Source organism: Bos taurus, chromosome 22, assembly GCF_002263795.3.
Source record: "Bos taurus isolate L1 Dominette 01449 registration number 42190680 breed Hereford chromosome 22, ARS-UCD2.0, whole genome shotgun sequence".
NCBI classification, from domain to species: Eukaryota; Metazoa; Chordata; class Mammalia; order Artiodactyla; family Bovidae; genus Bos; species Bos taurus.
This window is the reverse complement of record NC_037349.1, coordinates 36421525-37420404: the sequence shown is the minus strand read 5'-3', so window position 1 is coordinate 37420404 and position 998880 is coordinate 36421525. Positions and strand designations below refer to the sequence as shown.

Below are 998880 nucleotides of genomic sequence, written 5' to 3'. Positions count from 1 at the left end.
TTGAAAATATAATAATAACAACAACAGTAACCACCACAACAAAAAACGACTGCAGTTGTCTAGGCCCTACTCTTCCCCTTTTACCTTTCTTCTTATACCCATTTCTTAAAAAATATAGAAGTAGAGTTGCTGTACAATATTATATAAGCTTTAAAGGTTATACTCCATTTACAGTGGGCTTCCCGGGTGGCTCAACGATAAAGAATCCACCTGCAATGCAGGAGATGTGGGTTTGATCCCTGGGTTGGAAAGATCCCCTGAAGGAGGAAATGGCAACCCACTCCAGTATTCTTGCCTGGGAAATCCCACTGACAGAGGAGCCTGGCGGCTGCAGTCCATTAGATGGCAAGAGAGTCAAACGTGACTTAGCAATTAAACAACAACTCCATTTGTAGTTATTATTTTTAAAAAATAGGCTGTATTCCCCATGTTGTACAACAGATCCTTGTAGCTTATTTTATATCTAGTGGTCTGTCCCTCTCACTCCCCTCTCCTGAAACGCCCTTCAATTCTCTTCCCCACTGGTAACCACTAGTTTGTTCTCTTTATATCTGTGAAGACTTTCACTTTTATGAGGAACTCATTTTAATTCTCTTAACACTAGGAAGTAGTACTGTTACCCCATCTTGTAGATAAGAAAAACAAAGCACAAATAAGTTAGGGAACATGATCAACCAAGAGTCTAAAATCCATGTTCCTTCCATGCTTCTCAGAAAGTAGCTCCCAGATTCCAGTCTTAACACCATAGCACCATATGTTTATTCATAATTTAAATCGTTGCATGACTATATTTTCAGCCTCTTTTTGTTCATATTGCTACAGTCTTCAGTACTGGTAAAGGTTACGTGAAATTCCACCCAGTGGATTTCCGTAATTTACTTTTACTCTTCCTTCCATTAGAAATGCCTTTAGGTTGTCTAAGGTTGTTATCTTCCTATTATAAAAACCAAGGTGAACACCTTGGAATGCACAGGGTATTTTGTATTTTACATTTTTTTCCCCTTAGCATAAATTCCCATTCAGGTTTGATCGGCACAAAGAAGACATGCTTTGTGATTTTCAGATATTGAATATTAAATGCTTTTCAGAGAGAGTTAAACCGTTTACACAGCCACTGAACCATTTGGAACCGTCACATTCTCACCAGCAGAAGGCATTACCATAAGTTTTTAATATCGTGTCTGTTTTTGGTAAAAAAATAAATATTTTGAAGACAACTCAAATGACAAGGAAAATGCTGAGAGCACAGAAAAAATCGCCAACACTCCTCCATGCTAACCTTCTGGAGCTCCCCAGGTGGTGCAGTGGTAAAGAATCCGCCTGCCAGCAAAGGAGATGCAAAAGACAGGGGTTCGATCCCTGAGTTGAGAAAATCCCCTGGAGTAGGAGATAGCAACCCACTCCAGTATTCTTGCCTGGGAAATCTCAAGAACAGAGGAGCCTGGCAGGCTACAGTCCATCGGACTGCAGAGAGTCAGACAGGACTGAGTGACTAAGCACCCTAAGCACCAAGAACCTTGTAAACCTCTTTCATTCATTCATTCCACAAACATTGCACAGTTGCAAAGTACCAGGACGGACATAGCCTCTGGGAACACAGCAGTGAAGAAAATGTGGGCCCTGTCTGCATAGAGCTTACATTCTAAAGACACTTAGTTCCACTGAAACCCATCTAGGTTACATATTAATAGGCTCATTTTGAACGTGTACCTTATGAACTGCTTTGTTCACTCACCATGTAGGGTAGATGTCTTTTCATGCCAGTAAATATGGATTAACATCATCACCTCTAATGACTACACAGGAGTCCATTACTTGTATGTGCCAGCTTTTCCTCTTTCAATCCGTAACTCCTATCATCTGAATATTTTTCATTTTCTCACTCTCATTTTCAGATACCATCAAGTTGATCATCTATGTGCATATGTTTCCACATTTGGTTTGTTATTCCTTACCTCAAATCCCTAGAAGTAAAACTGTTAATTAACAGGGTCTGTACATTTTATATTTTGACATAGTAGATAAGGATTATATAAATTATTTTTCTAAAAATTAGATACCATCTCACATTCCCACCAACATTAAACAGAGAGCCTGTTTCCCTCTCTGCCAAGACCTTTTCTTCACCCATTTTAATCTTCAGCAACAAAACATGTTTTGCTTTCCATTACGTTTCTCTTATTATGAGGTTGAATTTCTTTTCACATTTGTGCTGACCTGTATTTTCCCATTTGCTAAACTCCTACCTTGCTTCATCAATTCCTCTACATAATCTTCCTGATTGATCTCTGAGCACTGTTCATATCTTCAGGATATAACTGCTTGTCAAGAAATGCAAAATTTCCTATAGTCATTTTCTACTTTTTAATGAATTTTTAAAACATAGATGTTTATAATGTTTATATAGTTAAATTTATGATTCTTTTCCTTTATGCTCCCTGATAGCATTATCAAGTCCTATTAAGACCTTTCCAACACCATGGTTTAAAAAATATTCACCCGTGTTTTCCTCTGGCATATTGATGCTTTTCTCTTTTGTTCTTTGTCGCTTTCTGCACTTAAATCTTTGATCCATCTAGAATGTTCATATAAAGAGAAATGTATATCATATTTAAAATATTTTTACAACTTACTTGGTCAAAAAAAAAAAATTCTAGCCCAGGATCTATTACTTGAACCAAAGATTTGACAGCAAAGAATATCTCCAACTATCTCTATCTGAATGAAATAAGCCTGTCCCCAAATGCCTCTCAGGAGTACCCCTCTGTCACGGGACCCAAAGCTGATCCGATGAAGTGAAGCTGAAGGAAACTGACACATTGGCTGGTTGGAAGTTCATGACTCATTTGGTTTGTCTCAACTCGAGCTGGTTAGGCAAATTGTTTTCTCCTGGAGAATCCGAAGTAGGAAACTCCCTGAGGGTGTTCAGACAGTAGCAGTCAGGACAGCCACCACCTGAACAAGAGTCTGAGAAAGAGAATAGTAGAAGCTAAGAGATATTCTAGAGCTGAAGCACAGGGCATCTCTAGGTGGGAAGAATCCACTGAGCAGTCAGCAACACAGATTTTTTTTTAAAGATACCTCTCTCTGGAAACTTAGAACACTGAGTACAAAGAGAGAATTCCAAAGGTTTTCAAAGAAAAGAAAAGGGAATTCCCTGGGGGTTCAGGGGTTAAGACTTGGCACTTTGACTACCGTGGCCCGGAGTGCAATCCTCGGTCAGGGAACTACGATCCCACAGGCTGCAGTGCAGCCAAGAATAGGAGAGAATAGAATGGCCATCACTTGAAAAAAAATAGTGAAATAAAAGGTCACTTAGAAAGGAGTAAGAATCAGAATGACTTGTATTTTCTGCAATGTGACATTGTGGACCAGAAGACCATGGGACAAGGCCTTCAAAGATCAAGACAAAGAGATTTCCACTCTAGAATCCCATTCTCAGCCTTTATTACAGAATGAATATGAGCATTGGAAGACCCACAAAACTCTCAAATGTACATCCCATGCACCCGTTCTCAGGAAGAAAGTCACAGAGGAGAAACTCTACCCAGAAAACCGGGAATCCAACCAAGAGGAGAGGAACCCCTGGGATGGAACAGAGAGCGCTCAGGATGACAGCCTCACCTAGCAAACTACAGGAAGACTGGAGCAGGAAGTGGATTCTCCCTGGTATCTCTTTTTCTCTCTCCTCTCCTCTCCTCTCAGTTCACTAGGAAATCTGACTGTAACACTTCAGAATCTATCCAGAGTCTGACCACTTTCCATTTCTCCTGTGAACACCCTGGTCCATCCCATCACCCGGATCACTGTGGTCTCCTAGCTGTTCTCTCAGCATCTTTCCTTGTGCTCTTTTTGACAGAACAGCTAGCATGGTGTGATCCTTTTCAAGTTCAAGTTCCCTGAATCGGAGTCATTTGTTGTGACGTTGATGGACCCAGAGTCTGTCACACAGAGTGAAGTAAGTCAGAAAGAGAAAAACAAGCATTGTATATTCACACATATACATGGAATCCAGAAAAATGGTACAGAGGAACCTATTTGCAGGGCGGGAACAGAGACTCAGATATAGAGAACCCACATGTGGATGTGGTGCGGGGAAGTGCAGGGTGGGATGCATTGGGAGAGGAATACACTGCTCTGTGTAAAAAAGTGGCCACCTGCGATAAAGCACAAGAAGCTCCGCTCAGGGGCTCTGTGATGCCCTAGAGGCGTGGGAGGGTCGGGGTGGGGAGGTCCAAGAGGGTGGATCTGTGTGTGCGGATGGCTGATTCATTTCACAATGCAGCAGAAACTATCACAATATTGTAAAGCAACTATACTCCAATAAAAATAAACAAATAAATAAAGTTCAAGGTCCCCACTGCCCCACAAGGCCCTGCGAGATGCTGCTTCCCAGTATCTCTGTGCTGTCACCTTCGCCAGTTCTCCCCTCGCTCACTCTGCTGCAGCTGTCGGCTCCTAGCTGTTGCCCTCACACACCAGGCATATTGTCTATCACAGCCGTTGCCTAACCCTTCCCTCTGCCTGGAACATGCTTCGCTAGGACCCACTCACGCCTTCAAAGATGCTCAGATGTCACCTCTCTCAACCCCTGTGTTTATAATTTCATTATGCTCCTCTTCCTGCACTCACAATCCATCTCACCAAGCTTGATTTCTTCCCCCCATACAATGTACCATTGTTTAAAATAATATTTTTTTTATTATTTGTTGTCATTGAGTCGATAAGTTACATTCAACTATTTTCTGACCCCATGTATTGCAGTCTGCCAGGCTCCTCTGTCCATGGGATTTCCCAGGCAAGAATACTGGAGTGGGTGGCCATTTCCTTCTCCAGGGGATCTTCCCAACCCAAGGATTGAACCTGAATCTCCTGTATTGGCAGGTGGATTCTTTACCACTGACCCACCAGGGAAGTCCATTTTTTATTATACTTATTGCTTATTTCTGTCTCCTCTAACTCCAATGTAAACTCCAGGAAAATAAGAAATCTATCTTTTGTGCACATCCAGTACCTAGAAGATGGCCTGGTACCTAGCAGGCATCCACAAAAATGTTATGAATGAGTGAATTAGTGAATAAATAGAGCAGAGGTCTCTAGAAGGGAATCTCCAAAAAGAACAAACAGATCAAATACATGATGAGGTTGAAAATATGGAGAATAGATTTATACTCTTGCCCAAGAGTCCAGGTCTGAGATAGGAATTTAGAAAACTATGCCTTAAACCCACAGGACAGTTATTAATCCCAACTGCACCAAAGTTGTACAGGAAAAAAAAAGTTTCTGAAATAATCCATGGCTCAATTGTAAATACTCTTTATGCCATCATAACACTATAAACCCACTCCAACGTTCATGCCTGGAAAATTCCAAAGACAGAAGGGCCTGCTGTACTGCCCTAATTGCAGAAAGCAAAGAGGAACTAAAGAGCCTCTCGATGAGGGAAAACGGGAGAGTGAAAGAGCTGGCTTAAAACAAAATGTTACAAAAAAAAAAAATGTAAGATCATGGCTCCCTAACCATGGGGTACCCCATGGAGTAGTGGGGTTACCACTACTTCATGGCAAATAGAAGGGGGAAAGGTGGAAGTAGCGACAGATTTCTTCTTCTCGGGCTCTAAAATCACTGAGGATGGTGACTGCAGCCATGAAATCAGAAGACAACTGCTTCTCGGCAGGAAAGCTATGACAAACCTAGACAGCGTGCTGAAAAGCAGAGACGTTACTCTGCCGACAAAGGTCCGTATAGGCCGGGCTATGGTCTTTCCAGTGGTCACGTACGGTTGTGAGAGCTGGACCATAAAGAAGGCAGAGCACCAAACAATGGATACCTTAGCACTGTGGCACCGAAGAAGACTCCTGAGAGACCCTGGACAGAAAGGAGATTCAACCAGTCAATCATAAGGGAAATCAACCCTGAATACTCCCTGGAAGGACTGATGCTGAGGCTGAAATTCTAGTCTTTTGGTCACCTGATGCGAACAGCTGACTCATTGGAAAAGTCCCTGATGCTGGGAAAGACTGAGGGCAGGAGGAGAAGAGGGCGTCAGAGGATGAGATGGCTGGTTGGCATCACCGAAGCAATAGACACGAACTTGGCAGAGATTTTCCATTTGAGGAATTACTTTAACCCCACAGAGAAGAGGGTGAGCTCTGATGGTCATGAACACTCTGGAATGAAAATAGTAGACTGGTTACAAGGAACACAAGAGAAATGCTGACTTTTATACTTGGGATGCTTTTAGCTGTCATTTATTTATCTCACCTCACTTTTCACATTTTTTACGTGAAGATAAATTTCTCAGGAAATTATGTGAAAATCTTCACTTCTGTCACCTGATTTATGATTTCAGGTGAAGCCTAGCTCTAAACAAATCCAATATAAGTATTAGCCAGTGTTTTGAAACTTGGAGGTAAGATATGAAGTATTTCAATTCAAAGAAGGGGCAGTGGGGCGGGGGGAGACAAATTCAAATCAGCAAGGAACCAAAGAATGCCCTCAACCTCCCAAAAATGATCATCAGAGACTGAGATCTGTGATAAGAATTGAATATATGATCAAAATCTCATTATAGATTTAAGAGAAAACCTGTATGCTGCTGCTACTGCTGCTAAGTCACTTCAGTCATGTCCGACTCTGTGCAACCCCATAGACGGCAGCCCACCAGGCTCCCCCGTCCCTGGGATTCTCCAGGCAAGAACACTGGAATGGGTTGCCACTTCCTTCTCCAATGCATGAAAGTGAAAAGTGAAAGTGAAGTCGCTCAGTCGTGTCCGACTCTAGCGACCCCATGGACTACAGCCCACCAGGCTCCTCCATCTACGGGATTTTCCAGGCAAAACCTGTATTCATAGTCATTAATGTAGAGAAGGCAGCTGCAATTATACGTGTGCATGCCTGCTGTGGTGCTTCAGTCATGTCCAACTTTTCGTGACTCTGGATTGCAGCCCACCTGGCTCCTCTGTCCATGGGATACTCCAGGCAAGAACACTGGAGTGGGCTGCCATGCCCTCCTCCAGGAAATCTTCCCAACCCAGGGATCGAACCCAGGTCCTTTATGTCTCCTGCACTGGTAGGCAGGTTCTTTACCACTAGCGCCACCTGGAAAGCCCTTTCAGTTATACGTGCCTGGCATTTTCCGCCTTCCAATTCTACTATGGATTCATAACTCAACTTGGACTACAATTGTCCAGAGACCTAAATCATCGGGGATCCTGCGACTTGTCACCAGCCAGATGCCAATGCTCCTGGATGCCCTGGCCCAGGTCCTGTTGCCTGGCTCTCAGAGGAGACATATTTCCAGTAAGCTCTGTATTTTCCTTTACTTTTTAACACTGTCCCCACTGATTGCAGAGAAATCAATGGAACCCTGAACTGTTGCTAAGATTGATTTGATCAAAGTAGCTCTTTGCTCCGTATTGACAGCTCATTATTGAACAGGAAATTGCCCATTCCATCAACCTCTCTGTAGCTATTAACTCAATTTGACTGGATTAACTAGTTCTACACAGAAGCTTCTAGAGAAGCGTCAAGTCTGGGGTCTTTGTTGTCTCATGGAGGGAAAACTAAACACGTCTCCTCTTTTAGGCTTCTGCCCTGTAGAAATTAAAATGTTGACTTGACACTGGCCTATGGAGGGGTCTGGGCATGTGTGTCGTCCTCTTTTAAGTTCTACTTCTAGGGTTTATTTTAAAATCACACGTTCTTCATTTATGACGACGGTCACAATGAGCTCTTTTCCGAGAGCCTGGTTTCAGTTAGACATCCGACCGAGCGGGCCCTCCTCCTCCTCCGCATTTGTGCTTTCCCTTTATGTGAGAGCATTTGGCTCTGAGAAGGGTGTCCTGTTTCAGGGGACTGGAGTCTTTCTTTCTGAGCAGAACGCGGTCAGCTCCCTGTACACCGGGCCCCGAGGGCTGTTGATGGGATGACTACGGCCATGCCCGCCGCATTAAAGAAGGGTCCTCTTAGTGTATAATTAGCTTTATCTACTTGGCTGTGGCGATGCTCACTTTTAATTACATGCACTCTGAGCTTTTTCACTGAATTTTCAAAGACATGATGTGAGATGAGGCTTGATTACGGGTTCCCTGGGTAAGACTGAGATGGGTTTATACAGGCGCAGTTCCCTCGGCTGCTGCTAGGGTCCCTGCTGGTGGGCAGCTCAGAGGATGCTGAGTTTACTAAGGGCATCAGCTCAGAACACACTACATACCAGTGTTACTGCAGCATAAAGGTCAAACCATGTAGCATGCGCGTTTTTCCCTCACTAAATGGCACCTCTGCACAAGAGCATTTTGGAGGAAGAAGAGAGCTTACAAAATGCTCTGATTCCTGGAGCTGGTTTTGAGGTTTTGAGTAACCGATGTAACCAATATCCGTTTAATTTTTGATGACTAGAAGCCACTTGCACACAGCAGGAAGTGTCAAATGCATCACACCGCATGACACTTTCACACAGCCTCCCCATTAGTATATTGATTTCTTGAACAAAAATTTATAAGCTCCTACTATGTGCTGAGCAGTGATTTGGGTGCCATGCGAGCAGGGCAGACCAGTACATGCTGTTTATGGAGCTTCTGTTCTGGTGGGGACGGAACGGGAGGGGCAAATCAACAACAAACCACTAAGTAAATTATTCAGACAGTGGTCAGAATAGTGCGATAAACACATTCATGGGATAGATGGCCAAGTGAAAGTGTTAGCCACCCAGTCATGCCTGGCTGCTTGCAACCCCATGGACCGTAGCCCGCCAGGTTCCTCTGTCCACAGAATTCTCCAGGCAAGAAAACCAGAGTCAGTTGCCATTCCCTTCTCCAGGGGATCTTTCTGACCCAGGGATCGAACTTGGGTTTCCCACACTGCAGGCAGGTTCTTCACCATCTGAGCCAACAGGGGAGAGATGGTAAAGAAAGGCTTTTTTTGAACTGACGTTTAGGGTAAGATCAACATGAGGGGCTTGGTTTAGGACCATCCTTTAAGGAAGTTACCTTGTACCAACTTTCTTACTTTCATTAGTAATCACCTTCCTTTATATACAACATAAGGAGTGACGGACCATGTGATAACTTTTTAATTTCCTCTTCCCAGCTTAAAAATAAGAATGTTGATAGGAAAAAGCAGAGATTTACAACTGGCCTGTGTAGTTGTTGAGAACATAATAGGTAAAGTCTTCAGAGCAGCCACACTCCCATTTCTGGTGAATTGCTCAATTATATCAATATCAATCCTGTTTCCTGTCATATTTCTCTTTCCACCCATAGCCCCTCTGGAGAGACTGCCCTAGGGGGACACATGACATCCCGTGTGAACTGTAGATGGCTAGGAGATGCCCTGGTGTGACCAGTTCTGTCCCGAAGGGAAGATACAGGGCACCCAGAAACCACAGCATGAAATAGGCATGCAGGCAGAGTGGCCACAATCAGTCAGAAAGTTAAGTGTGAGCTGAAACCATGGCCAGAAGGAGCAGGACGAAGGGTTGTATGTCCTACAGAGCCAAGGACTCAGATGGCGGTGTAAGAAGAGCAGAGAGACAGGCAAGAGTGGTGTCACAAGCGAGGGCAGGCGCACGGGAGTGAACAGTCATCAACCAGGCTGTTAAAGGGCCAAGGTCAGCCCTAGATCCAGTGCTGAGTCGCTTCAGTCGTGTCCAGCTCTCTGTGATCTTTTGGCCTGTAGCCCGCCAGGCTCCTCTGACCATAGAATTCTCCAGGCAAGAATACTGGAGTGGGTAGCCACGCCCTCCTCCACGGGATCTTCCTGACCCAGGAATCCTGCATTGCAGGCAGATTCTTTTCCATCTGAGCCACCAGGGAGGACTGCCGCTTAGGTCCAGAACCAGTAGCAACCCTGTCTCTACAAGCTGAGTTGTGCTACCATTTCTAATCATCTCAAGAGGTCCATCCAGTATATGCCTCCACCTTGCCAACCAGACTATTTTCCCAAGTCCTCATGAGATAGAGCCACATGGTTAAAATGCCCGTTTGTCCATTCTTACTGACCTACCTACCTACCTTCCTCCTTCCCTCCCCCGCCCCCAGGTATCCTTACAATAAATCCTAGTCACTAACAGTCTCAGAGGGAGCCTCTGCCCAGGGGGGAGGACAGTCTGGTGAAACTGAACAAAACCACACTCACCCTCTGACCCAGGAATGCCACTTATGAAAAGCTACCCTGAAGATACACCTCCACTCATACACAAACACACAAGCTTATTCATGGCAGCACAATTGTACAATACTGCAAGCGGTTTAAATGCCCTAATACAGGAAAGTGGTCAAAATAACAACAGCACGTTATACATGTTGAAGCAGCAGGCTGCGCTAAACAAGAATAAAAAAATCCTTATGAGTCGATGTGGAGTGATCTCCAGAAATCAAATGTTATCATTTAACAACAAAAACGGTCAACGGGACTAAGAGGAAAGCTGTTAGAAAGAGGTATGAATTTACAGGTAACCACTAGGACGTGAAACATGAAAAGAGAAGAAAAGGGTGAGTCACCAGCAGAGGGCAGCAGTGCCCGCCGGGTCTCGCAAAGTCCAGGAAGCGCAGGAGCTCGGTTCCCGGGGGCCCCAAACCCACCTGGCGATTAGGAATTCTTGGCTGGGTGGGGAAGGTGGCATGCAGCTGGGCAAAGGAGATGTGGAGGTACTTGAAGTTAAACACAGCAAATCTGGGAGTCTTCTGAATTTTCCAGGAACGAAAATCATAGGAAAACCCACTATTTAGAAGCTGAATGTGCTGTGCTGTGCTGTGCTGTGCTGTGCTGTGCTGTGCTTAGTTAGACTCCTTGCTACCTGATGGGCTATAGCCCGCCAGGCTGCTCTGTCCATGGAATTCTCCAGGCAGGAATACTGGAGCCGGTTGCCATTTCCTTCTCCGGAGGATCTTCCACACGCCGGGACAGAACCCGCATCCCTTATGTCTCCTGCCCTGGCAGGTCGGTTCTTTACCACAAGCCCCTGAAAGCTAAATATGACCTTCAAAACACAGTCCCTGATTTCAGTTACAAGTGAAGCAAAAGATCTATTTAAATTCGCATTCCCAATTACAGATGTGGATGACTGGAAAGCATAAAGGTAATTTATTATTTCCTTCATTTAGTCAACCACATGACGGTTCAACCCTTACTATGCGCTCAACTCAATATCACATGTCAGGAGGGGAAAAGAAAAGGGAGACCCAGCCACGGAGACAATCTAAATATCTTATTACTAAAAGTCCAAGTCAACAAATCTTCAAAAGTGAGTTACAATGATGCTGATTATGTGCTGAAAAAATAACTTTTAACCCAAAAATGGATAATTAGCATTGACATGGAAGTCAGTATTCTTGGTTAACTCAAACCACAGAAAACAGATATTTGAGCCATATGGCTGCTTCTGAAACTCTGTAATTTCTTCATTTCTGATTTTCTTGGTAAACTATATTGTTCAAGCTTACAGGGAAACATTTATCTTGGTTTATATCTTAAATTAGCCTAATAACAATAATAGTAATGGCAGCAAATTCTTACAAAGCATTTACATGAGCTCGGTACTTCTAAAAGCACCCAAGAAATGCTAAGTCATTTCATCTATACAACAACCCAATGAAATAGATACTCTTATGACTCCCTATGTCAGAGGCTCATAGAGGTTAAGTAGCTTGACCAAGGCCACACAGCCAGGATGTGACAGAGTGGGATTTGAACTCGAGACTCCAGGCCCCTAGCTATGATCTCACCTTACTATTGTCCAGCACTGACCACAGCATACTCCTCCAGGAGGACTGATCTTCTGTACAGAATTAATTCCCTCTCATGCCCTGGGCTGTCACCTTCCATCACTCTAGAGTGACTGATCACCCATCCTTACCTCTTCCCCTTCCCATGAAGGGCCGCATTATATGAACCGTGAAGTTTAAGAGAAGATAGAATTCTTTGTTCTTTAGTTTGGCTTTATCCTAAAAGAACATCACACCTCATACTGACCTTTTTCTTATATTCTGCGTTGATAATTTACATAACTGTTTTTGTGACTTTTTCACAGAAGCTGAATTTAAGTATAGCTTACAAAGCAATCACACAAGTTACTTAGACTCAAAACATCTGTTCCCCTCCATCCCCCCTTTCTCCCCAAGGTAATTTTGCCAGGTCATGTAGCGGCTTCCTCCCAAATATTCCCCAAAACGTCTCCTAAATCTTCTTTTCCATTTCAGTAGCAGCTCCTAATGCTCCTTACCCCAGCTTTATAACAGCCTCTCAACTGGTCTCCAGACCCCGATTCATCCTACAAACTTCTGCCAGATGAAGCTCCGGAAGCTACATATAGATCAGATCGTATTTCTTGCTCCGAAACATTGTATGGCTTCACTTGTCTACAAAATTAAGTCCTTTCACCTAAGACTAGTTTCTACTGCTTTCTGGTTCATAAAGGTACTTCGCCCCATAGGTAGATTCAGGAAGACAGAAAGTAGAATAGAGGTCACCAGAGACAGGGGGAGTGGGGAGTCAGTGTTTAACGGTTACAAACTTTCTCTTTGGGGAGAATGAAAACAATTTGGAAATAGAAGTAAAGGTTATCCCACACTGTGAATGTAATTCATACTACTGAACAATACAGGTAGAAATGATTATAATGTCAAATTGTATGCTATACATATTTTAGCACAATAAAACATTAAAAACATCCATTCTAGCACAACTAGACCAATGTGCTTCCTTCCAATTAATCTTTAGCTTTACATAAGGCAGAAAAAAATGGATTCTCCGCATTGTCAACAATTTCTCGAACCTTGCAAAGCTTCCTGTGTCCTCCTCCTGATCAGGGAAGTATTAGAATAAACATTTCAGACCATCTGTAGTGGCTTTTATGGCTTTTTTTGTCACAAGTTTATAGGAACAGTCTTTTTTTTTTTTTTTCTTCTCAGTGAGCACCGGCCTTCTAGTACAAGCCCACAGAAAGAGCAACACAGGTTTATGTCACGGATGCTGCTTTCTAATCAGATAGATGGTCTCTCAAAAAATATTTTCTCCAAGGAGGTCATGAGTGCTCGAGACCATCACTCCATGTACTGTTGTCTTATCTTTTCCCTTTTCAGAGGCATGGACAGGGGAGCCTGGCGAGTTACAGTCCATGGGGTTCAAAAGAGTCAGACACAACTGAGCAACTTAACACGCAGCATGCACACAATCTGTTTAAAGGGCTACAGTTGCTGAGCTGCAGCTTTCTTGTCACCGCAGGCATGTCTAAACTTGAAGAGTTCACACGTCTAGAGGCCGGCTCTTAAGCAAGCTTGACTCCAAGCATTCTGTACTCAAAACAGGAAGGTCCTACTGTGGAGCAAGGGAACTATATTCAAAACCTTGTAATAACCTAATATCAAAAAGAGTCTGCAAAAAGAATAGATACATATGTGATTGAATTACTTTGCGGTACACCTAAAACTAACACAACAGTGAAAATCAACTATACTTTCATGTTTAAAAATCAATAAAAAATAAACAAAACTCTACCCTCAGAGAGGATGCGAAGGATTCTTGGAACGAGGCACCAAGAAATCAGTGCTCTGTCTCCACGCTCACCTCCTCTCACCTGCAGCTCATGGGGTCCTCCTGCAGAAGCCCAAGGACGGGTGAGGCCATCAGCTGTGTGCGGTGGATGAAATTACTAGAAGCACTTTCCCCCATGGGCTGGGCAAGCACCTGGAGCCCAGACTTAGGAAGACTAAGGATGATGACAAGATACTGGCAGATGCTGGAAAGAGTCTGACAGTCATCTGTGACTCCTGTGATGAAGGGTGACAGGGAGGCAACTCCTGGCACTGGGCAAGGTGACAGCCCTGACTGATACTGTCCCCCCACACCCTCAAGCTGCAGCCCTCCCCCAGCAACATGCACACAGAGACACTCGGAAGAATGGTCTGAAACTGCACCTGCCGCTCTGCCACAGCGCAGTAGCATCCAGGAGAGAAGAACCACAAACAAAAAGTCCAGGCAAGATCTACTAAGCGTCAGAAAGATATTTGAAAGGAACCAAATTGCCAGGAACTATCAGACCCAAATACCCCTCCCAAGGAGACAATTAAAATTCAAAACCAATCACAGATGACTGGAGAGAGCTCTCATGATGGGAGAAGGTGAACAGGAGAGGGTCAAATCACTCAACAGGGTATAAGGGGCTGTTTTGTAAACACAGAGCTGATAGTTGTTAAAGCAGTATGACAGAGAGAGCACTTATGCACCAAATCATAAAAGCTAAAAACACAAAGCAAAAATGATGACAAATTCATGAACTATTTGACAAGATCACCATTACAATCAGAGGCTTCTTAATGTTTCCTTTAGATAGCACACCCAGCAAGGAAAAGAAAAAAATAAAAGCAAAAACATAGAGGAATTAAATATACAATCAATAAGTTTGATATAACTGGTGCTTAGAGTCTTACATCCACTGAATAAAGAATGTACCTTATTTTCAAAGGTACGAGAATACCTATTAAAACTTATAAATAAATGGTATATAACCACAATTAAAATCTTAAACATTCAAAAGCATACGGATTTCACAGCTGTTCTATTCTCACTAAATAAAACTGGTTATAACTAACTCATAGACACAGAAAACAAACTTCTGATCAAAGGAGAAAGGTGTGGCAGAGAGAGGGATCGATTATGAGGTTGGGATTAACATTCCACGGTAATATAGACGTAATGATAAGCAGCAAGGACCTACTGTATACCACAGGGAACTCTACTCAGCAGTCTGTAATCATGTATACGGGAAGAGTCTGAAGAAAAACAGACATATGGAAATGTATAACTGAAACAGGTGGCTGTATACCCAAACAAACACAACTCTGTAAATCAACTATATTCCAGTATACAACAAAAATTAATTTTAAAAAGAAAGGAAAAGAAAAGAAATGGCAATGGAATTGCCCCCTCATGCCTGGGTGACCTGTGGTGCTGTTATATCCCTGGGGCCTGAGCATTCTTGGTGCTCACGGCTGGACTGGGATGGAGCTGAGGGAGCTGGGGAGGATGTGCCAGCAAAGGAGCCCCCATGAACTTAGAACTCCTGGCCCCCGGTGCACGGGACCCCAGATCCAGGTGGGCCCCCCTTAGAGCTCAACCAAGCCTAGTGCACCCCCACAACGGTGGACCCTCTGGGCTGAAAGAGCTCTGACAAGGCACCTGGTCTCTAAACTTCCCGGTGGGGGTTCCCACCAGCAGCCAGCTTCCTGGGAGTCGCCCCACCTGAGCACCACAGCACTCAGGAGTGCAGTTTGGGGAGGGCTTGGGATTTCTCTGGGGGTGCGGGATAAGGGGGAAGAAGTCATGAGACTCGAGCCATGGCTCAGTCCATTCTAATCTACAACCCAGGAACAGGACTTTCGCCAGAGCACCCGCTGCCCCAGGAACCTGAGTGAAACATGAAGAAGTGCTGCCGCCTTGTGGACATTTATTATAACAACAGCTTGAAAACCGGTGCGTAGGAGCCCTTGAAATTCACAAGGCCTGCCAAACTGTAAAAGACGCTTACCCTCAAGCAGTGACCTGGGGTGGGTAAGCAGGAAAAAAAAGGAAAACAATTCAAAACAGGGTGGACCTTCAAGAAATCAACCTCAAGACGTCACCACAAGTAACAAACACTGTTTTCTTCTTTTTTCTTGAAAGCACATGAAAAGATGCTCCACATCGCTAATTATTAGAAAACTGCAAATCAAAACTACAACGAAGAATCACCTTGCACCAATCTGAATGGCCATCCTCAAAAAGACTACAAACAATAACGGGGGAGAGGGCGTGGGCACAAGGGAACCCTCCTATGCTGTTACTGAAAATGTAAGTTGGAGAAGGCAATGGCAACCCACTCCAATGCTCTTGCCTGGAAAATCCCATGGACCGAGGAGCCTGGTAGGCTGCAGTCCATGGGGTCGCTAAGAGTCAGACACGACTGAACGACTTCCCTTTCACTTTTCACTTTCATGCCTTGGAGAAGGAAATGGCAACCCACTCCAGTGTTCTTGCCTGGAGAATCCCAGGGATGGGGGAGCCTGGTGGGCTGCCGTCTGTGGGGTCGCACAGAGTCGGACACGATTGAAGCGACTTAGTAGTAGTAGCAGTCACAATGCAGAACAGCATGGAGGTTTTTAAAAAACCAGAAGCTAACACAGGATCGGCATTCTCACTCCAGAGCTTCCACCCGGAGAGAAATCATCATTCGAAATGACACACGCTCCTCAGTGCTCCCTGTAGCACTGTTTACATTGACTGAGACACTGAAGCAAGCACAATGCCCATTATCAGCTGTATGGAAAAAGAAGATGTGGCACATATATATATATTATATATACACACACACATACATACACACACACACACACACACATAGATACATACAATAAAGGGCTTTCCCGGTGGCTCAGCAGTAAAGAATCTGCCTGCAGCGCAGGAGACACAGGAGACACGGGTTCAATCCCTGGGTTAGGAAGATCCCCTGGAGAAAGGCATGGCAACCCACTCCAGTATTCTCGCCTGGAGAATTCTATGGACAGAGGAGCCTGGCAGACTACAGTCCATGGGGTCGCAGAGTCAGACACGACTAAAACGACTGAACACGCACACAGGTACGGTGGACTGTACCTCAGCCATAAAAACAAATGAAAGAATGCTTTTTCCTGCAGCTGCATGTGCCAGGAGGTGATCATACTAAGTGAAGGAAGTCAGAGAAGGACAGAGAGCTCATGATATCCCTTATGCTTAAGATCTAAAAATAAATACAAACTGATTTACAAAATGGAAACAGACTAACAGATGTAGAAAACAAACTTCTAGTTATCAAAGGGGAAAACTGGCTGGGCTAAAGGGATAAATTAGGATGAGATTAACATATACACAGGCATTTGTGTGTGTGTGTGTGTATATATATGTATATATATATGCCCCTCTAGAAAAGACTCTGATGCTGGGAAAGATTGAAGGCAGGAAGATAAGGGGACGACAGAAGATGAGATGGTTGGATGGCATCACTTACTCGATGGACATGAGTTTGAGTAAGCTCCAGGAGTTGGTGATGGACAAGGAAGCCTGGTGTGCTGCAGTCCACAGGGTTGCAAAGTCGGACTTGACTGAACTGAACTGAACTGATGCCCCAGGAACCTGAGTGAAACATGAAGAAGAGCTGCCACCTTGTGGACACTTCTTATAACAACAACTTGAAAACTGGTGCTTCAGTACAGCTCAGTTCAGTAGCTCAGTCGGGTCCGACTCTTTGCGACCCCATGAATCGAAGCACGCCAGGCTTCCCTGTCCATCACCAACTCCCGGAGTTCACTCAGACTCACGTCCATCGAGTCAGTGATGCCATTCGGCCATCTCATCCTCTGTTGTCACCGGTATTTAGGGACCTTTAAATTCACAAGGCCTGCAGAACTGTAAAGGACACTTGCCCTCAAGCAGTGTCCTGGAGTGGGTAAGCAGAAAAAAAAAAAAAAGAAAAACAATTCAAAACAGGGTGGACCTTCAAGAAGTCAATCTCAAGATGTCACCTCAAGTAACAAACACTGTTTTCTTCTCTCTCTTTTTTCTTGAAAGCACATGAAAAGATGCCCCATATGGCTAATTATTAGAGAATTTGTGTGTGTGTGTGTGTGTGTGTGTATATATATATATATCGCACACATACCACAAATAACCAACAAGGACCTACTGTATAGCACAGGGAAGTCTACTCAATGTCTTGTAATAACAACACATTGAGTATATGGTAGAGTTCAAAGAAAAAAAAAGATATATATATATATTTATATATGTGTGTAACTGAGTCACTTTACATCTGAAACTAACAAAACATTCTGAACCAAGTATATTTCAATAAAAAATTTGAAAAAAGATGTTATATAAAACAACCAGAAAGCTCATCCATGTAGAAACTAAAAAGCAGCTGGTGATAATCTGTGGATTAAAACTGAAATCCAGAAGAGAAACTAGCAGCTATGCAGAAAGCAACAGAGAGCAGTGTATTGCAAACAACATCTGTAAGATAGAGGGAGACTCATACTCAGAGTTCTTGATCTTGAATACACTTTTGGTTAAAGAAGAAGACCAACACGGTCTAAGATTTCACTGTTATAATTTCCTAAAAAGAACAACAAACAAAATCCAAAGAAACTAGCAAGAAGGATAAAATAAAGATAAACTCCAAAGTAAAAAGGTAACATAAGAAGATACCAGAGGATAAATAAATCCAAATGTTACTTCTGGGTGATGAATAGATTCAAGGGGTTAGATCTGATAGACAGAGTGCCTGAAGAAATATCGACAGAGATCTGTAACACTATAGAGGTGGCGGGGACCAGAACCATCCCCAGAAAAAGAAATGTAAGAAGGCAAAGTGCTCATCTTAGGAGGCTTTACAAAGAGCCAAGGAAAAGAGGTGATAGGCAAGGGAGAAAGGGAAAGATATATTCAATTGAATACAGAGTTCCAGAGAATAGTGAGAAGAGATAAGAAGGCCTTCTTCAATGAACAATGCAAAGAAATAGACAGATACAATAGAATGGGAAAGACTAGAGATCTCTTCAAGAAAACTGGAGATATTAAGGAAACATTTCATGCAAGGATGGGCATGATAAAGGACAGAACACATAAGGACCCAACAGAAGCAGAAGAGATTAAGAAGGGGGGCAAGAATACACAAAAAAACTATACAAAAAGGCCCTATGACTTGGATAACCGTGATGGTGTGATCACTCACCTAGAGCCAGACATCCTGGAGTGTGAAGTCAAGTGGGCCTTAGGAAGCATTACTACAAACAAAGCTATTCTAAACAAAGCTTAGAAATTCCAGCTAAGCTATTTCACATCCTAAAAGATGATGCTGTTAAAATATTGCACTCATTATGTCAGCAAATTTGGAAAACTCAGCAGTGGTCACAGGACTGGAAAAGGTCGGTTTTCATCCCAATCCCAAAGAAGGGCAATGCCAAAGAATGTTCCAGCTACCTTACAACTGTGCTCATTTCACATGCTTTCAAGGTAATGCTCAAAATCCTTCAAGCTAGACTGCCGCAGTATGTGAACTGAGAACTTTTAAATGTACAAGCTGAGTTTAGAAAAGGCAGAGGAACCAGATATCAAACTGCCAATGTCCACTGGATCATGAGGAAAGCAAGGGGATTCCAGAAAAAACATCTACTTCTGCTTCATTGACTATGCTAAAGCCTTTGACTGTGGATAGTAACAAACAATATGCCAGCAAATTTGGAAAACTCAGCAGTGGCCAAAGGACTGGAAAAGGTCAGTTTTCATTCCAATCCCAAAGAAAGGCAATGCCAAAGAATACTCAAACTACCACACAATTGCACTCCTCTCACATGCTAGCAAAGTGATGCTCAAAATTCCCAAGCGAAGCTTCAACAGTACATGAACTGTGAACTTCCAGATGTTCAAGCTGGATTTAGAAAAGGCATAGGAACCAGAGATCAAATTGCCAACATCCGCTGGATCATAGAAAAAGCAAGAGAATTCCAGAAAAACATCTACTTCTGCATCATTGACTATGCCAATGCCTTTGACTGTGTGGATCACAACAAACTGTGGAAAATTCTTAAAGAGATGGGAATACAATATCACATCTGACCTGTCTCCTGAGAAATGTGTATGCAGATCAAGAAGCAATAGTTAGAACTGGACATGGAACAACAGACTGGTTCCAAACTGGGAAAGGAGTATACCAAAGCTGTATATTGTCACCCTGCTTATTTAACTTCTATGCAGAGTACATCATGAGAAATGGTGGGCTGGACGAAGCACAAGCTGGAATCAAGATTGCCAGGAGGAATATCAATAACTTCAGATATGTAGATGACACCACCTTTATGGCAGAAAGTGACAGAGAACTAAAGAGCTTCTTGATGAAAGTGAAAGAGGAGAGTGAAAAAGTTGGCTTAAAGCTCAACATTCAGAAAACGAAGATCATGGCATCCGGTCCCATCACTTCATGGCAAATAGATGGGGAAACAGTGACAGACTTTATTTTGGGGGGCTCCAAAATCACTGCAGATGGTGACTGCAGCCATGAAATTAAAAGACGCTTACTCCTTGGAAGAAAAGTTATGACCAACCTAGACAGCATATTAAAAGGCAGAGACATTACTTTGCCAACAAAGGTCCATCTAGTCAAAGCTATGGTTTTTCCAGTAGTCACGTATGGATATGAGAGTTGGATTATAAAGAAATCTGAGTGCTGAAGAATTGATGCTTTTGAACTGTGGTGTTGGAGAAGACTCTTGAGAGTCCCTTGCATAGCAAGGAGATCCAACTAGTCCATCCTGAAGGAAATCAGTCCTGAATCAGCATCAGGACTGATGCTGAAGCTGAAACTCCAATACTTTGGTCACCAATACTCATGCTGCGAAGAACTGACTTGTTTGAAAAGACCCTGATGCTGGGAAAAATTGAAGGCAGGAGGAGAAGCGGACAACAGAGGATGAGATGGTTGGATGGTATCACCAACGCAGTGGACATGAGTTTGTGTAAACTCTGGGAGTAGGTGATGGATAGGAAGGCCTGCCGTGCTGCAGTCCCTGGGGTCGCAAAGAGTCGAACATGACTAAGCGACTGAACTGAACAACAAACAAATTCTTAAAGAGATAGGAATACCAGATCACCTTACCTGTCTCCTGTGAAACCTGTATGGGGGTCAAGAAGCAACAGTTAGCACTGGACATGGAATGACAGATTGGTTCAAAATTGGGAAAGGAGTATGTCAAGGCTGTATATTGTCACCCTGCTGATTTAACTTCTATTCAGAGTACATCATGCAAAATGCCAGGCTGGATGAATCACAAGCTGGCATCAAGACTCCCAGGAAAAATATCAACAACCTCAGATATGCAGATGACACCCCTCTAATGGCAGAAAGTGAAGAGGAACTAAAAGAGGCTCTTGATGTGGGAGAAAGAGAATAGTGAAAAACTTGGTTTGAAACAACATTCAAAAAACTAAGATCATGGCATCTGGTTCCATCACTTCATGGCAAATAGAAGGGGAAAAAGTGGAAGCAGTGACAGATTTTATCTCTTGGGCTCCAAAATCACTGTGGATGGTGACTGCCACCATGAAATTAAAATACGCTTGCTCCTTGGAAGGAATGCTATGACAAATCTAGATAGCATATTTAAAAGCAAAGACATTATTTTCCCAACCAAGTTTCATTTAGTCAAAGCTATGGTTTTTCCAGTAGCCATTTACGAAAGTTGGATCATAAAGAAGGCTGAACACCAAAGAACTGATGCTTTTGAACTACGGTGTTGGGGCATACTCTTGGGAGTCCCTTGGATGCAAGGAGATCACACCAGTCAATCCTAAAGGAAATCAACCTTGAATACCCACTGGAAGGACTGATTCTGAAGTTGAAGCTCCAATATTCTGGCCACCTAATGAACAGAGCAGACTCATTGGAAAAGACCTTGATGCTGGGAGGACAGAGGAGCCTGTAGAGTTACAGTTCATGGGCTCACAATGAGTCAGACATGACTTACCCACTGAAAAACAACAACAATGAAATAGATAAACCCCTTAAGATCCTGATAATGTAAGAGACTGAAAGAGAGATTAAAAGAGTGTGAGCAATATAGGCAAGATGAGAAAGGAGAAATAACCACAGAGACAGAAGTGATTAAAGTAATTTAGGAGAAGAGAATAATCAATTTTAGCACAATAGTTTTCCAAATTTGAAAGGATGAATTCCTAGCAATATGATAAAATGTGAAAATAGATCCAGGAAAAAAAGTTGATAATTCTGAATTATCCAAGAAAAGCTGCAGATATTGAGAAAAGATTTTCATTAATGCCTTTAAACACTATAAATGTTTGGGAGACATTAGAGATATTTGAAGATATTTGAACTATTAAATTATAGTTGTGGATTAGCACTAATTTTCATTGTTGTTGCAAGTTAGGTATGACAAAGCCCTTAGTATTAAAATTTGTATACTGAAACATTTAGGAATGAAATGTCATACTGTCACACACACATAAACAAATATAGCAATAGCACTGTACACAACAGTAATGAGAACAGTATCATATTGGTATAAAGAGAGACAAAAGTTGGTCAGTGGAACAGCCTAGATAACCCACGAATAAACTCACATCCGTACAGACAACGGGTGTGCTGCTGAATTTTGACAGCAGCACAAAGGCAATGCAACCAACGGTGACTTTTCAACAAACGGTGCTGGAAAAGGGGGATATCCATATACAAAAAGGTGAAATCGAATCCCTCTCTCTCAACACGTTAAAACCAACACTGTAAAACTTCCAGAAGAGGGACTTTCCTGGTGATCCAGTGGTTAAGACTCTGCTTCCACTGCAGGGGGCGAGGGCTTTAGCTCTGGTGGGGGAACTAAGATCCTGTGTGCAGCGAAGTGTTGTCAAAACACATAAACAAACAAACTGATAAAATATGAAAACTACACACACACACCAAAGAAAACCTCTAAAAGAAAACATCACAGGAAATCTTGTTGACCTTAGGTCTGTTGCTGTTTAGCTGCTCAGTTGTATCCAGCTCCTTGCAACTCCATGGACTGTAGCCTGCAAGGCTCCTCTGTCCATGGGATTTCCCAGGCAAGAATACTGCAGTGGGTTGCTATTGCCTACTCCAGGGTTCTTCTATCTGTGATTGTATCCTAAATTTCTTTTCTTATAAGGAAAACAGTGATTGTTTTAGGATCTAGCACTAACCTCATTTTAGTTTATGTCTTTTTTTTTTAAGATTTTTTTTATATGGACCATTTTAAAGTCTTTACTGAATTTGTTACAATATTGCTTCTGTTTTATGTTTTGATTTTTTGGCCCCAAGGCATGTGGAGATCTTAGTTCCCGGACCAGGGATTGAACCTGCAAACCCTGCATTGGAAGGTGAAGTCTTAACCATTAGACCACCAGGGAAGTCCCTACTTTACATCTTTAAAGGCCTATCACCAAATACAGTCACATTCTGAAGTACTGGGGGGTTAGGAACTCAACATTTCAATTTGCAGGGACATCGTTCAACCCGTAAGACAATGGAAGCACACAGGGAGAACACCCTTGGACCAGGGAAGAAAGAAACACAGCGACAACACCACAAGCCAGCGAGCCTCAGTGGGTTAGCCAGGTGCGTTCTATGACTGGACAGCAGCCACCTAGCCTCCTAACTTGTGAACTCTGCTCCATCCTTGCTTTGCTTTTCTGCACTGTAGCCAAGTCAGGGAATGGCGAACACGTCTGATGTGGCCGATGCTTGTGTGTTGTGAATCAGAGGGAGGTAAGGACAGGGGAGGTAAGCCTGGGTTGCATTACTAACCATCTTCAGTCTTTATGCCCGAAGGAGTCACAGAGACCATTTGCCAGTTGGTTCTAAGCCCCACTCACTTACATGACCAGGTAACTATAGCACATTTGGGTTAGCACTTTGTGGAATCCTGCTTGCCTCTGAATCCTGGTTCTGCTGCGCAGGGACTGTGTCCTTAGGAAGTTACTTCCCAGAGCTTCTGATTTCCTGTCTATAAAGTGGGTAATAATAATAATACTGCTCAGTATTACTACTAATAATACTTCCCAGTATTACTAATAATACTACACAGTAACAATATTGCCCAGCCGGGATGAGAGGGGAGTTTGGGGGAGAACGGATACATGTATGCGTGTGGCTGATTCCCTTTGCTGTCCACCTGAAACTATGATGGCACTGTTAATCGGCTCTATTCTGAAACAAAATAAAAGCTTTAAAATATAATAATAACACTGACCAATCCATAGTGATATCACAGGAAATGTGCTCAGAACAGGGTCTAATCCATACCAAGTGCCCAAGAAATGCCAGCTATTAGTTATTATCTGGCAGCCAAGAAATTTTAAAGCCCTACCTTAAAAATTTATAATCACCTGATGACTCAAAGGAGCTCTTTTATTCTCAAAGTTGCTATTAAAAATAGAAATAAATATGTCCATAGCTCTCTGAATGCCAGATCTGTGAAGACCTAATCCATTTAAAACGAGAGCAGTCCTGGCAGCAGCTGAGAGAGAAGTCACAGAGCTGGGGACTTTATGATACACACTGGCCCATGGACCATCACTTTGCCCCTATAGACTCCTGCTTTCCAAACATTTCTAGCCACTCTGCCTCCTGGGTTTTCCAGAAACAGCAAATTAGAAAATAAAGGAGGAAAAAGCTTAAAAGCGGGCACCCTGACAGTAGCGAGACGTGACAGCTGACAGTGTGTCAGCTAAGAAAGAAGCAAGAAAATTAAAAAGCCGGCCACACGGTCCCACAGAGCTCAATAACCTCCCGAGGGCTTTCCCACCCGGCACAATGATGGATGTTTTTAGGGATGACCCCGAGCCCTGCGTTCCTCGCCGTGGAAATGGCCTCTCCATCCACTCAGCTGCTTGAGCCTGAAAAATCAGCTCTCCTCTGGCTCTTTCCTCCTCCATCTATCTAGTCGGTCACTGAGTCCTATCAATTCCCTCTTAAATGGATCTTGAGGCTCCGGTGCCTGACAAAACGGATGGACGTCCTAAAATATTAACCCACAGTCCCCTACTTTATTATCGTCTGCTGGACAAGTGCACGGCAGACTCCCACCGGGCTCCTGGCCTCCCTGCCTCCAGCCTCATGTCTGAGGTCAGTATAATCACGGTGGGGTCGGGGACATGCTCCAAGCCCGCAAGTGCCTGTCATGTGTCAGGGGGCATATGCTCATCATTTTTGTTCCAATAAAAAAAAAATGATACCTCTTAATATAGGCACAAAGTTGCTATTTTATTTATTTTTTTTTTCTCCAATTTTATTTTATTTTTAAACTTTACATAATTGTATTAGTTTTGCCAAATATCAAAGTGAATCTGCCACAGGTATACATGTGTTCCCCATCCCAAACCCTCCTCCCTCCTCCCTCCCCATACCATCCCCCTGGGCCGTCCCAGTGCACCAGTCCCAAGCATCCAGCATCATGCATCGAACCTGGACTGGCAACTCGTTTCCCACATGATACTTTACATGTTTCATTGCCATTCTCCCAAATCTTCCCACCCTCTCCCTCTCCCACAGAGTCCATAAGACCGTTCTATACATCAGTGTCTCTTTTGCTGTCTCGTACACCAGGTTATTGTTACCATCTTTCTAAATTCCATATATATGCGTTAGTATACTGTATTTATGTTTTTCCTTCTGGCTTACTTCACTCTGTATAATAGGCTCCAGTTTCATCCACCTCATTAGAACTGATTCAAATGTATTCTTTTTAATGGCTGAGTAATACTCCATTGTGTATATGTACCACAAAGTTGCTATTTTAAATTATTTTAGAAAATCAGACTAAGTCGATGTATTTAGAGACTGAATTAGAGACGGTGAGGTCAGCAGCTTGATAATTCAGACCCCAACTACCAGTTTCCCTTCAACTGCAGATAATTGAAGGGAGGCTGAGAGAGGGGAGTGGGTAGCTTGGAGCAGCCCCTAATCCTTCACTGTGAACAGACCAAGGTTTGGTGGTCCTTCTGTGTCTGTATCTCACTTTATTCTTTTCTTCTCGAGTCAGCCATGTACTTGAGGAAACGTTAACCTGGTCGGTTTTCCTTCCACCGATGTAATCTCTCTCTGTCAGTTTCCTTCTGATCTGTTTCAAGGTCTCTGTCATGGTTCTAATGCAGGGAAGGGTGTTGGGCATAGGATCTGCTTTTGTGGGAGAGAGCCAGCTTGGACAGGACTGACTTATGCTGCAGGAATCAGAGTTCGCTGTGCTAGAGGATGCAGGGTCCACGCTCACATCTGGGTGATTCTCCGCTCACCTTTCTGAGCCACCTGGTGGCTCAGATAGTAAAGAACTGCCTGCAATGCAGGAGACCCGGGTTCAATGCCTGGGTCAGGAAGGTTCCCTGGAGAAGGGAATGGACAGCCACTCCAGTATTCTTGACTGGAGAATCTCATGGACAGAGGAGCATGGTGGGCTACAGTCCACGGGGTTGCAGAGAGTCACATATGACTTAGAGACTAAACTTCCTTTCACTTTCACCTTATCCAAGGCTGAACTCCAGAAGAACCGTTAGCACCAACACTGCAAAGAACTGAAGATACGTATCTTCAGAGGGTCCTTACTATTTCCACCTTCACTCTGAACTGAAGGCAAATGTGCTTAGCGTCTTTAATGCAGGCATTTCTAGTCATCAGCATCCCCCTGATCATTAGGTGGATAAAGTGTCTTCTAATTATGAGTCTTAAATGGAGAATTTTTGCCTGCAGTGAAGCAATTTGCCTTTTAGCTTGAAAACCTTTGAATAAGGATGTTAGCTGACTGCATTTAGGTATGTACCAGTTCTGGTTGTTCCAGGGAGCGCCCTTTATTAACAACTGCCAGTCATTAACAAAACACAGGTCTTCACACACGGTCATCACCTCCGTTGCTTGTACACAGCTGGCTCTCCTGGATTTTCCTTTCACGTGTGGGTTCCAAAGGCTTAATAATCTCACGTATCTCCACCATGCTATCTCCTCGGATCAACACTGCTCAGCGGTTGGTTCTGCACAATCTCTCGGCCCCCAAGTAGTGCCTGAGATAGCCATGTCACACTGCCCGGAGACAGACCGCCCTTACACCGTGACATTCTCTGTGCCACACTTCCAAGCTCTGAGGCGCGTGTCACTGAATGTCACAAAGCCACATGAGAGCGCTGCTTCCCCTGCCTCCCAAAGCCTAGCAGAGGGTGGGCACCGTTCCACAGACGCTCCAGCAGCCGAGGAGATTTTATTCTTAATATCTATTCACCTACCACCCACTCTCAGCCTTCCCTTGATTTCCCAGATAATGCCTTTTGAAACTCCAATCGCCTTCGGTTTTATTTTAATCTGTGATGTGCTCACATTTTGAGCAAGAGACAGAAAGAGCACAAGAACGCTTCTGATTTTTTTAACATTTTAGGCCAATTTTATATTTATATGAGGCAGAAACTGATGCAGATAAAATACTTATGCTTAGGAGTATCAGTGCTTTTTTTAAGTTGGCAGTAACTGCTTTACAATATGCTGGTTTCTGCTATACAACAATGAGAAAGAGTCATAATTATAATACACACACACACACCCCCACACCCCCTCTCCCCCCTCCCCTCCCCACCTCTCTAGGTCATCACAGGGCACCAAGCTGAGCTCCCTGTGTTATACGGCGGCTTCCCACGAGTTATCTGTTTCACACATGATAGCGTACATACATCAATGCTACTTTCTCAACTCATCCTACCCTGTCCTTCCCTCACTGCATCCACAAGTCTCTTCTCTTCATCTGCATCTCCATTTCTTCCTTGATAAATAGATTCATCAGTACCATTTATCTAGATTCCGTGTATATGTGTTCAGTGTTTTGTTTTGTTTTTTCCAGTGTGGTTTTTTTACCTAAGTTGGTCAAATAATTGCATAGATTTAGCTTAAATCACTTTTAAGCTTTTCAGACATTTCTAAGTCAACCAGTTTTTGCATGTCTCCATGAACAATTCCTTTTTATCCTGTCTCTTCCCTCTTTTTGCTGAGTTTTGTCTTCTGAACCTTTTATAAACAATCGAGAACACATGTAAGTGATGCCAGAGAAATTTCCACTCCCCGTCCTCTGAAAGACTGGGAGCGCCAAGAGAAGGTTCTGTCTATATTTTAAATGATACTTTAAAAATAACATTCTATTTTCTTTCTTGTTAGATTTCTTACTATTACCCAAAGAGAAGAAAATTAAAGATCACCTTTCGGAGACCTTCACTGTTAACATGTTACTGTTTTGGCCACCTTGTCTCTTAAAAACACAGAGAATGTGGTAAAAGCTTTCCACAAATGTTTGAAGTCATTTAATGGTAAAAATAAAGTCAAGATTTGGTAGCAAACTGAAATAGCTCCAATAGTCAAGTAAAACTTACTTTAAAATGAACTTATTCCTAAAAACTGGGGCCAATTCTGACGGAGCTGTCTGGGAAGATTAGCTAAAATACACAATTCCAAGCTTCTCATCACAGTATTAATGCCAAGTGTTCTTTAATGAAAGTGGAAACGCTTAATCCCCAAAGGGTACAAAGCTTAGGAATCTGCAAAAAGACTGGATTTGTGTGAGAGGGGCCAAAATCGATGTACTGTATAAGAAATAGTCCAACGGGGAATTATCTTTAAGGATTCTACTTCCATGTGTTACCATAATGCAAGTTCTTTTATATTTTTGGTCACCATTTTTTCTTAAAATTATGATCTCTTATTAGGTAGGGTACATACACTATCTTTCCATTGAAAACCTAAAGAACGTCAACTTTCCTTTCTTTGTACAGTTGAAAAAAAAGCAAGTTGAAAATATGAACACTTGGCTAAAACTAGACAGGAATAGCTCATCCTTTTATATTTGGGGGAGTCAGAATACTGGACATATTCCCTATTGTCAGGGGGCTTTTCCAAAGATGGACAGAGGTTTATAAGAGCTTTGCAGACCAAAGACGTCACCCAAATATCTTTTGGTGGCAACCAGTAGCCCAGCCTGGAAAAGAATGCTGGCGTTTTGTGTAAATTTTCTATTTCAGATAACATTGTGACCATTAATTTATAGGAACAAACAAAGGCAAGGATATATTATTGCTCTGGTCCTATCTCGCAAAATAATTTGCTCTTTGGGCCAGTCTCCAGGTACAGACTGTAATTAATGATTGGTTCCAAATGGGAAACCTGTATTAATACAAAGAAAAATTGAAGAGGCCTATGGGCTATTGTGACTGCACACATGCTTCATTATTTCACACATTTATAGACACTGACGTTGCTGCTTCTGAGTAGCAGCTGTTCTCTTACCTGGGGCTGCCGTGTGCTACAGGGAAGCGCCACTCACTGCTCCACAGGACAAGAGCAGCCATGGATGTGGGTGTTGACCCAAAGGACCGGCTAAAGCAGGTCAGTGGGAATACAAGTGGGATCGCACAGGGTTGGGGCTGTGGGCCATGCCCTATTCAAAAAAAAGAGCAGAAAATACACATCTGGAGCCACCAAAACCTTTACTCAGGTCTCAAAAGAAAACACTAATAGAGAACACTTTTAGTGCAGAGCACATTTCCCTTAAAAAAGCCTCTCCACAGGATGCTCCATTTTTAAACTCTTTTACACTCTAGCCAATGACTTCTATTAATATCAAAACACTGTCTTCTCTCTCTGCTCTTCCAAAGGACTTCTGCCTACATGCAGACCCAAAGGGCTCATCCACCTCTGCTGTCCCTGTCTTCACTGCCTGCCTTTATTTCTTCACCATCTGGATCCACTTACCCTTTCTTGCTTCTTTGTCTTTTGTTTTTCAATTCTCCTCAAATAGGAATTTGCAGAGCAAAGCAGAGTCTGAAAGCTGAACAAGCAACGCAAAATCAAAACTCCAAGAAAACTTCCCTTTCTGATGCAACTAATCGGGACAAAATTGTCAGCTGATGTAATCAAAGGCAAGCCTGTTCGCTAAAAATATTTGAAAAGAGCATCTTACCACCTGTCTCCTTGCTCCAAAGACTTTGTTCTCCAAGAGAACTGTTCTGTGCCTTTTAAGAAGGTTGTCACTTTGCATCCATCCAACTTTTTCTCTGTCCCATCTAATTTATTCAATAGCATTTTTGTGCTGGGTGCCAGGGTTACCAAGATGAACAAGGCATATGATGAACTGGCAACACATTCAAATGGCTGTGAGAATCTGCACTGTGTTATCTTTCTACTCAGACGCAGAGAACATGGGTAAAATATTGTGTAAGTTACTCTGGTGTGGGAAGGCATCCTGAAAAATGAGGAATCTGAGTCAGAACATGACCAGGAAAAGTGTTCTGGACAGAAGGAACAGCATTTGCATAATCCCTCCTCTACAACACAAGGAAGAAAAGCAACGCGGGACACGATGCACAGCTTCAGATGTCTGGAGGGTACCAGTGTGGAAAGCAGAGAAGCACTGGTCTGAGTTATTTCAGGGACTGAGAAATAGGCAGGAATAAAAGAAGCCAGATGTACAGTATTCAATCTGAAAAAGAACTTTCTTATACATGGAACAGCCTGATGATAACAATAGAAAATACTTATGCTCGTCATTATAGACCAAGCACTGATCTTAGTGACATATAGACTTTATGAATAAATTAAAAATATCAAATGTATAAAATTAATCCTCAAAATAACCCTCTACTATCACCATCCCTAAGTTATCAGTATAGAAACAGAGGCACAGAGCTGCTAGGTAACATACCGAAGGGGCCACAGCAGGAACTGGTGGCCCCTGGATTTGAACCCAGGCAGTCTGGCTCAAGCACTTGTGTTCTCAACTAGTCTGCTACACTTGCCAACACAAGAGTATGTCTCCTATTCCCGAAGGTTTCTAAGTAAAGGCCGGGTGGCCATTCTGCAGGAATGTCCTAGAAGAGTTCCCTTGCGAATGGGAGGCTGAGTTCTGAACCCAAGGCCCCTTTCATCTCTCAACCTGAGGCTGGTAGCTCCTCTCGAATCTTCCTGATAGTCTCACAACTCATCACCACACTCCTCACGGTCTCCTTTCTTTAATGTACAATTCCAGCCCCGCAGACTCCCCAAATCATGAAACTGCCTCAGTCTCAGCGGCATGATTTTCCCTTCACCCAGGCTTGTCCCTCTCTCCCAAATTGTGGTTCTACAGATCGACTCAGCCTTTCTGAAAAAATAAAGAAAAAAACTCTTCCCACCTTCCCCTCTTGCCTGGTGGTTTCCTTTGTTCATATTCTTTCCCTGTCCCCTCCCCATGACTACATCCTCAGGGTCCAGATGTCAGTCTGGCAAAGACATGGTTTACCCCTGAGATGCCGAGAGGGAGGAAATGGGAGGGACAGGGCCGGCTGTGCACGGACTCACAGGAGCCCTCTGTGGACATATGACTATCGTGACTAAGAGCTCCTTAGGTTTTGAGGGCAGAGCGAGAGGACAGAGGAAGAGGCAAACGCGAGCTCTGTGTGTGTGCCACTCAGGCCTGGAGAGCTTTCCACTGAAGGGTCTCTCAGCCTTGGCTCGTGAACAGGGAGCCCCCTCCCCTGTCTCCACAGAATCACAGAGACTTCAGACGTCTCTGTGCATCTCAGGAACAGCTGGTGGCTCCGAGATGAATCTAATTAAGCATCTTCCTGGGCTGCAAGCAGTTCTAATTTTAAGATTAAGAGTGTTGCCCAAAATGTATCTCACAGACGACCGGCTTCAGACATTCTATCCCAGACACACCATTCTGTGGCACAAGCTAAATCGCATTACAGAAATTACTCCACCCTGAAGCTTGGCCAAGTCAATAATATTGATGGATGAACCGGGGCTGTCAACCATCGGAATACAGTGCTTCAGACCAGGCTCATTGTCCTTTCCCCTTGTCATATTTGTGGCTAATGTCCTTTCCCCTGAGAGCCCCTCCTCGGGATAATAAATGTCAGGGAAGATGAAAAGGGATTGCATTTGCTTCAGTCAAATGAAGCAACGTGCAGCTGCGTTTTGGTCTCCAATCGAGGCTGGAACTCGGGTGGGTTTGTTCGGTCCCACCCTGCTCTCCGTAACAAGCACTGCTAGGACCCTTTGTTCTGTTACCCTTGCTGAGGTCACAGCAGGACACGGGAAGCAACGGAGACCTGTAAATAGCAGGCTGCCTGATTTTGGGGGACACAAAAGCCAGAATCAAAGAAAGACAATTACTGGGAGGGAAATTCCAGGGTTCCTGTTGAGTCTTTGTGCTCGTAAATAGATACCAACATCAAGAGTTCCCTCTAGAACTCTGGGTGACTCCCCATCTTTCTGCTGCCATCACTCATTAAAGGGGGTCCTCATGTGAGAACCTCTCCTCCACCCCCTAAAACAGAGCAGACATGAAAACCAGAGAGCTTGCCACTTACCAGTAAGTTTCCCTACCTCAAAAAAAAAAAAAAAAGCAAAAACTAAAATAGTAATCAAAGGTCATATAGTAAAATCTAATTTTTTCTCCCTACAGAAAAAGAGAAAAGAAGTTCAACCAAGTCAAAGTGGATGGCGGCATATGAGGGGTCTCCTGTTCATTTAAACAGAGGACGGTGCGGGGAGGGGTGAAATGGGACTTGCAGGGAGAAAAAAAAGCAGAATAAAGGCACAGAGCCAGACTACAAGAAAAGGGGAAATAATAAGAAAGCCTGAAATTCTTCTTTGAGAAGTCTTTCTTTTCAGCTGAGTGGAATCAGGATTTCCTGTAATTATCCAGCCATGGACTGGTGTGGGTATTAAGTGGGACTTCTCTGCAGAAAAGGCAGACGGGGACAACTGTGTTGGGCTGTGGTTGGGTTCTGTCCCCAAAACAAGATCAATGTCACCAGATCTCGCTTGGAAGTTCACTGAAGCCACAGGACAGGCTGGCCCAGAGACAAAGCTTAGGCATCCTCAATAATTTCCAAAAGCCTTTTGGGTGGACAAAACCCATTTTCCAGCACCCCGCTAGTCCATAAGGCAGAGAGATGAGTGTGCAATGCTGAAAAGTCAGCTCTGCCTTGGGTTGACATGGCAACGCAGCCTTGGCTTCCTTCTGTTTTCCAAGTTTCTAGTCTTGACTGTGAAAAGGAACAGCCCTCATAGATAGAAGGAAGTAGAAAACTGAGAAAACCTTTCATTGGGTATAATAGAAACAGGGTCAAACAGTAGGAGAAAGATAAACAAAAATGGGCCAAAGAATGGGAGATCTAAATAAAACCCAGGGCCCAGCAGAAAGTTCAAAAAGAGGAAGAGACACAGTGGTAGAAAGGAAGGTGACACTGAAAAGTAAAGGAAAGAGCAATTATGGAGAGAAGTCAGCGTGGGCTGCTGTAATCATCATTGTTGATATTCTGTAATTGACAAGTTAGTGTCTTGAAATCATGGGCCAAACTAACAGGCAAAGTTGTTTATGTCCATACTATCCCTGGGTTTCACAAGCACACAGAACTAACGTTACAGATCCTTCAACTACAAACACCAACATCTGTGTTTTGTTCCCTGACAAGGGACACCTCTACATAACCACCCCCCAACCCTCACTTTAATAACAAAGGCTCTGCCATGCTGCCCCTCATTCCTACTGCCTCCTGACCACCCGGGTGCTCCTCCATGTGGCTCTGCGTGGTGTGGGGTGCCCCTTCCTCTTGGGAACACTGAGTAACAAACTCTGCTTCCAAAGGCAGTCATCTCTGTGCTTCCCACTGCAGCACACCTGATTAAAACAAGCTATGGGTACATTTTAAAGCAGCTACAACACATCATCCTTGATCCTCAGCAGCATGTGCACGTCTAAATTCTGTTGTCCCAATTACGATAAAAACTCTCCAGAAAGTGGACAGAGGGAATACATACCTCAACACAAGAAAGGCCACATATGACAAATCTACATCTAACATCATACCTGAAAAAGCAGAAAAGCTGAAAGCAGTCACTCTAAATCAGGAACAAGACAAGGATGTCCACTCTCGCCACTTTTTTTTTTCCCAGCATAGTTTTGGAAGTCCTAGCTACAGCAATCAGAGAAAAAGAAATAAAAAGCAGTCCATTGGAAAAAAAGTAAAACTGTCACTCTTTGCACATGATATGACACTATACATAGAAAATCCTAAAGACACTACCAGAAAACTATTAGAACTCATCAGTGAAATTGGTAAAATTGCAGGATACAAAATTGATACACAGAAATGTTGCATTTCTACACACTGACACCAGAAGATCAGAAAGAGAAACTAAAGAAACAATCCTATTTAGCACTGCATCAAAAACAATAAAATGGTACCTCATTGTGGTTTTGATTTGCATTTCTTTGATAATAAGATCTTGAGCATCTTTTCATGTGTCTATTAGCTATTTGTATGTCTTCTTTGGAGAAATGTCTGTTCAGTTCTTTGGCCCATTTTTCGATTGGGTTGCTTTTTTTTTTCTGGAATTGAGCTGCAGGAGCTGCTTGCATATTTTTGAGATTAATTCTTTGTCAGTTGCTTCATTTGCTATTATTTCCTCCCATTCTGAAGGCTGTCTTTTCACTTTGCTTATAGTTTCCTTCGTTGTGCAAAAGCTTTTAAGTTGAATTAGGTCCTGTTTATTTTTGCGTTTATTTCCATTACTCTGGGAGGTGGGTCATAAAAGATCCTGCTGTGATTTATGTCAGAGAGTGTTTTGCCTATGTTTTCCTCTAGGAGTTTTATGGTTTCTGGTCTTACATTTAGATCTTTTAATCCATTTTGAGTTTATTTTTGTGTATGGTGTTAGAAAGTGTTCTAGTTTCATTCTTTTACAAGTGGTCGACCAGTTTTCCCAGCACCACTTGTTAAAGAGATTGTCTTTTTTCCATTGTATATTCTTGCCTCTTTTGTCAAAGATAAGGTGTCCATAGGTGTGTGGATTTATCTCTGTGCTTTCTGTTTTGTTCCATTGATCTATATTTCTTTGTGCCAGTACCATACTGTCTTGATGACTGTAGCTTTGTAGTAGAGCCTGAAGTCAGGAAGGTTGATTCCTCCAGTTCCATTCTTCTTTCTCAAGATAGCTTTGGCTATTCGAGGTTTTTGTAATTCCATATGAATTGTGAAATTATTTGTTCTAATTCTCTGAAAAATACTGTTGGTAGCTTGATAGGGATTGCACCATCTCATGCTGGTCAGAATGGCTGCTATCAAAAAGTCTACAAACAATAAATGCTGAAGAGGGTGCGGAGAAAAAGGAACCCTGTTACACTGTTGGTGGGAATGCAAACTAGTACAGCCACTATGGAGAACAGTGTGGAGATTCCTTAAGAAGTTGGGAATAGAACTGCCATACAACCCAGCAATCCCACTGCTGGGCTTACACACCGAGGAAACCAGAATTGAAAGAGACACGTGTACCCCAGTGTTCATCACAGCACTGTTTACCATAGCCAGGACACGGAAGCAACCTAGATGTCCATCAGCAGACAAATGGATAAGAAAGCTGGGGTACATATACACAATGGAATATTACTCAGCTATTAAAAAGAATGCATTTGAATCAGTTCTAATGAGGTGGATGAAACTGGAACCTATTATACAGAGTGAAGTCAGAAAGAAAAACACCAATAAAGTGTATTAACACATATATATGGAATTTAGAAAGATGGTAACAATGAACCTATATGCGAGACAGCAAAAGAGACACAGATATAAAGAACAGACTATTGGACTCTGTGGGAGAAGGTGAGGGTGGGATGATTTGAGAGAATAGCATTGAAACATGTATATTATCATATGTGAAACAGATTGCCAGTCCAGGTTTGGTGCATGAGGCAGGGTGCTCAGGGCTGGTGCACTGGGATGACCCTGAGAGATGGGATGGGGAAGGAGGTGGGAGGGAGGGTCAGGATGGGGAACACATGTACACCCATGGTTGATTCATGTGAATGTATGGGAAAAACACCACAATATTGTCAAGTAATTAGCCTCCAATTAAAATAAAAATAATAAAATGCTTAGGAATAAACCTACCTAAAGAGACAAAAGATGTGTACTCCAAAAGTACTACACATTGATGGAAAAAATTGAAGATGACACAAACAGATGTATTAGCAATTAAATTATTTCCAAAACAAAGAACTAGGCTTCTGAGATAAAAAAAAAAGTTAAAATTAAAAAAAACAACAACAATTGTGTTGGCATAACAGTGGACGATGAGACAGACTGTGTGCTCACAGCCTGTGTAATTTTGAAGGAGGAGTTAGGTCACATGTCAGCTAATGATGACAAGAGTTAACCTTGTTTGACAACTTGCAATCAGTGAGAGCTTCACATGATTCATTTCATCCTCACCCCAGCTTTGTGAGGCAGGTCCCATCATCATGCCCATTTCACACATGAAGAAACAGACTCAGAAATGGTAAGGAACTTGTGATGACTCAGGAGGTGAGCAACAGAGCTCGGAGGCAGTCTTGCTCTCATTGCTGGGCTTTGAATGCTATATTATGCTTATTCGTACCTCAAACACACATTAGCTTTCTCTCTCATTGAGACTGTCATAGAGGCATAAGCATCAGTAAACATTTAGTGAGGGCCAACGGCATGCATTGCTCTCCTAGGCACCAGGAGGACCTGACTAGGAGAAAGTAAGCTCTGCTCTTACGGGATTCAGTGAAACTATACCAGTCTCTTAAGTTCTTCTGCTGAGAACAGCTTGTAGACAAGAGGTGCTCTTGAAGATAAAACAGGAGAAGAATCACAGGATTTGGGATAGCTGGGAAAAGTGTGTGTGTGTGCTTGTGTAAGAGGCGGAGCACCAGTGGGGGCGGGGCAATTAATCTAGACCTTTAAGGAAAGAGAGGGGTCAGAGGATGGAGAGCTGAGGTGAGGTGTGGAGGTGAGGTCAGGAAGGCAGTAGCCGACTGCACAGGCTGAGCCTGGCGCTCAGCTGCAGTGATCCGTTTTTGACTCGAGTGAGGGATTAGACTGAAACTGAAGAGGCTGGTGCAAGATGAGGAAGGGTCTTAGGTGGCGATGCTAAGGAACCTAGCACACGGAGGAAGACCTGTGAGCAGCAAGAGGAGAGGAGGCCACCAAGAGAGGAGACTGCTCGAGTGGGAGGTGGGGAGTGGTCCTGAAGAGAGGACCATGCGTTCACTGAATGGAGGCTCCTGGGGCAACAGAGAAGATGGGCAAAGACTGGAGCGACACGGCCCTCTGTTTTCTCTTTGTTTTCTGATTTCCAGGATCAGAGGCCCAGAATGGAGAAAGGATGTTCTACAGTTATTCACAGAATTACTGGTGTGAGAGGAAATGGCATAAAAACATAATGAAGCTCTTGCCTTCTTCTCTATTCCAAGTTCTATTAGAGGCATTTTAAAAGCTAGCATGTAACGGGGTTTTCATGACTCAGAACACTAACACTAGGGCTAGTGTTGCATTTGTCAGTAAAGCTTTTGCTTCAAGCAATTTTCTTTTAATTTTTAATGTTTTATTAGATAAATGAAAAGCTATTGAAGAAAATAGAAAGTATAGGTATTACAAAGGAAAATTCTAAATGACATATAGTCTTACCAGCTAGAGATAATGACAGTAATTTTTTCCTATATTAGCTAATCTTTCAGGTATTGTATATGCTTAAACACACATGTGTATATACTTATATTTCAAGTATATTTATATATGTGCATACTTACATTATGTATACTCATATTGTGTATAGTTCATTCATCAGCATACTATTATTATAGTTCTATGCCAATAATTTTATATATTCAAATATACAGAATGTGTCTGACTTAATGGTTATATGAATGTACCATGAGTTGTTTGTATATTCTACTTGCTTTCTGTCCTTAAGTATTATAAGCAATACAGCAATAAATATGTTTGCACATTTTTGTCTATTTAGGTAATTTTAAAAAATACATGAAAAATGCTACTTCTCAGATTGCTTTCCCTTTGTTGCTTTTAATACTTCATCTCTACACATCTGTCAACCATAATTTTCTCTCTGGCCAATTTTCTTCTGCATAGTCTCACTTGAGAAATGACTCTACAAATCTCCCATGAAGAAGAATTCCAAATGATCTCTGTAGCTACTCTGCTTGCAAGAAGGGGAAGAGAACTCCCCACCTCTTAGAGGTAGACTGTACACAGTGGCTTGCCTCCACTATGGAATGGTATGGAGAGTGGGGAGCAGAGAAATTTTACAGTGTGCAAACCTGCCCAGCCACCCCAGCCTGGGGCTCACGATCAACACCAGAGGTCACAAGCATGTTAACATCATGTCCCCTTCCTAAGCGGTGATGAAATGACACTTTCCCTCTGTGGTGTTCCTCCCAATAACCTACCACCCCAGTCTCAGGATGAGAAGAGCAGTAGAAAAATTCCAGCTGTCAGCCATCCTAAAAAATGCCTGATTAGACTCTTCTGAACTGTCCAGGTCATAAGAAACATGACTAAGAAATTCTCACAGCCAAGAGAAGCCTATGGAGACATGGCCACTAATGTAATGCAGTGATCTGGGGGCATGAGGTTAAAAACGTAGGCCATCTGAATGAAGCATAGAAACAAGGTTTATCAAAAAAGGGGGCATCTAGTAAAAACTAAGGCACTTTGAATAAAGTATGGACTTTGACACACTTTTAGTAATAGCGTCTCAACATTGGTTCATTAATCATCGCAAGCATACCATACTAATGTAAGATGTGAAGAGTCTGCCAACTTGCCATCTAGTACAGAAGGTTCCAATATTCTATCTACTCAATGTATCTGTAAATATAAAGCTGCTCTGTAACATACGGTCTATGGAAACAAGCATAAGAGCATGCTTCATGTGATTAGGGACCAATGTTACCTCCTCAGAGATGTCTGAAGATGCAGATGCACAGGTGTGGATGAAACACCAAGCTACTGTATGTGAGGCATTATCCGGGTCTCCCCTGAGTGGTGGGGTGGGTAAGGAACAGTGAACAGTGTGCTGAGTGTGGCACCTGCCTCAGAGGGAGACCTCAGTGAAGAGGAGCCACTGTTACCAAACCTTTCTTACATCACTCCAGCCATTACCCTTTCTAGAGCCCAGACTTCCTTAAGGTTAATGGTATATGTTTAACTTCTGAGGTACTAATAAAAACCTATAGAAACACTCCCACCGTGACCATGACCATGATCACGGACATCTTCAACTATCATTCACCTTGATTTCAAAACAAGGGTATCTACAAGCCAACTATCCTCCTCCTCCTTTTGGAAATTCCAACCCTGCTTGAACATATGTATCCAGGCTAGAAATTTCATACACTATTTCCTCACATTTATACCAACAAGGGAAAGGAGATTTTCAAAGTGGAGAACAACTCCCTCACCAGGATCACCACCAGTAAGGACAAAAAATGACCACAAATGAAACAGCTTTCTCTGCGAGGATTTAATTTGCTCTCTGACAAGCTGAAGGCTTTAGCAGAGAGATATCTACCTGAATGGCTAATTCTCCAGGCGAAAACCCTGGGCAGGGAGAAGGTGGTACCAATGAGTCACACTCTCCAATAAGAGCAGACTATAGGAATAATACTAGTACCATTACCAAGTGACACATTGTAAAACACACTGATAACTGAAAAGTTTCCTGTTTGCTGGTGACTCACCGTCTTAGAATATGGGTTATTTGGACTGCTAATAATAACAGCTAACATGTGCAGAACACTTATGAGGCTCTAGGCTGTCTTCAGCTCTATAAATTTCTTGACTTATTTAATCATCAGCCTGCTCTGTGACACGATAACTGTTATTATTGCAATTGTACAGACACGAAAACTGAGATGCAGAGAGGTTAAGTAACTTACAGTCACATGGAGGGAGAAGACACATCATGAAATTTTGATGCCACAATCAAACTGTCTCCATGCCATAAAATACACATGTGTCCTTACATACAAATATGTGTGTGTGAGTGCTCAGTTGCTCAGTCATGTACAACTCTTTCTGATCCCATGCACTATAGCCCACCAGGCTCCTCTGTCCACGCGATTTGCCGGGCAGGAATACTGGAGTGGGTTGCCATGTACATGCATTGGAGAAGGAAATGGCAACCCACTCCAGTGTTCTTGCCTGGAGAATCCCAGGGACGGGGGAGCCTGGTGGGCTGCCGTCTATGGGGTCACACAGAAGACACGACTGAAGTGACTTAGCAGCAGCAGCAGCCATGTACATACAAATATATATAAGTATATCTGTGTGCATGTTTGTGTGAATATACATAAACTCATATCTTTACTATAAAATATTCTAAAATTAATACTGGTAAATTTTTCATGATAAGGTCTGTTTCAGCTGAAGCTCAAAAGAGAAAATCACTGACTTATTAAAGGCCCATAACAACATTTGTAGATGATATCATATACAGATTACACAGCAAAAGTAAGGGTTTGGTACTTTAGGATGAATTCTTAAGTAAATCCCATTTTTGAACCACTTTTAGCAGATAGAAGCCTTTGAAGATTATTTGAATGTTATCCAGAAGGAAGCAGCTCTCCCTCAGGACAGCCATTACCAGAGACACAATATTTAAGTACAATTGGAAAATTTGAAGTCCCTTTGGAGTTGGAGGGAAGTAGATTTCTCTAATGAATACTATTTCCAATTCTCCTATGAAAAATACTAAAGGCCAGATTGATTTTCTTTTGGAGTGAATGAGTAGGGCATTTCTGAAACCTCCCCCAAATGTAACTGACCTCTGACTTGGTATTTTGAGTCTGTAGGTCACAGACATGTCATTTTCATGAGCACGTACATAAATAACCTAAGAAATGAATTTTCCTGGCATTCTGAAGCCTATTTTCTCTAAAACTATTTTTAGTGGTATATAATTTCAAATATCTTTAAAGAATGAAAAGTGAAAGTGAAAGCCACTTAGTCATATGCAACTCTTTGTGACCTCATTGATTGTAGCCTGCCAGGCTCCTCTGTCCATGGAATTCTCCAGGAAGAATACTGGAGTGGGTTGCCATTTCCTTCTCCAGGGCGAGTCTTCCTGACCCAGGAATCATACCTGGGTCTCCTACATTTCAGGCAGATTCTTTATCACTAGCACTGCCTGGGAAGCCCATCTTTAAGGTATAGAAGAACTGTAAGTTATTTCTGCACCAATATCACCTAAGTGGGGAAAGGCTAAATTCATAGCAGCCCAGAGACCTTTATAAAGAAGTCTTGTTCAGCATCAAGGACAAGGAGGAGAGCTGGAGTGCTATGGTCCTGGGAAAAGGCTGACTGAAACAGCAGATATGAGCAAGATTAGAAGCAGCCAAACATAAACAGAATCCAGGAGGTTATTTGAGCATCACATGCTATAATGGTCCACATGGTAGCTGAAATCTCTCCACAGGTGCCTATCACAAACTGCAGGTTTTCCCTAAGTGACTAGGAGTACTGCTTCTGCTCATGTTACCGTGGCAACACCAAGACCTATTAAAAGGGTGTTCTCTAAACTACTGTGTCCTATGTCTGTGTATGTAAACGAGAGGTGATACACAGACTCACCAACATTCACGTGTGCACACAGGCACACACAAGCCAAATGCACTGACTGATTCTTACGTTAGCGAGGAATTTGATTTCAGTTGTGACTTCTTTTGAATCTTATTTCTTACAAGTGGGTCATCAGTTGAAGGTAGGAAGATTTACTGTTACACAGGAATTTTCATTGTAACTATGGGCCTCCCTGGGGCAAAGTTCTCCCTTCTCAAGCCAGAGGTGAAATATAGGGTGGGGAGAGGTGCCAGGTGAAACGCAAACATGAGGACTTTTTAAAGCCTTTTTCTTTTCCTTTCTCTCTCTCTCTTTTGGTGGGGTTGGGGGATGTTCATTGGAACTTTCTCGGGCAGGTCAGGGGCAGGCTTCCTTGTGTGTAGAACTCTTAAAAATTCCTAAAAGGAGATAAAATAAACTTATCCCTTATTTATTATTTTGGTTAAAGGAATCACCTGATTGCCCAAGCTGAAATCCTCAGTTATCCCAGCCCTTGCCTTGTCTTCTGCCCCCAGTATCACTGGTCACCCACACGCTCAAATATTCCTCTGTGGTCCTTGCCTTCTTTCCTTACCTTGCCCACAACATTCACTCCGTCTCCAAATACAGTGCAGTTCCTTCTCCCAGGCTCTTAAATCAAACTTCTTCTCTCCATCCCCATAGCCTCAGCATTTATTCAAGCCCTCATCATCTTTACTAGGACTATTGCAGTAGCCTCTTAGGCAACTCCCTGAGTCCTCTTGCCCCTTAAGCCATTACCCACATAGCCAAAGATCTTTTTAAAACAGATACAGGACTGTCATTGCTTTACTCAACAACATCATTAGCAGAGCATTCAAGAACCTTCACCATCACATTCCTATGCATTTTTCCAGTTAAAATCAAGAGGCGAGCATGCCCCTTGAGACTTAACCAAAATTGTCTTGAGACCCTATCTTAAGTTCTGAGGAAGGTTTAATATTCTCCCCAAGATTTTGCCTAATTTCTATGGTTTATATTCTCTTGGTCTAGAAGCACTAAAGTTGATCTGTGAGACTAATGTATTGCATTGAGGGCTTACTATATAACAGGCACTATGGTGAATGTTGTACGCACATTATTTCATTTAAAGCCCCCCAGATCACAAACACACATACACTCCCCACATGAAGGCAGGAAAGAGTCCTGTTTTAGAAATATATCTTGTAGATAAACGGGTGAAAAAAAATAGTCTAGGTAACATCACAATCTAGAGGGATAGAACTCTGAACACGCACATGAAGGAAAACCCATGTTTACGAGCAAAACTTCATACTGGAGATTTACAACTTGGAAGGCCGAAAAGAGCTATGCATGTAACATGGATGTTAGCCAGGTTGTCAAGCTGGAACCAGATCTGCCCTTCATAGATTCGGAGAAGGCTAATGCCATCCCCAAGACTTCTCTAAATTCCTTGAGGGGCTTAGGTATTTGTGAATCACCACAGCCCTGATTGAGCTCCTGGTTCTGCTGAAGTAATCCTCCTTGTCTCAGTTCTCACACCTTGTTAGTTATTTCTTCTTCATTTCCATTAAATGAATCTCTCACACAACTAGAACATTTTATTGAAAGCCTAGAGAATATTTACGCAGGACTTCTACTGCAGAAATTCAAACAGCTAAAAATCAATGCTACACAATCTTGTTTCTAAGACACCCAAGGCCATTTCCATGGTTGAGTTGCAGCCTCTCTCTCGGTTACCTGTCTCTAACTTTCCACCACCACCTCCATGATTATAAGGGATTCTTTCTAATACATGGTCATTTAACCAAGTGCCATCATAACTCTTGCAAAATCTAAGCTCTTAGGGCCTTATCTTTTTCCTTGAAAACTCATCACAGTATTTTTCCAGAGACAGTTATCTTCCTAAGAGGATCTCTAGCCTCTGATGCTAATTCATGTTTTAAATGTTATTGCATCTTAATTATGAAAGTCATCCATCCTGATCAGATCACTGACATCACCACTAAATGTGTTCACTTAGGTACAAATAGGCCACTTTCGACATATCTATAGAATGAGATGGGCAAAACAATCAACATTACTGCTACTGTCTACCAAACTATGGGCTTCCCAGGTGGCTCAGAGGGTAAAGAATCCACTTGCAATGCAGGAGACGAAAGAGATGGGGGTTTGATTCCTGTATCAGGAAGATCCCCTGTAAGAGGGCACAGCAACCTACTCCAGTTCTTGCTTGGAGAATCCTATGGACAGAGGAGCCTGATGGGCTACAGAGCCTGGCAGGCTACGGTCCGTAGGGTTACAAAGAGTCAGACATGACTGAATCGACTGGACACACATGCAGGCACTGAACTATATGTGACAACTGAATGACTGACAGATATAAAAATACTTAAGCCTGTCCAAAAGCAGTAGGGAACACAGCTCTGCCTCAAGGATACGATACGTGTACATAAATCCGAAGAGTAAATCATGACCTAATGGGGTCGCACAGAGTCAGACACGACTGAAGTGACTTAGCAGCAAGCCTATGATTTACAGTTGTTACCAATGTGCCCAAGAGGAATGTATTATAATCTGCTGCTGCGTTGCTTCAGTCGTGTCTGACTCTGTGCGACCCCATAGATGGCAGCCCACCAGGCTCCCCCGTCCCTGGGATTCTCCAGGCAAGAACACTGGAGTGGGTTGCCATTTCCTTCTCCAATACATGAAAGTGAAAAGTGAAAGTGAAGTCACTCAGTTGTGTCTGACTCTTAGCGACCCCATGGACTGCAGCCCACCAGGCTCCTCTGTCCATGGGATTTTCCAGGCAAGAGTACTGGAGTGGGGTGCCATTGCCTTCTCCTGTATTATAATCTAGCCATCAAGAAAAAAGGTGAAGAACTGCTAAGTTATCAACAAAGTTACCTTAGCCATGAGGTCAACAACCATTTATGATGTTACACCCTGTCTTAGGAAAACTGAGCTGAGCTGGGTACCTCTGGCTCACAGTCTCTCCTGCCGATGCAGCAAGCTGCTGGTTGGGACTATGGTCATCTGAAGACAGGGCTGGCTCTATTGGTAATAGGTCTCAAGTTCCTTGTAGGATCTTAGGAGAAGCTCCTTACCATGCAAGCATCTCCACAGGTTGGGTGAGCATCCTTACAACATGGCTGTTGCCTTCCTTGAGACTGAGTGATGAGAGACAGACAGAACTATGACTTTTATGAACTTGGTTTCAGAAGTCTCAGGCTGAACCTTCTGCCGTATTTTATCAGTTAGAAGCGAGTCATTAAGTCTAACCAACACTCAAGGGAATGGAAATTAGGCTCCATTTTTAAAAGAAAATGTCAGAGAATGTTAGCATATTTCAAACCACTTTGAGAGTACCTTTCATCTCATAAGACCACTTGTAGGTGAACTTTGGTGAAAACTAAATCAAATATTGCAAAATGTAGGGAGGGTTCACTTTCTTCTGTCCTCTGTCACAAATCCTTGGGGAATCCTATCCCCATTCTCTAGGGAAAATCTGACAGAGATGGATAAGACATAGAATGGAGGGGAAGAACATGAATGTGAGGCATGTCAATTTTTAATACTCTATGCCATCCAGAATTATGTCAGAAACAGAGTAAGATTAATTGGGGAATTAAATTTCCTCTTTTTCTTATTCCACTCCTTCCTCTCCCAAACTCTTATCCTTAGCCACGGAGATTATCAAATGACACGCAGGGTTTTTTCCTCCATTATTCTTAGCTCTAAGGACCCATTAAGCAGCATCAATGCCTCCAGGGATCAAACAATCAATCACTTCTTTCTCTGAAATGGGGCCAGACTGATCACACATTTTGCTCTGCTTGTTGAAGGCTATGGCTTCGGAGCCAGCACACACATGATAAAAATACCTTCCAACTGATATGCAGCTATTATTAGAGCTGGTATTTACTTAAATGGCCTGTGTCACCATATTGCATTTACTTACTGTGTCAAAGAAGGAATGTTGCGCTCCATAAACAGATTTCTTTCTTTTTTCTTTTTTTGATGCTGGTAAGCTGCTCTGATTTGCAGCTGCAGTTTACAGTCACTATTTCCTCCTTCTAGAAAAAGCATCCCTCCCTTTTAAAAAAATAAATAAACTTTTCATTTAAAGCAAAGAATTCTGGTTTTAAATTAAGTCCTAATTCGGAACTCTTTATATGTTTTTTTTTAAAAAATCGTCTGGCATAATATTAATTCTTAGGTTTGCCAAAGACCTTTACTGTAAGTACTTAATGAAACAAAGTCTCAAATTAGATGCAGCTGGTCAAAGGAATTTTTTTTTTTTTAAAGCAAGGATGGTGATATAAGTTTGACTCAAGAGTTCCAACGATGAACAAAGAGATAAATGTCTCAGAATTAGGAAGGTAAGGCTGCCCTTCCTATGTGAATCCCTTTATCACGTTTCTTCTCTCCCTGAGAACACTGGCATTTGATACCTTTTGAAAATGGAGCTAGAGGGTGGCTGGCTGAATCCAAGGATCACCATGCTGTCCCAGATGTGAAATCTCATTTATAATAATCGGGACTGACCCCATAAAAACAGCTCCAGCTGTGAAGCATATTGGGAAAAAAGAAAGAAAGAAAAATATGGATCCTTTTGATGAAACGTGGCCCGAGACAGCATCTGGAGGGGAAGTGTGGGTGACTGGGGTCCCAGGTCTTCCAAGGAAAGGAGATGATCTAAAGATGAGAACTTGTCCAAACAGCATCATTATCAGATGACATGTTAAAGAACGGAGGCTTATTATTATTTTGTGAGTGAAAGAACTTAAATCAGTTTGGGAGGAATGAATGCATTTTTTGACTTAGAGCTTGAAAGACAGATACATTATTCCTCAAGCATAAATTAGGTATCTTGGAGAAATCTCAACTATTCTAGGAACGAGGGGATATGTCATTGTTATAAAAGCAATAATAGCATTTTGGAGCTTAATAGAATTACCCCTCCATCAAATTTCCAGTCTTTAAAAACATTTATTATTTAAGATTAAACATTCTATACAACTCTCTAGAGAGAATATGAAAAATACATGAACATATAAAGAAAAAAAAAACCCAACCATAATGCCTTCACTTAGAAACAGATATTATAAACATTTTTTTTTTTTTGCTATTTCTCCCTAAAAATTTTTAAAGGACATTGTTACATATCAAGAATAATAATGCAAGTAAAGCTTTTTAACCTGCTTTTTGGAATTTAAAAAATAACATTTAGTCTGACTAAAATGTGAGTAAAGAATCTGCCTGCAAAGCAGGAAACTCGGGTTCAATCCCTGGATCAGGAAGATCCCCTGGAGACAGAAATGACAACCCACTTCAGTATTCTTGCCTGAAGAATCCCATGGACAGAAGAGTCTGGCAAACTACAGTTTTCGGGGTTGCAAAGAGTCGAACATGACTGAACGACTAACACTAAAATGCGAGTACATGTTTTCTTGTGGAAAATCTGAGATAAACCAGAAAAGTATACAGAAGAAATGAAAAATTGCTAGAAATCTTGTTGCTTCATGTAAGCATTGTTAATAATTTGGTGACCTCATCTTCTGGTGTTATTTTCTACTTCCCCCTGTTCTTAACAAAACTAAATTTACTTGAGAGAGCTGGGGTCATTCCTTAAATGTACAATTATCATTTAGCCAAGATTTGAGATAAACACGCTTGGAAAAATCAAGTCATTTAATACAAATCAAGTGGATTTCTTTTTCCAGTTGACATTTTGTGTGTGGGTGTGATATTCAGTGTAGACGGACAGTAGAGTATTACCTGGTAACAAAAATGTTTCTAGAGTTGTAACCTATCTGCTTCCACCAGGAGGGAGCCTGCACGTTCCTACTTTGAGAGAAGAGCTAGACCAATGAAAAGACTGAGAGAGAACAGACAATGATGAATGAGGGTGTATTTCGGGGCTGAGAGAAAGCTTGAAATGCTGTGAGGGCTGCAGTCACCAACTCTCACTCAAAATGCCTCTGCTACCAAGATTTCTATTCGGCTCATAAAATGAATATTGAACAACAAAAATTACATTAACCGATGGCCCCTGTTTTCCCCCCAGGGGACTCCCCTCATTTTTCTAAACTAGGATCACAAAGACTATTGCCAAGAAAAATTAAACTGAAAAGGTCTTTCACAAAAACAGAAATAGAAACCAATGATAATTCTTCTGGATCTTAAGTTTCACCTAAATACAACTGTATTAAGCTAGTTTCCAGGAGGCAGTGTGGTATAGAAAAGCCACAAAGGCAGCTCTGCTACATATTATGTGTGATCATGGGCAAGTCACTTTTTCTAAGTTCTGGATTTATCATCTGTAAAATGAGGGCTAATTATTCCTTGTCTGTATAGAGAGAGGCTCAAATCAGCTGACATGGGGAAAGTGCCTTGCACAAACAATGGAGTCAATGTTTGCTCTTTCCTAGTTTTAAATTCATGGACTGCCTCCCACAAGGGTCCGGACGGTGTATGGTGGGCCAGTGGTCATAGGGTCAATGTCACTGTGGATTACTTCTACCCTGGAGGGTAACTATATCCTTTTTGCTTGTGCAGGTCTGCAGAATTGGAGACAGAGAGGAAAAAAGAGATTTAACGTAGGGAAGATGCTTTAGTTATCTTTAGTAAAAGAAAATTCGATTACAAATGCAATGTATCTTTATCATTAAATAGTCCAAGAATACCTAAGTATATCAAACTAAGAGAGAAGGCGTCCCTGCTATCTCACATACCTCCACAGAGGTGACCGCTGTTATCAGTTGTATGAACATGCTTCCAGAACACTTTCTATTCATCACACATAAATAAAGACACATCCTCGGGGACTTCCCTGGTGGTCCAGTGGTTAAGAAACTGCCTTTGAATGCAGAGGACACAGCTTCAATCTCTGGTCAGGGAATGAAGAGCCATAGGGCAACTAAGCCTATGTTCTGCAACTACAGAAGCCTACATACCGCGACAAAGATCCAGTACAGCCAAAAAAAAAAAAATATATATATATATATATATATATATATAATAAAGAAAATAGCAGCTTACAAAAAACAGTAAATACACATATTTGCACAGCATCTGCTCAATATTGTGGCAAATTCCCCGTGTTAGTGCACCACGGTGGCACCTCACTTTTGTGAACAGTTGCACTATCTTTCCATAAATTGAATGAACAATAATGTAATTGACCAATCTGAGGAGAAAGAGTTGCAAATACTAATTCTTTACACTGTATCAGAGAAGCTTCCAGCAAACAGTAACTCCATCAACGTCTGTCAAGGCTCAACATCTTTATCTGTAACATGGGTGAAACAATACCATCACTCCACAGCCTTATCGTGAAGATTCACTGAGTGTTTCAGAAACTGTAAAGCACAACATTACACTGCCTATTCCTAGTGCTGTATGAGGTCAACAGACAAAGACTAGAGCTGAAGCCGGGCTGGCGCATTTTAACTGTTTACATGCCTCATACTAATGTTTAATTCCAAGGCTCCAGGCAATACATCAATGGAAAAATCATGACACACCAGTCAGAATGGCCATCATTATCAAAAAAAAGTCTACTAACAGTAAGTGTTGGAGAGGGAATGGAGACAAGGAAACCCTCTTGTACTACTGGTGGGAATGTAAATTGGTACAACCATGATGGAGAACAGTATAAAGGTGCCTTAAAAAACTAATACAGAACTACCATATGATCTGCCCTGGTGGCTCAGTTGGTAAAGAGTCTGCCTGCAATATAGGAGATCCAGGTTCAATTCCTGGGTCAGGAAGATCCCCTGGAGAAGGAAATGGCAACCCACTCCAGTATTCTTGCCTAGAGAATCCCATAGAGAGAGGAGCCTGGCAGGTTACAGTCCATAAGGTCACAAGAGTCGAACATGACTTAGCGACTAAACCACTACCACCACCATCAGTTCAGTTCAGTCGCTCAGTCAGGTCCAACTCTTTGTGACCCCATGAATTGCAGCACGCCAGGCCTCCCTGTCCATCACCAACTCCCAGAGTTCACTCAGACTCATGTCCATAGAGTCGATGATGCCATCCAACCATCTCATCCTCTGTCATCCCCTTCTCCTGCCCCCAATCCCTCCCAGCATCAGAGTCTTTTCCAATGAGTCAACCCTTCGCATGAGGTGGCCAAAGTACTGGAGTTTCAGCTTTAGCATCATTCCTTCCAAAGAATACCCAGGACTGATCTCCTTCAGAATGGACTGGTTGCATCTCCTTGCAGTCCAAGGGACTCTCAAGAGTCACAGTTCAAAAGCATCAATTCTTCGGCGCTCAGCTTTCTTCACAGTCCAACTCTCACATCCATACATGACCACAGGAAAAACCATAGCCTTGACTAGACAGACCTTTGTTGGCAAAGTAATGTCTCTGCTTTTCAATATGCTATCTACGTTGGTCATAACTTTCCTTCCAAGGAGTAAGTGTCTTTTAATTTCATGACTGCAATCACCATCTGCAGTGATTTTGGAGCCCAGAAAAATAAAGTCTGACACTGTTTCCCCATTTATTTCCCATGAAGTGATGGGACCAGATGCCATGATCTTCATTTTCTGAATGTTGAGCTTTAAACCAACTTTTTCACTCTCCTCTTTCACTTTCATCAAGAGGCTTTTTACTTCACTTTCTGCCATAAGGGTGGTGTCACCTACATATCTGAGGTTATTGGTATTTCTCCCAGCAATCTTGATTCCAGCTTATGCTTCTTCCAGCCCAGCGTTTCTCACGATGTACTCTGCATATAAGTTAAATAAGCAGGGTGACAATATACAGCCTTGATGTACTCCTTTTCCTATTTGGAACCAGTCTGTTGTTCCATGTCCAGTTCTAACTCTTGCTTCCTGATCTGCATATAGGTTTCTCAAGAGGCAGGTCAGGTGGTCTGGTGTTCCCATCTCTTGAAGAATTTTCTACAGTTTATTGTGATCCATACAGTCAAAAGCTTTGGCATAGTCAATAAAGCAGAAATAGATCCAGCAATCCCACTTCTGGGCATATATCCCAAGAAAATCATAATTCTAAAAGATACATGTACCCAAATGTTAACTACAGCACTATTCACAATAACCAAGACATGGAAGCAACCTAAATGTCCACCAACAGAGGAACGGATAAAGAAGATATGATACATATATACAATGGACTATTCCATCATAAAAAAGACAAAATCATGACATTTGCAGCAACATGGATGGACCTAGAGATTGTCATACTGATGAAGTAAGTCAGACACAGGAAGACAAATATCATATGATATTGTTTTTATGCGGAATCTAAAAAAAGGTACAGAAGAACTTAGTACTACTTCTACCAGAAGTAGAGTCACAGATGTAGAAAGCAAACTTGTGCTTACCAGGGGATGATGGGAAGGGAAAAATTAGGAGACTGGGATTGACATATATATACTAGTAGATCTAAATGAGATAACTAATGAGAACCTACTATATAGCACAGGGAGCTCTACTCAACACTCTATAATGGCCTATATGGAAAATAATCTAAAAAAGGAATTGGTTTATGTATCTGTATGGGCTTCCCAGGTGGTGCCAGTAGTAAAGAACCTGTCTGCTAATGCAGGAGACAAAAGAGACATGGGTTCAATTCCTGGGTCAGGAAGATTCCCCAGAGGAGGGCATGGCAACCCACTCCAGTATTCTTGCCTAGAGAATCCCATGGGCAGAGGAGATTGCTACAGTCCATAGGATCACAACAAATTGGACACGACTGACGTGACTTAGCATGCACTCATGAAGCAACTTAACACACACACGTTTCAGTATAACTGATTCACTTTGCTGTATACTAAAACTAATACAACATCGTAAATCAATTATACTTCAATAAAAGTTTAAAAAAGGATACATGCACCCCAATGTTCACTGCAGCAGTATTTACAGAGGCCAAGACATGGATGCAACCTAAATGTCCACGCACAGAGGAATAAAGAAAGAAGGTGTGGTACGTGTTATATACAGCGGACTGTCACTCAGCCACAAGAAAGAACGAAACAACACCATTTGCAGCATTATGGATGGACCTAGAGATTATCATACAAGGTAAAGTGAGTCAGAGAAAGACAAGTATCATATGATACCATTTACATGGAATCTAATACAAATGATACAAATGAACTTTTGTATAAAACAGAAACAGACTCACAAATCTCAAAATCAAACTTGGTTACAAAGGGGAAATGTGGGGCGAAGTGATAGATTAGGTGAGGATTAACATACCCATACTTCTATATATAAAATAGATAACAAGGACCTACTGTATAGCACAGGGAACTCTACTCAATATTCTGTAATAACTTACATGGGGAAAGAATTTGAAAAAAAAAAAAAAAAGGATATACATATATATATAAATGATATTGTTTGCTGTACATCTGCAACTAATACAATGCTGTAAATCAGTTATACTCTAATAAAAATGTAAAACCATATCATAAGTAATTCAATAATTTAAAAAATCTTGACAACATGTTTTATACCAAAGCTGACTGCTTTAATATTTCGATTTTAGTCATCTCTGTATTTACACAACTCCGAACAGCCTTGTTCTCTTTTATAGGGTGGTCCATTGTTCACAAAGGGAGAAACCAATGCAGCTTCTTGACTAATTAAGAGAAAAAGCAAAAAGCTATTTTTCTGTCTGCCCCAGAAGAGCAAACAGAAAGGAAGCTGGGGTCTTTTTCAGTGCTGTTCAAAAAGGTGGGCTGGCAGTGCATCTGGATGACTTAATAAATGGTTAAAGCCTGAGAGATATGGAAGTTAAGAGCCTGAAGGGATAGTCACTCAGGTCAGATTAATGAGGGTCCTTCCTTACCCCGCCCCACAGTGTGATATGGTGGCATCTCATTTCCTATAAAGTCAAGGCTATTCCATCTTCTTGACAATGACAGAGGTTTGACTTGGCCTTCAGAATGGCCTGCATCTCTGTCTCCAGGTCACTGGCTCATCTGCACATGACACCAGCCAGTGTTTCCTTCAACTTTATTCTTCAATTTGGCATAAAAAGACCAAGACGCTAAATCAAGGCCTTTGGGTTTTAGGAGGGAGGCAAGGGCATAGTGCAACTCTAGCCTTCCACGTTACTAAGGAAATGTGTCCCATATCTCAGACTGGTAAGTTCCAGTGTCACAAAAAGGAACTCTTACTGTAGCTGAGCTGGACGTGCTATGAGACCAGAGAATCACAGGATCCACAATCACCTTCCAGGGCTTCAAATGCAGACCAAACTCAGGTGAGGTTCAAGTGCACCTTGAGTTGAGCAGAGGAAACTGGTCATCAGACAGATTTCTGATCAATGAGATCAGTTGTCCATGCAATACATTAGTAATTATTTCAACTTCCGAGACTACCCTGGTGGTTCAGTGGCTGGAATTCCACATTCCCAATGCACCGGCCAGGTTTGACCCCTAGTCAGGTAACTAGCTCCCACATGCTGGAACTAAAGAAGAGTTGCCTGCTGCAACTAAAAAGATTCCACATACCTCATTTAAGACTGAGCAAAGCCTAAATAAATAAATATATATATTTTTTAAAGTAATTCTTTCAACTTCTTTGGTTCTACCAGGGGTTAGCCATCTTATATAATTCACTGGCTTTTAATCAAAATACTATGGATCACCAAAATGGCCAAAATGTATAGCCTAACTCAAAGTCCCTTTTTCCCCTCTTCTCTTGATGGCTAATGAGTATTTCCACTTCTTACCAATTGCTGAGACTTGGGAAATACTTTGAAATTATAGTATTGGGGCTTTCCATTGGCAAAATGTTTCTATGAGCAAAAACACAGACCTTCCTCTTTTGTCAGGAAGAAAAAAAACCCAGGCCCTAGAGTATTCTGCTGGCAGTCTTGTTATTATCCTGCTGCCTGTGGGCCTGGCTCTATTCCACACTGTATTTTTTTTTTTTTTAAGATGGGGAAAGTTTTCCTTAACTGGGGAAGTTCACTCCTATCACAAACTGCAAGACACTCTTCTGCTTTCACTCTCAGGTCTGCTATTGTTTGATCTGTTGGCTCAGAAGCAACTTTCAATTCCATTGTTCACGTGTCCCCAGAATGAAGAAGACAAACCACCCAATCAACAGAACAATAATTTCCACTGAGGGGAAAAAATATATATCTTGCCAATTTCAAGTTCATATTGTCCCCAACACATCTTTAAAACTGTCTGCCCTGAATAATCTGTGATGCAGACAGTATAAAGTAAAAACCCCTCATATGGGATGACTAACAAAGACAGATGCCAAACAGCTTACAGTGAAAGCAAACACACAAATAAAACAGTGTGCATCAAAGGCCTTGTCAATTACAAGAGAATGCTTTTCACATCTTATCATCAAAGATTAAAGGCTGGATATTTAAGGAATAGCAAAGAGGGTGTCCTTTAACAAATAATCTAAGTAAGGTGAAAAGGCAGTGTAGTGGGTATGGGGAAGAAGTTTGCAGTCAAACCTTGGTTCAAATGTCATTTCTTCTACTACGAATTAGTTGAGTCTGAGAAGGTCACCTGGAGGAGGAAATGGCAACTCACTCCAGCATTCTTGCCCAGAAACTTACATGAATGGAGGAGCTGGGTGGGCTACAGTCCATGGGGTCACAAATAGTCAGACATGACTGAGGGACTGAGCACGAGGAGGTCACCTAACTAGTTTCTCAGCCTCGGTTCCATAATCTGTCAGTGGAGATGAAATCAACAACAGCCCTACATCCATCGTGTGGGAGTGAGAATCAGATGGGATAATGGACTTGAAGTCATTACACAGGGCTATGTGAGCGTTTGCATCTCTAAAGAGAAAGACGCATTCAGCAGAGGCGACCATGACCATGAGAGCTGGAGGTGGCCAGCCCATTCAGTCTTACATCCCACATCCCCTCCTCTCTGCTCTGGGAGGTCCCAGATCTTCAGACCTTGCTGGTGGGGTGCAGGAGAGATTTGGAGCCTGGCCCTCAGCTGTGGAGCCCTGGGATTTCCTTCCTGTTGACCTGAGAGGCCTCCTTCACTGCTTTGTTTTTTGAGGGGGGAACCATATGCATCCAAATTTAAAACAACAATGAAATGAGTTAGCAGTAGACTTGGCGATGGGCAGCTGGAGTTCTGATGAGGCCCAAGGTAATGGCTTTGAGGTTCCCCAGGACTTTACTTAGAGCCTGGAGTGGGGGACAAATAACCTGGAGTGGTTTTATTCCACCTCTGACTGTGTACCCTCTTCGAGTAACTCCTGGGCTTCAGTGACAGGTAGAGAAGAAGGAAAAAGCATAGAGGGAAGAGAAGAGTAAAAGAAGGGGAGATACCCCAGGAACAGCCAGTGCTCATTCTGACTGAGCAAACCCAGGTGGGAAAAACACTGGGTTCATGGGAGTCAGTGCTTCTAAAATAAAGGGGGACTTCCACGGTGGCTCAGTGGCTAAGAATCCACCTGCCAATGCAGGAGACACGGGTTCCATCCCTGAGCTGGGAAGATGCCACATGCCTCAGAGTAGCTAAGCCCAAGCACAACCACCGAGCCTGCACTCCAGGGCCCTGGAGCCACGACTACTGAAGCCCATGTGCCCTAGAACCTGTGCTCCACAACAAGAGAAGGCACTGCAACAAGAAGTCCACACACTGGAACAAGGAAGAAGCCCCCACTCGCCACAACTACAGAAAAGCCTGCATAGCAATGAAGACCCAGCACAGCCAGAAATAAACAAATAAAACAAAGGCCCCAGCGTGATGGTTGGTGCGTGGCTGGATTTGAGTACTACTGGTGCGGCTTGAGAAAACACTCCCACGAAAGCCCATTATAAGAAAATGAGAGAATGACACCATCATACACCACACACACAAACTCCAAATGGCTTAAAGTCTTAACTGCAAGACATGCCATCACAATACCTGTAGAAGAGAACATCGGCAAAACGTTCTCTGACATAAACTGTACCACTGTTTTCTTAGGTCAGTCTCCCAAGACAATAGAAATAAAAGCAAAAATAAACAAATGGGGCCTAATCAAACTTACAAGCTTTTATACAGCAAGTGAAGCTCGCTCAGTCATGTCCGGCTTTTTGCGACCCCATGGACGGTAGCCCACCAGGCTCCTCCGTCCGTGGGATTCTCCAGGCAAGAATACTGGAGTGGGTTGCCATTTCCTTCTCCAGGAGATCTTCCCAACCCAGGGATCGAACCTGGGTCTCCTGCATTGCAGGCAGACGCTTTACCATCTGAGCCACCAGGGAAGCTCTTATACAGCAAAGGAAACCACAAACAAAATGAAAAGACAACCTAGGGACTGGGAGAAAATATTTGCAAATGAAGTCACCAACACGGGCCTAGTTTCCAAAATATACAAATATCTCATACAAATCAATAACAAAAGAACACATGACACAATCAAAAAATGAGAAGACCTAAATAGACATTTCTCCAAAAAAGACACACAGAGGGCCAATAGGCATGTGAAAAGATGATCATCATTACTAATATTAGAGAACTGCAAATCAAAACTACAATGAGGTATCACCTCACACAGATCAGAATGGCCATCATTAAAAAGCCTACAAATAACTAATCCTGAAGAGGGTGTGAAAAAACTGTTGGTAGGAATGTAAATTGGTGCAGCCACTATGGAAAAACAGAAGTTTCCCAGGTGGTTCCCTGGTAGACAATCCGCCTGCAAGTGCAGGAGACATAGGTTCGATCCCTGGGTCAGGAAGATCCCCTAGAGAAGGAAATGGCAACCCACTCTAGTATTCTTAGCTAGAAAATCCCATGGACAGAAGGAAGAGCCTGGTGGGCTACAGTCCTCGGGGTCACAAAAGAGCTGGACAGGACTGTGCGACTAAACAAGAACAATGAACAACAGTATGAAGGGTCCTCAGAAAACTGAAAACAGAGTTCCCATTTGACCAGTAATCCTACCCTGGGCATATGCCTGGACAAAACTGTAATTCAAAAAGACACATGTACCTGTATATTCAGAGCAGCACTATTACAGTAGCCAAGACATGGAAATAACCTAAATGTCCATCGAGAGATGAATGGATCAAAATGTCACACACACACACACACACACACACACACACACACACACACGGAATAGTACTCAGCCATGAAAAAGAAAGAAACAATGTCATTTGCAGCAACAATGATGGAACTAGAGATTATTATTCTGAGTGAAGTAAGTAAAAAAGAGACAAATAGCATATGTTATCACTTACACATGAAATCTAAAATATGACATAAATAAACTTATCTATGAAACAAACAGACTCACAGGGACTGCCCTGGTGGTCCAGTGGCGGGGATTCCACGCTCCCAATGCAGGGGGCCTGGGTTCCATCCCTGGTCGGGGAACTAGATCCCATGTGCTGCAACTAAGACCCGGCACAGCCAGATAAATAAATGCGTAATAATAAAAAGAAGTAGACTCAGAGAGAACAGACTAGTGGTTACGAAGGGGGAGATGGGGTGGGGGAGGGATGGATTGGGAGTTTGGGGTTAGCAGATGCAAATGACTATAGAATGGATAAACGAGGTCCTACTGTATACCACCATAGAGGGAACTATATTCTATATATATACACACACACATATATACACACACACACACATATGTGTAACTGAATCACTTTGCTGTAGAGCAGAAATTAACATTATAAATCAACTGTACTGCAATAAAATATATTTTTAAAAAAAGGAATGAGAGAACAAGATTGAGGCTGATTTTAGGGAACTGGTTCATGACATGGTAGAGGCCTGGTTAAGTGCAAAGTCTGCTGAGGAGGCTGGTGATCAGAGACACAGGAAGAGTTATAGTCTGATTCCAGAGGTATCTACTGACAGAACTTCTTGCTAAGGGTAGTCAGTCTTTGTTCTATTAAGGCCTTCAACTGATTGGATGAAGCCCATCCACATTACAGAGCGTAATCTGCTTCACTCAAAGTCCAGCTATTTAAATGTTAACCTCATCCAAAACACATGTTTACAGAAACATCCAGAAGAGTCTCTGACCAAGTATCTTGGCACCGTGACCCAACCAAGTAGACATATTAAACTAACCACCACATGAAGTATGGATGCACCTCAATTCGTTCATTTCACTTTCAGGCTTTTTTTCCTATATTCTTTTCACCTCTATAAACAGTGCTCAAAATTCTTTTATTCCCAGAGGAAAGAATCCCAGAAGAAATATTATTAGGTCTAATGGTATGCTTATTTGTAATTTTAACAGATGCTGTGGGATTATTTCCAAAGGGTTTTTAATTGTTTATAACAAACTCTTGGTGGGTATTTCTGGCACCGCTGGGTCATCTCTAACCAGTGAATGCAAAAATTTAATATTTTCTTCCTATGCCAAGGTGGAAATGTTTTCCAAGAAACCTTCTCCAAGGCTGAGACCTTAAAACACTTCTCATTCAGTGGGTGATAAGTGAGGTCAGCATATCTGAAACCTGATATTAAGTCTGTGTTACCCACAGGCATGAAAGGTGATGCTGTGGGCAGAAGACAAGAAGGCTTTGGTACCCCTGCTAGATCCAGGTCAAGAATGATGCACACTCCTTAGTTTGACCTCCCCATGATATTTGTCACTGCTGGATAATATTCTGAGATATTAACTCATGTGTTTTTTTACTCTCCTCCATCCTATCCTTTTGCTTCCCTTTATTTAAGCTTAAGGGAGGCGTATGCCTAAGAAGGGGCTTCCCAGGTGGCACCAATGGTAAAGAATCCACCTGCCAGTGCAGGAGACATAAGAGATACAGGTTCAATCCCTGGGTCAGGAAGATTCCCTGGAGGAGGGCATGGCAACCCACATTCTTGCCTGGAGAATCCCATGGACAGAGAAGCCTGATGGGCTACAGTCCATAGGGTTACACAGAGTTGGACACTACTGAAGTGACTTAGCACTCATGCACTCGCATGCCTAAGAAGAAAGCAGAAGAGGCCTGGGAGATTTCCTGTCCCCTACAGAATGTAGGAGATTTCTGCAGTGCTAAGAGGAACAAAGGAGTTTGCAAGAAGACAGAGTAATAGAAAAATCAGGGGGGCAGAGACTAGATCATAAAACGCGAAGAGGAGAATGGGCCGCAGCTCCTCAAGCCATGGAGATAACACTGAACCTCCTGGCAGAGAAGGAAAGACTTCAAGGAACAGGGGCTGAAAGTCAGGCTTCAGTCAATGTGACCTTTGACTGTGTCCCCAAGGATTCCCTGCTCTAAGCATAGTGCCCACTGTGTGCTCAGTCACTCAGTCATGTTGAGTCTTTCTTGGCCCCAGAGACTGTAGCCTGTCAGGTTACTCTGTCCATGGGATTTCCCATGCAAGGATACTGGAGTGGGTTGCCATTTCCTTCTCCAGGGGCTCTTCCCAACCCAGGGACTGAACCCATGTCTCCTTCATCTCCTGCATTGTCAGGCAGATACTTTGCCACTGTGCCACCTAGGAAGCCCACCCTACCCTCACCCAATCTTTTCTCAGCTTAAAACCTTGGAAGTACAGTTCAGCCCCAGGTCAAAACCCCAATAATAACTGACATTTATCAAAGAACTGATCTTTAAACACATAAAGAAGTTAATTCTCTTATTATTAGAGTGGAAAGCTTACATTAGAAGTTATGTCGATTGAAGAGTTTTGCCACCTTGGCACTACAGGCATTGTGACTGGGTGACTTTTTGCTGCGGGGGTCTATTCTGTGTACTGTACGATGTTGGCAGCATTCCTGGCCTCTGCTCATTAGATACAGGTAGCGTCCCCTCTCTGCTCCCAGCTTTGACAATCACAAATGTCTCTAGACATTGCCAAATGTCCCCTAGGAACCTACATAACACCTGATTGAGAATCATGGATTTCAGGGCAGGTAAAGAAAGACTGTACTTCTTGAGTCTGTGGGCAGAGATTCTTGTGAGGTACACATACTGACATCAATTCTATTCATTGTGCTGCTTGGAGGCCAACAAGACACTGAGCTTCTTCCAGCTCTGCCTCCCCGACAATGTTTTGCTTGGACTAATTATTAAACATTAGCTTTCATTCTCTGAACGACTTGTCAACAGGCGGATGACATCCAGAAATGGAAGGACATGCATCTTAATTATACCTACAGTGGTTAATGGGTCAGGGAGGCGTTCGGAATGCTCTGAGCCCTCACTGACCTTTCCCAACTGGGACCTGTCAGCTCTGTGGCTGCGCCAGACTTCAACGGATGCCTGTTCTGGAAACCCTGGCTGCCCTTCAGGCCCTTTTAGCTTCATACTAATAAGCCTGATTTAGGTTTTGCATTACAGAGCAGCAACCAAATGTTATTGCCAGCAAGGGCAAATTGCTGATGTCCACGGTCTTTTCCAGGCAAGCACATGAATGCGGTATTTTCTCCGCCTCCTCTCTTCTCACTGAGAAGATGATTCTTGGAGATAATCCACTTGGTTATCTATGGATGTGAACATAATTTGGAGGCAGCCGTCATGCCAGATGGCCAGCTGAAGCTGGGAGCCCTGAGTGGATTTCTGAGCCAAATTCCCTCCCTGGAGGAGCAGAGGAGAGGGTGTGTATGGATGGGGAAGGCTAAGCACTGCATTTCTCAAAAGGAAGGGCACACGGGGAGCGGCCGGCATGAATGGCCACTGTCCTTGCCAAATATGCACGGCATGCCTTAGGTGAGTGTTGGTGTGGCCAGCTCCTGGAAACAGGACACCCAGGGCAGCTGTAGGATGCCTTTCCCTGGAGGTTGAGGCTGCCTGGGTAGTTCTCATCCTCCTGCTTGACTCAGCCAATCCTGAAGTTTGGGGCGATTTCTCACAGTGTGTCCTAACCTAATGACCCTTAGATGTGTGTGGGCTCTGGGAGGCAAGAAGTGGTGGGCGAGACAAGGGACCAGTAATACCCAGCTATGGTGGGCTGGCAGCTTCAGTGAGCACATACCTCAGTGAGAGCTCTGGTGAAACTCAGCTATTTGAATGTGTGTCGGGGCTTACTGGGAGAACAGCCCTGGACTGAGAAGGAAGGAGAAACTGAGAGGGAGTGAGAGGAAAAGGGAACCAAGATGAACGGGAGGATATTTAGAAAGAAATCAAACAAAAGACAAATGAAAGACCATCAAGACTTGATCAGTGACATTTAGATTTAACAAAATGAAGAAGAAGAAAAGGAGGCTTCAGGATGATGAATATAACTATTTCATCATATCTATTTTTAAAATATGTATTTATTCTTGATTGCTAATTCATTACTTAAATTCATCAGGTTGTCATCTTTTGTCTTGCAAACTTGATCTTGGGGGAAAAAAAAATCTCCTTGACTTTTGGTTTTAGAAGTTATGGTTCTGTCACTTACTATGTGACTTTGGGTAAGTCTTATTTCCTCTCTGAATATCACTTTTCTGGTTATTTAAAATAAATACATATGATAGCTGACTTATGAAGTGTTATGAAAGTCAAATAAAAAAATGTGTGTACAAACTCATAAACTGTATACAAACTGATAATTATACTCGCTTACAACAAAAATACAGTCTTCTCCAATTCATTCTTCACCCAGATTTCAAAGCAAAAATCTGAACACATACCTGATAAAGGGGTTCTATGGCTTCCCCAGTGGCTCAGCCATAAAGAACCCACCTGCCAATGCAGGAAACGTAGTCAGGAAGATCCCTTGGAGGAGGAAATGGCAACCCATTCCAGTATTCTTGCCTGGGAAATCCCATGAACAGAGGAGCCTGGAGAGCTACAACTGCATGGGGTTGTAAGGAGTAGGACACAACTGAGTGCACGCACACACACACGTCTACAGCACTCCTTGGCTCCCGATGGTTTTCCAGAAAATGTTCACACAACCTCCCCAGTCTGGCTTCTGTGTACCCTTCTTCCCTCTCACTAGTCCAAGCTTAAACTCAACAAGGTAGCAATTCTAATTTATCTGCACTGAACTCTCCTAATGCAATGAACATTTGATTTCTACCACTTGTCCTGAGACAGTCTCAGTTATAGGCAGCTTCCCATGGGACTTGATGGCAGAGAGCCCTGCTCCAGGTCTGCAGACTGAAGTACCCACTGGGCCAGGCAGGGAATATCAGAAATGAGTGAGTCAAGAGATGCAGGCAGTTACTACTTGGACTCAGCTAACTATCTTGTTTTGCAGAAACAGGGTACTGATCTTGTTAGATCTTAAAGAGAATCTCCTCCAACTCAGATTTTTATACAAAATCTCTTAAATTTTAAAGCTTGACAAGGAATTAAAAATTTTTGAAACCAAGTGTTGTTCTAATAGAATATGTCACAGGGCTGCATATGACTATGAACTACCATTTTCAACCCCTGGCCTTATCCTTCATGTTTATGAAAATGAAAATAAAACTAACCATATAAAAACACCATAAAATGTTAGTTGCTGCCCTAATGCTTGTTTTCTTGATCAAATCATTCTGGTCCTTCAAAATGCTATATAAGCGTCACCTCTTATGGGAAGCCTTCACTCCTTTATCACTCCATCCCCTCTGGCACCTCCTTTGTCCAAGTCTGATTAATGCATAATCCAATATGGCTGCTGAAGCTCCAGCCATTACATCTGTACTCCAAACAAGAGGCTGGGGGGAAGACGATGAAGTGCCAAAGGGTCTTCTCCCAGATGAGTCAATCCCTCTTGAAAGGTTTTCAGAAGTCTTACCCTGAAATCTGACTTTCATCTCATTGTACAATCCTAGCTGTGAGATGTTAGGGAGATGTAGTGATACCACCAACTAGAATAGACCAGGATTTTTTTTCAAAAACAGGAAAATTATTATTAACTGAGCAATTAGCACTCTCAGCCATACATCCTGACTTGTTTCTCTGCTTCTACTATTATCGGTACAATTTATTCTTCAAATAACCATTGATTCTAAGTTTGATTATACCATTCTCCCCAACTTATGCAATTTTAGGAGCTTCCATTGTTCTTACAACAAGAACATAAGCATCATTAAGGCCCAAAATGCCTGTGGGACTTGGCATTGCCCACTTCTTCCCTCAGCCCAAGTCTCATTCTCTACCCTCTGGCTCTCATTCTCTGCTCCACCTCTACTGGAGCTATTTCAGTTCCATGAATGTGCCAGGCTCTTTCCATCCTTTGCACAAGCTGCTGTCCCTGCCTTGAACTCTCTGCCTCCAACTGACAGATGCCTCCAAGCATCTGAAGTGATGCATCCTCAGGAAGCCACCCTCACCACCTCAACAGAGCACCTCTCCGTCCTCACTCTTCTTGGGTCTACATATTCATTCACGACCTTCCCTCAGCTCAGCACACTAAGCTGATGTGTGTGAACATCTCTGATGGACAGTCTTCCTCACGACACTCTGTGTATAGTCAGGACAAGGGCACGTGTTGGACCTGCTCCCTTTTGCATGCCTTCCAGCGCCTGATAGATGAAAAGCATGCAGTAAATATTTATTTGGCTTCAATCGCTAACATAAAGCAGTCTGTTTGGCCCTACTGGACTTACATAGGTAAAGGGTTTGTGAGACTCAGCCAAATGTTTACAAGTCACTTTGTCTCTCCAAACCCATCGCAAAAAGTTATGAATTTAGGATGATCTCTGATCCTGCCCAATTAGCCACTTATCAGTGCTCAAAGCACCGACCCCCGCCCCGCTCCGCTTTTCTTCCTTCTTCTACAGAATAGCGTTTTGAAGTCTTCTCAGCTAAGCTGTTCTATGCTGGGTGATGAATGTCAAGTGGCTATTCCCACATCCCCAGTTCAGTGAAATATATTCAACAAACATCAATAATTAAACATGTGAGGGAGAGGATACCCATTTGTTTACATTTCGGGAAACCAGCTTGAACTGCTTCAACCTAAAACGAAAACTAACTTCCACAATAAACAAACACAGCTTCATGAAACTGTTTTCCTTTAAAGCTGTGCCTCATAAAAGAATAAAACAAAACAAAAACTAGGAAGAGATTTCTCAAGAAATGTATCATGCAACTTTATCTGAGAGTGCAAACTGAAGGTGAGTGGAGACGATGTCAACCAAAGAGCTGGCAGTGTCTGCAGCTGGGGTAGGGAAAGCCTATTAATTATTGATACTTTTCCTTCTGAAGACATGTGTCATGCATTCCAAGCTGGTTCTAACGTATACAGAGGAAAAGAGGAGAGACGACTGGCTCCAAGTGCTAACATTTGTTTTCTGCTCCAAGTACAGCGGGACTGTGAGAGTTTAGGGTGATGCTCTCTGTCCAAATGAGCTCCGGCAATGTCCTGGAGGACGGGAAGCCCAGCAGAGGTCAACACAAGGATGGTCCAAATGAATCCAAGTTTATGCCTTTCCTTCTCCATGGGTGACCCAGAGAGAGAGTATCTCGCAGCCTCACACCAGATGCTAATCAGATTATATCCAGATGCTCCATAAACATGTGTCAGCAGCTGAAAAGACCTCTTCTAATTGGGACAAAAATCACATTTTCCAACGCTGTAGGTAAAATACACAAGTAAAAATATAACTCTGGGGTTGTTTAAATATACCCTAAGGTGCTTTATTTTTCTTCAGCACAAATAAAGTCCAGGTTGAGCAAACAGTGTATGTCTTGCGGTAAGTTTGTGTGGAGGGAGAGAGAGAGGAGAGAGAGGAATTATGCAGTCTGTCTAGTTCCCTTTGCTTACAGATGATACTTCTGTAAGTGCCCTGATTTGAAGACTAACTGGATTTTAGTAAATCCTCTTTTTTGCTGATTGGGGGGCTCTTAATGTTAACAAGTTTAACTGAGTTTCATGCTGAAGAATAACCCAAAGTGCTTTCTTGTGCATTTAGTGCAGAATGTATCTTCTTCAATGGATGCTTCAATCTCTGTCGAGTGCTTACCTATGCACGGGGCAGTGAGGAGACATTGGGGTACAGTGGTTTAGACAGCTGGGAGCTTTTAAGTAATTCACAGTGTGGTAGCAGAGACAGACAAGTCAAGAGGAAATTACAACACATGTGGAAACACAATGACAGAGGGAGACTGAGGTGCTAGGGTTCTCCATCTTCAGCCTGGGGATGGGGATGGTCTGAGAAGGTTTCCAGAGTGAAGCTATAGGGTGAAGGAACCCGGGGAAGTAGAGGTGAGAGAACGGTGTCTTCAGGCAGAGGAGAAATGCCATGTATTATGTCTCCTGCTGCAGACAGATTCTTTACCATCTGAGCCACCAGGGAAGCCCATGTTAGTGACACAAATTTTGATTGAGAGATGCATCATTTTTACTGCATAAAACTGGGCTCAGCTTCCCCAGAAAGCAGCAAGCTGAATATCATTAGACATATGCAAAGACTAGATTAACATTCCAGGGAATTATAAAAGGTGGAAGCTCCAATACTTTGGCCACCTCATGTGAAGAGCTGACTCATTGGAAAAGATCCTGATGCTGGGAAAGATTAGGGCAGGAAGAGAAGAGGGCAACAGAGGATGAGACGATTGGATGGCATTGTCGACTCAATGGACATGAGTTTGAGCAAGCTCCAGGGGATAGTGAAGGACAGGGAAGCCTGGCATGCTGCAGTCCATGGGATGGCAAAGAGCTGGACACAGCTTAGCGACTGAACAACAACAAGGAGACTAGACAGGAGTCTGACTGGGTCTATGGCCCCAACCACAGAGCCAATACAAACACCCAAAGGTAGACTTCAGAAATGTGGACTTGTTTGAAAGCTTACTAGTTTGTCATTAGGCAAATCAGAACAACAATAAGATACAATTTTACACCCATTAGGGAGATGGAACCATAAGGATGGTTCTTATTTTTTTAAATGTAAAACAACAAACATTGGCCAGGATGTGGAGGTAATGGAATCTTTTGTACTGTGGGTAAGAAAAATGATAAAGCTGCTGTGGAGACTTCCTATATGATCCAGCAATTCTACATCCGAGTATATACCAAAGGCATATATATATATTTAAAGCAGGGCCTTAGACATTTGTATACCCTGTTCCTGGAAGCATTATTCACAATAGCAAAAAGGTGGAAACAACTCAAAACTCTGTCAACACATGAATGGATTAACAAAATGTGGTATATATACACAGTGGAATAGTATTTGGCCATAACAAGGAATACAGTTCTGACACAAGTCACAACATGAACGAACCTTGAAGACATTATCCTCAGTGAGATGAGCCAGAGACAAAAGGACAAATATTGTATGATTCCACCTGGGTGAAATATTTAGACTCAACAACATAAAGCACACTAGAAGTTACTAGGGAGTTGTGGCTTAATTACAGAATTTCTATTGGGGATACACAAAAATGTTTGGAAATAGATACTGATGGTTGTACAACAGTGTCAGTGTACTTATGGCCACCAAACTGTGTAGTTAAAATGGTTAAAATACACATTTTATGTCAATTACATGTTACCACAACGGGCAAATTAAAAGCTCCCTAGAGCAGTTTTGGAGAAGCACTGGACTAACGTATGTAAGTCTAGGAGATTCAGAGAAACCAAAGCTGGGACTTGCCTGGTGGTCCAACAGTAAAGACGCCAAGCTCCCAATGCAGAGGACCTGGGTTAGACCCCTGGTCAGGGAACTAGATCCTGCAGGCTGCAACTAAGCCCCGGCGCAACCACATAAATAAATACAATATTAAACATAAATGAAAAGTTAAAGCATATTTATGGCATTAAATAAGAACAAACTGTAGGGTCTTCCTTCAGGAACATCGCTAACTTGTAGGCACAGGTGAACTCCAAGCCTTTTGGGGATCTGCCCAAGCCAATAAAGGACCTCTCTCTGATGACAAGACTCAATGAAATCCAAGGTCTTTCTCCTAGGACAATGGGTGATGGGAGATAATTCAACTCTTCTACCTACTTCCATGCATCATCCATGGGTAAGGTCCATTTCTTTGTGTCAAAGCTACACAATAAAAGCCAACACATGTCCACCTTCCCTTTAGCAGACACCCCAAATTTCATATGCACATGTGCCCTTTGAGTCTTTGGACTTGCATCCATCTCCAAAAGGTGGGAAAGGAAGAAGGAGGGTACATTTAAGTGTTTTCATTTTTATTCCCTAAAAAGCAGAGCCCAAGCCAAAGGCTTAAGTGCAGACAGGTTTCTTTGGGAAATGGTCTCAGGGAGCAGGAGTGAAGGATGGAGTGGCAAATAAGGAAGACATGAAAAGTCTATACTAGGAATTGTTATTTAGTTGGACAGGTACCTAGGTGGGCTAGAAATAATCTCTTTTCTCAAAGGACACTCTGAGAAGTCATTTAAGAGAGAAGCCAGGACTGTCCACCCAGGAATTGAAAAAGAGAAATACTTATCCATTGGCTCAGCTCCTTAGCATCAATAATGACTTCATGAGCATTAACTTCTTGCACTAGGCACATTAGGTTGAGTCTGAAAGGCGTGAGGCAAGATCCAGGGGAGGAAGCAAGAAGCAAGTGGCCCAGAACAAGGATCTAAGGAGACGCAGTGGCGGCACTGTTTCCATGAAGCTGTTGACACCTGGTTGACCTCACTGGCAGAGTGGCACGTGCAGCAGGAGGCTAGGCTGGGAGGAGTGACTGTGTACAAGACGGGTCCAGAGTAATACAAAATCACCCTGCAGTTCCAACCACATTTACAACTACTGCATGGATTCACCACCTCCCCAAGGACTTCAAATGAGCCACCTACTAAGCACCAGATCAGTCCATACACTTGTCTAAACTCGGAGGAAAATGGCAGGGATCGATTGGGAAAAGAGGCAAAACTGCTCATAATAGAATACCTTTTGTGTCTTTGTTATACCTTTATACCTTTATAACTCTGACCCACTGTAAATCACAGGAAATAAAAAAGCAAATTTTATTCTTTCCATCATTCTTCCCAAGTGGGATGCCTTCCCCCAAATTTCCACTAGTTTCTAAAATTAGAAGCACTCCCCTTTAGGGGTGTGGCAGTGGGGTTGGTGTGGAGCCTGTAACTTTTAACTCTGTGGTTTTCAAAGTGTGGTTCCAAACTAGCAGCAGCAGCAGAATCTGGAAACTTGTCAACAGTTCAGATTCTTAGGTCCCTTCCCAGACTTCCTGGATCAGAACCTTGGGGGTGGCGGGGGCGGGGCTGGGGTGGTAATGTCTTAATGGGCCTCTGGATTCTTATGTTCATTTGAGTTTAAGAACTGCAGCCTCAGAACAGCATTAAATCAATCAGCCACATGCTTTGACTAGGTTTCAAGAATCTCCCATTAGAGAAAGGGGCATGGAATCATGACTCAGTTTTCACTTAATACCAGCAAACACTGAATATGCTTGTGTTAGTTTCCTGAGGCTGCTGTGACAAATTATCACAAGCCAAGCAGTTTAAAACATCAGAACTTTTTTCTCTTACAGTTCTGGAGGCCAGATGTCCAAAATCAAGGGGTTGGCAGGGCTATGCTCCCTCCACAAGCTTGAAAGGAGGATCCTTCCGTACATCTTCCAGCTTCCGGCAGCTCCTGGAGTTCCTTGGCTTGTGGCCACCTTATTCCAATCTCTGTCTCATCTTCACAGGGTCTTCTCCATCTGTATGTCTCTCTGTGTGTGTCTCTCTCTCCTTTCTCTTTTTTTATTTATTTTTTAATTTTATTTTTAAACTTTACAATATTGTATTAGTTTTGCCAAATATCGAAATGAATCTACCACAGGTATACATGTATTCCCCATCCTGAACCCTCCTCCCTCCCCATACCATCCCTCTGGGTCGTCCCAGTGCACCAGCCCCAAGCATCCAGTATCGTGCATCGAACCTGGACTGGCGACTCGTTTCATACATGATATTATACATGTTTCAATGCCATTCTCCCAAATCTTCCCACCCTCTCCCTCTCCAACAAAGTCCATAAGACTGTTCTATACATGAGTGTCTCTTTTGCTGTCTCACATACAGGGTTATTGTTACCATCTTTCTAAATTCTATATATATGCGTTAGTATACTGTATTGGTGTTTTTCTTTCTGGCTTACTTCACTCTGTATAATAGGCTCCAGTTTCATCCACCTCATTAGAACTGATTCCAATGTATTCTTTTTAATGGCTGAGTAATACTCCATTGTGTATATGTACCACAGCTTTCTTATCCATTCATCTGCTGATGGACATCTAGGTTGCTTCCATGTCCTGGCTATTATAAACAGTGCTGCGATGAACATTGGGGTACATGTGTCTCTTTCAATTCTGGTTTCCTCAGTGTGTATGCCCAGCAGTGGGATTGCTGGATCATAAGGCAGTTCTATTTCCAGTTTTTTAAGGAATCTCCACACTGTTCTCCATAGTGGCTGTACTAGTTTGCATTCCCACCAACAGTGTAAGAGGGTTCCCTTTTCTCCACACCCTCTCCAGCATTTATTATTTGTAGACTTTTGGGTCGCAGCCATTCTGACTGGTGTGAAATGATATCTCATAATGGTTTTGATTTGCATTTCTCTGATAATGAGTGATGTTGAGCATCTTTTCATGTGTTTGTTAGCCATCTGTATGTCTTCTTTGGAGAAATGTCTATTTAGTTATTTGGCCCATTTTTTGATTGGGCCATTTATTTTTCTGGAGTTGAGCTGGAGGAGTTGCTTGTATATTTTTGAGATGAGTTGTTTGTCCGTTGCTTCATTTGCTATTATTTTCTCCCATTCTGAAGGCTGCCTTTTCACCTTGCTAATAGTTTCCTTTGATGTGCAGAAGCTTTTAAGTTGAATTAGGTCCCATTTGTTTATTTTTGCTTTTATTTCCAATATTCTGGGAGGTGGGTCATAGAGGATCCTGCTGTGATGTATGTCAGAGAGTGTTTTGCCTATGTTCTCCTCTAGGAGTTTTAAAGTTTCTGGTCTTACATTTAGATCTTTAATCCATTTTGAGTTTATTTTTGTGTATGGTGTTAGAAAGTGTTCTAGTTTCATTCTTTTACAAGTGGTTGACCAGATTTCCCAGCACCACTTGTTAAAGAGATTGTCTTTAATCCATTGTATATTCTTGCCTCCTTTGTCAAAGATAAGGTGTCCATATGTGTGTGGATTTATCTCTGGGCTTTCTATTTTGTTCCATTGATCTATACTTCTGTCTTTGTGCCAGTACCATACTGTGTTGATAACTGTGGCTTTGTAGTAGAGCCTGAAGTCAGGTAGGTTGATTCCTCCAGTTCCATTCTTCTTTCTCAAGACAGCTTTGGCTATTTGAGGTTTTTTGTATTTCCACACAAATTGTGAAATTATTTGTTCTAGCTCTGTGAAGAATACCGTTGGTAGCTTGATAGGGATTGCATTGAATCTATAAATTGCTTTGGGTAGTATACTCATTTTCACTATATTGATTCTTCCAATCCATGAACATGGTATATTTCTCCATCTATTAGTGTCCTCTTTGATTTCTTTCACCAGTGTTTTATAGTTTTCTATATATAGGTCTTTAGTTTCTTTAGGTAAATATATTCCTAAGTATTTTATTCTTTCCGTTGCAATGGTAAATGGAATTGTTTCCTTAATTTCTCTTTCTGTTTTCTCATTATTAGTGTATAGGAATGCAAGGGATTTCTGTGTGTTGATTTTATATACTGCAACTTTACTATAGTCATTGATTAGCTCTAGTAATTTTCTGGTGGAGTCTTTAGGGTTTTCTATGTAGAGGATCATGTCATCTGCAAATAGTGAGAGTTTTACTTCTTCTTTTCCAATTTGGATTCCTTTTATTTCTTTTTCTGCTCTGATTGCTGTGGCCAAAACTTCCAAAACTATGTTGAATAGTAATGGTGAAAGTGGGCACCCTTGTCTTGTTCCTGACTTTAGAGGAAATGCTTTCAATTTTTCACCATTGAGGATAATGTTTGCTGTGGGTTTGTCATATATAGCTTTTATTATGTTGAGGTATGTTCCTTCTATTCCTGCTTTCTGGAGAGTTTTTATCATAAATGGATGTTGAATTTTGTCAAAGGCTTTCTCTGCATCTATTGAGATAATCATATGGTTTTTATTTTTCAATTTGTTAATGTGGTGTATTACATTGATTGATTTGTGGATATTGAAGAATCCTTGCATCCCTGGGATAAAGCCCACTTGGTCATGGTATATGATCTTTTTAATGTGTTGTTGGATTCTGATTGCTAGAATTTTGTTAAGGATTTTTGCATCTATGTTCATCAGTGATATTGGCCTGTAGTTTTCTTTTTCTGTGGCATCTTTGTCAGGTTTTGGTATTAGGGTGATCGTGGCCTTATAGAATGAGTTTGTAAGTTTATCTTCCTCTGCAATTTTCTGGAAGAGTTTGAGCAGGATAGGTGTTAGCTCTTCTCTAAATTTTTGGTAGAATTCAGATGTGAAGCCGTCTGGACCTGGGCTTTTGTTTGCTGGAAGATTTTTGATTACAGTTTCAATTTCCGTGCTTGTGATGGGTCTATTAAGATTTTCTATTTCTTTCTGGTCCAGTTTTGGAAAGTTGTACTTTTCTAAGAATTTGTCCATTTCTTCCACGTTGTCCATTTTATAGGCATATAATTGTTGATCGTAGTCTCTTATGATCCTTTGTATTTCTGTGTTGTCTGTTGTGATCTCTCCATTTTCGTTTCTAATTTTATTGATTTGATTTTTCTCCCTTTGTTTCTTGATGAGTCTGGCTAATGGTTTGTCAATTTTATTTGTCCTTTCAAAGAACCAGCTTTTGGCTTTGTTGACTTTTGCTATGGTCTCTTTTGTTTCTTTTGCATTTATTTCTGCTCTAATTTTTAAGATTTCTTTCCTTCTACTAACCCTGGGGTTCTTCATTTCTTCCTTTTCTAGTTGCTTTAGGTGTAGAGTTAGGTTATTTATTTGACTTTTTTCTTGTTTCTTGAGGTGTGCCTGTATTGCTATGAACTTTCCCCTTAGGACTGCTTTTACAGTGTCCCACAGGTTTTGGGTTGTTGTGTTTTCATTTTCATTTGTTTCTATGCAAATTTTGATTTCTTTTTTGATTTCTTCTGTGATTTGTTGGTTATTCAGCAGGGTGTTGTTCATCCTCCATATGTTGGAATTTTTAATAGTTTTTCTCCTGTAATTGAGATCTAATCTTACTGCATTGTGGTCAGAAAAGACGCTTGGAATGATTTCTATTTTTTTGAATTTACCAAGGCTAGATTTATGGCCCAGGATGTGATCTATCCTGGAGAAGGTTCCATGTGCACTTGAGAAAAAGGTGAAAATCATTGTTTTGGGATGAAATGTCCTATAGATATCAATTAGGTCTAACTGGTCTATTGTATCATTTAAAGTTTGTGTTTGCTTGTTAATTTTCTGTTTAGTTGATCTATCCATAGGTGTGAGTGGGGTATTAAAGTCTCCCACTATTATTGTGTTATTGTTAATTTCTCCTTTCATACTTGTTAGCATTTGTCTTACATACTGTGGTGCTCCCATGTTGGGTGCATATATATTTATAATTGTTATATCTTCTTCTTGGATTGATCCTTTGATCATTATGTAGTGACCATCTTTGTCTCTTTTCACAGCCTTTGTTTTAAAGTCTATTTTATCTGATATGAGTAATGCTACTCCTGCTTTCTTTTGGTCCCTATTTACATGGAAAATCTTTTTCCAGCCCTTCACTTTCAGTCTGTATGTGTCCCCTGTTTTGAGGTGGGTCTCTTGTAGACAACATATGTAGGGGTCTTGTTTTTGTATCCATTCAGCCAGTCTTTGTCTTTCGGTTGGGGCATTCAACCCATTTACATTTAAGGTAATTACTGATAAGTATGATCCCGTTGCCATTTACTTTATTGTTTTGGGTTTGAATTTATACACTGTTTTTGTGTTTCCTGTCTAGAGAATATCCTTTAGTATTTGTTGGAGAGCTGGTTTGGTGGTGCAGAATTCTCTCAGCTTTTGCTTATCTGAGAAGCTTTTGATTTCTCCTTCATATTTGAATGAGATCCTTGCTGGGTACAATAGTCTGGGCTGTAGGTTATTGTCTTTCATCATTTTAAGTATGTCTTGCCATTCCCTCCTGGCTTGAAGAGTTTCTATTGAAAGATCAGCTGTTATCCTTATGGAAATCCCCTTGTGTGTTATTTGTTGTTTTTCCCTTGCTGCTTTTAATATTTGTTCTTTGTGTTTGATCTTTGTTAATTTGATTAATATGTGTCTTGGGGTGTTTCGCCTTGGGTTTATCCTGTTTGGGACTCTCCGGGTTTCTTGAACTTGGGTGATTATTTCCTTCCCCATTTTAGGGACGTTTTCAACTATTATCTCCTCAAGTATTTTCTCATGGTCTTTCTTTTTATCTCCTTCTTCTGGGACCCCTATGATTCGAATGTTGTAGCGTTTAATATTGTCCTGGAGGTCTCTGAGATTGTCCTCATTTCTTTTAATTCATTTTTCTTTTATCCTCTCTGATTCATTTATTTCTACCATTCTAATTCACTAATCCTATTTCTGCCTCTGTTATTCTACTATTTGTTGCCTCCAGAGTGTTTTTAATTTCACTTATTGCATTATTCATTATATATTGACTCTTTTTTATCTCTTCTAGGTCCTTGTTAAACCTTTCTTGCATCTTCTCAATCCTTGTCTCCAGGCTATTTATCTGTGATTCCATTTTGATTTCAAGACTTTGGATCAATTTCACTATCATTATTTGGAATTCTTTATCAGGTAGATTCCCTATCTCTTCCTCTTTGGTTTGGTTTGGTGGGCATTTATCCTGTTCCTTTATCTGCTGGGTACTCCTCTGTCTCTTCATCTTGTTTAAATTGCTGATTTTGGGGTATCCTTTCTGTATTCTGGCAGTTTGTGGAGTTCTCTTTATTGTGGCATTTCCTCGCTGTGTGTGGGTTTGTACAGGTGGCTTGTCAAGGTTTCCTGGTTAGGGAAGCTTGTGTCGGTGTTCTGGTGGGTGGAGCTGTATTTCTTCTCTCTGGAGTGCAATGAAGTGTCCATTAATGAGTTATGAGATGTCTATGGTTTTGGGGTGACTTTGGGCAGCCTGTATCTTGGAGCTCAGGGCTGTGTTCCTGTGTTGCTGGAGAATTTGCTTGGTATGTCTTGCCCTGGAACTTGTTGGCCCTTGTGTGGTGCTTGGTTTCAGTGTAGGTATGGAGGCGTTTGATGAGCTCCTGTCAATTAATGTTCCTTGGATTCAGGAGTTCACTGGAGTCAGGGTTTGGACTTAAGCCTCCTGCTTCCAGTTATTGGTCTTATTTTTACAGTAGTTTCAAAACTTCTCCTTCTATACAGCACCATTGATAAAACATCTATGTTAAAGATGAAAAGTTTCTCAACTGTGAGGGTCACCCAGAGAGGTTCACGGCGTTACATGGAGAAGAGAAGAGGGAGGAGGGAGTTAGAGGTGACCCAAATGAGATGAGGTGAAATCAATAGAGGAGAGAGTGGGCTAGCCAGTAATCATTTCCTTATGTGCACTCCACAACTGGACTGCTCAGAGATGTTCACAGAGTTATACAGAGAAGAGAAGAAGGAGGAAGGAGACAGAGGTGGCCAGGAGGATAAAAGGGGGGAATGAAAAGGAGGGAGACAGATCCAGCCAGTAATCAGTTCCGTAAGTATTCTCCACCGTCTGGAACACAAAGAAATTCACAGAGTTGGGTAGAGTAGAGAGGGGTTAGGGAGGAGACACAGGCAACCTGGTGGAGAAAAAGGAGAGTCCAAAGGGAGAGAGAGCAGTCAAGCCAGTAATCTCGCTCCCTAGTGAAAAATGGGTACTGAAGATTGGGTTCTTAAAGGTACAAAATTGGTAACAAATACATAAAAGCAAAAATTAAAAATCTAGAGTAGAGTTTGGAATTTCAAAAATACGATGTTAAAGAAAAGAAGAAGGAAAAGAAAGAGAGAAAAAATGAACAAACAAAAACAAACAAGGTTGCAAAAATTATAAAGAAAATACAGGTACAAAATTGATAACTAATACCAAAAAGCAAAAATAAAAAATCTAGAGTAGAGTTTGGAATTTCAAAAATACAATGTTAAAAAAAAGGAAGAAGAAAAAGAAAGAGAGAAAAACAAAACAAAACAAAAACAAAGTCGCAAAAATTATAAAGAAAATACAGGTACAAAATTGATATCAAATACCAAAAAGCATAAATTAAAAATCTAGAGTAGAGTTTGGAATTTCAGACATACAATGTTATATAAAAGAAGAAGAGAAAGAAACAGAAAAAAAAAAAGTCACAGAAATTATAAAAAAAACTATAGGTACAAAATTGATAACAAATACCAAAAAGCTAAAATTAAAAATCTAGAGTAGAGTTTGGAATTTCAAAAATACAATGTTAAAGAAAAGAAGGGAAAAAAACACAACAAGGTCAAAAAATTATAAAAAAAATATATATATATGAAGTTTGCTGTAAAAAAAAAAATAGGGTCTTTTTTTTTTTTGCAAAGTAATAGGTTATAAAAGTGAAAATTAAAGGAACAATAGAGGACTTAAATTTTTTTTTTTTAATTAAAAAAAGAAAGAAAAAATGATCGTAAAAATAGTAAAAATATATCTAGGACTTTCTCTGGTTTTGTTGTGAGTATTGTGGGTTCAGTTCATTTTTGGCTAGTTCCTTGGTCCGACTTGTATGTCTCAAGATCTACAGGCCCCTTCCTATGTAGTCGGTAGTAACCACAGGGTTTTAATCTATTGCCTGTAGCTTCCAAGGTGGTTCCCTCTGTTATAGCTTCTTCTGTTTGCTGGTCTCTTCAGTGTCTGGTTTCTGCCCTGAAGAAAGGGGACGGTGGAGGACACTTTTTTTTTTTTTTTTTTAGGCTCACTTGTTCAGTCACACTGGGGAGGGAGGGATGCTGCAAACAAATAACACTGGCGTGTGCTCGCAGTGCCTCAGCCACACTGGGTCTGCCCCCGCTCACAGCACATGTAGCCTCCCTGCCCACACTGCTCAGGCTCTAGGTTGCTCCGCTGGGAACCACCCGTGGCCGGCCCTGGGCTGCCTGCACTTCCCAGGTCCAAGACGCTCAGGGTCAGGCACTCGGGTAGTCCTCAGAGGTGCAAACTCGGTTGGGCCTGCGTTTTGTGCCCTTCCCAGGTCCGAGCAGCTCAGGTGATGAGGTGCTTGGCCAGCGCGACTGCTGCGACTTATCGCCTCCCCGCCGCTTGGTTATCTAGGTGTACAACCAGCGCACCTTCTCAGGCAGATGTTGACTGTCCAGACCCCCAAGAAGTTTTAGTTAGCAAAGAAGCCTGCTTACAGTTTTATAGATAATGTCTCTCTGGGGCTGCGATTGTCCCCTTCCAGCTTTGGCTGCCTGTCACCGGAGGGGGATGGTCTGCAGCTGGCTATCTCTGTTCAGTCCTTTGTTCCGTGCGCGGGCCTGGCGGTGTCTTAGGTTAGGCTGGCTTTTCGCATGGTAGATATCCCACAGTCTGGTTTGTTAGCCCAAATTATTTCGCTCAGATAGCACTCAGGGTATTCAGGCCAGGTCCTTACTCTAGGCGATGCAGCCCGCGCCACACCTCGCTGCCCAGCCCCCGCTTGCTAATGGCGTGTGCAGGCGTCTCCGCTGCTTCTCCGCTGGGGGAGTTACTGTAGGGCTCGCAATCTGCGGGTTTTAATTGTTCATTTATTTTTCCTCCCTGTCATGTTGCCCTCCGTGCTTCCAAAGCTCGGCACAGATTCGGCAGTGAGAAGGTTTCCTGGTGTTTGGAAACTTCTCTCTTTTTAAGACTCCCTTCCCGGGACGGAACTCCGTCCCTCCCTCTTTTGTCTTTTATATTTTTTCCTACCTCCTTTCGAAGACTCGGGTTGCTTTTCTGGGTGCCTGATGTCCTCTGCCGGCATTCAGAAGTTGTTTTGTGGAATTTACTCGGCGTTTAAATGTTCTTTTGATGAATTTATGGGAGAGAAAGTGTTCTCCCCGTCCTACTCCTCCACCATTTTGGCTCCTCCTCCTCTCCTTTCTCTTGTAAGAACACTGGTCACTGGATTTAGGGCTTGCTCTAAATCTCAGATGATGTCATCTGGAGATCTTTAATTCTATCTGCAAAGACCTCTACTGAGAAGGTCACATTCATAGGTATTGGACGTAAGACTTGGACAGATCTTTTTGGGCATCAAAATTCAAACCACTGCAATTTACAACAAACTAGAATTTGACACCTTCATAAAAATCACAACTTACTTTCTTTTTTTTTTACACAGGTAAGCATATCTAAAATTCATAACCATTTGATCATTCTTCTCCACAGGAAACAAACCAACAGAATCACATGTAGCTGGGATGTCCAGTCCCCAGCCAGGGGTACAGCGCTATCACCCCACACAGATGCTCCAAAATACAATGACTCCTTGTCCCTGCCTGCCCACCTGAGCCCATCTCCCTTATTCACCCTAGAAGTCCAAGATCAGATCAGATTAGTCGCTCAGTCATGTTCGACTCTTTGCGACCCCATGAATTGCAGCACGCCAGGCCTCCCTGTCCATCACCAACTCCTGGAGTTCACCCAGACTCAACATCCATCGAGTTAGTGATGCCATCCAGCCATCTCATCCTCTGTCATCCCCTTCTCCTCCTGCCCCCAATCCCTCCCAGCATCAGAGTCTTTTCCAATGAGTCAACTCATGAGGTGGCCAAAGTACTGGAGTTTCAGCTTTAGCATCATTCCTTCCAAAGAAATCCCAGGGCTGATCTCCTTCAGAATGGACTGGTTGGATCTCCTTGCAGTCCAAGGGACTCTCAAGAGTCTTCTCCAACACCACAGTTCAAAAGCATCAATTCTTTGGCGCTCAGCCTTCTTCACAGTCCAACTCTCACATCCATACATGACCACAGGAAAAACCATAGCCTTGACTAGATGAACCTTTGTTGGCAAAGTAATGTCTCTGCTTTTCAATATGCTATCTACGTTGGTCATAACTTTCCTTCCAAGGAGTAAGCATCTTTTAATTTCATGGCTGCAGTCACCATCTATAGTGATTTTGGAGCCCAGAAAAATAAAGTCTGGCACTGTTTCCACTGTTTCCCCATCTATTTCCCATGAAGTGATGGGACCGGATGCCACTTCGTTTTCTGAATGTTGAGCTTTAAGCCAACTTTTTTTCTGCCGTAAGGGTGGTGTCATCTGCATATCTGAGGTCATTGATATTTCTCCTGGCAACCTTGATTCCAGTTTGTGTTTCTTCCAGTCCAGCTTTTCTCATGATGTACTCTGCATATAAGTTAAATAAACAGGGTGGCAATATACAGCCTTGACGAACTCCTTTTCCTATTTGGAACCAGTCTGTTGGTCCATGTCCAGTTCTAACTGTTGCTTCCTGACCTGCATACAAATTTCTCAAGAGGCAGATCAGGTGGTCTGGTATTCCCATCTCTTGAAGAATTTCCCACAGTTTATTGTGATCCACACAGTCAAAGGCTTTGGCATAGTCAATAAAGCAGAAATAGATGCTTTTCTGGAACTCTCTTGCTTTTTCCATGATCCAGCGGATGTTGGCAACTTGATCTCTGGTTCCTCTGCCTTTTCTAAAACCAGCTTGAACATCAGGAAGTTCACAGTTCACATATTGCTGAAGCCTGGCTTGGAGAATTTTGAGCATTACTTTACTAGCGTGTGAGATGAGTTCAATTGTGCGGTAGTTTGAGCATTCTTTGGCATTGCCTTTCTTTGGGAATGGAATGAAAACTGACCTTTTCCAGTCCTGTGGCCACTGCTGAGATGTCCAAGAAGCGTATTAATTAATCACAGTCAGATGTCTGGTTGCTCATAGGTAATATCTGCCTTATGAAACCAAAAGACATAATTTCTGCCTCACTCATTCACTTCCCAGGACACCTGCCACCTCTTCTACAAATAAGAGCTGGCTTCATGTTCACCGTGTATCCCAGGGGCCACTCCTGCTGTTAGTCTTACTGCCTGCTCTCTGTCTTCACCCAGTCTGACTACAGCAATGGGAGAAAGATGGTTTCTTCTCTACCACGTCAGCCCAAGCATGACTATGGCCAGGCCCCTCAACTTAGGCATAAACCCAAGTCCATCCCAGGTCTCCCACTGAGCCAGTTTTTGTCTTGTTTGGCATGGGGCCATCTTATTGCACAATTCTACGGGGCACCATTCACGTTCTATTTCCTTGAGACTGGTGTCCTCATGGGCCATGCGTGATCACTGCCCTGACATAGCCAGACAGCACAGCCATCCCTGGAATTTCTCCATGCCTCAGAATCTTGGCCCTAGTCCCCTCAAGCCTCACTGTGAAGAAGGTTCTCTCTTCCCCTCACAGTCAACTGGCAATGAAGCCCTTCATTCCATTCAGGGGAAGCACCACCCCAGCCTCACCCTCAGTGCTGTGGTCTGACCCCCACGGCCCAGGAAGACACTTATCCAAAGCTCTGACATTCTACCAGGTCCACAACTAAAGACTACTTCAGTTGTATAAGTGTAATCATTAAAAGGAGGTGCTTCCTGGGTGGCTCAGTGGTAAAGAATCTGCCTGCCAATGCAGGAGACACAGGTTCGATCCCTGTATCGGGAAGATTCCCTGGAGAAGTGAATGTCGACCCACTTCAGTATTCTTGCCTGGAAAGAGCCATGGATAGAAGAGCCTGGCAGGCTACCATCCATAGGGTCACAAAGAGTTGAACACAACTTAGCAACTAGACAACAATAATTATTAAAAGACGTTAAAGGTATTAGACATAGTGTCGGAAACATAAATAGTTTTTAAAAAAGGAAAGTCAACTTTTTTTTTGGCTGCACTGTGAGGCGTGTGGGATCTCAGTCCCCTGACCAGATATTGAACCTGTGCTCCCTGCAGAGGAAGTGCCGAGTCTTAACTCCTGGACCACCGGGGCTGTCCCCAAGTAAACTTTCTTTTGTACTTGCCAAAGACCAGTCAGAAGGGGCCATCAGGAAATGGTGTAAATATGGACTGGCCCCAGAACTGCCAACTTTGAATCTCTCTGGGGCTCACAGGTAGGATGTCATGTGGATCAGATCCAAAGGCTTGATTACTTACTTGGTCCTTGCCCTTTCCTAGATCGTCTCTGTTGGAAGAGAGCAAGAGGAAGCAATGTGGTGTTCCACTGGGAGAGTAAATGGAACCGTGTCCTGCCTGGAGTTCAAACAGCATGTCAGAGGGACCTCCTGTTCTCACTTGACATCTCATCACTTCCCCCAGCAGACCTGGTTTCTAAGCTTGGAAGCTTGGTGATGAATTTCACCTAAAAAAGAAGGATCTTGATGGGAGTCAGGCTGGAAGGAAAAGTAACCAGAGTCAACCAAGTTGACCCATCTCTTTCTTTGGCTCAGCCTGCTTGGGTTTCATTTATTCATTTACACTTGGGTTTCATTTCCCTTCTTAGCAAAGAGAACTGCTCTTGGCCTCTCACATGTTCCATCTTTTTTTTCTATCTGGGGCACAGAGACAGACAAACATGCCCAAGGATGCACAGCTGCCAAAAGGCAGAGCCAAGATATAAAATGTGAGCAGTCTAAATCTGTGCATTGTTTGCTTTTAAAAGACCCTAGGTCCCCAGAAGCATCGGAATTGTTGTTGCTTAGTTGCTAAGTCATGTCTGACTTTTTTGCGGCCTCATGGACTGAAGCCATGGCTACAGGCTCCTCTGTCCATGGGATTTCCCAGGCGAGAATAATGGAGAGGGTTGCTATTTCCTTATTCAGGGGCTCTTCTTGACCCAAATTTTGAGTCTGTGTCTCTTGCATTGGCAGGCAGATTCTTTGCCATAGAGCCACCAGGGAAGCCCATTGAAGCATCTGAATAGTACCAAATACTTCATCTGTTGGTTGGTTCCAAATTGATTTTCCTACTGTTTTTCTCTGTCTGACTTATTTCACTAAGCATAACGCCCTCCGGTCCATCCATGTTGTTGCAACTGACAAAACTCTGTTCTTTTTAATGTCTGAGTATTATTCCATTGGTGTGTGCACGTGTATATATGTGTACGTACATACCACCACATCTCTCTCTCTATTCAAATGTTGATGGATACTTAGGTTGCTCCTATATTTTAGCTATTTAAGTTATTGTAAATGATACATATATAATATCTTGGCTATTGCTATGAACATTAGGATTTGCCTCAGTTTTTTTTTTTTTTTTTTTAAAGAAAATCATTCAAAAGATGGTGCATATGGCATTAATTTGCAAAACAAAGAAATGGAAGGAGGAGGAGGGCCGCCCTGATGATGTGAGAAACTTGTTTCAGGGGAACATGTGTAACCTCATGTGTAAGGTTGGGTCTACTCAAAATACTGGCCTAGCAATTGAGACTCTAGAAGGGACAAAGGCAGGACTGGATGCTGGAGAATTTCCTCCCATCCCAGCCCCTTGAGGATAGCCAGCTCTGTATTCACAGCTGTGTGGTGACCAGGTCGGGGTGGGGGGTCAGGAGGTAGAGAGCGCTGACAGAAGGGGTAATGGGTGCTGTGCACTTGGGCTGCCCTTCTGAGCACATAGCACTGCTCTGACACTACTCTGCATGGCCCCAGATGACACTCTGAGGACCAGATGGAAGAAGCAGACTTTTTCTCTTGAGTTACTGGTCCGTTGCCATGCAGGCTTTAGTTAGGACACTTGGGGGCATCTCTTTGCAGAGTCAGTGACCCTTTCAAAAGCACTCACAGTACTGACTCAGACTGGAGATGTTTAACACAGGACAGGCTAGCAAGCCATGCCCAAAACCACTGATTAAAAAGGAAACTATGGGATGCTGACCCAGGAGGAGAGCAAGAGAAACTCACAGGAGGAAACAGCTTTTCTGAAGGGATGAGTTCCTCAGCAAGGGAGGAAGGTAGGGGTCATCTCCTCAGTTCAAGTAAGAAACGGGGTCAGGGGGAATTTCCAGGGGGAGCCCCAGAAATGATGGTGAAGCAAGGAGACTGGTGAGTAGCTACAGGCTCTGGGCAAGGGAGGGTTGAGGAGTTAACATACTGAGGGGGGACTTGAACCTTCTGCCATGCCTTATTTTTCTTACTAGATAATTCAGATAACTAGATGATTAGAACGTTTTCTTTCCAAAGGCCAAATTTTGGCTTGAAAATTCGACAGGAGAAAAGCAGAGCTTCAAGAGAGCAGGAAGGTTATCTGACTTATTCATTGCTTCATCCCCAATCCTAGAATAACAACACACAGGAGGTCGAGTCCTGCTCAGTGATTTTCTCCCACAGGTTCTGTCTTTGTATGAAGGGGGAGGTCTTTTCCAATTTTTCAAGGGCAGTATTTTGGGTGATGGGGGCTTCATGCAGTCTGGATAACCTCTGCATGAGTCATTAAATTCTCACATTTATTCTTTTAATCCAATAAATCATTGGGAGGCACCTACTTGTACACACACTGAGCTTAGCATGTGTGAATACACTGGTGAGAAAAATACATAGGTGTGCACTGGCTTGGAGCTTATGGTCTCCAAGACTGCAGTCTCCAAGGCCACTGCTGTGGACTGAGGCGGTAACTAGTCAAACAATGTAATGAAACCAAAGCCAGCAAGTCCAAAAAGAAACCACCAAAGCACTGGGCCTATGGCCTTCAGAACCCCTCGTAGTCATGAAATAACTCACATGAATAGATGGTCTAGGCAAGGAGGACTCTTGAGAGGATTAAATTGGTTCCCATGTATTAGTCGCAGTAGGCCAAGTTTTGCTATAGAAACCAATACTGAAACCTCCACAGTTTAATACAACAAAGGTGTTCAGCTGACCCTTGAACAACTCGGGTTTGGACTATGCGGATACACTTACACACGGTTTGTTTTCAGTAGTAAATACTACAGCACTACGGCATCGAAGGTTGAATCTATGGATGCAGAATCTCAGGTCCAGAAGAAGCATAGATATGGAGAAACCACACACTCGAGTCCACTATAAATTATATTCAGATTTTCACCTGGGTGACACGTTGGAGCCTCTAGTTGTTCAAGGGCCAGCTGTATTCCTTATCGAAACAAGGCTGCTTAAGCATGTCTTCTGTGCAGTGACTCAGGGATCTGGTCTGCTCCCATCCAATGATTCAGCGTCTCACCCTGGGCATCCTGGTCACCGTGGTGAGATTGCAGGCAAACGCCCAGGGGTGACACCTCACTTTCCCTCAATTCTTTGACCAGTGCTAGTCACATGACCCCACCCACTGCTCAGGGGCAGGGATGTAGGAGGCAACACAGGGCTATTCAGTGAGCATCACGCATCTCAGCCACACCCATTCTTTACACAAAATGCCCCCTGAACCATCATTCTGCAGAACTGGAAAACAACTTTGAAACAGTTGATAGATGAGATTACAGGATGCTGCTGCTGCTGCTAAGTCGCTTCAGTTGTGTCCGACCCTGTGTGACCCCAGAGACAGCAGCCCACCAGGCTCCCCGGTCCCTGGGATTCTCCAGGCAAGAACACTGGAGTGGGTTGCCATTTCCTTCTCCAATGCAGGAAAGTGAAAAGTGAAAGAGAAGTCACTCAGTCATGTCCAACTCTTAGCAACCCCCATAGACTGCAGCCCACCAGGCTCCTCCATCCATGGGATTTTCCAGGCAAGAGTACTGGAGTGGGTTGCCATTGCCTTCTCCGGAGATTACAGGGTAGATTTTGCAAATAAATGAGACAATTTTCTTCCTGGGCTATCCAGGAATAATTAGGAAATGAAAGGAATACTGTTAGTTCTCCCTGTTTCTAGGACAGAGAAATTTAATGTTGACTTCAGAGCCCTTTGGGTTTCCCTGATAGCTCAGTTGGTAAAGAATCCACCTACAATGCAGGAGACCCCGGTTCAGTTCCTGGGTCTGGAAGATCTGCTGGAGAAGGGATAGGCTACCCACTCCAGTATTCTTGGGCTTCCCTTGTGGCTTAGCTGGTAAAGAATTCACCTGCAATGTGGGAGACCTGGGTTTGATCCCTGGGTTGGGAAGATCCCTGGGAAAAGGGAAAGGCTACCCACTACAATATTCTGGCCTGGAGAATTCCACGGACTGTATAGTCCATGGGGGTCAAAAACAGTCAGACATGACAGTGATTTTCACTTTCACTTTTCAGAGCCCTTTGATCTCTCTTACAGGTCAGGAAAACTTCTTCACCTGTACTTTTTTAGCGGGTAAGGTTTGTTTTTCCACCTCAGTAAAGAGAGATGAGAGAAAACTCTAGATTGTAGAAGAATTAAATTGGTTTCAATGCCTCTAAAAGTCTTATGGCAGTAACATCACCTACCTTTTGAATGTATGCCTTTGCAAACCTCTGTCCACTGGGATCCTGTTTACAATAAGCACACTTGATTGTACCTGAAAAATTAGGATAACATTTGCTTTTGCTAGATTCACTTTTTGTTACTGAATAGAAAGCATCAACTTCCTTCTCTGTGTTTCTTCTGCCACTGGGGCTTTTATTAAGGACTGTACCATCTCATTTACTTCTAATTCACTTGCAGATTTCTATTATCTACTAAGTGTGACCAGGTTCTGTTCAGGCTTGTTCAGACATATTTTCTAATCAACAACAGTCATGTAATTAGCACTCGACCCATGAAAGAAGAATACTGAAATATGATAATTTATCCCATTTGCTAATAAAAGTTTATTCCCGGGGAGCATTTTCCTGATCAATATAGATTTGCCTGTTCTTAAACCTTCACTTCCTAGTGATTATTGTTTCATTAAATCATAAACTGATTATAATTCCATGGCATGAACTCTTAACTTGGGTTTTTGCATTTTGAGCTGACAGTACTTGAAATGTTGATAGCTTCCTTGTGGAGTCCAAGGACACATTATTACTCTTTGAAACTGGAAAACACTATGCTTGGAGGTTTTTGTTTTTTCTTTAAGAAAAAAAAAAAAAAAAAAACCACCACAATTTAGGGGGAAATTCAGTAATGCAAACCTGATCTCAGCCACACGCACTAACAGGGAGCTTTGTGTGAAATTTTGCCCCACAGCAACTCAGCATTTGGAAGATAGGAGCGTTCATCTTCGAAGGACGTGAAGCCACGGAGGCAATGCACACATCCAAGTGTAGAAGGCTGAGCTCTGCTTTCCCTTCTCTCTTTTAATGTACTCAATCAGGAATTTTTAGGAATCTCCTTTTTAATATTCCTTCAAAATATTTTTTGAGGCTCTACTATATGTTAGGCCCCAAAGGAACAGGCTGCAAAAATAACTAGGATGCCTGGGCTCTTGTGGGATACAGGCTAAAATGGAGAAGAAGCATAAACTCACAAGTCCCAGGGAGCCCAAGGCAGAGATACATATTTCCAAGTGGCCAGGACCATCCTGGAGGATGAGGTGTAAGCTGAGCCCTGAAGAATGAGGAGTAGTCAGGCAGGTCAAGAACAGATAGAACAGGGAAGGTAGGCAGGGATGTATGAATTTTTAAGTGGATGGAATGGCAGGTCTGAAGAGCTGGATGCAAGGCAGAGTGTGCAGGGGGTGATGTGGAATGATCACTTGGCTGGACTTTAATACTGTTTTTTCATCATATGCACACTATGCTCATAGCTTATGTTCATGTCTGGACATCTCTCTGAGACAAAAAGAGCTGCAGCCAGAGAAGTGTCAGATATGAGTCCTGGCCTGACCACAAAGGTTTCCTGGGTTATGGGCCCTGACCATAAGAATAGATACAGTGACTTTCAGGGTCATCCTCTTACCTGGTCTGAGACCACCAGTTGGATGGAATTCATACAGTTGATGAAGTCAGATGAAAAGACTACTGTGGTCCTGCAATTTTAGAGAAAAAATTCATCTAGTATCAGAGACTGCATAGTATGCGGGGAGTTTGGATATTTAGTAAAGCAAAGGGAAAAACAAAGCAGGGCAGAGTAGCTGATGGATTTGTATAATAAAGAGCAGGAGAGGGAACAGGGACTTCTGGACAGAAAAAGTCTGTGTACAGGGTATGTTTCAGGGTGGAAGAGACAGAACTGGTGGGAAAAGCTGGCATCCATGTACAGAATAATGAGGGGGAAGCCATGGAGAGAAAGAATTTTAAGATGCTTGCTATGCATTAAAAAATTCATCTCCTCCTTTGCCATTTTGTTGCAGGAAGGGGGAACCCCTTCCAGGGCCTGAAACAGGGCTCTTGTCTAACACTCAGAAATGAATTGTCCAAGGAGACACATGTACTGACAAAGCAAGAGATTTTATTAGGAAAGGGCACCTGGGTGGAGAGCAGCAGGGTAAGGAATCCAGGAGAACAGCTCTGCCATGTGGCTCGCAGTCTTGGGTTTTATGGTGATGGGATTAGTTTCCAGGTTGTCCTTAGCCAATCATTCTGACTCTGAGTCCGGTGCATGCCTTGTTTAGCCAAGATGAATGCCAGAGTAAAGGATTCTGGGAGGCGGTCGGACATGTGGTGTTTCCTTTTGACCTTTCCTGAACTCTTCTGGTTGGTGGTGGCTTATTAGTTCCGTGTTCCTTACCAGGACCTCCTGTCGTAAAACAACTCATGCAAATGGTTACTATGGTGCCTGGCCAGGGTGGGTGGTTTCAGCCACTGTGCTTCCCCTAAGCATTTCCTTCAGAGATAGTACAGGTTTGAAATACTGATTGGTATTTTTTGGTTCCTGAATTGTGCTTCTTTGAATGCAATACCTGGCTAAGACTGGGCCAATTGGAGGCCTAGGTCTGGAGAATGGTAGAAACTTTCACTTGAGATGGTTGCTCCAATTCAGTAAGTATGGTGTACCCGGCTGTTTAAAAATACAATTAATAGATAACAATCCTGGTTCCTCCCCGTGGGATCTAAGAGAGTTGTTACAGGAAGTACATTTTGGGGTGTCTGTCCAGCCCATGACTTTCTCTATCTGAAAACTCTTTCCTTACCCACAAGAACTAGTACTTGACCAGCACGCTGGCACCAAGCAGTCACCCAATCTCCTCCAACAGTTGATTCAACCAGGAATGAGCATGTGACCCAAGTTGGGCCAATCAAGGCAACTGAAGGGAAAAAGATTTAAAAATCGGGATAAAATTCTTTTTCTGACGTCTTTGTGGCTTTCTTCTTCCTGGTTCCAAGTTCTCAGGAAGGGGCTGCCCTCAATTCTTTCAAGACACACAGTCCCCTTCAAATAAATTCTCTGTCTCTTTCCATTATGCTCAAGTTACTTTGAAGTAAGCTTCAACCACCTAAAATCCAAAGTATGTGGCCTGAGACAATTGCCTTTTATGGTCCAAATTCCTCTAGCTATTGGGATCACTTTCTGGTACTTACAGTCTCCTGTGTCTGCTAACTTCTGTGTTAATGGTACAAAGCCGCCCATCAACCCTGATGATCTGTGTTATCTCCAGAATCAGCCAGCCTAGCAGGAAAACAAGTATCTGCTAGTATTATGTTGAGAAATCTGTTCTGCTGAGAACGATTGTGTCATTTAATGGCTTAACCATTTCCGGCTAAACTTCAGCCTGCGTTTGTCTTTGATTATTTTTCTATTGCATATTCTCCTAAGGTTTCTTTCTTGGTGTCTTGCCTGGACATCTCTCTCAGACAAAACCAGCTGTGGTTAGAAGTGACCCTGACACTGGTTTTCCAAAGAGGCTGATGTTTTTCGGTCTGGGCCATTAGGAAACCTGTGTACTTTACACATATGGTGAATGAACATGTGAGAAGCAGACCCTTCCAGACTGAAGCTCTGTCACACAAGCTGCATGCATTTAGCACAGAAGGGCTCCCTCATAGGAGGTGAAGGACTCCCCGTGATGAGAGAGGCTCTGAGCAGTTTTTCCTAACGGGTCTTCCCAGATCCCTAGATGTCTACGAAAAATTCAGTTTCCCAGGCTTTGCTGAATCAGACTTTCTAGGGATGGGGCCAGGGACTCTGGATATTTAATAACCTACCTAGGTAATTTTGATCTGTGAAAGCCACTGGCTACATGAGCCAAGAGTAGCAATTCTCTAATCCTAACTTAATTGTTAGACGGCATTTTACAATTAGCTTGAAACAGAGCAGGACCCTAAAGTCCTTCTCCACTCCCATCCCTATGCCCTCTGCCTGTCTTGTGTCTGTTAAAAAGAAAGACAAAAACAAAAAACCTTGGTCAAAGAATAAAATTAACCAGAGAAGTGAGAAAAAGCAGACACAAAGGAAAATAGTCAAACAAGACAAAATAATAGTTTACTTGTTAAACAAAATAAGAACTTTAGATCCTCCTCAATGGCTATAGATACTATTCTGGGCCATATCCTTTGAGCTGTTTTGTAGATAATGAAACTCCCATTAGGTGGAAGAGGCTAACTCCCTGATGACCAGACTGTAGCCATGACATAAGCTGCCACAATTCTGAGAAACAGCCTCAAACAAATGGAAATAAACTGACCCTGGAACCGAAGATTAACTATACTTCAATCAAGATGACGCTGGTCAAACAACCGATGAGCAGTTTCATCAGTGCTGTCTCTGCCTGTAGCCTGTCCCTCTGCCTGTACACCCTTGAAACTCCCCTCTAAAACTCTTGTCCACTGACTGTCGGTGGGGGGATTGGGGGTGGGATTCTGCCTTTGGACATGTCTGCCCTTTCCCTTTGCTATTACCAGACTCCTAGATAAAGCAAACTTTCCTTCCCACCAACCTAGCGTCTCAAGCATAGGCTTTTAGGTAACGAGCAGCCAGACCACACTTTGCATAACAAGCAAATGCTGTGCATCACTCCACGTGTCAAATCTTTGATATACAGTGATATATATCTCTCAGAAAAAGTAAAGTCAGTTAAACTAAATTTCTTTGTTTGAAGACTGTCATTCCTAGGCAAGAGTGAATATACCCGAGAGCCTTCAAAACTGGATTCTCAACTCCAGGCTCAGATCTCTCCATCCTGACCAAAGGCCTTGTGACTCAGCTTCTTTAGGAGTGGGTGAGCTTGGGAGACCTGTTCCTAGCTACATCAGACTGAAATGGAGGGTCATGCCGAAGGAGCAGATTCTGGGATTTCCCTGCTGGGTCAGTGGTTAAGAACCCATCTGCCAATGCAGGGAACTCGGGTTCAATTCCTGGTCCAGGAGATTCTACATGTCACGGAGCCACCAAACCCTTGTATCACAACTACTGGGGCAGCAGAGAACAGATGGTTAGATAGCATCATTGATTCAATGGATATGATTTTGAATAAACTCTGGGAGATAGTGGAGAACAAAGGAGCCTGGTGTGCTGCATACATGGGGTCACAGAGAGTTGGATACGACTTAGTGACTGACTAACACAACTACTGAGCCCATGCGCTTAGAGCTCATGCTCCACAATGAGACGTCTGCTCACCACAACTAGAGAAAGCCTGCACACAGCAATGAAGACCCAGTGCAGCTTTTAAAAGCAGATTCTGGGGTTCGAGCCCAGATCCACTGAATCGGAACCTCTGTGGGAGACTTGCATTATTAACTCTGCAGGCATTTCTTAACTATTGTCAAGATTCAGGCCTTTTTGGGGTGTCGCAAAATCCTACTAAATGCTTACATTAGAAGACAATGAACACTCTCAGACAAGATACTAATGATATCCAGTTTCTGCCATCCTTTCTCTTTGGGTGGGATATAGTAGTAAAAACAGCGGCAGCAGCAACCACCACCACCACCACCACATATTTCAAGCTCTTACAATGGCAGACACAGTGCCAAGAGCTTCACGTGCATTATTCCAATAAACCCAAACGACAATCCCACTATGCTCACGTTAGATAAAACCCAAGACAACAGAGAGGATGCGGGCATTTCCCAAGAGGACCCAACTAGCAAGTGGTTGAGATGGGACTGAAAACAAACGCGGAGTGGGGCAAAACAAAAGATGTTGCAGCTGGCATTCAGAAGTCATCCTTCATGGCTGAATTAGGGTTGCGAGGAACACTTCAGTGCAAAGAGCAGCCTGCGCAGATATGTAATGTGACAGTACGTAAACACAGGGAGTGTGTGAAGGACCAAAGTCCTGCAATAATCCTAGAGCAGCACCTCCAAGGAAGGAACTGGCATCTGTGTGGAGGTGAGGGAGTCGTGGGGACCAGGTCCTCGGGGTCATTTCACATCTCTGTGCTCGTGTCCATCTTTGCTCTTGGACCTGTTCTCAGCTGGACCTTCTGCTTTCCTTATCTTCTTCTGCTTTCCTTGTCTTCTCCTTCCTCATCCTTCACACCCTTCATTTTATCGTGATGTGCACTGACCTGACTCCACCAGCCCACTCTCCCGACACATTCTCTTAGCTTCACCTCCATTGCCTCTTGGAATTTTTGTTTTCATTTTATTGTGGTATAGCTGATTTACAATGTTGTGTTCATTTCTATACAGAAAGTGATTCAGTAACACATACATACATGTATATATATATATACACATACACACATTATTTTTCATATTTTTTCATTATGGTTTATTATAGGATACTAAATATACTTTCCTGTGCTATACAATAGGACCTTGTTGTTCATCCATTCGTATATGATAGCTTTTATCTGCCTATCCCAAACTCCCAATCCATCCTCCCTCTGTCTTGGCAACCACAAGTCTGCTCTCCACGTCGATGAGTCTTTTCATAGGTAAGTTCGCTGGTGTCATAGTTTAGATTCCACATGTGATATTAGATGGTATTTGTCTTTGTCTAAATTACTTCACTTAGTATGATAATCTCTGGGTCCATTCATGTTGCTGCAAATGACATTATTTCACTCTTTCTTATGGCTGAGTAATATTTTATTCTATATAGATACCACACCTTTAAAAATTGCATTAATTTTCACTAGTAGCAAAATTTGATTATGATTTGTGTATTGTCACCACAGTTTCTTTTTTTAACTGTTTGTTTTGTAGTGGAGCATAGCCTATTAATAATGTTGTGATAGCTCCACATGAACAGCAAAGGGACTCGTCATACATATACACTTATCCATTGTCCCCCAAACTCTCCTCCCATCCAGGCTGCCACATAACCTTGAGCAGAGTTCCATGTGCTATACAGTAGGTCCATGTGCCACACAGTTGGTTATCCATTTTATAGCAGTGTATACCATACCTTCTTTATCCATTCCTCTGCCCATGGACATTTAGGTTGGTTTCAAGTCTTGGCTATTGTAAACAGTGCTGCAATGAACACTGCAGTGCATCTGTCTTTTCAAATTACAATATTGTCCAGATATATGCCCAGGAATGGGATTGTAGGATCATATGGCAACTATATTTTTAGTTTTTTTGAGGAACCTCCATACTGTATTCCATAGGGGCTGTGCCAATTTACATGGAATTTCTTAATTTACCTTGAGAGAGAGAAGCTGATTGGTCCACTTTATGACGTCATGCTAGGTCACTTACAGATTATGGGTTGGCTGCCATTCTTGATTCCTATCGTTTTGTTGAGGCACAGAAAGAGGGGGCTCATATAGTGAAACCATGGTTGACTGATGGGCATGCTCTCCAGGAGGGTGTGTGAGCAGAACACACACAGTCACTGCCATCTCTAAAGCCTTCATCCAAAGGCTCTCAGAAGGGCTTATAATAACTCCCATCTGCAGCTCCCAAGTCCTGTGCTTAGGGTGGGTGGGACTACTTACTGTTCCAGATTTCTCATTTAGTAGAAAGTCAAGTTCACAAACTTCTTTAGGATAGGGATCTTTGCTTTGTATATACTGCTGTTTTCTAAGTGCCCAGCACAGAGCAGGTTCTCAATAACATTTGCTGAGTGAATGAATAAACAATATTGTAGTATCCAGCAGCTCCAAAATGTTGTGAATCAGACATGCGGAAATCTAATTTACATGCTGCTTTGGTCTTGGCTCCCAGACAGTATTAATAGCATCCTAACCAGAAAACAGCCATGCATAGAACTCTTCACACCATCCACTTATTATTTGCTTAGAAGTGAATACAAATATTTTCAGCCATCTGCTGGTTTCAATTCCTGCTAATAAGTGAAAATTAACTGTGTGGCCCAGGGTTGAAGTCAGTTTTAAGAATCCTCAAGGAATGAAGATACTAAGAAGGTACAAAGCATTTTAACTGGTGGTTCTCAACCAGCAGTGCTTTCTGTCCTCAGGGGACACTCAGCTAAGGGTGGAGATTTTTTTTGTTTAAATCATGGTAAAATAAAGATAACATAAAATGTGCCACTGTTGAATGTACAGTTCAGTAGTAAGTACACTTACATTGCTGTACAACAAATCTCCAGAATTCTCATCTTGGAAAGAGAAAATGTATACTCGAAGATCTTCCCAGGAGCTCTTATCAGTCCCAGGCGACCACTTTGTGCCTGTGAATTTAACCACTTTAGGTAGCTTGTAAAGGCAGAATTACACACATCTTTTTGTGACCGACTTATTTCACCCAGCTTAGGGTCCTCAAGTTTATCCATGTTGCAGCATATATCATAATTTCCTCCCTTTCAAAGGATGAAGAACAATTCATTGTACGTTTGGATCACATTTAGCTTATCCACTCATCATCAGTGGACATTTGGGTTGCCTCTTTTAGCTATTGTGAATGATGCTATCAACACGGGTGTACTAATTATCTCTTTGAAGCCCAGTTTTCAATTATTTTGGGTATATACCCAGGAGCAGAATTGCTGGATCATATGGTAGTTCTTTTTTTAATTTTTTTGAGGAACTACCATACTGTTTCCACAGAAGATGCACTGCTTTATATTTTTACCAGTAGTGCAAAAGTGTTCCAGCTTCTCCCCATCCATGCCCATACTTGTTACTTTCTTTTTCCTTCTTCGTTTTTAAAAAAATACCCTAATGGGTGTGGTGGGAGCAAACATTTTTAGTTGTCACAACTTGGGGCATCTAATAAGCAGAGGTCAGCAATATTGTTAAACATCCTACTATATGCAGGATGGTTCTATGCCGCAAAGAATGGACTGGACCAAAATGCAGATAGTGCCCAGGTTGAGAAATCCTGATCTGAACAATCAGGTTCATCTTTCATAGCAAATCTCACCTCTCCTGACATGTGCACCTTCTATATTCCTTTGCTGAGATGCTCAAAGGCAAAGACTTCCAAAAACCTAGAAAGTAATGGAAGACTGAGAAGAACGGCAACATTTCGTTTATTCAAATTTTATTGGAAGTTTACAAATGTATTACAGACATCAGTAAAACATCATATCCATTTCACAGGGCACGGATCTCAAGCAAAGTGTTCACAACAGTCTCTGGCAGAGCCCACACCAAAGGTCCACTGCAGACCTTCTAAACAAATAGCTTGACACCCGACACACAACACAGACTCTGGTGTGCCTTACCTTCTCAGGCCCTTTGAGGTTTTGTTTACGCGCTTGGAATTAAAGCAGAAGATGGACAAAATGATCCTGTATAGGAAAGAATGTGTTTCGGAGCAGGAGAACTGCCGAGGTCCTCATCTGCTAGGGAAAAAGGAGGACCCACAGGCCTTAGAATGCGAAGTCAGGGTCCAGGATAGAACCAAATACTTTATGGAGAAACATGGAAATTAACTAGAAAGGCTTGAGTAATTCTCTCTGAAACATTTAAAAAGGCCTGGTCAGCGACCTATGGAACATCAATGGCCAAATACTTGGTAGGGTGAGGGACATCTCAGAACTCTCAGGATAGAATAAGACACTCCCCCTACCCTCTCATGGATTCTGTATCTAAACCACAGAAGTAATTTCTAACACGATGTTAGATTCCTGTTGGGACAAGCCAGTTTGGGGAAAGTTATAAGCAGGAAGTAAGCTTATAAACTAGTACAGCCCCCAACAGTAAGTCATGCTTTCTGGGAGTCTTGTATTGAAGGAACTTCTATTTTGAGAAAATGGAAAAAGACTGCAATCTTTTTTCAACTCTAACCTTGATGACTGCTTCCCAGTAGTCAGACAAGCAGGCTCTGGTGTCTGCTGAGGCCCCAAAGGGACTGACCACTGGAGGCAAGACAAAAACTCTCTTCATTTCCACGTCTCTCACGCTTTAAGAAACATACCTCAAAAGGCAGCAATCTGGAACTGCCTTCAAGATTGGCAGAGGAGGCTTGGCTGAGTTCTGTACCTGGAATGCTGTCCGCAGAGTCCTTGTCAAAGCCCTGAAGGTGCTAAACAGTTGCTGATAGCAACCCTTCTGGCATGAAATCCTCAGATGACTGATTTCAACGTCCACTTTCCTTTGTCAAAGATAGATCCTCCTTCTTATGCATTAGCATCTGGTTTCTGTTAGAGAGAAATATGCAAAGAGCACTTCTCCTTGGAATTTAAGTATTTGTGTTGTTCTTTATTAGAAGGTGGGACTAGAAAAGAATGGGATGGACTCTTATCTTACCTCTGCGAAATGGCAAACACAGATTGCTTATAACTGGCCAAGAATCCGAAAATGGAAAAGGAGGCCAAAGAGATTTTTGTTTAGTCTAAAGAAGTCAGCCTCCTTTAGCATCTGCAATACAGGGGCATAGGGATTGGCATCGCACAATGATTTATGGATGATGCTTCCTGAATAGATGGTGAACTGTTTTGGGAAAACGGCAAAAGAGCCCAGGGTAGAAACACAAGGAAGAATCAGTTCACGAGTAAGATTTGTTATCAGACAAAGCAAATCCATTCGGATCAACTGGTCCTGGCTGGCTAGAGTGTTGCAAAGATTTCTGAGGCTGCATCCACGCTCTCTGAAGGGGTACCCTGGTTCTATCTGCCCACATTATAGGTATGGCAGAGACATCCCCACCTGAACTCAACAATGGCTAGTGGTACCCAAGAAGCAGAAAGCTATTGCAGAAGAGGAAAATATAATCTTGTTGTATTGAAGAAACATCCTATAGAATGGGACAAGGGGAAGAAAAAGAGCTACCCTCAGTTGCCATATGAGAAATGACAAACTGCTTGTTTGTGGGGCTGGCGGAGGGTGGACAGAAGGTGAATATAGGTGGACAGGGCCAAACAACCAACTCTAAAAACCACCCCCATCCTTGAACATTGGCAAAAATGGAGAAGTATGTTTTTGGTTTCCCTGACCTCACTTACCTTCACACTTGGTAGAAATCCCAGAATGCTATGACAGATGGGAGGCTACCTGAATGCCACCAGCCTGCTAAGAAATTTGCTCATAGTATCAAGGTTGATATGCACTGGCAGGGCCATTCAGAAAACTGTCACTGACTTCTAACTTGGGAAAGGGCCAGTTCTGTTACCAATGAACTGAGCAGCAACAGGAAATGAAATGAACGCTAAAGTGTGGTTTTATCCAAAAGATAAGAAGATCAATATGAGGAGAGGTAGGAAGAAAAACCAAACCAAAGCATGAGAGAAGAAAATCAACAGGGAAAAGATTTACTTTTCTAAACACAGTCTATTAAAGATCAAATGATGATCTAAGAAGAGATGACTGCAAGCCCCAGCCGTGGAGGAAAGCTTGACTAAGTAAGAGCTTCTGGTGATGATCACGTAAGGACCAGATCCGGCCTCAGAAAGGAATGTGCTGAATTTTGGGAAATGGGATTCTGGGATGTTGGGTGTAAGTTATCACTAAGAGGCAGAATTCCCAACACAGTGATGACCTGCCCTCTCTCGGGCATTCCCTTGGAGGTTCCATCCTTGCAATGAGGATTTACCTGGCCTCTGCCAGCAATCTCCACAGGGTGCCTGGCTGCATCTAGGGTGGGGAGGAGGCATCTGCAGTGGTGGACAAGATGGAGGTGATCTTGCTTTTTCGACTGCAAGCCCTAAGGCTTCTATCTCACCACACCTCCAGCTCTGGCCAGTTCAGCTGATGGACGTTCCCTGGGCAGCTAGATCTGAAACTGCTTATTCCTCTCATCCCTTTGCATATTGCTCAGTTGCCAGTGTCTAGGGCACTTTCTTCTTTCTGCTGATGGTGGTCAAAGCCTCATTGGGGAAATGTTAAGAGGTACTCTTAAAAGGACAGATTAAGAAAACAACATTTACTAGGAGAATTTCTTTCCTTGGATTCCAGGCCACGGAAGACAGACATTATTTTCAGTTATTTGCTAAGTTAAATGATCTACTTTTTGTCTCTCTTTTCTTTTTCCAAAATGCCTTTCTATTCTCATCAATCCAGAAACTTAGAACTCCAAATTGGACTCGCCCGGTTTCTACCAGAAACCTGCCACGTTGGTAGCGTGGTGGTATACATTATGTCTTTATCAGTTTGCCAAGCAGTTTACAAACTCACTATACAAACTTAATAGAGTTAATTCTCCAGAGGCTTGGATAATTAATGAAGCATTTAGATATGAAGAAAGCATGCGGAAAACAGCCACAACCAACATTTGCATCGCTTTTTCAAAAACATCAGTGACAATGACAAATGTCATATAAATACCTGAAAAGCAAATTATTTTAATACATCCTGAATGGAGTGCCACTTCCACATCCTTTACAGCCTTCCTTCCCCAGACCCATGTGGGATGGTGTCTAAAAAGCCACTTTCCACATCCTCTGCATAAGAAAACACGAGAAAATATTAACTACTATACTGAAAAGAGACCAGGCTCACCTCACCATGGCAGATGGCCACTGAGATACACTGCACACTACACTGACAGTACATCTCACTACAGGTGGGCCCCTCAATGGGTCACTTCACCCACAATCCGTGAAGGGAAGGAGGAGAATGGAAGCAAAAGCAAGCGCTTCACTCTTAACCGAAGCTAGGTAGGAGGTTTTAGTTTACTATAAACAACACAACCGTTAAATGTCTTCTTTAAGCACACTCACTTGTGAGCTCATTTTCTATCTGACCGACGGTCCCCAAAGTTCAAAACGGAAACCTCTCTTTCAGCAACATCTGTTTTCCAGAACCATAACACAAAATCTCCTGAGCGGCTCAATCTTTCTGGGCAACCCAGATACTCTGGTTATAGAATGAGTTAAACTGGGTTTTGTTTTTTTTTCCCACCAGCACCAGGGGTTGTTCAAAGGTGGTTCTCACCTCTCCTATACTTCATTTCTGGAAGTTCTTCTTTGCTCTGACTTTCCTTCATATTCCCCTTCAGCCTCTACCCTTGATCTGTGGGTTGGATTCTTGTACCCTTCGGCCTCGGCAGCTTGCTGCCTGCCATCCCCTCGAAGTCAAAGCTTTGATGCATCCTTCCACGCCTGCAGGTCTGTGTACCTGACGTGAGTGCTGAGCGGGTGGAAGCGGCCCTCCATCTCCACATATGACCTACGACCTAGAAAGCACCGTCACTCCCAGAGCCCCTCGGAACCTTTCTGGCCTGAATTTCCCAAAGCTGAAGTTCATTTGCGCTGAGGACAACCGGTTGTCAGGCTAAGGCAGCTGTTCTGTCTGCCTTGGTAAAGGAAAGCGGATAATACAATCCAGGAAACGAGCACCAGGAAATAATGCCACACTCAAAACAATGTCATGCTGACATCACACAACGGCACCACGCACAGTCACTTTTGTTTTCCCCACAGGACAGATCAATGGTGAGCAACGTCAGTGTTTCCAGCGGGGATGGCATTTTTCACGGAACTTGACTGACACTGGTTGGTTTTTCTAATTGGCAGAAGTTACGTTGGCAATTATAAAAAAAAAAAAAAAATTACTACCACTTTGTAGAGAAGAGATTCTACTGAGGGTGGGAGCAGACTTAAGGATGGCTCCTTAAGATGGATGGAGCATCAAATGTTTTGGGTGTAACAGGTAATTTGTGAGGTTTTTTTTAGCCACAAAAAGCCAAATTGAATAAAATCCTTTGAAAAAGGTCTCACTGACATGTAACAAATTTGTATAGAAAAAAGAAAAGAAAAAAAAAAAAAAAAAAGTGGTCCTGGACCACCCTGTAATACTACTCAAAAGACAATGCTAGACGTGCATGCAAGGCTCCACTGAGTCCTACGATATAGAAATTCCTTTGATATTACAAAATACAAAAATATTTTATCAGAACTCTCATTTACATTGCATTTACAATGGACATGTAAATAACTTAGTGTGGGGTCCTGGCTAATAAACAAATTACTTACTGGAAAAAGGATCCTAAAAGGAAGAAAACCAGAGAGGCTATATATATATATATATGTGTGTGTGTGTGTGTGTGTATGTATATATATATAAGCGAGCAGGAAACAATTTTGCCATCTTGCCAGTGGCAACTCAACACAGACGGTCGGAGAAAGAGGTGACCAACCCTGGCCTCCGTTGAGCCTACAGCGTTTCCAAAGTGAAATGTGCAAATAATGTTCAACATGCCAAGAACTGTGACTACCTATGGAGTCAATAGGTAACCTTGCCTCCATCAAGGGAGAGCTCCTCTCATCTCTCCCTGGAACCCCCCACCCCCAAAGCGCTTTAAAATTTCCAACAGTGCAAGTTTCTGAATCTACATTCTTAGCTCCCATCTTCCCCCACTCCCTGACTCCCCACTGGATTAAGAAATGATACAGTTTTTGCTCTTCTGTCTTTTCCTGCTGTGCAACTGTCCCCTGCCACCTAGTGTGGAAGACTTGGGGAGGCCATAGGAGCTGTATTTGTGCAGTAACTCATCACTGGTGACATATCGCAGGTGGGCGGGCTGGGGGATGGGTTCTCCTAGGAAATAGCCCTCGTTGTCAGATTCGGAGGAGGAGGAGCAGGTGGAACACCAATCGTACTCAGCGAAGTAGGGGCCCCAGCGCTCCCCAAAGGCATTCTGCAGAGCCAGGTCCGACACGGTCCGGGGGCACCGGCCATACAGGTCCCGCCGGGACCCCTGGCCCAGGCTCTCCTGGAAGCTCCGCTGGCGCACGAACTGATCATAGTCCTCCCTGGCTCTCAGGGGGGGTCTCTCCTTTAACTGAGAGAGGGCCTCGCGCTCGCCGGCCAGGTGGAGGGCGTTGTCTGAGCGAGAGCGTCGGGATCGCCGAGACCGGTGGGGCCGAAAGCGGCGGTTGTCTTCGCGTGAACTGGCTCTCCTCCGCGTGCGCTCGCTCATGGGCTGGATCCTCACGCCCTCTGCCCCTGGCAGCTTGCTGCCCGCCATCCCCCCATCGAAATCAAAGCTCTGATGCATCCTTCCGTGCGCCTGCAGGTCTCTGTACCTGATCGGGGTGCTGAGCGGGTGGAGGTTGCCCTCCATCTCCTGGTACTGCTGAGCGGACAGCAGGCTGCGAACCGACTCAGCGCTGCGGAACTGCATGGACGAGTTCAGCGTGCCCATGTTGCTCAGCTTCTCGGACACATTCATCCCAGAGTCTTTGCTGAGATCTGGCATGGAAAACCGAGAGAGGTGCTCCTGGCGCTTGGCGCCACCATCCGCGGAGAGGCCTGAGGGAGACAGAGGAGAGGTTCACGGAAGTTAATACAAATGTGCAGTGATGAGGATTCCATCGCCACGGGTCACCGAAACGGTCATCTAACCAGGGTCGCTGCAAACCGTCACACAGTTGTACTCTGCACAAAAGCTTGCTCAGCAAGTATGCAGGAGGGCTCTCCCCACTCCTCAGTGGGCCAGCGTCCACCTAGAGGGGGCACCTGGTTAAAAAGCTTTTTTTTTTGACTAGTCATGCCTCCAAAGTTTCATCAAAATTACTTAGGAGCCTTTCGGTGTATCTTATATACAATGTTTCCTCTGTTCCGAATTTCACTTTCCAAAGTGCTTCAATCACCTCTTTGGTTCTAATGATGATTTATCTATAAGTTCTCTGGACAAAGAACCTTTAAGCTTCAGAGGCAGAGCCATGCCCAAATACTTCCTAGCAACACTGAGCCTAGAGCCGAGTCCTATAGTACTGGACCACCTCACTTCCACCTCTGCTGCTGCTGCTAAGTCGCTTCAGTCGTGTCCGACTCTGTGCGAACCCAGAGACGGCAGCCCACCAGGCTCCCCCATCCCTGGGATTCTCCAGGCAAGAACACTGGACTGGGTTGCCATTTCCTTCTCCAATGCGTGAAAGTGAAGTCGCTCAGTCGTGTCCGACTCCTAGCGACCCCATGGACAAGAGTACTGGAGTGGGTTGCCATTGCCTTCTCCGCACTTCCACCTTTAGCCTCCAGTAATTTCCTGGTCTGCCTGCTGTCCCTTGGCCTCTATCCCAGATATCTTGAAAACCAACTGACTCCCTGGAAGTAGACAGAGGGATATTTATCCTCTCAGGCTGTTTAGTAGATGACTGTTCCAAGATTCCAAACGGACACCTAGCAGTCAGAGATGTCAGTAGGACTCTGGGGTGGGGATGGGGCAAGCAGTGCTCCTAATGCTCTCGAACAGCAGGAGCCCTGCAATCCTGACGTGCTGTCACTGCCATCATTGAGACTAAAAGCAATTTGAAGGTAGGAGGAGATTCTTGACTAGAGTAATTTACATTTTGTCCATTTAAAAACAGCACTCTTTCTAAAAAAAAGCAGTTTAAGAATGGACCAGGTGGCAAAATCTCAGCATTTCTTGATCATTATCAATGAAAAAGAACAGCAATTCTGTCATTTCTGGTCACAGGCGACATGTCTTTGAATTGCACTGGCCCATTATAACCCCTCCCACTGATTACTCCTCCCCACCTACTGGGGCCAACGACTTTCTCTCCCCGCACAAAACTAATGTTATGAGCACTGTGAAACACTACTTAGCAGTGTGTGTGTGTGTGTGTGTGTGTGCGCGCGCACACGCGCGCTCAGTCACGTCCGACTTTTTGCAACCCCAAGGACTGTAGCCCGCCAGGCTCCTCTGTCCCTGGGATTCCCAGGCAAGAATACTGGAGTGGGTTGCCATTTCCTTCTCCAGGAGATCTTCCCGACCCAGGGATCGAACCCACATCTCTTCAGTCTGCTGCACTAGCAGTTAGGTTCTTTACCATGAATGCCACTGGGAAGCAATACCTACTAAAGCTAAATATGTTGTTGTTATTTTAGTTGCAAAGTCATGTCCGACTCTTTTGTGACACTATTGACTGCAGCCCGCCAGGCTCCTCTGTCCATGGTATTTCCCAGGCAAGAATACTAGCGTGGGTTGCCATTTCCTTCTCCAGGGGATCCTGCCAACCCAGGGATCAAACCTGCGTCTCTTGCATTGGCAGGCAAATTCTTTACCACTGAGCCACCTGGGAAGCCCAAAACTAAATATACATACATATATGTATGTGTGTGTATGTATATATATGAATTATGAATCAGTTGCTTTAAATACTTGTGTTACTTTTTTTGGTGATCTTAGTGTACTCATTTCTGTTGGGTATATAACCAGAGTGGAGATTCTATGCTTTTTATTTATTTATTTATTAAACTGTAGCATAATTGATTTACAATGATTCAGGTGTTTAGCAAAGTGATTCTGTTAAATATTGTTTCATATATATATAAATTATTTCTAGACTCTTCACATATATACAGATATACATAAATTATATATTCTAATATATAATTCTTTTCCAATGCAGGTTACTGTAAGATACTGAATACAGTTCCCTGTCCTTGTTGTTCTGTAACTTTCCATTGCCACTCCTGATTACGTGCCCAATGGAAATCAGTTTATGGGTCCAAAAAATGCACAAGGGTATTAAGTGAAGCTTTCCTTATATTAGTCCAGAACCAGAAACAATTTAAATGTCAGTTAACAGGAGAAAGGATAAATAAATTGTGGTATTTTCTACATTCCCCATTATAAGGATTTAGACAGGACTTTTTTGGAGAAATGGATAATTCCAGGATTGGAGAAAGGAAGGACAAAGATGAGCGTGGAACATCTTGTTATGTACTGAAAGGTAAGGAAGTGTTTAAGACTGAAAAATGAAGGGGGGAGGTTTTCAGAAGAACACAGGTCCCAACTTCAAAGGGATCCCACCAGCTAAAACTGAGCAATTTGAGCATTAAAACTGTAATGATTTATAAACCACTGGAAAAATTAGAATTCCTGAATCCATACTGATAACAAATAAAAACACCAATAAATAAATGGGGGAAAGAGTGGGTTTTGTGTACAACAGAATGGGGTGCACATACAGAAAGAGTACTGGATTTGGAAGATCATCATTTTCTAACTATTATAGGTAAAGACTGGCTCATGCAAGATGTGAAATCTGCTCAACTTGGGTAAATTTTGCTTGGAGAGCAGGATACTTGCACGGTGTCAATGTTTCCCCACATATTGCTTATCCTCTGTAAGGCAAAATTAAGTAACTCTGCGGAGGAGAAATCAGGCAACACTGTTGACTACCTCCATTACCAATGAGTTTCCATCACCATCGTGCCCCTCCCGATGGGGTGGTTGAAGGAGGACACACTACTGCTGCAGTGTTCCATCAAGAACGCACACACCCTGAATGGATGCAGGAGGAAAGACCAGATAAGCCCCACGTGAGGACTATTCTATGAAGAAGAAAAAGCACTGTTTGTTTTTTTTTTCTTTTTTAAAGAAAATCCAGTATCATAAAAGACAAAGACTGAGTCAACGTTCTAGACTAAAGGATCTTAAGGAATCACAGCAACTATACACAATCCCTAATCCTGGACTGGAATCTGCACTGAAGCAAAAATAAACACTGTAATGGATTATTTCTCCTAAATGGCAAAAATTGGGACATAGGGCCAACTGATCAATGCATTATGTTAAATTTTCTGTGGTTAATTGATAATTGGGATCATGTTTGAGAAGAAACTTATTCTTGGGAAATACACATGGAAGTATATGGTAGTAAATGGCCAAGATAGGTGCAACTTGCTATCAAGTGGTTCAGAAATACATTGTGTGTGTGTGTATGTGTGTGTGTGTGTGTGTATGTGTGTGTGCTGCTGCTGCTGCTGCTAAGTCACTTCAGTCGTGTCCGACTCTGTGCGACCCCATAGACAGCAGCCCGCCAGGCTCCTCTGTCCCTGGGATTCTCCAGGCAAGAATACTGGAGTGGGTTGACTTTCCTTCTCCAATGCATGAAAGTGAAAAGTGAAAGTGAAGTCGCTCAGTCGTGCCCGACTCTCAGCGACCCCATGGACTGCAGCCTACCAGGCTCCTCCGTCCATGGGATTTTCTAGGCAAGAGTACTGGAGTGGGGTGCCATTGCCTTCTCCGATGTGTGTGTGCAAGACAGTGCAAATAATAAACCAAATGGGTAAACTGTTAAAAATCTAGGTAAATACATTACGGGTATTGTTTGTTCTATTTTTGCAGCTGTTCAGCAAGTTTGAAGTTATTTCCATATTAAAAGTTTCCTAAAATTCTAGTACAGTGATATGATGCAATGGTTTTCAATTCTAGGGGAAATTACTAGGGATAGGGGACACTACTGGGGCTTCCCAGGTGCACTAGTAGTAAAGAACCTCCTGCCAACGCAGGAGACGTAAGAGACTCAGGTTCGATCCCTGGGTCAGGAAGATCCCCTGGAGGAGGGCATGGCAACCAACTCCAGTATTCTTGCCTGGAGAATACCATGGACAGAGGAGACTGTTGGGCTACAGTCCGTGGGGTTGCTGAGTCGAACATGATTGAAGTGACTTAGCAGCAGCAGCAGCAGAGAGATGCTGCTGAACACCCTATAACGCACAGGACAGTCCCCACAGCCAGGAATTATCCAGCCCCCAATGTCAATACTACCCCGGTTGAAAAACCATGCTATAATAGAATATTACACAATGAGAGTGAATATGTACACTGGACAACATGGATGAACGTCACAGAAAATGCCCACAGGCTCAAGGGTCCACACAGTACAAGTCCATTTATGTGAAGTTCAAGAAGAGGCTGAGGCTGTCTGCGGTGGAGAGGTCAGAAGAATGGGTGGGGGCGCAAGGGAGATATTCAAGGCACAGGAATGTTCTCCACCTAGATCTGGGTGATGATTATAAAAGAATGCACATGGAAAAATTTCTTGAAGTGCAGTTTAAATGTTAGTTTGCTTTACCTTATATGTGTTGTAACTCAATAAAATGGTGTAAATATAATGCAGTGTTCTCATTAAAGAGCCCAATTTAAACACTGGATATGCCTACTGAGCAACTATTCTGCCAAGCATCGTACTTTTCAGTCACTTTTTAAAAAAATTTAAATTTCATTACTGGGATAATTGTCAGGGCAAGAGGAGTAGAGTTCTCTGACTCCTGCTTTCTGCACTGCTTATCGGTGACGTGCACATCATAAAAGCTGATTTACAACAGCCTAATCACTTCCAGAACCTCCCCAATCCGAAGGCGGAGAGGAGAGGAGAGCAATGCAAGATGATGAATGACTAGCCTGAGCAGATAAATGTAAGGAAGGAAAAAAAAAATTCTTCAAAAATCACACTGAGAAACAAAAGCTATGGAGGAGGGTGTGATGTTTTTTGCTGGGCTTTCTACTCAAGCCCTGGAATGAAATTAGGGTCAGGAGAAATAATCTAGCAAATACTGTATGCTGTTTTCCTGAACCTGCCTCTTATAAGCCCCAAAGTCATGCATTTCTGAGACTGTACTGTGTGTGAATAGATTCATATTTCAATGAAGAGGCAACTCGAGAACCAATTCTGAGCAGAACTGGAGAGGGGACTTGGGTCAACTTTGAGACCTCTTGAGATGCATCTGTAAAATGGGCATAACACAGTACCTGAGTTCACAAGCTGTGGTGATGATTAGCTGAGAAAAATGTCATTTTTAAGCCTTGTCACAACTGCCATAAATTTGTGTAGTTTTGATTCTCTGTCCATCTCTATATGACCAGCCTATAAGCATCAAGAGGGCCAGAGCTGGTTCCTGCTTTCTAGCCCCGATCTCAGCACCTGGTGTTCGATGCATGGGAAGAAAGTAAACAAGGCCTAAAAGTTCCCCATGAAAGAGCGCACACTCTCCATGTAGCATGAGACTCAGTGTCAGAACAATGCACATCAGGACTTCCCTGGTGGTCCAATGGTTAAGAGTCCACTTGCCAATGCAGAGGACACGGGTTCTGCTCTGGGAGATCCCACATGCCACGGGGCAACTGAGCCCACGTGCCATACAGCCTGTGTTCTACCACAGGAGAAGCCACTCAGTGAGAAGCCCGTGCGTCACAACAAAGACCCAGTGCAGTCAAAAATAATGTTTAAAAATAGCTTTAAAAAGAAGGGAAATGTGTGTGTATTTTTTTTTTAAAGCACATCAGTACAATCTACTTGAATGGGGCTCTTGATGCCCCTCAGTTCTCCTGCAATAAATGTACTTTTTTTTGCTGCCCAAGCCATGACTCTGTGTGTGCGCGTGCGTGCGTGCGTGCGTGTGTGTGAATGAGCACAGCTATGCGTATGTGTACAGGAGGCAGAAATTGCACTCAGAGCTCCCCAGAGCTCCAGCGGAAATCCACGGTCTGACCCCACACTTAACACTGGCATTGTTAGGGTCCCAGCAAGTCCTGGAGACCCTGGCAGAAGATCCCACCACACAGCCGGAGACACAGATGCCAAGTCGCTTTCCCCTCCGGCGGCACCCTGTCTTATTAACAGACAGAGAGAGTTTTTTCCTCTCCAAATAAAGCAACCTTTGTGAGAAGCTCTAGATGGTGACTGGGGAGTTAAACGCTGCGATTTATCTTTATCCCTGGGGTGAGCATGGCCAGGAGCAAAAGAAACGTCCACACACCGCAGGGGCTGTGGGTTTCCCTCAGGTCCCACAGGACGTGCCCCAACAAAGAGAGGTCAGTATTGAATTTAGCCTGCGGTTCCCTACGGTTAAACTGTCAACTGGAAAATGCAGCCAGGCGCTTTAAGCCACACTCAAGCGTTTCTGTCCAAGCAATGCCCCCTCACTGCAAACAGGAGGTTTTAACAGAAGCCAGTGACGATGCAAAAAATCAATACCTTCAAAGAAAGCTTTGGGCCTGATGGAAGAGAAAGGCAATCTTTGTGGTGCCCCCTCCCTCCACTGATCCTAAGGGTAGAAAGTATTCGCTGAAGCACAGAAAAAAGAAAATGCAGACTTAAACGCACTGGCAGTTCTTTTGGTACCTCTTGCTGTTCCTTATTTATTGCCCTTTCTAATCCCTCTCAACCCCAGCAAAAACAAAATGAAAACAAAACCACAAAGAAAAAACAACTGGCATAGGGAGAAAATTATGGTTCTGCCCACTTGAAGGATGCATTCACATTTTGATGCAGTAAAAGAAAGAATATCTACTCATTTTTGCCCTCTATTTACAACCCATACTGGTGATTTAGGTTTTCCAGATTTTTTTTCTTCTTTCTTTCTTTTTTCTCTGAAGCAGAAACGTGAAGAAAAAGGAACTGTTTAGAATAGGGACTTGCAAACTATGGCTCAGGGGCTAAATCCAGCTCACTATGTACTTATTTCTGTAAATAAAGATTTATTGGAAACCAACTACACTTAGTCATTTGCATGCTGTCTATGGCTGCTTCCTTGTTACAGTGGCAGGAATGAGTCGCTGTGACCGAGACTACATGCCCTGCAAAGCTTATAATACTTTTTATCTGGCCCTTTCTAGAAATAGTTTCAACCTCTGGTTTAAAACGGGAAAGTCTGAGAAACTGTATCATGTGTGAGCATCCCCGAAGTCAAGGGCTCTGTCTAGGCTAAGTGTCTGAGACCATGCAAAAAATGCCTTTGGGGTACCATCTTGCTTAAGTGTGTGTGTTGGGGAGTAGTCTGCTCAGGTCCCTTGGGTTCTTTTTTAACCAGCTAAGTCGACTGATTTCATCAACACCCTGAACCTCAAACTGGCAACAGCTAGAGAGACTCTGTCATCTGGGCAGTGCGGTTTAACCACCACATGTTCCCAGGTGACAGGGTTTGAACAGAGTACGACAGGGAAGGCTGGGGGAACAGGGATGGAGAGACAGGGAGAGTGAGAAGGGAAGGAGGGGGAGATTATGAATGCACTCAAAACCGCTTGCTCTTCCAAATGTGATCTGCGGACCAGGGACAACAGCAGCCAATCCAGACTTGTAGAATCGGAATCTGCATTCACACAAGATCCTCTGGTGCCGATTCTCATGCCCTTGAGGGTTAGAGAAGCACTGCCTGGCTTGTGACAGCACTTCAAGGGCAATCCTTCCTTGCAACTACAGGAGCTTCTACTCCAGAAAAGCCCATACCTTCAGAGACACTGATCCAGGGTTTCTCAACCTTGGCAGTATTTGCATCTGGGGCAGAATGATTCTCTGTGCTGGGGCGGGGGTAGGGGGGGTGGGGCGCTGCCTTATGCATTGTGGGAGGTTAAGCAGCATCTGCCCTAGGTGCCTAAAGCACCCTCCCCACTCCACTTTCGACAACTCGAACTGTGTCCAGACAATGCCAAATCTACCCTGGGGGACAAACAGCCCGATGGAGAAAAGTGTGCAAAGTGTTAGTCGCTCGGCTGCGTCTGATTCGTTGCAACCCCATGGACTGTAGCCCACCAGGCTCTTCTGTCCATGGAATTCTCCAGGCAAGAATACAGGAATGGGTAGCCATTCCGTTCTCCAGGGGCTCTCCCAGGTCTTCAATCTCCCAGATTGAACCCAGGTCTCCTGCATTGTGGACAGATTCTTTACCATCCCAGTCTCGAGGACGAACTCAGCTCCACGGAGAAACGCTGCTCAAACACTTTTAATTCTGGAGCTGCAGCTGATGGCAGACTGAGGGGGACTAGTCCTTGACACTTTGGGAGCAGCGGGGTTAAGCCTGACCACCAGGCAGGGCAGACACACCCACTTTCTGAAGAGGGAAGAATGTGTTCCCCCAGGCGGGGTGTCTCCCAAATCAGGGAACTGCCAAGCTGTTTTCTCTCTAAACTCCTCTCAATAAACCTACTCCTGACAGCCTGTCCTTCCCTGGGTGGGTTTCAGGAGTTCCCTGAGCTCCAGGCCTTGGCTGTCTTACCTCCCTCCCCCATTTGAAGCTTTGAAATCTCGAGCCCTGGGCACACCTTCCTTTCTTCCCTTGGTGGTCTGCCCATCGAGCAGGTCCCAAGTGACCAGCAGGTTGTAAGTGTACACAGGCCACGCGTCTGCCATCTGTTTCCATGGTACCAGGGAGACTTGAAACAATTTCCTTTATCAGCTGCTATGGGGGAGGGGAGGGGAGAGCGGGTCACTTCCTCATTCCTGATGCACAGGGAAACTGGTCCCGAAATCGAAGACCAGCTGGTCCCAGAGAAGGCCATGACTAATTCTGGCTTTCCCAGTGGACAGCACTATGGGAGGAACAAGCCTTTAAACCAGTGTGGTCCGGAAGTGACCAGCATCACAATAGGACTTGAGTCAAGTCTCAGATCTGACAGACCCAGTATAGTCAACCAGGACGAGCCTGATCAAGATCAAAACATGGGCTCGGACTGGAAGTCGCTAGCCTTCTACCTGCTCACTTGTGCATTAACTTTCTGATACACTCACCCCCATAACAGACAGACGCATAAAAGGTAGCGAAGGGGAAAATCAGGAGACAGCACTCTTTGAAACATGTGGGGTCAATTTTCACTCCTCCTCAGCTCCGTGGGGGATTGTGGTGGCTGTGTGGCCACAAAGCCGATGGCTAACTGAAAAGATGAGCAGAAAATTTGAACCAGTTGATGATGACTAGCTGGCGTTTGCTCTGAGCTCACACTGGCCCCTTACTGCTTTCCAGAAGCCATCAGCCCCAGTCACCAAGCAGACCACACTGGAGTATTTGTTCAGGAAACACTTGACTCCACGGGAGGCAGAAGCAAAACGGCTCCCTTGTGGTAGAGAGCGGGCAGCCAGGGACCAGAAACTCACATGGTTTCTTCAAAAGGGTTTTTGCTGAAGCCCTGCTGCTGCTGGGCACTGTGAGTGCTACTGTGAACAAGGCCCTTTCAGACAGCACCTCACAGGAATATTCCACCGTACAGGAAAAGCAGATTGACTGAATCACACACCGTTACAGCTATTACAAGTCATTAGGAGGCAAGGAAGAAATGCGAGGCTTAGATGCAGAATTAAAGACTGGTCCTCCCTAGACAGAGTGCTGGCGGAGAGCCCTGTGTTGGTGATAATGAGGATCCGACATAGAGGAAGCGAAGGAGCCAGTCAAACCAAGAGTTTGGTGGGGGAAGTATTCTAGGCAGAGGAATGAGAATATTTTGTACCAGAGAAAGTTCCACGTGCTCTGAGAAGTGACAGAAGGGCTAGAGCACAGTGAGCAAGAGGAGAGCAGCGGGCACCAGGCCAGGGGGTGACCAGGAACCAGAGGGGGCTTCTTCTAGGTCATTGGGGGTTTGAGAGCATCCTGCCCATGCTTGCGGGCAGCACTGAGGAAACGCCCAGAAGGAGCAGAGGGCGGTGGAGAAAAGCACTGGCTTCACAGACTGCATCCAGCTCTGTCCCTTACAGCTATGGCTCCACCATGAGACCCTGGGCAGCTCCATGCTGTAAAGTTCTCCCAGCTGTAAAGTGGGAATAGTAGTAGAATCTACCTCATTAGCAGGAAGGTGAGTGTTAAGTGTGTTAACACACAAAGTCCTGAGAACAGTGCTATGAAGTGGGAATAATAGTAGAATCTACCTCATTAGCAGGAAGGTGAGTGTTAAGTGTGTTAACACACAAAGTCCTGAGAACAGTGCCGGCCCAGAGAAATAAGATGGCATACTCTCATTGTCTTCATCCCATATTTGTCACTATTAAAAGCATTATTCTGCGTATTGTCATAGAGAAAGTTCCTAGGAATTGTTATGGATGTGAGAGTTGGACCATACAAAAGGCTGAGTGCCGAAGAATTGATGCTTTTGAACTGTGGTGCTAGGGAAGACTCTTGAGAGTCCCTTGGACTGTAAGGAGATCAAACTAGTTAATTCTAAAGGAAATCAATCCTGAATATTCTTTGTAAGGACTGATGCTAAAGCTCCAATACTTTGGTCACCTGATGTGAAGAGTCAACTCACTGGAAAAGACCCTGATGCTGGGAAAGATTGAAGGCCAAAAGAGAAGGGGGCAGCAGAGAACGAGATTAAGTAGCATCACTGACTCAATGGACATGAATCTGAGCAAACTGCAGGAGACAGTGAAGGACAAGGAAGCCTGGGGTCGCAAAGAGTTGGACAGGAGTAAGCAACTGAACAACAGGAGTTGTTGCATAATTTTTTGAGTGGATAACAGAAAGTTGGAATAATATGCCCAATGTCACACAGGAGCTATTTTAGAACTGGTCTTTGATCTCCTGCCTTTTATTTTTATGAGTAGCAGGAATATGGCAGGAGTCCCTCCACTCTCCTGGAGGGACAGGAGGCAAAGAGAAGTAAAAATCCATCAATATGAAAGAGCTTGGAACCAGAAGCAGCACTTGTAAAATTCTTTCATTTATGGGTATTTTTCTCCAGTATAAACAGGAATTGCTGCTATATGCAACAGCACGCATGAATCTCATAAAGTAAAAGATGCCAGACACAAAAGAATATGCATATGATGCCATTTATCGGAAATTAAAAACTAGCCCAAACTCATACAAGCTGTTGGAAGTCAGGACACAGTGTACTTTGGAGAGGAGGGAGGGGCTAAGGGACTTTCTAGGCCATTGCTTGATCTGGAAAGAGGTGCCCTGAGTGTGATGATTCGTTGAGCTGCAACTGCACATCAGACCTCTGGCTCAGGAGCCAGAGAACCCACAGAAGAGGGAGAGGGGACTTCCCTGGTGGCTCAGTGGTAAAGAATCTGCCTGCCAATGCAGGAGACACAGCTTTGACTCCTGTTCTGGGAAGACTGCACACACTGCAGGGCAGGTAAGCCTGTGCTCCCCAACTACTGAGGCCACGTGCCCTAGACCCTCACCCACAGGACAAGCCACTCTCCCCCCACCTTAGCCCAATCTTTAATTTTCCTTTGCGAAATTCCATGGATTATATGCTGATTATGGACTTTGCTTACTATGAACTTTTCACTGGTCTGGAAAGCAAAGGAACTGGAGTCCAGTGCCAACTTTATTGCAAAGACCAAAAGGATCTTGAATAAATCCCTTCTCTCTGAACCTTACCTCTTCCTCTGAACCTCCACCAGAGATTCTCCAAACTCCTCCCAGCTGAGAGTCTGCAAGTTTTTTTTAGGTACTACAAAAGATTTTTTTTTTTCCAGTTAAGATATAATTGACAGATCATATTAGTTTCAGGTGTACAACAAAATGGCTCAATACTTGTGTACACTGCAAAATGATCCCTACAGTAATTCTAGTTAACATTCATCACCATACATAGTGACTTGTTTTTCTTGTGATGAGAACTCTTAAGATCTACTCTCTCAGTTCAGTCACTCAGTTGTGTCTGACTTTGTGACCCCATGGACTGCAGGACGCCAGGCCTCCCTGTCCATCACCAACTCCCAGAGCCTCCTCAAACTCATGTCCATTGTGTTGGTGATGCCATCCAACCATCTCATCCTCTGTCATCCCCTTCTCCTCCCGCCTTCAACCTTTCCCAGCATCAGGGTCTTTTCAAATGAATCAGTTCTTCACATCAGGTGGCCAAAGTATTGGAGTTTCAGCTTCAGCATCAGTCCTTCCAATGAATACTCCGGATGAATTTCCTTTAGGATGGACTGGTTGGATCTCCTTCCAGTCCAAGGGACTCTAAAGAGTCTTCTCCAACACCATAGTTCAAAAGCATCAATCCTTGGGTGCTCGGCTTTCTTTATAGTCCAATTCTCACATCCATACATGACTACTGGAAAAACCATAGGTTTGACTAGACAGAGCTTTGTTGGTAAAGTAATGTCTCTGCTTTTTAATATGCTGTCTAGGTTGGTCATAGCTTTTCTTCCAAGGAGTAAGCATCTTTTAATTTCATGGCTGCAGTCACCATCTGCAGTGATTTTGGAGCCCAAAAAAATAGTCTGTCACTGTTTTCATTGTTTCCCCATCTATTTCCCATGAAGTGATGGGACCGGATGCCATGATCTTGGTTTTCTGACTGTTGAGCTTTAAGCCAACTTTTTCCACTCTCCTCTTTCACTTTCATCAAGACACTCTATAGTTCTTCTTCGCTTTCTTCCATAAAGGTGGTGTCATCTGTGTATCTGAGGTTATTGATATTTCTCCCAGCAATCTTGATTCCAGCTTGTGCTTCATCGAGCCTGGCATGTTGCATGATGTACTCCGCATAAGTTAAATAAGCAGGGTGACAATATACAGCCCTGACGTACTCCTTTCCCAATTTGGAATCAATCTGTTGTTACACATCCAGTTCTAACTGTTGCTTCTTGACCTGCTTACAGATTTCTCAGCAACTTCCAAGTAGACAATACAGTATTATTAACTAGAGTCACAGTGCTGTACATTGTATCTCCATGACTTATTTTCTTTATAAGTCTGTATCTTTTGATCCCCTTCACCCACTTCTGTGAGAATCTGTGATTTTGATTCCATGATCTGAGAGAGACACTGCTCATGATCATATCAGTATGGATTAGTGGATAGGGACCAAGGCAGCACCTGATTCCCGAGGGAATGGTGTGTAGGAGAAAGGTAAGTTCTAATCAAGGGGGTAAAAGGGAAGCAAGAGGAGTTGATGGGATGCTGCCAGAGGGGTTATCAATGAAAATAATTAGATGATTCCTAAGTAGTCAGGAAATATTTAGGGGTATAGTTTGTTGGCAGAAACAAAAGAAAAGTGAAAGTGAAAGTTGCTCAGTCATGTCTGACTTTTTGTGACCATATAGGAATCCTCAAGGCCAGAACGCTAGAGTGGGCAGCCGTCCCTTTCTCCAAGGGATCTTCCCAACCCAGGGATCAAACTGAGGTCTCTTGCCTTGCAGGCGGATTTCTTTACTGTCTGAGCCACCAGGGAAGCCAAAGAATACTGTAGTGAGTAGTCTATCCCTTCTCTAGGAGATCTTTCCGACCCAGGAATCAAACCAGGGTCTCCTGCACTGCAGACGGATTCTTTACCAGCTGAGCTACCAGGGAAGTGAGAGAGAGACTAAACCCAAGATGTGTGAACTTGGTCATCTTTCACTGTTCTAAATCTATCACCAGCTCGTAAATGAATCACGTGGTACCTGGAGCCTGACTCTGCCCCTACAAAGTCCTAACTGAACAGACAAGGCTCATGTTAAAATACAGTATGGTCCTGGCACCACCTGGGTCATATTTACCTGGGGGGCTCATCCCAGATCTACTGCATCAGAATTTCTAGGAGGGAGGCTCAAGAATGTGCATTTCTAACAAGCTCTTCAATTAATTTTGATGCCTTTAAAATTACAAAACACCAAAAAAACCCCAAAAACCCCACTGCTTTGAAGTCATATGACTGTGAACATGTAAACAGATCCCGGCACCAGCTCCACTAACTTGCCAGCAACCTTGGACTTCAGAGTCTGAAAAGCTGCCTGTTATGTAATTTGGTTGTGCCAGCGCCAAGGAAGGTGCGAGGATTCTGTGACCTGCCAAGAGCCGGGTCACTGTCAGATACACCATTTCCAGGACAGTTTGTGTTACCTTTCCCGCCAGATCTTGGCTGCTGAAGACTGATGACTTAATTCCCCAACCCAGACAGGGTAGATGGCAACCCAGCTCCCCTGGAAACTGTTCAGATGGCTGGTACCCGAGAAACCCATCAGGATGCTGGAGGCTGGTAGAGAGGGAGGGATTTTACTTGGTCTGTCTCCAACTCTTGGGCCATCAGAGCAGGTCCCTCCCTGCTCTCTGAGCATGAAAAACACCTGAATATCAGAGCAAGTAGGTGACCGCTCTGAGCCTGATGTACAGCGCCTGTCCTCAAGCAGGATTTGGTCCTACCAAGGGACCATCTCAGGGCCCCTAGTCTTCTAAGGGCAAAGTTACACAACCCAAGAGGGCAATGTGGTAGCATCTACATAACTTTCTTGATCCTGAAATCCCCAAGGAATTCATGCTACTGGAAAACGTGAATAAGCACACAGACGTAAGTAAAAAGGTTTTTACTGGAAAACAAATTGTGCCAGTATAAACTTGCAAAAAAACCAAGTGTCCAGCAATACAGGATATAGTAAAAGGATGATACTGTAATCATACCATGAGATACCGTATAGGTTCAGATGAGTTAGAGCTACAAAGACCAATAAGGAAAGATGAACAAGGTATACTGTTAAGTATAAAAAATAAAAGAAAAAAACTACAATATGGACTTCCCTGCTGGTCCAGTGGCTAGCACTCCATGCCCTGAATGTAGGTTCTATCCCTGGTCAGGGAACCAGATCCCACATGCCACAACTAAGTCTTTGCATGCCACAATGAAAGATCCTACACGCTGTACAAATAAAAAGATCCTAAGGCTGCAACTAACACCCGGGGCAGCCAAAATAAATACATAAATAAATTAAATATTTAAATCAACAATAAACTGCGAAACAGCACAATGACTTTTTTGTTTGTATCTGTCAGTGTGTGCCCAGAGACAAATACCAAAGGACTATTCACCCAGTGGTTGTGGTGGGAGGGGAACTGATGGAACAACTTCAACTTACATAATACACATTTCTGTAATTGTGCAACTTAAAAAAAAAAAAAAGAATTGTTTGTAATTAGAGAAGCTTATAAAATTCCATGGAAAAAGTTGGCAGCCTACCCCCTTTACCTCAGCCTATCTCCCAGGAGATCCAGAAGCCAGGTGCGCTTTCTCTGGGGCTGAAACAAAGCTGGGGACAGGGGTATTAAATACAAATCTGTAATTTCTGGAACACAGTGAGAAGGGACAAGAAAATAAGTTTCTCCCCAAATCCTGTGCTAAGTTATTCAGAGCTGTTTGCAACTGAAAATACCTGGAGTTCACGTGAGAAGGACAGGTGGTTTCAGATTTCAAACTATCCATCTCCACCCACACCTCGACCTGGAAGTTCTGAACCCAAGCAAAGCACCTGCTGCCTCTGTACCTGGTTTTAAGTATGGGCCCCATAGACATTTATCTGTGGTCATCACCACCGGCCAAACACTGCTTTATGAGGCAGTCTGCTCACAAAGGCTCAGGACTCCAGCTGCCTCTCATGAGCCATTTGATCTTGGGCAAATCTCTTAATCTCTCTAAGCCTCTGTTTTCTCATCTGTAAAATGGAGACTCATTCTTTCAGCATCATATTTCAGGAATGCCTACCACGTGTCAGATTTACCAAATGCCTACTGTGCTTCAGCTGCCAGGCACTTTCAGCTGCTGGGGCAACAGCAGCAAAAAACCAAACCATATGAAGTCTCTGCCTGCATGCAGCTTCCATTCCACTAGTGGAGAACGACAAAAAACTAAGCATTAAAATATTTACTACACCAAATAGTGTTAAGTGCTGCAGACAAAAACAAGCCAAGGAAGAGTGAAGAGGAGAACTGTTGTGGGGGCTACAATAGGGAATAAGAACAGACCCGTACACAGTGAGTTAATGCATAGGCATAGCCCTCATCCCATAGCAGCTATTCAGTAATGAATGCCATCATTACCATGACTACTATCCCTAAGACCACTGTCCATGTGCCCTCCCCGCCCCACCTCTGTGGCTTGTCCTCTGTCAGTCTGTCTCCACTGAGGATTTCACAAGAGGTGCCTTTTTGGATATCTATTATGGGCAAGGCATGGTACTCAACAATTTCACATGTTTAACCTCATTCAAATCTCATCAACCCTGGACAGTGGGTATAGTCCTTCTCATTTTTCAGCAAAGAAATCTAGGGTTGGCAAGAATCAGTCCTCCAGATCACACAGCAAGCAGCATTCAAATCCGCATTAGCCTGACTGAAGGCTTAAGCTCTCAACCGAGCGTGTCTTCCCAAGGCCAGGTAGAAAGCCACCTCCTACCTGCCCAGCTCACCATAGGCTATGCCCTCCCTCCTGAGGCTGTGGCAGCAGTGCCCACAGGCCCTGGGGGTCCTGCCTGAGCCACACCAGGCCAGGATGCTGAAGATAGCCAGAGATGGCAAACCTAGAATCCTGACCTACTCTCTCTCTCTTGGTCCTGTTCTGTGATTTGGGGTTTTCCCCTCAGACTTAGAATGAGGGCCGCAGATACCGATTAAAGTGGAACCCTCAACAGAGAAGAGAGGTGTTGGTGGTGGTGGAAGGGGAGGAGCAGACAGAGGAGAAGGGGAAGCAGAAGGCCTGGGTGGTCTGAGAGAACCCACCTGCTTTCTCCACATCTGGAGCCACTGCGTTCCTGAAGCTGGTCTAGCATATCCATGAACTTCTGCAAAGGTGGAAGGAAACTTAGGAAGACAGATTCAACCTCTGCTGCCAAAGTGATACAGTGAATTCTTGACAAAGTCAAACCCAGGGATTATCAAAGCGGGGAGTGAAGAGGCTGTGCTCTGCCCAACCCGGGGAGAGACAGAGGGTGAGGAGGGGCAGGAGTACTTTACAAAGCACAGTCAGCATTCTAACACCGTATTAACCATCATTTTCATAGTATGAACTAAGAAAATGTAGCTCAGTTTAGGGCTATGGCAGAGATTCTCAACCTTGGCGCTTTCTGACCTTGGGGGTCAGATCATGCTCTGTTGTGGGGGTAGGACTGTGCCCTGTGAGATATTTGGCAGCATCCTTGATCTCTATCCACTACATGCCAGGAGCATCCTACCCTCTCTTGTGACAACTCAAGAGGTCTCCAGACATTGACAAATGTCCCCCACTCCCCACTCCGGGGGGGAAGATCTTGGTAGAGAACCATGGGATTATGACTAAACACACAGGACTCAAGTGTTGAGACCTTGGTTCAAGCTGCTGGCTGTACTGTGGCTCTGAACATGTTGTAAGTCTCGGATTCCTTATCTGTGAAACAGAAAGGACACGAGACGTCTGCTTCACAGCACCATTACAAAGATTAACCAAGAAACGTCTACCTGAGTGGTTAACACAGTGTCCCACTTAAAGGACCTCAGCTCTATCGATGACAGTAGATCCTGGGGATGTAAAGAGGACAGCATCTGGACGAGAGAGGAGAGGCACAAAGAATCGGAAGCGGGGGTGGGGTGGGGTGTAAAAGTCTCCTGTCATTTTGTTAAAAAGCGGGCTCGCTGTGAGATACACTGGCTCAGTAGCAGAACCACTACTGAAAGCAAGATGCAGAGGATCGTGGTTCTACCAGAGCACAGAACAGCAGTGAGCAAGAGGAAGGGGGGGACCCACCGGGCACAGCCGGTCGCCCCAAGCTTGCCATGGCAGCTGCCGAGGTTGTCTGGGCTGAGCCCAGGCAGGCGCCCTGGCTCCTGTGTGGTGGCATATGGGCTAGACAGCTGTGAGGAAGGGAAGCCAACAATGAAAGGGTGAGGAAGAGGATTTTTCCAGGTGCCTGTGGCAGTCGGCCGACCCTGCCCACTCTGGCTTCACTGGCTGATACCTCTCTGGAGAACCCTTCCCATCGGAGAAAAACCTGAGCTTTGTGTCAACTTCCTTTTCTCAACCAGATTAAGGGCTGATATCACCAGGAGGCCCCTCTTCTTTCAAGAGCTTTATGGACAGCAATATGAAATGGTGGTGGAAAGTGGAGCCTGGCAAACCTGCTCTCATCCCCAAGGGCCCAGTCATGAGCCACGTGACCTTGAACTCTCTGATCTTTGGGTTCCCCACCTCCAAGATGGGAATAAAAGCAATAAGCATTGCTGTTGTTCTTTACTGTCATTCATTTGATTTTCCTGGGTTAGTCCTTAGCTATGACAAAATCAGAATGCATCTATCCTGAGAGTTTTGTGCATCTCTGCTGATGAAAACTGCAAATGTTTTTGAGTGTTTACTATGATTCAGAAATTGTATTTGGAGAAGGAAATGGTAACCCCCTCCAGTATACTTGCCTGGGAAATCCCATGGATGGAGAAGCCTGGCGGGCTACAGTCTATGGGGTCACAAAGAGTCAGACACAACTGAGCGACTGAGCTCAGGAATTGTATTCAGTGCTTTCTCATTTAACTCTCTGAAAGGGTTGTTGTAAATGAGGAAATTCAGACTCAAAGAGTTTAGGTAATTTGTCCAAGGTCACAGAACTGCTAACAGTCCAAGCCAAGAACTCTAAATAGGGGCTTATTCGACCCTTGAGACCATCACCTTAATGGCAATTTCTAGATGCTTTTGGGCAGGATGTGGCAGAGCAAAGATATTACCAGAGAGCATCCTGTATGCTCAGAAATGAGTGCTCTCTCCCTTAGGATGTGTGCTACTTCACAGACAGAAAGAAAACAGACCAAACTAGGGCACCAGAAGCAGAACCACTCATAAATCATCCCAGAAGCCAGAAATAAATGCACCTGCTGAAGAATTTGGATTTGCCTTAATACACTGCTTCTCAAGCTCGTCTGCCTGGTAGAATTACGGGAAGTCTTAAAACATCCCTTGGCCTAGGACAAACCTCAGACTAGTTAAACTGAACTCTTAGGGGTGGGGTCCAGGCATCTGTATTCTTTTATATTCCCCAGATGATTTCATATGTGGTAAAGATTGAGAACCACTGTGTAAAGATTATAGTGTCTACTGTGAAATAAAATTCATATTTTGTGGCCAGATAAGAAAAATTTGAACATAAAAATTTTTCTTCAGACTTCCTTGGTGGTCCAAGTGGTCTGGAAGGACACTCTGGAAGGACTCAGCACTTCCAATGCAGGGGACATGGGTTCGATCCCTGGCTGGGGAACTAAGATCCCACATGCCATGCAGCATGCGCCCCACCCAAAAAAAAAGCACTTAAGTTTTTTCTTCTTCTGCCCTCTGAACCTCTCTCCTCCACTGTACATTAGGCATCAATCACACCTCCCTCACCGGCAGAAATACCTCCTCAACCGTGAAGAGCAGCATTCTCCCATCACCACCAAGACAGCTCCTTGAAGGATAACATTCTTTTATGGAGTGAGTGGGATTTAGTCACCACTGTCCACAAGAAATAAAATATATATCCAGAAACAAAAAAAGATATTCCTTCTTGATCTTGTGAAGGGTCACAGTGGCCTACCGCTTCATACTTACAGATCTAGGTTGTACAAACTGTCAGTAACATGTCATTTCATGTACAGCCCCCTCTGTCTCAAAAACTTCTAGAACTATATGTAGCCCTCTAATGGGTGGGAGAGTTCTTGGAGCCTTCTAAGAGGCTGTTCCCAGGTTAAAACCTTCAACTTGACTGAAATAAAAACTTGTTTCTTTCTTAGATCGCTTATTACTATTTCACTGGCACTATCTTCCATCTTTCCAGTAGGTGCCCAATGAAACTCTCTCTTAAAAGAGATGGAGAAGGCCTGGTGACCATTCTCTTTAAAACTGTGTTAAGTATTCACTTGGTATCTCTGAGCTTGAGATAGGAATTCCCATGAGGTACTGGCTCCCTTTCCTTGTTAATGAGAACTAAGTCCATGACCACCAAGGGCCCTAAACAAACGTGTGATGGTTCCTGAGATTTTTAAGGATGAGCCTTGGGCACTAGTCACTGAACTGTCCTAAACTGTGAACCTACTTGGTCTCATCTCCTATCATGGTGCTGAGATTCTAGGAGGACAAAGTCACATGATTTCCTCCCTACAATGGAAAATCTTGTTGAACTCCTGGCGCTTCACTGTAGGAAGAAATTTTGAGGAAACGAGGAAGGATTCAGATCTCTGGAGGCTGGAAGAAAGCCTTCTGTAACTATTGTAACATCCACCCAGGAAATATCCACCTTTCTTCCTAAGGACCAATGCATCTGTCCTAAGAGCCCTAGAGTCTGTTCCCTATGGCCCAAACTGGCTAATTCGTGCAACAAAAGAAGGAGACTTGTGAATCATATGTTTAGCTACATGTTTTCAGGGCTTACTGTTTACTTCAGGAAAGGCTTTGCTTTAATCAGATTTATATATTACTTGCTTGGCTAAGACAGGATACCAGGGGTGAAATTCAAATACACTATGTATATGAAATCCAGCAGATGACCAAGCCAGAAATCAGCACCAAAAGGCAAAAATAAGCTACAGCAACCCAAAGATCAACAGAAACAGTTCACAGACTTTTCCTCCCCCCAAAACATTTTTGTCTTCAAATGACAAGTTCTCCCCTCACACTCCCCAACACGCACGACATTTTTGACCTTACTCTTGCCTTTGCTTCCCCAACCGACTCTGCAAGTCATCTGACTTCTTCCTACTTACACACTCCACTGAAAAGGGACCAGGACAGTGTTCTCAGAGGGATTCCCAGAGGCTCAATTTGAGCCAGCAATAAAAGGTGAGTGCTTCATAGCTCTAAGTATAGCTCTCCCCTCGACAACTACACTCTTAGCACACTGGCCTGCTTTCCAGTTACCAGAACTGTAAAGCTCTCTCTTGCCTCAGGGCCTTTGCACATGCTATTTTTTAAGCCTTTCATCTTCTTCCTCTCCTCCTCCCTTCCTATGTAAGGTCAGTTCTTATCCAATTCTTAAACACCACTTCAGACAGCTTCCATGACAATCTTTCTAATGTTGTTAATCCTCAATACTCTCTCAGATCTCTACCCTGCTCATGTCCTTCATACCACATACCATAATCTGCCTTAGTGTGTGCTTATACATTCCCTGCTACAATTATAACCATCTCCACCCTGCTCTCCCACAAAGCTGCATCAATGGCTGGCTCTCTTACTCTTGGGCTTCTGGTTGGGGTTGATTCCCAGTAGGAAATCAGAGGGTAGCATGGTGCTTATCACCCTGGCTCCCTCTGCCAGGCTGAACATTGGCTGAGGTTCTCTGCCTAAGGCCTCAGTTACTACCCAGTGGCCTCCTTCATTAGGCTTCCTTTAATTACCCTTTCCTGTGCCATCTGTTTCCCGCTGGGGCCCTGACCCACACAGGGACTGAGTCTGATTTATTCACCAGCGTACACTTGGCAATGAACAGAGTGCCTGGCACGCGGGAGCACCCAATAAGTATTTGTTGAATAAATGACCATAAAACAAGTCAGAGCCAACATGTTTAAAATGTCTTTCTTTTCCTCATTCTTTTTGTTTCAAAAAGAAAAAAAAAATCTCATATCAAACTCTGGTATAGAAGATGGATAAAAAACAGGATTGTTGGGACTGTGAGTGGATGAGGGAGACACACGAGCATGGCTCCCTTTGAAATGACAACTCTGTAAATAAATAGAAATGGCAACTCGAGAAAAGCAGTGCATTAGAGACGTGTTTTGCAGGGGGTTACCATAAAGGATGACAGGGCATCTTATACAGTTTGTCCCACTAACATACGCAGTATTAGGGTCTGGGATGAGAGTGAATGATTTTTACAGCTCCCAGGAGGGCTTTGGGTTCAGCTACCGGATGACAACGGGTGGAGGCGGAACTTCTGAACACCCACTAAGGATATTTACAATGTTCCTTCTGCAGCAGTCCTGGGGCTCAGAGAAAAGCTGGAATACAAATGTCCTCCAAGCTGCTGTGTTCCATACAATACTGACAGATAAAGATGCATCACCCACATGAGCTGACTAAAGTCCCCACAATAAATAGCTTCAGAGGGCAGAAGAAGACAGGGGAAGCCATCTGTTTCCTGGGCTGCCCTCATCCTGAGCAGAAAGGGCCACAAGGTAAAATGCTCAGGGACAGAAAGCCTGGCCATCCACGGTTCACTTAAGAATGGTGAGACCTGGGAACTCTATCTAATATCTTGTGACAACTCACAATGGAAGAGAATATGAAAAAGAACACATATACGTGTAACTGAGTTACTCTGCTGGACAGCAGCAATTTTGACAACATTGGAAATCAACTGCAATTGCAATTTTTAAAAAATGGTGACGTCTGGGGTGCTTCAGGGAGACCTTTATGAGAACCTCCGGGCAGGCTGGAATTTGTCTCCCTGCCGAGGGGCTTGAACTCAAAACAGATCTGCAGCTAAGAGCCAGACTTCACTAGTCAGTGAGTCTCCAAGGCCGATAATGATCTCAATGGAAAATTTCTATTGTTGGGACTCCCCACCCCCCGACTGTCTTCCTAAACTCAGGGCCCAGAGATTGCTCATCCACAGACTCAAACAACAAATTAACTCTTCTAAATTGCAGCAAATGAGAATTGTCTGAAAAGTTAATTGATACTGGGGAGAGGGGGCGATTAGCAAGGGAGAGGCTCAAGCCTAGGAGCTGACAGTCGAGCGTCCTTACACAGGGAGGCCAGGCTCCATTACCACTAAGAGGTGTTATATGGGCATACTTAGGCCTCAGATTCCCGTAGCTTTTTTCAGCTCAGACAAGGTGGGACATCAAGACTCGGAGCAAGGGGCTCATCTTTCCAGCTGCAAACATTCCTGAAAATCCAAGCCACAGAGCTCCCCAACTGTGGGCACCAGCGTGGTCTGGATCTCTGACACCTATAGAACCGCCAGACCTCAGGCTCATCCATGGATCCAGGCCCTCTCCCTCCATCCCTGTCTGTGATCATGAGGTCTGAGTTTCTGCAATCTTCCTTCTCCCTGGTAAGTGAGCAACAGGCTGAGACAGAGTTAAAAGGAAAGAGACAGGAGGTTGGCACTCTGGGGCACCTAATAAGAAGAGTAATAATAACTCTCAAATATTGAGACGGCCAAGTGCCAGGCATGCAGTTAAGTGCTTTCTGAATATTACCTCCCATTCCACCACAGCCCCACATGGCAGAAATTTACATTTGTTCTCTAGGAAGCTGAGAGATTGAAGCCATTTGTCTGAGGCCATGCAGCTAGAGCGGTGATGGGAGTTTCAACCAAGTTGGACTGATCCTGAAACAGTAACCCACTCTCTGTGGTGTGGCTGGGATCAGACCAACAAGCAGAAAGGGTTCTTTCAGCTGCAGAGGGGGCTTCTGAAATGCCAGGCCAGGCAGACCCAATACCTGCCATGTGACATCATGACCTCCTCAGATGTGGCTCTGAGAGGCTTTGATGGAGGCTGATGCTTTCTGAATGAATTCCCAATGTCTAAACCAGGCTTTCTCAACTCTGGCACTACTGACTCATGGGGCCAGAAAATTCTTTGCTGGGTTGGTGCTCTTTGATGACCTAGAGGGGTTGGATTGGTGGTGGTGGGGGGTGCCGTGCGAGGGAGGCTTGAGAAGTTGTGGGGGGTTATACGTATACATACAGCTGATTCACATGGTTGTACAGCATACACCAGCACAACGCTGGAAAGCCATCATCCTCCAAGCAACAATTAAAAAAGTTTCTGGGAGGGGAGGTGCTCTCATGTGCACTGGACATGTTTAGCAGTACGACCCTGGCCCTCTATCCACTAGCAGCCATGAACACCCTGCACCCCAAGATGTGACAAATAAAACTGTTTCCAAATATTGCCAAATGTCCCCTGGGTGACAAAATCCCCACCCTCCCCACCTCCACCTGCCCCCGTTGAGAGCCACTCATCTAGACCATCACGCTCACCCTGAGGCAGTGTTTGTCCACGAATGTGCAGCTCAGGCAATGGGAATTCCCCACCACTCTCCCCCTGATCTTTTCCCCAGGACCCAGAATCCAAACACAAAGAAAGAAAGAAAAAGGATGAGTTGTTCTAGGCTGTTCTCTCATTTCCCTTCCAGCTCTGAGCTTAATCTGCTCTCCAGGAAAAGACACAAGTAAAGCCTGAAATGGACTTTTCTGCCCTTCTAAAATCAGCGCCTCCGTTTTGAAAGGCAGCAGTCAAAACTCTGCTCCAGCCAGGGGAGCAGTCCAGGGCAGTTACAGAATCCTTTCTATGGATGCTAGCACCAAAGGCACAATATTAGAATAAAAAATAAGTCCTCACAGGTGTCTTTGGATGGATAACACACTCAGGAAGGCAGATCTGACTGGGTAAGATGCTTAACTTCAAGAAATGAGAATCCCTCAGACGTAGCACAGCTGAGAGTGAAGGATTTGTTCCCAGGAAAGGTCCAGAGAACAGGAATGCACAGAAGGACGGTTTCTACTCCTTTGTGCAAGGAGTATAATGAGCCTGTTTTTCCCTCCACTTCTTGTACATGGGGAAACTAACAGAGAAAAGGGAAGATAGGGGCTGGACAGTCTGCAAACTGGAACACCAAAACCTTGGGTGGGTGAGAGCTGAGAAAGATGATTTTCCAGAACAGAGCGGAAAAAAAAAAAAAAAAAAAAAAAGGAAGAAATATGTCCTATATCTTTACTTAGTGGATGGGGAGTTCAGCATGACATTTTTAAGCTGTTAAAAGTTTTTGTACCAAAGAAAACATGAGGTTTTTTCTTAGTAATTTTGTGTTGGAACACAGAGACTTTATCTTCTAGACGGTGCCCCGCCTGTTTGCTCAGCCTGATTTGTGACAGCTGCCTCCCAAAAACATGTCATGGTCTGGTTTTGATTTGGGAAGGGCAGGCTGGAGGAGCTGGCTGGAAGAACAGAGCTCAGAAAACACATACACACGTACCCATCCATCCACCCACAGACAGCTAACTAGACGCTCTCAAGGTGATGCTGGTAAAACATTGAGGAGGGCTACTGAAAATAATTTGATGCTGAACAAACAACGAATCAACCTGTCTCAAATTCTTATGAAACTTTGGTTTCATGGCCTTTTGATTTTCACATTGATTTAGAACTGAAACAGGCCCTGTTTGAAGACTAGAGTGTTTTACTGTCCACTTTTTCTGCTGTATCCAGTGAGAATGCCAAAACCACTTGGCAAGCATCACCCTCTTTCATATTTAATCCATACTATGTAATTAAGGAATACCCCATCCATATGGTTCAGATCATGTGTTCTTAACTAATTAGAATGATATTTACTATTATCAAGAGCAAGTTGATCTTGGGGACATCTTCAGAGCTTCTCAGAAGAAGCATAATTCATTTTGCTTTTGTCTAAATAGGAGGCTGAACTCAGGGCTAAGAGGAGATGCAGAAGGGCACTGCAGGATAGATGAGCATTCCAGCCACAGATAAGATGGTAAGTATGATAGTAACTATCTGATCACCAAGATGAGAAGTCTGGGTTCCTCTAGCTCAACAGTCCTTTCTCAAACTTAGCAGGCCTGAGAGTTCTCCGGGGGCACTTGTTAGAAAAGCTGAGCCCTGAGAGATTCTATTTGTGAGTCTGGGATGGGGTCCAAGAATCTACATTATTGACAAGCATCCCAGATGAATATAATGTAGGTGGGCCCTGGATGAGTCTAACTGATGGAGGGGATGACTGTTTATATGGAGAAATGCACTCCCCCAAAGTTGGCTCCGCATGGCTCATACTAGGAAGTGGGGTTTCGATCACATTGATTTTCCAGTGCTCTGGGAGATGCTTCATGTATGGGTTGAAGAGGGGTGGCTTAGACAGGTGAGGGTCAGCAAAGTATAACTGATAGGCATCACCCTGTGGTCAGAACATCTTGTGCAGGAGATACTAAAATGCTTTTCCAAGGGGCCAAGCTGAGGAGGTCAAGGATCTGGTGAGCCTCTGAGCCAAATATTTAGAAGGTTTATGTTGATAAGAAAAGGGAGGGTCAAGAAAGTATGTTCTGTTGATGGAAACCAAAGAAATCAAGATTTAAATAAAATCAGATTGGAAACTGCCTAAATGTCCAATTCCAGAGATGCGATAACATTCATTCAGTGGAATACTAATGCAGTCATCAAAAACAATGGGTACAAAAGCTCTGAAAATAAGCTAACAATAGAATGCAAATTAAGAAATTCAGGACACAAAATATTCAATATGCCTCCAACTCCAAGAAAAATGATATACCAGTATATAGGGAAAAACTGGAAAAGTCACTGAAATAGTAGCAGTAGTCAAGTGGTGGGTGTTACGATATTTTCCCCCACTTCTGTCATTTTTCTCAATTTTCCTCTTTTACATTTTACTGTCGATATTTTAAAGGCATAAATCCTAAAAATCTGAGTTTCAAAACCATTTTCAAGTGGATAAGAACTATTTGATTTCCCATGTGACACTCCCAAATTCAAAGGTTCTGAGACAAATGCACACTCATTCTTTAAAAATTCACTTTGAAAAATCTCATGACTCTAAAAAGCCCATCATCCTCTGGTCTCCACTCTAGACCCATTTTCTTTTTTCCAGTGTTGCCTTTTCAGTAATAAAATGAATAAAATCAGCGATCTTTTCTCTCCTGTCAGCAACCACGGTTACTTACTCTCAGCATAGCTGACTGCTCATGCCCAAGGAGGTTATAAATAAGCCTCCTGAGTGGTTATTAAAAACCAGGACACTGGAAAAGTTTCTCTGGACCCAGAAAATATCAGCGAGACCATGACAGGTAGCTACTGTGGACTGGGCTCTGTCTGTCTGTCCACTGTTCCCCATCTGTCTCCCCTGGCTCTGACAATGTCCTCTGCTTTCCCACACACCAAAGCTTTGACTCAGCAAAAAAACAAGGAACAAACAGATTCTCCTACGACATTCGCTCTGCTGGTTTTCATCTGGTGCCTGGTCTGTGAGCCTGGTTCAGAGCTGAGAAATGCCAAGAGGGCACGCTTTCCTGTGTGTAGGGGGGCACCAAGGAAGTCAGCCCACGAAACCAGTCAGAAAGCACTCCTGAATCACATCCTCAACACAGAGCCAGAAGGTTGGGTACCATCTAACCTGCCCCTCCAAACCATCTAGAACCTTCACATTACAATCAGCACAGGGACATGTCCCAAAGACCAGAGCTTTGTCTCCATTAAAACAAAACAAAACAAAACAAAACATGGCTAACAACCATAATGGACATTTGATGTCAAGTTTAAATGGTGGGGCTTTTGGAGGAAGGAACCAGATCAAGGTGTGTGTATGGGGGGTGGTCTGCCCCAGATGGGTGCCATGCCTGTGGTTTGTACTCCTGCAGCACCATCCCTCCTCTTTTGTAAAGACTATCTGATTTCCCTTTGAGAAGCTCCTCTTCTCCATTTTCCATTCCTACAGTTTTGATGACCTTGACCCTACTTGCCCAGTTCCCAGGATGGGCATGTGACCCAGGCTTGGCCAATCAGTTCAATGATTCCCTCCAGCTCCCTCTCAACCTGGGAGTTAGTTTAACAAATGTTAGGTGACCAAAGTCACGCAAATGCAACTCAATTCTGGGACTGTCACAGACACTATTAAAGAAGATCAGCCCATTCGCCTTGACCTGATGTTAACAGATGTTAGCCTGGGGTTGCTAAGCACCCTCTCCTACTCCGGGGAGGAGTCACTTGAGAATGATGCCACCATGCAGAAAACAAGACCTGAGACAGGAAAGAGGCTGAGTCCTGATGCCATCGTTTGTGTGCCTGGAACCAGCTGTACCAGGAATTCCCAGTCTGGGAACTCTGTACTTCATGATGAAAAACAAAATCTTGTTTGTTTACACCCATTGGAATTGGGATTCTGAGGCTTGCAAACAAAAGAGTTTCAGAATTCCAGTGAACAAAGACGATCCCTATGCATTTCCCCAAGTAGACCTGGGGTTGGCTCTGGGACCAGACAACAGAACTCAAGGTGAGTTCCAGGTTTTCGAACCTGTAATTCCAGACTGGGCATCTTCCACGTCTTCCCCATGGAGGAAAGGATCAGAAAGTCCTGGGCCATATGATTTATGAGAACCTTTGAGGGCTAACTCCTCGAGTCATGGGTGCCAGCTGCTTAGGAAGTTTTATCCAACAATTTAAATACAGAAATTGGGTTAGAGGATGGATATCTAAGCTATGCAGAAGAATGGGAGAAATGTTCCTGCCTCAAATTAAATATACAAATGTTTCACATTAAAAGGATTAAGAAACATCTCAGACATTCTTGGTAAAGTGGGCTGTTCCATTTGTTACTTCAGATTCTCACACTGAAGTTTCTTTTCCTTCTTTTTAAGTTTGCCATAAACGCTAAAAAAAAAAAAAAAATTACCCCATTACCCACTAGCAATCAATACCTCCAGTTATTCTGCAACTGAGCTTTCCTTGTCAAGGTGTGTAGGTGATGTGTGTTAAAGGCGTGAACGTGCTATGCATATATGCTTATAATAAATAAACAAGAGGGTAGATAACACAGCACAGGAAAATACAGCCATTATTTTGTAATAACTTTAAAAGGAGTATCATCTATAGAAATATTGAATTACTATGTTGTATACCTGAAACTAATATGATATTATAAATCAACTATAGCTCAATAAAAAGATAATAAAGGTGTGGATATGCCACGCCAATACAACACTAATCAAAGATGGGAGGTTTCTACCTCTGTTGTTTGTCTGAGTATCCAAGTGAATCATGCATGGACTTTCTACTGATGCTGGCCTGGGTCGAAAAATCACAGAGTAGGCAAACTGATCCAACTTTTATGTTTTGACATCCATGCAATTCTGCTTCCCGGGATTGTTCCCCCAGCTCTGCCAATTTCCTCTCCTAGGTCACCATCACGTGCACGCTCTTCAGTCACTGCTGTGTTTACACCGTGGGGGCTGCTGCCTTCATCTCTTCTCCTGGCTGCACATCCTGGACTGCCTCCTAATGGGTCTCTCTGTACCAGCACTTACCCTCTTAAAGTCAATTCCCACACAGCAGCTGAAGCTGTCTTTCCAGAATGCAAACCTGATCACGTCACTTCCCTTCCTGTTGGCCTATAACTTCAAGTGCTTTCCACTGTCCTTAGTGGAAAGGCCCAAACCCTTAAACTATCTGATGTGGTTCTGCACTATTCCCCCTGTGCCTTCCAGCCTTATTATCCTCTGTGCATCACCCAGCCATGGCGCCTTCTTTCAGGTCTTTATATTTGCCATACATCCTACCACAGGACCTTTGGACATGCTGCTCTTGCTACCTGGAATGCGCCTTCCACTTTACCCCCTTAAGCATTTTTTTTCTGTCCTCTCTGATCTTCCTAACTTAGCTAGAGCCCTCTCTGTATACCCTCCTAGCCCCACATTTACCACTGATGTAATTTTAAATAGTACAATTAGATGGTTCAGTTCAGTTCAGTCGCTTAGTTGTGTCTGACTCTTTGCAACCCCATGAATCACAGCACGCCAGGCCTCCCTGTCCATCACCAACTCCCGGAGTTCACCCAAGCTCATGCCCATCGAGTCGGTAATGCCATCTAGCCATTTGATCCTCTGTCATCCCCTTCTCCTCCTGTCCCCAATCCCTCCCAGCATCAGAGTCTTTTCCAGTGAGTCAACTCTTCGCATGAGGTGGCCAAAGTATTGGAGTTTCAGCTTTAGCATCATTCCTTCCAAAGAACATCCAGGACTGATCTCCTTTAGAATGGACTGGTTGCATCTCCTTGCAGTCCAAGGGACTCTCAGGAGTCTCCTCTTGAGAAGAAAGGTCTTTTGAACACCACAGTCCAAAAGCATCAATTCTTCGGCGCTCAGCTTTCTTCACAGTCCAACTCTCACATCTATACATGACCACTGGAAAAACCATAGCCTTGACTAGACGGACCTTTGTTGGCAAAGTAATGTCTCTGCTTTTGAATATGCTATCTAGGTTTGTCATAACTTTCCTTCCAAGGAGTAAGCGTCTTTTAATTTCATGGCTGCAGTCACCATCTACAGTGATTTTGGAGCCCAGAAAAATAAAGTCTGCCACTGTTTCCACTGTTTCCCCATCTATTTCCCATGAAGTCGTGGGACCAGATGCCATGATCTTCATTTTCTGAATGTTGAGCTTTAAGCCAACTTTTTCACTCTCCTCTTTCACTTTCATCAAGAGGCTTTTTAGTTCGTCTTCACTGTCTGCCATAAGGGTGGTGTCATCTGCATATCTGAGGTTAGATTGTTATTATGTATTAAATTCTACTACACTATGAGGAGCAGGAGGGCAAGGCCATGTCTTTGCTCACTGCAACCTTAGCACCTTGCAGAGGCATGGCACCTACTAAGTGTAATCTCTAATAGTAACTCAGAGGGTGTCAGGCATTGTGCTAAATTCTTTATGGGAATTTACTTATTTAATTCCCACAACAAGTCTACAAGGCAATGTTATCATTTCATTTGGAAGATGAAGACAGTAAAAGAGTTCCCTGGTGGTCCAGTGGTTAGGATTCAGTGCTTTCACTGTCATGGTCTGGGTTCAATCCCTGGTCTGGGAACTGAAATACTACAAGCCATGTACTGTGGGCCCCCCCAACATCCCCCCCCCCCAAAAAAAAGATGAGGACAATGTGATACTGTGAGACAGTGAGACAGAATAGATAAGCCAGGTTTGCCCGAGGTCACATAGGTATTAAACCACAAACTCCGGTTTCCAGCTAGCAGACTGGCCTACAGCCCATACTCTCCTTCCTTCTGCTGTAGCTCAGGGCAGGAGCTCCAGTCACAGCTGCTCACTGACTGAATGAATGAACAGAGAAACCGCCTTTCCCCTCTCTCACTCCGATACACATCTGCATTTTGATTCTCCAGGTCCTAGCTCTCTCTGACCCTTCACTCCTTATAGAATCTGGCTGATCCTTAAGGAACAGCCCTAGCGTCAGTCTCACCACTGTCCCCCTTCCTGGGGACCAGCTGACAGTCTCCGGCTGTTGTGTGGCATCTACCTGAAGTCACCGCTCCCAATTCCAGCTCTATTCTATGTCTGCTCCAGTGTGACTTGAACCCAGACTCCACCTGGCACTATGGCCGCGGTCTCCTCCCCATGAGTGCCTTCTGCCCGGGTGCTCACCCTGGGATGGTTTGTACTCGTCTCCTTTGTCTTTCCTGCCTCTCACCTGGGCACATCACCTCGGACCACCTCCACTGCTTCTGCCATTCAGTTCTCCATTGGTGTTTGGGCTCTCAGGCTTCCCTCTAGTCTCGCCTGAGCCTAACAGACCGATCAACAAACTGGCTGCACAGGAAAAGGAATCCTTGTCTCTTCAGAGAGTCACTGTGCAAATCTCTAGACTGTGAACACCACCCACCATCTTCCTGTGAAGATGCAGATCGAGGTTCAGAGTAAGGGCTTTGAAGACTACCACACCTAGGGCTCAGGTCCTGGCCATTAGTGGGGCCATGCGGAGGTCACAATGTCTCTGCACTTTAGTGTGCCCATGTACACTTTACACTTTAGTGTAAAATCGGTATAATAATCAGACTTCTCTCACAGGGCTGTTATGAAGACTGGAAGAGATGTTATATATGAAGTTGTTACCAGGTCATGTCCCAGTCAGTATCTGTTACGATTATCTTCACTTATATCATCACCATCAAGCATTCCTGCCATGGCACAGGGTCCAGGGCACAGGCTCTGGAGCTAGGAATCCCGGTCCTCTACTTCCGAGCCATGTGGCCTCGGGCTACTTAGCCTCTCTGGGTCTCACTTAAGTTACCTATAAAATGGAAATAACTCTATCTACCTCACAGGGTGTTGTGAGTTACTTCCTGTAAAGTACTTAAAACCATCCTTGGTACATGATAAACATCCGGTAATGGTAGCTGTTGTTGATTTTGTTACTCCTATTTATAATACTACCATCACCCAGGCTGCAAGCTGCTTTAGAGGCGTGGTTAGACAATGGCAGGGTCAAAGAGCTTCTGCAATGTTCTTCCGTGGTGGTCCAGTGGTTAAGAATCCACGCTTTTACTGCAGGGTTTGCGGGTCCGATTCCTGGTCAGGGAACTATCTCCCACATGCTGCACAGTGCAGCTAATTTTTTTTTTTTTAAAAGAGCTTCTGCAAGACTCCATTTAGTGGGGGGTGCAAATGGTGACCAAGCCTGCCTGATTCACTCTGAGTGAGCAGAAGGGATGGACCACGTTTGCCGATGATAAGAGAGAGTCCACTCCCACTTCTAAACCAAAACTGCAGGTGTTCAACTGAGATTTGAGGCTGGCAAGCCACTGGGGCTCCCTGGCTTTTCAGACTTGCTGTAAGGAAAAAATGCTGCCCACAAAAAGCTCATGCTTTGTGCCAGATTAAACACTGCAGACATAGTTAACAACAAGTTACTGGCCATGGAAGAGAAAAAAAAAAAAATCCATTATCTTGAAACCTAGTTTTCACTGAAAGATCAAGGTATTTTTGACTGAGCCTTTTGTGATTTGTACTTTCACTCCCAGGGATTCCTTGGTGGCTGAGTGGTAAAGAATCCTCCTGACAATCAGGAGATGCAGGCTTGATCCTTGGATCAGGAAGATCCTCTGGAAAAGGGAATAGCTATCCAGCCCAGTATTCTTGCCTGGAAAATCCCATGGACAGAGGAACAGGTCATGAAAGGGTCAGACACAACTCAGTGACTAAACAACCTTCACTCACAGCCTGGGATTCTAGGGTTTAAAGATACACACAGTTCACAATGCTGCATTCTCAAAAAACTACTGAATTTTCCAGCAAAATTCACATGCAACAGTAAGGGTCAGCAGCAAAAAGACTAGTTAACACCATGTCCTTGGTATATGTGAAAGGCGTTCAGGGTGAGGTCTCATGGTGAAGGATGCTATGAACGGTGCTGCAAATATTAGCTATAATCTCCCTTCCAACACTGCCGTGTCTGACAGATCCATGGAAACACAGGGGCTCAAAATGGATTTCTTTAGGCCTGTTTTCCATGCTCTTCTCAGGTTGATTAGGGAAAAGAGGAGCCCACAAAAACAGTTTCAAACCTAAAAATGAAGACCTGCATGGTAGCTGGATGCTGGGAGATACCAGAAGCCAAAACATCCCGAGAGGCCAAAACCATGCACCAGTATGTTTAGGATGAGAGAGAAAAATAAAAAATAAAAACTCAGGTAACCATTGGAGACAGTCATGTGTGTCAAAGACTATATTAGTGTGTTTAAGTGTATGATCATTTCCTTCTACAGAAACCCTACAAAGGAAGTCCTATTACTCATCAAATGCCATAGATGAGGCCATTGAACCTTAAGGAATTTAAGTGACTGCTTTAAGGCTACACAGCTCCTATAGGAAGGCTGGATTTGAACCTAGGGAGTGTAACTCCAGAAATGGTACTCCAAACCAAGAATTAAGTTAGAATTTGAAAAACCAGGGCTCAGAACAGAATTCCCAAAGATATTAATGATAATGAAAGTCACTCAGTCGTGTCAAACTCTTTGCGACCCCATGGACTATACAGTCCATGGAATTCTCCGACCAGAATACCAGAGCGGGTAGCTGTTTCCTTCTCCAGGGCATCTTCCCAACCAAGGGAGTGAACCCAGGTCTTCCACATTGCAGGTGGATTCTTTACCAGCTGAGTCACCAGGGAAGCCCAAAAAGGTTAATGATGGGGTTAAAATTCTGCCCACCCTAACAGCTCCCTCCCTTCATCTGTGCCATCCATAGGGTAGCCTCTGGTTTAGCTACACGTGGTGACTGAAAATGAAACTGATTAAAATGAAATGAAATTTAAAATTCAGCTCATGGCTGGTGAGCACTTGAAAGGTGGCTTGTATAGCTAATGGCCTGAAATTTTCATTTCATCTTGATTACTCAAATTTCAATAGTCACATGTGGCTTGTGGCTACTGTATCAGACAGTGCTGGTCTGGGCAATTTTTCTCAGCTCTGTCAGACGTGGTTCAGGGCTGCTTTCCAAAAAGTTCTCAGAGACAGAGGGGCACTCACTGCTTTGTCCAAGGATCTACAGAAAATCTTGAGGATAAATTACCTGCCTTTTCCTTAGGGTCGGAGACTATATATTCTTCAAATGTGCTTAGTTGGTCTTTCCAACATTCTCCAACCTCTAACCTCCAATCTTCCAGATGTTTAAGCTGGTTTTAGAAAAGGCAGAGGAACAAGAGATCAAACGGCCAATATCTGCTGGATCATTGAAAAAGGAAGAGAATTCCAGAGAAACATCTATTTCTGCTTTATTGACTAAGCCAAAGCCTTTGACTGTGTGCTGCTGCTGCTGCTGCTAAGTCGCTTCAGTCATGTCCAACTCTGTGTGACCCCACAGATGGCAGCCCACCAGGCTCTGCCATGCCTGGGATTCTCCAGGCAAGAACACTGGAGTGGGTTGCCATTTCCTTCTCCAATGCATGAAAGTGAAAAGTGAAAGTGAAGTCGATCAGTCATGTCCGACTCTTAGCGACCCCATGAACTGCGGCCTACCAGACTCCTCCATTCATGGGATTTTCCAGGCAAGAGTACTGGAGTGGGGTGCCATTGCCTTTGACTCTGTGGATCACAATAAACTGTGGAAAATTCTGAAAGAGATGGGAATACTAGACCACCTGACCTGCCTCTTGAGAAACCTATATGCAGGTCAGGAAGCAACAGTTAGAACTAGACATGGAACAACAAACTGGTTCCAAATAGGAAAAGGAGTACGTCAAGGCTGTATATTGTCACCTTGCTTATTTAACTTCTATGCAGAGTACATCATGAGAAACGCTGGGCTGGAAGAAGCACAAGCTGGAATCAAGATTGCCGGGAGAAATATAAATAACCTCAGATATGCAGATGACACCACCCTTATGGCAGACAGTGAAGACGAACTAAAAAGCCTCTTGATGAAAGTGAAAGAGGAGAGTGAAAAAGTTGGCTTAAAGCTCAACATTCAGAAAATGAAGATCATGGCATCTGGTCCCGTCACTTCATGGGAAATAGATGGGGAAACAGTGGAAACAGTGGCAGACTTTATTTTTCTGGGCTCCAAAATCACTGTAGATGGTGACTGCAGCCATGAAATTAAAAGACGCTTACTCCTTGGAAGGAAAGTTATGACCAACCTAGACAGCATATTCAAAAGCAGAGACATTACTTTGCCAACAAAGGTCCGTCTAGTCAAGGCTATGGTTTTTCCAGTGGTCATGTACAGATGTGAGAGTTGGACTGTGAAGAAAGCTGAGCGCCGAAGAATTGATGCTTTTGGACTGTGGTGTTCAAAAGACCTTTCTTCTCAAGAGGAGACTCCTGAGAGTCCCTTGGACTGCAAGGAGATCCAACCAGTCCATTCTAAAGGAGATCAGTCCTGGATGTCTTTGGAAGGAATGATGCTAAAGCTGAAACTCCAATACTTTGGCCACCTCATGCGAAGAGTTGACTCACTGGAAAAGACTCTGATGCTGGGAGGGATTGGGGGCAGGAGGAGAAGGGGACGACAGAGGATCAAATGGCTGGATGGCATCACTGACTCGATGGACATGAGTTTGGGTAAACTCTGGGAGTTGGTGATGGACAGGGAGGCCTGGTGTGCTGCAATTCATGGGGTCACAAAGAGTTGGACATGACTGAACGACTGAACTGAACTGAACCTCCAATCAGGATCTCCTGATTTCCTCCTAAGTTACACTGTGAGAACAATCAAGTCAGAACAGACAAACCCAAGAACAACTGCTCTAGACAGTGGTTGTATGAGCACCAGCAGAGAGCTGTTCAAAATGCAGGTTCCTGGGCCCCACCTCTACTGGGTCTGATATCCTGGGCCTGGATAGGAGGCCCTGGAATTCATGGTTCAATCAAGCAGCCAATGATTCTGATACAGGTGGTCTAGCTTTGAGAAACTCCACTTCAAAGTCTGAATTACATACATATCTTCTGGCCTCTTAAATAATTATAGCATATAAATCTTTTGAGAACAGTACAAACTGGGCTGGAAGCCAGGCAGTCATCACTCTGTGCTAATTGCACCTTTGTATGACATTAGGCAACATGCTTAATCACCAAGGCCTCATTTTTTTCATCTGAAACATGGGGGTAAACATATCTGCTCTTTGTCCTCCAAGACAAAGGAGCACACAGCTGTGAAAGCATCGGAGAGGATGATGAGGTTAATAACACAACCTACATATATCCTACAACTCAGAGACACATTTTGCGTCCAGCAGAGAGTTCCAATCGGCTTTACATTAAAAAAAAAAAATCCAAAATTTTAACTTATTTGGGAACCTGGAAGATCTGACAGCATGGAGCTCAGATGAGGTTGGCAGCCTGATGTGCGGAAGAGCGCTGCTCTGGGGTCACATGCAGAAGTTCCAATCTCTGCTTTGAAAGTTGGATGACTTTAGGCAAGTGCTTCAACCTCTCTGTGCTTCAGTTTCTTCTACTCTGAACTGAGAATGTTAAAAGTCTCTCTCTTTCAAAGACTTGTGATGATTTAACTGAGTGACTATCAAGTGCTTGGAACAATGTCTGGCACATGGTGAGTGCTATATCACTCTTAGTTGAATAAATAAATAAACATTCCTGCAGGCAGCAACAACCAGCTGGAGCCAGCGGCGGCTGTCCCTCCAGAGGGGGCTGATGTGCATAAGGCTGTCACAGTTTTCACTGGGACAGACACATTTGACTCTGGGATCCCTACTGGAATGGACAGACATGTGTCTCCTTCCTGGTGTCCCATCCACAAAAGGCAGAGACACTCAATGCTCCTTCAAGCAGCATTTCTCCATCTATCTGAAGTGAAGGACCAGTTTTCATATTTCAGCCCAGTATGGCCTGATATGTGACCCACCTGAACAGGACTGACACCCAGCACATGCCACAGACAACTCACCCACCGGTCTCTAACACCTTGTCCAGTCCACACCTGAACCAGCAGAGACAAGCCCACTGAACATGCGCTTGGATGTTGCAATAATGTCAAATTGCTCCCAGAGAGCGTAAACACTGTTAATATCAGTACTTATCTCCAGGTGCACTGTGGATAGACCTGCTCCTCAGATGATACTTTGCACAGTGTCATCTCGGAGAATGCCGACATTGTCTACACGTGTACACAAAACAGCTGGACAATGTAGTTGGCAAGAGCAGGCAATGGATTGTCTGTCTGTCTTATGTCTCTCTCAACACTTTTGTCCTTCTCAGCCTGCCTGCTTGCTCCTTATCTGTCCTCATTTCTTTCATCTTTATCCACACACTAAAACCAGCTCCCTAATAAGATACTGGAGCTCACAACCGCCCACCCCTTCTCTTTAATGTCGCTTTTGGCCGAGAGGTGCTCTCCTGCCCCTGTGCCCACATCCACAACCTCATCCCCAAGTAGCTCTCCAGTTGCCCAGGACCAATGACTGACTGACATGACTGAGCAAAGCATCCGTCCCTTTGTCCCAGAAAGGAAGCCACCCCACTGTATGGTCCCACTCATCCTTCAGAGCCCCCTGTGGGCTCAGACTGAAGCGTGACCCCAGCCCAGACAGCATTTTCCACTTGGCTCCTCCCCGTCCTTCCCTGTCTCTCTCGCTCCTCTTCCTTGGCATCATGTTCTCAACATGCGAGCACCATGTTCATCACAGGCACCTTAACCCCTGTGTCAGGCTCCACTTAGAAGGAATCCAATCAAAGGAGCCACTGGCATGGGGTTCACCTTCCTCGACAACCTGGTGGAGGAGGGCATGTGGCAGGCATGATGCAAAAATCCTGAGGACCAGCAATCAGAGGACCCCGAGAACATTCTCAGGGTACCAGGAGACCAGAACCTACCTGTTGCATTAGACAGCGCCAGCGACTCCATGGAGCCCCGCGGGGTCTGCTCAGTGGGCGTCATGTCCTCAGTGTACTTCAGCGAGCTGATGGGGTGCCGGGTCCGACACTGCTGAGCGGACAAGCCCCCTTCCTCCTCCTCCTCTTCCTCATACTTGGGGACTGGGATGCCGCCCCGGGTTTCACTGAAGCTCTGGCTGGACATGTCACTGTAGCTCTCCTGGGACCGCAGCCTGCCCGGGTAGTAGTCCTCCCGGCACTCCTTGATGAAGCTGCCACCGTGGCCCTTCATGGCCAGCGACGAGCTCCTCTTCGGGTTGCCGAAGTGCTTGGCCCACACGTCGGTCTGGGCTCCAGCGCCCTGCCCGCCGGGGCTGTAAGAAGTTCTTATGTTGCACTGGCTGAGGAGCTGCAAGGGGCTCTGCGGCTGGCTCTGCTCCAGCTTGTTCCCGTAGTGGTATGGCTCGTCCCGGCTCCTCCAGATGGGGTCCCGGTTGAGGCTGGGCGTCTGGCTGGACAGGCTGAGCAGGTCCATCTGCAGTGACAGAGGGTCCACGTCGGCCGACAGCCGGTTGGAGCTCACCTGCAGCTGGCTGTGCTGGTTGAGCAGCGGCTCCTCCGTCTTGCCCTTGTTCTTGCCGATCTTGGCGCTGCGCCGGGACTCCTTGGCCCGGGCGTTTTGGAAGGCGGAATCGGAGGAGTCTGAGCCATTGGGGTCCTCGCCGGCGCTGCAGGCCCGCGAGCAGAAGATCTGGCCTTGTTTGGGGAGGAAGGGCCGCCCCAGGAGCGACTTCTTGCAGTGAGCGCAGCAGAAACAAGTCTCAGTGGCGTGCCAGTGTTGGCCGTCATAGGTCATTTGACCTTGGTCAATTCCTGGGAAAAGAAGGGACACGAATAGGGTGACGAGCTGCTCAGAGTGCTGTGACACAACATGAAATGTACAGCACCCTGGTCTGACTCAGGGTTCTAGATGCTGCAGAATAAAATGTCTACAGGTAGACTATCAGGCTCCCGCGTAAACAGTATTCGTGTCTTACGACAGTCGCCGTGTTTTACCAGTCAGGTCCTCCTTAACTCATGTGCCCTGAGGGCAGAGAAACCAGATCAAAGTGGCCTGTCCAGGAATCCTTCTGACCAGGGCACATTCCTCCAGATAAACAGCAATAATGATACTCAGGTGTGAGAATCACCGCTTTAAATGCTTTGCATATATGTGAACTCACTTAACCTCTCAACTGCAAGAGGAAGATCTCTAATACTATGTCCACTTTTCAGATGAGAACACAGAGGCATAGGTGATTAAATAACTTGCTCAGTGTACAAGAGCTAGCAATCACAGATGAGATCTATGCCCAGCACGTCTGGCTCCTAACCGTGACCTTGATAATTGTCTCTTTCACTCTGCTTTGTGGCCCTGTCCCCCCTTCACAGCTACCCGTGACTGTTGTCCATCCTCACCTGCTGTATTTTCTTCACAGCACGAATACTGCTTGACAACGAGCCACTACATACGTGCATCTATTAATTACTAAAAGTGAAGCTGGATGATGAAGTTTCCGGGGTATCTCCATGAACATGGCCTGGGGCTCATGCCCCAGGGGCTCTTCACATGTGGAATGGGCAAGTGAACTGAATCCCTTCACTAGCGTATGACACTCTAAGGGGACATCAGTTTAGCAGCTCAGTGGAAAGGAAAAAAGTGGATTTCAGCTCATGTAAGGAAAAACTTGGACCTGGTTTGTCAAAGACATCTCCTTACCATAAGCATGCATATTCCTTGTGTAACTTCCTCCCTGTGCCAAAGCTGTGCCTGGTTTATATAATCTTGTCACACCTGCTTCCAGGAACTTCCCATAGCCCTGGCTGTTCTGCCCTCTTCCAGTTACAAGACTTAACCCCGTGGTGAGACACCATCTTCCTGCCACCCTTGGCCATGAGCTTTGGGCGGGGCTAAAGCCACAGCTGGACTGGCACTGTTCAATAAAAATACCATATCTCCTCCAAACCCAACAACTAGTTTAAGGTTGTGCACGTGACCTGCGCCAGGTCAGTGAGAGAGGCACCTGCATCTGTTACTAAGGTAACCACACAGGGAGACCTTTTGACAGCAGTTACTAAACAGGCAGAATGGGAGTCGGAAGTGGTGGGGGCCCCTTCCCCCAACCCCATAGGAGTGCAGACCCAGCAGTGACTGTGGGATAGGATGGGACCTTGGCAAGACTCCTCATAGCTCATGATAAATGTCTTCCCTGAAAGGCAGTATGGATGGGAACTGTCACCTGTGGTGGCTGACAGTCCCGAGTCTGAACTTTCCAGGAATAACCTTTAGAGACTTGTCTAGAGAGGGTGTGAATGAGAAACGGGGAAAAGGAGAAGGGCAAGAGCCAAAGGCCACGAGTGCAGCAGCCTCTCCGGGCCCTCTCTGTGTTCGCCTCACTGTCTTTATGTCCCTGGTCCAGAGAGAGAAGAGTAAGGTATGATCTTCTCCTAGGAGCTCCTCCCCAAACTAAGGGGGTCTCTGTTTATTTAGGCGTCAGGCTATAGGGACCGAAAGGGGATATTTAGAGGGACAGGAGAAGCCACAAGGGCACCCCAAGGTGAGTGAGACACTCAATCAAGTCCCTGTCACAGCACTACTTCCCCAGGAGGAGTGAGAACTGGCGGGGATGGGGCTAGAAACAGCAGGCCCAGAGCTGGAGCTCCATACACACAATGGAATATTACTCAGCGATAAAAAGGAGCAAAATTGGGTCATTTGTAGAGACATGGATGGACCTAGAGGCTCTCATTCAGAGTGAAATAAGTCACAAAAAGAAAAACATATCATATATAAACACATATATGTAGAATCTGAAAAAAATTGATATAGACGATCTTATTTGCAAAGCAGAAAGTGAGACACAGATGTACAGAGCAAATGTATGGTCACCAAGTGGGAAAGGGGGTGGGATAAACTGGGAGACTGGGATTGACAAATATACACTATTGATACTAAGTATAAAACAGATGGTAAGAACCTACTGTGTAGCACAGGGAACTCTACTCAATGCTCTGTGGTGACCTAAATGGGAAGGAAATCCTCCCAAAGAGGACATACATACATACATACATATATATATACACATGTATATATATAGTATGTCTATATATATATATATATAGATGTACGGCTGATTAACTTTCTGTTTAGTATAAACTAACACAACATTGTAAAGCGACTAATACTTCAATAAAAATTTAAAACAAAGCAAAACCCCCACAAAAACACTTCCCTCACCAGGCTATTGGAGGGAGCAGAGGCAGGCAGAACCCTCTAGTACTCAAGAGTGAGGCCTCAGGACTCAGACAAATACAGGTTCAAACCACAGCTCCACACCATGCCAGCAGGTTATAAAGACTCTGAAACCTATCAGCTTAGTACAGCCGCTGAAGGACTGTGTGACCCTAGGCAAGTGGCTTCTCGTCTCTGGGCCTGCGTCTCCTCCACACTAAAACAGGGATAATAACAGTACTTACTTCTTGGGGCTGCTGTGAGAATTGAGTTAAGATAGAGTCAGTGCTTAGACTCTGCTAACTCTTGGTCTTCTTGTGTGTTCGTGAGGTCTCAACACCTGTCTCTCTTTGCCCTGAGGGCTGCTATCTGGATGCTGTTCAAGAAAGAGCTGAGGCTGGCTAGGTCCTCCCCATCCCCGTCCTCCTCGTCCCGAGAACTGGAGCTGATACCCGGCTGCCCTGGGTCCTCGCAGTGAGCTCCAACTCAGCGTGGCCTCCCCAGCAGCTGCAGCCTCACCCGCTGCCTGTCAGAGGTGTGGGAAGTCCAGTTCCTATGGCCTGTGCTCCACCAGCTGCCTCTCCATGCTCCTGCAAGGGAACACGCCCAGATGCAGCAGTGTGGGCCTAGTTCTGGGAGTGGAGGCCCCGCACAAGGCTGGCTCGCGGTGGGGAGAGCGGAGGATGAGGCGTGTTCCAAAGTGGCCCAGCCAGCATAGGAACGTGGCCCCTGATAAACATCAATGATGTCAGATGGTGCTCTGAACTGCTCCTGAACTCTAAACATCTGGAAAAGGGCTTGGCCGTTCCACATCTAAGCGTTCCTTTTTTATTCCCTCTCTAAGCCCTTTAAGTACTTCTCTGAGGGTGTATATGTCTACCGCTGCTACAGCCTTGGTCTGTTTATAGGACTGTTTACTCTGCTGTGTGCAGGCAAAAGTACCGTTGCCCTGGCAACAGCTGCCTGATGCAGGGTCTGCGCTGCACGGCTGTATAAATAGGGAATATTTGGATAATATGGTCAGAGCAGAGCACCCAGACACTGTGGTATGCATGATACACAGAGCACACCCTTTCTCTGCTGCAGGAAAAGTATGTTTTACAGAAAAGTGGATTTAAGGGAAAAAAATAAATCAGGGACAACATTTTAACTACAGCAGTGATAATACTGCAGGCCACAGTGGTCCCCCTTTCTGATAAAGCATGGATGTCTTTTTATGGATTTCAGAGGGAAGGAGAAGGGAATGGCAATCAAAGCTAAAGAAGACAGAAAGAGGAGAAAACAGAGGTGTGCATGCCATGGTGACAGATGTATTTTCTCTCTTCCAAGCTGCTGGGCAAAAATTTTAAGTGGCAGTTTCTGGAGAGGCTTTTCAGTCTCACTGAAAAGGGACAGAAGAAACAGAAATACTAACAAGCAGGGGGATGGCTGCTGTATGCAAGGTGTCTGCGCGTTCTGCCCCTCTCATCCAGGCAGGCACCTTCCTGTAGACCCAGAGCCACGGTGAGCGTGCTGGGTCAGCACCTCACACCACCTCTCCTGATCGAGTCCCACCCCCAGCCCCTTGTCCAGATCAAGACCCGCCTTTCCTCGTTGTTCAGTCGCTCAGTCATGTCTGATTCTCTGCAATCTCGTGGACTGCAGCACACCAGGCTTGCCTGTCTTTCACCATCTCTCAGAGTTTGCTCAAACTCAAGTCCATTGAGTTGATGATGCCATCCAACCATCTCATCCTCTAATGCCCTCTTCTATTCCTGCCCTTAGTCCTTCTCAGAATCAGGTCTTTTCCTTTCCTAGCTCTCAGAATAAAGGGAAGTATGTCTGTTTAACCGCTTTGACTTGTGAGAAACAGAAGCTGGTGGGAACCCGGTTGAGGCATCAGGCTGTAAGAGGTGAAGATTTCAGGGGCTGGGGAAAGGGGGTTTTTCGTGACAGCCCAGCTCCCAGATGGGAATGCTGCTGGACCCAGGTCGGTGTAGCACTGTTCATCCTGGGGCCTGGTAGGGACTTCAGCTCAGAAGGGCTCCATGGAAGCAGGTCTGAGCCCACGGGATGGACCCTCCAGTGACAAAGGACCCCTGAGGATATAGTAGGTGTCTGAAAGCTGTGATTTTAATCAGCACCCAAGCCCTTCAAGTTATGAACTAACTTTTCATCTGACTGCATCACTTCTGATGAACCAGGGAGACAAGGCCACCTCTTTTTGTTCCGGATAAAATCTTTTACGTGAGGTAAAATGGGCTCCCAGACTGATGATCTCCACACCTCCCCGCTATAGGTAAGGAGTTGGCAGCCTCCAGGCAGATTTCTTGGAACTGCACAAGCCACAGGAAGATCAGGCTGCTGGTCTCAGAGACATTCATCCACTGCCAACTTCTCTTCTCTTTTTAAAGGGCAGCTCATTCTCAAGGTGCCAGAACAGGCGAGCTGAGTGAAGACGCTCCAGATGCTGCATGATCAGGAATAGTGTTGAAGGGCTGAACGAATCCGTTACTTGAAAAGGGAAAATGATTTTCACCATCTCAAATCTGCCACTTATTTGAGGCGTTTATAGCTTCGGAGCTATTTGAGGTTCTCTCGCTTTGTTTTTTGGCTGGGTCGGATTTTGCTGATTTCTTTCAGGACATGCATGCCAGTTGCCACTTGGTTTCCTTGACTATCTTTTCCTACCAAGAGGACCGTTCTGTTTCCTCCTTCTGCTGATCCCTGAGGTTTTCTGAGGAGGCTGTGGAAGGCAACTGTTTATATTTTCCCCTCCTCTGAGACCTCTCCTCCTCTGCTTGGTAGTTAAGACTGTCCATCATGTAGCCCCGCCTTGGGGGTGGGTCTATGACTCAGTCAGACCAACAGGAACCCCCTATTCATTTCTTTCTAGGGTGGAACAGATGACCTAATGGCCGGCTATAGCATTTCTATTTGGAGGACCTGACTTGGATACTGGAAAAGTCACGATTCCATCCTTTTTAGAGAACAGTGCTTAAGCTGGTATGTATAAGTGTGGGGGTCATTGTTACACCTTGTGAAGGCACCCTGTTGCCAAATGATGCCAACAGAAGGCAAGCTGAGACACAGAGGAAAAAAAAACAAAAAAAAACAGATTCTCTTCAATCCCTTGATCCATCCTTACCTGAAACCAACATCCTCCCTGGCTTCTCCGGTACTATGAACCAAGACATTCCCTTTTGCACTTAAGGGAGTATCAGTTGGATTGCTATTGCTTGCAACCAAAGGGATTCTAACTATACCAGACACAAAGGAGATGCAGTCAGAGTAGGACCAGGATGAGCACCAAGTGCTGCCTCACCTATGTGCTGGGCACAGGTGTCGCAATATTCTGCATACAAGGACTCAAAGCAGTGGCAGCAGTAGGGCCTTCCCTCCTTCATGATGTAGCGCTGGCCACCCAGCACCGTCTCACACTCGAAGCAGCAGAAGTGTTTCATGTGCCAGTGTCGCCCCTCGGCTTCTGTGCATTCATCTGCAAAGATGATCTGCAGAGGGAGAGGCCAAAAGGTCAGTGGGTAAGAAACAACCATGAGAATACACTGTGAAGGAGGAGAGCTATGAGGGCCCCAGACTAAAACGGTAGGAAAACTGGTCCCACCCACAAGTTATTAAACAGAAGTAGATACGTATATATTTACTCTATACCTATATCAGTTTCCACATGTGGATTTTCCTAAAGCACATTTAAACAGTTTCTGACCTGGCCAGTGATTAATTTAACCACAGTGTATTCAGACAAAGAATAGTCTAACAAAAAGAATATAGAGCAGGACTAACAGCTGACAGCTCATGGACATTTTGGCCATTATCTGTTTAATTTGGATTATATATGGTATCTTTTTAAAATGAGAAACGTCATATAAACACCTGGGATCCTGAGTGTTTTTTGAAAATACAGTATTTGGCAATGTGTGCTACACATTCCTGCATGGCGACAATAAAAGGGGTTGTTGCTTTCAGATGAGTGATGAGTTCTGCAGTTTGTCATATTTTTCACCACTTGCTGTAACCTTAAAATGAGTCACCTTTATTTACGGTAACCGCCTAACCCTCAGAGGTATTTCTGTTTTGAACCATGAGACAGACTTGTTTTCAATTTCAAAGCACAGATTTAAGAACGTACTACAAACTGCAGTAATCAAGGCAGAAATAATCTCAGACATTTATGGCCAAATGACGATTGACAAGGGTGACGAGGACATTCAATGGAGGAAAGAACAGTCTTTTCAATAAACCTGCCTGGTACGACTGAATAACTGCATGCAAAAGAATAAACTGAACCCCTACCTCACACCATATATAAAAGTTAACTCAAAAGGGATCAAAGACCTAAATGTAAAAGCAAAAATATTATAAAATGTCTAGGAGAAAAGTAAAGATGTGAATTTTCAAAAACTCTGTTTCCAGTTAGGCAATGGTTTCTTAGCTACGACACTAAAAGCATAAGCAACAAGCGAGACATCGGAAGCTGGATTTCATTGAAATCAAAACTTTCATGCTTCAAAGGACATCATTAAGAAAGTGAAAATATAACTACAGGATGGGAGAAAATACGTGCAAATCACAGATCTAAGTGACTAGACTCCAAAATATATAAACAAGTTTCACAAGGACACAATAAAGAAAATCACCCAACTGAAAAAATATGCAAAAGACTTAACGAGACATTACTCTCCAAAAGAAGATATGCAAATAGCCAACAAACACATGGAAGAAAAGATAAACATATAAGCCATTAAGAAAAATCCAATCAAAATCACCATGTGATGTTATTTCATACCCACTAAGGTGACTATATGGCTTCCCTGGTGGCTCAGAGAGTAAAGAATCTGCTTCAATGTGGGAAACCGGGTTCAATTCCTGGGTTGGGAAGATCCTCTGGAGGAGGGCATGGCAACCCACTCCAGCATTCTTGTCTGGAGACTCCCATGGACAGAGGAGCCTGGTGAGCTACAGTCCATGGAGTCCCAAAGAGTTGGACACGACTGAACGACTAAGCACAGCATAGCACAGGTGACTATAATTTAACAGACAGACAGTAATAACTACTGAGGAGAATGTGAGAAATTGGAATTCTCATTCGTTGATAGCTGCAAATGTAAAATGGTGTAGCTGCTCTGGAAGACAGTTTAGATCCCCTCAAAAAGTTAAACATAGAACTACCATATGGCCCAGCAATTTCACTCCTGGATATAGACTCAAGAGGACAGAAAATATATGCCTGCAAAAAAATCTGTATATGAATGTCCACAGCAGCTTTGTTTAAAACAGTCAAAAAGTGGAAACAACTTAAATGCCCACCAATTAATAAATGGCTAAACAAAATGTGATATATACAGTTGCTTATTATTCAGTCATAAAAAGGAAGGTACTGATACACGCTGTAACTCGGGTTAACCACAAAAACATCATGCTAAGTGAATGAAGCCATGCATGGAAGGTCATATGTTGCATTAATCCACTTATACAAAATGTCCAGAATATGCAAATTCATGGAGAGACTAGATGCATAGTTGCCAGGGCTGGGGGCAGGGGGAGAAAGGGGAGTGACTGCTGATGCATCTGGGGTTTCTTTTTGGATGATAAAAATGACCTGGAATTAGGCAGTAGTAATGGTTGTCCAACTTTGTGAATACACTAAAAACCACTGAATTGCACACCTTCAAAGGGTAAATCTTATGCTGTATGAATTAGACCTCAATAAGCAAAAATTTCAAAGTGCTTTAACATCCTACTTCATTTCCTATTAGATAAAGTATTACGAGCACTCGCTTCCAGATGGGGCAACTGAGGCAGGCAGGGAAAGGTGCTGCCTAGAATCACAAACTTGGACCGACTACCTGCTCAGAGCGTCTCTTACGAACATCAGTAGTAGCATGAGAATCCGTATTAGTTAAGACCGATAGATTTCCTCCTAGAAGAGTGAGTCTCTGATGGGCAGTTTTTAAGGAAGAAATGCCACGTACCGGTGGCCTCTGGGTGACAAAGTGCAGGGTCGTTTATAGGGTCCCACATAGCCTTACAGGGTCAAGAAAGAACCAAAAGTATATTTTGTACAGGAAGAACCCCCTGCCTAAGACCTTTTCCCCAAATTATTCCTGTAAAATCGGTCAAGCTTAGAACATTTTCCTTTCTGCTCCCAACTTTTATACTAACCCAGGTTTTCTACCTTTCAGCTCTCAGACCACACTTGGGTGTACTTTGGCTGGGAGGAAAGACGAAGTATGAACCTTGGGTCCAGTCTGCTCTCTGACCTGGGTGAGTGTATGGGGCAGAAGGATCCTAATGGAGTAGCCATCTGCCCTGGAATCCTCATCAGGACTTTCATAGATTATGGGAGAATCACATCATGCTACTCATTTTCTTCTCTTCTCATCCTAATCTGTCGCATTGAATCTCAGGAAACCCAAGATTTTAAGATAATTCAGAAATGACACATTATTACTAATGATGACTGCTCCCTTGGATTTGGGCTGAAACTGAAAGCTCCACAACAATCCCTCCCCCTCCCCCCTTTTTAAGAGTTCTGAAATGACCTAGTGCCCTAGAAACTGTTTTCCTATGAGACTGTCAAATTCAGCAAAGCAGGTCACAGTCCTGGACATTCTAGCAAACAGGGATGGGGCCAGACCCGCTCTCAAAAGCGTTAATAGGAGAGGCTGGAGAGGCCTGCGGTTTTCCTCCATGCAGGAACCACAGGGCAACGTGCTGGCTGAGGTGAAGCCCGGGGTGACAGTGGGGCTGCGCGCCCCAGGGAGCGGAGCCAGCTCTGACCTCGTCGCAGGCTGCGCAGCGCGGCTTCAGGCACTCTGCGTGGTGCCTGCCACAGTAGATCTTCCCATCCTGGTAAAAGTAGATCAAATCCACCAGGAGCTCATTGCAGACGGTGCAGATAAAGCAGGGTGGGTGCCAGCTGACACCGTGGCCGGCACGTGATGCAAACACAGCGATGTCCCCGCCATTGATCTGGCCTCCACACTGCGAGGTGAACAGAAACAGGTCAGTACGAGGAACAGCAGCCCCCAGCTCTCAGCGCCATGAGGAAAAGATACACAACTGCCAGCATCCTTAGCTCGTTACTGAGCACTCACTTTCAAACGAGTTATTGTGCTACCTGCTATAAACACGTGGCAGGCTGGTTTCTCTTGCCCCTCTACCCCCACCATCCCTTCCTAGGGCCTACAATTAAGATGAAGATCATTGTCACTGAGAAAATAAAGAATCACAGAGGTGGGAGAGAAAGGCAAAGTCTGTCAGTGCAGTGACACAGAAGAGCTCTGCTGACAGGAAGCAAACTGAGCGGAGGTCTCATTATCTCTGAGACATTGCAAACTCCCTGCCGGAGGCCCAGCCACGTCAAACGCCTGCAGCAAGAGTGTGGCGTGGGGGAGCGAGAAGGAAGCCTGCAGGGACTCGGGGAGCTGGCAGGGCCTACACTTAGGGTGGCAGGGGAGTGGGTTCATAAAAACATGCCCACCTTTTACCATCTAGGTTTCTCTAGAAGCCTCTCAGGCATGCTTCTGGCCTGCTTCCTCTGATATCTTTGTACACAGTCCCAAATGAAAAGGTACTACTCCTAAGGCCAGACTACGGCAAGGACTTCTTTTTTCTCCCTTTCCTATCTTCTCACTCATTTCCATAGTTCCTTCCCCTGCCCAGAAAGGAGCAAGGTAAAATCCATGATAACCCATGCTTACAGTTGGGCTTAAGATAAAATGAATAGAGTCCGAGGGTCTTGGAGGGAACAATAAAGTGTGAGGCAACAGGTCTGGGGGAGGCTTTCTGCTGATCATGGTATTGGGCTGAGAGTCCAGCCCGACCTGAGAGGCTGACTCTGGGGGCAACGTCTGAAGAGCAGAAAGGCCACCCCTAGACCTTTCCCACACACTGCCATCAAAAGCACTGAGATGCTTCATAGAAAATGAAGTCCAGGTCTCATGGAGTAGTCTCTGGGAGCTGATTCATCCAAGTGACCAGACATAAGAAAGACATTACATTACAGAAAGTGATACCCCTGCCTTGTGGGGCAACGTTAGTAGAGCTGAGGTATGCGTATTGTTAGAAGATAAACCAGGGGGCACATTAAAGCTTTCCAGTTTATTTGCTCCAACACTGATTTGAATTGGGTAGCAAGCATCAAACTGAAGGTGGCTGGGACAGAAACCCAGGGAGATAGTTTTATAGAGAAGTCATGGAAGTAAAAGCAAGGAAAGTATTTCAGTGACTATAGAGATTAAGTGGTCCCCTTATTTGGGAAAGCCCAGCTGGCTGCTTGCAATTGGTTGTTCTTCAGTGTCATTTTCTCAGATTCTGGTACCCTGACTGGTTCAGGTTTTGGTCTGCTGATACAGGCTACCAAGGCAATAGAGCCACCCCAGTCTAATGGCGTCCTTGTTTGATTACTGTAACAATACAGAATCCCATTTCACCCTCACCATGATTCTACGACCTAGGTATTCAATACCCCCATTTTGGAGATGACAAAACTGTTAGGAAAAGTAATAGGGTCAAGGTCGCCTGGCAGACTCATGTGTCAAACGTACATCTTTCTGTCTCCATGCTGTCATCACTATTCTGTGTCACTCTCGATATCTGCCTGTGAAATGCCCAACTTCCCTTTTACTTCAGGTGAGCCCTTCTGGGCTGGTCAAGAAGAACCCACTCAAGCGTGGTAGAGGCTCTGAATGGAGCACACAGAACCTCACATCTTAAACTCTGACCACCTGCATCTCAGGGGTGGGTGTCAAGGATGAGGACCCCTGTTGTCAATTCCGGTGCTTTGGCTCCCCTGTTAAGTAGCATCTCCATTTCATCCACTGAGCCTTCCAAACTTCTCTCTCTGAAATCCCTCCCCAAAAGGGCCCCCCAATAAATGGCATCCCCTCTGTTCACATAGTATGTTGCCTTTTCTTCACCAGTCAAGGTCATGTATCCTCTTGCAATCTGTGCCTGAATGGGTCCCTGAAGTGCTTAAGGAGTTAGATGGGGCCACTCTTTGAGCAGCAGGGCTAAGAAAAGTGCTCAGTACATGACCATCTGCCCCAGAAGGCTTTTGGAGGTCAAGAGGTCGGGGAGGGTGAACCCAGGCAGGCCTGATTCCCACCCTGTTTTCTTAGAAACCCTTCTCCACCATGCCCGGAGCACTCTACAGGAGACTAGAAGGAAAAACAAACCCAAACTCTCAACTAAGTGAGGTCCGAGAAAGAATGTGGGAGGTCCATGCACTTTGCTAAAGAATCTTCAGACCCAAGGAGATGACCATTTACCACCTCTTTAAAGGGCACTGGTCCTAGGATGATCCTGGGAAAGACAGTGGCCATGGTCCAGGCAAACTCCACTTTCTAAAGCACTCATTTTAAAATAATATTCCATCATGTCCTTTCTCTGCTCAAATCCCTCCAGTGGCCCTCTCTCTCCTTCCAGTGTTTGACACAGCTCTCCATTAAACTGGACTTGACCGGTGCATTCTCTTCCTTTGCCCCTCCTGCCCTGCCACAATGGCCAACCTGCTATTCCTGGCCCATAAGAGAAACGCTCCTGCCGCAGCGTCTTTGAACGTGCTGTTCTCTCACACCCTGCTACCCCTGCCATCACATGACTCACTCCCTCAGTTCCTGACTGTCTCTGTGGAGCCTTCCCAGCCACTTGCCTGAAAATTACAGCCACCTCACACTCCCAGCATTAACTCTCTTCCCTACTGCATTTTTTTCCTCTTATTTATTGACATTATTGTCTGACTTCTCTCCTAGGACAGAACTCCTTCCAAGGGCAAGACCAAGCTTTCAAACCTTTTGCTCACAGCTGTATCTCCCAGGCCTATCAAATAGGCTCTCAAGAAAATAAATGCTGAGTGAATGAATCAGGGAAAGGATGCCTGAGTGACCTCCCGGGCACGCCCCAGACCATGCGCTCACCTGTTCACAGATGGCTCCCGTCATGGTGACCGGGAAGGGCCTCACGTTGCCACGGCCCAGGTTTTCACGCTTCCTCTGGTTGCTGAAGAGCTTCAGCTCCCTCTTCTCTTCCTCATCCAGGGAGTTGCAGTAGCGAACCTGGACAGACACACAGGAAGGTTGGGGGTGGTGGGGTGGTCATCTCTTGCTCCTGAGGATTCCTGAAGCCCTGGCCTCAGACTTTTTTTCTTATTAAACACATGTGCACTCTCAGGTGTCCTGGTGGGCACCTGAATACCACCAGGCTTGGGGCTATTTAGGTGACTGTCTACCCGAGATTGTTGACCATCAAAAGAGCTTCCTAGAGGCTTAAAACTCTGGAGCACAAGTCTCAGGCAGGCCAGTGGCTGGTACCTGTTTCTCATGCTCACTGCCCCTCTCTGCTCACCACACTGAGAGCCACGTCATTGGGAGAGCTTTGCTGCTAGTCAACATCTGGGACTTCCTTCTTCTACAAACTGATGTAGATCTTCAAACTGATCATCATACTCTCACTCTCAGATGGTAAAGCATCTACCTGCAATGCAGGAGACCTGGGTTCGATCCCTGGGTTGGGAAGATCCCCTGGAGAAGGAAATGGCAACCCACTCCAGTACTCCTGCCTGGAAAACCCCATGGATGGAGGAACCTTGTAGGCTACAGTCCATGGGGTCGCAAAGAGTCTGCCAGGACTGAGCAACTTCACTTTCACTTTCACTCTCACCTCCATGGGCCCAAGGAAATGATCCCTGACACCAAAGGATGGCTCCAGGCCAACGAGCCAGAACTGTGGTCAACACGCTCATGGCGTCTGTTTCCCAAAATGAGATGGGAACCAAGGCGTGAGACTGAGAATTTGGTTCAGAGCTCTCTGTGTTCTCTCAGGAAGTACTTGCGTGTTTCTCTGTGTGTAGGAGGGAGAGGGCTGCTCACCGGGCTTTGGTTAACAACTTGCATAAGAGAGTTTCCTTCTCGTTCAACACAGAAACTCACAAAAATTAAGGGACAGACATTAAAGATATTCAAATCTGTTATTTCCCATTCTCTCTTTTATTTATGCACACCTTGGGAATTTTGCTGTAATCTTGAACTACTATTTACTTAATACTGTTTTAAAAACTAACTCATTTCTTTTTTTACTTGAATACATTTACTTGAAAAGAAAGTATATTATGACTATAAATAGAAAAGCAATATCACTTGTGAAAAAATAGGGCAGTCATAAAACTAAATACAAGAGTGAAAACAAAACCATACTGTTGGCTTCTAGCTGGTTACTTTTGCTTGTAGGAGATTCTAAAATGGAGGTTCTCAATGCTGTTACTTAAAAATGGAGATCAGTAGGAGTTGGAGAGGTGTGAGACACCGGCCCACCCAAACTGAAATTTCCCCCATGATCACTCAGCCACAAGGAATGAAATACAGTTAAAAAAGGGAGAGCGTCTCTCATTATGTGGTTAAGTATTATTTACTGCCATGTCCTTGTACCACCCAAAGTCATGGATCTAGACATCTTTGGACACATGGATCTAATCCCACCCTCTGTCTTACTTCAGAATAATCTGGACATCTGGAACATTAACTGAATTGCCTGGATGATTTGTCCTACAGATGGTCAAAGGGCAACCTTTGAACTAGGACTAGTTGGAAACCACTGCAGCTGTATACATCAAAACTGTCTAACCTATATGAAAAAGGGCATGATCAACTATTACTTTAGAATCACCCTTTGTCCTTTAAGAGGCCATGTCGAATGGACAAATCTGTCCATTGGGTCATGTGTAAGCAATTTTCACCAGTAGGAAGAAAAAATTTGAAGGGTCTATTTTCATGAAATCACAGTCAACCATAAACAGAAATAACAATGAAAAAACAGAAAGGAGCAGGTAAGAGCAGACCACGTTCCTCTATCAAGTAAAAAAAAAACAAAAAAGGGTCTTCATGTGGAGAATGTACTGCCATGATCTGAATAACCCAGAGAATACGATTACACCACTGACAATTTATGGACATGCTTTGAAACACAGGCACACCCCTCCTGCTTGTAAAAACTGGCATTTTCACTTTCAAATTAGTTACCTGGGCATCAGGTTACAATGCTTGCTTTCCTCTTTAAAGGAGAAAGCATTATTTAAATGTTTCATGAAGTCTGAAATAAACAACAGGAAGGGGAATTGTGACTCCCTTTCTAGAGAGTTGCTTCAGTTTTTAAGCTTTTGCTCTGCTTATTCAAATTAATTTTTGAGGCTCCTGGTTTATTCCTTTTATTCAAATGTGGGAAGATAAAGACTAAAAAACCACACACTTATTTCCTCAGGGACTGAGCTCGTGGGTGGGGGCAGCTGGTAAAAAGCTGGGTCCAGCTCTCTAAAGGAGTTTTAAATTTCTCCTTTTACCTTGAAATTATGGCTTTCTTTAAAACACAATTAGAGTTAAGTAGACAACTGGATTCTATAGGATCACTACTTTTAAAAACCAGATACTTGAACATTAATTTCTAGTTTGCAAACCTAAACCTCCCAAGCATGATGACTTTTTAAAAACACATACACAAATTTCCTTTTAGGATCAAATTTGACTTCAAAGATGATAAATGCCTGCTTAGAGTGCCCTTGTCTGGGTTCAGAAAAAAAGACAATCTGCAAGTCATACTTTCAGGAGTAAAAAGGATAACCTTGGCAAGCTGGATTGGAAATAACAAAAACACAGATGTTCACAGCTGCAAATCTGGACACGTAACTTCTACAGCAGTGTAACATGGAAAACCTCCACACTCATTTACTAAGAAAAGATGCTGAAAATCAAAGAGAGTCACAAAGTTTGTGCTGGGCTTGAACTGCCCAGGGAATCTCATTCATCTAACATGCTCAGGAAACTGGCATCGCCTACTCTTCAACTAAGAAAACCTGGACTTGAACTTTTAAAGTTCAGTGCTCTCTGCCCCCAGTAGTTAGTATAGTACCAGGCACAGAGGCAAATCAACCCCACAGTAAGATTCTGCTTTTCAGTAACCCTCTCCAGAAGATGTCTGACAGCTTCTTTTACCTCTAATTAAGGAAACTAAAATCTAAAATTAATTGCCCGAGTTTTTCCTCGGGGATCTCACTGACCACAGCATTCTGATGACGAAAAAGTTAATAATTCGCTGAAAGTTCTAAGCAAAGGCTTCTGAAGGCCCCTCTAGCCCCTTACCTCATTGTCATGCGGTGGCAGCTGGTGTAATAGTTGCTTGATTCGAAGTTTCTCTCCAGGACTGTTGACATAGGGGACTTTCTCTTCTGGCAGACAGCTGTAGTACTGGTGAACCTGAAGGGTGGGAAAGCACATGGGTAACTCACCCATTCCTCAAACCATCTGCCCATTCCCACATCCTGGGGAGATGGTTCCCACAGCAAGACTCAATCTGCTTCCCACTGTCTCCACCCTTCGTGAAACTCCACAGCCTAGGAGTTTCTCGTTGCAAGCAGAGACATTTATTCTTGAAGAAAGAGTCCCGCGGATCTCCCATGTCTTGGGGCTTTTCCTCTCTTTGTAAGGGAGAAACAAACCCGTCAAACTTTCCTAGAAAAAGAGATTTAGGCAAACATGCTGATGACCCCAGGGGCCAGGGCTTTCTCAGTAGGCTCCCCTGAGAGCTGACTTTACCATTTTCTCTGTGTGTCTCCAGCATGTAACCTGCCCTCCCAGCCAAAAGGATGTGTCAGTGCCTGTCTCGGCGCTGGAGTCTTTGGCACTTGGAGGACTCTTCGGTCCCTCAGCCTCCACCTACACTAAAAACCCTCTAGGTTTTCAGCTTTTCCTGAGGACAGGCCAGAAGATCAGGTCTGTTAAAAAGTCACTGAATTTGGGATACAGAACATGTAATTAAAGATCATCATCAACTTTTTTTTTTTTTTTTTACTACATGTTAGAATGCTCCTGTTTACAGCTGTTAGGATATATTCTTTCAGTCTCTGAGGCTCATTCAACCCTAACAATGACTTGGGAAAGCACTAAACATCTAATTTTGCCTGAAAAAGAAAACAGACATTCTACCATCCAGTTGCATGCAAGCTAGGAGAAAAAACTGGCCAAACAGAAGGTATGCTTTATATACGAGAGATTAAAAAAAAAATTACCACAAGCTCAGATGATATCATGGAAAATACTTTTCAACTATCTCTAAGCATTATGACCAGCTCTTGTGAAACAAGGCATTCATTCAACAAAACAGAGAAGACAGAAGACATGAGGCCCTAAATTCACTGTATTTGTTACACTCCTCAACCATGGTCACATTCCCTGGAGTTTAGGGAGCCTTGGATATGACTATATGTTTTAGGAATGCTGGGGTGAAGAGTTATGAAAGCTCTGTCTACTTTGATCTCCAGAAATGAAATCGTAAGTGTTAGAAGAGAGAGGAAGAAGGCTTTATGATGACAAAGCCTTAAACAAAATGTGAAAGTCATTCTTATTTTTGTAACAAATGATCGTAACCATTCACCATCATGTGCATAGCAGCCTCTTAATCAAATCCCAAAGGCAAACATAAGCAGATTTCTTGTCCTAGACTAGCTGACTTTTGGAACCCAGGGCCTCCAACCCCTCCCTATAGACACTGGTAGGGAGCCAGGGCCTGGAATTCAGGTTTTGAAGGCAGCCCACAGATTACTGGCACTCTCTGAGAAGACATGTGAGCCCAGATCATGAGTTAGCTTGGGATTAGAAGCTGGTGATGAGCCCATCACAGACTGGCACAGCATTGTGTGCGCAGAAGAACTGCAGCCCACATGCTCACCTGCAAGGGCCACAGATAAATAAGCAGTTATACTGGGGAATGGGTTTTGCCTCCCAGGTCAAAAAATGACGGGTGGAAAGGCCTTGTGGCATCATCACTTTGTCATTCTCACAACTCCCATGATAGTTACAGAACATTAGGGGTAAATACTAATATAACATGAATCACTGTATGGATAAGCAATGAAGTCCTACTGGATAGCACAGGGAAATACATCCTGTGATAAACTGTCATCAAAAAGACTACAGAAAGAATGTATACATATATAGAACTGAAGGAAGACCAGTTTTACACAACACCATATATCAACCATACTTCAATAAAAAAATTTTTTTTAATGCATCATACTGTGGATGCATAATCATGAAGAGTCTAATGTGAGCTCCACTGACCTTCCTGGCAATCATCCCTTATCACTCACACAGCCCTGTCTCCACTGCCCAGAGCTGTCATCTTCTGAACTGGTGCCTTGAATAAGCCCTGTCCGCTACTGTCCAAGGCTGACCCAGGCTGGAGTCTTCCCCGTATCTTCTGCAGCCATGGCCAAGTAGATCTGAACCCTGCAGTCCTGGCTCTGTCCTTACCCATTCCCGTGTTTCTGAGAAGGTTAAAACCTCTCAGAATCCTTATCACATGATTGTGGCAATTAAATGAGAGTGGAGGCAAAGTATTTAGCCAGCAATAACAATAAATAATAAGAATACACAGCAGTAAGTATATCATCCAGCCTGGTATGCTTCAAATGGGACAATCCAGATTTTCGTGGCCTCCCTTCCATTTTAAGAGGTAGGCTACACCGCTGGCTTGTAGAGTGAGACCAAATCTGTGAAGCTCCCACTTGCAATGGGTCTAAGAAAGAAGGTTGCGAGGAATAAAATGCTATTTAAGCTAGTTTGGTTTCAGGGGGAAGAAAGCTAACTTATTAAAAAGATGTAGTGTTTTCTCAAAAACCCTGAGGAAATGGAAACTTCCAATGGAAAATGACTGGAAAGGGATTTCCCATCTCTCTAAGGCTGGTGTTTTTTGCTCTATTCTTTCCTCTCAGCAGATCCCCTACACGACTGGGAGTTGACACAACCTCAGCTCAGGAGTCCACCTTAGACTGATGAGTCTTGCTCAATTCCAGTTCCTTATGGAAGGCTCTTGGGTGAGAACCACACCTGCAGGCTGGATTGGAGAAGTTTCAGGCTGTTTTAAGTGCTGCATACATGCTAAGTCGCCTCACTTGTGTCCGACTCTTTGTGACTCCATGGACTGTAGCCCACCAGGCTCCTCTGTCCATGGAATTCTCCAGGCAAGAATACTGGAGTGGGTTGCCATGCCCTCCTCCAGGGGATCTTCCTGACCCAAGGACTGAGCCTGGGTCTCTTAAGTTTTCTGCAATTTGCAGGAGGGTTCTTTACCTACCAGAGCGCCACCTACTGGAGGATAAAAAAGTCCCAACACATGACTGGGCTAAGGGGGAGGAAGTGATGGAGAGCTCTAGAGATATTTAGCTGGTAAATAAATACTTTAGTCCTCGGAGGTCCACCCTAAAGACTGAATTCTTAGGTCTGCAGAGGCAGTGACTCTTTTGGAACATCTTTCCTGGCTGGATATCTTGTGTTTCCTTTTATAATTTAAGTCTACTGATCACCACCACTGAAATGTATCTTTTCTATCAGTATTCCAGTAATTCCTTGAATACAAAGTGTTTTAAAATAATTTCTCTCAAGGCTAGCAATAATTTGGTGGATGACTTCAAATAATAGTTGGAGGAAGACTTAAAAGCTTCAACTCTTTGCCACCCCCTCTACCCTACGGACTGTAACCCACCAGGCTCCTCTGTCCATGGGATTCTCCAGACAAAAATAAAAGAGCTTATTTAGTAAGACGCTCCATTATTAAACCAAAGCAGCTAACAACGTACCAAATCACTCCCATATTACACGGTGGGTAATCTGGCTTGCTCTGAGGGAGGAGAGTGAGTCAGTGCTTCACCACTTTCAAGGCTCTTCAAAGCCTGTTCAAGTCCAGGAGGAAAAATAATCACTTTGTGCTGCCTTCTGTGTCTCTTCCTGGTGTTTAGGAGCTGGACTCTGCAAGCTCTTCACTGAGTAAAGGGAATTAGCAGACAGATGGGAAGGAGGGAGGAATGGCTTCCTTTCCCCATCTGTCTCTGGCTGAACATGGAAATGCTGCATGCATGGAAATGCTCTGGCATCTTCCATAATAAAACTACTGTATAGCTCAAAACAAACACCAATCATACCAATGGGAAGGGGAAAATATTTAATATACTTTCTGGCACTACAAAAATTAAATTTGGCACCACCCCTGAAAACCCTGCAGATTGCTCATTTTAGCCCAAACATGTTTCTCTTGTTAATTTTTACGAGTAAATAATCAAATCCAATAGAATTTTGTCAATGATGATCACTACCAAACCATTATCCGACAGGTTGATGATGTGATTTTTCCTCCTGTGCATACTCAGTGTATTTCTCCAAAAGCAGCTCTGTGGCATGTGCTTGGGACTTCACTCCGGTTACAGATCCTTAGGTAGAGGTGCCCTATGACTGACCTGGGTGTAGCCATACGAGGTACATTTCCTCCAAACAAAAGCATGCTGAACACAATACACTGGTTTAGGAAAACGAAATAGCTGAAGGCCTTTATTTAAACATGTTACTCTCAACAGTGAGATTTGGCAATAACTGCAGTCTGTGTCAAGACGGATTGTCAGAGCTTTATTCCGTGTGTGCAAATAAAGTCGATGAAGCAAGACCTTGTCCAGTTGGGAAGACTGGGTTTTTCAGAAGGAACTGCACATTTGATAGCATTTCTGCTGGAGCAGAGATGGAAGCCAAAAAGTCAGTGACTACTCGTTGGAGAGAAAAGTGCTTTACGCAGGAACAGTGGTTCTCAAATTGTAGCTTCCACCACAACCACATGGAAGGCTTGTTAAAATACCCATCTCTAATCCAGAGGACCTGGGGGTTGGGGGTGATCATTTGCATTTCTAACCACCTCTGGGGATGCCCCTGCTATTGGTTCAGGGAGCCTATTTTAAGAATTTTAGAGTTACTCATGTGCTTTCCTTCAACAGCCAACCCGTGAGATTACCAGATATCCCAGGAGACGCAGAGGAGGCAAATGAAGTTATATGCTCTCACTCAATTTTGTAAGTGTCTCCCTCTCTGTAGCACTTAAAAACGAGTTCATCAGCTCTGGCGAGAATGAGGAATTCTAAAGGCAAAGTGCTCAAAATTTGAGGGGTACATTTCCATATCAAAAGCATCCCTTTTTCTTAGACTGAGATCCCAACAAGAAGTCAGAATTTGGGGGTTGATTTGAAAATCAATTGTCCTTCACTGTCTCAATAAAGGAACGGATCAAACAATGTATTTTTTAATTTAGTGGCTCTTATGCCCCTAAGTATTTTTATATGTGAACCTTCTCCACATCCATTTTCTATTCTTCCTTAATTAGAATACCATTATTTTACTTACAGCATCAATATACTCAGCTCAGAAAAACAATTCTATACCTCTGAAGGAACAACATGTGGCCATGTGAATAAATTCTGGCCCATGACACGTAAAAATGTGACTTATGGGAGAGCTCTTTTAAAGGAGGTAAAGTAGTTGACGAAAGCCCCTTTTGCCCATTTCCCCTTCTTCCGGTTTTCTGGCTGGAACGTACAAATGATGGCTGGGGGCTCAGCAGCCATCTTGCACCATGAAGCAACTTTAAGAGTGAAAGTTTCTGAATAAACCACAGAGCCATCATACACCATCACTGGGTTGCCTGTTACTGAACTTCTCCAACCAGTGAGAGAAATAAACTAGATCTTTATTTAGATTTCAGTTTGGAAGTGAGTGTAATTCCCAAATGATATAGCAACAATTCTCAAGCATACACATACTACAGAATCATTTGAGGTCCTTATTGAACATTATTCCCATTTTTATCCTTCTGGATCTCACAAAGAACCCAGAAATCTGCATTCTTTTTAAGTTAATTTATTTTTTATTGAAGGATAATTACTTTACAGAATTTTGCTGTTTTCTGTCAAACCTCAACATAGATCAGCTGTAGGTATACATATATCCCTCCCTTTTGAAACTTAATAAAAATCTCATACCGAACATGGAGAAACACTGCTTTAAGGGGAAAGCAAATGTGACTTTACAAGGCAAAGGTAAAAACTCACAGAGTGTAATCACCAATGTGCGTTGACACATTTGGAAGGTTTTATAAAAGCCCGTCTTAACCCAGAGACTGCCCAGAATATTGGGCCTTTATTTCACATTCTCTCTGTCTCACAGTTTGAGAAGCTTAGAACCCTGGTTCATCTACCTCAATCCGGGAAGGCAATATCAACCATATGCTTGAGGTCTCAGAGGCAGGTGCTACAGAGAAGGGAGAGATGCATGTGAACACGGTGGGTTTTATGAAAAGTGCACACGAGTTCCCAAACGGGGACCTGGAGGATAATCAGATAGCATTACAGCTATGAGCATGGGGTGATGGGCTGCTTCTGAGGGCCTGTTTGTTCATTTGGCATCTCCCTTGCCAGAATTTCATTACCCAAGCAATAGGAGAGAAGTGTTGTTAAGTGGCGTCGAAGAGGTAAAATCGTACCAAGTTCGGCTCCTTGCCTTTTCTCCTGGAGATGCACATTATAATTGTAATTGGTTTACTCAGGAAGCAATCCAGGAAATAACAGTCTAAAACCTAATGCCTAAACAATGTATGCATCAGGCTTAAGCTCCCATAGGATTAGGATCAAAAAAATCAAGGCAAAAAAAGCTCATCTGGGATGTTCGCAAAGAAAAAGATTTCAAAGACCTCTGCTTTTGTTTTGTTCACACCTGATGCCTGATTCAATAGCAAATCATATCAGATTTACGTTCAAAACATCCCCCAAATCCAGTCACTGTCCCCCACCCCTTCACAACCAGTCCTGCCTCGACTGAGTGCTCACAAGAATCACTGCCACGGCTGCTTGTGCACCTGGCTTTCACCTTTGTGTCCTTGTAGGTGACTACTCGGTAAGAACAATCTCATCTGAATGTACCCCAGGTCCCATTGCTGTTCTCAAAACCCTTCGTGACTTCCTATCCCGCTCTGATTCAAAGCCACAGTCCTCACGACAGGCTCACGATCTTGCCTCCTGAAGAGGTGGCTGATCCCATCCCTTAATACATTCTTCCTGTTCAGTCCTGCTCACGATGGCCTCCATGTTACCCTTCTCACCTCACGGCCCCTGCACTAGCCATTCTCTGCTGGGAACATTCTTCCTCCAGATATTTACAAGATGCTTGTCCTCGCTTCTTGTGTCTTTGCTCAAAAGTCACCTTATAAGAGAGGTCTTCCCTGACCCAATGAACCAGGGCCCTGACCTCTTACTCTTTAGACCAGTGCTTCTCAACTGGGCCTTACACTGACCCTCAAGGGATATCTGGCAATGTCTGAACGTTGTCACAACTGGTGTGTGTGAGTGTGCATGTGTATATTTGTGTGTGTGCGTGTGTGCTATTTACATATGAGTCAAGGCCAGGGAAGCCATTAAACCTCCTACAGTGCATAGTGTGGTTTCCAAAGTAAAGAATGATCTGGATCAAAATGTCACTAGTGTTGAAAATGATAAACCTTTACTCTGCTTTCCCCCAGAGAAATTTACCAGCTGCTGATACATAATCTACCTGTTCACTATCTCTCTCTTCCCTCTAGAATATGAATGCCTGGGGTTTTGTTCACTCTCAGAAGAAGGTGTTGCACACAGTAGGTGCTCAACAAACGTTTGGAGAATCAATGCATGCTGTGTTCAGATCTCATCTCTGCCTTTCTGGTTTATCAGTGGATGTGGATGGGGCATGCAGCAACAGGATATACAGGTGAGGCTTCAGGATGAATCAGAGCACTTACTTTTTCACCAAATGTAACTGATGGCAAGAGGCTAAGAGAAGGCTAACTAAAATGACTTGTCGATGTACTACTTCTTTAAGAGGAGGGGACAAAAGCAACACCCTTTTTGATTTGAAGCCAGAGAATTTCTTTTAAGTTGAGTCAACTCTGTTCAAAGAAACTGAAGACAATAATCACGTTACAATCGAGGCAGGTACTGTGATTCAGAACCAGGTGAGCTGCTCTGAGGCTAATGCCTGTCTGCTCTCACATGCTCGCTCTCTATCCAACCCTTTCAGTTAACAAAAATTTTATTTAGAATATTAAACTTCAGTGTTTAGTTAGAAAATACTTTCCATTTAGTTTGGAGTGCTATCTGACAGTTATTTATTTTACCCTGTCTTAAAGAAGAGGTGTCAGAAATGGAAGAACTTGGAGTCTTAATACTCCCCCTTGAAGCCGCAATTTCAAGACCCCCTTATCCCCAGCACACATGCACTTTGCAGAATGTCCACACATTTGCATACACGCCCTAGGCAAAATTTACAAACAGCTGCTTACTTTTTTTGGATAACAGTCTTAATACTGCCTTGAGACACGCTCTACACATACGTATGTATAAAACAGCAGAGGAGGTGTTTCCTAGAGTGGCTGGGTGTCTGGACTCTGGAGTCACACTCTTTGGGTCTGAAAAATGTTTTGAACACTTTTCATCGGTGTATTATTAGGCAATTTTAAAAAAAATCTCTTATAGACTCAATGTCTCTCTCTGTGAAATGGGAACAATCATATTTACTCTGAAACTGCTGTGAGGCTCAAATGATGCACAGGCACGCAGCACTTCAGTGAGTTTGCTGTACTATGCTCTGCAGATACTGTTTTACAGACTGAAGGCTGTGGCAATCCTGTGACAAGCAAGTGCAGTGGTGCCATTTGTGCAATAGGCTTCTCTCACTCTGTGTCAATATTCTGGTAATTCTCCCAATATTTCAAACTTTTTCACTGTCATTATGCTAGTTATAACAATCTTTGATCAGTGATTTTTTTTCCCCAAGAAAGCAAACTGAAGATTTACTAAGTGAGAGTATGCTCTTGGGGGAGATGTGATTGGTTACTATTGTAATTGTTTGGGGACACCATGAAATGTGCCCATTTGTCAAACTTAATAAATGCTGCATGTGTTCTGACTGTTTTACTAAACAACAATTCCCCCTTCTCTCTCTTCCTGCTTGGGGTCCCTATTTCCTGAAAGACAACAATAACAATACCCACATTAGCCCAGTTAATAACCCAACAATGGCCTCTAAGTGTTCAAGTGAAAGAAAGAGTTGCACATCGCTCACCTTAAATCAAAAGCTAGAAATAACTAAGCTTTGTGCAAAAGGTATGTCGAAAGCTGAGACAGCCTGACAGCTAAGCCTCTTGCTCCAAATAGGGAAATTGTGAATGTGAAGAGAAAGTTCTTGAAGGAAATTAAAAGTGCTGCTCCAGTGAACACACAAGTGATAAGAAAGCAAAACAGAATTATGGCTGATATGTTGGAAGTGTCAGTGGTCTGGACAGAAGGTCAAACCAGCCACAAGATTCCCTTAAGCTGAAACCTAATCTAGATTGAGGCCCTAACTCTCTTCTAGTCTATGAAGGCTGAGAGGTGAGAAAGCTGCAGAAGAAAAATTTGAAGCTTTGGTTCATGAGGTTTCAGGAAAGAAGTCTTTTCCATAAATAAAAGTACAAGGTGCTACAGCAAGTTATACAGAAGATCTGGCTAGGATAATGCATGAATATGGCTGCACTAAACACCAGATTTTCAGTGTAGACACAACAGCCATATATTGGAAGAAGATGCCATCAAGGACTTTCATAGCTGGAGAGGAGAAGTCAATACCTGGATTCAAAGCTTCAAAGGACAGGCTGACTCTCTTGTTAAGGGCTAAAGTAGCTGGTGACCTACACTGAAGCCAATGTTCATTTACCATTCTAAAACCCCAGGGCCCTTAAGGATTACACTGAATCTACTCTGTGCTCTGTAAAGGGAACAATAAAGCCTAGATGACAGCACATCTGTTTACAACACGATTTACTGAATATTTTAAGCCACCGTTGAGACCTACTGCTCAGAAAAAAAGATTCTTTTTGAAGTATTCCTGATCACTGATAGTGCAGCTGGTCATCCCAGAGCTCTGATGGAGTTGTTCATCTTGTTTTCATGCCTGCTAGCACAGCACGCATTCTGAAGCCCATAGATCAAGGATTCATTTTGACTTTCAGCTCTTACTATTTAAGGAAAATATTTCTTAAGGGTATAGCTGCCATCAAAAGTGATTCCTCTGATGGATCTGGGCAAAGTCCACTGAAAACCTCTGGAAAGGATTCATCATTTTATATGCCAGTAAGAACATTCATGATTCATGAGGACACAAAATATCAACATCCACAGGAGTTTGGAAGAAGGACCAACCTAGACAGCATATTCAAAAGCAGAGACATTACTTTGCCAACAAAGGTCCGTCTAGTCAAGGCTGTGGTTTTTCCAGTAGTCATGTATGATTGTGAGAGTTGTACTATAAAGAAAGCTGAGTGCCAAAGAATTGATGCTTTTGAACTGTGCTGTTGGAGAAGACTCTTGAGAGTCCCTTGGACTGCAAGGAGATCCAAAGGCAATCAGTCCTGAATACTCTTTAGAAGGACTGATGCTGAAGCTAAAGCTCCAATACTTTGGCCACCTGATGCAAAGAACTGACTCACTGAAAAAGACCCTGATGCTGGGAAAGATTGAAGGCACGAGGAGAAGGGGATGACAGAGAAGAACATGGTTGGATAGCATCACCCACTGAATGGACATGACTTTGGGCAAGCTTTGGGAGTTGGTGATGAACAGGGAATCCTGGCATGCTGCAGTTCATGGGGTTTCAAAGAGTCAGACATGACTGTGCAACTGAACTGAATTCCAACCCTCATGGATGACTTCAAGGGGTTCAGGACTTCAGTGGGGGAAGTAACTGCAGATGTGGTAGGTACAGCAAGAGAACTACACTCAGAAGTGGAGTCTGAAGATGTGACTGAGTTGCTGCAATCTCAGAATAAAACTTTAACAGATAAACCCCTTGCTTCTTACAGATGAGCAAAGAAAGTAGCTTTTTGAGATACAATCTACCCCTCTGAAAATGCTAAAGACTGTTGAAATGACAGCAAGGGGGTTAGAATATTACATCAACTTAGTTGATAAAACCCTGGTGGGTTTTGAGAAGAATGACTCCAGTTTTGAAAGGAGTTCTACTGTGGGGAAAATGCCATCAAATAGCATTGTCTGTTATAGAGAAATCATTTGTGAAAGGAAGAGTCAACCCATGCTTCATAGCTGTTTCATTTTAAGAAATTGCCCCAGCCACCTCAACTTCAACAGCCACCAACCCAATCAGTCAGCAGCCATAAAATCAAGGCAAGACCCTCCACCAGCAAAAAGACAGCTTGCTGAAAGCTCAGATGATGGTTAGCATTTTTAAGCACTAAAGTGTTTTGTAAGTAAGGTATGAACATTTTTAGATATAATGCTGTTCCACAATTAATAGTATAAATACAATTTTTACATGTGCTGAGAAACCACAAAATTAGTGACTTTATTGCAACACTTACTTTCCTGTGGTGGTTTGGAACTGAAACCGGAAATCTCTGAGGTAGGCCAGTAATGCAAGTAGCCAAAAGCCAGGCACACAATGAAGGATCTATACTTCTTAGCTTTGAAGCAATCTAATCCATAAGTCATAATGTCTGTATTACAGACTAAACTGTGCCTTCCCCCTCTCTGTTCACATGCTGAAACCATAAGCCCCAATGTAACTGTATCTGAAGAAAGAGCCTTTCAGGAGGTATTTAGGTTAAAAGAGGTGACAAGATTGGGGCTGTAATCAGAAAAGACTGATATCCATGAAAACTGAGGAAGAGACTCGGAGCACCCATGCACAGAGAAAAGGCCTGTGAAGACAGAGCAAGAAGGTGGCCAAATGCAAACCCAGAAAAGTCTCACCAGAAACCAACCCTGCTAACACCTTGATCTTGGACATCCAGCACCCCAAACTGTGAAGAAATAAATTTTTGTTGTTTAAGGCACCCAGTTTGTGGTACTCGGTTAAGGCAGCCTGAGCAGACTAATAGTCTATTACATGCAAGGAACTTTGAGGGGTTTGTATGGAAAGGACACATATACAAATAAGAAACTACTCCTGGTTGAAGGAGGTTATATTTTGTTGAAGTGTGTAAGACAAATGCGTCCCAGGCGGCACTAGTGGTCAAGAATATGCTTGCCAATGCAGGAAATGCAAGGGAGATGGGTTCAATCCCTGACTTGGAAAGATCCCCTGTAGCACAAAATGAAAACTCATTCCAGCATTTTTTTTCCTGAAAAGTTCCATGGACAGAGCAGCCTTTCAGGGTACAGTTCATGAGGTCACAAAGAATTGGACGTGGCTGAACACATGTGCGCACACACGTAAGACAAATAGGCAAATGACTTTAAGGCAAAGTTAAAGTAATGCAAAAGCTATTAGAGGCAGAGAAAAATACTGCAGAGTTAAAAACAACAACAATAAATCCATCCCTAAATCTGTAGCATTTGCTCATTTTCATGATCTAAATAATTTCACTAGGAGTGGTTCCAGGCTACCAATGTGATGTCACTGGATGAGGGACTGGGAAGAGGTGCACAGCAGCATAAAACTGCACAGTATTCCCACCACACAGATGTAATACAGGAAATAACCTCACGAGCACAGATAACAGTAAAGTATGGGAAACCTCACCATGAAGTGATGCAGTTTGAGTATTTAGTATCTTTGTTTTTAATATGGTGCAATTATAAGTTTACACAATTAAGTTTGAAAAAGGGCTGAATGGCTTACAAAATTTCTGAAAACTGATCAGTTGCAACTTGTGACACTGCCAAGAGCCCAGTTCCAGTACATCACTGCTGGAAACTTGTAAGTCTGCTTCTTTGGCAAATTCTCTTAAAAAAAAAAAAAAAAAAAGGAAAAGGAAAAGAACAGTAGAGAGTTGTGAACATAATTAGTCCATTCCCTCCCCCATTCTTAATAAGTACAGATTCACAATGTCATGGAGAACCATTTTGAAAAAAGTTTAGAAAATAGCAACAGAAGATATCTTAAGATTAAACTCAACTTTTAAATTGTAGAAAGCAACGCATAATGACACATGCTGTAATTTCAAGAGAATTCGTTCTCATGTAGACTTCCTTTCACAGGACACTGTTGCACACCCATTTTAAAATACAGGTGATCTCTGTTTGGAATCAGTTCACTGAAGGCAGTTTTATTTCTTCACATTAAAATAATAAGGGTGTGAACCCACAGAGAAGTATGAAAACTAAGGAGCTCATTTATACATTATGAAGTAGGTATTTCTGACTGCCAAGGCTACTGTTAGCCTGAGTTACACCACTTGCCTCATTAAGTTTCAAATGTATCATGGATATGACTGCAAGGATTTAGTCTTCCCTGTTCTGAGAAACCGAAAGATCACCGAATGTAGCATACTAGCCTGCAGGTTCAAGGTTACGTATGTCCATAAAACTCTAAATGTCCTATATTACCCCACTTGAGAGGAACAGGCAGGCAGGAAGGCTTGGTTAGCATGAGCTGGATTATGCCACAGTAATAAACACCACCAAAATATCATTGGCTTTGCACCAATGCTTTGTATCAAGTTCATTTTTAATTAAGAAATTAAATTTTTTTCTTATTGTGGTAAGACATATAAGTTTTGCTATTTTAAGCATTTTAAAATTTACAATTCAGTGGCATTAATTACATTCACTATGTTGTATGTCATCTATTTCCAAAACTATGTATATATAGGACTATGTGCCATGTTGTACCATGATCTACTTCCAAAACTTATCATCACAGCAAACTGAAACTCTCCACCTACTAAGCAATAACTCTCCGTTTCTCCCTCCTTTCAGCCCCGGGTAACCTTTGATTGTCTTCCTATCTCTATAAATTCACCTAGTCTGGATATTTCATCCAAGTGGAATCATACAATATTTTTGCGTCTGGTTTATTTCATTTAGGTTCATTCATGTGGTAGCATCTATCAGAACTTCACGACATTCTATGACTAAATAATACTCAAAACTGTTTGCTCCTCTGAAGGCAACGATATATCAACAAAATGGAAAGACAATCTACTGGATGGGAGAAAGTATTTGCAAATGATGTGACTGGCAAGGCGTTAATCTCCAAAACAAACTGCCTATGCAACTCTAAAAAGTAACCCAAACCAAAAAGGGGCAGCAGACCTAAACAGACATTTTTCCAAAGACGACATACAGATGGCCAACAGGTACACGAAAAGATGGTCAACATCATCAATTATTACAGAAATGCAAATCATAACTACAATTAGGTATCAACTCACATTGGTCAGAATGGTATCATCAAAGTCTACAACAATAAATGCTGGAGAGGATTTGGAGATAAGGGGATCTTCCTACACTATTGGTGAGAATGTAACTGGTGTGGCTGCTATGGACAACAGTATAGAGGTTCCTTTAACAAACTAAAAGTAGAGCTACCATGTGATCCACATTAAATATTGTCACTTGCAGCGAAGTGGACAGACCTAAAGAATATTATACTTAGCCAAGTCAGAGAAAGACAGATACTACATGACATCACATATGTGGAGTCCAAAAAATAACACAAATGAATTTATAAACAAAACAGACTCACAAACGAATTTATAAACAAAACAGACTCACACACATAGAAGACAAACAAACTATGGTTACCAACAGGGAGAGAGAAAGGAAGAGGGACAGGAGTATAAAATAAAAATATAAGTTTAGCAGATACAAACGATCATACATAAAATAGATAAGCAACGAGGGTTTACTGTGTCACATAGGGAGTTATACTGTCTTTTAATAACCTACAATGGAATATAATCTGAAAAAATATAAAACTGAATCACTTTGTTGTATACTAGGAACTGACACTATATTATAAATTAACTATACTTCAATTAAAAAATTTTTTTGTCCATTTGCACCTGTTTGGGAATGACTGTGAAGCATCGTGAGTACTGATTTGGGGGTCACAAACAAATTTGGAGAGCGAGGCAAATCTGTAAAAACTGACTTCATGAATAATGAGGACTGATGAGATTATGAGACTATGACCTCTCTGACCTGCTCATGACAAAGGGGATGAACAGGATTTAAATTTGGGTCTGGTTTCAAAGCTCATTTTCTTTCCACTTCACTCCAATGTCTCCCTAAACCACTCACAGGATTGTAGTCTGCCCTGAGCATTTGCTGACTCCATACCCAGTGCGGTCACAGTTCATTCTTCAAGCCTGTGGTTCCTGTTAAAACCTGGAATAATAAACAGACTAGAGAGGCTCCTTCATCACGAAAGCCACAAGAACCAGGTGGAATTCCAAAGACGATAGAAATCATCAGTGTTATTTGGTAATGTGTCTGCTTTGAATAGTGTGTGCATAATGTTATATAGTAAAGGTCATGTGAAATGACTCAGGCTTGACAAACTTTTTTTCTTTGAGATCTACGCAAGAGAAGTTAATATGTCCACATCTATCCCCAACAAAGGCCTGGTGTTCTTGGAGGTGAATGCTCTGATTCCTCAAAGTAAATTTTAAAATTTATTTTATTTTTTAATTTCATGTATTTATTCATTTCATGGTAAAATACACATAACACAAAATTTACCACATTAACCATTTTTAAGTAGCATTAAGTACGTTTTTGGGCAACCATCACCACCATCTGTTTCTCGAATCTTTTCACCTTCCCAAACTAAACCTCTGTACCCATTAAGCACTAACTCCCCATCCCCCTTTCCCCAGCTGCTGGTAACCATCATTCTCCTTTCTGTTTCCATGAATTTGACTAGAGTTGAGAGTTACTTTTATTACATGTTCGTCTGCAGTAATACTCTGATACTATGGAGAGAATCAGTGGGGAAAAAATGAGTCAGACAATGTATTTACACTTACATTTAAGTCCTTTTGTAAGCAATTTTCCTTCTGTTTTTAATAAAACAATTAAAGGGTGCAGGGGTACCTTTGACTTCAGTCATTAGAATCCATAACAAATGAGAATATCGTAACTGTGTGTCCACTGGGAAGGCCCATGAAATAAATCACTACTGATATCCAGGGGAGTAATTTCTCCTGAATTTTAGCATTAGGGCATTAACTCCATATTTTATAGATCACAGAATTCCCATCACATAGCACTTCTTCCTAGCACATGACAGTCTTCTGAATGCTCTTGGAGTGGCATGAGAACATTGGAGCAATCAAAGTTAGTTAATAATTGCAAGAGAAGAGACCTCAGTATCAACTAGGCTGAGACTCAAATAAGCAGTTCCAACAGGCACTCCTCAGCATTCTGACATCCCCAATATCTAGCCTAAAACACGTTCATCCACATGCTTAGTCTCTTCCCCCCAAATCAGATATTGAGTAGCCTATGACAGTGCCCAGGTGTAAAAGCCACCTTTAGTCTTGAACTTCTGTTATGATCATCTCCTTTCCCTCTGCTACCTACAGCATTTATTTAAAAAAAATTTTATTGGAGTATAGTTGATTCATAAAATTGTGTTAGAAATGAAAATAAACAACCCACGGACTGGGAGAAAATATTTGCAAATGATCTGACCGACAAGGGATTAGTCTCCAAAAATTACAAACAGCTCATGAGGCTTAACATCATCAAAACAAACAATCTAATCAAAAAATGAGCAGAACACCTAAATAGACATTTCTCCAAAGAAGACATACAGATGGCCAAGAGGCACATGAAAAGATGTTCAACATCACGAATTATTAAAGTAATGCAAATCAAAACTACAATGAGGTATCACCTCATACCAGTCAAACTGCTGCTGCTGCTGCTAAGTCGCTTCAGTTGTGTCCAACTCTGTGTCACCCCATAGACCGCAACTCACCAGGCTCCCCCGTCCCTGGGATTCTCCAGGCAAGAACACTGGAGTGGGTTGCCATTTCCTTCTCCAATGCATGAAAGTGAAAAATGAAAATGAAGTTGCCCAGTCATGTCCGACTCTTAGCAACCCCATGGACTGCAGCCCACCAGGCTCCTCCGTCCATGGGATTTTCCAGGCAGGAGTACTGGAGTGGGGTGCCACTGGAAGGTGGAGAGGGTGTGGAGAAAAGGGAAACTTCCTATACTGTTGGTGGGAATGTAAATACAGCCACATTGGAGAATAGTATGGAGGCTCCTTAAAAAACTAAAAATAGAGCTACCAAGAGACCCTGCAATCCCACTCCTGGGCATGTATCTGGAGAAAAACATGGTCCGAAAGGATACATGCACCCCAATGTTCATTGCAGTACTGCTCACAATAGCCGAGGATGCTCAGTATTATGTGGCAGCCTAGAAGGGAGGTGAATGGATACATGTGTATATTTATGGCTGGGTCACTTTGCCTGTCTACCTGAAATTATCACAACATTGTTTACCAGCTATACTCTGAGAAGATAAAAAGTTAAAAAATATTACTGCTACAAAATTTAAATTTTTGAATTATGTAATAAAAACTTTGATGTGGATGAAAAAACAGAGTTGTATTAGTTTCTGCTATATAGCAAAGTGAATCAGTGATTTTGTTGTTGTTTAGTCACTAAATTGTATCTGACTGTTACTCCATTATACATATACTCACATTTTTTAAGATTCTTTTCCTATATAGGTCATTAAAGAGTATTGAGTAGAGTTATCTGTGCTATATATATACAGTAGGTTCTCATTAGGTATCTATTTTATATAAAGTAGTGTGTCCATCAGAGAAGGCAATGGCACCCCACTCCAGTACTCTTGCCTGAAAAATCCCATGGACGGAGGAGCCTGGTGGGCTGCAGTCCATGAGGTCACGAAGAGTCGGACACAACTGAGAGACTGCACTTTCACTTTTCACTTTCATGCGTTGGAGAAGGAAATGGCAACCCACTCCAGTGCTCTTGCCTGGAGAATCCCAGGGACAGGGGAGCCTGGTGGGCTGCCGTCTATGGGGTCGCACAGAGTCGGACATGACTGAAGTGACTTAGCATAGCATAGTGTGTGCATGTCTAGCCCAGGTGGTGCTAGTGGTAAAGAACATGCCTGACAATGCAGGAGACAAAAGAGATCCAACTCAGGGTTTGATCCCTGAGTTGGAAAGATTCCCTGGAGGAGGGCATGGCAACCCACTCCAGTATTCTTGCCTGGAGAATTCCATGGACAGAGGAGCCTGGCGGGCTAGAGTCCGTAGGGTCTCATAGAGGCAGATATGACTGAAGCGAGTTAGCACGCACAGTATGTACATGTCAGTCCCAATTTCCCAATTTATCCCTCCTCTCCCCTCCCTGCTCCCCGCCCCCAGCAACCATCAGTTTGTTTTCTACATCTGTAACTCTATTTCTGTTTTTAAAATAACTTCATTTGTAATATTTTTTAAAGATTTCACACGTAAGCAATATCATATATTTGTCTTTCTCTGTCTGACTTCACTCAGCACGAGAATCTCTGGATCCATCCATGTTGCACCTACGGTATTCTGTACTGTTGTTTTAACTATTCTACTAATAGATCCTCTAAGCCATTTTGTAAAACAGGAAATGAATGAAAAGAAAAAGGTGTTAATTTTAAACATCCATTTTTTAAGGAAGTAGACTTCGGAAAACAGGGAGTTTGGGGATCAGTTCTTATCTTCATTAATGAAAGAAGCAAAGCTGTAAACAACATAAAATGATCTTAAAATTACTAGTGTAAAATTACTAGTATTCAGCATCTATGCATGATAAAAATTCTCCAGAAAATGGGCACAGAGGGAACATATCTCAACACAATAATGGCCATCTATGACAAACCAATAGCTAATATCACAGTCAATGGGGAAAAGCTAGACATTCCATCTAAAATCAGGAATAAGACAAAGATATACACTCTTGCCACTTATATTCTACATAGATATGGAAGTCCTAGCCAAGGCCATCAGAGAAGAAAAAGAAATAAAAGGAATGCAAATTAGGAAGAAATAAAAACTGTCACTGTTTGAAGATGACATGACACTATTCATAAGAAATCCTAAAGATGCCACCAGGAAACTGTTAGAGTCCATCAGTGAATTTGGTAAACATGCAGGAGACAAAACTAATACACAGACATCTGTTGCCTTTCTATACATTAACAATCAAGTATCAGAAGGAGAAATTAAGGAAACAATTCCATTTACCATTGCAGCAAAAAGAACAAAGTACCCAGGGATAAAGTACTTCAAAAACCGAAAGACACTGATGTAAGAAGCTGAAGACAACACAAACAGATGGACAGATACACTGTATGTACTGTGTTCTTGGGTTGGAGTAATCAATATTGTCAAAATGACTATATTTATCCAAGGCAATCTACAATTTAAATACAATCTCTATCAAAATACCAACAGCAGTTTTCACAGAACTAGAAAAAACAGTTTCAAAATTTGTATGGAAACACAAAGACCAAAATAGCCAAAACAATCTTGAGACAGAAAACAGAGCTGCAGGAATCATGTTTCACGACTTCAGACTCTACTATAAAACTACAATAATCAAAACAGTATGGACTAGCACAAATACAGACACATACATCAGCAGAACAGGAGAAGAATGTCTAGAAATAAATCCACACACTTATGGCCAATTACTCTACAATAAGGAAGGCAAAAATACACAATGAAGCAAAGACAGTCTTTTCAATAAAAGAAGATATTTGCAAATGGCAAGACCAATAAAAGATTAATATCCAACATGTATAAACATCTCAACATCAAAAAGACAAACGCCTGGATTTAAAAAATGGGCAGAAGAACTAGACAGACATTTTTCCAAAGGGGAAATGCATATGGCCGACAAGCACATGAAGAGATACTCAACATCACTAGTCGTCAGGGAAATACACATCAAACCACAATGAAGTATCACCTCACATCTGCCAGAATGGCTGTCATCAAGAAAGAACACAAATAGCAAATATTGGCAAAGATGCGGAGAAAAGGGAAGCCTTGTACACTGCTGATGGGAACATAAATTGCTGTAGCTGATGTGGAGAACAGTACGGAGGTCTGTCAAGAAGCGAAAAATAGAACTACTCCCCTGGTGGCTCAGACAGTAAAGAACTACCATGTGGATGCGTGCTTAGTCGCTCAGTCGTGTCTGACTCTGTGTGACCCCATGGACTGCAGCCCGCCAGGTTCCTCTGGCCATGGGATTCTCTAGGCAAGAATACTGGAGTGGGTTGCCATGCCCTCCTCCAGGGGATCTTCTCAACCCAGGGATTGAACCTAGGTCTCCCGCATTGCAGGTGGATTCTTCACCATCTGAGCCACCAGGGAAGCCCAAAGAACTACCATATGACCCAGCAATTTTACTGCTGGGCATATAACCAAAAAAAAAAAAAAAATCCCAAATACTAATTAAAAAAGACACATGCATCATAATGTTCATAGCAGCATTATGTATAATTGCCAAGATATGGAAGCAATCTAACTGTCCATCTACAGAGGAATGAATAAAGAAGATGTGGTGTATATGCACAATGGGATACTACTCAGCCATAAAAAGGATGACATTTTGCCATCTGTGGCAACATGGATGGACCTGGGGGCATTATGCTTAAGTGAAATAAACAAAATATAGAAAGACAAATACTGCATGATATCACTTCTATCACAGAACCTGAAAAATACAACAAAGTAGTGAATATAACAAAAAATAAGCAGACTGACAGATACAGAGAACAAGCTAGTGGTTAAAGTGGGGAAGGGGGTGGAAGGTAGAAACTATTGGGCGTAAGACAGGCTCAGAGATGCGCTGCGTAATACAGGGAATAATGCCCGTGTTTTGTAATAACCATAAGTGGAAAGTAACATTTAAAAACTATAAAAATTGTAAAAATTAAAAAGATTACTGAAAGAAAAAATTTTTAGCATTGATATGATTTTGGTTTAAAGAGAAACTATCTAAAAATTTACTTAAGTGTGAGCAAATATGAATTCAAGGTTATGTAAGGTGGCTTCGAAATACACTGAGGCTCAGGGTGCCTCATAAGGAAGGGAAAGTCTTATAAGCCACGTAACAAATGGTACTAAAGTACATCATGTGAGATCCCCGTTAGACTTAAAAGGGACACATAAAGCCTGATACTTGTTAAAAATGAATTACATAGGAAAGCAGTGCATTAAGTACAGGAAGTGAGAAGGCCTTGAGGCTGGAGGAAGCTTGGGATACTTGAAGATTGGCAAGAGAGCCAGTGGGGCTGGATGTTAAGGGATGGCAAAGTGGCCAGGAGAAAAACAGCAACGTATTGTATTGTTTTCCAACAAGAAAAAGTAGAGAAACTGGGAAAACTTGATTAAAATATGGAAGTCAAGAAAACACAAACAAAGCAGAGGAAAATAACATAGCAAATAGAAAATAACAAAATATGTGGGAATAATAATTATCTAAGTTATCATAATAAATGTAAATATATCCATCAATTAAAAGATTATCGATATGGATTAAAAACAAAAACTCAATATCCATGATATGCTGCTTACTTAAAACAAATCCCTAAGAAAACATTGAAATAAAAGAATGGAAAAGTACAGTCTTGCAATTATTCCCCTCAAAAAAGCTAGCATACAATATTAACACTGAAGAAACTATATTTATGTAAACATAATTAGGATGGATTAAGAGATGCTACAACTAATTAACAGCTCCATGATCATTTCAAAATTAATAGTGACACAATTTGTTGATTGAGCCATCAGTTTCCTACTTATTTTCCTGGAAAATTTTATTAATGCACCTGTTTATAAACTTTTAAAGGACCATAAAATGATTTTCATGTTAAAATAAATGCATACAAGACTTAAGATGTTAAAATAAATGCATACAAGATAATAAAAGGAAGACAAATTGATAAAAGTTGGAATGTATTCATAAACTTGTAAGTATCCAAAAATACAGCCTGAAAATATAAGGAAAACAGAAATACAAGAAGAAACAAATGTATAAACATTGTGAGAGATTTTAAAGCATGTGTCTTGGGACTTCGCTGGTGGTCTGGTGGTTGACTATGCTCCCAAGGCAGGGGGCCCAGGCCTGATGCCTGGTCAGGGAGTTCAGTCCTGCACACCACAAGTAAGGGTCCTGCAACTAAGGCTCCCAAGTGACACAACCGAAAGATCCTGTGACTATGGCTCAGTGCAGCAAAATCAATCAATGAATAGCAAAAAAAATAAACTGTCTCAGCATCAATAGACCAAAACAACAAAAAATTATGAAGGCTACGGAGTATAACCGGGCTTCCCTTGTAGCTCAGTTAAAGAATCTGCCTGCAATGCAGGAGACCAGGTTTCGATTCCTGGGTCGGGAAGATCCCCTTCAGAAGGGAATGGCAACCCACTCTAGTATCCTTGCCTGGGAAATCCCACGGACAGAGGAGCCTGGCAGGCTACAGCCCATGAGGTTGCAAGAGTCAGACACGACTTAGCGACTAAAACGCCATAGAGGATGACAATAGTAACAGCTGTTCACTAACTCTATCACCTTTCTTCTAGCAATTTAGAAATAATATTTTGTTTATTCTTACTTAAGAGTGGGAAGAAAAGATTTCACCACCTTATTTTCCAAGTGGGGAACAGAAGCTAGAAGGTGCTAAGAAACCTGGGGAAGGCCACTTAGATAACCATGGTCCGAACTTTTCTGATTCGTAAGTCTTTCTAGACTTTCATGCTCCCTATGCTATACATGTGCCTTTTCGACTGCCCCTAGGTAAATCTCCCTGTAGTAAGGGGAAGAATGCTGAGATAAATTAACTCCGCTCTCTAAATTCTGACTATGTGACAATGTGCAAGTCATACACTTTCTATGAGACTGTTTCTTAAATGTCATTTACAAGACTTAGGTTTAATAATTCCTTAAGTCTTATTTCTATGAGTCTTATATCGCTTCCACCCCTAAACCCCCAAACTCTGGACAAGACCTTCAGATTTCATTCCCAGTTCTTTTTTTTTCCCCCTGAGATGGGCTTTTTCAGGAAAAATGTTTTCACTTTTGGCCTTTCCAGTCAGTAATTATATCTAACGTTTCTTAAAATATCAGGTACTGGGATAGTTGCTGTACAAGCCAGGAACCATCACTATCTTCATTCTACGCGTGCTAAGTCACTCCAGTCATGTCTGACTCTTTGCAACCACATGAACTGTAGCCCACCAGGCTCCTCTGTCCATGGGATTCTTCCGGAAAGAACACTGGAGTGGGCTGCCATTCCCTTCTCCAATCTTCATTCTATAGATGAGGAAAAATGACTGCATCAAGGTAAAATAACTTGTTCCAATCATAAATATAGCCAGAGAGCAGCCGGAGAGCTGGATCAGGTACCATATGCATCTGATAGCACAGCCACGGATTTTAATCACTCTGCTTGGGAAGGACCACCCACTGACCATATTTCAGCAGAGCTATTTCTCATGTCATATTCACCATCCGGATGAATTACTGATTTCCACACAGCAGTGGGGTCCAGGCAAGGATGGATGCTTCAAAACCACGCAAGTCCAACTTCAAAATGGACTTACACAGTTTCAGTCGACTGTCTGCCTCAAATGACATGAACAGAGTTGCCAAGTGGTTGACAAAATTAGTCAGTTGACATTTCAGCTCTTCTCTCTGCTTGCCTCTCCATCCAAGGCTATGATACTTGCAATGATTTACAAAATGATGGAAAAGGAGGCAGGGAACAAAAAAGAGGCTGAAGTGTTCAACATCTTAACCATCAAAACTTGAGAAATCATAACTTACTTCCTTTCCTCTACCAAATACTCAATGCCAATGAGGATGAAGACACCATTTCTTATTCCTGACACCCTTTGGCAAGAATCAGAAAGGAGGTTTCCTAGAAACCCAGGATTTCATGGAAGAAATGAAAAGTCATCATTGAGCTTGGCTAGTTAATATTTACAGTCCATCTTAGGTTGCTGCTAGACTTTTTGGTAGCTTTATGGAAATTAGAAAAAGACACCCTCCTGTCAACCCCAACTACAAGTTAGAAAAAGCAAGCTCCCAATCTCAGAAGGGGAGTGTTGTATCACAACCAGGTAAACTGCAAGGTGCTCTAGGTTAAATAAAATTTCCTACTCTGGTTAGTGGGCTTCTCAGGTGGCTCTAGTGGTAAAGAACCTGCCTGCTGATGCAGATCCGGGTTCGATCCCTGAGTGGGGAAGATCCCCTGGAGTGGGGCATGGCAACCCATTCCAGTATTCTTGTTTGGAGGATCCCATGCACAGAGAAGCCTGGCAGGCTACAGCCCACAGGGTTGAAAAAGAGTCGGACACGAGAGAAGTGACTTAGCACACATGCACACATACCCTCTGGTCTGTAGTCATAGAGCCCAGCTGAATTAGCCTTCACCACCGCCTTGGCCAGGCACCTTTGTGTGGCACACAAACTAGACAACTGCACGTGGCAGCCCTCATCCTCTACCAAGCGGAAAGGTTACAGATTTATCTTTTTGGCGCAGGAAATATAGGTTCAGACATCACCTGAATAATTAGCTTCCCTTAGCAAGATAGGATCACTGAGTTTTAATCAGTCTTTCTAATTGTCAGAGCAATAACCACCACACTATTTATCGAGGGCCAACTGTATGTCAGGCACTGTCTCAGAGCATTTAGAGACGAAGCAAAGAGCCAGTCTGTGGAACTGATTTTTTAGTGCCATCCATCTGGATGTTGATGAGTTTCTGTCCCAAATCTCTGTTTTTATTGTGCATAATTAATATTGAGCAATTCTTTCTGACAGTACTTGGCCAAAGGGCTCAGTTACTTGCTAAGGCAACCAAGCAACATTAGGAAGACTCCAACACTGGCATTCAAGGATGCTTGCCTTCCTGCTTGCTAAAGAGCAACTTCATTCATTCACTTTATTAAAGTATTTGATATAGAATAACTTCACATATTTAAAGTATACAACTTGATAGGTTTTGACATAGACACAGATCCACAAAACCATCAGCATGATCAAGATCCTGAAATATCTATTACCTTCAAAAGTTTCCTCTGCTCATTTGTTTCTTCCTCCCACTCTCTCCATTCACCTCTTCAGCCCCAAGTAACCACTGGTCTGCTTTCTGTCACTACAGACTAGTTTAAAATTTTGAGAGTTTTATATAAATAGAATCATACAGTAGGTACTTTTATGGTCTGGTTTCTTTCACTGAGAATAATGATTTTGCGGTTCGTGAATGTCATTGCATATATGAAGAGTTCATTCCTTTTTATTGTAGAGTAGCATTCTACTCTATGATATGACACGATTTGTTTATCCGTTCAGGTGCTGATGGACATCTGGGTTGTTTCCAACTTGGAGTTATTAAAAAAAGAAAGCTAAAAGCTGCCATTTTTAAAGCCACGTGCTTAAGGCATTGCCTCATTTAATCCGCACATCTATGCTACAGTTTGGATAATGATATTCTTATTTTTCAGAGGACACGAAAGCTCATGGAAGTGGATGAACTTGGCCAATGTTAGAGCAACACAGCTATGATGTGAACACAGAGCTAGTTAGTGTCAAAGCTTATACTCTGGAACACTATGCGCTCAGGGGCATAGGTACTTAAAAGGTGGATGCCATGGGGCACCAGCACAGAGCCTGTAGTCCGTGTGGGTCTTCCTCAGAGAGGGACTGTCCACACCTGTCTGTGAGCAATTCTACACTACACAGAGCACACCATCCACACAGGGCCTGGGAAGCGCCAGTTCTAAACTGGACTTGGAAAACAGCCACAGTGAAATCACACCCAGACTAAGGGTATGCACTTAATGGGCACTTAATAAGTACATAACTGCTGAATGGACACATAGCTGAATGCACTAGTGAATGAATGAATGGATGGACAAATAGATGGACATATGGAGGAAGGCAGTTACTAGCTGCCCTGATGGTAGGTTCATCCAACCAATCCATGAAGCCACTCAAATGTCTCATGAGTTGGAAGGTGGCAGGGATCATCTTGATCGGAAATCAACTGTCACACCAGCCCACAGCGTAGGCTACTCAGTCGGCAGAAAGGGTACGTAGCTGTGAACTCCTACAGGATGTCAAAGTCCTGAGGCTCACTCCCCATATCCAGGATTCTGGTACACACTTACTATAAAAGTAGGAGCCATCTGTCTTGAGAGTGGGACCTCCAGGGGCAGGTCTCCCTTCCTGCATTTGCAGATGGGCCTTGGCTTTTCCAGGCCTCACACTCTGCACATGAGCCTTTAGAGGGCCCTGCTGGGGGCATCTGGCCACACTGCTGCTTACTTCATCTGGCAGAGGCCCTTCAGTCTGAACCCAAGTTCTAATCCCACCTCTGACAGCTCCTTTGAAAACAAGTTCATTAACAGGCAGTTTTACTGAAGGCTGCACAGACAGGCATATTTCCCATCACCATTGGATGACGTCAGCGCATGTCTGGAGCCAAGATCAACAGAGTGTCGCTCATGTGACTGGCTTCCTGAGAATGGCAGGAGGTTGCATTCTGGCCTCCTCCTATCTTCCTTCTTCCCTTCCCTTCCCACTCATTCCTCACCCAGCACCGAGATCTCTGGAGTGAGTGACAGTGAAAGCTAACACAAGAGAAGCAGCTTGGAAGAAATGTAATCCAATCCAGGTGGGGAGGCGTGCGTCTCACCGCAGCCATGAAATCCCATTTTGAGCTCAGCATGTGCTGATGGAGTAATGAAATGAAGACGACACTGCGAGTGGCTGGTGACTCTAATGATTGTGTTTGTGGGTTTTTTTTGAGGGGTTATTAGATTCACTCTCTATGAACCAGAACCACCCAGCAGGCCTAGAGAGATGAACTACTTCGTCATTGTTCTCCCCATGCCTGCACACCTGCCAGCCTCTGTCCCTCTTGGTATAAATAGCTTCTTATATAAAAAGAACAAACTGTCAATAGCCTGCAAGTGAATGGAAAAGCTGGGTGCCTAGCACTGTGGCCCGGGCCCAATGGTGAGTCACAGATATAGAGTTCATGGTTCCCAAACAGCAGGGACCAGAGCATCTTCTGGGTTAACAGGCTAAGGAGGGGGCAGAGGAAGCAGGACCAGGCAAAGAATTGAAAAAAAATTATCTTGATCCTATATGCAAGACAGCAAAAGAGACACAGATGTAAAGAACAGACTTTTGGACTATGTGGGAGAAGGCGAGGGTGGGATGATTTGAGAGAATAGCATTGAAACATGTATATTACCATATGTGAAATAGATGATCAGTGCAAGTTTGATGCATAAAGCAGGGCACTCAAAGTGGTGCCCTGGTGTTCTGGGACAACCTAGAGGGATGGGGTGGGGAGTGAGGTGGGAGGGGGGTTCAGTATGGTAGGACACATGTACACCCGTGGCTGATTCATGTCAATGTACGGCAAAAGCCACCATAATACTGTAAAGCAATTAGCCTCCAATTAAAATAAATACATTAATTAAAAAAAAAACTTCAATTGTCCTTTAACAAACAGCCTTGTAATCAGGCCACATTCTGCAGATATCAGCCAGGGGCAACAAGCTGGAGATGAAAGACATCTTGCCCACAGGGAAGATGCTGGGGCTGATCCTCTGTTGCTGTCCACGGGCAAATCTGCATCAGTGTCCGGAAGACCCAAATAACGAGGGTGGTGATGACAGCAGCTACCATTTCATGAGGAGCTCCTATGAGTCAGCATCTCCTAGGCTCTTGAGAGAGTAATTCATTTAGTCTTCACAGCTATGTTAGACTTGGGCACAAGCCTCTTCATTTGACAGACAACAAGGTTAAAGCATCCAAGGTTACAAAGCTAATAAGTGGTAGAGCCAAGATTTGGCTCCATGAACTTTTGACACTCTCGTTTTTCGGGAACCCAAGAGCAGAGGTTCTCAAGCTTTGGCCTGCATAAGAAACCCCTTAAGGCTCTGTTGAAAGAGAATGCTGGGCCCACCTCCAGGGCTCTGGTTCAGCAGGTCTGGGACACAGCCTGAGAATCTGTATGTTTTACTAAGTTCCCAAGTGATAATAATGTTGCTGGTATGGGAACCAGACTTTGAAAACCACTGGAATGGCTGAATCCAGGTAACCTAACCATCATTTCAAGTAACAACTCAGCTTAGATGTCATCTCTTCAGAGAGGCTTTCTTTGGTCACCTCATTTGAAGAAGTAGATTCGCCAAATCAGGGACCAGCAAACTACACAGCCTGTGGGTCAAATCAGGCCCACTGTCTGGTTTTGTTAATAAAGTTTTATTGTCACATGGCCATGCCCATTCATTTATGTGTTGTCTGATTGCTTTCAAAGGACAACGTTGGAGTTGGGTATTTGAGACAGAGACTATGTCCCACAAAGCCTAAAGTATGTACTGTCTGGCTCTTCACAGAAAAATTTTGCCAACCCTGGCTCTAAATCACATTATCCCCCTTTTTAAAAATTGCTTTCCCAGCACACTGAAAGTGTATTGTTCATTCAATAGTTCACCTGCCTGATTCTTCCACTAGAGTGTCAGCTCTGAAAGAGCAAGGATACTTGTTTGTTTGTTCATGGCTGTTCCTGCAGTACCTGGAACATACTTATCACTTGATAAATACCTGCTCAATGAATATCACTGTTGAGTGACCAGGTATGAAGACACCATACCAGGAACATGAGGGCCAGTGGAAGCAGATGACAAAACGTGTCTGTCACCAAGTGGGTTCACAGCCAGGATGAGAGACTGAGAAGAGCCAGAGATAGAGAGATTGCTGATAGGGAAACAAGTCTTTGAGGAAGGTAGGGCTCTGCTACTTCCTGCAGTGGTGGGGAAACTGGAGGTGGGGAGAGAGGAATTCCTTAGTCACCAGGGTGACCTGGAGATGAAAAGCAATCTGTCTCCCCTAGGAATGAAAGAGCCCAGTGTGACACATAGTGCTCCCGCCTCCAATACATGCCAAGTCAGCTTCCTCGGATCTGATATCTTGGGTGGATCACCATGGAGGTGAGGGTGGTGTAGGAAGAGGAGCCCAAATAGGTCCTGGGTCAAGTAGAAGGCTGGAGTGAATCCTGGCTCTGCCCTTTATGAGCTGGGGCACCCTGGTCAAGCCTCTGACCCTCGAGCTGCAAGGTATTCGGTGGGAAAAAAGGGGATTTTCTATGGGGATGAAATGTGACTTATTTAATGTAACATCTGTTTACTGAACAATCTCTCAGACATTATTTTAAGCACTGAGGATGTGGTGGTGAACAGGACCATGTCTGTCTCTCTCCAACAGGCTGACATTTTAGAAGGCAGGCCGTATGACAAAAGGGGGAGACACAAACGTACATAAAGCATACATTACGCACTTGGCTTGGTGAAGGCCTCTTGCTCCCTCTCTAGTCGCCTCTGAATGGGGAATCCGTGTTGCCTTATCTCTGCTCACAGGCAGACAGGTCAAGGTGATGGGTGACGGGAGCGCCTTTGATTTCCCAGGGCGAGGAACAGCAGTGGAACTGCCCAGCCCTCAGGTTGGTGGGTGGCTGCCTTGCCAAGAGCTCAGCATGGCATAGGCCCTACTCATTTCTCCATAGACCATCCCACAATGCCCTCTCCAAATTCTGAGCACAGATACAAAGTGAGTACGGATTTCATTTCACTTCTGAACTTCTGCAACCAGCCAGATCTTTGCAGGGTAGGCTTCCTCCTATCACTCAGTAGCAGCTCAAAGACCATGTCCCCCGAGAGGCAGGTCCTGACCAATCAATTTAAATCAGTCAATCCCCACTGCCCCAACACTCTGACCCACAGTCCTGATCACAGAAGCCACTGTATTTCCTTCATTTGTTGTTGTTGTTGTTGTTGAGTTGCTCAGTTGTGTCCAACTCTGTGTGACCCCATGGGCTTCCCTGTCCTTCAGTATCTCCCGGAGCTTGCTAAAACTCATGTCCATTGAGTTGGTGATGCTACCTAATCTTCATGGTTAATTAAATGCAAAGCACCTAAGAGAGTGCCTGGTGCATGCAAGAGTTCACTAAGTGTTTACAGCTCTACTGTTTACATCATTTTAAAATTTGCAATGTTCAATTATCTCGGTCATTTGTTTCCTAACGGACAGGTCTCCAACAGCCCCACTAGAAACCTCACAGACCTTGGTTACTGTTTCATCTGCAGGCCCAGCAGGGTGCCTGCACAGAGCGGGTGCACAGGGGACCGGTGAAGGAATGAAAACAGTCCGGTCGCTGTTCCTTCGTCACAGAGTTCTCCAGCACAGTGGAAAGCTGGCACGAAGCCCACCCGCTAGACATGGCTGCTGAAGAGGCTGCGAGCGGCAGAGTAAGGACCATGCCTTTAGATGACCTGAGCGTCCTCAGAATGGCGGCCATTCTGCTTTGTGGAAAGGTTCTCTTTGCACTCTGAATGGTCTACAGAAAATGCCCCTGGAACTTACTCCTCACCGATCTGGGCACTGAGAGGCTACATACAGGTAACCTCAGGCACCGAAGAAGGCGGGTTGGCAGAGCGCAGACATCCCCAAAGCCCACTTGGGATGCTGAAGTTTTCAGAATCAGGTGGCTTCGCCTGGGCCCCTGTCCAAACTGATCTGGTTCAGTGCGCCCAGAAGTTCACGAGAAACAAGATGCACCTTTACAGCAAGCCCACAGAAGAGAACCTGGGGAGCAGCACAGCTCCTGCAGCAGCAGAATGGAAATGATTTTTAAAGCTTTTGAAAAGGCTGAGGAGGAACCCTGGATTTTGGCCGACTCTATGCTGACCCTCTCCCACCCGACGTAACCATCCTCCATGTGGACAGCCTGATGCTCCTTCCCCACTTTTTGCTGCCTGCTCAGGGCAGTAGCTTCCAAGAAGGGTGATAAGGAGACAGTCATTCTACTGAGCATCTACTGTGTGCAGACACCGCCCTGGGAACTTTCTACATGCTCCCTCACTCGGGGCCAGACCAGCCCTGTGCTAGACCTATAGGCCTAAAGAGTAGCAGCTCTGGGTTCTGGGTGTCTGAGACTGAATTCCTCTCTGCTACTTCTCAGCTGTGTGATCCTGGGCAAGTTACTTCACTTCTCCGAGCCCTGCTTCAGTCACTTCTAAAACAGGAATAATAACGACCAAATCACGTTGTTTTAAGAATTAAGCACGGTAATGCATGTAAAGTTGAAAATGGTGTTGGGCACGAAACAAGGGTTCAGAGCAAGTTTAATAATTGTCTCCATGTTATTATCATCACCCTCAGAAGGAAAACTGAGGCTCCTGGAAACTGAACAACTTTCCCGAGGTCAGAAAGGGAGCAGAAGCCAGACTTACTAGACTCTGGGAGTGAAGCTTTTTCCACTGCACTGTGATACTTCCCCTTGTGTCTCCAAATGTATTCTCCAAGTGATTCTGTGACACAACTGGTCCTCTGGTTTGGAAATAAGGAGGGCTTCTGCCAGACCCTTGGCTCCTGGCACCCTGAGTGTTAGAGCTGGTGGTGCTGCCGCAAGTCTGTGCCGGAACACAGTCCTTCCCCGCATGTCATCCATCTCCTGCCTTTCCAACCTAAGACGTCTCTGAAGCCGCTGGGATTATTCGGGGAATCTGCTTGAGTATGTTTTTAAGAAAAACACAGGGAGCAGGAATAATGGATACAGAATAATCCTGTTTTTATGTAGAAAAACATTGAAAAGACCTTTATCCTTTCAGTGTGATGCAACCCTGAACATCACTGGTTCTGCAAAGGCTCCTGGTCACCTGCCTGTCTCTTAACAAATATTGGTAGGGTGCTTGGCACTGTGCTAGGCACTAGGAAATTCCTAAAGAACAAAGCAGATAAGACCCCTGACCTCCTGAATCTTAAAGCAAAGTCAGAAAGCCAAATATTAAAGAAATAATTATACTGTTAAGTAATTACAAGTTTGAAAGGTGCTATATCCATGGGGTCATCAAAGAGTCAGACACGACTTAGTGACTAAGCAAGAAAAATAATGAAAAGGAAATGGTAGGGACTCTTGGAAGCAGGGAATTGGGGATCTAATCTTATATTGGAAGAGTGGGGTGGTTAGAGAAATTCCTTCAGGAAATACATTTAATCTGACATCTGATGGATGAGTAACAATCATTAAATTAAAAGCCAAATAAAGAATTTTACATATTCCCAAGAGGTATTTTAAACCAACTAATTCACTCCCATCTTTTAGGTAATATTGGATGGTTTATTTTTGCCACATATGGAAAAATGCTTTGAAAGCCCCAAATTGGGCAATTACTTCTAGTATCCACTATTCATCCTTCCTGCAGCAGTCTGAAGCGAAAGTTGAGAGTTCTGGAGAAATAACCTAATTACCATTGTTTATGTGCAAAAATAGGGTTATGGTCAAGGTAAAATCACTAATATTGGGAGACCAAAGATGTGAAGACATTCCTATCAGAGAACTCTCCATGGAGTATCCAAAACATCGATAAAAGGACATTCACTCAGGAGAAGCAATCTGATGGTCTGTTCACATTTTCAAGGATCACAAGCAGAAGCACCAGGAGAAAAACCACATCTTCACAGACCCAATGAAAGCTATCCACCCAGAGGACGCACTACTCATAGCATTTCTGGACGTCAGTTTAGCACAATGAATCAAAAGTCTTACTGGCACAATGAATCAAAAGCCTTAAAGGGGTTTACCCATGACCTCTCCACCTCTAGGGATTGTGCTGAAGGAGAGAAGCAGGTAAGTGTACAGGGATGCTGGCTGCTACTGCTTTAATACAGAGAAAAGCTACCAAGGATGCATATGTTCAAAAATAACTTTTCAGTTTAGGGCTGTTTGATGGTTGTGCTCCTGGCATTTGGGCGGGATCAATTCTCCTTTGCACAGGATCGCTTGGTACTTCTCAGAACGTTTAGCATCCCAAGCCCCTACCCATCAAAATTGGAGTGAAACCCCCTAACCATTTTGACAATAACTGCCCCCATCTAAACCTACACTTCCAAATGCCCCCTAGTGGCAAGTGGTGCCACTACAGGTTGGTAACTACTAACAGAGAACTATGCACCTATTCCAAAAGATAATCTGGGTCTAAATACAGAAATTTGGGCTTCCCTGGTAGTTCAGGTGGTAAAGAATCCACCTGCAGTGCAAGAGACCTGGGTTCGATCCCTGGGTTGGAAAGATCGCTTGGAGAAGAAAATGGCTACCCACTCCAATATTATGGCCTGAAGAATTCCATGGACTGTATAGTTCATGGGGTCGCAAAGAATCGGACACGACTGAGCGACTTTCAAATACAGGAAAAAAAAAAAAAAAACAGAAAAAAATGTTAACAATACACGAATTGAAAAAAATTTCAAGATAAATGGATAGCATCATCACATTTTGGTCCAAAACAAAACAGAAATGTAAGCCTATACACATAGATTCTTGTTACATGTATTCCAAATGAAAATGAGTGTTAATTGCTCATCATTTTTGACTCTTTGTGACCCCATGGACTGTAGCCTGCTGGGCTCCTCTGTCCATGGGATTCTCCAGGCCAAAATACTGGAGTGGGTTGCCATGCCCTCCTCCGGGGATCTTTCCAACCCAGGGATTGAATCCTCATCTTCTGTGTTTCCAGTACTGCAGGCAGATTCTTCACTGTTTGAGCCACCAGGGAAGCCCACACACATTCCAAAAACGTTGGAAAACAGTTTTCTGCGGTTGGCAGAATTATGAGTGATTTTTATCTGCTTTCTTTCTTCTTTTCTTTCCCTTTTTTCAATAGGCAAAGTCTTCCCCTTATGGAAAGAGAATGCTATCTTGTTTTGGAGAACAAATGGTGATCCACCCAACAACCTGCTCCTCACACCATTTCAATCCTTGTTTTGACTTATCGGGAGGATGAGTACTGGCCTCTGCTCAAGCAGCGTGGGATCACCTTTCTCACTCTGCCAAATACTCAGCCTCGTTTCAAGGCAGCAGCTGTAACACCAGAGGTAGGACCTGGGAGGTACTCAAATAAATGTTTACTCAACTGAGTCATCCTTTTCTTGTCCGGATTGGGCCACGCTTGTGTTGACAGGTCCTCCAGGTTTTAACATTACTTTTACCCAGTGGTTCTCAACCAGGGTGCCCAGCTCATCCCCCAGGGGCAATGAATGGTATTCCGATACGTGTCTGGGTCTGGTCATCCCAATGGAGGGCGTGGTGAGTGCTACTGGCATCAAGTAGGTGGTAGGGGCCAGGGATGCTGCTAACCATCCTATAATGCCCAGGACTGCACCAACAGCAACAATCATTCAGCCTAAAATGTCAACTGCACTGAGGTTTAGAAACCCTGCTCACCGTTTTCCTTCCTTACAGCTTGTTAAATAATTTCCAAATTCTTCCCAAAGTATTATCTACTATAAATGTCTCCCCAGAGCAGTTCTAGGAGACAGAGCGCATACAATGACCTGCTGGAGTCTGAAGAGAAATTGGAGCCTTACAGATGACCTCAGATGGGCCATCAGGGAAGACTCTAGTTTTCCGTCCTGCCTCTGCAGGGCTCTCTGCATAATATTAAATGCCTCACCTGGAGCAAGTGGAGACAAAGGATCTTGGCAACCTCTCTGATCAGTTTTCAGTCTGGTCATTAAAAAAACACACCTTAGAAGCCTTTCTTTTCCAGCATCAACTGTTATCTTTATGGTTTTTTATACTATTTTAAGAAGGCTGGCTTTTTGCACTTAGTAGATTTTAATAAAATTAACTGCCCATATTCAAGAATACCTCCTTTTCAAAGCGGGGTAGCTTTAATTTCCATTTTCTTTAACTGAAGGCATTTCTCAGAAGAAACAGAATAATAAAGAGTGTCACCCGAAGGTATATTACCAACCTCACAACCAGGGAATGAAATGAAAGGTTTTTAACAAAAATGAAAACACATTACTTGGAACCCTAACTAGTCTTGAGTATTTTGCCCCCAGCACAAAGCATTTTAATATCCACTGTAATTTCTCCTGATAAAAAAATGTTTTTTCTCAAGTCAGGGACAACTAACATCATATTAAATACCAGAATTTTTATTAGTAAGAGGTATCTGGCTCTTAAGTTTTTCTAAAACCTACCAGGCAACCTTTGAAAAAAAATCTTTAAACCTATAATCAGTTCCATAAGTAATAGACTTTCAAAGATCTTGTAATTTAAAAATCTGAAGACTATTTTTTTCATGCAAGATGATCCCCTGAAACACCTTTAATACAGATTCATATTTTATTAGGCAAATATAGAGCCCTTCAAATAGCTTGAAAAGATAGTCTCTCTCTGGAGAACAATTTCCTCTCTAATCATCTGTGTCATATAGGTCTGAGTAAGTGTTGTGAATAGAGAAAACCGTTTGAAGAAAAATACAATTACAAGAGATGGGAATACTCCGTCATGTGACATAATTCAAACCACTGATTTAATAGCATTAATCATTTTCTTTCAAAACAAATAAAAGAAAGATGTTTTATGTTCCCCAAAGATATTCACTTTTGATGAAGCAAGTGGCCTTCAAAAATACGTAAGCAATCATTTTTGGAATTGATGGATGTCACCAAGCCCTTTAACTTTTGCAACTGTCTGTTCTCTTAGGTCAGAAGAAAATGTTCTCTGAATCTGGACATCACAGAATGATACTTAATGGCCTTAGAAAAGAATCTACCTAAGCAGGGAACTGAAAATAGCTTAACTTTGGAATTTCAGAGCCCAGTTCAGCAGGAAGCAACAGGAACAAAAGAAGGGTGGGTCTCTTGGAAGCTGCTGGAAATGAGGTTAGCAAGAAAAACGAAACAGGCTCACAGATGTATCAAGGTGTGAAAACTCACTGCTCAAGTACTGGCAGTAGAAGGTGATGTCAAATACAGATATTTAGTCACCCACCACCTCATCTGAGTTTCCAGACAAACTCAATCAAATACTCTCATTCTTCTTCAACTTATTAATAATACAGTCTTTACTGAAATGGAAGAAAATAAAGATTTAACCTTAATATACAAACTGGGAAAAAACTTCTATGCGTGCTAAGTCTCTCCAATCGCGTCCAACTCTTTGTGACCCTACGGACTGTAGCCCTCCAGGCCCCTTCCGGCATCTCTGTCCATGGGACTTCCCAGACAAGAATACTGGAGTGGGTTGTTGCCATTTCCTCCTCCAGGGGATCTTCTCAACCCAGGGATCGAACCCATGACTCATGTCTCCCTGTATTGGCATGTGGTTTCTTTAACATAAGTGCCACCTGGGAAGCCCCTGGGAGAAAACATTCTTATTTATTTCTGCTGATAACCCAACACAGAATTCCTTTCAATTCTCACAGAGATTATTTTCTGTGAAAGTTTCTATTCTAAGACATTTTCATCCTAGTAAGAATTAGAATAGAATTCACAAAACTCAAATGCCTATAGGGTATAGGAAGATGAACACAAAAGGATGAAATGGGCTTAGTCATGACCACGCTGACCTGGAGATTCACTCTTTTGAAACTCTGGAAAGAATGTCTCGCACTCAAATCAATGGCCTGCACACCAATCCTTGAGAAAGTAAGATTTCAGATTCTACTGAAAGTAAGATTCCAGATTCTCAAAATTTCAAGATCTAAATATCAACTTTAAAATTAAAATTTTTTAAGTACGAGCAGTTTCTAAGTATTAGTGACTAATTAAAATTTTAAACAATCCTTTGCTGGTTAAACAAATCCTGGCTGTGTGCGTGCGATTCCATCTGTCAAATGACAACCTCATTATTGGAAGAAGAAAAATGAGAAATGGCTAACCAAGATGTTATCAGGGTCCTATCCTCAAGTTCTTGGTGAATTTTTGGGTCTTCTCTCATCATAAAGAACTTTTTCTAAGAGCATCACATCTAAAGTTCCAGAGTTAAAACCTTTTAGGGCTTTTTAAGCTTTACAGCATTGCCAGACACAGGGAAAGAACCTTTCTACGTGAGAGGAAGGGAATAGTGGTCAAACACTGAAGGCTGTGATAAACCTGTCTCTCAAAAATGCACAAGGAGGGTCATGAAAGTATCCAGCTTATGGTGGCGGGGTCGGGGGGGGGGGGGCTTCTAAACCAACAGGAGGCTGGAACAGGAGAAAATTCCAAAGACCAAGAAATGCAAAGCGAAGGTTGTATATGACTGAGAGAAATGCAGTGACACAGAAAGAAACCAAGTTCATCTAACTAAGCCAGCAGTATTTATCGCCTGTGGGCAGTGCCAAAATGTTTCAGGAAGTGCCAGTGTCTTTCTCTGTCAAGCTGGGCCAAACTTTTCAGCGCAGCATCAGATCACTATGTAAATCCTCATTTCCTTACTCTCCTTTACAAAGAATCTTAACAGTAAGATTGATGGCCAATGCAGGACACCCCTTCCCTCTCCAAAAATGCAGTTTCATTACCTAATGTTTCTAGACCTTTCTAGAAAATCTTTTGGTAACAGCTTCAATGGAAATGGAGAATGAATTAGCGCAGTTTCATTTCTCTTCCTGGTTTCTCACTGGGGACCCAGATGTCTTCATCCGTACAGCAACATCTTCTCAGACTCAGCAAAGTCAGCTCTTTCTTCTGAACCGGAATGAGCAACGACGGCCGAGATCAAGGGAAAAGCCAACCCCATGACTGCCCTTCCGTCAAGAGTGGTATCTCTGGGACTTCCTTGGTAGGCCTGAGGCTAAGACTCTGCACTCCCGGTGCTGGCAGCCAGGGGTCAATTCTTGCTCAGAGAACTAGGTTCCACGTGCTGCAACTAAGAGTTCATGCCACAACTGAGACCCAGTGCAGCCAAATACATAAATATTTAAAAGAAGAAGAAGAAGAGAAAGAATGGTACCTGTTCAGGCTTCAGTCCTGGGGGAACCCAGGCGTACTCCTCCAGGGCACAGCCTGAGTCATCGTCTGAGGTCGAGTTCCTCTGGAAGTCAAACATGAGTTTGCTGACGGTCTTCTCCATCGCCAGGGGCATCGCCGTCACCATGTGCTCCTCCTGAGGGCACTTGCAGTGCAGGCAGATCTTCCTGCAAGCAGCGAAGGCAGGAGGTGAGAAGAAAGGCAAAAGAAACCATTTTTCCACTTGGCCTGCCACACTCCAGCCCTTGGATCCCAAACCATAAACACATTCCTTGGCAACTGGCTTTTGGCAAAAGCATCTAAAGGAGTGTTCCACACCCCGCCTGTCTTTGTAGAAGGCGTGGCCCTGAGTACCTGCAAAGCCCCTGAACAGTCAGAGGCCACCAGGTAAGCATGCTAAGGACATTTAAACATGGATGCCGACCTCTTCTAAATCAGTATCCCAAGAGGCAAGTCAAAATACCTTTTATTTTACTAGGTAGAACACTGGATATGCACCATGACCACAATTTCCTTGACTGGAATAGTAATTAAATATATACCATACATAGTCAGACCAGAAATATTACCAGGAGATTTAACAAATACTGACAACATTCCATTTTTATAAAAAGTTTCCAGACCTTAGGAAAAGAAAGTGATTTTAAAAATAACTGCAGGTGAGATTTTCTTTAAGAAGAGTAAAAATAGTTTTTTTTCCCCACAAAACAAATCTGACCCTAAGATCGCCTGGGAAAGACATTTTCATCTCCACTGAAGATCCTTGTGGGTTTGAAATTCTAATCAGAAACCCCAAATTACCCCACATTGGTAGCTGTTTTTTTAATGTACAAGAGCAATATGCATGTGAATTATTTCAAAAGATAGCAGCCAAAGACACAATTCTCTCCCCTAAATTGAACATTTCTCTTTTAAGATTACCATCTGTTCCCTTTTCCATGGCTACAAAAATGATGAAGCAATAAAAACGTTGATGTCAGCAACACAAAAGCACTTTTAGCTTCCACCAGTGAAATAAAAAGTAAAAAGAGAGGAAAAAAGTAAAGGAGGAAAAAGATTTAAAGAAAATAAGCTGTTCTACCTGCACTCTGACCTTTAGAATTAGTTTCAGGAGCACCTTATAAAAGTGATGAGACGGCCCAGAATTCTAATCCCCATGTGCCTGAATTTTTCGACAAAAGCTTTGTGAAGATGTAATTCACATACCATAAAATTCGGCATTTTAGAGTGTACAATTCACTGGTTTTTAATATATTTATAGAGATGTGAAAGCACCACCATTATCTAATTTTAAACCATTTTCTTCACCCTCCAAAGAAACTCCAAGTGCATTATTAGCAGTAACTTCTCAGCCTCCCCTCCCCCTGGGCCCTGACAACCACTAATCTATTTCCTGTCTTTAAGGTTTTAGTTGTTCTGGAAATTTCTGGAAATTTCACATAAATGGAATCTTACTACAAATAGTCTTACCATATACATAAATGGAATTTTACTAGATACAGGCTTCTTACACATAGCAGGATGTTTTTAAGATAAACTCATGCAGAAGCACATGTCAATCTTTCATTTCCTGCATTATAATACTCCATTATACAGGTATACTGCACTTTGTTTATCCATTCATCAGTCAGTAGACATTCGGACTGTTACCACTTTTCGCTGCTTCTGAATAATGCTACTCTATTTATGTGCAAGTTCTCTATATGTTTTCAATTCTCTTGGGTACTTACCTAGGACTGGAATTGCTGAATCATACAGTAACTTTATGTTTAACATTTTGAGGAACTGCCGAATTATTTTTCAAAATAGCTACATCTTTTTACTTTCCCACCATGAATGAATGAGTGCCATCTTTTTACTTTCCCACCATGAATGAATGAGTGCCATCTTTTTACATTCCCACCATTAATGAATGAGTGCCATCTTTTTACTTTCCCACCATTAATGAATGAGTGCCATCTTTTTACATTCCCACCATGAATGAATGAGTGCCATCTTTTTACATTCCCACCATTAATGAATGAGTGCCATCTTTTTACTTTCCCACCATGAATGAATGAGCGCCATCTTTTTACATTCCCACCATTAATGAATGAGCGCCATCTTTTTACTTTCCCACCATGAATGAATGAGTGCCATCTTTTTACATTCCCACCATGAATGAATGAGTGCCATCTTTTTACATTCCCACCATGAATGAATGAGTGCCATCTTTTTACATTCCCACCATGAATGAATGAGTGCCATCTTTTTACATTCCCACCATGAATGAATGAGTGCCATCTTTTTACATTCCCACCATGAATGAATGAGTGCCATCTTTTTACATTCCCACCATGAATGAATGAGTGCCATCTTTTTACTTTCCCACCATGAATGAATGAGTGCCATCTTTTTACTTTCCCACCATGAATGAATGAGGGCCATCTTTTTACTTTCCCACCATGAATGAATGAGTGCTCCATTTTCTCCACATTTTTGTCACACTTGTCGTTGTCTTTCTCTGTGATTGTTGCCTAGTGGGTGCGAAGTGGTATCGTCCCAAAAAGGCTTTGGTTTGTACTTCCTTAATGACTCACGAGGTTACACTTCCTTTTATGTGACTGTATATCTTATTGGAGAAATGTCTATCACATCTTTAGTTCATTTAAAATTGTCTTTTTATTGTTGAAATGGAAGAATTCTTTATATACTTTTTGGATACAAGTCCTTATCAGATAACATGCTTTGTAAAAATTTTCTCTCATTTGTGGACTGTCTTCCCTTTATGATGAAGTCCTTTGAAACACCTAAGTTTTTGATTTTGAGGAAGTCCATTTTTTCCCCCCTGTTGTTCTTTCTGCTTTTGGTATCATATTTAAGGAATCTAAGGTCATAAGATTTACTCTTGTATTTTCACCCAAGAATTATATGGTTTTAGTTCTTATTTATGGGTCTATGACCCATTTTGAGGTGCTTTTCATATATGGTATGAAATAGGAATCCAACTTCATCCTTGTGTGGCTATCTAAGTGTCCCAGCACCATTCAATTCACTTGCATTGACCCTTGTCAAAAATCAGTTGACCGTAAGTATAATGATTTATTCTGGACTCTCAACTCAATTTCATTTCATATTTTGGTCTATATGTCTCTTCTTATACGAGTACCATACTGTCTTAATTACTGCTCTTTTATAGTAAGTTTTGAAATTGTGTAGTGTGAGTCCTCCAATTTTATTCTTTTAAACATTTTTTTTTTTACCTTTTGTGGGCCCCTGACATTTGCACTATTAACTATAAATTTTAGGGTTATCTTGCCAATTTTTGAAAAAATTTAAGTTCGGATTTTGACAGGCACTGTGATGAATCTTTAATTTGGAGGGTACTGCTATCTTAACAATATTAAGTCTCCCAATCCATGAACAAAGAATGTCTTTCTATTTATTTCCATTTTTTTGAATGTGTGTATTCCTTAGGACTTTCTATATACAAGATCACGTCATCTGTGAATAGAGATCGTTGTACTCCTTCCTTTTCAATCTAATGCCTATTTTTTTCTTTATCCTGTCTTATGCCTTACCTAGGTCCTCCAGCGATCCTAAGTTGCAAATGTCTAAGTTGCTCTTTGTCTTGTTCCTGACCATAAGAAAAAGCAACCAACCCTTCACCATCAAGTATTACATAATTGTGGGGTTTTAGGGTAACTTTTCTTCAGTAAGTTGAAGAAGTTTTCATCTATGATAGTCATTGAGAATTTTTAATCAACAAAGGGTGTTCCATTTTGTCAAATGCTTTTTTTTGCATCTACGGAGATGATCAGTCAGGGGGTTTTTTGGGTCCCTATTCTTTTAATGGCCTGAATTTTGATACCAAAATGTACTTGAAGAAACGAAATCAGTTTTGTCCAGCCAAGGGAGGCTTGTCAGATTCTTCTACTTCCTGCTTTTCATCTGACTGAACACATACATTAAAAGAAGGCACACTGGGATCTGGTTTGCATCTCCAAACTCAGAGAAGTTTTATCCAAATCCTGGCTGTTGCGTTTAAAAATAGTTTGAGCTCATTTTAACAGTAACTCGTTAATTAATCACCTACTGTAAAGAAGTCAGGGGTCTCGGGAAGCAGTCAAGGTTGTCTCCCGCCCCCCGCCAGAACTTTTTATGTCAGTGTATGACTTAAGGGGAAAAAAGTCTCCCTATGTTTAACTAAGTCTAGGAAGCTCTTCGGTGACTAATGGTTTACTAGCAAGTCACACTTTTAGAACAAAATGTAGAGATTTTTTTTTCTAAATTCAGTCTCTAGAATATTCATCAATGAAACTCATTTATTCAGCAAGGCCGGGAAGAGCATACTTTTTAATGCTGGACAGACATAGTCTAATGAACAGAAGCTCCAGAAGAAGGAACAAAGACAAAAGCCAAACAGAATTAAAGAACCAGATCCGTAATGAGTCTCACTGAATAGAAGCCTGAACAGAGGAGAAAGAGGAGAGGGCTAAGGGTCCTCTTTAGTCATTTCACAAGTAACCGCCAAGTACCTACCATCTGCCAGGCACTGCTCTAGACACTAGCGACATCCAAGCAAAAGAAACAAAGATCCCTCCCCTCACAGAATCTATATACTCAGAGGGGGAGAAACATACAATAAACAAAAAAACCCAACATATCATTCAATCAAGTAGTACATTAAAGCTGCTCAGTGCAATGCAAAGCTAGAATGGTGAGGCAAAATGAGGGCAAGCAGGGCTTGGCTGAGGGCACACAGCATATCACTTGCTTCCACCTGACACCTGTGAGCTCAGATTTGCACACCAGTCCTCCAAGAGAGGAACTATCACCTCCACCTTCCAGAGAAGAAAACAAAGCAGAACAGAGATGCAAAGTAGGATCCATCTGACCCCCAAACCCTATAATACCCTATGAAAGGCATACCTCATTCCCACCAGAGAGCAGCCTTTCACTCAACAACAAACACATTCAGAAAAATCAAAACCAAACAGGAAAAACAGGAGGAGGAAAAGAAACACCACCAAAGAAAGGTAAATCAAAACCATCAGGACCTTATGTATTTTCCCCGTTAGCTGTCTGCCTTCCATTCCTCATTTATAATTAACAGGCACTGCTGTGGCAAGGCATTTTTATTTGCAAAGAATTTTTAACCTTTGAGCGCTTCCATGACAGCCTTTGGAGAGACTAATTTAATAACTCCTGTTTACAAATGAGCAACGGCAAGGCCTAGATGCTGAGAAAGGCGCGGAGGGTCAGAGGTAAAGCCAAGAGGATTTCTCTGGATTCTCACGTCTTTCTCTCCCTCTTGGCAAAATGCACGCAACACCTAAGAGCTCTCGCTTTCAACACACTGATTAAAGCTTTTCAGGAGTGCGTGGGGAAATATATGATTTGGTTTTGGTTTTTTCTTTTTTAAATAGACATTTATGAAGATAGAATCTGCTAGTAAAGCAGAATTTCATTTAAAAAAAAATCATACAAAGCGTGCATTGGTTTCATTCTGTCAGAGTTGACATTCTACCTGTACATAATTGGGTTTGTGAATGACAGGTTTCCAAGGAATAAGGCATGATTCAGAGAGCAGAGCTCCTGCATCCTCCGTTCTCCCTCCGTCTACCCAGCAACAACCCTCGCCACCACCCTCACCCCCCCACCTAAAGTTGCAGCTATGAATTCATTCGCTTTCGTATTCAGAAGCTACAATTGGCTCTTCCATGACATACCCAAGACCAGCAGATGAAGGCTCTCCTTTCAACTGTCTCAAAGAACTCTGGTCATCTGCATCAGTGACCAAATCATTTGCAAAATGCCTAATGATTTATACCAATGAACCCACCGACCATGATGCAAAAGAATTTGTTATAAATGGATCGGGGGTGTTTGTCTGTTGGGGGGCTGTGTCTCATCTTTGAGACATTGACAGGTTATTTACAACACTGAACCCTGAACCACAATGTCTCCTTTTGTGTGAGAAGTGATAGGATGAAGGCAAAAAAGGAGTCTTCATTGTCACATGATGCTGACAAGTTCAAGTTGTAGACTGCAGGATTCTAGGTTTGGATAGGATTGGAAATATCATTAAGTCTTTCCCCTGTCCCCCTTCCCCTTTCCCTTCTCTTTTTCATCCTTCCTTTTTTTTTTTTAAGGAGAGGAAAATATTTTTTTGCAAGAGAACTCCTATGTGGAAACTCATTATATAAAACAGAGCTGCCCAAGTCCATGAGACAGCAGGAGGTCCTGGGCTCAACTTCTCTTAAGCTCCACCTTCTCCTAAACTTCAGGACCATTTTCATGGTCCTAACATCTCAAGGGTTCCAAAGACACAGATCTGGAAACCAGCATACTTCCAAGGACAGCTCAAGGTCATTTCTAGTATTATCAGAATATGAAGTAGGTGCCCAATAATTTGAGAGATGGCAGAAAGACAAAAAAAAAAAAAAAAAAAACAGAGGCTGTTGGATGACTTTTAAGAGACAGATAATTCTTTATCATCAAACTCTGCAGATAATGATGATTCTCGTCATGGGAAATTGTATGCCCTGTTTCTAAGACATTACATGGAGATGCCTAGGGTGTAGAGATGTACCCCCATGACTGATTTGACAAGTCTGACACAGGGCCCTGGAAGTGCATTTTCACCAGCATTCCATGTCATTCCAATCTGACATGCACTTGGAGGACACGCTTCTGGAACAATCCTCCCAGTTAAAAGGGGGCACCTGAGTCAGAGGTTGGTCTGGAAACTGGCGTGTTCTACCAACATTTCCAATGGTCTCAGGGCATCTATGCCAACTGTCCTGACTATGATGTATTAAACTTGTGTATCACTAAGTCCACTCAGTCACTCAGTCACTAAGTGACTGTATCACTAAGTCACTCAGCTGGGCACCACTGGGGCATGTGTGTGAAAACACGCTGGTGAGAGGCAGGACCGTATCAGTCATCAAACAGTGCCTCTCACTGCCAGCCTGCCATCTATCCTGCCTTCTTCCTTCCCTGTGGTATGGGCTTCCCTGTGCCAAGTTCATGGTCAGACAGGTTCAGGTCACTTTTATGCACAGGGTCAGACTGGCAGGGTCAGCAGATGGGGCAGACTGCTTAAAGTGTGGCTCAGTCCCAACAATCAAGTGGGGGATAAGGAACGCACAGTTCTGGGCTCAATACAGCAATGCCTCAGGCAGCTGAGATCAGGTGTGGGAAAAGATACTTTTGTTAAAGACAGAGGGCTATGGAAAGCAACTAGACTCCAATAAAAATTAATAATAAAAAAAAATACAGAGGGCTAAAATACCCCAAAGGCCTCCAAAGCTTTTTGCTAATTAACAGATGTGTCCTTGGTATTTAAATTCTTCCATGACTTCAGCTCACTAAAGGCATAAGAATCACTCCTTTTACTTTTAACCAGAGGAAAAGAGTAAGCCTTTTTCTCCTTATCGTAATTTAATGTTACTGCCCCCTTATCATAAAAAGAAAAGCAACATATAATGTATGTAGAAAAGAATCAGGAATTACAGATAAGCAAGAAGAAGAAAAAAATAATTCAAACATTCACAATCCCAGAGATAATCACTGCTGAACAGAAACAGATGTGGGCCCTCTTTTCCTCTCATGTGAAGGGACTGGAGACCAGATTTCATTTATGTGTGCGCGCTATCAGGGAGTACCGAGAGACAAGACTCTGGCCTGAAATAAAAAGACATGAGCCAGAGCCACCCACACATGGACACACAACACTCTCAGCAAAAAGATGTGCATTCTTCAATCCAGATAAGTGGGTTTGCTCTGATCTGGTGCCCTGTAGCAGGATCAGAGACTTTACGTACATAGTCTAGAGAACACCAGGCAACGCGGGAACTGCGTACATACTTAAGGGCATCCCAGAGTTAAGCTGGGTCCCTCAGATAGATAGAAAAGAAAAATCTGAAAACTGGATTTCAACAGCTATCAACTTTCAATTTGCTGTGCAACTAGGGAGAGATGGGTCATGGATAATCTAAAACCACTAAGCCTTGGCTCTGAATTGTGTCTTTGTGTATCGGTCACAGACTCTCAATGGTGCGGTAACTGACATCACTGCAAGCCACCTAAAGGGTCTGTCTTGGGCAGGCCGGACTTCTGGGGGGCTGGGTAGGAGCCTGGCTTCCTCAGTCCACTCTGCTGCTCCATTCCCTCAAGTTCCCTATAAAAACATCCAGCTTTTCACATGCATGCAAAACACTGACCTAAGAGGAGCCAAAACTTATTCTGAGTTTCCTACCTTTGGGAACAGCTTTCCCACCTTATCTGTTTGACCAAGAAAACAGGTAAATACATGTTTTGAGTGAAGAGAGATTTTATTAGGCTGCAGGCTGCCTCGATGTAAGGAATGAAAAGAAGTGGGCACACGTAGCAGAAAAGCCATTACCGTGCTGTGTAAGCGAGCCGGTAAGAACCGCAAGTGGAGTCTGCTTGCTTTCACTTAGTGCTCAGAGGACTTCCCTGGTGGTGCAGTGGTTAAGAGTACACCTGCCAATGCAGGAGACACAGGTTCGGTGTCTGGTCCGGGGAGATTCCACATGCTACAGGGCAACGAAGGCTGTGCACCGCCAACTGCTGAAGCCAGTGTGCTAAAAGCCACCGCAGTCAGAAGTCCACAAACTGCAGACAGAGACTAGCCCCTGTTCACTACAACTAGAGAAAAGTCCAAATGCAGGCACAAAGACCCAGCAAGGCCAAAGAAAATAACTACATAAAAAACAAGAACAACAACACAAAAACAACAAAAAAGAGTTTTTTAGAAAAATGGGTATCACTGAGATACTCCCATGATGAGTAAATCAGAATTGTCAAAACTGAGTTATCACCAAGCACTTTAGCTGTTCCCCTCCAAAACTGCCTGAGTCACGTGATCACAGGGCCCATATGACAAGGCTTTAGCTCCCTCCTTCCAAGCGCTGCACAAAAACACAAGTCGAGGGTCAGAAAGACAGGAAGGCAGGCAGGTCAGAAATAGGCTTGTGAAGGCTGGTTTGAAACGAAATGAGATGAGGATGTTCCAAGAGGGGGAAACATGTCCCGAAAGGATTGAGGACTCCATGGGACAAGTCTGACCTCCAGGGCCTTGACTCCAGTATGTGCTTGGGAACTGGGGGATGGCAGGGAAAGGTTTTCTAATATATTTCTAATGTTTATGCAATTTCTTACATTTACAAAAGGTTTATAACAGTCATTTTGTTCCATAGTTTATCATCACCTTTATTCCTTCTCAGCTGCCCTATAAAGTTGGCATTTGTATCTGTTTCACACACATGATCCTACAAACTCATAAGCAACTTAACTGAAGTCACACAGATTAGAACCTACGTTTTCCAACTCCAAGACCAAAGCTCTTTCTATCACTTTTTAGGAGAGTGGTCAAATCTTCCTTCTGTTCTGTGTGCATCTTCCCATCCTTCTCATTATCTGTCCAACCATTCAAGCAAACAGTGATGGAGCATCTACTGGTGCTAGGCCTTGTACAGAGATGCTGGGATTCAGACAGTATCTCTAACCTCAAGGGGCTTCAAGTCAAGTGAGGAAGAGAGACAACAGTCAGGTCAACACATAGATAAACGTGCCACTTACAGAGTGCAGTGACTGTCATGATGGAAGCAAACAAGGAGATGAGAGAGGGGCCAAGGATGGATCAGGACAGGCCTCCCCACTAAAATGACACATGAGTTGTGATCACAAGATGGAGGAGGAGCCAGCTCTGGGGAAGACCAGGGAGCGTTCTCCAGGCAGAGGAAAGGCAAGCAGAGGCTGTGGCATGGCGAAGGGTATGGAGTGAATGTCTCAGGAGGCCATGTGTGACCTCTCCTCCTCCACCACTGTCGGCATGGATGGTGGTGACCAAGGCGGCTGAGCCCCTGCCTGTACCGAAGCACTGTGATTTGGGGGAAGAGGCCATCTTAGTGCGTTGAAGGAAAGCTCTTCCTTTCTCCTGAATTCTCTTCGCCTTGGAATTCCTATCTCCCTGTCTTGATACCCAGACGTCAGCATATCCTGTTATTTGCAGCCTCACTGGCTCCTTCACCCCCCCATCTCCCCAGCCACAATACTGTGTTTTTCCTCTTTCTTGAAACACTCAGTCTGACTGAGGGACCCAGGCATGAACCTTGACACTTGCCATGTCTGGAAGCAAGATTTCTATCTCTGTGAGAAAGGAAGAACGGTTTCCTAATCAACACAGAAGCTCAAGGGCGGAGACCGTGACAGGGCCAGCTGGGTACGAGGCTGGTGCGAGTGTAGAGCCAAAACCCGCTGTCTGGCCCATCATACTCCCTGCCCTCTGTCTGGGCTCCAGCGGCTCTGGCCATCTGCACCAAGAAGAGATTATCCCTGCCAGGCGCTGCCCAACTTGGTACAGGATCATTTTTAGTGGCAGTTGTTTCCTCTAATACGTCAATTCATATTTCCATGAAGAAACATACATGGTGCCCTACTTTGGACTAATTTATCTTGGAATTTTTAGGCAGTGGAAACATTTTTTTTTTCTTTTAAATTAAGCCTCCTGGATGCCTTTTTGTATTATGAGTATCTCTGACCATAAAGAATATAACGTAACATAACCATAAAGAACATAAAGAAGGTTGGGAGGTGATCCCCAAGCTCCTGAGAAGGAACTGCAGAAGGGATGCAGGGCAGAGAACGATGCCAACACATGGAGGGGTGATGGGCAGCTGCAGCTCTGGGCAACTGTGACTCATTTAGTGGAGAAGCTATGGAAAATGGTCTAGAACATTCCTCACAGATGTCTTCCTATTAGAGAATCAAAGAGGCAGGGGTACTCACCCCCCACCCAATTCCCAACAGTCATTGGGTGAGAATTACACTTGGGCCCCTGTGGTGCACCCCACATGCAAAACAGGCAAGCTAGAGAGTGATAGTTCCTTTGGATGGAGGAACCACGGGTCAGAGGACTCTGAGAAGGTGAATGCCCAGGGGGAAGAGGGGACTGTCCCAAGTCTCTGCTGCAGGCGGCTTCATTTATTAAACAACTAATCACTGTACATCTACTATATACTATGCATTCTGGTGGGTATTGTGAGGGATTAAAACAAAATAGTAAGAAGCCCCTGTGTGACTAGGACACAAAAATATAGTCACAGAGAGCTAGATTATAAATTTCAAAGTTCTTGTGAGGTTACTTAAGAGAAGGTGCTTATCTAGGAGACAGATGTTGAAAAACACACAGGTCAAGGATTATGCTTGTCATTTAATTTCAAAGGGTTGAGCAAAAATAAGAATATATGTGCATGCATTGTGTGCCTGTGCATGCAAAAAAGAGAAAGAGGGAGGGCGGGGGGAACAAGCAGCACAAAAGTGCCAAATGTTAGCAACAGACCTTTCTAGAAGGCTATCTGGAAGTTCATCATGCTATTCTTGTTAACTGTATACAACACTGCAGTTTTTCAAAATAAGTTTTGAAACACAGAAATAAAAAATTGAACGGTTTTGTGACTTTGTTGTTAGGTCAGTTATTAATAGAACACCTAGCACATGCTGGGCACTGGATACCATCTTGCTGAGTAGGAGGTTGCTAGGCAGAAAGAGAAAGAAGGAGTACTCCTGACAGGTGGATAAAGGCATGCAGGTAAGAGAGATCAAGGTGCTATCAAGACACTGAGAGGAGTCTAAGATGGTGACAAGTCAGCAGGTGCAAGAGTACACATGCAACCCAAGTGAAGGAGTTTTCACTTTACTGTAAACATGTTCACAGGCCAGTGAGAAATCTGCCGGCCAAACACACAGCTAGCTAATTCAGCATCATGATGAGTACTAAGAGCGAACCCTCAAGGGAAAGAGCTTGGCCACTGATGGTGTCTCCATGGCAACACTGCTACCTGCATCACTGCATCCGTTAGGAAAGGCTGTGAGTGCCTAGAGAAGCTCTGATTTCCTGAGCTGCGTTCAGACCCACCGCCTTCCTAAGAAGCAACCAGAGAGATGGAATGGTTATGCCTGGACCAGTTCCTCCATTTCACTTGGTCCATATGTTCTGTGATTTTATGGCATGTACGTTTTTCCTTCATTGGGTGCTGAGCAGATCCAGTTCCAAGAGCTCCTCCTTTCCAGATGAGTCCCTCAGGGGAACAGTTTCTGAGGAAATGACTACACATTGTAACACTACAATTGTAACACTCTTCACCTCCTGACTTCAAAATGAGAATTGTAAGACTCCACAAAACACCTCTCCGTTTGCTTTTCTTTTCCATGCCACCTGCCAAAGGGCTTGTTCAGTCACTACCTCCTGTGTAGAAGAAGTTGGCTAACCCCATGGAGACCAAATCTGAAGCATTAAATGTCCCCTAAGTACTCAAAAATAGCATACTGTGACCGTGCAGTGAATTAAGATCTTGGAGGCACAGTGTCTTGGGTTCAAACCCTATCTCTGCCACTTCACTGAGTGGCTGTTAGGATTAAATAATACCTACAAGTGAAAGTGAAGTCGCTCAGTTGTGTCTGACTCTTAGCGACCCCATGGACTGCAGCCCACCTGGCTCCTCTGTCCATGGGATTTTCCAGGCAAGAGTACTGGAGTGGGGTGCCATTGTATTAAATAATACAGCTGGTATTTAATAATACCTTCACTATGCTGGCTATAGTGAAATCTGACTGGGCCAGTTTGCTAGGCCCTGTGCTATGTGTAGGGACAAAAAGTAAAACAAGTCAATAAAAATAGTCATGGTTCTTGTTTGCTAGAAGTTGATCTAGTCCCTACTAATATATTTTAGTTGGGATGGAAACAGATCAATGGAAAACAGATGGGTGGCAAACAAATCACTTCTGTAAGTCTTTATTAAACACCTAATATATACTTGAAGGTGTGCTGGACTGACGAAGGGAATTTGATTACCGTCTTTACCTAAGGCTTACTTATTTTACCATGCTTTTAACACTTCAAGGTCACAAAGATGACCTTAGTTTCTTACCAAGATACAGTAAGGTAAACAGGCTTGGATAATGACCCTGGGACTAATCAAACACTTCTGAGCTTCCCATGCACTTTCAATTCGGGGAACTCTGTGAACTGCCAAAAATATCTACCAAGGTTCATCAGAGGAAGGGTTATTATTGCCATTTCACAGAAGGAGAAGGTGGTGCTTGGAGAAGCCAAGCACTGTGGCCGTTATTATTAAGCGTGCTGTGTCTAGAATCCCAAATCTTCTACTTTTCACCCTGAAGCAGGGCACATTGAGTCAGTTTGGTTCCAATTCTGGGGTGTGCTGTTTCTAACTTTCCTTTTGAAAAGGACATTTTTGGAGGGTACGCCAGGCTCTGTGCAAAACACTTTCCACGCGTTCTTGACTTAATCCTCACAGCACAGTAAGAGATGGAAATCAGTAATATCTTCCTCATTTTACAGATGGGGAAAACCAAGGCCCAAAGTGTTTCTGAAACTCACTTATGCTCCCACAGCCGAGAGACTACGAAACTGGAAACGCAAACCTGCACCGGCTAGGTTCCAGAACCCTTCACTGAACACCTGAGCGAGCGCCTGTTCGAGGCCCCAGCAGACGGGCTGTGCTGGTTTCCTAATCCATGTAAAACAAGCTGTGCTTTTCTCCCTGTTCACACAGAGGCCCCCAAATCACTGGCAAGTCATAGGAAATTCTTAAGTGGCTGCTTATTAATAACATTTTCAGTTTATATTAGCCTGCCTTTCATCCAGGGGAACTCAGCCAGCTCCATATACAGAGAACCTCTGCAATCCAGCCGTTTCTGGTGTGGACGGGGGCCAGCTGGCGAGAGCACCCCTCAGGGGCCTGGCTTGTGGGGATTCTGGCAATGGTCACACCCCTCAAAACTTGACAGGGGCCCTTTAATATCCGTGCTGAAGGGCTGGAGGCAGAGACTTCCCAGAAACCCACGTTCCTCCGTGAATGAGGCCAACGGCTCGAGATGACCCCAGTGGACTTGGGAAACAAGAGTGTCAAGAAATTGGGTGTTTACCAAGTACTGAGGCTGGAAGTGAAGCCCTGCCATTGAGATTGAGTTAGACACAACAGGGAAAGACGTTATTTTCAGGAGAGACCTGGCTTCAGTCAAGTCCAGGGGAAAAAACAAAACACATTTCTCAGGGTTTCCCACAACGGGGACAGACAAAAAATAGGAAAAAAAAAAAAAGAGGCAAGATGCTGATTTCCCTTCTTCAAACCCGATCCGTGGAAAGGTTTATGTGGTTTTGTTATGGGCTACGACCAGTCCCCTCATTCTGCAGCAGCAAGGGGATGGAGGGAAGTACACAGAAAGAAAATAACACCTCCTGGTTTCATGTTTTACTGGAGAGAAGCCCTGGATGAATTGAATTCACATGGTCTACAGGAGTGAGACACTGAAAATATTTAAGAATCTGTTATATTCAGATTTGACAAGGTGATGGTGGAAGGATGTATGTCTCCTAGATGTGCCTCCCTCCCCCAAACTCAGGGGGTGCAGCAACGCCCTCGTGCTTCTGGCTGAGTTGATACAATGAACAGCAGCTCAGACTGTGGGCTTTCTTGGTGCACGAGATGAGGCTTGGTCACTTATCCATGAGCTCTACTCACTATTTCCACCTTTCCCTATCTGTCAGCATCACCTCCTGCTTGGGGTACAACAGCCTACTTATTCTTCCCTGTATCCACTCTTGCCTCTGTAGAATCTATTTTCTGTTTTGTTTTTAAAAACAATGGCGGTATCACTCAACTGCCCTGCTTAAAAAGCTCCACTGGCTTCCCATTACAATTAAAGCACATACTCCCTAACGTTGGCCTATGAGATCCAATATAAACTGGCCCCTTCCCGTCTCTCCAACTTCATTTTGTCCCACTGCCCCCCATCTTCTCTACTATGTTTCAGCCCCAATGACCTTTTAATTGTCCTCTGTGCCTGCATGTGTGCCAAGGCCATCCCTCTCTTAGGACCTCTGCAGTGGCTGTTTTACTGCCTGGAGCATTCTTCCCTGAGCTCCTTCTGAGCTGACCTATTTTTCATTATCCATGTAATTACTCAAAGGCACCTCCACCAAGAACCCTATGAAAAATAGCCCACTTTCCCTTCTCATTCACTCTTCATTCTATTATTCTTTAATTTTTTTCTTAACATTTGTCACTATCAGAAACTGCTTTACCTGTTGGTGGATCTATCAAATGTTTCTCCTACTATAACCTCCATAAGATCAAGGAGCTTATCTTGTAACCGTAACTCTAACCTAAAACAGTAAGTATTCAATCCAGCCTGGAATCTAGCTTGGTAGTTCTCAACTAGAGGCTGAACACTTTATGGGCATACAAAAAAGACAGAATCAGTGTGAAAAAAATTTTTTATATTCATTTTTTGGGATTACTGAAAATCTACATTATTACAATGATGCCAAAAATGGAAAGTGTGAGTCAACTATAAGATCAGTAGTACATCATCAAAACCACATCAAAGAAAGACTGTCTTCTTCTGGGATTAAAGAAGACACAGGAAAGCTAGGGCAGAGAATATATCCTGAGAATGACCAAGAATCATACTGTAACTGCCATGTAATGTAACTTGGCTAAGTGTACTGCAAAATGTCCAAAATCGGAAAGAATGCCTTGAATACAGAAAGACTGAAAAGCTGTAGTTTAACCTAAAGTAAATGTTCCAAAAACTTGCTGGAATTGTTCAGTTAATAATAAAAAGTATCTGAAACACAGAAGAAAGAAGTACTCCTGTGGCTTTGGCATCTGATATTCCAGACCTCAATTTACCCATCTATAAAATGGGAGAGAACCAGGTAATTCACTCCTTCCAGTTCCAGAGAGCTTTGTAGAACTGTAAAATATTTGTATAGGGCATGAGGGATTTTTTCCAGTCCCCAGTTAACCTCAGGAGAGTTTCCTGGGTGAGTTTACAACCATCTACCATCCAATTCAGCACTTCTTATTAACTTTCAAGTGACTTAACATCTTTAAGAGTCTGATGAAAGCTGGGATCCTTTTCCTTAAAATGGTGAACATACATACATTCATAGTAAATGCTGCATTTAATTTCATAAAGTTTGTCAGTCTTTACTGTTCCTTTGGTGCTCATGGATTTCAAGTTAAAAACACCTGGTTTAGAGAACTGGCTAAGTGTAAAAGGTCTTCTCTGCTATTCCCCGCAGGCCCACAGACACTGCCTTATGTTTTGCAGATGTTCTGTTTCTCACTCTCTGCGACGTTTGCTTTTAAAAATTCAAAATAGCACATGATATCATCCTGACCACGTAGGATGCTGAATCTCAGGCATTCAACGATACAGGCTGGAAGGCCGTTTTTAAGGATGGCAAGGGCTAACCACACTGGTGTTAGGCAGTCCAACTGCCAAAATGAGCAGAAGGCAGGTTCAAGCTAGTCTGATCAAAACCTAGCCCGGTGATTAGGGCTGCTTTTCAACCTTTCAGAAGCCATTCAAGCAAGAACTCAAGCTCCTGCTGCTGAGACAGGAACAAGGGAATTCTCTGCTCTACACTCTACGTTTTCCCCCTGCTTCCTAATGAGCCAGGTGTTTCAGTGTGGTGGCCCAACCTGCACAGGAAGCAGGGGGAGGGGCTTAGGCTGGGGGGGGATCCACTGTCACAATTGGTGGCAAGCTTCTAGTCCCGACAGGCTCTCCAGCTGACTTCTGCGATGTGACCTCAAATGCAAGTAGGAGACTTGGGCAGTAATTTACATGAACTCCTGAATCCTGAGAGCTAAGCTGTCAGGAGAGGACATCAGCTGGCAGCAGCACAGTGAGCCAACAGCAGCCTCTGCATGTGTGCTGGCCACCTGGCCCCTGGCTGAGATGCCAAGAGGCTGCCTACAGGAAACAGTCCCTTGGATAGCAGGTACTCTTCTGGGACCATCAGAGCAGGAAAGCTGGATAAAGAGCCTACATCACTTGTAATGAAAAGTGACAGGAGCCGTAAGAATGGCCACCATGTTAATCAGAACAACAGGATGTAAGTCGCAGAGAAATAAAAACACTCTATTAAAACTTTAAAAATTCAACTAACTGAAACTTTCAATAAGCTTGTAGGTCCATCCACTTTAGGGGAGGAAGAATAAAACAACACAGAGTAAGTAGAAAATAAAATGTCTTTTTAGCATGCCTAAGAATTAATAGGTGAAAGAAAGTGAAAGTGAAGTCACTCAGTAATGTCCAACTCTTTGCTACATCATGGACTGTAGCCTACCAGGCTCCTCCATCCATGGGATTTTCCAGACAAGAGTACTAGAGTGGGTTGCCATTTCCTTCTCCAGGGGATCTTCCTGACCCAGGGATCGAACCTGGGTCTCCTGCATTGCAGGCAGACGCGTTATTAATAGGTGGTTGGTATTTATTCACCAAACTGAAAGAATCAACTTCCAGGCAGTGTCCAAGAGGAGACATAGCATGTACGTTCAATCTCTCGGGGGCAACTACAACTGATCCATATAGGCTACCTGAGTCCTGGGGTGAGGAGTAGTCTGAGGCTGTGCTGGAGCTCGACAAAGAGTGCGGAGTGTCATCAGGGAGATCCACAATGGACAAAAGGTGTGCAGGCGCCAGGCATGTGCCAACTCCTAGTGTGCTGGGACATTGAGAATGCAGGTCAAACACGGGTACATATGCAAACGCCAGGCATGTGCCAACTCCTAGTGTGCTGGGACATTGAGAATGCAGGTCAAACACGGGTACATATGCAAGGAAGAATACATTTCCCCACTCAGGGTTTCCTCTGTCATTCAAACAGAAGCTTCTAGAATAATAATAAGGAGGCACCCCTTAAAGGAAGAAAGCAGACATCTGTTTATCCTGCCAGATCACAGCCTGGGGTTCAGCAAGGGGGGAGACAGCAAACTCAGATGATGTTCACAATCAACCCACAATCAATCCACTTGCAGGAAATTCGTGTTCAGGATAATAACTTATATGGCTGCCATATCCTCAATCACAAGACACAGTTGGGTAACTGTGCTCTTCCTATTAAGGCAGAAGAGTAATTGGATATATTGTCCAAATTTGCAAAAACAAGATTGAAAATGAACTGGGATCTAATTCTAAACAGCCAGAAATTTAGCTAACCAGAACCTCCCACTCCTCTTAGCTGACACTTTCATTTCCTAGTTGAACAACCCAAGACAACAGCAATAAATACCTGTGCTTTTCAAAATTTCACAAATCATTTGATTTGAATTAATATAAAATGAAACAGGACTTTTTTCCCCTTAAAAACAATACCGTCTCAATTGGGAACCACCAACTTCTTACCATTTCAGGTGTCCTAAACACTTATAAATATAGAGATCACCAAAGTGTCCTAAATGTTTATAAACATACAGATCATAGAAATAAATGTATTTATTCATATGGTATGTTTGTAAAACACATGTGAGTTCCAAGATGCTTCACACCTATCATTTCTACAAGTTGTGGAAGCTTCAGAATCAAGTGATTTAATTCAAATTTCAGCTTGGCCATTTACTAGCTGTGTGACATTAGGCAAGTTACTTAACATCTCTGTGCTTAGCATCTATAGAATGTATAACAGACCCCATCTCACAAGGTTATCATAAGATATAACACATAAAATTGTGAACATGAGCCATAAAAAGGAACAAAATTGTGCCTCTGCAGAGATGCGGATGGACTTAGAGACTGTCACACAGAATGAAGTCAGAAAGAGAAAAACAAATACCATATATTAACACATATATGTGGAATCTAGAAAAATGGTAGAGATGTACTTATCTGCAAAGCAGAAATAGAGACACAGATATAGAGAACTAATGTATGGATACCAAGGAGGGAAGAGGGGAGGTGGGATGGACTGGGAAAGTGGGATTGACATGTATACACTACTATGTGTAAAACAGATAACTGTACCGCAGTGTATAGCACTGGGAACTCCACTCAGAGCTCTGCGGTGACCTAAATGAAAGAAAATCCCCCAAACAGGGGATGTGTGTGTATCTGATTTATGTAAAGCTGATTTACTTTGCTGTTCAGCAGAAACACAACATTGCAGAGCAACCCATGCTTTAATAAAAAAAAAATTTTTTTAAAGACTTAAAAAATAGTGAGCATGGTGCTGGGCACATAGTAAGCAATTAACTGTTAGTCATTAATTATTTATTACTCCACAGAAGGAGAAACTGAGTCACAGAGCAGCTAAGTGATCTCTTTCAGGTTCAATAAACAATGACACAACAGGGACTCGAACCTGGGCCTTCTGAACGCAGTCCAATCTCCTCTCCTGTGGAGTCCTCTGTGCTTGTGACACAGGTGGCCGAGAAGCAGCAGCACCGGCATCACCAGAGAGCTGGCTACAAGTGCAGAATCAGCAACACCCCCAGGTGCATGTACGACGCACTGGAGAGTCCTGGGCTCAGGCACTGAGGAGGATGCGTGTACAGAACACAGCCCGAAGGGCTTCCGAGAGTGACCGAGCGGCACCGAGGGATGCAGACACCCCCCCACCTGCTCCCCACCGAACTAAACATCTGAAACATCCAAAGGTCAGAGGCTTTTGCAGGAAGCTCCAAGTGGCTCTCTGGAGGGCTACTGCTTTTCATATTCCAGCGCATATTCACAACACACAGAGGTCAGGGCCAGATATAAAACCTGACCTTTTAGTTCTCCGCCCAAGAGCAGCCACTGGAGCAAATCGCACACCTCCATCGACAAGGCTGAATTCCCTCTGAAAGTTCACACTCATCAAGGTCAGTGCCAGAAGACAATTTACAGATCACCTAATCCAGGGCCTTTATTTTAGGGAGAGAAGAACTGAGGCTCAGAGAGGGGAAACACACATTGTAGTTAGGACCTGAAGAGCTCACGATGAGGGGATCCAAAGCCCACAAGCCTGGCCTCTCTCTTTGGACTCAACTAGGCTCGCAGCAGATCTGCCCACACTCTGTTTAGTACAACAGAAGGGCTGCTTCCATTTGCCCAGAGCTTTCACTCCTCATCAGAGTGTGTCTTACCAACTTCCCAACAAACCTCACACTTCCATTCTAAAAGCCACATTCAGAGCTGGCGATGAAGAAGCCACTCTGTTCTGTCTTGTGCCTGACACAGTCTCTTGGATATTGCCGATTTTATCAAAAGATCAAGCAAAAGGATTTCTGAAATCTAGAAAAATGGTACAGATGGGTCTATTTCCAGGGTAGACGCAGACATAGCGTCTCTATTCCCACCCTGGAAACAGATGCAGGCATAGAGCATGGACGTGGACACAGTGGGGAAGGGGGAGGGGGACACACTGGTAGAGTAGACTGACATATATCCACCACATGTGTCAAATAGCTACCAGTGGAAGCTGCTGCACAGCACAGGAAGCTCAGCTCTGTGCTCCGTGATGACGGAGAGGGGTGGGATGGGAGAAAGGTCTAGGAGGGAGGGGACGCATGTGTACATTTAGCTGAGTCACTTCAATGTACAGCAGAAAATAATACAATGTTGGAAAATAATGATATTCCAATTAAAAAAAATCAATCAATGGCTACATAATGAGGTATTTCTCACGTTAGGGTTCCACAGATACAAGATTTAAAAGGCAAAGAAAAAACATTCATAATACTTTATAGTAAAAAGTGTAAGGAGACCCAGAATGGTGGGCCTCATTCAGGCTTTGACGATGACCATCCTGGGTTTGAATTCCAGCTTTATTCTTTCTTCTTTGCATAAAGTAGGGCAAGTTATTTAACTTTTTGGAGCCTTGGTTTCTCTCTTACTAAATGGAATTAATAATATCTAGCTGTGTAACTGCTGCAAGGATTAACAAGGTATGGAAAGCATCCTTCACATCAACTAGAATATGGTAAGTGTTCAACCTATGATACCTACCATCTTTGCCATACATTCACACAAGCACAAAACTATTTCAGACACGTAGACACCCATAACATACATTGACATATATACTAACAGCTACCCTGAAAAATATCTGACCTGGTGACCACAGAAAATACAGCTGTTTCTCAGTTGAGTCCTGGAACTTTCACGAACAAGAATCTCTGAGGACTCAAAACTGATGAATGGATGCCAAGAAAAGAGCTGGAAAAATGGCATCCTGCCCAGTTGAAATGAAATGCTAAGAATTCTTGTCCCAGTTAATTTTAACCCTGGATGGGGCTGGATCCTATTTGTAAGGTTTGATATTTAAAAACCAAGAAGGGGTGGGGGAGCTGAAGTCAATGGTGCTCCCAGTGCAAGACAAATGGAGACAACTCAAATCCCCATCTACCGTGAGACAGGCACAGAGCTGACTGTAAAAGGTGCCCCACCTTGGTTCCATCTCTGCCTCCCATCCCAGGTTCCCTCCAGTGCCCCAAGATGGTTTATACACGAATGCCAGAACCAGGAAGAACAAGGGTTCTCAGAAATCACCACTATCCCTTCTTCCTAGAGGTCATCCCACTGTCCTGAGTGACCGACTCTGGTTACGCTTTCTCCAACAAGGCCAGCAGTCCTGACTCCCCTGAGGTCTCCACTTCCAACCAGTGATGCTTCTGGATTCTGTGCTCCAGGCAGTGTTTTGCATTCTCTTCCATGTCAGCTCTCATGAAACTTGAGTCTTCAGTTCAACTGACTTGATCCTGATGGACTTTACAACCAAATATGTGCTGAAGTACAGGCCACACACCCACCAAGGAGGCAGGCTGGCTCGTACTGTACTAAAAACTGTGCTCTCTTGAATAAATGCACTTTTAAAAATAGGCCATGGTGCTCTGGTGGAAAACACTTGCTGTGCTGAGCCCCGTATAGGGTTTTAGAATCTAACATGGCAAATGGTTGCATTACGGATTCTGTGGGTTTCCCCCATGGCTCAGTGGTAAAGAATCCAGCTGCAAGGCAGGAAATGCAGCAGATTCGGCTTCAAGCCCTGGGTGGGGAAGATCCCCTGGAGGAGGACATGGCAACCCTCTTCAGTTTTCTTGCCTAAAAAATCCCATGGACAGAGGAGCCTGATGAAGTACAGTCCAAAGCGTCGGACACGACAGAGAGACCGAGCATGGATCCTGTAGGACAGATGGGGACAGGCATTTCTAGCTGAAGTGGAACACAGGCGCTTGTCTTCTGGGCTGTGACGTCACCCAAAGGGAACTTCGGCTTAGCACGTTCATGGTGGTTTGGAGACTGCTCTGATATTCTCCCAGCTGCTTCCTGCTCTCCCTTCCTCCTGACTCCTTCATCCAATCTCTCTAATCTCTGTCTTCACAAACAACAGCACCCCCCTACCCCGCAACCCGCCTTTTTTCTTTCCTTCCACCTTCTTTCTCCCTCTGCCTTGTCCCCAGGGAAATAATGGAAGAAGATTGCTTCTGGATTTCAGACTCTGAACAAAGAACTGCTCAAACAGCGTGCCAAAGAAACAAGAAAGCCAAGTCTCCAAAATCAACTAGCCAGGTCCCCAGTGGAGACGCTCGGAGACTCATGATGCTGGAATCTCAATGTCATCTTATCCAGTATTTTCTCCCCTGCTTCATTCAAATACACCCAAACCACCCCCACCCCCACCCCCACGACCCCCACACACATCCTACACACACACATGGACAATGTATAAGAATGAGAACATTTCATGAACAATCTTTTCAGATGAGGAAAAGAGCAAAGTGGCAAATGTCAGCCAAGAGCATAAATGAGGGAAACAGATTTTGCCAATGCCTAGACCTCCAGCTTCTTAACTGGCAACAGTTCATGGTCACCAGCAATGACCTGTTATAAGCATGACAATCAAGGAGGGTATGAAAAGAGAAAGGTTTTAGTAGGTCTTCAAGCACAAAAGAAAAGCCCTTACCCAAATGTCACCTAGCATTACGGTCTGACGGACAGAGCATTTTCACTCTTGGGTGTTGGAAAACAACAGAGAAGAGAGAAGATCATGTTTCCGGCTTCTAAAGAGAGAGGTTCCTGCTAATTCAAGACCAGCAGTACGTAAGGGAGGAAAAAAGCCCTGCTCAGACTCAGCGCCTTTGCAATCCATGTGTAGCAGAAGCAACACTAGACTGGGTACCAGGGCTTGTCACTAGCTGTGTCACTGAGGGTAAGTGATGTTCCCTCTCTGGCCTTCCATCTCCTCTGTCGAATGAGTATGAAAACTACTGCTCCCTGGGGTTCACAGGTTCGGATTCAATGGGAAATGTCAAAGTCATCAGCCCCAGAAGGAAAGCAAGTTGAGTACCTCATAGGAGCCAGGAACTGAGCAAAGGCAGTGCTGCCCCCATTCCCCAGCAAGCCCATGAGTCCCACTGAGTCAGGGAAATTTATGCCTAAGTTTTATATGAGGAAATCAAAGTTCAGAAAGCTCAAGCTACTCTCCTAAGATCACACATACAATCAGGAGGCAATGGAGGGAGGCTATCATTAAGGGAGAACTATGATTTTCTATGCAAGACACAACTGGAGTGATCAATTCCCAAGTCTGAGTTTCTGCAGAAAGAACTTCAAGCCAGACTCCTCTGACTGTAAAGGAGTCACTTGTAAGTTGTCCTTCAGACCTCTGCGTTGGAGTTCCAGTTCATCTACGTTTAAAAGAAAGATGCTGAAAGAATAGGGAGAAACAGTTATCAAGCTGCATGACTGAAGTATGCTCACCAGCAGGACAGAGGAAGGGCAAAAATCTAGGAAAGATTGATGGTGTATATCGACACAAGTCAAGGGCAGATGCCTAGGTCACAGGAAGGTAGGGTAGGCAGTACCATTCTTTTCCCTTAACAGCCGATGCATAAGCTAACGTCACCAATATGATGGCGTAAATGAAGCCATGGAACTTCCAAGGAGCCATTCATCAAGTGAAGAATGTATTCAAAGGCCTCCCTTTGATGCTTTGTTTCTGCACTGCACAGAAAGAAGAAAGAAAAGGCAGGCCTCATACACATGCAATGTTGGATCAGAAGACACATATGCACAGAAACCCAGAAGTGCATAGATTCTAATTTGGATACTGTAATGGTCTACATGAGACTTGTCGGCAGTCAAACAAGAGAACTTCTTTAAAGGTGCCTGAGCCCCAGCAGATGAGATGATTTTCATCATAGCATCAGGTCACTTCTAGCTCTGCAAAATACAGCAGACAGACAATACACTTTATTATGTCAACTCAGTCAGTAGGGTGGGAAGTGGCTTTGAGTGGGAATGGTTTGGGACATTATAGTGATTGAAGATGGCACCTTTGCTGCTGGCTGAACCTCTCGGCATGCAAATGGATGTGAGCATACTGTCTTTTCAGTGGGTTGTCTTTTTTTTTTAGCAACTACACTTATTAAAATGATGATAAAAAGCTAACGATGACAACAGTAACAACAGTAATAGCTAACTTTCACTGGACATTTACTATGTAGCTAGCTAGCACTGTGCTAGGTGCTTTCCTATGTCATCTCATCCTTACACCTGCCTGTTGGTTCTATTGCTCTTCTCATTACATGAGCAGGAAACAATATTCAGAAAGGTAGCTCAAGTATTTTGACCTCTTTCTGAATCCAGAGTCTGAGTCCTTGATGATAAACATCATACCCTACTGCCTAACTGCGAAATTCCCTGTTCATTCCTCAAGCTTCCGTGAATGCACCTTCCTTCCAATATTTCTCTCCCCACCCCCCCACGTTGCATGGTGAACCTTTACAAACCTGCCATTTCAAACAATGCTATTTTACCATTTCTGGCGGCCCCACGATTGTTTACAGGCTGTAATGTCTGATGGAGCCAACATGTTTTAATTTTCACATTTAAAAAAAAGAGAGAAAGAATTTCCAAGGGGAAAGAACATTTGACGGAAAGTCAAAACCTTTACAAGCGCTCAAGGAGGCATTAAAATCCAAATTTCCAAAATACAGTAATTCTGTTAAAAGTTGTGACTTGCTCTGGGGCCCAAGGGGACACTCATCCTGACGCATCTGTGAAAGCCATCAGCAGCCAGGAAGCCTTCTGGAAAACGGGATTAGAGTAGCCAATTCAGCCTCCAGCAAGGAGGCCAGGCTGCTTCATTTAGTTTAAGTCTCCCTGAGATGGTTTAAAACACTCTCTGGGAAGAGATATTCAAGCAAAGCAAATTGCAGCCTTGCAAGCTGCAGCTCTGGTACAAGACAGGCCTTGTCTACAGAGTCATAGCACACTGGAGCCCTCCCCCGACTGGCCATGGATGCGCTGACTAGAAGCAGAACTCTCCGGGGAAATCGCATACATGGGGAAGTTATACAAGAGCCACGCCTGGACCAGCGGATGGCATCACAGCTGGTACAGACCACTTATCCCCCTGTGATCTGGCCCAGCCCGGATTATTTATGGCTCATAAAAGCCCCATCAGACCTCAGCACATTCTAAGATGACATAACAACAACAACAACAAAAAATAGGATTAAAAATCTGTCTTTCATCACCAAGACCTTCATGGCAGATGAAGGATGCTGTGATTGGCTTTGGGGAAACCGAGAGCTGAGGAGAGCTCACTGTGAACACTCCACTCTGAAACCCAATGTAGAGAACACACTGAGTCATGTGTTTCAGCCGGGCTGTGCGGTCATATTCTGGAGCTCTGTCACCATTTCTAATCTGAAAGCACTAGCTAAAATTAAACCTAAATAATTCCAGCGCCATTTCTTCGCCTGGAAGTCTCACTTAAGTCTTCATTTCCCAGAGCCTCTAATGGTTTCTGACATCCTGAGCCAAAATGCAAGCACGCAGCCAGGTGTGTGCTTGGTTTTTAAACCCTCTCCCCTTTTAGGATTATTATTTTTTTTAAGGACAGCTGCACTTCTTTTACAGAAAAGCTGCCTCTAAAGCACTAAGACTTAAGTGATTCTTCAGGATTCCCTAGAACTGTGAAATGTCACTGTGCAACTGAGTTTTCCAATAAGCATGATAAGGGCAGAGGTGCCAGAGGACCACAGAAAACAGCCTCGCCACCAAGATAACAGAGCCCTGATATCCTGCCCACCCCCCATGCAAAGCCTCTAGATCTAGCCTTCTCATCCTTTCTAGAAAATACACTGTTGTTCAATTCGTGAATTCCAACAAATTTCTTACCTACCTCAAGGGAGAGTTAAATTCCCAGTCTGGATAGAAGCTTCCGCCAGACCCTCTGAGCTTGTCAATTGCCCCAATTCACTTTTCCCCTGAGTCTGGCTCCTAAGAAGGCAAGCAGGACGGCAGGCAGCCAAAGCATCTTTTTCTGGAAACCCCTTTCCAAATCAGGACCCTTCCTGAGGCCAGCAGCAGCAGGAGCGGAGCCCGCGCTGCTCTTCCTTCGCTCACAGAAACAGCACTGCTGGATTCAGACCCTCCTGGGATCCACCAGGCAGGGGAAAAAGTGTGACTTCTTCTCTCCCTTCGGATCCGTTCGCCTTCGCGAGAACCCCGGTTTCATATGAACTCCCCTTCTTCACGACAATCTGCAGGAAGTCACAGACCCCAGCTTCAGCGTCACCAGCTGATCCTGAGCCAGACCTGGGGGCAACCAGTCAGCTGGTCGCGGAGCTCAAGACACAGAACCAGGAACTGTGCAGCTCCGCCGAGAAATACTAATAACTGTCGGCGGAGCTGCTGGTGGTGCCGAAGTCGCTGTTGCAGTGCTCGCATCCTCCGCATGCTAATGAAGCCGTGACGTCAGCAAGTCAGTCACGGCATCTGGATGTCCCGTCCCCTCTGCCCAGCGCTGAGATTTATTTACATGTAAATTAGCCTCGCCTTCCAAATCAATAATCCCCAAGCCAGGAAGGACGAAGAAAGCCTTTGCTGGATGCAAACGCCCCAGCAACACAACCTCCAAAGGGGTACAAAAATATCACATAGGAGAAGAGAGGCTTTAAAGATGCACACCTTTTTTTGTTGTTGTTGTTTAAAGACTGTGCTCTTATGTGCCAGGGACCAGATCTGGGCACAGTTATGAACCTGAGCGCCTGTTTCAGATTATGTGCTGCATCAACGCAGGGTGCAATCAGAGCTCTCCCCCAACCCCAATTGTCTCTACTTTCTTTTTCTTTCTTTTCTCTCTCCAACTTTCATTTCAGAGAATTTTCTGGCTTGGGGCTATGTCATCCTTGAATGTTTGTGCACCTTGAGATAAAACACAAATAACTGCTTTCCTCAAGTGCCTGGCTGTTGGACTGGCCACTCTGTCAAGCCTGACCCCAGCGCCAAGTAAGTATGAGAGATGACAAACCAGAAAGCTTCCCAGACGCTTCTGAGGGCCGCTGGAACCTCAGAAAGCACAACTTTCATCTCTCCACTTTTCACACTAGGAAAGTGAGGTTCTGGATGGAGAAGCAGCTTTTCCAGGGCCACAGAGGGATTCCAGCAAGGATGGGCCAGAATACACATTTCCTGGACTTTAGTCTACAGCTCTGTTAAAGACCTTTGGGTCTTCAATCTCCATCTTTTTGTACCAACAAAGAGGCCTATCTAAACAGTCAGGAAGAAAGAATTTTATAGTATTGGATAGCCCTGGGTTTAAATCCTGACTTTGCTTCCTGCTAGACTTTGCTTCCACACTTAGGGTCTACAGTTTCTTCATCTGTACCATCCTTTTATTCAATAAATATTTTCTGAGTACCTACGCTGTGCCATGAATATGTTTTTTAAAACTTTATAGTATGTATGTGAATAGTGTATGTATGGGTATAGGTACATGTTTGCTCTAATTCAATAAAGTAAAAATACTGAGTGGAAATGTGGCAAGGACTAACACAATTACCAGCAACGGTAAATATGGAGAAGTAAAGTGAAAGTCTCTCAGTTGTGTCCGACTCTTTGTGACCCCATGGACTGTAGCCTGCCAGGCTCCTTTGTGCATGGAATTCTCCAGGCAAGACTACATGAGTGGGTAGCTGTTCCCTTCTCCAGGGGATTTCCCAACCCAGGAATCTAACCAGGGTCTCCTGCATTGCAGGTGGATTCTTTAACAGCTGAGTGACCAGGGAAGTCTAAATATGGAGAAGGAAATGGCAACTCACTTCAGTATTCTTGCCTGAAAAACCCCATGGACAGAGAAGCCTGGCAGGTTCTAGTTCATGGGGTTGCAAGGAGATGGACATGACTGAGTGACCAAGCACAACAGTAAGTAACAGTTATTTCTGATATTTTGGGTAAAGTAAAAAAAAAACAAAAAAAAACAAGCACTAAGCTTTTCCTTCCACTGGGCTGGCCATTGTATCTCTTCTCTGAGTATCCCTAGTCCTCTTTTATTGTTTAAAATCAATTGTTCTTTCAGTGCTGTCTAGGCAGTAAGCTGGACTCTGTGCCTGCAATGGGATGCACTGTGGGGTCCTCAGGTGGAGGAGAGGGAGGAGCTAGGGAGAGGTGTATTCCATCATGCAGAAGCGTCCCTGTGGACAAAGCAGCCAGCACAGCTCCTTGCCCACACTCTCCACGCCCCTGCCTGGAGAACCCACCCCCATGAGCTCTGCCCTTCCAGCTGGAGTTCCTGAAGCTTCAAATGAATCTCTTTGTCGGATATGAGGAAGTTAAATTGTGTCTTTTGTTATACATAATTGTATTAATAATGCTTAATAACTTATTTCAAATTGCTTCTCTCTGCTTCACAGAAAACCTTTCATGGTGAAAATTGTGGGACCTGGAAAAACTTTTTACTAATAGAAACTGAATACAAGCCAATGAGTCAGACTCTGCTTCAGGTCTCCATCACACAGAACTCAGAGGACGTGGGGAAGCATTTGCTTCTCAATATCCTTTGAGATGATCAAACAGACCAGCTTGGGGCCACCAATGGCCAAGTGGAAGCAGTGACACCCTACTCCAGTGTGATCATGGGCAAGTAGCTTCAGCTTTCTGTGCCCCAGTTTCTTCATCTGAAGATGAGCCTCTTTGATGTACTTATTATTGTCAAGATCATAGGAGAATCACGAGAAGCAATTCACAAGTGATGGACAGGGAAGCAATGAAGAGGAATGCAGAGCAGAAAGTGTGAAAAGTGATTGATCTTCACCTGGAATAAATCTGGCATGTGACCATCCATTTCATAAGAGGTAAGGATGTGACAAGGGGTCTGGAATGGAGTGCCTGTGGTCAGACCTTGGCTCTAACATTCGCTCTCTGATTGGGGACCTTATATTCTTATCTAAAACAAGAGGAGCTTATGCTTGCAGAACTGTTTTGAGGAGCAAATAATCCTCAGTGTGAAGTCCTTAGCACTGGACCTAGCACCCAGCAAACATTCAATAAATGTTAGCTGTTGGTCGTGGAAGTGATGGCCCTTCAGTTACTATTCATTTTGGCACTACTTGTTAATGACCAAACTTCAAAAGGCAGGAGAAAGTGGGTAAACAGAAAACAGCCAAATCTTCCCCATTCCTAGGGCACCACTCAAAAGTTTCACCTAAGTGAGCTGCTGACACAGTCTTCCTCCATGAAGCAACACAGATACTTTTCAACTGCTATGAAACTGGAAAGAAAGCAGGGAGAATAACCAAGAAGCCCCAGGGGTCTCCTTCCTCTGAGTCTACACAACAGAGACAGACAACTGTGTTTCTGGCAAGCATTGGGTTCTTCATCCATTCATTCATGGAACCATCCACTTATTAAATGAGCTCCTGTTTGTCAGTCCGTGTGCTAGGCCTTAGGGACATCATGGTGACCAAGAAAGACATGGGCTCTGCCTTTAAAAAGCTAAGAAGTCAGAGGGGAAGACAATTAAGCAAGCAATTAGAGTGTGATGCATGTTATGATAGGCGACTGCAGAGTTCCTGAAGGTCTAATTGCAGTCAGGAGAGGGTGGTGGTGCAAAATTACGTGGCTAATGTCCCTTTGACAGGGTGTGCTCTGTGAGTGCAGCTCAGAGGTGGGGAGCTGGAGGGCTGTGCATTATCCTTGCATAAGATGGCTGAAATCACAAAACAGGGATCAATAATTCCTTGTGACAATTATTTTCATCCTGGACAATATTATCCTATTCTGGATTTTTGGAAAATATGCCATTAGGAATTGGACAAGGTGAGGCAACAACTATTTTGGAAATTTAGAGGCCTGGTAAATAGGGATGAAGCTCATCCTGTTTTGACACAACAGAGTGAAATCGCAGGTTCATGACAGCGAACTTCTTGGGGGTGGGGGAGGGGAGAACTGGCAACACATATGAGACCTTCAACACCTTCTACTGAGATAGCACAGTATTATTTTTACACAAATGACCATAATTGCATAGAGTATACAAGAAGAGAGACAAAGAAGCCAAGGTTGATTGAGGCTGAAGTCATCAGGAATCAAGAAGAATGTGATCTGAATCATGAAGGTCAAAAAAAAAAAAATTGAGGTGGCGGGCGGGGGGCAGGGTGAAAGACCAAGGTTATAGGGGAAAGGTCTTACTAATAAGCATGACACAAAATCCAGAAGTCCTAAATGAACAGAGTGCTAAAAGTGTCATGGTCAAATTTTAGCTGGTAGAGAGGGTGTTGCAGATGGGGCAAGGGTACAGACCTAAGGGAAAAGTGCTCGCACAGAGCAGAAGAAAACTCCCCTGCAGAAGCACCAACAGGACACTGGCAGGTTATGACAAAGAGACCGCTTCACACATGCGAGAAAAATCAAATCATCTTTCCATTCCACCAGCATTAGTCAAAATCTTGTTAGAGGATTATGGGGAAAGGGTAATCGAATCATGGCTGGTTATCTCGCAGAAGAGAAGGGTAAGTGATGACAAGGGCTGTGGCCTCTGAGATGAAGGGCTTTAATGAGGACAGTCATAATGAACAATTTTTTATCTCCATCTCCATAGATGTAAAATAAGGAGGAATGGATTTTCAATGAACTAAAGAGGGATTTCACTTGGATCTAAGGAAGATGCTTGAATCTGAAGATGATATGAACTGGCCTGGGTTACTCAGAACAACAGCAGTGTTTTTGCTCTTAGGAGCACTTTACAGAGATCAAGACAGCCCCGGACCTGGTTAGTTTACACTAATACCTCTGGCTGTGAAATTGTGAAATCTTAACTACTATAAGGGATATTACCAAGTTTCAAAACACTTATCTAATAATGGTCTTAAATTCATTTAAGTTTAATTTTATTAAAAATGGTATGTATGCATAGTTAATATATATACACATACCATAAATATATATTTTAAAAGAATGTATTATTTAAAACTTACTATAACTTGTAATTTATATAACTTCATATATAAAGCTTATTTGTAGTATAAACTTTAAGTATATAATATATATTTTATTATTCTTTAAAACTTACAAGTTATATAATTTTGTATATACAACTTATTTATATTATAAATTTTAAGTATATAATACATATTTTATTATATATTTTTAAAGACTTTTTTAAAACTTTATATATGTATGTGTATAGTGTATATATACACTATATATAAAGAGAGAGAGATTGTTTTACATAGCTTTAAATAATCTACTCAAGATTGGTTCTCTGACATTTAGATTTCAAAATCCAGTAAATTTTTCAAAATGAAGAAGAGGAGGTTGACCAAAAATTGTTACATTAGTTGGGATAGGCTAGGCTATTATGCAGTAACAATCATAGATCTCAGTTATTTAACACAAAGAAAATTGATTTTTCACTCAAAGTTGGTTGGAGGCCCAGAGCCTCTCCAGGCACCTCCATTCCAAGCAGCGACTTGGGGATCCAGTCTGCTTCTTTCCTGTGTATCTGTGATCTCAACACATAATTTCTAGGTTGCAGCAAAAGAAGAAGAGACAATTGGAGATGCTCTTAGGTGCCTCAGCTTGGAGGTGAATTACATCAGTTCTATTGGTCAAACAAGTTCCATGACCTCACCCAACTGCAAAGGGACTGGGACTTGTATACCCGGAAAAAAGAGGAAAAGAACAGATTATGAGGAGTCCTACCAATGCCTACACAGCTGTCAAATTTTATTTTTGCCATGTAAATTCATTAAAAAAAAATAACACAATCTCCTAAACCCACGATGTCTTATTAAAAGTATGTTTAACAGCAAAGAACTGTTAATGGTCCTAAATGAATACGAGAGATCAAAACTGTATCTGTTTTGCCCCAACAGGGAGAAAACAAAATATTTTAGATTTTTATTAACTTCCAAGCAACAACATATAACCCATGTAAGCATACAGAAAATAAAAAAGCAACTTGAGTTTCTCTACTGCAGGTAAATGCAAACAAGACACCCAAAGGTGGAACTGCCTTCATAAAATAGAAATACCTGAAACAGATTCTCCTCAAGAGATTCTAAGTACTTTTCCAATTCAGACTTATAGTAAGCTGCCTCCTCCAACAGGCGGCAGGCATTGTCCTTGAAAGAGCCCAACAAAAAGACCTGAATCTAAATCCAACTCGATTACCTCCTAGCTGCATGACCTTGGTAATTAACAACCAATCACCTTTTCTAAGTTTCAGTTTCTCCATCTATAGAATGGAGACAGATGAGTTACTTTGTATGAAGGGCTTTGTAAAGCACTTCACATCTAACAATATAACAGGATATACTATTATTTCCCACTGGGTTTTCACAGAAGGGAGCAAGAATAAGAAATGCAGCCGTAAATGATAAAATTGTTCATGATAAAGGTAAGAATTACTCCCCTCGATAGCACCCCTTTTTTCTCACCCATTTATACCAGGTTCCATCATCATAAATGCGTCTCAGACCATAGACACATTCTGCATCTTGTGAAAAATAACCTGACACACTTTAAATCCAAAAAAGAAAGAGGCCTTCCTTTTTTTTTTTTCCACCACACAGGAACCAGCCACATTTCATACATTTTAATTATTCTTGATCCCAATAATCTAATGCACAAAATTTCAACATAGCCTTTTATCCTCTTTTAATTACATTAATTAAAAGGAGAAATATGGACAAGCAAGTGTGGGCAAATCAAAATGAAAGACTGCTCCCTTCCCCCAAAAGATTAAAAACTGCGTCAATGATTTAAACATGCTTACCATCACACATTTCCATGAAAATACTGTTAAAGTGACAGTGTGTGCTAGCAAACATTACTTTTGTTTTAGATAAAGAAAGCTGCACTTATTACAGCAGCTTTTTGTAACTACTAATTTTCACTTAACAGCAGAATAAGAAATTGAATTTTCTCTATGTAAAGGGCCAGGAGAACAGCCAAGAATTGCACAAGGGTGCTTCACTTTTCCAGCACTTTCTAAATGCAGGCACTCAAGCTCCTGTATCCTTCTTTTGGGAGAGAATGCTGGGAAAATGGAGGATGCCCTGGAAAAGACTGAAAAATGACTCTGCCTCATAAAATACCAAACTGGCAACAGAGATCTGTCGAGAAAATTATCCTGGACACAGAGGGTCACAGATGTGTAAACTGACATACTGATTTTTGCAAGCACTGGGAAGGATTTATAACTCAGGCGTTTTGCACAGTCTCTCATTTGATCCCAGATCAGAGCTCTGATTATCCTCTGTTGTACAGATGAGGACACTGAGGTTCAAAAGGGATAAAAGGATGACACAAGGACCCACAACTAAGACTTGGTCCTGGGTCTGATGATCAAGTTCGTATTTCTTCCTCTAATTCAAAGGTTCTCAGCCAACTTTTCAAAAAGCAGCTGTGTCCCAATAAGGGTGCAATACGTTGGGATTAACTTACTATTAAAAACAGACAAAAAATGTAGACGGTTCCCTGGTCATCCAGATTAGATGAATTCCTCTGTACAAAACTCACAGTACTGCTGTCTTAGATGTGTGTCCTTTCCGTTAGAACCCGTGTCCTGTTACATAGATTCTACAACTGTGGATGTAGTTCTGGTCCATCCACGTTCAATGTTAATGATAACTTCATTAGTGTCTCTCTCTAACTAGACTGTACATCGCTGAGAGCAGGGACCTGCCTTTTCTGGCCCACCATTTTATTCTGAGCACCCAGTAGAGTGGCCAGTGGCCTGATAGCTAATGCATATTTGCCGAATGAATATAAAGTTTGACAATGATTTTTCTCCTCTAGAAATTAGAGGGATTTTGGATTATTCCTGTAAGAACATCTCTCTGCTCATGTGCATTCCAACACGATTTTGTGAGTGGGAAAGGAAAAGATGGAGTGAATCTCTCTGACTTGCTTAGTTTAGCCTCTAGGATGTCACAGTCTCTGGGTTTTACTCCTACCCTCTGGCTGTTCTTCTTCACCTCCCTGACAGCTGAACACTGGATTACCTCAGGGCTCAGTCCTGAGACCTCTTCTCTTTTCTATCTACATTCACTTCTTTCAACTGCTCCAGGATCTTAAACACCACCTCCATGGCCAACTCCAGGCCATGCTTATTCCACGAATACAAGGATTATGGATCCACCTGCCAAGGTCACATCTACACTTGGATGTCTAAAAGGCTTCTCACATTTAACAAGTCCAGATATCGGCTCTTAATACCACCCTCCTCCCCCACCAGCAAATCTGCCCATCTGCAGTATTCACTATCTCAGTGAATGGCAACTGCATCTTTCCTGGTTAAAAAGAAAACACCTTCGAGTCACCCTTCACTCTGTTCTTCCTCTTGCCCTTGACACCTCATCCAGGAGTTGGCAAACCACATCCCACTAGCCAAGTGGATGTTTCATGTTTTTGCAAACAGCATTCGATTGGAACATAATGTTACCCATTTATTTATTTATCATCTACAGCTACATTCATGCTTCCACAGAACTTAGTAGTTGCAACAGAGACTGTTTGGCCAGCAAAGCCTGACATATTTACTATCTGACCCCTGAAACTCAATATATTATAACCTTTGACTAGTCCTGATGGCTCGACCTTCAAAACATAGGCAGAATGTAACATCACTCCACCACTTCCACTCTTCTCACCCTGCCCAAGCCACTACCACCTTTCTCCTGGATGGAGATGCGAGCCACCATCAAGTCTCCCTTCTACTTTTGCCCCTTCAGTCTATGCACAAAACCGTGACCACAGTGTTTCTCTGAAAACAAACATGAGAGCATGTTACACTTCCACTCAAAACCCATCAACGCTGCTCTTCTCAGAATGAGGCCCCTGAGATCTCTGCCCCGTAATTTCTCTGACACCTCCTCTGGCTACTCTCCGCCCTGCTGTCATTCAAACACCAGTGCCCAAACATACCAGGCATATGCCTGCCTAGCGGTCTTTGCACTTGCTCTTCCCTCTGCCTGAAATATTCTTCTTGCAGATGGTACCCTGGCCCATCTCTTGTCTTTTCAAGTCTTAAAAATGTCACCTCAGTGAGGGCTCCCTATTCTACCGGTGACTGTCCCCCCTCCCACCTTCCTAATACTACCAAACCTTTTCCTTGCTTTATGTTTCTCCATAGCACTTAGCAATCTTACAAGCAATTTTTAAATTGAGATAATTTATAAACCACAGAGTTCACTCATTTAAAGTACACAGTTCAGTAAGTTTTAGTATATTCACAGAGCTGTGCAACCCTTATCAGAATACAATTCTAGATTTTCCCAACCATGAAAGAAACCTCTTGGCAAGTAGCATCACTCCCCATGTGCCCCCACGGTCCTAGGCCAAGGCAAACACTAATCTACCTCTGTCTCTAGAAATTTAACTATTCCGAACATTTCATATAAATGGAATCATATAATATGTGACCTTTTGTAACTGGCTTCTTTCATTTAGTGTGATATTTTCAAGGTTCATCCATGTTGCAGCTTAGACCAGAGCCTCCTTCCTTTTCTATGAATGAATAATATTCCATTGTATGAACATACATTTTATTCATCCATTCATCAACTGATGGACACTGGGATGTTTCTATGATACTGATGAGTATCAATAATGCGATCATGAACATTTGTGTCCAAGTTTTTGTGATTATGTTTTCATTTTTCTTGGGTATGTATTTAGGAACAGAGTTGCGGGGTCATGTGGTAGGTAATTCTGTTTAACCTTTTCAGGAACTATTACTAGTGTCTTTGTCAAGATTGCAAAATAAGCTGTTAATCATACTGGGGTTCCCCTGAATGTGACTGGCTGTTTTTTTCCTATTGCTTTCAAGATTTTCTTTTCACTTTTCAATATTTTTACTAAGATGGTATCAGTGAGGCTGTCTTTTGATTTATTTACTTGGAGTGCATTAGCTTCCTGGATGTATGGACTAATATTTTTGCATCAGATTTGGGAAGTTTTCCACTATTATTTCTTGAAATAATTGTTTCTCCGTTCCCTCCTTTACTGGTTCCATTATGCATATGTCAGTATACTTAAAGGGTATGTCGCATTTCTCAAAGATTCTGCTTTTTCCCCCTCATTCTTTTCTTCTTTTCTCCCTACTCTACAGACAGAATAATCTTTTTACTGATTCATCTTCAAGTTTGCAGATTCTCTCTCCACATTAAATCTGCTAGTGAATTTTTCATTTCTGTTATTATACTCTTTAAAATTTCAATTTTAAAATAATTCTTTTAAAACTCCTCTTTACTGATATTCTCTATTTGATGAGACACTGTAACCATGCTTGCCTTTAATTCTTTAGATATAGTTTCTTATAGTTCTTTGAACATATTTTAATAGCTGCTTTGAAGTCTTTGGTAAATCTGGCATTTATATCCCCTCACAGTTTCTTTTGCCTTCTTTTTCTCCTGTCTATGGATCACACTTTATGTTTCTATGGATGACTCATGATATGTTTTTGAGAGCTGAACATTTTAGATAATACACTGGAGCAACTCTGAACACTGACTCCCTCTCCCTTTTTCCAGGACCTTGTTGCTATTTGCTTATTTGTCTAGTGACTGGCTAGTCAAGTTGAGTGAAGTATGTTTCCCTGCAGTGTACAGCCTCTGATGTTGCTCCTTAGAGGGCATGAGCACAGTCTCCCTGAGCACCTGCCTCTGGTCTGTATTTATTGGTATCACACCCAGCTATTAGTCTCCGCTAACTGCTCTCTGATTGTTCTATTGTCTTCAGCAATACCCTGAGGCATAAAGTGCTCCACAATCTGATCTGACTAAAGCAGGGCTCCTGTGCAGGAGCATGGTGCTGCCAGTTTTTGAGGTTTTCCCTCTCACTGGAATTTAGGGGAGATGGAGTCCCACCTTCCTGGCTGCATTATTTTCAGAGCAGAGTTTCCATCACACTGATCTGTGTCGGGGAGAACAGGGGAGATGAAAGGGTCAAGGCTCACATGTCACACACTCTCTGTTCTTATCAAGATTTAATAGATTTTTTTGAATAGTTGTTTCTCCATTTGCTGCATACACTTGGAACAATTTTTCAAAACCATAAATGCTTGTTTTTCTGTGTTTTTTAAAAAACAAATAATTTACGGCAAACAACCATTTCTTTGATCAATTTAAAGGGTCTGCCATACTCCTCACACTGCCATTCTGAAGTTAATTTCCAGCACTTAACACTTGAAATCACTACACATTTTACTTGTGTATATTGCTATATGGTCTGATTCCCTACCAAGCCCTAGAATGTAAGCTCCATGCTGCAGGGGTGGGGCGGGGTGGGGTGTGGGGTGGAGACAGAGTTTTGTCATTTTTGCTCAGTGCCCTAACAGCAGAGTCTGGAACAGTGCCTGACACATAGTAGGCCCTCAGTAAATACAGGTTGAATGAATGGAATACCTATGACCAGCAGCCTGTCTTATGCATGTCATGCTGTTGTTCAGTCATTCAGCCATGTCCAACTCTTTACAATCCCATGGGCTATAGCCTGCCAGGCTGCTATGTCATGGGATTTCCCAAGTAAGAACACTGGAGTGGATTGCCATGTCCTCCTCCAGGGAATTTTCCCCAACCAGGGGTCAAACCCACATCTCCTGCATTGGCAGGTGGATTCTTTACCACTGAGCCATGACATGGCCGACTGTAAATTGCCACAGCTGATGATTCATTCATGGTTGTGACAATTATGGATAACCACAGTCTTATATTTCCATATAACATTTTTTTTTTTTTTTTTTTGTAGTTTCCTCAGAAGCTGATCACAGCCCTGGGAGACTGTCACACCTGTGACTGTTGTCAGGCAGATGATTGATGGAGATGAAAGGCTGAGAACTGTAGATGTGGCATGCATATCTCTCAACCCTCTGTGCTGGATTCCACCCTTGCTCCTTTTCATCTTAAATATTCTTTAACATCTATAAATAGCTCGCTATAAAGGGCATCTAATTTATCTTGGTTTGAAAGAAAGTCCAACTATAATGGGACTAGTCCTGGAAATGGAATCAGGAAGTCTGTGTTTGATTCTGGGCTCTGGCTCTTGTGGTCTATACGCCACTGGGAAATTACTTAAACTCTCGGTTCTTTAGAAGCCTTCTTGGAAAAATGTGAATAAATGGTGAGAACTGATTGTAATCTCTTTTCTTGTTATAGGAGTTCAAACAATCTTTGCAAGGCATTCTGCACTGCTTCAGACACACCAGGAACACTCGGTAAGTGTTAGGTACTAATATTATCAACTGTAAAACAGAAATCGGAGACCTGCCCAGCTATCACACTGAGGTGAACTGTGCATTTAATGAGAGTGGCTAGGAAGGTAGATTTTTCGTGTGATGTATTATGCAAAATTACCTTCTTAGAGTTGCAGAACCAAGTCTTCCTGACATGCTGAGCTGAGAAAAAGCCTCACCAGCATCTGGTTCTGTTCCAATTCATCATTCTACTCCTCCAGGCCTGTGCTCCCATTCCTCCACTATTCTCCAGGCTCAATGAGGCCCTGGAGGAGAACCTGGGAACCTTGCCTGAAGACCCTCACATTCTCTCAGAGAGGAAGTTCATAGGACAAGGCCCTCAACCGTGAACACCATCTCCTAGCCAGCAGAGGACCAAGCCAACACTAAGTTCAAACTACAAAAACAACCACACAAAATACACCTGAACTCGAATTTCCAGCCAAAACGAGCAATGGTAGAGGTTTACTTATCCACCATAACCTGAGTCACTTCAGAGAAATGGGTAATGTTTGGCCTAACATGTGGGAGTCTGAACTCCAGGAGAATCACTGTCTGGAGGAGAGAGAAATGTCCCTGATGGCCAGGAACCTCTGAGTGATAGGTGGGGTATGTCCAAGGTCAAACCCTGACTCTGCACCTTATTACTAGCTTTTTCTCATAAGCTTCATCTGATAGTTGCTGCCTCAAGGAACTTTCTGGATTACACAAGATAATACAGGCAAAATTACCAAGCACAGAGCAGGTTCTTAAAAAACATTAACGGAGTCTGAGTGCAAACGTACTAGAGTCAGGACAGTGAGGCACCATCCCAAGCCCTCTGACTGGAGTGGCCGTCAGCACCCTCAGATCAGCACTCCCCCAACCCTGCCTGCCTTCTTCCCTGACTCTGAGGCCCGCAGAGCCACTGACGGCCAGGGCAGTTTGCCTGCTGCTTTGTTTATTCTGCCTGCTCTCCGGGACACCAGTGTAAGCAGGAACCCTGCTGGTGCGTCTCCAGGGTCACAAGGGGACAGGCCCAGATGGATGTCAGAGCAGGCTGCTGTGGTGAATTATTTAGCACCCCTGCTCTGCGGTAGCAGCCCCTGACTCATCTGGCAGGAGCCACATTCCTCTTCCCTTAAATGGCATGCGTGGAGCCCTGCTGGGGCCGAGGCTGGCAGAGTCTTTGGTGCTTAGCTCTTCACAGCTGGGGCAGTTGTGGAAGGAAGGGCTGCTAGGAGCCCATGCAGAAAGAAGCAGAGAAGAGGGGTTAAGCTAGTGGCAAGGAGGAGAGCTTTATTACTGGCAATCAGAAACATGAAGAATGAAAGAAGGTCATGGTCAGTGATTAGACGGAGACAGCTGCCCCGAGAAAACGGGGATCCCTCTTGGAGGGATGCTCTGACAAAGCCGAATCAAAGGTACCAGGTGGTACCCACAGACACTCCAAAGGTCAGAAGTCCTTTGGGATATCCAAGGTGATGGCTCTCAGCATTAGTGGAGGGACTATAAGCCAGATTTATAGGTAACACTTACTACACACACACACATCATCTCACTGAACCCTCCTGACAACCATTCAAAGTTATATCAAGATTCCTTTACCACAGATAAAGAAACTGAAGCTTATTGAAATCAAAATCACTAGTAACTGCCAGCCTTCATCTAACTCTTCTCATTCTATGCATCCTAGGTTTGGGGTGATCTAAATATAATGGGCCCTGGGTGTGGCCAGGTATGGGAGCATGCAATTATACCACTAAGAAAGTGATAGGTCAAGGGGAGCGGCTGGAGAAACAAGGTACTCCAGGACTAATGGACAAGTTCCTGTGCTTCTCACAAATGTCATGAACACTGGATTAGTGAGCTACAGCCTCTCTTCATGACACTGCTGCAGGCTCCATTCCAGACTACTGCAATAGAGTGGATATCCTAACAAAGCAAGTCAAATGAGTTTTTTGGTCTCTCAATGCACAGTTATGTTCACACTACACTGTAGTCTACTAAGTATGCAATGGTATGTCTAAAAAAATGCATATACCTTCAAAATATTTATTGCAAAAAATGCTACCCATTATCCGGGTCTTTAGTGAATCCTAACCTTTACAGTAACATCAAAGATCACTGATCACAGATCACCATAACAGATGTAATAACAATGAAAAAGCCTGAAATATTGCGAGAACTGCCAAAATGTGACACACAGAGACCTGAAATGAGCAAATGCTGTTGGAAAAATGACAGACTTGCGCAAGGCAGGGTACCCACAAACCTTCACTTTGTAAGAAACACAGTATCTGCTAAGCCCAACAAAGTGCAATCAAACCAGGTCTCCCTGTACTGAACACTTTTCATACAATTAGAGCCTCTTTTCAGGCTAAGGGAGCTGAGTCCGGAGGAATTCCAAGGGATGCTCTTCTAATTGAGGAAACAGAGCAACTCCAAAACTCTGAGACTCCAGAGAACTCATTCCACCCCTTTCTGGGCCATGCAGATGCTCAGGGGTTCTAGAGACTTTATTCATCTTTCTTGGTCAACTCCATCTCCTGATTGAAGACCAGGAGTACTGGGCCTTCTCAAAGTGTGACACACTTCTCAAAGTGTGACCTCAGGCTAGCAGTACCAGCTTCCCCAGGGAACTCATGGACCAGGAAGAGTGTCAGTCCCTACCCAGACCTGCTGAATCTGGACATGGAGCCTGTTCATCCCAGTGTTTCAGACTCCTCCAAAGGAGTCTGAAAGTGGGCTGTAAGTATGAGATCCAGGGGTCTAAGTGATCGCTAGGAACTGCTCAGTTCAGTTCAGTTGCTCAGTCCTATCCAACTCTTTGCGACCCCATGGACTGCAGCACGCCAGGCTTCCCTGTCCATCACCAACTCCCAGAATTTACTCAAACTCATGTCCATTAAGTCAGTAATGCCATCCAACCATCTCATCCTCTGTTGTCCCCTTCTCCTCCTGCCTTCAATCTTTCTCAGCATCAGGGTCTTTTCAGATGAGTCAGTTCTTCGCATCAGGTGGCCAAAGTATTGGAGTTTCAGCTTCAGTATTAGTTCTTCCAATGAATATTTAGGACTGATTTCCTTTAGGATGGACTGGTTGGATCTCCTTGCAGTCTAAGGGACTCTCAAGAGTCTTCTCCAACACCACAGTTCAAAGGCATCAATTCTTCAGCGCTCAGCTTTCTTTATAACCCAACTCTCACAAAAAGGAGGAGGAGTGAGCAAGGGTAAGAGAGGCCTCTGAGGGTCCAAGATGGCAGGCTAGATGTATGGACATGGCAATTGGCCCACATGAGGGTTTAATTAAGTCTACACCAGAGGTCAGAAAACTCTGTCTATAAGGGGCCAAGTAGAAGGTATGGGAGGTTCTGACAACCCTATCGTCCCTGACTCTACAGTTATTCAACTCTGCTGCTGCAGCTGTTAAGCTAATACCCTGCAAGCAGAAGGGTTTGGCTATCTCCCAATAAAACTTTATGGAAACAGGTGCTGGGCTGAATTTCATCTGCAGGTTGTGGTTTGCCAACCCAAAATCTGAACAATAGCTTCTCTTAAAAAAAAAAAAAAAGTAAAACCAAAAAAGGACTCTGAAGATCTGGCCACCTTGAGCTCAAGTCCCCAAGAAGCAGAGATCAGCTAGAGTTGAACAGGCAGCCCTCCTCCCTGGGACAGTCTCTAATTTTCCACAGTCCCCACGGATTCTCTCCTAAACACCAGGGCAGAGACAGTTCACATTTATTATCCTGGTTATTTTCTCCTTTATTTACTTCCTGTGTGCATGCTCAGTCCTGTCCAACTGTTGAGACCCCATGGACTGTAGCCTGTCAGACTCCTCTGTCCATGGGATTCTCCAAGCAAGAATTCTGGAGTGAGTTGCCATTTCCGTCTCCATGGGATCTTCCCGACCCAGGGATGGAACCCAGGTCTCCTGCATCTCCTGCGCTGCAGGTGGATTCTTTACTTGCTGAGCCATTGGGGAGTCCTTTATTTACTTAGATTGACAATAAATGTGCATTCATATACATACATGCATATGTACATACATATGTGGGTGTGTGTATATTTTAACCCCCACAGGCTTTCAGTGCTTTATCTTACAGAGATGCCCTAACATCTCAGTTATTTCTAAGGCTTTAGTACCACAATGGTAAGAAGCCTAGTTTAGGATTCTGGGATGGGGCTCCTGTCCTAGATTTGACTTTGTAATTATAACTTGAGCCAGACTAAGAAATTGCAACCCACTCCAGTATTCTTGCCTGGAGAATCCCAGGGACAGAGGAGCCTAGTGGGGCTCCTAGTGGCCGTCTATGGGGTCGCACAGAGTCAGACACAACTGAAGCGACTTAGCAGCAGCAGCAGCAGGACCTGCTCAGAGAATCCACTTGTGTTCAACTATAGAAACCATTCCTCCATTCCCTGCCTCCCAGGATGGCTGTGCCAACAAAGCCAGCAGTATTGCCTGGGAAAGTAGTATAAAACAGCCTACAAGTCAGCAGTCTCAATCATGCCTTCGGGACTAGCTGAGCAGGGAAAAGATACTGTTTTGTTTTGCTTGGACATCTCCCTAAATCAAAATGGCTAATTCTCCATGGCATTAGCCTCTCACTACCCACCTCATACCCACCAACACCACAGTTCAAAAGCATAAATGTTTCGGCACTCAGCTTTCTTCACAGTCCAACTCTCATATCCATACACGACCACTGGAAAAACCATAGCCTTGACTAGACAGACCTTAGTTGGCAAAGTAATGTCTCTGCTTTTGAATATGCTATCTAGGTTGGTCATAAGTTTCCTTCCAAGGAGTAAGCGTCTTTTAATTTCATGGCTGCAATCACCATCTGCAGTGATGTTGGAGCCTTTCACTATGAGTGAAAGACAATGGAAAAAAAGCCCTGCACATACATTATTTTGCTCAGATCAGCTAACTGGTTCTTTGGGAAGCTCAGCATGCCAGATATGACTTCCAATCCTCTTTTTTCTTTTCTGTCTGTAGCCTAATGGATCAGAGGTCTTATTTGGAGCCTCCTAGGAGTGCGTCAAGGCTGTATATTTTCACCTTGCTTATTTAACTTATATGCAGAGTACATCATGAGAAACGCTGGGCTGGAAGAAGCACAAGCTGGAATCAAGATTGCTGGGAGAAATATCAACAACCTCAGATATGCAGATGACACCACCCTTATGGCAGAAAGTGAAGAGAAACTAAAAAGCCTCTTGATGAAAGTGAAAAAGGGGAGTGAAAAAGTTGGCTTAAAGCTCAACATTCAGAAAACGAAGATCATGGCATCTGGTCCCATCACTTCATGAGAAATAGATGGGAAACAGTGGAAACAGCAGCTGACTTTATTTTTGGGGGCTCCAAAATCACTGCAGATGGTGACTGCAGCCATGAAATTAAAAGACGCTTACTCCTTGGAAGGAAACTTATGACCAACCTAGATAGCATATTCAAAAGCAGAGACATTACTGTGCCAACTAAGGTCCGTCTAGTCAAGGCTATGGTTTTTCCTGTGGTCATGTATGGATGTGAGAGTTGGACTGTGAAGAAAGCTGAGTGCCAAAAAATTTATGCTTTTGAACTGTGGTGTTGGAGAAGACTCTTGAGAGTCCCTTGGACTGCAAGGAGATCCAACCAGTCCATCCTAAAGGAGATTAGTCCTGGATGTTCATTGGAAGGACTGATGCTAAAGCTGAAACTCCAATACTTTGGCCACCTCACGCGAAGAGTTGACTCATTAGAAAAGACCTTGATGTTGGGAGGGATTGGGGGCAGGAGGAGAAGGGGATGACAGAGTATGAGGTGGCTGGATGGCATCACCGACTTGATGGATATGAGTTTGAGTGAACTCCGGGAGTTGGTGATGGACAGGGAGGCCTGGCGTGTTGCGATTCATGGGGTCGCGAAGAATCGGACACGACTGAGTGACTGAACTGAATTGAACCCTCATTTTCCTTCCTCCTCCTTCCATCCTCACACTGACCTAAATAAATAAATAATGTGCACAGGACGATAATGATCTTTTCTTTAAGAAGGAAAAGGGCATATTTAATGTCACCTTCTCAACAGTCTACCTGAAACCTTACATTTTACCTTAAAGTTACATGAACCCAGCACTACATCTGTCAAATACACATTTTCATCTGTGGCCTTTCCATCAGGGAAATTCCTCTACCTCACCACCCGTCCCTCTTCAGCATGCACTCTTTTTCCCCACCCTGTCTAGTGCAGAAAAAGGTCTTTTGAAAGAAAATACATAAATCTTCAACTTATCTGAGTGGAATGTTTGCACAAAGAATCAGGGATTTCTTTGATTGGTTACATAAGTTAATTTTCCATTTACATTATAGAGCAACAATTTATTCTACAATAAAACTAGCCAACCCTGCTAGTCCAGAGCAGTCGACACCTTGGCTGGGGGCCAAGATTCCTGGACTCTCTTCCTCCCACCACCCCGCCTCCTGCAACCACACGCGGCCACCGTGACTTTACAGCTGCTTCTCTTTGGGTGCATTTCGCCTACTCCGTCTCCTGTGTGTTGAAGACACTGAGCACCAGTCCATGAATGACAGTCTGTGGGTCCTGCCAGCATTACTGGCAGAGCTAGGAGCATACCTGGCCATCTGTACACGCGCTGGATGCCTGAGGTATTCATAAAAGGAAAGAGGACGATGAGAGATGGCTGGGATGATTAACTAGGCACTCACTGTGTCCCAGTCATTCCAAGATAGGGAAGGAGTATCTCCACTTGAGGGATGAGAAACATGAGGTTTAACAGTATAAATGATGGCCCTAAAGAAAACCAGGGATAGAACAGGGATTGGAACCTAAGTCTGTCTTGTACCAAAGTCAGAGGCTCTTAAATACAGAGATGTTCTGCGATGCACTTGTATACTCAACTCTAAAAACAAAGGTGACATCCGTTAAGGATAGGCACTTATCATTTATCTTCTGTGACAGTTGGTGAAGAGGACGTTCCTAGGCTGGGCCTAGAGCAGGGTTTCTTGACCTTGGCCATATGGACAATTTGTGCTGGATAAACCTTTGTTGCGAGGGTCTGTGCTTCCCACTGTACAGTGTTGATTCGCATCCCTGACTTTTATCCACCAGATGCCAGTAGCATTCCTCTTCCTACTGGTGATAACTATCCATGTCTCCAGACATTACCAGAGGTCCCCTGGGGGGCCCTTAGGGACCTGCTGGTCAACGAGTAGTTTAGAAACCCTACCTTGCAACAAATTATTACTACCTCTTTGGAGGCCAGAGACAGTAAAGGTTAAGAGCACAAATTCTGGTATTAAACATGCTTGAGTCAGCATCTCAGCTTTGCCACTAAGTAGTTTTATAGACTAAGAATTATTTCACCTCTTTGAGCCTTTCTGTGTAAAATGGAGGCAGATGATAATATTCTGAGGATTAACAGAAAATGCAGAAGAAGCCCTCAGGACAGTGCCTGACACAGGGACAGTGCAACAATGTCAGCTACGAGTATTATAATTAAGAAAAAACCACGTGGCACACCAGTCAGAATGGCCATCATTAAAAAACCTACGAACAATAAATGCTGGAGAGGCTATGGAGAAAAGGGAAGCCTCCTACATTGTTGGTGAGAATGTAAATTGCTACAATCACTATGGAGAACAGCATGGAGATTCCTTAACAAACTAGAAATAGAACTACTATACGATCCAGCAATCCCACTCCTGGGCAAATACCCAGAGACAACCATAATTAGAAAAGGTGCACGCACCCCAGTGTTCACTGCAGCACCATCTACAATAGCCAGGACATGGAAGCAACATAACTGTCCACTGACAGAATAATGGATAAAGAAGACGGTGTACATATATCCAGTGGAATACTACATAGCCAGAACAAGGAAGGAAATAATGCTACCGGCAGCAATATGGATGGGCCTGGGCATTATCATACTAAGTGAAGGAAGTCAGACAGGGAAAGACAAATATAGGATAGCATATATTTGTGGAATGTGGAATCTAATTTCTTTTAAATGATACCAATGAACTCGTTTACAAAGTAGATGTACAGATATCAAAAACAAACTTATGGATACCAAAGGGGGAACATGGAGGTAGGGATAAATCAGGAGTCTGGGATGAACATATACACCCTACTACATAAGAAACAGGTCAACAAAGACCTACCGGATGGCACAAGGAACTCTATATGCAATATTCTGTGATAAGCTACGAGAGAGGAGAATCTGGGAAAGAATGAATATATTTACATGTCCATGTGACTCACTTTGCTGTACACCTGAAACTAATACAACATTGTAAATCAACTGTACTCCAATAAAATTAAAACACAAAATAAAAGAAAAACATGTGGGAAGGGGTCAAACTGAATCAGCTCATCTCATAGATGAGTAAACTGAGACTCCAGAATAAGAGGTATTGCGATTAGGACCTAGTTTACTTCTTTAAAAATTACACAGTTTTGGCCATTGCACCAGTTGGGCTGCACCCCACATTTCTGCAAGCCCTGTGCTTACACACCTTCATGACTGAAGAAGAGCCTGGAGTAAGTGACAGAGACTTCAGTGGCTTAGTAGATAGGGAGGATCTTACACGTCTTAAGCACGGTCCTAGAACAATACCCATTATGTGCTGAAAACAACCGGCAAGACATAGCAAGAGGTTACCAGTTATAGTAGGAACTGACAAGTATATAAATTAGGCTCTGCAATTAAGAGGGAAGGTCACTCAGGTGGGCAGAGGACAGGTGAGGCAGGGACTGGCAGAGCAGGAGATACACAGAGGGCAAGAGAACAGCCATCTTGGATGGCTGATCACACAGCACCCTGTGCCTTTCAACATTTCTGCCTCATAAAATTGCATCTTTGAGTCTCCTAGTATGTTCTTTCTGGACTATCCATGTTCTTTCATCTTTTAATTGTTAGTATTCCCATTTGTAGCAGCCAAATAGTGGAAAGAGCAAATTAAGTTTTTTAGGAAAGTACCTACCAGCCATTTATTTGATGGATCAATCAAAGATAGAAGAAAAACAAACAGGAGAAAAAAAAAGTGCTCATGTGCCTGAAATCCCAGCAGTGGCTCACAGAGACCCTTGCAACATTTGGGAAGTTACAATATTTTGGCCTTGATATCTTGCTGAAATCAGCTCTGGTCATGGAATGCCTCATGCTGTTTGATTTTGCTCAGTGAAAGTATTTATTCTACCACTTGGTAACCACAGCTAGAAACCGGGATCTCAGTTCAAGTGGAAAAACGCCATCTCTATATGCTCCAATTTGTATACTTATTTGTACCTTATCATCTTAAGGAAAGTTATGAGATGAGTTAGCTGGCAGAGGGAGTCATGGCGTAAGTAAGGCAATAATTAGACTCTCACTTGAAAAAGTCGGGGATAATTATCTAGTCATATTTAGAAGGGAGCTCTCGCTGGCTGGGGCTGCCATTTAAGTACCTTGGATTTAGTGGATATATGCTGGACATTTTGATATGGGCACTAGATGATGACAATGAAAGAAAAAACCATTTTACATCTAGCGGGGCAGGGCTTCCCTGATAGCTCAATTGGTAAAGAATACGCCTGCAATGCAGGAGACCCTAGTTCAATTCCTGGATCAGCAAGATCCGCTGGGTAGGCTACCCACTCTAGTATTCTTAGGCTTCCCTTGGAGTACAGCTGGTAAATTTTGGCCTGGAGAATTCAATCAACTGTATAGTCCATGGAGTCGCAAGGAGTCGGACATGGCTAAGCGACTTTCACTTTCTTTCACTTTCGGTCTAGAGGAAAAAAAAGTGAATGGGTGGGGGGTGTGTGTGTGTGTGTGTGTGAGAGAGAGAGAGAGAGAGAGAAAATATTCTCATGTACGCCTTCAACAAATCACAATTTAGCATAATCTACGCCTCATTTGGTCACCAGGTTAACAGGAAGAATAAGGCATAGTCCTTCAGTCAAACAGACTACGCCTTGTTAGAGACAGAAAATAGAAAGATATAATTGCATAAATAATATACATATATGACTACACTGAGGTTGCCTGTAGACAAATGGTTCTCAACTAGTATGTTATAGAATACAATAGTATATTTTGAATCCTTCCAAACTGCACTGCCAAATTTTGATCAGTGAGTATAAATTATTTTTGTAATCAATAATGTATGCTACAACATTGATATTCAGCCTAAAATTTGTGGAATTAACTTATTTATCCATTTAGTATCAATGGGTGAATTATTACTAATAAGGGTGAAGAAGCATAGGACAATTTCAAGCCAAGTTTTCTGAAAAAAAATTATGTGTTCACTGAGCAGATGACATAGGAAATTTTTCTTTCAATTTTCCAAAGCTCGCTTTAAAAAGAAAATAAAAAAAGGTTGAATTCTACTCCCTTAAAATGTCCTGCCAAAAATTCTAGTATTTTAAAGTGTTTCATAACAAAAAGGATTAAATGGGTAGATGAAGAAGAACAGGAAAGCAGCCTCTGGGGGTATACTGGATTTCTCAGTCCAGGAAAATCTGGGAAATAATGGATCAGAAACCTTTCGAGTCAAGGCTACATAAATGTTACTGGCTTTCATCTCTACCCACCATCTTTCCACTTTTCCAAAAAATTTATTTCACAGAAGTGCAGTTGATTTACAATGTGCTAATTTCTACTGCACAGCAAAGTGACTCAGTTATACATATATACTTTTCATATTATTTTCCAGTATGGCCTATTGCAGCATATTAAAAACAGTTCCTTATGTTACATAGTAGGACTCTGTGTTTATCCATTCTCTGCATAATAGTTTATATCCATCTTTCCACTGTTAGTGCACTCAAAACACTCAGAAGCTCTGGTTTTACATGTTGATTGCTGCTTCTGTTTGGAATGAGAGTCCACATTCATAACAACAGTAGATCTTAAAGAAAAGTCAGGACCCTGAGGGGTGATGTGTGTCCAAGGAGATTTAAGGAGGATCCAGTGAGTATTTCCAGGGTTTTCAGTGAGGTGATAGAACTGATCCTGCAACTAGGACAGTGATTTAAATCCACAGAGCCATAGGGGAGATTACTCTTTGGGTTCCAACGGACGATTTCTGAAAAGATTCAAATTCACTGTAACTGACAGCTCAGCATTTTCCAACTAAAGATTCTATGGTTTGAAATTCATAGCTCTCAAGCATAGAAGAAAGCAGGGGTGAAAGGATCAGGTATCTGAAAAGCCATGTGCTCTTGCTTTGCCAATAAACCCTGTATTTCTGCAAGGATGAGTTTTTCTCTTTTAAGTTCATTGTGACTTTATATTGTTAGGTTTCTCCTGACTATCAATTAAGAACTAAATTTTACCTCTCATACTGGGCAGCCACTATGGAAAAGAGTACAGAGGTTTCTTAAACTAATAATAGAACTACAATGTGATCTGGTAGTCCAATTCCTCTGCCTATATCTGGAAGAGACCAAAATTTTAATTCGAAAAGATACATGCATCCCCAATGTTCACAGCAGCAGGACAGACAATATCCAAGATATACAAGTAACCTAAACGTCCACTGACAGAGAAATGGATAAAGACGTGAAACAAACAGAGAGACTAGAATATTACTCAGTCATAAAAAAGGATAAATATTATGTGCAGCAACATGGACGGACCTAGAGATTCTCATACTAAGTGAAATCAGACAGAGAAAGGCAAATATCTGATACACATGTGGAATCTAAAAAAAATGATACAAATGAACTCATTTAGAAAATAGAAATAGATTCATAGACACAGAGAACAAAATTATGGTTACCAAAGGGGAAAGGGAAATTAATTCTTAATTAAATTAGGAATTTGGAACTAACAGATACTACAGTATATAAAAAAGATAAACAATAAAGACCTCCTGTATAGCACTGGGAACTAATTGAGTATCTCTTAATAATCTACAATGGAAAGGCATCTGAATAAGAAGATGCATATACGGCTGAATCACGCTGCTACGCACCTGGAACGCTGTAAATCAACTATACTTCGATTAAACAAAAAGTTCCCTCCTGTGTGCACGCCTTTTCCTTGGAAAACCTCATTGCCATAGCCATCATTTTAAAACTTGATCTGAGGGATCTTAGCGATGCTATTAAAATCAGAGCTCTGGTGTTGGATAGGACTTTAGTTATCATCTCAGGTAACCCTGGCCCACCCTACAGCCCCTACATCCCCACCATTTAACATTAGAATAACATTCTCTTTTCCCTCTTATTGATCTTCTTGTTTCTCCATTTGATAACGCCTGTGGTCTGGGTTCAACTTAGATCACTGGTTCTAAAATTTTCTTGTGCAACAGAATCACCTGGAAGGCTTGTTAAGCAGAGACTGCTAGGTCCCCACACCCAGAGTTTCTGCTTGGCAATGGGTCTCGGGTGGGCACAGCCTGAGAATTTGCACTGCTAACCAGTTCTCAGGTGCTGATAATGCTGATGCTCTTGATCGGAGGATCGCATTTTGAGAACCACTAAATCAGATGCATAAACATGAGAAGCAAAGGCTTCCTTAAAGAGTTAAGCCCAGTTCACAGTTAGTGGTCTGGTTCTCCCATTTGATACCTCTGCCTTCATTTCAACATTCATTTCAGTCAAGTTCCAGATAGACAGTGTGTTCACAAACTTCCCAGGTTTCCCTGCCCCTTGCATGCAGTAAGGAGTTCCAGGGAAGAAGGGGGCAAGATTCATCCACATGGTTCATTCCAGAGCTTACCAATATTTAATCAGAGAGAGGTCTTCAAGGCTCAAAAAGAAGTTCATTTAAAAAAAAATCACATATTTGAACATCTCATTTTGTAGATGAAAATCCTAAAAGCAAAACAGATGAAATGACTAGTCTAAAGCCAGAGTGCTAGTTAGTAGGAACTGGAAGAGCTGCATCAAAAATCTAGAATTCTTGAATGGTCAGTTTCCAGTTCAGAATCCTTCTCAGGCAGGCCAGGCTCTCTGATTAGATGATACATTTTAATCATCTATATCATATTTTCTTCCTCATTTAAACAGAAAGCTTCTAAAATATAGTTTAATAGTTACAGCTATTACTATGCATGCATTTTAATATGTATAAGACACAAGTGAGGTTTTTTTGTTTTTTTTTTTTTGAAGCCATATCATCCTATTTATATTACCTTGCCATGTGATTTATAGGCTACAGAGTATCTTTAAACATTCTGGTTTAAAAAGAGCAGCACTTTAAAATGACTATTATCTTCAGGGAATAAAGACTTTTTATTTTACAATCTTTTTTGTCTTGCATCATATATAACCTTCTGTAACTTACTGAATCAGGCTTTAATTGTAGGTGGATCCTTCTGATTCCATTGTTTAGCTGTGCAAAATTCTGCAGCAATTAGAAGCAAGCCACAAAGCTCTTTCTCCTTACTTAATAAGACACTATTTCAAAAGAAAGAGTGCACAGATTGAAGTACTGTAGGTCACAAGCTAAGTAACCTGGGCCATAACCATGACACAGGATAAAATGAACTATTGCCCCACTAAAGTTCCTTTAGCAGTGTGTTGAGATACAAAGACTTCACATGAGATAGGCCTTCTGGTGTGGGATACCACTGAGCTGACAACTCAAACTGATTCTTAATTAAGATAATTAATTTAATTAGGAGTTACAGCATGGAATTTCATTTTTTAATGGGCCTCAAACACAAGTGGCTGTGTAAAATCATTTTGAGATCAAAGTGACTTTGGGTAACTGGGCTGGTTTTCACCAGCCTGTCAGCAATGAGAAGTCAGCTACTCATTCCTCAGTTGGGTCAGGAAAACTGACAGCCTTCCTAAGGTCTGCACACGTTAATCTGTAAAACTTGAAAGCCCCAACCATCCTCTATAAAACTTATGTAACTGAAACTTTACTTCCTGAAAAATTTAGAAACAGAAAGCTATGCACATAATACTTCCATTTTTAAAAAAGGTGGCCCACCCTCTCACCAGATGAAAATAAAAATTCACATTAGAAATAATTCACTTAACATCAGTTAATTTTCATGAGTCATTCCTACTAACTTCTTGCTAATGATCTGTCTTGGCAGAACACTGCTTCACCCAACTCCTCTTCCATTTCCCTTATTCATTTCAATGAAAGCATTTAATAATGGCCAAATGGCAAATAATTAGGCAAAAAAAGAAAAAAAAAAAAACAAACAACAAACCTTACCAGTCAACTCCAAAGGAAAATTGCCCCTCTTCTCCAGTAAGTTTCCAGTCACAAAGGACTGGGAAGATGTTAATTAATGTGCAAGCGGCATGAGGGTGTGGGGACACCCACACGCTCAGGCTAATAATTAAAGTCCGTTGTCACACAAACAGCAAAAGGTCAGCCTCTCTAGCTGTCAGACAGGTGGTGACTTGAACCACAGATCAATCACCATTCACATCAAAGGAGTGAGAGGTGAAGCCAATGAGACAAATCCAGCTGGAAAACCTCAGCCCTTCACTTGGATAATGCATCTCCCTTTAAAAAAAAACTTTACTCACTCCCACTGTTCCATATGGCAAAATGTAGCAAATCTTTTACCCCTCTTAGAAAACCGAATCAAACAATTAACAGCAAACTTCATAGACACCATAACAACACACTACCTTGGCTAGTAACTCAACATAAGTGAAGCTGAGTTGAGAATTTAACTCTTCAGGAAAGTTATTTTTTGATTCCTCATCCAAAGCAGTAATTTCAGACTGATTAAAAAGGAAACTCTTCTGATATACAAACATGAGATTTTTTCCTCACTATGATTCACTACCTTTAAAACACTGATAATCTTTACCCTTTCTCTAAGATAATATAAATACAGTAACAATCTGAGAAAAAATTAGCCAAACAGCAGCTAGTACTAACTGGAGTACTAGTCATGGGCTTGTCAAACGGAGGCTCAGTGTGAAGATTATTCACAAGAAACCGTACAACTTAACCATTCTTAACCTCAAGGCCCAACCCCCAACTGCAGCAAAGTTATACAGTAAATGCCTTCATGACTACATAGCCCTTTCCCCCTTTTTCTTGAACCCCACAGCTCGTCCACTTCATTCCATTCCTAGACCATTCCGTTGTCCAGGTCTGAATCGCACTCCCATCTTCTAGGTAATATTTTTCTACTTGCAGTCTTGTACTATTTATGTGACTATCACCCACATTCTAATGGATGCTCCTTGAGGGCAGAAGAGCTTCCCTGATTGCCCAGTTGGTAAAGAATCCACCTGCAATGCAGAAGACCCTGGTTCGATCTTCGGTCAGGAAGAGCCGCAGAAGAAGGGACAGGCTATCCACTCCAGTATTCTTGGGCTTCCCTTGTGGCTCAACTGGTAAAGAATCAGCTTGCAATGGGTTTGATCCCTGGGTTGGGAAGATCCCCTGGAGAAAGGAAAGGCTACCCACTCCAGTATTCTGGCCTAGAAAATTCCACGGACTCTATAGTCCATGGGGTTGCAAACAGTCAGACACGACTGAGTGACTTTCACTTGAGGGCAGAAACTGTTTTGTGGAACACTAATTGTAGCAAAGCACCCTGCCCACAGAGGTTCTCCACTAGAATGAGTAAATCAATGACATGGGGCTCTGATTTCAATGCTTCCAGCCCCTGGGTGAGATGGGAATTTTCCCATCCACCATACCCGTGATCCAGCCCCAGAGTTCTCCTCCTCCTTGGAGTTCCCTGACATAGCAGACACGCCGTGTGTGTTTCAATTCTGTGCCTTGGACGCTCCGCCAGTATCAGTGTGCCTCATTTCCTCCAAGTCTGTAATCAGCTCTCCTTTTCTAGCAGGAGAAAAGCGGCCCTAAGTTCCCCTTAACATTTCTGTCCAGAGGCGGAGTCCATCTTGCACACAGGGCAGAGAAGTATGAGGAGCCATCAGAGACTGGGACTTGCTCACATCTGGGTGTCTGTTACCCACTGCCGCTCCTCCTGACCGGCAAGCCTGAAGCTTTCCATCTCCAGGTCTGTGTCTGGACCCCCTCGCCCAGGTTGGGTTTTCTTTTGCTGCGTAGCAACCCCGTTACATTTGGGTATTTTAACTCATAACATTTCCCATCCAGTTTGTCCACACTCCACAAATATTTACCAAGCTCCTAATACACACCAGGCTCTGTTTGAGGGTTTGGGGACACATAGATGAACATGACAGACATACTCCTCTGCCCTGTACGAAGGATGGGGGTCTCGCCACTTTGCACACAGACATGATTTATTGCCTGTCTGGTCTGACCTTCCTATGGGTGAACTCACATTTTAATGAAACACACTGGAGACATTATAGCAAAGAGTTTAAGAATGCATTTGAGTCAACCCAAGATGATCTCAGTATTAACAACAACAATAGGCATAGCCTGCACTCAAGCCAACATTCTTCCCTCACTTCCAGTATGCGCCTTCCTTTCTTTGGAATCTGACAGGCTTCATTCAGGCTTGGCTCCACCACTGACCTTGTGACCTTGAACAAATTATTAATCGCTGTGAGCTTCCATTCCTCCCCTGTAAATGTATGGTATCAATAGTTTCCTACCTTGTAAGGCTGCTGGGAGGAATAAATGAAGTGCTTCATGCAGGAAATAACAAAAGGAAAAATACAAGGCAATCAAAAGATGGGGACAGACTCTGAATCAAAAAAGCCTATGAAAACAACCTCCCCCACCAGCTTTCTCTCCCAGGAAGGTTCATACTTGGTCATCATCAACTATGCCCACCCACCGCAACCACATACTGGAGGAACAGTGGAAGTGTGTCCCCTCCCCACCCACGGGTTGCCAGGCTGGGGAAAATTGAGCATGAGACTAGAACACCTTCAGCTGATATGGTAACGGAGGGGTGGGTGCCATCCTGCACCACCTCAGTGCTGATCTTGTACCTCTAGGAGAACATTTCCTCTGTGACACAATTGGTCTACTTGCTGGCCATTTGCTGGTCTATTTGAAACAGTTTTCAAGCGGCAGGAGCTTTTCTCTATACCTTGTATAATCCCCTTCCTTGCCAAGCCAGAAGGCAGCCTGCATAATGGGGGGAGCGTTGGCACAGGAGTCAGGGAATTCACATTAGAGACTTGGCTGCTTATCTCCACAGGTCTTTGCCTTCCTCTGAAGACTCTTGAGAGTGCCTTGGACTGCAAGGAGATGAAACCAGTCAATCCTAAAGGAAATCAGTCCTTATTCTTCATTGGAAGGACTGATGCTGAAGCTGAAGCTCCAATACTTTGGCCACCTGATGCAAAGAGCTGACTCATTGGAAAAGACCCCAATGCTGGCAAAGATTGAAGGCAGGAGGAGAAGGGGATGACAGAGGATGAGATGGTTGAATGGCATTGCTGACTCAATGGACATGAGTTTGAGCAAGCTCTGGGAGTTGGTGACGGACAGGGAAGCCTGGTGTGCTGCAATCCATGGGGTTGCAAAGAGTAGGACACAACTGAGCGACTGAACTGACTGACTGGGACTCGGTTCCTTCGGGGGTAAAACCTCAGTGGATTACACCAGGGGTCAACCAACTTTTAAAATAATGGCTCAGTGAGAAAATATTTTAGGCTTTGAGGGCCATGTAGTTCATAGAGTCTCTGTCACAACTACTTAACTGTCCCTGCAGTATGACAAAAGCCACAGATAATACATACATAAAAGGGCACGGATGTGTTCCAAGAAAACTTTATTAAAAAAAAAAGAAAAGCTGCAGGCTAGACATAGCCAGAGGGCCAGAATATGCAACCCCCTAGATTAAATGACCTCTTTTTCACACCTTCCAGTTTGGATTTCCATATTTTAATTATTCAAGATGCATCTCCCATCTGGCCTTACAGAAAGTTCAAAGGCTAGACAGTTCTAGGTTGAAATGAAAAGTTCAAGAAATAATAATAAAGGTATCAATTATGAAATAATTGCTAAGTACCAAGTATTCCGCAAATGGCTTTATGTGCATTATCTCATTTTGTCCTCCAAGCCATTTGCTGAGGTAGACACTATAATTAGTCCACATTATAGGTAAAGAAACTGAAACTTCAGTGGTGCAAGGAACCCAGTGAATGTCATAAAAACAAGAAGATGCAGAGCTGGGATCTGAAGTGTTATTTGACCCCAAAGTCCTTGCTTCAAACTCCTGAATTTTTGGATTATCACAAAGTTATTCAGAGTCCTACCCACACTTGTCTTTTCACCCTCACCCTGGTTATTCTTCCATCAACCCTCCAGAAGTTCATGGGAGAGACCCCGTCCTTGCACGCCACATAAATCAAAAGACCAGGCCTAAAAATAACACAAGAGTTCACAATGCTAGATGACAAATTGCTTTTTAATGCATAATAATTGACTCCTTGACCAGCTCAAGACCTCTCGGGGGCCGGAGTACCTACAGCATGCCTTATTTGGAAGGTGAACAAATGCTAGACCTGCTGATGAGAGACCTGCAGTCTATCACCCAGGAGGACGCAGCTCCGTTTAAAGAATCCTTTCAACTGAGAAGGAGGAAAAAAAGCAGCAAGGATCTACATCTTACTGTGGTTTTCAGTTTAACTACACTCAATATCTTGTAATAACCTAACCTATAAGGGAAAGCAATCTGAAAAAGAATATATATATACATATATATGTATACCTATGTATAACTGAATCACTGTGCTGTATACCTGAAACTAACATGATATTGTAAATCAACTGTACTCCAACAAAACAAAGTAAGAAATAGCATAAACAAAATTCTCGAGAAACAATGACCTTGAGGAAAAAAACTGAAGGGCAACTGGAAATGTGCATCAGTGAGGTTGGCTGATCTCACAGGAGGCGTTTCAAGGTGGGGCACCTGATGCTCCTTCAGTGCCTGGGCATCTCACTCTCTGCACCTTCCACAGAGTCTCCCTGAGCAACTTGAGATGATTAGTAGCATCTCTCTGGGGCCCTGAGATGGACAGAGGCTCCTGATCATAGGGGTGTAGACTGTGGTGCAACCAATGTTCCCATCTCTGGCTTGGCGATAGACAACTGCATTGTCCAGAGAGTTCCAGAGTCCACAGTAGGCACAGCGAAAATGTTAATGAAACAATCCAGTAACTATTTAACGGTCTCTCCTTAGCCTGCTGATGTGATTATGCAGGAGCCTCATTACTAAAACCTACTTCCACCTCCTCTCTAATTGACGAGATAGATCCCTTTATGCTAACACACAGAAGGTTTAGATACACCTGAGTCATGAATACAGAACTGCGAGGAACAAACCATTTGCTGCCAGACCATCACCACTCAGTGCAAGTCATCTACTGGGAGAGAGGCTTTGCCCCTGTCCCCTAGTGTGACAGACAACCCTGAAACACACGAAGACAAGACGCCACCTTAGAAATATGGATCAGCTATTTCTAGGGTGATGGTAACAGTCAAAGGAAGGTGCACAGAGGACAGGGCACTAAACCCATTTCTCACCTCTTAACCAACCCGGGCTAGTTTTACTATTAGAGTATATTATATAATAGCTTTGTTGTTGTTGTTTAGTCACTATGTCAAACTCTCTTGCAACCCCATGGACTATAGCTCACCACGTTCCTCTGTCTATGGGATTTTCCAGGCAAGAATACTGGAGTGGGTTGCTGTTTCCTTCTCCAGGGAATCTTCCCAACCCAGGGGTTGAACCTGCGTCTTCTGCATTGGCAGGCAGATTCTTTACCACTGAGCCACCAGGGAAGCCCGGTATAATATCTTTGGCCAACAATCATTTGTCTCAGCAGATTTCATCCTTCCCACCCACATGGTCCTAATCATTTTTTGAGTCCAGATCAAATGTCACCACCTCTGGGAAGCTTTCCCTATACCTCCCAAGTCAAAATGAATCATTCCGCCCCTTGTAATTCCATGAGCTCTGCTGAAAACGCTATTACAGCTTTTATCTCACAGGGTGCCTTCAGTATTATAATCAGGAACAAGAGAATTGAAAGTGAAATCTCACGTCTAAATGCCTAGGTTACTAGCTGTGTGGTCTTAGATAAGATTATTTAAGCTCTCAATACTGTATTTTCTCATCTTTAAAATGGAGATGATGATGGTACCCCAAAGGACTACTGTGACATTAAGTGAGAGAAATGATTTGGCATTTGGCAAGCATTCAAATATACTAGGCCCTGTTGGCTCAGATGGTAAACTATCTGTCTGCAATACAGGGGACCCAGGTTCAATCCCTAGCTCATGAAGATCCCTTGGAGGAGGAAACGGCAACCTACTCAAGCATTCTTGCCTGGGAAATCCCATGTACAGGGGAGCCTGGTAGGCTACAGTCCATGGGGTCACAAAGAGTCGGACACGACTGAGTGATTAACACACTTAGGCACTCAAATGCTCTCTCAGCTGGATACCCATATCTTTATCTATATCCATATCTACATACTGCATATAAATATGCATATACACGTATTTATATATGTATACATACATAAATATGTAGACACAAAAATATGAAGTTTCAGATTCCTTCTACATATGTAGTATAAAGAAGTATGTAGTATGAAGTTTATGTTGTATGTGGAAAGTGTCTGAAACTTCGTACATAGCTTCCCACTCAGCATAAGAAGTTGGGAACCTGCTGGCTAAATTCTCAGCCAGAGCAGTGAGAAGGGTCACTTTAAGGGGCCACAGATCCAGGCACTGTTTCCTCACTGCCACGTCCTTGCTCTTATGCAGGGTGGTAGGTCGGTGGGCTTACAGCAAGGTCCGCCAGCGTCCTCTCTGGGTGCATGCCTCAGCGGGTTGGTCGCTGCTCTGTGATGGACAGATGGTTTGGCAGGATCTCCAGATATACACTCATGTTTAGGGGGAGGTAGGAGGCCGGGTTTAGGCTTCAACTACAGCCATGTGACCTGGTCCAGCCTTCACAGGGCTCTCCACTGAAGAATGATGGTCATCATTTTTCCTTATAGGTACCCTGGGAATGTCTTTGGAAGCAGCAAGGGTAAAAATCACCCGTCACCTGATTCCTAAACTTGTGCATGTGTTCCTCCTGGCAAAGCTTAAGGCCAGTCGCAGGAGGGGGAGAAGTGAACAGGAGGCTGGGCTGACCCCGTTCAAATCCAGTCTGCTCCCACAAGACCTTGGGGAAGATACTCATCTCTCCAACGATACTCATCTCTTCCTGCCTGTTACATACACTCGTCCCAGCCTCTCTCTTGTCCCCTCAGGAACAGGATTGCAATAGTTGTCTACGCACATTAACAGCTGGAGGAGATACTATATTGCCCTACCTCTTCTGCAGAGCTGTGTGGTCACATGACCACGTTCTGGCCAAGAAGGTAACAGTGGGCTTGGGTGGGACTTGGAGAATCTCCTTAAAATACAGTAGATGCAGGAGGGAGGGGGGATAAATTAGGAGTTCTGGATTAACATTTATACACTACTATATCACTTTCATGCATTGGAGAAGGAAATGGCAACCCACTCCAGTGTTCTTGCCTGGAGAATCCCAGGGATGGGGGAGCCTGGTGGGCTGCTGTCTATGGGGTCACACAGAGTCGGACACAACTGAAGTGACTTAGCAGCAGCATATATAATACAGATAGCCAACAAGGACTGACTGCATAGGACAGGGAGCCATGCTCAGTATTTTATAATAACCTCTAATGGAAAACAATCTGAAGAAGAATGTATGTTTGTATGTGTGTGTATAACTGAATCACTTTGCTGTACAACTGAAACTAACATAATGTTCTACATTAACTATACTTCAAAGAAAAGCCCCAAGAGATTAAAAAAAGAAAGAGGAGATACTCTCTTTTTCTCCCTTTGTGTTTTGCTGTCTGGAATACAGATGTGGTGCAGCAGCTGGGACAGTGGAATGACCCTGAGGAACAGAAACATATCCTGAGGTTAGCAGGGCTGGAAAAGAGACGCCTAGGTCTCTTTGACATAGCGAAACTGCCAGACCAGCCCTGGACATCCATCTCTAAACTCCTTTCACAGGGAGAGAAATACATGCCAACTCATCTATGCCACTGGTAAGGTTTTCTCGGTCCTGTGCAGCTCAACTTCATCATTACTGATAAATAAAGCTCAGCAGTAATGTAAATAGAATTATACCCTGCAGGCCAAATCCAGTCAACCACCTGTTTTTGTGTGGCTCAGGAGTTAAGACTGATTTTTAGAGATGAACATTTGCAATCAATCTGAGAGGAAATGATAACTCTAATCCCCACCGGCTCAAAAAAGAATTCTATCCTTTTCATTAGTACACCTGTATTATGAAAAAGTTATACTCATCTGTTATCATATTTTGAATTTTTCAATAAAAAAAAATGTGGTGGAAATCTGCTTTTTCATTACTTAAATACCTACAAACTGTCCTTGCCTTTGCCTTGTCCTGCAAAATGTAAAATACTTACTATTCGGCTCTTTACCGAAAACATCTGTTGACCCATGATATAGACAAGTTCTAAATACACTGCTAATCTTATAGAAAATGCTCAATAAACGACAGCTATTATTATAATTAAATCTCCTAAAAAGCTTGGCAATGAAGTTACTCTATTACTTGTTCCTTTTCGCAAGATCTTATAACCCTACGGAAAAGTATGGCTTAATTCTTTGTTGACTTAGTAAAAAAAAATCTTCCAGTTAACCTCACCCTTCCCAAGCATCTCCACTTTCTTTGATACTTCTTGGTCACCAGGCAATAAAAAATAAACATAACAAGCACAACAAAGACACAATACATTGTTTCCCATTCACCAGTCATAGACCTGTATCTTTAAGGCCACCTAACCAAAAAAGGGACACAGTGAGTGACTCAAAGGGATAAGACAAGCCTAATTTCATTTACATCTCTCTAGAACGTTTTGGTAACTGGGCATGCTATCCTTCCGACATTTCCCCACCTAACTCCAGATGTGACTGGTGTAAATTGCCCATCTGGTACAAATAAATGGAACCTTGGGCAAAGTCACATGTATGATTCCACCATTCGCCACATGGTAGTAATGCTTCAATCGTGGTCAGACTCAATCTGGGCATCTAGGAAGAGCCTCTCGTGGAACAGTTCAGGAGCAGTTCAAACGTGAGTTCCAACCTTCTCCAACAAAAGGAAAATTACATGGCTGAGTTAAACTGGCATCTCCCAACCTTTTTGGGCAATGGTGCCAAGTTTCTGGCTCATGCACACGTTTCTCAGCCAGTCTGTGTCTGCTCCTTTCCCCACCCTTCTACCCCCAACCTTCAGTTGGACATGCTCTAATCTGTGGCTTGGGAGTATGAAATGAAGGTGCAGAACAAGTGCAGCAGCAGCTCCAGATGGGGAAAGAAAGGGACTCAGGCGGCCCTCACTGGGAAGAAAGGGCTTGGCGCTGGCATAGGGGTGTAACTGAATGCGGTGGCACTGAGTGGGACGCTGGGAGACAGAGCCTTGTCTCTGGCTGGGTGTTGACTCTTTCGAATTACCACATCCAGGCTCAGCCCCCTGGAAGGCAGGCCAAGGGAAAGCACTCTGGAAAGTGTGGAGGTTCAAAAGATTTCAACACATCAAGGAAAGAGAGGCTTCGCCAACGGCTTAGGAGGTGCCGGGTAAGCCTGGGAAAGGGATCAGCTCCTTTAGATCATCTGTGACCCCTGGTTATGAGTTATTCACATTGCAAAGAATCTGAAGCAGGCAGTTGGAATGGGAGGTGGGGGAGAGAGTTTCTGATTAACAGTTATCATGTATTTTGTCTCAGCACTAAATGTTCCCCAGGAGGATATGGGGAATGTCTCTTGCAGCATTCTCTGTAATAGCCTCTAACTAAAAACTAACCAAATGCCCATGGGGCCGGGGGTCGGGGGTGGGGATGGGATGGATACATTGTGATTTACTTAAAAACAGAATTGTATACAATTATAATGAATGATCTACAACCACATACAACAAAATGACCGAATCTCACTAACAGAATATTGAATGGAAAAAACCCAGGTACAAAAAGAGGATGATTCCATTAGAGTCAAGTACAAAAACAGGCAAAATCTATCACACTAGAAGAAAGGCAGGGGCAGGAGGGGCCACTCTGACACTGGTGACGTTTTATTCTTAATCTGTGTGCTGGTGACAGGGCTGTGTTCCCTTTATAAGCACAGGATATGTTCATTTGAAAAGATTCAAAACATACAGTGTGACCTCTAACAGATAGGGAATCATAGTTTGCTAGTTTTGAAAGAAGCCCTGGATATTTCAGGGATGAGACACCCACATAAATTCATTTGACCATAAGGTTCAAAGAGAAGGGATACAATCATAATGTTAGTAGCTGTAACAATAGCAAATATATATAATTATAGTAATAAGCTCATGTTTACTCAATGTTCACCTGTGCCAAACACTGTACAAGTATTATTTAACCTCTATAATAAAACTATAAAGTATATGCAATGACATCCCATTTTACAGTGGAGGAAATTGAGGTTCTGAGGGGTAAAGACATGCACCCTGACCTGATATAAGCATATGGATGGGATGCAAGTCAGGGAAAGTTCTTGGCAAAAAGAGATCTGGATTCAGGTCTCCTAACTTTTGAGTCAACATGCCCCTGGAGGGTTGAAAACTGTCCCCCTAAAAATATGTGCATGTCTTAAGTCCTAGAACCTGTGAATGCTACCTTATTAGGAAAAAGGGTCCTTGCAGATATAATTAAATGAGGATTTTGAAGGGAGAAAGTTATCCCAGCTCATCTGGTTGGGTCCTAAATGTCATTGTGTACGTGTCCTCATTAGAGTAAGGCAGAGGGGGACATAACGCATGCACAGAGGACAGGACAGTGTGAAGATGGAAGCAGATATGCAGTGATGTGGCCACAAACCAAGGAACACCGGCTGCTGGCAACGTCAGGACCTGGAAGAGGCAAAGAATGAATTCTCTCCCAGAGCCTCTGGAGGGAGTATGGCCCTGCCAACACATTGGTTTTCGAACATCTGACCTCCAGAACAATGAGAGGATAAACTACTGCTGATTTACGGAAATTTGGTAAAGCGGCCATAGGAAATGAACATGCTCCACCTTAACTAAACATTCATGCACCATCGTGTAAACAATATTTTATAAGATAGCCACAGGAGTCCCTGAGAAGCATCCTGGGGTCACACAGGTTTGGGAATTAATCTCAGACAGGGTTCTTTACACTTAGACTTCTCAAGACGTTTAGTATGTTTATTGTGCTTTACGTTTCTTGGAGAAGGAGCTATAGTGATGCAGAATTTCCCAAACTTCACAGGAAGAGCCCAGCGAGCAGTCCTAGGAAGATGTGCAGTATGCCATGCTGACAACAAGGATGATACCCACGAGGGGACAAAGGCCTAAAAAATTAAGAGTTATTACTTTGCCAAGTTCATGATTACTTTTTTAAAGCCTCCTAAGCACAGAGGATGAGATGGTTGGATGGCATCTCATGGATGCCATGAGACTGACTCAATGGACAGGAGTTTGAGCAAACTCCAAGGAGACAATGAAGCTCAGGAAAGCCTGGTGAGGTGCAGTCCATGGGGTCACAAAGAGATGGACACAGCTTAGTGACTGAACAGCAACAACCACCACAGCATCGTAGTTATCAGATCAAGAGCTGGACTGGATGAGCTCCACAGGGCCTTCAAAATCTAACAATTCTTTATGTGTAAAACCAGACATGGTTCTTGCCCATGGCAGATATTGCTAATCAATCACAACACAATCCCCCAAGCTCTGATAGGGTCCCCTAGTCCTTAACCAGAGCTCCAGGCAAATAAGATCTATGTACTATTCCCGTCCTAGTAACTCAACACACACACAGAACACAGAAGTCGTTCAGTCGTGTCCGACTCTTTACGATCCCATGGATTGTAGCCCACCAGGCTCCTCGGTCCATGGGATTTTCCAGGCATGAATACTGGAGTGGGTTGCTGTTTCTTTCTCCAGGGAGTAACTCAACAGACAATACAAATAAACAAACCACGGCTTGTGGGTTTTCAGAAACATCTGTATTATTTTCTTCTTGCCCCAAAAGAATGTTCTCATGCCCACCAATATTTATTGACTTTCCCCCCACCTCCATTTCTAGAATGCATAACCTTTGCTCTGATTTTTAAACCAGAACTCCAGCAATGATGGTGAGTACTTTTGGGAGCAGAGAGGGGAGGGTTTAGGGTACTCTACATGCAGTCTAATCTTTGTTCTCTGGGCATAATTTTCTCCAACAAATTAAAATATACATGCATTTACTGCCCTCTGAGTTCCAAACCCATTCATGGAAACTGCAGTTGATTTTTTAAATCTTTGCATCCTGAGTGAAATCCCAGAGCAGCAGCTGCATCTGATCAAACTTCCCCAGCAGGAAAGTTCAGAAGCTCGGGGTCTTCAAAGAAAACCATTAGCTGGGGATGCAATTTTAGAAGGTGATGAAACACGGATGCCTCACTCCTACTGTAAGAACACCTTTCTCAGTGGGGTATACAGACTTCCACAAGGGGTAACTACCACTGATCTTGTTTTATAATTTTTAAAAAAATCTGAAAATTAGAAACATTAAGTACATGGAATCAATGAGGCTATGAAGGTTATCAGTCATACCTCCATCCCCTAAAAGGAAGAAGGAGTTGAGAACAGTAATAAAAATATTCTTAATTTAACAATGTATATTAAGTAATTTAACCATCTATTTTAGGTAACAATTTTCTTGCAGTTTCTGTGTCAGACCCCGAGCAAGGTCATGGTTAGGCAGCTCTGTGAGCCCCTACAAGGTGCCACGAATTGCACACTGAGGATGGACATTGAGTAACACAGTTTCCGCCCATCAGGGATTTAGGGAGAGGCAGACAGTGATCACCAAGAAAAACAAATATTTTATACCTTGAGAAATGCTCTGGACAGAAAGAAAGAACATGATGTGGCAAAGAGAAACACAGTGAGTTGCAGGGTGTGAGTAGCAAAGCAAAGCCAGGTAGGAAGTCATCTTGGCAGAATGACATTTAAGCTGAGGATGTTGATGATGAGAAGCTGCTAGCCAGGCCAAGTTCTAGAGGAAGGGCATTCCAAGCAGGAAGAAGAGCAAATACAAAGGCCCAGAGGCAGGCAGGACCTTGGATGTGAAGGGCCAGAGGGGCTGGAGCATGGGGATGACTGTTTGGGGAAGAAGGTGTCCTTGCAGAGGCAGACTAGGGTCAGGCTTTGTTAAGATTGTGGGGAACAGGGAGGCATCTCAAAGTCTGTGGTAAATTGGATTTTGTTCTTATTGGATGGGAAGCTGATGGAAGCTGTTACACAGAGGAAGGGTGAGAACTGATTTAAGCTTTAAAAACAGTAGGTATTTGGGAAGGTTACTGAGTAATCAAAGTGAGAAACAATGGTCACCTATATAAAGCTGTGCCTGTGGAGAGGTGAGCGGTGTTCCCTTGGGGATAAACATCTTTTCTGTCATTGCTTACTGAGGTGTAATTTACCTACAGCCAAACTTGTATCTTCTACGCAGAGTCTGATCCATTTTGACAGATGCTTATACACATGAAACCCATACTCTACCAAGAACGTAAAGCAGTTTTTGTACCCAAGAAAGTGACTTCTAGTTCCCTTTCCATCAGTCTTCCCTCTCCCATGTCCAATGTGGGATCTGTTTTTGAGGGAGAGGTGAAAAGACTCATTTTCACTACACTGGACATGGGAGTGTGTGCAAAGAGAAAGATCAAAGATGCCAAAAGCTTGTAGCTCAAACAACTGGATGGCTGGAGGTCACCATTGGCTGTCCTGCCAATGGTAAAGGCTTGGGGAGGAGAATATATCTCCAGTTGTGCTTTCACACATCAGGTTCAAGAAGCTCACTGAACGCCTAATGAAGATGCTCAGAAAAGAGTTGTACGAGTAAGCCTGGAGCTCAGGCGAGAGGTCCAGGCTGAAGACGTAAATCTTCACAGGAACTCATGGATGTAAGTCATCACAGGAAGCCATGGACTGGATGATGTCAGCAAGGGAGCAAATAAAGACAAAAAGGAGAAGAACGAGAAGAGGATAGGAGCAGTTCAGGAGAAAGAGCAGCAAAGGAAATTGAGGCAAGAGGAAGATGCGGCAAGTAGGATACAGAGAAGTCAGCTGAAGGAAGGGGAAAACCACAGGAAGGAGGGAATGATGCACTCATGCAAATGTTCCTGGCCAGTGGAGGGTGATCCTTGAATCTTTTATTTCCCTACAGAGTACCCAAAACTCTGTAGCGCAGGTCTCACTATTACAGAAAGTCCTGTACATACGAACCTTCAGGTTACGATCTTTCAAACATGTGAACATGTATTCCATCAACATCACACATGAGCGAAACTGCAGCTGGCCCTCTGTCTCCTACTGTTAACAATCCTTCAACTCTACCATCTCCCAGCTTGTCTCCCTGTTCCCATCAGTAACTCTCCATGCCAGCCCCTGTACACCAGTTGTTGTACTATACTACTGTGCTTTTCAAGGTACTGTACTGCATGATTAAAAATGTTTCACTGCTTCTGTATGTTTGCTTTTTTTATGTATTATTTGTATTATTGCAAACCTACTACTGCTGCTGCTAAGTCACTTCAGTCATGTCCGACTCTGTGCGACCCCATAGACAGCAGCCCACCAGGCTCCGCCGTCCCTGGGATTCTCCAGGCAAGAACACTGGAGTGGGTTGCCATTTCCTTCTCCAATGCAGGAAAGTGAAAAGTGAGAGTGAAGTCCCTCAGTCATTTCCGACTCTTCGCGACCCCATGGACTGCAGCCTACCAGGCTCCCCCATCCATGGGATTTTCCAGGCAAGAGTACTGGAGTAGGGTGCCAAACATACTACAGTACAGTACTATATAGACAACTGTGTTAGTTGGGTACCTAGGCTAACTTTGTTGGACTTATGAACAAATTGGACTTAGAAATACAGTATTGGAAGGGAACTCATCTGTATCTAGGGGACTTTCTGTATTCTCATTTCAAAGAGAAGGAAAGTGAGATTCAGAGAGGGAGTGACTTGTCTCAGTTCAGTTCAGTCCCTCAGTCAAATCCAACTCTTTGCGACCCCATAGTCTGCAAGACACCAGGCTTCCCTATCCATCACCAACTCCAGGAGCTTACTCAAATACATGTCCACTGAGTCAGTGATGCCATCCAACAATCTCATCCTTTGTTGTCCCCTTCTCCTCCCACCTTCAATCATTCCCAGCATCAAGGTCTTTTCAAATGAGTCAGTTCTTCGCATCAGGTGGCCAAAGTATTGGAGTTTCAGCTTCAGCATCAGTCCTTCCAATGAATATTCAGGACTGATTTCCTTTAGGACTGGCTGGATCTCCTTGCAGTCCAAGGGACTCTCAAGAGTCTTCTCCAATACCACAGTTGAAAAGCATCAATTCTTTGGCACTCAGCTTTCTTTGTAGTCCAACTCTCACATCCATACATGACCACTGGAAAAACCAAAGCTTTGACTAGATGGACCTTTGTTGGAAAAGTAATGTCTCTGCTTTTTAATATGCTGCCTAGGTTGGTCATAACTTTTCTTCCAAGGAGTAAGCCTCTTCTAATTTCATGGCTGCAGTCATGACCTGGGGTGATTTTGGAGCCCTCCCAAAAAAAGTTTTTCACTGTTTCAATTGTTTCCCCATCTATTTGCCATGAAGTTATGGGACCCGATGCCATCATCTTACTTTTCTGAATGTTGAGCTTTAAGCCAACCTTTTCACACTCCTCTTTCACTTTCATTAAGAGGCTCTTTAGTTCTTCACTTTCTGCCATAAGGGTGGTGTCATCTGCATATCTGAAGTTACTGATATTTCCCCGGGCAATCTTGATTCCAGCTTGCGCTTCATCCAGTCCGGCATTTCTCATGATATGTACTCTGTACATAAATTAAAAATGCAGGGTGACAATATACAAACTTGACGTACTCCTTTCCCTATTTGGAACCAGTCTCTTGTTCATGTCCAGTTCAAACTGTTGCTTCTTGACCTGCATACAGATTTCTCAGGAGGCAGTTCAGGTGGTCTGGTATTCCCATCTCTTGAAGAATTTTTCAGTTTGTTGTGATCCACACAGTTAAAGGCTTTGGAATAGTCAATAAAGCAGATGTTTTTCTGGAACTCTTGGTTTTTTGATGATCCAAGGGATGTTGGCAATTTGATCTTTGGTTCTTCTGCCTTTTCTGAATCCAGCTTGAACATCTGGAAGTTCACAGTTCACATATTGTTGAAGCCTGGATTGGAGAATTTTGAGCATTACCTTGCTAGCGTGTGAGATGAGTACAATTGTGCAATAGTTTGAGCATTCTTTGGCATTGCCTTTCTTTGGGATTGGAATGAAAACTGACCTTTTCCAGTCCTGTGGCCACTGCTGAGTTTTCCAAATTTGCTGGCATATTGAGTGCAGCACTTTCACAGCATCATCCTTTAGGATTTGAAAGAGCTCAACTGGGATTCCATCACCTCCACTAGCTTTGTTCATAGCGATGTTTCCTAAGGCCCACTTGACTTCACATTCCAGGATGTCTGTCTCCAGGTAAGTGACCACACCACCGTGATTATCTGGGTCATGAAGATCTTTTTTGTATAGTTCTTCTGTGTATGCTTGCCACCTCTTCTTAGTATCTTCTGCTTCTGTTAGGTCCATACCATTTCTGTCCTTTATTGAGCCCATCTTTGCATGAAACGTTCCCTTGGTATCTCTAATTTTCTTGAAGAGATTTCTAGTCTTTCCCATTCTATTGTTTTCCTCTATTTCTTTGCACTGATCACTGAGGAAGGCTTTCTTAGCTCTCCTTGGTATTCTTTGGAACTCTGCATTCAAATGGGTACATCTTTCCTGACTTGTCTAAAGGCTACTTACAAGAAGAGCTCACATCCTGATGTGTAACAGATTTGCCCCAAGTGCATTTGCAGCATGTTAGTGAGTCAGGCTACAAAAGGGGTTCTGGGGTCACATTAGCAGGGAAGGTACAAAGTGAAGTGAAGTCAAAGTCGCTCAGTCATGTCCGACTCTTTGTGATCCCATAGACTGCCTAGTCCATGGCATTCTCCAGGCCGGAATACCGGAGTGGGTAGCCTTTCCCTTCTCCAGGGGATCTTCCCAACCCAGGGATCAAACCCAGGTCTCCTGCATTGCAGGCGGATTCTTTATCAACTGAGCTATAAATGAAGGTGCGAAGTCATAGTTAAAACAGGTTTCCCTACTCCAGGGCTTAGAGCCTTGAATATGCTAGTATGAATTGTGATGCCTCAGAAAAGAGTTATAGGGTATTGCTTCTTCCAAATACACATGGAACCACATTTTTGCTTTCTCGTTTAGAAGAACCATTTGCCATACAGGTGTTTCCTACGACACTGTAGGGGAACCACTGCTAGAAGGCAACGGGATCATGGCTTCAAAATGTGTCAGAACAAAGTCTAAAGTGTTCTTACAGACGTTATGTCACTAGTAGCCAAAGGAGAAAGGGTTGACATGAACACTCCATTTTACAGATAATGGAGGCAAAGTGCATGAGGTTAAGTGGTTTGCCCTGTATCACAGTCCTGCAGCAATTAAGCAACTGGAAATCAGCCCCGGTCCATGAGCCCAGGGGCAAGAGAAATCAGGTCAGGTCAGGCCAAGGGGGAATCAAGCTGGAGACAGAAAATGAGGCTCCTCCTCGCCTCTGCTCCTTTCTTTACAACCTTCCCTTGGTGTTTGCTTTCTTCAGCAATCTATCTGGGGGGAGGCGGTTATGCAAAAGATGGAGGAAAAAGAGGGGCTCCGTGTGGGCTCAGCTGACGTTGGGCAACAGGGAAAGGCTTCAGTCCTGTTGGATGTGTGAACTGTGAACAGTCTTGCGGGAAGAGCATGAAGGAAGTGTCTGGAGAAAAAGAAAGAAGAGACACTGGGGACTATGGAAGGAGCCCTTAGAGGACACAGAGATGCCTTATGGATTCCAAAAGCTGCAGGGCTGAAAAGCACCTCCCCTCCGAAGTACTCAATCTGACCTTTTGTCGTCTTGGCCCAACAGAGAACCGAAGGCGAATGAGCCAGACGCTCCTCCACGATGAACATGAATCACTACACCCCACGCAACCTCCCTACATTTGGCCACAAGAGGCCCTCATGGACTGCAGCCACCCGCCGCATATTTATGATGTCCCAGCAGGGAAGGGTGTGGCACAGAGAGTTGGGGGAGGGGTCACTAGATCCAAACTGTTAAGAGAAGATTAGCGTGAGCGCCAAGGACACTGAGTTTGGACAGTCACAGGTTTTAAGTCCCACTTGGTAGCTTTGTGACCCAGAGGAGCTACTGAACCTTTCTGAGCCTATGCTTCCTCATCTGTGAAACAGAGATGATAACTGCATCTACTGTGCCGGGCTTACTGTCAAGATTTTAAAGGATAATAAATGAAAAGGCAAGTGTGTCCCTAGGGAGAGTCCAAGGACCCACCAGAGATGCTTCTTAAAACACAGATTTCTAGGTCATACCCGAGACCCTGAGAAACAGACTCTCTGAAGGGTATTCTCATGCATCAGACTGTCTAAGAAAGCTTGGTAAGACATGGCATTCTGTGCTTGGCAAAGACTCAGGAAGTTAATAGCTAATGGTTGCCATCATCAATTATAACATGTTAATATGAGACATTTTCTCTAGGCTAGACAAACTGAGGTTCAAAATCAGACTTTATCTGAAAGCTAACTCAACAGATAATCATTCATCCTCAAAAACCTAAATAAAGCCTCAATCCCTGGAAACATTATAGCATAGGTGAATACAAAGGGATCTTTTGTAAATGGGACTAAGAAATCAAGCGGTCACTTTTTTTTTTTTTCTTTTTTAAAGAAAAAGCAGCACAAGGCAAACTTTCAGAGATGTGATAAGCAATGTCACCTACACACTCCCTGATGTCTGGTATCTTGCCTGGAAAGGTGTTCCGTGAAGAGGGAGACCCTTGTGATGGGTATGATTGCTGTATGCAAGCTGACTACTAAAAGTCAATTGTGAGGCAATTCTCAAAGGCCTTTGGGCTACACTTGCAGGGAAATCATACGTGAGTTTTCCCTGACACTGAATTCCACAGTACCTGCATCTGTCTGTCCCCTCCACTGACCCTCCATCTTTTGTATCTTCTGGAAGACATCCAGATAGAAATCTTTGCAAAAAACGAGTCTTCCTCTGCTTGTCACACAGAGCAGCAGGGTATAAAAAGACAACATCACCCTCTGCAGTGTCCTCCCCCACCCCCCCCAAAAAAAAATCAAAACTGCATGGCAATCAAATGCTAAGTATACTGGGAAAGAATCCTTTGTCATTTAGACCTTGAGAAAAAAAAACAACACAACTTTTTGGGAAATTCTCCATGCAATTTCCATAAAGTTTCATTACATTCAACTAGAATTACCATTGTTTTAGTAGCTGGGGGAAAAAAAAAAAGATTCCCTTTGCTTCCTCTCACTGACCTCAGAGTATCATACTGAGTTTCTATTCACCCAGAGCGCTCCTATTTGATTACATAGCTAAGAGGTGCTTCACGTGACCAGGTGCCTTTCAGAAAAGATTCAGAAAACTAGCTTGGGGAGCAGAGCATCTCTAAGATTATCAGAAGCTGCAGATTTCTGTAAACACTACACAAAGCAGGGCCTTGGACCCCGTGGTTGTCCCTGGCCAGCATTTAATTGCCCATTCTTCATTTTACTGATGTGCTTCAGGGGTAAACCCAACACAGAACCACCCTGCCTTCTCAGCAAACAGTTCTACAAAGACTATAAATGTCACCACCACCAAACTGGTGAGTATTAGTTCAGACCTCTGCCTCTCTCATTCCTTGAGACATCTGTGTCCCTGAGGAAAACAAGCCGGGCTTAAAGGAAATCTTGGGGAAAAGAGCCAAGAGCTTTTCCTGTGAAGGCTAGTGGGAGGAGGCCAACAGGGAAGTAGGCTTGATAAAACGGTCTTAAAAAGCTCATTGAGGGACTGAGCAAGTTATTTCAGTTTCTTAAATGGAGGCACCCCCCCCCCCACCAAAAAAAAAAAGAAAAGGCTTGTTGAGCAAGAAGCTTGACAGGTTGGGAGAGGTGGAGGGTATCACTGCAGAAAGATCGCCTGGTAACAGAGCTTTCTTGTATTACACCCAAAGCTGTGTACCATCTGAGCCTGATCCGGGAAAATACTCAAATCTCCTGGTAATTTCCTGCAGACAAGACATTTAATCATCTCCAAGCCTCTACCACAAGAGAAAAAAAAAAAAAAAAGAAAAGCAAAAAACCTAAACCAAATGATTCACACTCTTAAAAATGAATCTGCCTTCGGAACACGAACTGTTTTCTGCTCTTGAAAAGCAGCCACGATTTGTTATTCTAACAAAGTGTTCCCTTCCTCCAAACAGAAATAAAAGTCGCTCAAGGAGGGCTTGTGCTGATTTCTGTTCTGCATTTCTTGAAACTTCCACCCAGTCAACAGTTTCTCCTGGCAGGTTCTCAGAAATCCAGGGAGAGCTGGGGAGTCGGTGACTGAGAACACAGGATCATTTTTATAAGCCTTCCCCACCCCCCTAGTTTTTGGCCCCATGGGAAGATGTTTTATTGCAGGACGAGCAGACTTAGCTGCACATATAAATTCTTCACTGCTCAGCTCACTTGACACCTTTATCTGAGTTGCCCAACGGCTGGGAGGGTTTGGCAATTGATGATTTGAAAAAGGAAAGGTCCAAATCCTCCCCAAGTGGTATGTGTTCTGTCTGTACATACAGGGCTGTGTCCATCTCTCTAATTACTCAACTAGTTGCACAGCTAAAAACATCTGTTTGCAGAAGGCAAGGAACCCAAAGTATACAAATGATTCACAACACCTAAACAACTGCGAATGAAGGCCAGTCCAGTCCAGCAAAATGAAGGCTGCTCTAAGCCAAAATAATTTAATATGGGCGGAAATGGAGTTTGGCAATTCATGCATCAGACTTTGCTTCATTTGGGGAAGGCATTTCTTCTAGGAGCCTCGTCTTCAATTAAACACATACACACACACCCCATCCTCCACCACCGCCGCCCCCACCCCCCGGCCCTCTGCATTAGGCTTTAAGTTTGCTCATGTGTACCTCAGGAAAAACAGACTGGGGAGAGGGACGAAGCTCAAAATGCATCTTTTAAATAAACCTTACCCCTCCCCCACTCCAGTCCCGTTGGACTATTTTGGTTTGGAAATTTCCCAGGATACAGCTGCCTAGGCACCCCAGATCTGCAGACTCTCAGGCTTCACTAAGTCCAAAGTCTCCCAGCAGCCAAGAGGGTACATCTGCAAATCTGGACAAGCAGGGGTTCTAACATATTCCCCCCAGGAGCTTTCCCCATCCCACAGACTGTTTTATTCCAGCTAGGAAGGCCAGGAGAGGGAGGTCTCTCCCCCACCTCCACCCCCAATTCAGGGAGAATAAATGAACACATTTCTGAGCTGCTTCATTATAGATAATCCACCAAGAAGAACAGCAATAGGCATTTTTAAAGTTCTAGGAAAACGAGCCATAGGAATGTGGGGAGAAATACATCATCTTTTAAACCAGACCTTCCTGGAGACATCACACATTTTTTGAGAGTCTAAGAGAAATAAATAAGTAGGTCAGGAGCAATCCATTCATTTCCAACATTTGAGGGAAATGAACTGTTAAGAGATTAAAGGCTTTTGAAAAAAAGCAAGTTCAGGGAAGTTTAAATGTTTCCACCAAAAAAGTCCTAATACAGTAACAGGGTCCGTGACTCCTGACACTGTTACTATTATTGGTTAACCTAGTGCTCAAAGGCTGGGAGACGCTCATATCAAAAAGATCCCAAGGTCCCCTTCCCGGAGCTCCTGACCTCCCCAGTGTCTGTGCTGCAGGGCGCATCTCTTCCAGAGGTTACTGTCCCACTTTAAGGCCCCTCTTCCTGGTCTCTACCAGGAGCACACGCACCCCCTCGGGGCACCCCTGCCCTGGGGCGCCACTTACCCGGCTCAGCCTTGCATCTCTGCTGCTGCGGGGCCTCCACCACCGGGAACTAAGCGGGTTGGGGGGTGGAAAGGGGCCGCAGTCCCGGGCCAGGGGATGCGGCTGCGGCTAAGAAGCCCAATGGGGCGTCCGCCGCCAACCACCCGGAGCCAAAGGGGGCCCTGCAGGGGCTCCGCGCGAGGGAGGTGACATTCCCGGGGCTCAGCGATGGCAGCTGCTCCGTGCACAGCTCCGGATGCAGGAAAACCTCTCAGGTCCCGGGGAGAGACGCTTCAAGCTCTCCAGGCTGCCTCCCCGCTGCTTAAAGGGACGCCTCCCCACCTACCGTGGCGCTTATTGGTGAGAATTTCGAGCCACAGGCCAATCCTAGGCCTGTTCCCAAAATGAGATTTCAATCAAGGGAGCTACTGCTTTAAAATTAGAAAAGGCTGATGGGGGTGGGGAAGGGAGTACGGGCCACTTTCAGTAGCAGAAGGACACAGGCGCTCTGGCCCTTGCTAGTGGAGGTCCCTAGCGCTGGCAGGGGAAGCAAAAGCCAAATTCCGCTGTACAGCAGAGCACAGGAGTAAGGCAGGGAACAGGCTGCTCCTTGGCGTTCACCCCTCCCATCTTGCTCATCCTTCAAGGCTCATCCCACTCATCACAGCTTTGAGGACTCTCTTAATTACTGGGAAGAACTCCCAGCTAGGTGCTTCCAAATTCTCCCCACTACTACCCCCTGCACCACAACCTTGGGGGCACTCATCACACTTTCACTGTTTTTTGCTTAATCTGTCTCTCCCTTTATACTGTAAATTCCACACCACTGCAGGGCTGTTTCCATCTCTCACCACACTGTATTACCTACCTCCTGCCTGGAACACTGTGAGCTCTCAGTAAATATTTGTTGATGGAATAAATGAACGAATAAATGAAGGCATGAACACTGACACATCTTGTGTCGGCTGTGACAAGACAAATGTTAATTAAAAGGTGATATTCAAGAGGCCAGCTGTTTCCGTTGTAGTCTCAACCTCTTACAAGTTATGGAAACTGTGCCTCAGTTTCCTTGTTTGTAAAGCATGATCATGAAATCTCATGCGGTTGCTGTAACGATGGTGTTAGCGCAAATCTGGACTAGGAGGTATGCCCAATCAACAGCTATAGCCCACTGGATAGTCAAGAGCTGGTGTTTCTGAAATCAGAATACATTTCCTGGGGGTTGGGATGATCTGACTGCTGGTTTGGCTTCTTGGTGAGTACGTGGTCATTCATGAAACAGATGTGAATTCTGTACCTGCTCAGTGCCAGACTTCATACAAGATGCTGAGGTGACCACTCCTAAGGGGAGTGGAGGTGTGTACTAAGATTTTCCAGAGCTATAGAACCAGTAAGGTGTATAGATAGATATGCAGAGATTTATTATAGGAATTGGCACCCTATATGGAGTTACAGAGGTGGAATAGTCCCATGGTCTGTAGTCTGTGAGTTGTTGGAGAATCTGTTGGAGAAAGCTGGTGTTATAATGCTGGACAAATACAAAAGCTTGAGAACTGCGTGCCAGGGGTGCAAGTCCTGGTCCCAGTCCAAAAGTCAAGAACCAGGACTGCCAATGTCTGAAGGCAGGAAAATGTGGAAGCAAAGAGAGCAAATTGATCTTTCCTCCACCTTTTTGCTCTGTTCAGACCCTCAACAGATTGGAAGATGCCCACCTGCACTGGTGAAGTAGAAATCTTCTTTTGAAGTTCACTGATTCAAACACTAATCTCTTCCCGAGACTCCCTCACAGACACGCTTAAAACTAATGTTACCATCTATCTGGGCATCCCTTGGCCCAGGCCAGTTGACACAGGAAATTAATCCCTATCACAGCACAGGAGAGAGACAGAGCAAAATACACAAAGAGAATTATGTTAGATGTATAGTCAGCAAAGACATATGATCAGGAATGTTTATTGGAGCACGGTTTATAACATCACAATAACTGAAAACTGCCACCCAATAAAAATAGGTGAAATGGAAAAATAAATTACAGAACACCTATTTCTGGAATACTACAGTCATGAAACAAAAGAAGCAGAGTTAAGTGCACTAATAAACAATCAACTTCAAGATATATTGCTAAGTACAGTGCAGAAGGTAAAATATATCCCTGCTTGATTAAATAAATCTTCATGTATTATATGGGCTTCCACAATTGCTCAGCATGTAAAGAATCTGCCTGCAGTGCAGCAGACAGAGGTGATGCAGGTTTGATTCCTGGGTTGGGAAGATCCTCTGGAGAAGGAAATGTATCCCACTCCAGTATTCTTGCCTGGGAAATCCCATGGACAGAGGTGCCTGGCGGGATACAGTCCATGGGGTCACAAAACAGCTGGACATGACTGAGTGACTAAGCATGGACGCATGTGTTATATATACATATGTATGCTGTATGTGCATAAAATGTTTCTAGAACTATGCCTAAGAAAATGGTAAAGGTTATTATTCTTGGCAAGTTGGTATGAGAACTAAGCAGGTCTACAGTGGGAAGGAGGCTCCTATTTCACCATATATTTTTGTATATTACTTACTTTACCATGAGCTTGTAATAAGTTCCTGGATCTGGCAAGATGGTAAATGATGACAGCCTGAAAATTCCAACTCTTCAAAGACCCTAGATACACTAGATAAAATATAACCAAAATTATTTTAAGGGCTTAGCTGACTCACAATTAAGAAAGGAGAGTACCCAGGTAGAAAAAAGAAGTAACTAAAAACAAGAATGATGAACATGCAAATTCATGCTGGGGATATGAGGCAGAAGGGAAGATGGTTGGCAACAGGAGAACAGTCTGTCTTGGTTCCCTAGGGGCTAGGGTTTGAATACCCAAGTAGGACAGAAGATGAGGCTTTGGAACAAGCAGAAGTAGGAAGTTGTTAGGAAACTCCTCCAGAAAACCAGGAACAATCCCTGAGGGCTGCACCCTTGGTAAACAAATAGATTAGAAAAACTGTCAACCATCCCAAGGAAACTTGTCTCCCTGTGGTCTGAGCAGGAGGGAAACATTTAAGAATTAGAAATGTTAGAATTAGAAGAATTAGAAGCCCTCAGCCTATGCCTTTCTTCAGAGTGGAATATGAAAAATTAAAGTGAGCATCAGCAAACTCCAACTGAACAATTAATATAAAGCTTGGTCCCATTCACGATATGCCAAGAATTCCCCACAGAAGCAAATGAAAAATTTTCCTGCAGAGTCAGTTCTGTAACCTGGGCTACATCTGACCCTTCAAAACATGAGCTTGTGGTAGTAAATTACAAAACACAGCCGTAAGTCAGCAAGTATGAGGATCAGGGCTCAAGAGTTAGAGGTAATAAAACAACATTTTGAAAAAGAACATTAATAAAGTTTAAAATGACTAAACACAATAAAGCTAGAAATGAAACAACAAAAAAAGGGCAACTCTTCTCTTTCCTCTATAGATTCATTAAAATTAAAAACTCAATGGAGAGATGAAACAGAAGATGAAATACTCCTGAAGAGAGAAATATACATCTCAGGACATTACACAAGATGAAACGCAAAGGGATGCAAAATTGAAAACTATAAAGATGTTTAAGTGATACGGAGGACAGAGTTTGAAGGGCCAACATATGTCCAACTGGAGTCCCGCTGGCACAGAATAGACATTAAGGAGAGGCATATGGCTAAGAGTTTTCTAGAATTTATAAAACTCACGAATCTTCAGATTCAAGAAGCATAAGACATCTCAGGCAGGATAAATAAATGTAAGAACATCTGTCTGTATTAATTACTCATAAAAGTACAGTTAATAAAAGACTGAACTGAGGAAAAGTATAACAGTTTAATAATGCAATGACAGAATTAAATAGATGGCACTTTAAAGAGAGGCAACTCTGCCATTCCACATTTAGAGTTGGATTATATTTCCCTCAGTCTTTCATCCCCCAAGTTAACAAATTCTGAACTATAGAAGGTCCTTACAGGTCTAACTGTACATTAATATGGCTCTTAAGCACCAAGATGAAATAGCAGAGACATCCTTGGAAAGACGTGTTCATTCAGCCATTAACAAACGTGGCAGGAAAAAAAGCATACACACAAAAACCAAATGAGCAGAAACTCAACGCCCCTGTTCCCAGGAATCTTATTCTGGTGGTAGAGGAAGCAGATAAACAGATGGAGAGTGTCATCATTTGTCGTTGTTGTTCAGTCACTAAGTTTGTGTCTGACTCTTTTGTGACCAATGGACTGTAGCCCGCCAGGCTCCTCTGTCCATGTTATTTCCCAGGCAAGAATACTGGAGTGCATTGTCATGTCCTTCTCCAGGGCATCTTCCTGACCCATTGAACCCGCATCACCTGAAGGAGGATTCTTTACTACTGAGCCAGCCATAACGGGGCATAAACTATACTACTATAAAAAGACAGAGGAAGAACATCTCAAGCAGTCTTGTGGGAAGGCGGTACTTGATAAGGGCTTCCTGGAGTAGGTAAAATCTACACTGAGGGAGCTGGTATCCTTAGGGGGAAACACTTTAGAATTAGGCTTGCCTTTGAATTCCAGTACTGCTACTTATCATCTAGTCTGACTTTGGGGAAGTTATGTAACTTTTCCAAGCGTCACTCATCTCATCTGTAGGATGGAATTCATATCACTTAAGTCCTGGCGTTGTTTTGAGGTTTAGAGATAATACATGTAAAGCACTTAGCAGAATGCCTGACCTATAAATAATTTTTTATTTTTTATTTTTTTACTAAATGGGTAGCTGTTCTTGCTATTAGATGAAATCCAATGATTAGGTGGGGAAAAAAATGCCTCTTGTTTTAAAAGGTGATTTTCTTCAGAAAGCTGACAGAGACAGAGGCTTCAGCCTATTTTTCAAGAAACTATCTTGAAGAACATTGAATATTTACTGAATCTAGCCTGCAAAAATAACATTATTATACTACCAAATTTAAAGAGTTATTTGATCTGGCCCTTTCAATAAAGGAACTTAAAATACAGTTCTTCCAAAATAACTAATGAAGGCTGCATAAGTTAAGTGTCAAGTATGTGATTCTTTTCAGTGATAAATTCCAAAACTGTAACAGACTTCTCTTTATCATGAAACTTTCAGATTCCTAACCACAAAGTAAAGTGAAAGAATTCAGAGTCCAGCAGGGGGAGGAATAGATGGACCCTTCTCAGTATTACTCAACAAGTTTATGAACGACCTGGATGATGCATGGAAAAGAAACTCGTAAAGTCCAACCTATGATGCCAAGTTACTGGGCCCTGCCAATGCTCGGTGGATAAGAACACAGCTATCTAGCCAAATCTGGACGAGTCGCCTGAATTTTAGAGAAATTCAATAATGGTAAAGGTTGTGTCTGCCTTTTGGAAGAAGCACTGAACTGTGCCATCTTAGAGACAAAAGCATTAGCCAAGGCCAAGCTTTCCATTCATTCCTTCATGCATCATTTAACAAACATGTATCTAATGTCTACTAAGAAGGTTTGACTTATAGGCTGTGTAAACTCGGAAACACATGAATAAAACACAACACTTGGCTTCAAGGAGCATAAAACGTAGTGATATGAAATCTTCACTTGAAACCACCCATGCCTTCCAACATTCTTCCTGCTACCATGCAGTGGTGATCTGACTTTTATAAAACAACTTAAATCTGCACTAGAGATTAAATCCCATCATGTTTCAGAACAGAAAAATAGATTTTCTCTCTTCAGCTAACAATGACTGATTAGTAGTGGATTCCTGGAGTGCTGACTTGATAAGAAGTCTGAGGCTGCATATGGCAGGAAAGCATGCTGTGATTGATTAGTGATGTCTGTCATGTGGATGGAGAAGGAGTGACAGCAATGCTGCTATATATCTGACATCTCCCATCTAGTCCAACCCCCTCATTCCACAGATGAGAAAACAGAACAGATCTTTCTTTCTTCCTGTGGCATTTTAAATTCAGCAACACGAGCAGGGGCAACCGAGGAGAACCTCCATATCTGAAATGTTGCTGAGAGAGAAAAAAAAATCTGGAGCTCAGAATATTTCTGATGAGCTTTTAAGATATGCACTCAAATCCTTTAGCAGCCTTTGTATTCTGCAGCAAACAGGCTAAATGGAGAAAGCTGCAGACTCTGATCTCCTGGTTAGCTACAAAGAGCCACCCCCCACCCCACCAGACACATGTTAAGACTATATAAAATACATATAATTTGAGTACTTGAGGATTTAAAATGCACTGGGGGACAAAAATGTCTAAAAAGTGAATATATTTCAGAAATACAAAGTGAATACATAGAACAGTAATTAACATGTTATTTAAGAACGAACGAAGATTTTTATCATTTTATTCTATTTAATGGTACCGATATCATCAGCCAAAGGAAGGAAAAGAAAGGCTCTTATTTATTTTCAGAAGACACTTTATATCCTGGGGACTCTGTAACACTAACTAAAAAGATAGGGTCTGGCCCTGTTAAGCGTTTCCACACCCAATCTATCAACACTCACAACCATCACCCAGCCCAGTCACAAAGAATCCAGGCTCATTCCCTGTGAAGGACAGAATGGTATAAACGACAACAGATAAGCAGGAAGCCCAACCCCAGCCTGATTCAGATACAAAGAACAAATTGTAGCATTTGATTAATATGCCAGCTCTTCTGTCATGCCAACTGCAAAGTGAATTTTATGGAAAACCAACTCCTTGAGAAATAGGTCTAATTAATTCAGTTACATAAACTCCAATGAAATATTAGGGGGAGGAGACGGGGAAGTGAAGGAAGAAAGGGAGGAAGAATATCAGAGTGAGAATGAGGAGAAAGACAAGGAGGGCAAGAGAGAGGGAGGAAAGGGAGGGGGGAGGAGTAAGGAGGGAGGAAACGAACAAATGGAAATACATGACTGAGGGAATATGAAGAGGATGTTCTGGAGGGCCCAGAAGTTGTGCTCTGACTTAGCATGACAGGAAACCTATTTATATTTCAATCAAACACACTGTTGAGGTTTGGGTAAGCGATTAAAAGATGAACAACCATCAACAACCCTTTAATGCATAAATTGGTCAGATTAGTTTTTTCTCCCAAGACTCACTCATTTGTATACCACCTGCAGGATTTCTGCTAAATCTGCCTTTACTAAATATCATACTAATGACATGCTGAATGAGCCTTATATTATTATTTATATGAATAAACAAGTTGTGGGACATCCACACAATAGAATATGACCCAGCGAGTAAAAGGAACAAACATAAGCAATATGGTGGATGAATCACAAATCTGTAGTGCTAAGAGAAAGAGTCAGACTGCAAAGGCAATATATTGTATGAATGCATTATGTGACATTCCAGAGGAGGCAAACTCACAGGCACAGAAAACAAGGGTTGGAGATGGGAGCTGGGATTGAGAAAAACTTAGGAGGAGATATGTATCTTGATTGCGACACTGGTTGCATGACCAGATGCATTTGTAAACACCCACAGAACTGTAAACCTAAATAGTAAGTTTTAATGTATGCGAATCTGAACAGTGAAAAACAGAACCAGGCAAAACCCCCAAGTTAAAACCATCCCTTGCATCACTTTGGCTTTAATCTAAATTAACTATTTTCCTACTGTTTTGTTTTTGTAAGGATGTTTAACAAATTACTCAAAAAACAGTAACTGAGGAACTGTGGCATGCCAAGAGCTACTGCCATGACATTGCTCTTTCTTGACTAAAAATGGAGATGATCAAGTTTTAAAGAAGAGGCAACTCTAGCACCCAATCCAGATCTCCTTATTGATGTACTTACAAAGTTTAGAAGGCTGAAAAGAATTGTTTTTCATTCTGTGTACCTCAGTGTTAATTAACTAATTCTGGACCACCCCAAACCATCTCCCATTCTGGGACACAGTGCTACAGACTGGAAGCTGCATGAGGGAAGGGGTTGCATCTCTCTTATTTTGCACAGCAATCCTCAGCACCTAACACAGCAGATACTTGATTCAGTTCAGTTCAGTCACTCAGTCGTGTCCAACTCTTTGCAACCCCATGAACCACAGCACATCAGGCCTCCCTGTCCATCACCAACTCCCAGAGTTTACCCAAACTCATGTCCATTGAGTTGGTGATGCCACCCAACCCTCTCATCCTCTGTCGTCCCCTTCTCCTCCTGCCCCCAATCTTTCCCAGCATTAGGGTCCTTTCAAGTGAGTCAGCCCATCACATCAGGTGGCCAAACTATTGGAGTTTCAGCTTCAACATCAGTCCTTCAAGTGAACACCCAGGACTGATTTCCTTTAGGATGGACTGGTTGGATCTCCTTGCAGTCCAAGGGACTCTCAAGAGTCTTCTCCAACACCACAGTTCAAAAGCATCAATTCTTGGGTGTTCAGCTTTCTTTATAGTCCAAGTCTCACATCCATACATAACTACTGGAAAAACCATAGCCTTAACTAAACAGACCTTTGTTGACAAAGTAATGTTTCTGCTTTTCAATATGCTGTCTAGGTTGGTCATAACTTTCCTTCCAAGGAGTATGCGTCTTTTAATTTCATGGCTGCAGTCACCATCTGCAGTGATTTTGGAGCCCCCAAAAATACAGTTTCTTGCTATTTCCATTGTTTCCCCATCTATTTGCAATGAAGTGATGGGACCAGATGCCACGATCTTAGTTTTCTGAATGTTGAGCTTTAAGTCAACTTTTTCACTCTCCTCTTTTACTTTCATCAAGAGGCTCTTTAGTTCTTTTTCACTTTCTGCCATAAGGGTGGTGTCATCTGCATATCTGAGGTTATTGATATTTCTCCCGGCAATCTTGATTCCAGCTTGTGCTTCTTCCAGCCGAGGGTTTCTCATGATGTACTCTGCATATAAGTTAAATAAGCAGGGTGACAATACACAGCCTTGATGTACTCCTTTTCCTATTTGGAACCAGTCAGTTGTTCCATGTTCAGTTCTAACTGTTGCCTCCTGACCTGCATACAGGTTTCTCAAGAGGTAGGTCAGGTGGTCTGGTATTCCCATCTCTTTCAGAATTTTCCAAAGTTTATTGTGATCCACACAGTCAAAGGCTTTGGCATAGTCAATAAAGCAGAAATAGATGTTTTTCTGGAACTCCCTTGTTTTTTTGATGTTCCAGCAGATGTTGGCAATTTACTATTCATAAAATGAATGAAATAAACTATTCCACTGGGTCTCACTCTGCACGCCTGCAGGAGAGGCAGCTCAGTTCACCAGCAGACAGCTGGCTCCTGGATTAAGTTCCTGCTCCCAGTGAGCTGTGGCTGATATTCCACTAACATGGACCACAGAGAGCCAAGCCAGCAAACTCTTCCACTCAGGGTCTTTCAAAAACCCGAGTCTTTATTTTCTATCAACCCACTTCTATGCACGGTTCCTCAGGGGACTGGCTTCATACCCTTTTACATCCAAGCCACTAAAAAATATGACACTCCAATTAAATGAGAACGAGGCATTATTGTCAGTGCTGCTAGGTCCTGTAAGAAAATATCTGTACTTTTTAGAAAACATGTTTAGGTATGTAAGGTTAAAATCACATGATGTCTGAGCTTTGCTTTCAAATACTTAGGAGGGAGAAGAGTAAAGGAGAAGGAGAAAGAGGGAGGAACCACGAGTAAAAGGAAACAGATGAAAGAGATGTAGCAAAATTTGAAGACTGTCAGGAGGAGAAGGGGACAACAGAGGATGAGATGGTTGGATGGCACCACCAACTTGACGGACATGGGTTTGGGTGGACTCTCGGAGTTGGTGATGGACAGGGAGGCCTGGCGTGCTGCGGTTCATGGGGTTGCAAAGAGTTGACACAACTGAGCAACTGAACTGAACTGAAACCTATTACATAGCGATTCATTATACTATTCTTTCTACTTCTGATTATGTTTTAAAAAGGTCTTAATAATGAAAAGAGGTGGACATGACTTAGCAACTGAGCAACAAGTAATGAAAAATCTTTCAAGCTCAATTTGACCAGGACATGTGGGTTTATGTCCTCCTTGTTCCTGACAAGGTGATTCTAAAGTGAAAGGGAAAGTCGCTAAGTCATGTCCAACTCTTTGAGATCCCACGGACTATAGAGTCCATGGAATTCTTCAGGCCAGAATACTGGAGTGGGTAGCCTCTCCCTTCTCCGGGGGATCTTCCCAATCCAGGGATCAAACCCAGGTCTGCCGCATTGCAGGTGGATTCTTTACCAGCTGAGACACAACAGGAGCCCAAGAAAAGTGCAGTGGGTAGCCTATCCCATTTCCAGGGGATCTTCCCAACCCAGGAATTGAACCGGGGTCTCTTGCATTGCAGGTGGATTCTTTACCAAATGAGCTATCAGAGAATATTCCTAAATAAAAAGGCAAACTTTCCAGTTTACAGGGAAAACTGACGCCTCAAACTTTAAAGAGCGTTTCTAACAGAGGTAATCTGTATGAATATGAGATCTCAGTTCAGTCTCTCAGTCATGTCCAACTCTTTGCGACCCCATGGAGCTTACTGACTCCTGAAGCTTACTCAAACTCATGTCCATCGAGTTGGTGATGCCATCCAACCATCTTATCCTCTGTTATCCCCTTCTCCTCCTGCCTTCAATCTTTCCCAGCATCAGGGTGTTCTCCAGTGAGTCAGTTCTTTGCATCAGGTTGTCAAAGTACTAGAGTTTCAGCTTCAGCATCAGTCCTTCCAATGAATATTCAGGGCTGATTTCCTTTAGGATGGACTGGATGGATCTCCTTGCAGTCCAAGGGACTCTCAATAGTCTTTTCCAATACCATAGTTCAAAAGCATCAATCATGATATTATACATGTTTCAATGCTATTCTCCCAAATCTCCCCACCCTCTCCCTCTCCCACAGAGTCCATAAGACTGATCTATACATCGGTGTCTCTTTTGCTGTCTCGTACACAGGGTTATTGTTACCATCTTTCTAAATTCCATATATATGCGTTAGTATACTGTATTGGTGTTTTTCTTTCTGGCTTACTTCACTCTGTATAATAGGTTCCAGTTTCATCCATCTCATTAGAACTGATCCAAATGTATTCTTTTTAATGGCTGAGTAATACTCTATTGTGTATATGTACCATAGCTTTCTTATCCATTCATCTGCTGATGGACATCTAGGTTGCTTCCATGTCCTGGCTATTATAAACAGTGCTGCGATGAACATTGGGGTACACATGTCTCTTTCCCTTCTGGTTTCCTCAGTGTGTATGCCCAGCAGTGGGATTGGTTCGATGCACGGTACTGGATGCTTGGGGCTGGTGCACTGGGACGACCCAGAGGAACGGTAGGGGAGGGAGGAGGGAGGAGGGTTCAGGATGGGGAACGTGGGTATACCTGTGGTGGATTCATTTCGATATTTGGCAAAACTAATACAATATTGTAAAGTTTAAAAATAAAATAAAATTTAAAAAAAAAGCATCAATCAAGAGATCTAGGTATCAACATTTGCCTTTTCTGGATGTAAATCTTGACATCTCTTTTTTTGGTGCTTAATGGGAACATTCTGGCCCTGAATTTTCAAATATATGACTTTGGAAGTGTCTGCCACATTGAGCCATGCTGACCTGCATCCATTGTTTTTTGAGGGTGTTGGGGAGAAGTTCATTTACTTTGAATTTGGAAAACAAGGAAGCATTATGCAAATGAATACCCCTCCCATTTCCTCCCACTCTTGACTATAACAGAACTCTCTCTGAATCCTTCCCACAGCCCACTGAAGTAGCAACTATGAAGATTCCCATTTTCAGAGAAGAAAACTGAGATACAGAAAGGTTAAGTAACCTGCCTCTCATAACACAGTTTGTAAGTGGCAGGGATGGGAGCCCAAACAGGGCCATCCTGCTCCCAGACCCCCCAGATGCACCATCTTCACATGTGCAGACCACTGTTTATGTCAACTGCTGAATCTCGGTTGCAAGATGCACTTGGAAGAAAGACTGAGTGGAAACTGAGAACTGATGGTAGTTTGTGTCTATGAACTTTGCAGGTGCTCATACATTAATCCATTCACCTGTCCACCTGACACCTACTGAGCATCTACTATACACAAGACATTATAGTAACGAGCTCTGAGAACATAGATATTTAAAAAAACACATAATTCACAGTCCAAAACACGCACAATTCACACTCAAGAGGAACCCACAGTCTTGAGGGAGAGACAGATTTGATATACACATACACACACACACACACACACACACACACACATTGATAAAGCACTGAGTGATGTACCCCGGGTGTGAAAAAGTACTGTGGAGAGAGTGACCTGGACCAGCACAAGAAAGTGATGGTAGAATCAACTTTCAAAGAATGACGAGGAATCCTTGAGATGGAAAAGGGGAGAAGCACGTTCAGGCAGATGCAATGGTATGAGAAAAACTATGGAGGCTTAAAAGAGACCCAGGATTGGCAGCAAAGAGACATTTTGTTGAGCTAATCAACCCTGGCAGCATCGACACAGGGACTGGATGATTCTTGGTTGGAGGGGCTGTCCGGTGTGTGCAGGATATTGAATAGCATCCCTGGCCTCTACCCATTGGATGCCTCCAGTATCCCCGATAGTTATGATGACCCCAAATATCTCCAGACATAAGCAAATGCCCCTAGGCAGCAGAATCACCCCATGGAGAATGTGGACTCTTGGGAAAACCTGCCTGTGTGTGTGAAAGAAAAGAAGGGAGAGAAAGGAGAGTTTGCCAGGCAATGAAAGAAGGGAGAGGGAGGTAGTTCTGGGCTGAGATCATGAAACAAGCCAGCCAATGAGTCCCCTCCAATTCTATATCACTATCTGGATACTCTGAAGTTCATTTCCTTTAAAAGGGTCTCCTCCCAATTCCAAGCTGTGCATGCAATACACATTAGAAGATATAACTTTGATAATTAATTTAGTTTCCATCTCGGACATTTAAAGCTTACTATCTAACCATGGGGGAGGCAGAATTCTGATATGGCCCCCAAGATGTCTGCCTTGGGGCATACACATGCCTTCTCCCAATTTTTCAAACATGGATCCAGGTGCTGCTGTGAAGGAATTCTGCAACTGTAATCTGAGATCCCAAATCAACTGACCTTAAATTGAGATTATCTTCAGTCAGCCTGACCTAATCCTATCACCCCTTGGAAGACACTAGTATCTTCCTGGACACAGAGACTGAAAGAGTGAGGGGGCATCTGATGTAAGAGAGATTCTCAGCCATTAACTTTGAAGATGAAGGGGGCCACATGGCAAGGACCTAAAAATTGCTGACAGCTTTTAATTTTTAACTGTCACCCAAAAGCTCTTGGGTGACAGTCAGCTGGGAAACAGGGATTTCATCCTACCACCATAACGAACTGAATCCTGCCAACAGTTTGACGAGCTTGGAAGATGGGCAGATGAGAACAGAAGCAGATGAAAACACATGGATTTCAGCTTTTAGAGAATCTGGGCAAAGAAGATAGCCCCACAGCATCATGAGATAAAACACAGGTGTTGTCTGAGGCCACAAAATTAGTGGTCATCCGATGTGTGGCCACAGGAAGCACAGCCTTGACCCTGCAAGCCTCCGAGGTCCTGCTTCAATCCTTCCTTCTCCAGGAGGCCTTTCCCTACCCTGCTCAGAGGGTGAGCCAGGCTACTGCAAGTTTCCCTGACTCACTGCACTGCTGATCCTGCTGCCTGAAAAACTTTGTGTGGTATCTCACGTGGATAAACTGCTGCTCTATCACTGAGTATGTCCTGAAGGTTCATGTTTTGTTTGTCTGCTCGCCTGTCTCCTTCTCTTCCTCTCCCACAAAAATCAGCATTGGGAAGACAGTGGTCACCTCTTGAAGGATCTTCTTAATTTCTCACGTATGCTTTAACAGCCCATTGTAGACACTTAGTAAATCATTACTGATTGATGGACAGGGGTCCCCACCCCTCACCCCCACCTAAGGGGATAAGAGGAATTGCAAACCATTGCCAAATCCACGTTATGAAGTGACTTGGAGTAATACGCTAGCATTCAAAAGAACCACTTGCATTTCAATAATGCCTTATATGAAAGTCAAAGAAAGAAGTATTGTATGGCATCCCTTGTATGTGGAATCAAAAAGGAAATTATACAAATGAACTTATTCGTCAAAAAAAAGAAAGAAAGAAAAGAACTCATTCACAAAACAGAAACAGACTCACAGACTTAGAGAACAAACTTACGGGTTGCCAGGAGTGGGAGGGATGAGGAGAAGGGATAGTTAGGGAGTTTGGGATGGACATGTGCACAGTGCTATATTTAAAATGGATAAGCAACAAAGTCCTACTGTATAGCACAGGAAACTCTGCTCAATGTTATGTGGCAGCCTGGATGGGAGGGGGAATTTGGGCAAGAATGGATACATATGGAAGTATGGCTGACCCCTTTGCTGTCCACCTGAAACTATTACAATATTGTTTATTGGCTATACCCAACACAAAATACAAAGTTAAAAAAAAAATGACTTACATGAGATCACTCTCATTGATGATCGGAACACTCAAGTCCTCTCATGGGTCACTAACTCTCAGGGTCAAGCAATTAATCAGTTATTATCAGCTGCCAGTACTCATGTACGGATGTGAGAGTTGGATCATAAAGAAGGCTGAGTGTCAAATTGATGCTTTCAAACTGTGGTGCTGGAGAAGACTTTTGAGAGTCCCTTGGACAGCAAGGAGATCCAATCAGTCCATCCCAAAGGAAATCAACCCTGAATATTCATTGGAAGGACTGATGCTGAAGCTCCAATACTTTGGCCACCAGATGGGAAGAGGTGACTTACTCGAAAAGAACCTGATGCTGGGAAAGACTGAGGACAAGAGGAGAAGTGGGCAACAGAGGATGAGATGGTTGGAAGGCATTACTGACTCACTGGACATGAATTTGAGCAAACTCTGGGAGATAGAGAAGAAGCTCTATCTATCTGAGAGAGAGAGCACTGGCATGCTGCAGTCTATGGGGTCACAAAGAGTTGGACATGACTTAGTGACTGAACAACATGAGCTGCCAGACAAAAAGTCTCAAGGCTCCTTGTATTTTACACTCCCTTATTGCTCCTCCTGTGGGTTCAATCCCTGGATCAGGAAGATCTGCAGAAGGAAATGGCAACTTACTGCAGTATTCTTGACTTCCCTGGTGGCTCAGACGGTTGAGCGTCTGTCTACAATGTGGGAGACCCAGGTTTGATCCCTGGGTCGGGAAGTTCCCTGGAGAAGGAAATGGCAATCCACTCCAGTACTACTGCCTGGAAAATCCCATGGACAGAGGAGCCTGGTAGGCTACAGTCTATGGGGTCGCAAAGAGTCAGACACGACTAAGCGATCTTCACCATAATGGACAAAGGAGCCTGGCGGTTTACAGTCCATAGGATCACAACAAGTCAGACATGACTGAAGAGGTTTCACACGCACTACTCCTCCCCTCTAGATGTAAATAAAACTCAACATTTCTGGTCACTGGACTTGATGTTTAGTCTCCTGGTTAGAAGACTCAAACTAGGAGTTTTCCAAGGAAATCTTCCATTACCACTGTCCACTGAATGAATATTCTACCCTCCTCTGGAAGGCCAATAAGAGAATTTTAAGAATCACCTTTCTCAAGGAAAATGATGAACACAGTCGAGTATGTAGGCATCATTAACTAAAACAAGTTAAATCCAAGAAATCACTTAACTGACTCAGTTGTTCTCCACCATGATTAAAAATTTTAAATAACTGAACGCTTAAAATCTACTTGTTGTATGAAGCTTTCACCTTCAGACTTATTTCCAGGATAATTTCAGGAAATAGAGCTCATGGGACCTAAATTTATCAGCTAACCTATGTGTACATTCTTTTCCTTTCTGTAATTATCAGAGGGTCAATTAATGTGACTGAAAATTGGAATACTTGGGGCTAATTATGTCTCAAAATCATCCATGTTAAAGAACAAATAATTATGGACAAAACTGGGAGCTCAAACTTATAAGCTTCCCTGGGTAGCATAGAAATGATCAGGCTGTAAAAAGTCAACCTTCACTCTGGCCACATTCAACTCCCTAGTGAGTTATGCTCATGAAACCAAACTGAGGCCCTCAAGTTACCAAGCAGAGTGCCAGGAACAAGGAGGGCAGGCTTCATACTGGGTAAATGCATACTGCACGAGATGAAATGCAAGTGCTTCCGGAAAGTTATCACTCTTGGTAACGGATTCTTTAGAGAAGGGTAGAGAATGTCTGTCAGCTATGCTATTACCCAAGGACAGCTTCCACAGTAAAGGCCTCTAACTGATCACAACACTCCTTGCAACTGGGCCTGAAACCAGCCCTAGGCTCTTTCTCAACACAACTCTACTGGGAAGAAAAAGCTCCTCCCAAATGATCCCAAATGGTCTGAGAGAGAAAAAGTCAACTTGCCTCTTGCTGAATTAAATGTACTGATGATTCCCCCTCTTAACCTAGACCTATGCTTTAATCTGGCTGAAATTGTTTTTAAAGATTTGTTTACGGCTGTGCTGGACTTTCACCGCTGCGCACCGGCCCTCTCTAGTTGCAGAGAGCGGGAGCTTCTCTCCAGTCGTGGTGTGAGGACTTCGCATTGTGAGGTTTCTCTTGTTGCGGAGCACAGTCTCTAGACACAGGGGCTTCATGGGGGATCTTCCTGGACCGGGGACTGAACCCGTGTCCCCTGCATTGGCAGGTGGATTCTTTACCACTGAGCCACCAGGGAAGCCCTGATTTTTCTTCTTTAAATGCAGGAAAGGAAAAAAGCACACACACACACACAAAGAACAAAGAAACTGAAGCATGTCAACCTACTCAGCTCTACTCTGCCCATTGTTCCCAAAAATCATCAGGTGCTCAAGAGCCACTCATTTAAAGTACTTAAGTTTTAAACATTTTGACACTAGAGCTTCAGAGGAAAGTGAGGAGGCATCTTCTCCAGTTTCCGTGAAGGCTCTCCTTCCTCTGTGCTTCCTTTTAGGGGAGTCCTCAAAGTCCCACAGGCACAAAATTCACCATGCCCACTACGGATCATTACCGCCTTCCAAATTTTCTCCCTCAGTGGAATCATCTACCCAGACTCCTAGGTCAGACATTGGATGGCATGCTTAACTCCTCCCATTTCCCCCACTTCCAAGCAGCTTCTAAATGCCCCTTGGCCACCATGCCCTAGTTCCGGCACTGCTCGCTCTTTCCGGGGCTGCTGCATCAACCTGACTCACCGCCAGAGGTCTTGCCTCTCCTCCCATCCCATCCAATCCAAATCCCATTTTATACACTGGGTCTGGAGTGAACTTGCTCAGCGATCCATCTGATCATGGCATTCCTCCTCAATACTCTGCTAGTTCCCTACTGCCCTCAGATAAAGGGCCTTGACTAACAGAAACCTTCAGGATCTGACCCTTACGTACCACGCCAACTGTCTTTACCAGAATTGTTCTCCAACTTTGCTAAACTGCCCTGTTTGTAGGTCCTCTGGTTTCTCACTGTTACTAATCCAGGTACCTGAAACCCAGCATCATCCTTCCCCCTGAAGTACCTCCCACTCATCTTCCATGCATCTTTGACATCTGGGAAGCTTTCCTATGCCTAGAAGACCCTTCTTAGGTGCTTGTCTATTGACCCACAAAGCAATCAGTATACTGTGGAACACACAACAGGCACACAATCAATGATCTTTGAATAAATGATTAAGTCAATGTACAAATGTACAGACCAATTTGCATAATTGTAACCAATTTCTTATGGGTCTCAGGTATTCTGATTATTGAGTCCTTATAGATCCAAGCATCTGAGGGCAGGAATTTCCAGGGTTGAGGCAAGTCATTTATTCTTAGCCTCAGTTTCCTCACTGATAGAGAGAGAATAATAATTCCTATTGGGGGGAAGTATCATGATGACAAAGCAAAACAGTGTCTTAAAAAACCTAGCATGGGACTGGTACAGTGTGGCTCTGCAAATGCTAACTTGTACTATTTAAAAAAAAATTATTTCTGTCTGCAAGTTGGGCAGAGAACAGAAATGCTTTCTGAGATGGTGTTATTTCCCAGAGGTCATCAGACCAAGGGGAAAATGAAAAGAATGAGGAAAAACGCGTCCTCTTTATAAAATGCTCTCTTCTCCTTTTGAAGATCTTTCCAGCACTTTGGATGTGCTATTCTGTTTTTATTCTGAGTTCATTTAGCTTTAAGCTCACAGTCTTTATTTTAATACACACTGCATTTTAACAAGTAGGTCAAAGCCATTTTATACTTGCAATATGATTACCATAGTAATCGTTGTATTTTATAACCTGCAAAATGCTCCCAGGGAGACCAGTAGGGACAGCTACAGTTTGTAACCAAAACAATAATTTCAACCCTGCAGAATAAGCTCCTCTTAAAAACTCTCTTGTTGCAAGTATTAATTTTCGAGGCTCCCACAATATTTGGAAACGGCAAGTGCTAATGACTAACTGAAGATACATCAAGAGCTTTACCTGAATATGTCTTTACTTTTAGGAGCTTTATGTTGGAGAGTTAATATTAATAAAAATAATAATAGTAATAGTAGCAGCTAATGCTTATAGGGTGCTTGAAGCATACTGTCTGCAAACATGGTCTGAGTGATTTCCCATCCAGTACTCTTGAGGTATCTCCTCCCAGAATGGCTATGGGCTTGCTTAGAGAATGTGCTTGGGCATGATTATAGGATGTGCTCGGGCCAATGAAATATTAGTGTGCATGCGTGCTCAGTTGCATTCCACTCTTTGCAACCCTAGGGACCATTGCCCGCTAGGCTCCTCTGTCCATGGGATTTCCCAGGCAAGAATACTGGAGAGGGAAACCATGCTCTCCTCCAGAGGAAATATGAGCAACTATAACTAAAGTAGAGGCTTTAAAAGCAACTGTGCATTTGGGCTTTGCCCTCTTGCTGCTGTTCAGAAACCTATGACAACCATGTAAACAAGTCCAGCTCCTGCTGTCACAATTGTGATCACCCTAAACATCTAAGTGAAGCAGCCAACAGCCCAACCCAGCCCCAGACGAGGAGACCAGAAGGCATGCTCTGCCTGCCTGAATTAAGAGAAATCAGAAAGAAATATTGATCGAATCTACTAAATTTGGGGGCACTTTGTTATGCAGCACAAGCTAACAGATACAGTGTTTTACGTAAATAAAGTGCTTCACATAATAAGTGCTTCAAAGTGCTTGATGTAAATAAACTCGTTTACATCCTACAACAACCCTTTGGGGCAGTACTAGTGTGTATTTCACAGATAAGTAAGGTAAAGCACAGACGGAGATCTGGTAACTGGCCCAAGGTCACAGAACTAGAATATAATGCAGCCAGAGTTTAAGCCCAGTCCCACTGGCTCCTAAACCACACAGTACTGATGATCAACTTTCCTAACTTTTCTCTCACAGAAATATTTATTTTATACATTATGGAAAGCATTGTTTATTGTGAACTATTACATCAGTGATCAAGATCACTAAATACTATTGTGCTATAAGGAAATATCACAGGAAGAATTCTGGATGGTGAAAGGAGGAGGTCAACCTCTGCCCTCTGCCACACACACACCGGGGAGGGAAAGGGAGGGAAGGACGTAGGGCGAACTGAGAGATTAGCAATGACACACACACACACACACACGCACACATATATATATGTGCTACTATGCATAAAACAGCTAGCTAATGGAAGCTGCTGTATAGCACAGGGAGCTCAGCTTGGTGCTCTGTGATGGTCTAGAGGGCTGGGATGGGGGTGGGACGGAGGTGGTATATGTATACATGTAGCTGATACACATTGTTGTACAGCAGAAACCAATTTAACATTGTAAAGCAATTATACTCCAATAAAAACAAAAAATAAAACACACAAAAGTACCCCTAGTCATTCATGAACCAAATTTCATTAAAAAAAAAAAACTTGACAAAATACAGCTTTTAGAGAGAATTTTGAAAATATAAAGCAAATAATAAGCTTCAGGCATACTTTATTATGTTAAAATTTTTAGGTTATGTGCTTCCTCAATTCTTTATACATTTTAGTTTAGTCAGTTAATCCCAAAGCAATATAAGCTTTTTAAATATAAAGTGTATAAAGTGAAAGTCCCATCCTCCCTCTTTCTCACTCTCCAAATTCACCTTCTAATTCAACAGCTATTATTAATTTAATGTGCATCTTTTATACTTTAATTGTGCAAACATAGTTATTAAAGCTTACCAAGTTACTCTTCTTAAAACAAAAAAATCTGCTGACTATAAGAAACTGCTTTCAATGCATTAGATGCAGGAGACCTGGGTTTGATCCCTCGGTTGGGAAGATACTCTGGAGAAGGAAATGGCAACCCACTCCAGTATTCTTGCCTGGAGAATCCCATGGACAGAGAAGCCTAGTAGGCTACAGTCCATGGGGTCGCAAAAGAGTCGGACATGACTAAGCGACTGAACATAAACTAAAGAGCCTGTCTGACAGCCTCATCATTCAAAGAAATCTTGTAAAAGCCTAGTAAAAACTCATTATAATCAAGTATCTACAACATTGATTGTACTTTAATTCTCAAAATGACAATTACTCCTTCATTTTACACAATCAACAGAAAGGCTAGCTTCTATAACACATACACAGGAAGAAAGTTTTCTGGTCTTTTGGTCTAAAATAGAATTTTTATCTGAAACGCCCTTCTATGCCTTTCAGAACTGAAGTCAAACTCTCATAATGGCCATGCTAGATGGCAGGTCAGGATATCTAAAATAAGTCATTAAAATTGCACACATAGACCAAAAACAAAACAAAAATAAAAACAAAGACAGAAGCCTAGCAATGCAAAACTTAGAGGCCAGTTCAGTCTAGAACAAGAGTAAAACTGAATAGAATAAATTCTCTTGGAAAGTAAGAATGTCAATATATTACTGCATGTTGATAAGAACCATTGGAAGTCAATTTCCATCAAGTGACAGAATCCTTGCAAAGCAATTCTCTCTTCCATTAAAACCCAAAAATGTCTGTGATTTTTTAAAAATTCCAATTTAAAATATTTTATATGTATCAAAAGCTTCTGTCCCAATGACAGACAACCTTTGTATAGAATACATAAAAAGTGAACGCTAACATAGAAAACATTATATTTGCATCTGCTTTGCTGTGTTCTCTGTCTTCACAATATGCTATTCTAGATAAGATGTGGGTAAAGAATGGGATCAGATTAGACGGTTAAAATTCACTTCAAATTTCGTAAGGGCAGCCTACTGCAACTCAAGAAAGGGAGGTAGCCCTGACACTTCTGCTTGGTAAGATAAACATGAAGGACTATCCCATTATTTTCATAAAGTAATATAGTCTATGTATTTGAGGGCACTAAAGCCCCATTTAATACAGAACAGTGCTGGTGAGCACTGTGTGTGTATGTATATATACACACATACTACTTATATTATACATATTTAAAGGTTTTTCTTTAAGTTACAATTAAGCCATGAGTCTGTAATTTGGATGGATAATTAAAGGGTACTGAGCTCTTTGCTTTTACTCATTCATCCATTCAAGACAACTTTATTGAGCATCTACTATATGCTAGGTCATGGAACAGGTCCCAGAAATGTAAAAGAGAACAATATCAACAGTAAGATGAGGGATATACCTCATAGGAGTGGACAAGAAGACTCTAAGTATAAAAAAGATTCTACTGTTGGTGAGTTTTCCTCCTACTGACAAGTCTAATTAAACATCTCAAACAGTAAATAAGTTATTGTGCAATGTACAATAACTGAGATAAGATTGGGAGATTTCACTAATTCATTCATGTGTTGAACATCCCTAAATTCTGGGTACCCTGACAAGGGCTAGAAATACAAAGGGAACAAGACCTGGCTTCTGCCTTTATGGGGTCCTGACATTAACACCAGTAAGAACAAGGTGGGGTGGAGTCAGGAACAAGGACCCTAACCTGGTTTTAGGGAGGAGGTCTCCCCATAAAAACTGTATCCAAGTTAATACCTCAAGGATGAGGTTCTCTTTGTGCTTTTAAAACAGAATACCATTTAACCATTTAAGATATTTAAGTTCTAGCCAATAATTCAAAAGCTTCTTGTTTTCCTGCATGAGAACCTGAATGAGGACCCCAACATAATAAACCTCCAACTCTAACATGCATCCAAATCACCTGGGATCTTGTTTACACGCTGTTTCGTCTAACAGGACGGGGAGGAGCTGCAATTCTGTATTTCCATCCAGCTCCCAGGAAAGGCTGCTGGTCCAGGGACCACACCTGGAGTAGCCAGGGCCCGGCATAAAAGGGTCCCTGCCCACATGTGTTATGTTTGGCTGGTGTAGTACTCCCACAAGTCTCCATTAGCGGTAATGTGTAAAAATCAGGAGATTTTATTTAAAAGCAGGATTTCCAGCTTCTTTTTAAAAAATTTACATCAGACAAAGTTGGTCCTAAATTTCCAGAGGCGGATAGAAGCCTGTGGACTTGGGTTCTCCATAGTGGCCTTGATGCCACAAGAGCTCTTCCCACCAACACTGACTTTCCATGACCTCTGCCCTCTGAGGTATCGAGCAGCTTGAAAGTGTTAACAACCCCCCCGAACCCTGAACCTACCCACCACTATTCTAGGGGCAGCCTGCACCTGGCAGAAGTGGCACCATCAGTTGATATGAAGAAAGGACCAACAGCCTTTTATGGAAGCAGCACAGGTTTCTGTCGCCCATTCACCTAGCATGGCAAGTGCCTGATGGGCTCCAAGATGGCATTTAAGTATGCCCTATCCCATGGGTAACAGGGTATTCATGGGGGACATGCGTGGACCAGACAACTGCACGGCTGCGAGGCTGAAATGCCAGTCCAAGGTGCAGCCCAGGAAATGCACAGTTGGCTGAGGATCCTAAGAGCCCACCCTCATCCTTTAAGATGTCAGCACCTGACTGCATCTGGAAACACTTCTCAGACCCAAGTGTTGGCCAGAAGTGGGGGAGGGGCTCCACCTGGAGAGAATGTGTGTGTTGGCAACCATGTGAATGGGGGCAAGCCGACAGACCACATGTCTTCTCACTGTGGAATATTAATCTGCACACTGGCGCTTGACTATTTTTACATCTGAATGATGCCTCTCCATTTGGATGAGATAGAAATGTTCCGCTTTGAAGCTCAGGCTCCTAAGATGGCCAAAAACCCTCCCAAGACATCCCTGCCAGCCATGTATTAACAGACAGAGTGAACAGAAATGATAAAAATGTTTAGTACCAATTGATGAAAAGTATACCGGGAATCACTTACTCTCCAGTGCTTCCAACGTCTGATGCACCTGTCATTTCCTATGATGGGAAAGATCTATTAATTTCATGGTAGGACCTGAATTAGGGCTTGTGAAAAATAAAAGTGAATAAATCATTTCTGTTTGCGACTGCCATCATGCATCTTGTTCCTCGTTACTTATCTTTTTTTTTTTTTTTTTCGTTACTTATCTTTACTGGGGTCATATTTATGATTCAGACCTATCTTTACCTGTTGCTATTGAATTATTAGACCAAAACTTTGCATATTCATAGAATCAGTGCTAGTAGATGGAGTAGAAACTTAAAATCGTTGACAAGGAATAAATGCTTAAGTCAACCCATAGAAAAAATGGATTTTGGAGCTCATGAATATTAATACACACATGATCATGTGTGTCATATTAATGCCATGATGATAATAAGAAGGATATGGGTGAATCCATATCCTTTGACACACACATATTGGGGAATATTAGGATGACCTAGTTTTTCTGTTTGTTTGCTTACAGTGTTTAAATCCTAATTTTCAAAGCTTTCCAGATAAAGGACTTTGGCATAAATAACAAACACATATGAAGCTGCTCTAAAGACACACTGTCCAACACTACAGGGCAATCTAATAAGTTGAAATAAGTGAATCCAGAAGTTCCTCTCCAATTACTACCAACTATTCTTCATCCTATGGCCGAGTGAATGACACGATTAAACACTACACACAGCTGTATGCACTCACCACAACTGTGACTACGTGAGCGTCAGATCGCCTGCTCCACGGCGGTCTTCCATTCAAGAACATAAACGCACAAGACATCAAGGCCCCCTTTATCCATGAATATAATCCTGGACTCTCACCGTTCTAGGTACACAGTCGGCTCTTATATTTACTGATTCACTGAATGAACAGAGCTTAAATGAGTGAATAAAACTGGCCTGTAGCTAATCAGGAAGTGTTCCTCATCTGGGACAGAAGAACTAGTGTCAGATCCTAATTATCACCACTCTGCTTTTCAAGTACCAAAGACAAAACTTGAATTGTGAACTCAAGTCAAAATGGAGGCTGACATTTTTCAAGATTCACTAAATCATCTCTCTTGTTTTTCCAAGTCCACTTCCAACAGTTTTTCAAAGCTCCCAGAAACTACAGAGCATTCAAATATTCTGAGCAGCAGTGACTACTGCTGCTGGAACTTTAATGAAAATCTCAAAGGTTGACTTGATTATCAAGTGCTTCAACAACAACAACAGCTCCAGGAGGCAGTGTTCAATTCAAAAGCAATTTAAATGCAAGGTGGATGGGGCCTGAGAAAAGAAGAAAGTCAGACGTCTTGGTGTGCTGTGAAAATTTACAACATGTGCAAAAAATGGGATGCCTATCAACTCTGCATATATCATGTCAAAGAATCTTTCATCGCTCAAAATTGTCAAATGGGGGCAAAGGTATTTCAAGAAGAGATAAAGAGATTGGTTCAACCACAGCAATTTTAATTTGAATCACTAGCAGAAAGGTAATGGTTTAATTTCTTAATTCCCTTCAAGGGAGAAGGATCATATTTAATACCTATAACACCACTGATGGGTTTAACTTCTGGGGCCCGCAAGCATAAATAGGACCAAATGTTATTCTACCCTTAACTTCAGAATAAAGCCAATAAAGAAGGTCAGAGATGCCTGGGTGTGAATTCCACACAAAATTCTCCTTGCCTTTAGGTTGATGAGAATGGCCCTTTTTAAGTGAAAAGACTGGTAAGAGATTTCAGAATACTCTCTTCTTGGAAATCTTTATTTAGCTCATAAAATTTTACACCTATGAAGGAAACCTTTTTCACAACAAAAAATAAACTTTTACCTAAAGTTCAAACCAATCCCAGAAAAGCCTGTTCTGGTGGAAACAACTAAATAAAGTACCCAAAGCAGTCATGTATCAAATGGCCAAAGCTGGATACAAGTATTTTTTAAATGAATGCCTTCCAAATGAATATAATCCAAGACCAACTCACATTTTCAAATAACAAAATGAAGGCAAAAATTTATCATCTAGAGCCATTTGTCTCCTAGTAATTATGATAAGCTTCAACGAAAAGTTTGGTTATGAAAAGGGGGGGACAGTGTGTATGTGGAAAGCATTGGTCTCCTAAGCAAGACCCAACAATCTAGTTTATCCATCACACAGCTAGGCACAACTCAGGCTTTCTCTGAATCTGAACTTGAATTTCCCCTTGAACATCTGTCCTTTCTCCTTAAAGGAAAAACAGTTGGACTACACAATCTAGGCAGTCTAACCACTGTTAACTGTAATATTTCCCCCTATAATTATACTATCCAAAGACACCACATGGAGGATATTTAACTGTCCTGATTGCTTTTATCATCAAAGGAGTTTAATGACTCGGGCCAACCCCACTAGCAGAATGGCCTTAGAAGCTGTGACCATATGTCAGTCAAGATATGCAAAATAAAACAGGTTTCCATTTTAATATTTAGTAAAGTTACACAAGATAGTAAGTTCTTAAAGCAATGCCATTTTCTAGCAAGTTCAAGAGTCCTCCGAGCTGGCTGGCAAGAGACAAAGAAATGCAATAGTCAAGTTACAGGCTTGGAGCAGCTGGGAAGAGTGTTCCACACTTCTGTAACCTTTAACTTGCAGCAATCCCATGGATGGAGGAGCCTGGTGGGCTGCAGTACATGGTGTCGCTAAGAGTGGGACACGACTGAGCAACTTCACTTTCACTTTTCACTTTCATGCATTGGAGAAGGAAACGGCAACCCACTCCAGCGTTCTTGCCTGGAGAATCCCAGGGACGGGGGAGCCTAGTGAGCTGCCGTCTATGGGGTCGCACAGAGTCGGACACGACTGACGTGACTTGGCAGCAGCAGCAAGGGCTAGAGACTATTCAACTACCTAGTTACTGATTTATGATGTCGATGACACAGGAATTATAAAAAAGACTCAGGGTCTCCCAGCAGCATTATAGTTAAGAATGGAACCCACATCCTAACTGTAACTTCTGATCATCATGCAGTCTCAAGGTAACTGACAAGGTATCCCCCCATCCCAAACTGTTCAGGATGAGAAATGCTTCCTGAATTAAAATTTTAAAAATAGAAATAATAATTTTAAAAAGAGATGTTTTCTTAGTAGGTAAGCTTTAACCCTGGTAGGATTTATAACGACATTCAGAAACATTTAAAAGAACCAAACCTATAATCTTTATATAGTTTGTGTTACAGAATCTGCACATATTTGGTATTTTAATCTTTTTAAAATTTGAAATAATTTCCCCTACTGAAATAAACAGGTTGCTCTTGTAGTTCCAATTTAAAATGTCAGAGTAATTGATATAGATTTATGACTTCAAATTAAAATCTTAATGAAATTTAAATAAAAAGTTTTAGGATACTGAAGTCAACTTTATGTGTATCATAAGTTCAATCTGTAAGAATTTTAAGAATTATGAACAGAGAAGGGAAAGGGTCTCTTCCTTAGGGAAGGTGAAAGTCAAGTCAGATGACTTAAAAAGAAGCTAAATACTTTATAATTATGAATGCATTTTAATATATAAAGAATTTAATGATCTAATCTTGTAAACTGCAGAAGGAAATGGCAACCCACTCCAGTATTCTTGCCTGGAGAATCCTACGGACAGAGGCGCCTGGCGAGCTACAGTCCCTGTGGTCTCAAAGAGTCGGACACGACTGAGTGACTAACAAGCTTGTAAACAGGGGCCTACAATTTACAAATATGATAGAATAGTAAGATCTGGATGCTAAGCTTGAAGAATTAGATTTATCAATTAATTGAACCAAAGCAATCTTTAAATAATCATCTCTTTAAAACAATCAGAGCAACAACAAAACTGCCAATCAGTTTCTCCAAAAAACACATGTAAGACCCTGCCACTAAGGTGACACCAAGGTTGAACTGAAGGCCACAGTAGGCACTGTGTCTGGCTCTGAGGTAACATGCCCCACAGTACACCCATGTATCAGTAGCTAATAAGAACTGAACCCATACTATAGGCCAGGCCCTGTCCTAAGCACTTCACAGATACTACCTCTGTTTTACAGAGCAGCAATCCAAAGCTTAAGCTTAGGTATCTTACCAAGATGACAAGGTAATAAATGCTAAGAATAGAGACTTAAACCCTATGCTCTGAACCACCAACAACCTGCCTCCTGTAAGAACAATACCCATGAAGCCAATGAATTTCTAGAACCTTGCTGCTCAAAGTATAGTCCATGGACCATCAGGACTGTCATCACTTGGGATTTTGTTAAAAATGCAAATTCTCAGACCTACTGAATCAGAATCTTCAAGTGCAGTTCTAAAGTGCATTGGGGTTTTAGAAGCACTCTTCTAGAGCAGGGAGAGGTTGACAAATTTTCTTCTGTAAAAGGTCAGACTGGAAGCAATTTGGGCTTTGCAGGCCATATGATCTCTGTTGCAATCACTCAACTTTGCCATGTTAAGCAGCCATAGATCATACACATGTGACTAAGCATGGCTGTGCTCCCAAAATCTTTATCTGTAAAGAAAAGGCCATGGGCCACAGCTTATCAAGCCCCCAGAGTAGAGCAGTTACACCATTAAGATGGATGCATTCTCTGATTTGCTGGAAGACAACTGAACTCATTCTCCATCCTGGGAAGGAAACTCCGCACCCAGCGATAGCAAGCTGCAGATTCATAGTAATACCATTCTCTAACCTCATCAAATACTCCCTTTTTCTTGACTTCAGATGGTTATATGTCAATCCAAACATCATTTTACAGTGGGTCGGGTGTTTAAGGGGCCAGTAGGGAACTTCCCAAAGCCAAATTAAGTGTTTAAATGAGTTCTTTGGAGAGTTGAAAGAAAAAAAAAAAGACCTTACTTTCCAGTCAATACAATTGCATGAATACACTGGGCTTTTGCACATGAACAGAAGTGGATGCCTCAAATCCTAAAGAGCTTCTGAGCCAATTACCACATGATGATTAAATATGCTGGACCACAGTTCTACAAGTGGACAATTATGGGTTGGAGACGAGCTCAGTCTTGCCTTAGGGAGCCCTGTATTTATTACTCAACAGTGAGTAAAGGGTGAGCATTCCATTGAAATCTCAACTTTTCCATTAGATGTTCCCACAGAAGTCTGAACACCACAGTGAAAACCAATGGTGATAGCAATCTTTTCTTCACCTTCATTTTTCCTGTCACAAGCAAGAAACAAGCTACTTGCCCAACTCAGTAAAGTGGGGCTGGGAAGGTGCTGGAACCAAGCAGATTTTTGTCCCCTGCTCATTCAAGAAAAAAAAAAAAAAAAAGCACATCAACTGGGCAACTGAAGGAAAGAGTGTCCACAATGGGCTTTTACTGAGTGATTAATGTGTGCAAGACGTGCTCAAGTCTTCACCAGGACTATCTCCCTTCATCTCACCACAGGGCTGTGAAGGGAGAACCAAATAAGAAGATGAGGAAACTGAAGCACAGTAAGATCAAATGTCACATAGCCAGTGCAGTGTGGATTAGAAACCCCTGCACACCAGAGTCCACAGTCTTCTTCCATTTAAATTAATTTCAATTAAACAGAACTCAAGGACTAAAAGAAACCTCCACTGCCTCTTCCTCCCACAAACAAGGCTGAGTTTCACTCCCTGTACTGCGATAACACCCTGTACTTGACCTCATCACACTGCTGTATATACTGCATGGCTTGCTCCTCTTTCTTCTCATCTAAAGAATAAACTAATAAGGTTCTCAACTTTCACAATTTGGGGCCAAAGAGTTCTTTATTGCAGGGGCCGTCCTATAAGCTGTATAGGATGTTTAGCAGCTTCTCTGGCTGCCAATAGCAAACTCCACTCACTATCTATCCAACCCCCTAGGGTGGAGGTGGTGTGTGGGTGTGAGATTGCTCCTGATTGAGAACCTCTGTGATTAAACCCTTGAGGACAAGAGTTCTGTCCACGATACTGTTTACTTATTGCCTAATAAGTAAATAGGGCTTGGCACACACTAGGTGCTCAACAAATATTTGAGTCACCAGAGGATGTCCTCCTTCAGCTATATAGCTGAGAACATTGCTGTCATTGGTTAGATGGCTCCAGGGCCCCCAGAACGAAATCCGAGTCTGAACCTTCTACGTGCCACTTCATTCAGATGTTTGGTTTCCACGACAGCTGGAGTCATCTTTACTCCTCCATGATAAATTGTGGATTTTATCCCCTAAATATTCCTCAGCTCTGTCTGTCTCTTCATTCCACTGCCAACATCCAAGCCCAACGTGGCTGCCTCTGGTTTTTCGTTTGGTCTGGACTGGAGGATGGGCTTTCTGCCTGATATGCTTTCTGGTGACAATCCCCTCTGTTCTGCCTGAGACATCAGAGAGATCTTTCCAAAATCCAAATCTTATTCATTGCAGCACTATTTACAATAGCCAGGACACGGAAGCAACCTAAATATCCATGAACAGAGAAATGGGTAAAGAGGATGTGGAACGTGTACAGTGGAATAGTTCTCAGTCACAGAAAGGAATGGAACTGAGTCATCTGCAGAGATGGGGATGGACCTGGAGTCTGTCATACAGTAAGTCAGAAAAAAAATATCATATATTAATGCACATATGTGCAATCTAGAAAAAAGTGTAGATGATCTTGTTTCTAAAACAGAAACAGACACATAGATAGAGAACAAATATATGGACATCAAGGGAGAAAAGATGGGATGGGGTGAATTGGAGATTTGGATAGATGTATATATACTGATACCATGCATAAAATAGGTAACTCATGAAAAACTACTGTATAGCTCAGGGCACCCTTTTCAGTGCTCTATGGTGACATAAATGGGAAAGAAATTTTAAAAAAGAGAGTATACATGTATCCATACAGCCGACTCACTTTGCTGTACAGCAGAAACTAATACAACGTTGTAAAGCAATTATACTGCAGTAAAAAATTTTTAAAAACCCAAATGTTTTCATTCTCCTGTAGAAGGCTCTCTGATGCCTTTCCACTGCTTGTAAAACTCCTAAACATTTCCTATGGGTCCCTCCATGGTCTGCCCTGGCCAACTCTGCAGGCACCTCCTCTCACGAGGAGGGTGGCAGTTCCTGAAGAAGACGATGATCCCACTGCCCCTGGCCTTTGCATATGCTGTTCCACATGTGTTCCCCTTGCCCGTCCTCCCTATGGTGTTCAGCCCCCAGTGGTACGTGTTACTTTTTTCTTGCTTTGGAGGAGGCATCTTCATGAAAGGTCACTAAAGAGCCAAATTATGTTCTTTCCCAGTGTTCATCTGCATAACCATTGATCACAAAAGAGGGCAGGCACCTTGACTTCTTTCATTCACCATTCTAACCCCAGGGACTCAGCCATGGTGAGTGCTGGATGAATGTTTGCTGAATACACCTGTATCATCAATCACTTAGTAGAGACCTACTATTTCAACACCCAGAGATTTTGCAGATGAGGTGCACTGAAAGTAAGTGGTAAGTGTATGAATTACGGAGCTAAACTGCCTAGGTTCAAAGTCCAGCTCTGCCTCTTAATAGCTGTGGGACCCTGGATTAAATACTCAACCTCTCTGCACCTCAGTTTTCTCATTTGCAAAGTGGGGGAGAAGAGTTTGTACCTTCATGGTATCATTGTCTATAAAGTACATGGGTATTTAAAGTCTTCAAACAGTGCCTGGGACATAGAAAGTGCTATATAAGAACTTACGACTATCATCATTATTAATAGTACACATAATAGCAGTGGTATTTTTATTTCTATACAGTGATTGAGGTAACAGGGTGGTTGTTTTTTTTGATCTTGGCAGAGGTGACATGAGCAGCCAGAACTGAATTCTTTAAAATCTTGGGTGAAGAAATCCAGTTTGTCATTCTACAGACCCCCATGTCACTCCCAAGGTCTTCTTCAGACGGACTGAAAGCAGCTTTGCAAATGGTACCTGGTCAGGCTCCACAGAACGGGCCTCCCTCATCAGCTCTGCACCTACAGAGTTGGCTGGAGGATGCTGAGGGGTTACTGACCTCAGCCAGCAGATTAATAAAAGACTGGACTTGTTGCAGTGCAACTAAAATCCAGCATCCTTGGAAAGCCTCTGTGGACCTCTTCCCCTAGGAGACTAAGGAAACAAGTCAAAGTTGTTTCCAGTCTATTCTTTATTCAAAAGCCATTTCCTGAAAGCAATTTAAGGCCAGGGACCTCAATGGGGGCAGAGATTGGCAGCTGCCACATGTTATTGGAGCTTGAGTTGTGGATCACGTCCTGATGAGCAGCTTTTACTAATCTCCTGTATACTTAGGAGAATTCATCATGTTATTACAGGGTTGCTGTGGTTCGCTGATAGAACATTTCAGGGAGAGGCAAATGAAGCCATTTATTCTTTGCACCCATGTGTAGAATCACCATTCCCAAAGAATAATTCTGATTCCAAACATAACCGCAGGTCCAATTCCATTATGAAAAACTCCTAGTGCATATTTAGGGCTAGGGTTTTGTTGCCTGCAGTGGGCAGGCCATTGTCTGAGATTAGGAAATCCTGTTGCCATATGAAGAGTCTTCTGTGTTGGGATTTACTGTAATGGGATTTGTCCTATAATTTAACTGAGAATTAGTAAAGGGCCACTTTTACTTCCTGACCCTTAGTGCCAGAGGGTACTGGCAAAAGAACCAACTTTTTCCTAATAAGACAATTAACGTCTCCCCATGGTTTGCCTAAAACACATTTTACTGCTTTGCTCATCAGAAGGTAGGATGAGTAATAAAATATCAAAAGACAGCCAGGTAAACATTAAAGGAATGAAAGAGTGTCAACAAGAGATCATTTTCATTCTCCCTTTATGTAATGAAAGACGGTAGATCACAACTCAAGACACTTAAAAGGAAAAAAAAAAAAAGGTGCTATAAACATCCAGGTTCTTCTTGTACTGCATTGCTTTCAATCATGTTCTAATCTAACCCAGCTAGAAGAGCACATATATTATTATAATTTAAGATGCTGAGTTGTTTGGGTACAAATCCAGAAAGGTGAGTCATGAGTCATCCTGCTACAACTCACTTGAAAGAGAAAAATATTCAACAGGAGCAACTGAAAAACTATGATTTCAAATATCAAGAAAGTTTTTAGCCCTTTGGGTTGGTGCCAAGTATACATAAGATAAAATGAAGATAAAATAACATATCTATTTGACAATCTATAGGGTGTCAAAAAAGTTGGGGAAAAAGTTCACTATCCACTTGCCAATCTATAGGGTGTCACAAAATTTCACTACCCAGTTTTCAGATTCACAGCTGGCCTCAGTGCTCTAAATTTAGAGCTATTTCATCTGAAAATATGTCAGGAGGGTACAGAGAAACATATTTGAAAATATAGTCAACATATAATTTAAAATCATTTATCTTGTTTCCCAACATTTCGGACATCCTGTACATATTTAGACCTCTTCAAAAAACAGGACAAAAAAAAGAACCATAAAGGAAAAAATGTTCCTAATACTAGCGTGAGATATAAAATATAAACTCTAAAGATCTAAAAATGCATGTTACCCTAGCTATCAAGATTTTACACACATACACTTTTTGAGCTAGTAGTCCACTTCAGTGGATTTATCTGGACAAATGATTTATATACACATAGATATGTGCCTGATAACATGCCCTATACCATTATTTGTCATATGAAAGCTTGCGAAAAAATCTAAATGTTCATCAGTAAAAATCAGGGCACATCCATATAAAAGTAACATTATCCAGTCATGGAAATTTAATTCACCAAAAATGTTCCTTAAATCAGCTGTAGCACATGCTGGATATAAATGTCCTCTTGATGGACTTGAAGTAGCAGGAAAAAATTTAAATCACTTCTTGATTTTTTTTCCTTGCACAAATGACTCACAGTCCTATAGAATTCCACTTTCATTCATAAGTAGGTCTTCAGAGTACTTATTAAGGATTTATAAATTCGTGTTCATAAATGAAACTGGATTGCCTAAAGAAGTTCCAGAATGATAGAGTAAGGACTTCCAAAAATCTATTTCTCCATAAAAGCAGTTAAGAACACTGGCAAAAAATTGTCAAAATTAACTTCTTCAAGACTTCGGAAATTAACCAAAGGTTTGCAACAACCAGAGGAGACTTTAAATGAAAAAAAGAAGCAAACAAAGAAAAGCCTCCCAGCAGAATATTGGTAAGAACAACAAGCTTCGTAGCATTTTGACTAATATCCTTCCCATGCTCCACCTGTCTTCCCATCCTCCTATCTTCATTTCTGCTGTAGCCCTAAAAACCAGCACACTTGTTCTCAGTTGCTCAGTCCTGTGACTCTTTGCAACCCCATGGACTGTAGCCCATCAGACTCCTCTATTGATGGAATCTTCCAGACAAGAATATTGGAGTGGGATGCCATTTCCTACTCCAAGGGATCTTCCCAACTCAGGGATCAAACCTGCATCTCTTGTGTCTCCGGCATTGGCAGGCAGACTCTTTACCACTCTATAGCGCCAGTCTTACAACAACAGTAACTTAAAAAACAGTAACCTGGCAGCCACTGTAGGGCTGGCAAAATGGGCTTGGAGCCCTCAAAGTGTCCTATCCCAAGAAACCTGTCACTGTTTGACGAATGTAGAAAGTTCCCTGAAAGTCCCCAAACAGGCCTCACTGTCAGTTGACCTGAATCAAAGCTGGCTCAGTGGTAAAAGCCCTATTCCTGGGTATTGGCTGAAAATATTTAGCAGCAATTGTTTAATACTGCAGGTACCTGAATCAATAATACCACCTGGGGGGAAAAAGAGGCTGGCTAAAAATCTTTGGAGAAATATCTAGGGGGCTTGATAAAGCTCCCTATTCCTGGAGCTCTAGAAAGTCAAAGGCATATGAAAGACTTTGCATATGTCCATGAAAAACCTAAGAGGACTCTCACCTCTAGCTGACCTCGATGTTCTCAATAAGTGGAAGTGAAAGCTAATGCAGAATTATCAGCTGTTCATGTTGATGATGTTCACCAACACGCACACAGTCTGTTGGCAAAGGGGAGACTGACCAGTATTTAAGGATATCTTTGTCCAATTATTGGAGAAGGAAATGGCAACCCACTCCAGTGTTCTTGCCTGGAGAATCCCAGGGACGGGGGAGCCTGGTGCGCTATCGTCTATGGGGTCGCACAGAGTGGGCTTAAGGTAACCAAACAGAGACCTCAGTGGACACATATGACAACGAATACAGATGCGACAGAATTCACCCAAGAAAGTTACTAAACATACAACAACACTACAACAACAAACTTGGTGGGAGGAAAATAGATATGGTTTCCAGAGATGCAATATCATATCATTTCAACTGTCCAGATTTCATTTCAAATGATGAGACATGAAAAGAAACAGGAAAGTATCGTCCATACACAGGAGAAAGAACATTCAGTATAAACTATATGTTAAGAAGCCCAAACATTGGATTTACTGGCCAACACTTTAAATTATTCAAAATGCGCCCAAAGCACTAAAGGAAAACATATCTAAAGTACTAAAGAAAAATATGTGAACCATGTCAACTAAATAGAATATCATAAAAAACAAACATTTCAAAAATAGAAACAAAAAACTCAAAACAATAACAATAAATATCCAAATTAAAATACTTAAGGTGAAAAGCATAATAACTACAGTTAAAATATTACTAGAGATGTTGAAGAACAAATCTGAACTGGCAAAAGAAACAATCAGTGGATTTGAAGATAGACCAATGGAGATGATCTAGTCTGAGGAAAGGAGCACATCAAGGCTGTATATTGTCACCCTGCTTATTTAACTTATATGCAGAGTACACAGTGTGAAAAGCCAGGCTGGATGAATCACAAGTTGGAAGCAAGATTGCTGGGAGAAATATCAATAACCTCAGATATGCAGATGACACCACACTTATGGCAGAAAGCGAAGAGGAACAGAAAAGCCTCTTGATGAAAATGAAAGAGGAGAGTGAAAAAGCTGGCTTAAAACTCAACATTCAAAAAAGGAAGATCATGGCATCCAGTCCCATCACTTCATGGCAAATAGATGGTGACCACAGCTATGAAATTAAAAGATGCTTGTTCCTTGGAAGAAAAGCTCTCACAAACCTAGACAGCATATTAAAAAGCAGAGAGATGTTACTTTGCCTAAAAAGGTTTGTATAGCCAAAGTATTGGTTTTTCTGGTAGTTGTGTACGGATGTGAGAGCTGGACAATAAAAAAGGCTGAGCGCTGCAGAACCAATGACTTTGAACTGTGGTGCTGGGAGAAGGCTCTTGAGAGTCCCTTGGACTGCAAGATTAAACAAGTCAAACCTAAAGGAAATCAGTCCTGAATCTTCACTGGAAGGACTGATGCTGAAGCTCCAATACTTTGACCACCTGAGGCAAAGAACTGACTCATTGGAAAAGACCCTGATTCTGGGAAAGATTGAAAGCAGGAGGAGAGGGGATGACAGAGGATGAGATGGTTGGATGGCATCACCAACTCAATGGACATGAGTTTGAGGAGGCTCTGGGAGTTGGTGATGGACAGGGAAGTCTAGTGTGCTTCAGTACATGGGGTTGCAAAGTGTCGGACATGACTGAGCGACTGAACCAACAAGTCTGATGAATATGAAGAAAACAAAGAATGTAGAAAAATGTACAGCCTCAGAGACCTGTAAGACACCATCAACTGTAGCAACATATACATAATAGGAATCCTAGAAGGAGAGATGGAAAAGAAAGTAGAAAGAATATGTGAAGAAAATAATGACTAAAATACTCCCTAAATTTGATGAACATTTATCTATGCATTCAAGAAGCCTAAAAAATGTCAAGTAGGATAAACCTAAAAGTATCTAATCCTAGGCACAACAAAAAAGTCAAAGGCAAGAAAACTTAAAAGCTGGAAGAGAAAATGAGTCCTTATATACAAAAGATCCTCAATAACATGGACAGCTGATTTTTTTCACCAGAAATCATTAAGATCAGAAAGCACTAGAAAAGCATATTCAAAGTGCTGAAAGAAAAATTCTGTCAACCGAGGATCCATCAGAACTATCCTTCAAAAAAAAAAGAAGAAGAAAGTGGTATATTCCCAGATAGATGAATATTGAGAGAATTTCTCACTGGCAGACCTGACCTGTAAGAAATACTAAAAAATGATCTGGGATCATTTTCTTATATTATATATAAAAATTAACTCAAAATGAATAAGAGAACTGAATGTGAGAGCTAAAACGATAAAACTCTTAGAAGAAAAAGAAATCCTCACGACCTTGTGATTAGACAGTGGTTTCTTAGATTAAAACCAACAACACAAGCCAACAAAAGAAAAAACAGACCAACTGGCAGGCAGGTTCTTTACCACTAGCGCCACCTGGGAAGCCCAGATAATCTGAACACCATAAAAATTAAGAACTTCTATTCTTCAAAGCATTCTATCAGAAAAGCAAAAAGATAACTCAGAATGAGAGAAAACAGTTGTCAGTTATATATCCAATAAGAGATATATATCCAGGATATATACTAGCATGAAAAGTGAAGTGAAAGTGAGTTTCTCAGTTATGTCTGATTCTTCGGACCCCATGGACTGTAGCTCACCAGGCTCCTCTGTCCATGGAATTCTCCAGGCAAGAATACTGAAGTGTACTGCCATTCCCTTCTCCAGGAGATCATCCTAATCCAGGGATCAAACCAAGGTCTCCTGCATTGCAGGAAGATTCTTTACAGTCTGAGCCACCAGGGATACAAGCATACTCAGAGACGTTTTGTAGGTTCGGCTCCAAATTACGGCAATAAGGCAAATAGAACAATAAAGAGATTCACATGGATTTTTTGGTTTCCCAATGCATATACAAGTTTTTGTACACTGTACTATAGTCTAAGTTTGCAACAGCATTACATCTAAAAAGCTATGCACATACTTAATTAAAAAATACTTTAAGCTAAAAACTGCTACCATCATCTAAGCCTTCAGTGAGTTATAATACTATCAAAGATCAACAGTCACTATCATCATAAATATAACAATAATAAAATTTTGAAATATTATGAGAAATAACCAAAATGTGACAGAGGAGTATGAACTGAGTAAATGTTGTTGGAAAAATGGCACTGACAGATTTGCTCAATGCAGAGTTGCCACAGACCTTCAATTTGTAAAAAATGCAGTCTCTGTGAAGCACAACATAATGAAGTATGCATGTAAAGAACTCTTACAACTCAACAATAAAAAGACAAATAATCCAATTTAAAAATGGCCAAGGATTTCAATAGATATTTTCTCCAAGATGATATAAGAGGTGAAAAAAATGCTCAATCTTGGTCAAGAGAAAAATATACAACTAGATATCACTTCACATATACTAGGATGTCTATGATAAAAAAACAAAAAAAAAGACAAGTATTATTAAGGATGTAGAAACAATGGAATATGCATACATTCTTAATGAGATTATGAAGTGGTACAGTTGCTTTGGTTAACAGCTTGGTAGTTCCTCAGAATGTTAAAACAGAGTTACACGACATAGGAATTCCACTCCTGAGCATACATCTAAAGGAAATGAAAATGTATATACACACAAAAACTTATACACGAATATTCATGGCAGCTACATTCCTAACAGTCAAAAAGTGGAAGCAACTCAAACATCTATTAACTGACAGATGGAAGGACAAAATGTGGTTGGTAAGTTCATACCATGGAATATTATTCAGCATAAAAAGAAGGGAAATGCTGATCTATGCTGTGACATGGCTGAATCTTGAAAACATTATGCCAAGTGCAAGAAGCCAGTCATTAAAAAAAAAAAAAAAAAAGCAGATTGCATGACTCCATTTATATGAAATGTCCAGAACAGGCAAATTGAGAGCCAGGAAGTAGGTTAGTGATTAGCAGGGGCTGGGGTTAGTAGGCAATGAGGAATGACTGCTAACTAGTACCAGGGTTTGTGGGCATTTTGGAGTTAGATATTGGTGTTGGTTGCGAAATTCTGTGATTATGCTAGAACTCACTGAATTGTTCATTTTAAAAAGGAGAAGCCTGGATAGACAACACGGTCCTACTATATAGCATAGGATCTATAGTGAACATTCTGTGATAAGCCAAAATGGAAAAGAATATGAAAAGGAATGTGTGTGTGTGTGTGTGTATGTATATATGTATACCTGAGTCACTCTGCTGTACAGCAGAAATTAACACAACACTGTAAATCAACTCTACTTCAATAAATTTAACTTTAAAAAGTTAAAAAGGAAAATTTTATGTCATGCTCAATAAAGCTGGCTTTGTTTTAAACTGATAGGAATAAAGAATAAAATATAGATTGCCAGGATTCTGTAGACAGACTATTAGGTTAAATCTCAGATCTGACACTTACTGTGTGACCTTTGCAAATTATTTAATCTCTCTGTGCCTCAGTATTCATATCTATAAACAGGCATAATGATAGCTCAGTTCAGTCGGTCAGTTGTGTCCGACTCTTTGCAACCCCATGAATTGCAGCACGCCAGGCCTCCCTGTCCATCACCAACTCCCGGAGTTCACTCAGACTCACGTCCATCAAGTCAGTGTTGCCATCCAGCCACCTCATCCTCTGTCGTCCCCTTCTCCTCCTGCCCCCAATCCATCCCAGCATCAGAGTCTTTTCCAATGAGTCAACTCTTTGCGTGAGGTGGCCAAAGTACTGGAGTTTCAGCTTTAGCATCATTCCTTCCAAAGAAAGCCCAGGGTTGATCTCCTTCAGAATGGACTGGTTGGATCTCCTACTACCTACTTAAAGGGGTTGTTGTGGGGAATGAATTAGCTACTGTTACTATTTAGGGCAGAGGAGACTGTTTCAGGTTTTCCTTGACCTTCTAAGGAAGAAAAGAAGGAAAGAGATATGATGGAGCAGGTATGTCTAGAACTGGAGAATGAAGCTGAAGATAGAATCCAAGACTGGCTTTATTTTTTTGTGCTGAAGAAAGTTGGGGGTGGATGGGAAAGAAGGATCCCTTTGAAGTTACCATGGCAAAGCTAACAAGGAGAAGAGAGACCAGCTGAAGTAGGAATCCACATACGTTCAGGGATGTCACCTGCATGGCTATGAGAGTCTTCACTTGCAAAAACATGGCACCCCAGAATCAACAACAGAAAACTGAATTGGAAAACTTTTCCAGGGTTGTTGATTGCTTGGGGCTGTGAGCAAAGAAAAATGAAGTGAGACGAAAGGAGTTGGCTCACAAATGTCACTGAGGAAGTGACAATGGAGATTCATTCAAGAATATAGGAAGCATGTGCTCCTAAAAGCCAAAAACAAAACGATGCCCTGAAATCTGTCAGAAGAGATGGTCAGGCAGAAACAAAGCTTACCACACTGTCGCAACAAAGGAAAGGATTCTTTAACCTAAAAAGAAGAAACATCCATGATGACAATAATTGTTTCATTCAACATTTTCTCCTAAACTCTTTTTCTCACGTACTTTACCACTGTGAGATTCTTTTGGGGGAAAATGATTTTATTACTCAGGCTCATAAGGTAACGTAACTTTTAGTGGAAATGACTTGTTTAAACTAGCCCATTGAAGATATGGGCGAAGACTGTGTGTGTGTGTGCGCACATGTGTATATATATGTATATCTGAATCACTTTGCTATACAGCAGAAATTAACACAACATTGTAGATCAATTCTACTTCAATAAATTATATTTTAAAAAATATAAAGGAAAATTTTATGATACGTGAATCACAGCTCCATAAAGCTGGTTTTATAATTTTTTAAAAAATATGAATGTAGCTAGCACTTTTCTCCAAACCCTGATATATTTTAACAGAATTTACCCCATAAATTCCCTAGGACACCTTTTGCTGCACTGGTATTCCTTGAAAAAAAAAAGCAGTCTCTAGTCAAACATAATTTAAAAAAATTATTACGAACTTCCCTGTTTTTCAATAGTTGCTACGCATATTAGCATATTAAGGGCTCTTTAAAAGTCCTTAATACACACTATTCTATGTGTAAACCTAAAGTTTCCCAAATTCACTTGGTCATAGAATGCTCTCTTTCCGGGGAATCTTTTACATTATGATTCAGTGGGATCCGGTGAGGCACACTTTGAGACACATTACTCTTTGAAAAGGCAGCATTCTCCACAACAAACTGATGGGCAACTAGAATCCCAAAGAGGGGAAGCAACTTCTTTCTTGAATAAGGAAAAGACTCCCTTGAGACATCTGTTCTGTTCCCTTTTGTCCTGCTAATTAAATGCATTTCCCCAGGCACTGCTCATGGGAAATGTACTCCTGACTGCTAACCACCAGACAAGGGATCTACGAAGGCATTTCCCTCGAGGACATCAAAGCAGGCATATGTAACAGATTACTGAGGCGTCTGGGCATGATGAGCTATAAACATGAGAGGGCATCACTTTACCCGTCTCCGAGTTCTGCAGCCTTTTCCTGTTGCGTGGAAGGCTCTCTCAACAAACATCTCAATCCAACTCTATAATTTTTCAGTAACATTCAGTTATTCGAAGCCTCTCGTTCTGGTTTCCGAGGGCTTAGCCTTTTGTTCTTTGTAAAACTTCTCTTCTGTCCTTAGATCAGCCTTCTTTCCCTCATCAAAGGAGTCACCGCAGTTTGTGGTGGACAAGAGTATGGACTTGACCTGCAGACAGACACCCCCTTTGCTGAGTGTTCTGTTCTGGTCCTTGGGATAAGGAAAATGACAGTAAAGATGAGGTGTGCCTATTTCTTGGTCCCTGTGGCAGATGAGATGATGGTTCAAAAACATTCATCCTCTCGAATATACTGCCTCAGATAGTGTCTTCCTCGGCCTCAAGGATGCTAGGCCTGGTCATGTGACTCACCTGAGCCACTAGGATGTTAGCAGGCATGACATACAGTGGTTTATTCTCCTGTATTTTATTCAAAGCCATGAGGAAAACTTTCCCCAGAGAGCTGCTGCCCCTTCAGCATGGGGACCAGATTAAACGCACGGGAGTAGATCTGAAGTCAACCACAGGCTCACAAACAGTGCAGTTCACGCCTTGAAGCATGAAACCAGCCCACCTTACAGAAACTGACATGATCAAGGAGAAACGACTGTTGTCACAGGTCACTGTAGATAGGGGTGGCCGGCTATGTAGTGTCACTGTAGGAAAAGCTTACTGACATGGTTGGATTATATAGATAACAGGTATCTCTGATAGGATTCCTTCATGGGTATTCCGTGTGATCCAGGGGCACCAAGCTGCCCTAGTCACTGGAGGTCTTCTTGAAAGAATGGAGCCACTCCTCCTGGCTGCCTCCGTTAGTGGTCTCGGACAGCGTTCCTCCAGTGTACATGCCATCTGCCCTTGGCAGCCTTGCCCCATGAGTCTAAAGCCTCTATCTCCTCTACTCTGACCTCCAATTCCAGCACCTGGAGACACAATGGGGGGAAAACATCTTTATCACTGAAGAACTAGAAGATACCCTGACCCCAGTTGGGCCTAGCTAACCCACTGGTCACATTTTTCCTGTCTCTTTGCTAAGGGAACAACAGTTAACAAGCTACTACAGCAGTTCCGCCACCTGCAGACCAGAGATCACCAGGTCCTGACTTGACTGGAGGGTAGAAAAGGAAAGACTGACAGCTGGGACATGTCTAGACTTTATCAGCAACACTCTTGGAACATCATTCCTTTGGCCCTGGGGACAGTCAGTGCTATGTGACTGTAATTTACTTTAAATTACCTGCACAATCAAGGTGATATCACGTATGTGCCAGGTAGGTTACCCTTAATTTTAAGGGTTGTCTGCTAACACGCTACCAAGAATACACAGACTTGGGAAGACCAGTTACACCACACTGGAAAGGTTCATAAGCTAAGTGAGCTGCCATAAGCACATTTCCCTTAGCTGAGCTTAAGCAAAAACCAGCACTTGTTAATTAGTACCAGGGAAGCCAAAACAGATTCTTATGGGTGAAATGACCTGTTCATTAGCATGACAGATGATAGAAACAGGGTATCAGTTATGAAATCCAAGGTGTTTAGGATGCTTGAAGGGGCTAACACAGTCTGAATACACTTTCCAGCTCTGATGAACTAGGGAAAAAAATCCACTCGGGCCTGTATCCTGAACCCCTTATAATAAGACCCTGACATAATCTTCAACTCAAGATGTAACCACTGACAGGATTCTTTCTAACTGGAGAGTCCTAACTAGAGAAGACAGAATCCTGCCTCTGCGATGTTGCTGGGTTGGTCTCTAATAATTTCATACTGGGTATGGTGGGAACATCCAAAACATTGGTTTTCAACCTTGGCCTTGCATGGAAAGCTTCAGAATTCCAACAGCCAGACCTCACCATTTAGATCAACAGTGTAGGAATCTCTGGAGGGGGGACCGGTATCACGGCCTTTGTAAAGCTGCCCTGATGATTCCATTCCCTGACCATGGGAGAGCATCGCTGTTCTACTCGGCAGCGAGCTGGAACAGCCCTGGGCTTGCAGAAAGGGTTTATGAGCTGTTTTGAGCCAGCTCTGCTAATGAATATTCATTTAGTAAATGTCTGCATGTGTGGGAGAATCTGGTCTGAGGCCTGCTTTCATTAAAACTGGAGCAAGGTTATAGAAGAATGGCTAATGCTAACCAACTCTAATCTCTTCAGCCGCTTCCAAAGAATCTAGAGGGATCACGTTAGCTTTGGTCAGCTCACAACAAGGGGATAATCCCCCCGACTTCTCTTACAGGAATGCAAGGAAGGTACGGCTTTGGGTAAATATTCTTCTACCTAAAAAGACAATATCTTGTTTCTATTTTGCCTCTTCTATCAACTTGGGTTGGGAGGTAAAGCAGGCAAGGCCTGACCTCCTGCAATGGAGGCTGATGGCAAGCCCTGGATGGCTCCAACTTCTCAGCTTGTAATGTGGGGTACCTGTGCCCTCTGGCCTGATTCTAGGTCTTGGCCATAATTCTGCAATAACAGGGAACAACATCTACCAGGTTTCAAACATCATTCTATTATAAATACATAACAAGTGGGCACACACAATTACAGCATCAGGGGCCAAAGCCAATTATCTTAGAAAATGCCTGGACACGTTGAAACTCCATGGTAAAACGATGGAACAAGGCTGAAAGTGCTACCCTGGGTCTTTGCTCTCCAGTCTTCTGACAAGGACTAGATTGCTGAACACAGGGCTCATCTCCACACTAAGCAAACCTCCTCGCCCAGGGAAATCGTCTCTGTTACTACTACTTCAGAGCCCCATCCATTTTAATAACAGGCATCCATCAGAAGACGGCCCGGAAATAAATAGGCAGTTACCAATAGGACAGGCTATATTCATAGGAAGAGAGAATAAGAAGAAATTAAACTCTCTGTGCTTTTCATCTTGCACATCACTCTCACCAGCTGAAACAGTTTACTGTGTCCTTTTTCCACCCACAGCGTGCTTGCCGAATTCTAGCAGAGATCGTGGTCGACAAGAACACCATGTGATTTGGAAACACAGAAAAGACTTTTACCTCATTCCTCGTGAAAGGAAAACAAAAAAGATTGTTATGGACTGAATGCATTCCCTCATCACCTCTAAATTCATATATGGAAGCCCTATCCCCTCTGTATTTGGACTTAGGGCCTACAAACAAGGACAGAGGTTAAGTGAGGTTACAAGGGTGGGCCTTAATTCTTCATGACTGATACCACTACAGCCTTCCCAGGTGGTTCAGTGGTAAAGAATCCTCTTGCCAATGCAGGAGATGCAAGAGATGCAGGTTCAATCCTTGGGTTGGGAAGATTCCCTGGAGTACAAAATGGCAACCTGCTCCAGTATTTTTGCCTGGAAAATTCCATGGACAGAGGAACCTGGCGGGTTACCATCCATGGGGTCACGAAGAGTCAGACACAACAGCACACGCACACATATGCCCTTATAACAGGAAGAGACACCAGAGATCTCTTCCTACATGTACGGAGGAAAGGCCAGGTAAATTCACAGCAAGAAGGTGGCTGACAACAATCCAAGAAGAAAGGCCTCACCAGAAATGAACCTTGCTGGCTTCTTGATCTCGACCTTTCAGCCTGTAGAACTGTGAGACAGTAAATCTGTATTAAGTCACCCAGTCTATAGTATTTTGTTCTGGCAGCCAAGGCTGCCAAGGTAATGATACTGAAAATGCTTCTAAGTAATGAAAAGAAATGGGTTTCCAGTTTATCAGGTGGAGTTCTACTACCTATAGTGGAGAGACTTTATCAAAATGGAGGAAAGAGTGGAAACTGCAAAGAAAAACAAATGTCCCACTATGTGCCATCGAAAAGCAAGTTGAGAATGAAAAGGGCAAGCTCATTAGCTCTTTTTGATGACCACTCAGGACTCAGAGTGAAAGTGGAATTCAGGCCAACGCACGTAGTACAGTTTTAAGCATCAAATCCCAAAACCTGGAGATAAAAGTTTCCAACTGGTTGTAGAAATGCCAATTTCTTCCATTTCTTTCTTTTTTTATGCACTGGATCAAGTTAGCTTTACAATGCCTGAGCAAGAAAGTTCGATCTGTTCATGTTTAGGTTGGAAACAAGAGCTTTGGAGAAAACAATCCCTGAAAATTTCAAAGCAAAATCAAGTGAAGATTAATGCAGAGCGGCTGTTTTTGACTCTTGAAATAAATGTAACAATATTTGAATTCCTGAAGCTAGGTTAACAGCTAAACAGGCTTCACTAAATACAAGCTACATTTTTCCTTCTCTGTTTAAACAAATGCCTCACAGCAGTTAATAACAATGCTCAGTCACAGTGTATGAAATGCTGGAAGTTATTTTTTTTAATACCCTTTAAAACAGAAATCTTAAGCTGCTAAATAATATCTTGGTTAAATAAGAGGTTTCTTTTAATATTTCATTTCTTGTAATTTACCTTGATCTGATCACAAAGTTGAAGCCCTGGTAGTTTATCAGCACCTGTATTATTGAGCTCTCTGGTTTCAACACTCAGCCACTCCCTCTTCTGAACTACACCTCGTTCCAGTGAAAATAACCATCACCCCCCAAATTACTTCATTTTGTCCCTCATCAGGGTGCAGGACTGAATAGTTACCTAGATACCAGTTGTTGAAAAATGTACACACTTCACATGTGAGGGCAGTAGAATGTTAAAAAAAGGAATGGTGTGCTTCTTAGATTTTACTTGCACATGAAAAATCTGGCCAGAAAGCAAATACCAGGACTAGCGATGAGGAAAAGAAGGCGGCATCTAGCTTTTGTTCAGTTTCTGACTTTCAACTTGTAATCTTTCAACTTCGACAGACTGTTTCCCAGGAAGAGACAAAAAGACTTAGCATGCTTTTTCAGAAGAAAGCACAGTGTGTCTGTTGCCATGCAATATATACCATAAAGTGCTGCTCCGTCCCACACTTGTGTCTGCTGTCATCCTCTATATAATCCCTTGGCGCAGACATTTAACCTGTAATAGGATTTCATCTCCATATGCTAATTTGTTGCTTAGTAACTGTTTTTAGAGCATTTTGTGTGTAAGTCTGATTCATCTCCAGAACAACATTGTAAATTCCTTAAGAGCAGGGCCCAAAGAACATTATGACATGATCACAGCATCCCATAAAAATACCCTGTAGAATGAGAAAGGGAAGGGGGAGGCAGAAATCAAGGAATGTTCTTTGTGTGGAAGCTAAGGTAGTATACATGAGAAAAACAGGATCTGCTGTAGACATCTTTCAAGTTTTACCTGCTCAGAATCCCTTGACTCATTTTTCTGGTATGAGCATCCCAGTTCTCATTTGTGAATCGCCTCTCCCCTAGTCTCAGAGGAAATAATTGAGGCTGACATAGGAGTAGGTTGGTTTGACCCTATTACTCCCTTAGGCTCCAGGGACTGGCACACGGTCCCAATCTGCAGTCCTCTACCTTTATGGCCCAGGGATTAGTTTTAGGACAAACTCTTTCCCAAGTGGACCAATAAGAGTCAGCCTCAAGACCACTTGCAGAAACTCGGGGGAAAGATTCACTTTCTTTCTGCATGGGTTGTCAAGTTGGTTAGATAAAGCCAAGGTTTGCTAGGATCAAATCCTGCCTGAGAATGATGCTAACTGACAGGGAAGCCAAATGCAAGAGATGAAAAATGAAAATCCTAAGTCTGATTTTGTTAGCTGAATACCTAAACCCTGTTATGCTTGAAGTCCACTTACCACTTGCTTTCACTGCCAATATATTTCCTTTTCTTAGTTGAAACAAGTTTGAATTGGACTTCTGTCACTATAACCCAGAGTCCTGATTAATAAAAGGCCCTCAATAATAGTGGTTTAAAGTAACATAAAGTGTATCAATTACTTCCTAGGAAAAGGGAAGAATGAGTAGGCACTAGTGAATCAGATGAAGGGTTCAAACCCTAACTCTGCTGGATGTCTCTGAGCAAGACTCAGTATTTTTGTCTCATTGTTCATAACTATAAAATATATATTAAAGATATTTATTCCTCAGGCAAATCACAAGAATTAAATTAGAAACAGTAGGTGAAATTAGGCTGCCAACTGTGCCAGCCATCCCTGTGTTTTATTTGGTGGTTCAGAAATAGCTCCTAATACCTCTTCTCTTCCCTTCCCTGTTCTAACCTGATTATAAACTTTTTTACCTGAAAAGCAGGAAACAGTAGATATAGCTCTCAAAGTGTGGTCGTGAAGCTCCCAGGGACTCCCAAAATCTTTCCAGGGGGACTGGGAGGTAAAAATATTTTCATAATAACACTAAGATGTTACTTGTCATTTTCACTCCCATTCACTAATGAATATTAAATGGAGTTTTCAAGAGGCACAATAATTTGGAATATCAAAGCAAATTGAATACAGAAGCAGATATGATTATCCAGCTGTCTTCTATTAAGCCAGACATTAAGATTTTTTAAAAAAATGTCATTGTGCAGACTAATTTTTGGGGGGTTTGGATAATACAGCATTTATGGTAACATATAATAAGTTTCTTATTTTTGTATTTTAAATAAATTTAGTAAGTGAATTTCTCAAGTTCCCAGTTTGAATTCTGATTATGGTAAATATTTATAGATATAACCCACATAAAATAATGCTCTTTTAAGTACTAAAAGGGTCTTGAGAACAAAAACTATGAAAACTCATGAAGTTAAATGTTTGGACACTGGAGCCAGACTACAGGAATTCAAATTTTGGCTATGCTACTTACTGACTTAAAGAGGGACTTAAAATTCCTTTATTGGCCTTAGTTTCCTCATTTCTAAATGGGCATAATTATATGTTCCCAGTGTATGTTCCCAGTGTACTATGTTCCCAGTGTAAAGTTTAAATGAATCAATACATGTAAAACGCTTAGCTCAATTTCTAGTACACAGTAATGCTCAAGAAACCTCAGGTGCTCTAATTATTACTATTAAAGCTGAAAACATAGGGAAAAAGCAAATTATATAAAGCTCTGCAATATATACACTTTTTGCTGTAACGGTTCTTTTTAGCAGATTAGTTTTGAATACTTATCTAAACTCTGTGCATTCAGAGATGAAAATAAGTAGACTGATAAGATCAGAACTCAGAATTTACACATAGGAAGAATAATTACTTAGCTTATACTTTGTACTAGGCACTTTTCCTTGACTGTCCAATTAGTCTGCTGAGATAGGTACTTTTGGTTTCAGCATTTTACACTTGCAGTAACTCATGCTGACATAGACGGAGAACTTTCCCCAAATCACACAGATAATGAATGGGTCTGTATCAACTCAAACCTACATGTGCCAGACAACAAAGCCCTTGTTTTGCTCTTCTTAGGACACTGCAGAATCCATATTTGGGTGGCTGAATTTTGAAAAGTTCTGAATCAAAGTTTACCTCCAAAGGAAAATGGAAGAACATTCTTACTCCAAAAAAAGCCTAGAGAAATCCCAACACACCCACTTTTACCTCCTCCCAATACTGAAGGCTTTATAGATACGAACAAGGTAATGATTCTTGTTATAGCTTGGGCTATCAGACAGTATTATAAATATAAGGAGTAAATACAGAAAGGAGCCAAACTATATATCTTTGCAGAAGGAGATGCCTGTTTATGAGGGATATTACCTGCTTTCAAACAATGCCCATGAACAAAAAGCTCTTCTCAGACAATAATAGAGATAAAAACCACCAAATAGGACCCAGAAATGTCACACACAATTTGTAGACTAAATTATAAGTTGTTCTCCCTTACTATACAGTCTTTCAGAGAAAATAAAATGTGCCCCAGGGGAATAAATAATAGCTAACAGCAGCCAAAAATATGGCCTTTAGGAAGAGAAACAATAAAGCGACCATTATTTTTAGCAATTTCTCATTGCTAGTCTTGGGAGGGTACTTTTTTCTTTTTCCCCCCTTCGTTTTCTCAAAAGATTCATTTTCAGATTAGTCACAGAGGGCTGGAAAACGCTGGGACGTTGAGGGCACTTCTGAATTGTCTTCTGGGGCAATGCTCCAAAGCTTTTCAGGGAAAATGATGCCACCCTAGCCCAGAAATCTATGTGAGCTAGAGTTTAAGAAAGGCAGAAAGCAGAGACCTGGGTGTCACTATCCCTTGCCATTTAGTTGAGCTTGGAATAGACTTTCTCTATAATAGAGGAAGGAAAACCTGACATAAATCAAGTCCCATAGGACCCATACATAGATGTGGGAAAATAAAGGAAGAAAATCTTTATATAAAGGGAAACTGTGTCAGAATATGTTTCAGTTGCAGCAGGGGGAAAAAAAAAAGATTCCTTATAAAAGTTACAAATGAGATTACATTACTGTGTTATTAGCTGTGGCTTTTGTTCAGTCACCAAGTTGTGCCCAACTCTTTGTGATCCCACAGACTGCAGAATTCCAGGCTTCCTTGTCCTGTATTATTAATATTATGGGTTGTGTTATTGTGTTATTAATATTATGGATTAATAGGTGCTCCCTCTCTGTAGAATGGTGCAATTACTATGTAAAACAGGATGGAAGTTCCTCAAAAAATTAAACATGAATTACCATGTAATTCAGACCCTCCACTTCTGGGTAAACACCAAAAAGAACTGAAAGCAGACACATCTGTACACCCGTGTTCACAGCAGCATTATTCACCGTAGCCAAAATGCGGAAGCAACCCAGGTGTCCACTGGAGAATGAATGGACAAACACAATGCTGCATGTATCTAGGAAAGAGTATAACAAGCCTTAGAAAGGAAGAAAAATCTGACACATGCTACAATACGGATGAACAACAGGGATGTTATCCTAAGAAAATGACGTCAGTCACAAAAAGACAAATACTGTCCATACAAATGATGTCTCTAAACAGATTATGCCCAAGGTAGTACTAATACAGACAGAACGTAGAATGGTGGTTATTAGGGGTTGGGGGCGGGGAGGAAGAGGAGGAGGAGGAACAGGGAATTATTGTTCAATGAAGACCAAATTTCTGTTTAGGGAAATTCAAAAATAAAGAGGGGGTCTGGAAAAGGATGGTGGTGATGCACAACAATGTGAATATCTTCATGCCAATAACTGTTAAACATGGGTAAAATGGTAAATTTTATGTTACCTTTGTTTTGCCACAATTAAAAAAAAAAAAGAAAAAAGGAAACTGGAAAAAAAAAAAAAAACCCGAAAATGTGAAGTGTAAGAGCTGCCACCTTCCCATCTGTTTTTGTCAAGGTGCTGCTCTTCCCACCATGAGGCAGAGTCCCCAGCCCCAGCCTGAGGATCTGGGCTGGCTCTCACCACACAACGTGGTGGAAGAGACATTCTGGGAGCTGTGGCCCTGAGAGGCCTCGGAGCTTCCACTGTCACTCTGGGGACCCAGCCACCATGTACAGAAGTCCAGACTATCAGGCTGGAGAGGGAGGCCCCATAGAGAGAAAGGCCTTGCAAGACGGCAGGCTGGAGGTGGGAGAGAGCCCACATGAGGAAAATGGGGCAGCCTGGCCAACTGCCAGGACCCAGTTATGTGAATGAGGCCATCCTGAAATCCCTAGAATCATTTGAGTTGTCTCAGCCATCACCACGTGGAACATAGACAGACATGCAAGCTGAACTGAATGAATCTGAATTCATTTTGCTCAGTCGTGTCTGACTCTTCGTGATCCCATGGACTGTAGCCTGCCAGGCTCCTCTGTCCATGGAAGTCTCCAGGCAAGAATACAGGAGTGGGTTGCCAGTCCCTTCTCCAGGGGGTCTTCCCAACCCAGGGACTGAACCCTGGTCTCTCCCATTACAGGCAGATTCTTTACCGTCTGAGTCTCCAGGGAAGCCCAAGCTGAGCCCTGTCCAAATTCCTGACCCATAGAATGGTAGCCAACTGATGGGTTGTCCTAAGCCACTGCATCGTGAGGTGGCTTGTTTCCCATCAATAGATGACTGAAACCATCCTGCAAACATATGTCATACTTTTAGAGAATGTCCTCTTATCTAATTCTACTTCTACTACTACTTATTATATTCATCCACTCATCCGACCAGTATTTGAATATCTGCTCTGCAGCTACTCTTCCCCAGCATTTGGGATCTATCACAGAATGAAACAAAGGCTTATGAGCTTATGTTTTAAAAGGAGGCAATGATAATCAAGATTTCAATTAATAATCAATTAGCATGTTAGAAGGTAAAGTGTGAAACAAAAGGAAAAGGCAGAGCAGAGTATTGGGGGTTGGCGTCAAGAGCAGGTAGGGATAGAGGTATTTCTTCTTAGTTTGAAGTGAAAGTGAAAGTTGCTCAGTAGTGTCTAACTCTTTGCGACCCCATTCTTTACCAGCTGAACCACAAGGGAAGCCCCTTCTTCTTACTGGGCCTGCACAAATCTTTTCTGCGAAAAGATAACTCATCTTTTCTAGCCTGTGTTTGTTGTTATCTGACCTTTTCTGATGATGCTTGGTTTTGATTATATGTAATCACTGTGCTAATGGAAATAAATACAGGCAACTCAGTTCATCATCTTGATTACAGAAAAAATTACATGTTCTCTCATACTGCCATTACTATTAAAAAAAAAAAAAAAGCCAAAACTTCATCTTCAGGCAAAATCTTAAGGAAAGACATGGAGATTCAAATATTTCCAAATTCTCACAACAAATCTGAAAGGGCACCTGTGGATTTTCTATAGTCTTTCTGCCGAATTTGCACACTATAGTGACAATTCATAACACTGAATGGCACAGCTTGCTCTGTAAAAGGGTCTTTACTGCTCACATTCTATCAGCTTCACACAAATTTGTGGTTAAGACCATATGCTTTGGTGTCAGGCACACCTTGGTTCATAGCCAAATTCCACTACTTATAACCTGGTTGACCTGCTCCCTAAGCCTCAGTCTCCTGGTCTATAAAATAGAAGCAATTATACTGCACCTCACAAAAGGAAGGATTTTTATGAGACCACATACAACTTAAAGCATTTACTCAATGGCTATAATGTGATCAGCATTAAATAACATTATCTATTATCATGTGATTATTTCTAGAAAGCATTCTCAGGTATAAAACACACAGGAAAAGAATGACAGTCAACATTTGACTGTATGACCATGGAATCAGTCAGCACTGGATCGTTCACAAGTTCTACACATTTTCTCAGAAGCATGAAGGCCAAAGAGTATTGGAATTCATGCTTACAGATGCCTCCCTGCTCTAACCACGTTCTGAGGCTGGATATAAGTGACCTTTAACTATGCATGACCCTGGTACAAATAACTAGAAGGGGTCAATTGAAAGCCAGTGTCAAAAGGACAAAAAGACACTCTCCTCTATATCTGAATATACCTGAAGGACCCAGGAAGCACCCCTTCTACCTGGAATCAACCTAAGACTGAACCCCAGGGCTTCCCCTGCCTTCTTGAAACAGTATTTCCGACTTTGGATCAGGACCAAAAAATGAATAGAAGGGATTTGGTCTTCGTGGGGCAGGAGGTATAAGGGGACTGTCTGGCATCTAAACTCCTTCCTACGATTGGAGGATCCCTGCCTTATAAGTGGAACAGACAACCTATCTCTCCGCAGAGAAGATGACAAGTCCAAACCTCACTCCTGGCTCTCCAGGCAGCTGGAGGAAGCCCTGAGCAGTTGTGTGGCCTTGTGTAGAGCCTCGAGTCTGGATCTGATGACACAAAGGAACAGGGATTGGGGGTGATGCCCACCTGTCAACCAGTGGCAACATGGATGGAGAAGCTGCTGCAGTAAGGTATGAGCTGCAGCACAGTGGCGGCTGCAGCTCATAACTTACTGCAGCCGCCACTGTGCGCTGCAGTGGCAGCCATGTCCAGGTGGACCCCTCTTGGACATGACTCTTGGCTGACTCAACAGAATGCTTCCCTTTGATCTGTCTGTGCTCAGAGCCTGGCTCTCCAGCCTCTGGATGATTTAGTGAACTTCCTGATAATCTTTGAATAACAGTCTCCCTGCTCCAATCAGCCCAAGCTCATGGCCATAACTTACAGCTAAGAAGCCTGAAGGATATAGTGATTTTAAAACAGCTACCACTGGACAAATCTGACCAGGTGCCAGGCACGGGGCTCTGGATAATAAGCATGTTATCTCATTTATTCTCACTGCTATACTGGCAAGAAATCACTCTTATCTCCTTGTTTGCGATAAGGAAATTGTTAAGTGGTGGAAATGGAATTTGACATCAGGTCCCTATAATATGAAAACATATTCAGTTAACCTTCAGAATATACTTATCTCCTATTCCTTGTTATATAGATCTTTAGTTGAAAAATTTTATTAAGCACCTACTCTAGCCCTACCACTGTTTCAGATACTGAGGATAGATAAGTGATTAAACCAAGCAAAAATCTGTACCATAATAGAATTTACATTTCAAATTTTTGCTACAGACTGAATATTTGTACATTCCCCAAATTCATATTTTAAAACACTAATTCCGAGTGTGATGGTGTTAGGAGGTGAGGACTTCATGAGGTGATTTGGCCATGAGGCTGGAGCCCTCAGGAATGAGATTGGCACCCTTATAAAAGATTTGAGAGAACAGCACTGAAACACGTACATTACCATATGTAAAACAGATGACCAGTGCAAGTGTGATGCATGAGGCAGGGCACCCAAGGCCGGTGCTCTGGGACAACCCAGAGGGATGGGATAGGGAAGGAGGTGGGAGGGGGGTTCAGGGAGGGGGGACACATGTATACCTGTGGCCATTTCAGGTTTATGCACGGCAAAACCATCACAATATTGTAAAGCAATTATTTAAGTAAAATAAATGTTAAGTTAAAAAAATGACTCTAGAATGCCTGCTTGACCCTTCCATCATGAAGACACAGCCAGAAGACAACTGTCTATGAACCTGGAAGCTGGTTTTCATCACTGAATCTTCCACTACCTTGATCTTGGCTTTCCCAGCCTCTAGAACTGTAAGTAATCAATGTTTGCTATTTATAAGCCATGTTGTCTGTATTTTTGTTACAGCAATCTGAACCAACTAAGACAGTGTTACATTCTTGATTCTTATTCTGCTGGCTTGTTTTCTTTAGTGACCCATGTTCTCTGTTCTGACTCTAGCCTAACAACTTAACTCCATCTAACCACACCATTCTATTTAGTTCAGCAGGAAGAGCCCAGACCAGGGATGGCACATGTGGCAAACTTTAAGCCACAGCTAATCCATCACAGAGCCTGCCAGCAGTCTCAGACCTTTCCCAACAGAGCTCCACGGATGGGTGCTGATCCACAGGCCCCTCTGCCTGAAGAGAGGAATTCTATTTATCCACCATCTGTATGAGGTCTCCATTGCTACTCTAACAAATCACCGCAGACCTAGAAGCTTAAAACACCAGTCTTTCCAGATCTCACAGTTCTGGAGGTCAGAAGTCCAGGGGGCTTTACGAGGTTCTCTGTTTCATGTGTCACAAACCTGCAAACAGATCATGGTCTTAGCCTCTCATCTAGAGGCTCTAGGGGAAGAATTCACTTCAAGCCGCATCAGGTGAGTGCTGGAATTTACTTCTTTTTAGTTGTAACGCAGATACACCCTTTTTGCCTTTTGCCATATAAACAACGCAATCATGGGAGTAACATCAGGCCAGAGGTTGTGGAAACAATCTGTCAGTGCCTGCCTATCACACTGCCCTTAACCTGGGCCTTTTCTATACTTATAATTTCAAAGAGTCTGGGCAGAGTCAGCCTCACGGGGAAGGTGACGTGACAGCCGTCAGCAAACGAGCTCCACGGATGTCTTGGGAACAGCATTCCAGGCTCTCCAAGTAGTGAAGAAGGAACTCAACTAAGACCACTGTGGAGACCAGATGGTGGGGTGGCGCGGGAAAAGGGGAGAGCAGGAGAAGATGAGTTCCTGAATGTTACAATGGGATTCTGAACGCGATTTTGGTGACGTGAGTAATTCAACAGGTTGGAAGCATTACTCTGGGTACTGTTGAGAAGAGCCTGGAGAGGCCTGGGCAGCTGAGGGGCTACTGCAATAATCTGGGCAAGATATTTTAGAACAACAAAGATGGGCAAGTAACGATACCTACCTCAGAGTGGATATGAAGATAAAATGATGTGTATAAAGCATTAAAATCTGCCTACCACATAGTAAGTGCTCAATAAATGTTTACTACCAAATAAAATTTTAAACAGAAAATAAAAAGTGAACTTATTGAATGTTAATTATGTATACCTCAATAAAGCCAACTTAAAAAGTATCATCATCATTATCATCTGGATGGAGGCTCAAGTTGGGGTGGGGTGGGGGTAACAGAGGGGCTGTTTCCTCTAAGTCAGATTCAGATTCTAAATACATTTTTTTGACTATAGATTAATGATTTCCTTATCAAGTTTAGTTCCATTTTCACAATTTCTACTGAGATTTTTCTAAAATTCAGACAGTGGTTCATATGTCAGTACTCTAGTAAGCATTTTATTCTAGATTAGAAAATTATGTTTTCTTTTTCTCCTCCAAAATACGTTTTGAAGGTGGAGTCCATAGAGTGAGAGAAAGAGAAGACAAAAATGAAAAATGCTGGCTTTAGCATTTGCAAGCTGTGTATCTCTGGGCAAACCCTAGAAACTATCCATGCGTAGTTTATTGGGTAGAAAAATAAAATGGGACAGTTCTCGAATACCTTGCAGGGGTTTCTGTGAGAATTAAATATGGTAATGTGTCCTGAAATCTAGCAGGTGCTCAGGAACTGTCAGCTCTGCTTTCTTAATTGCTCACTAGCAAATGCCAGGTTCCTCCTCTTCCTTCTGAGCCCGGCTCTTAATATGCTAAGCCAAACTCAGGTTCCAGTTCAAAATAGAGACGGAAGGGCCAAATTCTGTCTCATTTTACCATTTCGACCAAGGAGCTAAACACGAATTTAGGAGGCCTAAAGCAACCTTTAAATAGGAGAAATGGCTGAGGTTTCTGGTTATGGGTATAAATGGGAATTAAGAAGTTGGTTTTCCTAGTGGGGCTCCTCTTCAACCTCAAAGGGTGCTAGTCCAGCAATAGGGAAACAAATCAACAAATAGTTAAGTGAAAATATGTGTAAATTAACCGTGTACTCCAATAAAAAGTTGAAAAATAGAAAATATGAATAAACACTTGAAACTTGGGGCTTTTGTATGGGTCCTCCGATGGGCTGAAGGACCCTAACTAATACTGCAAGAGGCAGGAATAAGTCAGGCAGCTACTATCTACATGGCAGAAGTGCTAAGGTTTTTATTCTTACTCTTTTCTGACCACATTCTAGCTGTGGTTCCGAAGTCCCAATTTTCCCAACTGAATTTCCTCCTTTAGTTACTGAGTAGATTAATTATAGATATAACATGTCCAGGAACAATGCCTTGTACCCTGTAAGTAATCAATAAATGGTTAACTGTTATTATTATCAACACTCTTATTAAAAATAGCTCTGGGTGTGAGAACAGGAGCTTCACAGTCTCACTCTGATTGCATAGCTCTATTTTTTTCCCCTCCTTTCTCTCTCTCTCTGACACAGGAAGAGTCAAATTTAGTACACAGATCCAAGAAAGAACTCGAGACACTATTGCAGAAGGCCCCTGGATGACACTGCTGGCCTCAGGTTTGACTTCTTTCTTCCTGGTGCTAACTATGCTAATTCCTTTCTGTCCCTTCCCACTGCCACCCAACAAGCTGGCTCTCCATTGACCCATCTGAGTGACTCACAGTTTGCTCTGATGCATCTGGAGTTTCTCACAATCCTGCTTTCTTCCAAACCTACGCAGATTTGTGTCATCAGCAAATTTCACCAACTTGCCAGTGAGAGAGTTGACATTTACATACCCACAGCTCCAGGCAGCAGTGACCAAGCCAGGGAATTTCTAATGAGAACAGTGCTGGTCCCCGGAAACAAATATTTGACAGCTGGAAATTTCCAGAAGGGAGTCAGTCATATTAACCCATTCGCAGCCATTTTCCTTCTTTCTCTATTTCTCTCTTCCCTTCTGTGCGTTCCCCACCCCCCACCGCCACCACCACCCCCCACAGAGATGTAATTAACTACCAGGATTTCTAGAGGACCAGGTAAGGAGAAGGAAGATAAAGTTAGGGGACAGGTAATCCTTTGCATGTCTGGATCATCAGATAAAGTCTGTTATAAGATTCATGGCAATTTTGGGAGGGAAAATGACTGAATACTTTGCTCTTCAAAGTATCAGGCATCACAGAAATGATTCACAAAGATGCATTCCCTGGTGGCCTGGACGGTTAATGAATCCTCCTGCAGTGCAGGAGACCTGAGTTCCACCCCTGGGTTGGGAAGATGCCCTGGAGAAGGGAATGGCTACCCACTCCAGTGTTCTTGCCTGGAGAATCCCATGGACAGAGGAGCCTGGCGGGCTACAGTCCCGGGGGTCGCAAAGAGTTGGACACGACTGAGTAACTAACATTTTCCCATTTTCATAGGGTGCTGCTTGATTGAGGGCAGTGATATTTATGTCTGTCCAATCTCCTTTGCTCTTCTATGGGGAAGAGAGCCCAGGTTTCCCTTGGTAACATGCCTCTTCTCCAGTTTTGGTGAGAATGTCAATCACATTCCAACGCTCGACATCCACCCTTTACCAGGCACGTGATCCCAGTCAGGTCCATTTAGTTTTTCTCTACCGTGACTGAAGGATTTTTAGCAGGGGGCACAAGACGGAAGAAACAGGACCAACGGACATGGGTTCCTGCTCCCATGACGCTTAGGTCCTATTCTTCTGAGGTCTGCTATTTCTGCTTTGCCTTAGAATCTGAGAGGCACTCTATAGCCTCCCTTTTTATTGAAATTAGCAAAATCAGTTTCTGTTGCTTGCCACCAAGTTAATTAATACAAGCGCTAAATCTAGCCTTCCTAAGGAAAAAGCACAGATAAAAAAAAAACCAATAAACTGGCATGCTTTTATTCACTAGGTGTGCACCGTTATTTACTGCAGACAAGGATCTAATTTCAGGACAGCAGTAAAATAGGCACTTTTGGATATCTCAGGGTTCATAATTCCCATTTCTTCTGTCAGCTACTGGGGAAGGGTAGGGGGTGAGGGGGAGCCAGACATGCACAAACGTAACTGCGACCAGCACTTCAGAAGGAGTCATTAACCAAGGCTAGTGGGTTTCACCAGCATAATAAAAAGGAAAAAGGTTTTAAAGGAAAAGAGATGTATGTCAAAACTATATAGAGATGAGTTTGCAAGAGCAGGATAATAGACACTCAGCCAGAGGTTAGGATCTGAAGTCATCAAATGAGGCAAAAATAATACAGCAACAGTTAACTCATCTCTTGAATTACTGATGAGGTATAATATAACTGATAACCTCATACAGGAGAATTACCATGGAATCGGACATGACTGGGCGACTTCACGTTTACTTTTCACTTTCCTGCATTGGAGAAGGAAATGGCAACCCACTCCAGTGTTCTTGCCTGGAGAATTCCAGGGACGGAGGAGCCTGGTGGGCTGCCGTCTATGGGGTCACACAGAGTTGGACACGACTGAAGTGACTTAGCAGTAGCAGCAGCAGACTATAAGCTATGGTGCATAACAAGAGTATAAATGCAATGTGTAATATTATATTGTTAGTTTTACGTAAGAGAGAATCTAAACACATGAAATGACTGTGCGTGAGAAGCCCACACTCAAGAAACAAGAGAGTTCTGGAAAAGCAGAGGCCCATCTCCTGTCTCACACACGAGCTAAGCACAGACCTTGTGAACAGAATGGCAGGCAGAACTGCCTGTAGGATTTTAAGTGCTATTTTTATTTTAGAAGGGGGGTGGTGGCCAAGGACTTAGCCAATGCAAGCTGGAAGCCTATCTAATACTATGCCTGTGACTTGCAGAGCCATTTACTTTATCAGGAATTAGGTAAGCTGGAGGGAATTAGGTAAGCTGCTACACAGCTTGGGCAGCTTCAGAAACTTCATCACGCCTACAGAGATGGCTTTCCCTTAGGCCTTGAACACTGAGAGATCCAGATTATTCTACAATGCCTCACTTGTTTTGGCTTCCTTTAATAAAAAACAAACAAGTCTACAAAGACAGTCTCACAAAACACTAAGATAAAATGAATGAATAAATGGAATTAAACACACAATTCAGAGGTAGAGAAAAATATAAAAATGCACATACAAGGATGCACCTTAGAATCTCATAGAATCACAAAACATTTTAGGCCTGAAAGAAGACTTAAAGATAATCTAAGGATTTTAAGCTATAATGCTTAGTGCATAGTAGGAACTCAAAAATGCCTATTGAGAGGGTAAACAATTTAAATGTTGTTTTAATTAGAAAATGACAGTGATTAAAATGACCCTCAAGTCATGGTGATTATTTAAAAAAAAAAAAAAAAAATGAACCAGAGGAGGGCAGAGAGAAAGGAAATTCTTAAAAGTATGAGAAAATAAAAGGTAAAGCTTTGCTTGACAGAAGAATTCTAGCAGAAAAATTGTGACTGGATAATAGAATTAGAAACTCAACATTCTGTAACTCCCAACGTAATAACTGACTCAAGCAAGGATCATCAATGGATGCCACAGCTGGGTGCAAGGTTCTGGGGAACAAGAGGTTTACACAGGTTAATTATTAACTATACTGGGAAAAGTTACCTTTATAATAGAGAGACCTGGCAGACACCCCCTTGATCAAATGATCAAACCAAGCACCAACAGTTACAGGACAAACTGACATCAGGTACCAGCCAATATGACACAAGGGAAGGACATAACGTCACCCATGCAATATGCCTGCCAACAAAGGTCTATTCTAATTCTAATCTTATGGGAACAGTTAGAAAAGTCCATAATATGGGTCATTCTATAAGATAACTAGCCTGAACTCTTCCAAAAAATTCAATATCACAAAAAAACAAGCAAGGAGGAAATTTTTCTAGTATTTAGGAGACATGACACCCAAGGTGAACCTTGTATGGATTTTCCTGAACTTTTTTTTTTTTTAAGGCAGGAAAGAGCATTTGGGGGAATACTGGGGAAATATGAATATGGATTACATATTTGGGACTACTGAAACAATCTGACACTTCTTAGATATGATAAAGGCATGGTGGTTATGGAGGAGCATAACCTGGTTCACAGCCTGCCAGCTAAAGACCTTTGAGGTAATGGGTCCTTATGTTTGCAAATTACTTTCCAAGAATTCAGCCTGGAAAAATTATACCTGCCACCATCCTCTCCCCCATCCCCACCAAACACACACACACACACACACACACACACACACACAGAAAAAGCAAGCAAATGTGGCCAAAGATAAATGACTAACGGATCTAGAGGAACGTATAGGGATATTTCTTGTGCTGTTCTTTCAGTAATTTTGACATCCTTCAAAAAAAAAAAAAAAGTGGGAGAGAAATGAGGAGTCAGGTTCAGAGACATCTTAAAATGACACCTGAAAATTATTAGCAATATTATCCATGACAACTTAGTGTATCCTTTGATTTTCCACAGGGTTGAATAGAAGATATTCTCATTGACCCAGAAGGTTCATATGAATTCAAGAGCCTAAATCAAAAATATTAGCAGCCGGAATATATAGAGAACATTTACAACTTGTTAATAGAAAGACATCCCAATAAAATAAAAATAGGTAAAATGTATTTCCTCAGAGAAGGTATACAAATAGCCAGTGAGCACATGAAACGATGCCCGTATCACTAGCCACCAGGGAAATGCCAAACAAAACCATAAGACACAACCTCCCACCCACTAGAATGGCCATAATCAAAAACACAGACAACAGCAAGCTTTGGCAAGGTTATGCAATGCCAGTAACAATGCAAAATTGTGCAGCTGCTTTGCAAACTTCCTCCTAGTTAGGCACAGAGTTTCCCTATGACCCAGCAATTACAATCCTTCCTAGGTATATACCCCACCAGGAATGAAAATACACATACACACAAAAACTTACACAAATGTTCACAGTAGCATTATTCATAAAAGTCCCAAAGTGGAAGTAACCCATATGTCCATCAGCTGCGGTACATCCATACAATGGATGATTAGGTGGCAATAAAAAGGAAATGACACATGGACATAGGCAACAACATGTATGAAGCTTGAAAACATTATGCTAAGTGCAAGAAGCCAATCAGAAAAGGCTACAGATTGCATGATTCCATTTATATTAAATGTTCAGAATACTCAAATCTGTGGGGTCAGAAAGTATGGTTGCCAGAGGCCCAGGGGAAGAGGAACATGGACAGTCACTGCTAATAGGTATGAAGTTTCTTTCAGGGATGATAAAAATATTCTTAATTAGATTTCAGTGATAGTTTCACAACCCTGAAAATACGCTTTTTAAAAAAAATTCTTCACTTTAAATGAGTGAACTGTATGATATGTGAATTAAATCTCAATAAAGCTGTCTTAAAATATACACCCACACCCACACAATTAGGACCAAAAATAAAAAAGGGTTTGCAAGTAGCTTTGCCCCTAATGTTAATCCTTCTAGTGTGAGATGTCTTCTAGTCAGCTACAACTCACAGGTAAGCTCCCAGTTTCCCTTCCAAAGTCCCTCCTGCAGATCTCTGGCTATTGGACAAACAGAACAGGCATAACTTGCCTTCTTCCCAGCACCAGTTAGTACTAAGTCACTCTGAGCCATCCACCCACGCCAGGAACATACGCACTGCACTGACTGATAGGCTCGTACCAGACTGTCCCTGGGCAATGATCACACGTACAGAATCAGGCGCAAAACTGCTCTCTGAGGCAGCCTGCTTCTGAGGCATCTGCTTTCTTAGACGAATTGGGAGTTGCAAAATTAGCAAAGCAAGAACCAGGTTTTTAAAGGGATAGAAAATGGTTGAGGCACAGATGAGGATAAGGAAGGCAAAGACTGAAAGGAGGGCAATGGGACAGGCAAGGAGAGGAGAGCTTTAAATGTGAGGCTGGAGTAGTCATGTGATGTTCCAGCCCTTCCGTCAACCTGTCATCCTCCTCCTGAAAACAACTGATTCCCACGGGGAATTGTTCTTTCTCTGCACTACAGCCCACTTGGCTTGGGTGAAGATCAGCTCCAGTGTAGGCTCCCTGACCCAGTCTAAGCCAATCAGTGCATTCACTGCCTTTGCTGCAGTGATTTGTTGAGGGGCAGGCATGTGACTCAACTGAGCCAATGAGATGCAGGTGCAGGATTTCCCATGGAAGTCCTGAGAAGAAAAACATTCTGTGAAGATTTTAAGCCAAGAGCACGTGCATGAAAATGGAGACAAAACAGGGAGGGCGCCTCATATCAGGGGAACTTGATCTAGAAGCTAGAATCCCTGGCGGTTTGAGCCACTGAGTCACTCACACCCACCCCCTCCTTTTTTTCCTTAAACTAGTTTGTATTATAGTTCTGCCTGTTGAGATATAAAGAACTGTACTTCACATAGAAGGAAATCAATAATACAGTTCCACTAGTGATTTCCCCAAAGGCCACCAGAACACAGGAACGAGATCTGTGATGGTTCATTTTATGTGTCAAGTAAGCTAGGTCACAGTATCCAGATATCTGGTCAAACATGATCCCATGTGTTTCTGCAAAGGTATTTTAAAGATCAGATGACCATTTAAATCAGTAAATCGTGAGTGAAGTAGATTGCCCTCCATAACATATGTTGAGTCTCATGACATCAGTTCAAAGGCTTTAACAGAGAAGCTGACTTCCCTGGAAGAGGAGGAAATTCTGCCAGCAGAAGACCTCTGGATTCTTACTGTAACTCTTCTCTGGGTCTCCAGGCTACCCATCTATCCTGCAGACTTGGACTTGCAGCCTCCACAACTATGTGAATCAATTCCCTAAAATAAATCTCTCTCCTCATTCTCCACCTGCTTCTCTCCCTCTCTCTCCCTCTCTTCATTCTTCACCCTTTCCTCCCTCTCTTTCTCCTTCCCCCTTTCTCTCTCTCTCCACACACAGTTTAACCTTCAACAACATGGAGATTAGGGTCACTTACCCCCGTGCAGTCAAAAATCCACCTATAACTTTACAGTTGGCCCTCATATCCATGCTTCTACATCTGCACATTCAACCAACTGCAGATTGTATAGTAGTGTTAGTACACATTTATTGAAAAAGACCTATAAGTGGACACACACAGTTCAAACTCATGTTCTTCACGCGCCAACTATGTGTCTTTTGGGTTCTTTTTCTCTGGAGAACCCTGACTTGTACATGATCAGGTGATCCCAGGCCTACATGTTAGCTTTCAGAGTTTTAGTTGGGAAGCATATAGTATTAGCATCCCCTCACCCAGCTCGACACCCAACTTCAACAACAACCATCCCTCTGGCATACCAGGTTCCGTGCAGCATCCTTGGTTTCCGTCAACTTACTTAACATGCCATGCCTATTTTTCAGATAACAAGAGCTTAAAAGACTTGCCCCAGGTCAAAATGCTGGTAACAGATATCCAGGAATCCGATTCAGGTCTTTCTCAATCCATCCCAAAGAGCTCAACCACTGGGCAGGCTGCCCTATTTCTGGGAGGAAATTCCCAAGGATGCTCTTTTCTTTCTCAAAGAGTCAGGGTAGCAGATTCAAATCACACGAAGGAGCAAGACCACACCCACACCCACACACCCACGCCCACCCAGCCTTCCCCCAGCACTGCTTCTTGGTCAGGATCCTTTTCCCAGTTTACGAACCTGCTTGTGGGTGGTGCTGGTCTAGAGTGAGTCACAGAGCCATGGCCTCTGCCCCTGGAGGGTAGGATCCAAGCTACTTCCCAAAACACTGATGTGTCCCACTCTCCAGAGTTAACAGACCTACACCCTATCTCCCTGTCCTCGGTTAGGCTTGATTTTCTACCAGGTCTCTGCTGGCAAGAAGCTTGAGGGTAATGTGGACAGCAAGCTGCTAGAGAGGAGAAAGAAGAAAACGGAGCTTGGTGTCCTCTAAGAGCCTTGATGAGTCCAAGTAGAGGCCTTAAGGATAAGTCTGGGCATAATGGCAGGCACGGGTGTCCTTCTTCGACATGGGTGTCCATCAGCACATGATGACAGGAGCAGTTGTTTCCACACATTTGTCATTTATATTCTACTTCCATGAACTATCCTAAGTCTACAGACTACATGTACTACTGATTTAGCACAGTTTTAAACATGTTTTATACAATTTTTAAAGGTTATACTCCGTTTACAGTTATTACAAAATATTGGCTATATTTCCTGTGTTGTACAATACATCCACCTACCTTACACCTAATAGTTTATACCTCCTGCTCCCCCACCCCTATATCGCATAGTTTTAATCAGCTCCTCGTCTCACCAAAATAAGTATTTGAAAATGGAACTTTATACAATTATTATGTGTAAAAATTCTTTTCACTTGCCATAACAAGAATTAAACTTGCAAAAATAATCATTAAAAGTATAATCAATTTCGGTCTTCCCTGGTGGCTCAACTGGCAAAGAACCCACCAGTCAATGCAGGAGACACAGATGCATGTTCAATCCCTGGAGATCGGGAAGATCCCCTGGAGAAGGAAATGGCAACCCACTCCAATATTCTAGCCTGAAAAATCCCATGGATAGAGGAGCCGGTCAGGCTACAGTCCATGGGGTCGCAAAGAGCTGGACACAACTGAGCACGTGGGCGCTCACCCATACTCAATTCCACTAGACACACTTGCTCATAAAGGCTCTCAGCCTCTGGAGAAAGGGGTGTTACAAGTAACAGATCACTATCAGCTAGTGACCTTGAATCACTAAGTGAAAGTGAAGTCGCTCAGTCGTGTCTGACTCTTTGTGACCCCATGGACTGCAGCCTATCAGGCTCCTCCGTCCATGGGATTTTCCAGGCAAGAGTGCTGGAGTGGATTGCCATTTCCTTCTCCAGGGGAATCTTCCCGACCCAGGAATCAAACCCGGGTCTCCCACATTGCAGGCAGACGCTTTACCATCTGAGCCACCAGGGAAGCCCTGAATCACTAAGATCAGATTAAATAATATGTCCCTTGAAAAGGTGGTGGGGAATGTATGAAGCAAACCTTCAATGAACAACCCCTCTTGGTCAGAACCTGTACGGACTATCCTTGACAAATCATTTCAGTAAGCGTCGCCTCAGAAATGGCTGAGTAAAAAGATGTAGCATTTATTTCAATTATGTTTCAATATAAAAGTGAAGTGAAAGTGAAGTCGCTCAGTTGTGTCCAACTCTTTGTGAGTCTATATAGAGTACAGATGTCACTAAAACATATAATCTTAAGGACTATTAAACTGGAATTTCATTTAATTCCAGCCAAAGCACTGATGCTTTTAAACTGTGGTGTTGGAGAAGACTCTTGAGAGTCCCTTGGACTGCAAGGAAATCCAACCAGTCCATCCTAAAGGACATCAGTCCTGAATATTCATTGGAAGGACTGATGCTGAAGCTGAAACTCCAATACTTTGGCCACCTGATTCGAAGAACTGACTCATCTGAAAAAACCCTGATGCTGGGAAAGATTGAAGGTGGGAGGAGAAGGGGACAACAGAGGATGAGATGGTTGGATGGTATCACTGACTCAATGGACATGAGTGTGAGTAAACTCTGGGAGTTGGTGATGGACAGGGAAGCCTGGCGTGCTGCAGTCCATGGGGTCACAAAGAATCGGACATGACTGAGCAACTGAACTGAACTGAAATTTCATATAATAGTTAACAGACCTACTAATACCAGTTCAGACTTTCCCCTTAGGTTTGTGGAAGAATTAGATACGTATTAATTTTTTCACTATGCACTTGATTATTTTCTTCAACACAGAATTTGCAACCAACTAAAACCATCCTCCTCACCACCTAAAAACACTTCAATGCCTTTTAAATCATGTGTAAGCTACAATGGCATGGGCCCCTTTTTTTTTTTTTTTTAAGAGAAAACAAAGCAGACTTTGAAGTTCAACACCTGGATTAGATTCCTGCTCCACGCTGTGTGGCCCGGAGGCAAATTACTTAACCTCTCTGAATTGCTAATTCTTCATCTATAAAGTAAGTTTAATAATATTAACTTTATAGGGCTGTTGGGAAATAGAAGAAGATAAAACATCCCAGGAGCCTAGCTCAGTGCTTGGAATCCAGTAGGCACACAGTAGGTACCTAACACTACTCTTTGATGGGAGGGTGTGGGAGTCACTGGTGACAATGAGGAAGTTCCTTTATGTCAGGGATGACAGCCTGAATGCCCACAGGGGCGGAGCATGGTACGTGAAGAAGGAGGCAGGCTGGGTGGGGTCCTAATAAAGTAGACATCCAACTACAAAAAAGTTGCCTGTTCAACGTCAGCTTATTATAGCCAAGATAACAGCCAGGAACATTTGTTAAGCTATGATGCTAAGGGTCTAAGGGCTTTGTATATACTAACTCATTTAATCCTCCTAACCACAAAAGGAAGGACCTATTATCGTCCACATACATGAGCACAGTGAGGTTGCTGCTGCTGCTAAGTCGCTTCAGTCATGTCCGACTCTGTGCGACTCCAAACACGGCAGCCCATTAGGCTCCCCCGTCCCTGGGATTCTCCAGGCAAGAACACTGGAGTGGGTTGCCATTTCCTTCTCCAATGCATGAAAGTGAAAAGTGGAAGTGAAGTCGCTCAGTCATGTCCGACTCTTAGCGACCCCATGGACTGCAGCCTACCAGGCTCTGAGGTTAGGTAACTCTAACCCCACCCAGCAAAGCCAGACTTCAACCTAGGCATTCTGTTCTCAAAGCCAGTCACTCAGTAACCTCTAGGGACAGTGAGTAGGTCTCAGGCTTTAAGGTGCAACAAATCACCTAGAGAGCTTGTTAAAATAAAAACTGCCCAATGCTTTAGTAGGTCAGGATGGACAGTGTATTTCTAACAAGCTCCTCAGTAATGCTGATGCTGCTGAACTGAGGACCACACTTTAAGAATCGCTGTTTTAGGCCTCGCCTCTTCTCCTAAGGCTGGTCCAGTGTGCCACATCTTTTGACAGACTATCCAGAAAAGCCAGAAATGTGTCTTCTGTATGACAGCTTATCGTATTTACATGCTCACTATGAATTCAGTATTTTAAACAATATTGTGCAAACCAACAGGCCAAATTTAGCTTCTGGGCTGCTTAGTTTCTGCTTTCTGTGTCCAAAGCATTTTTTTTTTTTTTTTTTTTTACCGTGTTTCTTTATTTTTGATCATATCATGCAGCATGAGGGATCCTAATTCCCTGACCAGGGATTGAACCCATGCCTCCTTTAGTGGAAGTATGGACTGCCAGGGAAGTCCCTGTCCAAGGCATTTTTACCACACTGATGCAACCAATGTTTACTGAGCATTTGCTACTCGCTCCTGTCATGGGGACTGTGCATAGAAAGAGGAGCAAGATGGATAAGAAGGTCTCACTTTGTGGAGGTTACAGATACGGTGAGGGAGCAGTGGATGGTGGAAAAGACAGAAAAATAACTAAAGGAATCAAAAAGATCTTTCCAGTTATGATAAAAGTACTCTGGGAAAACAAACAAACAAACCCAGCAGGGTGACAGGCTGGGTGATTTCCTTATCTGCAACTCTACGAGGAAGAAGGGAAGGTGTAATATGAGTATCACAGTGGAGAAGTGGACAAACAATGGTTGAATTCTGCACTGCATCCAACGTCCCCCCAGGCCGTAGAGGTCAGCCGAGAAGCACACCATCGCCGGATTTCCCTGCCAATACCAATTCCATGACATCACTCCATCTCCCACGGATTATTTACCTCATCCCCAAGTGTGGAAGGTCAAATCACCGGCATTCTGCAGCCTGCCTCTGCAGGTGAAATTTAGCTTTAATTGTCTAATTGCTACTCTGGCAACGGCTGCCACAGATTCATTTTAGAAATCGGCACAGGTGCACTCGGTGGCTGATGTTCTATTTTCAAGGACGAAAGGAAGGGATTAGGGAACCTGATGTCTTCTGCTTTAAGAGTTAAGATGAAGTTATTTTTTTTCCCCAATCAACTCCTGTTATCTCATTTCAATTTTCCAGAGTGTCTTCTCATCAGAAATTAAATTGGGTTGCCAAATCCCAGAGCAACAGAAATGGAAAGGTAGTTGGGAGGGAGAGGAGAAAAAGTTTTGGAGCTTATTAAAGCAAAATGTTTCTGTGTCCTTGAAGTACAGGCATTATGTAAAGGGGCTGTATGTGATGATAATCATGACAATGGTGAGGAGAATGAAGATAGTGATGGTCATGTGAAAATAAAATAATAATGATGATGCTGATGCTGACCCTGTCTGGCCCTTAAGAAACAGTCATTAATTAAAGCCACTGGATTCTACTCTGAGGTAGGTAAGAAGCCATAGGCCTACTTTACATATTGAAAAACAGATTAAAAAAAAAAGTTCAAGAGAATTACTTAAAATAGTTACTGTGTTCTTGATTCCAACAGTTAATTCAATTTCAACAAGACACCCATTTTTTTTTTAAAACATTCGGAAGACAGATATGCTGACTTTACATGTGCCTTAATTATTTTCAAGTCAGCACAAAGGAGATGAGCTGTAGCCGGGGGTATGTGCTTTTACAAACTCGACGTGTCATAGAATGAAAAATGCCAAGACAGAGCACGTTGATAAAGAGTAGGCCAGTAAGTGAATTCCAGGGCCCCCGAGTACATCAGAGCCCATTCAGAAACCAGCATGGGTCTCACCTTATTCCTGCAAACAAAGCATGCAAAGGAACGGGTATAAGAGAAGCAATCCATTAAAACCCCCAGGTACACATCTGGCCGTTAGTGATCAAGCTTTGCTTTCTGATTGTTTCATGGGCATGGGGAGGCAGTATGAGCAGAATTCAGAGTCTGAATACTAGTTACAACAATCAAGTCAAAAGCCTGCAGAGTCTCAATTTCCTAGCCTGTGGAATGGAGGTGATGACGATCCTTGCGGCCCTATCAACCATCGGGTTGCCATGAGGATAAAACGTAACACTATATCGGGAACTGTCAAGAGACAGTCAAACAAAAGCAAGGCTCTTAGTATCTCTATCTTCTCCCCAACTGGCCTTGGGAGCTGCTTGTGTATAAAGAAGACATCACTTTATATTTCTTTGTACCTCTTAAATATACTCTTTGTACCTGTACCCACATTATTACCACATAATAACGCGAAACGCAGAGCAGAAGCTTTGGAGGAGTTTCAGAAATCTTTGTCTACAAAAGAGTTCACCTAAGGTTTTCTTCAGTCAACGCAGTTAATGCATTTGAAATATGACCTGATTGCCCCCCAAATAGAAAAAACAGTATGTCAGTTCTAGAATAGAAATCATATCCCTTTTATTAAGTTCTTTGCATTTTCTCATATACTCTTCCCAAGAGCTCTTCAAAACTGATATAACTATACTTCATTTGGGATGAGGAAACTGAGACTCAGAGTTCAAATAAATTGTCCAATTTCACCTAACTAAGAAGCAACAGAAGCAAAAATTGACCTTGCTGCTACTGCTCTAAGTCACTTCAGTCGAGTCTGACTGTGCGACCCCACAGACTGCAGCCCACCAGGCTCCTCCGTCCCTGGGATTCTCCAGGCAAGAACACTGGAGTGGGTTACCGTTTCCTTGTCCAATTCCAAAGCTCCTGCATTTTCAAGTTGTGCTAAGCTTGGCTGGCAGATGGACATTGCTGTGGCTCTAAATGCCCACTAAACATCAAGTAACTTCTCAACAAACTTGGATATATTATGAAAAACTCAGTACTGTCTACAAATATTTCTTAGGAAATGACTCCTCTCACCAACGAGAGATAATCATTCTTTTGGACCAGTGTTCAATATATACACATCAATCTTATACGAACACTAGAAACCTGTCCCATTTACTATCTGAATTCTAGAACTTCGTGTACAAGGCACACAGGGTGGAAGACTGCATAATGGCAGGTTAAGCCAGGACCAAGATTCTCCAAATTGAGCATGCCTGAATGAGCACCTGGTCTTCCTTGACAGATCAGTTGATAAAGAATCCACCTGCAATGCTGGAGACCCCGGTTTGATTCCTGGGTTGGGAAGATCCCCTGGAGAAGGGATCGGCTACCCACTCCAGTACTCCTTGTGGTTCAGCTGGTAAAGAATCGGCTGCACTGGGAGACCTGGGTTGGGAAGATCCCTTGGAGAAGGGAAAGGCTACCCACTCCAGTATTCTGGTCTGGTAAATTTCATGGACTATATAGTCCATGGGGTCACAAAGAGTTGGACACGACTGAGCAACTTTCACTAATGAGCACTTACCCAGGTAACCTGTTTAAAATGCAGACTTCCAGCCTCCATGTCACCCCATTATAATTCCAACCACTTAGGGTAGAGCCCAGGAAACAGAGTTTTAATAAACTCTGCAGAGCAGGTGGGTCTCACACTATACTCTACGTAAATAGGCCAAGGAAAAGGGCCAGGAAATTAAGGGACCAAGACTAGCTCTGAGGCACACTTCTTGAGAGGCCTTCAACAGCTCAACCAGCCTCTTTGGGAATTAACTCTGGAAATTAACTCTGTCTTGGGTATCCCTGACCCTCATCCTTTGTGGGCTGACTGGATCTTGTTTGCTTTAGAACTTCTTGAAGGGCAACACTATTCTTTGGTGTTTGGTCACCATATTATCTGCTACCCACTGGGATGTCCAGTAAATGCTTTCATTTTTAACTGTAGAACAGGCTTCAGAGGGGAGGCTACAAATGAACACTGTAAAGAAACCTAGGCCTATTCCAGCATTTGTAGGACTCTATTACAACCATGGAGTCATCTCCGGAGGCCAGAGCTACCAGCAATGACTTCATGCTCAGGTAAGTTTCTTCTACTGGTACTTAAGTGACTACAAGAGGTACCTTCCTTGTCAAATACGGTCACTAAGAAGACAGTACAAAGGCTGCTTGCCAGAGGGGGTGCCTCAACAGCTATACAAGAATGAATGAATGAATAAGTAAATAAATAAAACTAGGGTCCCAGGTGAATCTGTTGTGCAAAAAGTTTTGAGGACACTGTCTTTAAGAACTTTCAAGTGTCATTCACCACACTGGCAGTACAGAAAAACCGACCTCTTCCCTGTTCCAACAAAGGACGCTTCCCTTAGCTAGAGCACAACTCGAGCATAACCAGAATGTGTAGGCTAGTGGTCTCCATAGTGAATTAAGTGAAAATATTAGAGTTTATCTTTAAATTGATTTTTACTTAAAATTTAGGGCATTAAACTTATGGGTATTTTATACACGGTTTGACTCAGGGGCCCTCACTTGAGTTTTGTCAGACGGTCCTGTGGCGTGCCTATGTGGCACTGACAGCACCCTGAGGAAAAGGCAGGAGAGCTACAATCTGGGAGAGCTGACAGTGAGGTTACTGATTTCCAGGTTAAATGAGTTTATGGGATATGGGCACCTGGTATATTTGAACCAACATTTCCAATTGATCTCAACAGATTACTACAAAAAATCCACTATATAACTGTCTAATGAAAACACATAAAATGAGACAAATGGCTGAGTTATTGCGCCTCCTACTTCTGATACGGGCTCCTTTGACGAGAGACTATAAATTAAGAACAACTAGGAGAACTAACCATAATTTGGTAAAAAATGATCAAGATGGCTCTTTGAAGTACACATTTTTGCATACTATGATTAACTGTGAATCTTATTTTACGTATATATCATACTTTGGAATACAGTCTTTGCGTTGCATAGTTGCTTATGCACAAATTTCAGTTATTCCAGTTTTCTCAACTCTGGCCGCTCATCATGATTCAGATTTCACTTTCTATAGTTTATTCACTGTGAGTGATTTGCATAAAGTATAAACATCACTGCTTCAGTCCACAAATCATTATTATCAATAAATACCAGGTGCACATTATGATCAGTGACCAGCCGTTTCTTTCAGTCTGCCAGTGACTGGTCACCGAGCATCTCAGTTCATGCACAGACAGTAAAGCATGTAGTTGTGTTGTCTTCTTGCCTCCCAATGATACCTATGCAACATGGAGCCAGGGTAATTTAATGAAGATGAACACTTAATGACATAAAGGCAAATGGTAGTGACAAAAAAGGGTGAAGATGTACGCTCCAGAAGGGGCTTCCCAGGTGGTTCGGTGGTAAAGAAAACACCTGCCAATGCAGGAGACGTGGGAGACATGGGTTTGACCCCTGGGTGGGGGAGATCCCCTGAAGGACTAAATGGCAACCCACTCCAGTACTCTTGCCTGGGATTAAGGACAGAGGAGCCTGGTGGACTACAGTTCATAGGGTCACAAAGAGATGTGACTGAGCATGCACATATGTTCCAGAGTCAGTGACACATGACAAAAAAGTAAGGAGCTCTCAGTAACATTTCATGAAACTACAAAGCATAAAATGGAAACTGATCCCAACTTAGAAAGGAGTATGACAATCTGCCATGGTCCAGACAAGATGCTTCATCTGTATCATAAGATAAGAGGAAGACAAGCACTGTTCAAACTGCTCTTAAGGTTTGTCCAAAGAAGTAAAACATTGTAATCCTCAATGTTTCCAATTCTTGAAGTTGCAGTGTACTAAATATTAATTTTAGTAGTTTTCTTATTTCCCTATGCATTTATAACCATCAGTAAGAATTTTTACTGTTTTGAAAAAAAATTTAAAGGTCACAATACAATTGTAAATTTTCACATTGCTTATTAAGATCACTCTGCAGTTTCAGCTTGCATGGTTATTTTTACAGTCCCATACTGTCATGCAAAGCAAGTACGGCCTGTTTCAGCCAATCACAGGAGTATGTGCATATACTTTATTGATAAGTAAATACACACTATTTGGCAGTCTGTGATCAAACATTTTCTAAAAGAGTTTTGGATACCTCTGGCTCAGACAACACTTACTGAATACTGTGGGACAGCAAAAGGGGAAAGACCACAGTAACGAGGAACAGCAGACAATCCAAGTCTCTTAGTATAGCTTTCTCAATTTCCACTGATGCAAGTCTTTCCTTCTAATGTCCAGTCTGTCCCCAAGTGTCAGCGACAGTCTTGAACACCTCTTACCTGGGTGTGCCCTTTAGGACTTCCACCACGCTGTTCCTCAAAAGCACCACCCAAAGGCTTGTTAGAAAGGCAGGATCTGAGACTCCATCCAAGACTCACTGAATCAGAATCTGTATTTTAATAGGATCCCCGAGTGATTCTTACACTCTAACATTTGAGAAGCGCTACTCTAGACTTCAGGCTTCCCTGGTGACTCAGATGGTAAAGAATCTGCCTGCAATGAGGGAGACCTGGGTGTGATCCCTGGGTTGGGAAGATCCCCTAGAGAAGGGAAAGGCTACCCACTCCAGTATTCTGGCCTGGAGAATTCCATGGACTACAGTCGATGGGGTCCCAAAGAGTTGGACATGACTGAGCGACTTTCACTTTCACTCTAGACTTCACATCTGATTTCCTATGTCATTAATCCAAGGAGTTAAGTGTACATATTACTGAGATCTACCTTTTAAGGACTTATTACTTCTCTAGGTGACTGATATCACTGAGGAAAGCAACAACAACAATGGTAAACATTTAACCAAGCACTCACTCTACACCAGATAGTGTGATAAACCAACTACCAATCATCTCCCACGAGACTCAAGTGATGTGTACAATGGGAATAATGATATTACTTCCAAAACACATACAGTAGCAGAATTGCCAAGGGCCTAGATGATGGTGGAGGTAGATGAGAATTTCAAGTTAACCTGTATACGTGGGCCTAAGGGTGTGTGTGTGTGAGTGTAAGTGTGTGTTTTAACTGCAGCAGGAAAAGTCAGTGGGGTGACCGTCTTCTCACTCCATTTTTCAGTCTCACTCTAGACTACCTCCGAGTTACTGACTCCAACCAGTAAATTGAGGACCTACTCAAATATGGGATGTAATATAAAATCCCAACTAGCTATTTTTCACAATTGACACGTTTCATATGGAAATTCAAGGGACCCCGAATAGCCAAGACAATCCTAAAAGAGAAGAGTTGGAAGACTATAATTCCCCATTTCAAAATTGACTATCAGTTCAGTTCACTTGCTCAGTCGTGTCCAACTCTTTGTGACCCCATGAATCACAGCACGCCAGGCTTCCCTGTCCATCACCAACTCCCAGAGTTTACCCAAACTCATGTCCATTGAGTCGGTGATGCCATCCAGCCATCTCATCCTCTGTTGTCCCCTTCTCCTCTTGTCCCCAATCCCTCGCAGCATCAGGGTCTTTTCCAATGAGTCAACTCTTCGCATCAGGGGGCCAAAGTACTGGAGTTTCAGCTTCAGCATCAGTCCTTCCAATGAACACCCAGGACTGATCTCCTTTGGGATGGACTGGTTGGATTTCCTTGCAGTCCAAGGGACTCTCAAGAGTCTTCTCCAACACCACAGTTCAAAAGCATCAATTCTTTGGTGCTCAGCTCTCTTCACAGTCCAACTCTCACATCCATACATGACCACTGGAAAAACCATAGCCTTGACTAGACGGACCTTTGTTAGCAAAGTCATGTCTCTGCTTTTGAATATGCTATCTAGGTTGGTCATAACTTTTCTTCCAAGGAGTAAGCATCTTTTAATTTCATGGCTGCAATCACCATCTGCAGTGATTTTGGAGCCCCCAAAAATAGAGTCTGACACTGTTTCCACTGTTTCCCCATCTATTTCCCATGAAGTGATGGGACTATAAAGTTGCAATAATTAAAAGATAGTCTGGTACTGGCATAAAGATAGACATTTAGATTAATGAAACAGAATAGAGAGCCCAGAAATACACTCAAGCATCTATTGTCAACTGATTTTTTTTTAAAAGAGTGTCAAAACAATTCAATGGGGGAAATAAATCTTTTTAACCAGTGGTTCTGGGACAACTGGGGATCCACATGTAAAATAAAGAATTTGAACTGCTTCCTCACATCACACACAAAAATTAACACAAAATGGATCACAGACTTAACTGTAAGAGCTATGACTATAAAATTCCTGCATGAAAAAACAAGAGTTTTTCATAATCTTGGAATAGACAATAGTTTCTTAGCTCTGACCCCAATCACAAATGACAAAAGAAAAATATGGATATCTTGGGCTTTGTTATAATTAAAAACATTTGGTGCTTCAAAGGATACCACCAAGAAAGTGGAGACAATCCACAGAATGGGAAAGAAATATCTGTAAAGCATATATCTGATTTGGGACTACTATCTAGAATATAGAAAGAAACTTAACACTCAACAAGAAAAAGATAAGTCAAAAGTGGGCAATATCTGAGTAGACATTTCTCTGCAGAAAGTATACAATGATCAATAGACATGCAAAAAAAAATACTCAACATTCTGAACCAACATAGAAAAAGAAATCAAAACCACAATGAAAACCATATCTACTAGGATGATTATAATCAAAAGACAGAAATAATAAGTATTGGTGATGATGTGGAGAGATGGCTCCTCTTATGTATTACTGATGGGAATGTAAGACTATGTATCCACTATGGGACAGTTTGACCATTTCTCAAAATGTCAGAGATAGATTTACTCTCTGATTCAGAAATTCTATTCATAGGTATAACACCCGAGAGAAAAGAAAGCATATGTCCACACGAAACCCTGTACATGGATGTATACAGTAATATTATTCACAGTAGCTAAAAAGTGGAAACAACACAAATTTGTCCAACAACATTTGAAAAAGACAAAATGTGGTATACCCATACAATGGAATTATTGTATTATCCAGCAAGAAAAATAAGTGAGGTACTGATAATTGCTATAACATAGATGAAACTGGCGGAGAAGGCAATAGCACCCCACTCCAGTACTCTTGCCTGGAAAATCCCATGGATGGAGGAGCCTGGAAGGCTGCAGTCCATGGGGTTACTAAGAGTTGGACACGACTGAGCAACTTCACTTTCACTTTTCACTTTCACGTATTGGAGAAGGAAATGGCAACCCACTCCAGTGTTCTTGCCTGGAGAATCTCAGGGATGTGGGAGCCTGACGGGTTGCTGTCTGTGGGGTCGCACAGAGTCAGACACGACTGAAGTGACTTAGCAGAAGTAGCAGATGAAACTGGAAAACAGTTTGATTTAAGCTAAATCAAACAGGCCAGTCACAAAAGGTCATATATTATATGACTGATTTATAAGAAAGGCCCAGAATAAGTAAATCCATTGACATAATCTAGATTAGGGGTTACTAGGGCTGGGAGAGAAGAAGTGATGATGTTAATGGATATGGTTTATTTTTTTCCTTCAGACTAGGAAAATGTTCTGGAATTAGACAATGTTGATAGCTGCACAACTCTGTGAAGACACTAATGATCATGGAACTGTACACTTTATATGGACAAGTCATATGGTATATAAATTATTTCTCAATAAAGCTATTAAAAATTATTTAAATTAGGTCACTTCTGTAATTTCCCCACCCTTAAGGACAGCTTTGACGATTCAGGTCAGTGGCTAAAGCTCAGCTGCTCCCTTAAACCTGGTTCATCTTACATGTGGAATCTAAAAAAGTGATAAAAATGAACTTATTTACAAAACAGAAATAGAGTCACAGATGTAGAAAGCAAATGTACAATTACCAGAGGGAAAAGGATGAGGGAGGGATAAACTGGGAGACTGGGGTTGCCATATACACAGCACTATATATAAAACAGATAACTTATTAATAAGGACCTACTGTATGGCACAAGGCACTCAACTCAATAGTCTGTAACAACCTATATGGGAAAAGAATCTAAAAAACAGTGGATATATGTATATGTACAACTGATTCACTTTGTTGTACATCTGAAACTAACACAACATTGTGAATCAACTAGACTCCAATAAAAATGTTAAAAAAAAAAAAAAAAAGACCTGGGTTAGTCCTACTTCTGTATGTGTCTGCTGTTAAAAAGAGAAATATTTTTATTCTTGAGGAACAATGAACATGGTGATGGGTAGCCAGACAATGCGGTCCCTCCAGGCCCAAAGTCATAATGAATACAGTTGGCAATTCACAAGCCAGGCCTCCTTGGCAATTGTCAGTACTCTCCACGGATGCTCTTAGGTTGGGACCCCTCTCAGAGGAGGCAGTGAAGCCCACAGGGGAACTGAGTTCAAGTCTTGGTCTCTAAGTAATATTAACAGAGCCAAGGGAAGATGCTTGGGGTGGGGAGTGTGATCGTTAATGCTGTACGAGTGTGATACTACATTTCTCTCCTTTTCTTCAACTAATTAGAGCTTCATTTTAATTAGGCTGACTTCATCTGCCATTCCTTCTCAAATCCATATACTAGGTGAACAGGAGATTACATCCCAATCCAAACTTTGTACCCAGCCACATCTGAGCAGCAAAGAATTTAGAGAAGTTAGAATTAGAAAAGGGACTCTTTTTTTTTTGTTTTTGTATAATTAATACCTCAATTAGCAGAGATATTATGGGCAATCTACATTTCAGTGATGACATGGCCCCCTGCCTGAGTTAACCCAGGAGAGGACCACATAATAAAAAACGTTTCCACATACCCCTGAGATTCCAGGGACATCAACTCACCAGGAAAGCCAGACAGACATCAAAATGCATGACTCAAAGTGCTCAATTCCCTCTGGTAGTTACTCATGTTGCTTCGGAGGAAAGAAGACTCTCAAATATCGACTTTAACATAAATATGTCTTTCGCTGCTTACTTTCCAAACTTTAAATCCTGCAAGTTCTTTCCAAACGTTCAGTTAAAAGGAAGGAAAAAAGGTTAATTGCTCTGACCCCCTAAAAAGACCCATGCAGACTAGCAAATGTGTTCACATGCAAACAGGCACACACAGAGAGCACCTTGCTCTAATTTTTTTTGAGTGGTTCGGATTTCTCATCAAGAATCTGGCAAGCTCGCCTGCTGGGTCCTGTATTCGTTTCCAAGCTCGTAGCCTACCCCCTCTCATACTTTCAGTCGGTATGTAATTTAGACCTACGCGGATTTCAAGTGCAGTGGCCAATTCGTAACTAGCCAGGGTTGGGGAGAGGGGTCACTGGTATGAACCCTGAGGATGTCGCTCATAAACTCTGAAATAAGGGACTATCACTTGTTACACAAGAAGCTTTTCTTTTTTCTTCTTAATGGGGTAGCTCTAACTTCCACGGCTCTTAAAGAGTTAAATGAAGATGTAGTAAAGATCTTAAAATGAGGCCTAAGAGAAAAAGAGGAATACTCTTTCCCTCCTCCAACTCCACTTGGGAGTTGGGAACCAACTTCCTGATCCTCTGTTTCTGGGCCAACCACCCCCACCCTTCTCTATTCTCTTCCCAAGAACCAACTGCAGCTCAGCCTGTTCCCTCTCGGCTCTGCCAGAAGGGAGCCCTCCTGCCTGCCTAGGACCACCCACAGACTCTGGGCTCTGTTTGGACAGGAGGACCCAACTGCAAAGAGGGAACATCTTGCCTGTTTCCAAAAGGAGGGTGAGTCACCTTGGTGGAAGCAGTCAGATCTCAGTAACAATTACGCCCCCGTCCTGACCACCTGACATGGCCAGAGCCTGGGTGGCACTGACAGCAGCGGTGTCCAAGCAGCAGTTGATGGGCCAACGCTTGGCTGGTTGAAACATGACTACATAGAGAGGGTTATAAAATATACAGACTCTCAAGGCCCATCCTCAGAAGTGCTGATCTAGTAGGTCCTGGAGTAGTTACCGAGAATCCGCACCCTTTTTATGCCTCCTAGGATGTATAGATGGACAGCCAGGTTTGAGAACCTCTGCTCTCGAGCCAGGACTCTAAAGATAAGGTCTCTCAAAGAGCTGAGATGAGGAGGAAATACAGTGGAGAGGAGGATGTGTTTCTTGAGACCAACACCACAGGATTCTATCTGGGTAGCTTTTGAAAGAGGAACCACCCGCATCCTGGTGTCCCTGGAGTTGGCTAGAAGAAGAAGGCATAAAAACAAAGCGAAAACTTTGGAAGTTAACAGGCTTGGACTCCAGTGCCACCTCCTGAGACTGACAGACAAGGTCCCGTGCCCATGATTTCCAGGACTTCTAAATCTTAGACAACAAGCCAGAGCCTCAGTTTCCTCAGACAATTGATGGGGATGGTGAGGCTGAGGAAGGTAACTTTTTGTTGTTTAGCTGCCCGGGAAATCCCATGGACAGAGGAAGATAACTAGTCACTAACAGTCATATTGTGCGCACTTTGCACTGGCCAACATTCTAACATTACAGATGCTAACTCCTGAGCGAGATGTGAGTAGGATGTAAGCCATTTCATAGAAAATACTTAGCCTACTGCCTTACATGTTCCTTTATGGTTTTCTGGCTTTCCTGGTCAGAAAGATGACTGCCCTATTGTCTCTTTAAAAAGGACATAAAAAAGTTCCACTTAGTTCAGTTCAGTTGCTCAGTCGTGTCCGACTCTTTGTGACCCCATGGACTGCAGCATGACAGGCTTCCCTGTCCATCCCCAACTCCCGGAGCTTACTAAAACTCATGTCCGTTGAGTCAGTGATGCCATCCAACCATCTCATCCTCTGTTGTCCCCTTCTCCTCCTGCCTTCTATCTTTTCCAGCATCAGGTCTTTTCCAAGGAGTCAGTTCTTTGCATCAGGCGTCAAAGTACTGGAGTTTCAGCTTCAGCATCAGTCCTTGCAATGAATATTCAGGACAGACTTCCTTTAGGATGGACTGGTTGGATCTCCTTGCAGTCCAAGGGACTCTCAAGAGTCTCCTCCAACACCACAGTTCAAAAGCATCAATTCTTCTGTGCTCAGCTTTATTTATAGTCCAACTCTACTTGCCTCCAGCCAACACCTTCCTGGCCACTCCTCCCCAACCCCATCTTTCATTCTGTTTCTAATGTTGCCCCCTTGACATGACCATTAGATTCTGGCATGGAAGGAAGGCTCTGATTAAAACAAAACTATTCTCATGGAGGAAAACACATTCCTGTTAGACACTCATACTCCACATATAATTTACCTTTCACACCAGTTACTTAGCAGGATCCTAGAGGGCTTAGGACAGAGATAGAAGTCATGGAAAAGGAGAAGACAAGCTTATAAATGGGGTAAAATTTGCCTATCAAGCTAATGACCTTTATTTTAGGATCATAGACACCTTGCCAAAACTATTATAACCTATGCACTCTTTCTCCAGAAATTCCTATTTGGGACACACACGCGTGCACACGTGAAATGTTCTGCATGTTATTTCAGGGGATTCATTCAACGGAAGGCCATGAATGCATACCCTTGGAAAACTGGGGCCTCTAAGTTGAAAATCCATCAAAGGCTGGCAAACTCTTTCTGTAAAGGACCCACAAGTTGGTATTTTCACCTTTGCAGGTGTGTGCTCTCTCTCCTAGCTACTTACCTCTGCCACTGCAGAGGGAAAGCAGCCACCGAGGATAAACCTCATAACTATGTCTCAATACAACTTTATTTACAAAAGCATGCAATGAGCCAGCCTTGAGTTGTAAATTGCTGACCCCTGCTTTAGAGTTTTACTATGCCACTGTGGGTCAAATGTCACTTGGGGAACGTGTTAGTCTGAAGCCTGTTGTGGACTGTGGTCTCATGGTTGGGCATATCTTCCACCCTGCAAGTCACCGCAGTCCTGGCTGAGCATCTTCTGAATGTACTAACTCGTCTGGGCTTTTAGGACCACAGCAGTTCCACGGAGGTGCTGCCTACCTCTCACCCAGCTCTGGACCTCAGACTCTCAAGCCCCATGTGCCCTGAGCTACTGGTATTTAAAAACCCCTTCTATATTAATGAACCTAACTACCTAAACGGTCGTAATTTTCACCCCTGGAACACGCAGGTCCACATACATTGGCAGGACTTGCATGAAAGTGACGAACACAGTGACGTGGTTCTTTCCAAGTAGGTCTTGAAGGAGAGAGACCAGTAAGAATAGCACACTCTAGAAACGCAGAGCACACCGGGGGCTGTCCCGAGTAACGACATTAGCTACTTAAGCGGGGCTGCCACAGGATAGAAAACTGCCTTATTAGTTTTGACAAATTCCACCAGCAAACACCACATCTTTATGTGCACCGTGATTAAAACATCATCCACAGAGAGCAGGAAGAGAAAGCCATTTGATTTTCCCCTGTAGTCAGGGTTTTTTTTTTTTTTTTTTTTTTAAGCACCTTTTAAATAATATACATGGCTGTAATCAGATGCTAGCCGAAGAGAGATACGACACTGTGAACTGTGGAGATGTGCCTGTTTCTCATCCCGCCTCTGCTGGGACTGTCTTATCCGACACGCAGGACAGACATCTGGGCTGATCATTAAACAACGTGCAGGAGAGCTTGTCCACTGACTGTGTGGCCGGAGACTGTCTTTTGTATCCTCAACTTGGACTAACTCTAGGATAAGTGTTGTAAGGGGAGCTGTGGGTGAAGTCGCTCTGGCAACCAGGCAGCAAGGCAAAAATCACTCGACTCAAGAACCATTTGGAAGTTTGCAGCCCAGCTCCCAATTCCCTTTCTTCATTTCCCAAGAAATATTTTCTTAATGTACAATATCTTCCTGCTGATGAGGGTAGGAGTTGGTGGGAGAGGTGGGGCGGGTAGAGGGAAGACTAGTTTTCAGTCAGAGAAAACTGAGCTTAAGAACAACGCCTTGAAGTAAAGGAGTCTGGACCCCCAAACCACGCCCCGCGCCCTGAGTATATTTGGTGTCCGTTTAGTCTGAGAGCCTCGCGGCTACATCATAAAAGTTTAAAACCCTGCCCTGATCTAACAATTGTAAATTCTTGAATTCACTCAGTTTAAAAAACATTCTAAGGAACATTACCACAGAAAGAGCTTCAGCATAAACCAGGAGGATTTTCCACGGTCCTCCCCATCCCCAGGCATGCAGGCGATCAGAGCAACGGGTCCTTTGCGGGGCAGTCTCAATTCAAACCATCGTCTACCCAACCAGCTGAGCACACATATTTGTCTATCCTCCTAGTGCTGACATTCGCTTGCTGACGTTGCCAAAAAGAATGTGAGATGAAGCAAGTCTCTTACTAGATAAACATTTGGTTTTGATAAGGGAAGTTCTTTTCTTCTAATGGAAACAAACCAAAAATGCCACTTACACACTCGATCACAGGAAGCAAGTCTCAGAGACTGACCCGGGTGCTGCGGGCTCGAGGTCTTAAGGCAGGGGAAGGAGGCCCGGCCCTGCCCTGCCCTGGGAAGCCATGTTTGGTTTTGTTCTTAGAGAGCTGTCTGAGTTTCCTAATTAGGAAGACGCCTGGAGAACATCAAGAGGTCAAATATTTACTCGTGGAGAAGAAGCCAGACTTGTCTAATGTGCTCCCCTGATGTGGAGGTGAGTCACTTTCAAAGGCAGCCAGGATTGCAAGCGGCTGAGTTCGCACGGGGCTGCCAACTTTAGCTCCTTCCCTGAGCTGCACCATCCCAGCTCACCAAGCCACCCGGGGGCTCTGCCTGGCACCACAGCACGACTCCCAGTCCTTGGGAAGTCAGCTCCGGTCCCTGCTGTTTCAGAAAGCCTCTATGAATGTCTCTCTTTCCAAGAACTTGAGGCATGAGACTAGCTGGCCTGGAAAGGTTATCACCTTGAAGAATACGGGAGTTGAGTAGATAACTGGGCCCCATGATGCTAAACTCTGTCTCCTGGGGCCCTGAACTAGATTCCATCATCCACAGTCTGCTCCTGTCCTGCTCTCTGCCTCTCTACTCCTCTTCCTTCCCACCCCACCCGTATACATTCACACCAACCCTCTAGGTTCCTCTGAAGAAAGCAACATCATTTTTTTCCTTCTCGGTCTTTAATTTGTCACTAATTGGGATCAGTACTTTCCAGTTACATAAAGAGTTCCTGTGTGGCTTTATAGCATATGCTGACAAATCATTTGGCAAACGCTTTCTTTTGTTGCAACAAACTGCACTGTGGAGAAGCGTAGCACTGGCAACCAAATATGTACACTCTTAATGAAGCCACGGAGATAAGAAATCCATCTCCATGCTGACTGCAGGCTCTGGGGAGCCAGAGTCATATGCACAAGGAAAATAGTGATCTATTATACAGGATGGATGTTTACTGGAATGGTTTCCAGATGGATCCAGGAGGCTCCCGAAGAGAGGGTTACAGAGGAATTGAGCAAGGTTCACGTGGAGGGTGCCGGTATGTCATAATTTATTCTGGAAGAATCTGCCCCAGCCTTATCAATGTAATTAACACTTTCTTGATGGGCTCCTAAACTAGGACAGTGTACCAGATCAAATGACCGTAAGGGATGAGGAGCACACCGACTGGAGAAGAGACAGGGCTTTATTCACTAATTCAACAATGATGAAGAAGAATCAGCAATGTGTCAGGCACCGTCCTAGAGCCCTGGGATTAGAGAATAAGACAAATATCCTCAGCCTTACATTTACTGCAGGGCAGGAGAGGGATCAGTTCAGTTCAGTCACTCAGTCATGTCTGACTCTTTGTGACCCCATGGACTGCAGCACACCAGGCTTCCCTGTCCTTCACCAACTCCCAGAGCTTGCTCAAACTCATGTCCATTGAGTCAGTAATGCCATCCAACCATCTCATCCTCTGTCGTTCCCTTCTCCTCTTGCCTTCAATCTTTCCCAGCATCAGGGTCTTTGCAAATGAGTCAGTTCTTTGCATCAGGTGGCCAAAGTATTGGAGCTTCAGCATCAGTCCTTCCAACGAATATTCAGGACTGATTTCCTTTAGGATAGACTGGTTTGATCTCCTTGCACACCAAGGGACTCTCAAGAGTCCTCTCCAAGACCACAGTTCAAAAGTATCAATTGTTTGGCACTCAGCTTTCTTTAGGGTCCAACTCTCACATTCATACATGACTACTGGAAAAACCATAGCTTTGACTAGACGGACCTTTGTCAGTATGAAAAGGGAGAAGGATAGACAGATCAAAAAAAAAAAAAAAAAACTAAAGCATTGGGACTTCCCTGGTGATCCAGTGGCTAAGATTCTGCACTCCCAATGCAGGAGGCTCAAGTATGATCCCTCATTAGGGAACTAGATCCCACATGCCACAAGTAAGAGTTCACATGCTGCTACTAAATATTCCTAAATGAAGACTAAAGATCCCTCATGTTGCAACTAAGACCCAGTGCAGTCAAAAAAAAAAAAAAAACCATTGTGTTATAAAGTGGTTAAGTGGGGCTTTCCTGGTGGCTCAGTGGTGAAGATCTGCCTGCCAATGCAGAGACATGGGTTCGATTCCTGGCCTGGGACGATCCCACAGGCTGAAGAACAACTAAGCCCATGTGCCACAACTACGGAGGCTGTGCTCAGGAGCCTGGGAGCTGCAACTACTGACCCCAGGTGCTACAACTATGGAAGACCATGTGCCCTACAGCCCACGTCCCAAATAAGAGAAGCCCTTGCAGTGAGAAACCCATGCACCACAACTAAAGAGTAGTCCGCACTTGCCACATCTAGAAAAAAGCCTGCGTGGCAACAAACACTCAGCACAGGTAAAAATAAATAAATAAATAACATTTCAAAAAAGAAAAACAGTTAAGTGTTTTGCATAGAAGAAAAACAGTGTGCTAGAGAGATGGGGAATCCCAGAGAGGAATGTAGGCATCTGAAACAGATTGCCCAAGGAGACCAAAGACTTTAGGCAGGTAAAGGCATGCCAGGCAAAAGGGACATGTGATGCAAAGGTCCTGAGGCAGGAGCAGGCAAGGCTTCTTCAAGGAACAGAAACAGCCCAATGTGGCTGAAGCTGTGAGCCTGAGAGAGTGTAGGGGTTTATGAGACTCATAAGGACCGAGAGGAATTAATGGTAGGGACAAGGGTCTGTTGATCACGTGGTGACATGAGTCCACTGAAGACCTTTGGGTTTTAGACTGAGCATGATGAAATAATGGGTGTGGGGAGCCCATCTGGAAGGTTTTCCAAAGACTGCTGGAGGCTGGGATGGAAATGATGCTATTACTGGGATTCAGGTAACAGATGAGAGTGACCAGAATTAGGGAATCATGGTGTAGTGGTGGGAAAAGATCAAAGTCTGCCTACTGTGGGGGCTTCCTGATGGCTCCAATGGTAAAGAATCTGCCTGCAATGCAGGAGACCCAGGCTCTATCTCTGGGCTGGGAAGATCCCCTGGAGAACGGAACGGCAACCCACTCCAGTATTCCTGCCGGGAGAATTCTATGGACAGAGGAGCCCGGTGGGCTACAGTCCATGGGGTTGCAAACAGTTGGACACAACTGGGTGACTCACATACGCTGCTACTGTGAAGGCAGGACCCCAGTGCTTCCTGCTGGACTGAGTGAGAGATGCCAGAGTAAGAGAAGAGTCCAAGGTGACCTCAAAGCTTTTGGCCTGAAAAGTCAGATGAATGGAACTATCATCCACGGAGGTGGCAAAAGATGAAGCTGGAATCGGGGGGTGGGGGTAGGGAGAGACCAGGAATCCAATTTTGGACACATCAAGCTTCTGACATCTACCAATCATCCAAGAAGAGAGAGAGACACAGAGAGGAGCTCTGAATACACAAGTTGGGGTCCTGGGAGAGGTCTGGACCAGAGATTCAGGCTCCATGTATGGAGTAGGCCAGGAAGGTGGAACCACAGGAAGGGTGAACTCACCCCATTGTACATAAAAGTCCCCCAGAACCCCAAAGATGTCTGATTCTCTTCACTGTCCAGATCTGCAGGAGGACGCCCTGTAAACAAACACTATAGTGAACAAAAAAGGAGAAGCAGCAAGCTCCTGTGCTCCCAAATCACACAGATCAGCTGAGAATCGATAAGACAGTTATGAGAAAACGTGTCTGAACCTTCAGAGGGAGAGGAGAGTGGGTGCCTCCTCCTGATTATTTTGAAAATTATATGGTACTTCTAAAGAAGCAAGATAATGAGAAAAAACAGTATGAGGTCCAGAGCTCCAGTGTGCAGCCAGAACAGGCAAAATAACCAGTTACCTGAATTAAATCCTCCCTTTACTAATCTCCACTGCAGTCACATTTCCTGTGCCTACGGCATGTTCAGTCTCTCCTGGAGAAGGCGCTCACCTCCCGCTCCCCACTCCCTGGAGCTTACAGATGTCCCCTGGGAAATATCCGCCTCTCTAACGCCAGAAGCACTTTATTTATCCCTCTCATAAAGCGCTTCTCGTCAAATTTGTATAGATTGATGGATGTCTACTTTGTCTTGTTACAGGGAGAAGTTAAGGCAGCTTATGAGGATACATCAAATACAAGACAGCATAAATTAAAAATAGGAACAAAAGGAAAAGAAAAATGAGGACAGGGATGTGAAGTGGATCCAAGAATGAGGCGAAACTGCATACCAAGAAGACGTATGGGCCACAAATTTGGCTCCAAATCTGCAGCAGCTGATGTGGAAAAGGAAAAATCATATAATTACACAACTTGCTATGCTCAAAAAGTAAAATCAGTCCAAGGGCTCTGGAAAAATCAAAACATTCCCATGGGTTGTAGATTACACCCCTCTATCTCTTCTTTTTTTCAGATATCCAGCTCGTCCTGTCTCCAGGAGCTACTCAACACACGTCTGTGGATATATGAATGAATAAACAAGCAAAGTCATTCACTTTGAATTCATTCATTCTTTCATCTCACTAATATTTTCTGAGCATCCTCTGTGGGATGAGCACTGAATGAGGTTCCAGAGACTGGCTGGTGACTTTAAAAAAAACATAGGTTGTTCCCCTATGGTTCTCACATTACAGTGAAAGGGTATGAGAAAATACAACAAATAAACAAAATAATGACAGAGTGCCTCATGCTAAGAGAACAGACGGTAGCCTGAGGTTGAAATAATGGGGAGTAAGAGAGAGATGTTGAATGGGTGTGGTCAGATAAAACCTAGCTAAAGAGACAATGACGGCTGAGAGCTTAAGTGAGAAGGAGGCAGCTATGTGGACAGTCATCAGGAGCTTCAGGAGGAGCCTGTGGAAAGCTCCTGAGGTAGAAAAGAACTTGGCACAAGTCCAGCTGAATGTAGTCAGAGATCATAGTGCTTCACACATGGCAGACAAGGAAGAAAGTGGCATGAGGCGATGCCTGGTGATCAGAGCAGGCAGGCTGCGTAAACTGAGGGCAAAATTTGTTTTTATTCTAAATGCAATGGAGGGTGAGAAGCCAGGGAAGGATATCCCACTTGAAAGATCACTCTGGCTGCACCTTAAAGAACAAACAGGAAGGCAGGAAGATCAGTGAAGAGGCTGCCTGCAGTCCTGGCAAGGCATGAAGCAGAGGAGAAAAGTAGAAAAAAGGGGGTAGGGAAAGGCTACAAACAGCCTCAAGAGGACCTGGACTTGTCAGGATTTGGCAAGTGGTTTTGATAATTAGGAAGGAAATACACAAAGAGAGGAATCGAGAGCAGCCCAAGATTTCCAGGGCAGGAGAGGTGATGACGACGATCCGAGCGGCACCACCACCAGCTAACGCAAACGGACGCCTCATCTCTGCTGGGCTCCGCTAAGCACTTGGTTTAAATCGTCTTCGCCATCCTCTCAACAAGCCCATGTGGTTGGAAGCTATCATTATTCCCACTTTACAAATGAGAAGAAACACAGATATGAAATGTCCAAGATCCAAAGCTCATGCTTTCAACAATTAAATAATTATGAGGAGCATGGTGTGTATGTGTATTCTATACATTCGTCTGGCACCTCTCAACCCTCCTGACTTACAGCCCAGAGATAGGGTCCAAGTATCCATCTTTTGAAGAAGCTGTACAGATGACTCAGTGCAGGGGTACCTCAGGCGTGCTCTGGCTGCTTAAGAACCATAGAACCACGGCATTCTGTTCGCCTAAGCCTCCAAAAATAAAAAATTACATTCAAAGTACAATTAATTGCTGACAAACTGGGACTAATTATTCCCTGTTTTTGTTTTTGCCTTCATCAAGGTCTTAAGTGCTAAAGTTCAGCCAACTGTTTCTTGAGTCTGTCTGTTGGCTGCGTGGTGAGAGAGGGTTGGGAAGGAAGGGGCCTGAACCATGGGGAAGAAAGATGAAACACTCGGTGAATTGTTCCAGAATCTCTCTCGGGAGCTCAGAACAGAAGCAGAGCCTGCAGCATAGTCAAGGGCAAACCTGCAAGGCGAAGACTGTTTCCCACATTTACAAGGCAGCTTCAGAGCGTTCCGGATCAGCGACTTTCTAGGTTTCGCTCGTCTCAAGAAAGGCAATTCTAGCCCCTGCTCTGGTGATGAACTTTCACTGTCCGAGATCTTGGTCTGAAAGTTCCCTGTCTTAGCTAATAGAAATCCCTAGAGCTGTTAATTCAACTCATCTCCTTTTCAACTATTAGTGGATATTCAAAAGAGATGGCCTTGATCTTCTCTGAACAATTCTTCACATGGAATAAAAATTAAAAAAAATTTTTTTGTGTTAGAATATATAAATTCGGCAAAACAAGGGGGGAAAAGGAAAAAGAAAAGAAATTGTTCTCAACTTTCATTCCCAAGAGTTGTCTTCCAGAGAAATATAAATTGATTTATCACATACATATGTTAGCATCTGGAGGGAAACTAAAAACTATATTTATGATTAGAATCGTTGAATTTTAGAGCTTGGAAGGAAAAGAAGAGTCCAAAAAAAAGCATACATATTAATCATTCATTATAATTTAATTAGGTTTTCTCATTTTATACTCCCAGTCATCGTATAGGAGGGGATCTACATGCCCTTCTGCATAGATGAGAGAATCAAAGATGGGAAGGCTTTTAAGACACGGTCACACATTAACCTACTGAGAGAGCACATGACAGAACTCGAATTCCAAGACAGATCTAGTGGGAATTTGGAGCCACAGTTCTCCGCCAGGGGGGCAATTCTGCTCCCCAGGGACATTAGGAATGGGATGTCTAGAGACATTTTTGGTTGTGCCACTGGAGACAGGGGGGCTCTACTGGCATCTAGAGGGTCCTCTAGGGGACTTGCCTAGTGGTCCAGTGGTTAAGACTCTGGGCTTCCAATGTAAGGGCTGTGGTTCGATTCCTGGTTGGGGAACTGAGATCCCATATGCTACGTGGTGCAGTCAAAAAATGAAATAAATTTAGAGGGTGATATAGAAGCCAGGGATGCTGCTAAACATCCCGCAATGCACAGGGCAGGCTACACAATACAGAATTTTGTGACCCAAAATGTCAATAGTGCTATGGTTGACAAACTCGGCCTTGCAGAATTCTCCAGTAGAATCCTCCACTCCTGACAGATTGACAAATGAAAGCAAAAAAGATTTAGGTGCAGAAAAATGTTTATACTTTTCAACTTAATAACTCGTTTGATCATCAATCTGAGCTACCTAGAGTTTACCTTCATACAAAAGGAAAAATCTGATTCAGTTTGTTTGACATGTCATAGATCTAGTGAAAGTTCTTTTCAAAACTGTTCGAAGAGTAAGTATGATTCATTTCCTTCCAAGGCCAGAATGAAACCTTGCTTTGAATGTGCTCAACTATTCACTGTCTAGTTCTTCTTAAAGGAACAGGCTAGATTCAAGTATGAAAATAACGAGCATTGCTATGTGGAAAATTCTTCCTAAGGTGCCATGAAGAGCCAGTGGTCCACAACCAGATGGCCTGCAACTGAATCCCAGCTCCACCATTTATTACTTGCATAACCTTGGGTGACTTACTTAAAAAACTCTTTGTGCCTCATTTTCCTGACCTGAAAAATGGGGATGATAATAGCTTGAACTTCATACGGTTTATTATAAGGATGAACGGAGCAAAATACTTACACAATGACGGGTTTGAGCATTTGTTGTTGCCATTATTGTGACGATTACTGGTATTATTCTCTTGGTGGAAGACGAGAATGGCAGGAAGTTTTGAACTTGAAAAAGATTTTAAGAATAAACAGAAATTTTAAAAGATGCAAATTGTTCCCAAATTCGACTTTGGCTACTACGTTTCTTAAGCTTAGCGAAAAAATCCTCACATGGATCACAGATACAACAGGTCCTTTGCACCTGCTCCAAGGGCTAAATGTGTCAAGAAAGTCTAAAAAGATAAACAACTGAACTCCCTGAGTACTTACTGTGCACCACACATCACACTATGCCTCACATGACACCCCAGTTATTGCTTTTAATGCCAGGAAGTAGGTGCTTTTTCTGCATCTTCTTTCTAGCAATGGGGAAAGCAAAATTTACCAAGGTTAAGGCACAGGTCCAAGGGCACTTGGGCAGCTTACATCAGCACCTGGACCTGAATGCAGGTGCACTTGACCCTCATCAAACTGTTTAACCATTGAGTTATATCGCCTCTGCCTGTCTTTTATCCTGGGAACAAAAGTACAGTATAATCTAAGGATGCACAGTGGTGAATCAGTTTCCCTCTAATGGACTTGAACAACATACTCTGTTCCCACATTCTTTTTTTTGGAGGAGGGAGGGCTGCCGCCTTTTTGATCTAGCCTGTCCAGTAAGTGCTATAGGATGAGGAAGCCTAAATAAAGCACACACATCCCAAGACACCTGCTGAGATGCCTTCTGGAGAGCATTTGGTCTGCCCAGGCCCTGGAGAACAAAGAAGGAATTGTGTAAGCACACTCGTCGAAGGAGGCTCCAGAGTCACATCACTTATACCAAGGGTGGTTCCTGGACACTGAGGAGGCTGCCTGCCTGGGAGTGAGGAGTCCACGGCCGAGACAGATGGCTCAGATGACCAGCACCCCTTCTCCCAGTTCAGGTGTGTCCACCAGTGAGGAAGTCTGCTCTGCCAAAAGAGCCCACACCACCACCCCTCTTCAGCTGCGCCAGTGACACCTCTACAGATGAACATCTGACGCTCAAGCCTGAGGTTACAAGGACTTGGCAGTCCTGGCCCTGAGTCACAGAAGGGCACTCTTAAAATGCAGAACTGTCCTTGGAGCACTTGCACAAGTTGGAACTGGTGTCTTCCAGTCACAGCTGAGTACATAGGTCCTAGAGCATCTGGGAGTTCCATGGGGTTCTAGGAAACTCTCAAATTCAAAGTACAATTTCCAAAGCACATAGGTGATGCCAGGTTCAGATGCCAAGACTGAAAAAGTATGGAAAGAACAGGATGTTTCTGTTTCCAGATGGCCCATAAAACAATGGAATGGGGTTGATGGGGTTGGAAGGAGACACTCTCTGGCACAGAACCTTTTCTGTCTTTTCAGCACAACCCAGGATGAGGGCCTGAGAGGCCCCAAACATTGTGAAATGAGTTATTGCTCCCTTTAACTTACAGTATACTTTTATTTTATTCTTTTGAAATAACTTCTCAAATTACATACTCAATGCCTTAAACAGAAAGAAAATGTCAAAAGGCACAGATTCTTGTAACACAAAAATTAGGCAAAAGCCCACTGCCTGGCCACTCCTCTTAAGATTTTAGTCTATATGTATTTCTAATAATTTTTTCAGGAACACCTTAAAACAAAAAAAGAGGTTTAAATGACACCCTCTGTAATACAGGTTTTCCTCATTTAAGAGTACATCACTGACTTTTGTTCTTTTCAATATGTTGCTATACATATAGGTTCTTTAGATATTTAAAGTAATCCTATGATATGCAGAGATTAGGACACCGGGACCAATTATTAAGGCAACCTGGGCAAGCAGCCACAGATAATACTTACATGAAAGGGTACGGCTCTGTTAGAACAAGTTTATGGGTACTGAAATTTCAATTTCACATAATTTTCAGCTGTCAGAAAACATTTTCTTTGTTTTTGTTTTCTCTAGCTATTAACAAATATAAAAACCATTCTTAGCTAACAGTTGTTACAAAACTAGGCACTGGACCAGATTTGGTCCTTAAGTCACTGGTCTTGACCCCTGATCAAAAATACTGTTATATCGGCTTCTCTCCTAAATACATCTTCCCTCGTAATCCCTTTGCTGTTCTACTCTTGAACTATAGGAACAAACCGGCCAAAGTCAGTGACATTTTCATGTCTTAATGGACAGCAAAAGATCGAAGAGATTTTTTAAAAGTAGCCAAATATTGGGGCCAACAAATGAAAAAATATGAAATGTGGAGACACATAACTACACAAGCTAATGCTGGTTGAACATTACACACGTGACAGGCACCAACTTGAGAGCTGAAAATTTAATTCACATATTAGTACAGTTAGGAGAAGTCATGCCACAGTAGCGAGCGATCTGAGAAGCCCCATGCTTATGATCACACACAGGGAGTACCCCTCATGCAGCATGGTCATTGGCTGTAGCTCTGCCCCATTGTTTCCCACTCCTGAATCGGGGCTGATAGAGCAGCTTCTACCAAGAGCACTATCAGTCTTAAGGGAGAGGGAAAGGAGAACATGGCAAACCAGGCCAGGAAGCAACATGTGTCCTTCCACTCAAAATTCACTGGCCAAAACATATTACATGGTCATGCTTGAAATCAACAGAACAAACAGATAAATTCTTCTGGGGGTCCAGGAGAGGCAATACTTGTGCAAATAATAAAGTCCACAACAAAAACTTATTCTATCTTTATAACAATCCCTTAAGACAGAAATTGTTTTTCCCGTTTTACTGATGTAGAAACTGAGATCCAGAGAGCTGAGCTTGCCGAGGTCATGTGGCAAATATACAGAGCTGGCATGTGGCCCCCAATGGTCTAATTTCAGAATTTATACTCAAATCTCTAGAGATGTGCCTGCTTTCTGCAAACACTAGACAGATGTAATAACTGGACAGTCAACTACCAAAAGCTATTCATCCATATAGGTAACTACTCAGTTGACCAAAATGATGGGACCATGACCCCAATATGTCAGATATCATGATGAAGGTTATCTAAGCTGTGCCTACCAAACACTGAGGACTGTGCTGGAGAGACAGGCTCCTTGCTAGAGGTGAAGATATTTGACTCAAACAGTTAAGACTTGGAGTACCATCATTTCATAAACAAAATCAATGATAATATAATTCATATGCATTTGGAGTAATTTTGTTTTAAAACAGGAAAGCCCTAACTTATACAATGAAAGAGCATTGGCATATCCAAAGAAACATATAACAAATGTTTTACAAATTAAAACATTTTACAAACATTTAAACAAATATTTAAATGTTATTATTTATTGTGATGGCATTTTGGGGAACTCCTTCCATCTCTCCCTCCACCCTCCCTTCCTCTTTCCCATCTTTTCTTCCTTATTTTAAAAATAAATATCCTGTTCCCAAAATAGAAAAGTCATTCTTTATAGCTCCTGCATTTTTAATATCCATTGTTTGTGGATTTCCCTTGGTAAGTTCATGGCACCTCTAGCACTTTCCTATTATCCTTTTCCAAGTATCATGAATCCACAGTGTTCATGAGACCATGAAATAAGGACAGAAGGAGGAGGAGGAGGACCTCTCCATGTTTCTCCTCCTGACCAGCAGGCTCATACAGTGGGAAGCACAGGAGGGCTCATTAGTCCTCATCTGTAAAAACTCACACTCCACTGACAGCCCTGAGAAAGCAGCTCTCAATACTGTCATCAACTGATGCACATGTAAAAATAAAAACGCTCCTAAGACAAATACTGCTTTAAAAAGTCAGTGCTGATATATAATTGGCACTTAATATTCACTGGTTAAATGAATGCTGAACAGAGCAGAATTAAATAAGTGAAGTATATACAGAATTTTTTTAAATAAGGTAAAGAAAATTATACCACCCAGACATGATAATCATTAACATTTTGATGTAAATCCCTTGTCTTTTTTCTTACATGTATGTATTATTTGAAAAAAAGAAAAAACCACTAGACAACTTTTACTTATCAATATATCATATGCATTTTCCATATCATAAAAACTTTAGTTAACAGTTTTAATGGATATACTGTTTCAACACATTCCATAATATTCAATAACATTCAATAATACTCCAGCTATTGCTAGAATGTTCTATAACCTTACTGCTAGATATTTATTTCTAATTTGCAATTACGAAAAAAAAAAACGTTTTTATGAATACCCAAGTGATACACTTCCTTTTAAAAAAAATTATTATTTGCTTAGTAAAAATTCCTGGAAATTTCATCACTGAGTTACAGTGCATGAATATTTTTCAGGCTTATAATATCTTGCCAGAGATTTTGAACCAATGTGTATTCCCAACAGCAGTATATGCCTATCACCCAGCATCCTTCAACATTTATTATCACTGACAATTCAAAAAAAATGGAGCTTTGTTATTTAATAGGTAAAATGCTGTCTCATTTTTGTTTTACTTTCTACTGCTTATTGCTGCTGAGCTGAACTTCTAACATCCCCATCTGCCACATGCATTCAGCTTCTCTACACTTTCTGTTCATATCCTTTGGCCCATCTGGAAGGCACTTTGAAAGCAAACAGTCATCATCTGTATAAAAGAGAACAGGTCTGTCCCCACCCTTTAATCCTTTTCCCCCACTTTACCTATCTTCTTACTGCTGACCTAAGACTAATAAGTGAACATTAATGCCAAAGAATCCATTCCCACCTAGAGAAGAAAGACCGGTCTCTTCCTCCACAGTGAGAACACAATTACTGCTGGACCGCTCGCCCTCTGCTGTCCTTCCCCTCACTCCTTAGCACCCAGAGTCCACAGATGCTGGTGGGATGAGGAAGCTACAAGAGCTCCGAGAGGGATGGAAATGGAATTTGTGCAAGAAGCACCCCTAGGAACCCCCCTCCAATAACAGCTTTCAGTTAGAAAGAAGATTAGAGATCTGTCAAAACCAATTTCAGCATCCATCACTTCCCCTAATCTGTTTCTCAGGAGGCATGGAAAATGCTGCTGCAAGACGCTGGCACACACATGCTGAAATGCCCACTGAGCGCGAAGCTTCTCATGAAACATGACAACTGGGCATGGAGGAGGTTGCTGGCATGAGGAGGAAAGGACCACCTTGCGACAGAGCTGGGCATTAATCCTTTGGAAACATTTCTGTTTCAGGGAAATTAGCTAGGCACAGAATGAATACTTGGACTCTGAAAAGTCACAAAAATGTGGGGGTTTCCAAGCCAACAGAATAAAGAACCCAAAGCTCAACATTCAAGATTCAATTAGAGACTAGCATTTAAGGCTAGCATAAATGGGCTAACATTTACAAAATCTGTCTAGCAACACCAGCACCCCTCAAAGTAAGCATCTTCACTGTGAATGATAAGCAAGAAGGAACTGTTTTTCCCTGCATGGCTGGGATGAACTGCACAAGCTTTAGGACAACTGATTCTAAGCTGATTTGCCTTGAAGGGTCCACTCTTGTCTGGCATGAAAATCAACAGGCACTTTTCTTCCCTTTGGTGTGAACATTATTAACAAAAGCCTATTTATTCTATTTGATATTTTTAATTCATAAACCTAATGTCACAAAACACTGACTAAGCATACCCTACCTTACAGGCACTGCATCATAAAAAGACAGGCAAGCACAGGATCAGGGGCCAGCAATCACCAAGCTGCTACAGTCCCTCTGTTCCTAGATGTCACCTGCCAGTATGGTAGACGCTTGGCTGAGACTGAAATGAAACAAACAAAAAAATCTCCCTTGTATCCTCTGCACCTGGATACTTAGGGAGCTGACCAAGCATCAGCCTTTAGGGAAAGCAATCAAATCTAGCAATCAAGTTAACCGCCACTGGCAGTCAGGCAGACTGGAAGGGGTTTAATTCTCAGCTCTGTGCTGATGGGTTGTATGACAATGAGCAAGTTACTTATCCTCTCCTGGAGCAAATAAGTTATTAGCAAATGCATTCAAACAAGACTGTTTGAATAGCATCTGGGATATGAAAAGGATTGAGTAAATTATTATTATTACATTTCCTCAACTTTAAAATAAATACTAACTGCCCATCAGGAGATGGATGGATAAAGGTGATGTGGTATACATACACAATGGAATACTACTCAGCCATGAGAAGGAGGAAATAATACCATTTGCAGCAGCCTAGAGAGACCTAGAGATTATTATACTAAGTGAAGTAAGTCAGGGAAAGATAAATATTGTACAATATCACTTACACATGGACTCTAAACAATAGTACAAATGAAATTATTTACTAAAGAGAAAGAGAATTACAGACATAGAAAACACACTGTTACCCAATACTACATATAAAGTAAATTAAACAAGGATTTACTATATGGCACAGGAAACTATATTCAATATCTATAATGGATAAAAATTGGAAAATAAAGAATGTATATATATATATACACATATTTGTATACATATAGCAATGTAGAAGCAATGACCAAATCACTCTACTGTATACCTGAAACTAACACAATATTACATATCAACTTTATATCAATAAAGGAATAAACATTCAAACTCAAGCTATCCCTTGCAGGTTCAATTGTGAAGATCAAATACAACTTGTAAAACGTTCATCATGATACCTGGTCAAGAGTAAGTGCTCAGTACCTGTAGCTATTATTTTTAATTAATGAAAAGCTTCAGAATTTAAAAAGAATTATATTTAGGCTGATTCTAGTCCTGAATTTACTATCATCCACTCTGTTACTTAACTTTATTTCAACTTTCATTTCAGAATCTGGCATTTGTGAGCAAATGCTTAGGATGTCACACAGGTCACTTAAAACTATGGTATCAGTTGTTAAAGTCAAGAACTGGTATGGAAACCTACCATATGCTGAGATGGCAACAGTAAAAGTGGCCAGGTCCCAATGAGAAGAGGAGGTTAACACCCCTCCATGCATTGTATCAAATCCAGCCATCATCACGATGGTGCCATGACTTTAATACTCAGCCCTAGACAAACAATATCATGGTGGTTTCTCAACCCAATATTGTGAAGATACTCATAAGCCTGAAAGTTTTTTTCAGAGGGCAGGGGATACACATTCTAACAGATATCGCCAAACTGTGCTCTAAAATGCCTGCACTCAAGAGTTTTGCATAAGGAATATGAATTTTGACTCTTGACTCATCCGCAAGATGCAAGGAGAGAGACACTAATATATCACCATTTTATAGACAAAAAAAAAAGCACAGTGAAGTCATAAAACTTACTTTGTTCATATAAGCAAGAAGTAGTAATACTATAAAGCAGTATTAGGTTGCCTACATGTGTGAATGCATCTGAGTGTGAGTATTTGTGTGCTTTAGGTCAAATGGAGAGAAAACAGAACAAGTTTTTGTGGTCAACAAGAAGTAGTGAATGCATGGATTCTTTATGTACAAGAAAATGTATGTCACATGAGCCACAGAAGCTTCTAGACCAGTGGTTCTCAACCTCGGCTACACATTAGGATCTGTGGAGATCTCTGAAAGATCCCCATGTCCAAGAAAAAGCCTTATCTGATATATCAGACTCTGAAGGGAGGTGGGACCCAGACATCAGTATTTCTTCAACTCCCTGGCTGATTCCAGCATGCACCCAAGTTTCAGAAACACTTGAGCATGAAGGTATTTATTAATGTACCAGTATTAAATTTGGAACAACCTAAACATTCAATATCCCCCATAATATGTGGAATATTATGCTATGCTATGCTATGCTAAGTCACTTCAGTCGTGTCCAACTCTGTGCGACCCCATAGACGGCAGCCTACCAGGCTCCTCTGTCCATGCGATTTTCCAGGCAAGAGTACTGGAGTGGGGTGCCATTGCCTTCTCTGTGGAATATTATGCAGGTATGTAAAATGGTAACTGGTAATACTGGAAGCATATAGAAATCTTGGTGATATAACATCAGGTGAAATGGTCAGGTTGACTTTGCCTCCAGTGGGCAATCAAAAGTAGAATATTGTCTTTTTCATGGGTCCTGCATGACCTCAGACTTCCAAGCTAAATTCTCTAGCCTTCTGCCAATTCTACAAGTCAGTGATAATGCTTCCAAAAAGTTCTTCTGGTGTTATGGTTATAAAATGAGATATTTATCAAATTTCCCATGAACTATTAGTCTAAGAGGGTAAAAATACTCATGTGAATAAACACAGAGGAAGAAAATGGGAAAATAAATACTACTATGGCATGTCACTATAAAATATGACATCTGAATAAGAGCACTGAAGAGAACTTACTTAATAAATTTTAATCAAGTGCATTAGGCAAATGCTTCGGTATTAACTGTTGCAGGCAAACATCATCAACAGAAGCTACAACTGGTAAGCAAAAGTACACTGACAAACCGAACACATGCATTGTATCAAAGTGTCTCCCCACAAGAGAAGCAATACTTACAAAGGGAAAAATAGTAACTTTACAGCAGAGAAACCTGGCAGACACTACCTTAAAAAAAGTGCCCAAAACTAGCATCACTGATACCAAGACATGCTGATATCAGGCACTCCCTGACAAGATGTACTGAAAAGAACAGCAGGACTTCAATGGTCTTCCAGTCAAAAAAAGTATACCCCAATCAAATCATGCAAAAATATCAGACAAATCCAAATTGAGGAACACTCAAATAAATGATCAGTTCTGTTCAACTATGTCAAAATCATGAAATAAAAAGGAACTGTCACAGATTAGAGTTATAGACAAGAAGACATGAAAACCAATGCAACGTGAGATCCTGGAAAAGATCCAGGAGCAGGAAACGAAGACATTAATGGGAAAGCTGGTGAATTATGAATAAGGTATGTGGTTGAGTTAATGACATTGTGTCAATGTTAATTTCCTGGTTATGATGATCGTATAATAATTTTTTTTTAAGATATTAGCCTTAGGGAAAACTGGCAGAAGGGTACCTGGGGACTCTCCATACTAATTCTGTAACTTTCTATAATTTTAGATAATTTCAAAAGAAAGTTTTCAAGTATTAGTGAAGCTAAATTATTTAAAAATAAATATTAATATGAGTGTTGATATATTCTTCCCTCCCCCATTCAACCGTCATGTGTGTACTTTGGGGATTAAAGAATGGAGTCAAGAAGACTTAGGAAGATTACTAAGACCCTGTGGGTAGAGGAGGTGAATTTAGCCTTGAACCTAGGCAGTTTAATTCTTAATCCCTCCCTGGTGGGCATATAGAGAAATATAAGGACACAGGCAGGGTGTCTGCCTACAGTGGGAGTTCCAGTGGGTGGAACTCACTCCTGGATGTTTCTACCACCAGCTTTTGTGACTCCAGGGAGAGCCACTGCTACATTCTGCCTCCCCGAAATACCCTCCAAGATCAGCAGAAATAACTAACCAGAGACATGGCCTGATATATTCCAACTGCAAGAGAGACATGATCGAAGTTTGGCACCAATGGTCATGATAACCATTTCTGAAAACAGAACACTACACTCTGCCCAGAATGTATCCCCTTCCTCTTTCCCCTATATTATCTCTGAGCAAAGTCTGAGGAGGCAGGAGTTGGTTCTTTGGGGCATGAGTCCACCTTCTCCCCAGGACTGGCAGCTTCCTCAGTAAAGCTATCTTTCCTTCTACTCCCTCCACTACCCCCAAAAGAGAAATGTAAGCATTTAACAACTGAGAGTGACTTATGGGCAAGTAATTATGGAGTAGTCAAAATATCCCTGGGTTTTGAGTCAAAGGTATGGACACAAATGCCCAAGCATTGAGCCCAATACAGTATAACTTTATGATCTTGAATCAATGATCTGTAAAATGGAGACACACTTTTTAATTGCACAAAATTTGGGGGAGGATAAAGTGAACAGGTGTGCCTGAAAGCATGCAGTAAATAGTAAAGCCCTGTTATAAAATGGTAAATTACCAAGAGTAAAAACAGTATCTACCTAACCAAGGTAATTCTGCCATTTCCACTCCCAAACTACAACCACAGCATCCTAGCATTTAATGGTATTCATCCCATATGGAAGTAAATCTGTCTTGCCTTCTGCCTGAACTTGGAGCCTGGGGCCACCAGTCTTCATGTGTGGTCAGTATTAAGCACCATCTGTCCTGAGTTAATGTAACTCCTCCTCAGTTTTAGCCATGAACACAGGCGGCACTGGTGAAAGCACAAATAGATACAATATGAAGACAGACTTTTCCCTTCTGTTTATTACTTCAGAGGGTGGCATTCACCTCCTAGCTGTTTACTCATCTAAATTGTGTGATAAAATGTCTTTTGAACACTTTTTACAGGCAATTAGATGCAATCAGTTCTCTTCTTGCTTAATTCTCCTCAGCAAACAAGACACTAAAAAACCAATAAGATGCTGGGCTTCATTTCAAATCTTTTTTTTTTTCCTGCTGCACATATATTCCCTGAAGTCACTCTACTCCTTCCTCCATAAAAAGCCCTAACAATTGCTATACTCATCTCTGATGGAGGTCATTTTTCTCATTGCTCATCAGTGTGAGAATATGAGATGGACAGGAAACTATTTGTGGTGGGCATTTGGGTTTTAGTCTCCTCCAGATCCTTCTGGTATCAGCATCTAGATTTTCTTCTGGGAAACCCCCTCCTTCCCCTACTCTCAGTTTATGAGGCTTGAATAGGTTGGGCAGCTCCCATCCCATTACAAAGAAGCCAGGACTGGCCAATCGGCACAGCCCGTCATCTTGACCAGAGTTCACAGATGGGCATATGCACCCACCTAAGTGCAAGAAAAGACAATCACACGACTTTTGTGGGAAGGAGTAGAAAAAGAGAGCTCCCTTTCCCTCAGGGTACTGTGTACAACAAAATGTAAGGCTTTTTTGTATCTCTCACTTTAAGTTAGGTTTCTGTTCATTGTAGCCCAGAGTGATGTGATTTCCAGAAAGTAGCTAAATAAACACTGAACACTTCCCTTTGTGAACTAAGATGCTGCCAGCATGGGTCGACAGTTTTTCAGGGGACAGGGATGGTTGCCCAGGATCAGCCATAACAATCTTAGCCACCTTCCCTTGCAGTCATGGGAGGGATCATTTACAAATCAACCTGCAGGTGTCAAGAGCCATCTGCAACAAGGGAATGGAGATTTTCTGTGTAGAGCGAGCACATAGTACACACGGCTCCCAAACAACCAGTTCAGTCTCATTTTCTACCTTCTGCTTCCCCGTCTCTGACATTTCAGGCACAAAGACCATCTTTCCCTTCCTTAGTTCACAGCACATGGCTTCAGGCTGCCACACTAATGCACTTGGGCCTGTCCTCTTCTAACAGAGAAGACCAAATCTGACTCCATATTACATCTGTTTCTTGAATGTTAACCTTTGTATGTTATTGCTTTTGCTTCAAGTTAAGAACGTTGCCAAAAGCCTGAAATACAGGGTAGCCCATTCTCAAGGCTCTCACTTTAAAGTTAAGAGTATAACATTTCTCCATTCATGTAGAAATAAAAAGTGACAGAACTGAGAATAACATTTGTCTTATTGGAGGTTTACAGGAATATGGCGACCATACCTACTTGTATAGCTGCAGGAACAAGGGATTGCTACACCAAGAAATTTGCAACTACCCTTGCCTTTAAAAACGCTTTGCTGAAACCCTTCAGGGGGTTCAGGGTTTGGGGGGTACCAGTCACCTGTCTCCTTGCATGGTCCTGCAATAAACCTTTCTCTGTTCCAAACTCTGACATTTTGGTTTGTCTGTCCTCACTGTGTGTCAAGCACATGAACTTCTGTTCAGTAACACTCTAAGACCCAGTGCAGAGACCCCCTCTTTGAGATTTCCCATGACCTTCCCAGGCAGCATCTGTGGCCCTAATCATGGATTCCCACAGTTGGGACATGTTGCAGCAGTAGGTACAGGAGACCATGTGATTTCCATTGATGCACATGTTTTCAGCCTTTCTCCGTCCATGTACGCAGGTTTTGGCTTTGTTAACCTGACTTCCCATGTCTACCTTAAACCCTCCCTGTTCCCCATCTGAGGTCTCTGGTTTGAAGACACGGGACAGTTTGCATTATTGATTCAGGAGACTAATTTAAGCCTTTATGAAGTTGAACTGAGAGAAAGTGAGGGTGGGTAGGAAAGGAGAAACCAAAGAGATGTGTGGAGGAGGGGGCCAGGGAGAAGAGTGTTTTCCAAGGAATTCCTAGGGAAGTTTGGAAGAGAAAGATGAAGGGCAACTAACTGCATGAGGGAAGTGGATGGGTGGGGAAATAGTTTTTTTTTTTAAAGACTGTTTTCAAGTATCTTTCCACGATGTTTGAGAAAAGCAAGGAAAGAATGGATGGTTTTTTGAAATTATCTTTAGTTGTCAAAAGGTATTTCTTTGAGACAATACCTCTCCTAAACACATGGGTCTCATCTGCAGGCTCACGCACACACCCTCACACATACACATTCACAGACAATTGTACACACTCCATTTCAGATCCACTTCTCTCCTTATATTGTAATTTCACAAAAATCAGGGAGCACTTCTTAGACTGTTACAACATAGCTCTTAGTGCTCAGCACAGAGCATCTCCATACACACTCTTTTTATGGTAGTATTTCATTTGCCCCTTGCCACAGTACTCTGAGTGGAAGGATTTTATGCATGAAGGAACAAGGACTGTTCCCTTAAAGAGAATAAGGACCTGGAAAAAAGAGCCAATAAACAGTGAAAACTAACAAGGAAGGACAAACGTGATTCTGCACTGAATCTTTTCTCTTCGCTTTAACTTTTGTGCTCCATTGCAAATATTTAGTCATGCTTTTGTAGAATGTTGTCTATAGCCTGAAATACACAGGGTAGCCCGTTCTTAAGGTTCTGATCTTTGAAATATAACACATCCATTTATATAGAGATTAAAAGTTACAGAACAGAGTATAACATTTGTCTTGCTGGAGGTTTACAGGAATATGGTGACCAGACCTACTTGGACACCTGCAAGAAACAAAGGATTTTGGCACCAAGAAGTTTATAACAACCAACCGTACCCCTTCTCTTTTTTGTATAAAAGAAACCTGAATTCAAACTTGGTTAAAATGGTGTTTTGGGATACCAGTCCACCATTTTCTTGGTCTGCTAGCTTTTCTAATGAAGTCACTATCTCCTGCCCCCAACAACTCGATTTATTGGCCTGTGGTTCAGCATGCAGGAAGACTTTGGACCAGGTAATATGCCTACAGTTCAACATCAACTTTCTACTAAATCATATGGTGATCTCCTACAAATATTCTAGAACCTAGGCAGAACTAAATACCAACACATGAACCACAACTGAGTCTCCAGACAAGACTTTCTCAGGCACCACATTTGGGCAATCTTTCACAGGTTAACCATGGACATGGCTAACAGTTCTTTTCTTTCTTTCTCTGTTTCAGAATAGAACTTTGTACCAATTTTCAAGTTAGGGTAGGTTCTCTTTCTTTGTTTCTTCCTTCAGGCAGCAAGACTGCAAGAACATTATGTGTTCCGACTAATAGTAGTCCCAAAGCCTCACACAATTCCTGGCACATAGCATGTGTTCAACAGACTAGATCATTTCAATGTGAACTTAAGTTCCAGTGTGTTCTGTGCAAGAAGTCTCCACTCTTCTAACATTCCCCAGAAATGTTTCCCTAGATGACTTTTCTCCCAATTCCCACAAGCCATGGCAAAAAGTGAAACAGGAGAAACAGCCACTAGCTTCCTCAGTGCAAAGATGCAAGATGACAAACTGAGTTGTGACACTATGTGAAGAGAACCAGAGCTCATCTGGGGACCAGCTGTCATTTCCATATGGATTCCTGCCAACCCTTAATAAAAGTCAGAGCTGCAGCTGACCATCACTACTGGTGTGTCTTCTTTCAAAACACATGCTCAGACTGAAGACCAAGGAAGCGTGGCTGGGTTTCAGAGAGCCTCAGTCAAACAGGGACAGTCGTTCCCCATGTTTCAGTTGGGTCCTTCACTGCACAAGAAGTGGCCAGTGGGCTGGCCTGCCTCCCACCTCCCTTTTTCAGACCACCCTCCAAGGCCAGACTACACGGCCTACCTACCCACCCATAGTGTCCTGGAGCTGACACCCTAACTGTGCATGGAGCAGATCCAGAACTCTCAGGGTTTCTGCCTAATTCCCTTCCACCATAACACATGCCATACCAACCAGACCCAACAGGGCAGCCCAACACACAAATAAGAGTAGCACAACTGTGAATAACAGGACAGAACATGATTTCTATAGTGACACCAACTTAAAAAATGAAAGCAACTGAAATACTTCAATTTACCTTATGCATCATTCAGGGGTCTCCAGAGAAACAGAATCAGTAAAGTATCTTCCATGTCTGTATCTATCTATAGAGAGAGATGTATTTTAAGGAACTGGCTCATACAATTGTGGGGGCTGGCAAGTCTGAAATACTTAAGGCAGGCTGACAATTCGGGTAAGAGTCATTGCTGTCTTGAGTCTGAAATCTGTAGGGCAAGCCAGCAGCCTGGGTGCTTGGGTGGGGTTTCTATGTGGCACCCTGGAGGCAGAAATTTTTCTTTCTCATGGGAACTCAATTCTTTCTCTTAAGGCCTTCAAATAACTGGATAAGGCCCAGGCACACGATATAGGCCACTGGTTCAGATGGTCAAGAATCCACCTGCAATACAGGAGACCCAGGTCCAATCCTTGCGTCAGGAAGATGCCCTGGAGAAGGGGATGGTAACCCACTCCAGTATTACTGCCTGGAGAATACCCTGGATAGATAAGCCAAGCAGGCTATAGTCCATGGGGTTGCAAAGAGTTGGACATGACTGAGTGACTAACACACACATACACACACAATATACAGAGTAATCTGCTTTACTTAAAGTCAGTGATTGTAAACCTAAATCACATCTAAAAAATATCTTCAGGGCACCATCTAAACTAACTAGTCTTTGACTAAACAACTAGGCACCATAACCTAGCAGAACTGAAACAAGGAAGTTAATCCTTACATCTTAATTCAACATGTATAATTTATTGGTTTTTCACTCTTTACTTTGGGACTATGGGGACCCTTCCACTTTTTAAGTGTTTGGAGTATATCTCAAAATTCATACATTTAGAATATATAAATCAGTGATTTTTAGTAAGTTTATCAAGTCGTGTGACTATTACCATAATCCAGCTTTAGAAGATGGTCATCATTCCATTAAGATCACTCATCTACGGGGGTCCTTTTGAAAATCTGCTAATTCTAGCCAGAACAAATAGGTTCTACAGGTTGTTTATGCCCAACATCCAAGAACTTACCGCTCACTGGAAATATTTTTAATAACGACCAGCATACATGCACATTTTGGGGTAGAATTCCAGGGGTCAAATATCCCTGTTAGCTTAGCTTTAGGTGGAGGCCTCTCATGTAAATATCTCCAGTCTGCTCCTCTCATTCCTATTCTTTGACCATGCAGTGTCTAAAAACCCATGACCTGGAAAAATAGATGCTTCTTACTTTTAAAACTGCATCCTCCTTCCAACACATCTCTCTGGCCCTAAACATGTCTGTTGTGCAACCATTCTCCATCTCTAAGCCAGAAGAAAACTTCTAAACTGCAAATTAGCCAGCCTTAGAGCCCAAGCTCCAGGAGATAGTGAAGGACAGGGAAGCCTGGTGTGCTGTAGCTCATGGCGTCACAAATGGTCAGACATGACTCAGCAACAACAAAAGAGCCCTTCCAAGGTTTGCCTCATCATATCTGGTATCAAATCCAGAGGTTGGTCCTAAGATTCTCAATAATTCATATCCAGCTATCTCTGCTATGGCAGTTGGCTAATTTTCTGGCTCTGTCTCTGGCTGTCCTGCCTGGTACATCTCACTTTATAAGCCCAAACTGCTCACCCTCCCTGCTCTTCATATGGCTAACGCTATAGAAGCATGTGACACTTGGGTGGGGTTAGGTAGGTGCAGCTTCCCTCTGTCCTAGATATTTAGCATGTTTCTCTTATTAAATGTACCATGTCATAATATAACACCAAGCTTCCATCTCTCTCTACCCGACTGCATTGCTCCTTGGAAGCTGCAGGCAGTCAGCCAGCCAACCAGCAGTTACTAATCCAGGAAACAGAGAGTCAGGCTAAAAGCTTAATCACAGCAACTATATTCTTTGCAGGTCTGAATGTCTGCAGCCATGGAATTTTCCTGAAATATCCTTTTTAGTAAGGAGCAGATACCATTCTAGGAATTATCCTAAAGAAACAACTAGATGAGTTTAAAAAGACCTGTGTACAAACACATCCAGACTTATACTTTGGAACCATGAAAGAAAGCACTGCAGCAACCTTATTCTTTCATCTGAGGGAGAAGGCCAGCAGGTGTCCAGTTACAGGGATTTGGTGAAATAAATTAGGATACACATGATACATAGAAAAGTATGCTGTTATTAAAATGACTGTAGATACATACTGATATAGTAAGTTAGTTTTGCTGTTTGTTGAAAAAGTGGCAAAATATAACATAATTAATATAGAGGTACATATCATGTGATATAGAAAAAGTGGTCAATAATAATAACACATATAGAGGCACACCCTGTGGCAGAAACCTTGGAGATTTCTGTGAGGTGCTTCTTCTGGACGCTGGCACACAGTCAGCCCTCAAGTAAATCTGCACTTTCTAAACAGAAGTAGATTTAAAGAAATAGACAGCCCTGCTGAGTTGGTGAATGGGTGGGAGAATGGGTGGCAGTTGCCAAAACACCCACTTTTCTGTGCAATTCCAAATAGCACTAAGGTTCTGTTCTGGAGGTTTCTGGAGCACTGCAGGTGTCCAACAAGCACATTTACGCAGAAGCTATCATTGTCCTTACTCCCCTTCCCTGCAAGAGATTTTGTTTTTCATTAAAGTGCCCCAGAAGCAGGATGTCCAGCAGGTCCAAGGCCCCTGTGAGGCTATGTACCACAAGATGCTCATTCCTACCGGCTGGGGATGGAGATAGGGAAAGGGAGGGATGCTGGAGCAAGGAGAGTCTGAAAAAGAGATAAATCAACTGGGTCCTTCAAGAGTCAGTGCTGTCCTCTGTCCTGTGCTAGCAGTGGAGGGGCCAGGAATCTGGTGTAAGGGCTATCAGAGTCTATTTTTTTTTCATGCCAAAATAATGAAACTATATTCATCTTCTCTAAGGTATTCCTTCACTTACTTTGATTATCCAAATTATAGTAGGTTGCCTGCAATGATTATTTCTCTTATCAAAACCATATCTTTGCCTTATTTTTCCCTCATGGTATTTATTGTAATAAGCTGCTGCTACTGCTGCTAAGTCGCTTCAGTCGTGTCCAACTCTGCGCGACCCCATAGATGGCAGGCCAACAGGCTCCTCCGTCCCTGGGATTCTCCAGGCAAGAACACTGGAGTGGGTTGCCATTTCCTTCTCCAATGCATGAAAGTGAAAAGTGAAAGTGAAGTCGCTCAGTCGTGTCCAGCTCTGTGCGACCCCATGGACTGCAGCCTACCAGGCTCTTCCGTCCATGGGATTTTCCAGGCAAGAGTACTGGAGTGGGGTGCCACTGCCTTCAGTAATAAGTATATATGAGTTTACTTCTTCATTCCTGCCTCCAATTACCCAAAGGAACTAGAGACAGAACAGCATGTATCCACTGAGATGCCTGTCCTCGGAAGGATGCTCTTTTTCCCTAAATGTGGCATTCAAGACACAAAATTTTTCATTATAATCCTTCCAATCGTTCCCTTGACACATCCACTAAGTGGTCAAGAAGAGGTAACACAGTCCATCCATTTGTCTGCATTCTGCCAAAGGAAAAACATGGTTTCTTATATCCTGTTGTGAAAACTAAATCCTCTGATGGCCTTTAAACCAAATTCAGTTTCTAGCAACATTAGTTGTCATTCTTTCTGCCTTCTTCCTGATGACAACAAATTGGATCCAGGGGCTGCTGGGGAAGAGGTAACACCGAAAATCAGAATGCAAGATTTTTAAAATCTTACAGTAACCTTTCTAGCATTAGGCTCATTCTAGAACTTCATGTCCCACTACCTAAAAAAACCCTGTATTTGAACTCCAAGTTGTACACTGCAATTCCACAGATATTTAAGGAGTACCTACTGTGTACCAGGCAACGATCTCAGAGAAGGCAGATAAGGATCCTTCCTTTATGGAGCTCCCCTTCTAGTCGGGGTAATAGACAAGAGACAAGGAGACAAATGAAGAAGACAATTTCAGGGGGAGGCAAGTACAGAAAAGGAAACACGGTGAAGTAACAGAGAATTGGAAGCGGGGGAGGAGACATTAAAGAGAGACCTGAAGGTTAACAAGGAGTGACCACGTGAAGTGCTGGGAGAAGGGCAGGCTGGACAGGGGACCAGCAAGCACAAAGGCTCTGAGGTGGGATCAAAGCTGGTGTCTTCAAGAAACAAAGAGGCCAGTGTGGCAAGTAAATGCAACTAGACCAGATATCAGAGAACATTTCAGATGTACCCAGAGAGCCGAATTCTCCACTGCCTCTGAAAATGAGTGGAAAACAACAAAAATAACACCAATAATGGCAGGTGAGTTCACTGTATGCCAAGCATTATGCAAAGAACTTGGCATGTGCTATTTCATTTGACCGACAAAAGTCCTGTAAGGTAGGTGTCATCATGCCCACTTTTCAGATAAAGCAACCTAAACCTGGAAGGGGTAGAACTCATAATTTTCACACAGCTATTAAGTGGTGGTAGAGTTGGGATTAGGAGCCAACAGTCTGAGTTCTGGCTCCTCCTCTCCCCTACTGAGCTTCACCCTAAATAATAACTTCTCCCTGGACGCAGACAGAGGCTAGCTTAGGTCCTGCAATAATGGTGGCTTCGCTTCACCCCATCCATAATCTGGACAAAAATCAAAACGGTTTAGATCCACAAGGCAAAAAGACAAAAGCCATTAGTTCTGATTCTCTAGCAGCTCTGCACAAGATTCTGCTCACCACCCACGGACTCTTTCATTAACAGCTAAAATAAGTCTCAGATGAAAACTGTTGCCATAGGTGAAGCTTACTTTAACATATGGCTGCTCCAACCAGAGAATAACATGTGAAAAAAGCATTTTTAAAATCTCAATTTACTTGTGCAATGGTTTTGTAAAAAAACCAAACCAAACCAAACAACAACACCACGGATCATGTTTCTGGTCTGCTGATGCATTCCACATGCTGGGGTATGGAAACATGTCCAGGGGTCATTTGCTAAACTGATAACAAACGCACTCGGCCCCCATGGAATTGGGCTTTTGATGTTTGGTTTGATGCAATTTGCAAAAACATAAAGAGGTAACCTGTGGTTTTGTCAACTTGGTTAAGGGCGATGCGTTTCTAACTTGAAAGCTAGCTGTGATGTTTCAGAGGGTGGAGGCAGCTACTCAGATACCCTCAAATGGCAGGCTTTACCCCTTGCTCTTGGTCAGTGGATACTCTTTAAGTAAAGCTCTCTGCTGGGGCAGGTGAAGCAGCAGGGGCAGAGACAAAGCAACAAAGAAGTGATCAAACTGCAGCAGGGTGGAGGGTGGGGAGGACTCAGAGCTTCCTCTCGGCTATGCCTGAACTTGGCCAGCAACGATCGCCTGCCTGATAAGCACTCGGTTTGCATCAGGCAGTGTCAAGTGTTGGGTATTTCTGGTGACACGCGTGTGCGGGCACTGAACGTCCAAAGATGACTAGACCAGTTGAGCTAGAATTGTAGACTAGACCAGCTGAGCTGGAATCGTAGACCAGCCACAATTCCCAAATTGCCCTGGTGTGTTCCCCTGTGAGGATGCCTGCCTACCTCCAGGCCTCCACCAGCCACCAGAGCAATTTGTACCTTTATACACATACCACTTATTCTAGTCAACATTGTTTAAGCTTATTAATTTATTTTGGTAAGTTTATTCTAACAGGAAACTTTATATTTCCATAGGAAAACCAATACATATTGCTGGAATGTAAGCTAATCATTTTAAAAAAATAAAATAAAACCTGAAATGTCCAGAACGGACAAACCTGTAGAGCTAAGAAATAGGTAAGTGGTTGTCAGGGATGGAAGTGAAGGGAAATTTGGGGGATCAGGGCAAAGGGGTAGGAGATTTCCTTTTGAAGTAATAAAAACATCTAAAAACTGATAGTGATAATGGATGCCCAACTCCTGTGAATATACTAAAAGCCATTGCATTACACACTTAAAATGGGTTAAATGTGTGGGATATAAACTATCTGAATAAAGATGCTTTTTAAACACCAATATAATATCCTCACTTTCTTCTACTTGACCCTGCAATCTCCTGGCTGAAGGGAGAAGGTTGGTGACTGGAGCAGAGTAAGCCTCAGGGAGTAAAACCAGTGAGACGGGCGTTTGGGGCCTAAATGGTCGTAAGGTCCTGGATTTTACCGTCCACGTGAAGGGAAGCAGGAGGTGGGGTTCAGAAGGCCACCTTCCTGCAGTGAGAATGCACTGTAAGAGATAGGGATGAAATCTGGGGGCCCCGGGAGTAGCGCCCTGGAGGCAAGACAGTGAAAGGTGGCAGCAAAGGGGACAGCCAGAGAGGCGCAAGAGAGAGGCTCTCAAGACAGTGCTGAGCAAACTTGCCAACGGTTTGATGGCAGGCGTGAGAGAAAGAACAATGATTTCTAGGTTTCTGCCCTACACATGGAAAACTAGACATATAACTGTTCAGAACAAGGTCTGGCGCTGAGAAAGTACTCAAAAAATATTGACCACCCAGCACTGCATCAATATGGTGATCACCAGCATTTCCAACTTCCACCATCCTTGCTGCCGTGACCATTACAACTACAATCATCAGCACCCGCAACAGGGGTCGCGTGTCACGAACAGCAGAGACCACCACACAAGGAGCAAGTACAGGTCAAAGAAACGCCATCCAAATCGAGATAGCTTTTTTGGACAAAGGAAACACTTACCTGTCCTGGGATGTTACCCAAGTTGTAAGGCCATTTCCCCCATGCTCTCCCCATGCCACCCCCACACATATTTACATAACCTTCTTCTCATGTTTATAGCTTCTGCTGGGACTCCTGCCTTTACTCTCAGGCTTTCTCCTGACCCCCTACCCCCATGCCAAATGGCCTGATGTATCTTCCAAAACTCCTGACATGTGCTTATGGGACATTCCCTTCTCAAATTAGTATTACGGTGCCTACAAAATGCAAGCAATGTGCTCAACACCAGCACTGACCTACAGCTGGCAGATTCTATAAATGGAATCTCAAAAAAAAAAGAGGCATTAACTGCATTTGTAAATCTCTAATCCCTAAGTAACCTTATGCCCAAAATATATTCAAGACTCTTGGTCTTCAGTGCCACTTAGCTTTCTATCAGCTGATCTCTGAGAGAATACCTCTCTAGGGTCAAAGAAAAGTCTCTCCACTCAGATACACAGATGCATGAAGGTCAGTAAACAGATGGGACAAGTTCAAGGAGAGAGAAGCAGGCACAAGAAGCCTCCCCATGCTCTGGGTGAGCCCTGATGGTACCCGAATTTGTAAAGGGAAAACAACTAACTTTCCATCCTAGCAAAATCCACACGCATGTGAAACAGACTGTCAGCTCTTAGAAACTCATGGTTTAGCATTTCCTCTCCAAACACTGCAATGTTATATAATATGATTGATCTCCGAATCTTAACACAAAAGCCTAGAACAGGAGAATTCCAGAGCTGGGGTCCACCCTTCTATTTGCAAACAAGAAAGAGCATGTCTACTTCATGGTAGGAGGGGTTAGGAGCATCTGTCTTTGAAGTTTACTTTTAAAAACACCAATGTGTTCCTGCTAAATGCTCATGACTGTTTCTGAAGGAGAATGTGAGCTGTGGATGGTATCTGATAAAGTCTCAGGCCAGCCTGATTGCTTGCTTTCCTGTGTGAGCTGGTCAGTGCACTAAAACCCTTTAGCTAAAGAGGGCAGATCTTTTCATCCAGGACCAAATCCACAGCAATATTTTGGGGACCTGTATGAGCGTGGGGAGGAGAGAAATGATGACTTTTATCTAGTGAACAAAACTCCTTATAATTAGGTTGGTGGTTTCTATGGTAACGAGGAGCTGACTCTTTTATTTGAAAGAAAAAATAGCAACACTCCAGCTGTCCTTGCCGTCCGGACGCTCCAAAGCAAATGAGAGATTTGATTTCACAATTTGTGACGACTGCGGAGGACATTAAACCACATATTTTACTTGTTGTTAAGATTTGGCAAGACACTAGGTCCCATTCCCCTGAGAAAACAGGTGTGAAAAACAAAAGCAAAAAGCAACCAAAACAAAATTATGTTCCCCCTTTGCAAATGACATGTTCTTGTTTCCTTCTTCCCAACTGTCATACAAAACCATCAAACCACTTCCTTGATGAAAACTGTTACTGATGGTTCATTTTGAAAAACCATTGGAGGTCTCCAAAATATATTTACACATTTATAACAACAGCACCCACTACTACTGGGGACTTCATTAGACACTAAGTACCGTGCAAAGGGTTTTACTTACATCATCTCTTAAATGCTCATAGTAACCCTAGGAAACAAGACTTGTCATCATGTCTTTTTTTTTTTTTTTTGGTGATAAGGAGGTTTAAGAGGTTAAGCACCTTGCTCATTGTCAGTAAGAGCTAAAAGTTCATCCTCATGGGAGAAGTCTAGCCATCCCTATGCTATCCTGCCTTTACTGCCACTTTATAACTTGTATCAGAAAACATCTTTCACAAGGAAGAGACCCTGTTCAAAATGCCCCCACAGAGGACTGTCAACCTTAGAGGACTTGCTGGTTTATCTCTGGGAAGGTCCTTTTCCTTCTCTCCCACCATCCCATATGGTGCCGGGCTGCCTGAGAATACAGAAAATCATGACTTCTTGTTTTTTAAAAAAAATTATTAAGAAGAAATATCGGAGTATAGTTGATTTACAACATTGTGTTAGTTTCAGGTGTACAGCAAAGTGAAATCAGTTCTGCTGCTGCTGCTAAGTCGCTTCAGTCGTGTCCGACTCTGTGCGACCCCAGAGACGGCAGCCCACCAGGCCCCCCGTCCCTGGGATTCTCCAGGCAAGAACACTGGAGTGGGTTGCCATTTCCTCTCCAATGCATGAAAGTGAAAAGTGAAAGGGAAGTCGCTCAGTCGTGTCTGACTCTTAGCGACCCCATGGACTGCAGCCTCCCAGGCTCCTCCATCCATGGGATTCTCCAGGCAAAAGTACTGGAGTGGGGTGCCATTGTCTTCTCCGGAAATCAGTTATACATATGCGTCTATCCACTCTTTTTCAGACTGCCTTCCCATATACGTCATTTCAGAGTATTCAGTGGACTTCCCTGTGCTATACAACACAGTTATCTACTTTATATATAGTAGTGTGCATATGTCAATCCCATTCTCCCCATGTATCCCTCCCCGCTTTCCTCCCTGGTTATTAGGAGGACCAGCCTATAGTCTACACATGACAGTTAGGGAGGCTGAGGGATGCTGACAGTCACATTATCAGAGGGTCCAGAGTGTAAGGGGGACATGCACTAGGTTCTAAGGGAACCAGGAAGGCAAGAGAGATGAAAAACAAGAAGAGAGGTACCCAACTGAGGCCAACAAGCTGGGAAGACCTATCACAGAAGGTGATGCTTGAATTAAGTCTTGAAGGGAAAGTGGATAGAGAGAGCCTTTGAGGCAGAGAAAGTAACTGCATGGAGAATTCAAGGTCAGAAAGGACATGGCCCCTGAACTCCAGGAGTCTTGGCAGTAGGGCGTGACAGGGGTGGGGCAGGAAAGGCCATCGAGGTCCACGACATGCAGGCACTGCCTGTCTCAGCAGGCTGAGGGCAATCAGCAGAGGAGGAAAAAAGGGGAATGACACATTTTGGCAGGTGTGTGCTCCCCCTTTACGCTATTCTAGAAACCTGGGTGAGTTTGAAATTCCTTTCGTTGTACACCACTCTGGGGAAGCAACCACATGGACCATGCAGTCATAAGCATTACCTGCGCTATCTTGTTTACATGACTGCCCCTTCCAATAAACCACACATTCCCCTAGCATGGGACTTTTCTCTGCTTCATTTCATCTTTATCTGGTCTAGTAAAGGATCTAGGATATAGCAAAAACCTACCAGATGCTGACTGAGAAAATACAAATGGTCAGCACTTGTTCTTTGAAATATAAAGATACTAATCCTCAAAGATGATGCTGTGAAAGTGCTACACTCAATATGCCAGCAAATTTGGAAAACTCAGCAGTGGCCACAGGACTGGAAAAGGGCGGTTTTCATTCCGATCCCAAAGAAAGGCAATGCCAAAGAATGCTCAAACTACCGCACAATTGCACTCATCTCACACGCGACTAAAGTAATGCTCAAAATTCTCCAAGCCAGGCTTCAGCAATACGTGAACCGTGAACTTCCAGATGTTCAAGCTGGTTTTCGAAAAGGCAGAGGAACCAGAGACCAAATTGCCAACATCTGCTGGATCATGGAAAAAGCAAGAGAGTTCCAGAAAAACATCTATTTCTGCTTTATTGACTATGCCAAAGCCTTTGACTGTGTGGATCCCAATAAACTGTGGAAAATTCTGAAAGAGATGGGAATACCAGACCACCTGACCTGCCTCTTGAGAAATCTGTATGCAGGTCAGGAAGCAACAGTTAGAACTGGACATGGAACAACAGACTGGTTCCTAATAGGAAAAGGAGTACGTCAAGGCTGTATATTGTCACCCTGCTTATTTAACTTATATGCAGAGTACATCATGAGAAACGCGGGGCTCAAAAAAGCACAAGCTGGAATCAAGATTGCCGGGAGAAATATCAATGACCTCAGATATGCAGATGACACCACCCTTATGGCAGAAAGTGAAGAGGAACTAAAAAGCCTCTTGATGAAAGTGAAAGAGGAGAGGAAAAAGTTGGCTTAAAGCTCAGCATTCAGAAAACTAAGATCATGGCATCTGGTCCCATCACTTCATGGGAAATAGATGGGGAAACAGTGGAAACAGTGTCAGACTTTATTTTTCTGGGCTCCAAAATCACTGCAGATGGTGACTGCAGCCGTGAAATTAAAAGACGCTTACTCCTTGGAAGAAAAGTTATGACCAACCTAGACAGCATATTGAAAAGCAGAGACATTACTTTGCCAACAAAGGTCCATCTAGTCAAGGCTATGGTTTTTCCAGTGGTCATGTATGGATGTGAGAGTTGGACTGTGAAGAAAGCTGAGTGATGAAGAATTGATGCTTTTGAAGCGTGGTGTTGGAGAAGACTGTTGAGAGTCCCTTGGACTGCAAGGAGATCTAACCAGTCCATTCTGAAGGAGATCAGCCCTGGGATTTCTTTGGAAGGAATGATGCTAAAGCTGAAACTCCAGTACTTTGGCCACTTCATGCGAAGAGTTGACTCATTGGAAAAGACCCTGATGCTGGGAGGGATTGGGGGCAGGAGGAGAAGGGGATGACAGAGGATGAGATGGCTGGATGGCATCACTGACTCGATGGACGTGAATCTCAGTGAACTCCGGGAGTTGGTGATGGACAGGGAGGCCTGGTGTGCTGAAATTCATGGGGTCGCAAAGAGTCGGACACAACTGAGCGACTGAACTGAACTGATTGTTAATTACTGTGCATCAGCTCTCACTACAGGCCAGCTACTGCATAAAGCACTTTACATGCATAATCTCATTTAATCACCACACTGGCTGTATGTGGAGGGACTATGCCAGTCTCATTTTATAAACACACAAAGTGAGGCCTACAGGGGCAGGTGACTTGTTTAGTCAATGGCAGCATCAGATTTAGAGCCACGTTTGCATCATCTCAAAGTTCTCCTTCAGCAGGCTGTGGGATAACAGCCAGTTTGATTACTGCAACAAGAGATATTCATTAATGTAAGAGTACTGGGCACACAGTAGGTATACCACACGATTCTGTCTATTGAAGTAAAGTGAAGTGAGAGTCACTCAGTTGTGTCCGACTCTTTGCAACCCCATGGACTATACAGGCCATGGAATTCTCCAGCCCCGAATACTGGAGTGGGTAGCCTTTCCCTTCTCCAGGGGATATTCCCAACCCAGGGATCAAACCCAGGGACCTTCTCACATTGCAAGTGGATTCTTTACCAGCTGAGCCTCAAGGGAAGCCCTCTGTCTATTGGAACACTGATTAAAAACCTGCTGTTTGCAGTGTACCAGGGTAAGTCCAAAGATCATTATAGAGCATTCTCTGCCCCGAGGAGTTCCCAGTCTGCTGATGACTTGGGAATGCCTGCAACCATGACTTCGGAAAGAGGGGAAGGGTTATAGTTTCTGTAGCGATAGTCAATCTCATTTAGAAAGAGAAAAACCAATTCCTTTGTAGGTTTTTAAAGTGGTTCTTTGATTTATTTTGCCAGCTGTACCTTTTCCTCTTTTCAATGGTCACCTGACCTTGCACTGACTTTGGGGTGCCATACTATTCTCTCTCTACTCCAGCAGTTTGGGTGAGGCTGGCTTTATACCCTGATCCAGGGGAGGTTATGTGACCCAGATTTGCAAAGTCGAGCATTTCATTTGCATGGCCACGTTCCAGGTAAGATACACATTTCAACCAGAGCCAATTCCCAGAAATTTTCCTGGAGCTATATGGGGAGCCAAGGTCTTTGGTGGAGTGAGGACATTTAAGAGGGGGTTTAACCATGGACAACCATCTGGTTGTCTGGTCCATGAGGGTGGAGACAGTCTGACAATAAAACCAAGCAACAGAAAGACTCATGTCCTAATGATATTCCTTGAGCCTCTGCATGAAGTCTTGCCTCAGTATTGCAATAAGCTCAACTTATAAATTCTTGCTTTTGTGCATAAACCCCTTTATAAAACTGGTCTCTGTCACTTGCAAGCCAGAGTTCAGACAAATATAGTTCCACTCTAAGGAAGAGATGGAGATTGGGGAATGGTTACATGCATTGGACCAAAAAGAGCTGAAGAAAATTATGGAGGGGGAAATTACATTCAACTACTCATGAGGGTCCTTCTTATTTGCTCCATTAAGGTACATTCTACAGTATGGCATTAAAGCCCTCATTTGATTCCTCCATGTAGGTGTTTACTTAGTTTCTGCCTCTGGCACTAAAGATAAACACCCTAGGTGATCAGCAGGATTCATGCAACTTGCAAAGAATATGAACAGGACAGAAATTCATTCATTTAATAAATATTTATGAAGCATTGTCTTTGTGCAGAGCACTGAAGTTAACATTTGCTGAAAAATTATCTAATTTACTTCAAAGAGGACTTCAGCTATCTTTCAAGTTCAATTTCACCGATCCATAAGGCAGTTAAGACAATTAAGACATAAAGGCACTTTCACTAAAAGGATTTTTTTTTTTGGATAGCTAAGACTGGCTGATATCTACTTGGAAGTAAATTAGATTCTATAGTGTGTGAGAAGGAAGGAGAAAGGGACTGGATGATTGAGGAACACTTTCTGGAAAAAGCAAAGATATCCTTAAGACAAAGTGGGAGACAGACCATGTTAATACCCAAGTTACAATGGAGAGGTGAGCCTGAGGGGTTTGTTAGAAATAATACAGCTGATGTGCTTGGTCCAGAGGAGCTAAACCAGATGCCCCAGGGATCAGCCCCCAGGGATGTGCAGCCACTCTGGGTCACCAGGTGGTTCTTCTACAAACTCAAGTCTGAGGACCATGACATCAGGCCCTAGGGCCCAGAGAACCATTCTGCATGAAGACTTTGAGGAAGATGCACCAGAGCCCTGCACATGGCAAACACAGGCAGGCCTATCAGTATTCAACGCCAAAATGAACACCTAAGCTGTATTTAGAGTCTGATGAAATCATTTACAGGCAGCTGTTCTGAAAAACAGGCCCAGTTTTTTGCTGTTTACAAACCTCTCAGAATACAAATTAATGCTACAGCCTAAAGAATTCACATGTCTGCTGAGACGGCAGAGACAAAAGGTGAAAATTCTTTAACAAAGAAACTATAACTGGGCTAAAAGTCTTAAGCGCCTACGATTTTCCCTTTCTTTCTCTTTTGGCAAATTTTACTTGCTCCTGCGACAGTTAACAAACAAATCAAAACAAACACACCAACCTCTTGCCTCAAAATGGAACAGCTGACAGGCAATATTTTATAGCGGTACTGTGCAACAGAAATAAATTTGAGTCACATATGTGATGTAAAGTTTTCTACTAGCCACATTAAAAAATGCTAACAAGTGAAATTAATTTTAACAGTATATTTATTTAAATGAGTAGATCCAGAAAATCACTGTGGTATGTAATCAATATAAAAATTAATGAGATAATTTAGATTCTGTTAATCACACTAAGTCTTCAAACAACTCTGTGCTGAGAGCACATCTCAATTAATATGAAGTGCATTTCAAGTGGTCAATAATCATATGTGCTAAGCACTTACCACACTGGTCAACACATGTCTATGGATCAAGGGTGGTAAAATTTTAAGTCAAAACCTAAATTTCCGAACAAGAATTCTGAGATGAATGTATCTGAAGAAAAAGAAAGTGAAAGCAATGAAACTATGCTGTAACATCACTGAAGAACCAACTAGTATTCACACAGATATTTTCTATATTACAATTTTTAAAAAGCTATAAAAATCATGTCTAGTACAAGTGGGAAGCAACTAGACTAACACCCATCTCCCTCTTTTACCTGGATTAACTGAATCAAGGTCTTCCACATACTTTCCTCGGATCTTATATTTCAGGTTCCACTTGAATTTGATGCATTATCTCCTGGGCAGGAGTCAAGTCCTCTTGGAAATGGAAATGGAAAACTTCAAGTAGTTGAACAGAAATCAAGTCTCATGGAACAGAGAGAAAAATGTTCTGTCCCTCAAGAACAAGAGATCAGAAGAGGCTCAGAGCTAGACACATGGGGACTAGTATCCTGCTTCTGCCTTCGTGGCTAAGTGATGACTTCAGACAAGTAACTTAATTTCTTGGTGCCTCAGTTTCTTGATTTCTAGAATCAGGATAATCACTGTACCTATTTCAGGGTGATTTCATGAGTTACTATTTGTTAACGTTTCCAGGGATGCACGTTCCACATGCTAGACATCTATGTGCCATAAGGCAGAGTTCAGTCGCTCAGTCGTGTCTGACTCTTTGCGACCCCATGAATCGCAGCATGCCAGGCCTCCCTGTCCATCACCAACTCCCAGAGTTCACTCAAACTCGTGTCCATAGAGTCGGTGATGCCATCCAGCCATCTCATCCTCTGTCGTCCCCTTCTCCTCCTGCCCCCAATCCCTCCCAGCATCAGGGTCTTTTCCAATGAGTCAACTCTTCGCATGAGGTGGCCAAAGTATTAGAGTTTCAGCTTCAGCATCAGTCCTTCCAATGAACACCCAGGACTGATGTCCTTTAGGATGGACTGGTTGGATCTCCTTGCAGTCCAAGGGACGCTCAAGAGTCTTCTCCAACACCACAGTTCAAAAGCATCAATTCTTCAGTGCTCAGCTTTCTTCACAGTCCAACAGAGTAAGTACTTAATATAGGGTAAATGGCCTTATCAACAAGGACAAGGAATATATACCAACATTTTATCATAGTACTGATCTTTTTTCCCCTTTTGCCTCAGGCTCCAGCATGGCTCTGGAGGGCACTGTGAATGTGCAGTCTTTCTTGAAAATTAACTGAATTTATCCCAAATTTTGATATTTGGTTCATGTGCCAGGACTCCAGGTCCTTGAACTCAGGGGGAGAGCCCTTGGACACCCAGTGCCTCACGTCTCCCCGTGGGGCAGGACAAAGGAGAGCAGAGTTGCAGGACAAGAGTCTATGGAACAGAATCTAGGGCCCAGCTGCATGGAAACAGTAAGTGTTGTGTATCTCACATGATAAGGACCTTCCTGAAAGCACATCCATCCATCAAGTTCCAGAAAGAGTGATAGGCACCAGACAAGGGCTTGAGTAAGCAGCCAAGCCTTCCTTGTCACGAGGAATTTTATTTTCTCCCCGTCTTCCTTGGAGGCCTCTCAAACAACAGGCCCCTCTGAAGGGACCTGCCTTCCCTTCCTTTTCCTTAGTTAACAACAGCAGAGATCAGATGCGGCAGAACTGAAATCTCCAGACAAAGATGATTTAAATGGCAAATAAATACAGTCTGTGGGAGTAATCAAAATCAGTGAAATGCAAGCCCCGCTTCGAGCTCGGATTATTTTAAAGCATGAGCAGAATTGTCAATGAACTATACAAGAAAGAAGGGTGGAAAAAGCAAAAACTACCACCAGCCTGGAGCTATGAGGATGGAAAGACAATTTACATTCTTTCTAACTGGGATGGAATCTTTGACGGACAGTGAGGTGGCGGCCTTGCCTCCATAGCCCTCAGTCATTAAGACTTGGTCTTAAGTTTCAGTAACAAAACTTTGTTACACTCACGCTTCAGAGGCCGAGTGTCATCAGAAAGCTGCTAAATACATAACTTCACTGAGCAGAAAATGTATTCTTTCCACAGGTCTGTGCCTTTTACAGTTCATTTCAGAAGCCTCAACTGCATTTTTCCTTTTCAGTGTTGGGAAAATGTCTTTTTTCCTTCTGGCTCTACATGTGATCCTTCAAAGGAAAAGAAAGACAAATCCACACAACATCCAGTGACTCTTTCCACAATATGGTTGCCACACTCTGTCTAATTTGGTCCAGGCTCTTTTGGCCCATGGGATTCTGGGAGCTCTTTTGGCCCATGGGATTCTGGGAGGGGTGATTTTTCTTCTTTGACTATACAAACTGTCCTTGGTCTAGTGACTGCTCTCTAGTTCTGTCCCATGTGGGCTTAAGTGTCACCATGAACCCTACATCAAAAGAACAAAACCAAGGTTTTTATGGACTCCAGCTCAGAATCCAGCTCTTAATCCAAGTAGGATTATCAGCTTCCATCTGAGGCTTTCAATGGAGTTAATACAACCTCAGCAGGATCTGATCATCTCAGTCATCTTGAACATGCTCTTTCCAACTTCCCAGGCATGAAGAAAACCACTGATTTCAATAGTTTAGATTATTTAACCCTTAGGCACTGAAAGAAAACTCAAATTCCCTCTTCTCTGGGACCACTATTAAAGAATGACAACATATTCTCAACGTATTATGAGAATGAAATGCTCTTCACATCAATTTAGTGTCCGGAATGAAATGTTTTAATTTTAACTATTCACAATAACACATCTCTGTAACACAGTACAAGAAACACACAAATTCCAAGCTATACAGGGAAAACTTTGGCTGAGAGAAATGAAATTTTTCCCCAAATTATGAAGAGTCAGGAGTACAACCTAGGAGGGTACTTAGATCATTTTCCTTCTAGTCATCCATTCTACACTTTCATCCATGCTTCTCTAAAGGGACTTCATGTATATTTTTTGAGAAGTTAATAGATAGTGAAGGAAGGGAGGGAGAGAAGGATAGAAGGGAGGGAGGGAAAGAGTGGTTTTATGGCCAAATTTAGAAACATGTGCTAGAACCCCTTCTAGAATAACTGCGACACGTTACTATACTAAAAGTTCTACGTCTTGCAATAAAAATGAAAACAGATCAATACATTCTGGCCTCTTTGACTTAATGTACTTTGAGACTTCCCAAACAGTGGAAGGCTACTTCAAAGTATTTTTCACTTTCACACTTATGCCATCTCTGTCACATCTCAATCGGAATATCCCCATGGAGATGGGTCTCAAAGAGACTCCTACAGATTGCATCATGTGAAAAGAAAATCATTTACGGCAAGCCCCCTTCTCCAACGGAATGATTATTTCTTTTAACTTCAGAGTTTCTAACTCTCAGTCTCAGTTTCCTCTATGGAAAATGAGGATAATAAATTTCATTCTCCTAAGGATGCTCTAAGGATTAGAGGGAATAATCCAATCAAAACACTGGCATGTTAAATGGCCGACAGTGGGCCTCAGTGAAAACCAGCTGCTGGTCACAGGGAACTCTACTCAATATTCTGTAATGGGTTGCATGAGAAAATAATCTAAAGAAGAAAAGGTATATGTATACCCGATTCACTTCACTATACACACCCGAAACTAACAAAACTTGTAAAAAATCAGCTGCTGGTGCTTCTACTATTACTACCAAGATATTCTGAACCCCCACCCAGGTTCACCGTAACAACAACGGCATGTGCCTGGCTGTACCATTGTGCCCTGGGCTGTCCCCAGAGGCTCAGCCAGGCGTAGGACTGGCCCCTGTCTGTCTGTCTTTCTACCGCTCTAACCTATCAATCTGCCCTCCCTCCTCTATCCTGAGTCACATCTCCCTTCCCCTTCAACACCACTTCCTGTGTACAGATCCCTGCAGTGACTCTATTTCTCTCTGGTCCTTCAAAGCCTTCCACAAGGACTCTGCAAAGAGAGCTCAAGACGTGGCTCAGAACCACAGGAGAAAATGAAGAAAGGACTCAGAATGAGCCTCTCCCAGTTTCAGAAAAGGAACAAATTGAGGGATATTAAATTTCAAAGGGAGCACTCCCCATTCCACTCACCAACACTTTCCTTTTTACAGAGGCTCTGATTCATGACTAAATAATTATCTGTTTAAAAAATGTTCCTGGGCAGAGTTTCAGCACTACATGTCAATAAAGATCTGATTTGACTAAAATTACCAAGTCTTAGAGGCACAAATTTCTCTTCCTCCATAAGGCAGTTGACAAATTAGGTCTTTTCACCTAAAGCCTTGAACAAAGATGACTTAATGACTTACAACTCTACAAATGTTTGCTAAACAGTCCATTTTGCTGTTCTATCTTCTCAGGCACATTTTTCTTTCAAATGCTAATACATCTTTAGGGGTTATGATTGGGATAAATACCCCTTTTCATGTTCTTATTTGGGTTGTTGATGATTATCAAATGGATTCAAAGGCCTGCATTTCCACCATGTTGTACTGAAAAGCCATGTTAAAACAAACCAGTAAACAGAAATCAAACACATTTATACACGTATAGTATCCTCTGTGCAAACACAGAGCACTGTGCATAAACGTTCTTCCCAAGTTGGAGGTAAAAAGAACAGATAAAGGCAATTATAATATTAAACACACAAAAGCCAGCAGAAATCTGACACTGCCAAATTCTCCAGACCGAAATATAATGTTGCCAAAGAAAACCAAAGGAAAATCTCAAAAGGTAGCAATTTGTAAAAGGAGGATGCCAATCAACTTCAATAAGCTTTCTGCACGTATGTCCCTGACCACAAAATGCTACGTCGGACAAATGATAGAGGTTTGTCTTGAAACCACAGAAACAAAAACACCTCGCGTCAGGGCTGGGAGGAGATTGCCGGGGAGCCAGCCCTGTGTAGGTGATCTGGTTCAAAGGACGGCGGAACCTCCTTTAAAAAGATACCACGTGAGCTTGTATTTGTATAAAAAGAGAAAAAGCATAACTGGTACTTGACGGAGGGGAAGTTAAAAAAACAAAAAACCTTTATGTTTAGCTTAAAAACTAAGCTGGGAAAGATTGAAGGCAGAAGGGGACGACAGAGGATGAGATGGTTGGATGGCATCACCGATTTGATGGACATGAGTTTAAGGAAGCTCCGGGAGTTGGTGATGGACAGGGAAGCCTGGGGTGCTGCAGTCCACGGGATGGCAAGGAGTCAGACATGACTGAGCAACTTAACTGAACTAAAAATTTCTTACATCTTTATTAAATGTGTTTATAAGGTCTGCCCTGGGATAAACAGATATACTTTTTCTAAAAGCTCTTCGGTCCAGTCTGTGTGTCACTAACAGTGCTTAATGAGGACGCACAGTTGATAGGGTGAAAATGAAAAGGTATGTGGGGGTTGGGGAGGCTTGGCACGGGCCTCAGAATCTGGTGACCTGGGCCGTGTTCTCCAGTCTGGAAAAGGAGGATCCCAAGGACTGACACATAAGGCTGCCTCTGGGTAGTAAGCGAGAACCCCCATACCTATCGTTAAAATATTGAAATCCTTGGCAAAATAACTACTTCCCCAGCGACTTCCCTGAGGCAGCCCAACCAACAACAAAGGGTTAATTCATAATACCAGAGGGTGGCCCCAAAGGCCCATTTCCAATGCTGTGGCCAGTGCTGTTTATCAAGTCTGACCATCTGTGTCCCAGTGTTTACTGAATACTGTGAAAAGCATTTTTGTTCACATAACATTTCTCCACTTCATTCTAAGTGTGAAAAGAAGATGAACCCATCAACTGGAGTCCGTAGGGTAATACAGCTTTACAAGATCCCAGGTAAATGAGATAAAGGTCTATTCCTTTCTAGAGTGAGATGGTAAAGGAAATACAAGTTCCCTGCCCAGGCTTCTGCTACGCGATGCTTTGAAGCCAGCGGTGTTTCACCCTGGCAGGTCTACAAATGTTAGCTTCTGAAGGGCAAGAACTGCATCTTATTTCCCACACAGACTAATCCCTGGCCAAGTGTAGTTGGTGGGTATAAGCTAAAGGAAATAGTTCAGGGCTGCTATCTGTCAGGCTTGAAGAATGGCTAGGGTTACACTGAGTATCAAGGTAAATGTTCATTGATTTTATTTATTAAGTAGGCTTTTCTATTTTAAATTTTACTCTGCAATGTGCTTATAAAACATTGTTACTGCTTCTGTTTGGCCAGTCACACAGAGGTTTTCCACCAAACACGAGCAGAGAACCATGTCCACCATCATCCTCCCACCAGGAACATCCAGAAATGCTTGAGGGCATTTTTTGGTGCTTTGTGTATTTAGTGTATAAAGGACAAGGATGCTGTACCTGTGACTCAGTCCTGTGTCAGGAAGAATTGACCAAAACCGAGATGCCTATAGTTCCCAAGAAGAGAAACACTTACGAACCTTATTCGTCTAGAAAGTGGCCTGAATGGACAGTCTCTGATTCCCTCACACTCTCGTGTTTGTATATGTGGGCCACCTGATCACAGTCCAGGTGTTGCCAGTCCCTGAATTATAGTCCTCATGGATAAGCACTGATAATTCACCTCCTAATCACTTGTCCTGCAAATCCATGACTGTAAAGGTGGCAACCGGGTATGATCATCAAAACACTGAGTCACCAGCACCAGCCAATTGAGCTGGAGGTTGGCATGAATTAAGGGGCTAGACCCATCTCTTGAGTGCTGGTTATCAGCTCTGGGGGGGTGGCCACCAGTTGATGAAAAGTAAGAAGTAAAATGCGAGCCCAGATGATAGTAGCAGGCAAGGCCTCAGGGATAAAACATGCTCAAAGGAGATTTCTATATGAAAACATGGCACATGACGGTAAACAACCGACTATCCCTTGGGAAGACGCCTGGCTTATCATCAGGGCCTGAGGAAGGGTGAAAAGAGTCCTTTGTACTTGAATGGCAGAAGGAATAAAACCTGAGTAATGGAGGCCACCATCATTTATTAAGAAACCTCAGCACATATTACGTCAAGTGACCTTCTCACGAAACTTGAAGTAGGAACTGCTTTCCCATTTTTACAGATGAGAAAATCAAGACCCATAGAAACAGAAAGACAAACACCATATATTATGTACATGTGAAATCTAAACTATGGCACACATGAACTCATCTGTGAAACAGACTCACAGACGTAGAGAACAGACACATGGTTGCTAAGGGATAAGGAGGGATGCATTGGGAGTGTGGGCTTAGCGGATCCAAATTGGCATATATAGATAAATAAATAACAAGATTCTATTGTACAGCTCAGGGAAACATATTCAATATCCCGTGATAAACTGTCATGTTAAAGAACATGAAAAAGAAAAGAATGTATTTGTGCATAAACCCTGAATCACTTTGGTGTACGGAAGAAATGAACCCAGCATTGTAAATCAACTATTTCAATAAAATAAATTTTAAAAAATTCAAGAAACAGCAACACACCTTTCCTAAAACCACACGGGAAGTAAAGCAGCAGCATCTGAGGTTGGAAGCCAGATGTGTTCTACAGTTTGGGCCTTTTGTGAATAGCGAAAAAACATGGAAGCAACGAAGGCAGAAACAGGAAGAGAGAGCAGGAGGAGGAGCTGAGGATGTCCTCTGGAATACAATTTTTCTATCCTGAATATAGGAATAAAATTCTAACGAGCCCATTAAGTAAAGTAAGGCTGTCTCTTCTATATTCACTCCCAAGAAAACTCCGACCTCTGTTTGTGCAAGCAGCACTTTCCTCACCAACCTCTTCCAGAATCGCACACCCTGAGGGAACTGTACCTTCTCAGAATTCCTTAAAGACCCAAAGTCTGGATCACATGAACGACCACTGTCAACAACTCACCCATCCTTCAAACTCCACCTTCTCCTTAGAGTCGCACCCACAGCTTCTCTGCTCTGCCCTCAACCTCTCCCAGGGGCAGCAGCACTCTGGTTACGTAGCTGTGCCCCTGCCTAGATTTCCATGAGGACTGTGGGTTTCTCATAACTCTCCACTCAAGTACTTGCATATGGATTCTCTTTGGGGGACTTCTGTCTGTGCTCATAGTTTATTCTATTAAAGTATAAATCTCAGCATCAGCCTTACCACCATCACTCACATACTATTAGCCGTGGACAGTATGCCAGGAGCAATGCTAAATCCTTTACGTTTATTTGACTAATTCTCATGTTGAAGCAAAATCATTTTCATCTTTATTGCCCTCTACACATGTAAAACCTAGAGCTTCCCTCAAAACATTATATAATTGGTCCAGTATCATACATGTCTTTTTTTTCTTCTTTTTTTGCAGTCTCTGAAGTACATATGTCCATCAAGGATAAAATTCAACACCTTGAATATACTTAATGGTACATCATTCATTCATTAATTCATTCACTCACTCACTCTCAGGGTCCACTGCATGCCAGACAGTTCATAAACAAGAAGAACAGGGCCAACTTGCTGCCCTCAGAAGACTCACAGGCTAGTGGGAGAAGCCTCCTTCCCTCGCAAACAGACCCCCAGCATATAATGAGTGCAATCATGGCGGAATGCTTGGGATCCTAAACAGCTGAGGGCACAGGCATCAGAAGCAGGAGGATCTGGGCGGTCTTGGGTGTCTGCCCCTGCCAGAGTCCCTCACCTGAGCAGCCTCACTGCTCCCAGCAGCTGTGACCTCTGAGGCCTTGCAAGGTGCTGATGTAAGGACTGGGCCTTCACTCGTCTGTGTACTTACCAGCAAAATGTGGCAAGGAAACAAACTCCCCTTCCCGCCCCCTTCCCCATTTGTACAGATGATTGTTGGTGGCACTTACAAGCAGCTTCAAATGAGTACACAGGTTTTATTTCCCAACAGACGTTAAATAACGACATCCTGCCACAAGCTGAAAATCTGGCTGGCACTCCTGAGGACGAGTCAGCTTGCAGCGACATTTTCTTTCTAACATCAAGCCTATTTGCAACATAAAAATTTAAAAAGACAAAAATCCAAACATTTTTCTCGTGGATACATCAACCACAGGAAGAGAGCGTTTCCTTCCTGCCTGGCTGTATCAGTTCTCTATTGGCACCTCTTCCCCCGGTGTCTGTGGGAGCCGGGCTGCCTGCTGCATCTGAGGGGTGGGCTGGCTGATTTCAGATGAGTTTGGCTGCTCTGCTCTGCCCTTGTTTAATACCTCTCATTCCTTTCCTGGACCAGGAGGCTAATAGCAGGTGCATCTTTCTCTGGAAGATGACAGAGGGAAGAGTGAGAACAGAAACATGCCTGCACTTTAAGTGGCTGTCCTAGGTTTGCCGATATCCCAGTGGCCAAATCAATTCCTTGGCTGAGCACAGGGTGTGAGGAGGAGAGGACCATAAACTACACAAACAGAAGATGGAGGGAAGACTTAGGGCCACTGATGTGATCAATGACCACACAGGCCCTGGTGGTCACTCAGAGGGACAGGAGTAATATCTTCTGAGCCCAAAGTCAGAAACATATCCTGGGAAGAGTGGTCCAAATGCAAAAGCTGGACATCCTGGAGACATTTTGAGGGTGTTATTCAAGGTTATTTCATCAATCACTTGGAAGAATATTTACAAGCTGTTATGAAAACCAGGATGGACAGTCACCAACAAATAGAGACCAAATCACTCTGAACAAAGGTTGAACGCCTCTGGCAGACCTAGAACAGAGGTTATGATTTATTGCCTAGAACTACTAAGCGACACTTAGTGGTAAAGAACCCACCTGCCAATGCAGAAGTAAGAAACATGGGTTCAGATAGCTGGGTCAGGAAGATCCCCCAGAGAAAGAAATGGCAACCTACTCCAGTATTCTTGCCTGGAGAATCTCATGGACAGAGGAGCCTGGTGGGCTACAGTCCATGGGGTTGCAAGCAACTTAACATACACTAAGCCACAGTAATTGCAATAATGGCGAATAATCATTCAGCAACTGCTACGTCATGGGCTCTGTGTTAAGCACTTTCTATGAATTATTACTCTTAATTTTTAAAATAAACCTCGCAATAGATGTTGAGAGGATGCCACTTTTACAGATGTGGACACTGAGGCCAGCAGTTTCATAACTGGGCTAAGAGTCCACACATAGTAAAAAGAAAAGCCAGGACTTGAACCCAGGTCTGTGTGGTCCCGCAGATCGCATTTTTTGCCACTACCGTGTACTGTCCCTCTCCTGACTCGGATGCACCTCAAGAGCCTTGTCATATGACCGATTTATAAATAACCCTCCGAGCTTCTGAATCTTTTGTTCCTGACAGAAAGACTATTCTGTCTAAAAACGCCCACATTTTACTCAGTGCCTGGCTAGTCTAATTTAGTGTTTCTTCCATTTGTATATTCACTAAGACAGTTTCCAGGGAGAACACAGGATAAGATTCAAGATGAGAGGTCTGACTGGCTACTGCCAATCTCTGAATATAGATCATGCAGGGAGGAAATCAATAAAGTTCCAAGAAGCAGAGGAGAAAGGGAAAAAGCCCAGCACTTGGCTTGGTTCCTTTTGTGTCGAGTGAGACTATTCCGTGATTATATTCAAAACACTAAACTTATTCGAAATTGATATAAAAATGCACACTGAAATTCCAAACTGCAATTTCTTTTATTCTATCACATATGTGTGCATAAAAGTGAACGGCTGGTCAGAAATTGCTAAGTGATATATAGGCTGAAGCACGTATTGTGTCTCAAATAGGTCTAAACTTTTCCTAATTGTTGATTCAGCTTTGTTGGCACACTCCTTTGCTTGATGCGCTCGTCAGTAGTAAATGATGGCTCTGTCTGATCCATCTTTGACACAGGGAGCCACGGTAAGGTCTTTGAAAGACATTCTCGTGACAGTAAAGAGTCACGAGGGCCCCGCTCGGCTCCCAGCACCTTGCTGTAGTGAGGGGGAGGCCAGATGCTGGTTTATCTTGGCTGGTGAATGGGTGCCAGCTCTTCCCACATACCCTAGGCACCTAGAGCTTGGCCTGTGCTGACCATGTCACCCCTGCCCACCCCTGCCTCCTTCTCTGAAGCCTGGTCCGTGCTGGGGTAGGCACTGCCCAGGTCCCACCTTGGTCCATTCATCTGCTCCTGGAAGTTGGCACCACTCCTGTCCTCCTTCACCACCATACTGGTTCGGTGCTACCATCAACCACAGTGTAATCACAGCCCAGCTATTCTGGTGCTGAGGTATGAGAAGATGGCTTCTAAAACATTGTGTAAACATTGCTTATAAATGCTTTGGGGTATCTTTTCATCCACTGAATATACACTTGCTAAAGTAAAGGAAGTCCATATATTAGTCCTTCGTTCTTCTCTTGCTCTCTGTTCACTAACTTGCTGTTCTCTACAATCTGTAAAGTGTGCAAAGAAGGCTGTTTGTCAGCAGACTACTGTGCTGGGAAGAGCTCAGTCAATAGAATGGGGTAAAAACAGCCCTTTCAGGCCAACAGGCATCCTACAACCACCTAACAACGGCAGCACTCCCAGCACTGGGGTCTGTATAATAAACTTTCACTCAGTGTCGCCAGTGGGCTCCCCAGGTGCTGCAGTGGTAAAGAATCCATCTGCCAAGGCAGGAGATGCAGGAGACACCAGTTCAATCCCTGGGTCAGAAAGATCCCTGGAGGAGGAAATAACAATCCACTTCAGTATTCTTGCCTGGAAAATTCCCACAGACAGAGGAGCCAGGTGGGCTACAGTCCACAGGATTGCAAGAGTCAATCACAACTGAGTATGCACATATGCAATGCAGACAGTGCTAAAACCTCCACCATCGTCCATGCCATCCCAGAACAAATGGAGATCTCCGCAGTACAAAAGTCAGGTTGTATCTGGCTAGGCCTTTGAAGTTCATGCTCACAGAGAGATACAGAATAGTGGTAACTCTATCAGAAACAGACCAATAGGGATATATAGAGAGAGGTGGGGAAGCGGGGGGAAAAAAGGAGGGAGCAGGTCGGAGAGAGACAGAGACTGAGAGAGAGATATTAGCTGATTACACACGCGCCTCGGGGACACTGTAGGTTCAGTTCTAGACTACTGCCATAAAGCGAATATCACAACAAAGCGGGTCGCACAAATTTTTTGGTTTCCCAGTGCATACAAAAGTTATGTAGGTATGTTTATACGATCCTATAGGCTACTAAGTATGCAATAGCATTATGTCTAAAAAAACAATGTTCATACTGTCAAGAATATTTAATAGCTAAAATGCTAACCATCATTTGAGCCTTCAGCCAGTCATAATCTTTTGTCCTGGTGGAGGGTTTGAAATATTCTGATAATTACTAAAATATGACACAGAGACATGAAGTGAGCAAATGCTGTTGGGAAAACGACCCCAGTGGGGTTGCTCAACACAGGGTTACCACAAACATTCAATTTGTGAAAAATGTAATATCTTCGAGATCAGATCAGATCAGTCACTCAGTCGTGTCCGACTCTTTGCGACCCTATGAATCGCAGCATGCCAGGCCTCCCTGTCCATCACCAACTCCTGGAGTTCACCCAGACTCACGTCCATCGAGTCAGTGATGCCATCCAGCCATCTCATCCCATGTCGTCCCCTTCTCCTCTTGCCCCCAATCCTTCCCAGCATCAGAGTCTTTTCCAATGAGTCAACTCTTCGCATGAAGTGACTAAAGTGCTAGACTTTCAGCTTTAGCATCATTCCTTCCAAAGAAATCCCAGGCTGATCTCCTTCAGAATGGACTGGTTGGATCTCCTTGCAGTCCAAGGGACTCTCAAGAGTCAATGACATTGAAACATGTAAAATATCATGTAAGAAACGAGTTGCCAGTCCAGGTTCGATGCACGATACTGGATGCTTGGGGCTAGTGCACTGGGACGACCCAGAGGGATGGTATGGGGAGGGAGGAGGGAGGAGGGTTCAGGATGGGGAACACATGTATACCTGTGGCGGATTCATTTTGATATTTGGCAAAACTAATACAATTATGTAAAGTTTAAAAATAAAATAAAATTAAAAAATAAATAAATCAAGAAGAAAAAAAAAAATCTTGATTCCAAAAAAAAAAAAAAGCATCAATTCTTCAGCGCTCAGCCTTCTTCACAGTCCAACTCTCACATCCACACATAACCATAGGAAAAACCATAGCCTTGACTAGACGAACCTTTGTTGTCAAAGTAATGTCTCTGCTTTTGAATATGCTATCTAGGTTGGTCATAACTTTCCTTCCAAGGAGTAAGCGTCTTTTAATTTCATGGCTGCAGTCACCATCTGTAGTGATTTTGGAGCCCAGAAAAATAAAGTCTGACACTGTTTCCCCAACTATTTCCCATGAAGTGATGGGATTGCGAAGCACAGTCAAATAAGGTATGCCTATGTAAGGAATTGTCTCACATAATAATGGAAGATGAGAAGTTGGAAATGTGCATGGAGGGCCCAATTCCAGTCTGCAGGTTATCAGGCAGAAAGAGTTAAAGCGATACTGCAGATGAAGTCCGAAGGCAGTTACCTGACCATTCTCTTACTCAGTGAAGGGCTAGTCGTTTTGTTCTCTGCAGGCCTTCGGTGGACTAGACAAGGCTAACTCCATACTAGGGAGGGCACTCTGTTTTACTCCAGTCCACTGATATAAATGTTATTCTCATCCCTAAACATTCTTACAGAAGCACCCAGAATAAAGCTTAACCAACTTTCTGGGCTCCACACAGCTCTACCCAGCTGACACCTAAAATCAACCATCATAAGTATGTATACAGAGGAGTGAACCAAATTTCAGGCAGAGTTTAACAGCCACTGATTCTGATTGGCCTAGAAGTTCTCAGGTTCCATGAGTTAAGAAAAGTCCAGAAGGCTTGAGAATCTTGGATATTTTCCAGAGATAGATTTTGCAGCCCATGGAAAACTCCACTAAAAGAGGGTGGGGGGTTGTGAGAATAAAGAAAAACCACGGGGGGAAACCATTAACAGATAATGAATCATCATCTCAGCTTAGCAGCTCCTGCTGCTTCCTCTGACAAAACAGCATCTCTGCCAGGCAAGGTTATTTGGGAGGGGAGAATTCACTTGTGAAAAGCTGGAACCAGGACTTTTAACAGTGCTCTGTGCATATGTGTGCATTTGTGCTAAACTCTGCTAATAGAATATTTATCTAAGGACACATTTTCCCCTTCTCTGATTCCTTATCTGATTCCTCTTCCCCTCTAAATCCTCTGAACAGTGCAAAGCCTCAAGCTTTGGACAGGCTCTCTGTCTGACATCAATCCTCTCCCTAACTGCTCTTCACCACAAATTTAAATACCATCGATGTTCCTGATATATTTTTTCCTGAATATATTTTTAGCTGATAGTTCCTGAATATATTTTTTCCCAGCCAGCCCAGATCTTCCCTGCCAGTTTCTTACAGCAAAACTTAATATATTCACCTTAATATATCCAATAAGTGTCTCACCTGTACCTGAAAGTTTTTTCTCTTTTTAAAATGATTCCTTGTCATCACATGGTCTATAAAACCCTCAAAACATTAAAGAATCACCCCTGCCTTTTATAATGCGCATGGCCCAGTTCAGATGCAACCAAGGTATGCCCCCTGTTCCTTAAGAACCACTTACCATGACTTTTTCTCTCTTATCTCCACCGCATCTCTGCTAAGTAGCACCCAGCATGCAGAGCCTAGTGAGAGGTTGGGTATGAAACTAACTCAGTGAGAGGTATGAAAGAATATAAAACCACTAGAACAGATTCACAGTAAGACCTCTGACAGTGGCTGATGTTTCAGAGGATAAAACTTGCATCTAAGAAGATCGGCCACTAAAAGCTTTATTTGTTTCCTTCTTGAAAATTTATTTTAGGAGCCGGGGCAAGTCAGGAATTTTGCTAAATTTTTATCAGGAAAAATTAAAGGAGACGCATCTCTTTTGCATAATTCAATATGCTAACACTTTGCTTCTGCATTTCATGGATGAGCTGAAGCAGATGCTAAGTGGCCAAGCTTTCAGAACCTCTCATGCAGTTCCCATTTTACCCAGAAACTGAGGCAGGTTATTGCTAAAATTGGTCCAGGCTCAGCATTTCAACATTTATGGATGTTAAACTAAACTGATGCTGGGTTCCTCAACACACCATAGGCTCAGCTCAGGCAATTTTCAACAAAAAGCACAGCCCTAGTTCCTTGTCAATTACGATAACTTCCCCACCCCCGCATAATAAAGATTTCCCATTTTCATAATAAGTTTTGCTTCAGTGCTTTTGATTTGATTTTGTCTGGAACCTAGAGGAAACAGGGATTTTGGAGCCTATTTAATGTGTCTTTGTTTCAGAGAAGAGCAAGGTGGAGCCCAGAGAAATCCAGGGACTTGTTCAAGGTCACACAGCAATTCCCTTTATCTCAGGGTCTCCATTTCCCTTCCCATAAAATGGCAATAACAAACCTATCTATCTTATGGGGTTTTGCAACTATTAAATGAAATATTGCATAAGACAGACTCAGCAGAGTGAGTGCCTGGCACATGAAAGAAAAACAGATGTTTGGCATTAATGATCCTCTCTGGGCTAATCCTCTGTGCAGGGGGCTGTGAAGATAGTCTAATAAGTCAGCAAGGCTGGCTGCATTGTGTTCGAATGTCCCACCACTCTGTACATTTGATTTAAAAAAACAAAAACAAATGAACAAAAGCCAGAATAGCTACTCTACAGCAAAGCCCCTTCTATCTTTGAACTTCACAAATTAGACCCAATAGTGTCAGGAGGTGGGGTAGGCGGAAGAGGGAAATTTCCCCTTCAAGAAAATCACCCTTCCTACACATAAAAGATGGCCTCTAGGAGAAGGGATTTCTCTCTCCTTTATGAAGCTGGCCTAATTAAAGAAACTTTTCCATGGGTTTTTCAATCTAATAGACATCACCGCAAAGGCAGCCTTGATATGCATGAGAGATCGCCCTCTGCTGTAGGTTTTCATTACTGCACTAATTGCTCGTAGTGTGGAGATCCTGGCTCTGGGAGAGGAGTGAAGTCCAGCAAGCCTGAAGGTCCTCTGAGAGTGGAGGACACTGACTTCTTCAGGTTCTGATCCCCCCAGATGGAATGAACAACCTACAGGGCCCTCAGCCAAATGAGGAATTCTAGGGGAGAGGCTGCCCTGGGGTATGGAGAGAGGCTGAGGCTACAGAACCATACTCTCGCTTCACTGATTACTCAACCCTGGGTAATCACTGGGTTACTTCACTGATTACTCAATCCAGACAGGGCTCTAAATTACAATAAAGGCCAGTTAACTTCTGAAGCATCCCTATGATTCAGATGGACAGCAAATTATTACAAAATTCCAACTTAGTGAGTTCAAAGAACGCACACTAGGCAGATGGAAGGTAAGCGTGTTCCTCTTTGTATTCTTGCAGTGCTAAAGATCACTGCTGACTGAATGTCTCCTATCACGACTGGGAAGAGGATTTTTCACTGGCATAAGGAAGGATGATCCAATGGTCGTCATTGGCCAGTGATGGCAACTGTCTATCTCTGGAGGTAATCCAACAGAATCTGAAAGCGTCCTTATGGACGTGGAGAAATCTCCAGATTCCAGCTTCAGAGGGACAGTTGGTCTACATCAGTGGTTCTCAGAGTCTGAGATTTCTCAGGCCACACACAAAAAAAGCAAAATAACTTGGGGGAGCAACACAGAGTTTAAAGACACTTACAAAAACTACTACAGGTTTGCCCAGCTATCTGAAAGTAGAACATTCCTATGAAACCTTTCATAAGCTGAAACAGTGTAAAGTGAAGGAGCAATTCTCTTTTTCACAAATGCAAAAGACTTCTCTTTAGATTTCTTTCGGTTAGTGAAAACAGACACTAAGGAAGGTCTTTGGTAAAAGCAAAGCAGCATAAAGAGGACTTTCAGAAAACGGGATATCTGTGTTTAATATCACTGTGGTTTCTTAAAACAGGAATCACTTTTTTTTAAAAAAGTAAAAATTCTACCAAAGAATTCTACCAAATGTTTAGAGAAGAGCTAACACCTATCCTTCTGAAACTATTCCAAAAATCTGTGGAGAAAGGAATACTTCCTGTCTCATTCTATGAGTCCACCACCACCCAGATACCAAAACCAGACAAAGATACCACATAAAAAGAAAATTACAGGCCAGTATCATTGATGACCCACTCCAGTATTCTTGTCTAGAGAATCCTGTGGACAGAGGAGCCTGGTGGGCTGCTGTCCATAGGGTTGCACAGAGTCGGACATGACTGAAGCAACTTAGCATGCATGCATGCATTGGAGAAGAAAATGGCAACCCACTCCAGTATTCTTTCCTGGAGAATCCCAGGGACAGAAGAGCCTGGTGGGAGGCAGAGTCGAACAGAGTTGCACAGAGTCGAACACGACTAAAGTGACTTAGCAGCAGCAACAACAGCAGCATGATTGATGAACACAGATGCAAAAATCCTCAAAAAATACTAGCAAAATGAATCCAACAATACATTAAAAGGATCACACATCATGATCAAGTGGGATTTATCCCAAGGATGCAAGGATTTGCAGGTATGTTCCCAATAGATGGTAAAGAGTCCGCCTGCAATGTGGGAAACCCGGGTCCGACTCCTGGGTTGAGAAGATCCTGTGGAGGAGGGCATGGCAACCCACTCCAGTATTCTTGCCTGGGGAATCCCCATGGACAGAGGCGCCTGGTGGGCTACAGTTCACGGGTCACAAAGAGTCGGGTATGACTGAGCGATTAAGCGCAGGGCAAGACAATCGGTATGATACACAGTAACAAACTGAAGAATAAAAACCACGTGATCATCTCAACAGATGCAGAAAAAAATCTTTTGATAAATCAGCATCCATTTATTATAAGAACTCTCCAGAAAGTAGCCCAAGGAGGGAACATACCTAAATATAATAAAGGCCATATGTAACTAATCCACAGCTAACATCATACTCAATGGTGAAAAGCTTAAAGTCAGAGAAAGACAAATCATATTAATATACTGTCATTTATATGTAGAATATAAAAAGAATGATATCAGTACAACTTATTTAAAAAACAGAAATAGACTCACAGACATAGAAAACAAACTTACCGCTACCTAAGGAGAAAGGGGGACAGATAAATTAGGAGCATGGGATTAACAGATACACAACTGTACATAAAACGGATTACCAACAAGGACCTGCTGTATAGCACAAGGCACTATACTCAACATTTTGGCATAGCTGGTAAGGGAAAAGAATCTGAATATATATATATATTTCAGGGTTGGTCACTGCTCCCAGGAAGAGGATGAAAGGAGGGGCAGAGCCACTCCAGCAAACCCAGAAAATACACAAATAGAGAAAAAATGCTTAGTGTTGCATGCCACTGAGATTCAGGGGTTATTTGTTACACACCACTATTGTAATAGCTAACTCAGAGAAGGCAATGGCACCCCACTCCAGCACTTTTGCCTGGAAAATCCCATGGACAGAGGAGCCTGGTGAGCTGCAGTCCATGGGGTCGCTAAGAGTCAGACACGACTGAGCGACTTCATTTTCACTTTTCACTTTCACACATTGGAGAAGGAAATGGCAACCCACTCCAGTGTTATTGCCCAGAGAATCCCAGGAATGGGGGAGCCTGGTGGGCTGCCGTCTATGGGGTCGCACAGAGTCGGAGACGACTGAAGTGACGTAGCAGCAGAGGATCTAAACTCCGTCCTCTTCCTACAGTGGAAGAGAATAACCTAATGCCATCAGGGCTGAGTGGAAGAGGTGACATGAAGCACAGCACAGCACAGCACAGCTCACCTCACAGCACAGCTCACCTCACAGCACAGCACAGCTCACCTCCACCAAGCTTTTATCTTTGAACCCTTTTCCTATTCCCTGGTTCTAAGAGAAAGTGCAATCTTCTGCTCAAGCAAAGAAAAAACAAAACAAGTTACCTGGGACCAAGATGGGCCACCGCATTCTGCTACTTTGGCCACTGAATGTCAATGGATGTGCCTATTTTTCAAATATTTGCAGATTATCTTTGTAGAAGCTCCAACTTTAACAAATTCACTTGCAATTGTTCTAAATGTTTCACTGACTTGCCTTCCTTAGCAGGCACTGTGTGCAGCCCACAGTTTTTAACTGTTCTATAGAAAGTCAGCCTGGACCACAGGTCACAGAAATAAATCTAAAATTTACAAATTAATAACTTTGGACTTTGTGCCAGACACTGGACCTCTCTAAGGCTATTTTCTCATCTGTAAAACCTCCTACTTACTTCAGAGGATTGTAGAGAAGTTTAAGTCATGTATACAGAACAAGGCTATGGAAGGTGCTCGAAAAATGCTTGATTCTCCCATGTTGGTGCCTTGGTCAATATAAACTTCAACAAGGCTACAGGGAGGCCACTTGGGGCAGAAGCAAGGACTCTGGTGTCAGAGGAAGAAATGGACTCTCATCATGGCTCCGTCACCCACCAGCTATGTGGAACAAACCACTTCAACCCTCTGAGCCATCACCTGAAAATGGTGATCATAAAAAAACAAAAGCAAGGAAATAATCCCATGAAATAATCTATTCAAAAGGGTTTTGACAAACTGTTAAGAGCCATTCAAATATAAATTCTTATTTGTGGACAGAAATACAGTGACATTTTCACCTGTACTGGTTTTAATGGCACTTCACTTAATAATAAATACTTAATAATTAAATACTATTGAAGACTAGTTATAAAAAACCATAGGAATTTATATAAAATCCATTTATTGAGAACTAGCCAATCAAAAATAAAAATGTGATTTAAGGGGTTTTCAGAGAAGGGTAGAAAACCACAGAGTTCTGTTAGCTCCAGTATTATGATTAATGGCCCTTTGGTCACAGGAGATGATGCTCATGAAAGCATATCCCAGAACTCAGAAGGGTGAATGCAGGATTCAAATCTCCCTCATTTTGTGGGTCACAGAATGAGAGAACAGCGCCATACAGGGAAGCTAGCTTACTAAATTCACATTCTGAGAAAAGAGTGAAGAAAAAAGACAGAGACAAACCACCTACGTGAAGCTTTTATGTGGCCTGTAATAGAACCTGACTTTGGTCCACATACTGTGATATATTAAACATATGGGTCATCTTTCCGAAAGAATGTTCAACTTTATTATTTTTGCATAGTTCCAAGCTGATATTACAGCCCCTCCAACTGGGCAATGACAGAGGTGGGATTCCAAAACATCTTTACAACATGGGCTCTGGGGTCCTCATGCAGGACTTGGGCCCTGGGATGAATGTCACAATTAGTTCCATGTGTGAGAAAGGGCAAGCTCTTTTGCATCTCAGCCCTGTTCCTGCAAGAGTTCTTGTTCTTTTCATCGTCACAAAGTTTTAAATAGAACCTTTGTGTCCCTGCTGTGGGACTCAGATTCTCAAGGATAAGTGAAAGGGCTGGAAACAAAATATGTTCATATGCTTAGTTTATTAGGATGCTGGTAAATAAATAGCCTAAAATCAGAAGATTCAACTGAATGTGGTCACAGGAGTCTTCAGAAGTAAAAAAAAAAAAAGGAATACCCAACTAACACACATCTTTTCCTACTGGTAAGAGTAGTCTGATTCACTCAGGTGAAGAGATTAGCAAAAAGGAAAATAAGTTAAGTCAGATATTTTCAATAATGTGTTCATATTACAGGGAAGTTGAAGGACCTTCTCTGTTAGCATGGACTCAAGTTCAAGAGTAGAAAGCTGCCGCTGATCTTAATGCTAATAATAATATTTAGCTATTGCCAGACACTGTGGTCAAGGCTTTCCATATATAATATATATCATTTAATATTCACAATAATCTCATGAAAGAAACATTATGCACTTCATCATGCTGAGGGGGAAATGGGAACCTGACAAGTTGTAGGATTTGCTCACAAATTTAGGTGTTAGAAGTGTCAGGAAGCGCATCCTGTTCTGTCTAAATTCAAAACCGTCCCCCCACCCCGCCCAAATAACATCCACAGAGAGATTTAAAACACCAATCTTCTGATTCCTAGAATCAGATGTCTTTAGCATAAAATCATTTCTTGTTAAAGACAGACTTTAAAAGGAGGAAGGTCTCACACAGCCTCCTCATCCTCACACCCTTCCTACCCCCATCTGCCAATCTCCAGAGAGCAGGGCTTAGTTTGAGAGCAAGAACAAGTTAAGCAACACCCTTAAGCAACTGACATGATTATCAGTTACAAACTGTCCACTGCAAAGTAGAAGTTTTATATCTGTAACTTGTAATTTTTAAATAAATACTAAAAGATCATTTTTTAATGTTCACAATATTTATAGACCTTACTTTGGAAACCACATTAGATTCAGATTCTGATCTTTTATCTGCCAGCAAAAACATTTGCTTATAATACTGAACTTCCTCGCCCTGCCAATCAGTGTTCTCAACCAGATATTCCAGGTAGTCTCCAAGAGGCTTCCTAGGTCTAAGGTTCTAAAGGACAAAGAAAGGAAAGGTGATTTACTCTGGGATTTATGTAAGATTTGCTTATCAAGAATTGAGCAGGAGCTTCACTGGTGGCTCAGTGGTAAAGAATCCACCTGGCAATGCAGAAGAGGGCCCCCCCAGTGGGGGCCAGGAAGATTCCCTCTATAAAGAAATGGCAACCCACTCCATTTGCCTTGGAAAATTCCATGGACAGAGGAGCCTAGTGGGCCGCAGTCTATGGGGTCACAGTCAGACATGACCGAGCAACAGAACACACACTTCCCTGGTGGTCTAGTGATTAAGAATCTGCCTGACAGTGAAGGGGGACATGGATGTGATTCCTGGTCCCGCAGGATCCCACCTGCTTGGAGCAACTAGGTCTGTGCACCACAACTACTGAGCCTGTGCTCTGGAGCCCAAGCGCCGCACCTACTGAAGCCCACGTGCCTAGAGCCCATGCTCTGCAACAAGAGAAGCCACCACAATGAGAGGCCCACGACCACAACTAGAGAGCAACCCCCATTCGCCACAACTAGAGAAAGTCTGCACAGCAACGAAGACAGCACAGCCAAAAATAAACAAATAAACGAATCTTAGAATTGAGCAATAGGGTCTTTGAAGAAAAGTCTTGCATCTAGGAATTTCTCAAAGTACTCTTGAAAGATGGATGCATACTGAAAAAATTTTCAGTGAGCCAAAACATAGGCTAAAGGACACAGAGGCACTTCCTATTTAATGATTAATGACTTCTCAACTGGAAAAACATGTTAATAGGCAGCTTTGGGTAGTAAGTTTTATAAGCATGGGCACTCGCATCTTTGGTGATGACCAACCAACCCCGCTGGCCTGAAAGAGACCACCAACTGCTAGCAGGGCAAGCTGTCAAGCTCTTCGCTCTGGAGACCACTTTGAGAAGATTGCTTTCAGGCTAGCCAGTCTTGACCTCAAGCAAGAGACTCAAGGCATGGTTACCGTTCCAGGCCTCTGATGGGATGATACACCACTCGCTTTGGCCGTTGACGTTATCTCAACATGCCCAGCCCCAGTGTGATTCGGTCAAACATATCCAATTGTATTCTCTTAAGACTGCCCTTATAAAAGTTTAATAAGAGACAAGAACTGACATTTATGGAGCATATGCCAGGCAAGCTGCATAGATCGTTGTATTTAATTTTTACAACTGAACTCTAATCAAGCCCATGAATGTCAACGGGAAAACTTCAGAAGGCCAGGCCAAGCTCTTGAACCAGGGTAAACCTCTTAAATTCCTGTGTCATGATTCTAACTAACTGATTGCCAGAGCCTGAGTACCTTGTTTGAAAACAAAAACCTCAAAGTTCAATAAGAGATGCTAAGTCCAGCCCAACAAGAGTCATGAGTTCTTTTCATGCAGTGAGTTCTGGAGGTAAAAGGATGCCACCCTGTTACAGTAAGAGTGCTGCATAAAGGAAACCTCCCCAGCCTTCCCTCATACATGCTGAGAACCTGGAGAACTTGCCCTGTTATCTGTGGTGACCCTGGAGTGCTATGAACATAAAAGCTGCCAGCAGCTGGTTTAACTTATGCATTTCTCAACATGGTTTTCAAACATTTTGGAAATGAGAGTGCATATAACGAACTTGCCTGAACTTCATATTTCCTCTCTCAGCTCTCCTCCTGAGCCTCTCCCAGTGGCCTGGCCAAAGTCCAAAAGCAAACACTAAACTTGGATGTTTCAGTCTCCTTATTAACCTTTACAGCAATAACTTCTGATTCACTGTCATGTCTTCATTTCCCTAAAATCAGCTCATCAAGAGAAATGACCTGCCCATGTCTACCCTGTGCCCACCCCTTAAAAAAAGAGGTACCATACCAGAGATTCAGCCCAAAACAAGCCCTGACTTTTATGACAGAAACTCTCCAAAGGGGAATCAAGTGTTTCTGGAAGAATTTCGAGCATCTCTCTGGAGTGACAAAGAGATGGCTTGTTACCAAAAGCCCGTGAGGATATAATGGAAAGGAAACTGATGAAACCACTTTCAAATGTCTCAAAAAGAAAAGAAAAAAAAAAAAAGAGGTTTGCTCCTGATAGCTCTCAGGGAAGATGTACTTGGTGCTATCGTACTTCCTGGGAGGAAACAAGCTAGAGGAAGAGAAACCGGAGACCTCATTATCTAAATCAACATTCCCCTTGAGTGTTTTTAACTTATGAACAAATGAAGGCGTCCTAATGGCCTCATATTTTCTTCCTCACCCTCAATAGGCCATCTTTCGATTCTCAAGCTATCATAAGGTGCATGTGGAAGTGAAAAGAAGACTCTCATCTTCATGGATTTTGACAAAAAGAACACCACCAAAATGCGAGTCCTCATTTTCGGCCAACCAATAAATAGAGCGGAGCGGAATATAGGAACGGGAGCTATTTTGAAGGTTTCCCATGGTTACAGCTGCTATGGAAATGATTTTCTTCTCTGGGGTTTTCAGATATGTGAGCCTAGCTTCAATCACGGTTTAAAGAAGGACAACAAAGGGAGAACACGAACAGAAATGGCTTCTTTTATTTAAAATTTTAAAAGCTTCCATACTGGGGTGGTTGGAGGATGGGTGCTGGCACCAATGGTCATGGTAACCTCAAAAGGCTCCATCAGAGTTGCCCAGCAGGGAAAGAGATCAATCCCTTATAGTCTGGAGAGAAACCTGTGATTCTTGGACCTACACAGAGACAGGCTGATCTTTTAAAGCACAAATTGAATCTTAACTGCTCTGTGTAAAATCATTCAACGGCTTCCCATTAATCTTAAGATAAACTCCTCAATTTCCAAGACGATCTGGTGCAGACATTCTTCTCTGCCTTTCATTCATCTCTTCCATTCTCTGCCTTATTTTCTGTACATCTGCTATCCTGGTGTTCAGTCCAAATATGTGACATTCCTTCCTGCCTCAGGACCTTTGCACATGTAGTTACCTCTGCCCAGGATACTGTTCCCCCTTCACTTGCCTATCACTTGGTTATCTTCCAGATTAAATGGCTAAATATCGTTTTCTTCAGTCCTTGATGCTTGAGCAGCTCAACTCCTTCCCTGTAGAGTACTTGCTACAATTAAATAAAATCTGTAATCGGATGCTTCATGCTCCGTGAGTGAAGCTTTATGAGGCAGGAACTACATGTATGCTTTGCCGTGCTGTACATGGCCTTAGTGCACTGCCTTGTATGTTGCAGGCACTCAATATTTAATGGAGAGATGATTTAATGGCATGTTACAATTAGGCAGATTCTAATTGTCTCTACCCAATGTAGAGGCATGGTAGTTTTCTAAGCCCCGAATATCCCATCCCTGTCAGTTTTACAGGATTCCATAAATATGGACTGGAAATGGTCTGTATCAATTATATCTCAATAAAGCTAGAAAAATATGGACTGGAGTTACATCTCAGGCAGGGTTTAGGTTTTGAGTTAGTATACAAGGTCAGATCAAGAAAAATAGTGGTTCTCAACCAGGGTGATTTGCCTCTAGGGCACATGTGGTGATGTCCAAAGACACTTTGGGTTGTCACAGCATCTGACTGGTAGAGATCAGGGATGCTGCTAAATACACAATGCAGAAGACAGCTCCCCACCAAAAAAAAAAAAAAAAAATTATTCAGTCCAAAATGTCAATAGTGCCAAGGCTGAGAAGCACTCATGTAGACTGTCAACCACAAATTGGCACTTGCCATTGGCAGATGTCATCTACCTCTACAAGGATTATATCATGTTGCTTCTGCGGTTGCTGATTCTGAACACCGTCCTGAAAGGAGTTCAGAGTGAGAACAGAAACGAGGCACTCTGTGCTCTGGGAAAAACTGGCAAAACAGGTCTTCAGATAATTAGATATTTTCAGGAGCTGATCTTATGAGCCCAATTCTTGTATCTCCTCATATTTAAAAAAGCACTAAGATCGTTCATGGTGATATCTGCTCCTCATGGTTAGAGGTAACCTTCATGAGACTAGCAGAAACTTTCTGCAAAAAATGTGTGCTGGACTACACGTACTCCCACTTCACCAAAATCACATATATACTGACATTCCTCCTATCTCTCAGGAGCAATTTCTCAGACCTATGTGAAATGCTGCCTCCTTTCCCTGCCCCAGTGATAGTCCTCATTTTGCCCCAAATAAAACCTGACTCACAACACTCACGTTGTACATTTTATTTAAGTTGACAAGAGTAAGATAACTCTTCACAACATACTTGAAAGAGGTGCCATCTTGGTAAGTGATAACCATTTCTCCTGATATATCCATCCCACCAGCTTTCCTCTAGTATTTACAAAAGGCACTGCTGCTTCATATGAGTGCCAGATTCACGAGCTTGCACCAAAGACCCACAGTGAATTAAAAATATGTATCTTTAAAATACTAACATCCCCCTCGATGTGGCAAAAAGCCCACACCACCAGAGGCACCGGGAAGCTGAATCAACAAGAACCAAAAGATTCATGTACTTCCTGCTCTGATCACACTGTGCTAGGCACCACCATGAGTAGAATGACAGGCAAAATGTCCACACTTATTTATTTCCTTCTCTTTCACTCTATCTTCCCCAAACAGATTAGGTGTTGAAACATGAACACACCTGTCCCAATCTTGCCAACAGGGTCAGCTTTCCATCACTGAAATGCCTCTAACAACATCCCCTCAAATACTTCCCACTTCCATGCAGGTGAAAACTCTAGAGGATGCATTCTTCTGGATTTGTCACTTTCCCATACAAAATGAGTCTATTAAAATGCAAGTTCTTATAAGAAACGTAAACTCTAGGTAATTTTTTTAGAGGTAAGCAAGTACTTTACCTTTCAGTAGGGAGGAATTTAACTTATGAAATGAACAGATATAAGAGAACTGGGCACCAAAAGTTAAGGGATTTGGCAGAAGGTAGGATCTGGGTTGCGTAAACGGGGGCAAAATAGTAGCAGAGAGCACTGAAAATAGGGTCAGTAGCTGTGGGACACCAGGCAAATAACATAACCTTTCTGTGCCTCAGTTTCTTTACCTGTAGAATGGATATAACAGTGCCAGTCTCAGAGGGTTTTAGGTGAAGACCAAATGCAATAATGGAAGTTAAGCAACAGACTGGTCCTGGACCATACAATTTTTCCCAGGGTGGGACCTGATCCAATTGGAAGATTGTAAAGAGAAGAAAGCCACTTGAAGAATTCCTACATATTTCATACAGTCAGCATTCAATAAATATTGCTCAATGTTTAATTCATTAATTTAAACTTTCCTGCGGCCCTTGTGCCCTGCTGACAGAACACCAATATTACAGTCAGGATGCCAATGAATCTAGTTCAACAACTACATTTCCTAACTTCCCTTGCAGGTAGGGATGGTCATGTGACCACGTTCGGGCCAATGAGATGGCATGGGTGGATCATCCATAAAAGGAAGATAATTCAACTGAAACAACGCTTTTCCTCCTTTCCTCTCCTTTCTTCCTGCCTGAAATATACTGAATGTATAGGGTGGGGATATGGAACAGGGTGGGGGGAGAGGGGCAAGAAAAGCCACAGTGTTCTCTTGAGGACAAGAGAACGTGCTAAAGATTGGATGAGCTGGAACAGAAGGGTCTCAGGTGACAGCACTGAGCTGGCAACCCATCCTCGATTGCACTTACTCGGTGTTCCTCATTATGTATTAAAAATAAAACTCCTACTGCATTTAAGCTAACTTTTGTTTTTTTAGGGGGGTCTGTGTTACCTGCAGGCACATACAATTCTTCACCAATAACACACTTTTCTTACCTTACAGAACAGTGTCTATACCTTTCCTGGGCTTCCCTGGTGGCTCAGATGATAAAAAATCTGCCTACAATTCGGAGACCCAGGTTCAATGCCTGGGTCAGGAAGATCCCCTGGAGAAGAAAATGACAACCTGCTCTAGTATTCTTGCCTGGAGAATTCTATGGACAGAGGAATCTGGCAGGCTACAGCCCATGGGGTTGCAAAGAGTTGGACACGACTGAATGACTAACAGACACACATACCTTTTCCTGGTCATATTGCTTCCATGGTTTTAACTACCTACCCTCAACTTCCTAAACACAAATGACTCACAATATCTATTTAAAATTTTTTTAATGTATTTATTTTTGGCTGCACTGGGTTTTCGCTGCTATTCACAGGCTTTCTCTAGTTGAAGTGAGCAGCGTCTACTCTCTCCAGTTGCAGTGCATGGGTTTCTAATTGTGGTGGTTTCTCCTGTTGCAGAGCATGGGCTCTAAGGTAAGAGGGCTTAAGTAGTTGTGGCATGTGGGCTTAGTTGCCCTGTGGCACATGAAATCTTCCCAGCCCAGGGATCAAACCTGTGTCCTCCGCATTGGCAGGAGAATGCTTAAACATGGAACCACCAGGGAAGTCCGACTAACAATGTCTTTATCTGAAGCCCCAACCATATTCTTGAGCCCGAATCCAGGATAAGCCTCCAGAATGTGTCTATCAGAATGTCCTCTGGGCCATTCAACCCTGTCTTACCTGAATCCCTCCTCCTTTCCTTCCCTCTCTTCTCTTCCTCCTCCTGGCTTTCGGTATTCAGCATCACCCAGTCTCCCAATGCAGAAACCTTTCCTTCCTTTCAATTGCTCAATTTCAAGTCAGCCACTGAGTCTGAAGGATTGGCTCACAGATGCAAGTCCATACTGTACCCATGCAGACTAGAAGAGGGGGTAAGGGATCAGGGAAAAAGGGCAGATGCTCCCAAAGGCCTTTTTCATGCTTTATCTTCCACCTGGAGCTCCAATCTCCTCACTTTCTGGAGCTGACACAGTGCCACCCGCAGGACTTTCAATGAGGAGCAATGTAACCACCATATTTCATAACAGTCTGCCTCTGTCGTTAAAGCAAAAGAGGTACTTGGGACAATTATCCAGTTCATTGAGCCTGGTATATTTTTCTATTCTGAATTCCTTGCAAGTGATGGTAGCACTGAGGAGTGTGCATGTATTAGGGGTTGTACTTTGGAAGCACTTATTATCCCCCAACAAGCATCCATATAACTGGCAAATTACCTCTGTAGTTTGGAGATACAGGTTTCTGTTTACTACCTCATACTCCAAACCACCAGGATGAAATAAAAATCCAATAGGCTTATTGAAGGTCCGATAGGCCTAGCCAACAAGAGAACCAATAATGGTGTAGTTTATTAGGCCATGAGGAGGGGCAGGCAAGATTGCTTCCACCGCCATCTTACTGAAGCACCAGCCAGCTCCTGGCACGGGACTTGCATTTGGGAATAACATCAATTCATCTTAGCTGATTCCCTCTGTGATAACTTCATGACTATTTATGGGAAGCTTCAAAGGCTAAGAAATGCTAAACAAACAAGGAGATAAGTTGCCGAAATGTTAAACATTTGCCCTGGCTGACCTCACAAGGTTTTGCTGGGGGAATTCTTCTAAGTCCACCTAGATTATCACTGGAAACCAAATGCAGTGATAACATCTCTCCCCTCCAAAAAAAATCATTCTAGGCCAGATAGAGGAAGCCTATGAGCCAAAACAAGATTATTTTTAGAATGTCAGCTATTGAGAAGTAAAAAAAGAATGTGATTATAAAGTGAGAAAAATTAAAACTTAGATCTTTCTTCAGAAACTGTCTTGACCTTTTCTTAGCCTGAAAATGTGGGGAGTTAAAAGAAACCTAATTAAAAAGCACTGCTGATATTTCCGTTAAAGTGAAGGTAATATGCCTTTAAATTTTTTAGATGAACACATTACATTTCTCAGACATAATATTTCATAATAGTCTAAACTAGATGTCTTACAGTGAATTTTTCCCTTTTCACATGGAGGATATTAAAATGATTTTCTAAAATCCCATTTTTTTTTTTCCTTTAAATTCTAAGTAGCTAGGTGTGAATACCACCAAGCCAAGAAAAAATATTCGGTCTTTAAGAAACAAAACAGGCAGGCCTCTTTTCACAGACTACCAACTGTGGCAGAAAACAAAAATTGAAAGCGAACTAATTGTGCAGTGGAAGAGTCAATAGATTAAAAAGAGGTTCCCCTTTTATTAGGCATCATGAGTAAAAAGTCTTCCCAGTGCAATTAGATGTTTAGCTCCAAGGAGTAGCCATTACCAGATAACATTAAAGACATGCGCTCAATAATGAGAATGAACAAAGAGTACTGAGCCTAGAGGCTTAATGACAACAACCAAAGTTAACATTTATTAAATACCTTTATTAGTCAGGTGTGGTAATTAGCATTTATATGGAAGAATTTAATTTAATATGTGGCAGCCACTTTTCTAAGCTTATTAATGTTATGATCTCATTTAATCCTCACAAAACTCCATAAACCTCACAGAGTCCCTCTTGGTTAAATCCTGTAACTATTTTTTGAGACAAGTATCACTGTCCAGGTGAAGCAGTAGCCATCAGTAAGAGTAAGGAACTTGTCCTAGTTTTTCAGACCAGACAGATCTGGATTTGAAGAACGGTTCTCACGAACTTTAGTATTAACTTTTTAAATTTTTCTAACAACCTTGCAAGGTACAAACTATCTCAATTCTCACTTTATAGATAAGGACACTGACACCAAGATTTAGAGAGACACACAGCTGCCAAGTGGCAGAACTGGGGCAGGAACCCAGGCAAGGTCCTGAAAGCAGGCTTACGACCCAGAATTGCCTCTCAGCAGCAGGGCAGGTCCCTAGATGTGGCAAAAGTCACAGAGGGAACACATGAACAGGTGGCTTTGGGAAGCTCTGTTCTAAGCCATGCTGCCTGGGAGAAAAAGGAACTTCTATGCCCGGGCCCTTTCCAAGCGAACAGATGAAGACACATGGCAGTTTCCTAATATGTTCTCGCTGGCGCCTGGCAATGGCCTGGTTTTGCTTTCCTCCTCTCTTCAAACTTGCATCGGGAGGAGGGCTGGGGAGAAGGCATTCGTCATGCAGTGAAGGGAAGAGGGAGGGAAGCCGAAAGCATGCTTGTGTATGTGTGTGAAGTGAATGCCGGTGAAGAGGAGGGACCTCAGAAACACAGGAAGCTCCAATTCACCTCTGGGGACTCTCCTTTCCACCCTGTCCTCAGGGAATCAGAGAAGATGACACTTCACAAAATGCTGAGGGTAGGGGGACAAGTCTCTGAACAGCAAAATGCTTCTCTTGGTGAAAAGGAAAGTTTGAAAAATAAATACTCAACAGTGTGGTTAAGAAAAGCCAAAGCCACCTCCAAACCACCAACTCTACTAAATTCACAGACTTCTAAAGACAGACAACAACTAAAATATCCAGGGCAGATCCTCCTCTTCCTCCCTCTCCTCTATCCTCCCTTCAGAACAAGCATCAGTCTTCATCTGTTCTGTGCCTCACCCTCCCTACGGGCATTAAGGAAATGGCAACCCACTCCAGTGTTCTTGCTTGGAGAATCCCAGGGATGGGGGAGCTTGGTGGGCTGCCGTCTCTGGGGTCTCACAGAGTTGGACACGACTGAAGCGATTTAGCAGCAGCAGCAGCATGAACCCCTTCTCATAATACAATGAGTAAAACAAAATATGAATTCTCCAGGTCAGAATACTGGAGTGGGTGGCCTTTCCCTTCTCTAGGGGATCTTCCCAACCCAGGGATAGAACCCAGGTCTCCCACACTGCAAGCAAATTCTTTACCAGCTGAGCCACAAGGGAAGCAAAACAAAATATATCAGATTATAAAGGAAGCCAGTTATGTTAAAATAGTTATTAAAATATTTTAAAAATCTGATGTAGCAATTTGTCTTTACATATAAGTACACGCTACACATATAGTTTATATAATTAATAATACACAGCATATAAGCTATAGTTTTTAGCATACAATTATAAATATTATGTTATATATAAGCTATAATTTATATAGCTTGGTTTATATGGTAATATCAACTGAAATATGATATACAAAGATCCAGAAGTAAATCTACTAAGTGCCATGATTTCTAAACAATGATGAGCATTAATGATCTTTCAAGATGACTTCCATGACCATTAACATGATATGAAAACATCTGGGATTTTTACTGGTGCTAAAGGCACAGGTATTGTTAATGCAATCACTGTGGTCCGTTACCTTCACTCATAATTCAGGGAAATGCTAAAGTTCAAGTAGGGGTTAGTAGAAACAAAAGATGTCAGTTTTTTTCCATCCTTGTTCAGGAGTGCTCTATCTATGGGAGGCCACGTTAAGAAACACTGTTCTGGAAAGATGTCAGGAAAAGGGTCAGAGTTGCAACAACGGTGGGGAGGTCCATCAGCCAGTGGGCAACAAGGAGGCTTGGAGGAGCTTTTTCTGCCTCACTGGGCCACTAATTATCCCAAGTCAGCCTGCCCATCCTTTTCACACTAAGCTGACTTCTCTCAAAGAGGCATTTCCTCTTGGCCACAGACTTAGAGAGGTCCTCACATGTCAGCACACAAGCAAGGGGCACAGAGAGCCCCTTAGAGCTCTTTCTTCCAGGGACCTGCAGTCTGGAGGCTGATGCTCTGACAGTTTTACTTACCCTCTTCTACTTCCTGCTTCCTTTTTAGCAGTCCTCAAAGGCATTTGTATCTACAGGCTGCTGCCAATTGTTCAGTCTTAATCCTCCTCTTTTTAAATCATAAATGACTAAGAATGTATTGAAGCAAAACAGACTTGCAAAACCTTAAAAAAAAAAAAAAAAGAGTAGCTCTTTCATAGAAAGAGCTTAATTAAGAGAGGCTTAAGATATCTGAGCTGTTCTGAGAGAGAAGTGTGTCCCAAAAATACTGGCCAGAAAGTGCCTAGATCTGCATTCTGGGCCCAGTTTCAACTACATACTCCAGCATGTCAATCTCCATTGGGTATCTCTTGCTCCATCATATATAAATTAAAGATAACTCTTTAGAGGAAAAAGAAATTGAAACACTTCCCATGTGCCAGATACTGTGCCAAGTGTTTTATCATTATCATATCACTTCCCTCACTGGAAACTTAGAGGAGTATTGATGTTCCCATTTTACAGATGAGGAAATCGAGGTTCAGAGAGCCTAAGTGACATATCCAAATTGACAGAGCTGGTCAATGAGTAATGGAGATTCCAGCTGGAGCTTATGATCACCTCCCTGCATGGCATCCCTGTTGCTGGGATTTCGCAGGAATCTTGAACACAAGTCAATTCCCTCCCATTTCTAGGCAATCAGATTATGTATGAGAAAGTGCTTTGCAGGCTGTAAATGACTCCATGTGATGGATTTCATTATTTATGGATACTAAAACATTATTTAGGGATGTTTCTGTGTTAATCTTCAAGAGTGACCTGCCACCCCGACCCAGTCTGCCCAGTACTGAGGCTGCACCGCCCAGCTTTCACCAGGCTGAGCTCAAAGAAAATGGGCCACCCCTAAGGACTGAAAGAAACCAACTCCCATGAGCACAGGAAAAACCCCACAAACATCCACAGGCAAATTCGAATGTCCACACTGGGAATTTGAGCTCTGGACTAAAACCTCCCCAGGTCTCCCATCTGGGATCACTTACTTTTCAGTCCCACTCAGGGCTGCTAGAATATCGGTTAATTCTGCACCTCAAGAGCACCTTCACCTACTTTCTTACTTGGGAGACAAGCATGTCTATAACTCCTGTTTATGCATGCCCTATTTATGTATGCTCTGCTTGTTCATTTATTTACGCTCCATTTATTCATTTATTGCACACAGACATTTTTCATGTCTGCTGGTGGAAATGTTCCACCAGAGTAGCTAAGCATCCACACCCCTTCAGAGGAGGTCTTCTGAAACCATCTTCATCACAAAGCTGCCTTGAAGCCAGAGCCAAACAGAGTGGGTTCTCTTGAGCTTTCTCAAATCTTTACATCATTTGACACAGAAGACTTCAGACCAGAAAGGACTTGATTCATACCATTGCTTACTCTCATTTCAACTATTTATTGAGCACCTTCCAGAAAATCAATGTGCTTTTTAAAAACACAATGATGAACCAAGAAGACACAGGTTCCTGCCCTTATAGTCTGGGGGCAAGAGGGGCTTATGTGCAGAGAAATGTTCTGAGAAGGTGACATTTAAACTGAGAGTGGAAAGATGCAAGCAGCAGCAAGTTCTGGAATAGATGGGGAAAGGACATTCTAGGGAGAGGAAGCCACCATGTACAAAGGACTAAGGAGGGATCAGATAAAACCAAGTATGGCCAAGGATGAGAACAAGCAGAACCTTCACTGCTGACGGAGTATTAACTTTGGAAAGCAGTGCATCCTTGTTTAGCGAAGTCCCAGGTACGTGCCAGATGACCTGGCAAGGCCAATCCTGGGCACATGCTTCAGAAACCTCTTGAATATTGTGTCCCAAAAGAACACTACAGAAGCAAAGATGCCTAGTAAGACATAAATTATGGCAAAACTATGAAACAAGCTAAGGATGTGATAAATTCATAATTCAAGACACTAGTTACCGCTGAGAGGAAAACGGATGGAATCACAAGAGATAGTAAGGTTCTTTTTCCTAAAGCCAGGTGGCAGGTTCGTGGGTGTCCATCACAACACTGTTGTTTTTGTCTTATACATATTTTATTAATATTTTTATCTGCTCAATATTTCATAAGAACTACCTCTTTGTATCTGAGGGCTGGGTGGAAAATGGATTAGAGGGGTGGAAAATGGATTAGAGGGGTGAAAAGGCAGAAGTGGGGAAATCTGTTAGGTAGACCAGGGTACCTGTTGAAGCAAGAAGTAATAGTGGTTTCCAGCAGAGCACGATACAGAGGAAATGGAGAGAAAGAAATGCTGCCAGGCACACAGTTAAACCATACCTTTCAAACTGGGTTTAAGGTTTAAGCAACATTTCTAGAGTGTGATGGGAACAGTGAGGGAGAGAGGGTTTCTTCCCCAATTTACAAAACTCCTTGATTTTTACAGATCTGTAAATCAAGACTCAGATGAGATTAAAAAAAAAAAAATTAGGGGCAGAATGGACCAGTACCAAAATCATTAACACCGGCCTTCTGCCTCTTTCTACCCAGTCATGTGACAGAACACAAACTCACACTCTGATACACCAGAATTCAGTACCGCGGGCACCATCGGTACTGCATGCTGACAGTATATTGGTCTTTGTCTATAATAATGATGATCTATCTTATTCCCAAAGAGTCTCCATCAGCGTTAAGTTACCTAAAAACTCCTACCTCAGGGCAAGTAGGTTAAATCCAATTTAATGGTTTTGCAAAAACTTGAGGGTGGTGTATCAACATAATAAATCAAGATGGCATCCCAGCTATGACTATCTTGTACATGCGTGCTAAGGTACTTCAGTCATGTCCGACTCTTTGTGACCTTATGGACTGTAGCCCACCAGGCTCCTCTGTCCATGGGGAATCTCCAGGCAAGAATGCTGGAGTGGGTTACCATGTCCTCCTCCAGGGAATCTTCCTGACCCAGGGATCAAACCTGCATCCCTTATGTCTCCTACACTGGCAGGGAGATTCTTTACCACCAGCATCACCTGGGTAGCCATGACTATCTTACCACAATACAAAATAAATGCTTTAAACGGCATTCGAAAAAGTTTTTTGAAGTTAAATGTCCAGTCATGTAAACTTAATCTTTCACCCTCATATACACTGATAGATCTAAACATCTTTGGAAACCATTATTTTTTCTATTTAGTAATACTCAACTAATTAATTTGCACATACATTTTGATTTGATGATTCTGTGTTTAGGAATTTACCCTGCAAATACTGTCAAATGAAAAGGCAGGGACAAGCTACAAATAATGTCTGCTAAAGCACCACTGCATTATCCAGAAATTTTAAACATCTTAAATGATCATCAGCAGACAACTGGTTAAAAAAAAATTATGACATAGCTATATAATGGGCTATTGCCTGGTCTGTTTTTTTTTCTATAACAATATTTATATATAATAATATACTAATGTTAAAAATCCTCCAAGATCTACTGTTAAGTGATAAAAAGTAAGTATCTATGCCACCATTTGTGTTAAAAAACAAAACATATGTACATGTATATATACACACATATACATACACTCGTACTGATCTATGTATACTGCATGTGCATACCTGTATGTATGCATATGTATCAAAGAGGGACATCCAACGAATTGAAAATATACACATTTATGACATCAGTTTTACTGTATTTTATGGCAAGTGGATAAAGAATTCACCTACAGTCCAGGAGACGTGGGTTCGATCCCTGGGTTCGGAAGATCCCCTGGAGGAGGACATGGCAACCCCCTCCAGTATTCCTGCCTGGAGAATCCCACAGACTGAGGAGCCTGGAGGGCTGCAGTCCATGAGGTCACAAAGAGTCAAACACAACTGAGTGACTCAGCATACATGCATAAAGCCACAGCACATACATGAAAAACTTTCTTGAATGAATGAATTCCCTTTAAGCTTTTCATAAATCCATTTCCCAGTGTGTTCCTCTTCCTTTTGAAAACTTGACCCCAAAATGTCATCTAATTTTTTCTCAGACACTTTTTATTACCAATTTAACACTGTGCTCAGATAATTTGAGAAAGCTGGTCAGGAATAACCATCATAAAGGTAATTCCTGCTTAAAGACTTTCACACAAAACTATTCTGGGATACAACCAACGGGGCAGACGTTCCAGAGAGAAACGTTTTTGGACGGTGATTATTTAATTACGAGGTTAAAAAGGCACATGTCGTTCTGTGCTCACACAAAGGCGATAGGGTTTCACCCTTGTCCACACTCCCAAACAGTAGCACCATGGCATGCCTCTCCACGGATGTAATGTGAACCCAACTCCTCTGCTCGGTCTGCTGGTAAAACGATAGGGACCATCAAATGGATTAAATGTATTCCTTCACTCTATTACCCTTTAATCCTAAAATAAACAGTACTAAACACATTCCAAAACAGGACATGCACTTTCTCAGAGGATGAAATCAGTGCTACATGATGACATTCCTGAGTTGGCCCAGGTTATTCCTCGATATATAACAGTGCATATTCAGAGAGCAGTTGACCAACAGGAAAAAATTACTCTCTTTAATACCTATTACCACCATGAGTCTTGAACTCTAAGAACTTACAAAACGCCAAGATTTCAGATGAAGGCATCCCTGCCTCAGAACAGTGTATTCTAGAACAGCACACCTGCCCTTACCAAGAACTCCTAAAATTAAAAGGACAGCTTGGATTATCAACCACTGAAAATACAACATACATCCCATTGTTATAGTCCTGTTGGCTTGATATGTGGCTGTAGATGACTGAAAATTCAAAATAATAATGGCTTAAACAAGATGAAAATTATCTCTCATGGAAATACAGTCTGGAGTTACACAGTCCAAGGCTGTGCTATTGTCTCTGCGGTCATCAGGGACCCAGGCATTGCATGTCATATTCTGCCTTTTACAACAGAGGGCTTCTACCTCATGGTCCAATGTAGTTGCTTGAGCTCCAGCTCTCACATCCACATTCCGGTGGACAAGAAGTCAGCAAAAACGGTACATGCTCTCCTTTCAAAAGTACTTTCCAGAAGCTGTACTTACTATTTTTATTTATATGCCTTTGGCTAGAGCTTAGTCAATGGCAATCCCTAGAAGCAAGGAGGGCTAGGAAATACTGTCTTAATATATTTGCTGGACAGTATTTTGAAGGTAATGGTTCTAAGGAGTAGACAATGTACATGAGGAAAGTAGCAGTGTCTATAACATTGAGGAATCACAAAAGAATCATACATATCTTCTATTTTCTTGAAATACATAACCATACATTCCTTTCTAGTGGGCAAGGGAATTTAGCTTATGGGCTTACAGATCCAGTACCATAAAACACACCTATAATGGATCTTCTTCAATTCCCAGTGCAGGTTTTCTCTTATCCAGTTGGTTTGTCTTTTTTTTTTTTTTTTTTGGTGGTGTTATTTGTTGCTTGTTTTTTGAGGTGTTTTTTTTAAAGTAGTGTCAGAACTTAAAGGTGCTGTCAAAAAAAATCTAAGTCGTTTTACAATTTCTGCCTCTCTCCCAATATTTTTAAATTGTTTCAGGTCATTTCCAAGCACTCAGCTTAATTTTCATATAAATAACTCTTCTTTCTTCTCACATTCATATGTCATGGGTTTATGTAGGTAACTTAACTACAGTAGCAGGTGTAACTGGCAATAAGTAGTGTAAGAAACAAACAAATTCACACTTGGCAGATATACGATTCTACATCACCACAACCAAAGCGAGCAGAAGAGTGCGAGCATCCTGAAAAGGGGACGCTTATCAGGCAAGCGGATTGAGTGAAAAATTTCTGTTCTCTCTCCTTAATTTCTTCTTGTCCAAATCTCTTCAGTTGATTATCTGAGCAGGAAAACCCTTGCAATACTATCACCATGTATTAACGATGGGGGGAGAGAGAAGGGCTTCCTATTCTATAATCTCCCTCAATATATAGATGAGGGAAACTGAGGTCCAGAGAAGTTTCCAAACATCGGATATGTACTAAGCACTTCCCAAAGGCACCTGCTGCCTCCAAAACTTTTCACTGCTTCTCACTGGGGAAGAATGGCATTGGCATTGGAGGCAGGACTACCTGCATTGTGATGGTACAATCTCACAGACCACAAAAGAATTTACATCTCAGTCCCCAGGCCTCTAAAGGCCACAGGCAACACTCCTAAATCGTCATGACAGGAAAAGAGAAAGATACCCATTAGCGGTGAAATGCCCACATCCCTAGACACAGAGGTGATTTCTGACGTTGTGGATTTGGTAGTCTTTTACTCGGTCTTTCTTGTCATCTCTTGGATCACACTAGCACAGCTATGGGTCTTGTTCATACCCATAGACAACTCCAAATCCTAAGGAATCTTAAAAGGCCTTTTAATCTTCTTGATAGAAGCCAACAAAGCTTAGCTCAAAACATGAGTATGCATACTGTTTTAATACTTCTTAGGAAAAGAGATGCTATAGTTAATTGAATATAGACATCACAAACATTTTCTAAGAGCTACTTATACTAGACGCACAAATAAATGGAAACATAAGAACATTACTATGAAAACAAATTATACCTTCTCAAACACCTGCCTAATGAGATCAGTTGCCCAATTTTCTAATGAATCATTTCATATTTTTATTAGAGCTGTTTTCATATCTTAAAAAACTAGGCCTCTGTCTCTATCCTATCTGTTCCAATTTTTTTTTCAATTTTGTTTTGACAATTTTTAAATTATTTCATGTCAAAATAACTCATCTTCCTTTACAACATCTGGGATTCCTATCATCCATCCATTTATTCATTCAGTCAACAAATTCTGGTAGGTTTTTTGCTGCACACTAGATATTTTTCTGGGTATTAGAGAATTGAACAAAGGAAACATGGAACAAAATATCCTCATGAAGTTTAAATTCCCGTGGAGCTAAGGCAACTTAATTCTAGGGTGAGAACAAAAGCCAGATAATCTATTAAAAGTATAATGTCAGGTGCTAATAAGTGCTCTGAAAAAACAAAGAGTTAAGACGAAGGGAAAAGGAAGGGATCTGAACACAATTTAAAGATGATCACGGAACACAAGCGTGAAGGGAAGAGAGATCTGGAGGGAAGCAAGAGAAAAAACTGATAGGTATGTAGGGGACTGGCCCTGGGGGATGTCCAGGCAAGGGCAGATGCCCTAAGGTGAAACTATGCCTGTGTTTGGGGACCAGCAGGGGGTCAGCACTGCAAGAGAGGAGGGAGTAAGAGAAAAAGGAAGAAGGAATATTTGAATTTAGATATGCTTTTCACTTTCCCAATTTGTAAAAGCATTTTTCCACAATCAAATGTTCTTTACACTGAAAAGTTTTGGATTAATCTTTTCATTCCAAATGAAAAGCTGCTCGTCCTGGCACCATTTATTGAATCTTTTCCCCACTGCTTTTAAATCCATATCACCTTTATCACAGATCATCGTCTTAAAATACCTGGGTTGATTTAGGGAGATATCTGAGTTTCTCGTAAAAAATCCATTTCTGCTCTAATAACGTACCATTTTCCTTTATATCACTTTACAATGTATTTTACTATCTGGTTGGGCTCAGTTCAGTTCAGTCGCTCAGTCGTGTCTGACTCTTTGCGACCCCATGAATCGCAGCACGCCAGGCCTCCCTGTCCATCATCAACTCCTGGAGTTCACGCAAACTCGCGTCCATAGAGTCAGTGATGCCATCCAGCCATCTCATCCTCTGTCGTCCCCTTCTCCTCCTGCCCCCAATCCCTCCCAGCATCAGGGTCTTTTCCAATGAGTCGACTCTTCACATGAGGTGGCCAAAGTACTGGAGTTTCAGCTTTAGCATCATTCCTTCCAAAGAAATCCCAGGGCTGATCTCCTTTAGGATGGACTGGTTGGATCTCCTTGCAGTCCAAGGGACTCTCAAGAGTCTTCTCCAACACCACAGTTCAGAAGCATCAATTCTTCGGCACTCAGCTTTCTTCACAGTCCAACTCTCACATCCATATATGACCACTGGAAAAACCATAGCCTTGACTAGATGGACCTTTGTTGGCAGAGTAATGTCTCTGCTTTTTAATATGCTATCTAGGTTGTCTGGTTGGGCTAGAACATTTATCTTTAGTCATCTTCATGGATACCAGACCTTGGCTGGTTCTACTTTCCAGCTGACAAAAGAGCTCAAAAACCACTTTATTAACTTTATTAAATTTCATGGCCTCTACATGACAGGAAAGAGGAAGAAACTAAGATTATACGCAAGCTTTTGTGGGGGTGGGGCCTTCTTTACAAACTAAATTCCAAGCGCTCTACATCAATACCAACCAGGTAATAGTAACCTACATTGTTTCTTTGTGATAAGAAAACGTATGGACTAGTAAACTGGACAGTCATTTAAATCATGTTTATCTGGTCTGATAAATGGATGTGACTATAAGTCCTGGAGAAGGGCTACAGTGTTGACCTGTGGTTCTCAAAGTATTTGGACCAGTAGCAGCAACACCTAGTTTCTCTTGCCCGGAAAATCCCATGGACGGAGGAGTCTAGTAGGCTGCAGTCCACGGGGTTGCTAAGAGTCGTGTCACTTTCCCTTCTCCCTTTCATGCATTGGAGAAGGAAATGGCAACCCACTCCAATGTTCTTGCCTGGAGAATCCCAGGGACGGAGGAGCCTGGTGGGCTGCCGTCTGTGGGGTCACACAGAGTCGGACACAACTGAAGCGACTTAGCAGCAGTAGCAGCAGCAAACTTAAATTATTAGGTGATCAGATATTCTAATCATCTGCTGATATCTAATGAATGAGAAACTCTGAGGAGAAAGGGGAGCAACCCTCCAGTTGATTCTGATGAATACTGAACTGTGAAAACCACGGTTTAGAGTCTTATTATAAGATACTTCCAGAGCCAGCCACATACTGTGGGGTTTAAGAGTCCAAACTACAGTCGGGGTTGTAAGATCTAACCTTGGTTTGAGTACTCACTAGCTGTGTAACCTCGGGAAAAGTAACTCACTCTTGCAGCCTCTCAGTTTCCTTGTGAAAACAATGTGGATAGTGCTGTTTCTGTCAGAACAGGTTTCAAGAATTAAACAGGAAGACAAGAAACGTGCTTAGAATATACTATGCCCTAGTCCATTGTTAACGTTCCATTCATGATAGCTAACATGATGATAAAAAATCATAATCTGCTTTCAATTTATTTCACATAATTTATTCTGGAAAGCCTAGATCCATTCATGCTGGATTTGACAGAAATCAGGGAATGAGGGAGTACAATTAGTGTTATAATTTTCTTGATGTTATTTACAGAGAAATGATGGGGAGTGGGGGGTGGGGGGTACTGACTGAGGGAGGGGTAGAGGAAGTCATCTCAGGCAGGGTTTTGTGGGGCTGATTTCTAGGAGGATGAAAAATTTCCTTTTCTAAAGAAGCTCACTTTTTTTCCCCTTTGCAAGTGAATCAATTACATAGCCTAGACATTAATTAAAAGGTCCTAGGGCGAAAAGCGCTTCCCACAAATAACTGTCCACAGACTACCAGTTCATTCCCTATACATCTCCCTGGCAAAGCCCAACAAAAGCTCAAAGAAGATGGATGGACTTCATAGGATGACCCGGGGGTCAGCTGATTCAGACAGCTGAATTCATCAATATGGGCAGCAGATTCCGTCTCAGAGAGCCATCCATGAACAGCAGCTTGTACAGCCCCCTCCTGCTGCAGACATTTAACTGGCCCAGGAAAGACAAGTAAGGCATAGTCCCCACAAAGGTGCCCCGCAGTCAAGGACCAGCCATCCCACACCACTGTCGTTTCACAAAGAACACATCTAGAAAGCCCAAATTGGACATACTGCTTAAGAATATGAAATTACATATGTTTTAAGATATATTAACTATATATCTAATATATAACTATATATTTAACTATATATATATTAAATGTATATTATATATGTATATATACTGTAAATATATATATATATATGCTTTATTTCCAGAATTATTACAATGGGTCGAATAGTGGTCCCTTCAAAGATCCACCCAAATCTCAAAATGTGATCTTATTTTGAAAAAGGTCTTTGTAGATGTAATTAAGTTGATGAGATCATCGTGCCTAAATGCAATGACAAGTCCTTAAAAAGGGAAAAGGCCAGAAACACAGAGGAAGAGAAGGGAGTGATACTTCTGAAAGCCTCGAAGGCCAAGCACTGCCAAGAAGGTCCCCAGAAGCTAAGACAGCATGGGTGGATTCCCCCTCAGAGCCTGCACAGGACCAACTGTACCAACACCCTGACTCTGGACTTGCAGCCTTCACAACTGTGGGGCCACAGATTGTGTTGTTTGAAGCCACCCAGTCTGTGGGCAATTGTTTCGGCAGCTTTAGAAAATGAATACAACTAATCATACTCTACCATAAACAAACTAGACTAGAAGGGAATCACACCCTAAAGCTAAGAGATCTGTACTCAACCTCGTGTGAAGAAGATACTGCTATTTTTTAAAAATAAATCATTTGATTTTGTTCAATTTTCCAAGCTGTCTGCACTGCACACTTACGTAACAATTGGATCAAAATGAATTGTTTTAAATACTATTTACTGTTTTAAGTAAATGTACCTGCCTGAAACTCTGCTCAGTGTTATGTGGTAGGCTGGATGGGAGGGGAATTTGGAGGAGAATGGATACGTGTATATGGACGACTGAGTCCCTCTGCCGTCCACCTGAAACTATCACAACATTGTTAATCGGCTCTACTCCAACATAAAAGAAAAAGTTAAAAATAAACCTGCCATAAAATGCTATCACCATGATTCTGTAATTTTAAAAAAGTTATCCAAAATCCCTAGCTGCTGCTGCTAAGTCACTTCAGTCATGTCCGACTCTTCGCGACCCCATAGACTGCAGCCTACTAGGCTCCTCCATCCATGGGATTTGCCAGGCAAGAGTACTGGAGTGGGATTCCGTTGCCTTAGCAGTTGGACACAACTATTAATGGTTTTGTGTCCCAGAACCAAGGAAAACATGATTGTGTCCTTCCCTATGGCTTCAAATATTCGAGACTCAGGATGATGGAGAGTCTCCCAGTTATCTATTGTTTGCAAATTCGGGTCTTCATAAAGATGACCGAAGCCTGTCGCTATAATTTCCGAACAACTCAGCAAGTCGCTACAGAAGCTCCAAAGACCAAGTCATCAAGGATGCAAATGACAGGAGCGCTCCTGGGTGCCTAACTGCGAAACAAAAACTTTGAGAAATTATATTATTAGAGTAATTGCATAGTGTCGTTGAAGAAAGAAAACACCTGCATTCTTCTAATAAGTCCCCCAGAGGCCTAATTCCTCAGCATGCAAACGTGAAGGACCTGCTCTGGATGTTATATGTACACATAATGAGTCAGCTTTAAAGAATTGTGAAGGCAGTTTCTGCATTATCAGGTAGTTTACCAACCTAAAATCAAATAACGCTCTCATTAAATGCCTTCTGACAGTCAGATGTGCTTGGGTCTGTCTTGCAGCATGGTGTGAGATTTAGTAAAGTAATGAGGAGCAGAAGTTCAAAAACACAGATCTGAAGACTGGATGATCATCTTGCTTATTTTCAACTTGCTTTGACCTCTGATTGGCTGAAGGGAAGTACTGCCAACTCCCTCCCTTGACTGAGCCCTCTGGTGGATGCTTCCTCTAGGAAACATGCAAATGGCATGTCTGAAGAATGCCCCCCACCGCCAGCTTTCACAAACTCCCCAGAGGCCCCAGTTTGACACCAAAGTTATCAACAAGCCGAATGGAGCCCCCTTTAATGTATGCTGATATGATTAGAAAATTGCAAGAAGCCTTTTACTGGACATCGCATTATATTTAATGCAATTTCTCACCTTTCAGACACCCCAATAAGCTCAACACCACACCCTCTAATTTTATAGGAGTTCCACCTTCAAGACCCCAGCCTCAAATAAGCCAACTAGCTTAGGGTTCTTCTGATACCTGACAATAGCCCGATGTCATCCCCAGGCCAGTGAGAATATAAGATTCTGTTTTTGCCAAGGTACTGTTTTATATTTAGACCATGGGAGTCAAAATGAAAGAGCTTAACACTCTCTCTTTGTTAAAGAATTTGTGAACTCAAGCCCTCAAGACCTGGTTTCAAACCTGACTCCACTACTTATTATTTACATGACCTAGGACATTTTACCTAGCTTCCCCTGGGCTTCATGTTTTTTCTGTTTTTTCCCCCAGATTTAAAAAGGAGAAAATAAAGGACATGCATTAGAAAACTGTTCTGAGGATGACAAAAGAAGAAAGAAGCCAAGCACACAGCAGGTCCTCAATCACGTCAGCTCCAGCCCAAGAACATCTCTGGGACAGGGAGGGTTTAGCTGCTTAGATGTCATGCTTAGCACAGACGCTGCCACCAAGTGGCACCTTTATCCCAATCTTCCATTCATAGCGTCCTTCCAGTAGTACACATTCCTTACTCACTTCTTCAAATCAGTGGTTACAACATCAGATGACTACATGGCCAGCCAGGGATGTAACAGGTGATTCAGAGAATGGTGGGGACTGCAGAAAAATTTCAACAAGTGTATTCTATCTAGAAGGAAGCAAGGAATACGAGTTGCCACAATTTGTCATTGTTTTCACTATTTTTTCTTTATTTCAGAGGAAACCTTAAGTCTGAATTTTTATCCAAAATATCAATAGTTGGCAACTAATCTAAATTTTAAATGCTGTGTAGTATCAACAAGACATAGGTACAGTGCAGATTTCATCTCAGGAGTTTTCAGGGTATGATCTGGGTTCAGCTATTATGTAAATATCCTTGTTTCTCATAGCTTAGAAGAGGGAGCTTCTGCTTAAGGGACTGGTGATTGTGTAAATGGAAGTGTTTAGCATGGCACACTGAGCACCAAGGAAAAAAATCATACTTATCAAGCAGGCTAGGAGAAAATGAAGAAAGTATTGTCTTGATTATGTGTGGTTTTTACTTTGAACATGAATTTTCAAGAGTGCCTGGCACAAAAAAAAGACCCTTTGTAAATAAATACTGATCCCAGGGGCAGAGTTTACATGTTGTCTTCCTGTTACAGACTGCAACCTGTTTTTACAAACATCACAACTTCAAAGAGTTTGTGAGGGTATAGGGTCCAATTCTTCTAATTTTATTTAACCTAAAGTGTAAATATCCCCAGGTGAGTGTGCAATGAGCCATAGGATTCTGCTATTCCATCAGGAAGTCTAATTCCTTTAGAGGCTAAATCCTCACATCAGAGGGGGACTCCACTCTCTCTCTTCTGAGTTAAGGCTCTATGACAACGATCATCACCTCCATTTTTAGCAAATGAATGACTGTGGCTCATGGTGGGGAAGTGCCTTGTTCTGTCATATAATCTACAATGTCAGGGCCATGAACCCAGGTCTCTTGCTCCTTATCCAATTGTGTTTCCATTAAGCCTTCTTCCAACCAGAAATGGATATGAAGCCTATACATCATGCCCAGTGAAGCACAACACACACATTATCCCATTTAACACTCACAATAACCTCAGAGGATAACTTAGAGTAATAATAGTATTCCCACACTGAGAATACCAAGATTAGAAAACCAAGACAGGCTCAGAAAGGTTAAGTCACTTTCCTAAGAATACTCAGCTTATAAGAGGCAGAACCAAGACTACAGTTCCTACGAAGTATCTTCAAAGCCTGTCCCTTTAACCACTCAGCTAGAATGGGCACCTAGAAGCTCTTATGAGCTTCACAGAAATTTTTATGACACTGCCTGGAAATACTTATTTCTTCCCAGAAATCAATGCCCATGGTTCTCCCATATACAACACAGGCTGATCTTTTGATATTTTTGATGTCAAAATTCCCTTTAGGAAATGTTCCCTCAGTTCACGGGGAATTCCCTCTAGGATATTCATTAATTACAGGGTTAAAGGATAATCTTCCAGCTTTCTGAATCGAGAGACAGCAAAACAAGTCATTCGATTTCCTTTATCCACCAACCTTCAACAACAGAAGCATATGAATGGCGCTCTTTCAATAGGCTATGAGTATCACTTCGAGGGTTAAAGACAAGAGTGTATCTTGAAAACAAGATGGTGATCGATGCCACGTGTTCTCTCACTTTTCATCAGGTATAAATTGTTACTCGGGGGGATTAAACAAGGTTACTTGCCAGGTTGCTCCGTAAGCGATATGCGTCAAAGTTTCACCTCGAAGAAAACACACAAATATAGTCCAATTTTTTAAAAAATGGGGGTGAAAGCTGGCACCATCTCTTTAGAAGACCATTTGACAAGAGCTCCACATCAGCATGTCATAGCACAAGAAGATCTACTGTCATGAGCTATACGATAAAGAACAAGGGAAAACAGCTGAAGCAGCCACGAACCAAAGACATTTAACTCAATGATAACCCATATACTGGATTCTAAAAGCTAATAAATATATTAGATCTTTATATCATTTATATATTGACATATAAAGATGTCCGTGAAGTATTGCCAAGTATGAAAAAAAGCTATAAAAGACCACATGTAGAATGCATATTTTCTACAAGATCTTAATAACTAATACATTAAATTTATTAAATAATCTTAATAAATAGATGATGATAATTTGAAATAAAACACCAAGCCATAAACAACATATATCTCCAGATGTAAGGTGAGTAAATAGTTTATACTCTGTATAGAGCCAGCTAGGAAATACTGGATTGGCCAAAAAGTTCATTAAGGTTTTTCCATAACATTTTATGGAAAATCCTGAAAGAGCTTTCTGGCTAACCTAATACTTTCAGTTCTGTGCACCATGAGGGCTGTCTCAACTATTCAATTCAGCTATTGTCAAAGCAGCCATGCTCTTGTTTAGTCGCTGACTTGTGTCCGATTCTTTCCAACCCCATGGACGGTAGCCCACCAGGATTCTCTGTTCACAGGATTTCCCAGGTAAGAATACTGGAGTGGGTAGCCATTTCCTCCTCTAGGGGATCTTCCCAACCCAGGAATTGGACCTGTGTCTCCTGCTTAGCAGGAGAAGGCAATGGCACCCCACTCCAGTACTCTTGCCTGGAAAATCCCATGGACGGAGGAGCCTGGAAGGCTGCAGTCCATGGGGTGGAGAAGAGTCGGACAGGACTGAGTGACTTCACTTTCACTTTTCACTTTCATGTACTGGAGAAGGAAATGGCAACCTACTCCAGTGTTCTTGCCTGGAGAATCCCAGGGATGGGGAGCCTGGTGGGCTGCTGTCTATGGGGTCGCACAGAGTCGGACACGACTGAAGTGACTTAGCCTCCTGCTTAGCAGGCAGATTCTTTACCACTGAGTCACCAGAGAAACCCAAAAGGAACCAAAGATGAAACTAAATGAACAGGCACGGCTGTTTTCCATTCAAACTTTATTTATGGACTTGAAACTGAAATTTCAAGTAAATTTTATGTGCCACAAAATGTAATTCTGATTTTTTTTCTGGCAACCATTTAAAAATGTGAGGACTATTCTTAGCTACAAGGCTATAACAAGACAGCAGAATGATTTTGTTCTACTGGCTGTGATTTTCGGATTCCTGCCTTCGAAGGTAGGATTAAAGGTTTTCTTCTCTCTGCTACATATTCTTTATATGTGTGTGTGTACATGTATGAATGTGTGATGTTTTAAATCTTTCTATAATAGCCATGTCTTATTTCAAAATCAGAGCTAAAACAGCCACAATGGGATGAACTTATATATTTCCTCAAGAGAAAAACCTATATAGGTGTTTCAGGTTCTATCAGGCATATTATCAAATGCCCAAGACATAAGTAAGGTAAGACAACCAGCTTTCTTAGCTGGTAAGTATCTTTCCCTACCTAGAGGACTGCGAGCATGTCTTATGCATATGTCCATTACACAGACATATACACACGCACCCCACCTCCTTTTCCCCCACTTCTCTTGGCACATCAATTGACTGAGTGTTTTTCCTCCCCAAGCCAAAAAAAAAAAAAAACAATCCAGTGGAAACCCATTTCTTAGCCAAATTACAACCCACTAAAGGAAAGCAGGCCGGCATCTCCCCAAATTACTGCCCCAGTCATCAATCGACACAATTACCAGGGCAACAAAGGAAAGACGCTGTTCGAGGCACAGTCTTGGCTGACCCAGTGAGCACTGCTTCGGGGGCGCGGTCACTCAGAGTCCAAGCATCCTGCCTGGAAAGGCAGCCCTTGTCCCCAGACTAACCGCTCTGCATAATTAAAACGACTTCACAAGGCTACTACTGCTCTGGGCTTTCCTTGTCAGCCGCTCATCAAAGTGCAACTCCAGGAGGCTTGTTCTGAAAGCCCGCCTTTTATTGCGAGAGTCAAATCTACATTTATCAGCAAAGCTGAAACGTTAAAGGGATTACAAGGAGCTTACAATCCACTGGAGGTTCATTGATCTGGTCTTGCAAGCCTCATCTCCACATGCCCTTTAGAAATGGCTGTAGTCTGTTCCCTGGTTTTCAGTTGCCTTTGATTTTTTAGCACCATTCTCATCCAGGTTGAAGGGGATGTTTCCTCCAGCCCTGAATCCAAAGGTTCTCAGAAATCTTTCTGCTAAAATTAAGAGAAGCTACTTGCATATTCCTCTATGAGTGGTACAGGAGAACATTTTCTGTAAATGGACAGATAGTAAATGTTTCTGGCTTTATAAACTGTACACTCTCGCAAGTACTCAACTCTATCATTGTAGCTCAAAAACAGCCACAGACAATACATTAATGCATGGGAGTGACTTTGTCCAGGTAACAATTTATGGGCACTGAAATCTGATTTTCAAAGAATCTGCATACGTCACGAAATAGCATTCTTTTTTTTTCTAACCATTAAAAGATGTTAAAACCATGCATGACTTCTGAGTCATACAAAATAGGCAAAGGGTCTGATGTGCCCAGCAGGACCTAGTTGCCAACTCCTATTCAGAGTATGGTCCTGGACGAGCAGCATCAGCATCACCCAGGAGCTTGTTGAAAAATGCATCTTAGTTCCCTGCCCTGGAGCCTGCTGAATCAGAATCTGCATTTGGACAGGATCCCCTGGTGATTCACATGCCAGCCAAGTCTGAGAAGTCCTAGCCCAGAACACAGAATTTTGAAGTCAGAGATGGTTGGAATAGCATTGACTGGGGACTGAAGAACCTTACGCAAGCTGTGAAACCTGAGACTCACTTTCCTTATATATTAGAAGGGGTATAAATAATTGCACCCAGCTCCAAGGACTGTTACAAGGGAAAGATTGGAAGGATGGGAAAATAGGTCCCCGAAAGCAACTGGAATATTGGTGACCACAATGAGCCAAGATTACACCCATCAAATGAAGACCGCTTGTGTGTTGCCAGTTACTGCCACACAGCAAAGTCGGCCCCATGCTACCACAGCTTGGGATTCTTTAAGAGAAGCTGGAAACCTGGCTGTTAATGTCAGAAAAAGTCCCCCGTTTAATGCAATGTGCAGACCACACAGAACCCACCTGCAGGCTGGGTATGAGTCGAGGGCCTCTAGTCTGTGACCTCTTCCTTAGAACAGAGAAGTCACCAGGGCAGACAGTCACAGAGAAAGCAGGCTGGGTGTTAAGAGCCAAATCCGAGCTTCATTCTCGGTAGCCAGGAGACCTTGGGCCAATGATGGAACCACTCTGAGCCTCAGTCTCCTCATTAGGAAAAGCATCACATCCACCTCCCAGGCTTTGGTGAGGATGTGACAGAAATGCACGTACAAACAGGGAGACACACTTTTGGACAGAGTAAGCGTACAGCCTGGTCGCTGCTAACAGTTGCTTTGGTATCGCTATTCCTCAGTGCCTAGGCATTCAAAGGGCAAACCTTCACTGTCCAAATGGCTATTCCCCGCTCCCTACTCAACCTAGGTACAAAAAAGCAAGTCCAATTAAGCCCTGCTCAGAGAGCTGTCTCATGGCACAGTATACTAAGTGCCTAGTTATTAATGATTTTCTCCTGGCCACAGTCCACAAAGATGCCTTAATCTTCCCCTTAATGAGAACTCCTTCAGCCGCCCTGTCCCTGTGGGATTTGCCCTGGGCTGCCGTGAGGGGCTGCTTTTTATTTTTTTTTGGGGGGGTGTTGCAGATCACCTGCAGGGCACAGTGTTCACCTTTGCTCCCCAACTGCCCTACGTCGGGCGGAAGAGGGCGCTTTGGCTGACAGTTACAAACATTTTCTTCTCCAAGGCCAAGAAATTCTGTGGTTTTGTTATTTACTTTTTCTAAGAATTCCTAAAAATCCCCTCATTTGCCACCAAATGGTGTGGGTGATGCTATAATTGAAGGAGTATGATCCCTCAGGAAAATCTCCATAAAATATAACAGACTTTCACAGAACCTGAGGCAAATTTATCACACGCAGGAGCCCCAGAGGGCAGAGAGTGAGCTGGAGTAAGCAGTGCCAGGTGCTGTAATTCAGCTTTCCGCAATCTTTACCATGCACATGAATCAGCTGGGGACCCTGTTAAGGCCTGAAGCCAGATTCACTAAGTCCAGGGCAGGGCCCGAGACTCAGCATTTCTAACAACGCTCCCATGAGATGCGGGCACTGGCAGTTCCTGACCCAGGTTGAATCAACAGGACCCTCTTCCTTTGCTTCATCTCAGTGTCTGTGCAAATGTCACCTCCTCAGAGAGTCCTCTCCAGACCACCTTATCTAAAATGTAATTATTTGCTGAACAAGAGCAGGAACCCTGTCTGTCCTGTTCGCTCCATCCCCAGCACCTGTCGAGAGCCTGGCACAAAGCAGGCCCTCAAATATTTGTTCAGAGGTGAGATCCCAGCGTGAGAGCTGAGGAAGATGAAACTCAGGGAGCCTGAGTCTTCTGCCCAAGGTCACACAGCTAGGCAAAACCAGAGCAAGGCCACAGCCCAGCTCCCTCCGGACTTCAAAGCCCCAGCACGCCAGAAAGGGAAGCAAAGTTTGTTTACAACCCGCTTCCTCCCTAGAACTTCGGTGTTGAAGGCAGGAACCCAAGTCTGTTCTGCTTGATGGAGATGCCTGCGGTGTGGACGATGCCGGGGAGGGGGACCTTGTGGAAGCCACAAGAATAGATGAGGTCCAGGAATGGCAGTATTTAGGGTGTTGTGCTGCTTTGGAACAAGGAAAATTCACTCTCCATGAAACAGGCCAAAGGCAGTCTTTCCACTTTGTGTCAGGCCTTTCCTCCTATTCAGACGTGACTGTCTCTCCCAGGAGCTCAGAGATCTCCCAAGTCAGAGCACTGGAAAAGGAGCATGCCAGGGATTCCTAACTGCCCAAGAAGAATCTTGTGCCGTAACTCAGAAATGGTTCTCCTTCTTCTCCAAAAAGTCACCCAAGAGCATGCCCGTGAGGGAAAAGGGGCAAAAGGCAAGAAGCTGTTTCCTTTCCAGCCATGAATGGAAATGCCATAAAAACCCTATTCATGGAGGCTTTCGGCTGCTAGTGGGGAAACTGGGCATGAAAACCCATCCCAGCCTCATGAAAGGCTCTCTTTCCAAAAGAAAGACTCCATAATGGGCTGAAAATAAAACACTTGTTTTCCCCTCACCAAACCAGCTGGGTTAACATTGCTGAAAGTTCTGCAAGACGCAGAGATCCTGACAATCTGCAGTGACCAGCAGATCCCACAACCTCTAGTGAGCTCGTTAGGCTTCCTCCCAGGCACTAGCCAAGAGGAAGCTCAAAATAACTGACAGAAGTAGCTAATTATATATCGTATGCCTGGTATGGGGCAAACAATGTGTTTTCAATATCTGGCTTAATCCCTACAATAAAGCTGTGAGGAAAGTATCATTATGATGCCCATTTAACTGGATAGGAAAACTGAGACCTAGGGAGAATGACTGGCTGGAAGTCAGATTGGAAGCAGGGGACTCTGGCTACACTGTACCACTGCCCTACAGGCCTCTGATCAGAAGTTGTCCTAAAGGCTCCAGAGTAGGGGAGGAGCCAGAAATCATTCTCCTGTTCATCACTCTGCCTTCCCACCCCCAGTGGAGCAAAGAATGGATCAAACAGGAAGTGATCAGTAGTGCTGTCACACTGGATTTGCCTGACAAAATCAGGCTTCCACATGTATTCCCACATATCGCCCCTTTCACATTTGGGACACACGAGGGGCCAGTCCAGAGCCACCTACTGGGACTACAACATCAGCGGGACTGATGGAAGCCTATGTCTGCCCATTACATATTTATAAGGTCACCAGGCCTTGCATCCGACACAGAAGTTATTAAATGCTCGGGAGCCATAAGGGCTACACTCAGTGCCCTGAAACAAAGGCAAAGAGGCTGCCAGCCCATCAGAGGCAAGAACAAAAGCATTTAATTTCTGAAGGAGCCGGCTGGGAGCTTCTTTAGAACTGGGTGCCCAGCACACATGACCAATTGGGAAAAAGAAGAGAAGCACAAACAGAGTGGGGGGGGGGGGGGAATCAAAGCAGGCTTTCTCCCTAGTATCCAGAAACAGCCTTCTTCAAAGGGGCATGGGGGGAGTGGGGGTGAGGGAGGAAGATGCATTAAGCAAAGAGAGAACGGGTTACAACACTGAAGAATTTTGTCCTGTCCCCAGTTTTGCCTTTTCATGAAGTTGCCAAGAAGAACCTCTCCCTTCTCTTTGTATTACCAAACAGAGCCTGTCAGCCTGCACCCTAACTTTTCCCCGCCAGAGCCTCAGCAGCCAGATGTACTGGGAGGGCACCCAGATTCCTTGTCCCCCAAACATAATCATTCCAATCCAGGCTGGGGCTGCCTGGAAGTCAACATTCACGGCACATTAATAAGAAACATCTGGCCACCGAAGAGGGTTGACACAGCACAGGCGGGCAGTGGTGGGTTTGCGGTTAGGACCCAGAGTTACAGAGGCTGAATTAAAAACACAATTGGAAAACACCAGCTAGTCCCAGGAATCCTACATATGCAGTACTGTGGCACTTGGAAAAACTGTCCTGCCTAAATCGAGTCATTTGGTACAGAGTGACTTAGACTCACAGAGGGTGGTACAAGAGACCCCAAACTCTCACATTAGGGAATTGCAGCCAGAGCTGGGCCCTCCTGCATCCACAGTGTCTGGCCGCCACTTCCACCTTCAATATTTGTAGCAGATGTAGTCCCTCTTAAAGGAACAGCCTTTGCATTCTTTCCATGTGACTTCAAGTGCATTTAAAAGGCAAAAAATGCACATGTGTGCATATATACACATATGTGGATTTATCTGTGCAGCTTCCCCCTGCAGTGGTGCTGTCTCCAGGAATCCCACATAAGGGGTCCTACCTCCATTTATGCAAGGCAAACCCCGGGCACTGGTCACCACAGGCATTACATGGCTGGCCTCTCTCGATCCGCCCCAGTCCGGTCAACTTCAAAACAAAAAGACAACACAAGCATGTTTCCACCACCGGGCTTCCTCCAGAGCCCCACTTGTGTCCCAGGCAGGACGGCCTGCCTTGCTCACCCCATCTCCTCTGATTCTACTTCAAAGCTCCTCTTGACGTTGGGGGATTTAGGGCAAGCGCTGCAGGGCCCGAGGGGTGGTCTCCCGCCTGGGGACGGCTGTGCGGACCCAGTTCGGGCTGCCTCTGGCGTGGGCACCAAGCCACTAAGAAATGGCCCTGGCTGGGGCTTTGTCTCCCCTAGACACCTTGGTCACGGGTTTCTAAGAAACAAAAGCAAGACCTTTCTGCTCCCCGGAGTCCCCGAGAGGCGACCATTGCGTGCTCTCCTTGAACCAGACTGACTGATGCTCCCGGGAAGGGAGCAGAACGGGACACCCCCCTAAAACCGCCCCAAAGTCAGGTTCACGGCTAGAGCTCCAAGACGCTGGATGCTGGGGCTTGGGTACGGGGATTCTGACCTGTCTGAAGGGAAGGGGCAAAGGAGAGGGCTTCCCTGGGCGCCCCCGGACTGTGACATTCAGGGTCACGGTTCCCAGCCCGGCTTTTCCCGGGACTGGGGATCCGGACTTAAAGCCTTCAGCCCCTACGAGCGCTCCCGCGCGCCCGGGCCGCAACCCCGTTCGCGGGGCCGGCTTACCTGGGGCCACAGGTGCGCAGCCGCGGGTCGGAGGGAGCCTGCACAGGGGCGCTCGCGGAGGGACGGGGCACCCGGAGACTGGCCCCGCTCGGGCGGGGGACACTCACCGAGCGGCTGGAGAGTCTTTTCCGGGAGCTCCGGCTGAACATGGCCGGGCGCCTCCTGCACGCAGCGCCGTCCGTTCGTCCGTCCGCACCGCGGCCGCGAGGGCGGGTCGCCTGGGCGGGCACCCTCGGCGGCCGGTAGCCTGTCTCCGCCTCGCTGCCCCCGGCTGGTTCCGCAGCGCACGCCTGGCCCTCCTCCCTCGCCCCTGCCTCTCGCCCTCCCGCCCGCAGGTCCCTCCCTCTCTCCCGGCATCCCCCCGCCCTCCCCGGGTTCGCCCCGCGGTCCACGGGCCCTTCCCATCCCTCCCGGCGCGCGCCCAGCTGTGCTATTTTCTCCCGTTCCCGGCTTCCCGCCGGCCCACCAGGGCCAACTCCCTTCCCTCACCTGGGCCCGCCTCCCCTCAAGGCTCTTCCCTCACCCTCGCCGTGGAAGTTAGGGGCAGGGGACACCTCCAGGTCCCTCTCCTGTAGCCGGGCTATGGGCGGGGGCGGGAGGGGGGGCGGTGCCGAGGAGGGAAGAGGGGGGAGTTTTTAAAATTAAAACATAATTTCCCCACAGTAAAAATCACCCATCTTAGTGCAGAGTTCTGGCAGTTTTGATTAATTCACACAGACTTCCAACCACCAGCATAATCAAGGTACACAACAGTCCCATTACCCCCAAAATGGACTATTTTAAAAGTTTGTAAAACTTACATATAATCTACTTCGTATTTACTAAGTGTTGGTAGAGGAGGAGAAGGATGAAAAATGGCCCTATCTATTTCTACCCTCATTAAGTAATCACATACAGGGCAAGCTTGAAACCCCAGGGCCCATGTGCTCATTCTCTTGCTAGCTAGCCTTCTTCCTGAGTTCTTTTTGCTTGTCTCCTTACTATCCTAAAGGAAGTCAGTCCTGAATGTTCATTGGAAGGACTGATGCTGAAGCTGAAACTCCAATACTTTGGCCACCTGATGCAAAGACCTGACTCATTTGAAAAGACCCCGATGCTGGGAAAGATTGAAGGCAGGAGAAGAAGGGGATGACAGAGGATAAGATGGATGGCATCACCGACTCAATGGACGAGTCTGGGTAAATTCTGGGAGTTGGTGATGGACAGGGAGGCCTGGCATGCTGGGCCATGGGGTCGCAAAGAGTCAGACACAACTGAGCGACTGAACTGAACTGAACCTTATCAATATATTTAAAAAAAAAAAAAAAAGATACAACAGGAGTACTGACCTCACAGCATTGTTGAGAGAAATGAATTAAGACACCTTAACAGTTTTACACGTTATAACAGGAGCCAACTGAGGGCTCATTTAAAGATCAGCTGTTAAAAAACAGAAGATTGCAAGCCATAGTGTCCACTTGGCATGGATATTTCAGCTCAAATACCATCTCCCTTTGAGGCAGGAGATAGATGGGCCACAGGCTCAACAGTTTCTCCCCTGTGGACAGAAACTCCATAAAAGCAGGATGATGGAGGAGGCTGGACCATGCCCAGGTAAGAGATAAAAGACTACATATTCCTCACTCTTGAAGTTAAGGAGGCCTCCCTGATTACACATGCGCTGAAAGGCCCCTCAGAGGTTAGAAGGAAGGGGGGCGTCACTTCATAGTAAGTGATAACGACTACCCATAGGCCTCTTCACTAGAATCCAGCTTGGCTAAGAGGTGTGCATGCCCACAGGGGAGGATCCTGAGAGAAGCCAAATACAGACTCAGAACCAGGCAAATCAAAGCGACTGGCCAAAGGAAACCTGGAAGAAATGCCCCATAAAAGTGACTCAGACTATCACAAAGGCGAGACTCTCTCTCAGTCCAGCCGTGTGTCCAACCACACGTATTGTACTTTAACTTATTTCACTACTTTTCATCTTTGTGGGAATTATTTTATGCAAAACTGAAGAGCTAGGGCCTTGTCACTGACTGTGGTTTAGTGGCTAAGATTCGGAACTCTGCCACAACCTCACCTCAGTCTCTGGATGGGGAACTGAAGCCCCATTTCAAGATGCTGCAGGTTGAGGCCATCTGAGATCACTTCAAGAGAACCTTCCTGACCCCCTATGGTAACATCTCTCACACACACTCCCTCATATGGCACATAGCATATGATAAAATGATCTCATTTACCTGTTTGTTAAAAGAAGACATTCTTGTCCATGTCAAAAAGATAACTCTCCCAGTTTAGTATTTTTCCAGGTGAGACACTGAACTTAGGTGAAGAAAAGCAACTTGCCTGGGGTAAAGTAGCAAATTAGTGGCTAAGCCAGCCTACCTATACCCCAAATCCAAAACAATAGAATAACACAGCTTATAAATATATATATATATATATATATATCCTCTTTGTGTGAGGTATGTATTAGCTCAAGGGCAAGGTTTGTTTTGAGTTCCAGACTAGTGTGTGAAGCCAGTGAGGTCTTTGCCTGAGAAGCAAAATTTACAGGGGCACCCACAAACTCAGTCATCAAGATTTTTAGGCAATAATGTAAGAGGTCAGAATTAATACAAAAAAGTCCATGATGAACAGAATGTCATTTTAAAGATAGGATCCTACCCTAAATGCACACATCCTTGTCTGAGTCATCTCACCCTAATCCTAGCCCTGGGAAAAATGCTTCAAAAATCAATTGCCTCAACAATCGACTCCCTTCTATGGCATTTTCTACTTACCCACCAGCCGCCATCACCCGTGGAGGGTATGCTTGCAGAGGGCAAACTCCATGGCTCATTCCTCTCTTTATTGCCCAGGCCTAGCAGGGGTCTGGCTCACTGTAAAGGCCTCACATTTGTTAACTGACTAAATAGAAGGCAGTAGCTTTGGTAGGGGTGGGGGCAGGGAGCCTGAGCAATTCAAAGCCCAGTTATAATCAGTACTAGCCCAGGACACTCACCTAGCCTTCTCAGCGGGTGGCCACAAGCCATCTCTTCCCTGCACTGCAGGTGGCCTTGTGACTGGCAGAAGCAGGTCAGGAGGGCAGTGTTCACACGGTAGCTGTGGCCCATTTGCACTTTAATTATAAAGATGTTTGGCGAAGGTCAGTTAACAAAACCAGTGCAGTACAAGCTGCTAACAGATGGAGGGAATGATCTCCATTCAGAGGAACCAGCACCTTTTTCAAACTGCCTGGGAGGAACTACAGGGGCCAGGGCAGTACCCCTGCCCCATGTCTTGCTCCAGGGTAGGTGCAGGTGGTGGAGGAGGCAACGCCCTGGGGACACGTGGTTTGAGTTTTTCCAGATCTTGACTTTTGTTACTTGATCAAAGAGGAGAAAAGATGTACGTGGTCTCCACACTTTATCAGAACAGACCACATGCACAAGACCCAATCCCACTCTACAAAGAGGGCGCCGAGAGTGTTTGCCCTCCCACCTGCCATAAGAGCATCTCTTTGTGGATGAGCCCCCCTGGGTCCGTCTCTTCAGGGCAAGAACAAGTTTTCCCAGAACTTATTTATAACACACCGGAGGCTCACTTATGAGCGGCAGTGTCTTACTTATCTATTCAACAACCACTTTATCTTGCTCAGGAAGATAAAGCTTAGTAACCCTGGAAGGAAAATATACTCTCACTGGCAGCTATACGTGAATAGTAGACAATTTTATTTTGCTTTATCACCTAATTTGCCCTTCACAGACATCTTTGATGTATGTTCCTTCTTCATCTCTCAAGGCAATACAATTACTAACAGAACTTGAAGAAATCATCCTCCAGAACTACTGACATGGGCAGATGCCTTTGCCATACTATGAAGCAGAAATGCAAAACCAGTGTAAACTGTTGGGCTTTAACTAGTCTTAAAAGGCGTGCATCAAGAAACTGGAAAGAAACACAAAATCTTACAATGGATTGATGGTGAAATTATATTTTTTTTTCTTTTTGCCTTTTAAATGTGCATATGCTCATTTTATAGTCAGAAATGTAAACTTACTTACCTAGATTGAGAATTGTGTCCTTGTTGTCTGAAGGCTTCTAACATCAAATGTGAATCAAGTGAGGCAAGGGGCTGTTTCTCTCTCCTTCTCTTGGTCTACATGTGCCTGTCTTTCGTATTTTGACTTTTACATTTTTTTCTTGTCTAAGGCTGTGACTATTAAACCAAGTGAAGCCACTGATGCCCTCTTCCTACACAACTGCAGGAAACCTCAGGGATCTGTCCACATAATACTGTCTAAGATAGAGAAGAACAACACAACATCTCAGCACGGCCTCACCCATGAGCATATTTCTTTCTGGTACTTCCTAGAAACAATTCTAAGCATTTTAACAGGGCTAAAATCGCCATGAGCAGCAGCCAACACTTAGAAGCTCCGTCAAAGCATCTTCCTAATCAGAAGTCTACAAATAGTATTTTGAAAAAGACCATGTGAAGTCACGTGTGGTGAGGGTTTGGATGGAAGTAACTAGAGACACACTGCTCTCTTGCAGGGGGATTATATGAGACTTTTTCCTTTCTTCCCAATGCACATGCTTCTGAGGTCCACAAATTTTCTTGTATATACGAGCATGAAACTGACATAATAACCAGAAAAAATTAAATACAGAGAGAAGTGGAATAAAAAGTGTTGGCAGGCTAAATATTTCACAGGGCTTTAAATCATTTTAGATTTATCAATATAATCTAATATGTATAAAGCAAAAATGTTGGAAATGATAAAAAGTCCTACACTAGGCAGTCAACATCTTTCTTTTTGAAAAGCCTTAGGATTCTGCAGAGACACTGGCCCAGCTTAACCTAAAATTTAAATTACAAAAAAAGCACAAATATGTGGTAAATGGATAGTCAGGACAGTGTTGTTTCTAAGAGGGAAAAGAAAAATCACACACAATCTAAATATTTGTCAGACAACCTGTTAAATAAATAGTAGTGTGTCCTTCCAATGGAATTCAACCCAGACATTAAAAATGAAGTTGTAGAACATGTATCTTGTTCCATTTGGAAAGCAGGTTATAAAATTAGCAATATGAGTTCTTATTTGCAAAAGATTTTGGGTACCTGTTACACTTTCAAAAATACACATATATTTGAATATTGAAAAGTCTACAGACTGTAATAAAAATAATATAAACTGTGGTCAGTTGTTTTGAGGTTTCAGTTTCAAGTGATTTAATGATTCAGTTTCAAGTGATTTAATGATAAAGTTTCCCTTTTGCTCATCTAGTTTTTATAAAATAAGTGTACACTCCTTGTACGATAAATAAAGGTAAAAATATAAAATATATAAATAATTACATAACTTTTCAAAGTTCTAGAAAATTAGGAGGTTCTAAGTGGTAGAATATAGATGGTTTTTAACCTACCTATTCTGTTTCTATAACATGTATTGTTTTGAATTAAGAGGCTTTTGAATTTGAAAATATGATGGATTTTAAATATGCACACATAATTGTCCTGTAAGACAAAGACAAATAGCAGTATGCTTGGGAAGAGGAATTTCAGGTTTTATGTCTTTGCAATTGTCTAAGTTTTTCCCCATGACATGTATGTCTTTTGTAATCACAGAAAAAAATGTTTTTGTTTTCTTTTCTTCTATCACTCCCTTCAACCATGCACGTGAGGCTTTGTAATACTATATTCCTCGTTTTCCTAGTATCCTTATAAAAGCACAGAGATGCAACGCTGACTTTTTAAATGATCCCTTGCACTTAGATAGCAGTCTACTGTTTCCAAAGTACATTCATAAATATCAAATCCCAACCCCGAGACTCCCAGGAAGGGTAGAAGAGGAAACAGATGCTCGCCAAGGTGTGCGATCTGCCATCACCTTATGCTGTTAAGAGAGGTGGTTGCAGAAAGAATGAAGCCTAGCTCTGTTATCTCAGGTTCTCCTGATCTGTTCCTACCTTTGAGGATGACTTTCCATTAAAACCGCCTCTCTCCCACTCACACATCCACACAAACGCACACAGAGTGTTCAGGGTTCCTCACACGCCTGAGAAGGACGGTGTGCATCCAAGGGGGCGAAGGACCAGTATGTTGCGGAAGGTGAGAGAGCATCCTTCTCCTTTGACTACCTTTGTTTCCACTTCCTCCCCAGCCTCTTTTCCCCTCTGCTCACCTTCAAGGCTGCCCCTTTCTTCCAGCTCTCAAGTCGTGGTTGCATTGTTTTCCAGTCGTGCCTTCGGTCGCAGGAAGAGGAATCATGAAAAGGAGAGCTTCCTGCTATTTCCCCAGTTGCCTTGGTCTGTGCTTGAAAAGCGTCCTGCAAATAGGATAGTAGTTTGATATAGGAACTGGTATTTCTCTCAATCCTAAGTCAGAAATAAAATCTAACCCCAGTTCCTGTCCTCCTACTTATGGCCTCTTTACCTCACCAAGATACAGAATTATTCAGTGGTTCTCAACCTTTGCAGGCTTATACTTTCTGATGGTAGACACTAAGAGGGCTCACTCGAAGGAATTAGACACTCAAGACAAGACTAACTGGGTCAGCAATCAGGACAAAGCAATCGCTCTATAAGGAAAGGCCCACGGCTGCCCTTTTCCTCTTTAGCAGTAACCAGCTTGGATGGAAAAGCATGTATCAAACTTGGCTGCACCCTAGGAATGACTTGGGGAACTCATAAGAATCCCAGTGCCCAGGTCACACCCCAGGCCAACAAAATCAGAGTCTCCCGGGGTGTGACTCAGTCATCAGCATTTTATGAACTCCCCCTGTGATTTCAGCCTGTGGTCACAAAGCAGAACCACTGACTCTGACTCTTCAGGCAAAGGCTTCTCACAGGCAGCTTGTCTGGCTGTGATCTGCACCTGCTCTGCTTTTTTCCTTCCTCCCAGAAGCTGTGCCCAGCTCTGTACCCATCGGAATAAGCTGCTCAACATCCAGGTAATGGGTGATAACACACACCTAAAGAGGGCAGGTCTGGGTTTCTAGGGAACCTTGTGTTTGCTATGCTTGGGTATAGACAACCAAGCATGGAGCAAATAGGACAGAGCTGAGCCATGAAATTAAAAGACGCTTACTCCTTGGAAGGAAAGTTATGACCAACCTAGATAGCATATTCAAAAGCAGAGACATTACTTTGCCAACAAAGGTTCGTCTAGTCAAGGCTATGGTTTTTCCTGTGGTCATGTATGGATGTGAGAGTTGGACTGTGAAGAAGGCTGAGCGCTGAAGAATTGATGCTTTTGAACTGTGGTGTTGGAGAAGACTCTTGAGAGTCCCTTGGACTGCAAGATCCAACCAGTCCATTCTGAAGGAGATCAGCCCTGGGATTTCTTTGGAAGGAATGATGCTAAAGCTGAAACTCCAGTACTTTGGCCACCTCATGCAAAGAGATGGAAAAGTATTTTCATTGGAAAAGACTCTGATGCTGGGAGGGATTGGGGGTAGGAGGAGAAGGGGACGACAGAGGATGAGATGGCAGGATGGCATCACTGACTCGATGGACGTGAGTCTGGGTAAACTCCGGGAGTTGGTGATGGACAGGGAGGCCTGGCGTGCTGCGATTCATGGGGTCGCAAAGAGTCGGACACGACTGAGCGACTGAACTGAACTGAACCGAGCTCTGCTCCAAAGGAGTAAAAGGCTGGGAGGAGGCTGGATTTGGTGATAGAGGACAGTCTCCTTATTGGCTGTGCGTTCAGGTTTTCAGGGAGAGATGTATACCTACTGAGGACTGTTCAAGGGAAATGTGGCACAGTGCCTGATGTAGCCCCCACCCCAAGACATAAGGCATCTTCCATAAAGTATTTGCAGATAGTTGGTATACTGAGATCCTGGAAAGGGGCTGAGCTTTGTGTCAAGGCTGGTCAAGTGCCAACTCTGAGCTGACTGCTGGTGACAAGGAGGCAGCCTACACCTGGGCTTCAAGAGTCAAAACTCACTCAGCAACACTAACGATGCTCATGGGTGAGACTGTGTTGGAGCATGTGTGCTGGGCTCAGGGCCTCCTGATGGAGGGAGACCCACTGGGATAGAGACCTGGGTAAGGTTACCAGCCAAGGTGACTTCTGTGCTCCAATTCAGTAGCCTCTGTGAGCACAGAGAACAATCAAATCCAGGATGTTTGTGAAAGAAACGTGCTGAGTCGCTTCATTTGTGTCCAACTCTTTGCAACCCCATGGACTGTAGCCCACCAGGCTCCTCTGTGAAATTTCCCAGGCAAGAATACTGGAGTGGGTTGCTGTTTCCTTCTCCAGGGGATCTTCCTGATCCAGGGATTAAACCCGCGTCTCCTGTGTCTCCTGCACTGCAGGCGGTTCTTTACCCACTGAGCCATCAGGGAAGCCCTAGAACCTCTAGTTCCCCCCAGATGGCATAGATTTCATGTCTACTATTTACTGTTGGCTTCTCAATAGACAAACAAATTGTTCAAAGGCCCAAAATGCTTCAAAGAGTTAAGTTATCATGTTGGTGACCCAGAATTTTAGTGTTTTGTAATGGCTTCATCAAATGGATCCAATTTTTCAAGATTTCAACCAACTGCCTTCTTATCTACAATTTTCATGAACTTTTTCCTCTTAAACTAGCACCCCCCCCCCAAAAAAAAAATCTGATCTCATATCTTGAAAAGATACTTTCTTGAATTTTTCTAGTTGGGAAACTTGCCTCTTTTCTCTAGGCCAGCAGTTTTCAACCCAAGCTGCACATAAGAATAACCTGAGGAGTTATTTGCTTTCATATGTCATAACTGGCCCCATCCCAGTCTCTTAAATATGTGATTCCTGAGGTGAGACTTAAAAACGGAGAGTGTTAAAGTTCTCCAAGTGAGTCTGAAGTCCACTCAGGTTGAAAACCTCGAATCCATGTTTTTTCCCACGATTTCTTTCCTCATGTGCCTGGATTCCCCTTCTGTCTGCCAACTACGTCATCCTCATCCTCCACTTCCCCCATTCTCTGTACTCAAAGTAGAGAGTACGCTGCTTCTATGTGGGTGACAGAGGAGGGAGACACAGATCCGGCTGATGCTTTGAATTCCTTGTTCTCCAAAGGTGATGTCAGCAACCAGCAGCCTTGAAATTACTACCTGGAAACTCACTTACATGACATAATCCTGCTAACTCAGAACCTGGATTTACACAAAATCTGCAAGTGGTATGAATACACATTGAAATTTGAGAAGCAGTGCTCTAATTAACACATGGCCCCACATCCTCATCACAGGACCACCCTGAAGCACCAGGACTGGAACTGTATCCTCCAGACCCTCAGTCCCTCAAGGTACTGATTCTGCATTGAAGCCCTGCCCTACATATGCTGCCACAGACACCGATTCATTTCATTCTTACGACAGCTCTGTGGGGTTGGTTTATTATTATTATCCCTAAATGAAAGAAAACAAGGCTCAGAGAAGTGACATGGTTTGTCTAAGCTAATAAGTGACAGGGGCTTCCCTGGAGACTCAGTGGTAGAGAATCCTCCTGCCAATGCAGGAGATGTGGGTTCGATCCTTGGGTCAGGAAGATCCCCTGAGGAAGGACAATGACAACCCACTCCAGTATTCTTGCCTGGAACATCCCATGGACAGAGAAGCCTGGAGGGCTACAGTCCATGGAGCCGCAAAAAGAGTCAGACACGACTTACTGACCAAACAACAAGTGACAGAGTTGAGATTCTGGTCGAGGTCTGTTTGATTTCAAAGTTGGTTCTCTTTACAACAAAGCAGAAAGTCAGGTGCTTCTCCCAGAATTGGGCAGGCACATAGAGCAGGTGAGATGGCTCATGCCATCCTAGCACGTCTGGCTTTGCATGGAAACTTGCTAGATCCCCTCTCTGATGACACCATAGAAGGTGAGATGAGCTGTCCTGCTCCAGCAATGCATCACTGTCTCACCTTGGAAACGACCAAAAAGAGAGTTAAAATGGTGTTCACAGCACCACTGAGAACCCTCCAGAGAGCATGGTCTATTTGGCCCCTTCCTGGCAGAATTCTCCTGGATATGGAGTTCATTTCCTCCTTAGCAGAGAATCAGATCTCTTGAGTATTAAAGCTTTTACTTGTCTTTCGTGTTCTCTCCTTCAAGCCAAAAAATCATCAAACCAGATGGCCCTTTCTCTGTCATGAGCAGGAGAAGCACAGTTTAAAGCAGTTGTAAAAAAAAAAAAAACAAACAAACAAAAAAACCACAACTGGAACTGAGTTCTGAACAGTGAACCTTCCCACCTAGCATATAACCAGGTCCATATATGGCCAAGGTGCTAAGTGAAATCACTTGCTCTCTGGCCCACAAAGCCACCTCTTTCATCTTTTAAACAGGATAATCAATGCCTTGAAAACAAGATCTCAGCAGAGGCCCCTGGCATTCCTTGAGCTTCTAAAATGGATGAGGAGTAGACTGAATTGTCCTTTCTTCAGAAAGGTGGTTGCCAAGACACACGTCTGTGTTAGTCATGGCAGCCCAGCTGGTCAAACAGTAACCCTCACAGGCCAATGCAAAGAGCTGTTTATTTCCTGCTCACATCACAATCCAAGGCAAGGGGTAGGGATGTGGGGATAGGCGGGGGAGGGAACCGTGTTGGTTCCACCCAGACATTCAGGCCTATGATTCTCCTAACATCTGCATCTGCCATCCCCCAGAGGTGCATAGTCCAATAACAAGTCATGAGTCGTAAGTGCCATTTAAATGAAAAGTAAAAATTCGCTTCCTCAGTCATACTAGCCACATGTCCAGTTCTCAAGAGACTCATAAGACTAGAAGCTACTATATTGGACAGTGCAGAATGGAAACTTTCCATCATTCCAGAAAGTTTTATTGGGCAACCTGCTCCGAACCTTAGGGTCCTTCACTGGACTGTCTGCATCTGACCTGCAGGCAAGGAACAGATGAGATTGAGAAAGGTCAGTGAGGAAGATTCAGATCAGATGTGGGAACTGGGGACACATTTCCCCCCACTTCCACCTGTAAGAACATAAGACTGGGTCCCCCTACAGCAGGGGGGCTGGGAAGTGACAAGCAGCTCTGTGCCCAGGAAGAATCACAGAGTCATAGGCCTGGGTGAGGCCGGCATCCTGGTCCCGGGAGCCTTCTCGGACGTGCAGCACTCCATTCCTTGTGTTTCTGGTAGAACTAGCCAAACTACGAAGGAACACTGCCTTAGTCTCAATTGGCGTGGGTGTTAATTCTTGATGAAAGACACAGAAATTAAGGTGTCGGTGAGGGTTGACTCTTAGGTACAGGAAATCTTTGACAAGAGTCAGCCACTTCACCTGATAGGGACAGCCTCATAACACTCATCTCTTCAATGGCAGATCATGTGGAAAAGACACTGCTGTTTTTTTCTTCTTTTTTTAATTCTAGACTGGGGTTGGCAAATGTATTCTGTAAACAGCCAGACAGAAAATATTTCCAGCTTTGGAGGGCACTCAGTCTTTATCACAACTCAACTCTGTAATTGTAGTGCAAAAGCAGTCAGAGATGAAGGAATGAGACTGACTTTCTGTAAAAGTTTTATTTAAGAAAATAGGTGGTAGGTCAAATTTGGCCTGCAAGCTTAGTTTGCTGACCTCTGGCCTAAGTCTTTCACCAGGTCCTTTTCACTTTAAGCAAAACAGCCCTTTCTTCTGCCCATTCCCTCCAAAAAGGCTGGTAAAAAGAAAAATGGAAATATGGATGCATGCATAGAACCAGTACTCTGCTGCGCTAAGCACTTTATTTGAGTTAACTGAAGTTTCCTTAATTCTCACAACTCTTTAAGTTAGATTTTGTGATGGCCCCATTTTACTGATGAGGAAGCTGAGGCACAAATATCAAAAGAACCACAGCTTTCATGATTCACAGGCCCAGGCCCCTTCTTTTTCTTTAGTGGTATGGGACCCTCTGATATACAGCAGATCGACTTACACAACTGTTAGATCGATTTATGCTGGCAACTTAAGGGGATGGTATTAACTATTTAGTTAGGAGTCCTGTGTTATAGGAGTGTGTAGAAGCTGTCAAGCCCTGGAGGAGGGCACAGCAACCCACTCTAGTATTCTCCCTTGGAGAATGCCAAGGACAGAGGAACCTGGTGGGCTACAGTCTATAGGATCATACAGAGTCAGACAAGACCGAAGCAACTTAGCAGGCAGCATACATGGGACCCTCACCCTTGATAAAGTTTCTCAAGGGGATTCAGAGGTCTGGGAACCAATGATGTCAGGGGTTGATCAAAGTGACCACTACTGTCTCTTCCAAGTTTAGTACAGTGTCACCCTCCACAGACCCCTCCTTCATAAAAGGATACATTGCAGAGATATGTAGCCAATGAAAGCATGTTCTATTAAAAAGGAAGTGTGTCCAAAGGATCTTACAAATAAACACAGAGAACCAGAAGGAACAGAGTCACTGTGAAGTTACATCTTGCTTCTTTTTTAGGTCTGCTTGGATGTTACTTTAGTTCACTTATATATTTTCCTACCCTTTATTCAGGCCTGTGGGGTGCTGCCCTTTCTCTGAATTCACTCAAAAAGCCCCCTCCATGAGAAAAGAAAGTCAGATGGACAGAAAAGAGTTTCTCAAGCCTGGCACAAAAATTCTTGTAGAGTCCAGGTGATCATGGCTGAGAGTTGCAACTGGAAAATGGCAAGTAAATGAAATTTGTATAAATGCAACCCAACGTTACAAGCTGTAAGAGAGCTCCTTATGGCAACGGCTGAGTTAGAAGAATGTAAACTAAGTGTGTACAGCCATGTTTGGATTTTTAAGGGTTTTCTCCTGATCACAAAAATTATATTTATTGCAGAAAACACAAGACATGAAGAAAACAGAAGAAAAAAACTTAAATATACACAATTCCATGACTGAGAGATATCTTAAACATCTTAGAGCATGTGTTTCCAAATGAACAAAGATGCATATATATATATGTGTGTGTGTGTGAATATCTATGTACATGTAATAAATTGTTTACAAAAAATTGGATCAAACTGTACATATTCCTTTGTAACATGCTTTTTTCCCTTCATCTATCCTGAGCTTTTTCTCACACTGCAAATATTTTTCCACAGCCAACTTTCCAAAGGCTGCAGAGAATCCTATTAAATCCTACTGTTGGACACTGAGGTTGGTTCCCATTTTGATACAATAAATAGTGCTATGTGTCCACATTAATGTGATTTTAAATCAATACACACACATATAAGAAGTGACGCCAAGTAAAAGAGAGACACCGTTAAATGCCTCAGGTTGTATTTATCCTAAAACATTGAAGCGACGCTTTGGGGACAGGTTGGCAGGGTCCAGTGTGTGAACACCCCCTCCTCCTAGGGAGGTGAGATGCTGGGACAGCCACCCTGTGCTTAGGAGACCAGCAGATCCCCTCAGGTTCACCAATGCCCTGCTTGACACTCTGCCTCCCAGATTTAGAAAACCTCTCTCAGTTTCTCCAATAATATGAATAATAATACTAAAGGGACAGAAGTGGATAGTTTCTGTTTGAAGCTGAATTGTGTTTCCTGAAAATCCACAGGTTGAAACTCTAAGCCTGTGGACCTCAGAAGGTGACTGTATTTGGAGATAGGCTCTTTAAAGACATAATTCAGATAAAATTAAATCAGATAAGAGATTAACATTCAACATATATAAACAGCTCATACAACTCAACCTCAGAGAAACAAGCAACCTGATTAAAAACTGCAGAACTGAACAGACGTTTTTCCAAAGAGGAAATGCAGATGGCCGACAGGCACATGAAAAGATGCTCAGCATCAGTAATCGTCAGAGAAACAAATCTAAACCACAATGAGGTATCACCTCTCACCTGTCAGAGTGGCTATCATCAAAAAGAACACAAATCATAAATGTTGGCGAGGATGTAAAGGGAATCCTTGTACATCGGTTGTTAAGAATGTGAATTGGTGCAGTCACTGTGGAAAACAGTATGGAGATTTCCCAAAGAACTAACAATAAAACTACCATATGACCCAGCAATTCCTTTCCTTGGTACATATCTGAAAAAACCCCAAAAAGACATATTCCAAAAGACAGACACACCTCAATGTTCGCAGCTACATTATTTACAATTGCCAAGACACGGCAACAATCTGTATTTCCATCAACAGCTGAATGGATAAAGAGTATGACGTGTGGATGTATATACACACACACAGGCACACACACACACACACACACACACACAGCAGCCATAAAAAAAGAATGATATTCGGCCATTTGCAGCAACATGGATGCACTTGGAGGGTATATTATGTTAAGCAAAATACGTCAGACAGAGAAAGATAAACACTATATGATATCACTTATATATGGAATCTAAAAAACACAGAAAACTAGTGAATATAACAAGCTGACTCACAGATACAGAGAACAAACTAACAGCTACCAGTGTGGGGAGCAAGATAAGCCTAGCGGAGTGCGAGGTACAAAGTACTGGGTATAAGATAGATTGAAGGATGGATTGTAAAACTCAGGGAACAGAACCAGTATTTTTAATAACTGTATATGGAAAGTAATTAGAAGATAAATAAAAATTTAAAAACAGAAAAAAAAAAGATAAAGTGAGGTCTTTAAAAAAAAAAAGATAAAACAAATGAGCCTTAATCCAATATGACTGTGTCCTTATGAGAAGAGGGGATTCGCAACACAGACACACAGAGGGAAGACGCAGGGAGAAGACGGTCAGTCTTCACATGCCAGGAGACAGACTCCACAAGAAACCAACCCTGCTCACACTTTGATCTTGGACTTCTAGCTTCCAGAATCCTGAGAGAATACAGGTATGTTGTTTAAGCCACCCAGCTTGTGGACCTTTGTTATGGCAGCTCTAGCAAACAGATACAGCTTCCTAACTCTTCTTAAGAGAAATTCTGTTAAAACTATTTTTCCCTATAAAAATAACAATCACCCTCACCTCTTTTATTCCAGGGGAGTCAAACCCTTAAGAGTAGGCAGTTGTAGAGTTGGAGCAATGAAACCGATTTGGAGACTCAGGACCTTCAGCAAAACCTTGATGTATGTGGGCCTCAGCATTCTCATATTTGAAATAAATGTTCTAATTCGTGTGATAAGTAATATTCATATTTGGAAAGATACTGAGCATGACAGATAAGAAAATCACCTTGCACAGAATGTATTAATAGGAGGCACTCATGTGCTTGCACGCTCAGTCATGTCCAACTCTTTGGAACCCCATGGACTATAGCCTGCTAGGCTCCTCTGTCCATGGGATTCTCCAGGCAAGAATACTGGAGTGGGTTGCCATTTCCTTCTCCAGGGGATCTTCCTGACCCAGGGATGGAACCCACATCTCCTGCGGCTCCTGCATTGGCAGGCAGATTCTTTACCACTGAGCCGCCTGGGAAGCTGTAGGAGGCACTGGATGAACCCTATTAGCCCATGGCCTGGGTGAGCTCTTCTCCATCCCATCAGATAAAGTGGGTCATGAGGAGCTGTATAATCTTTAAAAAGAGGACTAAGTTTTCAGAGCTTTTTTGCTTTAAGGCAGAGTTGCTTTGTTTAGCCCACACGATGCTTTTTAAAACTTCAAATTAGTTGTCAATATTTTAAAAATTGGAGATGCTACATGAATTCTGGATGTCTCCCTTTTTGGGGAAGCAGCAGATCTGGCAGCACTGGGTGCTACTCTCTTAAGGTTGTCACCCAGCAATGGCCCAGATATTTGACTCTCTGTCGTCCTGGGCACAGGACTCATCAGTGTCACCTGTCAGGCCCTGTAGCACTAAATTTGTAGCCCAAGGCTTAATGCATACACTAATTTTTATAAACAAAATGCACACACAGATATATATACATATCTACAGAGAATATATTTGTGTGTGTGTGTCTTAAGTTGCATACCTTACAACTTCATTGTTTCAATGCCTTTTCCCTTTAAACATCCATTTTGACTCAAAACACATATCTTGCATCCAACGAAACTGAAATCTAAAAACTCTATCATTCCATACATCCTACAAATGTAAGTGAAACTTTGCAGTTCCACTAATGTGATCTATTATTTTATACATGAGGTCCCCCTGCTCGTTTACAGCTAAACGTTTAGCTTTGGAAGAGGCCTCAGAAATTATGTAGTTTCTTTGTAAACCTTCGCTTTGCTAGGTATCTCAGAGATGTAGGAAAGGTTTTTGTAACCTGATTCAATGTTTATAAGAAATAAAAAAAAAGAAAGAAACCCCCACATTTCATTAGTCGTGTTAATTTTCCTTCTTTCCCTCCCTGCAATCCCTAAAGTATCACCAAAGTGCTCCCAGGTAGTCCTCAAACAGGTTTGCCTCCTCTCAGCCCTGTGAACCTCTCCACTGTCTTGTATTAGTTGCTAGGTAACTGAAGAAGATTTATGCACATCTATTGTTAATTTCGGAGACAGTTCTCGGATCTGCTATAAACAGCATGAGGAGCAGACACCACACTTGCTTAAGAGAGACTCCTCTCGCCTTCCCTGAGACAAGGCATTCCAGGGCACGTCTACAAGGTCCAAAAAATCCTGGTAAACATCCAACTGTCTGCAAAAACAGTTCAGCAAATCCGAGACATTTGGGCCCATCTCCAGTGCCCTCTCGTGCCAAATCCATCAGAAGTTTTATTCAAAGACCATCGTCTGGCCTCTTCGTTTGTCTGTGTGAAATCTAATCTTTCACCCCCGCCCCCACGTGCCCATCCTTCCCAGCAGCACCAAAATTCAGGCTTGGAATGGAAACCTTTGCATCCCAGAAGCATCTGTAAAATTATTTCTCAAGCCACTGGTTTCACCACCTTTTTAAAGGCTCTTCTTAAGCACAAGTACCATTTTTGCTGGTTTGGATGATAAGCATGGCTTTTATTGCCACTGTCTGGGTAAGGGATAAGAGGGCCCAATTTATATGATGCCCCCCAAAACCAAAGTTTTATAGTCATCCTGTATATTTGAAAAGCAGTTCTTGTTTTACTGGGAGCGTCCCTGGGCATCCCCCCATTGCATCCTCACAGAAACTCCACAAGACGCCTGGTTCGTGGCATTACCTCTGGTTTAGAGGACTCCTGGGGCTCAGGAGTCTCTCAACGGATGGTCAGCCTTGTTGCTCCCTGGTCTATCTTCCACCTGGGCTCTGAGGGGTTGCTTTGTAACAGAAACCGGAACATGCTGATTTAAACCAGTCACTGACATTTCATCATGTAGAGGATCCAGGTTCCCTAGCATGAAAGAGAAGGGCCTCCGTTGCCCTCACGCTTACTTGACATTTGGCATCCTACCAACACTGCCTTTGGTACAGCTCCCTGTACACCACACTGTCCCGCACCCTGGGTCTTCTATCCTAGTGTTTACTCTGCTTCCAAAGCACACACTCCCAGCATCCAAATAGTACAGCATCTCCTCCAGGAAGCATTCTCCAACACCCCTTCCCCATGTCACTCCTGTTGAGGGAGATGCTCTTCCCGTGCTCCCAGAACACCCAATACTCTCTCAGCACCTCTGTGGAACTGCTTCTGATGTTCTGTTCATCGGTCCCCTCCCCCGCATGCCTGAGTTTCTTCCAAGGCAGCATCTATATACCATCTACTTCCTTTCAGCATTCCCAGGCCCTAATTCAGTGTCCAGTCCATCACGATCCTCACTGTGTTGACGGGAAGGAGTGAAGAAAACAGAAGAGAAACTGTAAGAGGGAGGCCAGTACCACCATCAGATAAGGCAAACCAGGCTCTGAAACCCCAGGCAATGCATTTAGTAAGCAGAAGATCCAGAGTGTGAACAGGGGGAAGGATCTTTACAAATTATCCAACCCATCCTACAATATAGTAGAAAGAGCTCCTGCTTGCATACTTCCAAGGACAGGGTGCTCACTGCCTCCCCCAGGAGCCATTTCCATTGCTGGTCATCTAGCCTGTGAGACTCTTCTTTCTTGGGCGGTGCTGAAACCACTTTCCCCACGAGTCCCATCAGACTGATTCTGCTTCTGTCTTCTGTTCTTAGACATTAGCCTTCCTGTTGTGTGGATAAAGTTCCTGCCTGCCTCAATCATCATCAAAAATGCAAAAATAACCAGAATCCTGGCCTGAACATACGTGCTTTCCATGAGCTCTAATCCAAACCTCCTTGAAACACAGTGGAAAATCAAGTCTGAGATCACACTGCTAGACAGTCACAGATCAGGCTTAGACCCCAAGGGATCTACTCCAAGTTCACAGATTTAACTACCGCACAATACTCTCGTCCATCTGAGCCCTTCAGCTATTCGACAGTGAAAAGCTAAGCAGATTAAAGGTACATAATTTGCACTGGTCTTTTTTTCTTTTTCTTCCTCTAATAACAGCTTTACGGGCATCTCTCTTCTCTGAAGTTTGTTTCTAAAAATGAGTTTCTTTCTTATCCTTCCTTTCTCCCCAGCTCCATCTGAGGAAAAAGATCACTGGGTTGCTGGCTCTGCAAACACAGTGTTATTCATGGGGTGCTGCAACAGGACGAGCCAACTCATTAGTTCCAAAGCTTCAAACTAATCTTACATTACTGTTCTTGGAGGTGAAAGGTCATTTTTTTTATCCTCTTAGCTGTATCCACCCCCCGGGGGAGAAACTGAATCTTTATGCAGGCAGAAACCCCTCCCTTCCTTGGACCAGCTGTTGGGGTTTCTCTTTGTCGTGAGTGAAACTATACACAGAGAGCTGGGACTGTTTAAAAAACCCAGAGGCTGTGGTCTTTAAAGTAGGGTCGTTTTGTAAATCGTGGGGTAGAGACATGATGAAGAAGCTGGCACTGGGAGTACTGCAAAAAGCGAGAGACTGAGACAGACGGCTCTGCCCAAAGGAAGCTCATGGCAACTAGTAGGAGAGTCCTTCCTCTCTCCTGTAGTTTGACAATCCCCCTCTGGCACCTCTTAGTGGCAGAACCTAGAATGGCACCAGCTGGCTGGGAGAAGCAGCAATTCCAGCCACCGCATCTCTAAACAGGGGTGACTTTGAGGCTGAGAGACAACAGTTTAATAACTAGCACCAGCCATCGTCCCTAGAGCAAAGCTCTGTGCTAAAAGCTAGCAGCCTGCTGTGTGGAGGGGCCTGTGGGGAGGGAGTGCTCCACGTTCACGGAATGGTCCAAGCCCGGACCTGATAACTTCCCAAATCACAAGAGAAGCTGCCCCCATGAATGAGATATGGTTCCCAGGTTGGGCTGCCCCAGTTAGACTGCGATTCCTTTTGGGTAGCCCCAGATGGATCAAAGCTGCATTGAGGAGGGGAAGAAAGCAGCATTGAACGCTCCCTGCTCGTGTTCACAGGAGCTATTGTCTCATCCCCAACAGTGTAACTGGAGCAAACACACGGACCAGTGTTTGCTGCCCCACCCGGGACTTCTCCCAGTCCCACAGGGAGGTTAGGCATTTAAAGGAGGCGGGGTGTTCAGTTCAGTTTAGTCACTTAGTCATGTCCAACTCTTTGCAACCCCATGGACTGCAACATGCCAGGCCTCCCTGTCCATCACCAACTCCCAGAGTTTACCCAAACTCATGTCCATTGAGTCAGTCATGCCATCCAACCATCTCATCCTCTGTCGTCCCCTTCTCCTCCCGCCTTCAATCTTTCCCAGCATCAGGGTATTTTCAAATGAGTCAGTCCTTCACATCAGGTGGCCAAAGTATTGGAGTTTCAGGCTTCAGCATTAGTCCTTCCAGTGAATATTCAGGACTGATTTCCTTTAGGATTGACTGGTTGGATCTCCTTGCTGTCCTAGGGACTCTTAAGAGTCTTCTCCAACACCACAATTCAAAAGCATCAATTCTTCAGCACTCAGCTTTCTTTACAGTCCAACTCTTGCATCCATACATGACTTCTGGAAAAACCATTGCTTTGACTAGATGGACCTTTTTAGGCCAAGTAATGTCTGCTTTTTAATAAGCTGTTTAGGTTGATCATAGCTTTTCTTCCAAGGAGCAAGCATCTTTTAATTTCATGGCTGCAGTCACCATCTGCAGTGATTTTGGAGCCCCAAAAATAAAGTTTCTCACCATTTCCATTGTTTCCCCATCTATTTGCCATGAAGTGATGGGACCAGATACCATGATCTTAGTTTTCTGAATGTTGAGTTTTAAGCCAACTTTTTCACTCTCCTCTTTCACTTTCATCAAGAGGCTCTTTAGTTCTCCACTTTCTGACATAAGGGTAGTGTCATCTGCATATCTGAGGTTATTGATATTTCCCCAGGCAATCTTGATTCCAGCTTGTGCTTCCTCTAGCCCAGCGTTTCTCATGATGTACTCTGCATATAAGTTAAATAAGCAGGGTGACAATATACAGCCTTGACATACTCCTTTCCCGATTTGGAACCAGTCTGTTGTTCCATATCCAGTTCTAACTGTTGCTTCCTGACCTGCATACAGGTTTCTCAAGAGACAGGTCAGGTGGTCTGATATTCCCATCTCTTTAAGAGTTTTCCACAGTTTGTTGTGACCCACACAGTCAAAAGCTTTGGCATAGTCAATAAAGCAGAAGTAGATGTTTTTCTGGAACTCTCTTGCTTTCTCGATGATGGCAATTTGATCCCCAGTTTCTCTGCCTTTTCTAAATCCAGCTTGAACATCTGGAAGTTCATGGTTCACGTATTGTAGAAGACCGGTTTGGAGAATTTTGAGCACTACTTTGCTAGCATGTGAAATGAGTGCAATTGTGCGGTAGTTTGAACATTCTTTGACATTGCATTTCTTTGGGATTGGAATGAAACCTGACCTTTTCTAGTCCTGTGGCCACTGCTGAGTTTTCCAAATTTGCTGGCATATTGAGTAGTACTTTCACAGCATCATTTTTTAAGGACCTGAAATAGCTCAACTGGAATTCCATCACCTCCACTAGCTTTGTTCATGGTGATGCTTCCTAAGGCCCACTTGACTTCGCATTCCAGGATGTCTGGCTCTAGATGAGTGATCACACCATCATGGTTATCTGGGTCATGAAGATCTTTTTTGTATAGTTCTTCTGTGTATGCTTGCCACCTCTTCTTAATATCTTCTGCTTCTGTTAGGTCCATACCATTTCTGTTCTTTATTGTGTCCATCTCTGCATGAAATGTTCCCTTGGTATCACTATTTTCCTTGAAGAGATCTCTGGTCTTTCCCATACTATTTTTTCCCTCTATTTCTTTGCACTGATCACTGAAGAAGGCTTTCTTATCTCTCCGTGCTATTCTTTGGAACTCTGCATTCAGATAGGTATATCTTTCCTTTTCTCCTTTACCTTTCACTTCTCTTCTTTTCTCAGCTGTTTGTAAGACCTCCTCAGACAACCTTTTTGTATTTCTTTTTCTTGGGGATGATCTTGATCACTGCCTCCTGTACAGTGTCACGAACCTCCATCCATAGTTCTTCAGGCACTCTATCAGATCTAATCCCTTGAATCTATTTGTCACTTCCACTGTATAATCATAAGGGATTTGATTTAGGTCATACCTGAATAGTCTAGTGGTTTTCCCTACTTTCTTCAATTTAAGTCTGAATTTTGCCATAAGGAGTTCATGATCTGAGGGGTAGAGTGTGGCAAAAGTGATGCATGAGGCCTGGGAAGGAGGGAAAAAGTAGTCTTCCTTTCACATCTCTCAGTACTTCTCTATGATAGAAGCCCTAGAGAAAGCACAGGCTGTCGTGCAGCCGTGGGGTCTAGTACTGCCAGAAGGAGACAGAAATGAATCCTTTCCCAGGGTGCTGTCCATCAAAAGTTCCCCAAGAGTATCTTGGAGCCAAACGTCACTTAAAAATTGCAGCAGCTACACAAAGCAGGGAAAAGGTCAAGGAGAGGGTGAGGTTTTGAGGAAAAAAGCAAAAAAAAGTTGAGTTTTTAATTCAACTTCATTTTAGATGATATTCAGCAAGAAGTTGAATGACCCTGTGAAACAGGCCCAAGGGATTATATTTATTGCATGTCATGCTTCCAATTCAGTTTAATTCTCTCTCAAAGACAGAGAAGCAGCAGGGCACTAACCCCACCAGAGATGAAAACCCCAAGAGTGCGATTGAGGACTGGGGCTGGCAAGAAAGAACAGCTCTAAATCAGGTCCAGGTGTGGACACAGCAATTACTCCAGCTGCTACTTTTCACCTCCAAGTTGAGCTGGCATTGTGGGGAAGGAGGGCATGTGGCCAAATAGTATTCTGCCAGTTGGCTGAAGACACCTTACTCATTCTGTCCTGGAAAGGGACAGAGGTTAGGGATGAGGTTAATTTTGTTAATTAATGTTAATTTTGCATGTTAATTTTGGAGGTTCACTAAACGCTGTGTCCTGGGCACCCCACCTGGCCAACTGGTGACTGGATCTTAACTCCAGCTGAATTCCACCCTATACAGACGGGTGTAGACATGAATAAGCCTGGCTCCTGGCTTAACATACAGCCAAGGACACAGGTTTCTACATCCCCTTCAGGGACAGTATATTGAGTCAGTCACTGCCTGCTCAGTATCCTTCCCACCTTCTTCTAATAATAGCAGCATGATTTTCCTGTAGAGGACCACTGCTTCTTCACTTTCAGCAATTATGTCTTGATTCTAGACTCTTCTCTCTCCCCCCTCACCCCAGCATTAGAAAGATACCTGAGTCTGGCCAACTGAAATCAATCATGGGATTTTTGTTGGAACCATCAGAAAGGAAAAGTTTTCTTCTGGGGGTGGTGATTGGGAGAATAGCCCATGCATCCCTCAACTGTGGCCACAAGACTACACTTTGGGCCCTCCCACAGCCAGGGCACACACTACAGCAAGCACGGGTGGTTCGCTGATAGCTCTGTGGGCTCACTGGCACGCTCTGCCTCTGGTTCACGTCTGTGGTCAGCGGGGCAGCTCTGCTCTCGATGTCTTTTTTCCCTTTAGGCTACCTGGGGCATATCTTCATGGTGATTTCAGAAGCACAAGAGAAAAGCAAATGGAAGCAGGCAATTCTTACTGGTGAGGCTCAGAACTGGCATGCTTTCATTGCCAACCATACTCTTTTGGTTAAAAGAGGTTACGTAGCCACGCCCAACATCTGAGTGGACACAGTCACTGGCCGAGGGCAGGCTTGCAGCAGGGGTGCCGAGTCGGGAGCCTGCAGGTGGCCACCTTCCCTGGTGGTCACTTTACCACCTGAGGGGACAAGTCTGCCTGAACGAAGCCACCAGAAAAGAGAGCAAAGTCAGGGATTGTCGACTGACATGTGAAGATACTGTTGGAGTCTCTGAATCCTGCTGAGTCCTGACTTTTCAATTATTTCATGTTGGAGTCTGTTTCAATTGGGTTTCTGTTGTTTACAACAAAAAGACACCTGACTGATCTGTATCAATCAGGACACTTGCTCGGGAAGTCTACAGAGTCAAGTCAGAGAGAGGAGTGGCAGGATCCAAAGAGAAGCCAAGACAGAGCGAGCGGGTTCTGGAAGCTGAGTCCAGAATGGCTGCCAGAGGCCACCAGGCTTGGATCAAGGAGCATCTCATGGGATGGTTACAGGATCAAAAGACTAAGGGCTCCTGTTTCTCCAGCATGACAGAAACAGATGAAGCTGATCAGAGGAGGCCCCGCTGACTGGGCCGCACTGCCCATCCCAGCAAACAAGAACAGTACCGTAAGTTCTGGAAAAGTGCCACCAGGACTCCTAGAATTGTAGGCACTAGACCAAGTCCTTGAACTTGTAATTCTAAAAAAGGAACCAGGAGTTTCCCTGGTGGTCCAGTGGCTAGGATACCATGTTTCCAATACAGAGGACCCAGGTTCAATCCCTATGGGGGAATTAGATCCCTTATACCACATAAAGATCCAGCATGCTTCAGCTAAGATACAGTATAGCCAAATAGATAAATAATAATAATAATAATAAAGGAATCAAAGATTTGAGTGGAGCAAATGAGGCTCTTGGCCTTAGAGGAAGGGTTCCAAGGACACGTGTATCTGAAGAGCATTAGCAACATCACCTATAGACATTACTGTTTATTGAGGACCAGCCGCACACAGGGCTAAGGAAATGGCGTGTAATAGGACTCCTAATCCTATCGACCCAAGAGGTCAATATTTTATGGCCACTTGGCAAATAAGAACAATGGAATTGGAGAGGTCCCATACCAGTCTATGGGCCTTGGGCTAAACCTCTGTCCTACCCCAGAGCCCTTGCAGAGAAGGCCTGGCTATAAGCCTCCCTAGGATTTTTGTTGTGGTTTTTTAACCCCAAAGCCCACAGGGACCTTTTAATTAACACTTCCTTCCTTCGCCTTTTTATAGCCTCCTGTTCTTGGAAATGGGGGCTCAGCATTAGACGGAAAAGAAATAAATCCTCTCTATCAAAACCCTGCTTGAGTCTCACTATGGAGGGCAGTTGTGTGCCCACGCCCAGCTCCTCTTCTTCCAGTTAAGAGCACCCAGGTTTCCTTTGGGGAATCACCTTCTACCAACCCTCAGTCCAGGTGACTGAGTCAGAGGCATGTGATGTGCTGGGGCCAGAGTCTACTAGCTGTGTGAAACTTACCAAAGTACTTCTGTACCTCAGTCTTCCCATCTGTAAAATGGGATGATAAAAAGAGCACCCCACCACCACTACTTCTGCAGAGCTGTTATGAGGAAGCATTAGATGAGGCACCTAAAGAATGCCTTACACACATACTCCCTCAACAAGATACATCTGTGATCATTGGGAATCCAGGCATGACTGCCCTACCTGTCCAGGCTGATGGAAATCTTTGCTAGGATTTTAGTATTGAGCAAGCAGCATTCCCCACCCCATCCCTCTTCCTCTCTGATGGGGGTATCAGATTGTGGACTTTGGATATGAAACAGCTAGTGGGAAGGAGAGTGTAGAGGTGCAGAGACAGACTTTTCCCATTATTGTTTGGGGACCTGCTTCTGACAGTGCCTGTGGTCATCACTTCCCTGGACCTGGTGTTAGCAAGTGCCAATCACTTCCTTTGGGGGGAAACTCAGTTTTAGATGGAATCAGGGAGGGGATGGGGCAGTGGAGTGAAAAAGGTAAGGATTGTTAGAATGTGTTCAGACTTCAGCATCTTCTGACTTTTCTCTCCTTTCTTAACTCATGAGAGTAGGACAGGGGAGGAAAACATAGAACCTTTATGGTATCTAACCTCTCCCTCCCTCCCTCCCACAAGTCAGGCCAAGAAGCACAGTCACTCTGGTATACAAATCCAGGTACTCATTTCAGCTTAGCAATTCCCCAGTTATGGAAACATGGGCAATTTTTGTAAAGCCCTGGCTCAGCCGTATGAAATCATCATTTTTGTAGGTCAGGAAAGGTTGACCATTGACAATTTCATATTGTCTAACAGTCCCCATCTTCTGGGGTTTGTTAGGATGAAATACGATGATGCATAAGCAGTTCTTAGCTTGATGCCTGGCACAGAGATACTGACTATTTAGTGTTAATTGCTATTACTACCCTGATGATAATGTGACAATGATTAAGAAACAGTCACAGGGACCTCTCTGGTGGCTCAGTGGTAAAGAATCCGCCTGCCAATGCAGGAGACATGGGTTCAATCCCTGGTCTGGGAAGATCCCACATGCCATGGAGCAACTAAGCCCATGAGCCACAACTATAGTGTCTGTGCTCTAGAGTCAGGGGACTGTAACTACTGAAGCCTGTGCACCTGAACTCTGTGCTCAGAAACAAGAGAAGCTTCTCACTGCAGTGAGAAGCCCACACATCATAGCTAGAGAAAAGGCCATGCTGCAATGTACACCTAGCACGGCCAAAAATAAATAAAATTTAAAAAAAAAAAACCCAAAACAGTCACAGGGACTTCCCCAGTGATCCAGTGGCTAAGACTCATGCTCCCAATGCAGGAGGCCCGGGTTCAATTCCTGGTCTGGTAATTAGATCCCACATGCCTCAACTAAGAGTTTGCATGCTGCAACAAAGACCTGGAGCAGACAAAAAAATATTTTAAAAATGTGTAAAAGATACAGCCACAAATCAAAGGCAAGAGAAAACGCAGCAGCTATCAGCAGCGATTTTTCAGCGTGACTGACAATTCTGCTCATTTCCCCCCAAATCTCACTCTTCAAGATTTTTGCAATTTCTGTCTCCACCCAGACAGGGAGGCAAAGGTTCATAAAGTAAACAAACTTGGGCCCTTGGAGCCTCAGAGGCTCTTCTATATTGAGAAGACCCCCCTGGGAAGCCCGGGGTTGTGTGAAGTTTTGATGACTGGGGAGGGATAAGGGGCTGTTTTAGAATCGTCACTCATATTTTTAAATATCTTGACGTCAATAAAAGTTTCCAATTCAGTGACAACCAAGGCATTTGTTTTGATCGTAGCTTTCTCACCGACCAGCCATTTATTTTGGTTAAAACAGAGCATTTGTTTTCTGAAAGGTGACAATTTGAGGCATAGTTATTCTTATCTCCTGAGCCTTCCAGGTGTGGCCTCCAGGTTATTTAGGTTTGCCTCCCAGCTCCAGGTCTTTGGACACATTCTGCCCTGAATCCAAGTGCTTTTCCCTCCTTCTTTACCTGGCTCACTCCCATAAGGCTCTCAGCTTCCATGAGACCTTATGATTTGTTTCTACGCACCTCAAATCCATCAGCCTTTGTGATATGCCCTCATAATCTGTGTTAATTTCCAGTGGTCTTTGCCTCTGGACTCCAAGCTCCAAATGACGGGTGCTGACTGGGTTGACTCTATTCTCAACTGTCCCTAGGATCTCACCTGAAGGACGGATCATGGTGGATATTTGGCAATATATGTTAAATGATGAAGTCATTTTTCAGTAATTCATAATAGTTAGTATTAGTCGCTCAGTTGTGTCTGACTCTTCATAAGCCCATTGACTGCAGCCTGCCAGGCTTCTCTGTCCATGGAATTCTCTAGGCAAGAGTGGGATGATTTGAGAGAACAGCACTGAAACAAGTATATTACCATATGTGAAATAGATCACCAGTCCAAGTTCGATGCATGAAACAGGGCACTCAAAGCTGGTGCACTGGGACAATCCTGAAGGATGGGATGGGGAGGGTAGTGGGAGGGGGGTTCAGGACGGGGGGCACATGTACACCCATGGCTGATTCATGTCAATGTATGGCAAAAACCACTACAATACTGTAAAGTAAATAGCCTCCTATTAAATAAATTAAAAAAAAAAAAAAAGAATACTGGAGTGGGTTGCCATTCCCTTCTCCAGGGGATCTTCCTGACCCAGGGACTGAACCCAGGTCTCCAGCAGTGCATGTGGACGCTTTACCATCTGAGCCAGCATGGAAACTCCCAATTCATAATAGTTCATCCAATAAAGTCACTAATCAGAGACAGAAGCTTGGACTTTCTACATGGGAACTTGGTAAGGTTTTGAACTGGGATGCAGAGGATGGTAGCTAGGGTGCCACCTGGTCATCCATCTGAGGGGAGAGCAAGGAGGGAGGAAAGATTCTTTGACTTAGACATGTTCCAACTTATGAAATCTGGGAGAGGGGACTGAGACATTCCAGCGTTGAGAAAAGTGTCCTACACACGCAGACAGAGGCTACTGGGAACAGTCTCGAACTTCCCACATGACTAACTGCCCAGAATGAACAAGAAGTGTCCGTGATGCGCTTGAAGTGAACAGTAATCATGCAGATCGAGAGAAATTCTATATTAGTATCAGAAACTCACTCAATTTAACTCAAGTAAAAAAACACTGAAAAGAATAGGTTATGGAATTCAAGTTTAGGCAACAAGAGATTACCCCGGTGACACGGGTACTAGAATCAGAAAAGCAGGCACAGAGGTGACTGCGCTGTCTCAGCCAGGCCATTTCATCTGCTAACCTATACTGCATGTAATCCAGGATGGCAGCTAGACCCAGCCCGACGTCCTGACCTTGACAGTCGCGGGCTTACCCTAACTGAATCACCATGGCCGGGGAAGGTGCACATTACATGATTCACTGCCTACCTGCCTGGGCTACGCCTGAAATTTCAAATATGGGCAAAAAGACCCACATACAGGCAAGGAGAAGGGAGGAAGGGGCAAAGAGCACAGGGTGTGGAGGTTGGACGTTTGGTTTCTGCCAAAGGAAATGCAAGGGGAAGAAGGAGGTCCCGAATTCCCAGCCTCAGTTTTAACAAGGGATTCTTCTCTCCCTTGAGTCCTGGCTGTGAGGAGAAAATGGTCTGTGAGAAAACATATAACGATGTTACTTATCTTCTATGTGTACATATGCGTGTAAGAAAATGTAAACTACAAGCTCAGGAAATACAGACCCCCAACTTGGAACCTTCAGTTAAGAGGGTCAGCATCATGAAGAGTGCTGGTCCAGGGGAACTTTAACTTCATCTGTGATGTATTAAGATATTTTTTAAAAAAGAATGGATTCATCTCTTACTTGAGTAAAGTTTAATTGCTTAAATAAGAAACCTGGCTTACAGTATGCTTTTCCAGGGAACTTAAGAGCAGCTTAGCTGGCTAATTTCCTTGAGGTTAGGTCAGGGTCCAGCCCCTCACTTACCTACGCACCCACCGTGTGGTCGCAGAATTTAAGACCTGGGTTTGCCAACTTAATTATTAACTGAAATAGTGACTTTCTGGAGAGTGGGCATTAATTTTGATGTTGATGCCAATGTGTTGATTTCTTTTTTTAAAAGAAAGCATCTGGTTATGTTTTTCCAACTATTGTTACAGCAAAATTAAATGGGAAGACAAATGTGCATAAATTGCTATTTTGGGAGACTCTTGAGAAAGTAAAAATATGAAATAGAGCATCAAGAAAACGCATTCAGCTGTGGATGGGGTCTAAGTGTGTCCTCCACTCTTTCTTGATGAATTTTGGGCACACACCTCCTTCCTAATCCTGTTCTTACAATTCTCAGGAGCTTAGAGGTGAAAAGTCATACCATCAGCACATAAAAAAATCATCAATGGATCACCTATGTAATGGAGAATTTATAGCTACAGATCTTCCTAAATCTCTGAGCTAACCGTTAGTCTCAACTGCTTCCTCTACAATCCTGATCAAATCCACTGCAAAACCACAGATACTTATATAGTCCTCACGTGGGAAGCACTTTGTATTTCTCTTTTCTCCCAGCCTGCTAGAACTGCTATGAAATTCTCCCTCCTGCTGGGCCCATATTGTGTTAAAAAAAAAAAAAATCCCTGGCCTCTTTATGCCTCTAAGGCATTCTGAATGTCTCATACTTCATAGGAGAAACTAAAAATAATATAATTCAAAGCTTCTTTTTTGCTATTCTTTACCAGAAACTGGGAGGAATCAGTAAACTCAACTATAAGGATTAGGTAAGAGTGTGTTCTCTGACTGAACTTGGCGCAGGGAAGTGAAGGATTTCTGTAAAGATTAGGAATCCAGAGGTCACCTCAAGATCATGGATAGCGCTGAGGAAGAAGTCATCTACCAGCTAGAAGGACAAGGAAGACAGACCCAGGAAACCTAGGTTAAGAAATCAGAGGTTACAGAATGGTCTGGATATAGAAGCAATCACAGTCAACAGACAGCAGCCTCCACATGCAGATGCCTCAAAAGATGTCCTTCAATTCTCATCACAACCCAGGCAGCGTCTGCATTTTACAGACAAGAAAAGCGGAGGCTAGAGAGAGAAGGTCACGTAACTAGTAGACAGAGGAGCTGGAATTTTAACCAAGGCAGTCTCTAGTGGTAAAGAACCAGCCTACCAATGAGGGAGACTTAAGAGACATGGGCTTGATCCCTGGGTTGGGAAGATCCTCTGAAGGAGGGCATGGCAACCCACTCCAGTATTCTTGCCTGGAGAATCCCATGTACAGAGGAGCCTGGGAGGCTATGGTCCATAGAGTTGCAAAGATTTGGACACAACTGAAGCAACTTAGCACACAGCATGCACAGTCTGACTCTAGTATTTATATGCAGCACATCCAGGAAGGGAGAGGGGAAGGAGGACAGATGGATGGTTAGTTTGAAAGAGACTGGAATTGAGATATTCAGGTTTTGGTACAATCAGCAAACATCTTGAATGCAAGCAAGGTTTGCAGGAGGAAATAATTCTCAGTTTTGAGGCTCCTAGAGCATCCAGGAACATAAACCCAGCAAAAACAAAATGCACATATATGCCAAAGGAAGTTATGTCAATCAGAGACCTACTGGCAGTAGATGACATAGTCAAATTAGGACAATTGGAGGAAGGTTTCTTTGGGTAAAAAAACTAAAAAGGTGCAGGCACAGAGGATCATAAGGGCTAGTGCACTCACTCAAGGCTGGGAGCAGCTAAGGGGTCATGTCCTGGATCTGAACGACAATGGAGGAAGCTGTTAGCGGAACTGACAGTTGCACAGAGGGGTTAGCCTGGGAGAAGCCAAGATCTTAGTCTAGAGAGCACACCTGGCCAAGGTGACCTTGAAACAATGGGCAGACAAAACCCCCACGGGGCCTTCTCTTCTCCTCCCTCCAGTCTCCCCTGGGCTCTGCATCAGAAGACCCCACCTGAATGCCAAAGGGCAAGGGCACCTGCGACAGACGATCACCACCAGGCACAGTAGAGGGGGAAGGGGGAACCCAAGATGCCAACCCAGAGGATGAAGGCAGTGCTTTTATCAAGAGATACTGCAGAGGAGTGCGTAGATAAGGGCTGAGGTTACCGGCTGGCTCGAAAATTAAGGGGTTGTAAGAGAACACGAAAACCCACCCTCAGCCACTTGATGAAAACTACCATTTCCACTGGGGATAGCTAAGACCCGAACGAAGCTCTTCACGGTGGAGCGGGTTCTGGGAGCCCCGTGGAGGTTTCCCTCCTTGACAGCACATAGCACTGGGCCTCATGTTAGGCTGACAACGACTGGGGCTGCTGGAATGCCAATACAGGGACTCGGGAGAAGGTGGCCAGCCTTTTGGGCCAACACACAGAGGCGAGAAGAGTGATGTCGGACCCACTGATCCCTCCCATTCCTCATTCAAAGGCACAATGAGGAGGGCGTCTCTTTATCTACACCTGGAATCCATCTCCAGGGACCTTGGTGGCAAAACTAGGGATAAGCCATGTTCAGGAAAAAATAAAAAAGGAACATGTCATTCAGGCAGAGGACCCTCTATGTTCTTAAAGGGCTAGGACATGTAGTGAAAGTAAAAGTAAAACAAACCAAAGGCCTCTTTTCACTGGGCTGCGTGTGGCTAGAACCACAGCTCTTGTTCAAGGAACTGGGCACCTATTAATAGTTAGGGTGCCTAGACTGTGTGAATCTTCAGGATGGTGAGAAAGGAAGCAAGGACCTGCAAGGCGCTGAATGCAGCACAACCAGTCCTGTGAGCAGAGATAGCCGCCCCAGTGATGGGGGCTTCGAGTTACCCTGGCTCACAGCCAGACGAGGGGACGGGCCAACAGCCCAGCGTGCTAGTCCCTGTGGAGCACTGGCTTCTCTGGAAGAAATCAGGTGCCCGTCAACTCTGGTTTCCTTACACAGCTGGCTAGAAGCAAACCGGCCCTAGTACCGTCAGGGCAGAAATTACCCTCAGGCGGAAACACACACCAGTGTCCATCAAGGCAAACCTGTCTCTGTAGGAAATGCATGCCACTCATCACTATGAGACGGAATCTCCAGCCACTGAATTTCCAGATTTCCCAACTGACCATTGCTTAAACACAAAGTCTTAAACAGATGAAATTTTAGAACCGAGACATATGTGATGTAGTGTTGCTTCCTGGGGACCAGGTATATTTTTTAATTTACATATTTAACCTTTAAAAACCTTGGGACTTCCCTGGCAGTCGAGTGCAGGGGACCTGGGTTCAATCCCTAGTCAGGGAACTAGATCCCATGTGCCACAACTGAAGATCCTGCATGCCACAACAGAGACCCGGTACAGTCAAATAAATAAATAATAAAAAATTTTAAAACAGAAACCTTAAAAAAAAAGTGAAGATGTTATTGTCTGATTTATAAAACTGCAAGAGAGGGGCACAGAAAAGGAGGAAGGATTTCTTTAGTGAATGAATAAAAGGAATTTGTTTTCAACATACACTCCATGAACTAAAATAAAAGTTGTTCTTCTTGCCCACTTAATACACGTTGAAGAAATATTCAAAGAATTCTGGCTTGAAAAGGTGGAGAAAAATAACAGGCTGCCCCCTGTGGGTGCTGGACTCTGACTGAGAGCTTTCCCTTGGGAAAGTCTGAGCACCTCGTTCCACAAAATGTGTCAAATGTAAAACATGGCTTTGCTGTTTGACTTTTCTTATCTTTTTATGTTGACTTAGGACAAATTTCATTTCCTTGAGCATTTGCCTGATGCCAGGCTCTAAATGTTTAATGTGGATAATTTTATTTAATACCTGAGGGACTTTCAAGGACACGTAGACTTTTATCTCAGACACATTTTAGACCTGCCACTGTGCAATATGGTAGTCGCCAGTCGCATGTGGTTATTTAAATTTCTTCTAATAAACAAAATTCAATATTGAGTTCCTGTATCAGCCATGTATCAAGTGGCTACAGACTACCTCACTGCCCAGTGCAGACACACCGCACGGCCATTGTCACAGAGGGGCCGGCCAACATCGCTACTCCAGACCCTTCAGAGCTCTTTCCACCGCCCGTGGAATCATTTTAGGCAGAAAAGCTGCCATTAATTGAGCACCCGCTCTGGGCTGCACAAGGTTCTGGGTATATAAGAGCATCTCATCCCATTTTAGAGATGAAAGAACTTGAGCACAGAGAGGCGAAGTAGCTTGCTCACCATCACACAGCAAGTGAGTTGCAGAGCCATGGCTCTGCTCTTTCAGGCGATGCCACCTTCCAAGGGCATCGCCCCACCCCAGCTGTTAGTGAAAGCAGCATAAGAAAGAACTTCTGGGGTTTCTGGCCCTTATGACAGAGAAGTGACCACACACCTTCGGACTCAGAAAGGCTAGACGACCAAGCCCAGTCTTGCCAGTGACTAGCTAAAAGGCTCTGGCCAAGTCATTCATGTTCTCTAAGCATACGTAAAAGGGGGTTGCTTACAGCACCCACCTTATAAAACTAAGAGGACTAAGTGATACAGTACACAGAAAGCACTTAGCACAGTGTTTGGTGGTTTACAGGGGCTGTTTGGTACATACAGATATGATTTTCAGAGTGAATCACTTTCTCCTAACGGCAAGCAAGATTCGCCTCGCTCCCAGCAATGCACATTTCCGAGTCTAGAGCGCCCTCTGCTGGTCACATCTAGATACACAATCCAGGCGGGTGTTTCCCGAAGTGAATATTCTGGAGCAACTTGACTCTAAAACAAGAATGTCCCACTGCAGCAGTTTCAGGGATGGGGAAGATGGGTGGGGAGGGGGAAAGGAAGAGAGGTAGGGAGGAGGGGAAAAGGTTCTTTCACATCATGTTCCCTCTTAGCACTCAGAAGAAACTCAGAGCTTTTGAAACTTGCTGCAATTGGATCTTCTTCACTGTGGGACAGATGGAGAAGATGCACATTTTCATACTCCTTTGCTCACTGATCAGCCCCTGTTCCCAGTGGCTGCTGGCTGCAGACCACCTACAAGCAAAGGGTCGTAACTACCACTCTAGAGTTAACTTCAGTCTGATGCTGAACGTGAAGTGCCATCCTGATCCCATATTCAATCCACCTGAGGGTCCTGTTAATTTTTTTCTTGTAAATATATTTAAAATCTGATCCTGCCTCTCCACCTCCTCTTATGCCATTCCAGTCTAAGCGGCCACTTTGCTCACCTGGACCTCTGCATCAACCTCCTTCCTAGTTGGTCTTCTTGCCTCCTCTCCCCTCTCCCTCCAGTCTAGTCTCCCAGGCCAGTAGAGCCCAGACCCACTGCCAGAGCTGCTGGAACACTACTACTAACAACTAACAAACTACTAACATACTGATCCGGGACCAAGGCAGAGTCTCGAGGCTGGGGGGCGTCTCAGCATCTATAGCTCATGAAATGCCTGGATGCTTCATGCAGGCAGGACTGAGAACCCCTGGGCTTGCTGTTGAGACCAGCAGCATCGGCATCACCGGAAGGGTTTGTTCAACCACAGAAAGCTGGGTCCCACCCGAGAGCTGCTGATTCGGTAGCTCTGGGCTGGGCCTGAGCTCACAGGTTGCCAGGTGATGTTGATGCTGCTGGTCTGGGACCACACTGTAAGAACTACTGTTGTAAAAATGTGACTCAGGCTACGAAACACTTAAATGGCTTTGTACTCAGTCACTGACTCGTGTCCAACTCTTTGTAGCCCTGTGGACTGTAGCCCATCAGGCTCCTCTGTCCATGGGATTCTCTAGGCAAGAATACCGGAGTGGGTTACCGTTTCCTTCTCCAGGAGATCTTCCCAACCCAGGGACTGAACCTGAGTCTCCTGCATTGCAGGCAGATTCTTTACCATCTGAGCCACCAGGGAAGAATATTTTAAAAATTCACCTTCCATACCATGGCTTGTCAGGCAGGAGGCAGCCCCTCCTATCTCCTGGCCCCTCACACCCTCTGCTCCAGGCACACCGCTTCCTGTCTGCCTCTTGACCACTTAAAGTCCTTCACACCAGCTGTTCTCTCTTCCCAGAGGGCTTCTCCTTTAGTTCTTCTCTTGTCTGGTTGTCCCTCAGGCTTCTGGGCCCACAGAAATGGCACCTTCTCAGAGAGGCCTTCCCTGATGGCCCCGTTCAGTATGGGCCTCACTTTCCCTCACCCCTCACTCTTATCTCAACATCCTGTTTCTTTTCTAGCATTTATTATAATTTGCAATTATTTTATGTGTCTACTCACTTAGGTGACCTCTACCTCTCTGCCAGACTGCACGCTGTATGAGAGCAAGGGCTCAGTGTTCCCTTTCAGTGCCTGGCATACAGTAAGCACTGAATGAATGGCCACCAAGTGAAGGGGGAGAAATACAGAATCAGATCATGTGAGGCATAAACACAGTCATAAGAACAGAAGCAGGAGCATGTTCTCCCCTGAGGGGTTGCTGTGTTTTCTTTGGACATGACACCACTAACCCACACAAGGACCTAGCAAGACAAATGGCATCATCTTCAATGTACACCCGTGAAAATGAAGTCTCAGAGAAGCTTGATGAGGTCATATAGTCGGGAATTCAAGCTGCATGCTTCCACATTCACTGTGAGAGAGGGGAGAAAGGAAGGAAGGAGGGAGGGAGAAACAGAGGGCCAGAAATGGCAATGCTTGAAGAACTCTTCCCTCAGGGAGTTTTTAACTCTAAGCTCTTAGGTGAGGTGAAAATTAAAAAAAAAAAAACTCGGCTGAAATCAAAGGACCCTTGCCCTACTTTCCCACTCTCTGATTCTCCCGGCATCTCTTCAGAAGAGAATGATCAAGCAGTGATGGCTGTCTCAACTTTAAAGATGTTTTCACAGCTTGCCCTGAGCCTTTGGACAAAAAGCCCTGGGTAGGAAATGAAAAAGGAAGGACCTGAGCCCTGCCCTGCCTCCTGCACAGCCAGCCCTCACCCACAGGCACCGCATCTGGGAATAGCTCGCTCAGTTCCCTTTTGTGACCCTCGCCTCATGACCCTATCAGGTAAGGCAACACTAGATGCCAGAACAGATAAGCAGTTCCCTCCCTAAACTCAGTGACTTGATGTGATGGAAGCTCCTCTCTCCAGTAAAGTCCTGATGGGGATGGGAGATGTTCTTCTCTTATGGCTGGAGAAGGGGACAGACTGAGGGCTTCATGGGCCAGTTCTGGTAGCTGTACTCACCATCTTCACCCAGTCCCTGGCCAGAACTCAATCACGTGGCCATATTTAGTGGCAAGGGAAGCTGGGCAATAGAGCCCAGTGGTCAAGCTTAGCCAACAGCCAGCCAGCTCTCTGCCTCATGCCCTGGGCTCTGTGATAAGCTCCCCACTGCAGCACACCTCCTCTTTCTAATGGCAGAATCTCTACAGTCACAGAGAAGACTATGAATGAAACCAGCCCTAGGAGAGGGACCACCTGGATTGTAAATTCACAGCGCAGAGGAAATGATAGGTGTCCAGCATTTCCCTGAGAGGAGGCTGGAGGTTTGGGGAAGGCCGAAGAAAGAATAGGAGTCGAGATGCACAGTCTGCTCAAGTCCAGTCTTAACTAAGACAGAACAACAACTTTTTCTACCATTTTGGTGTCGTTTTCAAAGTCAACTTTGGCTTCAATTCTAGATTTTTCAAAATGTCACTAAGTAAGCAAACATTTATTATCTATTGTTTTGCATTATCTATGTAGGCATTTGGGATACCACTAAAGAAATAAAGAATATGATATAAGCCTTATTCTTTATCTGGTTAAGAGTTTGAAAACATCTGTGATGCAAGTTGGATACAATTAAATAATATTCAAGATTGTATCCAATATGTGCCATAAATGATTTCATTTAATCTTCACAATAATCTCATGAGGTAAGTACTGTTATTGTCTCTGTTTTACAGAGGAGGAAATTGAGATCTAAAAACAATGAAACAACTGTCCCAAATCTCACTGCTCTAAAGAGGCAGGAATGAGTCTTAACTATGTTATGCTGTCCTTAAACTACAGGACTGTATGCATATTCACAGAAGCACAGGCATAATGCTGTCAACTTTAGAAAACAGAAGGATGGTTGGAGTTCTAAACCTGTTCTTCAACCAAGAACAAGTTGAAACTGAGCTCAAGTGACAGCAAGAGGACCCTGCTGCTGCCGCTGCTAAGTCGCTTCAGTCGTGTCCGATTCTGTGTGACCCTGGAGCCAAGTAATTTGGATGTTCCTGGAGGAGACACTCTCCCTTCCTGTTTGTCAGTTCCCCTTTCGGTACAACAAGGGAGCTGGCTCTCAGATGACTCCTAAATGCCTTTATTCCTATATAAGCAGCATGGTCACTGGGAAGGATAGACGCTGGCATCAGCCAGATTCAGGCTTTTCTGCCTATCTGAGCCTTTGTCTTCCCACCTGTGAGATTGGAATTGGGTCTAATTTGCTAGTTTTTCCATCCTTCCTGTCTGGCACAGGAAATACAATAGGAGCTCCATTAATCCTGGTCACCCCCTTCATCTGGCGTCAGATTATATATGGGAGGACTCACGGGTGCAGAAGGCTGACCGTGTGAGCTGCTTCTGAGAGTGCAGGGTATCTGAACCTCCACTCTAGGGAACCAGGGGCATCCAGGTAGTACCTGAGGACCAAGCGTAACACCACACAAAGCCTCTCCCTGCCCCATCTTCCCCAGTGCCCATGCCCTCTCCAACTGGCCCAGCCCCCTGAATCTGGATTCCCACACATCTCTCAGAATCTCCCACGAGCAGCTTCAGGACTTTGGGTTGCAGGATGCAGAGAGATGAATATTAGATATCCCCGCAGGCCTCCCCAGCAAGCCTTCTTTCTTATGAATGCTTCTGAGATACTCCCAGGAGCTGTGCTCGCCTGGCAGATATTGAATAAGGCAGAAGGAGCAGGGAGGGAAAGCAGTGTCTTGGAACGGTTGCCTGGTTACACGATGGTCTGGGTTGCAAGGTCTCCTGCCCTGGAGGCTGAGGCTGAGGTGCTGAGCAGGGGAGCAGAGGGAGAGGAGGGGCACACAGGCCTGCACAGGGAGGAGGAGGGGCAGCAAGGGCAGCTCCTGGATGTGGTGCCTTCCTTCCCCCACCTGCAACTGCCCAGAGGCCAGGCCAGGACAAGTAGACAAGTTGTGTGGGTAGGGAGCCTGGCCTGACACAGCCTAACCTACCCTTCCTCACCTGTAAAGTGAATCTAATAAGTGGGCTACAGTCCACAGGGTTGCAAAGAACTGGACACAACTGAAGCGACTTAACACACATCCGTGCCCACACAATAATCGGACTCACTTCACTGGGGTCCAGCAAGGCTTCAAAACACGTGATACAGAAAAACGGGGCTCAGGGGGCTGAGCACACAGTAGTCTGACCGTAAGAAAGCTAACACGGCCCAGGCAGAGCTGGAGGCTGATGGAGTAGGCAGTCTTAAGTTCCGTCAGGGCTGGCTACCTGCCCCCATCCCCACAAAAAAGGAAACATGAAAAGGACTGGCTACCCAACGTGAGGTCCCAGTGCAAACTGGGAATGCAGGCCCCTCAGTCAAACAGCAGGCACTAACACAGAAAGCTTTCTCCCTCTTTGGCAGTCTCTCTGGGGGACAGTGCTTTTTGGCTTGTTATTTAATCCTGCGGGCATGGGGAGAGCGCACACTGTCACAGGTACCCAGAAGACCGCCCTGCAGCCTGGCATGTGCGTGCTTGCCCATTAGCTGCCAAGGGCCTGGAGAAGTCGGGTAGGGAGCCAGGCACCCTCCTCTCCCCGAGGCCTTCCCAGGGATGGATCGGTGACACCAGGGTGCACAAGGCATCTCAATCCAGGTCAGCTGCAACTCACTCCCACCGGGTTCCCCAGTGAAAGCCCTGTGGCTGCCAGCCCAGGGCGGGGATTGCTGTGGTCACGCCAACCCCCTAGATGCTCTGGGGTGTGCGCGGCAGCCCTCCCCTATGTCCCAGTCCCTGATGGTGATGGTAGGGGGATGGGGCTGGGAGAGCAGTAGGGAGGGGCTGAATAGGTCAGTCCTGGGACACCAGGCAAGGTGCGCTGAGAACCCACCTGGGGATGTGGTGGGAGGCAGGACTTCACACGAATTGAACTTCCCAACCCCTGGTACAAGCTCCATTGTTCCATCAGACTCAGTTTACAAACCCAAACTCAGACATCAAAATTATCAAAGATTTCAAGACACAACACGAAGGCCTTCAATTCCAAACACAGGGCCCGGTCTTACACCATCACTGCATCCTTGTTCTGAGTTCTAATTCTGACTGTCACTAATCTCCCCCTTCTCTGGGCCTTGGTCCCCCCTTTTCTAAATGAGGGGAATAAAAAGGTGGGGCTATGTGGTTTTTACACCCTCTTCCAGTCTCTATATTTTATACCTTCTGTTTCACTGAAATGCTGTGTGGCCAGTCCCTTCCTCTCTCTGGGCATCAGTTTTCCCATCTGTGAACTGGGAATTGAGTGATCTTGAAGCACCCTTCCAGGGTTAACATGAAAAGGCATGCCTTTTCTCCTTCCTTCCCTTATTTGAGGGGACTTTTTCTTTTGGAGAAGGAGGTAAATTCATCAGTCAGGTGCTGGGATATTTCTAGTCTCTTTCCTCTGTCTAGGAGGGAAGTTCAATCAGCCTGTGTTATGAATTGAATGTTTGTGTCTCCCGGTGAGATAACAGAAAATATACACTGGTCTCTTCCCCCAGTTCCTGCCACAGAGCTCTTGAAGTCCTTGTAACTTCCTAAGTGATAAACACACGAAGGGCATCTTTTGTTCTAATATTTGGTCTTTGGCTCCAGTTGCTGACACAGGGAAACCCTTGTAATTTCCTGGGTGATAGGAATATCTTTTGTTCTAATGATGTAATGAACCCAGTCTGAGTGGGGCTGGTTCCTGGATGGGGGCTGGCTCCACAAAGACCAAGCTATGATGAGAAGTTTGGAATTTTCAGTTCCTGGCCCCCTCACCTACGCTTCTCTTGAGAAAGGTAAAAAATTGAGTTAATGATCAATCATACCTGCAAGAGAAAGCCTCCAAAATTATGTCCAAAGTATGCAGGGTTAGGAAAGCTTCCAGGCTGGTGAACACACCTCTATGTCAGGAGGGTGATGCACCCCAGCTCCACAGAAACCAGAAGCTCCTGTGCTGAGGATCGTCCCAGACTTCACTCTGTGTAGCCCTCCATTTGGCTGTTCATCATGTTCTTTCATAAACTGGCAGACATAAGTAAGTGTTTCCCTGAGTTCGACAAGCTGATCTAGCAAATTAATCAGACTCAAGAAGGGGGCTTGTGGGAACCTCCAGTCTGCAGCTAAATTAGGTAGAAGTTGTATGTAGTGTGAAACTGCAATTGGCCTCTGAAGGGGAGGGCAGTCTTCTGAGACTGAGCTCTTTACCTGTGGGATTTGATGCTATCTCCAGGTAGATGGCATCAGAATTGACTTAACGTTGTAGGACACCCAGTTGGTATCATAGAATTGCTTGCTTTGGTGACCAGAGTATCACAGGTGAAATGTCTTGTGTGAAAGGAAAGGAAAGGACTTCCACGGTGGTCCAGTGGCTGAGACTCCACGTTCCCAATGTAGGAGAACTGGGTTCGATCCCTGGTTGGGGAACATGCCACACCTGAGAGTTCACACGCCACAAATAAAGACTCTATGTGCTGCAGCCAAGACCCGGTGCTGCTGCTGCTGCTAAGTCGCTTCAGTCGTGTCTGACTCTGTGCGACCCCATAGACGGCAGCCCACCAGGTTCCCCTGTCCCTGGGATTCTCCAGGCAAGAACACTGGAGTGGGTTGCCATTTCCTTCTCCAATGTATCAAAGTGAAAAGTGAAAGTGAAGTCACTCCATCATGTCCAACTCTTCGCGACCCCATGGACTGCAGCCCACCAGGCTCCTCCATCCATGGGATTTTCCAGGCAAGAGTACTGGAGTGGGTTGCCAATGCCTTCTCCAAAGATATGGTACAGTCAAACATAAATAAAGAAAGAAAAAAGAAAGTGAAGGAGAGACAGACAGGAGGAGAACTGTAGGCTTCTGCACTTAACCCCTGCCCCATACAATCCCTTCATTAAAGCCTTAACCCCCAGTGTGAGGGCATTGAGAGGTGGGGCCTTGAGAGGTGATTAGATTTAGCTGAGTTCATGAGGGTGGACTCCCCACCTCCCCGCACACTGATGGAATTAATATCTTTCAAGGAGAAGAAAGAGAGTCACCAGGGCATCCTCTCCTCATCGTGTGAGGACACAAGCAGAAAGGGACCACCTGCAAGCCAGAAAGAGGGCCCTCCCTGAGACTGGATCTGCCGACACCTTGACCTTGGACTCACATCCTCCAGAACTGTGAGAAACAAATGTCTACTGTCTTAACTGTCCAGTCCAGGATAATCTGTTATAGCAGCCTGAGCACCTAACACAGCCTGTGAAGAAGGCTCACCTGCTAATGCAACAGAAAGGCTAGGAAGAGCAGGTCGTCAGAGGTGAGAAAGCAGGCATCCCTGTGAACTGACTCATTCATTCACTGACACATTCATTCATTCGCCTAGTCACCTGCAGCAGCCTCCACCCCAGCTCCCCGCTTCCAGGTTCTTGCCACTTAATCCACTCTCTGCACAAAAGCCTAAGAGAGCTGCTTATGTGAGAAACAGAACCATGTCCTTCTCTCCTAACCCCTCCCTCAGCTGGGATTAGGTTCCACTGTGACAGACAACTCACACTGACCATGTCTTAAATAAGACAAACATTTCTCTCTCTCACACAGAAGCATCTGGTACCAGGCTGCCCAAGGCTGGCATGGCAGCTCAGTGGTCAGAATCCAGACCCAGTGTGGCTGGTAGCATCTATCATCCCTGGCTTCTATTTCTAAGCTCACTTCAAAGTCCAAGGTGGTGCGAGGGCTCTAGCTGTGGAATCTACATTCCACAGAGCAGCAAGGGTTGGGGAGGGGAGTGCACTCCCTCCCTTCAAAGATACTTCTCAGAAGTTGCATACCAAAAAGCCTACAAACAATGCATGCTGCAGAGGGTGTGAGGAAAAGAGAACCTTCCTACACTGTGGGTGAGAAAGTGAACTTGTACCAACGCTATGGAGAACAGTATGGAGGTTCCTGAGAAAACTTAAAACAGACCTACCATATGACCCTACAATCCCAGTCCTGGACATACATAGGGAGAAAACTAGAATTCGAAGTGATACATGCACCTCAATGTTCATAGCAGCACCATGTACAACAGCCGTGGCGTGGAAGCAACCTAAGTGTGCAAAGACAGAGGAAAGGATAAAGAAGATGTGGTACATGTTATATACTATGGAACATTTCTCAACCATAAAAAAGAGCAAAATAATGCCATTTACAGCAACAGGGATGGACCCAGAGACTGTCATCTTGAGTGAAATAAGTCAGACAAGACGAATGCATAATACTGCTTATATGTGGAATCTAAAAAAAAATGGTACAAATGAATTTATTTACAAAACAGAAACAGAGTCACAGATGTAGTAAATAAACTTATGGTTACCAGCAGGGGAAGCAGGTGTACTAGAGAGGGATACACTGGGAGATTGGGACTGACGTATATGCACGACAAAAAAGATAACCGATAAGGACTTATTGTATAGCACAGGGACTCTTGTCAATATTCTGCAATGGCCTATACGGAAAAGAATCCAGAAATGAGTGGATATATGTATAACTGATCGACTGTGTTGTACCGCAGAAGTTTATGCAATGTTGCAAATCAACTATATTGCAATATAAATTTTTTTAAATCAAGAAATAGAAAATTAATTACCAATAAAAAGAGGAAGAGGAGTAAGAAGTTGCAAACACCACCTTAGCTGACATTCCAGGGGCTAGAATTTAAGTCACCTGACTATAGCTACGGAAGAGGCTGGGGAAACTCTTCTCTATTCCAGGCAGCCATGAACCCAGTTTTCAATGCTGTGGGTTTTATTAATGAGGAAGATGGCGGGGAGGCAGATGCTTGGAAACAGCTGTTGATCTTTACCATGTAATCCCTCCAGAGCTCCCTACTGCCCTTAGAATAACACCCGTACTCCTTACTCTGCCCCTCATGCCTGGCCCATTTTCCTCCCGTCTCTTCTCGCAGCCTCCTTCCCTCACCATGCTTCAGACCCCCTGGCCTCCTGTGTGTCTCCCAAAGGCCACGGTTCTTTCCCACACAGAGGCATGCACCCCGACTGCTCCCTCAGCACCCTAGAAGGCCCCGCCTCACTCTGTGTGGGCTGGATCTTTCTTCAGACTGCAGCTTTTGTGCCATCTCCTCAGAGAAGCTACCAGGTTTCCCTCATCGTTCTTTCTTGACTCCTTTTTTCTTTCTTTCTATATAGCATGGATGCCATCTTGAAACTACTATATTAAATTACCTGGTAACAAAATCCCAAACCAAGAATCCTTGCAGCAAATGCCTGCCCTGTTGCTTGATCTCCGCCATTAGAAAGACAGCCCAGTGAGGGGAAGGTTTGTGTTTTGTTCAGAAGTGTGTCCCCAGAGAGTCTCTGAGCAAATATTTACCAGTCTCTTAAGCGTATGCCTGCAATGCAGGAGACCCGGGTTCAATCCCTGGGTTGGGAAGATCCCCTGGAGAAGGAAATGGCAACCCACTCCAGTACTCTTGCCTGGAAAATCCCATGGACGGAAGAGCCTGGCAGGCTACAGTCCATGGGGTCGCAAAGAGTTGGACACTAAGCAATTTCACTTACTATGTACCAGAAACTTAAAGACAGTACACACACCCAGGCTTCTCAGCTACAGAGAGGCCACACGATGAGACTTGGGATCCATCTGGAGGAGACAGGACAAGGAGAGCAGGGAGATAGAGAAAGGTGTCCAGTGAACCCCCAAAACAGTCCTGCAGCAGCCAGGGATGTGGACAGGGTCCATTTCTGTCTCCTTTCTGCTCCAACCTATGCCTCCACCCTCATGTCCATGACCCACTTCTATCTTTTATGGCCTGTACTTTATTCCTTATCCTTTTAAGTAGCTTTACATCTTTCTAGAGAAGGGTAGGGGCATAAACAAACAGATACAAGATGATACATGTAAGGTACTTGGGGGTCTCCAATATCCCGGAATAGAAGAAGCCTGCTCTAAGCAATGCCGGGCTCCTCCTGCGGATGTCAGAGCCCGGCAAGCACCCGACTGGTGGGCTCGACTTGCCATCTCCTCTGAGGTGTCTTCAAGGGCTTGGGCTGGATATGTCCAAAAAACAACTCACAGCCCCTTTCAAGTTGCTCTTCCAGGTTCTTGGTGAATCGGCTAAGACAAGCCCAGGCAGTGTCCTCAGGGGGTGCTGTGACACAGTGGAGAGAGCAGAAGCTCTCAGCCTCTGTGTTACTGGGGATGCAGGGCTAGATAACCGCTGTCCTGTGATTATAGGGTTTTGAGCAACATCTCTGGCCTCTCTCCATGACATAACAGTGGCACCTCTATCCTTGAGGTGTGACGACCAAAAATGCCTCTGGATCCTGCTCAGTGTCCCCTGGGGCAAAACTGTCCAGATTAAGAACTATTGTTTTAGAGCAAGGATTTAAACCTCAGACTCTGTGGGCTCAAATCTCAACTCTGTTGTGGAATGTGGGGCAAGTTATTCCATCTTTCTGTGCCTCAGTTCCTCTTCTACAAAGTGAAGAAACCAACAGACCCTCCTTCAGAGATTAAATGAGCTAATGTACATGGAGCGCTCAGAACAGTGCCTGGCGCAAGGACATGCTATGTTAGGTATTCTTACCTTTGGAATCATTCCTGATACCCCAAGACCATTCACCATCATTTCCACACAATTTTACTTAACAAATATCTCTAAAAGTCATCCACCCTTCTCCATCATTACTGTCGTCCAAGCTACCAGCAACTCTTGGTACCAAAGGTCCAAACCTCTGATTCCTCTAATTCACCTTCTCCAAAGGAACCAATTTCATCTGTTTGAACTCTTCAATAGTTAAACCAGTCAGAATGGTTTTTGGAACACTGTTTTTGGAACAAATGGCCTAGAGATTACAGAATGACTCCTGTCCCTCTCTAGAGCCTTGTCTCTTAGCTTCATCTCCCTTGTTTGCTAATTTCAACCACAATGGTTTTTTTCTCTCCGTTTCTCAAAGATGCCATTCTCCCTCCTACCCTAAGATACTCAAGTGCTCTACACTCTTTTACTGTAACCTCAAATGCAACAGTAGTGGGATTTAAAAAAATAAAGACAGGTCACTTTCTGAGAGTAGTAGAAAGAAACTAAGTGATTGAGCCAGGAAGGGCTGCCTTGTTCTATGGGGGCAGTGTGTGCACGGCACAAACACTTAACCGAGGAGGCCAGTAGAGACTGCAATTCATCCCAAGCTCCACTTGCTAAGCCATACCCTGGTCAGAAACATGTACTCGCTACTCACCAAGCTGTTTGTTTGTGGAGCTGTGAACTCTGAAAAGGGGTATCTTCTGCTAATTTCCAATGAAGATGTCACACAGTCTAGCGGCAGCTGCATAGTTAGAGCATCCCGCAGGTGATACTGGAAGAGCTATATTTTATAATGTATATTTCTTGCCTGTTGTAGGTACCTTAATTTGCCAAAGACAAGTGAAGAGAATGATTATGCCAACTGCCCAGCTGTCTTGTATTCTCTTTCTTTCCACAGCTAGAAAGTGACTGTTTCCACATCTCTGATACTAGAGCTGAGGTCAGCTTGAGGCAAAACTGCCCCTTACTGTGTGCATCCAGCAACTGCACAACTTTCAAGTCTTAGAGTGATGCAATTAATACGGTTCATAATTAAATTCATAGCAGAATGCCTTCGGCGAATTCAATCTTTTTTTAATTACCCATTCTTATTAACCTCATTCATCTGTCTAATAAAAACTGTAAACTAAGCCTAGCTATATGGAACACACATTCTAGCAAATATAATTACCACTAAATATTTAGCCTCACAGTTAAAACATTTCAGAGCCAGAAGAGACTTCAAAGATCACCTGGAATAAATATTCACCTTAGTGATGGGGAAACTGGGGCTCAGACATTGGAAGCAATGTGCCCTGGATCACTCAGCTCGGAGGTGGCATTGCAAGATACCCCATCTTGCCTTCTGCCATCCTACTGTTCCAGAAGCTAGAGCATAAAAAGGAGAGGGGGGAAAAAAAAAAAAAGCCTTACCAGGGTTTAAGTATAAATGAAAGCCACATGTCTATACTTGGTCTGTCTGCACACAAAGGGTGGCAACTCTGTGCTTAATCTAACTGCACCAACTACAGAGACTGTTGTTGTTTTTCAGATGCCACCCATTTTGAAGTTATCACTTTGAGGGAAATACAGGGCTTGGATTCCTGGGACCCAGACAAAGATGCATTTTATCACTCTCGCGTTATTTCCCAGAACAGAAGTGTCTGAGACCACTGAACTTTAAGAAAATCTGAGTCTTATATATTTAGATTAGCAGACTATAAAATGTTAAACAAAGAGCCAGTGCTTCCTAGAAAGGGTTGACCAGAAGATGCCAAGAATACTCTCCCTTGTAATATTTAAATGGGGTCACTGTCTATAATCCATTTACATCCATTTGGAACTCAGTGCCACAGGAGTCAGCATTTAACGATGTGCACGTGCGGTGTTCCCAGTGTGTTTATTGTGGAGTTGGCATCGCCATCTGTCACTGCCAGGCAGACCTGGGTTTAAATCCTGATTATACCACCTATTAACCATCTGTCTGTGCAAGTCACTTCTCTGAGCCACCATGCTCATGACTATAAACGAAACACTAACATCTACTTCCCAGAACTGGGAGAATAAAATAATACAATGTATAAGAGAACTCCATGAGCACTCCAAGGGGAGCTGAATCCATTATATCCTGTTCCCCTTATAAGGCTTTGTAAGGCTTTTGCCTGCTATAGTCACCTCACCTTGGTGTCTGCAATGCCAGGCATGGGCCTTCCTATTCTAGTCTGTGCTCAACAGCTATTTGTTGACTTAATGAACAGATACGTGAGTGTGGCAATGGGTTGTATCTTTTCCCGTGTCTGCAACATTAGCCTACTGCAGTGTGTTGAATGGTGCCCTTCAAGAACAGAGGTGTCCATGGGCTTCCTCCATGGCTCCGTGCTAAAACATCCACCTGCAATGCAGGAGACACAGGAGATCCAGGTTCCATCCTCTTGTTGGGAAGACCCACTGGAGGAGGAAATGGCTACCCACTCCAGTATTCTTGCCTGGAGGATTCCACAGAGAGAGGAGCCTGGAGGGTTACAGTCCATGGGGTCACAAAGAGTCGGACACCACTGAGCACACATGCATATGCATGCCCATGTCTTAAATCCCAGAACTTGTGACTGTGATTTTATTTGGAGAAAAGGTCTTGGCAGATACAATTAACTGAAGGATCTCCATGTAAGATCTTTTGGGACTATCTGGGTTGGATGTTGTTATAGTCCATTTAGCTGCTACAATAAAAACACCACAGACTTGATGCTTATGAATGACAAACACTTCTTTCTCACAGCTCTAGAGGCTGGAGGTCCAACATCAAGGAAGCAGGTCTGGTGTCTAGGGGGAGTCCACTTCCTAGCAGTTTCATAGACACCCTCTTATCACTGTGTTCTCACACAGCAGAAGGAGCCAGGGATCTCTCTGGGGTCTCTTTTATGAGGGCACTAATCCCATTCATGTGGCCTCCACCCTCATGATCTAATGACCTCCAAGATCCCCTCTCTAAATACTATCATATTAGGGATTAGGTTTCAGTTTGTGAACTTTAGAGCTATAGAAAAATTCAGTTTATAGCAAACCTAAATGAGAGATGGAAGAGAAGACACAGAAAGAGAGAGGCTCCTTTGAAGATGGAGACAGAGACTGGAATGATGTAGCCGCAGGAAATGCGAACACCTACCAGAAGCTGGAGAAAGCTTTTTAAAATCTAAGTCAGGTCAAATATACTCCAAGCTCATTCAGAATGGAATTTAGGATCCATATCCTGGTCTGGTCCATAAAGTACTGTATCAACTGTCCCCATCTCCCCATCCTGCCCTCCACTCTCTGATTTCATCTCTTCCCACTCTCCCTTCATTCATATAGATTGAACCCCCTAGTCTCCATGCTCCAAGTCTTTGCTCCAACCTCACGGCCTTTGCATCCACCATTCTCTCTACCTGTTAGAGAGCCACATGGCCTTGTCTCTTCTACTGTTCAGTGTCTGGTCTGTGTCACCTCCTCAGAGAGGCCATCTTGGACCACCCTAGAAAACATCACCTCTCATCACTTTCAAACTCCTCTCCTTTCTTTTACCTTGCTTCTTTACAAATTGTACATCCTGTCAATAGAATGATCTTGGACACTGCTTTGAAAAATCCCACAACATGCTGAGAGATGCCTATAATTTAATCAGAAGTCTGAAAGAACCATGGGGGGAAAAAAGCCAGATTCTGATCAAGTACATGTGTCTATTAGACCTGGGAATAGATGAACTTGCTTATAGAGTGAAAGAAAGAAATGCAAAAACCAACAGCTAGTTCATCTGGGTGAAATGTCATGGATTACACGTGAATTTTAGGGATACAGGTGAAGTCATGGACTTTTCCTTTAGACAATTCTGGAAAAGGGGTTCAGGTGGCAGGTGACACCTCAAAGATCTGGCTGCATCATGGTTGTTAAACTCAATGAACCCGAAGGCAACCTGCCAAACAGAAGAGGTTGATGTTACTATTTCCTTAAAGGTTAAGTGTATTTCAACCCTTAGGAATTCTTGATTAATTATAAAAATGTTTAAGAGAATCAAGTCCATAGCATTCATATTTATATATTGAATATTTTAACAGTAAAATGTTTATTTTATGTGCTTATTTTGTCTATTAGATTGAACAGATCAGCATAGTAATACCCATTTAAACTATGCAATTGAGTTATAACTGATCATGACTTAGGATTTTAATTTAAAAATCTTACTAAAATTATATAAAGTGTTAGAACATTTAAGACAATTTAAAGATCATCCTATTAGTTTAATTTAACAGGTTTATAAAAATGACTTAACACCTAAGAGGATGTGTCAAGGACACAAATGTGCTACTAAAAAATTAAACTGAACACACAGAATTTATCAACATAGCTTAATTAAATTTTCAAATGCAATCAAAGATTTTTCAAATGCCCTCAAAAATGATAGTTCATAAAAACAATAATGCCATTTGCAGCAACATGGATGGAACTAGAGAGTGTCATACTGCGTGAAGTCAGACAGAGAAGGAGAAATTCTGTATGACATCCCTTACATGTGAAATCTAAAAAGAAATGATACAAATGAACTTACTTATAAAACAGAAACAGACTCACAGACTTCAAGAGCAAACTTACGGTTGCCAGGGAAAATGAAGGAAGGAAGGCAGAGTTAGGGAATTTGGGCTAGGCATGTACACACTGCTACGTTTAAAATGGATAACCAACAAGGACCTACTGTATAGCACATGGAATTCTGCTCAGTGTTATGTGGCAGCCTGGATGGGAGCGGGATTTGGAGGAGAAGAAATACATGTACATGCATGGCTGAGTCCCTTCACTGTTCACCTGAAGCTATCTCAACATTGTCTGTTAATCAGCTATACCCCAATACAAAAATAAAAGTTAAAAAAAAAAAGATGGCTCTTTTTTTTTAGATGTAGATATACAAGCTGAGCTTAAACATTTGCTTTTTTTAACATGTGACTTTAATAAAGCAATCATTAATTTCTAAACCAAGATACCTTGTGCCGCTCAATAAGTTCATTTGGGTTTTTCCATTAGATGTAATGGCCAAACCCGAATGAACTTAGTGGCCAACCCAATACTGCCGAAGTCTTTTCTGTACCCCCAAACCACAGAGAACTTCAGTCACTGTCTCATTTACCCCTTCATTAGAATATAAGCTCCACGAGAATGGTATTTTGCAAGTTAATTCACTGCTGTATTCTCAGTCCTTAGGGCTCTATCAAGCACACGGTAAATGATCAGGAAAAAGTTATTGAGTGAGTGGAGGTTAATCCTCTTTGCCCCTACATCCTATATGATTCTCAGGTTCTTAATATATTCTGAGAGACTAAAGCCCAGAGACAGTATGAAAGATGGCCAAGATCCTGAATAAAGTCAAATGAAAGTGTTCAGTGACAGTCCTGCGACCATGACTTCCTGGGGCCTCTGCTCTTCAAAGGCATCTCTACTTGCTGTCTCCTCCATGAAGTCTTCCATTGAACTCAATGAGTACCTGATGCCACTTACACGACTCAATCTCATAAGGTTACTTTTGTACTTATTTCAGCTCCTCTAGTGATGGTCTGACATCCACATCTCTATGCCATGCCGATACCCTGATGCCACTTACACGACTCAATCTCATAAGGTTACTTTTGTACTTATTTCAGCTCCGCTAGTGATGGTCTGACATCCACATCTCTATGCCATGCCGATACCCTCACACGCCTTTCAAAAGAGTGAATACCTAAGTGAATGGACAAAAAAAATGGCACTTCCATAAAGCAACTTTTGCGGCCATCGCTGTCACAGAGGTTAAGGACCCAGGCTTTGCAACCAGGCTGCATGAGACGACATCCCATTGCCATGGTGTGGTGGGGTGTGCCCGTAACCCAGGTTTAAGAAATATTATTAATTCCTCAAGCTTTGAAAATAAACCCTAGCCTCAATCTGCAACCAGGCAAGATGAAAGGAAATGCTAAACTCAGGATGCCTGTGGAAACATTTAAAATCATTTGCTTAAGATTTGTCAATAGATATCTGCAAATGTAAAGACTTACCAGGACATGCAGGCCTTCAGGAGAAGAGTTTCAAAGTGGTTTACATTTCAGCTTCAATATTTATAAACAGAATGAAATCCGGAGGGAAGGAGCCTGGAGAGATAAGCCTTTGGGTAAATATTTCAGGAGGCACCGGAAGCTGCTTCTGGGGATGGGCCATTAGGGATTACCAATGAGGGTGGTTGGGTAGAACTGGGGAATAAGATGAAACAGAAGGAAGAAAAATAGAAGAGACTAGGGTTTTAGACCAGCGCATCTCAAATTTTAAAATGCACACGAGTCACCTGGGTTATCTTGTTAAATGTAGCTTCTGATTCAGTAGGTCTGAGCTGCAGCCCAAGATTCTGCATTTTGAACAAGCTCCCAGGTGATGGCAATGCTGCTGATCTATGGGCCACAGTTTGAATAGCCATGATCTATGGTAAGAAATCATCATACACCCCCTGCAAAAACAGCAGCACAATGAAACAAAACAAACCCCCCCAACCCCCCAGATACCCAGAGGTACACACGGTGCTATATTTATTCTCATCAGGTAGGTGTCTTAGAGGCTGTTTCTTAACATAAATTACCTTGATAAGGTTCATTTATCTGCTTAACAAATATTTATTGAGCATCTGAGCAGACAAGGTCTGTGATTTCATGGAGTTTACATTCCAGTACGGGAAATCAGGTAAAACCTCATAAAGAAACCTACAAGCTAAAAAAGATGACATTGGTTCAGGTTGGGAAAAATGCCAAAAGAGAACAAACTAGGGGTTATAGGTTAGAGAGTGGTTTGGAAAGGCAGGCTATTGCGAGGGGTGAGAAATAACTAGCCAGGTAAAAGTTCTAGGGGAAGAGTGTTCAAGCAGTAACTGCAAAGGTCCAAGCTGAGAAACAGTTTGGCAAGTTTGAGGGACAATAACTCAGCGTGAGTGAGGTGCAAGGACCAATGGGGAGAGAATCAGCCCGGAGCCAGATGACAGTAAGGAACCGGGATTTTACGCTAAATGTGAAAGGGGTTAAGCAGAGGAATGACGTGAAGATTTTTAGAAGACCACTCTAAAAAAAGGGTACAGCTGCACTTATTTACAAAACAGGAGTAGAGTCACAGATATAGAAAACAAATTTATGGTTACCAGAAAGTGAGGGAGGGATAAATTGGGAGACTGTGACTGACATATACAAATGACTATACATAAAACAGATAACTAATACGGACCTACTGTACAGCACAAAGAACTCTACTCAATACTCTGTAATGACCTATACTGGAAAAGAATCTAAAAAAACCAGAGGATATATGTATAACTAATCCACTTTGTTATACACCTGACATTAATACAACCCTGTAAATAAACTATACTCCAATAATAATTAAAAACAAGACAATTCTGATCAATTATGAAATCATTTGCAGTGGCAAAAGCCATATGTACTTCCTAGTAAAGTAGAATATAGAGCATACAGCATCAATTATGGAATAGTCCCCCTGAATATGGGTATTTAGATCCAATCTGTAGCTTATAGGAATGACAGGAGAGAGAGGAGCAAGTCCAAAGAAGTCATGAGAAAGCACTCGGACAAACCCAGGGGGTGGGACGACTGATCTCCTTTCTTTTCAATGAATCAGTGGCATGAAAACAGGGAAGGTGAAAAAGAAATAAAAAAGGGAGGGTGAATGGTTTAGATGAAAAGACAATTAAAAGATAGCATAATAATAATTATTATTAGCAAAATCCACTATATGGATCTTAGTTGATATGTAAACCATCTGTAAGGTGACATTTTTGAAACAACTGGAAACATTTTCAGATGGAGACAGGATCTAAGGTAGTAACAAGGAATTCTTTGAATTATGTCAGGTGTAATAAGTCATTGCATTTAAGGAGAAGTATGTCCTCACTTTATATACATATATATATCTGAAGAATTTAGGAGTGGGAAATCATGTTTGAAATTAGCTAACAACTTGCTTCAAATGAACAGAATATAGCAAAAGGGATGGGAAAGTCACCTCCGAGATTAGGTGATAAGAGCCCTGAGACTTCCTTCTTACTGGCATTCTCTTTCTGGCTCTTTCAGTTTGTTCATTCTACTGAAGCAAGTTACCACGTCATCTGCTCCCCTAGAGAGGTGTCACTGGACAAGGCACTGAGGGCAGGCCAACAGCCTGCAAAGGACTGCATCCTGAGAACAACCATGGGAGGGAGCCTGGAAGCAGATCCCTCCCCAGTCAGCCTAGAGATGATACCGCAACCCTGACTGTAGCCTGTAAGAGGCCTTGAAGAGGTCTTGGGTCCAGCTAAGCACACCTGCATTCCTGATCCTCCGACGGCGCTGTGACATCAAACAGATGTGTATTAAGTTTTGGGGTGATTTGTTATGCAGCAATAGGTGACAAATGGATGGATAGGTAAATAGATAGACATAGATCAACTATATAATACATCATTATTATATAGATTTACCATACTTCATTTAACTATTCTATTATTATTGGACATTTAGGTGGTTTCCAAGACTTCTGCTATATAAAGCTGTATTACACATGTATTAGTCCAGGTATACCTTTAGGAAAGCATTCTTTTTCTGCTGCTGCTGCTAAGTCGCTTCAGTCGTGTCCGACTCTGTGCAACCCCATAGACAGTAGCCTACCAGGCTTCTCTGTCCATGGGATTTTCCAGGCAAGAGTACTGGAGTGGGGTGCCATTGCTTTCTCCGATTCTTTTTCTAAATTGAGATAAAATGGACATCTTCTATTTGTTTCAAATGTAGAACATAATGATTCAACATTTGTATATATTGTGAAGCGATCACGTTTAGCTAGCATCCATCACCAGAGGGCGAGCTACTCTCTTAGAAACTTTTAAATATGAAACTATTAACTATAGGTTACTAATGAAGGTATGGTGCTACTTTTGAGATTTACTAAGTTACCCTCCAGAGGTTTCAGCAATTTATCCTGCATCAACACTGCTAAGTTACTTCCCTGGTGGTCCAGTGATTAAGACTCTGCACTCTCAACGTGGGGGACCCAGGTTCAATCCCCGGTCAGGGAACTACATCCTGCATGCTTGCAACTACGACCTGGTGTAGAGAGATAAGTAAATATATAATTTTAAAAATTTCTGCTGAAAAGTAGTGCAGAAGTAGAGAACACTTGGGCAAATTCTGAGTATTATTAATTTTTCCTCAGTGGATAGATGAAAAGATTCTCATTGATGTTTTATATTCTGTTGGTTTATTAACTAAATTGGGCAGTTTGCATTTGCTTGTCATCTAAAATCTTTTCTTAAACTAACTGCCTGTTTGCATCTTTTAAACACTTTTTTTCATTTTCCTTTTATACTCATCCTTTTTGTTCTTTAGTGTGTTCTTCCTTTTTCTTCAGTAAGCACTTTATTTAAAACAGTTTTGCTCATCATGTTTGTAAATGAGAATAATGCCTTCATCTGGCCAATATTTTCCTCTCAGTTTGTAATTTATCTGTAGGCTTTATTTATGGGTTTGCTTTTTTTTTTTCATATCTAAAGTTTTTACTTTTATGTGGTTAAATTGGTAAATTTTCTTCTTTATAATTTCTGGGTTTTGTATCATTTCCAAAAAAAAAAAGTACTCGTAGTGGAAGACGTTGATGATGAGAGGGAGGGTGATGGTGATGGTGGAGGCAGGAAGGCAGGGGGAGGATGTCATTCCCTTCCTTTATTGAGGGCCATCATCACTGCTCTAGAAGCCTGCTGCTCATTATGTCATTTAACCCTTGAATTGTCTTCTGAGGTCGATGTCATTATTACTCTGATTTACAAAAAAGGAAAATGAGTTCAGAGAAGTAAGCAATTTGTCCAGATTTTAGAAACTGTACTCTTCACCACCACACACTTGCAAAGACTGTGATGCTGTTTCTTGGTGAGTTTATGCCAACAGAGTGTACTCTGGTCTGTGGCTGCCAAGCCAACTCCCCTTTTTGGGTCCTGGGGATGATTATAACGCTTTTTCATTACCAAGGAAACCTTTTATTCCACAGGAAAATGGAGCCATACAGACTGAGCGCACACAGGAGGCAGAAATGGAAATCCTTGCTGAAAACCAGCTCCTACCTGAGCTGATGGCTTGGGACTCGGAACAGAAGTGTGGCCTTTGATAATTGCTCACATCCTATACCAATTAAATGTTTGGGGAAGCTGACAATGGCTTCCTGATGTGGAAATCACTTTGAAATGTGCAGGCTGGTAGTTAAAGCCTTTAGTCCCACTTGGGCTTCAAGCACAACTACAAAGGAAATATTTTGTAAATTGTACAAGAAGCAAGGATTTGCCAAAGCCTGGGTTAGCCCAAACTGGTCAAGCAATTGCTTTTAACACTTCATTTCCTAAGTGGACTAATACCTGGGGGCAGATGGAAAACAAACTTGACTTCAGACAACACAGGGCTTCCTGAAAGCTGCAGGTCTCTGCACCAAACAGCTGCTGAGTGAAGAGCTTGGCTCTCTTCTTGGACAAAGACTTTTTATTTCAGGTCCAAGTTTGAGGTCGGGGGAATGCAAATGAGCCCAGCACCCCTTTCCTGACCTTTCCTTCACGGAATGGGGATGGCTGCTCCAGTGGAAAGGCCATAGACGTTCCATTTCTAAGCGCTGCTCAGTCATATTAAAAGTCGAACTCCAAAGACAAATGGATCAGAGCAAAGTCTAACCAATTAAGTGAAAACTGAGTTCATCTTAACTTCACAAGGCCTGGGGCTCTTAACTGTTGGTGTCTAGTCCAGAATGTAGTTGAGCAATCACAGGAAATGCTCCTCGAGGGACTTTTTCTTTCCCTCTGCTTGCTCATGCGAAACAAAGTTCTAAATATTTTCTTCTGTCTGTGAAGAAGCTCTCTGGTGTGGAAAGTCGGTGGGTTGGGAGTGAGAAGGAATGGGTTCTAGTCTTGGCACTGCCCTCTAACTAACTGAATGCCCTGGACACAGCTGCATCAGGTCTCAGCTATGCTGAGTGCTTAAGCCCCTGGCTTTGGGAGACAGGCTGTCAGACTCTCTTGAACCCTTAATTTGCTCATCTTTAAAATGGGAATAAAAAGAGTGGCTCCACCAGAGAGCTGTCATGAAGGTTCCATGAGAGGACACGTGCAAAGTATTCAGGGCTCAGGGTGAATGGCACCCCCTGGAGTTGTGCGACAGAATGGCTCTGGCCTGTCACATAGTGTCTTAGTCAGGGTTCTAGAGAGAGACAGAACCAACAAGAGATCTCTACCTATAGTCTACCTGTAATACACATATACGGATATGCACATATGGAATATATCTATAGCTATAAATATCTCTATACATAGAAATATAAAATAGACCCTTGATGAGGGTGAAAGAGGAAAGTGAAAAAACTGGCTTAAAACTCAACATCCAAAAAACTAAGATTAAGGCATCTGTTACATCCCTTCATGACAAATAGATGGGGAAAAAGTGCAAACAGTGACATATTTTATTTTCTTGGGTTCCAAAGTCACTTCAGACGGTGACTATTAAAAGATGCGTGTGCTTTGAAAGAGAAGCTATGACAAACCTAGACAGCATATTAAAAAGTGGAGACATCATGTTGCCGACAAAGGTCTGTATATTCAAAGCTATGGCTTTTCCAGTAGTTATGTTCAAATGTGAGAAGAAGGCAGAGCACTGAAGAATTGATGCTTTCAAACTGTGGTGCTAGAGAAGACTATTGAGAGTCTCTTGGACAGCAAGTAGACCAAACCAGACAAGCCTAAAGGTAATCAACCCTGAATGTTCATTGGAAGGGCTGGTGCTGAAGCTGGAACTCCAATACTTTCACTACCTGATATGAAGAACCGACTCACTGGGAAAGTCCCTGGTTCTGGGAAAGACTGAAGGCAAGAGGAGAAGGGGATGACAAAGGATTAAATGGTTGGATGGCATCACTGACTCAAGGGACATGAATCTGAGCAAACTCCACGAGCTAGTGAAGGACAGGGAAGACTGGCATGCTGCAGTCCATGGGGTCACAAAGCATCAGGCATGACTTAGCAACTGAACAACAATGATATTAGACCATATCTTTCTATCATCTGTCTATCTGTGATTCATCTATCTAGAGAGATTTATTTAGGGAAGAAATTAATTTTATGGCTTGTACAATTGTGGAGGCTAGCAGATTTGACATTGGCAAGGCTGGACAGCAGGCTGGAGACTCAGGGAAGAGTTGACATTGCCATGTGAATGCAGTCTGGAGGCAGAATTCCTTCTTCCTCAGGGACCTCACTCTTTCTCTTAAGACTTTCAACGGATTGGTGAGGCTCCCCCAGAGTGTGGAGGGTAATCTGCGCTAATGAAACTCTATTGATTTAAATGTTAATCACATCTGAAAAAAATACCTTCCCAGCAATGTCTAGAGTCGTGTCTGTCTCAAAACTGGGTACCCTGGCCTTGCCAAAGTGGCACATACAATTAACCACCACACATAGTACATGCTCAATAAATGCAATTTTTATGATGCTTATTATGTAGCTATTATTATTGTTGTTGCTCTATATATCCTTTCAGGTCCCTTCTAGTCCTGACAGTATCCTCTGATACATAGCCTTCATTCACATTGAAAAGAAGGAAAACAGAAAGAACCATAGTATTCTGTGAGCAAGTGGAGTCTGAGGAGGACATATCCACAGAAACCTCATTTTCTCAACTCCAGGACATGGAATGCAGGTGAGAGCAGGGACCAATACCTTTATGCCTTTCCCACAGCAGCCTTTCCCAAATTAAATGGTTTCTATAGCATTTCGCCATTTTCTCATAGCTAAGAGACACTGAGTTCTTGCCACATGCCAGGCAGCATTCCAAATGCTTTCAGTGTATCAGCACATCGTGGCCTCACAGCAACCACGTGACATGGGTACCATTACTGTCCCTCCTCCCACTGAAGAGGAAGGTGAGGCCAGAGAGTATAAGAGTCTTGTCTGAGATCACACAGCTAGGCAGTGGTGACCAACACAAGCCGTTCCATCTTGTTCTACAGCCTGTGGGTGTTGACTGCATGACCACCATGGACAAATACTCAGTGTTGGGGTGATGGGATGAAGGAAAATGACACTGCCTGACAGCCTCATGTTGCGTGAAAAACGATGCTTGGAAGGGTCGTTTCCCTAGTGTGCATAAGATCACCTGGGGAGCCTACTAAAATGGCAGATCCCCAGGCCCCATACCTAGAGATGTTGATTAAGCTTGGGGGTATGACCAGGCACCACACAAGGACCCCCTGAAGTCCCCTGCCTTGGCCCAGGGTGCACTGGAGTTGAAAAGGCTCCCATATAGAATGTGTACCCATTCTATCGCATTGTGAAACTGAGCACCAAGCACTGAAGAAACATCCTGGCTTATCAAGAAAGATGAAGAAGATGAAAAAGGCATTGTACCTATGAAAGTGTCTACACCTGAGAGTGAATCAAGTCCTAAAAGGCAGTCATAACATAAAGACGGCCCTATATGATGGCAGGCACATCTATCAGAATTCAGTGCATCGTCACTTTAGTGTCATAAGAATTCTATATCCTAGGAAGCATATGCAGAACCACAAAATTCTCGCCAAGTTCAGAAGTCTTTGGACCAAGATGGGCAGATATGTATATACATAAGGGCCAGATGGAAAACCCAATCAGGTGATTTAACTGTTGCAGAGTTTGGAATGCAGGTGGAAAACTCAGGCTTATGTGGGTACAGAACATAGGCACAGGGGTTATGAGAACATCCCTCTCTTGTAGCTAAGAGTCATTGACATAAGGCCGGTGTGGCTCTTTGGGGTTCTGGACAATCATGTCAACGCTTGGTCAATCTCTTGGGTCATTAAATGTTTGGAAAATATAGTAAACAGACTAATGACCTTTCTTTCCAAACCCAAAGATGTCCACATCCCAATCTCCAAAATCTGAGAACATGGGATATTATTTTTCACAGGGGACTTTGCAGATGTGATAAAGGTAAGGATTTTAAGATAGAGAGATCACCCTGATCATCTAATGGGCCCAGTGCAATCACAAGGATCCTTAAAAGAATGAGGCAAGTGAGGCAAAGTTAGAAAAAGGTGACATTTTCTCTTGCTTCTAGATCAGGCTCTGCGTCTAAGCAATTGCTAATAAATTGTGAATATAGAGATTAACAGACTAAATGAAGTTAAGGATAAATAGATCATGACATCACTTATATGTGGAATCTAAAAAATTTGATAATAATGAACTTATTTACAAAACAGAAACAGACCTACAGATTTAGAAAACAAACTATGGTTACTGAAGGGGGAAGGGGGAGGGCAGAGAGATCAATTAGGAGTTTGGGATTAACATATACACACTAATATTTATAAAACAGAAAACCAATAGACATACTGTATAGAACAGGGAACTCTACTGAACACTCTGTAATAACCCTATATATATATAACCTATATATATATAACCTATATAACCTATATATATATCTTTAAAGAATAGATCCATGTGTATGCATAACTAAAACACTTTGTTACAAACTTGAAACTTAGACAACATTGTAAATTAACCACACTTCAGTATAAAATAAAAAGTTTAAGAAAAGTCGTTCTTTAATTTTCATGTACTGCCTTAAAATTATTGCCCTCTTCTCACAGGTTGGACAGACACAGTGAGGATAAGCTGTATAAGGACACCACCTTGAGAAAGGCCAAGCCACAGACCAGAAAAAGCCCAAGTCCTCTGTGACATACAGAATAGAGTCGCTGACCAGGTTCAGCTGTCTGCTGACCTCTGTGTGGTGAACAAGAGAAAAATAAAAGCCTGTCTTATTCTGGGGTCTCTCTGTCACAGCTCTGTGATAAAATGAATTGTGTCTTTCCAAAATTCGTATGTTGAAGCCCAGCCCCCAGCTGTGATTGAACTTGGAGATATGGATTGTAAGGATTAAGTGAGGTCAGGGGAAGGGCTCTGTCCTGTAGGACTAGTATTCTTATAAGAAGTGAGGTAGACACCAGATCGCTCTCCTGTCCTCAGTGCTCACACCAAGGAAAGGCCATCTGAGGACACAGTGAGAAGACAGCTGTCTGCAAGCAAGGAAGACAGGCCTCACCAGAAACCAACCCTGAGGGCACCTTGATGCTGGACTCTGACCTTCAGAACTGCCAGAGAACACATCTTTGTTGTTTAGAATATCTGGTCTGTGATGTGCTGTGATGGCGGCCCCAGGGGCCTGGCACAGCCTCTTAGCCTGTATTCTAAATAATAAAGCTGACCCTTGAACAACATGGTGGTTAATCCAATAAAAACGTATAGTCAGTTCTCTGTATTCATAGTCCTTTCATATCTGTAGATTCAACCAATAACAGACCATGTAGTACTATAGCATTTCCTATTGAAAAAAACCCACATGTGCGTGGACCTGGGCAGTTAATGTTTGTGTTGTTCAAGGGTCAGCTGGACACTGCTGCATCCCTAGTGCCTAGAACAATGACTGGAAATTAGTAGATGTGCTATGAACAGTATTCGGGTAAATAATGAGTAGAACAGAAAGACAATATTTAATCTGTGCAGTGCTATAAAAATGTAAAGAATTAACAGATTCTATATAGATTATGTCTGCCCATTCACTCATCCAACCGTTCACCTTTCTATCACTCTGGCTGTATTCATTTGCAGGCAAATGAAACCTCGTCTTTGAATCCTACCAGTGTCTTCTCCTCCACAGTCCACCCTGAATCTACCCATGGTCAGCTCCTGTGCATTTTATTACCTTTATCACTTCAAAATTTTCCACCATTACAACGGTCACCATTCTAACCCAGATCCTGTTATCACTGGCTTACTTTGCAATAATTGCTTCCAAACTGTTCCTCTTGTCTCTGTAGTTGATCCCGTTGCAGAGACTTCTATTAATAGTTATTTGTGTCAAATCCATTTTGCTTCTAGGAACAGATTCCTCATTTCATTTAGTCTGGCAACACACCCTGAGAAATAACCCTAATTCTCTACTGCTTCTGCAGCTTAGGTTCAAGAACAGGGCTCAATTCTGGCTGAGAAGATACAAGGGGAATTTGTTGGGTGATGTTTCTGGAAAACCCCTTTCAGAAAACGGAAAGCTGGGACTAGGCTACTTTTTACCATTCCCCCCACTCTTTTATTTTTGTTGCTTGGAATTTGGGAGTGATTGCTGGAGCTCTGGCAGCCACATGGAAATATGGAAAACTGAGGAAAGGAGATAAAGAAATGACATCTCTGATGATTTTGTGGAGCTACAATACCAGCCTTGAATTGCCTATCTTCAGGCTTGTCCTACATAATGGTGAAATATACTTTTTAATGTGTAAGCCATTGCAGTCAGGTCTCTGTAATTAGAAGCTGAACACAACTCCTAACTGATACAGAATCCATGCCTTCCACATTGTCAGCTTAGATACACTGATGCCCATTTGCAGTACTGCTACTTGCTACCACTAGTGCAGGGCTAAAGCATCTTCATACAACACAATCCCATGTGACAGGAGGCATGTCAACAGCCTCATTTTACAGATGAGGAAACTGGGGTTTAGGATCACATAGTCAGTACACATCAGACAAAAGACTGGAACCCAGGTCTCAGATGAAGCTGTGGGCTGACAAGAAACTATGAAACTATGGTGCAAGCCATGGGATCTGGAGATTTTATACATGTACACGTACATGTGCACGCAAACACACACACACACACACACACGTAATCTTGAGTGGAGATGTGTTGCTTTTGCCTGTCTTCATGCTATCTACCCTTTTCTGATAGCACAGCCTTTCTTTTCTGGGATAGCTGGTCTTTCAACTGAAGTTGTTGATCACCTGCCTCTAGGAGGGCACATAATCCCAGCCCTCTTGACAATGTCACTCGTTCAGAAGTGGCCATGCAACCCAATCAGAGCCAAAGTTCTTTCTGAGACTGTCACTTACTCACTGTATGTGAATGTGGGCCCATCTGCATCTCAAAGGCTCTGTCTGCTTTTTCAAAAAATGATGCTAAGTCTATTACCTGCTCGAGAACAAACTAAAACAATCTAGTAAAGGCTCCCGCATACAGGGATGTTCACTTACTATTAGCTGTTCTTTAGATCTCTTTGGAAAGCTCTCATTTTCCAGGAATCAGTCTCTAGAATAGAAATATTGTTACATGAAAATTAACAATTAAGCCCCCAAATCTCACTTAAATTTTCTGTTCTGTTTGGTTACTTGTTTCCCCATTGCACAGACAAGAGGTTTCTTTGTCTGATTTTCAGAATAACCACTTCCACTAACTGATTTAAGTGGTGAAAAGACAAACCTTGAGACAGTCCCCATTCTTTATCTGTCTCCAGAATGGCAAATGCAATCAATGCGATTAAGAAAGCCTGCATTTCTTCTCAATATGGTAATCTTAAAAACTAGAAAAAATAAAACAAAACAAAACTAGAGGCATGTTCATCCCATCTTGAATCAAGTGTCCAGAAATCACGTGAAACACAAATGTTTGGATGTGGTCATGGTATTTATTCGCAGTATATTTTCACAATGTATTAATAAAGGAGAATAACACTTATTCATACATTGAATATAACTTCCTGGAGCACTCTGAAGTTTGTGTGGGTTTGGAGAATACTGACAGGTTTCTCCTAATCTCTTTGGCTCTTGAAGTGGGAAGGTTTCTCAAATCGAGTGTCTGACAGGTGACGACTCTTCTTCCATCAGGCTGGAAGGGCAGAAAGACCATGGCTTTGGCAGTTCCATTTTGGAAAGAAGTAACAAACAGGACTTCCACAGATGAATGGATCCAAAGATAAGAAAGACTCAGGCATCTTGTACTCCATAGTTCATTTTATTCCTGAATGCCAATTACTGCAGCAGCCACGGACACTGACAGGGTTTAAAGTTCATGGCTCAAAGGGGCTAAGTCACCAGCCAAAGTTTTCATGCAAAAGGCAATCCTGATGACTAGGATTCCGGTTCTGGATTTCTCCAGGTGTGCTGGGGGGCTGAAGTTCACCGCCCCCCCATGCATCCTCTGTCGCAATTGTTGACATAGACACCATTTCAGAGTATCTTGGCAAAACGCTGAGCGGCTCTCATTGGCTCAATGTCACTCTGTAATGAAGCTGCTTGAAGGACCCTCTCTTTAACCAGAGGGACGAAGGCACCATTAACTGAAGCAAAGTACTGATAAGAATAACAACAAGAACAAAGTCCCATTCTCTTCCCAAGAAGCCATGTTTAAAAACAAGGGTAAACAATTGGTCTTATTTTATTCAAGTGACTCTGTCCATTGAAAGTTGTCCTTCGGCTTCTCCCTTCTATTAAAAGTGTTTACAGTTCTGAGCCTGATTATCACTTAAATACACACAATATTAGCACCAAGGCAGCAATTTTTTTTTCCCAGAGATCACAAGAAACTGAATAGATACTTAACATAATTAATAGCTGGTACAACCTGTGACATCACTAAATTACCAATTGGCTAATGACACATTCCTAGAAATGCCAACAATATCCTCATACAACTCTCATAGCACCTTGATGGTAGCTAAGTTGTTTCTTATAAAAAATTACAATTAAAAAAAAGTAACATAAAACATTTACAGATAGAAAGTAAACAATAGTGTACCGTGATAATAAAGGATCACTTTTGTCATAGCACTACATATAATGTAGAGTACGTAAAATGCAGTGGTCTGACTGCAGGGAACGAAATAATGTGAAAGGCAGTCATAATAGAATCATTTTACGTACAAAAATATTACATCACAATAAATAATTTCAAACATAAATATTAAACTTTACATCATTAGGTTATTCCACATTTATATACACACACACATATATACATATGTATGTGTATATAAGTATATATATATGCATATGTACACACACAGGCACACAAATGCTCATACACACACACACATACACACACACACACACAAATTTTAAGGTGGAGGTATTTCATCACTATCCTTCATCCATCCCATAATGGCTTCCTCTTCTGAGCACCTGAAAGCAAAGGAACCAACCAGGAAATGTAAATCTTCTGTCTCAAATGACATAAGTCAAGAACAGGTAAGCCAGAAATTTTTACATATAGAACTTAAATTAATGCTTGCTACAAGAAACTGGAAATTTCAAGGATATATAAGAATAAAATAAAAAGCTACCAGCCTGTGATTCCCCCAGCCTGAGATAATGTTCTTCACATACTGGTGTATTTCCTTCTAGTCCTTTGGTACAGACATGTAAATATTATGTGTATATGCTCATTCAAATGTTACTACTCATAAGATATGTATAAAATACACTTTATTAGATATAAAATATACATAATACAAATCAAATGGAGATCCCCTGACTGCACCTTCCTTTATTCCATCTCCTCTTTTCTGATAACAAACTCTTTCTGGTCCTTTGGCAACCATCCCTCTTCCAAATGAAGCTGTCAGTCACCTGACTCTAGGTGGGTACATGATCCCAGTCTCCTGGATATTGTGACTGGTTCAGAAATGGCCATGTGACAAACCAGAGCTAGAGTTCTTGTGCAAAACAGATGTCAGAGGTAAGCATTTACTAAGGGCCATGAGATGTAAAGATGATGTAAACCTAGAACTGCCAGGGACCATGGTGTGGAGGAGATGATCTGCCCGAGAATGAAGTCACTCAAGAGGCAAGCATTGCTGGTGGATGGAGAAAGAAAGAGCCCCGATGACTCTGAGCCTCAGGATCCAACCACGCCTGGAGACAGACCACTGCTTAGACATCTCAGTTACTTAAGACAGTAAGTTTGTTTTCATTTTCCTTTTTTTTTCCCTGTTGCTTCTTGCAGTGGAAGTATTTCTGCCTTAAGTTCATCATTTTTAATATAGATGATTAAACACTGAAACTGATACACAAGTGTCAGCTATATACTCCTTTGCCAGGATCTTGAAGAGCCTAAAAAGGATAATGGGCTGGTGGAAGCTTGAGGGAAGATGTAGGAGGGTCGCCTGAGTTGGCTGAGCTCATCTCTTACACATGAAAGGCAATGAGATGAGAAAAAAGAGTGATCAGTTCACTTCTCTGCCCAGCAGAGGGAGCGCTTGCCAGCATAATGTAGTCACGACAGGAACTGTCAAACTTTTAACAGGGAAACTCTCCTGCGCATTTGTTAAAAAGCAGATTTTGACTTTGAAGATTTGGAATGAGGCCAGAGATCCTGCATTTCTAATAAGCTCCCATGTGATACAGATCAGGCTGGTCCTTGGATCACATCGTGAGTTACAAGTGTGCAGAAGAGTACATTAACTGAGAGTACTGGCTGTGGGTAGAACCCTCCTGGGTTCTGCCAAGGAAATCCATGGCGAACTTAAGCCAGCTGCTTAACTGTTGTGGATCTCAGCTTCCGTCTGTAGAATGGGGGTAACAGCCCCAGACTGTGGCTTCCCTGTGAGGATGCACAGAAATAATGCCTACCCAGCACGGTGCCTGACACACGGTCAGTGGTCAACGACTGTCATTAATATTACTCTCGTAATACCCTTGGCAGTATTTCTCAAAGGCTGATCTGTGAATCTTCTGCATTAGAATTTCCTGCATTAAAAATACAGATTCCTAGATCCACCTTCACTCAACGTTGCAGGACCTCTAGAGATGGAGCCCAGGGAGCAGCGTTTTTAATAAGTACTGCAGAGGAACCTGGTGCAGGATGTCTGGGGACCGCACATCCAAGGTGGAGAGCAGGTGGCCAAAGGCGTGCGAGGACAGATGGGCAGGAGACACAAGGCTGAAAAGCAGTGGGTCAGCTTCCCCTGTCTGGGGGCAAGTGACCTACCTACATTTGCTAGTCATTAGACTGCAGAAAGAATGAGAGAGAGCCAGAGGGCAAGAGAGAGAGTGTGAGAGAGAGAGGGACAGAGACACTTACCTTAACTATAAAACTCGAATCTCCAGGCCAGTGCCAGAGGACGGAGCACATTTTCCACAGTAACCACCGCACTTCCCGACAACCCGGGTACCATCCTGCAAAAAAAAGATGCATCATCTTAGTCCACCTGCTTGGCTATTATGGTTCCGGGGTTTGAACTGGCTTTGGTGGGACTCATTCCGGTATGTACAGCAGGTAGGACTTCTCAGCAGAAGTGGGGACCAACATCCTCTCCATGGTCTAAAGCAGGGGCTGAGAAGCGATGGCCTACGTGTCCCGTGTTCGTACGGCCTGTATCTTCACAGAGTGCACTTCAGTCTTTTGTCCCTGGTGCTTTCCCACCCTCTTTGAAATATCCTTACCTGCACTTCTTCCACACAGACCATTCATGGAGACTAATCTTTAGTCCCCTCACACTCAGCATGGTCTCTCCTCAAACACACAGCTGAAGAGTCTCAGTAGAAATCTATCTACTCATCAAGAACCAAAGGAAACCACTCAAAAGAATTGCTTTGCTTTTAACCTGATTATTGACATAGCTACCAGTGTCAAGAAGAGCGTTTATATTTTTAAATGGCTGGGAAGCAGCAAACCGAGAATACTATTTCTTGATAGGTGGAAAACACATAAAATTCAAATTTCAGGGCCCGTCAATAAAGTTTTATCAGAATACAGCCATAACCATTCACTTTCCTCATGTCCTGGCTGCTTTCTTGTTACAACAGCAGGGTGAGTGGTTGATCTCACAGCCTCACACGGCTACTCCACACACAAGTCACAGTGATACACTGTAACCTGTTTTGAGTGCCATGCCTATTGCAGTATTATAACATTTTCTTTTTTTTTTTTTAATAACCAGTGTATGTCAAAGTAAGAAAAGACACAAAAAGTAGACTTTATTGTACTTTTAAGGTACAGTAGGATGGATTATTCTATTGTCACATTTACATGGCAAAGCACTGCATTCATCATGCAATGACACTGTGTACATGCGTGCTCAGTCATGTCCAACTCTTTGCAACCCCATGGACTGTAGCCCACCGGGCTCCTCTGTCCACAGGATTTTCCCAGCAAGAACACTGGAGTGGGTTGCCACTTCCTCCTCTAGGGGATCTTCCCAGCCCCAGGGATCAAACCTGTGCCCCCTGCGTCTCCTGCATTGCAGGTGGATTCTTTGCCACTGAGCCAACGGGGAAGCACACAACGACACGGAAGTTGTGCTAAAAGAAGACGCTATGCACCAATATCATCACACTTAGCATGTGCATGGTATTCCCAACTCCCAGGCAAGCAATGCTCAGGAATTCAGAAAACTTAGACTATCTCATCATAGTGTAATTCTTCACAAAAATAAGAAATCAAAGTGAGTAAGGATAAAAGATGAAAAGATGTAAGCATCCAAGTGGCGCGTTTGTTAGAGACATAAAGAAAACAGTCTACTAGATGGTGAGTTCATGAAACCTTGTTTAACTGGAACAGCAGAAGACATATGTCCAGAGAAAATCAATTTGTTGAACACTGTTATCCTTTTGGCAAGACCAGTTGCTCCAAAATTTAATGACATTTGGGAGCCACATCAATAAACAATTTAAAAACGAAGCAAATTGGAATGGTTTCCTGCGGTTTTTGATGAGAAGATAGATTTTACTGATACTCTTTCAGTTGTTTGAGGAAACCATGCTGAGTTGTGAAGGAACCAAATAATTAGTCTCTATGAATGCTCTGTGTGGAAGAAGTATGGGCGACAGTATGTCAAAGAGATAGAGAAAACACTAGTCAGAAAAACTGAAAAGGAATCTGCTAAGATGTGTTGACAACTAATAATGGTAAGATCCATGTGTGGAGAAGGAAAAGCTTTATTTGGACCGATTTACAAAGCTTGCGAAAATGTAAGATGTTTAAAGCCTGTGATTATTCACTGTGGAAAATACAAGACCCTCTCTAGTGTCATGGAACCCATGGTGTTAATAATGAACTTCTTTTTCTATCATAGACTTAATCCTCATCAGTTTTGGGAATTTGGTTATCAGGATGAGAAGTTGAATACTCTGCCTTATCCTAACATCCAGCAGTTGGATAACTTAGGAGTGGTAAAGTTTTATCATGAATTTTGAGCTCAGGGACAGGATAAATAATTTTCTGAATGAGAAGAACTGTTCTCAGTCACTGTCATTGAACACTTAATGGTTTTGGACATTATCTTTTGCTGCTGACTTGATAATGTTTCTTAATGAACTGAAGCTAAAATTACAAGGCAAAAACTGCACTTACAGGCTAAAGTTATACTGTGGTAAAGTCATTTCAATAACAACTAACATTGTTTGAATCATAAATCATGTTAAGGTGCTTTGTACACTTCCCAATCTGTCAAATGTTAAAAATGAGAAGCTTTATTGCTATTCCACATACATTTATAGTGGATATACTTTGTGAGTGTGAACTACAGTTTCAGCAGCACTTTTTGGACATGGATGTAAGTGCAAAAGAAATTTTCATATTTCAAAATCCATCTAATGAGGTAACTGAGGAGAGCTTCCATCTCACCTTCAAGTACAAGTGATTCATCTGTAATGTAATGATGTGCAGAAAGGCAAATACCAAGTGTAAAATCTAACGGAATTCCGCCAACAGCTGCCAAGGCATGAAAATGCTCAATTAAAGTGATGTGGTTGTAGACGAGACTAGTGTTTGGCAATACCTATCTCTGAAAATAGACATTCATAAAGATGAAGTGCAGAACATCTCATTTCAGATCAGCATTAACAAATAAACACTTCGAAGCAATTTTGGTAACAGAGAACACTGATTAAATAAAATGTTATCCTTTCTCAATATTTCACTCATTTCCTTGGTAGATTCTGGATAACAAAAATTTACACTCAATTATTCTTCTGCTTTGAATTTAATCATTAAATTTTTTGTGTAAATTTGTTTTCATTCTTGTCGTATAAATATATATGTAATATCCATGATTTTCACCTCCTGGACGGCAAAATCTAAAATATTTACTATCTGGTCCTTTACAGAAAAGGTTTGCTGAACCCTGGTCTCTAGCCTTGTACAGTCCTACCTGTCTGGATTTGTCTTGCTCTGTTCTTGTCCTCTGCATTTCTTTGGGTTGCTCCTCTAACATGCTCTTAACACAGGGCCTTTGCATGTGTGGCTCCTCTAGCTGGAACTCTCTGCCCTTTCCCTCTCTGTGTGAACTGGACTCTGTGTGCATTTACCAGCTTTTGTCTGGTAAATTCTTCAGAACTCAGCCCAGAAGCCACTTCCTCTGAGAAATCGTTCTGACCAAGTTAGCAGCTGCACAGCACCCTATAAAATGGGGTAGTTCTCTCTTTATGTCTGTCTTCCCCCGCTGGAATGTAAGCCCCATGATGGCAAGGCCAGTGCCTTGTTAGAATACTAGGGTCCCCAGAACCTAGCAGGGGTCTAAACACACATTTGTTGAATGAATCCAGGAAGGCTGAACAAGTACGCTCTTCTCTGTGAGCTGCAGTTCAAATGGCCCTGTGACTCAGCCCCCTTAATCCTTCCCCATGCTATGAAAAACCCCTTATGTAACTGTGGCATCATATCCCAGTTTGTAAATTACCATGTCATGTGAGCCACCCTCCACCCCTGACTCCTGCACAAGGTTTGGCATCTAAGATGTTTTTCTCCACTGGGACTAATGCTGGTGTGAATCTTACATGTGTGCACATTTCAGAATCTCTTTGGGCCATATTTGATTCATATGGCCCAATATGGAAGTCTTTTGAAAACAATGGATAATCTCATTAAAAAAAGAAAAATAGCTGAAAAAGTTTTGAAGAAATTTTGAAGAAAAAAAAATACATAAGTTTCACTCTTTTAAAAATTTGCATGCTTTTGATTATGAGTGAGATTAACTTGGCGGGCTTCCCTGATGGTTCAGTGGTAAAGAATGGGCCTGTAACGCAGGGGATGCGGGCTGGATCCCTTAGTCAGGAAGATCCTCCAGAGGAGGAAGTGGCAACGCACTCCAGTATTCTTTCCTGAAAAATCCCAAGGCCAGAGGAGCCTGGCGGGCTACAGTCCAAGGAGTCACAAAGAGTCAAACGTGACTGAGTGACTGAGCATGCATGCACAACAATAAGTTGGAAGACTGAGTTCTATCACCCCAGTGGATCTTGGTTTTAGGGGCCCATGTTAGTTCTGGAGCTAGTCTGACATCATCAACTAGATCTGATGCCAGATCAACTGGCTCTCTAGCCAGGAACTTTTCCCCTAGGCTGAAGTATATAGGTCTGGTGGCCTTAAGGATGCTGACATAGTAGAAATGCCTTCTGTCTCATTAAAGCTTTTTTTTTTCACCCAAACTCTTCCTTCCCCAGCAGCAAAGATCAGATTGCCTCAGACTTGCATCATATCTTTAAATAACCTTTTTAAACCTCAGTTTTCTGGTGTATCTGTAAAATGGGGATAATACGTCTCCCCTCATAGGTTTGCTGCAAATGAAAGAAAGCATAAAAATGCCCAGAATAGCACTTGGCCTAATGTACGTGCTCAATTATTAGTGATCATTGTCATAATAGTGCTTTTTAATGTGTGAATTTCCATCACGGCCTGTTCTCATGGAGATAAGGAATAGTCTGGGTAATTATAAAATCGCTGATACTCGCTCTGCAATGTTCATGTTACTTCATTAACTAGGACTCTAGTAATGTCATTTAGGTAAAGGTTGAACTAACACTTATTTCTAGTACAGAATAAAAAATATATGTACTGAGAAAATAAATAGCATAAACATGACTGTCATGGAAACAGTAACTATTTCAGAGAAAAAGGTATGTTTTCCAGCACTTTTGAAGTACCCACTCTCATACAATGAAACATTAACTGTAAATCATTTTTATTTCTCCATTAAAGCAGGTCCTTTAAAATTCTCTTTTCAACAAACATTTTGTTAGCAGAGTTTGAGCTATTACATATAATTAAAATGAGCGACTCTGTGTTCCATTAAGAACAGTTTATAGTTCATACTTTTCACTCTTTTCTCTGCTTTCTTCAGTCAATATGACCAAGGGAGGTTGATTCACGTAATTTGGGAAAGCCAGCACACCTTTGATTAAAGTGTGCTTATTTACATTTCTTTGGAACTGCTGGGAGTGAAACTGCCCGTTAAAAAAAAAACAGTATTTGTTTTTTTCCCAAATAAAGTCCTAATCACACATACACAAATGTACACACACACAATGTATAAATATCTAACTTCTATGGGATCATACAGAATAAAATGTACACATATATAAAAGGTAGTTTCACTCCACTTGTCTGTAGTAAATGTATGATTTTTATACTTGGTGGATAATTGAATTTTCACAAATGAATTGTGGGTTAGGATGCAGCTTATAGTAGATAAAAAAGAACTGATTCTTTGCTTGCTACACACACATACATTTCTCTCAGGCTACTTAAACTCCATTGATTGTAAATGAACTGAAAGATTAAAAAAAAAATAGGAACTGAGTCCATCTCCCATACAGTAATACAACTTTAATTTTTAATTTCAAAGTAATTCTTGGATTTAGAGTCCTTTCCTCAGAAAAACAGTGATGGTTAGGCCTCAGGGCCAGGCACCCAGCCTTCAGAAACACAGGCTCCCAGCTCCTCTCAGACCCTGTCCCATCCCCTAGGAACACAAAGCAGCACAGAGACCCAAGGACACCCCTCCCACCCTGCTTACAGGAACCTGCCTTCACTGTGCCTGGCTCTGAGGACCATTCTGGAACCTCCTCCAGGACGGAAGGCGAGATAGTAGCTCTGAGAATGGGCATCTTTTGGGGTAGGGGGAGTGCTGGCAGGGGGGACTCTCCCGGATGGGGGCTGAGGATCTTCTCACATCCTGAGTGCGCTCATGAGTTGGGGAAGCACAGAATGTCACTGGCAAAGGAGCTTAGAATGCCAACCTTTTCTCTCCAATCTTACAGGTGGGCCAAGTTCCCCCCTTTCTGTCTGGCTGCCCCTCACCCACAGAGCAGAAACTTGGTACAGTCAAAGCATTCATCTAGAAGCCCATGCCTGGACCCAGGAGGTGCCCCATATGCCTCAGTCCTGGGTGAGGAAGGGCCCGTGTGGACAAAATCCACATGGTGTGGTGGGTACCAGCCAGGTCCAGGCTCAACCTCTGCTCAGGCTGCAATCCCATCCTCCCATCACAAGCAAGCTTTCATCTTTCACCACCGTGACCAATTCTGCAACCTTATGGCAAGCCTTAGGCCTATGAAAATGTGATAAAATTAACAGCCAACACTTACTGTGCCCCTGCTGCCTGTCCAGTGACATGCAAACAGCTTTATCTCCCTATTTCATTTTTGCTCCACAAGAACCCAACTGGGTAAGACCACCATGATACACATTTTATAGATGAAGAAACTGAGGCCCCTGAGAAGTTCAATAACTTGCCACGATGGCAGAGCTGGTAAAAGCATGTCAGGTGATCTGACTTAAGGGCCTGGAGGCTTAGCCACTATACTCTGCGGCTTCTGTGGGCTTTGATTTCAGTGCTCTCCCAAGAATTCAATGAGTGACCTGGAGGAATGGGACTGAATGCATGTAAACTGTCCAGTAAACAGAGGCGCTTTCAGTAACAAAGGTTATTTCAATAACAAAAATCCTTATCAGTAAAAAAAAAAAAAAAATAGAATTCTTCCCACTACACATATATGGGCAGCCAGTAATGAACCTGACACAGACTTATTTTTACCAGGTCTGTTCTTGTTGGTGAGACCGTGTACCCATCCTACAAGTGGTTCTGGTAATTCAGTTTTACCCTGAATGACTGGAGCTTTCCTTTAGTTTTTCTTGGGGAAAAAACAGTTTATCACCAAGCAGGTTTAGAAAATGGAGGATTCCATTGTGTTTTTCCTTCTGGTGCTCCCGGCAGAAAAGTGAAAGAAAGTGAAGCGTGAAGATGAGAGGACTGAATCAAAGCAAGGCTGTTTGGAGTCGATCAGGACTGGCCAGGATCTGTGCAAAATAGAGCAGACCAGCTTCAGCCCCTCAGAAGCAAGACAGTGGTAAGGCAAGGTGGGAGCAGGATGTGACACAGCTTTTCAAAGTGTGTTTTGTGGAACAATGGTAATTTGGGGAAATTAAGGTCTGATTTTGAAGAGAAGGCTCTGTGACTGGTTTAACTTAGGTCAGTGGTTTTCAAAACGTGGTCCCAGACCAGGGCATCAGCATCACCTGGGAAATTGTTGGGAATGTACATTTCAGGCCCCTCCCCAGGCTGGCTGTGTTTTAGCAAGTCCTGGCCCAAGTTTGAGAACCACTGATTTAGGGAAATGCTGGGTTCAATAGACACACAGGTTTCCTTCCTGTACACTTTATTCCAACCTCCAATACATGCATGGTTAGTTACTGTGACTCTTACAGAAGGAAATAAAATATACAATTTTCCCGCAAGTGTCTTAGGCTGCGGAAGCCTATTTTCATGGAGCATCCCTAGAGGATGCTGCTCTGCGGACCACACAGCAGGTCAGGCACACAAAACCTCGTTTCTGGGGGCTGCTAGGAGCTACAGATTGCTTAGTTCTGGCTCATGGGGATTAATAAGGAGTGCTCGACAGACCCTTGAGACTAATTTTGAGCTGTCTCTCTGAGCTGTCATGGAACACCAAGATTAAAACAAAAAATTTCTGACAGGCAATTGTGAAACCAATTCCCTTCAGCACAGGCGGAACCTCCCCGGAAGGCTAGGGGAACAATCAGCCCATCTCCGCAGGGCAGTGATCACTGTCGCCACGAGGTGGCGCCCCAGGCTGCAATTACTTTTAGGTTCTGGATGAACACTGCAGTGACACTAACAAAATTGAAACTAAGGTTTCAACACTGTTTACATATACGGTTTTCTACATAATCATGGCTTAAGTATGACCACGTTTGAGGCAATGCATTTTTTTTTGTCTCTCTTGGTCACTGCAACATAATATATAGTAGAACATAAGAACATAATTTCTGGGCCCACTGTAAAGCACAGCAAGTGTGCTCTCAGTTCTCTTTATTTCTTTCAGTACAAGCAAAAAAATTAATGATTAAATTATAAGCAATCAATATAGCCATTTAGATAAATCAGAATTGAAGGAGTTAATTGACTTTCAAAGAGAAAAGTTGTTTTTTTTTTTTTTTCCTCAAAGACACAGATTTAACCCTTGAAGCTAAAAAAACCTCTGAAATAGTTCTGGAACATTATAATTGATGTTTATTCTCTTCCTGGGTGGAAGCAGGCTGATTGAGCTGTTTCTTTATATTCGGATTTTGATAGGGTTTAGGAAATGGCAACCCACTCCAGTGTTCTTGCCTGGAGAATCCTAGGGACGGTGGGCTATGAGGTCTATGGGGTCTCACGGAGTCGGACACGACTGAAGCGACTTAGCAGCAGCAAATAAAAACACCGGATGCTTAATCAGATGTGAATTTCAGATAAACACATTCTTTTAAAAGAAAGAGTATGTCCCATACAATGTTTTAGACATGCTTATAGTAAAAAAAAAAAAAAATTAAAAAATCTTCCTTATTTGAAATTCAAATTTAACTGGGCATCCTGCATTTTGTTGGCAACCTCACCTTGGAGTAATACCCCACTTTCTAGTCCTCTTCTTCTCTCTCAATTTCTTACTTTTCTGAGGAGACCCTGAGACAGAGGTCACAGCTGTGGCAGGACTGTGGCCACAGGCCATACATTGTAAGTTTCCCATTTGCCTGTGGGTCAGCTCCTGCCCCTCGTCCTCATCCTCGGAACTTCTTGGCTGGAAAGGGCAGCGCTTCCTGCCCCACCTTAGACATTAGACACCCCTGGGGAATTTCAAATTCTGCCCCTGTCACAGATTCCCTGAGTGAATCTGGATGGGGTCCAGGTACATACATCTTAAACTTTCCCAAGTGACTCTAACATACCCCCAGACTAAGCAACATACGCAGACCACAGCGGAATCAGAGTGTCCCTCTGAGAGCTTGCTCAGCTGTCGGTCTTGCTCAGAAGCTCTGGGGCCCCAGAATCTTCATTGTCAACAAGCTCCCAGGTAATTCGGGTGCTCTGGGGTGATCCCACTGTGAACAGCTAGATTTTAGAGCAAGAACTGACTTGTAGAGCCTGTGAGTTTTTCTCTCATTCTCCAGAAACCCTCCTGATGAATGACTCCTTTTTCCAGCCCTTTTTGTATTATTTCATTTCTTCTGAAACAGACATCACTGTCCCTAAGCTCGCATAGGTTAATTGCATGTTGGTTAATTAATTGCAAGATATCTGAGCCACACACGCCCTTAGAGGCTGCTGAGTGCTTTTGGCTTCCTGGTTAGGCATCCTTCTAATTGCTCCCATGGTACTCCAGTTCACATCTCTGGGAAGAATTCATCAGAAGGGTAAGCAAGACTCTGCTCCACTCACCTGTCCACGCGTCAACCTTCCATTTATGTCCTCAATTTTCTTCCTGACACTTCGTAAAATGGTTTGAGGAAGTTCCTTTAGCATCATAGCCTCAGAGGGAGGGAAAGAGGAGGAGAAAACAGAACTCATCCTCCAAGCCATGGGGACCCTTACCGGGGACTTCTTGATGTCAGAGACGGCATAATTCCCTTGGGAGATCCATCTGGCAGATTCAGTTAGAGACAAACCGGTTCCGTAAAGGTTGATGCTAAAACGACCCTGGAATAAATGGCCAGTGAACAAGATTTTTAGTCCACGTGACATCCTGAGCAAAGGTCCCACACAATAAAAAGGTAACCTGGAGAAAGATATTAATTCATTATGATAGCTAACTAATGACTGAGGGTTCTTTGTAGTGGTGGTGGTGGGGGGCGGTTCTGAACGAGGCACTTTACATGCATCATCTCATCCATCCTTGCAAGAGCAATATGAAGGGGATTTTCTTCACAGATGGGACAGGGAGGCCTGGCGAAGGTGATTAACTTCTCCAGGAGACACTAAAAGCCCAACTCACCTTTTCCTAACTTCAAAGTCCTCACTCTCAACCACCGCTATTCTGCGTCCCTAACACAGCAACCCTGATGTTGCTCACAATTATCAGATTCCTACAGGAACAAAATGCCACAGTGTAATTTTTTTAACAAGATCTCGCTGCCAAAGCTTCCTGGGCTTCAGCTCCCCACCGCGTTGAGCACGCCGAGTCCTAAGCACAGCGGGGCGAGACTTCAAAGGAGTGGCGCGTTCTCAGGATTAGCCTGCAGAGGGCGCGCGCGGCCTGCGCTGGACCAAGGTAGGGACCAGCCAAGCTTCCAGGCCCAGGGAACCCACACCTCCCAGCTGCGCTGTGGGATTCCTTTCCAAGCGTGGCCTCGGGTGTTTCCACTTTTATTTCCAAGGAGACAGGGCAGCAGAGAGCCTTTCTTGCCTTCTCCATCTGTCTCTGTGTATTTCTCTCTTGCAAAAATGACTCCACAAAGGCATCTTAAATAGATTCATGAGCAGTTTGGGAGTAAAAAGTATGCTTTCTGCAAGAACTGCAGACAGTGGGTGAAAGCTTCCTCTCTGAGTCTTAGGACACAGTTTTTTGTCAAAATGGTCTTAAATACATCAGAGTAGTGAGGTGGAGGCTCACACCTAACCAGACCTACGTGTAAAGCCGGCTTTTTCATGTGCACAGATGATTTACCCTGTAGGAACCTCAGTTTGTCCATCTGTAAAATGGAAGGTAATAGTCAGAGTGCCTTCCTCAGAGTAGTGTAGTGATGACTAAATGAAATCAGCTGAGGGCTGTATGGCTGGTCCCTAACAGATGTTCAAACACATTGGTATTAGTCCTGCATTTTCTTATTGTTTTGTAAGTGCTAGTTTTCTCTCTCTATTATAGCAGTAAGCTTATTGAGGGGTGGGACTTGGCATTGCTTTGCCTATTTATATCAGTTATGGTTTGTAACATATGACGAGGCACTTGATATAGTCTTGCTGTGCTTAGTCGCTTAGTCGTGTCCGACTCTTTGCAGCCCCATGGACTGCAGCCCGCCAGGCTCCTCTGTCCATGGAATTTTCCAGGCAAGAATGCTGGAGTGGGTTGCCATTCCCTTCTCCAGGGGATCTTCCTGACCCAGGAAACGAAGTCAGGCCTCCCATATTGCAGGCAGATTCTTTACCAGCTGAGCCTTCGGAAAACCCTGATATAATCTTAATAAATATCAATATTACTTCCTAGCTCTTCCATGAAGACTTCCAGGATCAGGTGTAACTTGGAGGTTTCCTCTCCATGTTGGTTCCATAAATGCTAAACAGTTTATGAACTCTTTAGGGGCCTTAAATCCTACGTCTGTACACTGGGAAAAAAGAGCGTTCCTATTCACAGAGGTGAAGGGAGGATTTAGTGCAGTCTAAATCAGTGGATTCCATCAGAGGACATTTTTGCCCCCATGGGAAATCTGGCAACCTCAGGAGACATTTTTGGTTGCCATGTCACAGCTGGTGGGTGTGTGAGCCACCAGCAGCTGATGCAGAGAGACCAGAGTTATTACTACATATCCTACAAGGCACAGCCTAGTCCCCAACAACAGAGAATTATCCAGCCCAAAACATCAGTCGTGCTGTGGTCAGGGGGAGGAATTTATCCTAGAATCCTGACTCTTCTGCCTTTAGTGCGATCTCAGGCAAACGGGTTACCCTTCCTGAGGCCATCTGTAAATGGGTAATAAGACAGAATGCAGAAGATATGACACACCTAGCCCATTACCTGGCAGAGAGCACGTGATGTTTTAAAATATTTTTTGAACTGGTTTTATGACAGTACTACGCAGATGTTAGTGGCTGTCGTGTTGAGTGACTTCAATACCCAGGTATCTGTGATTGTGGTCACACCAGATGCTCAAAACCCTCCTTGCCGAGCCTCCTTAGACATTGGCTTCTGGATGCTGCATTCGCCCACCTGGCCAATTCTTACTTTCCTAACCTCCCTCCCCTGCAGAGGGCATCCACACAGATCACAATGCCCAGCCCTCACTATTGCCAAGGATACCCTCTTCTTTCCTTCCTTATCCTGTTTCCCATGAAGACTGCCTGACAAGCCTACATCTCAGAAGACAGACGTGATATGCTTTGACGTCAAAGTCCTTAGAAGGAGCAAGTTCCTAGCCCCAGGATGTGTCAGGCTGATCCCCAGGTTCAGTGTCTGAGCACGTAGCTGAGCGGATTACATGCTGGCTAGATCTGCCCTTTCAGAGCAGGTGATAAACAAGTTTTTGTTCTTATTCTCTCTCTGGCCTATTCAGGGTCAGGGATTTGCATTTTTAGCCAGCATCCTAGTTGATAATTAGCACTCTGCAAGTTGCCTGTCATCAGTGGAGCGTAGATCTACTGTCCTTTCCAGCTCCAGTTCTCTGTCCCCATAGGCCTTATCTTCAGGGTTCTAAAGGGCATGAGAGTTTTAGCTACTATCTCCTGTTGCTGATTTAAGAGTAAAGGTGATTAAGGCATGCATACACTAGATATTCCAGAAAGGTCAGCAAAAGATGTAGCTTTGACAAAGGGAGGCTTTTGTTCTCTGCTGGACAAGGGTGTATGCTGTACAAGTCTTGTCTGAAAACAGGACCAGCCAGACACGTCTGCTTTCATGGGTTTGGACTCAGATGCACTGGCATCAAATCTGGCCTCTACCGAGCACCAGCGTGGGTTTGGATAAATCACCTGACCTCTCCACACCTCTCAGCTGCCTCATCTGGAAAAAGGGCGCATTCTCACAGAACGCTGCGGATGATTACATGCTACCCTGATTTAGAAATGCTGAGCACAGTGGCTCAAGTGTAGTGAACACTCAGCAGACACTCATAACACCAGCAGTAAGAATAACGCCACACGCACTGTGATCAGGATAACAACATGCACTCTGGCTGCGAGGGCTCTTGGGGAACCCACCCTTAATGATACATAGATCCTTAAAGCAACAGCAGTGGATGAGGAGGAAAAAGAAGCAGACTGTCAAACACAGCATCGCTCTGCTTTGATACCTCTGCAGTCACAGATCAGAGGACAAGCAGGACTCCCGAGTAGTTTGCACAGTCCTGCTTTCTACAGGCATTTCCCTGGAAAAGTGATTTGAAAAACTCCCGCCTTTCATCAGCATAGTTGGTGCTCAATAAACTTCTAAGGAATTTAATTCTAAAAGTATCTGACACGATTTAAAGAATGGACTGGAAAGAATACAAGTTAGCCTCATACTGGCTTCACTTTTCTCACTTAGTAACTGCATTAGTGTCAGGATTTAGCAAATCAATCAGTTCCTTTGTCTCTGAGTTATTAAAATAATCAAATGCAAATTACCTCTCATTTACTTAAGTTTCACCAAAGATGCACATATCGAAACAAGAAAATCCTGAGGCATTTGAAAAGGGCAGGGACAGCCAATCTATAAGCTGTTAAATGCAACCCAAACGAATGGGGTGTTTGAAGTCATCAAGTGCTCTAAAGAAACCGCACTTCAAAAGTTTTTCAATTCCTGGGTAATGGAGAAAAGGCCCCTTTTAACATTCTGTCCTTTGTTTATTTTCTTTCTCCCCTGAGAGCTTCCTTTTCACTGCTCTAAAATGTTTAGCAATACTTTCTAAAGCTTGGGGCTGAGAAAACACGTCGTTAAAAGAAAATTCAGATGTGTTTGTCTTTGGATGGTCTCTGGTTGTGTGTAAATGCATCCTGGGGAGGCAGTGGCTGGCACTCTGAGCATCTCCCAATCCCAATTCCTAGAACCTGTGAAGGCTCACAGCAACACAAAGATTTCCAACATGGAGTTTGACAACAGCTTTATAAAGACCTCATGTAAACCAGCGGAAAAAACTGGGGCCAGGATCTTCTGTCCAGAATCACCTAATTCATTACGTGTGTCCTGTCCTCTCCTTGCAGAAGCCTCTGGCAAAGACTGATGCCTACTTGGCAAAGTGAGCCAAGGATGATTATAACAGCCTGTTACAAAAGGCAAGTCAAATGAACAAGCCACACCTCTAAGGAGGCAAAACCCTGCACGACTGGCGAATGGGTAAGACGGCCACTGAGCAGCTCTGCTGGAGACAGAATCCAGGAGACAGCTTAGCACTTCTTGGTCCAGACGCTGCACACTTATGCAGTGGAAACTGGACTGACAGGTTTTCTGTGTCATGCAATATTCAGAATTTTTAACGTCTGACAGCAGAGTGTTGGCATCTGCTTGTACTGCCTTTTGAGAAACAACCGTGTGCATCTCTCCCTAACTCTCCTATTTGTGATAGGACACTGACGACCTGAAACCAGTCAGGGAGAAAACGGACACCCCAGAAAGGGGCAAATGCTACAAACCATTGCTTCCCCCTGCCTCCATCCCTTGGAGAGCCAATCATTAAACATTTACCAACATCATCATTTGTTTAACCAAAGCTTGCCATCTGATACCTGATTTGTTTCTAAGTTTTTACCATGATCACTGATGCATTCTGCTGAATGCAGAAGTCTGGCTCGTGGCCGTGACCACTTCCTTAGGAAGCACCCCTAGGAGCTGAGAGGCTGGAGCATCTGTGAGGCCTGGATACAGGTGGCCAAACTGCCTTGCAGCTAGAGCTGCCATTATGATTACATCTGCAGAAACAGATGCAGCCCAGGGTGGGGGCGGGGTGGCCAGGGAGGGGTGTGGGTCCCTGGGGGCGGTGGGTTGGTGTCCCTGGCACGTACCTGTGGGCACTTGGCGGCACTGTAGCAGTCCCCAGCAGTGGCAAAGGGGACGGGATGTCCTTCATTGGTCCTGGCAAATTGTAAGTCAGTGGCTGTGGGGTTTTGGAGAAAGGGTTGAAGGGAGGGGAAAGGTGAGAGCAGGAGAAAGAGTTTGGACAGGATATTAACAAGGAGACAGAAGGGAAGAAGAAGAGTTAGAGAAGTCACAAGAGGGTATGGGAAATTAAAAAAAACAATCCAAAATATGATTAGTGAGCAAATGGATCCAGATGTACACTTGCTCTGCTCCCCACTCCCCCAGTCACTGTATTTGTGGTTCCGAGACCTTCCTTCCCTGGGTTTTACCAGCACTGTCTGTCTCCTCACAGTATGGAAGCCAAAAAAAGGGGTTTCAGATGACTCTGGACTCGATTCCTATACAAATAACTGTGTGAATCACGTCGCTTAAATGCAGTGTAATTGGATGATTGTGAACCTCCTGTAGACGGCGGCCGCCTTGGAGGCTGCAGGACTGGGGAAATCAGCCAACCAAGCATTTCCAGCTACTTAGCAGTTCCTCCCCGAGGCTCAGCTGTCCTCCTGTGGCCCAGGCAGTCTAGTTGCCAAAATGTGGAGCAATTAGAACCCACATCTTGAAAATATTAATGGCAGTTTCTCAAGTTTGGGGCTAACTTGTAGTTTTTAAAAAAGCCAATAAAAACAATGCTCATGTTTTTAACCCTCGTGTAGGTCCTGAGAACAGCTGGGAGAATGGGGAAGGCAGCTTGGGAGGAGACAGACTGAGAATCCTGCAAAATCTGGTGGGGACTGGAGACCGGAGGCAGCTTTTTAAACCTTTCTGCTTTGTCTTTTGGGAATAGCAAGAGAAGGCCTCAATCTTTTCTGCAGTTTTGTGGGAGGGAAATCCGAGTCCCCCATCCTGCCTTTTCCAGCTTCAGCACCAGGAAGCTCTGGGTCTCAGCTGGGGCAGTATTTAAGTGGGAAACTGCAGACTCTGCCCTTAGCCCTCATCAGTCTAGCTGAAGGCAATTAAAAATATCTTGGTACAAATCAAGTGTAATCTACCTCCAAAGGAAAGCAAGGCAAGATTACAGGAACAATGTTAATGAAAAAAACTTAATTATTCATTATTTCTGTTTTCCCTCCATTCGAGGGAACAGGTTGGGATATTTGAGCTGTCTTTAACCACTCCTATGATTAATGTCCCTAACAAAAATGCAGTGTCGGCCAGAGTATGAAATCAGCCCACAGGCAGGCTAGTTTAAAAAATAGGTAATTCTGTCCTCCATTTTTCTTCTGTAAATCGGCCATCAGAGCAAATTAGTTTTATGCTTGTGTGTGTGTGTGTGTGTGTGCGCACGTGTGCATGTGTGTGCGCATGTGCCCGTGTGTATACACTGCTGGTGGGAACCCGGGGTGGGGTGAATGCTGCTACATAAATTTCATAGCTTCAGAGTCTGCATCTGCTCCCTTAAAACTTCGTCCTTCAGAATTTCTGCTCCCACGCTTGCTCTGCCTAACTCAATACTTGGCTCACTCCCACTTGGCCTTAAGGTCTCAACTACGATGTCATGTTTTGGGAGACGCTGCCCTGACTTCCCCACTATGATGGCACCCCTTTAATGTGCCTCTGTCTCCTCTGTTCATTTGTCACTAATCTGATGGAGCACTGCCCACTGCTCAGCCCTTTCCAGGCACTGGGGGGACCACAGTGATCAAAGGTGGAGCAAAGCCCACCTTCAGGCAGCTTAGACCAGGGTTGTCATCCCTGGATCGTAAGTTCATTTTCGTACCCTCTGGGCCTCAGCCCAACCCCTGAGCAGGATGTGTCAGGGCCTGAATGGAAAGACCCACGGACACATGCCCCAGAATCTGCTATGGGACTTACTGATGATCTGCATGGTGGTCAGATCTATTCTGACCTTCTGGAAGCTGGAGAACCCAGCTGCTGTGTAGTCCTTCCGACACTGACAGTCATCATGTCGGCTCCCATTGTAGGGGCATTCGGTTGGGTTGTGCAACCTATAAGACAGAGAGAACGTTCTGGTGAGGATGGGGAGGCGTTTCTAGGGATCTCCAGGTGGTCCGGGCTCTTCTGAGTTTGGAGCTCTCCTACCTGTGCCCGTAAACCTCAGAGAAATTCTCAGAGTCGCCGTGGACCAGTGTCACGTACTCCTTGGGGTGGTCAGAGTGCATCCCTGCACAGAAGACCTGAAAGACAGACCAGACAAAACCTGCCGGGGAGGCTCGGAAATGGGACCGAGACAGCAGGGCTGCCGGCTCTGAAAGCAGTGCAGGGATAATGACTGAGCTCGGACGAGTACCTTCAGGAGCTTTCCTGTGACGATCAGGAAGTATTCCCCATCTTCACCGGCACCCTTCAGCCTTTTCACTTCCTTGCAGTTCTGGGGCAACTCGCCTAGAATACACAGATCCATGAGCATGAGCTGTGAGTCTGCAGTGGCTGCCAACGGGACTGGTTACGTCATTCATGTGCACATTGGTCAGTGTGGGAGCCAATGTCTCAAAAATAAATTCTCTATTCCAGAAAAGGGCAGGCAAGCGCATCAACAACAAGACCTGCTCTTCAAGATCCAGAAAGGTGGCTTTGGTTTGCTGACTTACAGTTATAGATATTGTGGCAGGTTTTTCTTTCTTCCGGCTTCAGGTCAGCAGGGCATAAGTGGCTGGGCTGGTCATCGTTGGTGAGACACTGCACAGACCTATGCATCACTCCCACGCCACAAGACACGGAGCACTGTAAGCAGAGCAGGGTCAGTGATGGGTCTGTGGAACCTGGGGGACTGGGCTTCCCGAAGCATGGAGCTCAGAGCTTAGAGGTTTGCTGCTGAAAACAAATACCCAATACTTGGACAGCACTTCCTATGGGCCAGTCTTTGTGCTGAGTTCTATACATACATGCCTGTACATATGTACTTATGTACCTACATAGGTATTCAAGCATATGAGAAGTTAATAATTTTCTCATCTAAGCCTTGCAATCACCCTATGAGATAGTACTGCTGCTGCTGCTAAGTCGCTTCAGTCGTGTCCGACTCTGTGCGACCCCATAGACGGCAGCCCACCAGGTTCCGCCATCCCTGGGATTCTCCAGGCAAGAACACTGGAATGGGTTGCCATTTCCCTCTCCAATGCATGGAAGTAAAAAGTGAAAGTGAAGTCGCTCAGTTAAGCATCCAACTCTTGGTGACCCCATGGACTGCAGCCTACCAGGCTCCTCCATCCATGGGATTTTATTCTATTTTTACAGAGGGAAAATTGGGGCTCAAATGTGAGGAAATTTGTTTAAGGTCATGGTGGATCCAAGATTGAAACCTTAACGACTTTCAACTGGTCCCAAACTTCTGCCTGATCATCACTTCACATCAGTGAAAGTCTCATAGTCAGCAGCCAGGAGGCTGGGGCAATTTTCTATGGCAGTTTCAATTTCAAATATTCTTACCTGTTGTAATCCTAACTCAACCAAGAATTCCTGATCCAGAGGGACAAACAGGCTTCTTAGCAACAGAAGCTACAACAGTGAACACTTCTATAACCCTTATTAGGGGAAAGACAAGAATTCTGGGTGCTTTTTAATTTTAAATTGTGGTCAAACATGTGGAACTTAAAAAGGTGTCATTATAACCCAAGTGGTTTTTATGCATGAATATTCATTTCATCTTCATAACCCATTCTGCAGGGGAGGAAACAGACATGAACTTTTGGCACCTTGTCCAAAGATCAAACAAGTCAATCCTAAAGAAATCAGTCCTGAATATTCACTGGAAGGACTGATGCTGAAGCTGAAGCTCTAATACTTTGGCCACCTGATGCAAAGAACCGACTCATTGAAAAAGACCCCGATGCTGGGAAAGATCAAAGGCAGGAGGAGATGGGGACGACAGAGGATGAGATAGTTGGATTGCACCACTGACTCAATGGACTGAATTTGAGCAAGCTCTGAGAGATGGTGAAGGTCAGGGAAGCCTGGCATGCTGCAGTCCACGGGGTTGTAAAGAGTCAGACACAACTGAGTGACTGAACCACCACCACCAAGGCTGTTCAACTGGGAAGTGGCAGAACGAAGAATCAGATGGAGGCTGTATGGCTTCAGGGCTAGCCACCCCCACCCCCCGGCCCCTGCTTTAAGCACCAGACCCAACAATCAGAGAAGCTTTCTTTCCCTATCAGCCCATTTCACGATGCTAAGTCCTGTTTCTCTCCCAGGGCTCTCCTGGGAGGCAGTCACTTAGGACAGCTCAGGTAAGGTATGTTTGAGTCAGGATCTGAGATCCAGCAGCTTGCCACCATGACCACCCAGTTGGCTACTTACACTCCCCCAGTTGCCCACTCTCCAGGTGGCCGACACAGGGCACTCTCGCAGGAAGCAGGGCTGGACACTGGGCGGCTGCATGCCTGGGCAGTTGATGGTGGTTTGGTAGCTGTACTCATAATTCTCCTTCCCGGTGTAAATCTCGCTACAGGAGACCAGCCTTTGTTTGTAGCCCTTTCCACAGGTCACTGAGCACTGGGAAGAGGCGGGTAGAGAGCAGAGGTTGGAGCAGGGCCTGGGGGCAGCCACAATAGGCCCCTGACCTCCACATCGAACGCTGACCCTGGGACAACGGCGCGGAGAGCTCTCTTTATTAGCTTCTTACGCACTACAAGCAGCAGCCCACAGCACTCAGGGGATGTGCAAGCCCTACAGGAGCCTTCCAGGATCCATGCTGCTACTGCATATGCGCCCCCAAACAGTCCCCCATCGGGGGCACCTCAAGCCCCTGCTCTGGATTTTCAAGGTGAGAAGCAGGTGGGGGAGGCACTCCGGCTGTCTTTGGGTCCACTTACAGCATCCACAGCTCTACAAGGGTGGAAAAATCACACTTTTCTGAACCTACCATGACTGTGTCAGAGAAGTGACCCGGTGAGATGCAGAGAGAGCTGGAGATGCCCTCTGTGTAAAATCCAGGCTCTTTGCCGAAAGAGGACTGTGGGACAATATCCTTCCCTACTCGATGGTCTGCTGGCCCATCTGCCCTCTGCTCAACCCCTCCTGTCTCCTGTCTCCCTGGCTATGTATTGGGTTGGCCAAAAAGTTCGTTCAGGGTTGTAGTCCAAACAAACTTTTTTGGCCAATCCAGTATCTTGACTTAAACATTACCTTTCTGCTTCTCTTTCACTCTCTCTCTAAATCATGCAGTCATTTACGCCTTTTGCCATAATTATATGGCACTTAAAAATACCCAGACAATCCAGAAAAGGAGAAAAAAGAAGTTTTTCATAGGTGTCCCAGCTCCTTTTGATGATGGGACATCTAATTGGTTATTGGTAAGATTTCTAGATTGTGTTCAACTTCCTCAGCTACATAATTTATATAATATACTATTTTAAAAAGAGAACGGAAATCAACCAACAAATTTAGTTTTGATGATACTTTTAGGAAAAGTCATCAAATAATTGGCCACTCGCTGTAAAAAAGTTACACAAAATTAGGGTTTCAGGATTCCCAAGGTCAAAGAAGGGGCCAGATGAACCCTGGAAATTGTATGCAGCATGCGGTGTGTTTTGCTTTTCTCGGGGTGAGGGATCATAGCTTCTTGGCTCAGTCGTAAAGAATCTGCCTGCCAATGCAGGACATGCAGGTTTGATCCCTGGTCAGGGAAAATCCTATGGAGTAGAGAATGGCAACCCATTCCAGTATCCTCTGCCTGGAAAATCCGATCGATGGACAGAGGAGCCTTGCAGGCTACAGTCCATGGGGTTGCAAAGAGTCGGACACAACTTAGCTACTAAACAACGACAACAACCATAGCTTCCATCAGTTCTCACTTGCTATTAAAACCAGTGTCTCTTTTTCCTGCTGTCTCCTGAGTTATCACATTAAGCCACATGGCTGGCTGCTCCTGTAGCATTTCCAGGGGGAAGGCTCCCCTTGACAGGGTTTCAGACAGAGGAGGGAGCCAGCCCAGCCACAGGCACACAGAACATCCTCGTGCCTTCCCTTCCAGCTGGCTTGAGACTTGGAAACACTCTGTTATCCACTTCTTCCTTCTTTGGCTGCTGCTGTTCAAATGCCCAAAGATGCAGCTGATAGCAGGCCAGCAGAATGCAGGGCTCGTCTGAGGTATGTCATGAGTGGGCAGATGGCTTACAAATGGTGTCCGTCCAAGCTGTGGGTATTTTAGAGTACCTAAAATACACGCCTTGACCTCAGTCTGCATTAAAGGCTGAACGTCTGAGATGGCAGGTGCTAAGACCCTTTTCCCCTACCAAACAGGAGCAATAGGAATCCCCATTTATGTGGGGAATGAGCTGGGAGGTAGTCTTTTATAGCAATGGAAGGGAGCTCCACAAACGGTCAAGTTCTATCCAGAGGCCTCCACAGCTCTGAAAAAAACACACACCCTTCAGTAGCTGTTAAGAGCATCCTGAAAATGTTGAGTGCCTCTGGCTTCCTTTATCCTTTGCACACCAGAGTTCTGATGTGTAAGAGGCTCTCATCTCTGGGGGCTGGAGAGAGGAATAAGGTGGGGAACATCCTACGATTGACTCTGAAAGATCACCTCTGCTAACACAGGACCCACATTTCTGCATGGCCTTCACTGGAGGGGAAGAGAACCTGTTCCTTTTATACACCATGTGCTAGTTTGTCACAGTCCCCACCATTTCTTATTGCCTCCCTCATGCTAAGATATTTTCTTTTTTTTTGGCTGTGCCCTGCAGCATGGGGGATCTTAGTTCCCCGACGAGGGATCAAACTCATACCTGTTGCATTGTACAGAGTCTTAACCATGGGACTGCCAGGAAAGTCCCCTAAGATATTTTCTTATACTTAACCTTCTTCAGGCACCTAAAGCCATCCTCTAAGAATTCCTTCCTAATGATAATAACAGGACATTAGGGTGACTCACATGATTTTAGAGTTGAGGGGAGCCTGGACACCGTCTCATGCACCTCTCCGTTTGCATATGTAGGACTCCAGCCCAGGAAGGCTGAGGGACTTGTCTGAGGGCTTCCAGTTCTCAGGGAAAGAACCAGCAGGTGGATGTGCGTCTCCCCCATTCTTGCCCTCATCAGTCTGCCACCCCTAGGCCATCGCTGCCTGAAGGCAGTTCCAGAACCCCCAAGACCATACCTCTGACCATTCTCCTGTGATCCAGACATACTCGCAGGGCTGCAGACTACAGCTCTCGTGGTCCACAGGCCGTGAGCTCATGCCACAGTGCACGCCGTGAACCTCACCACCTCTGTCCTCATCCACACATACCACCTTCCGGTACCTGGAGCCTTCACCACAAGTCTTGGTGCACTGTTATAGACAGACAAAACAGGTGGTGATGTGGAAGAATAACAGATGATTTCTCATGTCTTGTTATTGTGATAATTTATTTTCCTTTCTATATACTCTTTAAGATTGGGAGATAGCTGAGTGTATTATCAGAGAACTCATTATTTTACCCTCGTAACTTAACAATGTAACTGAAAAGAACACACGTGACTCCATATGGGGTCTAATCCTTTGGCTCTAACTCTTGTGCCCTGTTGCCTGTACTTAGGAGAAGGCAATGGCACCCCACTCCAGTACTCTTGCCTGGAAAATCCCATGGATGGAGGAGCCTGGTAGGCTGCAGTCCATGGGGTCGCTAAGGGTCGGACACGACTGAGCGACTTCACTTTCACTTTTCACTTTCATGCATTGAAGAAGGAAATGGCAGCCCACTCCAGTGTTCTTGCCTGGAGAATCCCAGGGACGGGGGAGCCTGGTGGGCTGCCGTCTATGGGGTTGCACAGAGTCAGACACGACTGAAGCGACTTAGCAGCAGCAGCAGCCTGTACTTAGCCATCTGCCTCTGCACCTTTTATAAAAGAATGTTGCCTGTAATGTATGTTATAGCCCATTCTCAAAGCTCTGACCTTTAAAGTATTCATTCATACAAGGATAAAAAGTTGCCAAAAAGAAAATAACAATGGTCCTATTGGAGGTTTATGGGAACCTTGTGACCAGGCCTACTTGGACAGCTCTGAGAACAAAGAATTCTGGTATCAAGAAGTCTGCAACAACCAGTAAGTCTAGCTCTGGTTAAGATGGTTCTTTGGGACACTAGTCCACCATCTTCTTGGTCCACTGGCTTTCTGAATAAAGTCAGAAAATTGCCATTCCTTGCCCCAGTACCTCATCCCTCGATTTACTGATACGTCATGTGGCAAGCAGCATGAGCTTGAACTTGATAACAACAATACTGTTTCTGCCATAATGATCAGCATTCAATAAGTGACTGTCAGGATGAAGCAATGAAAGCGTGAATGAATGAAAATTAGATTTGGAATGAACCTTACTTCACTCACTCAAACACTGCTGCTGCTGCTGCTGCTGCTAAGTTGCTTCAGTCATGTCCAACACTGTGCGACCCCATAGACTGCAGCCCGCCAGGCTCTCCCGTCCCTGGGATTCTCCAGGCAAGAACACTGGAGTGGGTTCCCATTTCCTTCTCCAATGCATGAAAGTGAAAAGTGAAAGTGAAGTTGCTCAGTCGTGTCCAACTCTTAGCAACCCCATGGACTGCAGCCCACCAGGCTCCTCCATCCAAGGGATTTTCCAGGCAAGAGTACTGGAGTGGGGTGCCATTGCCTTCTCCACACTCAAACACTAAATCTCTTTAAAACATATGGCCTCTAGATATTGATGCTGAAATACCTCTAGAGTCAGGGAAGTTATTCCCTGTTCAGGTGGTCCATTTCATAACACAGAACTAAGCCTATCTCTTTGCTGACTCCAACCTCTTGTCCTAGTGGTTAATTCCAAGGGAGCATAAAGGACAAGTTTTGTTTCCTACAAATAACCACCCTCAGGCACCTGAGGATAGCTTTTCTTCTCCAGACTGAATTGGTGTCATCCCTGGATCATCTGGCCAGTATCCACCAAGTTCCTAAGAAGTGTCTGGCCCTATGATGGGTCTGGATGAATGGTAATGGAAACAAAGAGCACAGAGATGAGCTGTGTTTTAGTAGCAAAGACGGACATTAAAGAAGTAGACAGCTAGGGATCAAGATTGAGCCACTACTATAATTTCCATTTTTCAGATGAATAAACTAGGATTTAGCCGCCTAAAGATCTCAGGCTATCCATCTCTTTGTGAAGTAAACAGGATAGATGTTTTTTATTCCCATAAACCATGTGGAGAACATAGAGCAAGTGGTATGTTTCAATCTAGAATGATCTTTGTGCTGACCACAAATTACTTATCTCATTTTACTTTGACCAAGAGCAAACCCCACTGTAGAAGTTTCACCTTAGTTATCTGTGCTGTTAAAGGTCTTCCAAAGCCTGTCCTATCTAAAGCATCTGTGTTACTCAACATTTCAAGACTCTAGATTACATAGGAAAGGTACTGTAACCAACCTGTGTCAAGGACAGTTTAGGTTTCCTTTAACCAGGGATTATAAACTCTGTTGTCTTAGGGCCTTATCCGACTACTGTGAACTGTCATTGTTGTTCACATAATATATTTTAAACTTTTTCCTTTTAGTCTAGAGAGCGTCACAGATCCCATTTTTCTTTTGTCTCTGACAAGTCTCCTTTGCTTTTATGACCTGCCTTATCCCAAAGGCATTTGAGTATGGAATTCAGCTTGACCCAGAGATGTCTTACCTCATATACCCCTTGCCTTGCTTTTCTTTTTCTTTCTTTCTTCATTTCTTCCTTCCTTTCTCCTTCCTTCCTTCTTTCTTTTTTTTTTTTGGTTAGGAAAATAGACATAATCCATTCACCATTTTAACCATTTGAAAGTATACAATTCAGTGGCATGTAATCACTGGCCATGTTGTGAAATCATGTCACCCCAAAAGGGAACCCTACACCCATTAAGCAATCACTCCTCATTCCCTCTTTCTCTCATATTGTTGCAACTACCAAGCTACTTTCTGTCTTCATGGATTTGCCTGTTCTGGGTATTTCATAGAAATGGAATCATCCAATATGTGGCCTGTTTTTGTCTGGCTTCTTTCAATTAGCAGAATACTTTCAAGGTCTTGCCATATTGAGCATGGATCAGTATTTCATTCCTTTTTATGGCTGAATAGTCCATTGTATGGATATACCACCTTTTGATTATTCAAATGTTAATGGACATTTGGGTTGTCTCAGTCTTTTGGCTATTATGAAGAGTGCTGCTATTAACATTTGTATGCAAATTTGAACACCTGACTTCAATTCCTTTGGGTGTATCCTTAGGAGTTAGAAATGCTGGGTCACCTGGTATATCCATGTCTTTTGTGAGCTGCTTTGTTCTTTCAAAAAGTAGAGGGGGTATGTATGTGGCTGTATCTTGATAGCTCCTTATCAAATATTTGCAAATTTAATTTAAAATTTCTGTTGCTTCAAACTCAACATCTAGGGTTATGGAATCATTCATAATTTTTCTGGGGCACAAATCTGAATAGAAAACAGTGTGAGATGAGCACAGAGGAGTAAATCCTTTCCTCCCAGTGCAGGAGACTAGCTGTGCCTGATGCAGCTCAGCTCTGACTCAGCAGTTTTGGGGATTTCTCTTCTCCCGAAGGATACTGAGAACCATTGTGAAGTAGTAATGTTTCTGTTACTTCATTAAAAAAAGCTAAATGAGCCATTGAATGTCACAAAACAAAACTGGCTAATTTGTGATGTGTAGATCTGTGCAGAAGACATACTTAACTCCCCACAGAAAAGGTAATTCCTGAGAAATCAGGACTTAGGTAGCGCAGAGAAGAACATGATTACTGAGCAGTCAACCTGGACTAAACCTTCCAGTGTTCTCTTTCATTTTCACTAATCCATAGGACTTTAAGCTGTATCAATAAGTAACAGTTTAGAGCAGAAAAGCAAGGGTTACTTTTCTGCTTGTTAGATGTTTCTCCCTTGGTCTTAAGTAATGCTTAACTACCATAAAAACTACTTTGCCAATGGTGGCAAAGGGCATTGGGAAACCTTATTTTGAATATAACTTTTAGAATAACTAAAGTAAGTAAATAAGTGACTTGCCCAGTGGTTTGGAATGAGTCAACAGTGGCTCTGAAAATCACTTAGCATAGGCGTTCTCCTGGGGTTTTAAATCCTAACCAGAGTATAGGGGCTGGGTAATCAGAAAGCAATCCAGCCCATACTATAGGATTTTATTAGCTTTCAGTAATATCACCCATTCCACCCATGTAAGATTTATGACTCTTACCTCTGTCCTGGAATATGACCTAGAATATTCTGGAAAACAGATGGAAAAGCTCAACTAAGCTTATTTTAATTTTCAGAAGATTTTCCTCCAATTTCTTTATAGCTTTTAGAAAATTCTATACAAAGTATATAAGACACACTACCAGCCTCTCTGAAATTCAGCATATCTGTGATTCAGTAAGCAACTATCACAGCCCTGGGTTAACTTGGGTAGTTTGCTCCTTGTTCCATGGGCTACATGTAACTATAAATGTGTTGAAACTCACAGGGAGGAAATAACATTTTAAATTTGAGGGTGAGGAAGATATAAAATAAACTTTTAAGGAACTATTTTATTTAGCTAGTTTGGCTGACCACAGGGTGATGTCTAAAAAGGATCATTTAATGCAATGAGTAGAAATTGTCTTTCCTAAAAGACTGGAATCGAGTTGCTTTACTTTTTTTGCTTAGGTGCTCTAACCATGGAGGAAAGAAAATCATTCTTCATATTTATCTGCTCAACCTGTATGGTTGCTGATTTTCTCCATGGAGGAAAGAATGTGTTGTGTTCTTACTAGGGTCAGGCTGTCATTGTTAAATAGTGTGTGGGAAAGCAAGCAAAAGAACAAGTGAAGAATTTGACAGTATGGTGTTCTGCTTGTGCTAAACAGAGTCTTTGGCTAAAAGGAACAGACAGTAAAAATTAATTTATCCTAACATTGCTTTACATCCAAAAAAGGGAAAGCAACCTTCAAATTACAACAGGTTCATTTTAAAAGTGGAGTTTGGGCATCTTTGTCCTAAAATATTATATGTGCCAAGGTAAAAGGCAGAAATAACTGTGTGGATACATTTTGTAACTTTAAAGTCATTCACTCATTCAACCAATACAAACACACCTCAGAGACACAGTGGGTTTGGTTCCAGATCATCACAATAAAGGGAATATCACAATAAAGTGAGTTACATGGGTTTCCTAGTTTTCCAAGGCACACAAAAAATTATATTTGCACTATAATCTACTAACTATGTCATAGCATTATGTCTAAAAACGTACATAATTTTAAAATTCTTTATTGATTAAAAACAAACAAACAAACACAGATGTCCATCACCTCAGCCTTCAGTGTGTCCCAGTAGGAACATCAAAAATCACTGATCACAAGTCCACAGACACGCTGGGCTCTGTCCTCCTTCTCTCTTCTACCTAGAATCACTGCCTCTTGGCGTTTACCCCTGACCACCCTAGAGAAGGTAGGGCTAGCCTATCATTCTCTATCTCAGCACCTTGTCTGTATTGTTTTTTTTTTCCATCACAGCACTTTTCATAATTGGTGATTTCATAGAACATATCTGTTTGCTTGTCTTCTGTCCGTCTCTTTCACTAGATAATCAATCCCTACCATAGCAATTCCACATTTTCTATTGTAACCGTAACGCCTAATGCCTGGCACTTTGCAGACTCTATAAAGATTTGTTGAATACATGAATGAAGGAATGAGTAATAAAGAGTTAGTATTTGGCCCTTGTTCACACATCAAAACCTGATCACTCCCTACTGTAAACTTCATAAAATCTTTGTAACCAACTGGCCAAGGACCTGCAGTTCATGACTAATTTTTCTGTGCTAAGAAGATGAACTTGGGAATCATTTTACAGCTGATATCAATAAAAGTTTTTAGAATACAAATATGCGTTAGAGTGGTCCAAGTCCCTGCACTGGGTCAAACAGCCATGGGGTGGGCAGCTCAACAAAGGCCAGGCAGATCTGAGCACAGCTTGTCCATGGCAATGTGACAGGAAAGTAAAACAGCTGTCCTTACAGGAAAAACAGAGCTTGTTTGACTATTCTAAAAGACATGTTACAATGCTGTGATTTTAGAGTTGAAGCCAATTACCAGGTATTGTTTTATAAAGTCTTTTCTTCTTCCTTCCTTCCTTCCTTCCTTTCTCTCTCCCTCCCTCCCTCTCTTCCTTCCTTCCTCTTTCCTTCTCTTCCTTCTTTCCTTCCTTCCTTTCCTCCCTCTACCTATTATTCTCTCACTGCATTCATTCATGGAGTCATTCATTCATAAAGTGTCTTCAATGCCACTGTGCTAAAAGCTGGGGAAAACTCTGGTGAACAAGCTTTATGACTTCAAACAGCTGACAATATCAACAGCAAAGATGGGCAAAAACGATTCAGAGCGCTAACTACTGAAGCAGAGTATTTTCAAGGTGCAACGAGAGTGGACAGGAGGGCTACCTGACTCAGTCATTCGAGGGGAGGTATGATCAGCAAGGGCTTCTGAAAAGATACGACATCTTGTCTGAGACTTGAAGGATGAGCAAGGGTCACTCAAATAAGGAAAGGAGGAGGTCGGCCTTATTGTGTTACAGAGGTACTAGGGAGGAAGGAGAGTATTCTGGGTAAAGGTAAGAAAAGGTAAAAAAAAAAAGAGCACTCGTAAGTCCTGGAAGATTTACTCCTTAAAGCTAAGGGATGTATAACCCACATACTCAGAATTCATATTTAATCAAAAGCCCTATAAGTAAATTCATTAGCTTACTTATAGGGCTTTTGATAATCTATAAATTTATAGATTATAATATTATAAGTTTGTTATGATGGTAATTTTCAAAAGAATTAAAAAGTCAATTTCTTAAACTCAGCCCCAAGAGCATAATAATTCAAAAGTGAGTAAAACTGAGCAGTGAAAAGCTAAATAACTAGCCCAAAGTTGGCAGGTGATCTTAAAAGCCCAACACTGTGATACACAGTCTTTGCTGAAACGGTGGTCATCATCTGAACTCTCCATCAAGACTTCATGTACCAATGAGGAGTAACATTTGCGAAAGGCCTAAAATATGCTAGGCACTGCACCGAATCCCTCCCTTAACCTCATTTAACCTAAGACCCGGATTCAGCAAAGTCTGACATATAATACCCATTTTGCAGATGAAGTAAATGGAGCCCATAGATTTGATGTCAATTTCCCAGAGTCCCAGGTGGTCTTGTTTACAACACTGTGGTTTTCTGAAGAGAGCATTTTTCTCTTCTTCAATTATTTTGTGCTATATCTGAAAGTCCAGGCTCTATCCTTGTGGTACCATGAATAAACATTAATCCCCCTTCCCCAGTATAGTCAACAGGCCTCTCAATACACAAAGGGGACTAATGACATGCTCCATCTTCATCAAGACTTCCCCTCAACCACATGCCTTAAGGTCTGATTATCAACCAACTGGACCAAGAATTTCATTTTAAGAAGAGGGTGGGGCAGTCACCCTCTAGAGAATTCTACTAATACTTTGATGCCAACTATGCTGAAAGAGGCTGGCCAAGCCAAAAATAAAATAAAAGAATTCACCTTGGGTGCATGTCAACACGGGAGGAGGTAGACTATAACGATTCAGAGCATGTATTCCTGAGGTCAGGCTTCTGGGCTTCAAATCCCAGCCTTATTACTTAGTAACTACCAACTTGGATGAATTAACTTAGCTAAGCCTCCAGCTTCCTCATCTTTAAGTGAGGATAAAAATTTAATTACAACACCAGAGAGTTATGGAAAAGGTTAAATGAGGTCCTCCATATAAAAATACTCAATAGAGTGCTTGGTCCATACAACGAGATGTATTACTTTTATTATCATTTGTATTAGGGCCACTGTGCCAGATAATCATAGACGATGCCCCTCACATTGTAGCCTATGGGAATGGCAGCCTTGGGCTTGTACAGTGTACAACCTGTGTGACTGTATACGACATTCCTGATGATCACGCTATTGTGCATAGGTGGAACTCATGCTTCTCAAGGTGGACACTTGGATTATTTCTCATGAAGAAGAGGGTGCCATTTGCTATATGCCTGGCATGAAGTACATCTTGCCAACAAGCAGGTGGGTTTTTAATAGTGTCCAAGGGGGAAGCAAAATGAAAAACTGCACATGTAGAAAGCAAACAACAGCTCTGAGTTAGCTGTCAAGAACAGCTAAGAAGAAGAGAACTTCCCATAACGGGATGGGATGGGGGTAGCAAGTGTCCAGCATCTGATTCACTGGGCTCTAAGGCTGTGCCCTGACATCTCACCGACATTAGGTCAAGGTGTCACTTGATGAGGGGAGGGAAGTTAAGACATGTGTCTGCACATATCAGGTAAAATGGAAGCGGAGTGAGTGGGTGCAGAGGAGGAGAGAACCAGAATGAAGGTGCAGGTTGATTGAGGGGAGCATGAAGGGGGTGGACTATCAAGTGACCACCCAGTTGACTGTTTAACAAGGACACTTTAGACCATGGAAGTAGGGGCAATTAACAATTACACCAGGGCTGCCCCAGGTAAGTAGGATGAGAGGCCACTCTTTTCCTGACATGGCTTATGAAGGTGGTTGCCCAATTGCTCACAGCATTCCCTTGAAGCCTTGTGGCCAAGGGGATGTTAGGAAAGGACCACCAGCATGCCCTGCTAATGAGAAACTATGGCTTTTGATGGAACTTCTCCCTCTACCATCTAGCAGCCCTGAGACTCACTTTGGCCAGCTTAGTGTCATATGAGGGCCTCCAATCCGCCTCACTAACCAGGTCCACTAGTCTCCAACTCTTTACTTTGGGTTCAGGCTGATGGGGAAGCATGTTGGCAGGAGGGTAACTATCAGAGTCTGCTTTTCTCATTTCTTCCGTATGATCAGCTTCTAAATTTAGCCACAGGCCAGGCTTTCTTCATAGGTCTTCTGTTCTTACATGGCACTTGAAAGCAATATTTGAGGAAGGATTTAGAAAGATCAATCTGCATGGCACATGCAAATATGTAAATTTCTAGGCACGTTTTGGATGATTAGAGAAGAGGATCTCCTCAGTGCATGTCTGGCAAGATTTCTAGTCTGTGGGAGTCAGAAAGAAGTGTCAATGGAGCATGCATTTTCCCAACTGACTCCAGCGTTTTCAAAAGTTGGCTACAGCGTCAGCTGTCAGCTTAGATTCATTTCTGAACGCTCTTACTCTGTGCTCCTTGGAGCAGTCACACAGGGTGGAGTTTGGCAGGACATGAAGACAGAGAGGGAGAGAGCAGGCAGTGGTAGGTCTGAAGCAAGAATCAGAAAGAGTGTTGAGTGGTGACACACAGGCAGAAACGAAGAAATCTTTTCTCCCTTCCATATCTCACCCTGTCAATCCCCAAGCCACTCGATTATTTATAGTTTTCTCAGAGGGACTTTGCATAGTTACCATTTTACCATTTTACAGATGGCAAACTCACAGCTCAGAAAATTAGGCATCCTTGTTCTAAGCCAGGCGTCTGAAGTGTGGCAGTGCCAGGATATGAACCACATCTGAAGAATTCTACAGCCTCTGGGGTTCCCAGCAACTTGTGTGGCTCAAGTACAATTAATTTGAAATATAACTGCTCTAGCTATTCCTCTCTACCACTGTCTGATAAAAGTGAAAAAAAGAAAAGAAAGAAAAGAAAATAATAATAAAAAAAAAACCCTAGAGTTTCCTTTGAAAAGGAAAATGAGAAAAAAAAAATTTTGTTTTCTTTTAGCAGAGAGGGTGAGACTCCTAAAGAAAAGAGATGACTGAAAACAATGGAAATAATCAATCAGGAAGGTGAGAGAGAGGGAAGAACAGAGCTGGAAGGCTGAATCCCCACAAGGATTAAAAATGCAGTTGTAGGAAAACAAATCCCATTTAAAATGGAATAAAACAGAATAAAACACCTAGGAATAAATTTAACCAAGGAGGTGAAAGATCTGTACATTGAAAACTAATAAAAGACACTGAAGAGGGCAGAAATACATGGAAAGATTCTGTGCTCATAGGCTGGAGGAATTAATATGGTTAAAAGGTTCATAATATCCAAAGCACCATATGCAAAAGAATAAAACTGGACCTCAATCTTACACCATAATAAAAATAAACATGTGGGTCGCAAAGAGTCAGACATGACTGAGCGACTGAACTGAACTGAACTGAACTGAACTGAATATAAAGCACTCACCAGAGTGCCAGGCACTGTCTCTCCTGTCCTGAAAAACTATTCCTGGTGGGAAATTCCTGTCTCAACTTCCTATCTCTGAACATTTTACACCTTGTATTTTCTGTTTCATTCCAATGTCAGTAGATAAAGTATTGCTTTTAAAAATATCTTTTCCTCCCTTGTCTACAACTGAATCTTCTCCACTGGAAACAGAGGATCCTCCCTACGAAAGTCCTATCCTTGCTAGAGCCAGGCCATTCCTCAGGGACACTTAGTGTTTTCTTTAACTAGACATTAACTTGGAGAAAAACAAATTGGTCTATTTCTGCATCAACGGAGCAGTTCTTCAGAGGCACTCACAGTTTTTTAAATGTTGAAAATCCTTCACTAATTAATCTGGGTTTCAAATGAAATGCCTGCCTCCCAGCTGATGGCTGAAGCCGTGGAAGAAAAAAAAAAATTCCAGAGGAGATCCTACCTAGGGTCTGCCCAGTGGCTGTTTGAACTTACGCAAATGACCACGTCTGAATACACACATTCAAAAATATTTCTTCCATCTCCTCCTCCTTCTGGGAAAGTTATCTTCATGCATTTGGCCCACGGCCTGTTCAACTTTTTCTGGAGGCAGCCAGATTTGCAACATCAAGAACACAAGCGTTGGAATGGCAGAAAAAGGAGGAGTTCTCCCACCCTGCCTGGAACGAACTCCTGCCCTCTGACAGTGACCTGGTGGGAAAACGCCAGCCTGGTCACTGCGCTGGAGGGCTTCACAGGGGAACGGATGTGATGATAGCAAGGGGGCTGAGCGAGAGGCTGGCAGGTGCCCGCTTCCTGGCTCTACTTACTTCTTGCCATTCCTCTGCCCTCCACGCGTAGAGCGGACACGGCGGGGCTTGGCAGGCGCGCTCCGACTCTGGTCGGGTGTAGGGGTTGCACTCGGTTTCTCTGGCCGTTTTGTGCGTTCCCATCTGACAGCCCACATTTCTCCGCCGCACGCCTTGGCCGCACGACACGGAGCACTGCAAGGACAAGAGGATGTAAGTGGGAGCTCTGGATTGTTGGTGGGAGGGGGCGGTCATCAGGGTGGAGAGGGTCAAGGACCTGGGGATGGCATTCCTAATCCAATGATCTTCACAGCCATCACGGGGTTTTCTAATTTCCAGTGAAAGGGACCCAGGAAATGTCTAAAATCTGCAGCCTCACTGCCTAACAAAGCCAGTTGAGTGAGGAAGAGACTCAAGTTTGGGGGTAATTTCTCAAGTTAACAAAACTCCTGGACAATGGAAGAGGCTGGGAGACATCATTCAGAAACATTCAGTACATCCTAGAGTACTGCTGCCATGGGAAATGAAAATCCCAAGTGATTTCTATCCCGGAAGGTTGGAGGGCCTTGAAAATTGGAGAGACAGTTGCACACAAGAGAATTTCTTGGCAGATGAAAATTATAACTCAAGGAGAGAAAATCACTGAAGATTTTATGGCCTTATAAGTAGAATTATTTTCTCCAGTCTCCTCTTCTTCTTGCTCCTATTACTAGAGATAGGGGAATTCGGATGAATGTATGAAAAATAAAAGCTGACAGAGAAAAACTATTTCCTTGGGCGTTGTGTTTTCAGCCCGTGAAATGTACTGTTAATCAGGCTGAAACATTTTGTTGACCAAGCTGCAAAACACCCTATTAATCTGCAATTAACTTTTCTCTAAATTAATTTTTTAGTGGTTTCCTCGTTACTGGGTTTTATAATCTCACTCATGGGCAGCCAAGAATTATTATCTTTATTAAGCTTTTGACAGTGAGAAACTAAAGGCAACATTTAACTGGAAAGAAATGCCTATTATTTCACTTAGCTATTAAAAATTGTTTCCAAGTTTGTGTGATAGCTGAGCCTCCATTCATTTGTCTGACTGAGAAAACAAGCTTAACATACATTAAAGTCATATTCCTAAGAGGAAGTCTTCATACAGAGTAGAATCAAGCTTTTAAATTAGATAAAAATTCCTGTCCAGCTACCCTGCAGCAGGATTCATCGTACTCTGAGGCTAATGGGAATTTACTATCAAGAAGCACCCCTAATGAATTCTGGTGCATATTAGTATTATTTCCATTTCAGATTCTAAAAAAACAGGTGATAATATTTAGAAGGCAGCTTGGGAAATCATATCATTTCAGATAAGTCTGCCAGGCAAGGAGCTTAAGCGTTCACATCAAAGCTAGCTGAAGAGAAGGAAATATTTTAGAGCAACATTGCTACTATTGTTTGGGTTTAATTGTATTAATTGGATTGAATGAGTTTGTGACCCACAAGAAATCAGACATTTAAAGTCATTGTGCTCTGGGTGGAATGAGAGGGTGCCTGAGCACAAGTGACTGCCTTGTCTACAGAAGATGGCCATGTAATACTTCGGGGAGCTATGTGTATATTTCCCATTGATTCCACACTAAATGAATGAACTATGACATAGGAGAAATAGCACAGGAATGACAGAAATCGTCAACCACGGACAGCAAATAACAACCAAAACACTCTCTGTGTATTTGAATTTGGGGCCTTAAGCATAAAACAGAACAATTCCAGAACGTATCCAAGTAAAAGCACAAGGAAAAAAATAAGAACAATTAAGTAAACAAGTCTGAATTTGCATAGAGCTGATATATATTCAAAATCTCATCATGCTTTAATAAGGTAAAGAAAAAGGAAAAAACATTCAAGGCTTTCCAGGTGTATACTATTCAGGTTCTAAGTAAATGCAATTTCTTTTTGATGCCACTGTTTGTTACTAAATTATTACTTATGGCTCAGCAAAGATAAGGTATTATCAGCCATAAGCATCCAATATTTAAGAAATAATTTCTACAATGTTCAATATTTTTTTCCAAAGGGCAAATAAAGACAGAGGAAGTTACAATTATACAATAATGTCATTGTGGCTTTTGATTTTCATATTGTCAAAGCTAGCCCTGACTTAACATATTCAAAGATTTGTACAGGGCTTATATGCACAGCAAGGTATAATAAGCCTTGCCTCTGTGAAAACTGCATTCATGGCAATCTTGGTGCAAAATGAAGTGTACTGCATCAGAGCTAGTTCTCTGTGTTGGACTTTTCTTCCTGTGCTGTCTCAGGGGAGGCAACATTTAGCATACACAGCAAGCCAGGCTTGCTTGGTAAATTCTGAGAGATTTGTGCAGAAATCCTATGAATAAAACAGCATCAGAAAGACCTCTGTGTGACCCTGGAGGTGCTGATGGTGGTGGTGTGTGCACGTGTGTGTGCTTAATTCTTGTACTATGTAGTCCAGTTTTTAGTTACTCTAAGAAGAAAAAAGGTTGAGCAGCATATTAACATGTGCCCTCCTCCTGCAACTATCATTCCTGCATGGCAGTCTATTTGTGCAGGTTTGAACGCAGATGTTTTTAGTTCCAAACTACTAAGCTAGGAGCTGTGTTTCATCTCTCTGGACTCCCTGCTATGCAATGTTAGTATGCAGAACTCACCAATTTAAAGGAGAAAGTTAATGCTTCTTTCTATAGATAAAACAAATCTCTATGGAACTTGTGATGCTTAGGGAACTGTAGTACATACTTGAAAGCCTAGAAAGAATTTTACATACTTTCTATCAGTGTGACTGCTACAATCATGGCCATGACAGGATTCAAAGGAGGGATTAGCTTGAAAAATAACAAACTTTAATAACTAACTAAAGTATGAACTAACTTTAATAAATAACAACTGGTAACAATAATAGCAAACTTAGTGAGCACTTACTAGGCCAGGCTCTATTCTAGGGTTTCTCAACCTAAGAAATCATTTTTGCTGGAGACTGTCCTGTGCATTGGAGGAAGTTCAGGGGCATCCCTGGACTCTATCCCACTACACGTCGGTTGCATTCCCTCTCCTCTGCCAAACTGAGACAACTAAAACTGTCTCCAGACACCTCCAAACATCCCAAGAGTTACAAAATCACTGCCAGTGGAGACCTTAGTTCTATGCTAAGCATCTTGCATAAAATATATTTCACACTTCCCAGTAAACCTTTTACATAGATACTTCGCACATAAATAAAGCAAAGAACAATCACCCTAACCCAAGCAAAAACTAAAACAAAAAGTAATTCAAATAAGTTCTATCCTAGGCAATAAACCAAAGCCACTGTGGACTAGGATTTGGCTTCCAGTTTTAAGATATGGTGCTAGTATTATGCGGCCTTTTGTACTACGTCAGCAAGAGTGGGTGAAAGGACTGTATTCAAACAATTCAACATCAACGTTTGCAGTTCAAATACAAGTCACAGACAGCACATATCACTACGGCAACTCTAGTTCTCATCACTGACCATGTGCATAAGGTTTCTAAGATTTCTCAAAGGACACACATTGCACATCTGCCATGTTTCTCCATTAAACACTTCATAATCACATGACCAAGCCACTCTCATGGTAGTTACAAAAAATTCCCAACCAAAAATGGCTGATAGGTTCATAATGCAATTTGCCGATTTCCATTTTGGCATGAGTACTGAAGAACTTTAAAAAAATCAAGTGTTTCCCTGACTTCAAGACACAGTGCTACATTTTGTATCACTGAGAAAGAAAAAGGAGCAATTAATCACGACCTTCTATTAGATGTAAGGACCATCCTGACCAGAGAAATGTTCAAGTATTAAAAAAAAAACTGGTATCTCAGGGCTGAATGAATTCATGATAGATGAATGATGGTAAAGTGTTACTTTCATTCTAATCCGATCATTTTTATTGTTTATTCTTAATCTTCTTTTGTTTAGGAGGCTTTTTTATAGGAATAGGATACATTAACGATGTTTACTCTGGAAGGCTTTTGAATCGTGGACCTATAGAGCCTTCACATTTATCAAGCTGAATCAAGAATCAGATGCTGATTTTGTCTGAAAATTTCATCCCTCAGCTCTTTATCAAAATCATCTAAACAAACTGAACATGAACTTTTGAAAAAAAAAATGCTTTCAAACTTGAGTATGTTTTTCAATTAAGGTTCTTCTTTTACTAGAAAAATTTCCTTGACACATTCAAGATGTTCAAAAGATGTAAAAGTGAAACATTCCACTTTAAACCTCAAAACACTAATTCTGAGGAAAAGACAAAGAAGATTAGCAAGGCTGCACTAGCTTCCTCTCCCACTATTCTATATGCCTTATTATTGTCAGACATTTTGACATAATGAGAAATTACAATAATTATTTCCCCTACCCTGAAGACGAGATGACTAAAATACAGCCACCAGCAGAAAACAGAAGAACCAGATATAAAATCTTCTAAAAATTATTGCAAATGGATAATCATTACTCTTGCTTTATATTACTGCCTTAGGGATATTTCTGTTTACCATGGGATCATTAGTAAACCAATAATCTTTAATCATGCAGACTATCTTTCTCCATCAACCTCTGGGTCTGATTATCTTCAGGTATGTTTCAAAATTGCACAAATCGGATTTTACCCATGTAGCATCTTATCTTGCCTGCTTTTATAATTCATTTCTATAAATCAAATCAAGCATTAGAAAGTTGGCCACAGACCATTACACGACTGTTTTTACTTGCATTTTCCACAAAGGTAACTAGACTTTCCTAAGCAATCATTTTGAACAGGTGCAGTCTTTTTGGGGGAAGCATTCCGATAATCCTATTACCTTATGTTTGAAAAAACCCCAAGGGTTCAAACCTAATCATCCCAGCTTTGTGAGCAATTTTAGACTTTCCATCAAGTTCACAGGATATGAGAGTAAAACTCACTCTGTGCTTACCAATAAAGAGTGAAAGAGTCTTTTAATCATCCTTCTTTTAAATGAACTGACTTTTATAACAACTATCAATTAAGTGCATCTCGACAAGATGCAAATAGATAAGTCGAGGCCAAGGGACACAAAGAAAAATAACAGCATGAAAGTATGCAAGAGGACAAGCTAATTGGTGTGGTATCTTAAATAATGTTAGCTATAGGCTTTTACATGAATTGAACAGCTCGAAAATACAAGGGCTGGAAGTCAGAGATGACAGTAGTCAGTTAGACAAACCATTACTGATGACCAGTACGAAATACTGCCTAGAAATCTGATCCCTTAAAGAAGCCAGAAGAGGAACTAGCTTTGGCTGGACACAGACACTTTGTTAAAATAAAAATAAAAACAAAATGTGATATGATAAAAGCACTCTGAGGCTATTCTGCTGGGGTACAATGCAGGCCACATTTTATTTCTGTGTGAAGGGGAATATGACTGTGAGGTATGGGGGACAATGACAGCAGCCCAGAGCATTTAAGAAAAATTCATGTTTCTAGAGGAATTTCCTATCATTCATGTTGAAATAGAGGATTCTCAACTCCTTCTCATGTTAACACAGCTGTACAAAGCTTCTTTGCGGTGTTAGGAATCAAGATCCAGGCTCTGAAAGAATCAATTCTACAGGCTACCAACCTTGAACCTGGTTTCCTATTGATTCTCCAGAGTATGTGCATACATCTCTACTGCACAGGAGAACCACAAACTCAGCAAAACCTCACTGCATCAAATTAACAGAGAGAAAGAGCATATTACACACAGAATATGTGAAAAGACATTGAGCCTTACTACTTTTAAGTAAGCACCTTCAACTAAGCTGAGGAAATGTGTAAGTGAGGAGTAACAAGATACACTTTAAGGGCCAGATATGAGTGATCTGTTCACCCACCAATTGTTAATGTGTAAACAAAAGCTTCTCACGTTCCCTCTTGAATTCAATAGGGAAACCTACTGAATTTAGCAAATGTGTACAATTAGTGGAGTCTAACTGTCATCAGTTTCTTGGGTACGTCCCCCACTTTCCCATTGGATATACACATACTGCACTCATTCAAACAAAATATTTCTCTTGAGAGATTATTAGAGTTAAGACTACTGAGCTAAGTATGTGGCATTCATTACTGCAATAAATCCTCATAAGAGCTATATGAAGTCAGGTCAGCAAGGTCACACAAATCACCCCAGGTCACAGAGCTAGGAAATGACAGAAAACTTCCCCATCTATCCCCCACCTCTACTGTATACAATCTAACAGGCAGAGAAGTATTCTTAAATCCTTCATATTGACAGCTCTTTCTTTAAGAACCTCAAAGGTAAATCTGAACTCAATTCCTGCCAGGTAACCATAGTCAACCTTACTGGAATCTGAATTAGTGGTTTTCTAAATGGTGAATAATAAAAAGCCATCAGCAAAGCATTGAGGGCTACTCTGTCCTACACAGTTGACATCTATCACCACTTAGAATTAATCCCCACAACTGTCCTAGTATATATATTACCCAAAGCACCAAGGGATGAAGCCACTTGCCCAAGGTCCCACAGCTAGTGAGCATTCTGACATAAGGCTGTCTCCTTCCCTGTCTCCACACTCCCCTCTAAAAAACTGAAACTGAGCAGGGAAACAAGCCAACACACTGGTGTCAGCCACGTGGCCAAAGGGAAGTAAGAAGTCGTTAGAGGAGAAGTGTTGCTCACCTGACTCCAGGCGCCAGCCTTCCACTTGGGGCATCTTCCTCCTCGGCACTTTCTGTGCCCATTTGGCTTAGCAAGGTGTTTACAGTAATCACTTTCTAAATGGCTTCCATCTTTTGCCATGCAGTAAACATTTCGTTGTTTATGCCCTCGACCACAAGAGACAGAACACTGAAATATAAAGCAATGGCAAGGTTTTTTTTTTTTTTTTTTTTTTAAATCACAAGCAATTTGATAAAAACCTAGGTCGTGAGATGTTAAGATCATGCCTAACAAGAGTCACCATTCCCTCCCCCTCTGCAGTGCCATTTTGGATAATATCTCAAGGCTCAACATGGAAGGAATGTGGCAGTGGAGGAAAAAAATATGGACAGCGGGAATCCTGTCTAGTATTTTGGGTCACTCAAGAGTGAGGGTAAATCCTGGTAATATAGGCCAAAAATAAGCCCACGAACCTGAAATTACCATGAAATTATGATTTAAAGAAGTCCTACTATGAATTAGTAAGGATTTATTTTGGACATCTCACTTCATGCAGTCTCTGGTCAAGATATTTCTTCAACAAAATGCCTCGTGATCCACTCTTTTGGATAAAGGTGCATTTCCAAAATACAGCTGTGTTCAATTTCCTTATGAATTGATTTAAGGAAACTCTTCTACCATTTTTCAGAGGATAAGCTCTCATTTTCCCAGTCCATTGGAAAGGAGGTGAAAAAGGCATGTTAGAAACTGAAAGGTAAGTTAGCAGGTGGGTCTGTGCCAAGTTTGGGAGGGAGGCATTACCTTTCAACTTTGATCTGCAGGTTCACTGAACTGTTTTAATGTGACCTTGTCTGACCACATCTAAGAAACTTGACTTTGATTTCAGAGTAGGTTTCTCAGAAAGGTTTAGGAATCAAAGTGCTCATGGAGTCGGGACAAAAATGTGACATGACAGCTTCTTGTAGAACAGGCAAGAGGCTGGCCCCAATGAGTACACTGAGATATTCAACGTCCATTGCCTCATTAGCGATTACAGAAGTCATTACCACTTGGATCATAAGCTTGCTGGCTCCGGTTTTCAAGACACATTATTTCCCAATACAATGTCCTTACATTTCAGAGGGAACTGAGTTTAAGAATGAAGAGCAAAAATATGAAAATGCAACAAAAATAGATTTCAAGTATCATTTCTTTCTACTCAATGTTTCTAGTTTCTCCTTTGAACTTTGTGATTTTGTTAACTTAAATGGCCAAAGTGTCCTTTCAGGTCTAATAGATAAATAGCACCATGTAAAACATGTAGCCTAATATAAATTGAACCACCATTACCAAGCGAGCTCTAAGTGATCCCATTCATATATGTGCCAGACATGTTTTTTCTAGTAAATATAGACTATTATAAAAATTCCAAAGTAGCTGCTAGAGAAATATAAAATATGTGTATTAATATATTTGGGCCTAACTTTTTACTTTAGGAGATGGAAAGGTTTTTTTCTTTTGAGCTCTTATTTTGTAAGTATTATGATTTTGAGTAGTCATTCTGGAAGGAGTATACAGTGTGGAAGGAAGGAGTCCAATTTAAATATCTACATCAAAAATATCCATCTTTCAGCCTTTAGAGTTTTGATGTATATGAAGACTTTGGGCTACAATTCTAGAAGACTTTTATAATGAATCTCCAAGAAGTTTCCCTATAACCCAACTTACACACAGATAATCCCTATTATTAGTGACTAATTTTAGTATTTAAAAATGTTACTTCCACCAAAATTACAAGCACAGTTAGAGTTTGAGGTGCGTTCATTTGTTTAGTCAGCAGACATTTATTAAGCACCTACCAAGTTTTCAGGATTATGCAAAGTGTTGGGAATACAGTGATAAATAAGAGTGATATAATCTCTGCCCTTGTGGAGTTTAGAGACCAGTGAGGGAGACCAGCATTAATCAAGTGACAACAAAAACAAATACATATTTGCTAACTGACATGAGTACTCTGAAGAAAAGGGGCTGAAGTGCCTGCAAGAGGAGTCCCTGGGGCATTCCTGAGGGCCAGACCATGTCAAGCTAATAGGTCACAATAATGTATTTTATTCTCCACAAGACGGAAAATCACTGAGGGGTTTTAAGTTAGCGTAAGACACAGTCTAATTTTCGTTTCAAAATTCTATTTTTACTACCGAGTAGACAATGGGTAGAAATTCAGCATTAGTGGAAACAAGAAAACTTAGGAAGCTAACGCAGTTGTCCAAGCGAGAGGTGACGGTGGCACTGATGAGGGTGCAAAGTGGAGGGGTGAAGGAAGCGGGTGAATTTAAAACCGTTTTTGAACTACAAATGACAGTTCCCCGATGGATCTGCTGTGGGGTGGATGGGAGAGGGCAGGGGCAGAAGGCCTCCAGGTTTTCTGCTTTGGGCAATTGGATTAGAGTGATGATACGGACAGAGATGGGAAAAACAGCACGGGGAGTCAAGAATATATTATTTTCTAGGAGATGAGCTGAATTTAGAGGATATGGGTTCATGGGTGGTAATGTGTTTGATTAGGGTGAAGAAACAGACACAGCTGTCTTATTAATCAGATGAACAAGTATCAATTGAAAGCAAGTTTGACCCTGAAGGATCATCATTTCAATATACAAACAGTTCAGACAAGCTGTCCCTTAATATGGAGGGGAGGAAGAAAGTTGGTGGAAATGGAGATTTAGTAATCTATTGGTCTGTAAGTTCCATGAGGTCAGGGGTTACAGAAGCTTTGTTTATCACTATGGGCTTATACTTCCAACACTTTGTAGAATACTTAGAACTTAGCAGGTGCTCAATAAGTGTTGAATGGACAAATAAAACAAATCCATTTAGTGGTCACTAGAAGAGGTAACCTAATATTAGGGAGCAATCTACAAAGGCAGAATTAGCAAAGGCGCAGCTTTCTCCCATTCATTAGGTGCAAGGCACTACTCAAAGACTTTATATACATTATCTCATTTAATCCTTCCAATAACCACAGAGATAGGTACTATTATTGAAGACAAATGGTGTTTTCAAAATGGCATAACCAAAATGCTTTATGTGTATACATCTCTTCCTATATGACTCCAATTAAGTGGCTAGATGTCTTTTGGGAACATAACAGCACAATGAAAATCAACAGCATCACTGATAATAATTCATCTGAGAAATGCTACTGGTGCAACCAACATCTATTACCCAGGAAATAAAGATGGAGGAAGTTGATTTTAAATATAACACCTTAAAACTCTTTTAAATACCTGGATTAGCTACATTGGCAATGGCACCCCACTCCAGTACTCTTGCCTGGAAAATCCCATGAACGGAGGAGCCTGGTAGGCTGCAGTCCACGGGATCGCTAAGAGTCGGGCACGACTGAGCGAATTCACTTTCACTTTCCACTTTCATGCATTGGAGAAGGAAATGGCAACCCACTCCAGTATTCTTCCCTGGAGGATCCCAGGGACGGAGGAGCCTGGTGGGCTGCCGAACTGGGGTCACACAGAGTCAGACTCAACTGAAGCTGGAGAATTCCAGGGATGGAGGAGCCGGCTGCCGTCTATGGGGTCGCACGGACTCAGACACAACTAAAGCGGCTGCTTGCTTCAGTCGTGTCCGACTCGGTGAGACCCCATGAACTTCAGCCCACCAGGCTCCTCGGTCCATGGGATTTTCCAGGCAAGAGTACTGGAGTGGGGTGCCATTGCCTTCTCCGAGCAGCAGCAACAGCAGCACCCATATCTAAGGGTGGTTTTCTTATTTGGGGACGTGAATGAAACTGATTTGGAGAAAAGGATGCAACACTTCAGTATGACTTACCATATGTATTATTTGCCTAAAATTCAGATCTAAAAGTGATAAAGAAATTCTTAAGGTATCTAATCTGATAGCAAACACCTTTCATGTTTTCTAAATTACCAGTGACAAAAAGCAGCTGCTTGTGGAAATTTCCCTAGCTAGCAGGCTTATTAATAGGTCTATTATGATTTCATAAAGAAGTTATCATCTTGATAACCAAATAAACACAGGTTTTAGCTCTTCTATTCTGAGGGAAATTTCTGTCTGATTATTTCCAGTCCTTTCCCAGACACTGATTTTTGTCTCAACATGCGTTGCAGAAATAATAGTTGAATTTAGTGTGTCACCTAGTACATATTATTTTTTGGCTATATATATGAAGTTTCTTGCTCTGGGGAATATTTAATTCCTTATATTTGCAGCCAAATAGCCTTCTAGTTTGCCAGGTGGACCCTGACTTTTTTCCTCTGGAGAAACAATCCAATATATTTAAGAGAATGATTTTTCCTCCAACTTTGAGCAACACTCTCAAAGTAATCTCTGTTTGTTACATAGAAACACCAAGGTCAGTATCTCTAATGCCTTGGCTTTTGTTTCTGCGAGGTCATTCAAAGGGAATGTTTAACGTGGAGCTTTGTGGAGAGGTTGTCTTAATTTTTTAGATGAAGGTCTAAGAGTTTAAAATCTGTGCATTTCAACACATATGGTGGAAATGGAACTGGCTTTTTCTCTCTAGTAGTAGCTCTAGATGTGGCATGGATTTGCATCTCACTCTTCCTGGTGTGCTGTCCCTGGCGTTAGGGATGCCCTGCGTCGGTCCCTTCACTTATATTGAGGAACTGGGTCTCTCAATCACCCAGCAGCCAGCAAACAACCTGGTGTGTCTGCCTGGATGACAAGGGCTGAAGATCCAGAGAGAATGAAATCCCTAGCTTTGCTGAGGCTGGTGAGAACCTGGACATCTGAAGGGAGATGGGGAACCACACGGAACTGGTAAGGACACCACTAGGAGCCAAGAAGGAATAAGAAGGGGAGGATGGAGGTCACGGATACACACAATATCTGGCCAGAAGGAAGCTTCTTGATGAGGCTGGATGATGCTGGGTGCTCAGAGGAGGTAATGCAGTGAGTGGGGTGTGAACCAGGACTACTCAAGTTGTGGCTGATGCTTGATACATAAAGGTTAATGGACGGTCCAGGAGGACAGCTCCAGCAGAGTGTCTGGGCACAGTAGAGTATGTCTCAGTGATTTTTATCTCCAAGTGATCTGTATATATAAGATTCTGTTTATGTGAAATGTATTTTGGAGGATATTGATCAAGGAGTCTATATTTCCAAACAGAGGGCTGACAGCAGGTTAGAAATAAGAATTGAAAAGCCAAGAGAAAGGTCAAATGCTAGAATCTACTAAGCTAAGCCAGGAGTCTATAATGATCTAAGCATTTCTGACAGTCAGATAGAAAACCATCACTCTGAGACTGGTGGGCAGAGTTCAGTTATGAAACAGGAGACTCTACTAATTATTATTCAAGGCCTTTCCCTAGTGATTCTATAAAATATGAAAAAATCATCTAAATCATTTAATATAAAAAATGAAATGTGTCCTTTCATAACAATAAGCTCTTCTTGATTCCACTCTCATTCTGATTTTGTTTAAAAAACATAGTCAGATCCCATCTGGGAAGTATGATATCAGAAAGCAGGCAATGCATATGCCCATGGTTCAGAACTGCCTTTGCCAATTACAGTGATAAGTGAAGCGAATATTGCATGAACATCTTACCATCATGAAAAGCAAAGGATTCCAGCCTGTACCCACCAGGTAAATAAACAGAAAAAATAAACAGAATATGAGAGGAGAGATATAGACTTAGGGATCAAGGTCAGGGCAAGACCTAGAAATCCATGTGGGCTAGTAACTGCAATCCATGTATGTTTATTACTGCTTTCCACACTGTAGTCGCTGAGAAAATATTTACAGGAATGAATGAACACATGAAGGCTACAGCCATCACAGAAATGGACTATGTCCCAAATGTCGTATTTTCCTAATGGTTTCAAGAAAGAACCACCTGGAATCTGACCCACCTGATTTGGCACAGCTATTTAGATTCAAAGAGTTGGAGCAGGACTATTAGAAATCACATCAGCTAACTTTTATTGACCTCTTATATGAGTGGGACCATGAGCTCAAAGATACTAGCTTCTCCAATTTAATCTCTACAGCAACCCCGTCCGTGGCTCACGTACCATTAGGATTCCTCTTAACAAATAAGGAAACTGAGGATTAAAGAGGTGACATGACTTGCCCAGGGTCACAGAGCCAGGAAACAGCAGAGTTAGCCTCTAAATACGGCAGGTATGTTTCCAGAATGACCATTTTCTTCCTTAAGTCATACTGAAGAGAAGACCTGGTTAAGACGGCAGGCTGTTCATTCACCTCTGCTTATCCATGGTGACAAGAGAAAACTGGGACTTCAAAGAAATGCTTCCTAAGACTATTTTAGAGGTCTCTGACTCGTTAGTCTCCCAGGAAAAGGATGGTTATACAATGTGTTTCTCATTTTAATACAACCTATTTAGCACTCTGGGAAGAAAGATGCTATGAAAAATGAGCATACCACTATGTACAATATCACATAAAGAGCCACATTTCCTTTCGGTCAGAGCCACACTCTGGTTTTCTCGTGGCCATTTTTCAAGATTGATTCATCCCTTGCATTCAGCCTGAGGTCATATGCTGAGTTTTCCTCTCTATTCACTGCTGAATGGTCCTTGGCGTGGTCAGGAATGGAAGGTTACAGGTTGTAAATTTGGGGCTGCCGATTCACCAAGGACTAAGCTCTCAAATATTTGAGCTAGAGGTCATCTCAGAGATTATTCAGTCCATGTATTTATTTTTACAAATTCAACACAACGGAAGAGGAGACACGCCGTGCTCATAGTCACACAGGAAAGAAGCAATAGATGGATGTAGGAGCTCCTGGACCCAGCACAGAACCCGACTTGGTGCCAACTGCACTGAGGATTTGTGAATAGATTCTGGTGTTTTGCATGTTGCTTGGGACCTACAGCTGACCAGACATCCTAATTCTTTCCACTCCAACTCGGTCATGCCCACATAGTGCTAGCAGCATGGTCTGTGGCTACCCAAGGCAGGAATAGATTCTGCACCTCTGGCTCTAAAGGATTACCAACACAAATATGAACAAGCACGGGTTTCACTACCTCTTGTTCTAAGATACCAGTTAAGAACAAATTCCAAGAGGTGGCTGTGCACGAATCGGGATTCCTCAGCTCATTGCTGAGGAATGGCACTTTTCTTCACCTTGCTCTAAATTTCAGCCCTTCGAGACACAGGTTTTGGAGTCAGACAGACCTAGGGTGGAGTGTAATCTGCCACTTTATCATGGCGCCATCTGGGGCAAGTTACCCAACCTGTCTCAGCTGTGTTCTCTGTAACAAAATGAGGATAACAATACCATATATACGCAACAAGGCTGCCTTACAACCAGATATGACAAAGTATACAGAGCCCTTGGGGTTTTGCTGGACAGTGTAAAAATCGACACACATTCACTGTTTCCACTGATACTACTTGTATTTGGTGGACTCTTTAAAAAGATCTCCTAACACGCAGTTTAAAAGGTGAATATTTTTTAAAATATATGTTCACTTATGGAGTCTAAAGTTAACATTCTAATACAGGCACTTTTGGGTGAACAAGTCTGGAAAAATCTTCCTCTTGTGAATGGGGGAAGTACTTTCCTTTCTAAAGGTCACAGAGAGATCCCCAGAGCAGACATAAATGTGGATGATTCCTTTGCTTCTGCAGTGCCTTTTTTACTCTCATAGACTATTACTCAGTAATACAGGCTCTTCTAACCACAGAAGACAGAAACACAAGTAAGAGAAAGAAAGGCATCACTACTGAAAGCCACATCTCTACTCCACCATTTCCTGTTCACATTTACTATCTCAAGAACTCCTTTTGTCTTTTTTTTGTTTTTGGTCATGTTATTTCTTTCAATGTCCTGAAGCACAGAATCCACATTAGTGATAACCATATTCAGTCACTCCCCTGCTCGGTCCCCAGTGGTGGGAATGCTAAGAATCTTTTGTCAAAAAGCATATCTTCTCATTGGCGATGTGAACATGTTTAGGGAAATTTTTATAGGGCTTCTCACAATACAAGAATGGCTCTGAACAGGGGCATCAGGGAACCAAAATGACGGAGGAGGAAGGAGAGAAAGCTTGGCCAGGAAACAAGGGCTGTGACTTCAGGGCGTAAAGCCAGTGTTGACAGGCCTGCCTGATGGCCGTTCATGTCCAGGACCACCATGGCACTTATTACCATGAAAAGGAGCTGCGGAAGCATGAGATTGGCAGGGAGCACCATAGAAGAAAGCCGATGCAGGAGTCACAGTCATTGCAGCCGGATGGGGCACTGGGCCATCCTTCCTCCCCCGACCCCCCCAAACCCCAGCCTGTGCAATGCTACAAAGGTCTAAGACCATGGAAGAAAGGGAACTAAGATTCACATGTCAACTCTCAGAGCACACTTGAAGGCGCCTGTCAATACTATATCCAAGTAGGTGGCCCCTCAATCGCCTCACAAGGGACATGGCAGGGCCAGGAAAAGAAGCGGAGGCAGTGAGAGATGTTCATGACCCCCACCTTCCATCACTTCCAAAAAGTGGATGCTCTCCAGTTGCATCCTGCAGCTTCATAATATAACAACCTCGTATCAGAGGATGGAAAAACATTTTCACATGAAATACAGCAGCATATGAAGTTAGCTATGGAACTTGTGAAACCCAAATTGGGGACCTTCTTATTCTCCAGGAGTATAAACATTACAGTTTTTCTCCCCATAAAGACAGACACAAAAACCAAGAAAATCTGCAAAAGCCTTACACGGTGACTTCTAGCGTGGCCACATCCAATAGTGCCTCCAGGGATTTGAGGTATATTATGTTATCAGGCTCTGTTACCCCTAGTTCCCCATTCCCAAGCACAGTGCTGATTTTTGTAATGCTTCTTTCCCTTGCAAGGTTAGATGTGATGATTTTTTGGTAATCTGACTTCAGCAAAATAATAACATTGTCACTTTTCAGGAAAGAGGTGAAGATGGTACCAGGACCCATCCTCTAACCACAGAAGTATTTGTGAAGGCAGACTGGAAGATGGGGAGGGTAGTGGGTGACATTTTTGTTCTAGGATCCTTTATTCTCAGCTGTTCCAAAGGTGGGTGCAGAAGAGCCTGATATAAAAGTTATGTCCGCTGGGAACACGGATCCAAGTTTCTTGATACTCTGCAGGTGGGTTGTAACTAAAGGCCCAGGCTGAAGCGTTCAGGGCTATCTGGAGATGTCATTCGGCTAGATGATAGCACCTGAGAAGACCCACTCATTAACGCTACTGTCCCAGGCAGCCAGGGAGAGTCATGGGAACTTAAGGTGCCCTTGGGAATGCCTCCATAGAAAAGCAATCCAGATAGGCTATATGTGGATTTTCAGACACCCAACCAATGTTCAGCCCTGAGCTTCTTCCCCCTCCCAAAGAGCTAGTCTAAGTATTATTCAGTCATTTAAAAAACACTAGGTTATGGTTCATTTAATTGCCTCTTCCATTCTTGCTTTCTCTGCCTGTCTGGTCCTTCTTCCATCAGCTTCATGTGAAAGGAACATCTTTATCTGCCAGTATGTCAAGTATCTTACATTGAAAAAGTTACAGCTGGAGAGGTAGGTAGTTCATGTATTGAATTTGCTTTGGGTGGATATTAATGCCACCCCAGAACTGAAATATGCATACCTCTGAGTTTGTAATCAGAGAAATATATCTCAGTGAGAGGGAAAAGGTCATCTTAACCATTACTGAATGAGATGCTCACCCTTCAGCTTTGCAATGTTCTTCTGGGAGTTTCAGATAAAACCAAATTACCACCAATAGGCTCTAGTCAAATCCTTTGTGGCTTTCCTTGTCTCTTCCTCCTGCTTACCTTTTGGTAAAGAAAAGACTCAAGAGTACCACTATGAAAGGATGAGATGAGAAGAAATAAAACCCAGCTAAAATGTAAGTGGCTCATAACACAGAAGAGGGGCATAGAAGTGGCTAAAACTTTGTTTGATGGTTTTCTGTGAATTTAAATTATTCCTGCACTACTCTGAGATTTATTCAAATAGAAATCCCAGAGTTGAGGCAGAAGCATGTGTAATAACTTGGTTTTGGAATCAATCAGATTTAGTTTGACTACTATCTCTCTATCTCTTCATTTGTGATCTTACGTGAGATGCTTAACCAGGTATGAAATGATGGTGAGTAAGCAACTTAAACCTAACATGTCCGAAACAGTTGTCCTGATCTTCGGATTAGCTTCTCCATTTCAATCAATGGGAACTACTCATCCACTTATTCAGTGCACAAAATCTGGCTGGAGTCATTCCAACTCCTTTCTTTCTCTCGTTTCCCACATCTAAACTTGGACCAAATCCTTCAGCATTACCTTTAAAATGTCAGAATCCTACCACTTCTCACGACTTCCACAGAATACTCTCATCGGAGTTACTTCAATGGCTTTTAATGTTCTCCCTGCTTCTATCTTTGTTCCTCCTGTAGCTTCCCCTAAATTCAAAAGCCAGGCTCATTCTTTTAAACAAATCCACATTTCTACTCAACTCTCCCTTTCCCCAATAGCTTCCTATGTCAGCAAATGAAAGCGAAAATTCCTCTAGTGGTCTTTTTCTCTCCCTCTACCATGATGAACTTTCATGTTCCCCTCCATCAATTTCATCTCTAATTTCATATCCTACCACCCTTTTGTTCAGCCGCATTCGCCTTGCAATTGTCAAGATACACCTGGCATACTCTTGTCTCTAGGTCTTCACCTGAAATACCATTCTCCTGTAACATTCGTCTCCTGAGTATCCACATAGCTAACTTTTCTGTTTTCCCAGATCTCTGCTCAATTGTCACCTTTTACAGGATGACTGTCTGACCTTAAAAATTATAGTTCCCATCTCCTCTTACATGCTATTTTCGCTCTTCTTTATTTTTATCCATGGCACCACTCACGTTCCTTCACAATATATATTTCACCTCTTTTGTTTGGGATTTATAGGTTATTCCCCCTCCCCACTAGAATGTAAATTTGATGAGCTCAAGGATTTCTGTCTGTTCTGTTTACTGTTATCTCCCTAGTGCTCAGAGCAGTGCCTAGTTTATAGAAAACACTTGAATACTTAGGGAACATACAAATGCATGCATGAATGAATAGTATCTAATAGAGGCTAGAATCACTTATCTCACAAGAATTTTTATGGATGAAGCAAACACTCGACACAATGCTCAATTCATTGGTAAGGCTCAAATAAATAACAACTGCTCACTCCTATCTTCTGTGTCTGTTCACTCCAAAACTGGCTAAGCACACTTGTAGTTTAATATTTAATTCACAGTTACAGGACTAAATACTGCACAGGGGACATCTAAGAGGAGGGTTATCTGAGAACGTGATGTAAGATAACAGCAAGCAGTAGAATCCTGAGGTCTGCGCAGGCAAGACTAACACTGAAGGCTTGGCTCGTAGCCACTAAGACTGCCATATACTATTAGGGTCACAGAATGCTTTTTTCCTCCCCAAATGTGTCACTTTAGATCAACACTTTTGCCAGATGGAAAAAAAATGTAGATATATAGACTGAAAGTAGACTAAAAAGAAATGTAATGGACGAGAATGGGTTCTATCTGGGCCGGGTATTGTCTATCTCCATTCTGGCTAGAAACATCAAAAAGCAAAAATGACCAACCACCCCAAAACAACAAACAAAATACAAAAAGGCAAATAAGATATACCCCAAAACAAAAAACAAACCAAAAAACCAACAAACCAATCAAACAAAAATCCTAAGGACTTACACTGTTCCAGAATAATGTGTCTAGGTTTAAGTCTGATTTTTCTAGTTCCCTTTCATTTAAAAAAATGCTCTCAATGTAGAGGGTATTCAGGATTACAAAACCAACATCAAGTCTGAGATTTTAACTGAAGATTGAACCTGATAGAATTAAATCATTGCCACTCTCCTGTATATTCTCTATAGGCTAGCCATCAGAAGCCTCCCTACTAAGTAAGATAGTTAATACCCAAATAATCATATTAGGCTGCATCCAGAAAGATCTACTTTTCTTAGTTCAGTAGATATTTCCCTACAGATGTATTAATTCACACTGTTCTAGCATGCTGTAAATGTCCAGGGGAAATACAACTTTTTTTCAGAGCTCTGGTCTGAAAGTGTTGGGTGACAAAATTCAATTGCTGAGTTCTTTTGAAAACCATTCAAAAGTAACTGAAGTGTTAAAAGGACCTATTCAAAAATTCAGACCCCAAAGACTCAGCTTCAATGGCTCTTAAAAAGTAGAAGAAAGCTAAACTGATTTACACTAGGGTAAGAGCCTATTTTTGCAGGTGTCACAAATCAAAATGAGTATTTATAGAAGTTCTGAAAGCCCTTCCAGAGAAAGAGAGGGAAAGCGTTAAACCTGGGAGTCAGTTGGGTCTGGATCCAAGAATTACTGATTGTATGATGCTGGTACATTTTACTTAGCCTGCCTGGAGCTCAGTTTTCATACCCACCTAATGGATACAATATGGACCATTCTGCAAGGATTATATGAGGATCAGCAATAACGCTTACAAAGCACCAGGCCCAAAGCTTCGCGCAAAGAAGTTGCTCAGTAAATGTGGGCCTTTTGTTATTCTTTCTCCACTGCTGGTAAAATCCATCTGGACTACTGCAGACGGGCATTTTTACATGCCACATCAAGGTACATAAGACTACTGGTCATCAGTTGGTGATTAGGAGGTGGAGAAACCCATTAATTCAGAGAACTGAGGTTTCCCAGAATAACTGGAAAGATTATAATTAGGTAAAAGGCAAAACTCCATTTCTAATTTCAAAGAGCTTTTGACATAGTTAGCCCATTGGTGATTTAAAGCTCCAGTTATTTCTGGAAAGTGGCACCCATTTGTCGTATGGAGAACCACGGTCTCATCTACACTGAGTTCCAATGTGTGTCTTTCTTTTTATAAAAATTTCTGCTCTTTCATCCAATAAAGTTTAAACATTGTGGGAAGAATCCAATATTTCATTAAAGTTTGGGTCCTACCATAAACCTTCTGAGGCTGCTGACAGTGTCTTGGGTTCATTTTGTTTGCCTTTCCTCTACTGATGGATTTCTTCTCTGGTCTCAAAGACCTGGACTCACTACTAGTAGTTTATTGCCATCATTAGTGACCTTTTTGAAGAAGAAGAATTGAGATTGATTTTCTTTCTAGGGCCAGGAGATGGATCATCTAAAATGTTCTCTGTCCCACAGATCTTGGAGTTCCGTTTGCCATTTTGATCATAAATACGTGTGTCTGTGTGGCATGGGGATCTGAAGTTGGTAAATACATAGAACTACCATCTGTTAAAGCAGAAAAGATTTGAAAAGTGGAAAAGGAGAGGTATGAAGGGGTAAAACTTTAGAAACTTCTTTCCCCGTAAGTTCATGTACTGAAAAGCCAGGTTAACCTTACACATCTGAAAAGCTGATCATGGTTTCTTCTGAAAGGTTAAAAAAACAACTGGTGGGAAAACAACTGTGAAAATCTAGTGATCTCTACAACATAATAATTTACTATGGCTACTTAATGCCCATGAGAATATGGAAAGTTCTGCTGTAAGAAACTCACTGAACCATGAGAGAAAGATAATATTGCTCCCAGGGGACATAAGCCAATGTCTGAAGACACTGTTAACACAACTAAGAAGATATCCTACTGGCATCTAGTGGGTAGAAGCTAAGGATGCGGCCAAACATCCTATGATGTCCAGAACAACAAAGAAGTATCTGGTCCCAAACATCAATAGTGCCAAGGCTGGGAAACCCTGCTTCGGACCTATACACAAGTCATGGGACAGTTTCTGTACCACTGTCCTGGTTTCTAGTCAGAAACTGGTCTCCTATTTCCAAGATAAAATGCTCACTAGGAATAACTATGCTTTTATAAAAGTACCTCCTGTCCAAAACTCCTAAATGTTCAGTTCTGAAACCAACTTTTACATAGAAGTGAACCATTACACATATGCAGATTCTACCATGAATGAGGGAAGTGCTGTTTGTTTGAAACATAAAGTGGAAAGGAATCTGTATCTATATATCTCTGGATCTACCTCTATCTATCTATCTGTCCATCCATCCATCCATCTCTATACTATGAGTGCTTTCAGTTTATATAGCCCAAATGTAAGAACATGTTGGAATGTTGGAGTAACCTTGTTTTCTTAAGAAATTCTGATCCTCACTGATGACTTTCTATCCAAAGTTGGTAGCCCCCACCAAAGTTGCCATGCAGAATGTCTATGGAACACACTGGGCACATCTGTACACATCAACAACTTCCCCTCTCGGCTCCAAAGACTGAGTGACACTGCATGTTGGTTTGCAAATTCATAGTCTCTTGAGACAACTTTGAAACCCTTCTATTTTTAGTTTATTCTTGAAAATCTTTGACCTTGCTAGGTTCCTAGGATCCCACATACTACTTGATGGAAAATTTGACGCTCAAGAGAAGTATGTTCTGATAGCTAACCAGCGTCATTTCTATGGGGTTTGCAACTGTGACTTCAGCCATGACGTCTGATCATGAGTCCTCCCTATCCTCTGGGAGCCATGCTGTTGGGTTCTTGACAACATCCCTGGCTGCCCTTAATGCCAATAATACTGCCCAGATGCCAATAATACTCCCCAAACCCGTCTGTAACAACCAATTATGTCTCCAGATATTGCCCAATGTCCACTAGTAGATAAAAATCAACCCTGATTTTTAGAGAACCACGGAATTATCTCAAAGTTTTCAGAAAGTCCTTTAGAAAGCTCTCAAAACCAAACTGAGTTTAACTGACTTGGTGGGGGGTAGGGAACACAGAGGGCTGTTTTTTTGTTTTTGTGTTTTTTTTTGTGGATGAGAGTGGCAAAGGGCCCACTGAACATCAGTTTAACAAGGTCAAGATCCCAGGCTAAAAGGGTTTGGAATCCTTGGTCTTAGAAATGTGACATGTACAACGTAAAATCAATTTCCATGCATAGCAATGAAGATTATAGCTACAGTGAAACAAGCGTGCTCTGCTGGATAGCATTCTTCCCTGTCCTCGCAGCCATGACCTGCCACTGCTAAGGGGTTCCTGGACACTTCAGGTCTGACGAAGAGACAACCAAGGAGAACGAAGTCACAATTTCACTAAGAACGGGCAAACTGCAATGGAGGAAGAGGTGAGTTGGCTGGGTGAAGGCTTTTTATGAGGCAGAAGGAAAACAGCACAGAGTTTTCAAAAATTTCTTTAGTTTTCAAAGGAATCTGGGTTTTGGCTATGAAGCAATAGATAAAAATGGGGAGTCTGTATTTATTCAAGTATTTTCTGGAATTTACTAGCAAGCCTGGCAGTGAAAGTCTGGATTTCCCTGGGAAAAGGGGAGCAACAAACCATACCATTCCCAGAGGCCTTTTCATTTTAGCTGCCTGGGTGGGAGGGGTGGACAGAGGAAGGGAAGAGAGGGCAGAGGAAGAAGCTCATGGGGAAAAAACCAATGAAAACTAGGAAAGATGCTCTTTATGCTGAGCTCAGACTGGAGCACCCCCTTTTATTATGATGTTACAGTGCAAATCTGAGATTAAAAACAGCTTCCTAAAATGTGTCAGAATTTTTAAAGCCCTGAAATAAATCCAGACCTACACTCTCTGCTTCCTTGTGAAGTATAATACACACTCTGAATATATTTACATTTAAGAACTTTTAAAAAATAACTTACTCTGAAAATTTTCAAACTTAAAGAAAAATTGTAAGAATATTAAAAAGAACTCCCTCTCCCCTTATCTATATTCCCTAACTACCAACATTTCACTACCTTTGGTCCCTCCATCCTCCTCCCTAAATATATATATATATATATATATATATATATATATATGCCACTATATTTTGTCTTTTCCTGGAAAATCCATATAGTGTCTCATCATCTCCAAAAATCTAATTTTCCCAAATCAAGTACACTCTCCACATAAATACAACTCTCCAAGTCAGGAAATCACTACTGATACATCACCACCATCTAAACCTATGTGGTTTTTTTTTATGATTCCCTCCTACATGTTAGCTTTTTATTTCCATAGTTTCGGCCAGTGCAACAATCATTTCAGCTCCTGAGTAACTAGGATTTTCTCATTCATTCATTCATTTCAATATTATTGACAGTCTGCCTACCTTGCATAAGGCACCAAGCTTGAACAGTGGGCCTCTATAGCCCAAAGGAAATTAAGCTTTGGGGCAACTCGAGAAATGATTTGGTTAAAGAGAATTTCACTTGAAATGTGGTGGCTATGTCTGTATTTCTTCCTTTTTCTAGTTAATTTTTTTATATCATCTTTTCCCTCACTTCACAGTGCCCCAGTCTTGCTCTTCACCTGGCTTACATTTAAGAGAAATAATTTTCTCATATTCATCCCTTTAGAGCTCTGAGCAAAATCTGTAAATGGCTCAATAATTCCAGGATGTTTCAAGTAGTTACCCCATGGAAAAACAGAAAATCTTAAATTGTAGATAACCTCTTCCCACAGCTTTTCACCACTTCACCAACTAAAGAGTAAGATGAGGAGATTACGTCTTGGTTGCTAATAGGTTCAGATCCTCATTCAGCCAGTGTGACCTAGTACCAACTAGGTAACTTCTCTGATGGTACTAAGCTCATCAAGTAGAAGAGATTAAATCTGATAATTGGAGTGAATTGCTTTGCATAACTCCTCGCAGAATATGTAAGTGATAAGTGATTGTGACAATAAAAAGTCAAAACCATCACAATAATTACGGGAGGAAATGCATCATACAAAACTAAAAGAGGGGAAAACAGCTCTTTTGTGGATAACTGCAACAATCCATTCCACTACTTTCTGAAATACATCAAAAAAAGGTGGCTGAGGAGAGTTATTTTGACTTACTTCCCAATTTAGTACAGAGACAACCTAAGTGTAAGGATAATAAATTTAAAAGAGCTTCTAAAAATACAGACCACCTGAATGTTTATTGTTTATCATTTACTTCAGATGTTGCCCTAAAGGGGGAAAAAAAAACCCCAACAAACCCACAACTCTATCTTATCACTAGAAAAGAACCAATGTTGCTACCTACATTCTAATTTCTGGGGGCATCAGTATGGGATATAAACAGGAAACAAACTATAATGTTTTCTTAACACTGGGGAGGTGAAGGTAAATGATGGCAATTACAGTGATGGAGGAGACATTTGGTTCAGCTCTTATTCTTCTAAAGTGTCTTTGAAAAAGCTCTGTCAACCTAATCTGCTCAACCTTTACCTACAGGTATCAGTGAATATGAAAGCTGCCTTCCCGAAACTTCTCAAAGACAGCATGATCTCTTGGAATTCAAGCTTCTACAAGGTGGCTACCTGGTGTTGTCTGTTTTTGCCTTCTCCTAAAAACACCAATCAAACCTTGCCCTTTTGACCCACAGAACACATAAACATTCTTTCTCCTTAACTGAACTTACTGCCACGATGAACTTGAACTATGAGATGCACAAGAGGAGAGTTTGTTTTAACAGCTGCTTTTACATGGAGGCCCTGGAGTTACTATTCTGAAGATAGCTGATTCTAAAAGCCTCTCTTTTCACTGTCCTATTTTTTCAATGTTCAGCTGTCAGGGAACAACCGCTGAAGTGTTCTCAACCAAAGGTGCAAAACAGAAGGACAAGGGGATGGTACTCACTAGATGGGAAGACATTCTACATAGGGGATCCATTACATGCTGACACAGGGTTTTTCTCCCCAATTTATTTGTGTAAGTTTACTTACCCCTTGACAAGCTGAATATTAACTGCTAATTGTCTGAGGTTGCCCTGTCTAATACAGTAGACACCAGTTACAGGTGCTGTTTATATTTAGAGTAATTAAGTTACATATAATTTAAAAATGCATTATCCCTATTGTACTTGGCCACATAATAAGTGCTTAATATTAGCCACATGTGGCTAGTAGCTTCCATATTAGAAAGCAATATGGAAGAGAGAATATTTGGAAAGAGAACATATCCATCATCATAGATAGTTATTGGACTGTTTTGGCCAGTGCATAACTTCATTCTAATAAGAGCAAGGGGATGCAGGCCTCACTAAGAATGGTGACTTTGTAGGTTCAGCCTATATGGATTGTTTTCCATACTACTTCCTCCTCCTTTCTTGGCTGCCAATGCTCTATTTTATACATTTCTGAAAAGGGGTCTTGTCGTGATTAAAACGATCCATGAAAACAATCCCACTTTAGAGGAAACAACAGCAGCAAGGAGCAAAGATGGCAGTGTGGCAACCCACACATTTCAGATCTTTTTATTGGTACCTAACAAAGGGGGGAATGCACCCTCAGCCACAACTTCCCATGCTGGTATGGAGGCTCGTGGGCCCCTGCAGGGAGAGGCAGAAAGCCAGGCCCTCTACTTATCCTGACTCTTAGACCCCTGAACTCATGTCTGGGTTCTAATGAAAAGATGAACAGAAACATACTTCCTGATAGAAGGTTTTTAAATGTTCCATGCCATCAGCAAGTGAGCATTTATCACTGAAAATTTACTGGGCGACTGCACATTTAAAAAGAAAGACAAAATCAATAATTTATATTTATTGAACAAAGATCATTAGCAACCATGAAGATACACACGCACATACACACACACACACACATATAGATCCTAATAGCAACTTTTATTTTTATGGTTGTAGTGAGGCTGTCAGGAAGAAATTGTCAGTTCTTTACATGTTCAACTTCATTTAATACCGAATTTTCTCTCTTCCCAGTAGAATCAATAGCTCTGATTGTGCATTGCTATATCCTCAGCATCCCAGAAGAGACTAGCCCCAAAGTAGGCAAATAAAAAGTATTAGCTGAAAAATTAATGACTTCTTTTTTGAAGGAATGACCTGTAGTCTTTTACTCCCTCCTCATAAAATAAATCTTCCTCAACCACGTTTAATAATCAGGATTCCCTCCCAGCCAATTAGACTTGGACTCAGCCTCTACCTCCCACTCCACATTCCAAAGTTTCCATTTGTGTCCATTCCAGGAGGGCAACTCCCTGACCTGAGTCAGGGGGAGGAGCTACACTCCTCAGGGTCTAATGTCTCTCTACCCTTGCCCCCATCCCCACCTTTGGACTTTTTAAAACTGTAAAAACAGAAATCTGTCAAGCAGTCATGAAATATCAGCTTTCAGAAAGCAGGAACAGAATCTCTGACAGGCATACAATCACTGTAAATACTAAAAAAAAAAAAAAACAAACACAACTCCAGTTAAGTTTTATCTCCAATGAAACAGATGCAAGGACAGTGTGTTCTGCGGTTTTTAAGTACACGTGAGATGAGTGGTTTATAGAGTCTTAATCTACTCTGAGTTCAAAAAATTTTATAATTTCATATGTTGTAATGTTTTCATTAAAAAACTATCTTATTTCTATACTCTATATTGATAGAGCCAAATAATGTGTTTCTTATTTCTTTTTAAAAAAGATACTAGCAGAATGTTTAAGATATGTCTGCATTAGTAAAAAGATTCTTATTTTTATAAAAAATGCATTCATATTTAATGTGATATTCCTTGTAGCCAAAATCTTTATATCATCTTCTGAATCTGGCTATTAATATTAGATATTTCAAAAATAAAAGTGAGAGATGTTTCGCCATTCCCTAAACACAGTCAGTTATTGGAAGTGTTCAGAGCTGCTGGTTATGGGAATTTACCAATAAGAGTTATAAATTCAGATTTTCTATTGATGGAGTCAAATGGACAACATCAATATTAGCTAAAAAATGTTGAGTTTAGATGGAGGGTGAGTTTCAGCAATATCCTTTTATTGAGTATAAGCAGGAGCTAAAAAAAATTCACTCTGAACATGACCTGTTTCTTTCTACCAAAATAAATAGGATTAATATAGTCAAGCATACTAACACTGGGAGACACTACTTTGGAAAAGATCCCTGGTGTTCTCCTTACTGGCTGCAAGTGATAAAGCCTTCCTTCTTCTTCTTCTTCAAAAAATGTCTTATCACTAAAGTACTCAATAGATTATCACACATTCAAATGGATTCATAAAAACACCTCTCTCAACATGGTCACATGGGGCTAAATGTGACACCAATTTCCTTAGCCTGATTTGGTACATAATAAATACTGAGTCAGCGCTAGCGAGCATCTTCTGCTTTGGAGATGTTATCTTATATAGCACCTCCTTAAAAAAAAAAAAAAAAAAAAAAACCCTCAAATGCCAACTCAAACCCTCAGAAGTGTCCAACTCTTTGTGACTCCATGGACTGTAGCCCACCAGGCTTCTCCATCCATGGGGTTTTCCAGGCAAGAATACTGGAGTGGGTTGCCATTTCCTTCTCCAGGGGATCTTCCCCACCCAGGGATCAAACCCAGGTCTCCTGCATTGAAGGCAGATGCTTTACCCTCTGAGCCACCAGGGAAGTCCTCAAATGCATATAGAGAGTTCCTTATTTTGGTCTTTCCCCTTCAATTACCATAAGAAACTACTGCACGAAAATGGAGCTCAGTAGGACAATGTGGAATCAGTAGAGATCTGAGGTCATCTTTATGATTTATCACGTTTTGAAAAGTACAGGTTCTCTTAAAACTTACAAGTTTATGGTTGTTTTCTTTATTTTTCTTTAATGAGAAATGCTTCTGATATGTATTGCAGGTGAACAAATCACAAAATTGACAAATGTTCTAAGTCTTTTACAGTTATCCGAACAAAAAGAATAAGTTATGATCAAACTGGTGTGCATTAGGGTGAGCTTTTCCCTGTACCTGGCTCCTCTGACATGTTCAGAACCATTTCTCCTAATTACTTGTTTTGACTTCTGGCTATGCCTTATCATTATCTACAAATTAAATAAATAGCATACATATTTCATAGTTTAGACTCAATGAATCAGGACAACAGTATTAGAAAAGAAAAAAAAAGCAACAAAATATTAAGCCTCTTATATTTTTGTTTATATCACTAAGCATCATTTCCAAATTCAGAAATATTTTTTAAAGTATCCCTTTAAAATACACATTTTAAACTATCCAATTACATAAAGCTTGCCACATGGTTACTCAGATTTGGGAGAGAGACAGAACAGGTTGGGAGAGATTTACAAAATTAAAAAGTGTCTTTTTAAAACCAAAGGAAACATATACATGCATTTCTAAGCACACAGCCTACCGGCCTTTACAGTCTGCTGATAAACACTGATTTTTAAACATTGTATATAAAATTAAATAACATGGAAAAAATAAATATGCTTTATTATATAAACACATAGAAATCTGTACTCCTCAAAATATTCAGATAACACGAGGCTTGGCTGCTTAAAATTGTACTCAGAAAGTATGGTAGTGATATTTACAGTCTTTATTTTTCCTAGAGATAGATGCAGTGAGGTGATAAAACACTGATGTCAGACATTTTCTCTACCTACCTACAGAAGCTGCAAACTTTCATATGAAAATGAGGTAGACACAAATTCATAAATTGACCAGGCAGAAACAAAAGCACAGTTCCTTCGTGAGCCCATAAATTCTCATTATTCAGGTTGACAGGCATTATTCCAGAGCACGTAAAGCAAGGCTCAGAGAACACTTTTAAGTTTGTCAGGAAAAATTCACACAAGCAATTCCTCCTAAGGAAAACCATGGCCTCCAAGGCAGTCAGCAAGCAGATATACTTGTGGTAAGTCGCTTCAATCAGGTCCGATTCTTTGCAATCCTACGGACTATAGCCCACCAGGCTCCTCTGTCCATGGGATTTCCCAGGCAAGAATACTGGAGTGGGTTGCCATGCCCTCCTCCAGGGGATCTTCCTGACTCAGGGACTGAACCCAGGTCTTTTATGTCTCCTGCATTGACAGGCAGGTTATTTACCACCAGTGCCAATGGGGCAATGCAAAAAAGGAGAGCTAGAGGCCCATCTTGGACAGATTAGCAACCTTTTCAACTTTTGTTATCTCCAAGTGGCTTACTCTAGAATGCTACAGAGTTCTAACCCACTCCTCACTACAGTTTGACAGCTCTCTTTTCAATTCATCCCTCTAGCCACAGGATGTGTGCATGCAATAGGCAAATCAGTGTTAAGAACCTTATTTCAAAAACAAAACATTGCCAAGTCAGAGTGCAAGGACGCATTCAAAACAGGACAGAAAAGACAAAATCTAGGGAAGATGTTTTCAACAATCATGATTCTCAGTCTCTGGTGATTTGAGCCAGAACTAACAGTCTTAAAATGGGTACTTAAACCCTACATTCACAGAAGCTTCATTTTAGAGTCTGGAAACTGTGCTAACAGCCATTTGGAGTTTCTTTCCTAAATATTGTTCCTTAGTAACAATTGTTGAACTAAGCTATCTTTATTTCGACCTTGGAAAAGACCTACTCACATGGCAGTAGTTGCTTCTCAACACTATCTCCTGTGTGGGGGTACTCGGGATAAGAAAGCAGCTCGGCCAGAGGGGGACTAATGGCTACCCTTGGTCGCTAATAAATCTAGTTTGCTTTCTCTTGAAAGCAACATGTTAGCACCTCCAATATAGTTTTTCTTGTTGTTAATGTCACTGTCAGTTACAATGATGAAGCACCATAGAAGTGGCTTATGGCTATCAACACAGTTCACTGAGGTATGCTTCAATTTAGAATTACTAAGAAATGGTACCAAAGCATCCATAAAAATCAACATACAAGTAAAATACAAATCCTACCATAAAAATCTGAAAGGCTGCCCTTGCATAATTTAAGTCATATATTACAAATGGATCTATTTAAATAAAATGCTTTTGATTTAGTTGATTTTCAAAAATCACCATGAAAAGCCTTGTAAAAGTGGCCTTGCTCCCATGCTGCAGAGGCATTTGAATATACATCTGAATAATGATTACTTTATAAAGGAAGTGATAAAATCATTTTGAAAAAGCATTTTCAAAATCCACGTATTTGCTTTGGTGCATTACAGAGCATTTAGAATCTCTCTCTCCTTTTCGCTGTGTGTTGGAGAAAACTATGTGCAGCCCCAAGAACAAGAACTATAATAAGAAAAACTTAAAGTCTTTAGTTAAATTATTTAGAAGATCATGTTTTAAAATTTAAGCATTTAAACTCTTAAAGTATCTATGTGAGAGGGTGGTGATCCAGTGTAAAAGAAATTAAACTGTGTTTAGAAAGTGTTCAAGAAAGAGAATGCCATGGTAACTAATATATATATATGATATAATATATTGTATATATACTATATACAATATATAATGTGTAATAATAATATATTATTATATTATATATACACACATATTCTGAGGGTTAGGAGATGCTTTTTGGTGAATATTAAAGAAAACTTTTTGGAGAGCTACTATATATTTTGATATATACTAAAGTGTGGTGTTGGTGTTGGCTGAGTGAGTGAAAAGATGGACTATAATGGGCTCAAGAGGGAAAATTTCATGAAAAATAATATGTAACAGGTGACTTAGGGAAGCTGGAATGTCAGAAGATGCTCTTGACATTCTAAGGTTATTTCTGATCTTTTTCGAAACGTTCATTTAGGGAGAGTGCCAGTATTGCAAACAAAATACTCTGGGTGAACAATACATCTGAACTGCCCTTGAATAAAATCCTTACAGCCCAGATAAATAGTACTACTTGAGATAATGCGCTAATTCTTCTAGATTTCTACTTAACACAGAGTACAGTAGTTACGCAGCTAGTATTCTACTTATAGATACAATCTCCAACCTTGAAACCTTTGACCCTTAGAAGTATCAACAGATTAGTAGCCATGTCAGATCAGTTAATCTGCTCTTTAGTTGCTTTCAGGAATGGTTAAGGTTTTTTCTCAGAACCCTACAGAACAAAAAAAGGCTTTTGGATATGAATTCACATAATATTAATTCAGCTTCAGTGCAATTAATGCATTCACAGGAAAGTTTACTCTATTTACATGAAACAACCCTAATGGCTCCATACCTGTGGCACCATTTAGCCACAGTATTGTTTTGACACAGCTGATCCTTCTGTTTGCCAAGATTTGCGCCAGAAGTTTGCATAGTATTTATAGAGCCAAATCTGTCTCCCAATGGTGTTTAAAAGCAGATGACAAAGGAAGCCTAGGACCAGAGGAAAAACCGGTCTCAGACGGGCTTTGTGTTTTGATAGAAGAGGGAACATTTTCGATGCCTCGAATGGCATCAGGTCACTGAGTCCACTGTTTGTCTTTGGAATTTTCCAAATGATTTCACTTGATTTTATGGGCACAGCCTTTTTGGCGATTGTGTTGAGAGCTGTACCCGAGTCACACAGGCAAAGTATAGTCACTGAATCAAAAATTGCTTTGGCCTCAATAAGCAGGTATCTTCCCGCCAAAGTCAATACCACCAGCTTAGAAAAGGAAAGAATACCTGCTTCTGAGTTGTCTGCTTAAATCACTTTGGAGTTTAAAAATGGCACGGAGTTTCTTAAAAAAAGAAAAATACACACAAACATATATAGTCTAGTTCTAGGAAAGGATGCTACTTTTTGGCATTGGCAAAAGGCCTGTATGAGGTACATGTATCCTGTAAAGTCACTTTGGCAATATCATTTAAAAAAATGAATTTTGTTGAATGTCAATATGAAGCAAAGAACAGACTGTGTATAGTACAGTTCCAGGGATGCCCTTGTGAGGAGGACAATCTGTCTCAAAGGAGTGACCCAGAGCACCTTGGAATTGGAGTGTTAGTTTTAGTTAGCAAACATGAATAGTTAGGGCCGTACCGAACTCCAAGGGCCAGCACTCCAGGCAGCATCTTGAGGACAAGCGTGTGTGTTACACTGCTCTCGATCTGGAGGCTTGTCAAGAATTTCACAGCTCAGATCCGGAAATCGTTCCCCGCTGGGCCTCTGACAGACAACCAGCCTTGTTCTCAAGCCTCCACCACACAGCTTAGTACACTGAAAGGAGAGAAAGGAAGGCTGCAGTTATTCTGTCTGAACAGCCAGTGGCAAATTTTCTTTCCCCATGAGAAAAATGTTTTAGCCAAGATAGATTATGGCACCAGGCAAGATAAGCCTATAGGCAGAATGAAGCTCAATTACCAAAAGTAATACATACAGCAGACTAGAGTCCTGTCCTTTCATGATGTGTGTATGTGTGTCAGTCACTCAGTTGTGTCCGACTCTTTGTGACCCCATGGACTGTAGCCTGTCAGGCTCTTCAGTCCATGCGATTTCCAGGCAAGAATACTGAAGTGGGCATCCACTCCCTTCTCCAGGGATCCCCCCGACCCAGAGTTTGAACCTGGGTCTCCTGCATTGCGGGCAGATTCTTTACCATCTGAGACACCAGGGAAGCCCCCTTTCATGGTAGCTATTGTTTATTAAGCATTTGCTCTTCATCTGTACTAAATGCTTATATATATGTTATCTCATCAAGAGGAGAGTGTAATTATATGGGGCAACTGAGTTTAAAGAGCATAACTTGATTAAGGTCAATTCAGCAGCAGGTGTCCAGGATAAGATTACAGCCTTTTCTTTCAGGTATTAAAAACCCAAATCAAAGAAACAGATAAAAATCTAAAAACCACTTAGTACCAAATCAAGGATATAATGACTGAGCTGGTCTCTTTTCTGGCAACCTCTAGGAAGTTGTCACCAACCTCTTGGCTATTCTGTGACTCCAGTCTCCGTAGACCTTTCTGACGTCCAAATATTTTATGCTATCTCTGAATCTGAGGATAATGACGGCATTCCCCCAGGATGAGTCAACAGTGTGGTGGGAATGCTGGATACAGTTCTGACTGTTGGCTGGACCCATGCTTCTGAGGCAGGAACAAGTTGTATTTCTTGGACAGTACCATGGAGCTCACATCCAGGAACACTGACTGTTCCCCTGCTGTGTCAAGGCCAGATCTCCCATGGAATTTGGAATGATCTGGTCTGTGCTGACAGCCAGCATCCCAGCAAATGCGTGTACTCTCCTGGCTTTAATCCAATTACAGAAGCTTACGCACAGGCCCCATGGGACAGAGCTTTATGAGGAGTTTCAGGAAACCCACAATATATGCGTCTCCAAACCTGACTTCCCTTTCCGTTCTTTCAGCAAAGCCCTCCAGAATGACGTACTATCAACAAAAGTTAACAAAACTCTGTTATGAGTGCCTATGACTACTAGGTTACTTGAATGAAGGCATGAAATGTGGACACGGGACTTCGATCAGCCAGGGGTGTAGACTAACATGCCGTTCCATCTCATGTGTCTCTGTTCCCCTCTTGGTGGGCATAGGGGGCCTCCATGATGTTAATCCTTGTGTTTTATTTTATAAATTTTATAGTCAAGATAGAACAACTCGACAAACTCTAAGTATGTGCTCTCCCTGTAGATTCAAGAGTAGAAATATATACTCTTTAATTAAATACAAAACAAAAAACATCTAAGTCCTACACATGATAGTGGCTTAAAACCCCATTCAATAATATAGTCATACTAATGATAATTATTATTAGTAGTAATAATACTGATTATCATTATTATAATAGCAGCTAACTATGATTGAAGGCTACAGGCTAGGTTTTGATGTGCACTATCTCATATAGCATGAATATTATGAAGTGGGTGCCATTATTTATTCTCATGTACAGATGAGAATACAGATATTTGGCAAAGTTCTATTATTTGTCAAAGTCACAAAGCTTGTAAGAGCCAGGGCTGGGACGGGGGCCCAGTTTTGTCTGCTCCAAATATTCTATGGCCTTTCATCAATCATAGCTGACAGTCCTTTTTTTATTATTATTAATTTGTATTGGCATGTAGCTGCTTTACAATTAGTAGTCAAAAGCAGTAGCTTTTGTGTTAGTTTCTGTTGTACAATGGAATGAATCAGTTATATGTTTACATATATCCCCTCTTTTTTGGATTTCCTTCCTATTTAGGTCATTATAGAGCACTGAGTAGAGTTCCCTGTGCTCTACAGTAGGTTCTCATTAGCTATCTATTTTATACATAGTAGTGTATACACGTCAATCCCAATCTCCCAATTCTTCCTCCCCACTCCCCCTTGGTATCCATTCATTTGTTCTCTACACCTGTGTCTCTATTTTCATAGCAAGCAATTCTTAAAAGGTTAAGAGCTGAAGAATTTCATTATTTGAGACTATACAGCTAATTATTCACTTCTATGATTACAATGCATCACCTCTGACAAGAATAACAGCTCCTAATCCCTGATGAACAACAGCTGGTTCATTACGAATTTGAAATACTGCGAGACACAACGCCATGAGAACAATGGTGTACCATAAACACCCCCAAATTATGAAGATGGCAAAACTTCCATTGATTAATTTAACACACATTTCCAGTCACTTTAAAAGCACCCATGTTTTAATCAGCAGAGGTTTACATTTTAAACTAACATTATCTGTATTCTTTCCTAACTTATCTCTCCTATGTAGTCAAGCCATTTCTATACGGTAATAAATGCACTTTGAAAATAGTCCATAATTAAGATAGATCTCCTAGTTAATCTGAAATCAAGAAGCTTTAACTAGAGCCAGTTCTTCTTCCTTCATATAAACTATGAACAACAGCACTGTTTGGTATTTGTTTTTTCCCAAAGGATGTATAAGTGGAGTTTGCGCTCACCTCTCCCCAGCTGCCATAAGCCCACTGAGGGCAAGGGCCGGATTCGCAGGCTCTGTGCTCATCAGGTTTGATTCTCTCCACGCAGTCGTTGGCAGTGTATCCGTTCTCATCCTGACACACAACAACACGCCGCTGGGACCCACCAGCACAGGTACTGGAACACTGAACACAGCAGACATCGGTCAGCACCTCAGGCTCCACCTCGAGGACCCAGAAAGCAGCTGGCTCAAGGGTCAGAGACAAATGTGGCAGAAACCACTCTCAAGTTGTCCACAATGGACAGAATGCAATCCTGAGCGTCTCCCTTCCATGCAGCTGCTTAACGTTCAGGTCTTAGCAATATTTGGAGGGCAGAAACACCACTTCCCCCTTGTGCATGTTAGGTCTCAGTAGGTGTTTAGCAACTGCCTAATGAGTGATCATGTCTTGTGAGTTCCAGAGCAATCCGATTCATCCTCTGCAACTCTGAGAGGTGCAGGCGTACTGACTGACACCACAGTCTACTGGGAAATTCTTTTTCTTTTCAAAACTGCTAGCACTTATTTAGAACCAACATTTAACCTCCCTTTCAACACAGGGGTCAAATCACTTGCTTAAGGAATTGCCAGTTGTTGAAATTAAGCTTCTATACTAATTCCTTCAATTATCCAAGGAAAGCATCATGGAATGTCACTTACATATCATTTCCTCGCAGCTAACATTCCCTTCTCTCCCTTCACAAAAGCCTCTACTTTCATAGCTAATGTAGCGAGATTTGTTTTTCTTCTTTATTCTTATTCCCCAATGAACTTGAATTCCATATTGACAAACTTCTCTTCAGGTGCATGAGCCCAGCCATGTCTCTCATGGTTGTCACAGAATTATGTTCAGCCTTCAGCTTATTTCCCACACAAGCTTCTCATAGCTCTCTTATTTATCTGCATCTTGAATGTTTTTTTTTTTTCCCTCTTTCCATTTTTTCCTTATCTTTTGAAACCCGATGTGTTTGCTAGTCTCCTTCACTCTGACCCTTAACTTGTAAAATCTGTTTGCCTGTAAAAAAAACCCCATCAAGTCCTCTAAGCAGTGCAATTCTCACAACTTATCAAGTCTCAAACTGTATTTGCAACAGTTTTGAGTTCCAGGTTCCAATGGTTGATAGGTGCTATCAAACTCCAGCTCAAAATAGTGTTATTTAAAAATAACTATAAATACTGCTCGTTGCTGGTCACCTTCTATATAAAGATGTGAAGAAGTTTTTTACTTATTGTACTGGACTTTAGTTCAATTTCCCTGCCAATGTTGGTAAAATTATGAATGACTTTCAAATATACTGAGCTTAATTTTTTAAATGCAGAGCAGGATAATAGATTTATTAATTCTGTCTGAGCAATTATTTAGGAGATTTTTGATTTAACAAAATCCCACCTCTATTCTCTGAGGGTTCTGTTATACTTACTCTAAACTTAAAAATACTTGTTTTCTACTTTTAAACAGCTTAGTACACAAGAAACACAGAGAACTATTAATTGGCTTTGTTTGGGGCCAAGAATTTGAAATCTTAGGAAGGACCTTCAATAGTATAAAGAGATTTGGAATATATATTTTGGCCCTTGGATTTTTCCTTTGATAATAAAATCTTGATTCATTTGTTTATTATCTCACCTGTGTTATTGTCCCCAATAAAATGATAAGTCTCCTCAGAACTTCAATATCATACTTGTATCCCTAGTAGGTTCCACAGTGCTGGTCACATGATTAGGGTTTCTGGAAGGAACAGTTTCATAAACCACAGGCTATCCTCCCTTCAATATGGCTGAGTGGAGCAAGAAAGGACAACGGATCCAGGGTCAACTTAATGCATTGGCTGCCCAGTGACCAGTCCAATGCTTCCTACAGAGAATCTGACCAGAGACAGAGCTCAGCTGGGGGCCAAGCAATTGCCCAGCACAGTCTAGAACTCGCACTGTACCATTCTAGACCCAGGGTCAGCCAGGGTCTTTATACTCCCATATCAAGGTGAAATATTGTACATGATCTTTCTCCAGGTCCAATTTTGCCACATTTTTTTTTTTTTTTTAATTAATAGGGATTCTTCATTCCATTCCCATGTTGCAGAATTTCACTCTGGACTACTTTTGTTAACAATTTTCCTATCCTCTTTAGACAACATATTTTCCTAGGTAAACATTCCTTTGAACAAACCCTGTATCTATCATTGACACTCTACAAAACAAGAGAGAATGGCCATTAGGGAAGCAAGAGATGATGGACATCTGTTTGTTTGTTTTTTTTTTAACCTGCCTCGTATATTTCCCATTGATATCTGGCAGGCTGGATTTTCCTTTAAGAAATCCATCAATGGACCTCACCTTAGTGGGACTGTATTTTTGGGGGGCCATGCCATGCCATATGCAGGATCTTAGTTCCCTGACCAGGGATCGAACCTGTGCCCCTGCAGTGGAAGTGCAGAGATTCAATCACTGGACTACCAGGGAAGTCCCAGTGGGACTATCTTTTAAGAAGTTCTACACTTTCCTGATCAAGGAGTAAGTAGAACTGGCTGAGCCAATCAGACTTTCCTGGGAATTTGAATCCTGAGCAGAGCAACCCAAGGGTGGTTCAGAGTGAAAAGGGTTCATTAATATAGACACTTCTTAAAGAAATGATCTTATAGATATTGCTCCATCTAGACTGGCAAACCACAGCCTCGGGGCCAAATCCAGCCTGCCAGCTGCATTTATAACTAAAGCTTTGTGGGAACACAGCCATGTCCACTTGTTTACATTTTGTCTATGCCTGCTTTTGTGCTAAGACAGCAGAGTCTGTTAGTTGCAACAGAGACTGTATGGTCCACACGGCTGAAGATATTATCTGGCCCTTTGCAGAAAAAATTTACCAACCCTCAATGAGATCCCTGAATATGCTCTGGGCTCAGTCTCTACTGGGGCTAAATGAACAGTTTTGCTTTCCCTTAAAAGAACCAGTTCCTTTTCTTTTGCTTGCAACCAGAGACCCCTAGTTGCTAACACTGAAAATCTCATAGAAGGTTTGAGTTTACACAAACACATCTGGAAAATGAAGTTCTGATTCCAGAATCTACTGAAAATGCTAGATTCCCATTCTCTAGTGTTCATAATTCTCTGCTGCCTTTCCTGCTGTTGCAGGCAGGAAGAATCAAGCATCCCAAACCACGAAGAGAGGTATACGCATGCCACACACTCCTGGGAGTAAGTCAGGCACGTCAAGCAAGAGCTGAAAAATCTCATCATCCACCTTCAGCCTCACTTAACTTAGAAAAAAAAAAAAAAAAAAATCCCCAAACAAAAAACAGGCACAATGAGGAGAAGAATGGTATTGCCCATTGCTGCAAAAAGGTTACTTAATCCTCCTTAATTGGGAACTCTGCCCAAGGGCAGAATCATTCAATCTTAAAGGAATGCATTATCCACAAATGTAGTCCTAAATAAGAATAGCTTTCAATTTTTTTTTTAAGTTCTAATTTTATCATTAGAATACACATGTTTGAGCTGTGAATTTTTTCAACTAGAAAAATCATGGGACACTCAGTGATGACCTCGCTTGATCACTCTTTAATTTCGTAGAACCCAAATTTCTTCTAACCCAGCCAAAAGAAGCTTCAAAGTGGAAAGTAAGGGAGGAGAATGAGGTGGTGAAGGTCCTGGGCAGATGTTCTGCTTATAATCAAGAGGTCCAGTGTATAAAACCCATAAGGGCCATCAACATCACAGGAAAGTAAGCCTAATTCATTGAAACAAAACCATGGTGGAAAACTGACTGGTTCCTTCTAAAGCTTTTTAGTCCAGAAATAATTAAACACGGTTAGCAGTACTAGAAGGAAACAAATAATAAACAATTAAAAAGAAGACTTCATGAGAGATTAATAAACACCAAACTCCCCAAACCTTCCCCAGGATCTCCTGCTGCCCTACCCTTCCTGTAGCTCCTTTAGACATGTTCAGTATTCCAGAATATAATTATTTTTTGGAAAACTATTCAGTAAAAATTTCTAGAACTTTTGAGAGCATATTTTTCCTTTGAATGTTAAATACTATTTATCAAGTTCTTCCTAGTTTGAAGGATAAAGATAATGATAACAATAATCATCAACATTTACTTTTCACTCTATGGCTGGGAGAGTGTGAAACAGTATTTGCATTGCTTGATTTAATTCTTAATACAACAACCCAACAAAGTCACCACTATCATTAACTTTGTTTTAGCGATGATGAAACAGGCTCACATTTAGCTGAAGACCCTAAAATTGGAAAGTGCAAGTCCTTGGATCAAACAGAGAGGCAACTTCTCTCAAAGCCTTTGCAGTTAACCATTGAGTTAATGGTATTTTTCCTCTAAGCACAGATTTTACCCGGCTGAGTGTTTCTCTCCTAATCCGCTACTACAAATGGCATAGCAATTGTGCCACTTTAAGACTGCACTCATCTGGAAAATAGCAAGAAGGAAAATGGCTTTCATTAAAAATTTCCTTTCAGAAAAGTTCTTCTGCCCTTTGAATTTTCCTTCAGGTAAGGAGGAGCCGTCTGCCAGCTCCAGGATCAATCATCATGGCCTTCACAGTACCTTCTAGGAAGCTGCCTGATCAAGTCACCCAGCAGTGACACCCCCTGCTCCACCTGGTTAGAAGTTAAGGTAGCTTAGAGTCTCAAGTGACACCCCTTCCGGGACTACAATTAACCCCAACAAATGAAAAGTGCACATCAATCCCTCCTGAGATAAAAATGTTCCAGAGGTGTTTCTAGTCTGCTTCTCTCTGAGCATTATATCAAGTGAAAGAGAAGAAGGCAAATTCGAGAAAGACTTGAGGGAATACTCACCGCTCCCCAGGGGCCTGTCCTCCACTGATTTCCTCCGAGCACATGGGTGCGGCTAGGGCTGATGCTCCTGGGGTGATAGTCCTCATTCAGGAAAGGGTTCTGAGAAAGGTCTGTGTCTGGGGTCCACTGAGGGCATGGTGACATGGAACAGTCCTGGTCAGTTTCTGGGATATAATCTGGGTCGCACTCACTTTGATCAATCACGTGGTCACTGTAGTTGACACAGACTACTTGCCGGGTCGTCCTACCTTGCCCACATGTCACGGAGCACTACATTGGATATTCAAAAGGGAAAGAGAAAGGATATTCAGCCAGTTGCTCAGGCCAAAAAACCTGGCATATATCCTGGTGCCTCAGATGGTAAAGAATCTGCCTGCACTGTGGGAGACCCGGTTTTCATCCCTGGGTCGGGAGGGTCACCTGGGGAAGGGAATGGCTACCCACTCCAGTATTCTTGCCTGGAGAATCCCATGAAGAGAGGAGCCTAGAGGGCTGCAGTCCATGGAGTTACAAAGAGTCAGACATGACTGAGTGACTAACACTTCCACTTTTCACATTCCATTCTCTCCCCTTTTCTTCCCACCACAAGGCCATTTCATGGAGAATGCCTGTTGTGTATATTCAAAATACACCCCCAATCAGCCACTTCCCATCATCTCTGCCATTGCCTCCCTGGTCCAGGCCACCACCTTCCTTCCCCTGCCAGGACTACTGCAGTGGCCTTTCAGCTGGGGACCTATTTGTAATCTTGATGCCTTCACCCACAATCCAAGTCTGTTATCCACAGATATGTTAACCATATCATAAACCATGACCCTTGCGAACAAAACTCAGATGATGTCATTCATCTAGTGACTGCCCAATTCACTGTGAGTCATGTCCAGAGTCCTTTCCTGGACCTGGTAGGCCCTTCATGATGTGGTCACTGGCTACCTTTTTGACACATCTCTTTTTATTCTCTATACACTGCACTTCAGCCCCACTGACCTTATGGATGTTTTTTGACTAGGCCAAGAACATCCCAATCTCAGGGTCTTTGCAACTACTCTACTTTCCGTTGCACAACACAGATATCCACGTGGCTCACTGCTTCACTTCATGCAAGTGCTGGCCAGTGCAATGTGGGGACTTTTCTGACTACCTTGTCTAAAAGCACATCATCTCCTTCTCTCCGCCATCACTGTGTTTGACCTTTTTTCTAGTACTTATCAGTATCTGGTGCTGTATCATATATTTATATCATTATTTGCTCATTGACTGGAATTGCCACTGTCATGATCTTCATAAAGGCAAGGACTTTCTTATTTGTCAGTCACTGCCCTTTCTTGGAGAAGGCAATAGGAACCCACTCCAGTACTCTTGCCTGGAAAATCCCATGGATGGAGGAGCCTGGTGGGCTGCAGTCCACGGGGTCGCTAAGAGTCGGACATGACTGAGCGACTTCACTTTCACTTTTTACTTTCATGCACTGGAGAAGAAAATGGCAACCCACTCCAGTGTTCTTGCCTGGAGAATCCCAGGGATGGCAGAGCCTGGTGGGCTGCCATCTATGGGGTCGCACAGAGTCGGACACGACTAAAGCGACTTAGCAGCAGCAGCAGCCCTTTCTTAGTAAGTTTTACAAATACCTGGTGAGTAGACTGATGGATGTGATAGACATCTGTGTATGTATGTTTGGAAGCTCAGGGCATGAGAGTGAGGTTATCTACAACTGAGCACCTTCTTCATTCTAAGCATTTAACAGATAGACTCTCAAACAATCCTTATAATCTATATTATAAGCTATTCTTTTTTGCCTCTTTTAAGAGCAGAAGAAACTGAAGTTCAAGGATTTACACCAGACTGCTCAAGGTCATGCAGCCAGTTAACATCAAGGTCTGGATGTTTACACAGCTTTCTCTGGATCCAAAGATTTGGATTTTCACAGATTTGGATTTTCTTTCAGATTTCACATATGTATTAATGGTGTTTATTGAGATATTCACCTCCATTCTCTTTACCTATCCTGAGCTTTGGATTTCCTGGACTCAGAAGCTTTTTACAAGGCAGAAAGCAGCAGCTACCTGAAGACAAAGGCTTTTTCTATTTTTATAAAAGTCCACAGGTGATTCTCAGTGTGCACAGGAGAATCCATAGCGTTAGCTGAGGATTCCCACTTCTTACTCTTGGCAGGGAAGCAGAGGCACAGGACTTCAGGGAACCATAGGATGCAGGAGGCACCCAGATTCAAGCTGAGGCTCCCCTTTCCTCCCCTACTTCTCCCTGCCACTTCTGGCACTACACAAGCCTATTACATTCTAATGTGGCTTGGCTCAATTAAAACTGCATTTTTCAATCAGCCCAACAGGATGTGGGCTTAAGTAGACTGTAAGTTAATTTACACATTTTGAAGAAATGTGCACTTCTTGCACATCTGGCTACGATTCATACCAGCTGCACATACATGGAGAAAAATAACTCACAAACCAAAGTCCAATTCTAAAATAGTACTGATTGACCTTCTTGACCCATGACTAGTCATCCTTCTTATGGCTCCCCCAGTCCTCTCCCAATTCCAGAGAATTCACTTGCTTACAGGGTTCCAGTCCAGAGCCTTCCATTGCCCACAGGGAGTCACAGAACATTCCTCCTTTGCCACTGGTCTAGGCAGGGTCGCACAGGCACTGTCATCAGCCACAGAGCCGTCCTCATCCCGACAGCTGACATATCTCATCCGGGTACCTTTTCCACAAGTGGCTGAGCACTGGGTGTTGGGGTGAAATAATGCAGAAAGGTTATTTGAAATGGTCATTCACTGGATAGCGACCTACTTCCTAAGTCATGTCAGAGAGTATCTGCCTCTCCTTCCACCCTCTCCACTTCTTCCATTGTGCTTCTTACTGGAGTCCAGGACCCAAATCGCCACTGGGTCCTTGGCGCGCTGTGTGTGCTTCTCCTTGCTTCCGGGGCAGCTGGGGGAGGCTGACAAGATGGCAATTCACAGTCCTAGAGGAGGATGGGAAGAAAGAGCCAAAGTTACCTTTCAGCCACGGCACATACGAATATAAGGACTGATAATTCTAAGATCTCAGGCTTCAGTGTGATTTGGGGCAAGTCACATGACAAGTCACAGGATATCTTGGGCTTCCCTAGTGGCTCAGACAGTAAAGAATCCACCTGCAATGTGGGAAAACTGGATTCAACTCCGGGTCAGGAAGATCCCCTGGAGAAGGGAATGGCAACCCACTCCATTCTTGGTATTCTTGCCTGGAGTGGGTATTCTTGCCTGGAGAATTCCATGGACAGAGAAACTTGGTGGGTTACAGTCCATGGAGTTGCAAAGAGTAGGGCAAGACTGAGTGACTAACACTTTTATTTTCACATGACATCTCTCAGTTCCAACTACAAATTCAACTGTAAAATGGGATATAATCTGAGTCCCTTTGTGGGTGCCTTAATACGGAGCAGGAGTTTACTTCATGATTTTCTTTCTTTTTTTTTTTTGGCCATGCCCCATGCCACTTGCAATTTTAGTTTCCCAACCAGAGACTGAACTTGTACCCCCTGCAGTGGAAGCAGTAAGTCTTAACCACTGGACAACCAGGGAACTCCCAACTTCATGATTTTCAAAACCGTATTTATTTAACTATTTGTGTGAAGAAAAATATTATAAAATGGCACATAATTTATGAAAAAGCAATATGCCCTTTTAAAATTATTGTTACTTAAAAACAAATTCTGAATGCCAAATTCTGTTCCTACATTTTGTTTCCTAGTCAGATTTTGCTAGCCATGAATATGCTTTCCAGGTGTATCTGAAGATACCTCCTGAAGCCCTGAAGAAGGTCAAATCTAGCTATAAGAGGTGTGTTCAATATCCCAAAGCCTAGAATTTGTATCACACCCCTCAATCAGAGGAAATTCCTATAATGGATTGAGGTTATCCATGCATAGATAATATTCCCAGATTTACAATTGGGAAAATGAAAGTCCACACCTGATCACTATCATTCCAAGCATCAGTGGTTATCAAATGTTCTTTGATTAAATGCATACCCATTAAATTCCCAGGAAGCCTTGGGCACAGTGCAAAGTGCTAGAGGCTTGGGGCTGAAGTGACTTTAGGAAGCTTACAGACCTAACAGGAAATTCTGTTATCTGGCTCCAGACCTTGCCGATGCCTCTGCCTGGGTCCAAAGAAAGGCATAGGGAACTTGGCACAGTGAAGAATTTATTCACATGCTACAAATGCAGAAGCTTCCCTATAGTCAGTTCATGAATATTAATGAATAACTTAGAAATATACTTTGTGAATTTCTAAGGAAGTTGCTAAGACCTCATTTCTTGATTGTTCAGATGTCACAGCTAATACTTCCCAGTTAACATGCACTGAATTGGAGCATTTCAATAAATAAAACTAAGAATGACACAAGTCATATGTGGTGTTTGGTTAATTGATCAGTGATGACAACATGAACTACACTGCCATACTCGTTTCCTTTTGAGACTCTTCATCCATCAACGACCCAAGCTGCAAAGCAGCAGAGTGAGGGTCTCAGAGCGAGGCAGTACACCTGCCAGATGGGGCCTCAGAGCATGAGTTCTGGGCATAGTGTGGATTCAAATCCTATCTTCTGCAATTAGCAAAGCTGATGTGAAAACCCATTTTTCATGACATACTCTCTTTATATAAATGATGCCAGAATCGAGGTCCACATTGAACAGTATACTGGTGAATGAGTATCAGCTAGATCTCTTGAGAAACAAGGTGTGTTTATAGATACAGGTATGTGTGTGTATATATATTTGTATATATATGCTTATTATAAGTTTTTTCTGATATAAATAATGTGTAGCATAAAGTTTACAAACAGTAATAAGATATAAAATTTTACATTTTAAATTCCATCAGATCAGATCAGATCAGTTGCTCAGTCGTGTCCGACTGTTTGCAACCCCATGAATCGCAGCATGCCAGGCCTCCCTGTCCATCACCAACTCCCGGAGTTCACTGAGACAAATGCCCATCGAGTCAGTGATGCCATCCAGCCATCTCATCCTCTGTCGTCCCCTTCTCCTCTTGCCCCCAATCCCTCACAGCATCAGAGTCTTTTCCAATGAGTCAACTCTTCGCATGAGGTGGCCGAAGTACTGGAGTTTCCGCTTTAGCATCATTCCTTCCAAAGAAATCCCAGGGCTGATCTCCTTCAGAATGGACTGGTTGGATCTCCTTGCAGTCCAAGGGACTCGCAAGAGTCTTCTCCAACACCACAGTTCAAAGGCATCAATTCTTCGGCGCTCAGCCTTCTTCACAGTCCAACTTTCACATCCATACATGACCACTGGAAAAACCATAGCCTTGACTAGACGAACCTTTGTTGGCAAAGGAATGTCTCTGCTTTTGAATATGCTATCTAGGTTGGTCATAACTTTCCTTCCAAGGAGTAAGCATCTTTTAATTTCATGGCTGCAGTCACCATCTGTAGTGATTTTGGAGCCCAGAAAAATAAAGTCTGACACTGTTTCCACTGTTTCCCCATCTATTTCCCATGAAGTGGTGGGACCTGATGCCATGATCTTCGTTTTCTGAATGTTGAGCTTTAAGCCAACTTTTTCACTCTCCACTTTCACTTTCATCAAATTCCATAGAGCCAATTAATTCTTACAGATTATTTTTGTTGATTTTTGCTGAACTCTTGAATCTAGTGCCAAACTATGGCTGTCATTGCTAGACCAGAGTAGTTCTGACATGAATGTTAGCTGATATTTTGCTTACAACTGAGTACTGTGAAGGAGAAACAATGAAGATGTATGTCAGAACTTCACTCATTCACCAATGACATGAACAATTTCTTTGCTGAGTCAGGCAATAATTTTCAAATAACAGAAAGATATATCTTTAATTTTTTTGTATGTGTTCTTCACAACATAATAGCTGCAGAAATAAGACTGCTTAAAGTTGAGTCTGCATTATGAACACTTGCTCCATCATCTTTTAAGCCAAAATAATCAACATGAAAATCAATTAAACTCTGACTCACAGCATTTGCTGATTTCTGTGGTATAAGTACTCTCACTATGGCCAATGTCAACCTAACAAATTAATATCAGTGAACACAGACTGGGAAAGGATGTGCAATGGTTCACCATTATACAGTATTTTCACCATGCAAATACATACAAATGTAATGTAAATCATAGTAGTAAGAAATAAAGTAGTAAAATATAGGAAGATAATTAGAAAGTGATAAGCTCTGAATATTTTTCAACCTATTTTTAATATTATCCATTTAATTATAGGTTTTTATTTTCAATTTTCAACAATGGCAGTATATAACAACCAGCTTGCAAAATTTCTGAAAATTTACCAACCATCACTTGTGAGCTGCAACAAGACAGCTCCAACACATGCAGCCTGAACATATGATACCATTTGCTGAACCCTACATTGGATTTTTGGAACCCTCCAAAATCACTGCAGATGGTGACTGCAGCCATGAAATTAAAAGATGCTTACTCCTTGGAAGGAAAGTTATGATCAACCTAGATAGCATATTCAAAAGCAGAGACATTCCTTTGCCAACAAAGGTTCATCTAGTCAAGGCTATGGTTTTTCCAGTGGTCATGTATGGATGTGAGAGTTGGACTGTGAAGAAAGCTGAGCGCCCAAGAATTGATGCTTTTGAACTGTGGTGTTGGAGAAGACTCTTGCGAGTCCCTTGGACTGCAAGGAGATCCTACCAGTCCATCCTAAAGGAGACCAGTCCTGAGTATTCATTGGAAGGACTGATACTGAGGCTGAAACGCCAATACTTTGGCCACCTCATGCAAAGAGTTGACTCACTGGTAAAGACTCTGATGCTGGGAGGGATTGAGGGCAGGAGGAGAAGCAGACGACAGAGGATGAGGTGGCTGGATGGCATCACCGACTCAATGCACATGAGTTTGGGTGAATTCCGGGAGTTGGTGATGGACAGGGAGGCCTGGCGTGCTGCAATTCATGGGGTTGCAAAGAGTCGGACACGACTGAGTTACTTAACTGACTGACACTGGAATTATTAAAAAAAAAAAAAAAAAATCTGACTTCAAGAAAACCAGCACAAAGAGTCAGTCTTCACCACCTAGGAAGAATCAGAATTAAGAATCTACATACAATTCAAAGAAATATAGAAGACAAAAGTACTACATCAAAAAATTAGATCCAGAATATAACACATAAGTAAATCCAGAACAATTTAGTTAATCTACTGTTTCCTCTACCTACATACTTACCTATGAAAGGACTTCTGTTTTGACTGAGCTCCTGGGAAGTTTTGGCATCTTAGTGCCCAAGGTCAGTAACTGATTTTGACAAAGGCACCTTACCTGGGTGTCAGTTGGTCTCGTCGCGGCATTGCAGTCGTTGTCATCCACCACTGACATGTAAGTGCCAATGATGCATTTCACTGCTCTTAGCTGGTACCCCTGTCCACAAGTGACACTGCACTGAGGGGAGAAATAAAACAGAAAGTACATACAATCTAGCAAATGTTCTCTTTCCCTAACTTCACCCGTAACATTCACAAGAGAAAAAATATTGCCATCATAGTGGGCCAGAGGACTGCCACCCCAAGAAATTAGTTAAGAGCGGGTAATTCTACTTTGTACAAATTACACTGATCAATTATCAAGATATCACATGGAATTATTTCTACCTCCCATAGGAACAATGTTTGTAGTTTAATTCCTTGATTGCAAACCTCTGGAAGGAGGGGAGTACATGTCAATCATTTTTACATCTTTCACACTATACCTAGCAGAATGCTGTGGCTAAAATAGGTACTTTGTAAAGTTCTTATCTGACTTCTGAAAATTTTCCCTAAAGAAATGTAGTTTGCATCAATATTTCTATACAAGAACGGTCATCACAATATTATTTATAAAAGACAAAATATTAGAAACCACCTAAATAGGGAAGAACCAAAGTCAATTCAATGCACCATAGCAAACAGATCATAAAGGAAATATGTCCACTAAGGCTAACTGTTATATTTAAAAGTGGTTAAAAAACAGTAAGTAGAGGGAGTGATGTCATGGAAAGGGCAGATAGTAAAGAACTGATCCATTCCCGCTCTCTGAAAAAGCTATCAAACTGACAAAAAGTGGCAGAATCAGGTTTTCTTAAAGAAGAGGGTTCTTTAAAAAGATAATAAAATTTATAAACCTTTACCTAGACTGATTAAAAGTAAAACAGAGAAGATGCAAACAATTAAAATCAGAAACAAAAGTGAAAGCGCTGCTCCTGACTCTATAGCAATAAACGGGATAGTGAAAGTAGTGTGGACAATTCTATGCCAACATACTAGCCAATCGAGATAAAACACATGAATTTCCAAACCCATACAAACTATCCAGAAACACACAAATCACAAAATCTGACTTAAGAAGAAACACAAAAGAAGTAAAAATATTGACTTAGCAATCAAAGATCTCATAATAACAAAAAGTCTTAAGACCAGAGGGCTTCACTGGTAAATTCTACCAAACATTTATAGAAGAATTAAGCACTTTTCACAATGGCCAAAAAGTGCAAACAACCCAAATATTCTTAAAGGGATAAATGGATACATTATGGTATATGCACACATGGAATATTATGCAGACATAAAAAGGGATGAGGTACAGATGTGTGTTACAGCATGATGAATTTCAAAAACATTATGCTATGTGAAAGAAGCTGGAGACACAAATGATCATGTATTGTATAATTTCATGTGTATGAAATACTTAGTATAAGTAAACTCGTGGAGCTAGAAAGCAGAATGCTGGCCACAGGGTTGAAGGAGAAATGGGGAGTAACAGCTTGATGAATATTTTAGCGTGATATGTTTTAGAACTACATAGAGGTGGAGGTTGCACAACATTCTGAATGTACTACATGTCACTGATTTGTTCACTTCAAAACGGTTAATTTTGTTACATGAGTTTTACTTCAATTAACAAAATAAGTACAATTCTAATACTAGTTTTTAAAACATAAGAAAATCATAAATGTATTAACTCTGAAATACAGAGTTAGGAGTATGGCTATCTCCTTTTTGCTAAATTGCTTTTTACAAAACTTCTCTTATAAACATGAACTATCCTTCAATAATAAGGGAAAAAATACAACAACAAAGAACAGTTGGTTGCCGTGAACTGTATGTTTAGTCAAAGGAAGGACAAATCTCTGGCTAAGACTGACATGCCATAGACATGGGGGAAAAAAAAAAAAGGTCAGTTAGTTCTAAAAGATGTTATCTTCAAATCTTAACAGTGACCCTGAGATGCACTCTCCACAAGATACGCAGATATAGACAAATAGGAGGCAAGGTATGGAGTGTAGGCAGACTCCACCTATTTACTGAGTGTGATGAAACATGATCAACCATTCTGACCACCAAGGATGCTGTGTTAACAGGGCATATTCGGAAGAGCCCCAATGTGAATGGTAGAAACTGTAAGGGTGCAGTAATAAAGCTACTTTCATTCACTTCACACATGTTGGAAATGAAGACATAAGCCAGGGGGCTGAAGAGGCTGTGGCTGTGGTTGGACTGGGTGGAGGGAGAGGCAGTCTTAGAGAGATTACGTAAGTGACAGCAAACAGCTGCTTTGCTTCTCTAGGGAACTTGGAGTGCTACTTAAATAGTACCCAGAACGCTTTTGCTTCTATATTAGGAAAGACTTAATTCTAAGAGTCGTGACTTCTTAAATGCAAGCCCAAGGGAGATTCTCACTCTTTCCTTTCAGAATAGTTCAAGTGACTGTGAAACCAATAATAGGGACTTGGAAGAGATTCTTTCAAAGAGAGAGGAAGCCTGCAAACTTTGATCTAATTAATTTTGTTTGAAAAGCCTGACTTATTTTTAAGAGGTGAGCTTAGGAATCATGACACTGGGAGCTAAAACATCCCTTTCAAATCCCAGCCCAGACCCTCCTGCCAAAGACACTGGCACTGGATCACATTCTGTTACAGACCCACAGCCGCATGCTAGTAGATAGCATCAGCCAGGCACGAGGAGATCTGTTGTGAATTTGTTCCAATGTGTGTGTGCTCAAGCTACAGTTTTAACCCAAGGGCGAACACCCACACGTGGGTCTGGAAAGGGAATGATCAGCTCCCGGAGGGGAGCAACAACCCTCAGAAGTGTAGCAAAACGGTTACAGGGTTTCCAGCGCTTGGTGCCACAGAGGGACTGCGCATGCCACATGCTACAGTGGTGAAATCCCTGCCACTGGAATGTCCCTCTGCAGGCCTGCTCCAGATAAGACGGAAAGAATGTAGTTAAGAACTTTATCATTCAAAATACCTGTCCCCAGGGACCCGCCTGCCAGGACGCACATTCTGGCTGCTGACAGGTCTGCATGGAGGTCGGTTTGGTCTCAGGGTCACAGACTCTATCGTTGAATCGATCTTCGCCAAACTGACACCAGACCTGGCGGTGCTTATGCCCTTTTCCGCAGGTGACCAAGCACTGTAAGAAAAGGCACAGCTAGTCAGGGTCATTTCTGAACAATGCACTCTGATGTTCTTGTGGATTAGTCATCGATTAGCAAAACCAGGTGTGCTCTTTTCCCAGAGCAATTCTTCTCTCTCTCTTGTCGCAATCTGTAAACATATTAGGCCTTACGCTTTTGGCTCTGTCACTCATTCGTTCATTCACTCGGTATTTATCCAGGCTCTGGGCCAGTTTCAAGCACAGCATAAACGTCACATAGCATCTTGCTCTGAAATTCTAAAAAATAGCATCCATGGCTTGGTAGCATATGAGTTAACGGTAGGGAATTTATGAGTCAGATTAACTTGGATTTTAACCTAATACAACTGACTATCGATACTAAGTTAAGTGATCTCCCAGTCCTTCAGTTTTCTTGGCTGTACAATGGGAATACAGTAGTGCTAACGGCTGGCAATTGTGAAACCTGCATGAGAAAAACTCAAGTGAAGTGCTTAGCTCCTGTTCATTTAAGGAGCCTTAAATATAATAATCATTGTTATCTACACTCATTGTAGAAAACTTGAAAAATACAGAAAAACATAAAAGAGAAAATTATAACAAGCCCCAAGTCTCACTATCTACCTAGAGATACCGTTATTAAAATATTGCTCTTTTCTTCCTCTTTTAGCTATAGAACATTGGGATCATACTGAATATATATTTTGATATTTCCCACCTCTATTTCATTATCTATTTTTGGAAAGGTTTGTTACATAACTTGATATGATACTTTATCTAGTATTAGCTATCTAGGTAGAACTTAAATCTAATGCTTTCTTTCATTTTTTTTTTTTTTTAACCAAATATGGGATCGAGATTGAAGCTAAGGCTGCTTTTAACATAAACACAAGCACTAGCTTTCCTGTTAATCTGTCCAGGAGACAGACACTGTTAATCACATGTAATGTTACTTTTCTGCCATTTAGAGACATTAACAGTATTCTTTTAAGACTGAGATTTTAATTAATGTTGAAAGTAAACAGTTAATATTTCACTTACCTGAATGAGATAAGGGAATGGATACAGAAGCTGTAGAAATATCTCTCTCCCCACATTCCTGACTTGGCCCAGTGAATAAGACAATTTCTGTTCCCCTGCCATGTGTTCCTCTGAAGGAAGGTGCGTTGGGGGACAGGGGTGGGGGGACCTGCTCAGAGACAATCTCACTGGGAAATACTAGCACTGTTTATAAAATTGAGAAAGAGCCTTCATCTTCTTTCTCTTATTGTCCCGGGACCACGCTGCTAAACAATTTGATATGCTTCCTCAAATAAGAGATAAGCAAAGCATAAACCTAGAACACTCAGCCTGGTCCTTTCTCTTTTTTCCCAAGTTTTCCACTAGCAACTGGATGGGTAATCAAATAGGTCACTTGCTAGGGTTCAATTCTCTCATTTCAAAGATAAGCTATTAGGGAATCTCATTTTTTATAAACTTCAAATCTAAGCCAATGCAGCTTTATAATTAATAAAGCTCTGATTTCCTTTACAGCAACTTAGCCAGGTCTGAAAGAGGCGAGAAGGTGAGGGACTAGAACTTCAAAAATCCCCAATAGAAGCTATTATGGTGGGTGATCCAGCTAAACCCACTGCAACTCTGAGATCACCCATGTCATGTCCAGTAGGACAATCACAGGGTGGGTGGAAGAAGAGTTGTTTCTTCAATGGGAGGTGGGAGAACGGTGCAGCTGGTTTAACTTTGGACTGACCTGGAGAGGCTCAGAACTGAGCATCAGAGATGACCTGTTGGGGAATTAACAGCCTTCCCATCTCACCTCTGACCAGTCTCCTGATTTCCACTCTGGACAGGAGAACTCACTGCACTTCTGAATGGTGACTTTCTCTTGATGAGTGCATTTGCTGTCATCTAGTACATCATTACGGGTGTTGACACAAATAGCCCTTCTCCTCTGGGTTCCACCATCACAGCTTTTAGAACACTGAAAGGGAAAAAAAAAATGAAGTCAAAGTGTTGCTAAGTTTCTCATCAAGCATGCTCAAGATACTGGCTGGGCTATTTTGTCTCTTCCAATCCTAAGGAAACAACTAACCAACAAAGCCTGGTCAGTTCTACTTGTTCTTTTTAGGGGTATATATTTATGGTATCAATTTATTTACCAGGTTCATAACAAAGCCAATATTAGCAAACTGGTATAGGACAACAAAATCAGAAATGGCCTGTGGGATATGAAAAAAGTGTTTGGCTAAGTTGTTCCACCACTTCCAATTTTCCATACGCTATGCCCACACCAGACATCACAGATCGATTGTATTACTCTTTTCTGCATTTTTAATGTGGGCAGGCATTATAAGTCAATCATGGTACTCTTAATGAGGTTTCCTCAATGCAGCTCTGTAAGGAGTCATCATCAACTAATCAGATTTAACATCCAAGAAGACTCTCTGAATGAGAACCAACTTACTTCAGTCCAAGCTGAATAGCGCCAGCCACCAGTATTACATTCTCCTGAGCATTTTTCCTGGTTGCTTGGTTTGGGGTGACTGCTGCAAAAGCTGTCATCAACCTTCTCAGTCTTCCCATCTAGCCTGCTGTACTTGGCACAGTAGATGTCTAATGTGCGGTAACCCAGACCACACTGGGCACTACATTCACTCCTGCTGGCCACGTGCCACCTGTGCACAAATCATGGGGGAGAAACCAGTATTACTGTTAAATATATATGTCTTATCTAGACTCAACTGGTAGAAGAGCTGAATTCTGTTTTCTTCCTTAAATACCATGAACCCAAAACCACAGTCAGTCACTGAAATTCAGTTTGAAACCAACATTTCCATGTATTTTTCATCACTGCCAACATGCATGAAAGTCACAAAATGACAGTCAGAGGTTCTATCTTTATGAAGATTCTCCCCCAATACAGTCAATCTGAAATTCAAGCAACTAAAAAGAAAAAAAAATGGAATTCAACAGAGCAAAAAAACAGAACAATTTTATATTTAAAAGACTCATGCAACCCAGCATTTTGTTTGTCAAGTAGGCTACTTTTTAACAGAGAACGAACAACTGTTGGAAACATTCCCTCAGAAACTTCTAGGTGGCCACGTGCTGGAAAATGCTCAATGGACATTCTATGAATTAATAAAGGAATGGATTGCCATTAATTAAATACTTAATTGGAACTATAACTGAAATTCAAGTATCATAAACTTTACTTGGTGAATAAAGATTGTATGGGCCATATATATAACTCAATTACCTGTTTTTTAAAGACTACTGTTTTTAGAGCAGTTTTAGGTTCCATGACAAAACTGAGAGGAAGGTACAGAATTTCCCCACACCCCTGCCCCTATACACCCCTGCTCCCACAGATGCACAGCCTCCTGATTATCAACACACCCCCACCAGAATGTACATTTGTCACTCTGATGGACCTTTGTTGACACATCATTATCACTGAAATCAACAGTTTTCCTTAGAGTTCACTCTTGATGCTATATATTCCATGGGTTGGACATATGCATAGTGAAACATATCCACCATTATAGTATCACATGGACCTAAAAATCCTCTGTGCTCCACCTATCTATCCCTTCCAGCCCCACAATTATTCACTTTTAAAATTAGATTTGAGTCTACAAACTTTTGTCAACTTTGTATCCCTAGCACATATAATAAGCCTTTCTTGGCACACAGGAGGTGCTCAGTATGTACTGATAAATCAAGTAGCTCTTTTAACACTCCAGCAATGGGGCGAGTGCTTTAAAAAGAAAAAAAAAACTACTTGAATAGAACAGTCTGAATAAATGAGCTTGAGACATGTTACGCTGATCAAATTTAGCAATCCCAAAAGGATGATTTCACTCTTGATCATTAATTTTCTCCTGCTCAGAAACTCGGTGGTTTGTCAAATACCAAAGCCTTAAGAGTTCTCCCATCTACACTCAGGAAGAAAAGAGGAGCACTGGACACACGCTTATCTTGGAATTTCTCACAAATGCTCAAAAGTAGGTCAGAGTTGATCCACTTCTACATTTGGCATATAAAGTGGGCTACTGAGATGTTCTATGAGAGTGGCATAGTATTTGGAGGATTTGTTCTAACCGGAAAATGTTATATGGGGATTGTACAACAGTGCTTTATCTCATCCTGTCAAAGTTTAATCTGGGCAAACTCTCACTTCCCTAAGGAAGTGAGCCAAGAAACATGGACCAGTTCAACAGAGGCATCTGGAACTTCCATCTGCCCTTTGATTCCTGGTTACCTTCTCTTTGCCTTCATCATCACTTCCTTGTGGAAAGGTTATTTTCCATCCTGGAAAAGGGAGGCAGGAATCCTCCTCCCTTCCCCACAAGAAAGCACACTAGCAGCTTGGGCTCAGAACAGTGTACTAGAGTTTCCCTGATATTCACACAATCCCCGGAATTCGGGCAGAGAATGTAGTCTGTGGAAAGGTCACAGTACTGCCTTAGGAAAGGTCTCAAAATGCTATTACTCACTTAATTTATTCTCACCTGGAAAGTCATCTCACCTTCAGTGTTTTGAATTCATTCATTCATGTCATGTGACAATTTATATTGCAGAAAGGCAAAGTGTTTGTTAATAAATGGGAACAAAAAAAAAAAAAAACTGTATTTCTCTGTGGGTGTGTGGGGCATTGTGGCATTAAATAATTTGAGAAACTACTGATATAAGTAGGTTCTTCGATTGCAGAACTTCTCAGGGCCCTCAAATCGCTAATCCAAGCTACAAATCTTCACATAGGGTAATTCTTCTCACGTGCTGGTTTGCTCTGGATCATCTTGCTGAACTAGTGTTCCATAAAAATGTTTTGGGGAAAACTAAGAGTTTCAGCAACCAGTGCAATCCTCTCTACTATTTTTCCATTTTGCACACAGATACTTGGCAACAATTAGTATAAATTAATAGCAATTTTCAGGTTGACAGAGAGAAGACAGTAATGCTTATTTGAACTTGTTTCTGCATTTGCATATTTTTCAGTGGATAATTTTATTCTTCCAACAATCTGTAAACACCAGCAAGATATGCATTTGAATGCTGACAAATGAACATGATCTTCGAGGGAATTCCCAGATGGTCCACTGGTTAGTACTCTGCTCTCACTGCTGAGGGCCTCGGTTCTAGTCCTGGTTGAGGAACTAAGATCCCAAAAGCCTTGTAGTGCAGCCAAAAAACAAACATGATCTTCTACTTAAGACGTGAGCATGTACCTGTCTAGTTATAAGGCTGTGAAAAGTAGCAGTAAACTTACAATTTTTTCTTTTTATTTCTAAATTATTATCCTCAAGGTGTGTCACTTCTACCATAGATACTTGTACCAAAAAGCAAGGCTAAAATTCCTTCACTTCCTTTTCTTTAATCAGCCAGAGGTGCCATCATCATTCAAGCCTGTTCCCTGAGCTACTCGTCTCCTTTGGTATCAGTAGAGTTTAGGTTTTTAGTTTTTTTAAGTTAGTATTAAAAAAGGAAAAAAGGTACCTTTCTCCAAATGGGGAATTTAGAATATCACCTTTGACATACCTCTCTCAGACTCTGTTTTCCTTATTTCTGAAGTGGAGATAATAATACTACTTACACCACTGTGCTGTTTGAGGAATTAATGTATTAATTTTATAGGATATATAAATAAGTAGGATGTTAATTAAGATTATATAACAATTAATATACAAATATTAGGATAATTCGTGCTTGCTCAGTCACTTCAGTTGTGTCTGAATCTTTGTGACCCCATGGACTGTAGCCAACCAGGCACCTCTGTCCATGGAATTTTCCAGGCAAGAATACTGGAGTGGGTTGCCATTTTCCCCTCAAGGGGATCCTCCCAAGCAAGGAATCAAAACATAATGTTTAAATATGGTTCTTAGTAAATGGTCGACTCTACTGCTGAATGATATTCACAGTACTAATTAATACTAGTTAATTATTATTATTTTCAGTGATAATTTGAAATAAGGCTAATCTTATATCATCTTTCCCAATTTAATAAGGTTAAATCAAGCAATCTATTTACCAACTCAATCTTTTTTCCCTGTTTTAGTGATTACTGCAGTTCAGCAATTAGCTAATTATTTTTTGAAAATTGACTTTAAGTCTAATTTAACTAATTTAACTCCACTGACTGAAGCAATCGGTTTATACGAACATAACTCAAAACGAATTAATACTGCCTAACGTAATACTGCCAGACATAACTAGCTAATCACAGCACTCCTCTCTTCTCTCAGAGCCTTGAGGGTACTTAATAATCTTTACTCCAGCCCTAGGAGCTGACAATACCACTTGATAGGACTTGGCATTTTTTAGGTTCAGTGATATTAAATATCACTATTTTCTAAATATTTCTGTGTTCATTTTGCTATTTATGAATGATGGGACCTTAACAATTTCCCAAACTATTCCCTGCTGGTAATTTCTTCTCTGAAAGGAGGACAAGCACCAGCTTATCTTACCTGCATTTAACTGACATGTAGACTATACAATGCAAACCCTAGGCTGGTGAACATTCAAACATGACATGGTCAATTGCAGGAAAATAGAAAAACTTTATAATTCTCTACTCACTCACCATTTGTGGCCTAAAATTTCATACTTTTCTTAAATATTGAACTGTCTGCATGAAAGTGAAAAGTTAAGTCGCTCAGTCATGTCCGACTCTTTGCGACCCCATGGACTATAGCCTACCACGCTCCTCCGTCCATGGGATTTACTAGGCAAGAGTACTGGAGCAGGTTGCTATCTGTATATAAAACCTCCTCTAGTTCTTTCCATGACTACCTTAGTGCATTGCAACATTCATGTATATAAAACTTCTTATACTGGTGATAAACATTCTGGGTGGATACTGACTATTAAAGGTACTTTGATAGATGAGGTTCTCCTTTTCTGTAGTCTTTCAAACAGAAAAAAATACAAACTTAAAAAAAAATCACAAACTTTTGCATTCAGTGTAACTCAGTCATAATAATACCTATGCAGCAAGTTGTGAGGGTCCAATGAGAACTTTCTTGGGCAGCTGCCATACTCTATTAGCTATTTTTTTAATTCTTAGGAAAAGAACAAGAAATCTGCAGGCATATGTCTTAGATAATCAGTTTCAGAGGGATGGAAAATTGACTAAAGCTTATTTCACTGAAACACAAGAAAGGGGCCTAAGACTAATATCCCACCTGCTCCTTGCAATACCTTCACAACTCAGTAATAAAGACCATGAGGAAACACTGGCCTCACCTCAGGTCACAGTCTGTGCCACAAGGTTCAGTAATGGGTGCCGGCTGAGGCAGTCGATCACATCTTTGATCAGAAACTGTAAGCTGATCAGATTCCCTGGTGCAAATAGGTTTTCGTTTCCGCTCCCCTAAGCAAGGAGGAAAAAATATTTTTCAGACAAAGTAACCTATTCCATCAACTATTTAGACCAGAGACTGGCAAACATTTTCTGTAAAGGGTTAGATAGTCAATATATTTGGTTTTGTGGGCCATGTGATCTCTACTGCAACTACTAAACTCTTGTTATAGGGCATAAGCAGCCACTTACGTATGTAAAAAATTGTGTTCCAATAATACTTTATTTATAAAAGCAGGAAGTGAGTTGAATTTGGCCCACTGTCTGTAGTTTGCCAACTCATAAATTAGACAAAAGGAAACCAGATAAATTGCACATAATATGACTACTAAATTTATGTCTGTGTAAAATCAATTTGGCAGAGCTGATTTTGCTTGGCTTCACACATGGTGAGGAAACCAAACATGTCCTAAATCCCTTAAATAGTTCAACTTGCCAGCCCAAAGTGACCAGACAGAGGTAGAGAAAGATTAGAAAATGGATGCAGACAGAACTGCCTCCACAAAAAAGAAAGAAATAAAGAATTAAAAAACACGTCAAATCCCTTGAACTCAACCTAGAAGTAGATACCTTGGCAGGGTTTGCTGCATGCTTGCCAGGGTCCATGACTGTTCCAGTAAAACTGTTGGGGTTTGTCTTCAATGGGAATATTGAAAGAATAGCGCACATCGGGGTTGTATAACTTTCCCACCGACAATACCTGGAATACGTAGAGAAAATGGAGAGGATGGATGTGGGCCTGGCAACTCATGGAATTAGAAAAGGGGCATGGGCTCATGGCTCTTTTTACCTGAAGCAGAAGTTCTTGTTCAATGCGACCTGTGGAGTTGATTCTTTCCACAACGTTGTCGGACCCGCTGTATTCTATCACAGCATTCCCAATACGGATTTCCCTTTTGGACATCGTGACAACAAAGTCTCCATTGAGCAAGAATTCACCTTTACTGCTTGATAAAGCTGGTGGTGAGAAAAGAGAAATCATTGATTTGTTGCCATTTTTCTGTTTGCAAAATGAAAGAACACATTGATAGGCCGATAGAATGTGAAGAATGTGGACTTTTCAGTCAGGCACACACAGACTCAAATCCGAGCTTTGCCATTTCCCAAGTATGTGGTCTTGGGACATCACTTTCCTACACTTGGTCTTGATTTCTTTATCTCTAAAGTGGAGATAAAGACACCCACCCTTCATGGTGCCTTTGAAAATTAGCTGAGATATAATACAAGAGTGCTAATTAGACTGGGGTTTGTGATACAAGCCCTGCAGTTACAGGGTTACAGATGGAACTAATGAATGTGGTTACCAGAGGAGAACTGGCAGGGGTGGCCAGGGGTAGGGCAAAAAGAGTAAGGAGATCAACTGGATGGTGATGGATGGAAACTAAATTTTTTGTAGTGAGTATGCTGTAGTATATACACAAGTAGAAATATAATGTTGTACATGTGAAACTTACATAATATTAGAAGCCAACATTGTGAAAGTCGCTCAGTCGTGTCCAACTCTTTGCGACCCCATGGACTGTAGTTCATGAAATTCTCCAAGCCAGAATACTGGAGTGAGTAGTCTTTTCCTTCTCAAGGGGATCTTCCCAACCCAAGGATTGAACCCAAGTCTCCCACATTGCAGGTGGATTCTTTACCAGCTGAGCCACAAGGAAAGCCCAAGAATACTGGGGTGGGTAGCCTATTCCTTCTCCAGCAGATTTTCCCGACCCAGGGATCAAACTGGGGTCTCCTGCACTGCAAGCAGATTCTTTACCAACTGAGCTATCAGGGAAGATCTCAAAAGCAAATACAAATCACTTACAGGTGAAGAAATTCATCTCAATCTGTTTGTCAAAGTAGCATTTCAAGAATACTTTGGAGAGAGAAATCAAATCCAGTCTTGTCTTAGCCCATTCCTAACAAAATCAATTTACCCAACTAAATTTAATTCAATCTTAGAAAATCCTGATCATGTATAACTCTTTGCCTATACTTCAGTTCAGTTCGGTCGCTCAGTCGTGTACAACTCTTTGCGACCCCATGAACCGCAGCATGCCAGGCCTCCCTGTCCATCACCAACTCCTGGTAACTTCACCTTACCTTACCTTACCTAAGAATGATAAGAATGCTATTCTGATAATAATGTCAAACACAACAAATACACCCAAACATTTAAATATACCCAAGTTATCATCTGACTGTGAACTAACAGAACAGAAAATAATATTTCTCTAGGTTCAGTTCAGTTCAGGTCAGTCACTCAGTCGTGTCTGACTCTTTGCAACCCCATGAACTGCAGCAGGCCAGGCCTCCCTGCCCATCACCAACTCCCGGAGTTTACCCAAACTCATGTCCATTGAGTCAGTCATGACATCCAACCATCTTATCCTCTGTCATCCCCTTCTCCTCCTGCTCTCAATCTTTCCCAGCATCAGGGTCTTTTCAAATGAGTTAGCTCTTCGCATCAGGTGGCCAAAGTATTAGAGTTTCAGCTTCAACATCAGTCCTTCCAATGAACACCCAGGACTGATCTGCTTTAGGATGCACTGGTTGGATCTCCTTGCAGTCTAAGGGACTCGCAAGAGTCTTCTCCAACACCACAGTTCAAAAGCATCAATTCTTCAGAGGTCAGCTTTCTTTATAGTCCAACTCTCACATCCATACATGACCACTGGAAAAACCATAGCCTTGACTAGACAGACCTTTGTTGGCAAAGTAACGTCTCTGCTTTTGAATATGCTATCTAGGTTGGTCATAACTTTCCTTCCAAGGAGTAAGCGTCTTTTAATTTCATGGCTGCAATCACCATCTGCAGTGATTTTAGAGCCCAGAGAAATACAGTTAGCCACTATTTCCACTATTTCCCCATCTATTTGCCATGAAGTTATGGGACCAGATGCCATGATCTTAGTTTTCTCACACCAAAAAGCTTAAACCACATTCAATACCAGGTATCAATTTTGTCCTGAACATTTTTCAGATAACATGAGCCTGAAATTTATTCTGACCTGATTATTTTGTATTTTTGATTATTTTTGAGTATTTAATTTCCTTTAAGTCAATTAAATAGAGCTCCTTTATGAATTAACTTTTGGCAATATCACACATCTATAAAACACATACAGACACATATGAACACATAAACACAGAGACCTCATAGTTCCTGTTCCAGAATTTCAGCCATGATCTTGAGAACCCAAACCATTTTTCCAAAGTTACCTCAATTAAGAAAAAGAAAGTGTATGATTTAAAAATATATTATTAATGAAATGAACATTTATAAAACTGGTTCCCACCCAAATAACTCTTTATATTTCATTCAATAGTTGAACCTATTGAATCTTTGTTGTCCTGTTTTGACAGATGTTGAAATTGAAAATCCATGACCACTATGACGCTCAAATATCAATTCTTTGGTAAGACCCACTGAGGTAGTCAGCCTCCAATATGGCCCCAACAATCCTTGCCTTCTATATTCACACCCTGTGCTGTCCCCTCCCACATTGAGTTGCACTGACTATATAATCACTAGGATACTGTGATGTCCAAGGCTAGGTCTAAGGCATTAGGGCTCCACCTTGCTCTTCCTTGAATCTCTGGCTTTGGGGGAAGCCAGCTGCTGAGTTGTTAAGATATTCAAGCAGTTCCACTGAGAAGCCTTCTGCAAAAGGCAGCAAGGAACCAAAGCCTTCTGCCAAGAGCAATTAAGTGAAGCATCCAGTAAGGGGACCTGCAAGCCCCATTTCAGATAGAATCACAGCCCTAACTGAAGTCTTCACAGCCACTTCAGGAGAGACCACAAGCCAGAAGCACTATGCTGCTGCCAGATCCCTGACACATGGAAACTTGTATACTGTTTACACTTGTTATTCTAAGTCACTAGATCATGAGATAATTTGTTGCATGGTAAAGCCTACCTGGATCATTGTTTTTAACCTTCAAACCCCTTCCATCCAAACTTCTTATACAATTCCTAGCTTAATTTTTCTCCATAGCACTTTGTTTATGCTCTCTCTACTCTCCCAGAAAAAGAATGTAAGCGAGGATTTTTGGACTGTTTTGTTCATAGTTATATCTCAGCTTCTGAAAGAACACATGGTAGAATGCTCAAAAAATAGGGTTTTTTTTAGGGGGGGAGAATGAATGAATCTACTGCAAATATTGCAAAAGATGAAATAATCAGTGAAGCTGAAAAAGTAATGTTAGAGAACAGCTTGAGTCAAGTGCCAAAACACTGGCCAACTGAGAACATGACAGAGTTAGACCAGTCAGACATTTAAGAAAAGGAAAGAAAATGGACAAAGAAGATGAGATGACAGCTGCTTCAGAAGGAATTTAGTTCTCCAAATGTCAAGAGAGATTGTTGGGAAAGTAAATTTAAAAAATCTCAGGAAGCTTTTTAAAAAATGACTCCTTTTCAGATTTTACTGTTGAGCTCAAACTTTAAGCAAAGAATGTACCACTCTGATGTCATATAACTTGACTAAAAAACTTAGGCAAAAATATTTATCCACTGACATATTCTCCATTCTAAAAACCTGAGCATAATTAAAATCAAAATGTAATTTTGTTGAACGTAAGAAAAAAATAAAATTTATTTTCATACTTTTTAATTTCTCAAGACAAAATCCCAATTATATCATGAAAAAAAATCAAATAATATCCCAATCATATTTTCTCCCTAGTAGTTATTAGCTCAGTTGGTAAAGAATCTGCCTGCAGTGTAGGAAACCTGGGTTTGATGCCAGGGTTGGAAAGATCCCCTGGAGAAGGAAATGGCAACCCACTCCAATACTCGTGCCTGGAGAATTCCAAGGACAGAGGAGGCTGGCAGGCTACAGACCATGGGATCGCAAAGAGCTGGACACGATTGTGCAACTAACTTTCACTTTTAGTTACTACAAAAATTTTTAAGTACCACTTTTTTTTTTTTCCAGTACAACTGCTCTTTGAATAATGAACTATTCCATGTTTTGAGCCTGACATGTAAGAAGTACTCAAGAAAGCAGAACTACAAAACATTTGAGCTCTAAACAAAATACTAGGAAGAGGCCCCTTCTCTTTTGTAAGTTGTACACAATTAGCATATCTCAGCAGGGAGGGAACCTTTAAAACACACAGGCCACGTAAATATTTAGGTGAATAAAAGGAATGTGGAAACTTAACTCAGAGTTGGCAAATAGGTTTCTTCCCAGACACCAATGTGAATCATTTGGTACTAGTCACTCAAGAAACTATGGAGAACAGGATTTCTTTTCAGCATCATGTCTCAGCATCATTAGTGACATCTGTCTTGGTTCTGGGAAGAAGCCAAGCTCTCCCAGGCACCTGCCACATCCTAACATGTCTTTCACTGATGCAGGAGATGTGTTGTCTTTTGCCATGCAGACCAGAAGCAATGCATATGCAGAAGCAGTTGAGAGGATTTAGGGAAATTAGATATCATACTTTTATGTAGAAATGAATGAAGGCTGTGATGTAGCTCTTAATAGACTCTGTGCCTCAGTGGCAGCAGGGCTCTTGTTTTTGTAGACACGGGAACCTCACAGAGTTCACCCCACTGGGCACTATATGGATGCAAAGACTATTCTTTGCAGGCTCAAGAATGAACTGCATCAAATTTGGTCCCTAAAGCAGTGCTTCACCTACCAGAATTTCTACCCTTATAAATAAGCCTTATCTTGGCCCTGAGGGAACAGTAAGATGCCTTCACTTGAAATGGTTGGGAAGACAGTGGTGACACAGGAAACAAAGCCTTTAAAAACACAATCTTTTAAAAAAGGTAATCCAAGATCTTGGTTTCTTTTTGATTCAAAATCATTTGATTGTCCCTACTACCAACAGAATGTTGTTCAAACTCCTCAGCATCACTCTCTTATCTTGACCTATTCTTCCAACCTCACCATTCACTCCCACCAATAAACCTTGACTTCCAGTCATGTTCATCCCCAGGTCAGCTACACATTTTTCTATGTGGAGGCAATAAACTGAAGTGGTTAAAGGTATAATATCTGAAATCAGACCCATAAGGATTTTAATTCGTCCCACTTTGCTTGTGTGACCTCGGGGAAGTTTCTCAACCTCTCTAAGCCTCAGTTTCTTCCTCTGGATAAGGGCTTTCTTATAAAGTGAAAATGAGTGTTAGTCACTCAGTCCTGTTGGAATCTTTGCAACCCTATGGACTGTAGCCTACCAGGCCCCTTTGTCCATGGAATTCTCCAGGCAAGAGTACTAGAGTGGGTTGCCATTTCCTTCTCCAGGGGATCTTCCCGACCCAGGGATTGAACCCAGGTTTCCCACATTGCAGGCAGATTCTTTCCTATCTGAGACACCAGGGAAGCCCAGCTTTCTTATAGAATTGTTGTAAATTTTGAAAAAGTGCATATAGGATTTGGTAGCTGGCAGATCAAAATGCCTTCAAATGAACTGTCTTCTCATCACACTTTTATAGATGCTTAATTTATGGATAAGAAAAGCATGACTTAAATATTATTAAAATATTTTCTGAGGCCAGGTGACTTCTAATCATGGAAATGTATCTCCAGAGCCTGTCAACCACCAGTTTTTCAAGAAGAAAGCCAACAAATGTCCATGAAATCAGTGAATGACTTCAGGCATTCTTTACCTTACGTGCAAATTGAAAGCAAATACATTTAGCTACAGATTTAAAAAAAAAAAAATTTAGTTGTTGATTTTGCTAGATTGCATGAGCCTCTTTAAATAAAGTCAACACTTAAAAAGGCGCTTGTATAAGCCTAAGAAAGATCCCAGCCCATAGTAGGTGCTCAATCAACGACGCCGAAAGAACAAGTGATTGATTGAACCTGACATTTGTGACAAGACGAATAGAGAGCTTTCAGCCAAATAACTGTTCTCCTATCGGTATAAACCTCTGACAACCTCATCTCCCCGCAGCTCCTGCAGCATGAGACCCACCAGTCATGCAAGATGCAGGAGTTTCAATGGGTCACTGGTTGGAGAAGAGGTTGTTTCTGTGGCACCTCAGGCCTCCTAAGGCTGCCTCCTGATGTGGGCACTTGCATGGCAGTGGCAGGATGTGCTGCCAGGAAAATCACCCAGTGCTTTCAAGTGGAGTCGAAGGCTAGCTACCCAGCTAATGCTTCACTGAAAAGGGGGAAATGAGATGTCACAAGGCCAGTTCTGTAAATTAAGTGGTAATCCAGTTCTGTCTGTATTCAAAGAGCAATCATCTATCCTAAGTTAATTCTGGGGACCTTTTCCAACATCTCCAGGCTTCCTCGCATGCTTATGCTAACTTTGGGGCATTTCACCCTTCACTGCATGCTCTTTATCCCAGCAAATGGTGAGTAGGAAAGGAGATAGGAGTCATCAAGTGAAATGGAGTTCCTGCTTTATCTTGAACTGAATCGATTCCTGTCTTCCCGCTGACACTATTCATCAAAGGTTAGTATCCTGGAGACAAATAAACACTATGGAAATGATTCCTTTTTTCTCCTAAAGAAATACGAAGATGGTAGCACTGGGTGCAACTTGGCTTTAACCCAACTGGAGGGAGGGGTCTATGTTGAAAGGATGACCTTTGACACAGAGGCTTTCTGCTTCGGTACCTTGTGAAACAAATAGTTTCCTGAAAACAACCGTCTACTGCCCAACCTCCCACTAATGCGATTAGGGAGCTAATTTCCTGGGTTGGTTTCCCCCCCATTTCACCCATCAGAGCTGGGAGGCTACAAAGGCCCTCTCTCCTGGAAATTGCTTCTTCACCAACACATGCAAAAGAGTATGCCTTGACTGACCTTAAAAAAAAATATGAGGGATAAGAATGATGATTGCTTAGCAACGAAACAGCTGGGGCTGGACTCCAGCAAGACTCAACTGGGGGCTTTAAAATCTTCTTAGAGCATTTGCTGTGCCTTCCTTCAAACCGAGAGTAAACATTTACACACGCCAGATTTGATAACAACATCATACTCTTCCTAACTTGTTAAGAAACCACTGTAAGGTTCAAAGGCTCTGAGGTCTTAACCTTCACACTCGGTGAACTGTGACGTACCATCTTTGCTTGCACTTTTCATTTGCTTCCAGAGAGACGTTCTTTGACCAACAGGTAACTTTCCCATAATATTCCATTAAAGAGCCATGACTACTTCAAACTGCCCTTCCCAGATGACAAATCTTCTTTAATTTTATTCTTTACAAAGAGATTAAGAAACCTCTAGTGAGACATAAAAGGATATCAGAAGGTCCTCCCTAATTTAGGTGCCCAACCTGGCTGATGAATTGAACTGAGGCCACTGCTTAAAAGGGTATTTTTCCCCAGAAGGAGAAGAACACTGGAGAATCCTTCTCCTTTTTGAGGAGAAGAAAGGAACGGCTCAACATGGCATTTGGCTCTCAGGAAATTAACCAATAAAGGAGGCTGCATGCAATGCTGCTGGATTTAATTAGGAAGTAGTGAGACCACAGCAATCATAGGCCCTAATTTATAACCCAGTCCACGAAGAAAAATGCCTGACCCATTTGGTACAGTGGTTGAAGGAAAAATGTGGGATTCCCCAAAAATAATTTGAAAAGGATCCCCAAGAACTTTGTTAACTGTTTTAAAAGGCACCACTCCTTTGAGTATTTAGGGTGTGGAAAAGCTGATGTGACCACTGAGAACTGATTCCAAGAAAGATTTAATAGTCTTTCTTAAAAGAAGAAGTGGAGAAGGAAATGGCAACCCACTCCGGTATTCTTGCTTGGAGAATCCCATAGACAGGGGAACCTGTCTGACTAGTCCATAGGGTTGCACAGAGTTGGACATGACTAAAGCAACTTAGCATGCATGCTTAAAAGAAGGAGGGTTTCCCTGCTGGCTCAATGGTAAAGAATCTCCCTGCCAGTGCAGGAGACATGGGTTTGATCCCTGATTCGGGCAGATCCCATATGCTGCAGAGCAACTAAACCTGTGAGCCACAACTATACAGCCTGTGCTCCACAGCCCAGGAGGCACAACTACTGAGCCCACACATGCCACACCTACTGAAGTCCTCGTGCTGAGCCTGTGTTCTGCAACAAGAAGCAGCCACGGCAATAAGAAGCCTATGCACCCTAACTAGTAGTCCCCCACTCTCAACAGCTAAAGAAGAGTCCTTACAGCAACAAAGACCCAGCACACCCAAAAATAAAGAAAGAAAGATAAACAAATAAAAGAAGGAAGAGTTTATATATTTCCATCATAATTCCATCCCCATTAAAGATACTCAGTAAAGATAGAGTGAACGATGGTTATTCAATAACTCAGCCATCATGTACTCAGTTCATATTATGTAAAGGCTTTATATCTTGAGCTAAAGATACAAAATCGCAGCTTCTGATCCTAAAACACTAGTGGTCACATAAATATATAAGAAACAAGTCTCATCTGAATTGATAGTGACTCCATTCTTCCAGCTACTCAGGTCAAAACTGTGGAGTCACCCTTGAGCCTTCTCTTTGTCTCACATACCATATTCAATCCACCCACTAGTCATGATGGCTCCACCCTCAAAAGATATCCAGATTTTGACTAATTTGACTATGTTATATGCCAATTATACTATTCCCATTTGGGGCCAAACCACTAGCAACTCTTTGATTATTTCAGTAACTTCCTAACCAGTCTTTCTGTTTCTACCCTGTTTAGCCTTCCCCCCGACCATCCCGCCATTCTCAGTGTAACAAGTAGGGTACTCTTTTGAAAATGTAAATATGACTGCATCATGCTAGTCCTTGGTTCAAAATATCCAGTAGCTACCCTTGTCTCTTACAATACAAGTTCTTTCAACAGTTATATATGGTCCTCTCTGATTTAGTCCTGATACGTGTTTAAACTCATCTGGGACTCTCCTCTGTGCTTACACAGCTCCAGCCACACTGGCATCCCTCTATCCTTGAAACAAATTAGACGCATTACGCTTTTAAGGGTTTCATACTGGTTATTCCCTCTGCCTAGAATGCTCTTCCCCAGATATCCGTTATCACTTGCTACAATTCAAGTATTTTCAATTCTACTGTTCCGGCTCCACCCTCAGTATCCCAATTTCCTCTATTTTCTAATTTTACTTATGACCTTCTAACAGAATATAGTTTGCTTATCTATTAAGTTATTGTTTTATCATCTATCTCTTCCCACTAAAAAGTAAGTTCTAAGAAGACAGAGATTTTTATTTGTTAATGTTTTTGTTCAGTTTGTTTATCATGCCTAGAACAGGACCTGGCACATATTAAATAAGTGGCTGACTGAATGAACAATGAGACATTGCAGAAAATGCTACAACAGAGGAATTTGTTGTAGAGCCTCTATAGAGGCTGTATTCAAGATGGATAAGTACAGTCCCTGCCTGGGCATTATAAGAAAGTCCATTCATTTCTTTTAAAAATTGGCAGCCCAGCAAGACTGCCCTGATTTCTTCTAGATCTAAGTGCAACTCCTGCTGTTTTTCACAGCTAAGAAGAGTCTGGTTGTGCTAAGTGACTAGCTCAATCCTTTTCTGTCATTATCCCACTCCCCATGTTCTTTTTTTAAATTAAAAATGATTGGGTGAATTTCCTAATCACTTATGAAAGTTTACAAAATAATAAATTGAAGTGGAACTGGGATGAGCCACCAGCTTAAAAAAAAAAAAAGAACACAAAGTTCCTGGTGAGTTGTGGTTAGAAAACAGGAATAAATTTGAATTAATCATGATCCTGGCCATGGTGAGAGAAGGATGGAGAATCTACAGAATAGCAAGATGGGCCATGTTAGTAATGACCTAAGAAAAATATTGCCAGTATAGAACCTTTTGGAATGATCAGGCATAATGAAATATTGAATAAGTCCACCTGTGGTCTGCTATTCATTAAGTTAAGTAACACCTTTATGAAAACACTGGCATGTCAGTTACTCAAAGGACAGATTTTTTTTTTTTTTAAATGACTCAAAGACAGCAATGATTTTATGCTAAACTTACAAGGCTAGTGTTTTCAAAATTTGATTTGGGGCATTTCTATTTTCTAAGATCCAGAGTCAATTCCTTGATATTGACTAGTGTAACTACACGACTCTTAAATCAATATACTGAGGGTATGATGTATGAAGGAATATAAAATAATGAGTTTCAAAATCAATGTCTTTTATGAAAATATATGAAATCTGAAAGCTCTCCACATGGTATAGGGAAATGGAACCAGAATTCCTACAAAAGGCAGGGGCACCCATCTCACCTAAGTAGTTATCATCCTCTGATTTCCCTGAGAAACTGTGCTGCCGCACATCGATATTGGTAGCACCAGCTGGAATTAGGACCACAACGTTGTAACCTGAAAAGAATTGAGCAGAAACTGAGCATTCCACAGACTGGTTCATTTTCTCTAAGCATGGTGTAAAGGGTGGCGACAAAGGAATATATCAGAATTCTCACTGTTAGGCGTCTTATAGCCAGATGGGTAATATACCTTAACAAGACTGATTTTATGTTTCACACAAATACTTTTACATATTACATGTGGTTAATAATGTTAACAGTTTGACTATTTTTCTTCTCACAGTTCTTAGGAACAAATTCTTACCATAATGTACTGTGTTAAATGTTCCTGCCACTGTTTTGCATGAAGAATTATCGCCACCACAAACCCCACATTTATCTCTCCGGGCTTTTGAGTTTAAAACATGATCGCATCCAGCTTGCTTTTAAAAAGAAAACAGTTGAAATACATGGTAAGTATTAGAGAGGTTAAAATTCTTAGATAATGTGTTTCTTTGAAAGAGGGGCATTCCAAACGACAAGAACTTAAAGTCTCTGTAAACTTTTAAGCGTGGTGAACTCAAATAGTCTTTATCCCTGTTATGGGAAAATGTGGTCCTTGGACCAGCAGCCATGAGCATCCCAAATGATGTTGGGCATGCAGAATCTTAGGCCCCACCCAGATTCACTGAGTCAGAGTATATTTCCTGGCATGTAAATAAGACCCTTAGGTGCTTCATCTAGAGATCAAAGTTTGAGAAGCACTGGCCTACAAGTAAGTAAAGTAAATGTGGAAAAACAGCTCAGGAATGAAAAAAAAAAAATTAAGGAGTGGCTGAGAGCTATCGCATTGAACAGCTCACACCCCATCTTAAGGTAGCAGTCCTTGTCTAATCCAGGCTACTGCTGCCATGCAGAAACAAGGCTAGTGTTGACATTTCTCAATTTTCCAAGATATTGAAAATCTGATTTTATGTGAAATCCCCTATGTTTAAACACTGGCTATGAATGGAGGACTAAAGCATGACTGCAGGCTGCCAGGTTGAGGCCTCGGGTTCCAAGTGGCCTCTTCAGTGTCTTCCTATCTTAACGCAATGCAGCAGAGTACACAAGAGTCTGCAAACATCAGTGGCAACCACCAGAAGACCAGGAGGTCAGAGTTCACATTCTCATCTATTTTGCTCCTTCGAATGAACCAGTCTCTGAGGAGAAACTCCATGTTTTGCTCTAGCATGGAGTGACAAGGAAGTCCTCACTGTAGCTGTGGTCAGGAGCTGGGTGAAGCTCAGAGACTCTGAAATCAAGTCCTACCAATGAGGAGCTCCAGTGTGCCCTGGACTGCTTGTAAGGAACAAATGCATCATCCCAGAGACTGGCTGTGTAAGAAATGATTTCTGACCGATGAGAACAGGAAAACAGTGCCAAACCTCAAGAAATCAGTGCTTTGATGCTTTACTATCAGCCAGATGTGTTATTCAATTTCTAAAACTTGCTGTCAGGAAGCTTTTGGGTTTAACCTTATGCACAATGGTTAAGGTAAAGAAGTTGTGTATAGTGTCGATTATAATCTCCTCACAGGGAAGTTTCTTGCAGGCCCCCACAGAGAGTGTCAGAAAAATGTAGGGCAGTGGTTCTCAAACTTTGGCATGCATCAGAATCACGTAGTGCTGGGAGGGATAAATTAGGAGTTTGGGATTAACATATATACAGTACTGTACATAAAATACATAATCAATAAGGACCTACTATATAGCCCAAGCACAGGGAACTATACTCAATGTTTTGTAACAACTAATAAGAGAACAGAAAGGAGATATATATATATATGTATACATACAGATAAATGTAATTGAACCACTGTGCTGTACACCTGAAACTAGTACAACATTGTAAATCAATTACACTGCAATTTTAAAAAATCAAATAAAATAAAACAAAGAAAAGAAAGAGAATCAGATGGTGCTCAAGCTGGTCTGAGGACCCCACTTTGAGAACCACTGCCCTGGAGACAACGCACAGACACAAGCAGCTGCTATTGTGTTGAGGAAGCTACACGTGACAGTTTGGCAGCAGGACAACACAGTGAAGAGAGCGCCATCTGGGACTCACCCGGCACAGGCCTTGGACACAGATGTCATTGGTGTCCTGGCCACACGGCGTTCCATCTATCACTCTGTCACGGAGCTGATAGTAGGCTGTGCTCCCTGCCACCCTGCAGAACAGCTTGCAGCGGTCCTTCATCAAAACTAGACAGGAGAAACACCATGCGACGTGACTTTCATGCCTGGACCCTGTGCCAGCCTGCAGCCGTGGGCACCTCCCCAGATGAACTTACTTCCACTGTATTTTGGGACCCAGCGCACGTTCGGATGCAGACCGTTGATGTTGAAATGCTTTCCGTCAAAGTGAGCACACTGTTCATCTCGGAAGTCTCGCTTCTGCTTGGGACACGGCTCTGTGTTGCAGGACTTAAATTTCATTCTGCGCCCGACACAATACTTGCCACCATTTCTGGGCCTGATGAAAGGTAAAGAACACACAGGCTGTATTATACTGTATTTCTCTAATGTATTATAATATTTTATGTTATAATGTGGCTTCCTGTCTTGGAGGGAGGCAAATGTGAAGTAGTCAGTGACAGTGGCCAGGACAAGCGCTCTGGGGATCTGGGTTTGTACTCTGCCTTCAACATCATTAAGTGTTTAACCCTGGGCAAGTCACTGAATGTCTGCAAGCCTCAACCCTTCCATGTGTAGAATGGGAAAGTACCATTCTGATAAGGTAAGGCAGTTTTGAGGATAAAATGAGAGAGCATTTAACTTAAAGCCTGAAATATAAAACCGGGGGTCTATCAGGTCATTTTCTGTCCTCCATGCCCTGAACATCCACATTCCTTTAAAGACACAGAAGGAGAAAAGGTACAAATGAATACGTGGAATGCTCCTGTCTACCTCTGTACCATGGTATTCTCGTGGGTGACCATCCTAAAACTTGCCCCATTCCATTTCCATTTATTTCTTTCCCTCTTCTCTCTTTCTCTCTCTCCCTGCATGACTACTGTTTTTTGTTTTGTTTTACAAATAAGATGGAATAGGATGTGCTCATATTTTGACTAAACTTAATAGGAGAAGCAGGAGAGAGTGTACTGGTTTCATTAACTTGTGTGTGACAAGAGTGTGGAGGATGCCTTACAAAGCACCACAGAACAATTTAATCTCAGCATGCAACCCCGCTCATGGATTTTCCAGATGTGACCCAGAGAGTAAATTATATAACCCATCTCCCAACGGTCAACAGCTTGCCAAGTGCATCACGGAAACGGGAAGATCACAGAATCAGAGGAAATCAGACTCACCCACCCACAGCTAGAGCAGCCTGGATACTGTAGCTACTCTAAGCCACCTCTCAAACTGAAAGATTTCTACCTTTTGTCTTTAGAGTGAGTCTTTCAGAGTAATTCAGACAACAAGAAGTGTTGTTTCCCCGCCGCCCCCTGCCTTTGTTTTGTTTTGTTAAACCAGGACTTGGGAAATGGGAACTATATCCATGACCATAAAATACAGAATCAAGGGCAGTCTAGCAGAGCTGGGCTGCCGTCTATGGGGTCGCACAGAGTCGGACACAACTGAAGTGACTTAGCAGCAGAGCTGGTAAGGCTCCAGAGTTGGATCTGGTTTCCTGTCTTGGCCCTAGCCTCACTCTGTGACTAGAGACAATGTTCTAGCCTCCCACAGATTCAGCTTTCCTCTTCTCTAAAATGAGTGCACACAGCAGATGCCTAAAAATGTTAGCGACTATGACATCATATTTCAGCACAACCCAACCCAATCTGATCCAGCAGTTTGTTTGAGTACTGTATCCGAGCTATGATGTATGGGTGAGTCAGGTCTCATTGGTGTTGCTGAGTGCCTGAGTCTCAGAAAGGGCTGCCTGTCTATGATACTCTCATAAACATGTTCTCTCCACCGTGTAGAAGGAGGTAAGAGTGTGGGCTTTGTAGTCACAAGCTGGGCAACTTTGTGTGAGCTACCTGGGCTCTGTGAGCTTCGTTCTGCCCAAGTAAACAGAGATGATACTGTTCACCTGAAAGGCTTGTTATAAATGAAGAGTTCAATAATGAGTATGGTAAGTATTCATGGTTATTTTTCACGAAGGCTTTATCTAGGGATGCAAAACAGCACATAATCCAGCAACATCTATGTATGACTGTTTCCCCATTAAGCCCATGTGATTTACATCTGCCTGTGTGCTTGACTCAGAGAAGGCAATGGCACCCTACTCCAGTACTTTTGCCCAGAAAATCCCATGGACAGAGGAGCCTGGTGGGCTGCAGTCCATGGGGCAGCTAGAGTCGGACACGACTGAGTGACTTCACTTTCACTTTTCACTTTCATGCATTGGAGAAGGAAATGGCAACCCACTTCAGTGTTCCTGCCTGGAGAATCCCAGGGATGGGGGAGCCTGGTGGGCTGCCGTCTATGGGGTCGCACAGAGTCGGACATGACTGAAGCGACTTAGCAGCAGCAGCAGCAGCAGCAGCAGTGTGCTTGACTAGCCCATACTCACGCATATCTTGTGCAATGGAAAGCCGGCTGAGGTACTTTTATAGCAAGGGATGGAAGGTTCAGAGAAGTTAAGGACTTTCTTTGTCCAAGGTAACACAGCTAACAAAAGAGCAGAGACCAGACTGAAATTCAAGCTTCCCAGATTCTCCCTCTGTGCTCTTTCTGTTTCATTACCCAGGAGCTACAGCCCAGAGTCCTGTCTTTTTCTTTTTTGGTACCATGTAGAGATGCAGTCTTGGTTTCCTGGATACCAAGTTCTTCTCTCAGAACCGAAGCAACCCAGTCTCATGCATAAAATATCACTGATGACACGTGAATAACAGAGCAGGCTCATATAGCTGTAAAATCTGTTTTTCTGTTTATAAGGAAGATCCCCTTCAATTTTTTTCTCAAATTAAAACAAACTTCATGGAATTTTTTTTTAATGTTTCAACTAACTACAGGGGATCCATCAGGTCATTTACCTGTTGCCTGAAAGTAACTCATATTTCTTCTCTTTTGAAAATAATTTCTTTTACAGTGGATATTTTTCTTCCAATTCTCTTATATAAAAAGTGTTTTCTGACTCTTGAAATTGAACAAGAGCAGCAAACAGTTAACATTTGCAGGTGGCTTCCTGTTTCACAAAGTAACACTGTCCACCTTTGCTTGCTCTGACCATTACCAAAAGAGCATTTTTAAATTTCTTTTTATAACTGACATTTAAAAAAGTAAAGAACACATATAAAACACTCCGTGTGTGAGACAATATTGCTGAAGGTTATATACGGACCCTGGAAACAGGTTTGAACTCCAGCCCTGTTTCTTAACAATGGTGCAATCTTAGGCAAATCACTGAATCTCTCTTAGTTTCCCTACCCATAAAAGGGAGATGATGCTAATATCTACTTCATGGGGCTGAGTGAGGGTTTTTCGGTTAACAGATTTGAAGCACTTGAACATGGCCACCCACATAGTAAATGTTAAGTTATTCCAAGTGTCTGTAACTATAGTCCATGGGCCAAATCCAGCCTACTGTCTGTTTTTATATGGTTAGTGAGCTAAGAATAGTTTTTAACACTCTAAAATAATTTAGAAATAAATAAAAAGAATATTTTGGATCACATAAAAATAATATGAAATTCAAATTTCCACATCTGTAAATAAAAGTTCTGTTGGGATATAGCTACACCCACACGTTACATATTATCAACGTATGTTTCTCACTAAATCAGCAAAGCTGTTTAGGAGGGACAGACAGCCGATGCTCCCCAAATCTAAGATATTCACTATCTGGCCTTTTACAGAAAACGTTTGCTGACCCCTGAGCTGGATGGCTGGATGGCATCACTGACTCGATGGACGTGAGTCTGAGTGAACTCCGGGAGTTGGTGATGGACAGGGAGGCCTGGCGTGCTGCGATTCACGGGGTCGCAAAGAGTCGGACACGACTGAGCGACTGAACTGAACTGAACTGAGCTGGTCTAGCATACAAGGCACCGTGTCACTTGCCAAGACATGTCGCTGACTGTGCACAGCCATCCTGTGCAGCAGGTAGTGACAATCCTTGTTTCTGAACCTTTGCTTGAACTGGGTTTAGAAATGTTAACTAACCTGGCAAGTTCCCACGCCAGTTAAGTGAGACACACTGACTGAGAGACCAGGGTAGGCCTTCCTGACCCAAAGCCCACGACCTGGCCTCTTTCCCACAGTGCCTCTCTTGAGACAGGTCTCTTCCCATTTCAAAACTCATTCTATGACTTTATTTGCTTTTTGTGTGAAGGCAAATGGTATTTTATGAATGAGCGTAAATTTGCCCTTTAAAATATATAGCTTTAAAAAAAATATCCTAGACAATAGGATCTCTACTGAATCTGCATGGACTCTGTAATGGGGAGGGCTTCAGACAACTGAATTTCATGGAAAAATCTGTGTTTTAATTTAATAATTTAGCTGAGTGGGAGTTTTATTCCCCCATAGGCAAATACTGAAAATTATACAAAATGTAACTTTAAAAATAGCATTAGTCACATTTTCCAACTATAAAATCCTTTTAAAATATTGTTTCTCAAATAGGGATAGAAAGAACTTAAGGAAGTTGCTGATTAATTACTATGAAAGTAACTGTATTCAGCACAGGCAAGTTGAATCACATATACAAAGAAAATTCACAACGCTGCATGGCCAAAGCTTTGGGAGAATTTCGCAAAGATCATTGTAGGCGTATTCTACCTATAAGGAAAGTTAAACTTTGGTCTGCAAATGGGTTTGAACAAAAATCTCAACATTTATGTTTACTTACAACAAATTAGGGTTAGCACTAGGAAGAAATTTCTAATGATACAACAGGCAGCCTGAGAAGGTAAATGTGTTTTCTATATCTGGAGGGTTTTAAGAAGGGCTCTAATGACCAATTATGAGGAATGCTGAAAGGCTATTCAAGGGTTAGATGGGATGGACCAAGGAGCCATACTAGCGATCATCAACAACTTTGTCAAATGGAATAGTCTATGGGATTGGATCTCTATACATTCATTAGTTAATGGCTTTCCCACAGTAGTCAATTCTCAGTATTTCAAAAGATAGATCTCTCTGGACTTAGTATGGGGTTATGTCCTGATTAAACTCATTGTAATTTGAAAATATCTTAAAAGTTGAAAATGCATTTAATACACTTAAGCTTACTTTATAATAAAGTATTGACTATCTCATAATGTATTGAATGCTATACTGAAAGTAAATAGTAGAATGTTTATCTAGGTACAGAATGGTTAGAAGCATATTAGTTATTTACCCTTATGATCACATGGATGACTGGGAGGTACAGTGGATGTTGCTGCCCAGCATTATATGAGCATCATATTGCAAATCAGTAGCCTGACAAAAGACCAAAATTCAAAATCTGAAGCACTTTTTCTCTTCTGCATGTGCTCCTGCTCAGTTGTTAAGTCATGTCTGACTCTTTGTGACCCGCCAGGCTCCTCTGTCATGGGATTTTCCAGGCAAGAACATTGGAGTGGGTTGCCACTTCCTTCTCCAGGGGATCTTCCCAACTCAGGGATCGAACTCTCGTCTCCTGTTTCCTGCATTAGCAGGTGGATTCTTTACCACTGAGCCACCTGGGAATCCTAATGTATTGCTTTTGCACCATTGTAGAGAAATCTTAAGTCTAACCAACATAGGTTGGGGACCATCTGTAAATACCTCAAAAAAACTTCACAGCCAAATGAGGGACTGATTTTCTTAGGTGAAATATACATATGTTTATTATTCTATTTATGGAAGATTTCATAAGCAGTTGCTAGAGTCAAAGCCTAAATGAGAAATATGTAGTGTATAATCTTGTCTTTTTCTCAAATCTATGAGCTTATTCTTTAATTTGATTTATCAACTTAAAAGCAAAACAGAAGCATAAGAAGAAGGAAATACTTTGCCTTTCTTAAAAAAAAAAAAATCTGCATGATTTTTTAGTTTGATAGACCATAACAATTCTGTATTCCAGTTTGTTCTAGTCACCAGGAACCTCAGAGCCAAATTTAGAGCACAAAATAAGTATATGGCCCAATGGCCTGGTAATGCATCATCTGTATCTAAAGCTTTGTCTTGTTTTGGGACCCCAAGTTCTGTTTTTGGTGGTTCTGATTTTAAATTTCATCCTATGACATGTTTCTTATAGATCAGGTGACCATGTAATTGTTTAATTCAGGACATTTTGAGAATTGAAAGGAGAGCTATCAATAACTTCTCTCAGGATAACAAATGTAAATGGGGACCTTACAGACCCAAACATACACTTATCTTATATGTAGGACATCAATCAAAAATGGGACTAAAAAAGTAAAGCATGTAAAGACAAAATATTAGGGCTCCATTGTCATGATGGTGTACCAACTGGGACCAAAAACATTTTGGGGATATGAAATTAGAAAGGATATGCTTTCTAAAGTTTGCTCTTCTAGTATATCATAATCCCATGCACATGGCAAGGCTGCTTCCCTTTTTTAGCTTATATATATTTAAAGAAAAAAAATACATAGCTTAAAGTATCCAGATACTAAATATATTATTGAATCCCATGAATATAGTGAAAATAAAAGAACAATCCAGTGTTCTTGATAGAGGCCTACCACAGATTCTAAAAATGGAGCTCCTCATTATATTCTAAGGGCTTCTGAAACTGAGAAGAGCATTTTGCCAGCCAACGTGGGGGCCAAGAGTTCCGTTCTTTCAAACTTCTTGAGAATCAGGACAGCAATCACTGGCACATTCTACATAACAAACCATCTGCTCTGCTAATTTCTCTGAACAAGCTTTTAAACTGCTTTGGACCTGTTTTTCTCTTTTCAGTGTCCCTCTTTCTTGTCTAGCTGACTTCCCCAGCGCCATCGTAATCTCAGTTACGAGAGGCAGACTCCTTCCTTAGTAGTTCACAGGGACATCCCAAAGTACACATAACTTGGAGGAGTTTAATGAAATGATGTCAGTGCTGACACTCAACTAGGTGGGTTGTATTATTTTAAAACTTCCCATAGCAAACATCCAGGACAAGAACATCTAATTGAAGTCTTTAATGATCAGTTCCTAACTTCTGAAGGCGAGGATCTCTGCTTCGCTTTGAAGCTCAAGATCTTTTCCTGCTGAGATCTTTAACACTGGGTGCTTTTCTTTGCCTGGCCCATTCCAGTTACAGTGTGATTTATCTCTTCCCATACTACTTTTTGAATTGCTCTAACACTATAAAAACAAAACACATACACACAAAAACAAAAAACCCACTTCTTTTGAATGGAATATTCTTGAGTCAAAATGTTAAAAGTACCTACTATTTGCAATATCCACACTCCCATGATAATAATAGCTTATTATGATAATAACAGGGCTTCTCTGGTGGCTCAGTGGTAAAGGATCCGCCTGCCAAAGCAGGAGGTGCAGGTTCAATTCCTGGGTCAGGAAGATCCCTTGGAGAAGGTAATGGCAACCCACTGCAGTATTCTTCCCTGGAAAATCCTCATGGACAGAGGAGCCTGGTGGGCTACAGTCCATGGGGTCACAAAGGAGTCACAAATGACTCAGTGTCTAAATAACAAGAGCAACAACAACATGATAGAAACAATTTCGTTCAATGTAGCCAAATGTTTTAAATTTAAAAAAAATTCATCATATTTGCTGCTAGCTTAAAATGTTCTGTTTTAAAACTTCAACAATATAAGCAGCTACAATTACGTAACCAATCGATTTTAACAAGCAAGTTGTGGAACAATATATATAGGATGACCCATATTTTATGTTATCTGATACTTATTTCATGTAATACATATTAGATCGATAATCTTTCGAATTATTTTTTAGTGGTTATTTCTTGTGGGGAGTAGGGGAGTAGGAATGACAGTAAGTTTTTATATCATACACTTTTGTATCTGAATTTTTTGAAAACACCTACTATATTTACATTGTATTTTTTTTAACTTTTTATTTTGTATTGAGGTATCACTGATTAAAAATATCGTGATAGTTTCAGGTGAACAGCAGAGGGACTCAGCCATACATATATATATATATATATGTCCATTCTCTCCATTATTATTTTAAAAACTAATACTAAACATAGACTTTATGGGAAAATCTAATGTATATTAGTTTATATACATAGCTACAGGGTTAGTTTTACAGATCAGAGTCTATAACTTATAGACTTGTCCTTAAACATTTATATTATGTGGATATGAAATAATCTTGGACTATGAACAAAGATAAATTAAAATAAATTGATTGCCATCTGTGATTTGGACTATACAGAGTGTTTACGTGAATAGGGCTTACAATGACAGGCTAAAGCTATATTCTTTTTTGTGTACACAATTCAGATTTTCATTATTAAAAAATGGCACCTTTGTCAACAGGAGGCCCTTTTCCTACTCAGGGAGAATCAGCTGGCCTGAGTAGCTATTACTATTTCAGGACTTCAGGGGTAGACTCTGCAGTAAAACCTAGTCTACTGCACTAGCCCACTTTGCTCCTCAACCTGCTTGCTTTTCTCTCCTATCCAGTCTGTTATCCCTATATAGGCTGTTAAAAATTAAAGAGTACTGCTGAGGCAAACCATTTTGCATAATCCCAAAGCAGCTGGTTCTTAAAGATGGTTGTGAGTCTGCATATCTAAAAACTAATTGGGAAGACCTCTTGGGCTATATAGCTTTGATGGTAATAAAAGCATGTATTATTTTCTGTTCCTTTAAACTTTATACATCTTAGAACCAGACAAAATTTGATATCACTCCTTATAATGAAGATAGCAACTTTTAAAATCCACTTATAAATAGCCTCTCCCCAAACACACATCTATCATAATGAAATGCTGGGGGGAAAGCCTGTGGACTTTATTTGAACATGTTAAATTTCAACAAGGTTTGGCTGGTAGAGACCACTATGGTCATTCGCTGAGAATCACCATGAAAAGCCGTTGTAGGATGGACCTCAGGAGTCAGGGTAAAAATAGTTTGATTCAAAAGTAAATCCTGACTTAGGCTTCCAGGTCCCTTGGGGTTCACTAACGCCACCTTGGGGGTCTGCGTGCCCTTTTAGCATTTCAGTTGCTAAGTAGAAAATTAACATTTATCTACAATCTGGGTGGAAATGTCCAATTTCTTTGTTTCCTAATGAACATCTACTTTATTAGCAGACTACCCCAGCCCATGGTGGGGGGTGTGGGGGGGTAGTGAGACATTCCTGAATGTCAAAGCAACACAAAGCATCTACCATTTAACAGATAAAGCTTTTAAAATAAAGGGTCACAGGAGAAAAATAATACAGAGGGATAGAGCGTAGATACCATTGGTCTGGGCAGTCCTAGAAGTCCACTCATTTTATAATCTGGAAAGAGCTCTTCACTTGCCTCAATTTAAATGACTTCCTCTAGGAATTTTCCACCCCTGCTGCCCCAGTAGTAAGAGCGATGAGCTCCGAGACTTACTCTGGTCTGTTGCACTCGCGAATGGCTGTTTTGATGCCCCCTCCACATGTTCTTGAGCAGGTTCCAAAGTGACTCCAACTTCCCCAGGATCCATCAGTCACAGGGACCTCCATTTCTTTGGGAACACAAAATCCAAACTTGCAGTGCTGTATTTAATAAGGGGAACAGTGAGGGAGAGCTCGGTGCTTGAGGTATTGCAGGACCCGCTGTCCTTTTAAATATACCGTACTATCATTGTTTTCCACTTGCTGGTTTGAAATGCTGCAATTTAATTATCTCTGTGAGTAATGGAAATGGTAGGGACTTTAACCTCTTCGTGATTTTAGGCTGTGTCTTCATTTACAACTGGCTTGAATAAAACTGGCCAATGAGTGGCTGGCTCCAGGCTGTCAGGGAAAGTCCAACGGCCAGCCTCAAAGCACTCAATTAGCCTACTTGGAAAAATGAGGCATGGAAATGGGCTGTCTACTGGTTGTAGACAGGGTTGAAACGAATTATTGGATTTGTATAGTGCATCTTCATTAACAAGGCCTAGAGATGTTGTGAGTCTGGTAAAATATAATGCTTTACGGTTCCTCATGGATTTGAAAACCCAATTTTAATTAAATGGGAGAAGGGGGAAAAAAAGCTAGATTACTATAAACTAAATTACTATAAACTCACTCTAGCAGAAGATGAGACTAAAGCAAAAATGGACACATTACAAGGAGCCCTAAGCTTTATTACTTTTGGGTTGCTAATGGTTTCAGATTCTTCAGCCTGGAGCAAGAAGGCCCTGATGCTTTAAAGTAAAACAAAATAAAACTCCCCAGCAGGACAAGGGAGTGGAGAAGCCCATTTCAACCCTCTGCCATTGTTGGGGTGTGAGGCCCTGACAAGAAGCTGAGGTCACTGAGCAACGCACAAAGGAAGGGGGGCAGCAGGAGAGTGACGCCCCGCCGCTTGCTCAGATCTCTGAAGCGGAGCTGGTGGTGGCCACTGTGATTTATCTGCAGGGAGGACTCAGGTTAGAAGCAGAGTCAGGAGGTCGGGGAGTGCACGGAGAAAGGGACAGATAAGAGACTGGTGAAGCCCCAGTCGGCGGCCAGTCCCAGCAAAAGCCTGGCGAACAATTATTTAAAAGAGTGCAGTTAGGCTTTCTCTACTTTTCCCTTATGCCTTCTTCCTTATAATTATCCTCTGAGTAACTGGGGCCACATCCCTCCCTCTGGGCTGTTTGGCTGAGGCTTAAAAGGTTTGGCATCCAAAGACTCCTGGACAACCCTGTACCCGAGAAATGTAGGCAGAGGCAGAAGTGACCACATCACTCCCCAAAATTATTTTACAGTTGTCTTTATAGCAATCTTGAACATTTTTTGGAATCTATGTACATAAAAATCAGTGAGACAAGTGGGAGGGGACATGGGCAAACCTATGGCTGATTCATGTTGATGTTTGGTAGAAACCAATGAAATACTGTAAAGCAAATATCCTTCAATTAAAAATTTAAAAAAATCAATGAGAGAGGCAGCCTGGTGTACAGCACCACTATCTAATAACATACTTGTGCCACACATGTAATTTAAGAAATTCTAGCAGCCATATTAAAACAAGTAAAAAGAACACTGAAATTAACTTTAGTATCTTTTACTTAGCTCAAAATATCTAAGACATTATTATTTTTCCATATAATCAACATAACATTATAACTAAGGTTTTCTTCCCACACTTTTTTTCATGCTAGGTCTTTAACACATGGTATATATTTTCATTTTAGCACATTTCAGTTCAGAATGACATTTCAAATGCTCGCTAATCATATGTGGCTAGTGGCTGCCCTATTGGACAGAGCAGATCTTAAGGGGACATAGCTTAGCAGGCAAATGGTCTGGTGGCGTGGGGTGGTCATTCTACAAATTAATTGTGACCTCAGATGAGTCACTGAACTCTAATTCCATAGCTGAAAAATGAGAACCTACCTGCCAAAGTTTCTTTGCGTTTAACATGAGACAGTGTATGGAAAGCAACTAATATACAGCTGTGGACATAGGAGATCCAACTTGAAAAAGGTTTGTAGTAATAAAAGCAAATATTTACACTTAATAGCACTTAATAGTTGCCAGGCACTCTTCTAGGTATTATGTATGTATTAACTTACTTAATCCTCATAGCATACTATGAAATAGGTATTGCTGTTACCCCATTTTTATAGAAAAGAAAATGGAGGCACAGGGGGGTTGATGTCAAACATCTGTTAAGGAGCTGAGCTAATACTGAAACATAGACAATCTGGCTCCAGAGTGCACACTGTTAACTGTGATACATGCTGTCCTTCTACTGTTAGCAAATGGGAACAATTTTTGATATCTTAAATAGGCTGAGATTTAAAAGTAAGATTAATGAGATGGTGAGGTGAGGTTGACACTGAGGTGTCTATGCAATATCATTCTGTTCTTCATCCTTCTTAACAATCTATATTTCCCTGGATTCTTGTATAGGTAGAAATGGTCAAAGAAATGTTAGCAGAATTCATTGGATAAGATTCCTGGGAAGGTCCTTTTGCCTCTTGGCACCTTGCCCTTTGATTTCATTCTGCCTGGGACTCAGAGTCAATGGCTGGAGCTATAGCAGCTATTTTGTGACCTTGAGGATGGTGGCCATTTGAATATGATAGTGGAACAGAAAGCAATTAGGAGCCTGTGTCTCTTATTTTGTACACCTACCATGGCAGCTCCATGACCTGCTTACATCTGACTAGTTTGTGTGTGTGTGTGTGTCAGAAAAAAAGCCAATTTTCTTACACTACTATAATTCAATCTGACCTGAACAAAATTCTTATTAATATACAATTGAGGTTACAGCCAATGCCCAAACTCAGCCATCAAATCTTGATATCAAATACACATTTTATAAATTCTACAAACTAAAGAGAACATTCCTATGGCTAGTCATGGACTCTCATAATGAGAAGTTGTCTGGAAATATATTTTTTTCCTCACAACACTTCAGTCTTTAGTCTGTTGGCCTCTCTATTCTATAGACTCTACCTCCACACAAGAACAATATTCTTCAAAGTGACCATAATTCTCATTAAGTATTACCATAAACCAGAGCAGAATAAGGGCATAGGTTAGTTAACAATGGATTAAAATGTCCTTATAGAGTCCCTTCTTAAAAGAAAACCTAAATAAAACTCATCTGCAACTTAAATATTTCTTACTGATAGGACCATTGATGGGGGTTCAAAGGGAAGGGAGAACCTCAGAGGAAGAGGGAAGAACCTGCGGTGAAAGAGGCTGGAAATGGGGACTGTTTGGCAAATATGTATCAAGTTAATCTATTTTACCAGGAAACTAAACAAACAATAATTATATACTAGAAAAATAATTACATCATAATAAAGCATTAAGCAACTGGTGGAGCTGGAGCCAAAATATAATCGGCCTTCCCTAAAAGCACCCAGAATCATTTAAATGATATTTTACATAAATGTTTTTCTGAAGAGACTGGAAGAAGGACTTGGAGGTCAATTTTGTTCCAAAGAAGCTTAAAATACAAGAGTTTCAAACCTCAGATTTACAAATAGGGTTAAAATGAAAATGTTAATGGACTTAAGAAAATGGAAAAAATAAAGGGACATGAGAGAGCCATTCATCAAAATAACATTGTGTCAGCAGTCCAAGACAGATTACTGCTGAGGGAGCAGGGCAGAGAGAAGAGAAAGGAAAAAAATTTAACCTAGCAGCAAAGGGAGTTAGAATTTGCTAGAGAAAAGGATAAGGTTTTACTGCCAATTTGATGAAAACAAAACAGAATGGAGAAACACAGAACATTTGTGCAAACATATTCACCATCTTATTTGTAAAATGCATAAACGCTCTTCTGGGAAATAAACACACAAACAGCCATGTCTTTAATATAAGCTACTAGACTTAGCCACTTTACTAAAACAAACTAAAAATGTACCCATCATGTTCTCTGCATAGCTGCTTTTCTGAAAGTGTTCAGAGTCTGCCCTTTGGAATGCCTTGAAATCTCTTGCTTTTGCTGAACAAACGCTTACAAGGTAAATGTTTTTTTGAAAGATCTCCCCAAACCCCCCATTTATCAGGTATGAGATTATACTATAATCTTTTATCTTCTGCTACTGTTACAAAAACAGAAGATTAGAAAAAGACACAACAGACATCTTCTCAAGTACTACATGGAGCTTGGTAGCCTGTACATGACTATTTTACTAAATACAATTCATGTCATCATATGATTGACAGTTCTTCTTTGTTAAGGTTTTTCCATCAGTAACATGTATCAGATTTAGACATAACAGGTGGATATATCAGATTGACTAAGAACCATGACACAATACCAGTGATATCTTTGAGCTCAAACAGACTCAATTTAAATGAATAGTTGGCTGGTTCCAACTCACATCAGCTAACTAAGTTGTCAACCATGTCTACTGTCACTTCCCATCAACTGATAGCAGCTGTATGGGTGACTACGTATAGAAGGACTCTGAAGCTACATCTTCACTGAGGAAGAATGAGCGAATTCTGATGGCTAACGTGGAAGCCTGGGAACCATATTTCCGCTCAAACCTAAGATTCTTTGGCCATCAACAACACACTGAGTTAGATGTTTTGCAAAAAGTGAAAGTTCACTCTGACCAAATAGATATATTTCTTTCTAAGCGAGTGACAGTGGCAGTGCAAAAGCTGTTATGCTTATGTCCTTACACAGTTTTGTTAGGCTGCTCTTGGAGAAAGCTGTATTCTCAAATGCTGAGGTCCTAGCTGTAGAGAAGTGAGACCAGAGCTGACAGAGTAACCAAGCTAGGTCAATACAAAATCATCTTCATTGCAACTTTATAAAACCACTCTAGTAACATTTAAAAAATTGAAATCACTCTAAGAAATGAGTGGATAAGCTACTAGTTCTCCTGCTTGACCACAGAAACTTCAAGAGCTCAGTGAGCTTGAGTTATGGCCACAGCCTGCAGCTGCGGAGCCTGCGGCCCCTTCAGGCACAGAAAGCAAAGAAGAAACATGGGGAGGGAGGAGGGTGTGTGAGGACTCCACCCTGAGTGAGGCTGAACGACCTTGGGAAAGTCAGACTCTTGAGAGTCCCTTGGACTGCAAGGAGATCAAACCTGTCAGTCCTGAAGGAAACCAGTCCTGAATATTGGTGATGGACAGGGAAACCTGGCATGCTGCAGTCCATGGAGTCCCAAAGAGTTGAATACGACTGAGCAACTGAACTGAACTGAACTGAAGTCACTTCTCCTTTGTGTTCCCTATCTATAAAATCAGGGATGGGATAGGTAAGTTCCTCATCTCTGAGGACCGCATGTTTCCATGAAAACACTGGGAGCTACTAAGTGGAAAAACAGAAAATCAGATGAGGACAAAATAATAAAAGTGAGTAAAGTGGATGATGAGAGAGGTGAGGAGAAAGGAAAAAACTTAAGTAAGGATGACATGAGACACAGATATAGTACAGGGATTGCATCACAGGTAAGTGACAGAATACCATTTTCTTTATGAATTTAAAAGTCAGGTTCATATCTAAAACTTTTGATAAGTAAATCCTTAACATACTACCCTTTTTTTTCTTAAAAGATAGACACCAGGTGCAAAATGTTACATTAATACTACTTGTAGTTGTTGGGACGTTGTTATCATTAGGCTATACAAGAAGCAGATTTTGTTTGGTTACTAACAAATAAATGGGAACTATTAGAACTAACTCAGAATTTGGATTTGCAAATAACCCAGGTGACATCACAGCTCCATTAAGCGATCAATACTGGCTGGGAAAAGCCTAGTATCCAAGTAGTGAACACAGTAAGTCTTTCTGTATTTTCTTGATTTTAAGATATTCCACCAACTTAATAACAGCCTTTTTCCACTGCCACTCTAAGAGAGAGAGAGAGAGAGAGAGAGAGAAAATATGTGCTACCTCACATTAAATGTTCCCATAAATTGAAAAGCACATTGGAATTTCAAAAACATTAAAAATGAGAAAAATATGTCTAATAAATTGAGGAAATAATGATAGCTATGTCCCTTGTGTCAGTTTTAGGCTGTAAGGTAAGTTTGCACAATTTTCAAGAGCAAAGTTGAACCTCCTACCTCAAAAAAGTATTATGCATGCTGAAACACACTGCATTAACTTATGTTCTCAACAGTGGTGACTGAGCCTACAGCCCAGATCTTGCCCACATCTGCCCCAAGACAGAAGGACAGATCGGGGCATTACTTGCCTTTCCAGGCTCATCACACTCGGTCCCATCAGCCCAGGGCGTGTGCTGAGTTCGGCAGCCTTTGTGCGCTCCATCCACATTATTGCACCAGAGCCGTCTGCACTGCATCTGCGCAATTCAGTTGAAGACAATTCAGTGACAATGTGATTCAGTGACATCAAGCAAGGCAAAGATTGCTTTCAACAAATGTTTTGCCGGTGATGTAGAGTATAGGTTAGAAAGGGTTTTTTTCTCTTGGTCTGATGAATGATAAAATATTCCAATGGATACAGACAGCAGCCCACAAGACACATTTCTCTGCCTGGTAGGGTTTGCAGGGATGTCAAAGGGAAACTACTGTGCAACAGGAACATACAAGATGCCATTTGGTCCTAGTAATGTCTCCTCAAATTACAGATGAGGAAACTGAGGCTGGCAGAACAAAGGGCAGGTCAGTATCACAATGGAAATGTATGATGTGAGTTTAGGTTTGCAATGAGCTATGACTGGCAAATAGATGGGGAAACAGTGGAAACAGTGGCTGACTATATTTTTCTGGGCTTCAAAATCACTGCAGATGGTGACTGCAGCCATGAAATTAAAAGACGCTTACTTCTTGGAAGGAAAGTTACAACCAACCTAGACAGCATATTAAAGAGCCGACACATTACTTCGCCAACAAAGGTCCATCTAGTCAAGGCTATGGTTTTTCCAAAGGTCATGTATGGATGTGAGAGTTGGACTGTGAAGAAAGCTGAGCATCCAAGAATTGATGCTTTTGAACTGTGGTGGTAGAGAAGACTCTTGAGAGTCCTTTGGATGGCAAGGAGATCCAACCAGTCCATTCTAAAGGAGATCAGTCCTGGGTGTTCATTGAAAGGACTGATGTTGAAGCTGAAACTCCAATACTTAGGCCACCTGATGCGAAGAGCTGACTCACTGGAAAAGACTCTGATGCTGGGAAAGATTGAAGGCAGGAGGAGAAGGGGACGACAGAGGATGAGATGGCTGGATGGCATCACCGACTTGATGGACATGGATTTGGGTGGACTCCAGGAGTTGGTGATAGACAGGGAGGCCTGGCATGCAGCAGTTCACGGGGTTGCAAAGAGTCGGACATGACTGAGTGACTGCACTGAACTGATGATTGGAGAGTGAGCAACTGAACTGATGATTGGAGAGTGAGCAACTGAACTAAACTGATGATTGGAGAGTGGGTTTTGATTTCTGTTGTGATTAGTTTTGGTTTGACTTGATGTTAAAACTGGTATTTTTTCCTACTAAGCCATACATATTATGTCAGAAGAAAGAAGGGACAAAATATCAGTAATATTGCAGGCATATAAAAAATATGAACAGTAACATAATGGATACCCATATGTCCACCTCCAAAATTAAGAAAGAAGACAGTTTATGGGCCCAGCCTTGAACACTCATTCTCAATCCCAATCGCTTCTCTTTCTCCACATAGGTAACCATTGTTCTCGTGATGCTCACCATCTCACCATTCCCATTGCTTTTACTGTGTGTGTGTACATGTGCTCAGTCATGTCCGACTTTGCGACACCATGGACTAAGCCTGCCAGGTTTCCCTGTCCGTGGGATTTTCCAGGCAAGAATACTGGAGTGGGCTGCCATTTTCTCCTCCAGGGGATCTCCTCACTGAGGGACCAAACCCGTATCTCCTGTATTGGTAGGTAGATTTTTCACCACTGAGCCGCCTGGGAAGCCCACTGCTTTTACTACAAATGTTTAAATATCTACCGATAATGCACAGTACTTTGGCTTTAAACAAACGATGCTATTCAATATTTCAGAACATACAGAGGCATCCTACAATTTGCTATTTGCTTCCTCTATGCACTGTGATTTTTAGAGTCATCCAAGTTGATATATTTAGCTCTATTTCAGGCCATACTATTTTTTTCCTTGTAGTGTAGCTTGTTTTATTTATGCCACAAATATTTCAAAGAAATTACAAAATACTCAAATGGAGAGAACACAGAAACCACAATTTCTAGGTGTCTACTCTGTTTACACTGTGTAATCTCAAGGCAAACTACTCATATATACATTTAGCTTCAAGATACATATAAACATAGCAAATCAGAATGTACTCTGCTCTGCCACAGTGAAGTGAAACACAACTTTGAGGACAGTGAACAAGATACACGCAAAACATGGAAGAGCAAAACTCAACTCCAAAGCAAGGTAGGAAACCAAGGAGTTGGACTTCAAATACACTGCAGAGGCCCAGGTCTCCTACACAACCTGGAGCTGACCAGGTGAGCTTTTCAGGTTGTGGGTTTCCACATGGAAGAACCCCAAGCGGGACAAGGCGAGAAAACCAATATCTAACGAGAAAATGCCTTCAGACAGTTTTCAAGTACAGACTTCAAAGTACTTCACTCTCTTCTTTGGAAATGTGGATGATAGAGGACATGAAGAAGGTTTAACTGAACAGTAGGCATCATGGAGTGGCAAAGAGTCAGATACAACTGAGTGACTAAGCACACACGCACAGGCATCATGTCCTACCCAAAGGGAGAAGACGAAGGGCAGGCAGGAGCGGGGCATCTGTGTAGGAGCTGGGAATACCAGGAACACCCGGCAGGAAGGGGCCTGGCTCAGAGGTGAAGAGTCTGCAGTGAGAGCCTGCCCAGGTGTCATGTCCCTCCTTAGCCAGAAAGATAATTGTTCCCATGACGATGAGAATAAACCATACTCACAGTAGAAAAATTCAGAAGGTACTATTTTTTTGTTTAATAGAAAAAAAGTTTTAAATGACCCAGTCTTTTCTGAAGCTCTTATCCCCCTTTTATATTGAGAAAATACTCAGTAAAATAATTCTTTACCCTGGTATTTTAATTTAAAACTATAGCTGGAGCATGTTCCCATGTATAGTCACTTTTCAATTTTTGTATGATATTATTCCATTAAATGGAGATGGTGCAGTGGTCAAGAAGCCGCCTGTCAGTGCAGGAGACGCAAGAGGCTCAGGTTCAGTCCCTGGGTTAGGAAGATGCCCTGGAGGAGGAAATGTCAATCCACTCCAGTATTCTTGCCTGAGATATCCATGGACAGAGGAGCCTGGTGGGTTCACAGTCCACAGGGTCACAAAGAGTTGGATGCGACTGAGCAATTGAGCAAGCACACACATAAGTTTGCTTAACCTTTCTATTCTTGTGCTTGTAGGTCACTCCTAATGTTTGCTATCATGAATAGCAGAGAAATGAATATAATCATGGATACATTTTACACAAAATATTTTGTTATTTTCATGGAATCACTGTTCACTGGCTATCTCTGAACCTCTCCCAGAAAAACACCCAAAGGAGTAGAATGGGGCATCCCATAGAAGAACAGTTCTGCTAAGCCTCTTGTTAACCACTGGATCATATCATTGGTCCAAATGTTCATAACACATACATCAAAGAATCACACACTTGCCAGCTGAGCTACCACCAGAAATGATTTCAAGCCCCAGGCAGTCATAGGACATGGTCTTGACCAGCTAAAACAGGGAAACAGTTTTGTCTCATGAGTTACTGAATCTAGAAGAGTCCCTATAATAAAAGTCTTCTGGACAAGCTGGTGGGAAGAAAAGGAGACACAGAGAAAAAAGGGCTGAGCTCTGTCATTACCAGTTCTGTTACTTTTCCCCTCCTGAGTCTCACTTACCCATTTATAAAATAAAAACCATAATGGTATCTTCCTTTTGGGTTGGGAGTGAAATGACAAAGTTCAGGAAACATCCAACACTGAGAACTATTACTGTTTATCCCCATCATCATCATTACTATTATCCTTAATAGTTAATGGACCACTCAATGAGTGGTATATGTTAGCATGAGAATCCAATGGAAAACTATGAATAAAAAAAAGTTCACAATCTGGTTATGAGGGTAGAGAGGGACCTCAGACACTTACCATATATGGGCACACCTGAGAACCTGGTCCAAAAATCAATTCACATTGTTTATTCACGTTGTAGAGGAGGCCTGGCAGTTGATGAGGCAAAGGATAGGGTCTGTATTCAGGTTCGTTAAGCAAACATTCGCCGTAACCAGTGCTGTGGGAAGCAGAAAAATACAGGTGGTAAGGGCAGTGGATGAGATGTGACTGTCCGAGTCTCCAAAAGAAAGTGAAGGTCATTCTGTCATTTTAATGGTAGCAAAGATTGTTCTTTTGTTGTTTTGCTTTTATTCTATTCTTTTCATCCAAACTTGAGTCCAGAAGCTGAAGTTCTACTTTTTGGTGTATACTTGTTTGTGGAACCACTGGCTACACATACAACATGCATGCATGCATGAATGCTCAGTCACTGCAGTTGCGTCCAACTCTTTGTGACCCCATGGACTGTAGTTTCCAAGCTCGTCAGACCATGAGATTCTCCAGGCAAGAATACTGGAGTAAGTTGCCATTTCCTTCTCCACGTATACAACCAGGGGGAAATGTATACCTGCTTCAGCCTTTATCACATTTCAGGGCAATTACTCTAAAATGTTTATTTTTGGTCATCTTTTCCAATAGAGTATAAGCTTCTTAGGGGTAAAAGCTTGTTTGGGGTGAAAAAAGTTTGTTTTTCACCCAAATATGGGATCCTGTCCATAGCAATCAGTGTTTAGTAAATATTTGCTGATTGAATGGGTAAGTGAATAAATGACTACAGTAAGAAACACTTTAGATCATCTGGTTGAAAAAAAAAAAAAAAACAAAAAACCCCAGCAACCTGCCAGTTCTTCCATGTTTCTGCAAACACATCGTCTGGAAAATTCACACCCAGTGAGTTCTGATTAACAAGCCCCCTCTTCCCTGTGGCTGGGGAAATATACACCCAGTGACCTTGGGATAATCACTTAACCTTCTGTACATCTGGGAGAGAAGAGCAATAAATCTGTGACACAAGGATATTGTATAAAGTAATTGGATCCTTGAGCATCCTGGTGGGAAACTTAAAAAAAAGGCAAAAAAGGAGAAAGAGGGAAGGAGATAAAGAGAGACAGAGAGAGGATGTTTTTAATTCAACAACATGGAGGTCTGTGCAATTTTCATCTACCCTGTAATGTTCTTTGGGGATGTCTCACTTCCCTATCTCTTTCCAACCCCAAATTACTAACTTAGAAGCACATAAATATTTGCCTTCCTTCATCATGTTATCATATACATGGTCTCTTCCCCAAGACCTGAACAGATTTCACAGCTTTACTAAGAATGAAGCAACATTTACATATTCTCTTTAAGACCTCAACATTTTCTTCAGCTCAGTCTGCAATCTTCTAAGTGCTGGCGAGGACATGAACTACACAGATGTCAGAGAGTATTTTTCTTTTCCCTCCTCCCAGGAATGTCAACAAAAATAACAACTCAAAAGGAATGCTTGACTCTACGTTTTCTTTCCCACAATGAGTTCACTGCATGTAGGTCAGATGCTAGCATGAAGGCTGTACTCAAAGTTCGAGTCTTACTCTAAAAATTCAGTGATATATTTTCGACTACACTTTGACCACATCCAGGGGTTGGTGTTGAAGTTCAATGTTGGGGCCATGACGTGCTGGGGGCTCTTGATTCCTTCTTCTTTGCACTTATTGTTGTCATCATGAGGCATGTTGAACCTAAGGCCGAGAAGACAATGATAATAAAAAGTCAATAAACAATAAGGGACTGAGCTGTTATAATTGCTCTGACAACGCAGCTAAGAGAAAAAATTTAACAGACTACTGCATTATGGATAAGAACCTGAATCCTGGTGAGCAGAACAAAACTTACTAGAAGATTAAAGGTAGAGAGTAGAATAAAACATATTTCTGACTCAACTGAATGTAAAGTGCCTTTAATGTAAAAAAAAAAGAAAAAGAAAAAGATGTGAACTAGGCCATTATTTGGCTTAGCTGTATTTTGTGGAATTGCAGAGGCTCTACGTGTGCTGTAGCTGGTGCTAGAATACAGTAGTTGGAATTCCTAACAAGCTGTTAAAGGCCAATTTATAGAGTCAAGAATTTGGCAGGTTATGATAACACTATTCACATGAAGAGTCAGTCAAGTGTCAAAACCTGAAGCCAAAAGCTTTCTAATGAGAGGCTCACGGTGGGTCTTGGCATCTCCTCCTTTTTGGGTCAGGTTGACAAACGCTAAAACCATGTAAGTATACCGTTATAGAGCTATACAAAGTTCGTGCACAGTAAAACCCATTAAGGAAAGCTGCAGCACGGAAACCAGAGGCGTGCCAATTCAGTTGGCTTAACTCAGAGATGGCAAATAGTTTCAAGCTTCACGCCAATGACAATTGATTGGTACTGGCTTCCTGAAAATCTGGGCACAAAAGAACTCTTAAATTAATCTAGGTTCCACCCCAGAAAATGGCTATGATGGAGTGCCAACGTCCTCTTGGGTCTGGGAGGGAACTCAGCAGCAGCATTAACACATATTTGCCATTCTTGGCTTAGAGAAAGGAAGTGGGGGAAAAAATGACAGGAAGCATTTCTCAATCCAGAAACATCAGTTCTATGACCCACATGCCTTTCTCAGTCAGATAATTATCCACTGGGCAACAATCTCACAAGGGCTTTCCTCTCTGGATGACTATTCCTAATCACAAAACTGATGCATCTGACTAACTTGGCACTTAGGGAGAAATTCCCCTTACGAGTTCATCTTTAGATATGAAAACAAGAAAGTCAGACAGAAGTAAACTCACTTGCTTTATATAAAAATAAAAGCTGGAATAAAAGTCTGTGAGGTCCATCCCAATAATTTCTCATGTTTTATTTCCTTTTTCTTTTAAAACCTTAGGACCCTCAATAATGGCCAGATGGGAAAACTCCAACTCTCTTGGTTGGACTTAATAGTAATGGATGCTTAAGAGTCTATTTTCTTAAAGAAATGACTGCCCAGGATTCTAAAACCCAGATGCAGATTAAGTGTAACACCTCCATCAACAAACCTAATACAAGAAAAGCTTTCAAATCTTGCTTGTTTCTCTCTGGTACAAAGGAGCTGGTGTTTATTCCCCACACCACCATGACTTGATAAAATCCAGTTTATTCCATCATGTAAACAGAAAACTTTTTTTTTTTTTCATTCAAATGTCAGGCATGTTTGTTCGTAGCAGGGGTTATATAACAACCATTCATCGAGCACTTACTAAAAAAATAATTAACAAGACTTTTTTAGCATTCACAATGCACTAGTCAGTGTGTTAAATGCATTTGATGTTTTATTTAACTTAATTACTTATTTGACCCAATGAATAGTACGCTATTACTATTCACATTTTACAGAAGAGGAAATTGGGAAGTAGGAGGTTTAACTATTTGATCAAGGTCACATGGTTATTAAGTGAGCTAGAACTGGAGTTTACTTCAGTCTAATACCTCCTGTTTTGGAATATATACAAACTACATTCTCTCCTGTGAGACAAGATATGGACAATTTTTCAGGAACACTGTGTAAGGATTTCTGTGTCCAGTAGAGACTCAATCACTTCCCCAATTCTTCCTGACTCTCAGATTCTTAGTGTCTATGAAGCTGGTACAAGAAGGCAGGAGCTATTTTTGTAGCATCCAATGACGCTCACCAAATAACAGGTTGGTTGCTTTTTCCTCCGAGCAGCTCTCAGATTTTATTTTATCAGAAAGTCATGACCATAACAACTTAACATTTAATTTTGGAAAAGTTAATTAGAAAAATTTGTTAGAGAATATGGTAGGAAATTAAAAACAAAAAAGATTTTCACTTTTCTTAACACAATAACAAAGCTAACTCTAGGAAACAAAGTGCCAAAAAAAAAATAAATAAATAATTCACTAACAGGCTAGGAATACACTTTCTGTTTAAGCCACAACTTACATCATTCGCTGATTACTTGATTTCTTATTTCCTGACACTTTTGAGATAAGGTGTATATGTATTGTTTCCATCTTACAGGAAGGGAAATAGCATATATTTTCCTCAAGTCAAAGGGAATGTTGTAACAATTCAGTCCAGATCTTGGCTATCTGGCTACCTGCTGACTTCTACCCTAGAACTGGTGCTCCAACATCATACGCTCCTATGCCTTCATTAGCTACCACGATTTGGTTGGCTACTACAATTTGGTTAACTTAATATCTCTAAGTCAAACACACAGACTTAATATCTACTTTGTGGGGATTCTAAAGATTAAGGGAGATAATACAAATGAAAGCTCCTGGAAACATGTCAACAGCATAGTTTTTACAGGGGAGTTGTCTGTTAACTGTGAATTAAGACTTCTATATGGCATAAATATTTTGTTGTTGCTATTTAAAATTCTTACATTCCTTAAAATGTCAATTTTATAACCTGGCTATCTAAAAGAGGTTTATAAACTCTTTTGGGGAAAGGAATTAATAGGAAATTAATTATATTTCTTTACACAGTATATTTTTGTTAGCCCTATTTTGGGAGGAAATGTTAATTTGTTAATCAAATACACCGTTGCCCTTGGAATACATTCTTGTCTCTGTAACTCTCCTTGTTCCGTGTTCTGGGGCAGGAATAGCTTCCCCATTGAAATGTCACCCTATTCCTCATTATGAAATCTACATCCCCTATTTAAAGGTCTAAAGTAATTTACTAGGTATCATGTAAAACAAAGAAATGAAAATCCTCCAAAGATTCTGTTAAAATAAACATGGGGGAACTGAGATAAAATCAACACCTGAGTTAAAATCAATACAGGACTTGTCAGAACCTTTACTTCATGGCATTTGGCCTTGGCACTCCAAACATGGCTGGGAAAAATTTTTTTTAATCACTGGATTACAACACCCTTATTTCGCCCCATGGACCATCCTCTTGGAATCAGCGTAAGAGTACCAAACTTTGGGAAATGCTGGTAGAATCAGTAATTTTCAAATCTAGTTCCAAGAAATCCTTGAGTTTCATGAAGGTATTTGAGAAATCAAGGGACAGAGAGACAATTGACTAAGAAGGACTCTGATGCATCACAAAGGCTTAATTGAAAGTCATGCCTTTTTTATTCTGTAAATATTGAGCACGTGATGATATTTCCATTGGAGAATAAAAGGAGTGTGCTCTTAAAATATACTTGAAAATATATTCATTATATGTGGAATTGGGATAAGAGACTGTGGAACTGGGATTAGAGATTCCTCTATACATGCATATTGCATTACACCTACCATAGTACACTGCATATAAAGTGCCTTCAAAAAACATTTGGCAAATGAAAGAGTTTGCTTAATAGATGATGTTATCTCTAAAGTAAACATCTGACATGCAGATCGATACACAGCTATTTTTGAAAATTATTTCAAAAAGGTATAAGTAATTTAATCACTGTAGATAGAAAAGATAGCAGATAAAAAACTGGAATAATTTTGAGTAAATTTAGACTGTTTTGCCTCACATTCTAACAAGGCTTTGTCGCTAAAGAACAAAAAGGAAAAACCAATTTCATAATGACCAGACACTTAGTGATCATAAATAGGAAATGGTTTCTTTTTTCTCTGTATCTTTGCTCATTCTTTCCCCTGAAAGAGGGTCACCTCTGTTCTCAGAGGCTAGTATCTGAAGGACAAACTTGTATAACCAGAATCAGGAATCATCTGGGTTTGGGAAAATTGTGCAGGCCACAGCAATGCTGGAGGACCCTACTAAACAAAGATAAGTTTTCTGGGCTGATATACTCTCTGCTTCAGTGGAAGGGATAGAAAGACCCTCTTTCTTCCACTTTGAAGTAGGAAAGGAGCATATTAGACCTTGCCTGGTAAACCTGTTCAGTTAAGCCAAAGAGACACATGAGCTAAGGCCGAACAGGGTGCACTGCATTTACTCAGCTTTCTGAAGTCAAAGTCATTTCTCCCAACAAGGTTCAAAGCTTTTCAACCCTGCAAACTCAACTATGCCTCAAGAAGTGTCTTACACCTTTTAAAGTCCACTGAATGCTCACTGATGCGAAGGAACAAAAGCTTTAGGTCACTGCAAATGAAATGAAAATATGGAAAGGAAACATACACATGGCCCAGTTCGTGGGCTATTGTGAAAGCTGTACTCAATCCACTATCTTCACTGATAGAGCAGCTTCTGTATGGATCACAGATGGTTCCCAGTTCAGCCAGACCTATTAGAAAGGAAAACAAACAAACAAACAAACAAGGATTTACTTTAAAAAGCATTTGTGGCTTAGAAGAAAAGCATGTCATAAAGTGTTGAAGCCAGAGAGGATACACACAGTAGACTCACCTAATGTATCACATTTGTCATGAGCTCTGCAGATATCCTGTCTGAAAGCAAAGCAGACTTGCTTTAGGGCCTTGACACCCAACAGTAAACACCAATACAAGCAAACACTTCAGCCTTTCAGGTATTCGCACCACCACTACTTTAGAGATGGGGAGGGATGACAAAAAGCTAGTTAACAGAGCCAGGGGTTTGCAACTCAAAAAATTTATGAATCACTGGCTTACAGATTAAAAGTTACATTGAGTCGTCTCCTGTCAACCAGGGTAGCCAAGGGCAAATGAAAATCTTTCCACCCAGGATTTTCCTCATACCTTGAAACAAGTGATTCTACTTTCTGAAAAAACATTCTGAGAAGGTTATAAATGGCTTTCACTTAAGTTTAGTTAAGAATGTTTATGACCATATCAAAGATGTTGATGGAAGACACAACTATGCCAGCATATTTCTGTACTGTCTGAGCCACCAGGGAAGCCCAAGGCCAGCATACTTCTTTGTTGCCCTGCATAGCATTTTAAATATTTTGAACTAGAAGCTACCATTTAAAAACTAGGAGCGTTCACATTTTCAAAAAAAAAAAAAAAAAAAATCCTCATTTCTGGCTTCTTACAGAATCACAAAAGCTGGCAAGACTCTATGTATATCCTGCACAGTAATGACCAGGTCAATCTGAATGGCAGCTGCCCCCTCTATAAGGGCGTTTACTTCCAGGACTGTCTAACACACTTATTGCCTACTTGGTAACTATGGGTTAGTGGTTCTCAACCAGGTGTGACTGTGTCTTCTTCCCCATGCACCCTCAGAGAGCATCTGGCAATGTCTGGACAATAGTTTGGCTGTCACAGTCAAGAGGAGGGAGAGCTGCCAGTATACAATAGGTAGAGACAAAGGATGCTGCCAACCATCCCGCTGGGCACAGGGCAGTCCCCACAACACAAAACTATCTGATCCAAAATGCCAATAGTGCTAAAGCTGAAAAAAACTGGACTAGGGGCTGGCTAGCAGCAATATACAACCTTATCCCATCAACTTGACAAGAAACTAAATACTGGAAGGATAAGACGTCCATATACCTCGTTACAAGAACCGCTGTATCATGCTGGATTCCACCTGGATGGTTCTTTGAATGCTGCCACTGGCAAAAGTTTTTTAATGTTGTCTGGGCATTAAAAGATATGGAAGGTCCTTCCTAAATACAGACAAGAATTATGGTTGATCCACTGTACCAACACCAATTAGATATGCCATTTAGGATACAGAGAGAAGCAAAAAGAAATAAAACTTTATTACCTGTTCATTATGAATCACAACTAAGTTCACAATAACAATATTAATTAAATTTCCAATACTTGGGTCTTTATAGATAGAGGCTACCTGCAACCGAGATAAATTTTTCAGTTAATTGTGAATTCTTTGTAAGCAATAAGCAAATCACTTCTTACACTGGTCTCCATGGCTTTTTATGGTTCATATAAACATACGCATTTTGGAGTTGTGAATTTTCATTCAGTCAACAAATATTTCTTAAAAATCTCTTTGTAAAATGCATAGATGGCAGTTTCAGAGAGTAAATAAATGCAAGCAAGTTTAAGTTTCAAGGTGTTTTCCAAGGAAACCACATTGCCACATAACTTAGCAGTTCTCAGTGCCAAAACACTGGATATTAATTTTTGATTGAGCTTTTTCATCCCAGTGGAAGCTGGACTGCCATTTATGCAATCTCACATGGGCAACAAGCTTGCTAATACTGTTGGTGTACCAACCATTTATATTCTCCATAATCTGGTAACTTTTTTTTTCCTCCATTATTACCGTTAATTACGAGAGCTACACCCATTGAATGCTTGTCCAAAAACTGCATATGCCTTTGCATTTAGTCCCCATAGCAACACTCGAACTAGGTATGACCATAATCTTTGCTCAGCAAATGAGAAAAATGAGGCTCAGAGAAGCTAAGCAACTTGTCCAAGACTAAACAGAGAGTGGTAAATAGCAGAGCCGGAATTCTCGAGCAAGATTAATTTGACCTTAAGTCTATGCTTGTCATTAAAATGCTTGACAGATCTGAATTTATGGGGTAGAAATGGAGTTGAGTCTGCAAAGGGCATGGCTAAGTTTTTCTTTCCCTCCACCAGAGTAGGAGAGGGCTGGGGCACATGGGACTGAACTTGAGGAAGGGGGTGAGGGAGAGTGGGGGGAAGAGGCAGATGGGTGGGGGGATGAGGAACATAGCAGTGATTCACAGCACAGGTGAATTCACAGGGGATGCACAAGGAGAGCCACAGACCATAGAAAGGAAAGAAGAAACTCTAAATGGATGTTCCCAAAGGGTGGCTTTTCATATGCATTTGGGGAATGTAATACAAGTAGATTTCCATTCAAATAAACTAGGCTCAATCTATTAATAGGAATGCTAGCCTGAGGCTTAAAATGAATGAAGGCAGAGCATATGGACTATTATGGGACAATCTCCAATATTTCAAGACAATAGGAATATGTAAAACCATATTACATATGCTCCATCTCTGAAAAAATACACCCATACATGTTTGCCTAAGAAGTGTCTAGAGCTGCACTGTCCAACATGGTGGCCACCTGCCAAGTGGTCACTGAACAACTGAAATGTGGCTTGTCTGAACTGAGATGTGTTCTGAGTGTGAAGCCCATACTGGGCTTTAGAGTCTTACTCATCTCATTAATATCTTTGAAATAACATTTAGATATAAAACAAAATACATGATTAAAATTGGTTTTGCCTGTTTCTTTTGTGTGTGTGGCTAACAAAATTTTAAATTACATTCACCTATGTTTTTAAACATGGCTTGCATCAATTTCTATTGGGCAGTGCTGGTTAGAAACATGGGCAAATAAACTTGCCACATAGGTGGCCTCTGAGAGACTGGGCAGGGTAAAGCACTTAGGCTTTTCCCCTAGTCTTTGGATCTGCTTCATCTGTTTTTCTATCATGCAAATTTATTACTTTTTCAATTCAAGATGGGAGCAGAAAAATTCAAAATTTAAGTGAGAGATTCCTAAGCCTCACCCCAAAACTACTTAATTAAAAATCCTGGGGATAGGGGATAGAGACATTTTACAAAGCTCCACCACTGACTCTGATTCACAACCAGCGCCCAAATGTCTTACTGGGGACCCATACCTGGCTGTGCCGGTTCACATGTCAAAGGGCACTGATTTGGAGAAGTGGACAGGCTGAAGATCACATGCAGTCTCTAAGCTACGTTTCTGGCTTTACATGATCATGGACAAGCAACCCAACTCCTGTGAGGTTCAGTTTTCTTATCAACAAAACAGGAATGACAATCTACCTAGCAGAGTTGTCAGGAGGACTAGAAATGATGCCTTTTAAGTAAGAAGTACATTGTCTAATGCAGAATAAACACTATTTATACTCATTATTGTCATTGTCAAGAGCAGCCAATGAATAATCTTATGTTCTCTTCAGTCACTTGCCTGAATTGTTGAAATGTCAGCCCTGAATGATCCTCCAAAGCACTAGGTGGAAACCCATTCCCAAAGGCACATTTAGAAACATGATAAATCACCTACTTTTGAAGATACTTACAATTGACATTAAAGTTAAAATATAATGTTGAAGGTTCGCTCCATGGTATAAAACCATTCTGTTGTCTGCTACCACCATCACTTCTACAAACCGTGGATAGGATAAAAAACGTTTTGTTCTTCTGTGGGTCCCCTTTTCCCTTGTGCTGTCTGTTTTGCTACCATTGGCAGGAAGCGTGCTTGTGGTTAAGCTGCTATTTAACACGGCCATGTCATCAGCCAGGCTACTCCTCCCTCTCCATTTTCTTGTCCTCGTTTTCCTCTTGTCCTTACTGTGACTATTTCTATGTTCTGTAACAAATCAGATGGCATGCATTACATTTTGAGCCACATATATTTCATACTAAGAATTTAATTTGACAGGTCTTAAAATGATGCCTCTGTAGTCAAATTTACATACAAAAATCAAGTTGTACCCGCTATGGACTCTCCAGGTAAAACTCAATCTGTGCTCTCATTTAAATGACTAAAGACTTGAAATCAGCCTTCTTGGAAGCTTCCATGTTGTGTGTGTGTGTGTTAGTTGCTCAGTCATGTCTGACTCTTTGCAACCCCATAGACTGTAGCCCACCAGGCTCCTTTGTCCATGGGATTCTCCAGGCAAGAATACTGGAGTGGGTTGCCATTTCCTTCTCCAAGGAAGCTTCCATAAATGCTCAGGTAAATTATTAGAAAATCAGGCCTGAGTTTAGGGGAAACAATTGCTTATTCTCTTCATTTGGTAACAAAAGTCTGACTGGGGTTTAAGTGGTTTGTATTCATTGTTCTTTGCTATTCATAGAGAAAGGGCCAACAAGGCAGCCATAGAGCTCTAGAGAATGGAAATGGAGATAATTCATGTACATCACTTTTCATATTCAATGAGATACAGTGTAAAGGGGCCTGAGCAGTGCGCAAGGTAATAGTACAAAGAACTACTGAAAATGCATGACAGGGTATTATTCTATTACCATATTCAATCACTGTAATACATGAAATGTAAGAATAGAATCACTACTGTTCAGTGCCTACAAATTTTTAATTATTTCAGGGCTCAGTTAAGGAAGTAGATTATACTCAGAGAGTATGAATAGGTATTTGGGACTGTGATATATAATACCAGATGGGCTCTCCTCATTTCTGATTCTAGCCTAGGTACCTCTTGGATTCTACACAATCTTGCAGTTGAAAGTGTGGACCAACAACATCTGCCACCCCTGGAAGCTTGTTAGAAATACAACTCTCAGGCCCCGCTCTAGACCTGATAAATAAAAATCCACATTTTAACAAGATCTCTAAGTGATTCATATTCATGTTACAGTTTTGACAAGTACTAGTTTTGAACCTGGTTTGAGGCTTGTGTTGCTATAGGTGAAAATACTCAGTCATCAACCACACAATAAACAAAATAAGCATAAAAGTGCCTGACAAAATATGCTTTGAGTAAAAACAGAACTTAATCAGTTATCTTGCCAATCAAATCATAAATGTGTTTCAAAGCTTTAATGCCACTAATCTGTAGTCCAAATAGGCAACAGAATTGCACAACTAAGAAATAATGCTTTCCTAAAACACAATTAATGGAATTTATTACACCAGTAATAACAACAACAAGTTAAAGTTTTAGTCCTTTCATATTTGAGGGGCTCAAATATTTAACCATTATAAGCTATTTCTAAAACAATCAATTAGGCCAGCATGTGTATTTTGCCTAAGTAGAGTGTTTTAGTGGTTGTTAAAACAGCGATATCAGTCCAAACTGTCAAACAAGTTATGTGTAGTGCAGCTTTAGATAATGTGACCAGCCCTAAGCCTGGTACACAGTAGGATTCAACATTAGACTATTTTTCTTCCAGTCTCTCTTTCAAGAGTATTCATATATGTATGCGTGTGCACTCAGTTGCTTAGACGTGTCCAGTTCTTTGTGATCTCATGGACTGTAGCCCGCCGGACTCCTCTGTCCATGGAATTCTCCAGGCAGGAATACTGGAGTGAGCTGCCATTTCCTCCTCCAGGGGATTTCCCCCAACCCAGGGACTGAACCTGCATCTCATCTGTCTCCTACATCAGCAGGTAGATTCTTTTACCACTGAGCCACTTGGGAAGCCCCATTCATATATGTATATCCATGCCATATAGGTACTTAGGCTGTCATTCCAATTTTAATGCACCAGTGATTATAAATAAATATGAATCAAGCACCTACTACATGCCAGATATTGAACTAGGCCCTTTTACATTTTATCTTATAATTCTCATGCAGAGAAAATTACCTCTACTGTACAGATGAGGAAAGTAAGTCTCAGAGAGATTAAGTAACTTGTCCAATGTCACATATAGGGTGTGGTGGTATCAGGAATCGGGCATGGATTTGATCAACATCCTAAACAGTGCTCTTTCTATCACATAAGACTACTTAAGAGCTAGGAATTGAAATGGGCTCATGATTTGGTTGACAGTTTCTAAACTGAACCCATACTGGAAAATAGTATCTGGTGCGTATTTTCACAAACACTAGCTTTTTATAACAGGTGTATGGAGGCCACATTGAAAACTGGATGTTAGTTTGTACTGTATTTCAGATTCCTCCTCTTTGTCAAGTATCTTAAAGTGGAAGGTTACGTTTTTTATTTGAGATCTTTCTTTCCGTGTATGTGTTGGGTCATTTAGTCGTGTCTGACTCTTCTCGACCCCATGGACTGTAGCCCACTAGGTTCCTCTGTCCATGGGATTCTCCAGGCAAGGATACAGGAGTGAGTTGCCATGCCCTTCTCCAGGGGATCTTCCCGACCCAGGGATCGAACCCAGGTCTCCCGTATTGCAAGTGGATTCTTTACTGTTTGAGACATTTAAAACATAGCTATAAATGTTCTTCCAAGTCATGCTTTAGCTGCATCCCATACATTTTGATATGCTGTGCTTTTATTTTCATTTATCTCAAAGTACTTTCCAACTTCTTTGATTATTCAGGAGTGTGCTATTTACTTTCCAAATATATTTGAGTTTCCCATTTTTTCTGTTATTGATTTCCAGTTTCATTTTACTGTAGTCAGAGAAGATACTCTGCATTACTTCTATGATTTTAAATTTATTGATATGTTTTATAGCTTTGCATATGGTTTAGTCTGGAGAATGTTCTATGTGTACTTCAGAATAATGTGTGCTCTGAAGTAGACTGTTCTACAGATATCTGTTAGGTATATAGTTGGTTTACAGTGTTGTTCAAGTTTTCTATTTATTAGTTAATCTTCTCCTTAGCTAGTCTACCTACTACTGAAAGTAGTATTGAAGTTTCCAACTACTACTGTTGAATTTTTTATTTATCTCTTCATTTCTGTCAGTTTTTGCCTCGCACATTTTGGTGCTCTGATATGAGATGCATGTTTGTTTATAACTGCTAAATATTTCTAATGAATGGACCCTTTTACCATTATAAAACATTTTGATAAACATTATATCAGTAAAGTGAAGTAAGCTTGTCACAAAAGCCAATAAATTATATGATTCTAGTCATATGAAATTTCCAGAATAGGCAACTCTATAAAGACAAAAGTAGATTAGTTGCTAAGTGCTGGAGGCAGGGTGAGGACCTTGGCAGGGGAGTTGATAGCTAATGGGTACAGGGTTTCTTTTTCAAGTAATAAAAATGTTCTATTATTGACTGTGATGGTGGTTGGCACACAACTGTGAACACACTGAAAATCACGGGACACTTTTAATGATGAATAGTATGGTATGTGAATTATATCTCAATAAAGCTGTGAAGAAAAGAAAATATGTTACTTAGTTTGTGAAAAGCAAATAATCTTTACTTACTGTCTTCCATAAATATTTTGACTTAAAAGATTTATTTAGAGAGAAGTATAACTGCAGCAAGAAAAATACTGAGGAAATACTATATAGAATTCCCTCTTACGATCACATAGAAGAATCATCTCTAGAGAATCATCAGGGGGTACTTGGGCATGGGAAAACCTGAGAATAAATCAGGCACTAATTGCAAAAAAAGTACACTTAAGTAGCAAAGTTGAAAAAATTAAGGCATTAATCATTAAAAGAGATTTCTAACAAAGAACAGAAATAATGGAGAATAACTCATGCAAATCCTAATACACCTGGAAGACATTTCATTCACAACTAATCTTTGTATCAAAGAAACAATTTAGTATGCTATATATGGTATAAAAATCCAGGAATAAAATTATGTTTTCAGAATCAAAAAGAGCATCTTCTATTACATACTTCCCCAGTCTTTTACCCATCTGACCTTTTATCTTAATGAGTTAGAATATTTATTGACCTAATTAGCCCAACTAATTTCTACCACATTAACCATTTTAGCAGGCAGTTTTGAATTTGGCTTTACAAAGACTAAGAGCTTTAAAGATTCAAACATTCACTATGACTACAAATCCAAGAACATTTTTACTGAGAATGGAAAAACCAGACACTTTAACTGGTATATCTGCTCAACTCTCTTGCCTCTGAATAGAAACTGTTAATATCAGAGAACGATTTTCACCAAGGGACACACATTATCAGAATAAAACGAAAGCCATCCACATCTCTCTTTAGTGACCTGATAGCATAATGGAATGAAGCTTAGTATTTCAAATTTGCAATGTCACTTTGCTAATAGTTTTATCAGAATGAGCTACATAATGAAATTTCACCCTGGTAGAAAGCACGGTATAAATGATCAGTGTATTTTTGCTCTTCATTTTACCCACATAAAGCTTTACACTTATCACTTTTTAATAAGATATAATTTTATACTATAAAATTCGTATTTTTAAAGTATACAGTTCAGTGGTTTTTGGTACATTTATAGAGCTGTGTAATCATTTCTATTATCTAATTTTAGAATACATGTATTGCCAAAAGAAGAGACCCTGTACCCATCAAGTTATCACTCCTCATTCTTCCTCTTCCCCTCAGTCTTTGGCAATCATTGACCTATACTTTGTTACCTATGGATTCGCATTTAATACAAATGCAGTCATGCTTTTTGGGTCTGGCCTCTTTCACTTAGCATAATGTTTTCAAGGCTCATCCATGTGGTAACTTGTATCAGCACTCTATTACTTTTTGGTGCCATCTAGTATTCTACTATACAGATGTATCACCTTTTGTTCATTCATTCATTCATTAGTGGGCATTTGGGTTCTACAATTCAACTGAATAATGTTGCCTTAAATAAGCATGCACGATTTCTTTCTGTGACTATGATTGGATTTCTATCTAGGGAGAATGACTGTTCTTTTTAAAAACAATTTTCTGGCTTAAAAATAATTCTAAAGACAAGCTGTTTGTACCCTTAAATAATCTTTTCTGAATCACTTCTCTTGGCCTTAGTTTTCTGACCTCTTCAATGGGTATATGAATAGCTGTTTACACCCTTAAGGGTATTTTGAGACTTAATAAAGTGTATAAAAAATTACTTCCAAATTACAAACTGAATTTTAAAATCTTTTTTTTTTTTGTATCTATTTTATGCAAAGCACTGGCCAAGTAAGTTGAAATAAACAACAACAAAACAGAAATAAGACTTGGAAAGGATCCTTAAAGACAAAGTATCATAAAAACTTAAGGTAGTATCAATATTAAAAAATATGACAGCCAAAAAAAAATTTTTTTGCTTATTTACTGGCAAAAATGTTTTAAATGAACTTCATTTCACATTGCCATGCCATAAAATGCATATGGCATTACTAAACAACTGGAATTATTTTAGAAAATAACATTCAGGCTTGGTTATTCTGTGTTAGTTACTCACTGAGTGCTTCCCACCCATTGGGGCTGAGCTAAGGAGATTCGAATGTTAACATTAACAGCTGGGAAGTTAATCATTGTTCTCTATGTTTATAAGGTTGATCAAAATTTAACTGAAATTACCTTGAGGCACTGAGCCACCTTTTGACCTCATGGTCTATGTGGGCAGGGGAATCACAGCACAGGACCAAAGGGAAGACTGGAGTGCTGGGATTTTACCAGGTCTCCTTTCTGCCTCTCCAGTACGTGACAGCCAGAAGGAAGTGGACAGGAGTCCGCAGAGGCTCCACACCTGGATTCTGGAGCCAGACCAGCCCTGGTTCATGGTCCTGCCTTAGCATGGCTCTAGCTGCCCCTTCTTGGGCAATTTTCTATCTTAAAGGTTCAGTTTTCTCATCCGTAAAAAGAGGATACAGACAGTACACACTTTAACGGGTAACTGTGACGGTTAGAACAGAAAATATGAAAAATGCCTGCTGCACAGAATGTGGCTCACAGGAAAGCTCCATTTAATATTTACTGTGATAGGAATTATTAGTTGTTATTGCTTTACTAGTAGTATGCAAAAGAGCCCCTCTTTATAAATTTGAATGTTGACATCAGAGTTTCTCAAACAAAACAATTCTATTTTTGGAAGAGTCTTCTAAAGGAAAAGAGGGAGGGACAGGAAGAAGGAAGGAAAGTCATAAAGACCAGCCCCCTGTTCCCTTGGAACTTGCAATGTAGGTAAGAGGCGCATGCAGACTGACGTGGGAAGACCCAGTCCGAGATGTAATGAGGTGGAAACAAATGCCACAAACACTTCCGCCTCTCAACTGGCTCCAAAGACTGATAGCATACAACAAACAAAAAGTGGAAGCTGAGGGCAGCTCCCGCCCTCTGTTCTAGTCATGTTTAAGATCTACCCTCAAAGAGTTGTTCAGTGAAACCGCCAGAGAGAGACTCGATGAGACAGGAACCACAGTCTACTGGGATCAGAGGAAGATGGGTAAACAAGCACAATGCAGGGAAGAAAGAGATAAAACATAAAACAAAAATAGCCATAAAACCAATGAATGTTCTAATATAAAGAACAATGTGTTTCCAGAAACTGGATGGGGAAGGAACTAAGGGAAAGAATTGTTTTGTGTATATAAATTTCTAAAGCATATGAATGAAAATCATCAAGACTTAATTTTTTTAAGGGTACTCAGTTTGATAGCCTAAAAAACACAGTGAATTCCTAGATACTCTAGACAGTCACGTACCCAAATGTGTCCCATTTCTCTGGACAAACTGTTAGTTTTGGGGGGGGGGGGGGCAGGGGGGGAATGGCTTGCCCAGTCCAACATCTAACAGTGCTCCACACACAGGGCTAGGGGGACAAGGGTGCAAAGGGCCATGGCGGGAGAGATTTCCCTTTTGGCTGGCCAGAACCTTTATGGACAATGTTTCCCCAGTAGCAGTTTACAGAACGTTAGTCCCAGAAGATATTTCCCAAAACAAGCCAAGTGAGTTTGCAAAATACTTTATACAGCATTTACATCTGGGACTTTCTCCATACACAATAGCATTTTAAGAGCTCTGAGAAGTCCTGAAGAAAAGAAACCAGTCTACGTTTTGTTTATCCATGGAATCAGGAAAATTATGGGATATGGGCCAATTTATGAGGGGATTAAAAGTCCTTGAAAACAGAGATGAAGAGGAGTATACTGACGGACTTTCCTCTTGGGGAGAGAAGGAAATGCCATTGGGAGAAGACAATTAGAAGCTTCTTGCAGTTCAAGGGGCTTTGATAAGTGGTTGGTGGTGGGTGGTGGGAGGCATGTCTGAAGGTCATCACACCACCTTCCAAGGGCTGTGTGCCTCCCCTATACTGGGGAGGTAAATTTGCTGACTCAGGTGCAGAAGCTGAGACTCTTGCCCCAAAGGCCCTGCTATATCCTCCCATATTCAGCATCCCCCAGCTCCTTCAACTACATGCAGTAACTACAACAACACTGACTACACTGTTAAAATAATCCTGGCTCACATTTAAGCCTTCCACCTTGCCAAGCACTATTGAAAGCACTTTACATGGACTAACCTGATCCTTCCTCACAGCACCACATGTGACAAGCCTTATTAGCTCCATTTCATAAATGATCAAACTGAGGCACCCTTGAAATAACTTCAGAAAATATTTAAAACACATCTACTTGAAATAGCACAATGCTGAACATACCCAGGCCTGTATTTTATAGGTCTTAGAGTTTGTTTGGTTTTGCTATTAATATCCTGAAATAGACTCCTAGGGAAATGTTGGTTTTGACTCATTCCATCTCTGAGCAATAAGGGGAGATGGGCCCTTCTGCCCAGCGGGGTCCCAGCTGTCTACAGTCTCCATGCACTGTCTGCAGCCTGCTTCCAATGGTTGTTTCACAGGCCTTTTTGTGACATGACGTGGGATCTTCCAGGCCAGCGGTCTCCAGGAGAAATAAAATGTGAGCCCCACATGGAAGATAACAATTTCCAGCAACCACATGTTAAAGAGTCAAAAGAAACAGATGAAATTAATTTTAATGATATATTCTATTTAACCTAATACATCCAAAAATATTGGGTTGGCCAAAAAGTTCATTTGGGTTTTCCACGTCATCTTACAGAAAAACCCAAACAAATCTTTTGGCCAACCCAATATTATCCTTTCAACAGGCAGCACCAACGCCATTTCAAGGGCTCCGGAGCCACATGCAGCTATTGGCTATGGTCCAGGCTGGTGCATTCTAGGCTCTAAGTGTTTTCAGTGTGAACACAGGAGGCACCGTGATGTGCTGCTAAGAGTTTGGGAGTCAGAGAGACCTATATTGAAATCCTGGTTTCTGTGCATTCAATTTGGGACCTTGGGCAGGTCACTGAAGCCCTCTGGGCCTCAGTTTCCTCATCTGCGAAACAGAGATAATGATGATTCTTACTTACCAGGGTGGTAGGAAGGGTTGAATCACTCAATATACAGGTAAAGTGCTGAAATACAGCCTGGTGCACAGTAAGCACTATAGAGGTATTGGCCACAGCAACTCATTACTAAGGTTGAGCAGCCTTTTAGGGCTGCTAGAATAAAGGGGCTTCTGCTAACATTTCTGTGCAGCTCCTGGTGGCCCTGTGATGCCCACAGTGGGTCTAGGTATGGCTCCCATATCACAGACTAAAAGGCACTTGGGCTGGAGTCCTTTAAAAAGGCTTCGAAACAACTCCTAGAGAGCATATCTCCCACATTCCTTTGATACACCAGTCTCCCAGTTTCCAGGCAACTGAGGACAAGTTTACCCACTAGGCCTGCAGTAGAAACCCTGCATCATGATGTCCATATTCTGGCCACCACGGTCCTGAGTGCTTGTAAGGACACACTGTACTCTGATCACAGCTTGAACTCACCAGGGGCCCTCCCAACCACAGGCCACCAGCCCGCAGCACCCTGGCCCAGCTCATATATTCAGTTGCTATATATTCAGTGCTTGCTGTGACAACTTAATCCCTTAAGTGAATTAAAAGCCTAACGTCTTTCTCTATAGCCTTGATATACCTTTTTAAATGCTCTCACTAGTTTATTCATAGTTATTACACTTACAATAAACCCAGTGGCACTACCAAAATCCCATTTGAGTTGTACCTCTGAACATCCTCTTTCCAGGCACCATGCATTGATTTATATTTTATTTTTATATTTTCCCTGATTTACAGCCTGTAAAGAATATAGGAAGGAAGAGGCCTATGTTTGTTCAGGGCTCATTTTTCCATTCACTTTAGCTCCAAGATTATGAATCCCTTAAAAATTCAGAGCCTCAATCCTCTTATCCACAAAGACAGAGAAGAGAAGTTAACTAAAGTTCATTCCCATATTGGAAACTGATGAGTTCTCATATTTAGTAAGATAAAAGTGAAAAATGCGGAAAATGAAGTCTTAAGATTCAAAAATTGCAAAACCCAACAGTCTCCTCTCTTGGCCACTCAGAGAGGATATGAAAAAAATGGGTAGGCACATAGAAGGAGACAGAATAACTGCAATGGAGAGAGACCAAGAAAAAAGAAATGTGCTATGTGTGATGTTAAAAAATACCAAGGAAGGGACCATATATGTATCTCCATTTCTCACTACAAAGTGCTTATTTTGGAACTGCTAACATAGGTGACAGTTTCTAAAAACCATTTCTATTCTCTAATTTGACTTGTTTCACTGGAATAGCATAAAATGTCAGGATTAGGAAATATGCTTAAAAGAAAAAAAAAAAAAAAAACTAGCTCATAATCAAGTTACCTTTCAAAAACCATTATACTGCCCACAAAGGAACTTTGCGGGAAAATGGAGTCATGTCTCCCATTCCTGTTTCCCCCAAAATGTGTGGTCACACACAGCTGAATCTCACACTGCTGACTTCTGCTATGCATGCGTCCATATCACTGTCCTCTGGTTTTCTCTCTTGTGTGCACATAATGTGAAGTAGAACACAACTGCATTCTTAGGGATTCAGGGTTTCTTTTGTAAATGTTTGCATCCATTAGGCAAGAGGAACCTATTCCTATCATTAACTACACGGCTTGAAATTGAAAGTTATGTTTCTAGATATCAGCTAGAAAGAAACACAACAATGTCCCTTTCCATTGGCACAGACTATGGCTTTGAATAACTAGACTTACAGAAGTCTTTCTGAGTCCATTTCTCTGCACCTGTGTCTTGGACAAACCCTATACTGCTCTGTCTACTATGCTTTCCTGCAGCGTCATCCCGTGACAGCATGAAATCCACAGAACATGAAATGTTTGCAATAAAATAAGGAAGACATATTTGAAATAAGGGTCTGCAAATGAAACAAGAAGCTGTAGTCTGGGAGAAAGTATTTACAAACTACATTTCTGATAAAGGGCTTATATCAGAATATATAAAGTACTCTTCACTAACACAAAAACAGATGTTCCAGTTTTTTTGTTTTTTTTTTTTTAAGGAATGAATTTGAACAGACACTTCACCATAGAAAATACACAGACGGCAAATAAGTACATCATTAGTCATTAGGGAAATGCAAATTAAAACTGCAATGGGATACCACTACACACCTACTAGAATGGCTAAAATTAAAAAACAGAATCAGCCAAATAAAATATTGCCCAAACCAAGTCCTGGTGAAGATGCAGCAGAACTTTTATACCCTGCCATTGGGACTACAAAATTGTACAGTCACCTTGAAAAGCAGATGGGCAGTTTCTTATAAAGTTAAACATATGCTTACCATATAACTCAGATATCTCACTTCTAGGTATTTATCCAACTGAAAACGTATGTTCACCCTGAAATCTGCATGAAAGTGTTTATAGAGGTTTCATTTTTAATTGCCAAACTTTATCCCTCAACTGGGTAACAAACAAATCAAGGTCTACCCATACAGTGGAACACTATTCAGCAATACAAAGGAATGAGTTACTGATGAAGGCAACAGTGTGTATAAACCTCCAATGACCATGCTTAATGATTCCAGTGATACGACATTCTGGAGAAGGCCAAACTAGAGAGACAGAAAGTAGGAGGCTGCTGTAAAGCACAGCAGGAATCATTCTCTATCTTGATTGTGATAATGGTTACCTGACTAACTGTATGCCAAAACTTGAAAAATTGTACATTGAAAAAGATGACTGTTTACTGAGTATAAATAATATCTTAATAGGAAAAAAATGAAAATACTAGAATATATTATATATACATATGTAGTATATATATAATATAGTTTCCAATATAATAGAAAATAAAAATATCTGTGGCGGATTCATTTCGATATTTGGCAAAACTAATACAATATTGTAAAGTTTAAAAATAAAATAAAATTTAAAAAAAAAAATAAATAAATAAAGTGATAAGATGCAAAAAAAAATTTGTAAAAAATTAAAATCTTAGCAGGAAAATTCTGAGGTCTATCCCATTAATTTAAACTTTTCTCACACACCACAGGCCAAGTACATTCTTAACACCCTACCCTAACTCTAATGTCATGTGAGAGATGGGGAATTGATACAAAAGGAAGAATTCTGCCAATATTTGCCACTCATTTATTTTTACTCCTTCTCAAAGTCCACTGCTCACAAGTACACAACCACTGTATTTTGAATTTCCTCCTGCTCCTTTCCGTGACATGCAGAATGCTTTGTACTTACTAATGATTTGGGATTGTACAGCATTTCCAGGCAGAGTCTGGTCCAGACACAAGCAGACTCTAGCTACCCAAAAATAACTATGACAAGGATTCTATAATAATCTAATCATTACAAAGAACCTAACTTTGGCAGATACAAAGTTCAAGAATTTAAACCTCCAATTATATCTCAATAAAGATGCAAGAAATGAAAAATTTAAACCTCAACTGTATGAGTAAATAGCACTTTATTAAATGAATGGGTTTAGAAGAAGTAAACCCTTGTAAGAAGAGAACCATGAGTTTCTCTGATGTCTTACTCTGAAAAGACAGCCTGCTCAGGTGAAGGTCTGAAAGCCCTCAAATTTACCCTAAGTACCTCCTGCCACTATCAGCCTGTACATCTGATGGCTGCCCTCTGTCCCAGGTTTCTGTCATTTCTTCCATTCTTTCTTTAAAGGACATGCATCTTAACTGTTTCAGGGGTTTCCTGGGAAGATGAACAAACTAGCAAGTATCTGTCTGACCCTTTTCCTTGAGAGTGAATGCGCTTTTGCAGAAAGGAAAATAACTGAGATCTGATGACAGGTGACAGGGAAAGGTCCTGATTTGGGACCAAAGGTGAAATGGTCCACCCTCGGGCTATCTCTGAATCCAGAAGTTTGTCAAAAGGGCTTGTGGGAGGGGACAGGAAAGTGTGTCATACATCACAGAGACCTTACTTCACATCCAAACCTAACCTGTCATTTCACTTTCCCAACCGCAAACTGGCTCTTCTGGGTTTCAGAACACAAGCGAGTGAAACTCTTGAATGGTAGATAAGGTAGTCTCAAAAAATACTGTAACCTAAGGATCTTTCTATTGGTCAGTTTAAAAAAAGGCGGGGAGGAGGTTTTCAGGAGGCTCCAGACAAAGGGTCAGAAAAACAACCTAACACACCACCTTTTGTGCTCAAGGAAATTACTCTGATAAGTGGCTCATCCCTGGTGGCTTTCTTCTTGCTGTGTTCTAGGTTTAGGGGCTGACTCTGCTCTTTCAAACTGTTGCAGATGCACCCTGATCTTAGGGTAATAAAGAAGAGTCAAAGAGTGAAAGAAATGGAAAAGATAAAAAGGGTCATAGGGAGCAAAACTAAAACTAGAAAGAAAACAGTGACTGTTCACAATAATGGCAGTGACAACAAAGTGACAAGTTCCTTCAGAGACCTAACAACCAACTGCAGTGTGTGGACCTTGTTTAGAGCATCATCTAAAACAAATGGACTGTAAAAAGGCATTTGGGAGACTATCAGGAAAATGCCAACATAGATACTCTTTAGATGATACGCAGTCATTACTATTGATTCTGTTCACCATGACAAACACTATCACAGGTATGTTAGAAAATGTATCTTCATTTTTCAGAAACATAGAGTATTTAGAAAATGACATCATACTTAGGTTTACTTTAACAAAAAGGAAAAATAAGAAGCAAATATGGGGAAAACACTTTCTCATCATTAAATGTAGATGGTACATACTGGTGGTTCGTTTTACTTCTGCCTGTACTTTTCTTGAAGATGTTCATAATAAAATGCTTTTTAAAAAACATGATGAAAATTTTTTAAAAATTAGATGAGAACAGGTCCTGTATTAGAAGTTTCTGTTTTACTACCCTTTGCCAATTTTACTGGCGTGCTGCACTATTAATGTTAAAACAAAATAAAAGCAATATTTTAATATAAATGTTCAAAGAATATAAAGCTGAGAAAACAAGCTCAAGAATTCAATTATTTAAAACAGTACTTTTCTAGTAGTTCACAGAGAATTTTAGAAGTCATTGCTGCTATTGACTATTTAGTAGACATAATAAGGTCCATCAAAGAATTTAATAAAGGGGGGAAAGGCATATAAAGATGGATGAGGAACAAAAAGAGGTAAATGAAAAGAAATTAAGCCAAAACAATAAACCCCAACTGAAAAAATCCATCTTTAAAGATGCCAATAGACCTTGGGTTTAAGGGTCAGCTGTTTCCTATTTACACAAGTTCCCTATTTACACAAGTTCATTCACGTCTCTTGAGTTCAGTTTTTTCATTTGTAAAACGGGAATAACTGACACATCTTACTCCCGAGAAGCTGTTATAGGACTAAATGAAAAAACCCACAATGCACTTTCACATTGACCAGCACATGGTCCCTTCACCGTGGCCTGTTCTTAGGCTAAAAGGCTAAGGGGAAACGATCTAAAGAAAGAAAAAGGCTGTGGGAAAGTGGTGGCAGGCTGGCCTCATACAAATCACTAATTAACCAACAACCTGAGGGGACTTCCCTGGTGGTCCAGTGGTTAAGACTTTACCTTCCAATACAGCAGTGGCAGGATCGATCCCGGTTGAAGCTAGGATCCCACATGCCTCTCAGCCAAAAAACCAAAACATAAAACAGAAGCAATATTGCAACAAATTCAATAAAAACTTTAAAAATACTAAACACACACACACACACACAACACCAGACAGGCTTAGGGCCAGCCAGAAGTAGGAGGTCAACCAAAGCTTCTGTCACTGCCTGGAACCCTCAAGCTGTCCCAGAATTGTTTACTTGAAGACCCCTTCTGAGGTTTGTTCCTTACCTCTGTCTCTCACTCCATTTGGGCCCAACTCTAAGGGCAGCTAATCTAATCAGCTAATCTATGCTAAATTATTAATGGGATACACGAGGTTAATGTGTAACAAGTATATACTCCAACAGAAGCAAGCTGGAGACACAGGCTTTGTGAGTCATCAGAACCTCAGTGGGAATTCCAGGCAGCAGGCAATCTTCCTCCATAACAAATTAGATTCTAGGAATGCATTTTAAAAAAAATCGTTCCAGCAAAAAAAAAAAAAAAGTTCCAGCAAAAATAATTCATACACAAATGCAATTCAATCAACAAAGGGACAGGCCAAAAAACTACTTTAGCCAGACTAGGACAAAAGGGCTGTGGAAAATGGTATGTTAACCCTTAAGGACTTTTTCTATGTCTCCGTTTTCCTATCTGCAAAAGTGGAAATTGAGGTAAAAATTAAATCTAATCCATGGAAAACACTTGTAACAGTGTCTGCCATGCAATAAGCACTCAATAAACATTAGCCACTGTTAGTATTATTTAAAGATGAGATTATATAGAAGTCAGAGAGGATGCTCTGAAAACTTGAGTGAAAAGGGATTTTTTTTTAGATGGCAGCTTCCATTTGTGTTTTCAATGAAGTTCGGCTCACAGCAGAGCAAACTGGAATCAGATCTGAATTCAAGTGTCAAGCCAATTTCCTATACCAGCTGTGTGACTTTGGACAAGAGGCTCAACCTCACTGAGACGTTATTTACTCAACCGTAAAATAGGCTAATAATAACTACCCACAGTATTTATGAATGAATGACATATGACAAGATATGGAAAGTGTGTAGCACAGCAAATTCATAGGCGTCCTGTATTTTCCAGGCTTTACAATTGCATCCTTGGGAGCCCAACCAAGAAGTGACAGTACACTCTAATGGGGTGACAGGCAGAGCTCCCAGCACTGAACTAAGACTAAGCCATGGTAATCCCATTATAATCCCACAGTTAGTACAGCAGGCATAAGGCAGTTTAGCTATGTGGGAATGGAGTCTCAGCTTTGACCAGCCCTGATGTTCCAAAGAAGTAGCCACAAGGCAGGAATTTTATCTGTCTGGGTACTGAGAGTGAAAGAAAGTGAAAGTGAAGTCGCTCAGTCGGGTCCGACTCTTTGCGACCCCATGGACTGTAGCCTACCAGGCTCCTCCCTCCATGGGATTCTCCAGGCAAGAGTACTGGAGTGGGTTGCCATTTTCCTTCTCCAGGGGATCTTCCCGACCCTGGGATCGAACCTGGGTCTCCCACATTCCAGGCGGATGCTTTAACCTCTAAGCCACCAGGGAAGCTGGGATTATCTCATCCCAAAGACAGAAACGTGGGGTCTTGACTTGGCTATTTGTCCCTGGTGACAAGTGTCTTGGGATTACAAAATAATTATATGCCACTCCTCCTTTTATTTTCAACTGCATTTTTTGATTATGAACCTATTATAGAATCATGACAAAAATATAAGAATATAAGCTAAAAATGTAAAGATTGCCTATGTTCCCACCAACAAGAAATAGTCCCTTTTAATATTTTTGTGACTACTGCTTCAGATCTTTTTCTTTATACATGCATGCTCTCCCACATACTCTGTCATTATTTTTAAAAATGAGATCATACCCTCATATTACTTCATCACTTGTGTGTGCACTTAATATATCTATTTCTGGGTTTGTTAACCTAAATCTATGCCATCATTTTTAATGGCTGCATAAGAATCCATCAAATGTAGACTTCATCAGTTATTGATCTATCCTTCAACCAAAGACACTTAGGTCGTTTCCAGTCACTTGCTATAATAAACAACACCAGACTCAGTATATAAACCTGTTTACACAAATGTCCAACTAGAAGTGGCACTGATGGGTTAGTGAGTGTACAACTCTTAAATGCCTTAAGGGAGAGCAAAAGAGCGAGCCTTGCTGAGATGGAAGGGTGAGAGAGGCATTTTAGTTACAGAGAGTCACTGTTTTTTAGGTCCAGGCAAACAGAACAACCTTCTGTTGGTCTGTTGGTCTTTTCTCCTGCCTTCCTCTCATTCACCTGTTGGGAAATGCATCTCTTTCATTGACAAAAACAACTAAATCGTCTTGCATAAAATCCAGAGGCAAATAGCAGGTGTCTGCAAAACAGAACTTGAGGCGTCATCTGGAAATGCAATGCAAAGGATCAGCAGGTGGGGGCTTTTAAAAAGCAACAAACTCTCCCAAACAGCTCCCATGAGTCTACCACTCGGCCCCCCTGGCGTTTAGGGCGGTCAGGCAGTCACCTCAAAGACCTCTACTGAGGATCCAGTGGGCAAGGGAGACCAGTCACAAGGGCCTGCCATAAGAAAGAGAAGCTACCCCACACCCCAGCCTGAATCCCGAGGAACCTACAAACAGGATGGAAACCACAAACCAATGCATAGACACTCAAGTGGCCAATGGGCACATAGGTAGACACAACCAATGATGGGAAAACAGAGACACAGAAACTGAGCTAAGAGAAAGTAGCAAGAAATAAAATTTCAAAATGCTGCATTAGGTAGAGATAAACACAAAGAAAGGGCTCTTAGCCCTGCCACTCACTGGCAGGGGCACCATGGGGCAAGTCTCTTATTGGCTTTTTATGATCAGGTGATCAAGAAGCTCTAAGCTTAACCACAGGGATATGATTAACTTTGAGTTTTGGTATTTTGAGTCTAAATACCAAATATTTTGAGTCACCATACCTAGCTATGGTGTCTTAATTTCTATTTTTATGATCATTAAAAAAAAATCTCCCATTCAGTGATTGTCTACCATCTGTCCCTGGAGTTTTCTTTATTTCATACTTATTTAGTCCTACCTACCCTCTTGGAAGGGACATGTTACTCATGTTACTCTTACTTTGTGTTCTAAATGTGCTTCAGGTCACATACCTAACTGTAAAAAGATGGTTTAATCCTCATGGCATAGAGAAGTTACTCAATAAATAGCTCATGGTTGAATGAATAAATGCACACATTAATGAATAAATTATGTTGTAGACTCCTTTCTAATTCCATAACATTTTTACTCCATAAGACTCCTTCTACATGTCTTTTTAACAGAACTTATCTCAGAATCCTGTTTGAAAATTCAACATACATTAACAATCAGAAATGAGCAAGACTTCTATTCTGTCTGTAGGAAGCAGTGTCACAGCCACAGTGCCCTGCCCCAAGGAAGACTCTCATCATCCAGCAACTGAAGGGTTACACCTAGCTCAGCAGAGGGCTTCCAGGTGCCTGCTTCCAGCCTTTGGCCAATTTAAATTCTGAAGGTTTCTTGTTGAATATTTAAGTATCACTCCCGTAAACAAGTAACTTAACATCCCAACCCTACAGTTTGCTCATCTGGGTAGAGCTAGCACGTTGACCTAGAGCTAGTTTCTTCTAGCTCGAATCATCTACCACTTTATGAGAAGTGAAGATGAAAAGCAGTGATGGAGATGCAAAGACAGTGCCAGCTATGGACAGTGCTTACTGCCTGAAATCTCATTTTACTGGGAACTCTCATATAGAACTGAACTTCTAAGTCACTTGGAATGCTTTTTAAACCCCACTGATTCTTGCTCCATCTCACTTCCCTGCAAGAGGAGTTTGTTTAAAGAATCTGCATGAGGCTCCCAGGGCACTTTTAAAATTTACCTCTGATTACCATGGAGAAGGAAATGGCAATCCACTACAGTGCTATTGCCTGGAAAATCCCATGGACAGAGGAGGTTGGTAGGCTACAGTCCATGGGGTCGCAAAGAGTTGGACACAACTGAGCGACTTCACGTTCTGATTACCAACCACTGCTTTTAGGGGGAAAATCTCTGAACCTGAATGAACTGATATTTGCATTGGCCAGATAATCCCTGGCCAGAGGGACTTCTCCCACCCCCACCTACTTTTACTCCCTGTGCCAAAGCTCCCTGGATTTTGGAGGTTTCTGATCTGCTTGTCCATGCTGCTAATGGCTGCTGGTGAAACGTGCCATGTTCCAAAGTTCTCTGCAATTGCTCTGAGCTTCCTGTATATGAACTCAAAGAAGGGGTACAGAAGCAGCTGGGAGAGAAAAACCAGAGCGGCACAGTCCAACAGCAACCTCTGAAAGAGCCAATCAAAACTGCCGGCCTGCTGAATCATCACACAGGGTGAGGGAAGGGTCTGCCAGATTGGTCACCAGCAAGCAAAAAACCAGATAGAAAACTAAAAGTTGGCACTGCTGATTTGGAAGATGGCTCAGAGGCCCCAGTACAGGTAATTAGAACACAAGTGGTTTTGAAAAAACATTTTTTTTTTTTTTTTCAAAAAAATGGTAAAGACAACAAAACCATTTTTTGCTGTCTTCTTTCCTTACTTTTGCAGATTCCCTCTCTTTTGTGTTTTTAACTGAACTTGACAATGACTTGTCCTCTGTTCCAGAAAACGAAATGTCTATTTATTTTGGTAATTAATTTAAGAAAATGAACCCAGAGGATTTTTGGAATGACAGTATTAAAAGAGACTTCTCTCTCTCTCTCTCTTTCACACAAATACACACCTGAATGTACACACTCATACACATCACAACTGTACACAGCAAAGGCTGCAAGATAAGACAGGAAATTATGGGTTGTCATCACGGACTAGCTGTGAGATCTCAGGCAAGCTGTTCCAACTCTGAAAGCCTCAGCTCCTTTACCAGACACAATGGAGGGGAGACTGGTGTCTGACTCGTAGGGTTGCTGTGGTAATGATTAAGTGAAGTCATGTAGGTAAAGTGCTTTGCCCAATGCCAGCAAAAAATAGGACCATAATAAATAATAAAAGGCAGTTTTAAAAAAATGGTGGTTTGCTTTTACTTTAGGGAGAAGAGTGTCACAAAGTGCTAATGTTCAACAAATTGATCAATGAAAATGTTATTTATCTTTTGAATGTACATTATATAAGATAGAAATGGAAGAGATATATTTCCTTTCTTTACACATATGCATAAAATAGGCACTTCCTAGTTCAGATTTAGAAAGTCAGAAGTTAAGGTCTATATTCTTATTAGCAGGGCCACAAAGATATGAATTGCCATTCAACTTGCAGCTGGCTGGCAGTCTTGGCACCCTGACATCTGTTTCTGACTCCAGACTCCCATCTCTACCCCTTGGCTCTGTAGAGAGTCTAGACAGAACATTTCAGTTATGTTCCAATTAGCCCTGGTGGTTAAGAACACAGGACTGAATGGGATAAAGCCGGATGACACACCCTACGACTCGGCTGTACCACGTTACAAGCCAGTGTCATCCTACATTAAAGGTTTCACTTTAGAACTAATAATTCTGGGAGAGAAGAGGACATCACACTCTGCCACAGTGGAACAACCTGATATAGATACAAGATGAAACAAGCGATCATTTTAGGAAGACCTTCTTGGTCTTGAATTTTGGTCTTTTTGGAGAAACCAGAAACACCCTGAGAAATCACTTAATTTGAGGAAGAGACTTTAAAAAATAAAGAATAGGGGGGAGGGATACCATTTTAGAAACAATAAAAAAGATGGTTATTTTAACAAACATCCTAAAACACAGGACCAAACAGACAGATGGTTTCTAAGGAAACAGGACCATCAGAGAGAAATAAGTAAGCATCAGAGATAGTGAAAGGGTGCTTCACTGAGAAGCATACACAAGCATAAGCTTTCCAGCGTGCCCAGGGGAAATATAACGGACAACGGCCAAGCATGTCAGCACCAAGCCTCCAAGAATCTGACCAGGATGGAAGAAAATCTATGGCAGGTATATATGCACTCAACTGACACCTGAGAGCACAAACCACAGCTCCGTTCCTGTATTTCCTGAAGTCACAGAACATTAGTTACATTGAAGTTGATTGAAAAAAAATTCCAGTAAACATATAGAAATTTTTGTGCCTTCCATTTGTAAGACTTTTTCATACTTGTACACTGTTAAAAAAAAAAAAAGTCCTAATGAATACAATAACAACAGCCTCAAGACATCACTAAAGCTTAATCCTAAAAATCAGCAACTTCAACAAGAGGTGGCTCTGTCCAGAGTGGGCTTGACGTCACTGCTGTATGAGTTCATCTCCTGGATTTGTCACTTATTAACTGTGCGACACTGGACAAGTTACTAAACTTCTTTTTAGTTTCCACATCTGTACAATGGGAATATACCTACCTGGCTTGAAGACTGAATAACAAAGACAATGTAAATGGTAGAGCTCTGTAGCCTGTGAAATAGCTACCTCTTTGAGGCCTGGCAAGTAACCCAGCTCACACAGGTAGGACCTCCGCTTAAGCAAGACGCAAATACCTGAGGTGTCACATGCATGCTGTCCTGTCGCCGGCTCTCTGTGGGGGGTGCTGTGCCTATAGATAATGTGGGGTTTGTTTTGGGCCTCTTCATCTTCTTGTTCATCAATGGACAGTAGTGGTTCAATAAAATAATCTCCATCATGGGACCGAAATGTGCCCAGCTGCAAATAAAGAGAGATGAGAGGTTGACTTAATATAACTTAGCCACTGGGAGGAAAAGGACAGTGGAACAATGCCAAGTAAGTGGTGCCATCTTACCCAACTCCTTTCCCATGAGGGCTCCTTAAGCTGAAAATCTTACTGATATACTTGGAGTAGTTTTTTTTATTTTTCTTTTTTCACTCTCTGCCATATCAGTACCTTAACCTTTGATTGGACTCTACAGAACCTGCTATCTAAATCAGCCTCTAAGAAATATTTCCTTGGTGCTTAAGCTGATTTATATTCACTCCTCCAGGCTGCTGAAAGAGGGTTTCTGTGTGTTAAGACAGCCTGGAAACAGAGACAAGTATCAGTTTCAAAGAGAAAAGCCTACTCAAGAAAGCCTTATCCTGACTTCAAAATCAGGAAGCACATGTTGACCAGAAGGCACTCAAGGTGGTGCCGCCAGGGACAATGGCAGAGGAGCCTCTTGTCAACCCTTTCCCTGACCACAGGGAGTGACCCAGGATAAGACTTTCCAGGCAGGCTGCCCAAGGTTCCAATCTCAGTTCCACCACTCGCTCGCCCACCTTGGGTAAGCTCCTTAACTACTCTGAGTTTCATCTTCCTTGTTTATCAATGAGAGATAAAATTATTTACTGTCATTGTGCGGATTAAACGAGATAATGTGTATAAGTGAAGTGTAAGTCGCTCAGTTCTGTCTGACTCTTTGGAATTCTCTAGGCCAGAATAGTGGCCTTTCCCTTTCCCTTCTCCAGGGGATCTTCCCAACCCAGGGATTGAACCCAGGTCTACTGCATTGCAGGCAGGTTCTTTACTAGCTGAGCCACAAGGGAAGCCCAAAATGTGTGTAAAGTGCTTAGCAAAGGGATACCTTGTCAGGGCTTGGAACAGAAGTGGCTTTTGGTGTTGCAGAGTTGGCCAGCCTCTAACCACCAGGATATAGTTTGTGTTTGCCAATCACTAAGAGTTTCACGGTAACTCTTTCTCCTCCCCTTCCCATATACCCACAAGGTTTGCAAATTATAAATGAAGCTGCAAAGTTGAACCACCCAAAGGAAACATTACAAGAGCAATAAAAAGTTCCCTATGCCATGCCACTGGGCAGTGTTTTAAGGAAAAAATCAAGCTTTTCTCACCTTCTCTGTGGTTCCTTTTCCCTCAGTGTTGGGGAAAAGGCAAGGGCCTTTGACTTTCCCCCGGATCCAGGAAATGACTGTCCTTGAACATCAATGGCAGTATCAGCACTGAAGTATCACATTCCACCCAAATTCTAATCTACTGAATTGAAATATCTGGGGGGTAGGTAGGGCCCAAGAACTGACATTTTAGAATTCTTAGGCATGACAAAGTTTTAAAGTACTTGGCTAAGCACTGGGGTTCCCAAACCCAGCTAAGTGTCAAAATGTCCTGGGAAGTTGAAAAATAAATTTAAATTTGAGAAATCACCCTATGTATGCAGATTTGGTATTTCTAATGGTAAGATCTAGTATTTTAATTTTTTTAAAAAAAGTCTCCATGTGGTTCATCCCTGACTTAAAGATAAGACTTAGAGACAAGATAGTGTCAGAATAAGACAAGTATCTTATAAGAGAGTAACTGGCTTCCAGAGAAGAAGTGATTTAACAAGTTTGCTTTTACCCAGGCACCTCTCCCTATTTTCAAAACACAACTCTGGTGCTCTCTGAGCACAGAGCAAGAAACCGACTACAACATGTGAAAGCTACTAGAGATGGGCCACAAATACTGAGAAAGAATCTTGGAGCCCATCTGGTGAAGGTCTGGCATCTTTGATTATTAAAAGGGGAAACTGAGGTCCAGAGGCAGGAATTGACTTGTCCCTTTCAGTGATACAGAAGCAGCTGAATAGTTCTCCTGCTAAATCTGGAACTCAGGTACCCTGATTCTAGTCTAGTGCCTTTAAAAAAAAAAAAACAACAACAACTTTGAAATTCTCTTTAGGAACACAGATTCAGTCTCTGGCCCATGGTTAAGAGTATGGTCAGAAGGACTGGATGGGAACTCCAGCTCTGTCACTTGCTACCTGTGAAACCATAAGCAAGTCCCCACCTCTCAAAGATTCAGTGCCCTCAACTGCAAAATGGGTTCTTTCAAGGATTGGGCTGTTGTAAGGATTTAGATGAAATAATGGACACATAAAGCACTTATTACAGTACAAGACACATAATAAGAGTTCAGTAAAAGGAATATAAATGAGGTCAAATTAATTTGTGGCTGATTCACAACACAGTTGTTTGAATGAAGAGTAACCCTTTCTTGGCTAAGGTGACCATTTATTCAAATACAGGCTGTAAGTACTTACTACAATATATAAAAGGCACTGCGGGAGAGAAATGAATTGATGCTGACCCTCCTTCCAGGGAAAGGGGATAGAACATGTGTTGCAAGAGCCATAATACAAGGGAGAGCACACTAAACATCAAGCAGGGAGAGAGGTATATGTCTGTGAAAGTGGAGAGAGATGGCAGCAGTCTGAAGGACTAGGAAGAGGTTTCCTGGGGAACAAGATACATTAGTTACACTTTGAAAGAAGGGTGTGATTTGAGCATGTGAAGCTGGTTGAGGTCACTCACCTAGTAAATCCAAGGGCCCAAAGGTTATGAGATGGGAGGGAAATGAAATGTGCAAAAACAGTTTGCCTGAAATGTAGGATTTGTGAAGCAAAGCTTGACAGATGAGACTAGACTCTGGAGGTACAAAGGGGTGAGGAGGTGCAGTGGCAATGGCCTTAAGTGCCAGACGGAAGCGTTTATAGTCATTCACTAGGCAGTGGGGAGGCCTGTGCAGTAACTGAACAGGATAGCGACGTGATTTTGCACCTTGTCATCAGTCATCTACAAGCAGTGTGTGGCAGGGATTAAAGAGAAAAGACCAGGAGAAGAAGCCAGACAGAAGTATTTCTTAGACATCAGCCCTAATGAGAGAAAGAGAGAAGCAAAGAGGCCTAGAGGTAGAGTAGGGGTGCTTAGAACAGGTGAGAAACACATCTAAGAAGGAGTTCAGGGAAACTAATCACTGACCAGTGGGGTGAGGGAAGGGAGGAAGGCGGCATGGCCCAGTCTAAAGAATGAACAATTTCCAGGAAGATTTCCTGAGAGGGCCAGGAGGAGGGCCAAGATACTACAAGTACCAAACGGGTACGGGGACATCTTTCCAAGAAAGATAAATTCCAAAAGGAAGACAAAGGGGCAAGGGCTTTGGAGCTAGATTCATTCCAGCTATAAAGGGCTACCTCGCACTATTTTTCAGATAACATGCCAGATCTTCTGCACCTCCCTCCCCTCCAAAAAAAGAGCCAGACTGCAAATTAGGCGCAATACAAATGGACTCCTCAAGGTCTAGGGAGTTCGTCTTTCTTAAGTCCTGGCCCTCAGTTCCCTAAGAGAGTTACTACTCTGCAGTTACAAGTGCGAGTTACCACCTAAAATTGCCAGCAGAAATTAAGGTCCTGCGCAGCAAACGTTTATACCACTGCTGGGGCCACTCAGCAGGGTGTGGAGGCGGGGAGGGAGGAGGAGTAAAGGCTGTTTACAAACTTGACTTACACACGCAGCACCATCAGTAAGGTTCTGGAACTGTGGGTTACAGCCTTGGGATCTGGGCACACTCTGATGTTCTGGGTTCCAGCACCTGACCCACCCAGATCAAACAACCGTTCCAAGAACAGAAGGATTCCAGGCGTCCCGGGGCAGCGATGACTCATGCAGCACCCCCTCCCATTTCGCCAAATTGCCGTCTCCGCCCACCCCCAAACAATCTCAACGACGCACCGCGACTCTGGGAACTTTGCTGGGGCTAAAGGGGGTTCATCTTCATCCTCGCATACCAGCAGCCTAAACCTCCCTCCTCTCAGTCTACAAGCTTGCCTCCCTTCCCACCCGACCCCTCGGTTGAGCAGTGGAGATAGATGCAACATCAACATTTGGGACTCGCGAGCCACGAACAACAGCGCGCGCGAAGAGGGCAGCCAAGATCCCTGGGTAAGTAGTCAAGCTTCCACTTAGAAAAGGTAACGGCGGGGAGTATGGGTGCTCTGGAGAAAAGTAATTGCATCACTGGGGAGCAGGGCACACAGCCCCTGTGCGCTGGGAGATCCTGACCCACGATAGTTTCTGCGTCAGAGCGCGTGGCAGAAACGCACGTCGCTTGGGGAAGTCCTAGAACCGCTCTCACTTGGGCCAAAACCTTACAGCGGACCCTCAAATCTCACAAAAGGGAGAGGGCAGAGGTCGTGTAGGGCAGACAAGAGGGCAAGTGGGGCGGGGGGAGGGGGAAAGAGAAGGGGGCGGTGAGTAAATAAACACCGGGTAGGGGTACCAGCTTGGGTCCCCTGCTAAGTGCGTATTTTGCAACGCATGGAGGTGACTTCCGCGCCCTCTCACCCTCCCTCTCTAGAGAAATGTGCACTTCAGGCTCCCTTTTCGAATTCTCTGGCACCCCATGGGTAGTGGAAATCTCAAGAGAACTGAAATCTCTCCAAGCTCTCCCCAATATTTTTGCTTCTTGGGGCCACCCCGCCAGCAGGGTGCAGAGTCGGACTGCGACGCACCCCCACTCCTAGTTCCTTGCTGAAGCAAAGCATCTAGGACAGGCCCCGCCCTCTTCCCCGCCCCCTAAACCCTGGGCCCACCCTTCCGTTCCTGAGACCGGACCTGTTCCCTGTCAATCCAGTTCAGCCTCAGGGTTCCTGGCGCGTGAAAAAAGACCCTGAGAGAACGTGGGGACTCTAGATTACGCACCGCCCTCCCAAGACACACAGAAGGAACTCCCCGTACCCGACGCTGGGGATTCTCAGCCCACACCCCTGACTCAAGATGCACCAATAAGGAGTCGGGTTCTCCCAGTGCTCAGCTGCTCCACTCCTGGGCGGCCGAGTTTGCAGAAGGCAAGGACGTCTCTTCGAGTTTGGAAACCGACACCCCAGCCACCTACTGGTGTGGGGCAACACGCAGTTCAACAGTGGAGCTGAATTTGGACCCTAGAAAGCTCCGAAACATCCAGAACTCCCCCTCCCGGGACTTAGTGGAGGGGGCGGTGTCGGGGATGAGCTTCTTTCAAGTGTCAGCACACTCGCCGGAGTAGCCACCCAAAGCGTAGGACGCAAACAAGTTAGTAGCGCATGTTTAATGCTAGAGCAGAGAGACGGCGCAGTGAGGGTCCTAGGCTAGAGAGCAATTAAGTCTTCCAGAAGCGGGTGAGGAGGTGAAAGGGCAGGGCAGGGGAGGGGGCGCGCGTCCACTTACCATTCCCGAGCAGAGACTGATGACGGCCGTGTGCTCTGACTTGGTATTGACATGGCCTTTGTAGAAACAGTGCTTGAGTTCCGCTTCCTCCTCGGAATAAAACTTAGTCTGGTTCACCCCAGGTGCCCCAAGGAGGGTGACAGTGAACATTGGGGCGATAAATCCAGCATGGGCGGTGAGATTAAATAGAAATTGCTGGCCAAAGGCGGAGAGGCGGTAATGCTCCTGGGAGGAGGTAGCGGAGGAAGAGGAGGAGGCGAAGCCAGGCCAGGGGTCAGAGGCAGAGTTAATGCTTCGTCGCCTTCTTTTGAAGTGTACGTTCGTGGGAAAGGGTTCTCCGAGAGCGTTCACTCGGACGGGAGATGCGATTTCGTATTCGCTCAGGGTCTCTAATAATTTCACTGTAGAGAGAAGCAGAGGCACATGAACCAATAATATAGTTTTCTGCAAGTTTTAACTTGAAGTGTGTGTGTGGGGGGGGGGCAGCAGGGGGGGGGGGGCTCTCCTAAGTTATTTTCCAGCTTTTTCCTCCCCATTCAAGTCAATCCCTTCATCTTCAGTGACTGGACAAATATTTGCTGAACACCTACTATGTATCAGAAAGTGTTAGATGCTGTCAGAGTCAGACACTGAACAAGACAAAATACATAACATGATTATAGATCCTGACAGATACCCTGAATTATGCGACGAGCTGGTGCCCCCAATTACTAACAGGTTTGGGGCCTGGCGTGGGTAAGGAGGAAGATCAGGCTAAAAGAAGGGGGCGGACGACTAAGTTCTTTCCACAGTGTCTCTTTGAGAGATTGGCTGGGAATGACCTAAAGAAGGGAGAAGCTGCAAAGCGGGAGATAATTCTTTCTAGGAAAAGGAGAGGGGAGAGAGAGGCCTCCGCTGCGGGGTGTCCGCCGTCGGACACGGAGGCTAAGGAGGTGGCGACAGGGGCGGAAGGGTCCCCGTGGCCGACTCTCGTTACCTTGCCTCGGGTGCAGCCTGTCCTTGCGCACGGCCGCCGCGGCATCTGGGCTCCCCATCTCGGCCAGGTCTCGCACCAGGAGCGTTAGCAGTGTGGCCCAGGATACAAACTGCATGGTGCTCCCCACCCCTCCCCAGCCGCCCCCACCCCCCTCCCCTCCTGCCCTCCTTGGCTGCGAGGCTGCGGCTGCGGAGAGCGCGCGGAGCCCGGTGCCCGCCGCCAACTTTTGACTTTAGGAGTCGCTGAGGTCTCGCGGCGAGGGTCCCGTCTGCGCTCGGCTGAGCAACGCCGCCGCCTGCCGAGAGCTGAGCCGCTCGGGCCGCAGGAGGAGCCGGAGGAGCAGGAGGAGGAGGAAGACTGGGGCTCGGCTGCTTGGCCGCATAATGTCCAGGGAGCCGGCAGGAGAAAGCGCGGAACGTGCGCTCCGAGGCGCGCCGGGCGCCCTGTGCTGGCGGGGATAGCGGAGCGGCTTCTTGAATGGGGGGCTGGGGGGCGGAGGGGGGGCGCTACTCAAATACTCAGGTCCCCGCCTCTCGGAGAGGGGAGGAGAAAGCGGAGTGAGTGGGGACCGCCTCCTGCCACTCGGCTCCTCGGCTGCTGTGCGGTACTTGCTGCTTGCAGAGTCGCCGGGAGCGCAGGGGCGCCGAGTGCGGTCCGCCATCTCCCCGGGACGGGCTTTTCTGAGACTCCCTGCCCTGGCAAGACAGAGTAGAGAACGTTCTCCCCTTTTCCTGGCGCTCCCAGTCTCTCTCCCGTATCCTCTCTTTCTCCCTTCGGAATCTCTTCTCTCCCTCGCCCTGTCAGTCCGCTCTCTGCCCCCTTTCCCGCTTGTAGTCTCTTCTCCCCGTCCCTCTGTGCACCTCTCTAGTTCCCGCATCTCCCCCATCCCTTTTCTCTTTCTACACGGTCCCCATCTCTCTCTCTTCTCTTTCTCTCTTTCTGTCCCTGTCTCCTTTTGGTTTCTCACAAGTGAAAGTGGCCCAGCGCAGGAGCGCCTTCTCGTCCCACAGTTTCTCACTGAGGGAGGCGGTTTGGCTTCTGAGCTCCGCTCTTGGCCTCACCGCCCCAGGTCAAGCGTTTGGGAGCTGGGGTTCTCATCTGGCAGTTCAGGATGCGTTTCAAATTCATGGTCTCCTCAAAGTTTCCCAAAGCTTTTCAGTTGTGCTTGCCCCAACCTCAGACCCATCGAGAGAGTGTCTATAGCTTTCTGTAGGTCTCCGGCCCAAAAAAGGTTAAGAACTGCTCTGGGCAGCAAGAGGAGGCGGGGATTTCGGCGCCCCCAAGTGCCTCGGGTTTTAGAGATATGGGGAGCGGGGGAGAGTGAGAGGGGACTGTCATTGACTCGAGGGGAAGCACCAGTGCCTGCAGAGATTTCTCAACCACTTCCGCTTGCTTTTTGCCAGAGAAATGCTTGGAACAGTTTAAAGCTGACACTTTTAACTATACCTACCTCTGACGGGATGCATATTTTAAAGTCGGAAATTCTGCCAGAGAGGGATGGTGTGTATGTATGTGTGTGCGCATGTGTGTGTGTGTGTGAGAGAGAGAGAGAGACAGTGAAAGAGGTGTTTAATTCTGGATGTTTTGAACAATTTCTGTAAAAAATGAATATTTGCCCCCCAAGTCCCGAACCAGAGTTCTCTGTTGCTTGGAAGGCTGGCACTCAGGGATGAAAACACCAAAGACTGCCTACTGGGGTTGGGGGTGGGGGAAGGGGGACTAAAGCAATATTCTATAAGTGTCCACTACTCTGGAAATATTAATGTAAATATTTCTCCTGATATAGGGAGAAATGACTTGGCAAGAATAGAATTTCCTAAAGAAGTTGTTAACCCAAACAGACCAATGTTGCCTTGACTGGAATTTATGATTGGTGCACACAGTGTAAAGACGGCAAAATAGAAACCCCTGTTAAGCACACAATCAGATTTTTAAAGAATAATATTTAAAACTTTTTCTTAAACCTTCAAGGTATTGACTAAAAGACATTTCTTCTAATACACAATCTTTCTTATCATTATGTAGTAAAAATTTCTCACAATCACAGTGTCTGAGGTTTGCTGACAGTTTAGCAGGAAACAGAAAAACATCAAGAAATCAAACTCTTAGCTGATTCCTATGGAAAATGTTCTAGGACTCCCACCATAAAATTACTCAAAAAGGTAGCATATTGCAGTATTTCCCATTAAACAATTTTCCTCTTTTTCAATTTGAATCCCTCCCGTAAAGAACTTAACAGTATAGCAATGATTATATGTAAGGACAGAGGTTTCATTGTGTGCTCTTTCTCAGTGGCTTTCTTTCTAGGACTTGGCATTAAAGGATGAACTTTTTTTATGGTTCTTTAACATTGCTCCTGATACAAATAACCATCTCTACAGCTGATAGGGACTAAAAATACAAAGTTTCTCTTGGAACTTCCTGAACTGATTAGGAATCTGGCTTTCTGAATTTCTCATTCTCAGGGAGTTTATTCACCCTCTCTTAAGTGTTACAAGCTTACCTCTGGATTTAAATCTATAAACAAGTCTTAAAAACAAAAATCTTAGGAAGATATTTGAAATCATAATAAACGAACATGACAACTGAGGGAGCTAAACAATTCAACTCAAAATCTTTTGTCTGAATAATAATAATGATGATAATCAACTTTATGTGCTACCCCTTGTGCATTTAATACATTTAATTTTTACAGCAGCTCTATGAGGCAGGCAGGATAGTAATTCCATTTTACAGATAAGGATACTGAGGTTGAAAGAGGTAAAATAATTTGACAGATCAGATCAGTCGCTCAGTCGTGTCCGACTCTTTGCAACCCCATGAATCGCAGCACGCCAGGCCTCCCTGTCCATCACCAACTCCCGGAGTTCACTCAAACTCACGTCCATCGAGTCAGTGATGCCATCCAGCCATCTCATCCTCTGTCGTCCCCTTCTCCTCCTGCCCCCAATCTCTCCCAGCATCAGAGTCTTTTCCAGTGAGTCAACTCTTCGCATGAGGTGGCCAAAGTACTGGAGTTTCAGCTTTAGCATCATTCCTTCCAAAGAAATCCCAGGGCTGATCTCCTTCAGAATGGACTGGTTGGATCTCTTTGCGGTCCAAGGGACTCGCAAGAGTCTTCTCCAACACCACAGTTCAAAAGCATCAATTCTTCGGCCCTCAGCCTTCTTCAGTCCAACTCTCACTTCCATACATGACCACAGGAAAAACCATAGCCTTGACCAGACAGACCTTTGCTGGCAAAGTAATGTCTCTGCTTTTGAATATGCTATCTAGGTTGGTCATAACTTTCCTTCCAAGGAGTAAGCATCTTTTAATTTCATGGCTGCAGTCACCATCTGCAGTGATTTTGGAGCCCAGAAAAATAAAGTCTGACCCTGTTTCCAATGTTTCCCCATCTATTTCCCATGAAGTGGTGGGACCGGATGCCATGATCTTCGTTTTCTGAATGTTGAGCTTTAAAGCCAACTTTTTCACTCTTGTCTTTCACTTTCATCAAGAGGCTCTTTAGTTCCTCTTCACTTTCTGCCATAAGGGTGGTGTCATCTCCATATCTGAGGTTATTGATATTTCTCCTGGCAATCTTGATTCCGGCTTGTGTTTCTTCCAGTCCAGTGTTTCTCATGATGTACTCTGCATATAAGTTAAATAAACAGGGTGACAATATACAGCCTTGACGTACTCCTTTTCCTATTTAGAACCAGTCTGTTGTTCCATGTCCAGTTCTAACTGTTGCTTCCTGACCTGCATACAAATTTCTCAAGAGGCAGATCAGGTGGTCTGGTATTCCCATCTCTTTCAGAATTTTCCACAGTTGATTGTGATCCACACAGTCAAAGGCTTTGGCATAGTCAATAAAGCAGAAATAGATGTTTTTCTGGAACTCTCTTGCTTTTTCCATGATCCAGCGTCTCTGGTTCCTCTGCCTTTTCTAAAACCAGCTTGAACATCAGGAAGTTCACGGTTCACGTATTGCTGAAGCCTGGCTTGGAGAATTTTGAGCATTACTTTACTAGCGTGTGAGATGAGTGCAATTGTGCGGTAGTTTGAGCATTCTTTGGCATTGCCTTAAGGGTCCCCTAAGTCAGAGATATGGTTCAAATTCAGCTTCAGCGCTTTAGTCTAAGTTCATAATTATATATATATATATATATATTTATCAATGTTTTGATAACTATCATAATTATCAATGATTTACTTGTGTATAATGAGTAAATCATTGATCTGAAATGCTGCCAAATTTTGGGGGAGTGGTTTGGGTGGAGGTGGCTAAAATCATCAAGAGAATTCCCTCAACTGTCTTTGCTATGTATGACGTATCTTTGACTCTCTTACTTCATTTTCTATTGTTAAGTATTTCATGATAATCTTAATTATCTCACTGATATTTCAGGATGTTTCTCTCAGTATCTAGTATGGGTCTGGCACATAGTAGGAACTCAAGAAATATTTATTAAATGAATGAATAAATATAAACCTCTATTTTGTTTCAGCAGTCCTAAAGTGACTTTATCATATTTAAAGAAGGCAAATATCGAATTAATGTACATAAATATGTGATATAAATAAATGATATAAATTAATAAATGATAAAACATTTATATTTGGTATCCTTTAAAGAAATTTTTGTCACCAAGTTTTTGGCTGGAAACTGGAATAACTGTTTAGAAAAGAATCACAGTTAACATGATTTTATTTTAGATTTTTGGCACATCCATTAAAAATTAAAATGTATGTGTACTGAGCCTCAAAACAACCAATAAAATGTAAATTATAAAAGAAAACGCATGTGTATGCAGTTTGGAAGTTGGTCCTATACATATAGGAATATATAAATATACCTGAATGCAGGAGGGGAGACTAGATTCTGTAATAACTGGCCCCCTAGAGAAGTCTTCCCTGAACAAAGAACATCTTGTTGAGGTCACCTGGAGTTAAGGGAAGGACAGATTTTAGCCCATTTTCTTCTCCCAAGCTTTACTGGAATTGAATGTTATTGTAGATTAAATGGGAGGTTTCTGTGGATGCTTCTTCATGAAAATTAAATCTCAGAGGAGTGATGATGCAGATGAGTCACTAGGGAGAGACAGTCTGGTCAACAGAAATGTGAAAGATGACATCACATATGACTTTGCAGAACACCAGTGAAAACAGCAGGAAGGAGATCTGAAGCAAAGCCATCTCTTTCCACAGAAAGGGAAAACCCACACCGAAAAGAGAGGCAAACACCAAGAGGCAGAAATATAATGAACTGTTTTCTGAGTAGTCAGCAGTAAGTGGCTTTAGGAATAGGTAAGTCTACGGTACTGGGTAGCGTGTGTGCTTGTGTGCTCAGTCACGTCCAACTCTTTGTGACCCCATGGATTGTGACCCCACTAGGCTCCTCTGCCTGTGGGATTTTCTAGTTTACTGGAGTGGGTTGCCATTTTCCTACTCCAGGGGATCTACCTGACCCAGGGACGGAACCTGCATCTCCCGCATCTCCCACCTTGCAGGCAGAGCCACCGGTCGTAACTGCAGGAGACTGGAATGCTCAGGTTCTATCACTGGGTCAGGAAGATCCCCTGGAGAAGGAAATGGCAACCCACTTTAGTATTCTTACCTGGGAATTCCCATAGACAGAGGAGCCTGGTGGGCTACAGTCTATGGGGTCGCAAAAGAGTTGGACATTACTTAGCAACTAAACTATCACCATAGCAGTTCTGCTGTCTGGGTTCTGCTCTATTTTACATATGATGAAAATTAGACTCTGCAAAGTTAAATGACCCAATACAGCATTACAGAGCTAGAATGTGCTGAGTTGGGATTTAATCAGGAATCAGTTTACCTGCAAAACTTATTACCTCTGTAAATAAAAGCAGCTTAGTGACAGAAAGATGGCCATCTAATTGTTTCTGACCATTCAGCCTTTATACCTGGCCTGATGAGTATGATCTGTAAGAATATCCTTTCATTTCATTTGAAAGCTAAATCTACAGTTCTAAATAACTCCTTTTGAGCCTACATGGAATGTCCTAGTCTGGTCTTTATGATGTTCTGAGATAGTTCATGACTAGCTCATGGCAATTTTACAAAGTTATTTATGTATCAGGTGTTCCTTTCCTACTTCTTGTTCCAGAAGACCATACTTTAGCTATTACCCAGGCTTTGGAGCCCCAAGTGAATCCCACTAACAATTGCTTGAGACTCTTTGGGCCTCAGATCCTTATTCTGCCTCCTTCAGTAACTGTAGAATGAGACCTCCAGACCAGGGGTTTCAACATCATAACTACAAATGATTCAGAAGTGCTCAGATTGAAACCACTCTTAAACTGAAGCCAAGTTAGAAAGCATTGCAGTCTGTGCACATACAATTTCACCATTTCCTGAAAGTCCACATTCAACACAGACAGCTGCTACCCTTGCTAGCATGGAATCTGACAATGCTCGGATTGTTGGGAGATGTACCAGGATGCTATATGCCTCCTGAAATCTGAACTTCTTCTGCCCTACTTTGTTTCACCCCTTTCATCTTGTTGGTGTTTGGTGTTATTTGTTAGAGTTTAAACTATGTGAGGGCAACAGCAAATCGATCACCATCCTCACTGTAACCCCTTGGTGCTACCTAATAGGCACTCAATACATATTTCTTAAATGAATGAGATTATAATTATTGAAAGTTGTTTCTAGTTTTCAGAGCCAGTATTTCCTTTAATTTGCAAATCATTTTCTTTCTCTTACTCTCTGTCTCACACACACACAAAGACACACATGCATGCACACATATGGAACTCCAGGAATGATGGAGGTATCATTTCTCATGGTATCATCTCATGGTATCATTACTCCTAGGAGAAAAATCCTGCTTTAATTAGAATCTTATCATGATTATTACTTTCTAGAGTAGAAATTTCCAGAGCTAGGTTTTCTCCAATGTCTACTTTAGGATTACGAGCATAGAGTAAGAGTGCATTCTCTGTATCCTTTCCATACCCTGAAAAGACAGTTATAATCACAGTTGCCTGCTTCAAAGGGGTCCTGTGAAAATGAATGGACCGAGGTGCTGGCTTAGTGGCTGGCACAGAGGAATTGATCTCTAAACATCCAAATCTGCACTCTCACCTTCTGACTAACCCACTTACTAGTTAGGAAGAGTTGGAGAAGGCAAGGGCAACCCACTCCAGTGTTCTTGCCTGGAGAATCCCAGGGACGGGGGAGCCTGGTGGGCTGCCATCTATGGGGTCGCACAGAGTCGGACACGACTGAAACGACTTAACAGCAGCAGCAGTTAGGAAGAGTGATTCCTGATTCAGTTTGACAGAGAACAGCGCTGGCCACCAAGCACTCCTTCCCCTGTTAACCTCCTTCTACTCCCATCACCAGCTTATGGGGCTTTTTTTGTTTTACTGAAAGCTACCCAGCAACTCAGTGGTAAAGAAACCGCCAGAAGGAGACTCAAGAGATGCAAGTTCGATTCCTGGGTTGGGACTATCCCCTAGAGAAAGACATGATAACTCACTCCAATATTTTTGCCTGGGAAATCCCATGGACAGAGGAGCCTGGTGGGCTATAGTCCATGGGGTCACAGAGTTGGACACCCAAAGTTGGACGTAACTGAGCACACATGTATGCATGCTACACTTCTACTGAAAAAGAAAATATGTCAGGTGTATGGTTATATTTCACTGACTGTGTATTTCTTCACATTCATCCTTGCTTTAGCTACCCTTTCAAAACTTTTTTTTTTTTCATTTTTAAACAGCTTTACTCTTTCTTTCTTATATTCTGCTTCAGTTCAGTTCAGTTGCTTAGTCATGTCCAACTCTTTGTGACTCCATGGACTGCAGCACGTTAGGCTTCCCTGTCCTCCTCCACCATATCTCAGAGCTTGCTCAAATTCATGTCCATTGAGTTGGTGATGCCATCCAACTATCTCATCCTCTGTCACCCCTCTTGTCCTCCTGCCTTCAATCTTGCCCAGCATCAGGGTCTTTTCCAATGAGTCAGCTCTTCGCAAAAGGTAGCCAAAGTATTGGAGCTTCAGTTTCAGCACCAGTCCTTCCAATGAATATTCAGGACTGATTTCCTTTAGGATGGACTGGTTGGATCTCCTTGCAGTCCAAGGGACTCTCAAGAGTCTTCTCCAACACCACAGTTTAAAAGCATCAATTCTTCGGAGGTCAGCTTTCTTTATGGTCCAACTCTCACATCCATACATGACTACTGGAAAAACCATAGCTTTGACTATATGGACTATTGTTGGCCAAGTAATATCTCTAATTTTAAATATGGTTATCTGAGTCATGAAGATCTTTTTTGTACAGTTCTTCTGTGTATTCTTGCCACCTCTTCTTAATATCTTCTGCTTCTGTTAGGTCCATAGCTTTTCTTCCAAGGAGCAAGCATCTTCCACTTTTGTGGTTGCAGTCACTGTCCACGGTGATTAGGGAGCCCAAGAAAATAAAGTCTGTCACTTTTCCCACTTTTTCCCCATCTATTTGCCATGAAGTGATGGGGCCAGATGCCATGATCTTTGTTTTTTGAATGTTGAGTTTTAAGTCAGCTTTTTCACTCTCATCTTTCACTTTCATCAAGAGGCTCTTTAGTTCTTCACTCTCTGCCATAAAGGTGGTATATACATATCTGAGGTTATTGATATTTGTCCCAGCAATCTTGATTCCAGCTTGAGCTTCATCCACCCCAGCATTTTGCATGATGTACTCTGCATATAAGTTAAATAAACAAGATGACAATATACACCCTTGACATACTCCTTTCCCAATTTGGAACCAATCTGTTGTTCCAAGCCCAGTTCAAACTGTTGCTTCTTGACCTCCATACATGTCCTCAGGAGACATGTAAGGTAGCCAGGTATTCCAGTCTCTTGAAGAATTTTCCACAGTTTGTTGTGATCCACACAGTGGTGGCTCAGCTGGTAAAGAATATGCCTGCAATATGGGAGACATGGGTTCGATCCCTGGGTTGGGAAGATCCCCTGGAGAAGGGAACAGCTATCCACTCCAGTGTTCTGGCCTGGAGAATCCCATGAATTGCATAGTCCATGGGGTCACAGAGTGTCAGACATGACTGAGTGGCTTTCACGTTCCCGTTCACATAGTCAAAGGCTTTAGCATAGTCAATAAAGCAGGAGTAGATATTTTTCTGGAACTCTCTTGCTTTTTCCATGATCCAGCGGATGTTGGCAATTTGATCTCTGGTTCCTCTGCTTTTTCTAAAACCAGCTTGAACATCAGGAAGTTCACGGTTCGTATACTGTTGAAGCCTGGCTTGGAGAATTTTGAGCATTACTTTACTAGCGTGTGAGATGAGTGCAATTGTGCGGTAGTTTGAACATTCTTTGGCATTGCCTTTCTTTGGGATTGGAATGAAAACTGACCTTTTCCAGTCCTGTGGCCACTGCTGAGTTTTCCAAATCTGCTGGCATATTGAGTGCAGCACTTGAATAGCATCATCTTTTAGGATTTGAAATAGCTCAACTGGAATTCCATCACTTCCACTAGCTTTGTTCATAGTGATGTTTCCAAAAACCCACTTGACTTCGAATTCCAGGTTGTCTGACTCTTAGGTGGGTGATCACACCATCATGGTTATCTGAGTCATGAAGACCTTTTTTGTACAGTTCTTCTGTGTATTCTTGCCACCTCTTCTTAATATCTTCTGCTTCTGTTAGGTCCATATCATTTCTGTCCTTAATTGTGCCCATCTTTGCATGAAATGCTCCCTTGGTATCTCTAATTTTGTTGAAGAGATCTCTAGTCTTTTCCATTCTATTGTTTTTCCTTTATTTCTTTGCACTGATCACTGAGGAAGGCTTTCTTATCTCTCCTTGCTATTCTTTGGAACTCTGCATTCAGAAGGATATATATATATCCTTTCATTTCTCCTTTGCGTCTTTAAGTAAGTCCAATTTAGCATTTTTTTCAAACACTGGATTTTCTTTATCTGGCAGAATATTTTACATAACCAAAACATTAGCCAGAACCCAATTTCCCCACTGAATGAACAGTTTAAAAATGTTTTTATATGGTAGAAAATATTTACATATGCAAAAATGTAATTTCCTCTGCCAGAAGATGTTTAATAGGCTGTCTATTGTAAAGGTATTAATCATAATAATGGTTAACCTTTGTGATGGCTTACTACTTCAGCTAACAATGGATTAGGTTGTAGTCAATTCTTCTGACAACCCAATTAAATAGGAATGCCATGAGCTCCACTTTGGAGAGGAAGAAATAAACACAGGATAAGTAACGGGCTCAAGGTTACACAGCTAGTGAGTAGCTAAATGGGCCTTCAAAGGTAGACTTTCTGATTTCAAGGTCTGTATTCTTAAATCACGGGCTTCCCTGGTATCTCAGTGGTAAAGAATCTGTCTGCCAATACAGGAGTCAGGGCTTTGATCCCTGGGTCAGGAAGATTCCCTGGAGGAGGCAATGGCAACCCTTGCCTGGAAAATTCCACGGACAGAGGAGCCTGGCGGGCTATAGTCCCACGGGATCGCAGAAGAGTCAGACACAACTTAGTGACTAAACAACAACAGCAAAGCTTAAAATAGCATAAATTTCGATGGTGAAGAACACAATCTCAAAAAGTAGAAATCTAGACGTCAGAAAAAATTCAGATATCAGTCCAGCCAGGCCTATAGAGGGTCTGGTTTAGGGAGTCAGTCACAAATTGTGAGGCTTCCGGATATGGGTCCAACTGGGGTTGATGAAGAGGAGGCTTTTCCAACACCCAGACCACTCAATGACCTACCTGTAAGACTGGGTCTTGTGAACACTGGTCTTCTTCAGGGGTCTCATAGCAACAATCATCCTTATAAACTCTCACGGCCCTCAGTTCAGCTCAGTACCTTTATGTTATTCAGGCTGTACTATGGTCCTTGCTATTAAAATAGCATATGGCCAGAAGGCCTGCCTTCTAGTTATAAAGTGGTTCAGGATTTGAATTCCCTGTGAGCTTATGTGGAAGCCTGCTACAAAGAAGGTCTTCAAAGAACTTTTCAAAATATCTCAGCTACTGTGACTACCAAGGACAATGGAGAGGCGCTAGAGGCAGGGATAAATAATTTCATTTTTTACTTAATGTGGAAAAACACAGATGCATTGCATGCAACAGCTTGACATGGTAATGAGATTATGTGACATCAAATCAGTGCCAGTTGGAAATGGTATATTCACCATGCACTGTCTTTGTATTAATAGGCACCAATAACAGAAAATAGGTTGCTTCCTGAAATGTAAGCCTGGCAATTAGCACCTTGTCAAGTCCCTATCAGAAGCTGGCACAAAGAAAAACGTTTGTTTTTTTTCCCCACTTAAAAACAGGTCTGACGGTACATATCAGGGAAATTCATGGCAAGCATAACTGGAATAAAGTTTAGCTACTGTTGGGCTCTGTGCTAGAGGTGCAGTTACAAACAGCAATTATACTTTGGATGTTTAATTTTTTTCTGGGCACTTACCACAGTGGTGGTGGTGCCTGAATTCTAATTATAGTCAGCAACACAAATTCACCCATATACATTTTAAAAATCAGCACTTCTTATTTTGTGCTGATTGTTCAGTTCATTAATGCTGACTACAAATCTGGACCTCATGGAACTTATATTTGCTCTAAGCACCTTTTCTGACAGAGCAGAGGTAGAGAATAACTCCCTGAATGGTGACTTTGGTCCTCTTGTCCAGGAGGGATAAAGGTCCTAATAATTGAAAACAGACATAATTCAAGATCCTGTCCTCCCCACTTCACTGACCAGGTGGAAAGGGAAAGGAACCATCAAGAAACAGTAAATCCAATGAAATATTGGGCAATTATTTCAGAGTCAGAAAGAGCAGTATGTTTTAACATATAAACATGTCCAAGTTGTATTATTAAGTAAATGAGTCACAGTGTTGTTTGTGTAATTGGCTCCTAAAAACAAAATAAAAGAGCAAAATCTCAACCTGAACAGGATCTGCATAGGAAAAAAAATCTAGAAAGAGGGATTTACATCATGCTATAACCATATGACTGTGATCTCTGAAACCAGGAATTATGGAGATCTTCCATACTTATTACATTTCAGTGATACCTACCCCCATATTATCTGCCTTTTTTAGTAATAAGAATATATTACTTTCTTAGTGAGAACAATATTTTTTAAAAATAAAGAAACAATATATAAAGAAGATACAGTGTCATCACTACCCTCAGGGAAAAGTTTTTTCATAAATTACGCATAATGGTAGCTTTTTCTGTAACATTCAGTATGTATTTCACTATTTGAAAAGAACCTCACATATACTGATGTATTCAAACACTACAAAGAGATTTCTGATAGCTAAGTCAGGTTTTTGAATGAAATTTGACAGGAGCTTGTGATTTATATAGAAATGGAAGTGTTTGATATACAGTAAGTGTGGAATTAAAACATGATTGGAGAATAATTATTGAGTCTCAGGAAAAAGTAGATGCTTACTCAGCCCCTGACTATATAAACAAGGAAGACATTTATTTATTAAAAAATATTTATTGAACACCTACTAGGTACCAGGAAGACATTCATTTATTCAAAAAATATTTATTTAACACCTACTGTGTACCATGCAGTTTGCAGAGGAGCTCACAGTCCAGTGGGGAAGAGAAACACAAAATAAGTAAATAGGTGAACAAGTATATTAAGTACGCACAGTTCTTTGTAGAGGAGATTAAAAGGCATATAGTTGAGATTAGGTGGACAGAGAAAGGCTCTTTGAGATGTGCTAGATAAATGGAAGCCTTTGGCCACCTGATGCGAAGAGCCGACTCATTGGAAAAGACCCTGATGCTGGGAAAGATTGAGAGCAGGAGGAGAAGCGGGAGACAGAGGATGAAATGGATCGATGGCATCACCTGCTCAATGAAGATGAGTTTTAGCAAACTTTGGGAAACAGAAGGACAGGGAAGCCTGGTTTGCTGCAGTCTATGGGGTCACAAAGAGTCAGGCACAACTTAGCAGCTGAACAACAACATAAATAGATAGTAAGAAGGAGCCACCCCTTTAAAGAACAAGCAGAAAAATATTCTGGGCAGAGAGAACAGCAGGAGAATGTCTAAGACAGTTAAAGAAGTTGAAGGGTTTCAGAACCCAAAGAGGCCCTTGTGGTTGGAGTTCTGTGAATGAGGGAGAGGGGATGGAGAGTGGGGCTATGAGCGAGTGAAACCGGAGCCAGGTGTTATGGGACCTTTCAGGTGTGGAGTTTGTATTTTACTCTAAATGTAAGAGCAAGACAGAAAATCGTTAGGCAAGACACTCCTTTCATTATGAAAAAAAATCCCTCTGGCTGCTGTGTGGACGATGGGATCTAGGAGGCTATTGTGTTGTTCAAATGAGGATGAAGGTGGCTTTAACTAGGGTGTGGGAGTGGAGGTGGCAGGATTTAGATACTGAGAAAGTGTATTTTAAACAGGACATGGTGAAGGATGTTATCACAGGGATGAGAAGGGAGGACGTCAAGAATGAGTCCCAAAGTGATTATGTAGCAATTGCTGCCTTTAATATATACATATTACAACCAGAGAGAGAATATAAAAGAATAAAAACTCACATACAATAGCAACAAAATCACTGGATATAAAAATAACAAGGAACATACAATGCCTATATGCATACTACTTTAAAACGCTAATGAAGGCTTCAGAGGTGATGTGAGTAGATGGAAGAGCACCACATTCTTAGGATGACTGAGTGTCAGTAAGGTGCCCATTCTCCCTAAGACAGTTTATAAAATTATGGGAAACACAATATAAGTGCCAACAGTTTGTTTCTGTTATTTTTCTTTTGTTTGAGACAAAATTGAACCAACCTTTACTTGAGAACATAAATAAAAAACAGCTTGGAAAATTTTGAAAATGAGTTATGTGTAGACTCTAGTAATAATACCAAATATTACCATTCTCTGATCAAAGAATAAAACTTTCCTTTGCTTCTGAACCTAAATAAACAAAATAAAACCTTCACAAAATTATTAACCAAAAAATATACCAAATATCAAAATATAATGGAATGCCTCAGTAAATAAATATGGTGATACTAGATTATGAATGAACAGAAAACCCAATGGAAGAAACTAGAAAATCCAGAAACAGATCTCAGAGAATTTAGCTTCTGATAGAGTTTCTGAAATTGATTGGGAAAACTTGGACTAGTCACTATGCAGTGCTAGAATGACTCGGCAGCTATGTAGTTTAAAATATTTTTTTAATAATAAAACTATTTTAAAGTTGGTGGTGAGGATATGGAGAAAAGGGAACCCTTGTACACTATTGGTAGGAATGTAAATTGACAGTTGGAGGTTTCTCAAAAATTAAGAGTGACCCAGCAATTCCACTCCTGGGTATATATCCTAAAAAACTCCCACTAATTCAAAAAGATACATGCACTCCAATATTTATAGCTACTTTATTTACAATTACTAAGACATGGGAACAAGCTAAGTGTCCATCAGCAGATGAATGGATAAAGAAGACGTGGTGTGTTTATACATATATACATGCAATGGAACACCACTTGGCAAGCTGGGAGTGGCGTGGGGAGCACTAGAGATGTAGGGATGCACCCTAGAGGTATGTCAGTGGGGCAGCTGGAGTTCAGGAGAGGAGTCGAGGTAAGAATAAGGATGTCTTCTCCATGATTACAGAGTCAGGAAAGACAGGAGGGCAGCGGTTCTCCAATTTGCTTTAGTATGCTTCCCAATCATCTGAAGGGCTTACCAAAACTATTCTACAGGATCCCATCCTCCAATTTCTGGTTTAGCAGTTCTAAAGGGTCAAGCCCAAGAATTCATACTTCTAAAAAATCCCATGGAGTGCTATTACTGCTGGCTGGGCACCGCACTTAGAGAACCAATGCCCCAAGGCAATGAGTCGCCACTGTAGCCTCCTATTAGAATCAGACAGAAAGCTAAGGAAAAAACGAAACATCTGGGATCCACTGCATTGCAGATCATTCAAGTCAGAACCTCTGGAAAGTGGGTCTGGGCACTGGTAGATTTCAAAAACTCCCCAGTTGATCTAATGTAAGCCTGGGAAGAGAGCTTCTGACAAAGGCGAAAGATACACTGGAGAAACAAGAGAAGGCCAAGAAGGAAGACTTGAGGTTGCTTGCTTTGAAATGACCTGGAGGCGAAGAGGAATCAGAGAAGAGACTCAGGTGAAGAGACTGAGAAGTGAAGAGATGAAAGGAAAACAGGGGACCCCACACGTGGCAAGCAGTCACTAGCTGGCAGCCTCTGCTGGGATCTGGCAAAACAGATACAAATAAGACCTATGCAGCCTTCAAAGGGCTTCTTCAGAGGGAAGAACCAAGAGGCTCTTTTAAAGAAGCAGTGGCATCATCTATCCATTTCTTGATGTGTGTCTTGGAGAAATACTTGCTTCCAAGTCTAAGAATGCACGTCAAGGCTGTTCATGGCAGCACTGTTTGTCCTACTGAAAAATTGGAGACAGTGTGTTTTCAGTAGAAGGATGGCTACATTATAGAAAGTGGTGGACTTACATGACAGAACCCTGCACAGCAATGCAAAGGAGCGAACCAGCCAGACAGTAATTGGCAAGATCACGAAAAACACTGTTGAAGGGCAGAAAGCAAGCTGAGGCATGCTATTTATGGGAAAAACAACATGCATAAGTGTATTTGGGAAAATATATATAAAAAGAGGGCTGCAAGGATACATTCAATTCATACCTGGAGAAAGGGACAGGGGAAAAATTTGAGGGTGATGAGTAGAGGGACTTTAGACTTCTCATGCTCATAATTGTTAAGACTTTTGATAAATGCACATATTTAATTTCCTCAGTGTTGTACTAATTTAAATTTTTAAAAGTCATTTACAAACGTCGGTAATTAGTAGCACATCTAAAGTTAATGTATGCATGCAGTTTAGAATTTTACTTTATGTGGGATCTTGATATAGCACTCCTGGTATCGCTCTCCTGATTTTGGGCTAATTGGAAATCTTCACTGACCACATGAAGTATTATCTCCCAACCTATTTCCTAAACTGAGAAAAGGGCAGAAACTAGAACTTCAAAGGGAAAAAGCCATTGCCTGCCTGTTACTTTTCTCTGAATTTTTCTGCCAAAGAAGCATGTTTGAAATAACATTTCAAAGATACAGACAACTTCCTTCCCCAGAGCCCTGCCTGGCAGACATTCTAGTTATTCAATTAAGGGGCTGTCCTGGAATGCAACTCTAAAAAGGCAACTGAGATTTTTATTTTGCAGGCCTCTGACTCTTAAATAGCAGGTAAACAATGCTGGGAGATTCTGGAGATAAAGATTTGGAAATCTACAGAAGTACACATTAGCCAGACCATATCTGTTACTTTCTAGACAAATGGGTACCTTGGAGTTACCTGTGTTGACAAACGTCATTGTGTCTCTGGGAAGCAATGACTTCTAAATCCTTAGATACTCATTTTCAGAGTCAGAAGACAATCTCTTTATGTACGTTTCAAGAAAGCGGGGACCGTATCTGCATCATTGCCATTGTGTCTGCAGTGTCTAGCATACAGTGCTTGGCATACAGTAGATGCTCAGTAAATATTTGTGGAATGAATGAAGCCACATAACAGAAAGATAAAAACCAAATCAGGGATGAATTCTATATAATCTTGAGTGAAAGAAACCAAACACAGAAAAGTACATCCTACATTTTCCATGTATATCTTGTTAAATACAGACACAATTAATTGGTGGTGAAAGAAAACAGTTACTTTGGTGGCGGGTAGTGCGTTGGAAGGACACAGTGGGCGCTTTTAAGAAGCTGGTTATGTTCTACTGCTTGACCTTGGTGGTGATTACAGGGATGTGTTCATTTGGCAAAAATTAACTTATATAATGGTTTGCTATATATTGTGCACTTTGCTGTATGCATGTTATTATTTTTTTTAAGTTTACACAACTGAAGCAACTTGGCACACATGCAAACTAAAAGAAAGTGACTTTTTCCATTAAAGAAGTCAATGCTAAATAAAGGTATGTTAACTGGGGTTTTGAAGTTTTAATCCTTTATGTCATAGATCATGTCATCCCTGGAAAATTATTTTCTATCCCTAAACAATTTTCACTTTGTATTTCTGAAGAGGAAATATGTAACATCACCTCCAAAGCTTAAAGGCTTAGCTTGCCGTTTTCTAAGGTATTTGCTTTTCCTTATCAGAATTCAGCTGATGGTAAAACAGCTGCTGCAGGACTGCAGGCAGATCTGCTATTAGGTTTTTAGCAACTATTCTTCTTCCTGCCCTTAGTCTTTTGAAATTTTTGACCTCTTGAACAGTCGAGGAATAAAACCAGAAACTTCAGAGATGAGCAATCTGGGGTAAATATATGATAGATCCCACCATTTAATAACCACCGGACTCACTAAATTTTCTAATTTTTTTCTTTGCTTTCTCTCCCTTATTCTTTTTTCTTTTTAAAATTTTATTTTATTTTTAAACTTTACAATATTGTATTGGTTTTGCCAAATATCGAAATGAATCTGCCACAGGTATACATGTGTCCCCCATCCTGAACCCTCCTCCCTCCTTTCTCCCCATACCATCCCTCTGGGTCGTCCCAGTGCACCAGCCCCAAGCAGCCAGTATCGTGCATCGAACCTGGACTGGCGACTCGTTTCATATATGATATTATACGTATTTCAATGCCATTCTCCAAAATCATCCTCTGATAATAACAAAGACATTAAAAAAGTCCTTGAACCTAGTAATTCAAAAGTTTAACTTAAACACATTCCCTTTTTGTTGTTGTTCAGTTGCTAAGTCATGTCTGACTCTGCAACCCAACGAATGCATCATGCCAGACTTCCCTGTTCTTCACTATGTCCTGGAGTTTGCTCAAACTAATGACCACTGAGTCCGTGATGGCATCCAACGATCTCATCCTCTGTCACCCCCTTCTCCTCCTGCCCTCAATCTTTCCCAGCATCAGATTTTATTTTCTTGGGTTCCAAAATCACTGTGGACAGCCTCAAAATTAAAAGATGATTGCTCTTTTCCAATGAGTTGGCTCTTCACATCAGGTGGCCAAAGTATTTGAGCTTCAGTACCAATGAATATTCAGAATTGACTTCTTTTAGGATTGACTGATTTGATCTCCTTGCTGTCCAAGGGTCTCTCAAGAATTCTGCAGCTCCACAATTTAAAAGCATCAATTCTTTGGTGCTCAGCCATTTTTGTGGTCCAACTCTCACATCCGTACATGACTACTGAAAAAACCTTAGCTTTGACTACACAGATCTTTGTTGGCAAAGTGATGTTTCTGTTTTTCAGTACACTATCTAGATTTATCATAGCTTTTCTTCCAAGGAGCAATCGTCTTTTAATTTTGTGGCTGTCCACAGTGACTTTGGAGCCCAAGAAAATAAGATCTGTCACTTTTTCCCCATCTATCTGCCATAAGGTGATGGAATCAGATGCCATAATCTTCATTTTTTGAATGTTAAGTTTTAAGCCAGCTTTTTCACTCTGCTCTTTCACCCTAATCAAGAGGCTCTTTAGTTCCTCTTTGCTTTCTGCCATTAGAATGGTATCATCTGCCTATGTGAGGTTGTTGATAACTTCTCCAGCAATCCTGATTTCAGCTTGTGATTCATTCAGCCTGGCATTTCACATGATGTACTCTGCCTATAAATTAAATAGGCAGGGTGACAATATACAGCCTTGACGTACTCCTTTCCCAATTTGGAATCAGTCCATTGTTGTTTCATGTCTGGTTCTAACTCTTGCTTCTTGACCTGCATACAGGTTTCTCAGGAAGCAGTTAAAGTGGTCTGGTATTTCCATCTCTTTAAGAATTTTCCACAGTTTGTTGTAATCTGCACAGTCAAAGACCTAGTGTAGTCAATGAAGCAGAAGTAGACGTTGTTTTGGAATTCCCTTGCTTTTTCTATGATCCAACAGATGTTGGGAACTTGATCTCAGGTTCCTCTGCCTTATCTAAATCCAGCTTGTTCTTCTGGAAGTTCCTGGTGTTGAACCTACTGTTGAACCTACTGTTCAATAGCCTCTCTTGAAGAATTTTGAGCATTGCCTTGCTAGCATGTGAAATGGAGTGCAAATGTACTGTAGCCTGAACATTCTTTGGCATTACCCTTCTTTGGGATTGAAATGAAAACTAACTTTTCCAGTCCTGTGGCCACTGCTAGGTTTTCCAAATTTGCCGGCATATTGAATGCAGCACTTTAACAACATCATTATTAAGGATTTTAAATAGCTCAACTGGAATTCCATTACCTCCACTAGCTTTATTCATAGTAATGCTTTCTAAGGCCCACTTGACTTCACACTCTGACTCTAGGTGAGTGCCCACACCACTGTGGTTATCCGGGCTTTTGTATACTTCTTCTGCGTATCCTTACCACCTCTTCTTAATCTCTTCTGCTTCAGTTCAGTTCAGTTCAGTTCAGTTACTCAGTTGTGTCCGACGCTTTGCAACCCCAAGAATTATAGCACACCAGGCCTCCCTGTCCATCACCAACTCCCGGAGTTCACTCAAACTCACATCCATCGAGTTGGTGATGCCATCCAGCCATCTCGTGCTCTGTTGTCCCCTTTTCCTCCTGCCCCCAATCCCTCCCAGCATCAGAGTCTTTTCCAATGAGTCAACTCTTTGCATGAGGTGGCCAAAGTACTGGAGTTTCAGCTTTAGCATCATTCCTTCCAAAGAACACCCAGGGCTGATCTCCAAAGGACTCTCAAGAGTCTTCTCCAACACCACAGTTCAAAAGCATCAATTCTTCAGAACTCAGCTTTCTTCACAGTCCAACTATCGCATCCATACATGACCATTGGAAAAACCATAGCCTTGACTAGACCGCCTTGCTGGCAAAGTAAGTCTCTGCTTTTGTATATGCTATCTAAGTTGGTCATAACTTTCCTCCCAAGGAGTAAGCATCTTTCAAGTTCATGGCTGCAATCACCATCTGCGGTGATTTTGCAGCCCCCAAAAATAAAAGTCTGACACTGTTTCTACTCTTTCCCCATCTATTTGCCATGAAGTGATGGGACCAGATGCCATGATTTTAGTTTTCTGAATGTTGAGCTTTAAAGCCAACTTTTTCACTCTCCTCTTTCACTTTCATCAAGAGGCTTTTTGGTTCCTCTTCACTTTCTGCCATAAGGGTGGTGTCATTTGCGTATCTGAGGTTATTGATATTTCTCCCGGCAATCTTGATTCTGGCTTGTGCTTCCTCCAGCCCAGCGTTTCTCATGATATACCCTGCACAGGAGTTAAATAAGCAGGGTGACAATATACAGCCTTGCCATACTCCTTTTCCTATTTGGAACCAGTCTGTGGTTCCATGTCCAGTTCTAACTGTTGTTTCCTAACCTGCATACAGGTTTCTCAAGAGGCAGATCAGGTGGTCTGGTATTCCCATCTCTTTCAGAATTTTCCACAGTTTATTGTGATCCACACAGTCAAAGGCTTTGGCATAGTCAATAAAGCAGAAATAGATGTTTTTCTGGAACTCTCTTGCTTTTTCCATGATCCAGCGGATGTTGGCAATTTGATCTCTGGTTCCTCTGCCTTTTCTAAAACCGGCTTGAACATCTGGAGGTTCACGTATTGCTGAAGTCTGGTTTGGAGAATTTTGAGCATTACTTTACTAGCATGTGAGATGAGTGCAATGGTGCGGTAGTTTGAGCATTCTTTGGCATTGCCTTTCTTTGGGATTGGAATGAAAACTGACCTTTTCCAGTCCTGTGGCCACTGCTGAGCTTTCCAAATTTGTTGGCATATTGAGTGCAGCACTTGAACAGCGTCATCTTTCAGGATTTGAAATAGCTCAACTGGAATTCCATCACCTCCACTAGCTTTGTTCATAGTGATGCTTCCTAAGGCCCACTTGACTTCATATTCCAGGATGTCTGGCTCTAGGTCAGTGATCACATCATCATGATTATCTAGGTCGTGAAGATCTTTTTTGTACAGTTCTTTTGTATATTCTTGCCATCTCTTCTTAATATCTTCTGCTTCTGTTAGGTCCGTACCATTTCTGTCCTTTATTGAGTCCATCTTTGCATGCAATGTTCCCTTGATATCTCTAATTTTCTTGAAGCAATCTCTAGTCTTTCCCATTCTATTGTTTTCCTCTATTTGTTTGCACTGATCACTGAGGAAGGCTTTCTTATTTCTCCTTGCTATTCTTTGGAACTCTGCATTCAAATGGGTATATATCTTTCCTTTTCTCCTTTGCCTTTTGATTCCCATCTTTTCACAGCTATCTGTAAGGCCTCCTCAGACAGCCATTTTGCTTTTTTACATTTCTTTTTCTTGGGGATGGTCTTGATTCCTGTCTCCTGTACAATGTCATGAATCTCCATCCATAGTTCATTAGGCACTCTGTCCATCAGATCTAGTCCCTTAAATCTATTTCTCACTTCCACTGTATAGTCATAAGGGATTTGATTTAGTTCATATCTGAATGGTCTAGTGGTTTTCTCCACTTTCTTCAATTTCAGGCTGTATTTGGCAATAAGGAGTTCATGATCTGAGCCACAGTCAGCTCCAAGTCTTGTTTTTGCTGACTATATAGAGCTTCTCCATCTTTGGCTGCAAAGAATATACTCAATCTGATTTTGGTGTTGACCATCTGGTGATGTCCATGTGTAGAGTCTTCTCTTGTGTTGTTGGAAGAGGGTGTTTGCTATGACCAGTGTGTTCTCTTGGCAGAACGCTATTAGCCTTTTCCCTGCTTTATTCTGTACTCCAAGGCTTCGGTTAGGTCCTTACTATTTCTGTTCTTTACTGTGCCCATGTTTGATGAAATGTTCCCCAGGTGTCTCCAACTTTTTTGAAAAGATCTCTAGTCTTTCCCATTCTATTGTTTTCCTCTATTTCTCTGCATTTTTCACTTAAGAAGGCTTTCTTATCTCTCCTTGCTACTCTCTGAAACTCTCCATTCATTTGCCTTTCTCCTTTGCCTTTTCCTTCTCCTCTTTTGTCAGCTATTCCTTTTTACATGTACAAAGTAAGGGAATTACAAGGTAACTCATAGATACATTGTCCGTTACAGCAAAATGTTAAAGGCAACTCAACTGTCCATCAAAAGTGAACTTGTAAAATAGATGTGTGTGTGCTCAGTTTTGCCTGACTCTTTGAGGCTTCATGGACTGTAGCCCACCAGGCTCCTCTCTCTATGGGACTTTCCAGGCAAGAATACTGGAGTGGGTTATCATTTCCTCCTCCAGGGGAATCTTTCCAACCGAGGGATCAAACCCACATCTGCTACATTGGCAGGTGGATTCTTTACCACTCAGCCACCTGGGAAGCCCTTTAAAATATATAGCATTTGACAACAGAAAAGTACACGACCTTAGAAAAGAATGAAGAGGCTACATTCCTGATATATAAGCAAGTGCAAGGTACAGTCAGTATGTCTAGCCTGCTACGATTTATGAACACATAAGTGATTTCTTGAAGAATACACAAGAAACTGTTCATACTGGTGGCACCCAGAGGGGGAGGTATACATGGGCAAGGGAGAGACTCCTCCAGGTATCTTTTGGTTCCAGTGACACTTAAACTATATTATATATTGTCTCATTGACAGAAAACAACAAAATTCTGTAAAGCAATTATCCTTCAATTAAAAAAATAAATAAATTTTAAAAAGCAAAAAAACCCCAAAAAACAAAAATAAATTTTTAAAAGAATAAATAATATTTTTGGCAATGGTTTTTAAAGAAAGCCCTGATTTTTCAAAGGATGTAGAACAAAGGCACAGTCTCATGCACTGCTGGAAGGGGAAAATGGGATAACCTAACAGGAAGGCAGTTTGCCAAAAAGACATTTTAAACACTTTAAAATTTTCCTTTTAATTACATATTTCTACTCCTAGCAATTTATTTTAAAGAATGTAACTATAACTATTAAGGTGCTGGTGGAAGACATTGAAGAAGACAGAAATAAATGGGAAGACAGTCCATGTTTATAGATTGAAAGAATTAATATTGTTAAAATAACCATACTACCCAAAGCAATCTACCGATGCAGTGCAACCTCTATCAAAATCTAACTGATTTTTTCAAAGGAATAGAACAAATGTTCCTAAAATTTGTATGAAACCATAAAAAAGCCCAAATAGCCAAAGCAGTAAAGGTGAAAGAAGTGAAAGAAAGACAAAGAAAATAAAAAGTGGAAAGAAGTGAACGACAAACAAAGCTGGAGGCATCTCACTTCCTGATCCGAATATAATACAAATAATCAAAACAGTGTGTACTGGCATAAAAATAGACACTTAGATCAATGGAATGGAACACAGAACTCAGAAAATGACCCATGTACAGATGATCAATTAGTTTATGAAAAAGGAGCAAAAAATATGCAACAGGGAGAGGATGGTCTCCTCAGTAAATGATGGTGGGAAAAAAAGAAAGGCATGTGTAAAAGAATGAAATTGGAACCCCTATCATATACCACACACACACACATACCTACCTAAAACTAGATTAATGACTTGACTATAAGACGTGATTCCATAAAGCTCCTAGAAGAAAACAGAGGCAGTAAGCTCCTTGACATTGGTCTTGGCAATTATTTTTTAGACCTGAAATCAAAAGCAAAGGCAACAAAAACAAAAATAAACAAGTGCAACTGCATCAAATTGAAAATTTTCTCCACAACAGAAAAAAAAAAACCTTTTAACAAAATGAAAGGCAACCTACAGAATGGAAGAAAATATTTACAAATAATGTATCTGATAAGGGATTAATATCCAGAATACATAAAGAACTCATAGAACTCAACAGCAAAAGGAGCAAAGAGAGAAACACAATCCAACTAAAAAATGGGCAGAGAAGGTATTTTTATATCTTTATATCTGGATAGGTATTTTTCCAAAGAAGACATACAGATGGCCGATAGTTACATGAAAAGGTGCTTGATGTCAGTAACAAGGAAATGCAATAACATTTGCAACTAATAAATGCAAATGACAAAGAAATGCAAATCAAAACCACAGTGAGGTATCACCACACACCTGTTATAATGATTATTATATTTATTATATAATTATTATATGCATTATAATACCTTATAATGTATTAAATACCTTATTATTATAATGATTATTATTAAAATAGCAAGAAATAATAGGTATCAGGAAGGATATGGAGAAAAGGGAAATGTTGCACAACACTGTTGGTGATAATATAAGTTGGTTCAGCCACTATAGAAAATAGGATGGAGACTCCTCAAAAAATTAAAAGTAAAATGAGCATACAATCTAGCAATTCCACTTTCAAATTAAGTGAAAACACTAACTCGAAAAGATGTACATTCCCATGTTCAATGAAACATTATTTACAGTAACCAAGACATAGAGGTGCCCACAGATGGATGAATGGGCAAAGAAGTTGTTATATATAATGTATATCTAGTATATTTATATATAATTTTATATATATATATATATAATTTAGCCATAAAAAAGAAGACAATCACGCCATTTATGATAACATAGATGGACTTTGAGGATATTATGCTAAGTGGAATAAGTTAGGTAGAAAAAAATGAATACCATACTATTTCACTTCTTTGTGGAATCTAAAAACAAAAACAAAATAACCCAAACTCATAGATGCAGAAAACAGATTGGTGGTTGCCAGATGAGGAAGATGGGGCTTGGGTACATGAGTGAAGTCAAAGTCACTCAGTCGCATTCGACTCTTTGTGACCCCATGAAATACACGAGTGGCACACGGCACATGGCCCCACTTCAGGGCCAGCGCACCCACCCCCTCACCACCCACAGAGGGGAGGTGGGGGGGGGTTCTGCCCACATGCTCTGGCAGTCGCCACGGCGGCCACTGTGCACTCGGGAGGGGCAGCGGCTGGGGGTCTGGTACCCCAATGGGCGGGTCATGGTGGAAAGATCTGACAGAATGTGGTCCACTGGAGAAGAGAATGGCAAACCACTTCAGTATTCTTGCCTTGAGAACCCCATGAACAGTATGAAAAGGCAAAATGATAGGATACTGAAAGAGAAACTCCCCAGGTCAGTAAGTGCCCAATATGCTACTGGAGATCAGTGGAGAAATAACTCCAGAAAGAATGAAGGGATGGAGCTAAAGCAAAAAGGATACCCAGCTGTGGATGTGACTGGTGATAGAAGCAAGGTCTGCTGCTGTAAAGAGCAATATTGCATAGGAACCTGGAATGTCAGGTCCATGAATCAAGGCAAATTGGAAGTGATCAAACAAGAGATGGCAAGAGTGAATGTCGACATTCTAGGAATCAGCGAACTGAAATGGACTGGAATGGGTGAATTTAACTCAGATGACTATTATATCTACTACTGCGGGCAGGAATCCCTCAGAAGAAATGGAGTAGCCATCATGGTCAACAAAAGAGTCCAAAATGCAGTACTTGGATGCAATCTCAAAAACAACAGAATGATCTCTGTTCATTTCCAAGGCAAACCATTCAATATCACAGTAATCCAAGTCTATGCCCCAACCAGTAACGCTGAAGAAGCTGATGTTGAACGGCTCTATAAAGACCTACAAGACCTTTTAGAACTAACACCCAAAAAAGATGTCCTTTTCATTACAGGGGACTGGAATGCAAAAGTAGGAAGTCAAGAAACACCTGGAGTAACAGGCAAATTTGGCCTTGGAATACGGAATGAAGCAGGGCAAAGACTAATAGAGTTTTGCCAAGAAAATGCACTGGTCATAACAAACACCCTCTTCCAACAACACAAGAGAAGACTCTATACATGGACATCACCAGATGGTCAACACCGAAATCAGATTGATTACATTCTTTGCAGCCAAAGATGGAGAAGCTCTATACAGTCAGCAAAAACAAGACCAGGAGCTGACTGTGGCTCAGACCATGAACTCCTTATTGCCAAATTCAGACTTAAATTGAAGAAAGTAGGGAAAACCACCAGACCATTCAGGTATGACCTAAATCAAATCCCTTATGATTATACAGTGGAACTGAGAAATAGATTTAAGGGCCTAGATCTGATAGATAGAGTGCCTGATGAGCTATGGAATGAGGTTTGTGACATTGTACAGGAGACAGGGATCAAGACCATCCCCATGGAAAAGAAATGCAAAACAAAATGGCTGTCTGGGGAGGCCTTGCAAATAGCTGTGAAAAGAAGAGAAGTGAAAAGCAAAGGAGAAAAGGAAAGACATAAACATCTGAATGCAGAATTCCAAAGAATAGCAAGAAGAGATAAGAAAGCGTTCTTCAGCGATCAATGCAAAGAAATAGAGGAAAACAACAGAATGGGAAAGACTAGAGATCTCTTCAAGAAAATCAGAGATACCAAAGGAATATTTCATGCAAAGATGGGCTTGATAAAGGACAGAAATGGTATGGACCTAACAGAAGCAGAAGATATTAAGAAGAGATGGCAAGAATACACAGAAGAACTGTACAAAAAAGATCTTCACGACCCAGATAATCACGATGGTGTGATCACTGACCTAGAGCCAGACATCCTGGAATGTGAAGTCAAGTGGGCCTTAGGAAGCATCACTATGAACAAAGCTAGTGGAGGTGATAGAATTCCAGTTGAGCTACTCCAAATCCTGAAAGATGATGCTATGAAAGTGCTGCACTCAATATGCCAGCAAATTTGGAAAACTCAGCAGTGGCCACAGGACTGGAAAAGGTCAGTTTTCATTCCAATCCCAAAGAAAGGCAATGCCAAAGAATGCTCAAACTACTGCACCATTGCACTCATCTCACACGCTAGTAAAGTAATGCTCAAAATTCTCCAAGCCAGGCTTCGCAATATGTGAACCATGAACTTCCTGATGTTCAAGCTGGTTTTAGAAAAGGCAGAGGAACCAGAGATCAAATTGCCAACATCCGCTGGATCATGGAAAAAGCAAGAGAGTTCCAGAAAAACATCTATTTCTGCTTTATTGACTATGCCAAAGCCTTTGACTGTGTGGATCACAATAAACTGTGGAAAATTCTGAAAGAGATGAGAATACCAGACCACCTGAACTGCCTCTTGAGAACTCTGTATGCAGGTGAGGAAGCAACAGTTAGAACTGGTCACGGAACCACAGACTGGTTCCAAATAGGAAAAGGAGTTCGTCAAGGCTGTATATTGTCACCCTGTTTATTTAACTTATATGCAGAGTACATCATGAGAAACGCTGGACTGGAAAAAACAAGCCGGAATCAAGATTGCCGGGAGAAATACCAATAACCTCAGATATGCAGATGACACCACCCTTATGGCAGAAAGTGAAGAGGAACTAAAGAGCCTCTTGATGAAAGTAAAAGAGGAGAGTGAAAAAGTTGGCTTTAAAGCTTTACATTCAGAAAACGAAGATCATGGCATCCGGTCCCATCACTTCATGGGAAATAGATGGGGAAACAGTGGAAACAGTGTCAGACTTTATTTTTCTGGGCTCCAAAATCACTGCAGATGGTGACTGCAGCCATGAAATTAAAAGACGCTTACTCCTTGGAAGGAAAGTTATGACCAACCTAGATAGCATATTCAAAAGCAGAGACATTACTTTGCCAACAAAGGTCCATCTAGTGAAGGCTATGGTTTTTCCTGTGGTCATGTATGGATGTGAGAGTTGGACTGTGAAAAAGGCTGAGCGCCGAAGAATTGATATTTCTGAACTGTGGTGTTGGAGAAGACTCTTGCGAGTCCCTTGGACTGCAAGGAGGTCCAACCAGTCCATTCTGAAGGAGATCAGCCCTGGGATTTCTTTGGAAGGAATGATGCTAAGGCTGAAACTCCAGTACTTTGGCCACCTCATGTGAAGAGTTGACTCACTGGAAAAGACTCTGATGCTGGGAGGGATTGGGGGCAAGAGGAGAAGGGGACGACAGAGGATGAGATGGCTGGATGGCATCACTGACTCGATGGACGTGAGTTGGAGTGAATTCCTGGAGTTGGTGATGGACAGGGAGTCCTGGCGTGCTGTGATTCATGGGGTCGCAAAGAGTCGGACACGACTGAGCGACTGATCTGATCTGATCTGATCTGAACTACACAGTCCATGGAATTCTCCAGGCCATATTACTGAAGTAGGTAGCCTTTGGCTTCTCCAGGGGATCTTCCCAACTCAGGGATCAAACTTGGGTAAATGAGTAAATGTAGTCAAAAGGTACAAACTTTCAGTTGTAAAATAAGTCTAAGGGATGTTATGTCCAGCATGGTACTATAGTAAATAAAGTGTGTGCACGCATGCTCACTTGCTTCAGTCATGTGTGACACTTTGAGACCCTGTGGACTGTAGCTCACCAGGCTCCTCTAGAGGCAAGAATATTGGAGTGGATTCTTCAGGCAAGAATATTGGAGTGGATTGCCATGCCCTCCTCCAGGAGATCTTCCTGACCCAGGGATCGATCCCACATTTTCTGCACTGCAGGAATATTCTTTACTGCTGAGTCACTGGGGAAGCCCCATAGTTAATAATACTGTATTGTTTATTTCAAAGTTGCTAAGAAAGTACATCCTAAAGGAAATTTCAGCACTGGAAGTATTGATCATCATGGTATATATCTGAGACTAATATAATGTTGTATGTCCATTATATCTCAAAATGAAGTTATTTGAAGAAAATAATAATGATACACAAAAGGACTTACACACAAGAATTTCATCTAATTCTTTATAGTAAAACTGTAAACAGTTTGATGAAAAGTGGAAGTTGCCCTCCACCCGAAAAAGAAGAGTGAATGCAGTAATGGTTACAATGGAGCACAGTAAAGGACTAGATTGGGGAAAATAAATACATGAATAGATGATCAGTTTCATAAAGTATGGTATAGCTATATATTAAAAATGCCATTTTAAAAGGACATAAAACCGTTCATAATATTTAGTTCAGTTCAGTTGCTCAGTCGTGTCCGCCTCTTTGCGACCCCATGAACTGCAGGATGCCAGGCCTCCCTGTCCATCACCAACTCCTGGAGCTTACTCAAACTCATGTCCACTGAGTCAGTGACGCCATCCAACTATCTCATCCTCTGTCATCCCCTTCTTCTCCTGCCTTCAATCTTTCCCAGCATCAGGGTCTTTTCAAATGAGTCAGCTCTTCGCATCAGGTGGCCAAAGTATTAGAGTTTCAGGTTCAGCATCAGTCCTTCCAATGAACACCCAGGACTGATCTCCTTTAGGATGGACTGGTTGGATCTCCTTGCAGTCCAAGGGACTCTCAAGAGTCTTCTCCAACACCACAGTTCAAAAGCATCAATTCTTCAGTGCTCAGCTTTCTTTAGAGCCCAACTCTCACATCCATACATGACTACTTGAAAAACCATAGCTTTGACTAGATGGACCTTTATTGACAAAGTAATGCCTCTGCTTTTTAACACGCTGTCTAGGTTGTTCATAACTTTTCTTCCAAAGAGTAAGCCTCTTTTAATTTCATGGCTGAAATTAAGCATCTTTTAATTTCATAACATTAGGGAGTAAAAAATATATAATATAAATAATATACTATATATGTAATATATATAGTATATTATATTATAAATAATATAATACATATACAGCATAATATTATTTGATAAAAAATACACTGATACTACTGTGTATACATGTGGAAGTACACACATGTGTATAAAACCAACATTTGAGACTTTCACGTTATATGACAGAATTATGGGAATTTTAATTTTCTATTCCTATTCCTAGGTGGATTTTCAAAAATAACTAGAGTATGCTTATGTTTTAAACTAGAAATTTTACAATAAAAGTATGAGAATACTTTTTAAATGTGCTATAAATAAACCCTGGCAATGCAGAGTGCGGCCCCAAAAGATTGAAATGCACAGAGTGAAGGGCTGTATTACACTGAGGTTAATGAAGTGACAGAACTAAGACTGCTGTATAGATGAAGAGCCAATTGCCAGTCACTTCATATCCCTAGTTATATTGGAACGGATGTTTTATCCTGGGTCACTATCTCCATGTGGCCCATGTGGATCACTTGTCTGTGAGAATTATTTCATTCATACCAAACTGGTTTTAGTTCCTCTAGGAAGTAAGTGCTTATCCTAAAACAAAAAGAATCTGAAAAATAAAATATGGATGACATGATATAATGCTCTTTAAAATCACTTATAATCAAATAGTATCATTTATTCTTTATTACCTATTTTTTAATAAATTGAAGTGAGAGTCACGTAATTTTAACTATTTCAAAGTGAACAAGTTAGTGGCATTAAGTGCATTCATAATGTCACATAATCACCACCTTTATCTAGTTCAAAAACATTTTCATCACCCCAAAAGGAAGTTCCATACAAATTAAGTAAGGTGCTCCCCATTTTTCTTTACCCACTGCCCTTAGCAACCACTAATCTGTATTCTTTCTCAATAGATTTACCTATCCTGGACATTTCATAGAAATTTCATAGAAATCATACAATATGTGGCCTTTGTGATTGGCTTTTCCCCACAGCTATTTCAAGGATCATATGTATTATAGCATATAGCAGTATTTCATTCCTTTTTATGGCTGAATTGTCCAGATATACCACAATTTGTCCATCTCTCTGTGATGGACATTTGGACTATTTCCACATTTTGGCTGTTATAAATAGAGCTACTATGAATGTTTGTGAATATCTATTTGAATCTCTGGTTTTAAATATTTTATACCTAGACTTATAATTGCTGGATCATAAGGTAATTCTTTCCTGAGAGTTGGACCATAAAGAAAGCTGAGTGTCAGAATTGATGCTTTCTATCTGTGGAGCTGGAGAAGACTCTTGACAGTCCCTTGGACAGCAGGCAGATGAAACAAGTCAATCCTAAAGGAAATCATCCCCAAATATTCATTGGAAGAACTGATGCTGAAACTGAAGCTCCAATACTTTAGCCACCTGATGCAAAGAGACAGCTCACTGGAAAAGACCCAATGCTGGGAAAGATTGAGGACAAGAGGAGAAGGGGGTGACAGAGGATGAGATGGCTGGATGGGCATCATTGACTCAATGCACATGAGTTTGAGCAAACTCCAGGAGATAGTGAGGAGGGAATCTGTGCTGCAGTCCATGGGGTCGCAAAGAGTCGGACATGACTAAGTGACTGAACAAGAACCACAATGGTAATTCTAAATATAGCTTGTTACGGAATCATTAAACTTTTCTATAGGAGCAGAACCATTCTAAATCCCCATCAAAAATATCCAAGAGTTCCAATTTTTCATATCCTTGGTGATTCTTGCTATATTTCTTACTTTTTTTTCATCAAAAGAATAACAATCCTAGTAAATGAAGTTGTACCCTATAGTGGTTTCAATATGCATCTCCTGATTAATGATGTTGACATCTCTTCCTGGGTTTGTTGGCCATTTGTATATCTACTTTGGAGAAAGGTCTATTTGAGTCCTTCTCCCATTTTTTAATTGGGTTGTTTTTTGGTTGTTGAGTTATAGGAGTTAAAAGTTCTTCATATAGCCTACATACTAGACCCTTATCAGGTATATGGTTTGTAAATATTTTTTTCCCATTCTATGGATTGTGTTTTTACTTTTTTGATAATGTGATGCATCTTAGATATATTACTTTTATTTAGTAATGTTTACCTAGAGAAATGGCACTCTATCAGATCTAGTCCCTTAAATCTACTTCTCACTTCCACTGTATCATAAATCCTAAGGGATTTGATTTAGGTAATACCTGAATGGTCTAGTGGTTTTCCCCACTTTCTTCAATTTAAGTCTGAATTTAGCAATAAGGAGTTCATGATCTGAGCCATAGTCAGCTCCCAGTCTTCTTTTTGTTGACTATATAGAGCTTTTCCATCTTTGGCTGCAAATAATATAATCAATCTGATTTCAGTGTTGACCATCTGTTGATGTCCATGTGTAGAGTCTTCTCTTGTGTTGTTGGAAGAGGATGTTTGAAATAACCAGTGTGTTCTCTTGGCAAAACTCTATTATTAGCCTTTGCCCTGCTTCATTCTGTACTCCAAGGCCAAGTTTGCCTGTTACTCCAGGTGTTTCTTGATCTCCTACTTTTGCATTCCAGTTCCCTATAATGAAAAGGACATCTTCTTAGGGTGTTAGTTCTAAAAGGTGTTGTAAGTCTTCAAAATTCTGAAAGAGATGGGTATACCAGACCACCTGACCTGCCTCTTGAGAAACCTGTATGCAGGTCAGGAAGCAACAGTTAGAACTGGACATGGAACAACAGACTGGTTCCAAAAAGGAAAAGGAGTATGTCAAGGCTGTATATTGTTACCCTTCTTATTTAACTTCTATGCAGAGTACATCATTAGAAACGCTGGGCTGGAGGAAGCACAAGCCAGAATCAATATTGCCAGGAGAAATATCAATAACCTCAGATACACAGATGACACCACCCATATGGCAGAAAGTTAAGAGGAACTAAAGAGCCTCTTGATGAAAGTGAAAGAGGAGAGTGAAAAAGTTGGCTTAAAGCTCAACATTCAGAAAACTAAGATCATGGCATCTGGTCCCATCACTTCATGGGAAATAGATGGGGAAAAAGTGGAAACAGTGTCAGACTTTATTTTTCTGGGCTCCAAAATCACTGTAGATGGTGACTGCAGCCATGAAATTAAGACACTTACTCCTTGGGAGGAAAGTTATGACCAACCTAGACAGCATATTAAAAAGCAAAGACATTCCTTTGTCAACAAAGGTCCATCTAGTCAAGGCTGTGATTTTTCCAGTAGTCATGTATGGATGTGAGAGTTGGACTATAAAGAAAGCTGAGTGCCGAAGAATTGATGCTTTAGAACTGTGGTGTTGGAGAAGACTCTTGAGAGTTCCTTTGCCTGCAAGGAGATCCAACCAGTCCATCCTAAAGGAGATCAGTCCTGGGTGTTCATTGGAAGGACTAATGTTAAAGCTGAAACTCTAATACTTCGGCCACTTGATGTGAAGAGCTGACTCATTTGAAAAGACCCTGATGCTGGGAAAGATTGAGAGCAGGAGGAGAAGGGGATGACAGAGGATAAGATGGTTGGATGGCGTGACTGACTCAATGGACATGAGTCTGGGTAAACTCTGGGAGTTGGTGATGGACAGAGAGGCCTGGCCTGCTGCAGTTCATGGGGTCGCAAAGAGTCAGACACGACTGAGCAACTGACCTGAACTGAACTGAACCTAGAGAAATATTATTTTCTGTTCTGTTAGTTCACAGTCAGATGATAACTTGGGTATATTTAAATGTTTGGGTATATTTGTTGTGTTTGACATTATTATCAGAATAGCATTCTTATCATTCTTAGGTAAGGTAAGGTAAGGTGAAGTTGCTCATTCATGTCCAACTCTTTGTGACCCCACGGACTGTAGCCTACCAGCCTCTTCCATCCATGGGATTTTCCAGGCAAAAGTACTGGAATGGGTTGCCATCTCCTTCTCCAGAGGATATTCCCGACCCAGGAGTAGAAGCCAGGTCTCCTGCATTGTAGGCAGACGCTTTGCCGTCTGAGCCACAGGGGAAGTCTATCATTCTTAGGGACGCATAATATTCTGTCACATTCATAATAATTCATGAATCAATGGCAAAATATTGAAGGTTCTCTTGGTAACCAAAACAGATTAAATCCAATAAACCATTCAACAGCCAAGCATTAAAGAAAAGCAGGAACCAGGTGTTCTGGGAATCATACAAGTTCATGGGCTTTGCCTGAATACTTCAGTAAACTTGCCACTTCAATTCCAGTTTCTTTGTCTCACCTCACATTTCAAACTCTTGGACCATAGTATCCTACTAGCTCAGCATGGATCAGTATTGACCCCTGCAGGGAACGCACAGCTACTCAACCCAGGTCTTCCTCTTCTGGACTCAGGTATTCTTTCTCCAGATGCCAGCAGTGTTATCTGCTCTTGACTGACTTCTTCCCCAGGATCTGTCCTTGACTAAATATATCTTATTCACCCATTCATGTCGCCTTCCATGAGGCAGCCTACATCCAGTGATGGGTGATGCAGGACAACTCTGAGGGATCCTTCCAGCTCTAGAGCTGCTTGTGAGATTGGCTAAAGCCTTTGCATGACTATACCACAGTTCACTTTTCTCTCTTATCAGTCCTGCTAACCTCACTTCCCCATGGGTACTGATCCCTAAAGTATATTCTGCACACTTGTATCTGAATGAGACCCATTCCTCAGGAACCCCACATGCTAAAGTCTTTACTCCAGTCAGCACTGGTCTAGCCACTGAGGTAACATCATGGTATCTAAGACCAGTACCTGAGGATTTCAAAGCTGGTCTCAGAAATGGAAGGGTTAACTTATGGTCTGCTATTGTGGAACATCAAAATGCTACAGCATTGTGCTCTTCCAGGAACACTGGGATGCACATCTTCTGTCATTTATTATCTCATTTGAACAAACTCCTAAGGGTTATATTATCATGACTTTAATGCATTTTTATGCTGCTTTCCAGAAGGATTCTGCCAATTAAAAAAGCCACCAAAATGGGAGAAGATACTATTCAGAATTCTTAATACACCAAGACAGGGGATGGAAAGAGGTAATATCAGGTATATCAGGAAACCTGTTAGGTGATTTAAATAAATCCACTGCTGTCCCCTTTATCTCTAGTAATCATTAAAAAAAAAAAAACATAACTTTATTTGAGCCATGGAAGCGGAGAATGAATACTGCATTTCCTAACTTGTCCCCTAATACACATGTGACCAAGTTCTGTCCACTGGAATGTGAGTAGTCAATGTGGAAAACTTGCACTGTGCCTTGAAAAGAAAGGGGCATACATTTCACTTCGCCTTTCCTCTTTCTGTCGGCTAGAGTGAAATCATAATGTTAAGCCATCTTGGACAATTAAAGACATGAACAAAACAGTGGGAGTGGTAGAGCCACAAGAAAGAAGGAACCTGAATCAGAGATGTTATGGAGCCACCATACCAGCCCAGAATACCTAAGCCTTGGTTTCTTTTCATATGGGAGAGAAATAATAATCTTTATGTTTAAGCCACTGATTTTATAGATCTCTGGACAGCAGCTGGATACGTATACCAACTACACACTCTTTCTTCTCACTTCATCTTCACAGCTTTTCTCTGGCCATAGCTATTTGTGTCATTTTAGATATGAAGAAAGAGGAGATCACAAATAATAAGGAATTCATCCCTGAGTCATGTAGCAGTGAAGTCCAGATCAAATGTGAGTGTCTGATTAAAGCCTGAGTGTCTGATTTAAAACATTAAAGCCCATGTTTTCTCATTGTTCTTCTCCTGAAGAATTTATAGTTCTTTATATGCCCTTAATTTTCAAATCTCTACTTTGCTGATTATATGATAAGATTTTATACACATTATAAATCATAGTAATCACAGTAACAACAGGACAAGAATCAAGTTAGAACCAGATGTGGAACAACAGACTGGTTCAAAATTAGGAAAGGAGTACATCAAGGCTGTATATTGTCACCCTGCTTATTTAACTTATAATGCAGAGTATATCATGTAAAATGTCAGGCTGGATGACTCACAAGCTGAAATCAAGATTGCCAGGAGAATATAAAAAACCTCAAATGTGCAGATGATATCATTCTAAAGGCAGAATGTGAAGAGGAACTAAAGAACCTCTTGATGAGGGTGAAAAAGGAGAGTGAAAAAGCTGGCTTAAAACTCAACATTCAAAAAACAGAGATCATGGCATCTGGTTCCATCATGTCATGGCAAATAGATGGGGAAATAATGGAAACAGTGAGAGACTTTATTTTGGGGGGCTCAAAAATCACTGCAGATGGTGACTGTACCCATGAAATTAAAAGACACTTGCTTCTTGGAAGAAAAGCTATGACCAACCTAGAGAGCATATTAAAAAGCAGAGACATCACTTTTCTGACAGAGGTCCGTATAGTCAGACTATGGTTTTTCCAGTAGTCAAACATGAATGTGAGAGTTGGACCATAAAGAAGGCTGAAAGCAGAAGAACTGACGCCTTCAAACTGTGGTGTTGGAGAAGACTCTTGAGAGTTCCTTGAACTGAAAGGAGATCAAATTAGTCAATCCTAAAGGAAACCAACCCTGAATACTCATTGGAAGGACTGATGCTGAAACTGAAGCTCCAATACTTTGGTCACCTGATGTGAAGAGCTGACTTATTGGAGAAAAACGCTGATGCTGGGCAAGATTGAGGTTAGGAGGAGAAGTGGGAAACAGAGGATGAGATGGTTGGATGGCATCACTGACTCTATGAATATGAGTTTGAGCAAACTCTGGGAGATAGTAAAGGACAGGGAAGCCTGGTGTGTTGCAATTCATGGGGTTGCAAAGAGTTGGACACCACCAAGGGACTGAACAACAACAATAAACACGCTAGTAATGTAGAGATAAACTTATTTATGCCTTCTCTCTCCACATTTATGTCTCTTCTTCCTGAATTCACTTTTTCCTGAACTCCAAGCAAAATTGGTGTGAAACCTATTTTTGAGCAATCTTGAAAGTGAAAGTTGCTCAGTCATGTCCAACTCTGTGATCCCATGGACTATACAGTTCGTGGAATTTTCCAGGCCAGAATACTGGAGTGGGTATCTTCTCCCTTCTCCAGAGGATCTTCCCGACCCAGGAATCAAACCGGGGTCTCCTGCATTGCAGGCGGATTCTCTACCAACTGAGCTACCAGGGAAGCCCTTTACACTTTTTAAAAACAATTGTTTCAGTGCTAAATAAATTTGATTCATTTATTCACAGAAGGGTAGGAACAATCAACTATGTGCAACACTGTGAGGAGAGCAAAAACAAATGAGTCTCAGCCCCTGTCCTTAAGGCACTCATAGTCCTGTGAGATTGATAAATAATTTTAACCTATAGTAGATGACAAGAAATGTAAGTAAAACAATCTCACTAGGAGATTGTTAAATTAAAAAGGCCACCTGTCTTTTGAGGCCAGGAAAGCTTTAGGAATTTGATGACCTTTGAAACAAAACCATAGTTATAGGTAGGATTTTGTTTAATCAAGATTTGGGGTTTTTTGGTTTTTGTTTTTAGTGATAGAAGCCCAACTCAAATTAATTTAAGCAAACATAGAACACTCTGTTGGTTTAGCTAACTTAAAAAAATGTAAGAGTATCTAATTTCAGGCAAATGTGAATCCAGGGTATCTAAATGATTCTGTAAGAGAGCTGCCCAAAATACTGACAACTGGGATTCCCTAGGGGTTCAGTGGTTAAGAATCTGCCTGCCAAGGCAGGGGATCCAGGTTCGATCCCTAGTCCCGGAAGATCCCACGTGCTGTGGAGCAACTAAGCCCGTGCATTGGCTCAGCTACTGTAGCCTGCACTCTAGGGCCTGTGCTCTGCAACAAGAGAAGTTATTGCCATGAGAAGCCCATGCACTGCAGCTTGCTGCAACTAGAAAAAGCCTGCATGCAGTAACAAAGACTCAGCACAGTAAAAGATAAACAAAATTTTAAAAATTAAAAAAAAAAAAAGAAAAAAAAAAATATATAGGGCTTCCCAAGTGGCGCTAGTAGTAAAGAACCCACCTTCCAATGCAGGAGACAAAACAATATTGATATTATAGTTGAATAATTGAAAAATTATTCTTTCCCCTTCCATGTAAATTTGAAAACAATTTTCCCAATAATATATTTTAGAAGCTCCAGGAGGGCAGAAATTTTAGTCTGTTTCTACCACTGCTATATCCTCAGTACCTAGAACAGTATCTGAAATCTAGTAAAAATTTAATAAATATTTGTTGATTGAAAAAAAATAAGAAAGCTGTCAATTTCTTAGAGGTTCTAGCTTGTACTGGCTTTGTTTTCAGGCAAGCTTATTTCTTGTGGAAGAAAGGATGGACACCATCTCTTCAGACTGTCATTGTTACCAGCTCCACTGCTCCAGCATAAAGAGACTGCCTCTCTCCTGATAAGTGAGGCAGAATATACAAACGGCTCTGGCCAGGTTTGGATCAATCGCATGCCCATGTCAGGAGTCAAAGATGGGCTCAGCCCCCTAAACCCACGGACTGACTTTGTGCAGGAGTGGTTTCCCCAAATTAAAAAGAAAGCTTTAAAATGAGAAAGAGGAGAAATGGTTGCTGCATAGTCAAGAACAACAGAGGCCTATCACAAGTTTCACAGGTGCAGATGAGAAGTGAAGTGAAGTCTCTCAGCCATGTCCAACTCTTTGTAAACCCATGGACTGCAGCCTACCAGGCTCCTCCATCCATGGGATTTTCCAGGCAAGAATACTGGAGTGGGTTGCCATTTCCTTCTCCAGGGGATCTTCCAGACCCAGGGATTGAACCCAGGTCTCCCACCTTGTAGGCAGACGCTTTACCCTCTGAGCCACAAGATGAGAAGGAGCAGGGAAACCCAGGTGGAGGCAGTGGCCTGAAAGAAGGCAGACAGCCAAGACAGCAGAGGAGAGTCCAGTTTGACAAGAAGGTTGGGGAAGAAAGAAAAATTAAGCTGGAACTGTATTATAAAAAAGGCTGGACTATCAGGATAAGGTGTTTAAGCCTCTTTTTTTTTTTAGTTGAAGTATAGTTGACCCTGATGCTGGGAAAGATTGAAGGCAGAAGAAGAGGGCCGCAGAGGATGAGATGGTTAGATAGCATGACAGACTCAATGGATATGCATTTGAGCAAACTCTGGGATTTAGCGAAGGACAGGGAATCCTGGTGTGCTGCAGTTCAGGGGGTTGCAAAGAGTCGGACAGGACTTAGCAACTGAAGAACAACAACACAGTTGATTTACAATGTTGTGTTACTTTCAGGTTAGAGCAAAGTGATTCATACACACACACACACACACACACACACACAGTTTTTCAGATTCTTTTCTGTTATAGGTTATTGCAATATATTAAATACAGTTCCCTGTACTATATAGTAAGTTCTTATTCTTTGTCTCTTTTATATATATTAGTGTGTATCTGTTAATGCCCAAACTCCTAATTTATCCCTCCCTCTCCCCTTTCTCTTTGGTAATCACAAGTTTGTTTTCTATGTCTGTGAGTTTGTTTCTGTCTTGTAAATAAGTTCATTTGTATCACTTTTTTAGATTACATGTATGATATGATATTTGTCTTTTTCTAACTTACTTCACTTAGTATGATATTCTCTAGGTCCATCCATGCTGCTAAAATGGCAGTATTTCATTTTTTTATGGCTGAGTAATGTTCCAGTGTGTGTGTATGTGTGTGTGTATAGCCTAATTTTAAAGGGAGAGGGGAGCCAAAAGAGTAACCCAAAATATCATCACATATTACATATATAATAAATATATCATTAAGTATAATTGAAAATCAGTTAGTTTTCTGCATTTTCTTTAAGACTGTGGTTTGTAGTTATATGCTTCATTTATAAGGCATTTATTTTCAATTAAACTATATACGCCTGCTTGACCTGCTACTGGGAAAAGTTTCATTATGTTTGTTAAATGCATCTGTTTCCTCCAGCTTATTGAATTTCCTTCTTGCCTATTACTTTGGGATTTGGCTAAACTGAAAAATACATATCAGTATGGGCAAGCCCAGGTGAAGGACCAGGGAACTCTTAGAGATAAATACAAAGAATGCAACCAACTATGAATCCTTGAACCTGCTGGGCAATTTACAATCTTACTTTTTTAAGGCACTCATTTATTCTTCAGTTAAAGTTGTTCTCTCAAGCTTAGCACACACTTTGGAAAAATAAATATTTCATTGTAATAATGAATAAAAAGTAGCTTTGGAGGAAGTATCTTGCTGATGAAGAATAATTTCTGTCTCCCTCTATTTTCTCTGTGTCTTCTCTAAAAACAGAAGTGAGAAAAGAGTTGACCAGAGCTCAGAATAATAAGCCATGAAGATCCCAAAGGAGAGTCAACCTGGGTTGACCACCACATAAGTTTTTATTGTTGTTTGTTTCTTTTCTGGATCCAGACCAGGAAGTTTTATTGGTGACTGACCTCAATGTAGTTTTAATGGCTCGCTTCACTGTAGTGACAAAGTACTTAGCAGACAGTGAAATGCTATACATGAATTCATTATCATCATCTCAATGACGAGATGAAGTCCATGAGGTAGGGTTACCATGGTTCCCTTTTTTTCTGATGTGAGGCAGTGTAGCTTCATGATAGCCATTCCTTGAATTTCCCAGCTTTTTGTTGTTTAACCTACAAACCACCCCCACAGCCTCAGCTTTACGTAATATGGGGAAAGTATCTGCTTGTTTAATAGTGCTCTGGTGAGGATTTAACTGAGATAAAAATGAATAAAAAGCAACTAGTTCAGTTTTGCAGCACAACCAACTCATCCAGGTTTTCCTAGAACTTCCCTGGGGTTAGCATCATAAACCCCTTAAAGTCCTCGGAACATGGTCAGCCCCAGATAAACTGTGATGCCTGGTTATCCAAGAGGCAGGAACTCAAACATTCTTAGAAAATATTAGTTATTTTTGTCTTAGAGGAGAAAGGTGAAGATTAAAATACTTAGCATGGTGTAAGGAACACAGGTATTTTGTTAAAAAAAAAAGTCATTTATTTATCCTAAGAGAATTAAACCTCAGGATTCTTATCTAAGGCTTTTAAAGCCACATCCAATTCTTTTTCGATGGTGCTTTTGTTTTTTTTCTTTTTTCATTCAATTCTTCATTCATTTAATCCATCCCTGCCCTCATAGAGTTTATAACGTAGAAGACACAGACATTTACTAAATAGTTGCTGCTGCTGCTAAGTCGCTTCAATCGTGTCCGACTCTGTGCGACCTGATAGATGGCAGCCCACCAGGCTCCTCCATCCCTGGGATTCTCCAGGCAAGAACACTGGAGTGGGTTGCCATTTCCTTCTCCAGTGCATGAAAGTGAAAAGTGAAGGTGAAGTCACTCAGTCGTATCCAACTCTTTGCCACCCCCAGACTGCAGCCTACCAGGCTCCTCCGTCCATGGGATTTTCCAGGCAAGAGTACTGGAGTGGATTGCCACTACCTTCTCCAACTAAATAGCTACCTTACAAATAATTCAAATTGCTGCTGCATTAAATGTACTGAGTGTATGTGCTCAGTCATTCAGTCACATCCAACTCTGTGACCCTATGGACTGTAGCCCACCAGGCTCCTCTGTCTATGGGATTTCCCAAGCAAGAATACTGAATTGGGTTACCATTCCTTTCTCCAGGGGATTTTCCCAACCCAGGGATCAAACCCATGTCTTCTACATTGATGGTGGATTCTTTACCACCGCCACCTGGGAAGCTCATTAAGTGGGTCAGTAGCAGGCAACTGTTCATGTGTGGTTTTTCCAGAGATTTCCCCAAATCCACCCACTCTCAAATGTTTCCATTTGTATCTGGTTTTTCTTACAGCTTGGACAGCTTGGGGCTGTAGTATAGCCTTTGGCTATGGAGTAGGAGAAAGTTAATTAACCTGAAATGACCATGTTTGGTCAGGTCAGGGGGTTCCTCTTTTTACGGATACATTTTCATCAATCAGTAGATTCAAAGAGTGCAGGGTCCTCTTTACAGTCACATGGACCAATCCACAGCCAGCCAGCTTCTCACCAAAAATGAGGCCCTGCCTGATCCATGCAGAGGAACCAGGTCCCCATCTGCCTGCCAGAGGTTTTACATTTCACCTCATGCTCTCACCATCCACAAGAAAGGGAAAGTAGGCTTTTCAAATGTGTTCCCACCACAGGATGGAGTGGTCTTTTCTTTTCATTTCAGTTGAGTCAGTTAATTCAAAATCAGTCACCTAGTCCAAAATATAATAAGCTTTTGGTATTCTATTTATGATAACATATCAGAGAGAAAGTGAATATCTCATCTGGGAGCCAGGGCAGTCACTGGGGGACTGAGTTTTGTCAGCACTACCATGTTAATAAACTTGAGAAAGCCCTGTGTTAGGTTAAAATGCAACTTTTCACCCCCGCTGGCCTGGCAAACTGAACGGTGAAGGCAACCTCTAGCAAAAGAGGATTAGATTTCACAAAAAGATATGGGAAGGGATACAAAATCCCTCACCATGTCTCCTGAAAAAATAAAAGAACAAAAGAGCCAGTGGCCATTTCTTCAAAGAAGAGCGTTCCCTGGACTGTTTCCACTTAAAATCTACTTTTTTCTTACTTTTGAAATTGGGTAGTTGGTGTTTAACAAAATCTTTACAAAGGTTAAGTGTTTTATCTTCTTTTTATTTAGGAAACATTCCAGGGAGGATTATGGGGTGTTTGAATTTGGTAGGAAATTTTGTGATCAGTTCCTGAGAAGAAAATAGGCTTTATTTTTGGTTTGGGACCCAGCTAGACAGGCAGGTAGAGGCTGTAGAGAGACAGTGGTTCTGTGGTGTGGAGTTACCATGAGGCTGGCTTGAAAGGATAGCCTCCAAGGCATGTTGGCAGCAGCATTTTTATTAGCATTTTCATTTCTTTCTTTCTTTTTTGTGAAGTTGTAGCAAGACTGTGGTTATTTCTTAAAGGAATTTAGTGCAAAAGTTATGCCCCTTGCTATTCTGAGATCTTGCCTAAGATTTGAAAATGTGCCCAATGTAGATATGATCTGAGACTTCAAATGAAGAAAATAAGCTCAAAATAAATTTTTTTCTTGGTGGTGGTGGGGTGGGGGAGTTTTAAAGAGAAGGTGCATCTGTTTTTCTTTACTTTTTCTTTTTTTCCAAAGGAAGATTTTTTTGTTGTTGTTAATCAGACATCTTAGCAGGAAAGAAAAAAAGGAGAGATCTTGTCATTGCTAATCTTGCCAAGAGTTATGTATGGGTTGAATTGGGTCCGTTCCCCAATTCACATGCTAAAGTCCTAAGCCTTAGTACCTCAGAATGTGCCTGTAGTCGGACACAGGGCCTTTAAAGAGGTAATTATGATAAAATGGTCGAGAAGATCTCCTGGAGAAGGGCATGGCAACCCACTCTAGTATTCTTGCCTGGAGAATCCCAGAGGAGCCTGGAAGGCTATGGTCTATAGCGTTGCACAGAGGAGGACACGACTGAACCTTATTAGCAGTAGCACATGATAAAATGAGGTCAAATGGGTGACCATAATCCAATATGACTGAAGTCCTTGTAAGAAGAGGCAGTTTAACTCAGACATGAACACACAGAGGAAAGGCCATGTGAGGACACAGTGAGAGGCTGCTATCAGCAGCCGAGGAGAGAAGCCTCAGAAGAAGTCAATCCTGCCAGCATCTTCATCTTGGACTTCTGGCCCCCAAAACTGTGAGACAAACTTCTGAAGTTTAAGCTACCTGGTCTGTGGTATTCTGTTATGGAAGCCCTGAGAAACTAGCACACTAAGTTAAATGACTATTTCAGCCAAAGGATATTGCCAGGGGGGGCATGATAACTCCTTATCTGAGGAGGAAAAATAGTGGCTTGCTTATGTCTTTGTTATACATTTTTAGCTATCTCTTAAAAATACATACAGAATTAGGGAATTTAGGTTTCAGTGGGGTCATTTTTGGCAGGGGGGTGTAGGGATGTAAGAATGTATTTCAGCCACATTTATTAATCTGAGTTTATTTTAATGTGTTTAGTAAAATTCTGAACCATGTATTACCTATAGGATAATTTAAAAATGAAAGAATATTAATGTATTTTTTTTCATAAGGCTTTGATTTCTTTGTATGGCCAAACTTGGACTTCTTTTTAACTTAAAATTATGGTTTAAGTTTTTTTTTCCTGACCTTTGTAAGTTGCTGAAAATGACATTGCTCAAGCTCAGAGTAATTAAGATAAATATGAGAGAGCTACATATGGAATAAAATGCTGCTGTTTAAAAAAACTATAGCAGCACCATGTTAAAAAAGCATGTTTAGTGTTAACTGAAAAAAAAATTAAACCAACTGTATGTAAATTATTGCAATTATGCATAATTATACATAGAGATGTATATTGTAATTATACCTATTGTATCATTATAACTAGTTTTTTCCTAAAACCCACCATAGAAAAAGCACTATGAGGAATATACTGAACAGTGGTTATTTTTGGAGAATGGCATTATGACTCTTAGGGCTTCCCAGGTGACTCAGTGGTCAAGAATCCTCCTGCCAATGAGAGAGACATGGGTTCAATCCCTGGGTTGGGAAGATCCCTGGAGAAGGAAATGGCAACCCACTTTAGTATTCTTGCCTGAGAAATCCCACAGACATGGGAGCCTGGTGGGCTAGTCCATGGGGTCATAAAGAGCCGGCACGACTGAGCGTCTAAACAACAACAACAAACAACTATGACAGCTCCCCTCCCAATGGTTTATTCTTCTTTTTGCCTACATTTGTTTCATAAGCACGTATTACTTTTATGATTAAAGAAAACTGTCCACCATCAGTGTGAAAATGCATGAGTTCATTATACTTAATAACTAAATGAGCTAACCACCAGATGTAAACACCTGGCACAGTCTGGTCTAGACTGAGCTCAGTCAGGTTTAGTTCTCTTTGTCTACATACGGGCTAGACTAGTTTCCCACCATATGACAGGATACAGGTGTCCCAGGAATAGCTAATGGTACTCAGTTCTAACAATCAAGACAAAATCAAGAGTCAACACAGTTCAGACATGTGAGTAGGAGGCAGAAGGAGATGTAGGTCTTCTCATAAGCAGAATTTAATCTTTTTAGTGAATTGGTACTATACTATGTTCCTCAACAGTAGACATGTACATTGTTTATTAAGAATGTACCAATTAAGTACTTTTGTGGAATGCAAATATCACGGATGCCTTTGCCCAGAACACAAAAAAAGGATATTCGCTTCCAGAAAGATGGGTGGCAAAGTAAAACTTATGTTGCAAGTTAGAAGAGATTTGATGGGGAAAAAAAAAATTCTTTAGGCACCATATAGACTTTACATAAAAAACTGGAGTACTACTGAGATAAATAAGAGCTGCTTTGTTGATCAGGCTGACTCTGCATGTTCACACAGGCTTTGAGGGAGAATTTCTAGGTGTTGGGAAGTTACTGAGCGCGCATGGCTAACTTCAGTGTAAGGACTGACACTGGGACCAGCACTCCGAGAACTGTGCTCCTTCCTCTCACAGCTTCCTGACCCTTCTCTGCCCCTGGGGAAAAGAAAAAAAAATCCCTAAGCCACTTTTAGAACAGCTAAGGAAGTTGTGTAATGAGGCGCAGGAAATGTTTGCTGGTGACTCTAAGAGAGGGATTTTCAATATGGTTTAGCCAACGAGAGAATTTGGAAATTCTATCATTTTTCTGAAGGTACCTAGAAACCTAGAACCCAACAGAACAAAAACTAACTGAACGGTGCAACTGGAAACCTTATTCACCCTCCCACATCTGGATGAGTACCTCCAGTAAGGACCGGAAGGATTCAAGTGTATCAGCCATGTTTCTTACCTGCTTTACTCTAGCAGGTTCTCAGCAAAGTGGAGATAAAAGAAACTTGAAAAAAAATAATTTCTGAAAGACATCTGAGGATCACAGATTGTTTGTATTTCTAGATTCTGAGCTGAGTAGTTCCTTCTCAACTGAACAAAGTTCTTTATTTTCTACTTTAATATGAGTTGACCTGAAACTTTTAGGCCTGGGCCAAGTTACAAATATACTCTACCAGGAATTGGCTTTGTTAACAAATTCCAAACTGGAGTCCCATTTTTAACTGAGGAGTTAGCTGAAACTTACAAGTGCAGTAGGGCTCAGTGTAACAATATGAGCTTTCATAGCCTTGCTATTTAAGATTCTTTCTCTCAGACTAAATAAGCAAAACTACTCCCAGACATCTACCCCAAGTATCACAAGAGCGACTTACATATCATATAACTTAGAATGGAGAGGTTTGATTCCTTTAGGCTTCCTGACTGTAGTCAGCTGCATATGCTGATGTTGGGAATGTATTCTGAAGACACTGTATTATTTGGCCAAGGAAACAGAGAGCAGGATGGCTTTGAAATTATATTAAATGGCAGAAGGCTGTCTTGGAATGCTTGTTTCTAGATATCATACTTGTATTTCCTAAATAGTATTCTTTGGGGTAAAATTTTGCTTTTATCCCTGGTGGTTCAGATGGTAAAGAATCCACCTGCCATGTGGGAGACCTAGGTTGGGAAGATCTCCTGGAGGAGAGCATGGCAACCCACTCCAGTATTCTTGTCTGGAGAATCCCAATGGACAGAGGAGTCTGGGCTATAGTCCATGGGGTCATGAAGAGTCAGACATGACTGAGCAACTAAACACATCCAAACCAGAGAAAATAAGGTAGATAAATATTTTTAGGATATTTTCTAAAATAAAGAAGATGAAAGCTTTTTGAAGAATGACAAATGTAATTTTGAATATCTTTGATGGCATGGTGCTTTGGATGTTTTACCTTATTGACACATTCTGTCTTATTGGAGAAGGCATAATATTTACAGTTAGCTTTCAGCAATGTGTTTCCTATGTGGAAGGAAGATTTTTGAAGACTAGAATGATACAGCCTTAAGTATAAATCAAGAAGACTCAAAATTATGCTGATCTTTACTGTTAGTAGGATTAATAAAATCATATACCCAAAATTCTTAGAATGATGCCTGTCACATTATAACTACTCAATAACTTAATGACTATTATGATTATGCTTAAATTGGAGACTCAGGGAGTCAGCTTCTTATTTTACATCTCCTCTTGGCTATCTCCCAGCCACTCGAAATCGACATATTCAAAGATGAGCTATTTATTTCTTCACCATTGCAATCTGGCTCTTCCCAGTTGCAATCTGGCTCTTCTCACAATCCTTCCCATCTTAGTAAACAACACCCCACATTTGTTCAAGCCAGAAATCTTGTCAGTCACACCTGATACCTCCTTCTCCCTCAATAACCGTCCATCACTAAGTCCCATTCATTAACTACTTTAAAAAAGTTTTTAATTGATCACTTATCTCTATCAGTATTGCTAAACTTATATCCTGCATTATTGACATTTGAGGCCAGAAGATTCTTGGCTATGGAGGGCTGTTCTGGGCAGTGTAGAATTGTTAACAGTACCCCTGTTCTCTACCAGAGGGACTCCCCATTTGTGACAACCAAAAATGTCTCCAGGCATTACCAAAGTTCTCCAGGGAGCAAAATGTTCCCAGTGGAGAAACTGGGAACTACTGAAATTACTCTAATTTCCTACTTCAGCTCACACAAAGGCTCCTTACTGGTTCTGTCCCCAGTAAGAATAAGACTCTCCTTCACTCCCTGTAAATCCTTTCTCCACGGAGAAGTCTTCACACCATAAGAATTTCATCAGTTCTCACAGCATCCTAAACCCCTGACCTACTTTTTTTCACACTACAAACAGATACCAGCAACCATGCCTGTTTTCATTGGGCCCTGGCCCTTCCAACCTCATCTGGTACGTGTCTCGAACACTGCAGCCAGCCACAGTGAAATTCTTCCTCAATATTCCAAGCACCCGTGCACCTCAGCACCTTCACCTCAGCTATTCCCCATCAGGAGTGCTCTGAAGCTTGACTGATACTTATCCATGTAGGGGTCCCCTCTTACTTTCTATCACAGGACCCTAGCTGTTCCCATAATTTGCAAACGCACATTTTTTAATCTTTTGTTTGGCTCATACTAAATGATACATTTCTTGAAGGTAGGAGACGGTCTATTTTACTCCTTACTCAATACCAGCGCCATCACAGTGTCTTGCACATAACAGGAAACTGATGAATATTGATGGAATGAATGAATGAATGATTAATAAATGAAATATAAAAGCAGTTTTGATTGGGAATTGCTTTCCCCATTCTTAGCACTAGGGGGTGCTAAATAAATAAATATATACTTTTAACAGTATTTCAGCAGTTTGGATGCGTCTTTCCAATGATGCCATTTGAACTGGGTATTCTGACAAACTATTCTTCACAATATTATCAAGTTCAAAAGTTGTGCTAATTAATGAGATATCCTGCAAAGTGTTTAGCACAATAGCACTAAGCATTTAGAAGTACTCAGTAAGTGCTATTATTTGAACCTATTAACCTATTTAAAAATTAAATTCTAATCAGCCTTCCCATAAAAGGGTTAGGGGAAGTAGTTCAAACTGAAGAACCATTACTAACCTGTATTCTCCTTAAAAGATTCTATTTCTATGTCCCAGGGTTTTCTCTATTTGCACTGAAACATATAACTCCCAACTCATAATCAAATGTGATCAAGTTTAAAATACAAAATGACTAAGATTTGAAAAATAAAGAGTTCAATAAAAATATTAGGTTAACTTCATTTTAAGTCAATCACTGGTGTTCTGATTCCTAAATTAAAATGCATAGGATAAGACCCTTACCTAAAAATTCAATCTTGACTCCATTTAAAATTTACTAGGGTTTTTGAAAGTCCTACTGCTGAGGGAAGATTTTATGACCCATTTCACTAAATTGGAATAGCGATTAAGGTTAAGTGTATCCCTTTGCCAAGACAGCAGCCAAGTTTCAGAAGTGTCAAATGCTAACACGTTGCTTTGATACTTTTCAGCAAATGTATTTTGAGTTGCATAGCATTCACAGGCTTCATTTCATCCAGTATGCTGAAATTCTACCATCTAAAGGAATTAAAACCTCTTAGGTAGAGAGAGTATGAGGAAAAATATCTGGTGTCCTGCAGATATCTTTTTGTCATGCACAGAATAGTAATGGATATTTTTAACACTGCAAAGAAGACGTAATTACAAAGGGGAGTTGTGATTTCACTGTCTTCTTCTCTCCCTTTAGATTTTCAAATTGTTCTGATTTCTTCATTTTTCTATGACACTTGTAATTTTGTGCCATTTAAATCACCACAGTGAAATGGAGTGGTTACTCTTAAGTCCCAGGAAAGCATGTTACCTCCTTCTCAAGGCTTCACCCAAAGAGCCATGGTAATTGGAAGAATCCTAAAGGAAACTTCACTGAGGATTAGAAAGGACCCAAACAATAAAAATATTTCTTGCAGACAGTTCTATTGTGGAACCACAGAAAGTAACTCAGGGACTAGTTTGGGATTTCGTTCTTCCTTCAAGTCAGACTAGGTAGCTCAATTGTGTGAAAGTGTGCTAGTCTGGCCAAGATAGTATCCAAGTGGGTCCCTATCTGGGCCTGAAAACAAACAACCATCTTACCAGCAGAAGTTCTTGTTCACAGGGCAACCTGGCTTAGGGATCCTAGAGGAATCATTCCAAGTTTGTAGAATTAGAAATGCAATGTAAAGAATTTCTGCCTCTAGTGACAGAGTTCTATCAGTCTTCAAGCTTGTATGTATATATAAAATTGGCCTTGTATGTATGTATATATAAAAAGGCTAACAGGGTTGGGTGGGAGAGAGAATCACTGAGATTGTCAACATCGTGCTTATCATATCTTAATCTTATTTGTCTTCTGTTTCATCCTCCTCCTCATCAATGCCATCACTGCTTCATGTTCTTATTATGAGCAAGGCACTGGGCTAAATGCTTTATTATGTCATTTAATCTTCCCAACCATTTCTTGAGGTAGCCTTGGCTATCTCCATCTTACAGTTAACAGAGACCATGGGTCTAAAAGACTGCCCAACACAAGAAAGAACACCCAGTTAGTGAATTTGAGAGCTGTGATTCAAATCCAAGTCTCTGATTCCCAAGTTCACTATCTCAGCCATGCTCGTCATGCTCAGTCACTCAGTCAACTCTTTGTGACCCCATGGACAGTAGCCCACCAGGTCCCTCTATCCATGGAGTTCTCCAGGCAAGAATACTGGAGTAGGTTGCCATTTCCTTCTCCAGGGGATCTTCCTTGCCCAGGGATCAAACCCACGTCTCTAGCATCTTCTGCACTGAAGGCATATTCTTTACTGCTGAGCCACCGAGAAAGCCCTCACGATCTCAGTTTCTACACGTATATGCTAACCCCAGAGTGACCAGGCTATCTACCAGCTTCTGTTCAACATTAAGTCCAAAGGTTGGATTATTTTTTTTCTAACAAAAACTTTATTATGGGAAGGTTTAAAACTCTTCTGAGCAAAACTTTACAGTGACCCCATTTCTTGTGACCTAGCTTCTCCCAGTTAGCTTACAACTGATACTTAGCCTTCAAAAAATAACATTATGAAACATACTTCTGTCCAACTCCCCTAAAAAGTGAACCAAGCTCAGTATATGCCCACCTACAAATAAAATGAAAACTGCTTCTTAGACATCTCCAGCAACACCATGGAGATAAATCCTGGCTTTCTACATGGAATATCAAAAAGACATTGGGACGAGATGTGCTTAGGAATAACAGTAGCTAACATTATTTAGCATTTCTCCATTCCCTTAAGAGAATGTCAGTCAATTATTTAAATATCTTATGCTCACCCGTGTTATAATTTTTGAGAGTTTACCTATTGTTTTTCTTTTACGTGTAACATCTTACAGGCAGGAATGGTGTTTTATCCTTCCAGCCACTATAGTCCTTGGTAAATAGTAACTACCTACTCAACTACTTACTAGATGATATTAATTTATTACTATAGCAATACATTTACTATCTTTAGCTCATGAACTCCACAGATAGTGTCTGTGCTTTAACTGTTGTTGTATTCATAGTATCCAGCACAGAGGCAGGAATATAGTAAGGACTCATTATTAACAGGTGATTAACAATGAATTTGCATTGGAGATGGAAATGGCAACCCACTCCAGTGTTCTTGCCTGGAGAATCCCAGGGACGGGGGAGCCTGGTGGGCTGCCGTCTATGGGGTCGCACAGAGTCGGACACGACTGAAGTGACTTAGCAGCAGCAGCAGCAGCAACAATGAATTAGGACTAAAGTTTCACTCTATAACCATCCACTGTGCTAGACACCTAGCGTGTACTCAAATATATTCTAGAAATTTCACAATGACCTTTGGCTGAGTGAAGATTTGACAACCTACTGCTTCTAAGCCTCTGGTAATGGAACTGCACTGGTCCATCCACCCAGTTCTACTCTGCAACTTGAAATGGGACTACCCATGAAATGGGGCGAATCGTAGCAAAAACATCTTAGAGTTTGAATAAAGGGAACTAACCCCTACACGGATCAAAATGGTGACCTTCACTTCTCCAGTTATTGCTACAGTAATCAGAAAAAGCAGTCTCACAAGAAGAGAAGGATACATTTAGGAGCAACTGAATACCATCTGGTCAGAAATTCTATATTAAAATGCTGGATGCATCCCAATTCAGCTTCCTAGCACCTCATCAAATTAAGTTGTATTTCCTAAAGTGAGGCCTGAGTTGTCAGGTGGTATGTAGGGAGGGCGAGTTTGTGAGGAAAGGTGTTTTTTATTGCTAAGAAGCTAGTCTAAAAAATTCATGGGCTGGCTGAAAAACACACACACACACACACACACACACACACACACACACACACTATTTTATATGAGTCCTGAAGGAAGAAATTTCAGTGTAGAATGACTCTGAATAGCAAAGTTGATAGTAAAAGGAGATGGAAAAATGAGCCTGTTACATTTAGGAATATCATTTCACAGTCTGATATGGTGAAATGACCCAGAACTTGCCATTAGAAGACATGGACATGAGTATAATCTTTGCTAGTCCCTGTGTTGACCTTGAGCAAGTAATAACCTCTTTGAGGCTTAGTTTCTCCTTCTGTAAATGAGGGATAGATCTCTTAGCCTAGCACACTGGGATCACCAGAGCCATTGACCATGTCTCATGTCCATGAAGAGGTTTAAGTGTAGGTATCTGACATCATCACTAAACCAGGCTTCATTTAATGTTCTTCACATGGCAAGATGGAAAGAATTTAATTATATTGCTTTAAATGTATGGTTTTATTAATAGATCACAATACTTATGGTGTGTTACAGATTAATATGTTTTTTTGTGAATCCTGTGTTCATCTTGCTTTAGTACAAGTACACTACATTTTCCTTCTACTTTAACAGCATTAATCTGGTTAAAGTAAATCTTTAGGAAAGTATCACAGTTTTTTGGACTGGGGCATTCTTTTGCTACAGTAGAAAGGCTGGGCTGAGGTACTCCTTTTGAAGCTGCTCCAGTCCAAAAAATTGTGCTGAAGTTTATATTTAATGTCATCAAAGTATTAGAGGTTCCTCAAAAAACTAAAAATAGAATTGCCACCTGGTCCAGCAATCCACTCCTGAGCATATATTTGGACAAAACTATAATTCAAAAAGATACTTGCACTTCTATGTTCATAGAAGCACTACTCACAGTAGCCAAGATATGGAATCAACCTAAATGTCCATTGACATAATGGATAAAGAAGAGGTGGTATACACATACAGTAGAGTATTACTCAGCCATAAAAAAGAATGAAATAATGCCATTTATAGCAACAAAGATGGACCTAGAGTTTGTCATACTCAGTGAAGTCAGACAGAAAAAGACAAACACCATGTATCACTTATTACTTACATGGGAACCTAAAATACAATACAAATGAACTTATCTATGAAACAGAAGCAGATTCACAGACACAGAGAACAGACATATGGTTGCCAAGGGTTGGGGGAGTCGGTGAAGGATTTACTGGGAGTTTGGGATCATCAGAGGCAAACTACTATATGCAAAATGGATAAACATCAAAGTCCTATTGTATAGCACAAGAACTATATTCAATATCCTGTGATAAATCATAATGGAAAAGAACATGAGGAAGAATGTATATACATATACACATATATATATATGTGTGTACAGTAGAAATTAATAGAACCTGGTAAATCAACTATATTTCATTAAAATATATTAAAAATTATTAAGATGGCAAATTTTAAATGATGTGTATTTCACCATAAATAAATTTTTTTAATTTTAGAAGAGCGATAATTATTTCTCATTTAAATCAATTAATTGCCCAATGTAAACCAGTTAATGGAAATAATTTAAAATTGTGGTACCAATTCAGAATTTTAGATTAAAAAAACACATCAAGATTTCTTTCCCTTCCTCTCTCCCTCCTTCTCTTCTACAAATATTTATAGAGCTTCTCCTCATTTACTGACACTCCTTGAAGATTAGGAGTCTGGGAGAAACAAAATTCTGGCGCTCATGGATCTTACCTTCTACCAAGGGTGGAGACAACAAACAGGAAAACAAATAATGTCAGATAGAGATAAATGCCAAGAAGAAAAGAAAATCAGGAAAACAAACATTTATTGAGCTTCTACTTATTTGCTGACATTCTTTGAAGACTTGGAAAATAGGATGAAAAAGTTCTGGTGCTCATGGATCTTAAATATTATGGTGAGGGCAGGAACAATAAACAGGAAAGCAAGTAAGATAAACACTATAAAGAAAAACAGTCAGGAAACATCATAAAGAGAACACAGTGGGGCAAGTCTGCTTAGAGACCAATGGAAGCCTTGGTACAGCAAGGTTGTTTGACTAGAGACTTGAGAGAAGGAGCCTGCAAATGCCTGAAGGAAGAGCTATTTGTAGGCAGAGAAAATAGGAAGTGCAAAAGCCCTGAGGCAGGAATAGGCTTGGTTTGTGCCAGGAGACACGTAGGCTGCCCTGGGGCAGAGAATGAATGAGTGAGGGAGAAAATGGTGAGAGGTAAAGTTGGAGGGAAAGCCAGGGGCCAGAATTAGTTATGTTCTTGTGAGCCATTTCACAATGAAGTAACTGAGGCTTTCCTGGTGTCTCAGTAGTAAAGAATCCACTTGACAAGGAGATATGCATTTGATCCCTGGGTCAAGAAGATCCCCTGGAGAAGGAAATGGCAACCCACTCCAGTATTCTTGCCTGAGAAATCTCATAGATGAAGGAGTTGGACATGATTTAGCAACCAAACAACAATAACAAACTGAGACGTAAGGAAAATAACTCACTGAGCCCAATCTAAAGATACGGAGATTCCACTCTGGAAGATGCATAAGACGGTTAAGAGTCTGTCGGGTTTTGTCCACTGGGAACTTCTCTTGACTGTGCAGAGCCACATTAGAGAAGTGACAATCCTTTTTTGGCTCTTCCTGTTGAAAATGGAAGTTCATGATGTTATACTATATGTGAATGATACTTGATTATCTCTCCCTAAATTTGTGACTATATATGTATGCCTTGAAGGAAATGCAGAAACAGGTAGCACACTGAGAAGGAAGAACACTCTTTTGTAATTTGGAGAACGTGCATTATATAGTCATTTTGGAATTGTTTTTAAGCTAAATCCAAGTACAGTTTGATAAACGTTGTAATAATGTGCACAATGAGGCAAGCTTAAATTCTATATCTGAACATATTTAAAGGCTATGCATATTAGATACATGAAATTATAATACTTTCCAGCCAATGTCACTTAATTTTGCACAGCAGACCCACAGTTAGCAGCCTTCTGGTTTTCAGGTATGTTATTTGTGTTTTTCTGTTAGTTAGTTGTTCTTTTGATTTTTGAAGTCAATATTTTTCAGATTATTACATAGCATTGATTTCTACCTATGGGCACTCAGGTCTTTTTTTCCCAGAGTTTTAAACATGCTTAATTTTTCTAGCCACAAAAATCAAATTTAAATCATAAATGGGCAGAGCTAAAATGCAATTAGTCTAAGTGGAAATTGTTCTGTTCGGACACGACTGAGCGACTTCACTTCACTTGAGTTATTTAGAGATGGTTTTCCATCTGTGAATGGGGATCATTCCATTTGGCCCATTTCTCAAGATTGGTGTTTGATGAACTGAAAGAGTTTTAGAAGTAAAGGGGTCTAGACAAACGCTGGGCATAGTTATACTAGATCTGCATTCAATAGAAGTCCCCAGTTTTACAAAGTTCTTTGTGACTGCCAGAAGTGCTGGGCCATGGTCTTCAAACACTGCAGTGAGACAGCTTTCTCTTTCTTTGATGTCACATTGCTGCTAGAGCAATGTTCTGAAAAAAAAACCCTCGATCCTGCCAATTCTATTCTGGAATTTCTTCTTTGATTTTCCAGTACTTAAGAGGACAAAATCCAAGCTCTCCTTAGGACATATGGCTTCAAGGGTTCTTTGCCATCTCTTGCCTCTCCCTACCTGCACATGCCAGGCATAAAGCAAGCCTTGCAGAGCTCAGTTCCTTGGCTGGAACAGCTCCCCACCCCCCGCCCCAACCCCCACCCCCACCTCTGGGACTATATTCTGCAAAGGACTGGACCAGCACATATGATCTCTTTGCTGTCTCCATGTTTCTGCCTCCAACAGATATCATCAACTTAGATTAGCTCCAGGCCATTTATGCTAGTGGACACAGTCAGTCAGTCAGTCAGTTCAGTCGCTCAGTCGTGTCCGACTCTTTGCGACCCCATGAACCACAGCTCGCCAGGCCTCCCTGTCCATCACCAACTCCCAGAGTCCACCCAAACCCATGTCCATTGAGTCAGTGATGCCATCCAACTATCTCATCCTCTGTTGTCCCCTTCTCCTCCTGCCCTCAATCTTTCCCAACATCAGGGTCTTTTCAAATGAGTCAGCTCTTCGCGTGAAATGGCCAAGTACTGGAGTTTCAGCTTCACCATCAGTCCTTCCAATGAACACCCAGGACTGATCTCCTTTGGGATGGACTAGTTGGATCTCCTTGCAGTCCAAGGGACTCTCAAGAGTCTTCAATTGGTGTTTAAAAAAAGGCCTGTTTTGGTAGCAGTATTTTTTTAAGTGGATGTTTTAAAAATATTACTGTTATACATGTGGAATGTATTATGCCTCGTAACTCCAAGGTCCAGCAGACCCCTCAGCTTTTGTTTTCTTAGATTATTGCTAGTGTCCACTTAGATGCTGGTGCACACCAAGGATTGCTCACCAATATGCAAGCAATTCAGCAACTTTTTCAAGACGAATTGTTTCCTTTGGGTAACTTTGTAAAGTGTGCTGCAGGCATACAATTCATGGATGACTGCTGCTGCTGCTGCTAAGTCGCTTCAGTCGTGTCCAACTCTGTGCGACCCCATAGACAGCAGCCCAACAGGCTCCCCCGTCCCTGGGATTCTCCAGGCAAGAATACTGGAGTGGGTTCCAATTTACTTCTCTAATGCTTGAAAGTGAAAAGTGAAAGTGAAGTTGCTCAGTCATGTCTGACTCCTAGCGACCCCATGGACTGCAGCCCACCAGGCTCCTCCATCCATGGGACTTTCTAGGCAAGAGTACTGGAGTGGGGTGCCATGGATGACTGGAGTTCCTTAAAATTTTTCCTTAAGAAATAGAACGCTATTCAACGAATCAATGTGTATTTATCACACATATCATACCTGGGGTTGGATAATCACTCACATGTAATTCTACATGTTAGGGTTTCCAGATTCTTTACTTGATGGCCAGTCCCTCTATAGCTTATGTCTCCTGTGGCGTTTGTATTCATTCTGCACCTACAGGACAGTTTCAAGGGACTAGTGATAGGACATGGGGAAAGTCTTTTGTGAAGTAAAAACCCCTGTACACAAAGGATGGCTTCTAACTGCTCTTCCATCACTGGGTGTGCTCTGCCCTTCTGCCTGTTCAGCTGCTTTCTAGTTGTAATGGACCAAGAATTGAGACTTCTTATCTGTCTATTGACTTCTCGGTACCTCCCCCGCTCTTTAACATTTTCTGTCAGCAGAACTTAAAGTCACTCAGTCGTGTCTGACTCTTTGCAACCTCATGGACTCCACAGTCCATAAAATTCTCCAGGCCAGGATACTAGAGTGGGTAGCCGTACCTTTCTCCAGGGGATCTTCCCAACTCAGGGATCAAACCCAGGTCACCCTCATTGCAGGCAGATTCTTTATCAGCTGAGCCATCAGCAAAGCCCCTGGCAACAGAAAGGAAATCATAAATGAAGTCTTCTCTCTGCACATCTTGTCTCCTTGTTCCATGCCCTGCTAGTGGGAGTATACAAAAAGTGTGAGCTTCAGCACAGATTAAACTGTTTCTCACAGGATTGGATTCAAATCCCCAGATGTCACACACCACTGGGTGGTGATGAACATGTTACTTAACCTCAGTGAGCTTTGGTCATCCCATCTGTAAAGTGGGAATAATGAGTACCATTCCTCCTTATATCAAATGACATAATACAGGGAAATTGATGAGCATCAAATAAAGAGCAGGTAATTAAATGAAGGTTGTGTACATGGCACAAGCAAGCAGCGAATATCATCTGCTACCATACTATCATTATTATTTATCACTGACATTAACAGGAGGTCTTGGGTAATTTCAGGTGTGGCTAGCTCAAAATCCACCCCTTTGTCTCTTACTCAAAAAAAAAAAAAAAAAAAGATTTAAGATACAAATAAATGAAAGAATGTTTGGTCTGGTTAACTTTGTTTGCAGACCAACTTATTATCTTTAATAGAAGCTCTGAGTTCAGTTCTGTCACTCAGTCATGTCTGACTCTTTGCGAACCCATGGACTGCAGCACACCAGGCTTCGCTTGTCTATCACCAGCTGCTGGAGTTTACTCAAACTCATGTCCATTGAGTTGGTGATGCCATGCAACCATCTCATCCTCTGTCATCCCCTTCTCCCACCTTCAATCTTTCCAGCATCAGGGTTTTTTCCAACGAGTCAATTCTTCACATCAGGTGGCCAACATATTGGAGTTTCAGCTTCAGTATCAGTCTTTCCAATGAACATTCAGGACTGATTTCCTTTAGGATGGACTGGTTGGATCTCCTTGCAGTCCAAGGGACTCTCAAGAGTCTTCTCCAACACCACAGTTCAAAAGCACCAATTCTTCAGTGCTCAGCTTTCTTTATAGTCCAATTCTCACATCCATACATGACTACTGGAAAAACCATAGTTTTGACTAGACGGACTTTTGTTGGTAATGTCTCTGCTTTTTAGTATGTTGTCTAGGTTGGTCATAGCTTTTCTTCCAAGGAGTAAGCATCTTTTAATTTCATGGCTGCAGTCACCATCTGCAGTGATTTTTGAGCCCTCCCCAAATAAAGTCTCTCACTGTTTCCATTATTTCCCCATCTATTTGCCATGACATGATGGGACCAGATGCCATGATCTTAGTTTTCTGAATGTTGAGTTTTAAGCCAACTTTTTCACTCTTCCTCTTTCACTTTCATCAAGAGGCTCTTTAGTTCTTCTTCACTTTCTGCCATAAGGGTGGAGTCATCTGCATATGTGAGGTTATTGATATTTCTCCCAGCAATCTTGATTCTAGCGTGTGCTTCATCCAGCCTGGCATTTCACATGATGTACTCTGCATATAAGTTAAATATGCAGGGTTATAATATACAGCCTTGACATACTCCTTTTCCAATTTTGAACCAGTCTGTTGTTCCATGTCCAATTCTAACTGTTGCTTCTTGACCTGCATACAGATTTCTCAGGAGGCAGGTCAGGTGGTCTGACCTCTTGAGACCTCTGGTCTTAAATTCTCTTTAAGAATTGTCCATAGTTTGCTGTGATCTACACAGTCAAAGGCTTTGGCATAGTCAATAAAGCAGAAGGAGATGTTTTTCTGGACTTCTCATGCTTTTTCAATGATCCAACTGATGTTGGCAATTTGATCTCTGGTTTCTCTGCCTTTTCTAAATCCAGCTTGAACAACTGGAAGTTCACAGTTCACGTATATTGAAGCCTGGCTTGGAGAATTTTGAGCATTACTTTACTTGTATGTGAGAGGAGTGCAATTGTGCAGTAGTTTGAACATTCTTTGGCATTACCTTTCTTTGGGATTGGAATGAAAACTGACCTTTTCCAGTCCTGTGGCCACTGCTGAGTTTTCCAAATTTGCTGGCATATTGAGTGCAGCACTTTCACAGCATCATCTTTGAGGATTTGAAATAGCTCAACTGGAAAGCCATCACCTCCGCTAACTTTGTTTGTAGTGATGCTTCCTAAGGCCCACTTGACTTCACATTGAGAATATCTGGCTCTAGGTGAGTGATTACACCCTCGTGAAGATCTTTTTTGTATAGTTACTTTGTGTATTCTTGCTACCTCTTCTTAATATCTTCTGCTTCTGTTAGGTCCATACCATTTCTGTCCTTTATTGTGTCCATCTTTGCATGAAATGTTCCCTTGGTATCTCTAATTTTGTTGAAGAGATCTCTAGTCTTTTCTAATCTATTGTTTTCCTCTATTTCTTTGCATTGATCACTGAGGAAGGCTTTCTTATCTCTCCTTGCTATTCTTTGGAACTCTGCATTCAAATGGATAAATATTTTGTTTTCTCCTTTGCCTTTCGCTTCCCTTCTTTTCTCAGCTGTTTCTAAGGCCTCCTCAGACAACCATTTTACCTTTTTGTATTTCTTTTTCTTGGGGATGCTCTTGATCGCTACCTCCTGTACAATGTCACGAACCTTAATATACCCTAACAGAAGCCCTAATATACATTAATACCTTAACTAAAATTTGGAACAACTGTCTTTTGTCAAGCTTCGTGCAGCTGATTGGGACCCATCAGGGTGCTATGTGACCAAGTTCACAGAGGTGTACTGGTCTCATACATTGTGCCCTCCTGTAATCACCCTAATTATTACCAAGGTCCATTGCATCCTTCTGAATCGCCACCAAGTACGTTGCTTAATGATTGACAGCCCATGTTCCCAGGTGTTAAAAGGAAAAAAAAAACAAAAAACAAAAAACAAACACTGATCTTCAATAATACTTTAATATTATATTAAATTATTATTAATTTATTATATAATATAATATAAATTAATATTATATTAAATTAAACAACAATAACTTTAAAATAATTATGATACAAATAGAAGAAATTATCCTCTACTGGAGGCTTCTCTATGCCATACTTGGTGATGTACTTGTGTGAATCACCTCATTTAATCCTATAGAGTTCATGAAGATGGATCCTCATACTGTATTACAGTCAGGGACACTGAATCAGGAAAACATGAAGTAGACTTTACATGGTCATACTTCAAAGATACTGCAAAGCTAGTATGTGAACGCAGATTGTGTAATTCTAGAGTCTATGCTCAACCAGTGGCCTAAATGTGATTTCCCACTCTGTTTATTTTTCATATTTTCGTTTTCTTCCAAGTTGAAGAACCTCAAGAGATCTTCTAATGATAAGAATTCATATTCTTTGAGATCTTTGTGCTGGGACTTGTTATATTTTTTATACTTTTCTCCTTTTATATTTCTATACGTCTTGGGCGGGGGGGGGGGGCCGGGGGGAGAAGGAGTATCACAGTAGAATCAATAGATAGGGACACAGAGGCTCTGAGAGGCAGGATAACCTAAAGTCAGCAGCTCCACGGAGGACTCTGGTTCCCTATCCAAGCACATTCTATTTTCCAGCAGTTATCCCCAAGCATCTAATAATCTCAAGACCTTGAGTTATATGTGTGTGTTGTGCAAAGATGTATACAAAATATTATGTTCTGTGATTAGAAAGTACATGGCCAGAAACTATCTGAATTGTGTTGACTCAACAAACAACTGAATGAAAAATATTTTCCTCTGAAGGAAAAAAATGATAGATTTTTTAGCCAGAGTCAAGACTTCTGAACCATGGTATCCTTTTAAGCTTTTCCAAGTGCTACATGGATCCCCTGATGGTTTTCTGATAGGAAACGTCCCCGACGGTAACATCCTATTGCATGACAAGAGGACAGCAGTGATAAAAAGGGGCTTTCCCAAATGTGACTCCGAAGTGTCGCTGAGATGTTTTCAGGGTCTAAAATAGTCACTTCCATCCAATGTTCTACAGGGTAATTATAGCTGTGCCATTATTCCTGGCCTGGCCACGATCCAGAACTCCACTCTCATTACCTCACTGCCTCACCCCGGGTCTGCTGGAGCTCCTTCCTATGGATATGGGGACCAGTGGAGCTTTCTTGTCATGTTCTGGAGTCCAGGGCTCCCCTAAACATCCCTGTATGATCCTAGGGCAGGTCATGAGGGAGAAATATTAAGGCCTTTCAAAGAGAACAGAAGGGACCAGAACAAATGGAATGTGTTTTCCGGTATGGGAGGCACAAGTGTGCTCTTAGTTTTTTCTCCAGGTTGAGGTGTGTATTTATAGACTGTTAGAAGGAGTGGAGGGTTTTGGGTAGACAGACTTCTCTCTTTGGAGAAAAGAAAAACATCCTCTCACACTCCTATTTCTTTTTTAAGGCTACATTGCTGAAGCCATGCTCTTCTTACACTGTGAGGCGTGGTAATGTTTTTCTAATTGTCTGGAGTCAGGTCAGTCACACTTCCTTGACTACTTCTCTCCTTCCCGTTGCGGACAGGCTCCTGGGGTCAGGCACACAGCAGGCTCCAGCCCAGTGTGCCAGCTCAGAAGTAAGGAGCCTCGGTGTCCTCCAGACGGAGATATGTGATGCGGGGCTTAGGCTTCTGAACTGGGACGTAACTGGAAGCCACAGTAAGCCCCTGCACTCTCCCTTGGGCTGTCCTCAGGTACTTTCTGCCTCTCAACGCTGTTTGTTGTTTTTTTTTTTAATTGTCCTTCAATGGGAGCTTGGCTTATTAGAGGGCCCTTGGCCAATCACCAGTGCCCTGTGCAGGGACTTGGCCAATCACCAGAGCCCAGGCAGAGAGGAGGTGGGGCTAGTTAAGGTAGCTGTCGCCCCTGAGAGTAGTGCTGGATGCTTTACACTCTCTCAAGTCCTTGTGACCATGTACCATGATTACAGATGCTCCTTGTATTCCCATTTTACAGATAAGGAAACTAAGGTTCAGAGAGATAAACTTGTCTACAGTTATACAGTGTCTTCTTGGTTTGTATTTTGATGTGAGGCAGAATCTGTAACAGGATTTGAGTGAAAGTAGCTTACTTGGTAGTAGCTGTTCAGGAAATACCAGTACAGCCATGGGGAATATAGACAGAGAAAAGATGGCTGCTGATAAAGGGTGTACTGTCAATGAGCCAGGAGGAGACCAGAGTGTTACCTGCAAGGAAACTCTGGAAAACAGTGTAGGAACATACACCTCAGAATTATCCCTTCCAGAAGGTGAGGACCTGCAGTGTATTTTCACACCAACTTCTGTTAACTATTGAATAAGGGTGAGTGGGGTACAGATGGAGTGTTGGAGTGTTAATTTCCCTGTGTGGACAGAGTCCTTGTGAGGCTTTGGAGAAACCCACCCCCTAGCAGAAAGATCCAGATATTGGTAACTGGAAGACAGTCAGCTTGCATTGAAGGGGTGAGTCCTCCAAAAATATGAGCTGGGAACAAACAGTGTACTTCATACCATGAGTGGCAGAGCCATGGCTGACCTTCTCTATTGCTTCTTCCTGCAGAACAAACCACCCATTACCATAAAATGGCAGTCATCCCATCTGTCATGAGTTTATGGGTCTGCAGTTAGGGCTGAGTTCAGCTGGACTGTTCTTCTCTTGGTCACACCTGCAATCACCTGTGTAGATGCACTCATTTGGTGTTTAATCGGGAGTTGCTTTTTCTAGGGAGACCTCAGCTGGTACAGCTCCTCCCTCTCATGTGGTCTCATCCTGCAGCAGCCAGACCAAACTTCAGCAAATGTCTTCTGAAAAGGTCCTGATTGTAAGCATGTTTGGCTTTGTAGGGCATTCAGTCTTGGACATAGCTTCTTGACTCTGCTGTTTGTAATATGAAGGCAGTCATAGACAGTATGTAGACAAATGGGCCTAGCTGTGTTCCAATAAAACTTTATTTATAGAAACAGGTGGTGGTGTGAATTTGGTCCATGGGCCATATTTTACCAGTCCCTGAGCTGGACCAAGCTTCATCACATGGGGCTGTACATTTCCAGAGAGTTAAGGCAGAAGCTACCAGGCCTCTTGAGACCTAGGTTCAGAAATTACCTAGGTTCAGAAATTACCTAGGTTCAGAAATTACCATGTTCCTTTTGCTGCATTTTACCACCCAAAGTGAGACATGAGGCCAGCCAAGATCCAAGGGTAGAGCGATAAACTTCATTTCCTGATGAAAGGCTCTTCAGTATGATACTGCAAAGGAATGTGCACTCAAGGATGAGAGGAATTCTGCTGTTCATCTTTTCCCACAGTCTACCCTCCAGCCTAAACCTATTTAACTCCAGATCCTGTATACTTCACTACCACACTCTACCTACTATCTCACATAACTAGTTGAGGGATGAGGTCAGGAGGCTGGGCAGATCTTTGACAATTTTAGATTCAGTCTAAAATCTGAAAGGCTTTTGCTGCTCCAAATAATGAACTCTGCATCTTTGAAATATTGGATTTCAGCTTCAGGAGTGGAGTTTTAGAGACTTAGAGAGTTCTCTGGTCTACTCGGTTAAGTCCTTATATGATGGAATACCTGCTATAAAATACCTGGCAAATGACCGAACTTCTGTTTGAAGACCTCTTGAGAAAGGAAGCTCCCTATTCCAGTCCTTTGTCCTTCAATCATTTATATGCCTCATCCATCCCTTCGTTCATGGGAACATTCAGCCAAGTATTTACTGAGTCCAGTGTACCAGTTCCTGAGTAAGTGATGTACAGATAAACACAACAGCCTCTTTCCTGGAGCTTAAAGTCAGTTCGAGGAGTTGACTCATTGGAGTTGACTCTGATGCTGAGAGGGATTGGGAGCAGGAGAAGGAGACGACACAGGATGAGATGGCTGGATGGCATCACCGGCTCAACGGACATGAGTTTGGGTGAACTCCAGGAGCTGGTGATGGACAGGGAGGCCTGGCATGCTGCAATTCATGGGGTCACAAAGAGTCAGACAAGACTGAGCGACTGAACTGAACTGAACTGAAGGTCAGTTCATCTTCAGCGTGGTGCTTGTTTTCAAGTTTTTCTTGGTCACATAACTCCTTCATTCTTCATGGTCTTTGTTCTTTTAGGTCTAGAGTAGATTTTCAATCTTTGAGATTATTTAGAAATGCTTCTCCTTCTTTACTGAAATGAATTCCATTTCTTTCCTGAAGTGAATGTCACAGATACAGAGATATCCGCACATCTTCAAATTACATGATGAATTAACTATAATTGCTAGAACTTAAAGAAGAAGTTGGATAACAAAATCATGCATGTTTCAGTAGGTAAATATTCTAGGATTAAATTAGATCATGTATTGAAGTAATGGATGCCAATATGAGATACAGAATCAGGTTTATAGCAGGGGATTGCCAGCATTTCTATAAAGGGTCAGATAGTTAATATTTAAGCTTTGCGAGCCATTCTCAATTCAGCTTTTTTACTGAAAAAGCAGCCATAGATAATACAGAAATGGATGAGCACAGTTGTGTCCCATATAACTTTATGTACAAAAACAGGTGGCAGGTTGGATTTGGCCAGCTCAGTGGACTTTGCAGACTCCTAGCAGATACGATGGCTATGAATGAAGACTGATAAGGATAGGTCAGGTAGACAATACAGATATCATTAGCATTACTGTTAACAAAAGAATTTTCCACAGTACTGATGAGTACCTTTTGGCAAAGTTCTGAAGGAAACAAAATACAATCCTCCTTTAGTCTTCATAGTAGTTACTTTTATGGAAATTCACTGTATGATACTACCTGACCAAACAGCCCCACATTTTTTATTTTTGCATTTTTACCTAGCTTTAGGTAAGTGTACACAGTTTCCTCCTCTTCTAAATGCTTATGGGATATTTTAAAGACATTTGGGATGCAGAATTTTTTTTTGTTGTGAGGACTGTAGTAACTGCAAAAAGTTTTGCCTCTCTGGCCACTGCCCATTAAATGGCTCCTGTGCTCCTCAGCTTTGTGACCACCAACCATTACCCTCCCCCAACCAATAACTTATATGTGCCCATTTATATAGCGTCATCCACTATTGAGAACCACAGTTCTGGACATACATCCTGTATTAAGCTGCTCTTGCTGCCATAACATAATATGGTATGTGCCATGTGCTTGGTCATGTCTGACTCTTTGTGACTCCATGGACTATAGCCAGCCAGGCTCCTCTGTCCGTGGAATTTTCCAGGCAAGAATACTGGAGTGGGTTGCCATTTCCTCCTCCCCATCTTCCTGACCTAGGGGATGAACCTATGTCTCCTGTGTCTCCTGCACTGCAGGCATATTCTTTATCCACTGAGCCATCGAGGGAAGCTTTAACAGAATACTATAGACTTAAACAGAAATGTATTTTTCACAGAAAGATCAGGTGTTGTTAGGTCTGGTTTCTCCTGAGGTCTTTCTCCTTAGGTTGCAGACAACCACGTTCTCACTATGCCATAACATAGCTTTTTCTCCACATTGAGTGTGCTCTTGGTGACTCTACTTCTTCTTATGAGAACATCAGTACTATTAGATTAGTGTCCCACTCTAAAGGTGTTAGTCACTCAGTCGTGGCCAACTCTTTGTGACCCCTTAGACTGTAGCCTGCCAGACTCCTCTGTCCATGGGATTCTCCAGGCAAGAATACTGCAGTGGGTAGCCATTCCCTTCTCCAGGGGATTTTCCTGACCCAGGGATCAAACCTGGGTCTCCTGCATTGCAGGCATTCAAATTTATCATCTGAGCCACTAGGCTTATGACCAGATTTAAGCTTAATTACCTTTTTAATGGCCCTGTCTCTAAATACAGTCATACTGAGTGTGTTAGGGTTTCAATGTACACTTTGGGGAGACAGTTCAGTTCATAGTACTTATTCAGCTCTACCATCTACCTAAATCTTCTCATCCTGTCCTTTCCTCAGGGTTCATGGAAAGTTTATTCCTAAACACAGCGGTCCTGCTGCTGCTGCTAAGTCACTTCAGTTGTGTCCAACTCCGTTCGACCCCACAGACAGCAGCCCACCAGGCTCCCCCGTCCCTGGGATTCTCCAGGCAAGAACATTGGAGTGGGTTGCCATTTCCTGCTCCAATGCATGAAAGTGAAAAGTGAAAGTGAAGTCGCTCAGTTGTGTCCCGACTCTTTGTGACCCTGGATGATGGTAAATATAATAATAAAGCACATGGCTTTCCATGTCACCTTACACTTGACAGAGTAATTTTATATAAATACTGCTTCTTGAAACAATCTCTTTCCTTTTCTTCATCTAGTTTTTAAAAAATATATAACATTTAAAATTTATAGAAAAATATATATGTAGCATGGAGAAGGCAATGGCACCCCACTCCAGTACTCTTGCCTGGAAAATCCCATGGATGGAGGAGCCTGGTAGGCTGCAGTCCATGGAGTTGCTAAGAGTCGGACATGACTGAGCGACTTTCCTTTCACTTTTCACTTTCAGGCATTGGAGAAGGAAATGGCAACCCACTCCAGTGTTCTTGCCTGGAGAATCCCAGGGACAGGGGAGCCTGGTCGGCTTCTGTCTATGGGGTCGCACAGAGTCGGACACGACTGAAGCGACTTAGCAGCAGCAGCAGCAGCATATATGTAGCAAATACCTATGGATCCACACCCAAATTTAACAAATGCCATATTATAGTCATACATGACTTAAATTACTTTTATGAAATAAAGTACTGCAGGTTCTGCTCAAATGCTTCTGTGCCACTTTCCCAATTTGATTCCTTCTCCCACCCTAAAGTTGGTGTGTTCCTTCACATTCATGTCATGATACTTTCAGTATATATGGAAATGGGGCTTCCCTGGTAGCTCAGTGGTAAAGAATCTGTCTGCCAATGCAGGAGATGCCACTTTCATCATCACAGTTTGGGATTCACAGATGCAAACTGTAACACACACACACATATATTTTACATGTATAACTGAATCACTTTTCTGTATACCAGAAACAAACACAATTTGTATTTCAACCATGTGTACATGCTGAGTTGCTTCAGTCGTGTCTGACTTTTTCTTACCCTATGGACTAGGGTAGCACGCCAGGCTCTTCTGTCCATGGGATTCTCCAGGCAAGAATATTGGAGTGGATTCATATGCCCTCCTCCAGGGGAGCTCCTGACCCAGGGATCGAACCCGTGTCTTTCATGTCTCCTGCATTGGCAGGTAGGTTCTTTACCACTAGTGCCATCAACTGTATTTCAATAAAATAAAAAAGAATAATGTGGATATATATAGATCTAGTTTGCTGCTGCTGCTGCTACGTCGCTTCAGTCGTGTCTGACTCTGTGGGACCCCACAGACGGCAGCCCACCAGGCTCCCCTGTCCCTAGGATTCTCCAGGCAAGAACACTGGAGTGGGTTGCCATTTCCTTCTCCAATGCATGAAAGTGAAAAGTGAAAGTGAAGTAGCTCAGTCGTGTCCAACTCTGTGCGACTCCATGGACTGCAGCCCACCAGGCTCCTCCATCCATGGGATTTTCCAGGCAAGAGTACTGGAGTGAGGTGCCACTGCCTTCTCCAATAGATCTAGTTTACGCCTTTTTAATTGCCATGTATCATTGCAAGAATATGCTATTTATCTATTATTTTTTTGATATGCATTATGTCTGTGTATGTCATCTTGTGTATGTGTGAGTTTCTCTAGAGAACTCTGGTAAAGTGAATTGGTGGTTTGTTGTTTCGTAGCTAAGTCATGTCCAACTCTTTTGTGACCCCATGGACTCCTCTGTCCCCCAGGCTCCTCTGTCCATGGGATTTCCCAGTAAGAATACTAGAGTGGGTTGCCATTTCCTTCTCCAGGGATCTTCCTGATCCAGGGATTGAACCTGAGTCTCCTGCATTGCAGGCAGATTCCTTATCACTGAGCCATCAGGGAATCCCTGAATTGGGTGGCAGAGGAGGTTATTGTTTCTAACATTGCCACAAGCCTGGAGGGAGGTATTCCTGGGCTGCCAGGCTGGTTGACTGATGCCAAAGCTATCCAGGTTTGTTTCATCTCTCTGCTTTGCCATTCTTAGAGTGCACTTTTACCCACAGGTTTGCTGTTTTATAACCACAACATAGTTACAGCAATTCCAGAGATTGTGTCATGCTCCAATCAGGAAGTATATAAAGTACTCTAGTCATATTACCTCCTTAGGTGGCTCAGAGGTTAAAGCGTCTGCCTGCAATGCGGGAGACCTGGGTTCGATCCCTGGGTCGGGAAGATCCCCTGGAGAAGGAAACGGCAACCCACGCCAGTATTCTTGCTTGGAGAATCCCATGGACGGAGGAGCCTGGTGGGCTACAGTCCATGGAGTCGCAAAGAGTTGGACACGACTGAGCAACTTCACTTCACTTCACTTCAGCCATATTACCCCTTTAAACAAGTCTTCAAATAAGACCTACTCAGTGATTTACATTTACACTCCATTCGCTAGAACAAGGTCATGTGGTTCATCTGTCAGCAAATTACAAGAAAGTTTCTGGACAGCATAGGGCTGTGGAGGGAACTGACCAGTGGTATTGATATTTGCCATAGTGCCTAGGGAATCATGGCTGGGCCCTACAATATACACATCTTCAATACCCCTGGGTGCTGCCAGATGTGGTTGCTCCCAGCTGTGGCCAGATGCCCCAATGAATAGATGCTCCAAAGTACCTGAACCAATTAGAGTATTGTCAACAGACTGTAAAAGGTACTGCTTCCCTATGTCAAAAGAAAAATCAAAGAATTATTATAAAAATACTGTGTGCATGACAGTGGATCAGGTCATTTACAAAAACAGACACACAAATCTGCAAAATCAATACTTTTAGAGCCTTCAGCAAAGTGCTTAGAGCTTATGAGTGCACTGTCAGACACAGCTTTTGGAGTCCCTGCTCTGCCACCTACTGATGTGTGAGTTTACATGTTTTTTCTGAGCCTCAGTTTCCTTATCTGTAAAATGGGGATGAAAGAATATCTATCTCATAAAGATGCTTTAAATGACTAAAAGAGAAAATTATTCTGAATGGCTAGCATAGCACCTTTATGGAAGGAGGCTGCAATCAGTGTTTCCTACTGATAGTAACATCATTACCTAGAGATTCTATGCCATATGTGGGTTGAACACATTTCTTAATCTTCAAATTAGAAAACAGATATAACACAAGTTCTACTTATGGGAAAACAGGTCCAAATACTTGAAAAGGGACCATTTTGGAAAATGTGGAATGATTTCTAATGTCTTAATGTGTATGCTTATACTAAACCACAGGTTTCACATCATTTCTGGCTTCTAGAAGTTTGTAGAAAACAGAGCATGCTTCAAAGAGGAAAACAGGGAAAAAAGGTAGCCTGAGACTAGATGACCATTGTTTAAATCTGTATCTTACTCTTTACTTCGTAGATATAATCACTGTTTTTCTTTTATTTAAGTCCTCGGAAAACAAAGATAAGAATAGGTTTGATGCACGGTACTGGATGCTTGGGGCTGGTGCACTGGGACGACCCAGAGGGAGGGTAGGGGAGGGAGGAGGGAGGAGGGTTCAGGATGGGGAACGTGGGTATACCTGTGGCGGATTCATTTCGATATTTGGCAAAATTAATACAATATTGTAAAGTTTAAAAATAAATTAAAATTAAAAAAAAAAAGAATATGAACCTGAAAGTTATTTTCTTTCTTTATGAGATTTAACAATATGCATTAAGATATGAGTAGTATGGAGAAGTGGGAAAGCAATAAAGATTATTAATAGATTTTTATAGGGAAAAATTTAAGCAGCTGAGGTTATTAATCCAGAGAAGACAAAGCTAAAAGGAAATATCATAATTATCATGAACCCCCTGAGAATTACCTCCACAGGGAACCGAATGAAGAGGAATGAGTTTAAATGACAGGAAGAGGGTTTAGGCATCCTTTAGGGAAGAATGTTCCAGTAATAAGTACTGTTAAACTTTGTCTAGGTTTCCAAATCATTGAGTAGAGTGACCTAAGAAAAGACACTGGCTGTTATTTTTCTGCAATTGTGTATATCCCTTTCGAGTCATGAAAAAATTCATTTTCAAGAACTGTATCACTTGATTCTAAACCTTAAAAGAAGTGGCATGCTTTGTGATTTTCAAAGGCACACAGCATATGTTTACTGAGGTATCTACTTATATCTCAGACAAAATGCTAGACTTTGGGGACACAAAAGAATATCTGTTGGAGTCAGATGCTGCCCACATAGAGCTTATAGGCCACTGCACTTACTGAATCATGATAGATGCTATAGGAGCTCCAAAGCCCTTTAATCCTGTTGGATGGGGCTGGGCAGGGGATCCACAAAGGCCTTCTGGAGAAGGTGAGGTCTAAGCTGGAATCTGATGGATGAGTAGGAATCAGTTGGGTGAATGGAAGAGTCAGTAGGAGGTTGGTGATTAGAAGTGAGGAGGGGGCAGGGATGTAGGATAGCAGCTTCTCTTATGGGGAGAGTGAGCCTGGGCAATGGTCTGAATTGGAGAAATGCAGAGCCAGAGCCACTGTTTGTTGCCTGTAGCACTTTTACTTTCATGGTACTTTTCTACTATTTTTTCCTTGTTGTCTTAATAACCATGACATCATCGTTTTATCTTTAAAACTGCTGAGAGGCTCCACTTGAGCAGTAACTTTGGTGGAACAAACCTCTCCTGTTTTCTCCTTAGCTATGTGTTTGCTTAAACACGCAAATGGGGGAGGGGAGGAGGAAAAAGCAGGAAAAGTGGAGATACACGCCTAGTCCTGGAGGCTAAATTACCCTGCCTCTTCTGTTTCAATAGTTCATGTTGTAATCCACTGGCTTTGTGGCTGTGTAACCACTTCCGATGGAGCAGGACGATTAAAAGAGTGTGTTATGGAGCTAAAGTGCCTGTTTCAATAGAGAATAACTGGCAAGGTGACTTTGGGCAAATAAATCCTGCTCTCTGGACCTCAACATATCCATCTATAAAATGGGAATACAAAAGCACTCAGAACTATTGTGAGCATTAAATAAGCTAACTTATATAATGTGCTTAGAATGGTGCTTGCCATATAGATAATCTTAAAGAGATGGCTAGCAATGATCATCATCATTATGTTACACAGAATGTAAGTAAAAAAAAAAAAGAATATAAGTCAGAGAGCGGTAACAATTATAGTTCTTATTGACTGAGCATTTATTAGATAGCCACCATGCTTTGCCTTCATTATTTCATGTAATATTCTCAACTACCTTTTAAGTTAATATACCCCTTCTACAGATAGAAAAACTGATGCTCAGAGAGGGGAACTAACCACTCCAGAACAGTTGTGGTATGCTGAGCCCACCAGACCCAATCTTGCATCACTTTGAAGAGGAAGATTGCATTCTGGTTCCTTTTACTTTCCACTCAGAGTGCTTTGTTTTCTTTATGGCTGTGTTGGTAGACTCTTTTTAGAACCATGTGGTCAGTCTAGAAGTATGATCAGCTCTAAAAACCTCCTAGCAGTTATATTAATAAACGTGGCTTAGATAAGTACCAGAGAATTGGCCACCATCACCAAGGAGCAGCCAAAGGAATGTTAACCAACATAATTTGTGCTCAAACTGTCAACAAATATGTCTGGGGCACACCATGAGATTTAGCTGCTCCCAGAGACGTGGATTGTGATACAACTCAGGGGAGAAAGTTTATTCTCAGTCTTCAACTGCGTACATGGGGGCTCAAGAGTCCTAAGCAGAAATGACAGATTCAACATGGCATTTGTGATACAACGTGGCCCAAGAGCTAAGAGCAGGGTTTGCCATCCAATGTACTGAGCTATTCACACACTTCAGTCTGTTTTTTTGGATACTTCTAGAGTGGTGAACACAGCCAAACACTTTTCTCTGTATCCCCGTTTCACTAACTAGTGAGACGGGGATGTGAATACTTAAATCCTCAGAACTCTTTTCAGACTTTTTGTGAATATTAATAGAAATAAAGAACAAATGCAAGCAATACAGTATATTATTATGCATGGTTACCACCCAATGTTAACTATTACTCTTTAGGCCTAGATAATACCATATAATTAATGCTTTGTTTTTGCAAAGAGGATGCTGCTGCTGCTGCTAAGTCGCTTCAGTCATGTCCGACTCTGTGCGACCCCAGAGACGGCAGCCCACCAGGGTCCCCTGTCCCTGGGATTCTCCAGGCAAGAACACTGGAGTGGGTTGCCATTTCCTTCTCCAATGCATGAAAGTGAAAAGTGAAAGTGAAGGCGCTCAGTCATGTCTGACTCCAGCGACCCCATGGACTGTAGCCTACCAGGCTCCTCCATCCATGGAATTTTCCAGGCAAGAGTACTGGAGTGGGGTGCCATACTTCCCAAAAGGTTTTTTAGCAAATGTGTCCTGATGCAAAGGGTATAAAAAAGGAGAAGAAATTCTGAAAGGGCAGAGATGTTGTTCAGAGCTAATGAGGGAAGCACTGGGCTGAATTTGGGATGAAACTTTAATAGCACTCCCTGTATTCTGTGCTGTCGTGGTCCCTTACCAAGCTCTAAAGGACCCTGCACGTTTGGAGAGAGAATGCTAGTCCGGGAGGTAGGGGAAGATGGCTGGGGAATAGGGTGGTCCTGTCGCTCCCTCCAGACAAAGATTAACAATGACTTAATTCCAGAAATATTGTCAGCAAGTAAAATAAATAGACTAATCACTGTGGGCACATTGTATGTTAATGTATCTAGGCTTTGTTTTCAGTTTGACCCTTAAAGAAACATTTAATCAATCTAGATGGATGAGTCATCCTGTTCTTAATTCATCTTTCTGGACATTTATAGAGAAAAGGCAAACTCTTCACAATGACCTTATAAACGTGTTTGAGGTTAGTATGGATTTTTATTTATGTGCACAGCACGAGCAGTCGTTATTTCTAAATGATGGCTTATTTTGAATGTTCTCAGACTTTCAAAGTGTTTTATTTCCACCCTTGGAGAGAAACAGGGGTGACTTGAAAGGAAACACACGATGGCCATTTCCTTGGCATGAACTGGGTAACCTTTCTGGAAAGGACATGTTTGTTTGGATTTTATGGCATTACCAGCAAAGACTGGCAAAAGGACATGGGGGCAATTGGTCTTCCTGAGGCCTTTGCTGGGAAATGGGAGTCACATTCAGAGATTGGTCTCAGCTGGGGTGACCCTGGGCTCACTCTCCTTTGCCATGGAAATCATCACTATCAAAAGCCTTTCCCTGAAGCTGAGAGGCTGGTTCTTCCAATGAACGCCAACACAGTGCCCAATGGCCTTTATCATGGGCTATTGTTCTGTTGGACATTGCTGGGGAAACAATCATTTGCTGGGACTCAGGAAGGTCAGTTCTGGTGCTATTTGATGGGAGGATTTGACTTAAATTGGGGTCAGTTCTTCTAGGACACAAGCTTTGTGTGTCTGTGTGTTGTAGAGAATGCCATCATTGCTTGGTCCTCCAGCTCCTCTGGTTCGTCAGAATTGTGGACCCCAGGATCCTTTTGCTACTTTTGCGGTCCAACCTTTTAGCCTTTGGTGTTCATTTGTATTGAGTACCTATACTGAACGAATAAGCAGAGCAGAAAACACAATACAACTCCAGCCAGCAGCAAAGAAGAATTGAAGAAGATGGAGCAAAGCAAGCACAGCAGCATACTTTTCATGAAGATTCTTCAAGTTGCCACATTATAACTTGCATTTCAGAGTGTTGGCCAGAATTTAGACACACAGTCCCAACTCTGTAAGTATAGACTTTGTTTTGGGTGGCCAAATACCCAGCTAAAAATCAGAGGTTTCTATCTACAGAGAAAAGGAAAAGCATGAGAGAAAATAAGCAGTTCATAATACAACATATTTCAAGGAATATCATTTGTCATGTCTAAATATACAACTGTACCTCCTCACTGAAGTTAATCTAAACTGAGTATTTTGCACCATCATCATCCCATTATGGTATCTTGCAATCCTTTCTACCTTTCTTTCCAAAGAAAAAGAGATGTCTGATTTAGCAAGAATGCATTTCTATATTCAAAGTTGAAATGTGAGGCTAAACCTCAACCACTTGAAATAAGATAAAAGAAATTCCCTTAGTAGAGGAAAATGGAAAATATACAGATGATTCTATTAACATAAGCATCTTTTCTTGAACTGAGTCTCCTGCAACAAAGGAATTGGAAATGCTCTTTCCTTATCCTAAAGTGTTCCTGACAACTGCAGATAGCAACATTACTACCAAAGGATTGGAAAGGATGCAAACAGTAGACTTTCAGAGGACTCTATTCCCAATTTCAAACCTGGAAAGGGTATGTTTAAAATATTTCAGTGTACTGGCTAGGAAGGCAGACAGTGGAGTAAGCTTGGCAGAGCTAAGAAATGGTGATTCGGTTTACAAATGGGTTACTTCGGGGCAAATGCTTGCTGTCTCACTTTACATGCTAGTTAAGTGGTTAAGAGAACAATGCCATTAACTGAGAGTTCGTTTGAAAATTAAATGAGACATTGCATGTAAAGCTCACACAGAGCCTGGTTCATTGTATATACTAAAAAAAATGCTGGGTTTTCCAGGTTCAACCCAGATTATAGATAAGAAAATAAATCTGTATTTTTTTTTTCTGCCAAGGGACCTTTAGAGATACCCTTGAATCATATGTATGGTATTATTTATTTCTTCACTTACTGGTTCATTCGTTAATTCGACAAATATTCAAATCCTACTATGTGCCAGTTCCTAGTAGGTACCATTTACTGGAAGGGGCAAGAAATATATTAAATACGAAGATGAATAAAACAATTTATGTCCTTAAAGGAGCTCACTGCTTAGTGGAAAATGGAAAAAAATGAAGCGAGCAATTATGTTCCAGTGAGAAAAATTAGAAGTGTAGTGTTATTAAAATGAAGAGAGAGTAAGAATCATGAGCATCAAATCTGTGACATTTCCTTGGTGAAATAAGATATCTTTTATCATCAGCTTTTTTTAATGGGGGAAAGAGAAAAAAGAAATTGTACATTAAATGTATATAATGATTCTGAGGCCTGTCTTAGTTTTAGAAACATGAATATGTCAAGAAAAATGAAGGCTTATCTAACAGTTGAGGAAAACAGTCACTGAGGATAGTAAATTACATGGATTTGTTAGATGACATATCACTGGGTTAGCTTGCTAGCTGCAGGCCTATGGACTAGAGCCTTAGAGGGGAAATTCCAGTGGGGAAAGTTTGTTTCCATCAGATGGGACTCACTCCCAACTTACTTCTATGGCATGGCCTGGGTACCAAGGAGGATAAGCATCAGATTTTGAAGTGTAGGTCTGTTTTCTGCTTCCCAAGCCTGGAAGCTAATTTGTTTCTTATCTTCCTCCATTGGCCTGTAGTATTATCACAGTCATAGCAGGAACTCTTGGACTCTAAGAGGATGGAGTGCTGTGAAGTCATCACATCTTTTCTAATAGCTATGATTGAGAACCTGCCATCGATATCCTAGTACCACATGTGCCTGTCAACTTGCAGCATTTCACTGCTCTTAAGGCCACAACATTTAACATGGCCTGGAAGACCTGTTGATCTAATTCTCACCCCTCTGAGCCACTTCAATCCACGAGAGCCACTCCATGGTCATTTTTAGCATCTGTGTCCCTGGAGGTGTTGTACCATGTTATACCATTCTTGCTCTTCTTCAGTTTCTCTGGCTTTTTTCTCAGGTCCTAATATTCATTTCCACTTGTTATGGCATCTGTGCATATGTCTAGAGGGTTCTTTCCTTCTACTCTTTGTCTAGATTATTTGGATCTCACCTCAAGGGCTTCATTTCTTCTTGAAGGCTTATCTGATCCTCCCCTTTTGGGAGGCAATGGGATGTTACTCACCAGTTAATATCTCAAGGTGTTTTGTGTATGTGTTTCACAATAAGACCTAGAGATAGTCATTTCCTACTCATGTTTCTTTGATTCTTTTTTTCTTGGAAACTATCTCTGCCACAAGTTATTTCTTTCTTCTAGGTCACCCTGTACAGAAGTTCTTTTAGACATCTTATTCTCTTCATGTAAATGTAACAGGAAGAATAATATTGATAATAATAGCAACTGACATTCATGGTCCTATGTGTCAGCCTTGTCTGTAGCTGACCACCCAGCATGGCTCCCAACCTCACACACTGTTGACAGGAGTTTCTGTATCCTTTTTTTTTTTTTCTTTTAAATTTTATTTTATTTTTAAACTTTACATAATTGTATTAGTTTTGCCAAATATCAAAATGAATCCGCCACAGGCATACATGTGTTCCCCATCCTGAACCCTCCTCCCTCCTCCCTCCCCACACCATCCTTCTGGGTCGTCCCAGTGCACCAGCCCCAAGCATCCAGTATCGTGCATCGAACCTGGACTGGCAACTCGTTTCTTACATGATATTCTACATGTTTCAATGTCACTGTCCCAAATCTTCCCACCCTCTCCCTCTCCCACAGAGTCCATAAGACTGTTCTATACATCAGTGTCTCTTTTGCTGTCTCGTATACAGGGTTATTGTTACCATCTTTCTAAATTCCATATATATGCGTTAGTATACTGTATTTATGTTTTTCCTTCTGGCTTACTTCACTCTGTATAATAGGCTCCAGCTTCATCCACCTCATTAGAACTGATTCAAATGTATTCTTTTTAATGGCTGAGTAATACTCCATTGTATATATGTACCATAGCTTTCTTATCCATTCATCTGCTGATGGACATCTAGGTTGCTTCCATGTCCTGGCTATTATAAACAGTGCTGCGATGAACATTGGGGTACACGTGTCTCTTTCCCTTCTGGTTTCCTCAGTGTGTATGCCCAGCAGTGGGATTGCTGGATCATAAGGTAGTTCTATTTCCAGTTTTTTAAGGAATCTCCACACTGTTCTCCATAGCGGCTGTACTAGTTTGCATTCCCACCAACAGTGTAAGAGGGTTCCCTTTTCTCCACACCCTCTCCAGCATTTATTATTTGTAGACTTTTGGATCGCAGCCATTCTGACTGGAGTTTCTGTATCCTAACAGAAATCCCCCTGCTTGGACTACCTCAATCCCTGTGAACAGGGGAATGCCTGTTCTAACTGGCCAGACTGGGTTTCCAAACCCATCACTGTGGAAAGGGGCAGAGTGTAATCCTGCCTTTCATTCATTGGGGGCCCATCCCTAAAGCTGGGAGTGAAGCAAATCTGATGCTATGGCTGCTACCTGATGGGACACAGGTAGAATTGACACTGAAGATGCAAAAACCAAGTTCACTGCAGCCGTGCTTTCCTCAGGCATCCCACTAATCCAGTCTAGTGGGGAAAGTTTGCACTCCACACTTCTCAACTTTGACATTGGTGCTTATTTCAGACCTTGAGAGTAGGCAGATAACACCTCTTACTTCACGATTTTTTTATTCTCAGCTACAGTGTTTGTAGGGACTAAAAGTCTATACTCCACTAATTTGTAGTACTAATCTCTAACAAAGTAAGGATACCTTAGGTGAGTAAACATATTACTAAGTTTATTGAACTGCATTTAGCACCACATCTAGAAGATCTCTCCACAGTAAGATGGCTGATTTGAGTCGGACATGACTGAGTGACTAATGCTTTCACTTTTTAACAGCTTATGACCAGAGATGTATTAATGTCTTTTGACATTTCAACATTTACTTTTGTAACAAATCGCTGGCCACCAGAAATTGGTTTCTACCAAAATCTCCCAGTCAATAATGTGTTAAGAACCAATCACTTCTACTCTGTGGACATCTGAAAATGTGCTTATTCACATGCTCAGTTTTGTCCAACTCTTTGTGACCCCCTGGACTGTAGTCTGCCAGGCTCCCCTGTCCATGGAACTTCCCAGGCAAGAATACTAGAGTGGGTAGCCATTCTCTTCTCCAGGGCACCATCCCAACCCAGGGATCGAACCTGAGTCTCTTGCTTGGCGGGAGGATTCTTTACTGGGATCCACAGTAAAGAATCCACAAGAGAGCCTGGCGGACTACAGTCCATGGGGTCGTGGAGGAGTCAGATACGACTTGGTGACTAAACAAGTATTTCATTGTATATATGTATTTACGCACACTTACTTTAAAAACTGCTTTTCAAAGATGGCTCAATCTCATCCTGCCAACAGTAAGATTAGAAAAGTAAGGATTGTTGTTAAAGATTACCAGTAAAAGGGATCCACATATGTAGAGAAAATAAGAGTTCTCTAACAGGTATCATATTCAAATGGGGTTCTTAAACACAAATTTCTGGCCTCCACTCTCATAATTTTTGATTTATTACATCAAAGGTAGGGCCTAGGCATTTGCTTAATTGATAAGTTCTGTGCTGCTGCTGCTGCAGGCATCAGGCTTTGAGAAGCAGTGTACTAGCATGATCCCATTTGAAAATCTGAGATAGCGACTAGAATTTATCCAACATTCCCTTTTCAAAGTATGACTCTAAAGTTGTAAACACCATTATCAGCTATCAGTTCACTCCAGGAGAGCAAGTTCATGATTGTTTTCACACCTATGTGCCCATGTGTTTTCTTTATCGTGTCTGTGCATGTGTGCTCAGTCATGTCCAACTCTTTGCAACCCCATGGATTGTAGCCCTGTCAGGATCCTCTGTCCATGGAATTTTCCGGGCAAGAATACTGAAGCAGGTTGCCATTTCCTACTCCAGGGGATCTTCCTCACCCAAAGATCGAACTCCCATCTTCTGTGTTTCCTGAATTGGCCAGTGGATTCTTTACCACTGGGCCTCTTGGGAATCCCTAGTATGTCTGTATTAGAAGTGAAATTCCCCCTCCTTCTCTGAACAATGAGAAACTGTCCTCTGACCCCTCCTTTTAATGTCCAGTTAGCCACAGGTGGATTGAAAAGCTGACTTTGGGAACAGACCAAGTTCTGTTCTAATCATTCTGATAGTATCTGATGAGCAGAGCTGTCTATAGCCTGGCTGGTACATTGCTAATACCTCTTCCAGTTTTATGGTAATTAAACCTCACCCTACTCCTAGGTATTAGTGTTAATATTATTCCTATCTTCTGGTGAGGGAACAGAGCCTGAGAACAGGTTAAGTGACTTCCCCTCTTCACCAAACAAGAATTCAGTCCCTTGGTCTGTCCCCAAGTCCAAGCTCTCAACAATCCAGTTATACCATCTGTTAGATGAAACTATACAAGAAAAGTGAACTCTGGAGATTCTTTCTACCATGATCTGAGAAGCTCTCTTCTTTCTGCCCAGATTCCAATCCTATGCACCAGGATTTCCCCAATCTAAAGAAAACAATGAAAGAACTATGATTCCTGAATACCTATTAATCAGAGAGAAGCAAAAACTCCTCACCGTAGCACATTACTATTCATACCAGTGTCTCTAGAGAGTAACCATCATTACTTTGATGGGTGCTGGAGGGAGGGAAAGAATGAGATCAGCCCCAAATGGATCCAGAAATCATTGGCAAATACAGCTGTGCAGGGTGTATTTGGTACTTTTTCCAACCTTTGATAGAAGATGAAGAGCATGTGACAGTAAGGAGTTATGTTGACAGTAAGGAGTTTGAATACGCAATTCAAAATAAAAAATCTTACCACAGGAAAAATGAAGTCACTCAGGAATATAAAAGGGAGATAAGAAAGGGTGAATTGTGCATTTCTCTGCTACTCAGACTTAGCCAGACTGTGTAGCATTTCTCATTCCTGAACTGACTGCCACTCAAATTATTTCTAAACTTCTAACCCCAGATTTTTTCTTAGGCAGTGAAAAAAATCAACCCTGGGTTTGACTACATGCATCGGTGAAAAGTTTGGAGGCTTCCCAGGTGGTGCGGTGGTAAAGAATCCACCTGTCAATGCAGGAGACGCAAGAGATGTGGGTTCTTTTGGAGTAGGAAATGGCAACCCGCTCCAGTATTCTTGTTGGAAAATTCCATGGACGGAGGAGTCTGGCGGGCTAAAGTCCATGGGACCGCAAAGAATCGGACACCATTGAGCACACACACACACAATTTTTTGTTTTTACTTTCAAATAACTGTAGACATGAGCATGAGAATGAGCTAAAAACTAAACCTTGGCTACAAGAGTATTTATAAATAGCTGGGCTAGGAAGACAAGAGTTTGGTGGTTTTTCTCTACATTTGCTCCTGTAGAAGGCTGTATGTTTCGGTTTGTTCTGAAACCCGCCAGGCAGTTTGGTGTGAGTTTGGACTTGACTTCCATGCCTTTTGTATTTATTATTTTAGAATCACTGGTCCCAATAAGTTTTCCTGTTCAACATGGATTTCCATTAAATGGCAAAGGCATCTTAAATCTGTCTGCAGTTTTAGGACAGATGGCCAAAACTCTTTACAATAACCCTGGGTGGGCATTCACTGAAGGGCTCATTGTCTTGTTTATTTACTCAGTTCAAAGGTAGGAGGTTGCCCGTCAGCTCTGAGAATGAATACAGATGCTGTGGTGAGGAGCAGTTGAAAGCTAGCGCAAGCTAAATGGTTGAGCTTGGAGGAAGATGGCTGGAACCATAACCTAGCCAAGGTCAGAGATGAGTGCTGTTACTATTTCATTAACATTATCATCATCACCATTATTTCCCAAATTACTCTTTAATGGAGCCAGTATAGCTTCAAGTCTGTAACTAAGACATAGATCACTTACCTTCTGTTAGCAGACATTAGAAATGTCCAAGGCAGATTTCAGCCCTTTTAGCTCTAAATATAACCTTGATCTTCTACAATGGTTATTTGGCTCTTATTTATGTGTCTGCTTAGGATCTGCCTTTAAACTTTCCTGCACCAAGGGTAAAGTCACAATTGGTGTTATTATATTCGGGTGGCTCGTAGTTTTTATGTTCACTACTGTTAGTTAGTTAGTGTTAGTCACTCAGTCGTGTCTGACTTTTTGCAACCCCATGGACTATTGCCCACCAGGTATTCTCCAGGCAAGAATACTGGAGTGAGTTGCCTTTTCTTCCCCAGGGGATCTTTCTGACACAGAGATAGAACCTGGGTTTCCTGCATTGCAGGCAGATTCTTTATCATCTGAGTCACCAGTGAAATCCAGATGTTCACTATGGAGATCTTAAAAATATATTTTTCTCAACGTCATTTTGATACAAGTGGTTCCATTATGCTGACATGTAAGGTACAAAGACAAAAGAAATTCCTCACAGTGCCACTGCTGAGGGAACTGGACTTTTCTCCCTTGCCTTTTGCTCTTGGAGATGGTTTTTCTTAGACAAATTCTGCCTGGAATAATTCTGAGTATTAGAGGAAGACAGAATAGAGGAGGAGAGGGAAGATACATTTTTGTTGGCTTTCTACTCTTATAGTTCCGCTATGTTTCCAATTCTCCTCATCTTTGAAGACTTAGAATCATTCTAAATTCATGCAATGAGTTTAGAGTTAGAAGGAGATGTAATATACACCTAGTTTCCACAGTTAACAGGTGGGCTTTCTTTGATTTGCCAATTAAAAAATATGTCACCTGGAGTCCACTAGATTGAGAACTTCTTGAGGTCAAGTGCTGTTACAGACCTATTCTGTGTCCTTGTGACCTGTGCTTGGCCCAGAGAGGGTGTATATTCAATGATCATTGGATTAAGTTGCCCCATTTCTACATAGTTTTAAGTACAGAATTACAGTAAGTACAGAATGACATAAGACAAAATATAATAAAATATTTAAGTGTTAGGATATTGTTTTAAAGATGGGGCACAGATATGGACAGGTGATGTCACTTCAGGTCACAGAGTCAGAACTATGAGGACTGGCTTTAGGTCACAGCATCTCAGTATGAGGCTCTGCCCACCACAGCCTTCATGTATAGCCAACAATATTTTTAAAGGTGACGTATTACCCTTAAAATTTTGTTACTCAAATGATTACACTGTAACCCCTAATATCCTAGAATATGACCTTATTTGAATATGGGGTCTTTACAGAGGTAATCAAGTTAAAATGAAGTCATTGTGAGGGGCCCTAAACCATTATGCTGGCGTCAGTAGGAAAAGGAGAAATCTGAACACAGACATGAATGGAGCCAAGACAATGTGTACAGACCTAGGAAGAAGACGGTTGTCTACAAGCCAAGAGGAGACGCCGGGAACAGATTCTTCCCTCCCAGCCCACACAAGGAGCTCCCCTTGCCAACCTTGATTTTGGATTCCTGTTTTCAGAACTGTATGATAGTACATTTATTGTTCAACACAGGGAGTCTGTGATACTTTGTTACAGCATCCATAGCAAACAAAAACAGATTTTGGTATTAGTCTTCTAGGGCTGCATAAAAAAATGCCACAGATTGGGTGGCTAAGACAATGAAGTGTACTATCTCACAGTTCTGGAGACCAGGAGTCCAAAATCAATACGTCAGCATGGCTGCTTTCTCCCAAGATCTTAGAGGCAAAGATCTATTCCAGGTTTCTGTCCTTGGCTTGTAAATGGTTGTCTTCATATTCAAAAGGTGTTCTTAACTGTGTCTACATGTCTATCCCTCTGTATATTATAAAACAAGGAATGCTGTTTTCATTTTCTTTTTCCCCTTAGGGATGTCTAAAGCAATCCTTCTCCTGTTTGCCTCTTGGCACTTTCATGTCTTTTACTGTGTAAAGTTTACAACATCATTTTTATGCCCTCTTTCCCTCAGTGTCTTCCCTTCTCTCCTAACTCACTTCTGAAGCCGGCCCCAGGCTGCTGTTATCTGGTTCCTTCTCCCAGAGTCTCATATCCACCTCCCATATATTGGTTTTCTATTGCTATTTAACAAAATACCAGCAACTTTCTTAACACTTATTTGTTTGCTCACAGTTCTATAGATCAGAAGTCTCAGAGAGGTCCTCTACTTATAGTCTCACAAGGCTAAAATCAAGGTATCAGCCAGACTGGGGTCTTATCTGGGGACTCTGAGAAGAACCTACTTCCAAGATTTTCCAGTTGTTGGCAAAATCCAGTTTTGAAGAACCAAGGTCACCTTTTTCTTGTGCACTGTCATCTGGGGATGGGCTCTCAGCTCCTACAGGCATATCCCAGGCCCTTTTCCATATCATCAACTCCAACTTCAAAACTAGAAACAGAATTTCTGTCTTGCATCCAATCCTGTTCACACTTTGAACCTATCTGACAAACCTGAAGGAAACTGAATTTTCTAAAGAAAACTCTCTATTTTTGAAAAACTCACTGACTTTGGGTTAGGCCCTTTAAGATAATTTCCCTATTTCAAGGTCAACTGATTGGTAACCGTAATCACATCTACAAAATCCCTTTTACCATGTAATCACAGGAGTAACACTAGGGGGTAAGAATCATGGCGGCCACCTCAGAATTTTCCTACCACATCCTACTATTCAGTCTAAGGAGAAACAGTGGATGAGAGACAAATAAAGTTGATGGTTTCATACAGTGGTTGGAAATGGGTACATCCCAAAGTAAGTTGGCACTTTAAATCTAAGGATAAAGTTAGAAAAAAAGTTCACATGAGGAAGGCCATGTTCTTTGATCCAAGTTATTTATCAATCACAATTTTAAGAGTAGCTTTCAGTAATTAAGGACCTTCTTTGGGTCAGTCTTGATCCTTGGAAGAAAAGCTATAACAATCCCAGACAGCATATTAAAAAGCAGAGACATTACTTTGCTGGCAAAGGTCCGTCTAGTCAAAGCTATGGTTTTTCAAATAGTCATGTACGGATATGAGAGCTAGACCATAAAAAAGGCTGATCTCCAGAGAATTGATGTTTTTGAACTGTGGTGTTGGAGAAGACTCTTGAGAGTCCCTTGGACTGCAAGGAGATCCAATCAGTCAATCCTAAAGGAAATTAATCCTGAATATTCATTGGAAGGACTGATGCTGAAGCTGAAGCTCCAATATTCTGGCCATTTGATGCAAAGAGCTGACTCATTAGGAAAGACCCTGATGCTGGGAAAGATTGAAGGCAGGAGAAGGGGACGACAGAGGACAAGATGGTTGGATGGCATCCCTGACTCAATGGACATGCGTTTGAGCAAGCTCCAGGAAATGGTGAAGGTCAGGGAAGCTTGGTGTGCTGCAGTCCATGGGGCCTCAGACAGTCGGACACGACTGAGTCTGAACAACAACAATGTTGTCACTTCTGAAGGTACAATTGCTGCCATTATTTTGAGTGTTAACAATGATTCTCCAAAATGGGCTGCATCAAAGTGAAAGGCACTGAGCTTGATAACATGCACAGGTGCTGGTGATAGCGCTAAAAGTCAAATTCATGTGTGGACAGTGCAAGCCTTATATTCCTTCCAGAACCACATGCTTCTCTCTTTCCAGGACAGCCCATTGACCACGTGTGGGATTATCTACCTGAGGGATAGCACTGTAAATCCAGCCTGCCTAATACAGTGATTCAGAGAGCATTTTCTTATATAATTAAAGTGATTCCATAAATGGCCTTGGACGTGGGGTAGCTCCTCTCGGCCACTGCCCCTGACCTTGGATATGGGGTAGCTCCTCTCAGCCGTAGTAAAGTAATGCTCAAAATTCTACAAGCCAGGCTTCAGCAATATGTGATCCATGAACTTCCAGATGTTCAAGCTGGTTTTAGAAAAGGCAGAGGAACCAGAGATCAAATTGCCAACATCTGCTGAATCATGGAAAAAGCAAGAGAGTTCCAGAAAAACATCTATTTCTGCTTTATTGACTATGTCAAAGCCTTTCAATGTGTGGATCACAATAAACTGTGGAAAATTCTGAAAGAGATTGGAATACCAGACCACCTGACCTACCTCTTGAGAAACCTGTATGCAGGTCAGGAAGCAACAGAACTGGACATGGAACAACAGACTGGTTCCAAATTGGCAAAGGAGTATATCAAGGCTGTATACTGTCACCCTGCTTATTTAACTTATATGTAGAGTACATCATGAGAAATGCTGGGCTGGAGGAAGCACAAGCTGGAATCAAGATTGCCGGGAGAATATCAATAACCTCAGATATGCAGATGACACCACCCTTATGGCAGAAAGTGAAGAACAACTAAAGAGCCTCTTGATGAAAGTGAAAGAGGAGAGTGAAAAAGTTGGCCTAAAGCTCAACATTCAGAAAACTAAGATCATGACATCTGGTCCCATCACTTCATGGCAAATAGATGGGGAAACAGTGAACACAGTGGCTGACTTTATTTTTCTGGGCTCCAAAATCACAGCAGATGGTGACTGCAGCCATGAAATTAAAAGATGCTTACTCCTTGGAAGGAAAGTTATGACCAACCTAGACAGCATATTAAAAAGCAGAGACATTACTTTGCCAACAAAGGTCTGTCTAGTCAAGGCTATGGTTTTTCTAGTAGTCATGTATGGATGTGAGAGTTGGACTATAAAGAAAGCTGAGCACCGAACAATTGATGCTTTTGAACTGTAGTGTTGGAGAAGACTCTTGAGAGTCCCTTGGACTGCAAGGAGATCCAACCAGTCCATCCTAAAGGAGATCAGTCCTGGGTGTTCATTGGAAGGAGTGATGTTGAAACTGAAACTCCAATACTTTGGCCACCTGATGCAAAGAGCTGACTCATTTGAAAAGACCCCGATGCTGGGAAAGACTGAGGGCAGAAGGAGAAGGGGATGACAGAGTATTAGATGGCTGGATGGCATCACCGACTCAATGGACATGGATTTGGGTAGACTCCGGCAGTTGGTGATGGACAGGGAGGCCTGGCATCCTACAGTTCATGGGGTCGCAAAGAGTCAGACACAACTGGGCGAGTGACCTGAACTGAACTGAACGTAGATGGCACCATGAAGCAGGTACCTTACAATCTAGAAGTAAGGAGATTATATCTTCTTTTGAAAGCACGCTGAAGTGAAGATGACTGACAATAACAAAATCAATAGGATGATGGTAAAAAAGTAGACTCAAAGTAGCATTCTGGGCCAATATATTTCCCTCTCCTTGTGGGGGAAATGATGTAGTTTTTAATATTGGAAAGACTTTGGAAAACAGATGTGTCATTAAATAAGGTATACTAAGGCTTGACAGCAACACTCTCTTAAGTCCAATTTCCTCACTTGAACTCTAATTTACGATTTGGTATGTACAAGCTGTTTTGTCTATAAAAGTAAACTTTGTTCTAAAACAAGATGTTTTCTTCCTTCCTTCATCTCTTTGTTAAATCAGTCAGTCAGTCAACAAACATTTGCTGAACACCATCTATGTTCCAGATGTTTTTTAGGTATAAAAGATAGCTTTGTCCTCCAAGAGCTTCCAGCAATTCAAATGATTGCTGTTCCTATTTTTCACCAGGTGACATGTAAAACAAGAAAATAAGATAAAGTTGACTAGTGGTACCATTCAGAAAGGCTGATGGAACCAGTGGAAACTGGGCAGGCAAAGAGTGGCCTCTGAGAATTATCTCCAAGGTCTAATCCAGTGCTGTCGAGTGGAACTTCCTATGATGAAAGACATGTTCGAGACCTTCACTGTCCAAATGTGAACCAGCAGCCACATAAGGCTCTTGAGCACTTAAAGTGTGACTAGTGTGACTGCTGTTGTTTAGTCACTCAGTCTTGTCTGACTCTTTGCAACCCCATGGACTGCAGCCCACCAGGCTCCTCTGTCTATGAGATAATCTGGGTAAGAATACTGAAGTGGGTTGCCATTTCCTTCTCCAGGTGACCTTCTTGACCCTGTGAATGAACCCATATTTCCTGGATTGCAAGTGGATTATTTACTTCTGAGCCACCAGGGAAGCCCAGTGTGACTGAGGAACTGAATTTTAATTTTTATTTAAAGTTACATGTAGCCGGTGTACAGTGTAGAAAACATACACAAATATGAAGCTCTTCCTCCTATCAGCTGTTTTGAAACCTTTACTACTCCCCTACTTCTTGGCTTCTAAATGTATTTCATCCAATATCTGGGTTATTTCCTCATGTAAATTAATCTTCTCAGATTAGTTTCTGGTGTAAATGTAAACATACTGCAAACCAAGCAATTTTTTGAGATGCAATCACAAAGCAAAACAATATATTTTTAAACAAGCCAGAAAAGGTTATCAGCTGAGGAAGCATACCAAGGAATGGAAAATAATCAGTTGGATCACGTTATGTTAATCCCACGTCTGAATGTTCTAAGCAGACTCAACTCTTGTCATTTGGAGAAAGTTCCCAGTATTTTCCCTTATGTCCTTTAAGGAAACATGCCAAATATGCTTTCATTTCATCCTATTTAGACAGTTGTTGTAATGCCCTTTCCTTGATGTTATCCCTGAACACGCAATTAACAGATTTCTACTGAGATGCCAGCTGCAATGAAAAGTGTCTGTCTGTCACTTGTATGTTGCTTCAATTCTGGCTCGCTTACATTGCTTGGCAATTAGATTCTATAACAACTTTAAGCTTTTCTATCCCAACAATAAATTCAATGGAATTTCAGTCCAACCATTTTTTTCTTTCTTTTTTGAGTAAGTTTACTTCTTCTGTTCTTAGCCTCCACCATGCCTGCCATGCCACTCTTAATAGGCTATGAAAGTTTTATGGATTTTTGGCCATTTTGCCTCTCTCTGGGCATTCTGATGCCAAAGATATCAGACATACATTTCCATTTGCTTCAGCCAGCAGCTCATCTTTGCTGGCTGCTTTATTAAACAAGTGTACATCATTGGGAAGGAGCCCTGAGATTTTCTGGTATGATAAGATGGACTATATATTGAGGCTGTTGTTGCAGATGCCAGGCACCATCCTCTCAGATTCAGCAACCTAATAAGAATGTGTCCTTTGGGCATGGCAATAACTCCAGCACATGGCCCCTTCTCTCTCAGGGTCAAAGGAACAATACTGGAACTTAATGAAGATTTTTGAAAGGACTGGAGGCTCTTAAACACATTTTTAAGAAACTTTCTGGAAATATTTATGGAACATGGAATTTTAGAAAATATTAAATCTAAGAATGTGTAATGACGATAAGGATACGTATCTCCTAGGACCTAGCTGTTCCATTTTTGGGCATTGACCATGGAGATGTAGTTACCTATGTGCCCAAAGAGGCACATTCAAGAAAGACAAATGTCAACATGTGAGATCTGCAAAACAGTTAAAACCATCCCAATGTTCATTTACAGGGAGATTTGTTTACAGGCCATTTCTATAATGGAATAATTTGTAATCATTGGAAAGGATGGCACAGATTTCTAAGTGCTGATGTTGAGTGATATTTAAGATGAATTAAGGGAAAAGGGGGCTTCCCTGGTAGCTCAGCTGGTAAAGAATCCGCCTGCAATCTGGGAGACCTGGGTTTGATCCATGGGCTGGGAAGATCCCCTGGAGAAGGGAATGGCTACCCACTCCAGTATTCTGGCCTGGAGAATTCCACGGACTGTATAGCCCATGTGGTCACAAAGAGTTGCATACAACTGAGCTACTTTCACTTTCACTTTCAAGCGGGGGCGGGAAGCAAAGTACACAACAGCAAGCTTAGTTTGCTTCTATTTGTGGTCTCAAAAAGCTCATTTATACTATGAAAACCCCAGATACCCATATGTTTGCTTATGTATGCAAACAAAAATTTTGAAGACTACTTCAGAAACTGAAAAAAGTAGTTATTTGAAGGAGATAAGATTTGCTATATTCTATATTGTAATCTTTTGAAACCAGCATGTGTTACTTTTTCCAGCAAAAAAAAAAAAAAAAACTTAATAAAAACATAACAAAATCATCTATAAGCCCACTACTCAGAAAATGTGTTAAAATATTTTGGAGTATTCTGGGCTTTACTTTAGCTCATACATGGCATATGTCAGATAATGTAGTACAGTCATTTTGTCATTTATTTTTTCCCAAATAAAAATTTACCATGTTAATAGAACAACTAGTTTTCTGTTTTAGTACACTTTGCTGACAATAAAATGCAAACAAAATAAAAAGCACCCACTTTAAGTGCATTGTGTTTTGGCAAACATGGATAAAAGCATCCAGTATCATTTTTAACAGCTCCATAGAACTGCTCCTTACTAAACAATGATTAGTAACAGAGACTAATACAGGGATAGGTTAATAAAGCTAGTGAGTCCAAATGGAGCCATTCCTGGAATTTCTGGTGGAAACACCATACTTTACTGCCAGTTTCCACAGATGGATTTTTAGGATGTTTCAAATGTTGAACTGTTATAAATAGGCTGAGATAAATGAATATTTTTTTTAGCTAAGTCATTGCATACATCCTTAATTATAGTATTTTCTTAGTATGAGATCCTAGAAGTAAAAATTCTGTAGGGAAAGATAGAAATGATATAGCTAGATTTCCTTCAAGAGAGAGTATGCCAAATTATCCTCCCGGGCCTTCAACTGTCTCTTTTTCTTTGCTCCATTCATTATTTTTGCTACATCAGGAAATGCAACCAGATATGTATTTGAGCACAGCTTATTAGCTGACCAAGTAGATACAAGAGGTTGGGATACATTCAAAGAAACCGTGATTTCACAGAAGGGAGATGGCTTGTACAAAGCAGGGTTGGATGGCTTCCATCTCTGAACTCAAATGATTACTGTTGGCTCTGCTAGGAGTTGTCTTCCCTCACTTGTAGGATTGGTCCTTCTTCTCTCCTAGGTGGCTGGTGCTCACCTGTCACCTCCTCAGTGAGGTTTCCCTGTCCAGTCAGGTACATCTGTATCCCTGTACCTCTCTCTTGCTTTTTTCCCTCCATAACACTTCTCCCTTCTGACCTGCAAAGTACATTTCTGTTTTGTTTGTTCTGTCTCCCTATGTAAAATGTAAGGTTCATTTGAGCATGGATCAGTGTTTGCTAACTGCCATATGTGTGCCGAGCACAGTATAGGCCTCCAATAATATGTTGAATGAATCAGAGAGCCATACTTGACAGCATAGGAAACACTTTGATACACGTGCTATCACTCAATCATCATAACATCCTGAGACATTAAAAGGGTTCATTCCACATCTGATCTTCCGAAACAGGGAAACTAGATCTTCAAAGGACCAAATGACTTTCCCAAGGTCACACATACCTCTTCCAACTCCAAGTTCAGCTTTCTTTTCACCTCACTTGGCACCTCACAAAGCACATGGGTACAGGCTCTATCTTTCTTCAAGGAAATCATCATATTCTCTCATCAGTGGAAAAATAGTACAGCTTACAACAGCTGGGCCAGAAACTTCGTAGAATAAAGGGATGGGAGTCAGGAGATACAAATTCTAATGCTGCCTCAGCCTCTGAACCACAGATGCAGTGTCAGTAAACATGTTTCCTCTCTACGGGCCTCACTTTCATCCTTTACCAAATGAGAAGGCCAGATCATATGGTCTGGGGCCTTTTCTAGCTTTACTCATAATGACCTGAAAGGGACATGTCTAACCTTGGGCCAGTAGATGTTGGCCATCAGTGGAGGCCAGTCCTCCTGCATTTAAATTCATGAACCTAAATTGTTTCAATACATCTTAAAGTCTATAAAGGCCCCAGCGCAAGAAAGTAGGTCATCACCTACACGCTTGCTTATCACAAGAGAAGGTATCAGGATGAGATACTTGATTTGAGTGTGTAAGCATTTTTTTCTACTAGGATTCTTGTAGTCACAAGACATAGAAACCTGATGCTAACAAACTTATGCAAAAATGGGAGTTTATTGGATCACTATCCTGAAAATTTCAGGGGGATGTTAAGCTCTGGCTGGGGCTCGGTAATGGCCTCAAGCAGAGTCATCAGAACTGTCTCTCAGCTCTGCATCCCTCTCTGTTGACAAAGCGGCTGTCAGTTGCTCCCGACTTATATATTATCCTCTCAACTCACTTGAGTCTTCCCAGGATTCCCATAAGAAGGAGCAGGAGTGGTTCTGACTGGCCTGAGTTAGAGGCATCATTCCTCTGAGACAGTCTTTATGGACTGGGAGATGAAAGACAGAGACTGGCAAGGCCTGAATATTGCCTCCACCCATGCGCCACAGTATTTGGTCCTCTCTCATTCTTGGACTGTAGCCTGCCAGGCCTCTCTATGGGATTCTCCAGGCAAGTATACTGGAATGGGTAGCCATTTCCTGTTCCAGGAGATCTTCCCAACCCAGGGACTGAACCCGCACCTCCGAGGTCTCCTGCCTTGCAGGCAGATTCTTTACCTCTGAGCTCTTCTCTCATTCAGACCACATGAACTGAGAGAGGGTAAGAGAAGTTTCTCCCCATGAAAACAAAGGTACTTACACTAGCAGAAAGTGGGTGTGGACTTGGCAGGAAAAAAGAACAAAAGTTCACTCTTTTGCCAACCCCATGTTTGCTTCCTTCTACCTCTTCAAACAGCTGCAGGATATGGATTTTGTTCTTGTGATGGTTGTTGAGGAATTAGAGTATTTTAAAGTTCATTGGATTATGAACTACTAGGGGAGGGAAGGGAATTCCCTCACTCCCCATAGATATCCAGGGCTTTTCAAACAACACAGCTAGTTGTCACTGCTTTAGAAAAACAGCCAGAAATGCTTGCTTTGGAACTGCCCAGGCTTGCTGGAAACATGGCAGGATGCAATGGACAGAAATGTGTCTCAGCGAGATATTAGATGGGTCAGACTACTGATGGCCCTCGTGTGCAGGCCCAAGGAATGAGGCTCAACAGATTCTGTCAGCTTCCTGGGAGCTGGAAGGCTTACCAGTTATAATCTGGAATCTTTAGAAGAGCCAGTTATTCAGGGTCTACAGATTGAGAGGAAGACATTTCCCGTGTCCTTGTTTCCCCTTCAAAGACACAGAAAGACAAGCTTTCTACTAACTAATCTCTCTTCCTCACCAGCAAAATTCAAAAACAACTTTAAACATTAAAAAAAAAAAAAAAATTTTCTATTCTGTCTTAGTGAGAAAGGACCAATTGTGAAAAAGTGTAGCAGTCATAGCAGATTGAATGATAGACTGATTTGACCTTCTCCAGTCCTGTATCCAATCATACCTGTTCTCAAAGACCATTGCACATCATGCAGGCTCTAGGCCTTGTGTTAGGCACTGGGAATGCAGAGATAAAAGACTTAGTCCTTGTCTCCTAGGTGGTAATGGTTTCTGACTGAGGTCATCATAGACTGAAGCTTAAAAAACTCTAGGGATTGAGATCAAGAATTGGCAAAACACAGCTCACGGGCCAAGTCTAGCCCACCATCTATTTTGGTCAATGAAATTTCACTGGAACACACAGTAGCTCATTTTCCTGCATCAATGGTAGGATAGAGTAGCCTAAAATATTTACTATCTGTAGCTTCCCAGGTGGCACAGTGGGAAAGAATCCGCCTGCAATACACGAGATGCAAGAGACACGGGTTTGATCCCTGGGTCAGGAAGATCCCCTGGAGGAGAAAATGGCAACCCATTCCAGTATTCTTACCTGGAGAATCCCATGGACAGAAAATCCCATGGGCTGCAGAAAGTTGGAGTGACTGAGTGACTGAGCAACACAGAGCATGTCTTCAGAGAAAGTTTTCCAAGCCCTGACAGAGACCACAGTAACTGTCCCAGATATGACGGTGGTGATGGCATCTGAGGAGGTGGTCTGAGAAAGGCAATATCAGAGGTGAGACAGGAGGAATGCAGAGGAGTTAACCAAACATGCCTGAGAAGTCAGGGGAGGCCAAGGCAGGACTCCTCATGCCAAGACGAGGAGATAAGAGAGAGCACACAGAGTCCTGGGACAGCTGGAGTGTGGGATCCACAAGAATGGCCAGACCAGAGAAGTACACTGTGGCCACACTATGATTCTTTGGAAGTCAAGAGGAGTCCATAAAGTGTAAGCAGGTCAGGGGCTGATCAGGTTTCCATTTTTCGAAGCTCACAGTGCACTAGTGTAGAAAAAAACGGGTTGAAACAGGACTGCTTCCTTTCCCCCTATTCTCCCTTCCTCCACTTCTCAAAATATTCAGCCCCTTGGAAGCAAGTCAGTATAAATGTCCAAAGCCATCTAGTCTGTACCCTGTTGGCCCTGGATACCCCCATAACCTCCTGGCCCATCCGTTCTGGGAGGACCTGGTCCTTTCTCACTCAGGCTACCTCTCCCACAATGCATTGTAGGAAGGAGTATGGGAAATGGAAGGCTTAAGAGGCCATATTCCCAGTTGGCTTGTGCAACCCCCTCAGCCTCCAGACAGAAATGTGAGTGGCGGTAATTGGATAAACAGTTTAATTTAATAGTAACAGAAGAACTGGGCCTAATACAAGGAATCTCATTGTCCTTTTTTTCTCAAAGTGACTTTCCTTGCTATGCACTGTGATGCAGCAAGGCCATTGGAAATGCAGAGAAACACAAGAGATTGATTTTGCCTGGCAAGAAGGTCAGACTGCAAGAAGCAATTTTAATAGTTATTCTATCAAAGAGATGTAAGGAAAAAAAGAGAGATAGATCAGAACTGGGTAGGGGAGGTCTGAGGGAGAAAGAAGGGAAAGAATATGTGTTTCCTGTTTGTTTTTGGAAGTGAGATATATCTTTACAAAATAATTAATAGCTATCTCTTAATTTCAACCTGAATTAGGTAATTCCTTAATATACTTTGGGCTTTATTTCCTCTTTATTAAAAAAAAAATCTTGATAAGAGACATATTTTTTACTCCCTTTATTTGTAAAGTTACTAAATATTTTCCAAACTTAAATTTATGAAAATTCCTTCTTTAAGACTTTTAAAATCCTCATCTCCCTAAACAGAGACCTTGAAAACCTAAACTTCTAATTCCAGGCAGGAATTTGTAGCAAAGCCTGGTGTAACAGGTAAATTGAACCTTCCTGTCTCTTTTCTCTCTCTCTTAGGTATGAGCCAGACCTTGCATTCAGCTCTCTGGTTCTGATAATTCTTATTCATTATTCAGTCATAACAAAGGTACCAGCCAGTATGGATTTGAATCCTCACCTGAAAAGATCAACAGAAGATGGTCCAGTTCTAAGAAATGGGTATCCAGAGGGGATGGAATCACAATCGGCTGCTGACCTGGCCAAGATTTGTTATTCACTAAGCTGAGACATTACTTTGCCAACAAAGGTCTGTCTAGTCAAGGCTATGGTTTTTCCAGTGGTCATGTATGGATGTGAGGGTTGGACTGTGAAGAAAGCTGAGCGCTGAAGAATTGATGCTTTTGAACTGTGGTGTTGGAGAAGACTCTTGAGAGTCCTTTGGACTGCAAGGAGATCCAACCAGTCCATTCTGAAGGAGATCAGCCCTGGGATTGCTTTGGAAGGGATGATGGAAACTCCAGTACTTTGGCCACTTCATGCGAAGAGTTGACTCATTGGAAAAGACTCTGATGCTGGGAGGGATTGGGGGCAGGAGGAAAAGGGGATGACAGAGGATGAGATGACTGGATGGCGTCACCAACTTGATGGACGTGAGTCTGAGTGAACTCCGGGAGTTGGTGATGGACAGGGAGGCCTGGCGTGATGCGATTCATGGGGTCACAAAGAGTTGGACACGACTGAGCGACTGAACTGAACTGAAGCTGTTTTTACCACAGTGCTGGCAGTACTATAGCCCTAGCAGACACTGAGAGATGGAAGGTATTTTCAAGATACTTCTTAATTATATGCTCAGAAGTTGGTGAGCAGTGACAGGAATACCATATTCAACAGTAAAAGTCCTTCGGAGATGATTCTGGAATATACCACCTAGAAGCTTTGACTTTGCCATTTAGACTTCACTTAAGAAACTTGCATTTCCTGCACTGTTTCATTCATTAAGCCACTGGAGGTGTAGGGAAACAATTCAGGTAACAACAAAATAGCCCAGAGAAAATTTATGCATGTATGAACCAATTTCAACCCTTGACTGAGACACCTTGTCTATACCCTTTTCCCTCAACTTTCCTTCTGCTCCTCTTTTTCTACACAACATGGGGTCAGGAGGGTTCTTAGGAGAAGAATGAATGAATGCTATTTGCTGTTTGCTATGGAATGAAACAAAGGCTTCATTGTTGAACAGACTCAAGAACTCAAGTTCTGAAGTGACATGTGCAGACGTGCAACTCCCCATTCCTTTGTGTACAATCTCACTGAACACTGGGCAAGCGATTTCCCCTTTCTGAGCCTCAGTTTTATCACCTATAGCATGATGAGGGTGGTAGTCCTGACTTGACAGTGTTGAGATGATTCCATCACGTAAGGATCAGCTCTATGCCTGGGCATTGTAGTTCTAGTCTGAAAATCAAATAACTTGCACACAATGATACTTGTTATAAGGTGAGCATGTTATAGAGCTGTGGGCACTGTTCTGTCACCAACATCACCAAGTTGCTCCATCCATCCCCCCATCAGACACGTGTGAATCACTTCTTATGTCTAAGTCATGGTGAATGGCAGCAGATGGGAGGCAAATGATGAGTGGTTGGTAGGCTGTGAGTGGAGAGAACAAGTAGTAGACTGTGGCCTGAGTTTTAATTCAGTAAATATTTACTCAACTCAAAGCACACACCAGGTATGATAATTGTGTGTAAAACGTCATGGAAGACATATATGATTACTGCCCCCAAGGACAGAATTCTTATAATTAGGATTTAGGGCAGATTTTAAAGTGTAGGAAGGATATTCTGGTATAGAAAGAAAAGCCAGGAGAAAACCAGGGAGATGCAGATGCAAGTGCAGGCATATACTTTACATTCAGTTAGACATCAAGCCTGGCTCTTAAACTGTCTTCTCTGTCATCTCTGCATAGTGAAGTGCTACCTAGTATCCACCTTTCATGTTCCATCCTCTGAGAGTCTTTCAGTATCATCGAAGGCAGATAGAAGGGCTCTCTCTCTCTTCTCTAAGTTAATACACTGTCAGTATAAGTATAAGGTTCCTATGGCACTTACTATGAACTACTTTGATTATTTAGATTGGCTGTCCATGCTGATCAAATTTCACTTGAAAATATCTGTCATGACTCAGTGCTTCTTGAATCATGGCAGCCACACAGTTGAACCGAAAAATCAAAAGCGGCATTCGCCTACCCAGACTACCATGGGCTTACAAACACAGCTGTATATAAATTATGAAATCAAAAACTATTTACCTTTTCTTCCCAACACATTACTGCTACATTATTTCGATGGAGACTCAACAAGGGAAATTCAACAGGACACCAGGAGGTGCAGCTGTGTTTCTAAATGCCGCACAATGCTTGAATAATCCAGAGTTTACATTAAATACCTCTCAGTATTAACAAGATGCAGGATAAATTGTTTGCTGACAAAGCCTATGCCTTTGGATAGGATGAACTCTTCTCGGTAGCTTACATTTTTACACTGGCAAAGCAAGCCATCACAGCCAACACCCTTGGCGGCCTGGAGACTGTTTATCTTTCTAAGAAGCCAGGTACAACCAGGCAGCTGAAACTGTTCAAATACAGTCCAGAAACAGGCCAAGTGTTTCATTTCTGCCATAGGGATCAGAATCTTGGTTCTCAATTTGCAAACACTAAGGGTGTTTGTTTTCATCTTCTTTACTTAGAAGACAAATGTAGTTTACTCTTTCAAGAGGATCTTTTAAGGCCATTTATTTCCTTTGTGGTGAAGGCAATGGCAACCCATTCCAGTGCTCTTGCCTGGAAAATCCCATGGACGGAGGAGCCTGGTGGGCTGTGGTCCATGGGGTCGCTTCCAGTCAAGCATGACTGAACGACTTCACTTTCACTTTTCACTTTCCTGCGCTGGAGAAGGAAATGGCTATCTACTCCAGTGTTCTTGCTTGGAGAATCCCAGGGACGGAGGAGCTTCCCTCTATGGGGTCACACAGAGTCGGACACGACTGAAGTGACTTAGCAGCAGCATATCCTTTGACTTTGAATAGAAGTTGCAGAGAAGGACCAGTAATGTTTAAAAACTGGGTTCCTTTTGTGAGTAAGTGGGCTTAAGACCATGTGCTAATATTATGAGGCATTCAAGGGAATTCCCAGGTTCTCATCTAGGAGCTGAGCTAGGTTGGCAGAGGCTGGTCATGTTTGATGAAGAAAGATCATCTCAGTGGATTTACTTCTGTGTCCAGATAAACTGATGTGTCCAGCAAAATTGTTGTGATCTTTCATGGACTTTACTCGCACAGACTTGGATGTACCATTAACTAATTTAGAGACAGCTAAAAAAACTAGATAGGCAGTATAATATTTAATTCTCCTGGGTCTTTATTTTGTTTTTTTCCCATTTGACTTAGCAAGATAAAGGCAAAAGATTTCCGAATGTATGCCCCATCTCTTAAGCTACCCTGGTGGCATTTACATACAACTGAAAAATGCTATAAATCCTTCTTAATCTTTTAGCTGGTGAATTGCTAGAAGAAGCTGGAATACTTTATTTTGGCCTGGTCCCAGCTCCATTTAAAATGCCAGACACAGCAGGGCTGAATTTGTTCATGTTCACTTGAGGACAGGGAGGCAGAGGAAGTTGTGTAAGGGAGTTGGAAATAGATGTGGTGAGGGGGTAGAACCTGGGGGAGGGCCACAGCAAATTCCTAACAAAAGGTAGTTTATTTGTTCCACCAAATATGCCTTTCAAGAAAAGGCCATTTCTAACCTGCAGCAAGTTAACAACTGAATGGAGATTGCAAAGATAGGGAATTGTTTTGCGTTTCCAATTCATTGAACTTGGAGCATCTGATCTTACCGTTAAATTCACCAAGGAAAAAGTAACCCACCTCTCCAAAGTGAAGATAACTGAAGGAGGAAAAAAAAAAAGATGATAAAGGTTGTATTCAAAAAGGAGTAATACAATGCAGAAGAAAGAAATTAGGTTTTATCTCATGTCATATATAAACATCAAATCAAAATGGATGGAGAGGTTAAATGTAAGACCAGAAAACCTCCTTGATATTGGTCTGAGCGATGATTTTTTGGGGAAGGGTGTGCTACATAGCACAGGCAATAAAAAAAATAGACAAACTGGCTGCATCAAATTAAAAAGCTTCTGAACAGCCAAGGAAACAATTAACAGAGTGAGGAGATAACCTATAGATGGGAGAACATATTTGCCAACCACACATATGAAGGACAGGGAAGCCTGGTATGCTGCAGTTCATGGGGTCACAAAGAGTCAGATGCGACTTAGAGACTGAACAATATCACCACCATATAATAAGGGGTTAATATCCAAAATACAAAGGGAACTCAAACAACTCAACAGCAAGAAAATAACCTGATTTTAAAAATGGACAAATGACCTGAATAGACATTTTTTACAAGAAGGCAAATAAATGGTCAATAGATATATGAAAGGTGTGGAACATCACTAATCATCAGGAAAATCCAAATCAACACCGAAATGAGATGTCACATCACACCTGTAAAAATGGCTATTATCAAAAAGACACAAGATAACCACTGTTTTTGACGATGTAGAGAAAAGGGAATCCTTGTATATCACTGGTAGGGATGTACATGGTACAGCTGCTACAGAAACCAGTATGGTGATATCCCCTCAAATTATAAACAGAACCATCATATGACCCAGCAAATTCACACTTTATGAAGTCAGTATATCAAAGAGATACTACACCCGTGTTCACTGCAGCATTATTCACAACAGCCAAGACATGGAAACAACACGCATACACATCCATTACGGAATAGTACACAACCACGAACAAGATGGAAACCCTGCCACTTGGACCTGGATGACAATATGCTAAGGGAAATAAGCCAGACACAGAAACGAAATTTCAGTATGGTCTCACTTATACATGGACTCAAAAACAAGGTCAAAATCATAGAAGCAGAGAGCAGAACAATGGTTACTAGCAGCTGGGAGGGGTAGGGAAAATGGGGAGATGTTGGTCAAAGAGTATAAATTTGTTAATTGTGCCAGATGAGTAAGTCTAGAAATATAATATAAAAGAATGATGACCATACCTAATAATACTGTACTGAACCATGGTAATATGTTGAGAGAATAGATTCAGTACACTTACCTCACTCAGAAAAGTGATAACTGTGATGGGAAGATACATTAATTATCTCAACTATAGTAATGATTTCACAATATATTTGTATATTAGATTATATTGTACACTTGAAATATTTACAATTTTTTTTTTAAAAATTAAAAATAATTAAAGGGAGTAAGATGGGATATGGAGAACCTTTAAGTGATATTCATATATGTGTGTGTGTATATATATATATATTTAAATATACATGTATATTTTTTAAAGACCTACATTTAAATCTTTCATGTGCTACCAACTAGCTTTTAAATGACTACAAGTCACTACTTTGACCTTGAGTGACTCTCCTTGAATTTCATTTTCCATAACTGTAATTGTGCCAACTGCACAGAGTTGTTGTGAGGTTGCAATTAAATACTATGGGTACCATGCCTGCTATATTCTATGCACCTATCAATAAAAAGCTTTAAAAATTATATTAGGCATGTTAATATCATGGATGACAAACAGGTTTAATTTCTAACTAATTTTTAGTTATGACTGCCTAGAATATGTTTAGCATGACTGTGACTAGGCTTGGCAGAGTAGGGTGATTGATTATTGATGTCTGCTACTGGCACCAAATGAGGGATGTATTTGCCATCCAGAATCCAGTGAAAAGGTCACAGAATGTCAGAAGACCTGGTCTTTCGGCCTCCAATTAGCTGGGTAACGTGGGAACATCTTTTATTCCCTCTGGCCCTCATTTTCTCTAATGTAAAATGAATGAGCAGAACTTTATGATCTCTTAGGTCTTTCTGAGTCTGAATATTCTGATTCTAACCTAGAAAATATTATTACTGCTTCACAGGTTTGGAATGTTAATAAGATTCTTAAAAATGCTTTGCATTAAGTACATTTACATATGAGAAGTTGTTCTATGGCTCTGTTTTGAAGAATATTCACCATCACCCATGTAAGAGTTTGTAGTCTGTAAGTGAAGTAACATTTGAATCTTTTCTTACCTGTTGTGTGTTCTTATTTTCACCAAAATCTCTCTTGGCCTCAATTTAGTCACCTGAAAAACGAAAGAAAAATTATTTCTGTACCCTCCTGATCCTCTGAGATGTGGAGCCAATGAATAAGGACATGTTTCATCAGTACTTTGAACTTGTTAGAAGGCAGACCTTATGTAACTCTAAAGGACAAGTATTTATGTAAAAATGTTCTCTTGATGTGATGCACATTAATATCCATTTGCTATACTATGACTTTATTACAACAGAGTAACACTTTCAAAAGGAAAAGGACGTTGGTTTAGAAAACCCAGACTTCATCATTTTCCCTTTGAGTTTCCCCTTCCCTCAGTGTAAATCCTACAGTCTCCAAAGTTAAAAACACAATCAAAGCTTAAAGATGCTTGGTGTTGAAGCAATCTGCATGGTAAAAATGGCCTCCATAGGAGTATATATACACTTGCTACTTCAATAAACATAAAACCAACTCACTGTTGAAAATGTGCAAAAGTCAGTCAACATTATCTTGAAATACCTAGGTGCCATAAATATTAATAGTTATGACAACTGACGCTAGTGCAAGATTCTGTTCCTGTGGACAAAACCACAACATGAAAGATAGCCCATCATTCCTCAAAGCCAACTTTCCTAACAATGACTGAATCGATGAAAGGAAAAAAAAAGATGCCCTGACTTTCCCTTTAGACTTACTTCTAGAACAGAGAAGACATGCCTAGCTAGGTAAACAGAACAAATGTACTTCCTCTTGATCAATATGAATCAAGAACTTTAGCACGGAAATATAAGAAAACAATTTCCACCACTTATTTTATCCAAATGTATTTCTTTCTTTGCCTCTTCATGGTAGATTCTGAGCAGTAATGATGAGAATGACTGAAATGACTACTGCAACAAGTTTTGAGAAAAGACCTCCATTTGTCTGTTTCATTTGAGATGTCAATATGACAGATTCAAGAGAACAAGGCAAGTAAAACAAATGTGTATATGAAGATTTTTAAAGAACATGTCCAATAAACTGATCTAGTACTCTTGACAGACTGCTCTCCATTCCTCCCCCAGCCCATCCTTTGAGGTTATCAAAAGAGGCCAGAGTGTGGAGAGTGAGACTGTGTGAACAGATTGACAAAGAGGCTTTTTGGGTGAGAGTTCCTGCATCTTGTGCGACTCTTCATCTTGTTTGTGGTTTTCTTTTGTTTTTGGAGGAAGGGAAGGCATTCTACCATCTAACCCAGAGTCAAGAAACTACAATCTGCAAGTCAGATCTAGTCTACTGCTTGGTTTGGTACAGTCATGAGTTCATAATGGCTTTTACATTTGTCAAATGTAAAATGTGCTGGGGAATTATAAATAATTTGTGACCAATGAAAGTTCATTGTAACTCAAATTTCAGTGTCCATAAGTAAAATGCTACTGAAGACACCCACCCAATATTTAAATAACATTGCCTATGGCTGCTTTGGCACTACAATAATGGAGGATTCATCTTTATAGAAGTTTGCAGACCTCTGGTTTTACCAGAAGTCTGCTGGAGGGAGGTTTCATGACACAGTTGAAGAACTTGAAATGTGTCCCCTGTGTTTGAGAGATTTAGATGACTGATGTCTGATTTAGGGCTGAATCAACAAACAAAAAGGTCTGAATCCCAACAAAAATGGCCTGTAGCCCAGGGACTGCCTCCTTCCAGGGAAACCAAAGGCCAGAGAAGGGTCGCCCAGCTGCTCTGGTACAAGCTCTGGGAGAAGGCTGCTGTGCTGCATGTTGGGGAATGGACGCATGAGCATTTCCTAAGGGTAAGATCTGGGACATGTGAGAGAGCACTGGTGTGGAAGTGCTGCCTTTTTGGCTGCCTGGGAAGAACAAGAGGAAGAAGCAGAGTTGGATGTGCTCCCCTGGAGGCCTAACAGTTAAGGACACATTCACAAGGGACCATCTGAAAGAGCCATTGCTTTACTTTTTTGCCAGTGCTGAAGTTGCCTGGCCAAATACCAGCCTTTCTATCCTGCTCTGAGACAGAAGTTAACAAAGAGAAGGTGACAGGGAAGGCAAGAGGTGACAAAAGCTAGTCATTCCCTATCCATTCTCTGCAGCTTTAAGATTACCTTCACTAATCTGAATTAAGTTTAAAGAGATAGTGGAAATGGAGAGCTATGTTTTATTAATGGTGGGAGCCATGCATATCCAATCTTCCATTTACAGGATTTAACTGATCAGTTCCAATATACCAGGACTCTATAGCATACTGTCATTTATTATGACAACTCTATGAGACTGATATTAATATACCCATTTTATGGGTGAAGAAATCAAGGTTCAGAGTTTGAATGATATACCCAAGGTCTCATGCCATTGAGTGGCAGAGCCAGGATTTAGTCTATTGGATGTTCAAATGCATCCTCTTTTCATTGTACCTTGGGGAATTTTATCTTAGAAATTATAGTTTTGATGCTATATTTGTATCCAGAGCCCATAGTGTGCATCATGTACTATTGCTGTGAAGAAATAAACATTCAGTCAAGTTAACTTAAGAGACAGGAGTGTATTTCAGTGTTCACTAAAGCACTAGTTACACTAGCCAAGACATGGAAGCAACCTGAGTGTCCACAGACAGATGAATGGATAAAGAAGATGTGGTATACATATACAATGGGATATTACTCAGCCATAAAAAAGAATGCAATAATGCCATTTGCAGCAACATGGATCGACCTAGAGATTATCATACTAAGTGTAGTAAGTCAGAGAGAGAAAGACAAATATCATATGATATCACTTATCTGTGGAATCTAAAAAAATGATACAATGAATGGATAAATTAGGAGTTTGGGACTAACATATGCACACACACTGCTATATATAAAACAGATCAACAACAATGACCTACTGTAGAGCACAGGGAACTATATTCAATATCTTCTAATAACATATAATGGAAAAGAATCTGATAAAAGATATATATATATGTATATGTATGTATGTGTGTATGTGTGTGTGTGTATATATATATATATATACACACACACCATACATACACACCCAGGTGGCTTAGTGGTAAAGAATCTGCCTGCCAATGCAGGAGATGCAGGTTTGATCCCTGGGTCAGGAAGATACCCTGGAGGGGAAATGGCAACCCACTCTAATATTCTTGCCTGGAAAATCCCATGAACAAAGGACTCTGGCAGGCTACTGTCCATGGGATCACAAAGAATCAGATATGTATTTTATGTATATATATATATATCTGAATCACTTTGCTATATACTTGAAACTAACACAACACTATAAATCAAATACACTTCAATTTTTAAAAATTTAGAGAGAGATAGTGGTTTATTACCAGAGTATACATTGCCCTAAGTTACACAGCAGAGGAAAGCAAACTCTGGAAGATCTGAACCTCTGTGTGGAATTGCCCCAGTGTAATAAGAAGCATGTGGTAGTGGGGCAGTTTATAATCATCCAAACAATTTTACACATTCCTTAAATGAATCCTTGCAACAGCCTAGGGAAGCAGGCAAGGACACTTTGGTCCTTATTTTTCATGTAAGTAAATGCAGGCTCAGATATTCAGAAACAGTCATAATTAAATCTGTTGAATTAAATAAATGAATCTGCCCCACTTCTGTCATGTGTATATGTTGATAGCTAGTCATTGGCCTATGATTGTTTCAATTTTAGTTGAGAGTATGAATCATGGAGCTCCCAAGTCTGTACCCATTATTTCCCAGCATAAGACCTTGTATATAATGGACAGCCTATAGATGGTAGTGGAGAGACTTAGTTATCTTTTAACAGAAGAGTCTTTTTCTAAGCAAATGTTTTATATTAAGTAGCATCTCTGCTGCTGCTAAGTCGCTTCAGTCGTGTCCGACTCTGTGCGACCCCATAGACGGCAGCCCACCAGGCTCCACCGTCCCTGGGATTCTCCAGGCAAGAACACTGGAGTGGGTTGCCATTTCCTTCTCCAATGCAGGAAAGTGAAAAGTGAGAGTGAAGTTGCTCAGTTGTGACTCTTAGCGACCCCACGGACTGCAGCCTACCCAGGCTCCTCCATCCGTGGGATTTTCCAGGCAAGAGCACTGGAGTGGGGTGCCATTGCCTCCTCCCAAGTAGCATCTCGAAGGGACTCAAAGCAGTTGAAGTGTTTATTTTCTTTAGGGATCAGGCCTTGGGTGAAAAAGACCAGGATCTCAATTCTGTTGCCTTCACCTGCTTAACTGTTTCCAAGAAGTGAACGGACATAGTTTTCAATCCTACTCTATTTCTTGGCCATCTGACTTGCACAAGTTAGTGTCTTTATCTGAAAAATGGGCCTAAGGATACTCTTATCTGGCTATACTTTGAGAACTAAATGAGTGAAACTACCTGGTTTGACAGTAGGTACTTGATAAAGATTAACATTTTTATTTAAAGTGGCCAGCTAATAGTTTGATTTCCTAAGACTCACTTTGACATCCTCAGATCCAAAGTACAAAACTTAGTTCACAGGGAAGGAACCAGGTTCTGCCACTCAGTCCAGGCAAAAGGTGGCAAGTTCTGAGAGCATATGGATATATCATTCGCAGAATTCTTAGAACTGTTTGGAGCAATAGTTGAGAACAAGAGACAGTCTGCAAAACAGGCTAAACCAATGAGTGTCCTGGGGGGACAGAAGGAGCTATGTTTTCAGATCCTTATCTAAACCTGGAATTGGCAGCTTTATTTTTAAATTTCCAATCTTATCTTTTCAACTACATCTTTATTTAAAATATAACCTGTCATTTACTCAGGCTCAAATTTAACCATTTTTGCTTACTCTCATTTGAAGCTGATGATGACTTTTGAAGGATAAAAGGATCCTCTTATAGAGAATAATGCTGGGGGGCAGGTAGAGATTTTTAAAAAGATATTATCTGGACACATTGTCTCCCAATAAGTTGAGCTCATTAGATAAATGAGATTCCACTAAAGCATGATTTTCTAATTCATCGACTAATTAATCATGTGTGCAATGACTGAAACAAAGTGATTTTACTCTATAGATACAGTAAATAACTACTCTGTAAGTGAAAAACACAATTTTTTTCCAAACAAATGAGCCTCTCCCTTGGAGATGCCCTGGATTAAATATTCTGCTTTAATCCAAAATTTCTTGATGTCATCAGGTTCTTCAGTGTAAATTTAGTGTAAGTTGGACATTTAGTGTTTTATTTTCTCTTTCTTTCTTGCTGCCCATCACTCTGGCAGAACTATATTAGCATCCCTATTGGAGTACATAGTTCCCATTTTGCAATCTTTTCCTTTTCTTGCTTTTCTGACTGGACAGTGTGCTCCTTGAAGTGGGGAATCTATTTTTGTCCTATTCACACTGGTTTATCTAGCACATAGTAGGTAAGCAATACATGTCCTTTGCAATGGAGTTGAGCAGCTTAGGTATATCCTGATAAGAAAGGTCAATCTTGCCAACCATTGAGGAGCAACAAATTAGGTGAGTAGGAAAGGGAAGTGAGTGATATCATTTTACACATGGTTAGTCTGGGTATAGAGTACCGCATCTGGGAAATACACTTCTCACTAACTGCAGGTATGTGAGCTTCTCTAACTAGGTAGCTCAATAAGAATCCTTCACACTGATATTTATTTGGTCATAGATTCCCTTTATTTTCTTTAATGTCACATTCTGCCTTGAGTGTTTCATGCCATAAAACACATGGTCAGGGAGCCTGTGATGAAGCCTCTGCTTCCTCAAGTTGTTCCATCTTTTCCTATTGTTGTTGTGGTCCCACGTCTCCAGCAGTAACTGAAGCATCCAGCATCCACTGATTATGAAATACTTACAGCCCGCAGGCTGCAAGGCAGGCATTCACTTCAAGTCCAAACAAACAGAAATAGAGCTTCTCTCCTCTGGGCATTGGTCTTCACAATAACGGCAGCGTGTTACTCTCATGGTAATCCCAATCTAAACAACCGATATTTAAAATGACAGTTTGCTGAAGACCTCATGTGGTTCTTCCTGAATGCTTCAGTTCTATACTCCCTTTCGTTTTGTGTCACCAATGCTGTTCCTTTTCAAGAGCTGGCTTGGGAGATGGTTTGGATTTGATCCTGCTGGCCTGAGACTGCATACTTGGCTGCCTGGGACTTCCTGGCTCTGCTGATGATACTATACAGCAGGAGCAGAGAAGGAGTCTTAGTAAATCAGACACCCTCTGCTTAGCCAATTCACAGATATCATTGGGAACACACACACACACACACACACACATAATATTACACATATAATGTAACCCATATGCCTATGTCTTTTGTCTACTTATCTACTGTTTTCTGCATATCACAATTCCAGGGACTGTCTTTTACCTTGTGGTTTGATTTGCAGCCCCTGGAGTTGTGTAGTTCACATCCTGTACAACTGTACACAGAAGCTTTGACTGACTTTATCTAATATTCATTGAACACTTATTATATTCTAGACACTATGCCAAGCCCTTTATATAAATGATTCCCCAATTTTCATAACAGATTTATGAAGGGAACTGAGGTTCAGAAGCGACCTTAAGGAATTTAGACAAAAGTAACATTTCAAGGAAAAAGTAGAGCTGCAATAAGTGAAGATTATTTTTCAAGGAAAAAGTAGACCTGCAATGATTGAAAACTACTACTAAGTGTGGTCTACTTGTAGTCCTCAACTGCAGGACATTTCTTTCTAGGGAGGCACAACAGAACCTCCCTTCTGTGAGCAGGATGATGGAATGGATGAGAAGGTTAATAAAAGCATAGTCAATGCTGGAGTTTAATAACTGGAAACTAAAAAGCAACTTACAAATTCTATAATACAACTGAGGGAAAGTAAAGCTTAACAAATATTGCCATGTGGTCATCTACAGAAGGTAGGGTCTCAATTCTGGGCTTCAGTGACTCTGAATGGTGAGAGGCAGGAAGAAGTGAGGCTCTCCCCACCTCCCCTGACCAACCAAGGCTCTGTTTCAGGAACTCTGCAGGTTGATGTGGGATACTTAGGTTTATCAAAGGGGATGGGTTGTAAAAGGTTAATAAACTCCCATCTAATGAAACCAATAAATACCAAATTTCTACTACTTTGAAGTTATGTTGACCCAGAAAAAGCTAAAAGTTGTGTTTTCATTCTACTATTCTGATTCAATGTACTGAATAAAGACTCTATCTTCCACTTTCCTTCCATGAAGTTCTGGCTGGGTAAAGCTGGACACTGCACAGAATACACACATTCCCTGTGATCACTGTGAAAATCAGACCTTAAAACTAAAGAATTTATGGTACTATAAGCAAAATAATCACTGCAAGGCCAAACAAAGATTAGAAAAGAGGTATCTGAACTGAAAACAGCAATAAAATGCTTTACAATACATGGCTATCTAGGAATCTTTCTCCAAAATTGGGAGATTCAGTTTAGTTCAGTTCAGTTCTATCACTCAGTCGTGTCCGACTCTCTGCGACACCATGAACCACAGCACGCCAGGCCTCCCTGTCCATCACCAACTCCTGCAGTCCACCCAAACCCATGTCCATCAAGTCCGTGATGCCATCCAACCATCTCATTCTCTGTCATCCCCTTCTTCTCCTGCCTTCAATCTTTTCCAGCATCAGGGTCTTTTCAAATGAGTTGGCTCTTCACATCATGTGGCCAAAGTATTGGAGTTTCAGCTTCAACATCAGTCCTTCCAATGAACACCCAGGACTGATCTCTTTTACGATGGACTGGTTGGATCTCCTTGAAGTCCAAGGCACTCTCAAGAGTCTTCTCCAACACTACAGTTCAAAAGCATCAATTCTTCAGCACTCAGGTTTCTTCACAGTCCAACTCTCACATCCATACATGACTACTGCAAAAACCATAGCCTTGACTAAATGGACCTTTGTTGACAAAGGAATGTCTCTGCTTTTTAATATGCTGTCTAGGTTGGTCGTAACTTTCCTTCCAAGCAGTAAGCGTCTTTTAATTTCCTGCTGCAATCACCATCTGCAGTGATTTCTGAGCCCAGAAAAATAGTCTGACACTGTTTCCACTGTTTCCCCATCTATTTGCCATGAAGTGATGGGACTGGATGCCATGATCTTCATTTTCTGAATGTTGAGCTTTAGGCCAACTTTTTCACTCTCCTTTTTCACTTTCATCAAGAGGCTCTTTAGTTCTTCTTCACTTTCTGCCATATGGGTGGTGTCATCTGCATATCTGAGGTTATTGATATTTCTCCCGGCAATCTTGATTCCAGCTTGTGCTTCCTCCAGCCCAGCGTTTCTCATGATGTACTCTGCATATATGTTAAATAAACAGGGTGACAATATACAGCCTTGATATACTCCCTTGCCAATTTGGAACCAGTCTGTTGTTCCATGTCCAGTTCTAACTGCTGCTTTCCGACCTGCATACAGATTTCTGAAGAGGCAGGTCAGGTGGTCTGGTATTCCCATCTCTTTCAGAATTTTCCACAGTTTATTGTGAAACAACACAGTTAACTGTGTTGTACTTGTCTCTTTTTAAAGGCCGAATAACATTCCACTGTACATATATATATATATATATATATATATATATATCACACTGGGTTTGTCCATTTCTGCTAATGGACATTTGGCTTCCTTTCACCTTTTGGCTATTGTGTATAGTGCTGCCATGAACTTCTATGTATAGGTACTTGTTTGAGTATTTTTTCAATTCTTTTGAAAAGAACTGAAGGTATACACTCCAAGGTATACATCTTGGAGTGGGACTGCTGGGTCATAAAGAAATTCTATATTTAACTTTTTTTTTTTAAACTTTACAATATTGTATTGGTTCTGCCATATATCGAAATGAATCTGCCACAGGCATACATGTGTTCCCCATCCTGAACCCTCCTCCCTCCTCCCTCCCCAAACCATCCCTCTGGGTCGTCCCAGTGCACCAGCCCCAAGCATCCAGTACTGTGCATCAAATCTGGACTGGCGACTCGTTTCATATATGATATTATACATATTTCAATGCCATTCTCCCAAATCATCCCACCCTCTCCCTCTCCCACAGAGTCCAAAAGACTGTTCTATACATCAGTGTCTCTTTTGCTGTCTCGTATTCAGGGTCATCGTTACCATCTTTCTAAATTCCATATATATGCGTTAGTATACTGTATTGGAGTTTTTCTTTCTGGCTTACTTCACTCTGTATAATAGGCTCCGGTTTCATCCACCTCATTAGAACTGATTCAAATGTATTCTTTTTAATGGCTGAGTAATACTCCATTGTCTATATGTACCACAGCTTTCTTATCCATTCATCTGCTGACGGACATCTAGGTTGCTTCCATGTCCTGGCTATTATAAACAGGGCTGTGATGAACATTGGGGTACACGTGTCTCTTTCCCTTCTGGTTTCCTCAGTGTGTATGCCCAGCAGTGGGATTGCTGGATCATAAGGCAGTTCTATTTCCAGTTTTTTAAGGAATCTCCACACTGTTCTCCATAGTGGCTGTACTAGTTTGCATTCCCACCAACAGTGTAAGAGGGTTCCCTTTTCTCCACATCCTCTCCAGCATTTATTACTTGTAGACTTTTGGATCGCAGCCATTCTGACTGGCGTGAAATGGTACCTCATAGTGGTTTTGATTTGCATTTCTCTGATAATGAGTGATGTTGAGCATCTTTTCATGTGTTTGTTAGCCATCTGTATGTCTTCTTTGGAGAAGTGTCTATTTAGTTCTTTGGCCCATTTTTTGATTAGGTCATTTATTTTTCTGGAATTCTATATTTACCTTTTTAAGGAATTGTCAAACTGTTTTCCAAACTGGCTAAACCTCTTTATGTTCCCACCAGCAATGTATGAGGGTTTCAATTTCTCCATATTTTTCTGAAAATTGTTATCTTTTATATTTTTCATTACAGCCATCACAGTGGGTATGAAGTAATACCTCACTGTTAATTTTGTTTTCCCTCATGACTAACAATGTGGAGCATCCTTTTATGTGCCTGTTGGCCATTTTTACTTCTTTGGATAAAGGTCTGGACAAATCCTTTACCTATTTTTAAATAAGTTTTAAAAAATCTTTTTGTTGTTCAGCTTAAGAGTTCTTTATCAGTTCAGTTCAGTCACTCAGTCGTGTCCGACTCTTTGCGACCCCATGAATCACGGCACGCCAGGCCTCCCTGTCCATCACCAACTCCCGGAGTTCACCCAGACTCACGTCCATTGAGTCAGTGATGCCATCCAGCCATCTCATCCTCTGTCGTCCCCTTATCCTCCTGCCCACAATCCCTCCCAGCATCAGAGTCTTTTCCAATGAGTCAACTCTTCGCATGAGGTGGCCAAAGTACTGGAGTTTCAGCTTTAGCATCATTCCTTCCAAAGCAATCCCAGGGCTGATCTCCTTCAGAATGGACTGGTTGGATCTCCTTGCAGTCCAAGGGACTCTCAAGAGTCTTCTCCAACACCACAGTTCAAAAGCATCAATTCTTCGGCCCTCAGCCTTCTTCACAGTCCAACTCTCACATCCATACATGACCACAGGAAAAACCATAGCCTTGACTAGACGAACCTTTGTTGGCAAAGTAATGTCTCTGCTTCTGAATATGCTATCTAGGTTGGTCATAACTTTCCTTCCAAGGAGTAAGCGTCTTTTAATTTCATGGCTGCAGTCACCATCTGCAGTGATTTTGGAGCCCAAAACAATAAAGTCTGACACTGTTTCCACTGTTTCCCCATCTATTTCCCATGAAGTGATGGGAATGGATGCCATGATCTTCGTTTTTTGAATGTTGAGCTTTAAGCCAACTTTTTCACTCTCCACTTTCACTTTCATCAAGAGGCTTTTTAGTTCTTCACTTTCTGCCATAAGGGTGGTGTCATCTGCATATCTGAGGTTACTGATATTTCTCCCAGCAATCTTGATTCCGGCTTGTGTTTCTTTCAGTCCAGCGTTTCTCATGATGTACTCTGCATAGAAGTTAAATAAACAGGGTGACAATATACAGCCTTGACGAACTCCTTTTCCTATTTGGAACCAGTCTGTTGTTCCATGTCCAGTTCTAACTGTTGCTTCCTGACCTGAATACAAATTTCTCAAGAGGCACATCAGGTGGTCTGGTATTCCCATCTCTTTCAGAATTTCCCACAGTTTATTGTGATACACACAGTTGAGTTCTTTATAGACCCCTACAAAATATATGATTTGCAATTACTTTATTCCATTCTGTGGGTTGCTTTTTCTCTTTCTTGATAATGTCCTTTGATGAACAAAAGCTTTTAATTTTATGAAAGTCAAGTTTCTCTACTATTTCTCTCATTGCTCAGTCATGTACGAGCCCATGTGTCAAATTAAAGTTCATGGAGATTTAGTCCTATGTTGTCTTCTACGAATTTTGTAACTTTAGCTTTTATGTTTATGTCACTGATGCATTTTGAGTACATGGTGTGAGGTAGGCATCCAACTCCACTCTGTGACAAATGAGTATCTAATACATCTACCATTTTGAAGAAAGGAAACATAATATTATGAACATAGTTAAAAAGTAAATTCTCAAGAGGAGTCTAAGGAGACATGATAACTAAATATAATATGGTACCTAGATGAGATCAGGTACCATATTACAAAAGATGGTACATATTATAATTACATACTATGCAAGGCAATCTACAGATTCAGTGCAATCCCTATCAAATTACCAATGGTATTTTTCACAGAACTAGACCAAAAAAATCTTAAAATCTGTATGGAGACACAAAAGACTCCAAATACCCAAAGCAATTTTGAGAAAGAAAACTAGAGCTGGAGGATTCAGGCTCCCTGACTTCAGCTGATACCACAAAGCTATAGTCATCAATCATTATGGTACTGGCACAAAAAAATGGAAATACAGATCAAGGGAATAGGACAGAAAGTCTAAAAATGAATCCACACACCTAGGGTTAATTAATCTATGGCATGGAGGCAAGATCCACACAATGTTGGAAAGACAATCTCTTCAACAAACGGTGTGGGGAAACTAGGCAGATACATGTAAAAATATGAAATTATATCATTCTTTAACACCATACACAAAAATAAGCTCAAAATTGTTTAAAGACCTAAATGTGAGACTGGACATTATAAATCTCCTAGAGGAAAACATAGGCAGAAAACTTTCTGACATGAATTGTACCAATATCTTTTTCAGTCTATTTTTCAGAAAAAAGGAAATAAAAACAAAAATAAACAAATTGAACCTACTGAAATTTAAAAGTGTTTGCACACCAAAGGAAACAATAAACAGAACAAAAATACAACCCACAGATTGGGAGAAAATATTTGCAAATGATGTGACCAACAAGGGATTCGTCTTTAAAATTTATAAACAGCTCATGAAGCTTACCATCATCAAAACAACCCAATTGGGCAGAAGACCTACATTTCTCCAAAGACGATATACAGATGGCCAAAAGGCACATGAAAAGATGCTCAGCATTGATAATTATTATAGAAATGAAAACCAAAACTATAATGAGATACCATGTCGTATCAGTCAAAATGGCTATCATCAAAAAAATTCACAAACAATAAATGCTGGAGAGGGTGTGGAGAGAAGGGAACCCTTTTGCACTACTGGTGGGAATATAAATTGGTATAGCCACTATGGACAATAGTATGGAAGTTCCTTTAAAAACTAAAAATAGAGCTACCATATGACCCTGCAATTCCACTCCTGGAAATATACCCAGAGGAAAACATGGTCTGAAAGGATACATGTACTCTACTCTTTGACATATGAATATCTAATACCTCAACCATTTTGAAAAAAGAAAACATAATATTATGAATATAGTAGAAAGTAAATTCCCAAGAGAAGTCCAAGGAGACATGACAACTAAATATAATATAGTACCTGGATGAGATCCTGTGACAGAAAATAGACACTAGTTCAAAACTAAGGAAACCAGAGTGAAGCATAAATTTTAGTTATCAATAATGCATCAGTCTTGATTTACTAATTGTGACAAATGTACCATATTAAAATAAGAAGCTAATATTAGGGCAAACTGGGTGTGGGGTTTATGGGAACTCTTTGTGCTAGTTTTATAATTTTTCTATAAATCTAAAACTCTTCTAAAATAATTTAAAGGTTATTATAAAAAGGTTAAGTGATTGTATTAAAAACAACTGCAATATCTAGGATAAACCTCATGAAAGATGTGCAGGATCTCTACACGGAAAACTATTACACACTGCTGAGAGAAATTTAAAGAGAGCTGATGAGCTATATCATGCTCATGGACTGGTAGATTCAGTATTGTTAAGATGTCAATGCTGTCACACTTGTTAATGATTTAATAACATCCTAATCAATGATCTAAAAAAGGAATAAAGTTGGAAGAGTTGCACTATCTGATTTTAAGCCTATTATAAAGCTCCAATAATCATAACAATACAATACTAACAAAAGTAACACAATCTGGAAAAAAAATAACATACCTATGGTAAACTCAATTTTGGGAGAAGTTTCAAGGTAATTTGGAGAAGGCAATGGCACCCCGCTCCAGTACTCTTGCCTGGAAAATCCCATGGGTGGAGGAGCCTGGTGGGCTGCAGTCCATGGGGTGGAGAAGAGTCGGACACGACTGAGTGACTTCACTTTCACTTTTCACTTTCATGCATTGGAGAAGGAAATGGCAACCCACTCCAGTGTTCTTGCCTGGAGAATCCCAGGGACTGGGGAGCTGGTGGGCTGCTGTCTATAGGGTCGCACAGAGTCGGACACGTTCAAGGTAATTATATGGGAAAGTAAAATTGTTTTCATTAAATATGGTGGGAACACTGGACAGTCATATTAAAAATAAATTATGTCCACCTCAAGCCATAAACCAGAATTCATAGATCTTAAAGCCTAAAGGTAAGCCAAAACTATAGTATTTTTAGAATAAAATACAGGATAATATTTTTGTCACTTTAGAGTAGGAAAAGATTTCTTAGACTAAATGTAAATCAAAAAGTGATACACTGGGCGTTATTGAAATTAAAACTTTTTGCTCTTCAAAGGACACCATTAGGAAAATGAAAAGGCAAACTACATATTAGAGGAAAATATTATTAACACATGCCTCTGACAGAGGCCTTATATCCAGAATATATAATCCAGAATATAGTCAGTCCTTTTAAACTCAGTAATAAGATGACAATTCAATCAAAAAACATAATGAAGACCTGGAAAGGTACTTTCTAAAAGAAGATATATAGCTAATAAATACATGACAAAATACTTAACATCATATTAGCCTTCAGGGGAATGCACATTAAGACAAATGAGATACCACTGGACAGCAATAAAATGGCTAAAGTTAAAATTTCTAACAACAGCAAGTATTGGTAAGGATATGGAGCAACTGGAACTCTTATACACTGCAAACAGTTGTGTAAATGGTACCTCTTTTGGGGAAAACACTTTGGCAGCTTTTTTTAAACGTTAAACACTCTATGACTCAGCAATTTCATTCCTAGGCATTTACCTAAGGGAAATTACGACTTAGGTCCACAAAAAAATCTGGACAAGAATATTACAACTGCCTTATTTGTAATCGGCAACAACTGGAAACAATTTAAAAGTCCATCATTTAAATTAGATGATGATTAAATTAATTAATTAAATTAATCATTTAAATTAGATGAGCGGATAAACACTCTGTGGTATATTTATGCTGCTGCTGCTGCTAAGTCGCTTCAGTCGTGTCCAAGTTTGTGCGACCCCATAGATGGCAGCCTACCAGGCTCCCCCATCCCTGGGATTCTCCAGGCAAGAACACTGGAGTGGGTTGCCATTTCCCTCTCCAATTCATGAAAGTGAAAAGTGAAAGTGAAGTCACTCAGTCGTGTCCGACTCTTCTCGACCCCATGGACTGCATTGCACGAGGCTCCTCTGTCCATAGGATTTTCCAGGCAAGAGTGCTGGAGTGGGGTGCCATTGCCTTCTCCAGGTATATTTATGCAGTGTTATATTAAAAGGTATATTATAGGGACTTCCCTTGTTGTCTAGTGGCTCTTTGTTCCCAGTGCAGGGGGCCTGGGTGCCATGCCTGGTCAGGGAACTAAATCTCACATGCTTCAACTAAAGATCCTCAGTGCCCCACCTAAGACCTGGCCCAGTCAAATAAATAATAAATATTAAAAAATAAAAGGTATATTATAAAATATAAAATGGTATGTTTATAACATATGAAAAACATATATGATAGACATATATTTATTCATATGGAAATAAATGAAATTGGATCTTTACTTAACTCCACATACAAACATGAAATGCTCATGGATTAAGACAAAAGTTAACAAAAAAATTTTTAATTATTAGAGAAAAATATAGAAGAATATCTTTATAATACTGATATAGGGAAAGAGTTTCTAAATAAGATAAAACGCTCAAAAAAGAAAAGATTGGTGAATATGACTACATTAAAAATACTTAAGTTCATCAAAACAAATTAAGAATAAAAGAACTGTAACTAGAGAGAAAGAATTTAAAATACAAGAATAAAAATCTATATGATAATACAATTTCTACAGATCAATAAAAAATGAATAGTAACATGCATAAATGAAAATACCCAGTGGCTGATAAGCTTATTAAAAAATGTTCAACTCTTTTGAAATAAAGAAAACACAAATTAAAATCCAGTAACATAATCAGTGCTCCTTCTGGCAATAGCATACTAACAAATTTTAGAAAAATTCTCTAAGAGTAACTAGACAAACTGAATATTTTTTTAAAAATCTTTAAAACATTGACACAGAAGGAATTTTCAATTCTAGGATTGGAGAGAGAGTGAAAATCCAAGGAAAGAAGCTTGAAATCTGAATTATGTTTCTCGTGAACAAATTTGCTGATATAAAATGAACACTTTAGAGCTTCAAACTATTTCTACAGTTTTTCAAAGTCAATTCTCAGCACAAAAAATTATCAAAACACACAAAAAGATGAGATGACTAATCAGATCAGATCAGATCAGTTGTGCAGTCATGTCCAACTCTTTGCGACCCCATGAATCAAAGCAAGCCAGGCCTCCCTGTCCATCACCAACTCCCAGAGTTCACTCAGACTCACATCTATTGAGTCAGTGATGCCATCCAGCCATCTCATCCTCTGTCGTCCCCTTCTCCTCTTGCCCCCAATCCCTCCCAGCATCAGAGTCTTTTCCAATGAGTCAACTCTTCACATGAGGTGGCCAAAGTACTGGAGTTTCAGCTTTAGCATCATTCCTTCCAAAGCAATCCCAGGGCTGATCTCCTTCAGAATGGACTGGTTGGATCTCCTTGCAGTCCAAGGGACTCTCAAGAGTCTTCTCCAACACCACAGTTCAAAAGCATCAATTCTTCGGCGCTCAGCCGTCTTCACAGTCCAACTCTCACATCCATACATGACCACTGGAAAAACCATAGCCTTGACTAGATGAGCCTTTGTTGGCAAAGGAATGTCTCTGCTTTTCAATATGCTATCTAGGTTGGTCATAACTTTCCTTCCAAGGAGTAAGCGTCTTTTAATTTCATGGCTGCAGTCACCATCTGCAGTGATTTTGGAGCCCAGAAAAATAAAGTCTGACACTGTTTCCACTGTTTCCCCATCTATGTCCCATGAAGTGATGGGACCAGATGCCATGATCTTCGTTTTCTGAATGTTGAGCTTTTCTGAATTAGTTGAGATGACTAATAACCAAGGGCAAATAATAAGTATTAAAAATAGACTCACATAGGATATCCAGATATTCAGACATGGATATTAAAATAATCAGGATGAATAGGTAAAAATATTAATCAATGAAATACAATGGTAAAACAATGGGATCAAGTGGTAACTGGAGAATGGAAAAAGTGTAACAACTGAAATTAAGAACACAATCAATGGGATTAATAGAAGTTAGACACAGGTGAAAAGAGAATTAGGGTAGGGGGAGATAGATCACAACAATGAAGAGGTGTTATTTCCCAATATGATTTTGAGGCTAGCATACCCTTTAATACCAAAGGCTGACAATCATGTTCCAAGAAAGTAAACTTTTACATGAAAACAGATTTTAAAAATTCCAAGCAAAGTATCAGAATACTGAATTTAGCAATATTCAAAAAGGATACTACACTACAAAAATGCTGAATTTATTCTAGGAATGCATGCTTGGGTTAACATTCAAAAATTAATCAATACAAATCAACATATCATAGCATGAAGGAGAAAATGCATATAATTAACTCAGTAGCTGCATGAAAAGCACTTGAAGTCTATATGCTTTCATCACAAACTATAGCAAACCAGTAATGAAAGGAAACTTCGTTATTCCAATAAATCATTTGTCAAAACTTACAATAATATATTTAATTGAAATACTGACTTTTACCTCAGACCGAGAATAAGATAAATGTGCCTATTATTACCTCTTCTATTTTTTAAATTTATTTTTAATATAAATTTATTTATTTTAATTGGAGGTTAATTACTTTACAATATTGTATTGGTTTTGCCATACATCAACATGAATCCGCCACGGGTGTACACGTGCTCCCCTTCCTGAACACCCCTCCCTCCTCCCTTCCCATACCATCCCTCTGGGTCGTCTCAGTGCACCAGCCCCAAGCATCCAGTATCATGCACCGAACTTGGACTGGCGATTCGTTTCATATATGATATTATACATGTTTCAATGCCATTCTCCCAAATCATCCCACCCTTGCCCTCTCCCACAGAGTCCCAAAGACTGTTCTATACATCCGTGTCTCTTTTGCTGTCTCGCATACAGGGCTATCGTTACCATCTTTCTAAATTCCATATATATGTGTTAGTATACTGTACTGGTGTTTTTCTTCTGGCTTACTTCACTCTGTATAATAGGCTCCAGTTTCATCCACCTCATTAGAACTGATTCAAATGTATTCTTTTTAATGGCTGAGTAATACTCCATTGTGTATATGTACCACAGCTTTTTTATCCATTCATCTGCTGATGGACATCTAGGTTGCTTCCATGTCCTGGCTATTATAAACAGTGCTGCAATGAACATTGGGGTACACGTGTCTCTTTCAATTCTGGTTTCCTCAGTGCCCAGCAGTGGGATTTACCTCTTCTATTTAATGACATACAACTGGTCTTATCCTTTACTCCCATCCTTCAGGAATACTCTTGTATATAGTTTTTCAAATCAACAAAAGTAGCCAGACAATTCAAGAGATGGTACTTTATAAATATGATATGAAACAACAAATGAACTTTTATGGAAGTGCTCACTTTCATTACTCATCAAACAAATAGAAATTAAAAGCACAATGTGAAACATAGCAGAATAGCTGTGGTAGAGAAATTTGTATTTTCCCTTTGGTTAATTATGTGACTGTACCTACTATTATTATACTTACATGTATCTTATGAGCCAGCAATACCCAACACAAACATATGCTTCAAAAGACATATACACAAATATGGTGTTAAACAAATACTAGAAATAATTCAAATTGTTGAAATAAATAGGAGCAAATTAGGTGTAAAAATATCCAAACAAACCATGCAACGATAAATGGTACTGAATTACTGCTTTGCACAACAGAAATGAGTCTCACAAACATCATGTTAAGCAAAAGAATCCAGACACAAAGATATGTATCTTAGGGTACCATTTCACAGCAGAATTGCTTGTAATAGCAAGAATCTAAAAATAATCCTGATATCTACAAACAGAAAAATGGATATGCTGTGAAGTACTTATAAAACAGAAGTTTAGAAATATTGAGAATGGACAAAGTAGTATTTCATGCATAAATACATGAAGTAAAAAAAGCAAGTCTTAGAAGAAAATTGGATGGCAGGATAATAAACTAACATACTGCTTGGAGAGATCTGTAGCTGTCTAATGATAAAACCCAAATTCAAAATAGTAGTTTTCTTTTATAGAATGTAAGCTCCATGAGTCAGGGCTTTTTTTTTTTTTTTAATTTTACTGTTTTGTAGTGCCCAAAACAGTGCTTGATATGTAACACTCATTTAAATAAATGCTCTTGAATAAATAAATAAATGAGGGGCGAGGGGCTGATACAGGGAGTTGCAGTAGATTGGTCGAGTTCAGGTACTTAAGCTGGGCAATGCGTAGCCAGGGTACAAGTAATAGTATTCCTTATAGTACATATACGTGAGATGCAGTTTTCTGTATTGTAAAACATAATATTCTTTAAAAATAAAAACATGCTACTTAACTTTCATATTGCAAAGCTATGTAAATATAAAACAGACATCCTTACTCCATCTCTCAGACTCAATGTATTCCTGCCTTTGCCTTGGCCCTCATGGGAGGTAGGAACACTGAGTCAAGGGTGGATGGTAGTCATAGGAAGAGCCCCAGAGAGACTGGGTGACACCATATTGTAGGTTAAAAAAGAAGATGAAAAATCAGCACAAATCAAAGTGTACATATTGATACATCCTGCTTTGTGCCTGAGTGGGAGCTAATGAGTGAAGAATAAAGAAATATAGGTGGGTCCACTTGGGGGAATTTGAGGTCGTGGATGACTTGTAAGAGGATCAGTGTTTCTTTCTTATTTCTTCCCTTTCATCAGCTCCAAAGAGAAGCTCCATAGTATATGCAAAAGTCTCCTATAAATGAATCAGTACAAAATACCTATACAAGTGTGTCCCCAAAATACTGTCTTGGAAAAGAGGAAACTTGGCCAATCTAACTACATGTATTAGTCTGCCAAAAACACCATGAAAATCAACTGGAGAATCAGTCCTGTTCTTTAGTTTCTTTAAACTTTTTTCTTCTTTCAAAAGCAAGCCATCTGTTTAATCAACCTGGAGGGTGAATGTTCTATTATTGTGCCCTTTTCCAGAAAATTCTGGCTGAATGCCTGTGATGTGCCTAATACCTTATGGATATGTGGAAAGCAGTAAGTTCTAGTTCAAAAACAGAACAAATACAGAGCAAACCGTATACCACAACTCACTTCATGAGTTATGAAACTGGGTAATTTCACTCCTTGCCATGTTATCCAGAAATCTACTCTGGTACTATTCAATGTCATATGTATGTTATCTTAAGAACTTTTTATTCATTAGGATAACTTAAGGATGTTACAGAGATAAGTTACCAACTTGAAAAAGATATTTTACGATAAGTACATAGTCTTCAAAGAATTGCTATCAAAATATGAAAAAATGCCCACATGCCAGTAACACAAACAACCCAAGAGAAAAATGTATAGAAAATAGGAGTAAACGTCTCACAGAGGAGAAAACAAATACGTACAATAGATGTATGTTCAATATCATTACTCATCAGGGAAATATAAATGAAGACCACACGAGACATCATTTTCCTGGTATCTGAGTGGCCAAAATGAAGAAGGCTGACAGTACCAAGAAACAGAGAGGACGTGGATCCATAGGATTTCATATACACTACTGGTCAGAGGGTAAGTTGGTGCTATCTTATTAAATTCCAGTTTGGTATTCTCTCTAAAAGTTATGGATTCACATACTCCATGATATGTGTTCTACAGTGAAATGTTTGTCCACGTCCAACAGGAAGCAAGTACTCAAAGGCTCGGAGCACTGCTGTACACAGTGGCAAAAGCCTCACGACCACTCAAGTGCCCGCTGATGGGTGAGTGGATGCTTAAACTATGATATAGCCATCAGTGGAAAATAGCAGTCAAACCAAGTGAGCTACAATAGCATACAACAATAAGATGACTCTCAGCAACATGATATTAAATGAAGAAAGCTCCAAGTATTGCCAAAGCGTGATATGCTTTTTATAAAATTAAAAACAAGTAACATAAGAAAATGAGGTTTGGAATATACAGCAGGGTGATTATAGTTAACAATATTATATTACAAATCTGAAAATTGCTAGAGAGTAGATTTTAAAAATCCTTATCACAAAAAAATTTTGCAACTATGTTTAGTGATGGATGTTAACTAGACTTATCCAGTGATTATTTAACAATACATGCAAGTATCGAATCATTATGTTGTACACCTAAATACAGTGCTATATATCAATTATATCTCAATTAAAAAAGGAAATATATTCTTTTATTCTGTTTTGATATGCAATTATATGCACTTTATTTAAAAAGTAGAACATATTTAAAAATTGAATTGTTAATTATGTTCCACAGTATTAAAAAAATAAAGCTTAGAAATATACAGGAAAGTGAACTATTTAAATAGGAAGTGAGAGAACAGTGATCATTGTATGTAGGGTCAGGTACAAGGATACAGAAAAAAAGATCCCATGTATCATATGGCTAGATGTTGCCTTTTGTGATGATCTTAGCTTCTGTTTTGCACAATGAATTTGGGGATGCTTATTAAGGTATCAAATAACAAACAAAATAAATACAAATGGGTTATAAAAAGCCCACTGATTATTGTGTCATAGAATAAAGATTATAGTTAATTTAACCCTGTGCATCTGAGGTTTATAATAAAACAAACTACTTGTTATAAAGAGAACACAAATGTAAAAAAATAGTAAGATAGTTTTTAAAAGTTTAAATGAGGACATGTGTGTACTACAAGTCATCCTTTGTACCAGTGTTCTATGCAGTATGCTAACAACTGCCCTGACTTTTGAACAAGACACAGTTTCCAGTTTCTGCTTTCAATGAATTTATGGTTGGTAGAGAAGGTAAAGAAGCAGGTAGTTATAACGGAGCTAACTAAGGGATAGGATCGTCAGAAGTAAGAGAACACAAAGCAGGAGGTAGGAAACAAGCCTGGGCATAAAGGAAGTCATCTTAAGAAGGTATAAAATCTAACTGTGGAAAGGAAAGGATATTTTACCTTCTTTCAATGCCCTCCATGGGAAGGAGAGAGACAGTACTTCAGAAATCAACAACGGTCTCATCGTGAGGGGCCTTGTGAGCTACACTGTGGACTTGGGGCCTTATCTCAAGAGCCGCAAGAAACCATTGAAGAGTTTAAGCCAAGACGTCACACGATCAGCTTCATAAACAGCAGAACCACAAGCAGAAAACCTCAGTTAAACTATAGAGGTGGATGCAGCTGTCCATGCAGGCCCTGGTGGTGACTGGAAGTAATGGCAGTTAGGATAGAAGTAGGCTGAGTAGGGAGTTATTGAAGAAGGAAAATAAGAGGACTCAGAAATTTATTAAATACAAGGACCAGATAAGAGAGGCCAGTCAATGATGATTTCGACTTTAGGTAGTGGGGAGGATGGTGGTGCTGGATGCTGAGACTTAAGAACATGGGAGAAAGCACAGTTATCTTCTTTTACAATGCATTTCATTTGGCTCGGACTTCCCTAGTGGCTCAGACGGTAAAGCATCTGCCTACAAGGCGGGAGATCTTGGCTCAGCATTGGTTCACAGGGTTTCACCAACCTTTTCACATGAAGCTGACCTCTTCTCAATAAAGCATGGCTCACAAACTCTAGAAACACAAAGATCCTCTTCTTGTTTCCAAACACCTGGACAGAGCTGATAAAGATGCTGTCCCAAGGTACCTCAAAGGAGGAATGCTTAAATAAAAGTTCCTAACTCCATGACCTAACATTACAAAAGCTGCTTCACTTTATTTTCTAAGTCATTTCTGGATTTGTTACTTGCAAGGCTGACTATTGCTTTCACTGACTCTCCAATTATAAAATGAGGTAGGAGTTCCTCTGTGATTATTTTTCTTCTTTTTAAAAGCAAGATAACTACCTAAGCATGGCTCCACTGAGCAGTGCCTAATAATAGTACTTTGCTTTAGGTACATCATAAAGCAATTTCAAATACTCTTTCCTTTCATATGGTGGGTCATAAACATGTGGTGCATGCAACATTAATTTCCTAGAGAATGATTGTCAAGATGACATTTTCCGATCAGTGGCAAAATAGGTATGCATGGACCTATATCCATGTTAAGAGTGACTGGCCAGAAGTATGTTCATTTTATAGCTAATTCCCTCAGAAATCTTTAAAGCACGATGGCCACAGAGTGATGCATTGCCAGGCTGTAAGAAATGTTGGCTCATTACCACTAGATCAGTCCCTGAAGGGTTACTGTTAATATTTGGCCTTGGAAAGAAAGTAGTCAATAAAAATCCACATTTAGGTTACTTTATATACTCATGTGCAAGTAGAGGGAAGGCTCAGTGAAGTTGAAATTGTTTACATAGCACATAATAAGGGTCATTAATATTAGTTAACAATTCTCATACTGCAGCTGTGTGTTTATGTGGATGTAATATCACAAAGCAGTTAGTAGAATGCAATTTGCTGTTGCTGAGATTAAAGTCTAACTCTGGCTTTGCCATTGAAGAAGCAATGTGACTGAACAAATTATTTAAATTCTCTAAATCTTCGTTTCTTCATTGATAAAATGGACATTATGCCACTTCCTTGGGTTTAATGAGTTAACATATGCAAAGAATTTAAACCGGTAACTGATGTATCTTTAAGCATTCCAAAAAATGGAGATAATGAAGTACAGCAATGTAAATATATAGTAATGATCCATTGCAGACTAATGACTGGCTATCAGACCTAGATGCCTGAGTGTAACTAAAACACTGTAAAATACTTACATTTGTGGATAGCTGATTTTTTTTAACACAGTTTGCAGGAAACATAATAATATCATACTCCATTGACTCTCTCATGTACATTTTAAAATATTTAAATGTGAGGTCTTGATTTTACTTGCATGTAAATATCAAAACTTCTAGAAAGGATGAGAGTAGCTTAGAAGAAAATTCCAGACCCACTAATGGAACATTCTTTTTAGAAATGCTACATCATCAATGTTCTCATTGACATGGAGGATGACATCACAGAATATCCCTAAGGACGCTCATCTGCAAACTGATTCAGAAGAGCCAGATTCTGAACGGGAAGTTCTAGGAAAGATCTCCTCCCATTTGTTTTGTTTACACTTTCCATTTTATACATGCACAACAGTAATGTCCGATAAAAATATATGTCTAACTAGCTCTGTTTTTTAAGTAATGCACTTTCAAATCAATATAAAACAAAAGTTTTATTGATAAAGTGCTGTGTCATAGTTTAACTGCTAGTCTTTGTTATGCTGGCTCATAAATAATGGAACATCTTTCATTATGACATCTTAGCTTTACTGAAATATGGAAAACAATGTAAGAACAGTCAAAAGACTTTAGAAAAATTACAAAACTGAGTTGCTAAGGGAAATTTTATCTGGGTTCAAATCTTAGCTCTTCTGTTTTCAATTATGTTAACTTTGGACAAACGACCATCCATTCCTCCAAGCCTCTTATAAATGGCAGTTGTAAATCATTGGGTAAATTGTGTGGATTAAATTAAATTACACAGCTGAAATGTTTAACACTGTACTGCGCAAATATTTCAAGACTTCAACAGATGACTGATATTATTGCTATTATTAATATAATAATAATCTGTTTTACTTTTTAAAAATTGAAATACTTCAGACATTTGTCACAGCATATAATAGAAAGCTATGTATTGTATCTATCAATCACCTCCATAAGACAAAAATACCCATTTAAATATATTAACCTAAGTTATATATTAAGTTTCTATATTTTAAGAATAATAGAAAAATGAATGGGTACCAGATTTCAAAAGTACATTCACTGTGCTCTGGGTTAGAATATCATTTAAGTTCCCTACTCAAAAATTTAAGTTTGGGAGTTCAGTTCAGTTCAGTCGCTCAGTCGTCTCCGACTCTTTGAGACCCCATGAATTCAAGGACACTACAAAGACAGGTGGAAGTTTGCAAACTGAAATGGATAAATAGGAAGAGTGATTGCTGATCAAAAAAGTCAGGTCACGAATACTAAGAAACAAGGACTAAAAACATCATGGTCACTAACAGGCATTTTGAAACATGACTTAAACTGAGAGACTTACAGGCAGATACACTAACCTTCCAATTGAACTATTACACATATGGACAATTGTGAAGAATGTAACAAGGTATACAGTAGTAGGTATTACTTCATTTGGCAACAGTTAATGAGATGAAAGTGTGTCACACACCTTCCTGATACGCCTTCCTGACTGATTCTCAAATTTAAGATTCCTTTGAAAGAAAAACTGTGGTTTTCTGGTATTTTCAATGACTTTATTATAACACTACTAAAATGTATACATATAAAGCTAGATGTGAGCAGATGTAAAGTTAAATAGAATCAGAGGAAAAAAATAAGAGCCGAGCCAAGCCAATACAGTTAAAATTGACTGCATTTGTTAAATGGAATTGCTGAGCTTGTTCTGTCTGCAAGCCCAGTAACTGCTTGCAACACAAGTCTGATACTGACCTAACAAAGACTCCTTTGAGTTTAACTCGCCTCAAACATCAAATTGGGGGTGATGAGCAATTTTCCTGTCACTTTCCTCCATTTGAACTACTTTACCCTTCACTTGACATGCATTTATTGCCTCTATTCTCTTCTTTTCTCTAATAAATATATGTTTCCCTTGTATCATAAACCCAACTGCAAAGAAAGACACCGTAGTAGTAATCTTTTGCTTTGTAACAAACACCACAAAACTCAGTGGCTCACAACAGCAATCATTTCTCTCTCATGGGTTCTTTAGGTCAGGAACCCAGCAGGGGCTCAGAGCTGTGTAGTCCTGACTTAGCGGGTATTTCATGAGGTTGTAGTGAGATGGTGGCTGAGGTTGGAACTCTTTATCACTCACATACCCAGTAGCTGGGCTGGGAAGACAAACAGCTGGGGCTCCTCTACCAGCCTCTATGCAATATCTTCACTGGATCTCTGTGGTATGATAGCTTTAGGAAAGCCACATTTCTTTTCTCTCTTTTAAAATTTATTTTTAACTGAAGGATAATTGCTTTACAATATTGGCTTGATTTCTGCAATACATCACCATGAATTAGCCATAGGTGTATGTATGTCCCCTCCCTCCTTAACCTCCCTCCCACCTCCTACCCCTCTAGGTTGTTGTGAAGCCCCAGTTTGAGTTCCCTAAGTCATACAGCAAATTCCCACTGGCTATCTACTTTACATACGGTAGTGTATTTGCTTCCATGCTACTCTCTCCATTCATCTCACCCTTTCCTTCCTTCCCCCACCCTGCCCTTGTCTGTAAATCTTTTCTCTACATCTGCATCTCCATTGCTGCCCCACAAATAGGTTCATCAGTACCATCTTTCTAGATTCCATATATATGCATTAATATATTATATTTGTTTTTCTCTTTCTGAGTTACTTCACTCAGTGTAATAGGCTGTAGGTTCATTCACCTCATTAGAACTGACTCAGATGTGTTCCCTTTTATGGCTAAGTAATATTCCATTGCATATATGTACCACAGTTTCTTTATCCATTCATCTGTTAATGGACATCTAGGTTGCTTCCAGCTATTGTATTCTAACTATTGTAAGCAGTGCTGCAATGAACACTGGGGTACATGCATCTTTTTCAGTTTTGATTTCCTCAGAGTGTATTCCTAGAAGTGGTATTGCTGGGTCATATGGTGTTTTTATTCCTAGTTTTTTAAGGAATATCCATACTGTCTTCCACAGTGACTATATCAATTTTCATTCCCACCAGCAGTGCAGGAGGGTTCCCTTTTCTACACACCCTCTCCAGCACTTGTTGTTTGTGGATTTTTTGATGATGGCCATTCTGACTGCTGTGAGTGATATCTCATTGTAGTTTTGATATGTATTTCTCTAATAATGAATGATGTTGAGCATCTTTTCATGTGTTTATTAGACATCTGTATATCTTCTTTGGAGAAATGTCTGTTTAGCTCTTTTGTCCACTTTTGATTGGGCTATTTGTTTTTCTAGTATTGAGTTGTATGAGTTGCTTATATATTTTGAAAATGAATTGTCAGTTGTTTCATTTGCTATTGAAACATTCTGAGGATTTTCTTTTCACTCTGTTTCACTTTTGCTGTGCAAAGGCTTTTAAGTTTAATTAGGTCCCACTTGGGAAAGCCGTATTTCTTAAATGGTGCCTCACTGTTTTCCTGGGTGCATGCCCCAAGACAGCCAGCCAGGTGGAAGCCATATTGCTCTTTCCAGTCTAGCCTTGGGAGTCACATAAGATCACCTTACCTCATTCTGCTCATTAGAGGCAAGTCACTAAGTACTTCCTGCATCCAAAGGAAAGAAAATTAGAATCTTATTTTTCAAAGGGAGGAGTGTGAGAGAACTTGCAATATATTTTAAAACCTCCAGATATGGACACCATGTGGCCATATTTCATTTAAAAATGTTCATCTGCACGATTCAGTGCACCCTTTCATCCCTTTACACATTTCAGAGGGAATTCACAGAACCCCAATAAAAGGTAAATCATTTCCTACTAGTCTGTGGACCCCAGTTTAAGGAAAATTAAGTTATGCTCAGATTACAGTGTGGAATGAAGGTTTCCTTAACTCATGGGGTAAGAGAGAATGAACTTCAAGAAATAGGAAGAGGGAAAAAATAGTCTTGGGAGAATTTTTTAATGTTTAAGTCAAGAGATGTATAATTTACCTGAGGTAATGAAATCAATTTTTATTTTAAAGTTCACTTTGTGATTGATCCAGGATTAAGAAATCTTTAAAAATGGCCCTTGAAAATCCAATGTTCTACACTCTGGACTAATGCAAACATTCTGTGTTAAGGATGTCAGTTATTAACAAAACATACCATGGGTTATAGTAACAAGGCAGTTTTCTTATTTCTTTGAGCGCCCATCAGATATCTTTCATAAGATTCAATCTGTTCTTTTTTGACAGAGTTTTGGTTCACTCATTTATTTTGGTTGTACTATCTCAATGATTAACAAATAATAATGAATACTTATAAAGTACAGTATTAATTATGTGTATCTGCATTTACAAGCTCTCAAGAATTTTCTTTAAAATAGAATAAGGTTTGTTAAGACTATAAAAAAATGTTACTCTCTTCCTCAAAAAGTAAATAGAAAAACAAGACACACAGAAAAGTGTTATGCAAACTTGTAAAGCTGAAGAACTTGATGGACGCAAGGATGACTTTATTTCTTTTTTTAACTGCCTTTCCCATGTATTCTAATAATGGTTAAGAGTCCCCCTCCTTTTTGGGGTCTAAATGTCCATCAAAAGATGAATGGATAAAGAAGTGATACACACACGTACATATACACACATATACCCATACACACAATGCAATACTGCTTCTGCTACTGCTAAGTCACTTCAGTCATGTCCGACTCTGTGCGACCCCATAGACGGCAGCCTGCCAGGCTCCACCGTCCCTGGGATTCTCCAGGCAAGAACACTGGAGTGGGTTGCCATTTTCTTCTCCAATGCATGAAAGTGAAAAGTGAAAGGGAAGTCGCTCAGTCGTGTCTGACTCTTCTCGACCCCATGGACTGCAGCCCACCAGGCTCCTCTGTCCATGGGATTTTCCAGGCAAGAGTACTGGAGTGGGGTGCCATTGCCTTCTCCACAATGAAATACTGCTGCTGCTGCTGCTGCCAAGCTGCTTCAGTCGTGTCCGACTCTGTGCGACCCCACAGAGAGAAGCCCACCAGGCTCCCCTGTTCCTGGGATTCTCCAGGCAAGAATATTGGAGTGGGTTGCCATTTCCTTCTCCACAACGCAATACTACTCAGCCATAAAAAAGAATGAAATAGTGCCATTTGCAGCAACAAGGATGGACCTAGAGAGTGTCGTACTTAATGAAGTAAGTCAGAGAAGGAGAAATGTCATATGACATCCCTTATATGTGGAATCTAAAAAGAAATGATACAAATGAACTTATAAAACAACCAGACTTTGAGGACTAGCTTATGGTTGTCAAGGGGAAGGGTGGTTGTCAAAGGGATAGTTAGGGAGTTTGGGATGGACATGTACACACTGCTATATTGAAAATGGATAACCAACAAGGATCTACTGTATAGCACAGAGAACTATATTCAGTATCCTATGATAAATCATAAAGGAAAAGAATTTTTTAAAAAAGAATGTTTATATATATATGTATACCTGAATCACTTTGCTATGTATCAGAAATGAACACAACATTGTAAATCAACTTCAATAAGAAAAGGCCCCCTCCATAAATAGTGAGGACTTGGTGTCAAAGTCCTGCAGTGTTCATTCATTATTCAGTAAATATTTACTATAACACGTAACATCTTTCCAGTTCCTGGGGATCTGTGAGTAAGAGTAATGCAATCAATTCTCATGGGTATTATGGGTCTAACAGGGAAGACAGGCATTAAGTAAATCATCATAAAAGTAATAAATACTACAAAAAGGAAACCATAAGGTGCTAACGGAATGCCAACTTAGTCTGGGGAAAGAGCCTGGAATATGAAACAATATGTAAACAAACATTCAGAAAATGAGAAGGAGATCAGCAGATGAGGAGTTTTCTGGCATTTTCTGTATTTGCTATCAGCCACTGTAATATCTTTAGCTTCAAACATTACACAAGGAAGTTGTGGCTTCTACTGAAATAAATTTCTGGCCCGTAAAAGAATGTTTTTGGATGCATATCAATTAATATTTAAGAATTACTTGGTGATCTGCAAATCTTGGGAAAGCATACAGGGGTGTGGATATTTAAATGGCCTGAGTGAGTCTTCTGCAAACCATCATCTCATGGAAGCAGGTCACTGAGACCTAGATGGTTTTTAGACTGGCTAGCAGAACACAATGGTTGACTCCAGCTGGGCAGTCTATGCATCAGAGCCTCCCTTCCACTAACAATTTATTTCTCCATCTCTGCTGGTGAGAAGGGTGAGAAAGAACAGCTTACCTCCTATTGACTTCAAAAGGAGTCTGAGCCTGACATCTCTGCAGCTGGCAAGCGTTGCTTTCCTGGTATTTCCCATTTGTTTGTCAGTGGAGCTCCTGTGACTTGAGGGATGCCCCTGTCAATCCAAAAAGAAACAAGGGAAGGGAGAGAGGGGGTAAGACTCTTCCTGCCTCTGACAATTCAGGTGCCCTGAATGCCTCAACTCTACAGGGAAGTTTTCTCTTAACAAACACTTAGAAGGACATGAAAAGACCTCTACAGAGACTTCAAATGCTGCAGCTGAGCTTTCTTCTTTCTGAACCCTGCATTCTGTCTGAGGCACACTTGGCATGATTAGCTCTTAGGCTCAGATGGTAAAGAATCCACCTGTAATGCAGGAGATCTGGTTTTGATCCCTGGGTTGGGGAGATTCTCTGGAGAAGGGAATGGCAACCGACTCCAGTATGCTTGCCTGGAGAATTCCATGGACAGGAGCACTTGGCAGGCTACAGTCCACAGAGCTGCAGAGTCAAACATGACTGAGTGACTGACACTTTCACATCTCATATTTGAGACAGCAATGTTATCCCAAATGTCACCTGAAGTTCAGCTATGAAGCTTTGGTTATGTGGAGGGATAACAGCTTGTGTGATGGTTTCTGTGCTCATGAAGGGTGTGTGTTAGCTCGATGCATGAAGCAGGGCACCCAAAGTTGGTGCTCTGGGACATTACAGAGGGATACATGAGGAGGGATGTGGGATGGGAGTTCAGGATGGGGGGGACACATGTATACCCATGGCCGATTCATGTTGATGTATGGCTTAAGCATCACAATATTGTAAAGCAATTATCCTCTAATTAAAATAAATTAATTAAAAAAATAAATTGATGCCCAGAAAAGGAAAAAAAAAAAAAACTATTAACAGGGACTTCCCTGGCAGTCCAGTGGTTAAGAATTCACCTTCCAATGTAGGTTCGATCTACTCTGTAGGGGTGTGGGTTCATTCCCTGGACGGGGAGCTAAGATACCACAAGTCTCATGGCCGAAAAACTAAAACATAAAACAGAAACAGTATTGTAAGAAATTCAATACGAAGACTTTAAAACTGGTCCACATCAAAAAAAAAAAAAAAAAAAACTTAAACAAAAACTTACTTAACTAAGGGAGTAAGGTGGCTAATGAGAATGAAGGCCAGTCACAGAGACAGACATTAACCCTGTAATTACTGAACTGCAGGGGAGGTCCAGGAGTACTGAGGGGAGAGGGAAACAGCCTCAGGCTGGTACAACTTGCTCACTGGTCTGGACATATTTTAGAATTTTAACAACTGGTGTCTGTTGAGTAACTTGATATTTGGTGCAGTGTATACGTCCTAGAAGGACAGGTGTGCACTCCAACAGAACCTGGGCATCAGGGCTGGATTTCAGCGCCTGATTCTTTAACTTAACTATGTGAGTTTCGGGAAGTCGCTTACCTCCTTCAGTCTGTTTTTCTATCAGGTTACACAATAGCTTCCTTCTGGTCCTAACATTCATTTCCAGTATTTCTAAAGCCATGGTCCAGGCACTGTTTTTATTATTCAACACAACATAATGTGTTGTGGTTAAGAGCCTGGGTCTCACTAGTTGGATTAAACTCTCCTCAGTGATCCCAGGCTTATTCTCTAAGTTTTCTTGGTTCCATTTCTTCAAATGTGAAAAGGTGAGCATAATCAATCTATCACATAGGATTGCAGTAGATGAGGGTTACAAGGGATAATGCAAGAAGAGAATTTAGAACCATGCTTGGGTACAGAAGCACTCAAGAGAGGTTACTTTTTATTATATTATGGCCAGAGTGGAGCAAAGAGCTACAGAGTGTTCCTATTTACCCTTCAAACCCATCCATGAACTGCAAGGTTATTTTTCAAGTCCAAGCTGCCTTAGCTCTTGAGCTGTACTCCTAGTGTTAATGGCACATTGAATGTGAGGGGGAGAGGGGACATGGCCCATGTCTTCAGAACGTGTTCCAGGCATGGCCAAGGGCCCAGTCTCTGATGTCTCAATCTGTTCAGGAGGACTCTGCCACATGCCAACTTTTGCTAAACCACTAAAAGATTTAGAGTTTATGGTGAAAGGAGATGTTTAACAAAGGAGAATTCTTCCTTTTGTTGAGATGTGGAAGAGGTATTTCAAGGGCTCTTCCTTTCAGATGTTATCTTTTTCCATCTGGCAGTCTGATTAGGTGGAGGGAAATGATGGAGGCTCTGGATAGTACATCTCCCACATAGGATTTTCCTACTCCATTCTAGTCTGAAGGACATGGACATATGAAAGGAAAGACTCACAACTTCAATATACGGTACTGACAATAAAGCTCCCATCCCCCAATGAATCTATCAGTGAATTTTATCAGTTGAAATCCAGGGAATTTAGAGCCCACTTCATTGAAGGGTCCAGGAAACGTGTTGACTCCAAGCTTCAGGTTCAAGTTGCTCAAATATTTCCACCAAGACTTGTTCTTTGTCCATCTTTCAGCTCAGTTTTTCTTCTATTCTGGCTTTATTTTCAATGAGACTCTTCCCAAGTGGTGACTCCTTAATCCACCAGTAACTCTAGGCTTGGGTTTTGCCAATTTTTCGACCCCAGCAGGTAAACAGCACTTCTTTCCAATCATGCCAACAAAATCCCAGGTAGGAATCTTAGGGGTCCAGCTTGACTTATGTGCCTGTCTCTGGATTTACTGAGGCCAAGGGAAACAACACTCTGACTGACTGGGAACAGGCCACAGACCATTTTCTCTAGCCAAGAGAAATATTCAAACTTCACACACCAAGAATAAGCTGAAGGCTGGTTGCCGCAAAGAAGACTGGAATGTTGTTCTCAAAAGAAGGCAGTCAAAAAACTCAACAGATCCCACTACATACAAGGATTTAGAATGCAGAAAGCCATCCACACACACACACATGCCCACAGATGTTTATCTGGACACTGTAGTGAAAGAGCTGAAATAAATCAGGTGTTAATGTTAATGAATCATTTTGCTGTTTCCTTTTCTTCAGCAAAGTTTTGGAGGCTCATTCATCCAGCAAAGCCTCACCTCTATAGAGCCTTCCCTCTGTGCCTGGTGCTGAGTTAGAACCTAAAGACCAGGCAAGAGCAGGATGTTCTGGCTAGAAGCTCCTAGCCAGAACATGCCACACACTTACTGTATTGCTCTCCAGCACAGATTTCTATATCCTACTATTCTTCTCAAGTAACCATAGACTGGCTTATTTCCCTCTGAATGCTGAGGGCTCCATCTCCAAGTTCCTTTGCTGGAAGGCATATTAGGAAATGGGATGTCCTGCCAGAGACACACACAAGAAATCTGAACTGCATGGCCTTAGGTAAACCCCACTAGGTCTCAGTCAAGGGGTTCCGTTCCCCTGCAGCAGGTGTAAGGATAAAAGGCCAATTGTCCTTAGGAACCTATAGGATAAATAGAAAGAATATGCCCCTGCTAGTTAATCTGCTGGTGATAAAGAGTATTGTTTTATCTCCTGCCATTTCCATGGTTCCATGGGATGAGAACTTTTGTGACACAAAGTCCCCTTTGTCTTTCCAGTCCAAAGAGACGTTTAAATTGACCTTTCATGTATCCCTTGGTTGTCACAATCCAAGCACTGAGTTGGTATTATGCATCGAGGGGATTGTTTTTATTCTCCAAAAGGGACTATCATCTACAGAGATGCTATGATGCTAAAAAACAGCGTGATATTCTCCTGCTTTAAAAAATTAAGTTTTTTTAAGCAGTTTTAGATTTACAGAAAAAATGAATCCAAAGTATAATTACCATCTGCTCCCTCACTCTGCTCTCTCCAACCCACTTTCCCCTATTCACACCTTGCATTAGTGTGTTAGTGTGGTATTTTGGCTATCTTGGTATCTAGTGTGGTATCTTGGCTGTAATTGATGAGCCAAGATTACAACATTATCATAACCAAAAATCCATAGCTTACATTAGGGTTTACTCTTTACAATGTACATTCTGTGGGTTCTGACATGCATAAAGACATGTATCCACCATTACGATATCAGAGTTGTTTTACTGCCCTAAAAATGCTCTGTGCTCTGACTATTCAACCCTCTGTCCTCTCCAATCCCTGACAACCACAGATCTTTTTACTGTCCCCATAGTTTCATCTTTTACAGAATGTCATATAGTGAGGATCATTCACAAAGTATGTGAACTTTTCTAATTGGTGTATTTCACTTAGCAATATGCATTTAAGTTTCCTCCATGTCTTTTTGTGGCCTGAAAAATCATTTTTTTTATTGCTAAATAATCCCTGCTTAAAATTTAAAGCTTTCAGGCTACAACAAGAGTAAAGTTGTCCCTACCTCTTATTTATCTTTCATTGGAATTTTTATAAACCTAAGAGATTACTAGTACTCACCAAAGTTTTTATAAGTGGACTTACTCTATGTGTTACTTGAAAGAATTATTACAGTACGATGATATTACAGTCTTTTTTTTTTTTTTTCAAGACTGGAAGAATGAAGATCAAGTTCTAATATTTCAGTGCCAGCCAAACTAGAGAAGGTCTATTTAGGCTTCAGACAACACTAGTATTCTTGGCATTTTTACTCAGAAGAATTTATATGTGTGTAATTAGTGTTTTTCTGAAAATAAATGATTTTCTGACTTTTCTTTCCCCCCAGCAGTATTAGAGATCCTGTCCACCTGATTAGTAATAACATTTGTTTTTATTTAACCAAGCAATGACATTCATTTTTATTTGACCAACGAATTCTCTTTACTTATATCTCCTAAACAGAATCCACTTTGTTCATGAGAACAGCGGTGGCAGAGTTCCTATTCACTTTTCTGCTATTTGACAGTCATAAAATGTACAGGCTTTAGAATTTAAGGAAGTGGGGCAAGCATCCCTGCTCTGCCCCTTGATTCTCTGCCCCTTGATTAGCTGTGTGTTTTTTAACAAGTCATTTCTCCTCTCTCTCTCTGTTTTTTCTTTTGTAAATCACAGTTAATAATAGACTTTTTCTTGTAAGACTGTTCTGGATATGGAAACAGATAATCCAGGGAGAGCATTAAGCACAGTTTCAACAACAAAGAAATCTTCCTGAAACATCAGCCAAGCCACATCAGGCAACTGGCCTGTGTATAAAGGAAATGCTGAGTACAGAGTAGATGCTTATGAAATTATTTCTGACTGATAAAGAGGGTAAAGGGAGGGTAACCCTGTCACGTGAGAGCTCTCAGAGAACACAGTGGAGGAAGCTGACTTAATAGTGACTGAGTGTCATTGAGCAGATTAGGTACCCCGTGCAATCTTATGGAACCAAGAATATCACTTCTGCTGCCTTTTGGCTCTGCCCCTGCTGAGAGATAGGGTCTTAGCTAATAACTCACATCCTTCTCTTCTCTCTGAAAGCCCATTTCCTGAGCAAATGCATGCTTTGGAGAGGTGGTTAGCGAATAACCCAGATCCCAGGTTTAATGGACAATTTCTTTCAGGTGAAATTGAAGGGTAGAGCATCATTTTCTGTCTCTCCTTCTCACCACTCCCCGCCCCCCCAACCCAATAACTTATCTTATAGTTTTTAATGTCCTAATGGTGCAAGAAATCCCAATCCCATTCAACACGAGAGCTTACTACATCTATACTGTGGGCATCCTTTTTTTTTTTTTTTAATCCTACTTTTGCTTTCTAACCACTTTCATTTTGCAGACAAAGACTCCTTTGCCAAAGGCAGGATAAATAAACTCAGACACATCCTGTCTCTTTCACATCTTTGTTTATCCATAAACTGTCAAAGATACAGATGAAAATCCACTGAAGTGTGCAACGAAGCGGTTAGACAAAGGCCAAATGAGACTGGTGCACAGAAGCTTGATGTTAGGGAAAATATTATCTAAAATGATACCAAGCCAGCTCGGTATGGTGATGTGAATAAATATTAAAGTTACCAACAAAAGATGACCAACTAATTCAGTTAAGAACGGTCTCAATTTGTGTAAAAAAGTAATCATGAAAAAAATCAATGTGAGAACACATCTATATAGTTAGTGGGAAAGTGATTGCACTGCTGCTGCTAAGTCACTTCAGTCGTGTCCGACTCTGTGCAACCTCATAGACGGCAGCCCACCAGGCTCCCTCGTCCCTGGTATTCTCCAGGTAAGAACACTGGAATGGGTTGTCATTTCCTTCTCCAATGCAAGAAAGTTAAAAGTGAAAGTGAAGTCGTTCAGTCATGTCCGACTTTTAGCGACCCCATGGACTGCAGCCTACCAGGCTCTTCCATCCATGGGATTTTCTATTGGAATCTTAATAACTGTGAGATAAGTTAGCTGAGAGGTGGGGGAAAGGTGAGGAGAAGGAGAAAAGCTTAGGGGTTGAGTATAAACTTAAATATGAGAATGGATTTGAAATCTGGCTCCTCGTTTACCTTTAACTGGGTGACACTTCAAACCTCACTTTCCTCATGTGTAGATGGGATAAATTAGTATGTATCTCAGAGGATTATGGGAGAAGGCAATGGCACCCCACTCCAGTACTCTTGCCTGGAAAATCCCATGGACAGAGAGGAGCCTAGTGCGCTGCAGTCCATGGGGTCGTTAGAGGTTGGACACGACTGAGCGACTTCACTTTCCCTTTTCACTTTCCTGCATTGGAGAAGGAAATGACAACCCACTCCAGTGTTCTTGCCTGGAGAATCCCAGGGATGGGGGAGCCTGGTGGGCTGCCATCTATGGGGTCGCACAGAGTCGGACACGACTGATGTGACTTAGAAGCAGCAGAGGATTATCTTTAAAAGATTTGCTAAGATAAAATATAAAAGTGCTTGGTAATGCTTAGCTCAGACAGACATCGAATTAAAAGAGTTGGCAGTTATCTTTAATATGTTAATAAGGAGTGTGAATTAAAGGGCACATAGCATGCAGTGTTGTGCCATTTTTCTGCCATAAAACCTCCTATTCCAGCGCATCCAGTGAGGTTAATGTTCTGCAGAAAACAGTGTGGGAAAAGCTGCCTTAAACAAGCAAACTGAAGACTTAGGTTGGATAGGTGGGTTCTCGTTAGAAATTGAACAGTTTTAAAGTGGTACTTGTGGCTATTTCTGTAACATTTGGGGCATCATATTAGGGGTCAGGAAGATCTTCATGCTGCCCTCATTTCTATGGAAAATCAGATTTCATTTCCATCATGCCTACTAACAGTAGCTTTCTGAGACCCAATGAAAAACAAGAACCGCCTGTTCAAACTGGTTGCAAGATTTGCAAAGCAGTTTTCTTTTTTGATCCCTACCAGGGCAGCAGGCCTGGGTCCATTTCCCCTTGTGTCCCATGAACACAGAAGCCATCACCTCACCTCCCTCGGGCAGGTGCTGTGAACCTGGAAGAAGCATCTGGACCCTCTCTGGAGAAGAGTAAAGTACACGCAAGATTGTGGATGTTTTATGATCTGTAAGAGATGGATCATCCAAGGCTCAGGCTTGCAGCTTGATTTTTTCTCTTTTTAACACAGAAGTTCAGCAGTGAAATTTATTTTCCACAACTCCCCAAGTGGTTTTGCAATAAATCTGTGAATTTAATCAGCCTCCTCTGTTGAGGCAATCTTCCCTAATTGGGTATTTGTGGGGAACAACAGACATGATGACAAAAAGACTTCATCTCTGGAAAAGAGGCCAGAGTCTCATCAGTAACACTGATAATAAAGCTCCCACCCCCAGCCAAAGAAACGGAACACTGGCCTCCAGTGACACCCTCGGCACCAGATTCACTGGTTCCAGGTCATATTTGCTTTCTAGACCATCATCTCATTCTCCTCCTTCCTGTCGCCAATAACAAGAAAATGAAAATTCTGAAATGAAAACTGAGCATCATCTCCAGCACCACACAGGCCAGTAACTAAGTGGACTACTAAGTTGATTTCAAGTTTCCCAGAAGATTGCAATAGAGTAATGCGGAACTGCAATGAGAACTGAGAACAAAGCTAACACAGAATCTGAACAACACAGTCTTGTTTCCTTTCTCTTTCTCTAACTGGGGATTCCCACTCATCTCTGCCAGTCCTGGCACTAATGTTGGGGGTTGGAAGGGCCTCGGGCAGCAATGTCACACACAGAGCTGTTGGCTATCCATTGGCAAAGCAAACTAGTTATTAAAAAAAAAAAAAAGCAGGGATGTTGAGCTAGGTGCCTCATGTTCCCTAATTATTGGACAAATACAATCTCCAGATTGGCTGGTATCTGGCCTGCATAGGTCAGGAGTTGAGAGACAGTGATTCTAGTAATGGAGGCAGGCCTGTCAGGGCTACTCAGCCCTTTTGAAGAGGATGGAGAGGAAGGGCAGATACAACATAGCTTTTTCCATGCTGGAAAATGAGAGAAGCAAAGCGTGGTAATGAATTAGAAGTGGAGCAACGGGAAGAATTTCACAAAGATGCCATCTGTCCCACCTCCATGCAGCTGAGCCTGACATTCTGGCATCCTCTTGGTTCTCTGCCTATGAGAGCATCCTGACACTCAGCCACTCCACCTCTCAAGGCTGTTGGCGGTCAAGAGAGCACGTGGGTGATAAACACAAACTCACCTCTGGTCAGTAGACACAGGACAAAAATGGGAGGAAGAACTCTGAAAAAAATGCCATCTTCCCAGCCAATTGGACCCAAATACAAAAGAGCCAGTGTGCTTCAACTCCTGTAGCTGCAGGCCCTCACTGGTGCGTGAATAGGGGCACTGATGGGGCAGAAATGCAATAAAATCCCAGGTGCCCTCATTTCAGTCCTGAGTTGTGGTTTCTCTGCTTCCTCCCACTGGCCAGCTTCAGCATGAATTGCTCCCAAAACCAACAGTGAAATTTAACCTCCATTCCTTGCAGGAAAAGAAGAAATCCTCGTCTCTTCCGGGAATTTTCTTTTGGTGTAAATCTTGCAGGCTTTGGCATGCCTCTCATATACACACATGCTTGGGGGGGGGGGTGGGTTCCAGATGATCTTTCTTTGTAGAACAGGGCTCTCAACAAGGTGTGGTCTTTGGACAGAAAGGATCAGCATCACCTGAGAACTCATTATAGATGCAAATACTTGGTCTCACCCAGTCCACTGAATTCAAAGCTCTGAGGATTGGACCCAGCAGTCCAATGAACACTTAATTTTGAGAAACACTATACAGGCTGATCATTTCTCCACAATTCCTATTTTTATATCTGTGTCTTTGGTCCTCCTGTTCCCTTCATTTGATATGCTTCTTTCTTTCCGGCTTGGCAGGCTCCTAGTCAGTCTTTGTGAAGTGAAAAGTGAAAGTAAAGTCGCTCAGTCGTGTCCGACCCTTAGCGACCCCATGGACTGCAGCCTACCAGGCTCCTCCGTCCATGGGATTTTCCAGGCAAGAGTACTGGAGTGGGGTGCCATTGCCTTCTCCTAACAGTCTTAAACTTTGCTAAAGACAATATACTTGGTTTACCACAGCAATAAGCATTTTATAAAGTACTCAAGAAATAACACTTATAAAAATAGGAGGAAAATTTTAGGTGAGAGCACAAAACGAAAATCGCCTCATTCTCTGGCAAAGAGTTCTCCCAAAATGTCAAGTCTACAAGAAGAGATGTTTAGCAAAACAGTGTTTGGGCTGACTCAGGCACCAGCGAGTGTTCAGGTGGCCTTTCCTCAGGTTTGCTTCATCGGTGCACGGGTATTTGCAGGCGCCTGCTCAAGGTAGGCCAGGGCGCCCTGGGGGATGTCGGCTGGCTTTTTGTGCTGCATGTTGATGTCCTCCAGCACCTGCTGCCAATGTCTTAGTTTTGTCAAGTGCTTCGGGACCAGAGCATCCTCTCGCTGTAATTCATTCCTCAGTTCTGAGACATCCTCTTTGATAACCTGCTCTGGTTTCTGGACAGATAACTGCAATCTTTTTTGTAGGAAAAAACATTCTGTCTGTCTTGCAATATCCAGGAATTTCTGGATACACTGGTCAACACCAGTTCGAATTTCTTCCTGATCTGTACCATTGACATAATTTTGACTCACCAGAGAAGCAAAGCAAGCTTTGAAATATGACTCCAACTTGTCCACCAAAATACTGTTAGAAGTTCTCGGAACGCCTGGCGTGGCCTGAAGAAGCGAAGCCTGGCCCAGGAGCCCCGATGGAGGTTGCGGAGGTCTGAGTGGCTGTCCAGAGAACATGCCTCCCAGTGGAGCTGAAAGTCAGTCTTTAAAGGCCTCCAAATAATACTCTATTCTATTTATAAGCCTCTCCTGACACCATCTTCTCCACTAAGCAAAACCAACTGCCTTATTTGACTTCAGGCAGCCACTAATATATTATATTGCAATCACCTTGTATGTGTTTTCCATACCAGGCTGAGAGGACAGGAAAATGTCTAATTCAGCAAACAGTTTATACAAAGTATCCAAGCCTCTCATTGTGTTAGCTCTGGTGATGTCAACATAAAATAATGAAAAGCTTAATTAAAAAGTGAGACTGCCTCATTTATACAACTCATTTTTGCATGCCATTTGCATGAGATTGCAAATTCCAGGCTTAAAGTCTTACCTCTGACACGTTACTTATTTAACCCATAACTGTGCTCAAACTATTTAACATTATTTAATCTCATTCACAGGCTTCCCTTGTGGCTCAGCTGGTAAAGAATCTGCCCACAGTGCAGGAGACTTGGGTTCGATGCCTGGGTTGAGAAGATCCCTTGGAGAAGGGAAAGGTTACCTACTTCAGTATTCTGACCTAGAGAATTCCATGGCCTGTACAGTCCATAGGGTCACAAAGAGTCGGACACGACTGAGTAACTTTCACACATAATCTCATTCATAGTAAGGAAACGTTGGTAGTACTTTGTGCTAATAGGTGAATGAATTAGAAATATGCATACAGTGTTCAGCCACAGTACCTGACCAGAGGAAGTACTCAGTGAATGCTTGTTGTTATTGCTAATTACAATAATATCAACATTAGCAGTGTCGCCATCATCATCATATCACTAACAACCTGCACAGCGCCTGGTATACAAAGTATGAACATAAATGTGAGAATTTGAAAAAGGTCAAAGCTCAAGGCTGATCTACTGTCTACACTTCATGGGGTACTTGACACCATAAACAAATTTGACTTTAAGGAAGATGTTTCAGATATTCAAAAAGATACAGAGAACTTTCAGAAATAGCATATCCATGACATTTGTGGCTGCTGAGCTGCCCTTAGCTTTCAAGTTAGTTTCACAGCTCCCTCCTGGGGTCCTCACTCTTTATCTACCCATAAACCCCAAAGGACCAAAGGAAGATACCCATCACATCAGTCTAGACTTTCAACTGCTCAAACATTCGACAGACATCTTGAGGCTGCTATTCTCTCTACTACAATTTAGGGATTGTTTCTGCCTGGCACCAAGAGCTCTGTGGATTGAAACTCCTTTCCCTGATTCCCCATCAATCTCTCTGACATCACTTCTCTGATAAAGCAGCCCACGTACGATGGTATGGAGGTGGATTCTTGGGAAAGGGTCTCATTGCCATGTTAATCCTCTTCCTAAACTGGTTGGAGCCAATAAGGATGTGTCTGGACAGCAGACAGAGTTTATTTCAATAGTAAATGTGTAGCAGAGGCACCGATGGCTTTCAAAAGATGAAAAATGCTAAAATAGTGAATGGGAAAAATGAAACAGTAGACTTTATATGGAAAGAGACTTTATTTTAACCAGGACTTCAAGAACCACAACTGTTTTTTGACAATTAATTTTTTAAGTCACCTAGCTCCTTCTTTTCCTTTTCTTATGTTCCCTTGCCCTTGCCCCATTTCTTCTTTTGTCTTCCTATCAGCATATTCAGGGTCATGGAAATCTACCAAGTCAGATACGAGCATTGCCTACATGCCACATGCATTATGGAACACAATCTCCTTTAATCCCCACAAAAGCTCACTAAGGACTATTACATATAATTTTTTAAAAATAAGGAAAATGAGAGAATTCCCTGGTGGTCTAGTGGTTAGGACTCCACACTTTTACTACCGAGAGCCTGAGGAACTAAGATCCCGCAAGCTGTGTGGTGTAGCAAAAATAATAATAATAAAAAGTATGGAAAAAGAGAATCAAACAGTAAAGTACAATTTTCTCAAGGAGGTATAGCTAGCAAGTATGAGAACCAATATTCTTGGTTCTGAGCTAGATGATTCCAAAGCCGAGGTTATTTGTATTATACTGGGCTTGGTTGCTAAATGCCTTCTTCCAAGTGACCCATGATAACTACATTTTGTGCATCTGCTGCTGCTGCTGCTGCTAAGTCGCTTCAGTCGTGTCCGACTCTGTGCGACCCCATAGACGGAAGCCCACCAGGCTCCCCCGTCCCTGGGATTCTCCAGGCAAGAACACTGGAGTGGGTTGCCATTTCCTTCTCCAATGCATGAAAGTGAAAAGTGAAAGTGAAGTAGCTCAGTTGTGTCTGACTCTGTGCGAGCCCATGGACTGTAGCCCACCAGGCTCCTCCATCTATGGGATTTTCCAGGCAAGAGTACTGGAGTGGGTTGCCATTGCCTTCTCCATGTGCATCTACTGATGGGGAAAAGGACCCCATTTGGACCCCTTGGCCCACCTCATTAGACTAGACCATCAGGACAACTGTTATTTAAGCATGGTTCTCTAAATTATACCCTAACTCTAATCGGCTTTTTCTCAACAATGCCTGTGGCCCTAGGGGAGGGAACACGATGACCACAGGCACAGACTCACTCTAGGGGTTCAGTCTACAGATTTAGCAGCTACATTATTTCTTGAAGCAGAGAAACAAGGTATTTCTGTATCTTACCAATATCTGTAGGAGTCAGAAGGCAGAGAGACAGAGAGAGCAAAGTCCTGGGCAAGTAAGAAGCTATGGAAGGACACACAGCAGCAAATTCAAATGTGATTTGGCAACCATCAGCTCTTGGACTCAGGACCCGACAAGCTCATTCCACTGATAGGAGAGGGGACCCAACTGAGTGAAATGTGATTGTTTCTGACCAGCCCATTTCTTCCCTTGGGAGAAGAGGACACCATAGCAAAGGGAATTTCAAAATTGGGTCCCATAAAATGTAAAGGAATGAACACAGGCAAATGAATCATTCACTGAATCTCTTTGAGTTCTTGCATATTATTAAAAAATGATGGGTGGGTTTGACTATTCAAAAATGGGGATACATTCTAAAAATGATACCTTTTTCATAAAAAAAAAAGCTAGGCTGTAATTTTTCCAGGGGTCAGACGGGTACCATGCATATTTTTATAATCTCTTTGGGGTGTTGGAGTGGGACTGGTTTGGTGCTATTAAAGGAGAAAGAATTTTGACATGTAGTTTTCTCTCCTTTTTCTGAGGTTGTGGTGGACAAGCAGGCACTCAGATTTTGCAACTCTAACTAAAATGACACCCCTACTTCATGGTTTGGGGCTGTTTTTCCAAGAGTGGGCACAGATGGTGTTTCTGTCTCCTCCAGAGAATATTTTAGGATATAAAGTCTCTGAAATAAATTATTCAACTGAGGTCAAAATAGTCTTCTGGAAAAAATCATATATGAATAGGAAATAAGAACAACCTGGCTGAGGCTGAAAAAAAATGCATCTGGTTTTTAGAAATGGTAATATTTGTAATAATGTTTGTATTGGGAATGTAATGAGACATGGATTGTGGAAGGGGAGGGCAGCTTTACTCGGGAAATTTAGTTGACTGTCTGTTCTTTCATCCCCTCCCCTCCTTAACTCCCCTCCTCCCCTTTCACTTTTCTTCCCTCATTTTCCCTCCTCTCTCCCCCTCCTCCTGATTCTCCACCCCCATCCCCCAACACACACACAGGGATTGGTGAAGAGTAGACAGAGGTCTTTATTTCTAAAACTTTGATGAGCATATGAATGTCCTGGAGATTCTGTTCAGCTTTAGATTCTGTAGGTCTGGTTTGAGGTTTGAGAGTCCAAACAAGCTTCCAGATTAGGGCTTCTTTCCTAGACTGCAGATCATACTTAGAGTAACATGTGCTAGAGGAAGTTTTATCATTACAAATACATGGTAGAGTGGAGTAACACTATGATTTGCTAGGCTAGTAAATGAATTCTTTCACTCATTCCTTCAATCAGTATTTAATGAAAACTGCTCTGTGCTGGGGTCTGTGCCTGGTATTGGGGGATAAAAATGATGAGTCTAACAGACACTACCCCTTTGTTAAGACCCTAGTACATATGACCAACATTAATCTGATAATCACATACTGAAATTTAATACTGCATCTATATTAAGTCCAAAGAAGAAGTGCAGGGGTGATGAGATCTTAAAATGTGGTGTCTTTATTAGAGGGTCAGAAAAGGCTTCCCTGAGGAAGTGATATTGAGTTGAGTAATGAATAATAAGAGTCATTATTATTATCAAAGAAAGAAGTCACCCATTACTGAACACTTACACTGGGCTGGTACCTTACTATCTCCATGCATTATCTCACTGAATCCTCACAGCAACCTTGTAAGGTAGGTGCTACGAAGATCATGGCATCCAATCCCATCACTTCATGGGAAATACATGGGGAAACAGTGGAAACAGTGTCAGACTTTATTGTTCTGGGCTCCAAAATCATTGCAGATGGTAACTGCAGCCATGAAATTAAAAGACGCTTACTCCTTGGAAGGAAAGTTATGACCAACCTAGATAGCATATTCAGAAGCAGAGACATTACTTTGCCAACAAAGGTTCATCTAGTCAAGGCTATGGTTTTTCCTGTGGTCGTGTATGGATGTGAGAGTTGGACTGTGAAGAAGGCTGAGGGCCGAAGAATTGATGCTTTTGAACTGTGGTGTTGGAGAAGACTCTTGCGAGTCCCTTGGACTGCAAGGAGATCCAACCAGTCCATTCTGAAGGAGATCAGCCTGGGATTTCTTTGGAAGGAATGATGCTAAAGCTGAAACTCCAGTACTTTGGCCACCTCATGCGAAGAGTTGACTCATTGGAAAAGACCCTGATGCTGGGAGGGATTGGGGGCAAGAGGAGAAGGGGACGACAGAGGATGAGATGGCTGGATGGCATCACTGACTCGATGGGCGTGAGTCTCAGTGAAGTCCGGGAATTGGTGATGGTCAGGGAGGCCTGGCGTGCTGCGATTCATGGGGTCGCAAAGAGTCGGACACGACTGAGCGACTGATCTGATCTGATGATTATCCAGATTCACAGAAGAAGGCCTGAGGCTCAGAGAACCTGTAGAGGTCACACAGCTAGCACAGAGCTAATCATGACTCCAATGCAGATAACACATAGTCTCAATGACTCCACTGCTTCTGTTTATCACCTAGGACAATAACTACGAAGATCACTGAATCAACTGAATCTAATGAATTGGCCTTTGCTCTTTGTTGTATTTAAAAACAGCCACGGTGAGATCTGTTCTGCTCTTGCTGATACAATGTCACAGGGAGAGCTCTGAGCAGGAATCAGAAAACAGGATTTGGCATTCTAGCTTTGCCAATAATAGGCTATGGGTTTAGGCAACAGCCATGACAGCTGCCGCTTTTCAAGTACCTACTGTATGCCTGAGATGTTGCCAGGAGCTTAACATATGATTATCCCAAATTTTCAAGATAATTTTTGTCAGATCACAGTTGTGTATTAATGTCTGCGTTTTATAGGTGAGGAAACTGAAGGAGAAGTTAAAGTGTCATAATTTTAACAGTTAGGACAGGGATGGGAGAGATTGTTCAATGGTTCTCAAAGTTTTCTGGAGAACATCATGTCTAAGGCCTTTTGAGGGGGATCAAAACTCTTTGTATACTAACATGTAGATATTAGTTAACTATCTTTTAATACTGTATTGACATTTGCAGTAATGATTCAAAAGCAATGGTGAAAAAAGTTGTTGGTGTCTTAGCAAAACATAGGGCCATGCTTCACTGTATGAAGGGAGCTTAGCTCCCCAACCAAGAATTAAACTGGCGCCCCCTGCACAGTGAAGTGAACTTTAACCACTGGACCACCAGGGAAAGCCTTCAAATAATTTTTTATTAGTGATGTTAATTGTATAAGTTTAAGTAACATTTTTCCCTCAAGGTGTATGAGTGCTTTTGATAAATATTCTCACAATAAATCAACAAAGTTTCAGAAGATCAAAACGTAACTCTACTGGAAGCTAATGTCTAGAAATATGTGCTATGTCAATAATCAAAAAGACCCCTGGTATGATAACCTGAAAGTATATCTTGCCAGTAATATAATTGTTGAGCTTTCAGGAAAAAATTAGAATTTTTGTAAACTTGTACCTACCGCCATCAGCTTGTTAACTTTCCAATTTCTAAAGTACCACCCCCACCTTTTTAAATGAGAGTTGTGACATTAATGAACCTTTAAAACAAAAGATCTGCAAAAGTCAGTGCACTAGGTACCTTCCAAATGTCCAATGCATAGTGGTTTTGTTTGTTTTAGATGCATGGGTAAAAGAACCACTGGAAATACAAAACGGACTCGTGGATTTTACTATAACAAAGTCTGAAAAGTCAGTCAATACCGTTTCAGATTTCACATTACAACTAAATTGACGAAAATAATACTTGTCAAATTTTGTGTACTATCAAAGAAGAACAACTATAGTTATATGAGAAAGCTGTTAAACTATTCCCTTCTTTCCCAATTGTGTATCCGTGTGAAGCTGGATTTCCTTTATATACTTCAATCAAAACAACATGTAGTAGATTGAAGGCAGAAGCAAATATGATCAAACTGTCTGCTATTAATTGGACATTAAATGTCATATAATGTTACTCTTTTTGCCAAACATTTTCTATTTTGAAAAATATAATTATTTCTCTTAACATATTTATGTTAACATATAATGAATTTATTGATATTATTTTAAAATGAATTAAAGAAGAAATATTTTAAAAATTGTCTTAGTTTTGATTTTGAATACAATAAACATCTATAGGCACAATGCACATAAGCAAAATTCTGTGGGATCCTTAACACTTTTTCTGTGGGTATAAAGAGGTCCAGAATGAAAGGACACTTGGTGTAAGAAGACAGATTCCGGGACGAGATCTTCCTGGCCTCACCAATATCTTGTAAGAGATAAAGAATCTGGGGAAAGTCATTCCCATTCTCTCTGCCTTATTTTCCCATCTATATCATGCAGATGAAAACAGTAGTTCCTATCTCCTTGTGAACGCTAAACTAGTTAATAAGGATATACTCTAAGAACATTTCCTGTAGATATTAGCTCTTGTCTGATTTCAGAGCCAGTGTTCTTCCCATTAGATACACTTTTCTGAGTATCATCTTCCTTATTTCTGATCTTTATTTTTAAAGTCCCTCAGCTTACCCATTGCAAGCCTTTGCAAATATATTCCCTGATGATTAAAAACATAATAGTGCAGCATTCTAGCTAGAAGTGATGCCAGCTTAGAAAACATGCTATTTAGTCTTTGAGTGTAGTGTCTGGACAAAGGAGTTGTTTAAAGAGCATACCTAGATCTGCTATAGATTTAGAAATGCTCTTTGGATTTGAAATTAAATATTTTTTTAGAATTGACTGATCAAGTATTTTGATTATGAAAGTAAGCAATGCCAACATTCCAATAGGCATAGAGTTGCATTCTGTTTTTCAGCAAACAGAGCCACAGGACTCTTGGGGCACTGGAGCAGTGGTGTTGGAAACAGATGAAAGTTAATGATGGCAGTAATGCGTATTTTAGGTGTGTCTATCAGAGAAGATACAAACAATGAATAAATAAAAATATACAGCATGTTAGCTGATACTAAGTACAATGAAGAGAAAACAGGGGGAGGGTAAGGATATATGATATGAATGTGGGCTGCATTTTCATGAGGGTAGGCAGGAAAGACTTCATTGCAGAGGTGATTTTGGAGTAAAACCTGAGGGAGTGATCCATATGGATATCTGGGCAAGAGAACGCCAGACAGAGGGAGTAGCAGGTGCAAAGACATAAGAGGAATATTCCTGGCATGTTACAGGGACAGCAAGGAGGCAAGTACAGCTGGAATTGAGTGGGCAAGGCAGGAGTAGAAGATGTGATCGGAGAGATAAGGGGTGCCAGGCCACAAAGGGTCTTGTTGGCCTTTACACACTGACTTGGAAAGCCATTAAAGACTTTTGGGAAGATCAGTGAAATGCTTTGACCTTCATTTTGACAGATACAGAGAGTCTATACCTAGGATATTTTTGCAATAAATATGGCAAGAGAGACTGGTGACTCGGGTTACAGGGTAGCCATGGAGGTGGTGACATATGGGAAGATTTCAGATCTATTTTGAAACTAGAATCAACAAGATTTGCTGATGTATGGGATGTGTGATTTGACAAAAAGAACTGAATTAAGGATCACTCTAAACCTGAGTACCTGCTAGGATGGAATTTCCATAATTGAGACAAAGAAGACTCAGGAAAGAACAAGTTTGCTGGGAGCAGTAGGGAGAACAGAGATCAGGTTTGAATGTGTTAATTTTAGGATGCCTACTAGGTATCCAGATTTATTTAGATAATACTCAAGGATGATCCAAATCAGTAAAAACAACTGCTATATTGTTAGGAATTGCTGAAAAAAAAATTTCGGGTGGCTGTATTTCTTTCCTGGAAAAAAAAAAAAAACCACCTGAAAAATTACATATAAGAGTTTCTCTTAAACATTATTCAGGTGCAGTTCCAGAACTGAACACCCTACTCCAGGTGCAGTCTTATTAAAGTTTTGGAAGAAAAGACTTATCTGTTTTGGAACACAATGCCTCTACCTCTACTTATGGAGCTAAAAATAGCTCTTACTTCCCAGTGTACAGGGATCTCTAACTGGCCTTCCACTTATGTCCAGGCTGAACTGACAAATGAATATTCAAGGCTCACCTGTCTACCACTCACACTGCATCTGGGTTTAGAATCATTTCAATTTTCTATAGTTTCTTTTGCTTTTTCCACCGACGTAACTCTCTCCACTGCCTCATTCCCCTCTTACTGATGCTGGTGTCGAGTTTGGCTGCCTGATTCATTGTCATTAATAGTGAAAACAGTACTTCCCAATTTAGTATCATCTGCAGATTTCATTAACATGCTGTTTGTATTTTTGTCCTAATATTTCCAAAGGATGTCCAATAACATAGATAATCACTTTACAATTAAAACAAATGAAAGGTCTTTTTTTTTTTTTTGAGGATGAAAAGGGACAGGCTTTATGTTGGTTTTTTTCAATAGCTCCTTTGCTCAGAAGATCAGAAAATACTCAAGAAAAAAGGAGCAGGTATAGATCTTTTTTTTAAGAGGATGCCAATCCATTTACGGGTTGGTAAGAATTGGCCAGAAGCCTAAGTGATGTTCCTCATCCACATTATACCACACATACTTTCTAAACAAAGACCAAGAGGAAACACACATTTCATAACCTAAAGTCTTTTAGCTTCATCAAATGCCAGAAAGCAAATGCAATGGCAGAATACAACACATTAATGTGTTTTGACATAATAATTGTGCCTGTTTCTTCTTAGTAAGCCAAGCTGAGGATTTCCAACCAAATAGAGGCAGGGTGGGGCTATCAAATTACAGATGTGCCCCAGACTTGTGAGGGGCATTTACTTAATGGACCATTTAAACACTTGTCTCCATGTCAGTGATGATACAAACATGACATCTCTGAGCTGGAGAGTCGCTCTTATGCGCACAGAACTTCATGAAGTCATGGGATAAGGCTTGAAGAGGAATTTTTAACTAGGAATACATTTCAAGGTTCAGTTGCATGCTGAAGACCGCAGAAAGAAATTCACTTTTAATGACTATGTGAATCCATGGAGCAGGGCCATTTTATTTCATTTCTGCATAGCTAGCTGAAAAGTGAAAGTTGCTCAGTTATGTCTGACTCTTTGCAATCCCAGGGACTGTAGCCCACCAGGCTCCTCTGTTCTTGGGATTTTCCAGGCAAGAATACTGGAGTGGGTTGCCATTTACTCTTCCAGGGGATCTTCCTGACTCAGGGATTAAACTAGCATCTCTTGTGTCTCCTGCACTGGCAGGCAGATTCTTTACCACTGAACAATCTGGGAAGCCTACATAGACGTAGTATTGTAAGTACACCTTTATTAAAAGTATCGACATATAAATGGACTTGTGTGATTCAAACCCCGTATTGTTCAGGGGTCAACTGTTCTGTTATTTCCCCCAAAGAAAGGGAGGACTGTTTGGAGAATCCAAAACAACAAAAGCAACTCCTGTGTCTCCTGCTTTGCAGGCAGATTCTTTACCATTTGAGCCACCATGTAAGCCCAAAGAGAAGCTTTATTTTTCTCATCTCAGAGCTGAGAGACATCTTTTTTTAAATAATTTTAATTAATTTTTTAATCAAAGGATAATTGCTTTACAGAATTTTGTTGTTTTCTGTTAAACCTCAATATGAATCAGCCATAGGAATACATATATCCCCTCCCTTTTGAACCTCCCTCCCATTTCCCTCCCCATCCCATTGCTCTAGGTTGATATAGAACCCCTGTTTGAGTTTCCTGAGCCATACAGCAAATTCCCGTTGGCTGTCTATTTTACATATGGTAATGTAAGTTTCCATGTTAAGAGAGACATCTTTTTAATGCTTTTAGAATGACTGTCTCCAACTCTTCTTGATAATGTTTGTTTTGTTTCTCTCAACTGGAATATTCCTTCTAAAAAAAAACGTTTTGTTTTTGTTTGTTTGCTTTGGTTGCTTGGAAAAGAAATCAAATTAGGTAACTTTACTTAAAAGATGAGGATCTAGTATACAGATGCAATGGTGTTATAATGGAATGATAAGCAGGAATGCAGAGAGGGCTCAGAAAAGACTAAAAAGAGTGAACTTGAGGGAGAGCAGAAAGCAGGGAGTACACTCACTCCATCTTTGTTTGTATATGCACATTTGACTTCATTTTTTAAAAATTTGGTCTCAGCAAAAACTCATCTCTGCTCCTCATTCCACATGGTGGAGGAAAGATGCCCACCCACACCTCCCAAGGCCACATGTTGTAGTTCCAGGCATGGATGCCTGGATGGGAGGACATAATTTCATTCTCTACCTCTTTGCTCTAATTTCAAATCCCTAGGACAAACTGACCTAGTTCACCTCAGGCTCTCACTCCTGGTCCTTTTGGCTGTGAAATTCCAGCATGGCTGCGAAATTCCAGCATGGCTGCTGTCAGTCCATTCCTTTAAGTCAGATGAAAACTAAAGGAATGATCATCGCAGCTCAGAAACTCCAAAAAGTATCTACAACTGTAGGAGTGCTCAGGGCCAGATGAATTTGCAAAAGGGAAAACAAAAGGGCACGAAAAAGCAAAAGCCTAATTCTTATTTTTCCTGCAGAGTAAGGAAGAATATTCCAAACATTCCCTGCACCCCTCCCCAAAGAAACTGTCAAATGATCCTCAGGAGCAACTTAGCAGATGGATTGGGGAAAAAAAAAAAAATCAACAGGCTCATCATAAGTTTTTAACACCTTGAAAACATTAGGCGTGGGCCTTGCTATCTCATGCATTATGCAACCACAAAGCATCTTCCCTCTGACTGGGTTATGTGCTTTGTGGTTGAATAATGTGTTTGCTGAAGACAGAAATTTCCCTCTGACTGGGTTATGTGTTGGAGAAGAAGGGAAAGTTCTGTCTTCAGCAAACACATTTCAAGGACTGTCTTAAAACAAAAGGCAAGGGTGTGAGACCTGATCATCTTCTTGATTTGAGTTTTAGGATTTTGGCACATGGACAAACCTCAGTTTGTAAGGATTCCATTTAATTAGTTCAGTGAATGTTTTCTGAGCACTTCCAGTCTACCAGATGCTCTGTGAGGCACTTAGAGTTAGGCTACTTTTATGGTGCAAGTATCTGAAAACATAACCTATCAGCTCATATACTTGGAAAGCCCAGAGTAGCCCTGGCTAAGTAAACCAAGTGGTTCAAGCAAACATCAGAATCCGAGAACTGTGCTGGATAATTCCTTTTCTCTCCCCAGATCCACTCCACTCTGCCTGTGTTCTAGGAGGCTGGCATATAGAGGTTTGATTAACTGATTTTCTTCCTGGGAATGATGGGCTCAACAAAATAAACCAAAAAGAAATGCAGAGGAAAAAAAGTAAATTGGAGTTTTATTCCCCCAGATTTCCTTCCTGTAGAGATGTCACAGCTCTTGACAGACAACAGACTTCTCTACCCACCTCCTATTCTATCCCCCCCTTCCTTTCTCTCTTTCTCTTCTTTCTGCTCTTCAGGCTGGGAAGTGTGCACAGCACCCTGACCTTTACTGTCTTAGTTCATTTGAGCTGCTATAACAAAGTACTTTAGACTGCATGGCTTATAAACAAAAGAATATGTTTCTCATAGTTTTGGAGGCTGGGAAGTCCAAAATCTAGATGCCAGCAGAGCTGATGTGTGGTGAGGGTTTACTGGTTCACAGATGGACATCTTTGTGTTATGTCCTCACATGGTGGAAGAAGCAAAGGATCTCTCTGGAGCCTCTTTTGTTCGGACCCTAATCCCATTGGTGAGGGCTTCACCTTCATGACCTAAGCACTACCTAAAGGCCCCGCCCCCAAGTATTATCATATTGAGCATTAGATTTTCAACATATGAATTTAGGAGGATACACACATTCAGTCTACAGCACTAGCACAATGGTATGGCAAAACACCCTGTAGAATCTCTCTACTCTGTCCACACCTTTGTTAATGGCTTCTTTGTTAATCTCTCTTTAAATTCCCCAATTTGACTACACTGTGATTCTCCTCGTGGAGCCCTGACTAGCCCTGACATCAAGAATAAGTTCGAGCGCTTCCCTGGTGGCTCAGTGGTAAAGTATCCACCTGCCAATGCAGGAGACATGGGTTTGATTCCTGATACGGAAAGATCCCACGTGCTGTGGAGCAACTAAGTCCATGCACCACACCACTGTGTGCTCTAAGCCCAGGAACCACAACTCTAAGTCCACGTGCTGCAACTCCTGAAGCCAGTGTGCCCTAGAGCCTGTGCTCCGCAACCAGCAAAAGCCACTGCAATGAGAGACCGGCGCCCTGCAACTACAGAGCAGCCCCTGCATCCACAGCCGGAGAAAAGACCGAGCGGCAACGACGACCCAGCACAGCCAAAGATAAAATAAACAAATTCAACTGTAAAAAGTTAGATGGGAAGTATTTTTTTTTTTTTAAAAAGTAAAATTATTCAAAGGGACAAAATGAGGAAATAGGTCCAAAGGAGTGGTGTCTTTGAATTGGATCACTTTTATAACATCCAGGACCAACCAACTGCAAGCAAACAACCAAGCTGAATCATAAGAAACTGCTATCCTCCCACATTTTATGACACACGAAAGGCACTGTCCTATGGTTCAACTAAGTCTTGCTGTTTTTTAAGAGAACATGATCTTCATTTATATCCTGGTTCTTTGAGAGCGATTTCTCCTACTTTAGTGGTAAATGATACATTTTTCTCTGTTGGCTCCTCAAACTAAATATCTGATAGATGTGCACACAAATTTGGTCACCATATTTAATTTTTTATTACTGAATTAATTAAGTTGTTATGGCTTTGTAACTAAATTTACTCTATGGGTATTTTTGATAAACACATACACAAATTAATCCAACTCGAGAAGGTAAGAACCCAACTGTCACTAGAAGCTAATGCCTAGAAATACTTGTCTATTAATGATCACAAAAGCTTCTGGGCCAATACTATGTTGGTGTTGAAAATTCTATTTTTGGTTAACATTTATTTAAAATAACATCTGGTCTTAATAATAAGTACCCTTTTATTCTGCCATCTACCTGAAATAACTGCTTCTTCATAAAACTAAAGGGTAGCCTACTAATCTACAGTCAATATTAACCCATCTTTTCCACTGCTGTCTTATATACTTTGAAGATTTAAGCTTAGAAAGAGATATAGTCTTTAAGGTCTTTTGTTTGTTAAAGTCTTTTAACAAACAAAAACACAGGACAATTACATATAAGGCAAGATTATACAACAAGTAAATCCATACACAGGAAGACAATGAAATGTTATTGCTATGGGGAGTGTCTGGGGATTGCAGTTCTCCTAAACGGTGTATGTCTAGCTTTTGAAGAAAGTGAAAAAAAAAAAAATCATTCTTTGAACATAAAGCTAAAAAAACAAACCAACACAGGATCATGAAATTAGTTTTTGAAAAAATTAGATACCAAATGATACTCTATGTCTGTAGATTGTCATCTTGTAAGAGATAGGTCTTTCCTAAGGCCATCTAAAGAAAAATCTTATCAGTATGAATCCCTTCAAAATATCTGTGAAATACAAAATAAACTGTAGTTCAATTAACCCTGAGACATTATGTTATAAAAGGTGACTTGGACAAAAAAGTGTGTGTAATTTCCAAGATGGTCTATGAACGAAATAATTTGCCCTGTGGTCATATCATAAGTCTATAATTTTCTACAAATGAAATAAAATCATATTAGTCCAGAGTTTATTTGCTCAAATAAACTAGGGAAACAGTAGGATTTAGTTTAAATTGCTGCCAGAAAAGCAGGAATTCACTTAAATTTTAATTCTAAAGCTACCTTGTTGCTAATGTTATTGGTGGGGTTGGGGCAGCAAATAAATCAAATCTTTAACTAGGAAAGTAAGACTTCTATTTTCATAGGTATATTCGTTTCCTGTGGCTGCTATAACAAATTACCACAAACATGGTGCTTTAAAATAGCATAAATTGATCTTCTCATAGTTCTAGAGGCCAAAAGTTTGAAATCAGTAGCAGTGTGCCAAAATCAAAGGCACTGTGTTGCCAGTGTCTTTCTTCCTCCAGAGGCTCTAGGGGAGAATCCATTCCTTGCCTCTTCCAGCTCCAGGTATCGGCCAGCATTTTTTGAATTGCTGCGACATCACTCCAGTCTTACAGGTCGGCATCTTCAAATCTCTCTTTGCCAGGTCTTCACATCACCTTTTCCATTGTGTATTTCTGATTCATCTTTCCCTAGTTCTCAAATATACATGTGATTGCATTTCTAGCGCCTAGATTATAATCCAGGATAATCTCCCATCACTTTTTTATATAAAGCAACATGTACAGATACTCAGGACCAGGAGTGAATAATGTTTGAGGGTCCTTTCCCAGACTACACAACAATAGGGAATGTTAGATAAAGCAGGATAGGGAACTGGAAAGAACAAAAATTCTCCAGAAAACCAGGGTCAGGCCCTTGCTTTGTTACAACCTATCTGTATTTCCTAGGGAAAGTCACCTCTTCAAGGCTCACATTTATCATCTATAATATAGATAAATAATACTGGATGCTTGGGGCTAGTGCACTGGGACGACCCAGAGGGATGGTATGGGGAGGGAGGAGGGAGTAGGGTTCAGGATGGGGAACACATGTATACCTGTGGCAGATTCATTTTGATATTTGGCAAAACTAATACAATTATGTAAAGTTTAAAAATAAAATAAAATTAAAAAAAAAAAAAAAGATGTTGGGTTTAGGAAAATAGATGCTCCCTAAGACTGGTTCCAAATAGGAAAAGGAGTACCTCGAGGCTGTATATTGTCACCCTGCTTATTTAACTTATATGCAGAGTACATCATGAGAAATGCTGGGATGGAAGAAGCACAAGCTGGAATCAAGATTGCTGGGAGAAATATCAATAACCTCAGATATGCAGATGACCACCCTTATGGCAGAAAGTGAAGAGGAACTTAAAAGCCTCTTGATGAAAGTGAAAGAGGAGAGTGAAAAAGTTGGCCTAAAACTCAACATTCAGAAAACGAAGATCATGGCATCTGGTCCCACCACTTTATGGGAAATAGATGGGGAAACAGTGGAAACAGTGGCAGACTTTATTTTGGGGGGCTCCAAAATCACTGCAGATGGTGACTGCAGCCATGAAATTAAAAGACGCTTACTCCTTGGAAGTAAAGTTATGACAAACCTAGATAGCATATTCAAAAGCAGAGACATTCCTTTGCCAACAAAGGTTCGTCTAGTCAAGGCTATGGTTTTTCCAGTAGTCATGTATGGATGTGAGAGTTGGACTGTGAAGAAAGCTGAGTGCCGAAGAATTGATGCTTTTGAACTGTGGTGTTGGAGAAGACTCTTGTGAGTCCCTTGGACTGCAAGGAGGTCCAACCGGTCCATCCTAAAGGAGATCAGTTCTGGGTGTTCATTGGAAGGACTGATGCTGCAGTTGAAATGCCAATACTTTGGCCACCTCATGCGAAGAGCTGACTCATTGGAAAAGACCCTGATGCTGGGAGGGATTGGGGGCAGGAGAAGGGGACGACAGAGGATGAGATGGCTGGGTGGCATCACCGACTCGATGGACATGAGTTTGAGTGAACTCCGGGAGTTGGTAATAGACAGGAAGGCCTGGTGTGCTGCAGTTCATGGGGTCGCAGAGAGTCGGACACGACTGAGCAACTGAACTGAACTGAACTGAAGGTTCCTTTTAAAGGCTTGCCTGGTGGCTCAGTTGGTAATGAACCTGCCTGCAATGCAGGAGACTTCCTATAACACAAGAAACCCAGATTTGATCCTTGGGTCAAAAACATCCCCTGGAGAAGGAAATGGTAACCCACTCCAGTATTCTTACCTGGAAAATGCCAAGGACAGAGGAACCTGGTAGGCAACAGTCCATGGGGTCGCAAGAATTGGACATGATTTAGCAATTAAACAACCACCAAGGTTTCTTTCAGCTTCAAAATTATATTAGATATATATAGAAGAACTGTCATATTTATCCTTCATTCTCTAAGGGAAGAGAAACAGTGAGAAACAGAGGCTGACACACATGTTTTACACACCTTTCTAGCAAGCAGAAAGGTACCAGAATGGTAGAACTAAGTGTCCAGCCCACATCTCAAACCCTACAAGACCACAGAGACAGCTCCCTTTGTTTTGATTCAGAGCTTACAAGCAACATTTAGAACTAATTCTGTGTTCCAAAGACACTGATTTCAGGAAGTCCTGACCCCTGGCAGGGGGTGGAATATCTTCTATTGTAAATTGATGAATTGCCTTTCTGGCTGAGAAGCCAAATTTTAGAGGTTTCCTTAGGTTTGACTAATATGACATGACCTAATTAAATATAGTTTCTTAGTGCCCACTGATTTGAGTTACCCGCTGAGGTTTATCCTGAAAGAGCCTAGAACTTATTATTTTATTCAAAAACATTTATTCAATGTAAATAATAACAACAACAATCAGGGTGTCTCACATGCATTGAAGACTTACTCAGTGTCGGCACACGGCTAACTACTCTACATGAATTGTTTCGTATGTTCTCCATAATTTTCCACTGCTATAAGGTCCTGTTCAACAAATCGTCATGGAATGCTTGCTGTGCGCCAGGCATGTGATTTATGCTGGGAATATAAGGGTGAGCAAAGGAACTTCATGTCTAAAAGAGGAGACAAATATTTAAGCAAGTATCACAGAAAGAAATGTAACATTTACAGCTGCATTAAATGCTACATATCCAAAAAAAAGCACCTGGTGCTACTGTACTCATTGCAAAGATAAATCACTTTAAGAGAAATGATGTGATCTGTTTCAAGTCACAACTGAAGTAAGAAGAAAAGTCCAGCTTTTGGTCGAGAACTATTGACTTGGAACCCCTTGAGAACCCTGGGTCTGCTATGCTTTGACCCATGCCTGATTGCTCGATCATTATTTGAAGATCTATATGCTTGTCTTTTCTGTTGGCAATTAATAAGTGGACATTTCCCACCATGACTACTCGGCTCCATAGTTTAGTTTTATTGACTCTTCTAAACATTCCTCATATGTGAAAATTTTACAAAGAACCCTCAAGTCATTTCTGGAGTCTCTGACACTGACCTGTTATCTCATTCTATTAAGAGTTTGATTCCAGGCCCACTTCTGAAAAGTGAAAGTGTGTACTCAGTAAATTCCTGAAACTGACAAGAACCCTTTGGCTATTATTCAAAAATGTCTACTACAGTGAACTAAAGTGGTAAGTTATTTCCGCACTCACACACGACCCCTGCCTTCAAAGTAGAGCACCAAACTATGTTTACCACTGGGTCTAAAACCATTTCCCCTTGAAGATAATATGGAATAATCTGATAATGATGGTGGACTGGAAAGCTATGTTGACACAAATCTATTTAAATCTGCTATGCTTTAAGAAAGTTATTTTAACTGACCTCAATTGTATGCAATAAATTCCTTGTAAAGGATTTCGTAATTAAACTTCACACACTGTTAACCAGAAATGGTATTAGTAAATACAGTCTTTCCTCTTAAATTAACCTACACTTAGGGTGAACTTTAAGTTTATCCCCTATAGTAATTTTTTCATATATAAGCAATATATTTTATGTGAGCAATGCCAGAAAAAGCCAAACTTCATCATGAATTTTATAGTTCCTATAGGTAAATATAAGCAGAAACGTTGACTGTACAACCAGTTTAACTTTTTAAAAACCTAGTTTTAAATCTTTCTTTTCCATTTGCATCCAAGATTATAATATAAATTAGTTATTTTTAAAATTTGACTTTTTAAAAACATTTTTATAATTTGAACTAATGGCAAAAAATAACTTAAAAGAGGTTATTTTTTTTTTCCCCTTTGAAATAAACAGGCAATTTTGAAGAGCTTTTCCTCTGAGCAGCTCACTGGCAAACTAGTCAAGGAGTGACCCTGAGACTTATATCATCACCACTACATACTCAAAAGCAAGGATCCTGATCAAGTAAACAGCACAATTCAAATTGCAAGACCAACCAAACTACTGTCCAGTCCCATTAAAATTGGTGACAAATGCCACTTAACCCCAAAGATCTGCTCTTCCATTCGTCCCTCCTTCCCTTCCATAATCTGTTATAGCAGAAGATTCCTGAGAAATCATTTTCATTCTGCCTAGATCTGGTCAGCCCTACTTTAGAAATCCTTAAGTAAATACTTATAATCCCTGTTCTATTCAAGTGATCAGTCAAAGGGGACATGACATATTCTCTTACATGCCAAACAGCTGTTTCCTTTCCTAATTAGGGGAGAACACTGCAAATGACAGTTCTAAATAAATATATAAGGTAATCTACTGATAATGACAATGTAAATATTATGGCAATTAGGGAAACAAATGTACATATATTTGAATATTCCTCAGAGGCTGAAATCCTTCCATGGTAAAACTTTGACAGAAAAAGTCTCTGGTGGGTGGGTTCTGCTGAGAAAGTGGGGTGTTTGACTTGGCTTCTGGCTCAGGTTCTAGGAGATGAGTTGAGGAGGGAGATTCCAGGAGAAGAAGCCACTTTCAGTAAATTACCTTCCAGGAGAGAAGTAGGAATCCCTGTTCTCATGGTTTCAAATCCTGGGTGGGGTAAGATTTGATGTCCCCTTGGCAAGAGGTGTTGAGGAACAGAAGACAGACAGTTTGCAGGGATCTGGGCAATCTGTCTTTCTGAGCAGAGCCCTACTTCAGAGTTCACATATACATGGTAACCGGAGATCAAAAGCATTGTTTCACTGTGAGAACATTTTTCTCCAGATAAGGTTGTACTTGTTCATAAAGCACATAAGAAGAAAAAAAAAAAAATGAAAGACTATACTATGAATTACAGCATCTCTACCAATATTATGCAAGTCCTACTTAATTTTAGGCCATGTTTATCTAATCTTAGTCTTCCCACCGTTTAAAAAGGGATTGCACCATTCCCTCACACCATATATAAAAGAAACACAGAATGGTTTACAGACTTAAATGTAAGAATGGAGCCCATAAAACTCCTAGGAGACAACATAGGCAGACCAGTCTTTAACAAATTGTAGCAACATTTTTTTTTATAAGTCTCCTAAGGCAAAAGAAACAAATGCAAAAATAAACAGATGGGGCCTAATCAGACTTGCAAGCTTTTGCACAGCAAAGGAAACCACTGACGAAACAAAAAGGCAATCTAGGGAATGGGAACAAATATTTGCAAATGATGGGACTAACAAGAGGCTAATATTTAAAATATACAAAGAGCTCATATAACTGAATATAAAAAACGTCCAAACAACTCAATCAAAAAATGGGCAGAATATCTAAATACACAGAAAAAGAATATCTTTTTCTGAAGAAGATATACAGATGGCTAATAGGCATATGTATAGGTCCATGGGGTCGCTGAGGGTCAGACACGACTGAGCAACCTCACTTTCACACATTGGAGAAGGAAGAAATGGCAGCCCACTCCAGTATTCTTGGCTGGAGAATCCCAGGGCCGGGGAACCTGGTGGGCTAACATCTATGGGGTCACACAGAGTCGGACACGACTGAAGTGACTTAGCAGCAGCAGCAGCAATAGGCATATGAAAAGATATTCAACACAACTAGTTAATAGAGAAATGCAAATCAAAGCAACAATGAGATATCACCTCACACCTATTAATAGTTAGCATTCAAAAGTCTACTAATAACAAATGTTGGAAAGGATGCAAAGAAAAGGGAACCCTCCTACACAGCTGGTAGGAATATAAATTTGTACAGCCTTGTGGCTCAGCTGGTAAAGAATCTGTCTGCCATGCGGGAGACCTGGGTTTGATCCCTGGGTTGAGAAGATTCCTTGGAGAAGGGAAAGGCTACCCATTCCAGTATTCCGGTCTGGAGAACTCCAAGGACTGTATAGTCCATGGGGTTGCAAAGAGTCGGACACAACTGAGCAACTTGGGCTTCCCTGATAGCTCAGTTGGTAAAGAATCCATCTGCAATGCAGGAAACCCCAGTTCGATTCCTGGGTCCGGAAGATCCGCTGGAGAAGGGATAGGCTACCCAATCCAGTATTCTTGGGCTTCCCTTGTGGTTCAGCTGGTAAAGAATCTACCTGCAATGCAGGAGACCTGGGTTCAATCCCTGGGTTGGGAAGATCCCCTGGAGGAGGGATCCACTCCAGTATTCCCGCCTGGAGAATTCCATGGGCTGTATAGTCTATGGGGGCACAAAGAATCAGACACAATTGAGCCACTTTCACTTTCACAGCCAGTATGGAAGACAGTGTGGAGATTCCTCAAAAAACTAAAAATAGAGATCCTGTATGACCCAGCTTTCTATTCCTGGGTATATATGTAGAAAAACACTAGCAGCATTATTTATAATAGCTAAGACATGGATACAACCTAAATGTCCATCAACAGAGGACTGGATTAAGATGTAACACACACACACAGAGAGAAATATTACTCAGCCATAAAAAAGAATTAAATTCTGCTATTTGGAGCAACATGGATGGACCTAGAGAATATTATGCTTAGAAAATTAAAATCAGTCCAAGAAAGACAATACCATATGATATCACTTGTACGTGGAAATCTAAAAAAAAAATAAAACCACAAATGAAGGTATATGCAAAACAGAAACAAAATCACAGATATAGAAAATAAACTTGTGTTTACCAAAGAATAAAGGAAAGGCAGGAGGGACAAATTAGGGGTATAAGATCAAGATATACAAACTAACATGAGAAACAAGGATACACTGCATGGTGGTTTAGTCACTAAGTTGTGTCCAACTCTTGCAAGCCCATGGACTGTAGCCTGCCACACTTCTCTTGTCCATGGGATTCTCCAGGCAAGAATACTGGGGTGGGTTGCCATTTCCTTTTCCAAGGAATCTTCCTGATCCAGAAATCGAATCCAGGTCTCCTGCATTGCAGGCAGATTCTTTACCGACTGAGCTACGAGGGAAGCGCCTATATACTGCATACCACAGAGGATTATAGCTCTTATTTTATAATAACCTATGACAGAGTGTAATCTGCATGGATATTGAATCACTATGCTGTATACCTGAAACTAATATTGTATTGTAAATCAACTACTCTTCAATTTAAAAAATAAATAAGTAAATAAAAATTTTAAAAAGGGATTGTGTTATATCCCTTCTAGCTCCTTTATGCTCTAAGACAGTTAATATCTAAGTAATATACTTCAACTGTTAGAAAGATTGACTATTTCTTGATTATAAAATTAACAAATGATCATTATAATGCAAACATGAATGACTAAAAAGACAAAACTCCCATTTTTTATCATCAATTTTCTGGTATCTATATATGTGTGCGTGCACACACACACACACACACACACACACACACACACACACAGGCTATGATAAATATACATATTTGAATCCTGCTACTGTGACCTTGCAACTGTGAACATTTCCTCATATCATTAAAAAATTTGTGAACATATGGCTTGTAATGATGCATAATATTCCATTATATGGATGAACTGTGGTATATTTAATGTACCTATCATGAGATATGTACAGAGTTTCTAACATCAATAAGCTTTTATAAAAAGGTTTATCTCTGTTGTATTTTAGGCTCGTGCTCTCTCTCATGGTTGACTCAAATGCTAACACTGGGAAGTCAGAAAGAAAGCGTATTGAATGTCTGCCTAGTGCTTGTTAGCCACGTGATCTCTGTGGATGTTTAACTTTTGACAATCTCAGATTCTGGATCTACCAAATGCGGCCCACAAGCCGTATCTTTCATGGCCATTGTCAAGGTGTGTTTATGTGTATGTCAAGTGTCTGCAATACAGAAGGCTCCTAGTAAGAATCAGACGCTTTCTCCTCCTATCTCTTTTTGTCTTAATCCAGGAGTCCAAACTGCCTGTGATTAGATTTCAGGGTTTCTGTAACAATTCCTGGAATTGTGTACAAACTTTTGTACGCTCACATGTTTTTCAGGGGGAAAAACTCCTGTAAGCATAAGAAGCACTGCAAATCTCATTCCTACTCCGTCTCTTTCCACTTGCCACAATGCAGTAGGACTTGCACTGACCTTGTCCCTAAGGGCTGCCTCACTGGCTCTGATTTCTCGCTGAAGGTTCCCTCATCTGTTGGGGAGCTAACTGTTCAACATGAACCTAGCCGGACACACAGTTTCTATGCTGACATCCCAAGGCACTCAGCCATTCCTTGGCATACAATGAGTACTCACTCACTCAACTGATCTAACTTGTTGCTGATATTATTATATACATGAGGAAATTTTCAGGAGAGGTCCATGCATCTTAAATTAAATGACTAGCTTGACCATGGAAGGTATGGTACATATGAATGGACACCTCCCTCCTTCTGTCTCTCTGTCTTCATCTCTGTCTCTCTTTCTCAACTCAGACCTATAGGGATTGAACCAAATTCTGAAGTTTCCTTTATCCTAAGTAGGTTTATAAATTTATCAAACAAGTCCAGAGATTACAATTTCTTTTACCTCATAGATAAGGATGTGTGCAGGGGAGAGGGATTTGGCGAGAGGCAAACATCAGTATACAGTGTTAAACTGGGATGACGGTCCATCTGTCTTGAACAACCCTAACCACAAGTTGACTGGCAAAAAAGAACTTCTGAGATTTAAACACCAAGGGATTATCTTTTAATGGGCTGTCACTGGGTTCTGTGGTATGAAATTAAGCATTTCATCACAGGTCAGCCACTACTTACACTAGACATTCTGCAGTGTGAACTCCCTGGCACAATTACCAATGTGTGGCTTTACCAAGACAAGTTTTGGGGCTTTTCTCTCCTATTTCTGTTAGAATATAAGTAGTGGTACACATTTACTTCCTTTAGCTAGAAAATTTAATACTGCATTTGGAATTCTGTAGATTTAAAAAACATTTCTTTTTAACATAAGGAATTGTGAGTTGAGCTCAAGTAAAATACGCAACAAAATAAAACAAATAATGACCTCTATGTCTTTAAGTTTGAATGTGTTTTTCAACACAGTTTAACTTTGAATGAAAACTATCTAGAACATTTATCTAAAAATGACTATTTTCCTGCTTCCATGTGTCAAATACTTCTCTATTTCCTCACATTTGTATTCTGGACAGGATGGCAAAATATAACTAGAAGACTCCCCACTACTCTCTCTACCTTAACTATTATGTGATAAAGGATGGCCTGGAATTCAAAAGCTATTGTTTGTTAGGATTAACGGCTGCCGGATTCTTCGAAAGAATACTTCTAAAATTACATGGATGGACAAACAACCTGAATAAAGAAATGAGCAAACTTTCCCTAGAGCTTCCTTGGCTGGCTGAATCACTGAATGGCAGCTGACAAGGTTTTCAATAACGCCAAGTCAGCTGGTTCTATAATGCTGTGTGCCCCAAACATAATTAAAAGTGTTAACAATTTTGTAGCCTTTATCAGAACATATTCTCCTTGCATACCTTCAGTGACCTGGTCACAGCTACTAGAGACAAATCTCTCGTTTTACTTTATGTACTAAGGTCACTGTACCCTAGGGAACCTCCTTGACTGTATCATGCCCAAATCTGGAAGACTCAAAAGTCTACCCAGATGAATTGTGTGGGCTTGCTCCAACAGCATCCCTTTCCATTACTGGGCTTCCCTGGGGCCTTAGATGTTAAAGAATCTGCTTGAAATGGAGGAGACCCGGGTTTGATCCCTGGGTTGGGAAGATACCCTGGAGAAGGGAATGGTTACCGACTCCAGTATTCTTGCCTGGAAAATTCCATGGACAGAAGGAGCTTGGTGGGCTACAGTCCATGAGGTGGCAAAGAGTCAGACATGACTGAGCAACTAACAGTTTCACTTTTCTTTCATTTCAACAGCATCCCTTTCCTTTCTCAGGATGACAGCAAAACACTAAGCCTTTTGGATGTTTATGGAGGAGAAAAATGTATATGGTTTAGGTCATCTTCTGTTAATTACTTTTAAGTCCATCCATACAACAGTGAAGTGAGCTAGGTTTCCTCAGACTTGTGTTGAAAAGGGGCCAGAAAAATCAAGTTATCCCCAATATATTACCTTTTGGAAATATAGGTAATATATTTCCTGTATATATACGAGGGCTGTAGATGTAAGATCGCTTAGAAGCATCTGAGCTTTCTAACTGCTGATGTACTGCTCTTCCTATACCACACTGTAAATTGTTGTGTCTGTGCCTCTAGAGCTGGGATAACCACATAGACCACGTAGGTCAAATCGCAGGTCTAAAAGTAGTCACTGGTGATCAAGATGAAACAATGCCAGATATTCTTAAAAGAGAGTAAACGTATATTAAGCACCTACCTAATGTCTTGCTTGTATTCAGTACCAAGTAAATGGCAGTGATTTTTTTTCTGTTATGTAAGGCATTATAGATAAATGGACAACTAGACAACAGTATTATTTTTCTTATTAGACTGCTGGTCAGGAATGTAACCCTTCTGTACTCTGCCAGAGGAGACATCATGACCTGATCACAGCATTCTTTCCACTAATTCTCCTTGGAGACTGGGAATTCTTCAAAAGACATCACTTCCAACAGCCACCATGAAGTTGACTCCAAATGAAGCTTACTTATTATACTTAAAGATCAGGATCTGTACCCTGTTGCCCTCTGCATCCCCCTACCAGTGATACCATATGCTCTGTGCATAATACGTACTCAGTAAATATACTAAAAACATACAATCAACTTAACACCAATGGGATAATTATAAGAGTGCTGCCGGGGGAAAATTAGAGGCTGGGGATTGCTGTTTATTCTGAAAAATCCCAAACTTCTTGCAGGGTTGCTGAGAGCAATAACTCAAAGGACAGGGTTTATGCCGGGTCAAAGAGACATCTTGGCTCCTCAGAGCTCCTTTCTTAGTTAAAACAGGAGTGCTGGGGCAGGAAAGAGGGGGAGGTGGGGGTGTCAAGGGCCACCTAGACCTGAGCTGAAGCCATGTGGTTCTACTTGGAGCTTCCAAGTCAGTGGCGCCAGTGGTCGTTTCCTCAATTATTTTAGGCCAGCATCTCCCCCTTGGCATTGGTTCTGGATCTTTGTGGCTGGACATTTACCCTCCCTGGCTCCACATGAATAATTCAGGGAGGTGGCCCAAAGCCAGAAGCTGCCCCAGAGCCCCAGATTCCATCATCAGCTCTCAGATGGACTTTACTTAATGGCACCAGGAGGCAGGGAGAATATGGATGATGACTCACTATCACATCCCTTAAAGGGAGGAAAAAAGCCCAAGGGGAAGAGACGAGCATTCGGCTCCCATGAAGTTAAGAAAATATAATTTAGTCATCCAGATATCTCATTGGTAACAAAATTACAGATGAATCAAATCTAATTAGACCTGTTAAGTCTGGTGAAATGTTTAATTAATCTTAATTGGCTACCTCTGAAAGTAGCTTTGCATCCATTTCTTAAACAAAATAGAAACATTACAGCTCAAGTGATAGACTGTATGATCGGGTGATGAGTAAATACTAGTAGAACTGAGATGGTGTTGTATGAATTTAGAACAGGGGTTTCAAATTTGAATGCTGTCAGGGAACAGGCTGGGATTTTAAATGTACAACTGAGCAGTAGGATAAGAGGGTAGCTGGGATGAACAGTTCTTTTTTGGCTTAATCTTTGAATTTAGTATATTTACACACTGCTGGCCATTACAAAAAAAATCATCTGCAGTCCAAATTTGGCCAATCCACATGAGTTTGCAACTCTTGATTTAGAGACTTTCTAAAAATGAGTTCAAGCTCTTTAAAAGAAATTCTTATACTCAAATAATAGATGAATCATTCAGCAGAATCAGGTTATTTTCCAATTTCTCATTTCCATCTATACTTCCTAACCCACCAATACAAAGAATCTCAGGAATTAAGCTAATGCTTTAGCTGTAGAATGTGAAGATATTTAAGAGGCAGCATGGTTAGGCACTTCAGTGAGAACAGATGCCAGTCGAAGAACCAGAGCCCCCTTAGGAAACTAGGCAATTAGTTTCTGGAAGGTGAGGAGGTTTGGAGGGACCCGGGGTGAGGGGAGGGAAGCTAAGGTAAAGAGAGGCATGTGGCGGGCTCAGGCACGACTGTTTACCCACCACTATAGAAATGCACATGTGAGTGCTCAGTTGCTTCAGTTGTGTCCGACTGTTTGCGACCCTATGGACTCTAGCCCTCCAGGCTCCTCTGTCCATAGGATTCTCCAATCAAGAATACTGAAGTGGGTTGCCATGCCCTCTTCCAGGAAGACTGAACCAGCGTCTCCTGCATCTTCTGCATTGCAGGCAGATTATTTACCACTGAGCCACAGGGGAAGCACCCCCATTACAGAAATACGTATGTCTTAGTAACCAGTATGGCTGCTCTGTTATTTACTAACTGAATATCCCAGGAGGGGAAGTAAGTTCTGAGCTGCATCCAAGAATCCTTCCCATCAGAGTCTGTGCTAGCTTTCAAGACTACTTTCGATACTAAGAATCCCAACAGTATCTGATCTGGCTATTGGGCATACCCAGTTCTGCTCGGACACTTTTCCATTGAGCTTACCATTTGAAACCTTAGTAAGAGAAAGAAAACTTACAACCTATAACTTTCATTTTCATACCTGACAGAAGATAAACTCATAATTATAGCCTCAGAGCTAGAGATCTTAGAAAATGACATTATACTTTCCACTTCTCCCAGGTACTTTTGAAAAGAAAAATGCCTGGATCACTTATTCGCTGTTTACTAATACTACACAAGGTGAATTTCAGGAAGCGAAACTGAAGTATTCTGAGGGGAGAACTTACGCAAGGCTGAGCCTAAAATCTGCTAAGGTATCTGGTCACATTTTTCAATATCTAAAAGGCCAATAGAGAAAGAAATGGCAACTGTCTCCAGTATTCTTGCCTGAAGAATCCCCATGGACAGTGGAGGCTGGTGGGCTACAGTCTATGGGGTTACAAAGAGTTGGATACAACTGAGCAACTGAGCAAATAGCCTAAAATTATGAGGTGACAGACTCTACGGCATAGGAGGATGAGCTTTGAGATAACTACTCCCAATGTAAATCCTAGTACTATGGACTTGCTGGGGGATCTTCGAGCAAGGGAATCAACTTTGTAATGGATGTAAAAATGCCAGGTGAACCTCAAATATGATAGTGTATGTAGCCCTCTCTCTGGCACAAAAAGAATGTGGGTATGTATGGTTCTGAAATATGAGTTAGGCTTTATGTTATTAAAAAAGGGGACAGCTACCTATGTAATGTAGAAGACATACTGGTTCATATGTGATTTTCTTTTTCCCCCAGGCACTGGCAACTGAACTAGCAGGACAGCAATGAGAACGTTCAGTAAGAGAGGAAAATGTCCTCAAGCAGAACTTTGAGGGTTTTTTTAAGAATACTTTTACATAAGCCCCACGCCTGGGTTTCTTCACCAGCCATGGGCACCCACCAGACTTACTCAGTTCCTAATTCAGGGCAGGTTGTACTTCCTCCCTTAATGGCAGCCCCACTACTCAGGGATCTGCTTTCATGTGTACTGTCTCCACACCTCCCAGTCCTGTTCCAATGCTAAGGCACTGCCAACATTCCTACTTATGCAGGTGTGCATGTGTGTGTGTGCAATTTTTAGATCCATTGTGGCCACCTCCAGCCAAGCTAAGTCACCCACCTCGGCTGGCTGTTTCCCAATGGACCAGTTTTTTTGTTAATGCTATGGCTGCAAAAGTGTGTAGGTTTTGAGTGATCTGCCCCAACAGTATTTGCTTCATAGTCTTAGCTATTTTCAGTGAATACTTTTGCCCAACAGGATGTTTTAGGAATGCATATTATACATTGAGTTATATACCTAGAGACAATAAGGAAATAGATGTTCTAAATGAACACTCTAGAACTGACTTCTTTTCCCACAGTCCCAGAAAGGGGATCACATTTACTGACTAGGCTTCACTCGGGTGAATGGAATACTGTTTGGCCTTTTGGATTATGCCTCAGATTTAGCAAAATTGCTAGATATCAATAAAAATGGAAGATCCTGCTTCCATCAATAGCAACAAGGTATACCATTTATTCAGCTGCCTCTTATGTTCACATTACTCAATGTTTATGTATCATCTTTTAAACTTACAGCAACCCTCGGTGGTACATTTTATAATCCCTATTTGCAGATGAAGAAACTAAGGTAGTCAGTGATACTGACCAAGGATTCTTAGGTGGTCAGGGGCAGGGCTGGAACTTGAATCCTAACATCTAACTACATCTAACTGCAAAGATTCAGCTCTCAAACGCCACCAGTATTGCTTTACTTTTCATTAACATCTAGAGCCAGTTTAAACTCTAAACTCTATCCAAAAGAAATGTAAGCCACACGAGAACGCTGAAAATTTGTGGTAAAATATACATAAAGTGTACCATTTTATAATGGCATAATTCACTGGTACTAAGTAGTCACTATTACTGCTATCCATTGCCAGAACTGTTTCATCACCCACAACAGAAACTCCTTACCTTTTAAACATTTAGTCTCCATTCTCCTTACTTCTGGTCCATGGTCACTTCTAATTCTACTTTCTGTCTCTATGAATTTGCCTATTCTAGGTATTTGATGTAAATGGAATCATGCACTATCTGTTCTTTTATGTCTGCCTTATTTGGCTTCCCTGGTGGCTCAGAGGTTAAAGCATCTGCCTCCAATGCGGGAGAACTGGGTTTGATCCCTGAGTTGGGAAGATCCCCTGGAGAAGGAAATGACAACCCACTCCAGTATTCTTGCCTGGAGAATCCCACGGACAGAGGAGCCTGGTGGGCCACAATCCATGGGGTCACAAAGAGTCGGACACGACTGAGCGACTTCACTTTCACTTTTATTTTACTAGCATATTTTCAAAGTTCCATCCATGCTGCTGCATGTATTAGAATTTCCTTCCTTTTAAGGCTGAATAATATTTCATTGTATGTATATACCACATTAAATTTATCCATTCATCTCTTGACTGGCATTTGGGTGATTTTTAAATGTTCCAGCGTCTCATTTAAAAGTAAAAAGTGAAGTTAATTTTAATTACATTTTTGATTTAGTATATCCAACTTATTTCAACACGTAAAATTATTAAGAGCATAGTTTATGTTCTTTATTTGTTTAAGTTCTTGGGTTATAGTATGTATTTCATATTTATATTACATCTTAATCTGGTCCAACTATATTTCAAGGGTTCAGTAACCACACAAGCATAGGGGCTGCCAGCCTGTTCAGAGCTGCTCCAGAAATTTACTTGGGGCCCTTTTTTTTAATGATGTTCCTTTGAATCTGAAACCTTACTGATGTAAACTTACCATCTGGTTTCGATGATATTTAAAGCCCCCTTTTCAATTATCTGTAATTAATGTGCTTCTTTCTAACACTGGATATTGTAAAAAGATAATATAACATGGTCAAGGTTAGGTTCAAGACACACGCACATAAGATAAAGGCAAGGCAATATATTATTTATTGCCAAAAAGTGAGGGATACATAATAGCAACTGTATCTAGAGCAAATATAAGGTTCCAAAACTATAGAAGTTTTCTTCTGATTTGTGAATTTTTTACACACAGTTTTATGAAAGGTTAAAAAATCATTTTACTTAAGCATTTAATAGATCATCTTAATTTAAAATAATATAATGACATGGAATCTGAAATCTCTTTGAAAACCTAGGGCAATTATAGGAGGAAGAATTAAGGAGAGGCCTATGAATATCAGAGTCATTGAGGAAGAAAGGACAACACTTATGAAATGACAGTCTTGTGTAAGTCACAGCCCACGCCTAGTATGTACACACATCAGGTCCAACTGTATGATATCACTATTCGACTGTTTTTGACTTACGAAACTATCAGTTTCAAAAAGTTCAACCTAATGTACCATTTCATCACTGCATGTGATATCAGCAAATTAATTCTTCATGAAAAAGTAGAGTTCAGGAGGGGTCTGAGGGCTGTACACAATGTACACAGGCAGAGAGGAAGGTGAGATTCTTTTGAGAGGATGGAGTCAGGTAAATGGAAGGGAATTAACTTTATAATAACAGCAGTGGCAATAATAATAATAGTCGTCACTGGTTTTTGAGTGCTTATAACGTGGCAAAGCATTTTATATGTATAACCTCATTTAACATTTATCACAACTTTGTAGGAAAGATATTCTCATTCTCATTTGGAAACGAAGATGCTGAGACTCAAGAAAGACATTTTTGTTGTTGTGGTTCAGTCACTCAGTCGTGCCCAACTCTTTGTGACTACACAAAGAGCAAGCAAGCCAGGCTTCCCTGTCCTTCATCTCCCGGAGCTTGCTCAAACTCATGTCCATTGAATTGGTGATGCCACCCAATCATCTCATCCTCTGCTGTCCCTTTCTTCTCATTCCTTCAATCTTTCCCAGCATCAGGGTCTTTTCTGACAAATAGACAACTTATTCCTGACAACTTATTTGTCTCTCAAGTTGATCAAAATTACTATGTTATTTCTGACTCCAAAGCACTCAACAACCATCCATGTTTGCCAGGGACCAAGGGGTTCCTGAAGCCTGACTTCTCATTTTAAAACAGGGACAGTCTTGAGCAAATGGGAACAAGTTAGGCACCCTAATGCCAGAGTTCTAATACTCTGTTATGGCAACCTGGGGCCCTTGCTCACCAGTTTAAAGAGATCTTTTCATTAGGTACAGAATATATGTGGCAGATAGTAATGTTTTTCCATTTTTTAATCTTTTTCATTGTTAATGTGAGCCAGAAAGAACATTTTCTTAAGCTCGGTAATAGTTGAAACAAATGCCCACAAACGTGGGCATTCCCCCATGATGCTGGGTACAATATTTAACAGTGGTGATTCATGAACTGTTTCACTTTAGTCTCGATGCCAGGAGTTCTTAACCTGGGGTAGATGGTGGGGGGCATCTGAGAAATTATAACACTATTTTCATTAACTTCTAATTGAAATTCAACATTTCCTTCAATTATGACTGCAAAGATTCAACCACAAAATTATTAGCTGTACCTGTGACTTTATCACTTATATAAATTGTATATGTTTTCATATCACACTGTAGCTATTGAGATACACAATTTAAACTCATCATCACTTTAAAATTACAGTAATTATCAAGCCTACTGCAGCTCTGATACTTAACATATTAATAAATACATGAATTACTGCTCTGTTTTGAAAAAAATATTTTGACAAATGCATTTCAATATAATTAGTCTGCTTTGCAATTTTATGCTCATTTTTACACAATCAAAAACATTTTGAGAAAGAGTCTGTGCCCCACGAGAGGTTAAGAACCCATGTTCTAAACCTAGGGGTGACAGACATACTTGTGTAAATCAACATCAACACTTTTTCTCCACTCCTGACACCACGTCACCTCATCACCAATCCACTGCTTCCATAGAGGAGCTAACTACCGTGCATGCCTGACTTTCAAGATCTAATCTAAGGCCGCACTCCAGTACTCTTGCCTGGAAAATCCCATGGACAGAGGAGTCTGATAGGCTGCAATTCATGGGGTCGCTAAGAGTCGCATACGACTAAGCGACTTCACTTTCACTTTTCACTTTCATGCTTTGGAGAAGGAAATGGCAACCCACTCCAGTGTTCTTTCTTGGAGAGTCCCAGGGACAGGGGAGCCTGGTGGGCTGCCGTCTATGGGGTCACACAGAGTCGGACACGAATGAAGCGACTTAACAGTAGCAGCAGGTTCTAATCTAATCCTGTTCAATTGGAGGATTTGGGCTACAATCGACTAAATTTAGAAAATAAAAAAAATAAAAAAATTAAAAAAAAAAACAAAACATATTCACCAGCTAGGAAGTGAGGGACTGGGCTTTAAGCCTTAGAAGGAAATAGGCTCCCTTAACTCAGTGCAGCCCACCCATTCTTTCACAGGCATTTTTCTTCCCTGGCCAATTGTGAGAGTCTCTTTGTGAATAACATGTCTGGATTAGTTTGCTGAACAATTGCCTCATTTTAGCTAGCCTCTGATTGTCCTTGCTTTTGTGAGTCAAAAATCCTTAATCTTATTTGAATGAAATTTAATTCCCTAGAGAGCTGAGTCTTTAGTCTCTTAGTTTTATAAAGTGAGTGCTTAGAGAAAATGTAGGAGAGCTGACATGGGACTCCTTTAAAGCTAGGTCAACCTCCTAAGAAAATAATTAGATAAATGTGCACTCCAGTTGGGGAGAGAAGGAGGAAAAGAATTTCTCCACAAATTGCTTTTAGAACATTTAAGTGGAATTGAATCTGATTGTCAAGAGCCAGACAGCTCTCAGGAGGTCATTTGATCTAGTCCCCTGTTGCTGGACCAGAGCACGTATGCAAAAATCTAGCCCAAAGTTAAAAAACTTTACAGAAGAGAACAGATATTGTACCTAAGCAGGTCCTGCCAGGTAGGTGGGAGGAGGTTGCTGATTGAAAGGAATATTCATAATAAACCATATGGTAACATGAGCTCATTAATTAATTATTTAATTAATGAAACACATATTTATTGAGCCCCTACCATACATCAGAGACTGTCCTGGGCACCTAAGACATATCCGTGAGGTTACATTTTAGTGGATGGCACGAAAACTGATACACAATAAACCTAATAAGAATATGATAATGTGTGTTGCAAAGAGAGACGTACACTGAAAACAGAAAAAAATTAGAGCAGGGAATAAAAATGGAAGTACTGAAGTGTTGGCAAAGAAGGGATACCTTTGTAAACTTGTAAATACAAATGAGTTAATACACGTTAAGAGCTTAGAATGATGCCTAGTATGATGTCTTCAATAAATTATATGCATATAAAATATGCATTAAATATACCATAATATATTTAGTAATGTATATTATATATTATGCAATATACATTATATATGTATGTATATATATGTCATTTTGGTTACTATCATATTAGATGGGCTTGTTTGGGTACAAGAAGCAGAAATAAACTTTACTTAAGCAAAACAGGAATTTTATTAGAAGGGTGGTGAGGGTGCCTCTGAAGAACCTCTCAGAATTAGTTGAGAACCTGATGCCTGCAGAGAACACTTCATAGTGTCACCTGCCCAGATCTTGGCAAGATGGGGAAAGCAAAGAAGAAGGTCATCTCAGAAAGGAAGTTGGTGAAAAGATGAAGCATTGAGACCGAAAGACAGTGTCATCCTAGTTAATAATCTGACAGAGTTCTGTAAGATAGATTTGGTTTCCAAAGCAAAGGAGGAGGAGGTTGGTGTTACACTTTCCCAATATGAGTCACAGACCAATACGATGTCAAATTTAGGGGATGGGTTTTAATTTCGCAGCATATAAAGTATACTAGGGCTTCCCAGGTGGCGCTAGTGGTAAAGAACCTGCCTACAGATGCAGGAGATTTAAGAGACATGGGTTAGATCCCTGGGTTGGGAAGAACCCCTGGAAAAGGGGATGGCAATCCACCCCAGTATTCTTGCCTGGAGAATCCCACGGACAGAGGAGCTTGGCAGGCTACAGTCTATAGGGTCGCAAAGAGTCGGACACGACTGAAATGACTTAGCATGCACACAGTATATACTATGACTTTCCTATCTAAAAAATTACCAAATCACAACCATGGTCAGTTCACACTTGGAAACCTACAGATAATCTCTGAGGAGGGAATTCTTATCCCAAAGGTGGTCAGCTGGGTAATAGATGAAGCAAAACCAAACTATATATGTTCTCTTGACTTTGGATCATCTCTTTTCAAAAGAAACAAAATCAGTGTTGGCTAAAACAACTTTCCCTGCCCTTGGTTTCCCTACTCATCCCTTCTTGCTGCCTTAGTTTAGACTTGTCCACGTGCTTACAGCTCTGACGCAAGAACTTGTCTGATACCCAGAGGAAACCTGAGTGCCTTCAAGCTGAGAGGTACAGGGGTCTCTGTGGGCTACTGAAACTGGTTGTAGTGCATCTAAGAGCATAATTACCAGTTCAGTGTGATTTTCCAAAACTTTCTCCTCTGAGACATAATAATTAAAAACACAATAATTCTACTTGAGTAATTCAAACACTTGATTTATCCCTGTGAATTTCTCCCAGCACATACAGAGGCTGGGATCTATGGCCACACTATGCCCATTTGTATATTTTACTTCCAATCTCTAGGCACAGAAATTCCCGTTTCCTTGTAGAGACTCTTTTTAGACAGAAATCTCCCATTTTTCAATGCATCATGCTTATTTTGGATGTCATCATGTTGCAGGTGTGTGAAGATTTAAAGGAAGGATTGGAGTCTGAGATATAAATGATTTGGGTTTCAAATATGGTAGGCCAGAGAGACTTATATTTTTATGACCAAATGGAACAGTAATATATTTAGACATATGGTACTCACATTATGTCTCATTTTCTTCAATGTTGTTGGCAGGAAAGCCATAGCAAGAGAAATGGCTTTCTTTTCCCTTGTGGTTATCTGAAGCAGTGGAGAGTCACCAACCAACATTTGGTTCTTACATTGATCCTCTCTGCTCAGGATAAAGAATCACAGACCATCAGCTAACAATAGGATGGTAGAAACCATCAAGTGTTGGGGAATTTAAAACTATTCAAATGCCAATTCATTACCTCCTTAGACCTTACCATTTTTAGGAAGTACCTAGAAGAAGATAATACTATAATAATCTTATAGAAGGAAAAACCTGAACCAGAAGCTTCAGGGGTCTACTCCAAGTATGAGGATCCAGTTTCCCTTCTGAACCCCTTAAAGAATTCGAACCACAGTGGAAAACTAAGGTAACATAAGACAATGTTCACTGAAGTGCAATATTTGCCTATATCGGTAGGTAAAGTTCCTTAACCAGATGTTGGTACCAGGCACTGTTCCAAGCACTTTACATTACTAACTTATCTAAAAATTTCACAATAACAGTAAGAATTAGACACTCTTATTATTTTTATTTTACAGAAGAGGAATCTGAGCACAGAGATGTTAAATGTTTTGCCTGTCATCACAAAGCTAGCCATTTGCAAAGCTGGGATTTGAACCCAGGTTTTCTGGCTCCCAGCTCTGTGCTCTCAGCTACCGTACCTACCAGTTTCACATGTATCTATCAATGTATATTTGAAACAAAAAGATATCAAGCTATTATTACTCTGGATAAGCCTAAAGAATAGAAGATGCTGCTAGTCCATTTGGTATAGATATGATATCCAAATGTGCTCACAAATAAGCCTTCAGTGACAACACCTTCTATCATATCACATTGGAAGGACAGGTATGATGATATCTTATGCTATTAAATTAAAACCAATGTACCTATATTAAATTATAGATTTATTTTAGATTTACAGATTTATACAGGTATTCTGAATATCTGTGTGTATGGTTTTATTCTTTTGAGGTTATATTTCATGATATTTTTCCCCAAAGGGCAAAAACTTTGAATGCCATGTTTGAATGATTAATTTTGGGAAACAGGGATGCTAGTCCAAATCTCCTATTTTAAAAGTGAGAAATTTAAAGCCTAGGTTCCTAAAGGAACCTGCTAAAAGTAACAGTTAATGTCAACAATGGTTAATGTTTTTTGAGCTCTTGCTATGTTACCATTTTAATTGTTGTTATAAGGCTTATAGATTCAAATTTAATTAAAACTTGTAAGGTAAATAGTATTGTTATTATCTCCATTTTGCAGATAAGGAAATACAGGCTTAGAGATAATGTTTAATCTGTCCTAAAAGGCAATATGGCTGTAAGGGTTAGAACTGGGATTGGAATCTCAGTCTTTCTAATTCCAGAGCCCAGATGTCACCTGTGCAACTATATTTCCATTCATGAAGTGTTAACAGTTAATTACAAAGCAAATCCTTTTCTATAGTTCTTTCAACATTACATGGCCTCCCACTGCCTCTGTTTACTGAGATTAGCTGCCATAAAATGTAACTTTAGATGTAAAAAGTGGAAGGTATTATGCTGACGTGTACCCTCTCCTCAGAAATAATTACTTCAAAGTTTCAAAATGAATGCCTTTCACAGCAGAAAGCTATTATCATATCTGTCACAGCAGCAAATGTTCTTCATTTTAATATGATTGAAATAATGCCATTAGATTACAAACAATTAATGGTACATTCACAAAAGTTTTGTAAGACCATGATGTTTTCATAACAATATGATGTAACATGTTAAGGACCAGCCAAGTATAATTTAACTTCTCCCAGAATTCTCCTTCTCTACCTTCTCTTGCTCCAACCCTCATCTTGTTTTGTATTTTTAAATTTTACTAGGCACTGATATTACTTCAATAACAAACCATAGCCTTTAGGTAAGTCTTTCATCAGAAAGACAATCTCAAGGTTTCCTTTATAAACAGCATGTTGATTCACTGCCACTCTTTGGTGATGATAAAATGAAGCCATGTTAATAACATTCTGCTCACACTGCCAGTCGAAGACAATGGCTGCAGAAGAAATAAAGACTGACATGCATGTGTGCTTGGTCATGTGCAACTTTCTGTGACTCCAAGCGCTGTAGCCCTTGAAGGCTATAAAGACTGATGTGCGTGTGTGCTTGATCATGGGCAACTCTTTGTGACTCCAAGGACTGTAGCCTGCCAGGCTCCCCTATCCATGGGATTCTCCAGGCAAGAATACTGAAGCAGGTTGCCATGCCTTTCTCCAGGGGATCTTCCTGACTTAGGGCTCCAACCCTTGTATTGCAGGTGGATTCTTTACCATGGAGACCCCTGGGAAGCCATTAAGCCTGCTATTCTGTTTGTTTGTTTTTTTTTTTTAAGTGGAGCCCAAATGAAGCAAAGCTGCCACATAAACCAGAGAAAATCTACTCTATGGAGACCAATGAATTCCCCTATCATCACAGACGTATGAGCCAAGTGTGATTTCCATTTTACAAACTCAGGAAACTAAGGCCACAGAATCCACAGGGAATGGAACCCAGTGAGCACACACACCCACACCTGTCTGCTAGTGAAGGTACTGCTTTGCCATCATTCTGTGCTCAGGCAGGAGGAAACTTGGCAGTGCACAGGGAGTCCTTCGAACATACATGATCCTGATGATGATCCTCTCTCATTATTTCAGTTTCCTAAACACTTTTCCTGTGATTAAGGAACAGAATTAATTATAACAAGGTGGTTGGCCAGCACAGAGCAAAAACCCCATTCATGCGGGATGTGTTCCCTCTAAGTGGAGCGCTGGGAAAGCATAAAGTATTGTTTTGCTCTTCCTCTGAGAAAGGGCTTGACAATTGGTCAGTGTCCAGCAGCCTGGTCTTTGGACATAAATAATCATTTCTCCAGGGAAGGCTCTACCTAGGTCATCTGATCTGTTTTCCCCACAAAGTATATTGCACCAACAAGGCTATCATCCCAAGGAAGAAAGTAGAAATCTCATAATAAAACATTTTCATCAGTGAATCCTGGGAAGGGGCACAGTTCCAGGAAGGACTATTTATTCCACGTACTGGAATGGTTTTAACAATGTACAGTCATAAAGTAGACGGCCTCCAAGAAAAAGGAACACTCCTACACTGTTGGTAGGAATGTAAATTGGTACAGCCACTATGGAAAATTATATGGAGGTTTCTCAAAAGACTAAAAACAGAGTTACCATGTGAGCCAGTGATCCCACTCCTGGGCATATATCCAGACAAAACTCTAATTCGAAAGGATAAATGTACCTCAATGTTCACAGCAGCACTATTTACAATAGCCAAGACGTGGAAAAAACCTAAATGTCCATCAACAGATGAGCAGATAAAGAGATGTGGTACATATATACCATGGAATATTGCTCGGCCATAAATAAGAATGAATAATGCAATTTATTATTAATTAATAATAAATTATTAATCCATGGATGGACCTAGAGATTATCATATTAAGTGAAGTCAGAGAAAGATAGATAGCATATAATGTCGCCTGTATGTGGAATCTAAAATATGACTATGTAACAGAAATAGACTCAGATATAGAAACAGATTTGCCCATTACTGTCTGTTTCCATCACTAAAATCAAACTTACTGAAGGTAGGAATGGTCTCTGGTCTATATATAGTAGTTTCTTCAGTAACTAGAATAATGCCAGGCATGTAGGAGATGCTCAATAATATTTTTAATTTTTATTCATGAAATCAGTCCTAAATATAGAGTATATAATGGTCATTCTTCTGCAATAGAAATATGCTGTGTTAAAGGGGAAGGAGTATTATATAATGGGAAGGGTTATTAAAGTGACTTTATTATCAGCAAGATCTTTTTTATTCCTCATTTAATTCTCTTCCATTAAATAGCACTGACAAATTCCTCCTTTCCAGTCCCTGAGCCTACTGATATACTATCTTCCCTGATGTATTATCAAACCCCTTTACTCTTGCCTTGCCATTTATGTCTCCTCCTGTTGGTTTTCCTAATCTGACCATATCACTCCCCAGCTTAAAACATATCCATTACATGCCAATGCCCTTAGGGTAAAGTCAACTAACATGACTTGGAAAACATTTTGCAATCCTATCTGTGCTCTGATCTTGAGCTTCACTGCTTGCCCCTCGCTGGTCTATCTTTCCATTTTTCCTTTGGTTTCCTGAAATCACTGTGTTCTCTCTTGCCTCTGGGCCTTTTCTCCATGCCTCACCCTTCTGCCTGGAACACACCCTCTTCTAGTTCACCAAACTAACACATGTTCATCTTTCAGCTTTGAAGAAGATGTTACTTCCTTCTGGAAGCTTTGCCAACCACAACACCTTTTCTAGTATCTTTCTTGCTCCTTAGTCATTAAGTTGTGTTAGATTCTTTGAGACTCTATGGACTGTAGCCCGCCAGGCTCCTCTGTCCATGGGATTCTCCAGGCAAGAATACTAGAGTGGGTTGCCATTTCCTTCTCCAGGGGATCTTCCCAACCAGGATTGAACCTGTGTCTCTTGCATCTCCTGCATTGACAGGTGGGTTCTTTACCCCTGAGCCACATATGTAGCCTCTCTGCTGCTGCTGCTGCTAAGTCGCTTCAGTCATGTCCGATTCTGTGCGACCCATAGATGGCAGCCCATCAGGCTTCTCCGTCCCTGGGATTCTCCAGGCAAGAACACTGGAGTGGGTTGCCATTTCCTTCTCCAATGCACGAAAGTGAAAAGTGAAAGTGAAGTCGCTCGGTCATGTCCGACTCTTTTCGACCCCACGGACTGCATCCCACCAGGCTCCTCCATCCATGGGATTTTCCAGGCAAGAGTACTGGAGTGGCGTGCCACTGCCTTCTCCGACGTAGCCCCTCTAGTACCTTATAATTTACTAATTATTGCAACCATCAGTCTACACTCTTATCCCAGCTTCCTAGTTTGCCTCCCACATTGGGTTGTATTTGTCTTACATACTCTTATTCCCCTAGAATTGAGCACTATGCTTGATACTTTTTGTCATTTAGTAATTAAAAAAATAAGACAAAATAAACAGATGCTTAGGGCATGGTTTTAAAGGAAATCTCTGTGTTGACACTTGGGAACTTTTTACCAGTTGTCAAAGTGTCTAATAAGCCCTCCATGCCCAGAATCACTTTGGCCCTCTCTCCTTTTTGAATGATTACCAAGAGGCACTGTCACCCCCTGGGGAGGCTTAGTCCCAGACTCTGCCATTTAGAGTGTAATATAAGAAGTCCTTTTCTGGAAGCAACATTGTGCGTGGTGGTACCTTTCAGCACAGTGAAAACTCGAAAAAGAGGGTGGTCTCAGCCAAGGGTCAAATTGCAGATACAATGCTTTATGTATTTGGCAGTGCTCTAGAGACAAATACATAATCACAGAGGTATGTGATCTGGTTGGAAAATTCAGGCCAGATAGAATGACATGGGTAGAAAAGCACATACACAAACACATAACAATGAGCACTCTTATTTGTAAAAACCACATTAATGGATGGCAGCTCCCTACCTCTGAAGTGATTTATAAATTAAAATAATTGCCTCTTTGAACTGTGCAGATATTAATTGACCTATCACTAATGTACATACAGTCTCTAAACCATCCAAACATTACCTAAACATTTTATTCCCTTTATTCTGGAAACCCCAAAACCCACAAAAATAGGCTCTTTGTTCTGGTGCCAAGGGTCATAAAGGAAAAGCCATCATCTTTGATGACTTTGCAATTCTTATTCTAGTTCTTCATCAAATTAATTCTGAGTGAAATTAGTGAGCACTCTGAGCTTGAGTAAGTCTTCCTATTCCCCTCCCCTTTTTACAATCTCATCCCAAGCACATGGATCCATTTCTGGCTCAAATTTCTGGTAATGAGAGCAGGGCAATTCATTATTTTTTTTTAATTAATTTTAGCTTTGGGTACATATCCTAAATCACTCCAGGTTGTGGGCGCCTGGCATTTCCTTCCTACGTAAAATGAGAGAGAAACTAAATTGGCTGAGGCCCAGACATGCATGGACTATGACAAGCTTGCTAGGGGTTCATTCTGGAATGGTGATCTTGACCTAAATTGAAAGGCAGGCAGAAAAGCACAGCAGTTAGGACAGGAGTCTTAGGGCAGTGGCTATAACCCAGGGCTGATTTTATTTTCCCAGTGAAAATTTGACAATGTCTGGAGACATTTACGATTGTTGCAACTTGTTGAGAGGGAGGTACTGCTGGCATCTGATGTGTGGAAGTCAAAGATGCTGCTAAACATCCTACAATGCCCAGGACAGCCTCTGCCCCCCCATGCAAAAGACTATCCAGTCCAAAATGTCAGTAGTGCTGAGGTTGAGCAACTCTACCCTAGAAGCTGCGATAGTTAATTCACATCCCAGCTTTGCTTTGTTATGGCAGTGTGATCTTGAGTAAGTTTCTTTATTTCTTTGAGCCTCAGAAGTTTCTCTTCTGTCAAATGGAGATAATGATAAAGTATCTACATTGACAGCATTTTGTCAAGCCTGGCATTTGTAAAAGTATAAAAACATTATATTCTATTTTAACTGGAGTAGGTAGCCGTTCCCTTCTCCAAGGGATCTTCCCAACTCAGGAATTGAACTGTGGTCTCCTGCATTGCAGGTGGATTCTTTAGCAGCTGAGCTACCAGGGAAACCCCAATTCACCGATTACTGTATTTCAAATGGAAATACAAATTGCCACAACTTGGGCAGGGGGTGATTGCCAACTTTCAAATATTAGTTTCAAGCCCGTACTTTATTTTCTCTTTATATTGATATACAATGGAAGGATAAAAATGCATAATTTTATTTAAAAAATAGATTTGGCAACAACTGACTTTTATTTGGTGTGATTAAGTGATGCTAATTTCTTTTTTTTTTTTTTTGAAATATTGATGCTAATTTCTAAATCTCAAAAATTCATTCTGCTTTGATTTAGGAACAGGAAAGGATGCATTATGAAGATATACCTTTTTCAGCATCTATACAGACCCATAGTTTCTAAGCCAGAAATACAGTAATATTTGCTTTAATTCATAAGAGATTTTTTTAAAAAAAAAACAGAAAAAGCTCAGTTTACCAGTGAGCAAAGCACCGGAATAGCAGTCTAAAAATGCCTAAGAGAGTGGAAGAAAATGGAAATAAAAATCATATTCTGATGTTTTTCTATGTGATACTGACATGTAATATTATATCAGGTTAAGCAAATATGGTTTTTATACAAAATTTAATATTTGAATTAAATCAATTTGGACTTATAAAATGTGTATACAAAACAGTTTCCTGAAGTTACTTCCAATAAGAAGTGTTCTAATATTACACAGCAGTCTGCTACTGCTTTATACCCACTCTGAAAATACTCTCCCCAAATAATTTTATACATAAAAACCAAGATCTCCTGATATCTTTTAATGTTACAACTCCTACTTCTTTGTGCCAGGCTTTACTGAATGGACTAAACTGCACAGTCTTTTGGTCATTCATTCTACAGATATTTTTGAATACCAACTACATGTTCCCACAGAGATGGGTGCTAGGATTATATCATGCTTTGATATATGTAGATGGTCAGGAAACCACACAGGTTGGTGAGTGAGGACTCAGATTTCTAGAGTCAGAGAGAGTTGGCTTGACCTCTGGACATTTGGCTAAGTCGTGTATTAGACTGCTGAGCCTTTGGGCGTCTACTCAACCTGCCTGAGGACCAGTTTCCCCATCTGAAAATAGGTAAAGAGTATTTCTTGTTTGTTAAGAGGATGCAGTTGACATATTAATATATATATATATATATATATATATATATATATATATTACCATGTGTAAAATAGATAGCTAATGGGAATCTGAGGTACAGGGCAAGGAGCTCAATTCAGTGTTCTGTGGTGACCATTCAGGTATGACCTAAATCAAATCTCTTATGATTATACAGTGGAAATGAGAAATAGATTTAAGGGCCTAGATCTGATAGATAGAGTGCCTGATGAACTATGGAATGAGGTTCATGACATTGTACAGGAGACAGGGATCAAGACCATCCCCATGGAAAAGAAATGCAAAAAAGCAAAATGGCTGTCTGGGGAGGCCTTACAAATAGCTGGGAAAAGAAGAGAAGTGAAAAGCAAAGGACCAAAGGAAAGATATAAACATCTGAATGCAGAGTTCCAAAGAATAGCAAGAAGAGATAAGAAAGCCTTCTTCAGCGATCAATGCAAAGAAATAGAGGAAAACAACAGAATGGGAAAGACTAGGGATCTCTTCAAGAAAATCAGAGATACCAAAGGAACATTTCATGCAAAATTGGGCTCGATAAAGGACGGAAATGGTATGGACCTAACAGAAGCAGAAGATATTAAGAAGAGATGGAAAGAATACACAGAAGAACTGTACAAAAAAGATCTTCACTACCCAGATAATCATGATGGTGTGATCACTGACCTAGAGCCAGACATCCTGGAATGTGAAGTCAAGTGGGCCTTAGGAAGCATCACTATGAACAAAGCTAGTGGAGGTGATGGAATTCCAGCTGAGCTATTCTAAATCCTGAAAAATGATGCTGTGAAAGTGCTGCACTCAATATGACAGCAAATTTGGAAAACTCAGCAGCAGCCACAGGACTGGAAAAGTCAGTTTTCATTCCAATCCCAAAGAAAGGCAATGCCAAAGAATGCTCAAACTACCACACAATTGCACTCATCTCACAGGCTAGTAAAGTAATGCTCAAAATTCTCCAAGCCAGGCTTCAGCAATATGTGAACTGTGAACTTCCTGATGTTCAAGCTGGTTTTAGAAAAGGCAGAGGAACCAGAGATCAAATTGCCAACATCTGCTGGATCATGGAAAAAGCAAGGGAGTTCCAGAAAAACATCTATTTCTGCCTTATTGACTATGCCAAAGCCTTTGACTGTGTGGATCACAATAAACTGTGGAAAATTCTGAAAGAGATGGGAGTACCAGACCACCTGATCTGCCTCTTGAGAAATCTGTATGCAGGTCAGGAAGCAACAGTTAGAACTGGACATGGAACAACAGACTGGTTCCAAATAGGAAAAGGAGTACATCAAGGCTGTATATTCTCACCCTGTTTATTTAACTTATATGCAGAGTACATCATGAGAAACGCTGGACTGGAAGAAACACAAGCTGGAATCAAGATTGCCGGGAGAAATATCAATAACCTCAGATATGCAGATGACACCACCCTTATGGCAGAAAGTGAAGAGGAACTCAAAAGCCTCTTGATGAAAGTGAAAGTGAAGAGTGAAAAAGTTGGCTTAAAGCTCAACGATCAGAAAACGAAGATCATGGCATCCGGTCCCACCACTTCATGGGAAATAGATGGGGAAACAGTGGAAACAGTGTCAGACTTTATTTTTCTGGGCTCCAAAATCACTACAGATGGTGACTGCAGCCATGAAATTAAAAGACGCTTACTCCTTGGAAGGAAAGTCATGACCAACCTAGATAGCATATTCAAAAGCAGAGACATTACTTTGCCAACAAAGGCTCGTCCAGTCAAGGCTATGGTTTTTCCTGTGGTCATGTATGGATATGAGAGTTGGACTGTGAAGAAGGCTGAGTGCCGAAGAATTGGTATTTCTGAACTGTGGTGTTGGAGAAGACTCTTGAGAGTCCCTTGGACAGCAAGGAGATCCAACCAGTGCATTCTGAAGGAGATCAGCCCTGGGATTTCTTTGGAAGGAATGATGCTAAAGCTGAAACTCCAGGACTTTGGCCACCTCATGCAAAGAGTTGACTCATTGGAAAAGATTCTGATGCTGGGAGGGATTGTGGGCAGGAGGAGAAGGGGACGACAGAGGATGAGACGGCTAGATGGCATCACTGACTCGATGGATATGAGTCTCAGTGAACTCTGGGAGTTGGTGATGGACAGGCAGGCCTGGCGTGCTGCGATTCATGGGGTCACAAGGAGTCGGACACGACTGAGCGACTGATCTGATCTGATCTGATGGTTTTTCCTATGGTCATGTATGGATGAGAGAGCTGGACTGTGAAGAAGACTGAGCGCCGAAGAATTAATGCTTTTGAACTGTGGTGTTGGAGAAGACTCTTGAGAGTCACTTGGACTGCAAGGAGATCCAACCAGTGCATTCTGAAGGAGATCAGCCGTGGGATTTCTTTGGAAGGAATGATGCTAAAGCTAAAACTCCAGTACTTTGGCCACCTCATGCGAAGAGTTAACTCATTGGAAAAGACTCTGATGCCTGGAAGGATTGGGGGCAAGAGGAGAAGGGGACGACAGAGGATGAGATGGCTGGATGGCATCACTGACTCGATGGACGTGAGTCTGGGTGAACTCCAGGAGCTGGTGATGGACAGGGAGGCCTGGCGTGCTGCGATTCATGGGGTCACAAAGAGTCGGACATGACTGAGCGACTGATCTGATCTGATCTGAATGGGAATATGCGGTACAGGGCAAGGAGCTCAACTCAGTGTTCTGTGGTGACCTAGATGGGTGGGATGGGGGAGGATGGGAAGGAGGTCTAAGAGCGAGGATATATATATATATATATACACACACACACACATACACACACACACACACATATGGCTGATTTAGGGGCTCCCCCAGTAGCTCAGTGGTAAAGAATCTACCTGTGGTGCAGGAGCCGCAGGAAACGTGGTTCAATCCCTAGGTCAGGAAGATCACCTAGAGGAGGATATGGTAACCCACTCCACTATTTTTGCCTGGAGAATCCCATGGACAGAAGATCTTCGCAAGTTACAGTCCATAGAGTCACAAAGAGTGGGACGCAACTGAAGCAGCTTAGCATGCATGCATGCACGTGGCTGATTTGCTTCATTTCACAGTAGAAACTAACATAACATTTTAAGATAGCTATATCCCAATTAAAAAAAAAACAGGGTACTGGTAAACAGCACTGAACTTGAGTCTTGTTATTTATTAAGAAAACGGTTCAAGAATGATTAGCTATATTATTTTAATGACCACTGTCTTATTTTTATAGTCTAGAAATGGCCTGGTTTTGGAAAATGGAAGCTTTTTTGGCATTTTCTTCTTGAAACACACAAGAAAATTGATAGGAGAATTTAAAAAGCATTACAAACCAGAAGTTGAATAAACCATATTTCTTAGCACAGAGTGTATAGGCTTACCAAATGGAGCCAGCTGTCACAAAATAACCCAGGGCTGTTTTTGGTTTTTTTCTTTTTAAGCTTCTGATCGCCAACTGGATGCTTAATCCAGTAGCTGGGCAAGCTTCTCTATGAATATGCAATTTCATGGTTTGCATATTTTCCTTAGACATAGAGTAGTGTTATGAAATCCTTTGTACAAATCCTTCAGTATGCACACTTTCAGAGCTGCTTTCTAATTGGACTTTAGATAAATGACTTTTTTTTTATACAGACAGCTAGCTAATAAAATTCTAAATGGTTCCGAAGAAAAAAATTACACACTAAATAGCATTTATTAGTTTTATTACTAAAAAAATGCATGTTTCCTGTGGAAAATACAAAAAGCAAAAAGAAGAAAATACAAAAATTCACCTCTAATCTCAATGACCAGAGATAACGTTTTGTGTGTGTGTGTGCATGCACACATGCATGTGTGTATATGTACATATGGAGTGTTACTTTCCTTCAACAAATATTTCTCCTTTCATTTAATACAATACTGGGATCATTAAATGTTACTACATGAGAGCAGGGGTCAGCAGTCTTTCTGCAAAGGGCTAAATGATAAACATATTAGATTTTGTGGGCTGTGCAGTTTCTATCCCAGCTACTCAACTCTGCCATTGTGACATGAAAGCAGCCAGAGACAATCTCTAAATGAATGGCTGTGGCCAAATTCTGCCCATGGTGGGCTAGGCTTCTACCCCAACCTGTAGTTCACTGACTCCTCTATACAAAAGCCTCATCAATAATTATGATATGTTATTAAATATAATTATACTACAGTATCATTGAGTTACATTTGTTATAATAGTTATTAAGGAAAATATATGACTTTTTAATCCTCTAGATCTTAGGGACTTCTTCAAGTGTTGTCTTGTTACTGCACATTTTGGGAAATTAAATATAATCAAACAATAACCAAGCATTAGAGGAATATAGTTTTCTGGAGGTCAGTTAAAAAATGCAAAACTCTGACACTGCCCTTAATTAAGTGTCTGTTTGTTCCACCACCATAATTTCCTAAATTCCTAGTGTTGTTTTGGGAGCAGTGGTCCCATGCAATGAAGGCCAATGCTGCTGGTTACTCTAAGCTCTGAGAGTGTTTCTGTTTATGACACGAATAGCACAAATCCAGCTCTCTGCTGCAGCTACTACTGAGACCCAGTCGCTTTCACAAATAATAATGCCGCTTGTTTTGAGATTGTTCTAGTAAGGGGGAATATTCCTTGAATTGATTCCTTTAACTCTCTGAAACATAGACGCATGGGTTATACACTATGCTCTGTGGGAAACAAACTCTGGGGCAAATACTAGAATTGAGGAGATTTATTAGGGAGTGCTCTTGGGATGAACACCTGTGAAAGGGAGGATGGGGTAGAGGGACAACTTGAACTCTTGTATTCTCAGGACTGGGTTCAGCTGACCCCAAGAAAAGCTCTGGAGCTGAAGTGGCTCTGCAGCATTGACTCGAGTTGGAGGAAGAGTATGCAGACTTGACAAGCTGGAGTTGACCACCTATTGGCTGAGAACGCGTGGGAAGGGCTTGGTGGCTCTCCTTAGCAGTCTTTTCCCAAGGGGGGCCAAATAACCAAGGTTGCCATCTGACTGCACTCCAAGCAGTTCATGGGTAAGCCCTTCATTCCTGAAGGGGTTTCTTGGTGTGCATCAAGACATCTACCATCTCATGGGTTAAGTCCCAGTAAGAAACTTGCCCAAGTTAATGTTCTGTTCTCAGTTTGAAAAGCCAATAAAGTGATGTTTTTGAGGTGGTGTGTAATTTTAAGTCTGGTTTAATGAAACCATTCTGTTTAATAATTTCATTCAGTCACCCTATGAATACCAAGATTTACAAACTCTGTATGTGCAAGGCAAATGTGCATAAGTTAGATAGTAAAACAGATTAAAGAACCATGGGGAGCTTAGAGCATCTTGGGGGAATGTGCAAATGTGAATTACAAGGTGAAATGATGGCAGTTTTGGAGGTGATGCAACAATTATATCCTATAAGAAACCACGATTTGTTCAATTCAAATTCCCATTTTATTTTTTAAACTGCTGCCTTGTTTAAATTTATTAATAAATGGTATCAGTAGTAATCACAGTTCAATTTCTACTGTAGCAAAGCCTGGAGTCACACATGTAGATGGCAAGACTTGGAGATGGGCACCATGGTTAAGATTTATGATTTCTAATACACACTTAGTTATGAGCAGTGCCATGTGCCAGGTAATCCAGCTCTCAGCACTATGATCTATAACCTTCTTTTGGATGTTACTCATTCCTTCCCTCTATGATTGTATATATATTTACCAGCATTTTATAATACATTGCAGGTTTTACTCAGGGGCCCCACTGAATAAAAATACTCTATTAAAAATGTATTTTGATTCACACATGGAATGCAGCTTCAGCTCATTCTCACCTGCAAGTCAAGAATGAGGTCCCTGTACAATTAAAAAGCTAAAGTGGGACTCTATATGGGCACCCGGAGGGTTGTGGACTAAGTTCAAGATTATGAAAAAATTGATGCAAAATTTCAATAAGGGCAAAAGAGATTTCACTTGGAACACATAAAATGCCAAAATTACTGCTTCAGTGTGACATATATGCAAAGCATATATGACCACATGGGATTTTATTGTTTCTAGGAAATACTGGGCATCAAACATAGTTTTCTTCAATAAGGTAATTCTGTAATAATGGTGTTACTTATTTATTTATTCATTCTTTCATTCAATATAGGGTTGATGTGTTGCACATTTCCAGGGAGCATCAGTGATATCATCATCTATGTGGACAGTGCCCTTGAAGCTGTACAGGACACAACCTTCACAACCATATTCAGTTTGATGAACAACATAAACTGGGTGAGTACGTGCTTGGCACTGAGAACAGAGCCGTGAGCAAGGCAGATTCAGATCATACCCCTGTAAAGCTTTATTTTAGATGAAGTCAGACAAAAAGGAATAGCTACAAAAACCAAATGAATATAAACTAAGTCCTAGAAATATAGGGATGAGATAGCACAAGGACCTCTAACAAGCGCTACTAAGAAAGAAATTCAGAGGAAGCAATATTTAAATTGAAGCATAAAGGATAAGTTTCTTTATGGATATGAAAATGGGTTAGCAAAGGATGTTTCAGGAAGAGGGAAGGATATTCAGAAACGAAAAACAACAGCAACAAATCACATCACGAAGGACATAGGATAGCCAAGGAATTGAAGTGTGGCTGGGAAATGGAGGAGAAAGGACTGGAGACGGTGTCAGGGGCCAGTGCCCTGTAGTGAGGTCATGCTTGTGCATTACAGAGAAGACATGTGACACTGACAAAATACATATGGTTGATGATATGAGGACTCTTTCAGTAGAACAAGTGAGAGACAGTGGTGGCTTGTCTAGGGCAATGCCGAAAAAGGTGGGAAGAAGTAGACAGATAAAAGAGGTTTTCTACTGAAATGTCTTAACCTAACTTCATTCTGCTATTTGTTGGCCAGTAGTGTGAATTATTTTAACCTTTGCATGCTCTTAGACAGTATTAAACATCAACTATTGTGAATGATTCTGTGAAGAACAGAATATTTGAAGTTAACATCAAAGACCATTGCAATCAAGTGTTGGGTTTGCCTATTAATATGTCGTGAAACTGAAATGACAATAAAATAATTACACTCTCATTCATCAGAAATCTACTTGACAACCTAAAATTTAATCCCTCTTTTCTCTTCTATAACATGGAGTATCTACTCATTTGAGATTGTGGTGAAGATGCAAAGAGATGATACATAGCTAAAGCACTCATCACAATGTCTGCTATACCATATTTGTTGTTGAATATTTCTTACTACTGCTATTATTCATACTTATGATGGGAGTCTGGGTGAGAATTAATCACCTTTTTTCCTCTGAGTTGGCTGGGCACCAAAATTTTGGGAAAGAGATGCAGCAGTTAAATCAAGAGAGATAAAAATATTAGCTTTATCACCAATATCACTGAATTTAAGAACATGATTGGCTTTTCTGCCAACTTGCACCAAATCTAGCAATGGATATCCTTAACTGAAGGAAACCTGCATATCTACACCTCAAAATTGCTCTTGTGCCTCCATCAGGAGCACAGAGGGTTTAAGCAAGACCAGGATCCTGCCCTGATTCAGGTGTGCTTATGTCACAGAAGAAGTGAACAGTACACTTTCACTCTTCCATGGAACCAGAGAGGGGAGAAATTGAGAGCGAGGACCTGGAGTTTGAGTGAGTGAACCTTGCTGTGCCATTCATCAGCCAAGCAGACATACAAGTGCCTCAGAGTTTCTATGAGTTAATCTCCTCACCTAGAAGATGGGGATGATAAAGTGCTACCTCACAGGACTGCTTTGAGGATTAAAGGAATGAAAATGTTGGTATCTGGCATGTAGAAATGTATGTTTGCCATGACCAGCATCTGAAAAAAAAAAGAATACAGAAAACACTGCGCTCTATACTTTTCCAATCTCATCCACCAGAAAGATTACTGTTCTTCCCCAGGGGAAGAGCAAACGAGGAGAAAATATTTCTGAAAGAGAAGGGAATACATTATTTCCAGTGCATTTCCTTCCTGAGGCATGGGATGAGGGGTAAGCCCTTTCTCTATGCTGAATATGAGGGAAGAGTAGGAGTTGACCTCCCATATACTCTATCATGACTTCCCTGGTGGCTGCTAGGCAGGAGACCTGGGTTCGACCCCTGGGTTGGGGAGATCCCCTGGAGAAGGGAATGGCTACCCACTCCAGTATTCTTGCTTGGAGAATCCCATGGACAGAGGAGCCTGGTGGGCTACAGTCCATGGGGTTACAAAGAGTCAGACACTACTGAGCAACTAACACACACACACACACACCCCTACTCTATCACTTGATACCTTGGCCTTGAATCTGTCCTATCTGCCAGGTCCCTGTCTCTCCCTCCAACTACAAAGACAGGGATCTGTCACATTCATCAGTATATCCTCTCTATAACGTCGTATCATGTACTGTGCTTTGCATGCACTGTGCCATTTACAATCAGTGCCTGATGGATCTGAACGCGAGCTTCTGTCTGAGCTACCTTGTTTCTTAACTGACTTAATTATGAAGGGCTGCTGCTGAGTGGCAAAACACAGGCCCTGCGCAGAAAGTATGAGGTTCCCATTTGTCTGCTCCCTTTCTTCAGACTCTGATTTTCAGGATTACCCAGAAAGCTGGGTGCCTAAAGCGAACAAAAATTTTCTTACCATAAGGCAAACACTCTTTACACTTACATTCCTTGCTTGTGATTTTTTTCCTATTCTAAAGTTCTTCAGTTTCTCTGTCCAAAGCAGAAACAAAGAATTTAGAAAAAGTTTATTATCTTGATATCTTTTATTACCTTGATATCTTTCCTTCATATATATGCTCATCAATTAGATTTAGCTACATGTATGACACAGGAAGGATTAAGTGGGATAATTTCCCACTTAATGGAATATTAGGTTGGTGCAAAAATAAGTTTGGTTTTGCATTATTGAATTTTGCCATTTGATATTAGAATACATTCTTAAATAAATGTGGTTTTGTTATACATTATTTTAACGTGCATTTCTTGCTTTATATTTTTTGCTAATGAATTATTCCTTGTTGTTTATATGTATTTTAGACAAGGGAAATGATGTTAGACAAAATTCAATTCAAATGATTTTCTTATTTGAGCTCAAAATGGGTCATAAAGCAGTGGAGACAACTAGTGACTTCAACAATGCTTTTGGCCCAGAAACTTTTAATGAACATACAGTGCATTGTAGGTTCAAGAAGTTTTGCAAAGTAGATTAGAGCCGTGAAGATGAGGAGTGCAGTGGCTAGCCACTGGAAGTGTACAACGACCAACTGAGAGGATGATTGAAACTAATCCTCTTTCAACTACAAGAAAAGTTGCTGAAGAACTCAACACTGACCATTCTATGGTCATTTGGCATTTGAAGCAAATGGAAAAGATGAAAAAGCTCGATAAGTGGGTGTCTCAAGAGCTGACTGCAAATCAAACAATCTTTTAGAAGTGTCATTTTTCTGTTGCATAGTGTTGTTACTCTATGCAACAACAATGTGAATTTTATGTGACAACCAGTGATGACCAGTTCAGTGGCTGGACTGAGAAGAAGCTCCAAAGCACTTCCCAAAGCCAAACTTGCACCAATAAAAGTGTCATGGTCATTGTTTCGAGGTCTGCTGCTAGTTTAATCCACTACAGCTTTCTGAATCCTAGTGAAACCATTACATCCGAGAAATATGCTCAGCAAATGGATGAGATGCACAAAAATCTACAACTCCTGCAACCAGTATTGGTCAACAGAAAGAGCCCCATTCTTTTCTGTGACCTGGCTACATATCACCCAACCAATGCTTCAAAAGGCGAACAAACTGGTCCACAATTTTTGTCTCAGGTGCAATATCCATGTGACCTCTGTCCAACTGACTACCACTTCTTCAAGCATCTTGACAACTTTTTGTATGGAAAATGCTTCCACAACCAGCAGGATGCAGAAAAAGCTATCCAAGAAGAGTTCGTTGAATCCCAAAGCATAGGTTTTTATGCTATAGTAACAAACAATTTCTCATTGGCAAAAATGTGTTGATTGTAATGGTTCTTATTTTGATTAATAAACATGTGTTTGCGCCTAGTTACAGTGATTTAAAATTTAGCACCCATAAACGTAATTACTTTTGCACCAACCTAATAGTTTCTTTGATTTGTACTATGTATTCACTGAAACCATTTATTGGCTATTTACTATACTATATATATATACTATATATATATATATATATATATACTATACATACTATATTTACTAAAGTTCAATGGGACTTTATCTGTTTTGTCTGGCTCTTGGATGCCATGGTTTTATGCCACAGTTTAGCAAATTGTGACCAGCTGGCCAAATCCAACCTACTGCCTGCTTTGTACATAAAGTTTTAGGGGGAAACTATCAGATCTGTGTGTTTACATATTGTCTTTAGTTGCTTTTGCCCTATAACACCTGACCTGAGCAGTTGTGACAAAGATTGGGTGGCCCTCAAAACCTAAATCTTTTACTATGTGGCTGACTCACTACAGAAAACGTTGGTTAATCTCTGGCATAAACTACTAACTGATGCATTCTAAGTATTTAAACACTTGCAGAATGAAGAAGTGAATGAATCAATAAACACATAACCTATATGTTTATATACAGGTATAGATATATAGCTTATATATAGGTATAAATATATAACCAAACACAGATAAATAAAATAGTGTGTTAAAGGGATAGGACTATGCTTAAAAACTGTTTTTGTTTTTAAATCTTCTAATATTTAAGAATGTCAGTTTTTAAAGCAGATGCCGAATTTTAAAATAACACCACTTCTGTAGATTGTTGGGAATATTGAGTTCTTATGGCTCAAGAATTGCTTCAAATCTAGATTACTGAGCCGTTTGCTCATGTTTTCATTTTTAGTTCAAAAGCCAAGCACCCTTATTCTTAATTATCCTTCTAATTGTGAGCTAACAGTGGGATAAGCCAGCCCATGGGGATTATTTGAGAAGCTATTTCCACAGTCGATGATGCGAGTTGTTCAAACATCAGTGGATCAGAAACAGACCTGACTTATGCAGTAATGTAAATAATATTTACCAAACTGGTCATTTATCAAAATTAAATTGATCCAAGACCCCACGAGGCTTGGTTATCTTAGTCTCTACTCCAGACATAACATTTACCTGATAACTCACAAAGCTCCCGGGCCAGCTCCATTCTCCTTAGCTTGGCATTTCTTACTTGTACCTTTCAAAGAAGCCTTCTTTGTTTAAACTTCAATCTGTTAAACAAGAAAAAGCAGTGAGCCCTTACATTTTTAAAAGATCAAGAAAAGAAAAGAGGAGAAAGAGACACTTTGTTTCACACAAGGATGAAAACCAGTCTCGCTCACTGACTCCATCCATCTCCAGGTTCCTCTGAGTATGGTCACAGGATTTTTAAAGCTATTTGCTCATTTGCTTAATGCTCCTTTAGGGGCCTTTCCAATGAGTAACACAGCCAAAAAAGAGGAGAAACAATCTATTCACCAAAAGGTCGCATTTTTAAAAGACATTTTGCATACTCCATTTCACAAAAAAACAATGGTTGCAAGAGCTCTGGGACATTAATTTTTCAAAGGCAAAATATTCATCTTTAATGCACATGGCCATAGGTTCAAAAAGCAATGTTCAGTTTGTGTACGTTGGCTGGAGTACTGCTATTTAAGACTTCCTCCTAGTTCTCCACTTCAGAACCGTTTCATCCAACAGTGTTCAGTGTGCTGCTTTGCATTTCAAAGCCCTAAAATCAAACATAATCTAGGTTCCAGGGTGGCTTTCAATGTAGAAGGCATGTGTTTAAGTGTATTTATAAGCATTTACATCCTTAATGAATACTGGTGTCATTTTTTCTAAAGTAACTCAACAACACAGTATAAATTATTTGATTTTTTTTTTTTTTTGGCCAAAAGTTAGTAAAAGATCACAGTGCCCTAGAAAGCAGCCTCGCCACCTGAGTGACCTCATTAAACATGGCTTCCCCATCCTGCCCAGAGTTCCCATCTATAATTAATCATGAAAATGGCTAGACTAAGTAGAATTCAATTATGATGAAGCGTCAAATTTCTGGAAGACAGTTGAAATGATTCTGAGGCTCAGGTGATACAGCTCTTTGTAAAGGTTCACTTCAGAATTGACCTTTCTGGAGTGGAGAGGTGAAATGTCTTAGACTGAACAAGGAAAGGCAGCAATTCTAGAAAAATAGCAATGATGTATATGAACCCACATGGAGAACGAAGAGACCAAGTAGGACAGAATGCTAGAGACATTCAAAAAGTCATGCAAACAGAAATGGAGCAGGGATGCTAGTTGTGAATCTACTTCATAAGGGACATATTTTTTGAGGCCAATAACATATCTTTCTACACAATTTCAAATGCAGGATATTACTTAAGCCTCTTTCTGCTCCATATCTAAATCTATAGGAAGTCCAGCAGCCATGTACTCTGCTTTTATTAGACTGAGCACATCCAGATGATTTTAATAAAGTTTTAAAAGGACATTAGTTTTGTGCTATTTCAATGAAAACCACTTGCAAGATGAATTTAAAGCAACAGATCTATTGCATGTCAACACATGCTCTCTTTATGCAAATACACCACTTTTCTCTAACAGCCAACAAAACACGGACACACTCATCAAGTGCATGAGACACAGGAGAAAAGTGTAATCATTGTAAATGTTTATGGATAAAAAAAAGGGGAGAGTGTGATGGGTACCAGAGTAAGCTGCCCAGATTCCCAGGATGAAGACTGAGGTTCTTATTACTTCAATGACTGAAAGCTCAGCATCTGTTGGAGTCCCTCTCTCTGGGAACTGTCAGCCAAGGAGAATCTTTTTAAAAAAATTTTATTGCAATATAGTTGATTTACAATGTTGTGTTTCATGTCTATAGCATATTGATTCAGTTATACATATACATCTACTTATTCTCTTTCAGATTCTTTCCCCACATACATTATTACAGAATACTGAGTAGAGTTTCCTGTACTAACCAGTAGGTCCTTGTTGGCAATCTATTTTATATGTAGTAGTTTGTGTATGTTAATCCAAAGCTCCTGGTTTATAATATCCCTCTTTCCTCACATCTCCTCTTTGGTAACAATAAGTTTGTTCTTGAAATTTGTGAGTTTGTTCCTATTTTGTAAATAAGCTCATTTACATCATTTCTTTTAAAAATTAGATTCTGCATTTTAGTAATATGTGATATTTGTCTTTGTCTGACATAGTTCACTTAGTATGATCATCTCTACGTCCATCATGCTACTGTAAATGGCATTATTTTGTTCTTTTTATGGCTAATATTCCATCATATACACACACACACACACACACACACCCCACATATTCTTTACCCATTCCTCTGTTGATGGACATTTAGGTTGCTTCCATGTTTGGGTATTGTAAACAGTGCTGCAATAAACACTGGGGTGCATCAGATCATATCAGATCAGATCAGTCGCTCAGTCATGTCCGACTCTTTGCGACCCCATGAGTCACAGCATGCCAGGCCTCCCTGTCCATCACCAACTTCCGGAGTTCACTGAGACTCACGTCCATTGAGTCAGTGATGCCATCAAGCCATCTCATCCTCTGTCATCCCCTTCTCCTCCTGCCCACAATCCCTCCCAGCATCAGAGTCTTTTCCAATGAGTCAACTCTTCGCATGAGGTGGCCAAAGTACTGGAGTTTCAGCTTTAGCATCATTCCTTCCAAAGAAATCCCAGGGCTGATCTCCTTCAGAATGCACTGGCTGGATCTCCTTGCTGTCCAAGGGACTCTCAAGAGTCTTCTCCAACACCACAGTTCAGAAATATCAATTCTTCAGCACTCAGCCTTCTTCACAGTCCAACTCTCACATCCATACATGACCACAGGAAAAACCATAGCCTTGACTAGACGAACCTTTGTTGGCAAAGGAATGTCTCTGCTTTTCAATATGCTATCTAGGTTGGTCATGACTTTCCTTCCAAGGAGTAAGCGTCTTTTAATTTCATGGCTGCAGTCACCATCTGTAGTGATTTTGGAGCCCAGAAAAATAAAGTCTGACACTGTTTCCACTGTTTCCCCATCTATTTCCCATGAAGTGGTGGGACCGGATGCCATGATCTTCGTTTTCTGAACGTTGAGCTTTAAGCCAACTTTTTCACTCTCCACTTTGACTTTCATCAAGAGGCTTTTGAGTTCCTCTTCACTTTCTGCCATAAGGGTGGTGTCATCTGCATATCTAAGGTTATTGATATTTCTCCCGGCAATCTTGATTCCAGCTTGTGCTTCTTCCAGTCCAGCGTTTCTCATGATGTACTCTGCATAGAAGTTAAATAAGCAGGGTGACAATATACAGCCTTGACGAACTCCTTTTCCTATTTGGAACCAGTCTGTTGTTCCATGTCCAGTTCTAACTGTTGCTTCCTGACCTGCATACAAATTTCTCAAGAGGCAGATTAGGTGGTCTGGTACTCCCATCTCTTTCAGAATTTTCCACAGTTGATTGTGATCCACACAGTCAAAGGCTTTGGCATAGTCAATAAAGCAGAAATAGATGTTTTTTCTGGAACTCTCTTGCTTTTTCTATGATGCAGCGGATGTTGGCAATTTGATCTCTGGTTCCTCTGCCTTTTCTAAAACCAGCTTGAACATCAGGAAGTTCACGGTTCATGTATTGCTGAAGCCTGGCTTGGAGAATTTTCAGCATTACTTTACTAGCCTGTGAGATGAGTGCAATTGTGCGGTAGTTTGAGCATTCTTTGGCATTGCCTTTCTTTGGGATTGGAATGAAAACTGACCTTTTCCAGTCCTGTGGCCACTGCTGAGTTTTCCAAATTTGCTGGCATATTGAGTGCAACACTTTCACAGCATCATCTTTCCGGATTTGGAATAGCTCAACTGGAATTCTATCACCTCCACTAGCTTTGTTCGTAGTGATGCTTTCTAAGGCCCACTTGACTTCACATTCCAGGATGTCTGGCTCTAGGTCAGTGATCACACCATCATGATTATCTGGGTCGTGAAGATCTTTTTTGTACAGTTCTTCTGTGTATTCTTGTACAATTTATATCCCCACCAATAGGGCAGGAGGGTTCCCTTTTCTCCACACCCTCTCCAGCATTTCTGGTTTGTAGACTTTTTGATGATGGCCATTCTGACCAGTGTGAGGTGATACAAAGAATATCTTTTCCAAGGTTATACCTGTTCTCTGGAGACAGCTCACAATTCAAAGACAGGTCATTATGTGTACGCAAATGTGAAGGGGAGGGCAGGGAGAGGTGTATAAAGTCATGGTTCCCTGACATCATGTGACCTGAGGAGCCATCCTAGTTGGAAGTTATTGAAACCTTCCTTGTCACTACAGTGCATTCCAGCATCTCATTGGGCCCAGTTCAAATTCCTGTAATTTCACACAGGGTTTACCCTCAAGAGCCCTGCATACAAATCTCTAAGCCAATTTCCCAGGGAAGCCAACCTAAGAGGGTGAAGACTATTCCTTCCTAATGTCTCTCTCGTTGATTTTATTTTTAACTTTTTATCATGGAAATATCAAATATACACAAAAATCAAGAAAAGAATACAACTCATCAAGTTTATAAACATCTTGCCATTCTGGTTTCATCTAATCTTTGTAAAAACTATGTTCTTTTAAAGTAAATTATTTCACCCATAAATACTACACTATGTATTTAACATATAAAGATTTTTTTGAAGCAATAATCATGCCATTATTATAAGATATAAATTAATTGTAATTCCTTAAAGCCACATAAAACCCAATATGTATCCAATATTCCTTAGTTGTTTCCATTTTTTTAGAGTACGCACTGATTTGCAATTTTTTTATCAAGAGGCTCTTTAGTTCTTCTCCACTTTCTGCCATGAGAGTGGGATATCATCTGCATATCTGAAGTGGCTGATATTTCTCCCAGCAATCTTGATTCTACCTTGTGATTCATCCAGCCCAGCATGATGTACTCTGCATATAAATTAAATAAGCACAGTGACAATATACAGCCTTGTCGTACTCCTTTCCCAATTTTGAACCAGTTGTTTCGTGTTTGGTTTTAACTGTTGCTTCTTGACCCACATACAGGTTTCTCAGGAGACAAGTAAGGTGGTCTAGTACTACCAGGTCTTCAAGAATTTTCCAGTTTGTTGTGACCCACACAGTCAAAAGCTTTAGCTTAATGAAGCGGATTTTTTTTTCTGGAACGTCCTTGCTTTTTCTATGACCCAACAATGTTGGCAATTTGACCTCTGGTTCCTCTGTCTCTTCTAAATCCAGTTTACACATCTCGAAGTTCTCTGTTCACATACTGCTAAAGGTTAGTGTGAAGGATTTTTGGCATAACTTTGCTAGCATGTGAAATGAGCACAACTATATGAAATTTGAACATTCTTTGGCACTGACCTTCTTTGGGATTGGAATGAAAACTGACCTTTTCCAGTCCTGTGACCACTACTGAGTTTTCCAAATTTGCTGGCATATTGAGTGAAGCACTTTAACAGCATCATCTTTTAGTATTTCAAATAGCTTAGCTGGAATTCCATCACCTCCACTAGCTTTCTTTGTAGTAATGCTTTTTTTTTTTTTTTAAGTTTAATTTTATTTTTAAACTTTACAATATTGTATTGGTTTTGCCAAACATCGAAATGAATCCACCACAGGTATATATGTGTTCCCGATCCTGAACCCTCCTCCCTCCTCCTTCCCCATACCATCCCTCAGGGTCGTCCCAGTGCACCAGCCCCAAGCATCCAGTATCATGCATCGAACCTGGACTAGCGACTCATTCCATACATGATATTATATGTATTTCAATGCCATTCTCCCAAATCATCCCACCCTCTCCCTCTCTCATAGAAGCCCACTTGACTTCATACTCCAGGATGTCTGGCTCTAGGTGAGTCATCACACCATCGTGGTTATCTGGGTCATTACGATCTTTTTTGTAAAGTTCTTCTATCTATTCTTGCCACCTCTTCTTAATCTTTTCTGTGTCTGTTAGGTCCTTACCTTTGCTGTCCTTTATCATGCCCATCCTTGCATGAAATGTTCCTCTGATATCTCCAATTTTCTTGAAGATATCTTTAGTCTTTCCCATTCTGTTGTTTTCCTCTATTTCTTTGCATTGTTCATTTAATAAGGCCTTTTTATGTCTCCTTGCTAGTCTCTGGAATTCTGCATTCAGTTGGGTCTATCTTTCCCTTTCTCCCTTTTGCTTCTCTTCTTTCCTCAGGTATTTGTAAGGGCTACTCAGACAACCACTTCTCCTTCTTGCATTTCTTTTTCTTTGAAATAGTTTTGGTCACTGCCTTCTATACAATGTTATGAATCTCTGTCCATAGTTCTTCATGCACTCTAAGATATCTAATCCCATGAATCTATTTATCATCTCCATTGTATAATCATAAGGGATTTGATTTAGGTCATACCTGAATGGCCTAGAGGTTTTTCCCTATTTTCTTCAATTTAAGCCAGAATTTTGCAATGAATAGCTCATGATCTGAGCTGCAGTCAGATCCAGGTCTTTTTTTCTGACTATATAGAGCTTCTCCATCTTTGGCTGCAAAAAATATAGTGAATGAATCTGATTTCAGCATCCACAATCTGGTAATGTCCATGTGTAGATCCATCTCTTGGGTTGTAGGGAAAGTGTTATTTGCTATGACCAGTTTTCTCTTGACCAAACTCTTAGCCTTTTCCCTGCTTCATTTTGTACTCCAAGGCCTGTTATAAACTTGCCTGTTATTCTGGGTATCTCTTGACTCCCTACTTTTGCATTCTAATCTCCTTTGATGAAAAAGACATCTTTTTTTTTTCAATATTCATTCCAGAAGATGTAGGTCTTCAAAGAATGTTCAACTTCTTTGGCATCAGTGTTGAAGCACAGATGTAGATTACTGTGGATGTTGAATGGTCTGCCTTGGAAATGTTACGTGGATGTTGAATGGTTTGCCTTGGAAACAAACTGTGATCATTCTGTCATTTTTGAGACTGCACTCAAGTACTGCATTTTGGACTCTTTCATTGACTATGAAGGCTACTCCGTTTCTTCTAAGGAATTCTTGCCAACAGTAGTAGATATAATGGTCATCAGAATAAAATTCACCCATTCCCGTGCATTTCAGTTCACTGATTCCTAAGATGTCAGTGATCAGTCTTCCCATTTCCTGCTTGACCACATCGAATTTACCTTGATCCATGGACCTAACATTCAAGGTGTCTATACAATATTGTGCTTTACAACATCAGACCTTACTTTTACCACCAGACACATCGATGGTTGAGCATTATTCCTGCTTTGGCCCAGCTACTTCATTCTTACTTGAGCTATTAGCCATTTCCCTCCACTGTTCCCTAGCACTGAACACTTTCTGACCTGGGTGACAGAGGCAGGGTGGGGTGGGGGGCGGTGGTAGTTATCTTCCAGCATCATATCTTTTCACCTTTTCATACTGTCCATAGGGTTCTCCATGCAAGAACACTAGAGTGGGTTGCCATATTCTTCTCCAGTGGACCACGTGTTGTCAGACTCTTTCCTATGACCCGCTTGTCTTGGATGGCCCTGCATGGCATGTCTCATAGCTTCATTGAGTTACACAAGCCCCTTTTGCTATGACAAGTCTGTGATCCATGAAGGAGCCTAAAATTAACACATCATAAATCAATTATACCTCAACAGCAACAAAAAAAATGCAGATTTTCCAAGAAGCCTTACACAAATCTCCTAACCAGAATTAGTCTTTCTCTGAATTCTCAAAATACTTGTGCAACATATGGCAGCAACAAAGACACAGACTCTGAATCACTGTTCTGCAGGTTACCAGCAATAGGACTTTCTTATCTACAAAACGGGAATAATATGACATTTACCCAGATAAAATTTTTGTGAAGGTTAAACAAGAGAATGAAGGCATATGCTATTAATTCTAAACTACTAAATTCAAGACTTCTGTAGAATTCATCTTTGTGGTTTCTGATAAGTCTTTTACAGTTCTGAACACAATATATTCAAAACTGTACAAGATTTATGTTTGCTAGAATGTTACACTTAACTTTTGACTGAAATTCTGGATCATTTGTTATCTTCTTAACATATTGAGAAGATAAATTATCTATACCTTTAGGGGAAAATCCTATGTTTCAGGATGTGATCATTGATCCTAAGAGTGCCCTTATATGCTGGATGGGCTCTGGAAGGTCACTTACCCTCTCTGGAGCTCAGTTTCCAGATCTGTAAAACTTAAGGCACTGGTCTAAATCAGTGACTCTCAAAAAATGTCCTAGATTGCCAAGAACTTAAAAAAAATCAGTTTTCCTATTATTTAAGAGACTTTTTCTTTAAAAAAGCAAACAGCACTGGTTCAAATAACAATCCATGGTCTTCCTACTTTTTATAATCAAAGTCATATAAAAATGATTTTATTTGCTTATGCAACGTTAATCAAAAGTAAGTAGACAGATTTTCCCCTGAGCTTTTTGTAATACTGAAACACAGTACTTAGCCACAAATTGTGGCATAAGTAACGTAAGTTGGCAACTGCTGTTCTTAATCATTTTTATGGTTCCCTTTTGCTTGCAAAATCTGGGATGCTCCAAGATAAATCAGGCCATTTAACTTTCAGTTCTTTTATGGCATTGTCATGTTTTCTGTATGTACTTATATACTTTTTGTTATTGTTGTAAAAGGACCAAAGGCATGAAACCAGTGTGGGGTACATTTCTCAGCCTGAGTGACAAGTGGGCATCACCGAGACAAGTAATGGGATAAGAGAGTGGAAGAGAAACAGTGACTTGGGCGGAAGGAACTGGTATATAGGCCTAAACACAAGAGATAACCAGAGAAACTTTGGTACTTTGGGTAATTTAGTCTGTGTACATACACATTTGTATTGTATAATGATGTAAAATGTATTTCTATGTATTGAGGTCAAAAAAGTTTGCTCACCATGACTCCAGACTTCAGGAAGCTTTCTTAAAAAGGCTGCTACAAGTCACCATGGGAAATAGGTGGTAGATATCAACAAAGCAGCACAAATCCATCTCTCCCACTAAAACATGAGGCTCAGAAGAGCACATCCTAGTGCTGATAACGTAAGAGTCTACCAACAAGTTCAAACTGAAAGAAGGACTTCCTTCAGAAGACCCAGAAATGGGCTGCTTCAGAGAGATGCATCAGTTTACTGCATTTTGTGTCTGCCAGTGGCAGTTCTGGGCCATTTCTGTGGTGTTACATGTTTGTGATCTCTTCAACTTCCTGTGGCTCAGTCACTTTTCTGCTTAGCATCTACCATGGGAGAGCTGGGACTTGCCATCTGGGCCGGGAACTTCAAAGATGTGTTTTGGTTTACATTCTGTTACAATGAAGTCAATGCAAATTGTTTCTATGTCTTTTTTTTTTTTTTTTTTTAATTTATTTTACTTATTTTTGGAAGAGGGAGACTAAGAGGAGTGAGCAAGGACCAGCAATGGTTTAATATGGTGTTGGCCTGACTTGAAAAAAAATCTAACAGATGTTCATTTTGATTCATTGTTTTCTGTGGGAATTGACTTTTCTACTATTTTTCAAATTCTATTTAGATCCAGATTTGTCATAGTAGGGGGAAAATGCTAAATTTCCATTTAGGCATAGTCACTTTAACAGTGGCAACTTGCCATTTCTAACTTTCCTTATTTTTTTAGAAATAACACAAACACTTCATTGAGTTTGAGGCTGACCTGAACTTCATTTAACTCTCCTTCAAAGGTCAACTAAAAGGCATCAGTTCTCATGGAGGAAAAGAATATCAATCAGCGTTTAGCGTGAACCAGAAGAAACTTTAGAGATGAGTTACTCCAATTCCTACTAATTTTGCAGAAGAAGCAGTCAAGTTTTAGAGAAGTATTACAAATTCCCCAAGGACATGAGGCGACTGGTGGTACAACTGGACCTAGACCCAAGCTCAGGACAACCAGATAAAGCCCTTTCCACCTGGCATCACTACCTCTTTAAACATTTGGCAACAGCTCCTCCAAGATGGTGATTTCATGGAAGTCATCAGCCATGCAAATCAGATAAAACTCATCATACATTTTGTTACTGGCAATGAAATCTCAAAAGTAATTGTTTTAGAATTGAACATTTTATTTATTGGTTAATTGAGTCTATTATCATAGTAGGAGTCTCCAGAGAAAATCTGTAGTTTTAAGAGCTTTTCCTTTGACAGATAATAAGATGGAAAGTGAAAGTAAGAGTCACTCAGTCCTATCTGACTCTGTGATCCCACAGACCATACAGTCCATGCAATTCTCCAGGCCAGAATACTGGAGTGGGTAGCCTTTCCCTCCTCCAGGGGAATCTTCCCAACCCTGGGATCAAACGCAGGTCTCCCACATTGCAGGTGGATTCTTTACCAACTGAGCTACTGGGGAAGCCCCAGTAAGATGGAGGGAAGTTCCCAAAGCATCATAGTGTTATGTGCTATACATGGCTTTCCCCTAGAATTATTATTTTTAGAAGTAAATTATAATCAGAGGAATTATTCAAGTCACACTCTGGAAGGTGGAATTGAGGAAAGAAAGTTTCTAGCAATTTAGGCAAGAGTTTCTCAACCTTGGCACTATGAGCATTTACACCACATAATTCCTTGTTATGGCAGTGGGGACTAACCTGTGATTGATTGTAGGATGTTTAGCAGCATTCTTGGCCTCTACCCAGTAGAAAGTGAAAGTGAAAATGAACTCGCTCAGTCGTGTCTGGCTCTTTGCAACCCCGTGGACTGTAGCCTACCAGGCTCCTCAGTCCATGGCATTTTCCAGGCAAGAGTACTGGAGTGGGTTGCCATTTCCTTCTCCAGGGGATCTTCCCAACCCAGGGATTGAACCCAGGTCTCTCTCATTGCAGGCAGATGTTTTACTGTCTGAGCCACCAGGGAAGCCCACACACCCAGTAGAAACACACCCTCAATTGTGATAAGCAAAATTGTCTTGAGAGCTTGTCAATTCATCTTGTCAAGCTCCTGTCAATATCTTGTCAGTGTAGCTTGTCAACATCCCTGGGGGATAAAACAGCCCCCAGTTGAGAATCGCTAATTGAAACAGGTCTGGGTGTCCAAATTTTAAGGAGATGGTTTCTTTACTAAGAGAGAGGCAGAAGGAGAGAAGAGAGAAAGAGAAAGGTATTATTATTATTTATTATAAATGTTAATGCTGCTGCTGCTAAATCACTTCAGTCGTGTCCAACTCTGTGCAACCCCATGGACTGCAGCCCACCAAGCTCCCCCGTCCCTGGGATTCTCCAGGCAAGAACACTGGAGTGGGCTGCCAGTTCCTTCTGCAATGCATGAAAGTGAAAAGTGAAAGTGAAGTCGCTCAGTCATGTCCAACTCTTAGTGACCCCATGGACTGCAGCCTACCAGGCTCCTCCATCCATGGGATTTTCCAGGCAAGAGTACTGGAGTGGGTTGCCATCGCCTTCTCCATTATAAATGTAATAAATACTTATAAAATATAATACATGGGAACATATTACTTAAGCAATACCAAATTACCCAAAGTTAGTCTCAATCTGGTGTCACAGTCAACCAAGTCACAAACTGACATCCAAAAATCAATGAAAATAAATTTAACTCTCTAACAAAATCTCCCTAAGAGATACAGGACAGGTATTTCCCCTGAAACGTCCTTACACCACTCTTCAACCATCTATTCATCCTCTCATCACCACAGTTGCTCTTTCACAATCTCTTCTCTTCTCAAATTTGACTGTAAATGTGCTGGCCTGCCTGGCTCCTCTCCATGTTCATGCTTTAGTGTCCAATGACTCTGCTTTTCCAATGTGGTTCTCCTGCTTTCTCTTGGTCTAGATCCAGGTAACCTCTTAACAGCTTCCCAGGTGGCTCAATGGTAAACAACCTGCCTGCAATGCAGGAGCCACAGGAGATACAGGTTCGATCCCTGGGTGAGGAGATCCCCGGAGAAGTAAATGACAACCCACTCCAGTATTCTTGCCTGGAAAACCCCATGGATAGAGGAGCCTGGTAGGCTTCAAGTCCATGGGGTCACAAAGAGCTGGATAGGACTGAGCATGCATGCACACACACAACATCTTACCATGTGGTTACCTTACGCATTACTGAGACCCATACAACCAAAGCCCTGGATCTCAGGCAAATATTAAATCTTCCTTGGAATACTCTGAGATGGGGGAAGGTTTTAAATTCTATTGTCGTTGTTCAGTTGCTAAGTCGTGTCTGACTCTGTGACCCCAGCAGGCTTCCCTGACCTTCCCTATCTCCCAGAGTTTGCTCAGATTCATGTCTATTGAGTTGGTGATGCTCTCTAACCATCTCATCCTTCACATATTTAAACCTTATACAAGACTAGTTTTATCCCAGTCATACTAGAAAGAAGACAATCAGCATCAGCAGCAAGTCCACTCCTCATAAATCCCAGAGGTCTTGGTAGGTGGTTTAGACACTGGGAGCTGTGAGAAGAGAATCAAAATGAAAAAGGATAGTTTGCATCCCTAATCATGGAGGGAAAAATACAACAATCTGACCTTTGCTCCCACGCTGTTTTTTTCATCAAATTGTGAGGCTGACTTCAGGATGTTTCCGTTTTATGTGGGGCCACCACCACCATCATGACCATTATCATATCATTATCAAGTACTTACTATGTGCCACAATGTAAGCATTTTACAAGAAGGTCATACTTTCAGTACATTTTATAAGAAGGTCATACTTTCAGTACTACTTCTAACACAGGTGCTGTTAACATATTTCCAACTGAGTGGTGAGGAAATTGAGTCTCACTGTGGTTAAGCTACCCAGGACCACACACCTATTCATTTTTTTATTTGTAAGTACAAGAAAAATGCCCATGCTCAGGGATCCCTGGTCTAACTTCTTTCTTTGCCATATGTTTTCCCTGAATACCTGGTACGGTAGGTGGCAGGTAAGAAGCACCATGCTGCCACTGCCATTCTATCTTCCAACAAAGGTCCATGGATGACTGACAAGGGGCTCAGGCGGGTCCCAGGAGACACTTTGCCCATAATTTCCACTATAAGAATCTACCCAAAAATTCTTCCCCATGCTTGCTCTAGCTCTTTCAGAACTGTCTTGTGGCCTTGCTACTCAAGGTGTACTCCACAGCATCAATATCACCTGGGAAATTGTGAGAAATGCAGAATCTCAGGCCACACTCCAGAGCTACTGAATAGTTTCCCAGGTGATCTGAATACATTCCCTCAGGACGTTAGAAGGTTGTCCCAAATATAAGACCTCCATAGTCCAGTGGTTCTCACGCTGAGCAAATGTCAAGTTTACTTAGAGGACATGAGAAGTCACAGATTGTACGGGCTCCCCTCTGCTCTACGGCTTGGGAGTCTGTAGATCTTGGGTGGGGCCCAAGATTTTGCATTTCTCACAAATTCCCAGGTGGTCTGGGACCACAGTTTGTGTACCATCCTATGGTGAAATACACTGAAAAACTGCTAAAAGGTAAACCAAACTGAAGCAGTTGATTTTCTAACAGGTTTCAGAATTGTTAATATGTTAGTACTTTGTTTCTCAAACTTCTGGCTCATTGAAACTATTTGGGAGGTGGGGAGCAAATAACACTGCAGATTAGTATTCCACAAAATTAACTTTGAGAAACACTGCTCTACAAACACACAATATAAAGTTTGGCAATTATGATGAAAAAGAAAAAAGCTGAATGCCGTAAAATGACCTCTTTGGTTGGGTGAGGATTAGTCTTGGTTTTAGTACAGTGTCAGCACAGCTGTTATGTCTTTTAGCAAAAGAATAGCACATATCTCCAAGGGATTTGTACAGACTGAAAATAAATTAGAAATTATTGAGATTCACGTAACATAGACCGGTAATTTAAAAGGGTCAAAAAATATATCGGCAACATTCAAACTGCTGTTTCATCCCCCCTGTTGAAATACAAGCCAAGAATAAAACATTGATTAAATAGAGAGCACTGACATTTTACTCCTGGGCTGCTGGATACCAGCCTAAACAAAGAGCCGGTTAAATTCGAAAGACAAAGAGTCCTTTTGTGAGGCAGTAAGTTCATCTGGGAGAAATATTAAGTGAAGTCTCCAAGGAGAGAGTTCCCCAACATCTTTACCTCCAATGCTCATTGAGAGGCACTAGGTAAAATCACATTCAAAATGTACAAGGGAAGGAAGGTGAATAAATTTATTAAAAGATGGAATTGGGATACACATAAAACTCAACTTTTGCCTCCAGTGAGGGACATTTATATTAGGAAATGAAAATCAAAATGAACAATGAAAAATGAGCAAGAAAATACATTTTTCTGAGCAAACAAAACATAAAGTGTCAATTTTACCATATTTTCTAAGGATAGGCAATATAGCAGTGGACAGAATGGACATTTATCTCTACTCTCAAAGACTGTACACAGTGATAAGGAATATAGGTTCAAAAATAATAAAACAATAAATCGAATAGGAGTTATATTTGAAGATAAACAAGGAGAAGAGAGAAAGAATTTGAGTAGAGTTGCTTTGAGTGCTTCAGTAAAGCTTGGGTGATTTATTTGAGCTAAGAAAGAAGAGAATGCAAGAAGGACCAATATAAATGTTTGGGTAAAGAGCATTCTAGAAATCCAGAATAGTGTAGGACTATAATGGGAAAAATAGAGGTATTTACAGTACTGAAAGGAGACCACATTAACCGAAGACTTCGCTTTGTCCGTGTGACCATGCTGAGTCACAGTGTTGCGTCTAACAGTGTTGTGCAGGTGTCAGGTAGGAATGGCAGGTGATGATGTTCACGATAAGTTAGATCTTAGCCTCCTGACTGTGGCCATTTCATTTCCCATGATTCATTCACTCAGCCCCCAAAAGCAACAAGCTGGTTTCTGCTGTGTTAGTACAGAACAAATAAATCATTTGACTGGATCCTATTCTACATGTACAGTCATATGTAATGTCAGTAACTACTGTTCTTACCAAAATATTCTTTTATATCTCCTGCCTGCTGTTGAAGAGTTATTCCTTGACAATAATGCTAAGTTCAATTGTGGCAAACAATTTTAAACAATTTAAAGTTGCCCAGGGACTTTCCTTGTGGTCCAATGGTTAAGAATCTGCCTGTCAATGCAGGGGACCAGAGTTCGATTCCTGGTCCAGGAAGATTCCATATGCCTGCCGAGGGGCAACTAAACCTGTGCACCACAGCCACTGAAGCCCTAGAGTCCGTGCTCTGCAACAAGAGATGCCACTGTAATGAGAAGCCTGCACACTGCAACTAGAGAGCAGTCCTTGCTCATCACAACTAGAGAAAGCCTATGTGCAGCAATGAAGACCCAGCACAGCCAGAAATAAATAAAACTGCCCACCAACTTCAAATCTGTAAGGAGGCGTATCACATCTCTTCATAACAGTGTTGCAATCAAACATCAAAGAGGCTAGAGACCTATACTGGAGAATCATGAGTCCATGATGCACCAAGGTCATTCTCCTTGTCAGATATTGTAAAAGAGTTTCAGATGAATGGATATATTAGGTGGATTTTAAACATAAAGAAATGATTGGTTGATCTATTTAATAAAGTACAGATAAAGATTTCTTAACCCAAGACTATGAAAAATGAGTATGCAAAGGATATAAATATATCTAGACATAATTTTGTTAGAACATCATTTTGGAAAGTAAATGTGCTGAGGATTATTTTCATAAAAATAAAAAATATGCAGAAAGATCCCCAAAGGTTGGGGTTAATTAACAAATCATTTTAGTTAAAGTCTTAAAGGGTATTCATTCCTAAAAGACAAAGAAGGTTGGCAAGGGAATTCAACAAAGCAAGACAGCTCAGACTCTAGAAAGAATTTATCTTCCCTACTGTGATTTCCAATACTACGAATCTGGACATTTGCCTTCTAAGAAGTTAAAATTCTTGAAATAGAAACTCTCCACTGTCCTGCATGGGCTATGTGATTACTTCATTCCTCAGAAGTCTCAAATATTACATTTGCTCTGTGCTTTTAAGTGGCATCAAGTGAATAAAGACTGGCTGAAATCATTAGAGGAAGAGGCAAAAATCTGCTTTTCCTTTCTGCAAGACGACCTGATTGTGTAATCATACCCCAGCCAAATCTGGCTTGTGTTGTTAGAGGAATTATCTCCTCATTAAAAACAAATCTTAATAGGCCTAATTTGAAGGCTGCATTTGTCTGTAACTTGATCAAGAGAGTAATGACTGTGAACCATGCTCTACAGAGGGAGAGTAAAAGAAAGTCAGAGACATTAAACAGTGCAGATTATAGTCACATTAGAGGGCTTTTGATATGCAAATGGAGCATACTAAGCAAAAAAAAAAAAAGCAACAGGCTTGCTTCTATTTCTTTTCTTGATACTTTCCACAGCATGTGTAGGAAAATCTTACTCTCTAAGAAATGGTAGAGTTTGAGAGACCTATAATTGCTCTTTTCAGGGCCTTAGTCTCCTCAGTTGTAACATAGGGATAACAATGTTTGTAATTATTATAATAGGGCTATGCTGCTGCTGCTGCTGCTAAGGCGCTTCAGTCGTGTCTGACTCTGTGCGACCCCATAGACAGCAGCCCACCAGGCTCCCCCGTCCCTGGGATTCTCCAGGGAAGAACACTGGAGTGGGTTGCCATTTCCTTCTCCAATGCATGAAAGTGAAAAGTGAAAGTGAAGTCGCTCAGTTGTGTCGGACTCTTCGCGACCCCATGGACTGCAGCCCACCAAGCTCCTCCGTCCATGGGATTTTCCAGGCAAGGGTACTGGAGTGGGGTGTCATTGCCTTCTCCGATAATAGGGCTATAATAAAGATTAAATAAAGTAATATACGTGAAGCATGCAGAATAACATCCAGGTTTCTAATCCATCCAGTGCATAGCTAATGATAGCACTTACTATCATTAGGTTTAGGTCTTATAGGTTTTGTTATTATATTGGCATTCTTTTTCTATCTCTATACTGTTCTATCGGAGAAGGCAATGGCAACCCACTCCAGTGTTCTTGCCTGGAGAATCACAGGGACGGGGAAGCCTGGTGGACTGCCATCTATGGGGTCGCACAGAGTCAGACACGACTGAAGTAACTTAGCAGCAGCAGCAGCATACTGTTCTATATCTATTCTATACCATTTCTATTTCTGTATCATTCTGTATATATTTCTATACCAGTCACAGATTCACAAAATTAGATTCACAGAATTTTGGGACAGGAAAAAACTAGGGTATTGTTTCCAGAACTGTGTTTAATGAATAACTACTATTATTAAGATATTAAGTTATATAAAAATAGGGTTCTCTATTCAAAGACTTGGGAAATACTTGGTTAAGTAAAATCAAAACCATATCACCATAAGACCTTTAATAATCTTTAATTTACCAGCAACGTGAATCTCAAAGAGGGTAACATTTTATTCAGTCTTTCTTATATTTATTTGACCATAAACACATTTTCCATAGAATGTCTGGTAACCCCTCCAAAGAACATTAGTTCCTAAAGAAAATTATGGATGACAGCTCAGTGATACTCAAAGAGAAAAATGACTTCTCCTAGGCCCTCATCTACTTGGGGACAGAGTCCAGACTTATGCCTGTGTCTCCTGGTATCTCTAGGATTCTTTGCATTAAGCTGGCATCTTGATCTGGCCTGCATTTCTGCAACAAAGATCTTTAGTGAAATGAGGAATAAAACCTGGTGGTTAAAAGCATGGACCTGGTTTAACTGCCTACTTTCCACTGTATGATCTCATGAAAGTTATTTCACTTTCCTGGGCCTCACTGTTTTGTTTTTTTCCTCTCCACTGAAAATGGGGGTAATGATTGCACCTGCCTCATGGGATTGTTCAGAGTTTAAATGATACAATGCATGTAAAACATATATATTACTTGTAAACAATTTATCATTGTTCCTAAAACATAGTAAGTGCTAAAAATAAGTTGCCAGTTATTGAGAAATAGTATTTTTAAAGAGGGGCAGATTCCTTCATAGAGAAGGAATATCTGATGACAGTGAATTGTTTGCTGTCAACTACTTTTTAAGACTTTGCAGCAGAAGCTCCTCAATAACGCGCTGCTTGAAGCAATGCTAGGAAGCTCTCTAAACCACTGAACCATGACATGGCCAAGAAAAGAGAAGACTGAACTTTTTCAGGCAGGATAGGAGATACTGTCCTAGGCTTTGAGTCTTTGGATTCTACTGCAGAAATTTCTCAGACAGGAAGCAGCCAAAGTGCCCCTAGTCCTAGGCTAAGGGTTCTGTCATGGGCTATGCACCAGGCTTATCTGTGAACTTCTGGTAACCAGTCCATTAGGTAAATATAGACATTGAAACTTGTCTTTTACCTTAGCTAGTTTGAGAATTAGTCTAGAAGAGGGGTCCTCAAATGTGTGGTCCTTGGAGAAGGAAATGACAACCCATTCCAGTACTCTTCCCTGGAAAAATCCATGGACAGAGGAGCCTGGTGGGCTGCAGTCCATGGGGTTATATGACTGAGCAGGCACTCATGAGGTGGGGTGGACAGAGATGGGTTGGTAGCAATAAGTTGGTAGAACTGAAAGAAAAAAAAAAGTGTGGTCCTGAAACAGTAGAATCAGCATCTCTTAGGTACTTGTTAGAAATGCAATTCTCACTCCCACCCTAGACTTGGAGCATTTGATTCTGGGTAGGGCCCAGCAATATTTATGCAGCAAGTCTTCAGGTAATTCACATGCACATAAAAATTTTCAAAGCAATGAGAACATCAACCAGGATAACTCTATTTTCTTCAAATTCAGTACAGCAGGAGTAAGTAATATATCTCAAACTCTGCTGTGCAAAAAAAAAAAAATGATACTATTTCTCTGAAATCAAATTAAATTTTACTTTGAACTGCTGTTCATTCAGGTTAGAAGTAATTTCAATGTCACTTAGGATTAGGTTTGTTATGGGTAATGGAGCCCCGAAGTAACAGTGGCCTAATGAATAAGTAGACTTTTAACCCTCCTGCACTGTTGGTGGGAATGTAAATTGGTATAGTCACTATGGAAAACAGTACAGAGGTTCCTAAAAAAACTAATAAAGAGTTGCCATATGATCTAGCAATCCCACTCTTGTGCATATATCCTGACAAAAATATAATCTGAAATGATCTATGACCCCTATGTTCATAGCAGTGCTATTTACAATAGTTTAAGACATGGAAACAACCTAAATATCAATGGACTGATGAGTGGATAAAGAATATGTGGTGCACATGTATACAAGTGAATACCACTCAGCCATAAATAAGAACAAAATAATGCCATTTTCAGTTACATGGATGGACCTAGAGATTATCATATTAAGTGAAAGTAGAAAAAGAAAAATATCATATGATATTACTTACATGGGAAATTTAAAATGTGACACAAATGAACTTATCCACAAAACAGAAACGGATTCACAGATATGAAGGACAGACTTTGGTTGCCAAGGAGTAGGACGAAGGTTGGACTGGGAGTTGGGGATTAGCAGATGCAAACAATTATATACAAAATGGATAAACAACAAGGTCCTACTGTATAGCACAGGGAACTAGATTCAGTATCCTACGATAAACCATAATGGAAAAGAGTAAGAAAAAGAATACACACACACACACACACATATATATATAAAACTGAATCACTTTGCCATATACCAAAACTATAACACAACATTATAAATCAACTATATTTCAATTTAAACAAAATAAGCAGACTTTTGAAAATAAAAGCCAAGCAGCAAGGGTTCTCCAGAGGTGGATTCTGCTTTCTGCCCTACAATCCAAACTCTCTGAAACAAGAGGACATAAAGGCCTGACTATCATTTTTCACAGAGTAACAAAAACTTGAAGAGGATCCAAATGCAGACTTCAGTATACTATTCTCCCATATCACAATAATATTTAATCATTCACCATGGCAATCCTAGGGTCAGACCAATTCCTAGAACTTTTGAAGCTCACTTTGAGTATCTTGGACTTGCTTATGCATCCGACAGTCCCCTCTCTTACCTTTAACGATTAACTGCTGAGGTTCTTTAAAAATCTGTAATTTTGGAACCCAAATTATTTTCTTCTCATCCTCACTTGCTTGTCTAGGATTCTTTCATTTGTCACAGAATTCTTTCATTTGTCATAGACTTTTATTTTCTTGGTCCTTTCTTTATAACTAGAGCCCTTAAGCAAAAAAGGTGGGTGCAAGCACATTTTACAAATTTATTCTCATGCATTTAGTGTTGAAGTCAATCTTTAATTGAAAAATTATTTTCCAGGAGGAACTAATTAGATCTTAAGATTGATGCTTAGTGTAAATTTAGTTTCTTTCCAGTCTGCCCTATTTGTATAAGTTCCTTTTTTCACTGTTTCTAGTTTGCAGCTAAGGGGTTCCATATTTCCATTGGTCTGGGTTACTAGCAACAATGTTTATATAGTGATTTTTTTTTTAATGTAAGTAAAATCACTGGCAACTTCAGAAGGACTTGGCATACATCTCTCAATGTCTACTACTGTGTCTAATGAATATTCAGCATTTTCTACTGTATAAGATAATCAAGTATGCATTTGTTATATATTTATTAAGGAGTAACTTTTCAAAAATATATATTCAGAAACCAAATTTGATTTACTCCTATTTATGTTTTCCAGGATCATCTCTGTTCTATTATATGAATCTCTACATTTTGTTTCAGAGTCAATATTCCCCAGAAAATAGAATTTAGATAAATGTGAAGGTAATTTTCGTTCTATACCTGTTTACTTCTCTGACAAATTTTCCAGGAGAAAAAGAGGAAAAGGGGAAATCTTATCAAATATTATATCACTTATATTAATTTTATAGGAATAACTTATTATGCAATTTAGATCTCAACTTAATTCTTTACTTCCCATTAGGTTCATGCTCTAGTATATCTTTTGGACAATTTCTTTTTTAATGTGAAATTACGAAGAGACAAGACACATGTGGATTTTCATAAGAGGAACAGAAAATCCATATGAATCCAGGACACTCATCAACTATATCCTCACCTGCTAAGGATTAGGTGAAGCTTGTGTATACAAATTAAATCAAGAAAATGTAAACTCTGTACTCTCAACTTCTTGAACTTTGCATTCTGCCTGGTCTTTCATTTTGTACCAACCAGGCAAAGGCACAGAGGTAGCAAGATGGAATTTCCTTCTATGATCTCTTTGATTCACTCAAACCAGAATCTATTAGCTCTTCTCTCCTGAGTGGAAGAAGATGACTTTTGAAAAGATGGGGTTCACGAGTACAGAAGATTTATATTTCTGATTAGACCCTGACAGTCATTCCACTTGTTCCAGAAACTGAAAGGAAAGGTTTATAGGGAAAAAGCGGGGAGGGTGAGAAGGAGGGGATGAATAGCTATATCACTTATGTTTAGCCACAGAATATATTATACAGCACAGTTGATTTTACCTCTCTCCTGCCCTTGACAGACATTGCTAATCAATCAGGTCACATTTCCCACTGGCATGGATATAGCCTCAGAGTCTTTCTTGGCATAGCTCTCTGAGCAGCTGTTACAAATCTATCTGGTTTAGCTTAGGAGATTGATTTACTGAGTGCATTATTTATTCATTTATTCAACATTCATTGAACATCTAAACTGGGCCAGGGATGTCAAAGGCATTCAGGAGCAAGACGTGAAACTTACATTGTAATGAGATGAAAACTTTTTATTGCCTTTTTCAGCTCTACACATTTGCTAGGCATACAGTAGGTGCTCAATAAATTTCCTTTGTCACATTGCTAGGAGTTGGCTTGTGAAGAGCATTCTGGCATCAGCTGACCCCGCTAAGAAGTGGAGTGTGGCTATGGTTCTCTTTCAAATAATGAGAACATTTGTTCCACCTCAACTCACTTCCTGCTTAAGGTCTATCAAAAGCAAACTCACTCTCAAGATTAGTTCTCCACTGGATATGTTTGGAGTGGCAGGAGTAGATATCCAAGAGAAGAATCATACTTGGAAATGCAATTCATCCCTTAAATCTGACCACTGAATGTCTTTTAGATCTGCTGATTAGTCTTGCTAGAACACAATATCAGACTCCATCCTCAAAGGAAATAATTAAGCTGCACCCCATGAGAACAAATGGTTGACACTGTGCTCTAGCAAGCATCTTGTATGCAGCTGTGAACAGCTGTGTTAGTGCCAGTTAAGCTGTGATAGCATCACAGGGGGCGGGGGGTGGGGCGGGGAGAGATAAAGGGCAATTCATTCACAAAGCACTATTCAAAGGGTCTCACAGGTGTGTTCTAACGATCGGTTTTCTCCTATCTCCTTTCTGTCTAAAATTTATCCTGAATTTAGATGACTGAGTAATGTAATTCTGCCAGAATTATATAGGTCTGCTCTCTCCAGGGATGGTGTTTTCAGAACACATGCTGTGAAATTCATAAACAAATATGAAATAGGGAGAAGCATTCCCCACTTAACTAAAAAGAATTCGCTTCTGACTTTCTGGAGTGATTCTTGGACCACTGATTCATTCCCTTATGAATAAGCCTCAGTCTACCCCCCACACCCCCGCCCTGCTCTGATAGAGGAAAGCACAGAATGTGCCAAAGAGACTGGTTCTTTTACAGAACAGTTTTATTTATCACCCTTATTTGCAATTTTACTCCCCTAATAGGAGCTGTCAGCTGCTCATCCATTGACTACAAACGGCCAGCTCTTGTGGTGAACAAGGATGGGGTCAGATGCTAACTGCTGATGAAGGGGACAGAATGAGGAGAGAAAAGGGCATCTCGCAAAAAGGAGAATGAAATGGCATTTAGATGTTTGTTTTAAACAAACTTCAATTGAAGGGGAAATTGTGTATATGAGATGCTTTCTTAAGAAATGGAGTTAGGAAATAAAGGAGTCAAATTAAAATTAGACAGAAATCCTAGGCCAGTGTTTCCAAATGCTGGCCCAGTTCATAGGACACCTCTTTGGAATCAACTGCCTAGTAACCAATTGCCTAGTAAACTTAAAGCTGTGGGTCTCTAGTTGCAGAATCACTGGGAAGTATGTCTGGGATTTTCTGACTGACTCCCCCAGATAAGCCTAGAGCATACCATTAGATTTGAGAATCACTGTTAGACCCTAGGCTAAATAAACAAACACAAAGATTAAGAAAGCTAATGAAATAGTGAAGAGGGAAAAACAGCATATATAACCAGAAAAAAGAGATGGCAGGGCTGACCTATCTGAAGACAAACCAATATAGCATTTTGTAATAAATACACAGTTATTAACTGAAGGCTTACAATGTATCCAGCACTACTCCAAATGCTTTCTGTTTCTCACTTTTTAAAAATCTTTGAATTGTAAGGAAGTTATAAGCAAGCAAGGATCCAGGAAGCAGACTGCACACATGAGACACAGCATTTTTAAGGCACTCAGAGATCGCACAGCAGGTAGGTGGCTGAGCCAGGCTTCCAACACAGAAAGCCTGGCTCCAGAACATGTTTTTGTTGTTCAGTTGCTAAGTCCTCTCTGACTCTTTGTGACACCTTGAACTTTAGTCTGTCAGGCTCCTCTGTCCATGGGATTTCCCAGGCAAGAGTAATGGAGTAGGTTGCCATTTCCTCCTCCAGGGGAATCCTCCTCACCCAGGAACTAAATCCAAGTCTCCTGCATTGGCAGGCTTGTGCTAAACCTCAACCAGATACTGTTTTGCCTATGCAAATCCAGGCTCTGAGGAAACAATGTTTAATAAGGTAGTATCTTCTCTTAAGGACTTCACAGAAATTCATGATGTCTTGTAGCAAGTGCAGTGAGTAAAGTGCAGAGAGAAAATTAGAGATCCTTGCAGGACTTGCAACTCATTTTTATCCCTGAGATTTTTCAGGGTTTGTATGATTAAGCAGAATATAATTTTCTGAGTATAAAATTGCCATTAGAATGGACACTATGAACCAATATTTGACCACTTTTGATCTACAACAAGGGAAATTCCAAAAGATAGCACTGAAGAGAGGAGCAGAAATAGAAGAACTCATTACTTCAATTGTGTTTTAATAATAGATATTTAATAGGTCATCTCTCCGTGAGAAAGAGTTGAGGTTCACCATTCACATAATGACCTGGTCATTTGTCATGTATTTAGAGACCCCTGGTTTAAAATTAAGCACTAGCTCCTTAACCATATTTAAATATTACAAACAGCAATATGAAGAAAGAGTATTGTTTCTTTCTATTCTGAAGATGAGAAAACTGAAGCCAAGAAGGTTTAGATTAACATGCAAATAAGGTATAGTCAGATTTCAGACCAAGGTTTGCAAAATTCCAAAATTTGTGGTCCCCTGCCACTCTGTAGCTGCAGGTCACAGGTGAAGATGTTCACTTTCACGCGTTAAAACTCATATTTATAACTGGCACCCCCCCACCTAATATTAGATGTGCTTACTGCCTCCAGATGACATGAGACATGGTAGATATCATCATTAATGCTCTGAGTATTTAAGCCATATTAATTCATTCAATCAGCTTACAAACGAAGCATCTTTTATACTTTTGTTATACAAAATATTTTATGAAAATGAGTCAATCTGCTAAAGTCTCTGAAAAAAAGTTTTTACCTGTTTCTTTGTTCATCAGAGAAAATTTCTGACTGCTATTTTTAAAATGAAGGAAGTTCTTAATCCATCAAAGTAATCCAATACCACCAGATTCAAGACCAGAACGGATATTAAAAATGCCTCAAAGAAGAACTCACCAATTTAGAGTTACTGAAGGGACAGGCAATTCTGAATTAATAAAATATCTTAATTAAAGTACAAGTTAAAAGAAAGTATATCTTATTACCTTTTGATATCTGATGGATGAATGAATCATACTGGAGTGTGGAAAATATAAAATTATAAAATATGAACTGGGCAAAGACAGAACCATGGGGAGATCTCATTGGACCTATTTTGATGAACAGATGAGGGCTATTTGAATATAGTTTTACATATATTTATGGACTTCCCTGGTGGCTCAGACAGTCAAGAGTCTGCCTGCAGTGCAGGAGACCCCGGTTCAATCCCTGGGTCAGGAAGATCATCTGGAAAAGGAAAAGGCAACCCACTCCAGTATCCTTCCCTGGACAATCCCATGGACTAGAAGCCTGAGGGGCTATGGACTCTCAAAGAGTCGGACAGGACTGAGCGATTTCACTTTCACTTTACATATATTTGTAGGTCAAGGTGCTACTATACTTTGAGGGAAAAAGTAGTTTGTGGAAACTGGTAAAGATTTCCTTTACCCTTACAATCTTTTTATACTGTATCCTATATAGAGACTGGAGAAGGCAATGGCACCCCACTCCAGTACTCTTGCCTGGAAAATCCCATGGATGGAGGAGCCTGGCAGTCTGCAGCCCATGGGATCACTGAGGGTCAGACATGACTGAGCGACTGCACTTTCACTTGGAGTAGGAAATGGCAACCCACTCCAGTGTTCTTGCCTGGAGAATCCCAGGGACGGCAGAGCCTGGTGGGCTGCCGTCTATGGGGTCGCACAGAGTCGGACACAACTGAAGTGACTTAGCAGCAGCAGCAGCTATATATAGATGTGTGTGTGAATGCTCAGTCAGTAAGTCATGTCTGACTCTGCGACCCCATGTACTAGAGCCCACCTGGGCTCCTCTGTCCTTGGGATTTCCCAAGCAAAAATACTGGAGTGGTTGCCATTTCCTTCTCCAGGGGATCTTCCTGACCCAGGGACTGAACCTCCATCTCCTGCACTGCAGGCAGATTCTTTACTACTAAGTCACGTGGGAAGCCCATATGTATATATGCATATACACTGTACTACATATAGATACATGAAAACAAATTTACTGATATCAACTTTCTTAAGCTATTATTTCAACACAGACAGGTAATGAAGAGTTGAAGACAATGATAATAAACTCATATGATTGAAAATTCGCAATCCTCCATCTGAGGATGCGAGGCAAGAGGGAGAGAATATTGATAAGTCTACAAAAAGAATCTAGAGACTGCTTTCAATTATAGCAACAAGTAGTGGTTGAACAGGAGAAGGCAATGGCACCCCACTCCAGTACTGTTGCCTGGAAAATTCCATGGATGGAGGAGCCTGGTAGGCTGCAGTCCATGGGGTCGCTAAGAGTCAGACACGACTGAGCAACTTCACTTTCACTTTCCACTTTCATGCATTGGAGAAGGAAATGGCAACCCACTCCAGTATTCTTGCCTGGAGAATCCCAGGGACGGAAAAGCCTGGTGGACTGCAGTCCATGGGGTCGCAGAGAGTCGGACTCGACTGAAGGGACTTAGCAGCAGCAGAAGTGGTTGAACTATACACATACATACTAAGGCAAAGCAACATATATATATATATATATATTACTATATATAATCTGTGCCATATATATGAAATCTCACAAAGATAATAAGCTCCTAGATTTCATCTACATAAACACAAAATTTGAATTGTTCAGGATGGAATTCATAAAGTCTTTTTATAGTCTCAAGCTTAAAAAAAAAACAAAAACTAAAAAAGGACAACTGAGTATGGTTACTTTTTCTATTTGAAACAGTCACACTTTGTTCCATCACATTTATGACTCTTCTCATACCAATGTCATGGAAAACAAAATTTTTATTTGATGTGTTAGCATTCATTTTTGGTTTGGTCATTTAGACCTACCTCCAACATCTTTCTAGAAGAAAAAGTCATCGTCTGCTACAAAACAGGAAGACTAACCAACAAACAATAATGAATAATCTTGAAGGAAGAAAGAAAGAAACACAGGGAAAAATATGAATGTATTATGTATCTATTGCTCATAACACATTATTCCAAATCTTAAGGGGGTTAAACAACAAACCTGTATTATCGCACATTCTTGTGGGTCAGGAATCTGGAAGCAGTTTATCTGAGTTATTCTGGTCCAGGGTCTCTCATAAGGCTGCAGTCAAGGCATCAGCCTGGGGACACTACCTCCCGGATAGGACTAGGGAGACAAGACCTATCCCTAGGACAGGAAGGAAGTGGGAGGTAGTGGAGAGACCGAAAACAAAGCCAACAACTCTAACAGTGGACTGTTACAAATGTTATGTGGACATGGTCTCTCTCGAAATGGCTTACTGTACAAATTTAATGCCTTTTCTATGTTATCTAAACGCTTTTCACACACTGCGGCTGTAACGTCTCCAGTTTGTGGTGCAACAGAAAATCTAGCATGAATTTCTCCTTCTTCACGATTTTACCAAGAGAAGAGTCGTTCTTACCAGAGATCTTTAAGAACCGCAGCACACATTTTTCCTTTGCTTATTAAGTCAAGGACTTTCCTTATGAACGGTCCTTCTGCTCGGTGTCCTTGGAGCCGATAGAATGGGACTGAGTTAGCTTCAGAAGCAAATGAGAGCTTCCTCCTCTGACAGAAGAACGGAGAGACACCAGGTCACGTTCCAGAGCACGTGCTCTTCGAGGCAGAAGGCTGTGGTGGGGGCTGCTTTTTATACTCCAAAGCCAGGAGGGGGCGGGGTTCTCTCCGCACGTCCCTGCGTGCGTGCGGCTAACGGATTCTGAGTGCCGAGTGCAACTTCTCGGCCCGCTGCCTCCATCTTGGATTGACATGTCATGCGCAGTTCTTCCCGTGCCGCCCACCAGCCGTTCTGCTATAGGAGCTTGGCGTCTGATGAGCCTGGTGCGAGACCTCTGTTTACAGGCTTCGCCTTGGCTGATATCCGCGATGCTAGACATCAAGATGGTTTTCACCCTTCTCTGATGAGAATGACTTCTTGTATCCAAACAGTTTGTGCAAAAAGTATGGCTTATGCTGAATATCTGCTTATTGTTAATTCCTTATGATGCTTCATTTACAAATTAAATTTTCTTACAGGTGTGTTTGTATAGGAAAAAATATTATATATATAGAGGACTATCCATGGTTTTAGGCATCCATTGGGGGTCTTGGCACTTATTTCCCACAGATAAGGGGACTACTGTATACCCAGAGGTGGGATTTCTTGATGCTGTGGTGGTTCTATCTTAAAAGTTATATTTATTTATGGCTCCGCTGGCTCTTCGTTGCTTTGTGAGGATTTTCTCTACTTGCCGCAAGGAAGGGACTACTTTTTGTTGTGCTTCAAGGACTTCTCATTGCAGTGGCTTCTGTTGCCATGGAGCTCGGGCTCTAGGGTGCGTGGGCTCAGCAGCTGCAGCTTCTGGGTTCCACAGCACAGGCTCAATAGTTGTGGTACACGGACTTAGTTGCCCGGAAGTATGAGGGATCCTCCCAGACCAGGAATCTAACCGGTGTCTCCTGCATTGGCAGGTGAAATTCTCACCACTGAGCCACCAGGGAACCCCTATTTTTAAGTTTTTGAGGAATCCTCATACTGTTTTCTGTGGTGACTGCACCAGTCTATTCCCACCAGTGATACAAAAAGGTTCTCTTTCTTCCACAGTCTTGTCAACCCTTGTTATCTTCTGTCATTTTGATAACAGCCATTCTAAGAGGTATGTCATTGTGGTTTTGATTTGCATTTCCTTGAAGATTAGTGATATTGAAAATCTGATACTGTACATACTGGCCATTTGTGAGTCTTCTTTGGAAAAATGTTAATTCAGATCCTATCGTCATTTTTCAGTTCAGTTCAGTTCAGTAGCTCAGTCGTGTCCGACTCTTTGCGACCCCATGAACTGCAGCATGCCAGGCCTCCCTGTCCGTCACCAACTCCCGGAGTCCACCCAAACCCATGTCCATTGAGTCAATAATGCCATCCAACCATCTCATCCTCTGTCGTCCCCTTCTCCTCCTGCCCTCAACCTTTCCCAGCATCAGGCTCTTTTCCAGTGAATCAGCTCTTTGCATCAGGTGGCCAAAGTATTGGAGTTTCAGCTTCAACATCAGTCCTTCCAATGAACACTCAGGACTGATCTCCTTTTGGAAGGACTGGTTGGATCTCCTTGCAGCCCAAGGGACTCTCAAGAGTCTTCTACAACACCACAGTTCAAAAGCATCAATTCTTCAGCGCTCAGCTTTCTTTATAGTCCAACTCACATCCATACATGACCACTGGAAAAACCATAGCCTTGACTAGACAGACCTTTGTTGGCAAAGTAATGTCTCTGTCTTTAATATGCTGTCTAGGTTGGTCATAACTTTCCTTCCAAGGAGTAAGCGTCTTTTAATTTCATGGCTGCAATCACCATCTGCAGTGATTTTGGAGCCCAGAAAAATAAAGTCAGCCACTGTTTCCACTGTTTCCCCATCTATCTACCATGAAGTGATGGGTTGCTATGAGTTGTATGAGTTCTTTGTCTATTTTGGATATTTACCCCTTATCTGATATATGCTTTGGAAATATTTTCTCTTGTTCCATAGGTTGTCTCTGCAATTTATTGATGGTCCTTTGCAAAACTTTAATTTTCTTATCATTGTTTGTGTCCATTACACTGGAGTTAAAGTGCTAAGCCTGGATGAATCCTACCTGCTATCTTCTCTTTAAGTTTATTAATACTTTAAGAAATTTACAACTCTGGGGAAAATTTTTCAACTAGATCAGAATATTGTATTTTTAAGCTATGGTGCTTAAATTCCACTGGGTTATCAATGACTCTTTCAGTTCAGTCGCTCAGTCATGTCCGACTCTTTGCGACCCCATGAATCACAGCACTCCGGGCCTCCCTGTCCATCACCAACTCCCGGAGTTTACCCAAACTCATGTGCATCGAGTTGGTGATGCCATCCAGCCATCTCATCCTCTGTCCTCCTGCTCCCAATCCCTCCCAGCATCAGGGTCTTTTCCAATGAGTCAACTCTTTGCATGAGGTGGCCAAAGTATTGGAGTTTCAGCTTCAACATCAGTCCTTCCAATGAACACCCAGGACTGATCTTTAGGATGGACTGGTTGGACCTCCTTGCAGTCTAAAGGACTCTCAAGAGTCTTCTCCAACACCACAGTTCAAAAGCATCAATTCTTCGGTGCTCAGCCTTCTTCACAGTCCAACTCTCACATCCATACATATTGTCCTTATAGGCTGACTTTATCATTTGTTGTCTAGTAGCTGAGTCATGTCCAACTCTTTGTGACCGCAGGCTCCTCTTTTGACAAAATTTGCCAAGGAAGAATACTGGAGTGGGTTGCCATTTCCTTCTCCAGGGAATCTTCCCAACTCAGGTATTGAAACTGCATCTCCTGCATTGGCAGGTGGATTCTTTACCACTGAGCCACCATGGAAGCCTGACTTTCTCATTACTGAGACTTGTTATAGCACTATCATTTCTTTATATTCTATTTTTTTAAATATATATTCATATTCAAAAAAACTAAATTAGCCTTATAGAAGAGTAATCAGATAAGCTTCACCACAAATGTAAAACCCATCCTTTCTCATGTCCATGTTCTCCCTCTTCTTTCCTAATTCAGTGAAGGTAGTACTCTCTTTTCTATCAATGTCCAACTCTAGAAAATCTGTTTGACACTCTACATATCACCTTCTCAAACAATGTGTTATCTGCTCCTCATCCTGCCTTGTCCATCACTCCTCACAGTAGGTGATATGTACCTACCCTTTACCCACTAACACAGATACTCCTCTCATTTGAAATCGCAATACTTCACTTTCTTTCTTCAAGGCGTAAATAATATCTGTAATAATTACATGTATTTGTTGGAACTTCTGTAATGCTGACAGTGTTCTAGTTCTTGACCTAAGAGTTTACACAGTTTTTATCTTATTGAGCTCTATATTTATTATGTTTTGAGTAGTTCTTTTTCTCATGTTTCTATTAGACTTCAGAAAATCCTATTTTAATTTGATATATGGTTTTCTATCATACTTAAATTCTAATTGCATTTGTTATGAAGAACTCATGTCTGTATTGCACAATTGCCCAATATGAACATTTCATTATTAGTTAAGTTTTGGAGTAAAAATTCAGCAAAAAAATTTTCTTTGCCAAAGAAGAAGAAAAGAAAATGAATCCAAGATGGAAGCCAGTCTTTTTATAATCTAGTTTTGGAAGTAACACTGCCTCACTTCTGCCAGATTCTTTGTATTAGAAGTGAGTCAGCAAGTCTGACCCACACTCAAGGAAAAGGGATTACTCAAAGGCACAGACACCAAGAGAACCATCTCAGAATCTGCCTACCACAGGGCATTTCTTCTGTGCTGACATCTCCATTCTATAGACTATCTCTTCAGTTCAGTTCAGTTCAGTTCAGTCGTTCAGTCGTGTCCAACTCTTTGCGGCCCCATGAATCACAGCATGCCAGGCCTCCCTGTCCATCACCAACTCCTGGAGTTCACTCAGACTCATGTCCATCGACTCAGTGATGCCATCCAGCCACCTCATCCTCTGTCATCCCCTTCTCCTCCTGCACCAATCCCTCCCAGCATCAGAGTCTTTTCCAATGAGTCAACTCTTCAAATGAAGTAGCCAAAGTACTGGAGTTTCAGCTTTAGCATCATTTCCTCCAAAGAAATCCCAGGGCTGATCTCCTTCAGAATGGACTGGGACTATCTCTTAGAGGTTGTCATTTCTGCAAAGCATGTCCTGGGGACACTAGGAGGAGAAATAAAACAAGAAAAGTATATAAACCATGTTTTGGCTCTTGGTTTCTTCCCCTGTTGAATCTTTCCCCTAACCCACTTACAGGAAAAGATTCTGTTCACATAATTTGTTCACCCAGAGATTGGCTGAAGTATTGGATGAAGACTGGGTGAAGCAAAAATATTGGTCATTCCCATTGTATGACTTGTGAATAGACAGGGAGACACCCCACCACCCCATTCTTAGAAGAAGAAGAAGAAGCTACTTGATCCTTGGGGCATAAATGTACATTCTCAAGGGAGGCAATATCACTCCCAAGTCAGGAAAAACTGCCCTGAGGGGGCAAGAAGTTGTTAGTCTTTTGATATGTAAAGCACATATGCACACAGAGTATGTAAATAGATACACTGTATATTTGTGGTATTGAAGTTTTATGGGGGAATGATTAGGGAGAAAATGCCTTCAAAATCTTTAGGAGAGTGATAATGAGAAAAGTTTGAGAAAAACCTGATGCAGTACAGGCTAGTAAAAAGACTTCTAAGACAAGGAAGGCTTCAGTGAGGGAGGGTCTGGGATGCAGATTTAGCTGGGGGTGGAGAAAAGGAGATGAAATTTGGAATGTGGCAGACTGTGAATGAATTTTCCCATGTACATATTAGGCTTTGGTTTTACTCCTTGATCTGATTTTTAACTAATTGCTACCTTCCAGGGATTCCTCACAGTTTATGATCCACTGAGAGTTCTTTTCGGGTTTTGGAGCAAGACTTTGTACAAATTCATTTTAAACATGTTTTCTAACATTTCTGGGAGACTTGCGTTTGGTGGGAGAGGTAGTGACAAGTGTTCAGTTTACCATCTAGACACGGAAACTCTTCATTATAGAGGGAGAAAAGATTGGCTCCACTTTCCCTTTTTTTCCCTCCTTCCCCCCATTCCATCTATTGGATGGAGGTAAAGTCTGTGAGTTGAAGTAAGGCAGGAAATGAGCTAGAAAATAGGCAGGAGGGTGTGGAATTGAACAGTGAGTGCAGTTCAAGAAAACTGCTCTGATAAGTCACCATATAAGGATCTGGTGCTGATGATGCTCCTAATGTATCCAAATTTCCGTTTTCTCATTTGTAAAATGAAGGGTTTGTATAAAATAATACTTATGGTTGACTCCAGCTTCAACATGATATGTTCCCATGAGATACCATCTCCATTTTCACACTAATTCCCGAAAGCACAGCCGTTTGAGTTGTGCATCTCTGGGTTACAGTTGTGATTCTCCTGCTGCAATTTGAATACTCAGGGAGATCAGTCAAGGCTAAGCTGTTAACCTGTAATTGTCACCTTCACGTGAACTCTCTATCACTGCAGTGAAAGCCAAAAAAGAGCCCAATTCTGTGGAGTCTTAATGGATTCAATATAGGAGCCAAGTTTCAAGTCCTGTGGGCCCTCCAGGACTTAAAAGGTACTCACAACCTATTTAGACAAATCACAATCTTACTGATTACAATGAGCCACATGAAATGCCCATTTTGTAGGTCAAAAATGGGTGAATATTGGCAAATGTATATGGTTCAACTTAGAGTTAAACCAGCAGATCACTCCCTTTTAATGAAAAGCAAGCTTTTTCTATTAACCAAACTTTTTAATCTATGTTATGATACATTAAATAGTTGTCACTGATTTTTATCCCCATCTTCCTTTGTTTTGCCATTTTTCCTATGTCTTTTTGTCATCAGTTAAATCTAGTTATCACCTAAATTTGAAGGTGAAAACAAAAGGATAAGTGTCTACGTATACTGAGCTGGCTTGAAAAGCAAAAAAGATAGTTATTTTTCTGGTTCTAAGGAGAAGTTGTCCCCTAATAGATGTGGCCAACCAGCTTGCATTTTTAAAAGATGCTGCTTCATCTGAGCCATGTATCTGCTGTAGAGTTTGCAACAATTCCTAGTGGAACTGGCCCAAGAAAACAAGAGAAAAGGCCCAGAGGCAGGAATAGAAAGATGGATGTTACCCAGCCTCATTCCATGTTAGCCTGGTCTAGTCTGGGATTCTGAGAGAACAATCTAGATCCAATTTCTACACTAAAAAAAAAAAAAAGAACTAGATAGGTAGGCTGAGGCCAAGGGTTAAAAGGAGAGAGAGGTGGAGAAAGAGAAGAATTAAGTGCATCAGAAGGGGATGGGAAGAATGAAAAACACTGGGAATGCCAGAAGAATTTGGAGGATAAGAGGAGCTGGAAGAAGAATTGAGGAGTAAAGGGAGGAGAAACACTGAAGAGAATTGGGGAAGAAGGGCACTCTTGGTTTCCAACCCATCATACCTAGATTGGTCACTTAAGAAAAGAGAAGGCTGTTTTAACATAAATATAATCTTGGGGGAAAAAAGGGCTGCGGAAGTGACTTGTTTGTTTGTTTTTAGTATGACCTTTGTTTTTAGTATTACATTTGTTTTAGTATGACCTTTGTTTTTAGTATGGGTGGGATGGGGGGAGTGAGAGGGAGGTCTAAGGAGGGAGGGGATATATGCATACATATAGCTGATTCACTTTGATATACAGCAGAAATCAACACAACACTGTAAAGCAACTATACCCCAATTAACAACAACAACAAAAACTGACTTTTTTTTTTTAATCATGACTTTCTTCCATACCTCTTTTCAAAAGAACTGAATGGGTCTATGTGAGCAACTTCCTATAACTGTTTTGAAGGAGAAGATGTACACTGTTCAAACAAGCTTCTTCTGTTTTGCTCCCAGTGTCAGACTGTGGTCTAGTAAAACTGAATCAGAGATGAACAGTTACGCTGTACACCTGAAACTAACACAGTCATCTATACTCCAAGAAAAAAGCTTGTAAAAAAGCTTTAAAAGAGGTGGTGAGGGCTCTTTAGACTCCAGCTCTCATCCTTCACAACCTCCAATCCCTTTTGGTTTCTGTGTGTTTCTGGGAATTCTGACCTTTCTGGTAATCAGCATGGACTTGCCATATTCTGGAAACAGTTAGAAACATGATTTGATGCGTGGATTAAGCTGTGTTGATAGCCAGTGTGGTCTGTCAGTTATTTCACAAAACAGTCACCGGGAGAAAAGGATCCCCTGAGTAGCTATGTCTTTCTTCCTGGTATACTCAAAACTGTCTCGTTTCTGAGCAAAAGCACAGCAAAAAAAAAAAAAAGAGGACTCACGTGTTATTTTGCAGGCCATTTCCTTATTTACATGTCACCATGCTCAGCAATTCTCAGGACAACACAATCAATTATTCTGACGGAGCAAATAAACTAATAACACAATTAAAGAAATAATCCCTTTGGGTATTCCTTCTCAAGGTCTTTCTTCCAAGACAACTTTCTTTTCTCCAGAAGCAAAGTCTAAGGCCCAAGATAAGGATGTTATTTGTACACATCCTGGTTCATTGGCAATATGTATTTTCCGTCTGCCAAAAATGTGAAAAGGAAGCATGCTGAATTTAGCTTCCCCACAACTGAATTCAACTGGACACTGAACTTCTAGTAGGGCTTGTAAAAGTTCCACTTTTGTTGGCATCTGCAACTAGAGCGAAGAGACAGCTGTAGAAAACATCTCGCCAAAACGTGATTTGGGAAAGGTCATTTTATTACATGATTTATTTATATTGTTTCTCCATGGTACAAAGCGTTCTGATGTGGACTCAGAGCTGAGAGGAGGAGAAATAGTGAAAGCAATCCTTAAGCCCATGGACCAAAGAGATGTTTGGTGTTAATTCTTTAGCTAAAACAGCCTTCAAGGCACTGCAGCTTTTCTGCATCATTCAAATGAAAAAGAAAGTTCTATCATGATAAAATCAGTCTTCTCCCCTATCCTCAGAGGCAGCATCATTAAGAAATAGGATTAGAAGCAGATCATGCTTTCATAGTCAAGAACAATTAAGATATTCTTTCTCTTTCAGAAGAGAAAATTCAGTTTAATCAAATTTCCTATGGTTTATCTTCTTTACACATTGTGTTGTCATTTTAAAGGACTTAAATATTCTCTCCTGGATTTCTTTTCCTGAAGAGGCATGTGTTAGTTACATTCTAAACAGACCTACAGTATTTAATATGGAAAATTGGATATCTTTCTGAAAGAAAGCAGATGGGCAGTTTTATCTTCCCTTGACTCTGTCATTGTCATTGTGTCCCAAACAGGACACAGTGGGATTTTTAATACTAAGTTTATAATGGTAACAAGTAGGTTTAGTAGATATATACTTCTTTGACCAGGTATGTTATATGCAGAGTACATCATGAGAAACGCTGGGCTGGAAGAAACACAAGCTGGAATCAAGATTGCCGGGAGAAATATCAGTAACTTCAGATATGCAGATGACACCAACCTTATGGCAGAAAGTGAAGAGGAAATTCAAAAGCCTCTTGATGAAAATGAAAGTGGAGAGTGAAGAAGTTGGCTTAAAAATCAACAGTTTAGAAACATTCAGAAAATGAAGATCATGGCTTCAGGTCCCATCACTTCATGGGAAATAGATGGGGAAACAGTGGAAACAGTGTCAGACTTTATTTTTCTGGGCTCCAAAATCACTGCAGATGGTAATTGCAGCCATGAAATTAAAAGACTCTTACTCCTTGGAAGAAAAGTTATGACCAACCTAGATAGCATATTCAAAAGCAGAGACATTACTTTGCCAACAAAGGTCCATCTAGTCAAGGCTATGGTTTTTCCAGTGGTCATGTATGGATATGAGAGTTGGACTATGAAGAAGGCTGAGCGCCGAAGAATTGATGCTTTTGAACTGTGGTGTTGGAGAAGACTCTTGAGAGTCCCTTGGACAGCAAGGAGATCCAACCAGTGCATTCTGAAGGAGATCAGCCCTGGGTGTTCTTTGGAGGGAATGATGATGAAGCTGAAACTCCAGTACTTTGGCCACCTCATGCGAAGAGTTGCCTCATTAGAAAAGACTCTGATGCTGGGAGGGATTGGGGGCAGGAGGAGAAGGGGATGACAGAGGATGAGATGGCTGGATGGCATCACTGACTTGATGGACGTGAGTCTGAGTGAACTCTGGGAGTTGGTGATGGTCAGGGAGGCATGGCGTGCTGCGATTCATGGGGTCGCAAAGAGTCGGACACAATTGAGCGACTGAACTGAACTGAACTGAATGTGAAATCCAAGCTAAAGTTTCCTGGGTTTTATCTTTGTTGTTGTTGTTGTTTGTTTAATTATTACTGCTCTTTTTTTATTGCCAGTATGTCTCAGACATTGGAGTCAGGGGTTTGAAAATGAGAACCAAATAGAATTTTGACTCTCACCTTCACAATGCAGCTAGGGTTGTAACTTGGTTAAGTTTATTGTTTCACTGACTGAAAAGTAGTTTAAAGAAAAGAAGCAAAAAGAGCCAGACAGACCGAAAGGTGAAGCATATGACTTGGCTTCCCCTCCACCCAATCAGTCCCAGGCACCTCCTTGTTTTGTCTGTACAAATATTCATAGAGGTAGCAACTTTCAATATCCTCTAGCCAGTGGTAAGTTTTCTGATAGTGTAGACTTTATCATCCTATCTTCAAAAGTGGCTCATGCAGGAATGCGTGACATGAGGATCTTATTCTCTGATAATGTCTGTGTATATGTTTGACTGATTTGCTTCTTCGATGATTTCTGATGTCTCTGTGGAATTCCATTTCAGCAAAATTTAAAAACTAAACATCATGAATATGTAGCAAAGCTGCCTGGAAGTTCAGCTCCAGGTGACTTAATCATTTTCTCTATATTTTTACTTAAACCATTGTTTGGACTGGGAAAGGATTTTAGTGGAAGGGAAAAATGTAAAATATAACAATACCATGTAGAACAATTCCTTGAAATGTTGAATTTTAATGCTTCTCAAAAAAATAAATAAATAAAAGTCACCCTAGTAAGGCCACTTTTAGAGGGCAAGGTTATTTCTTAATAGTATCTCTCTGCTTGGAGGCACATTGCATTAGAGTTCTCTAAGAACACAAGACCAATACAGAATTGATCTATTTTAAATCCATTTTGCTCTTTTTTGTTCTGTTTCAGAAGAGTGTCCCAAATCATAAAAAGTCCCTTTCAAAAGCAGGAAAACTATCCCAGTAGTTGGGATAGAAATAAAAATGTAGAAGAGGCAAAGTTGCTCACAAAAATTACCCAAAATTTGAAAAAAGGCAAAAAGATTACCGTGAGCCCCTTCAAAGTCATACTAATTTTTCTCCAAAGCTTACCTAATGTGATAAAAAATGAGCACTATAAAAGAGAATCTCAAAGACTAGCAAGAGAATTATTTTGATAATTGAATGTTTGCATACTTTGTGAAATAAGCAAGAAAGTTGAAACTGGGACCAGAATTTGGGGCAGGGATTGGCTATTTCATTAACCAAACCACCTTTAAGTTGATTTCTTTGTGGTAATTCAATCACTAGGTCACACTGAATCAAATCCAAAGCCAGGAGGTCTTAAACCAATTTCTTCCCTATGGAGGATAGTGAGAATTTCCACCTATAATCTAAGCAGGACATATTGATTTACTGGAATCCAATTCACCAAAGAAGTTACAAACTAATGAACATATTAAAATAATAACAGACTGCATGTGCTTAACATTTCTTAAGTTTCAGTACCAACCTTGAAAGAGAAATATTATGACCCTTATTTTTCCAGTAAGAACATAAATCATTGGAGAGGTCAAACAACTATTTAGTTTGCAACATTCAGAGCAGGGAATAGATGTTGAGACTTTTGTGAGCTGTGAGCAAGTTTGTGCAATTAAGCATGCCTTTTGAGGCATCTGAGTCATGGTTTGAGTCATGGTTTCAATACTTACTAGTTGAGTAACCTCAACTAAGTCAGTGACTTCTCTGAACTTTACTTTCTTCGTCTTTACTAGAGAGAAAACTACCACTAACTCAATGCACTTAAAGCAGCATTCAAAGCACTTAGCACAATGCCTGGCTCATAGTAAACACTCAGTAAACCTTACCTGGATCAAAAAAGAAAAAAAGAGAGAGATGATAGTGCAAGTTGATTTCAAAAGATTTGCCCAGTGTGTTCAAGGGGATATTTTCAAATAATTGGAGCATTCAACTCAGTGTCCAATATTGAAAAAGGTAAATGATGGTAAGACCTCCAGTGGAAAATGACGAGTTACAGGCACAGTACAGTGTATGATATTAAAGTCAATATGATCCATTAGGTTTACTGGGACTAATAAGGCAGGAAAATGAACATACTCTTCAGAAAGCTTTTGAACAACAGCAGTGAGACAATAAACCCATTTCTAGTTAGCTATCAGTTAGCTCAAGAAATCAATGGGTATTCTGGTTTACATAAGTTATATATGTTTCTATATGCCTTTTTAAGTTCAAGGGGCCTACAGAATTAAAAGGGTAAAATTTCAAGACTGTTTGAGAGCAATCAGGTTTCCCTTCCTACCTTTTTTTCCTGGATTCTCTAGTAATTTACAGCAAAGTTACTTGACCTTCCAGTAAAGGCTTCAGTTATTGGGGGGAATAAAAAATATAGGAAAATTAAAGAACTTAGAGTGACAGAGGTTTCCAGAGCTGGCAAAATGATTCCAATCTCTGAATCTTTGTGCCTTGAATCCCCTCAGATTACTGCAAATCCAGGGCAGTGCACCAAGGTAGTGGCAGGCAATCTTCAGAACAGAGCAACCCAGACATCACTACTTATTAGGTCCTGATGCTGAGAATGCATGAAGGGGGCATTGAAGGTATTAACTCCATCTATGGATTGTTAAAGTCTTTAGGAGTTAGCAGTGAGAGCTATCAATATAAGAGAAGTGAAAATGGCTTGAGAGAGCCAGCAACACACAGCAGTTAATTTTTTTCTAAGATACAATTACCTTATCTCTCCCCTTCTAAGTAAGGTAAACCAGAGACCAGCAGAGGCTTCTCTCTCTCTTTTTAATCTCAGTCATTGTATAAATGGCTTTTCCAAAATAAATCAACAAAAAATCACTCTTGAATCACCTTATCATAAAGTAGCATACTTCTTTTTTAAAGGTCACATGAGCCTATTTCCTGTACAAGAGATTGCTCTGGGAATTTCATTGATAATCAATTAGATCCTAGCAACTTATTTACCCAAGAACCCTCTTACCAGAAGCCTTTCTCAACCACGACTAATATTACAGTTCAACATTTGAGAACAGTTCGTTTTGGGCTGTTTGTGATGGAAAAGCAGGATGAGAATCATTTTCAAGGGCTTTTCTCGTGACATTTATTCCTCAGCTTGGCAGTAGAACACGTCAGCGCTCTTAGACTGCAGCCGCGTGGACGTCCCTCCTGACGGCTGTGCCCGGGGACTGCGTGCTCAGTCCTCAGAGGGGTCATCAGTCTCATCTGAGAGCTGGACTGGAGCCATCAGTGGGCAAGAAACAGAGTGTTCCCTTCCTGATTCTCACAGAAAAGAAAGAAAAATAAATATTAATGGGGGAAATGTAGGAGAGGCAAGGGTATTGAGAAAAATGCCCCCAAACTTAGAAATAAGCCAAAAATTTACCATGGGCTTTTTAAAAGCCATGCTCACTGTTCTACTGAGCCTACCTAAGGGTCATTTGTTGCTCTAGGGCTGCACTGATCAATTATAATAGCCACTAGCCATAGATTCTTTCAAGTCAAACCTGAATTAAAATTAAATGAAATTCAAAGTTAGTTCTTTGGTCACTCTAACCACATTTCAAATGTTCGATGGAGACATGAGGCTGCTACTGCTGCTAAGTCGCTTCAGTCATGTCCGACTCTGTGCGACCCCAGAGATGACAGCCTACCAGGCTCCCCCGTCCCTGGGATTCTCCAGGCAAGAACACTGGAGTGGGGTTGCCAAACATGAGGCTAGAGGGTACCATATTAGACAGCTCAGATAAAGAATATTTCCATCATGGCAGAAAGTTCTGTTGGACAGTTGTTCTAAGGGAAGGTAATATTGCCTTAAAAGTTACTGTTAATTAGAATTGAGACTCTGTAAAGTTAGATGTCCATTGATACAAGACAGATAAATTTTAAAACAGCATTTTTTTCCTAGAGATGCAAATAACTTTCATCCAGAATAACAGACAACTTTACAAGTTATGGTTTTATTACTCTGAAGAAAATTAATGCTAATTTCTAAATTTGCAATATGTTCCAGCATTTTTTGATTGACTAAATATATATCATTTTTCTTATATTCTCCCTTAGATCAACTCTGTCATCCTGCTATGTATCTTGTTACTAACTTAGAGAAATCATTGACATTTATACACTCTACATTTGAAAGTATTATATTTCTAACTTTTAAATTGTACTCTGACAAGGGGATTGAACAGATGTACTCAGTAAGAGTTTGATTTAAATAAGGTCTAACTTAAATATTGGGCAGATTGTTCTCTTGGCAAAATTTATGTAAATGCATCTCAACTTTTCCAACAAGGCAGCAGGATAGCATAGAGATTAGGCTTAGGACTCGGGGGTCGCAAAGAGTCAGACATGACTGAGCGGCTGATCTGATCTGATCTGATCTGATGGTACAGTGGATAAGGATCCGCCCGCCCTCACAGGGGCATGGGTTTGATCTCTGGTCATGGGAAGACTCCACATGCCCCAGAGCAACTAAATCTGTGTGCCACAACTACTGAAGCCCGTGTGCCCAGAGCCTGTGCTCCGCAACAAGAGAAGCCACCACAGTGAGATGCCTGTATACCACAGTGAAGAGAAGCCCCCGCTCTCTGCAACCAGAGAAAGCCCACATGCAACAACAAAGATCTAGTGCAACCAAAAATAAAATAAATTTTTTTTTTTTTCTTTAAGGGTGACCAGTCAGAATCACTGTGAGTTAAAAAAAAAAAAAGAGTCTAGGCTTAGAAGATCTTGGTCAAGGTCCACAGAAGTCACTGCCAAGATAATACACAAGAAGGAAGTAGAAAGAAAATAGAAGTGAAAAGGTTGAGGAAGATGGAAACTTTCTCCCTTTTACTTGGTCTAATACTATATGGTTGGATTTTTTAATTAATGAGCTCATAGAACTATATAATTAAAAATAAAATAAGCAGCAGTTGAATACACAGGGACTCAAGTTAATATTTAATATTAAGTCAGCATTCTGCTACATACTAGCTGTGTGATCTAGGGAAAATTACTCAGCTTCTCTGAGCCTCTGTTTCCTCATCTATAAAATGAAAGTTATAACATGTAGATCATAGGGCTGGCATAATGATTAAATTCTGGTACACAGTAAGGACTCCAATAAATGTTAACTGTTTATTGTTGTCAAGCCTGGGATACCTAGGAGCATTTCATACAGTTAATTGTAGAAAATGCATCATTTAAGGCTGGCTCCCATGTGATGTTAAAATTCATGTGAATTCTACATTTTTATCCATGATTCATTTCTTTTTAATTTAAACATAATTTCCTCTCACATTCTTCCAGAAAAGATGTTTCACATTTATCTTGACTTCCTTTTCTTGGTAAGCTCAGCTTTTGATCAAGATTACATCTGTGACAGATAATGGGCTATGGGTTCAATTTTCCCAAACACTACTAGGAAAAGCTCTTACACCTAATTTTAGTTGACTGTGAAGAATTAAGAGTGTCAGATAAAATACACACACTCACAGAAGCACACATATACCACCAACATTAATACCAATACCACCCAAGCAATGCCTGAACATGACCCAACGACTTAGCAGAACTTTCAGTATGCACAATTTTTTCTGGTAAAAAAAAGGAGGAAAGAACAAAGATTCAACGTATGACACAGTCACACCAACCTCCTTCTATTCGCTGCCCCAAACCCCATCCTAACTTCTTTCTTTTCCTCTTCCTTCTGAGAGAATGCATACATTTGAAGCAATTTACCTGTTAGAATAGAGAGGACCCCAGAGGGGGTCATAAGCAAATTCAGGCACAAAGAGTCAATCATAAGAGGTCAAAACCTGAAGTTTCCCAGAGTCTTCCTGGGAGCTTTGAAACCCCTGTTCCCAACTCCCAACCCCAGGAAGACGTAACCCAGGTTCCCGCCCATGGTGTGGGATGTCATCTGTGTGCCTCTGGATTCCTCAAAGAGGAGTAAGGAGGGCAGGATAGACAGATACGAAGTCTTTTGATCCCACGACAATTGATGGTAAAGATATTTATAGCAGGTTTTAAGAGAAGTTTTCATGAAAATCATTTCCTTACCCACATTTACCCAGTGCCCTTAAGGGATCATTAATATTATTTTCATTAATATTCAGAATTAATAAAAGTAATATTTAATATTATTACTTAAAGGATCACTTTCTTTGGACTTAAATAGACTTTGGCTTTAGTGCCTATTAACTGCTTCTGCCTTCTGTAGCCTATTATTTCAAAAATAACTGTCCAGTCTCTACTTCTATAATTCTTCATATATGGTGCTTAGCATAATACGTGGGAACATAGAAAGCATTTAATAAGTGCTGGATCTCACTGTTATTACTACTGATCCAGCACTGAGGTCATTATAAGGAGATCAATTTCTAGTATTTTTTTAGGCTTATTGAGTAAAGGCTATCTGTGTAATTTATCAGGACCCTAGCAATAAAAGGATGTACTATCACCCCCAAAGTTGGTGTGGGCTTGATGAAACAAGAAGTGGTAAGGCACCCAGAAACTAGCAAACCTAAGTAGTCATGACAATTCCTATGGACTGAATGTTATAATCCCCCAAAATTCCTGTGTTGAAACCTGAACCCCCCATGTGATGGTATGAGGAGGTAACTGTATCATGTATGTGGAATCCTCATGAATGACATTAGTGCCTTTCCAAGAAGAGAAAGCTTCCTTAAAAAACTAAAAATAGACTTGCCATATGATCCAGCAACTTCACTCCTAGGCATATATACAGAGAAAATCACAATTTGAAAAGATACGTGCACCCTAATGTTCACTGCAGCACTATTTACAACAGCCAAGACACGGAAGCAACCTAAAGGTCCATCGACAGAGGAATGGATGAAGGAGATATGGTACATGTTTATAGAGGAATATTACTCAGCTGTGAGAAAGCATGAAATAATGTGACTGGCAGCAACATGGATGGACCTAGAGATTGTCAAACTGAGTGAAGTAAGTCAGAGAAAGACAAATAGCATGATACCACTCATATAGGGAATGTAAAAAATGGTACAGATAAACCTATTTACAAAACAGTTATAGGAAACAAAGATATAGAGTCTATATAGAGAGATACAGAGTCACAGATAGAGGAAACAAACTTATGGTTACCAAGGAGTAAGGGAGAGAAGGGATGAACTGGGAGATTGGGATTGACATATATACACTGCTATATATAAAATAGATAACTGATAAGAACCTATGGTATAGCACAGGGAACTCTAGTCAATACTTGGTAATGACTTACATGGGAAGTGAAGTAAAGTCACTCACTCGTGTCTGACTCTTTGCCACCCCATGGACTGTAGCCTACCAGGCTCCTCCATCCATGGGATTTTCCAGGCAAGAGTACTGGAGTGGGTTGCCATTTCCTTCTCCAGAGGATCTTCCCTACCCAGGGATCGAACCTGGGTCTCCCACATTGTAGTCAGACGCTTTACTGTCTGAGTCACCAGTGAAGTCGACTTACATGGGAATAGAATCTAAAAAAGAGTGGATATATTTATATGTACAGCCGATTCACTTGGCTGTACAGCAGAAACTAACACAGCATTGTAAATCAACTCTACTCCAATAAAAATTAATTGAAAAAAATAAGAAAAAAGGGATCTTGCTTCTCTTTCTGCTCTTGGCCATGTGAAGATACAATGAGAAAAGAGCCATCTGCAAACCAGGAAGTGCTCCTTCAGCAGACACCAGTGTGGCCAGTGCCTTGATGTATATCTTTCCAGCCTCCAGAAAACAAATGTTTGTTGTTTACGCCATCCAGTCTATGGCAATATTTTATGATAGTCCCAAGTTTAGACAATCATCCCGTGAGCTTAAGAGGTAACCTTAGGCATGGCCAGAGGGGAGCTGACAAAACAGTGAAGGAGGAGAGCAGAGATACCCTGACTTCACTCTTTCCTGCCCTCTGATTTTCCTGTCAGTATCATTCTGCAGTTAAACCCAGCCTGAAGCTAGCTGGCCAAGGAGCCCCAGATGAAGCCTACTAGGCTGTGCCGCAGAGATGGGCAAACAATAACCGTGTGGGAATACAGAGAGAATAACTATGTTTTAAGAATCTGGTTCCTCAATATATGGTTCATCTGTCTATTCACTCCTGATCTTTAAACTTCACTCTGTATAGGAGACCTCATCCTGGCCTTCTGTCCCTTGATCTGGCAACCTCATTCCCTTCATTAGGAAATGCTGCCATTGAAGCAACAACCTAAGCAAGTCAGAGGACACACAGAGACAACTTGTGCTACTTAATTTCAAAGCTCCAGCTCTTTGAACAGCATTAAAAGTCTGTTTCTCATAGAAGGCAAATTAGTTAATTTCAAATGTGCTCTGTGAATATCAACAGACCACCCAAATGTTTACTTATTTTAAGCCATCCTCCTAGTAGGTTAAAAGACTCCATTTGCTTTAAGAGAAAGAAGGGGTGGGCATTCATGCATATAAATTATCTAAATGAAGGGCCAGTTCCATATTAAAGCAACATTAATTATTCACTTAGCAAAGGAGAAAAATTTACCTATGATGGAAAACCCCTAGGGTGACATTCTTCTCTACAAAATTGCTTCTAAGCCAAATAACATCTCAAATACTCGTCTTTTTCAAACTCTCTTTCTGGAAATAAGAAAAGGCAATGGAAAGAAAAACAACTCAATACTTTATAGTCACACTATGTCTTCAAGGTTGGGATGTGCAAGTTCTCTTGGACTAGAAGGTCAGATCCAGAATTTTGGAGCTAAAGAATTGTGCATGGAAAAATCCCTGGCCTCAACCTCTCTAATAAAGGCCAAACTTTGGAAAAAGTCAGTGGGGCCTGTTCCAGGCCTGGGATTTCAGGACCTGGCAGAAGAGAACCCCCCAAGGAGGTTGGCTAACACCTGGCTGAATTTCCAAGTTCCCTTTTCTCTCTCTGTTTCTGGAAGGAGAACAATCATTGTCCAAACTCAAGGAAGAGAAAAGTCTACTGTTGTTCTGACTGGAACACTTTAGATTTTCAATAGGAGACTGAAGCCATATTCCTGGGACTGAAGAAAGAATTGTATCCAAAGACCACATTTTTATTTGCGAGAAAACAAGCACCTTGTTCACTTAATCAGAGCCAAGTCAGGGATCTGGACCTCTCCTGTATTATTGATCTGAAAAAAACCTGGGCTTTCTTTCCCCCTCAAAATACTATGGAATCATAGTAATGGCCTTAAAGAATTCTTAATAAATGGGAAAGTTTGAAAGGTAGCCTAACTTAGGAAGTATTACATGTGAACATGACTTTGCTGAGGGTACAGGGTTAAAATTTTCAGAGTAGCAGCTTTCTATCTGTACTCACCAAAGGAGACTTGGGAGACCCACTAACCTAAAGTGATCTTCCCTGTTACTTTCTTGAGTGATCTCATGTTCAGCCTTTAGAAGATTTATTTATTTATTTTGGACGTTTCAATTGTCTTGCTTTCAACAAGACCATATTCAAGCAAATGGTATAAGAAAAGATGCTTTGGAACGTTAGGATCCTTGACAGTTTTGGGAAAAATAGAACGGAGGAGTAAAGTGTTCCAGTGACTTGAAAAGAGGGAGTTGAAAGATGCTAAACATACTTGCACCTACTTCGTAACTTTTCTGAAGGCTCATCAGCACATTACACATTTCTTTTGAAAGAGAAAGGCTTACGGTTCAGAACATCCCTCTTATTGGCTATGTGGGCTTTGGCAATTCTCTTAAACTTTCTAGGCCTCAGTTTCACCATCCAGAAAATGGGATAATAAAACTTATACTTTACGAAAACTTTGTGAGGATGACATGAAATAATTTAAAGTTACCAACATGGTGCTTAGCGTAGAGTAGATGTTCAGTATGATGATGATGATGATGATGATGATGATGATGATGATGATGATGTGATTATGACAATTCCATCTGCTTTCTGCAAACAGATAAATAAGGAAGGACATTTAAACATGTACAGAGTAAAGAAAAATAAGGAAGGAGCAGATGGTCGGAACATTTCAATGGCAGCTGGATCACTGTTTCTCTCTTGCACTACTCCTGTCCCTTGCTGGGAAAAGGGAGGCTTTATAAAGAAACTGCCGTTGCTTTCTGCAGAGCTCATCCACTCAGAGGAGAGAGAAACAGAGGGGAAACCATAAATAGATGCAGCTGTCTGATTCTTCAGGTCCGTCCCTGGGAGAATATTTACTTAGCTCCAAGGAAACAGTTTTATTTGGCAGATTATGGTTTTACAATTTCTTGCATCTGAATGCTAACATTTCCTCTCCCCAACTAACATCTTTTTAAACGTGAATAACATAGGCTTGTAGATAAAATTTTCTGGGGCTACTGGTCTGCCTGTAACGTAACTAGCCTGATGTAAGCCCAGTCTCACACGACATGACCTCATGTAGTGATAACAGTCCGGGAAGGAACTGGGAATGGAACAAAACAAAACGTAGTCAATTTGGGATCAAACTGAGGCACGCAGGATTTAGTCTGATGTTAATCCTAATTTGCCCAGCAATGGGATTTGCAATGGAAGGAAAATTATATACATAGTGGTTAGGTCCTCATGAAGAAGGCTTGAAAGCCACTCTACTCTTTTTATGTGCTAAAGACCATTTCCAGGACATACTTTTTTTGTATATTGATCAGATGGCTTGAGTTTTCTGGGAGTACTTCTAGCATCTTAAAAAAGGAGAAAAGGAGATCACTTTACTCCTCTCACACCCAAATCATTAGTATTAATATAGCATCTCCTTAACCCTTAAAAGTGTCACAATTTCAGTGATAATATGTGTGACCACCATGTTTTTAGAAGAGTCATCATCAGAGAGAGTGCTTGAGAAACCATATGACTCCCCTATATTTGTTTAGGTAAAGGTTATGTTGCTTTAACAAAGAGACTCCCAAAATACTGTGGTTTAAAAAATACAGAGCTTGTTTTCTTTCTCATCTAACAGTTCTGGGATGATTTGTCCAGGCTGGCAGTTTCTTTTCTCCACAGGATCATCCAGAAACCAAAAAGTTCCTTCCATATGGCTGTGCTGCCATCTCTTAGGGGGTCTCCATATTTGAATCGACACAGTAAGAGGGAGAATGAAGGAGAGCATACCCAAAGGCAGAGGGCTCAGATCTAAATGTAGCACACATCATTTCTGCTCCCATTTCTCTTGGCAAGAACCTAATTACACCCATGCCTAGTGTTTTACCTTAAGCTCCTTTGAAAGCAAAGCCTGGAGCAAAAGGTGTTGTGTTCTTTTATTAGGAAATCAATGCAGTGCATTGTGGAGGAACAAAAGTGAGGAAAAATGGATCACAGTAAGGAAGAAGTGAAAGCAATTTGAGGGGGCACTACTGAGCTGGTGAACACTTGGTATCAGGTTATCATGGGATTATATTTTGGGGAGGCCATGAGAAGTATTGGAGAAGAATTTATTTCTATTTCCTATTGGAAATGTTCGGAGGCATTAAATCCCCTGAAGTTTTAAATTGAGCACCTTTTCTTCCTTCCTTTTTTTCCTTCCAATTATCCATCCATCCATCCATTAAACACAGTTCTACAGTGCTCATTCTATGAGTTTGGTTCAGCGAATACAGTTGTATAACCACTGCTATAAAGATAATAGCTCATCGTCTCAAAAGGTTTCATTTTACCCGTATGTAGGACTACCCACCACTCACTTCAGCCCCTTAGTCTTGTTCTGCTGCTGTGTTTTGTATTTTGCAGGATGTCATATAAATGGAATTATACTGTATGTGGCCTTTTGATTCTGTCTTCTTTCACTTAACATGTGTTTTGTCTTTTTTCTTTTCAGTCTATTGCTTGCATTGTTGCTGGTGTTTTGGTGTCATATACATGCATTTTTTAAAAGTGAAGTATAGTTCATTTACAGTGTGTTAGTTTCAGGTGTACAGTCCAGTGATTCAGTTATATATATATGTGTGTTTGTACATTTTTTCTAAAACTGAAAACATGAAACTTATACATCAGATCAGATCAGTCGCTCAGTCGTGTCCGACTCTTTGCGACCCCATGAATCGCAGCACGCCAGGCCTCCCTGTCCATCACGAACTCCCAGAGTTCACTGAGACTCACGTCCATCGAGTCAGTGATGCCATCCAGCCATCTCATCCTCTGTCGTCCCCTTCTCCTCCTGCCCCCAATCCCTCCCAGCATCAGGGTCTTTTCCAATGAGTCAACACTTCACATGAGGTGGCCAAAGTATTGGAGTTTCAGCTTTAGCATCATTCCTTCCAAAGAAATCCCAGGGCTGATCTCCTTCAGAATGGACTGGTTGGATCTCCTTGCAGTCCAAGGGACTCTCAAGAGTCTTCTCCAACACCACAGTTCAAAAGCATCAATTCTTCGGCGCTCAGCCTTCTTCACAGTCCAACTCTTAATCATAATAGTCAAAAATTAAAACAATCTAAATATTTATCAACTAATGAATGGATAAGTAAAATGGTGTATATCAATACAATAGACTATTATTCAGGAATAAAAAGGCAAAGGTTACTGATACATGCCACATCATGCATGAAGCTTGAAAATATGCTGGGTGCTGGGAAAGACGGAGGGCAGGAGGAGAAGGGGACGACAGAAGATGAGATGATTGGATGACATCACCGACTTGATGGACATGGGTTTGGGTGGACTCCAGGAGTTGGTGATGGACAGGGAGGCCTGGTGTGCTGCGATTCATGAGGTTGCAAAGAGTCAGACACGACTGAGTGACTGAACTGAACTGAACTGAACTGAAAGATGCCAGTAACAAAAAGTCATATATTGTTTGACTCCATTTATATGAAATTTCCAGAATAGGCAAATCTCTAGAGGCACAAAGACTGAGAGATGGAGATTTGGTGGAGGATGACAACTAAATGGTCCCAGTTTTTTTGGTGAGGGGGCGGGCACATACTGCAATGTTCTAAAAGTGGCTGAAGTGATGGACACACAGCTCTGTGAAAATAATAAAACTGTTACATTATATACTTTAAAAAACATAATGTGTTTGATGTTCACCCATGTTGTTCCCTGTATCAGCTTTTTTATTGCTGAGTAGTATTCCATAGTACAAATGTAGCATAGTTTGATGATCCATTCATCAGTCAGAAGACATGTGGCTTGCCTCCAGTTTTGGATTTGTATGAATAAAGCTGCTTTAAATATTCACATACATGTTTTTGCATAAACAGTTTTTCATTTCTCTTGTAAACCCCACAACAATATTTTGAGTTAGATATTAATATTTCAAAGACATAGGTGAAAAAACTAGACTAAGTAAAAACTAAATTTAAGTGTCTCACAGCAATTGGAGAGATGGAAAATGAATTTGACCCCAGATGTTTCAGTTCATGGTCTTTGAGGAAAATGCACAGAAACAATTACATTACACATAAGCACACACATGTACAATAAGTTATATAATAGAAAAATCACTGCCGATTAAATATAACGGAATCTGAGAAAAGTGGGTCTAATGCTTTCCCCTAAGTTATCATAGAACTCTCCAGGTTGAGCCTAAAATTCTGATCTTAAAGCATGAGGTGGTATTTTCTAAGTAGATAAGTTGGTGGAAAGCTTAGAAAGCCAAGTGTTGCAGTGACAAGGACTTTGGTCAGTTTTTTCCACTGACTCCCAAGTATCTGAAGCTATATCTTACATATAGAAGGCATTCAATAAGTAGTACTTGAATGAATGAATGGATTTCAGGCAAAGGGCATTGCATGGAAGGGAGGGCACCTGGTTTGCACTGAGCCTTGTTGTCTGGTACATGACCTCCCCTTCAGGCGTGAGAGACATTTTCCAGCTGCTTCTCATGGAAGCCTTTGCAGAAATCTTGACATGTCTTTCAAAATTCCAGCTATCCCATGGCCACACCCTGTCCACTGAGCCCTGGAAGTCAAGAATCTTTATCTCTAACAAGCCCCTTTCAACAAGCCAGCCTTTGACCTCTGTGAGCTGCCCCAGGGAGCAAAGAAAACAGAGGTGGGTAACTCAGGAGGCAAGTTATCTGCCAGTTTCTGTTTCTTGTCTCTAAAGCACCAACTCAGAGTCTGGCCAAAGAAGGCCAGCCCAGGGAGCTGCAGGCCCCAGGAAAAGGAAAAAGAAAGACAAGCTACTGTTGCACAAGTTGGAGAAAGGAATGGGGAGGGGAGGCATTTAGGCAGCTGTGCTGGGTGTCAGGAAGGCAGGTGGAGAGACTGCGGTCCTTTGCTTACTACGAAAGTGCTACTTGCTGTTATACAGACTGTTCTTGCTGTTTGTGCATGTGCTCAGTTGTGTCCGCCTCTTTGCAGCCCCATGGAACGTAGCCCGCCAGGCTCCTCTGTCCATAGGATTTCCCAAGAACACTGGAGTGGTTTGCTATTTCTTTCTCCAGGAGATATTCCTCACCTGGGGATTGAACCCACATCTCTTGGGTTTCCTGCGTTGGCAGGCAGATCCTTTACTACTAGCGCCATCTGGGAAATCACTGAGAATGTTAAACCACTAGAAATCAAAAGTCTTAAATGATCCCCATCCCCACACTGACAGTCACAGTTAACACATCAACAGAGATACTTGTCTCCTAAGGGTGCACTTGGGCACGCGAGTTCACATGGAATGAGACCTGTAACATGCCTTCTCACATAATGGAACATTAGGAACATTTTGTCACCATCAGTAACTGTCAACCAATTCATTTTAAATAGCTGCATTCTGTTCAGAAATTGACTCAACCAATTGTCAGGATACGTTTTAATTATTGTTTTCAGAAAAAAAAAAGTACTGGTATATGGTGCTTAAGAGAACAGGCTTTAGTGTGGGTTATGGGTTTCAGTCTCATTTTCTGGCATTTTGTGGCTTGCATAACCTTGAGCAAGGGTCTTAATTACGTTGCCTCATCAATAAAATAGGATGCTTATAGTACCTGCTCAAAGGTCTCTAGCAAGGAGCCAATGAGATGATTCACATGAAATACTTGGCATGGTGCCCACCACATAGGAAACCTTCCATATACATAGCTATAATTATGAGTATAAAAATACAAACAATACAGAAATATATAAAATTAAAAAATCCCCTGCAATCCTACTACCTAGAGATAACCGATGCTATCTGTGTCTTATTACACTTGGGCTCTTTACAAACTACACATTGCAGGCATCTGTTCCTGGCAAGTACCATTGCCCTGTAGTCTATACAATCTTTCTTTATGGCTGCAGCACGTTTCACGGATGCAAATATGCCAGGGTGTAGTCTTGATAGAGAAGAAAATAAATAAAGCTCAGAATACAAGTACTGGGTTATATGCCTGGCCAAATCTTCATGGTGCACATTTCCTAACGCCAGCTAAGAATAATCTCCCCACAAACTCAGCTCTGCAGAGTCAGGAAGGATCTGCAATCTGTGTCCCAATTTCCTAATCGGAGCTGACCTTGATTGTTCCAGGACATCACCCTTCACCTGCATACTCTGCTATTTGACGCTCAGACGAATGAAAATGGGAAACAGTCAAAGTCCCTTGGTTGTTCCTGCTGACTCAGCAAGTAGGGGCCCAGGGAGGGTTCAGGGCAGTTTGGCCAAGCAGGCGCTCAGGCTCCACTGAGATTCACGGCTTCCTGGGGGCCAGATGGGGGGCCGGCTTGTTTACACTGCATCTAGACCAAACAGCTGGGGAAACTTGTAACCCTTTTCATTTTCTCTGCTGCCTTAAAGAGAAATCTGATTTTAATACACAATGCAGTTTCTTTTTCTCATTCTTTGTTTCTCTCACCTTTCTTTTTTTCCTGCTGTCTTCTTCTTCTCCTTCTTTCCTTCTCCTTCCCTTTCCTGTTCCTCCCTTCCCTCTTTCTCTCTCTTTTCTGCTTTCTCCTCCTTTCTAACTTCCATAACATAGTACTTGGAGGGGAAAGTTTAAAAAGAAACAAATCTTTTATTTTCAGAACCAGAGGATGTTTTCCCCCCAAAGATTTATTTTCAACTGAAAGAAGTGGAGAAATAAATAGGCCAAAAGCCTCTTTCTTATTCAGGCCAAATGTCCATGGAAAATACTGAAAAGGTTGAACTTCACGCTGACCTTAGTAAATGCGTTTTTGGAAAAAGCAGATTGGAGTGTGGTTTCTCCCCAGGCCCATGCCTCTCGGGTTCTCCGTCCCAGTCCCACACATTGTAGTGGCCACTCCTACAACCAAAGGACAGGAAGTGACTCTGAAGACAGAGGTGGATAATGCCAGCTGTATGTCATCTGGAATTTGACAACTGTCAGTCTTGCAGTCTCTTAGGAGTCATTGAGCAGTACACTGCATGCAATGAAGACTCAGCCTGCAACTGCAACCCTCATACTGAATAAATCTCTATGTATTTACTAGGAAGACAATATGGAGAGGTAATTAAAAGCGCCAGTCCCAACTCTGCTATTTACATATCTTCCAGAATAGGACAGCCTCTCCAAGCCTCTGTTTCCCCATCTCTGAAAAGAGGAATAACCATGGCATCCATCTGAGGAGGCTGTGTGTTCAAAGGCTTAGCCCAGCACCTTTCTTGGGTAATGTACAGTCACTGGTAGTTATTATGGATAATTCAGTTAGGCTTGCACCCAACTCATCAAATTATCATCTAGCCCAGGCTTTCCACAACAAAAGACATGTATTTGTTAATCAAATGCTCCTGTTGGAATCAAACTGTGTGATACCTGGAGTACTTTACTGATCAATCAAAAACAACTGAAAGAGAAAATATAGTTAGGCCAACGTGACTTCAACTTCCTTAGACTCTCAGCCATTGATGGCTAAGCTGTCTTTTCCGAATGTCCGCAAAGGGTGTGTTTTAATGATTGGGTTCTGAATACCACATCCATTGCCTTCTAGCTTTTAGAAGCCACATTTTTCTCATTTTTGAAAACTGGAATAACATTATTCCTGTCTCCAATTCCCTGGCCTTGATCCCAGTCTCTGATTTCTTTAAGATTGCTGACAGTGGTTTTGTAATCACATCTGCAAGTCCTTTCTGTATTCTAGAATCTAATCCAACTTGAATTCATTAAGTATCTGGCTTCCCTTTTACTGTCTGTTGTGCTATCTTAGGCTTCACTTTTTTTCCTTAAAATTGTGCATGTATGTGTGTATAAAATACATGTTTCTAGCTGAAAATTTTTAAAACATGATTAAGCAAAATGATGAGGCCAGAAATCATTGGTCATCCTAGCACAAGGATATAATAATACTGCTTCTTGATTTGGTATAACACCTTCTAGTATTTTCTACTATTTTCCTGTGTAGAAACAGAATCATGAACTACTGGATAAAGTATGAAGATGTCACAATATACTTTTTTTTCTACAACGTTATACTTAATGTTTGCATAAAGCTTAAATGCGGGATGTGAAGTCATCTTTACTAAGCTCAATCCCTTTGAGCACTTTGACTTTTCAACAATTTGCTCCATTATCAAGGTTACACTCACGACTTTGGTAAAAGGACCAGGTGCTTAATAAATAGCCTCTGATATCCTTAAGCCAGGAGGTTTCAGAGTAACCAGAACCTAAGCTTCAGAGTTAGAGTTGTGGTTTCCTGATGCTTCTCATTCCCCTGCTGGATGGCTGCTGCTGCTGCTGCTGCTAAGTCGCTTCAGTCGTGTCCGATTCTGTGCGACCCCATAGATGGCAGCCCACCAGGCTCCCCCATCCCTGGGATTCTCCAGGCAAGAACACTGGAGTGGGTTGCCATTTCCTTCTCCGATGCAGGAAAGTGAAAAGTGAAAGTGAAGTCGCTCAGTCGTGTCCAACTCTTAGCGACCCCATGGACTGCAGCCCTCCAGGCTCCTCCGGCCATGGGATTTTCCTGGCAAGAGTACTGGAGTGGGGTGCCACTGCCTTCTCCAACTGAATGGCTGACCTCAGGCAAATCACCCATTCCTCTGGGAATCAGATGCTATTCTGAGAATTCTCTTTTGCTAAAGCTGTGACAGACAGTGGCTCCCAGAATGGGTTCTTGTGAAGGTTAAATATGACCCTAATGCCTACAGCACAGTGCTTGGTTCTTATGGAATATCTGAGAAAAGTAGCTGCTGTTGTTACTATTATTTTTGTCATAAGATCATGTACGGTACAAGGTCTATAAACTCTGAAAGTAAAGACATTATTAGGATTCAGTGATTTCCTTAATTCTGGAATTTATGTGTTGAACTTAACGCAGTGAAAGGAATCTGTTGTTTAATTGCTTAGTTGTGTCCGACTGTTTGCGACCTCATGAACTGTAGCCCCACTAGGCTCCTAGGTCCATGGGATTTCCAAGGCAAGAATACTGGAATGGGTTGCCATTCCCTTCTCCATGGGATCTTCCCAACCCAGGGATTGAACCCGCCTCTCCTGCAATGGCAGCCGGATTCATTACTGCTGAGTCACATGGGAAGCCCCATGTCATCCAATGTGTGCTGTGCTGTGCTCAGTTGCTCAGTCATGGACTGCCTCCTACCATAAATAATGTCAGCCCGAGGACTGACATGAAGACATTCTTTTTAGATGCAACAGTCAGTTCTGCTGTGATACGACATACAAGATCTTAAAAGTTATCATGCAATGCAAAGTAGTGTGAGAAATACCACAGGACATGTGGGAAACGGGCTTACAGAAGGCTCTCTCAGTTACTCATAAAATCTTGAAATCTAGTGTAATTTTGCCTCTCTCCCCAGGGAACACTTGGCAATGTCTACTTTTTTTTTTTTTTTGGTCACAACTGGGAGGGTCTGAGCTGGAGAGGAGGTGGTGCTACTGGCGTCTAGTGGTCAAGGGCAGAGTTGTTGCTAAGTGCCCTTCCCTGCACAGGACAACCCCTACTGCACAAAATGATCCAGCGCCGAATGCCAATAGTAACAAGGTTGAGAAACTCTGGGTTAGAGGGCAAAACACTCAAACACTTGTCAGCAACACATTAAAAAAGAAAAAGAATAGGAGTCTAAGAAAAAGAGAAATGCTGTTATACCCGTGTTAAATGGTTAAGAAATACATAAGTAACTTCAATAAATATTATACTGGCGTTGCCTGTGGAAATGGGTGTTGGAACAGTTTCAGCTTGTGAACAATTGTGAAGCAGTAGAAGCAGGGTTATCTGAAACTGAATGGAAAGTTCTAGCACCAGATATAGATGGGGTGTGGCTCATAACATTTGGAGTGAACCAAAGTACAAAATAGCTAGTGGATGTCTGAGAACATGTATGTGTCTATGTTTTGTGGGGATAAAAACACAGCCCAGTTCAGCTTGTAACAGTTTTCTATGTTCTTCAAGTGTTTTGTGGGGACGAAATCATGCATAGGGGCTTCCTTGGTGGCTCAGATGGTCAAGAATCTGCTTGTAATGTGGGACACCTCTGTTTGATCCCTGGATCTGGAAAATTCCCCTGGAGAAGGGCATGGCTACCCACGTCAGTATTCTTGCCTGGAGAATTCCATGGACAGAGGAACCTGTCGGGCTATAGTCCATGGCGTCGCAAAGAGCTGGACATGACTGAGCAATGAATACTTCCACTTTCAAATCATGCATAAGCTCACATGAAATTTGATTATACCTAAATTATTCCCTAATATATCAATGGCACTGAAACAAATCCATGTGTTCAAAACATGCCTTATAGCAGAACTATCTATATTTGCTGAACTGACTTAACTAAAACTATACTTCACAGCAACAATGATTCTCGAAAGTGCGACAGACTTCATTATCAAAGAGACCTTCAACCAACAGAAATTATCAGACAAAAATGTTCCAGAGAAGCCCTATGTAAATAAAATCCTTTCTCATGCCACTGTATAGTGTAAGATTTTTCCATGACTGAGCAAGTGGCCTATACTATTTATAAGAGTCTATTTTAAATTCTGAATAATGCTGAAATATTTAAGGGTGAAATTATATAATATGATGAATTTGCTTCAAAATAATCCCAGGTGGCAACAGAGAGTGGTGGGGCTAAGAGGAAACAGGAGTGCTCATGAGTTCATAAATGAAAGAAGATGAGAACATGGGGCTTGGTTATAATTTCTCTACTTTTGTGTAATAAAAGTAGAAGAAGAATAATTAATTTAAAAATTATGTGTAAGCAGTGCATTTGCAAGCATATGGATTTTAAGTGGTGATTTTAAAATGGCTATTTTTGAACATAAAGGTTCATATGTAGCTACTGCAATGAAATATTGCCTTAAAAAGATAGGCTGTACTGAAGGTATTTAAAGCATGCTTGCTTTCCACAGTTTCCAAAGGACTGGCTCTTATAAGTAGAGTATGATGATTAGTAAAATCAGGTGTCAAAAGGAGAAAATTAACACTCAAGCCAAGGTCAGTGACCAGGGCCTATCGCTCAGAGGGCTGTTTCACAAGCTGAGAGTATCAGAAGCCCTTGCAGTGGAGGTGACATTGCCCACCAGGGACCTAAGCAGATTTGCTCCATGGGGAGTGAGAGTGAACAGTGTATCGTGGTGGTTAAGTGCATGGTGGGCCTTAGAGTCTAATCTCACTGGGGAGGCACTTCAACCAAGAGACCTTGGGCAAATTAATCTAATCACTCTGAGAAATGTTGCTTCCCTTCAAGTCTGTGACAGCTGGATTCTCTTTGTAAAGAAAAAAAGAGCAAGATTTAAAAAAACAACATAATAAAGGCACATTAGAATAGATTTGCAGAAACCCCTGAGCAACTGCGTGTTACTCTTTGGAGCATCAGATAAAAATCAGAAATACTTTCCCCTGAAAAATGCAGACATGAATTCAAAAATTATTTGCATCCATGTCTGGGGAGTCACAGAGCCTTTAACATCTATCCAGGGCACTGGGTTAAGAACCTGGATGACAGCTGTGCCCACCTTCAGTCTAGAGGTCGAGGGGTGGAGACAGGTTAGATCTGTCCCTGTAACTGCAGTTGCCCCTCCTGACCTATTTCTCCTATCTGAACTGTTTCCTCCATTCTCCAAATTTACCCTATTCTTCCCAGTCCCTCACTTTCAGGAAGCCTTTCTCAGCCAGTGCTATCTGCAGACCTCACAGTAATTTATCAGCGCTGCTATTTTGGTCCTTGATCGTATACTCTCTAAGGATGCTTGTCTCTGGATACCTGTATCGGCATATGTGCCTATTGCCTGTATGACTAGATTGTGAGCAACACCATTTATCACATTTCCTGGTGGATCCTTCCAGAACAAACCTTGCAGAAAACTAGCAAACAGACATGTGGTTTGAAATTAAATGTTTGTTGAATGAATGCATCAATTTTTTACTCCTTTCCCTAGTAGTTTAAATTTAGCGCACTCTGCTCCTTCTGTCTGAAGTCCCCTTTCCCCCGGACTCCCTAGCAGATTTCCATTTATGTTTTGAATCTCAGCCCAGAATCTGCAGAGAAGTTCTCTGTCCCCCGTTTTCTATCTTTCTTGCCTTGCTCCTCCTTCCTGATTTTGCACACAGCCTCTGCAGAGACCTCTGTCATGTACCTACCTGCAGTGCATTGTACAGCATTGATTCCCCATAGGAGGTCTACCCGCCACTGAGCATATGTGAGGTGCACTGGGTATGTGGTACATGGAGGAACAGGTTCATCTGCTCATTCATTTATTTTAATGTGCATTTGTAACAGTGTAGCTAACACATCAGACCCATGATTTCACAATGTCTTGATTAGGATGGAAAAGGCAGTTGTTTTTTTAGCATAGGCATCTTCCTTCCTAGGAGGCAGCTCCAGGAAGGCAGGGACGGGACCTGTATGCCAGGTGCCTGCCTTCCAGAGTTGAGGCTCAGGCACGGTTGGCTGAATCAAATCATGCAGAACTGAATATTAAAATTGTGTTTCAGAAAAAAAAAATTCTGTCCCAGTATCATTTTTACCCTCCTTCAAACACAATTTCGTCTACTCAATGAAACAGAGGGAAAGTAGGAAGAAGGGAAGGAAAATCATCGCTACTCTCCCTCCACCACATCCCTAAGTGGTCGTAATAGACGATTCCGGAAGCCTATCCCAATCTAATCCCACCAGATGCCTTTGTTTGCTTCTGTCATCTTCCTGAGTGTTCTAGCCAGCACGAGAGTCTACTTAGACATGTGCAAAGAGCCTCCGCTGCCTTTAATACAATCAACCAAGGACTCTCAGAGTCTCTTCACCACGAGGAGTAGTTTTACCTACCCAGACATTTACTAACTCCAGTGAATAAGGAGCTAGCTAACTGCATTTTTCTAAAGGAAATCAACCTTGATTATTCATTGGAAGGACTGATGCTGAAGCTGAAGTTCCAATACTTTGGCCACCTGATGCAAAGAGCCAACTCATGAGGGCAGGAGGAGAAGGAGGCAACAGAGGGTGACAAGGTTGGATGGCATCACCAATTCAATGGACATGTGTCTGAGCAAGCTCCAGGAGATAGTGAAGGACAGGGAAGCCTGGCATGCTGCAATCCATGGGGTCGCAAAGAGTCAGACATGGCTGAGAGACTGAACAACAACAGGGTTACTGAAAGAGAGGAAAAGCAAAACTCCAAAATTGCCCAGATGGAAAACTGAGTCAACCAGCACCTGCCAGAAAAGACTGGAGGGTGGAAATGGAGGGGGAGGGGCGTTGCAAAGGGTTCTTCCCCAGGGAGGCTGCTGAGACTTCCCAGTTCTGAAGGTCTTTGTGTAAGAGGTGAGGGCGTGTGGTGGACCCAGGGGGTTCTGGCTGGCTGGAGAACAAAGAAAGGAAAAGGGAAAGGCAAAGGTGCTTCCACTTTTCAAGGTGACTTAGTTGAACGAATCCAAAATTGAATTGGCTCTAATCACTGGTGATTCATTTTGAGAAAATCACAAAGGGGTTCTTTCCCCTCCTTCCCACCCCCAGTTTCCGCTTTAGGGATTTCCCAGGCTAAGAGGGCAGCCCAGTTTGAGTCACTGAGTTTAAGGAACCAAGAAATGATAACATGAAACAGATCAACTAGCCTCCTAAGGACTGTTAACCCTGTGTTTACAAGAATTCTTTTAGCAATAGTTTATTTACAATCAAATTTAAATTCTTGTAAATCTATTTACTGTGGGACTCCTGAGGTCTTTCTTTCTTTTTTCGTTTTGCACTATATCTTCCAACTTTGAATGATCAGGGGTCTACCAAGAAAAAAATGACAAACTGAAATTCTAATCACTTATGTCTGCTGCTCATTACCAGGTACAAGGAGCTGTTCTTCACGAGAAGCGGCTAAGTATTTTAACAGAGCTATTTCATTGGAGCATCAATATAATTTCACTTCTATTTGACTGAGAATAACAGTTATCATTTTTGAGCGCCTAGTTTACTCTAGGCACTTAACATACATCATTTCCTTTATTTCACAAAAGAATCCAATGAGATAAGTAACATTTCCTTGCTTGTTTTCGTGCTGCAGTGTCCTGCTCTTTTGCAACCCCATGGACAGTAGTCCACCAGGCTCTTCTATCTATGGGATTTTCCAGGCAAGAATACTGGAATGGATTGCTATTTCCTTCTCCACAGGATCTTCCCAACCTGGGGATCTTCCCAACCCAGGGATCAAACCTGCATCTCCAGACTCTTGTGCATTGCATGTGGATTCTTTACCTGCTGAGCCATGAGGGAAGCCCTTATTTGAGCTGTTAAAAAAACTAAGACCTAGAAGAACTAAGTGACTGGCCCACAACCACTCAGGTAATTAGAGGCAGAGCCAAGATACAAATCTCAAGTTTTATCTCTTCCAAATTATAGGTCTTTGTACTTCCCTTATTGCTGTTCAATAAACTATAAAGAAAAGGCTTAAGGAAAGCAAAAAAGGAATGGGATTTAGTAGTCAAGGAAAATGTGAAAGTGAAAGTCGCTCAGTTGTGTCCAACTCTTTGCGACTCCATGAACTATACATGAACTATGGACTTCTCCAGGCCAGAATACTGGAGTGGGTAGCCTTTCCCCTCTCCAGGGGATCTTCCCAACCCAGGGATCGAATCCAGGTCTCCTGCATTGCAAGTGGATTCTTTACCAGCTGAGCCACAAGGGAAGCCCAAGAATACTGGCAGGAAAATACAACTTATTACAAATATCCATAAAATATGATATATCTCTTGCTATGAAATAATTGAACAACCTCACTTTTTCCTTCAGACATGCTGGTCACCCTCCATGAGTCTCCTTGGGCATGTGCCCTCATGTCCCCTGTTCTTCCCCCCAATCTGATGTCCTCAAACCAACTGACATCACAATATTTATTTTATTAATGGTTAGGAAGATGTGGAATGACCATTTATGGGACATTTCTTATTACACTCTTTAACTCCTGGTATTTGTGAGTACCAAGGGCACAGTGTTTGACAGTCACTAGTACCCAGGAGGATCTGAGACTCTGAAAAGAAATTTCATTACAATTGTGGCGTCTCTGTAATTTCCAATTCTAGAAGTATCTTCTTTTACTGTGAAATAATTGAAAAGCCAGAGTCAGTACAATGGAAAGAGAAAAAAAGAGCTGACATCTCTGAGAGGAGCAGAAGATGAGAGAGAATAAAGGGAAAGCCAGTCTTCTAGGCCCAAAGTTTGCAACTCTGCCATATTCAGACCTTGTCACTATGATGCGTCATCATGAATGTTCCTGCCATTGCATTATTTTTATTTTCTGAGTATTGGTTTCAGTGCTTAATGACAATCCATGGGGTATCATCTTCCCAGAAACAACCTCCTTATTCATGGATTGTCTGAAATTGATTGTTCAAATTAGCAGTGATGAAAATAAAGCACAAGGGAACCATGTTTCTTCATTACAGAGAGGAGGATAACTCATAGTGCTGGGCCCTGAGAATATCTCTTCACAGCTTTCTGTCACGTTCACCCCAGAATTCTGTTTAGGTTAACTTTCAACGTTGTATTGTTGCAAGTACCTCTAGCCCTCCTTATCCCCAGACCAAATATCAGGCTAAGAACTGCCCTTTGGTGATATTGTCCAGACCCTCTTAAGCCCACTCACACACTCTGCAGCATGCTTGCAGACTGCTAGAAAAACTGGAGCTGGGCAGGCTTATTAAAAAAAAAAAAAAAAAGAATTTACTTCCTCCTTAAAGATCCCATTCACTCAGCATGCTCTCCCTGGGGGGTTGTGCATTCTTTGGATACCCCATGTTTCAAACAGAGTCCAATAGCTGATGTTTGAATCAAATAGAATCAAAGTAGGAAAGGCATGCGCTGTTATCATTTCCATTTACAGAAACCAAAACCAACAGGTCAAAATAATTTGCCTGGTGTTTCAAACCTAACTGAACATAAACAGGCCAGCCGGCCATTTAACACTTAAATAAGGAGTGTTTCAGTGGTTGCCAGAGATATATGTTCAGAGGACGGATAAAGTTGAGTGTTACTAAGGTATCAAGAGCAGCAAATGAAAGGGAATGGGGGTAGGGAAAGGGGTTGGTGACATGAAGGATCTATGGAAAGACCTCTTAAAGTCATGGGCTATGTGGCCATGGAAGTGAAAACTGTTTTTGCCACAGTCAACTGAACGTAAGCTTTTATGAGTGGGCACACACTGTTGTTAACTAGAGAAAGTCTTTGCCTTGGTGTCCTCATGTCTTAAAAGTACAAATAATACCAGTACCTCACAAAGTTAGATAAGAAATGAGATAATCTGGGTCAGAGCTTCTCAAAAGAGGCATTATGAAAATCTGGGACTGCACAATTCCTTGCTAGGGGTACAGGTGAGGCTGTCTGGTGCATTGTGGGACATTTAGCAGCATCCCTGTCCCCCCAGCAGACGCTAGTGCAATACCCCATACCCCCAGACCTGACAATCAGAAATGTCTCTGTTGTCAAAGGTCCCATGGGAGGCAAAATTGCTTCTGTGAGAACCACGGATCTAGATAAAGGCCTCAGTATAGTGGTAGATATACAGCAAGTATTTAATAATTCTTATTATAACTATTTATTCCCCTATCTGCTCCTTCCTTTCCAAGATGTCTTTTCTTTGATCTTGTCCAAATAATTCCATTCTTCTGCTCCATCACTTGCTTTCAAAACCACCTTCCCGAGGAAGGAACCAATTAACCCATGTACATTTTAATCTGTATATGGCACCCTAAGTCAAGGACACTGCCTTACATGGGTTCAATTTAGACAACAGTGATCTGGGTGAAGCACACATTCTAGGGAAAATTTCTTCCTAACCTCTCAGAGGACAGTCTACCCAAATTGTATCTTGTCTACTTGTAAAGTGTGAATAAGTATTTCTCAAAGTGTGTTCTCTGAAACTCCAGTTCTAAGAGGATAGCAGTGTTATATATGGTAAGGAGGTTCTTTGGTAAAATGAATTTGAAAAATTCTGAGTCAACCAAAACTAAACAAGTCTCTTTACTTCTCAGGCTTTCTCAGAACTTTAAGATGCTACCAAGGCACCAAGATTTCTCATGAAAAGTATATAGCTTGTATACTTTCACAAACTCATTTTTATATAGCACTAATTTTTATAGGTCAAGGGTCAGCAAACTACAGCCCATAGCCAAATCTGACCTATTACATATGTTTGTAAATAAAATTTTGTGAGAACACAGCCACATACATTCATTTATATATTATGGCTGCTTTTACACTACACAGTAATTTGAGTAGTGACAGATACCCTATGGCCTAAAAGGTCGAAATCCTTCACTATCTGTTGTTTGAAAGAAAATGTTTGTCAACTCCTGTTACAGATTGAATGGTCTGTGAGATACATGCTAGGAAACACTGCTCAGAGAACCTCAGTGTTTATGGGGTCGCACAGAGTCGGACCCGACTGAAGTGACTTAGCAGCAGCAGCAGCAGAGCCCACTTGTGGCAGTGTGCCTTCACCATGACCAGGTCCTTCAACATTACCTGGGGAGTTTGTTTAAAATGCCGAAGCCTGAGACCCTGTCCTGATCCACTGAATCAGAATATGTAGACGGAAGACACAAGGACTGGTATTTCAAATCACCCATCAATTCTTATGCACAACCAAATTGGATATTCTTGACTTCATCTGACTGTTAATCTAGTACCTGAATCTCCCCATGTAGACCCAGGCCACCTTCAAGCCTCCATAATGGGGGACTCACCACTTCTCAAACAATCAATCCTACTCTTAGTCTGGAATAATTATCAGAAAGTTCTATACGTTGAACACAAATATGCCTTCTAGGAGTGCCTCCCTGTTGGCTTTCACTTCCCTTCCAACCTCACTCATTGCCAGATGAGGAATATATTTAATCAGGAAGGCAGAAAGGACAGCTACCCCGAACAATCTACATTTTCTTCCTCTCTAGATTTAGTATTCTTCAGGAAATCTCCTCTAGCTTCTCTAGACCTAATTAAGCACATCCTACCCTGAACTCTCAAAGTGTACTGCAGCTTCTCTTGTATGTGCATTCTCCACATTTCTGTAATTCAGTTTTGTAGGGACAGGCACAGACATTTGACGAAGCCAAATAAAGCTGAAGTCATGTCCCAGCCAGTCACTTTCTCTTGGTGAGCCCTTGAGTACTTTCTCTCGGGCCTTCATCTTATCTGTAGAAAGGGTATGATAACAGCACCTACCTGGGGAGAATTCTGAGACTATCACAGGGCTTAGCTCAGAGCTGGTTCCCAGTAAGTGTTCTGTTAGTGTCAGCAAGGAAGGGAGGAAGATGCTATATACCCCTCCATCCCTGGTGCTGAACTTCTCCAGGGACTGGATCATTATAACTTATCTTGCTTTGAACCCCTAGTGTCCATCATACAATAAATGCCTAAAAAGAAAAGATTTACTAAAGGGATGACTAAGTAATGAAAAAGCGATGATAAAACAGTGGTCAAGAGCAATGGGACTGGAAGATCATCCACCCAGTTTCGAATCCCTTCAGCACCTGTTGCTTCATATGTGGTCCTGAGGAAAGACCTTCATTTCTCTAAATTTTAGTTTACTCCTGGATAAAATGAAGTGGAGTCCCTCCTAGGGTGTTGGGAAATATTAAGTTAGATAATGCTGGCAAAGCACTTGGCATATAACAAAAGCTCAGTAAGTGCTAAAATAGCATAATAATTATTGTGATTATTACTACTATTTTCATTATTATTAATAGTATCCCCTCAACATGCCCCAGTGGTTGCTAGGATAAGAGGCTTGCCTGGAAAAGATGTCACTGCTCATGGAGAAGTCTTATCTCTGTTTGTTTGTTGTTTTCTACTTTCTACCCTTAGATCCTTTGGGAGACAGATAGCCAGGGAGACAGTTTGAAGTGGGGACTGGGCTAATGGAGGCCCATGCAAATCCATCTGAGTATTATACACACAGTAAATCCTATCGCTGCAAAGCTATGCACAGTTAACATTTCCCTCAAAGCCATAAACCAGACACCGCTCCTCCCCCCAACATGTTAGGAGCAGGTTTAATTAAACTCCTAAACAAGGAAATAGCAGTACCCAAAGGAGATGGAGGAATGTCTTGTGTCTAGACCAAATAAAGGAGAAACCATAAATACCGGGGCTCCGAGACATCAACATTTACACTCAGAAGGCTCTTCTTACTGCTAACCTGACTCTTGAATCCCTCAGAGATCTGCCCTTGACTACCTCCCCCTGAGCTGAGACAATTGGTCAAATAAGGGCACCTGCTTCTAGAGAGGTCAGATAAGTTGAATGCTGAGTGTCCTGCTTTCTATGAGCCGGACATTGTGCAAGGTCCTGGGGGCAAAAGATAGACACAATTCTTTTCCTTATGGAGCTAATGGTCCAGTGGTGCATGGAAACCCCCACCAGAGAATTTGCATCCATAAACATAAAATTACAAGGAAGAGTATTATGAAGTAAAGACTCAGGGTGCTTTGAGATGCTATAATGTTATTTGTCTGCAAGGAGGATGGGGAATTTTTCTTTTGGGAGCTAATGAAATCAGAGGCAATCTGATGGAAGGATAGGGGTTCTTTAGATAACAGGAACAGGGAGTGGTCTGGAGAGTGATGCTGGCAGAGAAACCGCATGTGCAAGGCACTTGCGGAAGAAGGGAACTGAAAGAAGACCTGCTTGATGATAAGAGCAAAAGCATGGTACAAAATAAAGCTGGAGAGGAGAGGATGGTCAGAACTACGGTAACAGACAGCCACCCTAACAAATTCGGTGCTTATTGTAAGAGCAAAGAGGAGCCATTGAAATATCATGAGCAGTGGATTTATGGAATTTGCATTTCAAAGAAAATAGTAAGAGCCTAGACTGACAAGACCAGTTGGGAAGCTATTACAGGTTGTCTGGCAAGAGACGGTGGTGGCATGGACTGCGTGATGACAGCGAAGCTAAAGAGAGGTGGATGATATAGTCAAGAGATGGGACTGAGATGAGAAAACAACACTTCAGATCTGAAACTAGGAATCGCAGGGCTATGTTCTTTGAAAAAATAACATGGGAATTTAAAAGCCTACAAAGATAGATAACAGAAGGTAATTCAGTCTTACTGAGTAATGGCAACGACATTTACAAAATCATACTACTGCGTGACAAACTTAGCTTAAAAACTATTTGCATTTATTTTCCAATAAGGGTGCCAAGATCATTCAGTAGAGAAAGGACAGGCTTCTAAACAAGGGTGCTGGCAAACCTGAGTGTCCACAACCGAGAGAATGAAACTGGACCCTACACCACATTAAAAAAAACAACTCAAAAATGGATCAAAGACCTAAGACTATAAACATTTGACAAGAAAACAGAACAAAAGCACCATGGTATTAGATTTGGCAATGATTTCTTGGTTATAACATGTAAAGTAAAGGTAGCAACTGAAAAAATAAACTGTAATTCGTGAAGAGTAGATAATTTTGTATGTCAAAAGACATTGTCAACAGAATAAAAATCAACCCTTAAAATGGGAGGAAATATTAGCAAATCATATATTTGATAAGGGATTAGTGTGCAGGATCTATATAGAATTCCTAAAACTGAACCACATATGACAAACAAAATCTTGACTTGAAGTAGAGCAAAAGATTTCAGTAGGCACTTCTCCAAAGAAGATATGCAAATAATCAATAAACACATGAAAAGATGTTCAATGTCACTAATCATTCAGTTCAGTTCAGTCACTCACTCATGTCCGACTCTTTGCGACCCCATGAACCTCAGCACGCCAGGCCTCCCTGTCCATCACCAACTCCCAGAGTTCACTCAGACTCACGTCCATCGAGTCGGTGATGCCATCCAGCCGTCTCATCCTCTGTCATCCCCTTCTCCTCCTGCCCACAATCCCTCCCAGCATCAGGGTCTTTTCCAATGAGTCAACTCTTCGCATCAGGTGGCCAAAGTATTGGAGTTTCAGCTTCAACATCAGTCCTTCCAATGAACACCCAGGACTGATCTCCTTTAGGATGGACTGGTTGGATCTCCTTGCAGTCCAAGGGACTCTCAAGAGTCTTCTCCAGCACCACAGTTCAAAAGCATCAATTCTTCAGCACTCAGGTTTCTTCACAGTCCAACTCTCACATCCATACATGACCACTGGAAAAACCATAGCCTTGACTAGACGGACCTTTGTTGGCAAAGGAATGTCTCTGCTTTTGAATATGCTATCTAGGTTGGTCATAACTTTCCTTCCAAGGAGTAAGGGCCTTTTAATTTCATGGCCTCAATCACCATCTGCAGTGATTTTGGAGCCCAGAAAAATAAAGTCCAACACTGTCTCCACTGTTTCCTCATCTATTTCCCATGAAGTGATGGGACCAGATGCCATGATCTTAGTTTTCTGAATGTTGAGCTTTAAGCCAACTTTTTCACTCTCCTCTTTCACTTTCATCAAGAGGCTTTTTAGATCCTCTTCACTTTCTACCATAAGGATGGTGTCATCTGCATATCTGAGGTTATTGATATTTCTCCCAGCAATCTTGATTCCAGCTTGTGCTTCCTCCAGTCCAGCATTTCTCATGATGTACTCTGCATATAAGTTAAATAAGCAGGGCCGCTTTTTTTCGGTGGCGGGGTGGGGGGCGGGGCGCGGTACAGAAAGAATACTGGAGTGGGTTGCCATTCCCTTCTCCAGGAGATCTTCCCAACCCAGGGATTGAACCTAGGTCTCCCTCATTGTAGGCAGATGCTTTACCAATCTGAGCCACCAGGGAAGTCTCACTAATCATTCAGTTCAGTTCAGTTCAGTTCAGTCACTCAGTCGTGTCCGACTCTTTGCGACCCCATGAACCTCAGCACGCCAGGCCTCCCTGTCCATCACCAACTCCCGGAGTTCACTCAGACTCACGTCCATCGAGTCAGTGATGCCATCCAGCCATCTCATCCTCTGTCATCCCCTTCTCCTCCTGCCCACAATCCCTCCCAGCATCAGGGTCTTTTCCAATGAGTCAACTCTTCGCATGAGGTGGCCAAAGTACTGGAGTTTCAGCTTTAGCATCATTCCTTCCAAAGAACACTCAAGGCTGATCTCCTTCAGAATGCACTGGTTGGATCTCCTTGCAGTCCAAGGGACTCTCAAGAGTCTTCTCCAACACCACAGTTCAAAAGCACCAATTCTTCGGCGCTCAGTCTTCTTCACAGTCCAACTCTCACATCCATACATGACCACTGGAAAAACCATAGCCTTGGCTAGACAAACCTTTGTTGGAAAAGTAATGTCTCTGCTTTTCAATATGCTATCTAGGTTGGACATCACTTTCCTTCCAAGGAGTAAGCATCTTTTAATTTCATGGCTGCAGTCACCATCTGCAGTGATTTTGGAGCCCAAAACAATAAAGTCAGACACTTTCCACTGTTTCCCCATCTATTTCCCATGAAGTGATGGGACCAGATGCCATGATCTTCGTTTTCTGAGTGTTGAGCTTTAAGCCAACTTTTTCACTCTCCACTTTTACTTTCATCAAGAGGCTTTTGAGTTCCTCTTCACTTTCTGCCATAAGGGTGGTGTCATCTGCATACCTGAAATCCAAATCAAAATTCCAATATGCCACCTGAAACCCATAAGGATGGCTACTATTAAAACATTTTAAAAGTGATGTGTTGATGAAGAAATGGAGAAATTGGAACCCTTGTGCACTGTCAGTGGAAATATAAAATGACAGACTTACTGGGAAAAACAAAACATTAAAAACAGAATTACCATATGATTCAGCAATCCTGCTTCTGGTTATATTCCCAAAAGTATTGAAAGCAGGGTCTCAAAGACATGGGTACACCCATATTCACAACAGCATTATTCACAATAGTTAAGACATGGAAACAACCCAAGTATTCATTGATAGATGAGTGGACAAACAAAATACAGTATATTCATACAATTGATCATTATTCAGCCTTAAGAAGGAAGGAAATTCTGACACATGCTACAACATGGTGAAACTTGAGGACATTAATCTAAGTGAAATAAGCCAGTCACCAAAAGGGCAAATACTGTATGATGCTCCTTATATGAAGAACTGAGAGCAGTCAGAGTCATAGAAATGAGAAAGTAGAATGATGGTTTCTGGAGGTTGGGGAGATGCAGAAATGGGGACTATTTTTCACTCAGGTCACTGGGATGGAACAGAGTTCTGGAGATGGATGGTGGTGATGTGAGCACAACATTATGAGTGTGTTTAATACCACTGACCTTTATACCTAAAAGTGATTAAAATGACAAATTTTATGTTATATATACTTTACCACGATAAAATTTTGGGAGAAAAATCTGGCACAAAGTTAAGGATTCACTGTGGAGGGCCCCAAATGGAGATAGACTGCCTATGCTCTGGTTAAGTGGAATATATAATTCCACGACAAAAACTCCAAGTTAAAAAAAAAGGACTATTTGCTGGTGGCATAGTGGTTTTAGACTAGCACCTGAGTCAAATCAGAGTAGGTTCAGACCCAGTTCAGCCACTTCCTGGCAAGTGATTAGTAACACCTTCATCCTGACCCTGAGTTTTCTTATCAGTACAGAGGAAATGATGAGCCCGGCTTTGTTGGGTTATAATAAGGCTAGAAGGGGATTAGGTGAAAATTAAATGCTGATCATGTGTTTCAGTTGCCTGACTTCGGAGCCTGGACCACATATAGAATAGCTTGTATCTCACGTAGGAATAGACACAACAGAAAGATGAGGGTTGTTTCTTTGAGGGCAGGAAAGTTGTACCACATCTCCATCCCTAGCAGAATAGAAGATCATCTTCAACAGTGACTGGTGGATTTAGAATTGTAGGCGTAGAGCAACCTCTCTCAAGTCAAAGGATAGCACAATGTTTTGAAACTTTTTGGGATCCCTGTCCTCAGAAAGATTATGTTATATGCTGTGAGCCAGTAATACACTCTGCTATTTTCAATTTGATTTCATTAAAAAAAAATCTGGTCATGACTCACCAAAGTGATTTCCTGACACTTAGGTCATGACCCACAGTTTGAAAAACACCCAGTTAGGAAATTCACAATCAAGCCCTTCCAGGAAGACTTCCAGAAGCACCCTAACCCTAACCCTATGGAGGTTGTTCCCACACTTGAATTCCCTTGGCTTCTGATTCTAGGCTGTGATATATCATGAATTCATGACTCTTCTCTTGCCTCCCTAGAAATATTCACTGCTGATGTGTCCTTCCTACCTTACCTTGCCTAGCATCCTTCTTTAATTTTATATCCAGGAGACTTGATTTAAGATGCTGGGACAGTTTAATACATATTTATGGTCGCAAAAGAGTTGGACATGACTTTGTGGCTAAATAACAACAACAATGATGGTAGAGGTAGGTGCATGTGGCCAGAGAAACTAGTATCAGTTTCAAGTTGGTCAAGCACAGACTTGGTGCCTTGCAGTGTGCAAGGCTTAGGAAGAGGCTGGGGCTCTTCCAGATCCCCAAAGCCTTCAAGGCTGAGAATGAGTTCAGAGTGAGGAGCGAGCACACAAGCCCAAAGGGGACATCTCTGAGGGCTCCTGAACCGAGATGCATCATGATTGGAAATTTGCCCTGCGCCAGAGAAGTGTCCTTAGCCATAGAATAAGACTCAATTGCCTAGAAGCAGAGGAATGGCACAGATCTCCTTGGCAGGCTCAAATGTGTGAAATAACCAATGAGCTGAGAGCTCACCTTCATGTGTGAAGTGCACAGAGAATCAAGCATATGCTGAATTCCAGCAGGCTGGAAAAAGAACTGATTTCCGCCCCCCGCCCTCCCCCATAGCTGTTTAAGCTTAGAATGGGCATTCAAGACTGAAAAGTAGCTGAAAAACCAACCCACTGGTGAGTTCATAGCCTTGCTAAGTCAGAGAATCTTGGGCTTGTTAGGAGGCAGTCAACACTAGATCCCCATTTTCCTCTACCTCCTTTAAAACTGTTTGACTATGAATATGTTTCTTTACTTCCCTGAGCTGTTCCTTCCTCAGTGTAAAGTGGACTGATAAAAATACCTATAGAACAGGGTCATTAGAAGCAAATGAGATAATACACATAAAGCCCCTGGTAAGATCCCAGGCATAGGGCAAGCCTTTCATAAACATAAGCCAGAGTTATTATTTTTCAACATACAACATAGCGTAATTGAGGGGAAAAAGGCAGCCACCCAAAACAGCTTTTCCTCCGTCAAGCCAAAAGAACATAGTTTCCTAGTGAGAAAATGTGGATGTTCAGACCTGATTGCTCCTGGAACAACACGAGATTCTATCTCAGGAGTCTCTGTGTTATGCCAGTGTGCACATGTTCTTTAGCTGAGGACCATCTGTTAGCACTACAGATGCTGTCATGTGGCTCCTGGGCTTGCCCCTTCGTAGTAGGATGCCTCTGGTGTCAGGGACGTGCCCTGGGGCGGACCTCCCAGGCTCAGAAGACTTCAGCCAGTCTCAGAAGCATTTAGGAAGCAAGTTTTGGTAGATACTCACTGGAGACTTTAGGAGTCTCCTCTTCCCTCTGATCTCCTGGTTTCCCCACAACAAGCCACTATCGCTTCCTGCTCCCCTGGGAAGCATACCTTTGAGGCCTCTACCTATTCCAATTCTAACCAACTCCCAGGCCTGCTTTCTCCATGCAGCAGTCCTGGAGGACTCCAGCATGTATCCATCCTTCCTTTCACTTCACAGTAAAAATTGAGCATCTGCAGCAGTTGCTATCCAACACAAATGTGAGTCAGACACATAATTTCCCATTTTCTAGTAGTCATATTAAAGAGAGTAAAGAAAAGAGGTGAACTTGAGTGTAAGAATATATTTTAAGGTCTGGCGTGTATTTTACACTAACGGTACATTTCTGTTTGGACTAGCCATATTTCCTGTAGTCACATGGAGCAAGGAGATTTTGACTAATCAGTGGTGGTGGTTTAGCTGCTAAGTTGTGTCTGACCCTGTGTGATCCTATGGACTCTAGCCTGCCAGGCTCCTCTGTCCATGGAATTCTCCAGGCAAGAATACCGGCGTGAGTTGCCATTCCCTCCTCCAGGGGATCTTCCCGACCCAGGGATCGAACCAGTCTCCTGCATTGGCAACCAGATTCTTTACTGCTGAACCACCAGGGAAGATTTGACCACTTAATACCCCCTCAAAAGTAAACTATTTCATGAACATTTTTTTTTTCATATTGATTACAGATTGGAATGATAATATTTTAGCTGGATGAGGTGAGATAAAATGTAGTGTTTGTACTGACTATTCTGGCTCTTAGGGTTCTATAGCTGGGTCCACCTCTGAAGCCAACAGGCATATGGAATAAAAATGAAATCCACGTTTGTTCCTCCCCCAGCTCCTCAAGCCACAGTTCCTCTGGGAAGAGATAAGGCTTCTCCTCACTCAGGGTTTTAGGTACCTGCCTAAAGTCAGCTTCTGTTGCCTGTGACCATGATCTCAGCTTCCAGGACTGAAACTTGCCTGTGGGCTGGAGTAAGAGAGGAAGGAATAACAGAAAATGTGCACGGGATCGTCCCCACCCTCTCTGACCCTGAGGGGGCCACCTCATGCTCCATGGAAAGAGAAGCAGGGGTGTCTTTTTGCGCTCCTGTGCTGTGTCAGGATTTATGTCGCCCTTGAGCCCAGGCTAGGAAACCTGGGAGGGAAGTCCCCAGGATACTCACGGTCTCATTTTTACTTAGCACTTTGGCTTCATTTCTCAATCTGTCTGCTACCACTTACTTTCCTAAGAGCTCAGATAGAAGTTCTGTGCATCTTGTCCTGGGATTTTGTTTGCGTTCAGTGGCAGAAACAAGGTAGAGTGCGCTTACTCCATCGTAACCAAAACCAGAATCCGCAAGAAATCTTTTATTTTTTTCAGTGTCGTATTGCTTTCAACCACTGACATGAAAGGTATCTATAGAAACTTAAGCTTGGATTAATTAGGATACCATATTCCCAGACCATGCCAAGTATCTATGATAACCACATATTTAAAAGGGAACAGAACGTGTTTTTTTTTTTTTTTACATTGAGAACAGATACAAAGGGATTTCAACACTTGTCCTTGACTTGGTAATAAACTAATGATCACAGTTGACTTGTTTCTTTGAGAAAAGTTTAAACACCTATTACCCTGCATTACTGACTCTGTCACACATGTGTTTAATTAGGTAATGTATATAGCCTCCATGGTTTTAGACCACGTTTTTGTAAACATCTGACTTGATAAGGCAGCTGTGGATTTTATTTATTTGGGATCTCTGATTTCCACTCATGGTAGCCTGAAGTTTCCTTTTATGGTAGACAATAGATTTTGTAACTAAGGCTATACTGCTGAGAAGTAATACATCCATTTATTCATGTCAACTAATTTCCAAAAGCATTGTTCACCTAACCAAAAAGGAAGTGATCCACACTTGAAAAACCATTAGAGGGCTAGTCATTACTTTGGACATGTTATGTGCTCAAATACTCACACAGTGCTGGTAATGTACTGATAATGATGAACTAAATTCCAGAAAACATTGTGAAATGATTTGGTGGCTAAGAACACAGAAAAGAACAGGTATTGGAAATGATAATGTGGATATTTGCATAGTAATATGTACAGCACAAAATATTTTTATTCAAATGATTATTCATCCTTATAGTCACCATTTATGAAATGTGATTATGATGTGTAATCAGTTTGCTAAACACCATCATGTTCATAATTTGTGAGTAACCCCAGGTGTGTTCTGCTTAAAGCAGACCTTGTTTATAAAGTCTGAACTTAATAAATGAGATACATATGAAGAAAATAATTGAGGTTTTAAAACTACTTTGTTTCCTTCACAAACAATGAAGCTATGCACAATTGGGAAGATTGTAGACCCCAATGATAAGGGGGAAATACATGGGCTTCGGAGTCAGAAATACCAAGCTTCAAATTTTTGAAGTTAATCTAAAGCTCAACTTTGTCATCTGTGACTTGTGGAAGATAGCAGTATGTATGTCAAAGGACTATAGATAAGCACATAATATAATGCTGCTCATGTTCATAGTACAATCAAGGACGGGGTAAGTGTCCAATATCAATATATTATAACTACTCTGTGATATAAGGTTTATTTGCATGGTATATAAAATGAACTATTTCTCAGTGGTTGAAATACACATATTTTTCAACTATATGGGTTTGTTCTATTACTTATGATGTTGAAGAAGAACGATTGCATGAGGAATAAGCCTGGTAGGAAATATGCCAGCATCAAATATTTGAATTTTCATGATTTTACAACTCTTATCTCCTGAATGAAATCCTTTTAACAGTCATCTTATTTTCTTAGGCTCTTTTCATCTTCATCACTTACTAAGCACCCAAAATGTGTATTTGAGTATCTACAGAACCCATGTGAGACATAATCCTTTCTAGCTGTGAAAAAGACAAGATGTACCAGAAAAAGTAATCTTTGGGAATGAGGATTATTTGTGCCACTAAAATTTGTGACAGAAAGAAGGCAAGTTCATTCACTCCTTTCTTCATATCTTGCTCAATGGGTGGTGGTTTTAATGAGATAAAAATACTTAACCATCTTCCTGTGCTTTCAAGTGGGATGAGTCATTTGAATGAAAAGAAAGCAAAGCTGAGATGTCATCATACTGGGAGATGGAGTTTAGGAACTCTGTTATCATTAAACAGTAATATCATTCTTTAAATACCTATTGAGCGCTGGACTCTTTGCTAGGTATTTTCACATTCAATCTATACAATAAGGATGCATTATTACCTCCATTACACCTTTGTGGTTCATGAGGCTTAAAAATGCTAAGTAACTTACACAAAGCATAGAGAGAAAAGTCTGTACTTAAACCCAGGAGTGTCTGCTTTTTTGGTATTACTCCTACCTCAACTCAAGAATATATTTCTGTTGTTGCTCAGTCAGTAAGTCATGTCCAGCTCTTTGCAACCCCATAGACTGCAGCAAACCAGGCTCCACTGTCCTTCACTCTCTCCTGGAGTTTGCTCAGATTCATGCCCTTTGACTTGGTGATGCAATCTAACCATCGCATCCTCTGTCACCCACTTCTCCTTTGCCCTCAGTCTTTCCCAGTATCAGAGTCTTTTCTGATGACATGGCTCTTTGCATCAGGTAATCAAAGTATTGGAGCTTCGGCTTCAGCAGTGGTCCCTCCTATGAATATTTAGGGTTGACTTCTTTTAGGATTGACTGTCTTCAGTCAAGATTAAAGGCAGGAGGAGAAGGGGACGACAGAGGATGAGATGGTTGGATGGCATTACTGACTCGATGGACATGAGTTTGGACAAGCTCCGGGGGTTGGTGATAGACAGGGAAGCCTGGCATGTTGCCGTCGATGGGGTCACAAAGAGTTGGACATGACTGAGCGACTGAACTGAGGACTGACTGTAATGCTGTACAATGAAATGTCAGCTCCTGTTGAGAAGTTCTGATGATTGAAACATGGCACTTGAACCATAATTCCCTCACTTCTGTTTCTGGCAGACATTGCTGACTGACAACAGTACTCTTTTGCAAAGAAACTGGATTTATCCTCAGAATTCTTCTCAACACAGCCTTCCAAAGCAGTCACTCTCAAGCAACTGACCATTACTAGCTCTAAAAACTACTTGACATCTCCCCTACAGCACCTTGTTAATGAACCTACTAATAGCACATATTATACTATACTTCAGTTATTTGCTTCCCTTTTAGTTTTACAGTGACAGAACCGTTTAATTTCCTAAATCTAGTCTCCTATGCACAGTTAACCACAGAACACAGTAGGCACCCAGGGAAAGTTTTGCTGGACTGAAAGTAAGTAAATACCAGGGCTTCCCTGGTGGTCAGATGGTAAAGAATCTGCTGGCAGTGCAAGAGACCCATGACCGATCCCTGGATCAGGAAAATCCCCTAGAGAAGGGAATGGCAACCTGCCCTAGTATTTTTGCCTGGAGAATGCCATGGACAGAGGAGCCTGACCAGCTGTAGTCCATGGGGTTGCAAAGAGTGAATAACACTAGGCACTAAATACTTTTAGATTAAATCTATTTAACTACCAAATGCTAAACATATGTAATTGGTTAATAATTAGAATGTCTAACATTTTAATAGAGGAAAACAATAGAATGGGAAAGACTAGAGATCTCTTCAAGAAAATTAGAGATACCAAGGTAATATTTCATGCAAAGATGGGCTCAATAAAGGACAGAAATGGTATGGATCTAACAGAAGCAAAGATATTAAGAAGAGGTGGCAAGAATACACAGCAGAACTGTACAAAAAAGATCTTCACTACCCAGATAGTCACGATGGTGTGATCACTCACCTCGAGCCAGACATCCTGGAATGCAAAGTCAAGTGGGCCTTAGAAAGCATCACTACGAACAGAGCTAGTGGAGGTGATGGAATTCCAATTGAGCTATTTCAAATCCTATAAGATGATGCTGTGAAAGTGCTGCACTCAATATGCCAGCAACTTTTGAAAACTCAGCAGTGGCCACAGGACTGGAAAAGGTCAGTTTTCATTCCAATCCCAAAGAAAGGCAGTGCCAAAGAATGCTCAAACTACCACACAGTTGCACTTATCTCAAATGCTAGCAAAGTAATGCTCAAAATTCTCCAAGCCAGGCTTCAGCTATACATGAACTGTGAACCTCCTGATGTTCAAGCTGGTTTTAGAAAAGGCAGAGGAACCAGAGATCAAACTGCCAACATCCGCTGGATCATAGAAAAAGCAAGAGAGTTCCAGAAAAACATCTTTCTGCTTTATTGACTATGCCAAAGCCTTTGACTGTGTGGATCACAATAAACTGTGGAAAATTCTGAAAGAGATGGGAATACCAGACCACCTGACCTGCCTCTTAAGAAACCTGTATGCAGGTCAGGAAGCAACAGTTAGAACTGGACATGGAACAGAAGACTGGTTCCAAATAGGAAAGGAGTACATCAAGGCTGTATATTGTCACCCTGCTTATTTAACTTATATGCAGAGTACATCATGAGAAACGCTGGGCTGGAAGAAGTACAAGCTGAAATCAAGATTGGCGGGAGAAATAGCAATAACCTCAGATATGCAGATGACACCACCCTTATGGCAGAAAGTGAAGAAGAACTAAAAAGCCTCTTGATGAAAGTGAAAGAGGAGAGTAAAAATGTTGGCTTAAAGCTCAACATTCAGAAAACTAAGATTATAGCATCCGGTCCTGTCACTTTATGGCAAATAGATGGAGAAACAGTGGAAACAGTGTCAGACTTTATTTTTTGGGGCTCCAAAATCACTGCAGATGGTGATTGCAGCCATGAAATTAAAAGACGCTTACTCCTTGGAAGGAAAGTTATGACCAATCTAGACAGCACATTAAAAAGCAGAGACATTACTTTGTCAACAAAGGTCCATCTAGTCAAGGCTATGGTTTTTCCAGTAGTCATGTATGGATGTGAGAGTTGGACTATAAAGAAAGCTGAGCGCCGAAGAATTGATGCTTTTGAACTGTGGTGTTGGAGAAGACTCTTGAGAGTCCCTTGGACTGCAAGGAGATCCAACCAGTCCATCCTAAAGGAGATCAGTCCTGGGTGTTCATTGGAAGGACTGATGCTGAAGCTGAAACTCCAATACTTTGGCCACCTGATGCAAAGAGTTGACTCATTGGAAAAGACCCTGATGCTGGGAAAGATTGAGGGAAGGAGGAGAAGGGGACAACAGAGGATGAGATGGTTGGATGGCATCATCAACTCAATGGACATGAGTTTGGGTAAACTCTAGGAGTTGGTGATGGACAGGGAGGACTGGCATGCTGTGCTTCATGGGGTCGCAAAGTTGGACATGACTGAGCGACTGAACTGAACTGAACCTTTATAAGCACTTACTATTTGTCATGTATTTACTTAAGTGGTTCACAAACATTTGTTTAGCTAAAAAAATGAACACATGGAGATGAATATATCATCTCTATTTTATAAATAATGATACTAAAAGTTCAGAGAGCTTAAACCTGTACTCTTAACCACTACACTGTTTATAGCAGGAAGTCCACATAAAATATAATTTTTACTCTCATAACATATTATATAAATGTATTACTGTACTACTGCTCCTTTCTGGGTTTCAGAAACTTTACCAGGTGATCCCTGAACTTTATTTCAAAATGTTGCCAGAAAATCAATATTTCAAATATCTCTCATGGTTCTTTCGGTCAACATACACATAAAAACAAACCAAAAACCAAAAAAATAAGAAAAAACTAAATTGACAGATAGCTGGATTAAGATCCTAGAGAAGTCTCTCTCCTTTTCTAGTTCCTCTCCACCAGATCCATTTCAGGGTCTCTTCTGTGCTGGCCATGGAGACAGGTACTATGGGTAGAAAGATGAGTAAGACTTATTCTCGGACATCAAAGTCCCCACGGTCTAGTGGGAAGGCAGTGGCATAACAATGACGGGGCTGTCATCAGCAGAGGCAGGGGAGGTCATGGGTAAATGAAGATGCAACACTTAGCTTTGCCCTGAAGAATCCTGGGCCGTGGACGAGAGTCATCCAGGACGGAAAGCAAGGAAGGGTACACCATGGAAAAAATATAGGCAATGTGATGCGTTAGAGTCTAAATCCAGGCACACCCTGGACGTGATTACTGATGTCAAAGTCCTCACAAATGTTTTATCTCTCTTAAGATGTCTGGGACTTTCAAAACAAAACTCTAGTAGGTGTGTCCAGGAATTCTAGAGTCCCAGGCATTAAGGCTACCATTGTACATGTGTTTCTTACACCAACACATGGAAAAGGTCCACTATTTATTATTTAATGCAGTGATTAATCACGGTTGTTGAAGGAGGTCATGAGTTTTTTAGGGTTTGAGTACACCTTTTCCGTACCCTGTGGGTCCACCTTCTGAAAACAATGAATGCCTCATGAGCTTATTCTTTCAGAACCAAGACCTTCAAAAAGAGGCCCATAACTTCCCCCAATTTCCTATGGAAGACATTATTCAAGTGACAGATGGTCTGATAATCTGCCAAAACGTGCTCCTTGCACTCTAAGGTCAGCTCTGTTTTATTGAAGAGTTTTCACTCACACCAGTACCATCTGGAGCCCACGTCCTCTATCTTAAGCTTCAGATAAATCCCTGTTTACCTCAGAAATGTTTGCTAAGAGACTGCTAAAAAAAATGACCAGTTTCTCCCCTTTGAGGCACGCCTTTGCAATATATGACACCTAGGAGGCTCGTAATAAATGACTGTCCGCTGGGATATGCCTTCAGATGCTGCAAAAGATGCTGATCGGGCACAAAGGTTGGGCAACTCCAGATAAATCTTTTTGTGTGTGGGGGGGTGGTGGAAGTCTGGCATGATTACACAATTTTCTTTCAGCTGGAGCATCCTAATCTGAATTAAAGCTGCATGTGCTGTATCAACACTCTGACTCAATACCGCTGACATTTCTTTGCCAAATACCTTTTCAGTTCTCAGAATGTGTAAGTGTGGGGCACATTTTGATCTGCTGACGTATGTATATAGAAGAAGAATGGATGGGGGCTTGAAGATGGACTTCAAATCCTGGAGGGATCATGTGCTCTTGTGTTCCTGGCAAATCCTGAGGAATGCTTTTGTTGCGTCTTCCTCACTGCATGCTGGTGTCAGGTTTGTGGCTAACACCTTTCTAAAGGGAAATGTGGGGCCTTGGTCCTCATGCTTTCTCTCTGGGACAACACAGGCTTTCATTTTCAAAACAGGTACATACAGGATTTATGTTCCAAGGTGTTACCCAAGCCCAGTACTGAGTCCAAGGCACTGTGGGAAGTGCCCTAAGCATTTGAGCTAAGCTACTAAGAAAGGCCAGGAAGCTAATCCAGTTACTCTTTTTGTGCGCCAGCCATTTGACCATTGATGCTCTGGGTACAGGTCCGCCTGCCAAGACTGGAAATGGACCACTCCTGTACTTTTGTGTTGACTTCCCCCTGAGAGCAGGAAAGCATCCCTTTAGTCTTTCAAGTGGACCCAGATGCAGAGTTAACCAGTTTTAACTCCTTTTCGGGCTTAATTAACAGTCTTTTAAGTCAGTTCCTGGTAGGAGGTGAATCTTGCATTTATAATTTTTTTTTTTTTCAGAAACAGGGAAATGAGTAATCCTTAAGATTGGGGCCAGGAAGAAAATTTGGAACTTTACCAGGCTTTTTTTCTTGGGGTGGCGGGGGGGGGGGGCGGCAATTACAAAAGCTATTAAGTTAAATTTATTTAGAAAATCACTTATGCTTCTGTTATCTAACAATGCATTCACATTTTTATGTTTTAAAAAATCTAGTCTTCTAAGTAAATATTTTAAAAAATAGGTGGGATAATGGTGTATAAATGTTTACAGAATTCACTTTCTCACTAAAAATCTTGTGACCATTTTCCCCTATACTCATTTCTTAAATATTTTAAAAAATTTGATCTTTAAGTGTCACCTAGAGGAACACTATGTAAAGTCAAACCAGGAAATATATCATGGCAGTTCATAGGGAAGGTTCCAGTAAGAAAGGCCTGAGCTTCAGTTCTGGTTCTCATACTAACCAACTGAATTATCACAGATGATATGTAAATAGTTTCATAACTTTACTATGCAATGCTGTGCAAAATTTTGCTAAAGGATTTACATGTATTAATTTCACTAAATATTAGAACTCTATTTGGCTACTTTATTCCTACTTCATTGATAAGAAACAGAGACTAAGGAATGTTTACTATTTTATCTCACAAAGTGAATATAAGTACTTGATCTGGCCTATGTCTATTTCACCAATTGAGTTCCTACCCTTTTCCTCTCACTGTTGGAGATCTGATCCCCCTGGTCAGTTCCCCTAATACCTGGCTCTTTCTCACTTGCACGCTTAGAACCACCACCAACTCTCATCCCTCCTCTTCACCCTTTAATGTCTCCCCCGAATGCAGCTTACTCAAGGAAGGCTTTCCGGTACTACATTAAACACTCTCCTGGGAACCTGCATTTTCATTTAGAACACTTATGAAGAGTCATTCTTTTTGTAACTGTGGGTTCACTATCCATCTCACCTGCTACACTGAGGTGCCAGGATCCCCTCACATCTGTATCCCATGCCACAGTGTGAATAATGCACTCATTAATGACACATCATTTTCAACTCTTTAACCATCCATTTTTCAGTTCCCATCAGCTCATTTCTACTCCTGTGACTTTCTACATGACAAAGAGGAAGGATACAAGATGACCAAAATTGCCAAGTTAAATTAATTGTAGGACTGTGGGTGAGTAACCCTGGGGAGGAAGGTATTTTGAAAGCCTTGTCCATTTTATGTTCCTTTGGGAACAGAGGAACAGAAAGAACAGTTTCCTTTGGAATCTGTGCACACTTTTTTTTTGCCAAGAGAGTGTGTAGATGGCTGTGGAGGGAATGCTACTGCATTCACACCACTTTTTTTTTTTTTTTTTTTGCCAACATGAAGCTTTAAACCCACGCAAATGTCACCAAGCAAAAATATAAACATACCAGGTCTTAGCCACAGAGCTTCTCCTACCATGGGTGATCAGGAGGGGATAAATGATCCTAAACTGTGTTATTCTAAAGCTCACTGACTCCACACACTTCCTCAGGTAAAGGGGCACCATTGCCTTAGTCTCCGTGGCCAGATAAATAAAGGAAACACTGCGGTAACTCTTGTCTTGAAATTCACAAGGCACATTAGAGAAGCCAAGTGATTTTGCAGGAGAAAAATATTCTATTTAATTTTGTTCAGTTCCTAAGTTTATTTAACCATGTTTAGTCATAGTATGCTGTCTTGGATTAGACTGCACCTGAAGCAGATCCCGAGATAAGGATTTCAGGGCAAACAGTTTTACATGGGAGGTAAATTTATAGAAAGCACCAGGAAAGGAAACAGAAAGTAAGATGGAAAGGAAAGGAGGCCCATGCGGGTGCATTCACAGGCATTACTCCTGTGGGCAACTGGGGACTCAGTCTTCTTGGGGACTGATGGGAAGATGCTTCAGAGGTGACCCATGTCAGGAATGAGGCAGCTGGATATTTATTCACCAACTCTCATCTATAATAAATGAGAGCTGCTTCTGGGGTCACTATCTCCCTGGCAATTTGAGCCTGCCCTATAGGATATTCAGAGAATGAGGTCAGGCAGAGAGTAGCAAGCATGTACAACAGAGCACTCAGATTGTCAAGCATGGAAACTGTGAGTGCCCGCCCGAGGTAAATGGGACACTACAATGTCTACTGCCCAGATGCCCCTTTTTCCTTTTTATTTTTCATACAAGACACCCATAAATGCTTACTGGAAGCAGTTCTTAAGGAACACAATTAGGAAAACAGAATTCCAAAGTTGAGATTTCAAGCAGTTCAACAAATCCCAAGAGCTATCTTTTATCTGACCACACTGAGCCAATGCTATGCTATAGCTGGTAAAACTCCAAAGGGAATTCCTATAAACGCCACCAAATACCAAACATGTAAATCTCAAGGTTCAGCAGAAATGGCATTGGAAACTCATAACTTCTGGGATGCTACTTCAAAGAGCCTTCTAAGGATCCAAACTTAGAATCAGGTTCTAACTTGGTCTTTCTGTGAAAGAGAAAAGTTATCTTTCCCACAGCCAAGGGCTCAGGTCAGGGCAGAGTAACTGTGTCCTATGGATGATGATAACAACCTACAGCCACAACCTGCTAGAGAGTGTTGTATACAGATAAAGACACAGACAGAGAGATCCCAGGACCCTACTGTTATGGAATGTCTTACATCCTAGCAAAGTCAGACAATCCAATGTTAATAAGTCAACAGAGGAAATAATCTTACATAGTGTAATAAAGACATTAAAGAAGGAAATTAGGAAGAGTAGTTAGAGGAAGATTACTTAGGGTTGAATGGTCTAGAATGGTGCCTTTGAGGAGGTGAAATATGAGCTGACACCACCTTGATTTAGGAGGAGACAATATCAAGCACAAAGGTCTTGAGATGGGCATGAGATTGGGGGTATTTGAGAACTCAAAAGAGGGGCCTGGAGGATCAAGACTGAGGGGTGAAGTATGACTAGGGAAGGATGACAAAGAAGGCCCCAGCTGGAACTTCTTGACTGGACATTTGGTATATTTCCCTTTCCATTCTCCTGTGCTAAGCCGTTTAAGTCAGTCTGACTCTTTGTAACCCTATGGACTGTAGCCTGCTAGGCTCCTCTGTCCATGGGTTTCTCCAGGCAAGAATACTGGAGTGGGTAGCCATTTCCTCCTCCAGGGGATCTTCCCAACCCAGGGATTGAACCAGCGTCTCTTATGTCTCCTGCATTGGCAGGCAGGTTCTTTACCACTAGTGCCAGCTGGGAAGCCCCATTCTCTTGTTTTTAAGCAAATAGTGTCCTAAAGCATTAGAAAATGTTGGCTGAGTACCAAATGACACTCCCGTGTATCATTTGATTTCTGAGAAACCTAAGGAAACTCACTGAGTTCTGTCTCCAGGCAGCCATCCTAATGATTTCAGCCCACTCTCCAGCATCTCCCACCAAGATCACACATGGCCTCACACAGTAAAACCAGGACCTAAAAGCTGAATGTCGACCTGCTCTTCAAAGGCCCTGTGTCCTCATCTCTGTAAAGAAACAGCATAGTGTCGCTAGGACCCACTTCTCATTGGAAGTTGGTAAGTCTACACCCTCTGATCTCACCTGTGCCCCCAGGGCAGCCCCTCCAGACGTCTCCCAGTATGGTCCCCTTCTGAAATGCCATTTAGTGACTCTGCAGTCAATAAGTTTGCCCACTAAGTTGGCCCTTGAGGATAATATTAGAGGGTCTCTCTTAGACGTGCATGTAGCTTTGAATGGTAACAGAAGGCTGATTCTTCACACTCTGGCATGGTCAGGGTCAGGAGAAGCAAGGAAAGCCAAGGCCAGCTCTTGACCTCTAGGGACAAGGCCATCATAAAAGAGGATTCTGGCATCCAAAGAGCATCCTTCAGAAGGCAGGACAAACCCCAGTTTTATTTCACAAGTGGCTGCTGGGCATCTGAAATGGAAAGAAACACTGACCACTCCTGGTAATATCAGGCAGAATGAAATCAGTGTCCAAACAGACTTCCAAACCAAGAACTTCAGGAGAGCGACGGCAAGAGAAATTACTGGCTTTCTCTGGTGTGGTGAAGGATTTGGGAGCCAACCAGGTACATGTGGGACCATATGCTTCCTTTGTCACACATGTGAGTCAGGCATTTCGAGACTGAGGAAGAGGTAACACTATGTCAAGGGGTGAAGCATTTATCATCAAGAGACATAGGGAAGTGAGCAGGGCAGGAAAACAGCTCATGAAGAGCTGGGCCAATGGCCCCTCGTCTCTCAGGAAAGGCAGCTTGGAGGGCTGGGTCTGTGGACTTCCTCTCACAAGTGGCTCTCTCCCATCCGCGCTACCTTTGCCCCCTGCTGTTCCCTCTATGTCCAGGTCCTTCTCTCAGGATCTCGTTTTTCACCTGTCCCTAGACAGATGCTCTGTTACCTTGGGCAGGATGCTTCACATTTGTGTGTCTCAGTTTCCCCATCTGTGACAGGTAGATATTAATAGCACCTATCTCAGATGGATTTTTTTTTAATTAAACGAGTTACTATACATAGAACGGTGCTATTTTTACTTTGAGGCCAGAGTGATTCTCTCTGGTCCCACTAACTGTGGGTAGCAACCGCTCATTGACAAACTGGCAATTTACCACTGTCTATTTCCTTGGAAGGCAACTAAGGATATTAAAAGTGTAAAGCCTCCTGGGTGCTTAGAATCTCTCAGATTCCTTTCTGTTTCATCACAGTATGTTTCAAAATGAATTTTAAAAGGTTTAAATATTCTAAAACAATATAGGTTTATTAAAAATTATTTAGAAAAAGTAGTCTAACAAAAAGCAGATGAAAAATCACAGAGTAGGGGACATAGGAGTTTTGTCTGCCTACATCTCTCCCTGTGGGGAGTCAAGTCTCATGACTGCACAGTAATTCTGCTCCATCCATGTGGTTTGCACAGAGGTGACCCTGACACAGGCACTGATGGGCCAGTGCACTAGGTGGATGCTCCCCTGGGACTTATGCTGAAGCCACAAAAAGATGCTCTTTTCCTTTGGGGCCCATGAGATATATGATTCATGTCTTTGAAGCTTCCCATGGTGATGAATAGAGAAGGAAGCAGATCCTAGCTTTCTGGATTGAGAGAAAGAAGAGTGGGCAGTAAGATATCCCTAATGACGATTAGAGGGCCCAGATCAAATGACACCATAAACTATGACCATCTCCTATGGGCCAAAAAGTTATATGAGCCAGTATGCTCCTTTTCATATATGTTTTCACTTAAACTAGTTTTAGGTGAGATTCTCTTATAACTAAAATAATTTTGAATTACCACCCAGTAATAACCACATTTCTATTCATGTGTATATCCCTCCAGGCTTTTTTTTTTTTTTGCCTCTCTCTCTGCATAGCTTTTTAAAAAATGAAAATATGCTAATACTTTTTCCTTTCCTGATCCTGTTACAAAATGTATTGCCTGTGATTAGCATCTAAGTCTTTTTGAGAAAGGATGGAGTAACTTCTGCTGTCCCCATCCCCACCCTGTCACCCTTCCCAACCCCGGGAAGGTATTTCAGAGGGCAAGGGGCTATCCTATGACATCTACAGATTGGCAGTTCCTTCCAAGCTCAGTTCTATACCACTGGGCTGGAGAAGATCAGCTTTGATAGGGGCTTTGGTCTTAGGTCAGCTGGTCTGGACTCCTGCCTGGTCTTTCAAAGCACATTTCTTTTAAGATCCCCCAAACCAGCATTTTCCATAAACATCTTACAGCTTTTTTTTTTAAGTGCAAAGAAATTCAAGGATGAGCACATTGTATACTAAAGATGGTCTGGAGACATGCCACACGGGCAATAGTTTCAGAAATCCAAAAAGAGGCACAGAATACATCTGACTGCCAAATAAGCATTTGGAGTGTAATTGAAAACTGAAAACATGGTAATAACATGGTAGGAATTATACCTGTGATTCTAAAGAAAATGTAAGGTACTGTGGCCTTAGCTGTCTAATTAGCTGATGAGATAATATAGGCTACAGAACATTTGCTAGCAATTATGGTGCTTGCTTGCTCTACTTATAGCTTAAAAATAACAGCAAAGTTTGTTTTGCTAATCTCTCCCCTGGATTTGTGAACTATTTGTTTTTATTATCTTAGAGATAAATGGGAAAGAAAAATCCAATGCAGGAGGAGTTTTTATGAAACAGAACATTTGAATTGTCTTTGAATGTGGATGCCACACTCAATTTAATAAAAACCAAAGCAGACCATGTTGGAAGCTCTAATGGAGGAATATATTTATAATGAGGGAAGTACCTTGGGTCAGAAAACAAACGTAGGGATGATGGTTGTACCCACTCTGTCTTATTCTGCTGGGTGACTGCAAGGAAGTCACCCACTTTCCTGGGATTCTAACTTCCCTCCTCTGCCTAGCAGTAGCAATCAAATTTGCTCTGCCCACCACAGAGGCTGTGAAGAAAGAGATAATATGCTTTAGACTATTTAGATTTTTCAATAAATATAAACAATAACATATAACTTTATTATAATTCAGATAATGTTCTCTAAAATTTACACAGTGTTCATACATCCAACAGATGATGTTATTGTTATAATCCATAGCCATTTTCTCCACTCTATACATCACAGATCTCAGTTGCTCAAGAAGTGGAGAGAGATTCAGCTGTAGTGTCAGATAGTTAGGGATGTGAACCATAGTTCTGGCTGTGTGACCTTAGGGAAGTTAGCAACCTTTCTGATATTAGATCTATCTCTGTGCAATGGGGATGAAGCAACACCTGCTTGGCTGCCTGAAACCTTTTTGATGGATAGTAGATACTCATATCATTATACAATAAGCAATAATACCCTCAAATTACAGTCCAATAGCAATGACAGTAATATCATTTAAGCTATCAATTCTGACCACTTTCTCTGCTTTGGATGCCATCCCAAAACTTTCAGTGGCACAACAGCTGTATGAGACAGAAGCTTTCATTGTCATTTTACAAATGAGGCCGGCTGGAGTATCTTGCCCAAAGTCACCCAGCTAACAAGTGGCCCATTGTGATCTGATGCAGAAAATCTCCCTCCAGAGTGTGCCCTCCATACCTGTATCCTTTGTGTCACTCACCTAGAGCCAGACATCCTGGAATGTGAAGTCAAGTGGGCCTTAGGAAGCCTCACTACGAACAAAGCTGGTGGAGGTGATGGAATTCCAGTTGAGCTATTTCAAATCCTAAAAGATGATGCTCAGAAAGTGCTGTACTCAATATGCCAGCAAATTTGGAAAACTCAGCAGGGGTCACAGGACTGGAAAAGGTCAGTTTTCATTCCAATCCCAAAGAAAGGCAATGCCAAAGAATGCTCAAACTACCACACAATTGCACTCATCTCACATGCTAGCAAAGTAATGCTCAAAATTCTCCAAGCCAGACTTCAACAATACGTGAACCATGAACTTCCAGATGTTCAAGCTGGTTTTAGAAAAGGTAGAGGAACCAGAGATCAAATTGCCAACATCTGTTGAATCATGGAAAAAGCAAAAGAGTTCCAGAAAAACATCTATTTCTGCTTTATTGACTATGCCAAAGCCTTTGACTATGTGGATCACCACAAGCTGTGGAAAAATCTTCAAGAGATGGTAATACCAGACCACTTGACCTCCCTCTTGAGAAATCTGTATGCAGGTCAGGAAGCAACAGTTAGAATTGGACATGGAACAACAAACTGATTCCAAACAGGGAAAGAAGTATGTCAAGGCTGTATATTGTCACCCTGCTTATTTAACTTCTATGCAGAGTACATCATGAGAAACGCTGGACTGGAAGAAGCACAAGCTGGAATCAAGATTGCCGGGAGAAATAACAATAACCTCAGATATGCAGATGACACCACCCTTATGGAAGAAAGTGAAGAAGAACTAAAGAGCCTCTTGATGAAAGTGAAAGAGGAGAGTGAAAAAGTTGGCTTAAAGCTAAACATTCAGAAAACTAAGATCATGGCATCTGGTCCTATCACTTCATGGAAAATAGATGGAGAAACAGTGGAAACAGTGGCTGACTTTATTTTTGGGGGCTCCAAAATTACTGCAGATGGTGATTGCAGCCATGATATTAAAGGACGCTTACTCCTTAGAAGGAAAGTTATGACCAATCTAGACAACACATTAAAAAGCAGAGACCTTACTTTGTCAACAAAGGTCCATCTCATCAAGGCTATGGTTTTTGCAGTAGTCATGTATGGATGTGAGAGTTGGACTATAAAGAAAGCTGAGCGCTGAAGAATTGATGCTTTTGAACTGTGGTGTTGGAGAAGACTCTTGAGAGTCCCTTGGATTGCAAGGAGATCCAACCAGTCTATCCTAAAGGAAATCGGTCCTGAATATTCATTGGAAGGACTGATGCTGAAGCTGAAACTCCAATACTCTGGCCACCTGGTGTGAAGAAATGACTCATTTGAAAAGACCCTGATGTTGGGAAAGTTTGAAGGCAGGAGGAGAAGGGCACGACAGAGCATGAGACAGTTGGATGGCATCACCGACTCAATAGACAAGAGATTGAGTAAACTCCGGGAGTTGGTGATGGACAGGGAGGCCTGGCGTGCTGCAGAACATGGGGTTGCAAAGAGTCGGACACAACTGAGCAACTGAATTGAACTGACTGAACTGAACTGTTAACATTTATCTAGCACTCACATGTAAGCATAGCTCTTCCAAGCACTGGTGGACCTTGAACAAGACAGGGTTGAACTGTGCAGGTTCACTCACGTGCAGATATTTTCAGTAAATATATACTATACTACTACACTCTGAGATTGGGGGAATCTACAGATGTGTAACTTTGGATATGGAGAGTTGATTATAAATGTATACATGCTTTTCGACTGTATCGGTGATTTGTGCCTCTAAACTTTCCCTGCCCTCATGAGGGTGTTCGAGGGTCACCTGTGGTTTACATTTATTAACTCTTAATACACTCAGTAAACTCTAATATAATTAGTTTACGAAAAGATGCCTGGATAACTTTGATTTCTAAATAAGCAATAAATAATGTTTAATTATAAGCAAGTTCCATGCAATGTTTAAGATATACCAACATTTAAAAATATTTATTCTTTATATTCATTCTTTTTCTGAAATTAAACTTTAATTGGGCATCCTATATTTTATCTGGTAATTGTACCCTTAGATGAGGTGGAAACAAATCTAGTTTCTGGTACCAAGGAGACATCCAAAAATAGTAAATCCTATCATTATTGTTTTTTATCAGGTCATTTTGACCTTTGCTTTTAACCATTCCTCTAGCCCACGTAAATTCAGAAGCTATATTCATGAAGAGAACAATAATTTTGATACATTAATAAAACCTTAAAATAACAGTGCCTCTGTAACTCACAAAAATTATTGAAATGGAACCTCATGACAATCTTGTAAAGCATATATTATGCCCATTTTTTAATGAAAAAACTGAGTTCCAGCACCATTAAATACTCTGCCTAAGGGTGCAAAAATGAAAAAGTAAAGTGGAGCATCACATTCTGGTCCCAAAGGTATGAGAGTCTTCTCATATCTGCATATCAGGTTGTATAATGAATAAAACAGGTGGGAGTTTGGAGTCTGGCCCCAATTTCTATCAATGGCAGGACACATCTAAAAACTTAAGGTATGGTTACCTAGAGCAGTAAAATCAGTCAGCAACAAAAGAAGAGGCAGAAGGAGAAAGCATATTCAAAATCATTATTAAATTTAGGATCCCCAAATTTGCTGCTGATCCCAGCAATAGGATTATCACATGTACTTGCTCTTTCCCTTGACCCCAGTAATATTTCTGTGATATCACAACCTTCAGCAGTAAGTCTGGATAATTTCCATTTATCAAGAAGTTTTCATGTTCCAGATACCTCAATAAGAACATCACCATTCCAAAAAATAAAAGGTAAAATTCCCATTGCGTATATGGGAAAACTGAGGCTCTTAGAATTAAGTCAATTGTCCTAGAATTAGCTTCCAGTTACAAAGTGGCAGAGCTGAGCCTGCACTGCAACCTTATATTACTCTGTAATTTATTCTTAGGGTATGATATATATACTACCATGCTGTTCCCCATGCCTACTGCAGACATTACCGGTCAGTCATGGAGATCTTTCCCTTTGAGCCTGGAAATGACTGCAGAATCCTTTTACACACACGTTACTCTGGGCAGCCACTACCGGTCAACGAATGCTGGCACTCAATATCCTACTTATTGGCTACTCCTACATCACCTCTTCCTGCTGAACACCTTTATCTTAATGGTTACAGTGAAAAAGGAGTCAATTTTGCATGCTGTGTGGTCAATGCTACTTTCCAAAGACTGTTTGGTAACTCTTAGAAATGAAATTCATCTGAGATGTGATGGTTCAGAGGTTGCCGCCCAACTGGCACTTATAAAGAGAGGATGCCTGTAATGAGCCTGGGGCTGTCTGCCACCAAGCCAGTTGTGAAGCCACCATTTCCAAAGTCTTGAAGCTGCTGTGATGGTCTGTTGCTTACCACAGGAGGAAAACAGCACTCTACTCCGTGCAAACAGGGAGGCCTGGAATCCTGCCTCCTCTCTGAGGGGCTAGGTTTCACCCTCAGACAGCAAGCTTTCACAGGCGTAATGACTGGTTGGAGTCTGGGCGTGTCCTTGGATCATGACAAGGTACAGATTTACGAAAGCAGCTGGTCATTGCCCTGGCTTCCCAGTCCTTAAGCCAAGTCCAGATGCTTCACCTCTTTGTGGCCCTGCTCCCCTACCACCCCCACCACTTGTTCACTTATAATGACGCTTTTCTTCTTTCTCTTTCTTGGGAGAAGGATATCAGAGCTGCCGGGACACACCCAAAGCATTGTTGATGAAAGTTCAGGCAGAGACCATGAACTCACTTAAGAATGAGCAGAGTCAAACTTAGAGCAGGAGTGGGAGGGAAAAGGGGACGTTATTTTTTAAGTGTGCCAATTTCTAAGAATATAGGACTTGTAGACCTCACAAACAGAACACCTCAAATGCATTAAGCCCCCAAACTCCACTCATATCATTGACAAAATCAGCAGAGAACCAGTTTATCTGGGTCAAAACTCACCTTAAGAGAAGGGAAGTGCTACTTAGAGCCCATAAATAAAGCAGGGATATAACAAGCTTGGGAAGGCAGTCAAGGGGTATGGTCATTCGAGGGGGCACCAAGGAGAAGAAGGGGAAATAAGATAAGTTCTAGGACAGAGAGGCAGTGTGGAAAAGTGACAAAGCAATGAAGAGAATGGGTAACACGCACATTATGAAGAATGAGAGTTGGTTCTTCTGTTCTTCATTCCCATATAATTTACCAAAGTCAGAGGCGTCTAAACATACACTCACAAAATGAACCCTCATTTAAAGCTTTAGTACAGCATTTCAATGAATTGAATTTAGTGTATTGTCAAACCAACAATTCCAATGATCTAACCCATCACTAGAAAACAGGCAATATCAGCACCTGATCTAAGGGTAAGGTCCTTCAGCATGATTCTGAACATCTGGATGCCTCTTGTTTTATTGTGTATATTTTACTTTAAATATATTAACTTTTGTGGATTTATTTAAAGTCTGCTCAAAAGCACCACTGTAAAAACCACTAAAATGTATGCAAAAACATGCTATAGACGAACATAAAATTGTTACTTGGAAAAAGAAAAAAAAGAACGAGAGTTGGATATGAAAACATGGACAGGGGCAGCAGCTAAGAGTTTAGACTCTAAAGTCTGACTGTGGAGACTGAATCTGAGCTCATCTCCTGTTAGCTGTGTGGCATCAGGCAGGTCATTTACCTTCACTAAGTCAGGTTCCCCATTAGAATGCGGGCATATTAATAGCATTTGTCACACAATACTGTTCCAAAAATTCTGTTAGATGATCTGTGAAAAGTGCTTAGCACAGAATCTGGTACCTAAATTACTCCATATATAGAAGTCACTGCTATCATCTAAATGGGGCTTCCCAGATGGCACTAGTGGTAAAGAACTCTCCTGCCAATTCAGGAGACACAGAGACCTGGGTTCTATCCTGGGTCAGGAAGATCCCCTGGAGAAGGAAATGGCAACCAGCTCCAGTATTCTTGCCTGGAGAATCCCATGGACAGAGGAGCCAGGCGGGCTACAGCCCATGGTGCCTCAAAGAGTTGGACACGACTGAAGTGAAACATTCATTATGTAAATATGTCAACATTATGTTGATTTTTAAGTTACGTGATACTGTTTATTAAATTATTCCATTTATATAAAACATTTTCTTTACACATACATGTGTGTGCTAAGTCACCTCGGTCACATGTGACTCTTTGTGACCTTATGGCTTCTCTGTCCATGGGATTCTCTAGGCAAGAATAATGGATTGGACTGCCATGCCCTCCTCAAGGGAATCTTCTGGATCCAGGGATTGAATCCATGTCTTTGATGTCTCCTCTACTGACAGATGGGCTCTTTACCACTAGCTTCACCTGAGAAGCAGAGACATCACACTGCTGATAAAGGTCCATATAGTCAAGGCCATGATCTTCCTAGTGGTCATGTACAGTGGTTGAGAGCTGGACCATAAAGAAAGCAGAGCGCCAAAGAATTGATGCCTTCAAACTGTGGTGCTGGAGAAGACTTCTGAGAATCCCTTGGACCATAAGGAGATCACACCAGTCAATCTTAAGGGAAATCAACCCTGAATACTCATTGGAAGGACTGATGCTGAAGCTGAAGCTCCAATATTTTGGTCACCTGATACAAACAGCCAACTCAATGGAAAAGTCTCTGATGCTGGGAAAGATTGAGGGCAGAAGGAGAAGAGGGCATCAAAGGATGAGACTGCTGGATGGCTTCACCAATACAGTGGACATGAACTTGGGAAAACTTTGGGAGATAATAAGGGACAGGGAAGCCTGGTGTGCTGCAGTCCACGGGGTCACAAAAAGTCAGACATGATAGGGCAACTGAACAACCACCCCACCACCTAGGAAGCCCTTATGCATACATATATTATATATGCATACTTACTCAAAAAAATGAAAAAAAAAGCTTTAAAAGATATGGACTAAAACTCTCAACAATAAAAGATCGAATGATTTTTTTCTGCTTTATATATTTTTATATCATTTATTATTTATCTTTACAAACAGCATGTATTCCTTTTACAAGAAAATAAAAATAAAACTATTAAAAAGTCAGATGACTTCTGACCCTAAAGCTAGCAGTATAATATGGGTCTAAAAGGGACCAGATGGCCATCACATCCTTAACAAAGGATCAGATGTTCCCTGCCAAAGCAAGCCTTAACAGCAAAAAGAAAAGATCCCTTGGTGTAAAGAATGAAAGTGAAAAAGAGGATGAAGTGCTCAGTGATACAAAACGGGATAAAATGTGCATGGTACAAGGCAGCATCAAGATACCTAGCATTTTTCAGGACAAGAGTAGATGTAACCCACCTTCCACCATTTCCAGTGGAATAATGTTCTTTGTGTTGTCCATGACTGTGTATAAACTACACACCAGGTATTGAAGTTTGGTAAAACAGAAATGTATCTTGAAGGAAAATTTTAGAGCTGACATGCCAAGTGAAGGATTAATGTGGCCACCTTTAGCAGAAGTATTCTGAGCACTAGAAAATAATTGTGAAAAATATAAAGATGGGTTATGTTAATTGGATTGAGGTTTTTGAACCTGTCAATTAATCCAAGAGGTTGATTTTAGTAGAATAGAGAGGGAATAAGGGATTTACTGCATTACTCCACTTACAATGAGTATTCAAAGTATGAAGATCTCCCACTAACATTGATGAGTTGAAAATAACTTTCTAACAGACTTAGAGAACAAAATTTTGGTTGCCAGAGGGATGGATGGGAGGAAGGGATAGTTTGGGAGTTTGGGATGGACATGTACATACTATTATAGATCCACAATAAGGATCTACTGTAGAGCATAGGGAACTTTGCTCAATGTCATGTGGCAGCCTGGGTGGAAGGGAGTTTGGGGGAGAATGGATACATGTATATGTATGGCTGAATCCCTTTTCTGTCCATCTGAAACTACCACAACATTGTTGATCTGCTATACTCTAATATAAAATGAAAAGTTACTAAAATAAAAAATAAACACACATTAAGGAAAAAAATAACTTTTTTGTTTCTCTGTCTTTTGAAGAGGATGTTAACAAAGTAGCAAACATTTGAAATCATCGCTATTGTATTTCACCTTCTGCTTGTGTCAGTGAAGCCGTGAGCTAAGTGTTCATAAGTAATTCTGGGAATGGGAGATCCACTTCTCAGATGTCTTATCCACGTGACTACAGAGGATGCTGGCAATGGTCTCCATCCCTCTTCATAGTCCCTCCCCCATTGGCAGGTGCACCCTCTTCCGTGATGGGTGGATTTGGCCAAGGCAAGTGGCCCAAAGCGGAGAAGGCGATGGCACCCCACTCCAGTACTCTTGCCTGGAAAATCCCATGGATGGAGGAGCCTGGTGGGCTGCAGTCCGTGGGGTCGCTAAGAGTCGGACACGACTGAGTGACTTCACTTTCACTTCTCACTTTCATGCCTTGGAGAAGGAAATGGCAACCCACTCCAGTGTTCTTCCCTGGAGAATCCCAGGGACGGGGGAGCCTGGTGGGCTGCCGTCTATGGGGTCGCACAGAGTCGGACACGACTGAAGCGAATGAGCAGCAGCAGCAGCAGCAATTGTCCAAAGATTAGGGAAGTAGTTATAATGCCTTTTATGACCTAACCTCAGACTCACACTCTAGCCCAGAAGTTCATAGGCAAACCAGATTCAATGTGGGAGACAAATACCACAAAAGAGTGAAGCACAGGAGGTGAGGATTTGGGGATCCATTCTGAAGGCTAGTTAGCATAGGCACCATATATTGAGAGTGTTTAGAACTCATTGGAAGCAATGTTGGACAGAGATGATATTCTTGGCAGAGTTTATCAAAGCCTAGGTTATATGTTGGAAGTTTTGTAATCACAAGAGCACCTATGACCCTATCTTGATGCACAGCTGGACAACTGGACATCTAACGTGTGTGTGGACTCAATTTTGGACCTATTTTTCAGTTATTTCTAAGCCTGGGATCCTCTGTCTTAGAATTAAATAGGATATCACTAAAGGAGTTGATTCCTTCAACAAGCTATGTATAAGGTAGCTGCTATCTATCAGACACAGTACTAGGCCCTGTGCATGCTAAGTCACTTCAGTCATGTCTGACCCTTTGCAACCCCATGGACTATAGCCCGCCAGGCTCCATTGCCCATGGGATTCTCCAGGCAAGAATACTAGAGTCAGTTGCCACGCCCTCTTCCAGACGATCTTCTGAATCAGGGATCAAACCCATGTCTCCTAGGTCTCCTGCATTGGCAGGTGAGCTCTTTACCACTAGTGCCACCTGGGAAGCCCCTGTAGCTACAGAGGATGCCACAGGAAGTAAAATTAGCCAGGAAGCATCAGGGGAAGTTACATTAAACTGGGAAATGATGAAGAGGAGAAGTCCAGAGAAAGAAGAATGAGAAGGAGTGAATTAGAGGGATAGGGAACAGCATGTGCAAAGGTCATGAGGTGGGTATGTGATGGGATCCTCTGAGTCCCGAACTGCCTCATCTGTGCTTAGGAAGTTCCTGATAACTCTGATTCTCTTGGCTCAGGGCACTTAATACCAAATTATTTCTTCTTTCAGTTCCAGAAAAAGACACTCAAGTTGTTTTCCAGATAACCAAAGCATCAAGGCAAAGACTAGGGCGCATCTTAGGAGAAGAAAACATCCTTACATCTCATAAAGTAGGGAAAACATCTGAATGAGAACAGAAAATATAACTGGGAATTTTATTACCAAAAGCTCTGGTTCCTTTTAATGCCTAAAATTAAACCAAGCAGTTCAAGAAATATTATGATGCAGGTGTTTAAATCTCATGACCAATGAGATCAAAGTCATCATTTTACACATAGGCAGATCATTACATTACAGCTTTGTGTGGATGCTCAACTTCATTCCTTTATATGTTCAGAAATAACCTCATATATAAACATTAGAAATGAACAAAAGCAAAACCACGTAATGGTCCCTTTAAGATAAACCTGGCAGTATTTAACTAGAAATTACTGACTGTTCCAGAAGTGGCATTCTGTGTTCTGCAGTAAGGAGGAGAGCTTTTTGGTGTCTGTTTTCTTCCCTCCCATTTGGTTACAACAATGAGTCACCATTACCTGCAAAGCTAGACTTGTAGATTTCTCTCTTGTGCCAGAAAGACAAGGCACTAGTTGGCTGGGATTTAAAATGAGAAGGGGAAAATTTTTTAATTTACAGATTCAATTAAACATGAAAGCATCCAGGGAGGAAGACGTGTCCTCCAACCCTCACTTTTTAAAGTGTTTCCAGTGATCTTCATTCCAAAGAAGATATATACATTAGAGAACTAATTTTTCATGATTTGTATAAAGCATCAATTTGCTCCAAATCAGAAAAACTGTGTAATGAGGACTGGTCCAGACAAAACTCTCTAAGTTTTGTCTAACCAAACCACACCTCTAAAGGGAACTTATTTAAACATTTATATAAAAGCTGTCTTTATGCCCACGTATCTTTGGCCTCCATGGTACAGTGAGGGTGAGGTAGTGGAAACATAAGCTCAGAGGTTTCCTAAGAATATGATGATGACAAAGAATACATGCCAGGCCTGAGCTGCCTTCTAAGACAACCCCTTCCCTAGCCTTTTCCCCTCAAACATGGTCTTTCCAGCCAAGAAATCTGACTCTTATTTTCATAATGCTTCAGGCATGCATAGCAAAGAACTGCTCTTTCTTCCTCTATAGTTTAGACAAGACCCCCACCATGGAGCTGAAAAGTTAGAATTTCACCTCTTTGTCTTCGTGAAACTGAGTAGTTGCAAAGAAAGCAAGAGGGGAAACTTGTACATCTTTCCAAAAGTAAAGAAAAGAGTGAAAAATAAATGTGAGTATATACTTTTAGAAATCTCTTTTTATGAAGTTAATAGAGATGATATGTAAATATTTCAAGTTATCCATAGGGTTCTCAGGCATGGATAGATTGCCTTATAATTTACTCAAAGATCTCTTCAGTGTCTACATATTCAACTTTAATTATGTTTCCAGTCCTGAAGCCCAATTTTCTCAATTTTAATGAAATGTGTCCAAACGTGACTTCCATGATTAAGTGGCAAAGGAAGGCTCTGCTCTCAGATGCTGGAGGTTGTGGTATAAGATGACAATAAGCTGACAGCTTGATAACGTAAAGCTTAAAACGGAGGAAGGGGTTGAAACCCTAACAAAGAGGAAGGTGTGTGTGTGTGTGTGTGTGTGTGTGTGTGTGTGTGTGTGTGTGTAGGAACCAAGTTTTCTAAGAAAAAGGAAGACATTTGAGCACAAGTGGATTTTTCAAGGGCATGTTGTTCAACAGAAAATATTACCTAAATGAGATTGTTTGTCTAGTAGACCAGAACTGTTTTTAATTCTACGTTCTGCGTTGTTAGCACTCAACAAATGAGCAGCAGTATTCTGACAGTGATGAGAGGTGGAGTTCATTCATTAGTACAGTATTGCTGCACTCAGGGCTATGTCTGGAACGTAGAGGGTCATAACTAACAACAGCAGGCGCTTTTAAAGGGCCATCTGTGTTTGAGTCGGTTTATATATATTCCCCTTATATCACACACAAAAGACGTCTATTCCTTTTTCTAGTTTTCTGTAAAATTTCTCTCATATCTTGGACTTTCAATACCAGTTTCTTCAATCTTCATTTTTTCTAGAGATTTTTATCAGTTCTCAAATGCATTTCCACAGAGAAGACAATGGCACCTAGAACGGCATTATGCATTTGTCTGTCTGCTCAGCATACCTCCCTTCATCAAAGAAGAATCATCCTTTACTTTGGGAAAAATTCCCTTTCCAGCTTTTGCTTCTAATAAGGGTTGCCAATCAGTTTATCTCACCTATCTGTGGACATGGATGAACATGTGATCTAGCTGGGCCAATCACCCATGATTAGCCTGAGAGATCCACATGTGATCAATTTAAGCCAATGAGAGTTTGGAGTTGATACAGAGGCAACCTTTTGACTCTGGTGATAAAAATGGGAAGAATTGAGCTTGGAAGGTGCCAAGAAACCTGCCTCTAGCCATGGGAGGAAGCTAATGGAGGAAAAGGAGCCAACATTCAGAAAGAGGTAGAACTGAGACAGGGAAAGAGTAGATGTGGATCCCATTGTTCATTCTGTTATTTCTTCAAATCTATGAGCTACCCAGGATACTTTGAGCTAATCACCCTCTCTAATTCCTTTGGTAGTTCAGGCTGGGTTTCTGTCACTTCCTGATTGATGCAGGCTCTGACTGCATCACAGACTTTCCTGTTGCTCAAATGGTAAAGAATTCACCTGCAATGTAGGAGACCCAGGTTCAATCCTGGGTCGGGAAGATCCTCTGGAGACAGGAATGGCAATCCACTCCAGTGTTCTTGCCTGGAGAATTCCATGGACAGAGGAGCCTGGTGAGCTACAGTCTGTGAAGTCACAAAGAATTGAACATGACTGAGCAACTAACACTACCACTACTGATTCATCAAGAAGCACCTTGCACAGTGCTCTGCACAGAGTAGGCACCTAATGTGTGTGGGTTAGTTCAAGGGCAACTGCTTTTTCTTTTTAACAAACAAACTTTAGAAAAAAGAAGAGGGGATTTTAAATTGGATGACTGTCTGAATTTTATTGTTATTATTAGCATTAATAGTGACATTATATAACATCTACCAATATTTCAGGTCTTACTATGTGAGATGATTAAAAATATAGACCTAAACTCACACAATATTGCAAATCAACTGTATTTCAATAAAAAAGTATAGACTAAGGCAGACCAATGGAAATACAACTTGAGTTTCATATATCAGAGAGGCAATGGCACCCCACTCCAGTACTCTTGCCTGGAAAATCCCATGGATGGAGGAGCCTGGTAGGCTGCAGTCCACGGGGTCGCTAAGAATCGGACACGATTGAGAAACTTCACTTTCACTTTTCACTTTCATGAATTGGAGAAGGAAATGGCAACCCACTCCAGTGTTCTTGCCTGGAGAATCCCAGGGACAGGGGACCCTGGTGGGCTGCCATCTATGGGGTCGCACAGAGTTGGACACGACTGAAGTGACTTAGCAGCAGCAGTAGCAGCAGCAGTAGCCACATTTTAAGAAATAAAAAGAAATGGGTGAAATTAATCTTAATATTCTATTTTATTTAACTCATCAAAAATTTTCATCTCAGCATATAATCAAAATAAAATGATATTTTAATATTTTTTTTGTACTCAGCCTTCAAAATCCAGTATACATTTGACACTTAGATAAGTACATGTCAGTTTGAACAAGCCACAACCCAAAGGCTCAGTAGCCACATGTGGCTTCTGGTTACTATACTGACCAGAACACTCATATTCCCTGATTTTGATTCTCATTCTGGCACTAACTGGTTCTCTGATCTAGAGAAATTCTTCTGATTTGTTTCAGCCTCAGTTTCCTCATCTGTAAGACTGGGATGATAATAATCATCCCTTCAACATAGGGTGGGTCTCTCCAAGAAGGGTGATTATTTACCTTGAGGATGAACAGTGAAATGGAGCCAGGCCATCAATAAAAAAAAAAAAAAAAAAAAAAGGCTAGGCGAGGATCTGTGTGCCAAAAACCCAGAAACTGTCTTCCAGAAAGAAAACCCAGTAATAAGTAGCATGGCGAAGACTCTGGCATTGTAACCCACATGCTGGCAGCCAACACGAAGCTGTGTTCTAAGTTTAAGACTGATTATTACTGGCCGCAGCTGGCTAGTGTCCTGCACACTTTTCTCGGGCAGTCCCTGCATCTGTTCCACCCTCTTCAAGAGAGGAGAGAAAACCAACTCTACTGACAGAAGGAGGAGCAGCCCTCAGTGGCATGAAAAAAATCAGAGCAAGGTAATTTCAGGCAACTCTGGGCTTGGAATAGGCAGGGACAGGTGCCAAGGGGCAACACCACCAGATCTTCCTGTTCAGTGTGGGGTTTCAGAACAATCCTGAGCTTGTGAGCTCCTGCAGAAACGTACTCTCTGGGGGGTACACCTCTAGCCATCAAGGCTGCCAAGTGCCAAATCGTCCTGGCTCAGGGCTGGGCCCGCTGCTGGCTGTCTTATTTTCATTCCCTCTACCTATTTCTCTTTGAAAGCAAATTGCCTCCCCAGGCTGTTTCTGACACATCTCAGGCAGCTGGCCTGGCAGCCTCCAGAATGGTTTTGGGTTTGCCATGCAGGTGAGAAAACTTGTGAAAGTTAGCTGCTCCTCACATCAGCAAGAGTTTGTGCCAAGATCTTGCTTAGTGCCCTATTTATACCAACTCTTTTCATCTTCCTCAAAGAAAACCCCAAAGAAAGAGGTACTACCACCTACATTTTGCAGGAGAGGAAACTGAGGCTCAGAAAGATTAAGCCATTTCCTCAAAGTCACATAGCAATCCAATGGAGACTCCAAAACTCCTTGAATGCTCCTGCTCTGCTCTGCAGGGGAACCATTTAAGCTGGAGGGATGGCAAGGACACAGCGTCATGTGGCAGTCTGTGAGTTTTTATAGGTAAGCAACTCCAGCAAGGGAAGAATTTGAACTCGACTTCACTCAGACTCTGACCTCACACGCCCAGGTCTTGTGTGTACAGTTTCTCATTTTGCTCCCAAGTCTGCTCCGAAGACAATAGGTAGTGCGTAGAAAAGACATTTTAAGGGCACAGAGAGTGCATCAGTGGGAGCAGAATCCAGAAAAAGGGAAGGAAGAATTTGGATCAGTACTGCAAAGCCAGATGCTGAATTCATTAGTAGATGCCTTTAGGAGAGTTTTCAGAAGCACAGTATTATAAGATTGGGACCCAAAGTTGAATGAGAAATAGAAAGCAAAAACAGATTGCATTATTCATCCTCGAAAGGTCATACTTCCTGCCTGCAGAAGTAACTGGAGTTTTAATTTGGTCACATCGTACAGGAGCTATGCAGATGCCATGAGACTCTTGATATCTACCCTTGCTACTGCACCACAGTTTCCTCTCATTGCTGTCTTGTCAGACTCAATCTTTTCTTTTTCATTATCGTCCTTGGTTATTTGACAATGCTTGTCATTCCCCCTTCTCAGAGTCATGTCCTCTCTTGCCTTCCGTGATATCGTATATCAGTGCCTCACTCTATGTTGTTGTGTAACAAATAAGCCCCAGACCAAGTGGCTTAAACAACTCATATTTCTCATCTTATGGTTTCTGAGGGTCAGAAAGCCAGGCACAGCTTTAGAGGGTCTTCTGTTTTAGGTTCCCTCATAGGCCGTGGTCAAGGTGCTGGTGGGAGCCACAGTGCTCCCAGCTAGCCTGGGTCTGCTTCCAAGCTCATTGTCTGGTTGTTGGCAGGCTGTGGGTCCTGTGGGTGGTCAGATAGACACTTCCAGGCGTCACTGGTTGAGCACTGCAGACAGCCCTCAGTTCTACACACAAGCTCACATAGGAAGCCACATCAGAGCAAACCAGGGGGAGAGCCACAGCATAACAAAGTCATAGTCTTTTGTCACTCAGCCATGGCAGCAACATCCCACTACTTCTGCTGTATTCTATTTGTTTGTAGGGAATCACCAGACCCAGCCCACACCCCAAAGGAGGGGACTGCATAGGGTGTGAAGAGTGGGAGGCAGGGACTATTTGTGGCCATCTCAGAACACTGCCAACCACAGAAGTCATGAGCACCACCTTTTTATTAGCATCACATCCTATACATCAAGATGCCCAGTGAAGGATGACCATGTTGGCATCACACCCCTGCTCCCCTATCTCTCCTGCTGCCTTGGGTCCACCCCAAGAAGATGGAGCAATTACTATGACATTAGGCATTAAAAAAATGAAATGTCCCTCCCACACCCTACTCCACACACACACTTTTTCAAATACTGGGAAGCCACACTAATTTTCTAAATCCCAAGTCTGATCACCTCTTGCTCAAAACCTTTCAGTGGGTTCCCAATGTCCTTAACATGTCCTTATCATGGCTTTGGAGGCCTTCCATGGCAGACCCAGACTGCCGCCTCTAAACTCATGTCTCTCCATGTTCCTCTCTCCTTTGACGTTTCAGCCACACTTCCTTTGTTTCAGTTCTTTTAGCTTGCCATCTTTGCTCTCACTACTCTGGGCCTTTGCTGAATATACTTCCTCACTTCAAGTCTGTCACCCCAAGAAATGGGATTCCTTTCTCTTATCTGTTACCTCCTTGAGGGCAGAGATCACACCTGTAAGCGTATCACTCCATCCTCAGTAGCCAGCACAGTGTATGGCGGCAGAGAGCAGCCACCAGGGAGAGACTGAAACCTATGGAAGATGATGTTAAGTTTTCCCTGACATCACCCCGTAAGTAGATGGACTGTGGGCCTTGATGGAGGGCCGTTACTGCTTCCCAGCAGCTGCCTCCCAACTCTACTTCATAGTGGGATGTCCTCCTTCAGAAGAGAAAGAGGTGACATCATTCATACCTGCATGGCACTGCCTTTTAATAGCAGCCAAATGCATGAAGAAGCATTTATGTCAAGTGCCTTCAGGTATTCTGATATGTGTTTCTGAATGAACAAATGATGTAAAAGATCCAAATACAGAGAAGACCCATCAGTCTTGCAAATGACATTAGCCAGCATTCATGAACTATTTAAGGTAGGTCAGGCATGTTACTAGGTGTTTCACAGGTAATAGTCCCTCATTTAATATTTACAACAGCACCATGAGTAGATGGGATTATTCCTGTACCACCAGTGAGGAAAATGAGGCTCACAGAGGCCTAGTTACTTGTCCCCAGTCATACAGATAATAAGTAAGCTGAATTGGGACAAAATAATGATAAAGCCAACTACTGTTATCTAAGCTTTTACTACAAACTAACCTTTTACTAGTACTTGATATGAGTTCTCTTACTTAACATTCCTAGTAACCCCTTTTAATGGGTACTGTCAGAATCCCTAAACAAGAGATAAAGAAACTGAAATTCAGAAAATTTAAGAATACTGTTGTGATTCCTCAGCTAGAAAAAGGCAGAACTAAGATCAGGACATGCTTTATTACAGTGATTTTGTTCTTTTTTTTTTTTTTTGATGTAGATCATTTTTAAAGTCCTTATTGAATTTGTTACAATACTGTTTCTATTTCATGTTTTGATTTTTTGTCGAACAGGTATGTAGGATCTTAGCTCCCCAGCCAGGGATCAAACCCAAACACCCTGAATTGGAAGGTGAGGACTTAGACACTGGACCACCAGGGAAGTCCCTATTACACTGACATTTTAACAAAGAATTTCATTTCCAAATATGAAATGCATCAGTATGTTAAGACTATAAGCTGGTAACTGCAGCCAAGGTTAGCTACTTTCTTCTTAAAGGTAGAAAAGTAGTAGTAAAGTCGCTCAGTCATGTCCGACTCTTTGCGACCCCATGGACTGTGGCCTACCAGGCTTCTCCATCCATGGGATTTTCCAGGCAAGAATACTGGACTGGGTTGCCATTTCCTTCTCCAAGACAGAAAAGGCTAATGTAAATGTTTAAGAGGCTCAAAAACATCACTTTAACAAAAACTTAAAATATGTCTTGCCATGAGTTTTACATGTAGTTGATAGAAAAATTAAGATTAATTTAAAGCCAGATATTAACATGCGCCGAAGGATTGATGTTTCCGAATTGTAGTGCTGGAAAAGACTCTTGAGAGTCCTTCAGACTGCAAGGCGATTAAACCAGTCAATCCTAAAGGAAATCACCCCTGAATATTTATTGGAAGAACTGATGCTGAAGCTAAAGCTCCAATACCTTGGCCACCTGATACAAAGAGCCGACTAATTGGAAAAGACCCTGATGCTGGGGAAAATTGAAGGCAAAGGGAGGAGGGGCAGCAAAGAATGAGATGGTTAGGTAGCATCACCAACTGAATGGACATGAATTGGAGCAAACTCTGGGAGACAGTGAAGGACAGGGGAGCCTCGTGTGCTGCAGTCCATGGGGTCGCAAGAGACAGACACAACTTAGAGACTGAATAACATTAACTCGCTACTCACTTGCATGTTATTCAAGAAAAGAAAAACCTGTCATGTTCTGTTTTTGAAATGCTTTGTTGAAATGGTTTGTTTTTATTTCCCATTGTCTTGTAGACAATTATTAAAATGTAAGGCAGGATTTTACTTTTCCAGCCTGGCTTCTCACTTGTGTCGTGAATGTGATGGCACAGACAGGAACTCCTCAAAATACCATGATGCTCTGTGGTTTTCTACTGTCATGTGTTAGGCCTGCCTGGTGCCCCAGCTTGGGCTGTAATCGCTCCATAAACCACCTACCCAGGCCACTGTGCCAACCGCAAAGCACAAGCAAAACATGTCCCTCTGATGCTGAGATGTTTGAAAGCTGTTGGGTGCTTGTGCAAGGAAGGGACATAAACTCTCTGGGTTCCAAAATTAATTACCAGGTTGAGTCCCTGCTACATAACTCATCTGCAACGTTTTCCAAGCTTTCCTGGAGTTATGAAGTCCAGAGATTTTAAAAGCAGACATCAGCATCAGCTGAAAGGCCCATAAGATATACACTCCCAGGGCCCATCACAGACCTACAGACCCCAGGCCTGGGGCCTAGGTACCTGACTGCAGAACAGGTCAGAAGTGGTCCTACTCCATCTGCTTTCTAGAAGAGCCACACTTCACAAGGCCCCGAAATTTGCCACCTTCCCCTCTTATAAACTGGATAACGCTCTGTAGCCAGTTGGTGATTAAGAATAAGCAAGTTCAGCCTGAAGAATAGTAGGAGTATTTCACATTTCTTTGGAGACTTTTATCATTTATCCACTGTTACAGGTCAGGGCCTACTGCCTATTTCCCTTGATTCAACTAAAATGCAGATTTTTTTTCAGACTCCACTTATAAACGCCTTTAAAAAAAAAAAACCTAAGTATAGTTGATTTACATGTTGCATTGATTTCTAATGTACAGCAAAGTGAACCAGTTATGTGTATGCTTAGTCACTCAGTCATGTCTGACTCTTTGCAACCTCACGGACTGTACCCTGTCAGGCTCATCTGTCCATGAGGATTCTCCAGGCAAGAATACTGGAGTGGGTTGCCATGCCCTCCTCCAGGGGATCTTCCCAACACAGGGGTTGAACCCAGGTCTCCCACATAGCAAGCAGATTCTTTATCATCTGAGCCATCAGGGAAGCCCTGAAGCACTTATACATATAACTGTATATCCTTTTTCATATTCTTTTCCATTATGGTTTATCACAGGATATTGAGTATGCTATACAGTGGGACCTTGTTTACCTGTTTTATATATAGTAGTTTGTATGTGCTAATCCCCAAATCCTAATTTATCCCACCCCCACCCTCTTCCCCCGGTAATCAAAAGTTTGTTTTCTATGTTGATGAGTATGTTTCTGTTTCATAAATACATTTGTGTCATAGTTAGATTGTGCATATTAGTGATATCTATGATATTTATCTTTTTCTTTCTCACTTACTTCATTTAGTGTATGATAATCTCTATCTCCATATCTGTTGCTGCAAATAACATTATCTCATTCTTTATTGTGGCTGAATAATATTCCATACACACACACACACACACACACACACACATATATATCTCACATCTTCTTTATTCATGTATTTGTCGATGGACATTAGGTTGCTGTCATGTCTTGACTACTGTAAATAGCATTGCAGCAAACACTGAGGTGCATGTATTTTTAAAAATTAGAGTTTTCTTTGGGTATATGCCCTGGAGTGGAACTACAGGATTGTATGGTAACTCTACTTTTAGTTTTTTAAGGAACTCCATACTGTTCTCAACAGTGACTGCTCCAGTTTACATTCACACCAACAGTGTAGGAGGGTTCCCTTTTCTCTACATCCTCTCCAGCATTTGTAATTTGAAGACCTTTTGATGATGGGCATACTGACTGGTGTGAGGTGGGACCTCATTGTAGATAAACTCCCTTTTTGAACATTAAATATAAGATGATGATGATATGTATAGCCATTTATGGGACACTAGCTGTGTGCTTTATATATGTTATCTCCAATCAGAGTAACTCTACAAGGTACATTTTATTCTCTCTAACTTGCACATAAGGAAATCAAAGCTCAGAGAGATCAAGTAACTTGTCCAAAGATGTCCATCCAGTAAACGGCAGAACCAAGATTTGAATCCAGATCATTTTAACTCCAGAACCCAAGTTCTTTCCATTCCCCATTAGCTGGGTCATCTTGGGCAAGTACTTAACTTCTCAATCCCTTAATTTTTCCACCTGTGCAAAGAGGGACACAGAAGTACTTAACCCAGAGTGTGTTGCTTAGATTAAAAGAAGTAATTCATGTAAAACATTTAGTACAGTAGCCTTAGCTACCACCAGAGTTGGTTTTTTCTTCTAACTTTTTTTCAGGGTTTCTCAAACGTATCTTAGAGGGCATTTACGCCATCTGGATACATGGTGGCAAATAATTTCAGTGTGGGCTGCAAGAGACATCTACCTCTCAGTTCTTCTCAGTGCTCATTCACAGGTTAGAGGGTCTGAGTAGTTCCACAGTAAAGAATCGGGTTTCACTCTTCCCCAAGCTGGAAGACACAGATACCTAAATCACTGAATTTTCACCTAATATTTTGGTCCTACCAAGAAAGAAAGGGGTCTTTTACGCCTGATTTGGAATGGAATTGCTTTGATAATCTCACCCTCCGCCAGCGTGGGGAAAAGGCCCTACTGGAGAAACACCATTAAGAAGGACTTGCTTTGATACCGGCTGTTAATCCCATGGCCCAGCTTGACATTGTCTCTTAGCAACGTCCTGTCCTTTTCCCCTTTTCATTCTTGTGCCTCTAATGACACTTCCTCTCCTCTGGTTTCTCTTCAGGCTTTCATGGGCCCCTTTAAGCCTCGTTTACCCAGAGAAGCTGGAGCTGAAGGCCCAGCGCACATATTTATGTTAATGGTACCAAGGGGAGGAGCAGCCTGTTCTGGGAGCTGCTTTCCAACCATCACATAAATCAGTCAGGGGAAAAAAAAGTTACTGTTTTCACAAAGACAGTGCTAGAGTGGAGCAGCAGGTCTTGGCAAGGCATCATGCACACACACACACCCTCCGTAATGTCCCCCTCATTCATCAGGAAGCAGTGGTAGAGGTGGGAGTCATGGATGCAGAGGACTTCCAAGTCAGAAGGGATCTTTGAAGTCATCTAGTGCTAAAGCACAAGGAAACATCTAGTAAATGCCTCTGTCCAGGTCCTTTCCCCAGAGATTCTGGTGCTGTTGTTGGGAGGTGGGGCATAGGAGAGATTCTGAAAGCTTTCCAGGTGATGCTCATGTGCATGAGGGCTGGAGTACTGATGTCATCACAGATCAAGCAGGGACTTAGTGGTACAGCAGGGGCCTGACACACATCTGCATTTCCTTCCATGATGTCATGTTGTCACTGAGCTCTGGGGAACTGTGGCAGAAATACTAGATATTGATGATTTGAGTCATGTATCCCAATCATTTGGGATGCCCTTTCGAACTTACTTTTGCCCCTCCTTGGATGACAGAGGATGAGATGGTTGGACGGTATTACCACCTTAATGGACATGAGTTTGGGTAAACTCCGGGAGCTGGTGATGGACAGGGAGGCCTGGTGTGCTGCGGTTCATGGGGTCACAGAGTCGGACACAACTGAGTGACTGAACTGAACTGTGCCTTTGCTCTACCTGGACCAACTGAATCAGAATCGCTCAATGGAACATAGCACATACATTCTAAGAGAAATCTTAGTAGAAATTTTGATCTATATTCCAGTCTGAAAAAACACTAACCTGACAAACCACTCATTTCCGAGTTAGAAAAACTAGGGTTCAAATCCTGGGTCCATCAAATAACTAATGTGTTCTATGGTCAAGTTATGTGACCTTTCTGAGCCTCAGCTTCTTCATCTGCAAAATGGGACTACACAGGAACTCTCACTCATTCTTCAGTGTTGTGGTTCAAAAGCCATTTCTCCTTGGAAGTCAGGGCTGACCTTTCTGACCAGTCCAGGCACCCATCCACCCAAGGTATAGCCTCACAAAGAGCACGGGAAACTTCTCCTTTGTAACACTGACCACAATTCACCAACTGAGTAGAGTGAGACTGAACACATGGTGTTTGAATAGGTGAATAAATCATTAATAATGATTAAACACATGTGTAACAGATTACTCACTCTCAGTCTCCACCACCAGTATTTACGTTCAGTGAGATATAAGGGGTTGAACTATCTTGTTCAAGGCTTCATTCATGGTGCCTGGTGTGAGGCTTCACTCAACACACTGAGTAAAACAAAGGGCTGAATATAGGACTGGACAAGTGACCGATACATATGGAGTCACTGGCTCACAGTGGTCATGCAACAAACATCAGCTGTCTTAAGATTATCTTCAGAGAGGCCCAATATCTTACCCATAGACACACAGCAGAGTTGAAACCTGAACTCAGTCCTCTGGACTGCCAGCCTCATTTTCATCCATTATGTCAATCAGCCTTACTTTTCACACTTGAAGAGAGGGCCTCTAGGAAATAATGGCAGGCTGGCTTTGCCCACTAGAGTGAGCCGGAAACCCACAGCTTCTTGCATACTCCCAACCTTCACTGAAGCAATCCACACACATGCACACTCATCTGCTGATGACTATTGGCATGGTGCTCCTTGGTCCTCTCTTGAGAAGGTTTTGGGTCAAAAGCTCCTTGAGGACAGAAACTGTGATTTTGGCTCCCCTCACACAATAGGCCCATAGGAAGTCTATTCTTTGCTAATGACAGATTCAAGGGACAACACTGTTTTGATCTCAGCATCAGTCAAGCTATATGCATTGTGGGGCCAAATACCTGTGATGATTTCCAAATTTCCCCATAGGCCATCATTCTATCTGAGGTTTAGGGGCAGTTGACCCTTAGAGGGTCACATAGAGGGGGCAGAATTCACATCATTGTCTGCTTATGCACTATTGGGGAAGGGAGTTTCAGAATAAGACCAGGGTGACTATTTTGAGGAACCACTCTGGATGACCCCTTGTCTGTCTGCACTAGCATGGGTATCAAGAACTCTTCAAAATTTCATTTTAGTAGATTTCATTTACTTAAAAGTTCTATACACTACCATATGTAAATTACATAGCCAGTGGGAATTTGCTGTATGACTCAGGGAGCTCAAACAGATGCTCTGTGACAACCTAGAGGGGTGGGATAGGGTGAAAAGTGGGAGGGAAGTTCAAAATGGAGGGGACATATGTCTACCTACGGCTGATTCATGTTGAGGTATGGCAGAAACCAACACAATACTGTAAAGCAATTATCCTTCAATTAAAAAAAAATTTTTTTAAAACAGCTTCTATGACCCAGATCCTGTGCCAAGTGCTTTATAGATACAATCTCATTTACTTGTTTTGATTCTGAGAGATTGTAATCATTGTCATTATCTTACACAAATGGAAACTGAGACCGGGAATAATTTGCTACAGGTCACAAGCACCAGTACAAGCCAAGCCCAGCACTGGAACCAGGTCTAACTAATGATTCCAGGGCACTATGTGCCATGTTTTCCAGCTGCAAAAAATATACAGTTAGCACTCCATACCTTCGAGCTTCTCATCAGGGGACACAGAGGGCCAACTGTGTATTCATTGTACTATGCCATTCTATATAAGGGACTTAGTATCCACCAACCTTGGTATCCAAGGGACTCCTGGAAGCAACTCTCTGGGGATACCAAGGAATGATCATATTACAGACAAAGCTCTATGTCCTTCTGGGACTTAGTTTCTGTCAGGAGGAGACAAACCATAAATAATAAATCTAATCACCAAGAAAAGTAATAGTGCTTTAAATAAAAGTGCTGGAGAGGGTACAGAGAAAAGGAAACTCTTCTAGACTGTTGGTGGGAACATAAGTTGGAGCAGCCACCAGGGAAAACAGCATCCAGGTTCCTTAAAAAATTAAAAATATAGTTGCCGTAAGATCCAACAATTTCATTCCTGGCCACGTATCTGGACAAAGCTGTCATTCAAAAAATAAATGCAACCCTATTTTCATAGCAGCACTACTCACAATGTCTAAGACATGGAAACAACATAAATGTCCATTGAGAAATGAATGGATAAAGAAGACGTGATACAGATATAGGTAGATAAAATAGAATATTGCTATTACTAAGTCACTTCAGTCATGTCCGACTCTGTGTGACCCCATAGACGGCAGCCCACCAGGCTCCCCCATCCCTGGGATTCTCCAGGCAAGAACACTGGAGTGGGTTGCCATTTCCTTCTCCAATGCATGAAAGTGAAAAGTGAAAGTGAAAAGTGAAAGTGAAGTCACTCAGTCATGTTCGACCCTCAGCGACCCCATGGACTGCAGCCTTCCAGGCTCCTCCATCCATGGGATTTTCCAGGCAAGAGTACTGGAGTGGGGTGCCATTGCCTTTAACCATAAAAAAGAATGATATAATGCCACTTGCAATAACATGGTTAGACATAGAGAGTATCATACTAAGTGAAGTAAGTCAGAAAGAGAAAGATAAATATCATAAGATATCACTTATATGTGGAACCTAAAATAAAACACAAATGAAGTTATTCATGAAACAGAAACAGACTCACAGACACAGAGATCAGACTGTGGTTGCTCAGTAGGGGAAGTAAGGATAGGGGCTTTTGGACCAGCAGATGAAAACTATTACATATAGGATGAACAGACAACAAAGTCCTACTGAATAGCAGAGGAAACTATATTCAATATTCCAAGATTAAAAAATGAAGAAGAAAATGGAAAGGATAGATAGATAGATAATGTATAACTGAATCACTTTGCTGTACAGCAGAAACTAACACATTATAAGTCAACTATACTTCAATAAAAATTGTTTTTTCCAATTTTTATTTTATTTTTAAAATAAATTTATTCATTTTAATTGGAGGCTAATTACAATATTGTAGTGGTTTCAACTATACTTCAATGAAATTTTTTTAAAAGAAAGTGATGGTACTCTAAAAACTGGGGTAGTAAAGAAAGAAAGGGAGTGGTTGGAGGTATATGGGGAAGGGAGGCTGTGATACAGGTTTGCAATTTAAAATAGGGTGATTAGGACAGGTCTCAGTGATGAAGTCACATATTAGAAAAGAAGAAAAAGAGTCTAAGTTATATACCATGTTCATTATGCCTCCCTAAAATGAATGGATATACAAAACAGTGAATGTGACCACTATTGATGAAGCACCTGATGTGCGTCAAGGGCTGTGCCAACCATTTTATCTGCAATGTCTCACTGAATCCTCATAATGACTCTATAAGATGAAGATCATATCCATTTTTCAGATGAGGAAACTGAGACTCAGAGACTATAAAAAATACTGTCCTGAATGATTGGGTTAATAAGTGATAGGGCTGGCATTTGAATTCAGCTCCTCCAGCTCCAGGCCACTGCCCTTTTGATGACCAAGATGCTGATGATGTTATATTTTATTTCTACATGGTTTTGAAATTCATTTTTTGTCGTTGGAACATTTAGATGTAGAGAAGCAGTCCCCAAAGAGCCATTTGCAAATGTCAGAAAAGGAATAGTGGTACCCTGGGCATTAGAGGCCAGAGGTTGAGCATCTTTTTAGGGTGTGTTAGAGGAAACCATTTATAAACTTAACAGAGCTTTGTTCTTGACTTGGCAAGCTTGACTGTCATAAGTGATTCCCATATTAAGTCTGACGTCATGCCCTCACACTGCACTTTATCTTTCCTCTCGAGATCAGGAGCTCAGTGGTCTAAAAGGACTTGACGTGTGGAATGAAGGTCTCCTAGCCCACAATGTATTCAGTCCTCCCCACTACCCAGCCTCACAAGGATACCAATGCAGCCGTGTCAAGTGACATTCATTTGGAAGTCTGTGAACAAAAGAGGTGGGTCACTTGAGTGCCTTTGGTCACTCAGTAACAAATCTACCAAGACAGTGAAATGACTAATGTGTGAGTGCTCTGAAAATTTAGGGGCACCATGGAAATACACTTGAAAGAGAATGAGGAAGTGGAGAAGGATGCCTGAATCCATTCTTTCTGGGAGACCCGGGTTTCACAGCCTCAGTCTACCCTTTGACCCTAAGCCAACTCAAAAGTATAGATTCTGTCATTTACATCCATTGCATATACATGTATTGAATGTGTATGTGTAACAATGACAACTAGTATTTAACATATTTTTTATGTTTTGAAAGCACTGCGGATGGGTATTGACTTGTTTATTCTCATTCAAGTGACATAACCCAGTGAATGTGATGTGGTGATTTAAATCTCTTTTGGTAAATGCAGAAACTGAAGCAACAAAAGTTCAATGACTTGACAAGGTCAGGGCTGGCGAATGATGGGGAGTGTAGGCGATCCAGGTACCCTGAATCAGATACTCAACTTTCCTCTCTGACAGGGGAAGGGTGTTTGGTACCAGATTCATCCAGAAAAAGAACAGTAGGATCACACTCTGCCTGTCTCTCTCTTCTTCCTGTATCCCTGTTTACTCAGCATCTCTCCCCTCTCCTCTCTCCTCTCTCTCTTCCCCTTCCCCTCTTTCTTCCCCTTCTTCTCCTTCCTCTGTTTCAACTTGGAGTCTGGTTTATTCCAGGGTGTTTCTGTGTTGTTCAGTCATTCAATCGTGTCTGACTCTTTGTGACCCCATGAACTGTAACCCACCAGGCTCTTCTGTCCATGGGATTTCCCAAGCAAGAATACTGGAGTGGGTTGCCATTTCCTTCTCCATACTCCAGGATGAAATATGCAGAAAACCATCATTATAATGTGGACTCACCTATGGCATGATCCTGTGGCAGGGACCCCAAGAGGGATACTGTAATTGGATTTTTATAAATTACTCCAGAGCTCTGAGTTGGCAGCATGCCCTGGTGCCTTATTGAAGCTAAAACTATCATTGGGAACAGCATCGAGGATGGTGTCCCATGACCACATAGGCTCACACAGAGCGAGTGATGATCCAGGTCATGCAGAGTCAAGGCCAAATCCAGAGTCCAAACCCAGAGTCCCTCAGGGCCCTTACTGGTGACTCCTTTACATTCATCACACTCTGTCCAGTGTCTTTCTCCCCCTGTAACTGGGTGATGTAGGATGTAAGGACCACAAGGACTGTGTCTGCCTTGTTAACCACTATCCACTGCACAGTGCCAGGTGCTGGGTAAGCCCTCAGACACGTGGAGAGTAAGTAAATGAATGAACAAGTGATGGGTTGATGCAATAACAATAGCTTAACATTCTCCCCAGCTCACTTCTGGTTAGAAAGAAGATTCTAATGAGGGCTGCATCTTAATCTCAGAATTTCCAGAGAAGGAGTTCCCTGGAAGGCTCATTCTAGAGTGAGTGTGGTAAGGATGGCATCTTTCCAGCATTTCTGAAATGGCATCAGCATATGCCCTGGCATTAAATTAGTCTCATCCCCAAGACCAAGAGTGATCAGACCTCAAAAAACAGTTGAGGAAGCCAAGGAAAAAGGCAGCTGGGGTTTGACTTTACCCCACCCAGACGTCCCCTCTGTGAGCCTCTGGTTATTCTATCCTGAATGCAAGGTGAACGTGTAGAGGTCTGGAGTCACGGCCTAGGAGGCCAAGTTCTCGTGGGACAATAAAAATCTGAAACAACTGCCGGCCCTGCTGGGTCCGTCTGTTATTGGAATTAAGCTCCCCATTTCATTTCATTCAAACTGAAGAAATTTTCTGGCAGGGTGTCAGGTTTCAAACAGAAATGTCAGCCAAGGGCTCATGAGGCCAAAGTCTGATCAGAACAAACTTGAATCAGTTGATGCACTAGGTAAAAACTCATAGTAGTCTGGTGGGCCTTTCTGTTAAATAGTCCTCATTTGCATGTTCAGGACTAAAAACCTGCAAGGAGCTATGTATAAAAACAACGTCTGAGGCCAATATGACTTCTATACAAAGTGAGCACACATCTATAGATGAATATGAAGGGCCCACTACATTGATTTTCTTCCCCAGTAGAGGACCAGAAAAGAATTTGAACATATTCTCAGGTCCAGTGTAAACCCTGATCTTTGACCCAATGAAAACTAACCCTATTAATAATTATAATAATAATCTTTGTTGAATAGTAGATGCTAGGGTCTGTGCTGTGTTTATTGATCAATTAATTTATTAATCAATTAATTCTCTTGATGATTCTACAAAGTAAGTCTTATTCTGATAGAAAATAAAACAGAGGAACAGACGTTCACAAACACATCCTGGTTTGCAAACCAGCAAAGATCAGGATTGAAAGTTGGTAAGTTCACCCCCAGACTCTCTGCGCTTAATGTTCGTCAGGAACAGGTTGGGTAATGAACCCAACATGCAGGAATATAAACTGGATGCTTATTGCAGATTTAGTTGTAATTTCATACCCTGTACAGGATATTTTTCAGAACTCAGATCCCACTTTGGTAGCAAAGATAGATAAGCCAAATAGTCCAGTCTCCAAATGATTTAGTTTTATATCAGTACACTAGACAGGTCAAAATTCTGCTTGTCCCCTGGGATGTTGAAGAAATATTTAAATCATTTCTTTATACCCTAAGCGTGTAGGCAGAGATATAATCAGAGATTGTATGGGATTCCTATAGTCCTGAAGTAAAGAAGGCAATGGCACCCCACTCCAGTACTCTTGCCTGGAAAATCCCATGGATGGAGGAGCCTGGTGGGCTTCAGTCCCTGGGGTCGCGGAGAGTCGGACACAACTGAGCGAGTTCATTTTCACTTTTCCCTTTCATGAGTTGGAGAAGGAAATGGCAACCCACTCCAGTGTTCTTGCCTGGAGAATCCCAGGGACGGGGGAGCCAGGTGGGCCGCCGTCTCTGCGGTCGCACAGAGTCGGACACGACTGAAGTGACTTAGCAGCAGCAGCAGCAGCATAGTCCTGAAGACCACAATAATGTATAATATGGCCATAAGTAAGTGCCTTGATGGGGGTTGACGGATTTCATCCACCCACTAAATTGTTTTAGACTATACACTTGCTCTTTGCAGGCGTATAGTCTAGGCTTGAATCAAACCCTAACCTAAAGCAACAAACACATGGCTAGATGCCCAACTCCAGTAATATGGATAGGAATACAAACTAAATGACATTTTTCACGTATCATTTTGGCAAAAATTTCAAAATTTGATATTATCAATCATAGCAGTGGTAAGGAGAAGCAGGTTAGTATCTGCTTATGACACTGAATTGGGTTGCCAGTCCAGGTTCGATGCACGATGCTGGATGCTTGGGGCTGGTGCACTGGGACGGCCCAGAGGGATGGTATAGGGAGGGAGGAGGGAGGAGGGTTCGGGATGGGGAACACATGTATACCTGTGGCGGATTCATTTTGATATTTGGCAAAACTAATACAATTATGTAAAGTTTAAAAATAAAATAAAATTAGAAAAAAAAATGTATACCACCTGTGAGTCAATAAGTCCCTTTTACATATCTACCATCAAGAAACATTTATACATATTCATAAGAATGCTCATTACACCATCATTTGTGGTACCAAAAATTTAGAGATGGCTGAAATGTAACAATCCATATCATGGAATGTTACACAGTGCAAAAAAGATATACCTTCTCTATATACTGACCAACAAAAATGCTTGGCATACCCTTAACTTAAAAAATTCATAAAGCATGGTATAATCCAATAATATTATCACACATACACACACAAAACCAATGTATTTTTAAAAAAAAGGAAGAGAAAGGCACACATCAGAACCAGAGATTAGATTACCTCTGGGGAAGCTCCAAGGTTGGAGAGCAATGGCCATGAGGACCATCCATCATTCATACATTCTATGGATACTGTCTAGCACCTTCTAGGCCAGGCATTGGTGCTGCTTTGTGATCAACAGAATAGACAAAGATCCTTGCAACCATGACACCTACATCCTAGCAGTATTGTTTTGTGAGGTATGTTTATAGGATGAGACTGTATGGCTTCCCTGGTGGTTCAGACAGTAAAGAATCTGCCTGCAATGCAAGAGACCCAGGTTCAATCCCCAGGTTGGGAAGATCCCCTGGAGAAGGGAATAGCTACCCACTCCAGCATTCTTGTGTGGAGGATCCCATGGACAGAGGAGCCTGGTGGGCTACAGGGGTTGCAAAGAGTCAGACACGACTGAGTGACTAACACTTTTACACTTTCACTTTCTGTAAATAAAAATAAGTAAAAATAAAAGCAAATTAAAGGACAGATTTTTATATTAATGAAATGTCAAGTGACTATTTTGGCTTTTGAGAGTCCTTGCAAACTGTCTCAATCGTAAATGCTTATTGGTAACTGTCATGTGGCTACCATATTCCTCAAATAGTCCTCTTTTGACAGCTGGCACAGAGTGGTACATTGACAGTCTCTCTAGCACAAGAACTTGCATAAAGTTGGTTCATTTCCCTTCTCATCATCTTTTGAGAGTATCATTAGGCATTAAACTCTGTATGTGTTAGTTGCTCAGTCATGTCCAACTCTTTATGACCCCATAACCTAACCCTGCCAGGCTTCTCTGTCTGTGGGATTCTTCAGGCAAGAATACTGGAGTGGGTTGCCATTTCATTCTCCAGGGGATCTTCCTGACCCAGGGATTGAACTCAGGTCTCCTACATTGCAGGCAGACTCTTTACGGTTTGAGCCACCAGGGAAGCCCAAGAAGAAAGGCTTCCCTGACCAGGAATTGGACTAGGCCATGGCCCTGAGAGCACCTAATCCTAACCACTAGATCATCAGAGAGCGTGAGTCAACTCCAATTCTATTATATATATATTCACCAAAAGACATGTACAGAAATGGTCTTAGCACTACTAGTCATAAAAGCCCCAAACTGGAAATGATCTAAATGTCTACCAGCTGTTGAAAATATATGCAATGTACTATACTCACGGGAAAGAATGTTACACGTAAATTAAAATCAGTGCATTAAGACTACACAGAGACTTCCTTACTGCTCCAGTGGCTAAGACTCCACACTCCCAATGCAGGGCACCCAGGTCCAATCCCTGGTCAGGGAACTAGACCCCACATGCCACAGCTACGACCTGGCACAGTCAAATAAATAAAACTATATGCAAATATGTGAATGAATCTCACCAACATAGAGCTGAAGGAAGCCAGGTGCAAGAATAACACACTATATAATTCCATTTATATGACCTTTAATAATAGGCAAAAACAAGACATGATATTAGAAGGCAGGATAGTGGTTACCCTTGGGAGGGAGCAGAGGTACAGTACATTATAGAGGCTTTGGGAAGTATTAGGATTGCTTAGCTTCTTGCTCAGGGTGCTGGTTATGTGGTTATATGGGTATCTCAGTTTAAGAAAATCTGTTGAGTTTCACAGTGATGATTTGCCTTTTCTGTAAGTATACTGTATTTGTACCAATAGTTTACCCACCCCTCCCCCCCCCAAAAAAAAAACAAAATTAAAACATAAAACCCTAAAATCCAATCTGTGTTGTTTGAATCTCATATTTGGCAAGTCATACACATTTTCCAGGCTTCAGTCTCAGCCTGTAAGATGGGAGGGGGATTTGTTAGCGGATATGTATGGGGCCTTCCAGCTGTATCACCTGTGTATCCAACAATCAATTTCTGGAAGAAGGGGAAATGAGAATGAGGCTTGGGTCACTTGTTCTTTGAAATTATAGAAGACTTACGATATCATATGTGTCCCATTTTCAGGACATTTGTTGTAAACTGAAGATACAAGCAATGAGCAAGGGAAATCCTGCCTTCCAGGAAAATGCACGTAGCTGATTCCTTCCCAATTTGTGTGAATATGCCAAATGCTGCTTCTGCCAAGCCTCTTGGTGTGATGAATTCACAGACCCTGCAATGGGAAAGTCAGCAGCTGTAGAGGTGGGGCTATTCCTGGTAGGAAGGAGGCAGCTACCATGCTTGCGCCTGCTGACCGGACTGCTGTTTCAATAGGAACTTCCTCTCCAGGGGAGTTGGTTCATAATTTTCCTCTTACTACTACTGGAAGTCCTATAATGGCCATATCACAGCCTGTACCCATTCACAACAGGAAATTCTGACAATCCTGTCTGACAATCTGCAGACAATCTTGGCACGAGAAGAGGAAAAGTCCAGTCTTGTGTGTCAGCTTCTATATTAGAACCAGAACAATCATTTTTATGGTATAGACCATGTTGTCACCTTCACAAGTGATGTTGGGCTCCAAAAAGGAAAATGTACTCTAGTGAAGTTCAAGTGTGATGTCTGCAAGCAAGGACCCCAGAGAAGGCAACACTTTGAGGACCCTGAACAAAAACACTGTGGTGACTCTAAATCCAAGGAAAGGCGCTTTGATAGTGGGAGACGGTTTCTGGTGCATGAGTTCCTTGTACGGTATTATCCTACGTGTTCAGGACAGCGGGGCCCCGTGGGAACTACGGGTCCTCACAGGCATGCTGAAGTTAGCAACTAACCACTCACAAAATCTGATAGGCATCTTACATCCTCTAGCTTGGTTTTTCTCAGACAAGCAGAGGTAAAGGGCCCGTTCTGTTGTTTGATTTGATTTTGTTTGGTTATTTATTTCTAATCACTCACTGGTCAATACATTTATAAAAACAATAAACAGGATTAAAAGTAGAATAAAGAGATAGGCAAAATATAGGTTCAATTCTTGCTTATTATTTTCAATAGACGTTATTCTGTCCAGTGGCTAGCAAAGTTCGTACATGTTCCCTCCTGAGCTGGGCACTGGTCAAAGAGATGCTTTTAGTTTATGAAAATGTGTTGAGCTGTATACAATGTCTGTACAACATGGTGAACTGCTGGTAGTCTGTGGATTTTAGAATTGCTGCTCCATGGAGGTTTTCTCACCCTTCTTTGGGAGTAAGTAGTTAACACAATGCCCCAAAATAGAGGAAAGGGCCAGGGAACAGGATATTGTGATAAGGATGGAGACCCAAGAGAATGGGAGAACAGTTAGGAAAGTAGATTTGTCTTAAAAAAAAAAAAAAATCACGATTGTAGTGATGAAGTAAGTTTTGGTGATGAAGAAAGGAACCTGCTATTTTTAGAGGAGTAGGACCAAGTGACACGAGTAAATAACCAGAGTAATTATGCAGAAGGAGGCCCAGAGATCTCTACTTATGGTATTCAGCCAATCCAGATGCTAATCAACACATATGGATCATGTCAGATATTAAAGTTCTCATTTGGGTCAACCAGGGGACACGGGGCAGGAAAAGTGTCGCTTCTCTCCACTCATTTTCTACTCACACATGGCAGATGGAAAACCGATTTTTACAAAAACAATTTTGCTGTTTCACCAAATGCCAAATATAAGGACTCATGTCAATAACATCGCTGTTCATGATTCTTGAAGGCAAATTTAGAATTAGGGATAATTACCAAGAAACATGAAGAGAACAGGCTATAAAACAATTTATATAAAGTCACAGGAATAATGTTTCACTGAAGCCAGCCAACCATTTTTTTACTGTTTTGGTATTTTGGAAAAAAGAGAGATTTTAGTAGGTAAGACAAAAGGCTGAAATTCTACAAGTATTTTAGTTTCCAGTCCAGGACAGCTGTTGGGTGATATCACCCATTGTGAGAATAGCCATGCGTGGAGGGAATTAGCAGATGAAAAGCCAGCAAACTCGACAAGGGGTATGTAAACGTGCTTTCTCAGTCTCTTTCGATTCTCCTTACAGAGGCACACACCTAAAAGTGAAGTTACATGTGTGGATGTTTATATGAAACAGAAGAGACACAAGAAAGGGTCTGAGACATGAAAAACGGTGGAGGAAGATAAACATTTCAAGATTCATATCACACTGCTGCTGCCCCGATTCAGAGAGTCTCTAAGGAAATAGCCAGAAGGGCTGCTCAACACTCTGCTTCCTTCCAAGGAATAAAGAGTTTGCTACGAGCCAAGGAAGTGCCCAGAAAATGCCAATTTATGTCACACTAATATCTTTCTTAAAGCTGAACGTGGACTTCAGAAATGTAAACTTTTGGCTCCAGTGAGCACAGCCAGCCTGGAGGGATTGATATTAGGTTCTTCTGAAGGACTGAGGGAAATTTGAGAAGAGATCAAATTAGACACCCAGTAATTAGAAAATGTACTGACACCAGAGTTTTATTCACAAGAGTGGTGGGGTCAACTTTTCCATGGCCCCTGATGTGAACTCAGAAAAATGGCAACCTGAAAACAGTGTTTGGAAATGATTTCACTGGAGACAGACAGACACAGCAAAAGCTGGAAGGAAAGGGAATAAGAGACAAACTAAAGTGAGATTCTGTAATTGAGAAGACCTGCGGGAACTAGCAGAAAAAGTTTCCTGCCACAGACAAAACAACCTTCAAAGGCTACCTTCCTTCTCTCGTTGCTGGGGTAAAGTTGCTTTTGGAATAACCACCAATGCATTATACATATTTAAAACTCTCCTCTCTGGGTTTATAATTTTTACAGAGACAGCTTCCTGCCAACGTAAGTTGTGAATGTAAGATGATGCTCCTTTGTGGGGTTGTAAAGACAATCTAAGAACAAGTGATTTCAGAGTCACAAACTTCACAGCTGGGGAGCATTTCCATTGCCTAATGCACTTTCCCTTGAAGCTTTCATTGTTTCGCTCTTACCCAGTGGTGTCATTATTTGACTTACCTCATCGGGGAAATCATTGTTTAAAAACTGAATATAAACGGTGAAATAGTTTTGTACTTATCTTTTCCAGGATAATAGCTTCCCTCCCCCCCTTACCAGTTCCCGCCACAGAAGGGTTAGGCCCCTGTGGGTGATGAATTGTTCCAAAGAGTTTGACAGTTCCAGGGAGAGAAATGAGAGTAAAAATAACTAGCTGATTACCAATAGGAAGCAAATTGGCCACTTGAGAATTCAGTGGCTAGAAAGATGACAAATGAGAAAAAGAAAATCCTCATCAAGAGATGAGGCTTTCTGATTAGACCAAGTGCTTTCCACGCCTCTCCCTCCCTGCTGTGTGATGATGTACATCCGATTGGACATCGTTTTGTATCAGGGGCAGTCACTTCCAAATGGGTGTTTGGAAGACTTTGAAGTATTTCATTATAACCAGGAGGCATTCAGAGGCTGGGCAAGTAAAATGGAAGATGCTCTATCTTGGGCTGTGGAATGTACATTTATAGAAGGAACCCACGTCTGATTGGTTTGGTCTGGCTTTTTATTCCATCACCCCGTAAGGCAAGCTTCCAAGATTTTCTGGACTCTGGAAGAAAATAAAAGTGAGAGTGTTCTTGGCCGAGGAAATGCACATTCAAGGCAGATTCAAGGGTTTCAATATGTGGATAGACTGGATTTTCTCTGTTAAGAGTCAACTACTAAAAATAGAAATAATTTGGGAATCCTTTAAAGAGAGGCCATTTTTGCTAGTCCTCATTTGAATAAATCCATAAAGTGAAAGAGGGTATATAATGATCTGTAGACATGCTAGCTGTCCTCAAAAACCATAAATGTATCAGTGGTATTAAGTCATTTGTGCATGAAGAGATAAAACATTAACCATTAGCCTCCAACTGGGCACAGCCATAAGAGTTGTAGAAAGTAAGAAGAGAAACGGGAATTTTGAGTTAGGTAATCAGAATAGAATTCAGGGAGGAAGGGTGATAAGATGCAGGCCTTGAAGGATGAATATAACTATAGCGAATTTCTGGGTGGGAACTGTTTGAATGGATAACAGCACTATTTTTTTTTTTTTTAATGGTTTGTTAAAAAGTGACTGCAAGTGGTTTGTCTTGAGTAAAGGGGTTTGGAAAGATGAACTGGGATGTAGGTTTCCCACGTATGCATGGGCCTTCCATACCAGGCACAGGTGGGTTTGATCTTAGGAGCAGTGGAGGAACATGAGTGGTTCTGAGTAGAGTTAGAACTGTTTTAGAGGTGTGTTATCCCTGTCAATGAAAAGAAAAGGCAGAAGAATGTTCTCTGGAGCTTTACCAATAGGTCAGATTAAAAGATAAGACCACCATTTTTAATCTTTTTCAGTTTTGACACCTGTGCTGTGGAAGAGAAGAATGCATAACACAGTGCTTGGCACATAGAAGGGCTCAACCAATACTGCTGAATAAGCCTGAAGTTTCTCCAAATCACAGTATTATCATTTCCTAGAATAGCTGAGGAAGACCTGAGGTTGCCTCAGCCCTCTCAAGAGGTACCAATGAATGATTTGAAGAAGACCAGATTAGGAGTTATAAGAACTTGAGAATTTAAATTGACCTTCATGGGTCTGTATTATCTCAGTTAAGAAGACAAAGGTAAGTTTTGTGAATGAACTCTAATAGCAGAAAGCTTTTTGTGTATATTTTTGGAGAGAGAGCCATGTGTACCTTGAGTTGAGTGCTTGGAGGACTCTGTGATCCAACTCAAGGTTAAGAACCTAGGAATTGCATTCCCTTTAGAAAACAAGAGACTGTGATTCTGAGAGTCTGAGGATGATTTTGCTCTCTGGAAGGCCAGCTGGGACATCTGGAACTATAGCTCTGCCAATCTTGTCACCTTGGAGGCCTGTGACTGATTGTTTTGACTGAAAGGAGGAGGAAAGGATTTTGTTTCTAAATGTCAACCCAGCCTCAGATTCCCCAGCAATTTAAGGAGTATTATTGATCTTATCAGGCATGCTGGGGTGTAATTGACCATCGGAAAGAGACAAATCATTGAAAGACACTTGCCCTCAACAGAAAGTGACATTGGCAAAGTGTAACCTCTGACACAACCTTTTTTTTGTAGAATTTTTTTTTCCATTTCTGCTTCCTTTCATAACGGCCTCTGTCATAGGGTTACTGGAAAGAATAACTCGTTAATGGTGGGGGAAAAGTACTTGGGAAGATGATATACTTTGGCACTTAAGTCTATTGTTCAAAAACAATACGAAATAATATTTTTGTTGAATGGACATGTTTAGTAGGTGCTCTGACTTGGGGACTTGTCAATAGTGATATGATGCTATTTGCCAGAAATATGAGCAGTTAAAAAAATGTTATCTTTCTCTAGAAGCTATTTTCAATGTAAAATTCCAGCATGGAAAGCTAGTTCTTGCAATTTTTAATGAGACAGGACTCTTAATAATGATTTTTGGCTTAATGTGTTAATGAGTAGAGATCTGAGGGATAAAGGACTTACAATGTAATAAGGAAACTCAAAGAAAGATTAGGCTCTAATAAAAATAAATAGTTTTAAAATTGATTTTAATAAATTCAACTCTGTTTCCTTTAATTTATACCAAAAAGCAATGCACTGTGGTAAGCTGATTATATCATTGATAAAAGAAAGAGTGGACATTATATTTTAATATAATATTAATAAGTTACAAATGCCAACTTACAAGAAGAAATCATATATAGGAAAGAATATATATTCTTGGTGAGAAAAAAAAATGTTACCTATGAATGTAAGTAAATTTATTTTCACTTTTTGAATAGCAGCTGTCAGGTTTAATTGAAAAGCTGATTAGTTACACAGAAAAACATCTAAAATGGCAATACTATGGATAATGGCAATAAAATTTAAGGGTAACTTTTCTTTCGATTGTTCTGCCCTACTGATGTCTTCTACTTTTCCAAGTAGTAATGATGATCCTTATTCTTCATTGAAAGTATGAAAGTATTAGTTGCTCAGTTGTATTCAACTCTTTGCAACCCCGTGGACTATAGCCCACCAGGCTCCTTTGTCCATGAAATTCTCCAGGCAAGGATACTGGAATGGATTGCCAATCCCTTTTCCTGGGGATCCTCCCAACTCAGGGATCAAACCCAGGTCTCCCACACTGCAGGCAGATTCTTTACCATCTGAACCACCAGGGAAGCCTATAGGCAACTTAAACTGAGAGAAGTCAATTTCCTCTAAGAAATTTCTTTAAGAAATCCAGTTTACTTCACTGAGAGTGTTATATGGAGAATACTGTCAATGACAAGATCACTCTATTTCATACCTAACTACTCTGCTGCTGCTGCTAAGTCGCTTCAGTCGTGTCCGACTTTGTGCGAGCCCATAGATGGCAGCCCACCAGGCTCCCCCGTCCCTGGGATTCTCCAGGCAAGAACACTGGAGTGGGTTGCCATTTCCTTCTCCAATGCATGAAAGTGAAAAGTGAAAGTGAAGTTGCTCAGTCATCTAACTACTCTACTGCTATTGCTGCTGCTAAGTCACTTCAGTCGTGTTCGACTCTGTGCGACCCCATAGACGGCAGCCCAGTAGGCTCCTCTGTCCCTGGGATTCTCCAGGCAAGAACACTGGAGTGGGTTGCCATTTTCTTCTCCAATGCATGAAAGGGAAAAGTGAAAGTGAAGTCGCTCAGTCATGCCCAACTCTTCGCGATCCCATGGACTGCAGCCTACCAGGCTCCTCCATCCATGGGATTTTCCAGGCAAGGGTACTGGAGTGGGGTGCCATTGCCTTCTCCGCTAACTACTCTAAACTTGTCCAAAAAGAGAACCCTTCATGTACTGTTGGTGGGAATATACGTTTGTGTAGCCACTATGGGAAACATTCCTTAAAAATTAAAAATAGAGTTGCCATATGATCCAGCAATCCCACTCCTGGACATACATCCAGACAAAACTATAATTCAAAAAGATATGTGTACTCCTAGTTCACTGTAACACTATTCACAAAAGCCAAGACATAGGAACAACCTAAACGTCCACTAACAGATGAGAGGATAAAGACGATGTGATACACATATACAACGGAATACTTCTCAGCCACAAAAAATAACAAAATAATGCCATTTGCAGCAACATATATGCAACTAGAGATTATCATACTAAGTGAAGTAAGTCAGAAGGAGAAAAACAAATATCATATGTCACTTACATGTAGAATCTAAAATATGCTACAACTGAAACTATGAAACAGAAACCGACTCACAGACATAGAGAACAGATTTACGGTTGCCATGAGTGGAGAGGGATGGAGGAGGAACGGAGTAGTAGTTTGGGGTTATTAGATGCAAACTATTACATATAGAATATAAAGAAGGTCCTACTGTACACCAGAGGTAGCTATATTCAATACCCTGGGTTAATGGAAAGAATATTTTTAAAATGTATATATGTGTATAACTGGGTCACTTTGCTGTACAGTAGAAATTAACACAACATTGCAAATCAATTATACTTCAATTAAATACATGAATAAATAGATTTGTCTATATCTTAAAAATCTCTTCAACATGAAAACAGAGACTTCTACCCCAGATATAATTTTCTTTCTTCCACTGAAAATAATTTTTTAAAAAATGTACTCAGAATCACCCAAATCTCTGTCTTCCACTGAGCATAGTAAACTCTTTCCAGTTGCCTGGAAATGAAAACTATGAGTTAAACTCTAACTCCAGAGTCCAGTGCAATGCCATAAGCTAGTGTATGTTCTGAGTAATAGTATTATATCCTGTTTATATATATAATATATTTATACATATTATATTTTATTTATATATTATATATTTATTATATATTTATATTTAATATATAAATATATTGTTTTTATTATTAACATATTTTCTATAAATACATATAAAATATATTTATATATCATTTATATTTTATATTTTATTTATATAATATATATTATATAAATAAAATAATATATTATATAAATGTAATTTTATATTATAAATATAATATTATATATATATTTATTTTTATATTTTATATCCAATATATACTGATCTTACAGTATCAGCAACAGGAAGTGCCCAATGAAAACTTGCTAAATAAAACTGAAAAATGGCCCAAACTGAAGTCACTCTGCATTTGCAAATTGTGCTGGACTCTATGCTTGGGACCCCAGTACGGGTCCTGTGGTTTCCCAAACCACCTAATCTCCTGTATCATTGCCCATATTCTGAGAAGAGTTGTCTCAATGGTACTATGATTTTGATATCTTATTTCAAAAGTGATTTTTATCTCTTATTCCAAAAATCTAGTTCATATAATAGATTTTTTAAAAACATACTGACCAGATTCTACCTGGGTAACACTGGGATCAGATTCTCATCATAGTGAACACCAAGGAGACAGTTATGAAGAATATAAACTAAGCTTATCCACACTGAATTCTCATTGACATCCTGAGGACAAGAGGGTCTGACTAGATGGCTTACCCAAGTAAACAACATATAAGGGTATTTATTAAATGCCTTTAGACATTTTAAGTTATAACATATTTAAATGCCAACAAACACATTTTTTTCTGGGTACGATAGGATCACTGGCATTTTCATGTCAAGACCATGGTTGTATGTTAGCCCCATGCTGCTGCTAAGTCGCTTCAGTCGTGCCCGACTCTGTGCAACCCCATAGACGGCAGCCCACCAGGCTCCCCCGTCCCTGGGATTCTCCAGGCAAGAACACTGGAGTGGGTTGCCATTTCCTTCTCCAATGCATGAAAGTGAAAAGTGAAAGTGAAGTCGCTCAGTTGTGTCCGCCTCTTATCGACCCCACGGACTGCAGCCTACTAGGCTGCTCCATCCATGGGATTTGCCAGTCAAGAGTACTGGAGTGGGAATTCCCTGTTGGCTCAGATGGTAAAGTATATGCCTGCAATGCAGGAGACCCAGGTGCAATCCCAGGGTTGGGAAGATCCCCTGGAGAAGGAGATGGCTACCCACTCCAGTATTCTTGGCTGGAGAACTCCACAGACAGAGGAGCCTGGCAGGCTATACAGTCCATGGGGTCACAAAGAGTTGGACACAACTGATTAACACTTTCATCTTTCAGATGCTAAGTAATCCTATATTATAGTTATAATTGCTGCTGGAAACTGGAAATTTTGTGATGGCTCTTCTTTGGCATCTGAAACATACTGTGGTGTTTTTACTGGACTCTACAAAATTGCTGCTTTTTTACCCATAGAGGTAAGTTCCCACTGCATAAGTTTTATGTCTTGAAAGTTTTATGGTGCCCTCAAAAGATGGAACAGAGACCATGGATTCTAAACCAATTTGATGGGCTCCTGAAATACAGGTAAGCTCATTTATTCCTAGTAATTATACCCCCAGTCTGAGTGTCTCCCTCAGAGAATTTCACTTCACAGATGATGAAACCAAAATTGCAGAAAGTTAAAGTCACCTACAAAGACATGATGAATATCAAATCAACCCAATTTGTATCATTGATTTAAAATCTTGACAACTTACTATCAGGGTCCCAAGCTGGCTACACCCCTACAATACTACAGCAGAGCTCTCAAAACAACAAAAGACAGTATGTGAGAAGGAAAAAGTAAGACAAAGCATCTCTAGGACTGCTGTATGGGAAGCGGTGCTTGTCGACATACACACGTGACCTTTTAAGTCTCAACTCTGTTACTATGTTTCTCTGACTTTGGGAAGTCACTGTTCAGTCTTTCCTTATTTGTCAAACTGGGGCAGGAAAAAGAGTGAGTGGATCAGTTCAACTGCATGTGTTCTTAGGGCTGATGCTGAAGGATTCTAGAGTGTGTACTTGTATGATATCATGATCTATAAAAGCCTGGAAAATTATTATAGCTTGGGAGTCTCCTTTTCATGATCCTTCCCCTCTCTCCTACCTCTAAACTTGAAAATTGCCAAAGTTCCACCCAAGCTCTCTCTTCTTCTCTAGCACTACTTTTTCCTTGGGTGGTCTCACCCATTTCCAGAACTTGTTTTAAAGTCTATTTTATCTGCTATTAGTATAGCTATTTCAAGTTGCTTACAGTTGCTATTTTCATGGTGTATCTTTTTTCATCCTTTTGCTTTCAAGCTGTTTGTATCTTTGAATCTAAAATGCCTCCTGTACACAGCAAATAGTCAGATCATGTTACTTTTTCAACCTAATCTGATAATCTGCCTTTCAGTTGGACTGTGTGATGATCCATATTTTAGTATCATCCATAAACCATATTACTAATATGGTTGAATTTACATCTGACAGTTTGCTTTTGGTTTTATGTCTCAAATCTCTCTGTTCTTCTGTTTCTCTTTTACTGCGTTCATTTGTATTTAATGGATATTTCCTAGGTGGAGGACTAGAGGCCCTATTCTTTCTGAATAAAGGTCCTGCAACACAGGACTTTTGAAGAAAGATGAAAAATGCTGGCAGCCTGCCCCTCACATGGTGATTCTGAAGATATAGCTGGCTCAAACGTCAAAGACTCTCACTGTTCTTACTAAGATTTACTAAATTTACTTGAATGAATATTGCTCTAATTGCTGTTTGCCCTTAGGAAAGTTATCAGAGACTATATACAATTTTCTTTAGTTAAATGGTCACTGGGGAGAATGTTTGCTGTGTTTCTAAATCCATCATTCTAGAGGTTAATCTCTTATCCAACCTCTTAAATATCGTCTATGAGCTAATGATGCCTGTGTGTCTATTGCCAGCCCAGGCTTTCATCTGGATACCAGACTTCCATCTCTAGCAGACCGCTTGTCATCAAGTAGATATAGTTAGTTTTTCTCAAAAAGGTTCTTTATAGATCTTTTTTATTTTAGTAAATAAACCTACCACTGACCTAGTTAATCAAGTAAAAACCCTGAGCATCAGCTTGGATGCCTCCCTCATCGACCACATGTAATCCATCAGCAAGTCCCATGGGTTCTTTCTATCAACTGCATCCAGACATTGACCATCTCTCTCCACATCCCTGTCTAATGCCTGAATCTAAATTACTCCCCCTCTCCCAGTCTACTAAAGTAGTCTTCTAATAGACTCTCATTCCTGCTACCCCTCCAACATGTGCCTCACACAACTCCCAGAGTGATCATTTTATATATAATAATAATATATTACCCTTGGCACATAATTTCTACCACTGGCTTCAGTCCTGTATGAACTGGCTGAATTTTATCTCTTCTTCCAAACTTATCTAAACCTCCTCCATGGCCTGGTCTGTTTTAGTCACACTGACCTCTTTTATTTAAAATATTTATTTATTTGGCTGTGCTGGGTCTTAGTTGCAGCATGTGGAACCTTTTTTTTTCAGTATGTGGGATCTAGTTCCCTAATCAGGGATCAAACCCAGCACCCCTGCAGTGGGAGTCTTAGCCACTGGACCACTAGGGAATTCCCTGTCCTCTTTCATAGTGTACTTTCCTTTGCTTTAGTATACTTTCCATAGTTCTCTCCCCTCCCTTTTCATAGTGGCCATTTCTCCTCTTTATTTTATTTTTTTTTTAGCTTAAATGAGAAGTTTTCTATGTAGCTTTTCCATTATTATTCTCTGTTGATTCATCCCATTCATTATTTTGCAACCCTTGATACAGTTTGTAATTATTAACTTGTATAGTGATTTGTTGTCTGCTGCTCCCACTAGCTGGTAAATTCCAGGACAGCAGAAGTCATAGTTGTTTTTGTTGATCATAGTTGTTTCGTTGATCTGTTTTTGTTTATGATAGCAGAAATCATAGGTGTTTTTGTTTTGTAATAAATACATACCACTACTAAGAGCTCCGTCTTACCAAGCACTGAATATGCATCAGAAACTGATTTAAGGCACACATGAAAATAAATGTATATGTACATCTACACATACATACATATATATACACTCACATATATAGATACACACATGTACACACATTTATATACATAGTCACACAAGTACACATATACATACACACCAATTTAATTCTCATAACAAACCTACAAGATCACTTCTATGTTCACTTTACAGCTGGTTAAATTAAAGCACAGGGAGGTTAAGTGACTTGTCCAAGGTCTCACAGTAAGTGAGCAGTTGAACCCACTGTTTCAGAGTCTGGACTCTTAGCCATTTCACGTTTTGCTGAGAGCATTGCCAGGAACAAAGTAGGCACTCGGTTAATACTGTAGGATGAGTAAACAAAGAGGGAACCAAAATGAACATACTATCAACTGCTAGAGCAGGGCTGTCCAAAAGAACTTTCTGGGATGATGGAATTTCTACATCTCTGCTCTCCTATACAGCAGTCGTGAGTCTCATATGGCTGTTGAGCGTGTGAAACATAGCTAGTGTGACTCAAAAACTGAATTATTTTTGTTTAATTTCAAGTAATTTGAGTGTACATAGCTACATGTGGCTACCAATTATCATGTTGGATAGTACAGTCCAAGACTTTTAGGAGGCGGTATCACTTTTGATGTCGTGAGGTTTATACAATCTTGATGAATTTAACTCCAAAAACAGACCACAAAATTCCCTTCTGCATTTCTTTTTTCCCTAGTGCCTTCCACCCACAGTTTTGCAAACATCCTTCATCCTCCCACTATACTTCATTCCAGCCTAGAGAATGACGCTCCTACCCTCACGCAGAGCTCCAGCAAAGTCATTTTCCTGCCTCCTCAGTAGCGCCCTAAACAGTCCTCCAGAAGTATTTAACTCACCAACAAACATCTAGAGCCTGCTTGGATGGAATGCTAGCCTGGGCACTGGGAAGGGGTAGAGGGAGTTGGAGATGTAAAGAAAATTAAACAAGGCCCCTGCCTAATAGTGTGCTATGGGGGGAGTAAGGTGGGGAGAGCAGTTAGACTGATAAACTGATAACACTGTAAGGATTCAGTCAGAGGGATGGAGTTGGGGAAAAGTCTTGTAGCCTCAGGAGTTTGCACTTCACAGAAATTGCTCTAAAATGGCACTGATTCCACTCTCACCTGGACCATAAGAGTAAATGGTTGGAGATAGATTTGCTTTCAAAACCAAGTTCAGGATGGATATAAGAAAAACCTTCCTGATGTCTAAAAAGAAATGACTGGCCCAGATAAAGAGAACTGTTGTTACATTTCACCCTGATTGCCTGGGCTGCAGGGGGTTGGATTCAGTTCTTAGAACAGCACCACACCTTTTACAGAAAGAGAAATAATCAAAGAAAGAGCAGAGATTAGACTGAGAGCAAATATTAAGGAACAGGAGAAAGAACACAAGTGGCGCACATCAACCGTCCAACTCGTGGGCAATCACAACTCACGTTCTGCCACAGTCTCCAGGAACTGGGGTAGCGAGCATGCATTTCTTCCCTCCCACTATTTGCATACTTGGAATCTCACTTACATTGTATGGAGGTTAGGGCAAAAGATGTTGCTTTGTTTGGATTTTGCTTCTTCTGTGGAATTCATTATAAAGCAATGTGCTTTTGTGTGCCAAAGAGCAGAAAGGCTCCACTTCCTCTTTTTCAAAAGGATTTGGGCAGAAGTCAACTACTCTATTTATTCCATGCAGCTCTCCTTTTGATGACTAGATGTGTGCTGGTTATAGATGCCACAGAAAAGCAGTGAATTTTCTCACCACAAAGAGCTTTCTATCTTAGGATGTGTCTCACAGCATCATGCTTCTGAGAGTGCAATTTTTAGTCTGTCCTCTAAATGTCACTCCATCAGGAGAAAGCACTTAAACATATAGAAATACCCAGATGATGCCACAGTGCTTCATTTCTCATCCACAGATCTGTTATGAGTGTAAGAGTGTGAAATGATCATGTCTTCTATTTTCCCCAAACTTCCTCTATTTTATTCTTTTCAATTAAAGTAGTTCGCTAAACATAGAATCAAATGGGATTTCATTGTGATGCTTTCCCAACACTTTTCTGATACATGACATCACAGATCAGAAAATCAAAATATAAACAACCAGAGACGGACTAGATCAACTGTCCCCATCTATTCTAGACTGATGGGAATATCACCTAAGAAATTAACTCTCTGCTTGTAAATTAACTCAAGACTTTCCCAAAGTGTGTTCCTGAGAACATTAGTTCTCTGAACTGTACTGCAAAGAAAGCATTTCAATGGCAAATTGCCCCTCAGCCCATTTGGCCACACAAAATGGTTGGACTGTTTGCATAAAGGTTTTCAGCTTTCAGGTGTACCCTCCACCTTACATCTCTACTGCTGAGTAAGAGTCCTTATGCAAGCAAGCCTTAGACCAAGCTCTGCCAAACACATATGAAGGAAAGTGTTAGTCACTCATTCGTATTCGACTCTTTGTGACCTCATGGATTTTAGGCTGCCAGGCTCCTCTGTCCATGGAATTCTCCAGGCAAGAATACTGGAGTGGATAACCATTCCTTTCTTCAGGGGATCTTTCCTAGCCAGGGATCAAACTCAGGTCTCCTGCATTGCAGGCAAATTCTTTACTGTCTGAGCCACCAGGGAAGTCATACATGTAATAGCAGATAAACACAAAGTATGGAAATGCCTATTTTTCGTGTAAACCCTGGGAAATCCCAGTCTGCCTTGAAGTTGTTGCATAAGTCCCTTTCATAAAATGTTCACTCTGCTTAAGACAGGCTGAGACCATAGTCCTCTGGGGGCTGATCCAGCCACTATAGGGTTGTGCCAAGTGACAGAGCCCCCCATCAAGTGCGAGCGTAGAGAACCAAAGAGATTAGGTGACTGGCTCCCCTGATTCATACACTTTATTCACAGGATAGGTGGGGCCATACAATCATTCTGGCCCTTAACATAGCTGAACATCACTAATTTTAATAATTAAGAAAGCATTTCCAGACATCCTGGAATGTGAAGTCAAGTGGGCCTTAGAAAGTATCACTATGAACAAAGCTAGTGGAGGTGATATAATTCCAGTTGAGCTATTCCAAATTCTGAAAGATGATGCTGTGAAAGTGCTGCTCTCAATATGCCAGCAAATTTGGAAAACTCAGCAGTGGCCACAGGACTGGAAAAGTCAATTTTCATTCCGATCCCAAAGAAAGACAATGCCAAAGAATGCTCAAACTACCGCACAATTGCACTCATCTCACATGCTAGTAATGCTCAAAATTCTCCAAGCCAGGCTTCAGCTATACATGAACTGTGAACTTCCTGATGTTCAAGCTGGTTTTAGAAAAGGCAGAGGAACCAGAGATCAAATTGCCAACATCCGCTGGATCATGGAAAAAGCAAGAGAGTTCCAGCAAAGCATCTATTTCTGCTTTATTGACTATGCCAAAGCCTTTGACTGTGTGGATCACAACAAACTGTGGAAAATTCTTCAAGAGATGGGAATACCAGACCACCTGACCTGCCTCTTGAGAAATCTGTATGCAGGTCAGGAAGCAACAGTTAGAACTGGACATGGAACAACAGACTGGTTCCAAATAGGAAAAGGAGTACATCAAGGCTGTATATTGTCACCCTGCTTATTTAACTTCTATGCAGACTACATCATGAGAAACGCTGGCCTGGAAGAAGCACAAGCTGGAATTAAGATTGCCGGAGAAATATCAATAACCTCAGATATGCAGATGACACCACCCTTATGGCAGAAAGTGAAGAGGAACTCAAAAGCCTCTTGATGAAAGTGAAAGTGGAGAATGAAAAAGTTGGCTTAAAGCTCAACATTCAGAAAACGAAGATCATGGCATCCGGTCCCACCACTTCATGGGAAATAGATGGGGAAACAGTGGAAACAGTGTCAGACTTTATTTTGGGGGGCTCCAAAATCACTGCAGATGGTGATTGCAGCCATGAAATTAAAAGATGCTTACTCCTTGGAAGGAAAGTTATGACCAACCTAGACAACATATTCAAAAGCAGAGACATTACTTTGCCAACAAAGGTCCATCTAGTCAAGGCTATGGTTTTTCCTGTGGTCATGTATGGATGTGAGAGTTGGACTGTGAAGAAGGCTGAGCGCTGAAGAATTGATGCTTTTGAACTGTGGTGTTGGAGAAGACTCTTGAGAGTCCCTTGGACTGCAAGGATACCCAACCAGTCCATTCTGAAGGAGATCAGCCCTGGGATTTCTTTGGAAGGAATGATGCTAAAGCTGAAACTCCAGTACTTTGGCCACCTCATGCAAAGAGTTGACTCATTGGAAAAGACTCTGATGCTGGGAGGGATTAGGGGCAGGAGGAGAAAGAGACGACAGAGAATGAGATGGCTGGATGGCATCACTGACTCGATGAATGTGAGTCTGAGTAAACTCCAGGAGTTGGTGATGGACAGGGAGGCCTGGCATGCTGTGATTCATGGGGTCACAAAGAGTCAGACACGACTGAGCGACTGAACTGTACGACTGAGCGACTGAACTGTACTGAAAGCATTCCTATTTCTCTTTTAAAAATTAATAAATCCTATCGTGTGGATTATTGGAGAAGGAAATGGCAACCCACTCCAGTGTTCTTGCCTGGAGAATCCCAGGGACAGGGGAGCCTGCTGGGCTGCCATCTATGGGGTCGCACAGAGTCGGAAACGACTGAAGCGACTTAGCAGCAGCATGGTGTGGATTATAAGAGGCACATTCAAAAGGTCTGAATAACTACCTTTGAGGTTGGATTTTTGCTGAGAGCACTTCAAATGCAGCTTTCTCCTACTGGGTAGGCTGACAGTAGTTTACACGTACCTGTGCTCACATAGAAAACATGACCCTGTTTATGTTAAGTGATTACCAAAGTGAATCCACACACTGATCCCATCATGCATGCTTGGGGAAGTTTGGAAATCCTCTTGGGAATTCACAGAACTAATAAACACACTAAAGGTTCTCCCAAGTCCTACAAAAAGAAAATCTTGGCTACATTTGAAAGATTTCCATGTATTTGGCCTTGGAAATGTCAGAACACATGCATTTGAAGAAAGCACTGATTCTGTGTTCAAAGCAATCTACTAATCTAAGAATCATTTCCTAACTGGATTCTGAATAAGAGCTGATGTTCAATGTCATTCCAAGTCCAGTCAACTCTTTACATGTGAAGAAAAAGACATTCCAATTCAGAAATCATTCTCCTGTGAGTCTAATATGCAAGGATCTGTCCCCTAGAGTCTAGTATCTTCTAACATGGTAAAACTGAGTTTTGAGGTCAGCAAAATTCACAGGTCATGGAAACCCTTCATTAAGATCATAGCATAGTACATACCAGGGATGTATTATAACAAGGACATAGCATCTATCATTTCATTTTTTCTTTTCAACCATGTATGCAAAAAATATCATCATCATCCTTTTATAGACAAGGGCACTGAATTTTTGAAAGGGTAAAAACATTTTTAAAATCATTGAGTAATTAAGCAGCAGCATTAGGGTTAGAATATACAGAAGGCCTATTCAAAAGTATGAACTCAACCACCACGCTGCCCCTTTGAGGAGCAGATCCTGCACCTATGGCCCACCTCTTATGTTCTGCCTCCTCTAAGTTTAGGTTTCAGTAGCCAACCAGCTGCCCTCAGCTCCTGCCAGCTTTGTAGATATGTAATCTGTGCAATGGCTTATGCTCGGCCCTGTGCTTGCCTTGGTGCTTTGCTGTGCCATCTTGAAATTCTTAATAATTTTTGAATAAGGAGGCCTACATTTTTATTTTGCGGCAAGCTTCACAAATTACATGGCTGGTGCCATCCATACCACATAAGCTATAATTGACATAAGCTTCAAAGAAAATGTAAAGGCAAATTAGCTGCATAGAGTTCAGCTGATTTTGGAAACTTGAGGATATACTGCCCAATCTTAGGTTATGAAAAAATATTTTGGCTTATTACAACTCTAGTGGAAACAGATAAGCCAATTATTAGTCTATTAATTACCCTGGGAAGAGTTTTCAAAACTCATGAGCAACAGGGCAGAAACTTCACACCCTCCAACATGTGACCCACTTCTATATGATTAATGCCAACACTGACCAATTAAATGAGTGTAATGTCACAAATCACTGGTCACAGTACTTGTATGGTTAGGAATGCTCCAGATGTGCCTCACTCACACTGTGGCAGAAACTACTGGTTTGATAACACACTGGTTTGGGAGTCGTTTCTATCTCCCTTGTTAATCTTGCCCTAAAAAGGATGGAAAAAAGCTGAAGACTTGCTTTTTTCCCCAACTTCCTTTACAGTTAAGTATCATCATGTCACTTAATGCTGGCCAATGCGATGGAAAGGGAAGTTTTCTGGGGAGCTCCTGGAGAAAGTGTTTTCCTTTGTTAGAAGAAAGAGAGTTCCATTATAGGAAAAGAGGTTTTTCACTATCACACCTTCGTCCACTTCCTACTTTAGTTTTATATGGTGCTACAGCAGCCATTTTCTGACAATGAGGTAAAATCATGAATATGAAAAGTCAACAAACTAAGATGGTAAAGTAGACAGATGGGATATTGCTGATAGCATGGAACAAGTGACCCAATGCTGATGATCTCTTGATTAACTCACCATTTGTTTAAATTTCTGTTATCTTTTTTATTTTATTTTATTTTTTTAATTTTTTTAAATTTTATTTTATTTTTAAACTTTACAATATTGTATTAGTTTTGCCCAACATCGAAATGAATCTGCCACAGGTATACCCGTGCTCCCCATCCTGAACCCTCCTCCCTCCTCCCTTCCCATACCCTCCCTCTTGGTCGTCCCAGTGCACCAGCCCCAAGCATCCAGCATCATGCATCGAACCTGGACTGGTGACTTGTCTCATACATGATATTACACATGTTTCAATGCCATTCTCCCAAATCTCCCCACCCTCTCCCTCTCCCACAGAGTCCACAAGACTGATCTATACATCAGTGTCTCTTTTGCTGTCTCGTACACAGGGTTATTGTTACCATCTTTCTAAATTCCATATATATGCGTTAGTATACTGTATTGGTGTTTTTTTTTTTTTTTCTGGCTTACTTTACTCTGTATAATAGGCTCCAGTTTCATCCACCTCATTAGAACTGATTCAAGTGTATTCTTTTTAATGGCTGAGTAATACTCCATTGTGTATATGTACCACAGCTTTCTTATCCATTCATCTGCTGATGGACATCTAGGTTGCTTCCATGTCCTGGCTATTATAAACAGTGCTGCGATGAACATTGGGGTACACGTGTCTCTTTCCATTCTGGTTTCCTCAGTGTGTATGCCCAGCAGTGGGATTGCTGGATCATAAGGCAGTTCTATTTCCAGTTTTTTAAGGAATCTCCACACTGTTCTCCATAGTGGCTATACTAGTTTACATTCCCACCAACAGTGTAAGAGGGTTCCCTTTTCTCCACACCCTCTCCAGCATTTATTGCTTGTAGACTTTTGGATCGAAGCCATTCTGACTGGCGTGAAATGGTACCTCATAGTGGTTTTGATTTGCATTTCTCTGATAATGAGTGAAGTTGAGCATCTTTTCATGTGTTTGTTAGCCATCTGTATGTCTTCTTTGGAGAAATGTCTATTTAGTTCTTTGGCCCATTTTTTGATTGGGTCATTTATTTTTCTGGAGTTGAGCTGTAGGAGTTGCTTGTATATTTTTGAGATAAAAGCAAAAATAAACAAATGGGACCTAATTAAACTTAAAAATAAAAGGATCCTCTATCTTTTTTATTTTCAACCAAAAGTATTCTTAACTAAGCACACAATTTTTCAAAATCTGATCCCTGTAACTAAAGGACAAGACTTCCATTAACCTCATAGGGAAGACTCTGTTCATTGACTGTCACGGTAGCTCAGACCAAGTCCCCAAACCATCTTGGCCTTCCCTCTAGTTCTTCAAAATTCAACACATCCCCCTAAACTTATTTGTACACCTATCACCTAACTCTGCACATTCTTGTCACACTGCTTGTGTCTTACCACACATTCTAGTGTCTACCACAGAGCCTGACACCTTACCCATCTTGGGAAATGTATTGAATTGATAAGCAGCATTCTGTGACTGTATTCAGTGACAAAATCTCATTCTTCAAAAATTTTGGGCTTTTACAACTGAATTGAAAAGTGAAATACCTACTGCTCAATGTTTTGATAGGTGATGGCCTTGAAATTAAAAACAAATCCTATATAATAACTGAGGGATACTAAGTATTAATATAAAGTTGATTGGGTTCTAGTAGGCCATCAGCGATCTTGGCAATGACTGACAGGATCAGCGGTGATGTGACGTGGTATTGTGTGGCATGGCATGGTGTGGTGTGGAGAAGCATAGAGGTCATGGGCAAAGGCTGTGGAGTCAAACTACCTGGACTCAACTTCACCTCCATCACTTACTAGATGCCTACTTCATCTCCATCACTTATTAGATGCCTTTAAGCAAGTGTCTTCCTTCTGAACTTTGGTTTCCTTATTCCAGAATGAAGAATTACCTCACTCAGGAAGATAGTATGAGAATTAAATGAATAAGAGAATGAAAACATGAAGTACTTAACACAAGGCACGGCTCTTAGTAAGCACTCAATAGGTTTTAGTTACTGTATTTCACCTTAGGTTGGAGAAGGCAATGGCGCCCCACTCCAGCACTCTTGCCTGGAAAATCCCATGGACGGAGGAGCCTGGTGGGCCGAAGTCCATGGGGTCGCTAAGAGTCGGACAAGACTCAGCGACTTCACTTTCACTTTTCAGTTTCATGCATTGGAGAAGGAAATGGCAACCCACTCCAGTGCTCTTGCCTGGAGAATCCCAGGGACAGGGGAGCCTGGTGGGCTGCTGTCTATGGGGTCGCACAGAGTCGGACACGACTGAAGCGACTTAGCAGCAGCAGCAGCAGCACCTTAGGTGCTATCTGGGAGTCACTTGTCAAAAATTCTCAGAGCACTGCACATATCTAATATCTAGGACATAGAAGTCATATAATACATATTTAAAGAAAAACTTAAGAACAGTAGGTAGCACACATATTAGAATGGCCAAAATCTGGAACACTCGCAACACCAAATACTGGTGATGTTGTGGAACAACAGGAAGTCTCATTCATCGCTGGGAATGAAAAATGGTAAAAGCTACTTTGGAAGACCGTTTGGCTGTTTCTTACAAAACTAAACATACTTTTGCCATGCAATCCGGCAATCACGCTCCTTGGTATTCACCCAAAGGAGATGAAAACTTACGGCCACAGAAAATCCTACACGTGGATGTTTACAGCAGTTTTATGCATAACTGCCAAAACATGGAAGCAACCAAGATATCCTTTAGTAGGTGAACAGGGATAAATAAACTGTGCTATAACCTGATAATGGAAATTACTTAGCACCAAAATGAAATGAGCTATCAAGCCATAAAAAGACAAAGAGGAGCCTTAAATTCATATTACTAGGTGAAAGAAGCCAATCTGATAAGGTTACATTCTGCATGGTCTCTACTTTATGACATTCTAGAAAAAGCAAAGGAAACAAAAAATTTAATGATTGCTGGGGTAGTGAGGAGCAGGGGAGGGATTAGTAGGTAGAGCACAAAAGGCTTTTCAGGGCAATGAAAATATTCTATATGATACCATAATGATGGATACTTGTTGTTATATATTTATCCAAACCCATGGAATACACAACACCAAGAGTGAGCCCTAAGGTAAAACTATGTACGCTAGGTGATTATAATGTGTCAATGTAGTCTTCAGTAATACAAACAAATGTAACCTAAGGTGTGGAATATTGACCATAGCGGAGGCTGTGGACGTGTAGGGCAAAGAATATATAGGAAACTTCTGTACTTTGCTCTCAGTTTTGCGACTAACTCAAAACTCTTTTAAAAAGAGTCTTTAAAAACAAACCAAAAAAGCAGTCACGGATAACTTCTGAGAAGTCAAAGTGTTCATCTCACAGTCATATCCAACTCTTTGTGACCCCATGGGCTATAGCCAACCGGGCTCCTCTGTCCACGGAATCCTCCAGGCAAGACTACTGGAGTGGGTTGCCATTTCCTTCTCCAGGGGATCTTTCCAACCCAGGGATTGAACCCAGGTCTCCCGCATTACAGGCAGGTTTCTTTATCGTCTGAGCCAGCAGGAAAGCCCCAAAAGAGTCAAACTGAGCTTCATATCAGATCTATGTAGGATGTTGGAGCTTGGAGCCCAGGTCCAACAGCTTAAAGGTCCCTCATGGTCCAGCTGTGTCATCAAAGGCAAGTCAGTTAACATCACGTTCCTCAGTTTCCTTAGGTGTAAAATGTGAATTATAAACACCCCATTGGGTATTTGGAGGAGTGATGGGTGCTGCCCAGTGTCTGACACTTAGCAGTCAATAAATGCTAATTCTTTTTAATAAACTCTAGAGAAGGCTCTGTGTGCTATGCTGAATGGAAATACACACCTGGTTTTAATGTCTCTTTTTTCCCTGAGGTTCTTTCTAAACCTTGTGACATTCGGCTCTCTACTGAGCACTGATCAGTCTTAGAGTTCTTCCACCCTGTGCACGACTGTGAACCTTACCATACTAAGTATACAACACACACCATTGGCACCTCTTGTTTAACCAACAAATGGCTCCCTTCCAGAGTGGTAGTCCTCAGTTGCAAATTCCTATCTGTTTAACTCTCTAAAAGCAAAGTATAAATTGGAGCCAAGCATATCATTCCTGGCATTCTTGCTCTGATGAATTAAGGTGAACTATGGGCCCATTCCAAGATCCCCTGGAGAAGGAAATGGCACCCCACTCCAGTATTCTTGCCTGGAGAATCCCATGGACGGAGAAGCCTGGTAGGCTGCAGTCCACGGGGTCGCAAAGAGTCGGACACAACTGAGCGACTTCACTATTCACTATGGGCCCATTGCACAGTTTGCCCGAGATGCTGCGTATGTTTGCAAAAGTACATGCCTGGAAACCCAGGGAATTTTAGAAGACATTCTTTCTAGCTGCATGCAGCTATAGGCACTGCCCTTCCTCCCATAGGCAGAAATATAAAGGGTGGCTAGATAAACAGTATTTGTGGGGAAGAGGTAGATCTCTTGTTGGTAGATGAGGATGGTAAATAGAAGAGTCTTATTATAGAAAAACTGGGCAGAAAGAAGTGACTGCAAATAGAATCCCGATACACAAGCAAAGGATGTAAGACATTTACTGCATTTCCCTGTCCAGTGTTTATGCCTTCCTTTTTTGATATCAATGCCTCAGTTTCTTTGAAGAGTCTTCTAGTCCTTAAAGTTTAAGGTGGGCTTGGGAAAGACTCTGATGCTGGGAAAGATTGAAGGCAGGAGGAGAAGGGGATGACAGAGGATGAGATGATTGGATGGCATCACTGACTCAATGGACATGAGTTTGGGTAAACTCTGGGAGTTGGTGATGGACAGGGAGGCCTGGGGTGCCGCAGTCCATGGGGTCGCAGAGTTGGACACTACTGAGCAACTGATCTGAACTGAACTGGGAGGGAAAAATGACTCAGTTTCAGCAGAAAGAACTTTTCAGAACTTCTGCTGAAGCACTTTGGAAAGTCACTTTTTTCCCATACGGATGCCAAGATGACAGGGGGCAGCCTGCTTGAGAATAAAGCCGATACAGAGGAGCAAGATTGAGGAGGTAAGAGGTGTGGCTTTGTTGGCTCACTGGTCAAGAATCTGTATCTAGCCAGCCATGAATCCCCTGGACTTTTCCGTTACAAGAGCCAGGCAATTCCCTTTTTGCCTATGCAAGTTTCAATTATTTCCTGTCACCTGAAACTGAAAAAAAAGTGACTCATTACTGAGGTATAAAAGTGGAAGTCACATCTACTTATCATATGTCATACTTTTCCTTCAAACACCAAGTACCTTCCATGTGATCTCTATATTGCTCTGTGGTGGCTGTATTTTCCCAACCACTTACTCACAAATTCAGCATAACTGCTCAGATAAGCAGAATTTTACTCATGGAACAACAGAGCATCTTGTCTGAAAATCAGAGTTACTCTGAAAACCAGGGACAGTTGGAGAAAACACATTCCCTGATAGTAATAATCACACAGTCTCGTTCCCCGGGTGAACTTTGGAGGCATGCGTTTCAAACTCACATTCCATAATTAAGTAATCAACCTAAAAATAGCTTTGCTACACTCTCTGAGTAAAGATGGAAACACACTGCTGAAAGCCACTTATCTGCAGCAAACTCTGAGCTGGTTAGTCAATATTTGGACCTCGTGGAAAGAATCTGAGTGGGGAATTCAGTCTACACACCCCTTCTGCCATCTTGCCCCTTGGGAGTGAGCCACCCTAGTAACTTGGCTCTTCAGCATCTCAGGAACCACTTTGCTCTGCAAGGGTAACACATCTTGTATGTTATAGAAAGTTTCTCCTTAGAATCTGTGCAAACTCAAGTTTGTTGACTCCAGACCTAAGGTCTATGCATTATTATACATGATCATTTCAGAGATGATGGGTTACTAATTATTGTGGATTGGGAGCTGACAAGGGGTTCCTAAGGCTGTGGCTTCTACTGTGACTGTTGGAACTATAATTTGTTTTTGAAATCCAGAGGGCTACTGCTGGATTTAACCCTTACTATATTCCAGGCCCCGTATTAAACATTTTACATACACTGACCAATAAACTACTTAACAAAACTCCATAGCATAAGGTCTATTGATATCTCCAATTTACATATGAAGAAACTGAGGCTCAGAAAAAGTTGAACAAAATTCCCAAGATCACATACTTAGTAAATGATGGAACTGGGGCTAAATTCTAGGGCAATCACCTCTATTCCCCATAATTCATGTTCTCACATGCCTTTCTACATTTAAGTTTCTTATGAGAACTTTGGCATTTTACCTGGGAACATCAGTGTTCATTCTGATAACTTGAAAATACTTAGTAAGAGAATGCAAAGATAATACGTTAAGCACACACGTAGCAGGAATACACAACAGTAAGAGTAACTCAGCATCTTCCCTGGGGCAAACACAAGGCTTGGGGAATACAGCAGCCTCATGAAGCCCCACAAAAGAAGCAATGACAAAGGAAGGCTCGTGGATTTCTAGGAAAAGCTGAGGGTTGCAATCAGAAACTTCTGTTCTGGCGTCTGCACTGCTCTGCAACCCGCTGGTTATCTGCACCTGGCAGGACTATTCACCCATTGGGAGCTCAGTTTTCTAATCAATAACAGAGTAAGGCTAGATGATCTCCAAAGTCTCTTCCAGCCCTGAAATCTGTGGAGCTTCACGCCTTCTTCCTGGATCCCTGAAGAGAACAGTAAGTAGACAGATATATGCAGGAGCATAGTTCTCAAATCCAGCGAACAGTAGAAAAACCTGGGGAACTTGTTAAAACAAGATTTCTAGACCTACAACCAGAGGGTTCCTTCCAGAAAGATGGAAGATCTGCATTTTTAATGAGCCTCCCAGAGAATTTTGCTATATGAATTGTGATTTGAAATGCTGGTATTCAAAGCATCAGCAGTACTCGGGAGCTTATCCCAAGTGGACCTTGGATCCTAGCCAAGATGAACTGAATCAGAACCTGCATACCAAGGTCTCTCGGTCATGCTCATGTAAGGGACCAACCTGGTTAATCTTTTTATTACAATAAAATTACTGGAATATAGTTGCTTTACAATGTTGTGTTAGTTTCTGCTGCAGAGCAGCAACCTGGTTAACCTTGATACTGTGCTCAGTCTTGATACCAAAGAAACTGCAGCAGCTCCCTACCTAGTTGTTATTCATTCAATTTCTCCTGTGGTGGATGTTTTTATCCAGGAGAGATATAAAATTACTACTTCGAAAAGCGTCATCTGGAAGAGGGTTGTTAAGCTAAGTTTGGCAGAGCCAAAGACTTCAGTCCCTCAGGGCCATCTGGGAGTAGGGATTGTGTCAGGGAACCTGGAATGACCCAACCTCCAGGCCACAAACCTCACTTCAAACCAAGCTGCCTCACTTTAATCAGTTTTAGAAACTGGGATTATAGTTTGATTTTCTTTGAAAAAAGGGTTTCACTGTTTTCAGTGTTTTAAACTCATGCTCCACAGTGCCCCTAAATACCATCAGTACCTTCTCCATGTTAGCCAAGAGATGGGCTAAGAGAATGAACCTGGTTTTGCTTTCCTACATGCTTCCCTTGGGAGCTGAGATCTGCCCTTCAAAATGTCAAAACGTGCCCCTGTCCCCAGGAGGGCTGTTAAGTTACTTTCCTATCTTACTTTAATATACGATGACCATGAAAGACACTAATGTGGAAAATTCTGAATTTGGCTCACATGCTGGTCCCAGTTTGTCTAATGAAAGCTCCATGTATCTTTTCTTATAATGCAAAATGTTCCCACCAGTCAATGGGAACTTGATCTTTAAGGTAAATATAAGCAGTCCAGATCCTTCTTTAGACCAAGTATTTTGGGGACATGGTCAGTGATTAACATCACTTGGTGGCTCTAGAGTTAGAGTCTCAGAACTTACTCAATAAAAAAGTTACAAGGGGCCCAGGAAAAGACAACCTCCGTTTCATTAACACCTAACAAGTGATTGTCAATGGGGATGCATGTGAGAATCACCTGGGGACCTTGGAAAAATCTTGATGCCTAGGCCACATCTCACTAAATCAATTTCTAGGATTAGGTCTCAAACTTTAATGGGACCCTAGATGATTCTAATGTGCAGCTTCATTTGAGATCCTCTGACCAGCACACCAGATATGGGAGTCCTGGAGATGGAATCCTATCAGATACATGCTCATTGGCCCTATGCCACCCTCTCCTGTTCCTCCTCTCCCCCATCTAGATCATTCAATCACTTAGCACTTATTTATTGGAACTCCACTATATACTCATTTGGAACTAGAAATCAGAAATTCATAAATCCTATCCTTGTGAAACTAAGAGTACTACAAACAAAAGTGAATTAGAGTGAAGTTAAGTCAGAAAGAGAAAAACAAATATCGTATATTAATGCATATATGTGGAATCTTGAAAAATGCTACAGATGAACCTATTTGCAGGGCAGGAAGAGAGACACAGACAGAGGAAAGAAAGACTGTGGACACAGTGAGGGAAGGGACTGGTAAGATGAAATGGGCGATTAGGATTGACAAATACACGTCACCTTATGAAAAATAGATAGTGGCACATGCTATAAAGCACAGGAGGCTTAGCTTGGTTCTCTGTGATGACCTAGATGGGTGGAATGGGGCTGGGGAGTGTGGTGGAAGGGAGGCTCAAGAGGGGAGTGATATATGAATACATAGAGGTGATTCACATCATCGTATAGCAGAAAGTAACACAACATTATAAAGCAACTATACTCCAATTAAAACTTTTTCAAGTATGAATAGGTGCTACAAAGAAGACAAAATAGGGTGCTGCTGCTGCTGCTAAGTCGCTTCAGTCGTGTCCGACCCTGTGCGACCCCATAGACGGCAGCCCATCAGACTCCCCCATCCCTGGGATTCTCCAGGCAAGAACACTGGAGTGGGTTGCCATTTCCTTCTCCAATGCATGAAAGTGAAAAGTCAAAGTGAACTCGCTCAGTTGTGTCCGACTCTTCGTGACCCCATGGACTGCAGCCTACTAGGCTCCTCTGTCCATGGGATTTGCCAGGCAAGAGTACTGGAGTTGGGTGCCATCGCCTTCTCCGAAATAGGGTGTTAATGTATAGGAATAGCCTCTCTGAGAAAATGACATTCGGGTTCTGAGCTGACATATGAATTTGGATAAGAACAGAACTATAAGACAAACTGAGGTAGAAGCTCTTGTGCAAGAGAAATAATCAGCACAAGAGCCCCCCTCCCTCCATAGGAGGGAAAGAGCTTGGTAAATGGAAATGAGAACAGATAAGTCAGGGAGGCTGGGGCAAAGTGAAGTGGGAGTGAAGTTAAAGGAAATGAGATCAATATGGGCCAAAAATGAGATGGTGTTTGCCTTTACAGGGCATAAAAAAAGAGTGGAAGAGAGAGTTTGATAGATAAATTTAACAGTGGGAAAATATCTATACAAAAGATGATATGTATCACATGAAAAATGGCCAATACTCTAACATGAGATTGCACTTTATTTTATCTTAGTTTATGGCAAGGAGGGAGAGCCTGGAGACAGATACTAGAATTGCATGGGAGAGGGGTTCCCTCAATATTCATTCCTGAATATTCATTGGAAGGACTGATGCTGAAGCTGAAACTACAATACTTTGACCACCTGATGAGAACTGACTCATTGGAAAAGACCCTGATGCTGGTAAAGACTGAAGACAGGAGGAGAAGGGGATGACAGAGGATGAGATGGTTGAATGGCATCACTGACTCGATGGACATGAGTTTAAGTAAGCTCCAGGAGTTGGTGATGAACAGGGAAGCCTGGCAGGCTGCAGTCCATGGGATCACAAAGAGTTGGACAGAACTGAGTGATTGATCTGAACAGACTGGGGTTCCCTCAAGATGGTTGGCACACTTTGTCCCTCTTCACTGTAAGAGCAACTCTCTTCCACTCCCCCAGGGATGTTATTCCGACCCTTCTGAGCAACTACTGCTAGCAAGGTGGGCTATATCCCGTGGTTCAAAACACAACAATAGGCACACTCAGCATTTTTAGGCGTGCACCTGTCTACTTCACTCACCCTGAACTTCAAACACCTGTACCTCTGACACAGTCTATCACGGTGTCCCACAGCACCTCAAACGCACCATGACCAACACTGAACTCATCTTTCTTCATAAATAGACTGGTATATCCTCCTATAATCTCTCTGTGAGTTGATATCAACAGATGGTCATTGAGGCTGGATCATCTCATGGTTTCCTCACTCATAGGTCTGCTGCTTGGGCTGGGTTGGCCAGAAGAGCTGAG

At 41.9% G+C, this 998880-nt stretch overlaps 2 protein-coding genes, 2 long non-coding RNA genes, 1 other non-coding gene and 1 pseudogene across 15 annotated transcripts; 2 read left to right on the top strand and 4 right to left on the bottom strand.

Moving 5' to 3' along the window:
* Positions 1 to 55131: 55131 nt before the first annotated feature.
* On the bottom strand, positions 55132 to 55203 carry TRNAC-GCA (transfer RNA cysteine (anticodon GCA)). Its single transcript has one exon. It is a non-coding gene; the product is annotated as a tRNA-Cys (tRNA).
* Positions 55204 to 91852: 36649 nt separating this feature from the next.
* PRICKLE2 (prickle planar cell polarity protein 2) lies at positions 91853 to 435634 on the bottom strand. Of its 3 annotated transcripts, XM_059880046.1 has the most exons (9): positions 435301 to 435634; positions 434435 to 434520; positions 189496 to 189679; positions 152183 to 152296; positions 148973 to 149110; positions 145833 to 146036; positions 142357 to 142543; positions 135782 to 136654; positions 91853 to 98021 (listed from the first exon to the last, which is right to left on the bottom strand). In XM_059880046.1, the coding sequence occupies exons 1-9, from the start codon at positions 435340 to 435342 to the stop codon at positions 97147 to 97149; spliced, it is 2703 nt and encodes a 900-aa protein (XP_059736029.1). In that variant the 5' UTR covers positions 435343 to 435634; the 3' UTR covers positions 91853 to 97146. The 3 variants fall into 3 exon arrangements, with proteins under 3 accessions (XP_059736029.1, XP_005222747.1, XP_002697031.2); XM_005222690.5 differs by lacking the exons at positions 434435 to 434520; positions 435301 to 435634 and adding an exon at positions 263708 to 263981; XM_002696985.6 differs by lacking the exons at positions 434435 to 434520; positions 435301 to 435634 and adding an exon at positions 215512 to 216237.
* A 61184-nt stretch (positions 435635 to 496818) lies between these two features.
* Positions 496819 to 660125, bottom strand: ADAMTS9 (ADAM metallopeptidase with thrombospondin type 1 motif 9). Of its 2 annotated transcripts, NM_001206573.2 has the most exons (40): positions 659675 to 659795; positions 658699 to 659099; positions 653271 to 653433; positions 632471 to 632760; positions 630178 to 630261; positions 629961 to 630076; positions 628891 to 628931; positions 628663 to 628768; positions 624132 to 624278; positions 622594 to 622735; positions 618685 to 618792; positions 612444 to 612589; positions 603265 to 603446; positions 603039 to 603175; positions 601255 to 601372; positions 600910 to 601005; positions 590504 to 590670; positions 590284 to 590413; positions 589599 to 589725; positions 584815 to 585025; positions 584167 to 584331; positions 582204 to 582368; positions 579238 to 579357; positions 574774 to 574878; positions 574469 to 574636; positions 571894 to 572163; positions 567059 to 567220; positions 564193 to 564369; positions 539530 to 539697; positions 532867 to 533040; positions 522025 to 522198; positions 519223 to 519417; positions 517515 to 517647; positions 517214 to 517308; positions 517006 to 517100; positions 516778 to 516911; positions 514890 to 514981; positions 509796 to 509900; positions 500231 to 500325; positions 497437 to 498330 (listed from the first exon to the last, which is right to left on the bottom strand). In NM_001206573.2, exons 1-39 carry the CDS (start codon positions 659787 to 659789, stop codon positions 500236 to 500238), a joined length of 5814 nt encoding a protein of 1937 aa, NP_001193502.1. In that variant the 5' UTR covers positions 659790 to 659795; the 3' UTR covers positions 497437 to 498330; positions 500231 to 500235. The 2 variants fall into 2 exon arrangements, with proteins under 2 accessions (XP_005222743.1, NP_001193502.1); XM_005222686.5 differs by lacking the exon at positions 539530 to 539697 and having other exon boundaries at positions 496819 to 498330; positions 659675 to 660125.
* On the top strand, positions 532970 to 558874 carry LOC100848439 (uncharacterized). Its single transcript, XR_003031809.2, has 3 exons — positions 532970 to 533058; positions 540197 to 554625; positions 556727 to 558874. It is a non-coding gene; the product is annotated as an uncharacterized lncRNA (long non-coding RNA).
* On the top strand, positions 656999 to 975728 carry LOC101906240 (uncharacterized). Of its 8 annotated transcripts, XR_009492374.1 has the most exons (9): positions 656999 to 657435; positions 725086 to 725322; positions 726212 to 726344; positions 752847 to 753796; positions 847643 to 847767; positions 964286 to 964432; positions 970235 to 971045; positions 972223 to 973001; positions 974532 to 975728. It is a non-coding gene; the product is annotated as an uncharacterized lncRNA (long non-coding RNA). The 8 variants fall into 8 exon arrangements; XR_003031803.2 differs by lacking the exons at positions 725086 to 725322; positions 726212 to 726344; positions 752847 to 753796 and adding exons at positions 779220 to 779352; positions 779465 to 779543; XR_009492373.1 differs by lacking the exon at positions 752847 to 753796.
* LOC509580 (mediator of RNA polymerase II transcription subunit 28 pseudogene) lies at positions 798263 to 798831 on the bottom strand (annotated as a pseudogene).
* Positions 975729 to 998880: the final 23152 nt, after the last annotated feature.

Excerpts from the sequence above, each read along its gene's own strand:
- PRICKLE2 (XM_059880046.1), bottom strand. The coding sequence starts at position 435,342 with ATGTTCAGCCGGAGCTCCCGGAAAAGACTCTCCAGCCGCTCG. Across the intron at positions 434,521-435,300 it reads AAAGACTCTCCAGCCGCTCG|TTGACCGGACTGGGGCGGAT; the intron begins GTGAGTGTCCCC and ends TTTGTTTTGAAG. Across the intron at positions 189,680-434,434 it reads TTTGCCTTGCATAAATGGAG|GAAGATCTGCCTGCACTGCA; the intron begins GTAGGACCCCTT and ends CGCTGCTTGCAG.
- ADAMTS9 (NM_001206573.2), bottom strand. The coding sequence starts at position 659,789 with ATGCAGTTTGTATCCTGGGCCACACTGCTAACGCTCCTGGTGCGAGAC. Across the intron at positions 539,698-564,192 it reads GTGCTGGCCCTTGGAGTTCG|TGTTCTGTCTCTTGTGGTCG; the intron begins GTACGGCCCTAA and ends TTTATATTTCAG. Across the intron at positions 514,982-516,777 it reads GACCACCATGCAGATCATCA|CCACTGACTTACAATTTGCC; the intron begins GTAAGTCCCATA and ends AAAACCCCACAG.